This window comes from Schistocerca piceifrons, chromosome X (assembly GCF_021461385.2).
Source record: "Schistocerca piceifrons isolate TAMUIC-IGC-003096 chromosome X, iqSchPice1.1, whole genome shotgun sequence".
Classification (NCBI taxonomy): Eukaryota; Metazoa; Arthropoda; class Insecta; order Orthoptera; family Acrididae; genus Schistocerca; species Schistocerca piceifrons.
The window spans coordinates 908,642,866-909,707,538 of NC_060149.1; the positions used below are offsets into that span (position 1 = coordinate 908,642,866).

General features: G+C 41.3%; 2 protein-coding genes, 3 non-coding genes and 1 pseudogene across 5 annotated transcripts; 1 reads left to right on the top strand and 5 right to left on the bottom strand.

Moving 5' to 3' along the window:
• The first annotated feature begins 16,100 nt into the window (after positions 1-16,100).
• Positions 16,101-873,632, top strand: LOC124721524 (muscle calcium channel subunit alpha-1-like). Its single transcript, XM_047246542.1, has 42 exons — positions 16,101-16,161; positions 295,945-296,191; positions 302,207-302,312; positions 371,202-371,341; positions 384,560-384,666; positions 407,575-407,727; positions 413,369-413,574; positions 413,885-413,988; positions 447,664-447,824; positions 470,693-470,795; positions 486,681-486,826; positions 489,895-489,968; positions 509,480-509,631; positions 509,871-510,081; positions 522,038-522,158; positions 555,885-555,976; positions 575,936-576,045; positions 588,535-588,632; positions 604,886-605,015; positions 606,718-606,847; positions 607,043-607,209; positions 664,271-664,358; positions 684,189-684,296; positions 717,732-717,784; positions 717,988-718,134; positions 737,363-737,564; positions 744,230-744,499; positions 744,628-744,705; positions 751,644-751,832; positions 766,203-766,305; positions 766,417-766,556; positions 766,640-766,864; positions 766,987-767,191; positions 767,274-767,407; positions 767,829-767,930; positions 799,023-799,124; positions 804,806-804,844; positions 835,675-835,793; positions 860,099-860,218; positions 860,388-860,428; positions 861,349-861,479; positions 872,935-873,632. Exons 1-42 carry the CDS (start codon positions 16,137-16,139, stop codon positions 873,148-873,150), a joined length of 5,595 nt encoding a protein of 1,864 aa, XP_047102498.1. The 5' UTR covers positions 16,101-16,136; the 3' UTR covers positions 873,151-873,632.
• LOC124723411 lies at positions 248,220-248,337 on the bottom strand (annotated as a pseudogene).
• Trnat-ugu lies at positions 799,934-800,008 on the bottom strand. Its single transcript has one exon. It is a non-coding gene; the product is annotated as a tRNA-Thr (tRNA).
• On the bottom strand, positions 800,374-800,448 carry Trnat-ugu. Its single transcript has one exon. It is a non-coding gene; the product is annotated as a tRNA-Thr (tRNA).
• A 75,229-nt stretch (positions 873,633-948,861) lies between the features above and the next one.
• On the bottom strand, positions 948,862-948,935 carry Trnat-ugu. Its single transcript has one exon. It is a non-coding gene; the product is annotated as a tRNA-Thr (tRNA).
• Positions 948,936-1,020,094: 71,159 nt separating this feature from the next.
• Positions 1,020,095-1,021,858, bottom strand: LOC124722768. Its single transcript, XM_047247904.1, has one exon. It carries the CDS (start codon positions 1,021,856-1,021,858, stop codon positions 1,020,095-1,020,097), a length of 1,764 nt encoding a protein of 587 aa, XP_047103860.1.
• Between the last annotated feature and the right edge of the window lie 42,815 nt (positions 1,021,859-1,064,673).

The following is a 1,064,673-nucleotide window of genomic DNA, read 5'->3' on the forward strand; positions in this document are numbered from 1 at the left end:
CCCCCCTCCCCTCACCTCTGGCTCTTTGCTTCCCCTTCTCCCCCTCTGGGAGTATGGTTTGTGCCTACGTCCGGAGACGGACGCTCGTTAATGTAACTCATTCTTCGCCTTCTCTGCTTGTATGTCTTCATCCTTCCTTTGTCCTTCTCTTTTCCTTACCTCTTCTCTTTACCCTTTTCTCCGCTGCAGCGTTTGAGACCTCTCTTCTTTCCTTTCCCTTTCTTTGTTTTTCCCTTTCCCTTTCTTCCTCCCTGTGCGTGTCTGAAGGCCGACCCACGCATTTTCGTGTGTAGCCGGTGACGGGGTAACGCGTAATTCCCCGCCCCGGGTAGACAGGTAGGACACGTATGTACCCCCTGGTAACGGCCAGGCCCAGGAAGGGGTGATTACCCGAGCTGATACCTTCCGAAAGTGCCGATTGGTCCCTCCGTCCGTTTGTCGGGAGGTGTGACCTGAGGTGTGAACAATCACCTAAGGCGGGAGTGCCCTCAGAGAGGGCCCCCATAAGGAAGGAGCGCGCCATCGGAGACGCCGGTAATCATGGGGGATTCTTCCGCAATGGTTTCCTCATCTTCCACTATGTCTGCTCACAAGCGTAAGTTCACTGAGTCTCAGCCACAGACAGTTCTTCCATCTTTGTCACAATTCCTTGTTGTTTCTCGGTCTGACGAACGTCACGACTTCCCCACGGTCAACCCTTTCATTATTCAGAAAGGTGTCGACACAATTGCAGGTCCTGTGAAGTCTTGTTCCAGATTACGAAATGGCACCTTGTTGTTAGAAACACTCAGTGCCCTCCAGGCACAAAAATTGCTGCGTACTTCACTGCTCCACACTTTCCCTGTCAGGGTTGAAGCGCACCGCACTTTAAATTCCTCATGTGGAGTCGTTTATACACGCTCCCTCGACGGATTGTCTGACGAGGAAATTCAGCACTACCTGTCTGACCAGGGCGTAACAACTGTTCATAGAGTTATGAAAAGGGTTGACATGAACATCGTTCCAACCCGTACTGTCTTCTTGACATTTGAAAAAGTTCAACTCCCATCGAAAATAAAAGCGGGCTATGAAATAATTTCCGTCCGACCCTACGTCCCAAACCCTACGCGTTGCTATCGGTGCCAGCGGTTCAATCACACAATTGAGTCCTGTTCCACCCCGGCCAAATGTGTTACGTGTGGCCAGGATGCCCATGAGGGTTCTTGTCCACCTCCATCCCCTCGTTGCATCAACTGTATGGGTGACCACGCTGCTTCCTCTCGAGATTGCCCCATTTTTAAAGACGAAAAGCTCATTCAGGAAATCAGAGTGAAGGAAAAGGTGTCGACATTTGCTGCTCGAAAATTATTCGCAAGTCGAAAGCCCACTGTGCCTCAGACAGGAAAATACAGCACTGTCCTTACCTCTCCTCGGCCAACAAAGGAGGCGGCCACGCAGACTTGTGATCTCACCTTTAGTGACACGGTCGTCAGATCGGCCAGCGCAAAGATCGCCTGTTCAACCTCCCCACTTTCGCCTGCTCAATCTATGGCTCACCCTTCATCGGGTTCTGCTAAATCTCGATCCCAAAAGTCAGACACCCGTACTTCCAAAAAAGAGCATACTCATGAAGATTTTTTACGTACCCCAACCTCACAACCATCGGTTCCTCCTTCATCTAAACATCATGTTTCCAAGAAAGCTAATAAGAAACCCAGTTCCTCTCCTTCTCCACCACGGCGTGTCTCATCTACAGCACCACCTGCCAGTAACCGCCCTCAGCCGTCTTCTTTGTCGCCGAGGCGCACTGCTGGCGGCCGATCAACCGGCCGATCGCTGGTGGCAGGAGCTGCTCCTGAACAACCTATGGATCAGGATCTTTTGCCTTCGGCTGAGTGCCGTTCCACACTGTCGGTCGCAAGCTCTGAGCAGTCGTTCAGTTGACGGCAACCTTGGTCACATTCTTCCATTTTCTGTCCACCCTATGTCCATTATCCATTGGAATATCCGCGGCATTCGACCCAATCGGGATGAATTGACGATCCTCCTACGATACTACTCGCCTGTCATCTTCTGTCTTCAGGAAACAAAGCTGCATCCCCACGACCGCTTTGTCTTCCCCCATTTTCAGTCAGTCCGATTTGATCTCCCCTCTGTTGAAGGCACTCCAGCACATGGAGGACTCATGATTCTTCTCCATAATACTCTCCATTATCACCCAATCCCATTAAACACTTCCTTCCAAGCAGTCGCTGTTCGTCTTTCCCTTTCTGGATGCACCATCTCTGTTTGTACTGTATACATTCCATCGTCCACATCAATGGCACGAGCTGATCTCCTTCATCTTCTTGGTCAGCTTCCACCCACCTATTTGCTGGTTGGGGACTTCAATGCCCACCACCCGCTTTGGGGATCTCCACATCCATGTCCGCGTGGCTCACTATTGCTAGACGTCTTCCACCAAGCGGATCTTGTTTGCCTCAACACTGGGGACCCTACATTTTTGTCTGCCTCCACGACAAATTTTTCTCATTTGGACCTTTCGGTCGGTACTGTTCCGCTAGCTCGGCACTTCGAATGTTTCGCCCTTGTTGATACACACTCGAGTGACCACTTTCCATGTGTCCTTCGATTGCAGCCACAACTGCCATATATGCGCCCGAGACGCTGGAAGTTTGCCCAAGCCGATTGGACACTTTTTTCGTCTCTAGCGACATTCGATGACCGTCACTTTCCTAGCGTCGACGATGAGGTCACACGTATTACAGACGTTATTCTTACAGCTGCGGAACGTTCAATACCACGCACCTCCGAATTGCCCCAGCGCCCCCCAGTTCCTTGGTGGAACGAGGCATGCAGTGACGCAATACGTGAGTGGCGACGTGCTCTTCGCGTTTTCCGCCACCATCCTACTTTGGCCAACTGTATCCGCTATAAGCAGTCCCGTGCGCGATGCCGTCGCGTCATCCGCGATAGGAAGAAGGCAAGCTGGAAATTCTTTACTAGCTCATTTAACACCTTCACTCCCCCCTCGGAAGTTTGGTGTCGGATTCGACGGTTATCTGGCGCGCTTAGTTTCTCCCCGGTCTCTGGGCTCAATGTCGCGCATGATACGTTAGTGGACCCCGTCGCAATTTCTAACTCATTGGGCCAACATTTTGCTGAGATTTCGAGCTCTTCAAATTACCCGCCAGCGTTTCTCCTCTCAAAATCGCGAAAGCTATAATACTGTTTTCTCCATGCGGGAACTCCAACATGCACTCTCTTCTTCTCGCTCCTCCGCCCCAGGACCGGATGGTATCCACATCCAAATGTTGCTGCATTTATCAACCCATAGTCTGCGTTACCTCCTTCGCCTTTATAATCGAATTTATACCGACAGCACTTTTCCCAGACGATGGCGGGAAGCTATCGTCGTTCCTGTTCCGAAACCTGGAAAGCACAAACATCTCCCCTCTAGCTATCGCCCCATTTCTCTCACGAGTAGTGTATGTAAGGTTTTGGAGCGTATGGTGAATTGCCGTTTAGCTTGGTGGCTGGAGTCCCACAGTCTTTTAACACCTGCCCAATGCGGTTTCCGAAAGCATCGTTCTGCAGTTGACCATCTTGTTGCTCTCTCCACTTATATTATGAACAATTTTCTCCGGAAACGCCAAACAGTAGCAATATTTTTTGATCTGGAGAGAGCATACGATACCTGTTGGAGGACAGGCATCCTCCGCACACTGTTCTCTTGGGGCTTTCGAGGTCGGCTGCCACTATTTCTTCGCGAATTAATGGCAGAGCGCACATTTAGGGTGCGGGTGAACACTACTATCTCCCGTACTTTCTTCCAAGAAAACGGGGTACCCCAGCGCTCCGTGCTAAGTGTTGTACTGTTTGCCATTGACATAAATCCAATTATGGACTGTCTCCTTCCCGATGTCACAGGCTCCCTCTTTGTGGACGATTTTGCGATCTACTACAGCTCTCAACGGACCAGCCTTCTTGAACGACGTCTTCAAGGCTGTCTCGATCGCCTCCACTCTTGGAGCATCGAAACAGGCTTCCGCTTTTCTCCCAGTAAGACCGTTTGTGTTAATTTTTGGCGTCGTAAGGAGTTTCTTCCACCTTCCTTACATCTAGGACCTGTCAACCTTCCGTTTTCGGACGTCGCTAAATTCTTGGGTCTTATGTTTGACAGAAAACTGTGCTGGTCCTCCCACGTTCCCTATCTTTCGGCTCGCTGTCTGCGATCCCTCAACACCCTCCGTGTCCTGAATGGTACCTCTGGGGAGCGGACCGAGTGGTCCTTCTCCGCCTCTATCGCGCCTTAGTGCGCTCGAAATTGGACTATGGAAGCATAGTTTACTCCTCTGCCCGGCCGTCTATTCTTCGGCGTCTCGACTCTATCCACCACCGTGGATTACGTTTAGTGTCTGGAGCTTTTTACACCAGCCCTGTGGAAAGCCTTTATGCTGAGACTGCTGAACCTCCGCTGTCCAATCGGCGAGCAGTCCTTCTGAGTCGTTATGCTAGTCATCTGTCTTCCATGCCTGCTAATCCGGCGCATGACATTTTTTTCGACGCCTCCTTGGATGTAGGGTATGCAGGCCGCCCTTCCTCCCTACTACCACAGGGAGTCCGCTTCCGTCAACTGCTCCATTCTCTTTCCTTCCGCTTTCCTAAAACCTTCTTGGCAACTTGGGGTACAGCACCGCCTTGGCTCCGTCCCCGGATCTGCCTGCTCCGTGACCTTTGTCAATTTCCCAAGGATGGTACCCCTTCACTTGTTTATCGTCGGGAATTTGCTGCTCTATGTGCGCAAATGAAGGAAGCCACATTTATTTACACTGATGGCTCGAAAACATCGTTAGGTGTAGGGAGTGCCTATATTGTTGGCGACACCCCAAATCGATTTCGGCTTCCCAACCAGTGTTCGGTTTATACTGCGGAGCTTTACGCTGTTCCGCCGCCATCAGCGCATACAGTATGTTATCTGTTCAGATTCTCTCAGCTCTCTCCTCAGTCTCCAAGCTTTCTACCCTGTCCACCATCTGGTCCACCGGATTCAGGACTGCCTGCACTTGCTCCACTTGGGGGGGCGTCTCGGTGGCGTTCCTCTGGCTCCCAGGACACGTTGGTATCTGTTGAAATGAGGCGGCCGATATAGCGGCCAAGGCTGCAGTCTCTCTTCTTCGGCCAGCTATTCGATCGATTCCCTTCGCCGATCTACGGAGTGTTTTATGTCGTCGTGTTGTTCCTTTATGGCACGCACACTGGTCGACACTTCCCCATAATAAATTGCGGGACGTGAAAGCTCTTCCCTGTGCTTGGACCTCTTCCTCCCGAACGCGTCGTCGGGAGGAGGTAATTTTAACTAGACTCCGGATAGGGCACTGTCTTTTTAGCCATCGACATCTTTTAAGCGGCGATCCTCCCCCACTCTGTCCCCACTGCTCTCAGCTGTGGACAGTAAGACACCTTTTAATTGAGTGCCCCTATTTTACTCCGTTACGCGCCCGTCTACAGCTGTCGCCTGATATATCGTCCATTTTAGCAGATGACACGCGCTCGGCCGATCGAGTTCTCGAGTTTATTAGTGCCTGTGAGATGACGTCAGTCATTTGAAGCTCTTTTTGGGGACAGCCAACCCCTTTCTGTAGTGGATTTTTAAGCTTTCCTTCTGCTTTTAGTTTCTCCAATTTTTTGAGTTTCGTTCCCATTGCTGCTGGTTTCCATTTTCGTTTTTTACCGTTTCCTAAGTCACAGACCAGGCGCTAATGACCATAGCAGTTTTGCGCCCCAAAACCAAAACAAAAAAAAACAAAAATGATACGAGCGCTCATTCCTTTTTTCACTAGCAGGAATTTAAAGTGGTTCAAATGGCTCTGAGCACTATGGGACTTAACATCTTTGGTCATCAGTCTCCTAGAACGTAGAACTACTTAAACCTAACTAACCTAAGGACATCACACAGCAGGAATTTAAACCGAGCCACAAAGTTAACACTGTACAAAGCGATAATTCAACCCACAATATTATATGGTGCAGTATTACTGGGAACAACATGGGCATCCAATACCAAAAACCTCAACCGCTGTAGAATAAGTACCTGAAGAGGGCAGTTGGCGCTAATACATGGTCGCGGACCAGAGAGATCCACGAAGAATGACGAGAAACACTCCTTGCCGAGAAAATGAAGGAACGTGTGAACGACTCTTCGCCAGGATCGAGGCGAACAGATGACTCGTCCAACATCTGAGCAACGTCCGCAGGACCGCAACCTAGCGATGGTAGCGACACCGGATACCAAGCTCCGTAATAGAAGAACCTAACCATTAGGCGTTCTTCACATCCAAAGAGAGCCCCTTAAAATTTAAAAGAAATTAGCAAAATAATACTATCACCAATACATCGGTCTGAAGGGTCCAGCTGATCACCCACTGTTCAAATGAAAGTGAATAATAAAGTGAAAACACAGCCCTATAGCCATTACACCACAAAAGCAGCACAAAAAAAGTATCGAACTCTCTAGACACTAGAAAATTTACAAAATACTCTGCTGTACAATCTTATTACCAAGCTAGTGAAATTCTTCTGCTGAAATCAAGTTTTTTCGTCTCCGTCTACGCGCTATGCGGCTGACGGTGCACGAGCTTGTTTCTGTGTATTTGGCTGACGTGGGCGGTCGACGGCGTAGAGAGCCTACGCGGACGCCTTCACTGCGTGGCCAGACACTTAGAGACTCAAACTGCATCACGAGAATCCTCAACCTTTTCTGAACTCACACAATCAAAAATAATGTACAGTTCCCTACTTATAATTGGTGTAGAGCCAAGTACGTAATTAGTGGCATGAAATGAATTCACTTCCATTTATCCCTCTTGGTACGGTAATTTCTCACTAGCTTTAGTGTAGTGTAGGTATTGAATTGTTATGTGTAGAAAGAGGAAATTAGTCGTAAATTTTATACGCAGATCTAAAATGAAAATTGTCTTAGAGACGCCAAAATGTCTATGGGTTGTAGTTAAAATACATTCATAAGTAAACACGTCCGTTTTTTTGTAATTAAGATCTTACCACGATGAAAAATGGCTCTGAGCACTATGGGACTTAACATCGGAGGTCATCAGTCCCCTAGAACTTAGAACTACTTAAACCTAACTAACCTAAGGACATCACACACATCCATGCCCGAGGCAGGATTCGAACCTGCGACCGTAGCAGTCCCGCGGTTCCGGACTGAGCGCCTAGAACCGCTAGACCACCGCGGCCGGCTTACCACGATGAACTTATTATAAATATTTTTTTTTTGTATATGCTACTCTTAGTTTTTGTCAATAAAAACTCTAAAATTTCTGTATGATTGATAGTTACCTTTCTTCAGTATCGTTCAGTAACACACATCACCACCGTAACACATTTATTAGATATTTTAACATTCGTCACAATCTTATAGTAACTGTATGAAGACAGCATATGTAGAACCAGACCTACGTCCTTACGGCAAAAACTGCACCTCTTCCTACTGCTAACTTGTTGTAAATTACATTTGGAGTTCTTTGGATAATGGTTATTTTTGCATCCAAAATGACTGTTGCTCATCACATGCTCTGAGATGTAGATGAGAAAACATCTTTAAATACTAAATCATATTCCAAAATTTCCGAATACATAGATTCCACACGTGCCTGTAAATGGGCACCGTATGTCAGATTAATTATGCTATCCCAATGACACAAGAGTTGTTTGGGAGAGATAGGTAAGTATTACAACTTACTCTTGTGCGTGTTTTAAAAGCCAAGGAGAGACGAGATCACGAATGTGAAACAGTTTAAAAAGATATGTCGATTTACTTAAAATGTTGCTATACACGAATAGGTAGTACATTCAGAATCATATAAATCGAGCTCGAATTTATAGAACACAAAATTCCATAGAGAATGATACCTAAAATGACCGCCCAAACCCAAACCAATGTACAATACTGTCGTGAATATGGGCAACATAAAAGTGCGCTCGGACAATTTAGGGAGCCGCTTAACAACCTCTTTCAGTTATGGATGTGCATTTAGTTGCTCTTGTCAAAGGCCTTGTCACAGTGGTAACACTGGTTCCCGTCAGATGACCGAAGTTAAGCACTGTCGGATTTGGCTACCACTTGGATGGCTGACCGTCCGATCTGACGATCGCTGTTAGTAAGCGGAGTGCACTCAGCCCTCGGCAGGCAAATTGCGGAGCTACTTGACTGAGAAGTAGCGGATCCGGTCACGAAAACTGACAACAGTCGGGAGAGCGATGTGCTGACCACATGCCCCTCCATATTCCCTCCCAGTGACGCCTATGGGCCGAGGACGAAGGCAGCGGTCGGTCGGCACCGTTGGGCCTTCCGATGTAGTTTAGTTCTTATTTAGTTGCTCTTGAAATCGAGAGTACAATCGAAATGAAACCATACCCACCGAACTCTGCATACTCAACGAGACGCCAAATTGGACTTGCAATGCGGCCGAAACTACTACTACTACTACTACTACTACTACTACTACTACTTCTACTTCATTTCATTGTACTTAGCTGTATTATATGTGCGACTGATGATTTTACGAAAATAGTATCTACCACTACGTACAGTTATTTTTTAACGATTGAGCGCTATACTCTTTTTAACCTGTGTTTTCCGTTGCATATTGACGTTTTTTCTTAACCGAGCGAGATGGCGCTGTGGTCAGAAGACTTGATTCGCATTCGGGCGGATGATGGTTCAAATCCGCGTCCGACCGTACCGATTTAGGTTTTCTGTGATTTCCCTAAATTGCTTAAGGCAAATGCTGGTATGGTTCCTCTCAAACGGAATAGCCGATTTCCTTCCCCCTCCTTAACCAATCCGAGCTTGTGCTCCGTCTCTAATGACCTCGTTGCCGAAAGGAGTTTAAACCTCAATATTCATTTCCTTCCTTTTGTTAAATTTTATTCTGAAAAATGCGAACTGTAATTTTGAACTACCGCCACAGTATTACCAATTGCGATTTGATAAAGTAGTTAGTTATTAACAAAAACTGTATGTGTAAGCAGATAGCGTCATGACTTTAACAGTTAAGAAACAGTATCGCACTTTTAAGTATCGTTCTCAGTTAAGATGTTTAAAACAATAAATAAAAGATATATCACTGCTCAAGAAATCTTTGTATATTGGATATGCAATCACAATCTTAATGTTTGTTACCCTTCTGACATACAGCGTTATACACTTCTCCGTGGTGTCTATGACGCATATAGTATATCAACTGAGTGCGTTTTACATTCTAACAAGTTGACAGCAGTAAATTTAAGCAAGTCTCAGACTTATAGCTTAGCTGATAAGTCGACGGCGTGGTGCATACTTAAAAATTTTACTTTTTTGTTAACTATAGCGGAAATTATCAGTTGGATATCCTATATGACCATAGCAACACATTGTTTAATTGTTATTTCAGTTTATTGTTAGGCTTGTATTGCCTTAATGGAACACAGTGAACATGGCTTGCTAAAAATGAAAACTTCCCTGATGCAGCTTAAGGTATATGGAACCCTCCGAACATAAAACTTCCTTGTTCGTTCGCTTGGATAAAACAGATGTGTAGAATTGCTTTTTAGACCGTGCGGTAGTAGACATACATCTTGAAAAAGGCATTTACAGAAACAATGTACCCTCTAAAAGGAATATATTCTAACCGGTGGCTAGCTCAGCAGACGAGAACGTAGAAAAAATGCTTGCAGCTTGGGATGTTTTCTCTTCTAGAGCAGGATATCGGCCGTGCTGTAGAACATACGCTGTAAATCCGTGTCAATATTGAAAACTTGTATCGCTTCTCTTTATTTCGAACTTAATTTGTTCAATGGATCGATGAGAATAAGGTCTCAGTTCGTAAAGTTGCATGATTCCGTCACTATTTTGTGTTCTTTGTTTATCATGTTGAAAAAGGGATTCGTGTAGACTTGGTGTGCCTCTACCAGTTATTCTTCAAAACTGTCAGTGCCATATTTCATTTGCAAACTCCAGTGCTTTAGATTCATATACCACGCAACTCACGATTTATAGAGGTAATTACTGAACCTGCTACATCGCAGTAGTGCCACACACCACCATTCCTTGTCTTCCGTAGTGTAGTAGACGATGGGAATGCTTTCAGGCAGACACCGTGGAAACTTTTTAACTGGCGCTGACTGGTATTTATGGGAAATTTCCTTTCTCCTCCGTCGGTCGCTTAGGGTGTGGAACGTAGGCAAAATGCGCTGTAAGTGCGGGACGGTGACAGCAAAGCGGCTTTTAGGGCAGAGGCGACGAGCGAAAGCGCCTGCTGTGTGCGCGCGCCAGCGAGCACTCCGCACGCCCAGAGGAATATCGGCCCGTTGCAGCGCACCAGGCTTCCCGTCGCAATAAGGCAGTCGTCTCTAAACAAGTGTCACGCCAAAAGTCTCTCTCAGCCTCTGCGAAGGCAGGAGAACAAGGAAAAAAAAAAAGGACAAGCAGTAGCACTACGTATGCATCTATCGGAAAGTTTTTGCGAGATAGATGGAGCAGTGGTCCAGGCTGCGGAACAGCGACGTTGAGATCCATTTCCGGCCAACCTGACGTAGGGTTTCCGTCCATTACCTAAATAAATTCAGACGAAAGACAGGGCTTCTTCAGAGCTATAGGTAATTTCCTCTGCTGTCGTTGTAGAAATGACATGTTGCTCTGCTTCTAATGGAGAGACGTGAAATGCACCATTAAACTTGCAACACCGTGAAGATAGCAACCAACAGACGGAAAATTTTCATGAAGTTTGGTACATATTTTATAAGTAAAAGATTAGCATTTCAGAACAACAGCACATATTAATTGGAAATTCGTGGTGAGGTCTTATGGGACCAAACTGCTGAGATCATCGGTCCCTAAGCTTACACACTACTTAACCTAACTTAAACTAACTTACGCTAAGGACGACACACAGCCATGCCAGAGGGAGGACTCGAACCTCCGACGATGGGAGAGCACATAGTAGGTGGGAGTAATACCACCTGTGTTTTGTACATAAATTAAGATTACACAGTGGATTTACTCAATCATAAATTGCATTTGGACGTTGGTTGATTGTGGGATAGAAGTGTTATATTTCGCATATAGAGAGGAGAAGAAGAAGAAGAGGAGGAAGAAGAAGAAGTCGCTTTCTGACGACGTTATGCCCTCAGTCTGCTGAACGCTGGGTCCCATGCTTTGTTGAGAGCGAAGCCACCACCTTCATTTTTCAGGCCGTCGGCCACTCGTATTTCGACAGCTTCCTTTAGAACACAATGCCAAAACGGCGAGGTCAGCCTTCTGTTCGTGCTTTTTACGCATGGTTCCATGGTGGTTCCTCTCGAATGTCTGAACTGACTCAACCATGTCACGAGAGGACCAACAGTTTACCGCGGAATCCAGACCATTGCGTAACTACACGAAAGCGCCAAAGAAACTGGTATAGGCATGCGTATTCATATTCAGAGATATGTAAACAGGCAGAATACGGCGTTGCGGTCTGCAACGCGTATATAAGTCAACAAGTGTCTGGCGCAGTTGTTAGATCGGTTACTACTCATACAAGGGCAGATTATCAAGATTTAAGTGAGTTTCAACGTGGTGTTATAGTCGGCGCACGAGCCATGGGACACAGCATCTCCGAGGTAGCGATGAAGTGGGTATTTTCCCGTAAGACTATTTCACGAGTGTGCCGTGAATATCAGGAATCCGGTAAAACATCAAATCTCCGACATAGCAGTGACCGGAAAAAGATCTTGCAAGAAAGGGACCAACGACGACTGAAGAGAATCGTTCGACTTGGCAGAAGTGCAACCCTTCCCCAAACTGCTGCAGATTTCAATGCTGGGCCGTCAACAAGTGTCAGCATGCGAAACATTCAACGAAACATCATCCATATGGCCGTTCGGAGCTGAAGGCCCACTCGTGTACCCTTGATGACTGCACGACACAAATCTTTACGCGTCGTCTGGGCCTGTCAACGACGATATTGGACTATTGATGACTAGAAACATGCTGCCTGGTCGGATGAGTCTCGTTTCAAATTATATCGAGCGGATGGACGTGTAAGGGTGTGGATACCATCTCTTGAATTCATGGACCCTGCGTGTCAACAGGGGACTGTTCAAGCTGGTGGAGGCTCTGTAATGGTGTGGGGCGTGTGTAGTTGAAGTCATATTATGGGACCCCTGATACGTCTAGATACGACTCTGGCAGGTGGCACATACGTAAGCATCCTGTCTGGTCACCTGCATCCATGTATAACGGATCAGCGAAGATTGCATCCATTCATGTCCACTTTGCATTCCGACGGACTTGGGCAATTACAGCAGGACGATGCGACACCACACACGTCCAGAATTGCTACAGAGTGGCTCCAACTATATTATTCTGAGTTTAAACACTTCCTCTGGCCACCAAACGCCCCAGACAGGAACAATATTGAGCATATCTGTTAAGCCCTGCAACGTGCTGTTCAGAAGAGATCTCAACCCCCCTCGTATTCTTACGGATTTATGGACAGCCGTGCATGATTCATGGTGTCATTTCCCTCCAGCACTACTTCAGACATTAATCGAGTCCATGCCGCGTCGTGTTGCGACACTTCTGCGTGCTGGCGGGGGCCCTGCACGATATTAATCAGTTGTACCAGTTTCTTTGGCTCTTCAGTGTATATTCTTCTTCGTGCTCACGACGAACTGCGAGGCATGAACGTTACTTTAACTGTCTTAACTGCCAGAAAACAGCCTAGTAACAATTGGGAACTGAATTATGAGTCCTTTGTTCATGTTTCGTTGAGTAGCTATGCTGTGTTCGGCAACAACAGATTGCTCGAGTTACGTGTGTCGTCTGTGCTCCTGGCAACTTTCTACGACTGTCAGCACTCTCTGCCCGAAGCGTCGTTACCGCTTTTGCATGGAATACGGTAGATACCCGGTTTTGGAGGCCCAAATCATCTTTCTACGTACCAAGACCAGTACAAACAGTTGATTCACCGGAAAAGCTGAAGATCACACGAATAGAACTGCCGAACATCAGCACATCCTACCATTGCAGGAGAGACTATGGAGATCTAAGGGTTCACCAACAACATCTGGATACATTGATGATCATGAACAGTTCATGACTATCTCTCCTATCCTTCCAGCCAAGTACTGGTGACGAGATTTTCAGTACCCCATGAATACATGATCTCTTCAAGAAAATGAAAAGAGTCCCTATTTTTGACTGAGACTGGGATTTTGTGGCATATGAAAGTACCACTTTGTCAGTCGTTTGACGGTCTCGTCTGCGAGTACACGCCGAGAAGTACCGTTGGTTCCGCATGACTGCAAACGAAGGTTTCAACGGACCACTAACAGCTACGATTTCCGAAGTCACCGTTGCGCCGCAGACGGGTGGAGATGTGACGACAACATTTTTTACACGTACATGTGTTGAAAGGTGGATAAGTGACTGACCGTATTCGTGTCTGCTGTCAATCGAATGGCCCACACTTCAATTCTCAATTATTCTTAGACTGTTTTCTGGCAGTAAACGTAACAGGCGTGGCCCACAGTGCCTTGTGAGTGCAAAGGAAAAGATAACCTTGGCATTGGTCTGGGGTCGGTACTAAATTGTAGGATCCCTCATGACTTGGCTGAGTCACGTCGGAGGTTCGAGAGGAACAACCACGGAACCATGCACTGTAGTGATCATAACGATGTTTGGGCTAATGACTGCTTTGCTTTACGTGCCCAGATATTTAAAGGACTTGACTGTGTCAAGCAAGACAATACTAATACTGCATCCGGACATTACAAGTTTGATCTACCTACACATCTGCATTACCTTACAGTTTTTCATCAATCATCACACCAGCTATAAATTTTATCTAAGTCGCCTTGTGTCTTCCTACAGTCATTCAACTTCGGCCCCTTACCGTGTACCACAGCATCAGCAAATAACCGCAGATTGCTGTCCAAACTGTCCACCAAATCATTTACGTATATAGAGAACAACGGTGGGCCTATCACACTTCACTGGGACACTTCTGACGATACCCTTGTCTGTGATGAGCACTCGCCGTCGAGGACAACATACTGGGCCCTATTATTTAAGAAGTTTTCGAGCCACTCACATATCTGTGAACTTACTCCATACGCTTAACAGCCTGCAGTGGAGCGCTGTGTCAAATGCTTTCCGGAAATCTAGAAATAATTTGCCTGTTGCCCTCCATCCATAGTTTGCAGTACATCGTGTGAGAAAAGAGCAAGCTGAGTTTCGCACGAGAGATGCTTTCTAAAACCGTGCTGATTCGTGGACATTAGCTTCTCAGTTTCTAGGAAGTTTATTATTTTCGAACTGGGAACATACCGGGTGATCAAAAAGTCAGTATAAATTTGAAAACTTAATAAACCACGGAATAATGTACATAGAGAGGTAAAAATTGACACACATGCTTGTAATGACATGGGGTTTTATTAGAACCAAAAAAAAACAGCACCCCATATTGCTAGATGCGTGAAAGATCTCTTGCGCGCGTCGTTTGGTGGTGATCGTGTGCTCAGCCGCCACTTTCGTCATGCATGGCCTCCCAGGTCCCCAGATCTCTGTCCGTGCGATTATTGGCTTTGGGGTTACCTGAAATCGCAAGTGTATCGTGATCGACCGACATCTCTTGAGATGCTGAAAGACAACATCCGACGCCAATGCCTCACCATAACTCCGGACTTGCTTTACAGTGCTGTTCACAACATTATTCCTCGACTACAGCTATTGTTGAGGGATGATGGTGGACATATTGAGCATTTCCTGCAAAGAACATCATCTTTGCTTTGTCTTACTTTGTTATGCTAATTATTGCTATTCTGACCAAATGAAGCGCCATCTGTCGGACATTTTTTCAACATTTGTATTTTTTTGATTCTAATAAAACTCCATGTCATTCCAAGCATGTGTGTCAATTTGTACGTCTCTATCTACATTATTCCGTGATTTATTCAGTTTTCAAATTTATACTGACTTTTTGATCACCCAGTATTCAAAGATTCTGCAGCAAACCGAAGTTAGGAATATTGGTCTGTAATTTTGGGGGTCCTTTCTTTATCCTTTTACACAAAGGAGTGACCTTCTCCTTTTTCCAGTCAGTTGATAAGAGCTGACGGTAGGGTTCGAGTATGGTGCAGACCGCACGAAGCCGTTCAACTGAACCGATTATTGACCATTTGCAGCCATTCGTGGACTTCACGTTCCCAAACGACGACGGTATTTTTATGGATGACAAACGATCCACGTCACCGAGTCTCAGTTGCTCGCCATTGGCTAGAATATTCTGGAGAGTTCGAGCGAATGATTTTGCCACCCAGATAGCCCGACACGAATCAGTTCGTGCACAATATCCTGCACCGGAAAGACTCGCGCAGTTACGGACGGCTATAGAGGCAGCACGAATCTATACTTCTGCAGAGGACTTTGACTCGTTGCAGTCCACGCGATGTCGAGTTGCTGGGCAGGAGGTGGTCCGACACAATATCCCACAATTTTTGTCTCGTCGGTATAAGTTCTACGTACTACATCTTGTCTGTATACTAAGTTACGAAGGATTGCTACTGATATTGTTAGGGATGCTACTCATTACGTCTTTCGTCACTGGGGGGAAAAAAAGAACTCTGAGATGTTGACCAAAAAGGTGACTACTTAGTAAAACGCGTTTGTGAGCTGCGGGCCGAGATATTGAGAGTTCGCCCTCGTATTAGCTGTCCACTCTGACTCCGGAAGTGTCCCGTACCTCAGCTCCGGAGCAGAGGCGCAGGAGATGGACGATTCCCGCGGGAGCGCCTCCATTGCCCTCGCATTAGGGGGTCAGCTTATCGATCGGGGGAGCCGTTCGGAGCATTGGCTATCCTGTGGGATCCCGGTAGGATCTGTGTGGCGGGTGGCGAGCGTGTCGATATAGGAGGCCGGCAGCCGCGGAGGAGCAGCGGCAGCGGCGGACCCGGCGCCGCACCACGCGCCTCCCGTCTGCGCGGCCGGCGGCTGCGCGCGCACGGTGGGTGTGGCCGCCCGCCGGCCGGCGACCGGCGCGCTCCGCCACCGCCAAAGAACACCAGTCATGCACGAACATGAGACGAGGTAGTAGCGGACTCGTGCTACCGCCATGGACGCCGCCTTCCATTCCCCAGGTGAGTCCTCCGGCTTCTGGCGGCACGCTACCCGCTGCCTGCGCGCCCCTTCCGACGGCGGTGTCTGGAGGGTAGGAAGGTGTCCCGCGCGCACCCGCTGCGCCGGCGTGACCTGCGCGCCGCTGCCCGCTGCCCGCTGGCCGTTGCCGTCGGGTCGCTGTCTTCCCGCCACCGCCGTCGACCACCGGCTCCGACAAAAGCCGCACTTCCTTTCTCTATCGAAGAAGCGGAACGAAATTCTATATCAGATTCAAATTTCGTGAAATGAACGTTCGATTAAGCAGTAAATAATTTCAAGCTGAAGTCCGTCATCAGATAGGACCGTAAATTTCTCATCCATCTCTTACGTACTTTTCCCTGTGCTGTGAAACTTACCCACACGAAATATGAAATACGAGGGAGACTTGGATGCTTTAATAGGCACGCAACTCATTTTCTTCATATTTTAGTTGCAACGGGGCGCGCAACGCAAATAATTTTTTTGAATTATCGTATTTTTTTTAAATGTACTAATCCAATCTGCTATAGTCAGTGCGACAATTGTCATTCAAAAAACTCACTCTTCCGTCGCCCCATACGCCAATGGAACAGGCAGAGCGACTAATATTGATACAAAGTATATATTCTCTTGTGTTAAGATGGACCTAGGCCCGCAAATAATTACGACAAAACGAGTCATTCGTATGAGGAAACGTAACAGATTGCTATGTACATTTTTTTAAGTTCTTATTTTCTTTGTTACGATTCGAAGCAGACACCTAGTTCTTCAGCCAATATGAATAAAATTGTTGTGTTCGCTGCCTCTCTGTAACGAGAATCTGTTAATTCGTCACAGCACCTGTAAAACTTCGCTATGCGTCTTGGCAAAGCATTTTATTAGTTTTCTTTTGAGTCTTCCGACATACGTAATAACCAGCATGCCACCTGAGATTGCTTTCCCGCTTATTTACATCTTTTTATATGACTCGTGCTTGGCGTCGCTTTAAATTATTGTGCTCGCATAAAATCCGATTAGAGACGTCTTTGGACTACAATGTTCGATTTCAAAGGGATATATTGCTGTAACTAATCCTGCTATTCGTACTTGGCGCGTTTTAGTTTGAGAATACAATTCAAATTTTCTTTAAAAGTAGGAATTTTTTTATATATTACTAACTCTTCGGCAACTACTGTTTTTGTATTGCGAAACGTGGAAGAACTCGCCACATATTGCACATTTACAAACTGTGCTTTGGTACGAAGTTAGTAATATTACAAGACATGTCAAAGAAACACGTAATATACGATGCACTCGCCAAACACTAGCAAAATGTAAAACTTACGCCGTTTCCAAAAATGCCATATTTTTGGGAGTGATGGTTAGCTCTTTCTGGACATCCTGTTTCGTAATGCAGTTTCACGCAAAACATACGAACATGGAATATTGCTATAATAGCTTAAGAATGTAGAGTCGGCTTAACATCTGTAAGTTGTCGTGCATCAACGTAATCGAAAATCTATTATGAGTAACATTTTAAATATATGAGCCTCGATTTTTTGGCGTTCGTCAATCCTTGTTATCGAACCGCATGATGTAAAAGTTCGCAGTTGTAGCCACGTTATGGTAACGGTACAGGAAAACATTTTCTTTATTTCACATTCGTTATTTTTACGCATCTGAGATTCTGTTGGTGATAGTTATTTACTTTCTAATCGCTCGAACGCGCATTAGGGGCAGTCTTGGTTACATCAAAGCAGGTTTGTTTGCCGTTACAGTTAGAATTCCCCAATAAATTAAAATACCATTGAAGTGAGTGGCGTTGTGAAGTCTGGCTGCTCATATTCTTGGCTGGGAGAGCGCCGGATACACTTGCCTGAAAACTTCAGTACTTATCATGTGTTTCCCAACGCTCACCTGTGTGAATGCAGTCCTTACTTTCAAATTACTTTACATCTGATCCGTCATATACTACACAACAAACATGTGTAAACGTTGCTGAAATACTCTTCGCCGAATACTGTTTACTCTCACTAAATCCAAACGTTTTGCCCCTCCATTAGCGACCTCAATTCAACCGGAAATACAGCATTGAGGGAAAAACTGACATTAACCACAATGCTGATCAAACAATAACAAACGCAGCTTGGCAACTGGAGCAGTCGCACCGACACTTCGTCCAGCCACAGTTTTGTGCTATCAGAATGTTGTAGGCTGCAATCCAAGCAGGTTTCAGGTCGTAGAGGTGGGTAATGGTGGTAAGACTTTCGTTAGAAATGTTATGTAAACGCAAACAATTGCGCGTATCGCGTGTTAATGAAAGTAGCAAAAAAGTTGTTAATTGCAAATTTGATGCATGACACGGATATGCTGTTCTCTGAAAGAGTAAGCGGGATTTAGTCTCATTTTATCTGCATCTTACGTTTTCTAACTGCGCAAATATAAGGTGGTAAATCCACAGTTAGGTAACTCCCGCGCCTCTCGTCGCTTTCAAACCAAGAACTATAATTCATTCCGGTGTACACATATCAGTTAATATTTTGAGAAGTGTATTCGTCCCTTATGAGCCAACATCATGAAAGTAACGCCAATCGTTCAGCAATTTTGTGACGATGGCGAAAATAAATTTTACGACTGGCGGAGACTACTACGAAAGTCTCGTAATATTGAAGGTGTATTTAATTTGTACTGCCGCACGTCCTCCCACCCACAAAAAGATTTTTCACAACTTGTATTCCACATGTTTCTTCTCAGGCTCTTGCAAGTTGTGTTGTTCAAAATATTAACGATCGATGGCATTAACGTTATGCAGTCCCAACCGTTTCTTGTCGCAATATGGTTGGCGACACACAGTATTCCCTAACCCTTCCCAGATACTTAACACAACAAGGGAAGCACGAATTATTCGAATGATACTTACAGATAATCAAGAAGTATTTAAAGCATTTAATATGCGTAAGCAATAACCATTATTACATGCAAATAAAGTGCTAAAGCTATCTTGTGTAAAAAAAGAATTCTTGGAAAGATACTGACAGACATCTTCGACGTTAAACAAACTACCACTCCCTGTATTGATTTAAAAAACTGAAAATTGTTTTTTTTTCTTTGTAGTAGAGTTTTATGCTTTTGGGAGAAATTTCTCAATGTTTATTGTGTCGTACACCGCAATCAGATCAACAAAGGCAGCACCGATGACGAGACCTTTCTCGAAGCCTTCCTCAGTATGCTGCGTAAGATTCAAAACGCTCTACGCAAGATCACCCAGGTCGGAAACCGGCTTACTCTCTAATGGGCTTATCTTCGGTGAATTGAGTGGGCTGGCTCACTAGAGCAGCTTCAATAAAGGGCAGAGCAAAAATATTGGCTGAAAATTTTTCGAATCGTCTGGTGAGTTTCCGGGCTTTATTGTAAGGGTTATTTAAGCTTGTCTGGAGAGCTTCGGAGTGTTAAACGTTTCTAGGCAATTGTTGGACGTTTGGCGCAGCCAGTCGATGTCTCTTTCACCAAGCCCTTTTAGCAGTTCTACACGTGCGTTGTCTATCCCAACAGCTTTGCTATCTTTCAGACCTCGGGTTCCGCGATTTCTTCAGTTGTGATAGGATGGCTGATGCTGTCAGTTTGTGTGTCACGTTCTATCTTATCAACAACCTTTAGTCGTTTCTCGCTGCACTCCCAATGAGCAGAAGTTAGTGGGCGATTTTATTTGCAGTGACGTTGCTAAATAATGCACGATCGCATAGATCGTTATGGATTACTGTTGAGCTATTCAGGTTTTCAGAGAAGAAACTCACATTATAACTAGGTTTTAATGCGCGATTATTGTTTGCGTTGACTTTCAACAAAGGCTAGAGAAAGAGGTGCAGTCTCCATCCTTCATCGCGCGGGAAGTAACTCGTAAAATTCCAAGACTCTGTGTTATCAGACACATTATATCCACCCTTCGAGCTTTATTATATCTTCCACGTAAGTTATGTGACGTTGTGGTAAGAATAAATAATGAACGAGTAGAGGCATACAGAGTGCCATGTTATAATTCCAAATGGAAAGTGTTAGGGGCTCGCAGTTTCTTCACGTGGTAGGTCCTGCGTTTTTTTAACGTGGTCGGAGGTACAAATTACTGCTTGAAATTTCGTGTGCTGCTGTGGTAGACTTCAGTCAGTCTGCTGGATAATGTGCAAAGGGTGTCAGACTCCTAACCCATGCCGGCCGCGGTGGTCTCGCGGTTCTAGGCGCGCAGTCCGGAACCGTGCGACTGCTACGGTCGCAGGTTCGAATCCTGCCTCGGGCATGGATGTGTGTGATGTCCTTAGGTTAGTTAGGTTTAAGTAGTTCTAAGTTCTAGGGGACTGATGACCACAGCTGTTAAGTGCCATAGTGCTCAGAGCCATTTCCTAACCCATCTAACAACAACAACAACAACAACAACAATAATAATAATAATAATAATAATAATAGAACCATGTTTAAATACAACGGGTCATCTACTCAGGATATAACCGAATGAAACTATTTGGTTATAGTACTCCAACGTGTACTCTAAACACAACTCTTGCGCAGAATAGTAAAAGAAGTACGAGAATGTCGTGTTACTTTGTATCATTTACAGACAGTGTCGATCTATCGTTACAGCTAACTTGTATATATAACGTTAGTTTCTGGCAACAAAAGTGATTGTGCTTGCAGCTGTCAGATCGATTCAAGTATGTCTATAGCTAGTAACATCTTACGACCACCAAGAAATTTTCTTCTTTGCGTAAATGAAAAAAATCTCTGTAATCATCAAACTTTATAACAAAGCAACAATATTCTCACACTATTCTAACCGCAGATCAGGACAACATTTATTTAGAGAAACAGTAGAAGGCTTCAATCCTGCCCAATTTGCTTGTTTTATCATTCATCCGTAAGTTTACTTGCTAGCGGCTGTATATATTAGTTTGTAAACATTGCGTTTACAACCCCTAATGTTCTTAAACGAAACTTTAATTTCCTAGATTAATAATAATTCCAACGAGAACAGCTTTCCAGCGGCCCACATAATGAATCGATTCCATCAAGCTCTCCTCTCTTTCCACTTTCACCGCAGTGGTTAGACACTGGACTCGCATTCGGGAGGACGGTGGTTCAGATCCCTGTCCGATTACATGCTAATTTTGGTTTCCCGTGATTACACTAAATCTCTTCAAACAAATGCGGGGATGGTTCCTTTGAAAGGGCACGGCCGATTTCATTCTCCATCCATGAAACATTCAGTAGCCGGTGTGTAAATGAAGAATTACCATCGTCCTGAAGGGGAAGAGTAATGACTCTTTATTTTAACAGAATACCTAACATCATTTCGTATTTTTACTGTCCGTACCGCACATGCTAAAATCTATAGGGAAGTCTCTTTTTTATGATATCAGTCTTTGTGGCTAATTCAAACACTTGAATATTATCCTCATGATTCTTTAATTATGTTCTAAGCATCCTCAATGACCCGTAACACGTTTAGCCTGTTTCAGTGCAATACGAATGTAAGAAACGATTCCAGGCAATCGCAAGTAAAATGATGATGATCTAACAAATCACGAAACGTGTTCACCAAAGGTTGTTTTCAGCATAAAAGCAGAATATAATGTCAAAGAGAGGATAATTTTCTTCATATGTATTGTCTGCATTAGTTCTAGTCATATATTATAAGCCACATAAAAGGATACGAAAACAAACGAAACGAAACCCGTATGGACGACAAACTGTATTCAAGTAGCAGCATCTAGTCTTTGTGTTGTGTTAACTTTATTTCTTTAAGCCATAACCCGTTTCAGTGTGTCTTTTTGTAGTTTAACTCCTGTGAGAATGTTTCAGGTGAATGATGTACACTTGGGCTCCAAAATAGTGTTAATTAGCGTGGTTAGCTACTAGTTTCGAATAAAAGTGGCCAACTGACGTTCTGTATAAATCACATTAGTGTAAGAATTCCTACTATTCCTACTATTCATTATACTGTAGTGACGAACAAGTGGCACAAATTTAAGTTCCTTCTGAGGTAAAATTTATTGGTCGAACAGCGTTGTAGGCTATAATGCAACACTTACGAAGTAATACGTTGTACTGCTTATTTATAAAATTATAAAACACTCCGTCACTCTAGTATAATATAGCTCCTGCACTTTTACAGAGATGTGGAGCTTGTGTTTAACTGCGCCATCTATAACTGAGTCTAGCAGCTTACCAAGACAAACGAGCGTGTACAGTAATCAAATTGTGCATTATTCAAATGAAACTTTCATGCAGAATATAAATTATCAAAATCTGAAGGGAAAGTGCCCAAACATTGTCACGATTTAAACAAATTTTGTTGCTTGTAGTGATTTGGCTGGCCGAAGTGGCTGAGCGATTCTCGGCGCTTCAGTCAGGAATCGCGCGACCACTACGGTCGCAGGTTCGAGTCCCGTCTCGGGCATGGATGTGTGTGATGTCCTTAGGTTAGTTAGGTTTAAGTAGTTCTAAGTTATAGGGGACTGATGACCTCAGTTGTTAAGTCCCTAGTGCTCAGAGCCATTTGAACCATTTGTGGTGATTTCAGTACAACCTACATTCCAGTACAGTCACCCAATCCCTTAGTCTACAGTGGACAAAACTCGGTTATTCATGTGACAAATGTTTGCTCTTTACTTGGCTGCAAATATACAATATATCATCTACAGGGCGAGTCCGGAATCCACTGACAAAATTTAGGAGTGTGTCAGGGAAATTTTCTCATTGTTTCAGAATAAGAGTCTATTCCGTCTGTTACCTGAATTACCCTTCTCTCTATAAGAATTCCGTCACAAGAGTGAAGAAGCCTGTAATCTGCAATCACCAAAACGCACAACATAAAACTCTTTGTCGCAGGTGCCTATCCGACGCTGCAAAGGTACTGTAATGTAGTTTCTGTCACCGCCGGAACAGTAAAATCGCTTTTCCACGGCATTGAATGTATTCGCAATTGCAAATATAGACAGCCATCAGCTGTATAATGGAATGACAACAGTGAAAATTCATGCCGGCCCGGGACTCCAACTCGAATATTCCGCTTATCGCGAGCGGTCTTCTTACCATTTGGCTATCCGAGCACGACACACAGCCAGACAAGTCGTCAACCATCCGTCTACATCCTGTACTCGTACATCCATTATGTAAATTCCCGTACAGGTCAGGTATTATACTTACACCATTCGACATGCATGCATGTTCAAAGGAATTTTGCATCGTAATTCTCAATAACACAACCAACGGCCTTGCCCCAGTGGTAACACCGGTTCCCGTCAGATCACCGAAGTTAAGCAATCTCGGGCTGGGTTAGCACTTGGATGGGTGACCATCCGGTCTGCCGAGCGCGCTGTTGGCAAAAGGGGTGCATTCAGCCATTGTGAGGCAAACTGAGGAGCTACTCGATTGAGAAGTAGCGGCTCCTGTCTCGGAAACTGACCTACGGCCGGGAGAGCGGTGTGCTGACCACATGCCCCTCCATATCCGCATCCAGAGACGCTTGTGGGGTTGAGGATGACACGGCGGCCAGTCTGAACCTTTGGGCCTTCATGGCCTGTGCGGGAGGAGTTTTTAATTCACAATAACACAGGCACTGCACTATCGTACTTTCCCACTGCCGTTAGTGAACTCGAGATATTCACATCGGCCGACGCTTCATCAAATGAACCTGTTGGCACTGTTGCGTATTACTGTTAACGTAGAACTAACACTACCGGAAAAACGGATCCGAAACGGAACCAAGTCGTACCGAAGGCAAGCAAAATGACGAAGAGTAAAAAGTGGGCATGACAGTTGTCGACAGTAGATATTAGTCGACCACAATATTATTGCACCTGGGAGGAGACGGTTCTTCAGGCGGCTTATCGTGATTATTTCACGAGGACACGCTGAACCATCTGTTGGTATTAGCACAACTGTCTTGCAATCATTCACAATGCGTTATGTTTTTCTTAGTAGCCGCTATACTTCATTGCTGTAACGTGCCCACGTGTTATCGACAACGGGCACGGGAGGCCAAGTACAATAACATTGTGGTCGGGTAATGCTGCTAGTGAAACGAACAAGTTTGTTTCCAAACAAGACGCCCAACACATAACGTCGATATCTGCACAATTGTACAGATATTTTCATTGTACTACAGATTCAAAGATAAAATAGGGGTAAGAAAACGAATTAACAGCAGAATATTTAGCAGACTTCAATCGATGTAAAATCATCTCTAAGGTGATTCGTCTGACGCAGATGTCACATTCGTTTTCGGCCCCTCGTAAAACTATACCCTATCTTAAAAAAGATTTCCTACCCTTAAGATAATTATTTCAAAAAAAAGGTCTAGCACGAAACTCAAAAACGCTTTATACGAACTTTCACACAAATACATCACTTTTGAAAGTCTATGCTAACGAATTTGTCTACAGTACAGAGACCAGGCACGGACGGGGTTCGAGCAGAATGACTTAAGGGGAAATAATAATCACGAAGTGGTGGAGATTTGTTCCCGCAATAAAATCTAATGAACACGCTGTTACTTTTATGGAATGGACATTAAGCTTCATTACATTTGGGAATTGGGGAGCACTTTGTATACAGTTCGTTGCTGCTGATATAACCGGGTCATAAATAACCTAGAATTACGGCAATTTATACACAAATTCCAGAAAAGTAAACAAAAACGTGAGTATTTAATAATGGTGCCGGTAATAATGTCAAGGCTTTGAAGCATTCAGTGATCGTAACGATCCACCAGAGACCAAGAGGCATTTATCCCAAAATACTCCGAAAATATCACTAAATGCAGCCGTGGCACGGACGGTTCTTGTAGTGATGCAGGAGTAGGAGATTAGCGTTTAACGTCCGTCTGCAATGGGGTCATTAGAGACGGAGCACAAGCTCGGATTAGGGAAGAATGGGGAAGGAAATTGGCAGTGCCCTTTCAAAGGAACCATCCCGACATTTGCCTGAAACGATTTAGGAAAATCACGGAAAACCTAAATCAGGATGGTCGGACGTGGGTTTGAACCGTCGTCCTCCCGAATGCGAGTCCACTATGCTAACGACTGCGCCACCTCGCTCGGTTTAATTCTTATTAACGTTTAAAAAGTCCCGAAATGAGGTAGATGACGCTGAGACAAGTGATTTTATATGACACATGAGGCTGCAAATGTCGGGAAATACCTATAAAGTGGATGACAAATGTTGAACGTGTGACGTCACCAGCTGACGTACATCGCCATACGTGCAGCGGTTGGGCTTGTCGGTGCTACCCTCGCCGATAGGGGGCAGGGCTGCGCATCGCTGCCCTAGGCTTCTTTTTTGTGAACGTGATATATGTTACAAAATGATTGTCCTCGGTGTAGACGAACAAAACCTGTTCTTATTTTGTGTTTCTTTCCGTTTGTCCCTTCATGTTTTGTTTACTGACTTTATTCAGTAAAAAAAGCCTAGGTCACGTACAGGTAGCTACAGGGGTTGGAAGTGTATACTTAGTTACTTACGACGCAATACCAAAGGTTTTGGGTGTACTGTACTTCGCAATAAAAAAGTGGAGGCCGCGAGATCGGTAAATAGTAAATCTTACCTCAGTGTAAATACATAGCGTCTGACGCACTGCAAAAAAATACTGCCTGCCACATGTAAGACTCGAATCCAAAGCACTATGTGCTTAAGTCGCGCGCGTAGGAACGTGCGGCGAGGTAAGTCACCTGGAGACATCACATGTTCAACAATTGCCATCCACCTTTGGGGTATTTCCCGACATTTGCGGCCCCGTAATTCTTACACCGAATTTCTGTTGATTTCGTCCGCCTGCTTAGCTGGATGGTAAAGTGCTCGCCTCCCATGCAGTGGGCCCGGGTTCGATTCCCGGCCGCGTTGGAGATTTTCTCCTCTTGTGGACTGGGTGTTGTGTTGTCCTCATCTTCATTTCATCCTCATCACCGGCACACGAGTCGCCCAATGTTGCGTCGACTGCAATAAAACTCTCATTCGGCGGCCGAACTTACCGGATGGGGCATCCTGGACAGCGATGCCATACGATCATTTCATTTCATTCTGTTGATTTCGTTTATCAGGATACTCGAGAATGGTACAAGACTGAAACTGTACAATAATACGACAGATAAAGAAAAACCGGACAAATGCGAGAGGGTTTCTCGCTGTGAGGGTTCCGTACAAAGGTAAGAACAATTTGGTGTGGCACAATGGCCTAGAGCGCGTCTTCCACCTCGTCGACGTGCGTGACCCTAGCCTACCACGGTCGCAATTTTCCAATTGGGGAAAAAGGACGTATAGTTTGATGTGGAATCCGGAACCACATGTTGTTTCTGGCGACTCCTCAAATCGTCGAGAAATGAAGGATAGGTTAAAAAGAAGACTGAAAGATGCATGCTGAAAGGAACGCTTAAACAAATTAAAATATACTGAGTCGCTGAAATGCTGATACAATTGATTGAGAGTCCAGTGTGCCTCGTTAGCTGTTCTTTCGTAGTAGCTCAGAAACTGGCCCAACCGGTTTCGTACTATTCACGTACATCCTCAAGTGTATTTAAGGTCTAATGTCCCATTTTATCTAAATGGCTTAATGCGTATTCTAAAGTGCTGATGGAACTACCGACGGTATTCAAACTGGCTTTATTAATTTTAAATAGCGTTGGTGGCTGCAGCAGTTAGTCCTCCTCATTCCACCTTGGAACATGCATTAAGCCGTTTAGATAAAGTGAGACATTAGATCTTAAATCGTTTAGATAAAATGGGACATTAGACCTGAAATATACCTGAGGATGTACATGCGTGGTACGAAACTCTACCAGTCTCTGAGAGAGTACGTAAAAGAGTTAACGCGGCAAATTGGACTCTCAATCAACTGTACCAGCATTTCAGCGCATCAATAAGTTTTAACTTGTTTGAGTGTTCCTTTCATTATGTATAATTGTTTTAGCTGTGGATGCCCTGCCTATAAAATTGTTCGCGAGGACTCAAAATTTGTGATCCGACTGAGATTCGATCCTAAGACATCTCGGCTTCCAGGCACCCGCTTCAAAGCCAAACCACAAAGCCGAACATGTATATTGATTGTTTATCTGTAGATTTTGATGAGTTTCTGATTCTCAAAATGTGTGACAGATGTGGTCATATCTTCCGATCGCATTGACTAAGAAGCTTAAATTATTTACACCGCCAAGGGACTGTTGACCGTAGTAGGATACATATTCCGTTCTCGGGGCTAATCCGCCTGGAATAAGTATGTTGCAACAGAGCGCTAGTTCTTCACAGAGTCGAGATCGGTTTGCCTTCAGTGCGAGCCAGTTTCTCTGCGTCGCCGCATGTCGTCGTAGTAAGGGTGTTTCCTGTTACATTATTAACAGGACAGGAGAACAAACACTAGAGATAAGCGAATTGTGATAGATTATTGCCATAGTTAAGGAATACAACCTAACAAATTAAGGTGTACCGTGCGCAATGACGTGAGATTTTAAACTCTTATTGTTACTTGTATAAGAACAGAGGTTGTGCAGCGCGTGTACAAACAATTATTGCTGGCTTTTTCCACAAAGGTCTGATCTGCCGAGTCTTTCGAAACGTCTGCACATGGCGCTATTTCTCACCGTACACTTGGGGCTCAGTCAGATTATTAGTTTAACAGTTTCACTGCGAAATTCTACAGAACGCGTTTTCCTGGTCTCTTTTGAAACGGTCTGTACTCACAAAAGGAAAAATCCAAGTGCTTCATGGTCCGAGGAAGATATGAAAGAAGCAGTAACAAGCGTTACAGGCAGCTCCTCTCGATCAAGTGTCAGCAATGTGCGACATAGCTTCACGAAGCGTGTGTGGCTGCAAAAGGACGCGACATGTTCACTAGTGGTAAATGCTTGTGATTTTGACACTGAAATACACTGGATGGAATGGCCTCTTGACTCAGCGAACAGCCCCACCATTTTTATAAATTATCATTTCTGCCTTCTTCAGATGTTTGTTTAATCCATTGGCTTGTACAGACTGCTCACGACCGGCCGCAAGTTTCAAGCCCTTCGCTACATTGCCGGCTGTGAGACAGGCCGAGCAGCTGTAGCTTCTTCTTAGTGTTTGTTCTTCTCCGTTAATAGGTGGCATGACATGTTACATACCACTGGTGAACTGAGAAATAGAGATATTTTGGATAACAAACTAGATTTCTTTCGAAATTTTTCGAGTTACAAGCAATCCTTTTGAGGTTCTGTTGGGTTTAGCCCCCCCCCCCCCCCTAGTTCCATCAACCATCAAGAAAATATCCTACATAAATTGTGTAGTGTGCAAAATAAGGAAGAAGAAAACTGGCGTTGCACATGTCTGTATTTTTTCGGATACAGTACAGCAATAAAAACTTTTAAGACAGTATTACCTTCATTCGTCATCACTTCAAAAAATAGTGCGATAGATTTATAAAGCATTCGTGTCAGAAAAATTACGTAATGTTGATAAAAGTGTGTAACACAAAATATGCCAACTTTGGTAAATTTAAATAATAAGTATAGGGTCGATTATGGAGAAAAATACTAGTAAGTCAACAGGTTAATACTTCGTTCATGTAAACGAATTTCGACATTTTATATACTCAAATGCATTCACAATTAACGTACCGTAAGTGTATCACATTGACAATTTTTTTTAAAGTTTCGTGTCATATTTTATAGGGCTTACAGTTGAAACGAGTGGAATAGTATCGCTGTACCCTGTGTGACAAATTTGAACTCGATACCTCTACCCGTTCCCGAGAAAAAGCGGTTAGACGAACGACAAAATTATCCTATAGCGTTGACGTGTAAAACCGGTCGAGATACAGAACGTTAAAATAGCGTGTGCAGATTCGAATTCAGTTATTCGTATTCGCGCTGCGACGAGAAGCTACGTCCCGGCGTCGAGTTACGAGAGCGCGCGAACTGTACGCCTGTGGGCGCTCTCTTTGAAGGCGGGCTCGCTCGTAGCAAAGGGCGCGCGCGTCGCGCGTCGCGCGTCGTGCGTGGGGTCAGGAACGCGCGACGGCGCACTGCCGGCCCAGATCATTACGGTGGCGCGCTGACCGACTTCCCGCGGAGACGCGGCGGCCACGGCGCGCTGATCGTTATCCTCGGCGCCGGTTCGAGTCTCGGTCTGTAAAACGAGGTCGTTAACCCTGCGCACGTGGTGGTGTTTATAGCGCCCTCTGGCTGCATCCCCGGCCGCTTCGATTTTGCGCGGTGGCGGCGGTGCTGCCGGCGGAGGCTGCGGCTGCGGCGGCAGCGCAGCGGGCGCGGGCCGCCGGTTAGGTGTGGCCATGTAATTTTAGTGCTCCTCTCGGCCGTCGTCGTCGCTGCTATTTCCGGACCGTTTTGATGGGACAGACAAGTCGTCCGACGGCGTCACTCTCCTGACTATTCCGAGCCGGCGTCACTCACCCCTGATGGATCCTGGCTGGCTTTTGACGCTGCCCACGATTTCGGCGCAGTTCACCAAGACGCACCCGGGTAAGTGGAGTAGGCCTACCTGTTCTGAGGCCACCTACTTCGCTAGTACCCGTCGCCCTCCACCGGTAGACCGGCAGCCACTTCAGACTGGCAGAATACACAGTGGTCACTATCGACCGAATCGCTCGTATATTTTTCGTATACTATAATAAGCCACATCTATTCAGCTTCCGCCTGCCTCCGTATAAATCATACCCTTTTATATCTGACTGCAACTGCCGATGCTTCGTATCGCTACAGTTACTGATCGAAGAATTGTAAGTTCTGTGCCGGTTTCAGTTTTTAGTGCATCGCTCCTGGCGTTTACATTTCTTGTGCACTACGTTCCAAACTGGTAATGATTCTAATTTGTAAATTAGCTTTTGCACGGAACCTATTAGTAATGAGTTCAGTAACAATTGCATACTCCTGGTAAAAAAAAAAAAAAAAAAAAAAAAAAAAAACTTTCGGTGGCAGTTTACTTAGACGAAGTATTGCGGTCCTTCATTTTCAGCATTTTGTTGATATGGGACCAGCAATATTTTTACATTCCTTAAAGGCTTTATTAATGTTTCTGTCAACAGTTGCAGTATTTATGTAAGGCGACTAGCTTCGAACTTTACAGGTTCGTTGCCGGCCGCTGTGGCCGAGCGGTTCTAGGCGCTTCAGTCCGGAACCGCGCTGCTGCTACGGTCGCAGGCTCGAATCCTGCCTCGCACATGGCTGTGTGTGATGTCCTTAGGTTATTCAGGTTTAAGTAGTTCTAGGTTTAGGGGGCTGATAACCTCAGATGTTAAGTCCCATAGTGCTCAGAGCCATTTGAACCATTTTACAGGTTCATTTACATGTCTGGCCTACTGAGGCTGCACACACAAAGGCTCGATAAGAGGCATGTGTGGATTGTAGCATTCGTTCTGCAAACATTTATTAAGCATGTGTTGCCAGTTTGATGTTTATTGTTAAGATCGGGTACTGTCTGTGCAGCCTCAGTAGGCCAGGCTTGATAATGAACCTATAAGGTTTGAAACTAGTCTCCTAAGGTAAATACCGCAACTGTTGATAGAATCACAAATAAACGCTCTGAGGAAGTATTGCAGTATTTTAAGTGTTTCGCAAAATTGTACGTAATACTGTTGACCACTGTGACGTTTCGTAATTGCACCGAAAGGATGAAATTATCCAGTTAAGGTCACCAATTTCGTGTTTCATAAATACACTTATTTCGTCAATAGTGGTCCCAGACAATGTTTCCATTCCCAGATGGCTGTGATTGCTTACTGATTCATTTCCTTCAATGTCACCTACAAGTGGTATGATGGTGAGGTGTAAATCATTCTGCTTGCCGCCTATAAATGAAAACCGTTAACAAACACTATATCACTTGTCCGTTCCGTGCGGTACTAACACATGATAAGAATGTTGTGCGGTCGACGAAAACTGTCCCTTCGTAAGAGCTAGTGTACTAACAAGGGAACCTCCCCATCGCACCCCCCCCCCCCCCCCCCCAGATTTAGTTATAAGTTGGCACAGTGGATAGGCCTTGAAAAACTGAACACACATTAATCGAGAAAACAGGAAGAAGTTGTGTGGAACTATGAAAAAAATAAGCAAAATATACAGAAAGAGTAGTCCATGTGCAACATAGGCAACATCAAGGAGAATGTGACCTCAGGAGCGTCGTGGTTAGCATGAGTAGCTGCGGAACAAGAAGTCCTTGGTTCAAGTCTTCCCTCGAGTGAAAAATTTTATTTCTTTATTTTCGCAAAGTTATGATCTGTCCGTTCGTTCATTGACTTCACTGTTCACTGTAATAAGTTTTGTGTCTGTGTTTTGCGACCGCACCGTAAAACCGTGCGATTAGTAGACGAAAGGACGTGCCTCTCCAATGGGAACCGAAAACATTTGATCGCAAGGTCATAGGTCAACCGATTCCTCCACAGAAAAACACGTCTGATATATTGTATACGACACTGGTGACGGCATGTGTGTCACATGACAGGAATTTGTTGTCGACCCACCCAACTTGTACACTTGGCGAATGGGTAAAAAGATTCTTCTACCTTGCCCGATTTAGGTTTTCTTGTGGATGTGATAATCACTCCCAAAACACTGATGAAAACATAATAGTTTGTCACATAAACTGAAAATAAAAAATTAAACTTTTCACTCGAGGGAAGACTTGAACCAAGGACCTCTCGTTCCGCAGCTACTCACACTAACTACGGGACCACGACGCTCCTGTGTTTTTGTTATTCTTGATATTGCTTATCTTGCACATGGACTACTCAGTTTATATATTTTGCTCATTTTTTCATAGTTCCACACAACTTCTTCCTGTTTTCTCGATTGATGTGTGTTCAGTTTTTCAAGGCCTATCCACTGTGCCAACTTATAACTAAATCTGAGGGGGGTGCGATGGGGAGGTTCCCTTGTAAGTAGCTATTCTAAATTTAAAACGCGTTTTTGGAAAACACCTTCACGTTAAAACGAATACCTTTAATATGAAGGTTTTGCTCAACTAATAAAATGTCAGGGAGTTCTATGTGTTTACTGTTAAGGTGGCTCCGGGATGCAATCAAGATTGTCGGTTAATGCTGGGCATTTCAGTTACTGACAAGCCGATAAGTATCTTTACAAAACTGCAGTTAAATCTGTGATATGCTGCATAATCACAGTGGATTATGTGCTTCACAGAAAACCGTGGTGGAACTGCATGTGTAGCAAACGGGAAATGACATTGCAGCTTCTAGCTATAAATCATATCTGTTACCATGTTTTGCTTATAGAATTGCAGAAAAATCAATAATTTTCTATCTTGTAACACACGATATAAAAAATCTGTATTTAGTGTTAAGCCTCCCATAAAAAAAATTTTACCGTTAACACAGCTGATAAAAAAGTTATACTATAACGCTCAAGAATGAACAGTTTACAGCAGGGTGGACAATAGCTCTGGCTCGGATGCCACTTTTTGAAAGCAGAGGTTAGCGGCTGGCCGCACCTTTTAAAATGACTGCACGCATTAGTTAAGTTTCATTACAGAAAAGGTATAAACTGTTACAAAAAAAAAAAAAATTCTATCTGAGCGGGCTGCACAAAACCATTAGCGGGCCGTATGCCCATCCCTGGTTTACAAGTACAGATTCTTGTCGTGGACTGGAATCAGACCAGAATAACGCAAGCAGAAATAACATTCGTAAAGTGAAGAAAACATGTTCCGGATTTGTGATATAAAGATTTTCCCCCGGACGTTAGTGTGTCACTGCAAAGCAACAGCGTTTATTAATACCAACAGTAACTACAAACAAGCAGTACAAAGAGTTGAATAAGGAGTACTGGCATTTATAAGCATTATAAAATCAGGCTTTTCAACTCTCGTCAGCGTTTTGTTATTACCTGGAAGCTTCTTTTCGGGATCAACAGTAAATTCAGCTGATCAAGAGGTTTACGTTTTTGCTCTTACGTTTTGTTCATACAAAGTTAAGTACAATTAGAGCTAACTACTCTAAACGTACTTACTTAATACAGAAACAATCATTCGTTCAGTTTCTTATAAGATAAAGATTGCACTCGTAAATACTAACATTTCTGCTCTTCGTCTTTTTCCTTTCTTTTATTTATTCATTGATCTCTGGCTTCAGGCATCAAAGGCCATACAGCTAATAGTAGTTAATAAAGTGTCATGTTAACGTAATTGCTGTTCCCACAGTATAACAATAAAAAGAGTTAAAGATACATATGTAAGTTCTTAATGTAAAATAAAAACACTAAAAGACGAACACCGTACGGCCAGCAGAAGTTACAACAGCGCGAAGTTAAAATCAGTGCAATTTTCATACCATAACAATGGTAAGACTGTGCATTACGAAGATAAGTTCGTTATATAAATTAAAAAAACACACAAAATTACGACCCACAGTTCCACCCGGGCTGGTTCCAGAAGCAAATTGTAACTGAAAGCTCGGCAACGTCAACGAAGAGAAGTTCTTAATGGAAAGTAAAAACACAAACGGAAGCTATACTTTTCGAAACGGGCTGGTTCTATGGAAGGACAAGATCCACACAACGTATAGGTCAGAGCTGGATACCGGCGTCTTTTAAGCAGTTCGCAAACAAATAATACTTACATACGGAGTTTCTCAAACCTTTCGGGTCAAATTGAAACGGGAGATAGTGGGCTCACAATCTATCATTTTGAGATAGAAAACGGTGTTGTGACTCTCAAAGCGTACACCGCTTAACAACAACGTTGCTCATAGTAATTGTTCAAACCGACAACGGCCAGTCTCAATGCATGTATTGCAGCGGCGCATGCAGTTCTGCCGCACTGTCGCCAAGATCCTGGATATCTGTTGTACACTGGAAAAGGCAGCAGGAGATAAACAGCGTTCACTGTTGACTACCAAACAGACATACTGTACACAACTTAACTAATAGCACATTTGTCATGTGACGACCTCGTGCATGGCACCGGCGCATTAACCTGTGCCACACGTCCACCACTATCACTGGTGTCAGTTGTCCGTGATATCAGACAGCTCGTGAGGCGCCCACGGCGAAATGTGTTACAGTGTACAGTGCGTGCCAAGCAAACATGGAACTTTACTGGGCACGAGAATTGGCAGACACGTATTTAATGTACGGTGCGGCAGGATGTGTAGTGCCCATAAAGGAGCGGGAATGTGAGAGAGAACGCTTTCCCCAACAGGCGTCACCCTAATTGGAAGAAGTTTATCTTCACGGATACCAACTTACGAGAGACGGGGTGGGTCACACCACATAGTGCCATCCAAGATTCCCGCCAAAGACACGTCCGAACACCAGACTTTGAGGAGATGGCGTTCGATCGTGTGGCCGACCACCCAGTAATAAGCACCCGTCAACTTGCCCGTGAAATGCCCACTTCCAGAGTACTGGTGGAACAGGTATTGTCCGCAGCTCGTTGTCGTGCGGTAGCGTTCTCGCTTCCCGCGCCCGGGTTCACGGGTTCGATTCTCGGCGGAGTCAGGGATTTTCTCTGCCTCGTGATGACTGGGTGTTGTGTGATGTCCTTAGGTTAGTTAGGTTTAAGTAGTTCTAAGTTCTAGGGGACTGATGACCATAGATGTTAAGTCCCATAGTGCTCAGAGCCATTTGAACCATTTTTTAGACAGGTATTACACCCCTAACAGAAATTACGTGTGCAGGCACTGGTACCAACGGAGTTCGACCCACGTATTCACGTCTGTCACTGGATTATCCACCATAGTGCTGTTGTGCTGAACTTCTTACAGTTTGTATTCTTCACGGATGAGGCCTAATTCACACGTGATGGTGTTTTATACAGCCACGGCTGGAGAGGGGACAGTGCTCTCTCCACTCACATCCGTGACCACAAGCAACGATTTTCTGTCAGCGTATGGGCGGGCATTGTCCAAGATGATCTAATGGCTCCTCTCTTTGCTGCCTCCCTGTTCGATTGGTCTACGTTAGCTGGTGTTCCTGCGAGATGTGCTGCCACAGTTATTGTCGGCAAAGGGATGTGGTTGCAACACAACATTGCACCAGCCCACTTGGCGTTAATGTCCGAGAGCAGCTAAACAACACGTACCCTCGTCGTCGGATTGGAAGAGGAATCCCTGTCCCGCGGCTAGAGCGATTTACCGATCTCACACCTCTTGCCCTTTTGTTCAGGGATTACGTCAAAATGTTGGTGTATGAAAGCGGAGCTGTCCTTCCACAATGCTTAGCGAGGCGGTTGACAGTTTCATTACGGGGAATCCCTCGATGCACATTTATCCAGACTAAGCGAACGTCAGTGCCCAATGGCCGCGAGTCTACTATGGTCTCAGAGAGATGTCTGTTAGTCTGTTTATCAAACAGTTTCTGCTACACACTTTGGGAGCCCGTGACGATCAATACGAGCCGAAAAGTCTGCGTGTCATAATAAATAGCCTCCCTGATGTCCAGTGGTTCCGCCGTGTAGATGGACCATTCTGGAGGCAGTGCAGACATTTGGTATGTATCACTAGAGCGACTGAAGACGTATCCCAAACCCGCCTCACTTTTGTAGCCATCCGTATAGATTCAAGCATACTGTGGCCAATGTCGGGTGAGGAAGTGCTCCAGGTTGTGAATATTGTTCGTTCGCGCTCTGAAATCGGATGGCAAGTACGACACCGGGGCTGGGGTGACGGAAGTACCAAACAGAGAGTGAAAGCAAAGGAGTTTCGAGTCTTGTAGGACCAGCGATAAAAGATTTCGCCATTTCTCGCAGCTTCGAATTATCGAGGGGGTTTGGTTCGTCCTTCATCTGTGAGGTACTTGCGTGAGCCCCCAATACTGAACCACCGCCTTGAGGCAGGCACAATCAAATACGGAAGACCGAATAAAGAGAAAATTACCGAACAGCATCTGCCGATGTATGGTGAGCGCCAATTGCAGAAGATTACACTAACAGTGCGCTGGTGAGCATTGATTTCGTGGCTCCAAGAAAAAGATGAAGCGCCCAATAATGGAGAACATAGAATTTACGCAAAGTCGATTTCGTCGCGTTGCCATACACTGTGCTGCCATAATTGAAGACAGAGTTAAGAGGACTGTCGGTTCCGCTTCCCACCAGTATCTGAATATATATTCAGTTTGTTTCACGTTGTCTAAGAAATATGCAGCACGATGTGTCCACGTCACTTTGCAATGAAAGAGACATCAAGCAGCTTAGCAGCAAGATTGTGCGGGCCAAGCTGACGTTCAGACCAGATGTAATTGCGTCGTTTTCTGGTGAAAATCAATCATCACTGCAGATTTTTCGGACGACACAGTGAGTCCGTACTTGAACTTTCACGTTAGGGCAAAGCAGTCACCTGGTCGGCGACATAAAGAGTGTATAGTGAGAGATGCAGTAGCATACCCTGTGACAGGCCACGGGACACTATGCGAGTCCAGTATAGCACGTTATCCTGGTCACTGTCACAGACTGTACGGGAGACGAGAAAACCATAGATAATTCACAAAAGCGATACCGGGAGGTGTAGCAGTTTGAATTTGTTAATGAGCTCGGCTATCACAATATTGTCATAAGCCCTGGAAAAACACAAGACATAAAACCATCAGGTGCCCGTTAGTCAGGAATGTTTTTTCGTTGTCCATCGCAAGAGATGTGATATTGTGAAGAGTGCTTCTGCCCTTATGAAAGCAATATTGCATGTGGGGGAAAAAGTCTTGGTTTTTAACCACCACTCTGAGCGGAACTTGAGAAGACCATCAAATACCTTACACATATATCACGACAGGTCACACGGGCGATCCGAATGCTTCCGAGGTTTCGATATTGGCACCAATATTTGAGTCGTCCAATCAGCTGTTCCTGTTGTTCCAAATGTCACTGAAGATGCTCACAAGGACAAATTACTGATCATGGAATAATGGATTTGGTAGTATCCAGTACTCCTTTGAGTACTGACTATGATTAGGAGTATTGGTCATGGAGAGGTCAGTGGGTGCTGACAGTGCAGAGGGTGGTGCGATAATATCGGGATCTTGTCTCTCCAAGTCTGCAACCACTTGGGAGGCACCGGTTTCCGCTTGAGCGAGGAAACCATTGCCCAGATACACCCAACGGAGGTTTTCGTGGAAAGACATTCATAAAATTTTCTCCAATGTTCTTTTTTGTAGGCCCTGATAAAGTGCTTATTAGCTGCATCCGTCCGTTTGTAAGCAATATAGTTTTCCCACGTGCTATGCCGTTTGAGTCGACTGCAAACTAGTTCTTTGAGCTACCCGACGATAACATTCTTTGTACCACCAGGGAACCGACCGTATGCTGGTGCTCCTCTTCTGTGGGACAGAAAGCGATGCTGCTACATTGCGATTATTTGGAAAAATAAGATACCTTGTTTGCGGGTTCGTCTGGTTGGGACCGTTGAAAGTAGTTCATCCATTATTGCGCCATACTGGGACCAAGCCGCCTTCATGAAGTTCCGTTTGTGAGGTGGCATACGGGAGTCTGAGTGAGCGTTGATATAAGAAGAGGGTAGTGATTAGACCCCATAGGATAACGAATAGTAGTCCTTGCAAGAATCACGGAAATAGACGCCACACACAATGTAAAGTCGTTGGCTGACGATCGCTGACCCAGTAACGGAAGTAATTTAGGGGAACGATCCTTCATGACGATGACATTGTACTCTTCGAGAATCTCCAGAATCCCGGCACCCAATCTATCATTAAATGCGCAGCCCCATAGTCTGTTGTGTGCGTTAAAACCCCCACAGAATAAGAAAGGAGATACCAACTGCTGTACCAAAGCATACCACTCTTCGAGGGAAATATACGAACGTGGCCGGCAGTAGATGGCCAAGATGGTCATTCGACCGATTGGAGACGAGAGCTGCAGTAGCGCAACATACGTGCGTCTTTTGGGGCTGGGAGGCTGTCGCAGGGCAGCTGAACAGTGTGCTGTGAGTTATCAGTTACCCTTCCCGACGTGGCGTAGGCCCTTGCACGTTGTAGCTCTTCTTGATGGAGAAACAGTGCATGACCTAACTGTAACTGGGTAGTGGCCACAGTAGTTTAAGCAAGTTGAAACCGTCGCTGTGAATGAATTCCTTGGTGTAGACCCCAGCACCTGCTACAACGAGTGTGGCTTCTGCACTGTTTGGGCCACAGTTTCTGCAAGGGATGGCTGGAGCGACGCACGGTTCCACAAGATAGCACCATGCGAAGGTAAAGTTTATGAATGAAAAACTACCGTTCAGACAGAAATTGGCACCGTTAGTTCTGGGTCTTAAATATTTTTCCTGGAATAGCGTTTGATACTTGCGACAGGGTACATTCTCTCCTTGTCGTGGACTATCTCCATAACTTCCAGACTAACGTCAACATCGCGAATAATGCCATACGTATGGAGCAGGAAGTTAGGGATATACACATCGAAATTATGGTCTTGGATAACGGAGCCACTATTAAGCTGTTGGCAACCGGAACACGCCTCAGTTCTATCTTAAGAAACCGTAATGAGTGTGGTGAAGGTCAGAATACGAACAAGTACCTTTTCCAAGTCTGCCTATTCCATTCACGGATAGTAGGCAGTGCGCGAGAAAAGCTACCCATACCCAAATAGTTATTACGTCAGACAGAAGTAAATTTTTTCCTGACTTCTTTTTCTCTTTAGCTTCTCACAGTCGACTCTCTGGAGTATTCTGTCACATAAGTTATCTCATGTTGGCTAAACAAACACCTTACAAATGGCATAATTTTTTCTTTTGCCTTCTCTATCTTTCTCATTGATCAAGCTTGTAAGGGCTCCAGACTAACGAACAGAACTCAAAAATCGATCAGACAAGTCGCGTTAAGGATGTCTGTCGTACATGAATTACATTTCCTTGGAATTATCCCAACAAATCTGTTTGATATCTGACATCCTCTCAGCTACTGTATGTAATATTTCTCTATGATAATACACTCTAAGACAAAGAAAGGCTCACCACGAAGGAATTATCCAAATGGGGCGGATATCTCTAGATGTGTTGTACATGTACAGACAAACAAATGATTACAGTTTCAGAAAAACTAGATGATGTACCCAAGAGAAAGATCTTCACAAATTGAGCAAGTCAGTAACGCGTTGGTCTCCATATGGCCCTTATGCACGCAGTTATTCGACTTGGCATTGGTTGATGGAGTTGTTGGATATCATTCTGATGCTATCGTGCCAAACACTGTCCAATTGGTGTGTTAGATCGTCAAAATCACGACCTGGTTGTATGTCCTTGCCATAATACATTCTCAGTTGGGGAGAGATCCTGAGATCCTGCGGCCTTGCTGGCCAAGGGAGGGTTCGGCAAACAGGAAGACAAACACTAGTAACTTTCGCCGTATGTGGACAGGCATTATCTCGCTGCATTGTGAGCTCAGGATGGCTTTCCATGAAGGGCAACAAAACGGGACGTAGAATATCGTCGACGTAGCGCTGTGCTGTAAATGTGCTGCGGATCATCTCCGCTGGTCACCAGTCACCAGATTTAAATATTACTGAGCGTTTGTGGTTCCCTCGAAAACCATACAGGATCTGTACTTATCCATTCCGAGACGACTGTAAGCTGTTTTGAATGTCAATGGATTTGCAACACCGTAATAGGCATGGTAATGTGTTGTGTGTCTGGTGTGCAGCCTCTAGTGTCCACCCTCAGACTAATACCACCCGTTCTGGTGTCTCTGTTCTCCCAAACTAGCCTGAGGCCAGGGGAGGCAATGAAAGCTTCCTTGCAACAGCGTGCCCTGTATACAGAGTAACAGACGAGCAAGCTCATTTCTCAGTTAAGTCTCGTGATCGTCGACTCAGAATGTGTTGCCAAGTAGCAGAATATTAGTTTCCATTTACCGCATTCTTTGCCTGGAACGACTGTCTCCCAACAAACCAATATCATGTTTGAGATCGAGCAGATCTCTGCATAGGGAGAGTTATCCAAAACCATTACTACCAATTTGGGCTTCCCAGAATTGGACGTTTGCGACCTGCAATTGACAATGAGGGAGTAAAGAGCTGAATAGCTCCTTGGGGGACATCGCAAACAGATGCAGGACGTGCACTACTGTCCGCTGACTGCTCTACTGATATGCAGTTGTTATTCTGCGATACAACTCAACGTGAGCTTTTTATCTCTCACTTTGGCCTGTGTCGACCAAATATTAGGAATGTTTACCATTTTATTTAAATAAAATCTGTGTTCTGTAGACATCCACGCGGTCTTCTAATTCGCTCTTACCCATGTTAACAAATGGAAATTCGAATACTGGGCGCAGTGGCTACAGTCTACTTTTCCTGACTGGGACAAGTAAACAGTCTGAGGACTTTGGTTACCTACATACTTTCCATACAAGCTTTGGGGGCTCGTTTGGTTATCGTAATACAATTATGTTTGTTCGTAGAATATTTTGTGTCAGCTGACGTGATTTATTATTAAAAAACGGTTCCAATCGCATTTATCTAATGGTAACGTTGTTAGCCTTTTCGATTCGTAGGCGATCATCAGAAAACCTTTAAAAATAAAAAGAGGTCATAAGACATTAAATAACAGCATAACAATGGCATATTACAATAAAAAATGAAAAAGGAAGTTGAATACATCTTACATTCGAGGCAGTGGCGATGTGGCCTTCGAAGTAATCATTCATATGCCAAACAGAGGCCTACTGGGTAAACGCAAAGGTCTGACAGTTATAAAGGCTAACACACACACACACACACACACACACACACACACACACACACACACTCCCACTCCCACTCCCACTCCCACTCCTTCGCCCTTTTGCCTCAGGTGGTACGTAATTTAATTTAGTGATACGTATCCTCTACAAATAAGAGTAAAGAAGCATCCAAAAATGTTTTACGATTTTAAAAGTTAAAAATAAGTGACCTTGAGGTGTTACTGTTGTAACATCCAAAAAAAATATGAAAACGTCACCAACATTGCTTACATGGCGTGCATCATATGTGCTGAGCCACAAATACACGGGGTGTCCCGAGAGGAATGGTCAGCATTCAGGAATATGACAGGAAGGCTCATTTAAAGCAAAAAAACTTCATATGGTTCTTATGGACGTATGCCCAATTCCGAACAGTTTCCGAGATTGAACACATTTAATGCTCATTTGTTATTGGGCTAGTGGCGTATTTTTGGGCTAGTATGCCTTATCCCACCAACCTCTATGACGTTTTATTCTAGCTCAACCCACTTCGTTGCTTTCAACTTCTTTGCTCGGGATGTCTTTCTGACATTAAACTAGACCGCTGAATGCACGGTTGGTCCTTGGTGCGTTGTGAGTGAAGTAGTGCAACGGACTGTAAGGAAATCAGACAAATCATCGATTAACTGTGTTTGTGTGTAGCTAAACTACACACCAATGAAAACTACGCAGATACGGTGTATGTTTACGGCTTCTGCGATGTTAGTGATCGGATTGCTGTCGAACAATACCGTCAGCGCTTTCCAGCCCATCGAATTCTGATCTTAGACTGTCTACAAGAGATTTCAGTACATTGCGTGAAACATATATTCTTCCCAGTTCCTATTTTTCTTCTGTACTTGTATCTCAGCAATCCTTGCAGGAGCAGTAACGCACCTGTTGAAATGGTGCAGTGCAGTCTTGATACCAGCACACGGCGACTTTCCACACGTAGCAGTGTACACGAACACGTGTCTGGCAAACGTTACATGTGTATAACTTGTACCCATTTCACATACAGCGTGTCTACAGTCTTCGCATTGACGACAATCCACGCAACCTGAGGTGTCACTGGTTAAATGACAATAGACATTTGCTCCCAGTAGTACTATTGACATATGAAGCCACATTTACAGGAAGTGGAATCAACACGCGTGATAATGACGAAATTGAAATTCCAGCCTTAGCCGCAATCTGGCAATGAAATAAACTCAGCAGCGACAAGTGAAAATTTGTGCCGGACGGGGACTCGAACACAGATTTTTTACTTTGCGTGAGCGTTCGTCTTAACCGTTCGGCTGTTCGAGCACACCTAACGTCCAACCCAGATTCTGAACCTGTCGCACCCTACTGACGTAGCGTCCCCTGTCCGTTACCCTCTTTGCTTGCACCCTCACGCTGATTCCCGCACGAGGTCGGACGAATAGTTCATTTGCACTGAATGATCATTGACTGCAGCAACGTGCTTATATTTTATATGTGTAGTCTCCGTTTTTTCGTACACGTCCGACCACACATATAAAACAAGTGATAATCATCGATGGTCGCAGAAAAATCCACACTCCATAGTGGAAACCATTTTCCAAGCGCGTTTTTCGATCAGAGTTTGGCGAGGCGGTAACATGTTGATACGCCCAATCGTTTTAGAAGAGAGACTGACTGCACAGAATTACCTGCCTCTTTTGAAGTTCGTTTGTTGAATACCTTGAGGCCGTTCCTATCGGCAGGCGGACTGTACTGTAGTTCCAGCATGACGGAGCCCTTTCACATTTTACCAAATGTGTATGGGAACATTTGTGACGCACTTACCCCAACCGCTGTATTGGTCGTGGTAGCACAGTTAACTAGCCACTGAGGTCACCAGGTCTTAGGCCATTAGATTTTAGTTTATGGAGTTGGATGAAGTTGGAGTTGTACAAACGAAAACAGAATACGCGAGGTAAACTGCTTGGTCGCATCACGGATTCTGCCGCCATCGTTAGAGAACTTGCAGAGGCACTCACCCCAGACAAGCAGCACAACATGTTCTCCCAAGAATGCACAAATACAGTGAAGTTGAAGGTAGAAAATTCGAACATTTGTAGAAAACTTTACAACAGCTGTAATATGACGTGTATGATAACTGTCAGAAGTGATTGTGATAAAAATACGTGAATTCCTCTTGATAATTTGTTAAAAGCATGTTCTAATGTTTACCAACTGTTATACATGTGTAAATCTGACAATATGTTGAAAAACACAGAAAATAGATAACAATGTACATTAAATGTGTTATGTCTCGGAAACCACACGAAATAGAGCATATGTCCATATGAGGTTTTCTGCTTCAAATGATCGTTCCTGTCATCTCCCTGAATATTGACCAATCCTCCCGGGACAGCCGTATAAAATGTTGTCTAGTGGCCGTCATGGCGTAGCCAGTGTGTAAGACGTATGCTTTGCCGGCGATGGGCGAGGCATGACAGAATCTCTGACCAGAGAGTAGTTTATCGTTAGTTGTTGCTTGTTGCTAGTCTGCGCTTGACTGCGCGAGTGGACAGTAGTAGTCGGTCGGCTTTAGTAGCGAGTCAGTGGTAGTCTGGAGTAGTCTGCGTGAGTCGGAGGGAGTCGGCATGCGTCGGCTGTGTACTCTGCTCGCGACTCTGGTCAGGACTCTGGAGGATGAGTATTGTTGTAGAAGGTAAAGAAGCAGCCTTGCGCATATTTAATAATGTATGTTAATTGTAATTTAATTTGTTCAAAGAAATGCCCCAATAATAATTTTATAATATAAAGCAACTCTTTTAAAGAAAAGTATTCATTTCAATTTAAAGAATTTCCAATGCATTATCATTGCTTCCAAGAATGAAAAAAAATATACGCCAGCATTGCACGACGCTGTGTAGAAAAATGACTAATTAAGAGCAGATATAATTGCAGTTTTATTGAGGTAAGAATTTTTGCTTTTGTTATTCAGAATACAGGGCCGAAGGTCAGCGCCGCTGTATTAAATACATCAGGTTACAAAACTTTTTTATTTTTGGTGTTTAGGAAATGTTCTATTTCGAACTTGACATTAAATGAGAAAAGAATTTTGTGGGAATATTAAGTGTGAATGCATTTCTGCGCACAGACCATAAATGGGAGCCAATTTTGTTCAGAGGTCATAATATTAGAAAAATTCATTTAATTATTATTATTTTGTGGCGAGGCTACGCTTGGCACATTTCCATTTAACAATATTTTGTGGGGAGTTTACATTTGGCACCATTTTCTTTTTTATTTAACATTTTTATTTTTTGTGGGGAGGTTACAAGTGGATACTGGCAAGAGCAAAAGACCTTTGTTTTATTGGCTGTGATGAGGATGGACGCCACTGTCTCCACGGTGATGCACATTGATTATGTTTTTATTTTATGTATTATGACCCCTTTTTATCTATGAGGGTAATCTGATGATAGTCCACTCGTTAAAATCACTAACAACAGTAAATAAATGCAAGTTAGTGTTTTTTTATAATAAAGTCATAGCAGTCGCTCTAGTTCCATAGGAGGTCAGAAAACTCACGGAATGCGTCTAACATCACGTCGGACCTGCTTTTTCCCAGCGTAGTGCAGCAATTCGACGTAGGATGGACTCAAAATGTTGTTGAATTTACCTTACAGAAATACTGAACCATAATTTCGAAACAGTTGGCGGTGCAGGATTTTGTGCAAGAACTGACCCCTCAATTATGTCCCATACATATGAGATGGGATTCGTGTCTGGCGATCAGGGTGGCCAGCTCATTCAGTCGAATTGTGCGGAAAGTTCTCAAACCAATCGCGAACAACTGTGGCCTAGCGAAATGACCCATTGTCATCAATAAAACTTCCATTGTTTTTTGGGAACGCGAAGTCAATGAATGGTTGCAAATATTCTCCAAGTAGGCGAACATAACCGTTTCCAGTCATTGATCACGTAAACATGACCACCACCAGCGTGCATAGTGACTTGTTGACAACTTGGCTCATGGATTCTTAGGATCTGCACCCCACTCGAATCCCACCATCAGCTCTTACCTACTGAAATCGAGACGCACCTGACCTGGCCGCGGTTTACCAGTCGCATAGGGGTCCAACCGATATGGTCACGAGCTCAGCAGAGGAGCTACAGGCGATGTCGTGCTGTTAGCAAAGGCACTCGCATCGGTCGTCTGCTGCCATTGCCCATTAACGCCAAATTTCGCTGTACTGTCCTAACGGATACGTTCTTCGTCCGCCCCACATCGATTTCTGTGATTATTTCACACAGAGTTGCTTGTTCGTTAGCACTGACAACTCTACACAGACGCCAATACTCTCGATGCCTTCGGCCACTGCGTAGTCCGTAATGAGAGGTAATGCCTGAAATTTAGTATTCTCGGCAAACTCTTTGCACTGTGGATCTCGGAATGCTCAATTTCCTAACGATTTCAGAAATATCCAACTACCATTCCGCGTTCAAAGTATGTTAACGTGCATATCGCTATTCCATAACCTTTGTCGGCGCAGTGTGTGTCTAAAATTATTAACGTGATTTACGTCTTAGGCAATTCATTCTGTATGTGGAAATAGGCGAAGCTGGACCATGATTCGCGTTCGACGTTAACCAAAATTATCCCCACCTTTCCGATAATAAGCTGTGCTACTAAATTCAAATCTGAGGAGAACAACGGCACAGTGTCTCCTCGAAGATGGTGTATTCACACAGTGTGTCGTAGAAACGTAGGGTAGTGCTTTCAGTTATTTAGTTCTCAATTAGTACAGCTCGAATATATGAGAACTGCACGACCCTGTACGATTTTGCGTTAGGTTTAGAAAAGAGTTTCAGGCGTTGCTGGGTCTGCCGCGGCCGGCCGCTGCCGGGTTATCGGAACAGCTGGCGAGCGTCTGGACCACTGCGCAGCACATATAATCACTGCATTATAAATGGAACCAAACCACTTACAGGGCAGGAATTCAGAGCACTACAAAATACTGGAGCTTAGCAGCTCGTACCACGAAGTGTCATCTGTGATGGACACGTTGCGAGCGCGTTGACGGATAATGTCGCAGTGAGAACTGAACAGCATCTCTGCACGCAGCAAACGACACGACTAAAGTGAATCAAGTATATCTTAAGCGCAGTTAAATCCATACGGACTTTAGAAATTTGAAAAATTCTGAAAAGATTTCGCCCACTCTAATAAAGCAACACGGTTGCCAGCATTTTATCAAATTAAATCCGTTACGATTTCCGAAAACCTTTTCTTTTGAGGCTGAGAAACCAACACGGTACCTTTTTTAATCCGTTAATATTTATTTTGAAGCGGTTTTCGGCTTATTGGACCATCGTCAACAAACTAGATACTAGCGTTCACACTAGTGTGTAGGAAACCCAGCATTAGAAAGAAAGATACTATTAACACACACAATGTTTGGTCTTGGGATTAGGTGAAGAATATCGAATCGAGCATCATCACTCTTGTGATGCACCAAAATCTGAAATTATTATGTTAAATTAAAAGATATATAGTATCCAACACAGTACATAACGAAGACACACAATATTAAAATATACAAGTTTCATGAATGTAATGCTAAAGGCTGTGGGCAAAAGCAGTGTGATTACATGAAAATTCTTTCGTGGCGCAAGCTTCTGGAGATGGATGCGATCACTGCGATTGAGGTCTGTGACTGTGTGATAGCAGGTTGCTTGGATGATAAGCTTTTAAAAATAAGTAATATATAAAAATCAAGGATCCGTACATTGATTGTTGAGTGGATCAAATTCTACATTGTCAAATAGCAATTTTCTTCAGGTACGTTCATTTATGGATTTCAGATCTTGTAAAAATTAGGCTGCGGAGATTTTGTGTCCAAAACTGACATGCTGTGAACATGGCTGTGTGAAAATGAGGTTTTATTCTTACAATAAAGAAAGAGTGGCAACCAACCCTTTGCTAATAATGAGGATGGTTATTTCGAACAAATAGTGCCGTTACAGGTTTCTAACAGTCAGTTTCACCGTCAAACGGCTGTTCATATTTCCTGAAGAATCAGGTTTGCCAAGATCGCTAGTAATTTTTTTTATTACTGTTACCGGTTTAAACAGATGTACGCTACCATCATCGGACCTTGTAACATTGTCAGCTGTACATGCTTTTTACATCATTGAAGTCACACAGTGATGCTGTGTCAAATCGTAATAAAAAGTGAGAAGGAACACCAGCGTGTCACAAAATAGCGCACACTTAAAACCTACAACATTTTGAGCTGATGTCCCAGCACAACATGATGTTTCTTTTAGTTGCGTGGTATTTTATTTCTGACATGTTGATGTTCCCCCACCACTTTTTATTACAATTTGACGCATAATCACTATGTGACTTCAGTGTTGTAAAAAGCATGAACATCTAATAATGTTACAAGACCCGATGATAACAACGTAGATCTGTCGTTGAAGCAAAATCAAACATATATTTTATCTTCGGAAAATTTTGAAATTTACTGTTAGGTCCAAACAGAATAAAGTAGTTTTCTTTTTTTCTCCACGGCAGCACCGCCCCAAGGAAGTTTCTTCATAACGAACATCAGCGGACAACACTCGTACAGCATAAGGTTTATGGAATCTTAAATATGAATAGCAATCTGTTTGTGAACCTGTCGCTTCGAAACTGGTAACGCCGCTATTTGTTCCAAATAAACAGTATTGTTAACAGGGGTTGTTGGCTGGTTTTATTTTAGCTGAAGACTGCGGAACTATTGGCATAAAATCGCAGATAAGTTCAGTCTTGGATATGTCATTATCATTCACAATTGTTTAGAAAACGAGGAGATTTTACAACATCACGCCACTGTATGCGCTTCTTACTTCTAGTGATGTGGCTGAACAGTAAATAACTTATTTTTTCAAAAATCTCGTATTAAGAGAGATGGTGCTCTGGTTAAGGCACTACACACGCTTTTTGAAGTATTGTGGTTCAGTAAGGTACTTGTCCTGTAATACTGATTTAGGTTTTCCGTAGTTTAGCGATAATCACATCAGGTAAATGCTAGGGTAGTCACTCTGATGAGGCTAGGGTCGGGTTTTTCGCCCAATCTTCTCCAACTGAGCTCGTCCTCCTCTCGTCTTCCGAAGCGGAACTCATCACTGAGAACAGTTTCACTCTAGTCAGTAAGATTGAGGACCGACGGACAGCGGTGGGACAGCAACATGACGTCGCCTCCCACACAGCTGACAGCTAGGAATTTCTTTTCATAGCAGGATCGCTTTAGTTGTCACCCGCGGCACCCTTAGAGCACAGCGGTGCCTCGACACGGTTCTACACTCCATTATGTTACCATTCGTGGCAAGCCATCCTGGGCTTACATTTCAGCAAGATAATGCCCGCCCGCACACTGCGGGAGTCTCTACTGCTTGTCTCGGTGCTTGCCAAACCTTACCTTGGCCAGCAAGGTCACCTGATATCTCTCCAACTGGTAACGTTCGGAGCATTATGGGCAGGGCCCTCCCACGTGCTCAGGTATTTTGACGATCTGACGCGTCAGTTGGTCAGAATTCGGCACGATATCCCTCAGGAGGACATCCAGCATCGCCAAACCGAATAACCGCTTGTATACGGGCCAGAGATGGACCAACGCGTTACTGACTTGCTCAATTTGTAGAGCCCTTTCTGCTGAAAAAAACTTCCAATTTTCGTATTTTTTATTTTATTTTTTTCTTAATTTCAGTGATTTGTATGTCCTGTACATGTACATCACAGCTACAGATTTCCGACCCATTCGGATAATTCCTTCGTGGTGCGTTTTTTTCTTTTTTACTGTAGTTTCGGACACATTGAATTATTTTACATAGGTATACGCTAAAATTAGTTACGTGCTATCAGAAGTAATAATATCCCTCTGACGCAGATGTATGTCGCGTTTACTCTTGTTTCACAACAGTGCAGCTCGCTAAATGTGGTCGACCTAATCACTCTTGATGAATATCGATACTGCGTAATGCCATAGATGGCTCGGTTGTCCGATTCTAAACGAGTTTGAACATAACTAGATAGCACAGCGGGAAGACACTTGACCAGTACCCCAGAGGACTGCTCATCAAATCGTTATCCGGCCATCCAGCTTTAGGTTTTCCGTCGTTTATCAATCTCACTTCAATCTCACCTAAGATTGATATTCCGAGGTCGTTCCTATAAAAAGAACATGGCCCATTTCCTTAGCCTGACGTTGCGTTTCGTCTTTAATGACCTCGTCGGCGAAAGAAGGTTAAATCTGAAATTCCCTCTCAAATATGTTTGCTCCCCCCCCCTCTCTCTCTCTCTCTCTCTCTCTCTCTCTCTCTCTCTCTCTCTCTCTCATCAGCCCATGAAAGAGGGAACTGAGGCTAGAGATTGCTACCTAATATGAATGTCAAAAGCTGACTAAACGAAGTATTTGGTCTTCAAGGTAAGGGAGAAATTGGGACAGTTGCTAAAATGTTGACTGAAGTTTGTTTACCTCACTCAGTTATCTTCTCCACACCATAAATTTATAAGAAAATTTCTCTCTTTTTCGAAAGTCTATTTCCTAACAGAAAACAGAGTAGCTGTTTCGCATAGGAAAGACTGCCGACAGATAAGGAACCCAGTGCAACTACGTCAAACGCAGTTTTGCACTAAAACAAGCTACTAGATAGAGTGACAAGCACAAAGTATTTGTTGCTGTTGGCACCGCTGGGCCTAAGACGTTGCGGATGCCAGTGACCCACAAACGCACACGTGGGTAGTCGTGCAGGGAGCAGTTGCAGTTGATCCCAGTGCGACTGTAGCGTATGGTTCACCCACAGTATCTGTTAGGACCATTAACAACCTTCGGCTAGAAACTGGCTGCGAATCAAGAAACTGCTCGCCTGGCTTCCTGTCTCACCTTATCAGCGTATAACCTGCCTCCGATGGCCTAACGAAAAGCACAACTGAGGTATGATTAGCCTAAAGTCACGTTTAGTGATGAGAGGATATTTTGCATGTCCTCACTGATAGCCACTTTTGAATGCGGCGTCGAACAGGAAGCCGAAAAATACTGCGGTATCTCAGACATACGAGGCTAACTTAACAGATTCGTAGTGTGGGTTGGCACATAGCCCAATGATGGTGTACCGCTGGTAAGAGTTGTGGCAGTCCGTTTTTCATCAGAGTTCACGAAGTCAGTAAGGTTTAATATATCCAGTAGTGTGATGCGAATTAACACAATTTTCACTCTACCCAACGAGGTCTCTAAAATTTTCATGTACACTTGGGCAGTATGATCGCAAGACGCATAACCCAGCAAAGCATTTGGGTACGTGTTGGGCCGACGTATGGTCTGGTCCGCGTTAGCGACATTACTTGACAAGCTGTAGCAACATGTTTCAAAATTTCTAAAATTACATGTGACATATTTTTCAGACTGTACTGTACTTAGAATTGGTTGCACAAGACTGTTGCGAAAGACTCTCAGCTCAAGTGTAATCATAAAAATCTGTTGTTATGGTGATAAACAGTGATCAATCCGTAATACTATTCCTGCGGAATACTTGCTTAAGGCTATCAGTTTCTCACTTTCCAGTAATGTATTATACCCAATAGGGTTACAGACGTGTAGCTTGTTCACCTTTCCGTATAACTGCAGTTTGCGAGACGGAGAATCGAATTAAACTCGGGAAGGATTCACATGTCCGATCTAGACCATTGATTTATAGGATCGATCTGTGTGCTTTGTAATTTGGCTATTTACATCAGTTTCAGTAAACGGGAAGCAGATTGGCTAGAGTCCCATCTTCACCTCAGAATCGCAGAGCACAGACAATTAACCACTAAGAAATACACTATGCAGTTAACGATAATCGCAGTTCCCACACATGACATTCTTCCCCCTTGATTAAGGTTACGTTGTCACAATCAAGGTGGTCATCAGACCACTGAAATAAGTGCCAGATCACGATAAGAAAAGACTTAACATCTGTAGTTGCAACACGTGCAAATTAAAGCCTGCTTAAATTATCGTACATTTGGACAGTTGTCAGACGTTGTGAAAACCAGAAATTAAGTATTCTGGTAACTAACAGCTTGGCATTGATGCTGTTAACTACGCTGACGGAAAAAAATGCCAACAACAAAAAATAGCTAATATAGAGTAATGGAATTTCGGGAAAACGTCTAGGTAACATATTCAAGTGATTAACATTGCAAGATTACAGGTTAATGTAAGCGTGAGATAAGCCATAGCAAACGTGAACATTTAATGCGTTACTGACCGGTGTAACAGCCGGAATGTAGAATGCAAGCATGCAAACGTGCATGCATTGTGTTGTACAGGTGCTGGATGCCAGTTTGTGGGATGGAGTTCTATGCCTAGTGCACTTGGGCGGTCAATACAGGAACGGTTAATGCTGTTTATGGATGAAACGGAGAAAACATCATTTCTCAGCCCCATATTATTTGAAATTTTTGTGGATAATTTTGAGTAAGTAATTGCAAATAAATTATCACTCGGTAGAGTAACTGAATGCGTGTGGGATTGTACAACTATAAAATAACGTTCATTGAACATTTCAACTTCTAATGTAATGAAATGAAATCCACAATGGATGTTGGATGCTCTACTACAATTTTTCGTGCATTAATCGCACCCGTACACACCACACGACACCACACTCTGCGAGCTCCTAATGGTGGGCTACGGCCGCAGGTTCGAATCCTGCCTCGGGCATGGATGTGTGTCATGTCCTTAGGTTAGTTAAGTTTAAGTAGTTCTAAGTCTAGGGGACTGATGACCTCAGATGTTAAGTCCCATAGTGCTTAGAGCCATTTGAATCATTCCTAATGGTGGGTTTGAATTAACCCTGTTTTATTGCAGTATTCGGTGGCAATAGCGTTGCCGTCGACAAGTGTTGCTACAATAAACAGCAGTTTTGCGGTACGGCTGGGCAGTATTACTTAGGTTGCAGTCTGATGTAGTTAGTTGCAGGCTTGTTGTCGGCGCTGTCTACCGAACAGGAGAATATTTCGTATTGCAGGGCAGTATCTATCCCTGTCCTTGTCTGTCTTCGCTACGCCTTTGTTTCCTAGTTCTCTCAACGTGCCTGAACGACTACATCAGCGCTCTGCTTTTGTGCGATAGTTGCGTGCAGATACAGGAAGCAGATGAACGCGGGACGGAGCAGCCTACGGACGTGGGCAGCCGAGGCAGCTGCCTCGTAAGCTTGCCACGCCGGCGGCCGTATCACCTGTTCTACGGAAGATGAACTTGGCAACGGCAGAAGGCATATCGAATATGACGACTCGGTGCAAGATCTCGGACTTCGACAACGAGTGCAACTCAGATGCAGCTGAAGAAACCGAGGAATTAGAGGTCTGTGCCACGACCTCCAGACGGAAACGGAGTGACGCATTTACCACCAGCCACACACTTCAGACTTCAACAGCAAGCGGCGGAGCATTTATGAAACAGCTGCGGAAGAAGCGAGCAACACCGAGAAGAATTGTGCGAACATCGTCAATAGAGACGAAAAACAACTTCATCGCCTCGCAAGACGGCAACTCTGGCCGAGCTAGCGACGTAGCAGCAACAGCAAGAACAACAGCACCATCAGGAGATACCGCCTATAGTTCTGAGTACTCAGAAAATTACAGGAACTTTTACGATTGGCTAAATCGGAATCTTCGACAACATTTAACTGCCAAAGAAGCAGGTGGTGATAGACTGAACTTGCTCTTCACTACTACCAGCGACTGCGTAGCAGTGATGAACATGGCGAAAACGAAAGGCATCCCGTGTTACACATTACCTGCCACGAAACCGAAGATCATTAAAGCTGTTATAAGGGGCTTTCCAAATGCAAATGAATATATTGGCTTTGCCACGTCATCTGTCGACTATCGTATGACTCCCTGACACTGAAGACCACAAGAAAATCTTGGACGTGACGCGCCTCTGCACACTCACCGTCGGTGCTGAGAAGTTAGAGCACGCAGAGGACAACCGCAATGCTTCAGGTGCCAGGGGCTGTGGCTTGTCGCCATGCCACCGAAGTGTGTGAAATGTAGCGGCGACCACGGCGGTCGGGAATGGCAGCAGTCAAAGAAAACTGCCGTAGAGTGCTGCCCAGAACCCAGCTAGCTACGGCGGCTACACCGGGCGCAGAAACGCACCGCGACGCCAGAGGGGCCTTCCACATCTCGATCCGAAGACCGTGCGGCCCCACAAACAGGCACGCCAGGCAGCGACTTCATAGCGGGAAGTACAGCCAGATCGTCTACCTCTCGCGGGACGTCGTTCAGCTAGAATTCGGTAGGGTGACGTCGTCACGAGCCTCAGCAAGGACCTGCGCCAGGAAGTACGGTCGCAAACTTACAGCCTCGGGCTGTGCAACAGATTATTACGGACGCTATCGTGGATATCTCCGACAGTAGAGCTAATACGCTCTTCGACACTCTCCTCCATCCCCACTCACGAACTAGCAGTCATCGCAGCAATCAGAAGCAATTTCGTTAATTCCTACATAATGAGAATATTGACGTTCGTCTTGTGTCTGAAATACATCTTAAGCTTGTTTTGCGGGCCAGTGTCGCAAACTACCCTTTTTATCGGAATGATTGCCTCAGCGCTGGGAAAGCTACAGCGATTTACCTCCGGAACATTCTGCACCACTACTACCAATCGCCGTTTCCGCCTCTCACCAACAAATAAACGACGTCAGTCACTGTGGAGACCCCACAAAGACCTTTAATATTCTTCGCCGTCGACAGGCCACCTCGTGAACATCTCACACATGAAGATTCTGAACGCCTGCTTAAACCGAGAGGCAAATGCTTTATCGCTGGTGACCTAAACGTGAAACACGCGATCTGGAACTCTAGGACGACCACGCGCAGTGGCACCGTCCTCCTAGGATCTGACGAAAGAGCCAATGCTCAAGTGTGTGGTCTACTTGAACCCACAACCTACCAGCATGTAAGAGGATCAGCAGATGTCCAGGACAATGCCGTCTTTCAAGTGATCCCAGGATTCATCTCAGCAGGGATTATTCATGCGCTCTCATCGGATCACGTGCCGGTGGTCTTTTCAGCGACATTTCAGCCCACCGCCACCACACGCAAATTCAACATTGTCATGACCAACTGGGCACATACCGACAGCACGTTCGCAGTAAACTTGAATAACGTTAACACGAACGTTAGTAAAGCAGTAACTCGCGTTACCGACAGTCAGGGAATCAGTCACAACGCCGCTCCACCGCAGCAACACGGGGCAGGAAAAAGACAGCAAACACTCCCTCCGGAAATTTTACAAATCATCCGACGGAAAAAGCAGCTACTCAAGCAATGGCGCCTCGCCAGACAGCGAGAGACGAACTTTCGCTTTAATCTCCTCCAGCGCCAGATTAAAGTGGCCCTAACCAACCACCACAACAGATAGATGCTGGTCCGATAAACTTGCGACGCCTCGACGTGGGACGCCGCCCGCATCTTTAACACGAGAGTGCCACGATTGTCAACGCCAGCTGGTCGGGTTGCCTGATTTCGGTCCCATCCTATAAGGGAAGGAAGTCAGCCGTGCCCTTCCAAAGGAATCATCCAAGCATTTGCTGAAGCGATTTAGGGAAATCACGGAAAACCTAAATGAGGATGGCCGCACGCGGGATTGAAACGTCGTCCTCCCAGTGTGCTAACCACTGCGCCACCTCGCTCGGTCAGCTGGTCAGATGTAAACACCTAGAGACAAGCGAATGCCCTGGCTGTTGCATTTGAGGCGAACTTCCGACCTCTGCAGGGCCCGATCAACCACCCTCGCGTCCAAATGGTCGAAGAACGAGTTTTTCTTTCTGCCGATGGAGAAGAAGCAGACCAAGAAGCAGCCATCACAGTCCCCGAAGTACAGCAATGCATGAAAGCTCTACCCGTCGAGAAATCGACACTAAGATGCTTAAAGAATTTCCCCCCGGAAGTCATCGATTATTTCGCCAGCACCTTCTGTAACAAACTGCAGCAAAGGGTTTATCCCACGGCGTGGAAGCGAGCTGTCCTTGTCGCAGTTCCCAAACCCGTCAAAAATCGGGCAGACCTGAAGAACTATCGGCCAGTAAGCTTACTGCCAACAGTAGGCAAGGCCTTCGAGTGGATTGTCCTTAACCGACTGGATCGGTACCTTAACCAAGAAGGCGTCCTATCTGCAGAACAATTTGGTTTCAGGCCTGGACATTCTACATAGCAGCAGCTACTTTGGATTGTAAAAGAAGCCGCACAAACTTTTAATAACAAGGAATACTGTGGTATAATATTCTTAGATATGCTCGCTTTTGACAGTGTCCGGAATAGAGGACTATTGTACGAAGTGTACACACAAGGAATGAAATGCTCACTGGTAAAGTTACTCGCTGATAGCTCGAAGGCAGGACCTTCCTCGTCAGGACACACCACAGTGACTCAAAGGATCGAGAAGTATGTGGAGGTGTACCACAGGGGTCGGTAATAGGCCCTGTCTTGTATAATGCCTATACCGCCGACCTCCCTATCTCGCCACGTGTTACCAGACATGTCTGCGCCGAGGACACATCTGCCTTAGCCGGTGGCCGGTAGTCATTCAGCGAAGACTACAAACTGCCTGCACTGACATCGAACGATGGGCAACAAACTGACGCATGGATTTTAATTCTGCAAAAAGTTAAGCCCTACAACTGACTAGGAAGCGTCCACCGAACATCCCACACATTCCGCACTTCAACTTGCCAATTCCATGGAGAGCAACTGTAAAGCATCTCGGTTTGACTTTGGACCACCAACTCCTATGGAAGCAAGGTTTCGATGAAGCCCACAAAAAGACAACCAACAACCTTGGCGCCATTCATACTGTCTCAATGAGCTTTCAGCTCTCTCCACTACATGTGGCCTCCATGTTTATGGGTCTACATCCGGCCGACAGGGGACTACACCAAAACAGTACCCCAAAAACCAGGGCAGGGCCGACCACATGTGATATTAGAAAGAGAAGACCGTTATTTGGACGTAAGCCCACGATGGTACCGCCTTAGGACTGCACGGCAACTGGCATCTGACCTCGCAACATTCACTGAACGTGTTGTATCGAGACAAACGTAGTCCAAAGGCTTCGGCAGAGTGGCCTTTATTGTTGGAGACCTGCTGTGTGCGTGCCTCTGATGTATCTTCACAGAAGAGAACGTCTAGAGTGGAGTAGTCAACATGCCACCTGGGCTCATGTGCGGTTGTTAAGAGGTGGTCGGGCCCACACTTCGTATTAATGGACGATAATGCTCGAACTCTTAGAGCACAGGTTGTCGATGTTGTCTTGGAAACGGAAAATACTGCACGCACGGCGTGGTTTGCTCGCTCTCCTGATTTGATTCCCATAGAGCGTGTCTAGGATGCACTAGGGAGACAAGTTGCATCACGTCAGCTTCCACCAACCACTCTCCAAGACTTGCGAGCAACTCTGCAGGAAGAATGGACGTTATTTCCTCAATACGAGATTGATGCTATCGTTGTCACGCCTGTACTGTTGTGCCAACCGTTTATCACGTTATACCGGCAGCGCTCTGTGACCAGCACGTGTACTTTGTTCGGGTGGTTCTAAGAAACTACAGCTATTTTTATTTGTGGAGAGGAATAAATGTCTGTTATGTCGTCACCCCATATTGAGCACATTAACAAGTGGTCGGAATATGTGTGCAAATCCGTTAAGTTGGAAAAAACGAGGAACATTTTTGTCTACAGTTATGCATATTGCAGTTGTTTACGTTGTGTGTCCTTTATATTATTTATACTTTACTAGCACCTGTTTGTACTGTTTTGTGGCAAAATAAGCACAACCTTGCAAAATTTCCGTTTGTTGCTTTAATTTTGGACACCAGTGTATTTGCAATCTCATTGCGACTAAAATCTCCACTGAAGCTATTGCGATAGTGTGACATAACCATTACAAATGGCTTACGTCAGCTATACCTTTTCTGAATAATTCAAGGCTCCTGACACGTATTCGGTGTGAAACTTTTCATCACGTTATACCGGCAGCGCTCTGTGAGCAGCACGTGTACTTTGTTGGGGTTGTCCCAAGAAACTACAGCTATTTTTATCTGTGGAGAGGAACAAATGTCTGTTTTTGTCGTCACTCGTAGGGTTCGTCAGCGTGTGAAAATGGGATTACGCGACACAGTCGTATTCAGTTTCATTTATGACGAGAAAGTGTATGTACAGATGACGTCCAATGCGCTGCTGATAACTCATCCTGCAGGCTGTTGAATTAAGGTAATGGACTGACATTGACATAAAAGACTGCAGATGCATTAGTGAAATTATTCCCCGAAACAAATGAAACAACCCGGTTGTCATCCCCCACCCACGCTCTGATACTTTCTGTGAATCCAGAGGAACATTAATATCTAGCTATCTGTCACGTTGTTGACATCTACGGTTGCCCCCAGAAAACTCCCCGAAAGAACGGCAAAGGCAACTTTGCATGGATTATTGCGTCAAGGAACAGGCGACGCGGAAAACGTTTCTGGAGATGGGCATCTCCGAAACTGACCTGCGTTCTGTCTTACGCCGCAGGGTTTTCAGGCTTTGGGAGACGGAATGGCATAACAGTACGCACAAGAAGCTGCGTATCGTTAAGGAGACGACGAATGTGTGGAAGTCTTCCATGCGGTCCTCTCGCCTATGCCGGATCCGCATTGGCCGTACACGGCTGCCGCATGGTCACCTACTCCGTCGCGAGGACCCACCTCTGTGTCGCTGACCCAAATGACAGTCGTCCACCTCTCGCTGGACTGCCCACTTTTTGCCGCTCTTCGGCGGACTTTTAACTTTCCCAGCACCCTTCCTTCGGTGTTGGGCAACGATGCCTCAGCAGCAGCTTAGGTTTTAAGTTTTATCCGTGAGAGTGGGTTTTATACTTCTATGTAGGTTTTAGCGCATGTCCTTTGTCCCCCTGTGTCCTCCATCCTTGATTTTTAGGGTGGAAGTTTTAATATGTTACTGAGTGGCTTGCTTCTCATTTTTATTCTCGTGGTCGGCGAGCCACTGTAATCTGCTTTCTTGTTTCACTCTCTTCTGTTTCTAACGTCTCTGTTGTTTTCTTGTCCTCTTTTGTTCCTTTTAGTGTCCGTTGCCTTTCCTTCGTTCTTGTGGTTTTTCCTTTCTTCCCGTTTTCAAAAAACGGTTCAGATGGCTCTGAGCATTATAGGACTCAACTTCTGAGGTCATCAGTCCCCTAGAACTTAGAACTACTTAAACCTAGCTAACCTAAGGACATCACACATCCATGCCCGAGGCAGGATTCGAACCTGCGACCGTAGCGGTCGTGCGGTTCCGGACTGTAGCGCCTAGACCCACTCGGCCACTCCGGCCGGCTCTTCCCGTTTTGTGTTATATGTCCGGTCCGTTTTATTCTCACACTTGCGGTATTGTTTTATTAGGAACAAGGGACCGATGACCTAGTAGTTTGGTCCCTTCCCCCCACTTTTAAACCAACCAACCAACCAACCTACCTAACTTGCGTCAAGAGAAACTTACGTTATAATCGGCGCAGATTTTAATAGTGACGTATTTTGTTGTTGAGAACATAGTCGACTCGAAAGTCAGTGTTTTGTGTGTGTGTGTGTGTGTGTGTGTGTGTGTGTGTGTGTGTGGCTGGCCGAAGTGGCCGTGCGGTTCAAGGCGCTGCAGTCTGGAACCGCAAGACCGCTACGGTCGCAGGTTCGAATCCTTCCTCGGGCATGGATGTTTGTGATGCCCTTAGGTTAGTTAGGTTTAACTAGTTCCAAGTTCTAGGGGACTAATGACCTCAGCAGTTGAGTCCCATAGTGCTCAGAGCCATTTGTGTGTGTGTGTGTGTGTGTGTGTGTGTGTGTGTGTGTGTGTGCACGCGCGCGTATAACACATCTGCAATAAACTATTGATTGCATGGAATGTCCACAAAGCAATTAAAGCACTTGTATCCTGCAGTCACTACTGTTGCTTAGTCTCTTTTTTTTGATATAATCTGTTGTTCCTTTGTGTAACCACTACGTTTCTGGCTTGCCTTATTATGACACTTCGTTTCACTGTTACATATGATTACAGCTGCTTCTCAGTCTCCGTTGCTGTGTAGGATCTATGTGCGTAACACCCACGGCTAATTCCATAACGTTTAGAAGAACGTTTCGTCTAGAATGCTTCCTGTGTCAACCGAATATTTAAGTTCATAAATACCTGTACTTTACCAAGGAATCGCCAGTGAAATACAAGTGTTATATTATCATTTGTCCAAAGGAATGTTATCAAACACCATGTCGTGTAGTGTAATTTAGTAATGTTATTAGTGTGCTGCTGCGGTCCATAAGAGCGATGAATAAAGCTAGGTTCAAGCAGCGCTGCTTGGAATTTCTGTTGTGAATCACTTCACTTAATCGTTCACTGCACCATAACTTCAGGATCAATAATCCCCTGCAGCCAGTGAAATGGTAAATCAGGATTTACCACATCACGTGCCGTAGTAAATAGCAGCAAAATGTTGGTTGTGTAATGTTCTCGTCCGGGCAGCAGCTGGCGGGTGACGCCAGGGCCCGATATAGAATCCCTCGAGGAATGTTTCGGCGCCTATCGGCGTTCTCGACTGTAAACAACCCAGAGCCACAAGACCCACCTGTTACCTGGCCACACTCTGCCCGAGCGTAACCAGTAGGCTGCAGTTCCAGCAGCTGCAGCTAGGAACAGCACTTCAAACAAAGACTGCGTTTGTCATACAGTCGCCGGCCGGTGTGGCCGACCGGTTCGAGGCGCTTCAGTCCGGAAACGCGCGACCGCTACGGTCGCAGGGTCGAATCCTGCGTCGGACATAGATGTGTGTTATGTTCTTAGGTTAGTTAGGTTTAAGTAGTTCTACGTTCTAGGGGACTGATGACCTCAGAAGTTAAGTCCCCTAGTGCTCAGAGCCATTTTCCATACAGTCGCAGGTTGTTGCACATGTAGATCATTTCGTCGCTATAAACTGAACCCTCCACCTGCATAAAGTAGACAGTTAAAGCTTTGGTCTGTCATTGGCAAACATAACAATTACGGTTACAAGATGTAAACTTGAGTATCTGTGGGTGATTATGATTCCCCGGCTAGCTCGAGTATCGACAGAGAGGAGACGCGGCTCGAGGTGACGGCCGCGGGTTGCGCCCACGCAAGGCACGTGAGGTGACGCCCCCCACTGACTGCTTAAATCCGTAGCCCGGCTGTTGCTAGCTTGTCTCCCGCTAGTCACTGAATAGTACTGTTTTGACCTTCCCTGATTTACGTCAGTCATCTGGATTGCTGTGTACGCTTACTACGACTTCGCTACTGTCTAGAATTATGGTTAGTCGTTCACGACGCGGCCTCTGCCGTTATTTACCTCCCGCAGGTCTCTGCGTTACCATCAGTGCGAGTTATAAACTGCGTTCTACCCACGCGGAGCAGAGAAGACAAACGGTGTTAGTTCTTCACTACTGGCCATTAAAATTGCTACACCAAGAATAAATGCAGATGATAAACGGGTATTTATTGCACAAATATATTATACTAGAACTGACATGTGATTACATTTTCATGCAATTTGGATGCATAGATCCTGAGAAATCAGTGCCCAGAACAACCACCTCTGGCCGTAATAACGGCCTTGACACGCATGGACATTGCGTCAAACAGAGCTTGGATGGTGTTTACAGGTACAGCTGACCATGGAGCTTCAACACGATACCACAGTTCATCAACAGTAGTGACTGGCGTATTGTGACGAGCCAGTTGCTCGGCCGACATTGACAAGAATTTTTCAGTTGGTGAGAGATCTGGAGAATGTGCTGGCCAGGGTAGCAATCGAACATTTTCTGTAGCCAGAAAGGCCAGTACAGGACCTGCAACATGCGGTCGTGCATTATCCTGCTGAAATGTAGGGTTTCGCAGGGATCGAATGAAGGGTAAAGCCACGGGTCGTAACACATCTGAAATGTAACGTCCACTGTTGAAAGTGCCAGCAATGCGAACTAGAGGTGACCGTGACATGTAACCAATGGCACCCCATACCATCACGCCGGGTGATACGCCAGTATGGCGAAGACGAATACACGCTTCCAATGTGGGTTCACCGCGACGTCGCCAAACACGGATTCGACCGTCATGATGCTGTAAACAGAACCTGGATTCATCCGAAAAAAATGACGTTTTGCCATTCGTTCACTCAGGTTCGTCGTTGAGTACAACATCGCAGGCGCTCCGGTCTGTGGTGCAGCGTCATGGGTAACCGCAGCCACGGTCTCCGAGCTCATAGTCCATGCTGCTGCAAACGTCGTCGAACGGTTCATGCAGATGGTTGTTGTCTTGCAAACGACTCAATCTGTTGACTCAGGGATCGAGACGTGGCTGCACGAGCCGTTACAGCCATGCGGATAAGATGCCTGTCATCTCGACTCCTAGTGATACGAGGCCGTTGGGATCCAGCACGGCGTTCCGATTTACTTTCCTGAACCCACCGATTCCATATTCTGCTAACAGTCATTGGATCTCGACCAACGCGAGCAGCAATGTCGCGATACGATAAACCGCTATCGCGATAGGCTACAATCCGACCTTTATCAAAGTCGGAAACGTGATGGTAACGCATTTCTCCTCCTTACACGAGGCATCACAACAATGTTTCACCAGGCAACGCCGGTCAACTGCTGATTGTGGTTGAGAAATCGGTTGGAAACTTTCCTCATGTCAGCACGTTGTAGGTGTCGCCACCGGTGCCAACCTTGTGTGAATGCTCTGAAAAGCTGATCATTTGCATATCACAGCATCTCATTCCTGTCGGGGGCAGCACATCAACTGGAACTTGCCACTGTGTTCCTCGAACCACTCCATGACACTCCTGGCCCTTTGACACGGCGCATTATGTTTTTGGAAAATGCCACTCCCGTCGGGAAACATGATCCTCATGAAGGACGTACGTGGTCCGTACGATACTGGATCCATGCATGCCCACGTGAACGTTCCCTAGAGCATAATGGAGCCGCCGCGAGCTTGCCTCCGTTCCGCAGAACAGGTGTTACGGAGCTACTCCCATGTAAGACGACGGATTCGCGCACTCCCATCAGTATGATGGAAAAGGTAGCGGGAGCCATCAGACCATGCACGCTCTGACACTGAGCCAAGCTCAATGCCGATGATGCACGTGGTTTCACCTTGGATTCACCACAGCACTGCTCGAAAACACGACAAGTTGTGCAGTTTCCGAAATGCTTGTGCCGAGCCTCCGGATTATCACAAGCTGCCCTCGGACAAACTCAGGCAGATCACGCGCCTTCCCCATTCTACACACAGACAGCGCGCTTACTGATAGTACATTCACCGTGCATGCGTCTGACTAGCAGTCATTCCTAGCCAGATGACGCTGCTATCGCCTGGGGTTGATTTATATGGATAGTAGGTCGCTGGTCATAATGTTCTGGCTGATCAGTGTAAACAAACAAATACAACTGCTGTATAAAATTAAGCGCAAGAAGGAACAGAGGAAAATTTAGGAATAACTGCAACTGACTATCAAGTTTTCGACACGAAGTGGAATTGTGCTGCTCGTATAGGGAAGGAATTTTAGATGTTTATAATAAGTACGTAATTCAGAGGCAGTGCATCAGAACCGTTAATTCTCAGCTATATTTGCTTTTTTTGGGTATGAGCAGAGTCTAGTCTCTTAGTGAAGTTTAGAACTTATTTGACGCAAAAAATCTATAGTCGCGCCCTGTGAACTAAGTCCACGCCTTGTAACAAATCAGACACGAATCACAGGCTCAGTGTCACTGCATATGCCAAAAAGTATCATTTAAAGGTTCTGCAGACAGTAGCCAGACGTAAGGCAACCTCTTACTTAGTACATTTTATTCCACTGTCATCAAAGCAACACTTATATTTAAAAGTGAGAGAAAAGCGCAGTGTTTGGTGTTAACACACACGACCTTCATGTGTTCCTTGTCATTCGAAACTATAGCCTCCATTTAACTATTCATGCGGGAATCTAATAGAGAAACGGCGATATTTATGGAAACAAAGGGGTAACATACTCGTTTCAAATAATTTATTATTTCAGGGATAACCACATAAGCTTTACCATATAAAATGAATTATTCTTCCAGCTATCCTGATCTATGGTAATCAAACGAATACACTGAATATAGTAGATTAACTTGGAGCGTTACTGCTGGTTTCACAAAATATCGTGTAACTTCTGCCACTTTTTTTGAAGATCACAGTTACTCACTTTTTTTGTTTTGTTTCCTTCTGCAACTGCTCTTTAATCACTGAATCGCATCATTTAGTTAGATGTTCCTTCTGAGCTTAAACAATAAAGTCGTGTGAGGAAATGTATCCGTGAACGAGCTATGCATGTGGCTGGCGTCAAACGTTTTTGCAGCTCACGGAGATGGGCTCGAAAGTTAAGCGCCATGAAAGGCAGATACTGCCGCAGCCCCACAACTTTTATGTCAGACTTCCTGCCACTCGACGCAGCAGGTTTTCGGTAACGTGGGAAACACTAGCCGCTGGGAAACTCTACATAACACTTTCAGACTGCTTTGATGGTAGGGAAATTTATAACTTTACAGCTATCTGACGTCCCTAAACGAAACGAATAAAACAGAATAAAGCAAGTCTAAAGTAGAGTGTCCCATTTAGCTTGACCTCCAAAAGAACATTTTGTACAGAAACATAATGTAAATTTATCAGTCAAATCTTACTTAGCTACAAGGGGCACCTGTACAAGCATGACTGCCATTCTTGTAACTTCGTTCGTGAAGAAGTTTGGAACGGCAGCACGCCTTCTTTAAGTAGCCACCCCCCCCCCCCTCCCCCCCCCCCCACCCGTGTTTTTCGTTCCGCAACCCATCGTCCTCTCCTGAAGATATTTTCAGAAATGTATCACAGAACATCATTCACGTAAACATTGACGTTATTAAAAACGTAACACAAAATATACTTTGACTCTCTGTACTAGCACATAGTTCAAGTACCATAGGTACACATAACGCGTCCACTTGCCGGAGTTGACTATGAAGAAATGAAAATATAAGGAAAAGGCACACTGATATAGTTGCTGTCTACCAAAACTAAGGTTTGGTAGTTTTGGTACACTACGTAAATGACATAGTAAACGGTAGGATATCGGTAGTATTGGAAGAATTGGTAAGGAAAGAAACATAAGTGTATGTGTAAGAGAGAAAATGGGAGGCGGCGGCTTCGCTTTGTTTGGTTCTTTGTTACGCACATAATGAGAACCGCACATCATTCAGTGTCAATGCAATGTGTGGTGGTGGTGGTTGTTGGATGTTTAAGGGGGACTAAACAGCGAAGGTCATCAGTCCCCTACAATGTGTGTTTTATATCCTTACAGAGTATAAATCTTGTTTTGTGAACAATAATAATTAGTTGATCTCGTAACTTCTGCACTTTCGTGTAACGAAAGCAAGTACTTTAGATGCACGTCCAGTTTACATGCACAAACATAAAAAATATACAATTATTGTTGTTATTTTGAACTCAATGGAACGTTCATCAACATGATCAAAGGCAAGAGTTTCCTGTTTTTATTGATTGTGAAAGATCTTTGTGAATGACAGAAACTTGTTTTATACATATTCGATGAACTATTTTGTATTTTTTATATTTTACCTTTTCGTTGTAGAAATTGCGTTTTCCAGTGCTATGTGATATATCTGTATTATTTTATTTCTTTTTACTACAACATCCCTTTGTTTCGCATTAAAAATCAGCAATTTTCGAATAAAATCTGAACTAAACATTAACAGTTTAAGTTTTGCTATAAATACAGGGTTATTACAAATGATTGAAGTGATTTCACGGCTCTACAATAACTTTATTATTTGAGATATTTTCACAATGCTTTGCACACACATACCAAAACTCAAAAAGTTTTTTTAGGCATTCACAAATGTTCGATATGTGCCCCTTTAGTGATTCGGCAGACATCAAGCCGATAATCAAGTTCCTCCCACACTCGGCGCATTATGTCCCCATCAATGAGTTCGAAAGCATCGTTGATGCGAGCTCGCAGTTCTGGCACGTTTCTTGGTAGAGGAGGTTTAAACACTCAATCTTTCACATAACCCCACAGAAAGAAATCGTATGGGGTTAAGTCGGGGGAGTGTGGAGGCCATGACATGAATTGCTGATCATGATCTCCACCACGACCGATCCATCGGTTTTCCAATCTCCTGTTTAAGAAATGCCGAACATCATGATGGAAGTGCGGTGGAGCACCATCCTGTTGAAAGATGAAGTCGGCGCTGTCGGTCTCCAGTTGTGGCATGAGCCAATTTTCCAGCATGTCCACATACACGTGTCCTGTAACGTTTTTCTCGCAGAAGAAAAAGGGGCCGTAAGCTTTAAACCGTGAGATTGCACAAAACACACTAACTTTTGGTGAATTGCGAATTTGCTGCACGAATGCGTGAGGATTCTCTACCGCCCAGATTCGCACATTGTGTCTGTTCACTTCACCATTAAGAAAAAATGTTGCTTCATCACTGAAGACAAGTTTCGCACTGAACGCGTCCTCTTCCATGAGCTGTTGCAACCGCGCCGAAAATTCAAAGTGTTTGACTTTGTCATCGGGTGTCAGGGCTTGTAGCAATTGTAACGGTAAGGCTTCTGCTTTAGCCTTTTCCGTAAGATTTTCCAAACCGTCGGCTGTGGTACGTTTAGATCCCTGCTTGCTTTATTCGTCGACTTCCGCGGGCTACGCGTGAAACTTGCCCACACGCGTTTAATGGTTTCTTCGCTCACTGCAGGCCGACCCGTTGATTTCCCCCTACAGAGGCATCCAGAAGCTTTAAACTGCGCATACCATCGCCGAATGGAGTTAGCAGTTGGTGGATCTTTGTTGAACTTCGTCCTGCAGTGTCGTTGCACTGTTATGACTGACTGATGTGAGTGCATTTCAACCACGACATACACTTTCTCGGCTCCTGTCGCCATTTTGTCTCACGGCGCTATCGAGCGCTCTGGCGGCAGAAACCTGAAGTGTGGCTTCAGCCGAACAAAACTTTGAGTTTTTCTACTATCTGTAGTGTGTCGTGACCATATGTCAATGAATGGAGCTACAGTGAATTTATGAAATCGCTTCAATCATTTGTAATAGCCCTGTACTGTTTATTTTTAAGTAACAGACAGGAGGATAACTATGTAGAACAAGAATGTTCCGTAGGTTACCCTCCCCTTTATATATCTTCACTCACTTCCTAGTGGGGGAACGTAGTAAGGCACTGATCGCATATGCAAAGAAATCGATCGTCACGAGGTAACACCCGATAGGCACGCAATACACCAAACATACAGGTAATACCACTACGACCTTAACTGACGAAAGCCACTAGGAAAATTACCATAATCTACGCTTATTTATGGAACTCTACTGTAGTTTCGGTAGTTTTACAACCCTACACTCCGATTATTCAGTCAAACGTCTTCATTTGACTGTGTGAGTACAATGTACACCAACGAAGAGAAGCTAGACATGCACTTCAACTATACAGAATGTAAGTTACTAGGACAGCAATTGCAATAATGTTTTCTTATTCATATTTCCATCTATTTACTGTAAACTCCAGCAAGTGGACACGTTAGGTTATCCCAGGCACCTGCACCATGTCCTAGCACAGGAGAATGAGTCACTTCTGCGTTACGTTTCTAATGACATCATGTTTACGTCAGTGGTACACTGTGATAATTTTGTGAACAAGTCTTGAGGAGTTGAACTGGATTACCCCTTAAAAATGTAGGGTCCTATTTAAAAAAGACCTACTGTTCATACCTTCGTAACTAACAAAATTTCATGAATGATAATCACGCAAGTTAATTTCTCCTTGGTAGCTGAATAAAATTTGATTTATACGTACTTTATTTTGCCTCTGGACAAAAATTATTCGAACGTGACGTTAGCTTACGATGATATGTCTGCAGTTTCTCTGCAGCCTAAGGAAATATTGCGGTATTTACCCAGACTTCGGGGAAAACACAGAAGTATAACATAAAAAAAACACCAGCTTTTGAATGTTGCTCATAGAGAAGTGTCTATTCTAGTTTATTTAAACTACACTTCTTCAGCGCGAGCATAAAATAGCGATGTGATAAGTTTAGTTTGTCTGTGGCTGCTGTCAGATTTCACAACCAGTTTTGTGCTAAGCGGTAATTGTCGAAAGGCGTATAAAAAAATCACGAAGAGCATCTGACAGAGTGGTGCACAAATTTTCGGAACTGACTGTACCGGACGAGTGTCGGCGCGACCGCGCAGCCCTCGCACTCACCCTCTCCTCTCCTCTCCTCTCCTCTCCGCTCCTCTCCCTCCCTAACCCCCCCCCCTCTCCCCCACCCTCGCCCGTCTTTCCTTCCACCGACCTCGGCAGGCTTTAATCTCCAACCTCTGCGCCAATTACTCACTCCGTAGATGGCATTTTCCATACGCAGTCTGCTCTTCTTCGGCCAAGAATCACTGGAAAGCTTTGGATGTAATTTTATTAAAAAAATTCGTCCAGAAGGGTCGTATGAGAAAATTGTTCTCAACATAACGACTGAGTGTTCTCTGCTCGCTAACTGCTTAGTAACGAGTCGGATAAGAAAAGGATAACGGTTAGTTAACTGGACGCAGCATGCGAGACTTACGCTAGGCTCCTGAACTGCGAATTAAAAGTATTTCAGAGGTCTACTAGGTGAAGAACAAATAAGCTTAAATCGGCAACAAAATTTGCAGTGGAACGGATCACTGAAAAATGTGTACTATTTAATCCAGAGATGCACTTCGCATTTGTTGATTTGGAAAATGCTTTCGATAAAGTTAAGAGAGAGAACCTGTGGAGCATAACTGAGAAAAGAGGACACTCACAACATGTAATAAACAAGTTAAGAAGTTTATACGAAAGCACAAAAGTCACATTAGATGTGATGGAGAACTGGTAGCACCTTTCATCACTAACAAGGAGACTTTGACAAGTCCGGAGACGGTAGTCTTACATCGTCGGGGTGTTTTTCGTGGTTAGGGTGTGGTCGTCTTATTGCGCTTAGGAAAATGCTAAATGTGGAATGACACGAATACATTTTAGAGTATTGTATACTGCGTGAAATAGGTGAACATTTCGGAGACGATGATTGTGTCTATCTGCACAACAATGGGCCCTGTCATAAAGCAGCATGTGTGCGTGTGAGCACGCGCGCCACCACCCTAACCACGAAAAACACACCGATGATGTAAAACCACCGCCTCCGGACTTCACCGTCGGCGCTACTCATGATGGCAGGTAATGTTCCCCAAGCATTCCCCAAACCCAGATCCTATCATCGGATTACCACTGACTATAACTTGATTCGTCACCGCAAATCATTCATTTCCAGTCATCCACTGTCCAGTGATGTCGCTCTTTACACCACCTCAAGTTGCTCGACCGCTACACCCCATTCTTTTTAATCCCTACGAACAGTTATTACGCTGGATGGATTGCTAGTAGCACTTCGGAACTCGTGAGTCATTCCTTCATCCGATTTCAAACACTTTTATATTTTTTAATCACCCTCCGCAATTCTCGCCGGTCCTGTAAGTATGCGAGGTCAGCCTGGTTTGTGTTCATCTGTGATTGTTTCTACACGTTTCCGCAGTGCAGTCACATAACCAACAGTAGACTTGGACAACATTAAAAGGGCTGAAATGTGCCCGATGTGTTACTCAGGTGACAGCCAATGTCTGACCCACATTCCTAGGTACTGCGCTTTCCCGACAGAAACATTCTGCTGTTACTACTTGTCTTCTTGCAATAAAATACTCAACGCCCTCTTTTATGTTGGTGGGTATGCCTCTCGTGATTAGGTACGGGGTGGTCAGAAACAGTCTGTGCTGAGAAATAATTGTTACGAAAATAATTTGATACGGTGCGCCATTTGCAAGTTAATCAGCGTCAAGTTAGCTAGTCACACCGTTGCGAGCGTAATTCGAGCGGCCCGCCAGACACAATTAGTGTCAGTTGTTCTCATAGTGTAGATGACAGCGCACGAGTCTGCCCAGCCTTTGGTTCGGGTTCAAATCTTACCACACTCTCACGTCCAATTTTTGTATCGCTCTCTTGTTCGCTTTTAGAAAACCAAACGAATAACACGTCTGGCGACACAGTGTCTGGCGGACCTTTCGAATTTTCGCGCGCAACGGCCTGATTGAATAATTTTAGTCTTATTAACTTGGAAACAGCGTAATCCACAGAATTATTTTCTGAAAAGTTACTTCTCAGTACAACGTGCCCTGTAACAGACCTACAAGCTTTTCGTATAGTTTCTACCCACCCCGTATAAACACATTCTATCGCTAAAGCTGCGCCTCCATGAGAAACATTACAGCTTGTGCCTGACCACCCTGAAGGCACCTGAAGACTCCTCGATGCGGTAACCTCGTTTGCGACACATCACGAGCCGTCATCCTGCGGGACAAGACTGTGGGAATGCTTGCTGGACACGTGTACGTGAACGTCGGTGCACTTCAGAGGGAAGTTAACACACTGTAACGAGGAGTAGAACTGCCCACGAGGAATCACCTATTGGCCGGCACTGATACGTCAGCCAGTGATAAGACGTGATAACACAATGTAAGCGCCGTGGAAGCACAAGACAGCGGAGACTGCAACACCATCAAAATCGGCGAGCAGGAGTGTCGTTTCCTGTCAGCAGAGTGATCATATTCGATGGACCTTTTTTAGGAAGACTGAGGAGTGAGACTTCATGATGATTCAATGGAATTTCGAGATGAAGTCTCTCGAAACTAAGACTAGGTAGTCTGGACTTGGTCTGCACATACCCTCGGTGCTGATACGATCCTGTGATGACTTTGTACTACTGCATGTTGCTCTGAAATAATGCCTTTACCCACATTTCTCCACAGATGTCGATCGTGGGTCATTTACAAATGACAAAAAAGTAACACCTTGGCAGCTGAAATGAGATTTATTGTGGTTTTGAAAGGCTGTGCGAGAGTAGAGAAATTAATTCCTTCCTAATTTCGCTCCTTCTTAAACATATTCGACGTAAGAAACATAAATGAAAACGACGCAAGGAAATGAAGCGAGCATCTCGACAGAATGAACAGTGGCAAACTACTTCACAAAGTCAGAAATTATAATCTCATATGCCGAAGAAATCTGAAAAGGCCAAGAAAAATATAGGTACCGAAACAGGCAATGACCTGATACTTTAGGTATAGAAGGAAAAAGAATATTCACAGGATATGTAGATTAGTACGTTCTGCAGAAATGATTAGCGTTTGAACCATGTCGGCCGTAGAACATGAAGAGATAGGTCAGGTCGCACCACCTAGACCACCCCCTGAGAAGATCGACACCTCGTCCTCCTCGGCTCTGACGCAACGGTGTAACACACAGTACACTATCAGGGGTGACAGCGGTCGTCGTTTATTCTGACATGGGTTACGTGCGTGTCGTCCACTTCTCCGCCTAGTTTTGACGATTGTGCAGAAACATGTTAGACGGCAATGGTGTGTGGAACGACGCCACTGAGGACAGAAATGGCATCAGACAGTGTTTTCGGACGAATCCAGGTTTTGTTTGTTTGAAAACGAAGACCGCTTTTGGTTCGCAACAGATAAGGGGAGTGGTATCACAGTGACTGCATTCGCAAAAGACATACAGCGCCAACTCGAGGACTTACGGTGTGGGGTGCTATAGGGTACAACAACAAATCACAGTTGGTGCGTGTCCAGGGCACTGTGACCAGTGTGACCTACGTGAATGACATCCTGAGATCCGTAGCCGCACCTTTTCTGCACAACACCCAAGACGCCACTTTTCAGCAAGACAATACACGACCACATATTGCTGCACAAACACGTGCGTTCTTGGCGACACAGGATGTCAGCCTTTTTCCCTGGCCTACCAGATCACCAGACTTTTCCCCAATGGAAGAAGTGTGTGTTATGGTGAAATGACGGGTGCAGCACTGCGACCCAGTGCCAACCACCACATTTGAACTTTGGAACCAGGTGAATGCAACATGGATGGCTATACCGCAGGATGCCATTCGCTCTTTATACGCATCGATGCCATTACGCACTGAACAAGTTATCAAGACCCACGTTGAGGTTAGCACCACGTTCCCTCATTACGAGCACGAACAACCCAACGTCGCACATTACTAATGTCGTTATAATCGTCGTACACGATTTTAATTCTTCTTTGGATTTCAATTGGAGACACGTTTACTACGGTTAGAAACTCAATTACAGCACGCTGTTTCTCATGCGCCGACATAGTTACGTCACACACCGCCATGTTCAACGCTAAAATTCTGAGCCCTCTAGCGGCAGAATATTGCAACTTGCGTAATGAAAGCGGGAAAGTCGAACGAGTAATATGCCTGCCGCGTAATACCTCAATGGAGCCTGAATACACAATTAAAAAATCGAAGGCATTACTATTCTGCACGCCCTCACGTGTGTGTAGTACTTGTGCTGGCGTACAAATATCTCTTGAGTCTCGGATTACGTCAGTGTGTAATCCCTACAAACGATGTTACTGTCAGAAATGAAATGAAATGTCGTGTGACGAGGGCCTCCCGTCGGGTAGACCGTTCGCCTGGTGCAAGTCTTTCGATTTGACGCCACTTCGGCGACTTGCGCGTCGATGGGGATGAAATGATGATGATTAGGACAACACAACACCCAGTCCCTGAGCGGAGAAAATCTCCGACCCAGCCGGGAATCGAACCCGGGCCCTTTGGATTGACAGTCTGTCGCGCTGACCACTCAGCTACCGGGGGGCGGACCGTTACTGTCAGAGCAAAGGTATCGCACGAAATTGTGTTGAAAACCTCAGAAATTCAGTAACGCCACGTAAATACTTTTTATCTCTACGGCCGTTTTATAGTAATGAAGTTCCCATTTCCCGTCTAGTCGACAAGTGTACGAGGCGACACGGCATAACATGTAGTGTGTTCAAAATTGCTTTGGCATTGATAGCTACGATAGAAGCAGTGGGGGCAGGAGCCCTCGCGCGAGGCGCTACCGCATTCCGCCATACCTGCGGCCTCACGCAGCAAATACCGGAAGTGCCAAACCTTCACTCCGACACCGCAACAATTCCCGCTTGCACAGGGTTTGAGTTTGAGACAGCTTGTTGTCCTGGGCGATCGTTCTCCTTATCGTTCTGTTTGTTACTGATTTTACTGCTGCAGCAGTTATTATTTAATTCATTGTTACTGTTACATGCTGTACGATAAGAAACAATGTCAAAAGTTACGAGTGGAAAAGTTCAGCATCATTCTCTTGGTCAGGGAATTGCCGTCTGAGGTCAATAGAGAGAAATGGTTTGTGCGTTACGTGAGTACTTTGAGACCGAAAAACTTAATGGTGGCCCTCTGCTCTCCATTAACAATGAAATCGATAGACATAAACAAAAACACTGTTCTGAAGACTGGCAAGGAAATGTTCGAGAAATAAAAGGAGGCGGGAAAAAAACAGCTTGACACATTTGAGGAAGAAATGTTGTACGAATAAGCAGATTACCAATATATATTCATTTTCCGAGGACGCGATTCGACGTCATATTTGTGATTATTATTGCGGAAACGAAAATCCGGCACTCGGAAAGCTATGGGTCACCCTTGAGGAATCAGGTCCTTATGACAGTTGCAAAGATTCTTTTTTTTTCCTTTTTTCATTAAATAACAACAGTTAATACTTCCACAATTATACTTCAAGCATCTGTGATAGCAACGAGAGCGATATCAGTGAAGTTTTTCAGAAATGAAGTATAGGCTATTTCGTATGTTTTGACGTTTTAATGAGAAGGCCTTCAGAAACTAGCTCCAAATGAATCTCGTCTCAGAAATTCATTGTAAACCAGAGAAAATAAGTATTACTGTTTCCAATTAAGTGAAGTAAGGTTTTCTGTATCGCTTTTGTTCATTCTCCCAGTACTAGTTGGCCTATTTAAGAAACGTTTTTTCACCGCTGTAAACACACAAAAATTGGATATTTTGTAACATTAGGATTACATAGTTGGATCAGAAAAATTAATTGCAGGTTATTTATAAACCTAGCGATACGTTTCTCGTAAAAAAAAAAAATAATGTGGGTGACCGATAAGCGCTTAACGGGCGAGCGGACCGCAGTGCGTCATATTTAACCGAAATTATCTCGTGTGAGAAAACGCTAACAGAGTTCCAATTTGGAGTAGATGGAAACTTAGTGTATTCTCGAGATTTCATTCCTGAATGTATTCACCTAACTTCAATAGTAAATAAGCGTCCCGCGTGTCAAAAATTCGGTAACGTCGTCAGAAAAAACATTTTCATAAATTTCCGGTATATCTTCTTAATAATTTGTTGCCGCACATAAAACTAAAATGTAAATACAGTGTAGCTCTTCCAGAACACATTGATGCAAGCTGCATGTTTAAAAAGCGGCTAGTTTGCGAGTTAGAGCGAGCTGAATGAACTGAATGAAATGTAAGATTCCGCGTGTGCTGCAAGCGGGTCTTGGCAACTCTTGTTTGCCGCCTTCGCGTGGTCCTGTGCGATTCTGAAGTAATTTTGAACAGACTACAGTTTATCTTGCCGGAAAGAGAGCAGCTGAAACCTCACAGAATACGGAAACAAGGTCGCTAGCTGTTAAACCGCTTTACGCCCGAACCGGATTATTATACGATCAGCACACGAATTATTTCGGACAAAAACTTAGTCACCCACAGAATACATGACGCTAATACTCTTTAACACCGTCTTAAACGTCGATAATGAGCAACGAAGAGTGTTCGTCGGCCGTTGTGGCCGAGCGGTTCTAGGCACTTCAGTCCGGAACCGCGCGACGGCTAAGGTCGCAGCTTCGAATCCTGCCACGGGCATGGATGTGTGTGATGTCCTTAGGTTAGTTAGGTCTAAGTAGTTCTAAGTTCTAGGGGACTGATTACCTCAGATGTTAAGTCCCATAGTGCTCAGAGCCATTTGAACCATTTTTGAAGAGTCTTCACAAATTTCTTAAAGTATGCCATATGCATCTGCATCTGAAGCCACTTATTTACGATTAGATCCCGTAGGGCTGCCAAACTGTTGAACGTTAATTACTACGTTTCACCCGCTGTTCCACATAGTCGCACACATTTTCTATGAGACTGAGGCACGGCGATCTAGCGGGCCACTCGAGGCGGTATAGGATGCCCAAGAGTTAGTCAAATCACGAATATAAAGTGAGGTGTCAGAAGTCATGGGATACCTCTTAATGTCGTGTTGGATCACAATATTTTCCCGGCGTAGTGCAGCAGTTCGACGTGGCATCGACTCAACAAGTCGTTGGAAGTCCCCTGAAGAAATATTGAGCCATGCTGACTATATAGCTGTCCATAATTGCAGAAGTGTTGCCGGTGCAGAGTTATGTGCTCGAATTGTCCAGAATGTTCTTCAAACCAGCTGTAAACGATTGTGGGCCGCTGACATGGCGTATTGTCATGGGAACATGAAGTCCAAATGGCTACAAAGGGTCTCCAGAGGACCTAGTCCATCCCATGTAAACACAGCCCACACCATTATGGAACCACCACGATCTTGCACGATCTTGCTGACAAATTGCGTGCATGGTTTCTTGGTGTCAGCACTACACTCGAACCCTACCATCAGCTCTTACCAACTGAAACTGGGACTCATCCGACCAGGCCACGGTTCTCCAGTCGTCGAGGATCCAACCGATATGGTCACGAGCCCAGGAGAGGCGCTGCAGAAGATGTCGTGCTGTTAGCAAAGGCACTCGCGTCGGTCCCTTCTGCCATAGCCCATTAACGCCAAATTTCGCTGTACCGTCCTGGGGGATACGTTCGTCGTACGTTCCACTTTGATTTCTGCCGTTATTTCTAGCAGTGTTGCTTGTCTGTTAGCGCTGACAACTCTACGCAAACGCCACTGTCCTCGATCGTTAAGTGAAGCCGGTCGGCCACTGCGTTGTCCGTGGTGAGAAGTGATGCCTGAAATTTGGTATTCTCGGCACACTCTTGACACTGTGGATCTCGAAATACTGAATTCCCCATCGATTACCAAAACGGAATGTCCCATTCGTCTATCTCCAACTCCAATTCCGCGTTCAAAGTCTGTTAATTCCGGCCATAATCACATAGGAAACCTTTTTTACAGGAATCGCTTGGGAGCAAATGCCAGCTCCGCCAATGCACTGCCCTTATATGCCTTGTGTACGCGACACTACCGACACCTATATACGTGCTTATCGCTATACCATGATTTTTGTCATCTTAGTGTATGCCTACAACACTGTGAACTCGGCTGTCGCCATCTTGGGAGTGTCCACGCCCCTACCACAATAATGGAGAAGAAATGATAAGATCTGTTCACCGACAATGCTGAAACAGCACCCTGGTTCATGTTAATGGTAATATGAAGGAGTGGGCCCAAGACATGGTACGAGAAACGCCCCCAAAACGCAGATCTGCCTCCAGTGTAAACTGCACACTGCACATTACACACGCAGCCGGTTAAAAATGCCATTGGATCGTCAGTGCACTGGACGCCTCGAATCATTGGTAAAGAGGACAATTGAGAATCATCGTTCCTTACTGCATGCCTCAGTCGGCTATGCCAGTAGAGATAAGAAACGGAACGAGTATGAGTCTAATTTGAGTGCTGCGTACCTTATACATGAAGGCGACGCTCGTATGTCAGTGCTATATTGGCTTCCTCCCTTCTATCTGTAGTTCCGCGAGTATGAGGAATCGGAGAATGTTGATGGCTTCCTATTCGCGGACTCGTTCTCTCTTACTGAAGCAGGCAGGAGTGTAAGGCAAGTCGTGTATTAGTACGGAAGCTGAGTGCACAATCTTGCTGTTGTAAGGTAGCACGAAAAGGGTGAAATGACAAATTGTAGGCATCAGATTGCCTCCGACAAATCTGTGTTACCTGAGGCCGTGGAGGGTGCAAGACGAAACGTAAATGATATAGTGTTTATAATTGCAAATGCACTCCATAATAGGAAGAGTGATGCCTGGAAAACGTTCTACGCTGTAGTCCACCTTTCAGACGAACAACATACAATGTTCGTCCGATACAGACAATGTGGCTGTAGTCTTATTTATTCCATCTCCATCATAAGTAATCATGCGTGCTCTGTCAAACGAAAAGAGGATACAGAGCAATGTCACTGTTACGTCCCACCGACCAAACAGCGCTTTATTTCTGTATTCTTTTAGTCACGGCAAATTGGGCTTATTGGCCAACAACGAATTGCATAGCTTATCATTCATTTCGGTAACTCTTTCGAAGACTGCCATAAATTTATTTTAATGATTAATCACCATTTGGAGAACATACTGCATCCTCGTGTCCTGTTTTCTTTTACAGTCGTCACAGACTCGCTAACGTGTTGGAAGCGTACGTAGGTCACTGTAATTTTTAGATGAACTCTGACTAGAAATTTAACATTAAAATAAACCCACAGAATCACTCTTCAAAAAAGTTTAATGCGTATATATACCGATGTACATATATACTGAAGCGCCGAAGAAACTGGTATAGGCATGCGTATTCAAATACAGAGATATGTGAACAGGCAGAATACGGCGCATAGACCGGCAACGCCTATATAAGACATCAAGTGTCTGGCGCAGTTTTTAGATCGGTTACTGCTGCTACAGTGGCAACTTATCAAGATTGAAGTGAGCTTGAACGTGGTTTTATAGTTGGCGTACGAGCGATGGGACAGAGCATCTCCGAGATAACGATGAAGTGGTGATTTTTCCCGTACGACGATATCACGAGTGTGCCGTGAATACCAGGAATCCGATAAAACATCAAATCTCCCACATCGCTGCGGTCGGAAAAATATCCTGCTAGAACGGAACCAGCGACGAATGAAGAGAATCGTTCATCGTGACAGAAGTGCAAATCTCCCGCAAATTGCTGCAGATTTCAATGCCGGGCCATCAACAAGTATCAGCGTGCAACCAATCAACGAAACATCATCGATATGGGCATTCGGAGCCGATGGCTCATTCCTATACACTTGATGACTGCACGACACAAAGCTTTACGCCTCACCTGGTCCCGTCAACACCGACATTGGACTATTGGTGACTAGAAACATGTCGCCTGGTCGGACGAGTCTCATTTCAAATTGTTTCGAGTGGATGGATGTGTACGAGTATGGAGACAACCTTATGAATTCACGTCCCCTCCATGTCAGCAGGGGACTGTACAAGCTAGCGGAGGCTCTGTAATGGTGTGGGGCGTGTGCAGTTGGAGTGATATGGAACAGCTAATACGACTCTGACAGGTGGCACTTACGTAAGCATCCTGTCTGATGACCTGTTTTCATTCATATCCATTGTGCATTCCGACGGACTTAGGCAATTCCGGCAGTACAATGCGACACCCCACACGTCCAGAATTGCTACAGAGTGGCTCCAGGAACGCTCTTCTGAGTTTAAACGCTTCCGCTGGCCACCAGACTCTCCAGACATGACATTATTGGGCATATCTGGGACGCCTTGCAACGTGCTGTTCAGATGAGATCTCCACCCCTTCGTACTCTTATACACAGCCCTGCAGGATTCATGGTGTCAATCCTCTCCCGCACTACTTCAGATATTAGTCGAGTTCATGCAACGTCGTGTGCTCTTTTAAGAGGGTTGATTAATTTTTTGTCAGATGGGAGTAGCTTCCTCTCGATCTTTATACTTGTCACAATTGAACTTTCTTCGCCCTGACATATTTTGCTATACTAGGATAACTTATGTACCATTAGTTTTATAATGATAGTCATCATAGCACTTACTTCTTCCAGACGTTATAGAATTAGTACGAGAACGACAAATGAAAGGAAACTTCACTGCTACAGTTCGTGACACTGTATTAAACTGCTCCAACACTTTATTTACAATCTCATTAGCAAATTGTTCACTGTCTCCGAAACATCCGTAATAGCATTAGACGGTGTGAAATGTCTGTCAACGATACCTTACTGCTACTATCTGTTGCATGTCGTAGAAAATACCTTCAGTTCCTGCCAGTTAATTGTGCTCTTCCAGCCACGGCTGTCTAACTTTTCGATGAGTGAAATCCTTGAAATGTAGACATAATTTTGCTATCAATTGTTTATTACAAACATGTCAGAGCAATAACAAATAGTGCAGTATTACAAACGCACGATATCGGTCTCATAGCGAAAAGACAATTGGAATTCTGTTTAGTAATTATTATAAGATTCCAGTCAAGAGATACTCTGAACTTGACGGAGGCTACATCCATCCATATACACTGTTGACTGCGAGATGAAATTTTATTACTTTGTTCTTTGTGATCAAGCTACACTGCGTCTAGGAAAGTCTCAAAATGACCCGAGAATACATATCTGTATTTGGAAATTAATATTGGAAAATATTTACTGTTCATCTACACCTCACACTATCCTGTGATTATTTCATTAAATGATCTCTCCACTTTTCTGGAATTGCCCCGAATTATTCAAATCAAAAGTTTCATAAATAAGTCTGTGAGCATTTCTGTATAACACCCGTCGTTGAACGTAAGTTCTCAACTCTAATGATTTTAATGTTAACACTGAGAATAATACATGAAGACACTCGCGATCATAAGAGAAAGGAAACAAATCACATCTTGAGAATGTGTTTATTAGCAAGTAACGTGATCCGTAAGTACGAGCAACGAATACAATAAGACGCACAAGATGCCGTAGTGTCATTCAGGTAGTAGACGGAAGACTTGATCCTCGGAGCTCTTAGGCTTATACATTGTTCATATGTAATTAAACGTAAGTGTTTATGATGCTAATGTTGTTCTTTCTTTCCAGGTAAGTGACTCTGATCTAAATTAAAGACGTAGCGTACCGAGAAAAAGGGTAAGTCTCTTTACCAAATTAGCTAATGAATGAATGTAGTACCGATATATTACGTAATACGTTGCTACTCCATTTGTATGTAGTAAGTGATTCGGTTTGCCTAGCAGAGTCTATATTTTTATATCGCTGAGTGACCTAAACTAATATCAACATTCTCTCCATCTCCCTCAATCATCTGAATCCTTTTGTGTTAGTTCATCTACATCTACATCCATACTGACGGTGTGTACAGTACTAACGTTTAACTTCTTAGAATTAATTTATATTTTAATTTTCGTACATTAGTTTTGAAAAAAAAAATTCCCTCGAATATACGCCGAAATCTTGTTGCAAAATGACGCAAATTTATTTTAACAAATGATTTCAAGTGACTTACATGCGTATTATACAGGACGGTCAGAAACAGTCTGAAATGACTGTAAGGGTGCTGAAGGGTCGGTTGTGCTGAGAAATAATTGTTAATAAATAATTCGATACGTTGCGCCGTATCTGAGTTAATGAACACTGAAGACTGCTAATCAGGCCGTTGCGGACCCAAATTGAAGCTGCCCGCCAGATACAATTAATGTCAGTTGTTCTCATAGCGTAGACGATGGCATGTGAGACTGCTCAGCCTTTGGCTGGGTTACATACCTACTACCGCCCCACGTCCAATTTCTGTATCACGCTCTTGTTCGGTTTTAGGACAACAAATGAAAAACACGTTTGGTGAGACCATCTGTGGTTGGCCACTTGAATTTGCGCGTGCAACATCCTGAATGCTAATCAACTCTGAAACGGTGCAGCGTATCGAATTTGTCTTTAATAATCATTTCTCAGCACAACCTACCCTGCAGTACCCTTACAAGCTTTTCGGACAGTTTCTGACCACCCTGCATGTGGTGTTGCAGAACCACATTGTATGCAAAGATAACCTAATTGTAGGTATATTTCCAGCCCCTACCCTCAGTTATATCATTCGAAGCATCATACGTAAATCTAATGCCACTAGTTGATATTAGTTTCAGATATCCTCAGTTTTCGTGGACAACTTTCGTATCTCACGTATGAATATTATTTTTCCCTTTTTATATTTTGTAAGAGAGGAAATCAAATCTCCGTCAAAGGCCAGTCCGCTTTCGCCTTTCTGCAGTTGTCTTACGACGTAACTGGAATGGCGGGACGTTCGGTTAGAAAATGTCACTAAGCCGTTTTCTTTTCCCAATCTTTATACTAAGCTAGTACTTCGTCACCAATGAACTCGACCCTGTAAAGTTTTATAATCCTAACTTTTATCCAGTTTTCAATACCATCTTTAACTATTTCATATTTCAAATAAGATGCCATTAAAGAAGGCAAGTCGGCCGTTGTGGCCGAGCGGTTCCAGGCCCTTCAGTCCGGAACCGCGCGACTGCTGCGGGCGCAGGTTCGAATTCTGCCTCGGGCACGGATGTGTGTGATGTCCTTAGGTTAAAGTAGTTCTAAGTTCTAGGGGACTGATGACCTCAGATGTTAAGTCCCACAGTGCTCAGAGCCATTTGAACCATATTTTGAAGAAGGCACAATTATTTACATTTTACGATGGAAAGAGGAGTGGAATAATGCACCACTATCTCCCGAAAGTAACTAACTCGTCGACGGGCCGAATGTTACGGCCAAATACAAACACAGTCGAAAAGTTAATGATTCAGACCACTGCTCATCCCAAGAAGAGTCCTGTGCACCTCCATTCAGCTGTCCTACCCGTTTGTTCATTCCGCACCCACACCGCCGTATCCTACGAGTATCAGCGAAAGTAGATTAGATAACACGTTTTCCGATGACACGCTGTATGCAAATTCTGCTACGACCACAGTCCCACGTATCGTACAAAAGGCCCACGGTGGACGCGACGAACTTCAGAAAGAAGTGGTATGAAACGTCAGTAAAATTATAAGGAATACCAAAATGCTTATTGTTCTCCCTGTCAGATGGTAACGAACTGCATAGCGGCTGATACCTAAATTAGTGTATTCGCAGACCGAATCGCTTTTTAGTGATGGCTGTCTATACTACTAAACCGCTATACCGAAACCCACTACCAAGTATAGGTTGTCTAACGGTGTCCATGGGAACAAAAACCGATTTTAAATATTTCGCGTAATTATTGACCGCACTTAAAAATTTGAAATTCTATCCTAACTTCATTAAGGGGTGTGATCTAAAGTCAAACTGACGGCGCGAAATCCTATGATTATATTGATCAAGTATTTGAGAACGAGAGAGCACTTAGTGACTGCCAGCTGACCGAGGTGGCGCACTGCACTGCACTCGTATTCGGGAGGACGACGGTTCAAACCCGCGTCCGGCCATCCAGATTTAGGTTTTCCGTGATTTTATTGCTCCAGACAAATGCCGGGGTAGTTCCTTTGAAAGGGTGCGTCGATTTCCTCCCCATCCTTGACACAATTCGAGCTCGTGCTCCGTCTGTAATGACCTCGGGACTTTAAACCCAGTCTGCCTTCCTTCCTTCCTTGCGACTTCCAGCAAACTTTACAATTAATTTCAAACCTTCCACGAAACGAAACTTTTACTCTCCGCCACCCCTCTCCTCCCCACCCCCTCCCGCAAAATGATGAAAGGAAAGAAGTTTATCGTTTACTTCATTTACCCTGTTCATGAAGTCAAACTTCAGCATCGCACTTGACGTTTTAATTAGTACTTCTTTACTCCCGACTCAATTCGCAAAACACTCTGTACACAGTATCTGCATTTACATCAGAATGTAATTGCAAATTATATCGTTGTACGACACACGGTTCAGGAGATATGACATTGACGTGCTTGAAAAATTAGCTTTAGTTAAAATGGACCCCGAATTATCCGGATTATACCCATCAAGTGTTTCATAATGAGACCATTTAGAGACCTCCAACATACTTTAGGTTTAATTTTAAACCTTCCCCGAACTCTTTCTCACTTACATGCTTAAAGTCAAATATTTAACACACTAACTCATTTGTAAAGCGATCAGACGTTTGTAGATGCTTTTATACATGGTAGATGCAGTCTTCAAAGAATCTGGGGTTTCACTGCTTGCTCACTATTTCGAAACCGTTATTGCTGCCGACAGGCGTAGTATGCCAATTTGAATGCTTCTTCTTGCGTAATCGCTGACTTGAGCCTACATTTGCAAGAGAGCGCTCGAACGCACACCAATGTGGTGCACATGACGATATAGAAAACGTACACAAACCCGACTTCGACTCTCCTGTACTAGGAAATAGAGCAGGTATTACCCAGCCACTGTATAACTGCACTTGGCCTCCAGCGTCCGTTATCTGTAACGGGCTATGTCGTTGCAGTAAGCATATACATTGGTGACTAAGAAAGATGCAACGCACTGTGAATGATTTCGAGACAGATACGCGTGTAGCGTGTCCCCGTGAAGTACCACAATAAAAACTCATGATAAGCCGACCGAAGAGCCCTCACTCCCACGGGCAGTAATGTTTTGGTCGACTAATACCCGGTGCAAGTTTAACTCTTCCACTTGCTGGAGCTGACACTTTCAGGTTAACAGTAAACAAATGGAAACACGAGAAAAATACACACCGGTCATTCAGTCAGCTGTCTTCTCCACAGTAAGTAGCATTTCTGCCTTCTTTTCGTTGGGGTATATATTACTCAACTGAAGACTTACTGGCCGGTTTGTATTTTGCGTGCTTTTACACCTGGTTACTGTTAACTCCAGAAAGTAGACGAGTTACGTTGCTCGGGTATTATACGGACATTATATCTTGGCAGTAGACTTGGCCACTGTTTCTATGTTTCGATACAGTGTATCGATACGTGGAACTGTTTCAGTGTTTCGGAACGGCTGTGGTTCACTGTTTCGAAACAGTGGTGTTTCATTCCGCCCCTGTCTCGGATAACCGGACCAGATTCGATATCGAGCCAGACACACAAACTGTATCGTTGTTTCAAAATAAGGGTGTTTCAGTCCACCTGTGCTTGGAATGGACTAATTGTATCGAAATAGTGATGTTTCATTCCGCTCTGTGTCTGACGAGATTCGGGCTCGGCACAGTTACTGAAACACAACATACCACTTCATGAAACACTTTCAAAAGTGTCGAAATCTTTTTGACAGGCAATAGCATGAAGCTTAAGATATCCGAAAGTAAAGCTTCGTTTCTAGCTGACTGTCCTATTCCGAAATGGCGTAACATCTGCTTTATAAACACTAACCAAACAATAAAACAATGCATGCTATTCACATTCAAAATAATAAATATGTGAAAATCATTCAGTTAAATTACACTTTTTTTTATAACATACCCTTCTCTGTTCATGTACAGTAATTATATTAAGAAACACAAGTAAATCTACAACATTTTGAATAAAAAAAGGCGTAGAGTGACAGTTATTAGACGTATATATAAACTTGATGTAGGTATAATTGCAAGCAATCTGTTTGAAATATCACTTATAGTGTAATGGTGAACGGGAAGGGCAGGGGAGCATGGTGAATTTATAGTAACGGTTTGAAACACCTTGAAAGACAAAAATTTTTTCTGTTATATTTTGTTATTTATTCGAATTATTTGGTGTTATTTGTGAGTGTATAGTCAATGCGCCTATTATCCACAATGATTCCCTTCGTGTGCATGGAAATTAGCAGGATGGGTATATAACCCATACTAACGGAATGTGGGAATCTCAGTAGCATGTCCATAGTTTCTACAGTTTGCTACCACCTCCAGTTCCGTTCGTGGTGGTTCTTCTGCCTTCAGCTATGTCTGTCCTCAGCCAATTGAAAAGTATGGAAGTCACAGACACGAAAGCAGTGCATTTGCTGCAGGAAATACGAAACTGCCAATACGCCTAAGTGATAGTTTCATACTTTTGCGATATGATTAGCGCTCTCGCACCTCATTTGTGTTTATATAGACATACTTATACAGTAGACATTCAAGATAATAAAATGTGTAGGTTTATTAGATTACAAAACACAAAGTGTTTCACTGTTTCGAAACAGCGTATCGAAACATTACATTGTACTGTTTCATTTGTTTCGAAACAGTTACGTGTTTCAGTTTGCCCATCTCTACTTGGCAGCCTTAGGCGGGGAGTGTTTTGAACTATAGTTACGTAAGATACCGGTAGAGGTCGGGCCTGAACTAGATTAGATTAATACTAGTTCCATGGATCATGAATACGATATTTCGTAATGATGTGGAACGAGTCGAATTTTCCAATACATGACATAATTAGGTTAATTTAACAACATAATTAAGTTAATATAACAACTTTATTTTTTGTGTTTTTTCTTTATTTTTTATTTTTATTTTTTCTTATTTTTTATATTTTTGTTTTTTTTTCTTTTTTTCTTAATTTATATCTAAAAATTCCTCCATGGAGTAGAAGGAGTTTTCATTCAGAAATTCTTTTAATTTCTTCTTAAATACTTGTTGGTTATCTGTCAGACTTTTGATACTATTTGGTAAGTGACCAAAGACTTTAGTGCCAGTATAATTCACCCCTTTCTGTGCCAAAGTTAGATTTAATCTTGAATAGTGAAGATCGTCCTTTCTCCTAGTATTGTAGTTATGCACACTGCTGTTACTTTTGAATTGGGTTTGGTTGTTAATAACAAATTTCGTAAGAGTATATATACTGAGAAGCTACTGTGAATATCCCTAGATCCTTAAATAAATGTCTGCAGGATGATCTTGGGTGGACTCCAGCTATTATTCTGATTACACGCTTTTGTGCAATAAATACTTTATTCCTCAGTGATGAATTACCCCAAAATATGATGCCATATGAAAGCAATGAGTGAAAATAGGCGTAGTAAGCTAATTTACTAAGATGTTTATCACCAAAATTTGCAATGACCCTTATTGCATAAGTAGCTGAACTCAAACGTTTCAGCAGATCATCAATGTGTTTCTTCCAATTTAATCTCTCATCAATGGACATACCTAAAAATTTGGAATATTCTACCTTAGCTATATGCTTCTGATTAAGGTCTATATTTATTAATGGCGTCATACCATTCACTGTATGGAACTGTATGTACTGTGTCTTATCAAAATTCAGTGAGAGTCCGTTTACACGGAACCACTTAGTAATTTTCTGAAAGACAGTATTGACAATTTCATCAGTTAATTCTTGTTTGTCAGGTGTGATTACTATACTTGTATCATCAGCAAAGAGAACTAACTTTGCCTCTTCATGAATATAGAATGGCAAGTCATTAATATATAATAAGAACAACAAAGGACCCAAGACTGACCCTTGTGGAACCCCATTCTTGATAGTTCCCCAGTTTGAGGAATGTGCTGATCTTTGCATGTTACGAGAACTACTTATTTCAACTTTCTGCACTCTTCCAGTTAGGTACGAATTAAACCATTTGTGCACTGTCCCACTCATGCCACAATACTTGAGCTTGTCTAGCAGAATTTCATGATTTACACAATCAAAAGCCTTTGAGAGGTCACAAAAAATCCCAATGGGTGGTGTTCGGTTATTCAGATCATTCAAAATTTGACTGGTGAAAGCATATATGCCATTTTCTGTTGAAAAACCTTTCTGGAAACCAAACTGACATTTTGTTAGTACTTCATTTTTACAGATATGTGAAGCTACTCTTGAATACATTACTTTCTCAAAAATTTTGGATAAAGCTGTTAGAAGGGAGATTGGACGGTAATTGTTGACATCAGATCTATCCCCCTTTTTATGCAAAGGTATAACAATAGCATATTTCAGTCTATCAGGGAAAATGCCCTGTTCCAGAGAGCTATTACACAGGTGGCTGAGAATCTTACTTATCTGTTGAGAACAAGCTTTCAGTATTTTGCTGGAAATGCCATCAATTCCATGTGAGTTTTAGCTTTTAAGCAAGTTTATTATTTTCCTAATTTCAGAGGGAGAAGTGGGTGAGATTTCAATTGTATCAAATTGCATAGGTATGGCCTCTTCCATTAACAGCCTAGCATCTTCTAATGAACACCTGGATCCTACTATATCCACAACATTTAGAAAATGATTATTAAAAATATTTTCAACTTCTGACTTTTTGTTCATAAAGCTTTCATTCAATTTGATGGTAATACTGTCTTCCTCTGCTCTTGATTGACCTGTTTCTCTTTTAATAATATTCCAAATTGTTTTAATTTTATTATTAGAGTTGCTGATTTCAGACATGATACACATACTCCTGGATTTTTTAATAACTTTTCTTAATATAACACAGTAGTTTTTATAATTTTTGATAGTTTCTGGGTCACTACTCTTTCTTGCTGTCAGATACATTTCCCTTTTCCGGCTACAAGATATTTTTATACCCTTAGTAAGCCATGGTTTGTTACAAGGTTTCTTACGAGTATATTTAACTATTTTCTTGGGGAAGCAGTTTTCAAATGCATTTACAGAAATGTCATGAAATAAATTATATTTTAAATTGGCATCAGGTTCACGGTACACCTCATCCCAGTCTAACTGCTGTAGGCTTTCCCTGAAATTTGCAATTGTTAAATCGTTGACTGAACGTACTACTTTGGAGGACTGTTTAGTATTGCTGAATGGAGCTATGTCATATATTGTAACTAGCTGTGCACCATGATCAGAAAGACCATTCTCAACAGGCTGGGCATTTACCTGGTTAAACTTATCTTGGTCTATAAAGAAGTTATCAATCAGTGAGCTGCTATCCTTTACCACCCGAGTAGGAAAATCAATAACGGGTGTCAATTGAAAGAACCGAGTAATACTTCAAGATCATTTTTCCTATTACCCTCTTTCAGAGAATCTACATTGAAGTTCCCACAAATAATAATTTGCTTCCCCCTGTCTGACAGATAGCACAACAAGGAGTCCAAATTTTTCAGAAATAGATGAAAATTTCCTGATGGGGACCTATATACAGTTACAATTATAAATGTGCCTTTATTTAATTTAAGCTCACAGGCACATGCTTCTACACTCCTGGAAATTGAAATAAGAACACCGTGAATTCATTGTCCCAGGAAGGGGAAACTTTATTGACACATTCCTGGGGTCAGATACATCACATGATCACACTGACAGAACCACAGGCACATACACAGGCAACAGAGCATGCACAATGTCGGCACTAGTACAGTGTATATCCACCTTTCGCAGCAATGCAGGCTGCTATTCTCCCATGGAGACGATCGTAGAGATGCTGGATGTAATCCTGTGGAACGGCTTGCCATGCCATTTCCACCTGGCGCCTCAGTTGGACCAGCGTTCGTGCTGGACGTGCAGACCGCGTGAGACGACGCTTCATCCAGTCCCAAACATGCTCAAAGGGGGACAGATCCGGAGATCTTGCTGGCCAGGGTAGTTGACTTACACCTTCTAGAGCACGTTGGGTGGCACGGGATACATGCGGACGTGCATTGTCCTGTTGGAACAGCAAGTTCCCTTGCCGGTCTAGGAATGGTAGAACGATGGGTTCGATGACGGTTTGGATGTACCGTGCACTATTCAGTGTCCCCTCGACGATCACCAGTGGTGTACGGCCAGTGTAGGAGATCGCTCCCCACACCATGATGCCGGGTGTTGGCCCTGTGTGCCTCGGTCGTATGCAGTCCAGATTGTGGCGCTCACCTGCACGGCGCCAAACACGCATACGACCATCATTGGCACCAAGGCAGAAGCGACTCTCATCGCTGAAGACGACACGTCTCTGTTCGTCCCTCCATTCACGCCTGTCGCGACACCACTGGAGGCGGGCTGCACGATGTTGGGGCGTGAGCGGAAGACGGCCTAACGGTGTGCGGGACCGTAGCCCAGCTTCATGGAGACGGTTGCGAATGGTCCTCGCCGATACCCCAGGAGCAACAGTGTCCCTAATTTGCTGGGAAGTGGCGGTGCGGTCCCCTACGGCACTGCGTAGGATCCTACGGTCTTGGCGTGCATCCGTGCGTCGCTGCGGTCCGGTCCCAGGTCGACGGGCACGTGCACCTTCCGCCGACCACTGGCGACAACATCGATGTACTGTGGAGACCTCACGACCCACGTGTTGAGCGATTCGGCGGTACGTCCACCCGGCCTCCCGCATGCCCACTATACGCCCTCGCTCAAAGTCCGTCAACTGCACATACGGTTCACGTCCACGCTGTCGCGGCATGCTACCAGTGTTAACGACTGCGATGGAGCTCCGTATGCCACGGCAAACTGGCTGACACTGACGGCGGCGGTGCACAAATGCTGCGCAGCTAGCGCCATTCGACGGCCAACACCGCGGTTCCTGGTGTGTCCGCTGTGCCGTGCGTGTGGTCATTGCTTGTACAGCCCTCTCGCAGTGTCCGGAGCAAGTACGGTGGGTCTGACACACCGGTGTCAATGTGTTCTTTTTTTCATTTCCAGGAGTGTATATGTTTCTCTACACAAAACTTTTTTGTTTCTATACCTTTTGCACAATGATAACTTTTGACATATATGGCAACTCCTCCTTTCTCCATATTTTCTCTCATTACATGTGCAGAGAGCTTATAACCACTTACATTTACCTTATCCATGTCGGTAACAATGTGATGCTCAGACAGGCATAGTATATCTATTTCATTCTCAGCAAACAACTATGGTGCAGCCACTACCAAATGCTTTGTTACACTAATTGCCTTGTGTTGCAGATTGATTTTGTTCTTATTTTGAAATGAGTGAAGAGAATAATGTAGGTGCACAAAGGGAGTCGATTGTGACTCTCACCACAACAGAAGGAACTAGCGATCCCTATGACCGTTATGTCACTTCTGCTTTCGTGGAAGCACAGAACGCGGACGTAGGGTGGCAGCCCTTCGAGAGGGAGGCGGGGCTTATTTGCCCTACTGTTCGTTTCCCCTCCGACAGTATAGTCCTCGTTTGCTTACCGTCGCGGCCGACTGCCACGGTATACGGTCCACATAATACCTGCACTGTGTGCTGGGAGGCAACATCAGGTTTCTTTTACGTTTTCTGTACGTGAATGGTACGCTGCGACGCGATTTTTGAACAGGTCTTTGGGAGAGGAAGTTGATTACCGAATAAAAAATATAGGGTGTTGTTTGGAAAAGACGCACTGCTGTTCACATCTTCGAAACGAACAAAGTTGCAATAATGCAGTTATGCTGGTTAATGTCCCCTGATAGCCAAACAATATTTACTTTATACGTTTTAATTTTTCTTCTGGGCGACAAGTTATTTTGGGTGGTCAGGATAAATGGGACATCCTGTATGCAAAAAAAAAGATAAAACGATGCGCCATTGGCAGGAATCTAACACAGATTTTAGTTGCTTCAACATTGCAAGAATCATTCACATTAGGCAGTGTATAACCCTTGCAGAACATCTGAATCTTATACACTACCTTTTTTTTTATTTCCTTTCGAGCCAACTAAGGACCACCTCAAGATTACTATTTATTTATCTGTTCCTTCATTCATATCCAAAACTCTCTTATTTTATCACAATGAGTTCTTTCCCTCAAATCTATCTGATTGCAGCTATTTTTTCTGTTTGTTTTATATGCCTGGAAACATTCGAATTTCTTGACTTCGGGTCTGAATTTGTCTGTTGAGTAAGGTCTAATTTTTTTATTTGCATTTCTTCTAGATCCTTTTTTTGTTTTGTCCCCACCCATTTTTTGCGTTTGTTTTCCTGTTCTCTTCTTTGTTAATCTGTCTTCCATTATGCTCTCTAGATGGCCATAGGCTGTAACACGTCTTTTCGTGATCTCATCCGTTATTTAATGGCAGAATGAGTGTATTTCTTTATCTGGTCTCAAAAGCTAATTGCCACCTTTATTCTTGTTTTGAACTAATATTTTTCACAATATTCCTTTTCCAAATTTGCTAATGCCAGTTTACATCCAGATAAGAATTAGGGTGTTTTAGAAAGTACTTTACAACTTTAAAAAATCGTATCAATTTATTGAAAGAAGACATAGAGCTGGATTTAGTGTTATTTTGTAGGGAAACACGTCATGTATTTTTGTATGTGACTTCCGTTGGTCATCCTGCACACATCCCATCGGAGGTCAATTTCTTCCCAAACGCCCTGTAGCATTGCAGCTGTAACTTGCTCAGTGGTGGCGTTAATTCTTGCTTTTAGCTTAGGTAGAGAAACTGGCACAGGAGGCCCAAGCACGATATCCTCGATGAATCCCCATTTAAAAAATCGAGTGGTGAACGTGGGGACCATGCAGTTGGCGTATCACGGCCAATCCATTGACCTGGAAAGCGGTCACTGAGAAAATCCCAGACGTCAAGCCAGATATTGGGGTGGTGCACCATCTTGCATGAAGTAAACATTTCGTTCTTGGTCATCCTCATCGATCTGTGGTATCAAAAATTGTTGTAATATACCTAGACACACTATCCCGTTGATCTCTCACGGAAAGAATAGGGGCCGTACTCTTTGTTCTTGATCAATGCACAAAAAACCTTGAGTTTAGGGCTATCACGAACTTGTTGCAATAATTGATGTGGATTTTCACTGCCCCAAACCCTACAGTTACATGTGTTAACCTTGGCACTAAAGTAAAAAGTCGACTCATCATAAAAGATGATTTTGTCCAAGAAATGTTCATCCTCATGTAATCGATTTAACATATTCACACAGAAGTTCTTACGATAGGTTTACTAGGACGATCTGTAGCGTACTTGATACGGAAATTACAGTAACTGTTGTCGCCGATTTCGATTCTTCAAATCAAAACGCACAACTAGCACGCTCGGGTCCAGTGAAGGAAGCCATCTACAACGCAACTGCCGATAGCGCTCCTTACGGTGTGATTCGGCACTAACGAACTACACGAGACAAAATTTGATGTATTTCCCTACAAATTGACACTACAGTTACCTCTGTAGGTGCTGTGAATTAATTTATATGAATTTCTGAAACACCTGTAGTTATTCTGACCCGTAGAGGGCTTCTGGCTTTAGAACTATACCATTATTATGCTTAATTTAACACGATCAGAAAAACATTTTTTATTGTACAGATTTCTCACTTTCATGTTGTGTGATATACATGTTTTTCTGTTCTGATTTTAATTGTTTCTTTTCCATATTTTATGCTTATATTTTCACCCAGGTAATTAAAGTTACCTGTTTTCTCATTTTTTGTTAATTTTTGAGTTACTTTCGTTGGTAGTGTACTTTGTCTTTCCAAATGAGATTTGTAGACCTGCCTTTCTGCCTTTTCGGCGGTTTCGTTCAGCAGTACTTGTTTTTCTTTTCCATTCCTTTACGTTCCCACTATTATTAGGAGGTCTTCTGCAAAGGCCAAATAATTTATTGCTTCTATCTGCCCATCTTCACCTGGTTCTTATCTGCCTGTTTTTATTCCTCTATTTTTCATCCTCTTAAAACTTTTTCCATCACACAGTTAAATAATAGTAGTCACAAACCGACACAGACTACTTTTGTTGTATTTAAGACTGAAATTTCATATATTACGATACTATGTAGTAAAATTATCGGCCAAGCTATTTATGACCACAGGAGCGATTTTCGTAGATTTAAAATTTTTAAATCTTATCGGCGTTGGGACGAGCGGGCAGACTTGCACCCGTGTAAGATGACTGTCGGAGATGGGCAGCAGTATGGATGCGCACCAAGACGGTAGGCTCTTACTGTGTGGAGGCTCAACGATCTCACACTGAACCTGGAAGTGTTCCCACTAGGTGATAGCCCTCTCATCACGGAGCGAGGTGGCGCAGTGGCTAGACACTGGACTCGCATTCGGGAGGACGACGGTTCAATCCCGCGTCCGGCCATCCTGATTTAGGTTTTCCGTGATTACCCTAAATCGCTCCAGGCAAATGCCGGGATGGTTCCTTTGAAAGGGCACGGCCGACTTCCTTCCCCATCCTTCCATAATCCGATGAGACCGATGACCTCGCTGTCTGGTCTCCTTCCCCAGATAAATCAACCCCCCTTCTCATCAGCTCTCATGGCCAAATTCGAGCAGGCGATTAAGGCACAAGTCCGCAACACGGAGCTGTGGCAGTTGTGGGAGAAGTTCACAACACTAAACCTAACGTAGAAGTTGGGTCACGTGAAGAGAGACTGAAATAAACGTGAAATTTACACATGTTTCTGTTGTAAACCCATCAAAATATTTTAAATCGCTGGAAAAATTTCAGACGCACAAGACAAAAAGCAGAAAATAATTATTCAAGTAAAAATGGATTTTTATTACATTACATTTTCAAATCGAACTAAAAAATATAAAACAATTTCTCATAGCCCCACAGAGATTCCTAATCCCACGCAGACAGTTCTCAAAATATGTGATTGTGACTTTTTAATAGCTTCGAAAATTCTTTTAAGATTGAAATGGAAAAAGTAGGGTACGTGCAGTACGCAATTGATGCATCAATAGTTGACCTCCGCACTATTATCTGTTGCATGCGCCCCATGTTTATCATTTAAAATATTAAAAATATTTTCATAATTATTAAATTCCCAATCACAAATTTCAGGACTAGCTGTATGGGGGGTTATGAATATGCATGGGGCTAGGAGAAATTATTTTATACTTTTCAGTCCGATTCAAGAAAGCGGTATACGAATTTTTTAAGAAAAATAACTATTTATTTTGTATTTTTTTGCTGTAGATAAAGGCTTAGAGCTTCGAAATCGATCACAAATACGAAAAAAACACAACTGAGTAAAGACAAAATTATAACGTAATGAACAGACTTAATTCTCGATAGTAAAAAGTTGACAAACTCTCCGTGCACAAATTGTTCTTATCCAGCCACGTGTCTAATTCCACGTGGGACCGCCATTTGCTATTATAACAGTGTTTAATCTTCAAGTAAAGCTACGTTCTGGTACACCTGCGTGTATTGGAAGCGAGGGTACCTCTAAGTTCGTCTCCGTCACACCAATATATCACCGCCAACAGCGCTTCCATATATTCTCTCCATGGTCCGCCGTACGTCACGCAAGTTTTATATCTATCTCATCCTGCAATCCGACCACATTCCTTCAAGAGAATATATAAAAAAATATTTTGGAACCTTCCAGTCTCAACGGACATCTCTGGCAGCACACGTGCGTAGACCTCACGGGCAAGCAGAAATGTATTCATATTGCAGGAGTTGGAAGTATACGATTCACTGTCTCGTTGACGAGACGGAGCTTAATCTCGTATTGCGAAAAGATCAGATATATCTTTCCCCTATGCTGTTTGCGAGGGGCTTTCAATAAGTAACGCAACACTTTTTTTCTAAATGCAGGTTGGTTTTATTCAGCATTCCAATAAAATGCATTGTTCCCCACTCGTCTGGCTACTAAACGCTATTTTTCAACACAATCTCCGTTCAGTACGACAGCCGTACGGCACCTTACTGGGACGGCCTATATGCCCGCATGGTACCCCTCTACACTCTACCTAGGAGCCAACGTCTCGCTGCATCAATAACCAGCCTGTAATCCACGTAATGCTTCCCGCGGAGTGCATCCTTCATTGGGCCAACCAGATGGAAGTCGGAAGGTGCGAGATCCAGGCTGTACGGTGGATGAGGAAGAACACTCCAATGAAGTTTCGTGAGCTGGTCTCGGGTGCACAACACTGTGTGAGGCCTTGTGTTGTCATGTACAAGTTCGTTTGCATTTTTTGGCGACGAATGCACTGAAGTGTTCCAACACTGTAGCTGTGTGCGGTCGGCCGGCACGTGGGAGATGACAGACGCCTCACTCAAAGACTCACCGTGCTTTTGTTCATTGCCAGATCTTCGAAGACATTCTGCAAGCGCCTATGAACGTCTGCGATACTCTAGTTTTCCGTCAAAAGAAACTCAATGACAGCTCTCTGCTTGGAACGTATCTGCGTTACAGACGTCATTTTGAAAGCTACGTACAGCACCGCAGCCCATCGGAACTTCATCAAACTACAGGGGCTGAGGCCGGAATATTTCACAATGTCCACAACAAATTCAACATTTTTGCAACCGAAACTGACCGAGAAAAAATGTGTTGCACTACTTATTAAACTCCTGTCATAGTAATATCACGAAAAACGAAAATCTGATTGGCCAAACGGACAGAAGATCCCTAATGCTTCAGAATTTGATCCAAGTGTCGTAACCACTGCTCCACGTCGATCGGTCAGTGAAACTGTGGCTTTTTATAAAATCAATAAAACTTCACAAGTTTCCTGTTTCAGTTTTTTTCCGAACTTAGTACGATGCGACTGTTTTCGCAAGCCCCATCCATTCACGGGTACAAAGATGTAGCTGATAATGCAATGATACATTATTCAATTTGAAATGAAATGTATTTGCAGTTGCGAATAAGGACAACCACCAGTATTTCAGTACAAGGGTGACATTTTTACTTGAAAGCTTCTTGACCGGTGTCGACGAATAAATAAGATATTGCGGCGCTTGTGTTATTCAGAATTACGATACAACGTTCCTTCGGACATGTATGCATGTCGGAAGTAATATTGCATCGTGTTTCTCAACAACACGGGCATTGCAATATCGTAATTATTCTGTGTGTCACTCTTTTTGCAGTGCGACATTTTTGCTGGGGTGCCTATTACGTTATACAGCAAAAAAACTGATCAAAAATGGCTCTGATCACTTAACATCTATGGTCATCAGTCCCCCAGAACTTAGAACTACTTAAACCTAACTAACCTAAGGACATCACACACATCCATGCCCGAGGCAGGATTCGAACCTGCGACCGTAGCGGTCATGCGGTTCCAGACTGAAGCGCCTAGAACCGCACGGCCACAACGGCCGGCGCGAAAAACTGAAAAGCATTTAGTGGGGATACGTAGTCTATTTCTGGCACAATTATCACAAATATAAACACATAGCTTCATATTTCTTTCTCACAGATATGTTTATATTGATGCGGCAAAATATTCCGAGGATCCCATGCTGCCATGCGCAAGAAGTAAACAACGGTCGTTATGTTCGTTTCTTCCTCCACTTATTGTTTCCATAACAAAGAAAAAGGTGGCTGACGAATCGCAGAATCTGGTCATTTATTCTTTCACAAATAGATCACATGACATGCCAAAACCACAAGTTGCTAACAGTGAGAAAGTTTACGATCCACCGTAACCTCAAAATCAGCAGCAAACTGATAGAGCGCCGTATGGTTCAAAGCAGAACGCTGCCCGCAACAACACTGAGCTGTCAGTTCTCGGTGACGCGGGCAGTGCCAACAATTGCTAACGGACGCATCGCAGTGTTCTGCGATGGAAACATTCACTAAAGAAAAACACGGTGACATGCACTACATCTATAGGCTCACAGGTGTAAGAGCAGAAGATTCATTCGGCCGGTGTGGCCGTGCGGTTCTAGGCGCTTCAGTCTGGAACCGTGTGACCGCTACGGTCGCAGGTTCGAATCCTGCCTCGGGCATGGACGTGTGTGATGTCCTTAGGTTAGTTAGGTTTAATTAGTTCTAAGTTCTAGGCGACTGATGACCTCAGAAGTTAAGTCACATAGTGCTCAGATCCATTTGAACCAAGAAGATTCAGGATAACTGTACCAATAAAAATTTCCCAACAGGTGCCTCCCATCAGAAAAAAACATGCTACTCGGTGGATAGACGCTTGACGAACGGGACATTTGGGGCAGTTCCTTAGATTTACTGGCAAGTGGTCGAACGTTGACGTAAAGCGCGAATCAGGAACAGAATTCGATGCAAACTGTTCCGCAGAGCCGAAAAATAAGCACCAGACCTCTCTCACTTCAGCTTTAGGAATGTCACAGAGAGACCCTCGTTAGTGTACTCTACAGAAAGCATTTCTATCTTTTGCGCATACAATTGTCGCTAGACTACCTGCAAAGTCCGAACGACGACATCATCATCAGATAGGAGACCAGCATATCTCAAGAATAATCCCATTCATCAATAAAATCCGTTTCTAACGAATTTTCATAAAACGCACGAGTGTGTAACGGCAAATCCTATCAGCACGCTAGTCCGAGGTTGATAAGTATAGTACGGTGTCAGTATGTGATGTGATGTGGTGTTATCATGTCATGGAACTCTTAAGTCCTTCGACCAAGATAGGAGAGCGATATTTATGGTTCCTTGGATTCCTTGGCAGGTATTATTGGTAGAAGTGAATCACACCTATCGTAAGAGAACGTAGTTCATCCATGATGGAGCTTCCGCTCACTTCCGCGCCACATTGCGACGCCACCAAAATAATTCCTTTCCTTCAGAATAGATTCAACGTGGAGGCTCTGTAGCATGGCCAATTAAATTGCCTGGTCTTGATCCACTTGATTTATTTTATGCACTCACCTGAAACCCGTAATTTGTGACGGTGAAATTCCTGAAATCATCAATCTGCGACGGAAAATACGACACGCCTGTGATAGTACACGAAGAGAGACAGATATGATGGATAGTGTTCGACAACCATTGTGCAACGAGTCGAAAGGTGCTGTCATTTCGAACAATAATTATGAAATGCCAGGCAGCTTAAAGTCTTTTATGCTATTTCCGATTTTTACTGTTGTATTACATTCGTCTGCCTTAAACGAGACACAACTGAACATTCATGTGTAGTATTGTATATAGTGGTTCCGTTTTCCTGTATTTTAAAACTAACGCTAGTGGAGAGGAAATATTTAAAAAAGCTTACAAACTGATATAGTTCCTTCTGTATTTTCTTTCCATATGCCGACTAGCTGTGTGTGTGTGTGTGTGTGTGTGTGTGTGTGTGTGTGTGTGTGTGTGTGTGTGTGTGTGTGTGTGAGAGAGAGAGAGAGAGAGAGAGAGAGTGACTGACTGAACGTTGTCTTTGCTTGCGTGGTTGTGTGGGCGGTCACAACCACCATACCTTATGTAGACACATGCAGCGCGCGAAAGTTGTTCAGTCCCGCTCGCCGCTCTTTCTTCCTGGCTTATGTAGGCGCACAGGAACACTCGAAAGCTCACTTGAAAGCTCTTGTTTTAATGAAACCCAGTGGCACGGCCATATCTTGAGATGCACAGGGGAAATTCAGTGTGTGACAGGATGCACGAAATATTTTTCCTCATGTATGACACCCTGAAAACCAGTTGCTTAACACGTATTTCCTTCGGACTATCCTGGGCTCACGCTATGACAGTTAAATTACGAAACTTTTCAATTTGTTGTTATCAGACTGTATAAACTCGATGTAGATACTCGCAGACAAACTATGGGTTTAACGATTTAAGAATCATTATTTCTCCCTACGAGCAACGTTCGTAACGCAACACCAAAGAAACGTCCCCACTTTGTTCTTGAAAAGAACTGTCTCTTTAACTAAGCTTGCCTCCTCACATTTTGGGTATGTCTCTTCGAAATAGAATGAAGCAGTGTGATTCTGGTCGAAGTATTGGCTGAAATCTAGACAAGCGCGAAGTCTCCCGGTATTCGCTGTGTCAAATTGCCAAGTGAAGTTTTCCGAGAATATCCCGCTGATATTTCTGGAGCGTTTCACGCGACGCGACTCCGCAAGTGTTTTTAACCCGATGAATCATATTAACTGGAGGTTTTGAGCAGAGGTGCTTGGAAAAGCTGTGGCGATCCGCACACAGATTGTTTCAGTCACGTAATTATTTCACGATACTTACGCTCTGTCAGTTCAGGGAATTATTTTTTCAGTCAGCATATGGGTTCTTACTTGCGATGATACACAGAGGACAAAATGAAACAGGCCTGCAAATTGCATGCCAAATACCAGTCTTAACATTTGCAGCGGCTTTTCAGCGTGCTAATGAAGATTTTATTGTGCGTGACAGTCGGACGTACTGACACAGTGTTCATCTGAAGATGTGGAAAACTGAGGCTTCAAGCGCCCCGATACTACTTCATTCAGAAATTAACACTCGGAATTTGGTTTCAAAACTGTAACCTGTGCCAACAAAAGATTTAAGGCTAAAGATACAGGCATCTTACAATGATTTGACGCGAAGATCTCTTAATTCTCACTTATACAGATCAGTGAGGTTGCCATTTTGTCAGATTTTCCTGTAGGGCATCTTTCATTTGAACAAAGTTTTGTGATGACGAAACTTGTTCAGAAAAGTTCTCTATCGATTTCCTTGTCGTTTAGATTAGGTTAATGCCTAAAATGCGAGCACGTGCGGAAGAGTAAAGCCTCCGAATTTTTTATGTGAAAAGTCTTAAAGCCTGTTAAAGAAATCAAAACATTATTAACATTCTACATCTTTAGTCTTCTTATCTACATATTTATTTCTCAGCACAGTCACCGTGGTGACCAACACATTTCTCTCAATGAGAGACCAGTTGGTTGATACTGCCACTGTAGAATGTTTTACTTCGTTGACGGAGCCATAGCCTTACCTCTGCTTGCACCGTTTCAGCACTAACAAAGTGAAGTCCTCGGAGGTGTTATTTAAGTTTCGAAAACAGATGAAAATCTTTTGGTTCGAGTCGTAGCTGTATGGAGGATGATCGATGACGTGTGGTTGTTGCGGATGTCGCAGCACACTCCAGTGCTCTCGCATTTGTCATGCTGAATGAGGGTGCTCGATGTGTGGATCAACTCTTCGAATTCGTGCTTTGAGTTTTCTAAGGCTCTCGCAGTACCATGCAGAGTCTGTGGTGGTGCTTTTAGGCACGAATTCCAAATACACCACTCTTTGAACATCCCAGGACACTGTGAACATGACTTCGCCTGCTGACGGAACAGTCTTGAATCTTTTTGGCGTCGGTGATCCTTTGTAGTGGAGCTCCATTGGTGCTCTCTTGTTTTCGGAGTCAAAATGGTCGATCCAGCTTTCGCCAACTGTCACAATGGTGTAAGAGAACCCATCATCCTCAAACTCAAAAACGCAAAAGTAACTGTTGGTGGATGTCCATTCTCCTCTGTTTCACGTCAGATGTGAGTATTCGAGGCACCCACCGTGCACACAGTTTTCTGTACCGCAGTTCTGCAGTGGTGGCCTGTACACACTCGGTCATCGTAGTCCGCAGGTGAGTGTTCTGAAGGTTGACGGTACCACCTCTCGTAAAGGTAACCTCGTCTGTGAATAAGACAGACGGCAGGAATCCCTTCATAGTGGTGGCCTGTACGGCGAACCAGCGACCAAACCATTGCCGCAGAGGTTACTCCGTAGGTAATAGGGCTTGCGCACGTTGTGAATGATACCGACAGTGGTAGTTGTGGGGAATGTTCCACACGGTCGTCTGGTAGCGGGAAACCTGCCAGGTCATGTTCAAGCGTTCAGCCCTTTTTATCTCCACCTTCAAATGTGTGTAACTCCCTTGGACGGCATTTCCGGCCATATTTCCATACCAGATTTTTTGCTCCTTATCCTCTTAGGGATCGTTTCCTGTAGATTTAGCAAAATCACCTTGTATACGAATACATTAGGACAGTTACTATAGACGAATGATGGGATGGCTCGTTCAGTAAGACAACGTTTAATTTCCTTCCATTATGCTACTTTTATTCGTTTCCGCGTTACATCGTAGAGTCGTTATTTTATAGCCTCTCAGCAAGGAACGGATAATCTGCAAATAACATATGTCTTCTTATTGTTAAACGCTTGTTGAAGATGTAAATCGCCGAACTGCGCACTCCTCCCTGACACTACAAAGCAGGCACCCTTTGTGTGTATGTCTAGAGTTTACTGACCGAGCGAGGTTGTGCGGTGGGGAAGACGGCGGTAATAGTCCCCGTCTCCGGATTCAGTATTTCCATGAGTTTACTAAATCGCTTAAGGCGATACCGTGACGACGAATCCCAGAACCCAAACTAATTTCTTTTTGTATTCATTGAGTCTGTGATGGATTTCCCTTTCAGTGAGTCGTTATTTTGCTCTGATTGCTGCCAGCATCATATTTAAAGTACCAGGGAAGCAGGTTGCTAGCCTTACTTTCTTGCATATGCGGATGACTTAGTTGTGATGGCAGATTCGATTGAAAGTTTGCAAAGTAATATTTCAGAGCTAGATCAGAAATGTAAGGACTATGGTATGAAGATTAGCATCTCCAAAACGAAAGTAATCTCAGTGGGAAAGAAATATAAACGGATTGAGTGCCAAATAGGAGGAACAAAGTTAGAACAGGTGGACGGTTTCAAGTACTTAGGATGCATATTCTCACAGGATGGCAACACAGTGAAAGAACTGGAAGCGAGGTGTAGCAAAGCTAATGCAGTGAGCGCTCAGCTACGATCTACTCTCTTCTGCAAGAAGGAAGTCAGTACCAAGATTAAGTTATCTGTGCACCGTTCAATCTTTCGACCAACTTTGTTGTATGGGAGCGAAAGCTGGGTGGATTCAGGTTACCTTATCAACAAGGTTGAGGTTACGGATATGAAAGTAGCTAGGATGATTGCAGGAGGGTGTCCACAATGAGGAAATCAAAGAAAAACTGGGAATGAACGCTATAGATGTAGCAGTCAGGGCGAACAGGCTTAGATGGTGGGGTCATGTTACACGCATGGGAGAAGCAAGGTTACCCAAGAGACTCATGGGCTCAGCAGTAGATGGTAGGAGGAGCCGGGGCAGACCAAGGAAAAGGAACCTGGATTAGGTTAAGAATGATTTTGAAGTAATAGGTTTAACATCAGAAGAGGCACCAATGTTAGCACTGAATAGGGTATCGTGGAGGAATTTTATAAGGGGGCTATGCTCCAGACTGAACGCTGAAAGGCATAATCAGTGTTAAATGATGATGATGATGATGATGATGATGATGATGATGATGATGATGATGATGATGATGATGATGATGAGTCGTTATTACTGACAACATACTCAATAGGGTAGTCCCTTGGACTAGAATTCTGTGACACGTGGTACTTGAATTACCGATCATATGAACTTAGGCACTGACAATCACACCCCTAAAGAAAAATAAAGACGGCAAATTGATACTGTCGATTGCCGTAACAAACTTTTTACATGAGAGAATACTCTGTGAATGCTTATAGTTCCTCTAGAGTGACACACAGTAGGGTGAAACAGAGTGAATGTAAGAAAACCAAAAAGATTGAAACTGGAAAGCTTGTTATTATTTGGAAATGTCACAGCTGTTTGATAGGGCACCCAACCTAGTTGCAGATAAGAGTCTAATAACAAGTTCTGAATAATTCAGGAAAATTTAATTTAAAAGGGACAATAATAACATTTAGCTACATATCGCCGAGCAAACACGCGAACTGGAAGGAAAATCACGTGACGTCAGAGGATAACTGGTCTGCCAGAGCCTTGAAAGGAAGTTTGATCTAATCGACTGAATTTATTTGTAGGGCTGGAAATAAAGGGATGATGATTGTTAAATAATAAATTCGAATGAACAAAAAAATTAACACGAACTTAATGTCAAGATCTATGCTTCCATAGGTGAGTGATCAGCATAGATGGCTGCCGTGCAGATGTCCTGGGGTAGATTCGTGGTTCTGCCAAGGATTTTTCCTTTGTGGGACGACTGATACGGAGATCGCTCAACCTCGTGATGCCAATTGAGGAGCTACTTGACCAACCAGTAGGAGATCCACGGTCTAGGGAGTCTGCAAAACGGCTGGGAGAGCAGTGTGCTAGACCATATGGCCCTCCATACCACATACGTATGACGCCGCGAGGTAGAGGATGACACGGCGGCCGGCAGAAATCCCTTCGACCTTCACAGACTGCAAGAGGAGCTCGTTTAATGTCAAAATGCACCCTGAATCTGCAAAATGACAACAACAGCAACAAAAGGAAATCAGAAAAGAATGTGCTCATAAAAACTTTCTTAAAATTCTAATTATATCCTCACGTGTCCGAAATGCCTACCATCACTGCAATAAACGGTGCAGTCGCTAGTGCAAGGGATTCTGTGCAGACTGGAGAGATTCCTTCGATATCGTTGCACATGCTGCAACAAAGAGATGTTTTAAACCCTGTTGGGTCTTCGGAGCTTGAGCATTGACTTCGTTTCAGCTTACCTTAGACAGAAAGTTCAGTACCGTTGAACCAGTACTAACTTATAAATAACTGATATTCTGTTCTGTGACCAGGAAACCTGGCTGAGGGCTCTCATACCCCATTCACATACATTTACATATTTCAAGTTTTACTTTCTGTAGATGAGCCAGCAGCACTACTATAAGAAAGCGTGTGCATCTATTACCATTTAAGAGTTCTTAAAAAATAGTAAGGACCAATCACATGGTCTCCAATGATCCCACACTGTGTCTGGTGTTCAGTCTGACTCCGCTAGTGTTGATTATCAGCTGTTCAATAACGCATATGTCTTCTGCAATCCATGATTTGTAAAGGTTGTCGCATCAGAACCGGTAGACAGGATTCCATTCCTGCTCTGCATTACCCGTCGCCAGTCTGCTGTCGAAATGACACAGGATGCAAATGGAAGTTGTCTGCTCGCAAAACGCGTACTACGCTGGTCTTAATTATTCGAGAGGCACTCGCAATTTCGTTGGAGCTAAATATCTATTTCCTTCGTTCGTTGCAGGCTTCTCCATACCCCCGTGCAGCTTTCGATTACTCTTAAAGTAACAATTTTTGGCCGTAGGCTAGATTGTCATTTTTGTTAGACGCCGTCTATTGGGATGCCTCTGAGCGTGCAACTCATCTAGTCTCTCCATATTCGTTCAGTATCCTCTGCAAAGCAGTAGAGTTTATCATTTCTCTTGATTTATTAGAGACTATTTTCTTTTCCTTTCAAAATCCGGCTGTCGATACACGTGAACTACACGTGCACAGACAGAATAAAAGAGCTACATACCCTCGTTGCCTCTTTTACACCAATATCGCCGGGCGCAGCAATGCTTCTTCCTTATGAGACGTACTTTCTTACTTGGGCATGAAATTCCGAACGTCCCTGTAAGTCATAAATCGGTTTCACATTAGAAACACACATATCTCAAACTTTAAATATTATCAATTTCCAAAACTACTAATCGGATTTCAAAGAGTGAAACTTGGTTGAATTTGTCCAATCTTAACAATACTCCAACCAGCAGCTCTGAGTACATGATGATTTAATTGTATATTATTAAGTGTTCTATCGGTGGCTGATTGTCTAATCTATGTAAGCAACAAAAAGTAATCTATCCACAACACGGAATGTTATGTGTCTGTTTTATTTCGTTTCAATACTGCGTTCTGGTTATGGCTCAACTCTTTATTTTTAGTTGTCTTGAAAGTGCTCGGTAAGTAACCAAATAACATGCAACCGTGAGATTCTTCGTCTTAATCTCTAAAAAAGGTACCCATGGTTCACCTCGTTATATTAAATATTTGTGCATATAGTCGCTTTGATGGAGTAATTTCAAATGAACGCTGCAGGAATAGTTCACCCATAGAAAATATTTTCCTGGTCCCTTGTAAAAATGTTAGATATAGAAGGAATAAAATTACGCTTTTAATCAAAGGTCGTGCAAAGCTATCAAAAGTCTGACTTAAAGAGAGTTGTTATTGTAAAGAGGTATTATCGTGCCCGCCGAACTTACATCTCGGCGGAAAGTAAGCAAACAAACAAACAAGGAAGAAAAAGTAATTTCCTCTTGACTGAAGTGGAGAGTAAAGGAATTAGGGATAAATCGTGCAAACAAATTTCCCTTCGTTTATAGAAAGTATGAAATATAAAGCTATTTTCAACATGCAAAGAAAAATTGACTACTGCTGGGATATGACAGAGAGGAATATGACAGATGGATATGTGCTCCCTCGCTGTTGGTTGTACTGTATAAAACTCGTGATTCAGCTACGCTCTTCTCGAATATTTCCGGAACAGTAATTTTGTTGTCACTAAGATGAACTGTATGAAAGTTGTCAATGTATGGCGTAGGACCTTCTGTCATAGGCACATTAATTATCGATATATCGGTGTCAACTTCGTTTTTCAAAACAGAACTGTAGTAATTTTTGCTCTTGGTATGGTAGAGATAAAAATATGACAAAAAACTGATTCCTATTCCCTGTTTGTCAGTGTGCAAAGTATGACTCATTTGTGTGACAGCTCTAGCAAAGAGGTCTAGTCAACATGTACAAAGGATCAAAAGGTGATGTGCTTGGCTCAGCACATCTTCATTGAGTTTTTGTGATATGCCTGCATTATGACTAAACAAAATCCCACATCAGGAGGGTAAGGTAATGCATTAATTAGTTAAACGACACGGCGTCATTTAAGTCAGAAAGTACGGAGGACATACTATGGATGGATAAATTGCAGGCCGGAGTGGCCGTGCGGTTCTAGGCGCTACAGTCTGGAGCCGAGCGACCGCTACGGTCTCAGGTTCAAATCCTGCCTCGGGCATGGATGTGTGTGATGTCCTTAGGTTAGTTAGGTTTAATTAGTTCTAAGTTCTAGGGGACTGATGACCTCAGAAGTTAAATCCCATAGTGCTCAGAGCCATTTTTTTCTATCGGTTGTGAATAAATAGTTGCCAGTATTTAAATTACAACCCACGAAGATTAATCGATGTAACGATATTTTAAATTTCGCCTATGTAAATCGATATTATTTTGAAGAAATATCGATATTTTGATACATCGATATCGTTTTTCCCATCCTCAGCAACAAGGAGGGCAGAGGAAACCACTCATGTCCTTTAGTGAAAGACCATTCGCTTTTCAATTTACGTTTCTGCTCCGAAAGTCAGCATACGATTTTGGACAAAGACGTACAACTGCGAGGCTTTGGTTGAGAGCTTTCTGAATAGCGTACAGTATCTTAACTACCGTACCATCTAATTTCGTCCAATAATAGGCACAGGGAAAAATGACTCAGGTACGCCGCAAACTCAGTGCCAAACGAAGTTAAATGAATTACAGAGCAAGTCTGAGGGTAGCGGGCGCTTTCCAATGCACGTTCCCCAAAATTTCGTCGTAACGGCGATTCACTCTCGTCGACATAGATTACCGCACAGATTTTGGTCTAATTTTTAGAAACAAAAAGTCGTCGGAAGTACATTGTGATCGCTAACAGAAACAACCGATCTTAGAAGTATCCGCATTTTACGCCAGATGCAAAAGCCAATGAAGCTGTTCCTGGAGAGCTGGAACGCGGCCAGGCCTGGACTGTCGCCAGCAACACGCTGGGAAGCCCTTTGCAGCCACGCACAACTCCATAGTTTTCGGCATTCAGCAAGAAAAAGATCTTATAGCCTATCCTCTCCCTCGTAGAAATAAACTAGACCAAAATGATGATGCTTTGTTGTTGTTGTTGTGTTTATCGTGGTGGTGGTAGGTTTGGGTAAACGCATTTGTTTACGTTATTTTTAACTGTGGCATAAAGACAGTTCCAGTCAATATACGATACGGGACTGCATCGCACTGCGGCCCTGACTGATTTTGTCCGTGTAGTGGAGCATCTAAACTGAAACATCTCATCAAACTCCAGTAAAATGAGGGGCTACGATGATACGAAATTCGTTGCTGTATCGAACAACATATGTCCAAGAAAATCTATCATCATAAACACAAATTTGATCCCTGCTTAGTAGCGTGGTGTTTATCCAACACCGTGTGTACTTCCGCGCCGCGTTGTCCCTGATTGCACGCTGCTGTGCCGCCGTGTTACAGTCCAACCGTGAGAGCGTGCAACTGCGTCAGGCTGCAGTCAACGCGTGCACACGATCGATCTCTACAGCAACTCAGAAATTTTGCAAGCACTTGCCGCAGCCGCAAGTGAAACGTTGCTGCTTCCAAAGCAGGCAGTAAGACTCAGAGCACGCAATGCTGCGTATCTCTGCATAATGCACCACCTGATACCTGACAAATGAAAGAAACTGTCCGTGTTCACTCGCTATCCACGTACAAGCTTGATTTCATAAGTTACGGAGGAATAAAAAAAGGTCAAATCGGGAAAAATATACTGCTGTTGATATGAAAAATTGGTATGTTGTTGTCACAGCAGTGCTGCAAATACAGTAGACAGACAGTGGATGCTGTAAGATGAAACATCTCCGGGAGCCGTCCTTGTGTTGGGCGTAGACATCCCCTACTATTTATAACCGCAGCTCCTGCAAAGGTTCTGTGTGCGTACAGCTGGATACAACTAGACGGAGCACGTGCACAGTTTTATATGCAAGTCCGTGAGGTACTCAGTGCAACATATCCCAGGCGCTGGATCCGAAGAAAGGTCCAACTGCATGTCCACCTCGCTCCCCTGATTTGATGCCTCTTGATCTTTTTCTTAATTTGTTTATGGAGTCATACCAAAAGCATCGTTTACGTGGAGCCAGCTCCCGACGAAGAAACAATTCTCGCAATGATACCTGCAGGGTCTGATGAGGTGCGTGCGATGTCTGGTGGTGTTGGTAGAGTGCGCCACACTTTGCTATGAAGGTTGTATTCTGTTGAATGTGGTGATCGCTATTTTGAATATCCCTGCAATCTAAAACATTGTTGAATCAAAAGTAAGTTATCTTTGCTTAGTCTGATCGTCCCTTGATCCTGGTATTCCAAAACTTTCACTCGCTTAGATTACTTCCAAGACCATATATTCATATCCCAAAATTCTTGCATTTATACTCCTCTATCAGTTCCCTCAATCTGTGCATATCGTTTTGAATTAAGGTGTAAATTATTTGTTCGAAAGACCTTTCCATATTTCATTTCATTTGCCATGTGTTCTGTGTTAAGTGTAAGTTTAATCACGTTCGACACAATTTTTGTGTTACATTTATTTTTGTAATGTAGTGGAAATTAGGATCTGTATTTTCCATTTATTCAATTATTACCCCAGTGGGTGGTGTATTTCTCTTTTAGACGCTAGTTGTAATTAACGTAAGTCCGTAAATAGTTTATCTAATTATTTTTTGAGCGTTCTTACAACATGACTTTCTTCACGTAGGAAATATTGGCATTTTCGATACTTGCGACGATAGAGCCCGACATAGATGCAGATGAGAATGAACTAGGCATTGATGGTTATTCTCTACATTTTCATAGTCACACAACCACGGACTTTCTCGAACTATTCCAAGATGGATACTATAGTTAACACTTTGTATTGTAAATATACAAAAGTATAAAAAAGTGTAATTTCGGTAATACTGCGTACCAAGTACTATAGAACACTCTAAATACGGTCTCGGGTCCTCTTGGATCAGGATCCACCGGTTTCCCGGCCTCTATAATTCTTCAGCGTCTTACCTTGCAGTCGAAGTTTTTAATGCGACTTAAGCTTGTAGGCATCAGAAATCGAAGCCGAACGTGAACATCTTTTACGCTCCAACAGGCTATTTTACTTAGCTGTTGATCCAAAAGCAGCTCAAGCGGATGAAATTGCATCTAATGGCCTGATGCCCCGATAGTGCGTAGTTCGTAGATACCGAAACGACCACATCCAACACTGTACGTCGGAATCCGCTAACAGTCACTCCTGCCAAGTCAATGCTCTGCTCATATCGAGTTTCATCATTGTTGAATCACCAAAATAGAAGAGTAACACAAATAGAAGAAAATGTATGAAACCAACAGTACTAAGACGTAGCAAACGTGACACATGGCCAAGAACAGAGTAAGGCTAATAACTGTCATCAAAGGCAAATCAACTGCATATTATACGCTCAGGTGACAAAAGGCATGAGATGCCTCCCAGTATCCTGTCGGACCACCTTTTGCCCGGCCGGCTTACTGCAGCAGCTAGATGTGTCATGGATTCAACAAGTCGTTAGAAGTCCCCTGCAGAAATACTGAGCCACGCTGCCTCTACAGCCGTCCATAATTGCGAAACTGTTGCCGGTGCAGGATTTTGTGGACGAAATGACTTCTCGATTACGTCCCATAAATAATGGATGGGATTCATGTCGGGTGATGTGGGTGGCCAAATCATTCGCTCGAACTGTCCAGAATGTTCTTCAATCGCGAACAACTGTGGCCCAGTGACATGGTGCATCATCATCCATAAAAATCCCATATTTGTTTGAGAACGTCAGGTCCGTGAATGGCTGCATGTGGTCTCAAAATAGCCGAACAGAGCTATTTCCAGTCGATGACTCAGTCCATTCCATGCAAATACAGCCCACACCATTATGGAGCCACCACCAGCTTGCACTGCGCTTTGTTGACAACTTGGGTCCATGGCCGCGTGGGGTCTGCGCCACACTCGAACCCTGCCATCAGCTCTTACCAGCTGAAATCTGAGCTCATTTGACCAGGCCAAGGTTTTCGAGTTTAAGATCGAACCGATATGGTCACAAGCCCAGGAGAGGCACTGTAGGCATTGTCATACTGTTAGTAAAGACACTCGTGTCTGTCTTCTGATGCCATAGCCCATTAACGCCAAACAGATCGAAACAGATACGTTCGTCGTACGTCCCACATTGATTTTTACGGTTATTTCACGCAGCGTTGCTTGTCTGTTAGCACTGACAACGCTACGCAAACACAGCTGCTCTGCCGCGCGGGATTAGCCGAGCGGTTTAAGGCGCTGCAGTCACGGACTGTGCGGCTGGTCCCGGCGGAGGTTCGAGTCCTCCATCGGGCATGGGCATGGGTGTGCGTGTTTGTCCTTAGGATAATTTAGGTTAAGTAGTGTGTAAGCTTAGGGACTGATGACCTTAGCAGTTAAGTCCCGTAAGATTTCACACACATTTTATTTCAACAGCTGCTCTAGGTCGTTAAGTGAAGGGCGTCAGTGGCTGTGTTGTCAGTGATCAGAGGTAATGCCTGAAATTTGGTATTCCCGGCATACTATTGACACTGTGGACCTCGGAATATTGAATTCCCTAACGATTTCCGAAATGGAATGTACCATGCCTGTAGCCCCAACTACTGCTCCGCCTTCAGAGTCTGTGAATTCCCGTCGTTCGACCGTTATCACCTTTCCACACGAATTATCTGAGTAAAACTGATAGCTCCTCCATGCACTACCATCTTATACCTTGTGTAGTCCGTACTGCCGCCATCTGTACATGTACATATTACTATGTCATGACTTTCGTCACCTCATTGCATAGCCCAACGACAGTTGAATATAAACATTCTTAACCAGGCAATATATGCTGCGTTTGCATAACGCAGATAGATACTTTTTTAATATCAAGTCAATAACGTGGACCGAGCGAGATGTCACAGTCTGAAGATTCTCGATTTTTATTCGAGAGGACGACAGTTCAAATCTTCGTCCGATCGCACAGATACATGGCTTTTGTGGTTCCCCTAAGTCACGCCTGGATGGTTCCCTTGAGAAGGACACGGTCCACTTCCTGCATTATCCTTCCCCAATCCGAGCTTGTGCTCTGTATCTCATCACCTTGACGTCGACAGGATGTAATACCCTAAACTTTCTTTCAGCAGCACGGGCCACAGTGTAGTATTGAAAAGGACAGCACAACTATTACACCGTTTCCATCGCACATCGCCTTTAGTAAGAATGAAAATAAGGTGATGGAGGTGAGGGTAGGCACGGAGACATTACATTGTTTTTTTTTTTTTTTTTAAGTCCAAGCAGTGAACACATCCATGTTTAATGTTCATAGCATAGTCCGCGAGAGAATGAAATGAAAGTCCAGCTAATCGCTCTGAAATGAACCTGCTACCAGTTACGCCAGGAGAAATCGAAAAATTACTTTACTCCTCTAAACGAAGAATTTAAGATTTTCAAGATCATCCTATCATCATTATTGCGATATTTTACCAATGACACGCATTCCATTTGTCGTCTTAAGAACAGGTAAGAAGCTACGTTTTAAACTGATTTGGTTTATCGGTAACGTAAGTGAACCGAATGAGAAATTCCATCAAATATATTTAAATTTACCGTTGTTATTATCTATTTAGTGTACATTTCGAAACAGAATCTTCACGGCTTCAACTTGTTACCGAAGGGACTAAATTTTGATGTCAAAGCAAGATGCATTTCTGTGAGGTTAAAGTTAGTTTACATTGCTTGACCGACAGAAGTGAAACACTCAGAAGGGGAGGAGGAAACAAAATGAAACATCACGGATTGAGAGGGAGTGTAATGTTATTTCAGTGATTACAAAATTGAGTCAATTAGGCAAAGAACTAGACAGTATAAGCCCAGTTTGACGATGCACCCATCTGACCCGGATGCACGCACCTATTCGGATGAGAAGGGTGTCGTAAAGCCGTTATATCCTCTCCTGAGGAAAGATGGGCCACAACCGTTGTAACTGGGCGTTGACATTACGGATGCTGACACTGGGCCAGAGAAGACGTCTCAGTTGGTCTCACACATGTTCCGTTGGGGACAAATCTGGGGCTCTAGAAGGCCACGGGAGTAACTCAACATCTAGCACTCAGTTCATAGACAGACGTGCTGTCTGTTGGCGGGCATTATCCTGTTGAAAAATAACACGATACTGTCACATGATAGGAAACACATGAGGACGCAGGATGTCGGTGATGTACAATTGTGCCACCAGTGTTCCACTAATCACTACCAGCTTGTTATCTAAAGTCATACCTGATGGTTCCCCACAAAATGACGCCAGGAGTAACTCCGCTATGCCTCCTCAAAACATAGGACATGCTCGCCTACGATCGTCATCTGGGGTCATGAGAACTGAAATTCATTACCGTCCACAATACAATGCCATTCTTCAGCAGTTCATGCTTCCCAGTCATGGAACCCCTCGAAACACACACAGTGTTGTGCTATTAAATGCAGCCTACGCATGGGACGGTAATTCTCTAGCCCAAATGCTGCTTGCCTCCAACCAGTGACAAACAGTGTTGCAGGGAGTCCATTACTTGTTCTCGGATGACAGGTCGCTTTGTGTACAGTACAGCTATTCTCCCTTGTGGTAGTCAGATGTGGTTGACCGGAACCTTGATGAGGAGCAAGCCTGTCCTCTTGTTCCCACGCAGTCCAATATCGGGACACTGCCACATTTGAATACTCCAAAAAACTGCATATTGCACAATTTTACTGGCCAGCCGAATGGAGTCCCACAATGGAGCCATTTCTGAATCTCTGTCAGGTGGTGATAACGCTGTCTCTCAGCAGCATGCGGCATTTCCGTGTCGTCCAGTGATCACTCGATATCTAACGCTGTTCACGCCCCGTGTATACCCTACCACGCCTGGTAACAACACTAAAAGTGAACAACATTAATGCATTCTTATATGGATATGGTGTCTGTTCTTTCGGACATGTCCGAAAGAACAGACACCATATCCATATAAGTATATAGTTCTGGCAATACTGGCCATGACCTCCTCCTTCTGTGCGGATGCACACATATTACCCGAAAGGTACTTGGTAAGAATGACTTCCACGAGCAATGAGTGTGTTGGATAGGGCACTATGAATGTAGAGTGTAGACATGTAAGGTGAGAATGTGGGTCTCGGTGGAGGCGTGCGCGAGACAGTCCCTGCAGTCACACTATCCTCTGTGCCCTTGGTGGCACGCCGGCACGGTAGCTCAGCGTTTTCGGTCAGAGGGTTAGCTGCCCCCTGTAATAAAAAAACTGAGTTAATCGATCAACAACGAAATTAAACTGGTCTTTTACGACATCCGCCCCGAGCAGATCAACGAACGAAAACGAACAAAATGAGATTTTTTTTTAAAAAAAAAAAAAAAAATGGGTAAAGCGTCTGCCATGTAAGCAGGAGATACCGGGTTCGAGTCCCGGTCGGGGCACACATTTTCACCTGTCCCCGTTGATATATATCAACGCCCGTCAGCAGCTGAAAGTATTAATATATAATTCTAATTTCGTTAATGCATTCTAGTCTAGAAAACTGCAATTCTAACCATTTATATACACGCCGATGGTGCTTGCATGTGGGAAGTTAGATTCGCATCTGACAAAGTATTCTGTGTGCTTCAAGTTCTTTGTCAGGAAGTGTATTTTGAAGAAATCATCGACAAAGATAGTGAACGTATACGAATACGCCCAATTTCAGTTTTCGTGCGAATAGTGGGATGTTTTGGTGCAAGCATAATTACAATCCTTTTTCGCTCATATAGTGAAAAGTACAGTGTGGCCAATATATGTTTTTATTTATTTGCATTTTCCGCTACCAGTCACTTTTTGCCAAAAATACAAATAAATAATTATTTCACAGAGTCACGGTTCCCAAACGTAGCCGGTATGGCCATAATTAGTAAATATAATTAATTTTAGAATGAGTCGTTAATACTTGTAGTTGACGAAATTTCCTGCGAGGTTAAAACTGTCTGCTGGACCAGGTCTCGAATCCCTTCAAACGCACGCAGATTAGATAAGCAGATGAATTAGATTCAATCGAGCACGGTTATATATCGCCAGTACACAATATGTTGGTGCACGTGTGCATAATGTTTCGTTGTTATCGTAATCACTATGACGTTGGAGCTACGAGGCTGTGCGCCACGCAGACGGCGTTGTCCTCGCGAGGCTGCTGCTCCAGTTAGCCGCGGACCTAAGTCCAGTGTCAACCCTTTCCCTTCTCTGCTCCCCTCCGCCGCGCTCTTATTGATCGTCCCACGCAAGCAGGCTAAAGGAATGCGGCAGGATCTTGGCAGAAGGCTTTCCGCGTCCTCCGTCGCGCTGTCCCGACGCTGCGCGCGGGCCCTGCCGCCACCCCACACCCTCGCCAAACAATCCAGCGCCGGGCTTCCCCTTTCTGCTCAGAAATGCGCGGCGCAATTACCCGACGGGTCTAAAACTGCAGTAAAGGGTTAAGAGAGAACGCTGGAACCCACTGGGGCAAGCTGCTGATGGTGTTTCTCCACTGACGAAAGCTATACTTACGGAGAAACAATCTACAACTGCGGACACACAAACTGCATTCCCCTTACTACCATCACGCCGCTTTTCCAATTTAACTTGGGTGTGCCATGGCGCAGTTTATACACTTAGGCGACAAAAAATCGTGGGGTATCCTCCACTTTGGTGTCGGACCTCCTTTCGCCAGGCGCAGCGCAACAACTGGACGTGGCCTGGACTCGAGAAGTCGTCGGAAGTCCTCTGCACAAATATTGAGCCGTGCTGCCTCTGTAACAGTCCAAAGTACTACCGCTGCAGAATTTTGTGCAAGAACTTACTTCTCGATTATATGCCGTAAATGTTCTGTAGGATTCGTGTAGCGCGATCTCGGTGGCCAAATCATTCGCTCGAGTTGTCCAGAATGTTCAAGAAAGCGAGACAGCGACAAAAATACCATCGACGTTTGCGACTGTGAAGTCTGTGAACGGCTGCAAGTGGTCTCCAATTAGCCGAACATGACCGTATCCAGTCAATGATCGGTTCAATTGGACCAGGGGACCCAGTCCGTTCCACGTAAACACAGCCCACGCCATTATGGAGGCACCACCAGCTTGCACAGTGCCTTGTTGACAACTAGGATCAATGGCTTCGTGGGACCTGCGTCAAACTAGAATTCTACCGTCAGCTTTTAACTGAAATCGGTTTCCCAGTCGTCTAGGGTCTAATCGATATGGTCACGAGCCCAGGAGAGGTGCTGCAGGCGATGCTGTGCTGTCATCAGAAGCACTCGTGTCGGCCGTCTGCTGCCATAGCCTATTAGCGCAATATTTTGTCACACTGCCGTAAAGGACACATCAGTTGTACGTCCCACATTGATTTCTGCGGTTGTTTCACGAAGTGTTGCTGGTCTGTTACCACTGACGACTCTACTTAAACGCCACTGGTCTCAGTCGTTAAGTGAAGGCCGTCGGCCACTGCATTGTCCACGGTAAGAGGTAATGCCTCAAATTTAGTATTCTCAGCACATTCTTGACACTATAGGTCTCGGAACATTGAATTCCATAACGATTTCCCAAATGGAACGTCCCATGCGTCTATCTCCAACTACCATTCCGCGTTGAAAATCTGTTAGTTCCCGCCGAGCGGCCATAATCGCATCGGAAACCTTTTCATATGAATCACCTGACAAGGGAACCCCCCATCGCACCCCCCTCAGATTTAGTTATAAGTTGGCACAGTGGATAGGCCTTGAAAAACTGAACACAGATCAATCGAGAAAACAGGAAGAAGTTGTGTGGAACTATGAAAAAATAAGCAAAATATACAAACCGAGTAGTCGATGTGCAAGATATGCAACATCAACGATAAATTGAACTCAGGAGCGCCGTGGTCCCGTGGTTAGCGTGAGCAGCTGCGGAACGAGAGGTCCTAGGTTCACGTCTCCCTTCGAGCGAAAAGTTTAATTTTTTATTTTCAGACAATTATCAACGTTCAGGCACTCACACATAATCAACTTCGCTCTCCAAAATTCCAGGACATGTTTAGATTTGCTTGGACGTAGGCAGGATTTGACGGTCTACACACGGAAAAATTCGAAACATATGTTTTGACAGAGCACAGGGAAAAGTGAGCGACTGCGAAACTGTTGGATTCATTTGTTGCAGTTTATGTGACAAACTCTTATGTTTTCATCACTTTTTTGGGAGTAATTATCACATCCATAAGAAAACCTAAATCGGGCAACGTAGAAGAATGTTTTTACCCATTCGCCAAGTGTACAACTTAGGTGGGTCGACAACATATTCCTGTCATGTGACGCACATGCCGTCACCAGTGTCGTATAGAATATATCAGACGTGTTTTCCTGTGGAGGAATCGGTTGACCTATGACCTTGCGATCAAATGTTTTCGATTCCCATTGGAGAGGCACGTTCTCTCGTCTACTAATCGCACGGTTTTGCGGTGCGCTCGCAAAACACAGACACTAAACTTGTTACAGTGAACAGAGGCGTCAATGAACGAATGGACAGATTATAACTTTGCCAAAATAAATAAAAACTTCTCGCTGGAGGGGAGACTAGAACCAAGGACCTCTCGTTCCGCAGTTGCTCATACTAACCACGGGACCACGGCGCTCCTGAGTTAAGATTATCATTGATGTTGCCTATCTTCGCATGAACTGCTCAGTTTGTATATTTTGCTTATTTTTTCGTAGTTCCACACAACTTCTTCCTGTTTTCTCGATTGATCTGTGTTCAGTTTTTCAAGGCCTATCCACTGTGCCAACTTATAACTAAATCTGAGAGGGGTGCGATGGGGAGGTTCCCTTGTGAGTAGAAACCGAGCGAGGTGGCGCAGTGGTAGCACTGGACTCGCATTCGGGAGGACGACGGTTCAAATCCGCGTCCGGCCATCCAGATTTAGGTTTTCCGTGATTTCCCTAAATCGCTTCAGGCAAATTACGGGATGGTTCCTTTCAAAGGGCACGGCCGATTTCCTTCTCCATCGTTCCCTAAACCGAGCTTGTGCTCCGCCTCTGATGACCTCGTTGTCGACGGGACGTTAAACACTAATCTCCTCCTCCTCCACCTAAGTACAAATGACAGCTCCACCAGTGCACTGCCCTTTTATACCTAGTGTACGCGACACTACCGCCATCTGTTTATGTGCATATCTCTATGCCATGACTCTCATCACCTCAGTGTAGTAGCTTTCCGCCGTTATACCACCAGTTGTTTAACTATGCTGGTGAATCTAAAACGTTGGATAATGGAACAGTGTCATAGTGTAGTAACATGTGACAAAAAATGTATGCATGCATATAGACATATCAAGAAGCATCAAAATGCGACGAATTCGCTAAACTGAAACTAATTTTTTGCTGTGTCAGCCTCATCTAGTACAATGTTTAAACATCAGGTCACTTTATAAATTGCCAGTAACGACAATGGAAAGTCGCTCGGTGTCTGTAAAAGTGCTCAGAAAGAAGCCGTCCGCAGAAAATCTGTTTACTAAGTATCCAGATGCTTTTGGAAGGAAAGAAAACTTTCCATGTATTACGTTGTTAACAGGCAATGCGATAAATACCAGTAATAACTGCAACAGGCGACTGTCTCCAAGAATAATATTGGAGCAAATGCATGTCATCAAGGAGACTGTTAATGCAATCACCAATAGAAATACACACACGAATGTAACAAGTATATGCTTCTGTTTAATGACATAACTAGTGCTTGACGAGCGGAGGCCAGTATGGTTGAAAACTACTGGACGCTGCATTGACTAAGGTAAACGTGATCAAGCTGTGGTGCCACCACATGATAGCTGATGCAAGTAGTTTGTTTTGGACATGTACATTTATATTCCGCTAGCCGGCTTAGAGTGTGTGGCGCCGGGTCCCTCTGGCACCTCGATCATTTTCGCCTTCCCTATTCCATTAGCGAATGGTTTGTGGGAATAACGAATGTATTTAAACCTCTATATCAGCTCTGATTTTCTGGTAGTGGTCATTTAGAGATACATATGTGAGAAGAAGTAATTTGTTGTCATACTTTCCTTCAAACGTACGCTCTCGGAATTTCTACAGCAACTTTCTACATAATACACAATGCTTTTCTTGTAGCGTCTGCAACTGGAATTTGTTGAGTATCTCCGTAGCGCTCACGCGCCCGCGACGAAATATGCCATCCGGATCTTCTGTACCTCTTCTGCTTATCCTACTTGGTAAGGATTCTATTCTGATAAACACCACTCAAGAAAATATTATAGCTGCGACCATCACTACTACATTGCAAAGCTGTCTGCATCACATTCATAGGCATCCAAATACGTGTAATGTAAATCTTTTGCTTGATTCCAACAAACTCTTGCCCCCCTTCAGTTGTTAATGCAGTGAACTACACTCCCTGCTGAACAGATGCTGTGTATTCACTGCAGAACTGGTGGCCATCGCTCGAGCCCACAGTCTCGTTCGTTCTTGCACCGGCGAGGGTTCTTAATCGGCAGTCATTCCCTGAGTAGTCTTCGGGCTATTGACCAGTGTACTCTCGACACCCATTGGTTGTGAATGGCCAGGTTCTCATTTCTGACCTCCATCAAGTTGGACGACCAGTCGTCTTTGTCTGGTCCCTAAGTCTCGCTGGGATCCCAGGGAATGAACTCGCTGCCTTGTTGGTCAAGTTGCCCACCAGGATGGCGAATTTGGAATCGGACCTATGGCTGGCTCTGCGCTGTCAATTGTTGGAGACTTGGAACAAGGGTTGGTGCGGCCCGGTTTCTCCGAAAAAACTGTGAGCAGTGAAGGGGGCCACGACCATGTGGCAGACTTTCCTTCGTGCTTCTCCCACGGAAGCTTAGAACTGTTCGGCGTGGTGCCCGCCTGACAGTGGCCCACATTCTACTGGACTGGCCAGTTTGGTCATCTTAAGGCGAAACACTGAACTTGCTGACAAGCTGAACTTGGTGACAGCGGACGACGCCATAGTGGCTGGTTTTACGTTTCACGCATGAAGGTGATTTGTACTCCACTCTTGAGGTAGGACACATTGGCGTCGTGGGGCGCTTGAGGAATTCAAAGGGAGTCCCACCGCCTGCTTCGACCCAGGGAGTCCATGGTGGTGTGGTCTGACTTCTGCCCTTCCCACCTTTTTAATACTTCTTTTACATCTGTCGTTGGTTTACTGTCTCATCGTACTGTCTCATCGTCGTTGTTCTCCTTCCTGAGAGTTTATCAACTTGTCCACGTTGTTAGTTTTCTGGTGATAATAGAGGGTAAAGAAACACCAGTCGGATGCCAAGTGTGCATCTACATATACATCTACGTAGGTACTCTTCAAGCCACCTGGCGAAGGGTACTCTGCACCACTACTAGTCATATCCTTCCCTGTTTCACTCGCAGATCGAACGAGGGAACAATAACTGTCTGTATGCCTACGCATGAGCACTAATTTCTCGTACCTTATTTTCTTGGTCCTTCCGCGCAACGTATGTCGGTGGTAGTAGACGACAGTTTTAGATGCCGGTTCTCTAAATTTCCTCAATAATATTTCTCTAAAAGAACGTCGCCTTCCCTATGGGGAATTCCCATTTGAGCCTCCGAAGCATATCCATAACACTTGCATGTTGTTTGAACCTACTGGTAGCAAATCTAGCAGCACTCGAGCAGTACACAAGAATGGGTCGCACCAGCGCCCTGAATGCGTTCTCCTTTACATGTGAAGCACACTTTGCTAAAATTCTCCCAATAAACTGAAGTCGACTATTCGCCTTTCCTACCACAGTTCCACATGCTTATTCCATTTCATGTCGCTTTGCGATATTACGGCCAGGTATTTAAACGACGTGACTCTGTCATGGAGGACACTAGTAATACTGTATCCGAATATTACAGGTTTGTTCTTCTTACTAATCCGCATTAACTTACGTTTTTTCACATTTAGGACTAGTTGCCACTCATCACACCAACCAGAAATTTTATGTAAGTCATCTTGTACCCTCCTGCCGTCACTCATTTATGTATACAGAGAACAACAGCGGCCCTGTCACACGGCCCTCGCCAATGATGAACATTCGCCGCCGAAGACAACATACTGGGTTCTATTATTTAAGAAGTCCCATATCATTTAGCTACAATATAGCAGGTCAGCAACTGGAAGCAGTTAATTCCATAAATTATCTGGGAGTACGCATTAGGAGTGATTTAAAATGGAATGGTCATATGAAGTTAATCGTCGGTAAAGCAGATGCCAGACTGAGATTCATTGGAAGAATCCTAAGGATATGCAATCCGAAAACAAAGGAAGTAGGTTACAATACGCTTGTTCGTCCACTGCTTGAATACTGCTCGGCAGTGTGGGATCCGTACCAGATAGGGTTCATAGAAGAGAGAGAGAAGATCCAACGGAGAGCAGCGCGCTTCGTTACAGGATCATTTAGTAATCGCGAAAGCGTTACAGAGATGATAGATAAACTCCAGTGGAAGACTCTGCAGGAGAGACGCTCAGTAGCTCGGTACGGGCTTTTGTTGAAGTTTCGAGAACATACCTACACCGAGGAGTCAAGCAGTATATTGCTCCCTCCTACGTATATCTCGCGAAGAGACCATGAGGATAAAATCAGAGAGATTAGAGCCCACACAGAGGCATACCGACAATCCTTCTTTCCACGAACAATACGAGACTGGAATAGAAGGGAGAACCGATAGAGGTACTCAAGGTACCCTCCGCCACACACCGTCAGGTGGCTTGCGGAGTATGAATGTAGATGTAGAAGTCTTGGAAGCGCTCACATATTATGAACTTCTTCCGTACGCTCTTAACATCATGCAGGGGGGGCACCATGTCAAATGCTTTCCGGCAGTCTAGAAATATGAAATCTGCCTGTTGCCCTTCATCCATAGTTCGCAGTATGTCGTGTGAGAAAAGGGCAAGCTGAGTTTCGCGTAAGAAATGCTTACTGAAACCACTCTGATTCGTGGACATAAGCTTCTCAGTCTCAAGAAAGTTTAATATATTCGAACTGAGAATATGTTCAAGGATACTGCAGCAAGCCGAAGTTATGGATCTTGGTCTGTAATTTTGCGGGTCCGTTCTTTTATCCTCTTCATATACAGGAGGCACCTGCGCTTTTTTCCAGTCACTTGGGACTTTGTGCTGGGCGAGGGATTCATGATAAACGCAGACTAGGAAAGGGGACGATGCCGTAGAGTACTCCTTGTAAAACCGAAATGGGATTCCATCCGGACCTGGTGATTTATTTTCTTTCAAATCTTGTCTCTGTACACCAGGGGTGCTTATTAGAATGTCGTTCATACGGGAGTTTGTCCGATGGTCAAGTAACGGTATGTTTGCACGATTCTTCTGTGTGAACGATCTCCCGTCGCACGACGTATCCTAGAGCCCTCCACCTGCATTTTTGGCGGAGAAAGTTACCCACCTTCTCTCTTACCTCTCTCATTTCTTCTCGCTTCTGTTTCATGGTTTTATTGATTCTCAGTTGCAGATGAAAGCAGCAGGATTTGTATTTTGTGTCCTTTCTCTCTGAGGGCTCTTCGTCGTAGTTTGGTCCCCTTTAACCCTATCAGTGCAATCCAATCAGTTACTAAGATGACAAATGATATTTTACTTACATCGTTTATCTTCTTTTTCGTATGATTCCAAACACCGAATCTTTCAAACCACTTTCTGGTATGAAAATGGTACATTTCTTGCGAAGAATTCTTATCCGAAGCAATTTAGTCATTTGCAGACGTGATTTTTTTCTGCGCCATTGAAAGGAAATTAGCAACTGCACTGTCAATTTCTTAGACGTTGCTGAAAGGAGTAACATTTTTGAAAAATCACGCTAGAGTGCCACTGCTTCTCCAACTTACGACATTTTACCGGTATGCTAGTATCAGTTCACTCTTGTAAGAAATGCAGATGCCAATACTGGATCTGAATTTTGCTTTGAAGTTCTTCCTATATCATCTGAATCTAATGGAATTTGTGTTGTGACTTGGCAAGACAGCCAAGCCACTATGAGATACCCGAAAGGCACGCGTTTAATCTCACGCAGGCTGGCGTGAGGTCTGGAACAGTTAAAGAAGTTGAGACTAGTAAATAAGGTACGTAGCTTCTGGAATACTTAACTTTAATCCATAACTGGTGAACATCGGTCTGACGGTACATGCATCACAAGATAAATAGCAAATGATAATGGCGCCTTGCTAGGTCGTAGCAAATGACGTAGCTGAAGGCTATGCTAACTATCGTCTCGGCAAATGAGAGCGTAATTTGTCAGTGAACCATCGCTAGCAAAGTCGGCTGTACAACTGGGGCGAGTGCTAGGACGTCTCTCTAGACCTGCCGTGTGGCGGCGCTCGGTCTGAAATCACTGACAGTGGCGACACGCGGGTCCGACGTATACTAACGGACCGCGGCCGATTTAAAGGCTACCACCTAGCAAGTGTGGTGTCTGGCGGTGACACCACAATTTGTGTGTGTGTGTGTGTGTGTGTGTGTGTGTGTGTGTGTGTGTGTGTGTGTTGCGAGGGGGCGGGGTGAATGTGTTTATGAGACAAATATGGGAAATCAATGTGACATTCGCCAACTGTCTGTGCGTAGGTTGGGAGGGAGGGGGGGGGAGAGAGAGAGAGAGAGAGAGAGAGAGAGAGAGAGAGAGAGAGAGAGAGAGAAAGAGAGAGAGAGAGAGAGAGAATCTTTCTACGTCGTCAGTGAACTATGGGAGTCTGGCGCTTGAACTTTGCTCTCATTGTTGTTCAGGGTTGGTACGCCGTTTGTATATTTTTTATAATTATTTGCCTTACATTAGACCTGGTCTTTAAACGGTTGCATAATGTTTCATTGCTCATTATTCTTTCAAAATACTGATGTGAATATATCAAGACACAAACTTATCTCTTACGTTTATTCGATGTACCCCCTCTGAGCTGCTTTTTTAACAGACAAAGTTAACATCGTTTCCCACCTGTTAAGGTCAAGAGAAAAACAATTACCCGTTGCTCATCTTCGTCCCATACCCTCTATGTTCATAAACCCTTCAAACTGCAGGTAATTTTACATAAATTTACAAACGTTAAAGCCTCTGTATTGTTCACCAAGATTCGTTATTTTGCTCCCTTTAAGAAGATGGACTAAATGTACAGCTTAACGTACCAAATTCTCAAATTTAGGTCAAGCATATCATAAGTGGTTCACTCCCGTAGCGCTTTCTTCCTTGGTCTGAGGATTGGCAAAGATTCCTGTCTGAAATTATATGATACTCCCGTGCCTAGCAGGGAAGAGCTATACGTGGAAGTGGTACATGTTGTTTCCAGCGGGGCATCGTAACTTCAATAAAAAAAAGAAATTGAAAACATGACTTTTAGGGAAGCCGTGACTACTATTTGTATAATGAAAATAACACCATCTGCTTGATTCGTAACATATTTTTATTACCGGTTTCGATCTGTTGTATAAATCATGTTTAACTCCAAAACTTACGCTGCATAGCGCATTCTGCCTAAAAGGTTGAGTGAACTCAAGTTTTCTTGACTGTTACATCCTCACCCTTTCGGGCAAATTGCGCTCTGCAGCACTAGTTTCTAATCTGAAGATATTCTGTGCAGAGTATCGAAACCGTTAATAAAAATAAGAAAAATGTAGTAAATGATCCAGGCGATGGTTTTTTTTTTTCATTGGATCGGTGATAGAGTTCGATTTTCTTGCCATATTTTAAGTAATTAGTATTAAATTTATAATTAGAACTATTACACTTCAGATGTGTCACACTCTTTAGTTCATCAAAAAACTCCAATGAAGAGTCTTATTGTTCCACTCACGCACAAAGAGTATAATGAATGTGAAACTTTATAGGATCAGGAACCTATGATATCTTTCATTCTGCACGCCACCAATGTACTCCCCTTGCTAATTACACGTGGCTAGAAAACAGCTAAAAAGGTGTTGTTTTCTCTCTTTCTTAGATCGTACCAACAGTGAAAGCGGTGTGAGCGGTAAAGGGGGAGCTCAGCTGATCAAATTGTAAAACAAGTACTTCAGCACATGATCTGCGACAATGTGCAACCCGAGATTTTTTAATAACTGAACACAATCCGAAAAGATTAAATAACCCGCAAAGAAGCTGGGTTAAAGCCGAAATGCCTAACCGCAGACCAAATGATACACGTTGACAACGTTGTGCGTCGGAAACACTTGGTAGACCTTCAGAAATCTTCGTGGCGTAGGTTCAGAGTAAAAGTTGCTTGTTGCGGAAAGTTACCGTCAGAAGTCTGCGCCACTCGTAAAGGAGAACAAATGGCCAGGAGGTAGCGAAGCTGTTACGCATAAAAAGGAGTTGCGCCAGTACTACGCTTCCTACAAACATCCGGGCTTGTCGTGACATTTTCTTACGGGGGTCAAAGCCGTGAAGGAATTTATTGCAACTATACTGACGCTCTGACTACGAAAGTCTGTATCATTCTTAATGGCATTAAGCTGCAATCTGATTGTGGTTTACGAAAAGTCTCGTAAGTTCATTCACATTTCGGTTATTCGTCGTAAAACGTGGTCCTAAATACACTACTTTTCTCCTAATAGACGTTTGTTTGGAAAGGCGTGGTGGTTTTTGCTATGTTCGAAAAATTGTGATGTACAAGTAACTAACCAACGATTCCGATTTAGTATTTCTACGCCTTCCACACCTCACTTCAGTCGCTTTCTGGAAGCGTACCATCAGGCAAGTAGGATCTCGTTGTCAATAACTTCAGTGTCTACGAGTTGTTACAACGCAGTCTGTTTTCATCTGACCTTCCCGTAACGTAAAAGCAAAGAATTCTCTCTCTTCCCGGAAAATGGTTGATTTCCTCCCCGCTGCTCCACAATTCTCAGCGATACTTTCCGATTACACTGAAGAATTCCTGTGCGAAAATTTCTTCTCGATAAAATACACAAAAATTAATTCTTCAAGATTCGTTAAGGGGGGTAGGACGTCAAATGGGCCGACTTGGAGCAGGAGAGGCACCACAGGACATTTTAATTTCCACTGTCTATACTTTTACAAATAAATTCATAAAACTTTAACAGCAGGATTCAGGATTCATACTCATAGCAGTGGAAGCTCAAAAACATAACAAAACATATTTCTTTTACATGTGAAATTTCATCATTTCTTCACTTACTACTGGCAGCATTTGTTGCTATAGGTACACTTTTCTTCCTAAGTAAGAGAGGTTCTTCGATGACTTTTGCACAGCATACAAACCATAGTTACAGGTGTATGAAACTCTAGAAGTTATTGAATTTATGAAAAAATGAATGAACTGTTACATTTTAAACTTCATGTTTAGAAAAAAACTCAAGTTTTATAATTAATTATCTCAATTTTTTCCACAGTTTTGTAATAGATTTGGAAAATTCTAGAGTTTCATACACCTGTAACTACTGTTTGTATGCTATGAAAAATTCAGCGAAGAATCTCTCTTACTTAGGAAGAAAAGTGTACCTATAGCAACAAATGCAGCCAAAAATGAGGAAATTTCACATGTAAAAAAAGGTATTTTGCTACGTTTTTGAACTTCCACTGCGATGAGTGTGAGTCCTCAATCCTTCCTGGTCATGGTGACAAAGTTTTATGAATTTATTTGTAAAAGTATAGACAGTAGAAATTAAAATGTCCTGCGGTGACTCTCCTGCTCCAAGTCGGCCCGTTTGATGTCCACCCCCCTTAAATAACTTATAACTTCCATCAACGTTGGCAAGTAATCCCCCACCAATAAATAACTATTCGGCGCAGCACGTGGTCGTGTCTGACGTCAAATGTTTCAGTCGTTCAGAGGCTGGACAAGAAGAGTGATCATGGGGAATTTCGACGGAGTTAAATGCACGTTGCACCTAATACCCGAAGAATTGATCTAAAGGGCTTTTATTGGAAGGCGTGTCGAGGCAACAGGGACATCGCGTAACATGATTCGGGTTCGGCTGTGTCCACTAGCGTAAACTACAGTGATCATCAACTTGTGGATGAGAGACGTTGCTGTCTAACTCTTTCTGCAATAGCGGACAGCTAAACCAGGTTTCATCAACAATCCAGATCTACGCGTATACTGGATAACTTGTGAGTTACATCCAGACCATGTTCTCGCTATGTAATATGGATGCCACAATCCAACACGAGTAGCTCTAGTAAACCTAACCTAACATTTCGTGGCACTGCAATTAAACGAGCACTGAAATTTCCCATTGGTCAATCTAAGCATGTAAAATTTTCGTCTCGATTAACACTTGCTGGGAATCACTGATGACAGTGTACAGATTCGTCAAAATTGCGCTGTCTGCGGTTGTAAACCCCAATGGGGTATGACACCAGGCTTCCAGTAATTCTACCATCGTCCCCCAAAACCAAACAATTTATGGACACACTGTCTGATTTGTAAGCCTTCGGTGGCACTGTAGATATGCGCACATTCTGCAAGACAGTGTACTACTTAATCACTCCAGAATCGACTGGAGTATCTCGATGATCACTCCAGCACGATGGTGTAGCATGACACCTGTATCAAGAGACCTCAATCTTGTCGAGAATTTTTGGTATCCTGTCTAGACCGAATGTGCCTTGGGTACTTCCTAAACCTCTTAGCTTATGAACGTCTGTTGAGTAGGCTTAGATACATATAGCTCAGAAATGCTGCTGGCCTCATGTGAAGTCCATTCCAGAAGTAGTCGATGGTGTAGCAGAAAAATTATCTGTAATGGAAAGCTTCGGAGGAAATGGAGACAGGAAAGTGTTAGACATATCCTAGACTCTGAGGAATGGATTGAACTTGCGGGCCAACCCTAATTTAATGAAGCGTCTGAGAGTTTCTGATGGAAAGATGTCTGGTTATTTGTAGTTATTAGTGTTGTGCCGGTAGACAATGTGACAATTAAGTACAAGGAGACATCTACAGAATGGTAACACATTAATAAGTTCATTTACTCTATGTACACTTAATAACATATATGAGTTTGAATGCTGTAGGTTCTTCTGTGGAGCATGAGATATACACAGATGATGATAATTGTGTGATAGGAGTCACATATCGCTATGCGACGTTTCATTCTTTTCTGATTTTGGTTATATTTGAGGAAATCACAAGGCTGGCTAGCTCTGGAGAAAGGTTTCAGTTTGTCCTGATGAGAAGCGAGCGGGCCGAGAGGCTGCGTATCAGTTTTGGCGTGGCCACGGTCCGTCCGTCACAGAGCTTCTAGTTGAAGATAGTATGTCTCGTCGGCACTACTTTTCACAGAGGCGTTGGCTTTAAGCCCTAAGCCCTCGGCCGTCCGTTTCGGCTGCGAATGTGGTTTACTCCTTTGAAAGGATCTGCCGAAAAGCCGGCTGACGATAGCTGTGCGTGACGATTCACTCGCCTGTACGCAGATCACAGAAGAGATCGACATGGTGTTACTAGCCCAGCGTGGTAAATTTGTTGCTTTTGCTCCAAAACCCTGTTATACAATGAAATGAAACTGGTCAGACTCCTTGCTTTGGCGCGGAGATCTCTACCAATCAGTGGAACTTGGCTAGGAGCTAATTGTTCCGGCGTAGCGACAAGCGTCAGCACGAAGATCAAGAATGATGCTGCAGAGGGGGCCGTGCGATGACGTCAGCCAGTAGTACTCTGACTAGGAAGATACCACGACGGGAGCGGCATCCACACGAAGAGCATAAAAGCGACACGCCGCCAAGCCGCGGCCGCACTGGAAGAGCGGACAAGGAGACGGGCAGTAAAAGAGTCGTCATTTGTGATCCATATCAATTACTTGCATCTAAATTGTATATTTCGAAGGACGCTGATTATTTGCATGTCGCCAATTGCTTGCGACACCACCTCGTTCATACGCAACTTAAGTATTGTCAATTCAATTACTGTAATAAATTACATTAATATGATTTGCTCTTATGTTGTCTAGCTATCCGAGAAAACAGCTTCCTAAGCACTCTACATTACACGAGTGGGCAGGATTCCACATTAATACCAGCCTTCTGCGCGTTAAAATGCGTTGAGTCAGCCAAGAGTGGGGAATTTGTGCAGAATTCCACTGTATTCTGGAAATCCGATGTGACGCTATCATACAACTGCTTTTCAAGCAATATTGAGGGTATTCATCCCAGGTATCAATCGTGGGATTATTCTGTAAAATAAATCGAAATTCTCGCTGGTCACCGTGGTAGTGGAGAAATAGTGAGTTAGGTGCAGAGAGAATTCTGCTGCTAGATTTGCTGCGGGAAAGCCGTCTGGATTTCTGCCGATCCAGGAGAAGACGGTGGCTGCCTTTCTGCCGTTTCGATTCGATGCCGACTTGGATGTTGTAACGCTCGTTCGATGAGTTCTAAGTAAGTTTCACATTTCGCTATTAGCGCTGTCCATTAGCTCAACAGCTCACATTCTTCAGGATCTTCTGCACAACTTGGGTCGCTGGATTAATTGTCTTAATTTATGAGTTCTTGCACCCGTTTACTTTACATTTGCAAGCTGCACAGATTATGAAAGCTTGTACCGCTTTCCAGGCAGTCTTCCAGTTGAAATAGAGCTATCCTCCAATGTATTAGCGGTTCTTTCAGGTGCAGTTAAGCTTCTAGTGAGCCACTGCTTACTGTTAATATTCAGAGAACTGATGTTTGCACAATAGTAACTGCTTAAGTCATTTTCATCGATTCATGTAGAATTTTGATCGAAATAAATCGATATGATCCAGTGCACACTTGCTTTGCTATTTTAAATCTCGGTTTTCCTATAGCTAATCCTAACTAGGCGAACAAAAATGGCTCTGAGCACTATGGGACTTAACTTCTGAGGTCATCAGTCCCCTAGAACTTAGAACTACTTAAACCTAACTAACCTAAGGACATCACACACATCCATGCCCGAGGCAGGATTCGAACCTGTGACCGTAGCGGTCGCGCGGTTCCAGACTGGAGCGCCACTCCGGCCGGCTAACTAGGCGACACTTAAATCATAAATATAGTCAGTAATTTGCGTATCTAATGTGTTATCGCCAGGTGCCTACACTACGGAGATTAATGTTAGTTTAATTGATGTATAACGAGCAGTACACTCGCTGGTATTGCAGTCCGATGTTGAAGTCGCAAGCCGAAAGACAGCACACACACAGTTGCCGAGCCCCAGCACGGCATTGGGAGGCTGATCTCAACCACAATAACAGCGGTCATTTTCTTAATTCGCTTGATTATAATAAATATACTTGAATGCAAATAATTTTATATCTCACACTGAACATTAACAACACTTATGAGGAGAATAAGGCAAGTACCCTAACCCGGTTTCCCAGATACTTCGCTCAGTGGAAGAGAGGTCAAAATAAGAGCACACGTGTCTGGACTTATCCGTAGATACTCGACCGTTTCTCAGGAAACGACAGTTAAATTTTTCGACGTGATTTAGACGCCTTTCGGCGGGCGATGAGTTCAGCCCATCTGGTGGTTAAGTGGCTAGCGCCGTGGCCTCTCACTATTGCGTCCCGTCTTCAAAACCCGGTTATTGTTTTTATTTTACTTTTTCATTTATCTACTGATGTCCGCAGAAGGTTACTACACGAATTTTTCTTATTAAGTTAGTTAACACAAGGGCGTTATATTAACAGTAAAATTATAACTGTGTTTCACAATAAGTGTCACACATGTATTATACAGCGTGTAGGGAAATTCCCATTACAGACATCTAGGGATGTGAGGTCATAATATTCTGAATGGGAACCCATGTCCGGAAATGTACAGTTTCTGTTCTACGACGGTTTCAATTCAGCTGTTTAACTCGTCCACATCTGCTTGAGGAATTGAATTAGGTGTGACGCAGTGGGATTATTAGTTAACAATTCGAAAGGAAACATAAGGGAATATCCACTTGTCACTTGAACACATTTCTGTGTATTAATACTTAAACATTATGTGTTTACATTATTCCAAAATAAAAAAGATCCCAACGTACTGTGCGTACAGAAAATAATGTTTAAGTGTTAATACAAACAAATGTGCTTAAGTGAGAAATGGCCGCTTCCATGTGTTTCCTTTCTATTTGTTATCTGACAATCGCACTGCGTCACGCCTAATTCAAGGCCTGAAACAGAAGTGGATGAGTTAAACATCTGAATTGAAACCGTCGTAGAACGGAAGCGCCCTGTATAATATATGTGTGTAATATCTCCAGAAGTTACAATCTTATCAAATCCTCACATCCTTACATTTTATTTTTATATCAATGCTTAATTCTTATATTTTATTCTTACATTTATTTTTCTGGAAATTTTGGTGCATTTTCTTCTGTGATACCGATTGTAGAAACATTCGAAACACAGAAATTCCGAACACCACGAGCATCGAATAAAGGCTTTTCTCCGTATGAATCTGAGTCGGGAAAGAAACGTCGTTAACATTGCTGAACATTACACGCGTTGGCAGTAATTTAGAGGCAAAACACGCATAACGGATCACTTGTCGGAAAACCGGCGCTTGCAGTTGATTATGAATCAAGATACACTAAAGGAAGTTCACAGAAAACAATTTCAAATAATTTTTCCAGTGATTGTTTCTTCTTTTTTTTTAATTCATTCACCAGACAGACAAGTGGCAGACGAATAAGGAAAACGTTACACCTGTACTAGAAAACTTTCGTGTAGTAATCTTCTACAGTCATGAGTAGATAAATGAAAAACGAAAATAAAAAAAATCGGGTTTCGAACACGAGGCGCTAAAGTGTGAAGCCGCAACACTAGCCACTGTGCCACCGCTTCGGTTGTACTATTTACTCGCTAAAAGGCACGTAAAGTACCTCGAAAACTTTGACCGTCGTTTTCTCAGAAGCGGTCCACTACCTACAGATAATATGACACACATGTTCTCTTATTTTGGCCCTTCTTCCAATGGGTGTAGTTTCTGGGAAATCAGTTTATAGCACTTGTTGTGTTGTTCTTGTTAGTAGCGTCGTGTTACTTCGATATCTTGTCCCTCGTTGCATTGGTCTACTCTATACTTTGTTTGTTTACATCGGGTTTATTCTTATAATGAACACAAACGCGATGATTGGTCAGCAGTCGTGGCACACGTACACTGGTGTGGTTACGTTCTTGGAATTAGGTCCTACTTATGTGTTAGATATCTTGCGGCTACATTGTGGTAAATGGAACTTGAAGATATTTTAATGTGTGAACAGCCATCGACGTTATCCATAATCATACTTTAGCTGTGAAGTTTTTATTTCAAAAATCGTGTACAGTGACATCTCTGTACTGTTGTAATCAGATTGTCGCGCTGTTAATACGTAGTGTGAAAATGGCTGACGCTGCTTCCTGCTCTGTAGTAAAAAACACGCTTGGAACACTGTTAAAAAGTGACGAGACACAGATTATTCTCAATGTTTTTCGCAGCTTTACAGAAAAAATCGCCTTTGAAGTTCCCGAGAAGAATCATATTCTAACGTCCGTGGATCGCTGGTTCAAATCTCGCTAGGGTCTACTTTTTGTTTTCGTTCAGTTTGGAATACATATGTCTTTTAAATATAAAACTCATCAAATATATGCTAATTAACACATTTATAATCACCATTTTTTATGAATAACGCACTTCCTGTTTCTAATTAAGCACTGCACACAATATTGCAGTTATCATTGCAAATATAAATTCTTAACTATCGATATTTTATTAAAGACTGTTAATAAAGGTTGATTAAATTAAGAAATAATGTCAATTACATTTTTAGGACAAAAAGAAAATCAAATAGTCTTTGACTGCGTCCATTGTTTTATAGTACAGATGCGGTCTCACACGAGCCAGAGTGACAAACGTCGTAGAAGCACGGAAAACAATAATATTCACAACATAGAGATCGGGCATCTTTACAGCTGCCGCCGTACCACTACAATATGAACTGAACTGGAGGGATCGTGAGGAATAACAAGACATTTAAGCTGGAACTAATGCACGAAGCTTTGTCACACGTCCCTGCGTCGCGGGATACAGACTGGCACGTCACAAAAGAAGAGGAGAATATGTGGCGCTTGGACGGCTTCGTGAATTCGCTTGTTTTATTTATTTTTTATTTACACGTCAAGTTCCGTAGGATCAAATTGAGGAGCAAATCTCCAAGGTCAAGGAACGTGTCAGTACATGATATTACAACATAAAAGTTATAACAGATAAAAATACAATGTTTATTAACACGAAAAAAGTCAGTCCATAACTTTAAATAAACACAATCGACAATACAATAAGAAACAGCTTAATTTTTCAAGGAACTCGTCAACAGAATAGAAGGAGTGAACCATGAGGAAATTCTTCAGTTTCGATTTGAAAGCGCGTGGATTACTGCTAAGATTTTTGAATTCGAGTTTAGCTTATTGAGAATGGATGATCGCCTCATTATCAACACAGCAGATGACAGTTCCAGAACTGAAATGTTTTCCTGCAATTCGGATATGAAGAGATTACCAGACAACTTACTAATTAATACCTTCAGTGGCTTCAACATTTAACTATAGTGCGAAATCCATGCTATACGCTTTTAAGTCGTACATACCTCAGGCAGAAAAATTACCCTGTGTTTAAGTTAGGAATTTTCATCACTCGTGTTTTTAGTTACGACTCTACATCAGCTATGAACGGGAGCATGTTATGTTTTCCGTCTGGTTTCCTAAGAAGCGTGCGTTTTGCCGAATTCCGTTAAAAATTAAATGACATGTCAAGCTATACTGTTTGCCAATCCGTCTCTTTTTACGTCTCAACCGCAACTGCAGACATCACTGCATGGTAGTTAGACCAGCTGTCTGGCATTTGTCGTCGAAATTAAATGCGCCGGTTGTCCCGTATCTTTCGGACGATGTGCGCGTAACACTCAGCATAAAACGTATTCCTATTTTTCGTACTTGATTACTCAAGACAGCTTGGCTTCAGCTCCACGCGAAACGATATCCAATTAGATTCCAGCAAACCCGGAAGAATGCATGGTGAAACGTTGACATCAGGTGTATTCTTATGATGAACGCAGTATAATGCTGGTAAGTGTATAGACATCCTGATATGGGGCCGAGCTGGAACTGTGAACTACGGCTACTTAAAAGGCTGCGGGGGCCAATAACAGCTGCTTGCAGTGAGGTCGTGTGACTTCAGTTTCCTTTGGTGGCGTGTATGCTTTGCGCCACCCGATGGAGAACGTCGAGCGAAGTAAAGCAATGTTGCCTGCAGGCTCGCTGGTGGGAGGTTCCGTTTCTAGCGCAGCGCGCAGGTTGCCATCGGCAGAGATGCAGTCTATGCTGAACTATAATCATATTTATAGTTCCTTAGCCTTAACAGGTGGATTAAAACTAATCGAAACTTTGCCTCCGTGTTAGATGGTGTAGAAGTATTAAACCGAAATTTCGCTATAGATGGTGCTGGCCGTCAGTGTAGGGCCCGTGAGACCGCGTCTGCAGCGCCATCTGCTTCTTGTAACGGCTGACGATGAATGTCAACGCACAGTAACCCAAGTCCCGTACATCGGTATCTGTTTCAAACACGTAAACATGTCGAGTTTTGTGCCTACGAACTACGATTTGCGGAGAGCATTGGTTTTCTGTTATCGTTTGAAAAAAAAAACTGCTGCAGAATCGCATCGAATGTTTGTCGAAGCTTTCGTCGACCATGCTCTCGGGCCGCGCGGGATAGCCGTGCGGTCTTGGGCACCTTGCCACAGTTCACGCGGCTCCTCCCGTCGGAGGTTCGAGTCCTCCCTCGGGCATGGGTGTGTGTTGTCCTTAGCGTTAAGTTAAAGTTGGATTAGGTTGTGTGTAAGGCTAGGGACCGATGACCTCTGCAGTTTGGTCTCATAGGAACTTACCACAAATTTCCATTTCCTGCTCTTGGGGTAACAGTGTTTGGAGTGGTTCAAAAAATGCAAGAGTGGTGATTCTGACGTGAGAAACGACGAGCGCGGGAAATCATCGAAAAGTTCGAAGGCAACGAATTGCAGGCCTTATCGGATGAAGATGATACTGAGACTCAACAAGAATTCTCAGAACAATTTAATGTGTCGCAGAAAGCCGTTTCTCCTCGGTTGAAAGCTATGGGAAAGGTGCAGAAAGTGGGAAAATGGGTTCCGCATCAACTGAATGAAAGACAGCGAGTTGTTCGCCAGGTTCAAAAAAAAGTCGTTTGTCCATAGAATAGTGATAGGTGATGAAAAAAGGATATATTTCGAGAATCCTAAGCGCCGTAAATGATGGGTGAATGCAAGCAATCCATCGATACCCACTGTAAGACCAAATGGCTTTGGAAAGAAGACAATGCACCGTGTTTGTTGGGATCAGAAGGGTGTCATCTATCATGAGCAGCTAAAACCTGGTGAAACCATTAACACTGATCGGTACCACCAGCAAATGATAGATTTAAATCGAGCATTACGTGAACAACGACTGTAATATGGAAAAACGAAACACAGTCATATTTCTCCATGACAACTCCCCATCACACACATCAAAACGGGTCAGGAAAACGATGGAGGCCTTCAGTACGGAAATACTAGGGCATGCGGCTTATTCTCCACAATTGGCTCCGTCTGATTACTATGTATTTGCATCACTGGGACACGCTCTCGCTGAACAACGCTTCAATTTGTAAGAAAATTTGCGAAAATGGCTCGCTGACTATTCGCTTCAAAAGACGAACCGTTTCTTTGGCGTGGCATTCATGATCTGCCAGAGAGGTGGGAGAAATGTATAAACAGCAGTGGAGATTAAATTGAATAAAATATTGTTTATCAGTTACAAACAACAGACGTGTAATTATTGCAACCAAATTCCGGTTCAAAATGGTTCAAATGGCTCTGAGCACTATGGGACTTAACATGTGAGGTCATCAGTCCCCTAGAACTGAGAACTACTTAAACCTAACTAACCTAAGGCATCACACACATCCATGGCCGAGGCAGGATTCGAATCTGCGACCGTAGCAGCAGCGCGGTTCCAGACTGAAGCGCGTAGAACCGCTCGACCCCAGCGGCTGGCCCAAATTCCGGTTTCATACTTCTGCACCTGGTAGTCTCGATTACCAATCTGTAATAAATGTCATTTCTGTCCAAAGGTCATCACGGATTTAGAAAGCATCTCGTGCGAAACTCAGCTTACCCTTTCCGAACACGATATCCTGCGTACCACGGATGAAGACAACAGACAGATTCCATATTCCTAGACTGTAGACAGTTAACGAAGGTCGTTGAATACGAAATAGGTTCTCAGATGTGTAAATGAGTCTAAGACTTTTTGACTCAAGGGAGACGAAGGTACGTCTAGAATCGTCCCAGGAAAGTGTGATAGGGCCGTCCTTGTTATCTGTGTACTTAACTCGTCTGATGAACAGCGGTCTGCGGCTGTTTACTGATGATGCTGTGTGTACAGGAAACTGCCGTCGTTGAGTGACTATACGAAGATGCAGAATGACTTGAACAGAATTTCTATTTGGTGTGATCAGTGGTAGCTTACTCTAAATGTGGAAAAATGTAAGTTAATGCAGATAAGTATGAAAAGTAATCCTGTAATGTTCAAATACAGTATTGTTGGTGTGCTGCTTGGCACAGTAACGTCGATTAAATATCTAGGCGTAACGACGTGAAATCGAACCAGCAGGCAAAGTCGGTAGTAGGGAAGCGTGAATAGTAGAATTCTAGAAAAATGTATCTTAACTATAAGAGATATTGCGTTTAGAACACTAGGTGACACATTGTTGAGTACTGCTCGAGTATTTGGGATTCCCACCGGCTGGGATTAAAGGAAGATATCGAAAAAATTCAGAGGCGTGCTGCTAGATTTTGTTACCGTCAGGTTCGAAGAATACACGAGTGTTACGGAAATGCTCCATGGACTGAAATGGCAATACCTAGAGGAAGATGTTCTTTTGTCGAAGCACTATTGAGAAAATTTAGAGAACCGGAAAATGTGGATGACTGAAAAATGGTTCTACTGCCGCCAGTGAACGTTTCGAGTAAGGACCGCCAAATCAAATAAGAGAAACCAGAGGTCGTGCGGAAGAATGTAGACAGATGTGTTGTCTTTACCGTCCCTGTATCTGTGAATCGAACAGGAAAGGGAATGAATAGTGGTGCTACAAGATACCCTTCGCCTTGCACCGTATAGTGCCTTGCTGAGTAAAAACGTAGATGTGCAGTAGTTTCGAGATTATACACGGTCCAGTCACATTAACGTAACCACCGTCTATGGTTGACGTCAATGTTCAATAAGTACTTGTAGACGCCAGGTGGCAACACTGGCGATGGAGGGTATATAAAAGCGTGTGGCAATGCGGAAACGGACCGGTTTATCCGACGTCCAGAAGAGCATGACAGCACTGGGTTATGGGCCAAGGGTGGAATCATTTCCGAATAGGCTAAGTGTGTAAACTGTTTGCGTGCCGTGGTGGTTAAAGCATACAGTGCGTGGAAAAATGGCGCTATCCAATACCGGCGCTGATGCATCTGTGGTGTTCCGTGGGCCATAGATGACAGGAGCGAGCGGTGGCTGCGGAGAAGTGTGCGGACGAATAATCGTGCAGCTGTTGAGCAAGTGACCACCCAGGGGCTACCATCAGTGTCTCCTCAACCACCGCTCAGGGAACAGTGCAGCGTATGGGCAACCGCAGCAGGCGCCTGGTTCGTGGACCCGTGCTGACTGCTGTTCGTGGACGACGGAGGCTGGGATTTGCACCCCAATACCGCAGCTGGACGCGCTGAATCACGATAGGTGGCCTTTTCAGTTGGCAGATGGCCGTTGGGGTGTATAGCATGGAACGTCTGAAAGTAAACATCCTGCATCAACCTTCAGAAGGGTCGAGGCCGGAGAAGGGGGCGTTATGGTCTGGGAATGTTTCCACGGCGTTTCCTGGGTTATCTCGTCGTTCTGGAAGGCACACTGGATCAATGTATGCATCTGTCTTTGAGGACTATGTCCACCCCTACATTCAATTCGTTTTTTTGTCTGCGCAATGGCATCTACCAGGTGGACAATGCAACATGTCACACAGCTAGTGCACAGCTGAATGTGAATACCAGGCTGAGTTTAATGTACACCCATAGCCACCAAACTCGCCAGATTTAAACACAATCCAGAATCTCTTGGCTACCTAGGTCGGGCTGTTACCTAGCGCAGCTGTCCGCAGCACTGAAGTTGCCATGGCTCCACATCCCTGCTGGTACCTTCCAGGACCTCACTAACACTCCTCCTGCACGTTTCGCAGTGGTCCGCGCTGTAAAAGGTGGTTATTCAGACTTTGACAAGTAGTCACAATAGTGTGACTGAATAGAGTAGCTTCATTGTACGCTGGCTGAATTATTTACTAAAAAATTCATTTAACAGCTGATTGATCGAAATATATGTATAATTAAGTTATACGGTACTAACATTCTTCAGTAGCACAGAATGTACCAATTAGATACATTCAGTTACAGAAATAGGGGTGCCTTATTGCTTTAGTGGCAGTGGCCTGGCATCGAGCCTAGCGCGTGGATAGCACTTAGCGCCCACGCACACAGTGAGAACTGCAGCCGCAGTGGTATTTGAGGCTCTCCGGACTGACCTTTAACGAAGGTGTCACGTCAGTGGCTAACATGTACGTTACGGGTGAATGCTCTCTTCGTTGTCAGTAAGTAAATGTCCTGCATTGCCTCCTCCTGTGAAGTTCCTCACAAAAAATTCAGCTATTCCTTCACGCATTAAAACAAACGACAAATTCAGTTTTGCTTTTCTTATAAATTTTGACGTCAAGAAAACAACCTCTCATGACGCTCCATCTTCAGTAGAAGAAATATGCTTTAATCACTGTAAAAACTGCAGAAAATTTGCTTTCGTGCAGAGTAGATGAAATAAAAGTCTACAACGGTAAAACAGAGAATACATTCCACTGCACTTGTGATAGTGCTACGTGAACGCGAACGAAACACATCAATTCCGATAACCGATTTGCTTATTAGGATGAATGGAGAGACAGAATATCTGAATATCGTGTAATGTTTAAGAAAAATTCTGACAAACCTAATACAGTTCCGTTGATTAACCTCAGATGTGTTATCCGTGTGATACGAAATGTAATCAGTCTTACTTTTAAAACTGTAGTACCACTGTTGTTTGAGTTATTACTGCCTATGCGTCCTTATGCTGCAGGCGCAAATCATACTGTAAATAATTAAACACTAGAATTGCTCTATCTAGTTCATGCTGTGTGCACATAATTCCGTTTGGGATAAGGATTCTGAGCTGAAAGTCTACCACGCCCATCCAGTTAACTATAGCATGTAACGCGGTCCCACTCCAGAAGCTTTAAGTCTCAGATTGGTAACGCACCGGTCTTCTACTCTACGCCTTGGTCAGGAATCTGCACCTTTCTGACGTGCTCACAGCAAGACAGAGGACCATATTTGTCTCCAACGGTAATACTCAGTGTTCACGAAATGTCATCTTTAGCAACTTGTTCTGCGTTCGTGTTGTTTGATCAATTAAGTAATTATGGACACAGTAGCAAAATCATAGGTTGTAGTTTCAAAACACATTTCTGTAACATGCTTTTTTTCCCTGCTTACATCACACCAAGATCGCTTTCTAGCAAAGTCTGTGCGATTAAACTCCTCTCAACAATGTGGTTCCATAAGGCTTTCTGAGGAGGTAGACCATCTAAGATTATCCACCGTGTCTGACATTTCGGGGCAACACGAAAGTTGTTGCGCACTGCATCTCACTGTGGTCGTTAAGGACTACCGCGTTGAATAATCGAATATACCCCATACAGTTCCAGAAAACGTAAATCTGTTTTATATATCATTGGAAATGTCCAGCTACGAGGTAGCGTAGTCGTAAGCACACTGGACTTGCATTGGGAGGCTGACAGTTTAGTAATCCAAATTTGGGTTACCGTGGTATTCCTATATGCCTTTGAAAGGACACGGCCGCTTTTCGTCCCCTCCACAACTCAATTCGACATCGTGCTCCGCCTCCAGTGGTCTTGTCCTCAACCGCATATCAAACTTTTATATCCAAAGCTTTTATATATAAAGATTTTATATCTAAATCATCGATTCTGTTCTTTTCCAACGGTCATGAGAGACTTTGTTCAAAATCTTTCTACACTGTTATACTGCTTTCGTATTTTTCACACTTTTTTTCTCTTCCAGCAAGACGTGTACAGCACAAATGACGATTTTTAGAATGATGCAGTTGTGAAAAAGTACTGTAAAGACACAATTTCAGTACGATGTATAGTTTAAAGGGATGGAATCTGTGTAGATTTTACACTTTTTCTGTGTGTTGTCTTGTTTTCGTATCTCTTTAAATTTTTAAGTGTTGAAAATATTAATAGCTTTTGTATTTGCCCTTTCTCTGTCATAAGTTGGACCACTTTCAGCGTTATCCTGGAGGGCTTAGTCACTGGACACCAGATACGCCTTCTTCTGTGACGAAATAGCTGTGGCTCTTTCTCAATATTCCTTTGGGCACAGGAAATTTCTACGTGCAGCCTCGTGCGTAATGGAGTTAAAAATAAATCTGTATTCTCAGGGCGGTTCAGTGGAGCGCTGTCTCTCCAGGCGTAAACACGCCCTGTGTACGCTGCTCAGTCTGTCGACATGCCTCGGAAGGTCATTCTAGCTTAGATCGCGCCCACATTACTGATTTACGGCAGAAAGAAGAAGCTGCCCTCCTAATTGGCGTACACCGCAGTGGCTTCATTAGAACATTCGATAGCAGTTATGAGTCATACAACACTGAAGTTTTGCATCTCAAATGCCTGCGGCAAAACACCAGTTGATGATTGCTACCTACAGATTGTGGCTCGTAGAAAACCCAAAACCACTTCTACAGCCGAGTGGTGAAGGTCGGTGCCTTCGCCGTGTCAGGACGTGCATCTTATTCCCGGTTACCCCGGTTTTTTCCCTGAGGTAGGGAGGTCTAGAACGGGGGTCAACTCCGCCTAATGTGGTCAAATAAGGAATTGCTCGAATAAAGAAGCATCGGTGTCATCAGTATTCATCTACTGGCAGTTACCGCTGGAGAGATTGGCACATTCTGATGGTTCCTCGTACCACCATTTAACACCAGTCGGCCAGTTGGAACAGGCTTAAGGCCTAACCCTTGAGCGGTGTTTACATTTTACGTGTATTCTGTCCTTTTGGAGGCAAAAGGAAGGTCTCTGTTGATTCAGTCTCTGCGTGCCCGTCTCTACACGATCGTTTCGGCCTCTAGGAATCCATTACGAACAACAGCATTATTCATGAAATGTATTCGCAGTTGCGAATACGGACAACCGTGAGCCGTATAATGGAATGACGACATTGAAAATTTGTAGCAGACCTAGAGAAGAATAAGGATTTCCCGCCGGCCGGAGTGGCCGAGCGGTTCTAGGCGCTACAGTCTGGCACCGCGCGACTGCTACGGTCGCATGTTCGAATCCTGCCTCGGGCGTGGATGTGTGTGATGTCCTTAGATTAGTTAGGTTTAAGTAGTTCTAAGTTCTAGGGGACTGATGACCACAGCAGTTAAGTCCCATAGTGCTCAGAGCCATTTGAACCATTTTTTGAAGGATTTCCCGCTTATCGCGAACAATCGCCTTACGATTAGGCTATCCGAGCACGACTCATGGACAGACAAACACATCTCTGTGTCGTCAACCATTTGTCTACAACCTGCACTCATACGTTCATTATGTTTATTACCGTACAATTTTAATTGAAAGTAGCTTGCCTGCTATTGGCGGATACATACGATATTGCAGTGGCTGTGTTGTTCAGAAGTACGATGCAATGTTACTTCGGGCATGCATGCATGCATATGAAGGACCATCAGCTAGTTAATGGAATGACGACAGTGAAAATTCGTGCCTGACGGAACAACACACAAGCAGTGCAGTATCGTATTTATCCGCCAACAACGGACCAGCGACTTTCAATTAAAATGTACGGTAATATTCATAATGAATGAATGTGTGTGTGTGTGTTTGTGTGTGTGTGTGTGTGTGTGTGTGTGTGTGTGTACAGGTTGCAGACTCGTGGTTGACGACATGTGTAAGTTTTGACCTGGCCGTGAGTCGTGTTCGGATAGCCTGTTTGTAAGTCGACATCTCGCGATAAGCGGGAAATTCGAATTCGTGTGCCGGTCCAGCACAAAGTTTCACTGTCGTCGTTCCATTATACAGCTGATGGGTTTCCATATTTGGAACTACGAATACGTTTCATGTATTTCGTAACAGCTATAGTCCCCGCCGTGCTTGTTCCTTTGGATGTGCATACATGTCCGAAGGAACATTACATCGTACTTCTGAACAACATAGGTACTGCAATATCGTAATCCAGTATTATGGAGCTCAAAGGATGCAAGAAAGGGAACACCAGTTGGCTTGTCTTCAGCGGCGAGTGTAGGATTTGTCTGACATCTGATGATCACCGTAGAAGAGCGTACCAATGCACGTCACAAACATGCGGTCCCACGATTTCAGCATGCACTTGCATCGGTGACGTTTTGGGCCAGTATCCCTTACGGATGCTGGACGTCTCTCACGGCTGTAGAGAGCAATTTGAGGTCAATACAGTAACGTCACGTGATTTTCCTATCTATCGTCCAGCTCTACAGTCCCCGTTTCGGTGATAGGTTTCATCTTTCTAGACACTAATGCACAAGCACACTGTGCACATCCTCCTTCAGGATCAACTGGAAGAAATGGCCTGAAGCATCTGTTGTCACGAACTCGACTGAGCACGATTGGGACCTGTTGAAAGTTGCGGTAAGTCTCGTAACTCATCGGATAACCTCAGCAAGGCCGCCGTCGAGAGTGGGACAGGCTTAGCAGTAACGTCTCGTTCACCTTACCCACGGAATACCCAGACGGATCGAAGTATTTTACAGCAACATGTTACTTAATACGTCCCAGTAGCAGATTTTAATTCGCGCTTGTGCACTTTCGAACAGTCAGCTTTTATTTTGGTTATCATTTCTTTCTGTTTCACATTAAAGCTACTTTTTTATTTTTATAAGGCTTACGCTTTTATTTCCTTCCTCCCCTTGAATCTAAACGTACGCGTGTTCTCTGATGCGCAGGTGGTGCAAAAAAAAAAAAAAAAAAAAAAAAAAAACCAACCTTCCTCGAATAATTTATTTATTTGCAGTACTCTAGTGAAGTCTGGACGAGCAAAGCATAGGCATTTAATGACACGGAAGCGTTTTGGAATTGCGTGAGGTGCACTATGTCTGGACGCCTTCTTTCGTAATTACATAATATTGTTCTCTGGAGACGAGAAAAAGCTTATAATTAGTGTTCTGCTTTTAATGTTCTCAGATTGCACAACATATTAGGGAGGGGTGGGACACAAACTCTTGTACAACTATCCATTTTTCGCTGACGTCGAGTCACTTGACGGGGTTCCACAAAATACACGGTCTCGCATGGACGGACGCTCGCGAGCGACTGCCTCTTGGCGAGGATTGAAGGTCACAGCCCCCACCACCGAGCGTGCGCCACCGCGCGTGCTCCATGTTTGCGGGGGTGTGACCTTCAGCACGTACAGTCACGCCCTCAAAACAATTGCTCCCGATACTTTTCACACAGACTGGGTATTTTTAAGGATGCACTTCAAAAATCCTACTTTAGTATTCCAGATGAAAGAAACTGTCTAAACTGTGATTCTGTAATATGACTGTTGGCTGTTCGCTACAGGACTTAGTTGACTTAGTTCACAATAATTAAAACAATTTTATATTCTAGTTAAATGAGGTTTGCGTCACAGTTTCAGTACTGAAAAATTTGATTAAAGATTACGTCTACTTTATCTAAGTTCTGTCCAACTGCAATATCCAGCTAATCGTCCTATGTCCAAGATATAATTTGCAATGCGATGGAAACAACTGTTACTCGTTCCCAATAGCCAAATATATACTGTGTCGAAGTTATCTGTCCTTCATGCAGAAATATGTATATGCGCATAAAATTTTCAGTTTGGCTACTCTTCTGCTTTAAATAACAAAAATTGTACTGGGTTTAAATAATTTAGAGGAATTCAGTCGGGAATGTCCTCGGCCGTGGAGCTCGCTACCCGACTGCATTCCCGTTAGGTATCTGAACATTCGATACGCCGACAATAGCTCAAGTTTCACACTGCATTGGTTTTTTCCTCGCATTCACAATTACAGAATATTTTTCACAAGAGCTGGTATTTTTAAGTAATATTCCTCTTTTTTTATTCCGTACAATCACAGATCAGTTACACTATTCTCTTTACAGATGGCCGTCGGCGAAATATTTCGTTGCGAACGAAAAAGTTATTCCATCTGTTTCCCAACACTGCCTTTGAAATATTAATAGATACACCGACTCGGAGGTGGTGTTTTCTCTAGTTCAGACAATAGTTCCATTCATCTCTTTGATGTCGGTTACACTGAAATGTAATTTTTCAGAGGATCTCAGTCATATATTGTTACATAAGCAAAAAAATTCAGTTTGTTTTTAAACACTTTCTTTTACCTATTTTAAGTAAAATTCACTATTTTCGCTATTTAATTTCATTTGTAATGTTTCAGTCGGTACATTCATAGCTTATTCGCAAAATGCAATCGAAAATTAACATTACAACTACTGAAAATAAGAACTGTAATATGTCAGGACAAAATGTTCTCTGGCAGTTAGTCACAGGCTTCGTGCATAACTCCTTTTAATCAGCTAACCTAACGCGATTTTGTTCCTCAGATTTCTCTCAAGCTTATCGGGTATAACAAAATTAAGCTCACCACAACCTTTATTTAAGCATTCAGTGCCCGACCGCCGTTTCTCAGCCATGAGTCCGATGGCCAGTTAAGTAAACCTGTGCTTGAGGCTGTCACACAAAAATGGTTCAAATGGCTATGAGCACTATGGGACTTACCATCTGAGGTCGTCATTCCCCTAGTCTGTCACAATGACTACAGTTTAAGAGCCAGCCGAGTTAGTAAGGATCATATCTCGATGAACAGCACACCGTCCATGGTGAAACGTAATGTTGTGACTCCTTCTGATAACAGATTTTTCATGTAAAATTCACGGACAAGATAAGCCGTTTCTACCAGGCTTACTGCATTCACAATTCCTTATCTGTGACCAGCCAAATAGTACACTGTGTGTCGCTACCTACTTCTGTGTTACGCCTTTGGAACGATCCTCGATCAGAATATTGCTGTTCAATCCTGCACGTAGAATCGAGCCAATTCCCTTGATTCAGAGCACAACTACAAGTAACATATTGATTAACGTCAGTGCTACACTTGCTGAGGAGGACGCGTCCAGTAGCATTAATTTTACTGTCTGTCTCATATTTATTTTAGTGAGCTACACGGACGCAGTAGGTCGAATTTTTAATGAGGAAAATACAAATCTTCGGACGAAACCGAGAGAAGGGTGTTAACATTACAGCCTTTTGTAACCATATAGCGTGTTAAAATCAAAACGTGATACACTCGCGCAGGATTTTTTTGTTAGTTTATCTATACCATAGAGCATGGGCAGGTCACACGTACAGTATTTGCTGCAGGAAATGTATTGTGCTTTGTTAGTAATGGGACCTGAATTTTTTTCGCTCTAGGTAGGTCTTTGGAAAGCTTACGGAATTTCCTAGTATAATTTTTAATTTGTTGACTTTCTGGACGTGCCCATACAGTCATCTCAATAGTATAATGTCATTTATGACGATACGACAGTAAGGACAACACATCACCCGAGCGGAGAAAATCTCCGACCCGGCCGGGCACCGAACCCGATCCCTTCGGTTAGCAATCCGCCGCGCTGAGTTTGCAGCTACCAAGGCGGGTGTTCGCGTAATTTACTGAGTGGGTTTAATCAACTTACATTCATTGGCGATCAGGTTTTTGTGTCGTACAAAGTTTATTATTCGTTTGGACAGATCGTGACGTTTGCGTTTGTTTCTAAATTGCAACGATCGACTTGAAAATCAGTCGCGGGCATATTGGGTAGGAAATTGAGCAGTCATTACAGAAACGTACTGCCTCCGCACATGTTCACTTAAAGGACTCCGAATAACTCTCTGTAGCTAGTCTTGAGCGATAATGATGTATTCTTCAGCGCATTGGTTGATATTGTTGACACGTTTTTCTTAATAAAACGTGGCATCTAACACAAAGTAATCAGTAACAGACTCGAGGGGCATGAAAGAGAGACAGGCTTGTAGCGTATCCCCGATGTTACTCAATCTGTACATTGAGCGAGCAATAAAGCAAACCAAAGAAAATTTGGAGAAGAAACTGAAGTTTAGACAGAGTAAATTTAAACTCTGAGGTTTGCCGATGACATTGTAATTCTGTAAGAGATATTGAAGTTGGGAGTACAGTTAAAAAATGTCGTGTGACTAGGGCCTTCCGTCTAGTAGGCCGTCGCCGGTTGCAAGTCTTTCGATTTGACGCCACTTCGGCGACTTGCGCGTCGATGGGGATGAAATGATGATGATTAGGACATCACAACACCCAGCCCCTGAGCGGAGAAAATCTCCGACCCACCCAGGAATCGAATCCGGGCCCTTAAGATTGACATTCTGTCGCGCTGAGCATTTTTGTATTTTTGTTCTTTGTTGATCGTTGGGTTTGGTCGTTGCGGACGTCACATGACATCCGTTAAAGTTCGTTTGTTGATCCTTCCGCTCAGTTTTTTATTACAGAGGCCAACCAGCTCTCTGACCGAACACGCTGAGCTACCGTGCCGGCACCACTCAGCTGCCGGGGGCGGACGGAAGTATACAGTTGAATGGAATAGACACTGGCCTGAAGGGAGAATATATGATGAACACCAAGAAAGTAAAGCGAGGTAGTGGAATGAAATCGAATTAAATCAGACAATTAGATTTGGAAATGAGACACCAAGTTGACAAGTTTTGTTATTTGGGCAGCACAATAACTGATGGTGGCCAAAGTAATGAGGATATAAACTGTAGGCTGGCAATTGCAGGAAACGCATTTCTGAAGAAGAAAAATTTGTTAACGTCGAGTATAAATTTAAGTGTTAGGAAGACTTTTTCTGAAGCTATTGGTCTGAAATGTAGCCTTGTATGGAAGCGAAGCGGGGACGATAAACAGTTCAGACAAGACTAGACTAAAAGCTTTTGAAATGCTGCGCTTCAGAAGAATGCTGATGATTCGATGGGTGGATCATGTAACTAATGCGGAGGCACTGAACAGAATTGGGGAGAAAAGAAATTTATGGCACAACTTGACTAAAAGAAGGGATCGCTTGATTGACTCATGTCGCATTCTGAGATATCAAGGGGCATCAGTTTAGTGTTGGAATGAAGTGTGCTGGGTAAAAATTGTAGAGGGATATCAAGAGGTGAACACAATAAAAAGATGCAGAAGGATGTAGGTTGCAGTAGTTATTCCGAGAATCTTTCACAGGACAGAGTAGCATGGAGAGCTGCGTCAAACCAGTCCTCAGACTGAAGACCACAACCACCACCACAACAACAACAACAACAGCGAGCCGGAGTGGCCGTGCGGTTCTAGGCGCTACAGTCTGGAGCCGGGCGACCGCTAAGGTCGCAGGTTCGAATCCTGCCTCGGGCATGGATGTGTGTGATGTCTTTAGGTTAGTTAGGTTTAATTAGTTCCAAGTTCTACGCGACTGATGACCTCAGAGGTTAAGTCGCATAGTGCTCAGAGCCATTTGAACCATTTTCAACAACAACAACAACAATAGTTGGTTCCTCAGGTATGTCACGGACAACAGTATTCCACAAGTCTATTGCGATGGCAATTTAGCTGAAGCTTTTTTACTATGAAACTTACTTGCTGCCACATATTTCCTCAGCCAAATACAGGGTGATTCAAAAAGAATACCACAACTTTAGGAATTTAAAACTCTGCAACGACAAAAGGCAGAGCTAAGCACTATCTGTCGGCGAATTAAGGGAGCTATAAAGTTTCATTTAGTTGTACATTTGTTCGCTTGAGGCGCTGTTGACTAGGCGTCAGCGTCAGTTGATGCTAAGATGGCGACCGCTCAACAGAAAGCTTTTTGTGTTATTGAGTACGGCAGAAGTGAATCGACGACAGTTGTTCAGCGTGCATTTCGAACGAAGTATGGTGTTAAACCTCCTGATAGGTGGTGTATTAAACGTTGGTATAAACAGTTTACAGAGAATGGGTGTTTGTGCAAAGGGAAAAGTTCTGGACGGCCGAGAACGAGTGATGAAAATGTAGCACGCATCCAGCAAGCATTTGTTCGCAGCCCAAGAAAATCGACTCGCAGAGCTAGCAGAGAGCTGCAAATTCCACAATCAACTGTATGGAGAGTCCTACGAAAAAGGTTGGTTATGAAACTTCAACTACCCGAGGCGATGGATCGGCCTCCAGGCAGCCCGTGACAGAGCACTTCATCACTGGCCTCCAAGACGCCCTGATCTTACCCCCTGCGATTTTTTCTTATGGGGGTATGTTAAGGATATGGTGTTTCGGCCACCTCTCCCAGCCACCATTGATGATTTGAAAGGAGAAATAACAGCAGCTATCCAAACTGTTACGCCTGATATGCTACAGAGAGTGTGGAATGAGTTGGAGTATCGGGTTGATATTGCTCGAGTGTCTGGAGGGGGCCATATTGAACATCTCTGAACTTGTTTTTGAGTGAAAAAAAACCTTTTTAAATACTCTTTGTAATGATGTATAACAGAAGGTTATATTATGTTTCTTTCATTAAATACACATTTTTAAAGTTGTGGTATTCTTTTTGAATCACCCTGTATAATTACAATTTTACCCAAAACTCGTATATAGGACGTCTAATTCAGCTTGAGCGCCCAGTATCACATTTCGCCACTTTCTATATAGTTTACAACTGTCTGTCTCATTTGATACACGTATTAAATCATTTCTTTAGTAAATTAGAGTTGTAAGAATTGTAGTAGACCGACATTTCTTGCAAAATAAGTTTTACACCAATGGCTTCGGCAGCAGAAAATATTTGTCACGAAAACGAAGTTAATGCTTTGACGCATAAGAATCTAGGGATTGACATTTAAGGATTGCACAATGGTTGTGCTGTGTACAGGTGTACACCATCTCGCCCCCCCCCCCTCCCCCCCCCCCCGCCCCCTCTAGGCCCGGGTGTTAGAATAGGCCTTAGGTATTCCTGCCTGTCGTAAGAGGCGACAACAAGGAGTCTCACACCGTTCAGCCATTATGTGATGCTCCCCTGTAGGGTTTGACCTCCACTTTTCAAAAATTTTCCCGAAGAGCGAGCCAATTGGGGAAGGACGCCTTACATGGTGCATCGTGTCCATCGTGCATTGAGATCTTTAGCCCACTTTCTCGTTGTGGCATTGCAGTCCCGCTCATCCTCCATCTCTTGAGCTAGGACACCTTCCTGGGTGCGTTTTCCTCCACCCACTATGTAGTGTCGTTTTCTGCGCCGACGAGGACCATGGAATTCTTTGCACCTTACGGTAGCCAGTATGTTGTGGTGGGGCCTCCATGTACCCTGTTGGTTGTATGTGGTATCGATGCCACTGCTTAGGTTGGCACTACGACAGACACCGACGACAGCACCCTCTAGCCGGTGTTGTCGAGGCCTACGAGCTCCGCGACTGCTTCAGCCCATTTCATCAGGTGCAGACAGCCAGGACACTTCGCTTCAGCATCGTAACTACGTACAAAGTTATGTAATCGTTTATCACCTTGTTTTTGCACCAGTAAACCATTTTCCTGCTGTACCGACTTTATTACCTTTTCCCGTTCCAACCCACGCGCGGCCTCCCAGGCGAGATACAAAATTGTAGCCCCATGACTACACAGGGATCGCAAACGCGATTTCCGAGCATTTTGCTGGAGCATCTGCGTCGGAGTATTACCCCCAGCCTTTTGCACCCTCAAACGGCGGATGGAAAGGAAAGTCCTCTCATTGACTACACGCCACAGTGAACCCTATCCGCTGGCTGCACTGTATTTACTGCAGAGCTTGTGGCCATATCTCATGCACTTCAGAACATCCGTTCCTGTTCTGGTGAGTCGTTCCTTCTCTGGTCTGATTCCTTGAGCAGCTTACAAGCTATCGACCAGTGCGACCCTCGCCATCCTCTGGTAGCGAACATCCAGGAGTCCATCTCTGCCCTGGAACAGTTCAGTCGTTCAGTGGTGTTTCTGTGGACCCCAGGACACGTCGGAATCCCAGGCAATGAAATTGCTGACAGGCTGGCCAAACAGGTTACGAGGAAACTGCTCCTGGAGATGGGCATCTCTGAAACTGACCTGCGTTCTGTCTTACGCCGGAAGGTTTTTCGGCTTTGGGAGACGGAGTGGCATAACAGTATGAACAACACACTGTGTCATTAAGGAGGCTGCGAATGTGTGGAATTCTTGCCTGCAGGCTTCTGGCAGGGAATCAGTTGTCCTTTGTCGGCTCCGCATTGTCCATACGTGGCTCACACATGGTTACCTTCTCCGTCACGAGGACCCACCTCAGTGTCACTGTGGCTCCCAAATGACAGTCGTCCACCTCTTGCTGGACTGCCCACTTTTAGTCGCTCTATGGCGGACTTTTAACTTTCCCAGCACCCTGCCTTCGGTGTTGGGCGACAATGCCTCAACAGCAGTTTTACTTTTATGTTTTATTGGTGAGGGTGGATTTCATCATTTGATCTGAGTTTTAGCGTGTGTGATTTGTCCCTCTGTGTCCTTCACCCAAGGGCTTTTAGGGTGGAGGTTTTAATGTGTTCCAGAGTGACTGACTTTTCCTTTTTTATTCTCATGGTCAGTCAGCTCTGGTAATCTGCTTTCTTGTTTTCAATCTCTTCTCCGTGTTTCTAGCATCTTTTTGTGGTTTTCTTGTCCTGTTTTGTCCATTGTAGTGTTTGTTTTCCTTCTGTCGTTCTTCCTTTCTCCTGTTATTGTGCCGTACGTCTTCTTTGTTTCCTTCTTTCCCTCAGGTAATTGTTCTACTGGGAACAAGGGACCGATGACCTCGTAGTTTGGTCCCTTCCCCCCCCCCCCCCCCCTCCCCCACTTTTAAATGAACCAACCACCTTCTCGGTCTCAAACGTGGCAGCTCGGTTTGCTGATGTATCGACCATGTGACATTTAGCTCGACAACTTTCGTGTACCAATAACATGAGCAAAAAGAACGCAAAAAAAGGAAAAGATGTCGACGTAAACCGCTGTGTCTCAAGATTCTTTTCATTCGCAGCGTTATTTCCTATCACACCACAGTTTTTATCTGGCGTTTCAACTTCAACAATCATTGCCAGGAGTCGCGTCCTCATACGCCTCTGGATTTGTTAACTTTTTAAAATGATGTAGCGTGAGTAGACCAGAGTATACTTGTAAAGTCATAACAGACTGCTGCGCGGTCTGTTCTTTCAGTCATTGACATTTTGCTACTGCTTTCTATGACGCACTCTCAACAGAAAGGCCTGTAAAGTGAGCACACACTGGTAAATGAGGATGATTCAGTGATTCGACCACGGTTCTGCTGAGAGAAACATTCAACAACTGGGGAGAATTGTTCAAGTAATACGCTGAAACTATATAAGAATGCAAAGAGTTTTTGGATCCGAGTTGTCTGCATTGCGATTCCTGCGTTTCGCCACTCTACTTTGTTATATCCGGGGTTCTTTTGTCGTTTCTTTTCATAGATCTGGGAGTTGACTCTTTACATTCCAAACTTCTTGCGCAACTACGTCTGACGCACATACTGGATAGATTAAAGTTCTGAAGAGAGAGAGAGAGAGAGAGACAGAGAGAGAGAGAGAGAGAGAGAGAGAGAGAGAGAGAATGCATCTATCCTGGCAGGAACAAGGCAGATCAAAACACCCTGCAGACCCAAGGCGCTTATCAAGGCCGCTTGCACCACACGACTACTCAAGTGAGATATAGATCCGTCGACACTCTCATTGCGGCAAGGATAACGAGTAATCGTTTAGAGCGGAAAAATGCTAATTTAATTTCCATAGTTTATCTAGGAGAGCAAATGAGAATTTCACGCTCATACAGCCTCAGATCGTGGACTTACCTATGGACGACCTATGTATTTCAAATACAACAATAGAAGTATTTCCACTTCTCATCTAGAAGGGTTCAATTCCGTGCGCATATACTAGGGTTGGAACTGTAATAGCGGCAACTATTTATTTGCAACTTATACAAAGTAGACACATCTTTCTAAGTTTTACTGTCCTTCAGAGTAATCCGGAGATTTGTGTACAGCACGTTGCCAGCCATGTGGAAGTCGTAGGATACCATTAGCAATGCCAGTTGTGTTGCCCGACAAATCTGTACAATTCTGAAGCGAATGCCATGAAGTGCTTCCTTCAATTTAGGAATCAAGCTGAAGTCACAAGACCCTACGTCTAAGGCGTGTTGTGGGCGAAAAAATCAGTCACAACTTGCATCCGAGCATTGTCCTGAAAACTGAGGAGAGGGTTTTGCGGAAAGGTTCGTCGCTTCTTTCTCTAAGCTAGTCACAGGGTGTGAACAGCTTAGAGAAGGTAGCGGTGACAGTTTCTGCAGGACCCAGTCGTCATTTTGCACAACAATGCTCTGTGCAACCCTTGTACGATGGTATGTCTCTAGTTTACCGAAATATCCTCGGTCGAATATCTTCTGCCTTTGCTATCAGACCCCCTCCCCCATCCCCCTACCCCTATCCCAACCCAACCCTTATTTTGTAAGGGATTGTGCTCCGTCTGTAATAACACCAACGTCGGTAAGACAAACTCAGATCGCAGTGGATTTATAATCAAAATAGATAGCAGCGTAAGGAAATTAAATTCAGATAAAGTATGCAAATTACACTGCTGTCTATTAATTGATGGGATATCTCGAAAATAAGGATAATTCAAACAGAAATTCGTTAATTGTACTGAAAGGTAGCCAAAGTGAAGATCTTGACACGATAGAAACAAAAAAAATTTAATTCTAGACAATAGTGCAAATAATTTTGGCATGTAATGCCATTATGGTGCGCTTATTTAAGAAACACCTTAAAATGAACTTGTCCGGACTAATTATAAGCTAACTATTAATGCTACGAGAGCACGGCCTACCGCATGACTAGATCTAAAGGCATCATGTCGACGACTGCCGACTACGGCGCACAATCTGTAGCTTAAGCGTACAATTGGTGAAATTTGTATAAGATCATTCATCTTCGGTTATGCCAAAATTATTCATTTGTTTCTTAATGTCAATGTTTCGGGGCACTGTAAAATTGCTGCACGATAGTATATATAATCGGTAGACTACTCCTAAAATCTGAGTGGCAAAAGGCAACTTTTGTTAGCAAATATTTATTAATGACAATTATTTGAATCGCACTAGAATAAATGTACTTTCCCTGCGTATCTCTTTGCTGACGTCACGAGCGATATCCTCGTTGGCATCTTATCGCTGTGGCTCTGAAAGCGCCAGATGGCCAACCGCCTGTGGCAGCCAGCGTGGGAACCTACCGCTCGCCCCTTACTCCTTACGTACTGCAGCGCTAATACATTCACTTCACGTATCTTAAATAGCAAAACTGCAAATAAAGTAAAATGCGCTATTATCTGCAAATAAGGTGTGCCTTACAACGTGTAACGGTTCTCGCATAGTTCTGTAATTCAGACGTTGTAATTCTAAATTTTCAGAGTAATTTTCATAACACTTGATACCTCGTGTAATTCTTCATACTGATTCGTAGGGCATTTGCCTACTAGTGTCTCCTGGTAGCTGGACACATTCGCCCTGCTACGCCTGCCGTCCGGCCAGCTACATTTTCAGTTCCCATCTGCGCAAATTGAAATGAGGTAAGGCCATAGCTATAGGGACTGTTCTCGAGAACAATTATTCCTGCTGCAAATAAAAAAATAGTCGGGAAAAAAGTTTTCAAATAGTGGTTGAAGCCTTATAGAGACGATATAATGAACCGTCAGATCTCGATCGTAGACTGCAGAAGCACTTACAAATATCTGAGACAGACGTCGTTTCTATAACTCTTTTCTGAGCATCGTACCTCACAAGTAGTAACACACGTATTTCAGCGAAGACAATTTCCGTTACTCTCCGCTCGACAGACCTAAAAAGTGTTTGACGTCCACGCCTCATCACAGAATATGGGACGTCGGAGGTTTGCCTGTTCTACAAAGCAGAATACGGGGCGTTCTGTAAGAGGACAGTGCTTCTGCAAGCACAAATGTTTCGGAGCACACCTTCCCTTGCATGTTTCTGAAATAGGCACTGCAGCAGACGACCCCCAACGTGTTCACAAGCTGATCCCACGACGTCAGCAGTTACGACTGCAGCGGCCGCAGGATCGTAGGGACTGGACCGTGCCGCCTGGTCGAATCAGTTAGGTTTCTTGTTGTACCAGGTCGATGGTCGTGTTCGTAGAAACAGTCATCTAGCCGAAACATGCACCGTGGTCCGGGCAGGGACAGTGTTTTGTATTGAAGAACAATCCCTTGGGCCTGTGATAGTAATCGAAGATACCGAAACGCCTGTAGCCTACATGAACGCCATTAAGGACTGTCTGTATCGCTTCATGCTTTGTCTTCGTCGACGGCGGTGGCATTTCCTTGTAAACCCGATGGAACATTCGTTACCGAGCCCGCCGGGGAGGCCGAGCGGTTCTAGGCGCTTCAGTCTGGAACCGCGCGACCACAACGGTCGCAGGTTCGAATCCTGCCTCGGGCATGGATGTGTGTGATGTCCTTAGGTTTAAGTAGTTCTAAGTTCTAGGGGCCTGATGACCTCAGAAGGTAAGTCCCATAGTGCTCAGAGCCATGTGAACCATGTGAACTTGTTATCGGGAAATAGCTATGCACCCACCAACCACAAGCCAGTAATTTACGTGAATTGCACCATCAGCACGCGGACATCTGGTGCCGCATACGTCCAGAAACGTACCGAGGGTTTGTCAAATTCATATCACCCGATTTCACTGCTGTTTTGCGTTCCGGAGCTGCACCGACACACCTTAAGCAGATGGTCATAACGTTTTGGCTCATCAATGTACTCTGGCTATTCATCAGTGTTTATAATGTCAGCTGGAGCTTCTTCGAGCCTGAAATGAACCGTCTGCATCTCTGCAGAACACCAGAATGAAACTGAGCGATGTGAAAAGTCTTCTTACTCAAACCATAACCCGTTGCACTGCCAATTTAATTAACAGTCTGCTATCATCTGCTATGAGACCTCTTGTTTGTTACCTGATGAACAAATATAAAAACATTAATAGTGTCAACTCGACCCTGTATTCTATCTTATGTACGGAAATATCTAAAAATGTAAAGCAAAGGACTGAAACGTAGTCTCCTGGAGCCCTCCTAGTATTGTTCGTATCTGTGAATATTGGAACTGCTTCAATTGACTACTGGATTACAGAGTGAGCTGGTTATGGATTAGTATCAGTCATTTATTTCCTTTAATAACGTATCAGACCGAAACAACCTCCCTCTTGAAAATCAACTTGTTGCAGTACCGTGAAGTGCGGAAAGCACTAATAGATAACACGGTATCGAATGGAAGAAGCTTCACTTAATGTTCTTGAGACATTAACTGCCAGACTACTGCTGCTAGTACTCACAGATAGAAGGAACTGATGTACTGAATAACTATAGCGTCGCATACATTGTAGCCTGCAGTTTTGGTAAGCGTACAAGCAAGAGAGAGGCGTTATTTTACCGGAGTACTACGCTAGGTTTTGCAAAAGAAAAGCTGAACGTGAATTCTAAAACTTTATTTGCCATATCGTCTACAGTTGATAATACCAGCAGCCCAGCTCACCATTGGTACACACATATGTTTTTCTCTGTTGAATACACTAATGTTTCGATACACAGATCTTGTATTTTTTCCGTGTTTGCAGTTGAAATTATTACATATAGGTTACACCTTTCACGCAAAACTTTTTTTTTTTGCCCAAACATGTTTTGGCGCCTGTGCCATCATCAGTGGGTTTTGTTTACTGAAAAATATGTTCACTTTTCACTTTTTACAGTTTTTCAATTAAAAACCCAGTGATGATGGCACAGGTGCCGAAACATGTTTGGGTAACAAGAAAAAACGGTATTTTTCATAAAAGGCGGAACCCATATCCAATAATTTCTGTTGCGTCGTTTGGTAAATCTCCTCCATTCCTTGTTCCAGACGTGAATGCCGCATGGGAACAATGATCGTCGGTAAACTTCCGTATTAACTCTAATTTATCCGATTTTCTCGTTGTGGTCATTTCGCGAGACGTACGTGTATGGGAGGAAGTAATACCTTGCCCAACGCTTCCCGGAACTTAAACCCTCTGAATTTCGATAGTAAACCTCTTCGTGATGCACAACGCCTGTCTTCTAGCGTCTTCCACTACAGTTTGTTGAACATGTCCGTAATGATCTCGCGCCGACTATTCGATCCCTTGACGAAACGTGCACCTCTTTGTTGCAGCTCCTCTATTTCCATCTACATCTACATGGATACTCTGCAAGACACACTCATGTGCCTGGCAGAGTGTTCATCGAACCGCCTTCGCAGTAATTGTCTATTGTTCCACTCTCTAGCAGCGTGCGGAAAAAAACGAAAGCCTGTATCTTTCCGCGCGAGCTCTGATTTCCCTTACTTTATTATGCTGATCTTTTCTCACTATGTACGTCGGCATCAACAAAATATTTTCGCATTCGAAGGAGAAATCTGGTGATTTAAAAATCGTGAGAAGTGTCCGCCGTAACGATACACGCCTTTGTTTTAATGGTTTCCACCCCAAATCCGGTATCATGTCAGTGACACTCCCTCTCCCTACTTCGCGATAATCTCGTCTATTAATGCAACCTGGTACGGGCTCGCGGGAAAGGCGCCTGTATGTTGCGCGCTCACGCAACCGGGCAGTGCGCTCGCAGAGATGCCCTGAGGCGCCTCACGAAGAGAGCATACCCGAGTCCCTGTGAGAACTAGAGGGAACACCAAGAAGAAGCGCTTCTCGGCTTTCGGCAAGATCAATGTGTTTTTTCTTGTGTTTATGGAGGAATTCATCATTTATGATAATATACAGTTGGTCATTTGACTGTATATTATCACAAATCAAGAATCCCTTCCTTAAAAAAAAAAAAAAAAAAAAAAATCTCGGCAAAAGCCGAGAAGCGATTCTTCCTGGTAGTGTAGTTCTCAGAGGCACTCGGGTATGCTCTCTGTGTGATGCACCACCAGGCACTTCTGTGAGCATGACTCGATTGCGTGATTGAACAATACTCATGAATCAGTTGAAGAAGGGTTTTGTTAGCAACGTCTTTCGTGGATGAATTGCTTCTCATTAACATTCTTGTAATATATACTGTTCAGCCAGAAAATTATGACCACCTACCTAATAGTCGGCATGTCCAGCTTTGGTACGGATAACAGTGGCGACGCGTCGTGGCTTGCCCCTGCCATCGGGATACATGATCGTCATGAACTGAAGTACGTGGTCTGCGACCAGTGTATGATACTCCTTGGCCATCCAGGTCCCTTGCACGACTTCCACTGGACCCATGGATGCCTATGTGAATGTTCCCCAGATCATAATGGATCCGCCACCAGCTTGTCCCCGTCCCGCAGTAGAGGTGTCGAGGAACTGTTCCCCTGGAAGACGGCGGATTCGCGTCATCCCATCGGTATGAAGAAAAAGGGTATCTGGGTACATCAGACCGTGCAACGCTCTGCCACTGCACCGACGTCCGGTGCCGATGGTCACGTGCCCATTTCAGCTGTAGTTGCTGATGTCACGGTCTTAACATTTTTTTGGCCCGTGCATTGGTCGTCGGCTGCGGAGACCCATCTTAGGAGTGTTCGGTCAACTGTGTGTTCAGACACATTTGTTCTCTGTCCAGAATAAAGTCTGATGTTAGTTCCGGCACAGTGCGCCACCTGTCCTGTTTTACCAGTGTGCCCAGCCTACGACCTCCGACATCTGTGATGAAGAGTGGTCGCCAAACTCCACGACGTCTGGACGTGGTTTCACCTTGGTTTCGCCACGTTTTGAGAAGACACTCACCACAGCACTCCTCTAACACCTGACAAGTCGTGCAGTTCCCGAAATTCTTGGGCCAAGATTCAGGGCCATCGCAATCTGCCCTCGGTCAAACTCAGATTGCCCACCTTCCCCCTTTCTTTGCACGGACAGCATGCTCACTGATAGATATTACATTCCTCGTCCGTGTGTCTGGCTAGCTGGAGTTCCTCGCCAGATGACGCTGCTGTCGCCTGGACAGGTTTATGTCGATAGGTCGGTGGTCGTAATGTTTTGGCTCATCAGTGTTTATCAGCCTGGCATTTGCCTTTTCTACAATTTGTGTTATGTGGTAATTTCACTTTAGGTCGATATGGATGGCTACTCCTAAGTATGTTATAGTAACTACTGTTTCCAGAGATTTGTTGCTAATAATGTAATCGTTTAGTAGTGCATTTCTTCGTCTCATTATGCGTACTACATTTGACAACTGTCAGTCTCTGCATCAATCGTCAATCCACTGCAGCTGTTACTGTAATTCGCTACACTCTTCCAGCGTTGCTACATTCCTATAGACATCTGCTATCAGTGTCGTGGAACTCTCGACGTTACCCACTAGGTCATTTGCATCAACCATAAACAGTTATGGTCCAGTCACACTCTTTGGGGTACTCCTGAAATTATGTTTATATCAATCGATTTTGGTTCGTCAAGAACGACGTGTCGAGTTCTGTCTGCAGGGAAGTCCTGAATTCAGCCACAGTTATGATCCGATACTTGTCAAGCTCGTTTTTCTCACTAAACGACAATGCGAAACTGTATCAAATGACTTTCCGAAATCGAGCGCTGTGGATATCACGGAGTAACATAGCGATCTGAGTTTCGCAAGTTCGCTGTTTGCGGAACCTATGACGATTTTTGTGGAGGAGATTTTCCTTCTCCAAAACGTGTCATAATACGTGAGCGTAAAACAAGTGCATAATTCTACAACAGATTGTCGTCAGGCCTATAATCATCTGCATCTGTTCTCGATTTTTCTTGTAAACGGAAATGGACTGCGCTTTTTTCCAGTCGCTTCGTTACCCTTCGCTGTTACACCGACCTAAGAATAAACTACTGCTAGAACGGGAGCACGTTCTTTCGCATAATCTCTGTAGAATGTAGCAGATATGTCATCCTGTCCAGGTGCCTTTCCATTACTAAGCGATTGTAATTGATTTTCTGTTCCACTATCACTTTCCTCAGTATCTGCTTTAATGGGATCATTGAAAAGAGGGACCGCATTAAGATCTTCTGCCACGAAACAGTTCAGGAAGACCGAATTCTCTATGTCGGCCATCTCTCTGTCATCTTCGGGTTCGTTGTCCGTATTTTTACCGAGCGACTGGTTGGATGACTTCGATCCGCCATTAGTTTCCAGCGCCAAGTTTAGCATGATACACTAACACAGAAGAGTGTTGAAACTAAACCGTCTGAACTGGGGCCACCAGTCATTCATTGAAATGAATAATGCCGTACTACAGCCACAACAGCACTTGACTGTTATGTTAGCACTTCAGGCTAGACTTACAATAGGATCTAATTCCCATGAGTATAGATATACATTCCTGTGGCGTTATCTATAAGGAATGTTCAAATGAAAAGGTACGAAATGTTGTAACCACCAGACGGTTGGAAATATATGCCGCTGTGGGCTAACGTAGTGAGACATCTATGCAATGGAAGAATGCGTCGCCACCTCCCCCTAAAACATTCAAAGCTGTGCCCTCAGCAGGCAAGTTAATACATCCCGTCTTTTTCGGCGTCCGAGATCCGATACTCAACGAATCCTAGAGCACGGAAAAATCATCAACAGTGACGCGTACTATGAGACATTCTGTAGCCTACGCAAATCCACCCAGTGCAAACGGTCTGGACTGTAGACGGATGGAGTGATTCTGCCCCACGTTAATTCACGTCCACACATCTCCAAGGTCACACAAAGTGTAATGACCAAGTTCAAGAGGGAGCACCTTCTCCCATGCGTTTGGTCCGCTATAAAAAAAAAAAAAACATCTCAAAGGGAAAAGGTAGGAATGACGCAACTACTACCGGTGCAGAATGAAGATTGTGAAAGAAATGGATTGTAAACGCTGGTGCACAAATAAGAAGGTGTTTACGACTCAGGGGCGGCTGTGTATCCTGTGAATTGTCATTATAATGTTCCTGACTTGACAATGTATCTTTCGAGATTTTGAGGAAACTACCGAGTGGTTATGGGCCTTAATTATCGTATGACAGCGAAACTCTGCAGCTATACCAATGCGTTAATGCAGAACCGATTTACGGCAAAAAAGTTAGTTCCAGTTTTGGCCATTAGGTGAAAATCTGGCATTGTGAATGCAAGGGAAACGTTCAAATGGCTCTGAGCACTATGGGACTTAACTACAGGTCATCAGTCCCCTAGAACTTAGAACTACTTAAACCTAACTAACCTAAGGACATCACACACATCCATGCCCGAGGCAGGATTCGAACCTGCGACCGTAGCGGTCACGCGGTTCCAAACTGACGCGCTTAGAACCGCACGGCCACACCGGCCGGCAAGGGAAACGTATAAAAATGTTACCGTATGTAATGGTTTAGAAACTGGACATGGGCAGAAAAGGTCAAACAAGTAAGAAAGGCATAATGTTGATTTTATTATTTTATTTATTTGTATGGCTTACATGGTCATTTTACACTCTTGTGTAAGGACTTCATACATAAAAGTTTAAATATACACAAAAATATACGTAATACAAACAAGCAAATAAAAATCCATGGGAAATATTATAACTGAATATCTCGGTCTCTTAACCACTCTGCAGCTGTTTGTGTCAGCAAATGCAGCTCGCTGAATCCGCCAGGAAATTTTCGTAGTATACATTTTTCAGTCAGGTGCTGCACAGTTTGCACAGGTCCACCGCAGTCACACGCCGGGTCATCTTTGAACCCCCTTTCATACAAACAGGTATTACATCTTCCATGCCCTGTACGGAATCGATAGGGGTGCTTAATTTTTCGTGAAGACCAAATCCATTCGCACGTTTGTAGGGTCAGTTATAAGATGAGAATTAATCAGAGAAAACTTCTACCAAACTTCTTTCCCGTCTCGACAAACACCATATACAAGAGGCGCATCTTGCATTGTCCAGGGTGATTTTCTAGATTTGAGTCTGTCGGTATGTATATATTTTATTACTAACAACCAATTACACAATTCATTCCACATGACCACCGGAGATGTCGACGAGATGCTGTAGAGCGCTAGATCTGCACTTATTGGGCAAATTTGGAACAATTTTTTTTTCAATCGTAGAGGATTCCTGTGGTTCCTCCATGTAGAATATTTTCTACAACCATTGAGCACAACTGTAGCGGTTCAGTAGTTGCAATGCCTTTTATTGGTTCGTTCTTTGTATGTACTTACTTTAAATAGTCCAAGTCCTTATATCCAACCATCCACCCCTTTTTTTACTTCACCTATGATCATGGTATTGTTTTACATATGATTTGTCGGTTCCTCTTACCCGTCTTTTACATTTTGACAACCAAGTGTTGCCACGTATAGTTGGTTGGTTGGTTGTTTTGGGGAAGGAGACCAGACAGCCTGGTCATCGGTCTCATCGGATTAGGGAAAGATGGGGAGGGAAGTCGGCCGTGCCCTTTCAGAGGAACCATCCCGGCATTAGCCTGGAGTGATTTAGGGAAATCACGGAAAACCTAAATCAGGATGGCCGGACGCGGGATTGAACCGTCCTCCCACGTATAGTCACACGTTTTGAAGACAGTAGGTATGCTGGACTGAGGGTTACGTTACTATAACAATCCTGTTTCATTAATACGTCTATGACGATACTGAAGATTTTACCATATGTATGAATAACTAATTAAATCTGATTGTGTACATTGCGGTGTATTACGGAGTTTTATTATTCTTGAAATTAAGTAAATTTACTTGCAACACTTGTAGCTTTTAAGCAATACGCTCTGTATTTTAATGTGATTTATTGCTCTGATATAACATTCACTGTATAATTCTCATTACGTAAAGTAATATGCAACACTTGATTCTTTTAGTCAATATGCTCTGTATTTCAAAATGTAATTATTGCTGTGTTATATCCTCCACATTTTTGGCCTAAAGACGACGTAGGGTAACGTCGAAACTGCTTGCCTAGAAATAAACCTATATAAAGGCGATTGGTATTGTTATTTTTTAAAGATTACAACACTGTCTCCGTATTTTTCTGTATACGGAGCTGGTTAACGTCAATCTCTTGCTGGTCATCTGACATAAAACTACAATGAAGCTGTCCATACGAAATTCCAAATGCAAAGACACCGAATTCTGGTGGTAAAGGTTTCCTTCTCTAATGCCGTCTTTCTTTAATGACAAATGCGTGCACACCGAACTGTTATCGTAGAGGTTTCCTGTATACGGGTGACTGGTGGCAGCGGACGTTTGAATCTTCTGTGAAAGACAAAACTTGTCAAACACGTAATTACCAAAATCCACAGACTGCTATGAATGATAAGCTGAGATATTAGCTGCGTTGAAAAGCAGGTACTGCTGTTGCTCCACTGGGTCACTGGCATATTACAGATGCTATTTCACTCATGAATAATTCTCATACTAATGTGTCAGACATCGATATGTTCATGTGATTACCTGGAGATCATACGCTATGGGTTATACCTGTCATACATACTCCAAAGTAGAGTAATTCGATGGAAGGCTCGCCAAGTGCCTCTAAATAATTAACAATGAATCTTGTCAACAACACACAGTTTGCAATACCAGAAGACAGTGACAGGCATTATCTATGAAACACCTAATTAGAGAACGTCTCGCGCAACATAGCAACCTTTCTGCCATTCATTAACCTCGATACAAATTTATTTCCAGCATAAAAACCAGGTTCAACGAAGAGAACGTAGGAGAGGGAAAAGACCATCATGTAATTCGTGATCAGATAGAAGTGCAACAAAATGGAAGAATCTCAAGTAAAGTGTGTAATTTATCTAATAATGAGTTTCGTATGTATTTCTATAAATAATCTTTTCAAAGAAATTCACACAAGCGACTGTGGTCGACTGGCTCTATCTCCGAAGAGAGAGTAGAACCGTCTTTGTAACCAGAGGAGAGCTTTTGATGTTAGCAGAAAATAAATTGTTTGTATGGTAATCTAGTATGTCTTCAGAGCGGAGAGTAATGCAGTTCTAATGGGTCTCAGCGCACTGACCTTTGCGTCTCTGTGCATTGGTATAAACTGTGAGTACGAGTGATTTGCGCAGAAACTCGAAGCACCGTAGGTACTTCGACATACTGTGAGTATTCATTGTCTATGCTCTGTAGAATCTATGCAAAAGGTTAGTGATGTTGTGTTGCTATTTAAAATAATTATTTTTTCGTTAAATCTACAAAAATATGTATACAAATGTTAAGGATCATTATTATTCTGGTTACTTGCACGTCATTCCTTTCACGTCATAAGATGAGAGTTGTAAGATTGTATACAAGTAATATGAAGGAACCTGCTCATCTCCTAGCAGCAGTCTATCGTAGGTCACTGGAGCATAGCGACCGTTTCAAGAACGGTCGTCGAACATCACTATAGATCTACATCGCTGAAGTCATTTCATTGTAGAATTATAGAACACGTTTTGTGCTCGAGCACTGTGACCTTTTCGGAGAACGAAAATTTCCGCCATAACAATCAACAAGATTCCACAAAAAGGGATCTTGGGGAAACTCGCTTCAAATAGTAATTAAATCGGGACCCTAAGCTGCCGACAGCCGTTGATATACATTAACGGGGACAGTACAAAATGTGTGCCCCGACTGGGACTCGAACCCGGGATCTCCTGCTTACATGGCATACTCTGTCATTTTTTTCTTTTTATTCATGATGTTCGGTATTGTTCGTTGCGTTTGGTCTGGACGGACGTCACAAGACATCCCTTCAAGTTGATTGTTGATTCCTTCACTCAGTTTTTTTATTGCAGAGGGTGAGCAGCCCTCTCACCGAACACGCTGAGCTACCGTACCGGCGCATATGATTATATAAGAATCATCTCTGGAAGCCAATTAACCTTGAGTCGCTAAAACGCGAGCGTACAAATGACATTCGGCTGAAATCGGTTAATTTGGTTGTGGTAACACTGAGCCACCGTGGGCGCACAGGATAGTGCGACTGCAGGGATTCATCCCTTGCACACTCACCGTGGCGTATATCAACGCCTGTCGGCAGCTTAGGGTCCTGATTTAATTATCATTTGATTTTAGAAAGCTGCACGGTTACCGATGGTATCTGTTCTTTCGGACATGTCCGAATGAACAAATACCATCTTCATAAACTCGGTTCACTTTATTCGTTCATGACATCCAGATAGCAGTAAACAATACTGCACAGGTTTATAATACCGCCTCTTAAAACCACCTAAAACGAGTCGTGTGCTGTTATTTCAGTTGATCTGACTTTTATCGCATTAATAATATTTTGTTTAGGCAAAAGAACTCAATGTTTTTAACTCGCGTCCGAAAGAGCATTGATCACGCTAAGGTGGTGTTACAGGTTGTAACAAGGTAAGATTACAGTCGCCAGTCCAGATACATTTTAGCGAGCAAGGAAATATATTAATAAACTCAAAATTTCAATAAGTAAGTAACATTCTTCATTGAGTCTTTCGTGAGAAAATTATAGAATCAATTTTTTAACTACAGTGTTGATTAAGCACTTTACTGTGAGACACCCAAGAAACCAAAAAGTCATGCCTTCTCATTAACGGGTACGAAAATAAGACACGAATAGATTCTTCCGAGTAAAGCAACATCACAAGTAATCACGAAAATTGATGTTCTGTCTTACTTTCTTCATGGAGATGTCCCATAATCACAAAAATGGCTCTAAGCACTACGGGACTTAACATCTGAGGTCATCAGTCCCCTAGACTTAGAACTACTTAAACCTAACTAACCTAAAGACAGCACACACGTCCATGCCCGAGGAAGGATTCGAACCTGCGATCGTAGCAGCAGCGCGGTTCCGGATTGAAGCACCTAGAACCGCTCGGTCACAACGGCCGGCCCCGTAATCACAAATACACGTAAATAAAGGTACACTATCACACTCAGCAAACTATGAAATACTAAACACAATTGAATCATTCATCATGACTGTTTGCTGACTATTACTGTCAGAATAAAGTTATTTTTAGATTAATGACTAACTTGTTAAGAGACTCAAATTCTATTCGAACCTTGTAGAACAGATAAATCTGAAACCTTTTTAACTAGAATCAACTGATAAATGATTTTTCAAGGTAATACACAATTCTGACAGTCTGTTTCAAGAAAACATTACAGTTTGCTTTATAATTGCTACGTTAAGGTACATTTTAGGAATAGGAACACCATCATGTCACAGGTAACATGATTTGCGTCACTGTCTGGATGTACACGTAAATTAAATTTTTTGACAAAAGAACACACAATAAAAACTGGCTGATCCGTTTTTACAGAATTAAAGAAAACAGTACTTTGTGTGGAGGCGACATTGCGAAGCGATGCGCATCGTCGTCAATTATTTCAGATTCAGCATTAGCATTTACGAAGCTAACACTTTACATAGCACTAACAAATACCGTGGAGCACTGTATGGTATCTCCATATTTTTACTACCGAGTCTGTAATCCCTTGTAGGTGTATAGACTTCGGCCTTGCGTCCTAGCCTGGATGTGCTCAGTCTGCAGTCTGTTGTTCTCTGTTGGCGCACTCTCATCCCCCCCCCCCCCCCCCCCCCGCATCCCGCATCCCACCCCACCCCACTTTTTTCCACTGGCGCACTTTTGCCTCCTAAATACACAAAGACTTTCCTCCAGATTTTCCTAACCGATTGTTACAATTCTAACTATTGACTTTATACACGGTCCAGTCACATTAATGTGACCACCTATCGAAAGCCCGCCTTTTGCAGTTAGGTCGTGCATGAAGAGTGTCAGTGAGTTTCTCGAATGTAGAGCCATGCCGTGGCCAGCTGCGCTAGGTTCCCACAGATTCTCTATTGGGATCTAATCCGGAGGCTCTGGTGCTTCACGAAGCACGCACGTACACTGCGAGTTACGTGATAAGTCGCATTGTCCTGCTGGTAGATGTCATCGTGCCGAGGAATGACAAACTGCATGTAGGGGTGGACACGGTCCCCAAGGATAGATGCATACTTGAATTGATCTATTGTGGCTACCAGAACGATGAGAGTAACGAAAACGTTCTGCATACCGTAACGCTACGTCCAGCCTCGATCATTCCGACGATTTTGTAGGGCCGTAAACACCAAAGAGCCATCTGTCCGATGGAACATAAAACGTGATTCATCTGAAAAGACCCACCTGGCGCCACTCAGTGGCAAATTCCAGCCTTCATCGCCGACGAGCAGCAGTCAGCATGGGTGCACGGACCAGGCGTGTGCTGCAGAGGCCCTCATATGCAGCAGCTTTCGGTGAACGGTCACTGAGGAGACATCGTAGGCAGCCCCTTGACTGATCTGGGTGGTCAGTCTGTCAGCAACTGCACGTCTGTTAGCCTGTATACATTCCCGCAGCCTTCGTTCGCCCCTGTCACCTATGACCCAAGTAACAATTGCCGCGGCGCAGGTTCTGGACAGCGCCAATTTGCCAATCAAAGTATACTTTAACCACGGCGGTACGCGAACAGGTTACGGACTTAGCCGCTTCGAAAATGCTTCCATCCTTGGCCCGAAAGCCAGTGATGATGGACGGCCGGACTGGCCGAGCGGTTCTAGGCGCTACAGTCTGGAACCGCGCGACCGCTACGGTCGCAGGTTCGATTCCTGCCTCGGGCATGGACGTGTGTGATGTCCTTAGGTTAGTTAGGTTTAAGTAGTTCTAAGTTCTAGGGGACTGATGACCTCAGAAGTCCCATAGTGCTCAGAGCCATTTGAACCATTTTTGAAATTGTTCACATTCAGTAAAAAATATAAACAAACAGTGGCCAAGTATAAACAAAATATGGTAAAACTTTATTTATAAACAATTATAAATTACGAATGATATGGAGTGTTGGTGTTAGTGGTTGATGCGTTCCTTAACTTCAGGAAGGCATTCTGTACGCTTTCGCTCTGTCGTTTAAGGAACAAGACACTAGCTCCTGGAGCCCGTTGTGTCGCTGGACTTCGTAGCAGATACGACTCAGTACGTCATTTTCAACGGTGGCTTGGGAAACCGGGTTGTGGCGCTTGGCCTGTTCTCGTCGTTAGCCTGTTGCAGCTCGAGTGCTTACCTGCGGGCATCCGGACGGCCAAGGGCACAGTTGGACAGGGGTAGGCCTACAGCTGAGATGGGATCAGTTTCGCAGCTGGGCCGTAGCGTACGGCGATCCTACTGCTCTGGCCGAGCACACGCGGGCACGGATGGTCGAACAGGTAGCGCATACGCAGAACGCGTGCAGTATGGCTGTCTGGCACGTAGCGAACAATACCTGCGACTGTCTGGCAGTGCAATGAGATGTGCCGAAGGGAACTTAGCCTGATGGGGCAGCGTAGCAACCACAGAACGTGGAAGTAATTACGTCGCCGATCATCTGGGCTCAGTTGAAGCAGGACTCATCACTAAAGACGATTTTACTCCAGTCAATGAGATTCCAAGCTGGAGATGTCTCCAAACGCCTCGGACAGTCGTGGGATACCAACCTGACTGTCGCCCACCAGTCAGGAGTGATTATCTGGGGTGCTTCTTCGTTTTATAGCACGCCTCTTTGCTTGTCATCCTAGGCACCCTTACAGCACAGCGGTACGTCGAAAATACTCTACGCCTCGCTTTATTCCCTTTCATGGCGAACCGTCCTGGGCTTAGAGTTCAGCAAGAAATGGCCGCCCGCATATGGCGAGAGCAGCAAGTTCGCAGGGTCTCTGCTCAATTCACAACGTTTGGAGCATTATGTGCAGGGCCCTCCAACAAGATCGGGATTTTGACGATCTAATGCGCCAGTTGGACAGAATTCGTCACGATATCCCTCAGGAGGAAATCCAACAAGGTGTCAGTCCATAAAAAACCGAATAACTGCCTGCATAAGGGCCAGAGGTGGATCAACATATTACTGACTATCTCAAATTGTAAACATCCTTCTCTTGAATAAATTATCAATTTTTCTGAAATTGTAATCGTTTGCTTGTATGTACATGAACAAAACATATACCGATTTCCACCCCCAATCGGATAATTCCTTCGTGGTGCGCCTCTTTTTTGTCTTAGAAGGTGTTTCTGTGATTTATCATCAATACTGCAATCGAACAGAATGGGATCGCTTCGCCTATTTGTGAGCAACAAATTTCAATTACTTATGTTCGGGGTGAATACATCGTCGATCCTGTTCAGGTCATCCCGCATTTCGCCTTCCAACCTTTCGGCGTTCTCAGTGGAGGAAGAATCAAAATACGCAAACATGTCTCGGCTAATCCGCAGATTCTCAGCCGTCTGTAAGAAAACGACGGTCAAAGTTTTCGACGTACTTTAGATACCTTTTAGCGCGCGGTAACCTCAACCGAAATTCTGGCACAATGGCAATTGCAACCTCTCATTTTTGGCCCTGTGTTCGAAACCCGATTATTATTGATTTTTTAATTCGTTTGTCTAACCACGTCCTTAGGAGGTTACTACACAAATGTTTCTAATCAGGGGCGTTATGTTAATTGTAGCATTACAACTGGGTTTCATAATAGGTGTCAATTATATATCTGTATGGTATTTTCAAGAGTAAAAATCTGCTTAAATTTTCGTATTCTTATATTTCATTCTTACACCAATTCTCATATTTTACTCTTTTGTTCGTCCTTCAGGAACATTTGGTGCATACCCTTCTATGGTGCCAATCGTAGAATCACTTGAAACAATGAAATATTGAAATTCAGAACACGACGAGCATTGCGTGAAGGGGGGTTTGCGACAGTTACATTTCTTCGTATGAATCTCTCTCGGGAAGGAAACTTAACATTGTTGAAGATTTCCCGCGTGGGTAATAATTCTGCAGGAAATCACGCATAACAGATCACTTTACCAAAAACTGGCGTTTGTAATTGATTATAATTTTCTCATTCATTTAATTTATTTAATTTCATTCACTAGATATACAGTTATTAAACTAATAAGGAAAACGTTATTATAATGCAAATTGGAAAAAAATTCGTGTATTAATCTTCTACGGACATGGGTAGATACATGGAAAAAACAGATAAAAATAACAATCAGGTTTCGAAGACGGGGCGCTAGCCACTGTGCCACCGCTTCGGTACAACTGTTCACTCACTAAAAGACACGTAGAGTTCCTCGAAAACATTGCTCGTCGTTTTCTCAGAAACGTCGAGTATCTATATTTAAACCGAGAGACGTGTTCGATTATTTTGACACCTCCTCCACTGAGCGAAGCTTCTGGGAAATGGAGTTGTGGCACTTGCCGTGTTCTCCTCGTAAGTTGGCAGTGGCAGTGCTGCTATTGTTACACTATTGCACGACTCCCAATAATTTTACATCTTATCTGTCCCTTTTTCTTATATTTTTTTAGTATAAGTAGGCTAATACATAGCATGAAATACGTTACAATCAACTACCTTTGTCGTCCAACTTCATATTGCCTCCTAACGGACCCAGAAAATCTGCCGTGCTCAAAGGAAACTCGTTGGGTTGCACTCTTATGGCAACTCTTTGGCGGACAGTACGGTCCATTCTATTTTTAGCAGGGACGAGTCGAGTGCCTATCCGTAGCATCATCTAGCATGAAGGTAGAATATCGCAGTCCGCTAGAAACAGTTCCAAATGCCCCGTTAGGTAGCACTACTCTACGGTGGACACTTCTCACAGATTTCTTTCCTCTCGCAACGTTAATTTGACCTGATTAAGGGTCCCTTCGTGGAGTGATCGTCCATAGCTGCCGAATTCTGGGTCCGCCATGCAGTGGATAATATACACCGAAGTCTCAAAGGAAATAGTATAGGCATGCGCACTCAAATACAGAGGTATGTAAACAGGCAGAATACGACGCTTCGGTCGGTAACGCCTATATAAGTCAACAAGTGTTTGGAAGAGTTGTTAGATCGGTTACTGCTGCTACAATGGCAGGTTATCAAGATTTAAGTGAGTTTGAACGTTGTGTTACAGTCTGCACATGAGCGATGGGACACAGCATCTCCGAGGTAGCGATGAAGTGGGAATTTCCCCGTACGACCATTTCACGAGTGTACGGCAAATATTAGGAATTCGGTAAAACATCAAATCTCCGACATCGCTGCGGCCGGAAAAAGATCCTGCCAGAACGGGACCAACGACGACTGAAGAGAATAGTTCAACTTCACGGAAGTGCAACCCTTACGCAAATTGCTGCAAATTTTAATGCTGGGCCATAAACAAGTGTCAGCGTGCGAACCATTCAACGACACATCATCGATATGGGCTTTCTGAGCCGAAGGCCCAATCGTGTACCCTTGATGACTGCACGACACAAAACTTTACGCCTCGCCTGGGCCCGTCAGCACTGACTAGATGACTGGAAACATATTGCTTGGTCGGACGAGTCTCGTTTCAAATTGTATCAAGCGAATGGACGTGTACGGGTATGGAAAAATCTCATGAATCATGGACCCTCCACGTCAGCAGGGGGCTGTTCAAGCTGGTGGAGGTTCTGTAATGGTGTAGTGCGTGAGCATTTGGAGTGATTTTGCATTCCGAAGGACTTGCGCAATTCCGGCAGGACAATGCGATACACCAAACGTCCAGAATTGCTACAGAGTGGCTCCAGGAACACTCTTCTGAGTTTAAACTCTTCCTCTGGCCACTAAACTCCCCAGGTATGAACATTATTGAGCATATCTGGGATGCCTTCAACGTGCTGTTCAGAAGAGATCTCCACCCCCTCGTACTCTTACGGATTTATGGACAGCCCTGCAGGATTCACGATGTCAATTCCCTCCAGCACTACACGCATTAGTAGAGTCCATACCACGTCGTGTTGCGGAACTTCTGCGTGCTCGCGGGGGCCCTACACGATATTTGGCAGGTGTACCAGTTTCTTTGGCCCTTCAGTGTAGCTCATTTCGCTGTGTTAATAGTTTTTCAAGGTAGTCAATAAATCGTAGTTTTTTGCCACAGATATTTTTACTGTCATAGACATAACTGTAAATTTTTGCACAATCGTAAATTGCATTTAAGAAATCGAATTTTGTGACGTTCGTACACAGTGAATTCTAGGTGTGTTCACATCATGTCGAATGGCTGGAAGCCGCCCGTCTCTGGTCAGCGCGACGGAATGTCATACCTTAACAGCCGGGGTTCCATTTCCGGCTGGGTCGGAGATTTTCTCCGCTCAAGGACTGTTGACCAGTCTCATTTGGTGTAATTGAAAATGTATCCACTGTCTTGTACACTGGAAGTCTGCTCCTCCTCATGTATCTTCTACGACGGTACGGCATGGCGATGTGTAGCGTGCGGCTGCCTCGAGTCGAATGAGCGTGCAGCAGCGTCACCCGCCGTGGCTCCTAACCACAACTTCCGGTGCAGCTGCCACGAGTTCCTTACCTCAACTTGATTTTCCAGCAACACGGGCCTAGTAATACTAGGGCCCGTGTTGCCCGGCTGCCTCGTCCAGCGACCAAGTCCCGCTCAAGGTCACCCGCCTTACACAGCGGCATACGACCAGTGCAAACAGAGTATAACAGGAGTTACTACAAGGACCTATTACTTTTGTTGGTTGCAAGATTGATTTTTTCTTGTACTACAACAGAAATAGTTAGTGGCAATGCATGGTTAACAATTGCTGTTTTGAGAGGTACTGACAAAGCTCTTGAAGGATTAGAAGCCTACAATGAGAGGGACATTATTTCTTATCGCACTTTTGCAGTTGGAGTTATACCTAACCGGAATTATGGAACATGTGTTGTTACAACAGACAAGCCATTTTCACTTTACACAAGGAATAGTAGGAGGATTAATGCAATTCCCATCGACACGCATGTCACCGAAGTGGTGTCAACTCGAAAGGCTTGCACCAGGCGAACGGTCTACCCGACGGGAGGCCCTAGCCACACGGCATTTCCATTTCCACTGGAAGCCAGGGCAGGAGGTAACGAATTTTTTTCACCTGTAAGTGTGTCTGATAAAAACGCAACATTGAAACTTCAGTGCTACATACTAAATTCAGATTCTACCTGCCGCCACAGTGCGCTGGTAGCTCCGGTGTGTGGGTGGGTACTAGTATGTCGAGAATCGTACGAGACGATACAGCCCGCTTGCCACCAGGCATCGTTCACGCAGGTGGTGCAAGTATTCTGGTTTAATGGATTTTTGTATGTGATATACAATATGGGGCCCCAATATACATACGCCATTATCTCTCAACGGCGATGATAAATGATCTGTCTGTTAACCTACATCACCCTGAACGTCGTCTCTGCCTACAGCAAGACAATGCACCTCATCATTGTTCATAAATAAGGTCTGAATGATTTTAGGGACACTCCACGAATATGAGGGTGCTTCTCTTGTCCCTAATCACCTGACGTCAATCCTGTTGAGTGTATCTGGGACGCCACTGAGTGGCACATGTGCGCCTTAGACTCGCCTCCGTCGAATGTCCACGAGCTGTAGGCATCGGATAAACCGACTTAGACCAGCATACCCCCGCAACGAATTTGTTGTCTCGAGATAACACGTCACGACGCGTCGCCGTCGCCATATTGTCGAAAATGGGGCTGGTCCACCAGTGTATCAGCTCACTGCACTTTGCATGCTGCTCACGGTGTTCCACCCGAAACAAATACTGCTCACGACGTCTTTCGTGCAACGCCCAGCATTGTGAAAAGAAAGCGTCGGTTTGTTTCCCATTACAAACAAAATTATTTTTGAAGCGGAATTTTACGTGCTCCTTCTCAGAGCGGTCCGAAATTACTGTAGTCCGATATCTGATTTATCGATGTGTGTTAACACGAAGAATATCCAGTACTGCAGCAGCGACTGAGCAGTGCCCTGGTCGCGCCGACTGCTGCCGCCATGCAGCAGCGCTGCTCAGTCGCGGCTGGAGTACTCGTTTTCTTCACGTTTCAATGTCCTTGTTAATACATACCGAAAAATCAGATATCTCACTAGACCGATTTGGGACCACTCTATCGAGCAGGCATGTAAAATTCCACTTTCAGCAGCGACTGAGCAGTGCCCTGGTCGCGCCGACTGTTGCCGCCATGCAGCAGCGCTGCTCAGTCGCGGCTGGAGTACTCGTTTTCTTCACGTTTTAATGTCCTTGTTAATACATATCGAAAAATCAGATATCTCACTAGACCGACTTGGGACCACTCTATCGAGCAGGCAGGTAAAATTCCACTTTAAAATCGTTTTGTTTGTAACGGGAAACAAACTGACGCTCTTCGCAGACACTGGGCTGTCACATGAATTACGTGATTTCAGGTAGTTGTGCAGGGTGACTCTAGTTCGTGGTGGTGGTGATGGTAGTGATGGTCCAAGGGACCAGATGAAACTTTATGTCGGTACTGATGCCACTCCTCTCGAATAACTGAAGGAAGTCCTTTCAGGTTAACGTCACCATCCAACGGACAGTTCGCTATCAATAGTGTCATATGACGTTAATCCTTGGAAAACTGCAGTGAGCACAATGGCTGGTGACCAGGATTTTCTCGCCTCCATCTATCCTCTTGCCTGCCATCTACTGGCGTTGTGAATTTTTTCAACCAGCAGGATTCGGCCTGGCCATTGCCAAGTGGAGCACACCGTATCTGCCAATGTCAGCGTCATTGGTTGCGGGGACAGCTATTTTGTGGTACGCGCACAACCAAAATGTGCGATATTTGTATAGGTGCTGCTTAGAAGTATTGGTCTCGGTCGAGTGTCGGCTCCCTCGCATTTCCTTCACACAAGTATCATAGACAAAATGAATAAGCACCCCGACATGGATGTTGGAAAATACTTCCAGCCCGGAACGAAATGAATTATACGTTTCCTTATATGTAAAAAAAAAGAAAAAAAGGCTCTGTATTTGCCATCTTGGAGTAATACAGCTATTGAGGCCAGAGGCTGGGAAATCTTATTGGTTGACGAATCACCTAGTACTGTATGTATAATCCGCTGTAGATGAAGGCAGTGTTCTTATTATTCTACTGTCAGAGTAAATGGCAGTGTTCTTATTATTCTACTGTCAGAGTAACCTTTTTTTTTTTTGTTCCGCGAGGCATTGGTGATTGGGTGTAATAGTAGCCTCTTCTCTATGGGAATGAAAACAATGATATACGAGTAATCAAAAGTGATCCATTCGCATTTCCCAATGGGCCAGTTGTCATTTTAAAATGATGCTGGAAACATTGTCTAACTTTCTGAGTGAGCAACATAAAGTTTCCCTATACAATACAAGATTATTCGTAAGTACCTACGTGGCTTCAGAGGGCGGCTGCGCAAAAACAGCAAGACACATAGAAAATAGACACATGTCAGTGGATAGGGCATCTCTTGACGTTTCTAACTCGTATTACTGGTGCTCAGTACGGGCATCGCTTGTAACGTGGCAAACGTCAATACACGTATAGAATTCACGGAAATCGCTGCCACGAATTGCCTGGGGAACTACAATAGCAGTCCGCTTTGCAAATCTGTTGATTGTGTTGCCTATCTGCAGCAGCGAACTAATTCATTGCGACAATACAGAGTGGGTAGTTTGTCCACAAGTTCTGACACCCCTCCTCCCTAGTACAACTATGCGCGTATTACGATTCGAAACTTAGAGAGGTCCCCTGTCCACTGAAATGCATCCAATTTCTGTATGTCCTGTAGTTTCCGTGCGGTTGTTTTTTGAAACCCTGGAGGTACTTACTATTCACCGTGTTCACGGGAAAGATGGATGAACAGCTTTAGATACTGAACTGCTCTCACGTGTTCTTAAAAGCAAGCCTTACTATTACTTCTTCAAAACCCATTCTGATGGTAAACAAGTTACAATACTAATCTATCTCGCTTGAAACGGTGGTGCACGGTCAGTCCCGTAAAAAAGTACATCCCAAGACACCGTTGCGAGACGTTTCCGCGATTCATATCGATATAAGCGTGTCCGACCACTCTGGAGATAATGGAACCGATGTCCGAATGTCCTGGATTAGTAGACAATCACTTAGCTTTTTATTTCTTTTTTTTTCAGTAATCTCTTAATGCTGATTCTGTAAGCTCACTCCCTGAATGACGGAAACACCCCTGCGTAGTTAACTGAGATGACCTGTGCTGGTTTACTGGAATCAAGAGTCCATAGGGGTAAGCAGCTCAATAGTGTATAATATACCTTCATTATGTCCTGTGTCCTGTGATTCGCCGGCGACGCTCTAGTAATTTGGACTTCATACGTTGGCGGTGCAGTTGCAGTTGCAGTAATTAAGAATAATATGCCTTAACGAGCATCGTGCCCTACGTGCTTAGAACAGGCGGAGGGGATAATTCCCTGCTTTCTGCACCGCATCACAAATCTGCGCACAACAGCAGCAACACTGATTACAATATCGTTGACGACGTTTTTACCTTATACAAAAAAATACAAAACTATAACCTCACGAAATCAGCTCGAAGGAGCTGCTAGACCTCTGCCTACGTAGTGCATTAGAGCAGTTGCACATATGTGAATGTTAACAAGGCTATAAAATATCATAAAGTTAATAGCACTTGGAGGTACACTGCGCATCCTACGACGCTGAATGACAACTACCTCAGGCTGTGTGTTATCAAGACATACTCGCTAAAGTGCGGGAATATTTTGACTGTCGTCTGAATGTTTGTCACGCGGCCACTGGAGGTACAGTAAACATTTGTAAGAAGAACCCCAAGGTCAAATGGTTCAAATCGCTCTGAGCACTATGGGACTTAACATCTGTGGTCATCAGTCCCCTAGAACTTAGAACTACTTAAACCTACCTAACCTAAGGACATCACACACATCCATGCCCGAGTCAGGATTCGAACCTGCGACCGTAGCGGTCACGTGGTTCCAGACTGAAGCGCCTAGAACCGCATGGCCACACCGGCCGGCGAACCCCAAGGTCGTATTTGCATTTATGTAAAGAAACATTCTCATAAAATCGAATGGCTGTTTGTAAATATAAAGTTCGTTGTCTTGTGGAATCAGAAGATCCTTTTTGAAACTCCCCATATAATGGAATGAAACCCACAGTTGTAATGTGTCTTGGATATGGACAACATTAGAGAAACGATGCTATCTCAGCCGGGTCAGGATTAGGAAGAATTTCCGCCGTGATTTCGATAAAGCAAATGTCTCAACCTTCTCTTTTAGCTATTTATAGAAGCAATCTACAGGGTGGTCCATTCATCGTGACCGGGCCAATTATCTCACGAAGTAAGTGTCAAACGAAAAAACTACAAAGAACGAAACTTGTCTAGCTTGAAGGGGGAAACCAGATGGCGCTATAGTTGGCCCGCTAGATGGCGCTGCCATAGGTCAAACGGATATCAATTGCGTTATTTTAAATAGGAACCCCCATTTTTTATTACATATTCGTGTAGAACGTGAAGAAATATGAATGTTTTAGTTGGACCACTTTTTTCGCTTTGTGATAGATGGCACTGTAATAGTCACAAAGATATGGCCCACAATTTTAGACGAACAGCTGGTAACAGGTAGGTTTTTTAAATTAAAATACAGAATGTAGGTACGTTTGAACATTTTATTTCGGTTGTTCCAATGTGGTACACGTACCTTTGTGAACTTATCATTTCTGAGAACGCATGCTATTACAGCGTGATTACCTATAGATACAACATTAATGCAATAAATGCTCAAAATGATGTCCGTCAACATCAATGCATTTGGCAATACGTGTAACGACATCCCTCTCAACAGCGAGTAGTTCGCCTTCCGCAATGTTCGCACATGCATTGACAATGCGCTGACGCATGTTGTCAGGCGTTGTCGGTGGATCACGATAGCAAATATCCTTCATCTTTCCCCACAGAAAGCAATCCGGGGACGTCAGATCCGGTGAACGTGCGGGCCATGGTATGGTGCTTCGACGACCAATCCACTTGTCATGAAATATGCTATTCAATACCGCTTCAACCGCATGGGAACTATGTGCCGGACATCCATCATGTTGGAAGTACATCGCCATTCTGTCATGCAGTGAAACATCTTGTAGTAACATCGGCAGAACATTACGTAGGAGATCAGCATACATTGCACCATTTAGATTACCATCGATAAAATGGAGGCCAATTATCCTTCCTCCCATAATGCCGCACCATACATTAACCCGCCAAGGTCGCTGACGTTCCACTTGTCGCAGCCATCGTGGATTTTCCGTTGCCCAATAGTGCATATTACGCCGGTTTACGTTGCAATCGATGTTGATGTAGGATTCTCAACATCAACGTTTTTGAGATTCCCGATTCTCGCGCAATTTGTCTGCTACTGATGTGCGGATTAGTCGCGACAGCAACTAAAACACCTACTTAGGCATCATCATTTGTTGCAGGTCGTGGTTGAAGTTTCACATGTGGCTGAACACTTCCTGTTTCCTTAAATAACGTAACTATCCGGCGAACGGTCCGGATCCTTGGTTGATGTCCAGGATACGAGCAGCGTACACAGCACACGCCCGTTGGGCAATTTGATCACAAGAGCCATACATCAACACGATATCGACCTTTTCCGCAATTGGTACACGGTCCATTTTAACACGGGTAGTGTATCACGAAGCAAATACCGTCCGCACTGGCGGAATGTTACGTGATACCACGTACTTACCCGTTTGTAACTATTACAGTGTCATCTATCACAAAGCGAAAAAAGTGGTCCAGCTAAAACACTCATATTTGTTTACGTACTACACGAATATGTAATAAAAAATGGGGGTTCCTATTTTAAAAAACGGAGTTGATATCCGTTTGACCTATGGCAGCGCCATCTAGCGGGCCAACCATAGCGCCATCTGGTTTCCCCCTTCAAGCTAGACGAGTTTCGTTCTTTGTAGTTTTTTTGTTTAATGCTTATTTCGCCGGCCGGTGTGGCCCTGCGGTTCTAGGCGCTTCAGTCTGGAACCGCGTGACCGCTAAGGTCACAGGTTCGAATCCTGCCTAGGCATGGATGTGTGTGATGTCCTTAGGTTAGGTTTAAGTAGTTCTAAGTTTTAGGGGACTGATGACCATAGATGTTAAGTCCCATATTGCTCAGAGCCATTTGAACCATTTTGAACCAATGCTTATTTCGTGAGATATTTGGCCCGGTCACTACTAATAGACCACCCTGTATACTCTAATCTGGACGTCTAGTTAGGAGTTGATTTCATTAAATAAAGCGCTATTTCAGTCACAGGCATTAGCCTTTTCCGGAATTTTTGTTAGATTTTACATGGGTTACGATGCGGAATTAGCAATTTTCCTACTTCATATTTATCGAGAGTATCTCGCTCAGGGACAAGTTACAAGTGACCGGAAAATTGTGGAGCTCACTACTATTTATAAAAAGGGTAAAAGGCTCAGTAGCTGCGACGTCAGCGTGGCGGATTGCTAAACGAAGGGCCCCGGGTTCGATTCCCGTCCGGATCAGCGATTTTATCCACTCGGGTACGGGGTGATGAGTCGTCTTTACGTCTGCATCGCCATAAAAAACAAAAAAGGGTTAAACAACAAATGCGCACAACTGCAGATCTAAACCACGGAAGTCAGCCTTTTACATTAGAGCCTCCACCAGCTTGAACAGTCCCCTGCTGACATGCAGGGTCCATGGATTCATGAGGTTATCTCCTTACCTGTACACGTCCGTCAGCTCCATACAATTTGAAACAAGGTTCGTCAGACCAGGCAACATGTTTCCAGTCATCAACAGTCCAATGTCGCTGTTGACGAGCCCAGGCGACACGTAAAGCTTTGTGCCGTGCAGCCATCAAGGGTACACGATTGCGCCTTTGGCTCAAAAAGCCCGTATCGATGATGTTTCGTTGAATCGTTCGCACGCTGACACTTGTTGATGGCCCACTATTGAAATCTGCAGCAATTTGCAGAAGGATTGCACTTCTGTCACGTTGAACGATTCTCTTCAGTCGTCGTTGGTTCCGTTCTTGCATGATCTTTTTCCGGCCATAGCGATGTCGGAGATTTGATATTTTACCGGATTCCTGATATTCATGGTACAATCGTGAAATGGTCGAACGGGAAAATCCCCACTTCATCGCTACCTCGGAGATGCTGTGCCCCATCGCTCGTGCGCCGACTATATCATAACGTTCGAACTCACTTAAATCTTGATAACCCGCCATTGTAGCAGCAGTAACCGATCTAACAGCTGTTCAAGACACTTGTTGTCTCATATAGGCGTTGCCGACCGCAGCGCCGTATTCTGCCTGTTTACATATCTCTGTATTTGAATACGCATGCCTATACCAGTTTCTTTGGCGCTTCAGTGTATATCCAGATGAACAAATGAATTGCGTCTTCATAGATTTCCGAAAGGCGTTACACACTTTACAGAATTGTCAGCTGGCGGCGAAGATGTCATCCTGACAATATCAGAAAAATGTGACTGGCTCGAAGAATGTTCGACTAATAGAACGCAGAACATTACATTTTACCGGGAATCTTCAGTAGAATTTAATAGATTCCAGAATGCTCGATGGCACAGGTACAGCCTTGGAACGTATACGGCTTTAGACGTTGGAAGAACGTTGTGAGAGAATTTTCAGAACAAGTCCTGTTGAATGATTATGATGTCAATCTCCACTTGGAAAACAATACGATTAATCTTTAGTCGCTAGTACATAATCAGTTCTCTTCGACAATGTTTACCAGTATATTGAAAAGCACCAGTTACACATCAGGATATTTAGAGGATCAACCGTGACAATTTGATATCCTCCCAGCTTTTTTTTTTTTTTTTTTTTTTTTTAATACAGTGTTCTCCGTCGTATGTTTTACCTGAAGAAACTTCTTTCATTTTATGTGCACTGTGTAAAAATGTTAGGTTTTAAGGATTTCGTTACAGATTACTTTTATTGTCATTATTTTCTATCATAATAATAAGTTACTTATTTTCAATCAAGAAAATACACATGTGAGACGGAACCAAAAAAACGACCATAATGTAAAACGTAAAATAAAAATTTAAAATATAAAACAAATATGAATAAAATAAATAATTAGAATATTAATGAATGTTGAGATATTTTAATTAAGCATGTTGATACTTCTCCGGCAGCACATTGTGTGTAGCTTATTTTCCAAAAGTGGTGTTTCAGAAACCAGCTCCATAACACAGGGATGTATGTGGCTTGAAAGATTCTTTAATGTACACTGTAACAAAAGTTTTTATTTTTCGGTATTAATTAATGGTGGTGATGTTTTTGGCAAAATTTAAAATTATCACAATTTTTGATTATACAGTTGCCAAGAACATTAATTCCATATCAAGTTTTATGTGAGAAACATTTTTTATATCTTATCGTTTCGAAGATATTCTCTCTAAACCTAAAATGCTAAATTACCTTTCGAGGTGTGTTTTACTCCTTAAAAATGAAATTGGGCACAAACAAATAGTATGTACCGGTATTTTACTATTTTTCCCCCACTACACCCCTCCAAGATTCATCAATATCGTCTATTGACACTTGGGAGTGTTTCTTTAAATTAAACGTGACTCCTGCCCAAGGGATGAAACCTACTGAAACTGCGCTTTAAGTTAAAATTCAGCAGAGTAGAGGAAAGAAGAGTTAATAAATTTTCGATATGCATTGAAATAATGCAAGTACTCAGACAGAGGTACAGATATATAAGGCTGTTTGCGTAGCAAACTACAAGCGTTGAACTATCTCATACTATTTCAGTCCACCTCCATAACCGAGATGAGCGAGGTGGAGCAATAGATAAGCGACTGGACTCAAATTTAGGAAGAGGTTGGTTCTAATCGACATCCACCTAGCCAAATTTCGGGACGACATCGAATTACAGTGTGACTGTTACTGAACTCTATGAAATAAAATCGTCGTAACTTGTGAACGATTTGTGTTAGGAGGTTCAAACTGTCCGGTTGTCCGCGGGGCATGATAGAAATAGGTATGCGCTGTATGGTTTGGTTTAGGGAAGAAGCCCACATTCATTTGAATGGGTTCGTCAGTAATCAAAATTGGTGCATTTGGGGGACTGAGCATCCGCATATCGCTGTCAAGTCTCTTCACCCTCAATGGGTGACTGTGAGGCGTGCAATGTCCAGTCCCGGGGTAATCAGTAGGATGTTTTTTGATGGCACGGTGACTACCGAACGGTAGGTGATGGTTTTGGAAGCCCCATCCCCATTATCCAAAGCGACCTTTATTTGTACAAAATTTGGTTCCTGCAAGACGGAGCTCGTACCATCGAAGCAGGAGATTGTTTGATGTCCTGGAGGAGCACTTTGGGGACCACATTCTGGCTCTGGGGTACCCACAGGTCAGTGGAATGGGCCTCGATTGGCCGCCATATTCTTCTGATCTGAACACATGCGACTCCTTTTGTGGGGCTATATTAAAGACAAGATGTACAGCAATTACGCAAAAACCAGTGCTGAGCTGAAAATAATCATTCAAGAGGTCATCGACAGCATCGATGTTCCGATACTTCAGCTGGTCATGCAGAATTTCGCCATTCGCCTGCGCCACATCGTCAATGATGGCGGGCATATCGAGCATGTCATAACCTAAATCCGAATACCTGTAGCTGTAGTGACTTTTATATGTTGAATAAAATGTGTACACGCCTCAGTTTGCAACTAATTTAGGTTATTTTATTTTATTTTTTCAAACAGTTCAATAGTTGTCACCCTGTACATACTCCGCAATCCACCGTACGGGGAGTGGTGGAGGGTACCTTTTACCACTTCAAATTATTTCCTTTCCCGTTCTGTTCGCCAATGGAGCGATTGTCTATATGCCTCCGTAGGGGTCGTAATTTCTCTTACCTAGTCTTCGCGATCCTTGCACGAAGTGTGCACTGGAAGCACTATAATAGTTCTCTAGTCAGGTTCAAATGCCTATTCTCTCAATTTTCTCGATATCGTTTCGCGCTAAAAACGTCGTCATGCCTTCAAGGATTCCCATTTAGTTCACGAAGCATCTCCGTAAGACTTGCGTGCTGACCGAACCAACCGGTAACAAATCGAGCAGAATGCCTCTCAATTTCTTTGAAGTGTTCCTTTAATCCGACCTGATGAGGATTTCAGACACTCGAACAGTACTCAAGAGTGGGTGCCCTAGTGTTCTATATGCGGTCCCGTTTGCAGATGAACCACGCTTCCCATAAATTCTGACAATAAAGCAAAGTCAGCCTTTCACCTTCTCAGTACTGTCCTTGTGTGCTCTTTCTATTTCATATCACTTTGCAACCCTACGCTTATATATTTAACCGCTACTAATGCTGTATTCGAATATTACGAGATTTTTTCCTACAAATCTGCATAAACTTAATTTTTTGAACATTTGCAGCACGCAGCCATTGATCATATCAAACAGAAATTCTGTCCAAGTTATCCTGTATCCTCCTACAGTAACCCAACAACGGCAGTTCCCTACACGTTACAGCATCACCAGGAAATAGTCTCAGGTTGCTGTTTACGTAGCACAAGAGCGACCCTATCGGACTTCCCCGGAGTACTCCTGGCGATATCTTTGTCTCTGATGAACACTCACCGTCCACAACATCATACTGCATTCTATTACTAAGAAGTCTCCGATCTATTCAGATATCAGGGAGTCTGTTCCGTATGCTCGGACCTTCGTTAACAGTCTGCAATAGGACTTCGTGTCAAACGCTTTCCGGAAATCTAGGAATATGGAATCTGCATGTTGTCCTTCACGTATGCTTCGCAGGATATCATGAGAGAAAAGGCAAGCAGAGTTTCACACGTGCAAAGCTTTCTAAATCCTAGCTGATTTATGACAGAAGCTTTCCTATCGCAAGGAAATTTATTACATTCAAATTCAGAATATGTTCAGGAATTCTGCAACTAATCGATGTTGACGATATTGGTCCGTAATCATACGCGTCCGTTCTTTCATCCTTCTTGCATGAAGAATTCACCTGGGCTTTTTTCCAGTCGCTTGCGACTTTGTGCTGGGCGAGAGATTCACGATGAATGCAAGCTAAGTAAGAGATCAAAGCAGCATCCTTATCTATATAAACGATTTGGGAGACAATCTGAACAGCCGTCTTAGGTTGTTTGCTGATGACGCTGTCGTTTATCGACTAATAAAGACATCAGAAGATCAAAACAAACTGCAAAGCGATTTAGAAAATATATCTGAATGGTGCGAAAATTGGCAATCGACCCTAAATAACGAAACGTGTGAGGTCATCCACATGAGTGCTAAAAGGAATCTGTTAAACTTCGGTTATACGATAAATCAGTCAAATATAAAGGCCGTAAATTCAGTTAAATACCTAGGAATTACAATTACGAACAACTTAAATGGGAAGGAACACACAGAAAATGTTATGGGGAAGACTAACTAAAGACTACGTTTTACTGGCAGGACACTTAGAAAATGTAACAGATCTACTAAGGAGACTGCCTACACTACGCTTGTCCGTCCTCTTTTAGAATACTGCTGCGCGGTGTGGGATCCTTACCAACAGGACTGACGGGGTACATCGAAAAAGTTCAACGAAGGGCAGCACGTTTTGTATTATCGCGAAATAGGGGAGACAGTGTCACTGAAATTATCCAGTATTTGGGCTGGACATCATTAAAACAAAGGCGTTTTTCGTTGCAGAGGAATCTTCTCACAAAATGCCAATCACCAACTTTCTCGTCCGAATGCGAAAATATTTTGTTGACACCGACGTACAGAGGGAGAAACGATCACCACGATAAAATAAGGGAAATCAGAGCTCGTACGGGAAGATATGGGTGTTCGTTATTTCCGTGCGCTATACGAGATTGGAATAATAGAGAACTGTGAAGGTGGTTTGATGAACCCTCTGCCGGGCACTTAAATGTGATTTGCAGAGTATCTATGTAGATGTAGAATTTCTCTAACCTTCTTTTGTTTTTGTCGGTCCAGCTGATGTTCGTTACGCTTTTAGCCTTCTCAGTTTTACTGCTACGAATCTCTTGGCCAGAAGGCATCCTTTACTCTGCAGCTGTCTTCGCCCTTAATCGGCTTGGCGGGGGTTGGTTGTGGGTGAGGTTTTTCTCTCCACAGATGAAACCTTCATCTGCTCAGACCTAGGTATTGGCCTGACCCACATACTTTTACTTGCATTATTTCTCAGCTCTGCCATCAATAACAATTTCAAGCCCTCAATTTTGTCACTCCCAAACACTTCCGTAATTCGATCAAATTTCTGGCAGACTTCAGTAACTCCACATGAACTACCTTTTGACCGAGGGACGGATGACCTCACTGTGCAGTCCCTTAACCTCCAGCCAGCCAACCTACCAACCAACCAACCAACCAACCAACGAGAATGTGTGCTATTTACACACACATCACTACACTGCAGTTCACACTTAGGTGTTTGGTAAAGGTTTCAAAGAACGACTTCGAATACTTCTCGCCCGTACCACTCTCGAACAATATCCGGTAAAAATGAACTCCTAACGCTGTCAGTGTGAACTTTGATTTGTTTAATCTGATTATGATGGCCATTTCTCCCATCGTAGGTGGGAGTCAGTAAAATACGAGGATCGTGCAGTAAGTAATACCCCACATTTTTTCTCAGAACATATTTATTGTTAAGAGTCAGAATTTGGTGACAATATACATCAACATGTCTTGTCGACTTCGTATTTTTCTACGTAGTCTCCATCACGTTCTATGACCGTACGCCAACGTTGTGGGAGAGCATGTATTCCCTGCTGGTAAAAGCGCTTGTCCTGTAGGCGTAGCCTTGTTCTCACTGCATGACTGACACTGTCATCATGTTCAAAGTATGTTCTCCGTAGATAATCTTTAAGCGGTCCAAAGAGATGGAAGTCCGAGGGTATCACGTCTGGACTGTAGGGTGGATGAGGCAATGATGTTAAACCCAATTTGATGATTTCTTTCAGGGTTCTCAGATCTGTGTGTGGTCATGCATTATCGTGTTGGAGTAAGATTTGAATCGATGGTTGACCCTCTTGGCATCACATGACGCCATCACAATCCTAGAAGACTGTCACCATGACTTTTCTGGCAGAGGGGGTTGTCTCGAATTTCTTATTTTGTGGTGAATGGGGATGATGCCACTCCATGGACTGCCTTTTTGTTTCCGACGCAAAGTGGTGCACCCAGCTTTCGTCCCCCGTAACGAACCGTGACAGAAAGGACTCTCCGTCGGTCTCGAAACGCTCCAACAATTCAGATGAAATGGCCTTTATTTGAATCTTGTGGTCCGCTGTGAGCATTCGTGGAACCTATCGTGAGCACCTCTTCGAATATCCGAGAGTCTCTATCATTGCAAACGCACTTCCGATGCTGAGCGACAGCTGTAGAGCCAATTGTAGAGTTGTGATGCGAAGGTCGGCACGAATAATGGCATCCGCACGATTCAGCATATCTGGAGCAGTGGCTGTGACACGACGACCCGAGCATGGCTGATCATGGAGCTCTGTTTCTGCATTTCCTGAGGCTGTAACTTCCTTTACCCATCGCCCAACTGTTCTCCAATAAACTGCAGCATCGCCATACATTGCACACAAACGTCTATGGCTGTTCACCACGGTTTCTTTTTCTCCACACAAGAATTCAGTAACATCACGTTGCTTGTAACGTGAGTCGTGTGTAGAGGCCATTTTGACGCTGTACTATGGTACTGCCATCTGCCAGAACGGTACGAAACTTCACCGGCGCACAGAAAAAACATCAAATGCGAAGCACCAACAATATGTTTAATAATTTTTTTTTAAATGTGGGGCAGTACTTATTGAACGATCCTCGTATTTTCGTATTCCGACGAGAAAATTGGTGATTGAAATTTCGTAAAATCATCACCGCAACGAAAAATGTTTTGTATTAAGGACTTCCACCCCAGCGTGTATCATATCCGTGATACTCTCCCTCTCCTATTCCGCAATAATATAAAACGAGATAACCTTCTTTGAATTTTTTCTATGTCCCACAATCCAACGCGTAAGGATCCATTACAGCGGAGCAATACTCTAGAAGAGGACAGACGTGCATAGTGTAGACATTGTTCTGCTATGGTTGGGGGGGGGGGGGGGGGAGGAAGGGAGGAGGGAAGATTTTCACCTTCCCACAACATTATGTGACATCCATAGACATGTAGATGAACCAACTGTCTTAAATTTCGATTACACAATACAGCACACAAACTTAAACGGTTGCGTTTAGTATTTCAGGGAGGAAGATTAGGGTTTAACGTGTCGTCGACGACTACGCCATTAGAGACAGAGCAGGAGCTCAGCTAGAAGAAGGATGGGGACCAAGTCTGGCAGTTTTACTGCCTCAATGTACAGAAACTAAGGTAAAACTATATATGGATGGTCGATTGGAAATCTGAAACCCCTCCCCCCTCCCCCCCATCTTTCTTAAAGTGTGAATCCACTGTCTCAACCAGTGCGCCATTTCTGTGGTATTTCAGGATCATCAAACCTAGCTACGCGTACATTTTTATAGAAATAATATAATATCATATACTGAAGTAGGTATTCCAATACATGCTACCTAGTGTCTGTATTTTAGTAACTTAGATGAAATACAGTCTACTTAACTGTGTTCTCGTTGGTATCTGACGCAGGCAGCGCGTTGTGTGTGTGTGGGAGGGGGGGGGGCAGGGGGGGGGGGGCGAAGGGTGTCCTTCTAAGCCTCTCTCTTGTAGATTATCGGCCTTATTAACTTTCTAGTGTGTCAGTCCCTGTATTTGTGTGCAAACGCTAGGTTTAACCTCGTGCTCTTTAAAATACAAATTGGATTTTTACCAAGGTTAAGACTTAATGTGAATATTTATCTTCTTTGGACATCTCTAGCGAATGAATGAGAATAGGCTAACGAAACAAATGTTCTTGTATTTCTCGAAAAAGAAATCGACCATAATATACGTTAGACATCAGGAAACAACTAGAAAAAAAACAATATCAGATACTGTGAAATGAAGAAAGAAATCATTTTATCAATAAAATAGTTAATTTAGAACGCTTTCAAGGTAGAGGAAATAAGAAATCAGGAACAACACTAACAGAAGAAAGAAAAAGACAACTCAACGAGACAAAATGGAGAAGTACTGGAAACAACAAAGAAAGAACAGGAATTTAAGTTGTTACGCAATCCTGATTTGTCAATGCAAACGTAAAAAAGATTTGTGCAGTGCAGATAACACTAATAAATCAGCTAGATAAAATATCACGACAATCTGTGGAGAAAGTGTATTCAGGAAATACGGAAATTGTGGCAGTGTGAATTGGTGATCAGCCCACGGATTGAATTCGTAATAAAAATTTGTCCACTTAATGTACAAATGTGATGGAGTGATGCAGACAATGTCGTCAAAATACCCAGTGAAGAAAACTATTATAGTTAAAATAATACCTCTTGCGTATCGTGCATGTAGAATACGAAGAAAGAAATCTTCAAAATTAAGTCTGTTGTCGGAATCTCAGTAGCTTCTCGCTCGAAGTCCAAACAAAATTTCGAAGTTCAGTTTGTGTAAAATATCTTGCCACTGAATTTCGCTGAGCCCATTTTATCACTGTTGTAATTGCAGAGACGCGTGGGTGTTGACTGACTGCGGTCAGTGGGTCGATAGAGATTAAGCTGTCCAACGACCTAATTAGCTGTGATTGGAAACCGTGGCCGGAATGGTTGCTACGACAACGCTTCGTGGCTGCACTGACGGAAGCAGTTCAGATTGATGGCCGATATCGGTTCTGCTGCGTGTTTAATTATAGACAGCGTGAGAAAGTAGTGCTCCAGCTTCCAGCTAAGCCCACGCAGCTGAAATGTCACACGTTTTAATTTCAGGTTATAATAACTTTTATGAAGATTGCATTGCCCCATTTATGGAACAGTGTACGATATGTACGTATGTGGTCTCAACATGACCGGTATAGTCAGTGTTATGCCAACTTCGGCGAAGGCTCAGGAAACGAAATGGAAACGTGAGATCAAGAGCCTCATCCACTTCAAATGGCGCAGTACGAGCGTGTGCAACTTCAAATGCAGCAGAGAGATGTGTTTGTCATGCGGTTACATTTGGGCAAATAGAGCTTCCTACGTCAGTGTTGTTTATTTCGAATAAGTGGATAGAAGGGTCTTAAGGTGTAGCGCCTATGACGCAGCTGGCGTCTGCAATCATCGCAGTGGGAGTGATGTTCGTGACAGACTCAACAAAAGTTAAGTAATCCATCGCATAAAATTTGAAGAGTTTGCAGTGAAAAGTTTGGTAGCTGACTACTTTACGTTTGACCCACTTTAGGTAGTACATTTCTGCGTACGAAATGTAGCTGTTTTTAGAGCCGGATCGAGACCTGCGTCTCACAACAGTATGGGAAAAATAGAAGTTGAAATGTTTCATTTGAGGGCAGTGGCTGCCTTAACGTACCATGCACAAATAGCCTGCAGCTCACTGTTATTCTTAGCTTCAGCCGTGAACCGTTTGTGGAAGTAGACGCATGTTTTTCAAAATGAGTGAGCGCTATTTATTGTTGTACTTACTGCTGGATGATGATGATGATGATGATTATGATGATGATGATGATTATGATGATGATGATTATGATGATGATGATGATTATGATGATGATGATGACATTCTGCACCAACAGTTACATAGTGGGAAACCTGACACACATACCATCTTTAGAACAACGCTTACCTCAATCGTCAGACGACAAAAATTTAGCCAAGCTTTTCAAGTTGATCATCCCAGTTTCATGACGTCCTAGATCTGATCAAAGAAGATCTTTCAAAGAGTTCAACATATAGATATCTCTGTTCAGTAACACCTGAAGAAAAATTAGCCGTAACTGATAAGAACAGTCAAAATGCACCAACGGAAAAAAAATCGCAACACCAAGAAGGAGAGACATAAACGAAAGTTGGTAGCTTTGTTTCCACATCCGAAAAATGATGCCTATTCAAATTCGTGCCAGTCACATAAGAATGGTGCTAGTTGGGCCACTATGAGGATGCAAATCTCTTTTGCCTTAAATACACGCTGTAACGGTCGTGGGCTTTAGTTACCATTTAGATTACCGTGGTGAAATGGTTCAAATGGCTCTGAGCATTATGGGACTTAACATCTATGGTCATCAGTCCCCTAGAACTTAGAACTACTTAAACCTAACTAACCTAAGGACAGCACACAACACCCAGCCATCACGAGGCAGAGAAAATCCCTGACCCCGCCGGGAATCGAACCCGGGAACCCGGGCGTGGGAAGCGAGAACGCTACCGCACGACCACGAGATGCGGGCATTACCGTGGTGAGTTGATGTTAGTCAAGAATGCCTTTCACGCGAGAAAGACGTCATTAGTCTACAGCTCGTGATCTAGTGGTTAGCGTTGCTGCCTCTGGATCACAGGGTCCCGGGTTCGATTCCTGGCCGGGTTGGGGATTTTCTTTGTTCGGGGACTGGGTGTTTGTGTTGGCCTCATCATTTCATTATCATCATTTAAGAGCGTGACTAGATTAGAGTGTAAAAAGAAAACGGACTGTGTAAAAATTGTAACTTTGTACAGGCGTTGATGACCATGCAGTTGAGCGCCCCACAAACCAATCATCATCATCATCATCATCATCATCATCACCACCATCATCATCATCATCATCATCATCATCATATTCTTTCGTGACAGTGGCTAGATTGGATTGTGTAAAAAAATTGGACTCTGTACAAATTGGGACTTTGTACGGGCGCTGATGACCGTGCAGTTAAGCGCCCCACAAACCAAACATCAAGACGCCATTATCCACAGTGACCGAGTTTGAAAGAGGTCGTGTTACAGGGCTACAGGAAGGTAGAAGTTCCTTCTGCGATACTGCAGAAATAATTGGCAGGAATGAAGCCACTGTACATTATTACTGGCAGCGGTGATCACGAGAATGTACAGTCGCAAGAACACCTGGCTCCGGTCGGCCACGTGGCACTACCGAAATGGAAGACTATCGTGTGGCTTTGGCGCATCGTACTGCATCTGTAGCAGCAATTTGAGCAGCAGTTCGCACCACAGTGACACAACTAACTGTTACAAGTCGATTACTTCAAGGACAGCTCAGAGACAGGCCCCCTGTAGCATGCATTCCACTGACCCTAAACCATCGCCGTTTGCGACTTCAGTGGTGTCAAACGAGAGCTCATTGGAGGGCAGAGTGGAGGTCTGTTGTGTTTTCTGAAGAAAGCTGGTTCTGCCTCGGTGCCATTGTGTAGGAGGCGGCCAGCTCAGACCCTGCAACCAACCTGTCTGCTTGCTGGACGCACTGGACCTACACGTGGAGTTACGGGCTGGGGTGCGATTTCGTATGATAGTAGGAGCACTTGTAACCTGACTGCAAATTTGTACGTCAGTTAGGTGATTTGACTTGTTGTGTTGCCATTCACGAGCAGCTTTACAGTGGAGTTTTCCAACAGGATAAAGCACACATACATACCGCTATTGTAGCTCAATGTGATATGCTCTATAGAGTGTCGACATGTTGCCTTGGCCTGCTCGATCACCAGATCTGTCTCCGGTGAGGATACCATCGTACGCCAACCGCCAACTTCATCCATAAACAGCATTAACCGTCTCTTTATTGACCGACCAAATGCATCAGGCATTCAACTCCATCCCACAAATTGACGTCTGGCACCTGTAGAACACAATGCATGCGCGTTTGCGGTCAACTTTCTGGCGGTTACAGTGGCTATTAATGTACCAACATTTCACGTTTTCAGTGGCTTATCTCGCGCTTACATTAACCTGTGACCTTGCAGTGTTAATCACTCCAATATGTGACCTAGATAACTGTATTCCCGATATTTCATTATTATACATTAATTATTTTTTGATGATGCGATGTTTTTCCGTCAGTGTACTTTATAGACTGCAGTGGTTTACTTAACATTTGTTTCCTGAAAACCTAGAATCAACTAAAATTTGATACCTGTCAGGTCACACACAATCAGATACATTCAGTGGCAACGCTATATGTAAAATTCACATTTGGTGGTGATAAAGATATGTCGGTGTTAATACATGGGAACGCTGAACATGCAGATCGAAAATTCTGAAGAAGTTCCTTACGATTTTCCAGATAGAAAACAATCTGCTGCGGCATAATTTTCACCTATTGATCGAGTCTGGCATCAGAGTGAACACAACAGCATTATTAATCTCTTGACAAATTCTCCAGTCTCCTTGCAAGCACGGTCTTTCACATTTTGGTTTTTATACACAGTGCTAGCTACATCAAAACGTGGTAAATTGAACGCCATTAGAACTAGTCTCTCGTCATCTGCCGCTGTATGTAAACGACAGGTTTTCAGCAGACATTGTCAGTAACTGGTGCTACACTGCAAGCTGCTGCAGCAGCCGCGGTGCTCTCTGGGCACGGCTGATGCCGCCCACCTGGCACTACTGGAGATGGGCAGAATCATTCTTTCCAGCTTCTGAGGGGGCTCACAACTCTTTCTTGAGTACGTTCGTGACGAGCATGGGGGACTAAGCTATTACGGCACTTACTTCCTTCCTTGCGCTGCCATCTTCCATCTACAACTATCCTTACTTCTCTTACTTTCTCATGTTGGCAGCCTTTGATGTTGACCCGGCTATTCCCAAGGTTCTGGCCAGCTGACGTGGTGGGGTCGTTATGCATCCTTTCGGGTGAGCCACCCGATAAAACAGGGATCATATTGCTGATGCCTGAGCTGCTAGCTCTACAAGCGTTCAAGGAGTAGATGCCCTTCTTCCTGGGGCATCAGGACTCCTGCCAACAACCCCTGTGCCTAATGGCCTTTCTGCAGCAGGGTGACACCTGTGGAAAGAGCCCTTGATCAGGACAGGCGTTTCGCACATGAAAAAGAACAAATTACACACAAACAATGGCCATTCTGATCTGGCCACATCATCAGACAAGTCTAGACATTTCGGTGCTTTCCCTACCCTGGCTATACATTGATGAGAGGGTAAGCCATTTGCCTAAAAGCGGAAAAATTTATCCAGTTCTTAGTGCATACCTGAACTGACGGGGAGACTTTTGCTGTGGTAAAGCTGCAGTTTTTTTTGGAACATATTGAAGGTAAATTTGAAAAAGTTGAGTCTTTGGGGAAAATGAACAGTGGATCATTATTGATTGAAGCCTTTTTTGCAGCACAGTCTACTGATCTTCAGGTATGTGATAGACTGGGTGACATATCAGTGACCATTACCTAAGACAAAACTTTGAATTTCGTCCAAGCAATCCTCTTCCACAGTGACCTTAGGCTCCAAACAGATGAGCTATGGGCCAACCGCAACCAGCGCCGCATACGTTTTCTCAGACGCGTCCAAAAGGGGCAAGGATAATCAGACACACAGGTAGCCTTTGAAGAGACTGTCCTCCAGGAACAAATTAAAATCACGGTTAACAGGTGTGAAGTAAGCCCTTAAATCCCACCACCCATGAGCTGTTTCCAATGCTTACGCTTAGGTCAAACACTGAAGAGCCAAAGAAACTGGTACACCTGCCTAAACCGTGTAGGGCCCCACGAGCACGCAGAAGTGCGGCAACACGACGTGACCTAAACTCGACCAATGTCTGAATTAGTGCTGGCTGGGATAGACACCATCAATCCTGCACAGCTGTCCATAAACCCATAAGAGTACGAGGGGGTGGAGATCTCTTCTGAATAGCACCTTGCAAGGCATCCCAGATATGCTCTATAATGTTCATGTCCGGGGAGTTTGGCGGCCAGCGGAACTGTTTAAATTCAGAAGAGTGTTCATGGAGCCACTTTGTAGCAATTATGAACTTGTGGAGTGTCGCATTGCCCTGCAAGAATTGCCCAAGTCCGTCGGAATGCACAATGGACATGAATGGATGCAGGTGATCGGACACGATGCTTACGTACATTTCACCTGTCAGTCATGTCTAGCCATATCAGGCATTCAGGAATCCCATATCACTCCGACTGCTCACGCTCCATACAATTACAGAGCCTCTACCAGCTTGAATAGTTCCCTGCTGACATGCAGGGTCCATATCTCCATACCCGAACACGTCTATCCACTCGATACAATTTGAAACGAGACTCGTCCAACCACGCAATACGTTTCTAGTCATCAACAGTCCAATGTCGGTGTTGACAGGCCCAAGCGAGGCATAAATCTTTGTGTCGTGAGTCATCAAAGGTACGCGACTGGGCCTTCGCCTTCGAAAGCCCATATCGATGATATTTCGTTGAATGGTTCGCACGCTGACACTTGTTGATAGCCCAGTATTGAAATCTGCAGCAATTTGCGAAAGGGTCGCACTTCTATCACGTTGAATAATTATCTTCAGTCGTCGTTGGTCCCGTTCTTGCAGGATCTTTCTCCGGCTGCAGAGATGTCGGAGATCCGATGTTTTACCGGATTCCTGATATTCACGGTACACTCGTGAAATGGTCATACGACAAAATCACCATTTCCTCACTACCTCGGAGATGGTGTGTCCCATAACTCGTGCACCAAATATAATATCACGTTCAAACTCACTCAAGTGTTGATAACCTGCCATTGTAGTAGCAGTAACCGATCTAACAACTGCGCAGACCATTTGTTGACTTACATAGGCGCTGCCGACAGCTGAACACCGTATTCTGCCTCTTCACATATTTCTGTATTTGAATACGCATGCCTATACCAGTTTCTTTGGCGCTTCACTGTACATCATCCACTGCATGGCGGGGCCCAAAATGCGGCAGCTGTGAACGATCACTCCACGAAGGTAATCCTTGTGAACAACCACCGTTGCATGTAAATTTCACTGAACACGATCCTCCGTTGTCACCAGTTTCCCCAGGCTTCAACAGAGAAAGGAAAATATAGGAGTATAATGCTGTTGACCACCTCTTGTATACGGAGGCACGAAAAAAATATGAACGTCTATATCCTATTGATATTGTGACCAATTACGCGGAAGTCCCAGTCATCACTCCCACTACCTCAGTATTTTTTTTTTTCAAACCGGTATCCCTCCACACTCCTCTCTTGTGGTTCCCGCAGCACCATATCTGGAAACCACTTCCCCACCATACTGGAGGAGCAGCTTCCTCTCGCAATCCCTCTCCCAGAAATCTGCAGATCATGGTCCCAACGCCACCTAATGGCTGAAGGAATCTGTAGATCCCAGGGTGACACACTCCTCATCCATCCCTACGCTCACTGCAGCTAGGCACTCTCAACAATGCTGGCCACCAAACGGTCTAAAGAATGAGGAGGGGGACGAGGAGGAGGATAATCGAGACAAGGCTATTCGGGTTACCCCGGAGACTCTAGATCCCCCCCCCCCTCCATGTGATCAGTATCCTTGACCCCTTCACACTTAACCTGCACATTCATAACAATCATTTAGTTGTACTGTAATATACACTACTGGCCATTAATATTGCTACACCAAGAAGAAATGCAGATGATAAACGGGTATTCATTGGACAAATATATTATACTAGAACTGACATGTGATAAAATTTTCACGCAGTTTGGGTGCATAGATCCTGAGAAATCAGTATCCAGAACAACCACCTCTGGCCGTAATAACGGCCTTGATACGCCTGGGCATTGAGTCAACAGAGCTTGGATGACGTGTACAGGTACAGCTGCCCATGCAGTTACAACACGATACCACAGTTCATCAAGAGTAGTGACTGGCGTATTGTGACGAGCCAGTTGCTCGGCCACCATTGACCAGATGTTTTCATTTGGTGAGAGATCTGGAGAATGTGCTGGCCAGGGCAGCAGTCGAACATTTTCTGTATCCAGAAAGGCCCGTACAGGACCTGCAACATGCGGTCGTGCATTATCCTGCTGAAATGTAGGGTTTCGCAGGGGTCGAATGAAGGGTAGAGCCATGGGTCCTAACACATCTGAAATGTAACGTCCACTGTTCAAAGTGCCATTAATGGGAACAAGAGGTGACCGAGACGTGTAACCAATGGCACGCCATACCATAACGCTGGGTGATACGGCAATATGGCGATGGCGAATACACGCTTCCAATGTGCGTTGACCGCAATGTCGCTAAATACGGATGCGACCATCATGATGCTGTAAACAGAACCTGGATTCATCCGAAAAAATGACGTTTTGCCATTCGTGCACCCAGGTTCGTCGTTGAGTACACCATCGCAGGCGCTCCTGTTTGTGATGCAGCGTCAAGGGTAACCGCAGCCATGGTCTCCGAGCTGATAGTCCATGCTGCTGCAAACGTCGTCGAACTGTTCGTGCAGATGGTTGTTGTCTTGCAAACGACTCCATCTGTTGACTCAGGGATCGAGACGTGGCTGCACGATCCTTTACAGCCATGCGAATAAAATGCCTGTCATCTTGACTGCTAGTGATACGAGGCCGTTGGGATCCAGCACGGTGTTCAGTATTACCCTCCTGAACTCACCGATTCCATATTCTGCTAACAGCCATTGGATCTCGACCAACGCTAGCAGCAATGTCGCGATACGATAAACCGCAATCGCGATAGGCTACAATCCGACCTTTATCAAAGTCGGAAACGTGATGGTACGCATTTCCCCTCGTTATACGAGGCATCACAACAACGTTTCACCAGGCAACGCCGGTCTACTGCTGTTTGTGTATGAGAAATTGGTTGGAAACTTTCCTCATGTCAGCACTTTGTAGGTGTCGCCACCGGCGCCAACCTGAAAAGCTAATCATTTTCGTATCACAGCATCTTCTTCCTGTCGGTTAAATTTCGCGTCTGTAGCATGTCATCTTCGTGGTGTAGCAATTTTAATGGCCAGTAAGTGTATGTTGCTGTGATCTGCCGGATCTAAACTTAACCATTACAAGTACGGCATTTTTGTTGTAAGAAGGCCAGACAAACGAAGCAATTTAATTGTTAATTTTTTGTAGATCATATTCACTAAACTAGGAGGTAAAAATTTGTGCGGTCACCACAGACAGTAGGCATTTTTAAGAAGCCGCTCTCCATACTTACCAGTTTGGCAGTAAGCTGTATCAATTGCTGCAGCCCGTGATAGTCTAAATGTAGTATGTACTGACGAAATACGCTTCAGCTTGTTGCACACTGATGGCTGCAAACGTGTGAAGAATATTGAATATTTCGCTTCCTGTTATGACGAGTAGCTTCTTGTCTAACTCAGAAATTATTGTGCAAAATGTTTTTCCTTATGATTCTGATCCTCAATATCAACAATACAACCACAAATTTAAATAAGCAATGAATACTTAGATTTTGCTATTTGGTTGCTACAGAACGATTTCTAAATAAATGCAAAAAATTTGGAAATGGATATATTTTTTTGATGTTTCAGCCTACTGTTTTGCTCGTTGTTCATACCACACGTTATCTAAGAGATGCTCTATATGAGCATAAAACAATAACAAACACACACTCCTGAAAATTCTATGCCTCAACTTGACGTGTCAGCTCTTTTATCATTTTCAGACACTTTGGCGTTTGAACACACACACACACACACACACACACACACACACACACACACACACACACACACACACACACCAGTGCGTGCTGTTGTAGCAGCAATCTTGCTGTGAAACACAATTTTGGAAAAATTTAATGTCGGCCGGTGTGGCCGAGCGGCTCTAGGCGCTTGCGTCTGGAACCGCACGACCACTACGGACGCAGGTTCGAATCCTGCCTCGGTCATGGATGTGTGTGATGTCCTTAGGTTAGTTAGGTTTAAGTAGTCCTAAGTTCTAGGGGACTGATGACCTCAGATGTTAAGTCCCATAGTGCTCAGAGCCATTTGAACCATTTGAAAAATTTAATTTCTCAAAGTGAAATCGTTTTGCGGAACAATAAATGAGGGCTTCAGTTTCGTGAGACGATAATAAAGATTGGAACTTCAGAAAGAAAGGTAATCCCTAGCAACCAATAATAATGAGAAACAAGTATTTGAGTAAACATTGACTTTCGCCAAAATAGTCGTACGGACAGAATGTTTTTGTGTCGATTTTATGAAACCCCGACGCTCCTTCGCATTACTTGTCTTTGGACTTTACATCCGAAGTTGTTTTCTGCCAATGTTGTTTCTAATTTGAGAATATTTTTTTCTGAGAAACGCCGCGAGCAGCTCCTAATTGCTGATTTGAAGATTGAGAATAATATTTGTTTCTTTCAAGAAGTGCTCATAGTTCTTCAGTTACCTCCACGTTACACACACAGTATACGACATTCACATACAGAGAGACGAGCAGACGTCCGTGAAAATTTCAGCAATGTGAAGAAAGGATGCAAATGATGTGAAATTTACGGGACATAAAAAGCAATTTATGGAATTTAAACAGAATATCTGAGAATTAATGAATGCGTGGAGTGAGTGTGGTTCGTGTACAAAGAGCCGTAGACGTGCCTACAGCATTATGTGTAGCATACCAATGGTTGCCTTTAGAGAACAGTATGTCTCATTGACTTCATATTATTCAGTAACGTAATTTCACCGCCTTCATAAATGTCGTTTGTCGTACCGTGAAAGCGCAGTCCGCATACAGCGTCGAACTACTACAGAGATGCGTTTACGGTAGAGATGAACAAAATCAATCTGCAAATATTACAGGGGTAGCGATTTTGACGCGTGCACTGCACGAGAGACATCTCACCCTGGTAGTTGTGTTCGACTTCGGGAATTTTAACGAGTTACGGTATCAAATTGGACCATAATGACAAGAGTACAATTTTCTGTACGTCACCCTCGCTTACGGCTGCTGTCGTCGGGCGTCATTGGGTTTCACTAAGCGTGGTGGCCCAGGGCTTACTATACTTGACTGATATTCAGCATAAGCGAGGTTCAAAGCCGCGTCCAATCATTCTGATTCAGGTTTTCTTTGATTTACCTAAATCGTTCACCGAGCGAGGTGGCGCAGTGGCTAGCACACTGGACTCGCACTCGGGAGGGTGACGGTTCAATCCCGCGTCCGGCCATCCTGATTTTGGTTTTCCTTGATTTACCTAAATCGCTCCAGGCAAATGCCGGGATAGTTCCTTTGAAAGGGCACTGCCGACTTCCATCCCCGTCCTTCCCTAATCCGATGATACCGATGACCTCGCTGTCTGGTCTCCTCCCCCAAAACAACCCCAACCCCTAAATCGTTCAAGGCAAATGCGTTGCTATATTGCAGTGCTTGTATTTTTACGATGTACTCTGCAATATCCTTCAGAAATGCATGCATCTATGAAATAAAAGAAATGTATTCGCAATTGCGAATACAGCTGAACAATGTATTGGTGATAATGAGAATTTGTGCCGGGCCTGGACTCGAACCCGGATTTCCCGCTTCAGCGACCCATACTTGTTTAGGTCACCTTATGTCTACGTCCTGTGATCGCACAACTGCTCTGATCACTGCTCAGGGAGAGAGACTTGCGATTCTTGTCGTGGCCTTGTCTTGCCATGAAATCGTATCTTGGAGTGTCTGTGTTTTTACCATTTACTCTGCAATGTCCTTCAGACATGCATGTGTAAAATACTGTCCTCATTGATTCCCACTACTTCCGCGGAGAAGGTCTGTTCGATAAGTTCCAGACAGTAGAAGATTCTCCTCCTGAAATGTGCTGTCCGATTTAATCCTGTGTAGGATTATAGATCTTTACGTGGACATCCGGGGTAGTTAAGTTACTGAATAAGAAACACAGACATAACTCGTTGATGTTTATTAAATCTTAAAGAAAATCAAATGGCGTACCTAGGGAGCCGCCATCAGTTTGGAGGGGGCCGTTACGGGAAAGTCCCGAATGGAGCACAGCAGAGCAGGAGACGGAACCCAAGCACCCGGCTACAGGCGTCCGAGACCGCACGTCATCCTTTCCTACATTTCTGTTGGTGAAGGACTGCGACGGCGTTCGTCCGCCAGCGATCCTTAGTGTGAGAGGCATGCTGAGCCCAGCATCCAGCGCTGGGAATTGTCTCCACAGTAGCAGACTCCAAGCATACAAGTTAATACTTGAACAACAAATTTTAAGTTTTTCATACCCTCCCCTCCAATAGGGTGGCCCTTGCACAATACTGTAGTTCTGAAGCGTCGAATTATGGGCCTGTAAGCTGTATACACGCTCTGATCTTGTTGCCAGTATTGCAGAAATCAGTAATATCAGCGTGTCTTTTGGCCTCTCGTTACATGCTAGACTGACTTCTCTGAATGCAAGCACTTATTATTCCTTGTAAAACATAATATTTGCTTCCTATTAAATATAATGATATTTCGCTACCAATTATCTTTTTAATTTTTTTTATGTTTTTGTGTTATTGCCGTCACAGAGGCATCAAACTTTTAATGGGAAAAGAGTCTAGTACAGAAAGATGTTTATTTAGCGTGACCTGTAATCCTAATTAATAGTGCATGCGAAAAATACTTACAAATCGTACCGAGACTGTGAACTATATATTAAAGATGATTGTACTGTCCTTAAAACTGTTTCAGAGAATATAAAATTTAAAGAACGGCATCACGAAACCTCCAGCAGCTACTATAGGATGTGTTTATTTTTCGAGAACCACTTGCGGTCTTAAAGACCCCTACATATACATAATGTTTAAGAAACAGTACGTATCAAAATACCTAAGGTGAACTATTGTGTATAGCAGATACTTACGAATACCATTACAACTTGTCAAAGGAAGAGGCCTTGGCGTCAAGTGCATAATCACTACCAATTACAGCATAAAAAAAATGGTTCAAATGGCTCTGAGCACTATGGGACTCAACTGCTGAGGTCATTAGTCCCCTAGAACTTAGAACTAGTTAAACCTAACTAATCTAAGGACATCACAAACATCCATGCCCGAGGCAGGATTCGAACCTGCGACCGTAGCGGTCTTGCGGTTCCAGACTGCAGCGCCTTTAACCCCATGCCACTTCGGCCGGCAATTACAGCATCAAATGTAGTTAAAAAAATAAAATGCGTGAAGATATTAAAAGTGTTAAACATTATACATACAAATGTAAAATTAGTACCTGTCATATGTACATGCGTCCATTGTCTTATACATTTTTCTGTTAGTCATTAAGCGCATAAATTGACAATCCTTTGTCGTGTTCTGCGTGTTGTCTCATCAAAGTCGTAACATAAACTGACGACAGTTTCAACGGATGTTTGTTTTCATACGAGTACAGCGTTATTGCTTACAAGGTAGGATAATCGATCGTAGCGTCATCAAAGATTCGTACTTCACAAAAGTTATGTCATTAGCGGTGGACGATGTATAAGACAGAGGAAGAATGTATAAGTGCCAAGTACTGCAGTTAAATCTGTGGATCTAAACTGAAGAGCGAAAGAAACTGGTACACCTGCTAATATCGTGTAGGACCCCCACGATATCGCAGAAGTGCCGCAACATGACGTGACATGGACTCGACCAATGTCTGAAGTAGCGATGGAGGGAACTGACACCATGAACCCTGCAGGGCTGTCCGTAAATCTGTAAGAATACGAGGGGGTGGTCATCTCTTCTGAACAGCACGTTGAAAGGCATACCAGATATGCTCAATAATGTTCATGTCTGGGGAGTATGGTGGCTAGCGGAAGTGTTTAAACTCAGAGTATTCATGTAGCCACTCTGTAGCAGTTCAGGACCTGTGGGGTGTCGCATTTTCTTGCTGGAATTGCCCAAGTCCGTCGGAATGCACAATGGACATGAATGGATGCAGGTGATTAGACAGGATACTTCTGTACGTGCCATCTGTCAGAGTCGTATCTAGACGTATCAGGGGTCCCATATCACTCCAATTGTACACTCCCCACACCATTACAGTGCCTCCACCAGCTTCAACAGTCCCCTGCAGACATGAAGGGTCCATCGATTCATGAGGTTGTCTCAATACCCGTACACGTCCATCCGCTCGATACAATTTGGAACGAGACTCGTCCAACCAGGTAACATGTTTCCAGTTATCAACAGTCCAATGCCGGTGTTGACGAGCCCAGGCGAGGTGTATAGCTTTGTGCCACGCAGTCGTCAAGGTTACACGACTAGCCTTCGGCTCCTAAAGCCCATATCGATGTTGGTTCGTTGAATGGTTCGCACGCTAACACTTGTTGATGCCCAGCATTGAAATCTGCAGCAATCTGCGGAACGGTTGCACTTTTGTTACGTTGAACGATTCTCTTCAGTTGTCGTAGGTCCCTTTCTTGTAGGTTTTCTCCTGGCCGCAGTGATGTCGGAGATTTGATGTTTTACCGGACTGATTATATTCACGTTACACTCGTGAAATGGTCATACGGAAAATCCTCACTTCATCGCTACCTCGGAGATGCTGTGCGCCGACTATAACACGAGTTTCAGACTCACTTAAATGTTGATCGCCTGCCATTGTAGCAGCAGTAACCGATGTAACAAGTGCGCCGGACACTTGTGTTATATAGGCGTTGCCGATCGCAGCGCCGTATTCTGTTTACATTTGAATACGGATGCTTATACCAGTTGGCGCTTCAGTATATACACACATCAAAAAAAGGTTTGCATCACCTCGGTTCCGAGAATTCATCAATAAAACTGAACCGTGAATTTACTTTCAAAACCTTTTCTTAAGAATTTACTTCATTTACTAGCGATTCATCAAGAACATTAACACATTTAATCACGCCGGCCGGAGTGGCCGTGCGGTTCTGGGCGCTACAGTCTGGAACCGAGCGGCCGCTACGGTCGCAGGTTCGAATCCTGCCTCGGGCATGGATGTGTGTGATGTCCTTAGGTTAGTTAGGTTTAATTAGTTCTAAGTTTTAGGCGACTGATAACCTCAGAAGTTAAGTCGCATAGTGCTCAGAGCCATTTGAACCATTTTGAACATTTAATCACACTATGTGAGCGTGGAAGTAGTTGCCAATGGTAACTGAAGAAACAAATTAAAAATTTTTTCAATAAATGGAAATTTTATTCCTAAAAGCCTTTCCTTTTTCTTTTTTTGAAACATTTAAAATTATAATCAGAAAGCACCCTATACATATCAAGTTAAATTTTATTCAGAGGCAGAAATAACAATTTTTTTTAATAATATGAGCTTTCGAGATGAGAACCTTGCAGCACCTTTTTAACACGGCCGTAGTCACGACCGCTCACAACCACCTCTGAAAGACTACACTGGTACAAATCTGCACCAGATTACTTTAAACTAAAACGTTTAACAACTCACACAACACACAAACTATGCACCCCGTAAGAGGGATGGAAATGGTACAAAACACTCACATTAAAAATTATTTGCCACACAAAGTGCAACTTGTTTTTAAAAGAACTCTTACGGTGGAAGGGTGGCAACTTTATATATTACAATGACCATATAAATAAAATCCATGAAATGTAGTTTTCCATAAAATGTGCCAACATGCTCTACATTACACATAAACCACCTCGCAAGATGATAGGCAAGATAAAAATATATTTCAGGAATTCGGCCTTTACACCTTATGCAGTAAATTCGTTAACACCGAATCCGACAAACATGACAGAGGCAGCTATTAACGTATGGCAGATTGAAGGGGGGATTAGTGAACAACCTGAACCGCAGATTGCTTTAACCCGCTCCAACTCCACAAGGGAAAACAGCCCACCCAATTCATAAATAACAAACTTCCCGCGGGTGGGCAAACGGAGAAGAATGGTGGGACTACGCAAAAACAAAGCGGCTGGTGACCTCAACAAGAAAACAAGTAGAATTTAACAAGTAAATGAAACAACATATCTCCAATCACTTAACTTCTAATAAACTGCGATTTCTGGCTAAGACCTGGCGCAGCACACCCAACGCTCTCCCGAACCATCCGCTGCCAGCCGCTTCAACGGACGCAGGAGGGCGCCCCAGCTCGCCCCGGCCAGCCCGATGTCGTGGTTTGACTCCTGTTGCTCTCGTGTTGACCGCGAAGCCACTACCCCTTTCTATACGGCGCGGCCCACTGGACTCGTGTGGGGACCTCACATGCGCCGATGCTCAAGGCGGACCAGTCAATTTGTGTCTCAGTGCGCGACCGACCAACCGACCGACCCAACAGCCAATGACCGTTGCCCAAGCAACTCGAGCAGACTGGCTGCCTAACGCGCAGGCTCAGATGCAGGAACGCAGCCCTGACCGGGCGACCACTAGCTGAGTTCTGTTACGGTGGAGAGGGAAGACTCTCATTTTCTGTCTTTAAAGTTTGATCCAAACGACAGCCATACTAGCACTCCGATGACAGATAGACACTCACTGCCGCACAAATGCGAACGAGAGACGGACCAGCGACTGGTGACGCGAGACTGACCCAGACTCACTCGGACTGACCAACTGACGAGTTTATTTTTCTTTATTGCTATTTCATTCCCCTGCCCCATATGGGCAGGGGAGGGCTGTCAGCAGCACAATACGCCGCTCTTCAGCCGAGTGACATGACGACTAAAATAAGAATAAAACGGTACACACATAACGCGATAAAAAAGGGGAACATAAAACAGAGTAATGGGAGAAAATGGTGGTAAAAATAGACTGACATGGAGACGTTCATGGGGGACAGTTAAAAAAGTCAGTTGGCGATTCTTAAAACACACAGAAGACACTGAATGGACATGCACAGGTTAAAAGTCGGCCACAGTATTAAAAACCCTCCAGAACAACACACTTAAAACCCAGTTGTAGCACACACGACGAAGAATAAAACTGCTAGGTGGGAGCTGGCGAGGGAAAGGTCAGAGAGGATGGAAAAGGAGGGGAGAGCAAGGCCAAACTGGCGAGCTGATAGCGCCCCTTAATGCACGTGAACAGCCAACCTTTCCCCTTTCCCACCTGAGGGAGACACCGAAGCTGCGATTGCCACAGCGGCGCCACCGCCACAAACGGAGGCGACTGCTTCACAGAACGCGCTGCGGCGCGCTCTTCAATACATCAATTTTTACCACGGCTCAAAAACGTTTTCCGTTTTCCAGCCGCGTCAATTCGAATAAAATCCTCGAGCTTTCGATAGACATCTCCGCCATCGTCGTCAGGAGTTCACTGACAGCCGGTGCTGTTACGGTCTCGCGCTTATTTAGGCATGATGACATCATCAGCAGCCAATCAGAATTTTATGTATATTGTTATAAAACAAAGGGAGCTTGAAAAGTCAGCCATAGTGGAGCATTGCCTAGAAAATGGACATAAAATACAGTTCGAAAATACAGAAGTGTTGGCTCATGCGTCTACATATTGGGACTCCCTTATAAAGGAAGCGGCCGAGATTCGCTTAAACAACAACAATTTCAACAGAGACCCGGGATACACACTCATCAGGCCATGGGGTCGGGCATTGGACATTGGACATCGAAAGAAAGCAGAGACAGATTAGTGACGCGGGAGCGGCAGTTTCCAACGTGGCGCCTGCCCCCTGGCGCCACCTGACGTCATCGGAGCTGCCACGGGCAATAGCTCCGGTAGCTTTCCCGGGTCGACTTACCCGCGCGCGCCACATTGGATCGATCTGATTGGCTGCTGACGATGTCATCATGCCTATATAAGCGAGAGACCGTAACAACCCCGGCAGTCAGTGAACTCCTGACGACGATGGCGGAGATGTCCATCGAAAGCTCGAGGACTTTATTCTAATTGACGCGGCTGGAAAACCGAGAATGTTTTGTTCATGTATGCCGTCGCGAAAGAATCCGAGGACAACATAAACATCATTTCCGCCCTTTTGTATTGCTCATGAAAACCACACATTGCATGTTGTACCACCATACAGCGAGACCTTCAGAGGTGGTGATCCAGATTGCTGTACACACCGATACCTCTAATACCCAGTATCACGCCCTCTTGTATTGATGCATGACTGTATTCGTCGTGGCATACTATCCACAAGTTCATCAATGCACTGTTGGTCCAGATTGTTCCACCCCTCAACTGCGAATCGGCGTAGATCCCTCAGAGTGGTTGGTGGATCACGTCGTCCATAGGCAGCCCTCTTCAATCTATCCCAGGCATTTTCGGTAGGGTTCATGTTTGAAGAACATGCTGGCCACCCTAGTCGAGCGATGTCGTTATCCTGAAGGAAGTCATTCACAAGATGTGCACGATGGGGGCGCGAATTGTCGTCCATGAAGACCAATGTCTCGCCAATATGCTGCCGATATTGTTGCACTATGGGTCTGAGAATGGCATTCATGTATCGTACAACCGTTACTGCGCCTTCCATGACCACCAGCGGCGTACGCCGGCCCCACATAATGCCACCCCAAAACAGCAGGGAACGTCCACCTTGCTGCACTCGCTGGACAGTGTGTGTAAGGCGTTCAGTCTGACCAGGTTGCCTCCTAACACATCTCCGACGATTGTCTAGTTGAAGGCATATGTGACACTCATCGGTGAAGAGTTCGTGATGTCAATCTTGAGCGGCCCATTCGGCATGTTGTTGGACCCATGTGTACCGCGCTACAAGGTGTCGTGGTTGGAAAGATGAACCTCGCCATGGACGTCGGGAGTGAAGTTGGGCATCATGCAGCCTATTGTGCACAGTTTGAGTCGCGACACGTCGTCCTGTGGCAGCACGAAAAGCATTATTCAACATGGTGGCGTTGCTGTCAGTGTTCCTCCGAGCCACAAGCGGTAGGTAGCGGGTATCCACTGCAGTAGTAGCGCTTGGGCGGCCTGAGCGAGGCATGTCATCGACAGTTCCTGTCCCTCTGTATCTCCTCCATGTCTGAACAACATCGCTTTGGTTCACTCCGAGACGCCTGGACTCTTCCCTTGTTGAAAGCTCTTCCTGGCACAAAGTAACAATGCGGACACGATCAAACCGTAGTATTGACCATCTAGGCACGGTTGAACTACAGACAACACGAGCCGTGTACCTCTTTCCTGGTGGAATGACTGGAACTGATCGGGTGTCGGACCCCTCCGTCTAATAGGCGCTGCTCATGCATGGTTGTTTACATCTTTGTGCGGGTTTAGTGACATCTCTGAACAGTCAAAGGGACTGTGTCCGTGATACAATATCCACAGTCAACGTCTATCTTCAGGAGTTCTGGGAACCGGGGTGGTGCAATATTTTTTTTGATGTGTGTATATCTCGATTGCAGTTTTAATGGATTTACGCATACCATTTAATTTAATTGCTGCATCTGATAATTATTATGTACTAGACGCCAAGGAACCTTCCTATGACCTGATGAAATGGTATCTTCTATAAATAATATCCTGGTAAGGTACACACGCTATGCTATGGGGCGATGTCTTCATGAAAATCCAGTTGATAAAATGCACACAGTTGTTAAAACCCTCGTATAGTCCATGCGTGTTAGTGGCGAACATGATTTTCACACGTGTGATATGAGGATCTTATCAGCGGTGTGTATTTTATTGTTTGTGTGTTTTTCAAGACAAGAATACGTAGGGAGTGCCTTTTATGCTTTGGCTTCATGTAATGTAACATGGCAGTTGCATAACAAGTTCCATAAGATCAGATGATGGCAACATAAGACTGTTGGAACCGCTCATCGTGGAACAATAAAAGTGTCTACACTGCGAGCGCAGCCTACGAAGTGTTTTCATTTTCAAACAATAGTTTACGTTAATTGTTTTGATATGTAGTATTTCTTGTACGTTTCGATTACTATGTAGGTGACTTGAAGACGGCCGGCGGGTGTGGCCGAGCGGTTCTAGGCGCTTCAGTCTGGAACCGCACCACCGCTACGTCGCAGGTTCGAATCCTTCCTCTGGCATGGATGTGTATGACGCGCTTAGGGTAGTTAGGTTTAAGTAGTTCTAAGTTCTAGGGGACTGATGACCTCAGCTGTTAAGTCTCATAGTGCTCATAGCCATTTGAACCATTTGACATGAAGATGGTCTTTTGATTGAAACAGATTATCGATTAATAAATACACATTAGAGTAGCTTCTGGTGGTTTTGTAATGCTGTCATTTAAAAACATTAAAGCTGCACAGCACTGTTCACAGAAAATTTAAAACTTATTTTAGTTCTAAATATTTTAAGTAATGAGGCAAAACAGTTTTGTTGAAAGGATCAAAAGTGAACCACAAAAATGAGAGGGAAAAATAGAGATAAAAACAAAGCAGCTACTAAAATTTGTCAGGTCCGGTCCAGACGTTTTACTAGAAGTTGTTTCTGATAGTATACAGGGTGTTTCCATAAAAGCGTGCAAAAATTTTACAGGACATAGAGCGTGTCCAATGAACAATTTGATTTAGGGAACCTGGGGTCAGAGAAACCAGTTTAAGGAGATAATAAAAATAAAATAACATTAGTGTATACTTGTTCATTACATTAGTTACACTTAACTGCAGATACCATCACTGACACAATGAAAGTGCCATTTGTACTGTATCATAGAAAAATTGCTGTAACCGACGGCCATCGACCTCAATGCAAGCATGACATCCACGAACAAGACTCTGACGAACCCTGACAAATACCCATGGCGTGTTTCGAATCACATCACAAGCAGTTACAATTCCGGCAACTAATTCCATCTCCATGTCCACTGGGGTCTCATACTCAAGTCACTTTAGACAACCCCATAGGAACTAATCGAGGGGATTCAGGCCAGGTGACCTCGCAGGCCGTGGAATAGGGCCTCCCCGCCCAATCCAGCGACCAGAGCGTTGAGATGGTTGCGGACATCCCCACAGAAGTGAGGCGGTGTACCACCGTGCTGTATACATATCCTCTCACAAAGAGCCAAGGGTACGTTCTCCAACAATTCAGGTAGAACTCTTTGTACGAACCTCAAGTACAGGTGACCATTCAGATGATCACGTAGACTTCCTAGTAATCAGGCTCGTCCTCCTCGTTTCCTCGCAGGAAATAAAGAATATACATTAAATAAATAGCACAGTACTTGTAAATTTGTACGCATGTTAGTTGTAAATAAGCGGGAAAACAGTAAACTAGACAAAGCGGTAGACGAGTTTACTTCCAATCTCCTTAAGCTGGCTTCTCCGCCCGCAGGTCCGCTATCTCAAACTGTTGAGTGGAGCATTCTCTGTGTCCTGTTACATTTTTGTACGTTCGTACGGAAAGACACTGTTGCAAGTTCCGTAGACAGAGGGCTTTTGGCCGGCTGTGGCTGCGGTACCACGCGACAGCTATCGACCCACGCTGCACGCAGCAACGCTGCACCGCTCCTGCTGACACTTGGGCCTGCATATGAAGGGACGCTAGTTCAAAGCCTGCCACGCGTTCCTTTCGGCGCCTATTTCTCAATTTCTGTGCACTGATTAGCGTTGTCTTCATTCAATATTATCTCTTAGAGGTTGTGGTGCCAATGTTAGTTATTAAACGAAGCAAAAGTTGTAAAATTTAATTAAACATTCCTTCGGGTGACGCAGGGAATTTACCGACCTCCTGTAGATGCTTCATCAGTCTCAGAGATTTTTATCATTATTATTCTCCTTCTGATGATCATTGGGTGCTTTAAAAAAGTAAAACAGAAAGTGGTTCAACACAACACTATCGAATATACACTGGTGTCCAAAATTAAAATGACAAAAGGAAATTTTACAAGGTTGCGTTTATTTTGCCACAAAACAGTATACACAGTTGCTAGTAAAGTAGAAACAATGTGAAGAATGCAGAACGTACACCACTGCAACAAACATTACGGTAGACAAAAATGTTATTCGTTTTTCCAACTTAAAGGATTTGCACACACATTCCGACAACTGGTAAATGTGATCAGTGCGGACTGTGACCACCTCTGGCAGCAGTACAGGGCTGACAACGACGGGGCATGCCGTGAATGATGTTATCAGTGTCATGTTGAGGCAATAACGCCAATTCTTCCCGTAGACCTGCTCGCAGGTCTTGGAGAGTGGTGCCATGCGTACAATATCTTCCGTTTGCAAGAAAACATCAACGACCCGCGCTCTATGAGGTCGAGCATTATCGTCCATCAGTACGAAGTCGGGCTCACAGCACCTCGCAACGACCACACTGAGGTCCCAAGATCACTGCACTGACAGCAGTTAAACCATACCGACTCACACGTACAGTTTCATAAAGGTGTTAGAGTGTTCACCATAATTCCTCCCCACCCCATTAGGGATCCTCCTCGATATCTGTCTCTTTCCACAATGTTTGGGCCGCGAAATCATGTTCCACGTTCGCTCCAGATACGAATCCGTCGAGAATCACTGTCCAGACCAAATCGGGACTCATTTGTGAAAGAACACTTGTCCACTGTTTGACCGTCGTGGTGGCATGTTGACGACTCCACTCTAGACGTTCCCTTCTGTGAAGACGCATCAGATGTACACATACAGCAGATCTTCGACAATAAAGGCCATTCTGCCGAAGCCTTCTGTAAACAGTTTGACTCTATACAACTTGTCCAGTGGATCCTACCAGGTCAGATTCCAGCTGCCGTGCAGTACTAAGGCGGTACCGTCGTGCCCTTGCAGCCAAATAATAACGATCCTCTCTGATGTCACACGTAGCAGGCCCTGCTCTGGTCTTTGGGGTACAGTTTCTATCCCTAAAAACTGTCGCCACATCCCAGAAACAACAGAAAGATTCGCATTAAACCACCGGGCCACATCAGTTTGCGATTGTGCTGCTTCCATTCTTCCTGTGGCCCAGACCGCAGAGAGTCTGGTAGGCGTCTGCTCTGTGCCATACTGCACCGTCTGTGACTGTGTACACAGCGATTGAGAACGTAGGACTACCCGGCAAACACTAACCCCTTTGATAGGTGACCTGACGTCATCTATGGCGTTGTTTTCCGTTGACCGGATGCCATCTTCCGTGCAGAACACGATAGTACGAACATCTGTTGACAGTTTGTATCATTATATCGTGAATCAGGCACAGGTCGGGGAAACTGTGGTTTGTTGATTTAGTTTTGGACACCAGTGTATTTCTGTTCATTTACATTTATGGCTTTGATAATAAGCTTTCATGTAGTGATTACGCCAGCAGTTCATAGGCTCTAAGTAGCCTGGCAAGATTTGGCAAATGTTCGTTCGTAAATAGTATACTTTCGACTGTAATTGTCATTGTAACTAAACATTTCGGAGGATTACACAGTGACCACTGGAAACAGACTGACAGAATAACATACTGTTAGGGGGTGTCCTATTTGAGCGAACTGTTGCGAAAGCGGCGAGGTGACCGCGAGAAAACATCAAACAATGGTCAGTGGTTTAATTATCCTACGTAAGCGCACACACGATGGGCATCAAGGGACGCGCGATACGGCGAAGCGGACGCGATCAGTTGCTCTGATATTTGCATGCCAAATGGACGCCGTTTGCGGTTTGCGTTTCGACTTACAGCGTCTGAAATTTTGATCAGTGCTGTTCAAGAATTTTATGTATTTGGGGTTAAGAGAAACAAAAATTATAATAACCGTTTAATATCGGACCGTGAATGGGAGGAAGTTGTGAAATTAATTGGTACTACAAATGAATACATACAACACAATTACTAAGCAGCGTGTGTAACGTTCTTTGTATAGGATTTCGTTCAAAATAAAATTTAAAATTTTCCGTCTTTTGCACAGCTGCTCGTAATGAATTAATAAATTGACATGTACGGTTTTTGGTATATTTCGGTACTCATCCTGGAAAAATGCAACTTCCCCATCATCCATTCATTTGACGCTGGAGATGACGGTGTGCAATAAAGTTATAACTTTTTAAATGTATATAACATTTTCTACACTGGTTTCGATAAGTTTACGCAAAATTTTAAACTTTGATGTTATACACTGAAGCACCAAAGAAAGTGGTATAGACATGCGTATTCAAATGCAGAGATATATAAACAGGCAGAATACGGCACTTCGGCCGGCAACGCCTTTGTAAGCCAACAAGTTTCTGGCGCAGTTGTTAGATCGGTTACTGCTGCTTCAATGACAGGTTATTAAGATTTAAATGAGTGAACGTGGGGTTGTAGTCGGCGCACGATTGATGGGACACACCATCTCCGAGGTAGCGATGAAGTGGGGATTTTCCCGTACAACCATTTCACGAGTGTACCGTGAATATCAGGAATCCAGTAAAACATCAGATCTCCGACAACCCTGCTGCTGGAAAAAGATACTGCAAGAACGGGACCAACGACAACTGAAGAGAATCGTTCAGCGTGACAGAAGTGCAACCCTTCCACTTTTGCTGCAGATTTCAACGCTGGAACAACAGCAAGTGTCAGCGTGCGAAACATTCGACGAAATGTCATCGATATGGGCTTTCGGAGCCGAAGGCCCACTCGTGTACTCTTGATGACTGCACGACACAAAGATTACGCCTCGTTTGGGCCCGTCAACACCGATATTGGATGTTGATGACTGAAAACATGTTTCCTGGTGGGACAAGTCTCGTTTCAAACCGTATCGAGCGGATGGACGTGTACGGGTATGGAGACAACCTCATGAATCAATGGACCCTCCATGTCAGCAGGGGAATGTTCAAGCTGGTAGGGACACTTTAATGGTGTGGGGCGTGTGCAATTGGAGTGATATGGGATCCCTGATACATCTCGATACGACTTTGACAAGCAATATGTACGTAAGCATCTCATCTGATCAACTGCATCCATTCATGTCCATTATGCATTCCGGCGGACTTGGGCAATTCCAGCACGACAATGAGACACCCCACACTTCCAGAACTGCTACAGAGTGGCTCCGGGAACACTCTTCTGAGTCTAAACACTTCCGCTGGCCACCAAACTTTCCAGACATGAACATTATTGACCATATCTGGTGTGCCTTTCAACGTTCTGTTTAGAAGAGATCTCCACCCACTCGTGCTCTTACTGATTTGTGGACTGCCCTGTAGGATTCATGGTGTCAGTTCTCTCTGACACTACTTCCGACATTAGTTGAGTCAATGCTACGTCGTGTTGTGGTAGCTCTGCGTGATCGCGGATGCCTTACACGATATTAGGCAGGTGTACCAGTTTCTTTGGGTCTTAATACTTGATAGCGGAACTTCTAGTCTTCCCATTTGTATTCTATGTCAAAAACACCTGCATCATTCTCTTTGCTGTAGAAGCCTACCTTCATCATAACAAACCTAATATTTGCGTCAGTGACAGATAATAATCAAAACGAAAAGAAGGATGTGTAGCAATAATACGTGGAACGAGATATACAGGTTTTTTTGTTTTAATGTGAATGTTTTTTCCGTTAATACTTTCAAGACAGTTTGGAAACTGCCATCAGTCCTTAAAACATTGTGCTTTTTTTTTTTTTTTTTTTTTTTTTAAGTTGGTTTCTGTTGTCTCGAATATGTGCTTTGTCAACATTGTTGTCCGTCTGCCGTAACAAACTTCCACAAAGACCGTGAAATTAACCATTTTGGAATTCTGAAAGAAAAAGTGAGTCGGCGGCACTGTATTAATTTAATTCAATTGCAGAATAGGTTTTACAGCGTCCACGATACTATGAAACGTTGTACTTTACATTCGACCAAACTCATTGAACGGCAAAGGCTAACATTTCAAATATTAATACAAATTGTGTGATTCTCCGTGAATAGGCCTTTCCAAATACATACTATTAATTTCACTCGTTTGTTGTAGACTCTTTCAAGACGTGCTGAAGGTGGAAGAACAGTTCGTTTTCCATGGACTTTCACCACTGATTGTGAGCTGCAAGGAGGGGTGCCCAGGCAGCGCGCTCGAAAAAATACTTCATCTTCTATTTTCACCATACTGTAGCGAGACATGGCCTTTTTATTGTCAAATTTAGAAACAGTTTCGATATGTTAGCTACATATAATACACAACAATGTAGAACCCAAAATAAACCAAACGTAAAATAGCCAGCGACCATAGTTTTCACCGTAAACCCATCAAATTTCACGCGACAGACTACTTAGAAAATAAGTATCACAATAAATGTGACCAATACGGAAAAAATCAAGCTCTGATGTCAAACTATAAGACACGCAAAAAACCATTTTTTGTGCCAGTTAGATTACACAGAATCGAATGTATTTCATAGTGAAGAACGTGCACAAAACCAAAATAAGTTATATCTAATTTTTTAGAAGAAAGGAGAATACCTATCGAAAAAAACAACTCCAGTAGTTGATGTATCATTGCTTCATTAATACACAATCTACAGGGTGATTTTTTTTCCACCGTGTGCAAACTGTGGGGATTGATCGATGAGAGGATACGGGACAAAAAAGGTCTAATGATCTCACATCTGGAGCCGGCCGCGGTGGCCGAGCGGTTCTAGGCGCTTCAGTCCGGAACCGCGCGACTGCTACGGTCGCAGATTCGAATCTGTCATGAAAAAAGTGGCGGGCCAACTGCCTCGTACTGACTCGGCGGTCGCCTTCCACTGTGTTAATCACATTTTCCTTCAAGTCTGGTGTCCCAACATTACGGGTACTTCATCCATGATTTCCTGCTTCCTGAAACGCCCTTGTCACAGACAAACGGCGAAACACTGTTGCAAACATTAAATGCTGCGGTTGCTGTCGGCGGGGATAAGTCTCCTGATACAACCTTACTGCCCACCGCCCGTTGTCATTTGTCATTCCATAAGTAAACGCCATGTCGGCAAGCTCTCGATTCGAACAGGGAACCGTTGTATACAACGCTGTATCACATCCTATACAATGTGAGTCGGAAAGAGAAGTGGATGGGCCACAATATTATCAATGATTGTGGCAGGAAAGGGCGTTAGGGCATGTCGTATGAGAAACAGCACCACCCTCTAGGAGGAAACCATGCATACTGTAACTGTGGCTGCGTGGTACAGTGCGTATTAGACCGCAGCCTCTGGAACAAAGTATGATAGAATAAATAGTGTCTAGCATGGAAACCATCCATTTCCGGACATAAGTTCTTTGGACCTTTTTTGTTCCTTATCCTCTCATCGATCAACCCCTAGAGTGGAGAACTTCACCCTGTATTTTACACAGAGAAAATCAGAAAACTAATTTTTCTCATGTGCCGGTATCTGCCTCCTCGCCGTTGGGCTACGCATGTAGGACATAGTAGTCGCGTCACCTTGGATCGTTAGCCTATCCGCGCGGTCCTGCGTCGCGCCGCATTCGTATCAGACTGCTCACTTAGGACGAGGTGTTAGTACTGGTTGACCCCGGCTTTGTGGGCGACTTCTGTTTTAAGATGCGTGTAGGACACACACTGACGATCTAAAACATTATGACCACCTGCTTAACAGCGTATTGGGCCATCTTTGCAACGCAATATATCACTGATTCTATGTATCATCGATTCTACAGTTCGCTGGTAGATTTGTGGAGCTATGTGGCGCCAGGTGTCTACACAAAAACGATGTAATTCCCGTAAATAGCTGGCCGCTGATTTGTGTAGGCGGAGATGGCGCTTGATAGCGACCCCGATGGGAACTATCGGAATCATGTCAGGCGAATTTGGTGGCCGAGACATTAACGTGATTTCACTATCGTGCTCCTCGAACCGCTGTAGCACGATTATGGCTTCGAGATACGGACAGTTATACTGCTGAAAGATGACATCGTGGTTAGGGAAGACCTCTAGCGTAAAAGGATGCAGGTGGTCCGCAGCTGTCAGCGTGTCTTCGATTACTGCCACAGGTCCCATGCAAGCGTAGAATGCCTGTCATATCATAATACTGCTCCCACCAGCTTGCGTACGTGGCGCGGCACACGCTTCTAGCAGCCGTTCGCCTGGATGACGGAGTTTGTGGAAACGACCATCGACCTGGTGCAGCAAAAACCTGATTCATCCGACGAGATCAAAATATTACGTTTTCAATAAAACACAAGACAGGAAAAGTCAATAATACATACCGGTACACACATTAGGTAGTTAAGTACAGTTTTAACCACAAGCTGCATCCTTTTAAAATGGTGAAAATAATGGCTCTATTTTATGAAGCAGAAGCTTTGGCGCGCACCTGCATCTACAAAAGCCAGACATGGATTTTCTGAAAGTTAAATGTTCTAATTCCAATATTTCTTTAACTAACACGCTATTTTAGTTAACGTACTCATTTTTGGGAACATAAAACTTGGAGCCACAAACCTATAACACTGGATCTGGGAAAGTATTACATTTCAAGTAGCTATCATTCTGGAATACAGTTCTGTTAAATATAAGAAACTTTTGAAATAATGACTAGTCGTAAAAAATAACGTTTTCATTCGAAAGACTCAGTTATTACGTTCAAATATTGTATCCCAACACTGAATTAGTCAGTTTTAGTGGGCTCGAATTTTGAAGTGCGTGTGGCATACCTGACTCTGAAACTGTGAATATTTCTTTTAATAAAATGTTTTATCTCAAAAAATAATTATGCTGTTATCACCAGCAATCTGAAAATTATGCATTCAATACAAGGCTTAACAAAATGCAGCGTGAATAAAAATTCAACCCTTTTGTGTAATCATGGTATATGCCTTACGGTTAGAAAAAGGTACCACAAAAGGAAAAAAATAGGAATTGAGATTATAGAAGTTGCAGCCACTCCACCTTCGTACGTTTCCACTTATCTTGTAAAAAGCCTGCATGTGTCGTTTTCAGATAATGTATTCTTACAGGGCCTTCAGTGTTGCCTTAATTAAGGTCATTTTTGGTTCTAAGACTATAGACCGATGCATGTTAGTGGAATAAAGCGCGTCGTTACTGAAAATATTTCCAAGCATTTTGGCATCAACGTGTGCTATAATAAATACTTTCGTCACGGGTTACCCCCCAAGACATAGACAACCATAGCGCACTAGAGAAAAATCAGAATGGAGTTTACAAAACAAAAGGAAAGAGAAACCATATCACCCCATTTCTTTCCCCTTCCAAAATGGTTGAAAGAGCAGAAGGTATTGCGTCATATCCAGCTAGTTGCGATGCAGAAGGAAAAATTGATAAACCGCAGGGTGGCGAGGTCCCCAAGATATTTACACGTACAATCCAGTGAACGAACAGCGTCGGTAAGCAATCAATGACAATTTATTCGTCGGCCAGGGTGGCCGAGCGGTTCTAGGCGCTACAGTCTGGAACCGCACGACCGCTACGGTCGCAGGTTCGAATCGTGCCTCGGGCATGGATGTGTGTGATGTCCTTAGGTTAGTTAGATTTAAGTAGTTCTAAGTTCTAGGGGACTGATGACCTCAGAAATTAAGTCCCATCGTGCTCAGAGCCATTTGAACCATTTGAACAATTTATTTATTGAAATAGGGTTCTGGTAACCTATTGCATACAGGCTGAAAGTCGTACCTTAGTATGGACCAGTCCAGGAGTAGAGATTACATCGCACAGAGTGCGTGAGGTGAGCGCAACTAGTCGATAGTACTCTGGTGCTACTGCGTAGCCATGTCTCGCTGAAGCTTATCCTGACTTTGATATTTGTGGCCGAGTTCTTTACTAGAGGACATTTATGACCGAAAGACTCGGGAATAGTTTCATACATCTACTGCTTAGTTAGAGAATATTTTATTTATTTATTTCATAAACCGTAGGTCAGTTAAGCCGGCAAGTAGTAACGAACACCAGACTTTTGAGGCCTAGAACGTTGACTTACAGTTATCTGGCATTAAAATTTCTCTTGTTGAGTCAGCCCTATGTGATCAACCCACGTAAATACATTTTGTGACACCATCTTCTTCCAGACTACATTCTCTCCACAATATCCTTCTTTCTTCAATCGAAGAAAGCACTACAACCACGCACTGAACATTGCTCCACTTACGGGCTTTAACTTCTTCCAACTTGTTGCCTAATTATTTCATTCCAGTTCACCGCATACCTAAAACGTGTGTTGTCAGCCAGCTAAGACTCAGAATTCGCTGTACGTTTTTAGAGACATTCAAAACGCTTAGTATTGTCGATCCTCTTACGATCCTACTCGCCGGTCATCTTCTGTCTTCAGGAAACAAAGCTGCGTCCCCATGACCGCTTTGTTCTCCCTCATTTTCAGTCCGTCCGATATGACCTCCCCTCTGTCGAAGGCACTCCAGCCCATGGAGGACTCATGATTCTTCTCCATGATACTCTCCATTATCACCAAATCCCCTTAAACAGTTCCTTCCAAGCTGTCGCCGTCCGTCTTTCCCTTTCTGGATATACGTTCTCTCTTTGCACGGTATACATTCCATCGTCCACACCAATGGCACGAGCTGATCTCCTTCATCTTCTTGGTCAGCTTCCACCCCCCTATTTGCTGGTTGGGGACTTCAATGCCCACCACCCGCTTTGGGGATCTCCACATCCTTGTCCACGTGGCTCACTATTGCTAGACGTCTTCCACCAAGCGGATCTAGTCTGCCTCAACACTGGGGTCCCCACATTTTTGTCTGCCTCCACGACAAATTTATCTCATTTGGACCTTGCGGTCGGTACTGTTCCGCTAGCTCGGCGCTTCGAATGGTTCGCCCTTGATGATACACACTCGAGTGACCACTTTCCATGTGTTCTTAGACTGCAGCCTCAACTGCCATATATGCGCTCGCGACGCTGGAAGTTTGCCCAAGCCGATTGGACACTTTTTTCGTCTCTAGCGACATTCGATGACCGTCGCTTTCCCAGCGTCGACGATGAGGTCACACATATTACCGACGTTATTCTCACAGCTGCGGAACGTTCAATACCACGCACCTCCGAATTGCCCCGGCGCCCCCCAGTTCCTTGGTGGAACGAGGCATGCCGTGACGCAATACGTGAGCGGCGACGTGCTCTTCGCATTTTCCGTCACCATCCAACTTTGGCAAACTGTATCCGATATAAGCAGCTCCGTGCGCGATGCCGTCGCGTCATCCGCGATAGCAAGAAGGCAAGCTGGAAATTCTTTATTAGCTCATTTAACACCTTCACTCCCTCCTCGGAAGTTTGGAGTCGGCTTCGACGGTTCTCAGGCGCGCCTAGTTTCTCCCCAGTCTCTGGGCTCACTGTCGCGCATGATACCTTAGTGGACCCCGTCGCAATTTCTAACTCATTGGGTCAGCACTTTGCTGAGATTTCGAGCTCTTCAAATTACCCGCCAGCGTTTCTCCCGAAGAACCGTGCAGCGGAAGTGCGACATCTTGCTTTCTCCTCTCAAAATCGCGAAAGCTACAATACTGTTTTCTCCATGTGGGAACTCCAACATGCCCTCTCTTCTTCTCGCTCCTCCGCCCCAGGACCGGATGGTATCCATGTCCAAATGTTGCTGCATTTATCAACCCATAGCCTGCGTTACCTCCTTCGCCTTTACAATCGAATTTGGACCGACAGTACCTTTCCCAGGCGATGGCGGGAAGCTATTGTCGTTCCCGTTCCGAAATCTGGAAAGGACAAACATCTCCCCTCTAGCTATCGCCCCATTTCTCTCACGAGTAGTGTCTGTAAGGTTTTGGAGCGTATGGTGAATTACCGTTTAGCTTGGTGGCTGGAATCCCGCAGTCTTTTAACACCAGCCCAATGCGGATTCCGAAAGCATCGTTCTGCCGTTGACCATCTTGTTGCTCTCTCCACTTATATCATGAACAATTTTCTCCGGAAACGCCAAACGGTAGCAATATTTTTTGATCTGGAGAGAGCATACGATACCTGTTGGAGGCCAGGCATCCTCCGCACACTGTTCTCTTGGGGCTTTCGAGGCCGGCTGCCCCTTTTTCTTCGCGAATTTATGGCAGAGCGCACATTTAGGGTGCGGGTGAACACTACTCTCTCCCGTACTTTCTCCCAAGAAAACGGGGTACCCCAGGGCTCCGTGCTGAGTGTTGTACTGTTTGCCATCGCCATTAATCCAATTATGGATTGTCTCCTTCCTGATGTCTCGGGCTCCCTCTTTGTGGACGATTTTGCGATTACTACAGCTCTCAACGGACCAGCCTGCTTGAAAGACGTCTTCAAGGATGTCTCGATCGCCTCCACTCGTGGAGCATCGAAACCGGCTTCCGTTTCTCCCCCAGTAAGACCGTTTGTGTTAATTTTTGGCGATGTAAGGAGTTTCTTCCGCCCTCCTTACATCTAGGTCCTGTCAACCTTCCGTTTTCCGACGTCGCTAAATTCTTGGGTCTTATGTTTGACAGAAAACTGTGCTGGTCCTCCCACGTTTCCTATCTTTCGGCTCGCTGTCTGCGTTCCCTTAACACCCTCCGTGTCCTGAATGGTACCTCCTGGGGAGCGGACCGAGTGGTCCTTCTCCGCCTCTATCGCGCCTTAGTGCGCTCGAAATTGGATTATGGAAGCATCGTCTACTCCTCTGCTCGGCCGTCTATTCTTCGGCGTCTCGACTCTATCCACCACCGTGGATTACGTTTAGTGTCTGGAGCTTTTTGCACCAGCCCTGTGGAAAGCCTTTATGCTGAGACTGCTGAACCTCCGCTGTCCAATCGGCGGGCAGTCCTTCTGAGTCGTTATGCTAGCCATCTGTCTTCCATGCCTGCTAATCCAGCCCATGACCTTTTTTTCGACACCTCCTTTGATGTCGGGTATGCTTGCCGCTCCTCCTCCCTACTACCCCCGGGAGTCCGCTTCCGTCAACTGCTCCATTCTCTCTCCTTCCGCTTTCCTGAAACCTTCTTGACAACTTGGGGTACAGCACCGCCTTGGCTCCGTCCCCGGATCGACTTGCTCAGAGACCTATGTCAATTTCCCAAGGATGGTACCCCTACACTTGTCTACCGTCGGGCATTTGCTGCTCTATGTGCACCAATGACGGAAGCCACATTTATATACACCGACGGCTCGAAAACATCGTTAGGTGTAGGGAGTGCCTATATTGTTGGCGACACCCCAAATCACTTTCGGCTTCCCGACCAGTGTTCGGTTTATACTGTGGAGCTTTACGCTGTTCTCCAGGCTGTCCACTACATCCGCCGCCATCAGCGGATACAGTACGTAATCTGCTCAGATTCTCTCAGCTCTCTCATCAGTCTCCAAGCTCTTTACCCTGTGCACCCTCTGGTCCACCGGATTCAGGACTGTCTGCGCTTGCTCCACCTGGGGGGCGTCTCAGTGGCGTTCCTCTGGCTCCAGGGACACGCTGGTATCTGTGGGAATGAGGCGGCCGATATAGCGGCCAAGGCTGCAGTCTCTCTTTCTCGGCCAGCTGTTCAGTCGCTTCCCTTCACCGATCTACGGAGCGGTTTATGTCGCCAAGTTGCTCATTTATGGCATGCGCATTGGTCAACACTTCCCCATAATAAATTGCGGGAAGTGAAAGCCCTTCCTTGCGCTTGGACCTCTTCCTCCCGAACGCGTCGTCGGGAGGAGGTAGTTTTAGCTAGACTCCGGATAGGGCACTGTCTTTTTAGCCATCGACATCTTTTAAGCGGTGATCCTCCCCCACTCTGTCCCCACTGCTCTCAGCTGTGGACGGTCAGACACCTTTTAATTGAATGCCCCTATTTTAATCCGTTACGCTCCCGTCTACAGCTATCGCCTGATCTATCGTCGATTTTAGCAGATGACACGCGCTCAGCTGACCGCGTTCTACAGTTTATTAGCGACAGTGAAATGACGTCAGTCATTTGATTTTTTTTTTTTTTTTTGGGGACAACCAACCCCTTTCTATAGTGGATTTTTAAGCATTCCTTCTGCCTTTAGTTTCTCAAATTTTATGACTTTGTTCCCCTTGCTGCTGATTTTAAATTTCGTTTTTTTCCTGTTTCCTACGTCACGGGCTGGGCGCTAATGACCATAGAAGTTTTGCGCCCTAAAACCACAAAAAAACTTAGTATTTTGTACAGCTAAAACAACAGAATGAGTTTTAAGAACTGGATAAATAGAGGGTGGTTACGATTAAACCTTCGCCACTTGAGATGGCCCATTGACAAGCGAATGGTCGTAGGACAATGAAACTTAGTGTTAACATTTGTAAGAACATGCAGAAGATAAATAACGAATAAATCATTGAAATAAGCGCATTTTAATTTCCACACGAGAGGGTAACGTTGTTAACTGCGTACCGTGTTTTTATGTTCCATGTTACAAACGTTCCTCAGTGTGACGACCATCTGCACCCACGACAGCCTGAAACCGCTCTGGAGATAGCATTTCTCAGTTTTTCAGCACTTCTCGAACGGTAGACCATGGAATGTTCAGCCATCATGACACAGCTCATGTACGGCTTGAAGATCACACATTGCGTCCAGCATTCTCAGACATGGCAACATTAACTTCTTCAATTTCTGACGCAGTTGGCTGTCGGCCTTCTTCAGGAGCTATTCCCAAATCGCCAGTTAATTCGAACTTTCGAATCGTGTTCTTCAAAGCTTAGCCCCAGTGTGGATAGAGAACCCCTCCGCATTCTCTCCCTAGTCCTTTAATGCATCGATACTCGAACTAAAGAACGAGACAGAACGTTAAACTCAGTCCTTCCTTCCTTCCAATTCTTTTTTTTATGGACAATAGTAACGGAGTGAGACGTTTTATTTCGTATATATGTATCTTACAGATCTGACAGACAGATTCATTAAAATTTTAGTACTGAAAGGCGGCATGGTTCTTTCCTACTGCACCTCTAGCTTTCATATCGCTACGTTATCTGTAATAAGTGTTATTGAACTGTTCAAATTAGCCAATTTTCCTCAGTTAAAACCGTGCGAGTGAACCCTCGATTCGCCGGCCGGTGTGGCCGTGCGGTTAAAGGCGCTTCAGTCTGGAACCGCGTGACCGCTACGGTCGCAGATTCGAATCCTGGCTCGGGCATGGATGTGTGTGATGTCCTTAGGATAGTTAGGTTTAATTAGTTCTAAGTTCTAGGCGACTGATGACCTCAGAAGTTGAGTCGCATAGTGCTCAGAGCCATTTGAACCATTTCGAACCCTCGATTCTTAAAAGAAACGAACTCCCATTTATGAAACGATTTCAAACGTCTGCTTACTCTAGAAAGTAGTTAATGTGATAAATATCTGACTTTATGCTTGTAAGTGAGGAAAAGGTTAGAAAAGGTTTGAAATTATGTGTAGGGGTTTTCGGAAGTCGCTAAATGCTCTCATTCTGAAATACTGGATAAATGAAGTCTGGCTATTTGTGTGCCGTCAGTTAAGCTGCCCGAACGACGAACACACAGTTTCTAACTGTAATACTTGGCTTTTTGTGTTCATATTTTAACATTGTATTATACCTATTTATGATTAGATTACGACATTTTAAATTTTTAAATTTGGGGAATAATTACGCGAATACTAAAAATTAAGTTTTTGTTGCCCCTGTAAGCAGTTAATTAGGCAACCTGCAACTCGTTCTTGGTTCCCGATTACTTGCTTCGTAATATACTGTAGATACACAAAACGTATTCCCAGTTGCAAATATGGACAACAGTCAGCTGTATAATGGAATGACGAGAATGACAATTTGTGTTGGACCGAGACTCAAAGCCGATTTTTTCGATTCTCACGTGCCCAGGTAGCCTACGTCGATAAGGCGGCCGATCGCAGCAAGTGGAAAATGCGGGATCCAGCCACGATCCGGCACAGATTTTCGTCTGTTCTGAAATATTCTGCAGCTGATGCGGAACCATAATAACCATAATAAATTGCGAGTTCATTCTTAGAAAAAAAGTTGTAATTTTGATGAAGTTTATTAAAACATTTAGTATAATGAGTGGATTTCGATTTGCACGTATTACAAAAGGCAACCACCCGTTAAGTTAAGCCGGCCGGGGTGGCCGAGCGGTTCTAGGCGCTACAATCTGGAACCGCGCAGCAGCTACGGTCGCAGGTTCGAATCCTGCCCTAGCCGTGGGTGTGTGTGATGTCCTTAGGTTAGTTAGGTTTAAGTAGTTCTAAGTTCTAGGGGACTGATGACCTCAGAAGTTAAGTCCCATAGTGCTCAGAGCCATTATTTGTTAAGTTAATATGCTAGTTGCATTGCGCCAGAATGTTTTTGCGTGTGCCCGTAACATTCAAAACAATGTATACGCACTTTACGCAACTTTCCTTCCTTTGTGTCCAGCCAGTGTTTGCGTCTTCATATATCGATACTGACTGCAGTCCCTTCACGTGAATACCCTGTGAACGCACATGCCAACAGTTTCCGAAATATTACGACTGACACTTTGTGTCACGTCATGTCTTGGAATACATACACTGATCAGCCAGAACATTACGACCACATACCTAATAGCCTGTCTGTTCATCTTTGGCACGGATAACAGCAGCGTGAATGAGGTCTCGGTAGGTCTCTGGAGGGAGTTGACACCACATCTGCGCACACACAAATCACCTAATTCGCATGAATTCTGGGGAGATGGGCGATGAACTCTGACACCACGTTCAATCAAATCCCATGTGTGTTGGGTCAGTTTCAGATCTGGAGAGCTGGGGGCTAGTACATCAACTGGAACTTGCCACTGTGTTCCTCCAACTATTCCACCACACTCCTGGCTGTGACAAAGCTGAAAAGTGTAACTGCTGTGTACGTGGTCTGCAACCAGTTTGCGATACTTCTTGGCCGTCATGGTGCCTCGCACTAGCTTCACTGGACACACGGATGCCCACGTGAATGTTCCTTGGAGCATAATGGCACCCCCACCAGCTTGTCTCAGCCCCGCCGTACAGGTGTCAAGGAGCTGTTCCCCTGGTAGACGACGGATTCGCGCCCTCCCATCAGCATGATGAAGAAGGTATCGGGACTCATCAGAACTTGCAACGCTCTGCCACTGCGTCCAACGTCCAGTGCCGATGATCGCGTGCCCATTTCAGTCTTAGTTGCCGATGTCGTGGTATTAACATTGGCACGTGCATAGGCCGTCGGCTGCGGAGGCCCATCGTTATGAGTGTTCGGTGCACTGTGTGTTCAGACACACTTGTACTCTATACAGCAATGAAGTGTGATGTTAACTCCGTCACAGTTCGCCGCCTGTCCTGTTTTAGCAGTCTGCCCATCCTACGACGTCCGACATCTGTAATGAGGGTGGCTGCCAGAGGCCACGACATCTGGACGTGGTTTCACCTCTGTTTCGCCATGTGTTGAAGACAACGACCACAGCACTCCTCCAATACCCTGACAAGTTGTGAAGTTTTCGAAATGCTCGAGCCGAGCCTCCGGACCATCACACTCTGCCCTCAGTCAAACTCACAAAGGGAGGCTACAACGTTGGGATCACAGATTTACTTCAAACTTTGTACGCCTTTAGTAGGCCATTAAAACAATGCAGTGTGCAAGTAGTAAGGAGCATTACTCTAGCAACTCCGAGAAAATCGCAAGAGAAGTTTTACGCGTCAATTATGTGGCTTATGCATCTGTGCGTAGGTGCTGGGCGTTAGTTCGTGGTGGCTGCGTGATTAGCGTTCGAGCTTCGTAAGACGATCTTGTATTAAGCGACAGTTCGACTCCTGCTCAAATTTTACTATTTATCCATTTTTTCATCACTGATCGTATTATTTAGTTTATATGTCATTTGAGAGGCAACATAATGAATAAAACACATGTATTTGCATGAAGTTACAATTTACGTTTTCCATGTCAGTATGACAAATACTATCCTGCAACGTGTGATGTCGAGAGCACATCCGACGAGTAGTTGTACATTACTCTTCTGTTCTGACACACTGTGACTTGATATATTACTTGTTTGTGAGTAACGTCACTCGCATCATTAGTTGTCGAGGTTTGACTTGGGCTTTCCAAGCCTGTCCCTCGTCCTTCAAAATTTAATTACAAATACTAAATAGTCAAGTAACATAGCCGGCCTATGTGACCGAGCGGTTCTTGGCGCGCCGACCTATGTGGCCGAGTGGTTCTAGGCGCTTCAGTCTGGAACCGCGCGACCACTACGGTCGCAGGTTCGAATCCTGGCTCGGGCATGGATGTGTGTGATGTCCTTAGGTTAGTTAGGTTTAAGTAGTTCTAAGTTCTAGGGGACGGATGACCACAGATGTTAAGTCCCATAGTGCTCAGAGCCATTTGAACCATTTTTCAAGTAACATATGAAATTCACTACAATTTCATGAAAATTCGCGTGTTTATTTCCATTATATTACCTTCAAATGTCATATAAATTAAATAATTTGACCAGTGATGAAAATAATGTAGATTAAAAAGTGAGTGGTAACGGGATACGAACCGTTGCCTCGTCCACGATCCACTTGCTAAGCGCAAACGGTAGCCGCTTAACCACAAAGACTTCTTGCAGTCGATACCTACGCACAGATACATCACTCACATAATAGACGCGTAAAACAACTCTTGCGATTTTCTCGGAATTGCCAGAGTAGGTCACCTTAGTACATGCACATTATGTTGTTTTAATGGCCCCGTAAAGGTGTACAACGTTTGAAGTAAACCCATAATCACAACGTCGTGGCCTCCCCTTGTTAGATAGGTCGTGCGTCTTCCCAATTCTGCACACGGACAGCACGCTCACTAATACTGCATGCACCGTGCGTAAATTACCTTTCCTTAAGATTCTTCCAAGGAATCTGTCTCGCATTTGTTTTTCCTACTATCTGTTTTATGTGGTCATTCAATTTAAGGTCCCTCCGGGTACATGCTCCTAGATATTTTACGGTGGTTAAGGTTTCCAGCAATTTGTCATCGACAGTGTAGTTGTACAATAGTCGATTTCTTGTTCTATGTATCTGCAGTATATTATATTTATCTATGTTCAGGTTCAACTGGCTGTTCTTGAACAATTCATCAAGCCTCTGTTGGTCCTTCAGCAGAACATTGCTGTCTCATGGTGATGCTACCGTCTTATAAAAAACCACATCATCTGCGAACAACCTTAAAGAGCTTCCGACGCATTCTATTAGATAATTTCTAAAGAGTGCCCCAAAAAACACCGACAACGCTCACTATGTTGTGCAGGAAGGCACCCTGATCGGTTTTCAAAACGGAAGCCATATTCGAAAAAGCACGACTTGGTCGCTGGGAACTCCGTAGTCTGAGATGGGTGTGCGCTCCCCATTACGTCAGTAAACCCACACGAGTAGCACATCACGCAATTTTCGTTACAAACGAGCTTCGAACAGCGTACCTCTTTCGTGAGTGCGGAGCCTACATCTGCGCCGCTGAGGCTCACGCACAGGAACCAATACGAGCGGTTGTCTTTGAAGTATTTTAGTCGCTCCGTGAACTCGAGCAATAAGGTCCTCAGCTGGCGTCACATGTGTGCCATGCACCATACTCTTCATAGCTACTCCACAGAAAATAGTCGAGAGGTATCAGATCTGGTGACGGTGCTGGCCATGGAACTGGTCCACCCATAACAATCCATCGACTGGGATACGCAACGTTGAGGTGATTCCGCACATCGACATCAAAGTATGAAGGAACCCCGTCGTGTTGCAGCCAGATGTCCATCCGAATATTTAGTGGCACATTATCCAATAAGATAGGCAAAACCTCTTTAATAAATGTGAGATATATCGGTCCTGTTAGTCTGTTTGGCAGCAGATGTGGCCCAATGACATGGTCACCTATTAACCTGGCGCAAATGTTCACTTGCGCACACGGATTTTCATCCGCCCAAACGTGCATGTTGTGTAGGTTTAACGTGCCGTCCCTAGTAAACATCCACGAATAGCACCAGGCTCAGGAATTTTGGCTGGAGTACGCATTTTTGTAAATACCACTATGCAAACTGTACCTGTCGTGGGTAGTCCTTCTCCCGTAATGCTTGGGCTTTCTGTAGATGCTATGGATGGAGTTGGAGTTCATGGAAACACGCAACACGTTACTTTTACCCGTGTGTCGCGCCTGTGCCGCCAAACGAGTGCTGGTGGCTGGGTCCTCCTCGAACGTTGTCAGCGCATCCTCCTAGTGCCCCAGCCGAAAGTGTACGACCCGTATCACTACCATACAACGAACTGTAGAGTGGGGATAGTATTGATAAGTACCAAGAAAAAAGTGCTACTACTTTACAGTATAATGGACACACTTCAGACAGGAGATACCTCCGTGCAACTTTCCAGCTTCTCCGAGGAATGACTCGCAGCAGCTCTCCCCTTGTAATCCGCTTTCCTGTACGCAAGCACCATGTTGGTCATTTCTGCAACTGTGTACCGGTACATGTTGCACAGCTGTCAACAACATTACTGCACTGGCAGACCATCCAAGGTCCGCACAAAGGCTGCGGAGGAATGTAGCGCATGCGCAGGAATGATATTAGATTCGGGTCGTTCATCCCTAGTACCTACACAAGGGATACAGTTAGATTTTGATCGGCTTTGAGTATGTTGTAGCGTACAGCAAAATAAGACACATACATTTTCCATGTGTGCTCATAAGGCTGTCAACGGGGTGAAAAACACCCTTGCAAAAAACTGAGTTTAATATTTCTGAATGAATATCGTTGAAACGGTAACAGATATATATAAAAATTCAGTGGTTTATATTAGAACGATGCACCCAGATTTGTCGACAGTCATTTTTTCGAGATCCCCTCCCACCGTTATTTTGGTTTTCATTTCGTCATTCGACTAACAGCCAAATGTATAGCATTGCTAGTACCAAATTCAATCATATACGATGAGGTGGTTTTCAAAAGACGCATTTGTCAGAAATAAACTACAAATATCTCTGTATAGGCTTACTTGCGTCTGTCGTGTGTCCGCTTCAATGCTAATTGCTATGTTGGTTTGTTAGATAAGTCTTCCCAATTGGCATTGTAGTGGACACACATCGGTCGCGCGTGCAGCGATGTAGAGATATTTCTAGCTTATTTATGCTAAATGATATTTGGAATATTTTATCATTGTTGTTGTGGTCTTCAGTCCTGATACTGGCTTGATGCAGCTCTCCATGCTACTCTATCCTCTGCAAGCTTCTTCATCTCCCAGTACCTACTGCAACCTACATCCTTCTGAATCTGCTTAGTGTACTGATCTCTTGGTCTCCCTCTACGATTTTTACCCTCCACGCTGCCCTCCAATACTAATTTGGTGATCCCTTGATGCCTCAGGACATGTCCTACCAACCGATCCCTTCTTCTAGTCAAGTTGTGTCCCAAACTTCTCTTCTCCCCAATCCTATTCAATACCTCCTCATTAGTTACGTTATCTATCCATCTAATCTTCAGCATTCTTCTGTAGCACCGCATTTCGAAAGTTTCTATTCTCTTCTTGTCCAAACTAGTTATCGTCCATGTTTCATTTCCATACATAGCTACACTCCATACAAATACTTTCAGAAATGACTTCCTGACACTTAAATCTATACTCTATGTTAACAAATTTCTCTTCTTCACAAACGCTTTTCTTGCCATTGCCAGTCTACTTTTTATATCCTCTCTACTTCGACCATCATCAGTTATTTTTCTCCTCAAATAGCATAACTCTTTTACTACTTTAAGTGTCCCATTTCCTATTCTAATTCCCTCAGTATCACCCGACTTAATTCGACTACAATCCATTATCCTCGTTTTGCTTTTGTTGATGTTCATCTTATATCCTCCTTTCAAGACACTATCCATTCCGTTCAACTGCTCTTCCAAGTCCTTTGCTGTCTCTGACAGAATTACAATGTCATCGGCAAACCTCAAAGTTTTTATTACTTCTTCATGGATTTTAATACCTACACCGAATTTTTCTTTTGTTTCTTTCACTGCTTGCTCAATATACAGATTGAATAACATCGGGGAGAGGCTACAACCCTGTCTCACTCCCTTCACAACCACTGCTTCCCTTTCATGCCCCTCGACTGTTATAACTGCCATCTGGTTTCTGTACAAATTGTAAATAGCCTTTCGCTCCCTGTATTTTACCCCTGCCACCTTCAGAATTTGAAAGAGAGTATTCCAGTTAACATTGTCAAAAGCTTTCTCCAAGTCTACAAATGCTAGAAACGTAGGTTTGCCTTTCCTTAATCTTCCTTCTAAGATAAGTCGTAGGGTCAGTATTGCCACACGTGTTCCAACATTTCTACGGAATCCAAACTGATCTTCCCCGAGGTCGGCTTCTACCAGTTTTTCCATTCGTCTGTAAAGAATTCGCGTTAGTATTTTGCAGCTGTGACTTATTACACTGATAGTTCGGTAATTTTCACATCTGTCAACACCTGATTTCCTTGGGATTGGAATTATTATATTCGTCTTGAAGTCTGAGGGAATTTCGCCCGTCTCATACATCTTGCTCACCAGATGGTAGTTTTGTCAGGACTGGCTCTCCCAAGGCTGCCAGTAGTTCTAATGGAATGTTGCCTACTCCCGGGGCCTTGTTTCGACTTAGGTCTTTCAGTGCTCTGTCAAACTCTTCACGCAGTATCATATCTCCCATTTCATCTTCATCTTCATCTACATCCTCTTCCATTTCCATAATATTGTCCTCAAGAACATCGCCCCTGTATAGACCCTCTATATATTCCTTCCACCTTTCTGCTTTCCCTTCTTTGCTTAGAACTGGGTTTCCATCTGAGCTCTTGATATTCATGCAAGTGGTTCTTTTTTCTCCAAAGGTGTCTCTAATTTTCCTGTAGGCAGTATCTATCTTACCCCTCATGAGATAAGCCTCTACATTCTTACATTTGTCCTCTAGCCATCCCCGCTTAGTCAATTTGCACTTCCTGTCGATCTCATTTTTGAGACGTTTGTTTTCCTTTTTGCCTGCGTCATTTACCGCAATTTTATATTTTCTCTTTTCATCAATTAAATTCAATATTTCTTCTGTTACGCAAGGAGTTCTACTAGCCCTTCTCTTTTTACCTACTTGATCCTCTGCTGCCTTCACTACTTCATCCCTCAAAGCTACCCATTCTTCTTCTACTGTATTTCTTTCCCCCATTCCTGTCAATTGTTCCGTTATGCTCTCCCTTAAACTCTGTACAACCCTGATTCTTTCAGTTTATCCAGGTCCCATCTCCTTAAATTCCCACCTTTTTGCAGTTTCTTCAGTTTTAATCTACAGTTCATAACCAATAGATTGTGGTCAAAGTCCACATCGGCCCCTGGAAATGTCTTACAATTTAAAACCTGGTTCCTAAATCTCTCTCTTACCATTATATAATCTGTCTGAAACCTGTCATTATCTCCAGGGTTCTTCCATGTGTACAACCTTCTTTCATGATTCTTGAAACAAGTGTTAGCTATGATTAAATTGTGCTCTGTGCAAAATTCTACCAAGCGGCTTCCTCTTTCATTTCTTAGCCCCAATCCATATTCACCTACTACGTTTCCCTCTCTCCCTTTTCCTACTACCGAATTCCAGTTACCCATGACTATTAAATTTTCGTCTCATTTCACTATCTGAATAAGTTCTTTTATTTCATCATACATTTCTTCAATTTCTTCGTCATCTGCAGAGCTAGTTGGCATATAAACTTGTTCTACTGTAGTAGGCGTGGGCTTCGTGTCTATCTTGGTCACAATAATGTGTTCACTATGCTGTTTGTAGTAGCTTACCCGAACTCCTATTTTTTATTCATTATTAAACCTACTCCTGCATTACCCCTATTTGATTTTGTATTTATAACCCTGTATTCACCTGACCAAAAGTCTTGTTCCTCCTTCCACCGAAGTTCGCTAATTCCTACTATATATAACTTTAACCTATCCATTTGCCTTTTTAAATTTTCTAACCTACCTGCCCTATTAAGGGATCGGACATTCCACGCTCCGATCCGTAGAACGCCAGTTTTCTTTCTCCTGATAACGACGTCCTCTTGAGTAGTCCCCGCCCGGAGATCCGAATGGGGGACTATTTTACCTCCGGAATATTTTACCCAAGAGGACGCCATCATCATTTAACCATACAGTAAAGCTGCATGCCCTCGGGAAAAATTACGGCTGTAGTTTCCCCTTGCTTTCAGCCGTTCGCAGTACCAGCACAGCAAGGCCGTTTTGGTTAGTGTTACAAGGCCAGATCAGTCAATCATCCAGACTGTTGCCCCTGCAACTACCGAAAAGGCTGCTGCCCCTCTTCAGGAACCACGCGTTTGTCTAGCCTCTCAACAGATCCCCCTCCGTTGTGGTTGCACCTACGGTACGGCTATCTGTATCGCTGAGGCACTCAAGCCTCCCCACTAACGGCAAGGTCCATGGTTCATATCGTATGTGATTGAATCTAGTATTAACGATGCTATAGTTTTGCTGTTATTCAAATGTCAAACGAAACGTAAAATAATGTGGAGGACGGGATCAGGAAAAAATCGACTTCATCGACAAATCTGCGTGCACAATTGTAATGTACATTAAAAACCATAGAAGTATTATTTGAAGCTTTTTTGTATCTGTTGCCGTTTCAACGTTATTCATTTAGAAATATTAAGCTCAGATTTTTTCAAGGGGGTGTTTCAACCCCTTAACCGCCGAATGGACACTATAAAAATGTGTGGCACTTATTTTGCTGTCCACTACAACATATTCAAAGCCAGTCAAAATCGAAGTGAAGATTTACTTGTCAGACACACTGCAATTCATATCCTGTTACTCTTCCTAAGCAAAAATATTATCCTACCTTTCTTGACATTCCTTGTATTACCCGTAGTCACAGATGATATCACAGCCTATTGATTACTGATACGATCCTTCACGTTAACTGATTCGGTAAGTCCAGGTCAGTGTGTTGCTAGGTGGTCTAAGACCTTACCTTCGTCAGTTGGTACTCACACGGATCACTGTCTATGGTACAACTTTTGATGGCATGGCTCTCGCAATCTATACCTGGCAAGTTGAGGTCACTCGGTATTACGACAGCATAATCAGAAAATTTATTTACGATACTCTGCAAGTTCTCTCTGAAGCTCCTGATGCAGGTAGTCTACGAAAGCATCCGTTCATCATTTCTGACCCATCTTCGAGGCTTAACTTCACCCATATTAATTCACATTCTCAATACAATAAATACGCTGCCATCATCGGCGACTAACCTATGCTTACGACAAAACCTATCTTAATTGAGTATTTCGTTGCTATTCACTTCCGGTTTCAACCAGCTTTCTGTTCCTAATACTATCTCGGCATTAAAATCTTCGGTAGTCGATACTAATTCTGGGACCTTAACATGGACCCTCCTGCAATTTACTAGTATCTTATTAACTGTTCTAGCGTACTCTGCGTAGGTAGAAACACGGTTTATAACAACTCACACTTGCCGTAACGAGAAGACCGCAGGAACGATTAAGCTGTTCCGATTATGACTGACAGCGGAGATCAAAAGATGCATTAATAACCAACAAAGTCCAGAGCATAGCCGAGTCGTCTAAGCAAATACCCCAATCAAGGAAAAGAAGTTAAAATCTCAAAACGTTAATCAGCCAGGGTCAATACTCTGCTATCCAAAAGCGCCTACGCCAGGGTTCAGTGAGTAGCCGCGAGACTGCCCGCAATCACCGGGATACGGAAAGTCGGTAAACATTCGTCCGAGGGCCGCTGCCTCACCTGCTTGTAGCGCGGGATTTGCCTCGAGCCCGACTATCTCTGACGATACTCGGACAAGGCCTGGAATCCGAATCACCCTCGGATACTAAATTAACCTTTTCTATCTCCAATCTGCGGGGAGGAGCATTCTCTGGGAATAATGCGGGTGATGTGCTTTCGATTTCGGCAAGCAATTCATCTATGATGCGGGATTGGGGATAGGAAGGTCCTCAAAAATAACCAACCGTGCGCACGTCACACCTACTCCGCTGCACTAGTAGCCGGTTGTTGCGTGTACTGCACGTCTCACCTTCTCAGGGGAACACTTCAGCTCTCCAGCCGACAGCAGAGGTCGAGGAATTCGCATCCGATAGCGTCCCGAACTCCTCTGAGCCTCTGCTTTAGCCCTTCCATTCTGCTCCAAACCAGAGGAGCGCGATCTACCCCATGTTGTTGTTGTTGTTGTTGCTGCTGCCTTCAGTCCAGAGACTGGTTTGATGCAGCTCTCCATGCTACTCTATCCTGTGCAAGCTTCTTCATCTCCGAGTAACTACTGCAACCGACATCCTTCTGAATCCCTTTAATATATTCATGCCTCGGCCTCCCTCTACAATTTTTTCCCTCTGCGCTTCCCTCCAATACTAAACTGATGATCCCTTGATTCCTCAGAACGTGCCCTATCAACCGATTCCTTCTTCTAGCCAAGTCATCACAAATTCCTCTTTTCCCCAATTCTATTGAGTGCCTCCTCATCAGTTACGTGATCTTCCCATCTAATATTCAGCATTCTTCTGTAGAGCCACATTTCTTAACTTTTTATTCCCTTCCTGTCTAAACTATTTATCGTTCATGTTTTATTTCCACACATGGCTACACTTCATACAAATAGTTTCAGAAAAGACTTCCTGACACTTAAATCTGTGCTCGATGTTAACAAATTTCTCTTGTACAGAAATGCTTTCCGTGCCAATAGCAAAACTCATCTACTACTTTAAGTGTATCATCAACATCACCTGATTTAATTCGACAACATTCCATCATCCTCGTTTTGCTTTTGTTAATGTTCCTCTTATATCATCTTTTCAAGACACTGTCCATTCCGTTCAACTGCTCTTCCAGATTAAAATGGTTCAAATGGCTTTGAGCACTATGGGACTTAACCTCTGAGGTCATCAGCCCCCTAGAACCTAGAACTGCTTACACCTAACTAACCTAAGGACATCACACACATCCATGCCCGAGGCAGGATTCGAACCTGCTACCGTAGCGGTCGCGCGTTTCCAGACTGTAGCGCCTAGAACCGCTCTTCCACTCTGGCCGACGCTATTTCAGGTCCTTTGCTGTCTCTGACAGAATTAAAATGTCGTCAGCATGGATTTTAATCCCTATTCCAAATTTTTCTTTTGTTTCCTTTACTGCTTGCTCATTATACAGATTGAATAACACCGAAGATTGGCTACCACCCTGTCTCACACCCTTCTCAACCACTGCTTCCCTTTCGTCCCCCCCCCCCCCCCCCCCTATTCTTACAACTGCCATCTGGTTTCTATACAAATTGTAAATAGCCTTTCGCTCCCTGTATTTGACCTCTGCCACCATCAGAATTTGAAAGAGAGTATTCCAGCCAACATTGTCAAAAGCATTATCTAAGTCTACAAACGCTAGAAACGTAGGTTTGGCTTTCCTTAACCAGTTTTTCCATTCGTCTGTAAAGAATTCGTGTTAGTATTTTGTAGCCGTGACTTATTAAACTGATAGGTCGGTAATTTTCACACCTATCAGCACTTGATTTCTTTGGGATTGGAATTAATATATTCTTCTTGAAGTCTGAGGATATTTCACCTGTCTCATACATATTGCTCACCAGATGGTAGAGTGTCGTCAGTGGTGGCTCTCCCAAGGCTATCGGTAATTCTAATGGAATGTTGTCTACTTCCGTGGCCTTGTTTCGTCTTAGGTCTTTCAGTACTCTATCAAATTCTTCACGCAGTATCGTATCTCCCATCTCATCTTCATCTACGTTCTCTTTCCTTTAAATAATATTGCCCTCAAGCACATCGCCCTTGTATAGACTCACTATATACTCCTACCTTTCTGCCTTCCCTTCTTTACTTCCAACTAGTTTTCAGTCTGAGCTCTTGATATTCATACAAGTGGTTCTCTTTTCTCCAAAGGTCTCTTTAATTTTCCTGTAGGTAGTATCTATCTTACCCCTAGTTATATATGCCTTTACATCCCTACATTTGTCCTCTAGCCATACCTGCTTAGCCATTTTGCGCTTCCTGTCGATCTCCTTTTTGCCTGCTTCATTTACTGCATTTTTATATTTTGTCCTTTCATCAGTTAAATACAATATCTCTTCTGTTACCCAAGGATTTCTACTAGCCCTCGTCTTTTTACCTCCTTCAAACTCTGATACCTTCACTATTTCATCTCTCAAAGCTGTCCGTTCTTGTCAATTGTTCCCTAACGCACTCTCTGAAACTCTCTACAACCTCTCGTTCTTTCAGTTTATCCAGGTCCCATATCCTTCAATTTCCACCTTCCTTGTAGTTGCTTCAGTTTTAATCTGCAGTTCATAACACATAAATTGTAGTCAGAGTCCAAATCTTCCCCTCGAGTGTCTTACAATTTAAAAACTGGTTCCTAAATCTCTGTATTACCATTATATTATTTACCTGAAATCTTAAAGTGTCTCCAGGCCTCTTCCACGTATACAACCTTCTTTCATGATTCATAAACCAAGTGTTAACTGATGACGACATCCTCCTGAGTAGGTTTCGCCCGGAGGTGAATGGGGGATTATTTTACCTCCGGAATATTTTATCCAAGAGGAGGCCATCATCATTTAACCACACAGTAACGGTCGCAGGTTCGAATCCTGCCTCGGGCATGGATGTGTGCGATGTCCTTAGGTTAGTTAGGTTTAAGTAGTTCTAAGTTCTAGGGGACTGATGACCTTAGAAGTTAAGTCCCATAGTGCTCAGAGCCACACAGTAAAGGTGCATGTCCTCGGGAAAAATCCCGGCTGTAGTTTCCCCTTGCTCTTAGCCGTTCGCAGTACCAGCACAGTAACGCCCTTTTGGTTAATGTTACAAGGCCAGATCAGTCAATTATCCAGACTGTTGCCCCTGCAACTACTGAAAAGGCTGCTGCCCTCTTCAGGAACCACACGTTTGTCTGGCCTCTCAACAGATACCCCTCCGTTGTGGTTGCACCTAAAGTACAGCTAACTGTATCGCTGAGGCATGCAAGCCTCCCAACCAACGGCAAGGCTCGACCCCCTGCACGATGCTACAAATAGTGAGCTTAGCCTGCACCCCACGTGCGATGCTAGTTGCCTTCACCAAATCAACCATCCACCGAAAGGAACCAAGAACGGCCTCATAACCCAATCGTCAGACAGCTGGTTGTAACCAGTGTGCTCGTTAGCCGCTGGCAGGGCTTTCTCCAAGTCTCGGACGGGACCTCCCAGCAAACACACCGAGGGCGATTTGGCATTTTTTCACGTCTTGCGTGCTATTTTCTTAAGTGGCCCAACTACCCGCCCATCGGTGGAACTCCCAGTGACTACCTTACCAGCCTCCTGCACTCGTCCGGACTGAGCAGGAAAACTGGCCACTGGCCCAACAAGAGAGGCATCTGGTGCTGGCTCAGAAGTGTTATCAACAACAGGCAGCACCTTTCGTACCCGTTGCGAAGCGTAAGGAGTCATCCGTGCAGCCAGTTCCCACTTTCGCCTTCCGCTCAGAGACGCGCAAACCCACCATTGTCCGGCACACACTCTTGAGTGAAGACTGACCGGTTATATGTTGCTTATCGGAGATCGCAACAACAGCCGCGTTATCAGGGGATTTCAATAGGTTTCACAGGTCTCGTTTCTGGTGCCCTGATGTCACCGCATCTTTGAGCAGTAGCCTGAAGCCTGTTGACCGTGGATAACGCAGCTTCCAGCTATTTACGGACAGCGACAAAATCCCCTTGCGTCCGCACATAACAAGCACAGTCCCTATCCATACCGGTAATGAGTACAAAAGCTGTATGAGATCTCAAAAAACACAATAAAGCAATGTGGACAAACTGAGAAGAAAAGGCACACCACCGCAGAAGAGAAAATTATCAGCCTATGGCGCTACTGAAGTTAGAATGTATGCAACATGTGAACCAGAAGAATAAACAACCACCAAAATCTGCTTTTGAAGAAATTTAATAATCCAAATTAAAATGTATCCAGTAAACGAGAATAAGTCGCTCTTTGTCAAAACCTCGTTGCAACTCACAAATTAGACGCTCTAGTGTCATGTCCTGCTGCAGAGACAGGAACTACCTCCAGACTGTCGAGTTGTACGACTAACTGCCCGTACGCACGAAAACAAACGGCTGTCGCGATACAGACGGCGAAAATGTGCACTATATGCTAATTAAAACGCGGAACGGTGGGTACTACATACACAAACACCAAGAAAGTTAAGACTTTGAACTCAAGTGCACACAGTAAATGTAAATGTAGATACTGTACGTGTGATGTTCTTTTTTTCAAACATGTCCGAAAGAGCGGAGACCGCACAAATATAAATAGACTGAGATGACGTAAGTCATGGGATAGCAATATAAACGAATAAATATTTCGGTAGTATCGCGTACAGAAGGTATAAAAGGGTAGTGCATTGCCGAACTGTCATTTGTATTCAGGTGATTCGTGTGAAAAGATTCGTGACGTGACTGTGGCCGCACAACTGGAATTAGCAAACTTTGAATGCGAAATAGTGTTTGGAGCTAGACGCGTGGGAGATTCCATTACGAAATCGTTAGGTATTTCAGTATTCTGAAATCCACAGTGTCAAGAGTGTGCCAAAAATACCGAATCGCATGCATTACCTCTCACCAAGGACAAATGCGGTGGCCGACGGCCTTCACTCAACGACCGAGAGCAGCTGCATTTGCGTAGAGTTGTCTGTGCTAACAGACAAGCAACACTGTGTGAAATAACCTCAATAATCAATGTGGGACGCAAGATGAGTGCATCCGTTTGTACGGTGCGGCGGAACGTGGTAGCAGACAATGGACGTGAGAGTCTTTGCTAACAGCACGACATCGCCTGCAGCACCTATCCTGGGCTCGTGACCGTATTGGTTGGACCCTAGATTACTGGAAAGCCATGATCTGATCAGAAGAGTCCCGATTTCGGTTGGTAAGAACTGATGGTAGGGTTTAAACATGAGGCACACCCACGAAGCCATGGACCAAAGTTGTCAACAAGGCACTGTGCAAGCTGGTGGTGGCTCCATAAAAGTGTGGGCTGAGTCCACATGGAATAGACTGGGTCCTCTGGTCGAACTGAACCGATCATCGACTGGAAGTGGTTATGTTCGGCTACGTGTTCCCAAACAACCATGGAACTGTTATGATTGACAAGCGCCATGTTACGGGGCCAAAATTGTTCGCGATTGATTAGAGCAACATTATGGACAATTCTAGCGAATGATTTGGCCACGCGTCGAACATTTATGGGACATAATAGAGAGGTTAGTTCGTGCACAACATCCTGCACAAGCAACGCTTTAGCAATTCTGGACGGCTGTGTGGCTCAGTATTTCTGCAGGGTACTTCCAACGACTTGTTGAGGCCATGCCACGTCGAGTTGTTGCACTACGCAGAGCAAAAGGATGTCCGACATGATATTAGGTCGTTTCCCATAAATTTTGTCATCTCAGTGTATATTCGGCTTGACAGCCATTCAGATCATTTCAGTGCGGATGCACTCTCTCCTGCACTCTTCCGATGACGCTGCGAGCAACGAGAGTGGTGGGTACGGGGTGCAACGTCAATGGTGTGCGATAGCATGGGAATTTGGGTGGGACGGTAAGGGTGCTCGGATAGCGGAAGCTGTTAGTGTAGCTGTCAGATGGAGACGTTAAGCTCAGCGGCGCCCTTGGAGCTAGTCGAGAGGAGTAAGCCGTCTGCAGGTACCAACTTTTACCTTCTCTTCTCTCTTTAGCCTCATCCAACACACACATCACATCGTATTACACACATTCATTACAGTCACCTTTACTTATCAGGAACACTTAAACACCCAACTGTGCGGCTGGTCCCGGTGGAGGTTAGAGTCCTCCCTCGGGCATGGGTTTGTGTGTTTGTAGTTAGGATAATTTAGGTTAAGTAGTGTGTAAGCTTAGGGACTGATGACCTTAGCAGTTAAGTCCCATAAGATTTCACACACATTTGAACATTTTTTAAATACCCAACCCCGACACTTTCCGAATGAAAGGTGCCGTTGTGCGCAAAGGACAGAAAAAAATTCTCTATTAGGCGGGTAGACCTACCTTTGGCAGTCTCCCAGCCAGCAATGCCGTACGATTTTACTTTTTCAATGTCATTTTTCGTAGCAGAACAGTGCCGCCATATGTGGTATAACGTCTGACTTAGCTTATACTATTCCAAAAGTAAACCAATATAACACGATGGCCCAAATCGCACTTGATAGTGCTCTTTGAGTAAGAAGTTATTACATATTCTATTAGGTCACTAATCTGATTGTAATACATAATCTTTTTTACATGTGGGAACGTATTGTACATATCTGCATGGAAAAACTGTGAATGAAATAAACAAATAATTATCCATCCCCTACCTTTCATAAGTCAGCAGTTTCGGACCACTCACGTCCAGCATCGTTGGACTACCGATGTAATTTCAGTTTTTAATGTCACTTTTTCAGGGTTGCTGTAATTAATAGTATCTGCCAATAGAAGCGACTATCTGCGAGAGACGTTCAATAAGGAATGCAACACTTTTTTGTCTGGTCCAGTTTAGGTTGAAAAAATGCGGAATTTGTTGTGGGACACTGTAGAATATTCCCACTTAAGCCACTATAGTTTCACGAACTTCCGATTGGTGGTGGCGCTATACGTAGCCTTCAAAATTTCGTCTGTAACGGAGGTGTGTTGTAAACAGAGAGCTGTCATTGAGTTTCTTTTGACGGAAAACCAGAGCATTGCAGATGTTCGTAGGCGCTTGCAGAATGTCTACGGTGATCTAGCAGTGAATAAAAGCACGGTGAGTTGTTGGGCGAGGCACATGTTATGGCAACAAGGTGGAGCAAACCTGTCCGATCTCCCGCAGCGCCTCCTGCAATCTTGGGACGTGCGGACATTCCCATTCGAGGTAAACGACAGATCACAGTCGGACACCTCGCTGCTCAACGGGACGTCTCTGTTGGTAGTGCTGACACACTTCGCAACCAGTTGGATTTCTCAAAGCTGTGTGCTCAGTGGCTCCGAACAGATGACCCTAAACAGCAACGAAGGACCATCTGCGCTGATTTGATTGTGCGTGACGTGGCTGATCGCGACAGTTTTTTGTCGAACAACGTCACTGTTAATGAAATATGGGTTCGTCACTTCGAGCCGGAAGCAAAAAGGCAATCCGTCCAGTGCCACCATACCACCTCTCACCCGAAGAAAAGTTCGAAGTCCCACCTTCAACCGGTAAAGTCATGGCGACGCTCTTCAGGAACTCTGAAGGGCTATTCTGTTTGATGTCCTCCCTCTCGGTGCAACGATCAATTCTGCAGTGTATTGTGTTGCCCTCAGGAAATTGAAGAAACAACTTCAGCGTGTTCATTGCCACAAAAATGCAATGGAACTTACCCTCCTCTGTGACAATGTAAAGCCTCAAACAAGTCTGCGCATGCCAGAGGGGCTCTCAAAACTTGATTGGACTGTTCTTCGTTATGCATCTTACAGCCCGTGGTCGCACCTGCCGACTTCCGTCTGCAGTATGTGATGATGGGGAGGTCGTTGACGTGGCTCCTACGTCGAACAGTGCACCTCCTAGTAACGTGGCGTAAGGCCGTCGCATTGAAAGCAGATATGTTGAACGACACGGTTTTCTATGCAAAGTAGTGGGGCGTATTGGAATCATGAATAAAACCGACCTGCTTTCAGAAAAAGGAGTGTTGCATTACTTACTGAACGCCGCTCGTGGTACAAAGATCGCCGCATCTACTTCGGAAATTAGCTGCGCACTGTCATAATTGAGGGGTGCGTTTAGTGCTATTTAGTGCACGAATGTCTGTAAGGAGAGGAAAAAAAGGAAGATCTGAACTCGGCATCGACTGCACATTAAGTTTGGAAATTACGACATTCGAGAACACCGTTATAAGGAAGGGACACGATTGTCTAACACCTCATAATCAGTGGTTAAGCACAGCCTCGGTTTCGGGGAGAATAAAGAAGGAAATACGCCGTGTCTTTTCAAGAAAACCATCCCGGCAGTCACCATCACCGATTTACGGAAACCACGGAAAACCTAAATTCTGATGACAGGAAGGGTATTTAAACCACCGTCCTGCCAGTGTGTTACCACTGCGCTAGACTGTTCGCTGAAAGGCAACCAGTGAAAGTTCACATCATTCCGTTTCAACTTTCTTAATAACTACCGTTAGAGCTAATGTCGATGACCGGCCATTACGTTTGGGTTGTAGCATTTGTCTCTTCTCGAAATAGGTGTATAAGACTGAAAGGACCATTTTCTCGTACAATATTTGGGAAGATTGTTACAGCTGAAGAGGATCTCCCTAAATTAATTATCATTTTGTGCCTTCAAAATAAACTGAAAAAATAACAAGTTGCTGTCTCTTCTGTGGTGTATTTCAGTTACATTGAATGGTTTAGGCAGCCAATTAGGCCGCTGATGGTGTTTGTTCGGTCCGCCAAGACTTCCAGAAAAATCCGCCTTCCCGTGTGCGACCGAGGATTCCCTCTAGAGCAGCCACGTCAATACGCATGTGCATTGCTTTTCCGGTTGATCTGATTCAAATGGCCCTGAGCACTATGGGACTTAACATCTGTGGTCATCAGTCCCCTAGAACTTAGAACTATTTAAACCTAACTAACCTAAGGATATCACACACATCCATGCCCGAGGCAGGAGTCGAACCTGCGACCGCAGCGGTCACGCGGTTCCAGACTGAAGCGCCTAGAGCCGCACGGCCACACCGGCCGGCGATTGATCTGGTTTATTTCCATTTTGCCTATGCAAAAGTAAATGTATAAATTTCCAACATCACAGGAACTATGAAATACTTGAAACATTTAAAACTTGTGAAGAATATTATGTGTTTATGGAAGAATGGGCAAACACACATTTCCTTGTCGATACACGGAATAAAGCAATGTGTGTATTGTCTCGTGAAACGATAACGTTGTTTCAGGAGTAAAATCTGAAACGACATTAGGAAACAAAACATCGCGAATTTGGCTTCAAATTTTCCAAGTGAAAACGTAAAATAAAAGTTCCAGAATGTATTAAAAGCCTGAAGAAGCAACAAACATTATTTGCAAAGCAATCGACACTTCAAAATAACGCTACAAGTTGAAGTTTCAGGGTAGCGCATAATCTCGGTAAACGCAACAAGCCTTTTACGAATGGCGAGTTTATTAAGCAGCGTACGGTAGTGTCTGCAAGCATAGTGTTCCAATGTTACAAGAAAATTTGAAAGAGCATCATTATCAAGAAAGCCTATAATGCTGCGCACTGACTTAGTGACGAACTCGCAGAACGGCTGAAGACTGCGAGCAAAGATTTTGTTTGGTTTTTCTTGGCAATGGATGAGAGCACAGCTAACGAAGACAGTTCGCAACTACTAATCCTTATCCGTGGAATTAATGAAAATTTCGCCATCACAGAGGAATTACTTGGCCTAGAATCAATTAAAGAGAGAACCACTGGTCAAAACTTGCTTGAGTGTATTATGAACTGTGTGGAGAAAAGTGGCTTTTCCTCGAACAGAATAATAATCATTACATCAGATGTGACTAGAGCTTTCAGTGAGAAAAATGTAGGTATGGTAAAGCTTTTAAAAAAGAAGTTACAAGTACAAGACACGTATAGTGACGCCTTTTCATTACATTTTCCATCGGGAGAGGCTTTGTAAAGCTGCACGGTACTTAAAGCATGTGGTACGAGTAGAACTTGTTGCTGGTGGTATGAACACAATCAGAGCAGAGGTACTATACCAACGACAGATCAAATCTCTTCTACACGATGTGGTGGCGGAGTATGAAAACGTAATTTACGAAAACGGTGTGACGTGGTTGAGCCTAGGCGAAATGTTAAAAAGAGTCTGGGCATTGCAGGATGAAATTTTCTTTTTTCTGGACACGTAGGAGGTATCTAATGATTTTGTTACAAAAACAGGATTTGAGGTGTGGTGGTATGGGATGATGTTTGCGCCTGATGTATTTGAAAAATTGAATGAACTGACTGTGATACTGCAGGGAAAGAGGTTGTTTGCACATGAAATCTGGAGTCATGTAAAATCATTCAAAGCAAAACCAGGTGTGTTTGTAAGGCAAGCAGATGAAGATAATTTCTGTCATTTCGCTTTATTAGGTAAACTGAAAGTGTCTGAAAGTGTTTCTGCGAAGATTAGGGTTCATCCGCATAGGGTTTAGAGAACAAATTCGCAAGACGATTTCAGGACTTGTAAGAAAATCAAGCCTCACTTCAATTTGCTATATTATCTCATCACCGCTGATATTGACACAGCAGCTGAGGAGCTTCAGCCTGAAGTTATTGACAAGCAGTCACATCACACTGTCGAAGGAATATTTAATGTTGTAGCATTACTTGACTTTTTCAAATCTTCGTCAGCTGAAAAATTTCCACGGTTGAAGATATTTGCAGAGAAAATGTTGTCAAAAAATGGTTCAAATGGCTCTGAGCACTATGCGACTCAACTGCTGAGGTCATCAGTCGCTTAGAACTTAGAACTAATTAAACCTAACTAACCTAAGGACATGACAAACATCCATGCCCGAGGCAGGATTCGAACCTGCGACCGTAGCGGTCGCTCGGCTCCAGACTGTAGCGCCCAGAACCGCACGGCCACTCCGGCCGGCCAAAATGTTGTCCATATTTGGGCCTGTGAGTTCTTTATGAACTTGCAACATGCTGCAGGTGAAAAATAGGTGCGCAACATGTTTTATAATCTAAATAAATGGTTGCAGCTCCGTCATAAGTTGCGTTGAGAAGTATCTTTTTTTTTTATTTCTTGACGGTGACTAGTTTCGGATACCTGTGTCCATTTTCAAACCATCCTACATAGAAAATTACAGCTGAAAGGGAATTTTATTCAAACGAGGCACGTATTTGCAATGCAATTACAGTACACTAATATAAATGTAAGGCATACAAATTTGTCACGGTCTTAGGAGTTGCCTTATTAGTTACATGCCGTATCGCAAGTGTGGCAATAGAGGCGATAGCCTATGTACTGCCCCTTTAGCGATGATCAGAGTCTCAAGAACAGTAAACAGACCACATAGGACGGACATCGCAGAAGTATGACCTCCTTCCTAGAGGGCGCTGATAGCGGCGCGCGTCAAAGATAAAATGTCTACTATATTCCTTATTCAATAAACGTTTGAACTCTGATGCGCGTCGCTGTGAGCGGCCTCTAGGTCCTTACCTGGTAACAACTGGCGTCTCCACACACCATTCTCTTAACACCTGCCCTATGTGGTCTGAGTCAGTCATAGTGCCGCTTTGATCATCACTGTAGGGGCAGTTTTCGTACATAGGCTGTCGCCTGTATTGTCACACGATACGGTATGTAACTAGCAAGGTAACTCGTGAAACCAAATTACCATGACAAATTTGTAATCCTTACATGTTTATTAGTGTTCTACAATTTTACTGCAAATATGTGCTGTGCCTCGTTTCTTTAAAATTGTCGCTGAATTATAGTTTTCTTTGAAGGATGGTTTGAAAATGGACACTGGTGTCCGAAATTAGTCTCCATCAAGAAACTTTCCAGTGCAAATTACGACGGAGCTACAACCATTTATTTCAAAGTTTTTCTTGTTTGAAGATCAACATGAGTCTCTCTTTGACAGACATCATCTTGCAGACTGTGAGGAGAATGTCCTCAAGCAATGATATAAAAAAACTGCAAAAAAGTTTAAAAGAATACATTTGACTAATTAAACTGGTTCCAAAAATTAAATGTTCTTGTAGACGTAGATGATGTTAAATTAGCAGAACGAATAAATGAATAACACTAAGACTATTTTATTGATATTTATTGATTTTTATGGTACAGCTTATACCTTCTCTGAAAAGCAAAGTTAACTAAAGCACGTAGTAATTTTAAAGGTGCGAATCCCCGAGAACCTCCGCTTCCACAAAGGGGCACTCGAGCCGAAACAACTGGCCAGCGCTGAGCTAAGCTTTTATTATACTACGCTGCGCCACTGATGACGCCGCTTGTACTTCACTAGGCCTGCGAGCGGGGCAGCCAACTACGCTACCCGTGGCGTAGCAGTCTCTCGTTGCTCACGCTAGGTAGTTTTTTTGATCCTTGTATTTGATCGTTGCGGACGTCACATGACATCCGTTCAAGTTCGTTGTTGATCGTTTCACTCACTTTTTTATTACAGAGGCCAACCAGCTCTCTGACCGAACACGCTGAGCTACCCTGCCGGCTGCATACACAGGGTGTGCGTAAATTCCCGTTAAAAACTTATAGAACTTGTAGATGGAGTGAGTACATAATATTCTAAATGGTAGCCCATCTCCGGAAACGACAGCCACCGACGCTACAGAGCGTCAAAGTTAAAGATGCCAGTGCCTGTAAATGTATTTTTAAACAGGGTGATTCAGTGATGATGTTACAAACTTTCAAGGACGATGGAGAAGGATAAATGTATGAATTTGAGGTAAGGGACTGTACCATAAACGAACGAGTCTTTAAGTTATAATCATAAATCATTCTGCTACCTCTGACAGCGGAATACATGCCCGGTACTGTTGTTGGTTTCAGAGACGATAGTACGGACCAAACCAACAAAAGAATGTCTAGTAAACGTGGGCTCTAGAATGCATACCTTAAGAGTTATGAGCACTTGTTCAGTAGAGGAGATGGGTTTCACATTAGCGAAGATGACCAAGTGCTCCTCAGGTATGCATTTTAAAGCACAAGTTTATTGGACTTTTTTCCCTGTTTTGGTCCGCACTACCTCATCAGAAAATTGCCTACCCAACAATAATAGCAAAACAGTACCAGTAAATGTATTCCAGTCAGAGATTTCAGAACGGTGTTCTCTTATACCTTTCGATTCGTTCGTTTATGGTAGAGGCACCGTTACCTCAAATTGGATGATTTATCCATCTCCATCGTTCTTGAAAGTTTGTGGCATCATCACGGAATCACCCTGTATGTAACACATAAATTCATATACGCTGGCGCCTATAACTTTGACTCTCTGTAGCGTCGTTGGATGAAGTTTCCGAACACGGGCTGGTATTGAAAATACTCGTATTATGTACTCAGACCCCTCTACAACTCCTACAAGTTTGTAACGGGAATTTCCGAAGACCCTGTATGTATACTTGTTAAACGACGTGTTCCCTCATCACTAATGCACAGTAGACTCATCACGTGGTGGCCAAACCGAATGTTGATGGCGGAATTGGCTCAGAATTTTTCCTTTACTTCATTTCGTGTTGCTAATAAACGAAATCACCATCAGTTTGCATAGAAGCGCCGCCGGTGTGGCCGAGCAGTTCTAGGCGCTTCCGTCTGGAACCGCGAGACCGCTACGGTCGCAGGTTCGAATCCTGCCTCGGGCATGGACGTGTGTGATGTCTTTAGGTTAGTTAGGTTTAAGTAGTTCTAAGTTCTAGGGGACTGATGACCTCAGAAGTTAAGTCCCATAGTGCTCAGAGCCATTTTGCATAGAAGCGTTAGGTGTAGCCGCGGCAGCCTCCCACACACGCATAATAAAAATGATTAAAAAAATCATACGAAGTAAGCTGATACTTTGTTGATACGTTTAGTTTGTTGTAAGCAAACGGAAAAAAGTCGTCAGCTGACTTTGTTGTGAGGTATTATACGTTAGCTTCACGCGTAAACATGGAAAAAATAAGCAATGAGTATGGTGACACTAAGAAACCTGAAATTTGTCTAAGTGATAGTTAATTATAACAGTTTAAAGAAAAAAATAGTTCGCTGAGTTTTTCGAGGTTGTAAAGTGCTCAGCTCACGACTGTTTTAATGTAATGAATGAATGATGTAATTTCGTCGGAGAGGGAAACACCTGATGCAGTGACACTGATGCAACGCGTCCGCGCGCATAGACGCACGTCTCGTTAATCAGAATTGATAGATATCGGAAACCAAGAAAACTGAAACTTCGTACAAAACAGTAGTTATCTCTAACACTTCCGCGAAAAACTCAGCGAACGATTGTTTTCATTAAACTGTTGAAGGTAACAATCACTTAACCAAATTTCAGCTTTCTTAGTATAATTTTACTCGGTACATATTTTTCGTTATTCACGCTGGATACCCTAAAACAAAGTCAGCTGACTACTTTTTTCCGTTTATGTACAACGTAATAATCGTATCAACAAAGTCTCAGCTCTCTTCATATCAGTTCTAATATCATTATTAGGCGTGTGTGGGAGGCTGCCGCGGCTACACACACCGCATATGCATAAACTGAGGTTCGCTTCGTTTACTAACAGTACTAAATAAACTGTAGCAAAGATTCGTAGCTTTCTTATTTTTATATGAATGTAAGATGAGTGTTCTCTCGCACAATGCATTCATATAATTGATTCGCCTCGACGAGCAATGAATCGACCAGCTCCGATGCGTACGCAGAATTACGCATGACATTCTGCGGGAATCGCAAAGTAGCGAGCATGAGAAACACGGACGGGGCCTGCGGAAAGGTGGAAACGTGAGTCGTCCAAGAGGCGCCCAATGCGACAGCACTGCGTGCGTGTGGGCAGTAAGTAGGAGATCCCGGGCACGAATCTCGGTTCCGCACACATTGTCACTTGCCGCCGCTGATTCCGTGATCCAGCTGACATCAATAGTCCCTTTCCCTTCTTTTTCTTTCTTCCCCCTCGACCTTCAAAAAAAAAAAAAAAATGGCTCTGAGCACTATGGGACTCAACTGCTGAGGTCATTAGTCCCCTAGAACTTAGAACTAGTTAAACCTAACTAACCTAAGGACATCACAAACATCCATGCCCGAGGCAGGATTCGAACCTGCGACCGTAGCGGTCTTGCGGTTCCAGACTACAGCGCCTTTAACCGCACGGCCACTTCGGCCGGCCCCTCGACCTTCAATTTAAATAATATTTCTTAAAGCAATTTTGTCAAATAGAGTCACGGTTGGAGACGACGGCTGCTATATGAAACAAATTGTTGATGTTGTATAGCATCCAGCAAGAAAGTAGTTTTAGGTTACTTCATTTTAAAAGTTTCGTTGCCGGTTTCGAATTTTTCACCATTCATCATCAGACGGTTTTTTTATGCTTTCATCAAAACAAATTATACGTTGGTTTCCTGTGGGTTGCCCTAGGATAATCGATAATTCACAGCTACAAACGTGTAACCAAATGCTTACACGTTATTTGTTATAATATTTCTTACTTTTGGTCTTCAAAAGTGGCAACTGGCACGCGAACGCTAGCAGGATCCATCTGATAGAATGCCCCGGGGCGACTCTCCACTAGCAGCCGTTGCCAGTCCACAGCCAGCTTGAGGGTGCCACTGGCTGCCCTAATCTAATCCGCTCCTTAACAATCAATTCCCAATGACGCCGGGGGCGCAGCTTGCTTCGCCCGCTCGTGGCCTAGTGTAATAGAGACCTTAACTGTACTATAAGCTTCGCCTCCCCTGTTCTCTTTGCGAGAACACCTGCAGCTTCTGGTTGTGGGCAACTGTGTCACGCGACGATCTGCGAAGTACATTTTGTCTATTACGCAACTTTGTGCCTTACTTTCATCGACAAGAAAAATATTTTGCTCACATTTGTTGTTCGCCTGAGGAATTTTACGCAAAGAAAACTCTTTCACTGTTTATGTATCACTACACATTTTTACAGACTTACACTGCAGTAACTAATTATTTCCTCTCGCACATTAAAATTGCTACACCACGTAGATGACGTGCTACAGACGCAAAATTTAACCAAAAGGAATAAAATGCTGTGATATGCAAATGATTAGCTTTTCAGAGCATTCACACAAGGTCGGTGCCGGTGGCGACACCTACAACGTGCTGACATGAGGAAAGTTTCCAACCGATTTCTCATAAACAAACAGCAGTTGACCGGCGTTGCCTGGTGAAACGTTGTTGTGATGCCTCGTGTAAGGAGGAGAAATGCGTACCATCACGTTTCCGACTTTGATAAAGATCTTATTGTAGCGAATCGCGATTGCTGTTCGTCGTATCGCGACATTGCTGCTCGCATTGGTTGAGATCCAATGGCTGTTAGCAGAATATGGAATCGGTGGGTTCAGGAGGGTAATACGGAACGCCGTGCTGGATCCCAACGGCCTCGTATCACTAGCAGTCGAGATGACAGGCATCTTATCCGCATGGCTGTAACGGATCGTGCAGCAACGTCTCGATCCCTGAGTCAACAGATGGGGACGTTTACAAGACAACAACCATCTGCACTAACAGTTCGACGACGTTTGCAGCAGCATGGACTATCAGCTCGGAGACCATGGCTGCGATTACCCTCGACGCTGCATCAGACAGGAGCGCCTGCGATGGTGTACTCGACGACGAACCTGAGTGCACGAATGGCAAAACGTCATTTTTTCGAATGAATCCAGGTTCTGTTTACAGCATCATGATGGTCGCATCCGTTTTTAGAGACATCGCGGTCAACGCACATTTGAAGCGTGTATTCGTCATCGCCATACTGGCGTATCACCCGGCGTGATGGTATGAGTTGCCATCGGTTACACGTCTCGGTCACCTCTTGTTCGCATTGACGGCACTTTGAACAGTGGACGTTACATTTCAGATCTGTTACGACCCGTGACCCTACCCTTCATTCGATCGCTTCTAAACCCTACATTTCAGCAGGATAATGCACGACCGCATGTTGCATGTCCTGCACGGGCCTTTCTGGATACAGAAAATGTTCGATTGCTGCCCTGGCCAGCACATTCTCCAGATCTCTCACCAATTGAAAACGTCTGGTCAATGGTGGTCGAACAACTGGCTCGTCACAATACGCCAGTCACTACTCTTGATGAACTGTGGTATCGTGTTGAAGCTGCATGGGCAGCCATCCAAGCTCTGTTTGGCTCAATGCCCAGGCGTATCAAGGCCGTTATTACGGCCAGAGGTGGTTGTTCTGGGTACTGATTTCTCAGGATCTATGCACCCAAATTGCGTGAAAATGTAATCACATGTCAGTTCTAGTATAATATATTTGTCCAATGAATACCCGTTTATCGTCTGCATTTCTTCTTGGTGTAGCAATTTTAATGGCTAGTAGTGTACTGCGGTGTGCACGACTGGAATTAACGGACTTCGAACGCGAAATGGTAGTTGGGACTAGAAGCAAGGGACATTTAATTTCGGGAATCGTTTGAGAATTCAATATTCCAACATCCACAGTGTCAAGACGGTGCCGAGAATACCAAATTTCAGGCATTACCTCTCATCACGGACAACGCAGTGGCCGACGGCCTTCACGTAACGATCGAGAGCAGCAACGTTTGCGAAGAGTTATCAGTGCTAATAGGCAAGCAGCACTGCGTGAAATAGCCGCAGGAATCAATGTCGGAAGTATGACCAACGTATCGGTTAGGAAAGTGCGGCGAAATTTGGCGTTAATGGGCTGTGGCAGCAGACGACAGCGCGAGTGCCTTGCTAACAGCACGACATCGCATACAGCGCCTCCCCTCCGCTCGTGACCACATCGGTTGGACTCTACACGACTGAAACCAGTGGTTTGGTCAGATGAGTCCCGATTTCAGTTGGTAAGAGCCGATAATAGCGTTCGAGTGTGGCACAGACCCCCCGAAGCCATGGACCCAAGTTGTCAACAAGGCATTGTGCAAGCTGATGGTGGCTCCATAATTGTGTTTACATGGAACGGACTGGGTCGTCTGGTCCAACTGAAACGAACATTGACTGGAAATGATTGTGTTCGGCTACCTGAAGACCATTTAAGGCCATTCGTGGACTTCATGTCCCCAAATAACGATGGAATTTTTATGGATGAGAATGTGCCATGTCACTGGGCCACAATTTTTCGCGATTGGTTTGAAGGACATTGTGATCAATTCGAGCGAATGATCTTGCCACCAATCGAACATTTATGGGACATAGTCGAGTACTTATTATTATACAAACTTGATTCTTCAGAATTCTCAAAGCATGGACATCCTCATCCTGGAGGAGACTGTGTCTGGGGTTTGTCAGTTTGCTGTGTGCCGATTAGCAGCGGTAGCGGGCAGCATGCTTGCTAGGCCTGTTACTAGACTTCGGGTCAAGTATCTTCACGTTTCTCCTCTCCAATACGCTGCTTCAGGCTCACACATATGGATCTACTGGCTTGGGTCTTGGTAATGTGGATTTATTCCTGATTTATCAGAAATGCTATTCATATTGGAAATTTTGTTCGTGCTTGCTTTTTTACAGTGTTCGAGAAACGTTCGCTGATGACTGAACTGGATTAAAATTATTACGATTTATGTACTTAAAAAAATCAAACAGATATATTGCTCCATAGGATGAAGGTAGTTGCAATATTTTTGACCTGGAGAAGAAAAGCTGAAGTAACGCGGAACTGAAAGCAATATAGAATCACAATAACACTTGTATTTGGTACGGCGAGACGGCCTACACTACTGATCGAGAATTTAGCTTATGGTTTTGACTAGCAACAATTATAGCATGGTACTAAATGTTGTTTCACCGAAAGATTAACAATTGAATCAGCTGACGGTTCAGCTGTAGCTGCAGAAAAGAGAGACTTGTCCTAAAAAAATTTAGTAACTAATTAAATGTAGAAAAATACTGACCTAGTGACGGTGTTCAGCATTATGTAAGCTGCGAACGTGTTTGTTAAGGGAGCGCGTTCACAACACTTCAGTATACTCCTCCCGAATAGGTCATGAAGGCCCAAAGATACCGACCGGCCGCCGTGTGATCCTCAGCCCACAGGCATCACTGGACGCGGATATGGAAGGGCATGTGGTCAGCACACCGCTCTCCCGGCCGTACGTCAGTTACCGAGACCGGAGCCGATACTTCTAAATCAAGTAGCTCCTCAGTTCGCCTCACAAGGGCTGAGTGCACCCCGCTTTCCAACAGCGCTCGGCAGACCGGATGGTCACCCATCCAAGTGCTAGCCCAGCCCCACAGCGCTTAATTTCGGTGATCTAACGGGAACCGATGTTACCACTGTGGCAAGGCCGTTGGCACTTCAGTATACAATAATATAACAATAATAACGATGATACCGAGCAGCATACGTAGCACACGCCCGTTGGGCATTTTGATCACAATAGCCATACATCAACACGATATCGACCTTTTCCGCAATTGGTAAACGGTCCATTTTAACACTGGTAATGTATCACGAAGCAAATACCGTCCGCACTGGCGGAATGTTACGTGATACCACGTACTTACACGTTTGAGAATATTACAGCGTCATCTATCACAAAGCGAAAAAGTGGTCCAACTAAAAGATTCATATTTCTTTACGTACTATACGAATATGTAATAAAAAAATGGGGGTTTCTATTTTAAAAAAAACGCAGTTGATATCCGTTTGACCTATGGCATCGCTATCTAGCGGGTCAACCATAGCGCCATCTGGTTTCCCACTTCAAGCTAAACAAGTTTCGTTCCTTGTAGTTTTTTCGTTTGGTGCTTATTTCGTGAGATATTTGGCCTGGTCACGATAAAAAATGGTTCAAATGACTCTGAGCACTATGGGACTTGACATCTGAGGTCATCAGTCCCCTAGAACTTAGAACTACATAAACCTAACTAAGCTAAGGACATCACACACATCCATGCCCGAGGCAGGATTCGAACCTGCGACCGTAGCGGTCACGCGGTTCCAAACTGAAGCGCCTAGAACCGCACGGCCACACTGGCCGGCGGTCACGATCAATGGACCACCCTGTGTATATGGGGGTGATTTAATATGAAATGAATATATACATATAGTCGTGAGGAAGGTAAAAATCGGATGGGAATCTGTCTGAAAAATCGCGAGAAATTTAAAAGTCTACGTTTAAGAGTCTCTCTTAAAATTCCCTCTTCCAATCAATTCTTCAGTATAGTTCATCTGTCACAGACCCTTATCAGTTTCTATTAAGGCCAGGAATCGAAAATTCAGAGCAGAGCTCGTCCATACGAAACTTCGCTTAGTCTGCTTGATAACACCGCGAAATATTTCATCATACTTCTGCGTTGCTGCCTTTGGATCACGGGGTCCCGGGTTCGATTCCTGACCGGGTTGGGGATTTTCTCTGCCCGGGGACTGGCTGTTTGTGTTGTCCTCATCATTTCATCATCATCATCCGTGACAGTGACTAGATTGGACTATGAAAAAAAAATGGACTGTGAAAAAATTGGGACTTTGTACGGGAGCTGATGACAGCGCAGTTGAGCAACCCACATACCAAACGTCATCATCATCATCATCATCATCATCATCATCATCACGAATATCACCATCATACTTCCCTTATAAGAAGCACTCTGTCCGTAAGTGGAAAGAGAAGACAGTAAAATGGTACTAGTTTATTGTTAACTATACAGCAATTTGCAAAGCACAGATGTAAATGTGGATCTATTCAAGAAAGTTAAACTAGAGACAAAGAGGGATGTAACATCGTTAGAAACTTTTTGCTCGTTATTCAGTAATAGATGTCGAAAATTCGAAAACTAATTTTTACTTTATATTTTCTTCAGAGAGATGAAATAAGTATTTACTATTTTCATAAACACCTTAAAAACCTATTTGACAGCAGTAATAAAAAAAGGTGGGAAGGCGGTATTAGTGATGGCACAGAAGGTTTTTTGTGTGAAAGCTGTAAGTGTAATAATCTGTGATCACTGGATTGCTCGCGGTCTCACATCGGCAGAAGTTCATCTATTTGCTGTAAACTGGCGAATTCTCAAATAATGTACTCAATATAGCGTTTGCTTGCTTTAGCTGCTTTGCACGTTTATTAACATTCGTAGCAACGCGATGACCGGTATCTGTTCCCACACTGGATGTTAATTACAGATGGGCAAATACGATAACTTACAAATCATCTGACTTCGGCTAACGGTTTACAGGGCACTTCCACATATGTATGCTGACAGACGAACATAACGAAGTTCGTGTCGCATTGCACAGTCGATGGATTCAATAGGTTTTGCGATAGCTAATAACGTTGCACAGTAATGTTTGTAGCTGACACGAAGAAATTAACACTATAACATACGCAGACCTCGAAGTATTGAGCAGTCGACGAACAGGAACGAACTGAACTTTCACCAAAAAGTTTCACAGAGGTACAACTTAAGAGACTAAACGATGTTATCGAAGTGAATAACTCCCGCAGAAGTTCACGGTGATGTTAACCATTAGCTTTCCGGTAGCAGACTTTGATACATCTTACAATATGACTGAACAGAACTTTTATCAAGATGCTACTCGCGTGCTATCTGGCTGCGGATTGTAGTTTGTAGGGGTAGGGGCGGCTTGCGTAATGGTATTTTAGGACTCTGGAAATTATTTACTTTTTTATAAAAATGTACTAGTGAACGTACATTAAACAAGAACTTGCTTTAACTAAAATACGGTTAGTTAAAAAAAAAACATTATGGAACTATTTTGTATACCTCCGCTGTGACTTACCGATTTACGAGAAAGGTTGCTATATTTAAAATTACATTAATTTATACAAGTTCTCAACTATTGACTTAATGGAGTAATGAAGGGTCTCATTTGTATGCACATATGTATATATGTATTAAACCGGGGACCTAGAAACGACGGAGAGGCTTCGTCCCGCCGTAGCCTTCAGTGGTTCACAACCCCACAACAGGCCACAGCAGTCCACCCACCCCACCGCCGCCCCACACAGAATCCAGGGCTATTGTGTGGTTCGACCCCAGTGCCCCCCCCCCCCCCCCTCTCCCACAGGGAACGTCTCATACCAGGCGAGTGTAACCCCAAATGTTTGCAAATATGTGTGTGTGGTAGAGTAATTATGGTGTACACGTACATGGAAACGGTGTTTGCGCAGCACAGTGTAACTGAGGCGATATAAGGGGAACGAGCCCGCATCCGCTGAGGTACATGGAGAACAGCGTTAAAAACCATCCACAGGCAGCGCGTTGACTTAAACAAGTACCTTCGGTCACTTGGTAAAAGTAAATTTGGTGTGACTGAGCTATTTTCCTTAATCTTCAGGAATGTTTTAGACATCAGAAAGTGTTAGAATTGACGAGGTATTGCAAGAAAGAAACGTAATGAAGTTTTTATTGAAATTGTAAATTTGTGGTAGGTTCCTATGGAACCAAACTGCTGAGGTCATCGGTTGCTAGGCTTACACGCTGCTTAATCTAACTTAAAATAACTTACGCTAAGGACAACACACACACCCATACCCGAGGGAGGACTCGAACCTCCGTCGGGGGGAGCCACGCGAACCCTGGTAAGGCGACCCAGATCGCCAGGCTATCCCAGGCGGCGAAGTAGTTATTGACTTTAGATGTCGCGTCAGACCATCACAGTGAACGGCGGAAGTTACCTCTCAGAGGTGATGACTGTAACAACTAATTCCACTAGACCATAAAACACGGAGAATTTTGAGGGTTAATTTTTGCAGCGACGCCAAGAACACGGTTAATAAAAACCACCTGCCTCACACTGACTCACTCGCGTTTTGCTATACAGCAGTACGCGTTTCGCTTTTATGACGATTGGAAAATTGACACATGTGGTGATGGTGGTATGGCGACCGAGCAAACGGCACATAATTTTCCAACGCGCTCTGTAAACATAATCATATTTTGCTGGTAAATAATTTACAAACCATTGGCGCCATAAGTGCAAAACGATAACTAAAATGACGAGTTCAGTGACGACATAAATGTGATAACTGTTTCTTATCTCTTTCAAGACATGGCAAGTCCCGGGTTATAGAGGAGCGGAGCAACACAGCAGACAGGGCAGCTGCATTTCCGCTGCTTCGCGTCGAGGTCTAATTGGGACACGCAGTGGCGCGGCAACAGGAAAGAGCGCTACACCGAGTGGACGGCAAACGCACGAGCCGGCAGAGCTGCAATCGTTCTCAAACGATTTTATAGAAACTACTCTGTAAAAAAAAATTGTCGTCTAGCATCTCGTAGCTTTATTCGTCAGCATAAGAAATAACTACTCTTAATTTCGTTAATTGTCACAGATATTATGATATTTCAAACTTAAGCAAGCTAATGCAAGAGAACCGAATAGTTTGCAATGAAAAATAGAGGACGCCATGAATTTGCGTTTGATTCACATTATGTCATATGATGCTGCGTATCATATGTAGTTACCATATTGAACTACTTTTTAAACTTGTTATGCGACCTATACCTCACTCCATTCTCGAGAAAATGTATCGTATCGAGCTCATTCCGTTCCGCTTGCGTGCCCATACGATAACACCTTTGTATATCACAAACGATTTGAGGTATGTAAACAATATTTTGGCAAATGATAACACACAAAGAGGACAAAAGGTTGCTATGTGGTTACTATACGTAACTCCTTTATCTAGCTAGATATACAAATAACTACAGGTTTTTTCAATCTAATAATGTAATTTTTTAAGCGTCGTCGTCGGATGGTGAACGAGAATTGTTACAGTTTCCTAGAAACCAGAAGTAGATCTCGAGTCATGGCTCTGACATTCACAATACGATTCATAACCATTGTAAGAATTTTGAAGTCAACTATCAAAGCGTTTTGGGATTGCATCCAGCCACAACACACAAACGCCTTCTGAAGACGGTTTTCTGGCTACTGTAAATATTTACACAACATACAGAATTTTCTAAATGCAGTTGGTGATGCTGACAGGAAGCACATTCGACTAAAAAGCTCAGAAAATTCCGGTACAATGTTTATAACTATAAAACATTTTCATTCAATCATCTTACAAGCAGTTGCAGAACCTCACAGAAAATTCATAACAACTGATGTTGGGTAATAGGGAAAGGGAAGAGAAGGTGTTAGATTTCATTCTGCTAGTGTATTCCATTTGATGCAGGAAGGAGAGCTTAATATATCGCCAGACTCTCTGCTACCAAAGACATCACGTGTGTTGCATTTTGTGTTCATTCGTGATGAGGCATATCTATAGTTGAGGCATTTTGTCAACTCTTACAGTCGAGGGGATTTAGATCCAAGGAATGAATATTTCGACAAACGCTTTGCCAGACCAAATGTGCTTGTGGAAAACCGGCATATTTTGGAAATTCACCAGGGTTTGCTGACGGTATTGTGAAATGTAAATGTTCTCCACAACACTGTCATTTGCCTAGGAGGATTCCTGAGTGTCGATGAGCAAAATACAGTAAAAAAATCAAGCTTTCTATTACAAGGCATTTATGAGACAGGACGAAACTTAGACAGAGCTTCAGATGAAACTCTCCAAAAGAGACGGTTCTGAAAACTTTTTTTTCACATAGTAAAACATGTGTGTATCAGCTATGCTGCTTCAACTTAATGATCGCCTGTCGTTTTAAGACAATGAAATAAATGAGAGAGTAAGGAAATGTACTCTGTGCTTGTAGTTTGTAATACTGGTGCCACTCATCAGATAACTTGTCCAAAATGAACCAGTTGTGATGAGACCTGTTTTGCTAGTTCCATAAGGACGCCGAGTAAATAAAACTGAATTTTCTCAACTGTCGGCAAAAGAATCATAAGCGCCAGCGACAGTACTGCAGAAACAGGTGAATGCTGTGGGCGTTCCACGAACGCAGCCGGAGTCACTCGAACGTTCTGGTCGCCGCTCTCAGGATCAAAAGTGTTTGATTCGCCTCTCAGCTGCTTGGAGCACGGGCATTGAGCAGCACTGGTTTGTTCCGCCAGCGCTGCTTTGATCGTCCCACGCCGCTCCAGTATCACCGCAGACTTACAGTTCTACGTGCACAGTTTTACCTTCTAATGAAACTCGTTATAGTCAAGGACTTCGCTGAATACTTGCTGTCTTTCTGTGAATGTAGAACGCAATTTGTTTCTACTAGGGTTTTTGTAAATGCTCAACATAAATTCTCCTGCCAGACAGTAATTTGGCTGGTTTCCGGGCGTAGTAGAACAATGCCATACCTCCTATGCGTTTCATTCGTATATGTGACAAATGCATTTCTGTACCTGTGCTAATGACATTCAAAGTCGAACTTAAATGTACGCACCGAATGAAAGATAATACTTTGTAGTCTTACTTGTGAGCAGGGGTTTATGATCCCTGTCCGGACATTCTGATTTAGGTTTGTAGTGTTTCGTTAACTATTTTTATGCTTATGCCATGTGAGTCCTTCAACCCTAGGAGCCACATATCGTTACCTTTCCCACCTGACATGTCGTCGCAGTCGACGAAACATTAGAATCTACCCTTCTTTGTTTCGCGCAGTCCGGAACCGCGCGACTGCTGCGGTCGCAGGTTCGAATCCTGCCTCGGGCATGGATGTGTGTGATGTCCTTAGGTTAGTTAGGTTTAAGTAGTTCTAAGTTCTAGGGGACTGATGACCACAGTAATTAAGTCCCATAGTGCACAGAGCCATTTGAACCTTCTTTGTTTCATAATAAGCAGCGAAGGTAATCTGAGCACTGTGCTTTAATTTCCTATAAGTTTTACACCTAACAGCACAACAAATGACTACTGACTGTCGCAGCCAGTACAGGGTGGTTATAATTAAACTTTTACTACTTGAGCCAGCGTAAACCGAAAACTGTTTACCGTATTGATACGCAACATCATAGGAATGATGCTGGGACTGTGCACTGCAGGATAAGCGTTGTTAGTGGTGTTAGACTAGTCGCAAATTGAGGCGCGTGTGGCTCGGAGCAGCCGTCATGTAACTTAACAAGTTCAAGGGCGAGCGCGCGAATTGAGACGCGATGCGATGGCAACGCGACACGTGGCTGCGCGGCATTGTGGTTGTGGCACAGTTTCTCGCGTCGAGCACGGAAAGCAGTCCTCCCAATCCTACCTTCGGCATCGCGCATTCAGTATGGACAGTGATAGTATTGACCGTCCGAAAAATATTGCCTTACTACTGAACTTTATTGTCACGTAGTAGTGTTTCGTTTTTCGCCATTTAAGTTTTTCGTTGCTGCATTATATTTATCAGTTATTTATATCTGTATTGTTTTGCTGTGTTGTTTCGTTATTGTTTTTGTTTTACCGAGAACAATGCACCATTAAATGACTCGTGAGCAGTTAGCCACTGGGGTTATACCTTCTGCCTCCACAATGTCTTCAGATCGCAAGAAGAGACAGACGATTCATCGTTAAGGTAGTGAAAAAGGAAGTAATATTATAAAATCGTTTGTTAACATCGAGTATAGATTTAAATGTCAGGAAGTCGTTTCTGAAAGTATATGTATGGAGTGTAGCCATGTATGGAAGTGAAACATGGACGATAACTAGTTTGGACAAGAAGAGAATAGAAGCTTTCGAAATGTGGTGCCATAGAAGAATGCTGAAGATTAGATGGATAGATCACATAACTAATCAGGAGGTACTGAATAGGATTGAGGAGAAGAGGAGTTTGTGGCACTACTTGACTAGAAGAAGGGATCGGTTGGTAGGACATGTTCTGAGGCATCAAGGGATCACAAATTTAGTATTGGAGGGCAGCGTGGAGGGTAAAAATCGTAGAGGGAGACCAAGAGATGAATACACTAAGCAGATTCAGAAGGATGTAGGCTGCAGTACGTACTGGGAGATGAAGCTTGCACAGGATAGAGTAGCGTGGAGAGCTGCATCAAACCAGTCTCAGGACTGAAGACCACGACAACAAACAACATTATAAAATCGGTTGATCGAAAAGCAAGACAGGGAATTTTAAACATTATACAGTGAAACAAGGTTGTCTACGTGCTGCCTATTATGCTGACGTATCTGCACGATCTGTTACAAAAATTCGAAAAGTGGAGATTTCCACAGATGTATCACCTTTGTGTTCCTGCTGAAAAAGGTGCAAGAACTGAAGTATATAAATTCCACTGTGAGTACTGGGATATGCGTGTACTAAGAGACATGAATGTGAACATCGCATTTTCAGTGTAAGCTAAAAACAGTCGAAAAACCCCCATAAATGACAATGTTTATCACTGATCCGCCAGAACAGTATGACCACGACCTCCTATCGTTATAAACCCGTCCAGACGAAAGCAGCATTAGCTGGAGAGGAATGACCGCTAGTCAGACACGCACGGTGCCCGTAGTACCAGTAAGCGTGCTGTACGTGTCTAGAATAGGGAAGGCGTGCGATCTATCCGAGTTTGACGGAGGGCAGATAGTGATGGCCCAAACGCATTCCGGAGCGTTTCAGAAAGGGCACGACATGTCGCGTGGTCGAGAAGTGCTGTGGTATGCGTCTTCAACAAGCGACGAAACCGAGGTGGAACCACATCCAGACGTCGTGGGGTTGGGCGGTCACCCCTCATTACAGATGTCGGACGTCGCAGGCTGGGCAGACTGATAAAACAGGACAGGCAGCGAACTGTGTCGGACTTTAATGCTACGCGGAGAACAAGTGTGTACTGCAGGACGGAGACAAGTTGGCAGAACATTCGCATGGGCATACATTGGTCCAGTGGCACTCGTGCAAGGCATAGAATATCATACACTGGTTACAGACTACATACAACTCTTCATGACGTTCTTGTTTCCCGACAGCACTGGCATTCTTCAACAAGACAATGCCCCATATCACAAGGCCAGGATTGTGGTGGAATGGTTCAAGGTACACACGATTCCAGTTGATGTCCTGTCCCTCCCTCCCCTCAACACGCCAGATCTGAAACCGATCGAGTACATCTGGGATCTGATCGAACATGGCGTCATATCTCATCGTCCCCCTCCCGGAATTTACGGGAAGGTGACTTGTGTGTGTGTGTGTGTGTGTGTGTGCAGATGTGCCAATTCCCTCCAGCAACCTACCAGGGTCTCATTGCTCCCATGCCACGAAGCATCGCTGCTGTTATCTGTGCCAAAGGTGGACGTACCGGCTATTAGGCAGGTGGTCATAATGTTCTGGATGATCAGTGTAATTGGCACGTAGTGACGAGAAAAAGCATTTCAGTGGTTGCGTATAGGGTATCTGTATCAATAAACTAATTACACAACAAGCTATGCAAATGAAGAATGCGGTCGGTATTATTTCGAAACCATAAGAATCCTGAAGGATTGGGGTGGTTTGACATATTTAATATGCTGAAATGTATTGCTGACAAAGGCAGGCCTACAATCGTGAAAATGTTTTTCGAACGACGTGAACTCTTTCCCTCACAAGACACGCTGGCTATCTTCCGCATTCCTGTCACGCGCATTATTCTCATCTGCTGACCATCGTGTTGTGCGGTGGATCAATTGTTTACTTTATCTCTATAAAACCTCTTTTTATTCTCGAATCACACATTGTCAGTTTGGCAAGCCGTGGGTGAGTAGCCAGCGTCTGGCATACGCTCGTCATTGTTTTCATATTGCTCAGATGAAAAACAGGAAGAAAATTCATTGGTAAGTTTCCATTCCACTCGTTTACTATTAAAAAGACGATGGGGTACGGGGATTCCGCCAAAACTGCAACAGAATTTGCGATTTATTTTTATGTGAATTGTTAACTTTTTCTCATTCGAAGAACCGTCATAATTTATGAGCAACAGCTACATTTCTGTTGTTGACAGATTTAATTGTGATTGTTTTACTAAAACATAGTATTATTTAAACAAACTCACCTTGCAGCAGCTATTGCGACAGAATTCTGAAATAGTGTGTCTCACTAAACAAGCAATTGTCGCCCAAAGAGGTCAATAGCTTACGGAAAACCCCACTGATTCGGTCTGCAGCAACATAAGAGAAGAAATTCTCTTTTCATTAGCCGTCGATGACTCTTAAAAATTACAGTACTGGATTGGAAAAGAAAACTATAACTTTCACTGTACCGCCGTTGTTAAAAAGTTTCGTGTGTTAAAGAATTACCAAAATACTCTCCTCCTCGTGTCCTCTCAATCGCCAAAATCTCGTTTCGATATACCATCCGGTTTAGGAAATAACAGGCATATTACAAATATTTGATTTGGGCGCCGGTACTGATACAGCGATGTATGTTGTAACACAAGCATCAATACGCACTACAGTTGCTGACAGTCAACATGGGTCTGGAAAATGATAACAGGGCTTTAGTCGTTGAGTTGTGTTATGCTGCTGCTCATCTCGAGTACCGAAATACAGAGGGGTCGTCTTTCCGCAGATCGTGATTCGGAAGTTCGAATTAACTGACGATTTGGGAATCGCTCCTGGGAGATGCCGATGACCAATTGCGCCACAAATTGTTTAAGAATTTGGTGTTATCATACCTGAGAATGGTGGACACATTGCGCGATATTCGAACAGTGCTCGAGCTGTGTCACGATAGCTCAGCATTCGTTTGTTCAAAAACAGAAATTACAAGCTTGAAAACAAAATATGGTAAAATCAACAGGGTCTCATACTTTAAATACCTCCGAGAATTCATCGAACCGACAAGTATCGAAAAAATCTCACAGCAACATCGCCTCCAAAAAATTAAGGAAGGATCAGGGTTAACACAAAACCTCTAACCAAAGAAATCAGTGTCAAGAGGGGAAAAAATTCGACACTACGATACGGTCATAAAAACCAACAATCCTCTACGCAAGTGAAACACTAACCCTTAACAGGAATTAACAACTTGAAGGAATCAAAGGAGAAGAAAGAAAGATCATCAAGAAAATTCTAGGAGGAAAACATATCCAAGACTGTTACAGGCTACAATCAAAATAACAAATGGTTCACATGGCTCTGAGCAGTATGGGACTTAAAATCTCAGGTCATCAGTCCCCTATAACTTAGAACTACTTAAACCTAACTAACCTAAGGACATCACACACATCCATGCCCGAGGCAGGGTTCGAACCTGCGACCGTAGCGATCTCGCGGTTCCAGACTGAAGCGCCTAGAAACGCTCGGCCACCTGCGGCCGGCTCAAAATAACAGAAAAGTTTTCAAACATCGAAACTGATATGAGGAAAAGGCGAATGAAAATCTTTGGTCATCTCAGCCGACTACCAGAAAATCGATTCACACCTTGGCTAGATGAAATACGAAAGGACTTCAGTAATGGAAACATAAGACCAGCAGATAATTTAGACACAAAGTAGATAAATGGGAAGTTACATCAGAGCAACCAAAACAAAAACAGTACAGACCAAAGTAGTCGGAAGAGCGTAAACAAGACTTTTCGGAAAGAATGAGAGCCTAGTGGAAGAACAAGAACCACCCAATGAAAAACTGATAGAGTTATTTGCTTAACACCTTCCATTTCTGCGGAGAATTCGTCAGTGATAATAATAATAATAATGGTGATGTTTATAAATTAAGTCTGTCACAGTCTAGCAGAAAACTGAAGATCATCAAAAGCGATTAATTAATCTATGCAAGAGCAGCACGAACAATGAGTTGCAAACACTGTAGAAACTATTATATCCTATGTTACCTTTCATCAACTTTAATTCATTTGCAAACGGCCAGAACGAAATTCAGTAATGTAAAGTTCTGAGCTGATATATAGCGCATCTTAAGCGTGACGTGACGATGGTGGTTGGTTTGTGGGGCACTCAACTGTGGGGTCATCAGCGCCCGTACAAAGTCCCAATTTTTACACAGCCCAATTTTTGTACACAGTCCGGTCTACCCACAGTCACTAATGATGATGATGATGATGATGATGATGATGATGATGATGATGATGATGATGATGACGACACAAACACCCAGTCCCCGTGCTGAGAAAATCACCAACCCGGCCAGAAATCGAACCCGGGACCCCGTGATCCAGAGGCAACAACGCTAGCCACTATACCACGAGCTTCGGACACGTGACGTGATGAAGGAGCCTAAACCACTGAAACACTGATGACTGGAAAACTGTCTCATTCGTACAGTGCTGACTAAAGCATAACATTTACAAAATCTCCCCCGCCTGCGAGTTCGGGGGTAAGAGTAGTCCCGCGGTATTCCTGCCTGTCGTAAGAGGCGACTAAAAGGAGTCACACGTTTTAGCTTTTATGTGATGGTCCTCTCTCGGATTTGACCTCCATCTTTCAAAATTCTTCAGAAGAGCGAGTCAATTGGGGAAGGGCGCCTTAGATGGTGCATTGTGTCCATCGTGCAGTGAGACCTTTAGCCAGCTTTCTCGTCGTCGCATTGCAGTCCCCCTCGTTCTCCATCTCTTGGGCGAGGATACATTCCTGCGTGCGATTTCCATCATGCCCTGTACAGTGTTGCTTTCTGCGGAGACGACGACCATGGACTTCCTTGCACCTAATATCCAGCATGGTAGCCAAGTCGGTTGTGGTGGGGCTGCCATGTACCCTGTTGGTTGTAGTCCCCTGACAACACAGGGATCGCTCTGCTCATGCCTGCGCCGTGAACTCCCCACGAATGCCTAGAAGTAGATCCCTATCTCCCTGGGGTGTTGGAACTCCTGGCAATGGCCATCCTGCCGGGTGGCCCTTGCTGAGACTGGGTGGCGCCCGTGGGGACGGCCCTTGGTCAGAGTGGGTGGCATCAGCGCGGTTGACCCGCAGTGAAGCTTGGTACATCATCTCTTGCTGGTGAGCCTGGAGTCTATCATCCGTACGGCCTTTGCCTGACATCAGCATCTGGCTGCTATGATTTTTGACATGCGGAAAGCATATGATATGATATGACATGGCGACATCATATCCTCACCATGCTCCAGGGGTGGGGTCTTCAGGGTCCGATCCCAATTTTCATACAAAATTTTCTGTCATTTAATTCCTTCCACGTGGAAGTTGCGGCCTCCCCATAGTTCCTCCTGAGTTCAGGATAGTGGGGTCCCGCAAGGATCCGTCCTGAGTGTCTGCCTCTTTTTTGTTGCAATTAATGGGCTCGCTGTGGTGGCGGGAACCTCTGTTTCAGCTTCCTTGTATGCTGATGACTTCTGTCTATACTATAGCTCCACCGGCATTGCAGCTACTGAACGGCAGCTGCAGAGCACTATCTGCAAGTCGCAGTCTTGGGCTGTAGTGCATGGCTTCCAGTTTTCAGCTGCCAAGACCTGCATTATGCATTTCTGCTGGCGTCGCACTGTTCACCCTGAGCCACGGATTTATCTTGACGACGAACCTCTTTCAGTGGTGGAGACGCATCAGTTTTTGGGATTGGTTTTTAATACCCAGTTGACCTGGCTTCTTCATATTCGGCAGCTTAAACAAATGTGCTGGCGACGTCTTAACGCTCTTCATTGCTTGGGTCACACCAGCTGGGGTGCTGATCGGTCTACCCTTTTATGGCAGTACCAGGCGTTAATCCAGTCCTGTGTAGATTATGGGAGCCTGGCTTACTGTTCAGCCTCCCCTTCCGCGTTGCAGTTGCTTGACCCCATCCTTCACAGTGGAATCCGACTCGCCACTGGAGCTTTCTGCACAAGCCCTGTCACTAGCATACTTGTGGAGGCTGGTGTTCCTCCATTGCGGATCCGGCGCAAACGATTACTGGCCGCTTACGCTGCCCACGTTTGTAGCTCGCCCGGGCATCCCAATTACCGTCTGCTGTTCCCCAACTCGGTCGTCCATCGGGCAAAGTGGTGGCCCTGATCAGGGTGTACGATCTGAGTTAGTGTCCGGGCTCTTCTCTCTGGGCTTGAGTGTTTCCCTCTCCCACCTGTTTTCCGGGCCCATATACGTCTACCCCCGTGGTGTGCGTCCCGCCCATACCTTCGGCTCGATTTGGCACAGGGCCCAAAGGACTCAGTCGCTCCTGAGGCCGCTTTCTTTCAATCCTTGTCACGTTTCAATCCTTGTCACGTTTCAATCCTTGTCACGTTTCAATCCTTGTCACGTTTCAATCCTTGTCACGTTTCAATCCTTGTCACGTTTCAATCCTTGTCACGTTTCAATCCTTGTCACGTTTCAATCCTTGTCACGTTTCAATCCTTGTCACGTTTCAATCCTTGTCACGTTTCAATCCTTGTCACGTTTCAATCCTTGACACGTTTCAAGACTCTGACGTCTATACTGACGGTTCGATGGTTTCTGGTCGTGTCAGTTATGCTCTTACTCTTAGGGGATCATTATGAACAACACTCATTGCTGGCTGGCTCCAGTGTTTTCACTGCCGAGCTGGTCGCCGTCTCTCGCGCCCTAGAGTATATCCTCACCTGCTCAGGTGAGTCCTTTGTTATCTGTAGTGACTCCGTATGCGTTTTACGAGCTGTCGCCCAGTGTTTCCCTCGCTCTCGTCTGGTGATGGCTATCCAGGAGTCCCTCCATACTCTTGCCCGTTGGGCACTGAGTGCTGGGTCTCAGCCACCAGGTCCATGAACGACTGTGTAGCTTTCCAAGTAGGTACACGCGGTGGATCTAAATCATCAATTATTTGACATCTCAGACACTGTTAGTGTGTACATTCAGGTATAAACAATTTCTGACTTGAATGTTCTGTTCACTTCTACTGCAAAAGTACTGACAAGCACTACTTTAAGGACACAGAGATATTTCACTAATAAAAAAAAGCTATGCCTGAAAAACAGCAAGGGGATTGTCAGTGAACAAAAACTGAGTTCTATTCGTCATTTAGAAACCAAATAATGAGGTCATATTTATGCGAGCAATGAGCGCACGGGTAGCTATCATATCTCGTTGATAGATATACAGATAAAAAATCTTGAACGTGCAATATTAGACAACTGCTTGTAGGCCTGTCTGTATCGGTCTAACAGGTTATCTGTTGGTTTTTGTGAACGTGCAGTTTGACTCTTTACTGCAGAACATCAAGTGATTTGTCAGTTGCGTTTCTTTATACATCTGCTCTCATTACCCTATTTCCAAATTTTCGCAACAGTCTATAAATTGCACTTCTATGCGGGTGGTCTTTCTTATTATTTTTATTTATTTTATTTTTAGGTCAAAGGTGTATAACATATACCTGCTATGAGACCTTTTCGACAAGCAAATTTAGCAATTACTTTTCTATTGATAAAATAATAATTTGTCATAAGCTGTTGTGGATAAGGGTGTAATTCATCTTTTATGTAAATAGGGTATAATCACGATGGCGTATTATATACTTCAATATTTTTCGCTCCGTAACTGGCATGAGAAATCGTGACCTAGCTAAATTTTCTATATATGTGTAGGAATTTTCTGACTCCGATATTAGCAGCTATAAAGTTCTCACAACCATCTGCATTAGCTAGTTTCAGATGTCAGGAAACCTGGATAAAATCTTATTAATTACCTATTATATCACATTCAGTCGACATAAGCTTTTGCTAGGTTTGACGAGTTACTCCAGAATATGATCCAATATGACATAATAGAATGAAAGTCATCCAAGTAAGCAAGTTTTTTATATTTATATCTCCTACATCTGACAACGTTCGCATTGCGGATACAGACCTGTTTAGGCGCTTCAGCAGTTCTGTGGCATTCCCTCCCCAACTGAATTTGTTATCGAGTTGTAATCCCAGAAATGTAACATTGTCAACTTCTTGTATCAGCATGTCTTCATATGTTGTACACATGCTGGGAGGAAATCCCTAATTGTTAAAGATGCTCATTTACGCTTACAACTGCCAACAATCGTTAATTTGTTTTTTATTTATTGCGTTTGCAATTTCGAGTAACACCATTCAGGCAAAAATATGCACACAAGCACAAATACAGGCCCTAGTCCGAGCACCACGTTAGTACGAACAATGTCAAAGTCATGGAGAATACAAATAAACACAAAACCATAGCTGTGGCATCGAGATATTTCTTACCGTCCTAGATTCTAGCTCATATCAACTGCGTTTCATAAGTCTGTATTACTACGTGACGCAGTTTCCTTGTGTCTTTATAGAGGGTACGTCTTCATGCCTATTCAACATGTTAATCCTCATATTACATTCAGAAATTACAAGCGTTTCTTTCCTTTTACTGCACACACTCTAAGGCTAAGCACAAATTGACACACGTATAGCTCCTGTGAAGTGGCACAACACTACAGCGCGATGCGCACCTTGCACACAGATCCCGGGCATATTGAGACACGATGCTGATTTTGTGTATGCAACAACAAAAATGGTTTCCGGCGCCACTACATACCAATCAGAACATTGTCACTCACTGGCGTTTCTCGACTGTTTCTAGCTTGCAATAAAAATGTGATGTCCACGTTAGTGTAGTATACCGTCCCTTATTACATTCATATCCAAGTAATCACAGTGAAACTTATAAACTTCACATCTTTGACCCTTTTTAGCCGGAACACAACGGCGAAACGTCTGTGGAAATTTCAACTTTTCGAAGTTTTATAACTGGTCGTACAGATACGCCAGCATAATAGGCAGCACGTAGACAACCTTGTTTCACTGTATAGTATTTAAAATTTCCCATCTTGCTTCTTGATCAAACGATTTTATAATATTGCTTCCTTTTTCACTACCTTAACGATGAATCGTCTCTCCCTTCTTGCGATCTGAAGGCATTGTGGCGGCAGAAGATATTACCGAACTGGCTAACGGCTAATCCGTCATCAAATTGTGCGTTGCTCTTGGTAAAAGAAAAACAATAACGAAACAAAACAGCAAAACTATACAGATAGCGTATAATTTACTAATGAAAAAAGATCGAGAATTTAAATCGCGAAAAACGAAACACTACTCAGTGACAATAAAGTTCAGCGGTAAGGCAATATTTTTGTGATGGTCAACAGTACCACTGCGCATATACGCAGTGACAAAGGGGACATATGGGGGAATAGCTTTCCCGCTCCCCGCCACACTCCTCCGATAATGCCAACGTGACGCGCGGCGCGAGAAACTGTGCCCATCACAAAGCCGCACGACCTGGTGCAGCCAGTTAGAGAAATTCAATTTGCGCTGCGTTCACAACGAGACCTGCTGGACGTGGCCGTGACGCGCCGGCTATCAAACGCGTTGTTCTGCACTATGGCGTTCACACTGACGGCTGTATTCAGAATGTTTAAGGCCAGATTCTCATTCAAATGAGCAAAAAATAGACAAAGTTTGGAAATTTTTCTGAGACCGTGAAAAGACGAACAAAGGATGTGTTTGGGGATTATGGTTAATCATACTATAAACTTCATTTTAATATTTCAATACAAAAAAGAAACAAAATGGCGACCGTAATTATGGTTTGGAAAGGTGCCTGCTAGAAGTACCCAGACTACGTGCAGTTTAGCTGCTCAGGAGTTACCTGAAACTGAAAATGGATAACATCAGTCGATACTAAATTAAATGTATGGCAGCTTATACCTAATCACAATGAAATACCATAAAATTTAACGATACGATGCTAACTCAAACTTTGAGTTCGATTTTAAGGGATTCTTGCAATCTTTACGCCTTTTCAAAAAATAGGTAATATTAACAAAATTCATATACTGTAAGTATAAACTCCCAAGAAAAGTGTTTACTTCTCGAAGGTCAGAAGTAGGAGTTAATAGGATGAACTGCTTTTATTTTACTCTGCACGCAGTTTTGATAAATCGTTTCTAGAGAAAAACCTGTTTAAGGAATACTTTTGTATGTATTATTAGTTCAATTTGCATAAAAACCTACATGTTACATGTTTTTGATGTCGCTGAACACGAATCTGAAGTTGGATTTTCAAAGTTCAAAATAGCTTATCCAATATGACGGAGCAAAAATTATGTTTTGACCAATATTTACCAAAATTTGTCCAAAAAAGAAGGGTTTTTTTACTTACATTTAGTCTGTAATTCCAGGGCCGTATATGAACCCGTCTTCTAATTCGAATTTTTCCTGGACAGCTACTCCCTCGTTCTTCTTGGCGAGAAAAGCCGATCTGGCTGAGCTGGATACGCTGCACACGTTGTTCGACACCTTTTTTCGGCGAATATGTTTGAATATAAATCATTTTGTAAACGTACGTCATGGCACGAAAAGTTTCCCACCTGAGCCAGGCGTCTGCGGCTGAGAGCGTCCCACTGCCTCCACCAATGGGCTGCAGAAACTTTTGTGACGCGCGGATTAAAAAAAAACCTTTTCGTCCCAACGTTCAAGGAACATATACCTTTCAAAAAATGCAATAAAAAATTGAATTTTCGATTATTTTGAATGATAATTTGGCCTTAATATTTCCGTTGTGAGCCGGTGGACGGCTCAAGCAGGTGGAGATAAGCTTCAGGTTCTGCATTAAACGTATCAGATGTCTCCTGTATGTTTTTATCAAAAGTGTCACTGCACATTCCTAAGACAGTATTTCACAATCAGTGAGGAAAAATTACAAGTATTGTAATGATACATGCAAAGTTAATTAGTTGATCTACATTTACTTAGTCTATTTTAATACATCAGTAACAATGGGGAACTAAAGAGCCGTGTTTTCGTACAACCTTTTTATTATTCTTCGACTTAAAATGGTGAAATCGAAGTGGAACTCCTTAGAGACAGTTGCAGAGAAGAATTTAAGAAACTTGACAAAAATGAGGTGAGCTGATCCAGGGAAAAGTCCATCGAAATGCAGTTCCACTTGGTCTTGGTTTCTTCATTTGAATTTTTAACAGATATTTTAATTCCAAGAGCTGTGCACAGTTCGTTATCTGTGGATGCAGAACAGTGAGCCAAATGGCATTATCTCAAGAATTTTCGCCTATGAATCCGTCTTTCTCACAAGGTGATCTTTCTGAGAGGTCCAGTCGATGAACCATCTCCACTGCGAAGCACCGCATCATTAAGGAAAGAAAAAAAGGAAACTTGTGGGAGAAATATTGAAGATTTTTTTTCTATTCGAAAATGTCGGAATACCGTTGCTGAAGGCACAGCAAGACCTTAACAAAGATGATGCTAATTACTTCGTGGAGTGTCTCAGGAGTCCAATAAATTCCCTTCCTCTTCAGAGGCAAACGTTTGTAAAACTTAAGATATAAGAGCTTGACTCTAATGAATTGGAGTTGAGTTTTGTTCAAAGTTGTACTTCAAAACATTGATTGAGCAGCAATTTATCTTATCGTATACAAAGTTTGTTCTGCTGTTATACTCCAGCGAAAACTTCTAGTCACTTTCGAAATTTTGTGTTAAACGTTCTGCAGCGAATACTGAAATTTATTACCATTCATTCTGTAATAAGAATAAAATTTTTCAAGGAATGTTTTAGTTCGTCAAGCAAAGAAAGAACTCTCCTACATGTTTGTCGCTGTTTATGGGATGAGCCCATATCATCCTACTTCTTTTGTGCTTCGAAGCTCGATGAGTCAGTGCACTGCCAAAACAATACTAATAAAATAAGGAATACTATACGATAGGCCAAGACTGGTTGGCGGTAAACAACTTGATGGCTGCACCTGTGTTATCTATGTAGCTGTCGAAGAGTGGGGATCGCTTTGCAGGTGCAGTTCCGACAGCCAAGGAGAAAAAGTAAAAAGAAAAGAAAAAAGAAAATAAACAATGACACATATGCATCGATCGATAATAATTCGTTTACATGTGGTGCAGTGTTTAATGGTACGCTGAACCTGTTCACTATTATTTCGGTTTACCGTCTCTAATGACCTCGATGTCTATGGGACGTTGAACCCTAATCTTCATTAATTCTTTGTGTTAAAGTAGAAAAATCGAAATGGAAACTCGTTAGAGGCCGAGCTGACAATTTAAAAATTTGGCATGTTAAGATGAAGCAATTCACGGAAAAGTCTATAGAAATGCAGCTCCACTTGCCCATGGTTTCACCATATGAATATCCTAAAAGAAATATTATTCCTGAGAGCTACCCACCTTTCTTTGAAAGTGGAGATACATTCGATCTAAAGCACGTAGTTACACTCCTGGAAATGGAAAAAAGAACACATTGACACCGGTGTGTCAGACCCACCATACTTGCACCGGACATTGCGAGAGGGCTGTACAAGCAATGATCACACGCACGGCACAGCGGACACACCAGGAACCGCGGTGTTGGCCGTCGAATGGCGCTAGCTGCGCAGCATTTGTGCACCGCCGCCGTCAGTGTCAGCCAGTTTGCCGTGGCATACGGAGCTCCATCGCAGTCTTTAACACTGGTAGCATGCCGCGACAGCGTGGACGTGAACCGTATGTGCAGTTGACGGACTTTGAGCGAGGGCGATTAGTGGGCATGCGGGAGGCCGGGTGGACGTACCGCCGAATTGCTCAACACGTGGGGCGTGAGGTCTCCACAGTACATCGATGTTGTCACCAGTGGTCGGCGGAAGGTGCACGTGCCCGTCGACCTGGAACCGGACCGCAGCGACGCACGGATGCACGCCAAGACCGTAGGATCCTACGCAGTGCCGTAGGGGACCGCACCGCCACTTCCCAGCAAATTAGGGACACTGTTGCTCCTGGGGTATCGGCGAGGACCATTCGCTACCGTCTCCATGAAGCTGGGCTACGGTCCCGCACACCGTTAGGCCGTCTTCCGCTCACGCCCCAACATCGTGCAGCCCGCCTCCAGTGGTGTCGCGACAGGCGTGAATGGAGGGACGAATGGAGACGTGTCGTCTTCAGCGATGAGAGTCGCTTCTGCCTTGGTGCCAATGATGGTCGTATGCGTGTTTGGCGCCGTGCAGGTGAGCGCCACAATAAGGACTGCATACGACCGAGGCACACAGGGCCAACACCCGGCATCATGGTGTGGGGAGCGATCTCCTACACTGGCCGTACACCACTGGTGATCGTCGAGGGGACACTGAATAGTGCACGGTACATCCAAACCGTCATCGAACTCATCGTTTTACCATTCCTAGACCGGCAAGGGAACTTGTTGTTCCAACAGGACAATGCACGTCCGCATGTATCCCGTGCCACCCAACGTGCTCTAGAAGGTGTAAGTCAACTACCCTGGCCAGCAAGATCTCCGGATCTGTCCCCCATTGAGCATGTTTGAGACTGGATGAAGCGTCGTCTCACGCGGTCTGCACGTCCAGCACGAACGCTGGTCCAACTGAGGCGCCAGGTGGAAATGGCATGGCAAGCCGTTCCACAGGACTACATCCAGCATCTCTACGATCGTCTCCATGGGAGAATAGCAGCCTGCATTGCTGCGAAAGGTGGATATACACTGTACTAGTGCCGACATTGTGCATGCTCTGTTGCCTGTGTCTATGTGCCTGTGGTTCTGTCAGTGTGATCATGTGATGTATCTGACCCCAGGAATGTGTCAATAAAGTTTCCCCTTCCTGGGACAATGAATTCACGGTGTTCTTATTTCAATTTCCAGGAGTGTATTTACAACATGTGGTACTACACTCTCACAGAAATACGAAAGGGGAAATTTCAAAAAGGAACGTCTTACATATAAGTCAACTTAGACGTTGAAGCATCTATAAATGCACTTCTGTTTCTTGCCATCTGCTATTTTTTTTATCCCCAATTAAGTAGAGTGTCGCAAACTTTCATTATAGTCCATCCACAGCAAAGTATCACCTTAGATTAATTGACTCTTCTCGTGTAGTTCCAAACGCGAACTGTACATTCTGATAATTTCAGGATTTGGACGACAAATAATTGTTTGTCTTTTATAATGTAAAGTGTGGCCCATTGTAAAGAGGTAGCAGATGACTGTCCAGTGTAATCGGTCGTCGCCGACTGAGAGATTTGTATGTATTTGTAGTTTACTGAACATGGATGATTAAAATCACACGAGGATCCAATTTTAGGCCTGCAGTGATCGCTGGTAATTCGTTTGTCTAGCCTGCGGTGTTTGACCCTATGCTGAACCCGTACAAACTCCGTACGTTTGTGATCATAGCACTGACGCAACTCAATAACTCGCATTTACAGGGATATGCTGAAAAGAAATGCCTCCGAATTTTTTGTCAAACGTCTTAAAGCTTTTAAAATAGTACAACCGTTATTAAAATTCTACATCTGTATTCGTAGTGTCTACATATTTATTTCTCAACAATCACTCTGTTGACGAACACATTTCTACCAACGAAAGACCATTTTATCTATATCGTCACTGTATAATGTTTGATTTTGTTGACGGAGCTACAACCTCACGTCTGCTTGCACCGTTTAAGCACTATCAAAGTGAAGTCCTCGAAGGTGTTATTTAAGTTTTGGAAACAGACGAAAATCGGCTGGGGCCAAGTCGGGACTGTATTTAGGATGATCGATGACAGTGAACCCAGGGCGTCGGATTGTTGCAGGTGTCGCAAATCTCGTTTGTGGTCTGGAAATGACATACTGAAGGACAGGATGCTTCATGTGTGGTCGAACCTCGACTACAGCGCACAGCTTCTCACACACTGACATAGTTACGTTTCAAGCAGCCATGTTATACGCAACATTTCAGAGTTGCAAACATGTAGACATGAAGAATAAAGGTGTAATTTATTACTAACGTTTGTTTTAATAGTTTTCACATAAAAGAAATCCGATGCATTACTTTCCAACGCACTGTCATACTTTGAAAGAAGACAGCTATCAGCCTCACTGCCCTTTCAAAATTTCTTTTGTACGTTTAGCCACGTTTCACCCGCAATGGTGTATATCCTAAAACGTATCGAACAGTAAGCTGCCCACTATCAGACTTTAAGAAGCGATTTGTAAATCAAGTACGTGTGCTTAACAAATAGCGCCATTTGACAGTGACTGTTACGAATTATGAAAAGCTAAAGGATTTATTAAGAAGCTACACTACTACGTGAACAAAAATGAGATATTTTAAAGCATACTTTCTCCAAAATCGACAGAGAAACGTTACGGAACGAAAAAATCCGTGGGAAATGAAAATTAGACTTTTTCTTTTTTCATAAGGAAAGTAAAACTTTTAAGGGAGAAAAATTCAAAAACCGATGTGGTGTAGTCTTATATACCGTCAAGAGTTTTTACGACTTTAAAATCTGTGAAGATGATTTCCCCCCCTTTCCTCTACACCGGTCCGTAGCGTCGTGGGCGAACACTCTCCAGTACATCCCATCCCGGCACGCAGTGTGAAGCCAGCCTAATGGAATTCGTTGCCGCGCTAACTCGGCAGCCCTGACCATTATTTGTAAAGTCAAGTGTAAACTTGTATCCTGCAACTTCTTGAGAGACACATGACAAAAGTTACCAAGTATCAACTGTTCGTTGTATTTCGCTAATTTATGGAGCGATGGAATAGCTACAGCTTATGTGATTTCTATAACTGATACAGTGATCAAAGTAATTTCAGGAGTGGTATGCAGATGGTTGGCTGTAATTTCTACATCTGCGGTTGAAAAAAGAATTTTTAAACTACATTTTTTCAGAAATAGACGCTCATGTTGGGTTCATCCGCAAGATTATAGTTTTAAAGCTACTTCACTTTACGTAAGACCGTATCTGTATAGGGTGGTCAGAAACAGTCCAAAACGTTTGTTAGGGTGTTGCATGGTAGTTAGAGCTGAGAAATAATTGTTAAGAAAAAGTTCGATCGTTGCCCCGTTTCCGAGTTAATTAGCATTGAAGTTAGCCAATCAGCCCGTTACGCGCGCAAATTCAAGCGCCCCTCCGGTGTGAGTTGCTCAGCCTTTGGCTCGGGTTCGATCCTTATTACCGTCTCATGTTCAATAATTGTATCGCTCTTTTGTTCGGTTTTAGGAAATAAAACGAATGACACGTTTGGCGACACCGTATCTGACGGACATTTGAATTTGGGCGCGCAACGGCCTGATCTTGAATGCTAATTAACTCGGAAACGGCGCAACGCGTCGAATTTGATTCTTAACAGTTATTTCTCATCTCAATCAACCCTGCAACTCCCTTACAAGCTTTCCAGATCGTTTCTGACCACTCTGTAGAACCTCACGCAATTTATTTTTCCTCTTGTTGTCACCCTCCGCCCCCCTCCCCCCAACACCCCCAACACCCCCCCCCCCCCCCCCCACACACACACACACTTACCTATTTCAACTGTGACTCATTAATCCAGAAGTCAATGACTGTTGTTATTAAGCTTCGTAAAGTGCGTAAATCTGCGTCTTCATACATTTCAAACCAGTTGTCAGTACCTACAGAAAACTAAAATCTTGCAGAGATGTGTCAATAAGTTTGTAGTTTTCTTCTAAATCCGCCTCATAGGTAACTGAGTGCTTTTGAAATTACATCTAATTTGATAATTCTAATATCTGTGGTGAACCAGAAAAAGCCTTTCAATTTGCTACGAACTGTGCGCGGTTTTGGAACTTCCTGGCAGATTCCAGCTCCGTACCGGACCACAATCTTGTCTTTTGCGAAATGCTCTTAGAGAGTGAGATATCTAGGCACGATTCGTGACCCGCTCTCATACCTACCTTCGTCTTCAGATCCCCCGTCCACCACACAAGTTTGATCGTATAGAGTGTAGTACGTGATCCGATCTGGACACTCCTGTTCGGCAAACGATTCACTATATCGAAGCAAAGTTTGTATTGATTCATGAGACACTAATATAAAAAACATTGTCAGTATGTTCTTTCGAGCCACTATTACTTTAAAATGGATCTATATACATTATTAACTGCAGTCGAGAGCAAAATGGTCATTACAGTGACACGACGCTTTTTAACTTCTGCAGTGAACCTAAAAATAAAAAGAAACTGTCACTATATAGCAACATTACATCCGTGTAAACTTAGCACGATGTATCATTTATCCGTAGGCACGAGTTTCACTTTAAACTCGAGGAAGCACATAGCACTGTGTCCCCTCAATCCTGTTACTTGAGAATTCCGTTAAAACAAAAGTACAAAATTTTATTTGAAAATGAAAGCGTAGTCGTTTCACTTCCTCTGAACATAAAAGAATTTGTGACTATCGAAACAGGAAAGTATTTGGTTCAAATGGCTCTTAGCACTATGGGACTTGACATCTGTGGTCATCAGTCCCCTAGAACGTAGAACTACTTAAACCTAACTAACCTAAGGACATCACACACATCCATGCCCGAGGCAGGATTCGAACCTGCGACCGTAGCAGTCGTGCGATTCCTGACTGAGCGCCTAGAACCGCTAGACCACCGCGGCTGGCAGGAAAGTATTTTCCCGGTAGTGTGATACGAAAACTGGCTTTCGAAATCCTGAATTTGCATTAATACTACGAGTAATAGCGTAATATGGCGATCGTAATCTCAGTGGAATGGACAATAACGAACATAATACGTCTCTTTGGGAAACTTACGAAATTTCCTCTGAATTTGTTGTCGAGACTCTTTCTTCAGGGAAAATATTGCCTTTTATTTCTTGAAGGTTTCTCACTCTGCATATTGTATCTAATCAAAAGTATCCGGGCACCTATTAGCGGACGTTAGTGTGGCGTGTGTCCGACCATCACCTTTATGACGGCTTGAATTCTGCTATGGACTCTTTCAATGACGTGTGTGAATCTCTCTGGAGGAGCAGAAACCAGAGAAGTTAGTGATGCAGGACGCTGGGACTTGGATCGAGGTCGACGTTCTAAGTCATTCCAAAGGTGTTTCATTGGGTTGAGGTGGGGACTCAGGGCAAGCCAGTCCTTTTCAGGAAACCATTGCCTCACGGGTGCTACGTTATGACACGGTCCGCTGTCAAGCTGATGGAAATGATAATCGTCTCCGCACTATTCCTCTACCGTAAACCGCTCGTAATGATGTAAAATGTGTTCTTATCCTTCCGCATTTACCGTTTTCCTAATTGCAGTAAGGGAATCACATCCTAATCACGAAAAACACCCCATGACGTAACATCGCCTCCTCCGTATTACCCTGTTAGCACTACGTATGATGGCAGGTAACGTTCTCCACCCATTCGCCAGAAAACCCAGACCCTTCCATAGGATTCCCGAAAAGTATAGCGTGATTCAGCATTCCAAATCATTTGTTTCCAGTCATCCTTTGTCCAGGGAATTCGCTGTTTGTACCGCCTCGAGCATCGCTTAACATTTACGACAGAATGTGGCTTATGAGGAGGGGCTCAACCACTGTAGCCCATTTTTTGTCTCCCTACTCAAAGTCACTGCGCAACCTTGACTGCTGGTAGCATTCTGTAACTCACTAATGATTCCTGCTACTGATTTTACAACCACCCTCCGCAGTGTGCTCCCTGTCGCCGTTGGATAAGCAGCTGCAGCAGCAAGTCGTATAGTCTTAGCTCACTTATTTGTTACATAGTTAATTCTTAATTTCTTTGCGTGTATTTGGTATTTGCATTGTTTAATTCATAAATTTCTGGCGTATTATAGTATTTGAGAGTTGTAGCTGCGCGTTTTAGTACCTGCATACTGTAAAATCGCGTAGTCTCCTTCCGCCGCCGAGCAGTGTGTCAGCAGTGCGCAAGTAGCAGCATTACTGCATTTACTAGGCAATCTTGTATTTTAATAACCGTTTAAATTATGTGTCGAATTGTGCTCTCTGTAGATTACTTTAGATGTTCTTTGCACAACAGTTTTTAGCATGGATAGGGACTGCAACTGCTGTGTTCGGATGCAGGCTGAGTTGGCATCCCTTCGCTCCCAGCTTCAGGCAGTGTTGGCTTCGGTCACACAGCTTGAGGCTGTTGCCAATGGGCTTCACTGTGGGGGTCCGGATGGGGGTTTGTCGGGGACGGCCAGCTCGTCCCACACATCCCCCGATCGGACTACGACTGTGACTGCCCGCGATACTGCCCACATTGAGGCTGATCGCTCACCTGTGGTCGTCTCGAGGTGTGGCAGGGGGCGAAAGACATTCCGGAGGGCTGAACGGAAGGCCTCTCCAGTTTGTCTGACGAACCGGTTTCAGGCTCTGTCTCAGGCTGTTACTGATCTTCGGCCGGACGTGGCTGCTTGTCCTGTTCCAGAGGTTGCCCCTCAGTCTGCAAGATCCGGGCGGTCGCAGAGAGTGGGCTTACTGGTAGTTGGGAGCTCCAACGTCAGCCGCGTAATGGGGCCCCTTAGGGATATGGCAGCAAGAGAGGGGAAGAAAACCAATGTGCACTCCGTGTGCATACCGGGGGGAGTCATTCCAGATGTGGAAAGGGTCCTTCCGGATGCCATGAAGGGTACAGGGTGCACCCATCTGCAGGTGGTCGCTCATGTCGGCACCAATGATGTGTGTCGCTATGGATCGGAGGAAATCCTCTCTGGCTTCCGGCGGCTATCTGATTTGGTGAAGACTGCCAGTCTCGCTAGCGGGATGAAAGCAGAGCTCACCATCTGCAGCATCGTCGACAGGACTGACTGCGGACCTTTGGTACAGAGCCGAGTGGAGGGTCTGAATCAGAGGCTGAGACGGTTCTGCGACTGTGTGGGCTGCAGATTGCTCGACTTGCACCATAGGGTGGTGGGGTTTCGGGTTCCGCTGGATAGGTCAGGAGTCCACTACACGCAGCAAGCGGCTACACGGGTAGCAGGGGTTGTGTGGCGTGGACTGGGCGGTTTTTTAGGTTAGATGGCCTCGGGCAAGTACAGAAAGGGCGGCAGCCTCAAAGGGTGCGGGGCAAAGTCAGGACATGCGGGGGCCAAGCAGCAATCGGTATTGTAATTGTAAACTGTCGAAGCTGCGTTGGTAAAGTACCGGAACTTCAAGCGCTGATAGAAAGCATCGAAGCTGAAATCGTTATAGGTACAGAAAGCGGGCTGAAGCCAGAGATAAATTCTGCCGAAATTTTTACAAAGGCACAGACGGTGTTTAGAAAGGATAGGTTGCATGCAACCGGTGGTGGGGTATTTGTCGCTGTTAGTAGTAGTTTATCCTGTAGTGAAGTACAAGTGGATAGTTCCTGTGAATTATTATGGGTGGAGGTTACACTCAACAACCGAGCTAGGTTAATAGTCGGCTCCTTTTACCGACCTCCCGACTCAGCAGCATTAGTGGCAGAACAACTGAGAGAAAATTTGGAATGCATTTCACATAAATTTTCTCAGCATGTTATAGTCTTAGGTGGAGATTTCAATTTACCAGATATAGACTGGGACACTCAGATGCTTAGGACGGGTGGTAGGGACAGAGCATCGAGTGACTTTATACTGAGTGCACTATCCGAAAATTACCTCGAGCAATTAAACAGAGAACCGACTCGTGGAGATAACATCTTGGACCTACTGATAACAAACAGACCCGAACTTTTCGACTCTGTATATGCAGAACAGGGAATCAGTGATCATAAGGCCGTTGCAGCATCCCTGAATATGGAAGTTAATAGGAATATAAAAAAGGGAGGAAGGTTTATCTGTTTAGCAAGAGTAATAGAAGGCAGATTTCAGACTACCTAACAGATCAAAACGAAAATTTCTGTTCCGACACTGACAATGTTGAGTGTTTATGGGAAAAGTTCAAGGCAGTCGTAAAATGCGTTTTAGACAGGTACGTGCCGAGTAAAACTGTGAGGGACGGGGAAAACCCACCGTGGTTCAACAACAAAGTTAGGAAACTACTGCGAAAGCAAAGAGAGCTTCACTCCAAGTGTAAACGCAGCCAAAACCTCTCAGACAAACAGAAGCTAAACGATGTCAAAGTTAGCGTAAGGAGGGCTATGCGGAAAGCGTTCAGTGAATTCGAAAGTAAAATTCTATGTACCGACTTGACAGAAAATCCTAGGAAGTTCTGGTCTTACGTTAAATCAGTAAGTGGCTCGAAACAGCATATCCAGACACTCCGGGATGATGATGGCATTGAAACAGAGGATGACACGCGTAAAGCTGAAATACTAAACACCTTTTTCCAAAGCTGTTTCACAGAGGAAGACTGCACTGCAGTTCCTTCTATAAATCCTCGCACAAACGAAAAAATGGCTGACAACGAAATAAGAGTCCAAGGAATAGAAAAGCAACTGGAATCACTCAACTGAGGAGAGTCCACTGGACCTGACGGGATACTAATTCGATTCTACACAGAGTACGCGAAAGAACTTGCCCCCCTTCTAACAGCCGTGTACCGCAAGTCTCAAGAGGAACGGAAGGATCCAAATGATTGGAAAAGAGCACAGGTAGTCCCAATCTTCAAGAAGGGTCGTCGAGCAGATACGCAAAACTATAGACCTATATCTCTGACGTCGATCTGTTGTAGGATTTTAGAACATGTTTTTTGCTCGCGTATCATGTCGTTTTTGGAAACCCAGAATCTACTCTGTAGGAATCAACATGGATTCCGGAAACTGCGATCGTGAGAGACCCAACTCGCTTTATTTGTTCATGAGACCCAGAAAATATTAGACACAGGCTTTTTTAGCAAACAGAACACAGCATGTTGTTATCAATGGAGAGACGTCTACAGACGTTAAAGTAACCTCTGGCATGCCACAGGGGAGTGTTATGGGACCATTGCTTTTCACAATATATATAAATGACCTAGTATATAGTGTCGGAAGTTCCATGCGGCTTTTCGCGAATGATGCTGTAGTATACAGAGAAGTTGCAGCATTAGAAAATTGTATCGAAATGCAGGAAGATCTGCAGCGGATAGGCACTTGGTGCAGGGAGTGGCAACTGACCCTTAACATAGACAAATGTAATGTATTGCGAATACATAGAAAGAAGGATCCTTTATTGTATGATTATATGATAGCGGAACAAACACTGGTAGCAGTTACTTCTGTAAAATATCTGGGAGTATGCGTGCGGAACGATCTGAAATGGAATGATCATATAAAATTAATTGTTGGTAAGGCGGGTACAATGTTGAGATTCATTGGGAGGGTCCTTAGAAAATGTAGTCCATCAACAAAGGAGGTGGCTTACAAAATACTCGTTCTACCTATACTTAAGTATTGCTCATCAGTGTGGGATCCATACCAGATCGCGTTGACGGAGGAGATAGAGAAGATCCAAAGAAGAGCGGCGCGTTTCGTCACAGGGTTATTTGATAACCGTGATAGCGTTACAGAGATGTTTAGCAAACTCAAGTGGCAGACTCTGCAAGAGAGGCGCTCTGCATCGCGGTGTAGCTTGCTGTCCAGGTTTCGAGAGGGTGCGTTTCTGGACGAGGTATCGAATATATTGCTTCCCCCTACTTATACCTCCCGAGGAGATCACGAATGTAAAATTAGAGAGATTCGAGCGCGCACGGAGCCTTTCAGGCAGTCGTTCTTCCCGTGAACCATACGCGGCTGGAACAGAAAAGGGAGGTAATGACAGTGGCACGTAAAGTGCCCTCCGCCACACACCGTTGGGTGGCTTGTGGAGTATAAATGTAGATGTAGATGTAGTTTTGGACGGTCCCTGTCCATCACTACATGAAGTGTGCCAGCACTCGGTTTAGCTGTGCTTGTTCTTTCGCGTTTCCACTTCACAGCCACACCATCAGCAGTCGTCCTTGGCAGCTTTAGAAGGGTTTAAATGTCACTGATGCATTTGTTGCTCACGTAACAGCCAATGATTAGTCCACGACTGACCCATTCTGCTGTTACTGGTTCTCTACTGACAACCTTGTTACATTGGGGTGTTCGGAAACTTCTGATGAAGTAATATATACTATATGAGCTTATTTTGTTTAGGTTGCGCCGATGTCGCGCAGAATCGCATGTTTTCGTAAACAGAAAAAAAGGAAACCTGTCTGGTTAGCTTGACTCAGGGTTTTAATATAAAAGATTTGAAGAGCACCAATTGGGTTTCACATGGTCTAATATTATGGTTTCCCCTAAATCACTTATGGCAAGTGCCGGGACGGTTCCGTTGGATCCTTCACCCAATGTCAGCGTCTGCTCCGTTTGTAATAATAACGACATCGTCTACGGGACGCAAAACCCTAACCTTCCTTTCTTGAGAATTGCTGGTTACGAAGGACAAGAAAATCTATTTCTTTGGTCTGAGACGAATAATTTTGTTTAATATTCGAATAAACTAAAGAATTTTTCTGTAGATAGATTTACATAGATTTCAGGATCTTATTTTAGATCAGTAATTAATCGTGATAGTATCGACCGATTTCAATTCTACTGTTTTCCGTACAAAAACGGTGCGATTTGGCGCAGTGGCTAAGGGCATCTAGAACGAATTTTTCCGTCCTTCCACCTTTTAAAGTAAATATTCGGTAGTTTCTCAAAACGCCAAGACCGATTTTCCGTCCCGCCCTCAGGTAATCTGAGCTTGGGCTCCGTCTATAATGTCCTAATTTTGGTGTCCTTTTTTTCGTTTATTTAGAAAGTTTTCGTATCGAATGATGTTCTATGAATTCTGGCGGAACAGGCAGTTCATTAAGCTACCAAACAAAATGGACGCGGTTCCAGCGTAACGATTACGGATGTCTTTATCACACCTCTTTCTGTGAAAAACGATTAAAGGGGATCACTTTGTCTTTGCGTTCTGAGAAAGATCTCCTGGCAGGCGGGCTACGTTACTCGTTAAAGCCATTATGTCGTCTAACATAAAACAGCTAATAAACACCTTCTTTGCTTCTTAGAACCTCGTAATTGCCACTGCGTCTCGTTATTTCATTAAGAGATTTGTTAACTAATTAGTTGACGAAATTTTCAGAAAAGCATTTTTTTGGACTGTAAATTACCAGTTATTAGAGACCGACAGGGAAAACAGTCAAATATCTGAAATATGTAACATGACGTAACTCAAATACTAAATTAGCTATTACCTTTCCTAAATAATAATTTACGAAAAATATGGCATGTTTGATCGTACGGAAATTCTATGTTTCTGTGCCCATATTTTATTTTTCAAGAACATTCCGAACAAATAAATTTTGCATTGCATTTGAGTTATCAATAATCGTGTGATATATTTGAATAGACATTCAGAAAACACCACCACGTGAACAAGGACTCGTATATTACCTTTCTCAAAGTTATCTTTTCTAATTATTATGATACGTCGTAAAATTGTTCGGATAGGGAAGCAACGTTGAAGCTGGCAATGATTTGGAAAGACCGAGCCGTAACCATGCTTACTAAATTGAGAGTGATTAAATCTCGTATTTCCAGTTTTCCTTTATGGGGCTGGGCGTGGACAGTAACTGAAGGGGACGGTAAAAGAAATAATGTTTTTGAGTTGTTGACATACAGGAGGTTTTTGAGAACATCGTAAATCGAAAAAAAAATCAGTCCTTCAAGAAGAGTTTGGTACTGTTTCTTTTTCCACCGAATGCTGCAGTATGTTGGTCACATAGATCGACGACAGGAGGGTAAGTTGGAAAAGATGACCATCTGAGCCAAAGTTAAAGGGAAAAATACTGCTGAGACGATAGATGGACCAGATAAAGAAGAAGACAAACCAAACATGCTGGCCAGCTACTGCGAGATGTGGAAGACTGGGAAAAATGGAGACAGGCGTTTAAGAGGATAGTGTGACGAGTCACCAACTTTCAACTATGACAGACCGGGTGCTGATGATATCCCGTGCTGTTATGCAGTGGTCGAATGTGTTTACTTGATAAGCCCAAAGTTTCGCCCCCCCCCCCCCCCAACTATGTCGACACAGAGCGAGCGGTGGTGGCGGCTGGGGGTGGGGGCGTGGGCTGTGTTGTCATTGGAGTCACAAGTTTTTCAAATTCGAGAGCAATTCGGCGTTGTCGGTTGCTGTCGCGCATTGCCGCCACCTTCACAGAAGATGGGAAATTTAACGTACTTGCCAAAAGCCAAAAGCCGAATGTCACAAATGATGTTGTGTTTGACACTTTCTACGGCTTTTCTGTGCAGCCTGTTGTAGACCTGCTAGCGTTTACCCGGATATGGGTCTTATCAAATCGAATCCCGTGGTTTCCTGACTACAAAGTTTGTTTCGCTGCAGCCGATCTATCCGTTTTTCAACAAAAAATATCTTTCATGCTCCTCTGTTTCATTATTCTTCTCTTCACAATACTCACATACACCTGTCTGCAACTATACAGCATTTTGCACACTTCTATTTTTTGGCGAGAATCCTTGGCAGACATTTTTGTATTTGCTAGTAGGTATGTGTACTACAGTGATACGCCGCTTTTCCAAAATCTTATTCAGTTGTTCCTGGCCAAGTTTTTCGTGTACAAGTATGCCTGAAAACAACATTGAAGCGAACGTGGTGAGGTTGACTGTCATGTAAAGAAGACACGCAGTTTCACCTACGAATTTGAGCAGATACAGCAGTTGTATTATCTCTCGGAACGTTTAGTATTCCTAACTTCATGAATTACCTTCGATCAGAAAACTCTTCAAATAGGGAGCGTTGGCATTATGCGGTCCTTCATTTTCTCCTATTGATGGCAACCTCATCATGTGTGCTGGTTACTGATGAATGGCGTTATCTTTAGTAACTGCTTTCCCAACGTTTCACTTTACCATTAAATTATCTCTTCCATTGTCTCATTAATTAACCACGAACGTAGTTATGGGCCCGATCTCCCTCTCCCCGCCCCCGCCCCCCCCCCCCCCCCGTCTCTCTCTCTCTCTCTCTCTCTCTCTCTCTCTCTCTCTCTCTCTCTTTCTCTCTTTGCAGCCGCAAATTTACGCTTTTAGCTTATTTCCTGGTCATATAAAGGTCATTATTTCGCTTTTATGTTTTTGCTCGCAGTATAATCTCGCGCGATGCCGTAAGGAAATATTACTGCTCGTTTGCGACACTTGATTTTTCGAGTATCTTGCTTATAAAATAACATTTCTTAGTACTTGTACATAATTTTTTAAATTTTTTCCTGTAGCGTGTTTTAATTCCCATTTTTCCCTCATCTTTTTTTCACTTGCCTAAATGTCTCACTGCGTAGACGCTCTGAGAGCGCCTATGAATAATATCTGTGATGCTCTGGTTTTCCACCATAAGAAACTAAGTGACAGATCTCTGCTTGGAACGCACTTCTGTTACTGACGCCATTTTGAAGGTTACCTAAAGCGCCGCCACCTCCCAGAAATTCATGAAACTATAGTGGCTGAGACGAGAATATTCCACGATGCCCCACAACAAATTCCGAATTTTTTAAACCGCAATTGGCCGAGGAAAATTTTGTTGCATTATTTACTGAATTCCTCTCGTAGAACGCTGTTCTCAAAGTTGTAAGACTACAGAGGCGCGACAATCAAAATTTTACTATTAACCGTTACTGTAATAATCGCTGAAGAGTTAGGTAACTCACGTGGAGTACGTGGATAGGGAACATTCTTTAAAATCACATGATATCATGAATCTCTTAGAAAATTTCCTTTGGGTAATGTTGTTAAATCTCTGTGTATCTACACTGAAGAGCCAAAGGAACTGGTACACCTGCCTAATATCATGTAGGGCCTCCGCGAGCACGCAGAAGTGCCGCAACACGACGTGGCATGGACTAGACAATTGTCTGAAGTAGTGCTGGAGGTAACTGACACCCACAGGGATGTCCATAAATCCGTAAGAGTACGAGGGGGTGGGGATCTCTTCTGAACAGCACGTTGAAAGGCAACCTAGATATATTCTCAATAATGTTCATATTTGGGGACTTTGGTGGCCAGGGAAGTGTTTAAACTCAGAAGAGTATACCTGGAACCGCTCTGTAGCTATTCGGGACGTGTGGGCTGTCGCATTTCCTGCTGGAATTGCCGAGGTCCATCGAAATGTACACTGGACATAAATGGCTGCAGGTGATCAGACAGGATGCTTACGTACGTCTCACCTCCCAGAGCAGTATCTAGACATATCAGGGGTCCCATATCACTCAAATTTCACACGCCCCGCACCATTACAGAGCCTCCAACAGCTTGAACAGTGCCATGCTGACATGCAGGGTCCACGGATTCAGGAGGTTGTCTCCATACCTCGAATACATCCCCGGTCGATACAATTTGAAACGCGACTCGTCCGACCAGGCACCATGTTTCCAGTCATCAACAGTCCAATGCCGGTATTAACGGGCCCAGGCGAGGCGTGAAGCTTAGTGTCATCCAGACATCAAGGGTATAAGAGTAGGGCTTTCGCTCCGAAAGCCCATATCGATGATGTTTCGTTGAATGGTTCGCAGGCTGACACTTGTTGATGGTCCAGCATTGAAATCTGCAGCAATTTGCGGAAGGATTGCACTTCTGTAACTTTGAACAATTCTCTTCAGTCGTCGTCCGTCCCGTTCTTGCAGGATCTATTTTCGGCCGCAGTGATGTTGGAGATTTGGTGTTTTACCGGATTCCTGATAGTTACCGTACACTCTTAAAATGATCGTACGGGAAAATTCCCACTTCATCGCTACCTCGAATATGCCGTGTCCCATTGCTCGTGCATCGACTATAACACCACGTTCAAACTCACATAAATCTTGATAGCCTGCCATTGCAGCAATAGTAACCAATCTGACAACTGCGCCAGACACTTGTCGTCTTATATAGGCTTTGCCGACGACAGTGCTGTATTCTGTCTGTTTACGTATCTCTAAATGCGCACGCCTATACCAGCTTCTTTGGCGCTTCAGTGTATGAACTACGTTATAATTTCTATTCTACACGCAGAGGAATGCAACCAATTATCCATCGCGAAACAAGTCCTCCTAGGTACGAATGGCTCTAAGCACTATGGGACTTAAGATCTATGGTCATCAGTCCCCTAGAACTTAGAACTACTTAAACCTAACTAACCTAAGGATATCACACAACACCCAGTCGTCACGAGGCAGAAAAATCCCTGACCCCGCCGGGAATCGAACCCGGGAACCCGGGCGCGGGAAGCGAGAACGCTACCGCACGACCACGAGCTGCGGACCTCGTAGGTACTAGTTGTAGGTTGAGTGATTCGGAAGAACAAAGGTTGTCAAATGAGAGAATAATTTCTAGCTACTGATAATATTTTCGCGTTTTAACGAGGTGAACTGCTCATTGGTGATCGTGTATGCACTATACAGAACTGATATTATATGTGGTTGAGAGATGGTATCACACAGATGACAATGTCTTTACTGTCACACATGAATAACATGCGTTTTGTTACACAACGGTATTTCAGTAATGAAACTCAAAGGTACTTAGGAATGAGTTTTTTCATAATTTCTTCATGCGTGAAGAACTGTAATATGCTATCTTGCACTCGGTAAAAATAATGATTCAGCGTACATAAATTTGAAACAGGCGCAGCTTACTGCATTGTCCAGTCACACTAATGACTACCTGTTAAAAACCTGAATAACAACCTTTCGCAGCACGGGCAGTGTCAGTGAGGTTCTGGAAGGGATCTGGAGGCATGTCGACGTGGCCAGTTGCGCTAGGCTTCTCGGTTGAGGATCCATTGTGCGTACAGCACGACTGAGGAGGTCCCACAGATTCTTGATTGGGTTTAAATCCGGGGAGTGTGGTGGCCAGGTAAACACATCCTGTTGTCCTTCTAACCACACACGTACATTGCGAGCTGTGCGGCACGTTCCGAGGAAAAGCAAACTGGATATAGGGGTGGACACGGTTCCCAAGGGCAGATGCATACCTGCGTTAGTCCGTTGTGCCTTCCAGAATGACGAGATACCCAGGGAACGCCACGGAAACATTCCCGGACGGTAACGCTCCCTCCTCCTGCCTGGACCCTTCCGACGATCGCTGCAGCGTGTTTGTTTCCAGACGTTTCATGCCGATTGAGTAAAAAACGTGATCCATCAGAAAACGCCAGCTTCGCCACTCAGTGGACGTCCAGTTGCGGTACTGACGTACAAATTCCAGCCTTCGTCGCCGACGAAGGGCAGTCAGCACGAGTGCATTAAACAGGGGCCTGCTGTAACGGCCCGTAGGTAGCAACGTTCCGTGAACCGTCATTTAGGAGACACTGTCGGTAGCCCCATTGTTCATCTGGGCGGTCAGTTGCTGAATAGCGTCACGTCTATTAACCTGTACACATCTCCGCAACCGTCGTTCACCCCCTCCTCCTCTCCTATGGCCCGTGGTGCACTCCAGTAGTCTCGGCGCCGGTTTTGGATAGCGCTGTTTTGCGATGGTCGGTATACTTTAACCACGGCGGCAAGCAAACAGTTGACAGATTTAGCTGTTTCGGAAATACTTACACACTTGTCCCGAAAGCCAATGATAATGGCCTTTTGTATATCATCTAAATCGCTCCGCTTTTCCACATTACGACAACGACCGCATTGTTCCCGCGTCCCCCCCCCCCCCCCCAGACATGTTTCATATACCATCCACTCATCCTTTGCTAATGGTGCCACCTGCTGTCTGTGTGTGGTTATTACATGTTGAAAAGGCAAAACCTAAATATTTCTCACACCATCCCAAATACACGAACAACATTTCGCTAACACAGATCTATCAGATACCAATTTGGATGCGTAAAAAGCATATAAAAGCCTATCTTGAAAGACAGGCAAACTGGTTATCAACCAACGAATGAATCTTGATAGCATCCGCTCTATTTTACAAATACTGTGCTCTACTGGAATATCGCACGATTTTGAATTCGTGTGATGAAATTATTTACCTGTTGGAAAAAGGGAAAAAGTAAACGTACGCGGTTGACAAAGAGATAATCAGAATATTATCAGATACACCGAAAAAATGTCGAATGTAAAAAAGGAATGTCTAAAAGTCGAACACGGATCAGCGGGCTTGTGGTCTAACGCCTCGACCGCCGACCGCGCTCTGCTAGACGCGTAGAACGACGGGTGCCCAAACTACGGTATGGAAACACAAAACCGTTAACAGCGCGAACATTATTAACTTTAGGTTCAAAAATGGTTCAAATGGCTCTGAGCACTATGCGACCTAACTTCTGAGATCATCAGTCGCCTAGAACTTAGAACTAATTAAACCTAACTAAACTAAGGACATCACACACATCCATGCCCGAGGCAGGATTCGAACCTGCGACCGTAGCGGTCACGCGGTTCCAGACTGAAGCGCCTAGAACCGCACGGCCACGCCGGCCGGCTTAACTTTAGGCCCTATATTATATGAATAAAATGTATGTTTTTAGACGATCTTTCGATGTGCGCTGAAGTAGATGTACACTAATCAATGTTCATTGAGGTGACAAAACTCGTGGAATTGCGATTTGCAGATGGCGGTAGTATCGCGCACACAAGGCAAAGAAGGGCAGTGCATTGGAGGGGGAGGGGGGGGGGGGCTGTTATTTGTACTCAGGTGGTTCATGTGAAAAGGCTTCCGACGTGATTATGGCTGCACGATGGGAATTACCAGACATTGAACGCGGAATGGTGGTTGGAGCTAGACCCATGGGACATTCCATTTCGGAGATAAGATTAAGAAAATTGTTTGGTTTTTTATTTCCGATAGGGTCTGCAGACTGCAGGCATTCCGTCCTCATTTTGTACAGAACAACTTCAACCCCTAGGATTGGGGCTTAATGATGACTGAATTTATTAAAAAAATTAGAAAATTTTGTCCAAGAATCAAAAAATAATGTGCAAAACGATTTACGTTGATTGCTTCTTAGTTTTTCAAAAAAAAATCGTGAAAAATGTTCATATTATAGGCAACTGGGGAGAATACACACCTAACTAATCGTCATGTTAGATGTTGCGAAGTGCATTTCCTACTACTGTTACATGTACCCAACAGGCCAACGTACACTTCATGGCGGAGGGTACATCGTAGAAAATGTCACCGATTTTTTTATCGTATTCAACTCGTACACCGGGGGAGGTCGGGGGGGGGGGAGGGGGGGAGGAGAATAACTGTCCATATGGCTCTGTACGTGCCGTAATCTCTCTTTTATTTATCTCATGATCCCTACGCGAGATATTCCATGGTGCAGCATAATGACGGTACAGGAAAAAAGGCAACGCCGCGTTCAGGCCCTGAGGACCATCCGAAAGTCGACCGACTGCCGAGCTTCCTCAATCATTTATCATCGGCTGCGGTATGGAGCGGCATGGGGTTAACACATCTTACTCCTGGCCGTTGTCTACGTTTCGACGTTGGAACTGCTACCTCCTAATCGCGTAGCTCTTCGGTTGGCATCACGAGGCTGAGTGCACCCTGGCCCAGTCCTCCCACCAAGGAAAAATTCCTGACAAAACCACGAATCGCCTTCGGGTCCCCCGAATGAGTGTCCGTCGTGTTGACCACTCGGCTGATGCGGACAATGACCGTGCAGTCTCCTTCGAATACCGGCTCTCTGACTTTACCCAGCAGGGTCTCACGATAATTGTGGCGCCTTTCTTCTAAATATTCGCATTTAACTTCCTCGAGCATTTCCGTTAGTTACACTTTCGTATGGATCATACCTTCCTGTCACGAGCCTCTGCATTCGTTCAATATCTGTTGCCTGACCTACTCGATAAGGCCTCCGAACAGTGGAACAGTACTCTAGATCTGGTGGCACTAGCGTCTTGGCTTTGCTTTGCAGGTACATTACACTTTCCCAGGGCCCTTCCAACAAATCTAACTCTTCCATTTACTTCCCTGTTGGTTACCATCCGACTACAGGCACATTTTCAATCTAGCATCACTATCTAAGGCTTTAGAATACATGATTCACGGGCAGCTTACTAATTACTAAACCTCAAATAACCTTTTAGATCAACATAAGTCAGATTTCCGCAAAAATCACAGCGCGGCGACTATTGTGTAACCTTCTCGTATAGATTAAAAAATATAAAATAATGTGTAATCTTCCGGAACAAAAAATAAAAAATAATTAAATTTGGATAATTAAATTCTGGCGTGTGAAGACTGATAAATCTTAACTCATGAAAAGCTGATAAATATTGACGTAAGCAGCGCTACTCCATGGCGCTGTGAAATCAATTTCAAACTGTCCGTGAGAAATAAACTGAAAAATTCTTACCTCGTGATGGTGTCGCCGGATAACGCTGTCTATATATCTGCTCGTAAATGGCACAGCTTAGTGCAATGCTGGCCTATCTACTAATACTGGATAACATTAGTCTGAGATCTGAATTACGAGAAAAACTGACTTTACTTAGTGACACAGCTGCACAGCTGGTAGTCCGATTACTAAAGAGCACATGACTATGATCTGACAAAAGTTCTGGAATATTTTAATTTAGATAAATGACTGGATCGGGAGTGGCAATGACTTACGGGGAAATTATACTTTTATAGCTGACCGGTAAAAACAACTATATTCTGAATCTTTTTTACGTTATTGATAAAGATCTACAATCCATTACACGGGAACATTGAATATATTACAAATCTGGGTCAACTGGTGCTGACAAATCACAAAAGAAAATATTGAAACAAATTCATATTAACATCTCAGACAAGTGACTTAACTACGCGCATGCCAATAAAAATAATAAAATTTACCCTACAATAGATGCTTGACTTAATTACACTATTGATTTTTCATTATATTAACAATTATTCATTTGTTCATCATCATCTTCTCATTCCATGGTATCATTTAGCTCCACGGCTAATCACAATTATTATTCAGTTGCACATAATAAAATTTTACAATTTGTTCTGCAATGTGACTTTAACAACTACTAACTATAAACTGCGCTGTACCGGCGACAGACTACAACTACACTGTAGCAGCGAGTGACTGCAACTGCGGCAGAGACTGCTCTGACCTGCGACTCTATTGCAGCTCTCTTTTAACAGGGGCAAAGATATTTTATGTCTCAGGCAGAGCCTGTGAATTGTCGTTCTAGCAAGTGAAGAATACATCGAGACTACATCTGCTCCAGCAGGGTGGTGAACCCCTTACAATTCATATAAGAGCAAGTGACGAACTGAAACACGCCATGAACAAATAAGAGGCGACCATTCTGCGCGTTTTGGACTTCAGAAAAGCTTTCGACACTGTCAATTTTGACATTCCACTTGCTTACCCCACAAGTCAAACTTTTTCTTCAGGTGCTGTAAAGTGGTCCCTTGCAGACCGCCAACAGTTTGTGATAATAGTAACAAAAATGTCGCAGTAAAGGGATGTAGTACCAGGGCTCGCACACTTTTCTCATTATTCGGCAAATATCACTTATACGCTAACAACCTACAGTTACACCTAATCGCATACAACATACCGGTGCACGACCATTTAGCATGTAAATTCAGACTTACTGGCCTTATCAGAGAGGGCGCAGAACAAAGGTTTGAAACTTAATGGATCTAAAACCATTTGCTCATAAAAGACTTTTTTCCGTCAGTTCAAAGAATCTCTTCTTCCCAGAAAGAACTTTTTCTTCTCCTGCATAGAACTTCGGCATAATTCTGGACAATCACTCAGAGTGAAGTGAATACACAACTGGAATCTGTAAGAAGGTGTTGACGTTACATCATTCACTACAGAAATATATAACGGTATTTCCTCTCGAGCTTAAGAAGAAACTCGTAGAATCACAAATATTCTCCGTACTTGATTTTGGTGGTACTGTTCTCCAAGGACTTTCTCATGGGAGCTCACTCTGGCTGGAACTGGCGATGAATGCTTGTGTGCGATACATTTGTGGCGTTCGCAGTTTCCACCATATGACTCCTGCCTGCGTGCATTGATCACTGGTACATGCCGATAAGCGTACAGACAATCTTACCCTGTGTCCAGCTTTGGAACTATCTTCCTCAAAATGTCAACGTACTTAAATACCTCTCAAACTGCAAAAGACATAACGGCCCACCTTCTACCAAAATAGATTTCTTCCATATGATTGGCTGTAACTTATTCTTATCAACCTCCTCCGGCACTACATTTCTCTTCCCCTTGTCTACAGAGTCCTGTATTGGAAGTCTGTTCTTTCTTAGCAGCTGTTATCACTATCGTTTCATTCTGCTCCTCTTTCACTATCCCTTCCATTTTTGATGACACAAATGCGCTAAACTAATAAATATTATTCATAAATCATATTATTATTATTCTAGGTTTTAAAATTTATTTACATTTTCTGGTAACCTAAGATTATACATCAGATTTAATTTTCGTTCTCCGTTTGTGCCTAGCTGTACATAAATGTGCTTCAGTAATTCCTCTTCTAATTAATGTTGGCATTCCTTGTATCCCTGTCGCCGGTGGTCTCCCTCTTGTCTCCCTTCCTGGTGGTTCGCATTCGGTGATCCGCCGTGGAAATCTCTCATCTGACATCAATTATGTACCCTCATACCATATGAGTTGTTTTCCTTCCATAAAATCAATTACTGAATTTTCAATACCCTTTCTCGCCTGGATTTCGTTGCAGACCGTCTTCAAAAGTCCATCTCAGCTAGTATCAGTGTTTTCATGAAGGCTTTTCTTTTGTTTCCTTTGTAATCTGACGATCCCATGAAACACCATCTGTGATCTGTCCAGCATATATTCTCGAATTAATTTTATCTTGTTTATCGTTGTGTGACGTTTTTACTGGTATATATTTCCACCCTTCAGTAGGTGCAATCGTTCCCTCCCCTTCTTAAAGCGGCACATCTTGATTTGTTCCTGCTACTACCTTGCATTTTGTTTCATTCATGTTGACCTGAGGGCCTCATTTTTTATACTTACTTTACTTTACATGTGGCAAGGGCCTTATCGACCATACGCCTGCTCTATGAGCCTCTTCCGCTTCTGCCTGTCCAATGCACTGTTTGTCCAGTTGCTGTTGCTGTTCATCCTAGTTGTGTCCTCCCGAATGTTATCCCGCCATCTGATTTTGGGTCTCCCTCTTCTTCTCCTTCCTTCTATTGTTCTGCTGAATGCCATTCTAGGTAATCTATTCTCTGTCATTCTTGCTATATGGCCTGCCCAATTCAACCTTCTCCTCTTGAGCACTTCGACGATGTTACGGTGTTCGTACAGCCCTCTTAATTTTTCACTTCTTCTTATTCTCCATTCCATGTTATTTTCGTCGTACACAGTACCAAAAATTTTCCTTAGTACTTTTCTTTCGAATATTAAAAGTTTTTCAAATCTTTCTTTCTAAATATTAATGTTTCACATCCATATAACATCACAGATATAATGGTCGATTGATATAAGCGGACTTTGAAGTTACTGCTAAGTGATCTTTTTCTTAGAATTTTGATGAAACTAAAAAGTGTCTTGTTTGCTGTTGATAAACGGGCATCTATTTCTATATCTGTTCTGTTGTTATTACTAAAAATACTTCCTAGGTACTTGAAGTGGTCAACTGTCTTGAAATTGAATCCATCTACAATCAGAGGTGCATCTTTTCTGGTTTTCTTACCTATGGGCAGGTACTCCTCTATTAATTTCCCGGTGATACATTCATTGCTTTCATCTTGTGCCAAAATTAGCTGGTCAGCAGCAAATTGTAGTAGAATGTATTGGGATTCCTATGTTCTTATATTTTTCTTCCGTTTTTTCCAAAAGTTTTTTGTATTTATTTTATAAAGTGTCGATGACAGACTGCATCTCTGTTGCAGGAATGAGAACGTTTTGTATGTATAATCATGCTGTAGAGTTTCATGTAGGTTCTGAATTGCTTCAGCTATGATAGGATTAATCGGTATGCATGCAACAGCATTCTTACCAATATATCCCAGTACGAAAATGGTTCAAATGGCTCTAAGCACTATGGAACTTAATATCTGAGGTCAGCAGTCCCCTAAACGTAGAAGTACTTAAACCTAACTGACCTAAGGACATCACACACATCCATGCTCGAGGCAGGATTCGAACCTGCGACCGTAGTAGCAGCGCGGTTCCGGACTGAAGCACCTGGAACCGGTCGGCCACAGCGTATCCCAGTACGCCGCGCATAAAAATGTGATTTTCCGATACTCATACTTCGAGTTTTGTTGGTGGTAGAAATGTAGGGTTAAGCGTTTTGGATATCGCTTGGTCTAGGGGCCTTATGTGTGCCCAGAAGAATAATCGCATTAGTGTCAATACGCTACAGTATAGGGTCATAATATGAATATTACACACTTCCTCGTGCTTAGGCAAATAGAGCAAATTGGTTGGTTCTTCTTGCATTTGATGTGGCCTATGGAGGGATTGATGGGACTTTTGGAGGCACCATTATTTCGGGGGCAGTTCCTCGGAAAACGGCAATTTTTTTTAACCGTATTTTCGTCATTAGCGGACGAAACCCCACCCGAGTCACTATATGGCTATTCACAGCAAGTGACTGAAACAATTACGGTATATTCCTAAGATCCCGATCCCGATCTCGAACAGCCTTAAAAATTTTCGTGATAAGTTTATCCCTTTCCCAGATACAGAGGTTCAAAGTTACCCTACCCGTACACGTGAAAAATGCAAGTGAAAATTAAATAGCTCGATTGATGACGAGTATGCCCGTGAATGAATGAATGATTAATACATTTGCGTAAATTCATGGACGGTTCCTGAGAAAACCCCAAAAAAGCGTTTTTCACCATTTTTTCGCTGTCAGCAACGGACCAAACCCCAGCGGCGGATTCCAAGAAGGCTATGCACAGCAAATGGCTGAAATTTTGACGATATATACCCAAGATCCCGATCTCCAACTGCCTTCTAAATTTTCTAAATACCCTACTTGTGCACCTAAAGTGTGGTGTGAGGAGAAAACGTAGGTTATTAAGTGATTTAGTAGCGAGAAATATGATGTAAAGTGTCTCCATTACCATCAGAAGGGTTCTGGCAACTCCACGTTGTAGTTTTTTGTGCACGTAAAATCAGATCTGAGGTGTAAAATTAGTTTCGCATTATTTCAGTTTCACATAAATAAACTGTCTTAATTTTACTACCCACCAAACAACGGAAAAGAAGGAAAGCTGCTAATCACCATATAGCGGAGATGCTGAGTTGCAGATAGGCACAACAAAAGGACTCTCACAATTATAGCTTTCGGCCATCAAGGCCTTCGTCAACACACACACACCCGACTGCAGTCTAAGCTATAATTGTGAGAGTCTTTTTGTTGTGCCTATCTGCGACCCAGCATCTCCGCTATATGATGAGTAGCAACTTTCCTTCTCATAATATTGTTACTACCCAGCAAGTTCTCTTCCTATGAGTGACATGGCCTGCTGTGGTAGGGAACAGAAGGGAATCAGAGGGAAAATGCTCCTATCAGAGCATAAATAAGGCAAATATGCTCCTGTTTATTGAAAGACTCTGACTGACGAATGGGGTACCAGCTTCCTCGTTCTACCTTCCTCGACACCTTTAAAATTTTTGCAAAAATATTGGCATACGATCATATTCGCCCTTTTTATGCTGAGAGAGGAGGAGATAATGGCAGCGGAAAAGAGATGGAGAAATGGAGAAGTAATAAATGCTGGAAGATAGTAGATAGTGGTTGTGCTGCAGAAAGAGCGAGAGAGACAGAGGCAGTGTGAGAGATAGAAAAGGACACAGAGGCAGTGGAACATAGTAGATAGTCAGAGAACAGTGCTAGGAAAAGGGTAAAAGATACGGTGCCAGGAGGAGAGAAATAAAGAGAAGGAGTGGAAGCTGCTGAGAGCCAGTGTTAATGAGAGACAGAGTCCATGACAATGACAATGAGGAAGAGAGAGAGAGAGAGAGAGAGAGAGAGAGAGAGAGAGAGAGAGAGTGGGGGGAGGGGGACAGGAATGAATGAGATAGTAGCAGCAAGAGAGAACAAGAGAGAAACGGTAACAACAAGACGCGACAGTAGTAGTAGTAGGACAGAACGAAGGCGACTGTGGCTGTGAGACAGAAAACAGTGACAGCTAGAGAGGCACAAAGACATAATGACAATGAGTTGGGCAGAGTGAGTGAGTGAGATTGGGCAATTGCGAGTGGATGGGTATGGGAGGCTTAAAGCAGTGGATGAATGGGTGTGAGTGATTAACAGTTACGGCAGCTTTAGGAAGTGAAAGTTGAGTTTTATCTTAGAAAGAGCGCGAATATATTCACATGCCAATATTTTTAAAGGTGCTGGGGAAGGTAGAACGAAGTAACTGGTATCTCAACTTTCAGGCAGAGCCTTATTAAAGAGGAGCATATTCGCCTTTTTTGTGCTCTAGTAGGAGCATTTTTCCACTGGTATTCGATGATTCTAAGGCTTTCCACAAACTGCATAAAAATATATTAGCATAGGCTTTTTCTATGTCTACAGATATTAACTGAAGGGGCTGATTTTCAATATCTTTCTTTTCACGTATTTGTTGCAAACAAAATATACAGTCCGTAATTTTTTTCCTCTTCTGGAGTCAGTTTGCTCTTGGGCTCAGTTTCTTTGCATTTTGACTCTAAAAATGTTTAACGACTATTTGTCACAGTTAATCCTTTATAATACTTATATTAATTTTTCCCCTTCGCATGAATTGTTGATATAACTTTTACTTACCAAACTTTGGGGATGCTTTCGCTATTTACACATTTTTCAAACAGTTTTCTCAATAGCTCACGTAATTTCACCATATCCTATTTCAAAACTTCAGTTGGGGGTTCGTCCAATTCCTGTAGTTCTTCCATTCTTTAAAATTTTGATCGAATTTTTTTATCGTTTCTATGTTCAAAGAAAAGTCTGCATTGTCCTCTATTATCTCTCTTTTGTTATTAATCCATCCAAAAAAATTTCCCTAATTCTGTCAGCAATTGTTCAAATCATTCTTCTCAAGTCTGGACATTAATACTTATAATTTATTGTGTTTCTTTAGAAATTGCCCCAATATTTTCGTTGGCGTCCATGCTCCCAAGCTACTTTTTCCTCCAATAAAATTATCATCAGCTTTATTATTTATCTTTCCCCAATTTTTATTTTTTAAGTCTGTTGGCATTTCTCTAATTTTAACCTCTTGCAGTCTTCATCGTGCCTTGTCCCGAATATTTTGCGTATTTAACCATTTTAAATATCACTGTTTATTTGTAACTCTTTCTCTATGTCTGAATAAAAATAATACAATGGTTTTTTCCTTGCACAATGTATTACTCCTACTAGAGCTTCTTTTGCTGCCTCATGTAAAGTATTAGTGATGTATTTATATTTTTGTATCATCGTATTTGGTCAATTATGTTTCATCTAACTTATTTCTGTATAGATGCACTATACTTCCATTTTCTAGCCGATTTACGTCATACTTTGGAACCCTTAGCTAAGTTTTGAAGTCACTCCTTTTTATGCTCTGATGTCTTGTGTTTTCGCCTAGTTATTATGTAATCAATTACTGATTTTTATTGAAGTTTATAATGATGCCATGCATGTCTATGAATTTCTTTACGCAGATGAAAACCATTTAGAATTTGTACTGAATTTTGTTCACATACATTAATTACTCTCGTGCCATTATTATTCACTACATTTTCTCCATGTGCTCCTACTATTTTATTTCTTACTTATCTCCCGGTTCTGCTATCGAAAATTCGCCCAATAATGAATTCCTTTATACTTCCTACTGCTTCATCTATGTCGTTCAATTTGTCGAAGAAGGTAACTTCGATACGATCTCGTACATCTTCGCTTATTACATAGGCTCCTATTACGATAGTTTTGCGTCTGTATAAAGTTATATTTACTTTAATCAAAATTTCATTAATATGTTCCCAATTTGTAACATTCGTCTGTAACTCTTCGTTATTTATACTCCTCTCTTTGCTCTTAGATGTTCCTGCACCCCACTACGTTTATGTACATACTATTCTTTAATTTTTGTGCTGTACCCCTTCTTTTATCATTTCTTAAAACAAAATGATGTCTGGTTTTTTGTTTTCTAGTTATCTAATGACTTTCCAGAATGAAATTTTCACTCTGCAGGGGAGTGTGCGCTGATATGAAACTTCCTGGCAGATTAAACCTCTGTGCCAGACCGAGACTCGAACTCGGGAGCTTTGCCTTTCGCGGGCAAGTGCTCTACCAACTTTTTTTTTCGTTCGTTCTATTTGTTCGGGGCGGACGTCCCATAACACCTGTTCATAGTTCATCGTTGATCCATTAACTCAGTTTTTTTTTATTACAGAGGGCAGCTAACCCTCTGACCAAACACGCTTAGCTACCGTGCCGGCGACACACAGTTTTAATCCGCCAGGAAGTTTCATCTAATGACTTTATTCCCTAATCTTTGACTATCCAATGTTTGACTTGTGATAGCCCGTTTGACAGCTTTTTACGTTGACCATTTACTCTGTCCACCAGGGCCTGTGGCAGGCGTGCAGCATGATCTGGGGCGAGCGACCAGTACTGCAGGCAGCAGCGTCGCAGCGGACCGGCCGTTGTCCACGGCGTGGCAGACGGCACTCAACGCCACAGCCATGAGCGCAACCAAGAAGAGGCAAGTGCGCCGCGGGGGCAAGCCTCCGCCCGACAGGCCCCAGAGAGCACTCTTCTGCCTCACCCTCACCAACCCCATTCGGAAACTGTGTATAGACGTCGTCGAATGGAAGTATCCTTTCAAATAAATATCTCTACCGCCTACCTCACGGCCTGGAACCGATACGTGTGGTTGCACTTTTCGATACGCTGCCTTTGTTAACCTGTGGGCAGTTTCTTTGTGTGTTTTCCTCTCTCGCTTACAGCAGCACGTGTGAACTTACTGTGACAGCCACGTAACTATCGTCTCAGTTAACAGCAAAAGTGTACACATTCCGCTTTTAAACTGCCCGTGCTTGCCCGTTAGCCAGGCAGGCAAGCTGCCGCACGTTACCGAGCACAACGGACAGGCTGCTCTACTTCCATCTAGGCCAAGCAGGCTACAGAAGTCTTGCTTGCCTGCCTGCCCGCCCGTCCGTCTTCCCTCTGTGCTACAATACGTAGCAGTTTATTCTGTACACTTTCATTGCAGTGTTATGACTAGGATTAGGAAGTTGATGAAAAGTCTTTTTTTACACGAGTATCACGAGAAGTGGCTGAATGAAATATACAGGATGTTTCACAATTCGTGTTACACACTTCTAGAGGTCTTAGAGGGGACTTATTAGACCAAGTTTTACGCAGGGACTGTAATCTACCCCCGCCTTCCATCTATTGTCCACATTAAACAAAGTATTTTATGAAGATTTGAGAGGAGCGAAGATTACAATAATCTTTCTTGTTTACTTAGCTTGTCTTGTCGAGTTGGCTACAGTTCTTCTTGTCAAGGGATCTGATTCTTGAAGATGAAAATGTCACATTTTAGGTCCCCACGGTTGGATTGATCCAAATAAATTTTGAGATTGTTGTTGCAGAATTTTTGTTTTTACGTAAATGTATTTTCTCACGTTTGAGTTTTCACATTTACAAAGCCGAAATTACATTGTTCGCACAAAATACAAAAATACGTCCGATCCAATCTGATTCATGCTTACTACTCCCATACTCTGCGAAATAACCGTATTCCAAAGGGTTTACAATTTTTCTTAACATATTTATTTCTTCTAGTTTCTGTTACATTATTACATTCGATTATTATTTCATAAACGAATCCAGAAACAAACATAATAACCAGTACAATATTGCGTAAGTAATAATAGAAATTTTAAGTGTGCCAATAGTTCGTAATTTCAAATGTGTCTACACAAATAATTTTAACTGTACATTCAGAATTAGTTCTTATCGATTATAACATCGAGACTAAAACATTTTATAAAGTAATTCATTTTCGTAAATTTTAACTTGAAATGTAACATACTCTGTATAAAATTATGCGAAAATTTTCAAAAAAGCAACTGAGAGAATATTGAGCTGTCCAAAATTCGAAAAATAACACTGGTGTCGACAATTACTGTTGAGGAAAAGCAATGCTTGTGAAGGATGTACCGTTACAGGACCCATGTCCTGAAAAGTGATCCGACGGCGCTACAGAGCGCCAAAGTTATAGGCGCCGGCGCTTGTAAATGAACATATATACAGGGTGATACCGTGATGATATTACAAACTTTCTAGGCTGAGGCAGAAGGATAAACGTACCAATATGAAGTAACGGTACCTTTGTCGGAAACGAACGAGTCGAAAGTTATAAGAGAAAACCGTTCTCGTACTTCTGACAGCGGAATACGTCTACTGGTACCGTTGTTGATAAGGTTGTAGTGTGGGCAATTTTCAGGGGTGGTAGGATGGACCAAAACAAGGAAAAAATGTGCAGTAAACATGAACTCTAAAATGTCTACCTTCAGAGCTATGAGCACTTGTTCATCTTCATTACAGTGAAACATATTTCCTCTTTTGAACAAGTGCTCATAGCTCTGAGGGTATGCATTTTGGATCCCATGTTTACTACACATTTTTTCCTTGTTTTGGTTCATATTACCACCTCTAAAAGTCGCCTAACCTACAATCTTAGCAGCAGCAGTACCAGTACCTGTACTCCACTGTCAGAGGTATCAAAAAGGCTTTCGCTTATAATTTTCGACTCGTTCGTTTCCGGTACAGAGACCCTGAATTCGGATTGATGCATTTATCCTTCTCCATCGTCCTAGGAAGTTTGTAAGATCGTCACGGAATCACCATGTCTAAACATACATTTACAGGCTCCGGCGCCTTTAACTTCGACGCTCTGTAGCGACCTTGGATGACGTTTCCGGACGTGTGTTCCTGCGTACGACTCGATCTACTAAGTCCCCTCCACAGCCTCCAGACGTGTGTAACAATAATTGTGAGACACCCTGTATATCCATTTTGGGTCATTGTAGGCCAAATAATGGTGGATTTTATTTGTCTTTATTTCCTTTTTGGCGTATTTCGGGCTTGCTTATTTATTTCGATATGACGGTTTTCTCTGCAATTTCACCCTCTTTCTATACTCAAGTCAAACCATCATCGGGTCACACGTTTTCTGTAGTAAGCACAATCATGTCTGAAGGTAGACATTCTTTGCATCTGAGAACCGGAAGATGTCCATTATACTGCAACGCTAATTAAAGTTAGATTTTGGAAGTCTAGTTTCTGCAACACTAGTGGGTTTCAGCCAAATATGACTCCAGTTATACCTATTTTACTTTTTCCAGGATGTCTGTTTCGGGTTAACTGAAATCATTCTAAGTGGCAAAAATAGTTCAATCAAATTTCATGAAATGCATTTTTAACAAACACGAAGTTCACTAGCCACATTATGTTAATCTAAAAATTACATGGCTGAAAGGAGAAACTTTTCTTTCATTCTAAGCTTTCTTCACATAACGTTGCGTACCGCCGGAACGAGGTTTTTAATATCCACTGAGCTACATTTTTTTTACTACTTCAATGTTTTCCCTAAATTTAGAACCCCTGTACACTGCTAAATGGCCTCAAGTCCTTAGCACACATTTCCACGCACTTGTCAGCAGGTTTGTCCTCTTTCAGAATATTTATGTGGTGAGGAAACTGCTGGTCAAATTTACAAACATGTCGTAAGATACTCAAAGTTCCCAAATGAGTGCATAATAACTTCTTACTAAATTTGCATTGCGAGACACCTACTGATTTATTTGAAGCTGCCTCATAAACACAGGACAACTTTTCTCCAGCTGCACATGGGCTCTGTTTCGTGACTGGTATATATTCGCCAAATCTTAATTTCTCCTCAGTTTCCTTTAACTTAATTCGTTCATTTTCCTGCTCCCGCCGTTATGTTAAATGAGCTGCAGTGAAACAAGCAACGCAAACATATTCTGGCTAATCACGTCGGATTGGTAGCGCAACCTGTTGTGTGGTGCAGCAGGCTGAAGGGGTCCTGTGAAGCTTGCCGGGCTTGCGGAAACCCAAGTTAGCCTGCTTTAACCACTGCACTCTTTATGTCACCGTTGCGACAGCTTGGGCTGCTTCAATGGTTGCGGCAGACATGGGCAGGCAGGCCGGAAGAAGAATTTGTATACCTCTGGTTAACAGTGATGTGGACGCCTGTAAAGACAATGATCCGAACTTGAACGTATTGGACATGGGGAATCTCAAGTTGTCCATTTTTTCCTTCTTAATGTTTTGTACTCCTTCATCGAAGAGGAGATAATGCCAACTGGAAAAGTTTGTAGTCTTTGTTACATTTTTGATTATCTACGACTACATCTGCTTGCTACCGCGACACATTGCGGCCCACATCATGGAGCACACACACGGCTTGTTTAAGCTACACATATAATACTGTTTGCAAGTATTCAGATTGTTACTAAATTTTTTTTGTATTTCTTACTTAATTCTTTGTTTCTGAAATACCCTTTATGTGTAATACGCTGAGCTAACTGTGTGTTTTAAACATAACTTCTTTAGACAATAAAGTCGAAGCTGATAGTGACGTGTGTCTTGTTTCACACGGATGTATAACTGCTCATACAAAAAATTGTTTGGGGAATTCGAAACGTATGTGCCGCAGTTGCGCATACCGTTTGCCGACAGCTAAATATTTCGCTCTCTCAAGTTCACCTAGTCACTTTAGGGAACATTACATACCAAGTAAAAATAAGAAAAACTGGCTTTCATTCTCGGTTACTCTAATTTACCTCACATCAGAAATCAGTTCATTCCTACTTAGACCAAATACCTATTTTTGTGGCGGTGTTCGTAACGACAAACACTTGGCTGTAGAAATGGCTTACGAAGTCACCGCCACACTTTTAATAGCGGGCCGACCGGTCCGCTGGAACAGTGAACAGAAAGATGAAAGCCCAAACACTCATATTAAATAAAAGTCGGTACTTATCTTTTATTAATGAAGATACAGTAACACAGTAGTGAACTCGGTGTCTACAGAAATCTGTCTAGTTCGAGTCGGAGCGGCTAGGTCAGCGTCGGCTGACGACAAACAACAACTCTGCTGCGATGAACACACAACTGACTACCAAGTACACAATTCGGAGGCGAGTATACAACTGAGCGGCGAATACAGAACTGTCCTAGCGCTCGCGACTCCAGCGCTTAAGAACCCAGCAGCCAGCGGTGGCGCGCGCAGACTTGCGGCGATTTGCTGTCTCGCTGGCGCTGCTTATGCGGACGGCGTCCGGACTTTGATGCTGCCAACCTTTTGGCAGCGGGCTCGGGTGGCATTACTGGCTAGGATATAACACCTATTTTATTCTCAAAATATAATACATGCTTTATACGAGCATTTAGATATTATCCTAGCTTTGGATGAGAGCAGGTATGTTCTGTGTAATAAGTCAAATGAATGGAAGCATTATATTAAAATGACTGTCACCTACAGCTGAATTTGGACTAAAATCTCGTCAAACATTCGATGAAAAATGAAGAACATGATGCGAATTTAATGAAGATGAATCTTTCAGAAAGGCTGAGGTTCAAGTAGGATAGTGGAAACCAAAAATGTTGCCGTAGGAAACACTTCTTTACAGATAATCAAGCATCACATAAATGCCCTTAAATGTAATCTAATAAGGTTTGTAAACATTTTCATAAACGTTATGAGCGTTCATGACTTACAAGAAGCAAGTCATACAGGCTTAAGTTTATTAAAGAAACGTTATTGTTCATTGGCCTAAGCTGCGTTTATTTGGCATTGTGATTAGGACGTAATGATAGAACTTCTCATTTCCTGTGCAGTGTCTGTGTAAGTGTTCACTACAGATTACTCTCTTTTTTAATGTCTAAAGATTTCATTCTTTATTTGCGCCTAACTGCGATTAAAAATAATTACATAAATATTCAAAAATCTATACTGTATTTGGAAATTATGACATGTGTAGGTCCTATAAATGGATCTCATAAAATATGTCAATGTGGTGTAGACAGTACAGTACTAGTCAATGGGAGAGTGGGCGATCTATAATACTGGACAGTGTGCTTATTTATAATTTTCATAGTTCGTTAAAATGCACAACACGCACAACCTTGAGTGGATAAACTGCATAATATCATGAAAGCTTGATTTAATTCTTACTACTGCACTCTCTCTTGCTGGTGAATATTTTCTGTTGGTCTCCAGTAAGAAAGCCTCATGGACATAAATAAATGTGGTCTGTAAGGCAAAAAAGAGGAGTAAATTATTTAATACTCGGCAAACCAAATCACTGAATCATAAAGAAATTTCTATATCTTTAAAACAGCTTTTCTCACTTTGAACTTCCATAAACACACTGTTTCAGATACAGATAGTGCTCCATAATTGTTTCACATCTATAGTGATACAGTTTGCTTAAATAAGAGTATTATATTATTAATTCTTCTAGTGTTCCTACGTTACTAATTCCTATTTAGTCTCTGCAATTATTCTTAATCTAGTGAAGCTATGCTTTGAATTTCCTAACAACAAAATTAATCTGAATTTATTACTGGTAATAGACACCTAGTAATGGAGCAACAGACACAGCTTAGAATTATTATTAACCATCTTGTATCAAGAAATTGTTTAGCTGAATTAATCAATAGTAAATGTGTTCGCAATGTCTAAGTTCATTTGAATGTTGTCATCAGTTAAAAATGTTTAGACTCAAGAAATTTCTATCTAGAACTACTTGTCTTGTCTGCAGTAAGTTACTTTCTTTAACTTCGTACACAGACCTTTTGAGTACCTGATATTACTGACCATCTTTGCAAACTGTGTTGCCTTGGCTGTGTACACTCCTTATCCCAATGGTGATTCCAATAATACAAACCTTTATTTGGTAAGTACATGACTATATTACATTATTACTGCTATTTTAAAGAGCACTTTATTTATGTAAAGAAAGTGCATGATTTTTTTCGATAAATGGTTGTCATAGGATCCTAAATGAAATTGGATAAACTGTTTAGCAATATTTCATATAAGTTGGAAGTATACAGTTTCATATGCACCGTCCATTTAATGATGACAGACGAGTTTCGACTGACACTTGCTATGTTGACATTTAATTGTGTCCACTAAATTATTTTTACGCTCTTTATTCCTCCTCCTTTTGAGTATATGGATTATCAAAAGAGCAGCTACCTAACATATTACTCAGTGTGATATTTGTAGTGAAATATTGGTGTTTCTGAATGCAGTTTGCTGAACATCTACATCGATATGCATAATCTGCAAATCACATTCGAGTGCCTGGCAGAGGGTTCATAGAACCACCTTCACAATTCTGTATTATTCCAGTCTCGTACAGCTTGCGGAAAGAATGAACACCTATATATTTCCGTACGAGCTCAGATTTCCCTTATTTTCGCATGGTGATGGTTTCTCCCTATGTATGTCGGTGTCAACAAAATATTTTCGCATTCGGAGGAGAAAGTTGGTGCTCGTAATTTCGTGAGAACATTGCTCTGCAACGAAAAACGCCTTTGTTTTAATGATGTCTATCCCAAATCCTGTATCATTTCAGACACTCTCTCCCCTATTTCGCGATAATACAAAACGTGCTGCCCTTCTTTGAACTTTTTCGATGTACTCTGTCAATCCTATCTGGTAAGGATCCCACACTGCGCAGCAGTATTCTGAAAGAGGACGGATAAGCGTGGTGTTGGCAGTCCCCTTAGTTGATCTGTTACGTTTTGTAAGTGTCCTACCAATGAAACGCATTCTTTGGTAAGCCTTCCCCACAACGTTTTTTATTTGTTTCTTCACATTTAAGTAGTTCGTAATTGTAATTTCTAGGTATTTAGTTGAATTTATGGCCTTTAGATTTGACTGATTTATCGTGTAACTCAAGTTTAACGGATTCCTTTTAGCACTCATATGGATCTCACACTTTCCGTTATTTAGGGTCAATTGCCAATTTTCGCACCTAATAGATATCTTTTCTAAATCTTTTTGTGATTTGTTTTGATTTTCTGATGACTTTACAAGTTGATAAATGACAGTGTAATTTGCAGACAACCTGAAACGGCTACTCAGATTGTCTTCCTAATCGTTTTTATAGATAAGGAACAGCAAGGAACCTATAACACTAGCTTGGGGAACACCAGAAAGAAGAAGTAAAGCTGTGAGGACGGCGCGTGAGTCGTGCTTGGGTAGCTCAGTCGGTTTAGCCGGCACGGTAGCTCAGCGTGTTCGGTCAGAGGGTTAACTACCCTCTGCAAAAAAAAAAAAAAAAAACTGAGCGAATGGATCAAGGAGAAACCAAAACGGATGTCGTCGGATGTCCGCTTCAAAGACAACGAACAATACAGAACAAAATCAGAAAAAAAAGACGGTAGTTTTTTGTGTATGTGAACAAGGCGCGTTTTCAGTAAGTAATGCAACACATTTTTCCTCGGCCAATTTCGGTTGAAAAAATGCGGAATTTATGGTGGGACATCGTGGAATAACCACGCTTCAGACCCCATAGCTTCATGAAGTTCCGACAGGTGGCGGCGCTATACGCGGCCTTCAAAATGGAGTCTGTAACCGAGATGTGTTCGAACCAAAGAGCTGCCACTGAGTTTCTTTCAGGGGAAAACCAGAGCGTCACAGATACTCATAGGCGCTTGCAGAATGTCTACGGAGACCTGGTGGCGAACAAAGCACGGTAAGTCGTTGGGCGAGACACGTGTCTTCGTCATTGCAAGGTCGCGTAAACCTGTCAGATCTCCGGCGTGCACGCCAGCCGCACACAGCTGTGAAATCGAAGAAATGACTTCAGCATTTTCGTCACCACAAAAACGAACTTCTCCTCCTCCATGACAACATCAGACCTCACATAAGTTTGCGCACCCGAGAGGAGCGCACAAAACTTCATTTGACTGTTCTTCCTCATCCACCGTACAGCCTGGATCTCGTACCATCCTACTTCCATCTGTTTGGCCCAGTAAAGGACGAACTCCGCGGGGAGCAGTACGTGGATGGCGGGGAGTTTATTGACGCAGCGAGACGTTGGCTCCGTCGTCGACCAGTAGATTGGTGCCATGCTGGCATTCAGGCCCTCTATCTGATTTGTCCGAACACTTCACGTCGACTTCCCTGTTTTTAAATTTCTGCCAACGTCAGTGACGTAGCAGTTGTAGTGCCAAAATTGCGTGGTGAAGCTAAACGTTGCAGTTTGTGTTGGTAGAACGGATCGCCGATTACGTTAATATTTACCCTCACACGTCTCCGCCCAAAGCAAAAACCAAACCAAACCAATCTTCTCTTTTAGATTTTTTCCATCATTTTCAGCAACTCTTTTTGAAGTATACTGATACGGAAGAATGGCACACTAATTTCGTTAAAAATGGCTTTTTAACGCAACTGTTGTGTATTTCTTCACATCGGAAGTCTTGTTATTCCATTCAAACTGCCATCCCCCACCACATACACTTGCTTCACACAGTCAGAGAGGAGGACTGGACGTGATGAAAGCTCATAAAGCAATAAGACTGCTTCAGATAGTGAAAGTAAAATTATGTTCTTCAACAATTGCAAAAGAACAACTCAAAATATTTACCGAAAATTGTGAAGAAAATGTAATATAAAATAAAAATATCGGCGCTCGATATTGCCATTTTTTAATCGATATATCTGTGGAAAAATATCGACTAAATATGTCTATATACTTGGAAATACTATTGATACTTCGATATATCGATATTTTAACAACTGTCCTTGCGCACACACTCGTGGCGACAGAGCGAGTAGGTGGACTCGTCGACCGTTTACTGCACTCAGTAGTGCTGAAAACAGAGAAATGGAGGCTCCATAAGAGGAGCATAGGCGTGAAGTGCGTTTCTTCGCAGCGGAAGGAGTAATGAAAATTCGTCAAAGAATGACACAAGTGTAAGGAGAGCACTGCATGTCGATTGCAGGGGTCAAAGTTTTGACCGATGGCCGACGATCTGGAACGCCACAGCACATTACCGAACCATTGTCTACATGTAGATGCCCTCATTATTCAAGATCGGCCAGTTACGGTAGCGGCCATTGCTGCAGAGGTAGGGTTGAGCGCCGGCTGGTGTGGCCGAGCGGTTCTAGGCGCGTCAGTCTGGAACCGCGCGGCCACTACGGTCGCAGGTTCGAATCCTGCCTCGGGCATGGATGTGTGTGATGTCCTTAGGTTAGTTAGGTTTAAGTATTTCTAAGTTCTAGGGAACTGATGACCTCAGAAGTCCCATAGTGCTCAGAGCCATTTTTGTAGGGTTGGGCGTCGGAAGTGTTCACGCCATCATTAAAAGTTGATCGAAATTTCGCAAAGCGTGAGCACAGTAGGTACCTGAGCCGCCAGCTAGCTAGGAAGCATGTCTAATGGGACTCCGTTGAACTTCCACAGCCTTATGCGAAGGAAGGGAATTACTTCCTGTCACGAATGGTTATTGGAGACGAGTAACGGTGTCGCCACTTCGAACCGGAACCGTGTCCAAACGACAGAGCTTCCAGTGGAAGCATGCAGGGTCGCCGCCTCCAAAAATGCACTACCTCACTTTGCTCTAAATCTGAAGCGTCTGTTCCACAGTTTCCAGCACGACTGATTGTATTGGAGCGTCGACATGTGCACGTGGTCACTGCGACGTCGCGTGGGTGTGCGCACATGCCCCTGTAGCAGCGAGTTTGGGATCACAATGCTCTTGTAGGGATCACACCTTCTTCTGTAGGCATGGTATTACGACCCGGCTCGTTTCTTGGGAACGCACCTTATCTACTAAATAGATCGGTTGTACAAACGCTAAAAGCCGGCCTGTGTGGCCGTGCGGTTCTAGGCGCTTCAGTCTGGAACCGCGTGACCGCTACGGTCGCAGGTTCGAATCCTGCCTCGGGTATGGGTGTGTGTGATGTTCTTAGGTTAGTTAGGTTTCAGTAGTTCTAAGTTCTAGGGGACTGATGACCTCACATGTTAAGTCCCATAGTGCTCAGAGCCATTTGAGCCAAACGCTAAAAAAAAAAAAAAAAAAAAAAAAAACTTAGTGTATATTGCAGCGGTCTTAATGAAATTCACAACGTCCTCCATAGCCCAGTTGTGCCAGCGCTCTTCCTGTGAATGTAGGGCTGTTGTCCTAAGTATACCGGGCAGTTCAGAAAGTGTTTCATGAGTGGTATAGTAAGGACAGTTTAATAATAGCGAGTGTCATCGATGACGACATCAATGAGTCATGGGGTATCCCCACTCCTCATCCTTCTGGCAGAGGCCAATTGTCCCATGCATAAAATGGCGGGAGATTCAAATTATGGCGGGAAATTCAAAATTTGGCAGGGAACTAAAAAATAGCCCAATTGTGTTCTTCCTGTGGATGTACGGCTGTTGTCCTAAGTATAAATTGGCAAGAAATTTAAAAGCGCAAGATGGCGACCAGGGAATAATGGGACAAGCTGTATGACGTCGGAATCCGAGACATCGAATACTGAGACAGGCTATGCGGCGTCACAATAAAGCTTAGACCCATTGGGCTGTTTATAACCCTGTAGAATTCTGGTATGCTGCCCCAGAGCTGGGATACTGTCACTGGCTCTCTGATGCTAGAATCCAGCTTAGATCTGTCGGGCAATTTATAACATTGCGGGATTCTAGAACAGTTTCTACAACGACAGGATCAGAGTTCTGGAATACTGGCACTTTGACGTCAGAGACATAGGACGTTGGTGCGTTTCCAGGCCTGACTGCTGGCCTATTTGACATTTTTTCCTTCCAAGCTACTATTCACTGTGCTTCTCGTAACCCTACACTCAATAACTTTCCTTTATTGTTCCTGTTATTAATCCAACAAGAAAAGTTTGAAGAATAATGAAAAGTATAATTGATATTGGATGTCTTAATTTAATCAAATTAATATTTATTACATTTGACAGTGATGTAATTATTATTTTGATCATTTCAGGGGATAGTTTATTAAAGTTTGCACGCGTCTTTATTCAATCAAACACTGGGGAGGGTCCTCCGCCCCCGCCACCTGCGCCGCAGGGAGCACGGCCGCTGCATGTGCGTGCATCGCGCCGGCCGCCGTTGTCGCCTCAGCGCACCGGGGCAGCCGAAATCTCACTAAGAGCTGTCGGCAAGTCCACTCCTCTCTACCTGTCTGTCGTTTAGGGATAGGTGCTCATATCTTAACAGCTTTCGTACGTCCTTCTTTACAGACAGGACGTGTGCAGTGCAGACGTCTCTTCAAATTTTAACAAAAGAGTGGTGCAAATGGCTCTGAGCACTATGGGACTTAACTGCTAAGGTCATCAGTCCCCTAGAACATAGAACTACTTAAACCTAACCCACCTAAGGACACCACACACGTCCATTCCCGAGGCAGGATTCGAACCTGCGACCGTAGCGGTCGCGCGGTTCCAGACTGTAGCGCCTAGAACCGCCCGGCCACCCCGGCTGGCCGTAACAAAATTTGAACACTTTATGCAGTTGTCTCTTCTTGAACTGAAGGCTGCGTGAGGTAGCCGCGCGGTCTAAGGCGCCTTGCCGCAGTTCGCGCAGCTCCCCCCGTCAGAGGTTCGAGTCCTCCCTCTGGCATGGCTGTGTGTGTTGTCCTTAGCGTAAGTTAGCTTCAGTTAGATTACGTAGTGTGTAAGGCAAGAGACCGATGACTTCAGCAATGTGATCCCATAGGAACTTACCACAAATTTCCCAAATTAAATTGAAGTGTAAATTGCACCCATTGTTACAGAAAGGAAACGTGCAATGCGTATTTAACGGCACGTTACAAACAATTATATACACATACGACAGGGTAGAATGACTCAAAAAGAGTGACTAGAGTTTAACAAATAATTTATTTACTCGTCAAAAACAGATGGCAGATAAGAATTTTTCTTACAAAAAAAGTCCCACATATTGAACTATTTCATTTGTTTCACATAATAATACACATGGCACAGATGACAGACTTACACATTTTGGTTACACTTGGTAAGGACTATTTATTAACGCCTCCCCTCCTAGTGAACAGTAAACTAAATGCAATCTGTTTTGGTATGGCCAATAACCTACTTCACAGATAATAGACGCACGGTGAGTCGTCTTCGGTAAGGACCGCCCCCCTCGCCCCCCCCCCCCCCCCATACACACACACACGAGCACACGCACAAGCGCGCGCGCGCACACACACACACACACACACACACACACACACACACACACACACACACGTCAGCACAAATAACTCGCGTGTTTTCATGCCGAGACAGACCGATTCTCAGTTGCGATATTGCGTGCGCCTCATGTCTCCGCAGTTGAATTCTGAAGTGCTGTACCATGTGCGGACCAGGGGGCAGAGCAGCGTCAACACCGCCGCGAAGGCACTTCCAGTAGTCATCAACCGAGAGGACTATTGAAGCCGCCCGACGCACACCCGTAGCGCGTCTAACGGTTGTGCAGTATGCGTGGGAGACTACAAGCTACACAGTCGGTGACCCATTCGCTTCGTCTTTCATGAGACAGATAATTACTGTTGGCAGGTTTACGCCGTAAGGATTGTCGGGCTCATAACCAGATGCGTTGAATGCGCCGGAGTGGCACCTTGTTATTTCATACAGATCCCAAACCTTCACCCAACATATTAAGCTGTCAGTATCCATATAAAGGAACTTTGGATTTGCGAAGTGTGTTTTCGCAACCTCATCATGGAACGTGTACATGTGGAATTTAGATTGGTCCAACACACTCACCTCAACATAAACAGGTTTCGTAAAATCTACCGAAACCTCAGCCACCTCCAGAGCAACGAAATCTTTGTTGTAGATTGTGAACCGTTTAACATTTGGCCTGTCGACATAATCTGCTGCAGCAAAGCGCCCCTTCCAACAGGTAACTAAGTGAATTTCGCGATGGTCTCTGACATAGTTTGTACCTTGTTTTTTCCTCCAGCATTGTCATCTGCTTCAGGTTGCAATTGGATAGACACATCCGCTCTGTTCCCTTCAAGCAGCTTTGTTTAAACACCGAAAAACGGTTCTCAAGTCATGTACATTTGGTAAATATTTTTACAAACTTATGAATAAAGCAGTTTTCGGCAAAACTATGCAAAACATCAGAGAACATAGCGAAATTCACTTGAGTTGCCCGTTGGAAGGGGAGTTTTCGCGCACAGATTATATGGCCAGGCCAAATTTTGAACGGGACACAATCTTCAACAAAGATTTCGTCGTTATTGAGCTTGGTAAGGTTTTCGTAGAGTTTACAAAACCTGTTTATGTCGGTATGTGTATACTTAACCTATCCAAACTCCTCATGTACCAGTTCCATTATGACATTGCGAAAAACCACTTTGCTAATCCAAAGTTAGTTTATATGGATACCGACAGCTTCATCTACTGGGTGAACGGTTGTGATCCCTATGAAGTAATAAGGTGTCGACCCAACGTATTCGACGTGTCTGGTTATCTACCCGATAATGCTTATGGCGTAACACCTATCAACAACAAAGTAATCGAACTCATGAAAGACAATGCAAATGGGTCGCCGATTGTTGAGATATGGATGTAACCCTCAGAAGAAGGTTGTCTGGCGTGGGGCATCAATAGCCCTCTCGGTTGAAGGCTACTTGGTGGTGCTCTCCCGCCATACATGAGAGGCACACTGCAACTGAGAACCTAAGAAATGGTCTGTCTTGGCATGACGACGAGACTTATTTGTGCTGACGGGATAGAAACCCTACTGTATGCGCACTATTAACTTGGGCGATGAAGATTGTGTGTGTGTGGTGTAAGCACTTTTCCTGCTCACCAGTTGTGTTGTGCGTGAGTTAATCGGTTTTTCTTACGTCATTTGTGCGAGCTATATTGTTTTCTGCATACTACGTGTGTATCACATTTACTTTAGAGTTATGTTTCAAAGGAGGGGGTGGGGGTGGGGGGAGAAGAGGAGAGCTGTAAATAAATATTTCTTACCAATTGTATCTAAAAGTCTGTCAGTGGACCACGAGTATTCCAATTCTATCAAATGTGATTAAAATGTCGAGTCTGTCAACTGTGCCATGTGTATTCCAAACTGTCGGAACAATTTAAAAAGTCCATCAGCTATTTGTAAACTGTGAAAGCTGTTTGAAAACGTAATGTGTGACATAAATATTTTTTTGTTTATATATTACTGGAAATCGTAAAGTTGCTTTTTTAAAATACTGTATACATGTTTTCAGTGTATTATGTAAAAATGTGAGGCATGTCGTTTATCAATGTTGAAAAGTTATGTGATAAATTGCCATACTTTTATAAATATCTGCAATTTATTTTCATCGTATTGTTTTGTTTTTCTGTGTTAGAACGAACATATTATTACGTGAAACAAATGAAATAGCCCAATATGTGAGACAAATATTACTTGCCATCTAGTTTGACGAGCAAATAATGTGTTAAACGCTAGTCATTCGTTTTCAGTCGACCTATCCTGTCATATGTATATACAGGGTGTTACAAAAAGGTACGGCCAAACTTCCAGGAAACATTCCTCACGCACAAATAAAGAAAAGATGTTATGTGGACATGTGTCCGGAAACGCTTAATTTCCATGTTAGAGCTCATTTTAGTTTCGTCAGTATGTACTGTACTTCTTCGATTCACCGCCAGTTGGCCCAATTGAAGGAAGATAATGTTGCAATTGTGCAATCACGTCATCAACACAGATTTTCTGTGAATGTTTGGGCAGGCATTGTTGGTGATGTCTTGATTGGGCCCCATGTTCTTCCACCTACGCTCAATGGAGCACGTTATCATGATATCATACGGGATACTCTACCTCTGCTGCTAGAACATGTGCCTTTACAAGTACGACACAACATGTGGTTCATGCACGATAGAGCTCCTGCACATTTCAGTCGAAGTGTTCGTACGCTTGTGGCCGAGCGGTTCTAGGCGCTACAGTCTGGAACCACGCGACCACTGCGGTCGCAGGTTCGAATCCTGCCTCGGGCATGGATGTGTGTGATGTCCTTAGGTTAGTTATGTTTAAGTAGTTCTACGTTCTAGGGGACTGATGACCTCAGCAGTTAAGTCCCATAGTGCTCAGAGCCATTTGAACCATTTTTTTTTCGTACGCTTCTCAACAACAGATTTGGTGACCGATGGATTGGTAGAGGCGGACCAATTCCGTGGTCTCCACGCTCTCCTGACCTCAACCCTCTTGACTTTCATTTATGGGGGCATTTGAAAGCTCTTGTCTACGCAACCCCGGTACCAAATGTAGAGACTCTTTGTGCTCGTATTGTGGACGGCTGTGATACAAGACGCCTTTCTCCAGGGCTGCGTCAGCGCATCAGGGATTCCATGCGACGGTGGGTGGATGCATGTATCCTCGCTAACGGAGGACATTTTGAACATTTCCTGTAACAAAGTGTTTGAAGTCACGCTGGTACGTTCTGTTGCTGTGTGTTTCCATTCCATGATTAATGTGATTTGAAGAGAAGTAATAAAATGAGCTGTAACATGGAAAGTAAGCGTTTCCGGATACATGTCCAGATAAATATTTTCTTTCTTTGTGTGTGAGGAATGTTTCCTGAAAATTTGGCCGTACCTTTTTGTAACACCCTGTATAATTGTTTACAACGTGTAGTTACATCTGTATTACACGTGTCCTTTCTATAAGAATGGATGCGTTTACACTTCAGTTTAAGCAGAGACTGTTGCATAAAGTGTTCAAATTTTGTTTCAATGTGCAGAGACGGCTGCATCGCACGCGTCCTTTCTATGAAGAGAGATGCGTTAAAACTGTTGAAATATGACACCTATACAAAACTTTGGTTCGTTCGGGCCCGCAATGGAATATTTGTATTCTAATGACACGATTATTGCGAATATCAGCCAACTAGACTGTTCTTTTAGTATTTTCATTTTATAAAAACCGTGAGTAATTTATAAAATGAAGTGCAGTGTAGCTGGCTGCTATTCGTAATAACTATATATGAACTAAACGATAACCCTGCAGAGCGAGTCACAGGTGAGATGTCGGCGCTAGTGGCCCGGTGGCCGACGCGGTACCCGCACGTTACACAGAGGTGCGGGTGGCGGGGGTGGAGGAGCCTCTCCCAGTGTTCGATTAAATAGAGACGCACGCAAATTTACAGTTACGAAGAAATGATCGTACACATCTGAGTGAATAGTAACCTGGAGGCAAAACCGTGTCAAGTAGACCAACAGACTGACCTCGACCTGACGTCATAGTGCCAGTGGATGCTGTCGTCATACAACCTGTTCCAGAATTCCATACTCTTATAAAGTGCCCGACAGGTCTGAACTGAATTGTGACGCGAAAGAGCCAGTTCCAGCATTCAAAAAGTCTCATATTATGACGTCATAGAGCTTGTTCCAGTATCCCCTGATTGCCATCTTGCATTTTTTAATTTCTCGCCAACTTTTACTTCGGACAGCAGCCTCTATTTCCACAGGAAACACAGCAGCGTGTTTGGGCTATTTTTAAATTCCCACCAAAAATTTTGAATTTCCTGCTAAAATTTGAATCTCTTGCCATTTTATACACAGGCTATACTAAAAATCAAATAGGAAACACCTGCACGTTACTTTGCAATGTGCGTTGGAGAGTACTTCCACCATATAACAGACATCCACGTTCCATTTGCGTGGAAAGAATGGTTGGCAGTAAAAGTCCATAGCAGCTGTAATTCCTCACTGTGGCCATTCCGCATACGCAACGTCTCTGTTGCAGCGACCGCCGCTGGTGTCGGTTTACATTTAGTGTCTGCTATCTCTCTCTGTGTGTGTGTGTGAGAGAGCGAGAGAGAGCGCGAGAGCGAGATATTATATGGTAATTACTGTTTCCATCAATAGCGTAATCATACAGTACCGGATTTCTTCACCAATTTATGTGCAGTGGCTACAGTTACGTATGTCCACCCTGTGTACCAGTCGTCGATCCTCTGCAGGTCTCCGTGCGTAGTATAATTGATTTTTTCTCCTATTCCAGGCACGCACTGATCGAATAAAACAATGTCTATATGTCTTTGTACGTGACTCAATTTCTTTGCTCTTATTTTTTATTATAGCTACATCAGGATTACAATAGGGGTGCCATAATGGTATCACAATCTTCGCTGAGTTCAGTTTCGAGGAATTTGCCCAATAGCATTGCGCGAGAAGTATTTCGTCTTTTTCTGAGATTTTCTGTTACATTTTTTGAATGGGTTATACCAACGTAAAGAAATAAGAATGTTTTAGTTGGACCACTTTTTTCGCTTTGTAATAGATGGCGCTGTAACAATCACAAACATATGACTCACAATTTTAGACGAACAGTTGGTAACAGGCAGATTTTCTAAATTAAAATACAGTGCGTACGTACGTTTGAACATTTTATTTCGGTTGTTCCAATGTGATACACGTACCTTTGTGAACTTATCATTTCTGAGAACGCATGCTGTTACAGCGTGATTACCTGTAAATACCAGTTTAATGCAATAAATGATCAAAATGATGATGTCCGTCAACCTCAATGCATTTGGCAATACGTGTAAGGACATTCCTCTCAACAGCGAGTAGTTCGCCTTCCGTAATGTTCGCACCTGCATTGACAATGCGCTGACGCATGTTGTCAGGCGTTGTCGCTGGATCACGATAGCAAATATCTTTCAACTTGTCCAGGGATTTCTTTCTGTGGGGAGTCAGATCCGGTGAACGTGCGGGCCATGGTATGGTGCTTCGACGACCAATCCACCTGTCATGAAATATGCTATTCAATACCGCTTCAACCGCACGCGAGCTATGTGCCGGACATCCATCATGTTGGAAGTACATCGCCATTCTGTCATGCAGTGAAACATCTTGTAGTAACATCGTAGAACATTACGTAGGAAATCAGCATACATTGCACCATTTAGATTACCATCGATAAAATGGGGGCCAATTATCCTTCCTCCCATAATGCCACACCATACATTAACCCGCCAAGGTCGCTGATGTTCCACTTGTCGCAGCCATCGTGGATTTTCCGTTGCCCAGTAGTGCATATTATGCCGGTTTACGTTACCGCTGTTGGTGAATGATGTAGCATTCTCAACACCGACGTTTTTGAGATTCCCGATTCTCGCGCAATTTGTCAGCTACTGATGTGCGGATTAACCGCGACAGCAGCTAAAACACCTACTTGGGCATCATCATTTGTTGCAGGTCGTGGCTGACGTTTCACATGTGGCTGAACACTTCCTGTTTCCTTAAATAACGTAACTATCCTGCGAACGGTGCGGACACTTGGATGATGTCGTCCAGGATACCGAGCAGCATACATAGCACACGCCCGTTGTGCATTTTGATCACAATAGCAATACATCAACACGATATCGACCTTTTCTGCAATTGGTAAACGGTCCACTTTAACACGGGTAATGTATCACGAAGCAAATACCGTCCGCACAGGCGGAATGTTACGTGATACCACGTACTTACCCGTTTGTAACTATTACAATGCCATCTATCACAAAGCGAAAAAGTGGTCCAACTAAAACATTCATATTTCTTTATGTACTACACGAATATGTAATAAAAATGGGGTTCCTATTTAAAAAAAACACAGTTGATACCCATTTGATCAATGGCAGTGCCATCTAGCAGGCCAACCATAGCGCAATCTGGTTCCCCCTTCAAGCTAGACGAGTTTCGTTCTTTGCAGTTTTTTTGTTTGATGCTTATTTCGTGAGATATTTGGCCCGGCCACTATCACTGTATACAGGGTGTTACAAAAATGTACGGCCAAACTTTCAGGAAACATTCCTCACACACAAAGAAAGAAAATATGTTATGTGGACATGTGTCCGGAAACGCTTACTTTCCATGTTAGAGCTCATTTTATTACTTCTATTCAAATCACATTAATCATGGAATGGAAACACACAGCAACAGAACGTACCAGCGTCTCTACATTTGGTACCGGGGTTGCGTAGACAAGAGCTTTCAAATGCCCCCATAAATGAAAGTCAAGAGGGTTGAGGTTAGGAGAGCGTGGAGGCCATGGTATTGGTCCGCCTCTACCAATCCATCGGTCACCGAATCTGTTGTTGAGAAGCGTACGAACACTTCGACTAAAATGTGCAGGAGCTCAATCGTGCATGAACCACATGTTGTGCCGTACTTGTAAAGGCGCATGTTCTAGCAGCACAGGTAGAGTATCCCGTATGAAATCATGATAACGTGCTCCATTGAGCGTAGGTGGAAGAACAAACTAAAATGAGCTCTAACATGGAAATTAAGCGTTTCCGGACACAAGTGCACATAACATCTTTTCTTTATTTGTGTGAGAAGAATGTTTCCTGGAATTTTGGCCGTACCTTTTTGTAACACCCTGTATATAGTTCTGGCAGTTCGGCAACGACGAACGGTTTGGGGCGTGACGTTGAGCGCTCTGATTGCAGGAAACCAGCTACAATGCGTGAAGTGACAACTATCAAGTAATTTTAATCGAACTATAGGTACAATGACATAAAAAGAAATATGGCATCGACAAGCACAAAACAGTATTGACACACTTCACAACAAAAAATATATAGGAACACACAAGTAAGTTTACTGACAAGCAGAGCAGAAAACAAGGAATAAATAGTCAAGGGATGGTCTCCACAGGTACACTTAAAGGTTAAGATAAGGGGTGACATAATAATGAATTGAAATGACAAACATAGCCCAAGGAAGCTAAACAAGTGGTAGACCTTGGCATTCTGCCCTTTAAGACACACGGAAGAAACTGAATACTCCGTTACAGACGTATCCTTAACACAGTTATTTGATTGCACAATCACTTCACTTATAGGTGTGATGAAAGATGAGACGAGGGGAACTGAAGCAGGTCTCGTACCTGGGAATGAACGTAAGCGGGATCCACGTAGTACATCCCAGTTTTAAGTTGGACTTGAATCTCGAAGTTCCTCCCTAGATGCTACCTCGCATAGTTCGCCCACAGGACCCCTTAACAGTGCGGGGTCTTGCCCACTGGTCTTGTATAGGGTTCCTATGGGATGCTGCGTTCTCGGAATTCTATACAACAATTCAAGGTTTATTTCTATAAAGCAGATTGACAATACTTAACTTTGAATTTAGAACAGGTGTCGCAAGCGATGGCCGAGAGGCAATATAAATCAGAGTCCTGTGATATATGCATTGGCCAGGCAAGTTGTAGATCACCACTAACTGTTCTTGTAGCACTCTCTGCGAGGCCGTGCTAATACTCCGCGAATACTTTCCACTGATGTCCGCTCTGAGCCACTAACGTCCGCTCGAGGCTGGCAGGAGCGGCGCTTGTATCCACTTCTTGCAGAGATCTCTACTGCCGTGGCGCGGGATGTTGGCTGACGCCGCCTCACCGCCTTCTCTGGTCTTGCGTTCTTCCTCTTCGTTCCGGCGCTTGTGGTTACGCCAGAACGAATAGCACGTCCACTAAGCATCATCCTCTGTTCACAACCCACAATATCCCTTGCCTTATGACGGTGTCATGTGTATTGTCATTTTTCTTACTGCCGTCCATAGTGTGACTCATCTGTACCAATCGCAAACATCAAAATCGCCAGTCGTCTCTGATAGTAGGCCTTAATGGTAAGCATAAGTGTACTCATGCCAACGCTGCAGCAAGTGATTGCTACTTCTACACGGCAAAAATGTCGTTGCTCTACGCGGAAGCAGCAAAATTTCTAGAGACTGACTTATTCGTTCTTGTCCATCGTCCATAAATTTGATTCAGAATCACCTGATAGCTGTGACAAGATAACGTAACACAAATTCAAAGACAGACTTCTTGCATTGTTTTTATTTTTATTTTTTATTTTATTTTATTTTATTTTTTTTCATTATGAGACTTAACATCTGTGGTCATCAGTCCCCTAGAGCTTAGAACTACTTGAACCTAACTAACCTTAGGACATCACACACATCCATGCCCGAGGCAGGATTCGAACCTGCGACCGTATCTTGCATTGTTCAGAAGACGTAAGTCACTAATGGTCTTTAGCTGTCTCGGTACATACCACAAATAGTGTAAAGATCTATTTACGAGGAGAACATGGCAAGTGCCATAACCCGACTTTCCAGAAACTTCGCTCTGTTCAAGGGAAACAAAATAAGCGGACACGTGTATCGGCTTATCCGTAGATACTTGACCGTTACTGAGAAAACGACCGTCAAACTTTTCGACGTCATTTAGATGCCTTTTTGCGCACGATAAGCTCAGCCCAACTGGTCACATACTGGGTAACGTTAGGGTCTCTCACTTTTGCGTCCCATGTTCGAAATCCAATTTTTTTTCTGCTTAATTTACTTTTCTTTGTTTTTCATTTATCTAGCCATGAGAGTAGAAGGTTGCTACAGGAATGTTTCTTACCAAATTAGAGGATACAAGGGCATTATATTAATTGTGAAATTATAACTGTATTTAAAAAATTATATGTGTGTGTATGATATTTTTGGGTTACAATTTTTCTGAATTCTCGTATTATTATATTTCATTTTTATGTCAGTACTTAATTGTTATATTTTATTCTTACGCTTATTCTTCAGGAAGATTTGTTGCATTCCCTCGGATGATACCGATCGTAGAAACATTCGAAACGCAAACATTCCTAACACCAAGAGCATCGCGCGAAGGTAGCGACATTCATTCGTACGAATCTCACTAGGGAAACAAATGTTAACACTGCTGAATATTTTGCGACAAACCATACATAACGGATTACTTTCCCGAAAACTGAGGCTTACAATTGATTATGAATAAGATACACTACAGGAAACGATTTCAAATAGTTTTTACATTTATCTATTTTTAATTCATTCGCCAGGCATACAATTAGTAGACGAATCAGGACAAGGTTATTTCGATGTACACTAGAAAACATTCGTGTAGTAATCTGCTGACGTGGGTAGGTAAACGAAAAACGAAAATAAAAATTAGAGGACGGTTTCGAACACGGAGCTCGAAAGTGTGAAGCCGATACGCTAGCCACTGTGCCTCCGTTTAGATAGAAAGATTTACTCGCTAAAAGGCGCACGAAGTACCTCGAAAACTTTTGCCGTCGTTTTATCAGAAGCGGTCGAATATATACGAATAAGCTGCGACACGTGTTCGCTTATTTTGACCCCTCTTCCACTGAGCGATGTTTCTGGGAAATCAGGTTACGGCGCTTGTCGTGTTCCTCCTCGTTCGTTCAGTCAATATGGGGAGATACAGAGTTGCACGACTTGTTGAAGTCGGCGACGAGCTGCTCGGGGTAGGTCAGTGTCTGTGGCGACTGCCGTAAACGGCTGACTGAAAGGGGCAGTCGACGAATTTGCTCTGAGACAGCTGCCGGCGCGGCGTCGGGCGGTGTTGACAGAGCGCACTCCATTAAGAGGCTAGCTGATCCGAGAGACGGTCTAAGCGCTGCAGAGGTCGCGCTGCCGGGACGCCCTCCGCCAAGAGTGCGCAGGTGTCATCGGCGTGCGGCGAACCGGAATCTGTCGCGATCTGCACTCACCCACAAATCTGCACGTCTAACGTCTATTTAGAGACATCACGAGACGCCACTGACAATCATTCTCGCTCACCGGCATACAACGTACTTAATAATAAAAGCGAGAAAGATTCCCGCTTTACACTGATGTTGGCCTAATTGCTCCGTAACACACAGAAAAAGAGTGACGTATAATGAAAACAATTACTTAAAAGCCTTATCACTAGCACAAGACGAGTACAAATAAAGAAATCGTTGTTGAGCGATACACTCTACAAAAACGGTTCGATAAAATGAATGAAACTGCTTTAGGAGCTCACTGTTAACAAAAGGTACACACAAGCAAACAATTTACTGTTCCGTTATTGGTATGATAGCAATGCAACCGTGACTGGACAAGATTTTTAAATTTAAAAAACGAAAGGCGCGCGAACATGGAGTATATACACAGCCATAAAAAATTAGCACACACGTTTAGAGGAAGATTACTGTTGCAGCAGTGCATATGGAGTACATGAAATGATTAAATTTACAGATCAGTGGCACACGTGGTTCTGAGGTACAAGGTATCGACTCGTGCCGAAACACCCGTATTAGTACGTGATGTAGCCCCCACCTCTCGTATCCAGTCGATTTTACAGGGAGTGAATACTGTCTTGGGATACGTTGTTCCACGTCTGCTACACCTGTTCACGTAGTTCTGTAAGAGTTGTCGGCTGACGAGTCGCAGGAATCACTTCTCGCCCCGTCGTATTCCACACGCGCTACATTGGAGACATGTCCGGACATCGTGCTAGCCAGGTAAGCTGTTGCACGTCGAGTTCCACGGGCAGCGTGTGAGCGAGCATTATCCCGTCGGAACAACACATCCTGTTGCAAGAACGGCAAAAGAACGGGTCTAACAACATTCTCCGCGTGCCGAGCGCTGGTCAGCGTCCCCTCCAGAAACATCAAAAGTGAACGAGAGTTGTAGCTTATCGCACCGTGCACCAGAAGGCCTGGGGTGAGGCCGGTGGGTCTCGGACGAATGCATTCTGCGGGACAGACTACGTCGTACGGACACACGACCCTCGCTTGCGTGTAGCCTCTGATACATAGTCCGCAAGCCACCGTATGGTGCGTGCAGAGCGTAGCCTGTACCACAATTTGGCGTTTCCTTACCTCTTACAGTTGCAGATAGAGCGATCGGAAAACGATTTTCTATATGCCTCCCTATGAACCTTAATTTCTCGTATCTTATCTTCGTGGTATGTTGGCGGCAGTAGAATCTTTGTGCAGTCCGCTTCAAATGCCGGTTCTCTAAGTACTGTTCTTCGAAATCAATGTCTTCTTGCCTCCAGGGATTTCCACTTGAGCTGCCGGAGCGTATCTCTAACACTTGCGTGCTGATGGAACCTACCTGCAACAAATCTAGCAGCTCGCCTCTGAATTCCGTCGATGTCTTCTTTCAATCCGATCTGGTGCGAACCCAAGCAGTCGAACAGTACTCGAGAACAGGTCGCATTAGCGTGATATATGCGGTCCCCTTTACAGATGATCTACACTTCCCTAAAATTCTCCCGATAAACCGAAGTCGAACGTTCGCGTTTCCTACCACAATCCTCACATACTCGTTCCAGTTCCGTCTTCCAAGTGATCCTCTACAGCACCAGTCGAGCCATGCACGTTAATGCTATGACGTGGGAGGAAGACGAGCTAGAGGTACTGCTAATAACAGCTTCGCAACAGTTCCTGTTGACACATCTGGCCTCCCAAGCCCTCTTATCTGTGCTGTAGAAGCCGCACGATCTGCCACTGCTGCCCATACAGTACGACGATCCTGGAAGGCGTCTGTGCTGCGTGGACGTCCAGAATCTCCTTTACGGGCGTGAGAATGTTTACGTGACCACCGATATTAGCATTTTTGACCAACTGACGCAGCACGCCCAGCTTGTGCGGCAAGGATAATCCCGCCACTCGGAAGGCCACAATTTGATCCATTTGAAATTCGTTCACTTGGTTGTAGGAAGCACGAGAGTGTGTTCTTGGCGTGGTTGCTGCTTGCTTCACACATTTGCAGCACAGTGAGCCTTCTGGCTGTGAGCATTCGCTGTTAAAGTGTAGACTCAGTTGGCGCTGTTGTACCCATGCCACTACGCTGTCTGTTGGCGGACGACGTTGAAACCATTATCAGTACATCTACTACCCCCCAGGTGGCATATGCCGTCATGGGATCAAAATCGACGTTGTCTTTCCAGGTGTACCTAACTTTCTTTCCGACAGTTTATAGACACGGTATCACTTCTGCCTCATTAAGCATGTTATTGAAATATTACATACGCTCAGTTATCATGAGATAACTGCAAAAGACACAAAAAATAAAATCTTAGTAAATTCACTTGTGGTCTTCAGGTAAACAGAAGAGTTGAGGGAAAAGTTGTGACGGGAAATCCTTCTACGGTTTTTGACATCCCATATGCGTATTTGGACATGGCATCTCTACCTTCCAGTGTTAGTAACTAAGCAAACCGTGGTGCAGTGTCTGAGGATACTGAGTCCGTCACCTGTTTCGCACTCTACTGTGTTTGGGTCTCATAATCCACGTATTCGCTACAAACATACGTCACCAGGAATACTCCTCAACTAAAGGCATGCGCCAAAGCTACATTTTACCGCTTGGTGTTGGTGGTTTATCTTCATGATCTTTAATATTTATGTCATCCTATACGTTACGTTGGGGTAAGAGGAACCATTTTGATTTTCTGGCAGAAACATATCACTACATCCACGGACAATCATCTGAAACCCGATAGACATCAGCACAAAGACAAGAGAAACAGTAAACTAACAAATTAGTGATTCTAAGCTGGGAAAACGGTGTGGGAGTGTTGATACACATTACCTTCGGTTTAAATACTATACCTTTCACTAATTTTATGCCAGTCTATGATTCACTTTGTTGTTGACTTGTCAGTTAGGCACAGATAGCATTCTTCCTTGACAGAGCTACGCATTTCTCTCTCATGGCACTGAGGTCATACCAGTCATCCTTCCAAGATAGTTATCAAGCGGACCAGCGCAATGGTTAGCACTCTGCACTCGCATTTGGGTGGACGACTGCGCAAACCCGCATCCGCCCATCCTGTTTTAGGTTTTCAGTGATTTCCCTAAATCGATTAAGGCAAATGCCGGGATGGTTGTTTGAAAGGTCACGGCCGACTTCCTTCTTTAACCCGATGAGACTGATGACCTCGCTGTTTGGTCCCCTCTCCCAAATCAATTAACCAATCAATCAGTCCTGCAGACGGTCAGCCATGATATCGTCGGCCTCTACAAACAGTGCGGCATACTCCCTGGATTAATTATTGCACAACCCATCTCTCCTGCTTGCTTAGACCGATTAAAATTACTTGATAGTTGACGTCTGTCACTTGCCGCTACGGTTTTGTCACATCGGCTGCCGGCTGCCACTCCGTTATAGGCGACACACAGACACGGAGATTACGTCACAAATGCTGTTAATGTGTAACGCGGAGCAATGTTGGAAGCGGCCGCATGAGGTATGACGAAAATGCGAGCTGCCCTGTCGATAGCGGACTTTACACTTAAATGTCTGAACTGCGGCAGACGATGCGTTTTGTTCTAAACTAACGACAACGTCGTGATATGTAGTGTATTGGGAAAACCGCGGTCAACAGTCTCTGTTCACTACAATTATAGCTAATCTCTTCGACCAAACTCAAGACAGAAAAAGCTAAATTTCAGCGCTAAAAGCAAACTAATTTCCCGATATCATTCGTCACCTGAAACTATGCTCACACTGGCTACCCGAGCTGCCGCGTTACCAACCGATGAGCAGTCCTCGTTGTCACTTGGCTGCAGATTGCAGGAGACGCTGGTAGATTTCAGTCGAAAAAAGAAAGCTAGGAAAGAAAAGATAGCAAATGAACAAAATGACGTGGCAAAGTATTTTAAATAAAAAGATTACATTTGAACCAGTTAATTGAATAAAAACAATAATCAGACTCTTTTGATTAGATTTATAAATTTAAAGAAATTCGCATCATTTGACGAGATTTGAACCTACGAGTTTCTGCAGTCAGGTACATAAGCTAACCATGGTACTACAACACAGCGATGAGGTAAGTAGTTATATTCACAACTGTGGAGACCGAGTCGCAACGATGAATAGCAGCCTTCAAAAATTCTGCTTTACGCAATGCCGTGCGAAGCTTATCTAATGTAAGCCGATCTCTTTGATTATAATAACTGTATATGTGACGCTGAAAGTATACATTAGTGTTTGGTTCGTGCTGTGTACGAAACGTGTGTAGTAGCACATGTGTGTGTTGTCTTTGGTACGGTTATCATGTGTAATGAAATACGAAATAGAAGTGCCAGACCCATGATTCGGGATACAAAAATGTAAAGAGGGAAACCGAACAAGGAACTGAGAGTGAAATGACCAGTCGTGGCAGTTTGGCAACGGCCAACGGTTCGGGCGTGACTTTGGGCGCTCCGACTGGAGGGAAAGAGCACCAAGGCGTGAAGTGTCAACTATCAAGTAATTTTATTCAAACTGTAGTCAGATCTACATCTAAATCTACATCGACATTGTGCAAATCACATTTAAGTGCCTGGCAGAGGGTTCATCGAACCACCTTCACAATTCTCTGTTATTCCAATCTCGTATAGCGCGCGGAAAGAGCGAACACCTATATCCTTCCGTACGTGCTCTGATTTCCCTTATTTTATCATGGTGATCGTTTCTCCCCAAGTAGATCCGTATCAACAAAATATTTTTGCATTCTGAGGAGAATGTTGGTGATTGGAATTTCGTGAGAAGATTCCGCCACAACGAAAAACGCCTTTGTTTTAATGATGTCCATTCCAAATCTTGTATCATTTCTACGACACTCTCTCCCCTATTTCCCAATAATACAAAACGTGCTGCCCCTCTTCGAACTTTTCAGATGTACTCCGTCAATCCTATCTGGCAAGGATCCCACACGGCGCAGCCGTGGGGCTACGGACTTAAATTAGCCCACAGCCCCTTAGATCATGAGGACGATTGCATCGATCAGCCGTGCGCTCACTACGTGGCCAGTCATTACGACGGTCCCCCCGGTTCCAACCGTTGCTATCGTCTCAACTGGAACGCCTTTGTCGCCATGCGATTCCGTCGCTGCTATTACGCACCGGCGAGTTCGGTTGTCAACGTCGTTACTGCGTCCTGCGGTCCACTTTCGCAGGACAGTTTCCGTAAAGCAATAGGAAAGAATGGCTGTCCGACATGGCGCGCCCTCTATGACGATGTTACGCTGCAGTCTTCGCGGCAGTTTGGTTAAGCACACCCGTTTCATCTCCGGTTGGTCGTATGGGGCATAAAGGACTTGGTTCCTCTGCTCTAAATCTTTGAAGAACTCAGGACGACTCTCAAACGACGTTTCATGGAAGGGCTTCGTCACGAGTATCACTAACTTTACCCTGTCTCGCGTCCGCCTAGACAAACATTCTTCTATGAGAAGCCGTCTAAATTCAGTGTATGTTTTGCACTGACGCATATCTATTTGCATTATTACGGCCATTTCTTTTCGGCGGTACCCATATACAAAAGCACAGGTCGACAAGAGAGGGAAAATGCACCTTCACACTGATTTAGCCACTGTACTTGATGTACCTGCAGCGAGAGGTGGGGATAGATGCCTTAGCTTTCCACAGAGAGAAAATATTTCCTGTTCTCGTCCTCCCGTACATCGACCACGGCTCTATCACTACTCACCTGTCCTTCTCAACGGTTTTTTCTTAATCTTACAGACTCTTTCCTGCAGATCTCTCAGCTCTTCTTCCTCCTCTCTCCTATTCCGGTGTCTGTCACTAACGTCCGGTTCACTAGCACGCGATAAAGTTCTCGGAGCATTATCCGAGTTGAGCACTGTCGTTAAGCAAGGCGTTAAGCGCACGGTTGTGCCTCTTATTAATCACTGACCGGTTCTCCTCTACATTAACCGGCTGTGTACGGTCGAACCTCGCGCACTGTTTCGCAGACAGCTGGTCGACAGTCGAGGTCATTGCACCTCTGTCGAGCAGCCTCGCAAAATTCGGCCTCTTGCCGTGTGAATCTGCCGGCAGACCCCTGTACGGTCTCTGCCTGTTCGTTATTGACCTCCAATACGACCCCCTCCATTTTCTCCAGATCAGCATTCGCAGCAATCGTGCAGAGACGCGTACCTCAAAGTCTCGATTCACCGTAATTTGTGCTTCTGTGTGTTCGTTAATCTGTGTACAGACGCCTACCTTCCACGTCTATACCTCCCTAGATCAGTTTTTACTGTCTCGAGGTCGCACCAGACTTCGACCGCGGCGCCCCTTGTTTCTAAGATAAAAGTACGAGGATCGTTCAATAGGTAATGCCCCACATTTTTAAAAAGTCAATAATATACGAGGGTAATGCCAAAAGTAAGGTCTCCTATTTTTTTATGAGTACATAGACCTGTTTATTTCTACAATGGCTTACATTACTTTACAGCTTGAACATTTAGCTACTTTTCGACATAATCACCATTTCTGAAGATGCATTTTTATAGACGCTGTGGCAGTTTTTGTATGCCCATGTCATACCAGCTCGCCGCCATGCTGTTCAGAAAGTAATGAACCTCTTCTTTCACCTCGTCGTCGGAGCCGAATCGCTCTCTGGCCAAATGTTCTTTTAACCTATGGAACAGGTAATAGTCACTGCGCGCCAAGTCAGGACTATAGAGTGGGTGGGTGATTGTGTTCCACTGAAATTTTTGCAGGAGAGCAACGATTTGCCGAGCGATGTGTGGGCGAGCGTTGTCATGGAAAATGTGTACGCCCTTGCTCAACATTCCTCTTCTCCGGTACTGAATTGCCCGTTTGAGTTTTTTCAGAGTCTCACAGTACCTGTGGGCCCAGTGGGCATAAAGTAGACCAACAATACCCCTTTCCGATCCCAAAAATTGGTTGTCATGACTTTACCGGCAGACTGTGTTTGTTTCAATTTCCGCGGCTTTGGCGAAGAAGGATGCCGTCACTGGCGTGATTGTTGCTTGGTCTCAGGTGTAAAGTGGTATGCCCAGGTTTCGTCACCCGTGACAATTGAGTCCAGAAAGTTGTCCTGTTCGGTTGCAAGGCGGTGAAGAAATGTGCGGGAAGCATCAACTCGTTGCCGCATGTGGTCCTCAGTCAGCATGCGTGGCACACATCTTGCTCACACCTTCCGGTAGTTTAATGTTTCCGTTAAAATTCTGTGGGCGGTGCTTCGGGAAACCTCAGGAACCAACGTGCAGAGATCATCCAGGGTGATCCGCTGATCTTCACGCATGCTTTGCTCAGCCTTCAACAACTCAGAAGTTGACGGTCTCCCACTCCTTTGTTCGTCGTGAATTTCGGTCCGACTCTCTACATCACTTCCGAACATTTTTAACATCCATGCACGACTCACCATACACTTCCGTCAATTGGCGATGGATTTCAATCGGCGTAGGACCCTTTGCGCTCAGAAACCCAATAACGGTGCGCAATTCGCACTTGGCGGTAACATCCAACGGGAGCTCCATTCTCAACGGCTACCAAGCCAACACTGAGCGCCTCAGCGCGGCGTGCGCATGTTTACACACAGCGCGTGAAGCACTCTTCATAACAATGTGACCAACTGCCACACAAACAGAGTTCTGTACTTATAAAAAATAGGAGACCTTACTTTTGGGAGTACCCTCGTACATAGACAAACGTCGTAGTTGGTGCTTCACATGAAGCACGATGGGTTCCATGAATTCTTATAGCGTACCACAAGATTCACAGAAACGCCATTTCATCTGAATTGTTGGACCGTTTTGAGACCGACGGAGAGGCCCATCCGTCACAGATCGTTACGGGGGACGAAAGCTGGGTGAACCACTTTGCGCCGGAAACAAAAAGGCAGTCCATGGAGTGGCATCATCCTCATTCACCACAAAAGAAGAAATTCGAGGCAACCCCCTCTGCCAGAAAGTCATGGTGACAGTCTTCTGCGATTGTGATGCCGACATTCTCTGGGGGTGACCTTTGGCTCGCTGCTAGACACGTCAGGCCACAGAGGGAGGAAGTGGTTTGCGGGGAGGGAGCCGGCGACACAACCCTGGCGGATTTCGCGAAATCGTAGGGGCCGGATCTGTGGTCGCGGGTGGCGGGCGTTCTGTGACGGCCCACTCTAAAACTGGTAAAAAATAAAAATCGCTAAGTTACTTTAAAATCCTTTCAAACGTATTAATCTTCAATGTTTATAACCTGCCCGACATTCAGCAGGCACTCACGCCATCTGTTGCATAGTCAATCGCAAACTAGACATATTGGGAGATGTTCTCGTCAATACGCTCTTGTCAGTGACATTTGTTTCTCTCGCTTTTCTGCTTAACTTGAGATAATAACACGCATTGAATATCGAAATGAAAAGTGAGTACTTCATCTTACATCATACCGTAATTGTTTTATTGTTTCAATTGTATGTTTACGCAATGAAGCGCCGAAGAAACTGGTATAGGCATACGTATTAAAGTACAGAAATGTTCAAATGTATGTGAATTCCTAAGGGACCAAACTGCGGAGGTCATCGGTCCCTAGACTTACACACTACTTAAACTAACTCTAACTTATGCTAAGAACAACACACACACACACACACACACACACACACACACACACACACATATATATATATATATATATATATATATATATATATATATAGACAGACATTCCCGAGGGAGGACTCGAACCTCCTTCGGGAGGGGTCGGGTAATCCGTGACATGGCGCCTCAAACCACGCGTCAGATACAGACATGCGTAAACAGACAGGATAAGGTGCTGCAGTCGGCAACGCCTATATAAGACAACAAGTGTCTGGCACAGATGTTAGATCGGTTACTGCTGCTACAATGACAGGTTAGCAAGATTAAAGTGAGTTTGAACGTGATATTATAGTCGGTGGACGAGCGATGGGACACAGAATCTCCGAATTAGCGATGAAGTGGGGGTTTTCCCGTACCACCATTTCACGAGTTACCGTGAATATCGGGAATCCAGTAAAACATCAAATCTTTGACATCACTGCGGCTGGAAATAGATCCTGCAAAAACGGGACTAATGACAACTGAAGAGAATTGTTCACTGTGACAGAAGTTCAACCATTCCGCAAATTGCTGCAGATATCCGTGCTGGGCCATCAGCAAGTGTCGGCGTGCCAACCATTCAACGAAACATCATCGATATGGGCTTTCGGAGCCAAAGACCCACTCGTGTACCCTTGATGACCGCACAACACAAAGCTTTACGCCTCGACTGGGCCCGTCAACACCGACATTGGACTGTTGATGCTTGCAAACGTGTTTCCTGCTCGGACTAGTCTCATTTCAAATTGTATCGAACTAATGGACGAGTACGGGAATGGAGACAACCTCATGAATCCATGAACCCTGCATGTCAGCAGGGGACTTTTCACGTTGGTGGAGGCTCTGCAATGATGTGGGGCGTGTGCAGTTGGAGTGAAGCACAGTTCTGTGATCAGCCACGCTCGGCACGTCCTGTCACAGCCACTGCTCCAGACGGATACGTCTGGATACGGCTCTAAGAGGTGACACGTACTTAAGCATCCCGTGTGATCACCTGCATCCATTCATGTCCATTGCGCATTCCGATGGACTTGGGAAATTCCAGCACGAGAATGCGACACCCCACACGTCCAGAGTTGCTACAGACTGGTTCTAGGAACACTCTTCTGAGTTTAAACACTTCCGCTGGCCACCAGACTCCCCAGACATGAACATTATTGAGCATATCTGAGATGCCTTGCAACATGCTGTTCAGAAGAGATCTCCACCTTCTCGTACTCTCACGGATTTATGGACAGCCCTGCCAGGATTCATGGTGTCATTTCCCTCCAGCACTACTTCAGACATTAGTCGAGTCCACGCCACGTCTTGGTCCGGCACTTTTGCGTGCTCGCGGGGGCTCTATACGATATTAGGCAGGTGTGTAAGTTTCTTTGGTATTTCAGTGTATATAGTACTTCTATGGGTGCTTTTGTTACCTCAAAATCTAGAGATTTCAATGTTTTAGTTACCTTTTTTGGTCTTGTAGAATCCTATTTCTTTTAGAGGCACGAAATTTAGAAAGGTGACAATTGTTTCACACAATAACATTGTCTGCCCTCATCCGCCATATTGTTTTTTTATTCAAAATTAAATGTTAAATTAGTTAAACTATTGCAACATAGAAATTCTTTGATTATTCTGTTGCAGATCCTTTGCGAACGGTAAAGATATTTATCAGAAGAACTTCGTGCGATATTTTGAAGCAGTTTAAAGCATAGAAAATGGAGGAGACGTTTTCGTTTATAGAAAAACAAACTTGCAGAAATGTTAAAATGTCCAGCTGATCAAACAGGTGTTTTAAGTCGTGCTTTGAGATAGTTCTGAAGTGAATTCGTGTATGTGGGAACATAAATGACGGCAGCACATCTAGAAGATTGTGACGCAGAATTCCCTTCTCAAGTCACTGGCCTCAATGTGGATTTGATTAAAAGATTCAGAGTAATTCTGGAAATGATTTCGAGTGGGAACAGCACTCATACCTAGAAATTTTGATGCCATTGTACCTAGAAATTTTGATGCCATTGCTCGTCAAATTGCAAAAATGTACACAGACTCGTTTGTCTGGTATCTTACGTCACCAACCCTTCAAAAAGTTTTTATGGAGACACAAAGGAATTAATGATATTTAGCTGCTAGTGGACACTGATTTACATCAATGGGGAAAGCTCAAAATGTTTGCCGGACTGGGAATCGAACCCTGGTCTCCTGCCTATTAGGCAGATACCCCTGACCGCTTTTTTTTTTTAATCTCATTTTGTTCGTTTCATCTGCTCAGGGCGGACATCGCAAGACACCCGTTTCAGTTCGTCGTTGATCCATTAACTCAGTGTTTTTTTTTAGTACAGAGGGCAGCTAAGCCTCTGACGTAACACGCTGAGCTACCGTGCCGGCTACCGCTAAGCCATCAGGATACAGCAGTCCTCGAAACTGCACGGACTACCAGCACACCTCCCGTCAGACCTAAATTCTCAACTTATCCAATTATTACTGCCCTAGTAACCCTGCCCTTTATCCTCAGTACTCGCGGCGTTTCGCCGATGCCGCTTAGAGTTCTAGTGTGGTGTGCACCTGCACTGAAGAGATCACTGGCCAGTCTCGCCTTAATTGTGTATGTCCGAAAGAACAGACGCCACATATATAATTAAGGCCAAAATAGGCAATGATCTCTTCAGTACAGATGCACTCCACGCTCGAATCTTTGGGGAATTAGAGGTACGCCGCGAGTTACGAAGATAATAGGCATGGACGTAGTCCAGTAGCGTGTGGATAAGCTGAGAATTTGGGTCTGACAGGAAGCTTGCTAGGATAGTCTGTGCAGTTGCGATAACCATCGTGTTGGGATGACTTAGTTCTCAGGGTGTCTGACTAGTGAAAAGGGGCCCCGAGTTCGAATCCTGGTCCTGCACAAATTTTCAGCTTTCTCCCTTGGGTGTTTTTTCATAATTGCTGCAGGATCAAAATGGTGTCTGCTGTTTCGGACATGTCCGAAAGAACGAACACCACAGATATAAAGCTTTAATGCAAGCTGCTAAAGTCATTTAATGTAAAAGGGGAGTCGAAACAAGACACAAAAAATTCCAACGACACAACTGTCATTTCATGCAGCAATGACTTGATTGCATACAGAATTGCAACCCCTGTCAAAATAAAGTACAGGTTAGTTAGTACATATTAAAGTACATATTCGCGTAGAGTCAGAAGAAGCCACTGTAATCCTTACGGGGTCTGATCATTTTGTGTGTGAGGTATTATCGGCAACCTGACTACTGGGGTATCAGAAGACTACGCAGGGAAGAAACCTGCACCGCGGGTCGCCATTATTATAGAGAGGTCCACTTGTCTCCGGGAATTTGATTGGGCCACATGACATCTGTCGAAGCCGCTATCTTCCGCGTAACTGATTAAACGGAATCAGGTTCGCGTGACGTGTGATAGATGCGCCCGCACTCCACACATGGGGAAGGAAAGATAAACTATGAGTCATTCTCTCGCACGTGCAATGGACAATGGAGAATCAGACCCTATTCGAGACTAAATTTTCATTCACAAAACTTGCACAAAGGAAACGCATCTCCGTTTGCCCCAGCGAGGAGTTTATTCAAGTAAGGGAAATTATCTTGGGGGGGGGGGGGGCTTCACCAGCGTCAGAAGTCAAAAAATGGTTCAAATGGCTCTGAGCACTATGGGACTTAACTTCTGAGGTCACCAGTCCCCTAGAACACAGAACTACTTAAACCTAACTAACCTAAGGACATCACACACATCCATGCCCGAGGCAGGATTCGAACCTGCGACCGTAGCGGTCGCGCGGTTCCAGGATGAAGCGCCTAGAACCGCTGGGCCACACCGGACGGCCGAGTGTTTTGCATCAGCGTAATAAATAAATTAGGTGAAATCCGTAGCTAAATAAATTGTTCAGAAAAATAAAGTATACTCTCTCCTTTCTCCAGCAGCCCAGAACTGGCTGATTCCTTTCTTCACACCAATTTTACTCCCTCCAGACCGCAGGCGGAGTGAGTGTTCTGTATCAGCGCAATAAATAAACTAGTTGGCATACGTCCCTCGATGTATGTAGGAAATTTGGACGTGAGTGGTCGGATGACCTTGAAATTGTTGAAACTAGGTAGCTGAAAGCGTAGCGAACCCCTTTTCTCACCTATATAAAGCTTTGTGGGACTTCAGCCACGCGTAGTGCTGTCATAGGCGGTTCTGAGTGTTCTCAGAGAAAAGGGGATGTTTGTGTGTCCGGCAGACGTCGGCGGGTCTGAAAGTAGGTTAGTCGGATGTCGTTCGTATTATCAATGGGTGCCACACACATGCAGCCGGACGACAACATGACATATCGCGAAGCGCTGTAGTACATCTATCTACATCTACATCCATACTCCGCAAGCCACCTGACGGTGTGTGGCGGAGGGTACCTTGAGTACCTCTATCGGTTCTCCCTTCTATTCCAGTCTCGTATTGTTCGTGGAAAGAAGGATTGTCGGTATGCCTCTGTGTGGGCTCTAATCTCTCTGATTTTATCCTCATGGTCTCTTCGCGAGATATACGTAGGAGGGAGCAATATACTGCTTGACTCTTCGGTGAAGGTATGTTCTCGAAACTTTGACAAAAGCCCGTACCGAGCTACTGAGCGTCTCTCCTGCAGAGTCTTCCACTGGAGTTTATCTAGCATCTCCGTAACGCTTTCGCGATTACTAAATGATCCTGTAACGAAGCGCGCTGCTCTCAGTTGGATCTTCTCTCTCTCTTCTATGAACCCTATCTGGTACGGATCCCACACTGCCGAGCAGCATTCAAGCAGTGGGCGAACAAGCGTACTGTAACCTACTTCCTTTGTTTTCGGATTGCATTTCCTTAGGATTCTTCCAATGAATCTCAGTCTGGCATCTGCTTTACCGACGATCAACATTATATGATCATTCCATTTTAAATCACTCCTAATGCGTACTCCCAGATAATTTATGGTATTAACTGCTTCCAGTTGCTGACCTGCTATTTTGTAGCTAAATGATAAAGGATCTATCTTTCTGTGTATTCGCAGCACATTACACTTGTCTACATTGAGATTCAATTGCCATTCCCTGCACCATGCGTCAATTCGCTGCAGATCCTCCTGCATTTCAGTACAATTTTCCATTGTTACAACCTCTCGATACACCACAGCATCATCTGCAAAAAGCCTCAGTGAACTTCCGATGTCATCCACAAGGTCAGTTCTTCGGACGGATGCATTTTGCCTCTTTTGTAAGGCATTTATTTCCAGGACTGCATTCTTCCTCTTCAAATGTTGGAGCATAAATGCTCGGTTGAATGAGTGTATGTAATAGAGCTATCGATACCTCAGCCTCTTGTGATCGTGACTCGAAACTAATGATGTATATAGTAAATTTAAACAAATTATATTTCAATTGAATGAGCAGCGTCTAGTGGGAGCAACACCATACTAACACCCGTCAGCTGCAGGCGTAAACTCTTAGAGTAAAATTAGTGAACGTTTTTCCCAGATGATGGTGAACACACTTGATGGTGGTAAAGCCTCTAATTGTTTAAATGAAGACTTATGTCCAGAGCTGAATGAGCTCATGTAATACAGCTCAGCGTCTTGTGGCGTTAACACGACACTTACGCTGAAGGTAGATAATAAATTTAAACAAATTTAATCAAATTTAAAGAAATTTAAGCAAATTAACAAACTTATAAAAATTATATTCGAACTGAACGACAATCCCATACTAAGTCGCCTCAGCTGCAGGAATAGAGCAAAAGTAACATCCATTTTGCAAGAGGATGGCGAACACACTTGATTGTGGTACTGCCTGTAATTGTTTAAATAAAGACTTATGTCCAGTTCCTAGGATGAGATAAGTTAGGTCAGTGGAGGTAGCCCTTTCTTTCCCGCCATTTTCTTAGACCTCACAGCTTTACTTCCGCCAGTACCTCGTCTCCTACCTTACAAACTCCACAGAAGCTCTCCTGTGAAGCTTGCAGAACTGCAAACAATCCTCTTAGAAGAACATCCGCAACTGAGCATTATAGCAGAGGTTGAAAATACCGCTTCAGTTGTAAATTACTTTATTTTCACACGACCTGTTTCGGATTGTTATAAGCCCATCCTCATGTGTCGTAGCTGTGCTGTGGTCCCCGAGCGCCTGGTACACGCGGGGCTCGGGGACGACAGCACAGCTACGTCACCTCAGGACGGGCTTGTAACAGTCCGAAACCGGCTGTGTGAAAATAAAGTAATTTACATATGAAGCGGTATTTTCAATCTCTACTTGCAGAACTGGTTTGGGGGGGTTTGCAATATGTATCACATTCCTGTGTAAAGATGTAAATACCTGTCAGACTATTATATAAGCGTCACTTTAATACATAAACATCGCTAAATTTCCTCCTTTTATTAATATTTCATAAATATTGTGGGATGGAGAGTAAAGCATGTGTAAGTTTTTATCACAAGAAGCAAGTACCAGGTGGTTATAATTAAAGTGCAGGTACTCACGGAAGCTGTAGTTATCATGTAGCAGTGAAACTTGGTAGATTAGCTGATGAGCTAATGTGGAACCAATTTCTGCTAGAAAAAAAATCATTTCCAACTTTGGCCAATAGGTGCAAATGTGGCGGTGTGCATCATCTCGTCGACATCTCCTGTGCTCATATTGAACAAATTTTGTAAGCGGAGGTTTATAATAAAATCAAAATTGTACATTCTCACTTGTTTGACCTTACCTATCCACGTCCCGTTTCTAATCCATTAGATATGGAAACATTTCTATACGTCTTTCTTGCATTCACAGCGCCACATTAGTACCTGGTTGCCAAAACTGGAATTTTTGTTTTCAGTGTAAATCGGTTCTGCATTAACAGATTACCCCGTAATAAGTGAGTGGATCAGTTTCACAAGTAAGAACTTCTGACGCGCCGGCCGGAGTGGTCGAGTGGTTCTAGGCGCTACAGTCTGGAGCTGCGCGACCGCTAAGGCCACAGGTTCGAATCCTGCCTCGGGCATGGATGTGTGTGATGTCCTTAGGTTAGTTAGGTTTAAGTAGTTCTAAGTTCTAGGGGACTGATGACCTCAGATGTTAAGTCCCATAGTGCTCAGAGCCATTTGAATCAAAACACTCACCCTAACGTGCTTAGTCACAATATACAGTTTGCAGAACTCGAAACTACTCCTAAATAATAATAATAATAATAATAATAATAGTTACACTGACATGTGAAGAAACAGACAACTTGTAAATTACGAAGTTGCGCAGTGGCTAGCACACTGGACTCGCATTCGGGAGAACGACTGTTCAATCCCGCGTTCGACCCCATCCTGATTTAGGTTTTCCGTGATTTCCCTAAATCGCTCCAGGCAAATGCCGGGATGGTTCCTTTGGAAGGGCACCGGCGACTTCCTTCCCCAACCTTCTCTAATCCGATGAGAGCGATGACCTCTCTGTCTGTTCACCTCCCTCAAACAACTCAACTCCCAAATTACCGAAATAATCCACTACATACCATGCAGACGTGCAAATTACTCTTAGATCACCGAAGTAATTCATGCAAATACACTCACAGCGCTTAATCACCCGAAAATAATTCAATGCAACCGGCAGGAGTGGCCGAGCGGTTCTAGGCGCTACAGTCTGGATCCGCGCGACCGCTACGGTTGCAGGTTCGAATCCTGCCTCGGGCATGGATGTGTGTGATGTCCTTAGGTTAGTTAGGTTTAAGTAGTTCTAAGTTCTAGGAGACTGATTACCTCAGAAGTTAAGTCCCATAGTGCTCAGAGCCATTTGAACCATTTTTGAACCAATTCAATGCACAAACACTTGCTGCAAGTAAAAAGCCTAACTTATCAACCACTCGAACCCTCATTCTACTGGATGGAAAGCCTAAGTGCAACCGCTGTAACGCATGGAAACTCTCCAGATGCGGGAGAGGAAGGTTATGTTAGTGTACTTTATTTATGTTGCTCGGGAAACTAACCCAAATATCCATCCTAATTACATAATTAATCACAAAGGTCGGTCCTAATTACACAGCTATATGCATAGCGTTGCGTTGTTAAAATCGCAAAAACTGTACTGTTGTGTCCTCCAACAGTTTATTGAACGTAACTTCTCCTACAATACAATAGCTGGCTGTTCTAAAACACATACTTTATAAACCTGATGCTCCCAATTTAGAAAATTATTCTGCTAAGGGATGTGTTATGAAACCTGTATTTTCAACCCCCTCAAGCCACCTCAGATACTCATCCAGTATTTGTAAAGCATTCTCTTTTTATGCCATGTCAGAGGTTCCGCGATATATCGACTGGGCTGTAGGCGATGCTTGATTGAGAAGGATCACAAACAGTGGATGATGTCGTAAGAAATGTACACTAGCTTTTCAGATCTGTAGTGCTACTTTATCCGCTAGAAATGCAGTATCCAAATTTGAATCAAGTCCTCGCATTCAAGCACATACCTGCGTAGCATCCTATGGAGAAATCCTTTATTATAGCCACTAATGAATCATATTTCTAGCACTCTCATATCTCGAAACGATTCACCTTTCTCGAGCCGATCTGCTACAGTAAAATTCAAACCTCGTTTTAGTTAGCCTCCATGCAACTGCTTCCATTTCAAAAAATGGTTCAAATGGCTGTAAGTACTATGGGACGTAACATCTGAGGTCATCAGTCCCCTAGACTTACAATAACATAAACCTAACTAACCTAAGGGCATCACACACATCCATGCCCGAGGCAGGATTCGAACCTGCGAGTTGCCATTTCTCCAGCTTTACCAATCTGTTCGTTCAGATTTAAATCGTAACTGAGTAGGAGTCGGGGGAAAACATATCTACCACCTTCTGCAACCCATTTAGAAACAGGCTAATCTGCGTTACTGCGACAGGATTGTGTTTTGACCATTCAGTGGAAACCGGAACTGCTAGAAGGACAATGATTTTTTCTACCGTACTGCGGTGCGCCCCCAAACTACATGTAAGTACTACAGAACCGTGCCTATTCACATCTATCTTCGTTATTCTGTACCATCCAACAGAGAAATACTACCAACTATAAAAGCTCCACTAACTTCATCCAATAGACAACTTGATAAGATTTTCATTGCATCTCTCTCGTACCATATATCGAAAACAAAATACCGCATGCGTGCAGGCATCGAGCACATGTGATTATCCTATTAAATATACGCGTTTTCATCAACTGCACACCTCAGTTTCAAGTTTCATCGCCTGTACCATAGAACAATGATCGTATGCCGAGGACAATACTGTAAGTTGCAAGAGACGCACCCTGTGACCCAGTCTCGTTGTTTGAAATATTAATTTTTCTGCTCTAACATGCTTTGTACACTGTCAAACATTTTATTTATTTTTCCCTGCCACGACTTCGAGCTCTGTGTCAGGTTCTAAACTGACATTAACACGGCCTCTCGCAGAAAACTAGACCTTGCACGGTGGCGCGATTGACATCAGCTAATGACACGAGTACCACTACCCAAGATCACGGGAGAGTACCGCGGCTCCCTGCCGAGTCTCTTTTGCGGGAAGTTTGAATTTTGAAGGTGAGATAGGTCAATTGGGACACCTCTAGACTTCGCATGGTCTAAATAAGTTTTTTTACTGCTGTTACTGTAACATACACTCGATGATTTTAAATAAAATTCACTTACAAGATAACGAAATTGGAATAGGTTTGCCGCGTTCGCGTCGGTTTCGAAACTACAGTCCAAATCTGATTGCTATGCATTCCGTTTCGACTAAATCCTCATATTGCAGTCATCTACGCAATCACTGTTTTGGTGCTAGCGTCCCGCAGAAGGTGTCGTCCCTCCACAAAACTTTTTCTCCAACTTGAACAAGCATTGTCAGTCAATCATTATGTGGTAACGAACAACGTGCCAGTGGACGGAAAAGACACCGCCGATCTACTGAAATAATAAGCATTACTATTGATTATATGAACAATTTTACCAATTCGAAATTAATTTCACCTACGACTAATGATGTGAGAGCACGTTGCCCAATTTCAGTATCATAACTAAACCACCCCTTCTCCACTTTGCGAATCTGGATAGATGACTGTGCAGTATCGAACACATACCTCATCAAATTATATCAGACAGCGCTCTACATATTTCTAACACCTACAGCATATTGCTTAATTTATGATCTGTGTCTATGCTGATGGGAGTTACAGAGCATTCGCACAGTCTTACGCTAAAATTGGAGACTGAAAGATCCCCTTGACACTGTCATTGACCAACCTGCCCTGCTCCACTGATACGGGTGGAGAAATGTAGGGTCCCCCTGAATAGGTCAGGCGTGCACTACACGCCGGAAGCGACTACAAGGGTAGCGGAGTACGTGTGGTGTGCACATGTGGGTTTTTTTGGTTAGAGAATTCCCTCCCTAGGCCCGACAAGACGCCTCCTGAGACACGGCAAGGTAGGAGTAGGCAAAATGCAACTGGGAACAACAATATTAATGAGCTAATAGTAAACTGCAGAAACGTCTATAGAAAGGTCCCAGAACTGCTCTCATTAATAAACGGTCACAATGCCCATATAGTACTAGGGACAGAAAGTTGGCTGAAACCAGACGTAAACAGTAATGAAATCCTAAACTCAGATTCGAATGTATACCGCAGAGACAGGCTGGACAGTGAAGGGGGAGGCGTGTTTATAGCGATAAGATACAGATAGTGTTGAGGATCAGTGGACGAAGTTCAAAACCATCGTACAATATGCGTTGGATGAGTATGTGCCAAGCAAGATCGTAAGAGATGGAACAGAGCCACCGTGGTACAACAACCGAGTTATAAAACTGCTGCGGAAGCAAAGGGAACTTCACAGCAAACATAAACATAGCCAAAGCCTTGCAGGCAAACAAAAATTACGCGAAGCGAAATGTAGTGTGAGGAGGGCTATGCGAGAGGCGTTCAATGAATTCGAAAGTAAAGTTCTATGTACTGACTTGGCAGAAAATCCTAAGAAATTTTGGTCTTATGTAAAAGCGGTAGGTGGATCAAAACAAAATGTCCAGACACTCTGTGACCAAAGTGGTACTAAAACAGAGGACGACAGACTAAAGGCCGAAATACTAAATGTCTTTTTCCAAAGCTGTTTCACAGAGGAAGACTGCACTGTAGTTCCTTCTCTAGATTGTCGCACAGATGACAAAATGGTAGATATCGAAATAGACGACAGAGGGATAGGGAAACAATTAAAATCGGTCAAAAGAGGAAAGGCCGCTGGACCTGATGGGATACCAGTTCGATTTTACACAGAGTACGCGAAGGAACTTGCCCCCCTTCTTGCAGCGGCGTACCGTAGGTCTCTAGAAGAGCGTAGCGTTCCAAAGGATGGGAAAATGGCACAGGTCAACCCGTTTTCAAGAAGGGACGTCGAACAAATGTGCAAACCTATAGACCTATATCTCTAACGTCGATCAGTTGTAGAATTTTGTAACACGTATTATGTTCGAGCATAATGACTTTTCTGGAGACTAGAAATCTACTATGTCGGAATCAGCATGGGTTTCAAAAAAGACGGTCGTGTGAAACCCAGCTCGCGCCATTCGTCCACGAGACTCAGAGGGCCATAGACACGGGTTCCCAGGTAGATGCGGTGTTTCTTGACTTCCGCAAGGCGTTCGATACAGTTCCCCACAGTCGTTTAATGAACAAAGTAAGAGCATATGGACTATCAGACCAATTGTGTGATTGGATTGAAGAGTTCCTAGGTAACAGAACGCAGCGTGTCATTCTCAATGGAGAGAAGTCTTCCGAAGTAAGAGGGATTTCAGGCGTGCCGCAGGGGTGTGTCGTAGGACCGTTGCTATTCACAATATATATATATAAATGACCTTGTGGATGACATCGGAAGTTCACTGAGGCTTTTTGCAGATGATGCTGTGGTGTATCGAGAGGTTGTAACAATGGAAAATTGTACTGAAATGCAGGAGGATCTGCAGCGAATTGACGCATGGTGCAGGGAATGGCAATTGAATCTCAATGTAGACAAGTGTAATGTGCTGCGAATACATAGAAAGATAGATCCCTTATCATTTAGCTACAAAATAGCAAGTCAGCAACTGGAAGCAGTTAATTCCATAAATTATCTGGGAGTACGCATTAGGAGTGATTTAAAATGGAATGATCATATAAAGTTGATCGTTGGTAAAGCAGATGCCAGACTGAGATTCATTGGAAGAATCCTAAGGAAATGCAATCCGAAAACAAAGGAAGTAGGTTACAGTACGCTTGTTCGCCCACTGCTTGAATACTGCTCGGCAGTGTGGGATCCGTACCAGATAGGGTTCATAGAAGAGAGAGAGAAGATCCAACGGAGAGCAGCGCGCTTCGTTACAGGATCATTTAGTAATCGCGAAAGCGTTACGGAGATGCTAGATAAACTCAGTGGAAGACTCTGCAGGAGAGACGCTCAGTAGCTCGGTACGGGCTTTTGTTAATGTTTCGAGAACATACCTTCACCGAAGAGTCAAGCAGTATATTGCTCCCTCCTACGTATATCTCGCGAAGAGACCATGAGGATAAAATCAGAGAGATTAGAGCCCACACAGACGCATACCGACAATCCTTCTTTCCACGAACAATACGAGACTGGAATAGAACCGATAGAGATACTCAAGGTACCCTCCGCCACACACCGTCAGGTGGCTTGCGGAGTATGGATGTAGATGTACCTATTTAATCTGCAACCGACCAGAAGTAGTCAGCTACATTTCACATCTCGGGAATGGATGGAGCTCGCTGAGTCCTCGGCCATCCAAGTGTACAAGATTTCTCGAGATGCGCACATTTCGAGGAGGTTAGCACTCCTTACCGATGTATAGTATCAGATTTGAAATTGTTGTGATCTAATAACAGACCTTTAAGAAGGAGGACTAGAAAAGGATGATTTTTTATGCGTAATGGAATTCAGATGGATGGAGTTCGAGGCATTTTTACGTAAATCAACCAAACCATCAATTTTAAACTATTATTCCAGAGTCTAGGATCAGTAGCTGGAAGGTGTTGTTAAGAGAGAGAAAATAAACACACACACACACACACACACACACACACACACACACACACACTCCTAAGGCTACAACATTCCTCACTTAAAACGGGCTATAATGTTAGATGGCTGAAGTTTCCAACCTATCACTCGTATGGAATGTAGCTCTGTTAATATTCCAATGTAAGAAATATATTTCAAGCGCATGCCATACATCCTTCTTCCCAGTTTCTGAGTGTTTTGCATCAGCGTAATAAATAAATTAGGTGAAATCCGTGTGTGTGTGTGTGTGTGTGTGTGTGTGTGTGTGTGTGTGTGGAGGGTCCATGGACGAGCGCAGGAGAGCTGCAGGTTCTCTTCCGACCAAGCAAATCGCTGCGACGTGAGGGACGGACGCCTCCTCAGCACGCAAGCGTTTCGCGCAAGTAGCGCCCGCAGCGCCTCTGCGTTGTTCGCACACAAGGTAAACGGTGTGGTATGTTTGCGCTTTGCGAGTGGGAAGCGCCGTCTCGCACAGGCTTTGTGCAGCACGTTGCGGAAAATTCCCGCAGCTAGGGAAACGCAGCTTTATGGAATATTGATGTAGATGTAGTAGCTGATTAGAAAGTTCATTCACCGGTTCTTCTGCATTCAGTAGTACATCACCGTGTTTCGTTGCGCATGGCACCATATGGCCAAAGGTACCGCTTGCCAGTATTATTAATAGGAATGACAGTTTCACTCGCTTCAGACACACAGCTAAAGCAATTCGGGAGAAGTTGAATCAACTTTGTTCTTCCATTGAATCATCTTATGGGGTATCTTGTGCTTGGCGCTTCGCACTGTAACTAATGACATGAACAATATGTAGTTTACATTAACCGTGCAACTCTTAATAAATACAGTTAACGTCCATTTTAGCACTTGTAATTTGTCTGTAATACCGAGTGTCCGGGTTAAAAATATAATATAAAATGTAATAACTTGAGACACGATTGAGATATTTCTTGGCGATTTGCTTTACAAGTACGTTAACTTAAAATGTTTTCCGTGTTTGCTTGCGTTTGTAGGTACCACGTGCGCATGCGCGTAACTGCTTTGTTGACCTAAACGCGCATCAGTAGTCTTGTGGACTCCACAGCAGCTGTTGGTATGAAATATGGTTATTTACTTCATAACAACATTGCCATTTATTTTCTGGGATATTTGTGAAATATTCAGTCTCATAATTTACTCTTGTTTTCAATCAGTATACAACTAAAGTATTATATTCAAGATTAATAAATGTCCATTTGGCGTAACTTCAGCTCCATGGATTTCAGTTTCACGAAGATGGGTTCCCCTTACTCCAGTAATTCCGATAGCATAAAAATTTGAGCTTAGCAGCAACCGATCCTGAGACTTTCGACGTGCCTCCAGAAGCATGCTACGTTTTTCTGCTGCAGGTGAAATAATCCGTGGCCAACACAGCTGGACGAAAACGGCCGCAACGTGTCCCAGTCGATGTGCTCAAACAATAATACCACTAAAGAGTTAATGAAATAATATCACGAATGATTTATGATAAGTGATGTACGTGTACACATGTAGATTTCCTTTTAACTGGGACCGATGACCTAGCAGTTTGGTCCCTCCCGCCCCTCTTTTAAACAATCCAACCTTTTAACTAATTCAGCGTTTCTTCTAAAGTTATTGAATATGCTCAAATTATTACGTGTATGGCCAAGTATAAAGGGGAAGGCCTCCAAGTTTTCACACCTACAGAGAGAAAAATCGAAGTGCTCTTTAAACGCGCCTGTGAGCTGTTAAATCGCAAGTGAAGTCTAATCGTAGTCATACTCGACTGTCACAATCCCCATCGCCTGAACCAGCTACGAGTATATCAACTTCATTGCAAAGTTCAAACCTCAACATTACGTATCCTAATATCGCACAAGTTTCAAACCACAAAATCGAAATAAGTATCCAAGCTCGCCAAAATTTTACAGAGTCCCAGCGTGTGTTCTGTGTCACATACTACATGTTTTGATTATGGTCAACTGACCACCAGGAACTGCTTATAAGTTATTCGACTGAACAGTGCTTTGAAAATTTCAAATTCGACCGAATTCGCCGCACATACTGACACAAGATCACATCGCCGTGCAGCTACACCCTCTTACCGTCGGACTCCTTAAATATTATGACACGCTTCACATCCTAATTTTCTCTTTAGTGATCATTCAGCTAGTTGCAGTGCTGTATTAAATTGTAACAATTCGACCATAGCATTGGTGAAGATGATTATTTATACACTTTTCTATGCATCAAAAAAAAAAAAAAAAAAAAGAAAAACAACAAAAAATCTAATCAACCTCAGAATTAATATATTCTTCCTAGCGAGTAAACTGTTGTTGTTACAGGGCGCATGTAAGTTTCATTTGATTCAGCTCCTCAGTGGCTGATAACCAGTGTACTGGACTCCTTTCTAACTTATTGCATTTGGGAGTAATGAATTTTCCAGCTATATCTCTACGCCGAGGTGACGAAAGTCTCGGGATGCTTACTAATATCATGTCGTACCTCCTTTTGCCATGCGTAGTTCAGCAACTCGATATGACATGGACTCAACAAGTCGTTGGAACCCCCTGCAGAAATATTAAGCCATGGTGCCTCTATAGCCATCCACAATTGTGAAAGTGTTACCGGTCCAGGATTTTGTGCACGAAGTGACCGCTCGATTATGTCCCATAAATGATCGACGGGATTCATGTCGGGCGATCTGGCTGACCAAAAAAATGGTTCAAATGGCTCTGAGGACTATGGGGCTTAACTTCTGAGGTCATCAGCCCCCTAGAACTTAGAACTACTTAAACCTAGCTAACCTAAGGACATCACACACATCCATGCCCGAGGCAGGATTCGAACCTGCGACCGTAGCGGTCGCGCGGTGCCAGAATGTAGCGCCTAGAACCGCTCGGCCACCCCGGCCGGCTGCCTGGCCAAACCATATGCTCGAATTATCCAGAATGTTCTTAAAACCAATTTTGAACAAATGTGGCCCGGTGACATGACACATTCTATCGTTATTTGGGAACATGACATCCATGAATGCCTGTAAATGGTCACCAAGTAGCGGAACGTCCAGAGGACCCAGTCGATTCTATGTAAAACAACTCCACATCATTATGGAGCCACCACCAGCTTGCACAGGGCCTTGTTGACAACTTGGATCCGTGGCTTCGTGGGGTCTGTGCCACACTTGAACCCTTCTATCAGCTCTTACCAACTGAGGTCGGGACTAATTTGATCAGGCAACGGTTTTCCAGTCGTCTAGAGTCCCGCCGATATAGTCACGAGCTCGGGAAAGGTGTAGCAGGCGATGTGCTGTTAACAAAAGCACTCGCGTCGGTCGTCTGACGCCATAGCCCATTAACGCCAAATTTCGCCGCACTGTCCTAACCCATACGTTGGTCATACGTTCCACATTGATTTCTGCTGTGCTGCTTGTCTGTTAGCACTGGCAACTCCACGCAAACGCTGCTGCTACCGGTCGTTGAGTGTAGGCTGTCGGCCACTGCGTTGTCCGTGGTGAGGGATAATGTCTGAAATTTGGTGTTCTCTCCACACTCTTGACACTGCGCAACTCGGAATATTGAATTCTCTAACGATTTTCGAAACTGAATTTCCCATGTGTATAGCTCCAACTACGATTCTGCGTGCAAAGTCTGTTAATTGACTTCGTGCGGCCATAAGCACGTCGAAAACCTTTCCACATGAATCACCTCACAGCTCCGCCAATGCATTGCCCTTTTATACGTTGTGTACGCGATACTACCGACATGTGCATATAAGCGATTTGCTATCCCATGACTTTCGTCACCTAAGTCTGCTTGTTACCCCTTCGCTTGTGAAATAAATAAAGGAGAAAGTAGGCTTTATTTGCGTCACACTGGCCAAGAATTTAACTTCAAACGATTATCTGATTCTATTGTAGCGTTTTTCTTTCCGTCTGAAACATCGCGGTGCGACACATACGTATTCATTATTCACTATTTGGCCGTCCATTCTGGTAGAAATTGAGCCTCCTCTAGTTCGTCTTCTGCGCTATAATATCCGCCACTTGTCCATCTTACACCAGTTTTTTCCACCGGCAGTTTCAGGTAGTCCCGTCGCTTTGATCCGCTACGGAAATTACTGCTATCGGCATTCCCCTTCTGCGCGGCTAACGCCCGACACCAAATTTGGCGCTCAGAATAACGGCTACAGAGCACTTGTTCCGCCAGACTTGTAATCAGGCTACCGAGCGAGACATTGGACCCATATTAAGTAGAACGGCGGTCTCAATCACGCAGACTTAAGTTTCCGTGCTGTCTTTAAATCGCTGAAGACGAATTCCCAAACAAATCTTTTGGAACGACGTGTCCGATTTGCTTCCACATTCTAAGCTTGTTCCCGGTCTCTAATGACCTCGTCGTCGACGGATGTCAAACCCTAATCTTCCTTCAATATTATGAAAAAGATACGTTGCTACTGACTCTAATGATGAGATTTTTAGTTGAAGACAGGCACAACGAAAATACTGATACAAATTGAACTTTCGGCCAAAGCCCTTTTCAGAAAGAAAACACACACATACACACATGAAAGCACACCTGGCACACACATGACCGCCATCTCCGACAGAATACTTTCTTGCCGCAGCGGCCGGTAATGTGGGTGTGAGGTGTGCTTTTGTGTGTGTGTGTGTGTGTGTGTGTGTGTGTGTGTGTGTGTGTGCGTGTGAAGAAGAAGACGACTTTGGCTGAAAGCTCAATGTGTAACAGTCTTTTCTTTTGTGCCTATCTGCAGTTCAACGTGTCATCTTTAAGGTGAGCAGCAGTCTATCCTTCTCATAATGCAGACAACCTGGTTGCCGTAATATATGCATATGATGATCCTCTTTTACGTCATTACGCGCTCAAGGTTTAGCATACTTACGGGTGTTACTGATACATCAACTGACGCTATCATATTCTACAGATTGATTTTCAAAAAAGTTTTTGTACTTTTTATACCAATATACCTTGTTCTTATTCACCATTCGTGTATCCCTCAAAAGACCACCACTCATTCGATCGGGCCCAAGAATTGTCGGCGCATGGGCGAGCAGTCTGTTTACTTTCTCGCCGTCAGTATGACACACGCCGCCGCGTCCCCTGTTCGCGATTGCGTACAGAGAGGCGGGAAGTTCGGTTTCCAGGTGCTGCTTTTCCGTCAATAGCTGTTTGCTTCACGGGTTTCAAAAATGGCTCTGAGCACTATGCGACTTAACTGCTGAGGTCATAAGTCGCCTAGAACTGAGAACTAATTAAACCTATCTAACCTAAGGACATCACACACATCCATGCCCGAGGCAGGATTCGAACCTGCGACCGTAGCGGTCACGCGGTTCCAGACTGAAGCGCTTCACGGGTTTGATCCCTGTAGAAAATTCCTCCGTTTTGTGGTAACCACTTCTTGGTTTTTCATTCTGGCCCAGAATTAGGTCTTAATAGTTTTTAATTTATTTTCAATTTACAAATGAATCACTATATGATATGATTTGTTTAGGATCAATCCACCATATTGAAATCCGGCTGTTTTATTTTATGACATATCATCTTTTAGTGGTGTTGGGTACGAAGTGTCGAGTTTTTCAGCTTTAATGTTTTAGCTATGAGAGTACTAATATTTTAATATTCTCATGTAAAGGCTTTTAATAATTTTTAAATTTTATAGAATCAATGTAATTTACCTTGTCAGTGTATATCGCAGAGTTGTTATTCCTTCTGGGTCTATTTTTATGTAGATGTTCACCTGAAAATATAGCTTTTAGTGCCACAAAACCGGAAGTGATCCAATAATAGAGGACTAACTACAACTCAAGCGGTTTATTGATACCCAAGATGCCTTCTCATAATATTGATGGTACTCCAGTCTGGACTTTCGAATCTTTCTTCAATTTTTAGTGATACAGCACAAAACAAAACAAATCAAATCTCGTAATATATTTAATGTGTTGCAGCTGTTGTACCAATCTCACCGCATCGTGTTCACTGCAAACAAGGCAGACGTTCGTTTCTAACGTCTCGGCAATCTGGCAGTAGGCTAAGAATCTTGTCGCTCTGTCTGCCTTACAACCATGATCTAAGAAGTGCGATTATACTGTCTAAATATTCAAGGTGCATGCGTTATGAGTAAAGCATCGAGCAGTTCTCGCTCTCATTTAATTTGCTTAATTTGTTTACCCTTCTTCTTACTCCACTTAGAAATACTGCGTGATTACACAACGAGCTACAAGCATGTTTGTTTACTAACCTCTCGACTTTTATCGCTGTGGTCCTTACACTGTATTCATTTATCGAGGAGTATAAAGTTTCCAGATTCCTCAGACCCAAGTTCTCAGGATATGCCTCTCTTCTAAATGGGTCAATTAAATTTTGTTGAGCATCTTTGCAGCATTATTGTACCGACTAAGGAGACAAATTTCCTAGCTCTTCATTCAAACTTGTATTTTTTTAAGTTACTCAGACTTCACATAGATACCACAAATACTTACGGGATGGTGAGACGTAAGTTTTGTAACCCGCTTCTTCTTAAAAAATGCCCGAGAGAGGACTCGAACCTCCGGCGGGCCAGCCGGTCCGTGATATGGCGCCCTAAACCGCGCGGCCACTCCGCACGCGCTTCAGAGTTGATCGTTGCACCGTGTGGGAGGACATCACACAGAACAACCCCTTCAGAGTCCCACAAGACCATCACAATTACTTCACCGGCTGAGAGCGAGGCTTTGAACTTTTTCTTCGGAGGAGAGGTGGCGTGGCGCCATTTCACGGATTACCGATTTGTTTCCGATTCAAAGTGCTGAATTCAAATTTCAGCGTCTGTGACGATGTTCGACAAGAATTTGTCACCTTCAGCCACGTAACGCACAAGCAGTTCAGTGCAAATGGTCCGTCGTTGCTGTTTACGGTCTCCTGCTAGGCGGCGAGAAACCCAGCGGGTACGTGGACGAGTGTGTCAGCACTAGGAAGAGATACGTCCAGTTGAGCAGCGAGGTGTTCGACTGTCATCCTTCGATCACCTCGAATGAGAGTGTCCGCACGTTCCAACATTAGAGGAATCGCAGCTGCGGCCGGTCGGGCGGCACGCGTGAGATCGACAAGGTTTGAGCAACCTTGTTGCCTCGACCAGCAACTTGCTGTGCTTTTGTTCATTGCCAGTTCTCCGTAGACATTCTGCAAGCGCCTGTGAATATCTGCGATGCCCTGGTTTTCCGCCAAAAGAAGCTCTCTGCTCGAAAGGCACCTCTGTTACAGACTACATTTTGAAGGCTACGAGTAGCGCCGCCACCAACCGGAACATCATCAAACTATAGGGATTTAAGTGGGAATATTCCACGATGTCCCACAGCAAATGCTGCATTTTTTCAATCGAAGTTGTCTGAGAAAAAAATGTTTGTATCACTTATTGAACGCCCCTCGAATATACTGAGACACATTGCGTGCAAATGCCTCTACCAGTACCTTCATACAGGAACAGCGCAAAAAAAAAAAAAAAGAATCTCGTTATAAAATAGTTCAAAGTGTTGCAAACTGTTTCCATTAGTACGCTATGCTCTCGATCCTGGCCCCGTTGTATACCACTTGATAGCAATTCTACCGATTTTGTGTGCTCGTATCACACAGGGCCATTGCTTTATGGAAGTAGTTTTCTCGTTCTACTGTTCGATAACATAGTTTATCGTAGAGAAACCAGCCTGAAATATATTTCTTACATTGCAATTTTAACAGTACTACATTCTATATGAGTGATAGGGCACAAACTCGAGCGATCTAACATTATAGCCCATTTTAAGTGCGGAACATTGTAGCCTTAGGAGAGCGTGTTTTTATGTTCTCTCTTACCAATACCTTCCAGGTACTGATCCCAGACTCTGGTATAATTCTTTAAAATTGATAGCTTGGTTGATTTACGTAAAAATGCTTCGAACTCCATCCGTCTGGAGCTCCATCGCACATAAAAATCACCCTTTCTTGTTCTTGTTCACCGTCTGCTATTACATCATAATTCTTTCAAATCTGTTACTATACATCGATAAGGAGTGATAACCTCCTCGACATGGGCGCATCTCGAGAAATCTTGTTCACTTGGATGGGGGAGGACTCTGCAAGCTCCATTCATTCATGATACGTGGAATGTAGTGGTCTACTTCTGCTCGACTAAATCGGTAACGGTGCTGCAGGGCGGTTTGGTCAATAATGACAGTGTGAGGGGGGGGGGGGGGGGGGTCTTTCAGTCATTTTACCCTAAGACTGCGAGAATGCTCTGTGACTCCCATCAGCATAGAGATAGTTCGTAAAATAAGCGCTATGCTGGAAGTGTTAGAAATATGTAGTGCGCTGTCTGATAAACTTTGATGATGGATATGTCTGAGAATTAACAATGCATGGACGTACTGCACAGTCATCTATCCACATTCGCAGTGATACTTGCAAAATGGTGAGGGGGTGGTTTAGCTATGACACTGAAGTTGGGGAACATGCTGTCACATCATTGGTCAGTGTTGAAATTACTGTAAAATTGGTAAAATTGTTCACACAATCAACTGTAATGCTTATTATTTTGGTACATCGGGGTGTGTTTTCCATCCCATCCGTCCACTGTTATGCTGTTGGTTACCATCACTTGTTTGAGTTGGAGAAAGAGATTTGGTGGAGGGATGACAACTTCTGGGACGGATAGTACTGAAACAGTGATCGCGTAGATGACCGCTATATGAGGAATCAGTAGAAACGGAACACGGAGCTACCAGCTATTCCATCACTGTGACAGATCAGTTTAAACGCATAGGCTGTCAATCACTTTCGGACAGCAGTTTGGAAACTCTCCACAATGCCGCCAAACTCTTCCAGTTTCCTTATGTTGTAACTGTCTTTTACTTAAAATCATCCAGTGTGTGCGGCGTGTTAGGGTAGCTGGAGTAACAAGATGATTTACACCATGTGACACCTAGTTTTCTGCGAGAGGCAATGGATCAGAACCTGTTAATGTCAGTTTAGAACCTGACACAGACCTCGAAGTCGTGGCAGAAAAACAAACTGTATGGCAGTGTGCAAAGAAGCGTGTTACAGCAGAAAAAATTGTTTCAAACAACGACACAGGGCCACAGGGAGCGTCACTTGCGACTTACAGTATGATTCAAATGGTTCAAATGGCTCTGAGCACTATGGGACTTAACATCTATGGTCATCAGTCCCCTAGAACTTAGAACTACTTAAACCTAACTAACCTAAGGACATCACACAACACCCAGTCATCACGAGGCAGAGAAAATCCCTGACCCCACCCGGGCGTGGGAAGCGAGAACGCTACCGCACGACCACGAGCTGCGGACCGACTTACAGTATGGTCATCCTCCTACAGTACAGGTGATGAAATTTTAAACTGTTCTGTGCAGTGGATCAATACCTGTACATTTAATTATATAATAGGATCGTCACATGTGCTCGATGCCGGCATGCATGCGGTATTTGTTTTCGATATATGGGAGGAGAGAGATGCGGTAAAAATCTTATCGAGTTTTCTATCGGATGAAGTTAGTGGAGCTTTTATAGTTCATAATTTTCTCTGCTGGGTGGAAGAGAATAACGATGATAGAATGTTGGGGTGATAGACTGAATGGGTCCTGAGGGACGTGGGTTTATAGTACCTGCTTGTAGTTTGGAGAGCACTACAATGCAGTAACAAAATCCACGTCCTCCCCCCCCCCCCCATTTCCCATATTGTCTTTTATACTACATCGTGATGCAGGAGCAGGCTTCATTTTCGTCGAATGGTCAAAACACAGTTCTGTCGCAGTAACTAAGTTTCGCCTGTTTCTACATGGGTTGCAGAAGGTGGTAGATATAGTTTTCCTCCAACCCCTACTCAGTTCCGACCTACATTGGAATGATTACGTTCGTAAAGCTCCAGGGATGGTAGCGCAGAGTCTGAGGGGGCAGTTGCAGGAATTTAACTGTAGCAGATAGGTTCGAGAAAGGTGACTCGTTTCGAGGTATGAGAGTGCCAGAAATATGATTCACTTGTGGCTGTAATCATTAAAAGACTTCTCCATAGGATCCAACACATGTATGTGGTTGAATGGAGAAACTTGATTCCAAATCATAGACATCATTTCTAGCAGATAGCGTAGCAGTAGAGGTCTGAAAAGCTAATGTACATTTCTTACGGCCTCAATCAGCACACCATTTACTACTGTTTGTGATCCTTCTCAATCGCCTGTAACTCAGTGGATGTATCGCAGAGCCTCTGACGTGGTATCGAGACAGAATACGTTACAAATACTGGAGAAATATCTAGTGGCGGCGGCATGAGGTGGTTGCAAATAGCGTTCCTCAGCCGAATCACTTTCAAAATTCAGCGATTTTATGATGAGGTTGCATCGTGGGCTACGTATAACTGGAATGCTGGTCTGATAATATGCACTCCGGCAATCGTCGTCTGGGTATTTGTCTGTAAAAACCACGTGATTTATAGGTAATACAATACGTGGATTTATAAAGCCGATATAGCTTTTAATATGGATACTTGTGTGCACATGTAGAACCAAGACCGCTTATGACAGTAACATGCAGTAGTTGTTGGGATTGGGTTTTAAACATCTGGCGGTTTTTAAGACGATTAAACCCCTCTTTCTAAGACATGGTGGTAGCACTCGCAAGAAAAACTTACGAGACCTGTCCACCCATCGTTGATTTTCGGTCAGTATTATTTTGTATCGCCAGCTATCAGTTATTGACGAAGTATTATACTTACTAGTACGGGGTGTGTGATAGGTTCACCTTGAGCATCAGGCTTATAAAGTATGTGTTTGTGTTCTGACATGTGCAAAGGAAATGACTACGTCAATTCGTAAGGAAGTTATGGATTTGACGTCGAGTACTGTGATAGCAAAGGAAAGAGTATGTCAAGTCATAAGGATGGTACTGATATTTCTATTTCCAGAGCCTCAGCTGTCAACAGGGTGTATTTCTGATATTTCGCTCATTGTCGAATGTCGTTCATCTGAGACAGCAATCGTAACATTTAGTTGTAAGTACAGGGATAAAACATGTATGTGACCGATTTCTTAGGATAATGATTCTACCTGTGCGTGCTTGGCGTGCAGCGCCGGTGACCTGTGCGGGGATGATTCACGTTTCCCATTAACAGTAGGAGCTGTCCGAATGAAGAGGTCTGTTGGAGTGTAGGAATGTAGATGACTTAACCTCTAGACGACCGAGTAGCGAACTAGTACTTACTAGGTGTTGGATAGCTTTCGTGATCACGTGGAAATCTGAAAAGATTGAATATGGTGGTGCGTTTGCGCTGGTCCATTATTCCCTCCCATGTAAATTGTTTGGTTGACTGCTTATGCACATTTCGCGCCTTTATTTAGTTGAGAGAAGATCGATTGTGTTATGTGCATCTAGCATGTGGAAGACGCGTTTGCTGGTTCTCTAGACATCAGAAACACCTCAGTTGAACTTGTAAATTATGAGGATGATTCGGAATCTGCTTCGTCACCGACATCGGTATTCACGAGTGGGAATATCAGTTACCTCTATTATTTTCGAGTCTCCGCATAAACGTCTTCGCAGAAATGACAAGTTTCTAGTTAGTCAGTGGTTTATAGCACGCCCCACGTAGCTAAAGTTTCGGGTTTGTAGAGAAATAATTTACAGTGTATATCTTCGTAATTATGTTGCGCGAGCGATCGGTAGGATACTGCTGTGTGCTTGATATCGAGAAGTACCGCGAAAATGGTATAATATTATGGCAAACCATGCGAAAATACATGAGTTCTTTAAACCCAGAGTCTGGAGATGGGTGTAGTAAGCAAGCAGGTCCGGAGCAGAAACAGTAACGCTTTTGTTCTGGGGGGTGGGGGGGGTGGGGGGGAAGGGGGGGGAACGCGCCCGAATCTAAAGAACTGTTCAGAGAGTGACTTTGATCCGCTGATGGCACTCTCGTCACCCTTCGGGGGAGGATGACTGCCAACCTCGCAGGGAAATATCTACTGCTGCAAGTAGTGTGTACGGTGCTGTCTGTCTTTGCGGTATATGTACAAATGATGTAAATGGGCTGATTTTGTATGGCGCAGGATACGAATTGTATGTTTACTACATCGACACGGTATGCGATGATATATTGCTGGGTTGGAGATCTGTTTTGTGCTCTAATATTCAAGCTCCTCTCCTCAGTGGTGGAGCAGTATAATAGTGTGAGAGTCTTTCTGTATTTAATTATCTGTAGGCCACTTTGCAGGGTTTAATTGTCAGTGCAATATGATCTTCTGTACAAAATACAATCATAATGCTATATTCATTCACAAGACATCCTTTGTGCCAGGACATAGGAGTGTCTACAAACTGATTCGAACAAGATGGAGGCAAGGTATGTATGGAAAGTTCTGAGAAAGCACGTGTTCAAAGACAAGTTGAAGCAGACCAGCTATCTCTGGCGGGGATGCCGTCACTCATCCACCACTGTGACCTGTATCTGTAAGACAGTGCTTCGAATTCTGTTTGTGTAATTGTTCTAATTCCTCTCCCCCCCCCTCCCTGTCTGTACTTAGAGGGTGCTCTGATTCCTAACAAAAAGAACACTTTTATGATTAACGGTGTTTTTGTGGGGATGCACAGGCTTTTAGTGATGAGAACGTTTAACGATTCTGAGATGTATATTGATAGCATGACAAACATATAGCCTGCTGTTTCAGCCATGCTGGATATGCGTGCACAGCTTGACGCAGCTCGCATGTCCCGTAAGGATCGCTAGGAACAATGCACCCTGTGCTATTCTGTGACGTCAGTATCTGCAGGTATTTCGTCAGCAATGGTAAACACATGTGCTGCCCAGAGGCATCTTGCGTATGGGACGGGCGTGAGGGCACCTTGGAGTTCTGTGATGTTAGTATAACACTCAAAGAACTCTAACTGTATACCCAAAAATAGACCTAACTTTCACCTGCTCGCTGTAGGCAGCAGCGGTGTGAGAGCGATAGCTCGCACTGACCTGCGTCCGGTGGTGGCTCGCGGCATCATCGACACGTGTGCGCCCTAGGAGCGTATGTGCTCTCTAAATAGATCTTCACTCCCATCCGGTCTTGTCAGCAATGATGCCTAGGTGATAGCGTATTTTGAGAGAAATTTCTCAGGCATCAAGTATGAAAGGGATGCCGTCGTCTCATGCTAGAAGGACCAAAACTGGCACCTGTGCATGGTTTGGCAGCTGCCAGTGCATCCAGTCTTCTGGGAGTGTGTGTGGTAGCCTCCTGTGCGGTCCAGTGGACAGGGGGCAGCGGGCGGTGCCTGCACACGTTGTTTGTATGTCTGTTACATTATTTTGCGAGCAGGTCTGTAGGCTGTGCTATGCATTATTTGGACAGTTTACAAGTTGATTTCGTCTCTGCACATCAGTGAAGTGCATTATTTAGGAGGAGTTTGCATGTATGTAGTGCATTATTTCGGTAATTTAAGGGTTGTTTGCGTGTCTGCAGAGCGTTATTTCAGTAATTTATGAGTAGTTTCCAGGTCTGTAGGCTGTGTAATGTGAGCCCAAGCACGTCAGGGCGAGTGTTTTGTATCAGTGTGATAAATATACTATCTAAAATCTGTCCCTAAATAAACTGTACCAAAATTAATAAATAAAGTACACTCCTTCCTCTCTCCAGCAGCCCAGTGCAGGCTGAGTCATTTTCCCCTCCAGACAGCCATCTTGGGTTACACCATGGAACGGACGACAGTGCTCTCTGGTGGTGGTACTGTGTACTAGGTCAGGTGCACTCCGGACCCCATGGCGACCACACTGTTTCCCTTCATTTCCCCCTGCCATCTTGGATTATGTCACGGAATGGAAGACAGTGGCCTCTGGTGGCAGTACAGTATACTAGAACAGTTGGACTCCGGACCCCCATGGTGACCACACTTGACGGTGGTACTACCTCTAATTGTTTAAATAAAGACTAGATTCAAAATAAAGACTTATTTCCAGCACAGGCCGAGTTCCTTTCCTGCCAATACCTAGTAAGAGTTGGTGGCCATATGACTTAAGTTAGTGGAGGTTGCCCAAGTGACCTATTTTCACATCATTTTCTTAGGTTAGAAGTGGTAACCATGGTGTGTAGCATTCTCCTGATGGGATTTGAACTTCCTGCCATTTTCTGGGGAGGAGAGCTGAGGGGGGGGGGGGGAGGGCAGGGGGTTTACCAGTTGGTGAGAGCTTAATTAATTTATCAGTTTAATGAAGTAGTCAATCAAATTGATAAGAGTGATAGGAGCTATTAAAATAACTCAGATCCGTTAAAGTGTACCTGTAGCAGTGAGGGGGAGGGGGGTTGGGGTAAGGGGGAGGGGGTGGGGGAACAGTAGTTTAAGTCCCTGTCAATCAAAAGGAGGTGTCCTTTTAGGAGAACAATAGTTAAGGGCCTGTCAATCAATGGAGAACAATAGGTTTGCCCCTGATGTAGGCAACCCGCACTAACATAATCCGCTGATGCCCCTGTAGCCCCCCTGCATATGTTAACTCCTGTTGTGTGGCCATAATCATGTCGGAAACCTTTTTGTATGAATCATATGACTTTGGTCACCTCAATATGCTCTAAAGAGACAAAGAAACTGGTACACTAACCTATTATCGTGTAGGCCCCTCACGAGCATGCAGAAGTGCCACAACACGATGTGACATGGAACCAATTAATGTCTGAAGTAGTACTGGAGGGAACTGACACCATAAATCCTCCGGGCCTGTCCATAAATCCGTAGGAGTAGGAGGGAGTGGAGATCTCTTTTGAACAGCAAGTTGCAAGGCATCCCAGATATGCTCAGTAATGTTCATGTCTGGGGAGTCTGGTGGCCAGTGGAAGTGTTTAAACTCAGAAGAGTTTTCCTGGAGTCACTCTGTAGCAATTCTGGACGTGTGGGGTGTCGCACTGTCCTGTCAGAGTTGCCCAAGTCCGTCAGAATGCACAATGGACATGAATAGATGAATGTGATCAGACAGGATGCTTACGTACATGTCACCTGTCAGAGTCATACCTAGACATATCAGGGGTCCCATATCACTCCAACTGCACATGCCCCACACCATTACAGAGCCTCCACCAGCTTGAACGGTCCCCTACTTGCATGCAGGGTCCATGGATTCATGAGGTTGTCTCCATACCCTTACACATCCATCCACTCAATACAATTAGAAACGAGACCCTTCCGAACAGGCAACACGTTTCCAATCACGAACAGTCCAATTCGGTGTTGACGGGCCCAGTCAAGGCACCCTGCAGTCATCGAGGGTATATGAGTGGGCCTTCGGATCCGAAAGCCCATATCTTTGATGTTTCACTGAATGGTTCGCACGCTGACACCTGTTGAAGGCCCAGCATTGAAATCTGCAGCAATTTGTGGAAGGGTTGCACTTTTGCCACATTGAACGATTCTCTTCAGTTGTCGTTGGTCCCGTTTTTGCAGGATATTTTCCCGGCCGCAGCGATGTCGCAGATTTGATGTTTTACCGGATTCCTGATATTCACGGCACACTCGTGAAATGGTCGTGCGGGAAAATCCCCATTTCGTTGCTAACTCGGAGATTCTGTGTTCCATCGCTCGTGCGTCGACTATAAAGACACGTTCAAACTCAGTTAAATGTTGATAACCCGTCATTGTAGCAGCAGTAACCGATCTAACAACTGCGCCAGACACTTTTTGTCTTATATAGGCGTTGCCGACTGCAGCACCTTATTCTGCCTGTTTACGTGTGTCTGTATTTGAATACGCATGCCTTTCCCAATTTCTTTGACGCTTCAGTGTACATAGATTAGTGTAAAACTACCCAGCGGCGGGACACATCGTCATCATTTGTGTGAGTAGGATCGTTTGTTATACAACCCAATGGAACACTGATGTAAATTATCCGAGAATATGTTATGCACACTGAAAGAATCAGTCAGTTTACATACGTGGACACGGCAGTCAAACGCCACATCACGTTGTTCTAAAGTAACGTCAGAAGCGGTGACTGTTATGGACTCTGCAGAACGAGATGCCTGTTGCATACTAGAAACAAGGATTACGTAACCTCCAATGTGAGTACAAGATAACAAGCATCGGTGGAGAAGGAAGTGCCTGTGGTGCGGTAGGCAGACGTCTCTGGCGCCCCAAGCGGCTGCTACCAAAAGCTGGCCACACATGAGCGGCGTGCCACGGATATTTCCGACGGATTAACTGGCCACACACGAGCAGATTTCTATGACGAACCAGAACAACGGGTCGACTGTGCTTTTCTCTCTGAGGCCTGGTCCACACCGGAAAAATGTTGCTGGTCTATATAGCGAGGCTGCCCCGATTCAATGCCTCGCATATGTTGAGGCACAGCCCCGCAACAAAGAACCTTGTCCACATTACAGGGGACATTTCAGCTCGAAAAGTCTCAGGAACTATCCTGTGCACGTCTGTAGGTCCATTTGTCTTCGCTTTTACTATCGATTTAAAAAATAAAAATATAGATTGTGCCTCCAGAACACAGTGGAAGTATGTTTTTTTTTTTTTTTTTTTCCTCAATTGTAAGGAATTCTTCAGCCTTATTCTGCTTGCTGTAGCTGACAGAAAGTACAACTTCATATGTTTGGATGTGGGGTGTCAAGGAAGAATTTCTGACGATTGAGTGTTTAAATATCCAAGCTTCCTGAGAAAATAAATAATGGTACATCGGGTTTGCCTCAGCCCATCCCATTGCCAGGGTGAGAAAACAGCGTCCCATTCTTGTCTCTAGCAGATGACATGTTTCTTCTGTTACGAGATATGCTGAAGTTATTCCCAAGGTACAACAGCCGATCATTATATTTAGTTATGGTCTAAGTCGTGCACGCTGTATTATTGAAAACGTCTTTGGGATATATGCCGCGAAATTTCCGGCTTTACTGAAGCCTAAGGACTACATCCTAGTGAAGTGGAAACAGTGGTTCTTGAAAGTGTGTATTTTGCATAATTTTTTATGATGACATGCAAAAACAAGTTACATTCCACCTGACATTTTTGCCAAGGAAGAGTCTGATAGGAACTTAGAACTACAAGAATCAGAACTTCAGGAGCTACAAACTCTACCGAGGAAGTCCCCAAATCAAGTTCAGGAAATCAGAAATAAATTTAGTGATTAATTTGTCATCTGGAGGCTCAGTACCTTGGCGGGATTAAATGATTTGAAAAGATATACATATAAGCTATCTTTTCCTAATCCTTGTTCTGTATTTCTAAAAAAAATGAATGTCATTTGAAGTTCATAACAGTTATTAATTTTGTATTATCTTACCTTATATTCTTCTACATCAGTACTATGACTTCCTCTAACCGATTGGCAGGCATGAGAAACATGAGAGATACATATCCAAACCATGAAAATTTTTAGGAGAAATCCCATTCTTCCTACTTTCCTCTAATTTCTTGTGCTCCCGCCGAAACTGGCTTTCCAAAGCGTGATTTTTTTCCAATTTCTTCTATGAAGGCGCCGAACTTTTCCGACAAACATTTTAATGTGCGTCCTCATTTGTCGCGGTTTCTGCATTCGATATGTGTGACGTCCCACAAGCAGTTGTTCATTTGAAGATCAGCAATTAGTTACAAAGTAGTTTCAGTCGTCCACATATTGGAAAATATAAAATATAACCAAGCTAGACGACAACGATAACACTGACGACTACGTGACTGACTGAGCCAACTTCCCCTGAACATGTTGCGCAATATTGTTTCATAAATTCCCGTTTAGACGGGAGTCCAATCCTGTATCCCTTTAGACCGGTAGTACACTCCGTGTACATGGGAACATTTTGAGAGTCTGAACCGTAGCAGTACTGATTCAGACTGGATGCAGCCGCGTAACAAACATCTGCAGCATCGAGTCACGGCGTAGACTAGGCTGCGGCCGCCGATCTGAGGACCATCGCTTCCCACTAGCGCACAGGCTCGGTCCGTTCGTAGGTAAGTCGCCGGATTTTCGTGATTCATCCGCGGATACAGGACTGCGGTGCATACCCGACAGGCCAGAGGCTACGGGCGACGGATCTATATCAATATCCACATCTACACTCTGGAAATCATGGTGGAGTGTACATCCCGTTGTACCAGTGATTAAGGTTTCTTCTTGTTCCAGTCACGTATGGAGTGCAGGAAGAATGATTAATTGAATGCCTCTCTGTGTACAGTAATTATTCTAATCTTATCCTCACGATCCCTATGTGAGCGATACGTGGGGAGTTGTACTATATCCCTAGAGTAATCATTTGAAGCCCGTTCTTGAAACTTTGTTACTATACTTTCTCGGGATAATTTGTTTTTCTTCAAGAGTCTGCCTGGTCTGTTCCTTCAGTATCTCTGTGACACTCTCCCACACATTAAACAAACATGTGACCATTCGTGCTACCCTTCTCTGTATACGTTCAATATCCCCTGTAGTCCTATATGGTGTGGGTCCCAGAGACTTAAGCACTATTCTAGGACCGGTTGCACGAGTGATTTGTAAGCAATCTCTTTTGTAGACCGATTGCACTTCCCCAGTATTTTACCAATAAACCGAAGTCTTCCACATGCTTTATCCATGACTTGAACCTATATGAGCATTCCATTTCATACCCCGACAAAGTGTTACACCCAAGTATTTGTATGAGTTGGCAGATTCCAACAATGACTCATCGATATTATAGCCATACAATACTACGTTTTTTCGTTTTATGAAGTTCAGAACGGAAAAATTACCACTGTGTCTCGCCACAAGTAAGTTGTAAACTTTCTTATTTATTGTAGTACTTTTCGCAGTTTGAAAGTAGTTCATATCTTCGAGAGAAAATATGGACGATGTACGCTATCTACTAATATATTTCTCTAAAGAAAACTTGCACAAAATTTGTCAAAAATATGTGGCCAGAAAGCAACATTATATGTACATAGAGCTGATTCAGAATCGCGGCCATTCTTCTGAGAATCATGAAGATTCAGTACGCCAGGAAGAGAACGTTCTTGACTCATTGAAAAGTACAGTAATTCGTAATAGCTGGGGTTCCGCGAGGTAGTGTTATAGGCCCTGTGCTGTTCCTTATCAACATAAACTATTTAGGAGACAATCTGAGCAGCCGTCTTAAGTTGTTTGCAGATGATGGTATCGTTTATCTTCTACTAGTCATCAGAAGATCAAAACAAATTACAAAACGATTTAAGGAAGATATATGTACGGTGCGAAAATTGGCAACTGATTATAAGTAATGAAAAGTGTGAGGTCATCCTCGTGAGTGCTAAAAGGACTCCATTAAACTTCGGTTACACGATAAATCAGTCAAATCTAAAGGCTGTAAATTCAACTAAATACCTAGGTATTACAATTAAGAACAACTTAAATTGGAAAGAACACAGAGAAATTGCTGTAGGGAAGGCAAACCAAAAACAACGTTTTAGTGACACGTAGAAGATGCAACAGATCTACTAAAAAGACTGGGTCCATTATGCTCGTCCATCCTCTTTTGGAATACTGCTGCTCGGTGTGGTGGGATCCTTACCAGATAGGATTAGCGGAGTATATCGAGAAAGTTCAAAGAAGGGAGCACATTTTGTGTTATCAAGGAATAGGGGAGAGTGTGTCATGGACATGATACAGGATTTGGGGTGGACATCATTAAAAAAAAAAGGCTTTTCTCGATGTGACGGGACCTTCTCACGAAATTTCAATCACCAATTTTCTGCTCCGAAAGGGAAAATATTTTTTTGACGCCGATCTACATACGGAGAAACAATCGTCATAATACAATAAGGGAAATCAGAGCCCACAAGGAAAAATATAAATGTTCGTTTTTCTTCCGCGCACTGTTCGAGAGTGGAACAACAGAGAATTTTTGTTAAGGTGGTACGATGAACCATCTGCCAGGCACTTAAGTGCGATTTACAGAGTAGCGGTGTAGATCTAGACATAACACAGTTGTGGGTAATAGCCTACAATAGCACTAGCAACATTTTATTGGCGTTCACAATACAAATTCTACGCTTCTTTCAAGAGACCTACATCTTTCTGAGCTCTTTTCTGGAATTACTGAAGGTATTTTAAATCTGTCTCTACAACTATAAGAAAATGCGTATTTTTGTCACCAAATGCGTTTCGTTTTATTGAAATAAAAAATCAGTGGTCTGTAATGAAACACATTTACAATCTGGCTTGCATTCTAGCTCTAAAAGCAGTTCGTTGGAAAAGATGTTGATTTGACTTACGATATTTTATGTCCGATTTCTACTCCCATCAGGAAACGACGTTTGCTTACACGCTTTTGAGGTGTTACTCGTTTGGCACTGTTGTTTCTTGCCCCGGTTGCAAAAACGGATTTAAAATACGTTTAGTAATTACAAAACATCTACGGCCAGTATTACCCACACAAATGATGCATTTCTTTTCTGAAACTTTAGTTCAAATTTTGTAGCTTACATTTTATAACACTTTGACCCACTAGTGGAATTCGGTATACAAATGTCAGCCATCTCTTTGTACACACTAATTATGACGTTTTTGTTTGTGTGAGATTCGTGTGTCAATTTTCACAAGCAAGGTATTTCATGGTACAGTTGTGTAAGTTTCTCGATGTGGCTATTGGTCCTCCCCTTTACTATACTTGCAGCAATTAAAATATACTGTCCACCGAGAACCACAGGAAAACACTTGTAATTCCTAAGGAGGCCCATCGCGGAAATCCACACGAGTGTGGACAACTAATGGGGCTGGATCGCCGCTTCCGAGAGTTGCGTGTCTGAATGTCGTCTACCCTCTAAGGCACAGGCGGTGACTGCACGTGTTTCAAGGCTCAGTCGGAAATATTCGTGGCCCGTCGCTAGCTCGTTTGTGATACGTCCTGTAAAGAATGTGCCAACAATGGCGCCCCAATCGGCGGCTGTGAGTCGCTAGTGCCTTAAACCGGCCATAAAACCCCCCCTTCTGATTCATCCCCGCCTACTGTTTTAAAATTATCAAACAGATCGACTGATATCTTTAAAAAAAAGAAATCATACCATTGGATCTTAATTCCTTTTTAACGATGTTCCTTCTAGTACTCCGAAGTACCATTGATGACTTCATCCCACTTGACGGCATTCAGCAATTCTGGGCTCCCTTTGTGTTCAGTAGCGATGAGAATCAATACAGTCATAATTGGGATCCGATCTTAAGTGGGGTGCGGCTACAAATCGGGGTTTTCAAACTACGCGTCGCGACCTTACAGTGCTTTCATAAAAATAACAATTTGGGTTATTTTCGTTTTGAGCAAAGAAACAATGTATGCGCTAGTTCAAACAGCCAGCACGCCGGCAAGTAAGTGGTTAGACTTGGCCACTGTTTCTATGTTTCGGTACAGTGTATCGATACGTGGAACTGTTTCAGTGTTTCGGAACGGCTGTGGTTCACTGTTTCGAAACAGTGGTGTTTCATTCCGCCCCTGTCTCGGATAACCGGACCAGATTCGATCTCGAGCCAGACACAGAAACTGTATCGTTGTTTCAAAATAAGGCTGTTTCAGTCCACCTGTGCTTGGAACGGACTAATTGTATCGGAACAGTGATGTTTCATTCCGCTCTGTGTCGGGCGAGATTCGAGCTCGGCACAGGTACTGAAACACAATATACCACTTCGTGAAACACTTTCAAGTGTGTCGAAATCTTTTTGACAAGCAATAGCATGAAGCTTAAGATATCCGAAAATAAAGCTTCGTTTCTAGCTGACTGTCCTATCCCGAAATGGCGTAACATCTGCTTTATAAACACTAACCAAACAATAAAACAACGCGTACTATTCACATTCAAAATAATAAATATGTGAAAATCATTCAGTTAAATTACACTTATTTTTATAACATACGCTTCTCTGTTCATGTACAGTAATCATATTAAGAAACGCAGGTAAGCCTACAACATTGTGAATAAAAAAAGGCGTAGAGTGACAGTTATTAGACATATATACATATTTGATGTAGGTATAATTGCAAGCAATCTGTTTGACATATCACTGATAGTGTAATGGTGAACGGGAAACGCTGGGAAGCATGGTGAATTTATAGTAACGGTTCGAAACACATTGAAAGACAAAATTTTTTCTGTTATATTTTGTTATTTATTCGAATTATTTGGCATTATTTGTAAGGCTATAGTCACTGTGCCTATTATCCACAATGATTCCCTTTGTGTGCATGGAAATTAGCAGGATGGGTATATTAGCCTACCTATACTAACGGAATGTGGGAATCCCAGTAGCATATCCGTTGTTTCTGCAGTTTGCTCCCACCTCCAGTTCCGTTCGTGGTGGTTCTTCTGTCTTGAGCTATGGCTGTCCTCAGCCAATTGAAAAGTATGAAAGTCACACGACACGAAAGCAGCGCATTTGCTGCATGAAATACGAAACTGCGAAGACGCCTAAGTGATAGTTTCATACTTTCTGCGATATGATTAGCGCTATCGCACCTCATTCGTGTTTATATGGACATACCTATACAGTAGACATTCAAGATGATAAAATGTGTAGGTTTATTAAATTACAAAACACAAACTGTTTCACTGTTTCGAAACAGCGTATCGAAACATTACATTGTACTGTTTCATTTGTTTCGAAACAGTTACGTGTTTCAGTTTGCCCATCTCTAGTAGCTCATTTGTCTTTATTCAGTAACAATCCGTTCGAAGGTCGGTTTGTAAGATGCAGATCGTCTGTGATTGATTTACGTCTATTGTGGTCTGCCAGCATGGACAAATTTTTAAATGTGAGTACAAAACATAGTATTTCAAATGTATCATGCGGTTCTAAAGACATGAATAGACAAAACGTAGTATTTCAAATGTATCATGCGGTTCTAAAGACATGAATAGACGAAAATGCGGGAATTGACGACAGTAAATTTACGTGGATTGCTGTTGGAAATGAACTTCCACAATGTGTCCGTTGTTTCAAAGGCCTAGCTAAGCAAGATTACTTTCTGAAGTACTTTACAGAACAACTTGAGGAGCACAATTGGATCAAAGATCATTTCAGTACGGAACTTCCATCAACACTTACCACTGAACAACGGGGGAAATTTATTGATATTTGCTTCAGACTTCACATTGAAATCGAAGTTTGTTTCCTTATCACGGCTTGAGTTTTGGAGCTTGGTGAAAGATGAGTCTCTGCAATAGGTACTGGCCCTTAAGAGTTTTGATACCTCTTGCAGCATCCTACTTATTACCAACCCAAAATATATCGCGAATTAATGTGGGAAAGAGATGAGAGTCACAATTTTCAGTTTTGTGCCGAGATGTGAAGAACTGATGATGAAGCATACAATCTCATTCTTCCGATTGATTTCGTTGAAAGAATAAGGTGGAATTTCGATTAAAATGTGTTATGTCAACAGTTAACAAAGAAATAACCACTGTTATTAATGTTTTTTTCGAAACATGAATTCAATGACCCAACATTTTGAGTCGGATGCCATGTGTGGAAGTAGACACAGGAGTTCATGTTCAGGTTTAGGGAACTATGGGCCCAAAAAACACTGCTCCTATGCGTTACTCAAATTCGTATCAGCGTTCTAATTTTTTTTTCTCGTTTGTGTACAACATTGTGACAAAATAGGCACACTCTTGAAGCCTTAGTTCCCATTTTGCAAGTTGTGCTAATGGGCCTTTCAGGATTGGCAAACAAAATAGAGAATGACAGTCTGGTGCAGTAGTGAATGGCATGCCAAATAAATTTGGGCGGATAGCCCAAACAGCTTTTAAGACACTGGTTATAGGTAGGCCCTACTCGGGAAGCAGAAGCCCACATTTTCAGCAGCTTCCTCGATTTTACATGAAATTATACTGCCAATGTTACTGTGCTATTCCTACACTACACATACATTGCACAATGCTACCATGGAGGATATCAGCGCATGCTCAAGTATAGAGGCAGATATGTATTGCTCAATCGCTCCGAGAAAATTTCGTGTCTCACTACAACTGTATTCCTCAAGACAACTGAAGGTGTGTGAAAGAGGGCGCTTTTTGTACCTCTGTCACTTCCCACTTTTCCTGTTCTGGTCATGAATGGTCAATGCAAAGAGGAGGATTGTTGGGATGTGTGGGATGTGTGATCTATATGTCTGATTTTACCTCCCTGGTCGTGATCGATTGAAGTCGGATGACTTCGTGCCACTCTGGAATGTTTACGGTTGCTGCCAATATTAGCTACATAACAGTATTGTGCGCTGTAACAATAAGGTGCCGTTGGGAATCTAGTGTTAATTTGTATGCTGTGTTGTGTATGGTCACTGCTAATATTGTGAACTAAAGTGAGTGAAGAGCCCATACAATAATGGGTCATTCTGCCAATTTATGCACAATACATTACACCTGTTTATATTGCGGGCTCAACTGGCAGTCCACGCAGCAAGTTCGATCCTCTGCAGGTCTTTCTGCAGGTCGGTAACATTTTTTGGTGTTGTGACTTCTCCCTATACCGTACATCATTATGATTCGCGGAAAGCGTCATGGGACTTTCTATGTAATCCGTAATCTACCTATATTGTGAAAAGTAATGCCCCTATAACACTCCCTTGTGGTATTCCCAAAGTTACTTTATGTCTGAAAATCTCTCTCCATTGAGAATCCCATGCTATATTCTATTTCCTAACAACTGCTCTGGCGAATCACACAGCTGGTTTAATATTCCGTGTTGTCTTACATTGTTCATGAGGCAGCTGTGTGAAACTGTTTCGCGCACTTTGTGGCCGTTAAGGTACAACGGCATCAACCTAGGCTCCAGTATCTACTGCTGCCAGGGTCTCGTAGGCTAACGGAGTGAGCCGTGTTTCACAAAATCGTTGTTTGCGAAACACATCTCTCTCTCTCTCTCTCTCTCTCTCTCTCTCTCTCTCTCTCCTCTTTTTAATGAGGAATTGATGACAATGAAGTGCCCTTGTGGCACCTGTAGGTAAATCGCTTGGGGATGAGATGTGGCTGTTCACAGTATCTCTTGCATTGTTTGTGATGCGTCTTATTTTCGCTGGCATGTAACTTTCCTTACGAGCTTGATTACAGCCTACCGCTTCCAGACTGATTAAGCTTCTTTGTTCGAATGAGAGTCTGGATCGTTGACTGGAACTCGTCCGATCTGTCATGATATAACATCATCTGCAGTGGTTCACAACCAGCAGAGTAATTGTTATGGGAACTGTTTGAAGCAGTAGAGTCAAGCTACTTTTCCTAAATTTCCCAGCCTGTGATCACCTTTGATATTTGCAAGAAGTTTCATCTGAGGATAACACTATGGCTGCGTTCTGGAAGTATGTCAAACACAAATCGTTGTTCACTACTGGCCATTAAAATTGCTACACCAAGAAGAAATGCAGATGATAAACGGGTTTTCATTGGACAAATACATTATACTAGAACTGACATGTGATTACATTTTCACGCAATTTGGATGCATAGATCCTGAGAAATCATTACCCAGAATAACCACCTCTGGCCGTAATAACGGCCTTCATACGCCTGGGCATTGAGTCAAACAGATCTTCAACACGATACCACAGTTCATCAAGAGTAGTGACTGGCGTATTGTGACGAGCCAGTTGCTCGGCCACCATTGACCAGACGTTTTCAGTTGGTGAGAGATTTGGAGAATGTGCTGGCCAGGGCAGCAGTCGAACATTTTCTGTATCCAGAAAGGCCCGTACAGGACCTGCAACATGCGGTCGTGCTTTATCCTGCTGAAATGTAGGGTTTCGCAGGGATCAAATGAAGGGTAGAGCTACGGGTCGTAACACATCTGAGATGTAATGTCCACTGTTCAAAGTATCGTCAATGGGAACAAGAGGTGACCGAGACGTGTAACCATTGGCGCCCCGTACCATCACGCCGGATCATACGCCAGTATGGCGATGACGAATACATGCTTCCAATGTGTGTTCACCACGATGTCGCCAAACAAGGATACAACCATCATGATGCTGTACACAGAATCTGGATTCATCCGGAAAAATGACGTTTTGCCATTCATGCACCCAGGTCTTTTGTTGAGTACACCATCGCAGGCCCTCCTGTCTATGATGCAGCGTCAAGGGTAACCACAGCCATGGTCTCCGAGCTGATAGTCCATGCTGCTGCAAACGTCGTTGAACTGTTCGTGCAGATGGTTGTTGTCTTGCAAACATAGCCATCTGTTGACTCAGGGATCGAGACGTGGCTGCACGTGCATGCGGACAAGATGCCTGTCATCTCGACTGCTAGTGATACGAGGCCATTGGGATCCACCACGGCGTTCCGTATTACCCTCCTGAACCCACCGATTCCATATTCAGCTAACAGCCATTGGATCTCAACCAACGCAAGCAGCAATGTCACGATACGATAAACCGCAATCGCGATAGGCTACAAAGCAATCTTTATCAAATTTGGAAATGTGATGGTACTCATTTCTCCTCCTTACATAAGGCATCATAACAACGTTTCACCAGCCAATGCTGGTCAACTGCTGTTTGTGTATGAAAAATTGGTTGGAAACGTTCCCCATGTCAGCACATTGTAGGTGTTGCCACTGGCGCCAACTTTGTGTGAATGCTCTGAAAAGCAAATCATTTGCATGTCACAGCAGCTTCTTCCTGTCAGTTAAATTTCGCGTCTGTAGCATGTCACCTTCATGGTGTAGCAATTTTAATGGCCAGTAGTGTATTTGTTAACTGAGTGTTACCTTCTCAACACCGGTTTTAAGAGGTTGGGCATGTTTTTGATTCATAATCTTCAGCACAATGCCCCACATACCACAAAACATCATTATCTTTGGCTAACAGTAAGACATCTGATATCATGTAAATGGAAGATTCAGTCAGTGAGGACGAACAAATTTACCCAAAAATGACAATTATATAATTTCCTGACATATTGGCAACTTCTCCCCACAAACTCCTAACCGTGGCTGCCTCATCTGCAGATGGTGCTAGAGAATCGCTGTAATGTATTGGAGAGTGAATTTGACCAGGATACAGCAGTTCATTTCATCCTGCAATTCAGCTGTAATTTTTGCAGTTCCTTGGGTGGAGGGGGACTGCTGTATATTATTGTAGAATACTCATTGAACACTCCTCATCTTGACAGTAGTGAATGATTTACACAAGGTGTACACATTGGAGCCATTCTAGTGTGTTGTCCCCTATCTGTCAGATATTGCAGCATATAACTTGGCAACATGGCCATTCACACATTGTTTTCTGGGAAGCATCACTGTTTGTGTTGCATACTGAGGCAGTCATTAAAGATGTGAAGCTACAAACATTGTGGGATTCACCAGTGTCAAAGAGTGCTTTCAGGCCATGATTTGATAATAATAATGATAATGATGATGATTACATGTGATTCAACAGCCTGATGCAAGTCTTTCAATTGGATGCCACTTTGGGGACTTGCATGTCCCTAACGTACTACAGTAATTCTAATGGGGAAAGTTGATGTAATAGTTTAGCGTGGAGTCTGAACTACATGTCATTTCGGGTGATTCTTCACATCCTTGAGAGGAGAGATTAAAAGCAGACTGAAATATTCCATGCTCAAACCAGGATTTAGTTCTGTGACCATTTGGTTTTCAGGCGTGCACTTTACCACCAATCCATCATACCTGACTGGACAGTGATGAAATCCCTGAGTGGATCAGACATTGTTCACCCGTAAAAGTATCTTTTGTATAAAATATCCTACATATGTCTGGAAAGGGCATTCAGTAATGGCAGATATGTGTGGCAGTGGTAATGTGCAAATGTTTTCAGCAGTAATTCATCAGATGTGGAGAGGATAGTCTTGCCAATATGATAAGTCTCTGAGTAAATGATGGGGTAGTTGTTTGAGGAGTCAGCATTTGCTAGTATCTGCGACCCCAGTCTGACTATGGTGAAATCCCTGAGCAGACTACACAGAATTTATGGTGAGAATTGTCTGTTGATTACCAAATACACTGTATGAGGCTTATGCAGGCAGATTGGTAGCATAGAGGTGTTGTAGAGTTGCCAGTAGTGCATCAGCATTCTCGGCAGGGAATTGTCAAACATAGGAGGACTAATTTTACCAACATGATTACTCTAATACAACTAGATTCCTGGATTTGATGGTATTTTATAATTTCAATCTACACTTAGCAGGCGTATTGCCTCAGCGTGATGGCACGACTTGGCAGATGTGCGCTGCTGTGTAGTCGTCATTCAGACTGCTTTAAACTGATTTACTCCTGCAGCTTTCAATATAATCACAATAATATCAATGAGTCACAGTTGGAATCAGCCAACTAAAACAAATCCCTGAGTGTATCAATTTGTAGTGATATGAAATGGAACAATTACATAGTCTCAGTTGTAGGTAAAGCAGTCTATTGGTAGAATATGAGGAAACACAATATGTCTACAAAGGAGACTGTGTACAAAACACTTGTGCAACCCATCCTAGAATATTGCTCAAGGGTGTGGGATCTGTACCAAATAGGGCTAAAGGGGGACATTGAATGGATATAAAGAAGGGCAGCATGAATGTTCACAGGTTTGTCCAACTCATGGGAGTGTGTCATGAGGATATTGAAAGAACTGAATTAACAGACATTTGAAGATAGATGTGAATTATCCCATGAAAACCTATTTACAAAGTTTCTGGAACCAACTCTAAGTGACAAATCTGGGAATATATTGCAGCCCCCTATGTATTACTCTTGTAGGGATATGAAGACATGATTAGGCTAAGTACAGCACATTCGGAAGCATTTAAGCAGTTGTGCTTCCTGCAATCTGTACATGAATGAACTGGGGGATAGCCCTAATAACTGCGCCTCACATTGATATGCAGATTACAGTTATATGTGTAGTTTTTACGTAAAGCTTTATTGGCTTAGTCTAATTTGGATTCATTGTGTGGAACAGTGCCAATACACTGTGTGTAATTATATTATTGCATATTCTTCCATTGCCTAGACTCTAGTCCATTGCCTGGACTAGAGTCCATGCTTCATTTTGTTCTCCTAGCAAGTGAAGTTACTGCTGGTTCTTGTCTAGGTGTACAGGACAATGACGCAGCTTTTGAACCTGTCGTCTTTGTTGTTCTTGAACTAGTGCTGGGCTGTACTGTACAAGTGAAAATAGATTGTAGTGATGCGCACAATATCACACTACCTATAGTATTGGGTGACTGTCAATTCCCTTTAGTAATTTAGCCAAATCTTGATGGTGTCTCCCAAAGTCACTGGTGTAGGCTTGATGTATAAATGGCTCACTGGCATTTGTGTATCCGTCAGTCTCTTCCTAGGTGGATATAAGTAACAATGTGCAGCACGTATGTGGGTGATTTAGGCTATGGCTATTTTATAGCCCCACTGGAATGATAATGGCATCAGTGTACCAAATTACCAGATGCCTCGTGTCACGTTTTCCCCAGAAATCTGTACCAAATGCACCATTAAGTTATCAGTTAACACTGGTTTATCATAATTCTGAAAATTCTCAGTTGACAAAATAAGTGGAGTGTATATTTTTTTGCTGATTTACTCGTTACCTACAAATATACTACACTTTAAATTCATTATATAAACAGTTTTAGCAGAAATTTGTCTCCAATTTTCAGTGGGTTCAGAGATGTTGACATATGTTCTGTTGAGTATGTATGACTGACATAGATGACAAACACTCATAAGTATGATGTTTGAATCAAATAAGATGGTATGCCAAGCTGGATGACTGTTATTAGCAAGTGTTTTAAATGGTGCTATTAATGTTTATATGTGTTACAAATTTATGCATGTTGTAATTTAATTTTGCGTGTATTTTTGAAGAAAAACATAGATTTCTACTTAAAAACAGAGTACTGCAATAGAATCCAAACTTCAATAATATCTAATGCTTGGAATAATTCCAACAGTCACCTTTGTTATAGAAATTTGGCTGTAATACTAACAGAAATACATAGCACAAAAGATAAATAATTTAAGGAGTTACCAATAACAACTATCCAAATAGTAAATACCAGACAGACACATATGGAAATATAACAAAATGCATAGATTGGAATCACCACTTCATGAAAACAATAGAGGTGGTACTGATTCTTGAATTTTAACACTATATGTAACTCATTAGCTCTATTCCAACTTCAAAATTTAGTTTATATTGCATTCAGCATAGCAACCCATATCTGTAGCACAAAGTTCAAGATGTTGTGGAAGTATGATACTCTGAAGTTGAGCCTTTTCATTTTATAAAAGAATTCAGTGATTGCATTTGTTCACAGTTAGCCATAGCACTGAAATTTTCTCAACACCTCTTTATGAAATAGACTTCTTCCCCTTCTTATGTATGTAACTATTGACACTATAATATTGTATCATTTCTTATGTTTTGTGAGTTACTCCAACTTGTCTGTCATGGATGGACACTGTAATTCCCTAGTACTCAGATATTATACAGTGGTATTCATGACCTACTAACCTGAAATAGTACTGTAGTGGAAATATCACAATTCTAATTTACTTTTCTTAACACAGTATTCCCATGTTAAGTTACCTACATTTCTGTTAACATGTGTTATCATTATTGTTTTTAATACTGTATGTTTTTCCATTTCAGGAAAAAATTGAAAATGTCTTTTTAGGTATATTTACAGTTGAATGTGTGATGAAGGTTGTAGCGTATGGTTTAGTGGCACACCCTGGAGCATACTTGCGGAATGGCTGGAATTTATTAGATTTTACTATTGTTGTTATAGGGTGAGTTGTAATATTAAAAATATTCCATTTTAAAAATGTTCATTTTGTGACTTTTTGGTACACATTTGACAAGGTGTTTATACCAACAGCATGTTTTGTAGGACAATTATCTCAAATTAGCACTAGCTATAAAACAATTAACACATTCAAGACTGGCCTCATTCCCATGGATGGGTGCTGTTTTTAACACATTTTTTAAAAAATTGCAACTTCTTGACTGTAAGGTAAAGGTAAGACAAGTTTTGCATTCTGACTCTATACAGTCCAGTCAGGCCTGACTAACCATTGTGTCATCCTCTACCAATCATGTTATTGGATGCAGTATGGAGGGACAATGGTCAGCGCGAGTTTTGTTGACCTTGTAAACGCTACCAATCAGTTGAATGGCTCCTTTGTTAGCCTCACGAGGCTGAGTGCTCCCTATACCAGTCCTCCAAAAAAGCAATAATCCCTGGCAGTAATGAGAATCAAACCTTGGCATGGCAGTTAGCTGCACTGACCACTCAGCTACAGAGGCGGACTTTGCAACTGTGAATACAATAAATTTGTATGATGTTTCATTTGAAAAGGTGAAACCTGGTTTATCTATTCTTAAAAATCTTACTATGAAATGCTAAAATTAGCAGATCATTTTTATAAATAATTTTTCTGGGTATAGTATGTCATGAATAGACAGGCATACAAAAATCTACATTGCAATTATGATGCCACCAAAACATTTCTTTCTGGCACATTTTTACCTTCTGGCTCTTACTAATGTTAGAATACACTTTGTAGACACATGTTTGAGGCAGATTTTTTTTGGTAGGCAGAAACTGAAAGCAATAAATCATTGAAACACGTCAGCCACTCCCTTTACCCCCTTCCCATTCTTGCCCCCTAATACTTTTTCCTTTCTTCTCGTGTCCTGTTACTCATGTATCACACACATTCAAAGAAATTCTTTTCAAATGAATGCTGCAGGAATAATAAAATAGTCTTGTTCATCAGAAAGAACCATATTAAATGAACCACATGAACAACAACTATCAAACACCTCACTAATCACATAAATCAAAAAATAAAAGTGATTAAGAAACAGATTATTGAAGAAAAGCTAATTTAACATGTTTACAGTCTTACAAAATTAGACCCATCGGGGTAGCCTAGAGCGCTAATGCGCTGCTTCCTGGACTCTGGTAGGCGCACCAGCCCCGGATCAAATCCACCTGGCAGATTAACGACGAGGGCCGGTATGCCGGCCAGCCTAGATGTGGTTTTTAGGCAGTTTTCCTCATCTCACCAGGTGAATACTGGGCTGGTCCCCATGTTCTGCCTCAGTTACATGATTCATAGACATTTGCAGATGTTCCCACTATTTCATGGCTTACACTAGACGCAGACAGCTGGGGTACATTACTTATGTCCGGGGGGGGGTCGGAGTGGCGGCAAGAAGGGCATACAGCCACCCTCTGCAACTAACATTGCCAAATAGGATAACAAGGCCAGCCCCATGCTGAAGCGGGAGAAAGGCCTAAATAAAGAAAGAAAGAAAGTCTTACAAAATTTGCTATTGTATATGTTGTGTTACGATTATGAAAACAGCAGTCACTACTTGAGTACAACACAATTTATATTTACAAACTCCTTTCTAATATGTAATGTGTGTTTATTATTAAGAAATATTATATATGTAAGTTACATAACTGAGACCAGATATTTTGATAAATTGTGGAAGGAATGCCTAATAAGATATTCTTTTACTTAGTTTTTGAGTGTCAAGGGATTTTCAGTACTACATTTGATGTCACCTAGTGACATGTTAGCTAATTGATGTAGCATAGCGCTTTACTACTCATTGTTCTATTGGACATAGTATTCACTTGTTTCCCTTCTCCATTTGAAATAACTCATTATACTTGAACCTATGGTTTAATGTCAATTCCAAAGCACAGTGTCACTATCAAGGTTATCCAGAGCATGCGTAAACTTTTTTCTTATTTATTTACTTCAATGATGACCATACTGCATGCATTGAAGACAAACAATGAGAGCACTCCAATGACAGAAAACTTTAGTCCCACAACTGTTTGTATTTTGTAGCTTCATTTAATCCAGTAATAATAATAAATAGATAATTACATACATTTAGTACATTAGTTACATTAATATATGCAAAAGTAAAGTGGACTAGTCACTGAAATTACATTATATTACAATTCATCTATTCCTTCATATGATTTAATTTAATACAGGGCATCTAACCAGTAATATATTGGTTGTTTAATTGCATGTTCAGGAGAATCTTGTAAAACTAGCTGAAGTGTATTAAATAATGTTTATCCTCTGAGTTCGCAGCTGTTTATTGATCTTGACAATCTATGGTATGTATAAACTTAACGCCCATAATCATGTAATTAACTCTGCACAAAAATACATTTAGCACTAAGAAAGAAACTATGTTATACAGCTTAATGAAACAAAATATTTCTCATTTGCCGTTGTTTGAATTGTCCACCTCCACAGTTGAGTGGTCAGCACAGCTGACTGGTGTGTGTGGAGGACCCGGGTTCTTTTCCCAGTTCTGCCAGGGATTTTTCCTCAGTAGATGGACTGGAATGAGGTTCATTCAGCCTCATCATGCTAAGTGAGGAGCTTCTTGTCCAAGTAGTATAGGCTCCAGGTCAGGGTACCTAACGTTGGCTGGGAGAGTGGCATGCTGACCTCGTGCCGCTCATGTTGAATCCAGTTACAGAACTGACGAAGGATGACACAGTGGTCAGTTGGTACTGAGGGACTACCAGGGCATCTAGACAGAGTTTAGTCTTTAATTGTTTGCACTGATGTTCAAATAAAACTAATACTTTCAAATAATTTATAAAGTTACTGTTAAAATCTTTCCTTGGATGAAGAACAGTTTCAGTTGCAGCCTATTGTTAGTGAACTCGGAATCAGTTCCCTACTATTTTTTCACTTCTGTATGTATGTAAAAAAATTGACACACACGATTGATAAAGACTTATTATAAATGTGCAAGGGTCCTATTTGAGTATATATAGCTTTTAGCACATTAGCTCATATACACAGTATTTATTTATTGCTGATATTAATCTGCATGTAAATTTCAAGCTGTCTGCACACACACACGAAATAAATGCTATGAGATGAACAGCAATGGCATTTTTATTCAAAGACAATAATTACATTGAAATTACACCGATACCTGATGGTTCTCTGGACCTTACAAAAGGTGGTACACCGTTCTCGATAGGGTTTTGGTCATCATGGATGGCAGTGCATACTCTTAAAGTGCCAGTTTCATTCTGCCAGTATCTACATTACCACTAGTATGAGATTACATAAACTGTATTCTGCTTATGTAGAGTAAGACAGAAAAATTGCTACGTGTTGACAAGCACCAGCAATGATCTGGCAGTTGTCTACCTTGCTGGTGGAGGAATGGATCACCCTACCATAAGAAGTCCTTACCAACCTTTCAGTCAGCATGGAAACATGTTGCAGAGACTGCACTGTGTCCATGGTAATCACACACCCAATTAAGAACCATGTCTTGTATTTTGTAATGCCCAGGGGACAATCATGAATCGCAGTGATTTTATTGTAATTATTATCGTGGAATAAAAGTATAATTTCTATTCATCTGATTGTGTATTTCTTTCACTGCCTTCTTTGTGTGATCCAGGTTTAACTTTTATGATGCTGTGTTACTAATCAGGGACACATCATGTGAAAAATACTTTATTCTTACATTTTGCACACCAATGTACAGTGCAACATTTGCACGTATATCAGATGGAAGAAATTATAAGTGACAGAAAAATCTTAGGACTGACTGAGAATTCAACCAAAGAACCACACATCAAAGATGTAGTACAGGATGAGAGCTGTGTTCAGAGTATGATGATGTATCCAGTTGTTGTAATTCTGAACATCACTCCACATATCAAATTACAACCCGTTACTTATTGTTGCTCTAATTTCCCAACTTTGTTTAATGATTTAAATTTTCAAGGGACTACATTGTGGGAGCAACATCCCCCCCTCCCACCAACCCCCTCTCCCCTACACACGCAGACACACAAAAAATTGTGCCTAAATTATAGGAAAAAGTGTTTATTTTATACAAACAATAATAATTTCACCATCACCACGAAGTACTACTAAAGAAAGAAATAATTAACGTTTTAATTCTCTGTAATCTTGTCTATATGATTCAAGGCTGAAAACAGTAATTTTCATGTAAGTGTAATATCATGGAAAAAGATAAGGAAATCATAAATTCTGTCCCCAACCTTGTTATATGGTCACTGAAATGTCCAGTACTGCTTTGTAAGTGCATGTATGGATTTAGTGAGATTAGTAATTAGTCTCTGATGGGTATTTTGCTACTCTTCAAGAGGAGTACTTTTCTGCTTTGAAATAATCATAAAAATAGGCTTGCCTACTTCAAATACATATTTCAAAAAAAATTGTGACAATCATGAATCATCAAAGAATTGTGTCAGATGAAGTTGAGGTCAATACAACTGAAGTTTGAGTGCATCTGTGTGATATTGTAACACAGAGCTGTAATATGGTTTGATATTTTCCACTGTCATGGAATGCAAATGATTTCTTTGTCAAGCAAACTTTGCTTTCATTTGGTGTGCTTTTGTCTAGCGAAGTCTTCTGTGCAGTGTCACTAAGTGCTTTGGTGTCATGTTAATGGAACATACACCAGAAGCATACATGCATAGGTGACATTTTCAGGATAGTTGACAAGAGTATCTGAGTTGATCAGACAAAAAAAAAAAAAAACTGGTCATCCCCAGTGGGGATATTGCACTCCACCTCTGGCCTCGATTATAGCCTCAATTTAGCAAGAAGAGTGTCCACAAGTTTCTTCAGGTACACTATGTCCCACAGAGCTCCCAACTTGGAGGGATGTTGACTGTTATGTTTCACTTTTTGTTCATACCATAGCCCTAGACATTTTATGTGGAATTTAGGTGATTTAGGGGTCCAGTCAAGGTGCAATAGGGTACTTAAGTGCTTGTCTAGTATAAAGGTGTGTGTGTGTGTGTGTGTGTGTGTGTGTGTGTGTGTGTGTGTGTGTGTGTGTGTGTGTGTGTGTGTGTGTGTACTACCCTGTGAGTATGGCTATCATCCCCTTGGAACATGGGAGAGTTAATATGACACTAATTGTGAAGATGCAGATCAAAGAACAACACCTGTTTGCCAAGAATTTTGAAATAAACATTGTGGTTAACATTCCAGTCAACTACTGCTTAGTTGCCATGTTGTCTGTCTCATTCAGGGCGTGTGTGTGCAGCCTTCTGTGCTGAAGCAAGGAATAGCCTTTTCGAAGGTACCTGAGTGGCAACTATTCTTGTTTGTATTGAAACCAATAGTCACTGATGAAGCACTACACTTGCAGCCAACCCCTGTTAGTTATCATATTTTTATTACTACTGTTCTTACACCATGTTACATGGCTGCTAGTAGCCCACCATTCCTTATAGACATGTCAGACGATCCTCATTGATGCACTAATAAATCGGACAGTTTCGTGCACTGTGTGGTCGTGGCTATAGCCAAGCATAATAGCTCATTTCTGCTGTTAATTTACAACTCCACATTGATGTCTCCTAATGTGCTCATTCCATACAGCTGGCGGGCATACACAAACAACTTAAATGGAGAATGACATGATCCCCTGGAACTGGTTTTTCACCATCTACAGTACTCCAAAGTGATGTGTGTAATCTGTAATAGGAGTGACTAATATTTTGTCCAGTGAGCACATTACCCATGATGTGGCTGTTGGCAAGACTTGTTGCTGATGCAGTCTTCTGGGTGTTCTCAAGAACTTTTGTAAGCGATAAATGTTAACTATATTTTCTTGCTCCAGTAGTCCTGAGACATGAGGTCATTAGTATTGCTTCTCAATTCTGTTATATGTTTATTTTTCATTTCAGTCTTGTAGTGAATTAATGTGGAAGGAGCTGATGTGTATCTTCATGTCTATGGTACATTTTCGTAGGTAGGCACTCACAAGATGGAGAAATCTCAACTTCCTGAACAGCAGTGTACATTACCTTAATGTGTTTCCCTCCTCTCACCAAGGCCAGATTAATTTACAATTGCTGTCTTCAATTGATAAACTATTGCTGTATTGTTGACTAGATTACATTAGTAAATGGTTTAGTCACAACTTAAGTGCTATTTTTAGCATGAATCTTACATTCTTCAATGGAGTATACAATGTAATACAGTTCTCTGACAAGTTTACTGTGTGTTTCATCGTGACTCTAACTGACTTTCCATTTCTCAAGTATCACGATTCTTTGTCTCGATCATTTGTGCATACCTTCGGCTCACTCAAGGCCTCCAGTCTTTCGGTATCTCTCACATTCTCTTCTACATTTCACAGAATCCCCCCCCCCCCCCCTCCCCTGTGGGTGCGGGGGTTACAATAGGTTCGAGGTATTCCTGCCTGTCATAAGAGGCAACTAAAAGGAGTCTCTCACATTTTGGCCTTTATGTGATGGTCCCCTGCAGGGTTTGACCTCCATTTTTCAAAATTTTCCCAAAGATCGAGCCAATTGGGGAAGGGCGCTTTACAAGGTGCATCATATCCATCGTGCATTGAGATCTTTAGCCCACTTTCTCGTCGTCGCATTGCAGTCATGCCCATTCTCCATCTCTTGGGTGGGGGCACCTTCCTGGATGTGTTTTCCATCATGCACTGTGCAGTGTCACTATCTGCATCGACCATGACCATGGACTTCTTTGCACCTGATATCCAGCATGGTAGCCAGTCCGTTGTGGTGGGGCTGCCATGTACCCTATTGTTTGTAGCCCCCTGTCCACACAGGAATCCCTCTGCTGATGCCTGCGCCATTAACTCCCCACGTATGCCAAGGGGTAGATGCCCATCACCCTTGGGCATCGGGACTCCTGGCAATGGCCATCTTGCCAGGTGGCCTTTGCTGTGGCTGGGTGGCGCCCATGAGGAGGGCCCCTGGTTGGAGTGTGTGGCATCATGGTGGTTGACACGCTATGAAGCATGGTCCATTATCTCTTGCTGGTGGTGAAGCATCAGCAGTCTCTAAGCGTTCATGAGCTCAATTCAGTGCACAGAAGTATGTCCCAAAATTGTTCCCCTCCCTGGCCGCACCATGGGAGGAACGTCAGGCTAAGGATGGCAGCAGATCTTATTCGCCCCGGTACCTTATATGTTCGAGAGCTGATGGGGAATCTTTCATGACAATGAAGCCTCAGTTTTTTGTTGAACATTTAGAGGACAAGTTTAGGGAGGTGGAGAGATTGTCCAAAATGAGATCTGGTTTGGTCTTGATCAAAACAGCATCCTCTGCCCTGTTACGGATGTTACTCCCTTGTGACAAGCTGGAGGATGTTTCTGTAATCATCACACCCCATGAGAGCTTAAATATGGTCCTGGGTATCATATTTCATAGGGACCTTCTTTTTCAGTCTGACGATTAACTGCGTGCCAGTTTAGAGTGGCGTGGTGTACATTTCATCCCGCATGTCCATTGGGGTCCAAGGGATAATCAGGTTGCCATCGGTGCTCTCATCTTGGCCTTCAAGGGTGATACGGTGCCCGCAAAGGTCAAGGTGATGGTCTGCTGCTGTGATGTAAAGCCCTATATCCTTCCCCTGATGCGGTGCTTTAAGTGCCGGAAGTTCTGCCATATGTCTTCTGCTGTACTTCCAGTCTCACATGTCGAGATCGCGGATGCCCATCACATCCCCATACTCCATGTCAACTGCAAAGAGCACCATTCGCCTTGCTTGCCAGACTGCAGGATTCTCCAGAAAGAAAGGAAAATCATGGAGTACAAGACTCTGGACCGACTGACCTACACTGAGGCTACGAGAAAATTTGAACGCTTTCATCATGTACATATGATATGGTCTTACGCCACCGAGACAACGGTTCTGGCACCATCACCTCTGCCAACCCCAGTCACCTCTCAGAGCCGGAAGACTACTTTTGCCCCCTTGTTGGTAGGGGGCACTTCCCTCCCTGTTGCTCCTGCACCACCTACTTTGGGAACAACACCCCCCAACCATCGGGGACGTCCATCCCCACTTCTAAGCCAGAGAAGCGTAAGTCTTCTTCAGCGTCTCTCTCTAGGAAGGGTCACTCCCTTCCCAGGTTTCTGCTAGTGGGAAATATGACACCCAACAATGGCTGAAGAGCTCAAAAGCAGCTGGTCATAGGGCTTCACATTCAACCTCAGTCCCGGAGACTGAGCCAGTGAAGTCCTCCCAGCCAGGGAAACCCAAGGAGCAGCAAGAGAAATCCAAAAAGAAGACCCCTAAGACCAAGGAAATTGAGGTGGCACCCACACCACCGCTACCTACAAACTCTGCGTCTGAGGATGGGGTGGAGATTCTGGCATCTGCTGAGGACCTAGATCTCACCAGACCTTCAGACACAATGGATATAAACTGTTTAGGCAATAAGTCAGTAGCAGCAGGTGACTCTGAGGCGTAAACTGCCTCATTGAATGTTCCATGCCTTCCTAGTCTCACGATGACTTCATCCTCCAGTGGAATTGCGGCGATTTTTTACACTGCCTGGCTGAGCTACGGCAACTGTTAAGCTTGCCCTCCAGGAAACATGGTTCCTGGCAATGCAGACCCCCACCCTCTGCAGCTATAAGGGATATTACAGGAACCATAGCGACTATAATCGAGTGCCATGTGGGATTTCCATTTACATCCTAAACTCAGTCTGTAGTGACACTGTGCCCCTTCAAACCCCTCTTGAGGCTGTGGCTGTCAGAATAAGGATGCCGCAGGAAATAACTGTCTCCAATGTATTTCTTCCTCCAGATGGTGCAGTACCCCTGAATGTATTAGCTGCACTGATTGATTAACTCCCTAAACCTTTCCTACATTTGGGAGATTTTAACATCCATAATACCTTGTGGGGTGGCACCGTGCTTACTGACCCAGGCAGAGATGTCGAAACTTTGCTGTTTCAGTTAGACCACTGCCTCTTAAATAATGGGGCCGCCACACATTTTGGTGTGGCTTGAGGTAGTTACTCGGCCATTGATTTATCAATCTGCAGCCCAGAACTTCTCCCACTGCAGAGCACATGACGACCTGTGTGGAAGTGACCACTTCCCATCTTCCTGTCACTGCCGTGGCGTCAAGCCCACAGACGCCTGCCCAGATGGGCTTTAAACGAGGTGGACAGGGAAACTTTCACCTCTACTGTCACCGTTGAATCTCCCACACACGGTAACATCGATGTGATGGTTGAGCAGGTGACAACAACAATTGTTTCTGCTGCAGAAAGCTCAATCCCTCGCTCTTTAGGATACTCCTGGCATAAGGCAGTCCCTTGGCGGTCGCCGGAAGTCGCTGAAGCAATTAATGAGTGTCGGCGAGCTCTACAGTGGCATAAGCGGCACCCTTCCCTGGAGCACCTCATAGCCTTTAAATGGCTCTGTGTCCGCGTTCACCAACTTTTCAAATGATGGAAGCAGGAGTGTTGGGAGAGATGCGTCTCCACCACTGGCTGCCATATGTCACCTTCCCAAGTCTGGGCAAAGATCAAACGTCTTTTCAGGTACCAGACCCCAACAGGTGTTCCTGGCGTAACCATAAATGGCGTGTTACCTACCAACGCAAACACGATTTCTGAGCACTTTCCTCGAGCCTCTGTGTCGGAGAATTACCCCCCAGCCTTTTGCACTCTCAAACGGCGGCAGGAAGGGAAAGTCCTCTCATTCACTACACACCACAGTGAATCCTATAATGCCCGTTTACAGAGTGGGAGCACCTCAGTGCCCTTGCACATTGTCCCAACTAAGCTCCTGGGCCTGATCGGATCCACAGCCAGATGATTAAACATCTCTCATCTAACTACAAGCGACATATCCTCATTATCTTCAACAGGATCTGGTGTGATGGTGTCTTTCCATTCCAATGGCGGGAGAGCACTATCGTTCCGGTCCTCAAACCCAGTAAAAACCCACTTTATGTGGATAGCTATCAGCCTATCAGCCTCACCGACGTTCTTTGTAAGCTGCTGGAACGTGTGGTGTGTCGTTGGTTGGGTTGGGTCCTGGAGTCACGTGGCCTACTGACTCCACGTCAGGGCGGCTTCCGCCAGGGTCGCTCTACCACTTATAACCTCATGTCCCTCGAGTCTGCCATCCGAACAGCCTTTTCCAGACGCCAGCACCTGGTTGCTGTCTTTTTTGACTAATCTAATGCATACGACATGACCTGGCGACATCATATCCTTGCCACATTGTGGGAGTGGGGTCTCCGGGGCCTGCTCCTGAATTTTATCCAGGACTTCCTGTCACTCCATACTTTCAGTGTCCAACTTGGTTCCTCCCATAGTTCCATCCATATCCAGGTGAATGGAGACCCACAGGGCTCCCTATTGAGTGTCTCTCTATTTTTAGCGGCCATTGACTGCCTAGCAGCAGCTGTCAGGCCCTCTGTCTCACCTGCTCTGTATGCAGACAACTTCTGCATTTTGTACTGCTCCACCAGTACTGGTGTTGCTGAGTGTCACCTACAGGGAGCCATCCACAAGGCGCAGTCATGGGCTCTTACCCATGGCTTCCAGTTTTCTGCCATGAAGATGTGTGTCGTGCATTTCTGTCGGCGTCGTAATGTTCATCCGGAACCAGCACTTCACCTTAATGATGATCCACTCACTGTAGTGGAGACATATCAATTCTTAGGTCTGGTTTTCAATGCTCGTTTGACTTGGACAGAAGTGTTGGCAGCAGGTCAGTGCCTTCCGCTTCCTGAGCAACACCAACTGGGGTGCAGATCGCTCCTCTCTATTGCAGCTCTAGAGAGCCCTTGTTCAATCCCGCCTTGACTATGGGAGTGTGATTTATGGTTCAGTGGCGCCCTCAGCATTGCGTTTGCTCTACCCATTGCACCACTGCAGAGTTTGACTAACAACCGAGCTTTTAGGACAAGTCCGGTAACAAGTGTACTGGTGGAGGCTGGAGTCCCTCCATTGAAGATCAGACGTGCACAACTGCTCGCCACTTAAGTTGCACACATTCATAGCTCTCTTGAACATCCTAATTACCATCTTCTTTTCTCAACCACATTGGTTCATCTCCCATATAGGTGGCCCAGGTCAGGGCTAATGATTGTAGTTCGCGTTCGATCGCTTCTGTCTGAACTGGAGTCCTTCTCTTCACCACCTCTCCTTGAGGCCCATTCATGTACACCTCCGTGGTGTAGCTGCGGGCCAAAGCTTCGCCTGGGTCATTCATGTGGCCCTAAGGACTCCATTAACCCGGCAGCTCTCCGCTGTCTGTTCCTCTGGATTCTTGAAGTGTTCCAGGGCTCTGCAGAGCTGGTGGCCATGTCTCGTGCACTTCAGTATATCCGTTCATGCCCCGAGTAATCATTTCTTCTGTTTGACTCCTTGAACAGCCGACAAGCTATCGACCAGTGCTACCCTTGCCATCCTTTGGTAGCATCCATCCAGGAGTCCATCTATGCCCTGGACTGGTCCTGCCATTCTGTGGTGTTTGTGTGGACCCCAGGACTCGTTGGCATCCCAGCCAACAAACTTGCTGACACACTGGCCAAACAGGCTAAGCGGAAACCACTTCTAGAGATGGGCATCTTTGAACCTGACCTGCATTCTGACTTATGCCGCAGGGTTTTTCGGCTTTGGGAGACAGAATAATGTAACAACAAACTGTGTGTCATTAAGGAAACTACGAATGTATGGAACTCTTCCATGCAGACCTCTCACAGGGTATCAGTTGTCCTCTGCTGGCTCCACATTGGCCACGCTTTGGCGACCCATGGTTACCTCTTGCGCCATGAAGACCCACCTCAGTGTTGGTGTGGCGCCAGATTGATGGTGGCCCATATCCTGCTGCACTGTCCCACTTTGACTGCCCAGTGACGAAATCATGGGTTGCCGGACTCATTGCCGCTCATTTTATCTGACAACGCCTCGTTGGCTGATTTAGTTTTACGTTATATTCATCTGGGTGGGTTTTATCATTTGATCTAAGTTTTAGCACATGTCCTTTGTCCCTGTGTGTCCTCCACCCTAGTGCTTTCAGAGTGGAGGTATGATTCCATTATGATTCTTAGCAAACTCTTGATATGGAGGAGGAGGAGGAGGAGGAGGAGGAGGAGGATGATGATGTGGTGTAGGTTTTGTTATTTTACTACAAAGCAATAAGTGGTCAGATGTTACTACACACAAATTAGTAGGAGGCTTAAAATGATTAGAACACTTTGTAATGAGTGAAGACACATTTTTAGCCCTCTGTGTAGAATTACCAAATATTTTATACCAGAGCCTTTGCCTGTAAAACTAAGAGTGCATAGAGCAATTTAAAAATTAGCCTGCTATGCAAGATATGACATGGTTGACAAGTAGTTCTGTTATTCTAGTTCAGTAAACATATCAGCATAGCTGTATGTCTTTCCATTTCAAAGAGGTAAAAGTGTGTTACACTAGATATAGGAAATTAATAGCTTCCAGGTCAGCACAGTATTTACTTCCCTTCACTCCACTCAAAAGTGGTTCATACACATTATCAAAAATTCTTAAAAGCAAGTAACTACCTGACAATCCAGTCATGTTTCAGATGTTTACATGGAACCAAAAACTAATCTGACAGTTTGAACTATATTTACAATTGACATTGCATTATATACAGGACCAAACAGAAGTCAAGCAAAATTGGGAAATCAGTTAACAGAAAATCAGATTGTGTAGATCATGTAAATGTAGTTAATGATTTCTTCTGCAGGTCATGAACTTTTCCTTCCTCCAGCTTTTTTCTCAAACTGAGTTACTGCTTCATCTCGAATGACTTTAATGTTAAAAAGATGTTAAACGTTTCTTTTCTCCTTCCTTCTGTCAACAAATGTGAACAATTTACAGTATAAAAATGAGATATAATTTTCATAGAATGACAGTTTTTTGTTTTACTTGTGAAACCACATATTATCACCTTTTTATTTTTTTCCATCGTAGTTCCTTCATGCTGTATTTTAAAATATTTGTAATAATTTTTAACGTTAGTAAAACACTTGCAAGAGAAAATGCAACATTGTAATTTCAATCTGAGCAATACAAATGTTGTCTAACTTATAGTATTACATTAACTCTTGACTTTTATTCAGTTATTTAACTATTATTGGCATATGAAATAATTTTAGATATGCTTTTTTATTTTACAGTTTAATAAGCACTGCACTGTCAAACTTAATGAAGGAAGGGTTTGATGTGAAAGCATTGCGTGCATTCCGTGTTCTACGACCACTGCGTTTAGTATCAGGAGTACCAAGTGAGTAAGAAATGACAGGAGTAAGTGTGTCTGAGGTAGAAATAAGACAGTGAGATGATGCATATGTGACATGGTTTCATTATGACTAAGAAAGATTTTTTTTTTATGTTGTATGCCAAAACCACTATTAACTTATAGGTCCTTTCATATAACAGAACTATTTAAGTAAGTTCAGGCACATGTGTATTGGGATGCATGTGAAGGTCTGTGGATCTTAGTTAATACGAACATTTTGCTTAGAGTGCAAATTTTCAACTTCTAATTATAAAATTAGTCATGTTTTACGACACTATTTTGTCTAAAAATTACTGTAGTGTTTGTAGTCTAACCACTACCTTCAAATATTTATTGTGTATTGCTTATAACAGAAAATTCTTGAGAAATTTTTTGTTGTAACTAGACTCCATGGTATTACGGGAATTGTGAAACTCTAGTTGTGTCCTGAGCGTTACGGAGAAAATATAGCCAGCCACCTCTCACATGTTTATTCTAAATGTATACAAATCAGATGCATGATTTCTTTTCCATTTTAGTGTACTGTGATGCCTGAATTTCTTTCTATTTGTATGCCTATATTGCAGTTACTCATTTGTACTTACATATTCAAAAGTTCACTTACAACTGACATACTTTAAGCAGAGTCCATAAATATTTCCAACTGCTTAAAATATAGTATAGTTCATGAAGGTAATAATTAAGCTTAAATTTAGTGTAAGTTATTTGTTCTTCAATAAAAATGACTATTTTAGAACATTTGCAGTGTCTTTTGGACTTCTTTGGCAAAAATATTGGCATTTTCATTTCAGGAAATATATCTTTTAACAAAGTGTTGATATTTAACAGTGTTACAGTTATAAACAACTATCTGAAACATTTTTTTCTGTTTTTTCACTTTTTCTAGGAAATGAAAATTTGCCGTGTCTTACTTTTAACAACACAGCAATGTTAAACTACTTTTATTCCATTATGCTGCCTAACATAAAACATTTGTTTTATTTTTTGACATAGCAGTTTTTGCTTTCAAGGGCACAGTCTTAAGAAATAAAATTAGGATATTTCAGCTTTGTCTAAAATAGTAAGAGTTTTAAAAGTTAAGTAAAATAAATTGAAACTACAGTAAAACAATTACATATTCTCTCATAATCAACAATAAGATACATGAATAGTATCTACAAGAGACATTAGTATACATTTTAATACACTTATGCACAGTTCAAGTACACACATCCATGTAGCAGTGCGTAAGCACATCGTTTCACCCTGATAACAGTGGCAATGCCTCATGTCACTGCGGGAATTGTGTTTCTCACTGAACACAACAGGTTGATACACTGTGGGTTTGCTAGGTGTGGAGGGTAAAATGAATGGCTAAAGCATGGGAACAAAGTGTGAAAAGAATTCTGATTAGCAAACAGTTCATATATTGGAATGGTAACAGGTACAGTTAATTCCTGAATGCATTTACAAAGGAAAGTTACCAGAAAAATTAACAAAAGCTCTCAATCGAGTCAGTCTAGTAATTCCACCACTCATGAAGACATTATGAATACACGTGAGGGGTGCCCACTGTACATGTGTGGGGAATCAGTTTACACAGGTTTTGTTTAAGACAACAAGAGAAACAATCATTAATGTACTTCAAGTACAGTAAGTGGCATTGTGTGCCCTGTGTTAAAACACAGTGATCAAGGAAATAGACAAATTGAAATAAATGAACTTGAATGTAACATAAGTGTATGTAATCTAACACAGTGATGGATGCAAAATAAAATACACAAAGAAATGAAATTTAGGTACCTTATGTGAAGCTAATCTAATACATTTGGGGATTTCAGTTTTTAATGGCTGCAGTGGTTTGCATATAGATAACAAGAAGTGGTCCGATCTTGCCACACTCACTGTAATTTAATGGGCTCTGGGAAGTGGATACTCGGTGCTCAGAACATGAGACTGTGAGGCAAATGCCAAATGTTTCTCTGAAGTATGGTATCAGTTTTGTGTACTAGTTCTCCGTTGGTGTCATGCGAGCATACAATGCTGTTCGCTTCGTAGACATACAAAACCAACTCACCATCAACACATTCATGAGTTGCGCGCCTATCTGGTAACACTATGACAAGCTGTTAAGTTCTGAAAATGAGGTAACTTAAACATAAACTTAACATCAGAAGAACATTAAATTGCTGCACTTGTGTCTAAATTGCTGTACTCATGTCAACAGCTTAGCTTTGGAATGGGGAGAGTGCTGGGAGTTGGAATGCTCCCTCTAGCATGCTTTAGGGAAGTACCCCACATACTGCAGCAAATGGCACATGGCAGAGAAAACTCTTGTCCTTGGATGCATATATTTCCTGATGTGTTTTTTTTGCCAGGCAACACATCATAAATGTGAGATCTTCTGCTAGAGCAAATGGGTGTTGGGCACAAACGTGTAGTAGTGCAATGCCACACAGTTTCCCCCCTCCCCTTTCCCCTGTGAGAAGGAGAGGGCAGATTGCACGATGCAGTAGCCACTCTCAGCATTCATCAGAGGACTGCCGTGGATGGTGGCACGGTGTTGATGGAGTCAGGGCCACTGATGATGGTGGAGTCGGTGGCCTCTGGGGTGTCATGTTGCAAGCTCAGCATGTGGGTAACACCTTGCCACACTGCCAGCTGGTGTCAGGAGTGACGATCTGCTCTTGCTGACAATTTTAGTCTGATGCACTGCAGTGCAAGGGCGGGACATGGCAGAGGATGCTGTGGTGTGGTGGTGCTGGGGCACATTGCACGGTGTACCCCACGTGGGTGGCGTAATGACCACTGTCACATGTCAGCAATGCGACAGAGCATGTCTTGGCGCAATAGCAGAGGTGTCTCGGCTTAGTGGCAGAGGTGTCTCGGCATAGTGACAGAGGTGTGTGGCAGTGTTTTGGTGAAAGTATGTGCCTGTGTTGTGAAACTGATGACAGGTGCCTCAGTGTTGAACAAGTGGTGTTGGTACCTCGCAATTTAGGTTAGGTACCATAGGATGGGTCCTCATGAGCAGCTCTGCTGGGCCAGGTAGTGGAGTGAATGGCAGGGTGGGCTCTGCTCTTGTGTTCCAAGAACTGCCCGCCAGATTGGCAATGTGGGAATGGGTATCGTTTTTGTTGATCGGTGCCAGCTCAGTTTCAATGATTGGTAGTGCACAAGGGCTGGAGAGGTTGAGCATATATCAACTGTTGGATAGTGTGGTGGCAGCACTGCGGAGATGTACAGAAAAAATTTTCTCCCGTTGCGTGGAATGGTGGGTAGCTGGTTTCCAGCCAGAGCATGACATGTGTGCTAGCAGCAGGGTGGCAGACCATGTTTTGAATTGACAGGTAATAGCAGCTTTTAGGGTCCTGTGGAATGCACATGAAGGCCTGCTTTGGAACACTGACATGGGAAGGAGGCATGGGCCCAGCTGTTACAGTCCTGCTGGACACCACGCCAGCCAAAACATTCTTGCATAAGGACTGTGGATGCACGCACGCCAGTTTGGGACAGGCCGTCGAGGGGTTCAAATGTCACTTCATGGAAGCTTGGGAGAAGGTAGGGGTGGATACACTCCACGGAGTCACTTGGGTGGTTGGAAATCGTGCGAAAGTCACACCAGACATGTTGGTCCATACCAGGAAATGCGTGTGGTTTGAGATTGAACCTGGTGTTTGGGTTGCTGTGCAGTCTTAGCATCTCAGGATCAGCTGCCTGGGTGGTGGCCCGGATGGTGTAATTTTGGGGGAGCAGTGAGGGTGCAGGAGCAGCTGAGTCAGTCGGCGATAATATTGTCAATGCCTGTCAGGTGCCATATGTCAATTGTGAACTACACTATGTATTCCTGAGTACAGAACTACCTACAGAAAATCTGTGTTCCTCCCTTTCAACAAAACTCTGTCGTAAGTGGGCGGTGGTCAGTGAAGGCTGTAGAGTGGTGTCCTTCCACCAAGGGATGGAAGTAGTTCCAAGCCTCTTACACAGTGAGGAGCTCACGGTCATATGCAGCCCAGCTCCACTGTGGCCCTAAGGAACTTCATGGAAAAAGGCACCAGCAGCTGCCAGGAAGCTTCAACACATTGTTGAAGGATGATGCTTTTGGTGCTCTCAAAGAAATGTGCCCTGGAGTGCAGCAGTGAGTGGTTCTTGCAGCATTCTTCAAATGGCGCCAGAAAAAATATACCCTCCTGAGAAACCTGCAGTGTTATTTGAAATTTGTGGGGAGTGGGAGTTTGGCAATTGCCTGGTCCTTTTCATTTAGTGGGCAGGAGCCTGCAGATGATATCCTATGTCCAAGGAAGTAGCACTCCAGAACACCAAAGACACACTTTGCCAGGTTGATGATAACTCCTGCCTCTTGGAGTGGGAAAATACCTCCTGGAGGTGCTGGCGGTGCTCCATGGGGTCACATGAATGGATAAAGGTATCGTCCAGGTAAACAAAACAACCCAAGATTCCACACAGGACATTTTTGAGAAATCTTTGCCAGTTCTGTGTGGCACTGCAAAGCCCGAGGGGCGTAACTATTCTTTGAAAAGACAGAAGGGGCTGATTATTGCCATCTTCTCGACACACTTTGCCAGTCTGGGTACTGGTCAGGTATCTTCCTGGCATCGATGGCCTGGAAGTTGCTGCATGGATGCCAAGTGCCATCTTATTTTTGATAAGGTGCAGGGCTGAGGTCCATTGTCTCATCGAGGGATGGAGAACACTTGCAGCAGTTGCTGCCTCCATTTCAGTCAACATGGCTCTTCGTTTATGCAGCAGAAAGTGGCGAGGGCAGCAGAAAACCAGGGGGCCTGGTGACACGATGTTGTGCAACATATGATATTGCATTTCCTGAGGGAGGGCGAAGACACAGGAAGGGCAGTTGAGGAGAAGAAATAGAACACAACTGTTAGGGCAAACTGTGTAGAATCACTGGTAATCAAGGAGCTGGTGAATAGTACATGAAACCCAGCCATATGCACTCGTAGATCAGGGAGAAGGGGGGGGGGAGTGGAGTGTTTGGATATTTGGTTACCAGCCGTGGCTGAACTTGAAGGTAGCAATAAGCTGGGATAGTACTCATTCTTTGACATGTTGCTTCAGTCAATGCATTAATGCTAGGATCGTGGCATAGTGTGCTGCACTACGCATGCAGCTCAATGTGATAAACGCTAATGTGGTGAGGGAACGTGACATTAGACATTAGCAGCTGCTTGGCTGGGACTGGCTGTGGCCTGGGGAGGAGGAGGGGCGGGGGCGAGGGGGGGGGGGGGGGAATTCAGCCAGGGTCACCGAGGTGGGAATTGTGTTCCTCACTCATCAACATGACAGGCAGATACAGTGGGGTATACTGCACATGGAGGGTAAAATGGATGGGTAAAGTGTGGGAACAGTGTAACAAAAGACATTCCTGTATTGGAACATTAACATGTGCAATTAATTGCAGGAAGCATTTACAAAGTTAAGTTGCCACAATGTGTACACACAAGTAGTGCCCACTGCCCATATGTTGGAAATCAGTTTGCATTTTTCTCATTTTTTTAAAAACAACATGAGAATATCATTAATTGTCCTGAAGTATGGTAAATGGAGATAATCCAACACAGTATTCAATGGAATGAAGTTGGAGGTACTGTAAGTGTATTTAAACTCATATAGCAATTAGAAATAAGCAAACTTCAGGTACTGTGAGTGAAGCTAATCTAACACAGTTGAGGATTTCAGTCTTTAATGCTCTTTGATGGCCACATGATACATTTCAGTGGTTTGCGAATAGTTCTCAAAAAGAGGTCTGATCTTGTCACACTTGCTATAATTTAATGTGCTCCGTTAAATGGATATGCCATGCTTAGGATATGAGATGACAAGGCAGGTGCTGAATAATGTTTTCTAGAAGTATGGTATCAATTTTGCCAGCCAGTTGTCCATAGGTGTCATGGGAGTCTGAAACACTGTCTGCTTTATAGACACACAAAACCGACTCACAATTGATGTCTACGAGGGTCGTATGCCTATCTGGTAGCGCCACAGCAAGCCATTAAGTTCTGATAATGAAATAACTTTAACATAAATTTAACACTAAAGGAATCAGTTTACTTTAGGGAGAAACCCCATGTGCTTCAGCAAAGATGCACATGGCAGAGAAAACTCTTGTCATCTGCTATAGTGCAAGATCATCTGATAGAGCAGGCAGATGGCAGGCAGGAATGTTAATAGTATATCACCACAATTTAACTAGTCATATTTCAAAATCTTCACTCTTCCCAGTGTGAAAACACCTTCGTGAGCAGGCGGATTGGCCTGATGAAAGATGCTGTTTTCCCCTTTTGCAATCAAGGTCTCTTCTTGTTTATTGTATAATTGACATGACTCAGAAGACTTGTATAATATTTTCCTTCTATTGTTTTATCCATTACAAGGGAGTCAACACAAGGATTTATTTCTGCATTCCAGAAAACATTAGTCATATCCCAGAAAATTAAGTAATTCCATATTTTTTGAAGTAAAGCCATTGGTTTATACTTATTGCTTTGATTGTTGTGTGAAACAATCTGAACTTTGTTGAGAAGTTATTTTGTATATTCTCTTTAGGTCAGTATTCAACAAATGCAGCACGTATCTTCTCACAGTTAATTCTACATTAAAAAATTACAGTGCTCTGTCATCAGATATACATATAGTACTGCCTACTTCATAGAGTTGTGATTGCCATCTGTCCAATGCCATAGTATATACTCATATATTATTTTCATCTGTGGGTGCAGTTTTCATCAAATAAAATTGGACCCCCTTCATTTGGATCACCTTTAAGAGTAGTAAGGCCACATTTCAATTCAGTGTCCCATTTCTTGACTATAGGAAATGAAGGAGAGACATTGTTTCAAATATTTTACCATCTTTATGTGAATATACATTGGTGATAAATTACCAGAACAAAGATTTTCATGACATTATCGTATTCCTGTTAATCTATCTGAACAAATCACTCATATCATGAATACTTGTATGAGCAATAAAAATCTGTTCCACAATTCAAGTTGACACTTAACTTGCATAATTGTTTAATATGTGCTAACACAACAAAAATAACATTTTATTGATATCAATGCTGTTTCCATGCCAGGTTGAGAATTTCACTTTGCATTCATACACTGTCCTCTGTTCCTATGTTTTAACCAAATGATATGGTATAATATCGTAGAGTGATTGACAAGATGTTAAACCACAATCTTTCCTATTTTCCACATCCTTGAGCCATCTTCATTAGTCACATAGATATTCTGTACAGAAGTATCTGATCAGTGGGACTCAAAATATCAGAAAGTGTTGCCAAAATACATAAAAAAGATGACATACCACAAAGGAATTATCTGAATGTGACAGAAATCGGTAGATGTGATGTACATGTACAGACAAACAAACGATTACAGTTTCAGAAAAGACTGAATGATTTATTCAAGAGAAAGAGCTTCACAAATTGAGCAAGTTAGCAATGTGTTGGTCCACCTCTGGCCTTATTCGGCATCGCATTGATTGATAACATTATTGGATGTTCTCCTCAGAGTATGGTGCTAAACTCTGTCCACTTGACTTATTAGATCATCAAAATCCTGAGCTGGTTGGGAGGCTCTGACCATAATGCTCCAAACATTCTTAATTGGGGAGTGATGTGGCAACCTTACTGGCCAAGGTAGGGTTTGACAAACATTAGAAGCTCTTGCAATTTGCAGAAGGGTATTATCTTTCTGAAATGTAAGCGCAGGATGGCTTTCCATGAAGGGCAACAAAATGGGGCATAGAATATTGTTGACATACCACTGTGTTTGTAAGGATGCCACAAATGACAACCAAAGGGGTCCTACTATGAAATAAAATGGCACTCCAGACCTTCACTCCTGGTTGTCATGCCATATAGTGGGTCAGGTTAGTATGTTACTGCTGTCTGGAATGTCTACAGGTAAGTCTTTACTGGTCATTGGGTTTCAATTCAAAACAGGACTCATCACAGAAGACAGTTCTACTCCAGTCGATGAGATTCCAAGCCCTGATAACTAGTGAAGATGTGTCTCGAGACACCCTAGGTAGTGATGGGAGACAAACCTGACTGCCACCCACTATAGGCGGCAAAAACAAGGACTGATGGTCTGTGGTGCAATTTCATTTCACAGCAGGACCCATTTGGTTGTCATCCATGGCACCCTTACAGCACAGTGGAACATCGGTGGTATTCTACAATCTGTCTTGTTGCCTTAATGGGACAGTTGGACATAATTTGGCACAGTACTCCTCAGGAGGACATCCAGCAATTATTTCAATCAGTGCCAAGCCAAGTAAATGCTTGCATAAGGGGCAATGGTGGAACAACATGTTCTTGACTTGCTCAGACTTGTGAAGCTCTTTCTCTTGAATAGACCATTCAATTTTTGTGAAATAGTAATCATTTGATAATCTGTATGTGTACATCACAGCTACTGATTTCTGTCCAATTCAGATAATTCCTTTTTGCTTGTCTTAGAGTGTATTTCAACAGATACACACAGTTTTTGCATAAACATAAGAATCTACAGCTACAAATAAAGTGTTAAATTTGGCAGTAACAAACATCGCTATAATATGAGACTGAAACGCAAAATTGAGGGTCACATAGCTTCTGTATGATAGCACAATGTTGAACTCATTTCCCAGTAAAAACGGTTTCTAACTTTGTTGTTCAGTTACCCTTATGTGTAGGTTTTACATGGTTATAAATCCCAAATTTTGTAAGAAACTTGCAGCTACAAACAAACACTGCAGTCAACATTGGGAAGTGTATGCGAGTTTGCCAGATCTATGTTTTTCATTTGCCATCTTCGCTTATGCGATATTACTCTTTGTATAAACAAATGGCAGCATCGACAGTGTGATGCTAGCAACAGTACTATTTGAAAATTTCTTCTATTTATTTGGAATGATACCAACCAACTTTATTACATGTTTAGGAAAAATCAGGTGACTAACACAGAAATATAGCCTCTATTCCAAATTTTTGCCTACAGATTTAATTAAAAATTGTAAAGTACAATATGAAAGATGCGACTTAACTGAGCCTGTTTTACATACATTTCCAGTGTAACATGTTTTAAAAATGACAGACTATATGCACAGTCAAAAAGAATTAGAAGTACATCAATGTCTCTCACATGTAACAAAACAGAAAAAATCAGTAGTTTCCAAATTGATTACAGGAATACTCAGTTGACTAGTTAAATAATTAAATTAATAATAATAATAATAATAACAATAATAATAAACCATTGTTGTACAGTACCAATTTCCTGGGTAATGTTAATGAGCCTCTTCCATTTTCTTCTGTCTGTGTGTCAGTCACAGAGAATGTCGTCCATTGTCCTTCCTCTGTCAGTGAGATCTTCCTTGATCATGTCCAACAGTGGGTTCTAAGTCTCCCTACTGAGCATTTTCATGCCACCTCTCTTTCCGAATCTACTCATGCTGTTCCTGTAGTCAACAGCCTCATTACGGTCCCATTCCACTGTAGTCTGGATGTCTGGATGTGCTGATTCTGTTTAAAAGGGATGCCATGATTCCAGCTTTCTTCTCACCTCCTCATTCCTTATCTTATCCACCTCAGTCTTCTGGATGGTGGATCCAAGGAATTTCATTTCTGATGCCTTTAACTTTGAGGACCCTCCATTTGTGAGGATGCACACTTAGATACTGTACATCAATGTTGGTATGAGGTAGCTGTTGAACATCACTAATTTTGCTTTTCTGGTACCTTTGAATCCCATAAAAGGGTCCTAAATCATTGATAGAATACAGCTCATCTTACACTATGTTGATAATCTCCTGTCTAATCAAATTATTCCTGGAGGTTATACTGTACAGAAAACTGTCTACACACTGGTCTCGTAGTTTCACACTTGTGGGATGCCCGTCTCCATTGACTGCCATCATAGTGCCTTGGTCTCACTGATGTGAAGGTGTGCTCCTGGAACTTGGCTTTCCATATGTCTAATCTGATATGAACTTCCTCCTCTGTTTCACCCCAGATAATGAAGTAACAAGGAAATGCAACTGCATGAAGTTCACCAAAACTTTTTTTTGGTTTTCTTTGTTATATCATCCATAACAGTGATGAACAGTAGTGGGGACAGTGCACTGCTGTGCTGAACTCTACTCTCGGTCTGAAATAGTGAAGATCATCCCTATCCAACTTGCACACAGCTAGTATAGTACTATTATAGCATCTGAATTTTCCTTATCAGTCCTTCAAGTACATTATTCTTCTTCAGGCATTCCCAGATCTGCTCCCTTGCAGCACTATTGTATGCCATTTTTACATCTAAGAACACAGTTAACAGGTTCTTGCATTTCTCCCAGTATTTTTCCATCTGTATGCAGGGACTAAAAGTTAGATCCCTGTTGATCTTTTCTTTCTGAAGCCATACTGCTCCTCTTCCAGGTGCAGTCCTATGATCTCTCTCAATCTTTTCTAGACTTTTTAGCTCGTGCAGCAGCAGAGTTATTCTTCTGTAATTAGTAGGCTTCCATCTACTGCCTTTCTTAAGCAGTCTGCGGGCATCCTTTTGTATTTCCACAATTTCCACACTGCAGTGGGTGTTCTCAGTGTAGCCATTGTAGGCCCTGGGCACCTGCTGCCTTATGTCCACATTCATTTCATCTGCACATAGAGATTTTCTTTAGCTGTCTCTGTTTCTGTCCAGCTGATGGGAGGCTCCTCACTGTAGGTCTGAATATCTAGTTCTTTGTCATGGTCTTCATCCGTTCCATTCAGTTGTTGGTCAGAATGGTCCTTCACGTCTTCTCTGATGCCATTTTCTTTTCTAACGAGATTTCCATTATCATATTTGCGTGCCTTTATGACATTCAATGATTTACTTGTACCTCTGCTAATGCTAAATAGAAGTTTCTTATGGCCTCTGCTACCCTTTTTGAGTTTCTGGGTAATACCTGTCATATCTCGGTCTTCTCTTCAGCAACTGTTCTTTTAAATTCTAGTTCAGGTGCCCAGGGCCTACAATGGCTACACTGAGAACACCCACTGCAGTGTGGAAATTGTGGAAATACAAAAGGATGCCCGCAGACTGCTTAAGAAAGGCAGTAGATGGAAGCCTACTAATTCTAAATTCCAGATCTCTGATATTTTCTTCAGTTATAGCAACTTCAGATTAAATTAACAAACTGCGAGTAATTGTCATCAGTACTTAAGTTCGGGATTCTAAATGTTGAGCACTGCCAGTATACACACTTTTATGCATGTGTAGTGGTAGTGCTAAACTTCTGGATTCTGGAAAGTAAGTACTGACCATAATTATGTCTCATAATTTATTACTTGCCTCGACTGCAGTTCGTGAACAGCTGAAGGTGTTTTTGACTATGGTCAGTTTCCTTCAGTATGTGTGTGTGTATAGTGGTGGCGGAGAATCTGGTGCATTGCATGAGACACCTCAGGTGTCACCTGTTTCACCCACAGGCTCTGCTTCTGAGGCATCTCCCAGTGTATCCGATGTGGTGGACCTGCCCTCACAGCACAATGAGTGGCAGGTGGTAACACATTCACGTTACTCAAGACGGAGGGCCAGTATGGAGACTGGTCACCTGGCTTCACCCGTTCACCCTGTGAGTGGAGGTGGCCGCTTCTTCAACAGGGTCTGAGCAGGCACACAGTGGGAGGGGTTTACTAGTTATTGGGAGCTCCAATGTTAGGCATGTTATGGAGCCCCTTAGGTAGATAGCACTCAGGGCGGGAAAGAAAGCCAGTGTGCACATGATATGCCTGCCGGGGGGACCTTGCCTGAGATGTGGAGGTAGACTCACCTGTGGCTATCAAATATGCAGGGTGCAGTTGTCTGCATGTTGTGGCTCACGTTGGCACCAAAGACACCTGTTGCACGGGTCCAGAGGTGATGCTCAGTTCGTACAGGCAGCTGGTGCAGGTGGTGAAGACTGCTGGCCTCGTGGGCAGGGTGCAATTGAAGCTTACAGTTTGGAACATCATTCCCAGAGTTGATCAGGGTCCTTTGGTATGGAACCAAGGGGAGGGTCTCAACCAAAGGGTTGGCTACAGGATTCTAGAGCTGCATTATTGTGTGGGGATTTGCTGGACTACCCTTAATAGGTCAGTGGTGCTCTATACAAAAGAAGCAGCTACTCTGGTAGCAGAGTACTTGTGGAATGCACGTGATGGTTTTTTAGACTAGGCAGTAGCTTGAGGTGCTGTGATGAATGCTCATCAGTCAATATGCGACAAGGGAAGTCAAACAGTATTCAGAGTAAAGAAACTTCAACTGTCACAATTTTATCAGTAAACTGTCAAAGTATTCATAATAAACTTCCCAAATTTATTGCCCTCCAGGAAAGTTCTTGTGCTCAAATCATGCTTGGGACTGAGAGCTGGCAGAAACCCAAAGTGGAAAGCTCTGAGATATTTAACAATTAAGGAAATGTATATCTGAAAGACAGATTAGCGGCCATAGGAGGAAGAGTGTTCATTGCAGTTGACAAAAATATTGTCTCTATTGAGGTTGAAGTTGAGTGTGATAGTGATGCCATCTGGTTGTGTATAACAGGTGTTGGTGAAACCAAGTTAATTGTAGGATGTTTTTAGTGGCCACCTGATTCTGCTGTGACTGTTCTAGAGTCATTCAAAGGAAGTCTACAGTCAATAGTATGTAGATACTGAGACTGTGCAGTACTGGTTGGAGGTGACTTCAACCTGCTGAGTATAGACTAGGATATGTATGGATTCATTGCAGGGGTACAGACAGACAGTCATGCAAAATACTTTGAACATGTTTTCTGAAAATTGTCTTGAGCAGCAAGCTTGGGAGCCCACACACGCTGGAAATATCTTAGACCTTGTAGCTACAAACAGAGTGGACCTTATCGACAATGTTAGTATGAAGGATAATAAATCAGTCAAGAAGGCTAGGAGAGTGTTTCTGCTAGACAGAGCAGATAAGCACTTAGTTCCAGTGAAGTGGGTTTAGAGAAATTATGGGCAAAGTTTAAGCAGATTGTAAAATGTGGTGTGGAGAGTTACATGTCTAGTAAGTGGATAAAGATGGAAAAGACCCACCATCATTTAATAACAAAATTCAGAGGATGCTGAGGAAGCAGAAGCTGTTGCACTCTCAGTTCAAAAGGGAAACATAAATGACAACAAGCAAAGGTTAGTAGAGATTCGTGCATCTGTGAAAAGATCTTTGCACAAACAACAACTACCACCATCACATTTTAGCTAAAGGTCTGGTAGGGAACCTGAGAAATTTCTGCTTGTATGCAAAATAGCTAAATGTGTCAAAGTCTTCCATTCAGTCCCTTGTTGCTCAGTTTGGTGTGTCAATTAAAGATAGCAAAACATAAGATGAAGTTTTAAATTTCACATTCAAGAAATAGTTCATACAGGAGAATTGTAGAAACATACTGTCATTTGACCATTAGACTGACTCCCGTATGGTTGACATATTAATAAACATACCTGGTGCATAGACACAACTGAAGAATTTGAAAGCAAATAAATCACCAGATCTGGATGGAATCCCAGTTTGATTTTACAAAGAGTACTCTAGAGCATTCGCCCCTTACCTAGCTTGCATTTATCACGAATCTCTTACCCAGTACAAAGTCCCAAGTGACTGGAAAAAAGCACTGGAGATTCCAGTATATAAGAGGGGTAAAAGAACAAACCCACAAAATTACAGACCCATATCCCTACTTCAGTTTGCTGCAGAACCCTTGAACATATTCTCAGTTCGAACATAATAAACTTTCTTGAGAGTGAGAAGCTTATGTGCATGAACCAGCATGATTTTAGAAAGCATCACTCATGTGAAACTCAGCTTGTCCTTTTCTCATGTGATATAATGAGAAATACGGATGAAGGGCAACAGACAGATTCCATATTTCTAGATTTCCAGAAAGCATTTGACAAGGTGCCCCATTGCAGGCTGTTAACAAAGGTACAAGCATATAGAATAAGTTCACAGATATGCAAGTGACTCGAAGACTTCTTAAATAATGGTACCCAGTATGCTGTCCTTGATGTGTGAGTGTTCATAAGAGGCAAGGGCATGGTCAGGAGTGCCCCAGGGAAGTGTGATATGACCGCTGTTGTTCTCTATATACATAAATGATTTGGCAGACAGAGTGAACAGCAATCTGCAGTTGTTTGCTGATGATGCCATGGTGTATGGTAAGGTGTCAAAGTTGAGTGACTGTAGGAAGATACAAGAGGTCTTAGACAAAATTTCCTGTTGGTGTGATGAATGGCAGCTAGCCCTGAATGTGGAAAAATGTAAGTTAATGCAAATGGGTAGGAAGAACAAACCTGTAATGTTCAGATATTGTATTACTAGTGTTCTGCTTGAAATAGTCAACTCGTTTAAATATCTGGGCATAACGTTGCAAAGCAATATGAGATGGCGCAAGCATGTGATAACTGTTGTAGGAAAGACAAATGGTTGACTTCAGTTTATTGGGAGAATTTTAGGAAAGAGTGGTTCACGTGTAAAGGAGACCGCATTTAGGACACTGGTGTGACCCATTCTTGTGTACTACTCGAGTGTTTGGGATCCATACCAGGCTGGATTGAAGGAAGATGTTGAAGCAGTTCAGAGGCAGGTTGCTATCTTTATTACTGGTAGGTTCAGACAATATGCAAGTGTTACAGAGATGTTTTGGGAACTTAAATGGAAATCCCTGGAGGGAAGGCAATGCTCTTTTTGAGAAACACTACTGAGAAAATTTAGAGAACTGGCATTTGAAGCTGATTGCCGAATGATTCTACTGCCTCCAACACATTGTGTGTAAGGACCATGAAGATAAGATACGAGAAATTAGGGTTCATATGGATGCATACAGACAGTAGTTTTTCCCTCACTCAATTTGTGAGTGTAACAGGAAAGGAAATGACAAGTAGTAGTACAAGCTACCCTCCACCATGCACCATATGGTGGCTTGCAGAGTATCTATATACAGGGTGCGTCAAAAAAGTGTATACACACTTTGAAGTGTCATAGAAAATTTATTTCCCTTTCTACAATATTAAATTTCTGGAAATGGAAAGCTTAAAGTTCAATTGGAAAAATAAATGTACTTTGCAAATGTGATTAACGTTCAAACTGGTGGCCTTCAGCATCAATACATTTCTGAGTACGAGTCACCACTGATTTCTGTGCACACCACCTGAATCTCATTCCAAAGTGTGTCCAGGTTATGTGGTTTACATTTGTAAACCTCATCTTTTACTGTGCCCCATAAGAAGAAATCTAGCAGCGTGAGGTCTGGAGAGCATGCAAGAAACTCGATTGGTTCCCTGCTTCCTATCCACTGGCCTGGCACATTGTGATCCAGGTATGCTCGTACATCCCTATGATAGTGCGGCGTGGCGCCATCTTGTTGGAAATAAAACTCATCAGTACCGTATAATGCACAAATGGCAAGGAATATGGAGTCAGCAAGCATTGTTAGGTACGTTTCTCCAGTAACAGTACCTTCAAAGTGGAAAGGCCCAATGAGTCCCCTTGCAGACAAACCACACCACACATTTACACCAGGCAAATTCACAGCCTTTTCAACTGTAATGTGAGGATTATCTTCAGCCCTGTATACACAATTGTGCCTGTTGACAGTTCCATTGAGTTTGAATTGGGCTTCATCTGAGCAAATTATGCCACCCATAAATCCTGGTTCACGTCTTTCCATCTCCTGAACCCATTCACAAAATTCTAACCTTTGATCTGGATCGTTGTCACTTAGCTGTTGCACCAGCCTTGGAATGTACACACGAAACTTGCTTTTCTTGAGAATGCATAGCACACTACTAGCACTTACATTACTCTCACGTGCCGCTTGCCTTGAAGATTTTTTAGGCAAACACTGAAACAGTCCCAAGACCGCAGTTGTGGAATCATCACTTGTAGCTGTACGAGATCACCCTGATCGACCTTTATGCACATCACACACTGTTCCATGAATTTTGAATTTGTCTCGTAGACGTGTAATTGTTAGCCTTGAAAGTGGTTCTGTATCATACGCACTTCTCCACTGTCTTCGAACTGCAGCTACATTCTCAAACTTCCAGTACCACTTAATTATCTGATTCCGCACTTCAAAGCTCAAACGCACGTCCGCCATGTTGCAGTTACTTCCTTGCCACTGCTGGCACCTGTTGAAGAAACATAACATTACTTTCTCACAGATATTTAACCTTGTAGAACGGGAAATAAATTGTCTATGACAGTTCAAAGTGTGTGTACATTTTTTTGATGCACCCTGTAGATGCAGATGTAGACTGACTTTTCCTTTCATACAACTGATAGATAGTAACTTGCTTGTCACATACAGCACTAGAATGTTTGAAAGATTGCATATGTCTACATTTACATGATTACTCTGCAGTTTACACTTACATGCTTGCAAAGGATGCAAGACAATTTGAAACTACTTCTCTTCCATTTTACTCTCTGACAGAATGTGGAAAAATGAACACTTTTTTGTGAACTCTGATTTAGCTTATTTTATCATGATGGTCATTTCTCTCTATGTAAGTCAGAAGCAACAAAATATTTTGTTATTATTGGGTACCCGGAATGTGTCGCAATAATTCTCAAACAAAGGAAGAGTTTGTATTTAACATCTGTTTATTAGAGTGCTTTTGGAGAGAACAATTGTTTTTTTAATCTGATGCATACAAAAATAAATGAGAAGATTTTCCAATGTGTGAGCAGGCCACATGCAGTTGTCCATATGAGAAGCACAGATTTGCTAAATTTAGTACACACACTTGTATAAGTTCTCCCTGTGCTTTGTTGATGACCACTGAAAATGCGAGTTGCACCAGAGACTGCAAATATTTGAATTTGAATGGCATATCTGTCAAAATTGTTGGAATGTGTGGCAATATTCTCATGCAAAATTTCCATTCAAACTGTAGCTTTGATGATACTGTTCATCATTTCCACTGAAATAGTGGTACTGCTGCAGACTTGCAGTATATTTGTGCTTTGGAGAAGAATGATAGACATGCCAATTTTCAATGTTGAAACATGCAGTGGCATACCTGACAAATCAAATGAATTCAAGAATTCAGTTGGATAATTTTATTGACACCTTCATTTAGATTCATTACAGTATCGATCGACTGATAAGTTGTTGCTTTGTCTCCTATTTTGTTTTGAATGCTGAAACTGATGGCACTGATATCATTGTTTTTGGCTGCTAATATAGCACATGCAATGAGCCATTGACAGCTTTTATAATTCTGTGCAATATTTATGAAAACTTTGTGAATCAATTCATCTATGGTTGCTGTGATTGTATAGAAGTTGGCAGTGTGATACAGTTTGTAGATTCAGCAATTACCATTTTCTCATTCTCAGTATCCAACAATTGTATAGCGAAACATTTGGCGGATGCTTTGTGTTGTAGCTAAACGTGCATATTGGTCAACAAAGCGAGCATCTGTACATGTCGCCATTATACTGAGTAGTTGAGACATGCGCTAAGTTCATCAGTGGCTACTGAGCGTAGTATAATTTGTAGAGTTTGTTGAAAATCACCAAACAGTACAGTGAGTGAAGAGCTGTTCCTTTCCTCTCAAATCTTTGACTGTATGATGAACCACTTCTGATGCTTTTTGTGTGCCTTAGTAAATTTGTCTCATATTATTAGTTGACATGACTGGAGCACTTTACCCATTCCTGAATTTTTGTTGGTATTTCAAGTTGGTATCTGAGTGATTTGTATTACCAGTGGCAGTTTCAGTGGTGAATGTGCTGTTTGGCCACCATCCAAAAGAGTTGGCACAGTTCCAGATGATGCAATTGCCAGTGCAATATTTTGTAATGATTGTATGGTTACCAAAATAAGTGAGGTGAGAAAACTTTTTCCCATGCCTCCGGGTGCATCTAAGAAACAAAATCCACTGCTTTTGCTTGTAATTATATGCAGAATTGTCATACAGTATGTGTTGTTCTGAAACCAATTTCAAAAGATTCACTTGAATGAATATACCCAATTCATTGACATCAACATGTCTTTTTCATTGCAAATCATGATCAGAGATGTCATTTGCAGATCAATAGGGATTTAGCCATTCCCAACCAACCAGTGCCTGTTTGCAATTGCCAAATGTATGTTGTCAGTTTAAATCAGTGTCTCATTATACGTGTCTGGCGTGAAATGAATGTTTCAATTTTGATTTGTAGCAGTCAAGTGATTCAGGGTATCTTCACTCATGTAGTCTTCGTACTTTTCTCAAAGATCTTTTGGATTGTATGCGAAGCACATTATCAGTATGATTGCAAATAACATCAACATTTGCTGTGGTTGACCAGTATTCAATGCATCAGTGAGTGTAATGTCCCAGTGTGCATAATTATGGAGATTTAATTCTTGGCCAGCTTCATGGTAGGTGGCACATACTTGACCAGTCACTGTTCTCAGTTCCTGGTAGGATGTTGGTCTACCTATGTTGTTAAGAATAACTGTAAGTAAAAGTATTCTGCATTGTTTGGGTGAGTCGAGTACAGACAGCCCAAGGTATTGGTTGAATATAAATTGGGATGTCCTGCAACTACTTTTCGTTGTTTACAACATCGATATTTGTTAGCTGATGCAGTCCACGTGCAGTATGTTGCCACCTTAGAGTAAAATAGCATCTTATCATACATATCACCACACAGTGATAAACATGCAGTTAATGTTGTTGGTGTCAGTGCATATACATTTTCAGTCGTCAAGTACAGGTGCTATCCATTTTCAAGTTGCACTGCCAAATGAAAAACTGTTGGATTTCATTCACAGATCAAAAGTGATAAAATGCACCATACTGCTTCACCCTACTAATATAGGGTCCTAGTTGATATTGACTGATTTCATTTATAGATGTTGTCACATTCCCAACCACAAAAACTGCCATATCACTTCCTGTGTTGACGTATTTGCAAATGTACTTGATCGATTTCACAAAATTGCAGCATTCAACATTGGTGTATGCTTTATACATTTCCAATAGTAACATTGAATATGGTGCAACCTAACAATTATCAACTTGAATATCATTGTTTTAAAGTGATGGATTTACTGCCATCTCCAGTTGAACATCAACAATATACCGTTTATCCATCATTAACATTGATAGTCTCAGCAAGTAAACCTCTTCGGTATCGTTTCATGCATTTCCCTTCAGATGTGCATGGTGAATTGTTGTTGAGAAAACCATATGGACCGTAAATCATGTTTGGTGACAGCTTCAGATGAGTATGAATAGTACTGACATCGGGTATTTCTCCTTAGATGACTTGATCAATTTGATATGGTGTGACTTTTTTGTTCAAAGAAATCAAAATGTCTGCATGTGGCAATCCTCTCTCTTGCCATTCAATAGGATACATCCATCTGTGTGTTTATCTATAAACATGATGCTTAACAATGAAACCCATCAAACATTTCAATTTTTTTTTAAGACGAGCACTAAAATATGACAGTCCGATGATGATTGTTCAGTTAACAAATGTTCTTTTATTTCATCCCATTTAGGATTGTATGTGAATCTATAAAAAAATCTAAGTGGCTATATGCACAAATGTATGTCATTGCATCATGTCGATATTCATGCATATCCCATTAACTCCCTGTCAACGTGGCCGATATTGTGACCATTTTCTCCTAATTCACTGATATTCACATTACTGCCATTAACAACTGCACCACATATGTGAATTTACTCTTCAGAACACAACTTCATCTGATTTAATTGAATGTAGACGAGTCATTTGTTTTTCATTTTCACATACATATTGATGATTTATTGATGGAACAATTGTCAAAATTTTCATGATAGGATTATCAGCATTTTCAGAAATTATCAATCAGTGTATAGTAATTCATGACACTGACTTTATTATTTGTTTCCTCATCTGTTTATGAATTTCTCAGTTTGTTGTTACTGAGATTCATCTTCCCCGTGCCAAAATAAAATCCGATATTGAAATCCATCATACGTGTGGTGAGCTTCTGAGGCTCGTCGAACATCATGATTTATGCAATGAAGAACTGTATTACATAAGTTAAATTCTATATGAACTATAACGATCACAACTTCATCAGTTGTCAGTGCATTTTATTGTCTTTTGTGTTGGCCACCAAGTGTTTTGTCTACTCTAACTACAACTTTGTACTCATCAGCTGGCCTTTATTAAAAGACAGTTCTGAACAATAGAATTAATTTGTTGTGATGACTGAATAAAGTTTGTAATCCAGTGACAATTTGTCACTGAGTGCCCATATTGACTCAACAGTGTTGATCATCTTGTTCATCAGTGTTTCCCATGGACTAAATTTGAAGAATTCCATGATGTTTATTGGCAGTGACAGTAATGATCCTGCGTGGTGATAAATTTGCCTATGAACTTTGAATGTTATCATGCAATTCTCAAACAATATTTGTTGCACCAAATGATGTCATTTGAAAACAAATTGTATATGTTTGCCAAGAAATGTTTAGATTGGCTAGTCACACCTGATACCAGTGTTGATAATGATGTTAATGGTGAATGTAATTCTGGCAGTTTCACATTTCCATCCTTGCAGCACATTCTTGGTGTTTCATTCTTAAATTTGTGGGTGCATAATTTAACAATTTCTTCAATAACCACAATTGCATGAAGACTATTCATAATTAGCATTTTAATGGAATGCACTAAGATGGAAGTCAGCATGCAGTGTTTGTCTGGATCAAGCAGTATTAATCTTGCATCATGTTGCTCAGTTGTTTCAGACAAACAGGCATGAGCATGGAATACTTGTGCCATTTTCAGTCTTGCTTCCAATTGCTTGCCTGTTTCCAATACTCATGATGCCTTTATCATTTGTGCTATAGACTGTATATCTTGATCAAACTTTTGTTGTTTGGGTGGCGTAATTTACTTTCCAATGAAAGTAAAGATTTTTGACAACTATTACACATTTACTTGGAAAAACAAAAGCGAATGACTGTAATCCATATCTAATGTCAACAGGCAACTGGAGTTTCTCAGTAAACACCACTGTTCATACCACATGTGAACTGAAAAGTCACTGCTTGTATTTCATTCAGTTCAGTTGCGTCACACATGCACTCACACTCTGAAAACATATGAGCTGCCACTAATCTATGTAAAATACATACATTTGTTGAAATGACTCATGCACAACTTACTGTAAATTGGTTGTGCAAATTCAGAAACCTTCACAGGTGTGCACACAACAGCTCATACCAGTTTCATTGCCCTCAGGTGAATGATATAGGAATACACATGGGACAAACAAAGAAATATGCATTTTATGCATATAAATTGTTATATGTATTTGGAGGAGAAAAGTTGCATTTCATTTCTTCCAATTGTAATAGGTGTAGTAGTTCTAAATAATAATTCCCTAAAGTGCAGTTAGTTGTGCATGATAAAAAATATTTCATGTGGTGAAAATGCACACAAATTGATTGGACATAATTTTATTGCACATTTTTCTTAACTGAAACCACTTTCCAAAGAATTGAAAGCTAAAGGTATCAGACAATCTTCTGAAACTCCGATAACTCAGCTGCATTAAAAACAACTGAAACATGCTTACAGATTCATAAGTAGGTCAAACTTGTAAAAGGTAAAGCTATAATTAACCAGAAGGTTGGCTCGAACACCACTGTGCTGTACTAGCATGGTTTTATTGGAGATGGCATGCTGTTGCCTCGCTCCAACTGTAGAACTGAATTACACGGCCAGTTGTAACCTGCCCAGATAACCGCATATGAGTGTGACTTCCAGGTTGTGGGGAGGTGCACCAGCCACAGATTTAATGTACTTGGCAGATAAACAATGAGGGTCAGTGTGCTGGCCAGCCTAGGTGTTGTTTTTAGGCAATTTCCCATGACAGTCTAGGTGAATACCAGGCTGGTACCCACATCACACTTCAGCTATATGATTTGCAAACATTCAAAACATATTTGCACACTTTCACAAGGGATTTCACTAGACACGGACTGAAAGGGTACCAAAATTCAGTCCTGGCAAGGAAGGGGTGGTGACAGGAAAGGTATTTGGCTCCGTCTACAACTAACATTCCCAAATCCAAAAAATTAACGTGTCGATCCCATGAAGATATAGGATAAAGGCCATGAGAAACAAGACAACCCAGCCAGTTGTAAGGGGACCTTCAAGTTAATGTAGATTGTTAACCATGATGTAGCTCAGCATTTATTTACATCAACAAACTTTGCCAAAGATCAAAGAAGTAATAAATGATAGATAAAAATGCTGGGAATAACCAGGGATCAAACTTGAGACCTTGGATCCATAGTCTGGCACTGAAACACTTAACCAAACAGTCACTTCATGAAACTCTTTAAACATGATAGTGCTTGTTGCAAGGAAGTTCCAAAATACAGAAATTACAAAATAAAGGCAAAGGAAGTGCACTGTTCTTATCCACGAGGACATAACCAGAGTGCAAAGTAGACAAACATGAAGGAAAGAAATACGTTTCTTAATATATGTTCCAAAAACACTACAGATTATTAGTGTGTCCATAGTAGCACTAGAATGCAACAACTCTCTCTGAAGTACATAGCATAAAAGCACAGAACTATGTTCAAAACCCAATGCTATTGCTGCCTGGTCTGATCAGGAGATCAGTAGTAAGGTGAACAAAGGAGGAGTAAAAACACTGTAGACCTTTACAGGGTACCAGTGTTTGCTAATATAAGGCTAATATAAGCATTATAAATGGATCATTGATGCCTGGTGACATACTTGAGAAGGAAGATCATGGTCCTTTCACAATGGTGCATAGACTTACCTTAATTTTAAGAATATAATCTGTTTTTTTTATGTCACTCATTATGGCCTTTTCTTTAATTTGCAGGTCTGCAGGTTGTGCTAAACTCAATTCTTCGTGCCATGGTGCCTTTATTACATATTGCTCTCCTGGTATTGTTTGTTATTATAATCTATGCAATAATAGGCCTGGAACTATTCTCAGGAAAGATGCATAACACGTGTTATGATAATACAACAGGTAGGTAATACTACAAAATGTATGTTAACCATAAAACTGATACATGCAACATTGCAAATATACTGAAGAATAAATTTCCTTGAGACTGAGAACCATATGTCCACAAATCAGCACGGTTTTAAAAAGCATCACTTGTCCAGAACTCAGTTTTCCCTTTTCTCACATGATATGCTGCAAGCTATGGATGAAGGGTACAGGCAGATCCCATATTTACAGAACAGCAATTGACATGGTGCCCCACTGCAGACTGTTAACAAAGGTATGAGCATATGGTATATGTTCCAGGATACGTAAGTGGCTTAAAGGTATCTTAAGTAATAGAACCCAGAGTGTTGTCTTCAGTGGCTAGTCTTCATCAGAGACAAGGGCATCATAAGGAGTGCCCCTGGGAAGTGTGATAGGACTACCATTATTTTTTATATACGTAAATGATCTGGCAGGTAGGGTGGGGAGCAATGTGTGGTTGTTTGCTGATGATGCTGTGGTGTGTGGGAAAGTGTTGGAAGTTGAACATGAAATTCACTGGACTCTAATTCTTGCATTCATTTTCTGATGTACCAGAAGGAGAATCTGCAATAACAACACAATCTGTGAAAATAACACTATAAGCATATGCAGCAACTCATGTTCAAAAAAGCTTAAAGTTACTACTATTTTCAGATGATATGTAATTTGAATCACCATCACAAACTTCATTTTCATCATCTACAGACTCGTCAAGGGCTTCGTAAATCATTTATCATTTTCTCCAAACATTTCTCTTCTTCACTGCATGTTTTGAGCACAAAATCAACGTAGAAGCAAACAAAATGCACAAAACAGAGAGTACTCGAATGTCACCTAAAGCCTACCACACAAGAGACAATAATTTTTCAAGTGACACAGCTACTCATCTATGAAGCCTCCCGATCTCACAGATGATTCTGGGAGCCGTAAAAATATGTTTGATACCATGGAAAATCATCGTAATTGACATGATGTAATATTACATCCACCGCACAATTTGATTTCCTGTAAGCGCCGTAATACTATGTCAACCGCACGCTAAGTGTTAAGAAAATTTAGAGAACCAGCATTTGAAGCTTATTGCAGAAAGATTCTACTGCTGCCAAAATACATTTTGCATAAGGACCACAAAGACAAGGTTAGAGAAATTAGGGCTTATACAGAAGCATTTAGACAGTAATTTTTCCTTCACTCTGTTTGTGAATGGAACAGAAAAGGAAATGATTAGGAGTGGTGCAAGGTACCCTCCATCACTGCCCATATGGTGTCTTGCAGAGTGTGAATGTGGATGTGGATGTAGATGTAGATGTAGAAGAGCAGTTTGTACAGTTATTTGAACTTCATCATCGACAACAAGGAAGTACAGAGTTTCTGATCCTTGGTGATATCTGTAGAAAAATTACAGCCAGTCTCAGATCAGACATGAGTGGAGGCAATACATAAATCAGAATGTTCAAGCTGTCTGAGGGTTCACATTGATAAGAACTGTAATTTTTACAGCTCATCTTGAACACTTTCGTCAAAAAAATTCTCCATAGTATCTGATTATGCCTGCAGGAGTGCAAAGAATGCTGTTTTTCTTTTGTTAGATGTGTCATCATTATCAGGTATAATGGTAGCCTTCAGTGATGGATAGAATTAGTTTGAGCCAAGTAATTGCACACATAAAGAAATCTATGAATGATTAGAGGACACATTATTTATGAATCTGCATACTATATTTCTCCTTTGTTAGACAGACATAGCTGACTGGCAAAATAATGCTAACAAAATTAATGAATTCATCTTGGGAAATAAGTTGAGTATCATCTTCATTTTGGAGTGACATTTTTACAAGCTTCTCCTCTGGCAAAGTGTGTGGGTCCTGTTGGATGCTGCTGTTTATCCGATTCAAGTCTAATCAAAGAACACTCCTGGCAAAGTTTTTGCGATATATCATCCCAAGCAAGCTGAGATATAAGCTGCTGTCTCTCTTCATTAGATTTTTGTGTGTTTTCCATTATTTCCTTGATTATAGAATCCCAGAAATGCCTAGTGCAATAGAGCATCTTTGTTTCTTTGAAGTTCAATGCGTTATCTTCAATGATCCTATGCTCCAGTACTGCTGACTTGTTTTTGTAGCCAACTTGGACATGCTTATCATGCTCTACACATCTCTGTGAGATGCAGTATTGCAATTGGCTGATGTATTGGTAGTCAAACTCACACATGATGCTGTCTGTGTCAGTTGTCCTTTGTTGTAATGGATTTTTTGAGGTGCCCAGCATTTCCCTAATTTTGCATACAGACAGAAAACTTTTGTTCATATTATGCTTTTCCAGGACCCAGCCAGTCTCACTGGTGTGGAGTCCAGCATGTGGTTGGAATGTCAGGCCCTAGCTGTAATCTTCTGTCTTTTCCTTTTCCTTGTGGCAATCTGTCCTGAGAGAACATTTTATGTGTGGCCCTGAGTCGCCACTCCTTCGGAATGTTTCACGTAGCTGTTCACTAGTGTTAGTGTGAACGTATGAGTCTGTGTGTGTCTTCTTGGGGTATACCATGTGCCTGAGTGTAGTATACAGTTTCTTCTGTATTACGGTGTTCAATAAAAGTAGAAAATTACTATCCCCCTACTTCCATGGTGAACTCATGCTTTTGTGTATGCTGTTTTCTCTCACGTGACTACACCACAGAAGTTCTATCCATGTATTGTGGAAGGACTTTGGCTTGAATGAAGAAGTTTCAAGTGCTGTTTCTTTGCAGTGATTCACGTATGAGTTGGCAGTGAGTGGAGCCAGTGAAGAGCCTATTCTTACCCTCTCTTCGTATTCATGGAACTTATCCCCACATTGAAAATAAGTGGTAGTGAGTGTGTTTTGCGACAGTTGTAGTGTGTTCATGTCACAGTGCTTCTCTAGCACTTGTAGGGAGTCTTGTTTTGGCACCCATGTGAAGAGTGATGTGATGTCAAAGTTCAGCAGCAGATCACCAAAGTCCAGGTGCATGTCTCAGAGCATTGACATAAACTGTCTTGAATTCTTGATGTGGAGACATTGTCCTGCCAATGGCTTCAGCAGTTGTGGTAAATGTTTTGCCAAACTGTAATTTAGAGAATTTGTCATATCCACTATTGATTGGAGAGGGATTCCCTCTTTTTGTATTTTTGGAAGACCATAGAGACAAGATTGTGCTCGTAGTCTGGGATACAGTGCTTACCAATTGTGTCATATAACCCCAAATATTCTCAAGTCCTGGGTGTGTGTTTTACTAAAACCATGCCAAGAAGTTGTAAAACTTCATTTGTTGTTGCAATAAAACAAAAGAAACACCATGTAGGATTATCAGCTATGTAAGAAAAGGTAGATTGCTATTTACTGTAAATACAACACATTAAGTTGCAGAAAGGCACAATTAAAAGAGAGAGAGAGAGAGAGAGAGAGAGAGAGAGAGAGAGAGAGAGAGAGAGAGAGAGAGAGAGAGTAGCAGCTTCAAACTTTGTGTGGCCTATTCCCTATGGAGGTGAACTATGTGTAAATTAAGGCTTTCTTAGCAAACTACACTGGTGAATGATTTTCAGGAAATAAGCTAAGTGATGTCTTTGTTTTGGAGTAACATTTCAACAAGTTTCTTTCTTGTTATCTTGTGGCAGAATTTTTGGATTCTATCAGATTCTGCTAGTAGCAATATGCTTGGCTCTGTAAGATTCCTTAGGACCAATGAGAATTGACACGTACAGCATCACATTAGTGTTTGGCCACCAATACATCAACCATACAAAGTGCTGCATCACACAGAGATGTGTGTCACATATGAAGTAAGTCAACTTGTGCCACAGCAAGTTGGTAATAGTGAAGCATAGTATCTTTGAGAGGTACACATTCTGCTGTGAAGAAACCAATGTGCTGTGTCATGCCATGGGTTTTGGGATTCTATGATAAGAGAAATCATAGAATACAGATGGCATGAAAATCTCTGTGACATAGGCAGTGCCTTCCATCTCAGGTCCACCAGGGACAACAGATTAGCAAAAATTCACCAGGACTGTTCCCTGATTGGGTTTAATGCCCCATCAACATTGAGGTTATTAGAGCTTTTCCTGATTAGAACACTAGCAATGTGCAGGACAGATAGGTGGTCTCAGGACATTATGTGTGGCCAGTACCTCACCACCTGAGACTCCCATGTCCAAAAGTTTGCTACTGGCCTGACTGATCTGGGTCCAAGAGATGAAAGAAATGACCTGAAATGAATAAACATCAGTGTCCAGAAAGAGCCAGACACTTCAACAGCAAATTACAAGTTAGAAATTTGTTAAAATGTCACTCTTAAATGAAGGTATTACACAGCTGATTTATTGAGAAGAATTAATCCTTACAATTTGCTGAGAAATCCTGTATTTGCATAATAAAATTTATGTTACAAATAGATAAAACGTTTTTCTATTGCTTTTAATACCTTATTCAGTAGAGATAACTAGGTCTGAAGGAGGGTTGTGCTGTTGTTTTACAAATTCCCTGTTTTATCTTTTAGAGTTTCATTAAAAAGAATTATGCAGAGCTCAACATCAGTTAAATTAATGTTGTCATTTCAACATCAAATTGTTATTGCACTAACTGCTTGTAATGACACTTAAGTACTGCTGTGACATTTTTTATTGCTACTTAAGTTTTTTGCTAACTTAGAAATTTATTTCCTGCTGGGGCTTGTTGGCACTACTAGTGTGAATTTTATCTTCAGGTCCACTATCACAGTACAGTATTCAAAATCATTTCCTTTTTGTCTCCATTAAATGGTCTTGATTATATTTTTGTACATATAACTGTTCACACTTATTTTACAAATTCTGTTGCAACATGACACCACACTGTATCTGTTCAAAGTGTGTCCATTAAATTTTTAAAATGTTAAAGTGATGCTCAGAAAACTGTAACACAGTGCTGATACTACATTTAACATTTAATTTTCTTGTGTAGATATTCATTTATTAAGATGTCATAAATTTGGATGGCATGTGTCCTTGAGTATGGTTGTGTGAATAAAACTAGAACAGCTAAATTGATTTTTGCTGGCAACTGGAGCATTTGATTTCAGTGAACTTGTAGTCAACAATTATGTAAGAACTCCAGCACTTTGAGTTGTGGCAACTCAACCACTGCCTCATGAGCAAGTACATTACTCAAATTTCTTCATAATCAAAATACACTTTTCAGTATTTGTTTGGGTGATAATAGGAGCTTGTCATTGTGATTGCTGCTGATTTTTATGATGATGACTGAGTATTTTGGCGGGGGAATCAAAAGATGGGAGTGACATTTGTTAGTTTTCAATAGTTTTTTACAATATTATTTTTTATTATTTTTAAAATATCCACAAGCAAGCAAAGATACACAAAATTCCCTTGCCACATAGCAAGAGACACTGAACAAAATATGTTTTCCTCCATACTATTTATATCTTTTCAAATGAAAGAACCTTATATTCTGTAAGACAACATTTATCACATTTTTATACATAACTATGTCTGCTGCTGCCTGGCAGGTTGGAGTTTTTTCTATCTACACTTGAGTCTAGTTTAACTTTGAAAACCTTTGTCAAATTAATTTAGTGATTCTTTGAAAAGACATGGCTGGCTTAAAAACAGACAATACTTTTACAGATAAAATGATGCGTGATCCACATCCATGTGGGAAAAATGGAGAAGGTGGTTTCCAGTGTTCTGAACTAGGTCCAAATATGACATGCAAAGAAGACAGCTGGGATGGTCCAAATTTTGGAATAACTAATTTTGATAATTTTGGCCTTGCTATGCTAACAGTTTTTCAATGTATAACTCTGGAGGGTTGGACTGACGTTTTGTATGATGTAAGTAAATCATTATTAAGGTAACTGTAAATATTGAATATATTTTAAAATTTTTTCAAGAGACTAGCCACTTAATCCATCTATAAAGAATGCTATTGACTTGGGAATTTCTATTTGTCCTTAACATAACAGAATGATTTAGTTACAGCTGTCAGTTTTGTTTTAGTATTATTAAGTGTATGACTCTGATATGAAGCAGTCCTCTGACTGTTTGTCTTTATCCATGTAAAAAAGCAAGATGGCATATGGGATACATTACAAACTTCTTGCATATTTAGTTACAGACATGAAAACTATTTTTTTAACACAGATTGAAGATGCGATGGGAAATACGTGGCAGTGGATATACTTCATCTCAATGGTTATTCTCGGAGCATTTTTTGTCATGAACCTAATCCTTGGTGTCCTCAGTGGGTAAGTCTGTTGCAGAAGTAGTAAGGTATGCTCACATCTGCAGATATTGTGATCAATCACTAACATTATGATTCCATTGCCGTAGATGTGTAGGTATGAGAACATTGAACTTTTGCAGTAGTATGCAGTTAAAAGATTAGATTTCACGTAAAATTTAGTGCATATTATTTCTTGTGATTTTGTTTAGCTGTTTCCTTTTCTCTTTTTCATTTCATGAGAGGTCATTTAATTTAGGCCAAACAGCATTACATGAAAAACTAAATAGACAATCAATTCTGCTGGAGACTGGATATTCTTTGACAAAGATTACAGCAATTCATGAGAATGTATAAGTGTTAGTTACAACCAGAGCCCTTAAGTGCATCATATAGCTCATTGCATTTACATACCTAAATATGTAATGACATTAATGAGATGATATATTATCAAAATGTAAAGTATAAATGCAAACAGAAAAGAACCAGTAACGTAAGACTGTACTGATTGCCAAAATCATGGCTGATTTCATCATATATTAGTACTATACCCAAAATAAATCTCAGAGGTTGGTTGAAAAGCCTCATAGAATTACTTGCACAAAGAGCAGAACAGTTCGTAGTGGTCTGAATTGTGCATTTGATGTAACAGACATGCAACTGAAGCTGAACACATTTTGTTAAGGAGCAGAGGAGGCTTTAAAATGGAATGTTCTTTGTTTAAAGTGTTTAAAAACCCAAAATATAGGTGGGAAGCAGGAGGCACATTCTTCACTTCCCCCCCCCCCCCCTCTCTCTCTCTCTCTCTCTCTCTCTCTCTCTCTCTCTCTCACTCTCTCTCTCTCTCTCTCTCTCTCACTCTCACTCATAAATCTCTCACCCACAAATGGACAAATATTATGTCACAAGAACATTTATTGACTGAAAATTCTTTCTTTTGATTGAAGTTCTTTAATTTTACCACACATATAACATACCTGAAATAAAATATTAATAATGAAAATTAGAAAATGTGTGTCTTTTAAACATCAGTTTCTAGGTCTGTGTCACAGTCAAAATGCTTAACAAGAACCTAAACAAAACTGAAAGCTTCACTAGCTTTAGGACGAATTGTTTTTAATTCTTTTTCGAGCTAAGAGTACACATACTGACACCTCCTCCCCTCCCCCTCCTCCCCCAGACCCCCCCCCCCCCCCCCCACACACAAAATATATATTATCCACAAACTGTATAGATAAACTGACATTGTGCCAGCTGAGTAAACAGTGTTGGGGCTGCAGTTCTGCAGATTTATGAGGGTTGTGTCAGAGGGAGTAGGCAAGGGGAGAAAGGAGGCATAAGGTGGGAGGGATGTTTGGGGAAGGGTAGCTGAAAACTCAAAGGGAGCCAGTAGGAGTATGAGACAGGGATGGCAGCATGTGCAGGGGATAGGAATGTGACACATGGGCAACAGCACTGACAAGTTTGTGCAGTGTGTGATGATGTGGGAGGGGTGACAGAAGATAGGAAGGGGATATGATGGGGAAGTGTGTGTGGGTACACAGTGAAGTGGATGTGGGCAGGTATTAGTGGAGATTGAGGCCCAGAGAATTATGGGATGAAAGAGGTATTGCAAGGGCATCTCCCAACTGTATAATCCAAAAAAGCTGGTGCTGGGATGGGGTTTCCAGATGGCTCAAGTCATGAAGCAGCAATTGAAATTGAGCGTGTTGTGCTCAGCAACATGTTCCACCACATGAAGGTGTATTTGTACCCCTCTTGAGCTATTTGTGATTTGCATATTTTATTTTTATTTTTTAAGTTGTGTTGATATAATCCATAAGTAACCTCTGCCCTCTTATGCTCCAAGTATATTTATAGATATCTTTTCACTGGAACAATATATTAATTAGTATTAATTTATTGCATACTGTCAGAGTTCTTCACCACAGTCATTCATTCATTTTTGCCAAGGGTATAGGCAGATTTCTAATATGGGCACTCAAATCTCCACAAATTAATGCTACTTGGTCTGTTATTATTAACTTTAGTAATTGTTTCATGCAATTTGTCAAAGATGTCTTTCTTCTCTCTTCTGGTTCATATACATCTATGGTATTTATATGATCCTTGTCAGTTTGAAATATTCCTTAATGTATGCACAGCTCATTATTTTGTTTTTTCATTTTTTGTTTGTTAGTACAGTGACTATACAATATTGTCTTCTATTTTGTTGAACTCAACTGTAAATAATTGCATAGTAGCCTAGATCTTCAGTCGCTTTTAACTTTTTCTTTGTTTCAGTTATGACCTCGACATCTGCCTTTCGTTTCATCAAAGTCCTGATGAGATCTAATGCTGTATTTCATAAGCCTCTTACATTCCATCTAAATCTACATAATTACTCTGTAGTTCACACTTAAGTGCTTGGCAGATGCTTCATCGAACCACATCAGACTATTCTGATACCATTCCATTCTTGAATAGCATATTGGAGAAATGAACACCTAAATCTTTCCATGATGCTCTGATTCCTTTCATTTTATTACAGTGGTCATTTCACCTTTTGTAAGGAGGAGCCACAAAATGCTTTTGCATTCAGAGGAGAAAGCTACTACAGAAATTTCATGGGAAAACCTTGCCACAATGAAAAATGTCTTTAGTTTAATGATTCCCATCCAACTCTTGTATCATGACTCTCTCTCTGCTATTTCATAATAATATAAAATGAAGTGCATTCTTTGAACTTTTTCAAATCCTCTGTGTATCATATGGTGTAAAGATTCTATACCGTGCAACAGTACCCCAGAAGAGGATGGACAAGCATAGTGTAGGGAGTTGCCTTTAGTAGACTTGTTGCATCTTGTAAGTGTTCTGCCAATAAAACGCAATCTTTGGTTCACCTTCCCCACAACATTTTCTGTGTGATGCTTTGAGTTTGTTTGTTTGTAATTGTAATCCCTGGATATTTAGTAGAAGTGATAATCTTTAAATTTTGTCATTTATTGTGCAACGAAAATTTAACAGATTCATTTAGATATTCATGTGGAGGACCTCACATTTTATATTTTTTAGAGTCTTTTGTCACTTTGCACCACACAGGCATCTTGACTAAATCATTTTGCTATTGGTTTTGACCTTCTAATGCCTTCACTAGATGTTAAACAACAGCACCATCTGCAGACAATCAAAAAGGGCTATTCAGATTGTTTCCTAAAAAATTTATGTAAATCAGTAACAGTAGAGGGCTTGTAGCACTTACTTGGGGAATGCCAGATATCACTTATGTTTCACTTGATAACTTTCTGTCAGTTACTACAAACTGTGACCTTTCTGACAGGAAATCAAATATCTAGTTGAACGATTGTGATGGTACTCCATAGGCACACAGTTTGATTAGACAGCACTTCTGGAAATCTAGAAATATGGAATCAATGTGAGATCCCCTATCAATAGTGCTCATTACTTCATGTGAATAGAGAACTATTTGTGTTTCACAAGAATGATATTTTATGAATCTGTGCTGACTGTATGTCAGTAGATCATTTCTTGTAGGTATTTCATAATGTTAGAATACAGTACGTGTTTGATAAACCTACTGTAAATTGATGTCAGTGATACGGGTCTAAAGGGTCTAAAATTCAGCAGATTACTTCTGTTTCCTTCCTTTAATACTGATGTGACCTTTGCAACTTTTCAGTCATTAGGTATAGATCTTTCATTGAACAAGTTGTTGTAAATGATTACAAAATATGGAGCTATTACAGATGCATACTCTTGAAAGGAACCTAACTGATATACAGTCTGTACCAGAAGACATGCCTTTATTGAGTGACTTAAGTTGCTTCACTAGAATGAGTGAAGCTATCTGCTTCTACATTACTCCTGTTGGCAGCTGTACTTTTTGTTTAATTGTGGAATTTTTAGTGCACCTTATTTGATTAAGAAAGTTTGCCAAACCACGTTCAGTAACCCTGCTTTAGTGGTGCTGTCATTAGTAACATTACCATAGCTATTGCACAATGATGGTATTGATTGTGTCTTACTGCTGATGTACTTCAGATATGTCCAGAATATCCTTGGGTTTTCTGCCAGATTTTGAGAGAGTTTGGTTGAGGAAGTTATTAAAGCATCTCACATTGAAGTCCACACAAAATTTCGAGCTTGTGTTAAACATTGCCAATCTTGGATATTTTGCACTATTTTAAATCTAGCATGTTTCTTTTTGTTGATTCTGCAACAGTTTACTGGACTGTTTTGTGTACTGTCCTGTCAGCATCTATTACAAATCCACAAGTATTTTCAACAGTATCAATGCAGTCTGTCCTGTCTCTTATTAATTTACTTGGTATAAATCTCTCTGCTACCATCAATACTGTTTCTTTGAATTTAAACCTCATCTGGTCTATGCTTGCATAGTTAGTGTGCTTTTTAAGATAAATATATGTAGGTACCTTAATTTAATCTCTTATACCAAGTCATTTTTCCTTGTCACACCTAGTTTGTTTTTGTATACATCCATCCATTGCTCCCTCCCTCCAGTTATGACATAACTGGAGTTGTTAATTAGTGGGGATTGTATGTACCCTAGCACAGTTCCTCAAATCTTCAAAAATTCATCTTGTACAATGGTAGCTCAATTACTGTCTACTTTTTATTTTGATTAACAACACACAGATCTCTGTAAATTATTAATTGTTAGTGTTTAGCACCTTCAAGAATCAAGGATAAGGTATGGCTTTTAATAGACAACTTACTAATTCATCTCCTTTTGAGGCAGAAGGCTGTGGGCACGTAAATCATTGCACTGATACTGTTGAAAGTGCTTGTAGATCTGCAATAGATCCTGATAGAAAATAAATTACAAGTGAGTTGTGAATATGGCATGCTGTAAATCCATAATTATAACTGAGGTGTCACAGTCAAGCTCTTGCTGAAGGAGAAAATTTTTCATTGTAGTTTATGCTTTTTGCAGATGTAATTTATATTTAATTACTTTTAGTTCAATATATTGTGCTAAGTCGCAAACTTTACAAGTGTACTATGTTGATGGCAATGTCAGTCCAGTAGTGTCCTCTGTACAGTATTAAATTTGTTTCAAACAATATATTTTGCGAAGAACAACTATGTTCCTTCACAGGATTCACAACTTCAGCCATACACTTACGTATATGTAATTCGTACATCTCTGCCAGTGAGTGAATATTGGTTGTGTAAAATATATTTGGATTAGCTCTTCTGTTGTAATCTGACATAGTCTAGGAAACCATTCATTTATTTCCCCTTACAAGTTGTTTTCACTTTATTGGTCAAATCTATAACTCATGTCGCATATGTTATCTAAAATTATGTGAAGACCTAAAATATTTTTTACAACTAACTCATTCTAATGTTAACTGTTGTAAGGAATATTGTAAAATACAAATTTTAGTAGAACATAACTCACCTGTGAGAGATGTCACGTGTTTTTTAACAATATCGTGACCTGGAAAAATTCACTCCTGTAAGGAATGTGAAGTTAAGATCAGGCTAACTCCAGCACACAGTTACATTTAAGCAGTCATTCTTCCTGTGCTCCACATGCGATGGCATGGGCTCGACTAATGTCTGAAGTAGTGCTGGAGGGGACTGACATAAAGAATCCTGCAGGGCTGTCCATAAATCTGTAAGAGTATGAGGGGGTGGAGATTTCTTCTGAACAGCATGTTGCAAGGCATCCCAGATATGCTCAATAATGTTCATGTATGGGAAGCTTGGTGGCCATTGAAAGTATTTAAACTCAGAAGAGTGTTCCTAAGCCACTCTTTAGCAATTCTGGACATGTGGGTGTTGCATTGTCCTGCTGTTATTGCCCAAGTCTGTCAGAATGCACAGTGGACATGAATGAATGTAGGTGATCAGACAGGATGCTTACAAATGTGTCACCTGTCAGAGTCGTATCTAGATGTGTCAGGGGTCCTATATCAATCCAACTTCACATGCCCCACACTATTATAGAGTCTCCACCAGTTTGAACAGTCCCCTGCTGACATGCAGGGTCCACGGATTCATGAGGTTGTCTCCATACCCGTACACATCCATCTGCTCAATACAATTTGAAACGAGGCTTGTTCGACCAGGCAATATGTTTCCAGTCATCAACAGTCCAATGTCAGTGTTAATGGGCCCAGGTGAGGTGTAAAACTTTGTGTTGTGCAGTCATCAAGGGTGCATTAGTGGGTCTTAGGCTCTGAAAGCCCATATCGATGACATTTTGTTTAATGGTTTGCATGCTGACACTTGCTGATGGCCCAACATAGAAATCTGCAGCAGTTTTTGGAATGGTTGCACTTCTGTCATATTGTACAATTCTCTTCAGTTTTCATTGGTCCTGTTCATGCAGGATCTTTTTCCGGCTGCAGCAATGTTGGAGATTAGATGCTTTGCTGGATTTCTGATATTCACGGAACACACGTGAAATGGTCGCACGGGAAATCACCACTTCATTGCTACCTCGGAGATGATGTGTCCCATTGCTCATGTGCCACCTATAACTCCATGTTGAAACTCATTTAAATCTTGATACTCTGCCATTGTAGCAACAGTAACTGATCTAACAACTGAACCAGACACTTGTTGTCTTATATATCTGTTGCTTACTTTAGTGCCGTATTCTCTGTGCTTGAATATGCATGCCTATACCAGTTTCTTTGCCATTTCAGTGTGTCAGTATGATAGCAGCATCTGGATCATTTCAGAGAGGGCTGAAGTGATGCGTGCAAAGAAGGTGAGTTGGGCAGCTCTGGCCTGCTGTGAGACCAGGTGACGTCAGTTGGCATGATGGACCAGGGCCACATTTGAAACTCTCATTGTCACCTTGCCACAAGCATGAGGCACCCATCTTTGCTTATGCTCAATATCCAAGGCCCACCCCCATGCCCTACTAAGCGTGTACCCCTTGGATATCGATCAGAAACAGAAAATGATAGTTGATGCTTGATGCTTGATGCTTGTAGCGAGGTGGGAGTAACAGTTTTAAGTGTGGCACCAGCCCCTCATGCTATCTGGCCTCACTTGGTCCCACAGTGGGCCCAAGCTGCCATGAGGTGACCAACTTCCCTTCCATGTGTGCATTACTTTGTCCCTCCTTGGAAGGTTCCAGACACTGTTATTGCACTTACATAAGCAGAACACCTTGACAGCCCCACCAGTCAGTGATTTTAACTCTTGATTATGACAGACACAGCTGCTGAAGACTTAAATGTTTTATTTGAAGTGACATGGCTTGTAAACAGAGCATGAAGCCTGCCACTGTGAAAGACTGTGAGGGCATCACCAGTTACATTACATCAGACGCTTCATAAACTGGCCATACTGCATCCACTACCAAACGGTTACAGGCTGCCTTTCACTGCTGCAACAATGTGGATGTGTGATCTGAATTAGAATGAGTTCTTCTTCCATTTAATCACATAGATATTGTAATTATTCATTTCTAAGCTTACTTCAGTTGCAAGCCAGTAGCGAAAGAGATAAGTGTGGTATTCTATAAATTGATCACAGATGGAGCTGGGTGCTTACTGTTTGCACACTAACTTTTGTTCATCTGTTGAAATGGGACCCTTCTACAGTGAGCAACTCGGTTGTGGAAAGTAGTACCTTAATCTTCCCACATCTATAGTCATCTCATGTACCGGATGAAGCAGTTTAGTTGATATGATGAGCATATAATCTTAAAGCTACACAAGTTTTTGCTCATTGCAGCTGGATTCTCAAAATTCTCTCTTAACTGATGCAAGCTATTGTTTGAAGATGAAGAGAAACTTATTAAATTTGTGTGATGATGGCAAATTACAGCATGTGTTATGCCAGATGATATCAAAATTTGATAATCATTGCAATCAATGAAACAGAAATAGATGGATAAAAACAATCTACCTGAAGAGACAGTGATCACTCAACATGGAAGTTATGAAATGACAGCTTAGGATGCATGCTTGTAGCATACGAGAAAGCAAAATTTTAAGTTTTATTGTGTTTTTTAGTGTTAGTTTTAATTTACAACTTTGTAGTTTCTGTGTAGGATTTTGCTCATGTAAGTGATCAGAATTGTTTATGAAACGACATCTTCACCTGATTTTCAAGTTTTGGCCCATCCACTTCACATAGGTTGTAATTATATACAAGTAAGTAATTTACACAATTTGTCTAGTTCCATTAGCCACCATAAAAAAATGTCAAGTTATTACTCTCAGAGGAGAAATAAATTTTTGTAGAGTAATTTCTTCAAAAGTAAATACGATAACAGGAAGCCCTCAGTGGAATATAAATAATGGAAGGAGTGAAAGTATCAACTTGCCACATAGTTGAGGTTTTGAGTGGCCATTACATAATTCAGAGAGGAAGGAGGGGCAGTGGGAGAGAAATCGGGTGACATTGGTTGTGAAGCAGCTGAAATTGTTCCATTCTGATTTGATACTGAATAATTGGAAATGATGCTCCTTTCCAACTGGTTCAGAGACTCATTTGGAGGATTGTGGGCATGTGTGGATATGATGTAGGGGATGTGTTTGTGGTCTAGTGTAGGGTAATGCCTGTATGTGAAGGCTTTAGTCAGTCATTCAGAATTCTGGGCAATGGATTGCTCATCACTGCCAGTGTGCCATTCGTATGCTAATAAATCATAACAAGATGCCCTATGCCTACACTTTTCTAAAGATGATTTAATTTTTTCTGCAGCAGACTGCCATATCATTGTGGAGGTGATAAATAAGAGTATCAGAACATCATATAATCATGCACCCTTACTGCACCTCCCACATTCACACCGTAGATTTGCTTGTGTGATGGTATAAAATTTCAAGTGTTGATTGTATTGTACTTGGGTGTGTGGATTCTGCAAGAAGTCGAAACCAGAGAACCAAGATCTGTTTTGTGCCATTTAGACACTATTGACCCTCTTGTATACTGCCACCTCTGAGCCCTGCTGCCCCACATACATCATGTGAAATATGTGTTTTTGCTATGTTGACAACAATGTTAGGCCTAGGTGTGATGATTTTTGTGTGCTGTTGGAAATGGAGCACCATTTTATCCTCTCTTGCAAGATAAATATAAGCAGTTTTAGTAAGACAGCAAGTGGGAGAAGTAATGGGACGAGATTAAAATGCAGAGTGTTCATAAAAGAATGTACTTATTGGAATGATATAACTGTTTAATTTAGATTATTTACAGAAAATCATACATCAAATAGAAGTTAAGCTCAACTAGTTTTTCTTACAAATGTTCAGTATGTACACCTTTAGTTATATGGAAGACATGCAACCTAAAATCCAATTCTTTCAACACTTTGGTTAACAAGTCTGGAATAATGGAAGCAATAGCCCCTTCAATTCAGTGCGTCAACTGTGGCAAATCATTAGGTACAGGTGGAACCTAGACACAGCCTTACATAAAATCCCAAAGGAAAAAATCACGTAGTATGAAGTCAGGTGAACCTGGAGGTCCATGGAAAAGAACTCTTGTCATATTGACCATTATAATGAATGCAATGGTAAATATTCAGCTACTCTCATACAGAGAGATACCAATGGGGAGGGGCTCCAACTTGTTGCCAAATAAAGTTTTCAGGTTTACCATCTAACTGTGGAATGAGCCAGTCTTGCAAAATATTTAGGTAAGCCACACTTTTATGGTAGCTTAAGCAGAAAATAATTGTCTGTACACTTCATGTTGGGACACAGTGCAGAAAACAACTAATTTTGAGGTATCTCTTCGATAATGTAGAGGTTCATGAGGTTGTTCTGACCCACAGATATGAACATTATGGGTATTTACATTCCCACTTTAAGATAAAGTCATCTCATCACTACACTCCACATGATAAAGGAAGTAATCTTCCCACTACAAAACTTCACTTGCAAAGTTATAATGTGCACCATAATCATCTGGCTTTAAAGTAAGTACCAATTGTAACTGGTATGGACGCATGTGAAAACTTTTCTTAAAACCTTCTACACTTTGTCTGTGCCAAGTAAAGCTCAAGACTTGCTTACTGAACAGACTTCTTAGGATGTGAAGGTAAGATGCTCTTCTTGAGACACTTTTGGTCATTCCATGCCTTTTCCTTCACACACACAACCAGTCATTCATAAATTGACTGTACCATTGGTGGATGTTTTTGCACATGGGTGATCATCACAATTAAACTATAAATGAAATTCACATTGAACTGAAATTACAGATTCAGTCTTGATAAACTGCCGGACACAAAACACTTTATGCTCAGGAGTCACCATTTTGTGTATGTGATGCTGCAAGTCGAAGAACAACAAAGCAGTACTTGCACATGCACTTGTCTAAAACTGTTTGAATTGCTGTTTAATTGTGACCTTGAACCAACACACTACAATGCTTACAGTTGTTGCTATTGAAATTTGTGGCTGGGATATCCTTTTATGGATACCATAGTAAAATATTTATCTAATCAATTTACACACACCTTCACTTATAGATAGAATTTATAGCTGTATTGTTATTGTTATTGTTATTATTATTATTATTATTATTATTATTATTATTATTATTATTATTATTATTTATTATTATTATTACTATTATTATAATCAAATTAATGACAATTTTTCATGTACTTCACCCTCTCAGTGACATAAGAGGCAGTACTTATCCAGAAAGACAGGCAGTAGAAGACTACTGCAAGTGAGCAGACGGTAGCAGAAGAGAAGTATGCATTGGCGGTCTATGTAAAATATAGCCATGAATTTGCTCTGATTGAAGTCAACAACAGAATTTTTCTCAGAGTACACCAAACCAAGAATAACTATTGGAAACTTGCAGTCCAGTGCCAGAGTGACAGCTTGCACAATAAAGCATTGCATGGGCAGTTTTTGAAGAAGATCGAAGGTAGAACGGATAAGGAAAAGACATGGTCAAGGGTGACAATGAAACTGAAAGACTGATTTTAGCTGTGCAGAAAAAACTCTTCACAACTGTTACCACCAAAGCCGGAATCAAGAGATCAGCAGAAGACCCAAAGTGCAGACTCAGAAGAATCTCAGGAAGCAGTTGGCTACAGCTTGAGCTGTTGCAAAAATATTGCTTACCCTGATTATAAGCAGAGGCACAATTTTGTGGCACAGGTGAACCACAGGTAATTGCACCAAAATCATCATCTGCCAGTGCTGTATAACTAATAAAACCACAAGCCAGAAGAAAATTTTTTAAGACAGGCATGCCAAATTACTGTGGATTTCATACTTCAGACACATAGAATCCTGGAATACAATACATCATACATCACAGTTGTGAAAAAAAGGAAAGTGTGGATCATTGACACTGCCATCCAAGATGCTAGCAGAACTGAGAGAAAAAAAAACCCTAGAAAAACTTACCAGACACAGGAACTTGAAAATTAGACTACTGTGACTTCTGGTGTAAACTAATGAAAGTGATTCCAGAAGCAATGACAAAAGAGTTTAGTGGGCACTTGTAAACCATTGACATTGATAAACTATCCATTTACAACTACAAAAAGCCAATTTACTGTGATCTGCACAAATTTCCCATGATATGTCACATAGTCCTAGATTCTTGGAAAGTGTCAGACTAGTAATAAAATAAGAAATACAGTATAGTGATCAGATTTTTTCTGTGATTATTGGTATGATGATGATGGGATGATGATGATGATGATGATATAGATAGCCAAGAATCTGTATTAGTGGCATACTAGATTTTCTAGTGTTTATATATAGTACCTCAGAAAAAAATCTCATGCTGTAATTTAAAATTCATAGCCTTCCTCACTAAGTCCAAGCATTAGCTGTTGCATCACACACCTAATATGAATATGGAATAAATATAGTTGAGTTTAACATCTTATGTACATGTTTTTTAAACTGTATCTGTGGACAACATGGCTGGCTACTGCTTGTAATTAATGTTCTCAAGTCTTAGAGAATATATGACTTGTGGAATGAAATAACAAAATCTCTAGCCAGGCTATCAAGGAATGTTGATGCCTGCATGGTTTTTTTTAAGTATGTTTTTCTCCTTTGCTATCATATAGTAAAATAAATCCTCAATTTGTTAAATTACAGACTGAATATGTGGTTATTTTGGAATCATATTTGCCACAGCTTGATGAAAGGGAAGAAATGTGTTTGGAAAGATTATTTTCTCATTGAAGCTCTGCTAAGCCTGTGACATGTTACTTAGCTGTAAACAGACTGTTGTACTCTCTTTTCCAATTTACGTAGTAACTGTGTTTCGTTGGAAAACAGTGTTAATTCTTTTCAGTTATGATGTCAAAGAAGCTAGAGCACATTCAGCCTGTGTTTAAAGATAATGGATAGTCTCCATGTAAGATTAACACAGCTTTAGTACATAAGAAACATGACCATTTACAAGATCAAGAAGAACAGTTGTTAAAGTTCAAGGGATTCCTCCCATAAGTGGGCAATAATTCAACCAAAATTAGGCAGAATCCTATAGAAACATCTCATTAAAGTAAGTTTGTGGCCACCTACTGAGCTGTTTGCCCTTCCCAGTTGGTAAAGAACGATCTAGGTTTTGCGGAAGACTAGTCTACAGAATACAATGTCAGTGTGAGAGATCCTATATTGGTCAGAACACATGCACAATACATGGAAACGGTATGGAACATGGAACCATTCTGGGCTTCAGTTATGAAGATACCTGTCGAAATGAGATTGGCAAAAGATCTTACTAATAATGCTGACAGCTTTCAGTTTGATAAAGCATGGGACCAAATGATTTCTTTAACATCTTGAGAAAGAAAAATATTTGTGCTTAATTACATGTCTAGTGACAGTTTTAATATTTTGTCCACGGAATGTTAACCACGTTGGCCTGCAATTTGACAGAGGGCATGCAGACAATATCACTGTTCCACAAGCACTTGCACATCTCAGATGAAGCAATATTCAATAGAGGGCAAAATTTTTAATAATCATTTTTTGTCAATAGTCGGCAAGTCAAATAAAAATTTCATTTATTTAGGTAAATATGTAGAACTCTTGAAAACTGATGTTCTGGGACAACTAAATCACATGCAGGTATAGAAAGCAAGCAAATATGAAGTTGAGTCAATTATTACTTCATGTAAGAGTAAAGACTTCCACGGGTATCATGAAATTTGAAGTAAGATTAAGAAGACCAGTGCTCCATACATTAGTTCTGTAAATAGTCACCTGTGCAGTACATCACCAGGTGTGATCAATTTCTTTACAGACTGAAGTGCTCATTTGTGAGATTACTGTATAAAACTGGTGAAAGAGATAATGTAGACAGTTACTAGTGAATTTCCTTGGTACCAATGTTTTAAAAATTTATTGAAAAATCTGTGTATAGGAGAATAGTGTCTCATCTCAGTACACACAAAAAACTTTCTGAAAAAGGGCAAATGTTTTGTGAAATGATTTATCCAAAACTAAGAAACAGAGCAGATTAAAGAAACATTTGGTGTACAACTAATTGATGCTTCAAATCATGTATAGCAGCTAAGACACTCATATGTTAGTGATGTAAGGAGACCACTGAGTGAAATTCCACCAGACAAATGTCCTCTAGTACTCTTTAACATCATAATATTGTAAGTCAAACAGTGAAATTTAAACTTGGAGTTAGCACTTCATTTACTGAACTTGATTTCAAGCATCAATCAAAGATGTATTAAATGTTTTTTAATCTATTTTATATGTCAATTTTAGACTTTTTTCTCTCTTGAAGTTTTGCTCAGAAAACATGAAATACGATATATTTAAACGTTGATCAGTATTTTATTATCATCAACAGTATATAGAGCAAGAGAAAGCAGAGAAGTTTAAATTTATGCCATAATTGGATATTTTTTGACACTTCATTTACATTGCTAGCAGCAGCTGTTCATGAAATATTTCATTTTCCTCTCAAATAACTAATTGACTTGTTCTAAATTATCCTAATTACTTTCAAACAATTACACCTTTGTTGCAAAACTGTACCTCATGGTGGGTCAGCTTGGTACCATAATTCCACTTTTTGTTTGACAAAGAAAATCTGGACAAAACTCCATAGTGTAATTTCTAGGGAGTCTTGTTTTCAGAGCACAGAAAATGCTGTTCACTCTTATGTGTGAGTGACACTTAATATACTAAAAATGGTTTGATGATAGTAGGTAATTTCTTTGATTTAACAAAAGCATTTGATTATCTGGATCATGCATAAGTTGGAACATTATGGGATTAAGGGAAAAGCTCAGCAGTTGTTCACTTCATATTTGGATAGTAGGAAGCAGAAAGTTGTCCTCTAGTGTCAGTGGCACAGAAAGTGCCCTCCGCCACACACCGTTGGGTGGCTTGCGGAGTATAAATGTAGAATGTAGATGTAGAAACAGAGATGTTGAGTCCCACTGAGGTCACCTAAAGGGGGGGGGGGGGGGGGGAGGAGGAGGGGAGGAGAGGAGTACCACAGGGCTCTGTTCTGGGTACATTGCTTTTGCTGATTATCTCAATGATCTGCCACTAAACGTGACAGATGGTGTAAATATTGTAATCTTTGCAGGTGACACAGGTGTTGTTATGAAAGACATGGAATGTATTATAAATGATGTAGCTAACAGGATATTCAGTAACATCACCACATGAATTTCAGAGAACAGATTTATGCTCAACTGTAACAAAATTTGATGCATACAGTTTCTGACACACAACTCTGGTAAAAACAAAATTTTACTGTCCATATGTGGTCAGTCAGTCAGTCAGTCAATAAATGAGGTCAACCACTTTAAATTCTTAGGACTGAAAGTAGGTGGAAGACTTTCTTGGAAATATCATGTTCAAGATCTTGTGCAGAAGCTTAATACTGCTATCTTTACCAAAAGAATAATCTTCACTATCTTTGACACTGCAACCTGAAGGCATGTTTAATTTGAGTACTGTGACTTTGTTATCTCAGATGATGTTACACTTTAGGAGTAACTCTATGCACTAACCAAGACTATTCTTAGTCCAGAAATGATAGGCCAGTCTGATCTGTGGTGTTGGTTTGGACTTCATGTAGGTCATGGTTCAGGTTTCTCAGAATTACAGCTGCCATAGCAATACATACATTCCATCTTGTAATTTGTTATTGACAGCACTGACTCATTCAGAAGAAACTTCAACTTTGATTCAGGGAATACTAGATGGATGAACAATTTCGCTTGGAAAATATTTTCTTAAGCATAGTACAGAATGATGTGCACTGTTCAACAATTTCATTTTCAGTAGGCTTATAGTAAAACTGAAAGAAATAGTTATAAATCCAAGCCTTCAAATATAAGTTGAAATTTTTCCTTGTGACACACTCTTCCCATTCTTTACAGAAACTCCTTGCATTTATTGAAAACATTTCTCTGTAATTTTTTTGTTATTTATACACACACTCTTTTTTGTGTTTTTACGTCTTACATTTTTTTTTTTTAATCGGGATTCTGTTAAGTATGAGCTGACTTATCCCATGACCTAGTAGCTTTGTTTGCATGGTCCCATGGAAACTATAAATAAATAGAGCACAAGGTCACAAGAGGATGTTCATGCATCAGTAACTTTTGTGCATGCACTTCCACACCAAATTTTGAAATAAACATAGCTATATACATTCCACAATCTCCAGTGTAAAAAAATGCACTTGAAGATGGTAGAATGGTTGTCAGCTGAGATGAATTGGCAAGATGTTGATGTCATCTGGCTTTAATCCCAAAACCACAAGAAATACTCATCACACCAGGAAAACTTCAACAATACAATTTGAAAGGTTTCTTAATTCAGTTACTCAGATTTTATGTAATTACATATTCTGTTCCTTTATATATAGTTATAAGAAAAACTAAAATGTTCACAAATTGCACTGAAGAGACCCTTATTTAAGAGGCTTAAATTACATATTTTGAGGCATAATACAGATTTCAACTATACTACACAATTTTACATGTTTTAGTATTAATGTGGAATTATTGTACATTTTTGTAAGTCACAGACATTTTCATTGCAGGGCAAGAAAGGAAAAAGAAATTAAGTTTTATTATTGTGTTTCTCATACTGTCGTCAGTCCCGTTACACTCAAAGCCAATTTTCACAACTTTGATGTGAACAACAATGACTTTGCATTTTCAAAGACTTCACAGTGTGTGACAGTCAGTTACATGTAAGTTAACTATGGCACTGGTTGCACCTCCATTGTCACCAATGGTGAAAACATGGATTTCTGTCGTCTGTTGGTAAAACAATCCCCTGCCAAACTTGTGACAAACTTGTAGGATTTACGATGAACTCTCAAACTGAAGATCATTTACAAAGTAATTTGCATATTAGAAATAAACAATGGATTTCTTCAAAGAAACAGGTTCTACTTCCATAGTAATAGGGACACCCTGCATCGTATAATTGTGAATTTTACAAATAACTGTGTTTTGCATTGGTTGCAGGGAACATACCCATGAACAAACTTCAGGTACCTGAATTTAAACATTTTTTACAAAAATACTGCAACTGCAACATTCACAAAAAGTCCACTCTCAGGAGAATTACCTGGATTCTTGCTATGTTGTTGTGTTAGAAAAAAATCAGGGCCAATTTTGGCAAATCACCTATATGAATATCTCCTGATGAGATAACGGGTGCTGTAGACCTTTCCATCTCTAATCTAATTGTGGGCAAGTTGGACTGTGGGGCTACATGTAAACCCTATTTAATTTATTGTGAACCTTTGCAGGCAACAAATGCTTCAACTATTGCTACATTAATTAATGATGGACTAAAGGTATTATGGCCAGATGGCATAAAAGAAGAGAGAGTCCTATTGATGTACACCAGTGTAGCTCCCTATGTGTTAAGTCACACATCACTTAATGTATTTTATCCAAACTTAGTGCATGTTAAATGTATGGATCATACATTGCAACAAGAAGCGAAGACAGTTAGACTAAATTCCCAGAAGTAAATAAACTGATATCAGCAACCAAAAAGGTTTTGTTCAAATGTCTTTATTGTGCACAATGCTACAAGCAGCATCTGATGTACCTCTGCATCCAGAGCCAGTGATAACAAGTTGGGCAACATGGATTAAAGCTGTGATTTTCTACGTCAAGCTCTTTGAAGCTGTGAAGCCAGTGAGGGAGAACTTTTGATCCTACAGTGTCTGTACATGAATCCTTGTCAGCATTCAACAGTTCTTAAGTGCTCAGTTAAGTTTCATACATCACAAGTCACTTCAGCTCACTTCCTGAAAGTATCAAAAAATTGGAGATTTCAAGTGTGCCTCTCCGAGAGACTGTGGGGGTAATGGAAGATGTAGGTCAAAATGTCAGCATTGCACCATGTGAACTAGATGGTGCTGTTTCCAGTTAACTGCGATCTGTGCTGAATAAGAATCCTGGATACTCAAATATTGTTATTGTGTCTCACTTATTTAATGGTGAAATTGTAGAACTCCCTGAGAATATTACTCCTAGCACACTCACTCTGCATAAATATGCACTGTACACTTCTTGTGAAGCTGAACGATCTTTCTCTATTAGTAAAAACATATTGTCAGATATTGTCAGACAGAATACTGGGCATGGCAGCAGAACATTTGGAAAAGTATATTATAATTAACTGTGCAGCCAAGTCCAGTGTGACTTAAATACTTGGAAAGGAGACACTTGTACCTCAGTACTTTTACAGTGGAAGTGAACTGATTAAGAATTAACAGTGATATTTGACTAGCCTACCTGTGAACTTATATTTTCTAGCAAAACAATAAAATTTTGGATTTTACATATAACTGCTCCATTACGTATTTAAGACGGCATGCTGAAAAGTAATGCATCTGAATTTTTTATTTGAAAGCACTTAAAGCTTTCTAAATAACACATATGTTGTTAACATTCTACCTCTTTATTCTACATGTCTACATATATACATCCCTCTGTCACTAGAGGGCTCCAAATTGTAGCGAGTAACTTGGTAGTGTATAACGTAGCTGTGTCAGCATGTGAGGAACAGCGTGCTGTAATCAAGTTTCAAATTCAGAGAGTTCATTGGAGCACCTTCAGCATGATAATGCCAGACCACACATGAGTGTTGTGACATCTGCAACAATCTGACACCTTGGGTGTTCACTGTCATCTATCTTCCCCCATACAGTACCGACTTGGCCCCATCATCTGGTCTTCCTCTCTTTCCAAAGCTCAAAGAACACCTTTGAGGACTTCGCTTTGGTAGTGATTAGGTGATGCAAGCAGAGGTGAGGTTGTGATTACATCAACAAAATCAAAATTTCTACAATGATGGTATCAACAAACTGGTGTCTTATTGGGAGAAATGTGTTCGTCACCAGGGTCACTATGTTGAGAAATAAATATGTATACATAAATATAAAAGAGGTAGAAAGTTAATAAAGTTGATTTTATTTAAAAATCTTTGAGAGTTTTCACATAAAAAAATTCGAAGGCATTACTTTGCAGCATATTTCAGAAATTTTGGTTACATATTTTGGTATATTTTTTCAGTCTGATATTACATAAGATATAGGCTCTAATCATTAGTGTATTCCCACACTGATATTGTTAATTATGAGATACAGTAGGAGAAAGCTGAAGTTGTAAATCACTGGACTTTCACCTGAACCAACCAAGTGAGTTGTTTTTGTCAATCTGCATAATCTGTACCACATAACTTCAGGACTATCAACATCAGTACTTGTTTCATACCAGATTTCTCTAAGTCTGTCTCGTGTTTTCTTGAATGGTGTAAGGTATAATGCTGCAATCATTACTTTTCTTGGTCCTCAACTGATCTCATTATTTTCTGACCTTGCTAGTAACAGAAAATAAAGATGCATCAAAATATGTTCTTTGAATGCATTCAGTGTTGATTGAACGTTATTTTTCTATTATTCTTGTGTACAGCTCTTCATTTATTCATTATAATCAGATAGGTAGCAATTTCAGTTCCTAAAACTGCCACTTTGTTTGTTTTATTTGAACAAATGTTACTTTTAGCATATTAATATTTCCACCTATGGACAGTAAAATGCCTCACTCAGAATGTCGTTGTTAGTTTTCTGGATACTTTGTAAACAATATTCAAAATCCATATCTATTATAAAAATTGATGTATTTATGTTTGTATGTTTGTTCCCCATCTCGTCCTAAACAACTGGACCAATTTCAACCAAACTAGGTACACATATCACTCACTGTCTGGAAAGAATTGCTGTGAGGGTAAGAACAATGTACCAATCAAAGCAGTGGGGCTGGGAGTTAGAAAATAGTGTAAATGACTGTTGTATCTGCCTGGTTTGGCAGACAAGAAATGTTTATGTAGATTTGGTAGCACAAAGTCTGTTTAACAAGAGAGAATACACGTGTTACGATATGTGTTTCAGTACAACGTATTAATTAATCACTTGACAATGACAGTTACTTCTTGAATAAGGAATAAGTGCTTTTAAAAAGAAATTATCTTCTCAATTAGTGAAATAACAGTAGTATTAATTGGTAGGTCAAAGGCCTGATGAAAACAGATACTTCTTGGAAGAACAAATAAACATCAACGTAGTGTGAAGGCTGAAGACCCTTAGAAAGAAAACAAACACTGCTAGAAAATATCTCTAATTAATGAATACACAATGCACTATGCTAGCTGAAGTTAAAGCTCTGACAGGACACTCTGAAGTTAGTTTTGTGCATTTGGACACAGTATGAGTTAAAGTTCCAGAAGGACACTTTAGTTTAAAAGTTCCAATTTGATGAAACAGTCAAGTCCAGGGTAGAAACAAAGATAAGAAATCTTACAACTCCACTACTGATCATTGCAGTGGTTCCAAAGAATGCAATTGCATTTAACACATGGCCCAGGAATCCCACCCAGAGTGAGCTGCTCATTGTGGCTCAAGCACAGATCTAAATACAGCCTGGGCACCAGCATGCCAAAGGAACTACTTCCAGTCCCGTGGCCTGTGGTACCAGCGACCTCTATCAGTGCCTGGGATGCCATCTGGTGACTGGACAGATCGTGGTTGAGTTGCACCTGCCTGCAGGAAGGCTGGGCCCTATTAGTTATGTGCCATTTCCCTCGGGTGCCTTATTGGTTGTGGGCTGGATAGGTACAAGGCCTGCTCATAGCACCCATGAGATACAAATACCGAAAATTTATTTGTCCAGTGTTTGTGAACAAGAAGTGCTTAGTAACTTGCAACAGACTTTACACATAGATTCAAACATTTTTGAAACTTCTCAATGACAACCCCCACAAAATCATGAAAGGAAAAAGGAAAAAGGAAAAAATCACTTAATACATTTTGACTGTTCATGTAGTAAAACAGTCATGGTATTTTAATTTATTACTTCTTTACCACCAACTCACAGACAGTTTCTACATGTCCCACTGAATGTACCTACAAAATTATGTAATTGTACCACACACAGTTCGGCAGATACAACATCACAAACATTGAGTTGTGTGAAAATAAAACTGCAGAGTGAAATTCATTAGGGATGTAGGTGAACTGCATGTACAAATATGTGTGAAATATGATAAATATATTTGAAATATGTGTGACATATGCATACATGGTCAAAGCTGTGGGTAAAAATCTTCTCCTAAACTCCTGGATCAATTTCAGCCAAACATGGTACACATATTACTTAAACCACTTATTACCTGAAAAGTAATACGAGGGTGGTTTGATAAATCTGGTAAATTTCCATGGAAGAGTGCAACATTTTTGTTGTGCTTTTAGGTTGGTAAGCTCGATTATTCCAATGCTTTTATAAAGAATTTCCACTATGTACAGAATACAATGTCTCAACTAAGATTGAAAATGGAGAAAACCGAGCTTCATGCTGTTATTAATCATTTTTGTTTGAATGGTTGGACTGCCACACAAATGAAAACAGAATTGGATGAAGTTCACATGGACTGTGCATGATCATTGAAGACCATTTACTTCTGAATTAATGAATTTAAATGTTGTCAGACAAGCACTGAAGATGAAATGGGCTTGAGCTGTCCAGTTGAGATCACCATCAAGGAAACCATTGACAAAATCCATGACATGTTAGTGCAAGATTGCCATATAAAAATTCGTGAGATTTCTGAGACTGTAGGCATCTCAGTGAACTGATGCATAGTATCTGGAATAAAGAACTCACTGTGAACAAGCCGTGTGGGAAGTGGGTGACACAATTGGTCACAACTGACCAAAAGAGGCATCCAGCACATTTCAACACAATGTCTGGTGATGTCTCATTATAACCCACAATATTTTTTGCACTGACTTGTGACTGATGATGAAACCTTGATCCATTACTAAATACCAGAGTCAATGCAATGGACAAAGGCTGCTGAAAATGCACTAAAGAAGGGAGACTATTTTGTCAGCTGGTAAGGTGATGGCCACTGTTGTTTGAGATTCCCTAGAAATACCCTCACAGATTGAAACTTGTGTCGGCTGACAAATGACGAAGGTTGGCATGTAGAAATGTGCTTTCATCAGGATAATGCACCATCCGACACATCAGCAAAGATAATGGTGAAAATGCATGAATTGTGCTTTGAATTGGTCTCGTCGAAATTGTTCACCAGGCTTAGCCCCAAGTGACTTTTCATGTTCCCTCACTTGAAACTTTGGCTTGCTGGCAAGACATTTTCATCAAATGAGGAATTGATAGTCGCAGTCAACGACTATTTTGCAGAGTTTGACAGAACGTATTTTTTCAGTGGGGTGAAAAAGTTAGAGGATCACTGGACCAAGTGTATATCCCTCAAAAGAGACTTTGTCACTAAATAAGCTGAGTTGTTTATGGAAACAACATTTTTCCTTGCTTTTTTTTAGCCAGATTTATCAAACCACCTTCATACTATGCGAGTAATAACCAACAGCCTCCTATTGGGGTACGGTTGGTGATGTCAAGAGAGAGGGGTTAGGAGGAGATGGACACAGATAGGCCAGGAAGATATGGACAGAGGGAGGGGGAGGTGGAAGTGGATAGAGAAAGGAAGAAGAATGAGATGGACAGAGAGAAGAGGCTGGAGGAGATTAACAGTGAGATGGAGGAGAAGGAGGTGGACATAAGGGATTGGTAGAAGTAGGTTGACTTGGAGGGAGTGAGGAGGAGATAGAGGGAAAGGAGGAGCATCACAGAAAGAAATTCTTTAATGAATTTTGTTTTTGCTCTTACTATCACTTTGACATCAACCTACCAAAGGGCAGTGATGGTGCTGTATCCCTTAGAACTTAAAACAGTAAATTATGAGAAATTGCAATACTTTATGATATTAATACAACTGCCAGAAACATTGTATTGCATAATTGTCAAACAAATGGTTACATGTAGAGTTTTCAATGTTATAAGAATGAAACATTTGGATCTCAGGAATACTGTAATTAATGTATATTTTGTAATTGACTTTCTGAATGAATTAATATTTCACATTTATCATTCTTTCTCTTTCCAAATCAGTCCTCAGTTATGGATATCAAGCATGACTTCAGACTAGCACTCATATATATTCTTTAGATTATTTTAAATCAAGCCTCTTCAAATTACAGTTGAAATGCTACACACTATTGAATCATTCTTAATCGTTCATCCTCACCATGCGGCTTCAGTCACTTATACACTACACAGCCCCTAAAATTCTACATCCATTGAGGCGGAGTGCTCATGACCATTATAAATGCATTCTCTTATATTGTGCAGTGATAAGACACCAGACTTACAGTTGATAAGACAAGGGATAAAATTTTTGCCTGGTCATTGAGATGTTGGCTTTATTGTTTCAGGTATATTCTGGATGGTTCCTTTGAAAAGGTTTTCTTTTTTTGTTCTTCCTGAATAAGAACTCATATTCAGCATGTAATGACCGTCTCATTGATGGGGAACCAAATAAAAATAATTTTCCATTTTCTAAAATATAGTTGTAGTATCTACTCGTATAAAACACTGAGTTTTGTGTAAATACACAGTCTCACTGGTCAGTTATTTTTATTTTTTCATTTTGGTGAACTGTAATGTTGTGGAATTATCTAGATCACTTATTGTTAGACTGGTCAAGTGTTGTTCCATTGCAGGAAATTGCAGGCCACCAGTTACTTGTTATAAATAGTTAAATATTAAGTGTTGTGAAACCACCTTCAATAGTATTGCCAGAGACATACAAATAATCAGTTATGTCACTATCAGAGTCTAAATCTCTCTACATATGTAATTCATTTATTTGATTACTTTTCTCTCATATTAACACTTCTTTCCAGTATTTTTTAAATCTGTATATTGCCTTTCATATAAACATTCATCTTTTGGACCTTTTGTTACACCCGTCCCTTCTCATTTCTTACACCTGGTATTTTTTAAATATTATTGCCTTTCAGATAAACATTAAGTGTACTGGGAACTCTTTGCCTTAAATATTATTGCATATTCTAGAACAGATACCACTGAATCTGTCACTGATCTCTCTACGATACAATGAGCTCTGTCTTAGAAATGTGCTAGTTGTCTGTGCTATGTTCAGTAAAGATTTATGTTGTCTTCTTGAACATATTGCTGTATAATCCACAGCATTCAGAATTTACTACAAAAACTGTGGCAGTAATCTTGATTATGTGGCCAAGTGCATGTCGTATTAATGCCAAATGTGTTCAGTAAGTGTGTAAGTCATTCTAAAATAGGTCTTTTTCAGTAAGGCTTCATTGACTTATTAAGTTTTTTTCTGTGCATCTCCTGAATGATAATTCACCTGTTAAAATTAACTTCTGGAATGTCTGCAAAATACCAAACTGCAGCTGTTACCTATGAATTCAAAAAATTTCACAGTCTAAAATTTACTGGGGTGTCCTCATTCATCCCTTTCATTTTAATTGAATGTGAAAGTAATTCTTAAAGTCAGGTGAAAATTTTCATCATATCATGATCATTAATACAGAAACCAGAAATGAATCAAGAATTCATCTATGATTGCAGTTGAAAATTTCCCAAAGCTGCAGCTAGACTGACCATTGTTACTGACCCAATAATGTGCTACACTAATTTATGTCCTGTATGGCTCACACCCTGTCCCATGAGCAAGTGATTAGTGCATTATGTTGTATGAGCAAGTGAGTGAGAACACTGTATATTACCTAACAATTTCATCAATATATTTATTCATTTTTCACCATGTTGTTCATGAATACCTTCAATCATTGTAGTGTGACTTTTTTAAATTTTGTAATCTTGTTTTGGACTGGTATTTACCTGCGAATATTCCTTTATTTTTATCCTCAGTTATGATCATCACTACTGGAATTAGTTATAATGTCCTACACCACAAGAAGATACAGGCATTACAGTTTAACCATTTTTAAAGTGTATGAAATGTAATTCTGAAATTGAGAAAATCAGATTTCTTTTTGTGTATAAATCCATTAATTTCTAACAGAGAATATGCATATCCTTGAATTTACTCAACATCCTTAATTCTGTCAACCTCTAAAAATGAAATTGAAGTTTCATTTGATTGTCTTAATTGAAAAATTGAAAGTTAATAAAGTTAGAGATTTTTTCATGATATTCAGTTTGTAATGATTACTGCAGTCAGTTTAATAAATTGGAGTTCTGTTTGTAAAGGATTATTGGTGTTCTGAAAATACAGACATATAGATACTGCTCAAAATTTAAGAGCAATAATTGCAAAAAGAATTCTTTAGCATTTCATATACAATTCTGTGCACATGTAATCAATTTTTATAGTAAGTGTAATTGTAATTTTAAAGATTTCCTTTATGTCACAAGAAAGTCCACTAGTATTGGTAGTAGTAGTAGTAGTAGTAGTAGTAGTTGTTTTTTTAATTAAGCTGCTTGGAACTGACTAATAAGGGCAGGCCACGATGTTGGGATCACAGATTTACTTCAAGCTTTGTACACCTTTAGCAGTCCATTAATAGAGCATAATGTGCGAGTAGGAAGTGCACTATCCTGGCAATACTGAGAAAATAACAAGAGAAGTTTTGTGCATTTACATTACTCCTTGATGATTTGAGCTGCAGACACAGAGGCAGGCTGCATTTGGCAGTTAACCTGCATAGTGGTGGGATGTTGCTAATGTAGCAAGAATGAACAGTGTGGGTGCAAATTTTTTTAATGTCACAGAATTTACTCTCGTACTACAAAAATAAAGATTCAAGTGGGAGGTGAACTGTTGCCTCATGCACATTCATCTTATTAGGTTCAAATGCTAACCACTTGGACACCATGAACTCAAATGTCCAGCACTTACGCACAGGTACATCAGTTACATAACAGACACGTGAAACTTCCCTTGTGATTTTCTTAGAATTGCCAGAGTAATGCACCTTACTACTTGCACATCATGTTGTTTCAATGGCTTACTAAAGGTGCACTAAGTTTGAAGTAAAACCGTGATACCAACATTGCTGCCTCCCCTTATAAGTAAAACATACAGTTTAATGACCGTCTTTCAGTGATTCCCTATCTTCTTTTTCAGTGCTGTAACAATGTTTCTAAAGTTGTACAGGTTGCAAAAATTAAAGGGAAGGGAGAATTAAATTATATATTACAGCTTTGATGTTAGTTTCAGGGAAACAATAAACTTAAATGTTGAAAGATATTACCAGTTTAAGAGTAGACAAAATCAAAATTTGATAATGATGCCTGTCACTGGATAGAAATTTTATCTGGTCTTTTTTTTTTAATGTTTTGTGAGTCATAAATGAGAAACTAATTTAACATCATTTTTAGTGCAGACTTCAGAGAAAGTGGAAAGCAAATGGGATATTCCCATTAATAGTTATGTGGAGGAGGAGGATATATAGGGTTATTCATATAGTACATTCAGGGTTTAAGATGATGACTGCATAAAAACTACAATACATGCAGAAAATAGATGCTTATCTGTGTATGGAGCATCTATCAAAGCCTTTAACTCACATTATAGGTGCTCATTATGGGCCCTGTTTGTGACGCAGCAAACTTCAATAAATGTGTTTAACTCACTGAAGACACCACTGTCTCCTCACAAGGAGGAGATACAACAGCAGTCTGCTTTGAAAATCTGTTCATAGGGTTGCCTGTCTGCAGGTGTGGACTAATTCAGTGCAAGAACACAGAACAGATTTTTTGTCGTCGTGTTCTGACATGCCTGTCCCATAGTGGTGTGCTCTGCAACTATGCCACAGTGAGTACACTACTGTCCATTAAAATTGCTACACCAAGAAGATATGCAGATGATAAACGGGTATTCATTGGACAAATATATTATACTAGAACTGACATGTGATCTCATTTTCACGCAATTTGGGTGCATAGATCCTGCGAAATCAGTACCACCTCTGGCCGTAATAATGGCCTTGATATGCCTGGACATTGAGTCAAACAGAGCTTGGATGGTGTGTACAGGTACAGCTGCCCATGCAGCTTCAACACGATACCACAGTTCATCAAGAGTAGTGACTGGTGTATTGTGACGAGCCAGTTGCTTGACCACCATTGACCAGACATTTTCAATTGGTGAGATATCTGGAGAATGTGCTGGCCAGGGCAGCAGTCGAACATTTTCTGTATCCAGAAAGGCCAATTTACAGGACCTGCAACATGCGGTCGTGCATTATCCTGCAGAAATGTAGAGTTTCGCAGGGATCGAATGAATGGTATAGCCATGGGTCGTAACACATCTGAAATGTAACATCCACTGTTCAAAGTGCTGTCAATGCGAACAAGAGGTGACGGAGACGTATAACCAGTGGCACCCCATACCATCACGCTGGGTGATATGCCAGTATGGCGATGAAGAATACATGCTTCCAATGTGTGTTCACTGCGATGTCACCAAACACGGTTGCGACCATCATGATGCTGTAAACAGAACCTGGATTCATCCAAAAAAATGACGTTTTGCCATTCGTGCACCCAGGTTCGTCATTGAGTACACCATCACAGGCACTCCTGTTTGTGATGGAGCATCAAGGGTAACCGCAGCCATGGTCTCCGAGCTGATAGTCCATGCTGCTGCAAACGTCGTTGAACTGTTCGTGCTGATGGTTGTTGTCTTGCAAACATCCCCATCTGTTGACTCAGGGATCAAGACGATGCTGCACAATCTGTTACAGCCATGTGGATAAGATGCCTGTCATCTCAACTGCTAGTGATAAGAGGCCATTGGGATCCAGCATGGCATTCCATATTACCCTCCTGAACCCACCGATTCCATATTCTGCTAACAGTCATTGAATCTCGACCAACGCGAGAAGCAATGTCGCAATACGATAAACCGCAGTCATGGTAGGCTACAATACGACCTTTATCAAAGTCAGAAATGTGATGGTACACATTTTTCCTCCTTACACAAGGCATCACAACAACGTTTCACCAGGAAACACCGTCAACTGCTGTTTGTGTATGAGAAATCGGTTGGAAACTTTCCTCATGTCAGCACGTTTTAGGTGTTGCCACCGGCACCAACCTTGTGTGAATGCTCTGAAAAGCTAATCGTTTGCATATCACAGCATCTTCTTCCTGTCGGTCAAATTTTGCGTCTGTAGCATGTCATCTTCATGGTGTAGCAATTTTTATGGCCAGTAGTGTTTTATGACTCAAAACTGGGAGACATGCTCTATCCATTGATACGAGTCATTTTCCTGTTCATCTTGTAGTTTTCATATAATTGTCTTCTCAAAACCCAGAAGCACTTATGAATAACCCTTTGGTAATGGTAGTGCAAGAGCAGTATGCTAAGTACCGCTGGTAGAACAAGATATTTTGACCACTCAAGAATACATTCTGCAACAGAGTTCAGAACAGTTGAACCATTTGAGTCCATTCATTATTGCTGAGATCTTTTTGTCAGTTTTGTTAATGCATAGCTTGTATAGTTTCATATGTTACCTGACAGAAAGTACGCTAATACTACATATTGTACTTCCTAATAATGAATATTGTCTGGGATCAATTAGTCCGAGTTAAAATATCAGTTTTTTTCTGGAACCTCTTTGTCATTCAGATATAAAAGGCTTAGTATTCCAACTTTATTATAGTGTCAGATAAGAGAAATTATATAAGGTAGAGCAATTAAATGAAATGACTTAAGGTATACCATTGTGGTGTGATGAAATAATTTCCAAGTTATTTAACTGCATGAATGTTTTGAAATTTGAGCAAGGTGCATATTATTTAGCAAACAAAATCAATTCAGAAAAAAGATCATTTCTATTATAGAGGGAGTACAGCAGGACCTGAATATCATAGTTCCCCCCCCCCCCCTCCCCCCCCCCCCCCCCCCACACACACACACACAAAAAATCACTCAGCATTAGAAGTTAGAACATTAAAGAGGAAATCCCTAGATTTGAATGAATAGAATGTGTCTGATTATGGTTGATGCCATTTCCAGTTGTGCATTAACACTTGTTTCCATATTTGGTTAACCAGGTAAGCTTAATAACAATAACAGCCAATTTTTTAGGTGTTTTGAAACTGGTGAACACAAGCCTCAGGTTATTACTCGTTTGCATCTTTAAAAATGTCACAATAAAAGCAAAATTTTAATAAAATTGAAGCAATAACAGCCCTCGGTCACAAAAAAGACTTCTTTCTTTTCTTTTTCTTCTTCTTTTTTGCGTCCGAGGGCGGTTATTGCTTTAATTTTACTTCTTAAATGGTCACTGACCTGGCAGACCTGTTCAGAACTCCAAAATTTAAATATTTTCAAAGGAGAGCACTAAGTAGAAAGGAACATAATGCGTTCTCTAATTTATATTTGGGTTACCCAGACAACCACATATCTCTCATCAGAACAAGTGTGAAGTTTGCAAATGAAATACTTTATTTTACATAATATATTAATAGTTTTATTAATTCTTAGACAACTCAGTAATAATATAACAGATATAGTCATATATATGTTCAAAATATATCACTTTTTACTATATCTGAGAGAGACCATGAGGATAAAATCAGAGAGATTAGAGCCCACACAGAGGCATACCGACAATCCTTCTTTCCACGAACAATACGAGACTGGAATAGAAGGGAGAACCGATAGAGGTACTCAAGGTACCCTCTGCCATACACCGTCAGGTGGCTTGCAGAGTATGGATGTAGATGTAGATGCAGATGTTGATGTAGATGTAAAGCACGTAATATTATATAGCTGCTCAATTTTGCTGCTCGTCGTAGTGGATAGATAAACTTTGAATTATTATTTATTAAGAAGTCCACACACTTGTTGTAATGCAATGTTCACCACTTATTGGATTCTTATATTTCTTGCAACTTTTTTTTTTTTATTGAGAATTGCATACAAAACAGTCATCAAAATCCAGAAGCATCTCATTTTGGCTGAGACTCCACTTGTTCAGGAACCAGAATTAGAGGTCCTATCGTGCACACAATACCCGATTTCACAAAAAATTTTCTCAAGTGATTAGGATTCTATGATCTAGAGAAAATGCAGCAGTCTGTGTCTACGAGTCACATTTTTTGCTTGAGGATTGTTTTCTGTGTAAGTAATGTATGTTGCTAAGCAAGCAATATCCAGAATGTAAAAATGCCAGTAGCCATCTCTGTGTCCTTTTTACATTGTAATGCGAACACAACTTGTCCATATTATCAATGCTCCCATTTGTTTTGTTACAATAACGTATAACTTCTGGCTTTGAAAGAGGGCCAGAAGTGGTTGCATTATAATGTGCTGTGGATAACATCAGAACTGCTTTCTTTTTCTTTGGAACATATGAACACAGAGAAACATAATCTTCACTGAATGATTATATAGATGATAGTTCTTGGTGTGAGGAGGAAGGTTGCATTTCTGGTGGTATATAGGGATCATCTCTTTTTCACAGTACCAGCTATGGACAAATCCCATGTCATCAACAGCCTTGCTAATGGTAGAGTTTTGAAAAAATTGCCAGTGACTATATTTCTGCCTGTACCTTTGAAATGGTAACAAATCTTTTACTAACCTCTTCCCTTGATTAGTTTCTCTGCCCAAAGCAGAGTTACCTGTATAAATTTCGTGTTACTGGATAAGAATTACGCGAAATTCAAGCCGTATTTGGAATTCTTTGAGGGCATGTGTTGAGTAAGTCTTGTCTTTCCTTTGTAAGGAAAAATCTGCTCATCAACAGTGAGGCAATCAGAAGGCATATAGTTGTTACAGAAAATCGAATTTTAGCATTTCAAATGTGTCAGATATTGCAGCAGCTTTGTCAGTTTTCAAATGCTCAACCCTAGTGTTCATACTGTCAGATCTTATAAATCTGCTTGTCTGCCAAAACTTGTTGAGGGATAAGCTTGCATGGTACAATGGGTATGCATTTGTTTCCACATTTTCTTTGTGTGTTTAGTGTTAGAGAGTCTTACACAAGCTGTAATCAGTATACCAAGATATGCATCAAATTCTTCAGTTGTCAATGGCTTCCACACTTTTGGCGCTCCTTCCGATTCCATGTTATAGTTTGTGAATACCTGATTTACCTTCCTGCTAGTTTTATGTACTATTATATCACATATTTCTTCTATAAATATACTCTTGAAGGTGTCTTTTATAGAAAGAAGTTATATTGTTCATGTTAGACCAGCCCTTTCTCACAGAATATAGTGCTTCAGCAGCTTTCTTGTCCCAATAGGTTCCTTAAGCCATTTAATTCCATCTTTACACATATAGAATGCCTGCAGAAGACACAGTCACACTATGGTTTTCATCAGTTCTGTCATTTCATCGGTACTATTATCATCTGTGTCTCTCTTAACTTCTATATCACTACAAGCACCAATAGCATCATCAGTATCTAAAGTAGCAACATCTTCCTTACTCAGAATCCACTTGTCTATAGAATCTTAGTCACTGAAATTTGTAGCATCATTCTCTTCTGTATGAACAACAGAGAATAAGTTCCTGATATACTCTTCTTTTGCTTCATAGCTTAATCTGCCATATTCAGATTTAGGGAGCCCCAGTTTATTATCCATGAGAATCCAGAGTTGAGGTTAATAGTAACAAAGCTTACACAGTAATGAACAGTTTATAATGTTGTGCAACAGTAGCCAGCAACAATTATAATGCCTCAGTGCAACAATTTTGTATACAGAGTGACCGGGCCAAATATCTCACGAAATAAGCATCAAACAAAAAAACTGCAAAGAACGCAACTCGTCTAGCTTGAAGGGGGAACCAGATTGCGCTATGGTTGGCCTGCTAGATGTCACTGCCATTGATCAAATGGGTATCAACTGTGTTTTTTTTTAAATAGGAACCCCATTTTTATTACATATTCGTGTAGTACATAAAGAAATATGAATGTTTCAGTTGGACTACTTTTTTCGCTTTGTGATAGATGGCGTTTTAATAGTCGCAAACATGTAAGTACATGGTATCAAGTAACATTCCGCCAGTGCAGACGGTATTTGCTTCGTAATACATTACCCGTGTTAAAATGGACCATTTACCAATTGCAGAAAAGGTCGATATCATGTTGATGTATGGCTATTGTGATCAAAATGCCCAACGGGCTTGTGCTATGTATGCTGCTCGGTATCCTGGACCACATCATCCAAGTGTCCGGACCATTCGCCGGATAGTTACGTTATTTAAGGAAACAGGAAGTGTTCAGCCACATGTGAAATGTCAACCATGACCTGCAACAAATGATGATGCCCAAGCAGGTGTTTATCTGCTGTCGCTGCTAATCCGCTCATCAGTAGCAGACAAATTGCGTGAGAATCAGGAGCCTCAAAAAGTCAGTGTTGAGAATCCTACATCAACATTGATTGCACCCGTACCATATTTCTATGCACCAGGAATTGCATGACGATGACTTTGAACATTGTATACAGTTCTGCCACTGGGCACAAGAGGAATTATGGGACGATGACAGATTTTTTGCACGCGTTCTATTTAGTGATGAAGCATAATCCACCAACAGTGGTAACGTAAACCGGCACAATATGCACTATTGGGCAACGGAAAATCCACGATGGCTGCGACAAGTGGAACATCAGCGATGTTGGCAGGTTAATGTATGGTGTGGCATTATGGGAGTAAGGATAATTGGCCCCCATTTTATCGATGGCAATCTAAATGGTGCAATGTATGCTGATTTCCTACGTAATGTTCTACCGATGTTACTACAAGATGTTTCACTGCATGGCAGAATGGTGATGTACTTCCAACATGATCGATGTCTGGCACATAGCTCGCATGCAGTTGAAGCGGTATTGAATCGCTGTTGAGAGGAATGTCGTTACGCGTTTTGGCAAATGCATTGAGGTTGATGGACATAATTTTAAGCATTTATTGCATTAATGTGGTATTTACAGGTAATCACGCTATAACAGCATGCATTCTCAGAAATGATAAGTTCACAAAGGTACATGTATCAAATTGGAACAACCAAAATAAAATGTTGAAACGTACTTACATTCTGAATTTTAATATAAAAAACCTACCTGTTACCAACTGTTTGTCTAAAATTGTGAGCCATATGTTTGTGACTATTACAGTGCCATCTATCACAAAGTGAAAAAGGTGGTCCAACTAAAACATTCATATTTCTTTACGTACTCCATGAATATGTAATAAAAAATGGGGGTTCCTATTTTTAAAAAGTGCTTTGATATCCGTTTAACCTGTGGCAGTGACATCTAGTGGGTCAACCATAGTGCCATCTGGTTTCCCCCTTCAAGCTAGACAAGTTTTGTTCTTTGTAGTTTTTTTGTTTGATGCTTGTTTTGTGAGATATTTGGCCCAGTCACAATCAATGGACCACCTAGTATACCCCAAGATAACTGTTTCCAACCATGATTGTACAAAAATAAATTTATTGTGTTACCCTGGTAACCTGGTTATAGAACAAAGTATAATTTGTTGAGTGTAGACAGAAAGGTTAAAATAGGAATTCTGCGCAACTTCTCGTTCATAGTCAGTAACTGTGTAATATGAATATTCTCTGCACCAGTTAGTGGTTTTTCAGGGCATAATGTGTTCCTTATATTAGGTCCTCTCCAGTTTGAAGTCAACTTATTAAATTTATGTACTGGGGATTTATAATTACTCTTTGAAATATTTATCATAAGTTTTTCCATTCTCTGTTTCTTAATAAAAATGTAAGAATTTGATTTATTGCCTTTTAAAATTGTATAATTTTGATTAGGAACAAGACAGCTGCATTAAATTATTGTTAATCATTCTGATACTTTAAAATAATTATCTAAAAATTTGCACATAAAAAGGGAGAATGTGTTGAACATTTTATTTCAATAGAAATATTTGAAGTCCTGTTTTTATGGGTCTGGTTTTCAGATGATAAGGCTTTTCCTATTTTAATCAGACAAGGTTTAACACACATGTATCTGAAGAATTGTTTGAAGCCTATAATACATTAAAAATGAGTATATAAATTTGAAAATGTTATGAGAACCAGTTTCCACTATGTGGATTACAAACAGCTTTTAATGAAAAACTTTTCATTTCAGTGACCCAGTTGTATTTTGTTAAATAGATTTCTAACTGTGGATGATACACTTCACTGTATGCAGTAGATACTACAAGGAAGACATGTGCAAAAAACAATTTACAAGTTAAATAGTAGCGAACAACGTACACAGATTTTGAAAATTGCTTCTAATCATGTCGCAACCATCATTAACTGAAATGCTCTTTGTATTACAAGAAAGATGTCATTTTTGTCCTGACAGAGAGTTTTCCAAGGAAAGAGAAAAGGCCAAAGCTCGTGGTGATTTTCATAAGCTCAGAGAGAAACAGCAAATTGAGGAGGATTTGAGAGGTTATTTGGACTGGATAACACAGGCAGAAGATATTGAACCTGAAGGAGAGGATCACCCTCGGAATCAAGATGGTAAATGTGTGTTCATTTGCTTGAATGTGGCAGCCTTAACTTGAATTGCATAAATGGATGAACTGCTTTTTATGTCTATTGCATGAAAAGAATTAATTCATTGTGGAAAAATGGACTATTAACTTTTTAACATATTAGGCTAAAGTTTTTTCATTATGTGCAGAATATTTTAAAACATGATGCTGCACACAAAGTAATTCAACATCCTATGCATCATGTGCTCTATACTTGTGTAGAGCTTTCTTTGTAAGTACCATCTGCCTCCATCTCAGCCATTAACTACAAGACTTGCCACATCATGTAGATTTATTGGGTGGCCTACTGGTGATGCTTGAGCTCGGAAAATTATAGCTTTCAAGACATAATACATTCTGTCATGTGTGCTTAATGTACAGAGCATAAAGACTAAGACACACATTCTCTACTAAATGCTGAAAAAACTTTTACCAATTTTAGGTTGTTGAGGCTAAAGGTCACTGCTAAGCTAGGCTACTAGAGTTGTTACCAGTAGGTTCAAACAACACATAAGTGTTATGGAGATGTTTTGGGAAATCAAATGGGAATCCCTGGAGGGAAGGCGACGTTCTTTTCGAGAAACACTATTGAAAAAATTAAAGAACTGGCATTTGAAGCTGAGTGCTGATTGATTCTACTGCTACCAACATATATTGCACTTAAGTACCACAAAGATAAGATACGAGAAATTGAGGCTCATATGGACAGTCATTTTTCCCTCACTCTATTTGCGAGTGTATGGTGGCTTGTGGAGTGTCTATGTAGATGTAGATGTAGAAGCAGTGTACCTGTGTGGTAGCAGCCTCTCATGGTACTGCTGCGCAATTCTTGGGTTATGTACACAGCATGTAATACGTCCATGGAAATAGCTCACAAATTAATATTTACAGAGTTACCAGTCAACTTTTGTGTCTGTGTGTCATAACCATGAAGTAACTGTGGCTCTCTTTTCAAGAACACTATAAGCTTTTTCCTTTCAACTATAAAAAATAAATTATATACATTCAAAGCAGATTTCACATAACTTAATGTAAGTATTGAATATATTTTTTGATAGAGCTGTAGAAATACTAAATTCATATTCAAGAAACATGAAGACAAAATATCAAATTTAGATTTCTATTATTTCCCTCTACATTGATAGGAAAATGCTGGGATCATTCACTTAACAAAGTTGCATCAGATTTCATACTCAGCCACCTGATGTAGTGGTCCATCTCTAACAAACTGCTTGTTGCGCAACATGCTACACAATTGATTGTACTTTGAAGAGTTTTCTGTTTGTAGTACACAAGAGATCATGGAATATGTAATCACCAAAGTGAATAAAGCTGTAGCAGAGGATGAAAGCTCTCTTCATTCAGTAGACTGCCATAGATTGCTTTGTCAGGTAATTCCCCCTTTGTGACTTAATTGCAGAGCACCCTTGCAAAAGGGTGTATGTGCAGGAACTGAGGGAAAAGTGGGAAGACATTGACATAACAGAAGTCAAAAGCATAATGGAGTGAGTAATTCACTGTAATATGAAAGACAAAATGTGTCACTCAGAACAATGTAAGTTGTGATATAAATTTGCAGAGTATCCTCACTTTTGACTCTCAAATGCTTCCAGAGTATGGGTATATTTATAACTGTGAAGTTACTCCACATGTACCAGCAGTGAAACAATGTTTCCATTGTTTATATTATGGGCATATAGCCAGACAATGTTGCAGTCAATATCGCTGCTGTCAATGTTGTGGTCAGCATACTATAGAACAATGTCACAACACCAGTCTATCTTGTGTGAGAGGCATAAAGCTATAGACAGATAATAAAGGGTGTTCCTATTTAGAAAACAAGTTAATGAAATAGCAGTTCAAAATAACTGGAGTTTTAAAGGGCTGAGAATTACCTGTGCAATGCAACATATACTCAGGCTATTCAGTCTTTTCATGTGTTTGCAAACATTAATGTACCTCAAACACAGCTATACGTACTTGCAAAAACTACAAAAGAATTGGATTCTCCCTCCCCTTTCCTCCACAAAGAGCTGCACTGGAAAAAATAGATTTGTGACGGCTCCCAGAGTTATACAGTATAATATGTAGGACTTGTGTCAACAAACTGCTAATCTAAGCAGAGATAGAGCAGAATTACAGTCAGGAAACACATGTATGTCCAGCAAACAAAGGAATCATGGAGGCTATAATTATCCACACCACTTGTTAATAGACCCAAGAGGAAGTTCATGGAATTTGATCCAAAGTAACTCACACTTTGTGACATTAGACCCACACAGTGATATTCTGGTTGGAAAAACTCTGCAGCTTAGTACATGGTGGAGCAAATAAAAGTGGCCTGAAGAACTGAGTTCCAGGATACAAAGAAACACAGCAGAGGAAAGGAAATATGGTACTAAGCTGACTATAGCAGATGTTGAAAGTGACCACCATTCATCTCTTGGCACTTTTGGGCCCTGGTCAGCAACTTGTAGTTTTTGAAGACTATGAAGGTTGTCATGATGCACTTTAGACCTAAGGGCTCCCTCCACAAACTAATTGCACACTGACAAATCAGGCAACTTGAGTGGTCAGCTACAGCCGCAGCCAGACTGAACTCTGCTAAGATCTCTGTCAGGTGTGAAGATTGTGTAAATGTGCTCCAAGGTTCAGCCAGCTGTTTGGGTAGTTGCTCCATCCTGTTGGAAGTAACTGTAGTTCTTTTACTTCTCTGTTAATGCTGCCACAAATGGTATCAAAATGTTGGCAGTGAAACACACCAAAGTCAATGGTGAAAGAAGGGACCAATAGTGCAGAGTGCAGATGCTGCACACCACACCACACCACACCCAACCCAACCCCAACCTTTCGATAATTCAGTGATGTTTTACAGAAGTTATGTGGATTCTCTGCTGCCCAGAACTTGTGATTCTGTGAACTGACATTACCACTCAGGTGAAACCAGGCTTCATCGGACATAAAGAACAGATCCATGCCCAAGCCATTCATTGTTATCTCTGTGAACAGCCACTCACAAAACTGGAGGCACTGAGGAGCATCTACTGCTTTTAATGCATGAACAATAAACACTCAGTAGGGGAGCATATGCAGGCCGAGGTGAAGTATTCGTCCACATGATCGATGTGATTTCTGGTCTCTTGCCACTGGCATCAGATTGGTTTAGTAGGACTCTGAAGCATTTTCTGGTGTACTGGCACATTTCAGATTGTTTCTTGACTTGGTCAAAACAGATCCTGCCTGATGCCATTTTCAGACTAGGTGTTGCATGGCACCCTTTACTGGCAGTTTGTTTCCTTTAAACTTCTTGGCAAACAACTGACCATACTATTTCCATGACTTTGTTGTCAGGTAACTTTCCACATCAAACACTGCTTCACTGTGAGTACCATCGTCCCCTTTGCACTACTCCAGTCACATTGACACTTCCCACACTATGCTCTGAACTGGTTGGATCATGTGGTGGGTGTATACATCGTGTGTGCATAATGGTGTGAGTTTATATGCATACAGTCACATTCAGTCATATCCACTCGTCCAGGCCGTTTTTATTTGCCCCACCCTGTGCTTAATTGGATAGAACAAATAAAAAATGAAGGAAACTTACAGTCATCATTAATAAAATCATTGATTGATAACCTGTTAATATCATGTTATGGGGTTTAACTTTTTGCAGTGGAACAGTTGCTCCTTTATTTCAAATAAAGAAAGTTTAGTCAGACAACTACAGCACAGCTGCATAGTGGCTGCAGTAGTATTGGAAACATGGCTCTAGCTGAATAAACAGTTTTTAGTCAAAGGCTTTACTTCATATAGTGCTGACCGAGATTATGGAAGAGGAGGAAGAGTAGCAATTCTAATCAGGGATCGTAAACCCACTAACCAGTAGCCTTAAATCTGTATAATTTTTGATTCCAAGCTGGGGCTAATAGGACTGAGTTAGGCAGTATGAAAATATCTTTTGTATTGTGCATTCCACCAAAAACCCTACTAAATGAAGTTCAGTGGGAGGCTTTGTTTCAACAGATACAACCTCTGTATATTTTATGTACTAAGCTCCATAGTTACTGACATTTGAAGTAATTGAAGCATGGGCTATAGGACAGCAATTTCTGATGGATAGGATGCTCTGATAGATGTGTTGTGGAAGCAGACATTAGTTTTGTATGAGTACCATCTGGAACTGATTGCTGAGAACTGTTAGGTGCCTGGCAAGCAGTGTGTCTATGTGGCAGTTGGGTCTGCATGTTTAATTATTGGAGGAGCAAGTCTATTCTGACATTGTTGGATAATAAATCACTAACTGTTATAAATGAAAGCTCTCCGATAATGATTTTGGCTCTTGAGAGAGGAAATTCTGCATTAGACCCATCACTGTGCTCCCCTTGCATTGCAATAATGTCTATGTAGCAAGTACTCCAGGATTCTCTAGGATCAGATCATTACCGTATGCTTACAAAGATCATTGTGAATATAGTTGCTATCAGTATATAACCTCACTGCTATATGGAATATTAGAAAAACAAACTGGGAACATTATCAAGAAATTGTAATCCAAGAAATACAAGACAATTTCAATATTCGCAAGAGAGTTGGTGAGTATGGAAAGCTCGTCTCACTAACTGAATGAGCGGCTACTAGAAGTATCACTCCCCTAAGAAGCAGCAATAAAGACATATGACTGGTAGTTGTTTGGTGGAACATGCACTGCTCTAGGGCAGTAGCAAGGAGAAGATTAGCTTTATCACAATACAAACTATGGAAAATCGAGGATGGAATGTACAATATTATGAAAAGGGTAGTTGCTGCTCACCATATAGTGGAGATGCTGAGTCGCATATAGGTACAACAAAAAGACTGTTGGAAAGTGAGCTTTTGGCCAACAAGGCTTTTGTCAACAAAGGACTAATTGGCCAAAAGCTCACTTTCTGACGATCTTTCTGATATGCCTGTCTGCAACTCAGCATCTCCATTGTGTGGTGAGTAGCAACTATCCTTTGTGTAACATTCCATCACAATACAGAAAGGCACAAATGTTGGATTTTTTTACATTAAAAGTGAATGGAAGCAACAACGAAAAACGTTTATAAGGGGGCCAAATAGAATTTTGGATTCAGTACTGTGAGTTGATATGAGTAGTTACTAGCATGACAGAAGTCTGGCAAAAGATCAGGTGTTTTAGAAGTGGGAAATCAAATACTGAATTTTTTGAGAAACAAATGCTTTGGTAGAGCCGTTCTTGGGCAGAATTTCACCAGCTTCAAGCCACAACAAATATTTTTACATGTGTGATGATGAAACAGAACATGAATTGTGTACCCCTTTGCAAGAACAAGGATTCATTAATGCTTTACAAAATTCACTCAGTGCAGCACCTGGTATCAATGAAATACGTTATAGCATGATCCAAAACTTGCCATCTGAAGCACTTTTTCTATTATGAAGGTTATACAATGAAATAGGGTATGTGGTCCATTTATTTCTCATTTTTAAACCAAACAAAGATAGTCTAAACCTGTTTTCTTACAGACCAATAGTACTATCTTCATGTTTATCAAAGACACTTGAAAGAATGGTTAAAAACAGCTTAGAATGGTGGATGAAGAGGAATGATGTTCTTCCCAATACCCAATTTAGATTTCAGAAGGGAAAGAGTGCTCTTGACAACATAGGGTTCTTGACAACTGACATTCAGTGGGCCTCCATGAACAAATGTTTCTTGTTTATAACATTCTGTGATGTAACAGGGGCTTGTGACAATTTGAAAATTGTGATACTGGAAAGAAAACTTGTTTCAACAAGTTTACCTGTGAAACTAATCTCTGGCATTAAATCTTCACTCTCAGAAAAAAAATCTATGTTAAGTATTGTAGTAAAGACATCAGGCCTTGGATAGTCAACAATGGTCTCCCTCAGGGAGCCATACTGAGCCCTCTCCTGTACATAGTGTACACGCAAGACCTTGAAAAATGTTTCTCAACAAGAGTATCTGCATTATAGTTCACTGATGATCTTTGGCTGTATTTGACAGCTTATTCCATACAAATGGCAAAAGAAATTATGGATCATGCTGTATCAAACCTTAGTATCAGATTGAAAGAGAATGCCCTTGTGATAACACAGGAAAAATCAGCAATAGTTATTTTTATGCAAAGAGAGTTCCAAATTGCCCAGACAGTTTGAGGGTTGGTGGAGTAAATATCCCATTCAGGGGTTAAGCTAAGTTTCTAGGCATGAGAATTGACTAAAGACTAGTGTGGAGACCTCACATAAATGGTACCACTTCTAAGATGGAAACAAGGATGAATGCACTAAGATATGTGGCTGGCACATGGTGGGGATAATACCTGAAAATTCTGCTCAATTTTTATAGGGCTTGTGAGGTGCAAATCCTTAGGCTCACCTTTCATTCACTTTAATTACTCAGAGCATGTGGACGTACATAAATAAGGCACTTATGTCAAGTTAGGATGACACTGTGACTGATATGGTGGGTGTTAAAGAGAGTTGACAATTGTTCGGTACTGAGTTAAAAAAAATGTTCAAATGTGTGTGAAGTCTTATGGGACTTAACTGCTAAGGTCATCAGTCCCTAAGCTTACACACTACTTAACCTAAATTATCCTAAGGACAAACACACACACCCTCGCCCGAGGGAGGACTCGAACCTCCACTGGGACCAGCCGCAAAGTCCATGACTGCAGCACCTTAGACCGCTCGGCTAATCCCGCGCGGCACTGAGTTTGTTGGTACCTAATTGTATGGAGTAATTTTAGGTGACAGCACTAAGTTTATGTGTGGTAGAATATTTTGTACTGATCTCTCGGGCACAGTGCCAGCAAAATTGGGCTTTTGACTAACCAAGAAAAAACCGAATATATGGAAGTAGGTAGAGTCATAAACCCAAATCCTTACTTTGAAATTGACCAGCATTCTAAATTCAGAAATGTTCTCCAGTTTAAATACCTTGGATCACGTTTCAGCAGTAAAAATATCATAACAATGGATATAAATGAAAGAATAGCCTCAGGGTCAAGATGTCTGTACTCACTAAGCAACCCACTTAAAATTAAAGCTTTGTCAATCACCATGAAGATGAAGATATACAACATTATTATCTGCCCCATAGTACTGTATGGTTCAGAAAGCTGGACGCTTACAAAGAATGAAAGAGAAAAATTGAATGCTTTTGAAAGAAAAGTAATGAGAAAAATCTGGGTACCTGTGTTGGAGAATGGCATATGGAGAATTCAAAAGAACAATGAAATTTATCAGTTAATGAAGCAACCCACTATCATCCAGAAATTAAAAAGTAGGAGACTGCAATGGGCTGGACATGTGGCCAGAATGGAAAACAATAGAATCACCAAGAAAGCATTTGAAGGAACTCTCCAGGCAACAAGACCATTGGGCTGACCTCGTACAAGGTGGAAAGATGACGTAGAGAAGGACATCACAGCATTAGGAATTTCCGGAGGCTGGAGAGAGGCTGCGAGAGGTACAAGGGGTTGGAAGCAGATCGTTGATGCAGCACTTGGTCTACAGCATCTGTGATTGCTGAGGAGAGAGAGAGAGAGAGAGAGAGAGAGAGAGAGAGAGAGAGAGAGAGAGAGAGAGAGAGAGAGAGAGAGAGAGAGAGAGAAATATTTTGTTGGCCAGTTAGAGCTGCAGCTGGGTGAAGGGAAGCTCACTGGGCATAGATGGCAAAATAGTCACTTTATTGGTGTCAGGTCAGATAGCAAGGGGTGGACGCAGGCACAGGTATTTCAGTGTGGCCTGGGAGACTTTGTCGCTGCTTTCATGCAGAGGGAGGCATGCTGGTGAACATGGCCTGAACAGCAGGGGACCACTCCAGCCATGTGCATAGGAGGTCTCTTAGTGGGTCACAGAACTTTGTCCCAAAGGTTTGCAGAGAGATATTCACCCAGTGTTTTTTATGGACCTTCCCATGCAAGCAGAGAAAAGGTGCTTTGATTGGAAATCTGACTGTTACATCAGATGATGTACCGGAAAGTGTCTGTTCTCTGTCATAGCAAGTAATAATGAAAGGAATTTGCCCATCTTCTGAAGGAGGCTGTACTGAGAAAGGAGAATTATGTGATTGGCATAAAGGAGTGCTGCTGCATTTTGATTGGTAGGTAGTTTTTTTTCCATGAAGTGAGGGAGATGAAGATCTGGGCTTTGGCCAGGAGTCATGTTAGATCGTGGTTGTGGGTTTTGATCTGCAGAAAGCTTAATAGTCCTGGGTCAGGAGGAGGAGGAGGAGGAGATCCACAGTTCAAGTCAATGTAGAAGCACACTGGTGGCTGCATTGCAGACTCTTGCAGGTGTAAGGTAAGCATATTGCAGGGCCGGCATATGATGAACCTTAGAGGTGAATTTTCACCATCCACATAATGCTTGTTTAAACAGTTGTAGTTGCTGTTTAATGTGTGCATGTCACAGTAGCTTGCAGCTTTGTGGTTTACAATCACTGTCAACTGAAGTAGATTGTGAGCTCATGTCATCCACATTTAAAGTCAGAGGTGTAATTGATTTTCCATCTACTCCCCCACTTTTTCAACCATACATCGGTGCATACTTTATGTCATTAGACAGGTGCTTGAGTGTGATCAATGTTGTTTATTTTTGTTTATGTCTGATGTCATTCTTGTTCTTTTGTAATAACTATATAGTTATCTTGAATATTGTGTCTTATTCCAGAAGATTCCATTCCTTGATCATTTATTAGTTTTGTTAATTAATGTGGGAGACAATAGTAGTATTTTGGGGTGTAATGCATTGTATCAACTTCACCTTCACTGCTCAGGGCCCAAAAATCAGTCATTTAGATATAAATCTTGCATTGAATTTAATTTCACAATGGTGTAGCTGAAGGATGGGTCAGTGCCATAGAATACTCTGGAGCAGAAGTTCTGTTTAGGTATTACCAAATTGCGTACTGATGCTGTACACCTCCACTGATGAGAGCAGACACTACTGCTGTGGGCTGTCTTCTGCAATAAGAATCTTGGTGGATTTCCATGCCAACTGGCATATGCTGCCTTGAGCTGCAGAACCATGCCAAAACAGTACATATCCTGCCATGGACTCAACCTGTCAGCATTCTTGCCCAGCTGCTGGCATGAAATAGGCTACTGGATGCTTGCTGCATCATCACAGCCATATTTGCATCGCTACAAGAGTTGTAGTTAATTCTCCAATAAAATGTATGTCTAATAAAGATGTTTCCTTGAGCAACCATTGTTTATCATCCTGATGACAACCCACCATCTTAACTCAACCCAGCCACCATAGAGGTCAACCACTCTGTGCCACTAGACCACAGTGTTGTAGCCACCACCATCTCCATTGAAAAATGAAGGCATTGTGATGATTTTGAGAATGACAAAAGACAGCCCAAAGCCATCAGACTGTGCTGCACTTGCCTTGTGTAGTGAGTCTGATGAATATGAAAGTACATTCCCAAGTCTTTACTACCCTGTAATACTAATCATTCAAAACTACTAGAGAATTTTCCAAGTTCAAAGGCCTCCTTGTGAAAATGAAGGTATCTTAACAGTCAGCCAGATTCTAGCACAGAAGTTGTTAAAATTGTACTAAGTCTTACCAAAAAGTAAAATAATCCCCACACATTGCTGACTCATTACCCAGAATATTGCTTGAAAATCGTCACTGCCAACTGACACAGATTCCTTCTGAACTGGCATCCAAACATATAATAGAGGGTGTACAAAATAATGTGACCAGTAGATACACAATTGACTGGACAAGTATGGAGAGAGCAGCAGTGATGGGGATTGCTGGTGGGCTGCCAGTGCACTATAGAAGAAATTCTGAGTTCTGGAGGGCGAGTGCCAGTCTAAACCAAACACTACACTCATATTTTTTTTTGTAAATATTAAGTAGAGCACTTCCATGCCCATCATCCAAAAAGATCCACTGTCACCTTTGCTTTGGTTAGTATTAGAGTTGCACTGTACCAAAACTACAATTTAGTAGAGTGTGATGTAGTGATGTTAGGATTACAAGCAGTATCGGTAGTGTAGGTAGGAAAAGGAACATAAATTAATGTGTTAGAGAGAAACTGAGAACCAACAACATCTCTCTCTCTCTCTCTCTCACTTTTTCACATAATTAGAACCACAAATCATTCAACATTAATCCATAGTGTATATTATATCTGTATAATTGCATTTTATAAGTAATAGAAATTAGGCTTTTATGCAACCAAATCAATTACTATTGATGCAAGTACAGTTTACATGCACAAAAATAAAAAACTATGTATTATTGTTGTTGTTATTTTATACTCAATAGAACATTTTTCATTACGATCAAAGGTAAGAGTTCTCTGCTGATAAATGCAAAAGTTGTTCTGAATAACAGAAACATGTTTTATGTAAGTCTGACGAGATACTGAAATGATGTTGATATATTTTTTATTATTATTTTACCTTTTTCTTGGGGAAACTGCATTTTATAGTGGTCTAAGATACATTTCCATTGTTTTCTTCATTTTTATAACAACATTCCTCTGTTTTACATGATGAATCAGCAGTTTTTTAATTAACCTGTATAAATATTCACAATTTGTTTTGCGATTCATACTGTTTACTTTTAAGTAACAGACAGGTGGATAGCTATGTAGGACAAAAATATTTTGTAGGTTACCCAGCCCATTATATATATCCTCACTCAGTTTTTAGATGGTTCACTGCTTCCAGTTTTTAGGGAAGTCTAGTAAGACACTAATTGTATATGTAAAGAAAGCAACCCTTATGAGGTAACTCCTGGCACATCCTGGCACATATGCATCACACCTAATGTACAGGTAATGTGGGTACAGCCTAACTGACCAGAGCTATTAGGAAAATTACCAAAGTCCACACTTACGAAAATCTACAGCAGCTTATAGTAGTTTTTAATGTCTAAAGAGAATTCCACTGATAATGCAACAAAAATAGAGATTTATTTTCACCTGACTTGTTAACCATTTGTAGCTTTCATATAAACATCGAGTGGTGAATTTTGAAGAAAACCTACATTTCTTCTGTTGCCATGTTAAAATTTGGTTCTTTTGCCAAAACTCAGTGCAATTTACACAGTACCAGTTCACCAATGAATTGTGCAGGCAAAGTTGCAACAGAATCCTGAAACAGTGGTTTATTAAGTGAGGAACTGAAGTCAAGTAATGTCAATAGCTTATGTAAAAGCACATCCTCAGTACAAAAATAAAGATGTTATGTCCTCATTTATATTGTTCCAAAACCCACAGCAGTTCTCGTTTCATCAGCAATTGACAACCTTTAAAAATTACATTGATTCATCCAAAGTCTGTAGTTAGTGAAATAACACAGTAGGTAATGAAGTTTTGCATATTACCCGTATGGCAAAATACTCTCCTCTTTGTGTGTTATCATTTGCCAAAATCTTTTTTGGTATCTTAAGCCATTTATGAAATATGAGAAATGTTATGAATATTTCATTCTGGCTTTATCCCTTGTGAACATGATTGTGAATGAGTATGCTGCTTAAAATCAATTTTCTCGAGATGGGTGACAATAGAGATCTCCACCCAAGTCTAAAGAAAAATTCAATGTGTTAGCCACATTTCATATGATTTAATATGCATCAAACACAAAATCATACCAACCCCTATTTTTGACTGCAAATTATTTCGAATTTTGCACAGTATCTTACTGAAATGCAAACATCACAATAACTAGACCATTAACAAATAACTTCAATATTAAGGTGACATATAAACCCATAAGTAATGCAAAAATGAGATTTTTTACCAGTAGTTTATGTAAAATCATTTGATAAAGATTGCAGGCCACGAAACTTGATTCTGTCAGTGAATTGTGTTACCAGCTAGCCGAAAGTGAGAAAGCAATGGTGACCATGCCTCCCAAACAACTGAATGTACTAGCACAGTGCTTTGGATGAAAATTCATTACTATTCACCGGCCACTGTATCCTGTGTGGACTCTGAAAAAAATTCGTCATTAGTGCTGTTCTCCCACATTTTCATTTAAACCACAAATTTAATAACATGGACCACTACTCAAATTTAAACAAACTTGTAGCACACTTGCAGATGCTAAAAGGAGTACTTCTTTTGGCTGTACCTTTTGAGACCTGGCTTGGTGATATATGTTAAATGATACATGAATAATTAATTAAATTATGAAACACAGGCACATACACTCATTAATAAATATGCAGAAACACGTTAAAATGCATTCGACACATTAACACTGCTGTATTCATATAAAGCATTTTTCTGCACTCATTATTGTTGTGCCATCAGATTATACAGTAGAGGCACCCAGTTCTAATGACTTTATGTCTTTACTAATTACCATTGTAACTGGTTACCCAAGTTACTACTGAATCAAACGTAAGATTGCATATTTTACATAAAGAAAAGTGAAAGTTTCTAGTTTTCATGTACTGGTTCATATTCTGTGCAACAGTGGAAGGTTCAAAGTTCTGGCATGAGTTTGTATACTTAGTATTAACTGATGAAGCTATAACTGTAGTTGTGTGATGGCCAACAGTGAAAGATTTTCAGTGGCATTACTTGACCCCATCAGCTATTGTTTGGTATACTATTTGTGTAGATATCTCATAGACTCAATAGTGGCAAGAACAAGATTTTGGCCAGGTCGATAAGTAGCCAGGCACAGGACCTTTTTCAGCATAGTCTTCAATTTCTGGAAAGCTGCATCACATGACGCGGACCAGTGAAAAGGCACGTTTTTATGCAACAGGCGATGCAACGGCTGAGCCATCGAAGCAGCAGACGGTAAAAACTTGTGATAGTATGCTATTTTCCCCAAGAAGGCCTGCAGTTACTTAACGGATGTAGGGCGAGGAAGGGCATTGATCGCAGCAACAGTTTGCTGAAGCGGACGAATACCATCCCGAGAGAGTTGAAACCCCAAGTACGTGATAGATGCCTGAAAAAATTTTGATTTCTGAAGATTACACTTAAGACCAGCAGTCTGGAAGACATGAAAAAGTGTGTGGAGATTTTGAAGATGGTCGTCAGTGGTGGAGACAGTGACAACAATGTCGTCCTTGTAATTTATACACCCAGGGACAGTGAGCAATAATTGTTCCAAGAATCGCTGAAATAGAGCAGGGGCGCTGGCAACCCCAAATGGCAATCATTGGTATTGATAGAGGCCAAAAGGCATGTTAAGGACCAGAAACTGCCAGGAAGCAGCATCATGAGGAAGTTGATGATAAGCTTCTGACAGGTCAAGTTTAGAAAAATACTGGCCTACAGCAAGTTTAGTGAACAATTCTTCAGGTCGAGGCATAGGGTAAGTGTCGATAAGGCATTGAGCATTTACAGTGGCTTTGAAATCGCCACAGAGACGAGTATCACCATTTGGCTTAGCAACAACGACGACAGAAGAGGACCACTCACTGGAAGTGACAGGAAGCAAGACCCCTGAAGCAGTGAGACGATCCAGCTCCCGTTTGACCTGATCACAAAGGACCAGAGGAATGGGCTGAGCCCAAAAAAACTTAGGCCGAGCAGTGGGTTTAAGCGTGATATGAGCTTCAAAGTCATTTGCACGGCCTAACCCAGGAGCAAAAAGGGACAAAAATGTCGTCAACAAGGAATCCAACTGAGCATAAGGAATATCATCAGAGACAATATTGACTGAGTCATCTATGGAGAACCCAAAAACGCGAAAGGCATCGAAACCAAAATGATTCTCCGTGTTACTATGGTCAACCACAAATATGGGGACAGTGCGAACGACAGATTTTTAAGATACCTCAGCATCAAATTGTCCCAAGAGAGAAATCTTCTGTTTATTGTAAGTCCGTAATTGCCTAGTGACAGGTGACAGGATTGGAGAACCCAACTGAAGATACGTCTGAGAACTGATTATAGTGGCAGCAGAACCAGTATCCACCTGCATGCGAACATCTCGACCAAGTATTTGGACAGTGAGGAATAACTTCCCTGAAAGGGAAGAAGTACAATTGACAGACAACACAGAATCAGAATCAGCGTCATGTTCAGGAACATCATGTATGTGGTCGGATTTGCAAACGGATGACACATGACCCTTTTTTTTTGCATTTGTGACACATGGCCCAATGTTGTGGACAATCTTCTCATGAATGTTTCATAAAACACCGCGGACATGAAGGAGGTTGCCGTGGGTTTTGCTGCAGTTTCTTAGAGATTTGTTTACAGTTAGGCCGAGGCTGTGCTTGGGAGCGTACTGCAGCCATGTCAGCCGGCGGGGACACGCCACACGCTTCGTCAACATCGCACAGAGGTTGTATTTCCCTGACGTCGCCCCATGCCTCTATTTGCGCTCCAGCGGCGTGAGAAATTTCAAAAGACTCAGCGATGGATAGGACTTCATCTAGAGTCGGATTTGCCAACTGAAGGGCACATTGCCTAACTTCTTTGTCGCACGCAGATCGGATAATAGCATCTCGTACCATGGAATTGGCGTAGGATTCTTTGTGAACTTCAGTAACAAATTGAAACTTTCTACTGAGGCTGTGAAGTTCAGCAGCCCAAGCGCGATAGGATTGATTTGGTTGTTTTTGACAACGATAAAAGGCAACACGAGAGGCTACCACATGTGTTTGCTTTTGAAAATAGACAGACAGAAGTGAGCACATTTCAGCAAAGGACAAAGATGCAGGATCTTTCAAAGGAGCCAATTGCAACAACAACCGATACATTTGAGGTGAAATCCATGAAAGGAACAGAGACTTACATGTTTGTTCGTCCGCGACATGAAATGCCAAGAATTGCTGTCGAAGACGTTTTTCGTAATCAGACCAGTCTTCCGCCGTCTCGTCATAAGGAGGAAAAGTAGGTAGAGACGACGACAGGAGATGCCCCGCATTTGATGCCATGACGAAATCACGAATCGCATTTGTGAGAAGCGATTGCTGTTCTATGAGATCTTGCAATAGTTGCTCTAAAGTAGCCATGGAAACATGTGGGTCAACTATGGAAAAGAAAAATCCCATCCTCTTCGCCAATTGTAATAACTTCAACTTGAACAAATATGTTTCAAGGAAGATGCAATACATGAAAGTCACAAATCAAGTAAACAGAGTAAGACATGTGTACACTTTAACAGTCAAATCATAACTGAGTCCAAGTCTAGCGGACGTTGGCTGTCTGGCTGCTTAGGTGGCGCTGCTGCTGCATGGCTGGCAGACAGTGCCGAATGTAGAGGATGTGCGTAACTGTGCGGCGGCACTTTGAAATATTGACGAGTCACAACACTACCATTACAGGCCATGTTCACAAAAGAAGCATTGTGCTAGAGTTTCCCCTCTTTCCAGACTTGTGGACAACTGCAGTATGGGTCTTCTTCTAACTGTGGTATGTTCCTTCCTGCCTGGGTGTCTCATGTAGTCTGCTTTTAATATGTTTATGTTTACCTTGCATCTGCATTGTTCTACACCAGTCTTATGTCTACAGAGCCTGCCCTCACAGATGCCAGACTTACAGCAGTGGGCGTAATCTTACAAACTTCATATGACAAAACAAAACAAAAATGGAATACAAACAAATGTTCATGTGTTAATCAGAATTTGTACTCTGAAATTCCACATAACTTTAAAATTTAGGACCCATAGTAAGTTTTTTTAAAATCATTTTAGGAAAAAAAGCATCCAGAAGGCAATAAAAAAAATCATATTTGTAGAAAGGACAAATCCTCATTGTATGAATGGGAATCATACTTGTGGGTGGAAAGCATACAGCTAGTTGCCTAAGAACTAAGTAGCCCATTCTACTGTTTTGAATATTGTGTAAACTGTTATACAGTGGTGAAGTTATTCATCAATAGTAATAAAGCAACATTTGCTTTAACTGTTCTTATAACTTGTGAAGACATTTCCTGTATATTGTTGCTAAACTGGTATCTGCCCAGTGCAAGTAATACTCTTGTGTCTCTTTGAGCCATTTCTTCCAGATTTGTTCCCTTAATGTAAATTTTTATTTGTGTTACTTCCATATATCATCACGGAGATCATTACTTCAGAAAAATAGTAGGCCTGGGACCCTTTTTTCTGTGTGTCAATTTCTAGGAAGTGTATATTGGACTTTGCAGCTGATATTTCTACTTTCCAGTACCTTTTTGATAATTATAGGTTGGTTCCGAAAAATTGACCCAGTTTCAAATGTTTATAAATGTGTAACCATAAGTCAAATTTCAGTGAACTATATATCATTTTAAAATAGTAAAATAAGTTTTCAAATGGGACCACAAGAGCATTCATAAAGTTGCAGCCACTAGAACAGTCTTAGCTTTCATTAACTTTAATTGGGAAGAAAGTGGTTATTATGAAGTATATAGTTTGATTTCAGTAAAACCAAACTTGTGTTCCTTTGGTCATGATTCCAGCATTTCCCTATCAAAAGAAAATAAATGTTATTAGAATAAAATAGAGCTCATGTAAATGTTTCTTATTGGATGTGAACATCACACAAATTAGGGAGTATTTTGATTTCAAGTCATGGAAGTCAATGAACAGGGTGAACAGAAAACTTAGACTATTGCATGCATCACTCTGGTGTGATTTGAGAAGCAGTTTACTATTCAAATCATTTGCACAGACACTTCATAAAAAATGACAAAGTAAAGTAAGCAGAATTTTTTGAATGTATGCTATGAACCATGGAATGTGTTAATAACTCCCTACCATATGTTAATGATGAAGCACGTTTTACAATGTCTGCATTTCATGACACCAAAATTTTCACAAAACAATTGAACATGAAATGGGTTTCCCAAAATATAATGTGATTTGCAAAGTACCAGTACCAAAAGTTTATGGATATTTCTTTTTCAATGAATATGGCTTAATATATCTGTGACTGTTAATGACTGCTGATAAAGAAAACGGGTGCAGTTCACAGTGCAAATATAATCATGGCAATGCAGTTAGTGACTCCTTCAATGAACTCTGTAATTCTTCCATGAAACATACACTAAAGTGCTATGTGATTTTACTCACAGACAGCCATAGAAGAAAGCTAGGTGAAATTCTAAGTAACTTAAACAATCATATTCAAGTGAGCAGTGTTGTGAAACCCAGCATGAAAACAAAAAACATTGTACAAGGCGCTGACTTGAAAGGTAAAATGCTGCATACCAATGATTTCTTACTTTGTGTACGTGGTGTGAAGGATGTGGGAAGCAATGAAGGTGGTGTCTCCATTGAAGCTCTGAAGAATTTCCTTGAAGAAAATAAGTAGAAAAACATGATTGTTACTACTGTCCTGCATCGGTATGATCTGATCGATAACTCATGTGTGAACAAGGGAATAAAAAAAAAAAATATTTGAATTAGGGCACTATGTTTAAACTATGGAAATTGTTCAATTTTATGGTGTCTAGTGTGAAAAAATTGATTGGGTAGGTAAACTTGTATGTGCGATGATTTTTGAAATAGCTGTAATAAGAATAAAGCTTAAAAATAGCAGTTGAATAATAGCAAGCATGTACAGATCCCCTAACAGTAACATGGAAGAATTTTTCTGTCATTTAAAGGAACTTGTTGACAAGCTCTCACCTCGTAAAAGACAGACTATAGTAGTAGGGTTGTGAACATAGATTCCTTAACTAATAGTATAAATTATCTTAGATATATTGATATTTTACAGTCCTATAATTACACCCATGTGAATTCAACACCAACAAGAATTACATGTGACTCTCGGACATGTATTGATCATGTTATTATGAACTTAAGAAAGGAAGATCTTGTAGTTAGAACTGTTGAGAATCACATTTCAGATCATAATGCATTAGTCCTGAGCTTCATAAGAAAAAGAAATAGTATCTGATGGAGATCTATTTACCTACAAAAGAAAACTTGAGTATTGTATGTTAAAGGAAACTCTGGCACAGATAAATTGGCATCAGGTAGGTCTATATGAAACAGAAGATTTTAAATAAAAGTGACAAATTTTATACGACATTAACCCATTGTCTTAATCAAGTGTGCCCAGTGGTCAAAATACTAAGGAAAACTGACAATATCAGGAATCATAAACTTCCCCCTAACGTGATAAAATTAAAGGAAGATATGAAGGATTTATACATTCTTTTTAGAGACAACAAACTGCAGTACTTCCAATATAAATACAAAGCCTGTAGGAAAACCTACAGGGAAGCACTTAAGATATTAAAAGCACAGATGCATGCTGAACAGATGAGGCAATCTAGTAATGTTAACAAAATAGTGTGGAGTGTAGTAAATATGGAAAATGGAGGGAGCGACAATGTAGTGTGCAATAACATAATAAGTGAATGAAAAATTGCTGACTGACCCAAAGGAAGTATGTGAGAGATTCATAGACCAGTTTAGTAAGATGAGTAAGGAGGATGTGATAAACCCACCACAGGTGCTAAATCTCAATAATGTTAGCAATTAATTCTTCGTGGGGTGTGTTACAAAATTAGGAATTCTGAAAACCATTTCCAACTTAAAATTAAATACATCCAGTTGCTGGGATGACATCTCAGCGAAATTTCTGAAAGAATGCTGTAATGAATTAATAAAGCTACTACAACATTTAATAAACAGTGCTTTCAGTCAGGGGTCATTTCCTGACCTGTTAAAAGTCTCTGAAATAATACTGGTGCTTAAAAAGGGGATAACTACAGATATACAAAATAATAGACCTATTTCATTGACATCACTACTTAGTAAGCTGTTGGAAAGGCTACATCTAGATGAACTTGAATCATTTTTCTGTATGTACAATTGATTAAAAAACTGTCAGCATGGTTTCACGAAGGTCTGGCCCACAATAATAGCTATAGCTACATTTTTGCAAGTGGTATTGAATAAACTTGATGATGGAAACAAAGTTATTGGCACCTTTTTAGACCTATCCAAAGCTTCTGACTCTGTAAATCATTCTGTTCTACATAAATTAGAAACTTATGGAGTCAGAGGAGTTGCTTTAGATTTTTTAAGATCGTACCTTGCTGGCAGGAGACAATGTGTAAAGCTGTATAATGCAACTGGGAGACACACACAAACAGTAAAATCATCTTATAAAATTCTTAACTCTGGAGTCCCTCAGGGAAGCATTATCGGGCCTTTTTTGTTTATTGTGTACATCAATGATATAACAATTCCACAAAATTCAAACATAGTAAATTATGCTGATGATACCTCCTTCATAAGTTGGGGCTCTAAAAACAGTTATCAGTGCAAAATAATGCAGAGAACATAAGCCTCATCTCAGAATATCTCACCAAAAACAAATTGTTACTAAATAAGGACAAGACAATTCTTATGGAGTTTCTGCTAAATTATAGTTCAAGGCAAGTGGATACAGAACAAGAACTATCAGATGAAACAATTGATAAACATAAATTCCTGGGTATTAAAGTAGACAAACATCTTACATGTAAAACCTACCTGCTAAAATGTCTTTCTAGCATCATAGCGCAACCTGCTTTAAGACAAATCTATTTTGGAATTATACACTCCCACCTGCAATATGGTATCAAGATTTGGAGTGGGACACCAACAGTATGTATGGATAGGGCTTTTAGAGCCCAGAAAAGAGCAATTAGAATAATGGCTAATATTAGTAAGTGTCAGTCCTGCAGAGAATATTTCATTAAGTATAACATCCTAACAGTGTTCATCATATGTTCTCAGAACTATACTGTTTGTAAAAAAAAATATGGAGCATAGTGTAATCAGTTGTGAAATCCATAATTATAATACAAGAAAAAAATTACTATATAAAATTCAGTAATAAAATAGCAACAGATCATAGTGCATTTTCTACTGGAAGACATTTTTGTAACAGATTGCCAAATAATACAAAATTGTTAAAAGGAAACATATTTAAGACAAAATTAAAGCAACTGTTAATTGATAAATGTTTGTAATCCATCAGGGATTTTTAATGTTTATTGTGTATAACTTATCTTTACTTCTAAACTTTTTTTAATGTTATTGTGTTTGTAAACTGACTATACTCATGACTATTAAGTTATTATGCAAAAATAAACCATTTATTTATTTATCTAGTACTTTTACAGAACAGGCTTCTTTCTAAAACTGATAAATATGTGAAGAATTTCATTTTCCAACTCCATGATGCTTCAACCACTTGGCTCAGAGATGCCTGCCACTTTCTAAGTGAATGTCTAGTTTAATGATGGATACATCGCATAAGGAAAGCAAATTTTCTATTAATGTCTACTGATATCACACACACACACACACACACACACACACACACACACACACACACACACACAGACCAAGATAAGTTTAAGGACATAAATGCTTATCCTGTTGAGAATGGTCTTTCAGATCATGGTGCACAGCTAGTTACAGTACATGACGTAGCTCCATGCAGTATATCAAATTAGACTTTCAAAGCAGTGCGTTCAATTAGCAATATAAATATTGCAAACTTTAGGGGGAGCCTACAGCAGCTAGACTGGGATGAAGTGTATAAGGAACCCGATGCAAACTTGAAATATAACTTATTTCACAATACATTTTTAAGGGTATTTGAAAATTGTTTTCCCAAGAAAATAGTTAAACATAATTCCAAGAAAACACACAAAAAACCTTGGCTAACTAAAGGAATAAGAATATCTTGCAACCATAAAAGAGAACTGTATCCAACAGCAAGAGGGAGTACTGACCCCAAAACTGTTCAATATTATAAAAACTATTGTGCTGTACTAAGAATAGTTATTAAAAAATCCAGAAGCATGTGTATCATGTCTGAGATCAGTAACTCTGATAATAAAATTAAAGCAATTTCGAATATTATTGAAAGGGAAACAGGGCAACCAAGAGCACAGGAAGACTTGAGTGCCATAAAACTGAATGACAAGTGTACTAACAAACAATCAGAAATTGAAAATATTTTCAATAATCATTTTTTAAATGTTGTGGAGAAAATAGAAGAGGCCATACCTGTGCAGTTTGAAACAACTGTAATTCCACCAACCTCTCCCTCTGAAATCAGTAAAACAATAAACTCACTGACAAGTAAAAGCTCTTACAGAATTGATGGCATTTCCAGCAAGGTACTTAAAGCTTGTTCCCCACAGTAAATAGGATTCTCAGCCACATATGTAATAGCTCTTTGGAGCAGGGTGTTTTCCCCGATAGACTGAAATATGCCATTGTAAAACCATTGCATAAAAAGGAGGATACGTCAGATGTCAACAACTACCGCCCAATCTCTCTTCTGACAGCTCTATCAAAAATTTTTGAGAAAGTAATGTATTCAAGAGTAGCCTCCCGTATTTGTAAAAATAAAGTACTAACAAAATGTCAGTTTGGTTTTCAGAAAGGCTTTTCAACAAAAAATGTTATATACGCTTTCACTGATCAAATATTAAATGCTCTGAATAATCGGACATCACCCATTGGTATTTTTTGTGATCTCTCAAAGGCCTTTGATTGTGTAAATCATGGATTTCTTTTAGATAAGCTAAATCATTATGGTTTGAGGGGGGCAGTGCACAAATGGTTTAATTCATACTTAACTGGAAGAATGCAGAAAGTTGAAATAAGTGGTTCATGTAATGTTAAAACAACAGCTGATTCCTCAAACTGGGGGGGGCTATCAAGTACGGGGTCCCACAGGTCCTTTACTTTTCTTGATATACATTAATGACAAACTATTCCACATTGATGAAGATGCAAAGTTAGTTCTTTTTGCTGATGATACAAGTATAGTAATAACATCCAAAAACCAAGAACTAAGTGATGTAATTGTTAATGATGTTTTTCACAAAGTTATTAAGTGTTTCTCATCAAACGGACATTCATTAAATTTTGATAAAACACAGTATATACAATTCCATACAGTAAATGGCGCAACTCCAGTAATAAATATAGACTTTGAACAGAAGTCTGTAGCTTAGGCAGGATTTTCAAAATTTTTAGGTGTGTCCATTGATGAGAGGTTAAACTGGAAGCAACGCACTGATGGTCTGCTGAAATGTCTGAGTTCAGCTACGTATGCTGTTAGGGTTATTGCAAAGTTTGGTGATAAGAATCTCACTAAATTAGCTTACTATGCCTACTTTCATTCACTGCTTTCATATGGCATCATATTCTGGGGTAATTCATCGTTGAGTAGAAAAGTATTCATTGCTCAAAAACGTGTAATCAGAATAATTGCTGGAGCCCACCCACGGTCATCCTGCAGACATCTATTTAAGGATCTAGGGATCCTCACAGTAACCTCACAGTATATGTATTCACTTATGAAATTTGTTGTTCATAATCCAACCCAGTTCAAAAGTAATAGCAGTGTGCATAGCTATAACACCAGGATAAAGGATGATCTTCATTATGTAGGGTTAAATCTGACTTTGGCACAGAAAGGGGTAAATTATGCTGCATTATGCTGCCACAAAAGTCTTTGGTCACCTACCAAACAGCATCAAAAAAAGCCTGACAGATAGCCAACTAACATTTAAAAATAAATTAAAAGAATTTCTAGATGACAACTCCTACTCATTGGCTGAATTTTTAGATATAAATTAAGGGGGGGGGGGGGGGGGGAACATAGTGTCATGCAATATTTTGTGTAATGTAATATCTTGCACAGACATCTTTTATTAACCTAAAACATTCCACATCATTATGAAGTGTCGTATTCATGATCTATGGAACAAGTATTAATCTAATCTAATCTAAAGAGAGAGTGAGTGAGTGAGTGAGTGAGTGAGTGAGTGTGTGTGTGTGTGTGTGTGTGTGTGTGTGTGTGTAAGCAAATAAGTTATTTGCAATTTTCTCTTTATTGCTTTTAAATGCTGTGTCCTTCTATTTTAGTAAAAACACAGAATGAAATGGAAACCGCAGACAGAGCTGAAGGTGATGAACTGGAAGTAGAGCAAGAATCTTGGTGGAGAAAAAAGAAAAAGGACTTCGACAGGTCAGTTGTACATTATGTACTCATATTATTTGTATCTTTAAGCAAAGATGAATAATTTTATCAGTCCTTCCATTTTCATTGATTTTTTTAATGTGTCATGTACTGTGATCCTTAAAAGAACATGTTAACTACCTCTAAAATACCTTATAAAGTTACAGTTGAAAAATGAATCAAAACAGAACACACTATTTTCAATATATATGAATGCTCGAGAATTTTATCAGTATTTCCAATACATACCCCCCTAGGAGGCTCGCCACCCTTTGGCGGGTTCGTGCTTCACTACTACAGGGCCCCAGCCTTTGTAGGACTTTTTCCCTTCTGTGCTGTATGTCTATCCTCTTGCTATTCTTTTTCCCCTCTCTTGGGGAACATGTCTGGGGTATTATTGAGAATGTTTTGCATTCTGTCACTGACCTGCAAACAGTCTCAACTTTCTTTTTGGCTCCATTTTCCTGTCTTTGTTTCCCTTCTCCTCTTGTTCCTCCGCTTTGGTATTTGAGGATTCTCTTTTTTCTTCTTCCTCCCTGTGCGCCCCTGAAGGCCAGCCCATGTGTATGATGTGTAAAAGGTGACTGGGTAACGCATAATTCCCAGCCCCGGATCAACAGATAGGGTTCGCACATACCCCCTGGTACAGGTCAGGCCCAGGAATTGCCTGAGCTGTAACCTTCCCAAACTGCCCATTGGTTCCTCCATCAGGTGTTTGGGAGGTGTGAACAATCACCTATGGCAGGTGCGCCCCCTTGTAAAGAGGGCCCCTAGTTGGAAGGAGTGTGCCATTGGAGATTCTGGCAATCATGGGGGATTTCCTCACGATGAGTCAATCATCCTCTCCATCGAGTTTGATGAAACATGAACGTAATGAGGCTACTGATTTGTAGACCTTTCCCGCTGCACATGGTTCCTTGTGGTATCTCGTACTGAAGATGGCCAGTCCTTCACCACAGTCGATCCATTTATTATTCAGAAAGGTGTTGATGCCATTGTTGGTCCTGTGAAATCCTGTTCTCATTTATGGAATGGCACTTTGCTTTTGGAGACAGCTTCTGATTCTCAAGCACAACAATTACTTGCTGCCTCGCTTCTCCATGGCTACCCTGTTCGTGTCGAGTCACATAGAACTTTGAATTCTTCCTGTGGTGTTATTTACACCAGGCTTCTTGATGGTTTAACTGAGGCTGAAATACAATCTTACCTCTCTGATCAGGGTGTCATTGCTGTCCATTGTGTAATGAAAAAGGTCGATTCCTCCTTGGTGCCCACCCGCACTCTTTTCCTCACCTTTGATAGGGTGGTGCTGCTGTCCAAGATTAAAGCAGGCTATGAAATCATCACAGTCTGACAGTACATTCTGAATCCAGTGCGCTGCTACCAGTGTCATCAGTTTAACCACACTAGAACATCTTGTCGACACCCAGTGACCATGCCACCTCCTTCCAGGATTGTCCTGTGTATCTAGATGAACGGGCTGTTCAAGAGATTTGGATAAAGGAAAAAGTGCCTTATTGAGCAGCTCACAAGTTATTGGTGAGTCACAAACCCTGTGTTCTCCTGTTTGGCAGCTAATGTGACCTCTAATTTGGCTGTGAGGTTGTGAAATCGCCAAGTGTCAAGGTAGCATTGCCATTCTCCATTCCCGCTGTGCAAAAAACTGTCAAACTCTCGCCTAAAGGGGCTAAGCTACCCACTACACAACTGGCAGGCAGTAAAGGACAGAAGGAGTACTTCCGAGAAGACTTCCTCCATCCCTCCAGCCAAACAACACTCAAGTCTTCCTCTAACCAGAATTGCTTGAAGAAGTAGGCTAAAGACAAACAGTCTTCTCCTTTACAGACTCAAAGATCCTGCTTGATGGTGTCACCACATGGTCACTTACCCTGGCTGGCCTCTGTCTCACTGGTGTGCACCACCAACCATTTTTCGGCATTGGACTCCACAAACCAACCACACAAGCACGCCGATGCTCCTGTGGACCCCATGGAGCTGGATCCTCCTGCTTCTGTGCCCTGTAGTAGTGACTCTCCACCAGCTGTCCCTCGGCAGCCACCGAGTTGAAACCCCTACATCTCTTCCTCCTCATGACTGTCCTCCAATGGAACATTCATGGCCTTTGGTTCCACAAAGAGGATTTACAAATGATTCTAGCATTGCATCATCCCCATGTACTCTGCCTTCAGGAAATGAAATTGCACCCTCAAGACTGCTTTGAGCTTTCATATTACTTACCAGTTTATTTTGACCTTCCCCCTGAGATTGGCATTCCATCTTGTGGGGGCGTTATGCTGCTCGTACAGGATGACCTTCATAATCAACCCACCTCCCTGACTACCCGTCTTCAAGCTGTTGCCGTTCGCATTTCCATCGCCACCTGACTTTCTCCTTCTGTACCATTTATGTACCTCCATCTTTCGATGTCACCAGAGCAGACTTCCTTCAGCTTATTGGGCTTCTACCTCCCCCATTTTTGCTACTCAGTGACTTTAATGCACATCATCCCCTTTGAAGTTCTCCCAGGACCTGTCAGAGAGGTGCCCTCTTGGCTGACCTTCTTAACCAACTCAACTTCTTCTGCCTCAGCACTGGAGCATCCACTTTCCTTTCTGACTCCTCGCACACGTATTCCCATTTGGACCTATTCTTTTGCACTCCCCAGCTTTCCCATCATCTTGAGTGGTTCGTTCTTTCTGATGTATACTCAAGCGACCATTTCCCGTGTGCTCTCCATCTGCTGACTCCTACCCCATCCACATGCATGCCCAAACGGCAGCTCACTAAGGCTGACTGGCAGCTTTAGTCCTCCTTGGCAACCTTCACAGAACAAGATTTCCTCAGTTGTGATGACCAGGTGGACTGTCTCACCAACTGCTGCAGAATGTTCCATTCCTTGCACTTCCTCTTTACCACATTGTGTCCAAGTCCCTTAGTGGACTGAGGCATGCTGCAATGCAGTTCGCGCACAGAGACATAATCTCCACATTTTTAACTGCCACCCTACACTTGAAAACTGAATTCATTATAAACAGATGCATGCAAAGTGTCGTTGAGTTCTTCGGGATAGCAAAAGAGCTATTTGGATTTCATTCACTAGTTCTTTTAACAATTCCACACCTTCCTCTGTTGTGTGGGCCAACCTCTGATGGCTCTCGGGAACTGAGATCCATTCTCCCATATCTGGCCTGACAGTAGGTGCTGATGTCATTGTGGATCCTGTTTCTATCTCCATTACCCTGGGCCGCCATTTTGTGGAAGTTTCAAGCTCTTCCCACTATCACCCTGCCTTCATCCACGGGGAACGAGTGGAGGAGGCTCGGGAGATGACCTTCTCTTCTCCAATTCATAAGTGCTACAATGCCACCTTCACTATGAGGGAGCTAGATCATGCTCTCAGTTCATCCTTGTCCGTTCAAAACTCGACTATGGGTGCCTTGTTTATGCGTCTGCACGCCCATCCCTTTTACACTGTCTCAACACTATCCTTCATCATGGCATCTGTTTGGCCATGGTCACCTTTTACACCAGCCCAGTTGAGAGTCTGTATGCTGAATCTTCTGAACTACCAATGTCCTACTGCCATTACTTTCACCTCAACAGGTATGCATGCCCTTTTTCTGCCATGCATGGCCACCCCTCCTATGCCTCCTTCTTTTATGATTCCTTAGATCGTTAGTATAAGGCTCGTCCCTCTTCTCTGTTACCTCCTGGAGTCCACTTTCGCCACTTGCTATGGCAGCTTAACTTCACGCTACCTGCAACTTTCCCAGTGGGTGTGAACCCTTCACTACCTAGGGTTCATGAAGTGGGCCAATGTTGACATTGGCCTTCATTCACTTTGTAAGGACACTGCTCCAGCCTCACTCTATCGCCTTCAGCTTCATGACCTTCACATGGAACTTAGCGATAGTACCTTTGTATACACTGCTGGCTCTCGGATTGACCGTGGGGTCGCATGTGCCTTCGTCATTGGCACCCGTGTCTTTTAATATCAGCTTCTGGCACACTCCTCAGTATTTGCAGCTGAGCTTTTCACCTTGTATCAGGCCACGGAGTACATCCAGCGACACAGCCTTCCCAATTGTGTCCTCTGCACAGACTCACTCAGTGCCCTCCAAAGTTTCTGTGCGTTGTACACTGCTCATCCCTTAGTGCAGCAGCTCCAGGAAAACTGTCACTTGCTCACTCTTGGTGGAGCCAATGTCATGTTTCTGTGGGTCCCTGGTCATGTTGGTATGCCAGGAAATGAGGCTGCTGACACTGCTGCCGAGGCTGCAGTCCTTGTACCTCAGCCCACGAATACCTCTATTCCCTCCAATGATCTCTGCATTGCCGTCTGTCAGGAGGTGGTGTCCCTTTGGCATCGCCAATGGTTCTCCCTTCATGGGAAAAAGCTTCAGCTTATTAAACCTCTCCCGGCATCTTGGATGACCTCTTCTCAGTCCTCCCGCCACGAGGCTGTATATTGGGCACTGCCTTTTTAGCCATCATCATTAGCTGATTTGCTTAGCGGCGCTGCCCCACCACTTTGTAGACATTACGCCCAAATTTTAACTGTTCACCACTTCCTGCTGGAATGCCCTTTTTTTACCAATTTGTATTCAAGCTTGGGTTTGCCATCTGATTTATTAGCCGTTTCAGCAAATGACACATGTTTTACTTTTTATCTGCCGATGTGCCCTGAAACAAAACAAGGCAATACATATATTTCTTTCCAGTAGTGGAAGAATCAAAGTGTTGAACAGAAACTAGTTCACAGCAAGCAGCTTAACTGTTAATATTATAGTCTTATATTATGGAACTGCAAACAAATAGAAATGATTTAAGGATACCAAAAGTAGAGATCACTGTCCAAGAATTACATAAGGGTCATTGGTTGAAATTCCTAGGCATGTAGAGATGGGACAAGTAAAGGAAAATCTATGACAATTGTTAGCACAGAAATGTTATTATTCCTTACAAGAATTTCTTAATGATAATATGACAGTCTGAGCAAGAAAGTAAGTGGCCAAAATGTTTTGTTATTTAAGATTAGAAGTTTTATATCTAATAAATGACTGTAAAAATTATTCTCTCTGGACTGATGACCTCAGAAGTTAAGTCCCATAGTGCTCAGAGCCATTTATTCTCTCTTTTTACAGTAATACTGTTGTTAGGCTACACACAGTCTCTGTAAGTTATAGGTTAATAATTATTGTTTGTGTAATTCACCATGAATGAGCCTCTGATCAATCAAAATGTTCACTGGAAGCTGTTCAGACACGTTTCCCATGTTCTGCATAATTTTTGCTAGTATTTTTCAAGGCAAGACGCTAAATCACAATGCATGAGAGGTCCATATGATCAGGCACCACCATGTTCGCTATAAATGCAGAGCTATAACTGATGCTTCCTGGTCATAATGATAGAGTAATATTATTATGCCATTCCTAGCCTCATGCTTCCACACAATATTTGATGCAATATTATTGTGTCAATAATATTGAGGAGTTGAGGGCTGCCTGGTGGTATTTGGGGTTGACTGAATGTAGAATGAACTTTACAGTTCACAGCCATAATATTACACTGTCCAGTTACATTAATGTGACCATCTGTCAGAAGCCTGAATAACTATCTTTTGCAGCACAGAGCACTGCAAGACATGGAGGAAGAGAGTCTGTGATGTTCTGGAAGGTACAGACAGGGATGTGGAGCCATGCCAACTCCTGTGCTTTGGCCAGCTATGTTACATTTCTCGACAGAGGATCCATGTTGTGAATAGTCCAATCAATGTTGTCCCACAGATTTTCAATTGGTTTTGTGTCTTGGGAAGTTGGTGGCAAGGGGAGTGTGGTAAACTCATCCTGGTGCTCTTCAAACCATGCCTATACACTGTGAGCTGTGTGATATGTTGCATTTTCCTGCTAGTAGATGCCATTGTGCCAAGAAGAAACAGACTGCATGTAGGGCTTAACTTGGTCTCCAAGGACAGGTGAATATTTGCATTGATCCATTGTGTTTTTCAGAATGATGAAATCACTCAGGGAATGCCAAAAGAACACTTCCCAGACCATAGTGCTCCCTTCTCTGGCTTGAACCCTTCTGACGATTGTTGCAGGACCATCACACCAGTGGTCATCTGTCCGATGGAGCATAAAACATGATTCATCAGAAAAGACCACCTCTTGCCACTCAGTAGTCATCCAATTGTGGTACTGGCATGCAAATTCAAGCATTCATCACTGCTGGACAGCAGTCACCATGGGTGTGTGGACCAGGCGGAGAGGCCCATATGCAGCAACATTTGCAGAACGGTCATTGAGGAGACACTGTTGGTAGCTCCTATGTCCATCTGGGCAATCATTTGCTGAACAGTGGCACATGTATTTTCCTGTACACATCTCCACAGCTATTGTTGAGTCCTTTCATCTATGGACTGTGGTGCAGGACAATTGGCTCACTGCCAGTTTTGGATAGCACAATTTTGCCATACATTGTATACATTAATCACGGTGGCATGCAAACAGTTTACAAACTTAGCAATTAAGGAATGCTTCCTTCTTTGGCCTAAAGCCAGTGATTGTTTTATTTTGGAGGTCTGCATTACAACAATGTATGCACCGATTTCTGCATCCCCCAAACACACTTCATATGCCCTCCACAGCTAGTGCTTACGCCTCCCGTCTGTAAGTGGTTATTGCACTTTGACGTCATACATAGGCAGTGGTCACATTAATGTGATTAGACAGTGTAGGTACAAAAATAATATACAAATTATGCATAACTCTCTTAGGATTAACATTGCTGTTTTATAAGCTGGTGCAGAAGTCTGTAAGTTGCATGCTGGTAGCAGACATCAGGAAGGAAATTGATAATCCACTGATATTCAAAAACTAAGTAAATAAGTAGCTAATTAGCCATTCCTTCCATATTCCATGAGAGTATCTTGTCTCAGATGTGTAAATTCTTCATCAATCTAATGTTGTTTAAAACACGAACAGCTGCTAGCATGAGTTTCTTAGAAGTAGATACCTTGGGGGTTGCAAAGCAACTCAAATCACTTGATACGGGCATGTCTTCAGGTCCAGATTGTATACCGATTAGGTTCCTCTCAGATTACACTGATACAATAGCTCCCTACTTAGCAATCATATGCATCCGCTCGCTCACCGATAGATCAATACCTACAGATTGGAAAATTGCACAGGTTGCACCAGTGTTTAAAAAGGGTAGTAGGAGTAATCCATTGAACTACAGACCTATATCATTGACGTCGGTTTGCGGTAGGGTTTTGGAGCATATACTGTATTCAAACATTATGAATCACCTCAAAGGGAACGATCTATTGATACGCAATCAGCAAAGTTTCACAAAACATCGTTCTTGTGCAACGCAGCTAGCTTTTTATTCGCACAAAGTAATGGCCGCAATCGACAGGGGATCTCAAGTTGATTCCGTATTTCTAGATTCTCGAAAAGCTTTTGACACCGTTCCTCATAAGTGACTTCTAATCAAGCTGTGGGCCTATGGGGTATCATCTCAGTTGTGCGACTGGATTCGTGATTTCCTGTCAGGAAGGCCGCAGTTCGTAGTAATAGACGGCAAATCATCGAGTAAAACTGAATTGATATCAGGTGTTCCCCAGGGAAGCATCCTGGGACCTCTGCTGTTCCTGATCTATATAAATGACCTGGGTGACAATCTGAGGAGTTCTCTGAGGTTGTTTGCAGATGATGCTGTAATTTACCATCTAGTAAGGTCATCTGAAGACCAGTATCAGTTGCAAAGCAATTTAGAAAAGATTGCTGTATGGTGTGGCAGGTGGCAGTTGACGCTAAATAACGAAAAGTGTGAGGTGATCCGCATGAGTTCCAAAAGAAATCCGTTGGAATTCGATTACTCGATAAATAGTACAATTCTCAAGGCTGTCAATTCAACTAAGTACCTGGGTGTTAAAATTATGAACAACTTCAGTTGGAAATACCACATAGATAATATTGTGGGGAAGGCGAGCAAAAGATTGCGTTTCATTGGCAGGACACTTAGAAGATGCAACAAGTCCACTAAAGAGACAGCTTACACAACACTCGTTCGTCCTCTGTTAGAATATTGCTGCGCGGTATGGGATCCTTATCAGGTGGGATTGACGGAGGACATTGAAAGGGTGCAAAAAAGGGCAGCTCGTTTTGTATTATCACGTAATAGGGGAGAGAGTGTGGCATATATGATACGCGAGTTGGGATGGAAGTCATTAAAGCGAAGACGTTTTTCGTCGCGGCGAGATCTATTTACGAAATTTCAGTCACCAACTTTCTCTTCCGAATGCGAAAATATTTTGTTGAGCCCAACCTACATAGGTAGGAATGATCATCAAAATAAAATAAGAGGAATCAGAGCTCGAACAGAAAGTTTTAGGTGTTCGTTTTTCCCGCGCGCTGTTCGGCAGTGGAATGGTAGAGAGATAGTATGATTGTGGTTCGATGAACCCTCTGCCAAACACTTAAATGTGAATTGCAGAGTAATCATGTAGATGTAGATGTAGATGTAGACCTAAACTTTGCCATCATATAGGCAGCTGATAGTGTTCTATGTAAAGTGATGTAAATGCTTTGGTTGAAATGTTTGAGAATGCCATGGCTTCTCCTCTTCCACTATTCAGCTGTTATTTTTATCTGAGTAGCAATCTTTATGCTGATATACATATATAAAGCAATCTAGAAGTAATTCCCACAGTTACAGGTTGGGTGAATTAGCACAAGTCACAATTGATGTTTAGCACACTTTAGAGAAGTTGAGAAGTTGCCTTCAGTGGATGCTTCTGCCTCTTAGTTTATAGCTTCACTCGTTCCACATCCTGAAAAGCTCTCTTTCTTGCTGTAATTTACAGAACACAGTGTATGAATGTGTATATGAATGAATTAACACATTCACCACCACTGTCTGTCCTCTTCGAATGTGTAGGTGAATTGTCAATTTTCTGGCAAATTTAAAGACTAATTACACAGTAGTCAAGCATCTTAGAGGTACACATGTAGCACCATTTTAAAACCATACTTCATAGATTAGGAAATATGCTTGCTTATGAATATGTATGCATCAATACTGATATATTAGCATTAAAAGAACATAAAAAATCTCTCCCCCCAGAAAAAGTTTTGCATTTGCTCACAAAGATTTCAAGTGGAAATAAAAACAAAAAATCACAAGTACATATTTATTTCATATTTTATAAAAAAAATGATTATATCTAATTTATACATAATTTACTTCCAAATGGTAAACATGAAAACATTGTAGTACACAATGTCCAACATTGCAGTTTTTGCAACACAATCTGCTTTCTTTCTTTATCTGCTTGTCAGTCTCTTTCTTTCTATTTCACAGCAAACTGTACAGTAGCATGTGGTGTTTACTTTGTTTTCAGTGGCTGGCACCTTTTCTAAAAACCTGTGACCAAAATTTCTATATAGGCTAGTGGCTGGTGTTAGTTCTGATGATTGAATGTCTCCTCCTGCAGCTACCAAATCTGTGCCAACTTTTCTTATAAATTTCCCTAGAGATAAATAGCTGATATGTAGCCGAAGCTGTAGAAAGGGCCCAACAATCTTTCAAGGACTTGAAAAAGGTAGGGAAATTTGTAAAGAAAAAGAAAGTTCTGTTGTTAGGTAGTTCCCATGGTAGAGGTGTTGGCCAACTACTGCAGAAAAATCTAGGTCCAGAGTACCAGGTCATAAACTTTTTCAAGCCTAGTGCAGATCTGGGTCAGGTAACAGAGGATGTAGGTTGCTTATGCAAGGATTTCACAAACGAGGATGCCGTGGTTATAGTGGGTGGTCCGGGAAATGGCATTGACAGACTCTCTGAATATTCCATAGAGAGTGACCTGGTGAAAATAGCATCAGCAACGAATCATACAAGTGTGGGATTTGTGTCTGTGTTGAGGCGCCATGATCGGCCTCATTTGAACTCTTTCATTGAGAGGGTGAACTTGGAGTTGGAGTGGCTGGTTTGATTCCTGTGGATGCTATCGATAGGTGGGACTACACTAGGCATGGCCTTCACCTCAATAGGAAAGGGAAGGGAAAACTGTCTGGGTTGATTGCAGAAAACGTAAGGGGGGACACTGTCACAAGTGGTAAAATACCAGTGGTCACAGGTGTCAGAGGGATGCCTTTTTTAGAATATGGAAGGGGGAAAGTAGTCTAATTAAGTCAGGTGATGCTGAGGGAATTAGATTAGGAAATGAGGCACTTAAAGTAGTAAAGGAGTTTTGCTATTTGGGGAGCAAAATAACTGATGATGGTCGAAGTAGAGAGGATATAAAATGTAGGCTGGCAATGGCAAGGAAAGCGTTTCTGAAGAAGAGAAATTTGTTAACATCCAGTATTGATTTAAGTGTCAGGAAGTCATTTCTGAAAGTATTCGTATGGAGTGTAGCCATGTATGGAAGTGAAACATGGACGATAAATAGTTTGGACAAGAAGAGAATAGAAGCTTTCGAAATGTGGTACTACAGAAGAATGCTGAAGATTAGATGGGTAGATCACATAACTAATGAGGAAGTATTGAATAGGATTGGGGAGAAGAGAAGTTTGTGGCACAACTTGACCAGAAGAAGGGATCGGTTGGTAGGACATGTTCTGAGGCATGAAGGGATCACCAATTTAGTATTGGAGGGCAGCGTGGAGGGTAAAAATCATAGAGGGAGACCAAGAGATGAATACACTAAGCAGATTCAGAAGGATTTAGGTTGCAGTAGGTACTGGGAGATGAAAAAGCTTGCACAGGATAGAATAGTATGGAGAGCTGCATCAAACCAGTCTCAGGACTGAACACCACAACAACAACAAAAGGGGGAAAGAAAACGAGTTTTAAGAGAGATTGGCAGGCACACTCAGTTTGAGAAAACAGATGAACAGGAGTCAAATTTTAGCATACAGCCTCCATTTAAACAATGTTTAACAGAAAGTAATCAGAAACTGCCATTTAATCTTCGCCAAAGCAGTTGTAATCCCATTAGTATTCAGTATCAGTTATCATTATTACAACAGAACATTCCAGGACTCAGAAATAAAGTTGATGAACTACTCATTTGTATTGATGAAATGAATTCATCTAACCAAATTGACATAATCTGCCTCTCTGAACATCAAGTGACCACTGGTATAGATATCTTAGACATTTCAGGATTTAAGCTAGCCTCCTACTTCTGCAGAGTAGATATGGATGGAGGAGGAGTTGCCACATTTATTAAAAACTATCATAAATTCAAGAACATTGACATTAATAAATTCTGTTTAGAGCAGCACCTAGAAGCATGTGCAACAGAAATAGAGTTTCATAACATATCCTATACAATAGTAACTATTTACTGAGCACCTGCAGGAAATTATAATCTATTCATAAATCATCTAGAAGCTCTTTTGGGTTATTTAACAGAAAGAAACAAAGAAATTTTGATTGCTGGTGACTTTAATACAGATTTTCTAATGCAATCTTCCAGTAAACATTTACTGCAGTTAGTAATGTTGTCTTTGAATCTAACTCACACTGTAAACTTTCCAAGTAGAATCACTAAATCCTCAAGGACAGCCATTGATAACATTTTTATAGACAAATCAAAGGAACTAAATCATATAATAAAACCTGTTATAAATGGACTATCAGATCATGACATGCAGCTCCTTGTTTTAGATGTAAATTCTAAGCAGATTATCAAGACTGCTAAATCTGAGTACAGGAGGGTAGTCAATCAACTAAAAATTGAGTGTTTTGGAAAACTGCTAAAAGATATGAACTGGAAAGATGTTTATAGTGCTCATGACACAAATGAAAAATATAAGACATTCATGAACAATGTCAGTACCATGTTTGAAAACTGTTTTCCTCTAAAAGTTACTCAAATTAAACAGAAGTCTATAATAAAACCATGGATTACACAAGGAATAAAGATTTCCTGTAAGACAAAAAGGAAAATGTATCCGTCAACCAAGAATAGCTCCAATGCTGATGATTTAGCTAAATACAAGGACTACTGTAAAATATTTAAAAAAGTAATTCAGACATCTATACAAATGCACTACGAGAAGAAGATAGCAATGACAGGGAACAAAATAAAAACAATATGGGATATAGTGAAAGAGGAGACTGGTAGAACCAGAAAGGAACAGGAGTAAATAGCATTATGGGCAGATGACACATTAGTAACTGATGGGCATAGTGTGGCAAATCTATTTAACAAGTACTTTATATCCGTTACTGATAGAATGGAATTGTCAGGATAGGTAAATAATGCCCTTGAATATCTGAAACTAGCCTTTACAAATAGCTTCAGGTACCTGAATATGTCACTCACTTCATCAAAAGAAATAACTTCCACAATAAAATCTTTAAAAACAAAGCATTCTAGTGGTTACGATGAAATATCAACAAAGGTAATTATGGCATGTTCTTGTGAGTTTAGTACAATTCTAAGTTACTTGTGTAACCAGTCAATTCTAACTGGGACATTTCCCGACTGGCTAAAATATACAGATGTTAAGCCTCTATTCAAGAAAGGGGATAAAGAGATACCATCAAACTACAGACTGATTTCGCTTTTGCCAGCTTTCTCAAAAGTTTTAGAAAAAATAATGCACAGGCAGCTTCTCAACCATCTGACCACAAATAACATATTATCACGAACACAGTTTGGATTTCTGAAGGGTTCTGATATCGAGAAGGCTATTTACACCTACAGTGAAAATATACTTAATTCATTAAATAACAAATTACAAGCAGCAGGTATTTTCTGTGATTTGTCAAAGGCATTTGATTGTGTGAACCACAACATCCTTTTAAATAAATTAGAATTCTATGGTGTCACGGACAGTGCTGCAAAATGGTTCAAGTCATACCTCGCTAACAGGAAACAAATTAAGTCATCAGTCATCATCAGAATGGGAAGAAATTACATGTGGTGTCCCATACGGATCCATCTTAGGGCCATTGCTTCTTCTTGTGTACATTAACAATCTCTCATCAGTTACACTGCAAGAAGCAGAGTTCGTTTTGTTTACAGATGATACAAGTATTGCAATAAATAGTGTGCCGAGTGTAGTTCTAGAAAGATCTGCTAATGGTATTTTCTTGGATATTAATAAATGGTTTAAAGCCAACTCACTGATATTAATCTTTGAAAAGACTCACTATATGCAATTCAGAACCTGCAAGAGGTTTTCACCCAGCATATGTATAAAGCAGATAGAAGAGGTTGACAGTCTTAAATTCCTTGGATTACAACTTGATACTGATTTCAGTTGGGAGGAGCACACCACAGAACTGCAGAAACACCTTAACAAATCTGTATTTGCAATTTGCGTGTTAGCAGACATAGGTGACATAAAAATGTAAAAGCTTGCATACTTTGCCCACTTTCATTCCATAATGTCATATGGTATAATATTTTGGGCTCTCTCTTCAAGTCAAACAAAAGTTTTCAGAGTCCAAAAGCGTGTAATACTTATTATTTGTGGAGTAAATTCACAGACGTCCTGTAGAAACCTCTTCAAAGAACTGGGTATACTAACTACTGCCTCTCAGTATATTTACTCCTTAATGAAATTTGTCCTAAATAATATATCTCTTTTTCCAGCAAACAGCTCAGTTCATACATACAATACCAGGAACAAAAATGATCTGCACAAGTACTTAAAAGCGCTTACTTTAGTTCAAAAAGGGGTCCACTACTCAGGAACACCCATCTTCAATAATTTGCCAGAAAACATAAAAAATGTAGCTACAAATAAAGATCAGTTTAAAAGGAGCCTGAAAGACTTACTAGTGGCCAACTCCTTCAACTCCATTGACGATTTTTTTAATAGAAACAAATGATGTATTGTATATATTCATACTATTAGTATTGTTATTTCAGCTTTAAAAAAATGAAACCTTTCACAGTTGAAAGTAGAAATATGTGAAAGAAAATTTTTTTCTACCACTTCATCATTTTGCTTGCTAATGTGTAGTAGCTGTAAGGCTGATGGACACGGTCTACACCAGTCTTTTTCATGTTATAATCTGTGATAATGTTTGGTTTTATTGTTCTTGTAAAACCTTCTTTTGGACGTACAGAGATCTGTTTGGTGGTTGCCTGATGTTTTGTGGATATGAAATATACATTAAAAATTTAATTTTGCTTCAGCTTCCTTGTTTTGAAGCCTGTTGGTAGGTTCTTTCTGTCCTTTATGAGAGTTTCAATACCTAGTTTCTTATGTTTGTACACCATGTTGTAAGTTGACTCCTGCTGCATCTAGTGGACATAATATGAACTACTGCAGCAGTGGGCAGTTGTATAGCATGGGGGAAAACACATTTCAGTGAGTGGAAAAGCTGGGTCCTTATGGGATATGAGTGCCATCCCCATGGATATTATGTGCGTGACTGTATATCATATGGGCATAATGCTGAATGTGTTAAAGAACAAATGAATATATGAATATAATTATAGTACTTGGAACAAAATACACACATCACTGAGGCAATAAGATAATCTGTGTTGTCGTTGTCACTAACAGGTATACAGGAGTGGCATAAAATTGGAACACTGTTATGAGATCAATCAGTTGGTTGTCATTAGCAAATTCCAGCTCTCAAGAATAGCATATCAGAATATGCGACTGTTGCTGGTGAAGAATATCACAGTGCAGTTTATTTTTCCAAGCCACAAATTATATTTTATATTGAATTTACATCTGGAGACCCCAGTACTTGAACTTTCCTGCATTTCTGAAAAGTTAATACTATATACTACCCTATTCCTTGCAATTTTATGTGTTAATAGCCTTTACAGTGAAAGCATGTAACAGAATATTTGCAGTGAATCTTAAGCTCAGATTATCTCTCCCTTTGTCATTATCAGAATTAAAATGGGCTCACAGCATTTATGTGAGGCATGTGTCAATGATGATACAAATGCTGACCAGTTATGTTATGTTATGTTATGTGTAATTACTTTGTTATTGATGTTCCTTGTTGGACACAGGAAATAAATTACTATAAACTTTCATCAGATCCTTGCCTGCCTTCTCCATTTAAGTTTCCACTGGTTCCCCTAAATCGTGTTACGTGAATACCAGGAGTTTGCTACAATGAAGTTATGGTCATTTTTATTAGTGATCCTAATATAACTGAGTTAGTACTGATACTCAAATAACTTTATTGGTGGAATGTTAAATACTGATCTTCCATTTCTTGCTTTCACCAACAACTTAGTGGCTGTTCTGAATGTTTCATTATTCAGTAAAAAGGGGATGTAATAATAAAAATCACATTTCACTCTAGCATTCAATCTACAACCTTTTCAGTACATTGTCTGTGACTCTCCAGTCACTAAAATGCTGTTTTGTACTGGTATAATGTATTTACCTATGGCAACTGCTTGTTCGCTGCCAGGTCATTCTGCATACCAATATGAAAAGCATTTTTAACGTAAAATGCCCCCAATGATGGTGGAGAAGCTCACATGAATTGTGTGTTTCACAGTTTTCATTGCTTTCTGTCTTTGACAGACAGTTCATGACGGTAACTAAGAAAATTTGTATAACAGATGAATGTTAACTACAAAACCTGAAAGTACTGTGTTTATTGCTTGCTGTCGAAATAGATTAATTGCATAACAATGGCATGGCTCTTAAAGTGTAAGTTTCACATCAGCAAATTATGAAGACATTTTGGTAAAAAAACAACTAAGCTTGAAATTTAACATGCAATAATTATGTTGACAGAAAGTACTGGCAATTAATTTTAAGTGAATAATTTCATTTGTGGACTTGTCTTAAATCATGAATTTCATTGATAAGTTAACTGTAATTTTATTACACTGCCATAATAATTGGTGCCTCATTGTGACATACCTTATAAAATTAATTTCAGGCAGAATCGTCGTTTGAGACGAGCTTGCAGAAAAGCTGTGAAGTCACAAGCATTCTACTGGTTAATTATAATGCTGGTGTTCTTAAATACGGTTGTTCTTGCTACAGAACATTATCATCAACCTAAATGGCTTGATGATTTTCAAGGTAATATTTATAAATGTATTCTTACATAACCAAAGATTTGGTATTGATAGCTGTTGTTTGTTGTTGTGTTGAATGTGTTGGTACTAGTATTTGTGATAATAATAATAATAATAATAATAATAATAATAATAGTGTGACAACTCTGGTAAAGATAATAATATTTCTTGATAATAAAGATAGTTGCAACTGAAATAAGTGTACAACTTGTTCTCTTCAGTGCCACAATGAAGGAAATTTGTAATACATGGGATAACTGGTCAGTCAGGCTCATGTTTATAGCACTGCCTGGAGAATATACACTGAAGCGCCAAAGAAACTGGTATAGACATGCGTATTCAAACACAGAGATGTGTAAAACAGGCAGAATACGGTGCTGCGGTTGGCAACACCTATATAAGATAACAAGTGTCTGGCCCAGTTGTTAGATCAGTTACTGCTGCTACAATGGCTGGTTATCAAGATTTAAGTGATTTTGAACGTGGTGTAATTGTCAGCGCATGAGCAATGGGACACAGCATCTCTGACGTAGCAGTGAAGTGGGGATTTTATCGTATGACCATTTGATGAGTCTACCATGAATATCAGGATTCAAGTAAAACACCAAATCTCCGACATTACTGTGGCCGGAAAAAGATCCTGCAAGAATGGGACCAACAACAACTGAAGAGAATTGTTCAACAATGACAGAAGTGCAACCCTTCCACAAATTGCTGCAGATTTCAATGCTGGGCCATTAACAGGTGTCAGCATGTGAACCATTCAACAAAACATAATTGATATGGGCTTTCAGAACTGAAGGCCCACTTGTGTACCATTGATGACTGTACAACACAAAGCTATTCGCCTCACCTGGGCCCATCAACACCGACATTGGACTGTTGATGACTGGAACATTTTGCCTGGCTGGACAAGTCTCATTTCAAATTGTATTGAGCGGATGGACATTTATGGGTACAACCTCATGAGTGCGTGGACCCTGCATGTCAGCAGGGGACTGTTCAAGCTGGTGGAGGCTCTGTAATGGTGTGGGGTGCATTCCGTTGGATTGATATTGGACCCCTGATACATTTAGATATGACTATGGCAGTTGAAATGTACGTATGCATCCTGTCTGATCACCTGTATCTACTCATGTCCATTGTGCATTTCGACGGACTTAGGTAATTCCAGCAGGACAATGCGACACCCCTCATATCCAGAATTGCTACAGAGTGGTTCCAGGAACACTCTTCCGAGCTTAAACACCTCTGCTAGCCACCAAACTCCCCAGACATGAACATTATTGAGCATATCTGGAAGTTCTTGCAATCTGCTGTTCAGAAGAAATCTCCACCCCTCATACTCTTATGGATTTATGGACAGCCCTGCAGGATCCATGGTGTCAATTCCCTCCAGCACTACTTCAGACATTAGACAAGTGCATGCAACATCGTGTTGTGGCACTTCTGCGTGCATACAGGGGCCCTACACGATATTAGGCAGCTGTACCAGTTTCTTTGGCCCTTCAGTGTATGTTGAGGTGGCAAAAGTGATACGATAACGAAATGCAAATATACAGATGGTGGCAGTACCCAGTAAACAAAACTGCAAAGTGAAACTAGACTGAGATACTGATTTAGAGAAAAAGTTCAGCAGTCATAGCTTTATTTGCTACACTTTAGAGACATCAGATAATCATTAATAACAGCAAACAATTACGATTTGCATGGTAATATTATTTATGACTTTAAAATGTTCAATTCAAGTCTGACTGAAGCAATGATAGTGTCAGTGTTATGTTTGTATTATTTTAGCATGTAAAGTCAAAGAAAATAAAGATAAATATAACATAGTGCCATAAAAATGAAGGAAAAATGTATTCCACCCAAAAAAAAAAAAAAAAAAAAAACCATATTACTCTTTCACAAAATATGCTGTGGGCAAACAACAGTACCATATTGCTCCCTCAGTAATGCTACACATAATGTAATATGCCCCAGACAGTCGTATGTTAACCAATCAATTTGGCAAAGTGTTACAGAAATTTGATTTTCTTTGGGAAATATGAGGCTTAAACTCTCATCTGCCATTTCTATGCAGTACCTTTAAATCACAAAAGAAAAGTAACATTTGCTTTGTAACAACATGTGTAAAGTTCTGGTAACTTGTTAATAAAGGGAGAAACACACTGAAATTTTGTGATCATGGATAAATAGAATTATATAGTATTTTATATCTGATTCACATATGTACATATCTGATAATCAGATTATGGAGATGGTATTTGGTTAGTATAACATTTTTCATTTCTTTTTCTTACCTTGAATAAAATACTTTTGTTCAACCCCACATCTTTTGTGGTTTCAGAGCTAATATATCAATTTCAAACAATTCAACAGATCATTGACAGTGCGTAATTGTAAAAGTTAAAGATTGATTCTTACAAAACTTTGTGTTTCTTCCCTTTGCTATAGTGTCCCCTTCATATAAATTACAAAGCTTTCTGGGTGAATAGGTTAGTAAGATTAATAAAGCTGTTAACTTTATAATAGCTTCCACCTCATCATTGTTGGCTGTATATGTTGTGGGAGGGTCTGTTGTTGTATATCAATCCAGATATGTTAGTATTCATATTAAAATACCAATATTTTGGCATGGATGCTAGAATTTGGTAATATAATGTCAGTTAATTAAGGTATGTAGACTTGAGGAATTTGTGGATAAACAAAGAATGGGAACTAACATGTCTTACTAATCACATGTAAATGTCTTCTCATAAAGACGACGGTTCAATCCCGTGTCCGGCCATACTCCAGAAAAATGCCGGGATGGTTCCTTTGAAAGGACAAGGCAAATTTCCTACTCTGTCCTTCCCTAATCTGATGAGACCGATGACCTCGCTGTTTGGTCTCTTCCCCCAAACAGTCCGATCCAATCTTCTCTTAAAACATGGGAGCTCCTCCTTGGCCAGGCATGATACTTCTCACAAATACTTTTACTTGCTATCATTGTGCTAAAAAAAAATTCCTAAGGCTGTAATCATCTTTTAATCTCTACTTTTACTAACATTTGTCATTTTTTATTTTCAGACTGGACCAATCTCTTCTTTGTTGCTCTCTTCTCAATGGAAATGTTAGTCAAGATGTATAGCTTAGGATTTCAGGTAATATAAAGGGAAAGTGAAGGTAATATTAGAAATTTGACAGTGAATGTATATTGGATGTAACTGACTGTGTCATCTTTTTGTATTTTTATCATTTTACACAATATACCTTTTTACCACAAAACTTGTGGGAAGACTTACTTGCAAACCCTTATTCTGCCCTCAGAGCCTCATTGAAGAAAGTTTATTGACTTGCTGTAGGACTGTTGTTATGGAAAGTATCCTAATAATGTACACAAAAAAAATTTTTAATTAATGTGGTTTTTCCCTTATTTATCGTCACTATATGTGACACAATGACCAGTTCCAGTTTTTGGATAATGTCATTGTTTACAGGCAGGCATCTCCACAATCCTATGAAACAGTATGAAACTGACTCATATAGTGAACTTTCATGCTTGAAGTCTGACATTATATCACCACAACAGTTCTAGTGTGCACAGTTTGTTAGCATTCAGCATTCCAGATACGTAACACAAATGCACAGATGTTCATGATGATCACAAAATTATGTGACTAGAATAAATGTTATCTACAGAATGACTGAAAGAAGTTACAGACACTACATGTTTCTACAAAGGTGTTTACTGTAAGAATGCAAGTGGCACATTCTCAAAGATATAATCATATACAAGCTCATCCAGGTCTTTTGACATAGCTCCTACTTGCATGATTACCAGCTGTGGACTGAAAATTTTGGTGTGGGCTTAGCATTGTTACTGATAGCTTATGAACATTTTAGTATTTTCGACACTACATAATCATTTGGAAAACTGCTACATTGGATTTTTCTAATTTGCATGCACTGTGTGTTAAGACAGTAATTTGGTTGTGGTGGGTTAATAAAGTGTAATGTTCATGGAATCAATTTGTATGCCTATGTTTTGGATAATCCATTTATGAGCAGAGGCACCATCTTTAGACTTTTAATCATTTATGATAATGTATGCAAATTATTAATTAATAACTTTTTAATTAATAAAGGGTGTTATTTAGTCCAGGAAAATCAAGGCAACAAAAATATTGTGGCAGAATCAGGTAGCTAACAAGCACACTGGCTAAATTGGCTGTGGAAATTTTGGATGGGAGTGAACTTTGACCACAATTATATCTTAATGAAGTTGTTTTTAGGTGAATTAAAGTATGTTGCTGTAAAGTCTGAATTCTTAGCTCTCTGTTGGTAGGTGTCAATATGTCTAATATGACTGATTAGATCATTCGAAATCTTTCCATGCATGTCTTTATATGTTCAATTATTAATTTTTTTAAAATTATTCCTCAAAATTAAATATATCATTGCAGTTAGTGTATCAACAATTATCATAAAAATAATGACTTAGCAGGAAATATAATGTTAATGATGGTTGGACACATTTGGGCATATACTGCTCATTCTCAAGTGTGTATAACTAACTTAAAAATAAAAAAAATAATAATTATTAGTAGAAGTGCAATAAGAGCAGAAGAAAGAATTCAATCATTTCTGCTATTTGAACATTATAAATGCATAATTATTGGAACTTTCACTGGTCATTGTTTTCACACACATATAAAAAATAATATGAACAAATGAGTCCTTTTTCCTAAACTTTATTTCTTAACGGCAAAATTTTCTCTCATTTTCTTTTCTTTTTAACTCAGTGTCTCAGTACAGTGCCCTTCCTTTGAAATCCAGTACATACAGTCCACCCTCTCTCATAGTCCAAAAGGTGGTTCTGTCTCCCAGACACTTTTGTCAGTGTTCATGGTTACACAGACACCCGGTGTTTGTAAACATGAGAAATATACAAAAATATCTGAAATTAATAACACAATAATGTTCATATTTAAACCTGAAAGAAAGTGAGTTACCCCCATTCTGAAAAAAATACAGATTATATGCTGGCCAGTCACATTTATGTAGCCAACTGTCAAAAGCCTGAATAACCACATTTGCTCTGCAGACTGCTTTGAGACATGCAGAAAGAGTCAAAGGATTCTGGAGGGCACTGACAGGGCTGTGAAGTCATGCTGACTCCAGTTCCATAGCCAGCTGTGCTAGGTTTCTCAGTTGAGGATCTAGGGTGTGAACAGCCCGATCAAGGTGGTCCCACAGACTCTCAACTGGGTTTAAATCCAGTGAGTTAGGTGGCCAGGGGAGTACAGTAGACTCATCCTGGTGCTCTTCAAACTGTGCATGTACACTATGTGATCAAAAGTATCCGGACACCTGGCTGAAAATGACTTACAAGTTCGTGGTGCCCTCCATTGGTAATACTGGAATTTAATATGATGTTAGTCCACCCTTAGCCTTGATGACAATTTCCACTCTCACAGGCATATGTTCAATCAGGTGCTGGAAAGTTTCTTGGGGAATGGCAGCCCATTCTTCGTGGAGTGCTGCACTGAGGAGAGGTCTTGATGTCGGTCAGTGAGGCCTGGCACAAAGTCGGCATTCCAAAATATCCCAAAGGTGTTCTATAGAATTCAGGTCAGGACTCTGTGCAGGCCAGTCTATTACAGAGATGCTATTATTGTGTAACCACTCCACCACAGGCTGTGCATTATGAACAGGTGCTTGATTGTGTTGATGGATGCAGTTGCCATCCCCGAATTGCTCTTCAATAGTGGGAGACAAGAAGGTGCTTAAAACTTCATTGTAGGCCTGTGCTGTGATGCTGCCATGCAAAGCTACAAGGGGTGCAAGCCCTCTCCATGAAAAGCTCGACCACCCCATAGCACCACCGCCCCTAAATTTTACTGTTAACACTGCACATGGTGGCAGATGATGTTCATCGGGCATTCACCATACGCACACTGTGTACTGTGATTCGTCACTTCACACAACATTTTTTCACTGTTCAGTTTCCAATGCTCCTTACACCAAAGATGCGTCATTTGGCATTTACCTGTGTAATGTGTGGCTTATGAGCAGCTGCTCAACCATGAAATCCAAGTTTTCTCACCTCCTGCCTACCTGTTATAGTACTTGCAGTGGATCCTGATGCAGGTTGGGATTCCTGTGTGATGGTCTGGATAGATGTCAGCCTGTACAGTTTTGTGCTGTATGTGTCCCTTCATGTTTCCACTTCACTATCACATTGGAAACAGTGGACCAAGGAAAGTTTAGGAGTGTAGAAATCTCACATACAGACGTATGACACAAGTGACACCCAATCATCTGACCACATTCGAAGTCCATGAGTTCTGCAGAGCACCCCATTCTGCTCTCTCATGGTGTCTAATGATTACTGAGGTCACTGATATGGAGTACCTGTCTGTAGGTGGCAGCACAATGCACGTAATATGAACAATGTATGTTTTTGGGGGTGTCTGGATACTTTTGATCAGCTAGTGTATACTGGGAGCTATGTGGCTTGTTGCATTTTTCTGCTGGTGAACGTCATTGTGCCTATGAAAAATAAACTCCATGTAGGGTTGGATATGGTCATTCTCCACACCATAATGTTCCCTTTTCCAGCCTGGACCTTTCTGACAATTGTCACAAGGTGTTTGCCATGTGTCTGATGAAGCATAAAACGTGATTCATCTGAAAGGGCCACCTTTCCCCTCTCAGTGTCCGTCCATTTATGGTAATGGCATGCAAATTTCAGCCTTTGTTACCTATGAACAGCAGTCATTATGGATGCATGAACCAGGTGCCTGCTGCAGAGGCCCATATACAGCAATGTTCGCTAAATTGTTATTGAGGAGACACTGTTGGTGAGGGTGGGTGAACACCATATTGAACTCCAGCATTACCTATGGTGAGTGCCATGAACTTGTAAGTCATTTTCAGCCAGATGTCCAGATGATTTTGATCATATAGTGTATAGATGTAACATACTCTGTTAATGTTAGAAACCATCAAATTTTATAAAAAGTAAGTTAACAGTGTTAATAAAAGTACAAACATAAGCACATCAATCCAAAAACCAGTTACAAAAATGTAGGAAGAAAATGGCAAGAGGATACAATTGCGTATAAAGACATAAAATTTAAAAAAATGACGTACACAATGTTGTACACACATCAGGTCATATGAAATTTAATAAAACAAAAATTTCACTTAAAATATAAAACAGTGAGAGAAGAAAGGACAGAGATGTGGAAAACGTAGCCATCTATAGAGGGCTCAGGAAAATGACTATATGTGAATAAGAATTTATTCTCAGAAACTAACAGACTGAACTTAGACAAACCACCATAAAAAATTAAAATATAAAACTTTACACGAATCAGTTACAAGCAAAAATGTTTACAACTCCACCTTGACATAAATCTAACAAGAAAAACAAGGTCATATAGAGCATATAAGAAATGCATTTCAACTGACATGCAAAGATGTTTACCATAAATTAGGGAGAATCTGCTCAAATATCACATATCAGATTGTGAGGCCCACTTACTCATTAAGCTGGTGAATGCCAGATGATCCGTGGTGGTAGAAAATCTCCATCTCGTATTGTGTGGATTGTGATGATTGCTACATTCGACAGACAGGGTAAAAAGTGGAAGTCTGCTCCAGTGAACGTGTTGCCATTGATAGAAAGGATGTGGTAGAGAAGTCCAACATTGTCACTCCCCTGATTGTGAGTGGACATTGTGTTCCAGCTGTTGACTTGCATATGTGACTATTGCACCACGGTCAGAAGGGAAAGTTTATGGATCTCCTTAACTGTTCAGCCACATAGAAGGTACTCTTCCTTTACGCAATCTGTTTATATGTGTGACTGTATTCAAATTTGAAAGATATATGTGTTTAAGCACAAGTTAGATGTAACCCCATAGGGTGAGGTATGACACGTATTTTTCTCATTTGTATTATTACTGCATTATGCTGTCTTGTATATGTTTGTATTTTACTTGTTTCTTTTAGCTCTGGCACTGGTGACAGCTTTTCTATAGTCAGAATTGATCTGCAATAAATTCATATTATCCAGGACTAATTGCTGCATTTTTCCATGAGAGAGAGAGAGAGAGAGAGAGAGAGAGAGAGAGAGAGAGAGAGAGAGAGAGTGAGAGAGTGTGTGTGTGTGTGTGTGTGTGAGAGAGAGAGAGAGAGAGAGAGAGAGAGAGAGAGAGAGAGAGAGAGAGAGAGAGTGTGAGAGAGAGAGAGATGGGTGTTACAAGGACTGTTATGCAAGGTAGGAAAATACTTTGCTTAACAAGAGTGGCAGGATACAAATTACAGAGTATCTAAGCAGTCAACATTATGTATTCAATGCTGAGGATGAAAATTTGGTGCACAAATGGACAAAAAACAAAAGCATCATTCAGTATGCCATAGAAAAGTATGTTCTATGCAATGTTTTAAGGAATGGGAAAGACCCAACATGGTTTAATAGTCATTTTAGAAAGTTATCATATAAACAGAGCTTCATCATTTAAGAGAAGTCAAAATATAACTGACAAACTAAAGCTGAACAAAGGAAAAATGAGCACAAAAAAGTGTATCATACTATAGAAAACAGACATCAGCATGGCCATAATGAACCAAAGTTTATTCTTTTTCAATATACAAGTGAACGACTGTTGAGAACACTCAGACAAACACAGAAACAATTGAGATACTGATACAAGCATTTCCTCACAATAAGTATGAACACAACAGGATGGTGAGTGCCTGCTGCACTACGCTAATAAAGAGGAGGACTCCAGTATACGGCATGGTGGCTGCCAAGCTGTGTGCACAGGTCATATGGCCCTACTGTAAGTGGCCTCTGTTGGCCTGCTTGTGCAGATGCCATTGGAAGAATATTTGAAGTGTAGCCTGCCAACAACCTGGTGCCGCAGCATGTATCCAAGTGTTACGGACAGGGTTATAGTGTCCCTCTCCACTTGGAGAAGGGATGCACCAGCGAAGCAAGCATCAGAGTGACTGTTGAAACATCTGTGGCCCGTGCAACTGACACAATAGGTGTGTCAATGATGGTGAAAGGAGATACTGGGCTGAAACCGTTGAAAAAGGGCAGGAGTGGTGCGACCGTGGACACCTGCTGCGGGCTTTCTGCTGTAATATACCTTAAGAGAAGACAAGTTACAAGGGTGCTGGTAGGACCTCAATGTCTGATCCCTTGATGTAGTGAAGCTGCATTGACAATGAAGGCACCAACCACTTGATCAGGGACGCCAGGAATGCCAGTGTTGAAGGACCTGAAGGCTCCAGCCTTGCTGGCTGTGAAATCACTGGTGGCAGTAAAGCGTCATGGAAAGGCCCAGCAGTAGGTGCCGTGGATCCTGGACTGTGGAGGAGAGCAGGAGCAGGTGACATCCACAAAGAGGGGTGGTCTGCACTGCAGGAGGGACACCCAACAAGGTTGGGACAGGTGCTGAGGGGGGTGGCAGAGGCAGAGCCAGAGGCTCTGGTGGTGGACCCACAGCCCTTGCCAAGGCACGAGGATTCAACTGGTCATAGTGGCGAACCACCAGCCCATCACTGGTGAGCACCGTACAGAGTCCATGGCCTCAGTAGCTGTGAATCTTGGCTGTAATCCATTTCAATCAGCAGAGCCAGGAGCAAACCACGATGGGGGCTGTGCCAATGTATGTTAGGGGGTAACATGAGCAGATGCCCCCCCAGGGGATCCACAACTCTTTTGTGGATACGTGCGTAGCGAGCACGGGACCCCCAGCTAATGTGGCCTTCCTTCCTTTCCGGGCCGCATACCTTCCCTTTCCGCATCCTTCCCCATACCCCATCTTCGCCCCCCCCCCCCCCACCTCTGGCTCTTTCCTTCCCTATCTCCCCCTCTGGGAGTATGGTTTTTGTCTACGTCCGGAGATGGACGCTTGTAAATGTACCGCATTCTTCGCCTTCCTTGCTTGTATGTCTTTCTCCTTCCTTTGTCCTTCTCTTTTCCTTACCTCTTCTCTTTACCCTTTTCTCTGCTGTGGCGTTTGAGACCTCTCTTCTTTCCTTTCCCTTTCTCTTTCTTCCTCCCTGTGCGTGTCTGAAGGCCGACCCACGCACTTCCATGCGTAGCCGGTGACGGGGTAATGCGTAATTCCCCGCCCCGGGTAGACAGGTAGGACACGTACATACCCTCTGGTAATGGCCAGGCCCAGGGAGGGGTGATTACCCGAGCTGATACCTTCCGAAAGTGCCGATTGGTCCCTCCGTCCGTTTGTCGGGAGGTGTGACCTGAGGTGTGAAAAATCACCTAAGGCGGGAGTGCCCTCAGAGAGGGCCCCCACAAGGGAGGAGCGCGCCATCGGAGACGCCGGTAATCATGGGGGATTCTTCCGCAATGGTTTCCTCACCTTCCACTATGTCTGCTCACAAACGTAAGTTCACTGAGTCTCAGCCACAGTCAGTTCTTCCATCGTTGCCACAGTTCCTTGTTGTTTCTCAGTCTGACGAAGGTCACGACTTCTCCACGGTCAACCCTTTCATTATTCAGAAAGGTGTCGACGCAATTGCAGGTCCTGTAAAGTCCTGTTCCAGATTACGGAATGGCACCCCGTTGTTAGAAACAGTCAGTGCCCTCCAGGCACAAAAATTGCTGCGTACCTCACTACTACACACCTTCCCTGTCCGGGTGGAACCGCACCGTACTTTAAATTCCTTGCGTGGAGTCATTTATACATGCTCCCTCGATGGATTGTCTGACGAAGAAATTCAGCACTACCTGTCTGACCAGGGCGTAACGGCTGTTCATAGGGTTATGAAAAGGGTTGACACGAACATCATTCCAACCTGCACTGTCTTCTTGACATTTGACAAAGTTCAACTCCCATCAAAAATCAAAGCAGGCTATGAGATAATTTCTGTTCGCCCTTACGACCCAAACCCTACGCGTTGCTATCGGTATCAGCGGTTCAATCACACCAGCCAGTCCTGTTCCAATCTGGCCAAATGTGTTACGTGTGGCAATGATGTCCATGAGGGTGCTTGTCCACCTCCATCCCCTCGCTGCATCAACTGTATGGGTGACCACGCTGCTTCCTCTCGAGATTGTCCCGTTTTTAAGGATGAAAAGCTCATCCAGGAAATTAGAGTAAAGGAAAAGGTGTCGACCTTCGCTGCTCGAAAATTATTCGCCAGTCGACAGCCCACCATGCCTCAGAAAGGAAAATACAGCACTGTCCTTGCTTCTCCTCGGCCAACAAATGAGGCGGCCACGCAGACTTGCGACCTCACTTTTAGTGCCACGGTCATCAGATCGGCCAGCGCAAAGATCGCCCGTTCAACCTCACCACTTTCGCCTGCCCACTCTCTGGCTCACCCTTCGTCGAGTTCTGCTAAATCTCTAGCCCAAAAGTCAGACACCAAGACTTCAAAAAAAGAGCATACTCGTGAAGAGTTTTTACGTACCGCAACTTCCCAACCATCGGTTCCTCCTTCCTCAAAACATCATACTTCCAAGAAGGCTACAAATAAACCCAGTTCCTCTCCTTCTCCGCCAAGGCGTGTCCCATCTACAGCACCACCTGGCGGAAATTGCCCTCGGCCATCAACTGTGTCGCCGAGGCACACTGCTGGTGGCCGATCAACCGGCCGATCGCTGGTGGCAGGAGCTGATCCTGACCAACCTATGGATCAGGATCTTCTGCCTTCGGCTGAATGCCATTCCATGCTGTCGGTCGCAAGCTCAGAGCAGTCGTTGAGTTGACAGCGACCTTGGTCACATTCCTCCAGTTTCTGTTCCCCCTATGTCCATTATCCACTGGAATATCTGCGGTATTCGAGCCAATCGGGATGAATTGTCGATCCTCTTACGATCCTACTCGCCGGTCATCTTCTGTCTTCAGGAAACAAAGCTGCGTCCCCATGACTGCTTTGTTCTCCCTCATTTTCAGTCCGTCCGATATGATCTCCCCTCTGTTGAAGGCACTCCAGCACATGGAGGACTCATGACTCCTCTCCATGAAACTCTCCATTATCACCCAATCCATTTAAACACTTCCTTCCAAGCTGTTGCCATCCGTCTTTCCCTTTCCGGATACACGTTCTCTCTTTGTACTGTATACATTCCATCGTCCACACCAATGGCACGAGCTGATCTCCTTCATCTTCTTGGTCAGCTTCCACCCCCATATTTGCTGGTTGGGGACTTCAATGCCCACCACCCGCTTTGGGGATCTCCACATCCTTGTCCACGTGGCTCACTATTGCTAGACGTCTTCCACCAAGCAGATCTAGTTTGCCTCAACACTGGGGTCCCTACATTTTTGTCTGCCTCCACGACAAATTTATCTCATTTGGACCTTGCGGTCGGTACTGTTTTGCTAGCTCGGTGCTTCGAATGGTTCGCCTTTGATGATACACACTCGAGTGACCACTTTCCATGTGTCCTTCGACTGCAGCCTCAACTGCCCTACATGTGCCCACGACGCTGGAAGTTTGCCCAAGCCGATTGGACACTTTTTTCGTCTCTAGCGACATTCGATGACCATCACTTTCCCAGCGTCGACGATGAGGTCACACATATTACCGACGTTATTCTTACAGCTGTGGAACATTCAATACCACGCACCTCCGAATTGCCCCGGCGCCCCCCAGTTCCTTGGTGGAACGAGGCATGCCGTAATGCAATACGTGAGCGGCGATGTGCTCTCCGCGTTTTCCGCCACCATCCTACTTTGGCCAACTGTATCCGCTATAAGCAGCTCCGAGCGCGATGCCGTCGTGTCATCCGCGATAGTAAGAAGGCAAGCTGGAAATTCTTTATTAGCTCATTTAACACCTTCACTCCCTCCTCGGAAGTTTGGAGTCGGCTTCGACGGTTCTCAGGCACGCCTAGTTTCTCCCCGGTCTCTGGGCTCACTGTCGCGCATGACACATTAGTGGACCCCGTCACAATTTCTAACTCGTTGGGTCAGCACTTTGCTGAGATTTCAAGCTCTTCAAATTACCCGCCAGCGTTTCTCCCGAAGAAACGCGCAGCGGAAGTGCGACCTCTTGCTCTCTCCTCTCAAAATCGCGAAAGCTACAATACTGTTTTCTCCTTGCGGGAACTCCAACATGTACTCTCTTCTTCTCGCTCCTCCGCCCCAGCACCAGATGGTATCCACGTCCAAATGTTGCTGCATTTATCAACCCATAGTCTGCGTTACCTCCTTCGCCTTTATAATCGAATTTGGACCGACAGTACTTTTCCCAGACGATGGCGGGAAGCAATCGTCGTTCCTGTTCCGAAACCTGGAAAGGACAAACATCTCCCCTCTAGCTATTGCCCCATTTCTCTCACGAGTAGTGTCTGTAAGGTTTTGGAGCATATGGTGAATTACCGTTTAGCATGGTGGCTGGAATCCTGCAGTCTTTTAACACCTGCCCAATGTGGATTCCGAAAGCATCGTTCTGCAGTTGACCATCTTGTTGCTCTCTCCACTTATATCATGAACAATTTTCTCTGGAAATGCCAAACAGTAGCAATATTTTTTGATCTGGAGAGAGCATACGATACCTGTTGGAGGACAGGCATCCTCCGCACACTGTTCTCTTGGGGCTTTTGAGGTCGGCTGCCCCTTTTTCTTCGCGAATTTATGGCAGAGTGCACATTTAGGGTGCGGGTGAACACTACTCTCTCCTGTACTTTCTCCCAAGAAAACGAGGTACCCCAGGGCTCCGTGCAGAGTGTTGTACTGTTTGCCATTGCCATCAATCCAATTATGGATTGTCTCCTTCCTGATGTCTCGTGCTCCCTCTTTGTGGACGATTTTGCGATCTACTACAGCTCTCAACGGACCAGCCTTCTTGAACGACATCTTCAAGGATGTCTCGATCGCCTCCACTCTTGGAGCATCAAAACCGGCTTCCGTTTTTCTCCCAGTAAGACCGTTTGTGTTAATTTTTGGCGACGTAAGGAGTTTCTTCTGCCCTCCTTACATCTAGGACCTGTCAACCTTCCGTTTTCAAACATCGCTAAATTCTTGGGTCTTATGTTTGACAGAAAACTGTGCTGGTCCTCCCACGTTTCCTATCTTTCGGCTCGCTGTCTGCGATCCCTCAACACCCTCCGTGTCCTGAATGGTACTTCCTGGGGAGCGGACCAAGTGGTCCTTCTCCGCCTCTATCGCGCCTTAGTGCGCTCGAAATTGGACTATGGAAGCATAGTCTACTCCTCTGCTCGGCCGTCTATTCTTCGGCGTCTTGACTCTATCCACCACCGTGGATTACGTTTAGTGTCTGGAGCTTTTTACACCAGCCCTGTGGAAAGCCTTTATGCTGAGACTGCTGAACCTCCGCTGTCCACTCGGCGAGCAGTCCTTCTGAGTCATTATGCTAGCCATCTGTCTTCCATGCCTGCTAATCCAGCCCATGACATTTTTTTCGACGCCTCCTTTGATGTAGGGTATGCAGGCCGCCCCTCTTCCCTACTACCACCGGGAGTCCGCATCCGTCAACTGCTCCATTCTCTTTCCTTCCGCTTTCCTAAAACCTTCTTGACAACTTGGGGTACAGCACCGCCTTGGCTCCATCCCCGGATCTGCCTGCTCCGTGACCTTTGTCGATTTCCCAAGGATGGTACCCCTTCACTTGTTTATCATCGGGCATTTGCTGCTCTATGTGCGCAAATGACAGACGCCACATTTATTTACACCGACGGCTCGAAAACATCGTTAGGTGTAGGGAGTGCCTATATTGTTGGCGACACCCCAAATCACTTTCGGCTTCCCGACCAGTGTTTGGTTTATACTGCGGAGCTTTACGCCGTTCTCCAGGCTGTCCACTACATCCGCCGCCATCAGCGGATACAATACGTTATCTGCTCAGATTCTCTCAGCTCTCTCCTCAGTCTCCAAGCTCTTTATCCTGTGCACCCTCTGGTCCACCGTATTCAGGACTGTCTGCGCTTGCTCCACCTGGGGGGCATCTCAGTGGCGTTCCTCTGGCTCCCGGGACACGTTGGTATCTGTGGAAATGAGGCGGCCGATATTGCAGCCAAGGCTGCAGTCTCTCTTCCTCGGCCAGCTATTCAATCGATTCCCTTCGCCAATCTGCGGAGCGTTCTATGTTGACGTGTTGTTCATTTATGGCACACGCATTGGTCGACACTTACCCATAATAAATTGCGGGACATAAAAGCTCTGCCTTGTGCTTGGACCTCTTCCTCCCGAACGCGTCGTCGGGAGGAGGTAATTTTAACTAGACTCCGGATAGGGCACTGTCTTTTTAGCCATCGACATCTTTTAAGCGGCGCTCCTCCCCCACTCTGTCCCCACTGCTCTCAGCTGTGGACGGTAAGACACCTTTTAATTGAGTGCCCCTATTTTAATCCGTTACGCTCTCGTCTACAGCTATTGCCTGATATATCGTCGATTTTAGCAGATGACACGTGCTCAGCCGACCGCGTTCTCAAGTTTATTAGTGCCAGTGAAATGACATCAGTCATTTGAAGCTTTTTTTTTTTTTTGGGGACAACCAACCCCTTTCTGTAGTGGATTTTTAAGCCTTCCTTCTGTTTTTAGTTTTTCCAATTTTATGACTTTCGTTCCCATTGCTGCTGGTTTTCAATTTCGGTTTTTTACTGTTTCCTAAGTCACGGACCGGGCGCTAATGACCATAGAAGTTTTGCGCCCTAAAAAAAAAAAAATAAATAAAAAATGAGCAGATGCAGTAGGATGTGTAGCTGATGGCCACAATGCATCTCAGCTGGAGTCTGATCTCCCACCAGCATAAACCTGTAGAAACTCAAGATGCATGTCAAGGTGGCATCTGAGGAGGAGTGTGTGACACACTTCTTAATTTCAATCTTTAACGTATAGATGAGATGTTCTGTCTCGCCATTATTTTGGGTGTGAAAAGGAGGAGCAGTCATGTGATGAAGGCATTGATGGGCATAGAAGTCACGGAAGGCCTGAGACACAAACTGTGGACCATTATCTGTCACAATCGTATAAGGCAATCCTTAAATAGAAAAACATTTGTAGGTGGTGTGAATCAGAGCCATGGCAGCTGTTGAACCACCAGGAAGAGTTTAGGAAGGGTCCCACAAAATCAACATGGATGTGTTCCCATGGACGCTGTGGTGCAGGCCACGGAGAGAGCACCCCCATCGTGCTGCCTGTTGTGTAGCACACTAAGAGCAGACCATGAATAAATGTACATTGTTGCTGTCGTTGCTGGGCCAGAACATGTGCAGACAGGTCAGTAACTTGGTATGCGAGACCCCCTCCCCCAACGTCCATTATATAGGAACTAGCACATCCTGCCATAGGGCGGCTGAGATCACAACCCTAGGTGATGGCCCATCTGTTGCTTAGAGAATGGTACTACCCAATACCAAAAGGTGATGACACAGGGCAAAAGAGGTATGTGAAGGATCAGAAGCCCTGTCTGGTGGCTTGTCCGGCCAACCATGCTGAATGCGATGAACAAATTGATGCAAAACCAGATCGGCAGTGACAGCAGCTGCAATCTTAAAGCCCATAGTAGGCAACCTTTCCAGTGTATGTTGCACTTCAACATCTGAGTGAAAAGCAAAGGAATTCATCCTGATTAAAAGTAGGATCTGTCCTCATCGGAAACCAGGACAGCACATTGGCATCCGCATGATGCGCAGTAGGCTGAAAGTGTATTTCACAGTTGTAGCAAGACAGAAACAGGGCCCAATGCTGGAGGCACTGTGCTGCTTTGTCAAGAATGAAGCAGATGGATTAAATTATGAAACCAAGAGCTTGTGGTCAGTAATGAGATGGAACCCATACAACAACGTGTGAAACTTTTTGGGGGTATAGACAATAGCAAGAACTTCCTTTTCAACTTGTGAGTTGTGCTGCTGAGCATTTCTGATGGAATGGCCAATATGGCTGAAATAAATTTGGGATAGTAAGCAACTTTACCTGAAAATGCTTGGAGTTCTTTGACATTTATAGGGTGAGGTAGTGTTGTGACTGCAGCAACATGAGCACCTAAGAGCATAACCCTGTCCTGAGAAGCTTGAAACACCTAATAGACATAGATAGTTCAAAAATGTGTGACTTGGTCAAGTTGCATTTCAACCCTGCAATATGTAAAACTGTGAACAAGGTGGACAAGTTATGTAAATGCATTTCCATGGATGCACCCATCACAACAATGTCATCAAGATAGTTGATGCATCCCAGAATGGATACAAGCCAGTTGTTCCAAAAGAATGCTGAAAAACTGCTGGGGAAGTATCCACATCTAATAGGAGGCACTGATATTGGTACAACCCCAAGGACATGTTAACCACAAGGAGCTTTTTAGAATCCTCATCCAAGAGAACCTGTAAATAAGCTTCAGATAAATGAATTTTGGAGAAAATTGTCCCTCAGTGAGTTTAGCCAATAACTCGTTTGGATGGGGCAAAGGGTAGGTATCAGTGATAGGCTGAGCATTGACTGAAACTTTTAAAGTCACCTCAGAGGTGACCAGTAGGTTTTTTTAACAGTCACAACAGGGGCAGAACACTCACTTGCTATAATAGGCTGTATGACCCACAAAGATGTGAGCCTGTTCAATCCTGTTTTCACTTGATCACACAAAGCCACTGGAATAGCACACACATGGAAAAAGTGCATCCACCCTGTAGGTTTCAGGATTATATGGGCCACAACATTAGTGTTACAAACTAACCCACCTGAGAAAAGAGACAAGAACTTATAACACAGACTCTAACTGCTGGTAAGGGACCAGGTCAGAAATGTGGTGGTGCACCATATCCAAAATGGAAAAACAAAAAGCACTGAGAGCATCCTGACTGAACAAATTTGCGGTTCGAACATCTTCCACTACCAAAAGAGTCAAGGAATGAATCACAAATTTATACATGTTGGGAGCTGTAAACGCCCCAAAAAAACTGGAATATGCTGCTTGTTGTAACTCACCAATTGTCGATTAATGGGAGACAACACCAGAGATCCAAAATACGCATAAGTTTGTGAGTTCAGTCAAGTCACAGCTGCACCCATGTCCACTTTTAATCCGAGTACTTTGTCCATCACTCGCACTTCGATAAACAGTTTATTATGATTCATGAGCACTGGAGACACACAATTAACATCCACATCCATGTCTTGAGCAGGGGGCTGGGAGCAATACAAAGATGTTATATGTGCTCTTTTCCAACAGTTGTTGCAAGTTGCCCAATGATTATGTTGCTGTCCTGTCATGGTGTGTGAAATAGTATGGGCAAGTTGAGAGTACAGAGTATTGTTGTAGCTGTGGTTCTTGTGGTTTATAACATTGGTGTCCAGTGCAATGTAGAGGCAGTGTTTGCACGGCTGCCATATTGTCCCCTCCCCATCATCCCCCTGAACTGACTAATGCTCAACGACCAGGAATAGGAGCTCCCACAGGCATGTCACACCAAGCCTCAATCTGAACACCAGGAGTACGAGATACCTTGAAAGATTGATCAGTATTCAACACTTCACTCAAAAATGGGGTCTCACCCTGTAGTGTGTGTTGACATAACTCCTTGGCGGGAGCCAACTGACTAATGGTGTCACAGACCATAAAATCAGCATGGGAATCATGATGAGCATTGGTAACAAACTGACATTTGTGACTGAAGCCGTGGAATTGGGCTGCCTAAGCCTGGCAGGACTGGTGAGACTGTTTATGATAGTCATAGAACTTCACACGGGCTGCTGTGACATGTATGTATTTATGGTGATAAATTGACAGCAACTTATACATTTCATCAAGCGAAAGTGAAGCAGGTTCCTGGAGCAGAGCTAACTGGTACAATAACTGGTAGATCTGAGGAGAAACCCAAGGCTTACACGCGTACGACAGTGACACCAAAAGTGAGGAAGTCTCATAAACCTCCCAGTCTTTGGCCAGATCACTGTAAGGGGAAAGGGTGGTTGGTATGCCAACAGCATAGAACCCTGCATAATCAATGTGGCAGGTAAGCCCCCTCCTCAAGACATGGACATGGATGTTAATTGTGTGTCTCCAGTGCTCATGAATCATAATAAACTGTTTATTGAATTACGAGTGATGGGCAAAGTACTCAGATTAAAGACATGGGTGCAGTTGTGACTTGACTGAACTCACAAACTTATGTGTATTTTGGATCTCTGGTGTTGTCTCTCATTAATCGACATTTGGTGAGTTACAAAAACCAGCATATTCCAGTTTTTTTAGGGCGTTTACAGCATGCTGCTGCTCCAGGAGAGATTGGAGCACTGTCTGTCCCTGGGCAAAAGAACCACAGGAACAACTAGATAGACTGAGCATGTGAAAGTTAACACAACAATCATTGCCAGTTGTATGGTACTGTAAGACTTATAAACAACAGCATAGCCACAATGAACCAAAGTTTATTCTTCTTCTGCATGCAAGTGAACATTAGTTGAGAACATAGACACAAACATACAATCCATGTAATGATATAAGGAGTTGCTGACAATAAGTATATTCACAATATGAGAGTGACTGCTTGCAGCATTGTGCTTATAAATAGGGGGGTTCCGGTAGAAGGCACGGTGGATGCTATACACCAATCATGTGGTCCACAACAGGCAACCTCTGGTGGTCAGCCTGCACGGATGTCATTGGTAGAATATTCAAAGTGTAGTGCGCCAGTGATCTGGTGCTGTGGTGTGTATTCAAGCATTATGTATAGGGCTATAGCAAGGAGAGCAATGAGAGAAACTTTTAGTGATCTTGAAAGTAAAATTTTGCCAAGTGACCGGACTAGCAACCCTAAGAAGTTCTGGATTTATGTAAAATCAGTAAGTGGATGAAAATCATCTATTCAGTCACTCAATTGCCATAGTGGCAGTGAAACAGAAGATGACAGAGGAAAGGGCAAAATACAGGATTTGGTCTTCCGAAACCGTTTCCAATGAAATATCACAATACAGCACATCCTTTCAGTCATCGCATGAATGTCAAAATAGCAGATATTGAGATAAGTGATCATGAAATAGAAGAGCAAATACAATTGCTTTGTAGTAGAAAGACATATGGACTGGATGATATAGCTGTAAGATTCCTCAGAGATTATTTGAAAGACATTGCTCCCCTTCTAGGAACTGTTACCACAGGCAATGCCCATTTCCAAGAAAAATTGTAGGGCAGTTGCACATAATTGTAGTCCTTTATTGCTAATGTTGATCTGTTGTAGAATTAAGGAGAATGTTTTTGCTCATGTATTATACGGATATCTTGGGAAATGCGGCTCACTCTGGTCCTCCATTAGATCCCCAGTGCTGTAGACATTGGTGCCAGGTTGATGCCCTGTTCCTAGACTTCAGGAAGTCATTTAATACAGTCCCACACTGTCATTTAGTAAAAAAAATTGAGCTTACCAAGTATTGAACCAGATTTGTGGCTGAATTCAAGACTTCCTTGCAGATAGAACTTAACACTGCTCTTAATGGAACAAAATCAACAAATTTAAAGGTAATGTCAGCAATATTCTATGGCAGTCTGATAGAACTGTTGTTGTTTATAAATATAAATGATATACTGGATAATGTTGCAGGCTCTGTGAGGTTGTTTGGAGGCGATGCAGTTGTCTATAAGAAGGTAGCAAGGTAGGACTGTAGTGAGCTACAGGAAGACCTGCAGAACACTGAAAAATGGTATAGGGACTGTCAGATGATCCTGAACTTAAAGAAATGTAACATATTGTGCTTACATAAGCAGAAGAAATCCACTACTGTACAATTTACACTGTTGGTGATAAATTGTTGGAAACAGTAACTACCAGAAAATATCTAAGAGTAACTATGGAATAACCAGATAAAACAAATAGTAGGAAAAGCACATGCTAGATTGAGTTTCATTGGAAGACTCTCAAGGAAACATAATTCATCCACTAAAGAACTGGCTTTCAAAACACTTGTTTCACTGATTCTTAATTATTGCTCATTAGTTGGGGACCGTCACCAGTGTGGATTAATAGAAGAGAGAGACAGGATCCAACAGTGTGTGTTATGTTTCTTCATTGGATCACTTAGCCAGAGTGAGTTACAGGGATGCTTAACTAACTCTTGTGGAAGACACTACAAGAGAGGTATTGTGCATCACAGAAAGGTTTACTAATGAAATTCCGAGATAGTACATTCTGGGAAGAGTCAGAGAAAATATTACTTCCCCCCCCCCCCCCATACACACACACACACACACACACACACACACACACACACACACACACACACACACACACACACACACACATATGTCTGACGTAATGATCATGAGAAAATTTGAGATATTGAAGCTAATATGAAGGTCTACCAACAGTCATCACTCCCACACACCATTTGTGAATGGAACAGGAGAGGTGGGAGGGGGGGGGGGAGCAGATAGTGGTACCAGAAGTACCCTCCCCCACCCAGTGTCAAGTGGCTTGTGGAGTATAGATGTAGATGCAGTGGAGTCATAAAGTCATGGGAGGAAGCAAAGCCTGAGAGAAAGAGTAACAGAAAGGAGAAAGGAGAGCAGGGTGTAACCTGAGAGAAGACATCCTAGCTCAGGCAAGATAGTGGCATGAACAAAATATAGACAGAGGGAGACCAGTGAGAGAAGAATGTGGATAAACATTAAAGGTATATCTCCAAAGTGAAGGAGGGAGGGATAAGTACCTTGAAAGGAGGATGGAGTATTTGGAGTAGGAGGTACTGAAGGACAGAGAATCAGAAAATGAGGCTGTGATGATGATGATGATGATGATGATGATGAACTATTGAAGTACACAACATTGTGTCCAGCAGCATGTTCTGAAACCGATCATTTAACAATGGCATCGGCCATAGTTTCACAATGTCTACGCATCCAGATGCACTGCTGCTTGGTGATCAGTCTCACACAAAATCCTATGAAATTTGCCTAAATTTCATCAAGTCATGATATCATATGGTGCTCTCATGAGTGGCCCACTCTCTGAAAGGGTGCAATATGCCTGTGATAATACTGGAACATAAAGTACTAGCTTATTGCCTGGGACAGTTCTTGTATTGAAGTCTTTCATGGATATGACCCATGCAGTAAACAATTGAATATACACATGACATAAGGTTGGATCAAAGAACAAATGTTTGTAAGCTAAGTTACCTTGCTCCTTTTCTTGTTTACGTGCATATCTTCTGCTCAGTACCTCCACTATATGGTGCGTCGCTATATTCACTAATTCAGATGTCCATATTCCATGCAGAATTTGCCAGTGTAGTATTATTGTATACAAAATTGTACATTTTCTTATATTTCAGCATAAATAATTTAATATTCTTACTTCAATAAATAATGGGTTAGTGGTTATCGTCTATTCTTGTAAAACTAAGTAAAAGTCATATAGAGTTTATAATACTTTTTTCTCCAAATCAGGCCTATCAGCTCATAATATAAAGTATCTTGCATAGTACTTATAATAAGACAAAAATCTAAGTCCTTTGCAATGCATTTCTAACTTTATTTAAACTTGTATTTGAAAACTAAGATCTGATTTGTGACATTCAAAATCTGTTGCAACCTTTTCATGTTACACTATAGCACAGTTCAGTTTTAAAATACAATAACATTAGCCTGCAACAACATTAGTGTGCAACTTAGTAAACAAGATTTATCAATGCAAACATAGTGTGACAAAGCTTTTTATGTTTTTCAGGGCTACTTTGTGTCACTGTTCAACCGTTTTGACTGTTTTGTCGTCATAGGTAGTATAGGTGAAATTGTTTTAACGCACACAAAAGTTATGCCGCCTCTGGGAGTATCTGTCTTGCGGTGTGTTCGTCTGTTAAGAGTGTTCAAGGTGACCAAGTAAGTTTACACTAAATTTCTCTTCTTTATTTCCATTACTGAATTTTTTCACTACTTAATTTTAGCTTGCGGTTGTCCTTGAATCATCAGATAAATTATAAGTCAACTGCTGCATTATAACAGAGACTGTGATCTTTACATTAGTCTTGATTAACTTCACATTTTTTACTTAACTTCTTTATATATGTAAGTGTTTATTGTAGGCCATAGTCTGTGTCATGTTGTTCATATTCTTGCAGATATTGGAGATCTCTGTCAAATTTGGTTGCCTCTCTGCTTAATTCAATACAATCAATTGCATCTTTGTTGCTGCTGTTATTTCTGTTTATTGTTATATTTGCCTTACTTGGAATGCAAGTATTTGGTGGAAAGTTTGATTTTGAAGACACGCAAGACAAAGATCGAAGTAATTTTGATAGCTTTTGGCAGAGTTTACTGACTGTCTTCCAGGTAAAGTAACTGTTAAATACTAAGATTACCTTTTGTTTTCCATTGGCACTAAAACCTAATTTTTAAGCATTAAAAAAGTAGTTCAGTAGAGACAAGGATAAGCTTTACCAAATAGTTATGCATCTAACTTTAGAAATTATGTTTTCTACCAATATGAATGCTTAATATGTCTTTGTTTATTGTTTTCAAAATTTCGAAAAATAGTGAGACATATCAGTTCTAGACATTATCTTTTGTGCAGATATTGTACAAGATTCAGTCAACTACAGAACATTCCAAATCCTCTTATCTTTTTTTATGGGAACTTAATGTCCGTCATGTGACATAAGTAAACTGACACAAAATACCACAACTGTAATATTTCTTTTTCCCTTTTTTTCTGCATGAAAGTAAAACAAAACAGTAAGAAATATGCTATATTTTAAGTGGATGGCAACTACTTAAGATAAAAGAGCAGTGTAATATTGGTCAAATAAGATGGTTGTTTAAATGAAGTATCTTCAACAACTGTACTGTTCACTATTTAGCACTTTGTATTACTGTTGCATTTTTTGGAAAGACAGCATTATTGATCCTGTATGATTTAGTATACAGGGTGTCCCATCATTTATCTTGACCCTGCTAAATAACTGTTTGTCCAGATGCAAGTTACAAACGTTCTTCAGTCGTCAGGGGGACATCAATCCGCATGATTGCCTTTGTTGTAGCTTTGTTTTTTACAAAAATATGAACAGCGGTATGACTTTTTTAAGTGGCACCCTGTATTTTTTATTCAGTAATTCATTTCCTTTCCTAAAGTCCTATTCAAAAATGTGTCACAGTGTACCATTCACTCAAACACAACATTATTAATTACATAACACAAAACTGACGTTGACTCTCTGAGCACTTAGGGCAGGTACTCAGGGTAATGGAACACATCCACATGCTGCTGTTGACAGAGGACAAATGTAAACATAAATAGAATGCACACCAGTCATTCCATCAACCATCGTCAGTTGAAGAGTTGTGTGAGTAGAATATACACCAACAAAAGGAAGGTAGAAATGCTACTCATTTATGGGGAATGTAAGTTAGCAGAACAGTAATTGCAAAACTGTTTTTTTGTGTACAGGTACATTTAGTACAGTAGTCTAGTCTTTGTAAATACTGCTGTGTAGAATAGGCATACAGTAAAGGCTATCCTTCCTACAAACCGCATCGACATAACATTTCTTTAATTGTTGTTGTTGAAGGTAAGTGAAATGCTACACAGGCAGCGTAACTGTACAGAGAGCAATATCCTGACAAGTACACACCTTCCCAATGAATGTTTTCTCATCTTGTTGCGATGTTTCAGAAACGGCAAGTTTCAACCCACAACAATGCAGTCGTTGTAGCACTCACACAGACAAAGCTACCGAAGTTACTGTTCTCGTTTCCGTTGCTATAAATCCACATGTGAGCACACGACAGCTTGAACATGAGGTTGGCATTCCTAAAACAAGTGTACATTGTATTCTTACATGTTACCGGTTCCATCCTTACCATGTACACCTACATCAAGAATTGCATGGGAATGATTTCCACAGTCGTGTACAGTTCTGTCAGTGGGCACAGCAGCAAATCCTTGCCAACCCGAACTTCTCTTCCAATGATCTATTTACTGATGAATGTTCCTTCTCAAACAAAGGACAGGTAAATACAAGGAACATGCATTATTGATCCAGCAACAACCTACGATGGCTTAGACAGGTAGAACATCAGTGTCAATGGAGGGTTAATGTCTGTTGTGAGATGCTTAATACTACAATTATTGGCCCTTATTTCATCAATGGTAGACTAAATGGCACAGCATATGCCAACTTCCTCAGACAAATTCTTTGTCCTCTTCTGGATGAAGTGCCACTAAGAACCAGAAAGCTTATGTGGTATCAACACCATGGATGTCCAGCACATAATGCCTTGCATGCATGTTGTGTTCCGAACCGAAGGTATCTTGCCAGATGGATTGGTTGAGGAGGAACAGTTACTTGGCCTGCCAGGTCTCCTGATTTAAATCCTATGGATTTTTTTCTTTGGGGATGCATTAAAGACATTGTCTATCACATATTCCAACTCCAGAGGACATGCAGGTATGTCGCGCTTGCTTGTAACTCTCTTTAGCAGTCAACACTGTAAGCAGTAAATAATTCTTTCATTCAATGAGTGCACCAGTGTATTGGTGTCAATGGTCACCACTATGAGCACCTTTGAATGTTCTACTCCTGGGCAATGGTTCAGGAGAGTCAAAGTCAATTTTGTGTTATGTTTTTATTCAGTTTTCGTTTGTGTTGTGACAACTACAGCAAGTGGACGAGTTTGTGATCCTGGTCTCAAAGTCAGTGTTGTGTTATATAATTTGTTTGTTGTGTTTCAGTGAATGGTACACTGTGATACATTTTTGAATAGGTCTTCAGGAGAGGAAATGATTACTGAATAAAAAATACAGGGTGCCATTTAAAAAAGTCATACTGCTGTTCATATCTTTGTAAAAAACAAAGCTACAATGAAGGCAGTCATGCTGATTGATGTCCCCCTGACAGCTAAAGAACATGTGGTTGAAAAATTTTGTAATCTGCATCTGGATCAACTGTTCTTTAGGGTGGTCAAGGTAAATGGGACACCCTGTGTATGCATGCTCATAAAAGGCTGTGCAACTAATGTCTAAATAAAAGCTATGAAAATCTCAGGCACCTTGTGCTGGTGGCTACCTGTTGCCACCAGTCAACAAAGATTTACCTAGTGATATAAAATATCTGACACACAGCAAAGCAAAATCTGAAAACAAACTGAAAAAGTTTCTCATTGACAGCTCCTTATAATCCATAGAATAATTCCTATTGTAATGTGTGAAAGATACTGGGTAAGAATTACAAACTCACATCTGTATATAAAAAAAAATAACCGTATAAATGTTCAGCATGTAGCCATGTTTACAAATTAATTTGTGATGTGAATGTAAAATGACTCATTCCACATCATTGTGATACATCACACAAAATGATCCAAGGAACACGAAACTAAGTAACTAACTTTACACTGTATTCATGTGTGAATGATCATTCTTGGGCACATTTTTGGAATTTGGCAAATAATAGGGAACAAGAAGCTTGTATTTACAGACTGCATAATGAGTAAGGTACATCTGTTTGTCAAAATTCCTTAGTTTAAGATTATCACTGAATAGTATAGATGAATGATTGTTGTGACAAAACATACATTAAAGTATTTGTCACATCCAAGTTATGTTACCCTTGGCTTAACCATGAAAAACATCTTACAACATAGGCTGTTACACTGCTGCCACATTGGGCACAGCACTGCTGAGTGCCCTTTAGCTTAGTTGCTGTCAGGTGCCAGTCGGGTAGACTATTGGCCCTTTGTATGCATTCTGCACATGCACTAGCAAACTGGCCACCCCTGGTTATGGGCTCCCATCCAGTGTAGTATGATCACATATACTACTGCCTGGCTGCCTGACTGTCCACACGTCAGCTGCTTACTCAGCTGTCTGCTAGTGAGCATGTGAACTGGAAGACTCTATTATACCTTTCCGTGGATCATTAAATTACTTGACTCTGTTCATGATCAGCAACACTGACTTATTTCTCAATAAGACCTCAGCCCTGTGAGACCTTAGTTTCTCCCAGTGTATACAATGTTCAAATAACTTATGGGAATACAGCCGGGCAATGTCGTTGACAACCTCTGATATTTTGACAGGAGCACACCCTGCCATTTTCAAGGCAAAACTGCATCACGTATGCACTGTGCAATGGAAACTCCCTGTTGCAGATAAGTATCTGATTCCATGTTAAATAAAAGCATTTAGTTAGACTCATTACGTCTAATTTTAATATCATTTATTATATGACAACTGGTACAAATTATTGCCATTTAATAAACTACAAAATGTATTTTGCAATCATGAATCCTCCATTTTTATGGTTATGCCATTCTTTACTATATGTCTATTGTGTTTGCACTTCTGATGTGAGAAATGTGCAGTCTTTCATTATATTTCCCGTGTAATGCCAAACAGGCATTATTGGACCTCTGTTTTACGGGATATAATTCTTAGACACATGGAAACAGATCAGACACATACCATAATCTCAGCACTGTTATTAAACCTTCCACAAGGTGTGGTTCCAATGCTCTGACAATACTTCTGAGAACATGAACTGTTTGTTGAACACCAGTAAAATGTTGACCTTGAGTAAGGAATACACAATAGTGTCAAAATCTGACAGCTTGACAAAGAACTCCAACAAGTTAAGTAAGTCTGCAGAGTTTACAATTACTTCAAGACTTTTGGTTCTCAATAAATGGTTCACTGAGGGTTCAGAGCAGTTTATATCAGACATTCCGTAGTGTGTGCCCCATTCAGGGCAGTATAGAGACTGGCTAATTGAGTGTGGTATCAGCAGCACCAGAATAGAATGATTCATGAATTTTGAAGTGCTTTTAATGAAGACATCTCTCTTCAGTTTTCAAAATGATTTGTGTTTCCCACATTTTGGCCAGAAATCAAGAAAATTTCTGCAAGTGGGGTTTGTAGGTTATGATGCTAATAGTTTAGCTAACTGGCCAGTATAATATAAAATTATTTTTTCAGCATTATGCAAGCTCAAGCCCAGTGCAGCCCAAAGAAGTGGCCTCCAAGTATCTTTCCATTAGAACATAAAAAATGCCTTGCAGACATTAAAAGTGTTATGTATGTCCTATTTCTGATGAGAAGTCATGATTTCCTTCAAGCTTAATTTTTAATCATGTGATCATTGTTGTTATTATTGCCACTGCTAATGGATGAGTGGTTAGTATTTTGCCGGCCAGTAAAAATTTCTCATTGACATCCACAGGTTCAGATGTGGATGTTAAAACCCCTTTTCATGCAAAATTTGTCACTAAATTGGTCCTGGAGTATCTTTATTTCACTATTAATAAAATTTAAACCTTAGGTTTCACTCAAATTTCATGACACGTTGTGGATGTGGATTAAAAAAAAATTCAAAAAACTGACTACTGTACATCCACACAGAGTCAGCAACTGAAAGTGTAAGATCACTAGTGCACTGCTAATACCAATTGAGCACTATTTGACCAGGCCACTTAAGTCTGCCAATGCTTTTACAATCATTACACTCTGAGGATGTAGCATAGCAGCAGTAGCAGCAGCTGGGTTCTCAGTTGCAGTCAAAATGTGAAGTTGTACCAAATTTCAAAGCAAAAATCCAGTGATTTGCACTGTGGTGTAGGTATTGAGAGAAGACTTTAATTACAAATGCATGAGTGGCATTTGTAACCTGTGTTCACCTTAGCGGAGTAATCAATGTGTCTGACTGCCATGCAGTGGGCCTGGGTTTCATTCCCAGACAGGTCAGAGTTTTCTCTGCTCAGAAACTGGGTGTCGTGTTGTCCCCCACTCACCTGTGGCATACAATCATTTCATTTTGTAACTTGTGTCGATCCCCTTTGGTACCTCTGTAGCCAGCAGCACACCCCACTGTCATGTGGTGTTAATCGAGCGAGATGGAGCAGACCACATGAATTTCAACAGGTTCACTAGCAATACTAAACAATGTGGCACGTCATTTGTTGCATCATTTGAGCCAGATCTCACAAGCAGATATACCAAATATATTTCATGTCTTGATGTCAAAGTACTTAGAGCTGGAACTGCCTAAGTATAATGAATTATGACAGTCTGATGAAACTATAAGAACATGCAGGCTCACCCCCAGCCAAAGATACGTATTTGTGTTAGACAAAACTGAGATAGCATAAGTGAACAAATTGAATACTTTAAAACTTTGATAGGCAATTACTTCAAGAAAATAACTGAAACTTCACACACAAAGTTGATTGATACCTGGACAGGCAGTCAAGTCAAATGATAAAAGTGTATTGATCAATTTCTCAAAAACAAAACTGCATTTAGCATCTTCTATTTTAAGAGTTGTTTTCTATTATGTACATAAAATTCTCAAAGTTGAAATATTTACCATGTTCACTGCCAAATGAAAGAATGATGAAGTTTTTATTCCACAGAAGTGATCAGTTAGTTTTCGTTGGTGTTAATAAGTGTATCTGGCACTGAGGCATCTTGAAAGTATTTTCTTCACACTACATAGCACGGCAAGAAATTTATTAAATTTGTTGAATGAAGATGGCATTTTACCACCTCTGCTGTATTTATTTTATTGGTTCATGACTAGTTCCTGTGCTTTAGGCCATTTTCAATTGATATCCTGTAGTAGAAAACATACCACATGCATTGAAATGGCAAAGTCCTTAATTTTATGTTTTTTTGTTTGTTTTGGTTATATATGCAAACCAAAGAAAAAGACGATGTAAAATTGAAGATGCTGCCATTTTAATGTTTATGGCATATTTTTCTGCTACAGAATATCAATTGAAAAGGGCATAGATGGCAGAAAGTAGTCATGAATGAATAAATACAGCTGGAATGGAAATATTTCACATTCTTTTAATCTTGAAAGCACTCAAGACATTCTTGAACAAATCTACATCACTGACACAACACTCAAACATGATTGTTAGTTTCATTCTATTGCAATCATGAGAGGGATAAATGAAGGATATACATTCAACAGTGGAATCTTTTAGCAGTGTGTATTCTAAAGCAGTAGAGAAAAAGATGATGATAACTTCTAAGCACCAAGAATATATTGAAAGTATGGATCAATTCAATGCCTTCTGTAAGTTAATTAATACTAATTAATTGGAGCAGAAAGAATTCACCTCAGTTCAAGCATAAATTAATGATTGTCTCACTGGATTCTTTCAGAACAACGTGCCTGAGTGAAAACCCATGCTATAAGACTACACCATGCCAATTTAAAAGAAAAAAAAAATCAATCAATTTGATGTGGATTTAAAATCGAGGGGATTTTATTCAAAACTCAGACATAATGTAACAACAATGAAAATCAAAGATAATCTATTGAGAACTATGCAAGGAATGTTGATATTATACACATGTGCTTGTCTATGCATATGTATTGCACCAAAAATATCTGCACAAGAATACAAATGTTATCAGTGTGTGTTGGGCCATGATCCATCCCACGGTATTTGAGGTTGATTATAGTAATGATCATTTAACACTTATCTCTCTTGTCTGAATTCAGTACTGTTAAGTTCTGTCTAAGGTTTGTTTTTCTGACAGTGTTAGTTGTATGTTAACAGCTGCTGTATACTCCTCTGTGATCATGGTTGCTGACATTTTGAACAATAACCGTAAGAGAACAATTGTGCGCATTCTTCTGTACTATACTGCGCACTGGCAGTGTAGTTCAAATACTCTGCGATAAAAGTATATGGCTTAGTCTTAGGGTGGTTGTGTTACTCTGTGTTTTGTGTTTTACAATGGAATGATGGCATACTGCAGCCTTTTTTGGAGATGTGAAAATATTTTCACAAAATCAAATATAATTGGTGTAAAAAACTAAATTAATGATAACTACATTAGTGATGTGTAATGAGCTGCCAGAGGCCGTGGATCACTTATACTAAAATACTCGGAGAACATTCGTGAACAACCTCCGAAATTACATCTCTGGAATTTGGATTCATACAATGAAGGCTTTCACGTCTGGATGGTACTGTTGTTGATCATTCTTCCGGGTTATATGGCCGTGGTCCATGGAATTCTTCTATTCCTAACATTTCGTCCAATACTACGTTGGACATCCTCAGAGGTATGGCTGGTCCTGCTGAGTCTTGCCGACTGCCGGCAAGACTCAGCAGGACCAGCCATACCTCTGAGGATGTCCAATGTAGTATTGGACTAAACGTTAGGAATAGAAAAATTCCATGGACCACGGCCATATAACCCGGAAGAATTATCAACAACAATTTGGATTCACCCTGAAGACATCTAGTGTGCAGGTAAAAATGACAGGTTGTATAATAGCAACATCTTTGATTGCAAAAAAAAAAAAAAAAAAAAAAAAAAAAAAAAAAAAAAAAAAAAAAAAAAAAAAAAAATAATCTTTAGGGAATGTGAAAAAATGTTTTGCCACTTATTAAGAGAATAAACAAATATGCATGCTGTGGGTGCACCAGTGTATTATAGTATGATACATTGCAGTGGCATGCGTATTTCAGTGTGTTGTGTCAGTTGTGGAGGTGGCCAATAAACACAATCGGACTTCTACAAAAGGTAACACATTCATAAGTTTATTTACACCACATACACTTAATAACTGAGTTACACATAACTTTGAATGCTGTAGGTTCTTCTGTAATGCTAATATATGAATATATGAATGTCCCAATGTGCCATCAAAAAAAATTCCATATTTTTCAGACAGGTGATGAATACTGGCCTATGCAAGTTGCGTGTCAGTAGCGTACACAGTGACCTGTATATCCAAGTAAAATAAATTGAATGCATCCATGCCAAAAATAGTGGGACTAGAACATGACCAAACTACTGTGAAAGGCATTGATGTTATCATCTGTCTATATTTCGTTTGTAAAGTGGACATTCCAAGAATAGAAATACTTTCACCATTTTAGGCCATGAGGTGCAGATATAATTTTCATAGTTGAGGGTGTCACAATTGCTCGTAAGTATTTTGATTAACTGCAGCACCAGCCTCTAACTGAAATGGTACAGATCGATTGCAAATCTGCAGAGAGATGAACAGTTTACACTTAGTCATCAGAGTGTGACTATCTGTTGTGTGTGAGCATTTAGCTGTGCATTTATTAGGGTAGAGCTGGTTAGAATGAGGCATATGTTACAATGTGTGATACTTTCACTTTTGTCTATTGTCCCTGTGTTTACTAGAGGAGACCTGGTTAGAATGAGGCAAGTGTTACACTATGTAATACTGTCACTTTGGTTCGTGGGTCCTGTGTGGATTGCAAGGAGTAGTGTGTACAAGGAAGGAAGGAAGATAGGGTTTAATATCTCATTGACATCAAGGTCATTAGAGATGGAGCACAGGCTCAGATTGTGTCAAGGATGGTGAAAGAAATTGGCCATGCCCCTTCAAAGGAACCATCCTGTTACCTCGAGTGATTTAGGGAAATCACAGAAAACCTAAATCTGGAGGGCCGGATGCTGATTTAAGATGTCATCCTCCCAAATGTGAATCCAGTATGCTAACCATTTTGCCACATTACTCAGTAGGAGTGGGTATAGATTTGGAATGAGAGATCATGTGTGTTTCCAAATTCTCAAGTCAAGATTTATGTTGCTTTTGCATGCACACTTTCTGTGTGCATCATGATTTATAGTAGTGCTGGAATTTTGCATGACAGAGAAAGCAGTTTTTGCAGTCATGAATTACAAAAATTTTGCACAGGACTTCAGAAGGTGTGAACAAGCCAAGGAAGCAGCTGAGTGTGCCATGCTTTGTTTTTGTTGTTGTCTACATTGGCAGGTTCTCTGGGAAACTAGGACCACTTTGTGATATATAGAGTCAGTGTTGCAACAACAGGCACATTACAGTCTGGTTCCACAAAGTACAGAACTTTCTGGGCTTTTATTACTTTAATCATATCATTGAGACCAAGGTTTCAATGCTTCAGAATCTCAACCCTATCCTGTTATTAGTAATGTTTTTAATAATGGCATTGTGAAGCATTGCATCTTGAAATGAGGCTCCACAAGAGCAGTTAAATTTACAGCTCCTACTTATGCACGTGGGTTCAGCAATCCATTTCTTGTAAGACTAATTATAATGATTATGCATGCAAAAGAATTTGAATCAAGCAGTGGCTACATGAATCTGTGCTTCAATGAAGTTGTGTAATGCTCAAATAATGTCTTCATAGGGTAGGGTTTGGGCCTCTAACTGAGGGAATAACATGCTGCACAGTTGGAAAATATGCACTCTTACTCATGAAAAACGAAAGAGCATTGCTATTCATGTGATATGTCATATTCAGTGAAGTGTTGCTCTATCTGCAAACAGTACTCAGTCCATTCCTCTTCTTGTGCATCAAAAGAGTGGAAGGGTGGAGGAGGTGGCACCTGGCCACTGACATTCTGTGCTTCAGTCATTGTTGTTTGCTGGGTTTGCTGTGCATCCATGAACCTGCCAATAGCAGTTAACAACAATGTGATTTGTTAGCTCTGAAACTGAATAATTGCAGTGGGGGATTGCTCTCCAGAAGCTGCCATTGCTTGCACAAATTAAAGACACATGAAACAGAGAAAAGTTCCACATACAAAAAAATTTGGAAAATTTTTTTAAGATTAGCCGACCACTGCCTTCTCTAGCATCAGACACATCGCCAATAGGCAAAAAATATCAGACTTGTCACCAGTTGACATCTGTTGTGCAACTAGTGGAGTTGGTAAACAAACACAGTAAGACATCTACAAATGGGTAACATATTAATAAGTTTATTTACACTATGCACACTTAATAACTGAGTTATACATAAAATATGCTGTGGGTTCTTCTGTGATGCTGAGTTATATACAAAGAGGATAAAGTTTCCTGATTGTAGCAGATAGTGTTGAATGCTGATATGCTTGTATAAGTCACTGAATATTAGAAATGTTCAGTAGCGCTGTGCTACATTAATGGAATGTCCTCACTGCAGTCTTCTGTACTTGTGTTGGTAACACTATCGATGCATTTAATCTTGGCCTGAAACTCTGAGTGAGGCCACTTAAACAGATGCAACAGCCAATCAGAGTCGCAGCAGTGAGGCCGTGCCATTTCTGCGTCCTCTGGTGGTGTGTATGCATGGTGCCTCTCATTGGAGTTTGCAAGCAATGGAGGAGCGAAGTTGCCCAAACCAGTCTTTGTGTGACATGCGGCCACCGGGTGTGATCAATGAAGATACTGTCGATACCGCACACTGAGTCAAAAAAATCTTGTGTATCAGATATTTCATTATTTAAGATGGCAAATGTTAAAGTTGACTGCTCTTTTAAAATTGCTAAAAATACTATAAATGTTGAAAACATTAGGCAAACAGAAAAACTTCATTTAATACTTTACTTGATATATCAACTTAGGAAGTTCACATCAGTTAGCAAGTGATGAAAAGATGATAAAGGATATGTGTAAGAAACAAAAACATAAGAATACCTACAAGAGCCATAAATACATCATGAAAGTGCTATCCACATACTGTGTTAAATATCTAATACGAACAATTTGTCAACAGTCTCCTGTGATGGTTTTACATACTTGGTAACAACATCAGCCACGGATTTTCGTCACACTTTTCATCACTGAAGTATTGAAGTATAAATCATGGTCTGGAGAACTGTGTGTCTTGTAAGTGGGTTAAAGATGGAAAAGGCCCACCATGGTTTAACAATGAAATTCAGAAAATACTGAGGAAACAAATTCTGTAGCACTCCCTGTTCAAGAGAGAATGCGCAAATTACTCTTGAAGTAGAACTACATTCATTATCAACAGACTGAAAATATGTGTTCTGTCACTGTCTCATTTGATGAAAAAACATTAGCATTTTACTGAACACATAACTATTTTGATTTTATGATGAGGTTCAAGAATTCATATCACATTTAGCTGTTTGTGAGAAAGGTACTGGTTAACCATGTAAAACTCAGTATTGAAAGCTTCCTCCTGAAGAACTGTAGGATTTGGTGGGTAATAATTTTGACTGGTCTTCTAAATAATGATTTATGTATTTGAGGTCTATTGAAGAAAATAATTTTTAAGAGCAGTTACTAATTCTTGATTCTGTAATCATGTATTTATTTATTTATTTATTTTATCCATCTTTCAGCACCTACATGCAATCGATGTCGTCAGAAGAGTTACAGCTATTTGTACATTATGTTTTACATACCAAAATATTACATAGTAAAAATAGTATTTCGTATTCAGCTGTATTTTGATCAAATTTTTAAAAAAATCTTCATCATGTAATAACATCAACTCATTAAGCCTCTGTTAAAATCCACAGGTACTGACTGGTGAAGACTGGAATATGGTGATGTACAATGGAATACAGGCTTATAATGGAGTTGGCTCATTTGGTGTACTGGCCTGTGTTTATTTCATTATTCTTTTCATTTGTGGTAACTGTATCCTTTAAATCCAAATTTTCATTTTTTATTTTGTTAAAATAAGAAAATCTAAATATAATACTTTTAGATTATGCAGCCTGGTAAATGTACTTGAAATGTTATGTTACTGATACTGTTGATAAACTGCAGCTAGGCTTCTTCCATGTATTAAAAATACATTCAATGGTCTCTGAGTCAGTGATGTACAGCTCTTTATGTTAAATGTAAATACTGATTAGGGCATGAAATCTACTAATTTTAAGTTCAGAAGGGAAGCCAGTAGGTCAAAAATTAATTATTTCAGTGAACTCCTCAGAGACATGAACTGGAGTAATGTATTTAGTGTGCAAGACAGCAAACAAAAAAACTTTATTAATATTTCCTTACATTCTTTAGAATCTGTTTTCCCCAAAAATTAATCCAAATTAGAGCAAGATGGGCACAGATGGAATTATGGGCAAAGCTTAAACAGGCTATAAATCATGGTCTGGAGAACTGTGTGTCTTGTAAGTGGGTTAAGGGTGGAAAAGGAACACCATGGTTTAACAGTGAAATTCAGAAAATACCGAGGAAACAAATGCTGTTGCATACTCTGTTCAAAAGGGAATGCACAAATTACAACAGGCAAAGGTTAGCAGAGATTAAGACATGTGTGAAAAGATTTGTGTGTGAAGCTTACAACTACTGCCACCATGATTTCTTAACAAAAGATTTGTGCGACAGCCCAAGAACACCCTGCTCCTATGTAAAATCACTGAGCTGGTCTAAGACTTCCATGCAGTCATTCGTTGACTGGTCTGGTGGAGCAGTGGAGCAAAACAAAAGCCAAAATTTTAAATTTTGTACATAAGAAATTATTCATGCAGGAGTCATACAAATATACCATCATTTGACCATTAAACAGACTCCTGTATCGACAACATAGTAGTAAGCATCCCTGGCATAGAGAAACAACTGAAAGAGTTAAAACAAATAAGTCACCAGTTCCAAATGTAATTCCAATTCAGTTTTACAAAGAGTATTCCACAGCATTAGCTCCTTACTTAATTTGTGTTTATTGTGACTCTCTCACCCATTGCTAAGTCCTAAGTGACTAGGAAAAACACAGGTGATTCCTGTACAGATGTAGGGTAAAAGGATGGACCTGCAAAATTGCAGACTTTACCTAACATCGGTTTGCTGCATAACATATACTCAGTTTCAATACAATAAATTTTCTTGAAACTGAGAAGCTTATGTCCTCAAGTCAGCACAATTTTAGAAAATGGTGCTCATGTGTGAAACTCAGCTTGCCATCTTCATATGTGGTATACTGTGAACTATGTATCAAGGGCAAGAGGCCAATTCCATATTTCTAGATTTCCAGAAGGCATTTGACATTGTGCCCCACTGCAGACTGTTAATGAATGTGCAAGCATACAGAATATATTCCTAGATATGTGAGTGGCTCAAAGACTTCTTAAGTAATAGAACCCAGTATGTTGTACTTGGTCAAGTATTCATCAGAGACAAGGGTATTGTCAGGGATACCCCAGGGAAGCGTGATTAGGAGCATTATATTTTTTATATTTACAAGTGATCTGGTGGACAGGGTGGGCAGCAATCTGTGGTTGTTTGCTGATGATGGTGTGTTGTATGGTAAGGTGTCAATGTTGAGTGACTGTAGGAAGATAAAAGATGACTTAGATAAAATTTCTAGTTTGTGAGATGAATGGCAGCTAACTGTAAATGCAGAAAAATGTAAATTAATGTGGACGATCCAGAAAAACAAACCTGTAATGTTCAGATACAGCATTAATAGTATGCTGCTTGACATAGCCATGTTGTTTAAATATCTAGGAGTAATGTTACAGAGCAATATGAAGTGGAAAAAGCATGTGGAGTTGAGGTAGGAAAGATGAATTGTCAACTTTGGTTTATTGGGGGAATTTTGGGAAACTGTGGTTCATTTGTAAAGGAGACCACATATAGAGGACACTAGTGTGACCTATTCATGAGTACTGCTAAAGTATTTGGGATTTGTACCAGGCCGGATTAAAGGAACACATCAAAGCAATTCAGAGATGGTCAGCTAGAATTGTTTCCACTATGTCTGAACAATGAAAATGTATTACAGAGATGCTTCCGGAAGTCAAATGGAAATCCATGGAGGGAAGCCAACATTCTTTTTGAGGAACACTATTGTGAAAGTTTAAAGAACTGAATTTGAAGCTGACTGCACAATGATTCTACTGCCACCAACATAAAATTTGCATAAGGACCATGAAGGGATATAGATTGTTGTTTTTCCCTTGCACTGTTTGTGAGTGGAACAGGAAAGGAAATGATTAGTAGTGGTACAGGGTACCCTCCACCATACACTATATGGTGGCTAGTAGAGTATGTTTCTAGAAAGACCAAAAAAGCTATGGATTACTCAAAAGGAAGATGTCTTTTGAAATGGCGAAAACTCTACATAAAATAAGGCAACGGCAGCCACTCACCTATAGCAGATGACTGCATGGAGCACAGTAACACATAACAGAAAACAGCATTCGTTTTTAGCATTCGCTCATTTTCCAGAAATAGTACACACATTCACGCACATAACAACAAAGTATAACATTCTGTACAACAAAAGAGAATTGTAGAAAAGGTAACATACAAGCAGTTTCTTAACCACATGACTACAAATAATACATTGTCATTGAAACAGTTTGGATTTATTAACAGTTTCAATACTGAGAAGACTATTTACGCTTACAGTTAATACATAAGACAATAAAGTACTGGCTACTGGTATAGTGTGTGATCTGGCAAAGGTAACTGACTGTGTAAAGCTCAATCTCCTCTTAAATAAATTAAAATATTATGTGGTAAACGGAAATGTAGCACAGTGGTTCAGATCATGTCTTTCTAATGAAACAAAAGGTGTCAATAGGAAAAAGTCCTGAATTAAGCTATCACACATCATCATACTAGTAATCATGTGATGTGCTCCTTAAGATTATCTTGTGTATATTAATGCCCTTTCATCAGTAACATTTCCAGATGTCAAGTTTGTTTTCATTGTAGACAGTAAAACATGGCAGTAAATAGCAAATTGTGTATAGTTTTAGAAAAAACAGTTAATGCAGTTTTCAAGGATTGTTATAAATGGTTCTACCCAATTCTCTCTCATTAAACTTCAAAAAGTCACACTATGTGCTGTCCAGAACATGGAAGAAGTTTCTTCATAGTATTTATCTAAAATTTGCCAACAAGCAGATAGAAGAGGTCAACAGTATTAGATTCTTGGGATTGTTGTTGTTGTTGTGGTCTTCAGTCCTGAGACTGGTTTGATGCAGCTCTCCATGCTACTCTATCCTGTGCAAGCTTTTTCATCTCCCAGTACCTACTGCAACCTACATCCTTCTGAATCTGCTTGGTGTATTCATCTCTTGGTCTCCCTCTACGATTTTTACCCTCCACGCTGCCCTCCAATACTAAATTGGTGATCCCTTGATGCCTCAGAACATGTCCTACCAACCGATCCCTTCTTCTGGTCAAGTTGTGCCACAAACTTCTCTTCTCCCCAATCCTATTCAATACTTCCTCATTAGTTATGTGATCTACCCATCTAATCTTCAGCATTCTTCTATAGCACCACATTTCGAAAGCTTCTATTCTCTTCTTGTCCAAACTATTTATCGTCCATGTTTCACTTCCATACATGGCTACACTCCATACGAATACTTTCAGAAATGACTTCCTGACACTTAAATCAATACTGGATGTTAACAAATTTCTCTTCTTCAGAAACGCTTTCCTTGCCATTGCCAGCCTACATTTTATATCCTCTCTACTTCGACCATCATCAGTTATTTTGCTCCCCAAATAGCAAAACTCCTTAACTACTTTAAGTGCCTCATTTCCTAATCTAATTCCCTCAGCATCACCCGACTTAATTAGACTACATTCCATTATCCTTGTTTTGCTTTTGTTGACGTTCATCTTATATCCTCCTTTCAAGACACTGTCCATTCCATTCAACTGCTCTTCCAAGTCCTTTGCTGTCTCTGACAGAATTACAATGTCATCGGCGAACCTCAAAGTTTTTATTTCTTCTCCATGAATTTTAATACCCACTCTGAATTTTTCTTTTGTTTCCTTTACTGCTTGCTCAATATACAGATTGAACAACATCGGGGAGAGGCTACAACCCTGTCTTACTCCCTTCCCAACCACTGCTTCCCTTTCATGTCCCTCGACTCTTATAACTGCCATCTGGTTTCTGTACAAATTGTAAATAGCCTTTCGCTCCCTGTATTTTACCCCTGCCACCTTTAGAATTTGAAAGAGAGTATTCCAGTCAACATTGTCAAAAGCTTTCTCTAAGTCTACAAATGCTAGAAACGTAGGTTTGCCTTTCCTTAATCTTTCTTCTAAGATAAGTCGTAAGGTCAGTATTGCCTCACGTGTTCCAGTGTTTCTACGGAATCCAAACTGATCTTCCCCGAGGTTGGCTTCTACTAGTTTTGCCATTCGTCTGTAGAGAATTCGTGTTAGTATTTTGCAGCTGTGACTTATTAAGCTGATAGTTCGGTAATTTTCACATCTGTCAACACCTGCTTTCTTTGGGATTGGAATTATTATATTCATCTTGAAGTCTGAGGGTATTTCGCCTGTTTCATACATCTTGCTCACCAGCTGGTAGAGTTTTGTCAGGACTGGCTCTCCCACGCCCGTCAGCAGTTCCAATGAAATATTGTCTACTCCGGGGGCCTTGTTTCGACTCAGGTCTTTCAGTGCTCTGTCAAACTCTTCACGCAGTATCGTATCTCCCATTTCATCTTCATCTACATCCTCTTCCATTTCCATAATATTGTCCTCAAGTACATCGCCCTTGTATAGACCCTCTATATACTCCTTCCACCTTTCTGCTTTCCCTTCTTTGCTTAGAACTGGGTTTCCATCCGAGCTCTTGATATTCATACAAGTCGTTCTCTTATCTCCAAAGGTCTCTTTAATTTTCCTGTAGGCGGTATCTATCTTACCCCTAGTGAGATAGGCCTCTACATCCTTACATTTGTCCTCTAGCCATCCCTGCTTAGCCATTTTGCACTTCCTGTCGATCTCATTTTTGAGACGTTTGTATTCCTTTTTGCCTGTTTCACTTACTGCATTTTTATATTTTCTCCTTTCATCAATTAAATTCAATATTTCTTCTGTTACCCAAGGATTTCTACTAGCCCTCGTCTTTTTATCTACTTGATCCTCTGCTGCCTTCACTACTTCATCCCTCAAAGCTACCCATTCTTCTTCTACTGTATTTATTTCCCCCATTCCTGTCAATTGCTCCCTTATGCTCTCCCTGAATCTCTGTACAACCTCTGGTTCTTTTAGTTTATCCAGGTCCCATCTCCTTAAATTCCCACCTTTTTGCAGTTTCTTCAGTTTTAATCTACAGGTCATAACCAATAGATTGTGGTCAGAGTCCACATCTGCCCCTGGAAATGTCTTACAATTTAAAACCTGGTTCCTAAATCTCTGTCTTACCATTATATAATCTATCTGATACCTTTTAGTATCTCCAGGGTTCTTCCATGTATACAACCTTCTTTCATGATTCTTAAACCAAGTGTTAGTTATGATTATGTTGTGCTCTGTGCAAAATTCTACCAGGCGGCTTCCTCTTTCATTTCTGTCCCCCAATCCATATTCACCTACTATGTTTCCTTCTCTCCCTTTTCCTACACTCGAATTCCAGTCACCCATGACTATTAAATTTTCATCTCCCTTGGGATTACAACCTGATAATAAATTCAGTTGGGAGGGGCGCACCACAGAGGGAAAAAATCTAGCATACTTAGCTCGCTTTCATTCCTTAATGTCATACAGGATCATTTTAGGGTTACGTAACTCCTCGAGCCAAGCTAAGTTTTCTGAGTCAAAAAACTTGTATTATGAATTATGTGTGAGATGAGTTTCAGAATATCATGCATAGAACTGAAGATGTTAACTGCTAATTCACAATATATTTATTACTTAATGAGATATGTCATAAATAGTACACCTCTTTCTCAAACTGTCTGCGCAGTTCATGAAAACAGTTCTAGAAAAAAGAATAATCTGCATAAAGATATAAAGTCATTTCCTTTGGTGTACAAAAGTGTCTGTTATTGAGGAAGACACATTTTCAATAACTTACCAGAAGCCATCAAAAGTTGAACTACTAATACAGTTTAGTTTAGGAGGAGCCTAAGGGACTTGTTGGTGACCAGTTCCTCACACACCACTGATAAATTCTTAATCGAAACAACTGAAGTAAAATTATTCACGATATAAAATAACATTAGTTGTATATAAAATCTGACTTGTGGACTTCTTCAGTGCAGTAATGTCATCACTATAAATAAGTGTTGTAAATTGGTTATCTGATTATGCAAGGCCACAGTATTCTAGGAATTGTCTCACAGTTCTCAGTGTATTGTACATTTACACATATAGTGACAGATTTACAATGAGTGACAAAAGTCATGAGATACCTCTTAATATTGTGTTGGACCTTCTTTCGCCTAGCGTAGTGCAGCAACCCAAATTTGCATGAACTGAACAAGTTGTTGAAAGTCCCTTGCAGAAATACTGAGCCAATTAATTTTTGCAGTTATTTCACATGTTGTCAATTGTCTGTTAGCACTGACAACTCTTTGCAAATGCCACTGCTCTTGGTCATTAAGTGAAGGTTGTCCGTCACTGCATTGTCTGTGGTAAGAGGTTATGCATGAAATTTGATATTCTGGGCACACTCTGGACACTGTGGATCTCAGAATATTGAATTCCCTAATGATTTCCAAAATAGTGTGTGCCATGCATCCTGCTCCAACTACTAGTCCACGTTCAAAGTCTGTTAATTTCCATCATGCAGCAACAACCACATCAGAAACCTTTTCACACGAATCACCTGAGTACAAATGACAGCTTCACCTATGCACTGCTTTTTATACCTTGTGTACATGATACTACCACCTTCTGTGTATCTGTGCATATCGCTATTCCATTACTTCTGTCGCCTCAGTCTATTATTGCCTCTTAAATGGAAATATACGCTACTGGCCATTAAAATTGCTACACCATGAAGATGACGTGCTACAGACGTGAAATTTAACCGACAGGAAGAAGATGCTGTGATATGCAAATGATTAGCTTTTCAGAGCATTCACACAAGGTTGGCACCGGTGGTGACACCTACAACGTTCTGACATGAGGAAAGTTTCCAACCAATTTCTCATACACAAACAGAAGTTGACTGGTGTTGCCTGGTGAAATGTTGTTTTGATGCCTCGTGTAAGGAGAAGAAATGCGTACCATCACGTTTCTATCTTTTATAAAGGTCGGATTGTAGCCTATAGCGATTGCAGTTTATCGTATCGCGACATTGCTGCTCGCGTTGGTCGAGATCCAATGACTGTTAGCAGAATATGGAAACGGTGGTTTCAGGAGGGTAATACGGAACACCGTGCTGGATCCCAACGGCCTCATATCATTAGCAGTCGAGATGACAGGCATCTTATCCGCATGGCTGTAACGGTTCGTGTAGCCACATCTCGATCCATGAGTCAACAGATGGGGATGTTTGCAAGACAACAAGCATCTGCACGAACAGTTCGACGATGTTTGCAGCAGCATGGACAATCAGCTCAGACACCATGGCTGCAGTTACCCTTGATGCTGTATCACAGACAGGATGTGTACTCAACGACAAACCTGGGTGCACAAATGGCAAAACGTCATTTTTTTGGATGAATCCAGGTTCTGTTTACAGCATCATGATGGTTGCATCCCTGTTTGGCGACATCGCAGTGAACACACATTGGAAGCGTGTATTCGTCATCGCCATACTGGCGTATCACCTGGCGTGATGGTATGGGGTGCCATTGGTTACAAGTCTCGGTCACCTCTTGTTCGCATTGATGGCACTTTGAACAGTGGACATTAAATTTCAGATGTTTTACGACCCGTGGCTCTACCCTTCATTCGATCCCTGTGAAATCATACATTTGAGCAGGATAATGCATGACCATGTGTTGCAGGTCCTGTACTGGCCTTTCTGGCTACAGAAAATGTTCGACTGCTGCCCTGGCCAGCACGTTCTCCAGATCTCTCACCAATTAAAAACATCTGGTCAATGGTGGCCGGGCAACTGGCTAATCACAATACGCCAGTCACTACTCTTGATGAACTGTGGTATCATGTTGCAGCTGCATGGGCAGCTGTACCTGTACACGCCATCCAAGCTCTGTTTGACTCAATGCCCAGGCATATCAAGGCCGTTATTATGGCCAGAGGTGGTTGTTCTGGTTCCTGATTTCTCAAGATCTATGCACCCAAATTGCTTGAAAATGTAATCACACGTCAGTTCTAGTATAATATATTTGACCAATGAATACTCATTTATCATCTGCTTTTCTTCTTGGTGTAGCATTTTAATGGCCAGTAGTGTATTTTAGATTTTTTGTGTAATTGCACATTCGTCAGGACCATTTCTAGTTCTTTTTTCAAAATATTGCCTTCAAATTTGTTTCCTTTCTATAGCCCTTTCTAACATTCCCACCACCTTCCCTTCTTTGTTTAGTACAGGCTTGTCATCTGAGCTGTTTTTTTTTTCCTTTTTCTTTTTCATCAATCAAATTGAAGGTCTCATTTGTTATCCAGGAATTTCTACTGGGCTGCATCTGTTTGCTTATTTGATATTCTGCTAACATCCCTATTTCATCTCTTAATGCTGTCTATTCACCTACAATTTTATTTCTTTCCTCTGTTTGTGTAAACCATTGTGTAATATTCCATATAAATCTCTCTACAACCTCCGGTTCTTTCACTTTATCAAGGTCCCATATCCTTAATTTCCTACCTTTCTGCAGTTTCTTTAGTTTTAATCTGCTGTCCATAACTAATAATTTATGATTAGAGTTTGTATTTGTCCCTAGAAATGTTATTGCAGTTTAAAATCTAGTTTTCAAATCTGTGTGTCAAGGCTACATAATCTATATGAAACTTTCCAGTGTCTCCATGTATAAAATTTACATGATCTATATGAAACTTTCCAGTGTCTCCATGTATAAAATTTTCTTTCGTGATCCTTAAACAGTCTGCAATGATTAAATTATACTCTCTTCTAAACTCTACCACGTGAATTATAGTTTCATTTCTTTCATCCAGTCCATGTTCTCCAACCATTTTTAATTCTCTTCCTGCTATCGAATTCCTGTCTTCCATCACAATTAAATTTTCATTTCCTTTAACTACCTGAAATAATTTCTTTTGTCTCATCATACATGGTTTCAGTCTCTTCAGCATCATCTGGATTGTTTAATGTGCTTTTTAATACTGTTGTAATTAATATTGTAGTAGTCAGTTTTATTTATTTTGCGTGTTATACTAGGTAAAACTGGCTTTAAGTGAAAATTTGTGTAGTACACTATGTCATGTTCGTGTTCATCTTCTTAAAACATCAATACTTTTGTCCTGCTCAGTTGTTCAGTATGTCTCTGTATTGCATTATTGCTTTTATGTCATATTAAAAAGTAGTGTCATTAGTGAAAAATGTGTGTTTTACTGTACGAGGTCTGTTCAAAAAATTCCATAACATTCATAATTTCATGTCAGTGATGTGTTGGAGCGAAATGCAGTTGGCATCCCTGCACATGCCTGTGTTTAATGTGTAGCTGCCAGAAGTTTCATTGTTGTGTGTCTGTTAGTTACTGTTCAGTGGTGTACTGAGTAGAACATTTTGTCACATAGTTACGGATTTCGAGATGGCAGAGTCAGAGGAGCAATGCATCTGCATTAAATGCATCTGCATTAAATTTTTCTGAAACTCAAGAGTCACCAAATGATGCAGGAAGCCTAAAGTGATAAGTGCTTAAGCCATACTTGGTGTTACAAATGGTTCACTTGATTTAAAAATGGCTGGACGGAAGTTAAAGACAACCCTCATTCAGGATGCCCTTCAACGTCTGCCAATGATGCTTATGTCAGGACTGACAATGAATCTGTACATGCCACTTGAAGATTGACTATCCCAGGGATTGCAGAAGACTGTAACATTTCAGTTGGATCATTTCATGAAATCCTGACACAGCTTCTTGGAAAGCATTGTGTTGCCGCCAAATTCATCCCACGGCTCATGAGTAAAGACCAGAAATGCCTTCACCTCACAGTCTGTGAAGATATTGTGGATCATGCAAATGAGAACAAGATGTTCCTTAACAGAATAATAACTACCTCTATGATGTGGGTCTACAGTTATGATATTGAGACCAAGGTTCAGTTTTCACAATGGGTCAGGAGAGGTTCTCCAAGACTGAATAACAAAGCCATGCTGATACTTTTCTTTGACTTTGAAAAACTAGTTCATCATGAATTCATGCCACAGGGACAAATTGTTGATTGATGGTACAATCAGGACATGTTGCGATGCCCGTGAGAAAATGTGAGAAGGAAATGGCTTGAAATGTGGCGAGACAATTCATGGCTCTTGAATCATGATAACACACCCACAAATTCATCGCTGTTGGTGCGTGACTATTGCACAAAAAACAAAATCACTGTGCTGCCTCATCCTCCATACTTGGCTCGTGTGGACTTTTCTTTTTTTTATCTCAGGAGTTGGAAATCCCATTGAAAGGATGAAAATTTGCAATGATAGATGAGATAATCAAAATTTGCAGATGGTGCTTCATGCAATTCAGCAAGAGTTGTACCAAGGCTGCTTCCAGAAGGGGAAACAGTGTTGGAAACAGTGCATCAGTTGTGGAGGAGAGTTATACAAAGGAGACCATGCACAGTGAGTGAAAGGCAAGCGTAGAAAAATTTTGAGGACAAAGTTCGACAATTTTTTGAACAGACCTCGTAGATTAGTCACTCAGAGTATAATAAGCGAGGTTTATGGCCTGGACTTTTGCTGATGTTACTGTAGTGAGGACATTCAATAAAATGCTTTGTAAGGTTTTCCCATAAAGTCATTGTAGGCAAGGTAACAGAATAGTGGATCCGGGAAGAATGATTTGTGTGTGTTCTTCAGGCAGAGGTGAAAGTAGTTTATGTTGCACTGGATGGAATGAAGTGGGAAATGAACTATGAGAACTGGGAAATGGTAACAAGCAAAATTAAAAAGAAACAAAAAAACAACGCATTGGAGTTGCAAATAGTAAATAGTTTAAGTTGCTACACGATACGATGGTGAAGAGAAATAGGGAGGAGGTACTATACATAGGACGACTGTTGCACTCTATATGGAGCAATGCTAGATGGGTGTTTGTGTTTATGCTTTACCAAAACATCATCTATGGGCAGAATGCAAATTGAAAGTGGGCAACAAATTGCATTCAGTGAGACATCTGTTATTATGGAGATTAACAGTTTCTAGAATAGCATAAGAAAATAAACAATTCATTTAACATTTTGAACATGGCTGCATGGTCAGTGACTGTTTACAAATTAAAGTTAAAACAATTACAGCCCTCGGTTGCAAAAAATGAAGACTTTTGACCTGGTTTCAACACTTCTATGAGTGCCTTCATCAGACACTAAATATTGAAATTTGCTTATAACGTAAGTACAAAATTATGGGATAAATTTTTTATATAAAAGTGTAGGTACTGACTAACAGTACAAGAAAGAAACAATACTTACATGTCACATATAAAATAAATATCAAGTGATAAAACTTTAGTCACAAATTTTTAAAAAAGAGAATATATGGAAGGCGAGCCACTATGGGCTGCTCATATATGTCAAGTCACAGGTAGCAACAGACTGAGGTGCCCACATTAGCAACTGCGGGCAGTTGAACATTGCACCAAGAGTGCCATCTAGTAACCACAAATATAAGTAGGCTACTAACATTTAAAATATAGACAGATGAATGCTAAGATGAACATTACTTAGTACATGAACTAACAGGCAGTGTTTTATTTGACAGCAGCAGACATGGTAACTGTTTGTCTATGTAAAAGCTTATAAGTATGCTTTTAAGACTGAAAACTGATTAACAGTACAAGAACGAAACAGTACTTACATGTCACATATAAAATAAATATCAAGCGATAAAGTTAAAGTCAGAAATTTTTTAAAGTCGAATGAGTGGAAAGCAAGCCACTACGGGCTGCTCACATATATGCTCACAGGATATGCGAGCAGCCCATAGTGACCTACTTTTCACTCATTCTACTCTAAAAATTTTCTGACTTTAGCTTTATCACTTGATATTTATTTTATATGTGACATGTAAGTACTGTTTCTTTCTTGTACTGATCATCAGTACTTACACTTTCATATAAAAAATTTATCCCACAATTTTGTACTTATGCTATAGGGCAATTTGAATATTTAATTTCTGATGAAGGCACTCATGTGTTGAAACCAGGTCAAAAGACTTAATTTTTGCAACTGAGGGCTGTAATTGCTTTAACTTTAGTTTATTTAACTATGGACTGAGCAACAGTGACATCATAGGTGGTAGTGCTACTACATAAGGATGAAGTCATTGCAGACACAGCCATCAGTTACCTTTTGACAATGGCCAATGAGAACTGTGCTGGAAGTTCATAGTGTTTTAACCACTTAGTGGCTGGAAACCTGAGAATATTTTGTTATAAAAATCCATGTGTCCATAAGCTTAAGCTTAAAAAAACTTTAGCATGATTCATAAGTATATTATCATGCACTCTGTGATCTCATTATCATCTGCAAATTTCAGGTCTCATAATGTTCTGTGAAAGAGCCAAACAAGTAAAAGTCTGATGTTGCCAATCCTAGTCTGTTTGGTGGGATTTTCAACAATACAAATTTCAGATTATGAAGTCTTCTTTTTCCTAGCTTTAGCTTTAATCTTTACAGGGACAGTTAGTCTGGATTTGGCAATGTTAGTGGTAGAAGGTGGCCTTGTGACATCGTTAGGGTAATATTTGAAGAAGAAAAAAATGTTTATCTTCAGATATTCTGTTTTTCTTACTGCTTATGTAATGAAAAATTAAATGACTAACATTGAAATTATTAACTGTTGCATTAATCAAAGTTTAACACATAAGCCCCCATGTGCTTCAGTGCTTCAACACAAATAAAAAATTAAATAAAACAAGAAAAGCACAATTCATGGGGCTTACCATTGTGTGGCTGGATTTCAAAATATTGCCTTAATTAATGTCCAGGAGCCAACCAATGCATGCACTGCATTTCACCATAAATGAAAACAGTCACAAGCTTATTAAAGTTGCATGCAGGAATTTGCAGTGAAACGGGGTTCACTTCTCGCTTTTCACAGACTGAGTTTATTCCAGAAAAAACAAATGAAATATCCTTTCACACTATTCACAACAGATGATTATTAAAATAATATTTACAGTATTGCAGTTCCAGTGTTAGTCTGAATTACAGTGCCATGTTCCTTCGGACCTCCATACATGCATGTCCAAAGGAACAGGCACTGTGGTGACTACAGCTGTTATGAAATACGTGAAATGTATTTGCAGTTGTGAATATGGACAAATGTCCCGCTCCAACACAAATTTTCATAGTTGTCATTCCATTTTACAGCTGATAGTTGTCCATATTCGCAACTGCAAATACAGTGCATGCTTTCAAATAATATTTGTTAGTGTGGGAACCTAAGTGGGTCAACCAGCACAATGTGATCACTCATCCTTTAACAAAGTCACGAAAATGATTCAGAGTGCTTCAGCACACTTCTAAGTTGAAGCAATGTAACTGCAAACTAACGATATTTTTAATAGTTCATAAATGTTTACACACAGTCACCTAACACAAAATTATTCATAGTCCAAATACAGAACAATGTTTTAAACTCTTTTTTGATCAACAATCTTGAAATATTTATAAGCCCCACCCCATCCATTCAGGCAGCCTGAATTTCTTCTAAGTATGGAAAAGCTAAAATTATTTCAGAGTTGGAACTTCCTGGCAGATTAAAACTGTGTGACAGATCAAGACTTGTACTTGGGACCTTTGCCTTTCGCAGGCAAGTACTTAACCAACTGAGCTACCCAAGCATGGCTCACAACCTGTCCTCACAGCTTCAATTCTGCCAGTACCTTGTTTCCTACCTTCCAAACTTTTAATCTGCCAGGAAGTTTCATATCGGTGCACACTCCACTGCAGAGTGAAAATCTCATTCTATTATAGGGTTCCTCATGATGGTCACAGGTGAAATTCTTATAAGTCCCAACCAACTACTTAGAAAATATTTTGTCTACCCACAAGATGACTTCAAGGTGCACATATGTGAGCTCCACTCCAACTGAGTACCAAAATCTGAGTGTAGTCATGCAAAAATGGTCGCTGATACTTAAAGCTTCATCCTGAAAATGAGTCAGTATTTCCCACTCTCAAAAGTATTTCAATGCCACTCATAGTTTTTGTGTATCGTTAATGGTTTTCACACAAATAGTGTTTTTGTTTATATGGGTGCTAGTTTGCATCATTATATCACTTGCAGCGAGTTGGGTTTTGTGACACTAGATATTGAGCATTAGTGATAGACAGGAACAAAGGTCATTATATTGTCATGGATGGCAGGAAGGAAAGCGACACTTTGGGTTCTTCCCTTGGCCCAGTGAATGAAACATTGGTTGTTCCACTATCAGTCATTTATTGACACATAAGACCTTTTAAACAAACAGACTAATGTGTTTTAACTCACTCAGTTCCTCGTGGCGGTGATGCAACTCGGAGTTGTAGCATGCAGATTCCAGTGACCACTCATGCAGGGACGGCTTTTGTTGCAGTGGAGCACCAGGCAGCATATTCTTCTATCCAGTACTGCAGCTGTGACCCACTGCATCAGCAGTGTGGTCTTCTCCTTGCAAATTCACTCATTGTGTTGTTAACAAGCAACTACAGCATGGCATGGAGTGGTCAGTCCTGGAATCGAACCAGTGACCCTGAGGTTTGGCATCTTCTGCTGGAGTTCATCAACCTCTAAGTTCACAAGTGACCCATGTGGTGAGGTTGTAGTCTCTTCACCCTCACCACCCACCTGGGTAAGTACCACATGAACTTCTTTCTGGTAACATCTGGGATGACATCTTATGCTTTGACCTATTGGAGTGTCAAGCAGCATAGCGGCTAAGTCATTGCAGCGAAGTATAATGCCCTCTGACTAACCATCTGTTCGTCCATCCAGGCAGCATTTCTTCATCTGTTCCTTCTCCCCTCAAAGGACCACCTCATGCCCGTTTGTCGCAGGTGTTTACAAGGTGTTTTCACTAATGTCGCCTTTGGAGCATTGCCCATCTGCTCAGTTGTTGATCTGTTAAAGTGTTGACTGCTGCTGCACAAACTCCGCTGGTTATCGGCCTCCTTGCTCGACTGCTGCCACTTCCAAACATTGTGGTTTAACATGTCAAAGTCTCTGAAATGTCCACTTAACCTATAATAAGTTTTTCTATATTTCTCTGCACACAAACATAAATAACACATAATTATTATACATCCTACATTCCTCCTCCATCCAGAAAAACCATTCTTGAATTTTCTCCTATGTCCATCTAGAAATGACTAACAAACAAGAAACAAAAGCAAAGTGTGTCCGTAGTCTGTCAGGAAAATTACATAATACATTCATTCTGTTATAGTTTGAAATACATCATCACTATGAAAACTTCTGAAAATAATGTTAGAAGTGTGGTAAAATGATGATCAGTAACAATAAAGATCAGTAACAATAAAATGAAGTAGCAAGCAACAATTATCTCTACACACATTTTAGCAGAACATGTGTATGCTTAGCATTTTTGTAGCCATTCAGCTGGAATTTGATGCAGTCATATGTTATTGTTTGTCTTCGGTTTTCATCTGATACAGAGGAAAGCAGTAAAACATATAATTATGAGCAAGAAGATTCCAAAAATACCTGTGCCCAGTATCATAATGCACGTTTCATGTTCATCATTCAACTGTACAGTATGCTGCTTCATAGCATTGGCATCAATCTTGCCTTGTTGTATTGTGATAAGAACATCTAATGACTGCAGGATGGAGGAATCAAAGGAGCTGTTTAGGTAAGACAGATTTTAAGGAGCCAATAGTTGCATAGGTTTTTCTGGCCAGTAAATTAGTGGGTACGATGAGGTGACAATGGTCAAACCAGCTTTGCTTGTGCGCAAGTGAATTTTCACACCTGAGGGAGAACATAATGTACCATTAACTATCAGTCCACTGCCATGGAGTTTAACATGTTTGGTTGTAGTAGCGGCACCATGGTTGAAATAATGGCCAAAGATATGGGTCGGTTGGTTAATTGCGTAAAGCCAGTGTTCTCCTATGTGCTCCAAAAAATATGGTGTATCAGTTAGTATGTAGCATGGGGTATTTGAGGCTTTGTTTTGCTCAAAAAATAGCTGGGGTTCACAATTATTGGTGTTCACTTCAGTGGCACGTGATAGACATATCATAAACCGTTCAGGCATCAGTTATGTAATTCAGCAGCTGTCATTACTGCAGTAGCATTCAATGTTTTGGAGATTAGGAATACCTAACTTGTTCGAGATTATACAAATCTGTTAAGCTGGCCCCATTTCACTCAGAAGTAGTACACTGTATAACAGTCATAATATCTGATTTTCTGGTCACCAGGAAGGAAATATGAATTCATAACTTTATACCATTTGTGTCCACTAGTACCTTAGCTAAGTGGTGGTAGTGCAGCAAGTGTTCATTATCTGGAGGGAAACTTCCTGGCAGATTAAAACTGTGTGCCGGACTGAGACTCGAACTTGGGACCTTTGCATTTCGTGAGCAAGTGCTCTACCAACTGAGCTACCCAAGCACGACTCCGTTGGTAGAGCACTTGCCCACAAAAGGCAAAGGTCTCGAGTTCGAGTCTCGGTCCGGCACACAGTTTTAATCTGCCAGGAAGTTTCATATGAGCGCACACTCTGCTTTAGAGTGAAAAAAATTTCAATCTGGAGGGAAGATTAATCATACTGACTCTGGTAACTGTTTACGGATTTGAATCAATGTGAATATAAAGTTTGTTTGTGATAGTAAAATTGACAATAAATACACCTGTACTACATGGTGGATGGCTTCCTTGAGATCCTCTGCTGTTAATTGTACATCCACTAACTGATCTGTAAGTAATTGAAGTAACATCACTACTGAGATCTTCTTATCTTCTATATCTAGTCTGGTTTGTATTATCTTTCAATCAGCATTCAATGACATGGTGGTAGCTTGGAGATACTTGTTCAGTTCTTGCGTAACATTCCTAATGGTCTTATTGTTATTGAGTACTGCTTGTTTGAAGTCATTTAACCTCATAGTGTTCCTGGCAATAGTGGTCTTGTTGAGACCTGCTGTAACTGTAACACCCTGTAATGTATTATTGAACTGCATGATATCATTGTCGCCTGCCATGCCAAAAATAGTTTTTAATAATTTATCACCTGCCTTCATCCTTCCTTGTTTAAATCATTTGACTGTGTGGGGCACTAATCCTTCTATTTGATGCAATTGGCCTCATAACTGGTCAAATGAGAACTGCAGAGTTTTATATTCGCTTGCTGTTTCATCAGATGTCTCCACTTTCCTTGCTGCTGAGTTTAAGGTACTAAATTCTAGCTCTAACCACCCAAGTTCATTATGTATCTGCCATAGATTATATTCCAATACTATTGTCCACTGATGATTAGTTAGTACCATCATGTCTTGTCCAACAAAAATGGTGCCACTCCTGAACTGGTGCACCTGGAATCCATTGTTGTTGTTGTGGTCTTCAGTCCTGAGTTTGGTTTGATGCAGCTCTCCAGGCTACTCTATCCTGTGCAAGCTTCTTCATCACCCAGTATCTACTGCAGCCTACATCCTTCTGAATCTGCTTAGAGTATTCATCTCTTGGTCTCCCTCTATGATTTTTACCCTCCACACTGCCTTCTAGTACTAAATTGGTGATACTTTGATGCCTCAGAACATGTCCTACCAACCGATCCCTTCTTCTAGTCAAGTTGTGCCACAAACTTCTCTTCTCCCCAATCCTATTCAATACCTCCTCATTAGTTATGTGATCTACCCATGTCCTTATTGATTAGAGCAAATTTCCTAACTGCTTTTCCATTCTTCCTTTCTTTGGGCTTAAAATTTCTTAAGGTGACATGACCGTTCCTTCGTACATTTTGCAGTTTTAAGCGCTTACATGGTATTTAATGATGATATAACAATTGTTGTGTTGGTTGTTGATAAAATAACTAAGCATCTGCCCAGTAGTGTGGGGAACCCTTTCTGTTCGTTTGTTTGCCTGTAGATGTAATGGGGTTCTGCATAATTTATGTACTTTCAGCAAACGGCAAAGTTGTTTCATGAGGTCAGACATGAAGTAACTACATTGGTCAGCTATAAGTGCTCTGGTGCACCGAATTTTAAAATCCAATTGTTGACCATAGCCTGTGCAATGGTGTTTGCCTGTTGATCAGGGAGACTTACCACAGTTAGATATCTTGAGAAATGATCTGAAATTGTTTGTACACACCTATTCCTGGCTTGGTGTTTTACTAAAGGGACTATAAATGTCCATTCTTACTATTTGAAATAGGTGTGATGTTTCCAGGAGTCTTTGTAACAGTATACGTTGATGGCAGTAGTCTGCTTGCTAGGTGCATGGTATGCAATTGTGCACTTATTGTGCTACATCGTGCTTTCTTGCCTCCCACCAGAAACGTTTAGCAATGTGTCTATCAGTAGTTAATAGTCTGAATGCGTAGGCTACTGGATGTTCTGCACCATGAATGTTTTGACCCAAAACTGCTTCGATAGCACATCCAGGTGCATCACAGGACAGGATGAAGTCTTTGCTGAAATATGGATAGATTAATACAGGACTACGTGTTAATTTGTATTTCAGTTTTTCAAATGCTGTGTCGCATTCCATTGTCCAGTGAAATGTAGTACCTTTTTTCAGTAACTTCATGAGAGGTCATACAATTTCTGCATAGTCTTTAAAAAAATGTCGATAATAATTTGAGAGGCCTAGACCTCGATAGATGGTGGTGTTGGAAAATTTTTAACTGTGGTTATTAGCCATGGGTCAGTTTTGATTCCATGTTTGCCGATAATATGGCCTAAATATTTTATTCCTGTTAATACGAAGTGACACTTTTCCAAATTTAATTAGCATCCCTGAGATGTTGGAAAACTTCGTGTAAGCAAATCACATGCTGCTTGATATCTTTTGAAAATATGATTGTCATCAAGGTATATCATGCATTGTTGAGGTGTTAACCCACATAACACACCATCTGGCAATCTTTGGAATGTTGCAGGGGCATTTTTTAATCCAAAAAGCACCCTTAAGAATTGCCAATGACCTGAAAAGGTAGAGACAGCAGTATTATGTCTGTATTCTGGTGCAACTTCTATTTGATGGTACCTGTTCCTCAAGTCAATTGTGGAGAAATATTTACCATTGCTGAGATGATCAATGGTATCTACGATATTTGGTAATGGATGCATGTCCAGAATTGTATTGCTATTTAAATGCCTGTAATCACTACAGAATCTACAATGTTTTTCACTGTCAGCAGATTTCTTTGGCACAATTACTGCATTTGCACTATATGGCGAATCTGAATACTCTGTTATACCATCATCTAATTGCTGATCTATGAATTCATCAAGTAATTGTTGTAACTGGTGAGGAACTCTGTATGGTCTCCTATAAATTGGAGTGTTATCTCTTGTTGGAATCCTGTGTTGTGTGATGTTCATTACTGGTAGCGGTCCCTGAGGACTAAACAGATCCTGAAACTCCTCCAACACTGCTATTGTATCCCATTTGTTTGCTTTTAAGTGTGATATCTTCTGGTGCAATGCAGTTTTGTATTTGACTAGTTTGTCCCTATTGTCTAGGTCTGACCAATCAAAATCATCTTCCTCTAAGGCACTTATGTTAGGTATTAACATTTCCTTTCGGCTATCTAAATGCAGTGGTACCTTCTGTACTCCATCAGTTGCTATGGCACGAACTATGCTCCTGCACACAAAACAATGTTCTGTGTTTAATTCACCATTTTCCTCTAACAGCTCCACTATGCATATTGTGTTTATGTGCAGCATTAATGTGCACTCAAAGTAGCTTTCCTGTACTGAATGGTATTTTATCCCACAAATCTACGTTCAAGGACAGTGCTCGCAGTTTAGTTGAGTCCTCTTTCCAGGAAGAGGGATCTTGTGGCTGAGCGTCCTTGGCAGCCGGATCACCTAATCGAAACAATGTACCTCTCAGCTCCACTGTTTGCTATTGGTTTATTCAGGAAATCTTACCCTTGATATGACTTACACAACCTCCTGGAATTGTACACCCTCAATGTAAAAGGTCAGTGACGTGCAACTTACTGAACATAAGTCACCTCCACCTATAACACTTAAATTATATCTTGGAGGGTCATATCTCCTGACCTCAGTGCACTGTTTACTTATGACTGACCCATGAGCCCCAGTATCAACTAATAGTCAAAGTGTTTTACCCTTGATAGTGCCTGCTAACCAGCACTCCACCTTTGCATGCGTTCTAATAGCATAGAACTTTAATGGGAATATATTGCAGTAGTTCTGGGGTTCCCATTCCTGTTTAACAGACCACTGTTTGCAAATTTCACTGTACTGCTACAGTCATTATATGTATGGCCCACCCTTTGACAATTTGTACACCTCATCACGCCATCTATTTCCTCTAATGCTGTAGCATTGTTGACTGCATCAGTTAAATTCTTCAGAAATTCTGCCCTAACAGCACGCTGTTTCGGGTGGCAATCCTCACAAAAAGTATCTAAGGCCCTGTTCTCCTCTTCTTGTATAATATATTTATCAGCTTCATCAATGGCTGACAATTGGGAAATATTACTATTAACTTTTTATATTCTGTCCACAAAGCTTTCTATTGTTTCATTGTGTATATGGGACATGTTGTTCAATTGCTCCCTATAAAAACGGCAATTGTTATGCTTTTTAAAACTTTTGAGCAAACCTTGTTTCAATTCTTCAAAAGTTAATGCATTTCATAACTTCTTGTGATATATATTACATGTGACTTATCTTCCCTGGTTAATTGTAACCTTGTCATTTGCAGCACCTGTTCATCCGACCAGCAGTCCAGTTTAGCAGCTGCTAAAAAATCAGCAAAAAATGCTTCCATGTCCTCGCTTGGCTTGCCAGAGAAAGGGAGTCACAGTAGTGGCTGCCTATGAATCGAGTATGGGAGGAGTTGCACTAGATGTTGAAGTGTACTCAGATAATTGATTCAACAATTCATTATTGTCAGACCTCAATTGGGCTACCTGATTAAGTAGGCTCTGAATAGCCTCATGGGTGGAATCTCCTTGTGTCCTACTGTCTGTCATTATAATGCTTTCCTGTTTAACAAATGGTTATTCCCACAAATATATTTCCTATGACCACAAGAACATAGACTCAGATATATAACAAGTAACATTAGAAACCCAATTAGAGTTCCGATCAAAATAACAAGAACATCTAACATCGTTCGAAAAAAAAAAATTTTTAGTGTCAAATTTATCTGAAAGAAAGAGAGCTTTACATTGTTAGTTTTATACTCTGTGAAAGCGTTACTTCAAAAGGAAAAACACCTGGCACCAATTTGCACTCACCAATGTACTGAAATACTATCCATTGGCTGCAGGTTGTCATCTGCTGTCTGTGGGTTGTCTGCAGCCCTTTGCTGGTGATGGCATCAACAATGTCTTGTGCCACAAATTCCCTACCATGTACATCTCAAAAAGAGCCAAGGTTATCTGACTCAAAGTGTAGCAGGTCAGGGTTTTGGGACACTAGATATTGAGTGTCAGTGACAGACAGGAGTAAAGGTCATTATTTTGTCAGTGATGGTGGGAGAGGAAGCAACTCTTTGTGGGCAGTGGAATGAGTTCTTCCCTTGACTCAGTGAGTGAAACATTGGTGGTTCCACTATCAGCCATTTACTGACACATAAGACCTTTTAAACAAACAGAGTAACACATTGTGTTTAAACTCAATCAATTCCTCATGGCAGTAGTGCAGTGGGGAGTTGTAGCGTGCAGATTCCCGTGACCGTTCATGTGGTAACAGCTTGTGTTGAAGCGGAGCGTCAGATAGCGTATTCTTCCATTCAGTACTGTACCCTTGACCCACTGTGGAAGTGGCACAGTCTTCCCTTGTGAATTTTCTCATTGCATTATTAACAAGCAGTTATGGTATGGCATAGAGTTCATCCTGGAATCGAACCAGCGACTCTCAGGTTTTGTGTCTTCTGGTGGAGTTCATCAACCTCTAGGTTCACAGGTGACCCATCTGGTGAGGATGCAGTCCCTTCATCCTCCCCAGCCACCTGGGTAAGTACCACATTAATTTGTTCCTGGTAACATCTGGGATGGCATATTCTGCGTTGACCCATTGGTGCGGCACCAACGTCATCTTCTGTCAAGTAGCATCACAGCTAAGTCATTGCAGCAAAGTATGATGTCCGCTGACTAACCATCGGTCCATCCATCCAGGCAACATTTCTTCGTCTCTTCTTTCTCTCCTCAAAGGACCATCTCGTGCCCACATGTCGGAGGTATTTATTTGATGTTTTCACTAGTGTCACGAAGTTTATAGGACAGTGACTGACTGTTCGGTCGTTGATCTATGCTTCTCACATTGGGCAGAAACATGACCAATATTGACACATGTGCCGGCTTTCCTTGTTTTACCTCTATGCTGGCATTTTCAGGCAATGCCTGTCATTCTTCTCTGCATCACCAGATACATCTCACATGTGAATTCAGTTTGCTGACTGTTCCTGGCACATTGACTGCTGATTTGTGAACTGCACTAATTGTTGTTCTCCTTGGGAGCATTGTCCATCTGCTAGATCATTGATCAGTCTAATCTGGTGCACAAACACCGCTGGTCATTGGTCTCCTTGTTCAACTGCAGCCACTTCCGAATATTGTAGCTTAATGTGTCAAATTCTCTAAAATATCCACTTAACCTGTAATAAGTCTTTACATATTTTTCTGCCTGATCTCTGCTTTGAACAACCATAAATAACACTTAATTATTATACGCAACTATAAATAACACATAATTTTATACATAATTGTTATACGTACTACACATTAATAAATATTAAATAATTGAACTAATTAATAGTCATACATTTCTAACTGCCTCTATTAATTGCCAGTCCTTTCGCTGTTACATGTTTTATTTTTCAGAAAATTCACTCTTTCATGCATGTGTTGTTGTGGTCTTCAGTCCTGAGACTGGTTTGATGCAGCTCTCCATGCTACTCTATCCTGTGCAAGCTTTTTCATCTCCCAGTACCTACTGCAACCTACATCCTTCTGAATCTGCTTAGTGTATTCATCTCTTGGTCTCCCCCTACGATTTTTACCCTCCACGCAGCCCCCCAATACTAAATTGGTGATCCCTTGATGCCTCAGAACATGTCCTACCAACCGATCCCTTCTTCTGGTCAAGTTGTGCCACAAACTTCTCTTCTCCCCAATCCTATTCAATACTTCCTCATTAGTTATGTGATCTACCCATCTAATCTTCAGCATTCTTCTGTAGCACCACAATTTGAAAGCTTCTATTCTCTTCTTGTCCAAACTATTTATCGTCCATGTTTCACTTCCATACATGGCTACACTCCATACGAATACTTTCAGAAATGACTTCCTGACACTTAAATCAATACTGGATGTTAACAAATTTCTCTTCTTCAGAATCGCTTTCCTCACCATTGCCAGCCTACATTTTATATCCTCTCTATTTCGACCATCATCAGTTATTTTGCTCCCCAAATAGCAAAACTCCTTTACTACTTTAAGTGCCTCATTTCCTAATCTAATTCCCTCAGCATCACCCGATTTAATTAGACTAAATTCCATTATCCTTGTTTTGCTTTTGTTGATGTTCATCTTATATCCTCCTTTCAAGACACTGTCCATTCTATTCAACTGCTCTTCCAAGTCCTTTGCTGTCTCTGACAGAATTACAATGTCATCGGCGAACCTCAAAGTTTTTATTTCTTCTCCATGAATTTTAATACCTACTCCGAATTTTTCTTTTGTTTCCTTTACTGCTTGCTCAATATACAGATTGAACAACATCGGGGAGAGGCTACAACCCTGTCTTACTCCCTTCCCAACCACTGCTTCCCTTTCATGTCCCTCGACTCTTATAACTGCCATCTGGTTTCTGTACAAATTGTAAATAGCCTTTCGCTCCCTGTATTTTACCCCTGCCACCTTTAGAATTTGAAAGAGAGTATTCCAGTCAACATTGTCAAAAGCTTTCTCTAAGTCTACAAATGCTAGAAACGTAGGTTTGCCTTTCCTTAATCTTTCTTCTAAGATACGACGTAAGGTCAGTATTGCCTCACGTGTTCCAGTGTTTCTACGGAATCAAAACTGATCTTCCCCGAGGTTGGCTTCTACTAGTTGTTCCATTCGTCTGTAAAGAATTCGTGTTAGTATTTTGCAGCTGTGACTTATTAAGCTGATAGTTCGGTAATTTTCACATCTGTCAACACCTGCTTTCTTTGGGATTGGAATTATTATATTCTTCTTGAAGTCTGAGGGTATTTCGCCTGTTTCATACATCTTGCTCACCAGATGGTAGAGTTTTGTCAGGACTGGCTCTCCCACGGCCGTCAGTAGTTCCAATGGAATATTGTCTACTCCGGGGGCCTTGTTTCGACTCAGGTCTTTCAGTGCTCTGTCAAACTCTTCACGCAGTATCGTATCTCCCATTTCATCTTCATCTACATCCTCTTCCATTTCCATAATATTGTACTCAAGTACATCGCCCTTGTATAGACCCTCTATATACTCCTTCCACCTTTCTGCTTTCCCTTCTTTGCTTAGAACTGGGTTTCCATCTGAGCTCTTGATATTCATACAAGTTGTTCTCTTATCTCCAAAGGTCTCTTTAATTTTCCTGTAGGCGGTATCTATCTTACCCCTAGTGAGATAGGCCTCTACATCCTTACATTTGTCCTCTAGCCATCCCTGCTTAGCCATTTTGCACTTCCTGTCGATATCATTTTTGAGACGTTTGTATTCCTTTTTGCCTGTTTCACTTACTGCATTTTTATATTTTCTCCTTTCATCTATTAAATTCAATATTTCTTCTGTTACCCAAGGATTTCTACTAGCCCTCGTCTTTTTACCTACTTGATCCTCTGCTGCCTTCACTACTTCATCCCTCAAAGCTACCCATTCTTCTTCTACTGTATTTATTTCCCCCATTCCTGTCAATTGCTCCCTTATGCTATCCCTGAATCTCTGTACAACCTCTGGTTCTTTTAGTTTATCCAGGTCCCATCTCCTTAAATTCCCACCTTTTTGCAGTTTCTTCAGTTTCAATCTACAGGTCATAACCAATAGATTGTGGTCAGAGTCCACATCTGCCCCTGGAAATGTCTTACAATTTAAAACCTGGTTCCTAAATCTCTGTCTTACCATTATATAATCTATCTGATACCTTTTAGTATCTCCAGGGTTCTTCCATGTATACAACCTTCTTTCATGATTCTTAAACCAAGTGTTAGTTATGATTATGTTGTGCTCTGTGCAAAATTCTACCAGGCGGCTTCCTCTTTCATTTCTGTCACCCAATCCATATTAACCTACTATGTTTCCTTCTCTCCCTTTTCCTACACTAGAATTCCAGTCACCCATGACTATTAAATTTTCGTCTCCCTTCACAATCTGAATAATTTCTTTTATTTCATCATACATTTCTTCAATTTCTTCGTCATCTGCAGAGCTAGTTGGCATATAAACTTGTACTACTGTAGTAGGTGTGCGCTTTGTATCTATCTTGGCCACAATAATGCGTTCACTATGCTGTTTGTAGTAGCTTACCCGCATTCCTATTTTCCTATTCATTATTAAACCTACTCCTGCATTACCCCTATTTGATTTTGTGTTTATAACCCTGTAGTCACCTGACCAGAAGTCTTGTTCCTCCTGCCACCGAACTTCACTAATTCCCACTATATCTAACTTCAACCTATCCATTTCCCTTTTTAAATTTTCTAACCTACCTGCCCGATTAAGGGATCTGACATTCCACACTCCGATCCGTAGAACGCCAGTTTTCTTTCTCCTGATAACGACATCCTCTTGAGTAGTCCCCGCCCGGAGATCTGAATGGGGGACTATTTTACCTCCGGAATACTTTACCCAAGAGGACGCCATCATCATGTAATCATACAGTAAAGCTGCATGCCCTCGGGAAAAATTACGGCTGTAGTTTCCCCTTGCTTTCAGCCGTTCACGGTACCAGCACAGCAAGGCCGTTTTGGTTATTGTTACAAGGCCAGATCAGTCAATCATCCAGATCTTTCATGCATAGAATATACATTCTGGTCTGTAATTCAAAATACAAAATACTCAAAGGAAGTCTATCGGAACTGTTTGATAGTGTTCAGGAGCCCCTGTCTATTGAAACTATGTTTATGTGAACCACTTAAGGTATTAGTGAGTTACTAATTTTAAAGATCATTCTATATGCAAAACATTTAACTATTAATAATGTTTAAAGACTTTTAAATAAAATCTTGTAGAGAAGGTGTATCTTCAGTTGTGTCATTGCCTAATTTTTGTTTTTAAAAGCATGTGACTGGTTTCTCTGTTACTGGCTTGGTTTACTTTTTATTTAACATTTCCCTTATTTATCTATTCAGCTTGTTCATTCATGGTAGTGTCCCTGTGTAGTTTGTTCAGATGCTCAGGATTTGCCCACCATGTGTTCAGTGTGTCTGACTAGCTGACCTGCAGTCAGGATTTCACATACTTTGAGCTTTGCCAGTCAGCTCACTGACCACGCCATGTAGCTCATCCAGCCTAGCATGGCCCCACAACTGTCAAAACATTCTCACCTGGCTGTCACAATGCACATGCATGGCTGCGTCTTTTGTTAAAGGTTTTCATAGACATTTTTGACATCTGCTGCGTCAGCTTGTTTCCAGCCCTTCACTCTCTGGATGGAATTATGTGTACCCCATCTGTCTATCCTAAGTGAAAGTGTGAGAACATGTTTTGAAATGTTTGTTAGTCATGTAACTGAGGTGGGACTTGGGTAGAAGCCAAGTGTTCATCTAGTTAGATGTGGGTACCAACTAAAAACCATGTCCCGGATCATTGCCACACAAGCCCTTGTAATTAACTCGCCAGACAGATCATCAGCTGTTGGCATGCCTTATTGCCAATGTACACCTGCCTGGGTACCAAGTTATGTTGTAACCATAATGGTGGACATCTTGAGGACTTTCAGTCACTTATGGTGTGCAGCACTTTTTGCCCCTGGACTGCCCACCAGCTCTTTCAAACTGCTTAAAGAAGAAACTTCCTGGCAGATTAAAACTGTGTGCCCAACTGAGACTCGAACTTGGGACCTTTGCCTTTCGCAGGCAAGTGCTCTACCATCTGAGCTACCAAAACACGACTCATGCTCGGTCCTCACAGCTTTACTTCTGCCAGTACCTCGTCTCCTACTTTCCAAACTTTACAGAAGCTGTCCTGCGAACCTTGGAGAACTAGCACTCCTGAAAGAAAGGATACTGCGGAGGCATGGCTTAGCCACAGCCTGGGGGATGTTTCCAGAATGAGATTTTCACTCTGCAGCAGTGTGTGCGCTGATATGAAACTTCCTGGCAGATTAAAAAGAAGGTAGGAGACGAGATACTGGCAGAAGTAAAGCTGTAAGGACCGAGCGTGAGTCGTGCTTTGGTAGCTCAGATGGTAGAGCACTTGCCTGCGAAAGGCAAAGGTCCCGAGTTCAAGTCTCGGTCGGGCACACAGTTTTAATCTGGCAGGAAGTTTCATATCAGCGCACACTCCGCTGCAGAGTGAAAATCTCATTCTGTTTAAAGAAGTATTGTCAAATCAGAGAAGGAATGCTATCATGACCAGGTGAGATCTGAGCAAAATTAATTTAATAGGCTGCCCACAGGGATCAATAAGTGGCCCTGTCTCTGGGATATGGTGCTTGACCATTTGTTACGAAAGCAGCATGATAGTGATGCAGTCGAGAGAGCTGTGGCACATTCTGATAACCTGATAATCCTTGTGAAGGGGAGCTTCAGAAATAACCTTGAAGAAGGAAGTGACATAGTCCTTCCACAATTACATCAGTGGTACCAAGGAGTTAAATTGTCTATTGTGCCTGAAAAGACTTCATACTTGTTGGCAAAATGGAACATTTTAAGATACCTAATCATAAAATTAATCAACAGTACCACAAAGAGAAATTCAGTCACCAGATATCTATGCATCTTCTTGGACAAAAAAAAAAAAAAAATTATAGTGAACATATTGAAGAAATGAGGAACAGAGGCAGGAGCATAATGAACAGAATTATTAGTCTAGCCAGTAGTGATTATAAACTACCATTTAAAGAATAACACCTTCTTATAATCCCATCTTGATTCTAGTTACAGGATACTTTGAGAGTGATTGCGTGCATGGACTTTAGCTTATAACACAGGCATGGGTAGTTAACAAGGTGTAACTTCGTTGGTTGGCAGAAGCTTCCAGTACTGTGTCAGCGAGGCATTGGAGTACTCCAGATACAGAAAAAATGGTGATGTATTGGCTGAAGAAAGCATATCATCATGAAGTGCAAATTCAATAGGAATATTCATCGTGAGCAAGTAGCAAATTCAGAATTGGGTCCTTCACTTGTAGCAGAGACAATGCAATGATGCCCAAATAGTGAGGTGCAGATATGGGTTTCCCCCAAATATAAAACAGCGACTGGGAATGAGGTATTTCTATTCCTCAAGAGGATTGACACACTTCTTCATAGACATGGCCCTTATGCCACCTACTGGCACTGTATTGGTCAAAGACAGACCTCTGAATGTGCCTGTGCTGTTGAAGTCTCTATCTAGGGATGTGGGCTATATGCTGATGTTGCTGATAGTGGTTGGCAGCAACTGAATCAGCATGGAAGATTCGATTTTATGGAGATACTGCATTTGGAGGTAGTGCAGCAGAACTTTGACAATATTGCCAACACTATTTGAAGAAAGGATTGGGTAACACATTTCATTAAAAATCAATCCCTGTCCACTGCACTACAGAAGCTTGTGACAGAAGATCGAGAAGCAATGTATCGTAGACTATCACTGCTCATACACTATGTGATCAAAAGTATCCAGACACCCCCAAAAACATACATTTTTCATATTAGATGCATTGTGCTGCCAACTACGGCCAGGTACTCCATATCAGTAACCTCAGTAGTCATTAGACTTGAGAGAGCAGAATGAGGTGCTCCGCGGAACTCATGGACTTCGAACGTTGTCAGATGCTTAGGTGTCACTTGTGTCACACGTCTGTATGTGGCATTTCCACACTCCCAAACATCCCTTGGTCTACTGTTTCCAATGTGATAGTGAAGTGGAAACATGAAGGGACACATACAGCACAAAACCGTACAGGCTGACCTCGTCTGTTGACTGAAAAGAGACTGCCAACAGTTGAAGAGGGTCGTAATGTGTAATAGGCAGACATCTATCCAGACCATCATACAGGAATTCCAAACTGCATCACCATCCACTGCAAGTACTGTGACAGGCAGGAGGTGGGCAAACTTGGATTTCATTGTCGAGTGGCTGCTCATAATCCACACATCACACCACTAAAGGCCAAACAATGCCTCGTTTGGTGTAAGGAGCATAAACATCAGACGATTGAACAGTGTAAAAACGTTGTGTGGAGTGACAAATCATGGTTCACAATGTGGCAATCCGATGGCGGTGTGTGGGTAAGGCGAATGCCAGTGAACGTCATTTGCCAGTGTGTGTAGTGTCAACAGTAAAATTCAGAGGCAGTGGTCTTAAAGTGTGGTCGTCTTTTTCATGTAGGGGGCTTGCTTCCCACTATTGAAGAACAATTCGGGGTTGGCGATTGCATCTTTCATCATGATTGAACACCTGTTCATAATGCACAGCCTGTGGCAGAGTGGTTTCACAACAATAACATCCCTGTAATGGACTGGCCTGCACAGAGTCCTGACCTGCATCCAATAGAACATCTTTGGGATGTTTTGGGATGCCGACTTCGTGTCAGGCCTCACTGAATGACATCAGTACCCCTCCTCAGTGCAGCACTTCGTGAACAATGGGTTGCCTTTCCCCAAGAAACCTTTTAGCTCCTGATTGAACATATGCCTGCGAGAGTGGAAGCTGTCACCAAGGCGAAGGGTGGGCCAGCACCATACTGAGTTCAAGCATTACTGAAGGAGGGCACCACGAACTTCTAAGTAATTTTCAGCCAGGTGTCCGAATACTTTTGATCACATTGTGTAGTTAAGTCAAACTCCTGCTCAGACTCATTCACCAACAGATCAGTGACTTCTCTAGGCTCTGATACAACCAGACCATCACAGATGTGAATAGCTAGAATAGTCAGGAATCCACTCCTGCCAACAATGTGTCCAACAACACCACCAGGTTGGAAGTACAGCCATGTTTTGCCACCCAAAGAACTTGAGTTGGGGTGATGTGACTTGGTATGCTGCTGCATTTCTCAGTGTAAGCAACAATGCATCCTTGGAAGCTGACAATCTTTGGAAGAGGCAGATGTGACCACAGTGCCATCCACAGCACTGAAGGGACTGGCAGTGTGTACCTGCGAGGAGTGGTGGTGTGCATTATGAAATATGTCACACAAGAACTGGTGTTATTACTGTTTGTAACCTGTTTCAATTATTTATGGTGTATACTAGTGACAGATAGGAGGTAAACAAGGTTTACAGCAGTAATAATGGTAGACATAGCTAAAATTGGAAGTAGGCATAGTTTATTAATATTGGGAATAGTTAAGGTGATGGGAAGTAGTATCGTGTAGGAATTTTGTATCATTAGTTGCCAATGTATGAAAAAACGTTTGCTGTTGATGATAATTTGTGTAAGGATGAATACAGCCTGTGTTTAAATTATAGGTAACAGGCTGCACCTTATTTGAAAGAACCACTATATGAGGAAGGGGAAACTTTATTGACACATTCCTGGGGTCAGATACATCACATGATCACACTGACAGAACCACAGGCACATAGACACAGGCAACAGAGCATGTACAATGTCGGCACTAGTACAGTGTATATCCACCTTTCGCAGCAATGCAGGCTGCTATTCTCCCATGGAGACGATCGTAGAGATGCTGGATGTAGTCCTGTGGAACGGCTTGCCATGCCATTTCCACCTGGCGCCTCAGTTGGACCAGCGTTCGTGCTGGACGTGCAGACCGCATGAGATGACGCTTCATCCAGTCCCAAACATGCTCAATGGGGGACAGATCCGGAGATCTTGCTGGCCAGGGTAGTTGACTTACACCTTCTAGAGCACGTTGGGTGGCAGGGGATACATGCAGACGTGCATTGTCCTGTTGGAACAGCAAGTTCCCTTGCCGGTCTAGGAATGGTAGAACGATGGGTTCGATGACAGTTTGGATGTACCGTGCACTATTCAGTGTCCCCTCGACGATCACCAGTGGTGTACGGCCAGTGTAGGAGATCGCTCCCCACACCATGATGCCGGGTGTTGGCCCTGTGTGCCTCGGTCGTATGCAGTCCTGATTGTGGCGCTCACCTGCACGGCGCCAAACATGCATACGACCATCATTGGCACCAAGGCAGAAGCGACTCTCATCGCTGAAGACGACACGTCTCCATTCGTCCCTCCATTCACGCCTGTCGCGACACCACTGGAGGCGGGCTGCACGATGTTGGGGCGTGAGCGGAAGACGGCCTAACGGTGTGCGGGACCATAGCCCAGCTTCATGGAGACGGTTGCGAATGGTCCTCGCCGATACCCCAGGAGCAACAGTGTCCCTAATTTGCTGGGAAGTGGCGGTGCGGTCCCCTACGGCACTGCGTAGGATCCTACGGTCTTGGCGTGCATCCGTGCGTCGCTGCGGTCCGGTGCCAGGTCAACGGGCACGTGCACCTTCCACCGACCACTGGCGACAACATCGATGTACTGTGGAGACCTCACGCCCCACGTGTTGAGCAATTCGGCGGTACGTCCACCCGGCCTCACGCATGCCCACTATACGCCCTCGCTCAAAGTCCGTCAACTGCACATACGGTTCACGTCCACGCTGTCGCGGCATGCTACCAGTGTTAAAGACTGCGATGGAGCTCCGTATGCCACGGCAAACTGTCTGACACTGACGGCGGCGGTGCACAAATGCTGTGCAGGTAGCGCCATTCGACGGCCAACACCGCGGTACCTGGTGTGTCCGCTGTGCCGTGCGTGTGATCATTGCTTGTACAGCCCTCTCGCAGTGTCCGGAGCAAGTATGGTGGGAGGGAAAGACAAAAGGAAGTGGGTTTTAAGGGAGAGGGTAAGGAGTCATTCCAATCCCGGGAGCGGAAAGACTTACCTTAGGGGGAAAAAGGGACGGGTATACACTCGTGCACACACACATATCCATCCACACATATACAGACACAAGCAGACATATTTAAAGACAAAGAGTTTGGGCAGAGATGTCAGTCGAGGCGGAAGTGCAGAGGCAAAGATGATGTTGAATGACAGGTGAGGTATGAGTGGTGGCAACTGACAACAGCTTTCGCATCCCCCAACTACCCTCCCGACCTGGTACAGAAGCAAAATATATATATATATATATATATATATATATATATATATATATATATATATATATATATATATATATATATATATATATATATATATATATATATATATATATATATATATCCTTTACCAACACACCACTGTAACAAGAACTAGTTAAAATGTGGCTCTTCTCCTGGTGGAGATCCAATATAATTCCTTTGACATCTCAAAAATATTATCAGTAAGAGTTACCTCAGCAATGCCCGTGTTTTAAATGTTTTCTTGGCCAAGGCTGGTGGATGTTCTCTCTCTCTAAACTGTTTCTACTTCCTGATTCATAGTGGTACATCCAGGACTCAATGTTGTAATTTAATCAAGAACACCTCCTTCATAAACATAATGCTTAAAAGTCACCTGTGGTATTGTCCGCTATGCACATTGTAATCATCTAACAGATAACTTCATTACTATTCATTACAGTGTCCTGTAGCAAAGGCTATCATGCATGATTTGTCTCCCATATGTATCAATGATTTCAAAAACAGTGACACATTTTGGCATGAATCCATTGGTTGACATGCTGTTTCAGTCTTAGTTCAAATTCATTTTGGCCTTCAACTTCCTTGTTCATTGCAAAGGTTGTTTTGTGCTTATGAGTCTTTCTTTCCATCTATAAATTCTTCCTTTATTTAAACATTTGCCACCTTCATTAATGTTCATTGCGATGTTGATTTAAGACAGTTTCACTCATTATGACCACGAAAAGTATTACATTGTTAATCCTCTATGACGACAGTGGCATGGCCATGTTGTGTGTGCTAATGTGAAAGTGAATGTTGCTTTGTGACTATGAGAAATCTATGATGTAATGTTAAGGGAGTAAGTTTAGTTCCATTAAACAATATTTTATTGTACTTATATGTGGATGAAAGTTGTAATAAAACACATTCACTTAATAACTGTCCTTTGTGTGTAACAGTGTTCTCCATAGTAAACTCATGAGCATGTTTCTTGAGAGAATTACAAAGATTTTGTTGATTGGCATTCTATTTGATGTCTGTTTCTTACATATGGCTCTTCAGGATTGGTGTGTTATTACATGAGTCTTCCTTAATACAAATAACAAGATATTTTGTTAAATGTATTCTTGGCTATCGCTGTTGACAACCTGGCAGATGCAGAATCGCTGACAGCCATAGAAAAGGAAGCAGAAGAAGAAGTAAGTAAGGTTTTTTTTTTGTGTGTGTGTGTGTGTGTGTGTGTGTGTGTGTGTGTGTGTGTGTGTGTGTGTGTGTGTTGGGGGGGGGGGGGGGGGACCAGTCTCTTTCATACTGACTGTTAATGTAACATGATGTTCATATCACATCAATAGTTCTTAACTGCAGCAATTTCTTAAAACTAACAATCTAAAGATGAACTGGTTTTAATACATATGGACAATAGCATAACAACTTCAGAAACAGTGCTAACATGAACTGAAAGAACAAATGCTTATATCACCACATAATAAGTAATCCTTTCATGATAGATAATAAAACAAAGAAAAATTAAGGTACTGGAAGCTGGCAGAGATGGCAGCTAATTCTGAATGATCCTCATGAGAACAACCAGAAACCACATAATAAAAATTAGCTAAGGTGAATCAATGTTTGTGCAGTGAAATATCTACTGGAAAGAGGCACTAAATAATAATCAAGACCCAGGTATGGTATAAAAATACCTTTGCTTTGCAACGGTACAAATGCCCATGACCCCAAAATTTGATGCTATTTATTTTAATGGATGAAAGATCAAATCATACAATGGAGTGGAAAGTCTTGTGAAACAGTGTAAGTGTTTCTTAATTATCATATTCTCTGAAGTTTCATGGCTTGGGAAGCTGAAATATTATTATAACACCCTTACGTGATCACAGATAGCTTGCCGATAGGTCATGGATGCGCTACTGTTGCTAATAACTGAAGCACAGTTAATGATATTTGATAATGATATAAAACTTAACCCAATATTCAAAACTTTATATGACGTGTTAGTTGCTAGAATTACAGTGAAATAGCTTGAGAGTCTAGTTAGCAGTGTCTTATGAGCATCAGTAATAAATCTATATACAGGGAGTATTTGAAATGCATCTGTTGTTAAGAAGGCCACCACCTTGTGCCTCTGCAAGTTCCAAGCTCTGGTTGCTAGACCAAGCTATAGTTAATTTTGGAGTAAGAACATCCCATGCATATCTTGAGTTGCTAAAAACAGACAAACAACTATCCCCACTCCTTAATGATGTAAGCTGTAAGAGACTATTCACTTTAGGTACTTGAAAATTCTCTTCACTCCTTTCCAGTGTGTCTCTCCAGGTTTTTTGAGTTGCTGACTAGTATTTTCCACTGCAAAATTGATGTCAGTTCTGGTTGCCCCTGATAGATAGTGCAAGCTTCCAACAGCTTGACAGAATAGAGCACTGATAATTTTTTAACTGAGTCCCAGCTCAGATTACATGTGACCACGATCAGTGTGTATTGCCACAGCATTGTCATTCTCCATGTTGTACCATTCCAGCACATCCCCCTCATATGCCTCTTATTTTAAGAAGACAGAACCATGTTGAAACTGCTCTATTTGCAAATTGAGATAATTATCTACATTTTAGTAGTTACATCAATTTCCTACTGCAAATCATTCAGCAACAGATTGATGACTTCTGTATACTCTGGTACAACCAGACCATCATTGATGAGAATAGCTAGGATGGTGAAGAGTCCACTCCTCTCATTTACAGAAACACAGGGATCTGCATCGGTTGCTGTCAGGATGGATTTGTTTCACATGCTGTTGAATTGTTGATTCCATAGTAAAGATGCTTGTTTCAGTCTATAGATATTTTTCTTCAGTTTGCATACTCTTTTGGTGCCATCCTCAAAGCCCTCTGGTTGTTGCATATGTATCTTGGTATGGGTTTCACTCTAGCTGTGTACATGACATATTAATACTGCAAAAAAAAGCTATTAGGATAATTACTGGTTCTGCATATAAGGCACACTGTAAACCATTGTTCTGTGAACAGAAAATCATGACTGTTATAAACTTGTACATATACTATGTTCTAATTTATACGAAGAAGAAATTTCCAGAAACAAAAACCAGAGAAAATGTACACAGCCACAATACAAGAAGGAATAGGTGCCTCTATATTCCTTACCACAGGTTGTCAAAGTCACTCAACAGCTACGAAATCATGGGGTACAAATTATTTAATAATCTTCCTCAATCTGTTCAAGAATTACCTGAACAATTATTCAAACAAACAATTCATGACTGGCTAGTCCTCCACCCATTCTGTGACATAAGAGAATTTATCAACTGTAATATAATACTGTAATGTTAACAAGAAACCTGTTGTTTCTTTAAAACTATTAATTGTATTTTAGTATGTATATGACGTTGTCTATTGCTGTAATGGCCGAATGACAATAAAATTATTATTATTATTATTATTATTATTATTATTACAAATTTAGTGTTAACATCAGACTGACTCAGGCCCATCTCTTTGGATGCTGCAGTAAATAATATTATTCTTAGGTTTCAGTAGAGTCCATGCAATGCCTTTGTTGAAATCCTCTTGCAACAAGTCAGCCCTTAAATCAATGCGCATTTCCCTCTGTTTTCCTCTTCACTTTGAGTACCCACCTGTTGTTGAGAATGTCTTGGTTTTCTGGTGGTTCAGTGATGGTTCAAGTGTAATTAAGATTAAGTGCATGCATTTCTTCTTGCATGGCCTGTTTGGAATTTTCTGAGCTGTGACATTGTATAGCATCTTGCTAGGAGATGTGTTCATAAAACTGGGCACATATGCAGATTTTACATTAAGGTTGGCATATCTAATAAGCTTTTTGATTTTTGCCATGTCTTATAGGCTGATTCTTATTTGATTCACTGATTCTGTGCAATTTCCATTGACTTTATGTTTAGCACAGTTGATTTCAGAGTATGGTTCTTCTTCAGATGATTTAATTTCCCCTTCTTCTGCTTGATACGCTTCCTCTGGAGTAGGCAGTTCACCCTTAATGATGTTTTACTCTTCTTCAACAGACAGTTCTTCCTTAAAAAAGCTTTTATTTTCTTCCTCAAATAGAATTTGTCTGTCCTTCAAAGACTTTGCTGCATGGAGAAAGTTTTGATATGCAAGTCTTTTGGGCTAAATTTTAAGGTCTACCTTAGTACCCAAGTTTGCCCAAAAATGTCATTTTCACTCAATGAAATCTTAAACTTCATGTTATACAACTTTTCTTCATGAAATCCTACTGCAATAATGTTTTCTCTCTCAAAGATTCTGCATGTTTTCTTGTCAGGTTTAAATTTTATTACCTTGTCTAGAGCTGCTCCAAGTGAGAATAAACTGAACTGAATACATGGCACACACAAAACATTTTATAGATGTTTCTCATTCCATCTTTCTCCATCATAGGCTAAAATGTTTGTCACCTTTTCCTTGTGAAGAGTGAAGAGACCATCCCCAATACAGACTGGGCATTACTCTCAGATGAACCACACATCTGTAAACGTTCAGTTTTGTTACATATGTGATCAGTAGCACCTGAATCTAAAAACCACACATTTTCATCTGTATGCTTGTCTGTTACTGAAGAAAAAAAATTGTTATCATGGCACCCTCTCTCAATTTCTGATCTTGATCCTTTGATGTAGAGTTTCAACACTCTTTTGTTATTCTTAAAGTGTTTGTTTCTCTGTTTGTGACCTGCAAGGAAAACCTCCCCCTCCATATAATTCTGGAGACTTGGGCATTTTTCTTCCCTCAACTATCTTGAGGTCAAATGTGCTAGTGTTTGTTGATCAGGATCTGTCAATTCCCACACACTCAGAAAATGATTATTTCCCACAGCTTCAGAAAATGGTATTACTCATTGATAACATCATTAACAGTTTTGTAATTACCATAGAATTTGAAATACTTTCACTTTCATTCCTCTAGTGATGTACCATGTCTTCTAATTGTGAAATATATGTAGCCATATTGCTTGAAATATACTTTCTGAAGTTGTATCATTCCTGCTTCAATCAATGTATGCGTACATTGTTTTTCTGTTTGTAAACTCAGAGTAGTTGAATAATATATAGAGGGTCTTCTCCTGAACTGAAGTTCTGTTCTGATGATAATTTTTTGATCTGCATTGGCTGTTTTTTCCCACACTGTAAGATCTTTTTCATATGTCTGTATTGCTGCAGTGTTCACGTCCCCTTTACACAGTGTTTTAAGTGTCTGATCTGTGACAATATCCCAAGCTCCCCTGACACTTCAAACTTGTAGGCCAGCCAGCTGTCAATGCATTAGAGCTTTTTAATTCTTGTAATGTGGCTTTCAATTATTTTAAGGTTATATTTTCATTTGTACTTGGCAGAATAACCTCAAAATGTCCTTCTCACATGCATTTTTGGTACAGTACCTGGTATATTATTTTATTTATGTCACTCCTCACTTGGTGATTGCTGGGCCCATAAACTGATAAAGGAGTCACAGTAAAACAGCACTGGTTGTCACTGTCAGATAATGACAATGTTTTATTTCGTAAACTGGTACAAAAATGTGATACATAATGCACACACATACATTACAAAAAATTGGTCTTGTACCACTGAGACTACTGTATAAGTCCCATATGACAGCACAGATTAAGCATCGGGAAAGTGTGCCAAACATGAATGTGAAATTATAACATTGTGTTTATGAATATCAGAGAAACAAACAAAATAAAGTAAAACATCTTTAATTGATTGTCATAAGAGTTTGGATGGGTTTAATTAAGACTAAAGCATGTTTTGTTGTGGAGAGATCTTTCATGAAATTTCTATTACTAACTTTCTCCTCTAAATATGATAATATTATGTTGACTGCCCCCTACATAGTGAGAAATGACCATCATAATAAAATAAAAGAAATCAAAGCTCGCATGGAAAAACTTGGGTATTCATTTTTCCTATACACTATTCAGTGAGGTGTACAGTTGAGAAATAGTCTGAAAGCAGTTCTGTGAACTCACTACAAGGCACTTGGTTCAGTAAACTCACTACATGGCACTCAATTGTGAATTGCAGAGCTCTCATGTAGATGTATGTTTAGATGTAGGACAAATTCTGTATATACGTTTGTCAAGTATTTTTCATTCTTGAGCTATTAATGAAAGTTTATATTCAACATGTTTTGATGTAAAATCCAACAACTGGAATTTGTCACCAATAAATAAATAATTTTGTTAGATAATTTCATAAATTTCCTGATGCATTTGCTAGAAATATTTATGTTTGACACTTGTGTGCATTTGAAGTTAGACTGTCTCGAATATTTCATACGTATAGTAATAGTTACCACTTCACTGTTCCATTTAACAGTGGCAGAATATTCATTTCATGGGTAGGCTGATAGGATCTATTTGTATAGCCATGTGAAACAATGGACACAAGGGTGCATCTTTTACAACTCATTAATGTTGTATGGGTTTAAAAGAATAAAATTCACAAATGGGGGAATACACTACACTCTAAGCAGGCCATAGCAAGTTTTCAGTAGTAAGTGTTCAAAAGTTCAAAGAATGGAACCAGTCAAAACTGTACACAAGCCACCAGAATTATCAACAACACCCATAAAATATATATATATATATATAATTTTTTTTTTTTTTTTTTTTTTTTTTTTTTTTTTTTTTTTTTTTTTTGCCCCCCCCCCCCTCTCTCTCCTCCTTACTCTTATGGGTTTTAAATGCCCTGACCATCTGCTCTACATCTAAGTTGGATGGAAACAAGAGATCATCAGCTACTGGATACCATTGTGGCAACATAACACATGAAATTCTGATGCTTTATTGCAGATATGGTTGAGAGCCCCCTGACTGTGGATCTTGCTCTTGTGATGGACATCATTGCTGTATAGTAGAAGTTGAACATGGTGTCCACCAATGTTGACCACATTTCCCCAAGAAAGGGACCTGCAAAATGCACATGTATCCTATCCCATAGCTGAGTCAGTTGAGGCCACAATGAGGGGCCACTTGGTTCTAGGGACAGGCCTGGCTCATGCAAGACACCCCCCACCCCCCCTCCCCCTGCAATGAGAAGAATGCAGCAACTGGAGTATGTGTAGACAGAGTTAAGGTGGGAATACAATGCAGTACTTGTTATCCTACATTTCAAGCAAGAGCATTCCCTGACTTACAGTGAGCCACTCTTATGAGGACAAAAATTGGGATGGGCATCCTTAGGAAGGTGCATGGACCATCCTGTTTGAACCACTGCATCAACACTGCACAACACCGGGTTGTGACTTGTGGCCAATGCGTCTTCTTTGATGGTAATGGGAAATTCTTGCAGTGTTGTTTGTAAAGGATCATCAATTGCTAAACAAACTGTTTCTTTCCTATCAAACTCCATATTGAGACCCATAGGCAACCTGGACAACACATCAACATTAGCATGCTGTGCAGTGGGCCAAAAATGGATATCATAAAAATAATTTCTGAGAAATAATATCCAATGCTGTAGTCTGTTAGGTGTCTCATCAGGGAGTCTGGCCATAGGATTAAACACCACCACCAATGGTTTATTGTCTGTGGCCAAGTGAAATTTGGGACCACACAGGAAAATGTGAAGCTTTTTTAACACCATAGATGATTGCCAGCACCTCTTGCTCTATTTGGGAGTAACTATTTTGAGAGTGTCTTAGACCAAAAACAGTAAGTTGTTCTAATATGTCTGGATTTTTGTGGAGATGTATGGTACCAGTCCCATACCACAATGCATCAGTGGCCAATATTAAGCTTTTCTTTGGATCAAAGGTAGCAAGACAAGGAGAAGAGCATAAGTGATGTTTTAGCCACAAAAAAGCTTGCTGACAAGTGCCTCATAAAACGAATTTCACAACTTTCTTATCAAGTTGATTTAGAGGGGGCGAGACCTCCAGTGCATTTGGTATGAATTTATTATAGTAGTTCACACTGCCAAGGGACAACTGCACCTCCTTCAAGTTCAGAGGGATGGGAAACTTGTCAATTTCTGTGACATGGTCATTGTGTGGTTTATTGCCCCCCTTATTTAGGTTGTGTCCTAAATACTTGATACTGGGTGCTAAAAATGTACACTGTTCTTACTTACAATGCAGACTACTGTCCTCCACTGCCTGTAAAACTGCCTTGGTGATGCTGGTCACCATTAAATCATCCATATAAGTTGCACACTTTAGGATATGGTGGACTTTCTGCTCTGTAAAACTGAAAAATTCCTGGGGCTGACGCAACAGCAAAAGGCGATCTGGTTAACTTCTAGAGCTCAAATGGTATAATAATACTGAGCAACTGATGCAACTCAGCACTGAGGAGAAACTGCAGATAAGTGTCTCTCAAAGCAATCTTTGAAAAATAGTGTCAACCGGCCAACCTTGCCAAGAGCTCCGTGGGGTGAAGGATTGGATAAACTTTCACCTCACTCTAGGCATTAACTGTAGCTTTAAAATTGCCATGCAACTGAATTGTCCCATTGTGTTTTTTAACCATAACTAACAGTGTTGCCTACTAACTCAGTGCAGCATGTGGAATGATCTCTAATTCCTGTAGTCTGTCTAATTCAGCTACAATTACATCTCTCATATCAAATGGCAAAGGGCAAGCATGACAAAACTTATGTGTTGCAGACAGCTTCAGCTGAATGTGGCCCAAAAAATCCGTTGCTTTATTGGCTCAAAGAACTGTTTATGGGACTGCAAAAGGGAGTCTAGGTCGTGAAAAGGAGTGGCTGGTGACACCTAATCAAAATGATCATCAATTTTGAAATCAAATGTTGTAAAAGGGTCCAACCCAAAAATATTTGACACTGCTGGGGAATCAACCATTAATAATGTTACTTGGTGCTCCAAATTCTTGTATTGTGTCACTAAGTAACTGGCAAGAGTGGGAACCACTGCCTTGTTAACTATTTGTGACAGTGGGCTACTCACTTCATGATACGTAGCCAAATTGATCAACAAGGTCGCAGCTCCATTATCAAGCTGAAATTCAACTAAGTGTCCAAAAATAGATGATCCAGTGCAAGCTTCTGAGCCATTTGTCACATTGTGAGCTTGGCATGGGAAGTGCCTTAATAGACTACTTATCATATTGCAAACCATATGCTGCATAGCAGACACACCAGTGGTGTGGCCCTTTGGTTGCATTTGAAACAAATGTTATTTAAATGTGGAAATTTGCATCACAGTCAGCAAAAACCTTCTAATCTAAGGAGCATCCCAATGCAGGGGAAAGATGACTGCTGTGTGTCATACTGGACCAGAAATTTGACCACCACTGCCTAATTGTGTGAAGGCTAGTCCAAAAGCGGGAAAGCTTATTCTTAGTATCTACCTTATTAAGTTGCTCAACAGAGCCATGATGAGACCACTTTTTGACAACCAAGTTTGACCTGGACACATGTGTCCTTAGTAAATGCAACCCTGCTGTGTTGTCTGATGACATACTATGGGAAGAACTGCAATGCACTTCTGCTATGTGGCACTCATCGACAAAGGCTTCCTGGGCCATTGCAAACAACCCATGTGACTGTGCTAACTGTGCCATGTCAGCTAGAGATGGGTCAGATAACTCTAAAGCCTTCACTTGAAACAACTCGTCTGGGGTTAATTGAATAATTACATCGCAAATAATGGAATCCACGTAAGATACGTCACACTGGCTACAGTCTAACTTGCAATCACTCATGTGACTCAACTATCCATTCCACATATGACTTGTTAACCTGCTTTTGTTGCTGATTTAACTTAAGGCACACTGCTGCGGCATGCAATTTATGCTCAGAACGTGCAGTTGACAATGTACACAACTTATCAGATTTCAACAAAGTGAGATCCATATGTGGACAAAGCTTTTGCACCAAAATGTAAGAAAGAAACATGGAGAAAGGAGGAGTGTGTACTCATGTCTACATGGTCACTAACTTTTCTTACACTGCAGTAGAGCAAGAAACATTTCAGGTAGATGTCCAACCTCTCTGTCTATGCCAGAAAACCCTAAAGCTGTAGGAGGAGGGGGGGGGGGGGAGGGGGGTGGCTGTTTGCTGCTGCTGTTATATATGCAGCTGCTGCTGCTGCTATAATTACATAATTTGGTCCTCCATGATGATGCTACAAGACTAATGCACATGTGAGTCAGACTCATCACCACCTGTACAACTCGTTCCCTGTGTACAGGTTTAGCATGCATAAACTCACAGACAGGTAGAATACACAACACCCTGCCTGGGCTGTACCAACTTGTCAAACACCTGAAGAACTAAACCAATTAAAACTTTGCAAAAGCCAGGAATGTTAACAGCATACATAATATGTCAAGAGAGCAAACAGACAGACAGAGAGAGAGAGAGAGAGAGAGAGAGAGAGAGAGAGAGAGAGAGAGAGAGAGAGAGATCCCTAAACAACCAACTGTCCTTGTGTCACAGAATATTAGCAGGTCTGGCTCCTAAACTAGCAAACACACATGTGAACTGAGTTGGTGGCCACGTTATTTTCTCTCCTTGGTCATCAGAGGCTCTTTCAGACATGCTCTGTCAGCAGCTGTTGTGACCAGTTTGCTGGCTGCCGGCATCGTTGGTTCTGCACCCTTTATTGCCATGACATTATCAGCAGGTGCATATACCAAAGCATCAACATGTGTTACCAGATAGAATACAGTTCATTAATCAAATCTTTTCTACTATTTATCATCTCATTTCTAAGATGGGATCCATAACACCACAAATGGTTGTTGAGGTAGATTGAGATTCACGCAAAAATCTGGCCAGAAAGAGAAAATTATTCCTGTATGTGTATTGTTTTTAATGCATGCAGGGCATATTGCTTGCTGGATTCAATGCAGTGTAATGTGAGTTAACACATTTCCAGTAAAGGATGACATAGTTGAGGTGAGGAGTGAAGCAATCATTATCATTATTAATTTTTCATCCATTTTGGTCACACTGATCGCTCCAGTGAGTGTGCTGCATGTGGAAGAATGAAGGTGCATTGCAGATGCTACTTGTCACTGGCCTCCCAGTTTAGTCCTCATAAAGGGTTTGCTACAGAAAAGGTGTTTTTGACTGTGCTACTGAAATTTGTGAGAACTAAGCAGTAAAAGTGAGATTTAACGTTAGTGTTATTAGTACAGCTGCAGTAATACCTCCATAACATAAAACAGACAATTATATGAATAGAATTTACTGGAATGAAAGAAAGTTTAGAATAGTGGTTCATTGAATTTGGCATTTCTCTAAGTTCTGTTCTTGGCTTTCACACTTTTTCACTGACATCTACAGCTACATCTATGTCTATACTCTGCAGCACAGCATGAAATGCATGGCAAAGGGTATGTCCCATTGTACCAATTATTAGGGTTTCTTTCCATTTCATTCACTTATGGAATGTTGGAAGAATGATTGTTTAAATACCTCTCTGTATGCTGTAATAAATCTAATCCCTTTGTGAGCAGTAAGTATGTAGTTGAAATGCATTCTTAGAGTCATCATGTACAGCTGGTTCTTGAAACTTTTTAAGTAGGCTTTCTCGGGATAGTTTACAACTGTCTTCAAGAGTCTGCCAATTCATTTTCTTCAGCAACTCTGTGACACTCTCCCACAGGTCAAACAAACTTGTGATCATTTGTGCTGCCCTTCTGTGTGTACATTCAATATCCCCTGTCAGTCCTCTGTGATACAGGACCCACACACTTAAGCAATATTCCAGAATAGGTCGCATGAGTGATCTGCAAGCAATCTCCTTTGTATACTGATCCCAGTATTCTATCAATAAATCGAAGCCTGCCACCTACTTTATCCATGACTGAGCCTGTGCCAACATTCCACTTAATATCGCTACAAAGTGTTACACCCAGGTATTTGTAGAAGTTGGCAGATTCATAGGGTAAAATGGTGAAAATTTTTTTTTTTTTTTTTTTTTTTTTTTTTTTTTTTTTTTTTTTTTTTTTTTTTTTTTTTTTTTTTTTTTTTTTGAGAAGCATACAGTTTTACATTTTTGACCATTTTAAGCAAGTTGCCAATCTTTGCACCACTTCGAAATCTTATCAAGATCTAACTGAATACTTATGCAACTTCTTTCAGATGATGCTGCACTATAGATAACTGCAAAAATTCTGAGATTACTATAAATATTGTCTGCAAGGTCATTATATAAAATGTAAACAGCAAGAGCCTTAATGCACTGTCCTGCGACCCATCTGAAGTTACTTCTCCATCTGACAATGACTCTCCAACTAAGATATATTTCATCCTCTGTACCAAAGAATCCTCAATCCAGTCAAAAATTTCACTTGATACCCCATATGATCATTGTTTGTTGTTGTGGTCTTCAGTCCTGAGACTGGTTTGATGCAGCTCTCCATGCTACTCTATCCTGTGCAAGCTTCTTCATCTCCCAGTACCTACTGCAACCTACATCCTTCAGAATCTGCTTAGTGTATTCATCTCTTGGTCTCCCTCTACGATTTTTACCCTCCATGCTGCCCTCCAATGCTAAATTTGTGATCCCTTGATGCCTCAAAACATGTCCTACCAACCGATCCCTTCTTCTAGTCAAGTTGTGCCACAAACTTCTCTTCTCCCCAATCCTATTCAATACCTCTTCATTAGTTACGTGATCTACCCACCTTATCTTCAGCATTCTTCTGTAGCACCGCATTTCGAAAGCTTCTATTCTCTTCTTGTCCAAACTAGTTATCGTCCATGTTTCACTTCCATACATGGCTACACTCCATACAAATACTTTCAGAAACGACTTCCTGACACTTAAATCTATACTCGATGTTAACAAATTTCTCTTCTTCAGAAACGATTTCCTTGCCATTGCCATTCTACATTTTATATCCACTCTACTTCGACCATCATCAGTTATTTTACTCCCCAAATAGCAAAACTCCTTTACTACTTTAAGTGTCTCATTTTCTAATCTAATTCCCTCAGCATCACCCGATTTAATTTGACTACATTCCATTATCCTCATTTTGCTTTTGTTGATGTTCATCTTATATCCTCCTTTCAAGACACTGTCCATTCCGTTCAACTGCTCTTCCAAGTCCTTTGCTGTCTCTGACAGAATTACAATGTCACCGGCGAACCTCAAAGTTTTTACTTCTTCTCCATGAATTTTAATACCTACTCTGAATTTTTCTTTTGTTTCCTTTACTGCTTGCTCAATATACAGATTGAATAACATCGGGGAGAGGCTACAACCCTGTCTCACTCCTTTCCCAACCACTGCTTCCCTTTCATGCCCCTCGACTCTTATATCTGCCATCTGATTTCTGTACAAATTGTAAATAGCCTTCCGCTCCCTGTATTTTACCCCTGCCACCTTCAGAATTTGAAAGAGAGTATTCCAGTAACATTGTCAAAAGCTTTCTCTAAGTCTACAAATGCTAGAAACATAGGTTTGCCTTTTCTTAATCATAAGGTTAGTATTGCCTCACGTGTTCCAACATTTCTACGGAATCCAAACTGATCTTCCCCGAGGTCTGCTTCTACCAGTTTTTCCATTCGTCTGTAAAGAATTCGCGTTAGTATTTTGCAGCTGTGACTTATTAAGCTGATAGTTTGGTAATTTTCACATCTGTCAACACCTGCTTTCTTTGGGATTGGAATTATTATATTCTTCTTGAAGTCTGAGGGTATTTCGCCTGTCTCATACATCTTGCTCACCAGATGGTAGAGTTTTGTCATGACTGGCTCTCCCAAGGCCATCAGTAGTTCTAATGGAATGTTGCCTACTCCTGGGACCTTGTTTCGACTCAGGTCTTTCAGTGCTCTGTCAAACTCTTCACGCAGTATCTTATCTCCCATTTCATCTTCATCTACATCCTCTTCCATTTCCATAATATTGTCCTCAAGTACATCGCCCTTGTATAAACCCTCTATATACTCCTTCCACCTTTCTGCCTTCCCTTCTTTGCTTTGAACTGGGTTGCCATCTGAGCTCTTGATATTCATACAAGTGGTTCTCTTCTCTCCAAAGGTCTCTTTAATTTTTCTGTAGGCAGTATCTATCTTACCCCTAGTGAGACAAGCCTCTACATCCTTACATTTGTCCTCTAGCCATCCCTGCTTAGCCATTTTGCACTTCCTGTCGATCTCATTTTTGAGACGTTTGTATTCCTTTTTGCCTGCTTCATTTACTGCATTTTTATATTTTCTCCTTTCATCAATTAAATTCAATATTTCTTCTGTTACCCAAGGATTTATATTAGCCCTCGCCTTTTTACCTACTTGATCGTCTGCTGCCTTCACTACTTCATCTCTCAGAGCTACCCATTCTTCTTCTACTGTATTTCTTTCCCCCATTCCTGTCAATTGTTCCCTTATGCTCTCCCTGAAACTCTCTACAACCTCTGGTTCTTTCAGTTTATCCAGGTCCCATCTCCTTAGATTCCCACCTTTTTGCAGTTTCTTCAATTTTAATCTGCAGTTCATAACCAATAGATTGTGGTCAGAGTCCACATCGGCCCCTGGAAATGTCTTACAATTTAAAACCTGGTTCCTAAATCTCTGTCTTACCATTATATAATCTGATACCTTTTAGTATCTCCGGGATTCTTCCATGTGTACAACCTTCTTTTATGATTCTTGAACCAAGTGTTAGCTATGATTAAGTTATGCTCTGTGCAAAATTCTGCCAGACGGCTTCCTCTTTCATTTCTTCCCCCCAATCCATATTCACCTACTATGTTTCCTTCTCTCCCTTTTCCTACTGACGAATTCCAGTCACCCATGACTATTAAATTTTCGTCTCCCTTCACTACCTGAATAATTTCTTTTATCTCATCATACATTTTATCTATTTCTTCATCATCTGCAGAGCTAGTTGGCATATAAACTTGTACTACTGTAGTAGGCATGGGCTTTGTGTCTATCTTGGCTACAATAATGTGTTCACTATGCTGTCTGTAGTAGCTAACCCGCACTCCTATTTTTTTATTCATTATTAAACCTACTCCTGCATTACCCCTATTTGATTTTGTATTTATGATCATACTCCTGACAATAAATGTAGATGTGGTACTGAATCAAATGCTTTTTGGGGATCAAGAAGTATTGCATCTACCTGCCTGCCTTGATCCAAAGCATTCAGTATGTCATTTGAGGAAAGTGCAAGTTGGGTTTCACATGATCATTGTTTCTGAAATCCATGCTGATTGGCATGGAGGAAGTCATTCTGTTTGAGATACCTCATTATGTGCAAACTGAGAATATGTTCTAAGATTCTACAGCAAGTTAGGGATATTTGACAGTAGTTTTATGGAACATTTTGACTACCCATCTTGTAAATGTATGTGACATGTGCTTCTTCCAAATACTGGGCATGGTTTTTTGTTTGAGGGATCTGCAATAGATTACAGTTAGAAGAGGAGCTAACTCAGCCACAAATTCAGTGTCGAATCTGAGAGGGATTCTGTCAGGCCTTGGAGCTTTGCTCAGTTTGATTTTAGCTGTTTCTCAACACAACTGACACAAACGCTTTTTTCACTCATCTTTTCAGTGGTACGAGGATTAAATATGGGCAAGTCTCCTGACTTTTCCTTTGTAAAGGAACATTTGAAAATGGAGTTAAGCATTTCAGCCTTTGATTTGCTACCCTCGGTTTAAATTCCTGTCTCATTTGTGACTGGACACTAATCTTGGTGCCAGTAACAACCTTTACATATGACCAGAATTTCTTTGGGTTTTGTGAAAGATCATTTGACAGTGTTCTGCTATGGTAGTCACTAAAGGCTTCATGCACTGCTCTTTTGACAGCCAAACATGTTTCATATGGCATATTGGTATCTGGAGCCCTGTGCTTTGTTTTGCACCTATTATGCAGTAGTCTCTGTTTCTTCATAGTGACTGTACACCAAGGAAAGCTCTTCCATTATGAACTGTTCTGCTGTCTATGTATCTATCAAGTGATGGTCAACTATTCTTTTAAACTTGAGCGATAGTTTGTCTATGAGGGTTGGAACTTAAATAGTGGCAACTATTTATTCAGAACTGATACAAAAGAGTTACATGTTTACACCTGTTACTGTCCTTCAAGGTAGTCACCAGCATTGTGTAGAACCCATTGCCAGTGATGTGGAAGGTGTAGTATACAGTTAGCAGAGCCTGTTCTGTTGATGGTGCGAATGGAGCGGTCTAAAGTTATGGTGACTCTCGTGTATGACTGTGATGGTGTTATTCTAATGCATTATGTTCCTCCATGGCAGACCGTCAAAGCACAGTATTACTGTTTGTTTTTGGAGCATCATCTGTGACCTGCTTTGCAAAAGAAGTGGCGACACTTTCTGCACAACCCATCCATTATTTTGCACAACAATGCGCGGGCGCATACAACGCAAGCTATGGCTGCTCTGTTTGGTTGATGGGGCTGGGAAGTACTGTTCCATCCACCATACTCCCCAGACTTAAGTCATTGTGACTGAGCAAGGTGGCGCAGTGGTTAGACACTGGACTCGCATTCGGGAGGACGATGGTTCAATCCCGCGTCCGGCCATCCTGATTTAGGTTTTCCGTTATTTCCCTAAATCACTACAGGCAAATGTCGGGATGGTTCCTTTGAAAGGGCATGGCCGACTTCCTTCCCCATCCTTCCCTAATCCGATGAGACCGATGACCTCGCTGTCTGGTCTCCTTCCGAAAATAACCCCCAACCCCCTAAGTCATTGTGACTTTTACTTGATTTCGAAGATGAAGGAACCACTTCATGGCGTTCACTTCACAACTGTTCCAGAGATTCAACAGGCAGTAGACCGCTCCTTTCGTACCATCAACAGAACAGGCTCTGCTAATGGTATACTACACTTTCCACATCGCTGGCAACAGGTTCTACTCAATGCTAGTGACTACTTTGAAGGACAGTAACAGCTGCAAGCAAGTAACTCTTTTTTATCGGTTTTGAATAAATAGTTGCCACTATTTAAGTTCCAACCCTCATACACGCTTCTGTTCATTGCTGTAAGTGTCAAATTTCTCACTGAGATACAATATTACTGCTTTTTTTATCCAGTGTGCTGAACACATATATCTTTCTACTTGCTTTAGTTGTCCTTTATACTTTGGTAATCATTGTTGGCAAAACTGTGTCATGGTCACTGATACCAGTTTTGGTGTGGGCATTCTCAAATAGGTCAGGTTCATTTGTTGCCTTTAGATTCAATGTATTTCTGTCATGAGTGGGGTTCCAGGCTTTCTGTTCAAAATTGTTTTCAGAGAAGTTATTCAATAATGTCTTATCATGCCCACCACTAACAAAACTGTAATTTTCCCAATTCACTGTCAGATGATTAAAACCTCCACCAGTGATTATAATATGATTGGGGAATTTATGTACAAGTAGCCTGAGGTTTTCACTAAAATTTTCTGCTATATCAGGAGGTGAGTCTAGCTGGGAATAGAAGGATCCAATTACCTTTTTATGCCCACCCTCATACTGAGTCTTACCCAGTCAGTCTCGCATGCAGCTTCAATTTCTCTCTTGGTGGATTCAAGTTTCTTGTCTACTGCAACAAAGACACCATCTCCATTTCCATTAGCCTGTCCTTTTGATAAACCCTTAAATTTTCCCCCAAAATTTCACTGCTATCAATTTCAGGTTTCAACCAGCTTTCTGTACCTAGCAGTATGTGAGATTCACTGCATTTCTGGAGCACTTCAAACTCTTGAACTTTGTTGTGAATGTTTCAGCAGTTAAGTACTAGGATTTTAATATTCTCACCTGTAGGGGACATTATTTTTGATTTTATAGTTATACTTCTTGGTCTTGTACAGCTGTCATTATCTGGACTGGATGGATAGTTGCTTAATCTTAAAAAGATCTTGTGTTCACCCCATGAACAGTGAGCTACCTGGGTAGCAGCCTCTAATCTGTAGCACACATGTGACCCACTTAGGGTGACTCTACAGTTCTCAACCCTATGGTGCAAGTCCAGGAAGTCACAGCCTAGCTTGTCACAAGACCTCTAAAGTCTTTGGTTCAGCATTTTGCACTTGACTCAGAATCAGAGGACCTTGATCAGTTCTGGTGACAATGCTGCAAATTGTGTCACTGGAACTTTGAGCAAGGCTGGTCTTCTCAATGTGGAATGATTGAAGTATGTCCTCAGAGCCCAGACAACAGGCACCGTTTGCTCCAACATGCACCACATTCTGTTCCATCAATAGCTGCTGGAATAGCCTCTTCATCATGTTGAATGAGGCCTCCAGGCATGCACAATAAGTTTAATAAGGGACAAAGATAGTTTCCCCAAAACAGCCAGAGTGATTCCCATAGGCTCAGTTTCAGTGAAGACAGTGTCTTGAACTTGTAGGGGTGTTGGTATAACATACTGAGTCCTCCCTGATCCCTGACTAACATGTACAGGATGCCTAGATCTACCATTGACATGCCACTCATAGTCAAGTCGATGAGTAATGATAGATCCCACATTTGCAGAGGAGACAGGACCCACAGGAGATGTTAGTACTGTATGTACCTTTGGTACCACAGGTGCATGACTGTTGTGAGCTCTTCCAACCCACTGTCTCACAGTAGCTGACAATCATTTGACAATAGTCAAGTGATTTCCAGCTATTTATGAACATCAACTAACTCATCTTGCGTTTGAGAACAGCAGTCACCATAAGGGTGCATATTGGTTGGTGCAATGTTTTACAGGACAATGAACAACTAACTTTAAACTAAGCCTGCTGATTATCTTTTAGCCTGCTGATTATCTTTTAGCCTGCTGATTATCTTTTAGCCTGCTGATTATCTTTTAGCCTGCTGATTATCTTTTAGCCTGCTGATTATCTTTTAGCCTGCTGATTATCTTTTAGCCTGCTGATTATCTTTTAGCCTGCTGATTATCTTTTAGCCTGCTGATTATCTTTTAGCCTGCTGATTATCTTTTAGCCTGCTGATTATCTTTTAGCCTGCTGATTATCTTTTAGCCTGCTGATTATCTTTTAGCCTGCTGATTATCTTTTAGCCTGCTGATTATCTTTTAGCCTGCTGATTATCTTTTAATCTGTTGAACTAAATTTTTTAACTAATGCCCTATAAGAGTTGAAGCAAATACACAAAACAAGATTTCTGTTAAGGCAACAGAAAATCTGTGGTAAAATTGCTATTTTCCTTTAAAAAATTGAGGCTAATAATAGTCTGACAAACTTGAAAATAGATCTAATTCACAATAAATGTAGGTAATATATACTCTTCTTGGAATGGAAAATTAAAAGTAATGCAATTTGTTAGTTACAATATCTGCTACAGTAACTAAATCACAAATACTGATTTAATACAGTGAATTAGTTTATGCACAGGACAACGGTAACTTCTGAAAATTCTCAAAAATGTACTTTTATTTGCACTTATCTACACTGAAATTCATGGTGATGTATTCATTGGCAGTTATTGTGTATCATAAGTGCTGACTTGTGATGAAATAAGTTAGCCTCAACTCATGTAACTTACAAATTTTCAGAAATATAGTTTTGTAAGCATCCAACAATTCTAAAAAATAACCTATTTTTCTCATAATTATACAATGGAATTAGAGAACAGTTGTTTTGAACAGGGATACACCTACTGGTCTCAAGAAGTTTAATAAATCACAGAAATGTTTAAGCCTACTATTGACAATAACGGTATGAGTTGATAGCGGTACTTGCAAATGTTGAAAATTTCACAATATATCACGGCACAAATGAGTATTGATACAATCAATGAAAGATAATGTAAGAGTGATTCAAAAAGTAAAATTGTGAAATTCTAGAATTTCAAATCAGCACACAAATCTGGCACATGTGGTCTGGCACTGATATACACGATCTCTCAAAATCAGTGAAAGACTTTTCAGATACTGTAATTTTTTACTGGTGCTGATAAAGGGATCTAACTTGGTCAAACTGCAAGCAGGCAGTATAATAGCTGAACTGACTTACCATTAGTTCACTGAAAAGAATGTAAGTCCGAAGTTCAAGAAAATCCATAATACCCACCTTTAAAGAATTAACATAGCACTTGAAATAGGTGTTAATTGTCACATGCTAGATATATATCTGTGTGAAAATTTCATTTATGTACAACTCAATACTGTAATACAATGATATAATACAACTGAATAACAAAATTATGGAAAGGATAGATTGCTTCTCACCACATAGAGGAGGCATTGAGTCGCAGACAGGCACAATGAAAAAGACTACTAAAATATTAAGTGTTCTGATGAACTCCTCTTTCTGAAGTATAAATATAGTTTACCTGTTAGCATCAAAAAAATGAGTAAAAATTTCCTGACAAGTTTTGCATTCTTATTCATGTTATTAACAACATGCTCAATAACAGACACTAGGGAATTCAAATTCTCCATAAATTTAAAAATAAATAACAACCAAGTCTACTTGAGTTTGATACTAAAAATTGCTTTAAATATTATATGCAGTAATTTTCTGAGTTAAATAAAAATCCATTTGTAGAATATGTAGATAATTGTTTTCCTTTAATGGTATTAATGCACACTGCAGCATGTAGAGAAAGCTTCAGTTTTGCAATTGGCAATAATGATGTATCATACAAAAGTGTGATGCAACTGCTCTTTCTATTTACTGATGTATTCCTGGAATTTTTACAGTTCCTTGAAGACTTTGCTTTGTGTTATGATAAACAGATCATGGAGTCTAAATAGTAATTTGCATTTGTGCTTATTGTAGGCAATAAATTCATTTGTACATCTTCGTGCAAATAGAGTGGTTATTTTTAAGATAGTGTAGTACCAGGAGATCATTTTGAAATGTTGTTAGAGCGGTAGCTTATCTTTTCCACTGTTTAAATGTCCTGTTGTATCCTGCATGATGTGTCAACCATTAATCCAGGTGCCATCATCATTATCCCTTAACTCTCTGCTCTCTGTCTCATATTTTCCCATTCTTATCAAATATATTGATGGTACTTCTTTTGCTGCTGTAGAAAGTTGTCATTTTTGTTGTTCATATTGCTCCTGTGCATTGAAAATGTGTTCTGGCAAGAAATTATCACAAATGTATATTTATTTGGAAATAAAAGTAGATAATGACTGTCAGTGTTGTGAGAATCTAGTGATTTTCAAATGTGGGTATTTTCAATATATTTCAGGCTGAGAAACAGCAGAAATCTCACAGTGGATCCCCTTCTCGAGGAGATGAAAATGTAGACAGCAGAACAAGTGAAGAGGATCAGGATAGAGACAGAGATGGTACAGAAATGTAAGATAATCTAATGCTTATGCGAGAATAGCGTAGAGTATTTTGCAAGACGTAGCAGTTCAGGTCTGTGAATACAGCTGAACAGTGTTTTGTGGTCAGAAATCTTTTTATGCAGAAATAACTATTTGTGACAGTTTTGTCTGGTATGTCTGCTACTTATTAATAATTAGTTGTGTGTTTCACTTTAATTTTCATATTGTCACAGAGTAGTTTAACTTAAAAATTTTCAAGTTCGTGGGAGTCTGTTCATTGTCCCATTGTAATCCATTTGACATTCATTGTAGTGTAAAGGTGAATGCCTCATAAGCCTACTTGAGAAGTTATTGTCACACAAGTTTAAACTGAGATGTTTCCTAATCTAAATAAGATCATGGTACAGTAACCGCTTGGGTAGTACATGTTCCATGGTTTTGTTATTACTTAATAAATTTGCTGAAATGAGATTTAAGTGAACTATTTTTGTTTACTATACCTTTAAATAATAGTTCACTTAATATGATACTTCATAAATGTTCATGTACAAAGAATAACTTTAAAATTAATTAACATGGTGGTTATTGATTATCTCGGATAAGCCAATGGTGATTATCCATACTCAATGTGCAGTATGATTTTTGTGGCTACAAAGTGCAAACATTTATTTTTGAAAAAGTTAAATAGTTGTAACTACTTTATTATTTGTGAGTGGCATGTGACATAATGAGAAATAAGTACAGTAGAGTCCCGTTAATCCGAAATAATTGGGAGCAGACCTTGTTTGGAGTACCGATTTGTTTGGATTAGCTGGAATTATGGTGACAAGTTTCTAGAATAAAGTATACCAAGCAGATAAGTAGGTACACCATGGTAACAAATGGGAACAAGTGGGGGAACAATGGCTTACTCTCCCTTGTTGTTGTGCATTGTTGAGACCTTTGTAGTGTCTGAGGTCAGTGCACTGCCAGTGGCTGGCAAAGTGCTTGATTATGTTAGTTATCGATCGCTGGCATGCATAACAGTTTTATTGTATTCGTTCAGGTGTAGTGGTGTACTTTTTTTCATCATGAGTAAACGGAAACATACAATCTTAACTCTCAAAGAAAAACTGAATGCTTTGAAGTGGATAGACAATGATGAGAATGTATCTAAACAAGCAACAGAACTGGGTGTTGGTAAAGCAACCATTTGCCATTGGAAGAAGAACCGAGTGAAATGTGAACAGTCCTGTGCAATGTCTTCAGGAAAAACACACGAAATTTGGCAGCCTTTGAAACAGTCTAAGTGCGATAAAGTAGATGAAGCTCTTTTCCTTTGGTTTACGCAGGAAAGAGAAAGGGGAACTCACTCCTTTGAGTGGAGCAATGGTTCAGGAGAAAGCTGTTTACCTGAACAAGTTAATGAATGGTGATGAGTCTTTTAGTGCGAGTACAGGATGGTTGGATAGATTCAAAAAAAGTGAAGGAGTCCGTCAGCTAACAATTACTGGAGAGAAGCTTTCTTCTGACTGTGATACAACAAAGGAATACTTGGGTGAGTTTGAAAAAATGATAAGAGAGGGAAACTTTTCTCCCCAACAAATTTATAACGCTGACGAGACTGGCGTTAATTTTAGAGCATTGCCAACAAAAAGCCTAGCATCAAAAGCAGAAGACTATGTTCCTGACCTTAAAATGTGCAAAGATCATGTCACTTTATTAGCATGCAACAACACTGCTGGTAAACACAAGCTGCCTTTAATTCTGATCGGCAAATTTGTTAGGCCCAGAGCTTTTAAAAACTGCAACATGAAGTCTCTGCCTGTTTATTATCACAACCAGAAAAAAGCAAGGAGGGATGGTAAGCTGTTCAAAGAATGGTTTCATATCCAGGTTGTTCCCTCTGTTTGACAGTTTTCTAAGGAAACTCATTTGTCTCCCCATGCAATCCTTTTGACTGATAACATGCCGCCAGCCGGTGAGGCCGAGCGGTTCTAGGTGCTTCAGTCTGGAACCGCGCGGCCGCTATGGTCCTAGGTTCAAATCTTGCCTCAGGCATGGATGTGTGTGATGTCCTTAGGTTAGTTAGGTTTAAGTAGTTCTAAGTTCTAGGGGACTGATGACCTCAGATGTTAAGTCCCATAGTGCTCAGAGCAATTTGAACCATTTTATAATGCACCATCTCAACCCAGCACTGAGGAATTATGTGATGGTGAAATTGTGGCAAAGTTATTGCCGCCAAATATTACACCACTTCTACAGCCAGTGGACCAGGGCATATTGCAAACATTAGAACTGATTTACAGAAAACATTTTTAAGAATGCTGATCCAAGATGATAACATTCCTTTACTGGACAAAATAAAAAAGACCAATGTGAAGGATGTTGTTTATTGGGCCACTGAGGTATGGCAGAATATTTCAGAAAATACGCTGAGAAAATCATGGAGAAAACTGTGGACATCTCTTGAATTTCAGGACAACCTAGTTGAAAATGAAAAGGAAAATGTACTACAAATGATACAGACAATCCCTGTATGTGAAGAAGCTAGTGAAGAAGATGTAGATGAGTGGATGGCAGCAGATGGGGCATGTGTTGAGAACCTTACTGAAACTGAATTAGTTGCTGCTGTGACTCAACACCAGGAAGAAGTGGACTGCTATGACGGAAGTGACAATGAGCCTAAAAGCGGCAAAGGAGAGCTGGTGCCACACAATGACGCAGCAGATGCCCTTCACCTCATGCTATGTTATTTGGAACAACAGTCCACTGCTACACCTGCTGATTTGATGTTTATGAGGTGATGGCGCAACTATGTGTCATATAACAGACTGTCTTCATTACGCCAAAAAACAATGATTGAGTTTTTGTCATCCAAAAAGGAGAGATAAAATGTCCGCTGTATTTTAGTAAGTTTGACAGCTTTTCTTTGATTTTTATCCATTACTTAAACCTAATGTTTTCATCCCAATTTTTCTAATACATGTTTGCTGAACTGTGTAAATTAAAATAGTGTCTATGTACAACAGTTCACCGCACAGTTTTCCATACTTAGACTAACATTTCTGATGTTCAGATTAACCAAATGTTCAGATTACCGCAGTTCGGATAAGCGGGACTGCTGTACTTGCAAGTTACAGACTTCAGGACAGCACATAGAGTGTTTAAATATTTCACAAGTGACTGAGTTAATCATAATAAAATCATCTCTTCTCAGACTTTCAGTTTTAATTTTATGTAATAATATTTTGAAGAAAATTAAACTTTTGTTTCTTCTAAAAACATTTGTATTAGAACAGATGAAGAAATGCTCTTCTTAGGAATAATTTATATGATGAAAAATAGCTTTACATTACGCCTTTCCATCTCTCTGTACTATCACTGCACATGCATGGACACTGCTGGTGGCTCCATGTCCATGAATGTGCTGCTATGCCTCTTATACATCCTTCAGTTGGTTTGAAAAACTGACTTCAGGTCCATAAACATATTACGATGTCTCATTCATTTCCCCCTCTCATACATTCAGTATAGTGCCATTTGTATACTGGTGCATGTTTTAATGCTGCCAATGGTATTTTGCATTAGTCTTCACCACATCTATACAATTATGATGACAATGGAGCATTATACAAAGATGCAGCTCATGTGCAGGAAGGCCATTTGGAGCTCCGTTTTTATGTACTGAAAGTGAAACTGTAATTTTACAACTATGAGAGGTAAAATGTGTATTCATGTTTCTTTTTGTTATTAAATATGGTGACATTCTGATCTAGTTGGGTATGCACTTTATTATAACTTCATAGTTTCTTAATCTATACCTATATTGCTACACTAACATAACAAAAGTGATGGGATACCTGCTAATATTATGTCGGACCTCATTTGGTCTGGCATGGTGCAGCAAGTCAACATGGCATGGACTCAACAAGTCGTTGGAAGTCCACTACAGTAATATTTAGCCATGCTGCCTCTGTAGCCATCCATAATTGTGAAAGTGTTGTTGGTGCAGAATTTTGTGCATGAATTGATCTCTCAACCTGGGTGGCCAAATCGTTGTCTCAAATTGTCCAGAATGCTCTTCAAACCAATTATGAACAATTGTGGCCCAGTGACATGGTGCATTGTCAGCCATAAAAGTTCCATCATTGTTCGGGAACATTGCATCCATGAATGGATGCAAATGGTCTCCAAGTAGCCAAACATTACTAGTGATTTGTTTGGTAGGACCAGAGGACCCAGTTTATTATATGTAAACACAGCACACACCATTTTGGAACCACAAACAGCTTGCATAGTGCCTTGTTGACAACTTGGGTGCATGGCTTCATGGGGTCTGTGCCACACTCAAACCCTACCATCAGCCATCTTACCAACTGAAATCAGGACTCATCTTACCAGGCCACATTTTCCAGTCATCTAGGATCCAACCAATACGGCCACAAGTCCAGGAGAGGTGCTGCAGGCCATATAATGCTATTAGAAAAGGCACTCAAATTGGTCATGTGCTACCATTGCCCATTAATGCCAAATTTCACCACACTCATGTAACAGATACATTTGTGGTACATTCCACATGGATTTCTGTAGTTATTTAACACAGTGTTGATTGCCTGTTAGCACTGAAAACTCTGCACATGTGCTGCTGCTCTTGGTTGTTAAGTGAAGGTCGTCAGCCACTTCATTGTCTGTGATGAGAGGTATTGCCTGAAATTTGGCATTCTTAACACACTCGTGATACTGTGGATCTCAGAACACTGAACTCCCAAACAATTTCTGAAATGGAATATCCTATGCGTCTAGCTCCAACTACTGTTCCATGTTCAAAGTCTGGTAATTCACAGTGTTTGGCCTTAATATTGTTGAAAACCTGTTCACATGCATCACATTTGGATATACATATTTAGCATCAGCAAAGCATCGCTGGGTTTGCTAGTAGTCTTATATCTACATATTCTTAATTTATGTATAGTCCTTTGTGCACAAAGTCTTAATTTACCTATACTTTAATTAATATCACCTGTTCTGATTTTTGTTCATATTCACTATTTAATTTATATATTAGTTACTGTTGATTTTCCCCCTTCTTTGTCTTCCTCTTCTTCTACCACTACAACTTCTGCTGTTGCTTCTGCTGCTGCCATTGTTTTCTTATTCTAGAAAGAATGTTTGTATAATCACAGAAATGCCATGCTAAATGGTATATTGATAATTTTTACTTATGGACTGTCTGAAGATGTCATGCTAAACATTTAGTTTAAATCTGCTAAATACACACTCAGTAAGAATATCTGATTATTTACATCTCTAAACCTGAACATCACATCTGTTTGATGCACATGATAAATAAAAAAATAACCTGTGTTAGGAAGTTGCTGTATCTGTTGATTCCTTGCAGTGTATGGAGAGAGACCTGGCACTGGTAGATTCCTGCAGTATGTACACTCCGTATCCCCAAGTATCTCGCTACTTCAGGAATACATTCAGTAAAACTACAAAAATTTTCTGCAGGCACACATCGGTCCCACAAGTGAATTTGACTAGAGTTCAGAAGATCAGTTTCCAGTGCCCACACCATGCTTCTAGTGGACAACCATCATTCCTTTTTGTTCCCCCATGCCCCCCCCCCCCCCCACCCCCCATCCTCTTCACACCCCTCACCCTCTTTGCACCCCCCATCTTCCTCTTTGCAGCCCGCCTTTGTCTTCCTCTTTGCGGCCCCACCTATGTCTTCCTCTTTGCAGCCCCACTTTTGTGGCTCTGTTTTTGTTTTGTTTTTCTCGTGTGCTCCTAGACCCCACATATCTCCTCAGTATCTGTCTATTATAGGGTAAACAGCGTACATGTTCTAATATAAAACATGTACTAATGTGTCCTCTTTGTTTGAAAGAACATGTATGCCATGTTAGATTAAAACATATAGAGCTCAGTTCTAAAGACGAAATGGAAATTTTATGGCAAAATCTGTTGTACCTTTTTATTTTCATAACAGTGACCTTCATTTGTGTATTCTAGAGATCAGAAATACGGCAATTATGAGCCTAATTGTTGAGGTTTGCAGACATTAGAAACATTACTGTTATGTCGGTCTTATACTGATTACCTTCCTTTTCACTACAATTCTGCAAGTTTGATGAGTCTGGAATGGTAGCACTGCAGTTGCTTCTTACTTGTTGAATCATTCCCCCTGCCTGAAGCATGTAGGAAGTCAAGGCTAATCATGACTTGATACTGATGTTTAGTGTATGATCTTTCTGTTATTGAGCAGCACTGACAGGGTGAAAATGACTGACTGTCAGATTCAGACGGTCTCTAATAGTGAGAGTTTTGTGGGATTTGTGGAGGGTCTAAAACAAAATTGTGCCGCATTGTGTACAATTGCAACATGTTCCATGAGGGAAAGAGTGATGTATGGAAAGAGTTCCTTGCTTTAGTCCGTGCCGTGGATGAAAAATGTACAGAGTTCATCCCGTGCAAACAAAATGGTTGCATTCTTGTTTATTCCACCTCCACTATCAGAAAACATATGTGCTCCAGCGAACAAAAACAGGATACAGAGCGACTTCACTCTTATGTTACTGCAACTAAAATGCATGCAGCTTTATTTTAGTAATTAACCACAATTTGGAGAATACCCTTCATCGTCATGTCCTGTTCTCTTGTACTGCCATCACAGACTTAATAATGTGTTTAAAGTGTGTGTTTGTGTCATCATAATTATTGGACATTCTTTGCATAGAGATTAAAAATTAAAATAAATTTACAGCAGTCTTCAAAATGGTTTTATCCATAGACATACATAAAGAGAGTGCAAAAATGTAACAGGACATAGAGAATGCTTCACTGAACAATTTTGAGGTAGAGTACCTGGGGTTATGGAAGGAGATATGGAAGTAAACTTGTGTACCGCTTTGTCTAGCATTACTATTTTTCACCTTATTTACAACTAACATGCATACAAGTTTATGCATACTGTGCTGTTTATTTATATATACATTCTTTATTTCCTGCAAGGAAATAAGGACAATGAGTTTGATTACTAGGAAGTAATGACGCATGTTTTGTTTACTTTACTTGTCCATAAGGTGGCTCTATTGCATTGTATTTACATTGACTCATGGCAGAATGTGCTACGAATCAATGACAGATGTATTCATTACTCAATGTTATTCAGACACGTACACTAAAATATGATGGGGAAGTACCAGTATAGCTTTGCAGAAATCACTGACATGAACTTTGTGTATGGGGAAATATGTTGAATGCTCTCTCAGCTGAGAGGCTATACAGGGAACAATTTACAAACAGGCATCATCCGTCATGACAAGTGTTTATTTCTCTTGATTGATGACTGCAGGAGACTGGTTCATTGGAAATAAGAAACAGGTACCTGGCAACATGAGGACCACTCGCCCACCTGATTTTGAAGAGGTGGTGCTGGAATGTGTTGCAGTGGTCCCCACTACAAGTACTAAAAATGGGCATTGTATGCACTAGTATGTGGCCAGTACTTGACGAACAACAATTACACCCACATCACCCCCAACAATTCCGTGCAATACGTGTGACACTTTGAACCAAGGATCACATTGTGTCAGTAGTTGCTCCAATGATCAATTGATCAACCAGATTTTCTCCAAATCATGCTATTTACTGATGGGGCCTCATCTGATCGTGATGGTATTTCACATAGAAGGAATAGCTATGCGTGGGATGAGGAAAAGTCTCATGCTGTAGTTGAGTCACACCATCAAGTACATTTTGCTGTGAATATCTGGGTTGGCACTGTAGGTGACATTCTCATTGTGCCATACCTTTCTACCTGGCCATCTAAATGGTGATGTGTACTTGAGGTTCATGCAAAGGTTCATGTTGTTGGAGAATGTACACTTGGCTGTTAGTGAGAGGATGTGGATTCAACATGATGGTCCACTGCTTCACTTTAGTGTGGATGTCAGCAACAATTTCAGTGCTGTATTTCCTGGTCGCTGGATTGGAAGGGGAGGTAGTACTCCATGGCCTGCAAGGTCACCTGACCTGAATGCCCTTGATTATTTACTATGGGCATGTCTAAAGTCACTTTTGAATGGGATCCCAGTGGATACACAGATGGAATTAGTTGGCAGAATTGTAGCTGCCTGTGATGTGACTCAAAACACACCAGGGATATTTGTCAGGGTGCATCAGAATCTTGTTCACTGATGTCATGCTTGCATTGAGGTTGATAGCCATCAGTTCAGCACATTTTGTAATATACAGTTCAAATGGTATGTTCACTGTATCAGTAATGGTCTTTGCAGTTAGCTGTAAGTAACATAAATAAAAAATATACAGTCATGTGATTTTCTTCCCATTATCTCATTAAGCAGGCTTCTATGTCCCCAGGTTCCCTACCTGAAATCATTCAGTGGAGCATCCTCTATGTCCTGTTAAATTTTTGCATGCTCTTATGGTAAAATCCTTTATACGACACAAGCGCATGCGTGCACGTGTGCGCCCCCCCCCCCCCCCACACACACACACGCACACTCGCGCGTTCATTTTAATTGAACACATTGAAATATTTTGAAAATTACACATCAGATCAAAGAAAGTTATAATTCCAATTTGTTTGTCTTAGAGGGGGACATCCAGCGATTACCACACTCGACACCCTACCCCATCACATGCATAGGCAGTGGGGGGCAACTTTGAAATCTTCAATGGCAACCCCCATTTTTTTGTTCCAGACTATGATTCTATGCCAGAATCTGGATACATTTTATGTGAAGCATTTTCTTTGTTTTACCACAGGTTGCACTGTAATCGGGGGAATAGAATTGGGTACACAATCATAATTTATGACATGCTGCTCAGTGGCCCTTGAATATCCAATGGTTTTTGGGATTGCACCTCCATGCTGCAAGGGTAGGACAGGCTAGTACTTCATAATTTCTAATTGGAAACCCCATTCACAATGTAGTATTTCTCTGACATATTGAACAGGGATCTACCCGATGCACCACTGTGGCAGTGGCTCGAGGCAAATGCTACTCTACTTTCCCAATTAGAGTAAGTGTTCAAACATCATACGGCCAACTTCAGTACACTTAGTAATCCAGTTTTCAAATGACTGTACAGAGGACAGAAGAATATCTGTGGGAATGCCAGCACAGGCATTTCTGATGTGATCAACCATATCTTCATAGCCTGTTGGCACTGGCTGGTACACCTTATCTTTTAAATATCCCCACAGAAAGAAATCTGGTGATATCAAACTTGGTGACCTTGTGGGTCAATTAATAGCGCCACATCTGCCAATCCACCAACCAGTGTAAACACATTTCAATACCTCACGTGCTTCAATTGTACACATGTCAAAAAAACGTTTTGCATCACCCCGGTTCCCGGAACTCCTGAAGATATACGTTGACTGTGGATATTGTATCACAGACACAGTCCCTTTGACTGTTCAGAGATGTCACTAAACCTGCCCAAAGATGTAAACAACCATGTATGAGCAGGGTGTATTAGACGGAGGGGATCTGACAGCCGATCAGTTCCAGTCATTCCACCAGAAAGGAGGTACACGGCTCGTATTGTCTGTAATTCAACCATGCCTAGATGGTCAATGCTGCAGTTTGATCATGTCTGCAGCAAGGGCTCTCAACAAGGGAAGTGTCCAGGCGTCTCAAAGTGAACCAAAGCATTGTTGTTCAGACATGGAGAAGATACAGAGAGACAAGAACTGTTGTGACGTGCCTCGCTCAGGCCGCCCAAGGGCTACTACTGCAGTGGATGACCGCTACCGGACAAAAATGCCATCATGTTGAATAATGCTTTTCGTGCAGCTGCAGGACATCATGTTACGACTCAAACTGTGCGCAATAGGCTGCATGATGCGCAACTTCACTCACAATATTCATGGTGACGTCCATCTTTACAACCACAACACCATGCAGCACAGTACAGATGGGTCCAACAACATGTTGATGGACCTCTCAGGATTGGCATCATGTTCTCTTCACTGATGAGTGTTGCATATGCCTTCAACCAACAAATTGTGGGAGACATGTGGAGGCAGTCCAGTCTGGCTGAGTGACTTGACACATTGTCCAGCAAGTGCAGCAAGGTGGAGGTTCTCCGCTGTTTTGGGGTGGCATTATGTGGGCCCGACGTATACCGCTGGTGGTCATGGAAGGTGCTGTAACGGCTGTACGATACGTGAATGCCATCCTCCGACTGATAGTGCAACCATATCGTCAGCATATTGGCGAGGCATTCTTCTTCATGGATGTCAATTTGTACCCCCATCACGCACATCTTGTGAATGACTTTCTTCAGGATAACAACATCACTCGACTAGAGTGGCCAGCATGTTCTCCAGACATGAACCCTGTCGAACATGCCTGGGATAGATTGAAAAGGGCTGTTTATGGATGATGTAACCCACCAATCACTCTGAGGGATCTACGCTGAATAGCCATTGAGGAGTGGGACAATCTGGACCAACAGTGGTATGATGAGCTTGTGGATAGTATACCATGATGAATATAGGCTTGCATCAATGCAAGAGGACATGCTACTGGGTATTAGAGGTATCGGTGTGTACAGCAATCTGGACCACCATTGCTGATGGTCTCGCTGCATGGTGGTACAACATGCAATGTGTGGTTTTCATGAGCAATAAAAAGGGCGGAAATGATGATGATGTTGATCTCTATTCCAATTTTCTGTACAGGTTCCAGTACTCTCGGAACTGAGGTGATGCAAAACTTTTTTTGATGTGTGTATAATGCACAGGGCAGCCATCATGCTGAAACCATATATGTTGTTGAATGTCCAGGGCAACATCCTGCACTAATACCAATAGTTCCTGTTCCAAAAATGTTTAATATTTGCAACCATTCAATGTGCTGTTGATAAAATGTGGACGGATGAGTTTGTTCCCCATGATGTCACACCATACATTAACCGACCAAGGACATTGATGGTTAGTTTGCCATAACCAGTGGGGATTCACTGCACTCCAGTAATGCATGTTATGCTGATTAATGTTACTATGGTTTGTGAATGTAGACTTATTGGAAAATAGTACCTTGGTAAATAATGTGAGGGTCATTTGCATTTCTTGACATGCCCATTCACAAAACACTATCTGGCTGTAGAGATCAGGACCATGAAGTTGGTGATGCAGCGACACATGGTATGGATGATACTTATGATGACACAGTTATTGTGACAGTACTACCCACAGACATGACAGAATCATGGTGTAACTGCCAGGTGCTTTTCCATGAGGTGTGGTGCACTGCTGCTAGTACAGCAATTCCATTAGCTTCTCCTGTAGCATGTTTGCTTCATTTCCTTTTCCTAGTCTGCACACTGCCATAAGACATAAAGGCATTCACAACCTTGTAAAATAACAAATGAGAGTGAGCATTCTCTCAAAAATGATCAGTATAGAAGGCAACAGCAGCCTCAACATTTCTGCTACAGTCTCTGTAAATCAGGATCATTTCAGATTTTGCTTCTGTGGTTGCAATATTCATCATCCACTTGCACATCTTTTCTCCAAATGGGTAGATGTGCAGGCAATAAATACTGCAAATATGGTAATGTTTAGAGCTGCTATCTGTTCTATATCTGCTTGATACATGAGCTCTGGTTGCATTGTACTGCCTGTTATGATACATCGTAGTTCAATACATGGCCATAGTGGTGCATTGAATAATCCCCTGTTCGATATGTTGGAGGAATACAACATTGTGAACGGGGTTTCCAATTAGAAGTTATGAAATACTGGCCAGTCCTACCCTACAGCATGGAGGTGGATTCCCATGTGGCATTGGCTATTCAAGGTCCATTGAGTAGCATGTCGTAAATTACCCATTTCTATTCCTCTGATTTCAGCGCCATCTGTGACAAAATGAAGAAAATGCTTCAGACAAAACATTCATAGATTTTTCCACAGAATTATAATCTGCAATAAAAAGTATGGGTTCCCATTGAATATTTCAAAGTTGTCCCTCACCACCCATGCATGAGTGGGGTGGTGAGTTGAGTGTGGTAATGGTGGATGTCCCCCTTTGAGACAAACAAATTGAAATAATGAATTTTTTTATCTGGTGTGTAGTTTTTGAAATATTTCAATGTCTTCAAGTAAAATGAACACTTTGTGTAATAATCGACATGCCAAAGATTTGCTTATATAGTGGCAATGCTGCGAGTACTCGGTTTGACTTATGTACTGGTGTACTTGTTCTCCTTTCTGCAGTGGCTCAATCCACTTGTACTGGACAACAAATGCAAGTGATGAGTTTTCATTTAAATGGGCAATGTCATAGACTGGGGAACTGAGTCTGTGATTATATGTAGACAATGAGTTCAGAGGCACTATCATAGGACCTATTAGCAAGTCTGAAGCGACTTTATGGAGCTTATTTCTGATTCTAGTATACTCCTATGTATTACTTCCTGTTATGATTTTTTAAATTACTGTAGTGCATTGTAAAGCTATGTATTTATTAAGATTTAAAAAAATCTTCGGTTTCAGATCAGAAAAAGATGAAGAATTAGGAAGTCATAGTAGAGTTCAGTTAGAAATAGGTGATACAGAAGATTATGGTTATGACGGGCAGAATGACAATCAAGGTAAGGATACCTTCAATAGAAACTGCTTTGTAATTAGAATATATGATATGGAAATAGTTGTAAGTATTATTATACTCGTAACTTGTAGGTCAGACATTTCGTACTGTCTCTGGCACATGTTGTACATGGAACAGCAGACCTTTTACAAGTAACACAGAACAGATTTAATGACTGCAACTTCCAATTTCCCTCCATCTTCACTTTGATGCCTGTGAATTAATACACAAGAGCAACAAATTCTTCATTCTGGGTTACAATTAAGCCATAGTAAAACTGTATCGATACCACACACTTTAGTTGACTTGTACTATTTAAATCACTATTTTGCTGATGGTGTTCATGTCAATGAAATTTTATTTTTGGGCATGCCAGTACATAGTGTAATAACATAACTCAAGAGGTAACTTAAAGTGGAGAATAGATTTGTTTATTCATTTATTAAAGTAATGGAGCTGTATGTTTCACTCAAATGGTTAAAAAAATCCATGTTTTGTATGGCATTTTCTCATGAAAATTCATCCAAAGTAGGTGATGAAAATGAAGGAACAAGCTCCTTAAAAACCAGCAGTTGAGAATGGGTGCTTGACATTAGAGAGGGTCATAATTCACTTTAAGGTGATACATGTGTCAGATGATCCAAAACTGCAACCGCCAAAGAAACTAACATGAAGTACACAAAGAGGTGATGGCTGATTGGAGATTGAAATATTTTACACAAATAACTGACTGACATACCAATTCATGTCAAATGTGTTCTGCATTTTTGAGGTTCTGAGCAATAACAAATACAATAAATTTTTACTTTGTTAGATGTAATTCTACTAGAAATGAAAGAGCATCCAAATGTGATGGAAGATACTAGGCCCACACCAACAAAGATGAAGCCAATTTCAGCCACAGGAATGTTATTGCCAATGTTTCTAGGTGCAAAAGGAATTGTTATTACTGATTACTATGGAAAATTTACAAGTGCAGGAATTGATATTGGATAGTCAGTGATTGAAAGGGTTTGAAATATCTGATGCTCTAGTCATAACATAATGAAGGGAATGGTACATTATACATGCATATTTGACTGTGAGAAATATTTGCACAAAATAAGTGCTAAATTTGTAAAAAGTTTGACCAAAATCAAATTTAGCAGCAAATTTTGGCTCTTTTTCTTAAATAATCTAATTAATTTTGTAAGGTGATTTGTTACGATGAATGAGATATGAGTCCTGTACCTCATACCATAAATAAAATAACTCTCAAAACAGTGGATGGAAGCTGACAGCCCTGCACTAAAAAAATTTAGAGTGCTGAAAATGTTATAATATTTTTTTTTAATTTCAAAATGGATTATTTACATTGATTGCCTCAGAAGGGGTAAAATAATATTTGGTGTGTATTACAGAGCAAATTTGAATCATCTTCTTGACGAATATGTAATATGGGGCCTAGGTGTTGATTGAAAACCATGCATGATCAGGAAAATGCACACGAAGCTACTTTGACAAACTGATGGCTGTATTAAATGTTAGAACATCACATCATCACCATTTACCAATTTTATCTTAAATTTGCAGAACCACCATTTAATTTATGTATATGAGAGAGAGAGAGAGAGAGAGAGAGAGAGAGAGAGAGAGAGAGAGAGAGAGAGAGAGAGAGAGAGAGAGAGAGAGAGAGAGAGAGAGAGAGAGGGGGGGGGGGGGGGGGGGGAGGATCCAGATATAGTATAATTTCATATGTCTTCGATTGTATTACCATTAAAGTAATTTAAAATTAGTTTCCATTATATACAGAGTGATTTGTGTTAGTATTTTTAAAAACCCCAAAGCCATGTACATGCAAAAAAAAAAAAAAAAAAAAAATGGTTCAAATGACTCTGAGCACTATGGGACTTAACTTCTGAGGTCATGAGTCCCCTAGAACTTAGAACTACTTAAACCCAACTAACCTAAGGACATCACACACATCCATGACTGAGGCAGGATTCGAACCTGTGACCGTAGCGGTCACGCAGTTCCAAATTGAAGCGCCTAGAACCGCATGGCCACACCGACCGGCTCATGTACATGCAACTGAGACAAATAATTAATACACATTTTATGCCTATAGCTGATCGTGGTGCAGTGTAGATGCTTATACTTATTTACTTGTGAAGCAATATGGTAGGTTTTTGTTTTACTGTACTTTGCAACTAACCAGCGGAGACCACATAACAGGTAAATATCGCCACAATTGTCTAATTAAATGCAAAAAAACACTACCTGCCAGACACAAGACTCAAACCCTAAGTCTGACATGCTAAAGTGATGCACATAAGCCTTTAGCCATATCAATGTGACTACCTGACTCAGGTTTCAATGATCAGGTATGACCAACCAGTAGGCTCCACCCCTACATGTGCTGTGAGGTACATCATCTGGTGATGTTCCATGTTCAACATTTGCCATACACTTTTGGGGTTTTTCCAGACATTTACGACCATGTGTGTCTTATATTAAATTACTTGTCTCAGCATCATCTACATCACTTAAAGAGGTTTTAAAATATTTGGAAGTATCACCCTGTATAATATAAACTACTCAGTTGTAATTTTTTGTTGTTGGGATTTCCCGTAGAGAATGACAGAACTGCTGTTACAGGCTGTTGACAATGGTGTTTCTCAGTGAGGAAAGAGTCAGGCTGATAACACAATTGATTGTATTTCAGTTGTAGTTGACAACTGAAGCAGTACACCTGCTACCTTCATTTGAGTTGCCTCCTAGTTCTCTAAAATATTTGAGGAGATAGTCAGTCCATTGTTACTTATCCAAATAACGGTGAGATATGTAGGCAGTTACAGTTTTCATTTCAGATGTTCACATAACAATATCGTGCTCATTTGTTTTTCCTTTGCTCTTGTATTTGTTTTTTACATAATATTCTGTCAGTGAGGTTGCATTTTTATGACTTCAAGGTAACTGTAGCTTATTACTTCATCTTAAAGCTTATCACTGATCTGTCCTCCATTAAGAAATCAAACTGAACAACTAAAAAAACTGTAATAAAAATTATGCCTGAACAAAATACAGTATATGCTAGACATTAAAAGTACTTTTTAATAAAATTAATGTAGTTTCTACTACGCATATTCTCCCACAACATATTAATTTGATTATTTGTTAATGATGTCATAATATACCTTATAAGATAGTATATTTTCTTGCCAGTGGATGTGATGTCAGGTAGTGATTCTCATTGCTCGTCTTCATTCAATCACTTGAGCATATTGTCATCTCTGAAAATATCATTGCTCAGAACACCTTACATTTCGCTCTGTCAGTCTATATTAATAAGCAACTATCCTGGAACCCAGTCCAAGGTTGCATATCTAATGGCTCCCAGAGGCAACACAAATTTGATTTTCAGTATTTTGTGTAATTGTTGACTGATAAAATGCTCTCATAATCTACTCATTAAGAGGTTGCATATCTAATGGCTCCCAGAGGCAACAAAAATTTGATTTTCAGTATTTTGTGTAATTGTTGAATGATAAAATACTCTCATAATCTACTCATTAAGAGGTAGAGTATTGTTTGACACAGTGAGACAAATATTACTGTTAGAAACTGTGTGTTTATCTTGAGGAAGTGTAACTGACAGTGTGCAAATACACAGACTTTATTTATCCAGTATTTGAGAATGAGAGCACTCAGTGACTTCCAACAACCGTTACACATAATTTCAAACTTTTACAAAACATTTTGTCACTGACAGCCCCCACCTCCACAGAATGAGGAATGGAAAAATGTTTTACCGCTTACTACATTTTTGCTTTGCAGTACAACTTCAGCATCTGATGTGACATCTTAATTTATTACTTCTTTACTACCAATTCTATTCATGACACAGTTTGCAAACAGTATCTGCATGTACCATTGTATGTACCTGCAAAATTATTTCATTTTATATCACGTAGGCGGCCTGGGTGGCCGAGCGGTTCTAGGCACTACAGTCTGGAAATGCGCAACCACTATGGTTGCAGGTTTGTATCCTGCCTCAGGTATGGATGTGTGTGATGTCCTTAGGTTAGTTAGGTTTATGTTGTTCTAAGTTCTAGGGGACTGATGACCTCAGAAGTTAAGTCCAATAGTGCTCAGAGCCATTTGAACCATTTTATATCACGTAGTTCAGGAGATAAGATCTCATAGAAATTTAGATGCGTGAGAAACAAGGTTTCGCTTAATATGGTAGAGTAAAACTTCAGCATTAGGCATGATGTTTTAATGTACTACTACTTTACTACCAACTCCATCTGCAACACACTTTGCGGACAGTATCTGCATATGTCACTGAACCTACCAGCAATTGTTATATCCTTGTACACACACAGTTCAGAAGATATGATGCCATAAACATTGAGATGCTTGACAATCTAGCTTCTAATTAAAATGGAGTGCAAGTTACCCATCCTATATACTGTGTTTCATAATGAGATCACTTAGCAGCTTCCAACAAATTTTAAGCAAAATTTCAAACTTTTTCTCACTTTCATGATTAATGTCAAATATTTAACACATTAACTCATTTGTACACTAATCAGATGTTTGAGGGTGTTTTATGCATGGCTGTTTGATTCTTTAAAGTATCATGGTTTACTGGTAAGTTGAAAAAAAATCTTAGATTCTTCTTACGAATGAACACTCATTCTACTGGTAAATTATTTCTATCAATACTGAAAGGGATCTGCAGTACCAGAATCCATGAAGGGAGGCAGAATGATCAGAGTTTAGTATAATGTCACTGATGTGACCACTATGAAGGGATGACCAACTCAGATGGGGCAGGGGTGGGGAAGAAAATTAAATCTGTCCTTTTCAAAGACCCATCCAATATGAGCCTTAATTCATTAAGGGAAATTGCACAGTTGTAGCATTCATTGAGCAGTAACTTGCAATGTACCTATTCACCAGACTACAGATCTCCATTCCAAAGTACAGATAAGAAGGCAAATATTTTGTGGGACATTAATATTTGTTGATCCGCTTCTATGAAATATCAATCCCATTCCCATTATGTGGCATAAATATTACAAAAAGACAAATATACAATGTTTAGGTATTGGCTATAATCAAAAATTCTTGTGGTTAGCTTTTGTCGAATCAGTATTTTGCTTCTCTTTCTTTCATCACTTTTGTATATTATCCTGAAAGAAACAGGGAGTCTTAATGGGCAATATAAGGCAGTATGGCAGGTAGGTCTAAATAGAAAGCTGGCTGGACTCAATTTCATATTGATCTTATCAATGTGCTGATTTCTTATACTTGTAACCCAGGTGGATGCCAAAGATTATTATGTTTGTAGATTCCTTTATCATGTGACCATTAATCTCATATTACTATATTTCTTTGTAATGACAGGAAATATTCATTGTTATGATTATTAATGTATATTTTTGAAGTGAATCAGATATAAATAAGTTCAGCTATTAGCTTATGGTATTTCCAAGCTGGACTCTCTCTGTGACAAAAATAAATAAATAAATGGAGGAAAAGCCTCTTATTGCTACTGGCACATCACTTATACAGGATGGTCAGAAACAGTCTAAAAACTTGTAAGGGTATTGCAGAGTGGGTTGTGCTGAGAAATAATTGTTAAGAAAAAAATTTGATAAATTGCACAGCTTCTGAGATAATTAGCATTGACTCAGATCATTGTGCACCCAAATTCAAGTGGCCCACCAGATACAATTAGTGTCAGCTATTCTCATACTGTAGATGATAGCAAACAAGACTGGCTAAGTCTTTGGCTGAGGTTCAATCCCTACTATCATCCCACATACAATTTTTGTCTCACTCTCTTGTTCAATTCTAGGAAACCAAATAAAGAACATGTTTGGTGACCATCTCTGGTAGGTTGCTTGAATTTTTGCTCAAAACAGCCTTATTGGCTAATGTCAGCTTTTCAGACTCATTCTGATCATCCTGTATAGATCATGAACATCAGGGAACCAAGAATGAAAAATTGAGGATGCCATATAGTATGCCACAGACACATACTGTTGTGCAAGGGTCAGTATTGGGTTTCTCCATCATGAATGGTGCAACATTTTGAATGTTTTTCTTAACAATTGTTTCTCAGCGCAAACCTATCATGTGACATCCTTATTAGCTTTTCAGACTTATTCTGATCATCCTGTATAGATCATGAACAGAAGGGAACCAAGAATGAAAAATTGAGGATGCCATATAGTATGCCACAGACACATACTGTTGTGCAAGGGTCAGTATTGGGTTTCTCCATCATGAATGGTGCAACATTTTGAATGTTTTTCTTAACAATTGTTTCTCAGCGCAAACCTATCATGTGACATCCTTATTAGCTTTTCAGACTCATTCTGATTATCCTGTATAGATCATGAACAGAAGGGAACCAAGAATGAAAAATTGAGGATGCCATATAGTATGCCACAGACACATACTGTTATGCAAGGGACAGTATTGGGTTTCTCCATCATTATAATTTACATTTCATAATGTAAGTTGGTTATGTCAGCATTATGATGTCATTGTGGAAAAATTTTTGAACAATAGTTAACATATAGGTGAATTTTGAATTACATCTCATAACCTTTGAATCTTGATTAACATCATCTTATTTCTGATTTAATTATACTCTGGGTGTTGATTTCCAACATACAAACTATTGGATCTACATTAAAATGAAAACTGCACAGTGTAGTTCAAAACTTGCCTACATCTAATAATGCCCCAACAATGAGAGTGCTATGGTATTACTGGCAGTTCTGCAATATGGTTCAAGTCACATCTCACAAACAGGAAACAAAATGAGGAACAAAGGGTGTCAGTATCAGAGGTCAGTGAGTTAAACTCTCAGTCATCTACAGATTGGGAAGTAATTACATGGGGGTCCAATAAGTCTTCATCTTAGGGTTATTGTTTTTATTGTGTACATTAATAATAAATTCTTATGTTAGTAATACCAGGATGAGTAGGATGTGTCCATGCTGTGAGCACACTGAAGGAGCTTGCTGCAGTTAGTGAACAGGTGAATGTGCTTTTGGCTATGGTCAGTTATCTTCTGACTGCTGCTTCAAAATGTGAAAGAGAATCTGGTGTGTCACATGGGACACATCAGGTATCACTTTTTTTGCCCACTGCTGTTGAGACACCTCCTAGTGTACCCAAATGGTGGATCTGTGCTCACAGCAGGATTACTGGCTGACGTTAACACACTCACATTGCTTTACACAGGGAGCCAATGTGGAGACTAGCTGTATTGCCTCACCTATTCACTCTGTGAGTGGACGGGTCACCACTCTTTCAGCAGGGTCTGAGCTGGCACATGGGGGCAGGAGTTCAGTAATTATCAGGAGCTCCAGCATTAGGTGCATTATGGAGCCCCATAAGTTAATGGCATTCACGGCCAGAAAGAAAGGTAATGTGCACGTGGTATGTCTGGTGGGGTGCCTCATCTGAGAGGTGGAGGCGGCCTGTTGAGGCACCTCCTAGTGTGCCCAAATGGTGGATCTGTGCTCACAGCAGGATTACTGGCTGATGTTAACACACTCACATTGCTTGACACACGGAGCCAATGTGTGCAGGGTGCAGTCATCTGCAAGTCGTGGCTCGCTGTCAGCACCAACAATGCCTGTCACTTGGGTTCTGAGGCCATCCTCAGTTCATATAGGTGGCTCGCAAAAGTGGTGAAGGCTTTTGGCCTTGTGCAAGGGGTGTAAGCAGAGCTCGCAATTTGCAGCATTGTTTCCAGAGTTAATCTAGATCCGTTGGTTTGGAGCCGAGTGGAGGGTCTTGACCAAAGGCGTCATCAACTCTGTGACAGTCTTGGCTGCAGATTTCTGGAGCTGCGTTATTAGTTGGGGAATTCTGGGACTCCCCTTAGTAGGTCAGGTATTCATTATACAAAGAAAGCAGCTACTCAGTTAGCAGAGTACTTATGGAGTGCACATGGGGGTTTTTTCCATTAGGCAGCAGTTTGAGGTACTCTGATGGACACTCACCAGATGACATACAGCTGGCAGAATCGGACTGCATTCAAATTAATGACTCTTCAGCCATCAAAATTTTACTTGTTGATATCATTAAACTTTTTTTTGATTAATAATGCACATTTTACACCCTTTACACTACTCAAGATTCTTTCCTACATTAATCTACACTCCTGGAAATTGAAATAAGAACACCGTGAATTCATTGTCCCAGGAAGGGGAAACTTTATTGACACATTCCTGGGGTCAGATACATCACATGATCACACTGACAGAACCACAGGCACATAGACACAGGCAACAGAGCATGCACAATGTTGGCACTAGTACAGTGTATATCCACCTTTCGCAGCAATGCAGGCTGCTATTCTCCCATGGAGACGATCGTAGAGATGCTGGATGTAGTCCTGTGGAACGGCTTGCCATGCCATTTCCACCTGGCGCCTCAGTTGGACCAGCGTTCGTGCTGGACGTGCAGACCGTGTGAGACGACGCTTCATCCAGTCCCAAACATGCTCAATGGGGGACAGATCCGGAGATCTTGCTGGCCAGGGTAGTTGACTTACACCTTCTAGAGCACGTTGGGTGGCACGGGATACATGCGGACGTGCATTGTCCTGTTGGAACAGCAAGTTCCCTTTCTGGTCTAGGAATGGTAGAACGATGGGTTCGATGACGGTTTGGATGTACCGTGCACTATTCAGTGTACCCTCGACGATCACCAGTGGTGTACGGCCAGTGTAGGAGATCGCTCCCCACACCATGATGCCGGGTGTTGGCCCTGTGTGCCTCGGTCGTATGCAGTCCTGATTGTGGCGCTCACCTGCACGGCGCCAAACACGCATACGACCATCATTGGCACCAAGGCAGAAGCGACTCTCATCGCTGAAGACGACACGTCTCCATTCGTCCCTCCATTCACGCCTGTCGCGACACCACTGGAGGCGGGCTGCACGATGTTGGGGCGTGAGCGGAAGACGGCCTAACGGTGTGCGGGACCATAGCCCAGCTTCATGGAGACGGTTGTGGATGGTCCTCGCCGATACCCCAGGAGCAACAGTGTCCCTAATTTGCTGGGAAGTGGCGGTGCGGTCCCCTACGGCACTGCGTAGGATCCTATGGTCTTGGCGTGCATCCGTGCGTCGCTGCGGTCCGGTCCCAGGTCGACGGGCACGTGCACCTTCCGCCGACCACTGGCGACAACATCGATGTACTGTGGAGACCTCATGCCCCACGTGTTGAGCAATTCGGCGGTACGTCCACCCGGCATCCCGCATGCCCACTATACGCCCTCGCTCAAATTCCGTCAACTGCACATACGGTTCACGCCCATGCTGTCGCGGCATGCTACCAGTGTTAAAGACTGCGATGGAGCTCCGTATGCCACGGCAAACTGGCTGACACTGACGGCGGCGGTGCACAAATGCTGCGCAGCTAGCGCCATTCGACAGCCAACACCGCGGTTCCTGGTGTGTCCGCTGTGCCGTGCGTGTGATCATTGCTTGTACAGCCCTCTCGCAGTGTCCGGAGCAAGTATGGTGGGTCTGACACACCGGTGTCAATGTGTTCTTTTTTCCATTTCCAGGAGTGTATTTTGTAGTATGTGGACAATAACTGCTCTACCACAGATGTTTTGTTTATGTAATTCCTATCTCAGGGGTATAACTGACACTGTGTTTTGTAAGTGTATATTAAGCTTTCAGTCACTTTTATAGCACCAATCATTTCAGCAGTACTGTACTCTCTCTATCCAATATTGTGCTCAGAGAAAATGTGTCATGAAATCTACATGTCGTCATGACACTAGATGCCCAGAGCTGAATTGACAGTTTTCATTTTTGCAGTTACTAAATAGTTGCCAAAAATTTTATCCAGTTGGGCATGAAAGTGAATTGCCTATGAAGTTACTGTTAGGAAAAAACATTAACATCATTTGACAATGGAAATGGAAATGCCATGTGGCTAGGGCCTCCTGGTGGGTAGACCATTCGCCCGGTGCAAGTCTTTTGAGTTGACGCCACTTCAGCGACTTGTGGGTTGATGGGGATGAAATGATGATGATAAGGACAACACAACACCCAGTCCCTGAGTGGAGAAAATGTCCAACCCAGCCAGGAATCAAACCCGGGCCGTTAGGTATGACATTCCATTGCGCTGACCACTCAGCTACCCGGGGTAGACGTCGTTCGACAATGAATGAAATACTGAACGCCATTTCTTGAATATGTCTTCTCTTAACAACTTTTTTCAATTTTATTACAGTTAGTACTTTTAAAGACTCTCTACAATTAATATAATCTATGAAGGGTATAAACAAACACAGTATTCTTCAAATATGAAACTGGGACAGGAAAATCAAAAAAGTAAGGCAATTAATGTCATTAAGTGTATTTAGCCCACTGGAAAAGTTTTAAATTAGCTTGACAAAATATGAAGGTGCATTCAAAAAGAAAAGAGCTGGAGGCTGGAAAAGGAAAACTGCTAAAAGGTTTGTAATTTCATTTCCTGTGGAAGAAGGTGTGGTCCCTATAAGAGCACCGAGGTCACTAACTTGCCACTACAGGGACATGGGTGCATACCCACGTGATGACAGAATGTGCATGCAAATGCGTTGACTGTTAACTGCTTTTAGTAATGCTGAATACCAAGAAATGGAGGCTTCGAAGGAAGAGGAAAGTGGGGTAGTACATTTTTGCTTACAGCGACCCTGCATACTATCACTGTATACTGTCATTTTGACTTGGCTTCAAAGTGATGTCAACATGTTCAGTAGAGTCCCATTCAGTGTGCTTCCTTTGCTGGTTGAAGACTCAACCCTTCATCTGCAGCAATGGCTGCTACTATGACTCACCAGTCTCAAATAATGAGGACATCCACTTGCTGTACAATGATATCACTAATGCATTGTGGCATTCCAGACCATGCATCATTAGCCAACATCTGCCCTTCCCTCAATCTCTTGCGCATGCTTTGACTGTTGCAAAAGACATATAGTGCTTGTTGTGACTTGGAAAGACAGCCAAGCCACTATGAGATAGCCGAAAGGCACCCGTTTAAGCTCACGCAGGCTGGCGTGAGGTCTGGAACAGTTAAAGGAGTTGAGTCTAGTAAAAAAAGTGTGTAGCTTCTGGAACACTTAACTTTAATCCATAATTGGTGAACATCGGTCTGACGGTATGTGCATCACAAGATAAATAGCAAATGATAATGGCGCCTTGCTAGGTCATAGCAAATGACGTAGCTGAAGGCTATGCTAACTATCGTCTCGGCAAATGAGAACATAATTTGTCAGTGAACCATTGCTAGCAAAGTCGGCTGTACAACTGGGGCGAGTGCTAGGACATCTCTCTAGACCTGCCGTGTGGCGGCGCTCGGTCTGCAATCACTGATAGTGGCGTCACGCGGGTCCGACGTATACTACTGGACCGCGGCCGATTTAAAGGCTACCACCTAGCAAGTGTGGTGTCTGGCGGTGACACCACGGTGCTTCCTGTAAATTGTGCCATTCTTTGATGAATTTCCATTCCCCGCACACCTTCTGTTGTCAGGAAACACACTACACACTTTGTTATTCTTTTGAAGCCCCCATTTCGTGGTTTCCAGCACAACTGAGTGCAGTAGACAGTGCTTGCATGTGGCACACTCTGTCATTACACAGATGCGCCAACATGTCCCTTTGGCAGCAAGTTCAGGAGCTCAGTGCTCATACAGGCACTGTGCCTTATTCTGCAGGCAGTGAAATTATTATCCTTTTATGGTTTCCATTTTACAGTATCCAACTTGCTTCTCTTTTAATGCACAAGCAAGCACCTTAAATTATTTTTACTATTTGAGAATCATGGGTTGAGGAATCACTCATTTGTGAAGAAAGAGTGCTCTGGGAGAAGTTTTAATGCTACTGTACAGAAGTAACATCCAAATTTGCCTTGTGTAGATACTTACAGGATTAAGTGAGTATTTGGACTGAACTATAAATGATGAGTCATAGATATCAAATATATTTAATAATCATTTCTTAAATACAGTAGGAATTTTAGGGATAAACAGTTAAAGAGAAAAATCACAGCCACTTGTTGAAAAAGTAACTCACATCAATTTCAGTCATATGGGTGAATCACCGATGTCTCCTTCTGAAATTAAGAAAATTATATATTCCTTCAAAATAGTAGCTCATGTGCTTTTGACAGTGTTTATAACAGAGTAATGAAGATTTGTTACCATACATTAAGCCCAGTCTTATCTGAAATATGTAATGCATCACTAACTTAACATAGTTTTCCAGAGAGACTGAAATATGTAATGTATCACTAACTTAACATAGTTTTCCAGAGAGACTGAAATATGCCATTGTTAAACCCCTCTTTAAGAATGTTGATAATGATATGTCAATAACTACTAAGCTGTTTCACTGTTGACATCACTTTCGAAATTTTTTTAGAAGGTGATTTGTTCTATAACATTATCTCACCTTAGCAACTACAATATCCTCAGTGTCTGTGTTTCAGAAGAGTTGCCTTTCTGAGAATGCCATTTAGATGTTCACTCACCAAATTTTACAAGCATTAAGTCACAAAATAGTGTCAGTCAGTATATTTTGTGACCTGTCTAAGACATTTCACTGTATGAATTACAGTATTCTCCTAGATAAATTGAAGTTTCATGGGATTGATGGTATATCCAACCAATGGATAATATCATATCTAACCAAGAGAATGCAGAAAGTTGTACTTGGTACTTCAGCAAATGTAGCCCAGGGAGTAATTCTGACTGGAGAGAGATTGTGTTTGGGGTTCCCCAAGGCTCAATCTTAAGTCCACTATTGTTCTTCAGACATGAAAACAATCTTCCATCTAATATACAACAAGCAAAACTAGTTCTTTTTGCAGATAACATGAGTGCTCTATTCATTCCAAACATATACACAGAAACAGAGGAAATGGTAAACAATGCTCTTAAAAGAATCATTGACTGGTTTTCTACTGATGATGTTGCCCTTTTTTTTAAAAAAAAGACACAACACAACATATTCAGTTCTGCATGTCTGGGGTACTACACCAATCATAAGTGTAACACATGCTGAGGAAATAATAAATAGGATGAAAACTTCATAATTCTTAGGTGTTCATATTACTGAGAACTTTAACTGGAAAAAGCTCATTTTGGAGCTCCTAAAACAATTTAGTTCAGCCACAGTTGCACTTGGAATCATTGCAAATCATGGGGAGAGACAAATCAGTAAGTTGACATATTTTTCATATCTTCTTTCATTAATGTCATACGGGATAATGTTCAGGGTAACTCATCTTTAAAAAAATAAAGTCTTCATTGCCCAAAAATGTGCTGTAAGAATAATATGTGTGGCTCACCCATGATAATCTTATAGACATATCTTTAAGGAGTTGGGCATTCTGGTTACTGCTTCACAGTATATTTATTCCCTCATTGTTGTAAATAATCCACAGCAGTTAAAAAGGAATAATGATGTATATTATTACTTTGCCAGAAGATAAAATGATATTCAGTACACCTCATTAAGGTTGGCTTTAGCACAGAAAGGGCTGCACAATGCTACAACAAAAATTTTTGATCACATCACCCAGTGATATAAAGAGTCTGACAGACAGAAGAGTAAAATTTGAAAACAAGGTGGAAATGTTTCTCCTTAACAATGCCTTCTATTCTGTAGAAGAATTTGTGTTATTGTAATGTGTAAAAGATGGTGGGTAGGAATTACTAATTCACATCCATATATTTAAAAAAATAACTTAGAAATCTTCAGCATGTAACCATATTTACAAATTTGTGATGTGAATGTAAATTAACTCAATTCACATCATTATGATTTAATGTGCAAACATGGATCATAAAAGTAACTAACATAACTGAGTATGATGATTTAGGTTAATAGTAGTTTAACAGGTATTACATACAAAAATTACACTCATGCAAATTTAAAGATGATAGTATTATCTTAAACACATTTGGTAAATGTCATTTATAGGTAATTTTGTGAAATTCCGTTGGTTACAGTACAATGTATATGGATCACATATTGTGCTTATCTAATTTTAAAATAGCAACATTCAGAGGAAAACAATTACATTTGCCACAGTTGTTTAATATCCTACTAATTTGTACTAATTTTAGATAGTTAGTTTCTCCTCCATACTAAATAACACTTGTACAGCAGCAGTTAAATCCAGTTAAATTAGAAATAATTCTATATTTTCTAAAACTGTCAAACTACAACAAATGAATAAATTAATAGATAAATGACATATTCTTAGGAAATACATTTCCCACACATATTTAACACATACTTTCATGAAATATCATTCAATACCTTTCTACAGCATACTTATAATAATCAAGATTAGTATGTACACTGCAAATGCAAAGAAAGAATTAACTATGAGTCCTATGCAACTGAGCTGTATACATAGAGGGGACCAGTTTATAATGAAAAGAAATCTGTGCAATTTCCTGTTATCTTCTTCATATACAATTATTTATTCATGATGATGTGAAAACATTAAATACTTCATAGAACTTGAAAGCAGAATTTGAATGACATTGAAGGTGATAGCCAATTGGTGTATTAAGAAAACAAAATAAATTTGCTAGCTTAATGATCTGAAGTCCTAATTTGTGAAGAACCAATATGCCTTGTATATATATATATATATATATATATATATATATATATATATATATATATATATATATATATATATATGTAAAGGAGTAAAAATGCCTGAAAATGCAATTAAAACTATTCTGTTGACCATAGGTGTATGTGTGACTCAGGATTTTTTAAATATTCTCATAACACTACTGCTGCTTTCCATTCACATCTGATTCAAAATCTGAATTAACAGCTGTAGGAACTTCAGTTAACATGGGGTCAAACTCCACTCTGTTGTGATGTTTAGTTCTGAAATAGCCCTACCTTACTACAGGGGGAGATGTTCATTTTCATACCTTCATACTGTAGGTCCCATAGTGAGGACAACTAGTGACAGTTACTCTATTACTTACCACTGATTATCAAGTTTTTTGTAACATGCCTACAATTTCAGTCTGAACTGTCATGTTAAATCCATCAAGTTTTATAATATAATTTCAGATTAAAAAACAATCTGGGTAGTCATATCTGTGTGATCACTAAACAGACCTGTTGTGCCATGCTCAGCTGATACCGCATTTATACTGATGTAAGGGTGGTCTTATTCTGTGCTGCTGTAGTGAACTTTGCTGGTGTGATTAAGGTCCACCTATCACTCTGTATGCCATCTGTCATGGATGAATTTTATATCCAGTTACAATCTTATTATGCTCCAAAATGGTGAAATGCATTATTGAAATAAATAACTTTTCAACCCAGACTGTTTTTCGATCCAAACTAATTCCAAACGGTTGCTGTACCAGCCTGCTAGAATGGAATGGAATAAATTCTTGACAATATAATCTTCATTGGTGTTTATACAGCATACTTGAATGTAATTTTCCATTGCCTACAATCTTTTGTTATTGCTCTTGTGGCATAACTGAATATGAATGACAAGTTTCATGTGTTTTGCTCACATTTAAGTTACAAAATATGTGACCCAACTGTGTATATCCTTCCATTGCCTGACGACTGTCATCCCCAATACTGGCGACCGTGTCTTTGATATGATCATATATCTCATATATCTGGACAGTTGATAAACTTGTATCATGGACCATGTTTGAGATAATCTGACTGCACAAATAATATGAATCTATTCTATCTCAAGAAATTAGAATTGCACCTCACTTATAGGCAGCAGAATATCTCAGAATTTTCTTTTTTTCTTTTTTTTTTTTTTTTTTCAATCCAGCTCCTGTTCACTTGAAACAAATACCTCATTCTACTTTTGAAGGTTTTGTCATTCTATGTCTTTGACAGAGTTGATGTATATGTCAGTTTGCTTAATGAGTAAACATTTTTATTTGGTCAATTTTTTCCTATTTTTTTTCTTTGCTACATGATTTGAAAATTTAGTATAAGTGTCAAAAGCAAACTATTTTGAATGGCAGTTTTTAAAATTTACCATTTCAGATTTAATTTTATAAAATCATTGCCTTCACACAAAAGACAAGGAAATAAGAACCATATTACTAATATACTGCACAGTTACATAAAAGCAAAAACAGACACATAAATATCAATATCAGAGCATTTTGTCATTAGTCTGTGCCAAGGAGTGCGCTTTGCAATCAAAATTTTCAGATGAAGTAGATGGAGATGGTATGCCAACCGTATCTGCAAGGCCCCGAAGAATGTCAGAGATCAGCATCAAAACAACCATTCGACCACTCCCCACAGGAAGTGCCTTCTTTATACTTTCCCACACTAACAGGTAAGACTAAGACATTGAGCACGACCGCTATGCCACAGTGGAACCCCATTTCTTTCCTGTATTCCATTTTTTATAAACAAATTCAACTTCCTTTGTAACAGGTGCAATGATACTTGCTCATACAATTTTTTGGTATCACAAGGTGAGTGTAAACCGTTTCTGCAATGTATTCTCATTCATAGTTTTTATTCTATGACATGTAGGAATTGTGATTTTTGGTTGCACTTCTTTTCAGTACTTCATTATGGTTTTAAATCATAGCACATCATCCAAATTTCTCATTAAACCAATGTGCCCTTATCCTGTTGACTTATTTCAGAAGCAGAAAGGATATTTATTTGTTTGATGCAATATGATATAAGTTTTAAGGAAAATAAAAGTGTGTCTTTCATGGTGTTATCCTTTTTTGTATCCCATCTACCTTTATCAAGGGAACATGCCCTGTTTGCAGTCTCTGTTTAAGTGTTGAAAACAGTGAAGCCACAGAATACAGGTTATCACATGTGCTGCCAGTCTTCTGAGAAACTCAGCATTTGAAAGAACAGTATTGGTGCTGAATTCAGTTTTTGTGCCATGGCTGTTTGGTAAATAATTTAACTGTAACACATTCACTTTCTACATTGTACAGTTCTTATTTGTGATACATTTTCGGTCTTAGAAAAAAATTTCAGGAGTCCTTACCTGCCAAGTGGTAGCGGTCGTGCCTTAACTTTGATCAAGTGTCTGATACGTTTATCTTGTGTTATGTGACGCAGACATGGAAATGGAAGACGGTGTGTCAGCTCGGCCACGTCGTCTCTCAGAGTTCAACATCGCCACAAAGAAGCAGCCTATTCCTCAAGCATCGTCCTTCTTCATTTTCTCTGAGTCCAACAGGTGATAGATAGACTCATCTGTTAGTTCCAGACAAACCATCATTGCAACTTTAGTAATCAAGAGCTTTCTCCCCACAGCCGTTCACTCTGCATTTAATGACAGCTTCTGCAACTGAACTCCAAGCTTATTGTACAGTAGTTATAATCATTGTTAAACCTGTATTTTTTCTATGGAATGGAATTGCATCTAGTGAGCGTTTTCATAGGTACAATTAGTAGTAACAGCACAGCTTTGCAGGATGGAATATACATCACATATTCAAACTGTGTTAATATTTAGTACAAAAAAAGCCTTAGTAATGTGTTGTATCTTGTAGTTTATATTATAACAAAATATAGTTCAGTGTCAAAAGCAAAGTGAAAAATACGCTTGAAGCATAGTCTAATAAAATCCATTTTTTAGATTTGGCATTCTAGCATGATGAAGAGATTTACTGCATGTCATTGTTTATTGAATAAAGATGTTACTGAGTAGTGGTGATGGGAATAAAACCATTGCTGCTTTGTGTGTCATTAATGTTCAGAGCTAGTATATTTGAGTTTTTCCTCATTATAGAAACATTAAAGTAATCACATTTATCGTTCCATCACTAAAACTTCCTAATAATGTTGTACCAATGTATGAAATGATGTGTCTTAGATCTTATTCAGTCTGTTTCAAAGGTTTTTATGGTTGACATGTCTTATATAACCTTTGTCTGGTCTAATACATTTAATAACTGTTACTGTAAAAAATATGAAGTGCTAAAATAAGTTGCCTTTCAATTTCAAAGAGTTTTCAAGGGAATTTATTTACAAGAATATCTCATCTTTCTCTACTTTTACAGGTTCAGAGTATTCTGTCACTGGTTTTGTAACCACAGTTACTTTGGAAATGTTATACTTGCATGCATCATGATTTCTTCTGCCATGCTTGCTGCTGAAGAACCTCTACAGCAGAAGACTCCAAGAAATGATGTAAGAATAAAATCATAATATCAAAAACTGATGTTTTATTTGTTGTATTGCTCAAACATTTTACATTTAAAAAATATGTTGGTATTTAGGGAAAAGTAATTCAAATTTATATGAACACTGTGGTGTATATGAACAAAATATTACACACATACTCACACACAAAACTGGTATATGTAAATTTTTTTTAAATTACAGATTCTTGGACATTTTGACATATTCTTCACAACAGTTTTCACTATTGAGATATGTTTAAAAATGGTTTCCTATGGTTTTATACTCCACGATGGTGCCTTCTGCAGATCAGCATTTAACCTTCTCGACCTTTTAGTAGTCTGTGTCTCACTTGTGGCCATGTTTGTCAAGTAAGTATAGGTTACTAATATTATGTTATTTTAGTAACTAGTAAATGTTAAACATTCTTAAATTTCATAAAAACCATAGATCAGATGACATGCAATTCATTGTGTATTTGTTCTACATATGTTCATTGTGTTGCCTTGAATGTATTAAGAAAATTAATCTTGCAGTAGCACGGGGCTATGATTTTGAATTTAAATTTGAGGCAGAATCGTTGCCCATGTTTTACACACTGCATAGCTTTCAGAATTAACAGTAACCTCCTCAGGAAGGTGAGACGGGCTGGAGGAAAAGGATAAGTAGGTCACTCAGACCCCAGAAGGAGAGGGTCGCAGCTGTAGTGAAGACGTGATTAGACAATGGTGTCAAGATCTAAAGAAAGTTAGACATTCTGTGGATGTTGTTTATTGATACCATGTGGTTATAATTAAACTGATGGTGTTCAGAGTGCTGCAGTGGGGACTGTATGCATCACATGATGCTGAAACATCATAGGTATGTTCAGTAATTGGTGCACTCGCGGAGTATGTGGAAAAATAATAGTTCCACTTTGTGCCACCAGGTGAAAATATGGTGCTGTCAGCAGTTATAAAATGGGAGGAATGACCAAACACATGATGACAGTGGTTCTGGCATGTTTATTAGGATATGGTCACAGGTTACATGTGTTCACTATGATCTCCCAACTTGGCAACACGCTGCAACTGTAACATGACATGGTCAACCGTTGGTCCCAGCATATCCGTTGCAATCTGAGTGGTATGTCATCATATGCTATCCTTCATATCAGGAAGAGCTTGGATACATCACTGATAGACACGATCTTTCGGATCTCCCCACAACCACAAGTTACATGAATTTAGGTCAGGAGTATGGAAGGCCACCCATCTTGAGATTGCCTAAAGATAATGCAGTCATTACTGAAGGTTTCTCAAAGCAAATCTTTCAACTGAAAAGTGACATGTGGTGTTGTTGCCCCAGCTTTCATGAAAATAGTAATATGTACACAGTTGTATTCTTGCAAAGCTGGAATCAAGTGTTGCAAAAGGAGGTCCTTATAATGTGCAGATGTCACTGTACACCTAACAGGCCCACCAGATGTCACTCCTCAAAGATAAATGGCCTGAGGATTAAGAAGCTTGTGAAACCAAACCACTGAGTCACATAAGCTGATTGCAGTGGATGTTCATGCCCAACGTGCAGTAGAGTAGAACCGCATACATGACAGTTCTGTGCATTCATTTCACTGTGCAGAGTAAAATGTGCCTCATCCATTCAAAGAATATTCCCCGGCCATATGTCACCCTTTTCTATGCATGCCAGAAATTGGAGGGCGAAGTCACTGCATTGTGGCCTATCTTGGGGCTTAATGTGGTGCACATTCTGAATCTTGTGGGGATACCAGTGTAGAATGCACTGCAAAATCATGTTAACTGTTGACCAGGTGGAGACAATTCCTATGACACAGCTCAAGCACTGGCTGCAGAATTTGAGATTTGAGCAGTGGTGCTATTACTGCCATTCTGATTAAACAACATTATCAATAGTGCACAGACTTTCTTCTTACCAGCCATCGTGTTTCATGCAGAAAACGTCAACTATCTTAACCATTCACACTAACAGTCACTTCACAGTATAAATCAACATGTCTCATCAAGTGACAAACAGTGTACTGACATCAAAACAAGAAACATTTTGCATTCTGAATGCTTATAGCACCATATTTTCACCTGGTGGCAAAAAGTGGAACTATTAACTTTTCCCCATAGTCTTGAACAAACCAGTTAATGAACATATCTACAATGTTTCAGTGTCCTGCGATATATACAGCCTTCGATGCGGCATGTGGAACACCATCAGTTTAATTATAACCACCTGGTACATTAGTTTTACACCTACCATCATGATGAGGAAATTCTGGTGGTAGGACACAACGTCAGAGACATGCTGCCTGTGATCTATCTGCCTCATAAAGATGTACTCTAATGGCCAGCAGAAACATTTTTTTTGTAGCCAACAGAATATCAGTGATATTAGCTGGACATCATACCCAACTCGGTGTCATTTCAAAGCATACTGAGTACCGCCGGCCAAAGTGGCCGTGCAGTTAAAGGCGCTGCAGTCTGGAACCGCAAGACCGCTACGGTCGCAGGTTCGAATCCTGCCTCGGGCATGGATGTTTGTGATGTCCTTAGGTTAGTTAGGTTTAACTAGTTCTAAGTTCTAGGGGACTAATGACCTTAGCAGTTGAGTCCCTTAGTGCTCACAGCCATTTGAACCATACTGAGTACCATCGAGTCAGGCTGTAGGTATTCTGTGTTGAGAGGGAATAAATATTTTAATTACTTAATGCCAGACAGCATCGGTATGTATCTGAGTGACAGAAACATTCTATTAAAAGGGAAGAAGTGTGACTAATGTTCTGTCAGGTCCCACTGTCCATTAGATGTGATAACAAAATTCTTTATGTACGTTACAAAACATATCATTGAGTATTATTTCACTTCTGTGACCCTTTTTATGTTCTCAACATTTTTCTTAGTTGATTTTCTAGCAGATATAATTCAGTGTGTAATTTTTATGAGAAAACGCTAAGCCACTTCACACATTTTCTTTCTATAATGGATGCATAACAATATTTTGGGGAAATTTTACTTTTTTAAGTGAGATAATCATTACAACAAATGTTAAAATTCAAAATTACATCCATAAACACCTCATAAACAACATTTCAACAATTTACATGCTCAAGGTATAGTCTATGACACAAAACCTGGCCACTGGCCAGCTGCTACCATATAGACTATGTCAGAGTTGTTCACTTAAGGTGCTAAAATAACTTACAGCACCTCAGAATTCTAAGTCAAGCCATGATGATCTGGCGACATAGTAGAATGTGAAAGCTTCTGAGGGCAGTGTTATCTTCCACTTGAGAAGCTATGCTTTAGCTGCCCATGTTGTAGTGGTAATCATTGCACACTGTACATGCAAAGTTCAAGTCCACTCTAATTTTTTAATCTTTATTTCTTTGTGTGCTTAAAGTACCAGTCCAATGCAAAAGATTATTTGCTGGTGGAATGATGAGTGTCATTCTTCATTTGGGGCCAGGAGGGTGACTGTGTGGTGGTTCAGTTGGTGTCGTGTGGGTGAGAATCTTGCAACATTTTTGGTGATTGGGGCAATGGTGAAGAGGATGATTGGAGCAAGTAAGAAGAAGTCTGAATAAGGGTTCCTGGACTCCATTAATACATCTACACTCACAAATAAAGTACGGGAAGCCATTTGGTGGATTTTCAAGTGGAACTCAAAACCACAAATAACAGCTGTATGAGAGCAGGGATACCTCCTAATATCGCCAGGATACATAGCTCAGACAAAGGTGGACTCTTGTAAGAACTTTGTGGCTGAGTATAGCCAGGGTCCAACTTTCTGTCACTATCAGGTAATACAGGAGAGGGTTTATTGGATTTCCGTTATACCAACATGGAGTATTACGATCATCCTCTCTCTCCTTGGGAGTTGGATTCAGTGTTCCAGTACCTCATGATTCTGTGTGTGCCCACAACCTGATAACATTCAGCATGGACAATCAGTTGACTAGCATTCAAAGGACATCCTCCTGCAGGTTCTTAATGAAATTTGAGTGACAGGAGTATTTTCAGACTAGTTAAAAGAAGCCTTTTAATCCCAAATTTATGAGCAGTAAAGGATCATACATACCCCAGTAGATATCATAGCATCAATATCACTAGATGCATAGGAAATACATTGGAGCATATGGTCAGGGAGGTGCCTAGTGTGGGTTCTGAAAACAAATTCATTACTAAGTCACTCCCAATGTGGCTTCAGGATGTATCACTCCACACTCAAAGACCTGACCATGTTAGGAGCAGCATTTAACCAGGTTTCCTACATAAGCACCACCTGGTCAGTGTATTCTTCAATTTGGATAAGGCCTACAACACTACCTGCAGGCATAACAATTTGCTGCAGCTGTACAAGTGGACATCTCTGCACTTTCATATAGTCCTCCCTCTCAGAAAAGTGCTTTAGATACAGGGTCACATGGTTATTAATGTCCTGTTTGACTATTTTAAACAGGGAAATGGCATCCCTCAAAGGAGTGTTTTGAGTGTAACAGCATTCACCTTTGCAATAAACAGTATTACGTCCATGGTGAGAAGTCGTGTACAGTGCTCCTTGTTTGCCCATTAATAAGTGGCTTTTTCTTACAGTGCAAGACGCCACCAGTGTGTTAAAGATGTGGAATGCAGCTGTTGATATGACATTTTTTAATTGAGTGTGTTTTGTGTGATGACCTGATACCTGATTTCCCACAGATCTCCCCTCTATTTTAACTGATAAAGAGGTGTGTGTGATTTGTGTTTTAAAATTTTGTGTAATGGCAGAACTACTTTCCAAAATATTAGGTGTATGATTTAAGTATATTGCCACCCATTATTTCTAATTAAGTCACTCTGTCCCCTTTTAAATGTGTCTGTACTGGTATTTTAGTACTTGATTTTGTCTAATTATTCTGCTGTCTTCTATCTGAATTTTATGAATGGTCTTGTATGAATCTCTTGATGCCAGTTTAGTATTTTAAATACTTATGGTAGTGGATATGTTAGGTTCAGAACCATAGCTTCTGTTATAGTTACTAGAAGCCAAAACGTTGGCTCCAAAATGTCACATGTCATACAATTTATTAATACTCCACTGCCCTGCAGCTCAAAGCATTCCCTCAGATAATCCTTGCTTGTAGCAATTTGCAAAAACTACCACTGGATTATATACTGAGAATACATACCCTCTACCTACTTTCTGGAAATAAGCTTGCAGTACAAGGATGTCCCATTGGCATCCTTCCACTACCTCCCTTCTAAAAACAATTCTACTTCACACATCCTGGTGGCTGTCAGGATCATCCTAGATCAATATTAAACAAAAACCATTCACCGTGTATTACTTCCTCTCTCATTATTCTATGCCCTTCCTAAGCCTACACACAATTAATTACAACAAAATTTCCTTCCATTTCATTCACTTCTCCATAAACTTTATAAGGAATTCTCTTTCCCCTGCTTATTCTACTTTCAGAAATAAAAATACTCTCTTTCCCCTGCTTATTCTACTTTCAGAAATAAAAATACTGTGTGCCACAGGTGTGATCACAGTGATGAAACCTGAAAATACTAATTAATATACTTCCTGCAGACTATATACACACAGACAAACAACAGTCTCCGTCATCTGACATTCGTTGACAAACATAACAAAATAAATACCTGAAAGCACTCAACTAACAAGACACATGACTTTGTGCGTGCTGCCTTGACCGCAGTAGATCGTAAGGAACATATGTTGGAAATATTTCTGGACCTCACAAAAGCCTTTGATGTAAAGCCATGCATCGCACCACCTTTACCCACACAAGCCGATTTGCAGATGAACACTCCATCCTGTAGTGTGGGTAGTCCAGCTCAAGTACACCGGTGATGGAGTATGTGAGCCATGATGCACTGTCAGTGGCTGCAGCTCGTTTGAGTACCTGGCCAAGCGCATGTGTCAACAGGGCTTGGTTCAACAGGGAAAGGGACAGCACTGGGGAGGGGGGATTGACTGATCACATGCTAGTGGAGTTGCTTTCTGAATCATCTGCACTCCCATGAGAATCATGAAGGTTTGATATGCTTTCTTTTACAAAGAAAAATAATGCATAATGTCAAAAAATTACTTACTGTAACATGGAACATAGTAACAGGAACGAAAAAACCAACAATAAATGGATACAGATGGTGAAAAAGGATTTGGCCTATTTTAATGTCACCCGTGAGTCAATCAGGGACAGGGAAAAGTTTAGACAAATAGTGAACGAAATTAAGTGTTTTCCAGAAGAAACGAAACTAAAGAATAATAACAGGAAATGGTCGGAAGAGCGGAGGAGGAACCACTCGAAAATGATGAGGAAATATTGGGAAGAGAGAAAAAAAGATCAAAAAGCCGGGCAAGTGAATTGTTGAACGTGGTCCAAAGATGGCCGAAATCGAAAGAAGAAGAAGAAGTAATTGAATTCAAAGCAAATAGTTTAATAGTCCTAATGTTTTTACAACACTTTACATTTCACAAGTACAACATCAAAAGGACTGATGAAGCTTTTGCACAATGAGTAGGACTAGTATGCAATATTAAAGTATTTTACACTTTTCTATTAATCTACACGTTTTCATTATAGAATTAACTGGCTCAGTCTTCCTTGGAATTCATTGGGTGGGATCCACCTGCTTTGCATATAACATAACTTTGAAATCGGGAACCACGGAAGGTAAAGACAGACTGAAATTACTTTCGCTGTGAAGTTTGTTTCTGGATTTATTTTTTATATGTGTGTAAGAAGGAAAAGCCTTTTCACACAGATATGTGGATGAGATAGGCAATAAACTTGTTACTGTTTTATTTGATAGCACTGGAAACTGCGTCTAAGCTTAACCGGAAACCTATCAGGGGCAAAGATTTATTTTCTGTAACTTAGTCACTGGAAGTTTTGAGTAGCTGTTGTTTCCATTTACCCTTCATGTTGATTCCAAAATTACTGTGTTTTCCAAGTGACTGTGAATCCTGTTCTTATTACTGGATATAGGAGGAAAATAGTCCTTGAAATTTTTCCAAATCCCATCAAATGTTCCTTAATTTTATTCTTGACATTTTCGTGTGAAGCAAGATCAATTTGTACTATGAAATCGTAAAGGGTATTGAAGTACATAGTTTGATTGTTATTTGGACAGATTTCCCAAACTGCAAGGCTTATAATGAAAAATTTGATATGATCTTGTACATTACACAGATTTCTGTTTGGCCCATAAAGTAATAAATTTAAACTGTAGATTTTTAATGAAATGTTTGTCTAGTAAGCCACAGTGGGAAGCCAGACTTTGCCTAGGGAAAAGTGTACCTCTTGAGAGAAAGATGAACTTCATACAACATGGGAATGGTTCTGCTGTGGTATAAGCATCTTACATCGGTGTGAGTCAATCAAAATTGTTAAATACTTTGGTTAGAATTACAAAAAGTCACTAATTAGTAAGGTACAGAGATTTTTTACATGCACATTAACCGTAACTTGCCTTAACAATTGCTGGCAATGGTGGATATTTAAGTAAACATCTCATTTCTGATGTTAGAGCCATAAGTTATTTTAATGTGAGACCAGAGGTGAAGTACTGTGTCAGTAAATACTGTGTGAATTAAGAAATTACATGTTAAGGGGCCACAGATATTTTGTTTCATGCTCACAAATTTTTAGCGTCCGGCAGATGTGACTTGTTGAACAGCCGAGTCGGACGTGTGTCCAAGCAGACTCAGGTTCCGGCAGGGCACCTCTTGGCCCAGCAGACCCCCCATACAGCTTGACCAGCTGACCATGCAGTGCGATTTGAGGCTCACCCAGCAGTCAAGATTACGGTCCTGCGCAGGTCACTCAGTCTTGGTACATGCCTCTGCTTTAATTTGATAGACCACAAGTTAGGGCTTAAAAAAATTGGAGTACATAGGAATTACTGGACTGACTTATGAATGGGCAGTATCATACTGTAGAAGCAGAGAGAAGATAGCAGAAAACACTCTTCAAGAAGAGAACATTATGTATACCTACTGTGGTGTGTGGATTGTATGACCTTCGGTACACACACCATCGGATTATTTGACTAGTCGCTCTAGCAAAGTAGGCGAGTGTCAGCAATATGTCTCGTGGTCTTATCGTGGCGTGTTTATCTTCTGCCGTTAGGTCAGACGATAGAAATGCCACGTGCACGCTTAGAGTAGCAGATTGACGGTGACCAACTTTAAACAGAACTTGACTAATTTTCGCACACATTTATTAAAATAATAATACTCATAAACCTTACTTAACTTGATTCTGGATGCTATTTACAATTGACAATCTGAAGTTCCTTTGGTCTTGGTACGTTAATCTTATTCTCACATATCTCATACTTGACAAAGTGTCTATACATTTCTCTTCATGGCTATGTACAGGAATATGATAATCTTATTAGGCACAGACTGAAACTTGACTATAGACTGGTACAGACAAATGTAGACTAATGCAGACTAATCCAGACTGACTAATCGATGGTCTGTACACTCGTTGTAATACCTCGCGTGTTCAGGTATCACTGTGCGAGTGTGATCCGCGAGGAGAAAAGGTTCTACATTAGCAGCAATCTCATTGGCTGCGTTACATATTAATACGCGGATCGGCAGAAGCAGAATTTGGTCCGTCTCTATGACAGCGCCATCTCGTAGTGCGGAGATGGACGAGCGCTGCGCCTGTGCTGTTGTGCTTAGCGGGGTGTGCTCTAGTGGGAAAGTTGTGTACGCACTGACTACGTGGAACTATGTACACAACACCTACCATTCTAAAAGAAAATAAACTATGTACACTGTGCCCCAAGGTTCTCTTTTGGACCCAGTGGTTCTCTTGATATTTATCATTAACCTAAAGTCATTCAGCAACTCTCTGAAATACACTCCTGGAAATGGAAAAAAGAACACATTGACACCGGTGTGTCAGACCCACCATACTTGCTCCGGACACTGCGAGAGGGCTGTACAAGCAATGATCACACGCACGGCACAGCGGACACACCAGGAACCGCGGTGTTCGCCGTCGAATGGCGCTAGCTGCGCAGCATTTGTGCACCGCCGCCGTCAGTGTCAGCCAGTTTGCCGTGGCATACGGAGCTCCATCGCAGTCTTTAACACTGGTAGCATGCCGCGACAGCGTGGACGTGAACCGTATGTGCAGTTGACGGACTTTGAGCGAGGGCGTATAGTGGGCATGCGGGAGGCCGGGTGGACGTACCGCCGAATTGCTCAACACGTGGGGCGTGAGGTCTCCACAGTACATCGATGTTGTCGCCAGTGGTCGGCGGAAGGTGCATGTGCCCGTCGACCTGGGACCGGACCGCAGCGACGCACGGATGCACGCCAAGACCGTAGGATCCTACGCAGTGCGGTAGGGGACCGCACCACCACTTCCCAGCAAATTAGGGACACTGTTGCTCCTGGGGTATCGGCGAGGACCATTCGCAACCGTCTCCATGAAGCTGGGCTACGGTCCCGCACACCGTTAGGCCGTCTTCCGCTCACGCCCCAACATCGTGCAGCCCGCCTCCAGTGGTGTCGCGACAGGCGTGAATGGAGGGACGAATGGAGACGTGTCGTCTTCAGCGATGAGAGTCGCTTCTGCCTTGGTGCCAATGATGGTCGTATGCGTGTTTGGCGCCGTGCAGGTGAGCGCCACAATCAGGACTGCATATGACCGAGGCACACAGGGCCAACACCCGGCATCATGGTGTGGGGAGCGATCTGCTACACTGGCCGTACACCACTGGTGATCGTCGAGGGGACACTGAATAGTGCACGCTACATCCAAACCATCATCGAACCCATCGTTCTACCATTCCTAGACCGGCAAGGGAACTTGCTGCTCCAACAGGACAATGCACGTCCGCATGTATCCCGTGCCACCCAACGTGCTCTAGAAGGTGTAAGTCAACTACCCTGGCCAGCAAGATCTCCGGATCAGTCCCCCATTGAGCATGTTTGGGACTGGATGAAGCGTCGTCTCACGCGGTCTGCACGTCCAGCACGAACGCTGGTCCAACTGAGGCGCCAGGTGGAAATGGCATGGCAAGCCGTTCCACAGGACTACATCCAGCATCTCTACGATCGTCTCCATGGGAGAATAGCAGCCTGCATTGCTGCGAAAGGTGGATATACACTGTACTAGTGCCGACATTGTGCATGCTCTTTTGCCTGTGTCTATGTGCCTGTGGTTGTGTCAGTGTGATCATGTGATGTATCTGACCCCAGGAATGTGTCAATAAAGTTTCCCCTTCCTGGGACAATGAATTCACGGTGTTCTTATTTCAATTTCCAGGCGTGTATATAAAATTTGTGGATGACACAAATGTACTGATAAAAGACAAAATTGTTGCAGAACTACCATATGAAACACAAAATTGTGCCTCACACACTGCTGAATGCTTCACCACTAACAGTCTTGTTGTTAACAGAGAGAAAACTGTTGCATGCACCTTCATAACATACACAATAAACATCCATTAACGTCCACTATATGCCATGGCAACAAAAAGGCTTGCTAGGTGCACAACAAAAGAAACATTAAAAATCTATATTATGCCCAAACAGAATTACTGTTTTGTTATGGACTAATTTTTTGGAGCATGTCACCAATAAGCAAAAGCTGTTCCATAGCACAAAAGGGGGTCACAAGGGTGACTGAAAATGCAGCACTCAGACATGTTTGTACATTTTTGAGGTGTTTACTTACATAAAGAAAATTTCAGAAGCTAAAAACATCATAGTATGTACAAGTCACACAGTCTAGACAAAAACTGGATCTTCACAGTGTGCATGCAAACACAACTCTCAGACAAAATGGCCCACTGCAAACTGGAAAAAAGCTTCACAGAAAATTTCAAGACAGTAAAAGAAATACAAAAATTAAAAATTGCTCTAAAAACACATTGTCATAAATTAAAATTATTTCGCTCTCTCTTATGTATCTAAAATTGTTTTGGTGTCTACTGTATAAGGTGACATCAAATGAAAATGAGAGAGATGGCAACAAGTAAGTATACTGTTTATTTTAAAAAGTAATTTCCATAAATGTTAATACATTTATCTCATGGTGAGGCAAGACTGTCAATGCCTTCATGGAAAAATATTTGCAGTCACCTAAGAACCTCGATAGTGGCGGCCCACATATTGCTGCAATTATTTTGAGTATGTTGCAGTAGTTTCACTGGGAAGTCCTGAAATATCCACCATCCAGCCCTGATCTCTCCCCATGTGACTTCCATATTTTTGGAGTCTTGAAGAAAGACGTTTGTGGCCATCAATTTGTTTCGGATGAAGAGGTGCACATCAGGCTACAATCATGGTTCTGTAGGTGACTGCAATCATTTTTCTGTGAGGGTGTTGACCATCTCGTCTCACAAGGAAATACATGTATTAGCAGTTATGATGAGTACTTTTGAAGTAGTAAACAGACTTACTTTTTTCCATCTGTCACTTTTTCGTTTGACTGCCTCTTCTATGATAATTATATCAAACTATTATTTTCCTGTATTATACTTATCTGTTTTATTGTAACATATTACATGCTAAAAATTACTTATCAACCTTGTAGGGAAAGATATAATGCCACTTACCATAAAGATAATATGCTAAGTTGCAGACAAGCACAATTAAAAGACACATACACATAAGCTTTCGGTCACAGCCTTTGCCAGAAAAAGAGAAACACACACCATTCATTCATACATACAAGCAACCACACCTCACCCACACAAGACTGCCAACTCTGGCAGCTTGGGCCAGGATACATTTGGCATTCCAGCCCGAGCTGCCAGAGTTGGCAGTCATTTGTGTGTGAGGTATGCTTGCTTGTGTGAATGTATGGTGTGTGTTTCTCTTTTTTTGACAAATGTTGTGGCAAAATGCTTATGTGTAAGTGTCTTCTAATTGTCCATGTCTGCAACTTAGCATATTATCTTTATGGTAAGTAGCAATCAATCTTTCCCTACATTGTCAATATTCCTACCTGGAGGTTTCATTGTTTAAAATTGTTTATGGTATTGAATAAATTTTACTGTAATATACCATGTGTTTGAAACTGTGTATTAATGTACAAAATAGGTTGTATCCTATGTAAAAGATTTGATACAATGGATGCTTACTAGGTAGATAGACAGACAGACAGATATATAGATACCCCCAAAACTGTTAACTTACCAGAACAAAACTCATTCTCACTTTGTAACACCTAAATAAACATTGTACTTATCAAACCACACTTTTCTGTCCATCAGTAAACACACAGGGCTGTAACCACTCCCACTCTAAGAGACTCCTGTAGTTTCTCAAGCAAAACACATGCACATACATAAAAACAAAACCTCTTACAGAAGAATACAATTAAATACTCAAAAACCATTCATCATTTGTACATTGTCTCCTTCACATGCTCTCATTACCATGGTGTGTGGAATGAGATACAAAAAAAAATGCGCATAATAACTCTGAAATTCTAATACACTATAACTTTTACGGCCGTAAACTATAGGGCAATTTGCACATAGCTTGTGCAGGTGCTATCTGCTCTACTTTCCTCATACTGTCTCCTCCCCACTTTTTCAAGGGTGGCACAGGTAATGATAAAAGCAATCTAGAGCAACCTGAAAAGAGTGGATACATCCAGCGTGTATAACCATTGTACACATCAAAATAGCTATAGTTCAACATTCACCAGTGAGATAATTTTAATTAATTGATGCAGACTTTGATTCTGGATGATGAATGTCTTTGTTTTATCCTTTGGGGTGTACGGGTATGTTAACATCACCCACTGCTCTAGACTATTCTTGGGTAGCTTTGCATTGTGCAGTCCCATTTGCTCTTGATATTCAAGGGCCTTCCTATTGCCTTTCTGTACCTGATTCCACTTTCCTCATAACATCCTAGAGAAATTTTTCACTGGGTCACCTTCCTTTCCTACCCTAGGTTTAAAAATCTCAAACAGTGACCATATTTTTTGCCATAGATAACTTCATACAGTGATAGGCCTCTAATTTCACAGATAGAGTGACAAGCAGTGACAGCATATGGCATTACAGTATCCCAATCATGTGATGGCTATTTTCATGGTGCCTTAGTATTTTCACTATTGTCTGATGCGCCCTCTCTGTTCTTACATTCTCCAGCAGATGTAATCCACTTGTCTTAAATTATGAATATGTCATAAATGACACAGCTGTTTCATTAGTTCTGACATAAAATTGGTTCCCTGATCTGTAATTATCATTTCTAGAAAACCAAACTTTAGCAATGAGTTATTCACCATTGCTTGCACCACTTTGTTGGCTTCCTGATTCAGGATAGCTACCATCCCACATATTGCAAAAAAGGGACTTTTATCATGAGAATGTAGATCTGTAGATTTTTGTAGAAAAGCCAATAGGATATCCATCCCAACCATTTCAAAAGGCTTACTAGCTTCCAGTCGGCTTGTTTTGTACATGGAACACAGTTTTTCACGTACTGTTGTTAGTTGTCACGCCAATCATGGTGGAAGATCACACTCTCCAAGCATTCTGACATTAGCACCAGCAGCTGTGGAATGCTACATGTCATTTTGAATACAAGCTAGCGATAATTTGTGGATAGTATATGATTAATATTGCTGTTAAAAATAACATGGTTCCTTAGTTTCATTTGTGTTCTGTAATCTGTGATTTAAAACTTAGGTTCATTGAGTCTCTGTGGATGTTTATGTTCTGGTGTTAACATCCAAAAGCTGTACAGTTGTTATTTGGGTACAGTACAGTACTTTTCATAGTTTTCTGGTAGTTCCAGTTTAAGATTGTTGTTAAAAATACTTTGCTTTTTAGTTATCATTCATTTTGTCTCTTCTGCTACTTAAAACTCACATTCAACAAATACCTGTGTAGTGTTTACATTCTCATGTTTTACGTCCACATGCCACATACAAGCTAGCTGTGCAGCTCATCAAAATATAAGTTTTCTCTAATTATTACTGTATTACAGTTTAAAGCTGTTGTGCTTTTTTAGCCTACTGTAAAACTAGCATCATATGTGAAAAATTTGAACGTTGCTGTAGGTTGGTTAGTATGGGAGAAACATGTCAGCACTGTAGGTTGATGTTTTATGGGGTGAATGTAGCGAGCCATAGGGACACATATTTTTAGGTTAGAGTCAGGATGTAGAAGGACAGTCTTGAAAGAAATTCGAACAGAAGAGGACAATAATACATGTAACGTTTTCCAGAAAAATAAAATTAATTTGTTTCATCACCAAATTAGGGAGCTAAAAACAAGATAGATGGGCTTCTATATGTCTAGAAGGTCTGGAAAATTTAGAAGTGATAGATTTCTGTGCCACTGTGAGCACCATGTACCCACAGGGTTGGAGAAGTTAAATGTCAGGATTATAGACTAGCATCATTTTCATGTGGAGTTAGATCAGGACCTAATGTAAATCAGAACCTAGAAGCAAGTGCTTGTGAGTTGTTGATGCAGAATACCTCTCTGGTAATTGTAACAGTCTACAAATCCCATCTAGAAAACTTTCAACTATTTATGAGAAATCTAGATGTGTTACTGACCTGCCAGTCAAACAAGAAGACACAGTTAGTAGTTTGTGGAGATTTTGATGTAGATTTCTTGAAATATATAGACAGAAAAAAATGAACTAGGATCATCATTTGGGTGTTTCAACCTAATTTCAGTAAAATAATAATATCAGAACTGAGTCCACCTTGATGCGAAACACCTTGTTATTTGTTTACTTATTAATTTCCCAAATTAGTTTCTGTGACAAATATCTCCATCATCAGTGGGTTTTTAAAAATCTAGAACATGCAGAAAATAGCATAGTTATACCAACACAGCAACACATTATTACATTTTTACTGTTATTTTTTTGAAATATATTTTTCTAATGATACTTTCATACTACCTTATTTATTGTATGTTACAATATGTTTTTAAGAATTATGGTCACTGTTTGCGGCATATTTTCTGTGCTTTCTTCTGTTGCTGGTTTTTCTTAGTATACATCATGTCATCTGCAACTGTGTGAGCAGCTGTTAGTAAACAAATACTAAAAGGTGAACTTAGTATGTCAGCATTATAATACACTTAGGGTTGCGGTAGTGTTTTGGAATATAGTTTTGGTGTGTACTGGGCTGTTACTTAGTTATTCATGTACTCACATCCATTGGACATCATGTAGCTGATTCTATACACAGAAAAACAAAACTTTCACACTTTCTTTATGATCAAGAACATTACACCATCTTGCTGTTCCTGCATGTCACGAGAGGTGTATCGCGTGTTGCAAGAAGGCTGTGAAAACTTAAGCAGAAGTTACAACTACTTCTGTTCCTTATTTATGTCTCTGTGTGTAATTTGGAAGTGGTTCTTTGGCATGTGTGTGCTTTCTGTTCTGTTGCCCTTGGTCAGTTCTCTCAGTGCGGTGAAGAGTGTGTTGTTGCAAAGTGTTGTGTTTTCGTTTATTACATTTTGCCCTTCCATTACAGCCTTTTGCATGTAGTAATTTTCTTCTATTGTTAGTTGTCGGTATAGACTGTTGCTGTGTTTCAGAATGTGTAGATCGTTTTCCATATTAGTGGGGTTATGGTTTTTGTTCATTAGGTGTTCTTTGAGAGTTGAATGTGTGTAGTCACTCTTTGGAGCTCTCATGTGCTCTGTGTACCTCATTCGGAAGTTTCTGCTTGTTTATTCTATGTATTGGGCCTGACAGGAGTTGCATGTGAGTTCATATATTCCAGTGTTGCTGAATTTGTTTGACATTTTTGGTCTGGTCTTAGCCTTTTCCTAACTGTGTTGTTTGTTGCGAATGTTATTGGGACCTGTGGTGTCACCGCCAGACACCACACTTGCTAGGTGGTAGCCTTTAAATCGGCCGCGGTCCGTTAGTATACGTCGGACCCGCGTGTCGCCACTATCACTGATTGCAGACCGAGCGTCGCCACACGGCAGGTCTAGAGAGGCTTCCTAGCACTCGCCCCAGTTGTACAGCCGACTTTGCTAGTGATGGTTCACTGACAAAATGCTCTCTCATTTGCCGAGACGATAGTTAGCATAGCTTTCAGCTACGTCATTTGCTACGACCTAGCAAGGCGCCATTACCAGTTACTATTGATGCTGTAAAACATGTACCGTCAAGAGCGATGTTCACCATTTATGGATTAAAGTTAAGTATTCCACAGCTACGTCCTTTTTTGCTAGTCTCATTTCCTTGACCTGTTCCAGACCTCACGCCAGCCTGCGTGAGCTAATACGCGTACCTTTCGGCTTCCTCTCATAGTGGGTTGGCTCTCTTGCCAATCCACAACAGGACCCCTTGCTTTTTTAAGATGTTTACTATTCTATGTCATATTTAGTTATTGTATGTTAGTGTGTACCATCTGTCTCTCTTTTCCTGATGTGTTGTGGTCTCCTGTGTTGTCTGTGTGTACTGCCTCTGGGTTTTCAGATCCTTTGGTTGTGCTCTTGCGTGGCTGGCCACTATTTTTATGTTTTGTTTTTACCTTGTTGTTGAGTTTGTTTATGATATCTGTTTTGTAGTCAATTTCAACAGCAATTTGTTTGATTATATTCAGTTCCTGTGTGTTTGTGTAACTATGCTATTTTCTGCGTGTTATAGATTTTAAAAAAGCCACTGATGATGGTAATATTTTTGACCGAAACTGGTTTTGGAAATAAATAAGCGGACTCAATTCCAATATTGTTGTTTTTCAATGCAAACATGGACCAAATGGAAGAGTTACAAGATAAAGTTATTACTAATTTCAGTAGATAATATTCCAACTTATAGTAGGCTTCTGCAGCCGGTGTCGTAGTGATTAAAATTCTTCTGAGTATTGTGTCGCGTCATTGCTAAACACTAACAACAATAATAAACTAAAACTGACGTTTTGGCCAAATTTCAGCGGCCTTCCTCAGGCCACAATTGGTTTTGAATGGGGATAGGTGCTTCTATTTATTACACACTATCGATGTCTGATGTCACTGTTGTAAAACTTTTAATTGGCCCTCTAAAATGATTGGCTAGTCATGACATAAGGGAAGATGGAAAGAAAGAGGCTATTCATGGATGTCCGTGTCGTCAATGATTGGTAACTGTCCGCCAATCAGCGTTTGGCTTCTGGTTGGCAAGTTTTCCTCCTGGTGTGCTCGGACGTGGACTGACAGTTGCTCTACAGCTGTTTGTGCAAATACGTCCGTGTCCCATGTAGCTTCTGCCCCATGACCGCTCACGGATCATTGGACTAGCAGGATGCTGGGAGCTTGTAGCCATCATCTCTGTTGATGTTGTCAGGCTGCTTAATTATTTTCGAACGCCTCCCGTATTTTGCGTTCTCGCATTCACGATTCTTTCGCCAGTACTTGGGTTTCCTGGAACCTGATAGGTTGTCCACAGTCATGGTAATGTTCCACTATCACTGATTTATGTCGTTGTTGTAATCGTACATAGTGTTCATGTTCTGCTGCTCGTAAGCTGACAGGTCTCACTGTTTGTCCTATATAGGCAACTCTGCACTCACACCGTAGTTCGTAAACACCTGCAGTGTTAAGATTGTTGACTACATCCTTGGTGGAACCTATCATTTCATGGATTCTGTGACTGCTTCAAAAAATCGGTTTGAAACCTCGTCGGCCGAGGACGTTGCCTAGCCGTTCACTGATGGCTTTTACATATGGTAAGTGTACCAGTGGAAGCTTCTCCTCTTTGCCTTCTTCTCATGTTCTGCTCCCTTTGGTTTTAGCTACCTTTCTTATGATGTTGTCATCATAGCCATTGGCATGAGACGTGTGTTGTAACTCCTTAATTCTTCTTTGATGTTATTTTCATCACTTATCCAGTAGGTTCGGGCAGTTAACATATGCAGAACAGTATACTTTTGAGCTGGGTGGTGGTGGCTCTCCCTGGGCAGGTACCAATTAGTGTGCATTGGTTTCAGGTACACTTTTTGTCCCAGTTTACCTTTGGCAGCTCTGTATACTTCCACATTCAGAAATAGCAAGATACCAATTGTTGATGACATAGACATCCACAAATAGCCTCTTTCTTTCCATCTTCCCTTATGTCATGACTAGCCAATCATATTAGAGGGCCATTTAAAAGTTTTACAACAGTGACATCAGACATCAATAATCTGTAATAAATAGAAGCACCTATCCCCATGCAAAACCAGTTGTGCCCTGAGGAAGGCAGTTGCAATTCGGCCAAAACATCGGTTTTAGTTTATTATTGTTGTTAGTTTTTAGCAATGATGCAGCATAATACACAGAAGAATTTTAATCAATATTCCAACTTGTTTGCAGCAAGACACTAGGACTCTTGGTGATAATACACACACATCAAGAAAAGTTTTGCATCACCTCAATTCCGAGAGTTCTGGAACCTGTACAGAAAATTGAAATAGAGATCAACATAAACATCATTTCTGCCCTTTTTATTGCTCATAAAAACCACACATTGCATGTTGTACCACCATACAGCGAGGCCTTCAGAATTGGTTGACCAGATTGCTGTTCACACCAATACCTCTAATACCCAGTAGCACATTCTCTTGCATTGATGCATGCCTGTATGCATCGTGGCATACTATCCACAAGTTCATCAAGGCACTGTTGGTCCAGATTGTCCCATGCCTCAATGGTGATTTGACGTAGATCCTTCAGAGTGGTTGATAGGTCACATCGTCTATAAACAGCCCTTTTCAATCTATCCCAGGCATGTTCAATACAGTTCATGTGTTGAAAACATGCTGGTCACTCTAGTCGAGCAATGTCATTATCCTGAAGGAAGTCATTCACAACATGTGAATGATGGGGTGCGAATTGTCATCCATGAAGATGAATGCCTTGCAAATATGCTGCCGATATGGTTGCACTACTGCTCAGAGGATGGCAGTCATGTATTGCACAACCATTACGGTGCCTTCCATGACCACCAGTGGTGTACATTGGTCCCACATAATGCCACCCCAAAACAGCGGGGAATCTCCACCTTGCTGCACTCGCTGGACACCATGTCTAAGGTGTTCAGCCTGACCGGGTTGCCTCCAAACACATCTCCGATGATTGCCTGGTTGAAGGCATATGCGACACTCATCAGTGAAGATAACGTGATGCCAATTCTGAGTAGTGCATTCGGCATCTTGTTGGGCCCATCTGTTCCACACTGCATGGTGTCATGGTTGTAAAGATGGGCCTGGCCATGGATGTCGGGAGTGAAGTTGCTCATTATGCAGCCTACTGCACACAGTTTGAGTTGTAACACGATGTCCTGTCACTCCACAAGAAGCATTATTCAACATGGTGGCATTGCTTCAGGGTTCCTCCGAGCCATAGTCAATAGGCAGCAGTCATCCACTGCAGTAGTAGTCCTTGGGCAGCCTGAGTGAGGCATGTCATCGGCATTTGCTGTCTCTCTGTATCTCCTCCATGTCTGAACAACAGCACTTTGGTTCACTCCAAAGCACCTGGACACTTCCCTTGTTGAGAGCCCTTCCTGCCACAAAGTAACAATGCAGACGTGATCGAACCATAGTATTGACTGTCTAGGTGTGGTTGAACTACAGACAACATGAGCTGTGTAACTCCTTCCTGGTGGAATGACTGGAACTGATTGGCCGTTGGATCCACTCTGTCTAATTGGCGCTGCTCATGCATGGTTTCTTACATCTTTCAGCAGGTTTAGTGACATCTCTGAACAGTCAAAGGGACTTTGTCTGTGATACAATATCCACAGTCAACATCTGTCTTCAGGAGTCCTGGGAACCGAGGTGATGCAAAACTTTTTTTGATGTGTGTAATTGTTGGCAGTTCTCTGGACAATTAATGGAAATAAACAATATAGCACCTTACAGCACTGAGGCAGGCTCAAACAAAGCAAGTTAATGAGAACAGGATACAATGTTTTAAGAGTAAGTTAAAAGAAGTGGTATGGGATGAGGTATATATAGATAGAGATGCTAATATCAGATATAATTTATTCTACAGTAAATTTGTGTCCATATTTTAAAGTTGTTTCCTAAAAATGTTATTCAGGAAATTCATCAAAAAAAGAAGTAAGTCATGGATAACTAAGGAAAAGTCAAGATCCAACATTACTTGCATGCTACAAAAAATATTGTAATATTTTAAGGAAAGACATTAAAATGTCAAGAAGTATGTACATCCTGACAGAAATTTATAATGCAGAAAATAAAATTACAACTGAATGGGGTACTGTCAAACAGGAGACAAGACACCCAATCAGTGTACATGATACCATAAAAAATTAACTAAATGGCCATGTTGTGACTAATAATTCACAAGTTGTGAGAACTTTCAGTAATCACATTCTAAATGTAGCAGCAAAAATAGTATTAAATGGTTCAGTTGAAGAAGTAAGAGGACATACTAAAAATGTTGCTCCCCAACATTTTAAGCAACTTGAAGTAGCACCAACATTCTTACTGAAATTAATACAATCATAAAAATTCTAAAAAAACAAGCAGCTCATATAGTGTTGATGGAATTTCAAACAGAATTATGAAAAGTTATCCTAAATAAATAAGTAATGTACTTGGTGATGTATGTAATGCATCACTGGCATGTTCCACACAGATTAAAATAAGCAATTGTTCATCCTCCTCAAAAGGAAGGTGACAAGAAAGACTTAAATAATTTTTGTACAATTTCCTTAATTTTTCCAAAATATTCATGAAATAATGCACTCGATAGTAATCTTACATTTAAGTAGAAACAATTTGCATAGTAGATCACAATTTGCATTCCAGAAGTGTTACTTGACTGAGAATGATATTTATGCCTTCACTTTTCAAGTATTACAAGCCTTAAATTATAAAATACCCGTAGCTGGAATTTTGTGAGTTCTATCTAAGTCCTTTGAGGGTGCAGGTCATGTTACATGCTTACAAAAACTCAAGTTTTATGGAATTGATGGCTTTAGATGCAAGTGGCTTGAATCATACTTAAGCAGAACGCAAAAAGTTGTGCTGAATAATTCAAACACTGATGAAAGGTTAGACAATTTTACTGACTGGGAAGAAATTGCGAAAGAGTCCCACAGGGTTCAATTTTGTGTCCTCTCCTATTCCTTATGTATGTGATTGGCCTTCCATGTAACATTCAAGAAGAAGAATTGGTACTGCTTGGAGATGATACTAGCATTATAATAAATCCCAGTATTTTAGTATTTGATTTGTTGTTAACCAACGTATGTTGAAATAGACAGTATTACATTTCAAGTTCTACATCATATTTAATACCTTACCACCTTATTGCTAGAAATTTGCTTTATAACTGTGAAATTGATGTGGTGCACTTGGAACTGGTAAGTAACCCTGTACACACTCTGTGTTATACGAATCTGAATCTTTTGCATACAGTTTAACAATTTGAAGAATACACAATATTGAATTTTTATTTCATTCAAATAGCATAATTTTTACAGGAAGTGATGGGTTTGGACAATACATGGGGATGAGGAGATTTACTATATTCATTGAAATTCCTTAACACTATAAACACACTTATCAACTAACACTTTATGAAGGTGCTTCTCAAAAATCCCATTAGGTAAGTTTCTCATTGATGTTGGTAGCTTGTCTTATAACTTCATTCCTGTGTGTTTAAAACTACTTTGGATCTTGCACAGCCTTATGACTTCTGTGTCTAGGTTATTTCTGTTTCTAGTTTCATGGGTTTGGATGGTTTTCTGCAATGTAACGTATAATTATTACTTTTATTTATTTATTTCTGCTCTTATTTTATGGAAAAAATATATGTTTTAATAGAGGGATGGTACAGTCAAGTTGTTTCAATCTTTTGAGTGCTTTCGACATGGTTCTCAGCTTGTAATTCCTGTAATTGCTCTTATAGTATTCTTCTGCTACATGAACACTGTTTAAGCACCAGGAGAGTTGCCCCAAAGTTTTATTGCATATTGCTGATGGAACTGAAAGAAGTTGTTGTTTTGCTAACAAATGTTTTTACTTTGCTTACCAGAAAGACTACTCTAGACAGTTTGGTACATAACTTTTTGATGTGGCTGTTCCAGGTCAGTTTGGGATCCAGGTATAACAGAGCTAGAATCATTACTTTTTCCTTTAGCTTTTGCAGGAAGAAATTGATAGTTTCAGTTCTGCTATGCATCATATATTCTGACCTAGTGTGGTAAGAAAGCAGTCAAGTCATTCTTGTACACCAGGAAAAGGCAGAGTCTAAGTACTGAGCCTTGTGGTGCACCTCTAACAACAGGTAGGGCATTTGATAGACAGGTATTTACCATACCTACCTGTGTTATCCTAGCGAAAAACTGGCAAAACAGATAGTTAAAGATTTTTTTGTTCTTTTCAAAGAATTATTAAGTGGTTCTCTGAACATAGACTAGCTAAATTTTTAGAAAACACACTATATTCAGTTGTATACAACAGATGGTCATATGAACAGTTGATGTAGCACATGAAAAGGAGTCAGTAAATATAGTAGAATGTTCCAAATTTTTGGGTTGTGTGTTGATGAAAACTTTAACTGGGAGAACCATATTACTGAGCTTCTGAAACAGTTAAGTTCAGCTACTTTTCCATAATTCCTAGGCCGGCCGGTGTGGCTGAGCAGTTCTAGGTGCTACAGTCTGGAACCGCGTGACCGCTATGGTCCATGCCTTGGGCATGGATGTTTGTGATGTACTTAGGTTAGTTAGGTTTAAGTAGTTCTAAGTTCTAGGAGACTGGTGACCTCAGAAGTTAAGTTCCATAGTGCTCAGAGCCATTTGAACCATAATTCCTAGGCTTGTAAAGAAATCAACCAACATCCAGATGTATTTTGCATATTTCCACCCAATCCTGTCTTGAACAATTTTCTGGGGTTATTTGCCACTTAGAAAGAAAATATTGATCGCACAAAAGTTGGCATTAAGGGTAATATGTGGTGCTCACCTAAGGGTGTTGTGTACGTACCTCTTCAAGGAGTTACACACTTTAACTGCACCTTCACAGTAAGTATATTCAGTAATGAAATTTGCCATAACTATTCCCCCACAATTTGAGAACAACAACTGAGCTTCAATACTCATTATCAAAACTGTTAGTAGCTCAGAATGGAGTTCAATTTGCAGTAACAGAAATTTTTGATGAGTTGCCCATTAACATAAAATGTATGTCAGGTAGCAAAGCAAGTTTTAAATCTCAACTAAAATAATTTCTTCAGGACAACTGCTTCTATTCAATGGATGAATTTTTGTTTAAAAATGGAGGCCTGAATAAAACCTTGTTTTTAAGTGTAGTTACATGAGTAGTGCTAAAAATAAATGTGTTCACTGATGTTAACACAAAACATGTACATATAGCGTGCAAACTGACTTGTCCACATTACTGCAATAAAAGAATCATTTGAATGATCTGTGGAACATGTAACTAACTATACTAACTAACAAATATCATTTCTGTTCTTTCAACACTAATATCCTCAGCTACATGCCATTCTATATATTCCAGTCTCCATGACCGGACAACATATGATCATGTGCCTGTTTTAAAACTTCCTCCCGCAACATGACTGGAAGTATAATATATGAATCAAGATTTGTTAACTTGAATAACACATTGTCATGCATAATGGTCTGTGGCTGTGATGTGAATCATTTGTAGTCATCATCAGAAGTTTGCATTTTTTACCACTCAACATGGGAACACACTATTCTCTGTAATATACACCCCTTCCCACAAAGGCAATCTGAATTCTTGTCTTTTGCCAGGTTAATAGATTACTTCAAAATCAAATTCACTTAGGTTAAGTGCCCATTAAGTTAATCTATTAGTTGGATCCATTAATTGTAAAACCATTTCAACACCATGCAATCCATTACTACCTTAAACTCCTCACCATACAGCGGAACTACATCACACCATAAAAGGGGCTACGCATTTCCTTGTCCATGGTACAAGGTGTACAACTTCGCTTCCACCATATTTTCCCCAACAGTTGAGGCTTTAATTAGTTACACATGTATCATTCAAAGTACACTCCTGGAAATGGAAAAAAGAACACATTGACACCGGTGTGTCAGACCCACCATACTTCCTCCGGACACTGCGAGAGGGCTGTACAAGCAATGATCACACGCACGGCACAGCGGACACACCAGGAACCGCGGTGTTGGCCGTCGAATGGCGCTAGCTGCGCAGCATTTGTGCACCGCCGCCGTCAGTGTCAGCCAGTTTGCCGTGGCATACGGAGCTCCATCGCAGTCTTTAACACTGGTAGCATGCCGCGACAGCGTGGACGTGAACCGCATGTGCAGTTGACGGACTTTGAGCGAGGGCGTATAGTGGGCATGCGGGAGGCCGGGTGGACGTACCGCCCAATTGCTCAACACGTGGGGCGTGAGGTCTCCACAGTACATCGATGTTGTCGCCAGTGGTCGGCGGAAGGTGCACGTGCCCGTCGACCCGGGACCGGACCACAGCGACGCACGGATGCACGCCAAGACCGTAGGATCCTACGCAGTGCTGTAGGGGACTGCACCGCCACTTCCCAGCAAATTAGGGACACTGTTGCTCCTGGGGTATCGGCGAGGACCATTCGCAACCGTCTCCATGAAGCTGGGCTATGGTCCCGCACACCGTTAGGCCGTCCTCCGCTCATGCCCCAACATCGTGCAGCCCGCCTCCAGTGGTGTCGCGACAGGCGTGAATGGAGGGACGAATGGAGACGTGTCGTCTTCAGCGATGAGAGTCGCTTCTGCCTTGGTGCCAATGATGGTCGTATGCGTGTTTGGCACCGTGCAGGTGAGCGCCACAATCAGGACTGCATACGACCGAGGCACACAGGGCCAACACCCGGCATCATGGTGTGGGGAGCGATCTCCTACACTGGCCGTACACCACTGGTGATCGTCGAGGGGACACTGAATAGTGCACGGTACATCCAAACCGTCATCGAACCCATCGTTCTACCATTCCTAGACCGGCAAGGGAACTTGCTGTTCCAACAGGACAATGCACATCCGCATGTATCCCGTGCCACCCAACGTGCTCTAGAAGGTGTAAGTCAACTACCCTGGCCAGCAAGATCTCCGGATCTGTCCACCATTGAGCATGTTTGGGACTGGATGAAGCGTCGTCTCACGCGGTCTGCACGTCTAGCACGAACGCTGGTCCAACTGAGGCGCCAGGTGGAAATGGCATGGCAAGCCATTCCACAGGACTACATCCAGCATCTCTACGATCGTCTCCATGGGAGAATAGCAGCCTGCATTGCTGCGAAAGGTGGATATACACTGTACTAGTGCCGACATTGTGCATGCTCTGTTGCCTGTGTCTATGTGCCTGTGGTTCTGTCAGTGTGATCATGTGATGTATCTGACCCCAGGAATGTGTCAATAAAGTTTCCCCTTCCTGGGACAATGAATTCACGGTGTTCTTATTTCAATTTCCAGGAGTGTATTTTCCAACATTGGCCACTACTTTCTCCCATCTTTTGCTCAGTGTACAAACCCCGCGTAAAAAAAAATTGTTCATCTTTTGAAGCACTGCATGAATTGATCCAATTTGTGACTTTTTCATGAGATTGGAAGTGTTAGTCAGCCAGGTCATGCACCATTGATCTAAACAGGTGATAATCAGAGAGAGCAATATCTGGAGAATTCGGCAGATTGGGTAGAACTTACCATTTTAATGTTTCCAAGTATGTTTTGATCTCTTTTGCAATGTGGGATCGAACATTGTCATGCTGCAAAATCACTTTTTCATGCCTCTCGCTGTATTGCAGCCATTTGTCTTTTAATGCACTGCTCAAACGCATTAATTGTGTTCGATAATGAGCACCTGTGATTGTTTCACTTGGTTTTAACACCTCATAGTACATGAGGCCAAACTGGTCCCACCAAATGCAGAGCATGATCTTCAAGCCGTGAATATTTGGTTTGGCTGTCGCTGTGGGAACATGTCCGGGATATCCCCATGATTTTTTGTGTTTAGGGCCATCGTAATGAACAGATTTTTCATCCCCGATCACAATGTCGTGCAGAAATCCCTTTTTACCTCTGAGGCAAACTCTTCACAAACACACAAATGCCATTCAACATCTCTTGGTTTCAGCTGACACGGCACTCAAGTTCCTTCTTTCTGAATCATGCCCATAGCCTTTAGACATTTTCTATGTCACTCCAACTAATTGTTCCAATTCTTCTTGAGTTTGATTTGATTCTTCCGCATCTTCGAAAACATTCTCTCTTCCACCACTATGTTGGTCTATGACGTTAAAATCACTGTTCATGAAGTGTTGAAATCACTCACGACACATTCTTTCACCAATAGCGTCCTTACCATATGTACTTGAGAGCATCTGATGAGACTCAGCCACTGTTTCCTTCATATTGAAACAAAACAGTAACACCTCCCGCAAATGATGAGAATTAGGCTCGTAAACTGACATTTTCAATCAAGGACAACTTTATGACACAGACACAAATCAACTAATGTTTGAATGAGGTTATGTTGACCAAGGTCCAAGCTAACTGCCTGATGTCTTCAATCTGTTTCTTTCGACCACTACTTACCATTGTCGCCACCTATCAGCAAACGACAGAAGCAAAGTTGTACACCTTGCATAATAGTTCCTCTCAACTTTATTTTATTTAACGGATGTGATGCACAGAGCCCAATATTCCAGAACTTAGCATACAACCCAGCAGCGTGATTAGTTGGATCAGAAGATAGTGTGAATACCTTTTTGTAATTCGGAAAGACTACTGGTAATATGAAATTAGCTGTCAATAAATCTTTCAGTTTTTCAAATGCACCTTCACATTCTGATGTCCAATGGAATTTTACACCTCTTTCAATAAATGCATGAGTTGTTATGCTATTTCTGCAAATGCTGGGACAAATTTTCCATAATAATTATCTCTAAAAAATGACTGTCATTCTTTTCCAGTCTGGAGTATTGGGAAACCTTACCAGTGCAGGATCTGTGTGTACCCCTTCTCGATTAATTACATGTCCTAAATAGTTTATCTCCTGTAACACGGAGTGGCACTGAGAGTAAGGGCTACTGCAAATAACTTCATAAAAACATCCCTTAACTGTTTGATGTGCTCTTCATATCTTTTGCAAACACAACTATATTGTCCGAATACACTATACACTGTTTTGGGTATAGTTGCCTCAGTATTCTGTATAACAAATACTGAAAAGTGGCTGGCACATTCTTAAAACCAAGCAATATATGTCAATATTGGTAGTTTCCTCAAGGAACAATAAATTACATTGTGGGTTGGTCCTTCAGTGCTACTTCTGGCTGGTGACAGCTGCTTTATAGATCTATGGTGCAAAAATATCTACACTGCCCCAAATTGTCTGAGGTTTCTGTTATATTTGAGACTGAATATGCATCTGGAATTATGCGGTTATTGAGATACCTGCAGTCACAGTAAAACTGATATGCCTTTGTTCCCTCCATTCTCTTCTTCACTAGATCACCAATGGTTAATAATGCCATCCCATAATTGCAGATGATTAAGAAACTCATCTCCAGCTAAAAGTTCCTGGCAGATTAAAACTCTGTGCTACACCAGGACTCTGGCAAGTGCTCTACCCATTGAGCTACACAAGCACAACTCACAGCCCATCCTCACAGCTTTACTTGTGCTTGTACCTCATCCCTACCTTCCAAATGTAACAGAACTTCTGCAGAAGACCTTCTGTAAAGTTTGGAAGGTAGGAGATGAGGTACTTATTAAGTCCCTACTGATGATTAAGAAAGTTCTTGTGGTATTGCATTTTAGCAAATATCACATATGTTGCTTATGTCAAAGGTTCACACTCATCCTGTGTAGATCGTCTTCATCTAAGATATCCAAATTCTGACCAGCAACTCTTTAGATAAATCCATGTCTCCAGTCCCAAAATTATGTATTCCAACCGGCAGTATCTGCTGACTGTCTGTTTCCTGTATACATACAATATTCCTGTGCGTAAAACACCATGCATTATGTAATTCATTTTCTCTCGGTGGCTCAACCTCACACAACACATTTACTGGCAGATCCAATCCCATGCTCACCAAAAACAATTTCCCTGTGCATTGTGGTGCTTTTATTGTGCAAAATTGATCCTTACTGCTGCTGTGCACAGTTTAATCAGTTCATCCTTGTGGAAAGATTAACCCTGTGGCAGTGTGTCACTAAGAACAGATTCATGCAGTTGAAATGATGTTTCACTGAGTTCTTCTGTATGTTGCCCAAGGTCAATTTTAGCATGATGGTTATTAGGAAATCTAATCTTACCGTCATGCAGGAACCACTGTCTATAAGAAGCTGGGAAATGCTTTACCCCCACCTGAAAAATTAAGATTGCCAAGCCTAGTGAATGCACATTATTACTCCCTATGTTGCCTAAGTTACACTGTGGAAGGCTTGAACTGCCTCTTTCTCATGAGACCCAAATGTGCCACAGGCACCTTTGCACTTGTGTCTAATGGAAACTTCTGGTCCCTTCAATGCACTATGCCACATTTTTCATACTGTGGCTCATGGCAGTCTTGCCGTATTTGATCTAACACACAAAACAGTAACATTTAATATCAGTGGAAAAATATTTCTCTTATGTCCTAGACTTGGGATACTGTGTCTATTTTTTCTAAAGCCATTGCTGTGACTGTGGCTCAACCTAAGAGCTTAGGAAAATCTGAACATAACTTTCTTGACACATCAGGTAGTAAAACCCATAAAAATGCATCTTGCTCTTTGCACTGCTTCCTTTGGAGGGACTCTACTCACGTTATCATTCTTTGTTAACTTGTGAATTCTAAAATTGATTTTTCTTATTCTCTCCAAGAAAGTATAGATGAATTTGCCCTGTCTTTCTGACACACTGACTAAGTGATCCCAATAATACTGACAACTATTTTGCCTTATACACCTCAGTGCCTCTATACTGCTATACGCCTTCCTCAGAATGTAAAATGTTTGAGCATTTCTCAGGACTGCATGGTACAGCACTTACTTTTCAACATCAACTATTAAACTTCATTTAGTCATTTGTAGCAGTTGCTCACCTGCTCTGCAACCCGGCTTTGTTGCTGTTAATAAATGATCTACAAATGTTAAAACATCCTCCAGTGACTTACCCAAAAAAGGAGAAACCCATGTAATGCTGGATAGGTACCAATAAACTGGATGTCTGACTAACTATGCATGTCTGTATTATCTTCCCTCCTTTGACCTACTTGATATAATAAAGACTGAAATGCTTCTAGAGTCGTAACCATCTGTTCCCCTGATTTACTCATCATAAAGATTGTATCTAACAACAGGATGAAATGGGTTAGAACGAACACCAGAAAAAACATTAGCAAAACTGTAACTATTTACACAACATTTAATCTTCATGTCAAAGTGCTAATCACGAGCAATTGTTGAATTCCGTGCTGTAATGCCCATATCTTCTACATGTAATACAAACTACAGGTGACATCTGGGGGAGGTACTAGGCCCCAGAAAATTATGTTGTTTACATCTGTCGGGGCACATATCTATGTATCTCTCTTTAGTGTACCCTCCAAACTCACTCAAATCTGTACCAGACCCTGTTTTCACAAGCTGTGCTTTGACCACATTGGCCAGTGAAACATCTTGACCAACTTGAACAGGAAACAGTCAAAACAATTTGTCGACACTCACCGTGATAATATGATGGTGCCATATGCTGACCCATGTGACTGCTCAACATCATTGGCTCTACTGACAACAGTTGTTACGGGTGTGGAACTGTGAAGTCACTTCTGTCAACAGTTGTTACCAGCAGACCACCCCATTAAGCATTAGGATGGTCCAATAGTCACTGACACTATAAACTGCCAGGGTGAAAAACCACTCGGGATGGTGAGCAGAGTGATGGGTGTGAAGCACTCCTTTCCAGCAAACTGTAGAATCAGAAATGCAGTGATATAAAAATCATGCTTTGTTTAGCAAGAGCTCACACAGTAGTGTATGGCAGCATCACAGTGGCAGAGCCTGTGTCACCATAACACAAGGCTGTGTGTTAGCACCACGTGGTCACCAGCAAGTAGCAGGGCAGCCATGGCGGAATCACCATGTCAACAGCTTTGTGAACATGTTGTTATGTTAGGCATTCCACTGATGGTGAGGTGAGGGAGTGCTGAGAAGTTAGCAGCACCTACTGATGGTATGTTAGGTGCAGGTTGCTCCAAGGCACAGGTTGGTCAGTGATGGCCAGGAGGAGACTCCACCTGGATGGCATATATAGAGGCATGAGCCACTTCAGGCCTAGGAGAGGTCCATAAATCAACATCTGGTGGAGACAAGATAGATGACCCACATCTGGTTGCAAGCTAGGGTGGAGTACTCCTCAATGTAGGCAGCAGACAAGGACAGATACTGCTAGGGCAGAATGGGCAGAATTTATACTCACTCAGCCTTGTTCTGTTATGATGAGGTGCCACTCCTGGCACATTAATGTAAATGTCATGTGACTACCGCATTTAATCGAATCTAAGCTGCACTTTTTTTCCGGTTTTTGTAATCCAAAAAACCGCCTGCGGCTTAGAGTCGAGTGCAAAGCAAGTGGAAGTTCTGAGAAATATTGGTAGGTGCCGCCACAACTAACTTCTACCGTCGAATATATGTAGCGCTACACAGGCACGCTTTGTAGGCACAAAGGTAAATACTGGCGCCAAAACCTCTGCATCAGTAAATAAATTAAAAAAAAAAAAAGGTGGAAGACGAGCTTTTTTTTTTTCTCCGCACCGAGTTTCGAACACTGCATTTTCATACATTATCCAACGAAGTAAATACAAATTCCGTATTGATCATCTTCGAATGTAGCAGAATTTCAATGTACTATGAAAATACGACTGACAAGACTGTTTGGGATGTTTTTCCATATGGCCAACTCTACGTTCTGAATTTCTCCTACCTGTGAGAAGAGATGGTTGCTAATAGGAACCTGATGAAATGTGAATCACATGCAGTATTCTCTTCACCGTAAGAATAATACGAATGTAAACATTTTGCCATGTATTCTTTCGGGTTTGCTGCTACCTCATTTAAATCCTGTCTGCCTAATAAACTACGAAACTAGAGTGAGACAACAGCAAACATGGAAGAATATACATATTGTGTCATGTTTATATTCGTATTATTCTTATGCCTAATAGTGATACAGTCAGGAATGAAGAAAGGCAACTGAATAGATTTTTAAATCTAAGATGACTCTAATTTCTGTGCAGAATTTGATGTACTAAAGAAGCAGCCGCAAAGATTTTCAAACGGAGAAAAAGTTTTGCCCCAAAAGCAAGCCATGCCACGAGCGGCGACAGGCCATAAACACGCACTATCATAATGCGACAAACAATGCATGACACAGTACAGTAATGCATTTTCAGCTTGGAGTAATGTAAACACATATAACAAAGAAAATGGCACTTATCAGATCAAAGGAAAATAAGCAATAAATTCAAACCAGATGAAGCACATGAAAAAGGAAGGGTACCCATATAAATACGGACAGAGCGCCTAATGCATAGCAATGGCTACCTGGTAAAGCTTAACTGCTAAGCTTACGACTCGAACCAAACTACTGTAGCTGTATCGTCATTCATTCGACCTAAATTGTGTCTCATATTACAATGGACCAACTTTGTGTCTCATATTACAATGGACCAACTTTGTTTCGATTTGGAGGTGCGGCCTAAAACTTTTCTCTCCCCTTGAATTTCAAGTCTCAAATTTCAGGTTCGGGACCTTTTTTTTTCCTTTATTTCGAGTCTCATTTTTCAGGTGCGGCTTAGATTCAAGTAAATACGGTAGGGCCTCCCGTCGGGTAGACCGTTCACCGGGTGCAAGTCTTTCGATTTGATGTTACTTTGGTGACTTGCGCATTAATGGGGATGAAATGATGATGATTAGGACAACACAACACCTAGTCTCTGTTCTGTCACACTGACCACTCAGCTACTGGGAGAGGGGTGGGGGGTGGGGGGAGAGGACTCCTGGCACATTGAGGGCCCGAGACAGCACAGCATGAGATAACCCAGTGCTCCACTGCACCAGGCTGAAGGCTTGCACGTTTCTGTTTGCCACACTTCAGAATTTCACACGCAGCAAGCTGACCTGTCTGGCCACAGATTGTGGAGTTCACAAGGAAGGGTGGTGGTGCAACATTTTATTCAGTCTGTTGGAATCAATGAAGACATGTTTCAGTTCAGCAGAAACAAAAAGTGTAAAATAATATGTAAAGTTATATCTCAAAGCTTAACAATTTTGTGTTCATTTTACATTACAGCCCTGTACTCAGCAACTCTTCTATTTGTGGAGTGTTGATCCCTCCTCTTAAATATTGTTATACAGCATCTTGATTTCTTTTCATTGGTACATTTACTTCAGGAAGGTTTAGATGAATGCAAATGTGGCAAGAGAAAGCTGTTTCTGTACAACTCAGGAATGTTGTAAGTTCACTGTCTTGACTGAACGGGTGTCTCATAATTCGTCATCTGCTCTCATTGTCCAGTTAATGATAAATTTGATATAGCTTTTCACTGTCCTTTATGACAATTGCAGCATTTATATTCTAAGCTTCACATTTGCAATGATACAAATCAACAAACTCACAAGTAAGTCTACATTACACAAACATGTGGCAGTAATGCACTGTCAACATTTAATACATGTTCATTCCAAGTGTCTGTATACTATGGTAGTTCCTAGCAGACTGACTTTACACTAATGACTGTACACAGTACTGAGTTTAACTTCATGTGATTCAAGCTTAGCTGTGACTCACTATATTAACATTACTCTATGAAAGCACAGTCGGGACCATAAATGACTATGTTTACATAGTTCTGACTGACAAGGAACTCCACATAATGAATTTTGGACACACATTGACTACATAAGCACAGTTCGATAATTGATTAGCAGAGACAGTAAACACTACTTAATGAAAACTATGTGCAGACTGACGGTGACTGTATTCATAGCATCTGTTTAAACATATGTGTAGGACTGTTTTTAAAAAATGATAAAAATGGTTACTACATTTTTTAGTAGTAGTAAAAAAGACAGGAAAAGTAGAGAAAACATATTACATTCAGCAGTGAACCTATTTTGTCTAACAATAGATTAAATAATCTCAAAATAGCACAATTAGTGGAATCTATTTTTATTAATGGGATTTTTTACATACACTTTTATCTCTTTTTGCATACGTTTTTATGCTTTCTAGCAAAGCCAAAGAAGAAAATTCTGGAAACTCAAATTTTCTGATTGAAATATTTCATTAACTAAATTGTTATTTTAAGTTGGTCAGAGGATTCCAACTTCCTCTGTTCAATCACATTGCATTTTAACCTGGCCACCCCAGAATCCGAAAGATCAGTTGTGCCAGTAATACTGGTGGTGGATTGACCACCTGGAGTAATATTGTGATTATCAGAATGCTCCATGGTGATTGTACCTGGAAGCAGGTGGGGTTGATTAGATTCATTGAGTGAACTCAGAGTGTTAAGACTGGAAGGATTAGTTCCAGAATATAAATTTCAGCCACATAACTGGTGAACGGACGCTGACCACTTCGCCGCTTGCTACAAGACAGATGCAAAGTTGATTTGGTTTTGTTTTGCTACCTGGGGGAAATAATACAAGAAAAAAGTCTGGGAAAAGCTGCAAATGAAGCTCGCTGTCAAAAAAATGGCAACTGCATTCAGATTAACACAAACTTTTATAGCAAAAAATCACTTTCTAAATTCAGTAAACTTAGGCATTACAACACTGTAATCACTGTCTTTATGGAGCAGAAACTTTAATTTGAAACAGAATGAAGGATATTGTGGAAATTCAAAAGAAAGAAAGAAAAAGTATTAGGAAAATGTTAGGCCCCAAAAGTACTGATGCAGAAACTTACAGATTGAGAAGTAATAAGGAAATAGAAGAATACACAGACATACATGCTGCCATAAGAAAATGAAAGCTTAAATTTTATGGGTACATTAAAAGAATGGCACCCAGTAGGTTCACAAAACAAACAGTAGAATTCTACAGAAGCAGAAGTAAGGCCAGAAATGAGCAATTAAATGGATCACTGTGATTAAGGAGGATCTTAAAGTAGGTGGTGTAACTTGGGCAGAAGTTACAGATAGAAAATCATTCAGACAGAAGATACATGATTGGAAAGTTGGAAGATATGTGATTGAAAAGTTGGAAGATATGTGATTGAAAAGTTGGTCAGAAGGAAATCAGAAAGCAGACTGGAACACTGTGGTCTGGTGAAAGAAGGAGATCTTATTCTGAAAGGATAAAACAAATTTGGACACAATGGAAGGCCAACCATCAAAAATGACATTGATTGATTGTGCCTTGCATGGTCCTGTTGGTGCTATATATGAATAATAATAATAATAATTAATTTTTATTTTTGAAAAAATGAGATTTCAAGGTTCAAACATTCACAAATTCAGTAATTTAGAGAAGTGATAAATTTTTAAGTACAAAATATCAAGAGAGATAAGATGTTCTTTAAAACGAAAAGAATGGGGGCTTTCAAATAAGGCATGGCAATTGTGTAACAAAGAATTATTATCAGGAGACAATTTTTTTAAAGTGCAAGAGGTTTTCACAAATTGTAAATTTGGGATGTTTCCTTATGTAAAAATATCTTGCATGTACCATTTATACCCTTGTTATCTAATACAGATTGTTTATGTACTGGATAATGAGGATTCAAAATATGTAACTCTGATAATAAAGTGGAGATTTTGTATTTGCATAGTACGAGTATATGTGTAGCATATGCACAAGAGAACAGACAAGAAAAATAATAATTCTGTTAGGAATGGAGTTATACCAAATGGAACTATTCCACATTGCTACCTTTTTGAAGTCTTCATTAATACTCAATAAAAATAACAAGTAAGCAATCTTAGTTATGTTGTTTATTTTATTTTTACAATCTGGATCTCTTATTAGAAGTGAACAGTCCACAAGATGAACGCTTTACTCCAAGTCTGAGGTAGAACTCATTTTAGATTTTGTTCACAGAAATATTGTGCAGTGTGGGTATATTATTAACACCACAGAAATACCTGTAGCACAGATGGAAGCTGTGATAAATCTGTTGATAGTATTATATCTGAGCTTTAAATTCAGACTCCTTCTGTAACCTCTGCCATTACCTTTTTCACTAACACTATTGCAAAAACATCTTATTAGCGTAATATTTAATGATTTAATCATGAAACATCCCAACAAATGCAGCAAGTAATTCTTATATCTGCTGTGTTTCTTGAGTTATACACACATACATTATGTGAAATAATGGACTGTGCACTGAGTGCAAAACAAAATAATCTCATCCAGGGTCTGTAGCAGAGCACTTCAGTCTTTAGATCTAATGTAACTTGTCTCAGGAAAAAAAAAGTTAATCTTTTGCAAAAGGTAGCATTACCCAGGTGAAAGGAGTTCCCCTTAGATAGATGTTCTCAACAAATATTTTCAGGCACTTATAATATATATTTGGAATCAAATTATTAATTTCAGTAAACTCCTGACAAGTACAAGTAAATACTGAACCAAGACATATCAGGAGGTAAAATTCACAAAATATGCAGCTAACTCTAACTGTACTGCATCATCTCGAAAATCTTTTTCTTCAGTTATCGAAATGGAAGGGAGGAATGGGAAGTTGTTGCTTTAAACATCCAGAACACCTAAGAGCCCTTATAAGACACAGAAATCGATGAAAGGCTTGTTTGAGTGACTCTCTCCTCAACAGTATGAAACAGGATATATTGCTACACACCACAATGATGAGATGTTGAATGACAGATGGTCTGTACTGTTGCATGTTGTTATTTCACATGAGATTTTCCATTGTTTGACATTCTTCAGAAGTTGATTACAACACTGTTGTATCTTCTAATTGTGGTATAACTGTAACGCATCTTTAACATTAGAAAAAAAACATTATAACATAACAGAATAGAGCACACAAGTTCCTTGTCAAGTTGCTAAGAGAGAGGTCTCAATACTAAGGAATATCATGCGAAGAACAACGGATACTGTGTGGCTACAACAGCTGCATTATACTGTAATTACAGTTGTGACATGAATTAAATTAAAGTTGTTTGAGTGACTCTCTCCTCAACAGTATGAAACAGGATATATTGCTACACACCACAATGATGAGATGTTGAATGACAGATGGTCTGTACTGTTGCATGTTGTTATTTCACATGAGATTTTCCATTGTTTGACATTCTTCAGAAGTTGATTACAACACTGTTGTATCTTCTAATTGTGGTATAACTGTAACGCATCTTTAACATTAGAAAAAAAACATTATAACATAACAGAATAGAGCACACAAGTTCCTTGTCAAGTTGCTAAGAGAGAGGTCTCAATACTAAGGAATATCATGCGAAGAACAACGGATACTGTGTGGCTACAACAGCTGCATTATACTGTAATTACAGTTGTGACATGAATTAAATTAAAGTTGTTTGAGTGACTCTCTCCTCAACAGTATGAAACAGGATATATTGCTACACACCACAATGATGAGATGTTGAATGACAGATGGTCTGTACTGTTGCATGTTGTTATTTCACATGAGATTTTCCATTGTTTGACATTCTTCAGAAGTTGATTACAACACTGTTGTATCTTCTAATTGTGGTATAACTGTAACGCATCTTTAACATTAGAAAAAAAACATTATAACATAACAGAATAGAGCACACAAGTTCCTTGTCAAGTTGCTAAGAGAGAGGTCTCAATACTAAGGAATATCATGCGAAGAACAACGGATACTGTGTGGCTACAACAGCTGCATTATACTGTAATTACAGTTGTGACATGAATTAAATTAAATTAAATTAGAACACTTTCTGATATCTTTTCATCCAGACTAAGTAAAGATTTTTTATTTATTTTATTTATTTATTTATTTGTTGTTCCGTGGGACCACATTTAGGAGAAGTCTCCATGGTCATGGAACGAGTCAATACATGAAATTATAACACGATTGTAGAAACAGATAAAATGAAATATAAGAAACATATTCAGGCGACAAATAGTTAGTTTAAATAAAGAAAATCAAGAATGTAACACTGGAATTTGCTTAATTTTTTAGCTCTTCCAGGAGCTCCTCGACAGAATAGAAGGAGTGAGCCATGAGGAAACTCTTCAGTTTAGACTTAAAAGTGTTTGGGCTACTGCTAAGATTTTTGAGCTCTTGTGGTAGCTTATTGAAAATGGATGCAGCAGAATACTGCACTCCTTTCTGCACAAGAGTCAAGGAAGTGCATTCCACATGCAGATTTGATTTCTGCCTAGTATTAACTGAGTGAAGGCTGCTAACTCTTGGGAATAAGCTAATATTGCTAACAACAAACGACATTAAAGAAAATACATACTGTGAGGGCAATGTCAAAATTCCCAGACTATTGAATAGGGGTCGACAAGAGGTTTTCAAACTTACACCATACATAGCTCGAACAGCCCGTTTTTCAGCCAAAAATACCCTTTTTGAATCAGAAGAATTACCCCAAAAAATAATACCATATGACATAAGCGTATGAAAATATGTGAAGTATACTACTTTTCGTGTTGAAATGTCACTTATTTCAGATACTGTTCTAATGGTAAATAAAGCGGCATTTAGTTTCTGAACAAGATCCTGAACATGGGCTTTCCACAACAGCTTACTATCTATCCGTACGCCTAGGAACTTGAACTGTTCCGTCTTGCTTATAACATGCCCATTCTGTCTGATTAAAATGTCATTTCTTGTTGAATTGTGAGTTAGAAACTGTAAAAACTGAGTCTTACTGTGATTTAGCATCAAATTATTTTCCACAAGCCACGAACTTATATCATGAACTACATTATTTGATAATGTTTCAATATTACACACAAGATCCTTCACTACCAAGGTGGTGTCATCAGCAAACAGAAATATTTTTGAATCACCTGTAATACTAGAAGGCATATCATTTATATAAATAAGAAACAGCAGTGGCCCCAGCACCGACCCTTGGGGAACGCCCCATTTAACAGTGCCCCATTGGGACTGAACATCATTACCACTCTCAATATTGCGGAGGATTACCTTCTACTTTCTGTTCTTAAAGTAGGAGGCGAACCAATTGTAATCTACTCCCCTTACTCCATAATGTTCCAACTTCTGCAGTAATATTTTGTGGTCAACACAGTCAAAAGCCTTCGTTAAATCAAAGAAAACACCTAACTTTTGCAACCTTTTATTTAATCTATCCAAAACCTCACAGAGAAAAGAGACTATAGCATTTTCAGTTGTGAAGCCATTTCTAAAACCAAACTGTACATTTGACAGCAAATTATGTGAATTTAAATGCTGCAGTAACCTTATATATACAACCCTCTCGATAACTTTAGCAAACACCGATGGCATAGAAATAGGTCCATAATTGTCAACATTATCCCTGTCTCCCTTTTTATAAAGTGGCTGCACTACCGAGTACTTTAATCGGTCAGGAAACCGACCACTCCTAAAGGAAAAGTTACAGATATGGCTAAGTACTGAGCTAACATACGTGGAACAATACTTCAGTATTCTGCTAGATACCCCGTCATATCCGTGAGAGTTCTTGGTCTTTAGTGATTTAATTATTAACTCAATCTCCCTCTTGTCAGTATCATGGAGGAGCATTTCAGGTAACAGTCTCGGAACACTTTTTTCTAAGAGCGCTATATGATTCCCTGTTGGGACTAGGTTTCTATTTAGTTAACCTGCTATATTCAGAAAGTGATTATTAAGTACTGTACATATATGCGACTTATCAGTAACACGGACATCCCCTCTACGCACTGATTCTATATTCTCGACCTGTCTCTGCAGACCAGCCACTTCCTTTACGACTGACCATATGGTTTTAATTTTATCCTGAGACTTAGCTATTCTATCTGCATACCACATACTTTTTGCCTTCCTAATAACTTTTTTAAGCACCTTGCAATACTGTTTGTAATGGGCTGCTGCATTTAGATTTTGACTGTTTATAATTTAAATCAATGTTATTTGCTTTTTAATGAGGATGGAGCCTCAGTGATAATTTTATTGCATTTGTAGGGGCTGCCCACTCATGTGATGGAACTCTACTAATTTGTCAGGATATGTGGCCTGAGGACATATGGGCTGTTGTTAGATGCCATAAAAACTAGATTAATTAATACTGCATTTGCTGATCAATACACGTCTGATAGCTGTGGCCTGAGTGATGGCCAATTGCTATGTAGGTCATAGTGGAATCTGGTGTCAGGAGTGGCAGAATCAGGCTGCCACAGGTCACTGCATCAGCCAAAGTATCAGCTGGTGACTCATAGTCTGGCAGGTTGTCCACATGCCAATCCATGGATGCTTCCCATGCAGTAGATCACCTTGAAGAAGGCATGACCCTGGCGTCTGTGTAATTGTTTCATACACTGTCCTGAGAGAGCTTGGACCCCCTCTCATCACTGCCCGTGTTGTCCCATCAGGTGGACTGCAGTTTCAGATGCTGTGAACTCTGATGTCATGATGTACACTGATCCTGGTCCACTGGTTAGGTAGGCCCCTTCATCTGTTTGAAATTATCGCAGCAGCTCATGCCCTGAACTGTAATGGGGGTGGCGAACCCATGGATGACCCGTCAGTGGCAGCTGCACACCTGGACTGTTGCATCAGTTATCCATGGTTATGGAACTTCTGTCTTTATGCCATGCCGCAAGTGTAAGACTGGCACATTGTGGCAACAATGGAACAATCTTACACAAGAGTTACAGTATAATAATCAGAGAATCAAGTTTGGACAGTCCTACTGATCAACTGCCTCAAAGCTAGCTGGTCAGGGTATTTATATTGAACTGAGGAGAGCTTTGCTGTGAGATGCCATTTGTAATGACTGAATCAGTCCCATTTATTTTGAGTGTTCAGCAGTCTCTGGGTTTGCTTAATGGGTTTGTTTCAGCACTGCAAGTGCTCCATGTGGTCCCTGATAGTGTTGTTGTTTTCTGTTTAGTGCATCTTACTCAATGTTATGAGGACAACGAAGGCAGTTTGATGTGCACTTGTCTTACTTTTACACTGAGCCCACTTGCACTTGCCCACAGGAGTGCTGATGTTGCACTCTTGGTGACTGACTAACTTTGTCGAAATGTTTACACCTTGTGGCAGGTTTCTGTTGACACATCCCTGTGCTGAAGCAATCTTGAGCTGTGGGACTAAGAAAATTTCTACTCTTCCATTTCCCTACTATCTTAGTATATAAGGCCTCAAAAGACCTACTGATGTTCTCTTATCTGCTATTTTGATGTTTTCATTTGGACATTTTTGACAAAAAACAAAGGAGGATTATTATAGTGTTATGTCTTATGTTCATCTTGGTAATTACAAAGGATACACTGCCTTAGTTGACAAAAATATGGTGGGGAATCTGGCCATTGTCTTTCTGAAAGAAGCACAATGGCATTTGCTTAACACCGGACAACCTAAATTGGAATGCACAGATGGTGATTCAGTTCCAGTTTTTCCATAAGTGCTAGTCAAATTTTTTTACCACTGGGACAGCTCATTTTGTGATAGCAAGAAACTGAACAGCATAATAATCTCCAGTGATTAATAACATGTCATATGAACAGTAATTTTAAATATCGTATTTCATTTTGGTTTGAATTGCATGTCAGTTAGTGGATAAGTTGAATATTTCTATGAAGATGACCTTATCACAATATGAACTAACAGTTTACCTAGCAATCTAAGGTCATTACATTTCTTTTTTGCTGACAGTTAACAACAACAATAATATTCCTAAGGTAACTCTTTCTCAAGTATTTCACTTGTGTGTTTCATTCTTGATACATGTGTTGCTACATGTTAATGGTTCATTACTGTTCCATAGTATATTTTCCAACAACATGCAGCCTATCAAATTTCTGTATGGTGTGTTTCAATAAAAAACTTTTCCATCCGCAAAATGATGCAAAATTCCTCATTTAAATTTAAAATAATCAAAAATACTTTGATTTTACTTTCCTTATTTTCTTTACTTGAACATCCTAGGTTGATTCGTGGGCCTCACTGTACCATCTCACATACTGATGACAGTAATGCTCTTGATAGTAAACTGTATGGTGGATGTGTATATGAGTTTAGTTTATTCTGTTTATTTAAAAATAGCATTTTGCAAGTTACATATACAATATTAGACCACCGTAGGTCTGTATTCTTGCTCTGTAAGACAATTAAGTACTTGAAGGTAAACATCTTCACTCACTTCACTTCAGCAGTTGTTGCTTTTCCAACCTCACCTCAGCTGGTGGTTATTTACCTAATTGTATAGAAACAATCAAAACATAAAACAACTTCATGACAGTTACAGTGATATGGTTTCTAAACAAGGGATTAAACTTTGTCAGATCAGCGGCTTGAAACCAATATCAGTTTAATTCACGATGATCTACGTAATATGGGCATCCTTTTGAAAATAAAGGACCATTACTTCAATTAATTTGTTCTTCCTAGAACCATTTTGAATATCACTAAGCCTTAAACTTAATCCAGTATTTCTCACCTGCTGTTAGAGAGGTGTAATCTGTGTAACAGCACTGTGCAGTGTCCCTGTCTGCTTTCCATTCATCATAAACATACAGACAATAAAAGACACACTAGATACTCTATAACTGGCCACAAGTCAGTGGCAGAACATCATCATTGGATCGTAGGATATGACTGCAATATATGTCAAGGAGTCCAACTCTGCATCATTTATCCAGAAAGTGATCACCAGTTTTAGTCACATAATGATTGGCTTGAATTTTAAGTGGCAGTAATTTTCAGATATAGAATAACAAAAACCAAACTTAGCGATTATATGACTTAAAAACTAGTTTTGTTTAGGTGACCAAAATAATAATACATTTTATCAATTACAACATTCTGCAAAGCAACAATTATGTTATATTTTATAAAATATTCTTACTGTGTAGAAATCATTACCTCGGAAGACCCTAAGTGACAACAATTATTAAGCCAAACCACAATTCACTTTTGAAACAGAGTAATGAAAAGTGGATGTGCTCATGATAGGCAATTACAGCTTGGCTAGTAAGTTAGTATGTTAACTACATGTTACATAGATCATTTGAACAATTATTTTATCAAAATGATCTGAAACAGTTCAGTTTACAGGATATGCATACATGATTAGTGTTATCATTAATGAAAACACTACTTTTTTTAGTCCTGCTCATGCAACTACACTTAAAAACAAGGCTTTTTTCAGACTACCATTTTTTAAATAGAAAGTCATCCATGGAATCGAAGGAGTTGTCCAGGAGCAATTACTTTAGGTTATGTTTAAAACTTGCTTTGTTACCTGTCATGTTATTAGACAAATAATTAAATACTTTGGTTGCTGTAAATTGAACTCCTTTCCAAGCCACTAACAGATTTAATAATAGGTGGTAAAGGTCAGTGTTTCCACTAGTGTTTGCAGGTATGGGCACCACTGTTCTTAAACTGTGATGATATAGTTATGCTGAATTTCTTTAGTGGATGTACTTATTGTGACAGTGTAGTTCAAATGCCTAATTCCTTGAAGATGTACCTGTATGTTGACCATGGGTGAATACCACATATTCTTACTGCTCACCTTTGTGCAATCAATACTTTCTAAGTGTTGAGTTACCCCAGAAAAATTATTCAGTAAGGCATTATTGAGTGAAAATATGTAAAATATGTCTGAAGCTTGTTTCCAAGATGAGCAACTATATAAGGAGCAAAAGAAGCTAAACTTAACTGTTTGAGAATCTCAGTAACATGCATCTCCCAGTTCAAATTTTCATCAATATGTACACTGAAAAAATTGGAGCATTCTACCCTACATAGTGACTCCTGTTTATTACCTGAGTTTTTCATATAACTATTTGTTGTACAGAACTGAATGTAGTGTGTTTTCTTGAAATTTACAGAGAGTTCATTTTCAGAGAACCACTTAATAATTCTTTGAAAAACTAATAACAATCTCTTCTGTGGCTTTCTCTTTAATGGGATTTGTTATAACACTAGTACTGTCTGCAAAAAGTATCAGTTCTGCTTATTGAATGTTAAGTGGAAGGTTATACACATATATAAGGAATATAAGTGGACCAAAAATTGAACCCTGTGGGACTCTTTTGTGGTTTCTCCACAGTCACTAAATTTGTCTATGCTTACACCTTTGTTTAAATTATTTGACACAACTTTTTCTATTCTGTTTAAGTATATTGAAACCACTTGTGTGTAAAACCATTAGTTCCATAAAACTTGAGTTTTTCTAAGAGTTTAATATGATCTACACACTCAAATGCCTTGAAAATATTACAAAAAATTCCAGCTGTAGATATTATTATTTAAGGCTGGTAATCTTTGAAGAGTGAATGTATAAATATCATTCTCAATTGAGCAAACTTTCTGGAATCCAATCTCTGATCTGCAAAGTAAATTGTTTCAAATTTTTATAACTGTATTAATTTCAGTGAAGGGCACTGGTGCTACTTCAGGTTGCTTAAAATGTTGGGTAATGACATTTTTAATATATTCTCTTGCTGCTTCAACTATTTTTGCTGCTACATTTAGAATGTGATTAATAAAAGTGCTCACAACTTCTGAATTATCAGTCACAACATGACCATTTAGTTTACTTGTTATTCTATCTTGTGCACTGGTGGTGTGTCCTGTCTCATGTTGGACAGTATTTCATATAGTTGTAATCTTATTTTCTGCATTATTAATTTCTGTCAGGACCTACTTCTTGACATTTCAATGACTTTTCTTAAAATATTACAATATTTTTTGTGGCACACAAGTAATGTTTGATTCTGACTTATTCTGGCCTTTATATAAATGTCACGCTTCCTATTCCATGAAATATTAAGTCAATTAGTTATCCATGACTTACTTGTTTTTAATGGATTTTATTGATAACTGTTTAGGAAGTAACTTTAAAATATTGACACAAATTTACAATGGAATAAACTGAATTTATATATATATATTATCATCCCACACCACTTCTTTTATCTTACTCTTAAAATGCTGTGTCCTATTCGCATTAATAAGCCTCATTGCTTTGTTTGAACCTGCCTCAGGGCTGTAAGGTGCTATGTTGTTTATTTCCATTTATAGTGAACCAAGAACAAATAGTCCATTAACAACTGGGCACACATTAATTGCATCAGCCTGAGATGTCTATAAATATGCTATGCTGCCTATAAATATGTTATCACCCAGAGTGCATGTATATTGCTGCACACTTGTTGGAATATTAACTACTGAAATTAGATCAAAACATCCAAATAATGATTCTAGTTTACTTTTCCTGTCTGTATCTTTTAAGAACTCTATATCAGTATCTCCACAAACTACTAACTGTTTCTTCTTGTTTGAATGGCAGCTCAGTAATGTATCTAGATTTCTCATAAATAGCTGAAAGTTTTCTAGATGGGATGTGCAGACAGTTACAATCATCAGAGAAGTATTCTGTGTTAACAACTCACAAGCACTTGCTGCTGGGTTCTGATTTACACTAGATTCAGATATAACTATGCAGGAAAATGGTGCTAGTAAAGTGTGGTAATTGATTTAATTCTATTTTTAAGCAAGTAACGTGTGTTATAATGTGTGATAGATATATATCATAGGATAGTCAAATAGATAGTGGTATATGTAGACTATTGGTTGAACTGAATGGGGAACTCTGAGGGTTTAGCTGAACAGGAGATAATGATTCATGTCCTCCAGGCTGAATTAGAACACAGAAATTTGAATTAGGTAGATTGAAAGGGAAAAAGATCATGGGAAATGGGTAAAAGTAACAAGCAGTGAGCAGAAGGGGAGCAGCTCCTTAACGATTTGAGTTACATTTGAGCTTGCAGTATCAAATAAATTTTACTCATTACTCAAAATAGGAGGGGAGGAGCCTCTTCCAGCTGTAGGGTACAGGAGGGTGCAGCAGAATTCCTGCAGGGAAACTAAGTATAGGTCAGTACCTAAAGAGAGTTGGAAGAAGAGAGTAAGAAGAGAGTCTTGCTGCTAGGTAGTAGCCATGGGGGGGAGGGGGGGATGTAGGGATGTAGTTGTTGGCCACATGTTAGAGGACAGATCAGGAACAGGATGTCAGGGTAACAAATCAAGCACTAGCCTTAGCCAGGCAACAGAGGACATAAGGCACTTCTGCAAAAATTTTGGCAAAGAGGATCAGGTTATTGAAGTAAAGGGGGATGGAAACAGACTGATTAAGGACAAATATTACAGCTTTAGGGGTGACCTGTATGAAATAGGAGTAGCAATTATACAACAGATATGAGTTTATGGACATCCTACAGTGTCATGACCAGCTCTGGGTTAACATTGCTGTGAGCCATCTGAATGCTGAGTTGAGTAGGCTGCTGCTGACTGAAATGAAATCTCATACGACTGCAGTACCTGTTGCTATGATAGGGAGATGGGGATATACTAGAAGTGGACTACACCTGAATAGTAGAGAGGAAAGATAGGTTGGCTGAGTTTCTTGCAGAAAATGCTCGTGGGGGCTACCATCATACAAAGCAAGATCCTTGTGGTTACTGGTGTCGGAGAAGTACGTTTTTTAGGTGAGAATTGAAGTTCAGGTAGAAAAGAAGTCAAAATAAAAGAACAGCACCACAGAATCCTTAAGAATGCACAGGAAATAAGGGTAGCTTATTTCATCAAAATATTAGACTTGAGTAATAATGTAGAAGAGCTCCTTGTATATTTTGAAAATTTAGAGAGCTCTGAAAAGATAGACATCATGTGACTACCTGAGAACTGCGTAACTACAGGATTAGAGAATTACATGTAAAAGATTACACTCTATTTGCTTATTCATGCAAAGCTAATACAGGAAAAGGAGGAGTTGTTGCATATATTGAGACAGAAAACAAGTTCAAAAACATTGGGACACGTAGATTTGTAGCGATCACCACTTAGAAGTGTATGCTTGTGAGTTAATACTGAAAAATAGTTCACTTTAATTGTAACTGTATATAGATCCCAACTGGGAAATTTTGAGTTTTTTATGGTGAACCTGAATTCCTTGTTACGCTATTTGTTAGGCAGCATCAAGCAGTTAATAGTCTGTAGTGATTTAAAAGTAGATTTTCTAAAGGATTCTGATAGGAAAAATTACCTGGAAACCTTATTTGGATTCTACAATTTGATCTCAGTAGTTAATTTTCCAACACCGGTGGATAACACAGTAAGACCCTTATTAATAATGTTTTCTTTGGTGAAGCTTTAAGAAAGAAAATAATTGTTTGCCCCTGACAAATGCTCTCTCTGATCATGATGCATAGTTAGTTAGGCTATTCCTCAGTGGAAATCAGTTATAATAATTAATGACTCCAGGACAAACATTTTTAAGAATAGTTTACAAAAGGTGACATGGGATGAAATTTATAATGAACCAAATGCTAACATAGGACTTAATCTGTTCCATGATAAATACATATCACTAGTCGAAAATGGCTTTCTGCAAAAGCTAATCAGAAAGGACATTAAACAGCCATGTAAGAAAGACATGGATCACTAAAGGGATTAAAGTATCTTGTGAGAGGAAAAGAGAAATGTATCTGTTGACAAGAACAAGTAGAGATCCTGCAGTAGTTGTGCAGTACAAAAACCAGTCAAAGTTATTAAAAAAATTAGGGAACATGCACATTTGAGGAATCAGCAATTCCAACAGTGGACTTAAGGCTTTAAGGAATGTAGTGAAATGAGAGACAGGACAGCTAGCCACAGAAGAGGATAACATCAGTACTGAACTGAATGGAAGGGCTATAAATCACAGGGCACAGGTACCAAATATAGTGTATAATTATTTCTTAACTTAGTAGGAAGTATAAGGAAAAACAGCTCAAGAGAAAAGTTGTAACCATGTGTGTTGAAAGAGTAACTCATGTAAAATTCAATCATGTAGATGTATCAACAACTTCTCCTTCTGAAATTAAGAAAATTGTACATTATCTCAAAAATAATAGCTTATCTGGTTTATTTACAATAGAGTACTAAAGATTTGTTCTCATATAATAAGCCCAGTCTTATCTGAGATGTGTAACGCATTACTAACACAAAGCATTTTTCCAGAGAGACTGAAATATGCCATTGTTAAACCCCTCATTAAGAAAGGCGATAAGAGACTTTCGGTAACTACCAACCTGTTGCACTGCTGACACCATTTTCCAAAAATTTTTGAGAAGGTGATGTATTCTAGAATAGTATCTCACAATAGCAACAATATCACCCTCAGCAAATCACATTTTGAGTTTCAGAAGATTTTCTCTACTGAGGAAGCCATTCACATGTTCACTCACCAAATTTACAAGCATTAAATAATAAAATAGCACCAGTTAGTATTTGCTGTGAGCTATCTAAGACATTTTACTGTTATCCTAGATAAATTGAGGTTTCATGGGAGTGAAGGTATATCCAACCAAAGGATAATGTCATATCTACTCAAGAGAAGGCAGAAAGTTGTATTTAGTAATCTAACCAAAATAATCTGGGAATATAATTCCGACTGGGAAGAAATTGTGAAAGAATATCTTGCTCATAAATGTGATGTAAGAATAACATGTGATGCTCAGTCATGATCATGTTATAGACATCTGTTTAAGGAACTGGGCATTTTGACTACCACTTCACAGTATATTTATTCCCTCCTGAAGTTTGTTGTAAATAATCCTCAGCAGTTACAGAGGAACAATGGTGTATATAATTACACTGCCAGAAGAAAAATGGCACTCAGTACACCACATTAATGTTGTCTTTAGCACAAAAAGGGGTCCCCATAGTGCTACAAACAAAAAGTTTTGATCACTTAACCAGTGATATAAAATGGCTGACAGACAGTGAGGGAAAATTTGAAAACAAACTGTAAAAGTTTCTCCTTGATAACTAGCTCTATTCTGTAGAAGATTTCTGTTACTGTAAAGTGTAAAATGTTGGGGGTAGGAATTACTAACTCACATCCATATATTTAATAATAATAATAACACAAAAAGCTTTTAAATGTTCAGCATGTAGCCATATTTACAAATTAATTTGCAATGTTAATGTAAAATAACTATTTCCCACATCATAATGATTTATCATGCAAATCATCCATGGAACATGAAACCAAGTTTTATCCCTCACACTTAACTTCTCCATCCCTGTGGTTACAGGATGATCAGAGAGACACAGAACATCTTTCACTTCAGAAGTTTCCACACCTTATAGACATAGAAGAAGCTCATTTTTCTTGTTTTTTAGTCCTTTAATGATCTGGTGTATCAAATTAATTTTACTCAAACAGTCCACAGTTGTACTGCCAGTCCATAGTGTGCAACGTTCACAATATTTTGGCAATCAGACATGTCGCCATCATCAGGTGCGCTGACGAACTGAGCTCCTGAGGTCAGCCTGCCGTCTGAAATCCCCTCGCATCACGATGCGTTCTCTCCACGGTCCACACCTGCGCATTACTGGTCGGTGAGATGCTGGTGTCGGTGTCTGTGGTGGCGTTGGTGTAATTGCCTCATCTGCCCTAGTCACCCATTCATTTCCTTTGCTGAGCGTCTTTTTAATTAGACTCAATGTTGGTTCCCATGCCCTGCTGATGATGTAGCAGCAATCTCGGTTGATGAGTCCACCCATGGTATTAATTTCGACAGCCTCTCTAAAGACACTGTCCCAGTATTTAGATGTCTGAGCCAGGACCCTTGTATGTTGGTAGTCCATTTCGTGATTTTCAGACAAACAGTGCTCTGCGATCACCGACTTGTTGGGGTACCCAAGTCGAGTGTGCCTCTGATGTTCTCGGCAACAATCTTCGATGGTGCAAACTGTCTGACTAATATAAGTCTTCCCATATTGACATGGAATCTGGTATATGTCAGCCTTCGCCAAACCGAGTTCATCTTTGACACTTCCCATTTTATTTGGTAGGCGAAAGACAGTTCCTACTTGGTTTTTCCTCAATATTCGTCCTATTTTCCCCAATAATGTGCCAGTATATGATATATAGGCAGTGGCTATCTCTTTTTCTGTGGCTTCTTCCGTCTCCACATGCTGTACTGTAGAGGTGGGCGGAGCACGCATCTGATCTGCCATTACAAGTACCCGTTTTTCTGGGATACAGTTTTGAGGTGTTCCAGTCCTTGGGGCAGACTCTTTGTGTCAAAGATGGTGCGCACCCTGTGCACCAGTGTTTTTAGCACCCCATTCCTTTGCACAGGGTGGTGTCAGCTATCTGCTTGCAAATACAGGTCAGTGTGTGTTTTCTTCCTGTATACCCCGTGGCCCAAGGTGTCGTTCGTTCTTCTTTTGACCATGACATCCAGGAATGGTAATCTTCCTTCTGCTTTGGTCTCCATAGTGAATTTGATGTTTGGATGTATGGAGTTCAGGTGTGTAAGGAAGTCTAGGAGCTTCTTCCTTCCATGGGGCCAGATCAAGATCGTGTCATCCACATAACGTAGAAAAAAAGTAGGTTTACTTTTGGATGACGCCAAAGTTTCCTCCTCGAAGTACTCCATATAGAAATTCACAACCACAGGCAAGAGTGGGCTCCCCTTTGCGGCTCCTTCTGTTTGTTCATAGTATTCTCCATTAAAGAGAAAATACGTGGAGTTCAGAATGTGCTTGAAAAGGTTGGTCATCTTCTTGTCGAATTTCTGTGCGATAAGCTCAACTGATTCTTGAAGAGGCACCCTGGTGAATAATGAAACAATGTCAAAACTGACCAGGATATCTGAGTCTTTCAGCTTGAAGATGTCGAGACATTTTAAAAAATCCACATAATTACAAAAGTGATGAGGCATTTACCCACATAAGGGCTTAGTAATTCTGCCAGGTATTTTGCCAGCAAATATGTAGGTGGCCTAATGTTGCTGACAGTTGGGGGTAATGGCACCCCTTCTTTGTGGACTTTAGGGAGTCCATAAAGTTTTGGCAGTGCAGGTCCTTGAGGTGTCAGTTTTTGTCGACACCCTCTGCTAAATTTGCATCCTTGAGAAGAGTTGCTCTGGTCTTGTTCTCCACCTTCATTGTGGGGTCAGCGTTGATCTTCCTGTAACATTTGTCATTTAGCATGCTCTTTATCTTCTCAGTATAGTTGTTATGGGAAAGAACAAGCATAGCATTGCCTTTGTCAGCCGGTAAGACAACAGTCTCGGGGCTCTGTCTCAGATCTTGAAAGGTCTTGAATGGCTGCCCTCTCCCTACTGGTAATATTTGACTTGATTGGTTTAGTTCTCGTCAGAGCACAGCAGGCATCCAGGCATACTTCCTCAGCTGCTCCAGGTGGTAGTCACGCAGCAACCTGTTCAACTGCACTGACATTGTCCACTACCGGCGTGAACCTAGGTGTGGGAGCAAAATTAAGTCCCTTCTCCAGAACAGAAACTGCATCCCCAGTCAGCTCAATGTCCGTGAGATTGATGACCATCTTGCGTGGAGCCTTCTGCAATGGTTTGTCAGAAAGACAAGAAAATGTATATAATTGACATCCCAAGGACTTCTTATGTGCGGAATTGGTGGTCACCCAGGTAACATCATCAACCTAGTCCCAGGTCCCGGAATTAAAATGATTGGCTAGTTGTAGATATAGTTTAAGTCGTCCCTGGGAGTTGTACTCAAGGCTGCGTCTGGTAAAGTGTACCTTCTCATGAACCAAGGCAAGGCTAGCACGCTTCATAATTTTCTTAGCTGCTGCAGAATTGATGTGATGCGTGACCTTAGCAAAGATTGGCACAACAAAACGACATCTCTTCAGAAAAGCAAGAGCACTCAGCAAACGGCTCCTTCAGTGGCACAGTTTGTCAAATTGCTTCATGCTGCGATACATCTCCTCCACATAGATATATATGATGTGATTCTTCAGAATACTACGAACAAACAAAAGGAGTCGCAATGGGGAGCCCACTCTTGCCTGTGGTCGCGAATTTCTATATGGAGTACTTTGAGGAGGAAACATTGGCATCATCCAAATGCAAACTTACTTGTTTTCTACGTTATGTGGATGACACGTTCGTGATCTGGCCCCATGGAAGGGACAAGCTCCTAGACTTCCTTACACACCTGAACTCCATACATCCAAACATCAAATTCACTATGGAAACCAAAGCAGAAGTAAGATTACCATTAGTGGACATCATGGTCAAAAGAAGAGCGAATGGAACCCTGGGCCACAGGATATACAGAAAGAAAACACACACTGACCTGTATTTGCAAGCAGATAGCTGACACCACCCTGCACAGAGGAATGGGGTGCTAAAAACACTGGTGCACAGGATGTGCATCATCTCTGATGCAGAGAGTCTGCCCAAAGAGCTGGAACACCTCAAAACTGTATTCCGGAAAAACGCTGTACTGGGAATGGCAGATCAGATGCGCTCTCTGCCCCACCTCTACAGTACAGCATGTGGTATGGGGGAAAATAGGATGAATATTGAGGAAACACCAAGTAGAAACTGTCTTTTGCTCACCAAATAAAATGCGAACATTATTGCGAAGTGTCAAAGATGAACTCAGTTTGCCGAAGGCTGGCATGTACCAGATTCTGTGTCAATGTGGTAAGACTTATATTGGACAGACAGTGCGCACCATCAAAGATCGTTGCCGAGAACATCAGAGGCACACTTGACTTGGGTACCCCTACAATGTGGTGGTTGCAGAGCACTTTTCATCCTAAAATCACGAAATAGACTACCAGTATACCAGAGTCCTGGCACAGACATCTAAATACTGGGACAGTGTCTTTAGAGAGGCTATCAAAATTCATACCACAGACGAACTCATCAACCGAGATTGTGGCTACAATCTCAGCAGGGCATGGGAACCAACATTGAGTCTAATTAAAAAGATACTCAGCAATGGATCGAACAGGTGACTAGGGCGGACAAGGCAATTACACCGATGCCACCACAGTCGGCAACACAAGCATCTCACCGACCGCTGACACGTAGACATGGACCATGGAGAGAACTCCTCGTGAGGGGAGGGGATTTAAGATGGCAGCCCGCCCTCAAGAGCTCAGTTCGTAAGCGCACCTGATGATGGCGACATGTATAATCGCCAAAATATTGTCCCCATTGGGCACTAAGGACCAGCATCACACCTGTGGACTGTTTGAGCAAGAAATATGCTGGAAGAAACTGAAGAATCAAAAATTAATTTTACTTTTCTGATAACTGTTACATATAATATTGTAACTGTTCAGTTCGAATTTCTTTCAAGACTGTCCCACTATAGCCTGACTCTAATCCAAAAAAATGTGTCCCCTCTGGTTTCATTAATCACAGAAATATTGTCTCGTAATGTCTGTGGCCCTCTTATACTTTCCCCAAGATCCTCAGCTAACCTGTCCTTCCCATTCTTATTCAGGTGCAGGCCTCGATTTGTATATCCCCATCTCCCAGTTGCAGCAACAAGTATGCACAGATATGAGATCTTATTTTTACATGGCTGACAGCTATGTTACCCCAAGTCTGGTCATGGCACTGTCAAACTTTCACAAACCCCACACATGTGTGGTGTTGTTGCTCCTATTTTCTCCAAGTGACATATGATTCTACAGTCTAAGCTATTAGCTAAGCCTTTTCCAGTCATGTCTTCTATAAATACCTGATGATTTTCATCAAAATTTCTGCACAAGGGCCCTATGTTCTCTGTCACTAGGCTAAACTTAACAATATGTTTTATGATCCTTGTGATATGATGTCCTAGGCTTTGCTGTCCCTGTATCATTTATCATACATCTCTGCCACAACTCTCTTCTTTCTACTTGACTTTTCTACTGACCTAGCCTTAAAGTTGTTGCACTCTACTTTGCTCAGAAAGTACTTGAGGCTCTTCTCCTATTTCAGGTAGCAAGTGAAACTGATTCCTAACTGAAATTTGAAATGTGATTTCTGAGGTTCTCTCTTTTTGTCTATTACTTGTCACCTTTCCACAGCTCCCACTGTCTCTGCCCTCCCCCCCCCCCCCCCCCCCTCTTCCCCAAACCTATCTAATTCAAAATATGAAATTTCTTATTCTGCCTGAATGGCACAAATCTTTCATTATTGTTTCACAATTCTCCTGCCTCAACTACATAATCTAGAACTCTACAGGAGAGCCTGATCTGACACTTAACTGTCTTTCCCATTACAGTCACCGCAGTGAAACATCAACCATCAATCCTGACACATTTCTTCCATACTAACCAAACTATGGCAACATCCACATTTTTCACACATGATGCTAGTATTACAGTAAACTAAAAAAGCACTAGGACATCTTAAACTGTACTAAAGTGACAATTAGTGAAAAAATTGTCTTCGGATGAATTATGCAGCTAAATTCTAGGCAACAGGGAGACAGAAAAACACAAGAATGTTAACAACGCACGGATGTTCTCTATACGTAAGACTTAAATCATGCAAGACATGCAATGAATGAAAAATTATGAAAAACATGGCAGTGTATTCAAACAACACTTTGCACTCCACAGCTGCTGATGTTTTACGTTTCTCAACCTGTTTTACATTTTTCGACCTGTTTTGGAAACAGACTTTCACTGCTTTTCCTGTGCCTAAATTTCACTTAGTGCCTTGAGTAAAGTGAGCACCTCTCAGTCTATGTAATGAAACTGTCACTTGTTAGCTGACTGTTTCATTTCATTTTCATTAAAAATTTAAAATGTTTTGAATTATTAATGATGGTTTTAACAATTTTTCTTCTAAAAAATCATTAATCACATTTTAAATGTGTGCTCCATTTAAAAAATGTGTGTCAGTGTCCAGATAGTAAAGGATTGTATACAGCTTTGATCCAAGAAAGCAAATGGTATGTTCCATAGTGTTTGAAATGAAATAATTTTATTGCAGTGTAATGAATCTTTATCATTCTCACCTTTTGCTTTGAGTGCACATAACCAGTCTGATGAGAGGCTTCTCATATTATAAATAATGTGGGTTACATAAAAGAATTCATATAGGATTCCACTTCATAAATTTAATAAATTATGCAATTGTTTACAAAGTGCATTATCAGCCACCAGTTAATTGTCAGCTGTGCCTGTGCCTGGTAGCACATTTAATGAACAATCATGAAATATACACTCTGCAGCAACTATTTATGTATTTAGTCAGTATGCCTGACCACTGAAATATTTGTTGTTGCAATTTCACAAGTAATCTGAAGATATTTTGGAAAATAATTATTACATGGAGGCTTCTAGATCAACTCAACAGCCACAATGTGCACATACACCAGAGATATATCAGACAAAGAAATAACACTGTAACACATTTATGATTCAGAAACTGGAAATGTGTGTAAGAATGATTAAATAATGAGTGAAGTGTACAATTAAAAAATTCATTCCATTGTGAAATACAGCTCAGTGAAATTCAGGCTTAGAATATTGTAATGTTACATAAAAGCAATTAAGTAACAAAAGATTTTTGTAAAGGTTGTTTTAAATTACCACTACCAGTCACATACTTTGTCAACTATTGTATTACTTATTTATTAACAATATATTTTGAGGGAATACCTCATCTTCAGGCTAAATGGCATTACAAAAATAACTTTACAGTAAGGTCATACTGATTGTAAAGTTGTTTTTGTAATGCCATTTAGTCTGAAGATGAGGTATTGCCTCAAAACATGTCATTAATAAATAAGTAATACAATAGTTGACAAAGTTTGTGACTGGTAGCGGTAATTTAAAAAAAACCTTTACATATTTCTTGAGACAGTCGCGGTCGAAAAATAATCAAAATGCCTTCAAACAAAAAATTTTGTTATCACGTTTCACAAAATTATCATTTCTCCCTTTAAAAATTACTCAAGTCCATTGAAGAGATAGTGTGTTCTTTGATAATAGGAATATCACTCTGTAGAGTTGGGCATACAACTCTTCAGTTGTTGAAGGACTAATTAACCTCCATTAATCCTGCAGCTCTATATTGTGTAGGTAAATTTGAGATTGGTAACCCATTTCTGTTTCATATCACAAATATCATAAACCACTAATATATGGAAACATCTAGACATGGATCATGCAATCCAGATTACTCTTTCCTTACAATATTAGTCAGTTGTCAGACAACATCTGGCTGCTTAAACCAATTCTTGTTTCTGTGATGAAATAAGTAACCACCACCTCACAAAAGATGATAGTACGCAGAGTAGGAAATGAGTCAGTTCTTGTTGACTACTTTAAATCTATCGTAATGCTAGGGAAGGCTAGATTACTACACACCATATAGTGGAAATGTTGACTTGCAAACAGGCACAACAAATCAGTTCTGGATTTTCCATTGTTTGATATAAGGAAAAGAATTTCCACAGCAGCTACTATCATTAACAAAAGATTGATGTGAATATTTAACTGCTTTTGGAAAGACATATTATTTATTGCAGATCCTATGTATAAAATATCACCAGTGGCAAGGAATACTTTCATTCTTTAAGTCCTATATTTTTCTAATCCTTCTACTCCAGTGGTTCTCAAACTTTCTCTCTTTGCTCCCCTTCATGAGGGAAAGTAACATCAGCCCCAACCTTTTTTATTAATAAAAAAATAGTCACTTTTTATATTTTCTTTGCCTTATTCTCAGGTTTAGCAAATCCAGTTTAGAAGGATTTTACACAACAGAAACCAAAACTGCTATAAGTGTTGTAACAAAAATATGGGAACACTTTCTTTATCTTTATCATATTTTCAATTATTCAAAAACTGTGAAATAGAAAAAAAATTTACACTTTCAGCAAAGAGGGATTACAAGAGCATCAAAATTTTAAATTACAAAGTTCATAGCGGCCAAAGCTGAAAAGCCAGTCTTCTACAAGTGTGTTGTTGCAAACTGAGTCAGGATCTTCATTGCATTTTGGCTCAGTGTTGGGATTTCCTTGCTAATATGTATCTAAAACTCCAACAAAGACACTACATTAAATTTACAGCTCAGTGAAGTATCACAATTGAGATCAATAAGTCGTTATTACTCTTTTATGTGATATGATGCTCCAGGAGTACTGTTGTGTGAATTTTTGACCCAATTATATTTATCAAAATTATTGCTGAAATACTTGTTGAAATGTGCTTTTAGTGTTACTAGGTGGTGGAAGCAGGCTTTTATCTCAGTTGGAAGCATTGTATTATTTGTGTCCTCTAACAATGACTCCAGTGTAAGGAACATATCTAGCATGCCACATTGCATTCAATTTTGCCACAGCTCTGATTTCTGTAGGAACACCTTCACTTTTTCATTCCGAGGATTGTACAGTTGTCTGATAACTTTGAAGTAATGTGCTAAGAATATTTAGTTCCTCAAAAGTGTCAGTGAGGTAAGCCATATTCAATAGAAAATCTCCATTGCTGAAACAGTGTGCTAGAGAGTGACTTTTCTGCTTTAAGAAACGGAAAACATCATTCTTCAGTTCAGACATTCTTTTTACTACTTTATGCTTGAAAACCATTAAGGATTACTAAAAAAAAAGAGCAGTTGAGTGTGTTCAGCACCCATCTGCTCACATAGCACTTTAAAAAGCCATGAGTTTATAAAGTATGCCTTAATAGTAACTGCCCCTATAACCGTTTCCTGCACTTAATGAAGGGGTGGGCTATGTTCTTGAGTGGCCAGAGCCCCCCGTGTATCATGCAGTGAGTCTATACTGCATCAGGAGCTACAACTTTAACTTTTGCTTGGAATCCACCATTAATTGCAGACTTTGAGTGAGCTCCATCTGTGCATACTCCAGTGCAACCGTGCCATGGTATCCCATTTTGATTAAAAAAAAGTATTTATCAATAAAAAGACTTTGAGATGTAACTGTTTCCAGTATTCACTTATGGAAAAGCAGTCCCTCTTGAATGTTAAACTTGTCAACAAAATGAACATAAGTATCAAATGAATATCTTTATGACTATCAGTTGCTTCATCTACTTGAAGTGCAGATTAGTTGTTACACAGCTCATTAATTAACTGCTCAAATAAATCATCAAAGAACTGTGACTGATGCCCGAACAACAGGGAACTGACATGCATCAAGATAAGAAAATAGTGCATTGATAGTGGCTAGGCAGTAATGGAAATCTGGATTTGGGTAAAAAAAAAAAAAAAAAAAAAAAAGTAACTGATTGCTGCACGCTATAAATTATAAATCTTACACATATAAGGATAATCACAAGCAATAAATTCTGTAACATTTGTGAACTGTCAGCCAGTTCCATAGCATGAAGGGGTAGAAAAAGATCTATTAAATGCTACTTGGATACTAATCACTTACTCTTTCTAAGATATTTTTCTTGTTTTAAACTTTACCTGTAATTGTTTGTTCATCATTCTTAGGTCAAACGCAATTTCTGTGGTGAAAATACTAAGAGTTTTGAGAGTACTTCGTCCATTGAGAGCAATAAATCGAGCCAAAGGATTAAAGGTAATTATTTTAAATTGAATTTGTAGTGTGTAAAAATAATTTCTTCATAAACTGTGCCTTGTAGTGAAAATGGGAGGTATTTTAATGCACTGAATTGATGATTATGACAAGGGTGATAAATTGTGTTATTAAATGGAAGAGTTCCATATCATTGACATGAGAATATATAATAATAGTTAGAGAGATCTGTTATGATTTGGAATGAAAAATAAGTGTAAGTAACTAGTGCTGCTGAAAGTATCAGTTTCTCCTTCTCAGAGAAAGCTTACATTAGAAATTACACACACACACACACACACACACACACACACACACACACACACACACACACACACACACATTATCGTACCTGAATGTACACACACACACACACACACACACACACACACACACACACACACACACACACACACATTATCGTACCTGAATGTCCACTGGCCACTGTTCCTAAGGACTTTGTGAAGCAGTTTACTGGACCCTGAAAATGAATAGTTCACATCTTATCATCTTAACAAACGCTGTATATGAACCCTATCAAACTGTGTCTTACATAGTTACTGGTGCACCGCTTAGTCTTTGTGTATTAATCTCTTTGTTGAATTTGATACAGTCACATTTAAGAAGTTGTTTCAGCCACTATGCTCTTGGATTGTAGTGTCAATAGATAGTGTACAGATGTTATTTCACATGACATTTATTGTGTTTGTGAAAACTAATTTTTCAGTGTGACTTCTGCACTGTGCAGTGATAGAAACAATGTGTGGAATTCTACATGCCAAACATCAAGTTCTCAGCCAAATTCTGCAATCTTCCAAAGTCATCTTTTCAGTGTTTCAGATATTCGGTGGTATAGTCACACTCAACAGTCATGTGTACCACTTGAAGTTATTTTTGTGTTCCATGCCACCTCTCTCATATACCCTGACCAAGTGACATTGCACAGTTGTTAATTCTCTAGATTTGCATTCAAGTGACGAACTCATATCACTGTCTGGTTACCTAGATTCATACTTCCATTGTTTCTCTAAATCTCTTAAATAACTGCCGGAATTGTTCATTTGAAAAGGCATGGACTGTTTCCTGTATCTATCCTTCTTTATGCCAATATTACAATGCATGTTTGATTACATCATAATAAATATGACTTCAAACTCTTATCTAACTTCCTTCTTTCCAATTTGACACCAGATATTTAGGAAACTTGTCTACTACCTCACAGCTTCCTAGGCCATTTTTATCTGCCTTTATGTATTTACAGTATCTTGAATTAAGTATCACTGGTGTGGTTGTTGTTTTCAGCCCAAAGACTTGTTTGATGCAGTTGTCCATGCTACACTACAATGTGCACGCCTCTCTATCATCAAGTAAACACTGCAACATACATCCTTTTGAACCAGCTTACTGTATTCATCAATGTTTTCCCTCTACAATATTTACCCCCCTACACTTCCCTCCAATTATAAATTGGTGATCTGTTGATGTCTGAGAATGTGTCCTGTCAACCCTTTCTTTTAGTCAAGTTGTGCCACAAATTTATTTTCTCCCCAGTTCTATCCAGTATTTCCTCCCTAGTTACATGATCTTCCCATCTAATCTTCAGCAATCTTATGTAGCACCACATTTTTATCTAAACTGTTTGTTGTCCATGTTTCACTTCCATACATGGCTACACTTCAGAGAAATACCTTCAGAAAAGACTTCCTAACACTAAATCTATATTCGATGTTAACAGATTTTTTTCTTCAAAAATGCTTTTCTTGCCATTGCCAGTATAAATTTTATATCTTTTCCACTAAAGCTTCTACTCTGTTCTGTTTATCACACACATTTCACTTCTGTATAAGGCTACACTCCAGACAAATACCTTAAGAAAAGATTTACTCATACTTAAATTTGTATTCAATATTAATAAATTCCTCTTCTTCAGATATGTTTTTCTTTCCATTGCCAGTCTGCATTTTATATCCCCTCCTCTTCAGCCATCATCAGTTAACTTTCTGTCCAAATAACAAGACTAATCTACTACTTTCAGTGTCTCATTTCCTAATCTAATCCTCTCAGCATCACACGATTTAATTTGACTTCATTCCACTACCCTTGTTTTACTTTTTTATGTTCATCTTATATCCTCCTTTCAGACCATTGTCGATTCCATTCAACTGCAATTCTAACTCCTTTATTGTCTCTTACAGAATTATAATATCATCAGCAAACCTCCAAGTTTTTATTTCTTCTGCATGAATTTTAAGTTGTCCTCCAAATTTTTCTTTGGCTCCCTTTAATTCTTGCTGTATGTACAGATTGAATATTGTTAGTGATAGTCTACAACCCTGTCTCACTTCCTTGACAACCACTGCTTCCCTTTCATGCACCTTGACTCTTATAACAGCCATCTGGTTTCTGTGGACGTTAGAAATAATCTGTTACTCCCTGCATATTATCCCTGCTACCTTCAGAATCTCAAAGAGTGTATTCCAGTAAAAATTATCAAAAGCTGTCTGTAATTATACAAATGCAATAAATGCAGGTTTTCCTTCCTTTAACTTATCCTTCTAAGATAAGTCATAGGGTCAGTATTGCCTTGCATGTTCCTAAATGTCTCTGGAATCCAAACTGATTTTCCCAGAAATTGGCTTCCACCAGTTTTTCCATGTTTCTGTAGAGAATTTGTGTTAGTAATTTGCAACCATGAGTTATTCAACTCATAGTTCAGTAGTATTCACACCTGTCAGCAACTACTCTCTTTGGAAATGGAATTATTGCATTCTTCTTGAAGTCTGAGGGTACTCCCCTATCTCTCATATCTTGCACACCAGGTGGAATAGTTCTCTCATGGCTGGCTATCTCAAGGATATCAGCAATTTTGAGAGATCATTATCTACTCCAAGGGCCATATTTCAACTTAGATCTTTCAGTGGTCTGTCAAATTCTTCTAACAATATCATATCTCCCATCTCATCTTCATCTACATCCTATTCCCTTTTTAAAATACTGCCTTCAAGTTCATTTCCATGTTGTTTCCCTAGCCAACATATGCTTCTACATTCTTGCATTTATCCTCTAGCTGTTCCGATCAGTCTTGTTTTTTAGACATTTGTATTCCCTTTCACCTGCTTCATTTGCTGCATTTTTATATTTTTTCCTTTTCATCGATTAAATTCAATACCTCTCATGTTATCCAGGGATTTCTACTAGGCTTTGTATTTTTACCTATTTGATCCTCTGCTGCCTTCACTATTCATGTCTCAAAGCTACTCATTCATCTCTATTGTATTCCTTTCCTCCAGTTCAGTCAGTTGTTGCCTAATGCTTCCTCTGAAACTCTCAACAACCTCTGGTTCTTTCAATGTATCCAGGTCCCATCACCTTAATTTCCAACCATTTTGCAATTTCTTCAGTTTTAATCGATATTTCATAACCAGTAAATTGTGGCCAGAGTCCATATCTGCCCCAGGAAATGTCTTACAGTTTAAAATCTTATTCCGCAATTTTTCTCTTACCATTATATAATCAATCTGAAACGTTCTGTTGTCTCATGGTCTCTTTCACATATACAACTTTCTTTCATTATTCTTAAATCTAGTGTTAGTGGTGATTAAATTATGATCTTTGCAAAATTCTACCAGGTAGCTTCCTCTTTCAATCCTTTCCCTCAGTCAATATTAACCTACACATTTTCCTTCTCTTCCATTCCACTGCTACAATTAAATGTTTATCTCCCTTAATTATCTGAATAATTTATTTTATCTCATTATACATTTCATCAATTTCTTCATCATCTGTGGAGTTAGTTGGCATGTGAACTTGTATTACTGTGGTGGGTCTTGGCTTCATGCCTATCTTGGCTGTGACAATGTGTTCACTGTGCTGATCATCGTAACTTACCCACATTCCTATTTTCTAATTCATTATTAGATCTGTTCCTACATTACTCATATTTGATTTTGTTTTTAAAACCCCGTATTCACCTGACCAGAAGTCCTGTTCCTCCTGCCTCTGAACTTTGCTAATTCCCATTATATTGAACTTCATACTATTCATTTTCCCTTTTTAAATTTTGTAACCTACCTTGTCAATTTTGGCAAGCAAGCCACTGCACCATGGCAGGGTATGTGGTTCATTGATGTTGGTGATATATCACCAGTAACTGAATTCACAGTGAGCAAGACATAATTTTTTTCTTTGGGTTACTCCTATTTATTATAGCAGATGTATTCACCTTTACTCTTCTCTTCTTTTCTCTTCTTCAGTCTGTATTTTTATGTGAATTCATACTGAAATGCAGTCTCTACTTATTTAGCTTTACAAAATACACTAACTGACCAAAAGTAACAATACACCTGTTAATGGACATTAATATGGGGATCTGTCCATCCTTCATCTTCATGGTAACTTGCAATCTGCTGGGGATACTTTCAACAAGCTCTTTGAATATTTGTGGATTAATGGCAGTCTATTCTTCCTCAAGATCCAAAACCAGAGAAAGTAGTGATGTTGGTAACAGGGGTTGGGAGGGATGCTAACTCATCCCAAAGGTATTCCAATGGGTTCAGGATGGGACTCTGGTCAGGATAGTCCATTTCAGGACATAGCAAAGTGCATTGTCATGCTGATGCAGTCAGTCATAATCTGTGAACTGTTCCTCTACTGTACACGATACACAAAGCTGTAAAATGTGTTCACATCCTTCTGCATTTAGTGTTTTCTTAAGCACAATAAGGAGACTGCAACATAACAACAAAAAAACAGCTCTTACCTTAACACCACCTCCTCTGTTCTTCACTGTTGGCACTGTGTGTGATGGCAGGTAATGTTATTCTGGTATTTATCATGTCCAAACCCTTCCATTGGTTTCCCATGGGGTATAGCATGATTCATCACTCCAAATCACTTATTTCCAGTCACCCACTGTTCATTGGTGCTGCTTATTACATCACCTCAAGTGTCACTTAGCACTGTCTGCAAAAATGTTTGGTTTATGAAGAGCTGCTTGACCATTCTACCCCATTCTTTTTAACTCAATATGCACAGCCATTATTCTAGACAGACTGCTGGTAGCATTTTGGAATTCACAAGTCACACCTTTCACTGATTTTATCTGTTTTATTTTTTACAACCACTGCGCACAATGCTCAACGGTCCCTGTTTGTCAGTATGTGAGGTCTGCCTGGCCTTGATTTACCTGTGTTTGTTCCTTCATGATTCCACTTCATAATAACATCATCAGAAGTTGTGTGCAGCCTGAGTTCATCTAACCGACCCATTCTGCTGGTACTGCTTCTCTACTGACACCGCAATAATCGCCACCTCCTTTTATACTGGTGGGTCCACCTCTCGTGACATCCAGTGGTCAATTCTGCAATGCGTAGGGGTGTCCAGATACTTTTGATCAGATAGTGTATACGTGGGTAGAGCAATTGGAGCCTTAGCTGCACATTGCTGAAACCTCTCAGTCAGGTGGTGGAGTTGTAAGGTACTAATCTCCCATTTGAGTGTAAGTCAGATAAAATCCCAATAAGGGCCTCCAGATATAGGTATTCCACAGTTTCCCTGAATTTCTTAAGGGAAATGCTGTGATGATTCCTTTGAAAACAATGTGGCCAATTTCCTTGCCCATACTTCTCCAGCCTGAGTTTCAGCTCAGCCCCTAATCATCTCATAATCAATAGAATGTTAAATTCTAATCTCTCTTCATTTCCTTTCATTGTTAAAACATGAGACCATCTGCATCAGCCATTTTGTATGGTTATTTTGAATACGACGTTAAACTGCTCAAAAAAAACTTTCACACTGCTATCACATCTGCTAACTTTTGTGGTGTTAGTTTCAAGGGCAGCAGATAATGAAAGAATGAACTTTATGAAACTAAAAAACTAACTTTCAAATTGCACATCTGTGAAACTTAAGTCCTCTACTGGTTAACATTCAGTACTGTTGCTCCACCCCATTCATTGTAGATGCTAGTCTTCTCCTAGTGTGTTGTCTACAGTGCTATTCAGGCCTGTCCCGCTGTTTAACAGTGACACTCCTGAGGTCACCCAGTATGGATGGAGGGCTGCTGAATGTTGAACAGCAAGTTTCAATTGGTCCCAAGCATGCTCAACTTGTTTCACATTAGCATGTAGTGGAGGCCATTCCATTCAATTGATTACTGTGTCGCAGAGAAAGATTTTGATGAGACGGTTGTGCATTGATATAATGAAAGATAGACCTGTCATGAAAATGTTGACTGTATGACTGAACAGTAGGCTAGAGGATGCTGTAAGTCGTACTACACAACCCTCGCATAACCATCAATAGCAACGAAAGACATCCAACACGATACCAAATAAAATCGTACTGACCCGCCTCCCTGTTGAATCAGTTACAAGACATGCTTAAAAAATTCATTAATACCATGCCGCCTCCTTATTCTTGTATGATGATCAGTGAGTGTCAGACAAATCCAGCACTAGTCAATGAAGAGAATCTGAAGTCACTGATCTAGGTGCCACTTTAGGTATTCCCTTGCTCACATCCTTTGCACATCCTGCTGCTGTGGAGTTCCTTATTTTGTTTCTGATGAGTCTCTAGGGGTCAAATTGATCAAATGGAGATAATTTCATATTACCTGTGTCAAAACAGATCTCCGTAGTTGCTAAAAAAATCACAGCATTCAGTTTTGTCAGATTCTCTCAATCTGTAATTTGTAAGTAGTGGTCATCTGCTAGTGGTGTTGATTGAGAAAAACCACTATGAGGCATATCTTCAGTGTTTTGTCTCTCATTAGTTGGCATTCAAATTATATTGCTGTCATGTATGCTAATTCAGCTGGTATCTTCACATTCTGACACTCGTTGCCTCAAAGTAAAAATGTGCATATGGTATAAAATTGAAAACATTTTTAACGACTGCTCAGTGTTCATAAGACACAAATTCCCATTAATGATTGGAGGCACATATTCTACTGAACTTCATTGTGTGCTCGGGGTTACTTTTAAGTCAAGTACACATAGTTATTTCCTATGGTCAGAAGAGTAGTATTAAAGGGGTCTCTGTTGAAAAGAAAAACACAAACTTTGAAAGTTACAATGGTGTTGCCAAATGTTTCTTTAGCAGTTTGGAATTTATTAGGTACCAGAGAAGGTATTTCTCTAAGTAACATCAGAAAGAACTGCAATGTACTGTGCAATATTTTATTTACTATACTAGAAAAAGTAATATAAATATATTTAGAAGAAAACAGTGTTCTTAACTTTATTATTGTAAATACATTAAGCAAGTTTTTTGCTGTTCCCACTTTTGTGCTAACATCTTTGTACATGTCAGGGGTTGTCACATGATGATGAATATACTGGATTTTCATTTGGGAAGAGTGTGTTTCTGATACTCATCTGATCTTCCTAATTAAGGCTTTTTGTTGTGACAGGCAAATGCTAGACTCATTCCTTCAATGAATCAATGGTCCATTCCATCTCTCTATTTTCATAAATTTGGACTGTTCATTCCATAATGACCTGCTGTTGATGCAAGTTAATAATTAACCTCCCAAGTCTTTTTCCTGTCAATGTCCTTCCTTACAACTTCTCACTCCTTGGGGGTTACACTTACTGTATCTATATCATCCATAAGCTACATCTACCTCCTGAGTGCCCCTAAATTCTGACCACGTTGGGAAGCCCAGTCTGCAGTGACATTGTTAAAGCTTGGCAAATCCCTGTTTATGAAGCTGAGGGCTGCTCCATGCCAGTAGTTCTCTATAAATACACTATGTGATCAAAAGTATCTGGACACCTGGCTGAAAATGACTTACAAGTTCATGGCACCCTCCATCAGTAATGCTGGAATTCAATATGGTGTTGGCCCACCCACAGCCTTGTTGTCAGCTTCCACTCTCACATGCATACATTCAATCAGATGCTAGAAAGTTTCTTGTGGGAATGGCAAGCCCATTCTCCATGGAGTCCTACACTGAGGACAGGTATCAATGTTGGTTGGTGAGGCCTGGCATGAAGTCAGCATTCCAAAACACCCCAAAGGTGTTCTATAGGATTCAGGTTGGGATTCTGTGCAGGTCAGTCCATTACAGGGATGTTATTGTCATACAACCACCCCACCAGAGGCCGTGCATTGTGAACAGGTGCTCAATCGTGTTCAAAGATTGAATTGCCATTCCCAAATTGCTCTTCAACACTGGGAAGCAAGAAGGTGCTTAAAACATCAATGTAGGCCTGTGCTGTGATAGTGCCACATGAAACAACAAGGGGTGCAAGCCCCCTCCATGAAAAATACAATCACACCATAACACCAGAACCTCTGAATTTTATTGTTTTCACTACACACGCTGGCAGATGACATTCATTGGGCATTCGCCATACCCACACCCTGCCATCAGATTGCCACATCGTGTACCGTGATTCGCCACTCCACACGTTTTTCCACTGTTCAAGCACCCAATGTTTATGCTCCTTACACCAAGTGAGGCATCGTTTGGCATTTACCAGTGTTATGTGTGGCTTATGAGCAGCTGTTCATCCATGAAATCCAAGTTTTCTCACCTCCCACCTAACTGTCGTAGTATTTGCAGTTGATCCTGATATAGTTTGGAATTACTGTCTGATGGTCTGAATAAATGTCTGCCTATTACGCGTTACGACCCTCTTCAACTGTTGGCAGTATGTCTCATTCAACAAATGAGGTTGGCCTGTATGCTTTTGTGCTGTATGTATCCCTTCATGTTCCCACTTCACTATCACATTGGAAGCAGTGGATCTAGTGATGTTTAGGAGTGTGGAAATCTTGCATACAGACGTATGACCCAAGTGACACCCAATCACCTTACCACATCCAAAGTCCATGAGTTCTGCGGAGTGACCCATTCTGCTCTCTCACAATGCCTAATGACTACTGAGGTCGCTGGTATGGAGTACCTGGCAGTAGGTGGCAGCACAATGCACCTAATATGAAAAACATATGTTTTTGGGGGTGTCTGGATACTTTTGATCACATAGTGTATGTTACCTGTAAATGCTTCACTGTCCACTGTTGGATACTCAGGTGAAATATCTTGCATTATGAAGTGGGGACTTTGGCTTAAACTACTGGGTAGCTATGAAGGTGTATGTAAATACATTTCAACTTCAGTGTGTACTGCGCGCAGATAGATTGGGTGGTTACTTGAGCAAAGAATTCAGTAGGGGCACTCACTTTTTTATCTGCCATGACTGAGTTATATTAGGCTTGCTTGGGTACATAAGGGTCTGCCTAGAATGACTAAATTCCATAGTTACTAATGGGAACAAAATAGTTCCATATTCTGCTTCATAGTATTATTTCCAAAATAAAGAGTTTGATGTTGGTAGCAAGTATACTCAAACAACAAAGAGTGCAAGCCACCTGAGTTCTGTGTCTTTCATAGCCCGTGAATTGTAAAACACTGTGGGAGTGGAAGATAGCTCTTTCAAAAACTATCACTAACCATATCATGCCAATATAACTGCACATTCTAAGTATAACTGCCATGTGAGATTTCTATGGACACCTCACAGTGTGTTGAAAAGGATTGTGTGTGACATGCTGACACATATCCTTTGATGACTCTTCGTCATGGGAGTTTTAATGCACATAATGTGCTTACTGTGCCACAAGGCTCAGCAACCACCTGCCCCATGGATCAAGCTGTAGTGAGCTCCTTATTATCATAATGATATCCACATCTCCTGAAAACTGTCCAGAGGGTTCACTTCAGCACTGCTATTTGGTCACTATTGACCAATTTTTCTCTATGCTTTCCAGTTCTCATATACAGTTCTCGGTGGGAAGTGGTAAATGACCTGCATTGTAGTAACCATTTTCCTATTTGAATTCACTGACTAGAGAGAGCAGTTCCTCCCAAAATAAGAGTTACTAGGCGTATGTTCAGTTAAGCAAACTGTTTGGTCAACAGGCAGCTTGCCATATTGTGGTAGTGTCCAGGACTGGATGGGTCACATTACTGTCATGATCAGTGCTGTAAGGAAATCATTAGAAGTGGCAGTGCTCAGTTGCTGCTGTAATGTAAAACTGAAGCCTCCAGAGCAACTGGGTGATGTAGACGAGACAATTTTGAAACCTTTCACCATGCTGAGGTCATAAGAGACAGAGCACAAGCTTGGAACAAAAACGGATGGCAAGAGAAATCAAGTGTGTGTGATTTTCAAAGAAACCATCCTGACATTTAGCTTAATCAGTTTGATGTAACAAGAAACTTAATTAAGAAGGGCTAAATGAGGATTTGAACATGTTCCTTTAAAACTGAGAGTCCAATCTGCTAACAATTGTATTATTTCACTCACTCCCAAAGCTACTGCTATTGCTACTGCTTTCTGACATCACAGAATGTTAACTGAGAGCAGACAGCCAGGACTTCAGTTCCACTAACAATTGTGGCTTACAGTCTCTCCTCCTTCAGATGGCAGTTGTGACATGTGTTATCTACAGCTTGTAATTAAACCTGATTATGAAAGGTTCTCTTCAGAATTTTGTAGCTTCTCATAGAAAGGGTCAGTTAAATTTGCCTTGCACTCTTAAATTTTGTTTTATTATGAGGCATTTTTCTGTTTTTTGGTGAGATGTGAAAGATTTGTACATGTTCAAGTAAAAATCGTAGTGTTTCTGTAACTAGCTGTTTATGAAGGTCAGATTGAATGATCAGTCACCACGTTGTTTGCATATTTACACTCCAAACAGCTTAATAGTTGCTTTTAATATGGGTTTGGAGATTTCACTCCACCACATATAACCTGACCCTGCAGTAAGGAAAAATACAGCAGGCTTTCCCAAATAAGCATCACGTAATATGTACATCTTCCAAATTTCACAAGGATTAAGATACTATTTGGATGCACTAAATAAGGATATTATCCTGCCTCAAATATGCTTGTATGGTGTATGTGTCTGTGATATGGTCATATTTGAAGCATGCAGTTAATCATCAGGGTAATAAGAGTATTTAGGATCATATTTGCATTCAGCTGTATTTTATATCATTGCTCAACCATCTTTAAAACAACTGTAATAACTGTTAATGACCAGTTAAGTGCTATGAGATTCATTCTAAGAGTTGTTTCTTCTTTTTTAATTAATCTGCTAATATTGATGTTTTACATCATTGTTAGCTAAAAGTCTTTCTTTGTTTCTTATTAAGATGCCAAACATTGTATTAGCCTTGATTATGCCAAAGAAAAATTGTACTTAAAATGAATTTTTTTTAGTTTGTATTTCACAACATTAGGTAATCACCACGATTTTATCATAGTGTCTAATGCAAATGGCTCCCCCTCTTTGCTCAGCAGTGTTTCTGAACCGTCTGCAGGTTTTGACTTTCAGTCAAATTTACAAATTTTTTATGTGACCCTGAGGCAGGTGCAGAAATAGGATTTAGCTCTGGGGGTGGGAAGTCACAGTTCACAGTTTCTTACAATCTCCTTCCTTCCTTCTTCCTTCCTCCCCCCATCCCCCACCCCCACCAACCACCCCCACCCACTCTCCTCAGGAGGCTCACGACTTTCATGAGTACATCCATGGTGAGCATGGGGCCTCAAGCTATTACAGCACCTGCTTCCTTTCTTGCGCTGCTGTCTCCAATTGTCAACTATCCTTACTTCTCTTACTTACTGTGTTGTGATGGCAGCCTTTGAGTGTGACCTGGCTATTCACAATGTTCTGGCTTCCTTTGTCAACATATTCATTCATTTACTTTACATCACCTTTTGGCTGATGTAAATTTTCGGTCCCATTTAGGTTTGATCTTCTTCTCTGTAGTGTGAACCAAATGGGGAACAATGCCTTAAATAGTAACTACTGCATGCATTGTTCAAGATAACTTCCACACAATACCTGCATAGTTTCACAAACGCACTTAAAAGCCAATGTGGTACCCAGTCTGATGTGGCAGGATAATTATGTACCCTTTCTGTAGAGCCCCCTGACAACACAAGGATCACATGTCTGATGCCTGAGCTGCTTGCTCTTTTTGTCCCATGCACACAAAAGGTCCCTAGGATAATTTAACAAATACAGGAAACTTTATCTTAGCCTTTGAAGGGAATGTCCTCCCAGAAAGATTGTCATGGAGCACATGTGGGGCATGAAACTTTACATCCCACCACCCATGAAATGCTTACGATGCATCCACTTTGGTCAGATATCATCCCACTGTACAGGTACTCAAAATGTGGTATCTGTGGGTAATCACTAAATGAAGGTAGTCCTTGTGTGCAACCACCTTTGTGCGTTAATTGCACAGAACACTGTCCTCCATATTCTCCAGTTTGCCCAGTCTTCAAGAAAGAAAATAAAACACAGAAATATAACTCTGTTGACCACCTTTTGTATACTAAGGCAAGAAAAAAATATGAACACCTGGGTGTTTTCAACATGGTGACAAGTTATGCTAAAAGTCACTGCCCCCTTCCCTCTCCCCCTCCCCGACCCCCACCTCAGTATTTTTCAAACCAGATCTATCACCATCCTCCACTCTCATGGTTCATGTGACACCATCTTCAGGAACTCCTTCCCACACCCTGCCAGAAATGCAGCCTCTCCCTTTGGCATCTTCCAATGATAAAGGGTCCCTCTCGGAACCCCTCTCCCTGGAGTCGGAATCCCTGAGATCGTATTTGACACTAGCCAGTGGCTGAAGGAACTGGGGCATGTGGGTCCCAAGTCTGACCACTCTTCATCCATCCCTACATCTACTGCAGAGAAGCACTTGCAAGAATCTCAACCAACAAAAATTGTGAAAGACAAGATGAGGGTGAGGGTGAGGGAGAATTGAGAGGAAGTTACTCCAGTGACCTCAGAGATGACAGGTCCACACACGCTATCAGTTTCTGAGCCAACATTCATTAGTGTTCTCCTGCCATGCCAGTGACAGTCAGTCATCCTGGGATGTCTCCTCACCCATTCAGGCCTAACCAGGATGCCCTTACTGTGATGATCCAATGGATGGACAGATGCTACTGTCACCTGCTGGAACTGCAACAACTAATTTTCTCTTACTCTGCAATCTGTATCACCCTCCAAGAAACTCGTTTCATTGATGACAATTCCCCAGCACTTCAGTGATACCGTGCATTCTATTTGAGTCATACTGTCTCCAGAATGGCAACTTCAGGGGTCTGAATGTAGGTTCACATAGATATTATCAGTGAGTGGATTTCTTTCCATACAAGGTTAGAAGCAGTAGCAGTGTGAGTGTAAAGTATCCCAGCAGGGCTCTTACTTCCCTTGAGATAACTTCAATAATCCAACAGCTCTCCCCCCTTTTCTCCTATAGATATTATCAGTGAGTGGATTTCTTTCCATACAAGGTTAGAAGCAGTAGCAGTGTGAGTGTAAAGTATCCCAGCAGGGCTCTTACTTCCCTTGGGATAACTTCAATAATCCAACAGCTCTCCCCCCTTTTCTCCTATTTTTGGATTTCTGTGTGCATCAACCCCTGTGTGGAAGTAACATTTCATCTGGTTGGGGACTTCTGATTGACTAGCTTCTGTGCCATTTGTGCCACCTTTTTGGTTATTGATCTTATAATCTCCTCACCCAATCTTGTGACTTCACCTCAGTGGCCACTTTACAATGGTCCTTGCAACAGTGACCACTTCCCGGTGATCCCATCACTTTCTTGTCACTGCCCAATGGACCACTTACCACAATTGACTTGCCAACTTGCAGTTATATACTTCTGCTGTCTCCTTCACCTCTTTTCTATCAGACTGCATTGATGAGGTTATGGGAGATGTCCTCGACACAATCACTCGTACTGCTGGATCTGTTATTCCTCTTCACCACTGGTCAGTCCTGTGGTGGACCAGGGACATTGCAACAGCTTTTCAAGATTGTTGTATGGCCCTGCAACATCTCAAGTGGTATCCTTCACATGTCACCCTTCTCACTTTTGAGTGACTGTGCTCTAAAGCCCTCTATCTAATTAAGCACAGTAAGAAGAAATGTGGTGAACACTATGTCTCCTACATGAGAAGATATGCCTCTTGCTCCCAGGTGTACACCAAGCTCCATACTGTTCTGGGTTTCATCCTTCTTGGTGACCTACATACTGATGTTTCAGTTCAGGCTGAACACTGTGCAACAACTTCAGCTCACCCTTCTTCCCCAGCTACCTTTCCAAACTCAGAAACAGCTAGTTGAAGATATCTCCCTATGTTTCAATCCCCTGCCAACTTAAATTATATAATGAACCTTTCACTAACTGGGAAATGCTTCATCTCCCATTATGCTGCAGACCGTGGTTCAGTTCATGATCAGATGATCTAACATCTGACTGTTACTCAAAGGCTGCATCTACTTCAACCATATTTGGTTTGAAGGCATAAACCCAATATCTTTCAACAGCTACAGGCCAGTTAGCATCACCAGTGTGATCTGCAAACTATGTGAAAGGATGGTTGCCTGTATATTATGCTGGAGTCTGGAATCTGAGAGTGTTTTGTTCCCCTATTGATGTGGTTTCCAGAAGGTGCGATCCACAACCCATCTGATTATGTTCAAAATGTCAATCTGACTGTCTTTTTGCTAAATGCCAACATCCCATCACAATTCTTTTTACCTGCATAAGGTGTATGAGACTGCTTGGTCCCATTACATTTTACTTGCCCTTCATGACTGACTGGGTCTTTCAAGGTTCCCCAATGATTTTTATTTGTTAGTTTTTATCCCATGGGTTGTTCCAGGTTAGAGTTGATGCTTCACTCAGCTCTCTGAAGGTCTGAGACAACAGCATCCCTCAGGGCTCCATGCTGATTGTCACCCATTTCGCCAGTGGCATCAATGGGATAGAGGCCATTTTTTGGTCTACTGGTCAAACCTTTACTTTTGTATCTGGTACAACTCCTACTCCATAGCCTTGGCCAAATGCTTACTCCAAGGCACCTTGCAAATGTATTTCTGTCATCATACCAAGGTCAATCCTGACCCAGAACTCTACTTGGGTACCCAGCACTTAAACATTGTTGCACAGTCCCATTTTTGCGCCTCCTCTTAGATAAACGGCTGACTCCCCCTCCTCCATATTCATGAACTAAAAACTAGCAACATGCGGAAGCTTCAAGCTCTCTGCTTCCTTGCCCTCTCTTGCGGTGCTGATCGTACTACTCTTCTCCATTTATACCAAGCCCTGGTCTCATCCTGACTGGTCTACAGTTACCAGGTTTATGGTTCAGTGGGTTTGCAAATGTTAGAACCATCCCCTCATTGTACCATTCAACTGGACACTTGTCAACCTCCAAATTAGTCCCATAGATAATCCCCTTGCTGAAGCATGAACCCTCCCCATTCAGCTCTGACAGCACCAACTCTTTCTCACTTACGCAATCAGCATCCAACAATTTCATCATTGTCCAACTTATTTATTGCATTCTTTTTGCCTGTGAGGGGCATCAACCCCCTGAGACCGCCATTAGGTGGGGTAACCAGCTGGAAAGCACCACGTACCCTTCTGCTGAGACATCCACATTACCTCCTTGGAATGTACTCCTTGGGTTTTACCACACCCCCAGTCCCCCTCCTTGGTCAGTACACAGGTCACAAATTAGCGATGATCTTTTCCATGGTCCTAAAGTTTCATTCACCTTTATAATCTTTCAGCATCTGTTCCTTTCAGTTCTCCAAGAGCATCAGGGTGCTACTGTAATTTACACTGATGGCTCTAAAAGCATGTATGGACTTGGATATGCTTTTACATGCCCCACTGGTGTGCAGCACCATTCATTTTATGGCAAAGCTGATAGCCATTGACAGAACCATACATTTTCTAAACAACACTCCCTTGACCGTGTTTTAATCTCCAGTGACTCAATGAACAATTTCCAGGCCATTGATCACTGGTACTCTTGTCACCCTGTGATATATGATATTCATGAACTTCATTCTGACCTGATGCATTTTGCCTGCTCTGTTGTCTTTCTCTGGGTCCTAGGTCATGTGGGTATCACAGGGAATGAACTAGGTCCAAATAAGACGTCCACTCACTCAGATATTGAACAACATCTGATGGGTTACTGCCCCCTTCATAAACTGCACACTGCTGAGGCTACTGCTGTGTGGTTCTTCTCCTTCCATTCCTCCCAGAAGGAATTCGCCTTCCTATGTCACTTCCACATCAGCCATACCACACTAAATCCATAGTTTTATTCATTGTAATGAGGCACATCAAATTGTGGTTGTGGAGCCTTACAAGCAGTAACTCATATCCTGGTAGAATGTCCCCTTTTCATAGACATCTTTGCTAAGAATGATCTTTCGGATTATTTGCCTCTGATTGGTGGACTATTCATGAACAGTTGAAATGGTACTCCATTTTCTCCATGAAAGAGGTTTTTATTGTGAGATATAAAGTTTTAAACTACTGGACCAGAGTGTGTGGTGTTTGGGGTTGAGGCATCTCCCACTGTATTTTGCCAGATGCCTCTTTCATCCCTCTTTTACTCTTGTGTAATTTTTTAAAATGTGGTTTGCGTCTTTTTCTGTTGCACTCTATCTTCCATTTTAGGGGTGCCTTGACTACAGTTGATCAGAGGTGAGACGGCTGTGGGTGGGATGGCTTCTATCACATGCAAAGCCCTGAGGACACCTACAGGCTACTGTACCTATTTCCCTCACCTTATTGTTGCTTTTTACAGTCCATTATGTTTCTAACTTTCTCAGTTGTTCTGAACCTCCCGACTACAAGGCATTCTTTGCTCTGTTCCTGTCTTCACCCTTAATTGGGATGGCAGGAGTTGGATATGGAGGGATTTCTCTCACTACAGATGAACCCTGGTAGATCCCTCATCTGTTGTGACTTACATACTGTAAATTATTTCTCTGCTCTGACATCAGTATTGCCTTCAGTGTATTGATTTTACGGTTGCTACATACTTTCATCGTCAGCACAAATTCCTGGTGGATGACATTAGCTACAAATGAACTACCTCTGGAATGAGGGAGTGATGACATCACTGTTTGGTCACTTAATGCTCAACCGACCAACCATCCCTCCCCCATCTTGCACCCAAATTCTAACTTGCCATCACCTGCAGTTTTAATGTACTACATATGTCTTTGATAATAATAATAATAATAAATATAAAATATATAAAACATTGTAATAAAATAATAATTTGCTTACAGCTGTGCTTAGTACATTGCTTTAACATAACTTTGCCAGCCAGTGTAGCCAAGTGCTTCTAGAAGCTTCAGTCTGAAACCGCGCGACCGCTATGGTCACAGGTTCAAATCCTCCCTCAGGTGTGTGTGTGTGTGTGTGTGTGTGTGTGTGTGTGTGTGTGTGTGTGTGTGTGTATGATGTCCCTAGGTTAGTTAGGTTTAAGTAGTTCTAAGTTCTAGTGGTCTGACAACCTCAGATGTCCCATAGTGCTCAGAGCCATTTGAACCATTTTTAACATAGCTTCAAAGAAATTTCAGTTCATAGAAATACACCATTTGAAAGCCATTTATCCTAAAATTTGAGGTGTACATGTCTCATGCAATTGATGTAAAAATTATAATAGCAACAAACTCTCTATTCACTTGGCACTCAACTGTACGCACAGTCTTCGAAATATGACAATTCGAGTGAGTAAGTGAGAAGAATGCTGTTTCTTTTACTCATTTCTGCCTGTTCTGAAAATCAGATATTCTTAGTGTTCAGCATGGAGAGGGTGTCTTACCCTTCCTGTTCTGAGTTACCCAATTTCCCGTGGTTTACTGGTCCTATCTGTGGACTCTTGGACTGTGATGGATACGTTTTTAGTTGCACATAAGGGCAACCTGTGACTGGAACCCATGTTCTCCACAGGCACTCAAGTTGCAAGGCCATCCATGTGGGCAAGAAGCTTTAATTCCTTGCCATTTTTTGAGACTTCTAGTTTTCGTTTGGAAACTCATATATCTAAAAATGTAATTGCTTTTACTAATATTGCCTGCCCTGGGAGCAATGGAGCAGATAAGGTGCCACTGAGGGAATAAATTTTTTCCGTTATGTGGTAATTACAGGGTGTGGACAAAAGTATGGAAACACCAAAAACACAACACATTACCATGCCTGGTATGGTGGAGGAAAATGTTTGGTACTCAAAACAGCTCCCAGTCATCTCAGAATGGATAATTACTGATCCCATATGATTTTCAATGGGTTCTTACACCATTCTTCCTGCAAAATAGTGACAAGTTCAGCTAAAGATGATGGAGTTTGATAGTGATCACACAGTGTTCTGTCCAAAATAGACCACGAAGGCTCAGTATATTGAGATAAACCAGTTGTGGAAGATGTGAGCTGCGTGGGCAGTTCCTGTCATCTTGGAACTCATATCACCACTTGGAAACAAATATTATACCATGGGATGGACCTGATCAGCCAGAATGGTAGCTTTGGCATCATGTATTCCTGTTACAAGCATTGGCATCACTGATGTGTGGTTTCTGAATATTTTTTTTTTTTTTTTGTGCTGATAGGGTTCATGAGTGCAATATTCATCTCAGCAGTGACTCTTGCAAATGTTGTCTTCTTATTTTTCGTCACACTCCTCTTCAGTGACCAGTTGCCATGATCACTCAACACACACTGTGATCCATGTTGCGACCTGGCAGATGATATTTTTCCATTTTCCCTATATCTGGTGTAAAACCTTGATTGGTGCCTCTTAAAACACCGAACATGTTGACGCCATATGAGCACCAACAATTTGTCCATGTCTGAATTCACTTAGCTCCAATATAATGCACTCACAACTACATAGAACACTGTTCTGGCCATCAACATACTGAGGACATTTGACAGGTGCCGTATGTGCTCACATACAACAAGAACACTGTTCTGACCATCAGCATACTGAGGACATTTGACAGGTGCTGTTTGTGGTCACATACAACAGTGCCACATGCAGACTTGGCTAGCATCTGCATTTATGTTGTCATGTTTTTCTTGTGATGTTTTCACATTTTTCTCCAGCCCCTGTATATGGCCTTTGACTATAAAGTTATGTTAGGAATGAAAGGCAACAGAATTTTCTGTTCATGGTATTTATTTACTGTTGAAGCTTTCATGTATAAATAACACTAAGAAAACTAACAGATGTATAAGAAAAAAGACATAAAAACTATAAATCTTCAGAGACTGTAGAGACTGTGTATAAATTACATGCAGATTGCTTTGTATGTGCAGTGTTCTGACTCATCTCATTTATATAATGTGTCTCTCTCTCTCTCTCTCTCTCTCTCTCTCTCTCTCTCTCTCTCTCTCTCTCTCTCACACACACACACACACACACACACACACACACACACACACACACACATTTTCATTTTTGTTGTTGCTGCTGTATTTTATTCTTTTTTTTATTTTTTTTTATACATTTAGTAAAGTATTTCTTTTGTTGAACATTTTCTGTAATTATTTAATAATGATTTTATAGAATTGAAAATAAGTTTTATTTATCTTAAGATAAAACTTAATTATGAGAAATACATCAAAGAAATGGTTACACTTGAAGATTAATAATTGTAGTAGATCAACTTGTTGGCAAATATACAGTGATAACTGCAGGAATGTGTGGTATGCTGGGCAGTTGGGTATCATATAATATTTCTGTCACTTGTTCACAGGGTAGTTTAAGGCATTAGGCCTTACATGGCAGGATGAGTACGTGAATTGAGTGGGTGAATGAGTGATTGTGTGTGAGTTAGTGGCAGAGTATTTAAAGATCTAATTATGCACATATATGGAACAGGGAGCATATGCAGATCAGTGAAGTGTGGAACAGGTGTATTCTCATAAAACAATTTCTGGTACATTTTCATAATATATCTATTCCATAGCATGTAGTCCAGTGCGTGATAGTTGCTGTAAAGACTATCGGCAACATTGTGCTGGTCACCTGCCTTCTACAGTTCATGTTTGCAGTTATTGGAGTCCAATTGTTTAAGGTAGGCAGCAGTTAAAAGAATGTTTTATTGACAAATGCACCTTTGGGAAAGGATTAATCTTAATGAGTTAACTTTTGTGATAATTTGTAAAAAAAAATCAATATTAATTTCAGCACTTCAATTTGTGGTGTATCTCAGATCAGTTTGATTCTTAATTATCATTATGACACCATGCTCCACATGAGTCAGGGAGTCAGCCAGCAAGTTTTTCTGTGACACTGTCTCAGAAAGCTTCCCATACTCATTTATGCATGTCTGTGTGAATTAGACATTGTGGCCACACCTTTCCCTTTATTTTTGATACGGATTTCATTTAGGAAGCTCATTAACTATGGAGTAGCTTGTTAACATATTAGTGTCTTAATAACTAGATCAGAATTCCCAGTGTCACCCTTGTATGAGACATTAGTCATACCTACTCCTTATGTGTGTACATGTCCATTAGCAGGGAAATAGGTTTATTTCAAACCAAAAGAAAAATTTTTGTCATGAAAGTCTCTATGTATGAGCTCACACACACACACACACACACACACACACACACACACACACACATAGGATGAGGAAGAGCTAAAGAGTGAAGTTACAGCTGCACAGAGGGAGCCATCAGGCATGCAGCTAACAAGTTAGTCAGTATACCATCACATATAACTGCTTACTTCTATCAATTATATGCTTCATAAAGGTTATTTGCTGCACCTTGAATGACTGAATTTACATAAGATACTGCCAGAATGAAGGACTTATTTGTGAGCTCCATCAAACACAGCAGTATTTAGATATGGGGCAGCATATATTTCAGTGGAGAAATGGAAAAACCAAGTGCATTTAATAACTTGGAGAAGCTCTTTCTCTTCTGTATTTCAATAAATACCATCAACACTTGTTCAAAAAACAGCTTATTGATTGTGTGATATAATGTTATTTGTATACATTGCTTGCTGGCTCCCTACACTCTGAAGTAATTTTCAGCTTGCGAGTGTTATTTATTCATTTATACTCCTTATTCCCAATAAAAAAGTCATCACGGCCAATTGTCTTTTCCCTGTTTCTTATACCCTCCCCCTTTAAGGGAGAAATTTTTTTATTACCAGAGTGAAGAAAAAAAGCTAGGTCTATCAAAGATTCTGCTCAGCATTTGTAGCAACACAGAAACAGCAGTGAATTTTTTGTCTGTAGAGGTTTCTTGTACTTTGAAAAGAGTTAGCATACAGATTGATGTTCAGTTTCTCACAGTTGTTACTGCAATAAAATATTTTCACTTTTCTTGGATTAAAATCTTTGATGATCAAAAATTTTGAATTCTAGTTTTATTTCCATCACTCTGTCAGTTCTGGCATGGAGTTGTCATTCCAGCTCTCCTGCCCATCTCCCCTTAGGTGCATTTGACTGTATTCCTGCCTGCCTACCTGCCTAGCTTTGGGCTAGAATAACCATCACATCAATGCCCATACTGACACTTGCCTCTCTCTCTCTCCTCCCCTAGTACGTAGTGAAATGCGTGATAGTAGCCATTAAGACGATCGGCAATATCATGCTGGTAACCTACCTTCTGCAGTTCATGTTCGCTGTCATTGGAGTGCAGCTATTCAAGGTAACTCCCTCCAGAGCCTCTGTATATGTAGCACCTTGACGCTTCAGTATTGTTTTTACAGTTTTCTTGCATTTTGTATCCACTGGTATAGAATGTTTGAAAATTAACTTCATGCTTGCGAAGACTTTCACCATTAGTGTCTCTTGTGTGCAGATTCATGTTAAATGCATGAATGACTCGTATCCAAAAAACTGCACTGCATGTTTGCTGCCCATGCACAGCTTAGCTCTGTTATATCCATAGAATAAGTTCTTTTAGTAAAATTTGAGATATCTGTTTGAGATACATGTCCATCTTTAACTACTGTTTCATATCATGCCAGTTATTCACTTAGCCTGGAAGACAAAGAAACAACAGAGAAAATTTAAAAAACCTAATATATTTCTTGTGCCATACAAAACTTGCTTTTTGTGCTTAATGTGAATTTGAAAGAATGGAATTAGAACTTAAGTAGTGTCTTGTTTGTTCTTTTTCTGTATGTCATTGTCATATATGTGGTGCATACTTTAAATAAATAAAGAATTAATTCTTTTTTTGATTGATGTAATATGAATTATTTTAATAGATTTTTCATAAAGTTTCCTGTTGCATTTGTATATATAATTCTTAATGGTTACCAGTTTTGCACAAGTCTCTTCATTTTCCAACCATTGACTGCGTCTTTATCATGTGACTGTAAAATAATTCCAGTATACTCTATAAAAGTTTTGTTCTTATCTTCGAGTATTCATTTGAACTGTCTGTCCTTGACACAATTGAGTTCCATACAGTAGGTCAACGTAGCAAATGTGATTGAATATTGCTAAGTGGACCTAGTGTATGGAAGACAATTGCACCAAGAGAAGATAATTCAGAAGTACTCGGTAAGAACAGAACAAAACTTTCATATATTGCACTGAAATTATTGTACAATCACATAATAAATATGCCACCAGTGGCTGGAAAATAAACAGGCTCTTTTATAACTAACCACTATTAGAGAATATGCAGCTATGACAGGAAACTAAATAAATAATAATATATAGTTGATAGTCCTTTGTGCCAACGCAATGTTGGACTTACACAAATTAATTTTTTATTTGTATGTTGCTGTTCATTAAATTGAATTTTTCCTTAAATATTTTTTGAGGCATTTCAACCGTATTGCATTTCAGGATTGTAACTTATTTCACTTCTTTTATTAGTTAAATAATATTTTTATGTTTGTTAATACCAAAATATAGTATGTGAACAATGCACATGTTATTTAATAAATCTTGCTACTTTGTTTATCCTATTGGACATAACACTTTTCTGTCTTTGGTATTCATTTTAATACTGTGCACATTAGCATAGAATTTGTGATTGATAGATGGAATTGTACAATAAATCTTTATTAAGTGCTATAAACTGCCATTTTATGGTCCATATAATGCATTCTCCATTAAAATGGCAAATAAGTGTAACCCATAAAGCCAATCCACCACAGTCATGATTTCCAATTTGATTGTATGGTGTCAACGAGGGAAGTAAGGGCTTTTTTCTTGTTACAATGTTTAAGGATAAAATTTTAAATGCCTGCAGCTGTAACTTATCTGTAAGCAGTGTGTGCAGCATGAAGTGTAAAGTATCTAAATAAACTAGCTCTCCTGTGCTGAAATGCATGTCTATAGTATCATCAGGACATGCAACTCATGTCAGATTTAGCCAACAGCTCACTGCTAAAAGCATGAAGGTTCTTCACTGCAGACGCAAGCATAGTATATATAGATGGCATGCAAGTTGAATGTTCAGGCATAGTATTTTATCTGGGCATAAAAACAAATTATTTGATTATCATATTCATGCTTAATATTTCAGATGGTAATGTCCAAAATATTTTTAGTTTTAACTGCTACAGAAATGTAAATGACAGTTACTTAAAATGTACCAAATGATAGGGGTTTCCATTACTAAGTGTTAAAGGACATATGAACTGCATTTACTCATATCATTAATTGAGGAGAGGACTTGCAATTTTGAAAGATATTCCCCATTCCAGTAACATATTCCCTATGTTTTGTACTACAGTCCCTCTAGCTCTCTGGCTGTATTTTCCAGTTTGGATAGTTTTGATTGCTCATAGATTGTAGGTACTTGAACAGCAAGCAAAAGCCCTAAAATTATTATTAAGTGGATCTTTGGTATAATTTATGGACTACCACAGAAAGAAGGATATAATTTTATAATAAAATTGCCGCTCGCTTCCAAACGCCTATACATACATCTCTATAGTACTGGTCATCACTAAAAGAAATATCATTTTGAGTCTCACCTTACATTTCATGTTAGTTCAGCAAGATTTGAATATGTGTATTATTATCTTGTGACCTTATAATTTATGTGCATAAATAATTGCACATACTTTTGGGGTGTACAGAAGGTACTTTCATTTCTAAAAGTAGAAAATATAATGACATTAGACTGAAGCAAACTTAAACTCCAAAGTGTGATATATATATGCTGGTTGCAGCAATGAAGGAAAATTTGTACCAAACCAGGATTCAAACATGGATCTACTGCTTGCTAGTAAGATGCACTAACTACTACAGCACCCTGGAACAGTGGCTTTGCACAACTGCGCAGACAACTCTAGCATGCCTCCATCCTGTATCCAAAGTGTCATTCACACCTCAGCTCACTTGGTATTCCCTCATAACTCAAACAGCATTGAAGAGATTCTCCAGCTGTATTGAAACAGCACCTCAGCATTAAATGAAATGGGGGATCTTGACTGAAACTCAGTTATATGTGGTTTCATCAATCAAACTAAATGGTTGCAGAGACCTTTTAATGTCTCAAACATCTGTGATGTATATATATATATATATAGACTGAATCAATTAATGGAGGGAGAGAGGTATGCTAGAGTAGTCCATGCTGTTGTGCACAGCCACTGTGCCAGGGTGGCATATTGTTTAGTGCATCTGCCTAGCGAGCAGGAGATCCAGGTTCAAATCCCATCCTTCATACAAATTTTCATTCATTGCTTCCATATATTATAGACCTATGAGATTTGAAAATGTCTCTGGAACAATTTAGTTTCATTTGATTAAATTTTAAAGCATCAAAACTTTTATAACACGGCGAAGATAACAACGCCAAAACTTGTCGGAGTGTTCATCTGTACCACCTGCTACTCTTATGATGCGCAAGTACACAAAAACGTGCCATTCCCACATTATTAAGTGTCAAATTTAAAATTTAATAAGGCTGTGGCAGCTATATAACTTCACCTACTTCGTTAACTTATTTGCAGAAGGTAATGGCAGGAATGCAACATACTTTGATTAGTATGTTCCTAATTGTGCAGGCTGGCCTGACGCAGCTTATATAATTATAGTATGAAGGGACAAATCAGTGATATTAGCCAGCTTGTGTGTAACTTCTGTTATGTGAATTAAAAATGGACATTTCACTGTTGTTGTGCAATGCATATGCACCACATCAGATATGGTGAAGTGATATAGGAAAGAGGATTGGGGAGGATTTTTCATTGTTACATCAAATACTTGTGAATTAACAGTTACCTATTCATAAGGCATACCGTACTTCAGACATTTGATTAATTTCATTGTGAGTGAAACTGTATTAAGCCATTGCATTGATCTGAAATTTTGTCATCAGGCACATACTTGCACACATAATTTTTTTTTCCTTTTCCTTTAATATATTAAAACTGGCCTCTGTTTTTTATGAAAAAATCTCAACTTCAGTGCAGTACTACTTTTGAAAAAAAAAACAGGTGCAACCCAAGTGTAAAAGATCTTAATCACAGAGATATCAGTGCCAATTTGGATACCACTATTCTTTTAACGTTTGTACATACTCTGAGTTTTAATGTTTGTACATCGCAGTCAGTAAAACACTCCCATCCATTGATGCAGAGATGCTAAAGTGTCTGTGCAGTTACATGTGTCAATGTATCATGTGTAAATCAGCTGCATTTGAGTTGATGCATTTCCTCATTTTTATTTGCGGTTTCCATTCTGGAAGTTCTATAATTGTGACCAGTTGCTATACAGGAGTGTTTTTCAACCTGTGGGTCATAACCCCAAGGGGGTTGAAAAGTTGTTTTGGGGGGGTTGCAATCACGAAAGGAACCAGTTGCAACATGGCCAGTAACAAATGTTTTGTGACAATCATCTGTTATGCTAGAAATGTCACATGGAAGTGATGAGGTTTTGTGAGAGCACTTTATACAGTTGCTCACTTTCAGTTGTGAAACATTTTTATTAATGAATATGAATTTAATTTAAATCTGTTGAACACTTGAAATGTGCAAAGACTTGCAGCAATGAGAAGAGACACAGTGTCTGTTGAACTCCTCCATTATCTGCGAAATAGAGTTAGGGCAATGAGTGTCACTAAGTCCTGTATAGATTGTATTCATGAATTCACCTCAGAGATATTTGTGTAGAAGAGAGAGAGAGAGAGAGAGAGAGAGAGAGAGAGAGAGAGAGAGAGAGAGATGTGTGTGTGTGTGTGTGTGTGTGTGTGTGTGTGTGTGTGTGTGTGTGTGAGAGAGAGAGACCAAGAAGAGATAGCATGAAGTACAGCATTTTCTACTGAATGAATCTAGGACATTTGAGCTCATCTCAGATTTTAATTGACACAGTGTGCTTACACTGTTTCTATTTTTGTAGGTCTGTGGCTTGGTTGGAATTCCCACAAATGGTTCAATTCTCACTTCTTTTGTGTTGTTAATTGTGTGTTTGCTGTGAAGTGAGACATTTTTAATTTTGATAGACCAACGGTCGGCAGCTGGTGGATGGCGGTCCAGATCTGGATGGTGGAAGGTCAAAAACTGGACCGCCAGCAAGAATGTATATTCAAGAAAATTATTTTAAAAATTGTTTTCTTGTAGGTAACAATATGTTTTAGTGGCACCCTTATCACTTTTAATAGTATTTTACAAGTAATTGCATGACCCATTTGTTTTGAGTTCTTAATGGTTAGTAGGTAGATTAAAAACACAGTTGCTATGCTGTGTAGCTCAGGAGGGTGCACTGCAGAGCAGAGGCAGAGGGGAGAGCAAGCTGTCTGGCTGGCACAGCATGTTGTGTTGATCCACATGAAAGCTCTGCACATTTGAAGGCAACACAAGAATTTTATTTAATGAAATAGGAAATTTTATAAATCAACCTCTGACTCTGGAAACTTGAGAAGCCTCTTTTAATCAGAGCAGGCATATTCATTTTAACACAACTCTAACAAAAGCTTAATGCTGCTTTATGAAACTTTGATGTGAAATGACAGTTTTATCTTTCGGGCAAGTGAACACAGTGACCTGTGACATGGAAGCAGCTCCTTTATGGTGCCTTGGCACATGATTTGTGCCCAGCAGTATCTTTTAAAGAATGAATAGAAATAAAATAGACAAATTTTAATCGTCACTTTGTCAAGAGTAGTTGCGACCTCATACAGAGCTGTCATTCATTGGTCTTGTAGTAACAAGAAGCTTATAATGTTTGTTTGCATCAATATGGAACCTAAAATTCACAAAGATAATTCTGAAAACAGGAAGTATTTAACTGACTGGACAGAAGAACAATTGTTTTTCTTTTTTTTTTACGCTGCATTATAGGCCTGGAGCTGTTTCAGTTTGCCTCGTATATAACCAAACTGTTACTTATGTGAGATGTATCAATTTAAAGTGACACTAGCAAACATCTCATCACAATTCCATAAAAATTTTCTTCTGGATAGTGAAGCTCATAAAAAAATCTGTAGGCATATCTACCTTCTTTCAAAAAATGCATGCCCTTACGAAATCGCTCTATGAGCAGGCAAGTAAAAATCTGCCGAAAAAGTGTTGTGCATATGTTGGGTGCTCAATAAACTGTAGAAGCCATTTTTGGACACAGAGATAGAAAAAAAAATGTTGGAAGTGTCCACTGCACTTTCTGAAGAAAGAAAAGATGTTGTTGCCACAGTTCATGGTATTCATTGTCAGCAACAAGTAATACAAGAAGAACCAAAATTTTGGCTGGTGACAGTAAAACTAACTTGCATGAACTACTGCAGAAGATGCCTTGCCATGCCACAGCACTTGATGAATCATGAAGAACAAATGTCCACTTTCATGTGATTTTTGGATACTGAAAATAAATCATGTAGGAAAGCCTTACTATCATATGTTACTTGACAAGACTCATGGAGATTTATTGAAGAGTTCTGATGACTATATGAGAAAAACAACCATTAGGATGATAAAGTTATGTTTCTATGGTGCCCTGGTGATGATCGGCAAAGAAAAGGGACTAGTAAAGAGAATCAAGGATAAGAATGCTGGGCTACTATCTTCCCAGTGCATAATTCACCAGGCAGCCCTTTGTGGAAAACTTAGTACCACTCTGAAATAAGTAATGGATAGCTTTATCAAGTTGATTAATTTTATGAGGTCTCATTCTGTTCTTCAGCACAGACAGCACAAAGAGTTTCTATCTGAGTGTGATTCATCGCATTGTGACTCAATACAGCACAAGGGTGTGCATTGGTTAAGCAAAGATCAAGTGATTAAATGATTTTGGCAAACAAAAGAACAATTAACCTCTTTTGTAGGCAAGAAGCTATGAGTTCCTAGCAATTGAATGCAGTATTCTGTCTGTGGATTTCCTGAAAGACATTCTAAAATGTTCAAATGCACTCAAGTACCAAGCTCCATAGAAATGGGAAATTAATATGCGATCTGACTCAAAGCATGTCTTCTTTCCATCACGAGCTGAATGTCTTTGAAAAAGAAATGTAATTCAAGAATATATTCACTTCCCAACAATTCTTGAAAATAAAAGTAATTCTGAAACAGGCGTTTCAGTATTTTCATATTTTACATCTGATCTTAGGAAGAAATTTACAGCAAGATTCCAAGACTTTGCTGAGATACAGAAGTTACTGTGATTTTTAAAATCGTCTTTTGAAGTTTCTCCAGTGGCAGAACTAACTGATGTGACCGTGAAGTTGTTCCACAATTCAAAGCCTTTCCTCCAAATAGAGATAATGGGCTTGAATGGAGACATTTCCTTTCAAATGTAGAAAACTCTGGCTAGCAAAATAAGGAAATTGCAAAAAATTGCCATTTACCTGCTATTATGTTTGACTTCACATGTTTGTGAAACTTATGCTCTCTAGTATATCTACTGTTGAAACAGCCATAGTGCTGCTTCAACCATCACTGCAGTGGCAGATTTTGTACAAAGGCTTTTGCTTGTATGGTCATACTTACGATATGGATGGTTTGAAAGTGGACATGGGTGTCTGAAACTAGTCACAGTCTAGAGCTAAGAAATATACTTCCTAATGCAACTTATGATGGAGCTACAACAATTTATTCAATTTATTTTTAAAAAGATTGTTTTTGAAGGACCAGTATCTCTCAGGACTAACAGTCATCCACCTTGAAGATGCTCTTCACATGTCATGCATCCCGTGTGAACCTGACTTAAAAAAAACTACGTCAAGACCACAAATGTGATTTTTGAATGGAGTTATATCTACCTATGGTTGTTCATATTATTCTCTGTAGTAAAATGTACCAAATATTCTCACAATTAATTAAAAAGAAATATCTTCTTCTGAAACTGGTTGAAAGTAAATGAAAAAACCTGCCCAGTGCATGTCTGTACACTATGGGTTCTGTAATACAAACCCAAGGAATGTGAAATTTATTTTTCATTGAAATTACATAACTACTTGTTTAACAGTAATTTACCGTGATGTCACTTAAGGAGGATAATTTACTGCTGAGTCTTACCTGCAATAGGAAACATCTGTACACTATGGGTTCTGTAATACAAACCCAAGGAATGTGAAATTTATTTTTCATTGAAATTACATAACTACTTGTTTAACAGTAATTTACTGTGATGTCACTTAAGGAGGATAATTTACTTCTGAGTCTTACCTGCAATAGGAAACATCTGTTATATGAAACATATTTTCCTGTAGGTGCTCACGTAAAAATATGGTAATGCATTCCATTACGAAGTAAATACTAAACATGTTCATAAAACAGTAATATAGTGTATAATGTTATGCATCCTTTTTTATGTAAGAAAGTTGTCTAAGGACATTTGTTTTTGCTTGCTCTTCAAAATGAGAGCTAAACATAGAAGACAGCTAGTTAAATGAAACATCTTTCCACATATTGGTTAATGCACAGTTTTATTGAATTCATGTTGGTTAATGATGACAGATCTAAAATAGAATTTATAAATGGCTATTTGAAGACCATGAATTAATATGAGTCTTTGAAGTTAGGAGAACTTGCAACATTATTACAGAGAATTTATAACATCATCATAGAGTCCTGAGTGGAAGTACTGTAGACAACAATTTCAAAATGAGTAATGTGGCTAAGATACAGCTGAATACTTCATTCTCAGCAGCACTGTCATTTGTTGGAGCTTCTACTATACAAGAAGGAAGGTCATAGAACATCAAGTGACTTAATGTGCAACTATAGCAGCTGAAGACAGATGGTTATTTTTCAATAGTTACCAGAGGCTAAAAAGAGGCACTGGACAGACTTGTTATGTGAAACAGTGCTCATTAAGTGATTCAAGCTTTTACAAAATTATATTGTGTATTACTCATTATATGAATCACTCTTTACAGAAGGTGTTCATTAGGTGAGGTTTGACTGTACTTTATTCATCGTAATAATAATACTGATGTAAACATTAATCTGTTTATTCTTCCATATTTTCTGTTATTCCATTGTTATTTCTTTCTCCAGAATATAAGCCATAGCATCAAGAGTAAAGTCAATAACAATAATGGTATTATTCAGTGATTATATGCAATTGCACATTGCTTTATTGACACAACTGCAATTTTATGCTTAATGACCAATGTCTTTCATTTATATTATTTAAAATCATACTTGACATTTATCAGGATAAAAAAATCCAAAAATTTCAATGAGAAGACTTTATCTGTTTATTTGTTAATAATTTGTCAAATATTGGCTCTATTTTTGACCACAAATAAACAACTCATTTTCTAAATGAAGCCTATTTCTCTGCCTACAATGTTCACCATTGAAGAGAATGTCTAATTCACATAGATAGGAAGTGGTGAATGTCACTAATAAAAAGCTCTCCTTGCCAGCTGTGGATGTTCATCTTTTCTCCTCATCCAGAAGATGTCAAACTTTTGCAAATTGAATTCCATTTTAAGCATGTCGTAAGCAGCAAAATCTATAAGTGTTTCCTTCATCATCATGTTCACATCAGCCAGTTGTACTGACATATCCAAAAATGGGTTTGGTATCCATCTATGCCCATTAACAGCTTCAGAGTTCAGTTCTGGAAAGAAACTTAAATAGTTTCCCTTCTTAATTATGCAAGCTCTGTATAATGCAAGGAATGTGAGAACTTACTACCCCCAACTGGTCTATTGCAATTCCTTTGCCAATCTTCTGAAGACTAGGGAAAGACTCAAATGTCATCTTTTGTAAAGATGTTGACCACAGATGAAGTTTCCTCTGATTTTATCCTTGGTTGTATTGTTTGTTTTTTTTCCCCCTCCCTTGAAGGCTCTTGTTTAAAATATTTAGTTGGTTAAAAAGATCACACAACTACAAAAATAATTCAGTTATCCAGCTTTAGAATCTTGTAAGAACATTAGCACTTAAGCTTTTAGTTCCAAAACTCATGTCAATACCTCTTCTTTGGAAAGCCACCCGACTTCTGTGTGATAAAGGAGATTTTGATCGAGCAAACCTATGTCTTCACAAATGAATCAAAACAGTCAAGTTTTCAGTGCTTTACCTTCAATAGAGTTCACAGTTTTGATCACCTCTTTAAGCACATCATTTAAATCAGAAAGTAAAACAGGAAACAGAAAGCAGTGTGTCTCAAACCATTTTGCATTATTGATTTTAATTTGACAATGAGCCCGTTTTTATTGGCAGGCAGAGTTTTAGTACCATCACTGTCATGAGTGATACATTTTGTCCAATCAGCCTCACAGTGCAAGTGCTTTCTAAAAACATGTCATACAAACATTGGCGAACAGTGTAGGAAGTGTTTGAAAAACAAAATTTCTTCTGTCATTCTTTCAACTGCCTCAAATTGCACAGATACTGTAAATTGGACATGCTCTGAAATATCAGTAGAGTCATCAAACTGAAAAGTGGACTCCTCTTTAATTTTGGAGTAATTGTTGTTGAATGTCACCAACCATATCATTTGTTCTGCATTCAGTTGTATTATCAAAATGTGATATGCTTTTTAACTTGTTTGCTTCTTGCTTAGCTAACATAATTACAACCATATCCAGAGCTGCTGGCAAAATAACATTCTCAGCATCTGTATGTGGCTAGCCTGCTTTAGCAACTCAGTAGCTAGCAAATAATGCTTTCTTGTTGACACTTGATACCTAAAATCAGATAAAAATATTGTTAAATAAGAAAAACAAATAAACAATCAATGACATAACATTGTTTTTAATCAACAAATAACAATACTGTTTTGTTATCTGAATCACAGTAATTAGCTATTAGTTAAGGGTTTTCATTTTTTTTTTTTTTCCAAGAAATTCAATGGTTCATCAGCTTCCTTGGAATGTTTAGTTGAAAGGCGATGCATAAGCTTTGATGGTTTCAAACTTGCACCTGAAAATACAGATATTTTACATTTGTGTTTATTATTCATGATAATAAAACATTACTTCAAATAATTGTTATTAGAAAGTCTTTGCTTCACAATTTTGATTTGCATCAGTGACTGCCACCTTCACCAGGCAAGACGACTGCACAGACCTTTTGGGAAACTACTCCATTTCTTGCTTGGCTGGAGGGAAGCACAAATACACTATAATCATATTGATACTTACTGATGTACTCAGACAACTGATTAAACCTGTGGTGTCACCACCAGACACCACACTTGCTAGGTGGTAGCCTTTAAATCGGCCGCGGTCCGCTAGTATACGTCGGACCCGCGTGTCGCCACTGTCAGTGATTGCAGACCGAGCACCGCCCCACGGCAGGTCTAGAGAGACTTCCTAGCACTCGCCCCAGTTGTACAGCCGACTTTGCTAGCGATGGTTCACTGACAAATTACGCTCTCATTTGCCGAGACGATAGCATAGCCTTCAGCTACGTCATTTGCTGCGACCTAGCAAGGCGTCATTATCATTTGCTATTTATCTTGTGATGCATGTACCGTCAAGAGCTATGTTCACCAATTATGGATTAAAGTTAAGTATTCCAACAGCTACGTACTTTTTTTGCTAGACTCAAATCCCTGACCTGTTCCAGACCTCACGCCAGCCTGCGTGAGCTTAAACGCGTGTCTTTCGGCTTCACCTCCTAGTGGCTTGACTGTCTTGCCAAGTCACAACAAAACTAAGTGAAAATGTGCGCCTAGGAAACAGCTTGACTCTTTCTTGGCCTCACGTACTCACCATGGTGTTGCCCGCATAGCACTGGGACTACCTTGCTCAGTGCACTTGATTTCTTGATCAGTATAGTATCAATAGAAATAAAATTAAATACATTGCCTTTGAAATCGCTGATATAGTTTTATTATGTTACACACACACACACACACACACACACACACACACACACACACACACACACAAAAAATCTGTGCTGTAACAACATGTATGTATAATTTAATGGCAAAACTACAAGCGAATTTTCAGAATAAAGTGACATGTATATTCATAAAGAAATATATGTGGGGTTTTGGCCTTCCACAAACAGTTTGTTCTGGAAAAGCACTCCACAGAAAAAAATGTGGTAGCTTTATGTCTAGGAACAAAATTTACAGTATAAACTGAGAAAATATCTAAGTTTTAAGTGAACAAAGTTGTTTGCAGAAAGCCATCAAAACAAAATGGAAACAGTGTTCTAATAAAAATTGTTTCAGTATACGTCTTATTTTTTTTGGAGATCTGGTTCACTTGATGGCTATTGGATGGTTGTATATTTGTGTGCTTATAAATATAACATAACTTTCATTTAGTATTGGGATGTGTGGTGTAATTTGTAATTGAGTTTTGTTTCAGTGTCATTGGGATAGTAATCTAGATGCTGTACTGTAAACCAAGTTAAATTCATTATATTAACAAGATGGATATGGTAGGGTTGAGTAATTTGAACAGCAGTTTTAAACAGCTCCTCTTTCTCCATAGATGATATTACCATCATTGCTTGTTTGTACAAGTTAAAAATTATGAGAGATTCAGAGCTGTTTCACTGGAAAATCAGGCATAAATGTTGCTTAATTCAAATGTAGTTTGGTACTCAAGCTTCAAAATATATATATAATAAAAACAATCAGTTTTTGAAAATATAATATAGTTGGACAGATAAAAGAATCTACTCACCAAGTACTGTTAGGAGAAAATGCACAAAAGTTGAGGAGTCAGGGAGGCTTACTGGATGGGCCAAGTAGGAAAGACTGTCTGAGGTTCTGGATAACTTTCCCCTAACTGTCCCCATTTCCTAAACATTTCCAGTCCTTTTCCTTCATCCCTCTTCTACCCCTTCCACCCTTCTGTCAGAAAAAGGAGCCACTGGCTCTGAAAGCTTGCACACTGCCTTAACTTTTATGTGTGTTTCCTTCCGCCACCATTTGGTGAGTAGATTTTTTATGTGTCCAATTAAAATATATATATGTGCATTGCATCTCTTATTCACTGCTGTAGGAAAGACTTTTATTGAGTTGTTTTGGTTATATCTTTATATGAAGTTATTGGTTTAGTGTATTACTGATGAACACTCCAAAGAAATCCAATTTCTATCAATATACAGAATGAATCACCTAAAACTTAAATCCCTTTCACTTTGTAGATCATTCAAAATATCGGAATAACGGTTTTGGGAAATGGTAGTAGATAGATCATGTAATTTTGTTGGAGGTGTAATACTTTTAACTCTTGTATCATATGACATATTGGAGTAAATATTTTTTAAGAATGGAGTCGTATACACTGAAGAGCCAAAGAAATTGCTACACCTGCCTAATATCATGTAGGGCCCCCACGAGCACACAGAAGTGCCACAACATGGTGTGTCATGGACTCAACTAATGTCTGAAGTAGTGCTGGAGGAAACTGACACCATTAATCCTATAGGTCTGTCCATAAATCCATAACAGTACAAGGGGGTGGAGATCTCTTCTGAACAGCATGTTGCAAGGCATCCCAGATATGCTTAATAATGTTCATGTCTGGGGAGTCTGGTGGCCAGTGGAAGTGTTTAAACTCAGAAGAGAGTTCCTGGAGCCACTCTTTAGCCCTTCTGGACATGTGGGATGTCACATTGTCCTGGTGGAATTGCCCAAATCTGTCAGAATGCACAACAGACATGAATGGATGCAGGTGATCAGACAGGATGCTTACTGCCAGAGTCGTGGCTAGACTTATCAGGGGTCCCATATCACTCCAACACTGTTATGGACCCTCCACCAGCTTGAACAGTCCTCTGCTGACATGCAGGGTCCATGGATTCATGAGGTTGTCTCCATACCCGTACACATCATTCTGCATGATACAATTTGAAATGAGACTCGCCCAACCATGCAACGTGTTTCCAGTAATCAACAGTCCAAGGTCGGTGTTGACAGACCCAGGCGAGGTGTAAAGCTTTGTGTCGTGCAGTCATCAAGGGTACACAACTGGCCTTCAGCTCCAAAAGCCCATATTGATGATGTTTCGTTGAATGGCTCACACGCTGACACTTTTTGATGGTCCAGCATTGAAATCTGCAGCAATTTGTGGAAGGGTTGCACTTCTGTCATGATGAACAATACTCTTCAGTCATCATTGATCCCATTCTTGCAGGATCTTTTACCGGCTGCAGTGATGTCGGGGATTTGATGTTTTACCTGATTTTTGATATTCACGGTACACTTGTGAAATGATCATATGGGAAAATCCCCACTTCATCACTACCTTGGAGATTCTGTGTCCCATCACTCATGTGCCAACTATAACACCATGCTCGAACTCATTTAAATCTTGATAACCTCCCATTGTAGTGGTAGTAACCGATCTAACAACTGCACCAGACACTTGTTGTTTTATATAGGTGCTGCCAATGGCAGCACCATATTCTGTCTGGTTACATATCTCTGTATTTGAATATGCATTCCTATACCAGTTTCTTTGGCTTTTCAGTGTATTTTTTTAATAGCATTCAAAAGCTCTTGAAAAGACTAGTAAGGTGATGTAACAGTCAATGATGTTCAAAATGAAACTTCCACAAAAGTGAATGAGAATATCCAAATACTGAAAGGCAAGGTATACAGAATCGCTTATTGCAGTGCAAACCGCCAAGTGAGGCTCTCGTGCTAGGCCCCCCCATTACATGCAGCGAGGAGATAGACCCATGGTAATAAGATAAAACTAAATTCTTTTTGGCCGCTCTGTCCAGAATGTCTTGTGCCACATTGAGCAGAAGCAGCAATTACAGAATTACATGACCCTCGGCCTACTGTCTTTTGCCAAAAATCTCATTACAAAATCTTGAACCATTCACGAAAGAAAAGAGGTGTAAATTTTAGGTGATTTACCCTGTATAGGAAGGGGTAATATTATGTATTGTATGGAGGTTCATATGTAGAGTTTTCTATACATTTATTTGTGCCCTGGTTGCTTCAGACTCAGGTTTTATATGAGGATGATTTTCATTGGCTGCATCGTGTAGTATATTGGTTGTCAGTACACTTGTGTCAACGGAATAGAATGTTAACTAGCCTTATTTATGTTATCAGGGAGGACATTAATGTACAATGTGAGAAGAACTGTGGCAAGTGGCACACTGTCCAGTCATCCAGAGTTTGGCTTTTTGTGATTTTCCTTCATCACTCCTGGCAAATGCTGGGAGGGTCCCTTTGAAAGGGCATGGCTGATTTCGTTCTCTGTCCCTGCTACAGTCAGAACTTGTGCTCCATCTCTAATGACCTCAGAGTTGCTGGGATGTTGAACCTTAAACTTCTTTCCTTTTCTTTTTGGCATGAAGGTTGATTTGAACATTGCAGTGCTTTACTAGACATGTTCATATTGGAAGTGGTAAGCCCTTGCCTTCATCTGAGATTTGAGTTGACCTACTCACCCAGTTACAATAGGACATACAGTTTAATGTGAGCCCCAAGTGACAATGCACCTCACCATTTTTCACCTGCACAAATTATTGCCAGTGGTGAGTGAAGTTATAAGTAACAGAAAAATAGCAGAAGACTTATCCACTGAACCACATTCTCTTATTATTACAGAATTATTCCTAATATTGATTTATAAAATGTCTTACATATTGTGTAGTAATATGTCAGAAGTTTCAAAGCCTTAAATAAAATAATTAATATAAGCATTCATACTAACAAATTGTTTTCTTTAATTTTTACTGTGATTTATGAATGCTTTAACAACAGAGACAGGTGCCCCAAACAATACATTTGCCATAAACCAAAAACTAAAGTTAAATTGCCAATTTGTTTTATCAGCAATATTGTATATATTATCCAGAGTTACACATAGGACAGCATCACAGTTATTATCAAGCAAAACAACATTCAGGTTCACTCAGTTCATGCCAAACAAACCTAACAAATGTGGTCTCAAATTTTGGATTGCTGCTGATGTATCAACAAATTATTTAAGTAATACTTTGCCATACCTTGGAAAAGAGGTCACATTAGAGAGTGTTAACCATTCAGAGAGTACAACGGTCTACATCCCATGTAGCTATTTCAAAATCAAGGAAGAAACTTAATGACAAACAATGTCTTCATGTCTCCTCAACTTGCTAATAAGCTCAAAGAAAAGAAAATTTCATTAGATGATGCAATAAATGAAATACATCATGAAATACCTGATGAGGTAAAGAAACCAAATGCTGAAATACACTCCACACCCATCCTGTGTCAGACTGGCAACACAGACTGCACCATGACTGAATACCAAGCGAGAAAGAATAAAAACTTCATTCTTCTACTGAAGTAGCAGTACACAAAGAAGGAAAGAAAAAACCTGAAACCATGAAATTCTACAAGGCAACAAATTACACACATAAAAGAAAAGTTTTGCATCACCTCGCTTCCGAGAGTTCTGGAACCTGTACAAAAAATTGGAACAGATATCAACATAAACATCATTTCTGCCCTTTCTATTGCTCATGAAAACCACACATTGCATGTTGTACCACCATGCAGCGAGACCTTCAGAGGTGGTGGTCCACATTTCTGTACACATCAGTACCTCTAATACCCAGTACCATGTCCTCTTGCATTCATACATGCCTGTATTAGTCATGGCATACTATCCACAAGTTCATCAAGGCACTGTTGGTCCATATTGTCCCGCTCCTCAATGGTGATTCGGCATGGTTGATGGGTCATGTCACAGCACTTTTCAATCTATCCCAGGCATGTTCGAAGGGTTTCATGTCTGCAGAACATGCTGGCCACTCTAGTTGAGGAATGTTATTATCCTGAAGTAAGTCATTCACAAGATGTGCATGTTGGGGGCACAAATTATTGTCCATGAAGATGAATACCTTGCCTATATGCTGCCGATGTGATTGCACTATCGATTGAAGGATGGAATTTATGTATCTTACAGCCTTTACAGCACCTTCCATGACCACCAGTAGTGTATGTCAGCCCCACATAATGCCACCCCAAAACATCAGGGAACTTCCATCTTGCTGCACTTTCTGGAGTGTGTGTCTAAGGCGTTCAGCCTGAGCAGGTTGGCTCCAAACATGTCTGTGACAATTGTCTGGTTGAAGGCATATGTGACACTCATCAGTGAAGAGAACATGTTGCCAATCCTGGGCAGTCCATTCGGCATGTTGTTGGGCCCATATGTACTGCACTGCATGGTGTCATGTTTGCAAAGATGGACCTTTCCATGAACGTCGGAAGTGAAGTTGCGCATCATGCAGCCTATTGTGCACAGTTTGAGTTGTAACACAACGTCCTGTGGCTACACAAAAAGCATTATTCAACATGGTGGTGTTGCTGTCAGGGTTCCTCCAAGCTATAATCCATAGGTAGCAGTTATTCACTGCAGTAGTAGCCCCTGTGTGGCCTGAACAAGGCATTTTATAGACAGTTCCTGTCTCTCTCTGTGTCTCCTCCATGTCTGAACAACTCTGAGATGCCTGGACACTTCCCTTGTTGAGAGCCCTTCCTGGCACAAAGTAACAATCCAGACCCAATCAAACCACGGTATTGACCATATAGGCAGGATTGAACTACAGACAACACAAGCCATGTTCCTCCTTCCTGGTGGAATGACTAGAACTGATCGACTGTTGGACCCCCCTCTGTCTAATAAGCTCTGCTCATGCATGGTTGTTTACATCTTTGGATGGGTCTAGTGACATCTCTGAACAGTCAAGGTGACTGTGTCTGTGATACAATATCCACAGTCAATGTCTATCTTCAGGAGTTCTGGGAACTGGGGTGATGCAGAACTTTTTTGATGTGTATATGATTTGGGTATGGTTGATGAAATTACTGATAAATGTACTACAAATGTTGGGTATAGGAGATGGCCACTGCATGTCTTCTACAACATATTGGACATGGTGGCAATAAATGTATTGGTCATCTACAAAATTGTACAGGAGGAGAAAATGGAAGGAAGAAGTTCATACTCCAGATGGCGAATTAACTTAAGGGAACAAAAGAGCAGTAAGAACAGAGAAAAAGAGGAAAGGGGTCCAAAATCATGTAGAAAGTGGGAGGAGTGCCAAATCAGGCTCTGCAAAGGCAACAAGACCAGTGACAACTGTGTAAAGTGCTACAAAGCTGTGTGTAGAACGTGTGCACACTAAGCAGAAATCATGTGTGCTAACTGAATGTAGCAGATTCCACTGACGAGTAAAAGTTGCAACAAAGCCAATGCAGAATACATGAGAGTGTAATATGGACCATATATACTTAATGTGTCTAGAAGATTGTAATGTATGAAAGTCTAATGTTTATGAAACTTGTTAGCAATGATAAATTGGTTGTAATGAGTAAGTAATATATTAATTAGCATGTTAAATAATTATTGTTATAATTCACAAAAAGGTATGGATTAGCATACACTGAAGTAAAATTCTTGTTAAAGTCAAATATGAAGATATTGTATGCAGAGTCAAACTGACCCCTTTTTACCATTTTAGGAATGTCGGAAACTCTGCTGTTCTTGTGATAAGTAATATACAGTTGTTGAAGCTAACCAGTACTCATGTGCAACTTTGTTTCTATTAGGTTTACTCAGCATTCTGGATTTTATTTTTGTGGTCTTTATAATTCACTAACATTTCATAGGATTCAAATGAACCCCAAAAACCTTACAATACAAAACTTGAAGTAGTAATGGGCAGTTAGTGAAAACAGATGCCCTCACAGTGAAAGGAGTTGGGTAAGAAATCGTTCTTGAACAGTTCTATTTCAAATTGTGAAAGAAATTAAAAAAATATTTAGGGTATACCAGAATATGTTTTTGATTATGATTACAAATTTCTATGATAAAAAAGACCTTCAAGGATTAGATGACAGGCTGCTATCAGAAAAGAACTTGTAACTGTGTTCATTTTGTCATTGCTTAAACCCAAGAAACTTGCCTGAACTACGCAATACTCTTCATTCTTGCAAGGTTGTTGGCAATGTGCAATGAACTGATGGTTATTGCATTTAAGTTATATGAATGCAAGACAGAAATTAATGATATAAAAGGTCAGCTAGAGAAAAAGTTAAGTTTATCAGTATCTTCTATGATTTGCTAATGTTTGAACTTATTAAAGCAGAAGTCATTCCCATTAACATCTAACCTGAATTTTCCCTTTCATTATCAGAACTATCGCCATATGGTCTCAGCATCACAAGGGAAAAACTAAATTGCTATAATCATGAAGGACCTGCTTGTCAAGAGTAAATAGCGTATTTGTTGACCATATGTTTGTGTAAATCACTTGGACGTCTATTCTGTTTGGAATTCTGTGTATGGGTTGAGAACACAAAAATGTAAGAAACAAAGGTCAGCAGATGAATATCATATTATAACCCTACTGTCACTAAAAAGGAAACTCAGTATTCCAAAATTCCTATTACGGTTCATAGACTTCACTCAAATAATCTGTTAATCTCTGTCTTTTCGTACACACAAGGTATGGCTAAGAAAAGGAAAAAAAACTTAATTGAAAAATACATTAAAAAGTTAGAAACCAGGGAAAAATTGTTACTTCCAGTACTTTCAACACTAGTGTGAGCTTCAGGCTTTTATTGAGGAGAGAGAATCTAATGTGGAAAAGCGTCATGGGATTACAGACATTTACTTCTGTACTGGTGATTGCTGGAATACTATCAGTTTCCATAGATAAAGAGATGAGATACAGAAAGCACATTCTTAACTTTTCATTGGTACATTTGGTCTACACTTCCTCTTCAGAAATGATAATGACACTTGCCATGAAGAAGTCTTGCAAACCTGTCCTCAACTCTTCGCCGGAAGTGAGATAGACTGCCAATTGAGTTCTTGAATCACCTTATAGTGGGGAAATTTATTTCTGCCTTGTATGTGTGGCAGGTAGGCTAATCATATCCTACGTTATATCTTTTGTTGATGAGATTTTCCTGTTTTGTTGCTTCTTCTGAAATGTTTATCATTAGGTTCTGAGGTTTGCAAATTAAATCACTTGCACGCTACTGAATGTCAGCTGTGTTGTGATTGAGCATTATGCGGTCTAGTAATTCCTTTGGTACTACATTAAGCAAATATGCTCACAATCTTTGATTTTTCTTAGCTCTTTGGACATTATTGTGTCAATCATCACCAGTGATTATCTTGTACGTTGTAGGCGGTTTCTTGTTTAAATATTTTGTTACCTAGAAACACTGTTCATTTCTTAACTCCTTCTATACATCAGTGAGATGAGGATTTTTTTCTTGGTTTCAGAACATTGCTGAAGAACGCTTAAAGCCGTGTATACCTTCTTATACATTACCTAAAAGACCACTTCTCACTGTACTGTCCATAATATGGATATGATCATTCAAATAAATGCTGCACCAATGAAATGGATACAGTGCACAAATCATTATGTAAGCTGGAGAAGTCTTGAGAAATATTTCATGATTTTTTTTTTAAAGAACTATTTGTGGCTCAGCCCTATTTAAAATTATAGTAGATCATTTAAAAAAAAATGCTCTCAAGCATCCTTTACTATGACCCACACAAGAAGGAGGCACCAACGGAGATTTAAGTGTTCTTTGGTAGTGTACATTTTATGCATGCATTATAAAAGGTGATTTGACCTTATATGATCATAAGGTTAAAACTACCGTATGCCCTGGAAACTCTGATATTATCCAAATACAATAAACAAGGGCACAGGCACTAAAAGAGTTTCAAGATAACCTATCTACTGGGGTCTCAAAGTTTTTTGAGTACCAAGAGCATAATTTTGATTTACTATCATCGACAGTGAAGAGGAGATTGTGGAAGACATTTTAAATTCATTACTCATGCTACACCATCAAATATAAAAGAAAGATTACTGAAGATATTTTATGGAAAAGGAAGCCCATGTGCCACAATGTCTATTTTACAGAGGCATATTCTTCAGAACTGATCTGAAATGGGTGTCCCCATAATAACAAATTCTTCCACAGAATAATGTCTAAAAACAGCCTTGATCACACTCTGTAATTTATGGTAGCTGTGAAGTCACCACTGAAGCATAAGAGTAACAAATAGCTTATTTTCCAAATGATGTGCTGATGAGGAAACTTTTTCCAACTTGTTTCCATGTGCTTGGCATCATACTGACACCATGTTGCCTCATTAAAGTAAATAAAAGTAAAATATTACCAAAGTAAGTGTAATCAATAGTAGTGAAGTAATGAATGAAAACTGTAGCTTCTAGAAAACCATATATTTTCCACCTAGTTAGAATTCTTACACACGAAGAGCCACTTGGTGCACAAGTGGCATTCTGACAATGCCAACATGCTTTTATGAAGAAAATTTGAACCCTCAGTAAACCTTAGTCTATATTTATGGAAGTATTAAGTTTGGATCATCATCAAGAGATCTTCCATGTGCAGTCATTCAAATGTAGCACCCCTCAATGCAGCCATGGTAGGAATTGGATAGAGAACATATGAAATGATTGTGTTTGCGTTTCTGGTCCAAAATGCTGTTCATAACTGAAAAATGGAGTGGTTACATTGAACATTTTTAGGAGCTCTTTAATAAAAAATACAACACCCATTAATTAATTAATGTTCAATAAACAACTGTGAAAGGCAAAACCTACTTTCAGGCCAATTTAACTTCCACACCCTATCTAAGTGAATTAAATTTGTCAATCTTTGTTTGACCATTCAGCATAACTATACCCAAATATAAATAATAAAATACCAAATGATAAATGGCTTTACACACAAATAGAGACTGTTCTGCTGTGAAATTTCATTTCAGATACCTCTTATTACTTGTTGAACACAACAGGTTTAGTTTTTCTTTCATTCATTGATTTATTAAAATCTTGGAAGCTACAGAAATTTTCATCTATTTACGAACATTGTTTTGTATATAGCTTTTTATATTTATTCCTGTCTGTAAGACATTTTCTGCTATGCATCAATAGAGACATGGTTTATTCTATCTTTCTTCCATTTGTTGTTTGAAAATCAGTATTTCAGTAGTGACATGTATGAGTAGGTTACAAATTTCATTTTGTAAGATAGGAATATTCATTTTAGTTTTCTGAAATTAAAATGAAATACAGACTAAAATTCAGAGTAAACTTGACACTACCTTTCAGTTCTTTGTTTTGATGTTTCATTGGTGATTCTATATGAGTCGATTAGCACACACAACAGTTCATTACACACATTGAATATTACTTATATTGGCAAATGTTTCAACTGTTTCTTATGAGAAATTACATAATGTATCACCTTTCTCTGCATGAGAAAGAGAATAATGAATGGTTCACTGGACTTCCTTTCATTTATAAATTGTAAAGTGTAATTTAGGTAGCATTTGTTAAGCCTTATTCACATGTTATTACTGCAAAAAAAGTCCTCATAATTAATCAGCACAATTTTGCAATTATTCATCCATCATGAAGCAAAATTCATGCTGCAAATGCTATCGTAATTTGTACAAAGTAAATTATACATCATAATATGGAAAGCAAAATAATCTGGTAACACTGAACACAATAATAAGGCAACACTCAACATATTCTAGGTAACTGTTAAACACAATAGTAACAATAGCAATAAAAGCATGCTGTACTAGTTAACATACAAATTTACAAACAACAAGAGTCAAAATGTAAGGTCTTCCTTTGTACAGTCCAGAATTTCTCAACTGCATAAAATGTATCTCTTTTCAGCCAGTTTTGTATGACATTCCTGAAATCATTTAAGGGGGCAGTATTTGCTTGAGAAGCTACTTCATTGGTAAGTTTAATGCCTGACTACATTGTGTTGGCACTGCAACTCAGCTGGAGTGAGGGGTTGTGTTGGATGGTCTGTGTGAGTGGTGAAAGGCGATGGAAAGTTTGGAGGGACAGTTGGTGGTGGGTGGCTAATGAATGGGAGGGAGAGGCAGCATGTGCAAGTAATAGGAATGTGGGACTGTAGCAGCCAGAGGGAGCTGTGGGAAGTGCACAATGATGTGAGGGAGGCAGATAGAACAGAGCAACAGGGATGCTGTGAAGAAGAGGGTGAGTGTGCAGGATGTGTGGAGTTAAGGTGTTGGAGTGGGGATATAGGTGAATGTGAGGGAGGACCTAGTGGAAATTGAGGCCAGGAGGATTATAGGATTGAAGGACAACTCCAATCTACATAATTCAGAGAATCTGGTGTTTGAGCAAAGGATCCAAATTGTGCAGGTTATGAAGTAGCCATCGAAATCAAGCATGCTGAGCTCACCAACATGTTCTGGCACAGGGTGGTCAACTCTGTTCTAAGCCCCAATTTGGCAGTAGCAAGTTATTCAGGTGGACATCTGGTTGGTGGTGATGCCCACATAAAATTCTGTGCAGGAATTGTAGCAGGCCCTTACTCTGATAGGGCAGGATAAGCCTGTAACACAGCTGGAGTAGGATGTGCCATGTGAGTGTGTTAGCACAGGTGTTGCACCTGGCCTTCCATATATATTTGACCCATGTGGCAAATGGTTGTGAAAAGATGTGACATGAAGGTGGACTAGGTTATTGTGTACGTAAGGGGATGGCGGTGTATCGCTTTGCGAATTGTGCCAAGGATTGTGGTTAGGATGTTTCTCATTTCTGGGAATGATAAGTAGTCAAATCTTGACTAAGGATATGATTCAGTTGTTCCAGTCTGGAATGGTATTGAATGATGATGGAGGTGCTTCATACTGTGACATGGATAAAATTTTGGGTGTAGCCATCAGAGAGATGGAGGTCAACATCCATGGAGGAGACTCATTTGGCTGAGGAGGATCAGGGGAGACATGAGAGAAGTATAGTGACTAAGGGGCAATGATTTGCCACTTCAGGGCTGATTAAAAACACCAAAGAAGTGACATTAACAGCTGTCCACTGCAGTCAACAGCTGCAACACAGGGATAAACAAGTTGGTATAGAAAAGTTTCCAGTTACAATACTTATGTGCAACTTCTAGGTTCATTGCTTTTCTTGACAAATAGATCAGTGGGGATCTACAGCTCATAACATAAAGAGAACTGATTGTCACTGCAACAAAATACAGTGTATACAGTTTCCAACACAGAACATGGAAAACACATTAATTTAACTTAAGAAAAAGAAAGAAAGAAAGAAAGAAAGAAAGAAAGAAAGAAAGAAAAAGATATATGAACAGATATGTGTTCAGTATTGCCACAAGTTGTGCTGTATGCTGTATGGGTAGCAGTTAATGTCACTGTAGTGTGTGTTATGGGTTGTCAGCTCAAATGTGAATCATACTATTATATGTTGTTTAATGTTTTTCTGTTCCAGAAGGTTCTTGAAATTTCAAATTTTTGTAATGTTTGCTCATTTTGGAATATTCAATATTTGTGTGAATAGCTACACTCAGCATCCAGGACTTCAGCTCTGTTCTGGTGTACACTGGTGTTTATAATAAAACATGTTTTCAGTGCTAAGTGTTGTACTTCATTGATGACCCTGCTTTCACATTTGGACTTTATTCTGCTTAAAATATTACACTATTTCTGACAACTTTAAATATTATCATACCCATGACCTGTCAATTGGAGAACTGATCTGAGGCATTCAGTCATTCATTTATTTGTATTACCAGCAACAGTTTGATTTATTTTAATCACAGACCATAATTGTATACAGCGTAGCAGTGGTGTAGGCAGGAGGAATAAGTAAAAGGTATTGTTGTGATACAGAGAGTTCTGGCAGAATGTAATTAATTTTGGAGAAAAAATTTAGAGATGTTGAATCTTCCACTCAGAGCCTCTATTGTTGTTACTATTTTTCGTAAATTAATTAAGAAGAAACTGGCACACATTTACACAAATTATTTCATGTCATTCTAATTGTGTGCAAAACTCCCATAAAATAAACTAGATTAAATTTTTATGAAAGGTTAACAAACTAACCAAGATTTCATACAGTCTGATTATATTCATTCATTGTATGTATCAGACAGCTTAAGTATGTTGAAGATAAGAAGTGTAGTTGACTGGTTGGTTGATATGGCGGAGGGGACCAAACAGTGAGATCATTGGTCCCATTGGATTAGGGAAGGATGAGGAAGGAAATTGTCCATGCCCTTTCAAAAGAACCATCCCAGCATTTGCCTGAAAAAATTTAGGGAAAACCTAAATCACGATGGCCAGATGCGGGTTTGAACCATTGTCGTCGTGAATGCAAGTTCAGTGTGGTAACCACCACAGCACATGGCTCAGTGAGAAGTGTAGTATGATCACCCTTATTTACAAGGTGATTCATTTAAATTTTTCACCTCAGATATTTCCTAGTCCATTTAAGATGCTATAATTCCATTTCAAAAGTCCTTACTAAAATGATGTTGCCTGTTTTTGTAGCTATGTTAATTTCAGAGATATCTTTGCTTTTTCCAATGGAACTATAGTAATTTATGATATTTATATCATTGTTCTAAGAGAGATGAATTAAATGGTGTTTCACTCTTCAAAATCTGATCACTAGTTTTGGAGTAATAACAATGGTTACAACTGAGGATTTATCTATTTTGAACAACATCTGTCTTATGCAGAAATCCATATTTTTATACAGAACTGCCATGACAGGCTAATAGTGGTGCTCCAGCCTTACACAGCTAAGGGAGTCTTACAAAAATGGAACTGGGCTGGTATACCAACTGGTAAGCAAAGGACATGGCATTTAAGGATGACTCATCAGTCAACTATTGTAACAGTTCTGTCCTCTTTTGTGCCAGAATCATGACAGAAAGGTGCTCATCAAAAACTGAATGGATTTGTACAATATGGAATTGAAATATAAAGATCATTAAATAAGAACTGTGCATCATGAGTTTGATGTCATGATACACACTTACACAGCCAAATTATATCAGCAACAGCAACAAAATGACAAGAGAATGTTGTCATAAACAGTTTCATAAAATTCCATGCATGTCATCAAGTGTTCAAAATGTCCATGATCTGCTGCAATATACATTTGCATTTGTTGGTGCCTGAAGAGATTCCATTGATATCATTGCACATGTTACAACAAGGCAATGTTTTAAATCCTCTAGAGTCTGTACTTCATTTTTGAGTTTACTCCAGAGAAAAAAAAGTGCAGTAGTGTCAAGTCAGGTGAATGTGCAGGCTAACTGATTATGATTTCACATGTTCTTCTCTAGTAACCATGAAACACCTTGTGAACCCTTTTCTAGCTACAAGTGAGTACTGGGCCAGCACCCATTATGCTGTTCTCACATATATCTTCACGTTTCAAGTGGTATGTGGATTTCTTCAATGAAGTAAGGACCAATCACATATACTCCAACAATTATGCACCAAACAGTCTCACACTGCTGCATCTGTTGTTCAGCCTGCTTCAACCAGTGGAGATTATCTGCAGCCCAATAACATATATTATATACATTCAGCTCTCAGTGATGTGTAAAGATGGCTTCATCAGTGAGGAGAATTCTTTGAAGAAAGCATCTTTTACCCTGATGTTGCATCAAATCCTGAGCAGCAGAAGTCCATGCATATTCTGCAATCCCAGTGATTAAACTGATGATGAGTGTCACATGACACAGATAGAACCTTTTTGCATGTAAAATGTGAACAATACTGGGATGACTTATTCCAGAGGCACTCACAATTTCCCTGGAACTAATAAGTGGACTATGTGCATCAGCTGTCATAACATCTATTTAATTTGCTCTGCTCATACCAGTCTTGTTCCTTACCATCTTCACAGTATTCCAATGCCCTTTCAGTAACAATTTTTTGTACATTTGCTGAATTGACCTTCTTGTTGGGCACAGTGCCAGAATATCTTTGTGGATACAACTCAGCAGTTCTCTTCATGTTCCTTACAATTCTCTAGGAAGGAATAGAATATCTCATTTCTCGTACTTTGCAAGACACATTTATTTTTTCAACCTAACCAGCACTTGACACACATGAACAAAACAGACAGAATAGAGGCTACATTTTCTTTGTGATCTATGTATACAGTTGTCACGGTGGTGCAACTCTCTGTTTCTTCCTTATCTGACCTGACTTATTTTCTTATTGGGTATGAAATTTTGAATGTCTGCAAAAGACAACAATCAGTTTCATGTTCAGAACAGAAAAATACTCAATTAACTGATTATCGGATTCTGAAGAGTTTAATACCTTTCAATTCATCTCTTTTAGAACTACAATACTAGCAGCAGAAATTACTATAGATCCATTTGAAAAAACAAAATTGATATGATTATGTCTGTAATTAACATAGTTATGAAAAAAACACTCTCTGTTGTTTGATGAGGATTTTCTTGCAATTCATCTGGGAGAAAACAGAAATAAGATAGCTGAAGGTCCTAGAAATATTTGAGGTGAACAACTGAAGTGAACCTTTCTGTACATTATCTCCTGGGATTAACTGCCTCAAATTTGTGTGCACTTACCCTTTTTTTTATATTTCTCATCTTGTGTACTGATTGTACCATCCCTGCCAGCAGACACTGTGACAGAGGCAGATAAACTGGCAGGAGTATTGCAGCCAGATAATGTCAACTACCTGCCACAATATTTCAGTTGACAACCATTTAGCCATCTTCAGGTGAGTGTTTTTCAATGGAGGTTGCTAGTTCATGTCACTACCTTTATGCAAAAAGTTCGTGCGAAGACGCAAGCCCAAAGGCAGTCGCTAAATGAGTGACCTTTGTAAAGTTACACTCTGTCTTCAGATACTGATCGATCTATGACATACAGGTGCATACATAATGTTATATTACATGAGCACTCTGTCTGAATGTGCATTCACTGAGTTAAAATTCAGATGTTAAAATTAATGAAATTAAATGTCGCTAGGTGTGTCGTTGGTTATAAAGTGTTTTCTTTTTGAAGAAATTAAAGAAATCACTGGGTCCCACACATTATGCAGTTGAAAACCACCATCAAAAGTAATAAGAACTTGTGCTAAATGCATTTCTAGTGATTCATTAAGAACTGAATCCAAGAAGAATCTTGTCGAGGTGAAGATTTCTGTGGCAGGGTAATCCATGGAATGTCCTGGGGAGATAGATGCTCCACTATAGCTGACTTACTGGAATGTGAAAGGTACTTGAGGTAATCATGTTCAATGCATCTTTCTTACACTGTGTTATCTAACCAATGTTGTCTTTGCCACACTGACAAGGTATTCTGTAGATTCCAGCATTCCACAATCCAAGATTGTTCTGCTGATCCGAGATGAGCACAAATCTTTGTAGGTCAGTGAAAGATTACTTTGACATGATGTTTTCTTAAGATTCTGTCTAATTTTGATGAAATATTGCCAATTTATGGGAGGAACACCCTGGATTTAAACTGCACCTTCTCCTGTTGCTCTTGTGGTTGTTCATGTCACAACATGTGCCAAGTTCCAAGTGCGCCTGTGTGTGTGTGTGTGTGTGTGTGTGTGTGTGTGTGTGTGTGTGTGTGTGTGTGTGTGTGTGTGTGTGTGTGTGGGCGTCTTCATACCTATTTTTGGTATTAAGGTAGTGACATGAAGTAGCTACCTCCAGTGAAAAACACTCACCTGAAGATGAACTGAATGGTTGTCATCTGAAATATTGTGAGAGGAAGTCAACACTATCTGCTTTGAATTCCAAAGCTTCATGGAATACTCTTTACACTGGGAAAATTTTAAGAATCACAGCAGTGGAGTGGTGGAAATGTGTCACAGAGGGCACATGCATCTTGTAGTATGGGCAGACACACTGATGAAAGTGTTTATTTGCGGGCAACAGTAATAGGAGCAGGCAGTATACACACTGGCTCAGCCACCACAGACCTCATGCTGAGTATTGCTGTCTTGTTCTTAGCTGTTAGATGACTGTGTCATCTGCATGCCAAGTTTATTGCCTTGCACTTCTCTGCGTGGGTTCAGATGGGCTGCTTCCCATAGATTGACTCACTCGGTGAGTTCATTTCTGCTGCCTGATTTGTTATTGAGCCACTGTCAGCCTGTGAAACACCCTTGACGACAATGTAAAGAGGCACCATTGTCACACCTGTGCAGATACTAAACTCATCTTCTGAGATAATGAAGTGTAGTATGTTGTTAGGTGACAGTTTCTCAGTTTTGTTATGTATCTACACAAAATTATTTCCAGAGTTCGAAATTGGGAGAGAATGTTTCTTGGATTTTACAAAATGTCTCTTACTGTTAGTAAAGCACTTACACAGTATAATGCACAGCTTCATTGGTTGTAGCAGTTATTGACTGTCTTGTTCTACAGTGCTATGATTAGCATGAATGCATACTAATGTACCTTTGACATATACTATAATGCTTAATCCAGTTTTCCTTCAGTAGTGTTTCTCAAACAATAAATAAGAATTATAGGCTATAAACCTCAGCAAAAATCCAGTAATAAATTAGTAGCAGGGTGAACAGGCTAGTACAAACATATGAAAACACTGATTGTTGGATTAATCCAGTTTTTTAGGAAAGTCTGTGAGTGTATGTCAGAAATTCTATTTCTGGTCTTTCATCACAATGGAGGGAAAGTTGTGATGTACATTTTTACCTAATAACTTGGAGTGGGAAATATGAGGTCGAAAACATCCAGTATCAGGTTCTATGGCATGTAAGAGTTCAGGCATTAATTGAGAAGGTGTTATATGAAAAATATTGAAATGTATTGAAAAGTTTAAATGAAGCAGCTCTCCTACTCCACCCAGTAGAAAAGGGAAAATGGTGTACCATTAGGAGGAGGAAAAAAGAAAGGAAAGATTTGTCAAACAGTACAGAAGCAAAGGAGTCCTCTGAAAGTATACAGAAAATATGTGAACTTTTTTGGGGAGGGGACTTAAGAAAAGTATTTTTTATATATACTGATATGACGGGTCCTGCAAATGGTGCTATATTTGACATTTGATGGTGAATAAGAAGCATGTGTAGTTATAGAGTAAGAAGTTGTTGTGGTCAGTGGTATGGGAATGTGTTCCTTGTGTTGACGATTTTTATCCCTACTGGAGAACATATACTGTGGGTGAACCTCCTGTCATTTGTGGTTAGATATATCCTATGCATCCACTCCATTAGAGAGGCTGAATATGATTTCAGGTAAGTGGTATGATAGCAGTTGCTAAAGCAAGATAAAGAGAAAGTGAAAATAAATACCAATTGCATAAATCAATTTTTAAAGTGACCCAGAGTGTGTAGATATTGCAGTTTCACTATATTTGTAATGCATGATGATTTTATGACAGTGGAGAGAAAGAAAGTCACTCTTTACAGAATCCTTAAATTATTAATATATGTCGCTATCATACAGATACCTCTGTGTGATGATATCTACTCTTTAAAAAGGTTTGACATATTAGGTGAAAATATAGTCAGTAATAAGGAAGTAGGTAGTCTCTTCAGAGAGACTGAGAAATGAAGTGAATGAGGGTCAGCTACAGCAAAACCATGAACAGGGATATTGTTGTATAAAAGGGCATAACGTGAATTGTCACAGACCAAGTGCCATGTGGTGGTGATAGATTGCTGAGATGGTCAACTAAATGGATAATGGTGAATAAGATGATATTTAAGGACAGTTTTTGTTTTGCATTACAACTAGAATATTGTGATTCTCCAGGAAGGGAGCAATTTCTGTGGGGCCACTGTAGTTGGTGGCAGTTGTATATTCAGAGAGTTTGGGTTTCTGAATTTTAACTTTAGTTAGATAGTAGGGGTACTGGTAGTGAACAAGAGCTAATAACCTCTGTAAAAAGAACGAATATCCACATTGAATCAGGGATTATGTGAATGTGTGGGAAGTCCTTTTGTACGTTCAGAACTGGTTTGCTTCACAACTAGAAACATCTTGTTTCTACTGCTATCCAAATTCCTACTTTCCCCTTCCTTGAGTTAACCTCTATTTACATTTCATACTGTACACTTTCACTTTGCAGTTTGTATTCTCCCACATCTTATCTATCCCAGTATGTCCCAGTATTCTTTCATGTAACACTGCCAGCGTCCCTCATAACCCCCCCCCCCCCCCCCCACCCACCCCCTTTTTCCTATACCTTCATATAAGAGTTTCTTGCAATTCTTCCACAGTTATTTCACTCGAGTCATTTTAAACTTCCTCTTTCATTTTTCCCAGTCTTTCTAATTCAGTTTTCCTACACCTGGAATTTCCTCATCCCCCTCATTCAGTCTACATATCATGTGTCACAAAAAGTCTGTTATTTTGGACCTGAAAACACTCTATTACTGTTTTTAAAGAACAAAAATAAACATGTAAAAACTAAACTAACTGAGTTATATTTATCACCTGCAACTTCAAGTGTAAGGTAAATAGCAGGCATTGTGCCTTTTCTTGAATACTTATTACTCTGGATTTTTGAAAGTTCTTATTACTTCAAGCAAATCACTAATCATGCACTGATAATATGTTATCGTGTTAAGTGGATTATTTTTCTGTTAAAAGGCTCAAAATTTACATTTTCTTTTTCCTTTTTGTTAAATATGGCATTTCATCCATTCTTATGATATATAATGAATGATCATTGTGTACTTAGAAAATTGGCATTGTTGCCACTGCTAGCACAACAGATTACTCTTATTGTAATAACAGGCAAAGATGTATGCAAAAGACAACCACAAAGGATAAAGACTTAAATCTTAGTGCTATGGTACTGATTCTTTTAATGTGGTGTAAGGTGTCATTTGTTAACTGCCCACTTCTGTTCTGCTCTAGTGTTTTAACATGATCCCCAATTATGCACATGCAAAATATTGTCTGACCTTATTCACTGGTTTGTTAGAATTTACATCCCTCGCTGACACCATCTTACTACAATGTGAACAAGTTAGCAAATAGAATTCAGGAGAACATTTTTTTTTTTTTAAAAAGTGCACCATTTTCATAATTTTGTGTGTGATGTTTATATGCCCCCTTGTTTTTGTTATCCTTCAAATTATGAAATATTTGTAAGTTCAAAGCCAGTTCCAATGACAGAAATAACAAAAGTACTATAGTTTCATTTTTACTTTTATGCATAATTTTAAATAGGTGTAGTCTCTAAAAGTTTGTTACACATTGTAGCTTCATGAATTACCTTTCTTTTTACAATATCTGAAAAAGAAATGTATCATACATGCATCACATAATTACTGTCAATAAGTAACCTGACATCATACTGATTCTGAATTCCAGGGTAAATTCTTTTCATGCACAGATGGCTCAAAGATGACCAAGGATGAATGTCAGTGAGTATTTTCACCACAGAATACATTACAGATCATCATAAATGTGGCATTATATTCTGATTTTAAATGTATTTAAGGTGTTAATTGGTTTAGTTCTTTCATTTTGTTTGTAAATATGGCAATTAAATTTTATATTTCTTCTGTTTTTTTTCCTTGTGACTTTTTTTCATGTGACTTTCTTTATTTTTATTTTCTGCATACAGAGGCACATTCTTAGTTTTTGAAGATGGTGACATTAATCAACCAAAAGTGGAAACCAGAGAGTGGGAAAGAAATCGGTTTCATTTTGATGATGTTGCTAAAGCCATGCTCACACTTTTTACTGTATCTACATTTGAAGGTTGGCCTGGGTAAGTACTGAAGTAATTTGTTAATCTAGAAATTAGTTTATTTGTCTTGATGTTGGAAAATAATAGGACCAAATGTGTATTTCTATGTGTCACCATTTATCGTAACAGTTGATGTTAAATTACCCACTAAGACAATGAACAACCAACACCAGTGAATGTATTCCATCATAAATGTGGATGAAATGTAATTATTATTTTTTATTTATTAGTAACAGGAATTATTTTTGCCATGATTTTGTACACTTTCATTTATTCACTGGTGTCAAATTCTCAAGCATTTTTTGAAATGTTTGCAGTCCATTTGAAGAATTTATGAGAAATGCAGGAGAGTATTTATATTTAGTTGCTATGTTTAGGACCAGAAACATGGCAGAATTCAACAGGGACACTTACAGAATTTCAGACTATTTCTAGCATTTTATATGTTTGTAGTATACACCATATTTTCCATGAACTTATAGTGTAAGTATGTTGTTCAGATGCTGAATGAGTCAATACAGCATTCAAAAGAACACAGTAATAATCACAACATTAAATAAAAAAAACAACACTTCATGTTTTGTATTAATGCAATAACAGGTAAAAATACAATATACATGGTGTATAAAAGAATGCTACAAGTTTATATGCCAACTAGCTTTGCAAATGATGAAAATATTGAAAAAAATGTATGGTGAGACAAAAGAAACCATTCAGATAGTTAAGGGAGACAAAAATGTAATTGTGCTAGATGAAAGATTAAAAGGATAGGTTAAAGAAAGGCAAACATACATTTATAGTTTTGTAGACATAGACAAACATTTGACAATTTTGAATGGTATGTACTCTTTGAAATTCTGAAGATAGCAGCAGTAAAATGTAGGGAGTGAAAGGTCATATACAACTTTTGCAGAAACCAGACAGCAGTTATAGAAGTTGAAGGTCATGAAAGGAAAACAATGGTTGAGAAGGGAGTGAGACAGGACAATAGACTATCCCTGTTGTTATTCAATTTGTACATTCAGCAAGTAGTGAAGAAAGCAAAAGAAAAATTTGGTGAAAGAGTTAAACTCCAGGGAAAGAAATAAAAACTTGGGGGTTTGCTGATGACATTATAATTCTGTAAGAGACAGCAACGTACTTTGAAGTGCAGTTGAGTGAAGTGGACAGTGGCCTCAAAGGAGGATATAAGATGAAGATTAATAAAATCAAAGCAATGGTAAGGGAATGTAGTTAAATTCAAGCAGGCAAAGTTGCTACAGATATGAAGCTGACCATCTGGTTTTTTAACAATCAGAAATGGCACAGACAGCTTACTGGACATAATAGGTTATACGACCCCCTATGACATCAGTCTGTCCAATTCTGATTTCACTTGATTGTGCAAAGCTACTGGAATGTGTTATGTCCAGAAAAAGTGCAGCTAGACCATAAGTTCCAAGGTAAGTGGACTGTAAAATTAGTGGCACAACGTAACCCATTTAAAAAAAGAGAAGTACTCAAAACACAGAGAATCTACTGGTGGTAAGGTGTCTGGCCATAAATGAGGTGCACCACGTCTGAAATGGAAAAACCATTGAAAGCATCCAGACCAAACAAATTGTTAGCACCAGCTTCATCCACTACTAGAAAAGTCAAGGGATGAACCACAGATTTATACACAGTGGGGGCCATAAATTGCCCCAAAAATGGGATGTGCTGCTTGTTGTAACTCGCCAAACATCGAGTAACCGGAGACACTGCTGAAGCTCTCAAGTCCACATAAGCATCTCAGTTCAGCAATGTCACAGCTGCAACCATGTCCACTTCTAGTTGGAGGACTTTGTCCATCACTCAAACTTCAATAAACAGTTTGTTATTATTCATAAGTGCTGGAGACACATAATTAACATCCATGTCCATATCTGCAGGAGAGGGCTGGGAATGACACACAAATTCTATACGTCCTTTTTTCCTACAGTCCTCGTAAGTCACCCAGCACTTAGGTCAAGTGGCCCTGTCATGTTGCACAAAACCGTATGAGCAAGATGGATCCACTGAATCCTGCCACTGCTGTGGTGGTTGTTGTTGACTGTCATGTCAATGTCAAGTGAGGTGCTGAGGCCACATTTGTATGGCTGCCATATTGTCCTTCCCTGAGAACTGACCAATGTCCAATGGCCAGGAACAGTAGCCATCACAGTGATGTCACACCAAGCCTAAATCTGATTACCAGCAGGATGAGGTACCTTGAAAGACTGAGCAGTATTCAGTGCTTCATCCAAAGATGGTTCCTCACACTGTAGTCCATATTGTCACACCTCCTTGTCAGGAGCCAACCAAATGATGGCATTGTGGACCACAGAATCAGCGTAGGAATCATGATGAACATTGGTAACAAACTGACATTTGTGACTGAGGTTGCAGTGTTCATCCACCCGAGCCCAGTAAGACTGGTGGGGCAGTTTATGACAATGATAGGACTTGAGATGTGCAATGACTTGTGTGCTTACAGTAATAATTGGACAACAATTTACACATTACAATGAACAAAAGTGGTACAGGTGTCTGGAGGAGGGCTAACTGGCTCAACAACTGATAAATCTGTGGGACGGGGGAATCCAAGAAGGAACAACGCCCAACACATGTTAGTATCATTGACACCAAAAGTGAGAAAGTGTTGCTGAAGCTGATTCTCATAAGCTTCCCCATTCTTTGACTGCATCATCGTAATGCAGAAAAGATGGCAAGTACACCAGCAGCTGTAAGAGCATGTTGCTGCATGAGGAGAGATGTGAGCATTACCTCCATGGACAAGAGAACTGGTAGAACAAACAAACAGACTGAGCACACAGAAGTGATCACCACTCTCACTGCAAAATGTGTCATAATGTTAGACACAACTGATAGTGTGGCCACTAAGAACAAAAGTTTATTTATCCATATTCAAGTAAACAACAAACATAGAAACAGTACAATTTGCAGTAGAACACAGAGTGAGGGGGAGCACCGGGTGTGCCCTCTTCATATAGACGAGGACTCCAGCAGGCAGCATGACAGATGTCATTCCATACACACTAGTCTTGTGACACACCACAGGTGGCCTCTGGTGGCCAGCAAGTGCAGCTGCCATTGGCGGACTATTTGAAGCATAGTGCACCAGCAGCCTGGTGCTGTTGCAAGTATCCAGGTGTTGCATACAGTGCTACAGTAGAATGGACAACATTTCAGCCCCGTGCGGCTGTTGTCAGCTGTGTGCCGGCCTCCATCCCCATCGTATCTTGCATGTGGATGTTTTGGTTTCCTTTGATTGAGCTAAGTACTGGCTCTCATGCCTTATTTAATTGCGAAACCTGTGTTCGTGTGTATTAAGTTGTGCGTCTCATGTATTTCAATGGCTTCTTGAAAAATAGAGTCCCAAAAGTTGTTTGTGTTGGCCAAGATTTTTGTCTGCTGATAATTCAGTTAATGTCTGTTCTCAATGCAGTGTTCTGCTATTGCCGACCTGACAGGCTGCAGTAAGTGGGTGTGGTGCTCGTGTTCATTGCAGTGATCTTCAATACTGCAGATTGTTTGAGAAATATAGGTTTTCCCACATTCACATGTGGCTTGCTACATCCCCGTTTTTTTTAGAGCAGTCTCATGCTGTTTGCTGGCAGTGTATCCCCCAAAATTGGCAGACTACTGTTTAAACACAAAATAGCACTGGTGTTCTGCTCTCCAGCCAAAATATGAGGCCTATTAGGGTCAGTCAAAAAATGACATGCATCTCTAAAATGCAGGGATATACCACATCCCATGTGAATGTGGGAAAACCTATATTGGTCAAACAACCCGCACAATTGAAGACTGGTGCAAAGAACACGAGCACCACATCTTCTTACTGCAGCCCAGCAAGTCCGCAATAGCAGAACCCTACATTGAGAATGGACATTCAATGAATTATCAGCAAACAAAAGTCTTGGCCAACACAAACAAATTTTGAGATTCAGTTTTTAAAGAAGGTATTGAAATACATGTGAAAGATAAGTAAATAAACAGGGACACATGTTTCCAACTAAGAAAGGAATGAGAGTCAGTACTTATCTCAATCAAAGAAAATCGTAACATCCGCATGTGAGATGTGACATGGCTGGCAGCTGGCAGACAACTGAAGCTCTGCCTCCCACCACTGCAGCCACACATCCCTCCAACACTGAGCAAGGTGCAGAATCTGTGAGGGTGGAACTCTGGACCTGCAGATATACAGGGTGTTACAAAAAGGCACAGCCAAACTTTCAGGAAACATTCCTCACACACAAAGAAAGAAAATATGTTATGTGGACATGTGTCCAGAAACACTTACTTTCCATGTTAGAGCTCATTTTATTACTTCTCTTCAAATCACATTAATCATGGAATGGAAACACACAGCAACAGAATGTACCAGCGTGACTTCAAACACTTTGTTATGGGAAATGTTCAAAATGTCCTCCATTAGTGAGGATACATGCATCCACCCTCCGTCGCATGGAATCCCTGATGCGCTGATGCAGCCCTAGAGAATGGCTGATTGTATCACAGCCGTCCACAATACGAGCACAAAGAGTCTCTACATTTGGTACCGAGGTTGCGTAGACAAGAGCTTTCAAATGCCCCCATAAATGAAAGTCAAGAGGGTTGAGGTTAGGAGAGTGTGGAGGCCATGGAATTGGTCCGCCTCTACCAGTCCATCGTTAACCGAATCTGTTGTTGGGAAGCGTACGAACACTTCGACTGAAATAAGCAGGAGCTCCATCGTGCATGAACCACATGTTGTGTCGCACTTGTAAAGGCACATTTTCTAGCAGCACAGGTAGAGTATCCTGTATGAAATCATGATAACATGCTCCATTGAGCGTAGGTGGAAGAACATGGGGCCCAATCAAGACATCACTAACAATGCCTGCCCAAACATTCACAGAAAATCTGTGTTGATGACATGATTGCACAATTGTGTGTGGATTCTCATCAGCCCGTACATGTTGATTGTGAAAATTTACAATTTGATCACGTTGGAATGAAGCCTCATCCGTAAAGAGAACATTTGCACTGAAATGAGGATTGACACATTGTTGGATGAACCATTCGCAGAAGTGTACCCGTGGAGGCCAGTCAGCTGCTGATAGTGCCTGCACACGCTGTACATGGTTATCCCGTAGCACTCTCCATACAGTGACATGGTCAACGTTACCTTGTACAGCAGCAACTTCTCTGACACTGACATTAGAGTTATCGTCAACTGCACGAAGAATTGCCTCGTCCATTGCAGGTGTCCTCATCGTTCTAGGTCTTCCCCAGTCTCAAGTCATCGGCTGGAATGTTCCGTGCTCCCTAAGACACTGATCAATTGCTTCGAACGTCTTCCTGTCGGGACACCTTCGTTCTGGAAATCTGTCTCGATACAAATGTACCGCACCATGGCTATTGCCCCGTGCTAATCCATACATCAAATGGACATCTGTCAACTCCACATTAGTAAACATTGCACTGACTGCAAAACCACGTTCGTGATGAACACTAACCTGTTGATGCTACGTACTGATGTGCTTGATGCTAGTACTGTAGAGCAATGAGGCGCATGTCAACACAAGCACCGAAGCCAACATTACCTTCCTTCAATTGGGCCAACTGGTGGTGAATCGAGGAAGTACAGTACATACTGACGAAACTAAAATGAGCTCTAACATGGAAATTAAGCATTTCCAGACACATGTCCACATAACATCTTTTCTTTATTTGTGTGTGAAGAATGTTTCCTGAAAGTTTGGGCATACCTTTTTGTAATACCCTGTATATACCAGGAGCACACTGCAGACCCATCATTCCATCAGTACCACCTGATAATGGCTGCACAGTTGTACACTGAAATACCATGGACCTGTGATGATTGCATCTGGCAGAACACCCAAGAACCTTGGTAGTGATTTTGAGACTGTTTTAAGCAGTTTTATTCATGTTTAGTAAGTGTCTGATTGCAGGAGTGAAGTACTGTACTTCAAGAAACTGTAACATATAAGGTTTTGGGGTCAGAACAACAGCTGTGTAAGCTGTAAATATTTTTGGCTTAATGTTGCAATCTTATCACAGAAATACATGCATTTACACAGTTTGCAATGTGACAATGTTATGACAGTTGTCAAACGAATGCATCTCATCCTCAGAAAGTGAAATAATCCTAAACACAACAATGGTAAATTTTAACTAGAAGTTTCTTTACAAAATTATTCTTACAACTATGTCACGATGTTGGCCAGTGCTACAATAAATCTTCTGATTCCAGGTCAAAGTTTGGTACTATTTAGGTTGACAGTCAAGTCTGCAGAGGATGGTTAGTTTTGTGACAAGTTGAGCAAAAGTTTACCCAAGGTTGCTCGAGTTTACAGTGGACACAAGCTGGTGAACCAACAAGTTTATGCCTCTGCTTGTGGTATTTACCTTAGCTGTGATCAGCTGTCATCTGCATGGCTGCTCTCATCCTCTGAAATTCCTATAAAAACTAATTAAGCCTTTGCTGATTTTTCCAGCAGAAACTCTCCCTATGTTTCTCGTTATGTGAGAAAACATGTACTCATCCCTAGTCTTGGAATATGGCGACATGCACATACACGGCTGGAGCAGTGTTCATATTAAAATGCCCTCTCAGTCCTCGCAAGGACAATTAACTAACTGGGCGGTTCGTTTCCCCACAGTGGGAGCTGATTGATGCTGCAGCTAATACCTAGCTGAATGTCAGCCACAGTGAATGCACTGTTCACTCAAATTTCTTCTCCGCATCATACAGACCATTATGCACCCCATTCTGTGCTTGACACCAGTTCAGAGAAGAGTCCCTGAAAATGTTGCTCATCTTTCTCATAGCCGAACTGTCTCCCCACCTGGATTCTTTCATTCTCCAGGTCACAGCTTTTTTCGACCAGTAGGAGCATTCTTCTTATTTTGTGGAAACACTCTCTGCCAATCACAAGGGCCCTACCACTGAACTGCATCGAAATCTTGGCACTTTACTCCTTCCTAGTTTGTTTCCACCAACCGGATGTTTTGTGCCCACTCCAGACGTCTAAAAGTTATGGTAATGTGTCAGGTTTGGCGACGAAGGGAAAGCAGTAGGCACCCATTGTGGTGGAGGAGTTACTCATTTTCATAAGAGCATTGTTGTTTAATGTAGTAAAGAAAGACAGGCCAAAACTAAATGGGTTGCCACCCAAGAGCGCAGGAGAGGAGAGAGTGTCTGTTCAGGTCAGAAGCTGCCAGCAGAAGAGAGCAGACGGCGTGTCCGCTCCCTGCAGCTGGCTACGATTCAACCCACATGTGACTGCCTCCAACCCTCCCTATTGGACAGCCAAGGTGTAGACTTGCAGTTTGGTACCATTACCTCATCAGCAACATGTGAGTTTAGCTGCTGATGGTTCAACACATGAGTTTCAAAGTGCTTCTGTCCGGTTTTTTGCAACGTGACTGATACGCTGCAACTAGCCGCCAGGCAGAAGGCACTGACAAACATCGAGTAAAAAATAAAAATCAAATTTTTATTCTATCAAATTCATTCAGTAATGACCCACACTGTACACCCTTCTCCCCTCCATAGGAGTGAAGCATTTTTTTTTGGGGGGGGGGGGGGGAGGAGGGGGGATAAATTGACAGCTACTATGGGGTTCCTGCGAAGGACAGTGTTACATAATTTTAACAATACATTTTGATTTTTTTGTTTGCATTGAAAAAAGGACAATAATGTGGTAATGAAATCTTGCATGACAAAATTTGGACAATGACAGATGGTGCGGCGGTGGTGTGTGGCACTGTAAGTGGCAGCGCAAGGTGCGGCGATCAGCTGTTGGCACTGGCAGCAGTGAAGGTCGCTGACTGCAGTGGCCAGTGGGGAAGGGGTTGATGCTTTTGAATCACTTCACATGCATATATTGTTGCTTACATCTAAAGGAGGGCCATGTCTTTTCTTTTGGGGGTATTTTACTTATTTACTATTCCTTTCTACTCACTACTATTTTCTACTGGACTACTACAGCATGGGGCAACAAGGAACATTCTTGCCCCCATTTCAAAACTTAAGCATAATATTCCCCAGGGGGTTGCTGTTCAGGGACAGCAGGAGGGAGGAACGAAGTCGTGCAAAAGTCCTTTTCTAAAAGCTATCCATAGCGATAAACCAATAAGTGTAATTATTAAAGGGGTGCATACAGAACTGGGAATAAGTATATGAGTGAGATACTGGTTGTGATGCCAATCCATGATATGCACAGTGGCACGGTCCAGCATAATCTGCCCTGACTCTCTGTTCACCAGGTCGGTTAAAGATTGGACCAGCTGTGAATGTGAGTGATTGGGAAGAGATGGCCAATTGTCAGGTAACGGTATTACCATCAGTTGCTCTACTAAATACCACATGAGAGTAGGGAGTCACACATTTTGGGCATAAGATAAATGTGCAAACACCTCCTCGGTGGGGAAGCTATTAAATAGTAAACCACTACTGTAGAGTAGCACATGGTAGGGCTCGGTTGCTTGAAAGTATTCATACATACGACAGTGGATGTTACTGGATGGGGTAGGGTGTATGAAATATTGTTGCCTATAGCAATGAACTAATCTTGTTAGCTCCAGCAGGTAGATTGTTATGAAAGGGAAGTACTACAGTGGGTGAAAAAGTAGTAAGTAATTACCTGAGGTTGTAGTGGTGGGTGAAAAGTTGATGGTTAACAGACTCGTGGGCACTATGCCACTCGGCAATCTAAACTGATGATTCCAGAGAACTGCAGGGGTATGAGTTAGTAGTGACAGGATAGTGAGGGAAGGAGGGGGCTATGGTCGTGCTGAAAAGAGGCTTACTAGTCATCCTGATCAGCATGAGTGCAAAAATGTGGGGTAGCATTAATCAATGCGCAATTGGTGCATAGGTGGAATTTGCATTATATAGTGGTTTCGTTAGTGATTTGCTGAACTGGAAGCTTTAGTAAGGGATGTTGTGGTTTAAGAGGAAAATGGGTTGATCAATGGGAAAATTATGTTGCAGTTAACACAGCGTTTTTTCTGGGTATATTCGTGGACATCTGTCTGCGGTCACAATGCCAGAATAGCCCAACATATTGGCCATTTATGCTGAGCAGCCCACAAGCAGTGAACCGGGAGGGTGCTCATGCTAAAGTATAATTGGGAACAAGTTCAGGTAATGGGTTTCAGAATAAGATTGATTCAGCAGTGACATATCCACTAGTAACAGGGTTTTTTCTTCCCCCTCGATCTGGGGGGAGGCAATATGTCTGAGTAGCATTGGCTACCGACCAGGGTGCAGATGAAGGTGAGCCTCGTCATGATGAGTCAATGGCACATAGATGAAAGAGATAGGTAGGCGATCAATTTATGGAAGTGAAAACTGAAAGAATAAACTGATCAGCTGGGCACTCTGTGGATGCTAACCGCAGCGTGTAAGATACATGGCCCTGGAGAAGGAAGGTACAAAGTAATGGTTGAGGCTGGAATGAATAGAGGAGCAATTCAGAGCAATGGTAATAACCCAGTTTCAGTACATGGGTGGGGAAGGCGCTGTGCTCTGTCTCCATAGGGTGATTACATTTCGTGGGGTTAACTAGTACAAAATTCCCTAAAATCTCTGAAGTAACAGGGTGAGCTACGAAAAATGGGATGCGAACTACTGCGACATTGTACAATAAAAACTTTCATTCATTTGGGTGGAAGTCTTTTGCTGACTATATTTCCTACAAGCTAACGCATTACTGCACTTGGGTGATGACGTCACATCATGGGTGCTAATCAACACCAACCTAGTGCTTATTTCAGCAGGTGCTCCAATCTTATTACATCATTGGTGTGATTGTTTGAATAAACAACTGGGTGTCTCTCACTTCCTAAACATATGGCAGAGCACTGTACGCAAATGGTAGCAGTGCCAATTTCCGTGCTCGCTTGTAATATCCTTACTTCATCAGCAAATTACTTTGTAAGAAGTAGGGTGAACAAGAACAAAACTTGTGTCTGTCTGGGAGAATTCTTAAATGTGAAAACACACATAGGGTGCAAAATACTATTCTTCACTTACTTGGGTGAAACTTGATTACTTTTATCCTATCACAAAATATATTTTACTTACCGCTCTTCAGTGAGAGGGTAGCGCACTTCTTCTCAACTTCAGGGGTGTAGTCAACTCTTCTCTGTTGGGTATCTTAGATAACTTGGGCGCTTCAGTTTCTTCTAAATATACCAGTCCGTATCTGGGCATGAACATGGCGCATAATAGGATTCCGGAATCGCTAACTCATAAAGTTGTGCATCACAATTGAAGTGGGATCTTATGTAATGGGAGTGTTGTTGCAGTGCAACATATCTAAAATCTAGGACTGTGGTAGGCCTTTACATACTGTGATCATAAATATAAAATACCGGTGCATATTACACAAAACAAATGGGATAAATTATAAAAATACATGCATGAAATAATGTATAGGGTATGGCAAGGGCTTTGCTGCACAGCATAATGATTATGAAATGCTTAAACCTAACATAAAACCATAAGAGGAGAAAAAATACAAGTTATGGAGTGTAAATCATTAATCAGCTGGCAATTGGCACGCATAGTGGGTCGGACATTGCTCAACACCTCTAATCATACAAAGTGTGCCTAATACTGAGTGGTAGGACAATTTATCAAACTCAGTACTTGGTGAAGCAGGTAGCATTATAAAACTAGTGAGAGACACAAGCAGGCGTGCTGCAATGGAGGCAGGTTTTGAGTTAACACTGAGATTGTGGAGCAGCGCATCAAGTGCTGAGATAGCAGAAAAGCTCCAGCATGTTCTGAGTGAATGACTCCTTGGAGCATTTGAATTGCCATTTACAAAATGCAGTTCACGTAAATTAGTAATATTAGAATGGATTTAGTGATTGTTGCAAATAGTATTCTAACTCCTTTCTTGAATGAATCTATATATATGGGTTGAATAGGCTGTGATAGGCACGTAATGGCGAAGCCATTTACGAATTTTGGAAAAGGAGCATGTAGTCCATTCTTAAGATGCATCAGACTAGACAGAAGGTGGTAAGGTAGTACTATAATTTGGAGGAGGCTCGGAAATGCGGAGTGCCACCAAACTAAATGGTGGTGCATGCGAAGACATCCCATAACGGCGCGCTTCGTTATTGCGATATTTTTCCACTTCACGTTCCATCAGCTGGAGGTCACTTGCTTCCAAACTCCCCTTGGAGCTATAGTCTTGTCAGCAGTTATGTTAAGGGCTTTAGGTGTGCAAATAAATTTACGGGTGGGTTTTCAACTGGTTGAAGTTACCCGGGTATTGATGTGGGAGGATGGAAGAAATCATGTTTGAAAGAGGTGTTACATAGAAAGATGGTACCTTTATGTGTCAAGTTGCTATTCATTGGTCAATAGTGAAGATAGTACATCCTACTTTGCATAAAGTCCCTTTAAAAACAGCAGGCAGGCACACAGACGGCGCATGGAGAGAGGGGAAGGGGGGGGGGGACTCGGGCAGCGACAGCTGGCACGACTAGAGGGATGACGCGGGTTGGAGAGGGAGGGGAGGTAACAGCAGCATCAGGTGATTGAAGTGTCTCCGCTGCGCACATTATGCCCACTGCACGTGTGACTCCTGGTTGACAGGACCACCCGATTCTGACAGGCGGAGCACTCGTGTTTACAACTTCACAGTATCAGTGTTCAAATGGGAAGATACTTAATGAAACAGGTTGCTATTTCTGGGGGAAAAAATCTTTAGATTAAAAAGGTAGAGACGTAATGCAATCACTTCTTCATACAATATTCTTATTTAGAATTAACTGTATTGGTACTGAAAATAGAGTTGCTGTCCGACCACTAGGTGTGTCATAACACATAAATAACATAATAAAAATAACATATATAAAATACTGGTTAAACTAGGGATTAATTAGACTAGGCCAGCATTGATGAACAGGTTGGGCAGGTAAAGCTCCAATAATCTCTTCAGAGAGGGAGGCTAGGGCGGCATTTTAGTTGCCATAGCAAGGGAGCGTAAAATACATATTGTATGGGTAGGATGTTCATTTGCAAAGGAAAGTAATAACGTGGTTGCTTAAGTCTTGTTACCTTTTCTTTTGGTTGATATAACTGGGAATCTCTTAAGTACGAAGCAGTACCTTAGTGTTTAGTCCCTGGATCTAAGGGCATATGGGTGTTTAGATCTCAGAGCTTATCTAGGGTGAGCTGGGGGTGGTGGGACTTTCCATTTTCTCTGCTTCACAGGGGGAGCAGAACCTTCTGAAGGTCCGGCGCTTGTCTCAGAAGGTATTAGAGAGGCATAGTTCCTGAATAGGGTTTTTGCCTATCAAAATGGATGATCACTTTATGGTCGAGCAGTTGTAATTCTGCATTAACAGGGGAAGTGAGCCGAATGATTGAATATGGTCCATCATACAGGGGTAAGTTTCTTCACTCTTCCTTCCTTTACACTAGGTTTTTTTTAGCAAAACCAAATCACCAGGTTTATGGGGAGGGGGGGGAGGGGGGAGGAGAGGAGAGGATGGCATTTTTATTACTTCTTTCCTCCTGTTTTCTGGTTGCTTTGTGGTTGTTCCCTTGTACCTTCTTCTAAGTGGCCTTAAGGCAGCAGGCTAACCCCTTAACAGCTGTGTGGTCAATTCCTGGAGGTAATTTATTGATCTCAAAGAGAGATTCCATAGGGTGGCCGAACATTTTTCTATTTTCAAATTTAAATTGGCACTTCTTAGTCTAGACAAGACATTTCTTAACCTAGTAACATGCTCATCTATGATTCTGGAAAAGACAATGATATCATCTAGATCAACTAAACACATTGTGGGTTTCAGTCCTCGTAGCAGTAAGTGGCTGACACGTTGTGCAGCATGGCATTCTCAGAAATACATATATACCTATTCTCTGTTTCACATGATATCATTATCTATTTCATTCTAACTTTTACTCCCTTAAATTACACTACAACTTTACAAACATTATAATTTTCTTACTAAACTGTACACAAGTCATCATTTACTCTATAAAAATGTTTTTCTTATCACTGTTTTTATTTATTCTCTTTCCTTCCCATTCTACTTGATTTTCATAATATATACATCATGGTTTTCCCACCTTCATCATGATGGATAGTAAGAGTGAAATTGATGGTGATGACAGTTAGTAAGTTAATGAATTCCTTCTACCACCTCATTTTATTATTCTGACTACAAGAATTTCATATAATTTTTGAAAACTTCGCACTTTGACTCCAACTCCCACGTCTTTTTCTCTGCAATCTCTTCTTTTTGGCATTATCTGTAACAGAACTTATAATTATACAATACATCTCTTCTCTACTGTTCTATTGCATTGTATGAAAGCTTAAAAAATTTTTTCTCAGTTGTACTTACCCCTTTCGCCTTTTTCTCGATAGTACATTTTTATGTTCCTTCCTTTCCCCATCATACTCTTCCTTATTGAAATCTTTTCTGGGTTAATCTTACTTCCTACTGTTTACCTCCTTCCACGAAATGACATGTTTCTTGCTTAGCTTAATAATTCAATTTTCTTTCCTCTTATTACCTCCTAACTAATTCTTATATTTATTTCCCTCATATCTTTATTTCAATATCAGTTTGTGGTACCTTCCACAAATCATATATGCTTCACATATTCCCCCAAAATATCTCAATTACTTGTTCACCTCCCTCAATGGAACAAATTAGAAATGACTATCTCCTTCTTACCTAATTCTTTATTTCCTTCCTACTTCTTTACTTCCTTTCGTCCACAAAAATCAACTTCCTTCTCCTTTACATCATGTCTTTAAGACAGAATCTACTACTATTTCGTGAAACTATCCACATGCTGATCTCTACCTATAAATACACAAACATTGGATAATCTCATCATAAAAAGAACAAAAAAAAATTTTTTTCAAAAAATTTTACTTTCCCTTTCTAATTTGAGTAATTGCCATCCAGGCAGACCAATTGCCATCCTGGCAGGGTCACCATTCTGTAAGGTTTTGAGGTCAGAACAACAACTGTGTAAACTGTAAGTATTTTTGGTTTAATGTTGCAATCTTATCACAGAAATACATTCATTTACACAGTTTACAATGTGACAATGTTATGACAGTTGTCAAACAAACACATCTCATCCTCAGAAAGTGAAATAATCCTAAACACAACAATTGTAAATTTTAACTAGAAGTTTCTTTACAAAGTTTTTCTTATGACTATGTCATGATGTTGGGCAGTACCACGATAAATCATCCAATTCCGGTTTAAATTTCGGTACTATTTAGGATGACAATCAAGTCTATGGAGGATGGTTAGTTTTGTGACAAGTTGAGCAAAATATTACCCAAGGTCACTCAAGTTTACAGAGGACGCAAGCTGGTGGAGCAACACATTTACGCCTCTGCTTGCGGTATTTACCTTAGCTGCGATGAGCTGTCATCTGCATGGCTGCTCTCATCCTCTGAAATTCCTATAAAAACTAATTGGCCTTTGCTGATTTTTCCAGCAGAAACTCTCGCTATGTTTCTCATTGTGCAAGAAAATATGTACTCATTCCTAGTCTTGGAATATGGCGATATGCACGCACATGGCTGGAGCAGTGAGCATATTAAAATGCCCTCTCAGTCCTTGCTAGGGCAATTAACTAGCTGGCTGGTTCGTTTCTCCACAGTTGGAGCTGAACGACACTACAGCTAATATCTAGCTGAATGTCAGCAACAGTGAATGCAGTGTTCACTCTAATTTCTCCTCTGTGTCATACAGAGCATTATTTATTTATTTTATTTATTTGAGATACATATTCCATAGATCCAGTATGGCGTAATTACGCATGGATGTGGAACGAGTCAAAGCAGATGCCATATAGATATCATACAATACAATACATACTGGTAGATTACACATGGTAGATGAATAATTCAAAACTGGTACAATACAATAATATAATCAAGATAATAAACAATACAATACAAAAATACAATAGTGATAAAAAACAATACAGATAACAATGACAAAGGAAATAATCTGAATTACTACTCAAATTAGTTATCTCTGTTGGAGAATTCATCTAAAGAGTAGAAACATTTTTCCAGTAGGAATTCCTTTAGCTTTTTTTGAATAGCTTTTTATTTCCTTTTAGACACTTTATATTACTCAGGATTACGTTATAGATTTTGGTACTTGTGTATTTCACCCCTTTTTGTACCAGAGAGAGATTTTTCCATTCACAATGCATATCACCTTTCTGTCTTGTGTTATAATATCACCTTTCTGTCTTGTGTTATAATGATGGTATGCCTCATTTGTTTCATATTCAGAGGAACTGAGAAGAGTGAAAGCCATGAGTGAGAGGAGATATTGTGAGGTAGTGCTTAACATACCTAACTGTTTAAAAAGATTTCGACATGAGGTTCTTGGAGGGACACTACATATAATTCTGACTACTTTTTTCTAGCTCACAAAAAATTTTTTTGAAAGTGGTGAGTTGCCCCAAAAATTATTCCATAGCACATCACTGAATGAAAGTATCCAAAATATGCAGACTTTGATACGTTGATGTCTCCAATTTTGGAGATCATTCGGATGGCAAATGTTGCTGAGCTAAGCTTTTTTAGTGTTTACTGTATGTGGAATTCCCAGGTGAGCCGGTTATCTATGTGAACACCTAGGAACTTTGTTCACTGAATGCTCTGTAACTGTTGGCTCTCATGTGCAATGTTAATCTCTTCTGGGCTTATGTAACTGGATTGGAACTGCATGTAATTTGTTTTACTGAGGTTTATTGCTAGAGAATTTGCCGTGAACCAGTTCAGAACATTTTCAAGTGCTTAGTTGGCATTTAACTCTATGTCAATGGAGGTTTTGCTGGCTGTCACTACACTTGTGTCATCTGCAAAAATTGTGATATTGCTAGCACTATTTGATGACAGTGGTTGGTCATTAATATAATAATAAATAGGAGGGGACCAAGGACTGGCCCTTGTGGAACTCCATGATGTACTGTTCCCCAGTCAGACTCTACCTCTCCTACTTGTAGATTGTTAACACCTAATTCTAAACGTTATTTGTAAGTGCATAAATTGCTTCGATTGTAGATATACCTGATCTGAAACTAAATTGTTGTTTACTAATTAGTGCAAATTTTTCAAGGTGATTGACATATCTGACACATATTAATTTTTCAAAGACTTTAGAAAATGCTGTTACAAGAGAGATAGGACGATAGTTGGAAGCATCTGTGGGATCACCTTTTTTTGTAAAGGGGCTTCATAGTAACATACTTCATTCTGTCAGGGAAGATACTTGATTTAGAGAGGAATTGAATATATGAGCTAGAACTCTAGAGAGTTGATTACAGCTGGATTTTAGCAGTTTGTTGGAAATATTGTCTACACCCAATGAATTTTTACTTTTTAGAGACACTATGGTTTTTTCTTACTTCTTATACAGTTATGGGGGCCATACCTATCATGTCTTTAGAGTTAGGGAAAAGTTCTTTCAGAATTTTTATTGCCTTTTTGAAGAGCCTTTGCATGCTGTTTTCTCAGCAACAGTTAAAAAGTGCTCATTAAAGATTTTAGCTACAATATCTTGATTTTGAACTAACTTTCCTTCATTGTTAAGAGCAATATTTTGGGTCTTGTTGGGGTAATTTGCACCAGTCTCATTTCGTATCACTGCCCATATAGTTTTGATTTTATTAGTGGAGTTAATTTTTGAGCACAGATACATACTTTTTGATTTCTGAATGCACCCCATTCTGCACATGCCACCAGTTCAGAGAAGAGCGCCGAAAACATCACTCTTGTCTTTCGCGTAGCCGAACTGTCTCCCCACCTGGCTTCTTTCATTCTCCAGGTCACAACTTTTTCTATCAATAGGAATATTCTTCTTATTTTCTGGAAACATTCTCTGCCAATCACCAAGGCCCTACCATTGAACTGCATCAAAATCTCAGCACTTTACTTCTTCCTTGTTTGTTTCCACCAATTGAACGTTTTGTGCCTGCTCCAGATGCCTAAAAGTTACATGCTTACATCACATATATACCATTCGCTGTTCACATGATCAACTGCATCACTGGTTTTCCAAAATGCAGTTTTCTAAAGCTTCTTTCTGTCCTACTTCTGTTGACTTCTTACTTGCTCTCCAGTATGCGTCACCTGTCTGGTCACTGATTCCCACTGCGGGGCACCCCCTAAGAGCTTTTCGTGGTGCCTCCCATAGTGCAGCCTTTGCTTCTGCCTGCACCCGTTTCCACACAAAATGTTTCCTCTCGCTGCTTGTTTCACCTTCTGCTCATTGACATGCATTATATAGGAGCGGTGTGTTAATACTGTCGATTGAGTGTCATCTCTTTTGCATTACATACGTATAGGCAAATCTGCTCATTACTGCCGAAGCAAGTCTGGTGTCATATTCAACTTCCCGTTATGATGTATTAAACTCTTATGTAAGTGCGAAATTGACTTTAATTTATTTTGCCACCTTACAAACTTAAAATTTATCTAAGATAATAAATAAATGGTTTTAATCAATTTTGGGAGAATATCAACTCTGTTATATGGAATTATGAATGATACCCTTTTCTGGTGCATCTTAACAGCTATTGTGACAGAGCTGCCCTGCACATTGTAGAATGAGCTTAGAGGCAGATCTGTGAGGCATATCATGCTGAGTTGCTGTACTTGTACCATGAGTTAGTGTGTGAAAGATATTTACTTGGTAACAACTGTTCAATGAAGGCTGTGGCTAGCTGAATTTTAACTGTGCTAATACTAGTAGGCAATACCATGTAGCTCAGTATCCATCCTTCAGTCATGGAAAAATGTCCCTTTTTGGAAACTCACATATCACAATCACATCCATATCCTAAAAACTGGGTCAAATGAGTTTGAAAGCAGTGTTTTGTTATGTCAGTGGATTATGTTGTAATGCATACATGTTAACTGTCAGTTGTCACTTCAATCAGTTGTTACAAGGTTTAGTTTTTCCTGTAAGGCATAAATTGTTTGTTGTAAAAAAGAAAAACTATTTATTTCCAACTATTGGTTCCGGTTCCTACCTCCAAGTTCTCAGCTTAGGAAACACAGTCATGTATTTTATTTTCACTCTAAAGATTTGGGATATCCTGTGTGTGTGTGTGTGTGTGTGTGTGTGTGTGTGTGTGTGTGTGTGTGTATCGCGCGCACGCGCGCTCATTCAGCAGCCACTGAGTGCTTGAATGATTGACATTTAATTATTTTAAACTTAAAATATAGAAATGAAACCCATCATCTTCAACCAGATACAGTCATGATATCATAACAGCAAATAGCTATTCATAACAGAGCATTCTGCTCCACTTAATAACAGATATGACCACAAACACCACTGTTAACTAACAATTCATGTACTTAATGTGCCATTAAATTTATATCAAAAGTAACTCTCGGCGAATATCATTTCCAATTTGGAGACTGTTTTTTTGTTTCACTGCCAAATGTAGTGAAAGTAATCTAGGTACTTTTTCATAACAAATTCACCCATCAGTTACACTACCTTAGTTGCACTGTTACAGTTGCTGATATGCTTACCATTTGATTTTAGGACACTGACCATGCTATGTATATCTTTATTTTAGTAGTTACACTGTTAGATTTAATGTGTTGTATGCTGGAACAATGACAAAACTGCATAAGGATTGCACCTTCTAGATTTTACATATGGTTTATACATCTGGGATTGTAGCATCATGTTTTACTTCCCTCACACTGATGGGTGGAATATATCATGGTATATACTGTAATGTATCTTGATTTTTATTAAATGTGGTTCCAAGTGAAAGAACAGCCTATACAGACAAATTCACAATGGCTGTGGACCTGTACATATAAAAAAAACTATTGATACAAAAGGCTACCTTAGAAATTATTTTTGATTTCTTATATCATTACCATCAGATGTAATTTGAGTGCAACTCATTAATGTTTCAACTCGGTGTTCTTTTTTTACCATCATAATATATATCCTTCTTGGGTGTCATATTCCTATCTCTTGTAACTGCCAAACATTGTCTAGTGCTACAAGCATTCTGAGCAACACCAGTGTGTGAGTTATTAACTGGGTATAATTGCCTAAGTTTTAGATTTTGTGTCTGCGTATCTTCCTGTATCTTGGCATATGTAGTTACCTGCTAGCTAAATACTTCGTTCTGCACTGACTTCTCTCTCTGTTTATTTTTCAGATTGCTTTACGTCTCCATTGATTCAAATAAGGAAGATCATGGTCCAATTTATAATTTCAGGCCAATTGTTGCTGCATATTACATCATATACATCATCATTATTGCATTTTTTATGGTGAACATATTTGTAGGTTTTGTTATTGTTACATTTCAAAATGAAGGTGAACAAGAATACAAGAACTGTGAGCTGGATAAAAACCAGGTAACTTTTGATTTAAAAAATAATCACTTTAGTACACTTGCATTACTGAAGTTGAATGTTTAGACCAAAATTACTGTGAAATATGCTACATGTGCCAAAATGCTTAACAAGAAGTCAAATTATCTAAATATATATATGCATATAATCACGAGTAAGAGTTGACTGTTATTTTCCTGTCTCCTTCCACCATAAACAGATTCTGTTAAGAGTGACTCTAATGACCTCAAAGAATTGCAGTTGTAGTTAATTTGATTACAGATTCTGAAAGAATGTGTCAGTGATACATGGTGAATTGTTTGAGATCACTATACCAAATGAAGACACACAATTTATAGAGAGAGAAAGAGAAAGAAAGAGAGAAAAAGAGAAAGAGAGAGAGAGAGAGAGAGAGAGAGAGAGAGAGAGAGAGAGAGAGAGAGAGAGAGAGAGAGAGAGAGAAAGAGAAATAAGTCAGCAAGTGCTGTAATTTAAAAACCAACCTAAGACTAGGTCAAATGAATCTTTTCTTCTCCCAAGGGAGCACACATTTCATTATACCTGGGGACTCGGTGTTTGTGTTGCCCTCATCATTTCATCATCATCATCATCATCATCATCATCATCATCATCATCAACATCATCAGCTGTCATAGTGGCTAGATTGGACTGTGTAAAAATTGGGACATTGTATGAGTGCTAATCACTGCACAGTTGAGCACCCCACAAACCAAACATCATCATCATCATCATTTCATTATATGTTCTAAACAGATACTGTTGTGACACACAACATAAGTAAATGTGCAGCATGCCATCAACAGGTATATTTCACAGCACAAATACAGTACAAACTTTCATAGGCATAACGAACAGTTCCAGAGTCAAAACCAACAGAGTAATCCAGAATGATGGTGTCATTTAGTTTCATATGAAAAGGCAGTAGGTAGAGGGTACCCTGTGAGCAAAGAAGTGCTTGAGCAGTTGGTGACATCAGTATAAATAGATGGCAACCTGGTGATGGTGGGACTAGGTGAGCACTGGTGTAAGCATGATGGTTGGCAGGTTCATGTCCTGTGAAGCAGTGCCGGTTCTCTGGCAGCTGGGTGCCGCAAGAGCACTGGCAAGCTTTTGGGGCATGCCATGCAGAGTCCCTTGGGCACTGGAGTGGAGGTGTGATCCAGGGCATCCCATGGTTGTAGAGGCAGAAAACAGACTGGTTGTAAATAATGTGACTGGCAAGAAGACACTGGCACTGATGAGGTGCAAGGCTCATCAAAAGGTGTGGTAGTCCAGTTGGTTACCACAGGCCTACCCGTTGATGTGGGTGATGAGCAGCTTTACATGGCCAAGAGAAACATCAAAGATGCACCAAAAGGGTATTCAGGCTTAAACAGCTCCTGGTTGGTCCACATGAGGGAGTATGGCTGGCAGGATTTTGTGTTTCAGTGGCTGCTGGGTTGTGACAGTGAGCAGGATGATGCCAGAGGCACTGCAGGACATGCCGTGTCCACATCTGGTTCAAGTGGGTGAAGGCATCCCTGGTGGAGGTGCTGCTCAGGAAGGTCTGGTGGCCAGTTTCTGTGGGTGGCCTAGAAAATGAGAGTGATGAGTGCACAGCTGGAGGTGTCATGTAGGGTTGTAGGGAAGGAGGAAAGGAGGACTCCTAATCAAGAGTGGAAAAAAAATGGTGAGAGGAGTGTAGAAGAATCTTATGTAGCATTGCTTTGAAGAGCTTCTGGAAATGTGAACTGGAACAGTGGTGGCTGATCACCTGCCACTGGTGAAGTTGGTTTCAATGTCAGGTCACCGTCCTGGCTCCCACGTCTTAAGGCGTGTGTACATCAGCCCCCTTGCTACCAGAGTACTGCATCAACCCACTTGTCCTGGCATTCAAAACCTCACATGCACACTTCCTTGTCCAGACTGAAGCATGGGGCAGGCAACATTATGGGAGCTGACAGCAGGAGGTTCAGGAGGCATATGTGGCTGGTGGTCACGATGCAGCTCTGCTATACTCTTCTCCCTCATACATGTAGCTCTGTATGTTAGAAAAAGGGCTAAAGCATTGTCTGTGGGTGATTCGTTTATATATTTTTTCATTTGGGTTTTGAAAGCTTGGGTATGCCTCTTGCTTCTCTGTTGGTTGGAGACTGCAGAAGTGGTGACTTGATCAGTTGAATCTCATTCTGCTGGCAGAAATCCTCAAAAAACTGCACACAGAATTGCAGCCCATTATCTGGTATAATCATTCAGGGAAGACATTCTATGGCAAAAACTTTGTTACGTGCCTGAATAGTGGTATCTGCACTGGAGGAATAGCTGTTAATAATGCAAGGGAACATGGAGTAAGCATTGATGACTATCAGACGGGCTGTACACAGAAAATGGTTGGCAAAATCAAGTGGAGTTCTCTTCCAAAGCCATGAGGGCATCAGCCAGAAGAGAGTGACTGGTGAGGTACTGCTTGCTTGCTGTACATTTGTGACAATTCTGTATAAGGTGCTTGACCTGCCTATCTGCCTGTCAGAGCCAGACCAGTAGACATAACGCCTGGTGAGCAGCTTGGTACGAAGTGCACCCAGATGTCCATTGTGTTGTAGGTGCAGGATATTAGAATAAAGGCATACTATGATGATGACTAGTAGAAATTTTGGTCCGTTATTGACAAAATAATGTTATCCACTAGGATGAGCCTCTGATGGAGGTGAAAATAGTGCTGTATTAGGCTAGATTTCTGGCAGGGGCTGCAGTCTGGCCATCCCCACAGAATGTATTGATGTACTTGTTGTAATGTTGTGTCTGTGCATGTGGTGCCTTCAATATGGGATCAAGTGATGGGAAAATGATCCACAGCTTGCTGGGCCTCATCACTGAAACAGAAGAAAAGGACCTCTTCTTGATTGAACATCAGACTGGGGTCCATCAAGAGGTGTGACAGGGCTTCAGCATTTGCATGCTGAGTAGCACTTCAGAAATGTATTTTTTAGGTATACGTACAGTGAAAAGTAGCTCAGTGCTGGAGCCGGTGGGCCTTTCAATTGGGTAGCTTAGTACCAGGGCCAAAGAGTGATACCAGAGCCTTATGGTCAGTGATTAAGTCTAACTTGACTCTGTAGAGAAAAATATTCATTTCTTTAGTGCAAGAATGAACGTGTCTGCTTGCTTCTCAATCTAGGAATACTTCTTCTGGGCTGTTCTGAGTGTCTTTGAAATGTAAGCAGTTGGTTGTTTAGAGCCATCAGCATTTTGGTGCACTAATACAGTGCCCAATCCCTGTTCAGAGCCATTGGCAACCACCCCACTTACTGAGCTGAAGAAAAGACAGGCATGGCACAGAGGATAAGGCCTGTTTGAAGGTCTGGAACATCCATTCAGAATGTGTTGACCAGGGAAATGGGATACCTTTCTGCCTAAGATTGTTCAGCGGGTATGCAAACTCTGGAGTGCCAGGAATAAATTTACTAGAGTAAGTGATTTTTTATTTTTTTTTGTGAGAGGAAAGATTGTAGATCCTTCAAATTTGAGGCGCGTGGGAGTGGTGTGATTACTGCCACACACTTCTTCATAGGCGGAATTCTGTCATGAGATATGATCTAGCCATGCCATTCCACTGGTGGTTGAAAGAATTTGGGTTTGTCAAGACTATGTTTTAGGCCGGAGGCTGTTGAATGTGACGTAGTTGCCATAGGTTCTGTAAATACTCCTCCATCATGGCCCCAGTGATGATAGTATCATCAAAATTATTGATACATCCAAAAATAGTGTTAATTATTCAAGGAGCCATTAAAAAAAGAGCTGGGGCATGGCCATACCAAAAACAACATGCTTAAATGTATAAAGACCATGCAGTGTGTTGATGACTAGTATCTTTTCGTGGTTCTTCATTGAAAGGAATCTGCAAATAAGCCTCAGCCAGGCTAGTTTTTGAAAAATATTGCCCACTAGATATCATGGTGAAGAGTTTGTCTGGCTTTGGAATCAGATAAGGGTTGAATTCAGACTGTGAGTTTGTTGTGAGGATATAGGTTCAATTCCACTGAGGTTTGTCAATCTGTTCAGCTCATCTTTTACTGTATGATGCAGTGCTAAAGATACGGGCCATGCATGAAATAAATGAGAGCATGGTGATTTTGTTAATGCGATGTACACTATGGAGTTTCTTGCTTTTCTAAGGCCTTCTGAAAAAATATCAGGGCACTCATTACAAATGTCTTCTAGCTTCTTAAAAGGTGCTTGTTCACAGACAAGGTTCACAAAATCATCAGTGGTGAAATCAAAAGCAGAAACTGGATCTAAGAAAAATATTTTCTGTGTTTGTGCAGTTAACCACTAAAAAGATGAGTTGCTGTACTACATTCATGTAAGCTGCCTCAACAGTAAAATGACCTTTGACCAGAATCTGCTGCTTGTTTTAACTCACCATGTGGTGATCAGTTGGTTTTTGTGTCAGTGCATCTAGCTGTAGATAAGTATGAAAGTTCAGAAAGGAAGCTGATGTTACTGTATTGACCTGTAATTGGATCCCTCTATTGCAAATTGCAAACAGGATGAACAATTTATTTGAGCCTACCATTTCATGTTGAGAATCAGTTGTGATCACATTAATATCCACTGGATCCACCGATGGAATCACCAAAATAAGGTGGTTCTACGTATGGAAGCAAGATGTCCATCTTTATTGAATTTGTTGCACTGTACCTATCTGTCTGGGCAGTCATTCTGGAAATGCTTTTGGAAACAGTCTGGACAAGATGGGCGTGTGCACTGGTCAAGCGACCACAACTTTGTCCACTGTTTGCCAGCAGTGTTGACATTTGATTGCCATTACTTCTGCCTTGTCGGCCTAGCTGTATGATTTTTTTGTGTCTGGCAATGATTTTTATACATCAAAAATGTCAAGATGTAATGTGGTTTGGAGTCTACAGTAAGCTGTATGTCCCGTTATGAATGGCTGTCAGTCATTTCAATGGTCAGAAAAAGACAAGAGTGTACCACCTCCAATCTGTCCATACATAATAAAGCAAGACATTATTCAAGCCAATATTTGGACAGAGGACAGCTTCACCTTTATAGAATTTCCATTGTATATGGCTGTTTGATGATGATTTGTTACATTTTCAGGTGTTTGGTACGCAGGAATGGCTAAATATGTGAGATAAGGCTATAAAATTCAATATGTTAGTATAGTATTATTTCTTAACCACAATAAGTCCTACTGTTAAACGTGAAAATCTGGCATTAAATATAATTCTTCAATTCAGAATATACACTGACAGAAAAAAAATGCAACATCAAAAATAATCAATGTAGACTAAGGAAATTTTGGGAATATGTTTGTCTAAGTAACATAATTAAGTGATTAACATAACAAGATCACAGGGTGATGTAGGTGTGAGATAAGCCATTACAAATGAGGAATTCTGGTATAATAATAACAGGTATAACCATCAGGATGTTGAATTGAAGCATGCAAATGTGCATGCATTGTATGGCACAGGTGCCAGATGTCAGTTTGTGAGGTGGAGTTCCATGTCTGTAACACTTGGTCAGTCAATAGAGGGATGGTTAATGTTGTTTTTTGATGACAGTGGACTTATCATCTGATCGTGTCCAGTATGTGCTTCATTTGAGACTGATATGGTCATCAGGCAGTACAAGGCACGTGTGGACACACCGTAGAGCATGTTGGGTTGCAACAGTGGTGTGTTGGAAAGCATAATCCTGTTGGAAAACACCCCATAGAATGCTGTTCATGAATGACAGCACAATAGGTCAAATCACCAGATTGACAGACAAATTGGTAGCCAGGCAGCCTGGGAGAACCACGAGAGTGTTCCTGCTGTTGTACAAAATCGCTCCCCTGACCATAACTCCAGGTGTAGATCCAGTGTATCTAGCATGCAGACAGGTTGCTTGCAGGCCCTCGACTGGTCTCCTTGTAACCAACACACAGCTGTCACTGGCACCAAGGCAGAAACCACTTTCATCAGAAAGTGCAACAGGCCTCCACCCTGCCCTCCAATGAAATCTCACGTGACACCACTGAAGTGGTGGTTTGGTGTCTGTGGAATGCCTGACTTGGAGCTGTCCTTGAAGTAACCAATTTGTAACAGTTTGCTGTGTCACTGTGGTGCCAACTGCTGCTCAAATTGCTGCTGCAGATGAGTATGGTGCACCAGAGCCATAAAATGAATATGGTTGCCGTCCAACTTGGTAGTGCCACATGATCATCCAGAGCCTGGTCTTCTTATGGCCATACATTTTCGTGACCACCACTGCCAACAATCATGTACAGCAGCTACATTACTGCCAAATCTTCCTGCAGTATCACAGAAGGAACATCCAGCTTCTTGTAGCCCTATTACATGACCTTCTTTAAACTCACTGAGGTGTTGATAATGGCTTCTTTCTCACCTTAAAGGCATTCTTGACTACCATCAACTCATGACGTCCAATCTCAAAGGTAACTAATGCTCATGATCACTACAGCATGTATTTAAAGCAAACCTGATTATTCTTATGCCACTAGCACAGAATTTCAGATGTAGAAACTTTCATTTATGTCTTACATGTCCTCCTCAGTGTTGCATTTTTTTCTGACAGTGTATTTTTCTGTATAAATGCAAAATTTTGTTTTCTTTTTTTGTTACTTGGCAGACATCTTATTCTTTCTTCATTTTTTTCAGCGTAATTGTATTGAATTTGCTCTAAAGGCAAAACCAGTTCGTAGGTACATTCCTAAACATAGGCTTCAGTATAAAGTCTGGTGGTTTGTCACGTCACAGCCTTTTGAGTATGCAATTTTTATACTTATCCTGATGAACACAGTTACATTGGCAATGAAGTTCCATAATCAACCAGAACCATATACAAATGCTCTGAATATATTAAACATGCTTTTCACATCTGTTTTTGCAATGGAATTTGTGTTCAAACTAGCTGCCTTCAGATTCAAGGTAAGCTTTAAAATGTATTGTTAATACTCAACACTGGCTTGCAACAAAAACTAGCAGTTGTAAAATATTTTGTAATGTAGCTGCAATACACTTCAGATGAGTAAAAGATCTGTATTCTCAATTTTCAGAATTACTTTGGAGATGCATGGAATGTATTCGACTTCATCATTGTACTAGGCAGCTTTATTGACATCGTCTATGATGAGGTGAATGTGAGTAAAAGTTATAGCGAATGCTGAGTTTTTGGTTTTTATGGAAGTAACTTTTAACACTAACACTCATTTTGTACAAATACTGGTATTAGTTACTGAAATTTTTATTGAAGATGTTGGAAAAGAAATATATTTTCAGTTTTCAATACATATTCTTGAACTGAGAGATTGTCACCATTAGTCTCCTAAGTACTCCTCAAACAAAATGTTAGTCATCTCTATTTTTGATATGGTTTGTAAAATATTATACCACTGGTGTGTTGACCAAGGATACATTACATCCGAGTTGACACTAGTTTTCCATAGTTTCCTCTACAACATTTATGACAAGAGACACCTCATGCAGCAAAATCATAGCCTGCTCCCATCCCCCCCACACACAATGCTGGTCCAAATGAGCAGGTACTCTTATGATCTTCATATAGGTCAAACCCTGGAAAAGAAGAAATGTTACCTGCAGCTGTTATAAGCTCATGATTCTAATAGCTTTGTAATCTTTTTTAATATTGGATAGGAAGAGGAGAACTATTGGTGTTTCATTTCGGGAATTTGAACATGTTCTATACACTTTGTAGTTGTTTTCTACCACTGTTGTAAAGTTGATCTGAGGTTTCTAGAAATTTATATTAGGAGTCCCTCTGGATTTAAATACACATACATATCGGTGTACTCCTTCTCCATGAAAATAAGCGGTGTCCTTTTTACTGCTCTATAAATTGTCAGCAGAAGTCATATAATAGAAATAATGTGTCTGATATCTTCAAACAATTCTACAAGGCATGTATCAGAAACTTATTGTTACCTGTTAACATGCTACCTCTTGGCAGCAATCAAAATGAAATAGTAGTTGAAACAGTGGAGTCAAATCTGGGAGGAGCAAGGTTCAAACCCTCCTCCAGGCATCAATATTTAACTTCTCCATGGTTCCACTTGGGCTTAATGCAAATCATGGAATGATTTCTTTGAAAAGGTTACAAGCAATTTCTTTCATTATACTGGCCCCATCAGAGGGCGTGCTACATCTCTGATGTGTTGCAGACAGGATGTTAATACCTAACCTTCATCTCTAGTTATTTGGTCTGAAAACTTGCTGTATCAGTCATGAAGGATAACTGATATTTTGTCTGTGGAGCTTGCTTAAGCAGTGAGACTTCAATATACAAAGATAGGAAATGGGAGAAATTAAAGAAAAACTTAAGAAAACATAAATGACTTGAAGAGTTAATATTGAGGTGCCTTGAAAATTTTCTGAAAAGTTTAATTAAGAGACCATAATTTAATAGAGCTGTATTTACAATTATAAAATTGTATTTTCTCATTTACAGTCTTCATTCTATCAAAGAACTGGATGTTACAGGACTTTGTCTGAAGAATTGCACTTGATTAGTGATGTAGTGTTTCTCCAAAAGTATCTGACACTATTGAGGTGTTACCAAAACTATATTTTGCTTTGAATGCATGGAAATATTTGGTCACTGTCCATTTCACATTCAAAGCTGTCTATCTTTGTGTTACTTTAATTCAACAAGTGAGTTGATGTGTGTCAATAATTTCTTTTAAATGGGATTAATCTAAAATCCTTCTTTAATCATGGGTGAGAAATACTGTAGGTGTTATGTTAAATAAACAAAATATTATGTGATACCAGTGATTTAACTATGATTACAGTGAGCAGTAAAAGACTTGGAGGTTTCTTAAATTTTCAGTCAAAGGCAGGAGGGAGGCATGAGGAACTCCAGATGGTCTAACAATTATTAAAGGAGAAGGCCAAAGTAGTAATTATTTAAATGTGAAATATGCTACATCTGGAATCTGGATTTGCCTATGTTTTATGTTTGTTACCCGTATGTGACCCTTTTTTACAAAATAAAACTTCCTTTTGGACTAATGTTATTGACAGTGTGGTAACTATCTAGTGGTATTTGCAGTTTGTAGATTATTAGCATGTTGTGGAGTGGTATGAGAAAGAGTAACGGAGTGCATACTTTGGTGACCAAGTTCATTCCTTTTCAGTAAAGTTCTTCTGAGGGTGTGACCATGTCGTGATGTGATGCAACTATTGATGTTTTGACTACTGCTGCAGATATCCTTCTTTGTGATGCAGTTACACACTCAGAACAATTTTATTGAAATAGTCTCCAGCTGTGAAAGCCCATACTCATGTCAATTCCTCTTGGAAATAGGAGATATTTGCCTTTGTTGAGAAAAGAACATGACCAAAATATCTTGAGTCAATGAAATGTTTATCTTTAGGTGAATGAGTACATTCTTTAAAATCTTTGTTTACTGGACTTTAATACAATCAGGAACAGGTGAAGATCCTACCATTCATCATTCTGGAATCTGGTAATCATGTTGGTATAATTTTGAACATTGCATACAGAAAAGTCATTGTGTAGTATGTTTGCTGTTGGCCACTGATTTTTAGGTGTTTGCAAAAGTTACTGAAAAGGCTATATGCATAAGGGTAATCAATCATTTCAATTCCGTTTTTTTGCTGTCAAGCGTCAGTTTAGGATTAAACAAGAAGTTTCAAACATTAGGCAGCTTCTTTGATTTAGCTAAAGCTTTTGATTGTGTTCATCAGATTAGATTAGATTAGATTAGATTAGATTAGATTAATACAAGTTCCATGGATCATGAATACGATCACAAAATATTGTTGCAGAAGTGGGCCTCTCTTGAATGTGTAGAGTACCATGTCCCACAATAACAACTTGCTGGATCCAATACCTCACTATCATCCAGCAGTTCCACTGTACATAACATATCACTTGGTAAAGCATGCTCCACATTCTACCATAGTGACTTTCCGGTGCCAGCCGACACACAACCGTGTAATTTAGGCCTTAATGTCATTGTTCACAGTTCACAGTCTGATTGGATTGTCCTGTGCACCAGGCATTCCTCACAACAGATCAGTATTGACAACAGCTCCCCTAGCTGGAATATCTTCTCACTAAACTCCACTATACATTGTTGAAGGTCGATTGTGGCATGATGTTCATGCAGGAAATTTAACCCTAGGATGCTGTAGCCCTCATTGACATGAAACACCACTCCCACACAATGCCCAAACTTGGTCACCTCAAACAAAAAGTTCATCATTACTGACCCCAATGGACATACGTAACTATCCCCTACTCGATGCAAGCTGTAACATGGTGGGTTCCAATGCATCCTACCTGCTATCTCTCTTGAGGCTTGTGTCCAAGAGAACTTTATATTCTCTACCATCTGTCACACCCACTATGGCACATTCTGGTTCTGCATTTGTTTTTACTACATTAATTTTTCTGGGAACTACTTTGGCACCTCTGGGGTTCCCTCTTAAGTTTAACAGGTACTTCTTTATTCCCCAGACTCTCTCTCCCATTACCCCAATAGCTTTGCCATTGGTCCATACCACCCCTACTACTATTTCCATTAAATCATTGGAAGCACACACTATCCCTGTTGCCACTCGGTGGCTGGTAGATTGCCTCTTAACATGCTTCACACATCTAAAAACAGTTATGTTTGACACAAACACATATCTTCGACCCCTTATACCTGTTGACACATCATTTTTGTCATCTTTCAATGCTAATGTGAACACTGCTTGGAGATCTTTAGATGCCCCAATGCACACCCTCCTTGAAATCTTGAGTGCCAAACTTCTCAGAAAAACAACCAGCTCACGCTGATCAGCTTCCTGTACCAGTACTTTGTTTACATCTTCACTCTGAGTTAACTTGCAAGTACATACAAATCAGTTGCCTAACCCTATGTGCAAAATATTCAGATGCTCCATTATGCCTTTTGGAAGCCACACACAACTGCTCATGGAAGAACCATGTGCTGTTCTGTTTCCTACATCTTTGATCAAATTTTTGCGTGTGCTGATCAAAAGTCCGTGCATTTTGCAGCACCTCTGAGCACTGCACAAACAACTGTGCATCTCCAGTTAAATGTAGCTGTGCTGTCTGCAGTAATTCCTTAGCTGACCAATCCCCTATGTTAGCCAATGACCTAAGATTCTCCAGAAAAGCTAACACATCATCAGACAACCTGCCAAGAAAAGGAAGAAACAAGGTTAGCAACAGCTGGATCCACTCCTGGAGGCTGTGACTTCAACACCTTTATTTCCTCATTTTTCTCCATTATTTTACCATCTTAAACCACTTTATCTACCCTTAATCGAGCTACCTGATTCACCAATGACTTGATAGCTTCTTCACTGGTGACACCTTGTGTCTCTAATTTTGCTATTGCGTTATTATTACTCACTTTTGTGACTCAGAATTAATAATCCAGAACAACACAGGAATAATAATCCACCAGTAACCCAGACAGAACACTCTGTGACTCCCTATACTACCTAACTACTTCTTTTGCTTAATCACAAGCCTCCTGGATTCAGCTGCACTGAAAGCCCAAAAAGATTACATGTAAAGCAAACAACTGCTACAGATTCAGCACAGGGGACAGAACACCAAAGCAAATTGCACTGTGTACAAAGCACAAGTACTAACCACTGATCTCTTGAATTCCCCATTAACTGAGATAAGTATACCGGCTCCTCCGGTTTTACAAAAGTAACCCTACTATTATCATGCCCCTTAATTCTTGACCCCACGATTGTCAGCATAAAAGAAGAAGATAGTCTCACTCGCCCCACACAAAGAAATGGTGAGCTGTGGATCAGACATCACACTTTGGATGTGGTACACCCTCCGCTGTTTACTGTGGTGATGTTTACTCCCTGACACCACCCTGAATTGAGCGGTTACACTTGGACAGGTGAGTGGTGGTGGTGACAGGCTGGAGGACTCAGTGGAAATGCTACGGACAATAAAGAAGGCTGTTATTCAGTCCCAGTACATGCTTCATCATGGCTAGCGAGGCAGATTGTGCCTCATTCTATTGTCCCTGGCCTGCGCCACTATAAAGGTGGTGGCTTCGGCCCTGGTGAAAGGTTGCATAGGTACTCCACAGTGCTCTCTCTGCAGGCCATGGCCGCAGCACCAGTGGTGAGCTACTGTTCCATTGGTGATGGCACCTGGGACGGACAGACCCTCGTCTCCACACATGACCACAGCTGTAGTGGGTGGTCACGTGTGGAGACTGCTGTGCACGGCATTCAACCCACTATTCCCTGGCAGGAGCCACACAGTGGATGGCGCTATGTTACTACATCCAGGAAACTAAGTGTGGGCAGCAGCAGGTGCAGACAGAAAGTTTTCGATGCTGTGGCACCGAGTCCTGTGAGGAACCTAGTCTTGGCAGCAGCAGGCATAGCCCTGTCTCAATCTCGTGGCTGCTGCTGGTGATGCCCAGTCGTCTCACTGTCCAGTATGGCCCTAGCATCATGGTAGTGCTGTCGGACTTCAGCGATGACAAGTGCGTGACTCTGCCTCAGAATTCAGGTGTATTTATATCACTTCAAGATGCATTTCTTTCAGGAAAACCTGGCAACAAGTCACCTTACCCCTAACAAGAGACTTGCCCTGGTGTCATGACATCTACACACTACTGTCATTACCACTGTTCAGTACTGTTTTCTGCTAAGTGCGGTTCGCCTCATCTTGCAATCCCATTATGTATGTGTTATTGTGACCCACATGTCACCACAATGCAGCTACCAGCCTGTGGCTGCTAATGCAGTACTCCACAGTGTCTTCCTTGCTACTTATTATTTTTCATAAAATACTGGGTAGTGACACTGCAACCCACATAATAGACTGCACTTGTTTCACACATCCAATCTGGTGTAACCTTCTGACTTAAATTACTGACATAATTTATTTGGCAAATAATTCCTATTTACACTTTCTTCTTGCTTATTGTTACACAATTCATTTCTACTGTGGTTTTACTGCGTAACCTTGTTCTAACATAAGCACATGATTTTTCATCTCTATGTATGTATGTGAATGGATGATAGGTTAGATCACCATTCAGTCAAAGTTCATGTGGGTGAATATGTACATAAGAATTGGGGATACTTGCTTGCCAAGCTATTTTACACACACACACACACACACACACACACACACACACACACACACACACACACACACAAACTTGGCTCTTCATACTATAAAAAAGAATGGAAGGTCGACAGCATAGAAATCCGTCCTCTCTACTTTTCTTTTTTTTTTTATATGCTTATCCACCAGTCAGCATTTTACCTTAAATTTAGATTGTATTTTTCACTTTATCATTGTTTATGTATCATCCTTGAGTGTTAGATGAACAGCTAGACACATTCCAAAACTTTTTGAAACAAATACAGAACGTGAGGTATATACTATAAGTATTGTAATCTTTGTAAAATAGTAAGACTGAGAATTCATTCATACCTCTTCCAAATGGATTACAAATAATTAGATGGAGCGTCCTTTATTCATATATAAATTCTGCTTGGAGCTTAATAACTTTTGGAATTTATTTTTGTTCCTCCAGCTTTTAAAACTTTACTTTGCAATGATATCCATCTTGCAAAAGCACTCCATGACCTAAGAAATCCTGTTTTACTTCACACTTGGAAAACACTCACAAAAAATCTTCACTTTGTGGTATATTTTCATCCCTCAAGCTTTGGTCAGAGAGAGAGAGAGAGAGAGAGAGACAGAGAGAGAGAGAGAGAGAGAGAGAGAGAGAGAGAGAGAGAGAGAATGTTCTCTTTTTTTTTTCCTATCAGTCAGCTGCATGTAGTATGGAAATGGTTTGCCATTTGAGTAGCTAGTGTACAAATAACAAATTTTTTGTGGTTTCAGAAACAGCCCTTGTGAATTTCTAAAGAGTTTGCATTTTTACTTTACTAACAGTTTTAATTTTTCTTTGTTTGTGATTAATCGAAATGGAATCTACACTTGTCAGTATTCTCATATGATTTCTTTAAAAGCCTGTGCTGATCTTTTTAAACTGACTTTATGGTTTCGATACAGCCCGGTTCTGGAATGATATCCATTAATTTCTTCCGTCTCTTCCGAGTAATGAGACTGGTGAAGCTTCTGAGCAGGGGAGAAGGAATACGCACTTTGCTATGGACATTTATAAAATCATTCCAAGCATTACCATATGTTGCATTGCTCATAGTGATGCTGTTCTTCATCTATGCAGTGATTGGTATGCAGGTTAGTATCTTTTTAACTGTATCAGTGTTTCTTTCAATAGTGTAAATTAGAATGTTATATTACATACAATGGAGAAAATTTATTTTTTTGGAGTTTTGTTAAAAAATTGATTTTAATTTAATTACAGTAATTGGTTATATTTAATTATCATGTTTTGTATATAAAAAGAACTATAATGACAGAAAAAATCCCAACATCAAAGGATAATTAATGTAGAGTAGTGAAATTTTGGGAATACATTTATTTAGGTAACATATTTAAGTGATTAACATTGCAAGAGCACAGGTTAATGTACATGTGTGATGAGCCATTTCAAATGTGGAATGCTGATACATTAATAAGCAATGTAAACACTAGAGTGTTGAATGCAAGCATGCATACATTGTGTTGCTCAAGTACCGGATGTCAGTTTGTGGGGTGGAGTTTCATGCCTGTTTCACTTGGTCGGTCAATACAGGGACAGTTAATGCTGTTTGTGGATGATGCTGGAGTTGTCATCCAGTCATGTCCCATATGTGCTTGATTGGAGACAGATCTGATGATAAAGCATGCCAAGGCAACATGCGACACTGTGTAGAGCATGTTGGGTTACAACAGCAGTATGTTTGTGAGCGTTATCCTTTTGCAAAACAGCCCTTCATATGCTGTTAATGAATGGGAGCACAACAGGTTGAATCACCAGATTGTCATACAAATTTTCAATCAGGATGTGTAGGATAACCATGAGAGTGCTCGTGCTGTCGTACGGAAATTGCACCCCAGACCATAATTCCAGATATTGCTTGAATGTACCTAACACGCAGGCAGGTTGGTTGTAACTGGCCTTCTCCTAACCAACACAAGACCATCACTGACATTGAGGAAGAATGAACTTTCATCAGAAAGCACAACAGACTTCCACCCTGCCCTCCAATGATCTCTCGCTTGACACTACATAAGTCGCAGACAACAGTGGTTTGCTGGCAGTGGAATGCACACTACAGGGCATCTGGCTTGGAGCTGACCTTGAAGTAACCAATTTGTAACATTTCATTGTGTCACTGTGATGCCAATTGCTGTTCAAACTGCTGTTGCAGATACAGTACAAAGCGCCAGAGCCATACGCTGAACACGATGAACTTCCCTATTGATAGTGACACATGGCTGTCCAGAGCCCAGTCTTCAGAGATCACTGGAACATTTTCAGGTTATGAATCAAGAACTACTTTAATTTTACTAGTTAATCCTGTACTGTTATTTCACTCTCTGTAATAATACAGCTCAAACATACGTTCACAACATTCCACAAGCAAGATAACAAAAGTTAAGTTATGAAATATATAATGTGAATCTGGATCCATCTTTCACAGGTCACTGTGAGAATGTGGCACTGCATAATTGACATTCTTATGATCAAATGATTCACACAATCCTTCTTAGTAGCATATGGCACCCCACTACATCCTGACTGCAGCAGTGGTTCATGACAATATGCCAGATCATGATCATCTTACTGTAATCCACAACTCAGCTCACTGAGACTGACTTCAGCACAAACCGTATACACTCATTCTTCTCCACAAAACTGCATACAGGAATTATGGAGTGGTGAATAGTCTTGCTAAATACATGGGTCTTCAGTGTAATGATAAGGGTGAACAAATGAGTGAATGGATTGTCTCATACTGTTTGTTGGCTAGCTAGGTTATAGTCAGCATCTCAAATGTCTAACTGTTTAAATAAATTTACTGTTCACAAAATAGCATCTGTATGCTTCCACAACTAAACATTTTGCATGAATGGTGGCCAATTTGGTTTAATTCTCTCTATACAGGTAACAATTTAACATTAAGGTGGCCGGTTTGGTTTAATTCTTTGTATTGTCAATTTTTTTCTCTTTGGTGTGACTGCAGTGGGGCACATTAAATTTTGTGAGGGTAATTGAGATGATTGAAGGTGGAATTTGGGATTATGATATAACAGTTGCATTAGTAATTGGGAGAATAATGAGATAATCACCTGCAGGTCCATGATGATATCTGAAAAAACCATAGGCAAGGGGGATGACTTGATTGTGAATGGCAGTGGTAGGGCTAGGTGCCTTGTACAGGAGAGACAGGACCATGGACAGTTGCCTGTTACAGATCTCCAGAGTAGCAGTGACGTATTTATCTTTTCCTGTATTTTCCTAGTAGTATATTTCTTAAATTTCATGCATGTTTTTCTATTTAAGTTTTTTTTTTTGTCAGTAAGTCTGTGGAACAGCTTTCGTTTCTTCTGAACAGCCAGTTACACAGCTCATTCAGGCATCAGTGTCCATTAGTGACACATCAGGAGGATAGCAAACTGCATGACACAGGAGGAGCTGGCCACTATTCATGAACAGCTGAATGCACTTATGGCTGTAGTCAGTCACCTTCAGGCTAGGGCGTCTACCTGTTCCATTCACATATGGAGTGTGGGATGAATGTCTGTGTAAAAGCCTCTGTGTGTGCTGTAATTAATCTAATCTTGTCCTCATAATCCTTATGGGAATGATACATAGGGAGTTGTAGCATATTGCTAGTTTTATCATTTAAAGCTGGTTCCTGAAACTTTGTAAGTAGGCCTTTTTTTGGATAATTTGTGCCTGTGTTCAAGTGTCTGCCAATTCAGTTTTTCAGCATCTCCAACACACTCTCCCAAGAGTCAAACAAACCTGTGATGATTCTTGCTGCCCTTCTATGTTTACATTCAATATTTCCTGTTAGTCCAAATAAGAACAACTAAAGTGCTAGTAGAGGAGGCACAAAAAGTGGATCTAAGGCCCAATCAAGATAAAACATATTATGTGATTGTAACTAGAAACCATGAAGAGAAAACTGAGTGATCACTAGTAATACCAGATATAGAATTTATGAAGACTAGATCCTTCAGATATCTAGGAAGTAATATCAGTGTGAACAACATCGAAGAGGAGATAATGAACTGAATAAAATCTGCAGAGAAGTGTCTCCTCTCAGTGGGCAAATTACTCAGTACTAAACTACACTCCTGGAAATTGAAATAAGAACACCGTGAATTCACTGTCCCAGGCAGGGGAAACTTTATTGACACATTCCTGGGGTCAGATACATCACATGATCACACTGACAGAACCACAGGCACATAGACACAGGCAACAGAGCATGCACAATGTCGGCACTAGTACAGTGTATATCCACCTTTCGCAGCAATGCAGGCTGCTATTCTCCCATGGAGACGATCGTATGGATGCTGGATGTAGTCCTGTGGAACGGCTTGCCATGCCATTTCCACCTGGCACCTCAGTTGGACCAGCGTTCGTGCTGGACGTGCAGATCGCGTGAGATGACGCTTCATCCAGTCCCAAACATGCTCAATGGGGGACAGATCCGTAGATCTTGCTGGCCAGGGTAGTTGACTTACACCTTCTAGAGCACGTTGGGTGGCACGGGATACATGCGGACATGCATTGTCCTGTTGGAACAGCAAGTTCCCTTGCCGGTCTAGGAATGGTAGAACGATGGGTTCGATGACGGTTTGGATGTACCGTGCACTATTCAGTGTCCCCTCGACGATCACCAGTGGTGTACGGCCAGTGTAGGAGATCGCTCCCCACACCATGATGCCGGGTGTTGGCCCTGTGTGCCTCGGTCGTATGCAGTCCTGATTGTGGCGCTCACCTGCACGGTGCCAAACACGCATACGACCATCATTGGCACCAAGGCAGAAGCGACTCTCATCGCTGAAGACGACACGTCTCCATTCGTCCCTCCATTCACGCCTGTCACGACACCACTGGAGGCGGGCTGCACGATGTTGGGGCATGAGCGGAAGACGGCCTAACGGTGTGCGGGACCGTAGCCCAGCTTCATGGAGACGGTTGCGAATGGTCCTCGCCGATACCCCAGGAGCAACAGTGTCCCTAATTTGCTGGGAAGTGGCGGTGCGGTCCCCTACGGCACTGCGTAGGATCCTACGGTCTTGGCGTGCATCTGTGCGTCGCTGCGGTCCGGTCCCAGGTCGACGGGCACGTGCACCTTCCGCCGACCACTGGCGACAACATAGATGTACTGTGGAGACCTCACGCCCCACGTGTTGAGCAATTCGGCGGTACGTCCACCTGGCCTCCCACATGCCCACTATACGCCCTCGCTCAAAGTCCGTCAACTGCACATACGGTTCACGTCCATGCTGTCGCGGCATGCTACCAGTGTTAAAGACTGCGATGGAGCTCCGTATGCCACGGCAAACTGGTTGACACTGACGGTGGCGGTGCACAAATGCTGCGCAGCTAGCGCCATTCGACGGCCAACACCGCGGTTCCTGGTGTGTCCGCTGTGCCGTGCGTGTGATCATTGCTTGTACAGCCCTCTCGCAGTGTCCGGAGCAAGTATGGTGGGTCTGACACACCGGTGTCAATGTGTTCTTTTTTCCATTTCCAGGAGTGTATTAACCAGACAAAAAACTCAATATGTACAAGACAACTGTGTTACCAGTATTAATTTATGGGGCCGAAACCTGGAAATTGAGCAAGAAGATGGAGATAAAAATTATGTATTACAAAAGCAATGTGTTAAGAAAAATATTCAGACCTGTATCAGAAAACAGAATTTTTAGAAGTAGGAAATTCACATTTTGTTTAATGAACCAGATGTGGCCGCTGTAATAAAGAGCAGAAGAATTGAAGGTGTCATCATTGAGTGACTGTTAGAGAATACAAGACAACTTTGACAATGTTTCTAGTTGGTTTGATGAATGGCAGCTATCTCTAAATATAGATAAATGTAAGTTAATTCAGATGAGTGGGAAAAACAAACCCACCATGTTTGAATACAGTGTTAGTAGTGTCCTCCTTGATACAGTCACATCATGTAAATATGTACACATAAAAATGCAAAATGATATAAAATGGAACATGAGGATCATGGTAGGGAAGACAAATTGTTGACTATGGTTCATTGGGAAAAATTTGGGAAAGTATGGTTCATTTGTAAAGGAGACTGCAAATAGAATGCTAAGGTGACCTATTGTTGAGTACTGTTCAAGTGTTTGGGCTCCACATCAGGTCAGATTAAAGGAAGTCATCGAAGAAATTCAGAAGTGGGCTGCTAGGACTGTGACACTGTACTCATGCCCATTATGCCAGCTGACCCAGTGGACCCTTCAGGCTAATCAGTCAGCATAGAGAATGGTGGTCTGTCACAAATGTGAATTGTTTGCCAAATAAATATTTCCCGAACTTGTTGACATTCCTTCTTGGTTGTAGAGTACTTCATCTTGGACTTGCAGAATACTCTGGAAGCACCAGCTATCAGCTTTCCAACACATTCATGAATTTGCACTAAAACTGCATCCACCCCATAATTTCTAGTGTCAGTGTGAAGTTCTGTCTTGGAATTTTGTCACAGTGCTAGAACTGGAGATTTCAGCACCTCCTAAAGAACAACAAAAGATCTGTCTTGTGCTTCATTCCAGGAAAATTTGGCGCCTCCCTGCAGTAGTTTTGCAAGGAATGTCTCTCAGTATAGAAATCCTTTTTGAATCACTGGTTGCATGAGTACATGCGAGAAAACTTCTCACATCACAAATGTGCCAAGGAGTCAGAAAATCTGTGCCTGCTCTTATTTTTTCCACATTGTGACGGACACCATGGCCAAGATTTTTATTTCTTGTACAACAAGAGAGACTTTTTTCAGATTCAGGCAGAGGTCTGCAGTATGAATATAGTTATCACATGAATTGGATGTTCTGCAAATCTGTCTGAAAAAATGACAGTGTCATCTATATAACAGTGACACATCATCCATGTAAGCTGTGACGTAAGTCCAACTTTACCAACCACTGTTCATGGTGCATTCAACTGATGGTAGAGATTGGTGCTCAAGATCAATACACCTCTTTTTTAACATTCTATATTACTACTTGATGTATGGGACTGGCTATATCTTTTGTACTTGGTCAGATATTTGTGGCTGCTATGAACCGCTCTTGTGCCACTACCTGACATTTAGAACAGGTGGGGTTTTTGCAGTATTCCGCAACTGCCATAGTGACCACATTCAGGGGTTGGTCGTACTTATTTCATCTGATTGTTTTGTGTTGCATTTCCTCAATGACTTGGCACCACTTGGTGAATTCCTTTGTTGTTCTGATATCCTTTACCAGAGAAACTTCTCTGTGAAGAACTCTTCTGTGACTCCTATCATCAAACTGTGGGAAATAGTCAGCTTCTGGTTTATTCAGATTGACAATGTGACATGTGGCCAAAACATTCTGTATGTAAGACTGTGTCATTTCCCTATGACACTGGGACATGTTCTTCAATTGTTCTTTGACTCTGTGGACTTGCTGCTGATTAAAACCAAATGTTTTCATCATTTCAGCTTGGAATTTGTCCCAGCTGTCAAACTCCACTTCATTATTCACAAACCACTGCTGAGCTGTGCCATCAAAGTAAAAGTACACATTGTGAAACACATTATGTGATTCCATCTTTTGTATTTGGCAAGTCGCATCCTGACTAGTGTCTCTGGAAAACACTGATGGATGTATGATGTGTAGCTGACTTACTGCTGATGTGGAATCCATTGGTCTCCTGAATACACAGCACCTTAGGAATGATGTACTACTTGTATTCTGGTGCCTGTCCATGTAGGCAGTGTCTTTTATGTTGCCTAATTGGCATCATGGATATGTAAATGATTGAAGTACCTGGCGCCTTCACCAATCAGTCTCACATCTTAAGCACAACCAAGTCCCTACACAAAAGTGGGGTCATCAATGAAGTACAACATTTAGTACTGCAACCACATTTATTATGGAAACCAGTGTACATACAGGGCAGAACTGTCTACTAGATGGAGTGTGCTGCCATTTATACAAACATCAAATATTCCAGGTGCTGAAGCAGATTGTCCATCATACACGCAAAGGTATCTATAGTGTTACATAGTGTAAAAAGTATAACTTTGAACTCATAGATGCAACCTTTTCTTGGTGAGCCTCATCAACGTCAGTTTGCTAGTAGCATTTCTGCATGTCCATAGTTGAGAAATACCATGTACATTTCAAACAGTCTGGGGTGTCATCAATGCACAGAATTGGGTAGACATCTTTTTTGTAATTTTGTTTACTCATCAGTAATCACTGCAGAAAAGCCATGTGCCACCTGTCTTCTTCACAAAGACCAGAGAATACGGCCAAGCACTCACTGAAGTGTTGCCATATTACAACATCTTCTCCTCTTCCTCCTTTTCCACTTCTTGTTATTCAGTCAGCAATGTTCTCTACAAGTGCTGTGAAAATATTGAATGATTCCCAGTGTTGATCTGGCGTTTTACTTTGGGCTGCTTGCCCTGTCTTTTCTCCATTCCTGTTTTAAAAGCATCCAAAAATTGGTACAAAATGGCTAACATTCACCAATACCTCTGGAGATGAGTTGTGGCTGCATGTCAAAATTATTGATGAAAGTTCTCCTTGACCACCTGCACTGCAGGGCACCCACAATAGAAAATACTGGCATGTTGTTCTCCAACTTCCAAATGGCAGTCCTTCTCTGGAGTGTTATACATGAGGTTGAGGAGTTGTTTGTACCTGTGTTGGTAGGATGCTGGGCTTTCTGTTGATGGCTGTGACGTAAGTCTGAGTTGGCCAAGTCTATTCTTCGCGGTGCATTCAACTGGTGGTGTGTTACTCCATGATGTATGGGACTGGATATCTCTTGTGTACTTGGTCAGATATTTCTGGCTGCTATAAGCTGCTGTATCTCTTCTCTCACTACATGGCATTTAATACAGGTGAGGTCTTGCTGGTCTTCCATAACTGCCATAGGGACGGTATTCGGTGGTTGTTCATACTTCTTTCATCTGACTCTCTTCTGTCGTGTTTCCTCAATGAGTTGGCACCTCTTGATGAATTCCTCTGTTGTTCTGGCATCCTTACCAGAAGAACTTGGCCCGTGTCTTCTGCCATTCCTGTCATCAAAAGTGAGACTTTGTCAACTTCTGTTACATTTGGATTGACAATGTGCCATTGGGCCAAAGCATTCTGCATGTAAGTGTGTGTCATTTCCCTATGACAGTGAGTCCTGCTCTTCAGTTGTTCCTTGGCTATGTAGACTTGCTGCTGATGAACATTTTTTTTTTTTTTTTTTAATTTCAGCTTGGAATTTGCCCCACTATTGAACCTCTCTTCATTATACTCAAACTATTGCTGAGCTGTGCCATCCAAGGAAAACTACACATTGCCAAACACATCATATGATCCAACCTGTTGTATTTGGTGACTTCGTTGAATTCTTTCAGCCATTTTGTTGGGCTGATCATTGTCTCCAGAAAACACTGATGGATGTGTGCGATGTGTAGCTTACTTACTGATGATTTGGAATCCATTGGTCTCCTCAATATATGGACATTGTAAGTGATGTACTGCTTGTATTGTGGTGCCTATCCATGAAGACAATGGCTTTTACATTGCCTAATTGGCACCATGTTAATGTAAATGTTTTGAAGTGCATGACATTACCACGAATCAGCCTCACGTCTGAAAGACGATGAAGTCCATATCAAAAAGTAGGGTCATCAGTGAAGTACAACCCTTAGCACTGAAAGCACATTTATTATGGACACCAGTGTATAGACAGGCCAGAACTGTCTCCTAGACAGTGAGTACTGCTATTTATACAAACATCAAATTTTCCAGGCTATGCGAACATTACAAACATATAAAGTTTTGAGAAGTTTCTAAAAATAATGAGTGCTAAACAACATATGTTTCCTAGTGATTTTATTTAAACTGGTGCCCCATTGTATGCCAGCCAGCATCACTAACTGCAACTAAACACTGCATGCAACACAGCTCGTGTCAAAATCAGATGTATCAGTGGTGTCATAACTGCCAGTCGTACTTCTCTGGCATGTGCAGCAGGAACTTCCAGTGTCCCCAGACTGTTTCATAGAACAGCAACACAGTGTGTTCAGATCACTGGGCACACAGCATCCATTTTAAGAAAGATGGGCATCTCTGAACAATTTGCCACAAACTATCAAGATGACCAGATTTAGTTCCCTGCACGCATCACAGGACGTTGCATGAACTTAGACAGTAGTTCCTCCAGGCAATAATTTCACTAACAAGCTATTAGTGAGTGTTGCAACTAACATAAAAGATGTCTGTTTCCAGGTATTCACAGGGGCTACAGTTTCTTTGTTAAATCTCCAGATGTATGCTCATCTTCATTTGCCAGACTTAGCCCCTCCTTCCTGTACATCGGTAATGTAAGGTGGCAGTTCACCTCCCCTGTGGCATCAGTTCACAGTCGCTGCAGTCATTGATAGTTAAAGCTGCCAGTAGCATCAGTTCACAATCACCACAGCCTAGAAGGTGGTCATATGGCTGATAACACTATTTGTTTTCAATAGTCACTTAGCCAGAAACATTTTCAGTTTGGATGCCTTCACGTTGTTTGGATTTTCCATCAGTGATGGAGCTCAGATCAGCTCTGACGGAGTTCCCTTCCAGGAACCAGATGGCCCCTGTGCCACGTTCAGACCTACATTTTAACTTGGCCTGGGGTGCATCACAGATTTCCAGGCTCATATCTGATTGCAACCAGATGCAATGCCTCCTTCCTGCAGAGCACAACCCATTTCAGTATCCTTATGAACAATAAAACAAGTGCTTGGATCATGCCTGTGGTAGTGATCAAGAATCCCAGAGCCTCTGTAGGACTATGCAGGGACTTCAAATAAACAACCAATCCCCAGGTACAAGTAGAAACCTGTTTCATACCACATACAGAAGACCACCTCACAAAGCTTGTTGGAGGAGAATATTTTTCTAGGATGCACCTTGCCACCACTTATTTACAAACACTGCTGGGTGAGGAGTCGCAAAACGTCATAGTTACCAGCACACCCTTTGGCTTGTACAAAGACAAGATCTGTTAGAAAAGTATTTGACCTTTCGAAATTGGCTTTCTTGGGGTGTTGGACACCTAATCACTCACAAAGTAGTTCACTTGGGATTCCATGCATTTCTCACTGCAGTGCCACCATTGTTGTAAGCATGCCAAAAAAGCCTGTTTCAGAATAAAATTTAGCTCAGCAGTCATTGCTGCAATAGTGTCCTCTCTTGTCAGAAATCACGTTTTTTCAATGACTTCTTGTGTTTGGGGAACAGCCAGAAGTCATAAGGGGCCACATCAAGAGAGTAAGGAGCCTGTTGAAGCATATAAATGTGGTTTTTCACCAAGAAAGTCTGAACCTAGTACAAGGAATGTGCTGGAACATTGTCATGATGGAGGCACCTGTTTCCTGTTGACTGCAAGTCCAGTCTCTTGCACCCCACAGCATCATGTAGATAACGGAGGACATCACAGTAGTACTCTTTGATGATTGTTTGCCCCTGTGGTGCATACTCATGATGTACAACACCACAGTAGTCAAAGAAAGCAGTCAGCATCAGTTGTGCACATGATGGGGCTTCTTTGGTCTTGACAACGAGGATTGCTTCTACTGTGATGACTGGGATTTGGTTTCTGGGTCAAACCTGTACACCCAGGACTCATCACCAGTGATTATGGTGCTCATGAAGTTGGAGTCACTGTTTGTGGAGTCCAGCATGTCCTTTGAGACTTCGACACAAAGTTGCTTTTGCTTATACATCAGAAACTTTGGCACGAATTTCACCGACACTCTTCATGGCCGAATCCTTGGTCATAATGGAATGTGCCAAAAAGTGCTGGTGCTGACCTCTTCTGCAGTTTCTCCGATTGTCACAAGATGGTCCCACATCGCCACAGCATTCACTTTGCCAATGACCTGATCATATTGGCATGTTGATGGCCAACTGGAGCATGGCTTGCTCTCCGCCAATGTGCAGCCATAATTAAATCAGTTGTGCCACTACTTAATCTATGTGATGTCCATAGCATTGTCACCAAAAGCCATCTGAATCTTCTGAATGGTTTCCACCTGACTGTCACCCAGTTTCTGGCAAAATTTGATGCAGTAGCACTGCTCCAGTTGTTCCATCATTTCCCTTGCAATAAAAAACCAATGCAAGCATTACACATTACCTCACTCATCTGCTGCATACCTGCAACTGACGCTATCAACGGGCAGGAAAAAATTCATGCATGTGCACAAAGGTTCAAGGTTGGCTCATGCAGGTGCACTAGATTCAAGCCCATTAGGTGTTTGGAAAAAAAGAAAAAAAAATGGATAATTTTCTAACAAATCTCAAAGAAGCATGTGCCTTTTGGGGTCTCTTGCGCTTCTGCAGTCTTCCAGACACCCCCTGGGACAGTTAACCATCTCCATTCCCAACAGTACTAACTATGTAGACAGCTGGGCACTATGCATCAGGAACATCTGTGGAACCATTGTGCCCTGTTAACTACATTATGTGGCACAGGGATAAAATACTGTTTGGACAAATGTGGTTTTTTGAGGCGCAACTAGAGTACCTTGGGCACTTGTTAAACAACGAAAGGATCTAGCACATTGATTGCAGCATAGCAGCTGTCGACTCCCAACCCCACCACCAAAACTTATAAGATCTGCAAACTTTTTTGGGAAAGGTGAATCATTGTTCAAAGTTCCTGCAACAAGTGGCCCATATCATGCAATGACTAAGCCAGCTGTAGAACAAAGGTGTTTGGTATAGATGGAAAGCTGCATATGAGCATGCTTTCATATAGTTAAAGCATATGCTGCACTCAAGATCCTGCCTTACACCATTTTCAGAACCATGTCCATTGGCTCTGCCTGTGGGTGACACTCCACATGGCACTGCTGTAGTGCTGGCACATGGGAATGATGATGGTACTAAACAACCAATCACCTATGCTTCAAGGATGTTGGCACCTGGACAAAAGATCTACTCACAGATTGAAAAGGTGTTAGCAGTTGTATTTGCAATTAAGGAATTCCAAGATCATGTATTCAAGGAGAAGTTCACTTTCATCATGGAGCAAAAACTGCTGGAAATGTTATTCAGTACACATTCCAGTCTTCCAGAAAAAATAACACTCTGCTTCTGGCTTTAGGCACTTTTCCTTAGCTCCTACAACTGTACAATTAAACACAACACAAAAATGTGGCACACTATCTTGTCTTCTCACAGACTCAGACTTGACCTTTAACCTACAGGAAATGTCATGTGTTCACATAGATGCATAAAGGAGAGACACCTTGGAAAGATTTCTCATAACAGTTGCACAAATCATTTCAGACATGTCCCATGATCTAATCTTATGACAAGACATGCACTATGTGCTCTGTGAGTGGCCCACATAGATTTTAAAAAATGTAAATTAAGAACTCCAGACCTGGTCCCCATATCTACTCCTGTTATCAGTCAAAATTATGTCTTCATAATAGAGCTGAGACACATACACATCATGTCATCATCCTGGCCATCCTGTGGCCACAGATTTTATGAATACATCATATTGGGCTCTGGGGAATGTTATGGATGAAAGTTACAGTGAAATGACTTACTAGCCAGACTTGAACATGGAAACCATTCTGTGCAGCTGTTCAGCTAGTGCTTCACATTTCCTCTTGACCCACCCCCACTTCAACATTGGGAAAGCATTTGAACTTTGTAGGCCCATTACTGGACTACATGGGGCTGATAGTTGTGGACACCTACTCCAAATATCTATACATTATAAGCATGGCAACAACCACAATAAAGTCCATAATAAATGTGCTGGTTCAGATTCTAGCCAATGAAAGGGTTCCCTGAACTGTAGTGCCAGACTGTGGGCCCCAATTCACAGCAGCAGCTTTCAGCCAATTCTACACATCAGGCAGTGTAAACTATCTTCTTAGTCCATCATTTCACTTATCCTCCAATGGCAAAGCAGAGTATATGGTGTAGACATTTAAGCAGCAAATGTTGAAAGCAGTGGGAACTCCCTCTGCCATAGCCAGTGCTCATACTGTTCCTGAGCATGTACAGGACCACGTACATCTGAGATCATAGCCAGGCAGGGTTGCTCCATGGTTGGCAACCACAGACACTCCTCCTTCTGCTGGCCCCATACACCAGGAATCCAGGATTAAGCACTCAAGATGATACCCACCAGAAACAGCAGTAGGGCATGTACATTAGGAGCAAAATTCATGTGGACACAAGCAACTGTGGTTAACAGCTGTGGGTGGCACATCACATCAACTGACACGCTGAAGGATTTGGAGTGCTGTCATACAAACCAACTCCGCCCACACATATCAACTGCACACCACCAGTAGTATACTGTGAAATAGAAAGCCCATCATTGCCAGAACCACAATCTCCCAATAATAACTTGCTTCCACAAAAACAAGCACCAATGTCTTTGGACACAGACATGAAGGTGGAGCTCAGCCAACAGTGTGTACATTGCCAGCATAGTGCCAGAAATTCCCAGTTCCTCACACCAGCTGGTGGGCCTAAATGCTGTGATACCCACCATACCACTGGTCCACCTTCTGAAACATCATCCGAGATGCTTCCAAACATACATATCCATTTTTGTGGCGTGGGGAAGGGGGATGTAGTATCCCAACAATGTTACTTTGAAAGCCTGCTAGGCAGAGCTGTCAAAACCACAATCACTTGCATTGCTCTCTTGTAGCACCACATGCTATTCTGCCAGCCAATTGGAGCTCACAGCTGCTGTATGAGCTGTGCCACACAGTGACACAGGACTCCATGGTGAATTCAGTTTGCTATTATGTTGTTCTTTTTCTTAGTGCTGCAACTGTGAATTTCAGGCCTCAAAAGAAAGATTTTCAGGTTTTCCTTTTCGTAATTAAGTCAGATGAAAGCAATTAACTGAAGGCTGTCATTACTTCTAACTAGATGAAGATATGTCTGCAGTAATCAAGTTTCTTCCTTGATATTATAACTTCCTTTTCCTATAGTGAAATTTGCTGAGTGGCCTCACAACATCAATGTATAACTGATGAGGCTGTGAAGAGTACATGGTATACTACTAAGATATACTGTATTAGAACTATTAAAAAGCTTCTTTCTTCAGTTGCTATCAAATAGTGAATATTTCTAGTAATTTGATATTATTTATAAAGAAGATGTTAAAACATATATTTCAACCAATGGCAATGGGCCATGTGATGGTGGTGGTGGTGGTGGTGGTGGTGGTATTGATGGTGATGGTGATGACGTGCACTTTTTTGATATTTTAAATTTTGACATGACTGAAATTTCATTATTGGAGTTTAAAAATAAAAATTTTAACACTAGAAAGTTAGAAGACATATTTTCCTTCTTTGAGGGTGGGAGGAAGACATTAAATAAGCAAGTAAAATTCTGTAAAACCACCCTGTTACATTGATTAACTAGGCTGCTAATTATTTATTTCTTTTGTATCCTCAGTTATTTGGAAAGATAGCACTTGACTCAGACACGGAAATCCATCGCAATAACAATTTCCAGACCTTCCCTCAAGCCGTATTAGTTTTATTTCGATCTGCAACAGGTAATTGCAACATTAAATTGTATGAAATTGTTTGATTACACTATTGAAATAAATAATGAAAAAGTTATTCATCATGAGTCATCATGCAGATCTATTCTGTTGGTTTTGTAGGTGAAGCTTGGCAAGAAGTTATGTTAGCATGTTCAGCAAATGTGAAGTGTGATATTAAATCAGATGAGAAAGGAAACATATGTGGATCCGATATGGCATTTCCATATTTTATATCATTTTATGTTCTCTGTTCATTTCTGGTAAGTATTAATCTAGTACTGCATGTATGAAAATTAAAACTTTGAAAACTTTTGTGTAAAATTTGCTGTAAAATTGTTTTCAGATAATAAACTTGTTTGTTGCTGTAATTATGGACAATTTTGACTATTTGACAAGAGACTGGTCCATTCTGGGACCTCATCATCTGGATGAATTTATACGCTTGTGGAGTGAATATGATCCAGATGCAAAGGGTCGAATCAAGCATTTGGATGTTGTTACATTACTTAGAAAAATATCACCACCCTTGGGGTTTGGAAAACTGTGTCCGCATAGAGTAGCCTGCAAGGTAGTAAATTTATGCACATACATAGAAGCTTGTTAATTTTGTATAAATCAGTTTTTAATACTTTGTCAATTATCATGCTATTACTACACCACTTTTTAATTTTTTGTGCCATTGCTCTCCAGAGATTGGTTTCCATGAACATGCCACTAAATAGTGATGGCACTGTTCTGTTTAATGCTACATTGTTTGCTGTTGTCCGAACATCACTGAGAATAAAAACAGAAGGAAATATAGATGATGCCAACGCTGAGCTTAGAGCAGTGATAAAGAAAATTTGGAAAAGAACAAGCCCCAAACTATTAGATCAAGTAGTGCCACCACCAGGAGGTAAGTGCTTAGTAAGTTAATCATGAAAATAAAATAAAAATGTTTTATTACAATATTAATAGAATCGATTTCATATTTGCAGTGGAAGATGAAGTAACTGTGGGAAAATTCTATGCAACATTCCTCATTCAAGATTATTTCCGACGTTTTAAGAAAAGGAAAGAACAAGAACTGAAAGATGGTGATAAGGAATCTCATAACACAGTTACTTTGCAGGTAAACATTTTATTTTTCTCTGTGGTAGAATTTACTGTATACTTTGAGTTCCTGCTTTGCTGGATGAAACAGTGACTGGCCTGTACAGTTAATTGTTCATTTTCTTTGGACAGTACCACCATATAATAGCTAGACTGTGAAACCCTGAAAGGCATCTTAATTGAAATGCTTTCAAAAATCAGGAGATAATGTATCAATATAATGAAGAGGAAGAATACTTTCAAGTAAATGTACAGCAGATCAGTTTATGTAAATGTAGAATTTGATTGTAGGATTCTATTAAACATAAAAGGAAAGAAAATAGCTTAGAACTTTCTGATTTCCTTGTGAAGGCCTTAAAACAAAACTGTGAGTCATTGGTGCTCCATTAGAGCTGATTATAATAATTTCAAGGTGTGAAATAATTCACTAATGCTTTCAGGCAGGTCTTCGGACACTGCACGATGCTGGTCCTGAGTTGAAACGTGCCATATCTGGAAATTTGGAAGAACTTATAGATGACAATCCAGAACCCATGCACAGGGTATGTATCAAACAGTTTTTTCATCAGAAGCATTTTGTCATTAATCATTTCAAGAACATTCATCTATATATACTGATAATAAAACTGTAAAATCATTTTTTTTTTTTTTTTAAGTTTGACCATCCTTATTTCCAAAACTACTACATGAATACTAATCGGGTTTCCACAGGTAACTTGAGTACAGTTTGGGGCAATGTATAGGCTTTATTTCATCAAAATTGGATCATGGGAAAAAATGTATCATGAGTGAAAGTTTCATCTAAAATCATCTGCTCATCTTAGTAGGGATACAGTTCAATTAGTCACGGAGTGACAATAACAAGAGTACAGTGCAGATAGTTAGTCATCTCGAAAACATTAACAGGTGAGGGCCTGGACCTCGTGCATAATTCTTGGGTCACATTTCTGTGCCTCCATTGTTTAATGAATGTCTTGAATAGCACTTTGCTGTTGTTTCTTCCAGAAGTTGTATTGCTCTTCTTAGTAAAAGGCTTTGGGATCACTTAATGTTTTGTACTGAAACTTTACGAATATTCTATGTTGTGTCACCATCGTTGCAGTTGCAACTATGTCGATGGTAGCCAGTGAGGATGATGGCCAAGTTCTGAAATCAGTAGATTCTGTGACTGCTCCTCTTTCTCGTAGAAAGTCTTGGCAGCTTCCTGGAACCATCTTTGTAGAGGTAGTGTATCAGCTACTATACGAAGTTCCTCCGAGGGGAAGTCTCATGGGAGATGGAGATCGAGATTCAGTGCTTTGTTTTGAATGGCCTGAAGTCAGTGTAGGTTGATCTCTGCTGTAAATCCCCTGACCACAGCTGCACACTTCAGGAGGGGTCGGATTGTGGCCTTATACTGTGGGAGAACTAAGTGGCCTGGCATCAGTGATGTGTGGTAAGCACTGGATACAGCATCCTTACCCAGCCCCAGGTTTTCGTGCCTGTGCATGTTCTCGTAAATATGCCATTCCCATCACATGTCACTGCTGTAGTGTTACATGTGCACAGTGGAGCAGGTGATGGCAGTCAGTGGTGGCTGCCTCAGATAGCTGTGGGCCTGCCATTTGAATGTCAGCATGCACTGTGCTTGTAGAAGTGGCCCAACTTAGGTCCACTGGCAGAAGGTGTAGTAACTGGTGGGTTGCTACACTCCTTGCACGGGGAAGGACCAGGCATCACCATCCACGTTGCTGTAACTGGCAAGAGGACCATTGTCTCAAATAAGGGTGTAAGGCAAGCTTTCTATGAAGAATACTTCAACAGGATCTGACAATCCTGTCTGCTATCGCAGATGGACGACGGACAATGTGAGGAAAGTGAGAAGAAGCATCATTTGCCAATAACTACAAATTTTGTATAAAAGGACCAGCAAAATCAATGTGGACTCTTTCCCGAGGTTGTATAGAGCCCAGTCATGGCAAAAAAACAGTGCACCTGCTAACCAAACACTTGTGGCAGGGCAGGCCACTACAAGGTGTTCCACCTCCTGATCAATGCCAAACAAAAACACATGGTGGTGCACCAACAGTTTTGTGCAGGAGACCCCCCTCCAATGACCCTGATGTAATAATTGGAGGACGTCCTACTGCTGAGCTGCTGGAACCACGACATGGAGAGTGCACCCTACCACTGACAGGAGAATACTGCCATCTGAGAGGTGGTGGTACAATGCATAATAACTCCGAAATGGGTCCGATGCCTGGCCGAACAGATGGTCAGGCAACCCCTGACGTATCATGCCTATGACGTGCCAGAGCACTGGATCTATTGCCGCGACAGAGGCAACACAGCAACTGGTGATGGAGAAGCCATCCACCGTGTTCCTCATTTCTGTATGCAGTTGGAAGCAAAGCAGTTCCTCCTGGTCAAATAAGGAGTCAGGGTCCGTGAGGAGTAGGGACACAGCATCTACATTCACATATTGTGACTTGAGACAAAAATGGATCTCATAATTGTACTGGGACAAGCAAAGAGCCCAATGCTGCAAATGATGAGCAGCTTTGTCTGGTAAGTATGCTCATGGGTTGAACAGGGAAGCCAAGACCTTATGGTCAGTAATTATATGAAATTTTGCTTCATACAAGAACATGCAAAATTTTTGATTGTTTGAGGGAATAGCAATCGCTCTTTTTCCACCTGAGAATAATGTTGTGGAGCCAAGTTTAGTGTTTTTGACAAAAGGGCAATCGGTGGTTCAGAACCATCTGAGTGGTGATGGGCCAGGACAGCCCCCACTCCTTACTCAGACACATCTGTGCCCAAGACCAAATGCTCGTCAGGTTAAAATGTTGCAAGACATGGCCCAGGATGAAGTACATCCTTAAGCTGTGCAAAAGTGCTCTCACAAGCTCCAGACCAAACCATTTTGCTGAGGAACTGAGGAATGCCTCAAACTCACATTGATTAGACAGAAGGGGCAAGGCCATAATGGCAGTGACATGTTGTTCCATATGGCTCACGCCATGGGGGGCGGGGGGGGGGGGGGGGGGGGGGGGGTGTTGCAGAGTTTGACATATCACTGCTATGTGACCTTGTTTCTTTTTCATTTATGGTAAGAAGCCCACTGCATGGGGCAGGTCACCCACTCATGTCATATGAAATCAGGGACACAAAGGAAGTGGCATTTGCTGTTCCTGTTGTCAATGACGTGTTTGTCTGTGTCGGCCTGGTAGGCTTACTTGTCCTCCATTGTACTAGCTCCATGTGCTGGGGCTGCATGCTGTCAACAATGGTGACAAGCCTCTAATTGGTGGCCAATGGCATGGGAGACCTCAGACAACTGTGCTATATTCAAAACCTCTTCCAATGTATGGTCCTCAAGCAGAATGACACATTGACACACTTTCGTATCTAGGACTGAACAAATGATGGCATCCCTGACCACGGTGTGCACATAAGACTCCTGAGACTTAGCTGTGACAACTTACAACTGAGGCTGTGAAGCTCAGCCACCCAAGCACAATATGACTGCTGTGGCATTTTTGTGACAATTGTAGAATTGAACACGCAGAGCAATCTCATGCATACACTTGTGTTGATAAGAGAACAGCAAGGTAGACATATTATCAAAAGCCATCTTTAAAATTTTGAAATTATCAAAACAAATTGATGCTGGTTCATGCAGAGGAGCTAAATGGTACAGTTAGTGATACATACAAGAGGGTATTCATGATAAGAAAAGAACCTCAGAGACCTCCGTGTCAACCACCTGGAATACTACAAAATGTCAGCAAAGCCACTTGTCATAAGCATTACAGTCTTCTGGGGATTAATCATAGGGTGGGAACGCCAGCAGGTGAACAACTGGTGAGTGAGCCTAGTCAATGTAGCCAGCAACCATTCCAATGTGGCTGTGTGTGCTCTCACTCATTGCCTCTTGTGTTCTAACTAGAAAAATAAGAAAAACACGTGGCTATAAAAGAAATGGAATTTATTGAATCATGGGTAAGAACAAGAATGCAGTGCAGATAGTTACACATCTTGGAAACATTAACAACTGAGGGTCTGGAGGCCCATGCATATCCTAATAAAAATGCTACCCCCATCAGGTGTCACTGTTGTGCTGTGCACGCATGGCTGGGGTGCCTGTGGTGGCCATCTCTGGTAGCTGCGGGCATGCCATTTGAATGTTGGCATGCCGTAGTGGCCCAACTTCCATCCACTGGCAGTAGGTGCAGTAACCAGCAGGTTACTACAGGAGCCAATAAATAGTGCTGTTAGTTTCTGTAGCTCAAGACAGATGAATTTTTGGGTGTTTATGGCAGTGACAGAATTAAGTGCCACAATCTTATCTTATGAATACAAACTAAGATTGAATTTACCAGCCTAGGATATACAGATTTAGCGATTTCACTGTGTGTATTAAAACTTTGTTTCTTTTTGATAGGTTTTATTTATATTCATAGCTAGATGGAAAGATGAATTAACTTGTATTCTTTACTAGGAAAGATGCTTTGTGATTTGGGTGCCTACGCATTACATTTTGATTTTATTTTGTTTATAAATAAAAACGATTATGTAAGTCTTTCTGAATACACCAGAATTGTTAAAAGACTAAGAATCCAATGAAAATTTTGAGGCAAGACTTGCTTGACTCGAGAACATCAAGCTTTAACTCGCTCTTTGGAAACTCCTTCCAAAATCGAGGCATGATGTAACTCTGATCAAGACCATCATGCATTATCTTTCTCCTTCACTCACACAGTTTTAACGTTACTTCCCTCCAATGTAACATCACAGAAGTGGAAAGTTTGAAGGGGAATAGTGCAGGTGAGCTAGTTATTATACCCCAAATCGTATTTATTCCTAACACTTTACCATTTTGTTTTAATGTATACAATTCCATGCGAGCTTATGTTATGCCATGACCATAAACAAAGCACAAGGCCAGACGTTACATGCTGCAAGCAGGGACCTTAGTGTCAGTTGCTTTTTGGACATGGTCATAAATAAATAAATGGGCAATGTCAGGTTTCTCATCTAGTCATTAACAAGTAAAAGCCTGTTTTCCATTTTATTAAAAATAGTTTGATTATTCTTAGAAAATTAACTTCTCCATGCAGTAAAATACAACTTTCATGATATTTTCAGGATTTTTCTGTCTTATGCAGTGTGTAACAATTACTTGGATGTGAAATGTATTTTTTGCTTCCTTGCCATTATTTTTCACATTGCCACCGAAGTTCCAATAGTGGCAGTGGTGGTGGTTTTACTCATCCATAGACCTCTTTTAAAAGGATATTTTTATCTTTTTTAATTACAATTTAAGAAGAAAATAAGAAATTAAGTAATGGTGATAACATACATGTTTAAAAGTTTTATTTATTCCAAATGAAACTATTAATAATATACTTATGGCAGATTCACTGAAAGGTTTAAACTGTATCAATGTAAAGTAAATGTGAATTTCACAGAAAGATAGTGATTAACAAACACTCATAAAAGGATAGCTTAAATAATGAATATTTTAACCAACACAAGTGCATACATCGTTATACAGATATCATGTTCATAGGTTTCTCTGGGAAATAGCCTTACCTCAATGTCACTGTAAATAATTAAATATATAACAGTTACTGATCATCTGAGTAGATATACTTGACTGTTTATTTTGTTAGTGATAATTTTTAACAATCTAAAAAAGTTTCTTAATTGCTCCGAAGCTAGGCTATTCCATGGGGAGCATGTAGTGAGTATTTCAGCATGATATGGATTTGTAACAACACTGTAAGACAAAAAAAACCAACGTAGCTTGAATGAGTTATGCAAATTGGTCACAAACTGATATTCATACAGAAAAATACAAAATTTTAAACTTTGGTGGCCAGTAGATAAATGTGTGACACTGCAGCCAGATTTCACCCTGCAGCCAGCAAGGATGGTAAATAGAAGGTACACTAAAACCAGGGCATAAAGTCTTTGCAAATTTCATTCTGTGTACTCAGTCCAGTTGGACTGTAACTATACCTTGCAGACAGACATGTGAACAATGTATACAGATGTCAGAATTTGAAAGAGGATGTGCAGTTGGACTCAAAGAAGCCAATCGAGTAATTGGTGAATCACTCAACATTTGAATAGGAGCTGTGCCACTATTCAATGACATTAGCAGGAATGGGTGAATAATGGCCAAACACAGCGTCAAGAAGGAAACAGTCAACCATGAGTGATGACAGAATGTGGGGACTGAGCAACTATCAGAGAGGCATTTGGAACCCCAGAGCCATTGTTCTCATTGACTCAATATGCAAGTGGTGCTTGAGTGACCACAAGGACCGTTAATAGGTGGCTCACAAAACGGAGGCTGACTGTCATTGACCTCTATAGACAAACAAGCCTGTATGCAGTGCTGTCAGGTACATTTTGCCTGGAATCTCATTGACAAGGGTAGAACTGTCCTCAATGATGATTCCCACTTTGAACTGAGCCCCAGTGACCTGCAAAATCATGTCTGGAGTTACCATAGACAGCAATGCAATACCAACCTGACTTTTTCCCACCATATGGCCCGACAACCAGAAGTCATTATCTGGGGGTGCCATTTCATTGTGCCCTTTGGTTGTCATCTGTGGAACCCTTACAGCACAGCAGTATGCCAGTGATATTCTATGCCCCATTTTGTTGCCCTTCACTTCAACCCATTCTCAGCTTACATTCCAGCAAGATAATGCCCTTCTGCATTTGATGATCTCACATGCCAGTTGGACAGAATTTGGCATTATATCACCTAGGAGGACATCCAACAACTCTATCAATCATTGCCAAGCAGAATAACTGCTTGCAAAAATTCCAGAGATAGACCAATGTGTTATTGAAGTTCTCAATTTGTGAAACTCTTTCTCTTGAATAAATTGTTCAGTTTTCGTTCCGTTTGGGTAACTCCTGTGTATGTTGTCTTCCCTCCATCACATCCCTCCCCCCCCCCCCCCGCCTGCCCTTATAAAGTATTTATTGTCAGCTACACACGAATGAAGTATATGAATGTTGGGGCTCAATAGATTAATACCCAATGTATCCCCCTAGCTGTGTGGACCAAGACATGTATTACGACATAATTTTATGATGGGTAGTCATAAAGTTTCAGTTATCACATCTAAAAGGTAAAGTTATATAATTATTGTTTTGTTTGTTTGCAGGTACATGTTTCAGTCCTGGTGCACATTGAAATTCTCCTGCCTCAATACTGTAGCATGTCACCACTGGAGCAAAACAAAATAGTACAGCCATTCGATAAAGTGGAGTTGGGCTGCATCATTTCAGTGTGTGCCAGAATTGCAGACATGCACCTGCACACAAACAGAATATTAACTGCATAACTTTATAATTCTTCTGGTAATGATAAAGCACATTATGACTACCCTTTGTAAGGTTGTCACAAGATCTGCCTTGGTCCTACAAGCAAATAAGGAAGTCTCTCATGTGTCATCAACTTTCATTCACCTCATTGGTGTATTGCTGACACCTTTAGTGATGTGCTATAGTACTGTGGCATGAGAATTTCTCAAAGCATATTTTTGTACATAAAACAGGCATAGGGAATGCTTAAAAATTTTTACATAATTTATACTCATAAAGTGCACAGCTTGTCGTCTCGCCGTAGCATTCTCATTTTCCGAGCACGGGGTCCTGCCTTCGATTACCGGCGGGTTCAGGGATTTTCACCTGCCCCAAGATGACTGGATGTTGTTGTGTCATCTTCATCATCATCATCAACATTCATCCACATTAAAGTCAGAGGAAGGCAACGCAAACCACCTCCATTAGGACCATGCCTAACACAGTGGTGCGTGTCTCCCGCATCGTTCCCCTACACTCTGTCAAGAAACATGGGACTTCATTTCAATTCATTTTCATACTCATAAAGTCTCATATTATATATATTACAAAAATGTTTTTTTTTTTTTTTTTGTGTGTGTGTGTGTGTGTGTGTGTGTGTGTGTGTGTGTGTGTGTGTGTTTTTGTTACTATGTTTCTTACTCCTCCGCGCTGAAACAGCTGGACAGATTTATTGGTTTGGATGAAATTTGGAATGGAGATAGCTTACACCCTGAATTAACATATAGGCTTCCCTGTATATACCTACCAATCAAAGGGGTGGGTGTTGGGGTGAAAAATAAGTGTAACCCCATGACACAAATACCTGTATTTTATTTGTTCATTTGAGAATGAGAGCATTTAGTAACCTTGTGGGGCGGCGGATGAGTTTGTAATAATAATTAAATCTATTGCTGTATAAACGCTTGCGTGTTGAATCAGTTTCTAGCTTTTAGAATGTTGTTATTGCTGTCTTTTGCCGTTCTCAACACTGGCTCTCTATTTACTCCGTGACCCCCAGAAAGTGATTTAATAAAACTTGGAGCCAGTAAATAGATATCCTAGTGCCCACTTTACCTGAGAATGTTCTTATAGCTGCAGCTTATAGCTCTGAGGAATTAGGAGATTGTCCGGGATTTCTAATCAAAAACGGTTTTCCAAAATAGTTGAGTATATTCTGAAATTCACTAATAAAAACCACAAGTATCCCTACAACCTAACTAACAGAACAGTTCAGAGTCTAATGCGCTGATGCAACTATAAATGTCCGAATCAAATGTTAAAAAGAATGCTCGCCAAAATTTGATGAAAATATTTCATCAAACGCCACGCTAAATATTTGGTAGAATGACTGTCCCGCGACGGCACGTGAAAATACGACAAAACGCAAACTGAAGCTAGATAATGAAAATCATTCCAGAATTAACACTTCACATAAAATGTTTTCATGGTTCCGCATATCTCTAGTAACTTAATACGGCACCCGAGGCTGTTTGTAGCAGATACACTGATGCGACGCGACTACCGACACAGATGGCGTGTCATTCAGCGTCTGGAGAGAACTGGGGCCTTCCTTCCTCGCGTAGTGTTCTTATATATAAAGCCGCGGTGCGGACGGCTGAGGGAACGCCTGATTAAATCCGCTCTCCCGACTAGCCGCTGGGCTAGTAACGCACCACTTCAAGTTACATAATAATTTATAGCTTCTTTGGCTGATGGCCGAAGAATCTCTTAATTTAAACGTGCATTCAGCACGCAGGTAAGTATTGATAATAAAATTTTGACGTGGCTAAGTTAAATACTTTAGGCGAGAGAATTAATTTAATTGCCCTGCACGCACTAGATGAGCTCTGAACTGGCCCTGCTGAGATCCGCTATCGCTATAATTTTATAGGTATTAAAAAGAAACTTTACACATCTTCATAATCATAGCGGACCTCCAACCTATTTAAATCTAAACAACCTAGCCTTATTTACTAGCCTACTTAATCTATCTTGCTTCCTTCAGTTTTGAGACGAAAACCAGAAAATCATGAATTTCCGCTAAAATCTTAATATGTGAAATCCAAAGTACTGTTTTTATTAAATCATTATGAAAGATGAATCTAAATATAAATTTTGAAGTCTCTAGCTCTTTTCTGTTGCGCCAATGATTTTTCCACAAAAACGTCCAAATTTCGAAAATGGCTGAAGTTATTGAACTGATATTTAACACACATTAATTTAGTAATATTCCTGACATGCTAGAAAAGTTTTAGTTCATTTGCTTGATTTTTTAAGTATTGCGCAACATTTATGACGTCAGAGCTAGTTACAGCAGACTGGCTGGCACACAATGGAAACTGATGTGAATTTACAACAGCGTGAGTAGGCTGCTTCCCTACAACCTGTAACAAACATTACATACAGTATGAGATATTTCCAAATCATCTTCTCACTGGCAACACCAGCAAAGTGGTGAGAAGAAAAAAGTTTATCACTTACTACATTTTTGCTGTTCACGCAGTAGAATTGCTGCATGGAGCATGATGGTTTAATTTATTACTTCTTCACTACTAACTGCACACACAACATATTTTGCAGACAGTATTCACATATACCACTAAATGTATCTGCAAAATTGCATCATTGAGCTTCAATATTACATCATTGTAAGGAGCATAGTTCAGGAGATACAATCTTATAAACACTGAGCGGCACGAAAGTGAAACTGCAGGGTGAAATTTGCTAGAGGTAAAAGTGAAATATGTGCACAAATATATGTGAAATACGTTAAATACATGTGAAATGTGTTTGACATGTGTATGCAGGCAAAGACAAGGGTAAAAAGCTCATCCCAAACCCCTGAAATGGTTTCAACCAAATTTGGTACATCCACACATCAAAAAACATTTGCATCACCTCGGTTCCAAGAGTTCTGGAACCTGTACAGAAAACTGGAATAGAGATCAACATCATTTCTACCCTTTTTATTGCTCATGAAAACCACACATTTCATGTTGTACCACCATACAGCCAGACCTTCAGAGCCGGTGGTCCAGATTTCTGTACACACCGGTACCTCTAATACCCTGTAGTACGTCCTCTTGCATTGCTGCATGCCTGTATTCGTCATGGCATACTGTACACAAGCTCATCAAGCCACTGTTGGTCCACATTGTCCCACTCCTCAATGGTGATTCAGCGTGGGTCACGTTGTCCATAAACAGCCCTTTTATCTATCCCAGGCATGTTCGAAAGAGTTAATGTGTGGAGAACATGCTGGCCACTCTAGTCAAGTGATGTCATTATCCTGAAGGAAGTCATTCACAAGACGTGCACGATGGGGGAACGAATTGTCATCCAAGAAGATGAATACCTCGCCAAATGCTGCTGATATGTTTGTACTATTGGTTAGCCTTGCTGCACTTGATGATTAATGTGTCTAAGGCAGTCAGCCAGAGGGGGTTGCCTCCAAACACGTCTCCGATGATTGTCTGGTTTAACACATGTGCAACACTCATCGGTGAAAAGAACATGATGCCAATCCTGACCAGTCCATTCGGCATGTTGTTGGGCCCATCTCTACCGTGCTGCATGGTGTCAGGGCTACAAATAAGTACCTCACCATGGACGTCGGGAGTGAAGTTGCGCATCATGCAGCCTATTGGGCACAGTTTGAGTCGTGACATGATGTCCTGTGGCTGCATGAAAGCATTATTCAACATGGTGGTGTTGCTGTCAGGGTTCCTCCGAGTAGCCATCTGTCATTTGTTTATTTCTTTCAAATAGTCTTTGTACATTACTGACAGTACAGTTAGCCTTCTGCCGCTGAGCAGCATGTCATCAGTGTGCAAGTAGCAGCATTACTGCATTTACTAGGCAGTCTTGTATTTTAATAACTGCTTAAATTTTGTGTCAAATTGTTTGTGCTCTCTGTAGATTAGTCCAGACATTCTTTGCACATCAGTATTTAGCATGGATAGGAACTGCGACTGCTGTGTTTGGATGTGGGCTGAGTTGGCATCCCTTCACTCCCAGCTTCAGGCAGTGTTGGCTACAATCACACAGCTTGAGGCTGTTGCCAGTGAGCATCACTCTGGGGGTCCAGACAGGGGTTTGTCGGGGACAGCCAACTCGTCCCATACATCCCCCAATTGGACTATGGCTGTGGCTGCCCAGGATACTGCCCACATTGAGGCTGACCCCTCACCCGTAGTAAAGTGGGAGGTCGTCTCGAGGTGTGGCAGGGGGTGAAAGACATTCCGGAGGGCTGGACGGAAGACCTCTCCAGTTTGTCTGATGAACCGGTTTCAGGCTCTGTCTCCGGCTGATACTGATCTTCGGCCGGACATGGCTGCTTGCCCTGTTCCAGAGGTTGCCCCTCAGTCTGTGAGATCCGGGCAGTTGCAGAGGGTGGGCTTACTGGTCGCTCATGCCAGCACCAATGATGTGTGTAGTTATGGATTGGAGGTAATCCCTTCTGGCTTTCGGCGGCTATCTGATTTGGTGAAGACTGCCAGTCTCACTAGCAGGATGAAAGCAGAGCTCACCATCTGCAGCATCAGCAACAGGACTGACTGCGGACCTATGGTACAGAGCCGAGTGGAGGCTGAGACAGTTCTGCAACTCTGTGGGCTGCAGATTCCTCGACTTGCGCCGTAGGGTGGTGGGGTTTCAGGTTCCACTGGATAGGTCAGGAGTACACTACACACAGCAGGCGGTTACATGGGTAGCAGGGGTTGTGTGGCATGGACTAGACAGTTTTTTAGATTAGGTGGCCTCAGGCAAGTACAGAAAGGGCAACGGCCTCAAAGGGTGTGGGGCAAACTCAGGACATGCAAGGACCAAGCAGCAATCGGTATTGTAATTGTAAACTGTCAAAGCTGCATTGGTAAAGTACTGGAACTTCAAGCACTGATAGAAAGCACTGAAGGTGAAATCGTTATAGGTATGAAAAGGGGGCTGAAGCCAGAGATAAATTATGCCGAAATTTTTACAAAGGCACAGACGGTGTTTATAAAGGATAGATTGCATGCAACTGGTGGTGGTGTGTTTGTCGCTGTTAGTAGTAGTTTATCCTGTTGTGAAATAGAAGTGGATAGTTCCTGTGAATTATTATGGGTGGAGGTTATGCTCAACAACCGAGCTAGGTTAATAATTGGTTCCTTTTACTGACCTCCCGACTCAGCAGCATAAGTGCAGAACAACTGAGAGAAAATCTGGAATACATTTCACGTAAATTTCCTCAGCATGTTATAGTCTTAGGTGGAGTTTTCAATTTACCAGATATAGGCTGGGACATTCAGATGTTTAGGATGGGTGGTAGGGACAGAGCGTCGAGTGACATTATATTGAGTGCACTATCTGAAAATTACCTCGAGCAATTAAACAGAGAACCAACTCATGGAGATAACATGTTGGACCTACTGATAACAAACAGACCCAAACTTTTCGACTCTGTAAGCGCAGTACAGGGAATCAGTGATCATAAGACCGATTTAGCATCCCTGAATATGGAAGTAAATAGGGATATAAAAAAACTGAGGAAGGTTTATCTGTTTAGCAAGAGTAATAAGAGGCAGATTTCAGACTACCTAACAGATCAAAATGAAAATTTCTGTTCCGACACTGACAATGTTGAGTGTTTATGGAAAAAGTTCCAGGCAATCGTAAAATGCGTTTTAGACAGGTACGTGACGAGTAAAACTGTGAGTGATGGGAAAAACCCACCGTGGTTCAAAAACAAAGCTAGGAAACTACTGCTAAAGGAAAGAGAGCTTCACTGCAAATTTAAACACAGCCAAAACCTCGCAGACAAACAGAAGCATTCAGTGAATTCGAAAGTAAGATTCTATGTACTGACTTGACAGAAAATCCTAGGAAGTTCTGGTGTTACATTAAATCAGTAAGTGGATCGAAACAGCATATCCAGACACTCTGGGAAGATAATGGCATTGAAACAGAGGATGACACGCGTAAAGCTGAAATACTAAAAACTTTTTTCCAAATCTGTTTCACAGAGGAAGACCGCACTGCAGTTCTTCTCTAAATCCTCACACGGACAAAATAATGGCTGACATGGAAATAAGTGTCCAAGGAATAAAAAAGCAACTGAAATCACTCAACAGAGGAATGTCCACTGGACCTGACAGGATACCAATTCGATTCTACACAGAGTATGCAAAAGAACTTGCCCCCATTCTAACAGCCATGTACCACAAGTCTCTAGAGGAATGGAAGGTTCCAAATGATTGGAAAAGAGCACAGGTAATTCCAGTTTTCAAGAAGGGTCGTCGAGCAGATGCGCAAAACTATAGGCCTATATTTCTGACATCGATCTGTTGTAGAATTTTAGAACACGATTTTTGCTCACGTATCATGTCATTCCTGGAAACCCAGAATCTACTCTGTAGGAATCAACATGGATTCCAGAAACAGCGATTGTGTGAGACCCAACTCGCATTATTTGTTCATGAGACCCAGAAAATATTAGATACAGGCTCCCAGGTAGAAGCCATTTTCCTCGACTTCCAGAAGGCGTTCGATGCAGTTCTTTATGTCGACTGATAAACAAAGTAAGAGCCTACGGAATATCAGACCAGCTGTGTAGCTGGATTGAAGAGTTTTTAGCAAACAGAACACAGCATGTTGCTCTCAATGGAGAGATGTCTACAGACATTAACGTAACCTCTGGTGTGCCATGGGGGAGTGTTACGGGACCATTGCTTTTCACAATACATATAAATGACCTAGTAGATAGTGTTGGAAGTTCCATGCAGCTTTTCACAGATGATGGTGTAGTATACAGAGAAGTTGCAGCATTAGAAAATTGCAGCAAATGCAGGAAGATCTGCAGCGGATAGTCACTTGGTGCAGGGTGTGGCAACTGCATTAGAAAATTGCAGCAAAATGCAGGAAGATCTGCAGCGGATAGTCACTTGGTGCAGGAGTCTGCCACTTGAGTTTGCTAAACATCTCCGTAATGCTATCACGGTTACCAAATAGCCCTGTGACGAAACTCGCTGCACTTCTTAGGGTCTTCTCTAGCTCCTCTGTCAATCCGACCTGCTACGGATCCCACACTGATGAGCAATACTCAAGTATAGGTCGAACAGGTGTTTTGTAAGCCACCTCCTTTGTTGATGCCCCCTACTTATACCTCCTGAGGAGATCACGAATGTAAAGTTAGAGAGATTGAAGCGCGCACGGAGGCTTTCTGGCAGTCATTCTTCCTGCGAACCATACGCCGCAACTGGAACAGAAAGGGCAGTAGAATCCATAGGTAGCAGTCATCCATTGCAGTAGTAGCCCTTGGGCGACCTGAGCAGCGCCTGTCATCAATGGTTCCTGTCTCTCTGTATCTCCTCCATGTCTGAACAACATCGCTTTGGTTCACTGTGAGACAGCAGGACACTTCCTTTGTTGAGAGCCCTTTGTGGCACAAAGTAACAATGCAGACGTGATCAAACCATGGTATTGACCATCTGGACATGGCTGAACTACTTATAACACACGCCGTGTACCTCCTTCCTGGTGGAATGACTGGAACTGATTGGCTGTCGGACACCCTCTGTCTAATAGGCGCTGCTCATGCATGGTTGTTTATACCTGTGGGCCAGTTTAGTGACACCTCTGAACAGTCAAAGGGAGTGTGTCTGTGATACAGTACCCACAGTGAACATTTATCTTCAGGAGTTCTGGGAACTGGGGTGATAACATTTTTTGATGTGTGTATATTTGTTACAATCTGAAAACAAGTACTGTGAGGGTAAGAACATCCATCCTCCTAGTGGGGTGGTGGTGATAATGTGTGGTGGGGAGAGAGAGAGAGAGAGAGAGAGAGAGAGAGAGAGAGAGAGAGAGAGAGAGAAGGAGGAGACAGACAGACAGAAAGTGGGAAGGAGCAGATGGTCACTGATAGGTGGGGGGGGGGGGGGGGGATGGAAGATTAACAGAGAGGGGAGGAGATGGATGGGGAGAGGCAGAAAGAGGAGATGGATTAATAGAAGATTTGAATAAACACATACCTAGGCATTTTGTTTAACTGTGGGTAACACCACAGGGTGCAGCTAGTGAATTACTATTAAGATTCTTAAATTTGTTAAATGAGTATGTTATACTTTGCTTGTGCTTGTGGAAGCAATGGCACTGAGAACTGATTCATAACGGGTTCAGAAACAATACCACATGACATCAAGCCACCAAGATGTATGTTATGCATAGCAAATTGTTCCAGTATAGAAAGCTAATCATAATTGCATCATAAAGTTCTCAAATTAAGTAACAAAGCAATATGTCTGAAGTTAAGGATGGATTGACAGCATTCCAGTACAAGTGCAATGATGTGCAAAGAATTTTGCACACCTTATTAAAGAAGCCTGACAACACTCACAGAAAAGTTATTGAATTCCATGAAAGTATGCACTACAGTTGTAACAGTAAGGCATTGAATTATAAACACGAATCATTGTTAACAGAGTTGCTTTAAAAATTTGCGTCACAAGTATCACATGAAATGGAAACTTATTTTTATCACATTCGTGGTTTTATTGTTCTTTTCAAGCATTATTGTCTCATTCCATTAGTTAAAACTTAAAATTGTGGGATAAAAATACAAAGAAAAAAGAAACAGTTTCAGAGTTTTCTTCATATAAGAAGAGAAATAAACAGTGCTTTCTAAACTAGAAATCAGCTAATATGTTATCGTAAAGGCTCTGGTTGACCTCATCTGACCACTGAAAAGAATGATTGCTGTATTGTACACCCCTTCACAGATACACCTGCCATCTGAGAACAAGAAGTGTGTTCCCTGCAACATTCTGTGCCACCTGCCATCTGAGAACAAGAAGTGTGTTCCTTGCAACATTCTGTGCCATCCTGTAACACTGATTACAATCTTGCAGCAACTGAACTGGAGAATTTTGGTCACTTGCACAGAATGCCATTAACACCATGTTGGGAATGTTGTAACTCAGTGTGTCAGTTCTGCCCAAACATCCACTGTGGTAAAAGACTTAATTCTTACTATGGTACAATAGAATGTAGCAGAATTGCACACTAGAACTACCAACAGAATAGAAATGTCACAACACAGTATGAAATACCCAATAACATTTATTAAGGGTTATGATAGAATATGATACTTAACTTTGTTACAGTTAGATGCATAGTGCCGGATGTCCTGTACCTGATGCAACGGAATCTAAGTAACTTTACTGTCTCATGGCTGTCTCTGATATTATCACTATGACTGAATGTAGTTATAGAGACACTCTTGATCATCTCATTACTCCATAAATAGCAACTGCTAAGTCAGAATGTTGTCTTCTCAATGGAACTTGTAGGGCTCTGCTATGTAGTGTAATTGAAGGAGCTATGCTGAGCTGGCTGCAGACACAAAATTGAACTGTGTGTCTGCTGGATCAGAACTGTCTGAATGTCTGTGGTGCTCATGCTTTGTGCCTACCAGCAGAAAGATTTCCTCTCTGCCAGCGAGACAGTAGCAATGTAGTTCACAGTTGACAGCACTCTCTTTGGCAACTGGCAACACTAATGACAGATGAGTATGATTCACATATTGACGTGGTGTGGAAGCTGAATGTGAGCCAAATTTGTAAACATCATCTGGGGCTGGTGCTCAGAACTGAGTGGTGCCAGGTGACTGGTTGTGCCCCTGCGGTGGTGGCCTCTCATGGTATTTGTTGTGCACCCTTAAGTCTACTACACAACACACCAAAACACAAATGGCCACAATCAGAGTGGTGCCCTGACTGGGAAGCATGGACCATTAATGAATGGTATCACCCTGTGTTCAGCAATGAACCGCAGTTCTGCACTATCGTGGATGACCATAGTCTGTGATTATGGTGGTGACATGTGGCGAGGTCCCATTTTTCCAATAATTTGGAAAGGCATTGAGGTGCTACCCCTGGTGTTATGGTGTGGGAAGCCATCGAGTATGATTGCATGTCACAGCTGGTAGTGATTGAGCGAACTCTGACAGCACAGTAGTACCTAATAGGCATCCTCATCTGTTACCTCTCATGCAACACTATCACAGTGCCATTTTCCCCTTCTGTGTGGTCCACGTTTTTGCCAGGCAGTGTATTATAATCCAGAAACTTGTGACATAACAATGGCCTCATCATGTCATGCCAATAGAAACATCCTATAGAAAATTATAAATAATTAAGTTTATACATTAATATTACATCACAAAATCTACATCAAACACTAATATACATGTTACATCTTTTCCCAGAGTCATGCCTCACAGTTAATAACTGTATCAGGAATTCAGACTCGAGACAAACACCATGCTCTCATGAACTCCTATTCCAGTTACATTTTGTACCAACTTAAACATGATTGATATACTATATTACGTACAACAATTGTTGAGACTGAATCTTTCACCCCGCAATTCGTGCATTCACTGTATTCAAACCTAGTGGTAAATTAAAATTGCGTGCTGGACTGAGACTCAAATTTATTGCCTTTTATAGGCATTACTATAACTAAATGAGTAGTGATGACTTTTCCTTTTTCCTTCATTGTTCCCAAATTCTCTTCATAGATTCGCTGTGTTCTCTCTCAGGTTCTTATGACCCAGTGATTTCCTGTTCCATTTCTGTGTGTTTTGTTTGAGTATATAATTTTATGTGAAGTTTCTGGACTGTTCTCTATTCTTTATGTTATCTGATGTGGTCCCCATTTCTTTGATACCTTCTTCTATTTCAATGATTGATTTTCTCTTATTTTTGCTAGTGTTTTCTATCTCAAAGATTTGGCTTGTAACCCTTTTCTTACTCATCCTAGGGATATGTCCATAAATTTTCATCCTTCTTTCTCCTAATATGTTCATTATTGTCTCAGTCTGTTTATAGATCTCTCTCAACTCTCTGTTTATCCAAATTCCTTCACAGAAAACTGGTCTGAATATCTTCCTGGGAATTTTCCTTTCCTGCTTTCCAATCTTCCTTATTTTTGTTTGACCATGAATCACCATATTTCTGCAGTGTAGAGTGTTTCTGGTAGAATTACTGTGTTTTAATGTATAAGTTTTGTATTAACAGAGACAGATTTTTAATTATAATAACACTGTTTGAGCTTATATGCTTTTCCATAATTTTCAGAGTCTTTCTTATTTGGCTATTGTGTTCAGCCCTGGTGACCGGAAAGTCTCTCATAGATATTTAAAGTGTATCATTTCTTACACTTCCCTGTACCAAGTTATTATGGAGCAAGTATTTGCAGGCTTCCTTCCCATATACTGACTTTTTTCATAGGACATTTATAGGCCATTGTTACATGAGATTTCATGAAGATTCTCCACACCAAGCTTGGCTTCTCCTCTATTGTTTGTTAGAATATCAAGATCATCTGTGAAATCCAGACACTTCACATTGATTCTCTGCTCTATTTTAATCTTGAGTTGGATTCTTTTTATTTCCTTTTGGCATGCCTTTACACTGTTTTGCTGAATTATGTTAAATAAGATGGGGGAGGGTCCAGCTTCTTGGTGAACATCAGTGTGGATTTGAAGTGCTTATGAAATTTCTCACATGAATTTAACTTTGGGGAATATACCTGTTAACATCTGTTGGATAATTGCCCTTGTTTTCATGTCAATTTTGCCTGTCTATCAAAACAAAAGCCTTTTTAAGTTGCAAAAGTTACCACAATATTTCTACAGCTATTTATTTGCAAAATTGTCATTAAGTCCCACATCTGTTATATAAAAGATCACCCTTTGTAAAATGTTGCCTGATACTGTCCTATTAAAGGATATTCTTCCAGTTGACTTAACAGTGCTTTTGATAGACTTTTGCACACAAAAAGGAGAAGTAAAATTCCACTGTAATTATTCAGATTGGTTTTAATTTCTGCTTTTTGAGAGGACCAATTAATGCACATTTCCACTCTGCAGGTATTTGTTCAGTTTCCCAGATGTTTTACATAATTCCACGAGTTACTTGTGTTAAATTACTGCCATATATTTTCCATATTTCTGCCATGATATCATCATCTCTGAGAGACTTACTATTGTTCAAAGATTTTATTATTTCCTTCAGATTCTCAAGAGATGGTACTGTAGTTTTGAATTGGGATTGGATAGGGATTTTTTTCAAAATCCAGTTTTTCTACTGGAGGCTGGCTGTTGAGAAGTGAGTGAAAGTATTTGGCTAAAATTTGACAATTATTTTTCCTGTTGGTTTCCAGTGATCCATTGAGCCTACAGAAGTACAGAATCAGTGGCTCATACTCTATTAATTTTTCTATAGAAGTTTTGTAAAAGTGTCTTTTGGTGGTTTTGATAATGTCTTGTCCAACTTCTGTAACCCAGTTCATACCACACCTTCATTTTCTCTTTATATCATGTTGGTCAAACTTTTCTGGGTCTTTCAGAATTCCTGCCATTTTTCTGAGGTTTTGTTGCTACTGGAGGTTTTCTCTGCATGCATTCTCTCTTCTATTGCCTGATGAAATGTAGTGCTCCACCAGCTGTGTTTGCTCTAGTGATTTCAGTATGTCTGCAAGTTTCTTCCACTTCATGGTGATTGATTGCCTACTTTTCTGAAGAATTTCTTTATTATTGAATTGCAAGTATTCTGGATTAATTCTGAATGTTTTGTTTATTTATACTTTTTCTGTTAGATTGAAATCTAATCTTTATTTGTGGGACATTATGGTCTCACTTAAAAACTTTCTTGTTCATACATTGAGTACTTCTTTGGTATTCTTATTGGATACAGCAATCTGGTCTATTTGAAACTTGCCTAAATTGGAGTATTTAAGTTTGTTTGCTGGTTTAAGGAATTGCATGACATGATTTTAAGATGAAAATTTTTTGCAGAAGATTACTAGTCTATCACCATTTTTGTTTGTTCTCATGTCAGCTGTTTGAACTCTTGTTTTTTTCTGAATTTTTTCTCTTTGCCGTGCTGTCCATTGAAATCTCTTAATAAAATTTTCACATTATGTTTCGGGATTTTATTTGTGGTTTCCTCCAGTACTTCCCAGAAGTCACCTGGTGCCTGTGGATATTTTCTGTTGTAGTCATTTGTGGGAACATGTGCCTTTATCAGTGTGTATGGCTTGTTTCCAGATATTACAGAAATTGTGGAGATTCTTTCTGATGTTGAGTTGAACATTATTACCAAATCTATGATGGATTTGTGCACAGCAAAAGCTGTGCTAAATTGTTTGGGTCCCTTGTTCAACATCACTGCTCATTTTCCTTTCTAGTTATGAGAATCAAAATAATTTTTGTCAGTAAGTTGTATTTCTTAAATTGCAAGGATTTTTATGTGGAATTTTTCCATTGTGTTTGTGATTTGTTTGAGGTTACCTACCTCAGAGAGAATGATCAGCTGTAGTTTCTCTCTGTTTCAGTCATAGAGATTTTGAGAAGCTCTGACTCTTCTGCACATGATGATGTTCCTGGTACCCCAGTATCCCATAATCAGGAAAATTCACTCTGTAGATTGGTGCCTGGGGCAGTGGAATTATTTACTGTTGATCCATCATTCTTATTCAAGTTGATAGTAGTTTTGTGGTGATCTTCTGTCCAAGAGTGCATGTTTATGACTCAATTGTCGAGATCAAGAAGTAACTGTAGCAACTGCACCAACTAGGTTCACAGATGCTTACCACTAACTGCTGAATTCCAGGACATGTCTTTCACATGATCCATGAAAGCTAGGCTGCCTCATCTCCCAGTTCCACTGCACTGATGATCATCTCTGTGCTCAGTTTCATATACAGGGTGTTACAAAAAGGTACGGCCAAACTTTCAGGAAACATTCCTCATACACAAAAGATGTTATGTGGACATGGGTCCGGAAATGCTTAATTTTGATGTTAGAGCTCATTTTAGTTTCATCAGTATGTACTGTACTTCCTCGATTCACCGCCAGTTGGCCCAATTGAAGGGAGGTAATGTTGACTTCGGTGCTTGTGTTGTCATGCGACTCATTGCTCTACAGTACTAGCATCAAGCACATCAGTACGTAGCATCAACAGGTTAGTGTTCATCATGAACGTGGTTTTGCAGTCAGTGCAATGTTTACAAATGCGGAGTTGGCAGATGCCCATTTGATGTATGGATTAGCACGGGGCAATAGCCGTGGCACGGTACGTTTGTATCAAGACAGATTTCCAGAATGAAGGTGTCCTGACAGGAAGACATTCAAAGCAATTGATCGGTGTCGTAGGGAGCACAGAACATTCCAGCCTATGACTCGCAACTGGGGAAGACCTAGAACGACAAGGACACCTGCAATGGACGAGGCAATTCTTCGTGCAGTTGACGATAACTCTAATGTCAGCGTCAGAGAAGTTGCTGCTGTACAAGGTAACGTTGACCATGTCACTGTATGGAGAGTGCTACGTGAGAACCAGTTGTTTCCGTACCATGTACAGCATGTGCAGGCACTATCAGCAGTTGATTGGCCTCCACAGGTACACTTCTGCGAATGGTTCATCCAACAATGTGTCAATCCTCATTTCAGTGCAGATGTTCTCTTTACAGATGAGGCTTCATTCCAACATGATCAAATTGTAAATTTTCACAATCAACATGTGTGGGCTGACGAGAATCCACATGCAATTGTGCAATCACATCATCAACACAGATTTTCTGTGAACGTTTGGGCAGGCATTGTTGGTGATGTCTTGATTAGGTCCCATGTTCTTCCACCTATGCTCAATGGAGCATGTTATCATGATTTCATACGGGATACTCTACCTATGCTGCTAGAACATGTGCCTTTACAAGTACGACACAACATGTGGTTCATGCACGATGGAGCTCCTGCACATTTCAGCCAAAGTGTTCGTACGCTTCTCAACAACAGATTCGGTGACCGATGGATTGGTAGAGGCAGACCAATTCCAAGGCCTCCACGCCCTCCTGACCTCAACCCTCTTGATTTTCATTTATGGGGGCATTTGAAAGCTCTTGTCTACACAACCCCGGTACCAAATGTAGAGACTCTTTGTGCTCGTATTGCGGATGGCTGTGATACAATCAGCCATTCTCCAGGGCTGCATTAGCGCATCAGGGATTCCATGCGACGGAGGGTGGATGCATGTATCCTCGCTAACGGAGGACATTTTTTAACATTTCCTGTAACAAAGTGTTTGAAGTCACACTGGTACGTTCTGTTGCTGTGTGTTTCCATTCCATGATTAATGTGATTTGAAGAGAAGTAATAAAATGAGCTCTAACATGGAAAATAAGCATTTCCGGACACATGTCCACATAACATATTTTCTTTCTTTGTGTGTGAGGAATGTTTCCTGAAAGTTTGGCTGTACCTTTTTGTAACACCCTGTATATAGGCACACACATTTCTTCTATCCTAATTCTTAATTGCACTATTCATCTTTATAGTTACTTCTCAATATGTCCTTGTCTCTGACACAGTACTTATCAATGTACCATCTCTGACACTTTCCTCTTTGTCCTCAAGTGCCCTCATCCTCACCACAAGTGGGTGTCTCCCATCCTGGTGTCTTCATAAGCTTCCCTAACTCATCCTTCTGTCCTCTCTGATTTAGAAAATATTAACTCCAGAAACTAGGTTGTATGTCCATTTTGTTTTGTGTGTGTCTGTCGGTGATGCTGTATGGAATGTTTATTTTAACTAGGAATAAATAATATCTCCAAAAACACACATCTTATATAAAAAAAAGTTCCAGGTGAAACGTTAATGTTTTGGAAGGGGACATCCGCCAAACCCCTTCCCCCTTCCACCTCCCCACCCCCCTCCACCCCCTGTCACCACTCCCATTGGGGAGGGGTTAACAATTTATTTTCAAATGGTGACCCCCCCCCCCATTCTTATTAAACGTTCAGATCCTATGTCAAAATATACAAGGGGTTTGCCTGAAACAATTTGTTTTCCATTGGTGGTGGATGGTGCTGTAATTGACAAAATTAGAGTAGTCCAGTTATCGCAATTAAGGACCAGCATATTTAATTCTACATTACATTACGACAAAACTGTAAACTTTTTTCGTCCTGAACAGTTGATGTTTTTGTTAAAAATTTAATTTTGTTTTACATATTTGAGTGTACAGTAAAACTTTTACAGTTAGACATTTACATGTCCAGTTAATAAACCACTTTTAGTGTGAGCCAGGAACAAAAATGACGACATAAAAATTTTCTGCTCCCATTGAGTTGCTCAAGCTTGGCAGGTCCCCTTGCCTCCCACCATTATCACAACTCATAACAAATACTGAAACTGATGACCTTTCAATGTGATACATTTATTAATTTGTGCTTTGAATTCATGTACACAACTTATAAGCACATCTGGTGTACTGTTTGTGCAAGCATTTCTGATACTTCATGTGATATTCTGTTGAGTAGCTGGCACTTCTGTGTACACTTTGTCCTTAAGATAACTCAACAAGAAAAAATCCAGCAGTGTAAGGCCAGGTGATCTGCAAGCTACTTTACTGGCCCACCTCTGCTGATCCAGCAACCATTTAAATTGTCACCACCTTTTGTCACAGTGCAACAAGTGTCTCAACAGCCAGGGTCAATACTTCTAACATACGGGTACTGGTTTCTGTAATTATGCCTCTGTCTTGCTTCTTTTTGAATGCCCCTTATATATTCAAAACTGTATAACTGCCAGTTCATTAATCACAAACGAACAGCTGCATCATTAATTTAAATGAATGCAGGTAATAAATCCTCACTCTGAGCCTCTCTCTTGTTAATTCATGGCAAGTTCAAAATTGTAGTAATAGTCATGGATATTGTTGGCCAATATAACAGACAATATAGCCTTAGCCAATTTCATAATTTTCTAGTCTTATAGTGGTGTACGTGACTCTGGTGAGGTTCCATAATGGACTAGCCATCTCAATACTGCTGTTCACTGACTTGTGTCCATCACTGTCCATTTGAACTTGCACCCAAGACAACAGTGCATGTTCACCTTGCTAATGGGTGAGGAGAAATAAATGCCAAAATGTCTGTTGTAAAGACTCACTTGGAACAGAAGCTTCAGTATAATACTCCAGATATTCATCCTGTGGCCCATCTCCAGAGCTTTATGATGAAAAGTAGTTGCACAGTCTGAGGTATCATTCCAATTGGACTCATTTGTGTAAATAATACAATACTTTTACAATAATCTTACTCATAATTGTAGGCATTAACTGTGTTTTTCTGATAATTGGTATCTTTCATTATTTCAGTTGTATTGTTGGCCCCACCCAGTACCATGGAGGTCATGTTGTACTCCCTCCCGGAGTGAGAACCAGGGTTGGCCTCTACAGCTCTTTCCTTTCTTCTGAAAATATTCATACTACAACATATTAAACTGATAGTTCTCTAATATTCACATCTGTCAACACATACATTTCTAGGATATTTCATCAGCCTCATATATCTTGCATACCACATGGAATAATTATTCATAACTGGCTCTCTCTAAAGGCTCTTGGTAATTTGAGCTAATGTCATCTACTCCAGGGGTCTTGTTTTGACTTAGTTCTTTCAGTGCTTTGACAAATTTTTCTCACATTATTGTATATTCCATCTCACTGTCAACTAGTTCCTCTTGCTTTCCATAGTTCTGTTGAGTTTGTTTCCTTTTTATAGCCCTTCTATAAGTGGCAATCAAATGAAAATAATACAGATGGAAGGAAAGTGTATGAACTGTTTATTATTTCAAAATCCTCATAAGTGTTAATACATTTATCCCCATTGTGAGACCAGATGGTCAATGCCTTCATGAAAAAATGTTTGTGGTTGCCTACAGAAACATGATTGTACTGAGGCATATACCTGTTCATCCAAAGCAAATCAACAGCTTCAAATATCTTTCTTCAATTCTCCAAAAATACGGAAATCACATGGGGACAAATCGGGTCTGTATGGAGGATGTGTAAGGACTCACAGCAAAACTTCTGCAGTGTAGTTGAAACATTCTTGGCAGTACGTGGGTCCGCAAGTTGTCAAGGTTGTTTCAGTTATGCTGCATAAGTTTGCTGAGAAACCTTTGCACATCCTCCATACAGTCCCAATCTCTCCCCTTGTAATTTCCATATATTTGGAGATCTGAAGGAAGACATTTATGGTCATCAACTTGCTTCAGCCAAAGACATGCATGCCCATGTACAATCATGGTTTTGTAGGCAACTGCAAACATTTTTCTGTGAAGGCGTTGACCATCATGTCTCACAGTGGGATAAAATTATTGACAGTTATGGCACTTTCTTTCGAAATGATAAACAGTTTACTCACTTTTACCTGTTTCACTTGCTGTGTTTTTATCTTTTCCCCTTTCATCGATCAAATTCATTTTCATGGGTGTTATCCAGAGATTTTTTTTCTGTGCATAGTCTTTCTTTAAGTTTTTTCTCTCCTTCTTTCACTATTTTATATCTCAAAGCTACCCAGTTGTCATCTATTGTATTCCTTTCTCCTGTTTCTTCCGATAGTTGTCTAATGCTTGCTTTCAAAAATCTCGACTGCCTCTGGTTCTCTCAACTTATTTGCCTCCCATCTCCCTAATTTCTTGTCTTTGACCAATTTCTTCTGTCTTAGTGTGCAGTTCATAATAAATAAATAAATTATTACCAAGAGTCCACATCTGCTGCTGTAAATGTTTTTCAGCTTAAAATCTTGTTTTGAAATCTGTCTTACCATTACATAATATATCTCGAACTTTCATATGTTGCCTGGTCCCTTCCATGTACACAAGCCTCTTTGAAATGTTAGTAACGATTAAACAGTGCTCTGTGAAAAACTTGATGTGACAGTTTTCCTTTAATTCATTTTTCCTAGTCCATGTACTCTTACTATTTTTCCTACTATCGAATTCCAGTCCCCCATCACAAATAAATTTTTGCCTCGCATAATGAACTGAATAATTTCTTTCACTTCACCATACAGTTTTCAATCTCTTCACCATCTACAAAGCTAGTGGGCAATTACATTTGAATTAAAATGGTGCGTGCTGACTGTGTGCTTGTCTTGGCTACAATAACCTTGCGGCAAATTGTGTTGGATGCAGTGTGGTTTAGGGGTTAGCATCAGGGACCGGCATGCTGCAGGTTGCCAGTTCAAACCTGTCCACAGTTATTTGTTATTTAGTATGTGCCATTTATGGAAGATTCTCAAAATCTCTTATGTTTGTATAGTCTGGAATGTTCTATGTTTGGATCAACAGCAACACTCTTCAACCAGGATTTCAATTCTTTTCCTGCTGTACATAGATGTCAGTAATTAATGTGCCTTCAGTGCTAAGTATTGCACTCCATTGATGTCCCTGCCCTCAGATTTGAACTCGATTGTTGTTACGACATGACACTGTTTGGTGTAGGTTCCGAGTACTTCAGAACATCTGACTTATTGCTATTTTAGAATTCATTGTCTGTGAAGGTTCAACTACACTGCAGAAGTTTTGCTGTGTGTCCTTACACATCCTCCATACAGTCCTGATTTCTCCCCATGTGATTTCCGTATTTTTGGAGAATTGAAGAAAGATATTTGAAGCTGTTGATTTGCTTTGGATGAACAGGTATATGCCTCAGTACAATCATGTTTCTGTAGGCAACCGCAAACATTTTTCCATGAAGGCATTGACCATCTGGTCTCACAATGGGGATAAATGTATTAACACTTATGAGGATTTTGAAATACGACATTAGCCTCCAATTAGGCAACATAAAAGCCATCACCTTCACAGACAATGAATTCTAAAACAGCAATAAGTCAGATGCACATCAGGCATCCACCAGTGTTTTCCAGAGGAACTGCTCAAGACCTGACAAAATAACTGAAAGAATTTGACCAAGTCACCAAATGCAACAGGTGGGATGACATGATGTGTTTGACAAATGTGTACTTTCAGTTCGATGGCACAGCCCATCAGTGGTTGAACGAGAAAAAGAGAAGCTCGATAGCTGGGACTGATTCCAAGCTTTACTTCAGAAAATATTTGGTGACAATGATGACAATGAGCAGAAAGTCTGCTTAGTGGAAGAACAATTGAATAATGGAGCCTAACATTGTTGGGAAATGACACAATCCTACATGCAGAATGTTTTGTCTGTATGCCACATTGTGAATCCTACTATGACAGTAGCTGACAAAATCTCACACTTTATGAAAGTGGTCACAGAAGACATGTACCAAGCTCTTTTAGTAAAGAATGTCACAACAGAGGAATTCATCAGTTGGTGCCAGCACATCAAGGAAATGCAACTGAAACAAGTTGGATGAAAGAAGTATGAGCAACTGCCAAGTACAGTCCCAATGGCACTTGTGGAAGACTACCATGAGCTCATATCTCCTATACACCAAGTAATGAGAGAAATTATACAGCATTTTATAGCAACCATAACTGTTGGTCCTAGTAAGTAGGATATAGCATCTATTAATGTCAGCTCCATATGTCAAGAGGTAAAAAAGAATGTTGAAGAAAGGTCTATTGATCCTTGTCGTCAATCTCCACCAGCAGTTGAATGCACCAAGAAGAACGCACTCGGCCAACTCAGCTCATGCAGGTTCAGCCAACTCCTGTGCCAAGTATAATGACCCACAAAACAACAGACATTTGGAGGATGGAGGACAATACACTGGTGTGTTTCCACTGTGGTCATGCTAGACATGTTGCATGCTACTGCAGAGAAAGAAAATGACACCACCAGATGGCAAGTATCACAACAGTTACACACACTCTAGTCAGCTGCAGATGATTGTAGTTGACATGCAGGGTGAAGCCCATGACCACACCGTGGATGAGCTCACTCCTCAGCATGCTGTAGCCAGTCCCTGTCATCATACAAAGCATAACCACCAAATTAAGGAAAATCGTCAAGACTTCAAGAAATCGCATTGACATCATCATATAAGGTCAACCTATCTTGGGAGCTAGTCGATTTATGGCCTTCTCTTTCTTTAATTTTAATGGATATCATACTCTTTTTAAAGATGACTATGTTGTGTGACACAAAAGTGATTGTGCTGAAAGTTGCAAATGGGAAATACATCCACCCAACAGGAACATGTATTGCAAGAATAACTATTAATAGCAGAACACAGCCGCTAAAATTTGTCATTTTAGTAGAATTTAGTCATGTTATTCTTTGACGGGCCTCTTGCATGAATTAGAAGCAATCAAAGACTGAGGAAGATCAGAGATCCATATTGACAAAGCTGTTCCAACAAGCACATGTAACAAAGATTGCTTTGGGTGGATGTTTGCTGTTGAAATGCCTCTGTTATCTCTGGGACACTTAGTACCAGTTTTACATGCAGCAGCACAATTCCATCGAATGGGAATTGATCTTCTGGGGAAGTTCCCAGAGTTAACAAACAGGTATCGATGGATAATAGTCTGCAATGGCTACTTTACTACACTATCACCAAAGCTGTACTGACTGCCAAAGCTCCAGAAATGGCATTGTTCCTTGTAGAAGTCTCACAGGATGACAACAGCCTAGTACACACAGATGAATGGCCTCTCATAATGCTGTAACAAGACGTTGGCAGAAATGCTCTCAGTGTACATTGATGCCAGAGATTGGGATACAATAGTGTCCTTTGCGAAATTCTCATGTAACACAGTAAATCAAGACACTACAGCATTCACACCATGCTTTTTACTCCACATTTGTGAGGCAAAAATGACTCTTTTTCCCCACTTTAACTGGGCAATACAAAGGATGATATTGTGAGGTACATTACCACCAGTACAAAGAGGTAAGCCAGATGGCTTTCATACAGAACCTGGATGCCCAGGAGAAAGCGTGAGAGCCCTATAACACCAAGAGAGTGAGATCCAGCCCAGGAGACTTGGTATGGATTTTTACACCTGCATGGGAGTGAGATTATTGTAAAATTTCCTGAAGCCATATAGTATCTCTCATTGCTTATATGACATCACGTACAGGTCAAGGATTTTGATCCTTCATCAAGAAGACAAAACTAAGAGACATCATCCCTGGGCTCCTTATGAAACCCTACAACAGAGCAGTGATGGGGGCCTTCTCATTCAAGGAAACAGAAGATTCACTGAACAATCACGAATCCTCAATGGGATGGGCCACCTTTGATGCTCATAATAGTAAAGTGGATGTGACCACCCAACTAGAATCCACCAGCACTGACATACAGAGGACTCTTTCCTACATTTAGAGCCAGGATTCTGTAATTGGCTCCAATAAGAAATTCTGAAGCAACAGATCTCTGTTTCTCCAGAAGAGTGAGCAATGCCACAACGTGTGCTAGTTGCAGTGTGGTGGAAGGGTTAGTGTTGTTGGCTGGCATGCTGCAGATCATGAGTTTAAACGTGACTACCAGCAATTATTTGTTATAAGGTACTTTTTTATTTTTGACTCAATCACCTTTTTTATCATAATAATAACTGGTTGAAGCCTTTAAATGCCATCTTCAGATGCTATTGATAACATTTGATGAACAGTTTTTTTTTTTTTTTTTTTTTTTTTTTTTTTTTTTTTTTTTTTTTTTTTTTAAGGAACACCAGATATGATTGTATCATAAAAAGTGATTAAGTCAAAAATAAAAAAAATAATACCTTACAGTAAGTCAGTCATCATCTCGGCTAACAAAATGTCATTAATTTTCAGAAATTAATTGTTATCTAGTATGTGTCATTTCTGGAAGGTTCTTGAAATCTCTTATGTTTGTAATTACTGTATATTCTTGGATATTCAGTGTTTGTATAAATAGCAAGACTTTTCATCCAGGAGTTCAGTGGCATCAGTAATAAATGTGGTTTCATTGCTAAGTGTTGTACTTCACAGATGACCCTGCCTTTAGATTTGAACTCATTTGTGGTTACTACATTACATTCACTGTGCTGTTCATATCAGCTCACCTAATTTGTATTTTCTTATCGTCTCGATAACCCTGCAGACAACTGGTCTTCCTGCTACTACACTTCACTAATGCCCATTGTATCTAACTCCAACCTATCCATTTCAGTTTTTAAACTCTACCTGGCCTCAGAAAATATAACAGCTTCAGTTGCCTCGTGTTTTCAGCTTTTTACAGTATAGCAAGGCCATGTTAGGTAATGTTACGAGACCGTATTAATAAATCATTCAGACTGGTGTCCCTGAAACTGTTGAATGCTGCTGCCCGTATTCAGGAACTATATGTTAGTCTGTCCTCTCTATGGATACCCAATGAATGTGATTGTACTTACTGTATGGATATCTTCAACACTGAGGCAAGTAAGTGATGGCATCGCAGCAAGGTCCATGGACCATGGGGGAAAATTTGTTAGACATGATTTTTGTATTTTGTGTGTAACAGCATTATCAATCAATATAGCTGACTATTTTTCAATCTTGAATGTGAGGTAGGGAATGGAATGCAACACTGATTTCTTATCCTTCATTACAAGTTTCAAAAAATACTTTAGAGTGTATGAGCAATGGAATAATATTTTGTTCTGTAATCAGAGACAACCTAATATTTTCAATTGACACATAATTGCATGAAACACATGGTGAGCAGTATTTGTTTGAAACTTCCTGGCAGATTAAAACTGTGTGTCGGACCATAACTCAATTCTGGGACCGAGGTTGAAGTCCTGGTCTGGCACACAGTTTTAATTTGCCAGGAAGTTACATATCGGTGCACAGTAGTGCAATTGCAATAGGTTTCTTCATGCTATTGTCCATAGAAACTTCTCTCAATGACATAAATGAGTTTTAAATTCCAAAAATGTACTGCAGGAAAATAATCCCTATAAACACTGTGCTGTACAATGTGCTCTGCATGAGACACAGCCACAATTGTTGTCACCTGTGCTCTCTGGCCTATCAAGCATGCACCACTGTCCTAGATCTACAGATAAATCACAAAAATCCCCAGATTTACTCCACTTACAAAGGGACACAACCTTTGGGCAGAGAGAGTAGATATGATGGGCAGTACCTGGATGTTGGTCGGAAATGATGGTGTTGAGATTATCAGGCTGAATCCATCAAAAATATCAATAGAACTGGCATATGGCTCTGGCTCATTGCAGAAATCAGCTCATGTGTGGTCAGCTATTCATCCTGAATCCCAAGGCTGCAAAACCAGTAAGTTATGTCTGCTAATAGCAAATTTTGATGACAAATTTCTTTTGATCAAACTTTGCTGTATGGAAAGAGGCAGAGTGTGTTCAGACATTAAAGGAGTTTGATGTTCTAGTCTTATTATACTTTTTTAATCTGTAAAAATCATTGATTATATTATATCTTGTCTTTCCAACAAATTATATCATTTAAATATACCTTTGTCTTTTCAGCGGAACCATTCTCTGTTTGGAAGTGTATGGTCTTCCATGCGAAGAGGACATGGAGGATTTCACAGAGCTCGTTCTCTTAAAGTAAATGCTACACAGATAAAAGTAAGTAAAATGAAAAAAATTGATTTATTACAGATTATCTATAAATTAAAAACAGATCATTAAGATCTCACTTTTCAAGTATTTGGTACAAGATATAATACAGATGCATTCTTCCTAGAATGAAAATCTCAGGGAGGTGTAAGTTTATTGACCTGTAAAATGGATGCCTCTGAAGACTTCTTCTTCTTCTTCCATTGTCTTTTTGATCATTGCTAGGTGTTCTCAACAAACATTAACATTACCCAACATCCTCTAAGTAAATTTTCAAGTTTGTGCTACTTTTTTATCACCGTCCAAACCAATGATGAATTTTTACATAATAAAATAGATACTTGTAAAAAGATGTCTCTGTAAACTATGTAGACTTCAATGAGTGAGTGTCTTGATGTATCTTTACTGACCGTGTGATAGATGTTACAGAACTGACAATGTGAACATTACACAGTGATTGCTTAGTGTCTACGTTTCACATGCTAATAACATTCACTGACCTTTACTTAATGAACACTAAACATAGGCTTTGTACCATACAGACATCATGTACAACTGATTATGAATATTACTTATTGAAAGCTGTATGCAGACTGACTATGGCATGGCCCACAGTTCTTATTTAACCCCTTATGTAGGTATTTCTCATGCATGGTACTCTGCCTCAGTAGGAAGTTTCCTTTAGCTCCCCCTGGTGCAATTGTGCCATGGGCTTCTCTCCCACATTAAAATATTTCTTAGTTGAAATGATAATTAAATGGACACCCTAGCTGCAAAGAGGCATTGATATACTTCATTGGGGACATATTGAAAATAGGTGCCCCGACCAGGACTCGAACCCGGGATCTCCTGCTTACATGGCAGATGCTCTATCCATCTGAGCCACCGAGGGCACAGAGGATAGTGTGCCTGCAGGGACTTATCCCTTGCATGCTCCCCGTGAGATCCAAATTCCCAACATGTCCACACCACTACATTCGTAGCGCGCCTAATAGATGTTTGCCCATCATACTCATTACTCATGGCAGATTAATCTACCAAGTCCTGTAAGAGTTCGGGCATAGCGCGTACATTTGCACAAGAAGGTCAATGGCCGGGAAGACATATTTTAACTATATATGATGGTAGTATCTGTTCCCGAAAGAACAGTTACCGTTGATGACCATGCAGCTTTTGCTAGAATGAAATGATTATTAAATGGACACCCTAGCTGCAAAGAGGCATTGATATACTTCATTGGGGAAATGTTGAAAATGTGTGCCCCGACCGGGGCTCGAACCCAGGATCTCCTGCTTACATGGCAGACACTCTATCCATCTGAGCCACCGAGGGCACAGAGGATAGGGCACCTGCAGGGACTTATCCCTTGCACGCTCCCCGTGAGACCCACATTTCCAACATGTCCACACCACTACATTCGTAATGCTCACTATCCTCTGTGCCCTCAGTGGCTCAGATGGATAGAGCATCTGCCATGTAAACAGGAGATCCTGGGTTCGAGTCCCGGTCAGGCCACACATTTTCAACATGTCCCCAATGAAGTATATCAATGCCTCTTTGCAGCTAGGGTGCCCATTTAATTATCATTTCATTCTGGCAAAAGCTGCATGTTCATCAATGGTAACTGTTCTTTCGGGAACATATACTACCGTCATATATATTTGTTAGTTGATTTTCATATAGGAGCAAAACTAAACAGGATTGGGATGAAATAGAATGTATTAAAGTAGAAACTGGAATGTTATTTTCACATAATTACATATCACTTTCTCTGTGAAATATTTTAAGACATAGTGCTGCCGAGTGAGGAACTTCACATTCTGCACACCAATAAAATGTGTCCTTAGTCTCTTTAAGGCCTCTTGTCATGCATACACCACAACTCATTGTTAATCTTGTCTTTGTTATGGTAAGTAAAAATTCTTGAAAATGCCTGATTGGAAGACGAGTGACTTCTCCTGTTTGAGGTGGACACCTAAGCGATGGCCCCTGTGGGTGGAGAGGATATGGCGAACTATTCCCCAAGATTAATCCTGAAATCAAATGTGACCCTTTTTTTTATACAGAAAGTATGCATTGAATCATGCAACGTACAATAAATGGTGAAAAATCTCCTGATCATATTTTTCAGTCTGCTCCTGGGCATTTAATGGCTTTGCAGCTGAGTGTTGCTTCCATCCACATCTCCCATATTCTTATTGTAATCCATGACAACACATAGCTTTTGGATTAAGTCATTCTTTGAATTTGATTCTTTAGCTGAGTCATCATAGAATGTGCTGACCATTGTAATGACCCTCTTGTTCTTCCATTTGATAAACATCTGCTTTTTTTTCTATATGTTATGACATGTTTCCCATACTTCAGGTTTTAATTTTTATGAAATGCGGGAAGTCCTTTCTGTTTTTCCATATTTTGTGGACAAGATCAGTGTTCTTCCTTGTTAGTTTGATAACCAAATCTGGTTTAGTGTATCAGTTGTTGACATATGTACAATAATCCTTTCGAAGCAAATCATAAGTAAGGTTCAAAACAATTTGACAAGTGCAGGCTTTGAAAAAAAATTAATGGTGGCCCTCAACTATGTACCCTCAGACCCAAAGTTGAAATATTAAAAGTTTTGGCTGGTTTCATTGTCTAGGTGCTTGGAAACGTAGTTGCCACATTACAAGCCAAATACTGCTGAGTCTACAGTATGCAATATGAATATACACATGAATCGAATGATCAAAGGTTCCTATCACTCGGCAACTGCGAATTTGGAATGTAACATAGAAATTTATAAATGAAAGATTGCAATTAAATAAAATTTGCAGGTACTATTTTTAATGACTTTAAATGAGGAGTACAATAGCAGAAATACCTTTAAGAGTTCCGTTTATTACTGCAAAACACTTATTGGTGTCGATGGTCCAGCAATTAAATAAAATATTAGTTGAATAGCAGGGAAAGAATAGATTCCTACTTCATGTAATTAGTTATGAACAACAACATAGCCTGCAAGATATTAACTTCTAAACGCATACTACGTCTTCACTGCAGAAGCCATGGAAATCTCACAAGTGCACAAGTCGGCACTACGAAATATTTCTATACTCCTGCGACCACAGGCAAACTGCTCAACACTCTCCAAGTATTTCCTGTGACTGTCCATCATGCTTTCCCATCCAGCATTCCCCCATGTCCTGTGCCACCCGATGCTCCTCTCCCACTTCCATACAGTCTCTCCATTGACTTCGGTAGTCACCTGTTGTAGTAACAAGTGCTGTGATGGGCTAAAGCGCTCCCACCATGTCTCCAAGCCAACACACACTCACAAGCATATTGAAACACATACAAAATATTGGATTTACATTTAAATAACTTGAAATTAAATAAATATACCTACAGCTGGACCATAAACATGTTCTAACACACATTATTAAATACATAAACAAATTAAATAAACATATATCAAAGGAATAGAAACAAAAGTAGGCCAGTAGCCTAATGTCTCTGTGCTTTCTAAAACACAGTAAATATTTGACCAATTTCTTCATGAATAGTATATATCAGATATAAACAATAACTCGTGTACTATTCAAGTTACATGCCTGTAACTCATACCAATTTAGGTTCACACTAATAGCTTTCTAAAGACACGTCAATCAACAAAATTGGATGAACCATTTAGATTTTGGAAACTTGTTGCTGGGTGCTACTTGTATAATTTACAGTCAGATACTAAACTTTAAACTAATAAAGATATTGAAAATTTGATTACACCATCAGAATTGTTGTGCAAATAACTGTAATGTACATGTTACTTTTTAAGGTTTCATGATTCCTCTGGCTATTATTAATTTCTACATGAACTGTGAAACGTCTGCCATTATGGTTTCACAAAGTCCACCATCTTTGGCACTCCCAACATACAAATCTCCTTCATTGACACAAAGCACGGTCTTCGACACAGTGTAAACATGGAATTTCCAGCCACACCGTCTGCCTGGACCATGCGTTGGGGCCACCCCTCTTGTTCCAGCTACTGTTTGGCGCCACACGGTTGCTGACAGGCCCTGGCTTCCGGAGCAGCCCGTGCGGCCATGCCAACTCTAAACTTAGAATTTTTTCATGGTGCCACAACTCACCCGTTACCTCACACAAGTTATTTTTGCTTTGGGAGAGGTGGTCAAAATATGTGTTCTTACCAGCATAAAAAATAAAAAATGTTGTAACTGATTGAGATTACATTAGTTTGACTGACAAGGGGTACTATCTAGTGGAGGAAACATTATGAAACCTGTCAGTCTGAAACTCATTACTCTCATTATCTACAAGCCACAGAATGCTGCGGACAGATATATCTATTACTCGCTCTGATAATAAGCAGATCATGGACAGATAACCCATCATGCCCACTCATGGGGTTTAAGATATGTATAAGAAGATTTTTATGAATTGTTTAAATACAGAGTAATTACACTGTCAATATTAGCCTAAAAGACACGAAAAATAGAGAATAAAGACACACATTAGTCCATTATTTTGTTTAAGGATAAGCTGTATTTTCAGTGGTATAAATTATTGGTTCCATTTTATTTAGTGAAATTTTTGACATGCACTTTTATCTATAGCATTTCTAATCTACCAAGAATTTTCTGGAAACTCAAATGTTCTGACTGAAGTAACTGGTCAACTAACACATCATTCTATTATAAGTATATATTTTTGGAAACAGACAGAAGTGGGGTGCAAGATAATAATCCTGGATTTTTGAAAGGATGACATTTCAAGATTCAAACATTATAGAATTATTACAATAGCAACAATTTTTAATAAGAATATTTTCTTAACTACACATATTTCTGTAAAGATGAAATATTCATTAGAGAGAAGGAAAGAGACTTTTCAAATAAGGTGTGTCAACCCTAAAACAAACAGTTATCAGTGGATTACAATTTTCATGTGTGTGTGGTTTCATGACTCATAAATTCTGAATATTTCTTTAAATAAAGTGTTTCTGCACCAATTACTTACACTCATTATCAACAGACTGTAAACTACACACCAAATAATAAAGCTTAGAAAATTACAGACCGAATTAGAATTTGGATATTTCATGCCTAAATGCTGTATGTATTAAGTATGTAAAGTTAGAAGAAAAGGAACAAAGATAGGATTTATGTTACGAGTGGTATTATAGCATAGTAATTATGTTATTAGTGGTATTATAGCAAGTGGCACTATTCCATGTACATCTGAGGTGTGGCATCTGCTCACTAATAAACTCCAGAATGAAGCTGCAAATTGCATTAGATCTCAGCATGCTGGAAAAGAGCTCCTTTAATAGCATACTTTACAATATGGTATAGTATATCATAGCTTTCATCTAACTGATGTGTTCAACATGTTATGTGGATTTCAAAATACCTTATGATAATCGCTCACTTTGATGTACGTAATTGGAGGTAATTTTCTGTTGTGGTAACTGTAGGTGCTGGTGGTATCTGAATAATTTTTATATTAAGCAATAGGAAAACTATATTTTGTGCAAATCATAAACATATAATATGAACAGTAAAATTCCTTTTAGATGATGTAAGTAGACACCTTCTATCTACTACGCCAGCATGAAACATTACTTCCTATAAATTTTCTTTGTGTGTGTGTGGAACAGAGCTTCAGTACATTATTGTTCTGTTTTCCAGATGAACCATTTGGATGTGCCTGGCAGAAACCTGAGAAAGGTATTATCTACATTATCATTCCTTTGATATCAAACTCATTTTGTGTTTCTGTTGTAGAAGTTTAAGATGTTTTAAAAGTAATTTTTAATAGTATTGCCATGCCATTGTACCTATTAAAGTATACATGATATCAGTGACAAATACTATGGAGTGTTGTGTTCACTTTAATCATTATTGTGAAAACTCTGCATTTACACTGAACCCAAAACAGTTGTGATTTAGAGGATATAGTTACTTGTAACTACAGAGAAAGAATGATATTGGTATTTTATTCGTCAAAAAGTATGCAGATTTGATTTGTGAATGCAAGTGAAAAGTTTTAGATATTTTCACTTAATCATATTTGTAAAATATTTCTGTAGCCATTCACTTGGCATAATAATTGATTTTGCTTAAGTATTTCTATTGCTTCTCATAATACCAGTGAATAGCAATTCCACTGTGGTCCTTTCTGTTTCATTTGAGTCCTACTATTTGTTTTCTTTGTTGTGAATTTTTCACCCCCCCCCCCCCCCCCCACACACACACACACACACACACACACACAGTCCTCAGTCCTCTAGATTAAATAAAACTCTAGAAGTTAGGATGTGTTAACCAGTGTTCTGTAGCAGCCAAATTGTCAGTTTCCATTATGATACAGACTTAACAATTACAGAAAGCACTGCATCTCTATCTCTTTCATCCAGCAAAGTTGCAATTGTTGCATAATGATAATCACACCTTCATGATTCACATTATAACCATGATCAAGAAAACAATTTCACAGTTTCCATGTTTTAGAGATTTCTCATCAGTTACAGAATTTTCATCACTAATTTCAAGGGATTTTGCCCATCACAAAGTAGTGCATTTTTGTAACTTCCAATTACTTGACTATGTGAATTTCATTCACTCATGAATATTCCCTCTCACAGCTTTTTACAAATTCCAACATTAATTCACTGCTCAATGCACAGGTCTTCACCTGCAGGGCTTTTTTGAAATGGTGGGGGAAAAGTTTGTAGGCAGAGCCACAAAAACAATAAAATAATATTATAGCACTATATCTTGCTCCGATTTCTAAAATGACTAGTCATTTATTTATTTATTATTGATTATTTCACGCATTCCACAGATCGATAAGCACGTGTAGATGCAAAGATGTGAAATGAATCAAAACTTGTATTTTTATTACTGCATGTCATTTACAAGGCATTAATTTACCCACTACTCATTTGCCATAATTTACATACAGAACATACAGATTGTTTGCTATTTCCAGCAAATAACATAATTATCTAAATCTCCATCTGTTTAGATACTCCTCAAGTCACTGAATAATGCATAGTGGCAGGTACCTTGTACCACTATTAGTTATCTCTCTCCTGTTCCACTCACAAATGGATTGAGGGAAAGACGATTGTCTATATGCCTCCATATGAACTCTAATTTCTCTTATCTTGTCCTCACAATACTTAAGTGAAATGTACATTGTTGATAGTAGAACCATTCTGCAGTCAGCCATAAATACTGGTGCTCTAAATTATCTCAATCGTGTTTCATAAAAAGAATGTCATCCTCCCTCTATTTTATTCTCATTTGTTTCCTTGAATCCCCGTTCAGCTTCTTAAACATTTTCTTGGCACTGCTCTTTTTATATCCACTGGCCCTCACTAATAGTTGCTGTAATTTCCAAAAAAGCTAACACTTACATTAGCTTTTGTGCTATAGGAATCTTCAGAGCAAGACTACCATAAAATAAGCAAGATAGATAACAAATTTATGTGTTCATATAATGGAAAGTCATAGATAGAATAACAATGATATGGAAAGGATATATTTCTACTCACCAGAAGAGGCATTGAGTTACTGACAGGCACAATGAAAAAGGCTTTTAAAATATTAAGCTTCCGGACAACGTCCTCCTTCTGAAATAGAAAAAAAACACACACACACACACACACACACACACACACACACACACACACACACACACACGTCCATTGTGTCTGGGTGCTGGATCCTGGCTGCAATAGCATGTGTGTGTGAGATGTGCTTGTGTGAATCTGTGCATGTTTTCTATTTCAGAAGAAGTACTTTGTCTGCAAGCTTAATACTTTAGCAGACTTTTTATAGTGCCTGTTTGTTAATCAAATTTGGGTGTTCATTATTGACAAGTCACAGTGCCTTTGGCCACAACTCCAATGTCACTGCTGTTAGTGAACACCATGACTGCGAGACAGCAATGATAACATGGTTTGCCATTCCAACTAAATTTTATATTTTAAGACAGTTATTATATTTTATAATAATAACCCCTTTTATATATCTTATAGTTGCTTTTGATAAATGTTGCAACATTGTTATTACTTTCTTTTACAATGAAAGGAAAGAAAAAAAATATTTCACATGTTATGCTTTCTGTCTTATACAACATAATGGGCATGTGTTAAATTGGTTCCACAGTTCACATTAATTCCTAGTACATTTTATTATATTTATAGATTTTATTTATGATTGTATGCCTAATACAGACCTTTTTTTTTAAATGTTATATTTGAACTTTAACATGAAAATGGTGTCACACTGGAGTCTCACATCAACCATAATTTGTCTTATATAAAGTAGGCTGCCCTATCAAAGGGCTAGCACTAGACCATGGTATTTTCTCATACACAGGAATCTGAGAGATACTATGTATCAATGTCCTTTTAATGATTATTTTTTTAATTTATTTATATGTGTGTGAAAATATGTGCTGTGTGTAAAACTGTCTCATTTCTTTCTTTCTTAAGTTGAGTGCCCTTCCCAACCTTATTTGAAGGTTTAAGCCAGAATGTATAAAAACTGAGTAATATATGAAAATAAAAATTGATCAGGGTGGAACATCATATTAAATGGATAATAGTTTTGCTTAGAAATTATATTCCATAGATGAATTTCTAAGTACTCCTAGTGAATGAATTTAAATGCAGACTACCTTATCAAAAGTGTCTGAACACACCAATGTAATGTGGAATAAACTACTAAATGTCATGAGAGGTGGTCTTGCCAGTATGGAAGAAGGTGGGGAGTATTCTGTTGTCAGCAGAGAAGCAATGACAGCAGAATGGTTTGCTCAGGAGGGCTCAGTCACTTTGAACGTGGACTCCTCATTAAATGTCACCTGAGAAACAAATCTATCAGGGACATTTCAGTCATTATGAAGCTGCACAAGTTGCTGTTAGTGATGTGATTGTGAAATGGAAATGTGAAGGAAAAACTCCAGCTAAACAGAGAGCAAACAAACATCATATACCGACAAACTGGGACTGTCGAGCCTTGCAGAGTGTGGTTGTAAAATATTTCATGGAAATCAGTGGAAGGACTCACCCTTGAGTACCAAAGTGGTACCAGAAACCCATATAGTACAATGACTGTGTGTATGAAGTTAAAAAGAATGGGGTACACTGGTTGAGTAGCTCCTCATAAACACACATTTCAAAAGTCAGTGCTAAGTGAAGCTTGAGGTGTTGGAAAGAGCATTGCCACTAGACAGTGGATGACTAGAAATGATTGATTTGGAGTGATGACTAATGCTATACCCTGTGACAATCCAATGGAAGGATTTGGGTTTGGTGAATGCCTCGAGACCTGCCATTATGTGTAGTGACAACAGTAAAATACAGAGATGATGCTGGTACAGTATGGGGGTGTTTTTCATGGTCAAGTGTTGTGGCATTCTTGTGCTTAAGAAAACTCTAAATGTGGAAGGCTATGAACACAGCACTGTGTACTGTGTGCAGAAGAGTAACATACCAGAGATGATGATTGTTTATATGAGTATGACAGTGTACCCTGTCATGAAACAGAATTTGTGAGGCAATGGTTTGTGGAAAATAACATTACTGGGAGTAGCTTGCCCAGAGTTCCAACATGAACCCAGTGAAACACCCTTAGTATGTGTTGGGAATGTTGTCTTCACTCCGGGCCTCAGTATCCATCACTACCTTCTGTGGTTTTGGCTGTGAGAAAGAATGGGGTGCCATTACTCTGCAGACATTCAGACACCTCATTGAATGTGTCCCCAGCAGAGTTCAGATTGTCATAAAGGCAACAGGTGGACACTCCCCTTTTTAATGTACACTAATAGGTGTCAGGATTCTTTTGGTCAGATAGTGTAGACTGTGGTTAATGTTAAAGAAAATGCTGCATGTGATAATCATGTATGTGTGTTTCCACTGGGAAAATATCATATTTGTATATCAGTCACCATGTTACACATCTTAGCATGATATCCTAAATATGACCCGAGCTACTTACAAATAATGAAACTGAGCCAAATTGCAGCAGGATCTGAGACTTGCAAATTCCTCTCATCAGCTTTGTAGATACACCAAACAGGATTGATGTTAGATGTTAAATGACACAAATATATTCGTGTCTGTGTAATGTTCATCAAACTACAAATTATTAAAATTTTTATTTCAATATCCACACCTTGTAAACAACAAGAAGTGATGCGACTGTGATTAAAAACAGAAGAACCATCAATTTATTCTTAGTGTGTATGAATACATTCTTCAGAAATAGTGTAACATTTTTCCTAGAGGCACAGACTTTGTTCATTCTTTAAGACAATGAAATGTTGTGCCATAAATGAATATAAAACACAAAAAGGTAAAAATGAAGTTAAGTATTAAAAATGGCATCATCCCTGAAAAATTATTTTGAGTACAGTACCTATATGATGAAAAATGCAAAATTTAATTTACATTTCTATAGTCAAAGTATTCAGGATTTTAGTACTTGTGAAAAATGCTTAGCTTATAATAAAAAAGTATTACATTTCAACAAACTCTTGGCATGACTAACAAGCTGTAATAAAATGAATTGAAGCTGCCAGTTGACTGAGTTACAAAGCTAGTGCATATGTACATCATCTACATCTACAATTGTATCTGCAATTAAATCTACATGCAGTCCACAAGCCACCATATGGTAAATGGCAGAGGGTACCTTGTACCATTACTAGTCACCCTTTCCTGTCCCACTCACAAGTGGAGCAAGGGAGAAATGACATATGAGATCTAATTTTTCTAACCTTTTCCCAATTTCATTACACAAAAAAATTCATTGGCTGCTATATAATCATTTTGCAGTCAGCTGGAAATGACAGTCATGTTTTACAGAATGAATCTTGTGTCCCCTTCAGTGATTCCCATTCAAGTTCACGAAGTTAAACCCAAGCTTTCTTCCTTCCCAAAGTATATTTGTAATACTAGTGTGTTAATCAAACACACAATTCAAAAGTCTAGCAGCAGTCCTCTGAAACACTTTGATTCCTTAATCTGACCTGGTGGGGGTCCCAGACACTTGAGCAGCACTCAAAAATGGATTGTACAACTGTTCTACATGCAGTCTCCTTTACAGTTTCACTTTCCTAGAATTCTGCCAATAAACCAAACTTGACCATTCACCTTCCCTCCTATCGGCCTTATGTAATTGTTACATTTCATATCAATTTGCAATTTTATGCCTAGATATTTAATCTACATGACTATTAAGCAGTACACTACTAATACTGTATTACAGAATTGTTTTTCCTATTCATCTGCATTACCTTACATTTTTCCACATTTAGAACAAGTTGCCTTTCATAACACTAAACACGAGTTCTGTCTTAAGTTATCTGTTTCCTCCTACAGTCCTTCAATGGTAACACTATCCCTTACACTACAGTGTCATCAGCAGTTGCAGATTGCTGCCTGACCTATCCAACAGATCGTTTATGTACAGCATACAGAGAACAATGGCAGTCCTATCACACTTTTCTGAGAGCACTCCCTTCTATACTCGTACCTCTGATGCACACTCACCATTGAGGACAACACACTGAATTCTATTACTTACAAAGTCTTTGAGCCACTTACAGTCTGTAGTGGAGCACTGTGTCAAATGGAAATCTAGAACATAGAATCAGCCTGTTCCCCTTCATCCATGGTTCATTGGATGTGAGAAAAAGTGATACTTTCTAAATCCAGTCTGATCTGTGGACAGAAGCTCTTCTATCTCAAGGAAATTTATTATATCAGAATGTAGAAAATGCTCAAGAATTCTGCAGAAAAGTGATGTTAATGATTTTTGTCTGTAATTTTATGAGTCTGTTCTTTTATGCTACTTATATATATGAGTAGATACAAAAAAAAATCAAATCAAATAAAATAAAATAAAAAAAAGAAGACAGAATTATTTTTAAAAGCTGTGTGTTTTCAAATTGTTTACAAAATGACCTTATCCCCAACAAAATACTCTCCACTACAACTAATACATTAGTACCATGGTGCTTCCACTCTTTGAAACAGTTGTTGTATTCATCTTTAGATATGGTCCACAGCTCTTCCCTCATTTTTTCCTTTACTTCTTCAGTGTTGTAAAATCAATGTCCTTTCATGCCCCTTTTCATGTGTGGAAATAAGAAAAAGATGCACAGAGTCAGGTCAGGCAAGTAAGATATGTTAGGTAGCAGAACCATGCCATTTTTAGCCGAAAACTGTCTAACAGAGATGGCTGTGTGTGCAGGTGTGTTGTCATGGTGAAAGAACCAATCTCCTGTCTGTCACAAATTGAGTATTTTTGACAAACACTGAACTCCAAGATAACTCACTAATCTCTGACAGTTGATCAATTGTCTGTCGATGGTCTGGGAACACAAGCTGTTGTCGAATTTTTTCAATATTTTCATCGATTCGTGCAGTTGATTACATCCAGAATGAGGTTTGTCACCAATTGACATGTCACCATTTTTAAACTGAACAGGCCACTTGTCCACTTGGGTTTTTCCTGTAGCGTCATCTTGGTAAGCTGTTTTCAACATTAATACAGTTTCAGCAGCATTTTTACCAAGTAGAAAACAAAATTTCACAGCTGCACATTGTTCACTTAACTTGCAATCATAAAAAACAAAACAGGAACAAAACAGTGCTAGCAAAAACAATCATTGCAGATGAACAGAACAAGCCAGGTTGAGAACACAGGTGGCACTGAACTGATAATGAGTTGCACTATACACACCTAGCACTATACACACCTAGCAGCAGTAGTGTGTACTACACAAGCTCTGCCCATGGCAATGTTATTTCAGCTTTCTTTGGGTACCACCTCAAGAGAGTTACCTACACTTTTGTGCAATTGTTTGGGACTTTGTACTGGGTGAGAGATTTGCAGTAAATGCAAGCTTAGTAAGGGGCCAATGGCAAAGAGTTGCAGAGACTGGGGCATGTTTATGAATGGAGGCATGTTTACATATGGGGCAGGTTTATGCAGAGGACTTTTCTCAGGAATCATTCTTGCTAGAATGCTACTGGTAATGAAAGATTAGTACTGCCATCTACTGAGAGCTCTCACAAACTTCGCGCCAACAGCTGACTGAATGTCTTAGTGCAAAGGACACATTTGTGTTTTTGTGCAAACTGAGTAAATTTTGTTACTCAAATATCAAAGGTGCTAGGAAGCATACCTTTTAGAATTGAAAATAGATAAATATATATTCAAATCAAACAATGAAAAATCCAGGATGGAATGTAACAATATTATGAAAAGCAAAGTTGCTATTCACCTCATAGCGGAGATGCTGAGTCGCAGATAGCCACAACAAAAAGATTTTCACACTTAAAGCTTTCAGCACACACACACACACACACACACACACACACACACACACACACACACACACACACACACACACACACTCAACTCTCACACACGACTACAGTCTCAGGCAACTGAAACCACACTGTGAGCTGCAGCGCCAGTGCAATTTGCAACTGAGTGGGAGTGAGGAGGAGGCTGGGGTGGGGAGAGAAAGAATAGTATGGTGAAGATGGCAGACAGTGAAATGGTACAGGTTAGGTGTAGGGCACGGGATATGTGGTGAGGAGTGGTTGGGGGGGGGGGGGGGGGGAGAGGAAATAGCGGAAAAGGATAGAAATAACCATCCCCACCAACCTATCCATCCCCCTCCCTGCCCCAGCCTCCTCTTTACCCCCACCCAGTCGCCACTCCCATCAAGCGTATGTGTGTCTATTGTAAATATATGTTCATTTGCATGAGAATATTCTACATTACAAGGTATGTTTGTATAATTTGAAAGCCTGAAAGTTACGACAGTAGTTTTGAAATTAATTCAGTTATGCCAACGGGGCAGATTTACACATTATTTTGCATTGCCATTATAACTGATACCCCAGTCAAGGAAGCTTTAATGCATCATAACTGATACCCCAGTCAAGGAAGCTTTAAGACAACAGCAGTTGGAAAAACAGTTAAAAAATGAAGGCAAAATGGAATAAAAGATAGAAACTGCTAAAAACGTTATTTGAACCTAATGAATCTCACGCAGAAAGAATTAAATGTATGGGGGAAAAGACTGATAAAGGCAAGAATTACTCAAAACAAGAACAAGAAAAAATGAGGACTGACCTACTTATGATATCATTAGTGTTCTATACAAAGGAAGGTTTTCACACAGTAGCTCTCCACCCTCTCCTGTTTTCTGCCATCCTCTTCTGGTCCATGTAATTTCTGCTTCCCTTTATATCATCTATTGTGTTGTATGTCTTCCTTCCTCTCTATCTCCTCACATAAATTTGTCCTTCCAAAGTACCTGTTTGCAAGCACTTCCATCTCAATGAATGTACCATACTGTTCTTATAAATAAAAATGTGTGTGAAATCTTATGGGACTTAACTGCTAAGGTCATCAGTCCCTACATCCTGTTCTTCTTCCTTTATCTTATAACCTGCAGCAGTCTGATGGAGAGGATAAAACTGTCTTCGTATTGACTGCTTGAAGTGATACAACCAATCGCAAAGAAATCAAGAATAGCTCCAGTTGCTTACATGCACAAAGTAGTTGAGGATGACTGTGCCATAGGAAACACTTCAATTTTTGTGTGCATAAATTTCAACTAAGACAGTGATGATGAATAGGCATTTACTTAACATTCAAACTTCTATGCGCCCATATTATGCTAACAGATGGAAATCTGCCAAAAAATTTGTTTACTGGCAGTAAAATTGTTACATTGTGCCACGTTAATTGGACTTTTGTTTACTGCCAATAAAACATATTTTGAAAATTTTAGTAGTGTTTTTTGTCTACTCATCACTGTGTTCTATGATACGTGTAAACGTGCTCTCATAGGTGCAACAGACTGCCCCATACCCAAGGCAAGTTTTGTGCACTCGACTTGAGCCTGTGTCAAATTATTTTGCACTCAGTAGTGTTGAGTTTGAAATATGTATACCAAGTTATACTTTAATAACCATATTGTAAGACTAAGCAATATGAAACAATAAATCTAACCAAAAAATTTTAAGAAATCCAAAAAGAAATCCATTAAAATGTACCCCAATCTCCCCTACAATGTGTAAAACTGAATTGGGATTCCATCTGAACCTGGTGACTTATTTACTTTCAGCTCTTTCAGTTGCTTATCAATGCCAGGAATGCCTATTTTTGCCTATTTGTATGTTCTTCATACAGGAATCTATATGACAGACAAACATGGCATACCTACTTCTGCCTTCTTTTAGCATACCAGACTGGTCAACAAGTGACTGGATAGAAGCCTTTGACATGATAATAACTTTACATAGGACCAGAATTTTCTCTGATTCTTGACAAGATCTTCCACTAACAATGTATACATGAGTGGTGGTGGAAGTAATTGCATGCTTTGTGTATTGATCTTTCTATAGACAATGGACAAATTTCCAGTAACTTTCATCTGGCAACATTTGTGAGTTCTTTTTTGAATCAAGAATGTAACAATCTCTGTTTCCTCAGCATTTTCTGAATTTTACTACTAAACTATGGTGGATCTTTTCCTTCCTTAACCCAGTTTTCCGGCACATACTTCTTCCATTAAGGATACAATGATGAGAGTCCTATCTTGGAAATGTTGCCTTCTTAGGGAATGAAAACATTACCATCCCAGTTCCCACATCACTAGGTGTGGATGTCTTCATAAACCTCAAATGCCTATCAGTGTAACAAAACAGTGGCATAACAAAACACACTTGGAACAAGCTTACTCCTTCCGAATTCAGTTGCTAATTTGAAGTATCATATTTTGTTATATATCTTTTCCTTTCCTGAATGGGTGCTCATTTGTAATCTGTGGCCACTGATTGGTACTTACTCATAGAAGAAGGAAGTCATTGCATCTTGCGTATTGTTTTGTGCATTACTTGACTTGCCTTTAAAAGGAAAAACCAATTAAAATGCTGTTTTTGATGGTTTATTACAGTTGAGAGTTGAGTCATGTGACGAAACACAGTGGAAACATTTTGAAAGCACACAAAAAATGCCACAATTTTTTTTCTGAACCCAAAATGATTTAGAGTGTTAAAAAAACTGTACAGTTTTATGTTGTGCATTATTCTACAGGTTATGCATGAGCAGGAACATGCCATAAATCAATATGCTTGTGCTCCAACAATTGGAATAACTGCAGTAGTTAACATTGCTGGTCTCTGTATATGTGCTGAAGGAAGGTGATAATGCCTTCTTCTGTGTATTTGACTGGACAGTCTTGCATATGGTTTTCTAATGTCTAAACCATATGTTGTGCTTTGCTATTCAATTATTGGTTAAATGCATCTGTAGATAAATGAGTAATACTGTTCTGAGTACAAAATATATTGAAATTGGTGGCATAAATTGTTAGTATTTGTCTGTCACTAGCATCTGTTGAAGTCCTACAATGTTAAAACTAGCTGTGCGGCAGTGTTTGGGGTACAAATTGTGGGTATCACTCAGAATGACAACTATTCTTGCTAACTGGCTGGGGATGACTTGACTGAATATAATTCCTTACTGTCAATCAGACAATGTTGCACATGAGAACATATTGTAATGGCTGGATCAGTTCCTGTCATGTTGAAGCTGGTCACCAAAATTTGTACACTTTTGAACAATTGACAGCACTGGATTCATGGCCAGTTTCTCAGAGAATGTGCATTGCATCCCCAGATGATGTGCAATCTGTTGGAGCTGGTCATGTATAACAAATACATGCACGTCTTCCCATCTTCCTCAGCTGTGAAGGTTGCAACAGGTCCAAGTTTTATTGTGGTGCACAGTGTATTTCTTAATTATAGCCTGTCTTTTATTTCATCTTGTTTTCTTTGTCAAGCTGTACCATGGGAAGCTAGGAGAGGATGTTGTTTGGTGGCCAGTATCCTCTTTCTATAACACAGACTACATGCAGATATTACCTGGGATGTTTATTTCTAAGGATAAGAAATCTACTTAAGCTGGTTGTTGTGTGTTACCAGCTGTCTGTAATAGTCCATGTTAGCCTCACTGCTGGTGAAGTACAATTCCGCTATGTACCCTCTTTTGGTAGCAATGTGCTGCCTGTCTCTGAGCTAGTGGCAGAGCTAACTGCTACTGTGACTCCCACTGGACTCGACCGATGACAGACCCAAACTCACTCGGTGCAATAGACTGTGACAGACTGGACCTCCAGTCCACAGCAGCACTCTAAATACTGGCGGCCAAGAGGGCATTGGTAGTGCATTTCCTGCGAGTCTGTCGTTGGCCTCTATCAATACTCTTGCAACCTCTTTGCTGCCTAGTGTGCTGGCACCAGCTTACACCAGCACATTCCTCCCCCCTCCACAGCCCCATCCCCCCCCCCCCTCCACCCCCTCATCGCTCCCTCTGAAATGCTGCACCATTGTCGTGTAGTGAGGCTGTGAACAACAATCAGGAGGGAAGCAGGATACTGGATGTAGATGTGGACCAAGAGCCATGACTGGGCAGGATGGCATACCCCCGACCATACCCTGCCATCCGGCTTGCGAGGCAACAGAAACATCCTCCATAAAACTGCTGCCAGGGCCCACATCCAGGCCTGAGGGTGTGTGCTGGGGTGATGATGAATGTGGCAAGGGCGATGGCGATGGTGATGGCGATGGCGGGTCCAGGTACATCGGGTTGGCAAGCGGGGATGGCAGGAGCGAGAGCGCATCGTCTATCCGCACTTCCTGGAGTGCCCTGGTGGCACCAGCAGATGGATGCGATGGCTATGGTCCCATGAGGCCGTGAATCTGGGGGAAGAAAAGCAGCAGAATCTCAGAACAAATGACATGTGCGAATTTGGGTCTGGTGACGGTGCTGCCAACCATCAGGACCTGAAATCAAATAAATAGAAGAGCCAATGTGTTCCTGAATCACGCCTCTTTCCCAGTGCCCACAGTTGCCATACACCCTGAAAAGAACAAGATTGCATGGTGCAAAGTGATACTTGCAGACCATTGATGGCGCTGGATGCTGCCATGGGTGAAGCAAGTGTAGCAACATCCGGTGCGGTGGCCATGCAGAAGCTCTGCAGGTGATGGTACATCTCAAGGGTGGGAGTGATAGGAGGCAAGAAAGAGTTGCAGTGCCTGTTCCCATGTCTGGCTGGTGCGAAGCTTGGCTATCTGTTGCTTGAAAGTACGTACAAAGCTTTCTGCTTCTCTGTTGGGAGAGTGTAACGGACCACTTGTTAGATGACGAATGCCATTGCATTCACAAAATTGTTCAAAATCACATGAAGTGAACTGTAGTCCATTGTTCGACACAAGTACTTCTGGCCATGGCCTTGTACGCAAAATATGGAGGACAACGCTTCAATGGTGCTATGTGATGTAGCAGAATTCATAGCACCGCAAATAGGAACTTCCTAAAAGAGTCTACCACTATGAGCCAACGAGTGTTCCAAAGTGGTCCTGCAAAGTCAATGTGCACTCATTGCCATGGCAATTGAGTCTTAGGCCAAGCTTAGAGCTGAGAATTTCTGTGGTGGAGCTGATAGATTCTCCACGCATGCGCAGCATTGTGGCGTCATCTGTTCAATTTCGGCATCCATGCCTTGCCAAGTACAGTGCCGACACACTAACTATTTAGTGCAAACCATACCCCAATTTCTTTGGTGGAGCAACTGCAACACATTCTTTTGCAACACTTCTGGAACTAAGCATACGGGATTGTCCATTGTCATTTTGAACCAGAATCACACCCTGTTGAACTGAAAGGCTATGATGAAGTGCAGAATACTGGTGCACAACTGAGTTCTGGATATTGTTCAATGAACAAGGCCAAGGCATGTGAATGTAATGCAACAAAATCTTGAGGTCTGGGTCTGCTCCCATGGCCTGTGCAATTTTCATGTAGTGCAAGGGAAAATTCAGAGTCTTGTGTATCGATATGGTAACAAGATGCCGCAGATGCATCAAAATCAGAGTCTGGGCCAATTAGAAGGTGAGATAGTGTGTCTGCATTGCCATGCTTTGCCATAGGCCTGTACACAATTTCATACTGATACTGCAAAAGCAACAAAACCCAGTGTTGCAATTTTCGAGCAGTGCATGTAGGATCTGGCTTTGGTGGATGAAACAAGAACTGCAAAGACTTGTGATCTGTCACCAATTAGAACTTGTGACCATACAAATAGTGATGGAATTTTGTCACACCATACACAGTAGCAAGAGCTTCTTTTTCAATTTTAGAGTAACTGCACTGAGTTTGAGTGAGCAACTTTGAGGTAAAAGCGATAGGTCGGTCTTGTGCACCAATTTTGTAGGAAGAAGTGTCAACTTGCAAAACTACTGGCTTAGCAGAGTCAAAATGCACCAAATACCTGTCACTAAGCAAAGCATTTTCGAATTTCTGAAATGTTCTTGACAGTCTTTAGTCCAAACAAGAGGAACATTTTTGTGATGCAAGCAATGCAGTGAAGCTGAGATCCGAGCAGCATTTGGTATGAACCGAATGTAGTCTGTCATCTTGCCTAGTAGTGACTGCAGTTCAGATACATTGCAAGGAGCGGGCAGGTCACAGACTGCAAGCAAATGTGATTGGAGGGGGTACACATCCTGACTGTTCATCACATGACCTAAGTACTGTAGTTCAGTTTGAAAAAAGTCACACTTTTCGAGATGACACTTGAGTCCGGCATCTGCCAACACTCAAAAAAGAGTACGCAGATTGGCAGTGTGTTCTTCTGGAGTACAACTTGAGACAACAATATCATCAAGGTAGTTTGAAAAAAATGGCACTTTTGCAGTCAGCTGTTCTAAGTAGTGTTGAAAAATAGCAGGTGAGGAAGCACTGCTGAAAGGCATACACAAATACTTGAACAGTCCTAAGTGTGTATTTACAACAAACACTTTCTGTGATTATTCTTCCATTGGAATTTGCAAGTAGGCATTACACAAATCTATCTTAGAAGGGTAACGTCCTGCACCAACCCTGTCCATGAGTTCCTCAGGGTGAGGTAATGGATAAGTGTCAACTATTGTCTGTGGGTTGACTGTAGACTTGGAGTCAACACAAATGCAAATGCAGCCAGAAGGCTACAATAGTGGACTTGCCCACTGACTAGCTTGAATGGCAGCAACTACACCATTATCTAGCAATTATTTCAATTCACAGGCTACTTTGTCTCATAAAGCAATTGGAATGGGTCAGGCTCAGAAAACCTTAGGCTGTGCATTGTCTTTCAATGTAACTTGTGCTATGAAGTTATTAGCTTTTCCATATCCTTCTGAAAATAGTTCAGGAAATTCTTTAAGTAAGCTAGCGACAGTGTCTGTTGGGTCACAAATCAATATGGAAAGTACATTGCCTTGGATGCTAAGGCCAAACAAATCAAAGGCATCTAAACCAAAACTTTTCTTACTGTCTCATGATTTTGACACAGTAAAATTCACTGTCCTAGTGTGAGATTTGTAAGTGTCAGGCAAACCACACTGTCCAAGCACTGGAATTTCCAGTCTGTTGTAAACAGTGAGGTGCTTGCTAGATTTAGAAAGGCATTATGAGCATAAATGTTTGTACATGGCATGATTAAGCAAAGTTACTGAGGCACCTGTGTCTAACTGAAAGTTCACACGGCAGCTAGCAATGTGTAATGAGACAAATAGTTTGTTAGAACATTGTTGCATAGCACTAGGGCTAGTATGAGGCACAACCTCAATATTACTTTTGTCAGACCCCATTGTAGGGTTGGAAAACACAATGTTCATTGCACATGCATCAGCCTGTTTTTTCTAGGAGCAGTCAAAATTGGCATTTTTGTGACATTACAAACAAACTGCGTGGACATGGCCTTTTTTCTACACATGTAACACATTGCATTACATGATGTGCAATCCTGTCTTTTATGGTGAGTAAAACATTGAAGGCAAGACTTCACTTCACTAAGTTCACAGGCTTGTTTACCTGTCTACGTGGTTGTCCACGTGGCTGTGTACACTCTCATTGTTGTTGCTGCTTGAGGTGCTCACAAGCAAGGGGTGACTCAGCCCAACTAATCGGGGTCTGGTCAAACTTATCAGCTGCTATGGCATTGGAATCATATTGCTCTAAGATTTGCAACACTTCAAGAAGTGATGGATCAGAGTGCTTCAAGATCTGTTCCCATATTCTACTATCTGGGATATTGAATTTTATAGCATTCCTAATCATTAAGTCACTGTAAAAGTTGCCACAACTACACTTAAATTTACACTTCCTAATCATGTCCGTTAATTCTGTAAACCACTGACGGTATGTCTGCTCTGGCTTTTTCTGCAAATGAAAGAACTGATATGTGGCTGCAGCTACTTGGACATGCTGGTCATAGTATTTGGTTAATGCAGCAATTCCTTCATCATAACTGAGTTCGTTGGGAGACGCATTTGGGAATAGGTTTTGTATCAACCTGAACACTGGGACCCTGCAATCAAAAGAAAGTATTGTAGCTTCACAGTACCTTGAACTCTATGAACTTCACAATGTGCTTGGAACTTCGTCAGGTCATTCCTCTTCAGTGTCCTTAAATTGCCAGAATGTTGGTATGCTGGTTGGCGACACTTGTTGGGCTTGTCGGTCTGTCTGTTGTTGTGCAACTGCCACTGCTTATGCAACCAGAAGTTGTTGTACCGTCATCAGCAAGGCAACAATTTGTCAGTTCTGAAACTGAAAAGCTTGTGTTAGATCCAGCACATTGGCCATCTGCAGCTGAGGTGCATGAGAAGGAAAGGGGGTGGGGTAGCCATGGTTTACGCAATTACATTGTAGCAAAGCATCAAACAAAGCCTCTGAAAAGAGAAATTTGATTAGTTCTGCTGCTCCGCTCCTGGAATACATGCAATAACACAAGAAGAAATTATGAATGACCAGACCTGCAACCTAAAACACAAGATAAACAAGCAAAATCTTCTTCTGAATTATACATCTTGCCATCTGTTATGTCATTTCTTTGTCTCTGTAGAACTGTACCATGGGAAGCAAGAAGAGGATGTTGTTTGGTGGCTGGTAGCCTCTTTCTATAACACAAACTGCACACATATATTAACTGGGTTCTTTATTCCTAGGAATAATAAGTCTACTTAGCTTAAGCTAGTTGTTGTGTGGTGCAAGCTCTCTGTAACAGTATTTCTACATCTACATCTACATCCATACTCCACAAGCCACCTGACGGTGTGTGGCGGAGGGTACCTTGAGTACCTCTATCAGTTCTCCCTTCTATTCCAGTCTCGTATTGTTCGTGGAAAGGAGGATTGTCAGTATGCTTCTGTGTGGGCTCTAATCTCTCTGATTTTATCTTCATGGTCTCTTCGTGAGATATATGTAGGAGGGAGGAATATACTGCTTGACTCTTCGGTGAAGGTATGTTCTCGAAACTTTAACAAAAGCCCGTACCGAGCTACTGAGCGTCTCTCCTGCAGAGTCTTCCACTGGAGTTTATCTATCATCTCCTTACTAAATGATCCTGTAATGAAGCGCGCTGCTGTCTGTTGGATCTCCTCTATCTCTTCTATCAACCCTATCTGGTACGGATCCCACACTGCTGAGCAGTATTCAAGCAGTGGGCAAACAAGTACATGTTAGCTTCACTGCTGGTGAAGTACAGGTCTGCTATGTACACTCTTCTTGTTGGTATGTGCTGCCTGTCTCTGAGCTAGCGGCAGAGCTAACTGCTACTGCGGCTGCCACTGGGCTCAACTGATGACAGACTCGAACTCACTTGCTGCAATAAACTGCAACAGACTGGCCCTCCTGTCCACGGCGGCACTCTAAATACTGGCGGCCGAGAGGGCATTGGCAGTCCATTTCCTGCGAGTCTGTCACTGGCCTCTGTCGATACTCTCACAACCTCTTTGCCGCCTCGTGTGCTGGCGCCAGCTTAAGCTAGCACACTGTCAACATGAGTATCCACCACAACAGACACTGACTTGTGTGAACCAGTATATTTTATGGAAGGTTGAAAAGGATGAGTGATATCTTGTGATTTGGAATTAATTGGAACATTTTGTCAGAACATTTTGTCAGAATGTTAGGTATGAAATTTCACTAATTTAAACACACAGACCAAGCCACTTCCTCAGTCTGGCAACAACAGCATTGCACTCTGGACTATGTTCTGAACAAAAATGTAATAAAGTGCTCTATCCCATCTCCATGGCAATGGGAGAAAACTGTTCTAATGCTGTTGCTCCATTTATTTTTTAATGATAACCTAGTTTCTTGAATTGATTAGCATCTGTAATATATGTTAGTTCTTGTATCAGTATAATTCTGCCTTCTCGGTGTCCCATAGTGCAAAAACAGTAGGCATTGTGGAAAATTATTTTGTATTTACATCAGACTTTACAGTAATGTGAGGCTGTAGAAGCTTTGCACAGTCCATGCCATCTATAAAAATGACCACACATGTGTTACATACAGGGGCTGGACAAAAATACGGAAACACTGCAAGAAATGCATGCTTGGACATATATGCAGATTCTTGGCATGCTGTTGTATTTTATCATGAACTGCACATGTGCAATGCCCTCAATGCATCGCAAGTGCCATTTGTGGTCAGAACAGTGTACTGTGTTGTTGTGAGTGAATTATGCCAGAGCTAAGTAAATTTGAATGTGGGCAAATTGTTCGTGTTTGTATGGTGGGTTCTCCCATAGCAAAGGTGGCCAACGTGTTTGGTGTCTTAAGAGGCACCATACTAAAGACTTATATTGTGTACAGGGAAAGCAGAAAAACACCATTCATCAAGTCACAATGTGGACTAAAGTGTGTGTTGAGCAATTGTCACATGTGGTCACTGAAAAGGATTATAATAAAAAATAAGAGGACTGCTGCAAAAGTCACTGTAGCACTGAAAGTTTCACTTATGAGCCCTGCCAGTAATATAACAACACCAAGGGAGCTCCATATGCTGGGAACTTCAGGGTGAGCCAGAATGCCAAAACCACATATCGGTGATACAAATGCCCGTAACAGGAAACCGTGGTGTCGAAGACATAAAACCTGGACTATGGAGCAATGGAAGAAAGTCACTTGGTCAGATGAGTCTTATTGCAAACTGTTTCTGACTGAGTTTATGTCTGGCGTATGCCATTTCAAGCCTATGATTGAGACAGCTTGCTGCCAAGAGTGAAACATGGTGATGGTTCAGTGATGATTTGGGCAGCCATATCATGGTAATCAATGGTAACCCATGTCAAGGATTATGTGACCATTTCGGCTAATGAGGTCCATCCCATGGTACTATATTTGTTCCCCAATGGTGTTGCTGTGTTCCAAGATGACAGGGGCCCTGTTCACACAGGACTGACTTGTGAGCACGAGGAGGAATTGTTACACTCCCAATGGCAACCACCGTCACCAGATCTCAATATTATTGAGCCTCTGTAGTCTACTTAGGAGAGAAGTTTACATGATCACTATCCACTTCCATCATCGTTATCTGAACTTTCCATTATTTTGCAGAAAGCACGGAATAAGATTCCTTAGAAAATCATACAGGACCTGTATTTACACTACTGGCCATTAAATTTGCTACACCATGAAGATGACATGCTACAGACACAAAATTTAACTGACAGGAAGAAGATCCTGTGATATGCAAATGATTAGCTTTTCAGAGCATTCACATGAGGTTGGCGCTGGTGGCAACACCTACAATGTCCTGACATGAGAAAAGTTTCCAACCGATTTCTCATACACAAACAGCAGTTGACCGGCGTTGCCTGGTGAAACGTTGTTGTGATGCCTCGTGTAAGGAGGAGAAATGTGTACCATCACGTTTCAGACTTTGATAGAGTTCGGATTGTAGCCTATCATGATTGTAGTTTATCGTATCGTGACATTGCTGCTCGCTTTGGTAGAGATCCAATGACTGTTAGCAGAATATGGAATCAATGGGTTCAGGAGGGTAATATGGAACGTCGGCCTCGTATCACTAGCAGTCAAGATGACAGGCATCTTATCCACATGGCTGTAACGGCTCGTGCAGCCACATCTCGATCCCTGAGTCAACAGATGGGGTTGCTTGCAAGACAACAACCATCTGAACGAACAGTTCAACGGCGTTTGCAGCAGCATCTACTATCAGCTCGGAGACCATGGCTGCAGTTACCCTTGATGCTGCATCACAGACAGGAGTGCCTGTGATGGCATACTCAACAATGAACCTGGGTGCACAAATGGCAAAACATCATTTTTTTGGATGAATCCAGGTTCTGTTTACAGCATCATGATGGTCGCATCCATGTTTGGCGACATCGCAGTGAATGCACATTGGAAGCGTGTATTCATCATCGCCATACTGGCATATCACCGGGCATGATGGTATGGGGTGCCATTGGTTACACGTCTGGGTCACCTCTTGTTTGCACTGACAGCACTTTGAACAGTGGACGTTACATTTCAGATATGTTACGACCTGTGGCTCTACCCTGTGGTGTCACCGCCAGACACCACACTTGCTAGGTGGTAGCCTTTTAATCGGCTGCGGTCCGTTAGTATACATCGGACCCGCGTGTCGCCACTGTCAGTGATTGCAGACCGAGCGCCACCACACGGCAGGTCTAGCACTCGCCCCAGCTGTACAGCCAACTTTGTTAGGAAAGGTTCACTGACAAATACGCTCTCATTTGCCGAGACGATAGTTAGCATAGCCTTCAGCTAAGTCATTTGCTACGACCTAGCAAGGCGCCATAGCATTTGATAATTAATATTGTGAAGCATGTACAGTAACGAGAGATGTTCACCAATTGTGGATTAAAGTTAAGTATTACATCAACTACGTACTTTATTTGCTACTATAATTTCCCTTAACTGATCCAGACCTCACGCCAGTCTGCGTGAGCTTAACACGCGCATTTCGGCTTGGCTGTCTGGCCAAGTCACTACATACCCTTCATTCGATCCCTGCAAAACCCAACATTTCAGCAGGATAATGCACAACCGCATGTTGCAGGTCCTGTATGGGCCTTTCTGGATACAGAAAATTTTCAGCTGCTGCCCTGTCCAGCACATTCTCCAGATATCTCACCAATTGAAAATGTTTGGTCAGTGGTGGCCGAGCAACTGGCTCCTCACAATACACCAGACACTACTCTTGATGAACTGTGGTATCATGTTGAAGCTACATGGGCAGCTGTACCTGTACATGCCATCCAAGCTCTGTTTGACTCAATGCCCATGTGTATCAAAGCTGTTATTACGGCCAGAGGTGGTTGTTCTGGGTACTGATTCCTCAGGATCTATGCATCCAAATTGCGTGAAAATGTAATCATATGTCAGTTCTAGTATAATATATTTGTCCAATGAATACCCGTTTATCATCTGCATTTCTTCTTGGTGTAGCAATTTTAATGGCTAGTAGTGTATCATTTCTGAGATGACTTGAAGCTGTTTTCAAAAAAATGCCAATGGTTTTTCTAAGCATGTAATGTGTTGTGATTTTTGTGTTTCCCTATTTTTGCCCACCCTCTGTAACTCCTCTGAATCTTGTGGTGGTGTGATTTGGGATACCAAATTCACAGTATCATATAACATGGACCAGAAGCCATATATGCAGGATGTATTTTACCAGATCATATTTGTAGATAACTTTTGACCACAGGTTTCATTTATAGAAATTAATACTTGGCTTAAATCATGGGTCATTACCCAAATGTTAGTATTTTGCTTACCATAACCCATAAGGAAACTTAATATGTATAAGTACATTTGTATTAGAAGCCGTGTTCATTGCCACTGGTTTGTGAAAATGTGTGAAGTTGTCTGCAGTGCTTCAGTGAGCTGCACTTTCTAATAAAGTTACAGGAAGCTTTTTGATGTTGTCATCTATGCAGATTGCATAGAAAAAAGTAGTTGCCACATTATTTGGCACTTTCTTTGTATGGAACCCCCATGCAATTTGTTATATTGTTTTCTAGACTGTGCTATCTCCTGAGAGCTCCCTGGTCAGAGAATTGTGGATGTTTTAGTTATATTGTGGCTCCTTCAGGTTCCCATTGCATTTCCATGTCATTGAATATATTTGTTACATTTAACAGTTCCTCCAATGCCAGGCTGGAAAGACTTAGTACTTTCTGCAGCTGGCTTCATATAGAGAATGTTGGATCAACACAATACCTTTGTATGAAGTTCTGCAATTTGCTTTTCTGCATTTGAAGTGAAATAACTTTATGGGAACCAGCAGTTCTGAAACTCAATGTTTTAAGGCTGATGTGCCCATTTGGAGGCTGAAATAAACACTAAACTGCCCAGAATGGCATGGATATTCTTTGAAAGATATCAAGACATATTATGCCAAAATACAGTAAATAGCATGGTTGTTACATCTCTTTCATGACAGATGTTCTGCACATCTGCCCACAACAGATGCAAGGCAAGCTACTGAGGCTCTGATATTTGTAAGTTACATTGTGAGCTTGAAAGCTCTGGAGTCAGGCATTTTAACATGAGTCCCATTTGTCCTTCACTGTACAGAATCTTGGAAACAGTGATGACACATGATTTGGTCAGTCAACTGTCATCTTGCTATGGTGAATTCAGAGAGATCTGTAGCTGCTGGTGGGCCACTAGGTGTTGCAGTATCTGTTGTTGTTGTTACTAGTAGTATTGCATCTTCTTCTTCTTTTCTGCTAGTTGTTGTGATATCCATTATTGCTCTTGGAACATTTCAATGATACTTGTCTGATTGGACAATACAGTATGTGAATATGTAAGAGCACCCACTTCTAGTTTACACTGTTGTGTCTCTGGATACAAAGAATAAAATAAGACTGTAGTTCAAGCACACTAGGCTGTGTGAATGAATACCCGAGTAGCTAATGAGTGGCAGTCTTCTACTTAGGCCATCAGGTGACTGGTTCCAGCAGCTCATCAGTGCCCGGGTTTCAGAGATCCAGAGAGATAAATACTTGGTGACAGTTGCATGAAAGATTGTCTGCCCTCAGTGAGATACACTAGTGGCTGGTAAACCATAACTTTGCACAGATTCTATATACCAGTTGTGATGTTACAGAGCTCTTAATAAACTTCAGTAGTCCTTGAATGTCCAAACACAATTATTGTCTACATGTGAGGTGCCAGTAACGAGATGATTCCAGTTTCCTATTGCTACCCTGTTGGTCACAGTATGTTCCTCCACTGGTGAGGATGTCATCTGAGTGTAGTGACAGTCTTAGATAATAGCAGTGTGTAAAAATTGTATCTCATTATTATGATCATACCAAAGAATATACATGAGTATTTTTTATTTTGATTCAGTAAAATTCTGGCATCTTCAGATGAAGGCTCTCCATCCTTTAAGTGAGGGATGAAATAATATTACAAACAATGTACTGAGAATGACATTGTTAACTGGCAAACTAGCAAAATCGCAGATTTCCTCCATATTACATAAATATTTTAGAGTTTGTGAACACTAATAGGTATCACCTTGTAGGTCAACAAAGAGAGAAATTAGTAACTAAAATGTTGCACTATAGTACAATGGTTAGTAAATGCTAAAGCAAGTTCTAACAAGAATGCTACAAGGAACTGTCTTTGCTAGATCAGATAGCACTCACTAAAATCATAAAGCATAATTTATGATTCTCAAATTCAGTCAACACAGATCATGTGTGGTCCAAGTTCAGAACTGTTATGTGTTACACTCAGAACTTATACCTACAAGTTCAGTGATAAACATTAGAAATAACCAGTCATGGTTTATCAGTAACAAATGCACTGCAAAAATAAGCTATTGTGATGTTGATTCAAAAATGTTGTGGGGTCACCAAACAAAAGTTAAGAGCAACTTTTGTATCTATGTAAAATTCAGTTTTTAATTCCTGTAACAATTTCCATAGTTAGAAATTAATAAAAGATAGTTCACAGCATATAATAATAAAAAATTTGTGCTAAGTAGAATTGCTCAGCACACTGAAAGCTTCTAGCCACACAATTATGAAGCACCATGATATCAAAACAGAAGACAATAAAAGGAAAATCTTATATTTCATATTTTAAAAAAGCATTCACACGATAAAAATGTACTATGTTATCAGAATCTGACTACTACACAAACTCTTCACAATGATAATGGAAGTATGTGCCCACCATCTTCAAACAATTAAAACTTTTGAAAATGTATAAGATGCCAGTCCTTCATGTAGTCCTGTTATGTTTGAAATATTAGCTTACCTTTATTGCAAATCTCTGATGTATTGTACAGTCACAAGTGATTAACAAAGATCCTAATTGCTCCCATATATTATGAAGTTATATCCAAGGAGGACAGGTAAATAGAATGAGGGGAGGATTAAGAAATTTCTTTCAAAAGATGAGCACTCATGTAGGAAGCAAATGAGATATGAAACACAAATTGTTCTCTTCACATAGGATATTTTGCAAATAATGAAGAGAGCGGAGAGATAGATTTTGTAATCCTAAGTTTCATTTTATTTATTTCTCCAAGGATAATCTCACAATTACATCAGAATTGTCATGGTAACACAATGCAAATCAACAGTTCAAAATATACAGCACACAGGATATGTAATAGACCTTATGAGGTTAGAACAAGTGGTTCACCATGGCCTTGATTAAGGAATCATCCCACAATTTTCCTAGGTCATTTAGGAAAACCAAGGAAAACCCAGATCAGGATGGCTAGACAGAGCAACACTATCTTCCTGAATATGAGATCAGAGTCTTAACAGCTGCACTGCATAATTTAATTGGTCCCTGTATTACAGATATTCAGACAATCTTTGGTACATGGAATACGTTCCCAAATTTGTGGTGGATTTTCTAAAAAAAAAATTGCATTATAGAATCCAATGCCTTGTCTTCAAAAACTACATGTATACTTTCCAAACCATTGTGAAGTGCATGACAGAGGATAATCACATTGTAAAAGAATATTAGGGTTTCTTCTCATTCTATCTGCATATGAAACATGGGAAGAATGAGGACTTAAATGACTGTGTGCATCTATTTTCAAGCATCTACCAGTTCAAGTTTTTCAATACCTCAGCAATATTCTCCCATGGATCAATCACACCTGTGATCATTAATGCTGCTCATCTTAGTATATGTTCAATATCTCCTGATGGTCCTATTTGGTATGGTCCATCACATGTAAGTGCTATTATGGGATGGGTCACACAAGGGTTTTTTAATTAATCTCCTTTGTAGACTGATCGCATTTTCTCAGTATCCTACCAATGAATCAATGTACGCCACATGCTATACCCATCACTGAGCCTATGTAATCATTCCACTTCATATCCCTACAAATTTCCACCCACAGATACATGTATGTATAGACTGATTCCAGTTGTGACTTTTTGATACTGTAGTCATAAAATACTATGCTTCTCTGTTTTGTAAAGTACAAAATTTTACATTTCTGAACATTTGAAGCAAGTTGCCCATCTTTGCCCCACTGTGAAACCATGTCAAGCTCTGACTTCTTCAAATTTACTTCATTATAAGTAACAGCATCACCTGAAAAAATCCTGAGGTTATTGTAATTATCATCACTCAGGCCATCGATATACAACTTTAATTACAAGGATGCCAATGCACTTCCTTGAGACACACAAGACATTACTCCATTCTCTATCCAAGATAACATGCTGCATCCACTCTACCAATAAATCATCAGTCCAGTCACCAGTTTCATTTAATAACCTATGAGACCATACTTTTATTAATAAGTGTTGATGTGCTACTGAGTCAAATACTTTTTGGAAGTCAACAAAATTACATCTGCCTGACTGTCTTGAACCATGGCTTTCAAAATGTCATGTGAGAAAAGTGAGAGTTGGGTTTTACATTATCAAAGTTTCAGGAATCTGTTCTGGTTGGCATGGAGGAGGTCATTCTGTCCTGCATACCTCATTATCCTTGGGACACTGATGACCTCACTGTATAGCACCCTAAAACACTAATTACATCACATCATTACCTTTCAGCACATAATATATTCTGAGATTCTACAACAAATGGATGACAAGGCTACTGGATGGTAGTCCTGTGGATCACTTCTTCTACCCACCTTGTAGAGAAGTGTGAGCGGTGGTTTCTTGCAAGAACTGTGCACAGTATTCTTTTAAGGGATATCTGGTATATTATGATTAAAAGAGGTATGAGTGATGTTTTCTTGCAAGCAGTGTGCACAATTTTTGTTTAAGGGATCTGTGATATATTATGGTTAAAAGAAGGATACCTCAGCCACAAATTCTGTATAGAATCTGATAGGTATTCAATCACAGATTGAAGCTTTGTTTGGCTGTAGCAGTTTCAGTTGTTTATCAATGCCACTGACTGTAAGATCCATAGCATTCATCTTTGAGTGTTCATAAAAACAGAGACAATCTACTGAGCTACCCTAGAATTTCCTTATGGTTACCATCTGCACCATCCACATTGCTGCTATATGTTTTTAATGTCATCTACTCACTTTCATATAGTTATCTTTGCTTATCTTTTCTTATCACTTGGAATCCAGCATGAGCTTCCTTAGTACACCAGTTTGCCTGTTTACGTGTTCTATCCACCAGTATTTCATTTTCAGTATGGTCACAGTTGTGTCTTCCTCTGCAGTCTGTTCACTGATTGATTTATTTGTTATCCTATTCCTTCTCATTGTTCCCAATATACACCACTCCATTATCCATTGGGCAGTGCTGGGTTTTTGAATTGTTTTGCATTAAAAATCCATGTGTCAATATCATGGAACACACTGGGTAATTGGAGTGATGGTAAGCTTTCCTTTTCAGGCACATCAGACACTTAATTTTTAAAAGCTTATTTGGTTTACTGAAAGCAGTTGAGGCCACTTTGACTCTTCTATTTCAGTATTTTGTTGATCATCCACTCAGCAATCATAAATACAAAAATTCATCAACTTGTATGATTTTGTTGACAATGTGTACTATTTTACTTATATACTTACTTATACATATTTACTGTTTATCATTTTAGTCTAATTGTAATTATTTCCAAGCCTACTTTCAAACTTCTCAAGGTCAGTCAAAATAAATGCTGTTGAGACTGAGTCAAATGCTTTCTCAAAATTCATGAACCCCAAACACAGCAGTAATTCCTACTAATTGCTCTGTTCTGTAATTTCATTCATGACATGCAAATGGTTCATTGTGCTGTAATGCCTTCATTTGAAGAGTTTCTGTAAACAATTTTGCAATTGCCATGTTTACTGAATAGCCTTCAGCTTTCATCATTTTGCCAATGGCATTGCCCCAGTGGTAACACCAGTTCACATTAGACCACCAAAGTTAAGTGCTGTTGGGCTTGGCTAGCTCTTTAATAGGTGACAGTCTGGGTCTTCTGAGTGCTGTTGGCAAGTGAGGTACATTCTGCCCTTGTGAGGTCAATTGAGTAGCTATTTGATTGCGAAGTAGCAGCTCCAATCACAAAAACTAACAGCAAATGGAAGAGTGGTGTGCTGACCATATGCCCCTTTATATCAGCATCCAGTGCCAACTATTCACTGAGGGTAACATGTTAGTTGGTCAGTACTGTTGCGGCTTCTGAGGCCTGTTCAAACAGAGTTTAGTTTATTTTTCATCATTTTTATTGAAAACCATCCTGTCTAGGTGCCTTTTTCTTTTTTATATAGGATATGGGTTTATACACTTTACCTGGCATTACTGATGGAACATTAATATTTTTGCTATTCACTATCTGCATTTCCAATATACCTCTTGATCTACATCTAAATTTAAAGAAGTGTTGGAATTGTTGTTTGAGTTTGTCTCTGTTTTTAGTTATTGTGCAATCTGCTATTTTAACTTGTAAGATGTAGCTTCTACCCAGCTGAGTTTTCTGTTTTGTTTCTCCAGATTTTTATTATTTTCAAATGCTTCTCTTTTTATTATATCTCCTCACAATTCTCTTGGTACATTACTAAATAGTTTTATGAAATCCAATATATTCTACCATGTTCCAATTACCATTAACTTAAAAATATAACTCACTTAGGTTTACATATGCTGACTGGCTGATAACATAATGACTGTATTGTTCGACTGTTGCACATTAATTGACTAAGGCTTTGTGCACGAAATGTATTTATATCCATGCATATTCCAGAAAATAATAAGCTAAGAGAATAGTAAGATATTCCATTTTAGATATTTAATAAAAAACAGTAGAGTTAAAAGGGATGAAGATACAATGGACAATGAAGTAAATTTGTTTAATTGCTAGCTTTAAAATTAGAAAATGATAATATTACTGCTACTATTTCATGAGAGCAGTTCAGTGTGCACAGGAATTCCCAAAGTTCATCAAAATGTGCATACAAAGTGAAATCTTCTAGTTTGAATAATTGCCAAACTAACAGTTTATTGTAGTGAAAGTATACAGTTTTCGAAACAGGAAAATCAAGTCTACAAGACAATGGTCCTGTGTTTTGGAAAGCATTCTATTTTAAGATTCAGACATTCTGCAACACAAAAATTTTGACTCCAGATGACTATTGAAATATTACCAGGTTCAATTCTGTAGAGAATGTGTGTACTCAGCAGCTAAGTTTATTAAAATTGAGCAATGTTCAATAATCCATTGCAGATGTAGATACATTTCAACCACTGTGTGGCTATCATCAATGCAATAAGATGCAAGTCAAATCATCATTATCACTCACCTGTACAAATAGCCCCTACAAAATTATCCATGTCAGTACTTCAGTTCACTGATCATGGATAATCTAGTAGGAGCTATTTGTAAAGGCAAGTAAGTGATGATGATTTGACTTGTATCTTGCAGCACTGGTGATAGCCATGCAGTGGTTGAAATCTAGATAGATCTACAATAAACAATTTATCAGTGACTGGTTGCTATACATTTCTCAATTTTAATTGAAATATTACTTTTTTGGAAAAACGTCACAGTCTGTTGAAAAGAGGAGAATGAGGAGATGAGGAGCCTTAAGTGAACTGTCTATGTCAGTCTTAAGAGAAACAATTTTTAGCATTGTTGAATTTTTATCATCATATGGTTTGCAATTATAATAAATAATAAGTATTTCCTTAAATAAAATATTTCCCATAAGAACCAAGTATACTGTTGTCATCAGCAATCATTAAATTATATAGTGAACAATAAAGTTTGATGAAAAGTTTCATGGATAAAAAATTAGTTATTTTATGTTAATTATCATATATGTACTACTAACAAAAAAAAAACTGAAATGGAAAAAAATAATAAGATTGGCATTAGTTGTGATATAAGAACAAGTCTGATAATCCCAGCTTGCTCTGTTACTGCTGTTCAATTTAATCTGATCTACCTCCTTGTTCTTATAAGAGAGATATCCCCAGCTCAATTGTTTGAAACTGATTTTAAGGATTTTAAACAATGGAGATTTGTGTGTTCTACGATCCATCAGTCTTTTATGTGTAAGACTCTACATTTGCGTACAGTCAATAATTGAAGGTTAATGAATGTAATAACTACAGAAGCTCATATCTCTAAAAACAATACCACACAACAAATAATTATAGGGGGTGGATAGAAATATGGAAACACCAAAAACAAAACACATTGCCATGCCTAATATGAGGTAGGAAAACTGCTGGCATTCACAATAGTTTCCAGTCATCTCAGAATGGATAAATACAGGCCCCATATGGTGAAAGTAAATCTTATACCACTTGGCCTGCAAAATAGTGGCAAGCTCAGGTAATGATGAAGGAGGTAGATAGTGACCACACACACTTCTCTCAAAAGTGGACCACAAAGGCTCAATAATATTGAGATCTGGTGACTGTGGTTGCCAGGATAAGTGTGACAATTCAGCCTTGTGCTCACAAAACCAGTCGTGGATGGTGCAAACTGTATGAACACAGGTCCTGTCATCTTGGAACACAGCAACAGCATTGGGGAAGAAATATTGTACCATGGTCAGCCAAAATGGTTACATGATCTTTGGCAGTAATGTGACCTTGAAGAATAACCATGGGGTCCATGGAATTCCACACTGTGGTTGCCCAAATCATTGCTGAATGCCAACCATGTTTCACTCTTGGCTGCAAGGAGTCTGTATCAGACACAAACTTGGCCAGAAGTTTGAAACAGTGTGCAACAATACTTGTCTGACCAAATGACTTTCTTCCATTGTTGCATAGTCCAGATTTCATGGCTTTAGCACCACATTATCCTGTGTTGGGTATTTACACAACTACAATTCCCACCTCATTGAGTTCCTTCATGTTGTTAAAAATTTCAATATCTCCTTTAAAACACAAACATACACACAAAATTCTAGCTTTCGCAACCAACGGTTGCTTCGTCAGGAAAGAGGGAAGGAGTGGGAAAGATGAAAGGATGTGGGTTTTAAGGGAGTGGGTAAGGAGTCATTCCAATCCCGGGAGCAGAAAGACTTACCTTAGGGGGAAAAAAGGACGGGTATACACTCAGGGAAAGGATTATCTTGGTTTGTGTAGGGGAAATTTCTACCATAGCCCTTGCAATTGTGACATGTCATACATTAATCACACTATCTGGAATGTGGAGGATTTGTGTATTGATCATTAGCAGCACACATGCTTACAATAGCTCAGCAAATCTACCATTGCAGAGATTGTCCTGGCACCAGACATCCTATAGAATATAATGATACAGATATAACAGTGTTATTAAGGAAGCTGCTGAAATCAAATTAGCAAGTTAAATTTTAAATGGAGATAGTGGTTTTTGTTTAAATTGTGCATGAGATCCTGCTATCTCCCTTGTAAAAAATGGAGAGGCAGAGTTTATGCTACCTCAATCATTGATTATTGATTTCACTATAGATAACTTCTGACATCATTCACCTTTGGTTTGTGATGGCACTAGTGTTTACAGTGTGTGTTAATGTTATCTTGCTGGAGTTTCCCTGAAAACTGAGATTTTGAATTCCCTTGCACAGTGCTTACTTGCTTTAATTTTGCCTTGAAAATGGTAGGGTGTACTCCTACCAAAATATCAGCAGTTGTTGATGATGTCACCCAGCTGCATTTCTGTAAGTTATTTGAATATTGTATATGCCGGAAGAAAATCAGGTCTCCATGTGTCACATGTGTATCAGCAAGGGGAACAAATACTTAAAACACTGTGAAGATGGCTGTAACTCTTTAACCAACAATACGTCAACAGGCATTATCTTGCTGGAATGAAAAGTTGGTGCAGGTGTGTGGGGGTGAAAGCTAAAGGAAAGACTGGTGTTGATACCAGTTGCAACTGATGAGCCTGCTAATGATGCTGAATCATCCCCATTTCATTTGCAGCTTTACATTGTATTAATTAACTATTGTCATGTTCAAAAACACCTCTCAGATTCATTTTTGTTAATTTTATCAATGAGAGGGGAGGTGTATTATATCAGATGCATGTGTTTACCCTTAATCCAGTGGTCCATTCACTTGAAACCTAGTTAGAATAACATTTACAAACATCATGTACTATGAATTTGAATTTTTTAAATTAATTGTTGATATGTAGAAAAGACATTTTATAATGCTTTTTCTTCTCCATAGGTCTCACCCACAAATTCTATAGATTACTTGCCCTACAATTCAATTCATAGGGCTATAACTGAGAGTATGAATCATGTAACAAGCATGACAAAAGCAGCTGTAGTCCCTCAGATAATGAGGTACGTATAAATATTGTTCCTCCACTCATATACTAAATGTACACAAAGGCTTACTGTTTAGATATTCAGCAGGACAGATCTATGCATTGTAGCATCATTTCACAATATATTGTAGCTGCAGTCTTCTCTTGATTAAACAGTATTTAATACTGACCTTGACTATATTCCAGATCTTCACTCTATAGAGGGCACTATTTTAGATATTGAATAATTTACATGATATTAAATGGTTTTTGATTTTGAGACAGCTGCATTGTGAAAAATTAACATTGAGACTAAATGATAACTTTTGAGCAACACATTGAGGCTGTCAAAATTTATTTTAGGCAATCAGTCCATTCCATATTTAGGAAATTAGCTTTTGGGAAAATGTGGGAATCCTACATTTTTGTCCTGAGCAAACTCCTAGTGTAGGCAGTTTGCTGTTTTCTCCTTGTAACGCGTTATAAAGTGTTTAAGAGTGTATCTGTGTCATGGGGATGTGTTTAATGTTATGATGGACGAAGGGAAGGGAGAGAGCTAAACCCCTTGCTGGCACATAGACTACTACTCTCAAACAGCACCATGACAAGGGTACCCATACCTGGGGGCAAGAGCAAGGGCACCCCGCCCCCCTCTCCCAAGCTCTCAGTGAAAGGAAAAGGTATATAGTATAGTCAGGTGTTTTTCTTTTGGGTAAATGATTCAAAAGTCAGTGTTACAGAGGTTTTTAACAGGGTAGAAACTGCAACCTTTTTGCGCTACTTACAAGTCACTATTCATCTCCCAAAGTATTAAAAATACTCCATACCTGCAGGTCTGGGACCCCCCCCCCCCCCCCCTCCTTGCACCATAAAAACTATTGTATGGGCACCCTTGCACCAAGAGGGCCACCAAGTTTAGCATCCCCATATGACAGATGGATCACCATCCATATTATCCCATGCCTTCACCCTATGAGACACTGTGAAGAGGTCTAGAAGTTAACCATGACAGAGGTGCAAGGTGTGGTCATCAGGAACTGTATGCCTGTTGGTGATATGGACAATGTTTAAGGGCACCAGCTTGCCTTTCTCACACTGCTGTAGATGTGGCTTATTCACCTTACCTGGTTGACCTTTTGATTGCCATGGATCTGTTCATATACAGTGCCACTTAAGTAGCATATATACTGAGGATGTGTTAACATGGGTAATCGTATTTCCAGTCCAAAGACTCATTGTCTGTTTGTAGTTTGAAGTTTGGGGCTGCTTATTTGGAGTATTTTTTTTTCTATTGTTGTCTCCTGTCATTATTTTATACTTGATTTTGCATCTAACTGTTTGTAATGATTGCCATAAGTGCTATTCTCACTATTCTTTTTCTTCTTTGGTGAAAATAACAAGTCATCATAACTGCCTAGAGTGGGAAAGATAAAGGTTTAATGCTCCAATGACACTGAAATCATTAGAGACTTATCACAAGCTCTGATTGGACAACGGGGCTGGCAGCAATTCACTGCACTGGGTGCACCTGGCTGCAAATCGTTGTTCATACCTGGGTTCAGAGCCCATCTTCAGTTCCTACTGGCACTGGCTGATGTGGTGAAGACACCTAACTACAATTATGGGGTAGATGCAGAGCTGTTGTTGTGCAGAATCATTCCCAGAACCAATTGTGGTCTTCTGGTTTGCAGCAGACTGGGAGATCTAAATGATTCTGTGATGGGATCAGATGCAAGTTTCGTGATTCCACTACTGAGTGGAGAATTGAAGGGTTCCCCTTAATAGGTCAGGAATGCACTACCTGCAGGAAGCAGCCACTAGGGTGGCTGAGTATGTGTGGCATGCACACATGGGTTTTTTAGGATGGATAAAACCCTCCACAGGCCCAATAAGATGCCTTCTGAGTCCAGTTACTATATGTTAATATAGTATTGGGCAAAATCAGGAGTATCTATGGAAATCTCTCAGGACTAATCTCTTTTATAAATGGTAACAGTGCCCACATAGTACCAGGGGTAGCAAACTGGTTGAAACCAGATGCAAATACCAATGAAATTCTAAATTCGGATTGGAATATATACCACAAAGATAGGGTGAATGATGGTGGTGGAGGTGTGTTTATAGCCATAAAAAATATGATAATGTTCATGAGGTTAGTACAGATTCCGAATGCAAAATAATTTGGGTGAAGACAAGTGTTAAAGGTGGATCAAACACTGTCATTGGTTGCTTTTATAGACCCCTGCCTCAGCAGCAGTAGTTACAAAACAGTTTAGAGGAAACTTAGACAATATTTCATACAAATTTCATAGTCATTTTCTAGTTTTAGGTGGAGATTTTAAGTTGCCAGCTATAGACTGGGAGACACATGTAATTAGGATCGGCCATAGGGACAGAGAATCGTGTGAAATTGTCCTAAGCACTTTAATTGACAATTAATTTGGTCAGTTAATCAGAGCACCAACTCAGAGAGATAATGTCTGAGACCTGCTGGTGACAAACAGACCTGAAATTTTCAACCCAGTTAATGTAGAATAGGAAATCGGTGATCATAAGGCCATTACAGTATCACTAAATATGGCTGTAAATGGATATAAAAAGAAAGGCAGGAAAATCTTTCTGCTTAGGAAGAGTGACGATAAACAAATTTCAGATCACCTGAGCAGTCAGCATAAAAATTTCATCTCCAGCATTAACAACATTCAGTGTCAATGGACAAAGTTCAAGAGCATTGTATGATAAGATTTAGGCAGGTATGTGGTGGTTGTGAGTGATCATAAAGGCCTGCTGTGGTTCAACAGTCACGTTAAAAAATGGCTACGAAAACAGGGGGAGTTTCACTGCAAATTTAAATGCAGCCAAACCCTCAGAGAGAAAGAAAAACTAAATGAAGCTAAAATTACCACAAGGAGAGCCATGCATGAATTATTCAACGAATTCAAAAGTAAAATTCTGTCTACCAATTTGACAAAAAATTCTAAGACATTTTGGCCTTATGTTAACCATAATGGCATTGAAATGGAAGGTGACACAGGAAAGGCCAAAATACTAAACCCTTTTTTCCTAAACTGTTTCACAGAGGAAGGTCACACTAAAGTGCCTACTTTAAGTCATTGCACGAAAGACGAAATGGCTGATATCAAAATAAGTGGCCACACTATAGAAAAGCAGCTGAAATCCTTCAACAGATGGAAGACCACTGGATACCAATACAATTCTACATAGAATATGTGAAAGAACTTGACCCTCTTCTAGCAGCTGTGTACTGTTGGTCTTTGGAGGAATGAAATGTTCCTGATGATAGACAAAAAGTGCAGGTCATTCCCATTTTAAAGAAGGCTCATCAGACAGACCCAACTATAGGTCTATATGACCGATTTCAGTCAGTTGCAGAATTTTGGATCATGTTTTATGCTTGCCTGTTATGTCATTTGTGAGACCAAAAGTCTCTGTAGGAACCAACATGAGTTCTGAAAACGTTGATCACGTGAAATCCAGCTTGCTCTGTTCGTCCACAAGACCCAGGTGCTGAGGTAGATGCTGTGTTCCTTGACTTATAGAAGGCATTCAGTACAGTTCTGCACTGTTGCCTAGTAAACAAAACATGAGTGCATAGAATATCAGACCAACTGTGTGATCACAGCATGTCATTCTAAATGGAGAGAAGTTTTCAGACACAAAAGTAATTTTGAGTGTGCCCCAGAGGAGTTTTATTGGACCATTACTTTTCACAGTACATATATAAATGACCTAATAGACAATGTCAGAAGTTCCATGGGGTGTTTCATAGATAATGATGATGTTGTACACAAGGAAGTTCTGATGCTATAAAATGCAGGAAGACCTGCAGAAAATCGATATTTGGTGGAAGGGGTGGAAATTGACCCTCAATATAAACAAATGTAACATATTGTGAATACACAGAAAGTAAGACCCATTATTGTATGATTATGTGGTTGGAAAACAATCACTGGAAGCAGTTATTTCCATAAAATATCTGGGGGTATGAATACAGGGTGATTTGAATTGAAATGATCACATGAAATTAATTGTTGGTAAGACAGATGCCATACTGTGTGTTATTGAAAGAATCCTTAGGAAATGTAATCCATCAACAAAGCCAGTAGCTTACAAAAGCACTTGTTTGACAAATACTGGAATATTGCTCACCACAATGGGGTCCATACTAAATAGGACTGATACAGGAAATAGGAAAGATCCAAAGAAGAGCAGTGTGTTTTATGACATGCTCATCTAGTAATCACGAAAATGTCACAGAGATAATCAGAGAACTCCAGCGGCACACGCTGCAAGAGAGGCACTCTGCATCACATTGTGGTTTATTGTTACAGTTCCAAGAGTGTACATTCCTATAACAGTCAACATATATATTGCTTTCTCCTTTGTATGTCTCATAAAGTACTATGAAGATAAAATTAGAGAAGGCTTACTGGCAGTTGTCCTTCCTATGAACTATTCGCGACTCGGACAGTGAAGGAAGGAAGCGACAGTGGTACATAAAGTATGCTCCACCACATACCATATGGTGGCTTGTGAAATATTGAGGTAGATGTAGAAGGAAGTTGATTGTCTTTCACGAAGGAATTGTCCTAGTATTTGCTTTAAGCATTTAAGAGAAACCTCAAAAAACTTGACTCTTGGATACTCAGATGAGAAATACAAAACTCGTAGATACATATCAATGCCTTAACTACTGCACCAACCTGATCGCTGATAGAGGAAGAGTTTATGAAGATGCTCATAAGCAGTAACAGTGAGGATGATTTCCTTGATGCCTAGAATAGGTAAATTATGACAAATGAAATCAATTGTCTGCATTTACACTCCAGCATTTTAGTGTGTACACAGCAGCAACAAAAAAAATTCTGTTGCACAATTTGGAGAATAGTGGCAACAGTCTTGAAACTGTATGTAGAATGGGGATATAATTTTTGTCTCAACAACTGAGATTTAACCTGAGACAGTTATGTATTTCTCTGGCTTCACATTTTGCCACATGTGATATTGGTCATATGAACTTGTGCACCATGCCAAAACTAGAGACACAGAAATGAGGATAAATCCAGCCTTTATTAACACCTGAAATGCTTGCCATAAAGTGCTGCAACAACAGGGAAGTGTGGCTGTTGACTAGATGAGAGGGAGGGGGGGGGGGGGGGGGACAACTATGAAGCTATGTCACCAATGGGGCCAATGTACATATCAAACAGACAGAGAATTAGATGGAAAAATATAGGGTATCTTTTATTCGAGAATAGCTTTATTCATTCTTGAGTTATTTTATATTTTGTACAGAACAAGGCAACACTGGTCATAGAGTATGTTGTCTGGTATGTAGGAAGGTGCTTATTAGTCAGTTCACTGATTCCTCATGGACTCTGTTGTCTGATGTATGCAAAAGTTCTGTTTTTCTTCACACAAACAACTGCCTTCACATGTCTCTGCAAATACAAACCTAATGAACTTAAATCCAGAGAGTGTGGTGGCACTCCACCAGATCTCTCTGATCTATCTGTGTGTAGCCCAAATTTTCATCACTGGTATATGGCTAACCCCAGTTTCCTGCAAGATGCAGTGAGTATTGCACTCTGAACTCTTACTGAATGATTCCAGAGCAGTGGTTGATGTTGGTTCACCTGTAGTCATTTTGATCCTGGCTGTGACAGAGCCACTTTAAGAGACTTGTGTTAGAAGTTCCAGCACCATACACTACCAGTAATTTGTCTGGTCCCTTAAACCCACAAACCAAAACCAAAACTACCAGTAGTTAATGGGTGATCTGTATTGTTTTACATTTTCTGCAGTAACGTGGATGCTGCTCTCTCCAGATATCAGGCTAATCTTAGTGTGTTTGTCTTGTGTTGACGCCATCAACTTTCATACCAGCTGTAAAAATGCAACTTCAGTCATAACTTGAGAATGGATAAAGCTATGCTTAAATAAGAGATACCAAATTCAGTGTGGAATCACTTTACTATCTTCACATGCCAACATAAAATCATTGCATAAAACAATTATGTAGTTCAATCTTCACATTCTGCCCCTGTGATGGTCAGATTCTCATCCTCTCCACAGGTTCATACTATTGCAGAAAGTGTTAATATCAGTGGTCTGTCTGCTTCTGACAAAAGAACTTTAAAGAAACATATGCAAGAGAATGACAGATAACTGGCAGAAAAGGGCATGCTGTTGATGAGAATCCTCTGTGATTTAGGAGGAACCAGTTTCCAAATGTTATTGTAACTAATCACTGGAAGAAACAGATACAAATTTTTATGTGTGCAGTTAACTCAGAACATAAAGTATGGCATGAAGTCAGATTAATTGCAAAACATGCAATGAACCATTATGTGTGAGAGTTATGACAAAAAAAATCAGTAATTTGAATCTGGAAAAAAAAAATTTAAATAATTTGAGAGCGATGTTGAGACTTCTGCCATTGTCACATTGTGTACTTTGGCTATAGAGAAGAATAAATTGACTATCTATAATTTATATACTGAGTGCTTGGTTTACAGTAGTTTAATGAGTGAATAACAGATCTCTTGAAAAAGATTCAACAAAAGTGAAGGGAAAACTTAATTGTTTGTGATCCACAGTCAATGATGTATCATATCGATATCACAGACATTTAGTGTACACCCCTGTGATATACATCCCATCAGTCAGAAAAGCTTTGAGACTGGATTAATAAAACATAAAGCTAAGAGGAGCTCTACTCCCCCCGCCCCTCTTCCTCCACCACTTGAGTACAATGTGCAGAACGTTCATACAACTATGTGAAACTGTCAGAAAAGACCTTCTTTGGGATGAATAAGAAGAAGAAGAAGAAGAAGAAGAAGAAGAAGAAGAATAGGCCTCTGGTATGTTCTGCCAGTCATAAAAGGCAATGGAAAGAACAAACCACTAATAGGGCTAACCCCCCTTTTAGTGTGATTAGTTGGTTCAGGACAGAACTAATGAAGCCTCGGACAAGCGCTGTCATGGTTGGGGATGACGCTTGAACCCTATGCCCATCCACAATGGTAACGACACTGCTAGCCACATGGGAAATGATTTAAATCCAAATAGAGGTGTTTTGCAGGATATGCTTCCTGCAACCACTCTAGAAGGAAAACAAAGACAGAGGATGAGATGGTCAGATGAAGTTAACTGACACCTCATGTTCTGTTATTACCAAGCAACAAACTTAGGAACCAACACAACTGGATACAGATCACAACTATACACAACATTTATTACCAGATACCCAGAATTAAAAATTTTAACAGAACGACGACTAGCTGATCAGATCCATGTAATAATAAAAATATAACAGGATACCCCAGTCAGAATTAGAAAACATCAAACTACAAGTACAACAAATACTGGAACAAAATAATGTGCAAATCAGAAGAAGAAGAAAATACAGTAATGGACTCAAACAACCCAGAGCAAACAAACAAAGAACAACACTCATCAATTAAACAATCAGAGGAAAATGAAATCTTAAGACAGCCACCAGAACAAGTACACATAGAACATGAAGTGACACACATGTTAGATATAGAAGAAAAATGTCAGCTGACATATATAGAATACAAAGACACAAATACAGACATTAGACCATTCTTGCATAGACCACCTAATAACCCACAAGTCAAAACAACAATAACAACTATCAACACAATCATACACAACAAAATAAATGAAAATACAACTATGGAAGAGTTACAACTACTGGTTTATATAGGAGCACTCACTACACTAAATATACACACTAGGCAGAGATCAGAACCAACCAACACACAGAAGAAACCCACAAAACCAGGATGGCAACACAGGCTACAGATCAGAATAGAAAAACTGAGAAAAGACCTTGGACAGCTAACACAATTCATAAGAAATGAAATGTCAGACAAAAAACGAAAAAGGTTAGGTAGAATCTTACAACAAGAAACGATAGAGCAATTAGATCAAAAGAAGCAGAAATTACAAGCATTGGCCAAATGACTTAGAAGATACAAAAAAAGTGAAAATAGAAGGAAACAAAACCAAACATTCAACACAAACCAAAAGAAGTTTTACCAGACAATAGATAACACACACATTAAAATAGACAATCCACCAAACATAATAGACATGGAACACTTCTGGAGCAACGTACGGTCAAACCCGGTACAGCATAACAGGCATGCACAGTGGATACAAGCAGAAACAGACACATACAAGATGATACCACAAATGCCTGAAGTGATAATTTTGCATCATGAAGTCACCCAAGCAATTAATTCTACTCACAATTTTAAGCCCCTAGAAAAGATAAAATAGCAAATTTCTGGCTGAAGTAGTTCACCTCAACACATTCACATGTAACTAAATTATTTAACAGTTACATTGCAGACCCATACACATTCCCTGATACACTTATACATGGAATAACTTATCTGAAACCTAAAGATCAAGCAGACACAGCAAACCTAGCTAAATATCACCCCATAACATGCCTACCAACATCACCCCATAACATGCCTACCAACAATATACAAAATATTAACTTTGGTCATTACACAGAAATTAATGACACATACAACACAGAACAAAATTATAAATGAAGAACAAAAAGGCTGCTGCAAAGGAGCACAAGGATGTAAAGAGCAACTGATAATAGATGCAGAGGTGACATATCAAGCTAAAACTAAACAAAGGTCACTACACTACGCATACATTGATTACCGAAAAGCTTTTGATAGTGTACCCCACTCATGGTTACTACAAATATTGGAAATATACAAAGTAGATCCTAAATTGATACAGTTCCTAAACATAGTAATGAAAAATTGGAAAACCACACTTAATATCCAAACAAATTCAAATAATATCACATCACAGCCAATACAGATTAAGCGTGGAATATACCAAGGAGACTCATTAAGTCCTTTCTGGTTCTGCCTTGCTCTGAACCCACTATCCAACATGCTAAATAATACAAATTATGGATACAATATTACTGGAACATACCCACACAAAATCACACATTTGCTGTATATGGATGATCTAAAACTACTGGCAGCAACAAATCAACAACTCAACCAATTACTAAAGATAACAGAAGTATTCAGCAATGATATAAATATGGCTTTTGGAACAGACAAATGTAAGAAAAATAGCATTGTCAAGGGAAAACACACTAAACAAGAAGATTACATATTGGATAACCACAGCGACTGCATAGAAGCGATGGAAAAAACAGATGCCTATAAATATCTAGGATACAGACAAAAAATAGGAATAGATAATAAAAATATTAAAGAAGAACTAAAAGAAAAATATAGACAAAGACTAACAAAAATACTGAAAACAGAATTGACAGCAATAAACAAGACAAAAGCTATAAATACTTATGCTATACCAATATTGACCTACTCAGTTGGAGTAGTGAAATGGAGTAACACAGACCTAGAAGCACTCAATACACTTACACGATCAAAATGCCACAAATATAGAATACATCACATACATTCAGCAACAGAAAGATTCACATTAAGCAGAAAGGAAGGAGGAAGGGGATTTATCGACATACAAAACCTACATTATGGACAGATAGACAATTTAAGAAAATTCTTTCTAGAACGAGCAGAAACTAGCAAAATACACAAAGCAATCACTCATATAAATACATCGGCTACACCACTGCAATTTCATAACCACTTCTACAACCCTTTAGATAACATAACATCAACAGATACAAAGAAAGTAAATTGGAAAAAGAAAACGCTACATGGCAGGCACCCATATCATCTAACACAGCCACACATCGATCAAGACACATCCAACACATGGTTAAGAAAAGGCAATATATACAGTGAGACGGAATGATTCATGATTGCAATACAGGATCAAACAATAAACACCAGATATTACACAAACATATTATTAAAGATCCCAATACCACAACAGATAAATGCAGACTTTGCAAACAACAAATAGAAACAGTAGACCACATCACAAGCGGATGTACAATACTAGCAAATACAGAATACCCCAGAAGACATGACTATGTAGCAAAAATAATTCATCAACAACTTGCCATACAACGTAAACTAATAAAACAACACGTTCCCACATACGATTATGCACCACAAAATGTACTGGAGAGTGATGAATACAAATTATACTGGAACAGAACCATTATAACAGATAAAACAACACCACATAACAAACCTGACATCATACTCACCAATAAAAAGAAGAAATTAACACAACTAATTGAAATATCCATACCCAATACAACAAATATTCAGAAGAAAACAGGAGAAAAAATTGAAAAATACATCCAACTGGCTGAGGAAGTCAAGGACATGTGGCATCAGGATAAAGTTGACATTATACCAATTATACTATCAACTACAGGAGTCATACCACACAATATCCACCAGTACATCAACGCAATACAGCTACATCCAAACTTATATATACAACTACAGAAATCTGTAATTATTGATACATGTTCAGTTACCCAAAAGTTCCTAAATGCAATGTAACATATACCGTACAGTTAAAAGGAAGTCATGCTTGATCAAGGTCCGCGTCTCTTTCCGTTTTTAACCAGACATAACGTCTGAGAAAGGAAAGAATAATAATAATAATAATAATAATAATTTATTGTCATTTGGCTGATTACAGCAATAGACAAAGTCAAGAGCGTATATTTCTTCATAATCTACAGTATCGATGTAAATTGCTTTACGTAAAATAGGTACACGTTAGAATACAGTATTTTCATCTTCAAAAAATTCATCAATAGCATGAAACGGATTGTTCACTTGTGGATTGTATAATTTAGCTTTAAAAATATTTACAGACAGTTCTTTAAAGTCAGCAATTAGTGTATTAAACATCCTTAGTCCAAGAAATAGGTAGGAGTTCTGCGATTTTGATTATCTATGATGTGGCATGTCTACAGATGTTCTGTTCCTAGTATTATGGCCGGCCGTAGTGGTCTAGCTGTTCTAGGCGCTCTGTCCGGAACCGCACAACTGCTATGGTCGCAGGTTCGAATCCTGCCTTGGGCATGGATATGTGTGATGTCCTTAGGTTAGTTAGGTTTAAGTAGTTCTAAGTTCTAGGGGACTGATGACCACAGATGTTAAGTCCCATAGTGCTCAGAGCCATTTGAACCTAGTATTATGGCTATGAATATCACTTGTCAATACAAAATTAGAGATGTTGTTTGTAATGTACAGTAAAACATTGTAGATGAATAAGTTTACTATTGTAAGACACTGCAATTTAATAAACAGAGGTTTACAGTGTTCTGTTTTATCAGAATCCATTATTATTCTTATTACTTTCTTCTGTAAAAGTAAAATGTCATTTACATGACAGCTACTACCCCACAGTAAGAGTCCATAAGAGATGATGCTTTGGAAAAAGGCAAAATATGCTGATCTCACATAGTCATTGGGAACATGTCTTTTTAAATTTCTAATTAGATAAATAACTCTTGAAAGCCTAGCTAATATATTTTTAATGTGTGGTTCCCCTGTCAATTTATTGTCAATATTAACACCTAAAAATTTAACAGTTTCTGATTCTTGCTAGTTAAGAATCTCTTTGAGGCTAAAGTAAAGTGTCTGGGTTATTTTTCATTTAGCAAGAAGCCATTAGCTTTGAACCATAATGAGGACTGAGCAAGGGTATTTTTGGTCAGTGTTTTCAGTGTACCTAGATCAGAGCTTTTATGTAGAGAAGTTGTGTCATCAGCATACAATATTGTGTGAGAATTTATGAATAAGGGCAGGTCATTAATCATTAGTATAAACAGTAAAGGTCCAAGCACCAACCCTTGAGGCACTCTGTACCTAACATTAACCAAATTTGATTTCTCCCTACCAATGCATGCAACTTGTTGATGGTTCTCTAGAAAAGACTTGAACATATTTATACTTTTCTCATCAAAACCATAGTAAACTAGCTTATTCAGCACAGTGCCATGCTCTACACAGTCAAAGGCTCTGCTCAGGTCACAAAAAGTAGCCTGGGCATAATCCCTAGCCTCGAACACATATAGGACTAATTTTACGAGGAGTCCATTGCATCCGCTGTGGATTTACCTTTCCTGTTTATCACTAATTATATTTAGTTTACCCAAGTAGACACTAACTTGCTCATTCATAATTGTTTCTAAAATTTTTGAAAAAACTGGGGTTATGGATATAGGTCTGTAACTAGCGGGACAGTTCTTTTCCCCTTTTTTATATATGGGCACAACTCTAGAAATTTTTAGTATGTTGGGGAACTTACTTTCAACTAGGCATTTGTTAACACAAAATGTTAAAGCACAAATCACACAATCAATAACATCTTTCAACAAATTACCTTACATATCATAGTAATCAACACTAACTGAAGGTTTGAAATTTTTCACTATTTTTAGGATATTATTTGGGTTCACTTCTATGAAAGTGAAGGTGCTTGGGGGAAGCTTTTCAAAGCAGCTGTCCATAATACTAAGTGCATTTCCAGGGAGTTTGTTTATTGAACTACTAATTTCTTCAATGGAGTGAATGCAATATTTATTAAATTCTTCTCGGGTAATGGCAATTTACTCTTTGTGTTTAGTTTGTGCAATGGAGTTTATTACACTCCAGGCCTTTTGGCATTTATTGTTAGATTTTTCAATGTTTACTATGTTATGCAGTGTCTTTGCTTCATGTATTGCCTTCCTATACTTGTATTTAGCTTGAGCATACAGTTCTTTATACAGTTCTGATTTACTGGTTTTGTACAGACTAGAATACAACATAACAGTATTTTGCAGTTGCCCTAACTGTGGAGTATACCATTCCTGCATTTTCCTTTTCTTGTAATTACTACTAATATTCACTGTACATTTTTTCAGAGGGATGTTATTTTAGAATATATTTAAAAATACGGAGAAAAACTTGGTGAAAAGAATATCAGCTGAGCAGTGCTGAAGCCTAATAAGACATGTGTCCCAACTGAAATAAGTGAGGGCATGTCTAAACCTATCCATCCACTCTCTGCTCACTGGTCTAGTAATCACAATTTTAGATTCTGGTTTGGTGCAGTCTGAAGTTACATTATTAAGACTAAGTTATACTGCATCATGGTCTGAGAAAGGGAAACTAATTACATCAGTGGACACGCAGGTTCTCTTGATATATAGTTAAATATATTGTCTAGACAGGATGAGCCTCTGGTAGGTTTGGAGTTAACATAGTACAGGTTAAATTGTTGAAGCACATTTTTGAGCTCTGTCACAGTTTTTTTGTCCTGCATGACATCAAATCTTTAATTGATATCCCCTCCAATGGCAATATTGTATTTTTTCCATACATATGTACATTAAGAGTTCCTCAAGTTTCTCCAGAAAAATATGGGGGTCACCACTAGGCGACCTGTACACTACTACTACTACTACTACTACTACTACTACTACCATTAGCTTAAGGCCTGCAATTACTAGGCTTGATATTTTAAAATGCATTTCATCACAAAGGGTATTGAGATCTATCCTGCCACAGTTTGGTGCAGGAGATGTTTTTGCATATATTGTTCCCTCACCACGTAAGTGCTGTTTTCTGCAATAGAACTTAAGTAGTGTGTAATCATCCAATACTTTGTACCCAAGCTCATCCTCTTTACACCAATGTTCACTTAAACATAGAATATCTACTATGGTTTCATTTGAAAATTCGTTGACTATTAAGTTTTTATCTGCCATACCCTGAATATTGAGGTAGCATATTTTAAACTCTACTTGACATGACCTAATGTTACCACATGGAAGTTGACCAGGTTGTGTCCTTATGTTACTAGAACACCCAGCCTGGTCTATGCATAAAAGTTTTTTGTCATCTCAGTTGAAACATAATACAAACACATTACTGGTCTTTTTTCCTTCTCTACCTTATCCAATACTATTCCGAGAATTGTATCACTTAAAACACGTACCTAGATTATTGAAATGTTGACCATGCTTGGTATGCCATTCTCTGTTACAAATACTGGTGTTAATTAAGGAAACATTCTTAAAGTGCTCACAGATAGTTTTTTACTCCTTGTTGGTCTGCTCCACTTCCTTATTCACACATGACCACTGGGGCAAATCATGTCAACGAGGCACATTAATGAGATCACATTGGTGTGGGTTAACCCTCCGAGAGTCTTCTTCAGTGTCAAAGTAGCTATCTTCCTTTCGTTTCTGCTGATGTCGTTTGCTCCGGCCATGACCACTACAAAGTCTCTGTCCACAAGGGCTGTGCTTTCTTTCTTGATTGATCTTGAAATGTCTCGTAAACCAGCTCCTGATTTAATGGTACCTTCTATTTCAAACTTGTTAATCACAAGAGATACGCTTTCCATTAACATAGCTGCTAATCCTCTGGCATAACTGTCTGAATAAATCTTGATTTTACATTTTTTCTTATACCTTACTTGGCTGTTCACTAAGTTTTGAGTGTCCTGCACCACTGTATCAGATGAGTATGCTGATACGGTTTCTATGTCATCTGTGTTTTAAAGTGAATTATATTTGTTATTTAATGGTAACACAAAGTCCTGCCTATGTTTATTGTTAATATGTTTGTAGGAGCTCCCCTTCAATTTTACATTTACCCATCTACTGCTAGGCCTGTTGTGAGCCATTTTAGTCATAGCTTCACTTTCTGACAATCCTTCCATGGGTTTGGAGATATTAAGACATACTTGATGATCACTCTCTTCCAATTTAAACTTGAGTCTTCTGTTTTCATCACTCAGAATTTTTGTGTCCTCTCATAGCTCAGCAATAATTAACAACAGATCATTTTCGGAGGATGAAGCACTCATTTTCACATCTTTGGTCATTGTTTTACTACACCATTGGTCCGACTTGTGTGGCTTTAATACATATTTCTTGTACATTTTTTTTTAATTCGTTGTGCAAGAGTCCAATAATTGTAATATATGATAGGTTTTCATTTTTGATACTGTCGAATTAACCCCTCATGTGAATTTTTGCACTTTGTCTTTTTGTGGCAGGCTTGTATTGGTAGCACCAAGTATCATCACCCATGACAGTTTTTTCCAGAAAAGAATTGTTCACATATTGCATTTCTATTAAGTCATGGCAAGCAAGCACACCTTGTTGTTTTTGTTCAGGAGTTAAGGTGTGCAGAACAAAACTATCCACACTTTTTTCTCTTTTTCAAAATACAGGGTGATTCTAAAAGAATACCACAACTTTACGAATTTAAAACTCTGCAACGACAAAAGGCAGAGCTAAACACTATCTGTCGGCGAATTAAGGGAGCTATAAAGTTTCATTTAGTTGTACATTTGTTCGCTTGAGGCGCTGTTGACTAGGCGTCAGCGTCAGTTGATGCGAAGATGGCGACCACTCAACAGAAAGCTTTTTGTGTTATTGAGTACGGCAGAAGTGAATCGACGACAGTTGTTCAGCGTGCATTTCGAACGAAGTATGGTGTTAAACCTCCTGATAGGTGGCGTATTAAACGTTGGTATAAATAGTTTACAGAGAATGGGTGTTTGTGCAAAGGGAAAAGTTCTGGACGGCCGAGAACGAGTGATGAAAATGTAGCATGCATCCAGCAAGCATTTGTTCGCAGCCCTGGAAAATCGACTCGCAGAGCTAGCAGAGAGCTGCAAATTCCACAATCAACTGTATGGAGAGTCCTACGAAAAAGGTTAGTTATGAAACCCGAACGTCAACTACCCGAGGTGATGGATCGGCCGCCAGGCAGCCCGCGACAGAGCACTTCATCACTGGCCTCCAAGAAGCCCTGATCTTACCCCCTGCGATTATTTCTTATGGGGGTACGTTAAGGATATGGTGTTTCGGCCACCTCTCCCAGCCACCATTGATGATTTGAAATGAGAAATAACAGCAGCTATCCAAACTGTTACGCCTGATATGCTACAGAGAGCGTGGAACGAGTTGGAGTATCGGGTTGATATTGCTCGAGTGTCTGGAGGGGGCCATATTGAACATCTCTGAACTTGTTTTTGAGTGAAAAAAAACCTTTTTAAATACTCTTTGTAATGATGTATAACAGAATGTTATATTATGTTTCTTTCATTAAATACACATTTTTAAAGTTGTGGTATTCTTTTTGAATCACCCTGTATTCTGGAGAATGTCTTGCACTCTTGATTTAGATATGTAATTCCATTTTGATTTGTGACACCATAACGCTGACACAATATGGGTCCATGTCCATTACTTAACACTGTCTGCATAGAACTGACCAGATGAAAACACATCTGTTGTTTTACAGTCGTTACTTCCAACTGCCACAGTAGTTATTACACTGATGTCACTTTTGCACTAGGAATAAACTCAATGAGGAACTGTCCGGATGGATGGTGTATACCATATCATAATACTTTTAGACTACAACAGGATATTAAAATATTTCGCATTACAGATGATCAGTATTCCTCTTAGGCAGTGAAATGATATGATCTGCATCCCATCAAATAGTACGTCATAATTAGTAATCAAAAATATTCACATAACTACTAACAGATTTCATGAGTTCCAACATGAAGCGCATACACACACACGCACATCCACCCGCCCACCCGCCCACCCGCCCGCCCACCCACACACCCACACACCCACACACCCACACACCCACACACCCACCCACACACACACACACACACACACACACACACACACACACAGATAGAGAGAAATAGAGAGAGAGAGAGAGAGAGAGAGAGAGAGAGAGAGAGAGAGAGAGACCAAAAGTTATCACAGACAACCAACAAGAACAAACACTGAACTACTGAAGTGTATAAGATGTTCTTGTTGTGTTTTACTAAAATAAAATCTAAAACTTGTGGAACGCTGATGTTCCACAAAAGGACGCATTTTATCTTGCTTTCATAGGCAGCAGCACATTTCAGCTGTGACCTGTATGCCTCTTTATTTTGGTTACAATTGTTACACTATTGCTTTATGGCTACTGCTTAGTAGCAACAAGACTTTACTACCAGTTCTACTTCAAACCCATAGTCTCCAAAGTACTGTGAAGTGAATGGCGGGGTTTACATCTCATGGTACCAGTTATTTTCCATTCACATATTGAGCACAAAAAGAATGAATGTTTAAATGACTCTGTGTATGCAGTAATTGATCTGATGTCCTCACACTCCCTATGGGAGTGAAATGTAGAGGCTTGTAGCATATTCCTAGAGTCTTCATTCAAATACGGTACTTGAAACATTGTAAGTAGGCTTGATCAGGATGGTTTATGTCTATCTTCAAGAGTTCTTTCAGCACCTCTGTGGCACTCTACGTGGGTCAAACAAACCTGTGACCATTCGTACTGCCCTTCTCTCTATATATTGAATGTCTTCCATCAGTCCTATACTGTACAGGTCCCACACACTTCAGCAATATTCTGGGATGTGTCATATGAGTGATTTGTAAGCAATTTCCTTTGTAGACTGATTGTATTTCTCTAGGATTCTACCAATAAACTGACATCTGCTACCTGCTCTACACACTACTGAGCATATGTGATTGTTCCATTTCATGTTCCTGCAAAGTACACCCAGGTATTTGTATGATTCTGTTGATCCCACTTGTGAGTAGTGATATAGTCATAAGATTCTATGTTTTTTCATTTTGTGGAGTGCACAATTTTACATTTCTGAACATTTAAAGCAAACTGCCAATCTTTGCACAACTTTGAAATCTTATCGAGGTCTGACTGAGTATTTGTCGAGTTGCTTTCACACTGAACTTCATTGTAGATAATTGCATCATCTCCAAAAAGTCTGAGATTAATATTGTCCACAATGTCTTCCCTGTGGTACACCTGAAATTACCCCTATATCTGATGATGACTTTCTGTCCTAGATAACTTGCAGTGTTCTCCCTACCAAGAAATCCTCAATCCAGTAACAAATGCTTGACACCCTGTATGAATGTACTTCTGATAATAAGTTGGGTGTGGTACTGAAGCAGATGCTTTTCGTATCTAATATCACTCCCATTACATCCAGGGTGTCCATTATTAAAGTTCCAGTTTCAAAATGCTGTACAAAGCAAACAACTGCTAAGAATGATGTCAAATTTGAACAGCACGTATTGATGCAGGGGGAAATATCATGGAACAAAAAAAATTCGATGAAAATTTTACCGATAAATAGTTCTGTAAGCATATTAATGTAAATGGGGTCGGCTAAAAATGACAGGTGATTACAATATGACAACTATGGTTTTTACATATTACACCATCTGTACTGTTCAGTGTGCATGACTGTACAAGATAGACAGTCAACAGTTGTGACATTGCTAGTTTGGTAAGCCCATCCACAAGGTCATACCATATCAGATGCTGTAAATTGGTTTTTGATTGTCCTGAGGCCAAAAACCTCATAACAAGCAAAATGAAATCAATTTTTATTTGTCCTGTGACCAAAAACTGCACAAAAAGAAAAATGACATCAGTTTGTTACTGCCGTGAGACTGTCACAAGATGTATAGTTTTCTGCCACAAGTTAAAAATCAAGAAACAGCATGTTGCACAATAGATCAGTGTGTTTCGGGGATCACATTCGGAATGCATTACGCAGTGTGTGCCATCAATTCAGCTACACTCATAACTGGTACAGTGAACACAGTATCTTTCAGATAATCCCACAGCCAGAAGTTACACAGATTAAGATCAGGTGATATGAATGACCAGGCTGTAGGGAAACTATGGCTGATGATACTAGCATTTCCAGAATCCCTCTGTAGCAAACCACTTCACTGGCTGTGCAGTGTGCATGGGGGTGCCATTTTGCTGAAAAATGATCCTACCACACATCCACACTATTGAAGGGTTGGAATGACCTTGGTGCACAAGATTCTCATAGCATTTACCATTAACAGTACAAGTAACAGGATCCACAGGACTCACCACCTCAAAAAAAAAAGGCAGGGGGTGGCGACCCTGCAATAAATTATGCTGTCATCTTTGCAGAATGAAGTGGTACTGGTTGATGTGCATGTGGGTTTCCTGTTGCCAACATTCTACAATTTTGCATATTGACATCTCATTGGAGATGAAAATGAGCTTTATTTGTTTCACTTCCATATGAGCGAGAAATTTTGGACTGGCAGGTCAGCAGGAAGCAGCTCCTAAACACAGGTGGTTTTGTGTGGATAGCAATGCAAGATGTTTTGTAGGATTTTATGCACCATCCTTCTAAACATGTCCGACATTTGGGCAATTCCCAATGCACTGTATGTTTGCACACACTATTCGAACCCTTCTCTAACGCTGTGACTACATCTTTGACAGACATCAGATCAACTACTTTCCTCCCTCTGCCACACTGAACTTCAAAAGAACCTAACTTTATGAATTTTGTAATCATTTTCTCTAGCCCCTTTAGCAGACATCGGACAAATGCCTTTTTTCACACCCTTCCATGCCTAAAACGTCTGTAGGGCTACTGGTGCGCATGCAGTATTCCATCTCCTTAGCAGAGACAGTCATGTTCGGTGTCTCAGAAGCAAACTGAGAAACAGACATGTTCTGTGCATCTATTGGTGTGCATATACTAAAGCTTACAGTGCCATCTATTGGTCAATTTTTTTCCCCATGACATTTCCCCCCTTGCTCAAATCTGATATTCTTCTGAGCTGTGGTTCTCTTTCTACAGCATTTTGAAACTGGAACTTTAATCACGGACATCCTGTACTTTGAGTTGATAGTACTCATAGTAGGCCACAGTTCCTCAGAGGTATGACTATAGTGAAGTACCATACTATCTCCATGTCAGTCTCTCAGTCTTTTCTTCTTCTTCTTTCTTCTTCTCTCTCCCCCCCCCCCCCCCCCCCCCCCATATTGGCCATTTCACGATTGTTGCAGTACTGTAAGACATTTTTCATCTATAACACTATCTTGATACATGTAAAAAGTGAATCTACAGGTACTGCTAAGATACTGTAGTCCCTCAGTGCACAGAATCTTAGGCACTACTTGTGATCATTTGATCAAAAACACTCCATCCAACAGTGATATAAATGGCTGATGTGAACCCTATATCAATTATATCAATAGAGAGAGGGGGGAGGAGAGAGGGAGGGGGGGCTAATCATAGCTCACTTTGGCATGTGTTGGTAGCTTAAATGTATCGGACCTATTTATCTATTCATCCATAGAAAATAAGCACTGAATGGATATCTCGTGAATGTGTACAGTTTTTAAATATACACAAGAATGAAATTTCAGTTGGCATAATGTGCAGGAATGTTATTTTGACATCTTTACAACTTACAACATTATATTTAGCCAACAGTGGTAGACAGTTTCCTGAATTCACTATCATAAGATGACAGATAGTGGGATGCTTATAAATTTGTAAGTATTTCTCCTTAAGAAGGATAATGCCTGTTGTAATCTCTTCTGCCAGCTATCTACTGCAGTGATATTTTGCACTTTTGTTTAGCAATGCTATCTTATAACTTTTAGTTTTGCCCTTTGGTCCCATGCTTTGTCCCCAGTCTTAAAAAGTTGAACTACATTCAGCTAGATAGGAAAGGAATATAATTTGGTTACTGTCAAACAGATACCTCCCATTTATTTATTTATAGTTCACTTGCAAATGATTTAAAAACTTTATGCTTCATATAGTCTGAAAACATGTATGACAGGCTCAGTCCTGTCAATATGTGTAGTATGATGGACATGCAGTTCTTACTAATTATAACTGATGCTTGAACACACCTAATGATAGCGATATTTAATGTAACAACAAAAGTTGTGTCTTCACATTTACGGAGTTTCCATTATGTTTAGAACTAAGGGAAAGAAACTCCGGAAAGAATTGAAAGTTTAAAAGAAAAAATGTTCATAGTTCTTATGTACTTGTTTGGCTCACATGCAGTAAACTGGGGAGGATGGACATGTGAACATCTGTTTAATTCTTTTATCTTCTTCTTTTCCTTGTGCTTTTGTTCAATATGAGCACAAGGTTGGCATGGTTATTAATGGAGTTGGTATGGTTAATTTAAGGGGTGGTCAGACTCCTTTCATGTCACCAAACTGTTACCCTCTACGGCAGGGGCGGCCAGAAATTCTGCACACGTGCGGTGATCCTGCACATGTGCAACTTCCGGGTCACAGCGAGCACGCCACAGCCGTCAGCGTTCATGTAGTGCATGTTTCTATGCACAGATGTCGCTTCTCTGTTACACAAAGTGCATTATCAACACCTTGTATGTATATCACAACCTGGGCTGTATCTGTAGGATCTGTTGCTTCATCGAGTTCAACAGAGAAACAACAAAGTATTTAGCCTTATTTATTAGCTGCCTGTGCAGATCGCTGGCCATACCACTGATACATCTTGTCACTGTTTGTTTGGATAGATTGATTTCTTGAAACCTGCTAACATTCGTGGGACACACAAGTTCTGCAGCATCAATCAGACACCCTTTCACAAACTCCCCTTCAGAAAAGGGTTTCCCAGATTGTGCAATTCTTAATGCGATTTTAAAAATTCCTCGCAGTGAAGATTTAGTGTGGTTGTCATTCTGGAAAATTGAAAACAGTACATTGTACAGCGTACAGTAAAACAGACATAAATGTAGCACAAGAAACTAAGAGTTCAAGAAGTATCAGTTAGTTCAAGAAGTATCAGTTACTTTGACGTACAGTAAAATCGAGTTGATGTGTCTCATCCATTTTCTGAAGGACATTTAATTTTGCTTGCCGTTCTTCACTGTTGAGTACACTACACTCGTCTTTGTGATATGTATTGTAATGTCTTTCAATTGAAAACTTACGCTGGACGCCTATTATTCAGCGGCACAGAAAATGCTGAGAGTTTTCACTGATGGCTACGAAAAAGAATTGCAGTTCCCAGTCATTTTTAAACGACTGAGAACATAGATCTCCCGTCCTTTGCTTTTTCACAGTACTTGCCATTTCTCAGTACTTCTCTGTTAAGGTTATGGTCACCAGGGGTAAATGAGACTAGATATGTTGCTCTCTTGCTTGTACCACAGGGAAGTGAAGCTGCTGCCGTTCATTTAGGACTCATGACTAATAACAGATGTCGCTGTTGCTTGCTGTTGCACATGTGCAGCACTTCCGCATGTCTGCACACTGTGCAGCGTTTGGCCGGCCCTGCTCTACTGTCTGCATGTAGTGTTATTCACGTGAAAGTGAGCAAAACTTTTCTGAATGTCTGCAAATCATGCAATTGAAATGGATCTTGAGCACCTAATGGGATGTGGGGAAACTGCCTAAAAACCACATCCAGGCCTCCCGGCACACCGACCTCCATTGGTAACCTGCTGGGTGGGTTCAATCTGGGGTCAGTACACTCCTCCCTCCCCTACCACAAGTGGAGCTTTAACACACATAACTATCCATTTTAGAATTCAAAATTATAACTAGACAGGCAGACAGCTAGACGAATTCAGCTTTTTAAATTGTCTTTGATGCACAAACATCTCCAACCATTTTTAACACAATTTTTTATCAGCAATGGTATGTTCCTGTGCTAGAATTACACATTCTATCTCTATAGTCACACATTTTGATTCTGTGTGCCCAGTACAAGCTCGTGAAGACATGACATAAAACCACTGCATTTTGATACGTGATAAATTTTTGAAACTTAGATATTGAAGGATACGAAGATTGTAATCATGTAATCATATATTAATTATTGTGAATCATGTAATACGTGTCACGTAGAGAAAATAATTGCAAGTGCTAAGTCACTCATGCGTCATATATTCAGAAATGGTAATCTTGAGATATTGCGACATTCCACATTAGAATTACAGCTGCTTTTTTTTTTTTTTTTTTTTTTTTTTTTTTTTTTTACAGCTTTTCCCTCATTACAAAATAGTGATCAGGTTCTCCTGCAATGTAAAGATCGTTTATACTGAATCAAGTTTCACTCAGTTGTAATCTTACTCTAATAATAAACAGCAGTACCAGCATTTCAATTGTTATCCTCTCAGTCTGACAGATTATATTATTTTCACAGTATGTACATGTTACATGGTACAGAATTTCTTGAAAAATATGTCAATCACCACAACAGCCCCTTCATAATTAGTAATTATACTTTGCATTTTACATATGAGTCTGCTTCCAAGAATGCCTTGCCTTTTCTTCCTAAAAAAAAAAATAAAATAAATAAATAAAAATAAAAAATACTGCATCTCACTGTGATATGCCACACTTTTGTAACATTGCTCTGCTCCAGACTAAAACACATGGCTTTCATTTCATCCAGAAATGATGTTATCCATACTCAAAATTTTTTGCAAGGTTATTATTATTGTTCGATCACTTACTCAGTCATTGCAACATCAGTATTGCATATCACCATTATCTCTTTCTAGTTACTACCCATGTAACTATGTAACTACCACTGGTGCAAAACCTTTCCAATTGTTCAGCATTACCACCAACACCATTCCCACAAACATCGTTAATATTACAACCAATATACTTGCACTTGCTGCCTTTTCTCACATTCTTAGCCATTTTCTATTTAGCTTCTGTGTTTTTCCTCACTTCATATCATATTTCAACTAATTCTGTGTTCAAAAGCTACAACATTTTTCCTCTTCTCATTTGTTTTCATTTATCCCAAATTAAGGCAAGCTGTTATTCATCACTGGTAAATGTTCTGTGTCTCTGCTCACACTGCATTGTTGCCTTCAGTGCAGAAGGACTTGGGTGCAATTCCTAGCACCACGACAGATATTTTTCTGAGGTAGGATGGTCTGGTGCAGAGTCTACTCAGACCTTGTGAGGCCAAATAAGGATCTGCTTGAATAAAGAAGCAGCAGCTTCATCAGGATTCATCTACTGGCGATAACAACTTGAGGGATTTGTGATATGCTGATCGCATGTGCCATAATCATCGATCTCTCCACGTACTGCCGTACAGGCAGCAGGCCACAGGTTGGAACAGGCCTAAGGTCTACTCCATGAGTGGTGTTTATGTTTACACTTATTATATAGCTCTGCATGCAGACTGTGTACCAGTAAGAATAAAAATAAATTAATTTTAAACAAATGTAAACTTTTTTAAACTTTATACAAGAGGTTGTTCTTCACTTGCTGCTTTAGATTCATGTATATGACAATCAGCATTATTACAGTGATCATTATTGTACCAACTTGTTATGATATCTACAAATAGTGTTAAGAAAAATCATATATTAATCTATACTGTCATAAACAATACATAATTAAAGCTCTTCTCTGTTGCTGGAAAAAAGCTCATCCTTTACAAACACAACTTTAAGACATGTTTTGTTTTCTTGCTGTTCAGTTCAACAGGAACACAAGATGCAGTTGTACCAAAGGGTGAAGAGTCAATTCCTCTCCATTCTTTGACTGTGTCAAATGGTGATCCAACAGACCAATCTTATAGCCCGTATCGGGTCATTGGGTAAGTTCAGCAGCACCTTGTTTCAAAACATGTTTTGTTTCATTACATAATAGTTGTAAAAATCAACATCAGATGTATTAAATTAGAATTTTATTTTGCTTCCTTAATCTTTTTTTTTTAAGTAAACAAATGAGTTTGACATTTGTAAATTATATTTGTAACATTTCAGCAAACCTGGCTATGGCCAGTTTATACAACCCAACAGCTATGGTAAGCAGATTCCTATTTATCTTTTCAGCTGCAGCTGTAACACCACCACAGTGTGTGAGCATGTATCTGCATGAAAAAGCAGCAGAGAGAGAGAGAGAGAGAGAGAGGGAGGAGGAGGAGGAGATATTGTGGATGATAAAAAGGGGGACACACACACACACACACACACACACACACACACACAGAGAGAGAGAGAGAGAGAGAGAGAGAGAGAGAGAGAGAGAGAGAGATATTTGAGATTTGAGGGATTCATAATGGTTTTTTACCAGCTGCCTTCTGACTGTTAACCAATGGAATTCCAGTTACTTAACTTAACTACTAACACATATCCTGATCCCTTGCAGCTTACACGATGAATACAGCACTGAGATCACTCCCCCAACGCCACCTCCCCGGCGTGTTCGTCTGGGATGCATGGGACGGGACACATCATCCAGCTTTTCACGCATTGCAAGTGGTCTTAAACTGGCTCAAGCACAGGCTATGGCAGTAGCTGTAGCAGGCTTCATGCCTAACACAGTGATGTTTGCTGTAAACCATGGAAGGCACTCTCCTCCCACACATAGAGCATCTTTCCATGGCCGAGGTTAGCCCCAATGAACAACTTCCTTTATGTTCCTGTGACATCTTTAATTTTAATTTTAGAATAAGCTTAATAAACAGTTCATGAACGTTATTAATATATAAAATTTTCTTTTGATATTTGCATGACTAAATAACTACTTCACCATTCAGTAGATAGTGCAAGTATTTAATATGTGTGGGCACATTTTTGTGCATGCTGTTTTCAGTTTGTGACGCATGACAAGTTAACATGGCAATGTTATGATGTGGTAACATTATTCATCTTGTATGTTTTCAATGAAGATTTCATTGTCAGTAAACACTTTTCTATTTAGTAACTCTGTTCTTTTCTATAGTGTCAAGGGTGGGAGATTCAAATGGGAGTCTTGGTACAGAAAGACTGTCGCATTCCCTTCCTGGTAGTCCAGCTGATCGCAGGCCAAACTTTCCTGAAGTTGTTGGGTCAGCTGAGAGTCTTGTTGGCAGGGTAAGTTAAACCTTCATAACATTGGTGTCAGTCACAACCTTTTTGATAACCATACAGTTTGAAACACAATACAGGGTTCTTTCTGTGAATGCCTGTACTTTATTTAAATGTAACCTATTTAATACTAGTACCACAGCTGTTAAACTACAAATTAACGTCATAGTTTGTAGCAAGTTTTGTGGCTAAAAAAGGACATTAAAAAAAATTTCTTATTATGACCTTGAGCTACTGGTAAAATACCATATTTACACACCCAGTTTTAATTGCCCGATCATCAGGTTCATAAAAGTATTCACAGCACCAAGTTAAGTGAAATATAAAATTGTTTTCGTCAGATGATAAAACCGTGAATTATACACTGTTATCATATAGTAATATAAACTGCATCATCAGACATTGATCATCCATTCAGTAACCTCTGCGTAGCAGGAATCTGTTCAGAAGATTAATTCAGATTATAGTTTTAATGTGAATGAGTACACTACCAAACACACTTTTTATACATTGGTGGTGTAATTTATATTATGATATGACAACAGTGTATAACTGAAGCATGTGCACAAATAATTCTGTATGGCACATTCTGCAGTTTTTAGGAAATCAACAAAAACTGTTAATTCCAGAGAATTATTGCAAAATAATAATGTAATGGCAGACTGTATTGTTTGTCCATACAGACTGTTGAAAGTACTTGGCTGTGTTTTTAAAAATTGTGCTAAGCATAGTTTTCTTTTTTTAAAAAAATAAGTAAGTATTAAAATGATAAAACATTGTACAACAATGGATATACAGCATTATTCCAGATCACTCTGTATTCTGCTGTAATGATAAGGTTGGTTAGAATCCAAAGGGTGCAAGAAAGAAAATTATAACCAGATCCAAAATAATATTTGTTGTGAACTGATTACTTTCATCTTAAAAAGGAAACAGAACATAAATTTTTATTAAGTTGAGGCACAAATCTGGCACATTAACCTCAGATGTGCCACTGCAGGTTTTTGTAAAAATGCCTGTATTTTGGCTCCCTGTATTTCATGTCCAATAGATCCCTTTTTTTCTCCATATGAAGTTTCAGCACCCCATTGTTAAGCAACTGAAAACCAAAAAGCAACAGAAAATTTTTTTAACTGATGTTTGCAACGATGTTTTAGAATACAGTGTCTTTCCCATGGGCGAAGCAGATTACAACTACGACACATGCTTACACTTTGAGGTTTGACACTACACAGCTTCAGTCAGAGTTTATCAGTAATTTTCAAAGCAGATGGCTTTTTCAAAACCAACTCAGTAGGTCCTATGTCCTTCAAGTCTTCATCATCATATCCTGAATTGTCAGTTCTGAAGGATCAATGAAGACCTCAGCAATGACATGCTTCCATTCTGATTGAGCCATGATCATTGTGAAGTCCTTGTCACAAGTTAGGAAACTGTGACCTGAACATAAAACCTTCTGATGTATTTCTGTAAAGTTATTGCCTTGGACCAGATAAAAATAAAACACTAAAACTCTCCAGTTATTGTTCTGTCTGACACAGTGGTCAGAGCGTAAAATCAGTTTGCATTTCATACCTTCTTAAAGCATATTGTAATTGTTTGTCACAAATTTAAGCAGACAGGAAACTATTTTAGCTGAATCTCTCCTTGTAGTGGAGCCAGCCCCCAAACTTACTGTAATGTTTCTAGTACCAACATCATGAACCATGAAATTATATGATGGCAGTTGTCTCTGGTAGAATACTATGGAATGTGTCAATGAAAGACAAAGTACAACCTGTTGTAGGTCTACTCACATAACATGGGTATTGCTGTTCCTTTTAGCCATTTTCATATCATTTTTTAGAACTTTGTATGTTTAGTCTCCTTCTGCATGATGCAACTGACTAACAAGTTCAAGGTTGTGCAGTTCTGTTTTGTCTGAAGCTTCAAACATTTTGTTGAACAACAGATTGCACTGTCTGCAAGTATCTAACCCTCATGTTCTGAAATGCAAATTAAAGTCTGTCTGAAACACACTGTGATAGGATGACCTGCTCGTTGATTTACCAGGAAACTTTTGGGTAAACAGTCAATACATTCTGCAGAGGTTGATGTTGAGGTGCAGATATTCTTTTGAGGATTTATTCCAGCAGTAATGGCTCATCAACTTTGGGAAACTCAAAATGTGTTCATGACTTGGAGTTGTGTCATCACTTGATGTGGCATGTAACTTATTGAAATATTTTCCTTCACTGTCTGTAGAAGTCGTCATTCCACCTAAAAGATGGAATCACCACTTTTATGTTGAAGGTTTATGTTGATGAGTCTATATTCATCATTTGGTGATGCAGAATATGTTGAGCAATGCTTTTTAACACACTTCTTTTGATCAGACTTTTCATTTAAAAGTAGCTTATTTCCACAGAATGTATTGACTGTTTACCCAGAAGTTTCCTGGTAAGTCAATAAGCAGGTCATCCTACCACAGTGTGTTTCAGACAGAGTTTAATTTGCATTTCAGAACACAAGGGTTAGATATTTGCAGACAGTGCGATCTGTCTTACCTTTCTTTTGTCTGGCTGGCACACCTATTTCCATGCGTTCTATCAAGTAAATGGATTGCTCATCTTACATCAGTCCTTGATGTTCTTCGTACAGCTTGCTAAATTTCCAGGTTTATGTCTTTGCATCCATCTTTTGAGCACAATTCTGCATTGCATACATGATCCTAAAGCATGCAAACAATCAATTTTACTACCCAATATTCAACTGGATTATCATATTTCACAGTTCCAGATTTATTCTTCCTGGACCCATGCTGAGCATCAGAGACAATTTATTGATTGGCAACTCCATGGAGTGCTGTGTGCACATCGACCATATACGTTAAATTAAAAGGAGGGTCAGTGTTGGTCGTAATATTGATGTTTTATTGATAGCAGAATCGATTTTCGATCACATAGTGATCATCTTCGGTGCTGTACACATTAAACTCAGACACTGGTATCAAGTTATCAATAACCAAAACTGAAAATCGATTACTGGTTATTGATAACTTGATACCAGTGTCTGAGTTTAATGTGTACAGCACCGAAGATGATCACTATGTGATCGAAAATCGATTCTGCTATCAATAAAACATCAATATTATGACCAACACTGACCTTCCTTTTAATTTTAAATTTAAAAGACAATTTAGTTCATTTCCAGATGTCTTTTTAAATTTTCTTCGCCTTCAGACAGTTGGAAATGTAACACTCATCAGAGATAAATTTAAATTTTCGATAGCTATTTTATTTATGCAGTTCTTTTTGATAAAATTAGACATGCCATAAATTCCACTTGATGATTTTCTTTTTTAGACTCTTTGTATTTAATATGATTTCATCCCCATTGGTTTCACAAAAGAGTTTGGAGATTAAGAAACACTTTATTTTACTTTCTGTATTGTGTGCTTGTTGATGCCTTATAGAAATTCCTTACAATATTTTTACAATAATTATTGAATATATTGGGAATATCTCATGGCTTATTCCCTATGTAGCTATTTTGAATCAGAGTTGTGTTATGTTCAGGAGTCAGTTGATTTGTTACATTTCTTATAACCATCTTGCCTTTGCTTTGTTTATGGATGTTACCACTTAATAACCATTATCCACTCATTTGTGTTACAACTTTCTTGTGGCTTATATCATATTGTCTCTTCTGTGATGAGGTAGAACGGTTATTTTCTCCAAATTCTTATTTTTATTTAAATAATATAACTGCTCAAAACTATTATATTCTGTGCAATTCTTTTTTATGAATATGGCAGTGCCTTCATGTTGTTTGTGACTTTATCTTCAAAATGAGTTGCTAATACACACATCAAAAAATGTTTTGCATCACCTTGGTTCCAAGAGTTCTAGAACCTGTACAGAAAATTGGAATAGAGATCAACATAAACATCAATTCCACCCTTTTTATTTCTCATGAAAACCACACATTACATGTTGTACCACCATACAGTGAGACCTTCAGAGGTGGTGGTCCAGATTGCTGTACACACTGGTACCTCTAATACCCAGTAGCACATCCTCTTGCATTGCTGCAGGCCTGTATTTGTCATGGCATACTATCCACAAGTTCATCAAGTCACTGTGGGTCCAGATTGTCCCACACCTCAACGGTAATTTAGCATAGCTTCCTCAGAGTGGTTGGTGGGTCACATTGTCCATAAACAGCCCTTTTCAATCTATCCCAGGCAAATTCAATAGGGTTCATATCTGGAGAACATGCTGACCACTCTAGTCAAGCGATGTCATTATCCTGAAGGAAGTCATTCACAAGATGTGAACAATGGGGTTGCGAAGTGTCATCCATGAAGACAAATGCCTCGCCAATATGCTGCTGATATTGTTGGACTATCGGTCAGAGGATGCCATTCACATATCATACAGCCATTACACGCCTTTCATGACCAATAGCAGCATATGCTGGCCCCACATAATGCCACACCAAAACAGCAGGGAACCTCCAGCTTGCTGCACTGACTGGACAATGTGTCTAAGGCACTCAGCGTGACCAGGTTTCCTCCAAACACGTCTCTGACAGTTGTCTGGTTGAAGGCATATGCGACACTCATTAGTGAAGAGAACATGATTAGAATCCTGAGCAGTCCATTTGGCATGTTGTTGGGCCCATCTGTATCATTCTGCATGGTGTCGTGGTTGCAAAGATGGACCTCACCATGGACGTTGGGAGTGAAGTTGTGCATCATGCAGCCTATTGCGCACAGTTTGAGTCATAATGTGATGTCCTATGGCTGCATGAAAATCATTATTCAACATGGTGGTGTTGCTATCAGAGTTCCTCCAAGCCATAATCAATAGGTAACAGTCATCCACTGCAGTAGTAGCCCTTTGGTGGCCTGAGCATGTCGTCGACAGTTCCTGTCTCTCTGTATCTCCTCCATATCTGAACAACATCACTTTGGTTCACTCCGAGATGCCTGGACACTTCCCTTGTTGGGAGCCCTAACTAGCACAAAGTAACAATGTGGATGTCATCGAACCACTGTATTGACTGTCTAGGTATGGTTGAAGTGCAGACAACATGAGCTGTGTACCTCCTTCACGGTGGAATGACTGGAACTGTTTGGCTATCTGACCCCCTCCGTCTAATATGCGCTGCTCATGCATGGTTGTTTACATCTTTGGGCAGGTTTAGTGACATCTCTGAACAGTCAAAGGGACTGTGTCTGTGATAAAACTTCCAGTCAACATCTGTCTTCAAGAGTTCTGGGAACCGGGGTGATGCAAAACTTTTTTTGATGTGTCTATATAGCCAGTTATGCTAATGGAGCAAATTTGGTTTGATATCAGACATTGTTCTGTAACACAGAGAGCATGTCTATAACTCTAGGCAGCTGTAAACAGCAATTTAATACCTGCAATAGTGATTGACTATTGGTGAGTGATGTGTAAAATATTCGAGTGGCTGGGGAAAAATTTCGTCCAAAATCTCTGCAGTAATTTATCATTATGAGTGTGGCTGGTATTAAATCAGCTATATTTTTCTGTACAGAAACCCACGAAAATTCCACTCTGCCCTTTTTAATTATTTTTGGTACCCTTTGGTGAATTACCATATTGTTACAGTAGCATAACAATTAAATGCAATCAGTATTCCTTTTGATCTGATAAAAATGTGAAATGGGATTTATTCATCTGTTAATATAGAGTTATCATATTATTTATTTCCTTATACACAGGGTATGTCAAGTTTATAATTAGGCCTAAACATAAGTACTTCTGAAAAAAGTACTCAGCTTGTAAAGATTTTAATGTTGTTTCACCAGGTAATAGTGTGATACAACTACCAAAACAACATTTATACATTTTATATCGACATATAAATACACAAATTTACTATTCAAAGTTTTAACATTGCTTTCTGTAAATGCCCTTGATAAAAGACTAACAGTTCTCCATTATATGACTGTAGAGCAATCAAACTCAGTGTTAAAAACACATTCCTATCTCTGCTCAGTACACTGCAACATCTGCGAATTGTTTTTAATGGTGCATGGGAACTCATATTTTTTCATTGCAGCAATACTTTCTTTCTTTCTTTCTTTCTTTCTTTGATTTTCTTTTCCTACAATACTGTTTTGATGCTAGTTAAATGGCATCTGGGAATTATGTGATAAAAAAAATAAAACCCTCAAACACACATTGCAAACATTATGTTATTGAATGTAATTTTTTAGTTATCCATTTCTGCCTTTTGAATAAACATTTTGTTTTGATTTAGGTGTAAAAATTTTCAGTTACTTCATCTGTCTCCTGATCATTGCAAATTATTTTTGTGTCACTCATTTCTAATTATACAGCTCTGAATTGCATCATCTGGGACTTCATGATGATTTTTTCCCATTTAGTTTTAACCAGGATCTGAGCTTTTCTAAATTACTTTTGTGCTGTCCAGAATTTTTTTTCTGGAGCATAGTTTTCAGTCGGAATTAAGGAATCATCTAAAAATAAGCAAGACTGAACAATATTATTTAATGGTACATTTTCTCCATGGAACAAGAACAGATGCAGACACAAATGTTGTGAAAGTCTTCAGAAAATTCTTTCCTAGTCAGAGAAATAATTGTTTTCATTTGATTATGGTATGTTGATAATTTTTACTTTTGGACTGTGTAGTTACAACTGAATGAAACACAATTTTTGTGGCATACATGTTTCACCTTTATTCTGTGGAAAGCATCTTTAAAAAAAATGTCAACATACTGTAATAGTAAATACAACTGAGGACAACAGGACTACAAAAGTTGGAGATGTTTTCATTTGATATTACAATGTCTCTATAATTGGTTTCTGTCAAATATGGGTTGACCCCCTTAGTGTACTTTCCTTATTCAGACCTCTGTAGTTTGTAAAGAAGTAGAAGTGATTATCTGAATATAAAGCTTTTGTCAGATAACAGACCATTTTTGTGACTTCTTACTTTTATCTAATGGTCAGGTCCTCTCTCCTGTAAATTTGTGTCTGGCATTTACAGAGCTTACTTACATTTTGGAAAGAAATTGTTATAAACAGAATGTACTATTTTTGCTTCAATTTTCCTATTCTGATATTCCAGCTCCTCAGGCTACTTGATATTAATTTAGATAACAACCAATATAAGAACACCAAATGGTGATATTATAGGCCTAAAAATTTCATGAAATATTTTCATTTTCAAACTTCTTTCCTAGAAGTAGTAGTCCAGAGATATAAGATAGGGCTTCATACAGACAGGATTGGGTCATCACGTTCTCCCAATTAATGTTACATGCATAGATAAGGTGAACTGTGGGGACCTGAGTCCTGCATTGAAGCAATCTTATTCCCAGTTAGAGCTTTCAGAATTTTAAGTTTGTGAGAAAACAAGAATGCCAAGCAAATTGATATAATGTCTTTTGCTATGGTGCTCAGAGAACAAAAAGGTCCCAAATAAGCAACTGAAATTTTTGGTATTTCTAGCATAAGACTGCTGTTTGTGTTTTGATATTTTTTTAAAATTTTATCATACCCATGCTCCCCTCTCTGTACTAGAAGTGCTTCTTCAGCTTGGGGATGTTCCTTCTGATATGTTTCTGGTTTCCATTTTTTTATCATCAATTGATCTAAAGATTTTCTTCTGGGTATAAATTCATCAAATTTTGTTTTCAATGAACCTTTTATCCCTATTACTATTATCACTGTCAGTATACTATTAACACCAAATCAGGGCCAGTTTAAGACAAAAGTAACACAAACGGCCACTTGGAGCACCAAGCTCAAAGGGATGCCAGAGAAACCCAAGTGCGAAATATGTATACACCATAAACCAGAAATAGTAGCAAAAACTGAGATGAGTGAAAGTATTCAGTAGTAGAAGCAGAAATGTTGTAGTTGACATGGGTCCACAAATGAGCTGTTTGCAAGATAATTACAAATGTGTAGTTATGAGCTGTCTCTGATTTCAATATCAGATATTGACTTTGTTGATATAAATGTAATTGAAATGTAAACTTCTCAGTTAGATCCTCATCTAGTTAAATTTTGTCACTCATTGGTCTGAGCAAAAGAAGTTTTTCAAAACTGAAGTTGACAAAACAATGGAAACTCCAGGTTGGAATATCAACAATATAAGGGAAAAGATGATTACTACTCACTGTAAAGATGGCACATTGAGTTGCAGATAGGCACAGTGAAAAGACTGTTACACATTTAGCTTGAAGAAAGCTTTGGTTGAAAGCTAAAGTTTTTGGTTGTGCCTGTCTGCAACTCAGTGTGTCATCATTATGGTGAGTAGCAATCTATATTTTTCCCTGTATTGTTGAAGTTGATAAAGATATAATTCCCTCAAGAATAATTGTGCAGAATGTTAACTTTTAGCCATTGAAAATGATACTATGAAGCCAATCAATTCATATTCTGTTCCAAAAGCTTTTTTGAACTGGAAGGATAGAAAATTTCCAATACAATGTTTTTACACAAGGGAAATACTACACTATGTACACTGAATAACTGTAGAAATTATACATGACTTTATTAATAGAACATTTCTCTTTCATGTCACACAAATGTGTATTATTTTCTTCAGTTGTATACCTAAAAACTTTGATCATGTTTATCAGTTTTCAACTACTTTCATTTATAATTTTATAAAATTTAACTACTTATTAGTGAGTCCTCTTCACAAATAATGTACAGTTTATGCAGTTAAACAGTGTCTTATGGTTAACACATCAGTATAAATTTAAATGATTTTTTTGTATTTTTGTCCTACATTTTATGATGGAAAGTGAAATAAATTGTAAAAAGATAATTATCAAACAAAATGAATAACAGAAATTTTATATTCTCATTCAATCCATTCAGGTTAAGAGTTAGTGCATTGTTATCAAAGCTAGAAAAATACAATAGGTCTAGTTCTTTCTACTTTCATCAAAAGAAAAGATTTCAAAGATCTCAGACATTATCAGTGCAGGTTTAAGACCCAAGAAACACAAACTGCCATTGGGGTGCTAGGCTGAGAGGGGTGCCAGAGGTGCCACAACTGTTAGATTTCTATACAGGATGTGTCACAGTTAGTAATGGTCGTGTGGGACGCCAAATGTGCCAAAGCTGTAAGCTTTCTATTCACTATGTATCACAATTAGTAGCAGCTGATTGGGACATCAAGCTGGGAGGAACACCCAAGCACAGGATCTGCATAAAGGTGATACCACAATTAGCAAAAGCTGATATGTATGAAAGCAAAAGAGGGGAAAGATCTGGAAGGGGGTTGTGCAGGTGAGGGAGGGGAGGGGGGAGGGGGGCAAATGAGAAGTGTGTGGAAAAATGTTGTTGACCCAGCCCCAGATCTTAACTTTAATGTAAATGAATGGTTTCTTCTTTCAATATTTAGCACTAGCATAAAATTTTGAAATGTATTTCTTTTTCTAAGGAATGTATATGTATTGCTTATTCTAATTTAAAACATTTCCAAGATCACTAATTTAGTTTTATTTTCATGTGTTTCACAAAGAGCCAAAGGAAAGCCAACTAATGTCTTAGGAGGGGGGTAGGCACCAAATGCCTGAGGGACAATGGGCACCAAATACTATGTTGCTTGTGCGGAAAAATGTTCTTGAACTGACCCTGGGTCAAATCTTTGACAGTATCCATTCCTATAACTACTGGTTACCATATGCATCAGTTAGTTGTTTTATTATTCCATGTGTCATGTTCGTGATACAATCCTGGAAATGGAAAAAAGAACACATTGACACCGGTGTGTCAGACCCACCATACTTGCTCCGGACACTGCGAGAGGGCTGTACAAGCAATGATCACACGCACAGCACAGCGGACACACCAGGAACCGCGGTGTTGGCCATCGAATGGCGCTAGCTGCGCAGCATTTGTGCACCGCCGCCGTCAGTGTCAGCCAGTTTGCCGTGGCATACGGAGCTCCATTGCAGTCTTTAACACTGGTAGCATGCCACGATAGCGTGGACGTGAACCGTATGTGCAGTTGACGGACTTTGAGCGAGGGCATATAGTGGGCATGCGGGAGGCCGGGTGGACGTACCGCCGAATTGCTCAACACATGGGGCATGAGGTCTCCACAGTACATCGATGTTGTCGCCAGTTGTCGGCGGAAGGTGCACGTGCCCGTCGACCTGGGACCGGACCGCAGCGACGCACGGATGCACGCCAAGACCGTAGGATCCTACGCAGTGCCGTAGGGGACCGCACCGCCACTTCCCAGCAAATTAGGGACACTGTTGCTCCTGGGGTATCGGTGAGGACCATTCGCAACCGTCTCCATGAAGCTGGGCTACGGTCCCGCATACCGTTAGGCCGTCTTCCGCTCACGCCCCAACATCGTGCAGCCCGCCTCCAGTGGTGTCGTGACAGGCGTGAATGGAGGGACGAATGTAGACGTGTCGTCTTCAGCGATGAGAGTCGCTTCTGCCTTGGTGCCAATGATGGTCGTATGCGTGTTTGGCGCCGTGCAGGTGAGCGCCACAATCAGGACTGCATACGACCGAGGCACACAGGGCCAACACCCGGCATCATGGTGTGGGGAGCGATCTCCTACACTGGCCGTACACCACTGGTGATCGTCGAGGGGACACTGAATAGTGCACGGTACATCCAAACCGTCATCGAACCCATCGTTCTACCATTCCTAGACCGGCAAGGGAACTTGCTGTTCCAACAGGACAATGCATGCCCGCATGTATCCCGTGCCACCCAACGTGCTCTAGAAGGTGTAAGTCAACTACCCTGGCCAGCAAGATCTCCGGATCAGTCCCCCATTGAGCATGTTTGGGACTGGATGAAGCGTCGTCTCACGCAGTCTGCACGTCCAGCACGAACGCTGGTCCAACTGAGGCGCCAGGTGGAAATGGCATGGCAAGCCGTTCCACAGGACTACATCCAGCATCTCTACGATCGTCTCCATGGGAGAATAGCAGCCTGCATTGCTGCGAAAGGTGGATATACACTGTACTAGTGCCGACATTGTGCATGCTCTGTTGCCTGTGTCTATGTGCCTGTGGTTCTGTCAGTGTGATCATGTGATGTATCTGACCCCAGGAATGTGTCAATAAAGTTTCCCCTTCCTGGGACAATGAATTCACGGTGTTCTTATTTCAATTTCCAGGAGTGTATCTTGCTTTGAAGTGGACCGTTTCATCTGCTCTACAAAAATAATATATTTCTTTTGTGAATACGTATCTGCAGATCAACCACTTAAGTGATTCCTGTTCATATTTTAATTGCACTTGTCCATTGTTTATGTCTTTGTGCTTATTTACACATGAAACAAGGTACATTTGTCATGAACTGAAGAGGCTGAGTGATACTGCTCTACACTTGGGGTTTTAATGCTCTTCTATTTTGTTAGGTAATTTAATGTATGAAAATCAGGAGATGCAGTATTTGATGTGATCCTTATCTGTGATTTGTAATAGGTTCTGGTTGAGCAAGGACTTGGAAAGTACTGTGATCCTGACTTTGTGCGTTACACATCACGAGAAATGCAAGAAGCACTCAATATGACGCAAGAAGAAATGGATCGTGCAGCTCATAGGCTGCTGTTACAAGAGCATCAAGGGAGACCCCTTTCATTCCAGAACTCCACTGTTCCTGGAGAACTTGTACAAGGAAGTGCCAATCCTCATTTATAGCAGTGGGCCCCTACTCTTTTCAGCCAAAAAGTATTGGCTTGTCTTATAAAGTGCCTCATTTACTTTTCCTGAAAATGGAAAGATAAATCAACCTTGACACAAAGTGTCATTTCCTCCTTATGTGAACTGCCCAAATTCAACAATAGTTGATTGTTTTTCCTGATATACATATACAAGAGGAATGACATAGAGAAACATGACTCATTCACCTGGTATGGCCTTTATGTTGTGTTAATTGAAAATTTGTCATGAAATGTGTGTGATACATATCCAGTGACAGTGCTTTTTAAGTCAAATATGTATCCTGGCAGGACCAGGAAGCTGTAAAACACTTGTGGTGAGCATAGTCACATATTTTTATTATTCCAGTGAAGGAATTGTTTTTGGATAATGCATGAAGAAACTGGGTCAGCTTTGTTTGCAGCATAATTACCTGCACTATGTGAGCCTCAAGAAATTAAATTTTCAGTATATGTTTGAAACATTTTTTCTTCTCATTTGTCAAAACTAGAGCTTATATTTAAAACTGACTTGGGTGGTACATTTCAAGGCAAAGCTAATTTTGTTTACTGAATAAGGGAGAAAGTACCATATTATAGTAAACTTTGAGCACATTTCCAATATTAATTCTTTCAACAATTACTGGAGAGCTATTTTATCTTTTGTTCTTTTCCATTATGACAATCTTCATTCACATATGCTGATAAAGTCAGGTCTGGAACATATTGGTTTTGTGTGTTCAGGGAATTTACAAATTCCTCCATTAGGTATTATCCCAATTTTCCAGCCCCTTTCCTTTGCCTTTACAGTTATACCAGAAAGATATAGTAAATATTTTTCCATTCAAGATTGGTGCACAAAATTTTTACAAACCGAACAAAAATTGTGTAAGAGTAGTCAGTCAGTTTTTTTACAAGGAATTTATCTTACTTTTTCATGATAAGTTTGGACTATTACTTGAATACTGATTTTGTTCTGAGGAAGGGCTTTTTCTGACAACATTGCTAATATGAATACATGCAAAGAAAAAGGAGTTGTAATAACTAATTAATAATAACTTTTTAATTATTTCTCTTTTGGATAAAGTATGAAGGGCTTTACTATTATTCAGTTAGTCTTTTACCATTTTTTAAATAATTTGCCCCTGTAGAAGGAGAGAGACACAAAATTACACTTACATAAATTATTCATTTTGTAGAGTACTGAGCAAATAATTCCTGTTGCAAAATTTCATTTAACTTTTTCATTATCATTGTATTTTGTGTTAAATGAAATTGGTAAAAACAAATATTTTAATCACTGTAATCATCCTTTGGTCATTACAGCTCCTGGCAGAATCCTAAGATAAACGGAGTAGTTTTCTTCTCCTATTTCCATGTGTTTCTTTATGAATGCCAGTTAAAAGATAAAATGTTACAGAATTGTTACTTTTATGCAATGTGGATTTTGTATGACTGTAAGAAATTGTACATGATACTGGATGTCCATTTGTAATGTTATAAGCCTTCTACAGTGAATGTAAGGAAGCCAGTACATTTCCTGATCTCCAAAGCCATTGCTGTTCTTTTCCATATATTTGTGTGTGTGTGTGTGTGTGTGTGTGTGTGTTTAAAAATAAAAATTGTACATTTTGTATACCTGAGAAGTTGAAAGGCATTGTACTGAGAAGTTTTTAATCCCACACAAATGTGTGCCTTGTCAAACCATAAGTAAAACTATTTTTTAATGTTAAAACATTTATGTATAAAGAATATTAAAACTATTCAGACAAAAAATTGTTTTGTCCATTTATCCTCACTTTAAAAGTTTCAGTCTCCATTTTATTTTTTGGCCAAAAACATTTGAAGCTAGTAAGCTCTACTTGCAACATTATTTATGTGCACAGAACAAAAATTTATAAAAACAATCTGTAAGTGATATACATTTAACATCTGAATTTGGTTTTTTTTTTTTTTTTTTTTTTTTTTGTATTTTAAAATTACACTTGTATCACTAATAACTATGTTATAACATCAATAGCGCTGGCCAGTGTGGCCGAGTGGTTCTAGGCGCTTCAGTCTGGAACCGTGCAACCACTATGGTCGCAGGTTCGAATCCTGCCGTGGGCATGGATGTGTGTGATGTCCTTAGAACTACTTAAACCTAACTAACCTAAGTTCTAGGGGACTGATGACCTCAGATGTTAAGTCCCATAGTGCTCAGAGGCATTTGAACATCAATAGCGTTCATCTCAATAACATCAATTATGGATGTGTCTTACGGCCTAGCTGAGTGGTTACACCAGTTCCCATCAGATCACCGAAGTTAAGAGCTGTCGGGCTGTGTTAGCACTTGGACGGGTCTGCTGAGCACTGTTGGCAAGTGGGGTGCACTCAGCCCTTGTGAGGCAAACTGAGAAGCTACTTGATTGAGAAGAAGTGGCTCCAGTCTCATAAACTGACATACTGCTGGGAGAGCGGTGTGCTGACTACGTGCCCCTCCATATCTGCAGCCAGTGATGCCTGTGGACTGAGGATAACACAGCGGCCAGTCAGTACTGTCGGGCCTTCCAAGACCTGGTCAGACAAAGATGGATGTGTCATAAAATATCTAAAGCAGAAACAAAGTTATTCTGCTAAACTGTAGTACAATGTAGAAAATGCTTTGTCATTTGGATCATGCATGAAGAGCTCTGCTGTTATTTAGTCAGAAGTTCCATTAGACTGTTTGCAGTCAAAGTCATTGTATATAAGGATTCACAACACCACAAAACTGTAACAAGGTGTGGCAAGACCTACAGAGAATCTATATTTTGGGTAAGGGCTGGCAGGTGACCCTAATCATAAACAAATGTAATTTATTGTACATAAATAGGAAGAAGAATCCATTATCATTCACTTATACAATCGGCAGTTAAACACTGAAAACAGAAATAAGCACAATATATAGGTATGGGCATTTGGCTCACTCTAAAGTGGAACTATCATAAGAAAATGTAATTCACTCATGAAACAGGTTGCTTACAAAACCACAGTTTGATTTTTGACTCCGTTCATCAGTCTGAGACCTTTATTTGGTAGGATTAATAGGGGTGACAAGGAAGACCCAATAAAGAGGAGAATGTTTTATCACAAGATTGTTTAGTAGGTACAGGGGCATTATAGAACCATTCATTGAACTCCAGTGGAAGATTCTATGGACACATCATAAGTCTTTCAACAGTGTATTGCAAAAATCCAGATACTCCACAGTCAAAGAGGAAAAGGCAACTTATTACTTTCTCCCACATGTATCTCACAAAATACCATGATGTTAAAATCAGATGAACTCGAGCTCATGTGGGGTTTTAACAACGGTCGTACTTCGAAGGAAGATAAGGGTCAACAGCAAGATAATTAGAGATGGAACCCAAGCCCAGAACGGCGAAGAAAAACAGTCATGCCCTTTCAAAGAAGTAATCCCAGCATTCATCTCACATTATTTAAGGAAATCGTGGACCACTAAAATATGAATGAAAAGTTCTCAGGTTTCCAACTGCATCAAGTACTATAAATTGCACAAGCTTTTGGCCGTGTACTCCTTGGGCATTGTTAACTGATATGACTGCAAGTAGGCTGCTGGTACGTCCCTCATATACACTAGCTGTTGGCTGTGATGTCACTGGTGCCTGTGGCATTGCCATATATGGGCATATGTTGAGTCGGCGTTCGATGTACCTATTTCAACCACGTGACTGCTGGATTCCACGCTGTGCTGAGCTGCAGGCCAATGTCTCTATTTACAGTGTTACTGGTGATTTTTATTTTAATGGCTTCTTTAATTACACAATCCCAGAAGCCATTTTTGCAATCCATGATGGATGCATTGTTAAATTTTATCCAGTGTCCATTTTCTAATGCATGCTCCTTCCCGCATTGTTCCACAGTACATGCTGTTTGTCTGACATTAGACTGGCCACAGTCGCCAGGTATCTTATAGACCCCAGGTGTTCTGAGACCTGCTGCATCTTTAACTGGTCTCAGTAATTGATGGATTTACATCAGAGGCCTGAAGATTGATTGGATCTTGTGTCATTTCAGCTGGTGGTTTATCTTGCTTGACACAGAGCCACAGAAAGGTAAGAAAGCAAGTTTCTTTTCCTGCTCTTTGTCAGTGATCTTGTTGTGAGTCTTGCATGAAATCACTTTATTTATTTGATGGACATTATAGCCATTGTTCCTGAAAACCTTGCATAGGTGGCTCAGCTCATGGGGCAGGTTATCAGCATTTGAAATGATTCTTGCATGATGCACCAATGTTTGTAACAAAGTATGCTTCTGTGCTGGGTAATGATGGCTGATGGCATGCAAGTGCAGGTTGATGTGGGTGGGTTTTCTATAGACACAGTGGCGAAGGTAAGAGATGGTGGCCTGCAGCTCAGCACGACATGGGATCTAGCGATCCTGTGGTGGAAGCGGGCGCATCAAAAGCTGAGTCGACATATGCCTGTATATGGTGATGCCCAGGCACCAGTGATGTCACAGCTGGCATCTAGTGTATATAAGGGGATGTACCAGCAGCCCACTGGTAGTCATACCACTTGACAATGGCCAAGGAGTACTTGGCTGAAAGCTCTTGCAATTTTAATTAATTGTTATCATTGGAAACCCAAGAGATTTTTATTCAGTGCTACTACCACGAGACTCTGCATTCTTATACCTAAATATGGATGGCTGGATGAAAATTTGAACTGAATAAGAGTCCAATGTGTTGTTACTGTTATTCGTTTCTTGCACCATTCATAAATGGGACAATAAAGGAGGAAAATGATTGTTGTAAAAAAGTACCTTCCACCACACACTGAAAAGAGGCTGAGGAGCATAGATCCATATGTAGATATTAGATATTCTTCTACTTCTCATGGAATGATACACACAAATGGAAAGAGAAGTAGTAAACTGCAACAATTATCTTTTTAATTTTATCCATATTTTCCAGCTGTGAACATGCTATACTCTATACACAGGAAGTTTAAATAAAAATTACTCCAGTCACAATTTTTTTGTGTTTTATTAAATTACATAATACATTTCAGAGCCTGCGGGTCCATCCTCAGGTACAAATCATTTAACACATAATTTATATTTGCTCTTGAATGAGGTGAAATGCATTTTTATTATGAGATAGTTAGATGCTAGATTTTGTATTTTGCAAATCGAGTGTGAAAAATATTTGAGAAACAGTGGAAAAACAGTTGAAAACTTTCTGAATAAAGAAGGAAGAACATTTTAACCTTCTTTGAGTCAGCATACAGTGGTTTATTCATTCTGCCATCATAAATCATGTCACTCAAGGTGCACACTTGTTAAGAATAAGAATAAGAATCTTTATTAGCCGTTCAGTATTTTCTTATACAATGGGCTTCATCAATAAGTTCAATTACAGTATAAAGATGGTTATATTCTCATAACAATGTATATATAAATCATATGAATGTTAGTGTAGTACAATAGCACACATTTGGAATTTTATATATTGTTAATTTTACAATAAAAAAGAAAACATTATACAGATTTATATTAAGCAGGGAGTATTCATGTTAATGACACTATGTCATTATCATATACATGTTGATAACACTATGTCATTATCCTATTGATACAAATTTAGGTCCTACTACAGGCGGAGGTACCTGTCTCTATGTTAAAACAGCAAATCTGCCATATTATAATCTTTAAATTCATCAACTGAATAAAATGCTTTACCTTTGAGCCATTGACCCAATGTTGTCTTAAATTTACTTTTAGATATTGTTTGTACAATTTTAGGGAGCATATTAAACAGTTCGAGGCCTACATATTTATAACTATTATGTATCTTAGACAGTCTAGAGTATGGCAGATCAATTGTGTGCTTTTGTCTTGTATTTTGGGTGTGGACAGATGCCCTAAGGGGATATTGAGCTATGTTTTCTTTTACGTGTAGTAAACAATAATAGATGTACAAACAAGGAACTGTCATGATGTTAAGATATTTGAAATGTTCCCTGCATGTATCCCTAGGAGATAAGCCCACTATACATCGAAGAGCTTTTTTTTGCCATTTGAAAATTGATATTGAATTGGGAGAATTTCCCCAGAGCAGAATACCATATGAAAGATAGGGGTGGATGTAAGCAAAGTATGAATGCAGCAGTAAGTTTTGGATGACATTACTCCTAAGCTTATAAAGTAGACGTATGTGATATGTATGTGATATGTTTATCCCAGCTAAGTTTCTGGTCAATCATCATTCCTAGAAGTTTAACGGACTTATTCTTTAATTTGAAGGTATCAAACAAAGAAAATATTTCCTCAGTTTTTGTTTCATTTATGAAGAGGGAGTTTGTATGAGAAAAAAATAATATAATATTTGAAAAATCGGTTCACTGGTTTAATGCAGATTCAAGAGTATGTCCTGAATTATTTATAGTTGTATCGTCTGCATAGAGGACTGTTTTACAGGGTAAATACTGTGGCATATCATTAACATACACTACAAACAGGAAGGGCCCAAGTATGGAGCCCTGTGGCACACCTCTTTTTATTGTTTGTGGGTTTGACAGCTGCCCATTTACACTAACAAATTGTACTCTGTTGCTTAAGTAGGATTCTAATAATTTCAGGGTGTCCTCTTCCATGCCATAGTGTCTTAATTTCATGATCAAAGTACTATGAGATACAGTGTCAAATGCTTTACTCAGGTCTAGGAGAGTAGCACAGGAAATTAATTTATTTTCAAAGCCATCATATATATCACTAACAATATTTTCAACTGCTTTAACTGTGGATAGTTTAGACCCGAATCCATACTGTGAGTTACTTAATACGTTATTCCTCTCAAAATAGTGATTCATTTGTTGGTGAACATAGTCTTCGATTATTTTAGATATTATTGGGATTAATCAGATAGGGAGATAGTTACTTGGATTTGATTTATATCCTTTCTTAAATATGGGAATAGTTACTGCTATTTTCAGTCGGAGGAAATCCCTTGCTGTAATATACGGTTAATGAGAGTGGTTAGAGGGGGCAGAAGATCACTTGATATCTTCTTTATGACAAAGTTTGACAGACCATAGAAGTCCTCTGCTCTGGAACTACTTAGTTTGTCTATTGCTTTGTTAACATCATTTTCAGTTACTGTTGCCCAGCAGAATTTGTGGACTACATACTTATCTGAACCTAAAAGAGTTTTAGCATCAAGCATGGCATTGAGGGGAGACAAATCTTGTTGTAAACTGAAGTTAACAAAGTGTGAGTTTAAGATATCTGGGGCTATGGGTATAGCTAGTTGAGTTGTTGGTCTATTTATTTCACTTTTAATTACTTCCCAGGCAGCTTTACAGCTGTTTCTGGATTTAAGAATATAATTATCATTCGCCCTACGTTTTGCCAAACTTATTTGATCTCAAAAGGGTTAAAAATGTTAGTCCATATTTGTTTGGTAAGGTTTTCACTGTTTTTTCCACTGTTTCTCACATATTTTCCACACTCAATTCACAAAATATAAAATTAAAATCTAACATTTTCATAACTTGCAAATGCATTTTGCCTCACTCAAAAGCAAAGTAAATGATGTATTACACAATTTGCACATAAAATGCATCATATAATTTAATAAAACATGAAAAAATTGTTGCTGAAAGCATTTTTATTCAAACTTCCAGTGTACAACAATTATCATTTTATCTTAAAACTAACATTAAATTATATAATATCTCTGTGCAACAAACTGCACAAAAAAGGGCTCTACAAAATGAAACTACATTCATACAAGTAATTTCCAATTACCAGGTGGCAGCAGATAAATATGTGAACAAAATTAATGAAATTGCAGCATTCACAAATGACATTTTAATGCAGTAGTAAAAGAGAGGGAATTGGGCTACTCTATGCATATTTATTTTTCTCTTGCTTGCCATGCAAAGTAAACTCCTGTTCCAAAATCTGCTGTTTTTGTCAACTTTTATCTGAGTCTATGTCAACTGCTGTCTGGTTAGTAGACACTTCTATTGCTGCAGCTTTCACACCAGATGGAGAGATTTTTTTCTTTGTAGATTTTTTTTGTTGTAATGCTTTATAATTAATCTTGTATGGTTCCACTGTTCATAGTCTTTATTTCCAAGCATCATATCAGTATCAGGACTGAAGACCACAACAACAACAACAACAACAACAACAACAACAATAACATTTCCAAATGCGTATTTCAGATATTGTCTTTTCTATCTTTCTTTACAGTTTACCATTTTTGCATATGACGTGCTTTTCTTGTTATATACCTCTGGCTTATTGTCCTGACCCTCCAATCAGATGCAGCATTACTATCTAGTTTTTATTTTTATTTTGCCTACAGTCTCTCTCTCTCTCTCTCTCTCTCTCTCTCTCTCTCTCTCTCTCTCTCTCCTCCTCCTCCTCACTTCCATGTCCATCAAATTAGATTTTACTTTTAGTCTGCCTCCTAAATAGTGTTGTGAGTTATGGTGCATCCAATGTGGCATAGTGATTAGCATCACTGGCTTGTGTGCTGTGAGTTGCCAGTTCAAACCCGAAGACCTGCAATTATTTGTTATTTAATATTTATCATGTCTGGAAGATTCTTGATATTTATTATGTTTGAATATTTGTTAATGTTCAATGTTTGTATAAACACCAGCAGTCTTGAATATTTGATGTTTGTGTAAATAGCCGCACTTTCCTTCCAGGAATTCCTTTCTGTTCTGACTGTACACTGGTGTTCGTAATAAAAGAGCTTTGAGTGCTAAGTGTTGTACTTCACTGACTACCCCACTTTCATTTTTGGGCTTGATTAAGGTTACAACATGACTTTTTTGGTGGAGATGCCGAGTAGTTCAAAACACCTACATAACCCTGGTTCCAACTAGGCAGCGTAAAAGCCATTGCATGCATATAAGTAGTACCTCATTCTCATGGTTCATATATTCGGGAGACCAATGAATTCTGAATCAACAGTAAGTCAACTGCACATCAGTCACTCAGCAGTGTTGTTCAGATACGCTAGTCAGGACCCAATGAAATGACTAAAACCAAATTCAACTTGTAGGATGATAGGATGTGTTTGGCAAATGTGTACTTTTACTTCGTTGGCACACCCAAGTAGTGGTTTGAGAATGACAAAGTAGTGGATGAACAACTGAAGAACAGGGTCCAACATCAGGGGGAGATGTCACAATCCTATAACAGAATGCTTTGGTCCTATGCACACTGTGAATCCAAATATGCCAGAAGCTGACAAAATCTCACACCTGATGGAAGGGATCATAGATGACTTATTCCTAGCTCATCTGGTAACTGAGGAATTTATCAAGAAGTACCAGTGCATTGATAAATGCAACAGTGAAGAATTGGGCTATAGAAGTATCACCAATTCCTGAATGGGGCCCCTATGGCAGCTGTGGAAGACCACCATGACTTCACCTTTCTCATAAACCAGGTAGTGAGAGAAGAGGTACAGCATTTTATGGCAGCTAGAACTACAGGACTGAGTACACAAGAGACAGTGCCTTGTACATTGACCCAATATGTTAGGAGGTAATAGAGAATGTTGAAGGAGAGGTGTATTGACCTGTGGCATCGATCTATCGATCTCTGCCACAAGTCGAATGCACCACAAAGAATGGACTCTGATAATAGCAGCTTTAGTCTGAGATGGCAAACAACAACCCAACATCCAACCAGTGCAGGTACAACTGTCTCCTCCACCAAGTAAAATGCCCCATAGAACAACATACATTTGGAGGACATAGAGCAACATGCCAGTATGTGTGGATGCCATAGACACATTGTGCACTTCTGCAGAGAATGAAGATGAATGTTTGACATATTTTACACCACATGACATCAACCATCACAACAGTCTTATTCATGCCAATCAACAGCTGGTGATTATACTCAAGCTGTGGACCAAAGCTCATTGCTGTACCCTGGATGAAGTTGCTCCCCAACATGCCACAGCTGTTGCCTGTCACTATACACAGGTACCAACTGCTTGCCTATCCACCAACTTTGAGAAAACTAAGTAAGGTGACCATCTTTGGAAGTGAGGCTGGCACAGGTCAAAATCCTCCTTCGATGACAGCTACCAAGATGTCGGATAATCTCATTGACACGATCTTCAGTGGCCAACCTGTCTGGACACCAGTCAATTGCTTTCCTGTAATTTCAGATGCTTATAGTCATTAACTAAGGAAGACTATGTTCCATAATATGAAACCAGTTGTGCTGGAAGTAACAAATGGGAAATATGTCCAGCTGAAAGGAACATGTATTGCAAGAATAATTAACTGTCAATTACAGGACACATCCCTTCATATTTGTCATTTTAACAGAATGTAGTTATAATGTTATTTGCACATCAAAAATTTAATGGGCATCACAAACAGTCACAGATAGTACAAGATCAGAGTTTCAGAGATTGTTCTCAGGGCAGTTGTTTGGTGTTGAGGACATACAGTAGTTATCACACCATCATCAATGAGACAAGTCCCAGTCATCAGTTGTGAAGCTTTTGTTGACTGTTTAATGCTTCTCAGGTTCACAAAAAGTCTACATTCTGGCAATGATCATAAACATTGTAGATGATCAGGGAGAACTTTGGATCACTAATTGTCACAGGCAGCCACAACTTGTCTGTAATAGAGTGTGCATTGGGACAGCTGAACCAGTCCAGGAAGGGCAGCTTAATGTCATATATTAAGAATCATGCCCTACCACCACTACAGACAAAGCATGGGAAAAAGCTACTATCAGACTGCCAATAGGATCTGGCATGACCAAAGAACAGTGTCAGCATGTGATAGCCATTGTGTGTCAATTTTCAGAAGCTTTCAAATCTGGAGTGGAGAAAAGACAGACCAACCAGCCCATGGTAAAACAGTATATGAGCATTGGTTAAATGGTGGGTGATCAGTGGTGTTGATACAGAGTGTTGCCAGATGGACGATAAATAATCCAGCAACAAGTGGAGAGGATGTCATAGTTGAACCTTCAGAGAGCCCTTAGTCCTCTTCTGTGGTCTTTGTTAAGAAAAAGCATGACACATGGTGCTTCTGTGTCAACTACTAATGGTTGAACAAAATTGTTGCATTGCTGCACTTTGATGACACCCTATATTGCTTGAATGGACAATGTATATCTCAACTATGGACATGCAGACTGGCTATTGGCAAACTTAGGTTGACAAGACTGAGTGTGAAAAGACTGCCTTTGTAACTCTTGATTGCACTTATGAATTTAATGTTATTCTGTTTGCATTTTGTAATAATCCAGCCACCTTCGTACATATAATGGACACCCTGCATTGACATCTTAAATGTATAATAAGTTTTTGCTATCTGAATGACACTGTCATTTTCTGAAGACATTTTAAGATTTGTGGAGGTATGTTCTGTCTATGCTATTAATTGAAGGCTGTTTGTTTTTTGCCATATGCATACCACTTCTTTTATTTGTGAAGCATCTTCAGTGACCTGTAATACACGTTTCTTTTTATACATATATTAAACATGTTATGTAGTAGTTACAATATGTTAATATGTTACATTTTGTCATGTTTTTCTCTTGTTTTTTAGGTTAGCATCAACTTTTATATCTCAGATTTCATGATTGGTAACTATTGGTTGGTGTTACATTTAAAGAACATGTAACAAGGAACCCCTTGAGTGCAAGGTCGCAAGTTCAATCTTTAGTAAGGTTCATCTGAAAGCGTTGTGTTAACAATTATGACAGGAAAAACAAATTAGCTGCTAATGACTCACCATGTGCTTCAGGAGGATTGGATTGGATTGTTTGGGGGGAAGAGATCAAACAGAGAGGTCATCGGTCTCATCGGATTACGGAAGGAAGTCGGCCGCACCCTGTCAAAGGAACCATTCTGGCATTTGTTTGGAGCGATTTAGGGAAATCACAGAAAACCTAAATCAGGATGGCCAGACGCGGAATTGAGCCATCGTCCTCCTGAATGCGAGTCCAGTGTGCTAACCACTGCGCCACCTTGCTCGGGCTTCAAGAGGGCAACAGAAAATGAGTGTCCAGAAGGTGCAGAGATCAGCCTTCTATGGGATGTATGTATTATTTTTCACAAAAAGGACATTGTTGATATTCAAGAAATATTCAATACAAATTGTTCACTTGCACCATGAACACCGAATGAAAAATGGCATGCCATAGTGGTCACAAAGGTTTGCACCATCAAGATCAAAGGAAAACTACTTGGGAGCTACAAACAATGCTGGATGTTTAGCCAGGTATCCACTCTTAAAGAAGGCATTTAAAATCATATTGGTGTAATGATGATGAGAACTGATAGACTGTTTCGCATATCATGGCATGCCATCACATTCTGTCATGGAGCTTACTGTGAAACTGGCTATCCTTTAAGGTGTAGCTGCAGGTAGTGTGTGAATACATTTTATAGGCATGGAAAAAAAATCATCCAGAGGCTGAATTTGTCCAGTGGTTCTAGGTAGTATGAATTGCAATATTACATACTTTTCAGGAGGGGTAGTTTGCTGTAAAGGAGTATGATTTTTATATGCAGACTGGTAAACAAGCAAAAGCAAGTTATTTTGACCATATTTGTAATTCTCTTACATCCATTTTCTGACTATTGCTCACTGTGATGTAGATATTGCCCACTGCCCTTGCAAGATCATGCACATGAGAAAGAATTATAGGCATTTCCAACTTCTTGCAGCACAATAAATAGCTTTCCATGCAATTTACACCCAGACTAACAGTTGGCATAATTGTATATGAATGCGTTAAGACATTGATGTTAGTTGATTTTGATACAGCTATCTTGGTACCTCTTATTTCCAGGGTTCCTTTTGTATGTATTTCCTCTTCCAATCCTGATTGGTTGGAGTTGAAAACAAATACCTTAATGAACGATAGTATCAGTTTGCTTTTCTCATATACAAATTTTCTGCAGTTTACTGTGTATCATCAATTTGACACTCTCTTTGAAACTACATTATCTCACATCTTACAAATCTGTAGCACTGTTTGAAGTTATACAGCCATCCACTGCTTCCCTTGAAATCCCTATAATCTATGTTGCATGCAATTTGACGTCATAACATAATAGGTCACTATCATGCACATTCTGTAAATTGTATCGAACATCCTTAAAATGTGCAAACACCAATTTTTGTAACAAGTGCACCTTGTCCTCCCTCAAACATCCGTACTTTTTTGTTTGCATTACATGGTCATTTTGCTGTGGACTTATTTAAAATCTGTTCATAATTGTATTTTTACTATGCTACAAAAAATGGTTCAATGGCTCTGAGCACTATGGGACTTAACATCTATGATCATCAGTCCCCTAGAACTTATAACTACTTAAACCTAACTAACCTAAGGACATCACACAACACCCAGTCATCACGAAGCAGAGAAAATCCCTGACCCCGCCGGGAATTGAACCTGGGAACCCGGGCGCAGGAAGCGAGAACGCTACTGCACGACCACAAGCTGCGGACTTACTATGCTACAGATCACCTTCCATATATGTAATTATGTTTAGTATGAGCTCCTTGGACCATGATTGTCCTTTGCTACGTTTCACTGGAGATGAGATTTGTGGCTCCCCGTCTGACAAGGATGGTGAACTACATGGCTTGATACTTACTTCCATGACATTTTCACTTGTTAAGCATGTGTTGTCATCATTGTACTCCTCATGTACGTCACCTGCACAGTGGAGGTTATACAACACCACACACTCCACTGAGCCAACTTACAGAAAAACTAATATTTCACCTGGCACCTCTTTCTCACTCTGCAAAATTCCTTGTGTTTCTTTGTGACAAAATGTCAACTTCAGCAACTGTTGTTGTAGATATAATGCAATGTTTACTTTGTTTATCATTTCCATTGCTCTGCTTTGTATCAACACCACTAGCTCTGTTGTTAGTTACTCATCAACTAAGTGGTTCAGCTACACTCCATAGCCTTATGCTGTGCTCACCATCGGATTCCTCCACTCCCACCCCCTCTTGCCATTAGCAGCCAGTATTGTGGTTGCATGGTAGACAATATGTGGGGTGTCGACTGTCATAAACATCTGCACTCAAGGGGTTCCTTGTAAGCCACTTGACAATCATATTAAAGAGCGTTCAGACAGAAAATTACTGCCTGAATCTGAAAAAGTTCCTCTTCACTGCCCAAGAAATAAAAATCTTGGGACATCTAGTGAATGTCGATGAAGTTGGCCCTGATCCAGAGACAGAACTTCACCCTTGTGCAAGCAGTTATGGTGTAGGTGCATTTCCAGAGTAAATTCAGGAAGGTACTGAAAAAGTGATAGCTTATGCTTCCAGAGTACTCTCAAAGTCCGAGATGTACTACTCTACAACCCAGAAAGAGTGTCTTGCAGTTGTTTGGGCCATCAGAAAGGTCCAGCTGTATTTATTTGTCAAACAAATCACCAATATGATGGATATCCATTCCCTGTGGTGGTTGACTAGCCTGAAGGATCCACTGGGTCATTTGGAAAGATGGGCACTGGGGCTTTAGAAGTAGGGCATCACAGTGCTATATGAAAGCAGAAGCAAATACGAGATGCTGACTGCCTTTCAAGGAATCCTTATGTAGAACACAGCAGTGTGGATGGAATGTTATTTGTCACTGCACTAAATGACGTTGCTCCTGGACAGAGGGACAATCGAGCAGTGGTGAAAACCATAGGAGACTTGAAGGAGGAGGAACAGGCTAAAGGAGAATTCCAGTTAATAAAAGGAGTCTTGTGTGAGAGGAATTATGATCCAATAGGGTGGAAATGTTTTCTTCTCATCCCAGCTCATCTATTGGCAGCTATTCTGAAGTACTTCCATGATGCTCGAACATCTGGTCACCTGGGATTTATAATGGTTCTAGACAGAATAAGATGCATGTACCATTGGCCAGGCCTCTAACGATCCATTAGACACTATGTGAGCCATGGTAAGGAATACCAATGGTGGAAGCATAAGACACAATTGCATCCAGGGCATCTAGTACCAACCCCATCTGCAGCAGCACCATTCCATCAAATTGGAATCTATCTCTTGAGATCCTAAAGTCAACAAATGGGAATTAATGGATAACAGATTGCAACTGCTATGTTGTCATCAAAGTTTTCCGTACTGCCAGAGCTCTGTATATGGCAATGTTCCATGTGGGAGACATCAGTTTGAATCATAGAGCACCCTGACTGATGATCTCCGATCGTATAAACATTTTTCATTTGAGACCAGTGTCAGAAATAATTTCACAATGTGGCATCATCCACAGAATGACAAGTGCCTACCATCTTCAAACAAATGGCTTCACAGAATGCTTTAATAAGATAGGGATAGAAAGAGAAGTACCTGTCTTAATAAGACATGGGGAGAAATGCTCTCAATGTATGTTGATGTCAAGCAGAGAGATTGTGATACAATACTGCCCATCATCAGATTCATGTACAACACAGCAAAGTAATACTGTATAGGCTTCCCACTGTTCTTCCAGCTTCATGGTCTTGAGGCCTAAACAATGATGGATACATTATTCCTGTTTCAACTGGGTGATACTCAGGATGACTACAGGAAACACCTCATCACTAACACCAAAGGAGCAAGGCAGCTGGCTTACATACAGAACCTGGACGCCTAGGAGAAAGAGCAAGAGCCCTATATCACAAAGCGCCAGCCAGTGAGATACACCCTGGGAGACTTGGTACAGATTTGCATGCCTGTGTGGAAAGTGGGCCTATTGGAAAATTTATTAAAATGTTACTTTCACCTGTCTCATATCCATCGTCGCTTGCTGGATGTCACATTCAACATTGGTTTTCGCCCTTCAAGAAGAAGAAAAAAGTATGAAGATATCCCCCATATGAAGCACTATGACATTCCTGAGGTGCAAATCAATGACAGGAAGTTCAAGGAAACTGAAAACCCACACGGTAATCATGAAGCTTTAAGGGGATGGACAGCCTTTAATGCCCCTCATAGTAAAGAAGATGTGACAACCCACCCAGAATGGAAGTATCCACTAGTGCTGCCATACAGAGAATCATCACAAGATCTAGAGACAGGGTGCTGTAGATTCGTCCAGTGACAACATTTGAGAGTGTGAGTCACTGTTTCTCCAGGAGAGGGAACAATGCCATGAGCTGTGATGTGTGCAATGTGATGCAGTGGTTAGCATCACTTGCTGGGATGCAGTGAGTTATCAGTTCAAACCTAGCCACATGCAATTATTTGTTATTTAACATTTGTTATTTCTGGAAGTTACCTGAAATATCTTACATTTCTGTACAGGATGGCATTCTGGAATATTCAATGTTTGTATAAATAGCAATACTCCCCATTCAGAAATTCAGTTCTGTTCTGGCTGTACAATGGTGTATGTAATATTGTGCTTTCAAGTGCTAAGTGTTGTACTATATTGACAACCTTGCTTTCATATTTGGACTTAATTCTGGTTACAATGTGACAATACTTTTCGAATTTCTTTTATGTATTATGTACCAGTGTAATGTATTATACCTTGTGGACCTATCTGTCTTTTTTCTTCTTTTTGTATTGTAGGCCAACTAAGAACCATGTTTAAGTAACTAAGTAAGATTTCCACTTTCTTCAATATTCCTTTATCTCTTCACACATTTTTCTTTACTGCCTCCTGTTGATTTTCTTCCTTGTCTTTTTAGAACTGTTTTGTCTTGGATGCATTTCTACTTCCTAATTTTGTTTCTATATTTTGTTCCGTCTTCAATTTCTTATCTATTTATGACAATCTTCATGCATTTCCCCAAGCTAGTCTGATTTGTCCAGAATTTTGAAAATTTATAAGGCAACTTTTCTTGTTCGTTTACTAGGTCCCATTCTTTGGATGTCCCCATAAACCAGCAGTCTCCTTTCCCTATTTTCTCCGTATTTTTTTCCGCATGATCATATATTTTTTTTGTTATTTCTTAATGTAAATGTTTTTTTGCTATTGTTATATTTCCTAATATCTTTCTCACAATCTTTCTTTCCTTTTCCTGATTTTTTCATTCTCTTTTATTACTCTTAAAATTAGTGTTTCTGAGATATAAGTGCTGTGTAGGCAAATTAATGTCTTGTAATGATGAATTTCTGCATTTCTAGAAAATGATTTTTTATTGTATATGTACACTCTCTGACATCAAAGTGAAGCACCCAGAAGACATGGTCGAATGTCAACATAACTTCATACATGTACACTCAATCAGCAAAGTATGAAAATGATTAGAGTTGTAATTCCCTGTGACTGGTAGAATGGCCACCAGAGTGCATTAGTGCTGTTCATGTTTAGTGCTGTTACCAAGCATGGTAGGGTATATAACAGGTGAGAGCCATGTCAGATGCTGAGTAATCACTATGCAGGACATAGAAATGCCACATTTGTGTGCGAGACAGTGTCATCAGTGCCTGACTGATTCTGGAACAGACCTTATTGTAGATCTTTATTTGGCTGGCTGGTCAGATAATGCAATATCAACATTTGTGGGGCATTCAGATGTGACAGTGGCCCAATATAGGACTGGATGGGAATGTCAGGGCAGACATACTCATTGCCAAGGCTACAGTTGAACCATGTCTGACCACCACAAGAGAGGATCACTGTATTCTGTCTCAAGCTCATCATAAATCCTTCATGTCTACACCTGCTATCCCAGAACAAGTAATAGACTCCCTAAAACTCCTGTATTGTCATACACCACTGGTCATAGACAAGCAGTAGCCAAACTAGGAAACTTCCATCACATGTGTTGGCTGCCATTAACACCACAACCCTAACAGCTGCATTTGAAGCAGTGCCATGAGTGGATCTGTGGACTGCTCATGAATGGTATTGCATTGTTTTCAGCAATGAATTGCAGTTCTGCACTACCATGAATGGTGATCATCAGTGTGTATGATGGTGGCTTGGGGAGAGGTCTCATTCTTCCAATGTTTTGGAGAGGCTAGTCATGGAATCATTGTGCATGGAGCCATTCTGTATGACTTTATGTTGGGGCTGGTAGTGTTTGAGGGAACTCCAACAGAGTAGTGGTGTGCCAGGCACATCCTGTGTCCTCAAGTGTTACCTCTCATGCGACAGTCTCATGGCGCAATTTTTCAACAGTACAATGCTCATCCACAAATGAACGGTATGATGTTGAGGTACTCCTTTGGCCAGCAAGATTCTCAGATCTCTCTATGATAGAACATCGCTGGCCAGTGTGGCCGAGTGGTTCTAGGCGCTTCAGTCTGGAGCCGCGTTACCACTGCGGTCGCAGGTTCGAATCCTGCCTCGGGCATGGATGTGTGTGATGTCCTTAGGTTATTAGGTTTAAGTAGTTATAAGTTCTAGGGGACTGATGACCTCAGATGTTAAGTCCCATAGTGCTCAGAGCCGTTTTAATAGAATGTACGTGGGATTGGCTTGAACATTAGCTCTTTTCCAGTACCAGTATGTAGGGTATTAAGGACCAGCTACAATAGATGATTGCAAGCTTACCGCAGAAGATGATGAAATGGCTTTGTTGCACCCCTTCTGCCCTGAATGAATGCACTAACTCAGTTGAGAAGGGTGTTATATCCTACTGATAAGCCGGCTCTTACTGCCAAGTTCTTTATAAATTTGGCCCAGTTTTGTTATCACTGCAACAAAATTGCATACCCTCTCAACTTGTGAAGTGTCATTTCATTTCCTCCTCTTCTTCTTGTTGCTTCACTTTTTTTTCAGGTAGTTTGTTTTGTGAAGCAAAATGTTAACTCCATTTTTGGATTCTTTTTCCCATCCATTATGCTGGATGAGTTCTCCTAGATACTTAAATTTGTCTGTTCTTCTGATATTTCCACAATTTGTGCTTAATTTTGATGGTGCAGTCTTCTTGTCTGGAATTACTTCTGCATTTTTGAAGGAGAGTTGTAGCTCTGCCATTTAAGTATTTCTGTCTCTTTCTGTGCTACCTTTGGACTGTGTGCAACAATTTCAATCATATTTAAATAGTAAACATTCAGTTTTGAGATTATCAATTTTGCAGTAATTTTGTATTCCATTGTTAATGTCAGATTCTGCCACTTCCTTCATACATTCCCTGATAAGTTTTTCAAGTACACAGTCAGACAACATTGGAGATAGTCCATCACTTTGTCTTCAGCTACAATGAGGAAATATTCATTAAATTCTGTAAACAGCATTTCAGTAGTTTTGTGGCGGTGTTCGTAGCGACAAACACTTGGCTGTAGGAATGGCTTACGAAGTCACCGCCACACTTTTAATAGCGGGCCGACCGGTCCGCTGGAACAGTGAACAGAAAGATGAAAGCCCAAACACTCATATTAAATAAAAGTCGGTACTTATCTTTATTACTGAAGATACAGTAACACAGTAGTGAACTCGGTGTCCTAGCGCTCGCGACTCCAGCGCTTAAGAAGCCAGAAGCCAGCGGTGGCGTGTGCAGACTTGCGGCGATTTCCTGTATCGCTGGCGCTGCTTATACGGACGGCGTCCGTACTTTGATGCTGCCAACCTTTTGGCAGCGGGCTCGGGTGGCATTACTGCCTAGGACATAACACTCCTCCCCCCCAAATCGCCGCACCGTCGTTGAATAATGACGTGGCGAGCGTCGACGGCGGGGGAGGGGTCTGGCCGCAGGCGTAGCAGAAGAGACCGGGGCGGAGACTGTTGTCGGTGGCAGTCCCTGGTCCGCACCCCAGCATTGGCTGCGCGGGGCCCCGGGAAACACCGACTGAAAACCGAGGTCAGGGCGCACGCCTGTGATCACGGGCGCAGCTTCTGGTACTGGACGCAACGGGGCGTCGGGACCCACGAAGAGAGGCAGCGTCTCCTGACGCTGCGTCGACGGCTGCTGAGTGGGCGCCGGACAAGGCGCTGCGGTGTCAGACTCCTTGGGGGTGCCCAAGGAAAGCGGCTGCAGGACAGGCTGCACAGCCACCGCTTGGGACGGGGGCCTGGCTGAGGGGTCGACGTCCATCAGCTCCGAAGGCAGTGGCGACTGAAGAGGGACCGCAGGCGCCGGAGCGACCACCTGGGGCGCTCCCGGATGAAGCTGCGCGGGAGGCATCAACGGGACGGGCTGTCGGCGTGGTAGCGGCGACGGCTGCTGCTGCTGCTGCTGCTGCTGCCCTGGGGGCAGCAGCGAAGTCGGAAGGCGCGGCTGGAACCCGCCGCGGACCAAATCTGTGGACAAAGAACGAGCGGCAGAATCCGGGCGGTCAGCGTGGCGCAACTGGTTCTGATGCCTCCTGTGCACCCCAGTAGCACCTTGAACAGTATAAAAACCGCGACCCTGGACACTTATCACGGTACCACGTTCCCAACGACGGCGTCCGTGATAAACTCTGAAAAAAACGGCGTCGTTGCGCTGAAAACGCGTGCGATGCTCAGAAGCGGCGGGTCGATCCGGGGGGGTGCAACAACCGTAGTAGGGTGCGATGACGACGGCCGTGGAGAAGCTCCGCAGGCGAAGGGCCGTCGCGTGGCGTGGTCCAGTATGACGACAGGAACGTGATGAGGGCCTGCTGACGAGAGTGCGTAGCACGAAGGCAGTCCATATGATCCTTGAATGTGCGTACAAAACGTTCCGCTGCACCATTCGATTGAGGGTGGAATGGCGGAGTAAGAACATGGCGAATGCCATTGGCAGAACAAAAACTTTCAAATTCAGCAGAGGCAAATTGTGGACCATTGTCAGACACTAAAACTTCTGGGAGACTCTCAATACAAAAAATTGAAATCAACGCCTGTATAGTTTGTGCAGACGTTGTAGACTGCATGGGCACAACAAACGGAAAATTACTAAATGCATCTATCATGATGAGCCAACGAGAATTCCAATATGGACCAGCGAAATCAATATGTACTCGCTGCCAGGGACCGGCAGGGCGTGCCCACTCAAAATAGCGTTGAGGCGGAGCAGCTTGGTGTTCGGCACACGTCGAACAATCTGTAGACATCTGCGTAATCTGCTTATCAATGCCGATCGATGTACAATGACGGCGGGCAAGCTGCTTGGTGCGGACCACTCCCCAATGACCTTGATGCAACAAGTCGAGGACCTTTGATTGGAGCACTTGGGGAACCACTACACGAAGCTGGTCATTCTCAGTGCGTAACAGCAAAACTCCGTGCGAAACAGACAACAGATGACGTTGCAGATAATAGCGACGAACCACAGGATCCGATATGTCCTTTGCCTTGGACAGCCAACCACGTTGAACAAAACGTAATAGTAAACTCAGATGAGGATCCGTAGCTGTCTCACGTGCCACCTGACGATAATCAATCGGAAAATCCCGGAGGGATTGATGCTCATCGGCGTCAATCTGATGGCAAGAGTCGTCAGAGGAATCGAAGACATCATCCGCAGCAATCGGCAATCTAGAAAGCGCGTCAGCGTTTGCATGCTGAGCTGTAGGGTGATACAGTATCTCATACTGGTATTGTGATAACAAAAGAGCCCAACGTTGTAGTCTCTGAGCTGTCCGCTGAGGAACTGGTTCAGACGGATGAAACAGTGACGTCAGGGGCTTTGATCTGTTACCAAATAGAATGGTCTACCATAGAGGTAGTGATGGAATTTCGTGACACCGAACACAATAGCCAACGCTTCCTTGTCCAATTGGCTATAATTACACTGAGCTTTGTTTAGCAATTTAGATGCGAACGCAATAGGACGTTCGGTGTTACCGACGCGGTGAGACAACACAGCACCGAGGCCGTAAGAAGAGGCATCACAAGCTAATACCAGAGGCTTGTTAGGGTCGTAATGGACCAGACAACGATCATTCAATAAAGCCTCTTTAAGCTGCTGAAAGGCTGATTGGCAATCAGCTGACCACACAAACGGAACATTCTTACGGCGGAGACGATGCAACGGTGCAGCAATCTGTGATGCATTAGGTATAAACCTAATATAATATGTCAATTTGCCAAGAACTGCTTGCAATTCCTGCAGATTGCGAGGGGCGGGCAAATCACGAATAGCTGATAAATGTGACTGGGAGGGATGAATGCCTTGAGCATTAATAACATGTCCCAGATACTCCATCTCCGTAAGGAAAAATGAACATTTATCGATGTTGCAACGTAGGCCTGCCTGAGACAACACTTTAAACAAACACTCCAAGTTACGGAAATGTTCAGCAGGCGTCCGACCGGACACAACAATATCGTCTAAATAGTTGCAACACGATGGCACATTAGCCAGAAGTTGTGACAAAAAACGCTGAAAAACAGCTGGAGCTGACGCACAACCAAAAGGCAAACGCAGAAAACGGAACAACCCCAACGACGTGTTTATGACAAAATACTGTTGTGATTGCTCGTCGAGGGGCAATTGCAAATACGCTTCACGGAGATCAATTTTGGAAAAGAAACGAGCTTCCCCTAACTTATCCATCAGCTCGTCCGGTCTAGGCAAAGGAAAAGAATCAATGACAGTCTGAGGATTCACTGTCGACTTAAAATCAGCACACAAACGTAACTTGCCAGACGGTTTCTTTATAATAACTAAGGGAGAAGCCCACTGGCTCGCTGAAACGGGTTGAATAACACCGTTGTTTTGCCAACGACGAAGTTCATCTTCTACAGGTGCCCGGAGGGCGTGAGGCACAGGACGAGCACGACAAAATCGAGGCTGAGCATTATCTTTTAACGTAATATGAGCGGCAAAGTTCGCAGCACAACCTAGTTCGTCTTTAAATATGTCACTGTATCATTTACACAAATCGGTTATGCTGTCTTGAGGAACAACAACAGAATTAATTTGCAACACATTGTCTTGGATAGACAGGCCAAACAAGTCAAAACAATCCAATCCGAAAATGTTTACACTGTCTGTAGCGCGGAGCACTGTGAATGAAACTGTTTTTGTATTGCCACGGAATGTGGCTGGCACGCTACATACACCTAACACAGGAATTCGTTCTCCACTATAAGTAGCCAAAGAATGTTTTGCCACTGAAAGTTTAGGGCGGCCGATAGCCGCATACGTAGCACTATTTATGAGAGTCACAAACGCACCAGTGCCTAATTGAAAATTGCAGGTCTTATCCTGGATGCGTAGCTTCACAAATAGTTTATTACACTGTCTCTGGATCGGTGCAGTGGAGGCGGAAGACCCAAAATCAGCGCGTTTAGCGCGTGTTCACTGCGTACGACAACTCGTGGGTTGGGCGGGTGGAACAACAACTCCCGCTTCACTTGCAGTCTGTACATTACTTTTTACAGCGTTTGAATTACGCTTGGGTCGCATAGCAGAGGGCTGGGTGGGTGGCTTATTGCGAACAAGTTTATTACCCACACGAACCGTGGAAGAGTCTTTAAATGCGACCTTCTGGGCGGGCTGGCTTTGAAGAACATGAATATCCATGGGCTGGGCAGCACTAGAATTGTTCTTGCGTTTACGCAAACAAACAGTCTGGATGTGTCCTTTCCTTTGACAAAAGTGACAAACCGCGTTTCTTAACGGGCAACGTTCATGAGGATGAGCAAGAACACACTTAGGGCAAGACTTAACTTTATCATTTTGCACACGCGGCTGACGAATGTGTTTAACATGACGCGGCCGGCTAGTGTTTACAGTCTGACTCTGCCGGTGGGGCCGCGGGCGTGACATAACTTGCTTAGCACAGGCAATTTGAGAAATACATGGCTGATCTAACTCACACTCAGCATAGTCAAAAGTATCTTGGGCTTCAATGATGTTCATCATAGTCTCTAATGACGGGTCAGGTAACTTTAAGATAGCAGCACGAATACGAGAATCTGCAATGTTTCGAGTAATAGTGTCTCGTAGCATGACATCACTGTAGGAAGCTCCACACACACAATTAAATCGGCACTGACGGGTGAGGCCCCGTAAATCTGTTAACCACTGTTTATTAGATTGATGTGGCAGTTTCTTTAATCTGAAGAACTTAAATCTGGCTGCTGCCACATGAACTCGCGACTCGAAATACTCAGCAAGCTTGTTAACAACAACGTCATAGTCTAAAGCTTCTGGCTGGGATTCCGGGAACAACTTACAAAGGAGTCGATAGATTTCCACGCCTCCAGTGGAAATTAAATAAAGCTGCCGCTCAGTACCTGTGATTTTGTAGACTGTCATGTGCGCCTGCAACTGCGCGAAATATTCTTGCCATTCTTCTCTGGATTCATCAAAAGCCCGGAACTGTGGTGCTGCCTGTGCTTGTTCCTTTTGTGTTGGAGGATTAGCCGCTTGTTTGGCGATTGCTTCCACCAGACTTTGTATTTGCTGACTCTGTAACAAGATCAACTGTTGTAATTCGGCAGACATAGTGAACACAAATTAAACCAGCCCCCAAAAGTTTATCGCTATAATTAGTATAACAAGAACAAGTTGAACCAGCCCTGCACACGAGTTCGGAAGACCTCGTCACCAGTTTTGTGGCGGTGTTCGTAGCGACAAACACTTGGCTGTAGAAATGGCTTACGAAGTCACCGCCACACTTTTAATAGCGGGCCGACCGGTCCGCTGGAACAGTGAACAGAAAGATGAAAGCCCAAACACTCATATTAAATAAAAGTCGGTACTTATCTTTATTACTGAAGATACAGTAACACAGTAGTGAACTCGGTGTCTACAGAAATCTGTCTAGTTCGAGTCGGAGCGGCTAGGTCAGCGTCGGCTGACGACAAACAACAACTCTGCTGCGATGAACACACAACTGACCAGCAAGTACACAATTCGGTGGCGAGTATACAACTGAGCGGTGAATACAGAACTGTCCTAGCGCTCGCGACTCCAGCGCTTAAGAAGCCAGAAGCCAGCGGTGGCGCGCGCAGACTTGCGGCGATTTCCTGTATCGCTGGCGCTGCTTATACGGACGGCGTCCGTACTTTGATGCTGCCAACCTTTTGGCAGCGGGCTCGGGTGGCATTACTGCCTAGGACATAACAAGTAGTGTTGTGACCTCTCTTATTGCCATAAGCATAAATATAGCTGCTTTTGTGACATTTAAAACTGAGTACCTTCAGACTTTTTGTTTGCTATTTGTTTATCTACCGATTTTAGTACATGATTATTGATTTTGGATGTTTTGATTAAACAGTTAAACATTTTAAAATACCTCTTGCAGTTGTAATGCACCTCTTTCTCCAGGGGACAAATATTAATTATTGTCAGCAGTGGTATATTAAGCTACAAATTATCATTCTAAACCTGTGTGGTCTCCCTGGTGTCCCTAGACGACCACAAGTCCCCGTCATGCTGTTCACTCTAACAACAGAGTACATACAGGGTTGAAGACATGGAGAAAGAAAGGTATCATCACAATTTGAATTTAGAGTAATATAGCTTTCTTACCTTAGTTGGTCGTTGGTGCACGCTCATGTTCCAGTGATGAATCTCGCCATCCGCTGTTTGATCAATTTGAGGTCCAGGGTGTGTATTCTGCTGCTTAAGAACTGACACATATTTAAACTTCCAACTTTTATTTTATAAATGCTGATCATGATATTCAATAATTTTCAATGTAACAGCTTTTCCAATACATCATTTCGTTCCCTCTATCCTTGACCTTCTCAAAGCAAAGCGTGTTACAAGACGTTGCAACACCAACTGCCCATTGTCTCTACACTAGAGGTGGCAAAAAATAACGTAACTGATAGAAATAACCGGTTACTGAGAAGTAACAGTTACTGCGATAACCGTTCCTCTGATTCTGGCAGTTATTTCAATAACTGTTTAGTGTCAACAGTGCCTCGCGCCATCTGTTGACCGAAGGTCGTACTGCGCATTTGGAAGGCGTTCTATAGACCATGGGAATAACTGTGAGACTGCGCGCCATCTGTTGATAAGAACTGTGTACTATTTCGTGGGCCTTCATTACTTTTAGCATAAACAATTAAATAAAGTTAATGTCCAAGCCGTGGCTGATAGGAGCTGCAGTACAGGCATTAACAAGTACGGTTGTTCCCTTAAGCCACCGCCTTACATGTTAATTTAGCTTGGATGGGTAGTACAAGGAAAGTTACTTAGGAATTCGAGCGACAATGGAAATAACTGTCAGAGACCGGTATTATCCTCTGGCAGTTATCGTTATTGGCTCGTAGTTCTAGTTCTCTGGTAGTTATCGGGCTACCACCACAGATAACCTGGAAGCTGGTTACGGAATAACTGTGTGTGTAGACGTTCCTGACTCGGTGACTCCAGTTAAAGGTCGTAGTTCCAGGTGATATTTCCAGAGAGGATAGTAACTGGAGCGAACAAATATTTTCGTACTGCTACGGAAATAGCCGCTGGCCATCGCGAATGACAAATAACATGTCAGAAAGTATAACATAATACAGTGGAATATAATAATTATTATCCTCATCATTTGTCAGGAGATTGTCAAAATATGTGAATATATCACAGTAACTGCTAATATTTACAGAATTGGTACACTGACAGAATAAAACACAGTTACGTACTTTTAATAAATTTATCGTACACAGAATACCCGATCTTGACTGTTGCAACCAAGTGCTGTCAAAACTGAAATATAGCAGAATTTTTACCTAAGCTGGTCTATCAGTCTCTGTTACGATATTCAGCTACAGAGTAGAAGGAGGGGTCAGTGGAAGTGTCTGATTCCACCCGTCTGCTTCGACGTAAAGGTGTTGTGGTGTGTGAATGTCATTACGCCACAGTGTTTATGAGTTGGTTTTTGTGTGTCTGTGTGTGTGGGGGGGGGGGGGGGGGCTGTCGATCTAGGTTGCAGTGCCGGAATTTGCTGGTGGTAATTAATATATTTTTTTTTTCTAGCTGTGATGTTTTGTGTATTTATGAAGTATTGAATGTGATTTAATTTATGTAGGGATGATTGATTTGTGGACTTTTGGGATTGTGGTTTGATTTTTCGCAGTTGTAGGTGTTGGTATTTGGCATCAGTAGCTGTGGTGGACCTATATAGGTCACCGGAAATGACCGATTCCCATTTTCATAGTTGTGTGTGTTGATGTTTTAGTATCGTCATCTGAGGTTGACCTATGTAGGTCAAGGGAAATGTCTGATTCCAATTTTCGTACTTTTAGTTGTGGGTATTGGTGTTTTGGTATGGTCACCTATAGTTGACCTATATTGTTCAAGGGAAGTGTCCGATTCCTGCAGATTTTTGTTGGTGTAGCAGAATGCTGTATTTTTTTTCTTTTTGTTCTTCATTTTGTGTTTTGGGATCATGGTGTGTTTTTTTTACCAGCTTGTCCTCACCCTAAAACCCCCAACTTCCCGCAGTTGTCCCATTGGTTTGATTGTATTTTTGGTGGGAAATGTTATTGTATTATTTATATGTAACTTCGTGTTTGTTGCCATGTGTATGTAGTGACGTCATAGACACTTAAAATAGCCATTTCCGGCATATTGATGACGGGTGGAATCAGACACTTCTGTATCAAATAGTCTTTCAAACACACTGTAAACCGTGCCTTATCTGAAACCAAGTTTTTAATGGTTGCTGACTTGCTGGCAGTTTATTGAAAATGCATGTTCCTGAATATTGGACCCCTTTTGGACCAAAGTAACTAATTTTAGGTCTTTATGTAGATTGCTGTTTCCATTTCTAGTACTGATATTATGTATTAAGCTATTGGTTGGAAATACTTGAAACAAATTTCATAAAGGAATAAATATACTAGGACGCAGTGGTTAGAATACAAAGTTCCTTGAACAGGTTCCTACATGATGTTCTTGAATTAATACCACAAACTATTTTTATTACACGCTTTTACATGCGAAAAACTTTTGCTACGTTTGATAAGTTACCACAGAATATGCTCCCTTATGAAATAATAGAATGAAAAAATGTGTTATGCCCTTCCCAACTAAATTTATTATCGAGTTGTAGTCCCAGAAATGTAACACTGTCAACCTTTTCGATCTGCATGTCTTCATATGTTATAAACATGCTGTCCCTGGAGAAATCGAGCAGTTTGCAAATCTGACATAAAACTTGGATTAGCGTACTCACACTTTCCCCAATAGGACTAGCTTTTACAGCACAGGAGTAAACGAATCTGTCACATTACGTATATTTTTTGTTGTATTATAAGGCTGTACACTTTATTCTATTATGCGAGCAGCACAAGAAATTAAGCTTCGAATTTAACCTACAGTACTCAGTTTACATATTACTTCATACTTAAAAACGCACGTTGTTAACATTTTACTTAAACAGTGCTTTGGTGAAGTTCCACGTACTTTCTGTCGCAGCTGCGAAGATAATATTTCTAATAGCGACCGATAACCTACAAACATATAATATGAAACACTAATAATCGTTCTAACATCAACTAAAATGTACCCGGAGTTAATAAGCTGAGGTTATGACACGATTCATATGACATTCCTGCTATTTCACACTACTCGCAGTTCTGCTGATAACTAAACTGATGGATTCCAACTATGTCGTTATTTAACTGTCGGAGTTATCGGTATTCGCTAGCGAAAAATAACTTGGCAGTTATTAATAACCGTTAACGATAACGGTTATCAAAGAATAACTGGAACTGTGATAACGGTTACTCCAGAATAACCGTTTGGCCCACCTCTACTCTACACCCGCCAATAACCGGTTCCTGTTCACAGAGCTTACAAACTGTGTAGTACTGCCAACCTTGGTTGTATATCAATATTTTACACATCACACGTATACATATATGAAAACCATAGTATGAAAAATGAAAAGTGTTTATAATATAGTTCTGTGGAAATATATCTCATGATTGTCCTCATATTAACAGTTTTGTTGCAAAATAATAATATTTCAGATTATGTTTACGTAGTTAAAGTTCACTTGCTCCTTCAAGTTGATTGACGGCACCGTACACCTCACCAGCCGGTGGTATCGGTAGTTTCAGTAGTCCGTTACATTACACAGTGAAACTGAACAACTTGACTTATATAAGGAACTTAATCTAGGAACAAATCTCCCTTCCTTGCACAGTGTGTTCAGATGGGCCATGTTTTATAAAAAGAAATACTTTGTTCTTTAGGGTCAAGCAACTTTTGCAGTATGTGCAGTAGCTGATTTATAAATATAGCAAATAAGTCTATGCTTTCCTATTCTCATTTATTTTCTAGCCCAACATTCTGTGTTAACCTTCTGCTTGGACAGAAAATATATAGTATAAAGGACATAGAAAGCAGATTACATTGTGTTTGCCAGTGGTGTAGCGTCGTTGTAAAGGTTGGGGAGACTCTGCACTTATTATAGGGAGACAGAATAGTACAATAAACAATAATTTAAACAAATGAAATAAAACGCATAAAATAAAACAACAACAACAGCTACTACTACTACTACTACTACCACTACCATTACCACCACCACTAATAATAATAATAATAATAATAACTAACTTGTTCCAGAAACGATGACAAATTTGTAGAACTGCAGCAGCAAGTGAAGAAGCACTTGTATTTTCTTATACACATGTGCAATGCACCTGTCTTTTCTTTCCACGAATAAGTCTATAACTCGGTCTACAAAGATCTGATCACTGGAAAGCTCTCCAAGTAGTGTCTTTTCTATTGCTAACGTGCTCAGACATGACAGCTGGATGTTGGACATTGAATTCCTTAAATAATTCTTCACTCATTTAAGAGCACTCATGCTTCATTCACTACTTGCTATAGTTGTGGGTAGGGTCAAAACCAAATGCAAGAACTTCATTGTTTCTTCATAAACGGAGTCTAATCATTGTTGACAATGTACTTTAAGAGGATTCTTGGAGATAAGTGTTTTTTTCTCATCAGTGTTTATGTTACACAGTTCATTTTCAAGTTGTTCGTGTTTGAAAAAGGGTACTGTTCTAATAATTGAAGTAGTTTCAACTTTGGGAATTCTTTTTGATAGTTCAGGAAACACTTTTCGTTCAAAGGTTCAACAAACTGAATTTGGGGAAAGTCTTGAAACCTTCTTTCCATCTGAACAATTTGCAAATCCAATATCTCGTAAGTTAGTGCCCTGAGAGATGTCTTTTGACTGTCACAGAATGATAAGTTGCCATTCAAACACAAGCTGCATTTAATGTATTCCTCAACGAATGTATCCATTCTTAACTGTCATAAGTTTCTCAAAACAGTTCTTATTTCGTCGTGGCAAGCAGTTGTACTGGCAGATTTTGACTGAAGAACATTAAAGAGATGATCAACATAAACAAAGCACCCTCAGTAGAAGCAAAGCAAGTAGACAAACATAGGATCATCCATCCATCGTTTCATTCCCATCGCACAGCTCAAAGATTCTTGATCCCACTGAGAATCTGTATAATCAAATATATAATTAAAAACACTATATAGCCCTGAGAAATGACTAGATGTTCTTGAAACTGCCCTGGAATGAAAGTTCCAGTGAGTGCTGCTTGCATGTGGCAGTTTAAATCCTTTCTCAGTTAGCAATACATTTCGTTTTGCTGATTTGCTGAAAAATGAATGGAATGCAGTAAGATCACTTACAAACATGCGTAGTTGTCATATGATTTTGGAGGCATGTAACAGTACCAAATTCAATTGGTGTGCGTAACAATGAATAAACAGTGGATAGGGACAGAACTGCTTCACAAATTATTGTAGTCCTCTTTCTCTGCCCGCCATTTCTGAAGCGTCATCATATGTTTGACTAACCACTTTTCCTTCCACATTCCATTCTTTCAATACTGAATGAACAATGTTTGACAAACCTTCAGCAGTTTAATCTCCAGAAATATCACAAAATCTAATGAATCTTTCCTCAATTTTGTCTGCAATGCAGTACCTAAATATTATACTCATTTGACTCTTGCATGACATGTCTAATGTTTCACCAGCCTGAATCGAAATGAAATTGCAGTTTGAATTTCAGATTTTCCCATTAACTGCCAGAGTTCTCATTTCTATTACATCATTCTGTATATCTGGAAAAGTTCCTTTAAAGATTAACTGCTCTCCTTGAGCTAGTAAATTCAACAATTCCAGATAGTTACCTTTGTTGCTGGAGTATTCATCTTCTCGATGGCCATGAAAGGCTAGTTCTTGTCTACAAAGAAATACACTTGCCTGAATAAGAGTAGCCAATACTCTCTTGTTGGATGCAACTTGTTCATTGCATTTTATTGCTGTCAGACGAGCAGCTTCAGAAAGGGCGTGCTCAATTCTACTTTTGCCTCAGAACTGAAATGATTATTTGTTCTGCAGGTGATGTTTTGATATCTGATGCTTTTGTGCTTTCCTGTCAAAGTTCTTTACTGCACAAATGCCCTCATTGCATCATTCCTTTTCACCACCAGACAGAAGACATGTATTACAATATAATCTGTTATTAACTGCATTCGCAGTCAGCCAAGCATACTTTTCGTACCAGGCTGTCTGAAAAGTGTGTTTTTGTTTGGCTTCACTTAAAACTACACTGAGTATAGGAGTAGGTCGTTTGTCCTTCAATTCACACTTTTTTGTAGGTTAATGTAGAAAAAGGTGTTTTTAATAAAAATTCTATAAGGTGTTCAGTTGATGGCTCACTCATGTTGGCAACACAATGAAAATATGCACTAAAATCACACAAGAATGACTATGAACACAAACCGCGCCGACTGTTCACTTCCTTGTTAAAAACCAGCATAGAAGCGGCAGAGACTAGTCTCGATACCTGCTAGCAAGTGCAGTGCACCAACCTTCGTGGAAGAGGGGGTGTGGAGGAGAGCCGAGAATGCCACTAACCATCAGGCACACACAGCCAGGTAAGGCAAGGGAGGCAGAGACTGAGAGCAGTCGAGTCTCAAGCAGGCAGATACACCGATACTCAGGGTGCGGCGGCACGGGCTACAAAACTGATGTATTTGCACATTTAGCGCTCTTAGTAGAAAGTTGTTTATATTTTTGCTTTGAATTACTATTGCATCTTTTTTAAGCACGAATACAGGGGAGACTAAGTCTCAAAGTCTCCCCACACACTATGCCACTGGTGTTTACACTGAAATAGCTTGCAGACAATTGTTTAAGAAAGTGGGTAGTGTGTTAGTTAATTACATGATCCTTGCATGATTTCTATTGCAGTGATGCAGAAAAAGTCAGATTTCAAGTGACATACACATGATTTGTTTGTTTACATGACAACAGCTGGCCATTTTTGGATTATTAAATAGGACAGTGGCTTAAATTGGATAACAAATTTATGTTGTTTCACTAACAATGAGTGTAGTATGAGAGACGAAACTGTTTTTTAAGTGCAAAATAAAAATATTTGTTCCTTGGTTATATGCTATTAGTTTTCAATTAAAAATTCATGTGCATTACAAGAGCTGTACATAAAATAGATTTCACATTAGATTTCAAATTTATATTGCTACATGTTAGACATTTTGTGTTAGTTGATAGCCACACACTTATTACTAAAGCTGTCAATGACTCTAGAAGACAAAAGGCATTTAATTACTTAAAACATTTTTAGTGTTGTAGTTGTGGTTAGTATTAGCTTTTAAAATTGCACTGGATTATTTATGGCTAGAGCTAAGATTTTTCTGACCTAAAGTCACCATAATATACAAATAAATAATAAGTAATGACCAAAAATTTACAAAAATATGCACAATGACATACTAAAAATATAAACTAACGGTATTAAAATGTTGTACAATTTCTACTGTGAATTAAATTAGTGAGTCAGATTATGATAATGAACTATTTATTTAAGAATAAAATGCACATGACAAGTAGGTAGACTATGGAATTTGATGTATGTAGCATAGTTTTTATTAACACTGTTAGAACATAATTAACTTATGATGTGTTTTATTTTTATTTTTTCTATATCCTCATTCTTACTTTAGGTTATGACCTCTGAGTTGCAATATACAATAAATGCCTTGTCCAAATTTTGAAATAAAAAATACTTCCAATTGTCGGCTTGTATTTCAAAAAACTTCTTTCTACTTCAACTGACCCATGTGAAGAGCATATTTAAAATTAATCATTTGGTTTTAAAATCAAATTATCCGTCCCAGATTAGAGTGGAGCAGTGCAACAGAGCAAAGTGGAGCTGTGCATAGGGCAGCTGCTGCAGTGCTGCTATGTGCCCAGGTATAGTGGGGCCAAGGAGCAGCAAGCAGGCTCACTTGACTGCAGATCGGCATCCACACAGTCTTTCTCAAATGATTTTTTAAAGAAACTACTTGGTAAAAAATTAAGCAATCTACTGCAAGATAATTGAATAGTTTACAATGAAAAATAGAGGTCATTATAAACTGTGCATATTAGATCATATGTTGCTGCATATCAAATGTAGTTAACATATTGAACTATTCTTTAAACTTGGGATGGAGTCTATAACTCACCACATTCCGGAGAAAATGTGTTGTATATAGCCATTCCATTTTCCTCATGTGGCCATGTGTATGATATACAAGTAACTACACTATTTTTAATGGAAAAATGTAATTTTTAAGGGTCATCGACAGCTGGTGAAACAAAAATTGTCACAGGTTCCTAGAAACCACAAGATGTTTTCAAGACATAGGTCTGAGATTCACAATAGTATTCATAAGCATTGTAAGATTTGTGGAGTCAGTCATGCATGTGTTATGGGATTGCCTCCAACCGCAACACAGGTGCCTTTTGAAGATGATTTTCTAAATACTGTAAATGATTTGTACAATGTACGAAACTTCCCAAATGCAGTCAGCGATATTGACAGAAAAGATATTTGTCTAAAATGCTCAGAAAATTCTGCCACAATGTTTATATCTGTAAAAAAAATTCATTCAATCATTATACAAAGAGTTGCAGAACCTCACAGGAAATTTATTATAACTGATGTTGGGTAATATGAGAACGAAAGAGGTGTTAGATTTCATTCTTCTAGTGTATTTCACTTGCTGCAAGATGGGGAGCTTAATATACCACCAGACTCTCTATTACTAAAGACATCAAGTGTGTTGCATTTTGTGTTCATTGGAGATGAGGCATATCTATTGTTGAGGCATTGTATCAACTCTTACAGTCAATGAGTTTTAGGTCCAGGGAAAGAATATTTCAACAAACACTTTTCCAGACCATAGCAATTAATTGAATGTACTTTTGGAAAAATCAGCACTAATTTGAGTATATTTTGGAAGCAAATGCAAAAATCAACAGAATTTGCTGACAATGTTGTGAAAATCACATGTTCCCCATGACACTTTCATTGACTTAGTAGGATCCATGAGTGTAAATGAGCATCATACAATAGAAATAGTGTGTACTATAAGGCATTTATCAGACAGGACAAAACTTCAACTGAGTTCAAATGAAGCTGTCCAAATGAGACAACTTTGAAAACTTTTTCTCGCACAATAAAACATGATTTTCATGTGTTTGTCAGCTGTGTTACTTCAACTTTATTATCCCCTACTGATTTAAGACAATGAAAGACATAAGAAATTCTGGAAGCGTATTCTGTCCTTGTAGTTTGTAATACTGTTGCCACTTCCTCAGGCAACTTGTCCAAAATGAATCAGCCAAGATGATACTTGTTTCACTGTGTCCATAAAAGATACTAAGTAAAATCATCTGCTATCAAGGTTTCTGATGATGCCATTTTCTCAACAACACAATAAAAGAAACATAAGTGCAAGCAACAGTACTGATTCTGTGAGTTGCAACAACAGCCAAATGCTGCCGGCATTGCCCAAATGCTGCCAGAGACACTCAACCCTCTGGTCACTGTGCTGAGAAACAAACAGGTTTGATCCAGTCAGTGCCACCCTGCTCCATGCCACTCTGCTTGCAGGGCCACTATAATAAACACATATTGAGCAGTACTAGTTTGTTTCATCAGTGTTGCTCTAATCGTGCCACACTGCTCCAATACAAGTGTAGCCTTAACAGACAACAAAATCATAGAAATAAAATGAAATGAAGAGTATCATACACACTGTTCCATTTCAATCACATTTTCAATTTATTTGACACTTCTTTTCCAAGTTTACCACAAACTGCTTCTGATTCATTTGCAATTTTTTCACTTGTTCGATCTGCTTCACTATTGGTACTTACACTTGCTCCAAAGCAGTTATGACAGCAGGAATACATCCAAAATTTGATTTTAATGTATGAACGTTTGCCTGAAATATCAGCATTAGGAATTAATTCTTGGGTTGGTACAATTGAAGAGTCTTCACTGGTATTGAATGAATCAATGATGCTTTTCTCAATGTTAAAGTTTTGGTATCAATCCAGGACCCCATCTTGTCAAAATGGGAGATGATGGTAAAGAAATATCTGGAGTTAACAACATAAATGCCACAACACATAACGGGGTGTTAAAAAATACCTTTTTGACACACACAATAAATTTTTCAACATCACTGAATTCACTATGAACCTGTTCTGCAACTCCATGTAGGGTGTGAGCTAAAGAAGCCATGTGTTCCATTTTACTATATAATGCTTTTAGTGAATTCGCAGCTTTCATAATATAAGGCACAGAATGCATTATGAAATGAAACTTCCTGGCAGATTTAAAGTGTGTGCCGGACCGAGACTCGAACTCGGGACCTTTGCCTTTCGTGGACAAGTGCTCTACCAACTGAGCTACCCAAGCATGACTCACACCCTGTCCTCACAGCTTTAGTTCTGCCAGTACCTCGCCTCCTACCTTCCAAACTTTACAGAAGCTCTCCTGCGAACCTTGCAGAACTAGCACTCCTGAAAGAAAGGATATTGCAGAGACATGGCTTAGCCACAGCCTGGGGGATGTTTCCAGATTTCTGGAAACATTCTGGAAACATTCCCCAGGCGGTGGCTAAGCCATGCCTCCGCAATATCGTTTCTTTCAGGAGTGCTAGTTCTGCAAGGTTCGCAGGAGAGCTTCTGTAAAGTTTAGAAGGTAGGAGGCAAGGTACTGGCAGAAGTAAAGCTGTGAGGACAGGGCGTGAGTCGTGCTTGGGTAGCTCAGTTGGTAGAGCACTTGCCCGCGAAAGGCAAAGGTCCCGAGTTTGAGTCTCGGTCCGGCACACAGTTTTAATCTGCCAGGAAGTTTCATATCAGTGCACACTCCGCTGCAGAGTGAAAATCTCATTCTACATTATGAAATGTTTTACATCATTATGCATAATGTCTTTGGCTGATACGGCATTATGGCACCCATAGATCTATAAAACAATTTACTAATGGAGAAAAAATTTACTTTTTGTAACTGTTCACAGTTTCAAATGAACTGTTTGCCTCTGTGTGTGTGTGTGTGTGTGTGTGTGTGTGTGTGTGTGTGTGTGTGTGTGTGTGTGTGTGTGCGTGTGCGTGTTTTTTTTTTTTTTACTCTAGAATATATCTTCCCATGAAGTGTGCAATTCCATCAATTTATACCCATAATTTTTTTTGTATTTGCAACCCCTTGTCTCATATGTTGTATTAAATGCATGTATATTCATATGTCTTTATAGATTACCTGCATTTAAGCTGACAGGACATATATTACTGTAAAATGGTCCTTGGATGAATAAATTATTAAGACTAATTGGTCTGACTGTTGTGCAGGTTGCAGCCTTCTAGTGCAAAGTATATATTTTCTCCATCTTTTGCCAATTCCATATAGTGGTGGTGACATTACATCATGAAAGATTAGAGGAACTTGCCAGCTCTGAGAAAAAATAGAAACTTCTAAAAGTCTTGGCCACTGCAACACACTACTACAGTTTCAGTTAGTTTTGTCTTCATCTTTATACTTTCTTACTTGTAACTAAATGATATTGCAAAGACACATTGTCATTATATGGCATGTTGAGATGTGAAAAGATTATTTCTTTGACCATTTTCTCATCACTATCTCTGCCACATGAAATTCCTGTAATGCTTAAAGATCTCAAAAATTACTTCCAACCTTGTCATGAGTTTTATCTGTCGATGAAAAGAATGGAAGTAACACTGAAAATCTATTTTACATGCTTTGACTTACACTGCTTCTATATTGAAGGTATTTTATTGAATTTCAATTTCAGTTAGATTTTCTATCACATTATTTCATTTAAACATATCAGCTGAGTCATGGAAAATATGTTTTATGCTGAGGAAAATTGATTAATAATGCACAAAGATGATGGTTCTCACCTACAGGTGTATTTAAAAATGCGCATCAGTTTAAACAATGTAAAGTCCAGGATGGAATAACAACAATATTATGAAAAGAGCACATTGCTACTAGTCATACAGAGGAGACGATGAGTCACAGACAGGCACAATGAAAAGGATGCTATTCATTTAAACTTTCAGCTAAAAGATCCACTGAAATAGAAAAACACACACACACACACACACACACACACACACACACACACACACACACACACACACACACACTCTCTTACACAACTCTCACATGTGACCACTGTCTCTAGCTGCTGTGGCCTGACTGTGGACACCAACTCCAACTGTGCTTGATGGAAGCATCAATCTATTGTAGGTCGTGGGTACAAGGAGGAGTCATGAGATGGGGAGTGGTAGGGAAATCAGGGTAGGGGTGGAGGAAGGTGTAGTATTACTGTTGGACCATTCAAGGATGTAGTGGGTGACAAGGTAGAGCAGCTGGGTACAGTGATGGGGTTTGGGAGGGGAAAAAAGACTAGTGGATGCATTGGCAGAATAGAAGGCTGTGTAATGCAGGGTTGGGAATGGGTAGGTGGAGGACAGAGACTAGTGAAGGTTGAGGCCAGGGGATTACAGGAACATAGGATATTTTGCAGGAAGAGTTCCCACCCAAGCAATTCAGAAAAGCTACAATAGGTAGGAAGGATCAAGATGGTTCATGCTGTGAAACAGCCACTGAAGTGAAGCACATTGTGTTGGCCAGCATTCAGCAATTGGGTGTCCTGCTGTCTCTTGGCCACAGTTTGTCAATGGCCATTCATGCAGACAGACAGCTTGTTAATTGTTATTCCCATGTAGAATGCAGCACAGTAGTTTCAGCTTCATGTGTAGAGCACACCTCTGCTTACACAGGTAGCCCCGCCTTTGATGGGATAGGACATGCATGTTACTGGACTGTGATGGGTGGTAGTGGGAGGATGTATGAGAGAGGTCTTGCATCTAGGTCTATTGCAGGCAAGGGGTTGAGAGCAGGGGTGGAGTAAGGATGGACAAGGATACTCCATAGGTTTGGTGGTCAGTAGAATACCATTGTGGGAGGGTGGGAAAAGTGGTGAGTTGGATATTCCTCATTTCAGGGCACAACAATCGAGAGTCAAAATCCTGGTGGAGAATGTGATTCAGTTGCTGTGGCACTGAGTCATGAAAGGAGTGGTCCTTTGTGGCATGATGGTTGGTATGTGGGAGGTGACTAGAGAGACAAGGTATTGGAGGTCTGTTTTCCTACAAGGATGAAGGGTAATTTTAGTCTGCGAAGGTCTAGTGAGACACTTGGTGTATTTGGACAGAGACTGCTCATCACTACAGATGTGACAGCCATACAGCTAGGCTGTATGGAAGGGTCTTCTTGGTATGAAATGAGTGGCAGCTGTCAAAGTGCTGGTGGTTGGCGGGTCTGATATGGACAAAGGTATCCTGCAATAGAGCTAGATGGAAGACTTGTCCCATACATCCTTCCACTACCACCTCCTACAGTCCAGTTAAAGGCATTTCCTATCCCATCAAAGCAGGGCTAACTGTGAAAATAGTCATGTGATCTACACACTAAGCTGCAACCACTGTGTTGCATTCTACATGGGAATGGCAACTAACAAGCTGTCTGTTTGCATGAATCTCCACTGACAAACTATGGCCAAGAGATAGCTCGGCCACCCAGTTGCTGATTATGCTGGCCAACGCAGTGTGCTTCACTTCATTGATGTGCACCATCTGGATTGTTCCTACCAACAACAGCTTTTCTGAATTGCACAGGTGGGAACTCTCCTTGCTAATTATCCTATGTTTCCATCATCCCCTGGCCTCAACCTTCACTAGTTCCTGTCCTCCACCTACCTATTCCCTTCCCTGCTCCAATTCTAATACTCTACCAATGTATTTACTAGTCTTTTGCTCCTTCACTACTCCTCATCCTTTCCATCACACTCTCCACCCCCCCCCCCCTCCAAAAAATCTCCCAACTGCACCCACCTGCTCTATGCTCTACCCAGTCCCCCACTATGTTCTTGCATAGCCCCACAGTAATGTTACACCTTCCCCTACCCCTAACCTGGTTTCCCTCCACCTCCCCACCCTATGCCTCCACCTTGCCCTCACCACTTACTCTAGATTGATGCTTCTGTCAGGTACAGTTCCTATCTGCAGTCCAGTCACAGCAGCTACAGGCAGATGGCGTCTAGCGGCCACTGGCTGGCTGGCTGCTTAGGGGGCACTGCTGCTGCATGGCTGGCAGACAGCGCCACATGTAGAGGATGCGTGTAACTGCACGGTGGCACTTTGAAAGATCGGCAAGTCACAACACTTTTCCCCCCTTTGAGTTTTTTGCACAGGTCTTGATGGAGATGGCCTGTAGATTGCTAACGTCCATAGGTGTTGTTTGACTGGCTGTAAAGTCTCGAGGCGGAGGCTTCCCGTACGGATGGAAGTGTCCCCGATGATAACGGGTTGAGATGACAGGAGACGTGGGGGTCGAATCTGCTGGGGCCCCATGCACCAATCTGCCTGTTGCGGCAAGTCCAGCTGTTATAACAGGAGACATGGGCGATGTGTCCGTGTCCGTAGGAAAAGGAGGCGAGTAGAGTTGCTCCGACAGATGATGGTCATCTGGCTCCTGCATGGGCACGTCTCCTGGTGGCGGCAGTTCTTGTGCTGGCACCGATATGATGGTGAGAGGACTGTGTTGTGAGTAATGAGAGATTCCATTATTCTGAGGGTCAGGTAGAGCTGAAGGTGGTGTAGCGGCATCCAGAACAGGCGTTGCCAGCACACGAAGCCGAAGCTGGTCCGAATGACACACTGCAACACCCGTGTCCGTCTGGATTTCATACAGGCATTGGCCATGGTGTTGTTAGATGTGGCCAGGACTCCATTTTGGCTGCCTGCCATATCCCCGTACTCATACAAGGTCATCAGAGGTGAACCAGCCAAGCAAAGGCACCCGCAGCTGTGAGATGGAAGGCCGCAGAAGATGAAGCAGCGTGCGGGGCTGTCGGCCATGTAAGAGCTCAGTCGGGCTGTGGTCGCCCATGGGGGTGAAACGGTAAGAAGCGAGAAATTGGAGAAGCGCATCGTCAGCAGAAGAAGTCAGGAGTTTCCTCATCTGAGCCTTAAATGTGCGGACCAGTCGTTCAGCCTCACTGTTTGACTGTGGGTGGAACGGAGGGGCCATGACATGCGTGATGCCGTGATGGGCAAAAAAATCCGCAAAATCGGAAGAGGCAAATTGCGGACCATTATCAGTAACGAGAGTAGAGGGAAGGCCTTCCAAAGAGAAAATGCGACCTAGAAGGTAGCATGAACATGCTCCCAGGGCTTCTCAGATGAAGGCCACGGTGACAAAGATGACTTCGGGGCGGCGGCTTGTAATGCACAAGGGCCGCAGGCAGCAACCATGTGTGTGATTTCAGAGTCGATGCTGGGTCAGTACACATGACAGTGCGCCAGAGATTTTGTGTGAGAGACACCACAGTGCCCTTGGTGAAGGAGGTGCAAGACTAAAGCACGCAAAGATGCAGGTACCACAACACGTGACGAAGCATTTTCGGTGGAAGGGAGGATAACACCATCCCTAGCCGTGAGGCGGTAATGCAAAGCGTAGTAGTTCCGCAATGGACCAGAAGTCTTAGTGGATGGACAATCTGGCCAACCCTTCTGAATACAGTGTAAAACTCAGAAGAGGGTAGGGTCAGAACCCGTAGCAGCCGCCAGCTGGTCCCCGGTGATGAGGAACCCGTCCACAACCCGCTGCTCGGCAACATCCAGGTGGAAACACAAAAGTTCGTCCCTATCGAACGCCAGATCAGGACCCATGGGAAGGTGAGACAGTGCATCAGCATTCGAATGTTGAGCTGTCAGCCAGAAATGAATCTCATAATTGAAATGAGACAAGTAAAGAGCCCAACGCTGGAGGCAGTGTGCAGCCTTGTCAGAAAGTGATGTTGATGGATGAAACAAGGAAACAAGAGGTTTGTGATCCATAACAAGATGAAATTTGGATCCATAGAGAAAAACACCAAACTTATGAAGAGCATAAATGATGGCCAAAGCTTCTTTCTCAATTTGAGAATACTTTTGTCGGGCATCCATGAGCGTTTTGGAGGCATAAGCAATGGGTTGTTCAGAACCGTCAGAAAAACGGTTCGCAAGGACTGCACCAACCACATATTGAGAGGCGTCCATGGTAAGAACAAGATGTTGGTCAGGTCGATAAGTAGCCAGGCACGTGGCCTGTTTCAGCATAGTCTTCCATTTCTGGAAAGTCGCATAGCCTGACGCGGACCAGTGAAAAGGCACGTTTTTATGCAACAGGTGATGCAACGGCTGAGCCACTGAAGCGGCAGAAAGTAAAAGCTTGTGATAGTATGCTATTTTCCCCAACAAGGCCTGCAGTTCCTTAACAATGTAGAGTGAGAAAGGGCATCATCGATCACAGTGACAGGTTGCTGAAGCTGATGAATACCATCCCGAGAGAGTTGAAGCCCCAAGTATGTGATAGATGCCTGAAAAAATTTTGATTTCTCACGATTACACTTAAGACCAGCAGTCTGTAAGACATGAAAAGGTGTGTGGAGATTTTGAAGATTTTTGTCAGTCGTGGAGCCAGTGACAACAATGTCGTCCTGGTAATTTATACGCCCAGGCACAGAGAGCAATAATTGTTCCAAGAATCGCTGAAAGAGAGCAGGGTCACTGGCAGCCCCGAATGGCAATCGTTGGTATTGATAGAGGCTGAAAGGCGTTTTAAGGGCCAGAAACTGCCGGGAAGCAGCGTCGAGAGGAAGTTGATGATAAGCTTCTGACAGGTCAAGTTTAGAAAAATACTGACCTCCAGCAAGTTTAGTGGACAATTCTTCAGGTCGAGGCATAGGGTAAGTGTCAATAATGCATTGAGCATTCACAGTGGCTTTGAATTTGCCACAGAGATGAATATCACCATTTGGCTTAGCAACGACAACGACAGGAGAGGACCACTCACTGGAAGTGACAGGAAGCAAGACCCCTGAAGCAGTGAGACGATTCAGCTCCCATTTGACCTGATCACGAAGGGCCACAGGAATGGGCCGAGCCCGAAAAAACTTAGGCCGAACTCTGGGTTTCAGCATATGAGCTTCAAAGTCATTTGCACGGCCTAACCCAGGGGAAAAAAGGGATGAAAATGTCATCGACAAGGAATCCAATTGAGCATAAGGAATATCATCAGAGACAATATTGACAGAGTTATGTATGGAGAATCCAAAAATTCGAAAGGCATCGAAACCAAAAAGATACTCCATGTTACTATGGTTGACCACAAATATGGGAACAGTGTGAACGACAGCCTTGTAAGATACCTCAGCATCAAATTATCCCAAGAGAGAAATCTTCTGTTTATTGTAAGTCCGTAATTACCTAGTGACAGGTGACAGGATTGGAGAACCCAACTGAAGATACATCTGAGAATTGATTATAGTGGCAGCAGAACATCTGAGGTGAAATCCATGAAAGGAAATGCCAAGAAGTGCTGTTGAAGACATTTTTCGTAATCAGACCAGTCTTCCGCCGTCTCGACCAAGTATTTGGACAGTGAGGAATAACTTCCCTGAAAGGGAAGAAGTACAATTGACAGACAACATAGAATCAGAATCAGCGTCATGTTCAGGAACATCATGTATGTGGTCGGATTTGCAAACGGATGACACATGACCCTTTTTTTTGCATTTGTGACACATGGCCCAACATTGTAGACAATCTTCTCGTGAATGTTTCGTAAAACACTGTGGACATGAAGAAAGTTGCTGTGGGTTTTGCTGCAGTTTCTTAGAGGTTTGTTTACAGTTAGGCTGGGTTGCGCTTGGGAGCATACTGCGGCCACGTCGGCCGGCGGGGACACACCACACGCTTTGAGAACATCGCACAGAGGTTGTATTTCCCCGACGTCGCCCCATGCCTCTATTTGTGCTTCAGCGATGCGAGAAATTTCAAAAGACTGAGTGATGGATAGGACTTCATCTAGAGTCGGATTTGCCAACTGAAGGGCACATTGCCTAACTTCTTTGTCAGGTGCCGATCGGATAATAGCATCCCGTACCATGGAATCGGCGTAGGATTCTTTGTGAACTTCAGTAACAAATTGACACTTTCTACTGAGGCCGTGAAGTTCAGCAGCCCAAGCGCAATAGGATTGATTTGGTTGTTTTTGACAACTATAAAAGGCAACACAAGAGGATACCACATGCGTTTGCTTTTGAAAATAGATGGACAGAAGTGAGCACATTTCAGCAAAGGACAAAGACGCAGAATCTTTCAAAGGAGCCAACTGCGACAACAACCGATACATTTGAGGTGAAATCCATGAAAGGAAATGCCAAGAAGTGCTGTTGAAGACATTTTTCATAATCAGACCAGTCTTCCGCCGTCTCGTCGTATGGAGAAAAAGTAGGTAGAGACAATGACGAGAGACGCCCCGCATTTGATGCCATGACGAAATCATGAATCGCATTTGTGAGAAGCGTTTGCTGTTCTATGAGACCTTGCAATAGTTGCTCTAAAGTAGCCATGGAAACATGTGGGTCAATGATGGAAAAGAAAAATCACTACCTCGTTGCAAATTGTAATAACTTCAAGTTGAACAAATATATTTCAAGGAAGACGCAACACATGGAAGTCACGGATCAAGTAAACAGAGTAAGACGTGTGTACACTTTAACAGTCAAATCATAACTGAGTCCAAGTCCAGCAGCCACTGGCTGGCTGGCCGCTTAGGTGGCGCTGCTGCTGCATGGCTGGCAGACAGCGCGGCATGTAGATGACGCACGTAGCTGCACAGCGGCACTTTGAAAGATCGACAAGTCACAACAGTTTTCTATTTTGAAGAAGGCCTGTTGGCTGAAAGCTTTAATTTATAGCAATCTTTTCATTGTACCTGTCTCCACTCAACATCTCCTTCATATGGTGAGTGTCTCAAGTTTGTAATACACCTTCTGACATCATTTAAATAGCTGCTACTGCAGTCTTCAGAAAATAGACCAATTGCTGTGATATTGTTATTTCTACAACAATAAACATGTTACATAATCTCTTTAAAGGCAATAATTATTTCAAATATATGATGATATTGATCCTGAAATAATTATTTTACCATTTTTGACTTAACATATATTGCTTTATAAACTGTAATGTATTTGCAATTTTATATGTTTTAATTGGTAGCCTTGTCAACTAAATTCCCCAGGTTAGTATTGTAGAGGGGTATCATAGTTCACAAATTCAGCACAAAATGTACTGGAAGTATTTGATACAAACATATTTTTATTCATTTTTGATCCCTTGAAAATATAGGAAAACTTTTTCAGGTTAACATTATCTAGGTTATATGAAGAGCTAAACTCTTGATGTTTATCTTAAATGTATATTTTTGTGCTGCATAAACTTCTCAGATCATAGCAGTTTACATTATTTGTTGACATGCATTTGGTAATTGTAGTCTGCTTGCCTCATCTGCCAGCAAGATATTCACGGCATATTTAATGACTCCTTTATGATCTGCACAGGAAATGTGATCAGCCATGGCACTTGGGACTAAGTCTGTTCTAGCTCTTAAATAACTCTACATAACGAATAATCAAAAATAAATAAATAAACACCACTGATTACAGCAATGTAAGATGTACTATTTTCACAATATTTCAAAATGCCAAAGCCACAAGTCTGCTTATTGTCTTCTGATAGAATGACTTTTATTTGTTTTTGACACTACAGACTGCCACCTAATTACTTTTCCAACAGCAGTCATTTATAAAGTCCAAGCACTACAAATATTTTTAATACATCACTGTCTAATAGATTTCAGGTCTTTGCAGTCTTATCACTATTACTATTGCCTATATTGGTCTTCTTCTTCACCATTTTCAAGGAGATAGCAATTATACATTCTCAGAACCCATATACTTTCTTGTATTCTTCTAGAAATTTCATATAAAGAAAACTTCTGCATTACAGTCCTGCTGTGGAAGCCTTGCTCATTTTTGTTTCCTGATCTACAGTGTAGACCAACTGCAATATTGTATATTATTTTTCTCTTCAGCTATCATCAAGTTATTTAATATTATTGTCATATACTAACAACACACACATTTGCATCATATAGATTGAGCAAGATGGCAGAAAGATTGAGGCACTGGATTTGCAATCAAGAAAGACTGGGGTCAAATTCCCATTTGGTCATCCAAATTTAGGTTTAACAGTTTCCTCTGTTTGCTTTAGGCAAATGTCAGAATGGTTCCTTATCGAAGGACACAACCACATTTTTTACTATTCTTGGGGAATCTGAGCTTGTGTGCCAACTCTAATGACCTCTTTATCAACAAGGTGCTAAACACCAATCTTCCATCCTTTCATTTTGCATTATGTTTACCAATTCCTTAAATAATGGAATGATCTGTTTCCTTTTTGGACCCTCCATTATTGCCTTATCCCACAGATTTTAGTGGCTGTACAGCTTTCCATGGGTACAATCTGTAACACTCGTATAGTAAACAGTAACATTTCCTGTTGAAATCTGATCCATGTCCTCTCACTCTCTCTGGCCTTCTCTCAAACATTCACACCAATATTAACATCAGTTAAAACTGTTAATAAATCTATATTGTTTATTAATAGACCCTCTCATATAAAATAATGTGCAGCATTCTAGCTTGCGAGATAGGAAGGCGAGCTAGGGTGAGATCAAATTAACGACGGGAAGCTGGTACATCTGCCAGCTTGAGTGTGGGTATTTGGTGCTCTCCCACATTTGTTTAGGCAAGTGCTGGGCTGATCCTCAAATTCCACCTGATAAAATATGATACAGAAACATTTAAGGTATGGTAACACACAGCGCAAAATTTACACAATTCACACACAAATGGCACACTCAACTTCCCTCCCTTAGATTACCTTGAAGATTGTGGTGTCACAGAGCACATCCACCAAGAGGTAAATGCTAAAATAAAATTTTCTAAATCATTAAAAAGTTGAAAGGACAAACACTATGAAAAAGAATTATTATTATTATTACTACTACTACTACTACTACTACTACTACTACTATTATTATTATTATTATTATTAATAATGCATTCTCCTTCCCACTTGCCAGGTTTTCGCTAGACTGGACTCAGTTTCCTTGTACAGCATCTATTTCTGAAATTCATGTGATACAGCTCCATATATATATAATATATAAATTTTTTTTGTATACCACCTAGTTCATACTTTATTTTATGTATATAGACTGAAGTGGCCAATAAAAATTTGTACCAAGGCCAGGAATCAATTCCGGGTTTCCTGCTTACTAGGCAGGTGCATTAGCCACTAAGTCACCTTGACACAGCAGTTCACACAATTCCATGGACTACCCTAGCGTGCCTTCCTCCTCAATCCAAATTCTTACTGCTGCTCCAGTCTGCATTAAATTCCTCCTTATACATGAACAGAATTGCCAAGGTTCTCCACGTTCAGGAATAGCACCTCAACATCAAACATCTCAGCATCAAACGTAAATGGGGTATCCCGCCTGAAACCCAGGTGCAGGTATGTATACAAATGAAATGACACAATTTCAGAGACTTTACTGGTTTCATACATATATGAATCATAATGAGTCAGATCTGTATGAGACCAATAAAGTCTCTGAAATTGTGTCATTTCATTTGTATACATACCTGCACCTGGGTTTCAGGCGGGATACCCCATTTACGTTTGATGCTGAGATGCTATTCCAGAACACGGAGAGTTTCGGAAATTCCGTGCATGTGTAAGGGGGAATTTAAAGCAGGGGATGGCAATGAGAAACTTGATCAAAGAGGGAGGCATGCCAGGGTAATCTGTGCAGCTGTGTGAACTGCTGTGCCAAGATGGCTTAACAGCTAACACACCTGCCTAGCAAGCGGGAGACTCAGGTTCGATTCCTGGCCTCAGTTTGAATTTTCACTCGACGTTTCAGTTTGTGAACATAAAATCGTATTTGTATCAGACAAGTAAAGTCTTTGAAATTGTGTCATTTAATTCATATGTTATGTTTTTATATGCTTAAGATGTGCTTTCATTGGGACATAACACTCTCATCCATATAACTCGAGAACTGCCTCATCACCTTACAGAATTTTAGTCTCTTTCTCTCTGTCTCTCTGAGATTTATTGCATTCAGGCTTTATTGATTCTATAATTGTGTTCATCATAATCAGACAATGAAAAATCTGGGACAGAATAGCAACAATATGAAAAGAATCGGTTGCTACTCACCACATAGAGGAGGCACTGAGTGGCAAACACACACATATAGAAGACTGCTATATATTCTTGGCTCTCAGATTAAGTCCGTCATAAGACACGGGTAAAACAAGACACATGCACATTCAGCCCACATGGTCAGTCTCATCTCCAGATGCTAAGACCTGTCTGACACATGATATGAAGCCCTTTTTTCTTAATTATAACAATGGCACAGCCTATTATTGATCCAGTAAAATTCTAGCAACAATTTTTCCTGTTACAGATGCTAAGAATATAGCACACTAGAGTTGCCACAGATGTGATCACTATCATTCAATATAGTGCCTATAAGTGCACATTTCACGGGGGACTGACGACCTTGGATGTTAAGTCCCATAGTGCTCAGAGCCATTTGAACCATTTTGCATCTTTCGTGTCAACGAGTACTTTTTAGATCTCCCACATTAAAAAAATAAGAGAGAGAATTCTGGTCATGGGGGTAACCCTCCACTTTGCAAGAATTCTAGAGGAGTATTGTTTGTCCCTGGAATCTTTCTTGGTTTCAAACTTTGCATCACCATTGTTACATAATTTAACAAAATTCCCCAGCCATGCACAATTGTGGATGAGTTTGTGGTACTTTCTGAAGAAAGTGTTTTATAGCTGAAGAGCAACAGTTCAGAAGAGTTGAAATTTTTCTTTCCAGTGCCTCAGGATTTATTGTGTCTGTGAATAAAACCACAGTTTCTTCAGCCATTGGTCTTCCTATTGAGGAGTGAATGGATTCACATCTCTCTTTTAAATGAATTCCATTATCGAGATCATAAAGTCACATGAAATGTGTTTGATAAATGATGCTACAGACAGCTGGCAACTATGTGGTTTCAAACATTGGAAATGTCTTCCATTTTGCAGCAAGTTTGACATCCAGACACAAGTATTTTAGTCTTCGTCAACTTTTATCATTGTTCGAACACTCCTAGGATGTCTGCTACCTGTGTGGCATCGTGCACATCTTGTACTTCCTTTATTCATTTAAATGACATTTTTCCCACCTATACAGTTCAATTTCTCTATGGATATAATTTTATGTGCTAGTTGAAATAATGTTTTTCTATTTGTTAGTTATTCTGCATGAACTTTTTGTGTTGTCTCAATGTCTCTCATATTATTAAATACACTACTGGCCATTAAAACTGCTACACCAAGAAGAAATGCAGATGATAAATGGTTATTCATTGGACAAATATATTATACTAGAACTGACATGTGATTACATTTTCATGCAATTTGGGTGCATAGATCCTGAGAAATCAGTACCCAGGACAACCACCTCTGGCTGTAATAATGGCCTTGATACACCTGGGCATTGAGTCAAACAGAGCTTGGATGGCGTGTACAGGTACAGCTGCCTATGCAGCTTCAACACAATACCACAGTTTATCAAGAGTAGTGACCGGCATATTGTGACGAGTCAGTTGCTTGGCACCATTGACCAGACATTTTCAATTCGTGAGAGATCTGGAGAATGTGCTGGCCAGGGCAGCAGTCGAACATTTTCTGCACCCAGAAAGGCCCATACAGGACCTGCAACATGCGGTTGTGCATTATCCTGCTGAAATGTTGGGTTTTGCAGGGATCAAATGAAGGGTATGTAGTGACTTGGCCACTGTTCAAACTGCCATCAATGTGAACACGAGGTGACCGAGACGTGTAACCAATGGCACCCCATACCATCACACCAGGCCGGCCGGTGTGGCCTAGTGGTTCTAGGCGCTACAGTCTGGAACCGTGCAACCGCTATGGTCGCAGATTCGAATCCCGCCTCTGGCATGGACGTGTGTGATGTCTTTAGGTTAGTTAGGTTTAAGTAGTTCTAAGTTCCAGGGGACTGATGACCTCAGAAGTTAAGTCCCATAGTGCTCAGAGCCATTTGAACCATTTTTGAACCATCACGCCGGGTGATACGCCAGTATGGCGATGACGAATACACGCTTCCAATGTGCGTTCACCGTGATGTCGCCAAACATGGATGCGACCATCATGATGCTGTAAACATAACCTGGATTCATCTGAAAAATGACGTTTTGCCATTCTTGCACCCAGGTTCATCATTGAGTACACCATCGCAGGCCCTCCTGTCTGTGATGCAGCATCAATGTTAACCGCAGCCATGGTCTCTGAGCTGATACTCCATGCTGCTGCAAACATTATTGAACTGTTCGTGCAGATGGTTGTTGTCTTGCGAACGTCCCCATCTGTTGACTCAGGGATCGAGATGTGGCTGCACGATCCATTACAGCCATGCGGATAAGATGCCTGTCATCTCAACTGCTAGTGATACAATGCCATTGGGATCCAGCACGGCATTCCGTATTACCCTCCTGAACCCACCGATTCCATATTCTGCTAAAAGTCATTGGTTTTCGACCAACGGGAGCAGCAATGTCACGATACGATCAACAGCAATTGCGATAGGCTACAATCCGACCTTTATCAAAGTCGGAAATGTGATGGTACACATTTCTCCTCCTTACACGAGGCAGCACAACAACATTTCACCAGGCAATGCCTTTCTACTGCTGTTTGTGTATGAGAAATCTGTTGGAAACTTTCCTCATGTCAGCACGTTGTAGGTATCGCCACCGGTGCCAACCTTGTGTGAATGCTCTGAAAAGCTAATTATTTGTATATCACAGCATCTTCTTCCTGTCGGTTAAATTTCATGTCTGTAGCATGTCATCTTTGTGGTGTAGCAATTTTAATGGCCAGTAGTGTACTTTAAGGCTATGTTTTGTCAACTCAAGTACATTTTGTATAGTGATGAAGATTTACTGACAACACGAATGTGTGGCTTATGAGCAATTGCTCGACCATTGTAACCCATTATTTTTAACTCCCGACACACAGTCATTGTGTTAGCTGGACTGCTAGTAGCACTTTGGAGCTCATGATTCTTCCACTGATTTCATGTGATTTTTACAAACCCTATGTTGTACCTGTCTGCAGTTCAATGTGTCCTGTGTGCGTTAAGCAGCAATTCATCATTCGCATATTGTTGTCAAATGTAGCCTTGTATTTATTTATTAGACTGTGCTTAGTTATCAATCATCATTCAGAATTTCTATATTTTAGGTGACATTGAAGTTCAACACAATTGTCAGCAATAGTCCAAATGGCTGTTACACTCACATGGAATATTATAAATCCCTGGTACACCCAGGCAGAATTATCTTTAACAGGTCACAACATTTGTTTAATTTTTAACTACAGAACTGGTTTTTGGCACTGGATGTATTTTGTGCAGATTGTCATTGTTATAATGATTTCAGTTTGCAAGGAATTGCCTTGATCATCCAAAAAAGTTCACCAATATTTGCTTCTTATGTGGAACTTGTTATTCAGGATCACTTGAGCAGCTAAGGTGGTGGGCGGAAATAAATCATTTGGACAATTTTTGTGTGATGAGGCCATTTATTGGCAGAAAATGCATTCAAATGGGCAACATGAGTCAGGCCTATGGAGGCAAGGTTGAGCCAGAGCATAGTGGTAGGCAATGCATAGTTCACATCAAACCTAGGCGAAGTTAATGAATAGTGGCATTTGCCATTTGGACAAGTCTGAATGGCATGGCAGCTACAGAGACAAAGTCCACTGTGCCACAGCACTGGGAGAGGCAGGTGGTGTTCACAGCTACAAGGCGCATGGCAGAGAGAGCATCTCACCAACGGGCGGCAGGGTACATCCAGCACGGCCACGCGGCTTCCTCCACCCTGATTGATCAGAAGCCGAGAAACCCGCGGGGGCACCATGGAAAGTTCCAAACCGTGGCCTGGTCAGCGTAGCCTAGGCGGCGTTACCTCGTCAGCCCATGAGGGAGGCATGTGATTGAGATTGCCCACCCTGGAGTTGACCTGCTGTTGCCAGACCATGGGACAAGAAAATTACAGGCAGCTGAAGCTGCTGGCTAATGCTTGACTGTAACAAGAGAATGAAATTAACCTTTTGAAATAAATTAACAATAGAATCCCCTACTATCTGGCTCAACCTTACAATCCTCCCCCTTCCGTGGGAGTGGAGAATGTATTTGGATTCACTCAATGTAATTGTTATTCAAATGTAGACAATTTTAGTTTGCAAATCAAAGTAGGTATGATTTGACTGTTAAACATTCCCACAGAAGACGGCAGGAGCCTTAAACTAGGGGTGGGTTTAGAGAGTTTGAATACCTCGTAGGTGTCACAAAGGAGTTTACACACTTCAAAAATGTTATATTTACACAAGAGCAAGGAATAAATAGTATAAAACATCAAAACAAAATTATATGAGTTAACAAGTGTGAATAAAACGTCTTAGAAAGTAATAATTTGAATCAGGCATACATGCCTAAGTGTCTTTGTTTTTTAAATGAGTATACATATCACCACTGAAGTTACACACAGGACTGAGTGGTGTGATGAGGCGCATTGTGTTGTCCTCAACAGACAGCGCGCAAGCTGCCGGCTGGAAGGGGGCGTGGCGGTGGCCAGGTCTGTTCACTGGAACTCAGCACAGTGGAATATGAGGGGAGGTTCACATATTTCACACACATTTAAAAAAAAGGGGGTTAACACTAGGGAAGCACTTCACTATGCTGCACAAGTTTTCACATTGGTAGATAACACAGTTGAACTCTTAAAACTAAAGGAGGGCACATGGAACCATGAATGAACTTTCAGGTAGAAAAAACATAGATGAATACTAACAGAGTAAGCCACACTGGCATGAAAGGTTATAAGTGGCGTGAAAACATCACAATAGCAACTGTTTGCTAAAAGTCCACTGTTTGAGATTTCTATCTTGCATGTCTGTGACTCGAAATTATGGTTGCAGCAATGATGTGCTAATTTCGTGGTAGCACTAGTAATGCCAGTGGGGGTCAGTGTGGCAGCTACATCAGAGCAATGCACGACAGATGACGTTAGGGCTGCTTCTCGCGCTACATCACTGCACTACACACGAAGTAAGCGGCGAGTCTAAGAACGAGAGGGCAATAATGCATACTGATGCTGCTTACTGGGCTGGCTGAACTTTGCACTCTCGATTACTTGCAGAACAGAAACTCCACATGTTTTGGGGCTCCTGCACCCGATGAACGTATTTATGTGGTTCAGAGTGTGACGAATATAAATGTCACAGAAGGGGGTATAATGTTACTGAATAAGAAAGATAGATGAATGCAATTGAAATGGTTTATTCAATGATGACCAACAAAACAATAATTATCAGGCATATAATTATGGATTCACGCACCCATTGAATGGATAAGCTCATCTGCTAGGTTCGGGTTCCTGTTCTTGGACACAAAAATCGTGCCATTGAATGTTAACATCATTGAGAGTGAGAAGAGGAAAACAAAACTTGGTGAGAACCTAGAAACTTCCACAGTGGAAACAGAAACTGTAAGGCGTTGAGTTAGAAAAGACTAAGTGGAGCGTAATTTCTGATGGATTTTCAGAAACGGTTCAAATGGCTCTGAGCACTATGGGACTTAACATCGGAGGTCATCAGTGTCCTAGAACTGAGAACTACTTAAACCTAACTAACCTAAGGACATCACACACATATCCATGTCCGAGGCAGGATTCGAACCTGTGACCATAGCAGTTGCGCAGTTCCAGACTGAAGCGCCTAGATCCGCTCGGCCACACCGATGGGCTTTTCCTTTATGAAGGTAGGGTGTACGGCACATCGTTGATATGATGGTATCTCCTACTTAACTGTATATATGACAATACTGCGATTCCAAGATAGCTGCTACGTACTTCTTCTTGAAACTTGACATCTCTCACATAAGAAAACTTCACTGTGCGACAAAATTTGCCGTCTTCATCCTCTCACGATTTTGTGACTAAATTCGCCATCACTAAAACTCCTTGGTGCTGGCCTCATCGGGCCCAGCTAGTTGCTTAAAACTCACATATATCCTTTGGTATATCACAGTGTCCTGAGACAAGTCATACAGTTAAATACTACTGCTTCAGTAGTCGGTGATCCTTCGTAAAATACAATGGAAGAACAATGTCAAAGAAAGCACAGGCTTTGAACTAAGATTTCCACTTACTGGTGGTTAAGCTGTGTGTTAGATGTGGTTATGTCTGATGGTGCTTGAATCACTATCGTCAGAGAGGACGGAACACTGTTCTCCTGGACCCTTCTTCAACATGAAAGATTAAAGTCTAGCTGTGTTAGTCCACATGGACTGAATAATTTTGTGTTAGAATATGCCCGTATAATAAACTCCAAAAGACATTGTTCCATGGAAAGTTAAGTGATGAAAGTGGGTAGGACGGACTATGCCGTGAAATTGAAAAGTTAAGGAACGACATAGACAGCTAGGGATTTGCACGATTGCCGGTCGCGTCATGCAAGGTGCATGCCCATGCAGTTTTGTTCTCTGATTTCCTAACAAACAAGATCTACGGCCAAAGTCTCCTGCCCTGTGGGAGTTAGTCACTCTGTTTACATCATGTGCAATGGGAAGGCATGTGGCATGTCCCTTCAAATAAGCATTCAGACATAAATGAAATAAGGCATGATTACATCTTAAGATACCCTTCCAAAATAGATTCTTACCTAGAACATTATGAGTAAAGTAAACACTTAAATAATGGGCGATACTTGCGAACTTACTCTGGCAACAAATTAACACATGGATACACTAGGTTCATATACACAAATACTAAATTACTGGTGCTGCCAAAACTCTAGCAAAACTCTTTAAATAACTGATAGTAAAACATGGACAAAATGAATAATTAAAATAGTACATAGACATAAGTAATTGGCAAACCATCACAGTGACACAAGTGGTGGCAAAACCGCAATACAAGCAAAAGTACAAAATAAAATTTCCCTTACAAAAAACTCCCTTATTCTCCAGTTACCTTTCATAGCAAAATAAGTGTAAGTATCCTCTGTTATCATTGTTATGCTCTTGTTCGTATCTCCATATTGATTGACATGTCTTTGGTATGTCTACCTACATGTGTGCTGTCGTTAAGTTGTGTCAATGTTATGAGTGATGTGGTGTAATAGTACAGTGTCATGTTAATACTTCCTCTACGAAGGTCTTAGTTTAAGGTAGTTTCACGTCTCCTTTAGTCTTCAGATCAATAATTGCCATTACCGTCCTTGATATTATTAAATATTTTGTATGATATTTCCTGCATTATTTTGTACTCCTTGTCCTGTAACTACATAATGTGGGTTGTTGGCAGCCTCCTAACTACGTGTGCTGAGTAATTGCTGTTGTTCCTTTTATTAACTCTCTCACCTACCTGCTACCTCATACTCGTTAACGCTAGTTCGACAATACTTGTTGCCTCTTGATCACATCGACAAAACTTTCCTGTCGGCGTTTTGGCTTTTGAATAAAATTAGAAACCATTAGCCATGTGTAGAGTGTATACGAAGGGAGGTACTTCTTTTTTTTCTCTCTTTCTTGATTTTTACTGAGAATTTAAATAGATGACACAAATAGATACCTACTCGTGGGTAAAACTAGTGCAATCTGTAGGGCAATATTAGGCTGGTGGATTTATTTTCATAACTCTCTTCTCGGATTTGCCGGTTACGCTGCAGCCGTACCAATGTACAAAAGCATAGCGTGGAAGCTCGATTCACACGGCAGAGATGTGTGGTCCATGGGGAGGAAGATGGGGAGCGAGGGGATGGGGGCTGTAGTGTGTCTGTGCAAGAGGAAGACGAGAGGTCGGTCCGAGCAGCTAAGACGGAGTGGTGGGGAGAGTTTCAGACGCTGCTCGTGCCAGCGGCAGAGGTGGGAGCTGGGTACACATCACAAGGCAGCAGGGTTGCGGGGGTGGGGGGCAGAACTCTAATGGCCGCTCACTTGGCGGTGAGGCCTGCGGGGAGGAGGGAGGGGAGTGAGGGTTGTCACATCACCAGTCGGCAGGGAGGGGTGAGGCTTGCAATTTGCAAACAGACTGTGGGCGGCAGTCTTGCCTGGTGTTAACCGTGTGACTTTCTCTTTTTATTTGGTATTTCCTCTTTGGCAGAAAGCTGCCATTGTTCGCCAACTACCCTTCAGCTTGGTGTACAATGTATTTTGATTGCCGAGTATGCATTTGTGTACGAGAAATAACATTCTATCGGCGCATTTGGTATACAGAAACATGTAGTACCGTGAAAACTTACCTCATTGTTTCTCCAGTGGTATATTAAGAAAGCAATAAAATAGCACTTAGGGAGGGCTCCTTTTACCTTCAAAGTAACATATTGGCTGGTTAGCTTAGACATATGTATTCTTGTTAACTGTTTCCCTTGTAACAGTGTTATTATCAGTGTGTGAATGTTTAGCCTAAACATACATTTAGTGTAGTGTATTTCAAACAGTAGGTAGCGGGTAGCATTTTGTCACTGATTCTATGCTAATGGCAGTTATGAATACGTGTTACTAACATGTTTTTATGGTAAAGCTTTAACAGCTGTTTCTGTTCATCATTCACTAAATGAACAGGTGAAGAGTCATTCCATTAGACATATAAAAAATTAATTGATTCTTAGCTCTGCATGTTACATTGACAAGGACAACTCTTCCCCTTAATTCCATTACTAATGAGTGTTTGTGTTTCTAGTTCTGTACCGCTACAACAACATTACTGGAGACATTAAATGATGTAAGACATGATGATTACAAAAACTCCAATCCCTCCCATTAACATGTGACATCCTAAATTCTATTACAAATGGTTGCCAACACTTATGAATATTTACAAATAACATGCACTACTTAAATGAATACATAGCAATGGTTTCCTGTCGATTAATTCTCTTACTTCACTAAGCACTTTTCCAGCTGAATACATGGCATGCTGGATCTAGTCCCTGGAATAAACCCATAGAAATTTTTTGACCTTAGAGCATACCTAGGTTGTGCTCTAGGCAGTTGTACTACTTTCTTTCGTGCTTTCCTTTGTAAACTTCAATCTGGCTATGCTGACCAATAGATCATCTGGTCAGGCACAAGTGTTACCCACATCGCAAATATTCTATATTAACATTACCACATTTTCATGGGACTTTCCAGAAGAGGTGAAAATGAAAGTAGACACAGGAATATTACTTACAGTTGCCATGCTAGCTGAGATCGTGGCAGTTGTATTAGTGACAGAATTAGTATTAGTTGTCATGGGTTGTACATTTGTTAGAGATGTGGAGCTATCCACAGGTACAGGAGTTTACACACTGCCTTCCAGTGTCTGTTTCAAGACGCACTTTTGCTCAATTCACTCTTGATTTTGGATGAACAATTGGTTCATTCTAGTGTTCATAGCTTTGAGCAGGTCTTTGGAGGCAGCTGCCTCTACAGGAGTATCCTTTTCCATCGCTATAGTTCCCATTGGCATGTTTACAAAATCAGGGGGTGCTAGTGACCCAAAAATGAACGTCACAAAAAGAGAGGTCACAAAATATCCTAATCCAGTGGCAGACGGCTTGTGATGTTAAAGTTTGAAGCAATGCTATTACTTACATTAAGGTTGAGTCAGCACGATGTGTTGACAGTGGCGACAGCGTGGTGGAGCGGTGTTTGGCAGGATTGTCGGCGGCCGTCATAGATGTGGGCAGGCAGCTACTGAACCCCTGTGTGGCAGCGCATACATTGGCAGTGGGCGACGGTGGTTCGCACGGCACACAGCCACAGGCCCCTGGCATGGCAGTGGGTAGTGGCGACGGTGTCCGGCTGGCGTGGCTGGTTCCTTCAGACTCAGACGGCCATGTCACTGCAGTGCGCACCCTGTACATTTCTACTAACACAGCCACAGCCTCCATGGTGCAAATGTGGCAGCCAGCTAGCACATTCTATACATGTGAACTGCTCAGCACTAGAGGCAGATCGAAGTGCATGGGGCTATTGACAAGATACATTCGCTGGAAGAATTTGGATTAGCGACAAAGTTGCTATGGGAACATATCCTGATTCTGACACCAGTTTGTTCAGGATCACTTGAGCAGCTAAGGCAGTGGGCAGAAATAAATCATTTGGACAATTTTTGCATCATGAGGCCATTTATTGGCAGAAAATGCATTCAAATGGGCAACATGAGTCAGGCCTAGGGAGGCGAGGGTGAGCCAGAGGGTAGTGGTAGGCGATGCATAGTTCGCATCAAACCTGGGTGAAGTTAATGAATAGTGCCGTCTGCCATTCGGACAAGTCCTAATAGCAAGGCACCAACAGAGACAAAGTCCATGGCGCTGCAGCACTGGGAGAGGCAGGTGGTGTTCACAGCTACAGGGCACGCGGCAGAGAGAGTGTCTTGCCTACGGGTGGCAGGGTACATCCAGCACGGCCACGCATCTTCCTCTGCCCTGATTGGTCAGAAGCCAAGAAACCCATGGGGGCGACATGGAAAGTTCTGAAGTGTGGCCTGGTCAGCATCGCCTAGGTGGCATTACCTCGGCAGCACACGAAGGAGGCATGTGATCGAGATTGCCCACCCCGGTGCTGACCTGCTGTTGCCAGACCATGGGACAAGAAAATTACAGGCAGTCGAAACTGCCCGCTAATGCTTGACCATAACGAAAGAATGAAATTAACCTTTCAAAATAAATTAATGATAGAATCCCCTACTATCTGACTCAACTTTACAGTGTGTATAATTCTTTCAGAAAATTATTCCGTATGACATGAATGAACAGAAGGGTGTAAAGTACCATAATCTTATAATGATTTCATTAAAAAATCAGCAATTTCATGAGAGAAAGTGTTATTGAACTTAAAGTGTTTGGGAAGAATTACACTATATGATATTGAGCTAAAGTTCTGATCCGCAAGGACATCTGCAAATTTTGAACAATTGGTTTTATGTAACTCCTTTCCACCATGCTGTATTATTATCGATGATGTACCTTGCCTTGGATGGAAATGAATAAGCAGTGTTTTTTCTAAGTTAATTCATAGACCATTTATTGAGAATCACTCAATATTACATTTGAATATTTCATTTGCAGCTATGCTGGGTTTGATTATGATTCTTGCATCATCATTATTTCTACTTTAACCATGTGAAATGAAACATAATATAGCCAGTAATAATTTGCCCCTGTTCAGAAAATTCATCTGAGAGCTGCATGAGCTACCTGCATGAGCTACCTGCATGACACTTTGGATATGAAGTGAACCACTTACTCATTATACCTCAAAGTCATAAATTTTAAGTTTTTCCATAATAATGTTTGATCTGCACAGACAAAAGCCTTGGACAGATCACAAAAAATCCCCATAGGTGAAATCTTGTAATTCAGATACTAGCTGTCATGGAACTCACTTGCATAGGACAAGTAGTGTCTGAAGAGAGGATGATGATTTATCCTCATTTACAGATTGATTCCTATGGAAGTAAGTTCACATTTCTTCACTGATTCCTGGAGCAAAAGGGCTTCCAGTATGAGCTGCACACAAATTTGTTCAAAAACTATTGGATCTAGTAATACATTAGGAGATATCTTCTGGGATATGTCAATAGATACTGGATTAGTTAGAACTTTTATATAAGAATGTGGTTCAACTCCACAAAAACCTGCCTAATGCAAATAGCATTGAGACTGTGGCAGAATCATGGATTTATTTCACCACAGTGAGTGACTGAAGTTATATTATTGACTATAAAAGTAATTGTTGCTTGAGACAGCACAGTTGGATTATTATTTACTTTCCTTATGAGTTTGTCTCATGCAAGTTTTAATAAATCAGTTGTTAACTAAGCAGCTTTTTATGTGGAAATTGTCTGTTATACTAAGTTTCCCTTAATGGGGACTGTAAAAAAGAAAAGAAAAAAAAAAAGAAAAAAAAAAACACATAGTGAACATATGTTTTCGCACACAATGGATATGCTGACACAATCACCAGAAATGGGAATTTAGATGGAACATAACTTACTTCTCATCTCAGGATCACATCCTACAACTATTAATTTACCATAATTTAACAACAGATGAAAAATCACAAGATATGAGTATGTACTCTTGACATAGAAACATTAAGCTTCCCGCATTCTGGCCGATGTAACCACAATTCTGGTTGCTGTGGGATGAATGTACATTTAAACAGCACAGGATGTCAGAAAATACTGATAAATTTATATAGTAGTTTCACATCTGGACTGAGAAATGACAGAAGAAACTTTGCAACAATGAAGTTACACTGTGTTAAAGAAAGCTTTCATACAGCATTACACATTTTCACCAGTGCTGAAATGACATAAAATTTTTGCAGATGACAATATGAGTAACAGGTCTGCATCACAAGTCCCCCAAGTATCTATGTATATTAGCAGGCCCTGAACTTCTGCCTGAACATCTTTATGCATGCTATGACTTCACAAAATCCAGCTAATGTCTGCACTGCCTTTGCACACAAACAACTTACCATTGCAAGTCTTTGCAAAAACTAACAGATTCTGTCACAAACAGCTTAGGTGAAGTATCTGCATGCGCAAAAATCAACAACAACTGAGAGAGCAGTGACGGTATGTGCACGGTTATGCAAGCTGATGACACTGACCCTGGTCATGTGAGAATACTTCCTACTAGCAGCACACTTTTATTGAACCCACAATGTAGCGGCTGGCATCACAAGTGGTAAACCTCAACACACAAGTAGAAACACACCCCAACAACTAGGAAGTCATAGCTCAAAAAAATAAAACAATGCCATGTCACAAGACTCGACAGAGCACTCGTGTTCTTACCACAGACATTTCAGCAATTTTGCGATCAATGTACTCAGTCCTGCAACTACTCAAACTTAAAAGATGGATGTTAATCAGCACATGAGCGTAGTGCGAATTGCACTGACTTTTCATGCAGGACCATACATCAGGTGAAGAGTTTCTGATTGTCTCAGGTTCAGAAACCAGTGGCTATTCAAGAAGTTTTAGTGACACTGATGGCAATAATGCAACATGTGCTTCCTGCTGCCAACAACACCAGAATTCCTGTCTGTGGTAAAAACAGTTAATATTGTGCCTGAAATCCATATTTCCATCTGATATGGACCTTTGTGACTGCAGACAGGCCTGGCCTTATAGTCGGTGTGGGCTTTTCACATAACTTTCGGCTTGTGCCCTACCTGGTCAACTATTAATTAGTGCCAGTACCCACAAAAAAGATATTGCCACACACTTTGGGTTAAGTGAAGTGCAATGTGCCCATGGCTTCCTGCACAAAGGTGTCCAGTCCCTCTATTACATCAGTCACGCTGGGATATTGTGAATTGATTTCGTACCTGCAGCAGTGTGGAGCTCACGTTTCCATTACACAAGAAGTACTCTGTGAGCCATAATGATTCATATACTGCAGAAAATACCACAACACTGTCAGAGAAAGTTTTGTAATCTGCTTCAGTACTTTCCAGCACTCACCAGACCTTCCAGTGCCATCAGGAAATTCACACACACTACTTAACATAATACTGCATTTCGATTGCGTCCATATTGTTACTTTGCGCCAGGAAGGACACTCAAGAAGGGAAGTGTCCAGGCATCTCAGAGTGAACCAAACTAATGTTGTTTGGACATGGAGGAGATACACAGAGACAGGAACTGTCGAAGACATGTCTCGCTCAGGCCACCCAAGGGCTACTACTGCAGTGGATAACTGCTACCTATGGATTATGGCTTGGAGAAATCCTGACAGCAACACCACTATGTTGAATAATGCTTTTTGTGCAGCCACAGGATGTTGTGTTATGACTCAAGTTGTGCACAATGGGCTGCATGATGCGTAACTTCAATCCTGACGTCCATGGCGTGGTCCATCATTGCAACCACGACACCATGCATTGCAGTACAGATGGGCCCAACAACATGCCGAATGGACTGCTCAGGATTGGCATCATGTTCTCTTCACCAGTAAGTGTCGCATATGCCTTCAACTGGACAATCATCAGAGACTTGTTTGTAGGCAACCCAGTCAGGCTGAATGCCTTAGACACACTGTCCAGTGAGTGCAACAAGGTGGAGGTTCCCAGATGTTTTGAGGTGGCATTATGTGCACCTGACGTATGCCACTGGTGGTCATGGAAGGTGCCATAATGGCTATACAATATTTCAGTGCTATCTTCTGACCGATAGTGCAACCATATCAGCAGCATATTAGTGAGGCATTCATCTTCACGGACAACAATTCGCACCCCCGTCATGCACATCTTGTGAATGAAATCCTTCAGGATAACGACATCACTCAACTAGAGTGGCCAGCATGTTCTCCAGACATGAATCCTATCGAACATACCTGGGTTAGATTGAAAAGGGCTGTTTATAGACGACGTGACCTACCAACCACTCCTCTGAGGGATGTATGCCAAATCGCCATTGAGGAGTGGGACAATCTGGACCAACAGTGCTTTGATGAACTTGTGGATAGTATGCCACGAGCAATACAGGCATGCATCAATGCAACAGGACATACTACTGGGTATTAGAGGTACTGGTGTGTACAGCAATCTGAACCACCTCCTCTGAAGGTCTCGCTGTATGGTGGTACAAAATGCAATGTGTGGTTTTCATGAGCAATAAAAAGGGCAGAAATGATGTTTATGTTGATCTCTATTCCAATTTTCTCTACAGGTTCCAGAACTCTCGGAACCGAGGTGATGCAAAACTTTTTTCGGTGTATGTATTTGCTTAGCTATCAAGCATTTCCAGCCATCTGACAAAGGTTGCAGATTGCCAACCTTGGAACTGTACCACTTTAAACTTAATTCACTGTGCAGAGTTGGCATCTAAACAACAGGAAGAGCTTCTCTTACACCATTTCACACAGGAACACTGAACAGAATTGCATCTTGTGTGTGTGTCAGCTCTGAATGTGCAGATGGAATTTGCTGTGAACAACAAAGGGGATGCAGCAAACCTACATACAAGAACAATACTGCATAAGGTTTTTGATGCACTGCATAATCTGACCAACCCAGGAATCTGAGCAATAGCCAAGTTAGTACCTAACAAACTTGTGCAGCCCGGTGTGCAAAAAGACTGTTGTGCATGGTGACACGTATGCCTGTTACATCAGCGTAATGAGATCAGTGAGCATGTCTTCACACAGATCACCCATTTTCCAACACCATCAGAAGATTTTTGCTTACACATGCAGACATTGTGAGCCCACTGCCAAACTCTTTGGGATAATGTTTTTTGCTCATGATCCTCAATTATTTCACCAGGTGGGCAGAAGTCACCACAGTCCAGGACATATCTGCTGAGGCACTGTGAGGTGATGCCTCTTCCAGGCCTTACCTCACATATTATCCCACTTTGCAAACATGATTAGCACATCAGACTTTCATTCCTCATGTTGCTTTCTGAATTCTTCTGTGTTTCCTGTGCATTACTCAAATTTTTTTGGATGTAATTCACGAATGGTTAGAACATAGTTGCTAGTAATGTAGATAGGTGATCATACTGGATTTTGGTATCATGCTCATTTCTGGTGACTTTCAGATTTCTATGTTCACATGTTGGCTCTAATATTGGAATAGCAAACTTCCCATGCTCTACAAGAGTGACATGTAATTCAAGCCTTGTTTTTCTAGTTCCTGAGCTCCTGAGATGACAGCTCTGTTGTGAGCAGCAGCATCATCCACTAGCTAATGATTAGATCATTTGGACATTAGTGTGTAGCATACTGTAATAACTACTTAAGTAAAGAATTGAATCAGCTAACATTTTATTTTAATTCAAGAAGAAATTAGTTAAATCAGAAAACTTCCTGAATGGATAGGAAATACAAAAACTACTGAAATATGGGTTTCTTTAACAAGATGTATATTGAGTAATACATTACAGAGGGTCATCACCTGCACTACACTGTACAAGTCAATAGAAATGGTGACCACAAAACAATTTATGGAGAGACAGATAATTATTTCAACTGTGGTAGAAAAGGAATCAAATTATCATGAGGTTTTGTGAAAAGGGGGGGAGGGTTACTTGGGGGAAGAGACCAAACAGTGAGGTCATCAGTCTCATCGGATTAGGGAAGGGTGGGGAAGGAAGTTGGTCATGCCCTTTTGAAGGATCCATACCAGCATTTGCCTGGGGCGATTTTGGGAAGCCATGGAAAACCTAACTCAGGATGGCTGGACATGGGATAGAACCATTGTCCTTCCAAATGCGAGCCCAGTGTGGTAACCACTGCACCACCTTGTTTGGTAATTATAATGACACAACTGGAATGTAATTTGGAATCAAAGAGTTTTAAAATCATAAGAATAGTCACAAGACCTACAGCTCATAACGGCATCAATTAATTGATTCATGAGGGGTTAGTGACTAAAAAAACCCCAAGAAAAGAAATGTTGCCTTCTAGAACAAACATGCATGACTTTGTGCAACTCAAGCAGTGCCCACCTGAAACTGAAACTGCACATTGTAAATTTGCAGTCTTACTGTGGTCACAGTGACTGTAGCCAAAGGTGGTGGTGCCGAAAGCTGAGGTGCGAGAACTGCTAATTGAGTATGCCACAAGTTGTAGTGGGCTGACTGTATGGTGCCAAAAATGTTATCTTCATTACCTACATGATTGAATAGTCTCTAAGTCATGAAAAAGTTAAAGTACAGCCCTGAAATCTTGGGAGAAGGCCGAAGTCAATCACTTCATCACTTAACTAGCCACCAGCTTGACTAACCTACCTCTCTCTAACACCCACTCTGAGATGCAAGACCTTCCTCCTGACCTTGCCAAAAAAATTCATGATCACTTAGTAAAAAGGCCTACATGAACCACCAATCCCAGACCTGGAAACTGGTTCCATATCTCCCACCATATAACTGTCACTTTTAAGAAGGTTTAATTAGATGAATGATGAACACTAACTTCACTTAACGAAGGTTTATTCTGCACTTGCACATACAAGAGCGTGGAGCAAACTGCCTCTGGCCAGAACACAGTTACAGAACATTCCAGTACAATGATTCTTGACATTTGCAAATATTTCTGGAATGTACATGAACCAAACATAGAAATTAAAATTTTACAGCTCAGATGAGTTTTGAACTCATGACCCTCCATGCAACAGTCTAGTATCATAACCACTACACCATGGTGACTGTGCTACTCAGCTTCTTCTGTGACATTGCCCCCTCCTTAAGAGAACAGCATCTCGGTGTTACGTCCTCCTAGACCGGGAATGAGTTATCATTTTTACATACTCTGACTCCCAATCACTGATGATGTTCACCCTGGTGGTGACCTCCTTAGAACTTGTTGCCTGTCGCTGGAGCTTCGAATTTACCCTGGGTTGCATGATCCTTATAGGGCTTCATTCAAAGGACGTGGACTGTATCTCTGATCTACCTTATAAGGTCCAAAGTAGTGCCCAAGGAGCTTCTCAGAGAGAACAACCGTCTGAACAGGATTGAAGATCCAGGCGAGGTCACCAGGCTGGTAGAGAACAGGGCGGTAGCTCGCATCATACCTTCAGCGATCGTTTACTTGAGCCTCCAGCGTGCGGAGTCGAGCTAACTGCTGAGCTTCCTCAGCTCTGGTTAACACCTGGCCGATGTAGTCGTCGTCCACGTCATCAGGGTGTAACAGAAACACAGTGTCCATCAATGTAGACATTTCACGCCCATGCACCAGGAAAAACAGTGTAAATCCTGTGGTGTCTTGTTTGGCAGTGTTGTAGGTAAACATCACAAAAGGTAGCACCTCATCCCAGTTGCTCTACTCACACTGAAGAACATTGATAGCATGTCGGTTAAGATCTTATTAAGGCGTTCAGGAAGCCCGTAGTTTGTGGATGGTAGGCAGTCGTCTTGTGATGAGTAATGTTGCATGGACGGTTTATCTCTGTCACACGATTCGATTGAGAAACTTCCCCTCAATCCGTAATTAATGACCTTGGGGCACCATGTTTTAATATAATGTCTTCCATGATGAATTTGGCTACTTTGAATGCTTCAGCTGTTTTCATGGTTTTTGTAATGACATAGCATGTCAGATAATCAGTGCAAACAATAATCCATCTATTGCTACTAGCAGACTTTGGAAATCATACGAGGAGATCAATCCTAATATGCTGGAAAGGCGTTTCAGCTGGTGGAAATGGTATGAGCCGGCCAGGTGGTTTCTGAGTAACTGCCTTTCTCCTCTGGCACTCTCAACAGTGTGACACACAGCCACGGACACACTTCAAAAAACCTGGCCAGAAAAATCTCTTGCGGATCCTATAATTTGTTTTAATAAATCCTAAATATCCTGCCTCAGGTGTGTCATGGAATTTCTGTAGAACATCTAAATGCATGTGTTGAGGAATCACTGGTAGCCACCTCTTTTCCAATAGATAAAAGTTTTTCTTGCAAAGTAATCCATTAACTACCTTAAATTGTCCTTTCACATCCTCTGACCAATTTAGGGCAAGCATAGTTTGAGATATTTTGGCACCCTTCTTCTGCTCAGCAGAGAGATCCTGGAGTGCAGCAAGGCAGTCACTATCTTCATCAAAGTCTTGATGGTCTTGCACAGTGTTTCTTGAGAGACAGTCAGCATCTTGGTGTTTCCTTCCACTTTTGCACACTATGGTAATGTCATACTCTTGAAGACATAGGGCCCACCTGTGGAGTTGTCCTGTTGGATCCTTAAGACCTGTCAACCAACAAAGTGAATGATTGTCTGTAACTACTGTAAATGGCCTTCCATCAAGATACTGTCAAAATTTGCACATGGCCCAGATCACAGCAAGACATTCTCTTTCTGTAGTTGAGTAGTTTTTCTCGGCTTTTGTAAGTGCCCTAGAAGCATAGGCTATAAACTTCTCTTTTCTACCCGAAATTTGCTCCAGAACAGCACCGATCCCATACCCACTGGCATCTCTGTGTAGTTCTGTAGGTGCTCTCTCATCATACAGACCAAGTACAGGGTCAGTTGTCAGAGCTTTTCGCAGCACATTGAAAGAATCTTGTTGAGCACCACCCCAGATAAATTTGGCATTGGCTTTTAACAACTGTTGGAGTGGCCTGGCTTTGATATAAAACTCTTTGATAAAACAACAGTAATACGAACATAATCCAAAGAAGCTTCTCAATTTCTAATACTTTTAGGAATAGGGAATTCCATTATAGATCTCACCTTTTCTGGGTCTGGCCACACACCATCATTTGACACAAGATGTCCAAGTATTTTGATTTCTTTTGCTCCAAAGAGACACTTTCTTGGATTAAGTTTCAGTCCACCTTGTTGGAGACATTTAAGAATGGCCCTCAGTCTTTTTGTACATTCATAAAAAGCCTCTGAGAACACTACAATGTCATCTAAATAACAAAGACACATCGTCCACTTCAGGTGATGCAGAAAATTATCCATCATCTGTTCAAAAGTTGCTGGTGCATTACACAAACCAAACGGCACCCCAACTCATAGAGGCCCTCAGGGGTGATGAATGCAGTTTTCTCAAGATGAGCCTCATCTACTTCGATTTGCCAGTATCCTGAGTATATGTCAATGGTTCAGAAAAACGTTGCCCCTTCTAGACAATCTAGAGTATCGTCAATTCATGGAAGGGGTAAATGTCCTTTTTACTTATCTTATTAAGCTTCCTGTAATCAACACAAAAGTGCCAACTGCCATCTTTCTTCCCTGATGAGAACCACTGGTGACGACCATGGGCTCTGCGAAGGCTGAATGATGTCATTCTTCATGATTTTCTCTACCTCGTCGTGAATTATTTGACGTTCCATTGCTGACACACCCTATGCTCTCTGGCTTATTGGTTGATGGTCTCCAGTGCTAATCTGGAGCTTCACTAATGATTTGTCTAATTTGCTCTTCACCTAGGTATTGAAGCATTCAGAGAACTTTGAACAATGGCAAGTAGCTTCCTCTGTTGTTCCTTAGCAATATCTGGTGATAGTCAAGCTAGAAGGTCTAGGCTCATAGTGGTAGCGCTAATTTCACCCACAGACTTGGCATGGGAGGTTTCTATGATGCTCAGCTGTTTGGCAATTAATGACTTAGCATATGCTTTGCACATACGTCTTGGAAGGATCTACGGTTCTCGGCGACAGTTAACTATCCTCAATCTACCGAATCTGTTCTTAAATGAGACAACAGAGGCTGGAATGACTAAGTTATTCTTCAGTGGTATGCTTTTCTTACAAGATCTATAGGTTGATGCATGGCATGACACACGACAGTTACCTTTCTAGCGCTGACTGCAGGAATGATCACTTCATCCAACACACATAGTCTTCACACACTCAGATGCGTATCTTCCTGTCAACAGTATCTCATTTCGTCTAGCATAATCTTTGAGCAACCACAATCTGCAATTGCCTGAGAAGCTTTCAAAAAGTCCCATCCGAGAATGATGTCCTGACTACACTCTTGTAAGACGATGAATTCTAAGGGCTGTGTATGGCCACTTATACCCACACGAATGGTAGATCTTCCTGTAGGTTTTACATATTTCCCATTAGCCACCTTCAGCAGAGATTATTTTCAGCCATAATGGGTATGTTTGTGAACCGTGACAGTGTGGGATAATAATTTATTTCAAGTTGTGCTTAATCTAACATAATGCAACGTGTTTCGAACATGTTCTGTTCATCTTCAAGCATTTATACATACAAAGAGAAATGTTACTTAAAAATAAACAGTCTTAAACTAGATTAATGTAGAACACTTTGTCCATTGTTTTTTACTGTAGCTGCTGGTGTGGCATTTGGGGTGAAGGAGGGGGCCAGTGTACATCTAGAAATCGAAATCAGTGATGTCTTCTACTAGTTTTCTTCTTTGTTGTTGACTATGTATATCACAGCCTGTATTGGATGTAGATAAATTTGTATAAGTTGTGTGTTATGAAAATAGTGTGAAAAGCTTTTATATGACAGTTGATCACTTACAGTTTCATCATCTTGCTGCTTCACTTGCATCACTGGTGTAATGGCGGAGCTGTTGATTGACATTACACTATTGCACATTATATTTTGTCACTGATTGCCAACGTAATTCACTGCACAAATTCCTTTGATGTTATACACACAACACAAGATGGCGGACTGTAGCATGTGAGTCTGTATTGATTATTGAGGTTTTGTATCGATATTCTTGGTTCTAGTCAATTATTTACATTGACATTTCTTGAATCTATTGAATTAGAACTGGCTTAAGACTGTTGAAGAATTTTGAGCTTTTGAATTTGGTTATTTCATTAAGAATGTTATCTCCATGCTTTGTGTTATGTATGAAAATTTCCTTTTCTTCCATGATATTCATTCTTTTACTTTTTACTATTTTGTGTAAAAAAAATTGTGTAAAAAAAATAAATGTACTCCAGTCAATCAATAAGAAACTACAAAACCATAATGCCCTGGCAGTAAAATCTGATAAAGGTTCCAGAACAGTTATTATGTTTAAGGATGATTATATACACAAAACACTCGAATTCTTTGCAAACAACCACATACTTGAAGTCCAAGTTGACCCCACACCAAATAAGAAAATAATGTGAATCTGCAGAACATCCACTACTGGTCCGTGCAAAATCCCCACTGAATTCACCAAGTTGGTCACCAGCAACAGTGGAGTGTCAGTGTTTGGTGCGGTATCATTGCTAACTGTATTGTAGGTCCCTATTTTTACCATGGAACAGTGAATGGACAGCAATATGCGTCATTTCTTCAAAACACACTAGCGCTCCTCATGGAAGGTCTAAGATTGGAAACTCATCTGTCAATGTGGTTTCAAGTTGATGGATGTGCTAAACACAATGAAGAAGTTGCTAGAGACGTTCTAGATGTGACATTTCCGAATAGGTGAATGGGGCGGGGAGGCACTGTACAATGGGCAGCTCAGTCTCCCGACTTGACACCATTAGACTTCTTTCTCTGGGGCGCAGTGAGAGACAGAGTGTACCAAGAACCCCCAACAACAGTAGAGGGTATGTAACATCATATTACTGTTGTGTGTGTGTGGCAATATCTGTAGAAACTCTACAATCTGTGCAACACTCTTTCGTTACCCATCTGCAAATGTGTATTGATGCAAATGGAGGGCACTCCAAACATATGTTGATGTGAGACAGTTTCATTGGTCAAGATGTGTGTATATTTTCTATGCTGGATGTAATGCACAACAATACAGTTTCTGTGAGCAACAGGGCACAAGTAAATGTGTTTAGCAAAGTGAATTCAAGTGTGTTATCTCTAATTGTAGCTCTAGTTGTCATTTCGCTAGAATAAACATACATTTACAATTTGAAAAACGTAACTTCACGTTGGACGTGTTACTTGTTTATTTTTGTGAATTGTGCATACCTTCCCATTGTGTAAGCCCCTGACACAGGCAGAGTGAGGTGCATGCTTGAGTCTCAGGACGTGTGCTAGCTGTGCGCTACATTTGTTTCAGCATCAACTTCAGCAATTTCTCAGGATGTAATTGACGTATTGTGATGCAACCAATGCCATTATTTTTGTGATTTTTCATGCTATTGATTGCATACAAAATAATAGGGGGTGTCCATTTTAAAATTCACAAGTTTGTATTGAAAATAGTATTTGTTCACGTTTTAAAATTTTGTGTAGTATTTCGTTTCCTAAGCCCCTGCCGTACATTCATGTTGGTAGTGAGATACCCCGTATATACAGTTACAGAACATTCCAGTACAATGATTCTTGACATTTGTGGATACTTCTAAAATGTACTTGAACCAAATATACAATTTAAAATTCTACAGTTCATGTGAGTTTTCAACTCGCGACCCTCCAGGCAACAGCCTAGTATCATAACCACTACACCACAGTGACTGTGCTACTCAGCTTCTTCTGTGACAAAATGCATCAGCCAATGAAAACCATATAGTTACTAGCCAACAGAGACCAGGTGAAGATTCCCATGGCCATTTCTTCAGGATGGGAAATTCAGAAAATTTTAGAAAGGCTAGCACAAAGAGTGCTGGGAAGGTTTTATACACACATGTGTGACAATATTTCTGGCTTAGCAAGAGAGCACCACAAGAGCAAACATAGCACACAGTTACACTACATATGGCCAAAACCACTCTTTGATGGCTTTTAACACTTTCAACACTGCCCTCTTTACACCCAGCACTTGGCTGTGAACTGGCATATTTAATGGATGTTTGAAATTAGATTGCAAAGAACAGAAAAATGGTAGGAATATGGTTCTTGCATGATTTGAAAGGAAAAAGTAAGAGATTTACATGAATGTGAGTTTATTTTACAATATAAAATATAAATGGGTGTTATAATTAAAAAAAGAAAACACAAAAGTATCATGGATAGAAAAGTTTTACATGATCTCTCTCTTGAGTAATGCCATTATTACTGTATCTAAATTTAAAACAAAATATCACTGGACTGTCTAACTGCAGGTGCCTGTAAACTAGAGTATTTTAATAGTTCAGCTGTAGTTAGCTTTTGTGATAAAATCCTGGAAACACTGTGGGATGCAAAGACTAACACCACAGTCCTTCCACCACCATCTACTTCTCTTCCTGATGCGCTTATCCGTCTCTTTCTTCCCTCTGTCTGAACATACTTTGCAATACCTAGTAGTGTTCACCTTGGTTGCAGTGGGTGAGACATTCTCTGGAAAGTGCCTTTAAATGTCCTCTCAATTTGTGAGGATGAAGCGGCTTGTTGCTGAAAAATATTTCCGCCCTTCTCAGCCAAATTTTTCCCCACTCTGTGAATAAAGTCTACTAGGGATACATTCTTCCTAGTATTCTCTTTATAGAAAACAAAACTGTTGACAGTTGACATGATAAACAAGTGGGAAAAACAGCTTTTACCACCACTTCAAAGTTTTTCGGGCAAACGGATAATAGCTGGAGAACTGATCTGCTCTGTCAACCCCAGCTTTATTTTTATTGTAATCAATAATAACGTCTGGCTTTACAATTTCTGCTATTCCACCTTTGGCCCTCACTTAAATACTAGTGCTGGTAGACTTATGCTTTGTGGAAAGGCAAAAAACATTTCATTTTGACTTCCACTTCACTGCCAAGAGATGGTGTTTCCTTTGAAAAACTATCTTTTTTTTTAGTTTTGGTGTTCTGAATATTCGTCGCAAACCTTTCCTGTTTTTCATTACAGTTCCCACTCCAAGAGCCTTATTTTCCCACAAAATGTCCAAAAGAGATGGACTGGTGTAGTACCTATCCATATAAATGCAATGTCCTTTGCCAAAGTACTGTGAACACAACTTTTTTACAAGGTCCTGGATACTATTGTCAACACTGCCTGCAGAAGCTGTATATACATCACAGTTTAGCATATAACCAGTTGATGAATCACAGAGAGCATACAATTTTATTACATATTTATTGGGTTTGTTTTTCATGTATACTCTGAAGCTTGTTCTTCCACGAAAGGGACACATTGCCTCATCTATTGTCAGATTCATGCCTGGATGAAAACTAATTTTGCTTTTATTCACAAAGAAATCAAACAAAGGCCTCACTTTGTGAAGTGGGTCGCGCTTTTCTTCGCCTCTGCTAATGAACGTAACATTGTCATTCAAGAGTAACATCGACAATGTAGTGCAAAATCGATCACGACTCAGCAGTTTACTTGCAAATCCTGTCTGCAAAAACGAGTCTGTTGACCAATAATCACTGATTTTCGGCAATTTGATGACGCACATATGCAAAATAATACTGAGAGAGCAGTAAAACTCTTGCAATTTTACTGCAGACCGCTTATGCCAAACAGAGTTTATTTTCAGGCTACCTTTGCATTTCATTGTTGTAATAACGTTACCAGTGTACAGATTTGTTTCACTTTTGATGAGCCGAATAAGGTCGTCATCAAAGAAATAACTAAAATATTGAAGCTCCTCAGTGGCATCTAAAAAATGCGATGCTACGCCTACTACTTCCTGGAAATCTGGCAGTACTGGCTGATCGTCTAGTTCCGACCAATCTTGCTCTCTGTGCTCAGTGAGGCTCACGCGACCAGGTACCACATATGGTGACTGATGGTCTGTACCATTGTCTGCACAGAAAAAAATAATGCTAAGATTGGTACCAAAAGGTACTAAATGCATGTGAAGTAATGAACATTACTCACAATACAAAATGCGGTAATGAACTCTTCACTTTATGAACAATTGAGACATTACATACCTGAATCATCACTTGTACTTTCATCTGGAGAGTACGAATCCTCTTTGTCAGAATAGTCAATTTCAGATCCTGCATCTCCATAAAGAATATCTAAGATCTTTGCCTCCGTCAACTCGCTGCGCGATATTTTCCTGATCGTAAACACCTGTGAATGAACTGTAGGTAACCATCTTTCCAGTGCTCACGGCCACTCCCAGGATGAGATAGCCGATAAGTGCTTGCCTCTTGCGGAAGAAGAGTGAAATATCTCCACATTAGTTGATGAAACTGCTTCGGAGACACGCTAAACACGCTTAAGGAGCCAAATAAAGGCTCGCCCATACGGTATACGGGCATCGTCGCCAACCTCAGGGCGGCTGTGCCCGTGCCCGTATGGTGTATGGGCACTGTGCTGTAAGTGTTAACATGGTCCAGGTCTCACCCTGACCACCATGAGGTACTGGACGCTATTGCTCACAAAGCTCACCTGAGCACCTTTGGGCTCATCTCCTATTGATCAGACATAGTTGGCAGGTAATCTCCAGGCCACCACTCAAAAGAGAGTTCTCCTCTCGGGAACCCAGATACTAGAATATTGAGGCTTACTGACGTGTCACTCTGATACAGTGTAGCAAGGTTGCTGTTCCAATGTTCGAGGAAATCCTGCGTATTGAGCCAATATGTGAACAAAGAAATCTGAATGTCATCAGAACTGAGCTCGATACCAAAATCCTGTATGATCACACATCTACATTACTAGCAACTATGTCCTGACCGCTCATGAATTACATAAAAAACTGCAAGTAATGAACATTAAACACAGAACAATTTGGAAAGCAAAATGAAGAATGGAAGTTTGATACACTAAATGCATATGCAAAGCAGTATAACATGTGAAGTAAGGCCTGGAACAGGCCTTCACTTCACATCATACCTGTGTTGCATTTAAAATTGTTGGAAGGAGAGGTTTCACTGAGGAATATGGTGGGTCATTTCCCAAACAATTTGTCGCAACCCACCAGATACCAAAAAAGTGAAACTAAAGGTATAAAAACCAAAAGAGAAGAAGAGTGGAGATGTAGAATCAATTACGCCTCTGTGATATTCCCATTCATTCTTACATGGTATCTGCAAACACAATGAAATTGAAGAGGTTACAGAAATTAATCTAATATACAAAAAATTAATTCAGTTTGCCACACATTTGTACAAGTTAATGGCCAACCTAAATCATGATTGTATACCAGTAAGAAAAATGTTTCAGCTTTTCAGATAAAAGCTAGACATAAAATGTGTGGCACAATACCAATAATGAGAGTAGAAAATAATTATATACACAAATCTCAAATTAATTGAAAATGACAAATGTGCACCAATGTCTTAAGTTAGAGGTCTGTGTCATAAGTGTAATTTGTTATAAGTAAACATGTGTACTGTGTGTTAAATAAAGATAAAAAATGAAAATTTGCATTGCACTGATGCACTTGACAACTCTTTGTGATGTACAAGAACCATCATGTATACATGTGTTGTGAAGAGATGACAGATACAAATAAACATCAAAAATAAGAGTAGCATGAGTCATTGTGAATGAATGACCATTTACCATGGGTGTTTATTTGGCCATGGACACAGTTAAGAACTATAAACAGCATAGACTGATACAATGACAAAACATGCTGAGTAAAAGAAACTTTCAAATGTCCTCAGAAAAATACAACACAGACAAGAAGGAAAACCGAAACTTTTTGCTCCTCTCTGTGAAGTCCAAAGAAACATGATATTGTATTAGCAACAGAACACAATACAATGACTTTATTTGCACTACACATGTACATTATACACAGACTGTTAATGTGGAGAACATTCCATCAAAATTTTTTGGCAGATAGTGATCTGAAATGGTAGCTGAGTTGTTGCATCTGGTAATGTGGCATATGGGATGACCATACATCATTTCTTGATTATCAACTCTGGTGTTGCAACTTGGGCAAGAGGGCAGGTTAATGGTAAGGTAGAAAATCAGTTTGCTTGCAGGATGTTATATCTAATCAGGTGACTGACTGTGCATCACTGTGCATGATTGTGGGCATTGTAACTCACTAGGAGACAAAAATAGTGGTGTTGACAAATGGCAGTATTAGGCATGCCAGGAATTGAGATGTTGCCAGTAATTGAGATGGTGTCCTCTTCACAGAACAAATAGTTGCAAGCTTCGTCATGACAAGTGACATGATGTTGGTGCTTTACAAATGGGAGAAATATATTTCTACAGTCTGTTGGTTTGGGACAACCTCAGATGACCCATCGGAAATATTGTGTGACACCTGTTTGTTGAATATGATGGGAGGGTCTGTCACAAGCAGTTGATTGCCCTTTGCCAACTGCTCTCTTTGGCAGTTGCCCCTTTTCATTCATCCTGTGCAGCCGGGTTGACCTGATGCCAAATGAGCTGCCATGGTGTTGTAATCCACAGGCTCTCACTATGTTGGCCACATGCTGCTGCCCTTTGAGCTGCATACCTGGCCTCAGTGTTTGAAGATCAGCGGTGTTGTCATGCAGCAGTATATGACCTGCCTGGAACACAGTTGCACCCCTTTGGCCATGTCAAGTGCCCCGCTTCATGCAGACACTGGATTTGCATGCATTTGTGCCTTTTTGTTTCCATCTGCTCTCTCTGTACACTGACAATAACTGGATACAAAACATGCCACTAACAGCGTACAGTCAATAAGCAACACAATTTCCTGCATCTAACAGTCAACTAAGTAGTAACAAGGTACTCAAACTTTTCATCACAAAATTACATGTTATCGAGCATCTATCTTTCCAAAATTAAACATTTAGAAAACTAATTAATATGAAAATTGTCTTCAGTGTTCTATACTTGGGTTAAAATCAACTAAGAATTAATAGTCAATAATTATTGGCCAGTATCTTTGCTTACAGCATTTTCAAAAATCTTCGAGAAAGTAATGTATTCAAGAGGGGTTAGCCATCTCAACAGTAATGGGGTACTTAATAAATCACAGTTCGGATTTCAAAAATGCTGTTCCACTGAGACATCAATATACAATTTCACTGTCCAGATAATAGTCTTGAAATAGTAAAATGTCACAGGAATTTTCAGTGACTTGCCCAAAGCATTTGATTGTGTGAACCATGACGTTATAAATGATGACTAACTGACAACCTCAGCTGCTGACAGGTGTTGTTGTTACACCTCGATGTGGACAGCTGAAAATGTGTGCCCCGACCGGGACTCGAACCCGGGATCTCCTGCTTACATGGCAGATGCTCTATCCATCTGAGCCACCGAGGACACAGATGAATAGCGTGACTGCAGGGACTTATCCTTTGCACGCTTCCCGTGAGACTCACATTCCCAACTGTCCACAATTCTACATATGTATTGTACCTTATAGACATTTGCCAACCCACTCATTACTCGCGCACACTTTTGCGATTCCCGTAAGAGTTTGGGCAACCTGTGCGCATTCGCACAGACGAAGGTCAATGGCCAGGTAGCCTTTAACTATATATATGAAGACAGTAACTTGTTCTTGAAAGAACAGTTACTGCTGATGACCGTGCAGCTTTTCCCTGGAATAAATGATGACTAACTGACAATGATGACTAACTGTGTCCTCGGTGGCTCATATGGATAGAACGTCTGCCATGTAAGCAGGAGATCCCGGGTTCAAGTCCCAGTCGGGGCACACATTTTCAGCTGTCCACATCGAGGTGTAACAACAACACCTGTCGGCAGCTGAGGTTGTCAGTTAGTCAACGTTTCGGCCGAATTGCAACAGCCAAACAGAGCTTGGATGACGTGTACAGGTACAGGTACAGGTACAGGTACAGCTGCCCATGCAGCTTCAACACAGTACCACAGTTCTCCATGGATTTGTCACCTCAAGCGGCTTCTCCACCAATGCCTTCATCTTCTTCACTCATGGAGCATCAACAATTGTTTCTGCTTTTCCACTCACAATACCATTAGTATTAATTTCAGATGATGCAATGGGTTTTTTTATTTTTTTTATTTACACATCAAGTTCTGTAGGACCAAATTGAGGAGCAAATCTCCAACGTCATGGAACATGCCAGTACATGAAATGACAAAATAAAAGTAATAACAGATAAAAATAAATGTTTATGAACCTGAAAAAAGTCAGTCCATAAGTTTAAGTAAACACAAGCAATAATACAGTAAGAATCAGCTTAATTTATCAAGGAACTCCTTGACGGAATAGGAGTGGCCCATGAGGAAACACTTCAGTTTCAATTTGAAAGTGCGTGGATTACTGCTAAGATTTTTTAATTCAAGTGGTAGCTTACTGAAAATGGATGCAGCAGTATACTGCACGTCTTTCTGCACAAGATACAAGTAAGTCGATCTAAATGCAGGTTTGATTTCATCTACATCTACATACATACTCCGCAATCCACCATACGGTGCATGGCGGAGGGAACCTCGTACCAAAACTAGCATCTTTCCTGAAACTTCCTGGCAGATTAAAACTGTGTGCCGGACGAAGACTCGAACTCAGGACCTTTGCCTTTCGTGGACAAGTGCTCTACCAACTGAGCTACCCAAGCATGCCTCACGCCCCGTCCTCACAGCTTTACTTCTGCCAGTACCTCACCACCTACCTTCCAAACTTTACAGAAGCTCTCATTCTAGCATCTTTCCTGTTCCACTCCCAAACAGAACAAAGGAAAAATGACTTCCTATAAGCCTCTGTACGAGCCCTAATCTCTCTTATCTTTGTGGTCTTTCCGCGAAATGTAAGTTGGCGGCAGTAAAATTGTGCTGCAGTCAGCCTCAAATGCTGGTTCTCTAAATTTCCTCAGTAGTGAATCACGAAAAGAATGCCTCCTTTCCTCTAGAGACTCCCACCCGAGTTCCTGAAGCATTTCTGTAACACTCGCATGATGATGAAACTTACCAGTAACAAACCTAGCAGCCCGCCTCTCAATTTCTTCTATGTCCTCCCTCAATCCTACCTGATAGGGATCCCAAATGCTCGAGCAGTACTCAAGAATAGGTTGTATTAGTGTTTTATAAGTGGTCTCCCTTACAGATGAACCACATCTTCCCAAAATTCTACCAATGAACCGAAGACGACTATCTGCCTTCCCCACAACTGCCATTACATGTTTGTCCCACTTCATATCGCTCTGCAATGTAACACCCAAATATTTAATCGACGTGATGGTGTCTATCGCTACACTACTAATGGAGTACTCAGGCATTAAAGGATTCTTTTTCCTATTCATCTGCAATAATTTACATTTATCTATATTTAGAGTTAGCTGCCATTCTTTACACCAATCACAAATCCTGTCCAAGTCATCTTGTATCCTCCTACAGTCATTCAACAAAGACACCTTCCCGTACATCACAGCATCATGAGCAAACAGCCACAAATTGCTATCCACCCTATCCAAAAGATCATTTATGTAGATAGAAAACAACAGTGGACCTACCACACTTCCCTGGGACACTCCAGATGATACCCTCACCTCCGATGAACACTCACCATCAAGGACAACGTACTGGGTTCTATTACTTAAGAAGTCTTCGAGCCACTCACATACTTAGGAACCAATCTCATATGTTCGTACCTTAGTTAGGATTCTGCAGTGGGGCACTGAGTCAAATGCTTTCCGGACATCAAGGAATATGGCATCCGTCTGATACCCTTCATCCATGGTTCGCAAGATATCATGTGAAAAAAGGGCGAGTTGCGTTTTGCAGGAGCGATGCTTTCTAAAGCCGTGCTGATGCATGGCCAGCAACTTCTCTGTCTCAAGGAAATTCATTATTTTTGAACTGAGAATATGTTCGAGAATCCTGCAACAAACTGATGTTAAGGATATTGGTCTGTAATTACAGGATCCGTCCTTCTGCCCTTCTTATATACAGGCGTCCATCACCTGCGCTTTTTTCCAGTCACTCGGGACTTTACGCTGGGCAAGAGATTCGCGATAGATGCAAGCTAAGTAAAGAGCCAATGCGGTAGAGTACTCTCTGTAAAACCGAATTGGAATCTCATCAGGACCTGGTGATTTACTTATTTTCAACCCATTCAGCTGCTTCACAACCGCAGGGATGTCTATCACCATGTCCTCCATACGGGAATCTGTACGAGACTCAAACGGCGGTATGTTTGTATGATCCTCCTGCCTGAAAGATTTCTCAAATGCTAAATTTAAAATTTCAGCTTTTGTTTTGCTGTCTTCCATTGCCAGGCCAGACTAATCAGTGAGTGACTGGATGGAAGCCTTCGACCCGCTTACCAATTTTACATAAGACCAGAATTTCCTTGGGTTTTCAGCAAGATCTTTTGCTAAGGTATGACAGTGGTAGTGGTTGAATGCTTCACACATCACTCTTTTTACAGCAGCATGAATCTCTACTAACTTTTGCCTGTCCTCATTCTCCCGATCTTTCTTGTACTTCGAGTGCAACTGCCTTTGCTTCCAGAGCATTCTCCGCATTGCGCTGTTAAACCACAGTGGGTCTTTTCCATCCATAACCCACTTTTTTGGCACATACTTCTCCAGTGTGTGATTTACAATATGTTTAAAATTTGTCCATAATTCTTCCAGGTCCATTGTACCGGAAGTAAATGAAGTCGATTCATTTACTAAGTGGGATGCTAACAACTGCTTATCTGCTCTTTCTAGTAAGAATACTCTCCTAGCCTTCTTGACCGACTTTTTAATTTTTATAACCATAGTCATAATGGCAACATCATGATCACTAATCCCTGTCTCAACACTGACACTGTCGATGAGGTCTGGTCTGTTCGTGGCTACCAGATCTAAAATATTTCCATTACACGTTGCACCCCACAGTTAACTTAATTTCCCCTAGCCCTGTTAAACATGTCCAGATAACTTCACAATCACACTCTACTTCGTCCTCAGTAGACACACTATTTTTGTCAACTGCAATGAAGACACCACCTCCTACGGTGTCTAATCTGTCTTTTCGATACACGTTCCAACCCTCACTAAGTATTTCAGAACTTCCTATCTCAGGGTTCAGCCAGGTCTCAGTCCCAAGAATAATTTGCATGCCACACGCTTCCTGGATGGCAGTAAATTCAGGAACTTTATTCCGAACACTCTGAAAATTTACTGCTAATATCTTGATAGCTGAAGTGTCTTTACACTGAGCACGTTCTGATTTCACTGCCTGCACTCGTCTGGTGAGTGTTCATCAGGACACCTCACACTACTGCCTAGCCTAAAATAACCCCCATGTGCACAGTACAAGTACTCTGCTACCCAAGTAGCAGAACTCTGCTTGCACTGCGCGTGCGAGGCCAGCGGTCTTCACTAAATCTGCCAGCCACCTGTACGAACTGAGGATCACCTCAGAACCCAAGCAACAGGCATCATTGGTGCCGACGTGAGCAACTACTTGCAGACTACTGCACCCCGTACGCTTGATAGCCACAGGCAAGGCCGCCTCCACATCTTGGATGAGGCCCACCCCGGCAGACAAACCTAGTGCAAGTTGGATTTCTTTCTGGCCCTGTATGCTATTTCCCTAACGTTGGAGCTCCCAATAACCAGCAAGCCTTTGCCCCCGTGTGCCTGCTTGGGCCCTGCTGAAGGAGTGGCCACCTGCCCACTGACAGGATGAACAGGCGAGGCCAGCCTTCACATTTCCAAGTATGAAATGAGTGAAAGCTGCTTATTCTTGGGAATAAGCTAATATTGTTAACAAGAAAGGCCTGTAAGAAGCCAATGTCAAAATACCCAGACTTGTAAACAGGGATCGACAAGAGGTTTGTGAACATACACCACTTATTGCCTGAACTGCCCATTTCTGAGCCAAAAATATCGTTTTAGAATGTGAAAATATAACACCATATGACATAAGTGAATGAAAATAAGCAAAGTAGACTTATTTTCGTGCTGAATGACCACTCACTTCAGATACCGTTCAAATAATAAAAATGGCAGTATTAAGTCTTTGAGCAAGATCCTGAATGTGGGCTTTGCACGACAGCTGACTATCTATCTGAACACCTAGAAATTTGAACTGTTCAGTTTCACTAATCATATGCAAATTCTGTGAAATTAAAAGGTCAGGTTGTGTTGAGTTGTGTGTTAGAAACTGTAAAAACTGAGTCTTATTGTGATTTAGCGTGCATTTTCTACAAGCCATGAACTTAGGTCATGTACCACACCATTTGAAACTGAGCCAATGTTGCACACAACATCCTTTACTATCAAGCTAGTGTCATCAACAAACAGAAATATTTTAGAGTTAGGCCATATCATTTATATAAATAAGGTACTGGAGTGGTCCCAACACTGATCCCTGGGGCACCCCCCACTTGACAGTCCCGCACTCAGACCCCACTCAGGCCTTTATCAATCTTTTGCTGCCTGTTACTAAAGTAAGAGGTGAACCAATTGTGAGCTACTCCCGTATTCCTTAATGGTCCAACTTCTGGAGCAATATTTTGTGATAAACTGTAATGCCTTAGTTAAATCAGAAAGTATGCCTAGTGTTACAAACTTTTTGTTTAACTCGTCCAGTACCTCACAGAGGAAAGAGAATATAGCAGTTTGTTATTAAATGACTTCTAAAACCGAACTGTACATTTGGTAGCTAATTGTGTGATATAAAATGATCAATTATCCTTACAAACACAGCCTTTTCAATAACTTTAGCAAAAACTGACGGCATAGAAATAGGTCTAAAATTGTCTACATTATCGCTTTCTCCCTTTTTATAAAGCGGCTTTACTACTGAGTACTTTAATTGTTCAGGAAACTGACCTTTCCTAAAGGATAAATTACAAATATGGCTAAATACAGGGCTAACATGTGCAGCACCATACTTAAATATTCTGCTAGACACTCCATCATAACCATGAGAGTACTTAGTCTTCAGTGATTTAATTATTGACTCAATCTCCCTCTTGTTTTTATCACAGAGGAGTATTTTAGACATCAATCTTGGAAAGGCATATGTCAAGAAAGTTATATGATTCCCTGTAGAAACTAAATTTTTATTTAATTCACCAGCACTGCTCAGAAAATGATTGTTAAATAGCGTAAATATATCTGATTTATCAGTAACAGAAATATTTTTACTGTGAACTGATTTTATATCGTCGACCTTGTGCTGCTGACCAGGCACATCCTTCACAACAGACCATATGGTTTTAATTTTATCCTGTGAATTAGCTATTCTATTTGCATACCACATACTCTTTGCCTTCCTAATAACATTTTTAAGCACCTCACAAAACTGTTTGTAATGGGCTACTGTAGCTTGATTGTGACTAATTCTAACATTTTGATATAATTCCCACTTTGTTCTACAAGATATCCTTACCCCACTAGTCAGCCACCCGGCTGCCTATTACTGCTAGTACCTCATTTAGAACATTCTAATGGAAAGGAACTCTGCAAGAGCATGACAAATTTGTTAAGGAAAGCACTGTATTTATCTTCTATGTTATCAGCCCATTCATCCAAAGGAATGATGGAGGCTAGTCCTACTAATAATACTACTGCAGTAATAGGACTCATGGAGTTGTGAATAAAGATGTGTTTCTGGTGATAGAGGAAGGATGGGACATTTGAAAAAGTGTCCCATTCTATATCCATATGTGTTTGGAAGGCCATACTGGAACATTAGAGTCTATAAAACGATTGTGTAATGGCTCATTGTTGGTTGAAACTAACAGCTCAAAGCAGGTAGACCTTCTTAAGAAAGCACAGGAACTGGATGACAATTATATCATTGTTGAGATACATACCTCTCTCAACTCCAGTAAGGGCATTGTCACATGCTGAGATATCATAGACACGGACATACTAGAACTTAAGCAAGAATAAGCATCCCAGGGTCTAGTAGATGTGGAGCAACAAACTCGCAGGAATAATGGAGCAACTATAAAGATGTTCATTGTCACATTCAATTCTCCGACATTGCTTGAACATCTTAGTGGGGTTCCTTCTACTTATAGTCCATTCTTGCTTTCCAAACCCTATGCGGTGCTATAAATGACAGCATTTTGGCCATACAACTGTGAGTTGTGGAGGTGAAGCAGTCTGCAGGAACTGTGGAAAAGCCGCTTATGACACTGGGATCGACTGAATGTCTCCAGTGATCTACATTTTGTCACCTCGTATTCTTCTGAAGCAGACGCTTCAATGGAGATGATGCCTAGTGTGCCTGTATTACCACAGCACCTGTACCTGCACATGTACGTGTCAAAGGAAAAAGAGTAAGGTCAGAGCAATCCAGGTAGCTGCACCAGGAAAGACCAACAACAGTTCTGCAGCAAGCATCCAGAAGGTACAAGAAAGCAGAGTGCCTCTCAGTGCCCCCTTTGCCCCTCATCCTTGAAGGGACAGGATACAGGGAAAGGTCAAAAGCTGTCCCGAGCCCTGTCAGAGCTCATTCTTTCATATCTGACTGATGAGGAGGATATCGTGGAGGTAGATGCCTTGGATCCAAACATCCCCTGACACCCCTTGTTCTTAAAGTGCTTCATCTCCCCGGTGCAAAGATAGGGGTAAATTAAACTGCACTGATGACATGGCTTTTGTACTAGAGTGGAACATGATTGGATTCTGGACTCATGGGAGGAACTGAAACTCCTAGCGACGACATGTCCCTTGTGCTTTTGTTTACAATAAACACTTTTTAAAGATACCAATGTCCCAGTGCTGCAGGAATATACGCTGTACCACAACGATGATCTATTGAGGGGGGGGGGGGGGGGGGGGGGGAAAGGGCCCAAGGGAGGTGTCGCACTGTTTGTCACTAATACGCACCGCTCATCTGCTCTCCCCTTGGCTACTGACCTGCAAGCAGTTGCAGTTCAAATTCATGTGTGTCGAAGGATTACTTTTTGCTCACTGTATTTACCTCTGCAAGATGCACTAGACTCTGAGCATCTCGTGGATCTTATTGCACTCCTGTGACCATTCCTCCTCCTCAGAAACACCAATGCCCATCACGTCCTGTGGTGATTGACTGATACTTGCTCTAGGGGTTGGGGTGACCATATTGTAGGTGGCTATTGGTGGAGTTTACTCTGTAAACATCACTGTATCTGCATATTCTTAGATATAAACAAGGCGTAAGGACTACTATGAGACACTGTATTTTTGCGCAACAGAATCAATGGGGCTTTCATGGCCAGCTCTTCGTAAGGTCTTTCCTGACCCAGTGGTTTTTTGGGAAGCGAGTTGGTGACACGCTGTCCACTCAATTTGAGCTGGGGAATCGTGTTCCTCAGAGCAGTGTTTTAGGTCTTACCCTCCATGCCATAGCCATCAACAGTATCACATCTATGGTTAGGAGTCCTGTACAGTACTCATTTGTGGACTATTTTGGAGTTTACTGTTTCTCCTCCAGTGTTGCAACACCGAGCCGTACAGTGCGGGGGTTAGACTGCAGGTTGTCATGGTTCCACACCTGTGAGACCTGAAAGCCAGAACCCTGAAGGCACTGAACAGCATCAAGTGTCTTAGCCACAGGTCTTGGGGAGTGTACAGTTTGCATCTACTTCAGTTTTATCAGCCTTTTGTGCATTTGCAGCTGGACTATGGTTGCATTGTGTATGGGTTATTGAGGCCCTCTTACTTGTGGATCATTGACGCTGGCCATCATGAGGGGATTCTGCTGGCCATGGGTGCTTATTGGACCAGTTCTATTCCTAGCATCTGTGTGGAGATGAGGGAACTGCCACTTACCATCCGGCACCAGCTCCTCATGGTGGATGAAGCATGCAAGTTCCTTGCAGCTCCAACTTCACCTGTACACAAAACTGTTGCTCGTTCAACTCTGGAATGCCTTTTTTCCAACAGTCCATGCCACGATGCCATTTGCGATCCACGTGCAGCATGTGCTGGAGTCACTCGGTGTGGAACCAGTATGACCCCAAATCCAGGGTTTTAACCATCTGCCACCCTGGTTACTGGAGAGGCCCAGAGTGATTTTAGATTTGGTGCCTACAGGAGAGATACAACTCCTGATTCCATTTTCAATGCGATATTCTCTGATATTTTACGAGTACCACAGCCCTCTAGCTGTTTTTATGGATGGGTCTAAGCAGGGAAATTTTGTTGATTGATCTGTCATTGTCTCAGATGGTGTCCTCAATGTCAGACTGCCCTCAGAATTTACCATCTTCAACACAGAATTAAATGTGCTCTTCCAAGCACTGGAGCAGATGAGACGTTTTCTCGCTGTTACATTCCTCACCTGCTCAGATCGGCACTCTCCCGCTCAGATCGGCACTCTCCCGCTCAGATCAGCACTCTCCCGCTCAGATCGGCACTCTCCCGCTCAGATCGGCACTCTCCCGCTCAGATCGGCACCCTCCCGCTCAGATCGGCACCCTCCCACTCAGATCGGCACCCTCCCGCTCAGATCGGTACCCTCTCCAATGTTTGTACCCAGTAGATACAGTAACCCGGAATATCCAGGATGCCCTCTCACAACTACGATGACTGGGGAAGGAGATCTACATCTACATGACTACTCTGCAATTCACATTTAAGTGCTTGGCAGAGGGTTCATCGAACCACAATCATACTCTCTCTCTACCATTCCACTCCCAAACAGCGCGTGGGAAAAACGAACACCTAAACCTTTCTGTTTGAGCTCTGACTTCTCTTATTTTATTTTGATGATCATTCCTACCTATGTAGGTTGGGCTCAACAAAATATTTTCGCATTTGGAAGAGAAAGTTGGTGACTGAAATTTCGTAAATAGGTCTCGCCACGGCGAAAAACGTCTTTGCTTTAATGACTTCCATCCCAACTCGCATATCATATCTGTCACACTCTCTCCCCTATTACATGATAATACAAAGTGAGCTGCCCTTTTTTGCACCCTTTTGATGTCCTCTGTCAATCCCACTTGGTAAGGACCCCATACCACACAGCAATATTCTAACAGAGGACGAACGAGTGTAGTGTAAGCTGTCTCTTTAGTGGACTTGTTGCATCTTCTAAGTGTCCTGCCAATGAAACACAACCTTTAGCTTGCCTTCCCCACAATATTATCTATGTGGTCTTTCCAACCGAAGTTGTTCGTAATTTTAACACCCAGGTACTTAGTTGAATTGACAGCCTTGAGATTTGTACTATTTATCGAGTAATCGAATTCCAATGGATTTCTTTTGGAACTCGTGTGGATCACCTCACACTTTTCGTTATTTAGCGTCAACTGCCACCTGCCACACCATATAGCAATCTTTTCTAAATTGCTTTGCAACTGATACTGTTCTTCGGATGACCTTACTAGATGGTAAATTACAGCATCAGCTGCGAACAACCTAAGAGAACTGCTCAGATTGTCACCCAGGTCATTTATATATATCAGGGACAGCAGAGGCCCCAGGACACTTCCCTGGGGAACACTTGATATCCCTTCAGTTTTACTCGATGACTTGCTGTCTATTACTATGAACTGCGACCTTCCTGACAGGAAATCACGAATCCAGGCCCACAACTGAGATGATACCCCATAGGCCCGCAGCTTGATTAGAAGTTGCTTGTGAGGAATGGTGTCAAAAGCTTTCCGGAAATCCATAAATACGGAATCAACCTGAGATCCCCTGTCGATACCAGGTGTCTTCCTGCTCGATACCTGGGCACTTTGGAACTGCAGGGAATGAAAGGACGGATCAAGCAGCCAAGGAGGTGGAGTCATGATCCTCTATCCGCCTTCATATTATCACCTCACTGTCGAGATACAAATTAATTGTCAATGAGAAGACGAGCGCCGGCAGTGACCAATAACAAACTTCATGTCATCAAGCCCACAACTCAGGCGTGGAGTACTTCCTTCCAGCCACGTTTGTAAGATGAGGGCCTTCTTACTCATCTTTCCATAGGCCACAGCCCTATGAGACATGGATACTTACTCAGGTGAGAAGACCCTCCAGTGTGTGCTGCTTGTGGCATGCAGATCATGGTGTGTCACATTTTATTGGGCTGCATTTTATTTGCCGACCAGCAGACTGCGAGGTATTTACCAGCCAATCTGCTGTCTATTTTATGTAATGATTAAATAAATGTGGTTAATGTTTTAAAGTTTTGTGAATTGTTCAACATTTTTAACATAATTTTAGGGAGATGTTCTTAATGTGTGAAGGGGTGGCTGGCTCGCCCTAGTTTTTTGTAAGTGGTCATCCAGTCGGGTGTCCCTGTGTTTTTCTTTTAGTTCCTGTGTGTTTTATTTTCTCTGTGTTTTATTTTCTCTGTGTTTTATTTTCTCTGTGTTTTATTTTCTCTGTGTTTTAATTTCTTGATCAGCTCTCTTACCTCCTAATTGGATTTAATGCATATGATACAGAGTGACTGTGTGTTCATTTTGAGTGCATCTATGTACAACTTTTAGTTCATCCCAACATTCATTTGTTTTGTAAGTGTAAGGGTGCTGATGGCCTCGCCATTGGTCGCCCATCAGACCCAAACACAAGAGTTTGGTGGCCAGAAAAAGTGTTTAAACTTGGAAGAGTGTTACTGGAACCACTCTGAAGCAATTCTGGTTGCATAGGTTGTTGCATTACCCTGCTGGAATAGCCCAAGTCTGTCGGAATGCACAGTGGACATGAATGGATGCAAGTGATCAGACAGGATGCTTGTGTACGTTTCACTTGTCAGTCATATGTAGACATGTCAGGGGTCCCATATCATTAAACTGCATGTGCCCCACACCATTATGGAGCCTTCACTTCGTGACATGCAGGGTCTGTGGATTCATGAGGTTGTCTCCATACCCATACACATTCATCCAATTGATAATATTTGAAATGAGACTCATCAAACCAGGCAACAAGTTTGCAGTCATCAACAGTCCAAGGCTAGTGTTGACAGGCCCAGGCAAGACATAAAACTTTGTGTCATGCAGTCATCAAGGGTACATGAGCCTTCAGCTGTGAAAGCCCAGCATTGAAATCTGCAGGAATTTGTGGAAGGGATGCACTTCTGTCACACTGAAGGATTCTCTTCAGTTGTCATTGGTCCAGCTCTTGCAGGAACTTTTTCTGGCTGCAGTGATGTCAGAGATGTGATGTTTTCCCAGATTCCTGATATTCACAGTACACTCAGGAAATGGTCATACAGGAAAATCACCATTTCATCGCTTGTTGGAGATGCTGTGTCCCATCGCTCATGTGCCAACTATTTCACCATGCTCACTCACATATATCTTGATACCCTGCCATTGTAGAAGCTGTAACTGATCCAACAACTGCGCAAGACACTTGTTGTCTTATATAGGCATTGCTGGTAACAATGATGTATTCTGCCTGTTTACATAGATCTGTATTTGAATACACATGCCTATATCAGTTTCTTTGGAGCTGCAGTGTATATATTTGTATGTTGTGAAACAAAGACTAAGGCCACAAAATTGCCTTCTATGAGCATATGGAGTGATGTGTTCAAAGAGACTATTCTCACATCCATTCTTTACGGTGTAATGGATAGAAGTGTTGCATGGTAAAGTGAAGGTGCTATGTTCAAAGCCACGGGTTTCCATTTTTTAATTGTTTGTACAAGTTCCATAGAAAGAGAATGTGATTTTTTTAGACAATGTTTATATGCAGATTATGGAATAAAGTGTGAGATAGATGAAATAGCTGCCTTTGCTGCATATTGGCTTCACTCTATTTCAGATAACTTTCTTAAAGCACATGTAACTAAAGTCACAAAAGTTGTAATGTCGTATGATTGAGAAAGTAACCAGTCACAAAAGCAACATTTAAAGATCTCTTCTCAAAAGACAGAATGTAATATGAAACCATTACCAATTCATCATAAGAAATGTTATAAATTAGTACAGCCTCACATGATACTTACCATCCTTAAATGTTTAAGGCAGTGGTTAAAATTTCCCAATAAATTAATGGCAGAATACTTTGACAAAGTGCAAACAAGTAAGGATGTACTTGAGCAGTCATGAACAACTAGAAAAAAAGAATGCCAACAATTAAAAGCTTCTAGGTGCATTTGAATTTGGATGCTCACATTTTAAGTAGTAACTTAAGTGCAATTACTGATGTAAATGTAGAATGGATTTCCACTTTTATATAGCTTGTTGAACACAACCCAAACATCATGGTAAAGAACAGAAATAGTGAAACTATCGATTCATGGTATCATCCTGATGCAACGAAATACTTGATTATATTTTGACAGATCTCATCTGTCGCAAGTGCTAAACTACTACTACTACTACTACTACTACTACTACTACTACTTCACTTTCCATTACCGTGCTTGTGTATGACTCAATACAATGTAGACATTGTGAAGTGCAGTTCCACAAACAATTCTATGCAAAAATTTCCTGTTTCTTCATGGAATTTACAATATTATTCATGTTTTCAACACACATGATTTGTCTTCAACGAGAGTTCTAGCATACTGCATATCATGTGTACGCATGTGCAATTATTTACAAGAAAATTAACAACTGATTAATTGCTCCAAAAAGGAGCAATGAAAATGGAAAGATGATGGTGAGGTGAGCTGCACTCTTGTGATGGACCATCATAGCAACAATAGTTACAAACACAGAGAAGTAAAGATGTCATGGGAGGGCTTTGAACACCAGTGAGGCCCTGATTACCACTGACAAACATAATATTTAAACATAGATAAACAAATACACCATTGGCAGTCATTACTTGTGCACTCGATCCAAATCAAACCATTGATGTCTGCTTAATTGTGATATTCTTGGCGTGCTGATTGTGAATGGATGACTGTAAGTGAGGTATTTTCAAAGGCGTTTGCGACTTATATATCAGAAATGGCTTATTGATCCAATGTTGATTTCTTTCGTATCATGCCAATAATGTTGAAAGCATTTAAAGAAATTCTCTTTGACCGCATCCTCTGTCCTCCAGTGTAAGCTGGGCAGGATTCAGCAAACATCTGAAGAATGCAAATGAATTAGCCACTTGCAAAAGTGTTTCTGTATCCCAATTTACCAATTTAGAGGCCGCGCTAAGGTTCTCAAAGAAATTCATAACATCCTCCCCAGCTTTTCCCGAGAAAGGGGTGACCAAAGTGTCAAGTGTCTGTGTTTGTGCCTGTGTCAAGAATTACTGCATTAATAGTAAACCATTCTTTGCTCGCTTCTTTACACCGAGCAAGCTCTATCTTTAATTTGGACAATCACTCAAGTAGCTGCTTAATAACCACCTCGGCTGACACAGACTGCTCCATCACTACCAGCTATTGGATCAAGACTATAGTACGCCGAGAAAGAAGAACAGGAAGGGAAGACGGACTACGCTACAGGTTCAGACAAACCACCAAACGAACAATGGGCACTTACTTGTTATGTTGCAGCAGCTACTGATCCATTGTTGCCCTTCTCAGGTGCCACATATCCTTGTCATTTACCAGCCACAATTTCCTCCAAATGCAGGAAGAAGACCACTACTGTCACCAATTGTAACAGGAGTATGTGATGCGCAGGTTGCCTGACTGACACCATTTGTAATAGGATGACCGGAGCGGGTGACATGGTTGGGGTTGTAAGGTGTGGCTGGGTAGAAGAAGGTGGCTGTTTTTAGCAAACTTCCTCTTTATTGTAGGTTCTCCCAATACATTTTCCAGTGGCTCTGCCCCACCGCTCGTGTCGTGGTGGAGACGTGCTGATGCACGCAGTCCGGGGAACGCAATGCTGGGCTCGGTCAGCGGCTGCTCAGGCGGTAGGAGGTTAGCGGCACGAGGCCCGGCCCAGCTTGCCTCCTGCAGACGCTGGGGCTCGTGATGATGCCAGGAGTCACCGGTGCAGCAGCGGGCAATGCCCAACGCCAGGCGGTCCTCAGAGACAGTGTCACTGATGACGACGACATGACAGCGACTGGACGCTGATGCCCACCTTTGATGTCCTTAAATAGTGCAGGCCACTGCTGAATCCACCGGTTACGCAGCAGCGTGTCTATTACAAAGTTCTCGATGAGTTGACTAATGCATCCGTGTCACATGCAGCCTGCGCCTGCGTAATTCTGCTAATGCTGCGTTCTGATGGCTGCCGCGCATGAACACATGTACCGAAGTTTGTTGCAAAACTGTCACCTGCATAACGCGCTGGCCGGCCTTCATCCGCCGTTTGCCGTGAGACTGGCGCATCGTGCACTGATACAAACTAAATCACAATTTCGCACCATATTTCCAAAAAATAACCCCTTGTCCTCTACACCTCGGCCAGGGTGGCAGAAGGAGCAAGAAGGTGGCACGAAGGCCTATGTGAGTTTCTATTGAAATGATCTTGGTGCTGATGTGAGCGTCTATTGCCAGGACTTGGCACCAGGTTGGCAGCAGGCACGAAGAGGTGGAGCAGTGGCTGATGTGAGCATCTACTGCTATGATCTGGGCCAAGTTGGCAGCAGGAGTGAGGAGGTAGAATGGAGGCCGATGTGAGCGTCTATTGCCAGGGCCTGGGCCAGTGTGGTAGCAGGGGCGACATTTTGGATCGGTGGTCGATGTGAGTGTTTATTGCCAGGACCTGGACCAGGGTGGAAGCAGGTGTGGGGAGGTTGCGTGATGGCAGACGTGAGCAACCATTGCGAGGGCCTGGGCCAGGATGACTTCAGGTGTGGGGAGGTGGCGTGGTGGCTGATGTGAGCATTAATTGCCAGTCCCTGAGCCTGGGTGGAAGTAGGTGTGGGGAGGTGGCGTGGTGGCAGATGTGTGCATCAATTGTTAGGACCTGGGCCTGGGTGGCAGCAGGTGTGCTGAAGTGGAGCACTGGCCAAAGTCTATTGCTATGACGTGGGCCAGGGTAGCAGAAGGCGCGCCGAGTTGGAGCGATGGCTGATGTGAGCGTCTATTGCCAGGACCTGGGCCAGCCAGGAAGTCTATTGAAAGGACCTGGGCCAGGATGGCATCAGGTGCTAGGAGGTGGCGCTGTTGCTGATGTGAGAGTCTATTGCTGTGACCTGGGCCAGGTTGGCAGCAGGCGGGAGGATGTGGCCCGGTAGCCAATGTGAGCATCTAATGCCAGGAACTGGCCGGTATGAGCATATATTGCCAGGACCTGGGTTAGGGTGGCAGCCAGCACGAGCAGATGGAGCAGTGGCCGATGTGAGCATCTATTGTGAGGACCTAGGCATGGTGGTAGCAGTTGTGTGGGGGGCACAGTGGCAGATGTGAGCATCTTCTGCCAGGACTCAGGGCCCTGGTAGCAGCAGGTGCGAGGGGGTGTAGCAGTGGCTGATGTGAGTGTCTGTTGTCAGGACCTGGGCCTGTGTGGAAGCAGGTGTGGGGTGATGGCATGTTGTAAGATTTGAGCATCTATTGCCAGGACATGGGCCATGGTGGCAGCAGGAGGAAGGACATGGCATGGTGGCCAATGTGAGTTGCTATTGCCATTACCTGGGCCACGGTGGCAGGAGGTGTGGGGAGGTGTTGTGGTGGCAGATGTGAGGGTCAATTTTTAGGGCCTTGGCCAGGGTGGTAGCGGGGGTGGGGAGGTGGAGGAGTGGCCAATGTGAGCGTCTATTGCCAGGACCTGGGCCATGGTACAAGAAGGTGTGAGGAGGTTGAGCAATGGCTGATGTGAGCATCTATTACCAGGACCTCGGGCAGGGTGGCATCAAGCCCGAGGAGGTTGCGTGATTGCCGATAAAAGTGTCTATATAAAGGTCCTGAACAAGGATGCCAGGAGGTGTGAGGAGGTGGCGCGGTTTCCGATATCAGTATCTACTGCCTGGACCTGATTTAAGATGGCAGCTGGCATGAGCACGTGGAGCAGTGATCAATGTGAGCATGTATTGTGAGGGCCTGGGTTTGGCTGACAGCCGGCACAAGCAGGTATAGCAGTGGCCAATGTGAGTGTCCATTGTGAGCACTTGGGCAGGCTGGCAGCAGTTGTGTGGAGATGGCACGGTCGCCGATGTGATCCTCTATTTCCAAGTCTTGGGGCCAGGTTGGCAGCATGCACTACGAGGTGGAGTGGTGGCTGATGTGAGCGTCTATAGCTAGGATCTGGGCGAGGTTCCGTGGTTGCTGATGTGTGTATCTATCGCCAAGTCCTAGGCGATGGTGGCAGAAGATGGGAGGAGGTGACACGGTGGCCGTGTGAGTGTTTACTGAATGGACCTGGGCCTGGGTGGAAGCAGGTGTGGGGAGGTGGTGTGGTGGCAGATGTGAGCATCAATTGCTGGGGCCTGGGCCAGGGAGATTGCACAGTGGTTGCTTTAATTGTATATTGCCAGAACCTGGGCCAGGGTAGCAGCAGACTCGAAGAGGTGGAGTGATGGTGGATGTGAGCATCTACTGTAAGGACCTGTGCCAGGGCGGCAGCAGGCACGAGGTGTTGGAGTGGTGGATGATGTGAGTGTCTATTGCCAGGACCTGGGACAGGACGATAGCAAGGTCGAAGAGCTGGTGCGGTGACTGATGCGAGCATCTGTCGCCGGGACCTGGATCAGTGTAGCAGAATGTGTGAGGAGGTGGGGCAATGGCTTATGTGAGTGTGTATTGTCAGGCTTAGGTAGGATTTTCTTGGAAATAAATGATGAGGTAAGATAATGGAAAAAAAGTTATGAGGTAAGAAATATGTGGACATATAAATAGAGAAAGCATGCTTTAATACGATTTTTTGTGTGTGAACAAATGTTGAAATAAGAGGAAAGATCTATGGAATAAAGTTTTGGTTTGGACTGCTGTACCAAATGTTACACCGAAAACAAACCCTGTCCTTTCCTTTCCTGTTATTCCGCTGTGTGTTTGTGTACCCTTGTGTATTTGTGTTTTTCCTGTCGTTATGTGTTTAGCTAACAAGATTTATGTTGTAGATTTTTTTCTAATACTAAGCTACATTCACAATGAAGAGGAATACTGTTATCCTCAAATATAATTTGCATTAATAATATGTTATTTACTTTGTAAAGATGGATAGACATTATTTTAGAAAGCTATGCTGAACTTTTATGTATTTACTTATGTCATAATTCTTGTAACACTAACGTGTATGTTTAATTCTATTCTTTTGTAAAGCCTGTATTACTACAAATGTTATCTTTATTATTATGTTTTAATGATGTTTTTTGTACCTTTGTAATTGTATTCTCATGTTATAAAATTTTAATTGACACCAGTTCATCTAATTAAGTAACTTGTAAGCATTCATTTCAGTGCACACATTTCTGTTGGTCATAGTATATGCACAGTATGTGAGAAGTTGGGATCGTTAGTGTTTGCACATGTGTTAATAATTCAGCAACGGACTGGTTAACAGCATTGCTGGTTCTAAGGACAATTCCAAAAACTTTCTAAGTGCATAAGTAGTGGTTTATGGACTTGCTATATTGTCCACAAGACTCTTCGATAGTTATTGTGCACCTGCACAGCCGCAACAGATGGCTGCTGACCATCTCTAGAAGGACTGCAGTGGGTCTGCACCTTTGATGGCCCACCAATACCACACTCTCTACCAGGACTACAGTGGGTCTGCTCTGTGATGACCTACCTATACCAATATTCTTCAAAAATTCGAATGACTCAGTTGTGGGTTTGCTCTGTTGTGGCCCATTACCTTTCCGCATGTCAGGAGTCAGCACTGTCTTTCCGTTGGAAGAACAACAGTACTTCTTCAAGTCTGCATGGAAATCCACTACTTCCTTGTGCATTTTCTTTTACTGCTCAGACTCTGAGGAAAAAAGACTGTAATTGCTATTGTGTTGAATGATCCAGACTGTCTTTATGAGAACAATTTTTGCTTTTAACCAACATTGCATCAATAAACATGTGCATTTGATATCTTTATTAGTGTATTTATGAACATTTTTATCGTATCATTATTGACCACTGCCCAAAACTATTTTTAAATTTTTTTGTGGGGGCATCGGGGCTATTTAAGTAGGCGGTTTAGGTTTTTATTTTAGTAACGCCACGTAGCGCTCTGTATGAAAATCACTGACTGTGCTGTGTGAAGCCTGTGGCTGGTTTGTATTGTTGGAATCGCTGCTAACGTAGTGTTGGGCAGTGGAATGTGAACAGTGCATAGTGTTGCACAGTTGGATGTGAGCCACCAGCAGTGGTGGATGTGGGGAGAGAGATGGAAAAATTTTAAGAGCAGACGATCCAGATGTGTCTCTGCCAGAAAGAGTAATTTCTAATACTGGATATCATGAAGTGATATATATGTTGTGAGTTCTGAACATTATTATGGTAAATACATTGATTGTTCTCTACCAATATCTTTCATTTGCTGATTATGCCTATCAGAAGTTAGAGCCTTCAGTAGCTATAATCTTTTGTTTAGCTGGCAGTAGTGGCGCTCGCTGTATTGTAGTAGTTCGAGTAACGAAGATTTTTGTGAGGTAAGTGATTCATGAAAGGTATAGGTTATTGTTAGTCATGGCCATTCTTTTGTAGGGATGTTTGAAAGTCAGATTGTGTTGTGTTAAAAATATTGTATGTCAGTTTAGTGTTGATCAGAATACGTAAAGAGAGTAATGACTGAGTACATTCAGTTTTGCTCAGCTGTTTACAAATCAAATAACGTAGAGGTTTATCAGCACAGTAATTCATTAATTTTTCAAAGGGTATGTTTCAAGTTGTGTGGAGGTGGCATGGTGACTGATGTGAGCGTCTATTGACAGGACTCAGGGTCAGGATGCCAGCAGGCACAACAAGATGGAGCGGTTGCTGATGTGAGCGTCTGCAGCCAGGATCTGGGCGAGGGTGGCAGCAGGCTCGAAGAGGTGGAGCGGTGGCTGACATGAGCATCTATTTTCAGGACCTGCCCCACGGTGGAAGCAAGCTCAAAGAATTGGAGTGGAGCCAATTTGAGCGTGTATTGATAGGACATAAGGCAGGGTGGCAGCAGGTGAGAGGAGGTGGAGCTGTGGCTGATGAGAGCACTATTGACAGGACCTGGGCCACAGTCAAAGCAGGCATGAAGAGTTGGAGTGGAGGCCTATTTGGGCCTCTACTGCCAGAACCTGGGTTAAGGTGGCAGCCGGCACAAGCAGGTGGAGCAGTGGAAAATGTGAGCATCTATTGTGAGGACCTGGCAGGGTGGGAACACTTGGGTGGAGTTGGCACAGTGACCAATGTGAGCCTCTATTTCCAGGACTTGGTGCCAGGTTGGCCGCAGGCAAAACGAGTGGTGGCTGATGTGAGCATTTATTGGCAATACCTGGAAAGGGTGGCAGCAGGTGCGAGGAGGTTGCCTGGTTGCCGATGTGTGTGTCTATCACCCGTTCCTGGGCCAGGGTGGCAGCAGGCAAGAGGAGATGGCCCGGAGGCCAATGTGAGCATCTATTGTCAGGACTTGGTCCAGGGTGGCAGAAGGAGGGAGGAGGCATAGCGTGGCACTTGTGACTGTCTATTGCCAACACCTGGGCCTGCGTGGAAGAGATGGCATGGTGGCCGATGTGAGCAGCTATTGCCAGGACTCAGGGCCAGTTTGAAAGCAGGCACGATGAGGTGGAGTACTGGCTGATGTGACTGTCTATTGCCAGCACCAGGGCCAGGATGGCATCAGGCACTAGGAGGTGGAGCAGTGGCCAGTGTGAGCATCTATTGCGAGGACCTGGGTAGAGTTGCAGTAGGTGTGTGGAGGTGGCATTGTGGCGGATGTGAGCGTCTAATGCCAGGACATGGAGTCTGGATCGCAGCAGGCACAATGAGATGGAGTGGTGGCTGATGTGAGCGTCTACTGCCAGGATCTGGGCCAGGGTGGCAGCAGGCGTAAGGAAGTAGTGTGGAGGCTGATTTGAGCGTCTATTGCCAGGATCTGGGTCAGGGTGGAAGCAGGCACAAAGAGTGGGAGTGGAAGCATTTTTGATTGTCTATTGCCAGGACATGGGCCAGGGTGGCAGCAGGCGTAGGGAGGTCGTATGTTGGCCGATATGAGTGTCTATATCCCAGACCTGGGTGAGGGAGCAGAAGGTGTGGGGAGGTGGCGATGTGGCAGACGTGAGCATCCATTGCTAGGGCCTGATCGAGGGTAGCAACAGGCGCAAGGTGGTGGAGCGGTGGCTGATGTGAGTGAATATTCCCAGGGCCTGCCCCAGGGTGGCAACGGGATGGAGGAGGTGCTGCGCTGGCCGATATTAGCGTCTATTCACAGTATTTATTCGAGTGTGGCAGCAGGTACAAAGAGGTGAACTGGAGACCGAAGTGATCCTCTATTGCCAGGACCTGTGCCAGAGTGGTTGCAGGCACGTGGTGGTGGCCGATGTAAGCGTCTATTGCCAGGGCCTAGGCCAGGGAGACAGCAGTTGTGGGGAATTGGCACAGTGGCTGATGTGAGCATCTATTGCGAGGACCTTGACCAAGGTGCCAGCACGCGCGAGGAGGAAGCATAGTGGTTGATACAATTGTATTTTGGCAGTACCTGGGCCAGGTTGGAAGCAGGTTTGAGGACGTGGAGCGGCGGCTGATGTCATTGTCTATAGCTAGGACCCGTGCCAGGGTGGCCGAAGGCGCGAAGAGGTTTTTGGTTGGTGATGTGTGTGTCTATCGTCAGGTCCTTGGCCAGGGTGTGCAGCAGGCAGGAGGAGGTGGTGCAGTGGTCAATGTAAGCGTCTATTAACAGTATTTTGCCAGTGTGGCAGACCGTACTAGGAGGTGATGTAGATGCCAATGTGATGTAGATGCCAATGTGATGTAGATGCCAATGTGATGTAGATGCCGATGTGATGTAGATGCCAATGTGATCCTCTATTGCCAGAACCTGGACCAGGGAGATAGCAGTTGTGGGGAGGTGGCGCAGTGGCTGATGTGAGCATCTATAGCAAGGACCAGGGCCAGGGTGGTAACAGGCACGAAGAGTTGGAGTGGAGGCCAATTTGAGCGTCTATTGCCAGGACATTGGCCAGGACTGCAGCAGGAGAGAGGAGGTGGAGTGGTTGCTGGTTTAAGTGTATAATGCCAAGACCTGGGCTAGGGTGACAGTATGTGTGTGGAGTTGGCGCTGTGGCCGATGTGAATGTCTCTTGCCATAACCTGGGCCAGGGTGGCAGCAATCACGATCAGGTGGTGTGGTGGCTGATGTGAGCGTCTATTGCCAGGACCTGGTCCAGGATAGCAACAGCCGTGAGGTGGTGTAGCGGTGGCTGATGAGAGTGTCTATGGCCATGACCTGGGACAGGCCGATAGCAAGCTCAAAAATGTGGCACAGTGCCGATGTGAGTGTCTATTGCCAGGACTGGTACCATGGTTGGCAGCAGGCACGACAAGTTGGAGCGGTGCCTGATGTGAGCGTTTACTGCCAGGATCTGGACTAGGGTGGCAGCAGGCACAATGTGGTATGGTGGAGCCCGATGTGAGCATCTATTGCCAGGTCCTGGGTCAGTGTGGCAGCAGGGGTGACGAGGTGGAGCGGTGGCCGATGTAAGTGTTCACTGCCAGGACCTGGGCCTGGGTGGAAGCATGTGTAAGGAGTTGGCATGGTGGCAGATGTGAGCATCTATTGCCGTGACCTGGGCCAGGGTACCAGAAGGTGCAAAGAGGTGGAGCGGTGGCTGTTGTGAGTGTCTAATGCAGGGAGCTGGGCCAGGGTAGCAGCAGTAGCGAGGAACTGGAGCAATGGCTGATGTGACTGTCTATTGCCAGAACCTTAGCCAGGATGGCGTCAGGTGCTAGGAGGTGGCGCTGTTGCCAATGTGAGCTTCTGCCGCCATGAGCTGGGCCAGGGTGGCAGCAGGTGGGAGGTGGTGCCCAGTCGCCGATGTGAGGGTCTATTGCCAGGACCTGGTCCAGGGTGGCAGCAGGAGCGAGGAAGTGTAGCGTGGGTGATGTGAGTGTCTATTGCCGGTCCTGGGCCTATGTGGAAGCAGGTGTGGGGTGGTGGCGTGGTAGAAGATGTGAGTGTCAATTGGGAGGACCTAGGCAGCAGGTGCAAGGAGGTGGCAAGACACACGGTGTCAGTTTCTTTTGCCATGACCTGGGCCAGGGTGGCAACTGGTGTGGTGAGGTGATGCGGTTGTCAATGTGAGCAGCTAATCCGAGGAGCTTTGCCAGGGCAGCAGCAGGCAATATGAGGTGGAGTGGTGGCTGATGTGAGTGAATATAGCCAGGACCTAGTTTGGTGTGGCAACAGGATGGAGGAGGTGCTGCAGTGGCCAATATTAGCGTCTATTGACAGTATTTGAACTAGTGTGGCAGCAGGTAAGAAGAGGTGAACAAGAGGCTGATGTGAGCCTCCATTGCCAGGACTTGTGCCAGGGTGGTAGCAGGCGCGAGGAGGTGGCGCGGTGGCCGATGTAAGCGTCTATTTCCATGGCCTGGGCCAGCGAGGCAGCAGTTGTGGGGAGTTTTTGGAGTGGCTGATATGAGCGTCTATTGCGAGGACTTGGGCCAAGGTGGCAGCATGCAGGAGGAGGAAGCACAGTGGTTGATATTATCGTCTATTGACAATACCTGGGCCAGGGCGGCAACAGGCTTGAGGAGGTGGAGCAGTGGCTGATGTGAGCATCTATTGTCAGGACTTGGGCCAACGTGGTAGCAGGCATGAAGAATTGGAGTGGAGGCCAATTGAGCGTCTATTGCCAGGACGTGGGCCAGGGCAGCAGCAGGTGAGAGAAGGTGCAGTGGTGGCTCATTTAAGAGTCTACTGCCAAGACCTGGGCTAGTGCGACAGCATGTGTGAGGAGGCGGCTCTGTGTGCGATGTGAAGGTTTTTTTGCCATTACCTGGGCCAGGGTCCCAGCAGTCATTATTAGGTTGAGTGGTGATTGAAGTGAGCATCAATTGCCAGGTTCTGGGCCAGGGTAGCAGTAGGCGTGAGGAGGTTTTGCCATTGCTGAAGTGAGTGTCTATTGCCAGGATCTGGACCAAGGTTGCAGGAGGCTCGAGGAGGTAGAGTGGATGCCGATATGAGCGTCTGTTGCCAGGACCTGGGCCAGCGCGGCAGCAGTAGTGAGGAGGTGGAGCAGTGGCTGAAGTGACTGTCTATTGAAAGGACCTGGGCCAGGATGGCATCAGGTGGTAGGAGGTGTCGCTGTTGCTGATGGGAGCATCTGTCGCCAAAACCTGCGCCAGGGTGGCAGCAGGTGTGCGGAGGTGGCCCGGTGGCTGATGTGAGCATCTAATGTAGGACCTGCTCCAGGGTGCCAGCAGGAGTGAGGAGGTGTAGCGTAGCTGATTTGAGTGTCTATTGCCAGGACCTGGGCAAGGGTGGCAACAGGTGTGGGGAGACAGAGCGGCGGCCACTGAGAGCATCTATTGCCAGGACTTGGGCCAGGGTAGCAGGATGCGCGAGGAGGTGGGGCAATGGCTGATGTGTCTATTGCCAGGCTTAGGTAGGATTTTCTTGGAAATAAATTATGAGGTAAGATAATGGAAAATTAATCATGCGGTAAGAAATATGTGAACATATAAATACTGAAAGCAGGTTTTAATAGGATGGCCTGGACTTGGATTAGGGCGACAGCAGGCACGACGAGGTGGAGTGGTGTCTGATCTACATGTCTATTGCCAGGACCTGGGCCAGGATGGCATCAGGCGCTAGGTGGTGGAACAGTGGCCAATGTGACCGTCTATTGCCAGGACCTGGTCATGGGTAGCATCATGCGCGAAGTGATGGAGCGGTAGCTATGTGAGTGTCTATTGCAGGACCTGGGCCAGGGCGGTAGCAAGCTCGAAGAGCTGTTGCGGTAACCGATGTGAACTTCTGTTGCTAGGACCTGGGCAGCGCAGCAGCAGTTGCGTGGAGGTGGCACGGTGACCGATGTGAGCGTAAATTGCCAGGGCATGGGCCAGGTTGCAAGCTGGTGTGGGGAAGAGGAGAAGTGGATAATGTCAGGGTCTATTGCCAGGACCTGGGCCAGGGTAACAGAAGGCTTGAGAAGGTGGCACGGTGGACGGTGTGAGCCTCAATTGCCAGGACTCTGGGCCAGGATGGCAGCAAGTACAATGAGGTCGTGCATTGGCTGATGTGAGTGTCTACTGACAGGATTTGGACCAGGGTGGCAGCAGGTGTGAGAAGGTGTAGCGGTGGCTGATGTGTGTGCCTATCGCCAGGTCCTTGACCTGGGTGGCAGCAATTGAGAGGAGGGTGGCGCAGTGGCTGACGTTAGTGTTTATTGCTAGGACCTAGGCCTGGATGGAAGCAGGTGTGGGGTGGTGGTGTGGTGGCAGATGTGAGCATCAATTTCCAGGGCCTGATCCAAGGTGGCAGCAGGTCTGGGGAGTAGGAGAGGTGGTCAATGTGAGCATCTATTGCCAGGACTTGGGCCAGGGTAGAAGAATGCGGGAGGAGATGGAGAAATGGCTGCTGTGAGTTTCTATTGCCAGGCTGAGGTTGGATTTTCTTGGAAATAAATGATGAGGTAAGATGATGGAAAATAAATTATGAGGTAAGAAATATGTGGACATATAAATAGAGAAAGCATGCTTTAATACGATTTTTTGTGTGTGAACAAATGTTGAAATAAGAGGAAAGATTTATGGAATGAAGTTTTGGTTTGGACTGCAGTAACAAATGTTACAATGAAAACAAACCCTGGCGTTTTCTTTTGTGTTATTCTGCTATGTGTTTGTGTACCCTTGTGTATTTGTGTTGTTCCTGTGTTTATGTGTTTAGCTAACAAGGTTTATCCTTTTAACAATGTTTATCCTTTCTTCCAGGAGTGCTTGGGTAGCTGAGCTGGTAGAGCACTTGCCCTCAAAAGGCAAAGGTCCCGAGTTCGAGTCTCGGTCCAGCACACAGTTTTAATCTGCCAGGAAGTTTCATATCAGCGCACACTCCGCTGTAGAGTGAAAATCTCATTCTGTGTAAAATTTTATCAAATCATTATTGGCCACTGCAAAAACAATTTGTAAAATTTTTTGTTGGGAGCATGAGAGCTATGTAAGTAGGCTGTTTAGGTTTTTATGTTGGTAATGCCACGTAGTGCTCTGTATGAAAATCACTTTTTGTACTGTGTGCAGCCTGTGGCTGGTTTGTATTGCTGAAATATTTGCTATTGTAGTGTTGGGCAGTGGAATGTGAACAGTGCATAGCATTGAGCAGTTGTATGTGAGCCATAGGTAGTGGTGGATGTGGGGAGGGAGATGGCACAATTTTAAAAGCGTCGATCTGGATGTGTGTCCGCCAGAAAGAGTAAATTTGTAATACTAGATATAATGAATTGATATATATATTATGACTTTTGAACGTTATTAAGGTAAATACATTGATTGTTCTTTATCAAAATCTTTCATTTGCTTGCTATACCTATCAGTAGTTAGTGCCTTCAGTAACTAGAATCTTTTATTCAGCTGGCAGTAGTGGCACTCGCTGGATTACAGTAGTTCGAATAATGAAGATTTTTGTGAGGTAGGAGATTCATGAAAGGTATAGGTTATTGTTAGTCAAGGCCATTCTTTGTAGGAATTTTTCAAAGTCAGATTGCGTTGTGCTAAAAATATTGTGTGTCAGTTTAGTGTTGATCAGAACAAGTAGAGAGTAATGACTGAGAACGTTCATTTTAGCTCAGCTGTTTGAAAATCAAATAACGTAGAGGTTTATCAGCACAGAAATTCATTAATTTTTCAAAGAGTATGTTTCAAGCTGTGTGGCGGTGGCACAGTGGCTGATATGAGTGTCTATTGGCAGGACTCGGGGCATGGATGGCAGCAGGCAGAACGAGATGGTGCGGTGGCTGATGTGACCGTCTAGTGCTAGGATCTGGGCCAGGGTACCAGTAGGCATGAGGAGGTGTAGTGGTTGCTGTTGTGAGTGTCTATTGCCAGGATCTAGGCCAGGGTGGCAGCAGGCTCGAGGAGGTACAGTGGAGGCAGATATGAGCGTCTATTGCCAGGACTCAATGCCAGTCTGGCAGCAGGCATGACAACGTGGAGCAATGGCTGATGTGAGCGTCTACAGTCAGGATCTGGGCAAGGGTGGCAACAAGCTGGAGTAGGTTGACTGGAGTCCGATGTGAGCGTCTATTGCTAGTATCTGGGCCAGTATGGCAACAGGGGCGACGAGGTGGAGCGGTGGTCGATGTGAGTGTTTAATGTCAGGACCTGGGCCAAGATGGCAGCAGGTGTGGGGAGGTGGCGTGATGTCAGATGAGAGCGACAAATGCCAGGGCCTGGGGCAGTGTGGCAGCAGGTGTGGGGAGGTGGAGTGGTGGCCAATGTGAGCGTCTATTGCCAGGACCTGGGCCAGAGTAGCAGTAGGCAAGAGGAGGTGTAGCGGTTTCTGATGTGAGTGTCTATTGCCAAGACCTGGGCCAGGGTGGCAGCAGGCGCGAGGAGGTTGCGTGGTTGCCGATGTGTGTGTCTATATAGAGGTCCTTGGCCAGGGTGGCGGCAGGTGGGAGGAGGTGGCACGTAGGCCGATGTGAGCATCTGCTGCCAGTTCCTGGGTTAGGGTGGCAGTCAGCACAGGCAGGTGGAGCATTGGCTAATGTGAGCGTCTATTGCGAGGACCTGGGCAGGGTGGTAGCAGTTGTGTGGAGGTGGCACGGTGGCCGATGTGTCTACTGCCAGAATTTTGGCCTGGTAGCAGCAGGCGTGAGGTGGTTGAAGCATCCCCAATTGTTTTGTGGTTCCTCTTTTAGGTACTCCATGTCGACATTTGCTCGTAGATATGTATCGTCGGTAGGTTTTCTGGCTTTACTTTACGACGTGACAGCGACGACTCTCCGATGAGGTGCAGGCCTTGTGTTTTGCTATTACTGCAAGCCTTGTAAATATCGCTTTGATTTAGTAATTTACCCCACTAAGGCTCTCCCCTTTTATAATTAAGAAAGCCTGTGCCACTTCTCGGAGGAAGTGGGGACGTCAAAGAGTCACAAAAGTTCATATTAAGCAGTCGGTAAAACACATAAACGCTCACTTCAGTTAGCGTGTTAGTTAATGCCTACGCTTTCCGCTAGATGGTGATGACTTACTGCTGAATAGCTTTGTTTCCGTAAAACATTCACTGATTAGTACTAGGTAAATGACATAAGTACAACACTCTTGTATTTCACTTTCACTCTATATTCAAGGATTAAGATGGTGATGGATGATGGTCTATTTAAAAGGTTCCTAGCCTGGAGGAATCTAAATAGTTCGCAAATGCCGATATGCACGTGCTCTACGTCCAGATTCGCAACTAACGGCACACGACACTTTCAAAAGTCCACATGTTAATATCTGAACACCGGTACGTCTGAATTCACTCGTATCAGCAGATAATTTGAATTTCTGTCGTCTGTATGTCCGTCAAGTTCCAATCTAGCACTAAAGTCCTAAAATCCCCATAATACTCCGTTGCTACCAACAGTCAGAGATCGTATACTACATCACGTTTAATCTCCGTAATATTCTAATAGTTTATCGTGAATCTTAAACGATAAAGTCGAATCTAATTATTGTATCGCTGACTGACACGGGTTCCCCGCCCTTTAACGAAACAATCAAGGAAAAAACGCATCAGTAATGACGATCAGGCCTTTTTATAGGTTTTTCATCACAAGAGTTTGTCACTGCCTTCTCCATGACCGAGCTTCCGTGGCTTTGCTGTACTTACACGTTAAACTACTTGCTGATAGACTATAATTTTAATCTGCAGTTACCGAACTCTGGTTCTCCACTATTTTCCCTTCTAAAGATTCTTTTCTTAATTTTAAATTATTCTTTCTATAGCTTTTATCACTGTAAACTGAACCAAGGTGTTACAATGAGCTGCGGTGGCTGATATGAGTGTGTATTGCCAGGACCTGGGCCTGCGTGGAAACAGATGTGGGGAGGTGGCATGGTGGCATGGTGGCAGATTTGAGCGTCAATTGCTAGGGCCTGGTCCAGGGTGGTAGCAGGTGTGGGGATGTGGAGGAGTGGCCAATGCGAACGTCTATTGCCAGGACATGGGCCAAGGTAGAAGAAGGCGTGAGGAGGTGGAGCAATGGTTGATGTAAGCATCTATTACCAGGAACTCGGCCAGGGTGGTAGCATGCGCGAGGAGGTGGCACAGTGGTGGATTTGATGGTCTATTGTGAGAACCTTGACCAGGGTGGCAGCAGGCTCGAACAGGTGGAGCGGTGGCTGATGTGAGCATCTATTGTCAGGACCTGGGCCACAGTGGAAGCAAACACGAAGAGTTGGAGTGGAGGCCAATTTTCAGCGTCTATTGCCAGCATATGGGGCAGGGCAGCAGCAGGTGAGAGGAGGTGGAGTGTTTGCTGATTTAAGTTCTACTGCCAAGACCTGGGCCCAGGGCGACAGCATGTGTGAGAAGTTGGCACTGTGTCCAATGTGACCGTCTCATGCCATTACCTGGGCCAGGGTGGCAGCAGTCATGTTTACGTGGAGCGGTGGGTGAAGTGAGTGTCTATTCCCAGGACCTGGTCCAGGGAAATAGGAAGCTCGAAGAGCTGGTGCGGTGGCCGATGTGAGTGTCTGTTGCTAGGACCTGGGCAGGATGGCAGCAGTTGTGTGGAGGTGGCTGGTGGCCGATGTGAGGGTAATTTGCCAGGGCATGGGCAAGGGTAGCAGAAGGTTTGAGGAGGTGGCACAGTGGCAGATGTGAGCCTCTATTGCCAGGACTCGGGGCCAGGATGGCAGCAAGCACAACAAGATCGAGGGTTGGCTGATGTTAGCGTCTACTGCCAGGATCTGTACCAGGCGTGAGGAGGTGGCTGATGTGAGTGTGTATAGCCAGGACCTTGGCCAGAGTGGAAGCAGGAAGGCTCTGAGCACTATGGGACTTAACTTCTAAGGTCATCAGTCCCCTAGAACTTAGAACTACTTAAACCTAACTAACCTAAGGACATCACACACATCCATGCCCGAGGCAGGATTCGAACCTGCGACCGTAGCGGCCACGCGGTTCCAGACTGTAGCGCCTTTAACTGCTTGGCCACCACGGCCGGTGAAGCAGGAAGGAGTAGGTCGCATGATGTCCGATGTTAGTGTTTGTCAGGACCTGGGTCTGTGTGGAAGCAGGTCTGGGAAAGTGGCGTGATGGCAGATTTCAGCGACAATTGCCAGGGCCTGGGCCAAGGTGGGTGCAGGTGTGGGGAGGTGCAGAGGTGGCCAATATCAGTGTCTATTGCCAGGACCTGGGAAAGGGTAGCAGAAGGTGTAAGGAGGTGGAGCAGTGGCTGATGTGTCTATAGTCAGGACCAGGGCAAGGGAGGCAGCAGGTGCAAGGAGGTTGTGAGTTTGCCCATGTCTGTGTCCTTGGCCAGAGTGGAAGCAGGCGGGAGGAGGTGAAACGGTAGAAGATGTGAGCGCCTATTCTGAGGACCTGGGCCAGAGCGCCAGCAAGTGTGGGGAGGTGGAGCGGTGGCCAATGTGAGCATCTATTGACAGGACCTGGGCCAGGGTAGCAGAGTGCACGATGATGTGGAGCAATGGCTGATGTGAGTGTCTATTGCCCGGCTTATGTAGGATTTTCTTGGAAACAAATGATGAGGTAAGGTAATGGAAAGTAGATTATGAGGTAAGATATTTGTGATCATATAAATACAGAAACCATGCTTTCGTAGGACTTTTTGTGTGTGCACAAATATTGAAATAAGAGGAAAGATCTATGCTATGAAGTATTGGTTTGGACTGCAGTACATAATGTTACACTGAAAACGAGCCCTGTCCTTTCCTTTTGTGTTATTCCACTGCGTGTTTGTGTATCCTTGTGTATTTGTGTTTTTCCTGTCTTTATGTGATTAGCTAACAAGATTTATGTTGTAGAATTTTTCTAATACTAAGCTACATTCACTATGATGAGAAATACTGTTATCCTAAATATAATTTGCATTAATAATATGTTATTAACTTTGTAAAGATGGTTAGACATTTGTTTCGAAAGCTGTTCTGATCTTTTATGTATTTACTTATGTCATAATTCCTGTAACATTGATGCGTATGTTTATATCTGTTCTTTTGTAAAGCCTGTATTACTACCAATGTTATTTTTATTATTATGTTTTTAAAGATATTTTCTGTACCTTTGTAATTGTATTCTTATATTATAAAATTGTAATTGACACCAGTTCATCTAATTAAGTAACTTGTAAGCATTCATTGCAGTGCACACATTTCTGTTGGTCGTAGTATATGCACAATATGTGAGAATTTGGGACTGTTAGTGTTTGCACATGTGTTAATAATTCAGCATGGGACTGGTTAACAGCATTGCTGGTTCCAAGGACAATTCCAAAAACTTTGTGAGTGCATAAGTAGTGGTTTATGGACCTGCTATATTGTCCGCAAGACTCTTCAATGGCTATTCTGCAGCTGCACAGCCACAACAGATGGCTGCTGTCCATCTCTACAAGGACTTCAGTGGGTCTGCGCCTTTCATGGCCGACCAATATCATACACTCTACGATGACTGCAGTGGGTCTGCTCTGTGATGACCTACCTATACCAATATTCTTCAAAAATTCGAATGACTCAGTTGAGGGTTTACTCTATTGTGGCCCATTACCTGTCTGCATGTCAAGAGTCATCACTGTGTTTCCGTTGCAAGAACAACACTACTTCTTCAAGACTGCATGGAAATCCACTACTTCCATGTGCATTTTCTTTTGCTGCTCAGACTTTAAGAAAAAAAAGAAAACTGTAATTACTATTGTGAGGAATGATCTGGACTGTCTTTTTGAGAACATTTGCTTTTGACCAACATTGCATCAGTAAGTGTGTGCATTTGATATCTTTGTTATTGTATTTATGAAAAATTTTATCATATCATTATTGGCCACTCCCCAAAACAATTTGTAAAATTTTTTGTGGAGAGCATGGGGGCTATGTAAGTAGGCTGCTTAGGTTTTTATGTTGGTAACGCCACGTAGCGCTCTGTATGAAAACCACTGACTGTGCTGTGTGAAGCCTGTGGCTGGTTTGTATTGTTGGAATATTTGCTATTGTTGTGCTGGGCAGCGGAATGTGAACAGTGTGTAGCGTTGCGCAGTTTGAGGTGATGTGGGGAGAGAGATGGCACAATTTTAAGAGCGGGCGATCTGGACGTGTGTCCACCAGAAAGAGTAAATTTGTAATACTGGGTATCATGATGTGATATTTATATTATGGCTTTTGAACATTATTAAGGTAAATACATTGATTTTTCTCTATCAAAATCTTTCATTTGCTGACTATGCCTATCAGTAGTGTGTGCCTTCAGTAGCTAGAACCTTTTATTTAACTGTCAGTAGTGATGCTCGCTGTGTTGCAGTAGTTCAAGTAACGAAGATTTTTGTCAGGTAAATGATCCATGAAAGGTATGGGTTATTGTTAGTCAAGGCCATTCTTTTGTAGAGATTTTTGAAAGTCAGATTGCATTGCGCTAAAAATATAGTGTGATAGTTTAGTGTTGATCAGAATAAGTAAAGAGAGTAATAGCTGAGTACGTTCAGTTTTGCTCAGCTCTTGGAAATCAAATAACATAGAGGTTTATCAGTACAGTAGTTCATTAATTTTTCAAGGGGTATGTTTTAAGTTGTGTGGAGGTGGCATGGTGGCTGATGTTATTGTCTAGTGCCAGGATCTGGGCCAGGGTAGCAGTAGGCGTCAGGGGGTGTAGCAGTTGCTGACATGAGTGTCTATTGCCAGGATCTAGGCCAGGGTGGCAGCAGGATCGAGTAGGTAGAGTGGAGGCCGATATGAGAGTCTATTGCCAGGACCGGGGCCAGTGTGACAACAGGGGCGATAACGTGGAGCGGTGGCCGATGTGTTTATTGCCAGGACCTCGGCCAGGATGGCAGCAGGTGTGGGGAGGTGTCGTGATGGCAGATGTGAGAGACAATTGCCAGAGCATGGGCCAGGGTGGCAGCAGGTAAGGGGAGGTGGAGTGGTGGCCAGGGTAGCAGTAGGCGAGAGGAGTTTAGCGGTTGCTGATGTGAGTGTCTATTGCTAGGACCTGGGACAAGGTAGCAGAGGGCACGAGGAGATGGTGTGGTGGCTGGTGTGTGTGTTTTCTGCCAGGAGGTGGGCCAGGGTTCCAGCAGTTTTGGGGAGTTGGTGCAGTGAATGATGTGAGCATCTATTGCCAGGACTCGTGGCCAGATTGGCAGCAGGCACAATGAGATAGATCGGTGGCTGATATGAGCGTCTACTGCCAGAATCTGCAACAGGGTGGCAGCAGGCGTGAGGAGGTAGAGTGGAGGCCGATGTGAGCGTCTGTTGCCAGGAACTGGGCCAATGTGGCAGTAGGGTGATGCAGTGGAGTGGTGGCCTATGTGAGTGTGGGAAGGTGGAGTGCTGGCAGATGTAAGCGACAATTGCAATGGTCTTTGCCAGGGAGGCAGCAGGTGTGGGGAGGTGTAGCAGTGGCCAATGTGTTCGTCTACTGCCAGGACCTGGGCCAGGGAAACAGTAGGTGTGAGGAGGTGTAGCTGTGGCTGATGAGAGTGTCTATTGCCAGGTCTTTGGCCAGGGAGGCAGCAGGTGCGAGGAGGTTGCGTGGTTGCCAATGTGAGCATCTACCGCCAGGTCCTGGGCCGTGGCAGCAGCAGGCATGAAGAGGTGGGGCAGTTGCCGATGTGAGCATCTATTGCCATGACTTGGGTGTTGTGGCAGCCGGCACAAGCAGGTGAAGCAGTGGCCAAAGTGAGCGTTTCATGCGAGGACCTGGGCAGGGTGACATCAGTTGTGTGGAGGTGGCACAGTGGCTGATGTGAGCATTTATTGCCAGGACCTGGGCCAGGGTGGCAGCATGCACGAAAAGGTGGCGCTGTCTATAGCCAGAACCTGTGCCAGGGTGGCAGCAGGATCGAAGAGGTGAAGCAGTGGCTGACGTGAGTATCTGTTGTCAGGACATGGGCCACGGTGGAAGCAGGCACAAAGACTTGAATGGAGGCCAATTTGAGCATCTATTGCGAGGACGTGGTGCAGGGTAGCAGCAGGTGAGAGGAAGTATATGGGTGGTTGATACAAATTTGTACTGCCAAGGCCTGGGCTAGGGTGACAGTATGTGTGAGGAGGTGGCACTGTGTCCGATGTGACCATCTCTTGCCATTACCTGGACCGGGGTGGCAGCAGTAATAATTAGGTGGAGTGGTGGCTGATGTGAGTGTCTATTGCCAGGACCTGGGAGAGAGTGGCAGAATACATGTGGAGTTTGCGTGGCTGCCGATGTGAGCCTCTATTAACAGGTCCTGGGCCTGGGTGGCGGCAGGCGTGAGGAGCTGGCACCGAGCAGATGTGTGCATCTATTGCCAGAATCTGAGTTAAGGTTGCAGCCTTCACTAGCAGATGGGGCAGTGGCCAATGTGAGCATCTGTTGCAAGGACCTCGGCAGGGTGGCAGCAGTTGTGTGGAGGTGGCACAGTGGCCAATATGAGCGTCTATTGCCAGGACTTGTGGCCAGGTTGGCTGCAGGCACTATGAGGTGGAGCGGTTCCTGATGTGAGCGTCTACTGCCAGGATCTGGACCAGGGTGGCAGCAGGCTCGAGAAGGTAGAGTGGAGCCCAATGTGAGCGTCTATTGCCTGGACCTGCAAAAGTGTAGCAGCAATGGCGACGAAGGGAAACGGTGGCCGATGTGAGTGTATATTGCCAGGACCAGGGCTGGGGTGGCAGCTGGCATGATGAGTTTGGGTGGTTTCCGTTGTACGCATCTATCGCCAGGTCCTGGGTCAGGGTGACAGCAGGTGTGAAGAGGTGGTATGGTGGCCGTAGTGAGAATTTATTGCCAGGAAACTGGCCAGGGTGGCAGCAGGCGCGAAGAGGTTGCGTGGTTGCCAATGTGTGTGTCTATCGCCAGGTCCTTGACCAGTATGGCAGCAGCAGCGAGGAGGTGGCACGGGGGCCGATGTGAGTTTCTATTGCCAAGACCTGGGCCAGGGTGGCAGCCCGTGGGGAAGTGGCGCATTAGCCAATGTGAGCACCTACTCTGAGAACCTGGGCCAGGGTGGCAGTAGTCAAGATGAGGTGGAGTTGTGTCTGATGTGAGTGAATATTGCCATTACATGGCCCAGGGTGTCAGCAGGATGGAGGAGGTTGTGTGGTCGCCAAGATTAGCGTCTATTGACAGTATTTGGTCCAGTGTGGCAGCAGGTACGAGGTGGTGATGTGGAGGCCGATGCGAGCCAATATTGCCAGGATAAGTGCCAGGGTGGTTGCAGGCATGAGGAAGTGGCGCAGTGGCCGATGTAAGCGTCTATTGCCGGGGTCTAGGCCAGGGAAACAGCAGTTGTGAGGAGGTGGCGCAGTGGCTGATGCCAGTGGTTATTGCCAGTACCTGGGCCAAGGTGGCAAAATGCGCAAGGAGGTGGTACACTGGTTGATATGATCATCTATTGCCAGGACCTGAGCCAGGGCACTAGCAGGCTCGAGGAGATGGAACGGTGGCTGATGTCTGCTTGTCAGGACCTGCCCCACTGTGGAAGTAGGCATGTGGAGGTTTAACGGTGGCTTATGAGACTGTCTATTGCCAGGACCTGAGGCAGGGTGGGAGCAGGAGCGAGGAGGTTGCATGGTTGTCGATGTGTGTGTCTATCGCCATGTCCTTAGTCAGGGTGGCAGCAGATGGTAGGAGATGGTGTGGTGGCTGAAGTTAGTGTTTATTGCCAGGACCTAGGCCTTCGTGGAAACATGTGTGGGGAAGTGTCATAGAAGCAGATGTGAGCATCAATTGCCAGCGCTTGTGCTTGGGTGGCAGCAGGTGTGGTGATGTGGTGCATTGGCCAATGTCAGCATCTATTGCCAAGACTCTGGGCCAGGGTATCAGCAGGCGCGAGGGGGTGTAGCGGTGGTTCATGTTAGTATCTATTGCCAGGACATGGGCTTGTGTGGAAGCAGGTGTGGGGAGGTGGCGTGGTGGCAGATATGAGCGACCATTGCCAGGGCTGGACCAGGTTGGCAGCAGGTATGGGGAGGTGGAGCAGTGGCCAATGTGAGCGTCTATTGCCAGGACCTTTGACAGTGTGATAGCAAGCTCCAAGAGGTGGCGTGGTACCAATGTGAGCTTCTGTTGCAAGGACCTGGTCAGGGTGGCAGCAGGTGTGGGGAGGTGGAGCGGCGGCCAGTTTTAGTGTCTATTGCTAGCACCTGAGACAGGTTAGCAGCAGGCGTGAGGAGGTTTAGCGGTGGATGGTGTGAGTGTCTATAGCGAGGACCTGTACCAGCTTGGCAGCAGGCACAAGGAGGTCATATGTTGGCTGATGTGAGCATCTATTTCCTGCACTTGGGTGAGGGAGGCAGCAGTTATTGGGAGGTGGCGAGGTGTGAGTGTCAATTGCACGGGCCTGGGCCACGGTGGCAGAAAGTGCAAGGAGGTGGAGCGGAGGCTGATGTGTCTATCGCCAGGACGTGTGCCGGTGTGGCAGCAGGCTCGATGGGGTTGTGTGGTTGCCAATGTGAGCATCTATCACCAGTCCTGCACCATGGTGGAAGCAGGCGTGAACAGGTGGTGCTGTGGCCGATGAGAGCATGTATTGCCAGGACCTGGGTTACTTTGGCAGCCGCCACCAGCATGTGGAACAGTGGTGGTCAATTTGAGCGTCTATTGCGAGGACCTGGACCAGTGTGGCAGCAGGGATGACACGGTGGATCGGTGGCCGATGTGAGTATTATGGCCAGGGCCTGGGCCAGGGTGGCAGTAGGTGGGGGGAGGTGGAGCAGTGGCCAGTGTTAGTGTCTATTGCCAGGACCTGGGATAGGTTAGCAGCAGGCATGTGGAGGTGGCAGCAGGAGCGAGGAGGTTGCGTGCTTGCCGATGTATGTGTCTATCGCCAAGTCCTTGGCTGGGGTTGCAACAGGAGGGAGGAGGTGGAGCAGTGGCTAATGTGAGCGTCTATTGCCAGGACCTGGGCCAGAGTGGTAGCAGGTGTGGGGAGGTGGAGCGGTAGCCAGTGTGAGTGTCTATTGCCAAGGTTGTAGCAGGTATGGGGAGGTGGCATGGTGGCAGGTGGCAAGGTTGCAGATGTGAGCATCAATTGCCTGGACCTGGACCTGGACCAGGGTATAAGATGGCGCGAGGTGGTGGAGCAATGGCTGATGTGAGTCTCTATTGCCAGGACCTGGGCCAGGGTGGCAGCAGGCAGGAGGAGGTGGCGCCGTGGCTGATGTGAGCATTTATTGCCAGGACCTGGGCTGGGGTGGAAGCAGGTGTAGGCAGGTGGCGTGGTGGCAGATGTGTGCGTCAATTGTAGGGGCCTGGGTCTGGGTGGCAGCTGGTGTAGGGAGGTGGAGCAGTGGCCAGTGTGAGCATCTATTGTCAGGACCTGGTCCAGGGTAGCAACAGGCTCAAGGTGGTGGTGCAGTGGCTGATGTGAGTGTCTATTGCCAGGCCCTGGCGATGGTGGTAGCAGCAGCGAGGAGGTGGCCTGACGGCCGATGTGGGCATCTATTGCCAGGACCTGGTCCAGGGTGGCAGCAGGAGAGAGGAGGTGACACAGTGGCCGATGTGAGTGTCTATTGCCATGACCTGGGCCTGGGTGGAAGCAGGTGTGGGGAGGTGGCCTGGTGGCAGATTTGAGCATAAATTGTCAGGGCCTGATCCATGGTGGCAACTGGTGTAGGGTGAACGAGCAGAGGCACATGTGATCGTCTATTGCCAGGACCTAGTCCAGGGTAGCAACAGGGGCGAGGTGGTGGGGCGGTGGCTGATGTGAGCATCTATTGCCATTATCTGGGCCAGGGTGGCAGCAGATGTATGGAGGTGGTGTGGTGGCCTATGTGAGCGTCCGTTGCCAGGACCTGGGCCCGGGTGGCAGCTGGCTCGACGAGGTGGCGCTGTGCCAGATCCAGCTCAGTGCTTCCAGAACCTGTGCTTGCGGTGAATTGCTACCTCCTACTGCCGGTTGCTGTCCTGGCTCTGAGCAGTATGCTGACGCTGATGTGGAGAGTGCATGTATGACACAGGCGCGATTTCAGTGGCTACAGATCAATAAAAATGAATTAATGGTCATCATCATACCTTTTCAGTAAAACGGAATGCAACACAGTCCCAAAATTTTGGTAATGTTTCTTTTTTACGTACTCCTAACAGATTCTTTATGCTCGCTCAACTTTGTACTCCCATCGAAGCTTTATTAGTGTACATGTTAATTGCTCCTGGAGTAATTTAATGCATTGCAATCTGTTTATCAGTTTACAATGGCGAAAAGAAGATTTAATCTTTCAGTACATAATTAAATGAATATTTATATTCCGTATTTTAACTGTTGTGTTGGCAGAAGAGCCAACACCATGTTACGAATGGAGGCCGAAATGCACGCGTTTTAGCTCACGCAGGCTGGCGTGAGGAGGGAAGAACTATACTGACGTGAGGTCTGGAACATGACAAGGAATCAGAATTCAGAAAGCGGTCGTAATTAGTTCGATACTTAACTTTAATCCATTAGTGATGAACGTCGCTCTTGACGGTACATGATTCACAATATTATATAATACCTCTCCACCAGTACTGGTGTTGCTGAGTGGTGCCTACAGGGAGCCATCCAAAAGGCGCGGTTTTTGGCCGCAAAGTCATGCACTTCTGTCAGTGTCGTACCATTCATCAGGAACCAGGACTTCACCTTAATGACGATCCTTTTGTGTTGGCAGAAGAGTCAACACCGTGTTAAAAGTGGAGGCCAAAATGCACGCGTTTTAGCTCAGGCAGGCTGACGTGAGGAGGGAAGAACAGTACTGACATGAGGTCTGGAACATGACAAGGAATGAGAATTCAGAAAGCGGACGTAATTAGTTTCATACTTAACTTTAATCCATTAATGATGAACGTCGCTCTTGACGGTACATGATTCACAATATTATCTGTTCAGAATAGTAACTGAATATAACGCCTTGCTAGGTCGTAGCAAATGACGTAGCTGAAGGCTAGGCTAAACTGTTGTCTCTGCAAATGGGAGCGTATGTAGACAGTGAACCATCGCTAGCAAAGTCGGCTGTACAACTGGTGCGAGTGCTAGGGAGTCTCTCTAGACTAGACCTGCCGTGTGGCGGCGCTCGGTCTGCATCTCTGATAGTGGCGACACGCGAGTCCGACGTATACTAACAGACCGCGGCCGATTTAAAGGCTACCACCTAGCAAGTGTGGTGTCTGGCGGTGACACCACATTAACTTAGGCATATCCACTGAGATGTCTTCAGTTACTGGGGAGGGAGTTTCCCTCCACGGGTACAGGTACTGTAATGTGAACTGTATACCACTTCTTTACTTCATCGAATGACACTGATACAGTCTGGTTTCACTCAGAAGAATAACTGGATAACTCAGTCACCTAAGCCAGCAAACAGAGCTTTCAGCTGAATGAACGAATTAACAAGTGCTTCATCTGATAGAAAAACTAAAGACTGGTTTCGCTTGAAAAAGTTAAGAAAGACAAATTCACATGAAAAGAAAGAATGAATAAGTCTACATTCAAAACATCATCTAATTGTGTCGTCTGATTTCATTCGGTTACTCCTAAGGACTCGTTTCATTCAAAATAATGAATAAATAATTCAACTGATACAACGTAAAACGGAATGCGTTGATTGTTTTCCAACAACTGGCGGAATCGATTGTTTGCATTCGGTTGTTCCCATCACAGGTAGGAGCAGCCAGCTAGCCAGTGACACTATAGGCTCATGACTCACTCAAGTGGAGAGTTTTAGCAGGCTATCAAATTATTTGTACTTCGTCTCCTTTTTTCTTTTTTCATTAATAGTGAAATTCAAGCTGTTAAAAAAGCGGGTTACGAACACAAAATGACATAATTAACCATTCAGGACGATTTCCGGAATACAGTCTAGTATCCATGTCAATTTCCAAACTGTAGTTGCAGAGGTCTTGTTAAATATGTCCCTTCCTTAAATGCAATAAGCTGAGATTACTATCATATCGAAGACAACGTCTAAGGAGGAGCGATCTTTCTCTACCCTGAAGAGAATGAAAACTTTCCTCCAACGTACGGCGGGTCAGGAGCGGTTAACAGCTCTAGCAGCGCTCTCCATCGAGAACGATTTCGTATGCAGCAGCGTAGTCTTCGATGACTGCGTCGAACGATAGGTTCCCTTTTCATAAGGAGAGGAGAATTGTTTTTTCTTACGAACATTCATCGTAACGTAAGCCATTCACCCTGTAGCAATTATTTTATTATTCATTTTTAGCCTTTTATGTTAGTTCTTTCGAACTTTGTTGTCTATCTTCTAGCAAACCCCCTATTCCACGAACCACCAGCGGGTTGGGACCAAATATTTTGGTGTTAAGTTTCTAGTTATTGTCATTTCTGTTACTTCTCATTACCTTTGTCTTGTCTTGGTTAATTCTCAATCCATATTCTGTATTCATCAGACTGTTCAAGTCAACAGATCCTGCAATCCCTCTTTACGTTTACAGTGGATAGCAATAGTATCAGCGAATCTTTCAGTGACATCCTTTCACCTATAATTTTGATACTGCCCTCGAATCTTTATTTTATTTCCGTCGTTGCTTCTTCGTTGTATACAGGGTGTCCCATTTGTCCCGACCATCCTAAACAACTGTTTGTCCGGATGCAAATTACAGAATGTTTCTTGCAAATGTTCTTTAGCCGTCATGAGACATCAATCAGCATGACTGCCTTCGTTGTAGCTTTGTTTTTTTACAAAGATATGAACAGCGGCACGACTTTTTTAATGGCACCCTCTATTTTTTATTTGGTAATTCATTTCCTCTTCTAATGTCCTATTCAAAAATGTATCACAGTGTACCATTCACTGAAACACAACGTTATTAATTACGGAACACAACATTGACTTTGAGCATGGGATCACAAACTCGTCCACTTGCTTGAGTTGTCAGAAAACAAATGAAAACCAAATAAAAACATAACACAAAATTGACTTTGACTCTCCTATACCATTGTCCAGGAGCAGAACATTCAAAGGTGCTCAAAGTGGTGACCCTGGACACCGATACACTGGTGCACTTGTTGAATGAAAGAATTATTTACTGCTGCCAGTGTTGCCTGCTGAAGAAAATTACAAGCAAGCACGATACGTTCCTGCATGTCCTCTGGAGTTGTTGGAATATGGCGATAGAAGACGTGTTTAAAGCATCCTCAAAGAAAAACATCCAGAGGATTTAAATCAGGAGACCTAGTAGGCCAAGTAACTGTTCCTCCTCGACCAATCCATCTGGCAGGATACCTTCGATTCAGAACACGACCTGCACGCAAGGCACTATGTGCTGGACATCCATCGTGTTGATACCACATAAGCATTCCGGATCTTAGCGGCACTTCATTCAGAAGAAGAGGAAGAATTCGTCTGAGGAAGTTGTCATACGCTGTGCCGGTTAGACTACCATTGATGACCGAGCGAGGTGGCGCAGTGGTTAGACACTGGACTCGCATTCGGGAGGACGACGGTTCAATCCCGCGTCCGGCCATCCTGATTTAGGTTTTCCGTGATTTCCCTAAATCGCTCCAGGCAAATGCCGGGATGGTTCCTTTCAAAGGGCACGGCCGACTTCCTTCCTCGTCCTTCCCTAATTCGATGAGACCGATGACCTCGCTGTCTGGTCTCCTTCCCCAAAAACCAACCAACCAACTACCATTGATGAAATGAGAGCACATAATTGTAGTACCAAGCATCCCACACCAGACATTAACTCTCCGTTGACGCTGATGTTCCACCTGACTAAGCTATCGTGGATTGTTGCTGGGCCAATAGTGCATGTTCCTTTGTGAGGTGCGCAAATGGACAAAACATCTGAACTGTTTTCTCAGGCCCAGGGCGTTAAACAGACATTCTAAACAAATATAAACCCGGCCCTGTAAGGCAGCTAATGTCAGGTGCGGATCGTAACAAAAATAATTAGAAATGCTGCTGTTACATAACTAGAATGTATGAAACAATAAAAGTGGAAGTTTGGGATCTATCCTAGAAAGACAAAACAGCGGTTCCCTTTTTCATTCCACATATAATTTATCAACTGTGCTTTCAGGGATCAAGTGATACACATCAATCATGTTCAACAAAATATTTAACTCTAGGACATATTGAACTGACGATTATTAAAATCGTTATATCTACATATGAAAAATTTTATCACAGGAAAGAATGATTAAAATTCTCCATCAGCTAACTTACGTCTACGATGGTGTACCTGGACAATGCACTGAGTTGGTGGAGAATAATATTACTTTTTAAACCAATGAAAACTCTCATATATTCAATGTGAGGGTATGTTAGTATCCGAGCTTTTGATATTCACTGGTCAAAGTGAGACGCCCAGCTTAACCCACAGGACTGGATAGGTGGTTAAAATTGTGGAAATTGGCCAAAATAAGGGGCAGTCAGTTACACTCGAACATACAACATTATTATTTGATCAAACATTACAAGAGCCTAAAAAAATTTTTTTTAAACACACAGCTTTAATCTTTGGGACTTAATTACCAGCTGATAGCCACTTTAATTTAATATCTGAGGGCCAATAGCTTAAAACGCAAGCATAATCAGAAATTTAAAAGGCAAGTCTTATCTTACAACAGTTCTTTACTTAGGCCGAAGGCCCAAAGAAGCTAAGATTTTCAGAGCAAACAATTTGAATTCAAAATCGGCTGAAAGCCCAACACTTAAGGCTAAATTTTTTTTTTTTAAAAAAAGAAGCAAGGCCTTACATAAAACAGTTCTTAATTAGGCAAAACTCAACCAGAACAGAAATTTAAAAGGCAAAGTCCTATCTTAAAACGATTCTTTAGTTAGGCTGAAGGCCCAAAGAATCAGACACTTCAAGAGCAAACAAGTTAAATTCAAATCGGCTGAAGGCCTAACACATAAAATTCCATAACAATAATTTTTTTAAATACCAAAGGCCTCACGTGAAACAGTTCTTTAATTTAGGCTGAAGGCTTTAAGAGCAAAGTAACTCAAACTCAAAATCGCCTGAAGGCCCAACACTTAAAATTCAACGACATTAAAATTTTTAAAATGCCAAAGGCCTTACGTGAAACAGTTCTTTGAACTAGGCTGAAGGCCTTAATAGCAAAACACCTCAAACTCAAAATCGGCTGAAGGCCCAACACTTAAAATTCAACAACATTAAAATCTTTAAAATTCCAAAGGTCTTACGTGAAACAGTTCTTTAAATAGAAGCCATACAAGTACAAACAACAAGAACAAAATTAAAAAAGGCAATCACCCGAGGGCGCTCAGATGTTCGAGGGTTGTCCTGGAATTCAAACACTAATACTCGCTGAGGTGAGACAGGCAGTCGGGCCAACCATTCACGATCCGACGACAACCTATCTGACAGACAGTCAACCGACCCATTGACAAGATAACTTCCACTTCAACCGACCAGGGCACAACAAGGAGTTCAATGGAACAAGGTAGAAGATATTGGCACTCACTACACTACACTACACTACCTGAAATTTACGTCAACGGCCAGGGCAGATAACTGGAACGTTAACGTCCAGAAGGCAGAAGATTCTGCTGGGGCACTTCAATTCAAATAACCAAATACAATAAAACTCCACTGGAGGCCGGCTAGAATTTTCCAACTTGAAAACCACGTTGTTGCTCACGGGAATACCCCAACAGCGGACAATGAACTGCAACGACACAATGTGAAGTCTTGACTTGCTGATAGATTAATTCAAAACTCAACTTTCGTGTCCAAGGTCGGTGAGCCACAGACCTCGTAGCAATGGGAACAACCCCACACACTGCGATACTGCGTAGAGACTGCCAGCGGCCCCAGCCAAACTACATCTTGCGGAGAATTCCTCCCTGCTCCACCGTAACCGAACGACTAGTCACACACCGCCCAGCCAGAAACTATGTGCCAGGTCAAAGACAGTCCAAGGTGCGAATATACACTCCTGGAAATGGAAAAAAGAACACATTGACACCGGTGTGTCAGACCCACCATACTTGCTCCGGACACTGCGAGAGGGCTGTACAAGCAATGATCACACGCACGACACAGCGGACACACCAGGAACCGCGGTGTTGGCCGTCGAATGGCGCTAGCTGCGCAGCATTTGTGCACCGCCGCCGTCAGTGTCAGCCAGTTTGCCGTGGCATACGGAGCTCCATCGCAGTCTTTAACACTGGTAGCATGCCGCGACAGCGTGGACGTGAACCGTATGTGCAGTTGACGGACTTTGAGCGAGGGCGTATAGTGGGCATGCGGGAGGCCGGGTGGACGTACCGCCGAATTGCTCAACACGTGGGGCGTGAGGTCTCCACAGTACATCGATGTTGTCGCCAGTGGTCGGCGGAAGGTGCACGTGCCCGTCGACCTGGGACCGGACCGCAGCGACGCACGGATGCACGCCAAGACCGTAGGATCCTACGCAGTGCCGTAGGGGACCGCACCGCCACTTCCCAGCAAATTAGGGACACTGTTGCTCCTGGGGTATCGGCGAGGACCATTCGCAACCGTCTCCATGAAGCTGGGCTACGGTCCCGCACACCGTTAGGCCGTCTTCCGCTCACGCCCCAACATCGTGCAGCCCGCCTCCAGTGGTGTCGCGACAGGCGTGAATGGACGGACGAATGGAGACGTGTCGTCTTCAGCGATGAGAGTCGCTTCTGCCTTGGTGCCAATGATGGTCGTATGCGTGTTTGGCGCCGTGCAGGTGAGCGCCACAATCAGGACTGCATACGACCGAGGCACACAGGGCCAACACCCGGCATCATGGTGTGGGGAGCGATCTCCTACACTGGCCGTACACCACTGGTGATCGTCGAGGGGACACTGAATAGTGCACGGTACATCCAAACCGTCATCGAACCCATCGTTCTACCATTCCTAGACCGGCAAGGGAACTTGCTGTTCCAACAGGACAATGCACGTCCGCATGTATCCCGTGCCACCCAACGTGCTGTAGAAGGTGTAAGTCAACTACCCTGGCCAGCAAGATCTCCGGATCTGTCCCCCATTGAGCATGTTTGGGACTGGATGAAGCGTCGTCTCACGCGGTCTGCACGTCCAGCACGAACGCTGGTCCAACTGAGGCGCCAGGTGGAAATGGCATGGCAAGCCGTTCCACAGGACTACATCCAGCATCTCTACGATCGTCTCCATGGGAGAATAGCAGCCTGCATTGCTGCGAAAGGTGGATATACACTGTACTAGTGCCGACATTGTGCATGCTCTGTTGCCTGTGTCTATGTGCCTGTGGTTCTATCAGTGTGATGTATCTGACCCCAGGAATGTGTCAATAAAGTTTCCCCTTCCTGGGACAATGAATTCACGGTGTTCTTATTTCAATTTCCAGGAGTGTAGATACACACCGCTACTGCCACCCATGGAAGGAGAGGATAACAGGATAATCGCGATAACCGTGGGAGACTAAACACAGAATCGCAATGAAGGTTTAATCCAGCGCATAGCATGAACCAGCCACGGTTCAACCTCCCCTTCAAGCTTAACACAGGAGTAGAGGTAATTCAACCCTGAGGTACCTTAACTTAACTTGGCTAAGGTGAACCCAATACTGCTTACCTAAACTGTTCTCCTTGACCAACAGATTTCCTGGGCCTAAAATATGTATGATAGTGCAAGGCCCCAGAAAACGAGGAGTAAATTTCCTAAGATTCCCGCCACGCACCTGCCTCCCCGGGAAATTGCTGACGTAAACTTGATCCCCTGGCCTGTCCTTAAAGGTTTCTAGACTGCGATTATAACGCTCAGCTTGTTTATAATGGGGTCTGAGTATATTGCGCCTGGTCCGGTTCCAGTTTTCCTTGATAACGTGATGACTAATGTCGGATGGAATATGATCTTTAACTCCCAACAAGTGTGAAAGAGGGGAATTGACCGGATAGGAAAGATCAAGGAGGCGGGCGTAGTTCGCAAGGCTTCATGACTGGCAGTATTACAGGCAAAACTAAGCCAGGGAAGACTGGAGTCCCATTTACTAGGGGTTTTCTGATAAATAATCAACGCATACTTAAGATTTCGGTTAACTCTCTCTCTGGGTATAATACGGGGTAGTAGTGATATGTCTGACACCGTTATGAAAACAGAAGCCCCTGAAAGGACCCAAAAGAAAAGCAGGAGCATTATCGCTAACAAGCTGCTTGAAGGCCATAAATACTGAAAATATTAGTTAAATGATAAATAGTGGTGGCAGCGGTAACGTTATGGGTCGGGAGATGCCAAGTAAATCTGGAGAACGCATCGATAATAATTAGTATATATCGATGACCCTTCTTAGGACGAGGTAAAGGTACTAAATAATGAATATACTGCTTGTGTATAGGACATCACTCTCGTTCAGAACTCAACAAACCCTGTTGAAGAGCATTATTGGGTTTGGTTACATTACACAAGCGGCATTGGGGTATCATCTCTCTCACATCCTGGTCCATGGAGGTCCACATTAAATGCTCCTCGATTTTTTGGAGAGTCTTATATGTATCCAAATGGCCACCGACCAACGAATCATGAAAATAAGGAAACACCCGGTGCACCAAAGTTACAACAGATCTTGCACTACTTAGCCCCGCCCACCCTCTTACAGAGAATACCACTCTTAACAACATACTCATCTGACAGCTCTCCTGCCAACACGCGTTGCTTAATGGGGACCCAAACAAGGTCCTGATCCTGATGCTGACCCTCATCTTCAAACAAGAAGGAAATTTCACCCAACTCCATACAATTAAGATCGTCTCCTTCTGCCTGCTGGTTTTTCTCACTAGGTGTAGTTTCGGTGAACATCCGGCTGAGGACATCCGCAAGGATATATTTAGAGCCCTTCACATGTTTAACTTCAAACTGAAATGCCGAAATGCCGAAATGCGTACTGCCCACCTGGCAATACGACCAGTTTTAAGCGGCCTAGCCAACACCAAGCTCAAAGCCTGATTGTCGGTTTCTAATTGCAAAACCCGATGTTCAAGGTAGAAGCGGTATTTCTCTAATGAAAACAAAACGGCCAAAGCCTCGCACTCGTAGACGGAATACTTGAGTTCGGCATCAGTTAACCGCCGAGACGCGTAGGCTAATGGCTGTCTCTGCCCCTCAAAATCCTGGAGGAGAACAGCTGAAACCCCAGCATTAGAAGCGTCATTTTGAACAATAAACCTTTTATTAAAATCGGGTACCCCAAGGACCGGAGGATTGGCTATCGTTGCCTTAATATGCTCAAAGGCAGCCTTCTCGGCGTGTCCCCATTAAAAACGGGCGCCCTTCTAGCTAACTGATTTAAGGGTGCTGCCAGATGAGGGAAATTGGGAACGAAACGCCTGAAACAATTAGCCATGCCTATGAATTTAGCAATCCCCCGTTTATCAGCAAGTGGAGGCAAAGCCCGTAAGGCTTTAGTTCGCTCTTGGTCAATGTGAATACTCTGACCCGACACTATATGACCTAAGAAAGATACCTACTGCTTGGCTAGCGTGATCTTACTAGGCTTCACGGTCAGACCGGCTTCATATTATCTCAAAAGAACTTGCTGAATATGCTCCAAATGATCCTCAAACGAACGACTATAGATAACCAAGTCGTCCAAATAATTATACACGCAGACTAACTTCAAGTTGCCAAGGATATTATCCAACAAACGAGTTAGCACAGTCACTCCAGTTGCTAGACCAAAAGGGACTCTATTAAACTCGGACGAGTTCCAGTCAGTACAAAATACAGTAACATGTTTACACTCTTCAGCCAATGGAATCTGATAATAGGCCTGATTCAAATCAAGAACCATAAATCAATTAGCGCCAGAAAACCAAGTAAAACAACTATGCAGATCAGGTAGGGTTACCGATTCAATGACAACCTTAGCGTTTAAAAGGCGGTAGTCAGCCACAGGTCTGAAATCACGCCCCCTGACCTTTAGGTACAAGAAATATTGGGGAGGCATAAGCAGATGTAGAAGGCCTAATTACTCCTTGTTGGAGCATCTGAGATATCTTAGCCTTAAGAATCTTCACCTTACGGGGTGAGAGGCGGTATGGGGACTGCCTAACAGGAATATTGTCGGGCAGACGGATACGATAATCAAGAATGTTAGTAACATCCAGTTTATCACTAAGGAGCTGGAGAAAACTGTGCAACAAATCGCGTAACTGAGGAGCCTGATGGGGCAAGAGATGGGCCAGATCAAACTTGTTAGCTACGGCCTCAACGGCCAATGCCCCGATGCACATCAGATTTAGCACACTCGCAAAGGCCAAACTTCTCTTGAGAAGCGAATTTAAAGAAAAAGGTGTGTCTGGAACAATCCAAGACCAAGCTGGTTTTATTGATGAAATCACACTCCAAAATTAGATTAACGGCAGTTACTTAACCAAGGCTACAGACAAAGGCTGTGAAAAATCGCCAACCGATATACTACCCCAGATCCAACCGTACATAGGAAACACCTAGTCATTGGTCACCCGACATCTCTGCACTGACGAAGGGCTCGACTGAAGTTTCATGAGATGCCCAAAGTCCAAAAACCACTCGAAGCTCAATAATGAAAAGGAACTACCAGAATCCAAAAGAGCACAAACCGGCTCGACACCTACCTGAGAACAAACGTAAGGCAAGGGGGGTGAAGAAGGAGCGACCACCCGAGTACGCCAATGTCTGAAAGCTTGAACCCGAGTTCACGGCCCAACCTGGCATCTTCTATTGGCTGTGGGTACGTGAGGCTGAACACAAGAGCATACCAAATGAGCCCTACTGACGCACCTGAAACAATGCCAGGGTTCCCTTTTGATAACTTCAGCAGATGTAGATACTCCAGCATCAGCACCAACGTCCCGCGCCTTAACCTGGTGATATGGTTCTCAAGAGGTAATGCAGATGCTGCTACGACCACGTCACGGAGCTCTTTCCAGGTTGAAGGCTGCTTACGGAAAACAAAATGCGATTTATTTGCCGCACGCATTCACCTAAGAACGACAGAGACCAATTCTTGCTCAGGTAAATCAATCAGCAAGGCCACAGATGCTGTCTGAACTCTATCGACATACTGATGCAGCTGCTCCTCACCCCGCTGCACTTCCCAAATGTAACGACACTCAAGCTGTTTACGAATCATGGTAGTCAACCTTTGCCTAATTACGAGTTCTCTTAATTGCCACAAGGAAAATCCTTCCGCCATCGCTCGCGAGAGGAGGTTCTGCAACTCGCCTCTAGCTAACGGGCACAACAACGATAAAATTACTTGGTGCGGAGCTCGAAAAGCGGCCGAGTGTTCATCTAAGCGAACCAATAACCACAATAAATCCTCTACCTGATCAAGTCGCTCCACAACCAATTCAGTAATATCTCGAAAGAAATAGGCCAGAGGTTTAGGCAACTTAGCAAACACAGCATCTAACTTGACACAGGCTGTCACAGTACCACGCCCATGCTGGCTGTCACTCTCTCCCTGACAGCGCAAGTCTCTATCTTCAACCTTCCTCCCATCCAACTCCATTCACGTAAGCTTAAACTGTAATACGCTCACCAAAGTTCCCAACTCAACAGTTAACTTTTTTTGTGATGCTCTTCCAAATCTAAGGTCCTTAAATCCGCTATCCGATTAGTTAAATGCATTAACTGTGCCCGCACCCTATACAGCTGACTGTCACTAGGTTGGTTCCCTCCAAAAGATAAATAGTGTTGTCCTCAAGGCCTCTAATAGCCTCAAACAAGAATTCAGTTGCCGTTTCTGTCTCACCCACCATTGCCGGCGTGACGTCAACTGGCTGAAGAACGGCAGCGCTCAAACAGGTTACCAATTATGGAACACTGCACTCAATTGCCAACTCGTAAACAAGGTGGTCGTTTCTGAGCAGGCCGATCCCCGGACACTGTCTAACTGCCATCACGGCAAGCATCTGAAACATGCAACAGCCAAAACAATATGGTGCCACAGAACACAAACGAAACAAGAGTGAAACTGACAGCAACTAGAATGGCAAGCACAAGCGCAAACCACCGTCTGTTACCAGTGAGACGCCCAGCTTAACCCACAGGACAGGGCAGGTAGTTTAAATTGTGGAAAGAGGCCAAAATAAGGGGCTATCAGTTACACTCGAACATACAACATTATTATTTGATCAAACATTACAAGAGCCTAATTTTTTTTTAAACACACAGCTTTAATCTTTGGGACTTAATTACCAGCTGATAGCCACTTTAATTTAAAAATGGCTGAAGACCAATAACTTAAAACGCAAGCATAATCAGAAATTTAAAAGGCAAGCCTTATCTTAAAACAGTTCTTTATTTAGGCCGAAGGCCCAAAGAATCTGAGATTTTCAGAGCAAACAATTTGAATTCAAAATCGACTGAAAGCCCAATACTTAAGGCTAAAAATTTTTTTTTTTTTTGACAAAACAAGGCCTTACGTAGAATAGTTCTTAATGAGGCAAAACTCAACCAAAACAAAAATTTAAAAGGCAAAGCCTTATCTTAAAACAGTTCTTTAGTTAGGCTGAAGGCCCAGAGAATCAGACACTTCAAGAGCAAACAAGATAAATTCAAATCGGCTGAAGGCCCAACACTTAAAATTCAGCAACATTCAAACCTTTAAAATTCCAAAGGTCTTTCTATTAGGCTGAAGGCATAAAGAATCTTATGCTTTAAGGGCAAAACAACCTTGATAAAAAAAAATATCGTCTGGAAGCCATACAAGTACAAACAACAAGAACAAAATTTAAAAAGGCAGTACACCCAAGGGCGCTCAGATGTTCGAGGGTCGTCCTGGAATTCAAACACTAATACTCGCTTAGGTGAGACAGGCAGTCAGGCCAAGCATTCACCATCCGACGACAACCCAACCGATCGACAGTCAACGGACCCACCAACAAGATAACTTCCACTTCACCCAATCAGGGCACAACAGGGAGTTCAACGGAACAACGTAGAAGATATTGGCGTTCACAACCAATCATACATGGAGCTGTCAAACTACACACCGTGCTGGACACCAACTACACGATGAGGAAACTACACTCACTCAAATTTACGTCAACGCCCAGGTCAGATAACTGGAGCGTTAACAGCCACAAGGCAGAAGATTCCGCTGGGGCGCTTCACTTCAAATAACCAATTACAATGAAACTCCACCGGAGGGTGGCTAGAATTTTCCAACTTGAAAACCACTTTGTAAACCAACAGCTGACAAGGAACTCCAACGACACAATATGAAGTCTTGACTTGCTGATAGATTAAATCAAAACTCAACCTTCGTGTCCAGGGTCGGTGAATCACAGACCTCGTAGCAATGGGAACAGCCCCACACGCTGTGATACTGCACAGACGCCGCCAGTTTCCCCGGTCAAACTATATCCTGCGGAGAATTCCTTTCCGCCCCACGGCAACTGACCGACTGGTCACACACTGCCCCGCAGGAAACTATAAGCGCCAGGTCAAAGACAGTCCAAGGTGCGAACATCGATATACACTGCTGCTGCCACCTGCGGAGGGAGAGGATAACAGCATAATCGCGATAAACACAGGAGACTACACACAGAACCACAACGAAGATTTAATCGAGCACATAGCATGAGCCAGCCGCGGCTCACAAAGCATACACAAGTTGGAGTGAGCAAGATCTCGACTTAACATTTAATGGTAATGTGGTGTACTGACATACCACTCAAGAAGAGTTTGGAACAGTCGGTACCAGAACTACCGTGGACGCAAATGACTCAAGATGCTCGCGAGAATCACGCCACCAGGAAGAGACGCGCGCTTCGGTCACCGTGCACGAGGAGTTGTCAGTTGCAAGTTGTAAGTTAGTCCGACTCTTGCTAGGGAGTTCCTATGGAACGTTCGTCTTATTTTCAAGTCCTTAAGTCGGCGAGTGAGATAGAAACAGAGATCGATAGACGTACATTATTCTTCAGTAGAAACAGGACAATGAATAGAACTATCGTGTATCGACAGACCACCTGCCTAGAGACTTAAATTGGTAGTGTTAGTTTGGAACTGTTTTCCGAATAGTGCATCAATACAGATTAGTTTTCTTTCGACTTTAGTTCAGAGAACATATTTAATTTGTGTCCATGGAAATATAGTCAACGCAGGACAGACACGCTAAATCTGCGTTCTACAATTGCTGTGACCAGCATTACCAAAGCTGAGTAATATATTTCACAATTCACTGTTATGTGTTACTTTCATTGTGTGTGTGCTGCCCTAGAACGTAAGCATAAGGACACCCTTACTAGTATTTTTCAGCGGTAGCGAAATCTTCATCAAAGTGGACGCTCCCAGCCCACAACAGGCAAAGTACGGGACTTCCGTTGCAAACTTACTGCGCTTTATGACAAACACGCCCCTCAACTTCTATTCAGAGTATACGGTACAAAGAATAGACATTTAGAGAAAAGGTTAGAGAAATGGTTAGAGAAATGCAGCGAGTCAACTTTGTGAAGTACACAGGAACTGTGGAGCGAAGCGGAACAAAACATGCGGAACACCGATACAGGCACACCCGTTTTGTTGTATGCAGCTAGTTGAATCCTGCACAGCTGTGGAAAAAAACTTCGCAGCTTCGCCATAGGAAAGACAAAATATGACGCTTTCTTTCAACACTCTGCAGACAATTTTTTCTCAGTAGCAGTCGATTGTCAAGTTGCTAATAAATTATCAGTCCCAAGAGATGAGTTTTGTTAAAACATGTTTCCACAAGCACAGTACAGAAAGCAATCATGAAAGAGTCTGGTCCCGTAAGTAATGATGGAGCGTGCATAAGTATGACTGACAATGTTATCGGTATTATCATGTCAGTTCTTGCAGAGATCTATCACCCTCTCGTTGGCGGTACATATCATGCTGAGTGAGAACGAAACTTAACTCAGTCAATATCAAAAACTGATTGTTCAAAATCACTAGGTGACTATAAGCCTATCAGCATACTGTATTAATCAAAGTATCTTAAGCCTTAGAGTGCATTGTTAATGAAGAGCTTGTTTTTGCAACCTCCTTCTAGGAAAATAATTTTTTAGGGCCTGAAAATTCAATTTACATCGTAATCGACAAATTAAGATCAACAATTCCAAGAAATTAGGACAGAAAAAACTACTCCCCAAACTACCCAACAGCCGCATTATAACAGTTTATAATGCTCCTTATCAAAATGTTGAGAACAAGAACAAACCATTTTCACAATGTATCATAAAAAGCGTTTTGATTAACTGGTTGTAAAACAATAATGTACCAAACAGTGAAAACATGTAAAAGGTGATTCATAAGTTCATAAGTTCTGAGAAGAGGTATTTTTTGATGGACTGGTGAAAAATCATGAGCACACTGTTCTGCCACTACATCTACATTTTGTATTTGAATGTTTTAGGCATTCATTTTCTGCATGGAGAACAGGGCAGTGCACTGTGAACACAAACTGTCAGAAATACTTGATTGATATTGTTACCGTGTATTTGTACAACTACTAAAATACTTTTGCTCGTCATTATATATATTGTTTTCCATTTCTGTTTATTGCTGTCGTGGGGATATGTTGCTGGTCGCACATTTGCACGAGTATTATCTATGATAGTGGTTTGCTTGTTCTATTTTGATTCACACCACCAGTAAGAAATGTAAGAATTCCTGTTGTAACGTATGATGTTTTGGCCGCACCTGCGTATTGTAGTTGGAATCGCAAACGACGGTGGTAGAATTGAGGCTCATTCTGCGCATTTTCCGATAGCCAACGACGGTTCGGTAGCGTTCTGAGCGCTCTGTTGTAACGTTGTAGTCGGTGCGAGCATTAAACACGATCGTAGCGAGTTATTTAATGAATTTTTATTCCATTTGTTGCGAGCTGTCATGGCTGACGTTGGTGGCAAGTGATACATTCTACAAAAGCAAGAAAATTTAGAGTGTACACGCTTTCTTCAAGGACAAAGACCCTCTATCCGGCGCGTGCCGCAACTGTTGTATGGAACTGGCAATGCTGCAATCCCCGTCTGTGGCTCGACCTGTGCAGACCACCATCATTCGATAATCGGACTATACTCACGAACGCTGCTGTGGTCGCCAGACATAGTTTCCAGTTGTATGGAGCAGGTGCTTTTTGTTCAGCCTGAAGAAGATAGGCCAGCCTTTCTCTAATCCTCCTAAATGGACTATGGTCAGAGCCGACTATGTTGATTTCAGGTGTGAGTCATTTTCTCATAAGGGTTGTTGTTTCCCAACACGCATTGCACAGAAATTTCTGACAGTCCTGATGAAGCAGCACGTTCAAAAGCGTGATAGGCAGGAACAGGAAATGGCTGACGAAAATGCATACATTCTGCTTCTGGTTCTGACTGACTGTAAGGTATAGATGTTAAATAATTTCGTGGAGCGATTTTAAGCTCACGAAATCTGGTGGTCGGACAACAGCCCTCGTGAGATGTAGAAGGTGAGTGCGTTTGGGGGGCAGGTGATGATTCCACAGCGTATTTCAGAAGTCAGGAGAAGGACATCCCTCATGATTAACAGAGATTTTTCTTACATTACAAAAGTGAGTGAATTCAAAAGTGCATTTTTATGCACGGTCATGGATTTCTGTTCGTTTTATTCCGGTTTTCTAAGGGAGTTCCTGTTCAGGGATTGTGCATACACTTATTAAGCAGAGACCTGAAATTAGCAGCACAATAGATAGCTGGACGATGGTGCTTAATGAAAGAGATGGACTGGGTGAGGTTTTCATTGAAGCCAACGAATTACATTTGCATCCGTGGAAATTAACAGGTCAATTCGTACCAGTCATCATATCACCGACAAATCACGGCACCATCGTGTGAGGGTGTATTTACAATGTTCGTCATGTCACGTCACATCAAGTGAATTCAGGTAACGTAATTTCAACTCTCATGGCCGTCCTCAACTCTTTTAAGTCTAACAAATCGCAAAAAATAAATAACGAATAACAAAAGGCATAGAATAATACCTGATATCAGCCACGAAAACCATGGCCTAATGAAAGCATAACGAAATGAAGTATGGAGGAAGAGAGTATGCCTATGTACCGGGAGGAAATGTGTTTGGGAGTCACGTGATCAACAACTGATGATGATGTCAGCCATCAACACTTTGTTCCTAAGAAACACGGATGGTGCTGTGATGTGATGTGACATGACGGCCTGTGTGAATTGGCCTTGAGCGTATTGTCCTCATGTGACCTTTTTCATACTGACATTAAATTGAACTCCCGCTTTGTTGCTGCCAATAGCCAGTTGGAGGCGATGGATGAACTGTTAGCATGGTCAGCTCTCAGAATCTTCCTGAGAGCATTTAGTTAGCTACAGGGCTTTATTATTGATTTTGGATTAGTGAGAAATTTAACGCTGTCTTGTGGGTCCAAGTGAAGCTGGTGAACCTTATTTAAACCAATTGGATAGTGTGGCATTGGCACAGAATTAATCTGGTTTCGCCAATAAACGTTTCCTGTTTAATCTACAGAACCAGAAGTCACGTAGTCTTGTGTGACACGTATCATCAAGAATTCGTGGATTCTCGCCGTGGCTGCAACTGACTTCGCATGTCACAGAAGTTCTGAGGCATGGAGAAAAGAGATGTTTCACTGTAAAACGTCATACAACACCTCCAATATATACATGACTCAAACGAGAAATGCTTATAACTGACGATGGTAAATGTGAGTTAAAAGGATCTTGATGACAAAATGTATTTCAATTATTGCATATACACTACATGACAATTGCTAAGGAACAAAGGCCAATAACTACTGAACAACCGATAATTGCAACACAACGCTTGACCAATAATAGTAAAAGAAAATGCAGATACTGGAAAGTGTTAACTGTAGTGAAGCCTGTGCACGAATACTCTGTGTGCATTCGACAGTTCATACAATTCGGAGTCTGACTAAGGTTGCTGTGGAACTGATTAGTGCAACATTCCGTGTGGTATGGCTACATGTATTCAAGACATCATCTGTGTGCTTACAATAGCGGTGTAGCAGCTCAACGGCACGAAACCAGTCAAGGAATCACTACTGAGTATGGGTATTTCGAAAAACGCCATCTCGCGATTAAAAAAGGCCGTTGAAGGTGAAAATGATATGTGAAAGCATGGAGGTGGTCGTAAACGGATGACCACATCGCAAGAGGATCGATATGTAGCCCTAGTGGCGAAAAGAAAAAGACATCTCACTAGTAGGCGGACTGCTGCACACCTTGCAGTCGATACCGGTACATATGTCTTTGCCACAAGCATTTCGCAGCGATTAAATCAGGCTGGCTTGTACGCTCAGAAGCCTTTTAAATGCGGGCCACGTCAACCACGCCATCGTCGAGAGAAAGAGTTCATTGGTGTAGGAAGTGTGTTGGTTGGAGTCAGGAACAGTGGTCGTGACTGATGTCTCCGGCGAAACCCGCCTCACTTCGGCAAGTGATTCTGGTGACCAGTTAGTGTGGAGAGACAGGGTAACAGGTTATGTACCACAAAATATTCATGAACGTCATCAGTATAGCAAAGGCGTTATGGTGTGGGCAGGCCTTTTGCACAATGGCCGAATACAGCTGTATATCTTTGTGCGAGGTAGCGTTACAGCATGGAGATTATTCTGGATCATGTCCATCTGTTTAGGATGGTGATAGATCCCGTCTTCTCGTTTATGGACGACACTTTCCAGCCACACAGGACCGTTGAGGCGTCAGACACACTAGGGAGTGAAGATGCTTAACATATGGAATGGCCTGCTTACTACCTGGACCTAATTCCTGCAGAGCATGTCTGAGAAGCTCTTGGAAGACGTATTTCTCAATGAACACCCCCCTGCACGAACTGTGCAAGAACCGCAAACTGCCTTGAGGGAGGCGTGGGACAATATCCCCCAAGGACCCCTCAACAGTTTGGTAGCCAGCATGAATAAAAGGTGCAGCTTGTGCATTAGTGCCCAAGGAGGGTATATACCTTACTGAGAGTCTGTTATCGACCTTTATGTTTGGAGCTTGGTCTGTGTCAAACATTTTTGTCTGTTATCCTGCTTTCCCACGTGGTGAAAGCGGTACCATTTTTCGTTATAATCATAGCACTCTACGTCTATTGAATATGTACTGTGTTTCATGTAGTCCACCATTGTCTGTGATTATTTCTGTCCAACCATGCCCCTATTCCTTAGCAAACGTCAAGCAGTGTGCACTCCAATATTGATAAACTCTTTATACAGCTGCTGCTGATATCATGGCTACAAAATTTAAGTTTTTTTATAGATATCATTCTGCAAGTATCAGCATTCTGTAAAGGTGAGACGATTTAATATACAGTGTAAACTAGAAATTCACCGATAAACCTTCATAGGTTGTTCTGGGATACATCATGAATATTTTCATGTAAGGAACCCATGGTTTCTGGCAGATCAGCACAGAGTTATTGCGTTCCATGTGATTTCTTACGCCAATTAGCTTTGTATCTGTGTTCCACTGAGAATAGTGCACAACAGTGCAAATGTCGATGGTATGTGCTCTCTGTCTTGTTTTCAAACAAAGTTGTTCCATTCACAAATGGTACTTGCCGTTGACAATAGTAACGTCCACTTTAAAGTACACCCTCAAGCTTACATTCTTTAATGCTCGATTATGTGTCAAGTTTGTTTATTTGGCAATGTTAGTTTTACATTTAACAGTGATACGAAGCAGTGGGGCTAGATTTAGTATTGAAGAGCTGGCCTCATGTGTGGGTTCATTGAATGCAATAGAAGAGTGGCACAATGACGTTATACTGAGCTGTTTCTGCAGAGATGGCTACCCCATCACAGTAATTTTGCATCTGTGCATAGACACCTATGAAAACAGGCTCGCTCTGTGCTACAGTCATTCCACATCACAGTCATTTTCGTTGATATGAAGGTATCTTCACAGAAACGAAATTTATTGCGGTAACAAACCGAATAAAACTTAATTACAGTATTGCTTTGTACCGAGAGGCTTGATACTGTGGGTCCTTATACCAAAATGCTTAGAAAGTACCCCTGAACAACTTCCGAGAGTTTATTGGAGTAGTTCCGGTTCACCCTCTATATACAATAGTTAACTGTAATCAGGTGAGTCAAATTTACAATATTGATTAATCATAACATCTTCGGTCCCAAAGTATCAGTTATCAACATAGTGCTGACTGATTGTATTTATGGATGTATTTTTAGAAAGATGTACAGGGTGGACCACAAGTCAGTTGTCAAAAATGCGTTTGATGCAATAATAATAAAGAAATGAAAACACAAATTTATTATCAACACAGTAATACATGTAGAGTTCAGTAAACCTACAGAATGTGCTCAAAGTGATTTCCATACTGTTCTAAGCAAACAGTGCTCCTTTTCAGCACTGATTACGAATTTTGTAGCGAATCTTCCAGGACAGTAGGTTTCCCAATTCTGATTGGGTTCATTCCTCCAAATGCTCGACATCACGAATCTTGATGGAAAAACCTCACTTTTTAGTATCCCCGAGATTGAAGAATCCGTGGGTGTTGTAACACAGTCCATTATTTTGTGCATTACTGGATGAGAAACAGTTTTATGTGAGGCAAGCAGGCGGGCACAGAGGGTCTGATTTGTAATCACACAAGTGAGGCTGTTTGTGCACCACAAGGTGGTCGTACCGTTCCTCCACATGCTCGACATCACGAATCTTGATGGAAAAACCTCACTTTTTAGTATCCCCGAGATTGAAGAATCCGTGGGTGTTGTAACACAGTCCATTATTTTGTGCATTACTGGATGAGAAACAGTTTTATGTGAGGCAAGCAGGCGGGCACAGAGGGTCTGATTTGTAATCACACAAGTGAGGCTGTTTGTGCACCACAAGGTGGTCGTACCGAGCCACACAATCCTGGTGACGCTGCAGAAAGACACAACTACGAATCAGTCTGCTGAGTATTTCCATACCACTGAGACACCAAGATTTTGACCTGTACCTGCCTGGGAACAATGTATCAGCACAGCAAGCGTGCTATTGATCGCAATAAAACTCTCTGATTCTAGCACGAGTATTCGCAGTCCGGCAGCACCCTCCACAACATAAGATCCATGGGAGTCTCCATCAAGTTATGGGTCAGCCGGCATCCGACGCTGGTCTGGGCATCCATCTCCAACAGACCAGTTCATGGTTCTTAGTTCACACTTGTTGACTTAGAACGTCGCAACACACGAACCGTCCCCAGACTCTACAATAGTAACTGAACTCTTGTCTCAGAGAGCAGCGGTGCGCAGGCACAGTGATAATGCCGCCATCCATCCTAAAAAGGCGAGCTTCTAACCTGGTAGCGGTGCACGCATATGAGAATTCAGCAGACGTTCGCGTGACTGGCACTGCTCACTCAGAGTCATTTAATGCTACCTCCGGCGCGTGCTACCGAGTGAGCTAAGTAGTGTCAGCAAAGCAGGAAACAGACGTCAAACGGCCTTCCCGCAATCGCGACCTTCCGGCGTCAACGGCACCGCTGGTAAACCACACGCCCGCAGAGAGCGTACCTGGGGGTGTTGCAACACTTCACTATTGCATCTCAAGACTAAATAAAGGCTACTGTATCTTGCAACAGAGTTTTCCTAGCCACCCCTGGCCAGCATCACCGCCTCCGCAACCTGCCGCTCCACCACCTCTACACTATAATCACCCCACTCATCCCAAGTCGCTATAGAGTGGTGTAAGAAGAACTTTGGTATCAGTGGACATCGTCATGCGACTGGTGTCACAGAGTCGACATCCACACAGCATGGTTTCACAACCATGGCACGCAGTTTCGTCAAACAGTAGGGTCAGTGAGCAGACCGTTGGATTTTGCAGTTGTTTTCTCTGTTTAATGTGTCGATGGGATGGAGTGATGTACAACGTTTTGTGGGTTACGTTTGTGCAGCCGGGAGATGTGATCAATGCGTTTTGCCAGAGCATTATGGACCTTGTATGGAGTCAGTATCAGTAGTTTGTGTTAACGGTCATCGGTACAGGCATATGGTTAGTGTTGTTGACCACAGTTTAAGTGCTTCATCCCTCAAGATTTATGCAGCATGAACAGCATGAATCTAGCGACTGTCCCCCCCGCCCCCCGCCCCCCCAAGTGGAATGTGGAATGTTGTACTTCTAACTCAACTACAAGTCACTTAAGGTCAGTTCTGGCATGCTGCGTTATCAGGCAGTCTAATCCTAAGATCATGCAGTAACCATCACTTACCTGAGGCGCAATCTCTACATAGTGCTGAAAATGCTGTGTCCCAATCTGAAAATCTACCATTTCTGGACCCAAAGATTCCACATCGCTATCTCCAGCTCTATGTAAATTATAGGATGGAAGGCTTATTCGCTTCTGACCCATGAGGTCAGTAGTAGAGCAACCTTTGTGTCACAACACTCTGCATCGTTGCCAAATTTATTCAAGATGGCGTTGCTGACGTCATCCAAGATGGTGGGGTGTAGACTTGGCAACAGTGCATGACGTCATCCCAGTTGGCTGGTTTTGGCGGGAAAATAGGTCAATTGGGCTATGTCCACTAATCTAACCCTCCAGAAAAAATTGGCGCCAAATTTGAATTCCAAAAAGATGATGCATGCAAAACCATACTTGTCTTTATTATTATTCATTATTATTATCATTTATTAACATTCATTATCATTTATTATTATTTATATCATGCACGTGTGTATGCAGTCCAACTGTGTTAGTTCAATTGAATTTTCGTAGTCACTTATGCTTCCGCCACTAAATTATTAAAATCTCGTCATTTGTACTACACTAAGTCACAAGGTCGGAAAAGGACTCTATATTTCAGGCATTACAGTCATGTAGGTGTGACCCAACTCACTTAGTAAACATCCTCGGGATGCTCACACCACGAACTACAGAGCGCAGCTGACGCACGCACGGCCAGCTTTCTCCCAGAGCCCGCGCGCCAGGTAGGCAACGACCAGCCCCCGGCTACCGGCGTCGCATAGTCCGCCACACCACTCCCCCTAAGTAAACATGTTTTTGGCGATCACTTAACCCTGGACAGGATGGAACCTGTCCATGGCTACGTCACAACGGTCAGCCGTTCGATCCAGCACACGGTGGACAGAGAACGCACTATCACACTTTCGGCAGCAAAATTGTTTTTCTGGACAGGTTCGAACAGGTCCATATTTACGTCAGACACCCGCCGATCGGTCCGCGTTCCACCAGCTGTCTCAGTCGTGGACAAAAGAACACGTTTCGGGCAAAGTTGTTTTTTGGGGCACTGCAATCTTCCCTTACATCACACAACGGTCCGAGATGTTTGCTACAAGCCCCAAAGTTCTATCACGTGACCCGCTAAAAGCTATTTCGGCCCTAAAGTTCGGAATTTTCCCACCGACACGAACCAACACGCTCGAACTATGTTTGCTACTTAGTTGTAAACTCTCTTGACGTCACAACACGCGATCGACCACGTGGCTCTGTGACACAAAGAACGCTCTCACTAAGCTAACTGATCACGAAAGTCTCATTATTCAACCCACATGGTCCTATTATCTAATCCAAGATCTTCGCAAAAACATGCACATACGCGTGAACTGTCGCTCCCACCAAGATACATACCTCCGCAAGTCAATCTAACACAAAGCTCACAACTCAAATCAAAAATAACAAGTCAATATCACGCGGACATGCGCGAGCCATCGCACGCTCCTAGCAAATTTTTCAACTCACATACCTATCAACTCACTCACATTCTATATTGTCCCACAAATACTTAACCTTCCCTTTATTCACTCAAAATAAATTCGCTCCCTACCATAAACTCCTTAACAATAAAAATAGCTAACAATGTTCATCTCCAAAAACATTAGCTTCAACGCCATTCGTAATACCATCAACCTAGAATCACGCCTATATAACATACATTTAATAATAATAATAAAAAAATCATTCATCCTAACACACACATAATGATCTCACTATCATCCTGTCTCTATTCTAAATAAGATCTTCACTCATACTATGAATTATTTGTGTATAATTTTATAAATTATAAAATGCTCAGCCCTCCACCATGTCCTCGAACCATCTGACTAGTTCAGCTTTCAGCTACTAGGGGTGCTAGTGAACTCATTCACCACCCCCACAGAATTCTCAACACTTAAATAAGCAGTCACCTCCCGGTCATCTTTCTCACTCTTCACTTGCCTGCCATATCGTGCATTTGTGTGTCTTAAAATGAAGAGATTCAACAGCCAGAAGTCTGCTACTGCTGCGAAGAGACTTAGACTCCACGATTCACCATTACCGAGTAAGTAAATAATTTGTATTTTTCATTTTCAATTTTCATACATATAAAATATACAGTGGACCTTATGGACTTCATTTTAGAATCCGAGGGGCGGACTGGTGTCCAACAGGCTCCTGAGCTCGACTCACAGCCGGAATTGCCTTGTGAGTATAGTATTTAATATGCTACTCATTTATATTAAGCATTTAAAAAAAAAAGTTTATTTTCTTTTTTCATATCTCTTTTTTTCTCTAAATCACTTAAGGCATTTCCAGCTCGAGTTAGAAGCAGAGCTCGGGGCTGTCCCACGTAGCCCCCTACATAATTAAAGTCAGCCCCCAGCTCCAGAACACCATCACTCACGTGAGTATATTGAAAAATAAATCCTCTTTCACTCAAGCTATCCTTTTTTTCAAAACAACTGAAATTTTTATCTCGTTATGTTACAGGAAACACGATTGATGATCTTATGGCCACTGATCAGGAGATCGATGGCATTCAACTGCAATTGGAGCAACAACAATAACAGCCCACTCGTAAGTTTTTTTAATACCTATCTCTAATAATATTAATATACCTATTTCTTTTTCTCTAACAATTCTATTTATAAAATATCTTGTTTGCTCTAGATGATTATAGCCACTTAATGGATGATGGCTTTGATGAGTTTTTTGAAGGGGCAGTAGACTGCCTCGATGAATTGTTCACGCCATGGAGTCAGAGCCAGAAAGGTAATTAATCCCTCTCCTTATAACCATGTATGTGATTGTTAGAATTCACGTACCTATACAATGTACTTATTTACTTTATCTCTACAGAGATCGACTCTCAGCACTCGGTTGCGCGTGTGCCTGTTGTGACGGCTAAACTGGCCGGTCAGGAGTGCCCATGGAGACATGCTTCGCCGGTGAAAGCGCCCTTGGTCACAGGAATCGTTAGTGCTAGGATTTCACCCGGAACAAGTCCCGCCCACTCACCCCCACCGGAACAAGTCCCACCCATTCACCACCGGTTCACCCCCGGTTTTCCCAGTCTTTGTTCGTGGACTGGGTATCGTTTCAGTTGACCCATGTGGTTTCCGCGTTCGGCTGCACGTTGTGGTAGAGCATTGTTCTTTTAGCCGATTTATTTAACACATTTCGCGTGTGAAGTGATTTGCTTGTTAAAAGTGTTTTATCGTGTATTGCGTGTGAAAGTGTTAAAAGTGTTTAATAGTCATAAAAGTGTTTTGGGTGTGTTTTATCGTGTACCATCTGTGTGTGAACTATTCACGTGTGAAAAGCGTTTCGTGTGTAGTAATAGTGTTTAATAATGAGTTCTTTTAAGTGTGAAGTTTGCGGCAATGAGTATAGTTACCGCAAGACTCTGAAGAGGCATATGTCCACAGTCCATCCATAGAAGCTGAGCAAAATGATGCCTCCTGTTACAGATAAGGAACCTTCGTGTACATACCAATGCTACATATGCGACAAGGATTTTACTTGTAAAGGTAGTTTAAAACGTCACCAACAAAATACTCATGGCCAACCACAACAGCAAGGGTTTAAGTGTACAATGTGTGCATTTGAAACCGATTCAAAAAAGTGCTGGATCGATCATTTCCAGTCTGCACACGGATTATGTGTGAAACCAGAAGCCCTGGAATTCTCCAGTGAAGAAGAACTTTTAAAATGGAAAGAAGAAATGGAATGTGCTACACATTCCAAATTCATTAAAAGCTGTGGCACTAAATTTTACGATGACGGCCCTACATGTTATTACGTTTGCCATCGCTCAGGTCAGTTTACCTCCAAAGGTGATGGGAGAAGACATCTGAAATTGACAGGAAGCAACAAAATTAATGGCAAGTGCCCTGCAGAGATTAAAGTCCAATACAAAGAAGGAAAATGCCACGTTACTATTGTGTCCACTCACGTTGGTCACGATCTGGACCTAAGTCATCTCAACCTGATGGAAAAAGAACGGATGAAGATAGCTGAAGACATTGCTGCAGGAATCCCATTACCTACAGTCCTCCAAAAAATTCAAGAAACAGTGCAGAGTTCTAATTTGGAGAGAGTGCATCGTACAACGATGCAGGATTTGCATAATATTGCAGCTGCGTATAACCTGTCTTCAAAGTCAGTTAGACATTCAAATGATGCGATCAGTGTTGAAGCTTGGGTGCAAGAAGTGCAGCAAAGTGACAATCCATGTGTATTGTTCTATAAGCCTCAAGAAACAATTAATGATCTGTACCCTGAACTGAAAAGTGAAGACTTTGTATTAATTATAATGAACAACGCACAAGGCGAAATATTAACTAAATATGGAAGTGACTGTATTTGTGTCGATGGAACTCATGGCCTAAATGGCTATGATTTTGAAGTTACAACATTACTTGTACTGGATGATATGAGGCAAGGATTTCCATGTGCTTTCCTCATATCTAACAGGAATTACTCAGATGTTTTGTGTATATTTTTCAATTGTGTTAAGTCACAGGTTGGACAGATTTCCCCAAAAGTATTCATGACGGACCTGGCAGAATCGTATAGTATCGCTTGGAACAAAACAATGGGACATCCTGAAATGAGACTTTTCTGTACCTGGCACGTCGATAGAGCCTGGAGGGCCAATATTAAGAGCAAAATTAGAAGTTTGGACAAGAGAAACGAGGTGTACAAAATTGTCAAATCATTAATGCAGGTAAGAGATGTTGTTGTGTTTCAAGAATCGTTGGTAAAAGCATTGCAGAAACTCAACAGCGATTCAGAGACTTCAGAATTTGGTCACTATTTCAAGACGTATTACGAAAAAAATGTGAAGTGTTGGGCGTATTGTCATAGGATGCGATCCAGGCTCAACACAAACATGCACCTGGAGAGCATGCATAAGACATTGAAATATATACATGCTAACGCAAAGCAGGTAAAACGTTTGGACAAAGGTATATCCGCTTTGATGTCGCTTGTAACAGCAAAGCTGTTTGACAGGCTCATTGTCAACGTGAAAGGGAAGCTAACAAGTAAAATGAAAAACATTCGCCGTAAACACAAATGCAGCATTCTGATGAATAAGGACTCAATTAGGAAGGTAGGCAGAGGTTGGGAAGTACCAGCCACAAAATCACATGAAGTTTACCTTGTAGAAGAAAATAATATCTTCTGTAACTGTAAATTAGTGTGCACTGACTGTAAAGTGTGCATTCATAGGTATTCCTGCACGTGTATTGATTATAGCATTAAGTTAAATATGTGCAAGCATATACATAATGTTTGCCAACTAGACAGTACAGAACAAAATCCTTTTGAAATTTCTGAATTACAAGATGCAGTAGCTACAGATGTTGGAGATATGTCTTGCATTAATGAGAAAGAAGTGATTTTGAAGCAAGTAAGTGGAAATGCTAATTCCTGCACCCCAGAAGCATTGGCAGAAGAGAAGAGAAAAATTATTTCTAGGTTTTCAGAAATTGTTTCTGGTATGTCAGCTACTGAAGTTCAGCTGGCTAACAAAATGGTGACTTCGTTGAAGGTTAATGTAGGTGCTGTTCGCACCAGTAGTGGTATCTCTTTCATTAGCCCACAAAGAAGTCTCAAGAGGAAACTTTTGCCCCAGAGGAGGCTGTTTTCAACAAAGAAGACAAGTTCCTCAAAACGCATATCCATGGCAGTTCCTAATGCAGAAGAAACCAACAACATCCTGAGAACACTTCTGGATGAAGGTCTGTACCATTAATTTGCAACTATTTGCATTTAATACTAAAATATTTTAAATGTTCATGTGCCCAAATCTGTTGTGATTAGTTCTACATTGGGATGTAGTATGAACATTCTGACATGAAAATCACTTCAAAATTTTATCATTACATAACATGCCTCATACAAATGAAGATAGTGACATAAGTGCCCTATCAATTCCACCTCTTTATACAAACTGATAACCATAATCTGGGTTATAATACATATGTAGTTACATCTTCAGGTAGACAATGCATGGTTATCACCGAAGGCAATAATCTATTGTGGTAGTGCATATGGTGTTACTTCTTTAGACAGATAGGGCTGCTACTTGACATTATTATCATTCGGTACATTTTCTACAGTATGATATAGTATCAATATCCTTCAGATATCTTACCATGTGTGCTTCAGTATTATTATTACTATTTTGTCATACTTCCCCTTTCAGATTTTATTTATAAATTTCATGTTCATGTGATGTGGAGTTTTTTCATGTAGTTTTAGTCTGTGACTGAATCACTTTCCCTGAAAAATCTGTGGGTTATGTTTTAGCTCCCACTATGGCTCGGATAGTATTTTTTGTAGTCTAAAAGCATTGAGGAAATTAGTTTTCTGAGAACCCCAAAAAATAATACATTAGGTGATGACTGAAATAAAATATGCACAAGATATATTTTTTTTAAATTTAATCAGTGATATTATTTATGATGTTCATGATTTTGTTTTGTTACTTAGTATCCTGCATTGTTAACTCCACGATATCATTTTAATTACTGGTACACGTATCTTTTTGACACTTTTTTTTTTTTTTGATCAAATAGTGTATTTCACATAAACATTCCACAGCCTTTTTCGTGGTGAAGTGAACAATTCCTGGGTTAGCACAGTTAAATTATTTTTTATTTGCTGTGGTGTGCTGCTGTATTTCCACTCAGTCATTCTATCAGTATTGCTGGAACCTGCAAATAAGTTTGAACTTAGAGTACACAATGATATGTCATGCTTTGTTTAGTCTGATACCATCCTCTACACAGATTACTCACAAGTAATAGGCTGCTATAACACTGATGAAAATTTAATATGCCACATTGAGTAAACGCTTGGAGAATAACGTGCTTTCTCTGTATGGCAGATTAAGTATACCATTAGAATTACTGAGTGAAAATACAGTGGCACACACAGCAGTGAGACATGCAACAAGCATCACCTGGTATGTGATGGTAATTCCATGAAGTGGACCACACTGCATGTGATATATCTTCTATTTCACACATCTCCAGTGCAATATTTCTGTTCTATGTATGGAACAAGATTTATAATCCTGTACCTGTCAGTTCGTATGTGCAACAAACTTGAGCAACAGGTCCAAAATAGCACACCAGGTATTAGATTAATTCTGTGTTACACACAATACTGAAATGCCTTGTGAGACATCTCTATATTCATGTATGCCCAATGTTACTTCCCTGTTCCAATATACAATGCCTGCATTGTGATTTATTGTTTAATTGTTTACTTACAGAGCCTGACACTGAGTGTGATCAGCAAGGTTTTGGTATGCCGTGGCAGCAAGAGCTTCCTCACACCACACCAGGTACGAGATTAATTCTGTGATAGGCACAATCTGAAAAGCCTTGTGAGACATCTCTATATTCATGTATGCCCAGTGTTACTTCCCTGTTCCAATATACAATGCCTGCATTATGATTTATTGTTTAATTGTTTACTTACAGAGCCTGACACTGAGTGTGATCAGCAAGGTTTTGGTATGCCATGGCAGCAAGAGCTTCCTCACACCACACCAGGTATGAGATTAATTCTGTGTTAGCCACAATACTGAAATGCCTTGTGAGACATCTCTATATTCATGTATGCCAAGTGTTACTTCCCTGTTCTAATATACAATGCCTGCATTATGATTTATTGTTTAATTGTTTACTTACAGAGCCTGACATTGAGTGTGATCAGCAAGGTTTTGGTATGCCATGGCAGCAAGAGCTTCCTCACACCACACCAGGTATGAGATTAATTCTGTGTTAGCCACAATACTGAAATGCCTTGTGAGACATCTCTATATTCATGTATGCCCAATGTTACTTCCCTGTTCCAATATACAATGCCTGCATTATGATTTATTGTTTAATTGTTTACTTACAGAGCCTGACACTGAGTGTGATCAGCAAGGTTTTGGTATGCCATGGCAGCAAGAGCTTCCTCACACCACACCAGGTATGAGATTAATTCTGTGTTAGGCACAATACTGAAATGCCTTGTGAGACATCTCTATATTCATGTATTCCCAATGTTACTTCCCTGTTCCAATATACAATGCCTGCATTATGATTTATTGTTAAATTGTTTACTTACAGAGCCTGACACTGAGTGTGATCAGCAAGGTTTTGGTATGCCATGGCAGCAAGAGCTTCCTCACACCACACCAGGTATGAGATTAATTCTGTGTTAGGCACAATACTGAAATGCCTCATGGGTCATCCTTATATTTATGTATGTCCAATATTTCTTTCCTGTTCCAATACTCAATGCCTGCATTGTGATTTAATGTTTACTTACAGGACCTGTCAGTGAATGAGTTTAGAACGGTGCTTTCAATAAACCATGAAAGCAAGAGCTTCCACATAGCACACCAGGCATGAGATTAATTCAGTGTTATGCACTATACTGAAATGCCCTGTGAGTCATCCCTAAATTCACATATGCTCAATGTTACTTTTCTGTTCCAATGCACTATGTCTGCACTCTGGTGCCTGTCGGTTTGTCTGTGTGACACAGCAAGTGTCACTGAAAATGGCAGCAACACATCCAACATGCCACCTTAGCTAGCTATGTCTGTCCCTGTAGCTGTGTGGTTAGAGATACTGATAGGTACGCAGGGTCTCAGGTGCAATTCCTGTCCAAGTCAGAGAGTCTAGCCTCTCGGGGGCTGGGTTATGTGTTGCCATTATCACCATTTTACCTTTTTTTCAAATGCAAATCACCAAAGTGGCATCATCTGGTGAAGACTTGCAGTAGGCAGCCAAATGGTTCTGCATAGGATCTCCCTGACAGAAATGCTATACGGCCATTTCGTTTCACTCTAGGTAAGAGACTGATTCTATGTTATGCACATTTTTGAAATGAGTTGTGAGTTATCTCAGAATTCGTATATGCTTAGTAAATTTAATATTTATTTGCAGGACTCTAGAGTAAGCAGTGAGTAGCTGTGTACACTATGATGCTTTCCCATGACTGACACCTAGCATGGCAATACAGCATGCCACTATAATGGTGTCAACAGTGTTGGATAGTTTGTCTGCTCCAATGGATGGTGGTGCATGAGAAATAGACTTGTCAGAAAGGCCAGTCAGACCTCTGTACCCCAGGTTTGCAGTTTGGCCAGTGGATATTTGGAGCAAATCCACTAACACTCAGGTATTAAAAAGTTTATTTATTTATCTTTAACATCACAGGATCATGTTTCCATATCTGCATCCATCCCTCCATCCCCCGTCCCCATTCCCCAGTGAGAGGGGTCATAACTATTTTGTGAGTTTGTGCATGGAGCACATGAGGCTCCTAGTAATTGAATCCTTTCTACTTTTCCAGGCTGCATTAACTCTCCCGTGCTCATCCATCCCTGTCCTCACTTCTTTCCCTCTTCCCTTTCTTTATATCTCTGTTTCCTTGCTTACACTGGCCTGGCTATCCTGGTTTTTTGCTATCTCTTACAGTTTTATTCTTCTTGCTTTTCACTTTCCTATTTGGAGTGTTTGGTCCCTCTTTGGAGTTTGAACTCCTCTAAATTTTGTCTCCATGGTGTGAGCCACAAGGGGAACACCACCATACATGAAGTCTTTGGCATGTGGCCTTACCAGCTCTTCCATTTTTTACCTGAAGCCATTGTCCTTTTCATGCTCTACAGCTAGCATGGTACCCATTTCATGTGTTTGGGGTGTTATGTACTCTTTTGCTTGAGTCCTCTGACAACACAGGGATCTCAGTTCTGATACTTGAGCTGCTACCTCCCCGTGTATGCCTAGGAGTAGTGGCTTGTCGTTCTGGAGCATTGGAACTCCCAGCAACAGCTCCTATTCCAGGTGGCCATTGGTGTGGCTGAGTAGTGCATTTTGATGTCCATTACTCCTCAATAGCCTTTGAATATGTTTCAGGGTGTCATTTCTCATAGTGACCTCATCTTCCAAACTGGTGAACTGCAGGGCAGTCTGGAATGGCAAGGCATTCATTTTGTTCAGAAAGGCTGTAAGGACAACCACACTGATAATGATCACTTTATTCGGGTGTCAAGGTTATGGTTTATCAGTGTGATGTGAAGCCGTATTGCTTCACATCAGATTCCTTTTTGCTCAGTCTTGGGCTGACTCTTTGAGTCCACCACCTTCCCAATAAACTTCTTGCAATAAGGGGACTCGTACCGCATGGCCTACAGTGGATCTACCATCCTCTGCTATCTTTGTATTGGTCATACCAGGTTGACTCAAGCCTCTTACTCCATAATGATCTGCCCGTTGCACATAGCATGATTGAGGCACATTATGATCTCCCCCTACTCCTGTTCTTTATTCTTCCTGCCACCCCAGGGTTCCTTCTGCATCTTTGTTTGACTGTTTTCTTTTGCCATTAACTAGACTGTGCTGTTGGTTTTTTGCTCCCACAGCCTCTGACATTTTGGAACTTGGGACTGATGACATCACCATTTGATCCCTCTCCCCATTCAAACAATCAATCAATATCTGCATCCAGCAGACAACCAGTGACACTTAGTATTTGCTCTGTTAGCATCTGTGTCAGGATGTTACTTGGATTAATAACAAGTTTGAAATTATTACTTGTTTCCAAATACAAAAGGCATTTTTGTTCCCCGATAAATTAGGGGTACAAACTATGTGCCAGTATTATGGAAATAACAACCAGTTAAAAATAAAACATTCTGGAATATGAGAAATTTGGTTACAGATAACTTTTGAAATAGGGGATTTTAAAAATAGTAAAATATATACTACAAAGTGGAATCAAAAAGGCTTTCAGCTGAGTTGTATATCAGAATGACTTATCCACTCATTCCTAATTCCACCTCCATGTGTTTATACTGATCATGAAATAATATTTATTTATGAAATTTATTTTTAGGTAAATGAGTTACATTATCAGGAAAATTGATTGTGAACAACCAGATGTAGATATATTCCCAGCTAGAATAAGAAAATATTTAACCTGTTTAACAGTTGTATGTGTGTTACTCACCTAGCTGGATAAAAAATAAATATATACTACAAGTTGATGATTGTAACTTACTCTGTTTTAATTTAGGGATGGGTGACAAATACATAGTCATCAACAGGTATTACACTGAGCCTGAATCACAGTCATCACTGCCCAGCTCGGATTGGGAGCGGAGTGACCTAGCAATGCTACCATTCTACGCTGGTGGCAAAAGCAGCATCAGTTCCTGGCAGTGCATAATATCCCACACGTCAGCAGAACTGCCATACCAGAGGCTGGTGAAAAAGTAAGGAAGATTGATGTTTGACATCCTGTCAACAGTGAAGTCATCAGAAACAGAGCACAAGCTGTGGCACTTTCAAGGACAGAGAAGAAAATCTGCCTTGGCCTTTCAAAGGAACCATCCCAGCATTTGCCTTAAGTGATTTAGGGAAATAATAAAAAACCTAAATCTGGATGGCAGGACACCGAAGAGAACCAACATGTTCCACAATACGAGACTAACATGCTAGCTAATGTGCTATAAATCTTCATCCAGAAGTGTTCTCAGGATGTTGTTGGTTTCTTCTGCATTAGGAACTGCCATGGATATGCGTTTTGAGGAACTTGTCTTCTTTGTTGAAAACAGCCTCCTCTGGGGCAAAAGTTTCCTCTTGAGACTTCTTTGTGGGCTAATGAAAGAGATACCACTACTGGTGCGAACAGCACCTACATTAACCTTCAACGAAGTCACCATTTTGTTAGCCAGCTGAACTTCAGTAGCTGACATACCAGAAACAATTTCTGAAAACCTAGAAATAATTTTTCTCTTCTCTTCTGCCAATGCTTCTGGGGTGCAGGAATTAGCATTTCCACTTACTTGCTTCAAAATCACTTCTTTCTCATTAATGCAAGACATATCTCCAACATCTGTAGCTACTGCATCTTGTAATTCAGAAATTTCAAAAGGATTTTGTTCTGTACTGTCTAGTTGGCAAACATTATGTATATGCTTGCACATATTTAACTTAATGCTATAATCAATACACGTGCAGGAATACCTATGAATGCACACTTTACAGTCAGTGCACACTAATTTACAGTTACAGAAGATATTATTTTCTTCTACAAGGTAAACTTCATGTGATTTTGTGGCTGGTACTTCCCAACCTCTGCCTACCTTCCTAATTGAGTCCTTATTCATCAGAATGCTGCATTTGTGTTTACGGCGAATGTTTTTCATTTTACTTGTTAGCTTCCCTTTCACGTTGACAATGAGCCTGTCAAACAGCTTTGCTGTTACAAGCGACATCAAAGCGGATATACCTTTGTCCAAACGTTTTACCTGCTTTGCATTAGCATGTATATATTTCAATGTCTTATGCATGCTCTCCAGGTGCATGTTTGTGTTGAGCCCGGATCGGATCCTATGACAATATGCCCAACACTTCACATTTTTTTCATAATACGTCTTGAAATAGTGACCAAATTCTGAAGTCTCTGAATCGCTGTTGAGTTTCTGCAATGCTTTTACCAACGATTCTTGAAACACAACAACATCTCTTACCTGCATTAATGATTTGACAATTTTGTACACCTCGTTTCTCTTGTCCAAACTTCTAATTTTGCTCTTAATATTGGCCCTCCAGGCTCTATCGACGTGCCAGGTACAGAAAAGTCTCATTTCAGGATGTCCCATTGTTTTGTTCCAAGCGATACTATACGATTCTGCCAGGTCCATCATGAATACTTTTGGGGAAATCTGTCCAACCTGAGACTTAACACAATTGAAAAATATACTCAAAACATGTGAGTAATTCCTGTTAGATATGAGAAAAGCACATGGAAATCCTTGCCTCATATCATCCAGTACAAGTAATGTTGTAACTTCAAAATCATAGCCATTTAGGCCATGAGTTCCATCGACACAAACACAGTCACTTCCATATTTAGTTAATATTTCGCCTTGTGCGTTGTTCATTATAATTAATACAAAGTCTTCACTTTTCAGTTCAGGGTACAGATCATTAATTGTTTCTTGAGGCTTATAGAACAATACACATGGATTGTCACTTTGCTGCACTTCTTGCACCCAAGCTTCAACACTGATCGCATCATTTGAATGTCTAACTGACTTTGAAGACAGGTTATACGCAGCTGCAATATTATGCAAATCCTGCATCATTGTAAGATGCACTCTCTCCAAATTAGAACTCTGCACCGTTTCTTGAATTTTTTGGAGGACAGTAGGTAATGGGATTCCTGCAGCAATGTCTTCAGCTATCTTCATCCGTTCTTTTTCCATCAGGTTGAGATGACTTAGGTTCAGATCGTGACCAACGTGAGTGGACACAATAGTAACGTGGCATTTTCCTTCTTTGTATTGGACTTTAATCTCTGCAGGGCACTTGCCATTAATTTTGTTGCTTCCTGTCAATTTCAGATGTCTTCTCCCATCACCTTTGGAGGTAAACTGACCTGAGCGATGGCAAACGTAATAACACGTGGGGCCGTCATCGTAAAATTTAGTGCCACAGCTTTTAATGAATTTGGAATGTGTAGCACATTCCATTTCTTCTTTCCATTTTAAAAGTTCTTCTTCACTGGAGAATTCCAGGGCTTCTGGTTTCACACATAATCCGTGTGCAGACTGGAAATGATCGATCCAGCACTTTTTTGAATCGGTTTCAAATGCACACATTGTACACTTAAACCCTTGCTGTTGTGGTTGGCCATGAATATTTTGTTGGTGACGTTTTAAACTACCTTTACAAGTAAAATCCTTGTCGCATATGTAGCATTGGTATGTACACGAAGGTTCCTTATCTGTAACAGGAGGCATCATTTTGTTCAGCTTCTGGGGATGGGCTGTGGACATATGCCTCTTCAGAGTCTTGCGGTAACTGTACTCATTGCTGCAAACTTCACATTTAAAAGAATTCATTATTAAACACTATTACAACATACAGCTACAAGTGGTAAAAACAGCCACAATGTACAGTATCTCTTTAAATCAACAAAATGGTTCAAATGGCTCTGTGCACTATGGGACTTAACTTCTGAGCTCATCAGTCCCCTACACTTAGAACTACTTAAACCTAACTAACCTAAGGACATCAGACACATCCATGCCTGAGGCTGGATTCGAACCAACGACCGTAGCTGTCATGCGGTTCCAGACTGTAGCGCCTAGAACTGCTTGGCCTCTCCGGCCGGCTTAAATCAACAGCTTAGTTCATGGTTCATTACTAGAAATAAGAGTAATCTACAGTAAAGATGCAAATGTATTTACTTTGGTGTTGAAGGTGTTCATTGTTCAAGAACACACCACTTAAATAATTTGTCTTTTCAAAACATGTAACTAGTAATACATTCAATTTAAGGGAAGGTTAAATGGGTAACTGGTGGCTAACTTCCTCAACTCCATTCACAAATTTATTTGTAGAACTAACTGATGTACCAAGTCTACCAAATAACACAAATTGTTAGGAAAATTTTACCTCTGTACATGTTCGAATGAGTAATATATTCTGCGTAAGTAAGTGTGGACTCTGATTTTCTGTTTGATGGTGCATGTCTACAAAAGGTTAAGAATGTTTTGTACTCCAGTATATTGTGGATGTACATATTGTCTTTAAAGTTTGTTATTACTTCTTAAATGATGATATGTTTAGGACGTATTAATTTACTTCATGTCCATGAAAACCACTTCACATAGAATCTGTGGATGATGTGTTAGCATATTTATTCTTTTGTAAATAGATGTATCATGTATGTTCTCACTGTGAGCTTGTATGAATGTATGTTTCTGTGTAAATGAAAAATATTATGTCATCTCTCAGTTCTCACATTTTGATCAGTGTAATTTGGCAATCTCATTCTAGATTTGCTATGTTATTGGTGCCCAGCATTTTTGTTTGATTGTGTAATGTCCATATAAGGACATATCATCATTTACTACATTTTGGCACACTGTAGGATATAGTTTAATGTATAAACTATTTTATTTTTTATTTGTGTCTGTTACTTTTTTTTTAAATGACCTTTGGGAGTTATTTGTCCTTTTATATAATTAGACTCATGAGTATTGTCTTCATTGCTTAAGTCTCAGAGTATTTTTGGAAAATGGGAAGTGAGCCAGTAATGATATTTGGCTCCCTCAATAAACAGTAATCATAATTTAATTGGAGTTCTGAGTTATTTGAAAACATTCAAGAAAGATTATTATTTTGGGTGAAGCTGGAACACATGCTTCTGTCCCTTTGGAAATGTTCAGAGTTGTTTCACTGTAGTAAGCACGGAAAATCTTTTAATCATTTATAATAGAGTTAACACACCAAAATTATTTCTGACTGTTGAATTTCAGCATTACTGTTGTGCATATCACACTACCAAAGCCAACTGACTGTTTGACCTATCAGATGTCCACTTGTATGTCACTTACACTTTGTTTCCACATTTGTTTGATTCTGATGTATTAAGTTGTTATAAAAATTTTACTGAGGCAATAAAAGTATGTCGTATTAGAATTTGTGTTTTTTTTTTTTATTTCCTTGCTCATTTCACATAGTTCCAAGCTAGTAATTGTGTGGGAGATCTGAAGTGGTGCTGCTGAAACTTCACAGTAATGTAATAGCTTTGTGATTTTGTTCTGCGTAAAAGACACTAGTAGTTGAAGACCCCTTCATTTGGATTAGTATTGTTATTTTGGATGACAAGTAACTTCATAACCATTTCTTACTAGCTGACTTTTTCAGATGATCTTTGTAACAAGTTTGCACTTATGCACCTGAAGTATGGCAAGTGGTCTCATTAGCTAAAGAGAAATGAAAGTGCTACACAAGAGCCTGTTTATATGGTCTAGGTGTGACTGGATGTAATCTGGAATAACAAAAAATTTTATATTCTCAAAATATTTTACTAGCTCAAAAACTTTATTATTTACAAAAATAACCAAACCTTTTACTTTGACATGAACAAGCAATTTTTTGACACTTGGAGCACTATGCAGAAGGCCTTTGAAGAGAAGTGGCAATACTAGTGATATTTGTCTCTGTTAGTTACGATAAATTTTAGATAAATAATGAAATATATAATCATTACAAGTTACAATATGCAATACACATAGGCTTCCCACCCATATTTAAATTCTAGGGAAGTGCTTTTGTTGTGTTACAATAAACTTACAACACATGTGAAAGTTAGAGTTTTGAACCAACATAAATTTAAAACCAAGCTAACTACATAACTCAGTAATCACCATTTAAAGTTATGGATCTGTAAAAGACTACGTTAATCCAGAGTTACTATGTAGGCTACATATCAGAGAAAGAATAAATTTCTTTTGTATGTACCTACTTGTGCATTTACTGGTATCAACAATTCATTAATACCTTGACTGCAGCTGTTCCAAAAGTGGCAGCTTCTATGAGAGCAAATACTGACAACATACTTCACTTCCAGAAGATCATTTTATATCAGATGGGTTGGAACTGTGTATTTGGTCAATTGCCTGACAAATGTAATGAACACATTCATTAATGGTTCACTTGATGAAAACAACACAAAAGGTAAACATTTTCAACGAAAATATCTGATTTCTTTCACACTTGCTGCATTCAATGATCATGGTTAGTGATGAAAAACTAACAATCTGTAGAAGTATATGGCAACTCTGTGGAAATTTACAAGTTTGGAAACAAATTAACACATCTCAATATAAATGACTATAATTATTATTCTAACACATGTGCAGCAATGGAAATCCTATTACTGAAAAATAAATTTGCATGGTTTTATACATGGATTCACTTACTCCACTTACCCATCACTGTCCCCCTCCCTACTACAGATTTTTATTGGCTAAGAATAAAGATGGCCACGGGTGTGGTGCACCTCTGTTAATTTCAATTTGTTCTTCTGTGGTTTCCTTTAATTGAATAACATGCGGGAGTGTATGATATCTTTCACTTCCATTTTCATCAGTAAAATAAATAGCTGGCCAGTGTGGGTGAGCAGTTCTAGGCCCTTCAGTCTGGAACCGCAGACCTCTACGGTCACAGGTTCAAATCCTGCCTCGGGCATGGATGTGTGTGATGTCCTTAGGTTAGTAAGGTTTAAGTAGTTCTAAGTTATGTGGGACTGATAACCTAAGATGTTAAGCCCAATAATGATCAGAGCCATTTCAACCATTTGAAAATAAATAATTGTCTTTTTTATCAGTTTATTTTCTTAAATGCATAGATGATACAGCAATCCATTCGGGTGGTTTGTAATTCCACAAAAAGTCAAATAAAAAAGCTGAGTTTTGAAATGAAATAGATTTTGTCTTCCTGTGCATCAGTTCAAAAGTCATAATGTACCATTTCTGAAATTATACAATACTTAACACTATAAAGAGGTATAATTTATATTTTTATAGAAAATGGGCAGATGATGATTTACTGAAAATGGATAAAAACCATGACTTTTGGTACACTGCATTTGGTATAAAATGTTACTTTGCTATTTCATTGTTTCAGTAAATCATTTAGAGACCACCAAAAAATTTCATACAATATTTGGAAACACCTTTTTATATTTTAGAAATGATACAATAAAGTAGTTCATTTAATTCATTTACTGCCATAATTTTATATTTAACACTATGGCTGCAGGTTCCCACAACAGAGGCTGATGCTGTGTGCTTGCCAGCATGGTGGTGAAACATCCATCACTGTGCATGCAGCATTCAGAGTGTTTGAAGGAAACATTATTGTGCTCTCCAGACTGATTTAAGTGAGATCATATTGGTCATCAGAATGAGGCAAGGAGTACAGGCTGAAGTAATGAACAAGTCACTGTTTACACAGTTATCAGTCCAATTTCATATGCCACTGTATCTGATTTTCTGCAAGATGATAAGCTAGGTATTCATGCTATTAATCAGAAGAGAGTACTTCATGAAAAAAAACTTATTATCTTAAAGTGATGGAAATATTCTGTGATGGAAACAAATCATCAAGTTTGGCTTCGTGTGAAAGCTAGACAAACTCTCACTACTGACTGCACGTCTTCTGTGCAATGTACAAAGCTAGACAAACTCTCACTACTGACTGCACGTCTTCTGTGCAATGTACAAAGCTAGACAAACTCTCACTACTGACTGCACGTCTTCTGTGCAATGTAGAAATTCCCTAAATAAAAGTTGTAATAACGTAAGTTCCAGTGGTGAAGGTGAAAACCTAAGCTGACCAGGTACAGCTGCACCGGAATAACACCAGGTCTCTCCCAAGCACTCAAGTGCACAGTCTTTGTACCATCAGGAAATGAACAGTAAATGAGATTGTTGTTTGGAAATGGCACAGACTTCCAGTTCATACCTAACAGCAACCAGAGTAATCAAGAAGAAACATTCCTAAATTCTTTCATTGTGTGTTACATTAGTGAAAAATTGTCATTGTTTAGTGTGCAGTGGGTTATTATTAAACCAGATTCTGAATGAGGACATTAGCACTAATTTGTTGGACAACATGCCAGGGAATAACGTGAAAAAAATGTAGTTAAATCGCTTGACAGAAAGGGGAAATAATTTGTATGGCCAAAAGAGGATGATACAATTTGACAAGAACCTATCACAGAATATAGGGAAAGATTAAATTTTTCAGTACCGAAATTAAATCTTTCATATTAAATCTGTTATTTTAATGCTCTTCATTTGGTCATAAACATTAAACTGCACAATTATTTTAACATTTCAAGTATATAATCAAGTCTTTCACAATAAGTTATACTAAACATGTTACATCTGCAACATTTCATATACCGAATTCCACGAGCCCAACACAGAGCCAGTAGTATTATTAAATTCCCTCATTCTATATTAACACTAACTTTTATTTTTTTTAGGAGAAGATGTGTGTGGAGTGCTTGATAAGATCTTGGTTGTATGTTGTTCATATTGAGGTATCTCCACACAAAACTAAGTAGCATATGGATTTTATTTTCATGTTATTCCTTCACTTTCAATTGTACAAATGTTATGTCTGTAAGGATGGAACTGTCCACAGATGTTTTAAAAAATTTATAGTATACAACCTATCTCTCCCTCACACCCTATTATCAGCACTTTGCCAGTGAAATTAATTTAAGTTGTAGAATATACAATGATGCAGGTACTCGTTAACATATAAAAACAAACAATTAACAAACAGAAGTGCTTCTTTATTCATATTGTGGTGAAGTATATATGCACAGTTCAAAAGTTTTTCCAGCACATTAAAAATTGATTTCAAGGCGCAATTGTGAAATTACAATAGATTTACAATAGATTATGCAAACAGACATAATGTTCACTCTTTTAGGAGTGAATGTTAAATTAATATCTTCTTAGGTGTTAAATTTTGCCAGATGGTTAGAAGGCATGTTACAAAAAATGTCCACAATTGGTCTCAGCTGTGCCAGCTACTTCCACAGCAAACATAAGAGAAAACAAGTTAGCAATGAATTCTTTAAATACGAGAACTCAGTATTCACATGAACAGCCTATGAACAAACATTCTTCTATGCGAAAAAAAGCACCCAAAACTAAAAGAATAAATTGCTTGGAGAAAGTGGAACCACAGTATACTTGACACTTCAGTTTCAGAACTCAGACAATATATGTGAAACAAGCACCAATGTTCACTATACTTCCAAAGGGCATCAAAATTACTTTGCACTGCATGAAGGACGTTTTACATATGTGAAACACTGCAGCATGTATTTCCTCCATAGCTACTCCGTGACAAACAAACATATCATCATCATTAGTATTATTTGTAAAAATGGTTTGAATGACATTTACGAAATTAATAAATCTGTTGATTAAAAACAGACAGGGCAGAGAATAACGACAGATTATTTTCCTGAAACGTTTTCAACTGCATATAGGGGGTCTAGTGTAGCAGGGGATACAACCCGTCGGCTTTGGACAATGACGTCACAAGTCGCCAGAGAGCAGTTTATCATTTTCGCTTTTGCTGTTATGTTTCAGTTTCGTTTTTTTACTGATTGCTTAATAAAGTGGATCTGTTTATTCTATCTCGTGAGATTTTTTTTTAAAAAAGCCAAAAAACACTTATCAGCTACTGAAAGGAGCTACACACTAAGAAGAATCGCTTCTCGTTTGGCGACTTGTGACGTCATTGTCCAAAGCCGACGGGTTGTATCCCCTGCTACACTAGTCCCCATATAGGGCACTAATCACACAGAAACAGCCACAATTCTTTATAACCTCGTTTATAATGCGCAGGGATGGCATTGAAAGAATTTACAAGTTAAAATTCACCCATTACCCATACAAATACTAACGAAATATGTCATTTAAGCAAATATCTTACTGCTTTCATTAAGCATATCTACTTTACGGTATTCTTATATTCTTTAATGTTCGTGAGCTACTATGAGGGCCTACATAAACAAAACGACTTTGACTTATATCTGTATAATGATGATTTTAGACAGTAGAGTTATTCGACTGCTTCCGTTGTTTTACTACCGACATAACAGATTCAAGACCATTGTTTTCGCATCGTATGTTTGCTCTGCTGTATCCCTCAAATGAACGTATTATAATAAGTGAGTTAGTTAATGAAAATTTGTCATTATTGCCCTTAAATAACATCACGTTATTTTTTTGTTTTCTCTTGCTGGCGACGCTTTCAATTCTCTATAAATATTTTTATTTCTTTATTAATACACATTCATATTATATTACTATCCAGAAAAACTTAAATTTCTTATCATTACTGAATTTCATCGCAGTCTAACGTGTGTTGGACTGAGACGATAGCAACTTCGCTGTAGCTTCCAGTTCGCGGAACTGGCGGCTGTTTAGGGGAGGGCCTTACACTAGAGATAGGCATGGTGGGGGGTGAATGGACGGGACTTGTTCCGGGTGAAATCCTAGCGCTAAGGGCACGTCTTGGTCACTGCGCGAAGCTTTCGCCAAGGCCATGGCTGCTTGCACTGGGAGACGCCAGTTGGGCCTTCACAGCAGCCACCGTATGCGTCACCTCCAGCGTGCGAGGTACAGCACGTCTCGCCTAGTTATAGCAGTAGTATTAGTGATCCTGTGGCTAGTGGCAGTTCTCTCACCCGCCCTTTTAGTCAAGTAGATCAGGCCGGCGACACCATACCTCAGTTGCAGTACTCGGCGATTGCGGACGCCTTTGAGGAGCGAATATCGATTACTAGGATCGAAAACCCGACAGGGGGTACCGCGATCCTGTTGGATTTTTAAACGCTTGCCGCCCTGTCCTGGAAACCGAGCTCCTCAAGGCAGTCGATAATCCACGTTATCCCGCCATTAAATGCAGTACAGTTCTCTGTATCGAATCATCGCATCCCCCCCCCCCCCCCCAAAGTTCAGTCTGGTGATAGAGAGACCAGCATCCATTATCTTTGGGGACATAATGGCGTGATAACGCGGAGCACATCAATCGCCGAGTGGTTTCGTGAATCCACCTTGAGTGTCATATTTGGCCGGTTTTCCGAGATGGAAGTCAATGGCTCAGCTAAGGCACTCAGCAGAATTCTACACCTGGACATCCATATACATGTCCATGGTCCTTTAAATGGAGGGTCCAGCTATATTACTCTCCCTCAAGATATAGCTAACAAGAGGACGTGCATTAATGTCCAAAATAGAAAAGATCAGGCTTGTTTTGCATGGTCAGTCTTGGCTTGCCAAAGAAACTACAACTACACAGATTGCCCTCATTATCCGGGTACATACGAAGTCAGTGATATTAACACATATTATAACTTTGATGGTATTGAGTTCCCCGTCAAGATCCAGGACATACCTAAATTCGAGGCACAAAATACCGGAATATCGGTACACGTTTATGGCCTGGAGAAGAAAAGCAAGTCAGACGAGCAAGACAAGCATATCGTAGTCGGCCCCCTCCATTTGCCGGTGAGCGAGAGCTGCATGTAAATATGCTTCTCTTTTCTGAAGGTGACAATTATCACTATGTCTGGATCACGGACATGTCCCGACTCCTTTCCTCCCAACTATCAGCTGACCATAATGTAAAACATATTTGTTTAAGGTGCCTCAATTATTTCTCATCTGAACAGTTATTAGCTACGTATCTAGTAGACTGTACCTTCAAGGATGCGGAATGTGTTATCATGCCCACCCAGGAAAACAAATTCATAAAGTTTGGCAATGCTCACCACCAGGAGTGGTGTCCGTTTGTAGTATATGCCGACTTTGAATGCCTCCTCGCTCCTGTGGCCCGCTGTGAAGGCGATCCTATAACCTCACACACTACCTTCACAGAGAAACACGTACCATATGCAGCAGTGTACCAAATTGTATCGTCATATGACTCCAGCCTTAACCGATACAAATCTTACGTCGGGGCCAATCCATCGATTTGGTTGCTCTCTGAGCTTGAAAAATTTTCACAGGAAGTTAATACGCTGTACAGCGGCAACGTTCCCGTGACCAAATCGAAGGAGAATGAAGATTTGTATAATAAGGCCACTGAGTGTCATATTTGTGGGCTGCCGTTAGACAGAAAAGCGGAAACTCCTCATAGTAATCACTGTCATCTTACAGGAAAATTCCGCGGCGCAGCTCACAATGAATGCAATCTGAAGCATCAATTACCTAGGCACATACCAGTTTTCTTCCATAATTTAAGTGGGTGTGACGCTCACTTTCTAGTTGAGCACTTGGCCGATTTCGGTTGGGAGAGAAATCAAGTGAGTGTCCTACCTGAGAGCGTTGAGAAGTATATTTCATTCTCCAAACGAATGACGGCAAGAATTACACTGCACTTCCTCGATACACTACACTTTATGCAGGCACCACTACAGAAACTTGTTGAGACTCTACCTCGTGGGGAAATGCATATCACTCGAGCTGCATTTCCTGACGAGGAAAAGTTTCAACTTGTGACTAGGAAGGGTGTTTTCCCATACGAGTATGTGGACAGTATGGCCAAACCCGACGAAACCAGGTTACCCGACATAACTGCATTCTCTAGCAACCTCACAGGCGACACCATAACGAATACAGAGTATGAGCATGCCGTGAATGTCTGACGGGAATTCAATATTTCTAATTTAGGAGAGTACATTCATTATCGTAATCTCCAGCAATGCCTCAGCTTGGGTATGGAGCTGGTTAAAATCACCCGGGCCATCTCCTTCAAGCAGTCCCCCTGGTTGAAGGAGTATATTGATCTGAATACGAGACAGAGACGTGTGACTTTGAGAAAGATTTTTATAAATTAATGAATAATTCAATTTTCCGTAAAACTATGGAGAATTTGAGGGAACGACGTGAAATTTTTATTAGAACGCAATGGGATGGGCGTTATGGCGTAAGAAAATGCATTGCCAGACCAAATTTTAAATGGGTCACCGTTTTCAATAAGAACTTTTTTGCTGTGGATATGGCTAAAACTGCAGTAGAGTTTACTAAACCTATCAATGTGGGGATGTACATACCAGACCTATCCAAACTCCACATGTACCTATGAGTTCGCGAAAACTCATTTCACAGATCCTAAATAACTTTATATGGATACAGATAGTTTCATCTGTTGGGAGAAGAACTGCGATCCATATGAAGTAATTAGGTACCATGGCAATGAATTCGACACGTCGTCTTATGCGGCCGATAATCCTTATGGTATTGTTCCACAAAACAAGAAAGTTATCAGTCTCATGAAAGCCGAGTCGATGGATTGCCCATTGTGGAGTTTGTAGGTCTTCGGTCAAAAATGTATGCATATCGCACATTGTACGGTCCCACTCAGAGACGGGCTAAGGGGGCACGGCGGATGGCCTCGAGAGCCCTATCTATCGAAGACTATTTGCAGTGCCTACGTGGTGGTGTTCGCGGTGCTGAGCTGCAGCCACCGCATATGGTACGGCAAACGAGTATTCAATTGATAGCGCACGAGGTCTACACTGTGCTGCAGTTTAAAATCGGTCTGTCACGTCATGATGATAAAAGGGTCATCTGTGATGACGACATTGATACTCGCCCGTACTCACACTACTCACTTGTAGCGAGAGAAGGGGTGGGGGACTCTGATTGAGAGGGAGAGAGAAGGAGAGAGAGAAATAGCGAGAGTGTCTGCAGAGTGTGTGCAGAGTAGTAGTATGATCCTTTTATCATAGTGTAAATACTGGTTGAGAGTGTTTTGTAGTTTGTATCAGCTTGCGTGCTTCCGTGTATGTCTGAGTGTGTGAATGTGTGCGAGCCTGTGTTAAGTGTGTCTGCGTGTAAATATAAACATTATTTATTCTACAAAAGAAATAATTTATAAAAAACACCAAAAAATTAAAAAACAGAAAACTAAAATAAAATTATTAAAAAAGTATATATATATATATATATATTACTAGTTAATGTATATATGAGCAAAAAGATAAAATTTTAGACCTACAATTCCACCTTTTATAATGAAGAAGAAGAAAATACAATTTTGTGCAGTTCATATCTGCTTCGATCTGAGTAGTTGTTATAGATTTTAGTTTGTCAGTTTCACCTGCCACTAGCCATCCAGTCAGAACTAGTTTTAAGTATGTGAGTTCCACAAATTAAATTCATTATATATATATATGTGAGTCACCTAACGTTACCGCTAGATATATTTCGTAAGCCACATCAAATACTGCGAACCAATTCCACAGACCGAACGTGAGGAGAGGGGCTAGTGTAATTGTTTAATACAAACCATACAAAAATGCACGAAAGTATGTTTTTTAACACAAACCTACGTTTTTTTAAATGGAACCACGTTAGTTTTGTTAGCACATCTGAACTTATAAACAAATACGTAATCAGTGCCGTTCGTTGGATTGTAAAATGTTAATTACATCCGGAGATAATGTAACCTAAAGTTGACGCTTGAAAACTCCGACGTTCAGTTGCGTGTTGTAACAAACACGGGCCACCGTCGGCGAGCAGCATCTGCAGGGACATGTTTACGATGACGACCGTGTTTAAGAGTGTGTTTAAGAGTGTGGTTTGGTCTAGCTGTCGCAGTGTCCGCATGTAGCGCTTGCTGCTATTGTTATTCTGCATTCGTCTCCGCACGCAGACCAACTGTAGTACACCGTGTTACCAGACGTCTGTGATAGTGTAGTGTTGCAGGAACTGTGACCATGGTGTATTCGAACTCTGAAAAGGCGGAGATGAAACTCATCTATGGCGAGTGTCGACGAAATGCAGCTGAAACCTGCAGGGTGTATGCAGAACGGTACCCGGACAGAGAGCATCCAACGTGCCGCACATTGCAAAACATCTACCGCCAACTGTATGCAACAGGTATGGTCGCAGCACGCAAACGGGTCCGTAACAGGCCCGTCACAGGAGAAGCGGGTGCAGTTGGTGTGTTAGCTGCTGTTGGCATGAACCCACACACGAGTACACGGGACATTGCGGGAGCCGGTGGACTGAGTCAAAGTAGTGTCATGCGCATACTGCATCGTCACCGCTTTCACCCGTTTCATGTGTCGCTACATCAGCAATTACATGGTGATGACTTTAATGATCCAGTGCAATTCGGTCAATGGGCATTAACAGAGAATGCGTTGCAGTTCTACCTGTTTACCGATGAAGCGGGTTTCACAAACCACGGGGCAGTGAATCTACGGAACACGCGTTACTGGTCCGTGGACAATCCTCGCTGGCTCAGACAGGTAGAGCGACAGCGACCGTGGACTGTAAATGTATGGTGCGGAATCATTGGCGACCACCTCATTGGTCCGCACTTCATTGCAGGGGCCCAAACAGCTGCAACATACATCGCGTTTCTACAGAATGATCTGCCAACGTTGCTCGAAAATGTCCCACTGGAAACACGTCGACGTATGTGGTATCAGCATGATGGTACACCTGCACATTCCACAATTAACACTAGGCTGATCCTTGACAGGATGTTCGACGGGCGTTTCATAGGACGTGGAGGACGCATAAATTGGCCAGCCCATTCTCCTGATCTTACACCTCTGGACTTCTTTCTGTGGGGTACGTTAAAGGAGAATGTGTACCGTGATTTGCCTACAACCCCAGAGGATATGAAACAACGTATTGTAACAGCCTGCGGCGACATTACACCAGATGTACTGCGGCGTGTACGACATTCATTACGCCAGAGATTGCAATTGTGTGCAGCAAATGATGGCCACCACATTGAACATCTATAGGCCTGACATGTCGGGACACACTCTATTCCACTCCGTAATTGAAAACGGAAACCACGCGTGCACGTTGACCTCACCCCTCATGGTAATGTACATGTGCGTCAGTGAAAAAAAAAACAATAAAAAGGTGTTAACATGTGGACGTAATGTGCTGTTCTAGTCTCTTCTGTATCGAAGGTCCATCACCGTTCCCTTTGGATCCCTACAAAATTAGGTGCTCTCCGATATACACGATCGAACAGCGGAGGAGTGGTGCTCAAGCGTCAACTTTAGGTTACAATATCTCCGGATGTAATAAACATTTTAAAATACAACAAACGGCACTGATTACGTATTTGTTTACATGTTCAGATGTGCTAACAAAACTAATGGGGTTCCATTTAAAAAAATGTAGGTTTGTGTTAAAAAACATACTTCCGTGCATTTTTTTATGGTTTGTATTAACCAATTACACTAGTCCCTCTCCTCACGTTCGGTCTGTGGAATCGATTCGTCAGTATTTGATGTGGTTTACGAAATATATCCAGCGGTAATGTTAGGTGACTCACCCTGCATATTCGATCAAATGTTTAAAACGACCCATATATGTTCACCTGGTTGTTGTAGTGGAAAAAAAAAATGTTTAGACCAACTTACTTGAATGAAATGTATTTTCAATTGGTCTTTGTAGTCGAAAATGCTTTAGAGCCGCTAACTTGAAGTAAAAATACGTTTGCCATTAGTTAAACAAAAAGTCTTCCCCGTGGAACTTCACTATCGATACTATTATTTACCTTGTAAGATAACGTAATTAGCTTGTGATACCTCTGCTTTCGTTGTAATATATATATATATATATATATATATATATATATATATATATATATATATATATATATATATATATATAGTTATCTCAGCACACTGCTTATGAATAATGTAAAACATGTATTTGCAAAAGAGCAGAAATTTCATATTTTACATGAACAGAAATAACGTATCTGTAAACTCATATGATATGAAAAAAACTCCATAATTGTACTGATATTTCGCAAACACTGTAAAAAAATTCTAAATTCAATAATAAACAAACTTATTTTATTGTAAAAAAATTCCTAATGTTCTTATTATTTCATCCTCAGTCATGATCATTCTTTTTTATTAAAAAAGTGATAAATATATACAAAACGCTGATAGAGCCACAGTGCACTGCAGAGAGACATACAGGGTGTTACAAAAAGGTACGGCCAAACTTTCAGGAAACATTCCTCACACACAAAGGAAGAAAATATGTTATGTGGACGTGTGTCCAGAAACGCTTACTTTCCATGTTAGAGGTCATTTTATTACTTCTCTTCAAATCACATTAATCATGGAATGGAAACCACATGTTGTGTCGTGCTTGTAAAGGCACAGGTAGAGTATCCCGTATGAAATCATGATAACGTGCTCCATTGAGCGTAGGTGGAAGAAACTAAAATGAGCTCTAACATGGAGATTAAGCGTTTCCAGACACATGTCCACATAACATCTTTTCTTTATTTGGGTGTGAGGAATGTTTCCTGAAAGTTTGGCCGTACCTTTTTGTAACATCCTGTATAACACAGGGTGATTCAAAAAGAATACCACAACTTTAGGAATTTAAAACTCTGCAACGACAAAAGGCAGAGCTAAGCACTATCTGTCGGCGAATTAAGGAAGCTATAAAGTTTCATTTAGTTGTACATTTGTTCGCCATTTCAGCCAATAAAGTTTTTGGTCCCTTTTTCTTCGAAGGTGCTACTGTAACTGGACTACAGTATCTGGAGATGTTAGAGAATTGGCTGTTCCCTCAGCTCGAACAAGAAGCACAACAATTCATATTTCAGCAGGATGGAGCGCCACCACATTGGCTCTTATCTGTCCGTAACTACCTGAACGTCAACTACCCGAGGCGATGGATCGGCCGCCAGGCAGCCCGTGACAGAGCACGTCATCACTGGCCTCCAAGAAGCCCTGATCTTACCCCCTGCGATTTTTTTCTTGTGGGGGTATGTTAAGGATATGGTGTTTCGGCCACCTCTCCCAGCCACCATTGATGATTTGAAACGAGAAATAACAGCAGCTATCCAAACTGTTACGCCTGATATGCTACAGAGAGTGTGGAACGAGTTGGAGTATCGGGTTGATATTGCTCGTGTGTCTGGAGGGGGCCATATTGAACATCTCTGAACTTGTTTTTGAGTGAAAAAAAACCTTTTTAAATACTCTTTGTAATGATGTATAACAGAAGGTTATATTATTTTTCTTTCATTAAATACACATTTTTAAAGTTGTGGTATTCTTTTTGAATCACCCTGTATTTTTACTGCTTTAAAGACAGAAATGAATTCTGAATGACGAGTCCTGGACTTCGTCCGCCGGTCGCAAACAGACAACAGCACTCTCTTTCAGGTCCTGTCACTTTAAACGGCAGACATCTGATGATGTGGAGGCCGGCCGCGGTGGCGGTGCGGTTCTAGGCGCTCCAGTCCGGAGCCGCGCTGCTGCTACGATCGCAGGTTCGAATCCTGCCTCGGGCATGGATGTGTGTGATGTCCTTCGGTTAGTTAGGTTTAAGTAGTTCTAAGTTCAAGGGGACTGATGACCACAGCAGTTGAGTCCCATAGTGCTCAGAGCCATTTGAACCATTTGATGATGTGGACCCTACCACTTTCAGGGCCTGTCACTTTCATCGCCGAGCAGGCGAGGTGGAAGCAAGTAAACTGCCTCAGACAGCTCAAGTGGAATGCACTCCACGCACAGTATCTTCAATGGATATAGATGTCACAGAAAGAAAACAACAAGAATTCTTATGGAGAAAAAAAAAATATTTATTTATTTGTGAGCCATTTTAAAAGTAATTTTACATTTTCAAATGCAGAGACAACACTATTTTCTTCTTCTTCTTCACATGTTCGCCAAGTTGATGGAGAGGTGGCCAATCGTAGTATTCAATGTTCCGAATAGCTGCATACTTGAAGATTGGACGCAGTCAGGTAATCTTCTCATCGCCTTTAACGTTGATGATTGTCTCCTTGTGATCAAATACTCGCAGCAATTGCACCAAATCTTTATAAGAGATGCCATGGTCATCCCAGTGAATTCCATGATACAATCTTGTTAACCACATCGCACTTCTAACCGTCTTATTGCATTTGACATCTTTGAATGGTTGCGGCAATTCAACTCGTGATGCAAATGTTCCTATTACTCCATCACTTTGCGTGAATGCTATCAACGCACAGTCTTTAATTATGAATCGCCTGCGGTCATGGTAGAAAAATCCCTGAAAATATCAGCTATGATACAACTCGTTGCACTACACCCATGATCGGGCAGTAGTTAACTAGACTATCATGCAGAACGAGAGCATACGCTGAAGTCTGAGCAGGGAAGTTTGCCGAAGATTCAAATTCTATCCGTATATCTACAGCCCCGGATTTAATTATCTCATTGTGTTTTGAACAGTCAATCACAATTATTGGTTCTAGCTTCTTGAAACTCTGTGGACTGAGTAGGCATCCTTCATTTTCAACGCCTTCATAGTAAGATGCCCGGAATCTCGCATACATGTCAAATGCCAGACTGTATACATTGCTGTCCCACTGTAGATGTAGATTCTCGTATGGATAGTATTCTGAATTCAAGTAGACTCTGGCGTTAGTTAACTTGCAGTTGTCAAATTCAGTTGAGTCTTTTGATACATTACCAAGGCTTTGAGTTTGAAATGCGAGTATGATGAATCGAGGTGCTTCCAACTGCACTGTTGATTTAATAGCCCAAGTATGTGTGGATGCTGTAGGTAGGACTGGGTATTCAAAAAGCTCCCATAATCGGAAGGTTAGTGGTAGGTAGGTGCCGGCATTCAGAACTTTTAAGAGATTCAAGCGCTCCTCGTCAGCAACGGTGATATGAGGCATTTTCCACGCTATGTTATTAATCTTGATTTGAACAATCTCTGCAGCTGTTTGAAAGAATGAATTCGCGTCACTTGCACTCTGCACCAAAATAAGCTCCTGTTTAGCGTTGATAATTATTTGCTGCATATCCTCAAAATAACCCATAAGCATTTTTAGTGCCACGCACGCGGTAAATTGGCTGTGTCACCCCTCACCATCCGGCGCATCTATGAACCACCCAACATTTTCCAATCTGTTTGAATCAGAGAGTGAGGCTGAAACGTGCGTCTTAAGGGTTGACGTGATACTGACATGGCGTGTCCGGTCGAGTTCAATTCCGTTGAGTTCATGACGTATCTCTTGAAACAGGGATGCTACAGCATTTCGAGTGAGCTTCGAGAGCTCTACCGCAGCTCCGTCAGCTTTCTTAAATGTGCAGTCCAGAAACAGGAAGCTCTTGCAAGGCAGTGTCACTGCATCCTGATGATGGATAACAATCCTAATTTCATCATTTTTGTTAAATGTGCTTGAGGCGTAGGGTTTGTTTGAGTGGTATTCATGACGTATAATTCGGTCATCATACTCTACTGACTGAGTTACGTTGAGCGACGTCATTCTGCGGTTTTAAATCTGCTGAAATGAGGAATTCGTAATTAAGGCGTGTTATCACCTTGCCCTTTCGCGATGCACTGACGGGTTGTGAGCTCGGTGTGCTAGCTTTCTACTTTTCCCCATCTCACCTTAGATGCAAGCGTACAATGATATCTTCTCCTCTAAAGTTAACAAGCTGATTTTTCTGGTCCACAATACGCAGTTCTAGGTAGTCCAATGTCTGAACTGTCACCGGGAGATACATAGCGTTTGTGGGGGCTCGAACTATTTTATACCCCGTACCGACTGTAGGAAAGAATCCGTAAATTGAGTGAATCAACTTATCGTTCAGGTATGAGTTTGTGGCAATATTACACTCAACGTGGATTGTGCTCACTGGGAGTATATCTACAGCTTGATCCGATGCGTAAAATTTACTGGCGTCCATCACCAAAACACGATCCTTTGCAAAACCTAGCAGTGGACCTATTGAATCTTTCTGTGTAAAGTCAATCGTAGCACTCTTTGTCCATATTTCAGATTGAAGGGTATTAATGTTTGCCCGTAGGTCAATACCTTTTCCTGACTGTTTTAAGACTTCGTTTAAATCATCAATATCGTAGGCACCAGGTTGTATTTGTAGAATCTCGTTCCGGCCATCAATTTCAAAATGAAGTTTATTGTTGCTCTTTGTGATATTTTAATGCTGTTATATGTCTCTAGACCAATTAGCGCAATACTCCACACCCTTGCACTTAAATCAATCGGTGGAAAGTAATTTGCACGTAATACTGATCCTCATTCTTTTAAAGTCAGAGTGTACGACATTGCATCTAAACATCAAATGATGGCCATCCGTTCAGTGACAGCTCTCTTATATCTCGCTCACCTGCTCTGACGAGGATAGGAGAAAGCCCGCATTCGGGACTTCTGGGTCTAAATTATAGCGCGCATTCCGGGGCTTCGCCGTCGCCGTGATGACGAACATAACGCAGAGATGCCCACACAGGTATGTGTTCAAGTCCTAATATCGCCGGAAATTGTAGAAGACGCGACTTTTGCTGGTGAAGTAGCCTTGTAATTCTTCAGGTGGCTGTAAATAACCGAATGAATCGAAATACTGCACTGTATTTGCACTTTTCTTAACATACGCCACCCAATGGGTCCCTAGACCACCGGCAACATCTAAATTTGCAATTCCACACTCATTAGTCCTCCACGTGGTCTTCGGTAATGTATCGCGCATAAAGACCCCTCAGAATGCGGGACTGTGAAGTTTTTCTTTAACAATTTTAACTAGATCTTTATTCGTGAGCGCTGCGTCAGGTAGGATAATTAACGGACTTCTTTTTTTATTTCTGAAAAGACCTAATCCTTTCCTGTGTGGCTTCAAGTAGAGACCTTTTCCGATGGCCGCTGCCTCCATAGCGCGATTATGTCTTTTGGCTTCCTCTAGTTGGGCCTGTGCATTCTGCGCATTTTTTCACCGTCCGTTTTGGCGACAGCTGCGGCCCCGCCTGTAAGCGAACCTACAGCGGACAGGGCTGCAAGGGCTGGAACGAGGAACGGGACATTTCCACCTGAAGTCTTTGGTAGTGGTAGGACCCTAGGCGGTTTAATTGAAGTCTTGTTCTTCTTCTTGGTCATACCGTTCAACACACGTTTAGCTGCACACATCGAAGCGAGAATACAGTTTTTCAAGCAACCAGGCTTGTTCTTATTGTTCTTCGCCCTCAAAGCTGTTCGCGCTGCTTTCATAATTCGTTTGAAATTGATCACCCCCAAGCCCAACGGAATTTTTCCACGCATTGTTTTATCAACTACGAATGCAGCAACGCGTTGGCCTATACCGAGATCTTTTCTTCGCCTTATTTGCTTGGCTTTATTTGCTAATATTTGGTCGGCGACGTGGTGTGCTGAGAGATTCTTATTTGCAGAGTATGCGAGGTCGTGCTCAAGGTAGGCTTCGTCTAGTAGGTTAATACCTTTATCACCACTTGCCAGGCGTTTCTGAAGCTTTGTTCCAGGTCCACAGAAGTTATATCCAGGGATGTGTAATTCAACAGGCAATTTGTCGAGAACACCACCTCCACCTCTTATTATGATGTGCCTCCTATCGTGTATGGTACGCTACTGAGGAGATGGAGGACTAGCCCCCTGTTATATATCAACTTGGCGGCGTCAATCCAACTATTTTCTGATGATGGAAATCCTAACCATTTAACTAGCGCTCTATTCCCGCGACGTCTTATCACGCGTTCGATGAGAAATACATGTGGTTCAGAACTCTTCTGCAATTCCTCCGTGTAAAAGCATCCTGCAATTTCTTCACCCTTGCCGTTCTTTAAGATATATGTCCTAGGGTTCGTTCTCTGCACTTTGGATACAGTAAATATCTCAGCGGACCAGTTTGGTAAATACGATTTCTTGAACGCTGCATTCTGCCTTGAAATATGTACTAAGTCGCCTACAATGAATCTCTGTTTGCGAGGGTCCAGCATTTTAATGCGGTAATATACTGTGTCCATGAGTGAATTATCGCGAACATCGATCGGTCTCATTTTTATTGTACTATGTTTGGTTCGATTATACCGTGGAATTATCTGTGGGAGGATATCTGGCCACTTGTACGAACCCTGAAGATTAAACCGCATCCACATTTGAGCTTTGACTGTTCTGTTCAAACGCTCCACGATGCTAGCTTTAAGGTGGGTAACCGTAGAGTAGTGATGTATCCCGTACCGCTCCATAGCAGTCTTGAAGTGTTCATTGTAAAACTCGCCACCGTGATCGGTTTGAAGATTGTCCGGGCATCGATTCGTTCCTGTATGCAGCAAACGCTCAAACACCGAAGCAACATCTCTACCAGCTTTATTTTTCGCAGGTAATGCCCATGCGAATTTAGAGTATGTATCAATAACCAATCAAATGTATTTTAAACCATTATTATCATATGAATATTGACTCATATCTACAAGATCAGCTTGCCACAGGTCATCCAGTCATTTAATCATAACATGTCTGCGAAGGTATGTTTTGCGTGCTGGCTTGTGCAGTTCTCGAACTACTATCTCCACACTTATTCGATGATACCTCTCTCTCGAAGCTCAGAGATTATCGAAACAACCTCATTCGAATGAGCTGATTTGCCCGCAGCAGCCGAAGCCATCAACAGTCGAAGTCTGTCTATCAGTTCATCTGGGTCATCGTAATAAATATTCTGCGGGACTTGATTGATCACTCCTTTATGCTGGAAGTCTACACCCGCATCGATGCTTTTAGGTTGTTCATTCAGTAAAGGTTGTATAATGGTCGTGTATTTAGAGTTTTCCGGCTTTGTCAGTGTTCCGTCAGGATTTTTTTACAGATCAGTCAAGTGAAATATTTCACGAATGACTTTGCGATCATCGGCAGAGCATTTTAAGTTTTTTGATGGCCTTAGGAAGATTAGGTTCATTAAGCCAGGCGTTCTTTTAAACTCTGTATTCCCGATGCGTATTATTCTATCGGATAAGTTTATAGTTTGAGAGCCTAGCATGTACGGTCTCTCCCTGCTGACACCAAATGTTCTATCTATCTTAACAGGTGGATACTAGTTTCTGAATTCTGCTATTGGATCATTATCATGCGAAGCCATCTTGATGACAGATTCGGTAACGGGTTTAAAAGTTTCTTTTAGAGTTTGCTCGCGATCGGTATGTCCCAACTTCAGCAAACGTAATTTATGTCGAACTGCTTTGCGCGCCTGAATGACTTTATGCTTTGTCGACATCTCGAAGGATACTAATGAGAGCTCTGAATATCACGTAGTTTTATATATGCATTGTTGTTCTTCTTTTTCTTGTTTCCTACACTACCTTCTTCAATAACAACAGCCTCGGCTTCTATCTGCTGCTCAATTGCGCTAATTCTGTTCTCTATCCGCCATGCGTGCGAGTTTGTCCATGCTGTAGTGTCAACTGACGAACTAAGCTATTTTGCACGTTTATATATGGAAAAAGTCTCGAAAGTTCCGGCTATACCTACCGTCATTCAGTTTGCGAGTTTTATCAATAACGAGAAAGCCGTATTGTGAGTGGTTCCAACAATCAGTGCATGTCTTTACAAATTCATTGTATGACATGTCGGTCCCTACGTGAGCATGGTAAATGTGCTTTAAATTGAGATTGTCTTGTTTGAATGCTATAATGAGGTTGGCGTTATCCCTTACCAGCTGTTTTGGGATCCTGGAATATGTCTGACTCAGATAAATTACATCAACACCCATATGACGGCCAAAGCAGAAATATTTACGGATTTGATCTTGCTTTTCAATAGCGACATCGTCAAATATGAAGACAGTGTTAGGCTTTACCTCTTCAGGTGGGGGGATGTCATCGCTTTCACTAAATGTTCTGTACGTTACACCGTCAACTCCATCTAATATTTTCTTCAGTAACAGGTACTTGGGCTGAAAGAGTGTTTTGGAGAAGAAGAAAAGGTGCTCGAAGCGGACTCCGTCTATGTGCGTTAACAGAGCGATGAGGACATTTGTCTTACCACTGTTGGAAGGACCTACAATTATAGCTCGTATGCTGTCAGGTAGGAGTGGTCCATTCTTATTGGTCTTCTGGTCTTGGTCATCATCACAGGACCAGTCACCTACAGCTAACTCCCTGCGGCGAGGTTGTTTCACCCATCCTGCCACGATACCTACTGTGCTAGGTCCTGGCGTGCAATAGACCTTTATATGATGAAAAATATGTGCGTGTGTAGCCACTATAGCGCATTCACCTTACCAACTGAGCTACAACGGCTACACAGTAGAACGAACTCCAAGTGGTATATTTAAAGGGAAGGTTGTCATATAGATTAACGTAGGTGACATTTTGTCTTGACAAATAAAAAACACAATCACAAATTTAATATTATAAAATAATATATTTATTTATTATAATATTTACAAATATGATTAGCATGAGAAAAAAATTTGTTGATTCTTTTTTAAATGGTGCAGGAGAAGTACAGTATTTGGAAAATAGTTGCTTTTTGTATGCTTCAAATTCAGCATATATATCTCGTAATGTTATTGGTGCATTGCAATAATCGGGTATTCCATCAGTAAATTTGAGTACAACATTTTCGACACCTATTCGAGGAATGGGACAAGACTTGGGCACTGGTGTTATACAGGTACTAAAACAATGTGCTATATCTTCTATGTGGATGCTACATGAGTGAAGCCAGTTAATGATATCACTGTATACTGCTTGAACATATGGACACCATCTACTTAGTCTCTCTATCGTACTAGTTACAGCCATGTCTACACTGAACAAGTTATCAATAGTGAAGTGCTGCATGAATATCGTCTGCACTCTTAATTCTTAGTGTAGAATAATCATACATTGATAGAATACTCACAGTTAGAGTGCTACAGTACATGTCCTGGTAGGATTGGGATGGATAATATTCGGTAGTCATATGTTTCTTGATCTGTGATTTTACACGACACCCCCATGCCACTCGTAGTCAGAAAATTTCACTTTAATATTTTTGAGCACATTTTCCAGCACTAAAACAGTTGACAAGCTACTGTATTGTAAACGTCTGTCCTACATGAAGACATTTTGAAGCACTACCTGTTAACACATAGCTTGAGGCGAATAGTAAAGGTTGAGATGCACTGGCGGTCGGCTTCATTCTGGAACCGCACGACCGCAACGGTCGCAGGTTCGAATCCTGCCTTGGGCATGGATGTGTGTGATGTCCTTAGGTTAGTTAGGTTTAAGTAGTTCTAAGTTCTAGGGGACTGATGACCTCAGATATTAAGTCCCGTAGTGCTCAGAGCCATTTGAACCATTTTTGAACTGGCGGTCGGTATCTTCTCATCAACGACATCCACACCACTGTGGTTAGCCTGCTGTTCTTGCACTGATGGCGGCAGGTCTCTTGGGCGATGATCAATGGATGGTGCGTATGAAGGAGCCCAGCACTGTGAAGCTCTGTCAAGCGTAACCTCCGGCACCGACATTAACACCTCGCTATCCTGCTCCAGCATGCTCAGAAGCTGCACTACAGGATCCTGCGTGGACGAGTCCGAGGTCTTCACGTGAGTGGACCAGGGCAGGTTGGAACCTGCTGATGCTGATGCCATGGGTGGAGCTACAGGACAGGACCGTGATAGGTTGGAACCTACTGATGCTGACGTCACAGATGCAGCTACAGGACAAAGACGAATATTCATAAGCATCATATGTTGTTGGCACAGAAATATTAATAATTATAATAATATTAATAATAATAATAATAATAATAATTTGGGACTCACTTTTCTGCTGCTTCTTCCTCCTATTGTGGTGTGGCGACTGACTGACTGGAACAAAGATCGAGGAGCTGCTGAGTCCTCCTTATATACAAGCCACCTACGTCATTATGATGTTGTGCTCCTATTGGCTGAATGATGTGACCATGTGACCTATCGAAGTGTACTCTAGCGGTGAACCCGTGAACTAGATCAGTTCTTCGCTCTGCTGGATGAGAGGCAGTCGTCTCTTGCATCATTGAAGTGTACCGTGCTAAGGCTAGCCACATACTGCGAGCCATTCGCACAAAGGAGCCGATCAGTTCGACCGCCAAACCCTCCTTTCACATTGCGCCGTAGCACTTCCATTCCGGAGGGACTTCCCTACAGCTTTTACATGTTACAAATACAGTTGCCCTAAATATGAACCAGCTCTTAACAAACTAACAAACATATCCTATAATATAAACATATTCCTATTATAATAATTTAAAATTCCAACATTTTCGTTTGATTTTTTCATATATACCTTACAAAACTCTAATTTTCTTGCTATATATCAAGGAGTTCAAACAACACTGGGTACACACTTCATAAATTCCAAATACGCAGTTACATAAAATAAACCTACTCCTAAGCGATATAAGTGTTACAACCTACAGTAACTGATCTCATGACCAACTGCAGGTCATCCAAGAAAGTCGTTACATCGTCAGTCGACTTTCCAGAGAAGGATGTGATCAAACTGACTGTGGCTGGATCTCATAAGGAAGCAGGTTGATTGGCCAACTCTAATTCAGCATCTAGCTGCAAGCCTGCTGTGCAAGTCTCTATTATTTGCTCTCAACTGCGCCATTTCATTAACCAATGTTTGAACTGCCTCTCAGCTACCGACACCCAGCTTTTGCGTCTCTGTCAGTGCGGAACCTTAATCTCCATTACACGCTAAGGAACACAAAATACACTCACAACAGACCTTATGACACAATACACACTTACAACTAACATCTTATCATCATCCATCTCGACTCTGTACACTGACTAGCCATATGGGAAAAAAAATGTGGTAAGTTCCTATGGGACCAAACTGCTGAGGTCATCGGTCCCTAGGCTTACATGCTACTTAATCTAACTTAAACTAACTTACACTAAGGATAACACACACACACACATGCCCGAGGGAGGACTTGAACCTCTGACGGTTTGAGCTGCTCGAACCGTTGCAAGGCGCCTTATTATGCTGAAAGGCTCCGAGAAGTTGGTCTGAGTAAATGTGGGACACGAATGACTTGTTAATGCTTTTTGTTTGATAGAACCACTGACAGAAGATGATGCACTAGACACATCACATAGCAGTGTAAGGAGAAGCAGTGTACATGTATGGGAAAACTGGATGGAGAAGTAGTGCCTGTGAATTTAGATAGTTTTGGTACCGATGGGGTATAGTTCACCAAAGGAATGTTGGTAGCTAACTTGGGGGTCCTGGATGATGTGTGCAAGAACTCAGTCAGTGGGCACCAGGGTAGTGTGCAAACTGCCGATAAAACTGTGTTGTGTAGGAAGTTGGAACACCTTAGAGGTATGGATAGATTTGGAATGGAGAAATTATTGTTTGAATTTGAGGATTTATTTTTCCATGGAAGGCCTTTAAAATCAAGACCTGTAACATACCATCATATCCCTACAGGAACTGAGTCACCTGCATATTATAGACCTTACTGCATCCTGCGATATTTGCAACAACTTTTAGAAGAATTCATTGATCATCAGCTGCTGGAGTTGGTAATAGGCGGAGCTGTGTAAGTTACACCAAAGACGTCTGTGCAGTTCTAAAGCATCTGCTGCAGTCTGACCAGCACAGCGCCATGAAACAGCATCAATAAGGTGCTGACCTCTGCGCCAATGGAAGCAGTGGGCAGCGCCAAACCTCCAGGAAGACAGAGTTCAGCACCCCGTGCCAGCGCTGACTTAATCAGCTGCCCATTGCTGGTTGGCCCCAGTTCGGTCGCAGACTTTGAGAGCATCAGTACTGTGTAACAGGAAGAAGATACTTAGCCTACATTCTGTGAGTAGTAATAGCATATAAATGTCATTTCTTGTAGGAGGCACAAGACGCACTTCAGCAACCTCATAACAAGAAGTTAAGTTACGTTTCTTTTCTTTTTACATATAAAGTGTCCTGTTTATTAAAAAGTTTAATATAAAGATAGCTTTGGATTCCTGTGACTGACCAACATAACTTGTCTCCTTCCTTGTCAACGCTGACCCACACAGTAGCTAACACAACAAAGTCACCAGATGAGGCTAAAGGATATAGATTCTGTTGTGACCAATCCCGGAAATCGCTGAACCTATTGACAGTTTGGGGCAAAATATTTTTATACCTTATATCTGAGGGTTGGGTACCATCAGATAGAGGTATTCCTGGAGGATGGTCCAAAAACAGTGTTCTCGATCTTATGGGGCCATTTTCAATATCATAGTATGCTGTTTTGGTTAAGAATGCTCTATGCCTTGGCAACGTTTCAGCGTTTGCTGGAAGGAGTGCTGAGGGGAGAAAAACCTTGACAGTGAATGGTATACCTAGGTGATGTAATTATTTTCTTGAAGGATATGGTAGAACATACGCAATGTTTTGCGAAAAATTTTCGTAAGATTATGAGCAGTGAATTTAACATTAAGCAGAGGAAAATGTCACTTTGGACTGGAAGAAGTCATGTATTTAGGGCATGTTATTAGAAGCGAAGAGGTTAAGAGAGATACGATGTTGATAAATGCAATACAGGAGTTTTCGATTTCTAGTAATGCCAAGGAGTTACAACCTTTCCCTTCTTTCCTACGCTTTAGGGAATCATTATAAAAAAATTCATAAAAGGGTTTGCAGATACAGTGGGACCACTTATGTGACTCTTAAAAAAGGATGTAAAGCACAGTGGACGAATGAATGCCAAGACATGTTTGAGAAGTTAATGAGAGCTTGACATCTAGTCCAGTACTAATTTTTCTGGACTACAACTTGTCAACTGATGCTTCCAATAAAGCTAGAGGATGTGTTAAGCCAGGTTTAAATGTTATGTCATACATGCATGCCCTTTAAACAGTGTGTATACGGGGACAAGGAAAAAAAATTCCCGGATTATTCCCGGATTTCTCCCGGATATACCGTTTAAAAAATATGCTTCTTCCCGGGCGAAAACACACTTTTTCTGTGCTAAGTGACAGTAGGTTTCCCGTAGATTTTCCCTCGGAACTGTAAAACTTATCAATCCTTTGAATGGTCAACGTTTTATACAATCGCGTAGAAAAAAAAGAAAAGACGGGGCAGAGAAGTTTTGGAGAGACTTTTAATTAAAAAAAAAAAGGAGAGAAGTTTTGGAAAGACCTTTGATTTGCAGCAACATATACGCTGCATAATTTCGTACTACGAATGTATAAATTCGAATTGCGCCAAACACAGCGCGTTAGTTTCCGCAGCGTTGAAACCGAGGTTGCGATGTCCTTTTGTAAGCGAGTCGTATCTCAAGCCACGAGATCTCGCCAGCCGATGACAGCAGCTATTCAGAGCATAGGACACGTGTTATAGTCAGCCAATAGCAAGATCACTGGTTACATAGCGCGAACACGCAAGAGGAAAAGTTAACGGTTTACATTAATGTACACAGTGCCGTATATCTACAAGAAAAGCTAAGCTTTCACATATAATTTTGGTCTCTAAGATTAACACGCTACAACAGAAGCTACCTACGCTTTCACAAGTACTATTGATTTTTTTTTTATTTTTTTTGCGTGCGTTATACTTTAAGATACATCACACAAATGTCCCAGTAAATTTAAAATTCTGACATAAATGTCTCGGCTCGAAATTCTTGTAAGTGGCTGGTCCTCAAACTGTTCAGTTTCGAACGCTCTGTGATTTAGATATCCATTCCACTTTCTCACACGTAACATAATTCATCTTGCGTAAAAAGAAATTTACTTTGAAAGTAACGCTTTTCTAACCACCGTTTGCAATACTATCCGGAGACTGTTAGAAATAGGTCCGATTTACCAGTTGCCAGAGAGCGCCAGAAAACAAGCATTATTGTGCATGTGCAACTGTAGTGGTGTAGGAAGCCCGCATGTTCGTGTGTATAAAGCACTAACAGAGCTTACATTACACCATAAAAGAAACAGGGCATCAGAGGATACTCCAAAGAGCATCGAAATTTCGTAAACCATACTAAAATGCATAATTCGGCTTGAAGTGCAAATTGGCTTTTTCCAGATTCACAATGAAGTAGGTCCCATCTGATATTAAGCTTTTCAGTGTGGTTTTTGGGATGTAAATTTTCTTGGAGTACCAGTACTCTGTGATCTCATTTTTGGTTCTTTATTATGGCATAATGCCATATATGGCAGAAGATGATAACGTGCACTTGAAATTCAGCGAACAGTTGGAACTAGGGAATACTGTAGAATGAAACACTTCGTTTCAAATAAAATGATTGCCTCAGCGGAAAGATTAATAAAGCCAAATTTCTTTAGCAAACTTCACTGTTCTGCAAGGCGATTAAATGCTTGACTGCTACTAACTTGGAAATAAAATAAAATCAGTAAACTGTAATTAATAATATATTTTTGCCCTCCGTAATTATGTGAATGTATTTTAATTCACTTGATAGCTCCCGGCCACGGAAATCCGTTTTGTTTTCATTTGACGTGAGAGCTGTACACGAAGAGAAGCAGCGAAATCACTTAACGTAAACAGGGGTCACGTGGAGGTTAGCCCATCTCCACTACAAATCAGACAACTCTGTGCAAGCGTGATTCTGGCAGCTAGGGCGCGGGAGTAAAATTTTTCTCGTTTGCTGGCTCAAAATGGTTCAAATGGCTCTAAGCACTATGGGACTCAACTTCTGAGGTCATTAGTCCCCTAGAACTTAGAACTAGTTAAACCTAACTAACCTAAGGACATCACACACATCCATGCCCGAGGCAGGATTCGAACCTGCGACCGTAGCGGTCTCGCGGTTCCAGACTGCAGCGCCTAGAACCGCACGGCCACTTCGGCCGGCTTTCTCGTTTGCATCTGGCTGCTTGCTGCTACTACCGATACAGCTAACAGCCAAACTTCAAGTAGCGGGAAGCGGGAGAAGGTACTGCTTATACGCGAGTCAAATGCGCATGCGCATGCGCAACAGACTGCTGGCAATTGGTCAAACGAACCTAACGTGAACAGTTGTGACGTCATGCTCATAGCGAGCAGTTAATTGTTACGAAGAATTACAGTCTGCACCCTACGGCCTGTGACATATTTTTGCTATTTGCAGACGCTTGTGCGTGCACGGTGTTTTGTTGTTGTAAATTGCACATTTCCTTTGCCACTAAAGTTTTATTTTTTTCCCTCTCGTTTATATTTTATTGCTGCAGTATCAGACTCCAGTAGCAGGATACAATAACATTCTTTGCTAGAGAATCAATTCTACAGTCAAAATTACAAAAATTTAACTGAAAGCTGAAACAATGAAAAATTCCCGGAATTCCGAAAAATTCCCGGGTTTTTCCCGGTTTTCTCCCGGATGAAAAAATTCCCGGGTTTTTCCCGGATTTCACGGTTGTCCCGGGTCGTATACACCTTGTTAAAGTGGGGAACCTTGGGAAAGTTCGTCCAAGTAAAGACACAGAAAGCCGGCCGAAGTGGCCGAGCGGTTCTAGGCGCTTCAGTCTGGAACCGCGCGACCGCTACAGTCGCAGGTTCGAATCCTGCCTCGGGCATGGATGTGTGTGTCGTCCTTAGGTTAGTTAGGCTTAAGTAGTTCTAAGTTCTAGGGGACTGATGACCTCAGATGTTAAGTTCCATAGCGCGCAGAGCCAAAGACACAGAAAGTACTGCTGCTCACAGAAGATGGTGACAGTCAAGCAGTGATGTCGCTAATCGAACTCTAACATTGCCAGAGGGAGAGGGTTACCATCTGCCTGACCCGTGTGTTGCATACTGGTGCCTGCACAAGTAAGATGCAACTGCCCTTAGGTAAAGCATAAGGTCAGGATTGTCCATGTGATGTCCTAGAGCCGCTACCCTATTACTAGCAAGCGGATCCGAACTGGGTCTATTCAGCAAACATTACTGGAATTGTAGTAGCGAAATCCTACAAGCAAGGTAGGCTCGTGAGAGCTAAACGTTTGGAACTGCGTGGGAGTTGAATAATTATTAAATAGAATGTCTGTGACATAACAGGGCAGACCTTTCACATGTCATCCTCTGTTACAGGGCAAACAAAGTTGAACATTGCACAGCTGCAGTTATATGGGCCAGAGAAGCCACTAACGATCCTTCCAGTGAAAATCTGATCTACCTTAATGAAACGTTGGATCCTAACACAATCCTATCCTTAAACCGGTTAACAGACACGCAAGAGGGACGTGTTTCAATTGAAAAAATACTTTTAGATGTACGGCAATATAGGGAGGAGCAGTGCACACGATCAAGACCAAAAGTGACACAGCAGCAGGCACTGTGTTGGTGTTGACTTCATTTTGCGCAGCGACCAACCTTAAGTGGAAGGCTGCTTGCCATTGCATACTCCAGCAGATCAGATACTGTTGGACTCTTTAACCGTTTGTACATAAGAAGATGCGTGGGGTGCAAGAAACTGCAGAGGGCATATTTCGGGGCTCTTGCAGCACTTCAACACAGTAGCTCAAGATTAAATAAAGGATGTTATTTCTTGCAGTGTTTTCCTAGCCACCCCTAACCAGCATCACCGCCTCTACAACCTGTGATTCCACCACCTCTACACAGTAGCTGCCCCATTCACCATGGGTCACTACAGAGTGGTATCTGGGGATGATAGAGACCATTCAGAGTTTTCACTTAGAAAGTCTCTCACAATAACTCCACAATGTGGAGGTGCTCTACCTTACTGCCATATCAGCTGCCCCTTAATAGGTTGCAAGTGTTCCAAAGCAGACCATTTTCCAGCTCTAGTGATACTTCTTGAAACATATCTTGGTAAGTTACAGAACAGACAGTACTGTTAAAAAATTAAAATACAGTTAGTCCACCGCTGAAAATTCCTGCGCATACACTCATGCCAGGAGAATTTAACTCTCTCTCTGTTGCTGCATGCGGATTCCTAGAATTCCAGTCGATATATAGTGCGTCTTTTCGTTCTGCCATTCACCTTAAAAGTCAGTTTGTCGCTTCAAAGAATGCTTTTGTAAAACTTGAAGTCGACTTCCCGTCAGATTGTGTACAACTTACATAATTCCATATGCCTGCCGGGATCAGCCTTACTTAGGCCTTTAAGTAAAGTAAGCCTATATGGCCTCTAGTTCAGATTTCCTGAATCCTTCTTAGGCTTGTACTTGCTTTTCCATAATCCTTGGACGCTTTTCTTTGAGATTTAGTTGAGGATTGCACAAATCACTGCACAACAATGTCTTCTCTGCTTACAGGCTTTGGCCTACCTAAATGAGCAAGCTCTCCTACCAAACCTGTCTCTTTAAATCTTAAATTTAATTTGCGAATACCTTGTTGAGATGGAAGTTGGATGTTTGGAAAACGTTCCACAAACAAATCATAAACGTCACTGTAATTATGGTCATGTTTTCCACCATGTTTGCATAAACAAAAAGATACGCACTGTTCTGCAGTCAACTTTCTATCCACTATTTCTCAGAGAGCGACAATCAACATAATCTCAAATCGCTAGTGTCAGCTGGCTTATGGGTACTATGCAATACTAAAACAACCGAATACCACAACGCTAGGCAAAACAAAGAGTAAGAATTGCTAGTGACAACTGAATTATGGTTCACTCCATACCATTCTGCTCTAGAGCAAGTCACATTCCACAGCCAACTCCCTCCCATATTCCTGTCACGTGCGTACTACTTAGCAGTGGACAGTACCAGGTCATCTGTTCAACTTTCAATGCAACGACTTCAGGTTAACCCATGAATGTCATGTGATGAATACACGACTGCTGATATTTTATCTTCGTAGGAAAGATGAGGAAGGCAAGTCATTAACTGTACTAACTGACTGTAAAGAATTTATCCTTATCCATTGTACTTAGCGAAGGACTTTGAAGGACTTAAAAATTTTATTATAAAGAAATATCTTCTGCGGGATGATTTGATGAAGAGAATTGATTCAAGTTAATAATATTTTGTCAAGCATTGAAAGTATATCAAGCTGTTGAAAAACAGGGGATAATGCTCAGGTGAGCACTTCAGTTATGGAAGTAATGACTATGATACTTTAAGAAACTCAGTGCTTGATTTGTGATGGTGCCCCTGACGAAACAAAATCAGAACTTAAAATGATCAGAAAAGTGCTAAAATAACGTTTTAAGAAGCTTAAATTTCAAAAGCTCTCCCTCAATGTTTACAGCACTGCAACCATTTTTTTTACAAATCAAGTACTATAAAACTATAAGAACTAGACTCCGTCCAAACAGGTCTTGGAAGGTCCAATTGTATCGACTGGCTGCCGAGTCACCCTGAGCTGATAGGCATCACTGGATGATGGGCATGTGGTAAGCACACAGCTCTCCCAGCTGTTGTCAGTTTTCGAGACCGGAGCCACTACTTCTCACTCAAGTAGCTGTTCGATTGGTCTCAGAGGGGTTGAGTGTACCACTCAGAAGACTCAGACGGTGACCTATCCAAGTGCTAGCCAAGCCCAACAATGCGTAACTTTGGTGATCTGATGGGAACTGGTGTTACCACTGCAGGCCGGCCGGAGTGGCCGAGCGGTTCTAGGCGGTTCAGTCTGGACAAGCCACCAGTACCCAATGTAATTGAAACTGGTTTGGGCATATGAAGAGATAATTTATTGACTAGGAAAATCCAGAAAAGATGTCATCATTTGTTGCCAATTTAACAAACAATAAAGAAATTTTGGTAAATAAATTACGTATTCAATTTACTTTGTGTTTTCATCAATCCTGCAGCTTCCATCCACACACTACCTCTAAGGCAAACTACTTTTCTTGTTCATGATTTGTACTGTACAAGTATGGATTATCTTATCCTAACTCAATGTCTTGTAATCATCGTGATCTAACGGAAGTGCCACTGGAGAGAAAGGGAGCTATAGTGAAATGCTTTCTATAATGCAACTCTTATTGTTGGACACTTCGACAGGGCAGTAGAATTTTAAAACTTAAGAAAGCTCAATGGCTTTGTTGCTGAGGTGACTTTTAGGTTAGTCATGTTTAATTTGCATTAAAGAACGCTGATTTGGCAGAGATGTGGTTAGATTTATGTCAGCTTTCACATTAAAATCAAACCTTTCTTATAGATGCATATCATTCCTACTTTCAAACTTCATCACTTAAGTTCAACCATTCACTACTGAAGTTTACTGCAATAGAGGCAAACAATTAATTGCCATCATCAAAATGAATGCTTTTCATGTATGTCCCATTAACACATATTCCTACTTATTTCGCGATCAACATCCTCTAGATCTCATGATAGTGATGTTCTTCCCTGACTCTACATCTACATCTACAGCTACACTCTGCAAACCACCGTGAAGTGCGTGGCAGAGGATACATCCCATTGTACGAATTATTAGCCTTTTTTCCCATTCTATTCACATATGGAGTGCAGGAGGAATTATTGTTTAAATGCTTCTGGGCACTATTTAATTAATATACTCTTGTTTTCATGTCCGCAGCTCGTGGTCGTGCGGTAGCGTTCTCGCTTCCCGCGCCTGGGTTCCTGGGTTCGATTCCCGGCGGGGTCAGGGATTTTCTCTGCCTCATGAAGACTGGGTGTTGTGTGATGTCCTTAGGTTAGTTAGGTTTAAGTAGTTCTAAGTTCTAGGGGACTGATGACCATAGATGTTAAGTCCCATAGTGCTCAGAGCCATTTCTACTTCACTTCTTGTTTTCATGATCCATGGGAAAGCGATATATTGGATGTATTGGGGACTGTAATACATTCCAAGAGCTATCACAATAAACCAGTTCTTGAAACTTTGTATGTAGGCTTTTTCAGGATAGTTTACGTCTATCTCCTTTCAGACCTGAGTTTCCTACTGCTGTGATCTTAATCAGTTGAATCTGTACCACTGGTGTATATATTCTTCAGTATGTTAGTACATAGATGGACTATAATTAAAAATTTTAATGGAATGTCCAAATGTTTGTATAATGTTCTCTCTGTTGTTAGTTACTGTGCCATTTTAACAGAAGAAGTGTAATATCTTTGCAGTCTACATTTTTATTTTACTTTTTTTATATTCTTACAATGTACAGTTCTTTCTCTCTTCAAATTTTAATTGTATCTACTCACACTCTCTGGAAGACATTTACTAATAGTTTTGTTTAACTGAGCATGTTATATAGCATTTTGTGAAATACCTTAGTACCTAAATAGTTCCCATGTTCTTTTTGAGGTCATCTTTCCATTTTGATTCTTCATACCTGCTACAACCTTGACAGATGCACTGATGATCCATATTCGTTACGATCACTGCCCACTTCACGACTGAATGCCACCTGGTGGTGTTGCAAGCATATGACAGGCTTAGGAAAGCAGACAAGAGGAACAGAGACAAATGGAAAATCATTTAGGGACGGCATGGGCTGCAGATGGGGAAATCCACTTACATAAAGGTCTTTGACAAAGAACACATTGTTATGACCCAGCACCAGGGAATTAGCATCACAGACACAGCTGGTAGGCTGTCCACTTGTTACTGTCGTGAGCATCTGTGGAAAGTGGTTGAAGGATGGTGAAACCATGAGCAGGCGAGAAGTTGTTGAACGTCAATGCTTCACCACAGAATGCAGAGGTCAGAGGCTTGCCAGCTGTGTAAAATAGAATAGACGGCGATGTGTGGGAGATATGATGACAAAGTACACTGCTGATACAGACACAAGTGTTTTGGAGCACACTATTCTGCGTGTGTCGTTGAACATAGGGCTCTGTAGCAGATGACCTGTATGGGTTATTTTGATGACACAACAGCATCATCAGTTACAACTGTAGTGGCCTTAAGATCATCTAGATTGGATTGAACTAACGAACTAACTGTGATAAAGAATGAGCTTTTCAGGGGAGTGTGCACTAATATGAACTTTCCTGCTAGATTAAAACTGTACGCCAGACCGAGACTCAAACTCAAGACCTTTGACTTTCGCGGGTAAGCGCTCTACCGACTGAGCTACCCAAACACGACTCACGACCAGTCCTCACTGCTTCAATTCTGCCAGTACCTTGTCTCCTACCTTCCAAACTTCACAGAAGCTCTTTTGCGAGTCTTGCAGAACTAGCACACCTGGAAGAAAGGATATTGTGGAGACATGCCTTAGCCACAGCCTGGGGGATGTTTCCAGAATGATATTTTCTCTCTGCAGCGGATTGTGCGCTGATATGAAACTTCCTGGCAGATTAAAACTGTGTGGGGGCCAAGACTCGACCTCATGACCTTTGCCTTTCACGGCAAGTGCTCTACCGACTGAGCTACCCAAGCATGACCCACGACCCGTCCTTACAGCTTCAGTTTTGCCAGGAGGTAGGAGACGAGGAACTGGCAGAATTGAAGCTGTGAGGACAGGTCATGCGTCGTGCTTGGGTAGCTCAGTCGTTAGAGCACTTGCGCGTGAAAGGCAAAGGTCCCGAGTCCGAGTCTCGGCCTAGCACACAGTTTTAATCTGCCAGGAAGCTTCACGACTGTGATAAAGTTTATTAACATTCAAAAAACTTCATAGCAGATGTTCTTGACAAAGTTTGTATGAAAAGTGCTAAGAAATGAAACAACATCGTTGTCAAAAGATTTCAAAACATGGGCATCTACTTATCTGTTAGAAAAAATATAGGCCTCTACATACAAATACGTCAAACAACACTTAGTACAAAATGCATAGAACCTTTTTTGTGGTTCAGTGTATTTCTTCTTCTTTCTAAGTACTAAATAATATATTTTTCTTTCCATACAGTTGAGTTTCACACTATTAAATAGGTTACTGGATGAAAATTGTTTATCGGTTTATATACTTACTTAAGCACAGAGTAGGCAGAAATAATTTCTTATTTACAGATAACTGGACTCCTTTGTGGAACACTCTTAGCAAAAATATATTAACTGACATGATCATTCGCTGGAAGAGGTACTGTAGTCTTCCTGTGAAAACCTATTTATTTGTCAACATCGCTATATTAACACAAATTACTGAACTACCAGTTTCGGTAATATGTGCTGCCATCTGGAGCTCTACAAAAAGAAAACATGCGTGGACTGGCCACGCAATTTCAGGCACCATGTCATGGATTGCATGGCCCCTCCCGCCAGAGGTTCAAGTCCTTCCTCAGGCATGGGTGTGTGTGTTGTTCTTAGCATAGTTTAAGTAGTTTGTAAGTCTAGAGATGGATGACCTCAGCAGCTGGGCCCTTAGGAATTCGCACACATTTGAACATTTTCTTATAAAGAAGATAATAGGGCATACACACTGCAGCTTAATGACAAAAATTACGTATCCATAAAACCGAGTTGTGGTAGTTATGTCATACAATGCTTTAATCACTCTGTCACATTACAACTATACAGTATGGTGTAATACAATAACTCACATGAAATGCTGTTGATATGCTCAGATACTATCCAAAGTCAAAATATAATAACGAATATCTCTAATAACTAAAATTTAAATAAAAATCCAACCATAAGAAAGTCAAGGCATTACAATTACATGGCAGGCTTGCTATCATAATGTATGTACAACATGGAGTACGAATGGTATGACCAAGACATATGCAACATCTTTCCTTTTTTCAGTATAATGCCATGTTGGCTGCAAAATAGTAACTAATGACTGGGTTTGGAGTATAATGGAAGATGGTGCTGAGAGGTTCTACCATGTGATGGTCTGCACTGCATGACATCAATTAGGACTAATGTAACAGGGTCACATTTTTGTTTAACATTGGAATTAACAGAGGAAACATGACATCAAAAAAGTATAAACTAACTAATTATAAGAGCAAACTTTAAACAAATTGTATGTAAAGGAGACTCAGAGTCTGTAAAGTGTCATGGATGGCCAGCTATGCCATTAGATAAAAACTGGAAACATATTGTGGTGTAACAATGATATAATGTATCATATACATCAACAAAATGAAATTAAATGAGCATATGGCATTGATGGCTGGGAGGCCCCATTAGGGAAGTTCAGTCACCAAGTGCAAGTCTTATTTCAGTCGACTCCACATTGGGCGACTTGTGCATTGGTGATGAGGATGAAATAATGATGAGGACAACACAACATAACTCTCACTCCATGAACCCAGGACCGCTGCATAGATTAGATTAGATTAGATTAGATTTACTTTCATTCCAATTGATCCGTAGTGAGGAGGTCCTCCAGGATGTGGAACATGTCAGAAAAACAACAATACATGACAAATATTTACAACTAAAACAAATAAGCTAATGTACCATTCCACAGGTCCCAAGTGGAATGATCGTCATTTTTTAATGAACACTAAGAGTCATTTTACAAATACTATTGCACTGAATTTAAAATAAAAAAGTTTTTTATTTATTTATAAGGTAAGAAACATGTAATACAACTACTGTAATACTTATTTACAATGAACACATTACTGCACTGAAATGGTGCAGAAGTTAGATTATACTTACACAAACACAAGCACACACAAGCACACACACACACACACACACACACACACACACACACACACACACACACACACAAATTTTCAGTGAACACATTACTGCACTGAAATTGTGCAGAAGTTATGTTGTACTTATATACAAATCAGTTGGTTTTCCTAAGAAATTCATCAATGGAGTAGAAGGAGTTGGCCACCAATAAATCCTTTAGGCTTCTCTTAAACTGAATTTCATTGGTTGTTAAGCTTTTTATGGCTGCTGGCAAGTTATTGAAAATGTGTGTTCCTGAATAATGCACACCTTTTTGTACAAGACTAAGTGACTTTAAATCCTTGTGAAAATTATTCTTATTTCTAGTATTGATTCCATGAATTGAGCTGTTGGTTTGAAAAAGTGATATATTTTTAATGACAAATTTCATTAAGGAATAAATATATTGGGAAGCTGTAGTTAGTATCCCTAGTTCCCTAAACAGGCTTCTGCAGGATGTTCTTGAGTTCACACCACATATAATTCTTACTGCACGTTTTTGTGCCCGGAAAACTTTAGCTTGGCTTGATGAATTACCCCAGAAAATAATCCCATATGACATTATGGAATGAAAGTAAGCATAGTATGCCAGCTTTTTCATTTTTATATCCCCTATGTCTGACAAAATTCGCATTGCAAACAGAGATTTGTTAAGACGCTTCAGCAGTTCTGTGGTGTGCTTCTCCCAGTTGAATTTATTATCAAGCTGTAATCCCAAGAATTTAACACCGTCCACTTCTTCTATCTTCTTGTCATCATATGTTAGACATATACTCTTGGGACACCCCTTACAAGTTCTGAACTGCATGTAGTGTGTTTTTTCAAAGTTTAGTGACAAAGAATTGGCTAGGAACCAGTGATTAATGTCCACAAATATTTTATTGGCTGATCTTTCTAAGACTTCACTTGATTTGCTATTTATTGCAATGTTTGTATCATCAGCAAACAAAACAAACTTGGCATCTGGTAATGTTACTGATGAAAGGTCATTGATATACACAAGAAAAAGTAAGGGCCCCAAAATGGAACCTTGTGGGACCCCACATGTAATTAGTTCCCAGTTGGATGATGCCTGATAGCTTGATACATGTCTCTTTCCTAATAACACCCTTTGTTTCCTGCCAGAGATATAAGATTTGAACCATTTTGCAGCATTTCCTGTTACACTATAATATTCTAGTTTACTTAAAAGGATATTGTGATTTACACAGTCAAATGCCTTTGACAGATCACAAAATATACCAGTTGCCTGCAATTTTTTGTCTAATGAATTAAGTACATTTTCACTGTAAGTGTAGATAGCCTTCTCAATATCAGAACCTTTTAGAAATCCAAACTGTGACTTTGACAGTATGTTATTTGAGATAAGATGGTTATAAAGACGACTGTACATTACTTTTTCGAAAATTTTTGAGAATGCTGGCAACAGTGAAATTGGACGGAAATTTGATGCTATTTCTTTATCTCCCTTCTTAAACAGTGGCTTAACTTCAGCATATTTCAGCCATTCGGGAAATATTCCACTGATAAACGACTGGTTACACAGATAGCTTAATATTTTACTTAGCTCAGAATCACATTCTTTAATTAACTTTGTTGATATTTCATCATACCCACTAGATGTTTTTGATTTTAAAGATTTTATGATGGACGTTATTTCTGTTGGGGTAGTGAGGGTCAAATTCATATTATGGAAGTTACTTGAAATGTCTGGTCTAAGGTAATCCATAGCAGCATCTACCGAACCTGACAACCCCATCTTTTCAGTAACAGTTATAAAATGTTTGTTAAAAAGTTCTGCAACACTATACACATCTGTCACCAATGCATCATTTACTCTTAATGCTATTTGTTCCTCTTCATGTCTGGTTCTACCGGTCTCCTCCTTCACTATATCCCATATTGTCTTTATTTTGTTATCTGATATGACTATCTTTTCCTTGTAATATATTTGCTTTGACATCCGTATTACAGTCTTTAATATTTTGCAGTATTTCTTATAATGTGCTATAGCATCAACATTGGGAATGTTTCGGATTGACAGATACAGTTTTCTTTTTGTTTTACAAGATACCCCTATTCCTCGAGTAATCCATGGCTTCTTTGTAGACATTGCTCTAACCTTGGTAAGTTTTGGGGGAAAGCAGTGTTCAAATAAGGTAAGCACTTTATTAGCAAAAATGTTATATTTTTCATTCATGCCATGAGCACTGTAAACATCAGTCCAGTGAATGTCTCTGAGGAGTGTCCTAAAATAATCAATTTTTGGCTTACTGATTACCCTCTTGAGCTCAGATTTAACAGATTTTATATCCTGTTCAGTATTAACATTTAACAGAAGGAACTGCATGTCATGGTCTGAGAGGCCATTGACTATTGGTTTTGTAATATAATTTTGTTCATTTGACTTTTCTATAAAGATATTATCAATGGCTGTTTGTGAGCAAGTGGTTATCCTAGTGGGGAACTTTACTGTGGGAATTAAGTTGAATGATAGTGTTACTAACTCAAATAGGTTCTTATTGGGAGAGTCTTTAAGGAAATCTACATTGAAATCACCAGCAACCACTATTTCTTTGTTTTTGGTTGTTAAATGGGCCAGTACAGCTTCAAGGTGGTTTACAAACAGATTAAAGTTACCTGCAGGTGCTCGATATACACTTAATATTATGAAAGATTTTTTGTGAAAATCTAATTCTGTTGCACATGCTTCCATATGCTGTTCTAGGCAAAATTTATGAATGTCTATGTTCTTAAATTTATGACAGTTCCTGATGAATGTGGCAACTCCTCCTTTCTCCATTTCTGATCTACAAAAGTGAGATGCTAACCTAAACCCTGTAACACTTAAAAGTTCTATACCAGTGGTCACATGATGTTCAGAGAGGCAGATTATGTCAGCTGGGTTTGAAGACTCTAATTCATCTATGCAGATAGTTAATTCATTAATTTTATTTCTCAGTCCTCGAATATTTTGATGCAATAAAGATAGCTGACATTTCACATTGACTGACTTAAAATTGGGTGGAGTTAAAATATCTGCTGACAGTTGAAAATTCTTAACCAATGGCTGTTTATGTTGATGTAATAAGCTGGAATTATGTTTTTTGATTTCTTTCTCAAACTGAAGGTTTGTCTCAGTTCTAACCTCTCTTAAAATTTGTTTTCTTTCTGTCCTCCCTACCCTAAAAAAGGGTCTTTTCTGAATCCTATAACCACTGGTATTTTACCACTCATGACAGTGCCTCCCCCCTTTAACTTTCTTGCTATTTCCCCAGCCAATTTACCCTTCCCCTTCCTGTTGAGGTGAAGGCCATGCCTAGTATAATCCCACCTACTGATAGAATCAACATGAACCACACCAATGTGTGACCCCGCACCCGACATGAGCAGCCGTTCCAGCTCCAAATTAACTCTCTTGACAGAAGAGTTCAAATGAGGTCGGTCATGGCGCCCAAGAACAGATACAAACTCAACACTGGTATGCCTCGATGCTGATGCAATCTTCGCCACGTCACACTCTATGCTGTACCCAGGATCTCTGTCAATACTGTTACCTGCCCCACCCACTATAACCACGGTGTCTTCCTTAGTGAAATCTTTGCAAAGTGATCCTAAATCCTCTGTCACCTGCTCCAGACCAGCACTAGGTTTAAAAAAATTGGTGACCTGGTATTCTGATCCTAGTTCATCCTGCAAGAGGCAAGCATGTTACCACTCAACTAAGCAGGTGGATATACATTAACAAATTTATGCCATATAATGTATGTAATACAATAAGCTTTAGGGAAAACTACACAGCCGATAGTCACATAATTATGAAACATTATTTGACCTGATTGGTCGATTTCACTGCAAGCAAAGAAAGACAATTAACAATTATGCAACAGGAATCTGTAAAACAAGCCCCTACACAATGTAGGCCAGCAATATAAAATACAGTTCATGTATAAAACATTTCTAACAAAAACATGTACCAATATAAAAATATGTATAACATATCCCTTTTATTTGCTAAATGTTTAGCTTTACATCAATGTGCTGTAACAGTGTGAGTAACATTGTAGTTGAATCTGAGAATACATAGGATAATTTACAAGTGAAGTTAACATAATTAATACTTATTGGCCAACTATGTTATAGAACTGCAGTGATACCTTATTTTCACAGCCTGAATCTGTTAGCATGAATAGCAAAATACTTTTTTTATTTAATATTTGTATTGTATCTGTCATGTACTCATCGGTTTATGAGAGTTCTTGTAAACAGTTCCACTACCATTTGTATCACAATAATAGGGGTGAATTTGAGTAACTAAAAGATAACAATCTAAGTTAATGGTATCAGAGGCTACATATACTAAGTACTGTACACTTTTGTATCTATTTTGTTGTCGTGTAGTGTGTGTCTACAACTATTTCATGCGTGGGAGTGACATACTGTAATTTTTTTATAGAACAGAAATAACATTCTCCACTGAGAGGGGTAGTGATGTGGTTATCACATTGGACTCATATTCGAGAAGATGATGATTCAAAGCCATGTCCACATATCCTCATTTACGTTAACTGTGATTTCCCTTAATCAGTAATTCAAATGCCAGTATTGTTTCGTTGAAAGGGCATGGTCGGTTTCCTTCCTCGTAATACCCTAATACGAGTGTGTACTCCATCTCTAATACCTAGTTATTGACAAGACATTAAACACAAATTTCCATCTCATTTTCTCCTCTAAAACATTCTACAAGTTTCCAAAATAATCATTTTGACCCTTTACACTTTCTAGGGCTGTACTGCTTTGTGTGCTATTCCTGGGGAAGCCTATGCCCATATGCTTTACAACTGTCTTACCACTCCACTGTCTTTTGAAGATTTTTAATATCATTTTGTTTGTTACATGGTTAAGAGGCCTTGTAGCTTGAGTATTCTGTCCTAGACCTTGACCAACATCATAACAGTGCAGTGGGCCAAGGCTTATTATAACAATAGTTCCAGTACCAATATTATCACGACAAATACGATCGATTGTCAATAACCAAAAAACTAATAGCCGAGTTATGGCAACCATTAGCTGCACATCCAGTTTCGTAAACTTTAGTATTTATTTCCTTGTTATTTAGAAAGTCTACTTTATTTTACGTATGACAGTGATATATCGTTGCTTCAAGTATTATACCAGTGTTCTCCATTCAGTTTTACCATTAGTACTGTGTTGGGATTTGATTTAGGACCTAGGCGTCAAGCTTGGAAGTGTCACTCCAGTTTCGTCTTAATGTTCAGCACACTACAGGAACATAATCTTGTGATCTACATTGCATTTAAGTATTAATAAAACATTTTTAGTTGCATACATCTTATGACAATAAGAATAAAATAATATTTTCAATGCAGTGTACTGATATATATGTAGTTCATAAACCCACAAGTACAGCACAGATACAATACGACAAGTAAATAAAAAAAGTATTTTGCTGTTCCTGCCAACTG

Bases quoted from the DNA above. Each gene is read 5' to 3' on its own strand.
- LOC124722768 (XM_047247904.1), bottom strand. From the start codon at position 1,021,858: ATGGAAAAAGAACGGATGAAGATAGCTGAAGACATTGCTGCAGGAATC.
- LOC124721524 (XM_047246542.1), top strand. From the start codon at position 16,137: ATGGACGCCGCCTTCCATTCCCCAG. The intron at 489,969-509,479 runs GTAATATAAAGG...TATGTTTTTCAG, and splicing joins TGTATAGCTTAGGATTTCAG to GGCTACTTTGTGTCACTGTT. The intron at 835,794-860,098 runs GTACGTATAAAT...CTTGCTGTTCAG, and splicing joins GTAGTCCCTCAGATAATGAG to TTCAACAGGAACACAAGATG.